A 1,089,672-nucleotide genomic window follows, 5' to 3' on the forward strand; every position below is an offset into this window, starting at 1 on the left:
CTAAGGGAAAAATTGAAGAGTGGACTAGTGCAGAATATCGAGTGAACAAAAATGTGATGTGGTTACTTGAAATCAGAACAAGCTGGTGGACACAAATGAATGATGTGCATAATCTCAGATTACATAATGATGGCGACCGCTGAATCCCGAAGCAGGGACTCCATAAGGGTGGGAACGCTCAATGTCAAGGGTCTTAATTCACCGACCAAGAGATCGCTGGTGTATAGAGAATTCCGTCGCACCAAAATTGATATCCTCCTCTTACAAGAGACTAAGTACATGAAAGGTAAGGAGAGGCCCGTCCTGAGGAGAACAATTCGTAAATCAAATGAGATTTCTCACCAAAACAATTCCCAAAATCATGTTAGAATCCTCTGGCCATGTCATCCTGGGAGGGGACTTCAACATATGGGCTGACCCCACACTAGACCGCAAAACTGTTAACCCCATACCACAAGACACCACCAGACAGGGAAACACTAGATTTACCGAAATGAAGGACCTCTATGGAATGAGTGATGTATGGAGACGAGTGCACCCCAAAGAGAAAGCCTATGTGTTCTTTTCAGCACCACACAGCACCTTTACCCGCATTGATTACATTTACCTCACCAAAGAAATCCACAATCATTCAATACACTCAGAGATTACCCCAATCACTTGGTCTGACCATGACATGGTCACCATCGACGTCCAATGGGAGCTCTTACCGCGTAAAAATGGAAAATTGAGGTGCAACGAAACCCTATGAAAAGACCCTGTCTTTCAGACGGAGATGGAAACTGAAATTACCGAATACTTTAGAATTAATAACACAGGTGAGGTCTCTAAGTAGGGAGTTTGGGATGCGGGGAAAGCAACTTGGAGGGGAATCCTTATAAGAGAGGGCGCTCGGAAAAAAAGAGAGAGAACCCTGATTGAAAACAGAATCAGAGAGGAAATCCACCGGCTAGATAAAGAAGCAAAAGAGGGGGACCCCCCAGACCCGGTTTAGATAGACGAGGCAAGGAAAAAAAGAGAAGAGCTATACCTCCCAGAGAGCGATCAAATCACCTGAAAACTACTGTTACTAAAACAAATGTTTTATGAGAAAGGGGATAAAGCAGACGCAATATAGCGGCCAGATTGAGGGAACAACATCCAGGAGATAGTGGACGGAGGGCCCGATACGGATATTAGCAAAACTACTATCCCTGAAGCTTTCGCAGACTTCTATGAAGCGTTATATACCCCGGAGACAGTCCCAGACTCGCATGACATTGAGTCATACTTAGATGATATAGCAATGCCCAAAATAGCCCCAGCTGAGTCGGCCAGTCTGGAAACTCCCATAACAGGAGAAGAAATACAAAATTCGATAAAAAGACTAACCCTAGGTAAATCTCCAGGAGAGGACGGATATACGGCTGGTTTTTATAAGTCATTCAGTGCCCAACATGCCCCCTTCTTTTTGAGCTATTTAACGGGATCCTGGAAAACAGGCAAACCACCTTACTCCTTTGGTAGAGCCCTTATCACAGTGATCCCAAAGGAAGGAAAGGATCCCAAAAAGTGCTGATCATATTGCCCCATATCCTTGCTGAATGTAGACGCAAAAATCTACACAAGAGTCCTTGCTGCCAGAATTTAAACACATATGCCCTATCTTGTCCATCCCGATCAAGTAGGCTTCATATTAGGCCGACAAGGAGCTGACACTATGCGCAAGACCCTACATTTGATATATTCCTCTGCAAACATGTTTGGAGAGCCAGCCTTGCTCTCCATCGATGCAGAAAAGGCTTTTGACAGGGTCAACTGGGACTTCCTAATGTACCTCCTGCACAAAAGTGGCATAGGACCCAGGTTTAGTAGGGGAATCCAGGTAGTATATACAACACCTAGAGCTTCAGTATCCATCAACGGAGAATACTCCAGGTGGTTCGAACTAAAGCGATGTACCAGGCAGGGATGCCCCCTGTCAGCTATTCTGTTTGCCCTCTCACTTGAACCACTGGCGCAAAAGTTGAGAAGAGACACACAGATAGAGGGAATGCACTTAGGCCAGGCAGAATACAAAGTGGCACTTTATGCTGACGACATACTCCTCCATATGACCAACCCGGAAACGTCCGTCCCCAGAGCCATACTCCTCCTTGAAGAATATGGATGTGTTTCCCGTTTTAAGATTAACCGAACTAAATAAATCCTGTTCCCTCTCAAGGGGTCCACAGAGGAAAATGAAATCAAATACTCCCCTCTTGGTTTATGCATTGAGCACATTGAGTTGAAATATCTACGAATACAAATTACAAAGACCATAGAAACTCTATACGAAGCCAACTTCCCTAAACTCCTTGAAAACTTCCACGTGGATCGGGCTAGATGGAACAAATGAACAATATCCTGGTTAGGGCACCTCAACGTGATAAAAATGGTCTGCCTCCCCAGATTTTTATACCCCTTTCAAATGCTATCCATTGAAATCCCAAAGAGCTACCTTCTAGAGATTAAGAGGGCAATCCTACAATTCCTGTGGCAAGGGAAGAAGGCCAGAATAGCACATGACACACTAACACTGCCCAAGGAAAAAGGCGGGGTAGGCCTCCCAGACCTCAGACGATATTATGAAGCAGGCCAATTACGGGTACTTATCCCCCATTTACAAAACCAGAGTGAACCACAATGGATTGCAATAGATAACCATTACTTCCACCTGGCAATGGTCTCAGAGTGGTTATGTGCCCCAAGAAAGAGAATACGAACTAAATCAAAGGCACACCCAATCCTGGCAACTATTTGGGACATATGGAAAGAAGGCATAGAGATGAAAAAGATTACCACATGGCCGTCAGCGCTAAGCCCCGGTTATACATAATCATATCCCCAATGTTGGAAGATTCCAGACCTGGTATGAGGCGGGGTCGGAAAGGGTGGGGCAGTTTGTGCGGAGCGAATCCTTTATAACACTGCCGGAACTAACAAAAGCGCTAGGAATAGGAGTACTGTCCACATTCCACTATTTACAGATAAAGGGAGTATTGACCAAACAGGAACGGAGGGAGAAATTGAGTAGAGAACTCACCACCTTTGAGAAGCTACTCGATTCCAGAACAACCATGATGGGCCTAATTTCTGTCATGTACAAAACACTGATAGAGGCAGGAAAAGGGAACACAGAACACCTCAGGGTAAGATGGGAGAGGGAGCTGGGGACAGACATAGATGAGGACACATGGGACAAAATGTGCCGCGCAACATTCAAAACCTCGATATCCTCTCAGTATAAAATGCATGCTGTTAAGCTCCTACATAGGTGGCAATATGACCCAAGCAGGCAATCCAGAATGTATCAAACAACTAACCCTTTGTGTTGGCGTGAATGTGGAGTAATTGCTGACTATTGGCACATGTGGTGGGAATGTCCACGAATTAGGGTCTACTGGAACGAAGTCCTTGGATGGATCAAGGCCATAGATGGTATCCAGAGACTTGCAGATCCTTTCCTAGTTCTATTTGGGTTTGAAAAGATGAGGACTAATGGAGAAAAGTACAGGGCCTGGCCCCGAATTTGTTGCTTGCCGCTCGAGTGATCCTAACAATAAAATGGAAATCCCCCACAGCCCCTTCCTAAAAAGAATGGGTTAATGTGGCAATGAATATGTGCACCATGGAGAAAATAACGGCATCCCTACATGGTAAATTGACTCAATGCGACACCCTATGGGCCGATTTCCTGGATAAACACGCACCTGATGTAGTGAATGGGGAAGACACTGCCCAAGCTTAGTTTGAATTAGACGCTCCCACAGCAGTAAAGTAATTACATCATTTCTAATCCTAGCAACACACACCGGATGACCCAGAGAAGGACCAAAGAAACTGAACTGAAGATGCAAGAGCGCCCCCCTACGAAGGAGATCCCAAATAAATTAAAATATCAAGTAAAGAACCCATAGACACATTAAAATGAGAATGTACGCACAGACTCACATTGCCTTAGTGAGGTATAGACCCAGCCCGGGGGGGGAGGGGAGGGAGAGGAATTGACAGAAGGGGAACGAGAGAAGTAACGCGTTGTGCTCTGTCAAAATCAGTCATCGTATCGCTCTGTGAATGTACAACATTATGTTATGGTACCAACAGGTACAATATTTTCATGTTCTATCATTGGTCACTTCTTCTACCTTCGTTTTTTTTTTTTCTTTGACTGTATTTTGAGGTACAAATAAGCATGCATGAACACTCATTGTTTGCTTACTCTCAAATGCGAGAAAATTGTTTCGTTTTCTTCTATGTAAAACTCAATAAAACCAAATTAAAAAAATAAAAAAAGTTAAAAAAAGAAAGCTAATTTTGCATACCAAACGAACTGATAATATTTACAAACACCAATAAAGGTTGAAGGAAGTGAAAATACTTTAAAGGCAACTATACCTGAGTGGAAAGGAAGCTGAGAAAGCAGTTAAGAGTTGTGAGGGAACTTGGTGTACTACGAGTGATACAAGGAAGTTAAAAAGTCACAATAAAACCCAGCGGCGGGAGGGGCTGAGCGGAGAAGTGCTAGCGAACATAGACAGGTGTACGCATTTCATTGCAAAAGCCTTAACCCAGTACGGAAAAAGCCAAAGCAATATTGAAAGTTAAATAAAGCATATTGAATATCAGCTTGAATGAAACTTTATGGGCAAAAGCTAATAGCTGGTGAAAGTTGAAAGGGAAAGTGCCCATTTGCAAGCAGTCTACAAAAAAGAGCACAAGTGTGAAAGAGTGTGACAGAAAGGTGGGGAATACATAAAACCACCATAAAGTCAACTTTATGAATGGATACAGTGTGGCAAGGCCAAAGACTGGCATATGACGTGTGACACAATATGGCAAAGCCAAGAGACTAACCAGGAGAATCCAGGAGAGTGTGCACCTGCACATAAAGCCAAGAGGCAGACAAAGAGAAGTTAAGTGAATGTGAACCTGTACACAGGGGCAAACACAGAAGAACCTGTGTGGGCTGAAGAGCCTAGGGTTCCTGGTTGCGCGATCTGTGATGGGTGAACCATATGATTTGACAACTGTGCCAAGACCAGGGAGCCCTGAATTGCAAAAGCCAAAGACATGATATCATATGATATGATATTTTATTTGTATCGCGCTCATACACACATGTTTCAGAGCGCGACAAGGCAAGAGAGGGGATACAAGGGAGAACAAAACAACGCTCTTACTGAGCCCAGTGACATTGAGCATGTGCAAGTGCAGGGGAGAAGGAAGGGGCAAAGAGCAAGGGAGAGGGGAGAGGTAGAAAGTGCTGAGCAAGGGATAAAAACAACAACAACTGGTAGTGCAGCCAGCAGGGTGGCAAGTGCAAGGTTTAAAGCGAAGACAAGGAGTGTCTAATACGTGTAGATAAGGGGACTGTAGGGTTACAGGTACAGACCCAAGTGCAAGGGTTGCCAGGAGGCAGTGCAGGTGTGTGGCTGAGTGGGTCGGGACCTGGGCCTGAAATCAGAGGGTAGCCAGGTGCAGGGAGCCAAAGCAGACAGACATTGTGAAATAAGCCAATAAGGAGCACCTCGAATGAACTGGTAAAGGCAATCCAGAAGGAGGGTCAAGTTGACCTAGATTTGTGTTGAACTTGTAAAGAATGAAACCAGTACAAGTTGCTACATTGAAGTCTTGGGGAAGGGAACCCCAAGACTTGATGAACTGCAAATACTGTCTTGGGGACAGAACCTCAAGACCCCTTTTTGTTTGAACTGGGTTGCATTGAAGTTGGGGAAGGGAACCCCAAGGATAGTGCATAGGGCATGTTAGGCCTTCTACCATCCTGACATTTCATAAACCATTTTATTTTGAGGTTTGAATCTGTTGTCTGTTTCTTACTTCATGATGACTTCACAATATACAATGTAAAGGTGTTAGTCTTTTCATTGGACATAACTATCAGATGGCCCCACCTTAGACCACCCCTAAATTGATAAAGGTAAGAAAGACATCATCTCAGCAATAGGTAATTGGCTAATGCAACAGTTACAGGTCGGCATCACATTGAGAGTTTTGATTGGTTGGCATCTTTTTTACCAACCTTGAGCACTTGGCAGGTCGTGAGCAAATGAGCAAAAATAGGGGTCGGAGGTGAAACCCAGAAACTGCTTCTTCTAATTAAATAATTCAGAACAGGTTTGGGCTATACCTAGATACACAGCGCTTGCATGTAAAACTAATTCTGCACTGTCCGCTGCTTGTGCAGGTGTAATCAGACTGCCCCACAGTCTATAAGTGTCAAATGATTTATGTGTGTACACCTTGCTCCTTGCGCAGCTCTATATTAAAGCATTGATGGATTCCCCTGAATATTATTCTCGATAATAATTCAAGAGCTTACAAACATCAAATACTTTGGCATATCAGGTTGTATAATATTGGGGTACAATATGTATTATGTACAAAGGGCTACCATCCTGAACAGATAATGAGAAAGTGGGAGCATGTAATAATAATCACTTGAATAAAGTTCCATTTAACCAGGGCAGAAGTGTTCCTGACACCTATAAGCTAATGACAGCTGTGCGGATACCGTGGCTTATGTAATAAAACGTATGACGTAGGAACAAAACGACTGATGTCATACCAGGTATATAAACAACCAAAACAAAATGGTGGTCGTGCGAAAGCAAGCAGACTGCCAACAATAGCTGCTATTAACACTGAAAGCTCCACTAAGTTCAATGCGGACATAATATAGATAAGTAAAACAAAACGATAGTGATGTTATGCAACATCTTATTTGGAAACCCTAACTCATTTTTTACTTATGTTGGGTTACTGAAATGCATATTATATATCTTTTAGGAAACCATAACAAAGTATAAAATGAATAAATAAGAGGGATACCTAAATAAAACATTGGAGATCAAATAATATGCTAGAAAGGTGAGGTAACCACCTGTATTTATATTGAAAATCAGACCTTAAGACTTAATGGAGCATTTAATGAATGGTATATTTTTATTTCACAGTATTCGAGTATAATTAAAATACCATTGTCATATGGGAAGAGAACAATAGAAATCCCCAATTGGTAAGTTATCATGATTCTCTAATATGATAACACCAACACTAAGTAGGAATATATATTATCCAAATGATATATTTTACAATACACGGGTGAGCATGAGCCACCTGCACCCATTTTAAGATGGTGGACAGGGGCATGACAAAACTAGGGAATGAGGTAGCATGATGATAACAAAGGGTATAATGATTTTGAGCATGAGGATGGGAAGAAGTGCACTGGCTAACTAATGAGCGGTAGTGGGTGAGGTGATGAGTCCATTAGGCTGGGGATAAATTCACCGTACCTATCAAGGTAGTAATGAGCAAAAGCATGATTCTCCATATTCAAGTTGTTGATTTCTTCTGCAATCCACCTCAAACCTGATATGAAGTTATTATAGTTCTTTATCTTTTGTCAAACAGTTAATCCACATATTCTATTACTTATATGTCAAGATAGCCCAGCCTTGATAAATGTTTCACTGTGAACCAAGTGGTTAACAACAACACAAATTATTTGATGTACTAGATTTAATCCAAAGACAAAAAGCTAATGAAGATATAATGACTGTCTGGTGGACAATACAATCATTTATGAAAAATGTGAATATATGATGTCTCACCACAAAATTACTTTTAATGTATTAGACTCATGAAAAGGGGGCAGGCGTCTCTTGTTTTGGGAATTTGCAGAGAGTCAAGGAAGATGCATATCTGTGACTGGAGCTAATAAATTGCCTTCCAATTATACGTACAGTGTGAGAAGACCATATTTTGAATAAATGTACTCAGCTTTTACTGTGATTTTAGATCATATTAATACGAGTGTTGATCCATTATTAGTACAATATTAAGCTTCTAATTATTCGGCACCTGGCATTAAAAGGCTGTTTGTTCTCTACTTAATCTAAAAGAAATATGTCTTTCACTTGGTATTGATTATCTTCTGTTTTCTTTGGAGCTATCCAGACCTCCCTTATTTCACAGTAACCTTGGAAGGCTTACGACATCAATTTTATACAAGATGGGCACTCATTACTGTTGAGTTTCTATGTTTAGCATGCTATATGTGTATATCGTTTGTGTTGCATTTCAGCATATACATTGGTTATGTTATATTCTTCATGTCTATGTGGTGCAAGCAATATTCTTCATGTCTAAATGCACGTTTGACTTAGAATTCGTGTTTCATCATGGTGAGTGCATATATGCTTCATGTCTATTGTACTTGCGTGTGCCAGTTGGCAGTGAGACCACTGGTTCTCGCCATCTTTAGTTACATTAGGTTTATCTCTTCCTGTATTGATCCGGCATAAGGCTGGTATGGTTGCCTTAGTGCAAAGCGGGTGTCACCTTTACGGTATTGGGTAGGGGGAGGGACAGCCACCATGAATGACATATTCACCTGTCTATCGACAATGCTTTTTGAACTTGGATGTTTCGTACATATATTCTGAGAAGTGCCTGCTGCAGACGCGGAATCGATTGCACCTCACGTCATCCGAGACATCCTTGGCACTGTTGTCAATCTCAGACACAAGAAATCCACAATTGAACAACCATGTTCGTATCAACGACATATCCTTTGGGAAAAAATGCATAACTGTACACAGAGTCTTCACATGGCTGATATTAGGGCACCCCAAAACAATACATGAAGCATTGTTTAATTGTCCGGAAGATCTAGAATATTATTTACAAAAATATAATGAATGAAGTATGATAGTGATTAATTCAACCAACAAAGACCTTGCAAAGAAAAAGTGCTGTACAGTTTGGTAACTGCCCTGTAACCTAGTTTGACCAGCCAGACAAACAAAGTACTTTTAAGTCAATGGTCTGTCACACGAAAAAACATATTACTGGTACATTGATCATCCTTTGAGCCACCGAAAGAAAAGAGGGATGACAAAGCATACATTATTTCAAAAATACACACTCATGTGATGTGGTAATTCAAGAGATGATTATACATAGAAAGGTTAATAATGGCAAGGTCATTGAGATACATGAAAATAAAAACCAGATGGAAATTGAGTAAAAGGCACCATACAGGTACCATGCTGAAAACGAGGACAACAAAATAACCAAGAGTTCAATTACCTGTAATAGGAAAAATGTACGAGGCGATTCAGCAGCAAAGATAACAAGCGGTGCGATGATGATATCCGTAATAGAGAGCAGAGGTGTTTTCTTGCTAAGCTTGAAGGTATTTATAAACACTTAGAAAAGAGGGTGTTTATCTGAATTTGCCGTGTGAATGGATTGCCCCTAAATGTTAGTTGGTCTTTTTTTTTAAGGGCGTGATGTACTATCATTACATAGCCATACTTGTGTATGTTCAAAGATTGATGGTGGTGAGGGTTTCATGACATCAAATTTCAAAGAAGAATGTTGGCACCTACTACCAACTATTGCGAGCGCATGCTATCATGTGAGAACTGCCTCTGATAAGGGCGTGGGTCTATAAGAATGAAACAAGTGGAAGAGCCAAGTGCCATGTGAATGGTCACATACATATGTTGATTGCAGAGATGGGGTCTTCAAAGGGGAGTATGGAGACACAGGGTCTGGGGTGGCAATGTGGCCAATGTTCCCCATGCGAAAGACCCCTTTCAGTTGTACATGGTAATCTGCACCTTGTGCCTTCCCATCCATCCAGCCCTTTTGCAAGCGCATGGTCAAAGGTGAGAACTGCCAATAACAAAGACAGGGGGATGGATGTGGACGTCGCAAAGGCAATAGGCACACAACCTAGTCAAAGGACACATAGATATGTTGATTGCGGGGACAGAGTCTTCCAAGCAGAGTATGGCAACACCATGTGGCCAATGGTCTCCAAGACCCCTTTGAGCTGTACATTGTATTTGCCACCTTGTGACTTCCCTTCCACCCAGCCTCATTGCGAGCGCATAGTCACAGGTGAGGTCTGCCATTAACAAAGGGAGGGGGATGGATGTGGACATGGTGACTCTAATAGGCCCGGTACCTTGTGAAAGGTCACATACATATTATGATTGCAGGAACAGGGTCTTCAAAGGGGAGTCTGGAGACATTGGGTCTGTGGTGGCCATGTGGCCAATTGGTCCCCATGCGAAAGACCCCTTTGAGTTATAAATGTTATTCTGCACCTTGCGCCTTCCCATCCACCGTGCCCCAGTGATAACACATGACCCAAGTGAGCAATAGCATTGATATCAGATGGGGGATGGATGTGGACGAAGCTAGTGTAATAGGCCCAGCACCTTGTCAAGGGACAGGGAGATATGTTCAATGCAAGGACGTGGTCTTCAAAGGGGAGTATGGAAACACCAGGTCCTGTGGGTAAAAGTGTTGATAGACGTGAGAACACTCACCTTGAGTTGGACATTCACTTACACTTTGATTAACCTGCTGGCCCCAAAACAAAAAACAAAAAAAACAAAAAGGCATTGAATACATGAGTGCATTGATAAGGGATAATTCTTTGGATAGATTATGAAAGAGTGAGAATGATATTTAGAAATTACTGATGGCAGTACCAATAATCTTTGTTGATCTTGATGGTACAGCACACAATTTTTAATAGTATTCTTAGAAGTGTTGGTGACTTGGGCAATCACTTTCATTCACTTGTCATATGGCCTCATTGGTTTTATATACCATGAGTGTAAAAGTGTGATTATTGTTAACTGTGATTGAAAGAGTTGTTAATTCCTAAATAGAATCAAATGTAATGTAGAGTACCTGAAGCCAAAAAGTTACATGTGAATAAATGATAAGTATATGATTTGCATCGCCCTGGGGTGAGGGACCAAGTAAGTTAAGGAGTGAGAGAAGGAGAGAGTGTGAGGAGAAGGGGCCAATACGAAATCCAAATTGATCACATTATGGGGGAGTGAATCCTTGGAAAGTCCTGGAGACAGTGGGACAGATATGGCTGCATAGTTCAGGCTCTCACCACCATAGTAGATTAGATTAGAGGCTAGGGGCTACCCATCTCTAGTTGTACCTCAGGAAATCGGGAAGTCTGGGTTTGGGTGGTGGAAGCCTACCAGATGCAAAGGGACAAGGCGGAGACCTCTCGCAGTCTTATAATAAAAACCCTTAAACATATCAAAAAAGAGTCAAATCTGTCATTTGCGGCATTGCTAAAAGAGTTGAGGGGTTCAGTCTAGATGATGTGTGGTAAACATGCGAGAAAGCAAACTCAAATTATCTCAGTTGCTTGTTCTAACTTGCTTTTAAGCAACTAGTCCACTGCTGCTCTTCTCCAGCAGCAGGAGGCCACGAAGAATATCATTTTGGAGAGCTGCATTGCTTTGTGATAGGATGGAGGATGCAGCCCTCTGCTGACACATCTCACCCAGCATCCTTCCTGACACAGACACCCTCGCTAGGCTCTCATGCCTGATTTTTCACATGAACACAACTGGGAACTGCATCAAACTAACAAACTGATAACGGTGCTACTCTGAGGTAACAGGTTCTAGGATTTGCGACACCTGGTGCAGCAAAAGATCATGTGTGTGGCCCATAATTTACATTTGGATTGGCATTCCTGCCTAACACATTACAGGAAAGGACATTACAGTACATCACAATAGTCTCTGATTGCCTAGTACACCGCAGGAATGTACATAATAATTTAATAGAAAAATACAAATAACCCTGGGATATGTTTATTAATGGGCACTATGATTGTAAATAGAGCAACACTGTTAGCAGTACGATTTGGGCTTTTTTGAAAAGTGTACACTATAAACTGAACCACTTCTACAGACTCAAAATGTTGGCAGGAAAGTTACAGAAACAGATAAGGATTTGCCCAAAAAACAGCATGATTTTAGTTCTAAATTCTACATTCTGAATGGAAATATACAAGAGAATGCAAAAGAAAATGTGGTTTAAAAAGGGGGCAGACGGTTATTTTGTCACTGTTTTTAGAAAAGAAAGACACATATTTCGATAGCCAACTGCAGCGGCCTGGGGGCTTTCAGAGCTTCTATAACCACAACAATGCTATGCCGACTTGCTGCCCTTTCAGAGAAGAGCGTTGATCAGAGGCTCTGAGCACCACCAGAAACACTTGATATCTTGCCGGCTGAGAGCCTGGCTCTTATCAAGAGGAGTAATCTGTGTTCCAGTTACTGTTGGGGCGAGTTAAAGCAACTGTGTCGTCCATAGGATCAGGGGCTGGCCAGGCCCGGGAGGGTGCACTAGAGGGACAGTGTTGTGGCCTCAAAGGACCACAGAACGCCCAAGGTAGTTGCAACTGCTTTTATTCAATAACAGAACGCGGGTAGCAATAGTCCAGGAGATGGGACAGGGCAAGTACTCACAGTCTTGGCTGGGCTTTCCAGTTAACCTCACTGGAAGCGGATGTGCAGTAGACTGCACGCAGTGAACTTCCAGGGCCCCCAGGAGGCCTCCTATGGCATTGGATTTACGCCCTGGAAGTGAGCTGGATTGACTTGGACCTTCAGTCACATTGGCCCCTCATAAGGAGCAGCGCTGTCCAGACCGACCTGTCTGGCGCTCCATCAGCCTCCTACTGGCGCCAAGAGTTCCCGCTCGCGGAGCGCGGGTCCGCAAGATCACATTGGCCGAGATCTCGCGAGACCGCGCTCCCGCGATCACGTGATGTCCCCACAGACAGCCTGCACAGGGCTATCTAGCACCTCTCCTCCCTTGGAAAAGGAAGGGGTGTCACCGGGCCCAGCCACATCTGGCTTGGTCTCCAGGGAGCAGTTATAAGCCGGGGTGCTACTGGGATCTTTCACTTGGTTGCAGCCCCCAGCCTGAAGTCAAAGATCTGCAGCAGCAGTAGCAGCAGGAGGAGCAGGGCGGATTTACCGGGTCCTTTGTTTTTTTTTTGTTTTTTTTAATCACTTTATTTAAAATTTTTAACAACAAACAACAAAGAAAAACAATCTCTAGTACATCGCATCGTGTTCAAATTGCAATGTCTAAAAGAACCTCAGAAATAAACAAAATAATACTGAACACATGGACATCAATAATATTTGTAAAAAACAAATACAATTTGAACAAAGATCCCTGACACTCAACCAATAAGACAAAACAACAAGAAACAAAAACACACAACAAAACAGCCCCCCATCACCAGAGGTATCAAAGTATCCCCAACCTAAGTAAGGGATTACCCACCCAGGTTTGGAACCCAACCTTCAGCCAAATAGGTCATTAAAGGGTCCCCAAAGTCGAGAATAACGCCCTTCTCTACCTTGTCCAAGGAGCATAACTTTATCAAAGTTCGACAAGACCTGCATATCTGATAACCACCCATCCACACCCGGTTTCTTCCTTGACTTCCAGACCCGTAGGATTTGTTTCATTGCCAAAATCAACCCTTTATTAATCCATTCTGTACAGTCCCTAGCTCTGTCTCCCCTGTTGGATAACAAAATGATTGAAAGGAAGGAGCGAGGAAGTTTCTCTTCCAATACAAGGTCCAGTCTATCCAATACCCCAGTCCGGAAGTCGGAAACTCTCGGGCACATCCACAACACATGTATCAAAGAGCCCACACCACATCCACAACCCCAACATTATTCAGTGTCCGAAAGACCCAATCTGGCCATCTTGGACGGAGTCCAATATAGTCTAAAGAGGACCCTTTGCCCAATATAACGCAGCTGCAAGTCCATCTTTGCCTGCACCCCTACATGAAGCAAATACGTCCATTCCCGAACCGAGATATCCGCCCCAAGATCATCCACCCAGGTTTGACGAAGCTTATCCCATGCTCTCACATCAACCTCATCCGCCGGCATCAACTTCAGATAAGTTGAAACTCCATACGATGCAGAACGGAGAAGTTCACACAAAGCAGGTCTCTCATTCATGCCCCCATCTAACATCCCTGTCCTTTCGGTCAAGAGCACCTTTACGGCCTCATAACGATTTTTTTCTCTAGCTCCAATACCAAAGGATGTTCTCAGCTGTTCAAAGGAGATCATGTCACCATTATGCCACACATCACGGACCCTAAGTATGCCCTTACCTGTCCAACTCTTCCAGCATAAGGGCCTATTCTCTAATTGCAAACATGCATTTTTCCTTAAAGACGCATCATAATGCAACCCATCATTCCGACCTCCAAAGTCCAGAAAGCGCAGCACCGCTTCCCTAGTCGCACCTACTGTGGGCAGCTTCTGTACTGAGGCAGGCAATTTAGACATTGAATAGAGGTCTCTCAGCGCATAAAGCGAAAACTGGTAACTCTCAATTATATACCAATTGGGAACATATTCATTAGCCTCAGAAAAATATGGGGTCGGTTTTTTCAAGAGAAAACCTGTGCAATAATTAATCAAATTCGGGAATCCAAATCCTCCATCTTTTACTGGACCATTCAAAATAAATTTAGGAATTTTAGGCCGCTTGCCTTCTCCCCAAAGAAAATCCCGAAAGACTTTATCAACAGGAGCAACAACTTTTTTCGTAAACTTCAAGGGGAAGGACTGTATGATGTAAAGAACCTTCGGTAAAAGTACCATTTTAAAGGCATTAACCTTGGCCCAAATTCCCAACTGCAGTCGGCCCCATTTCAATATATCCCTTTTAATTACCTCCAATATCCTTGACACGTTGAAAGCAGTCATCCTTTTTAAATCCCGCACTAAATGTATACCCAAGTATTTCATTGTTCCCACCTCCCAGCGACAGTCCCAAGAACCCAAGACATCACGCAGGACACTAACATCCAAAGGAAAGTCTACAGTCTTCCCCCAATTGATCCTATGGCCCGATAAACGTCCCACCTCATCAAACATCTGTTTAAGTAGTACACATCCCTCAACCGGGTTAGACAATATAACTGTCATGTCATCAGCGTAGCATAGCACTTTCATCTCATTATCTCCAAATCTAAGCCTCCGAAGGCCCTGCTCTTGTTTTAAGTATAGGATGAGAGGTTCCAAGGCCAGATTGAACAGATACGGAGACAACAGACATCCCTACCTAGTTCCCCTAGATAACGAGGAGGACATAACCCCATTGACCCACACCTTCGCACTAATATTAGAATTCAATGCCCTGATGGTCCTAATAAACGCGTCCCCAAATCCCATCCTCTTAAGGGTGTGGTAAAGGAAGGACCAATTGACCCTGTGAAAAGCCTTTTCCGCATCCATAAATAGCAACAAGGTGTCCCTGGTCTTTGTCTTCGTAGGCCCATCAAATCTATCAACGTCCTACTATGGTCATAACCGTATCGGCCTCTCATGAATCCAACCTGTGATCCACTAATCAGTTTGCCTATGCACATATTCAGTCTATTAGTCAGAATCCTACTGAAAATGTTTAGATCCACATTCAGGAGCAAGATCGGCCTATAATTCTTGCATCTCTTACCATCTTTCCCCGGCTTCAGGATAACAATTACACAAGCTTCCTTCATAGTGGGACAAAGCAAACCATCCCGCATAAAACCATTGTATAGATTGCACAAGAACGGTACAAGAACCCCACTCAGTGTCTGGTAAAACTCTACTGGGAGACCATCTATCCCCGGTGATTTACCCTTATTGAGCTGACCAATAGCCACTGACACTTCCTCTTCCTCAATAGGGCTATCCATCATCACAGCTTGGTCCGCACTCAAATTTGGCATAATAATTTTATCAAAAAAGGAGTCCATGTCTACCTGGCTCGGAAACTGATCTTCTCGATAGAAAGTTTCATAAAACGTCCGAAAACCATTACATATCTCATCCTTCTTACTAATATGAACACCATTGTCATCGACCAGTTTTTGGATAAAAGAAGCATCTGATAGACCCCGTAACCTATTCGCCAACAGTTTCCCACTTTTGTCACCTTGTTCCCAAAACCTTTGCTTCATAAAAAACATACCCTTCTCATATTGGGCATCCATTTTTTGTTTAAGTAAGTCCTTGAATCGCCCAACCAACAACTTATCTTCAAGTCACTTGGACACCGCAAAATCCTTCTGTACTTTCTCCACTTTCCTTTCCAGCTTCTAAATCTCCGCCAAGGTTTTTTTCCGAACCCGGGATGTAATATTCATCAGTTCCCCCCTCACAGTCGCCTTGAAGCTTTCCCAGACCATGACATCAGATGCTGACCCAACATTAATATCAAAGTAATTCCTTGTGAAACTGTCCAGAGAATCAGCAACCCTCTGTTCTTGTAAAATATGAGTTTTAAGGTGCCACTTAGTAAACCCCGACCTTTCCTGTCCCATACTTAACTGCATCATAATCAGTGAATGATCTGAAATATTCCTCTCTTTTATAGTTACCTTTCGCAAACCCTCAGCCAACCGATCAGAAATAAGAAAATAATCAATCCTTGAATGAGAGTCATGTACCGGTGAGTAAAAGGAGAACTCTCTCACCTCTGGGTTAAAAAATCTCCAAGCGTCAATTAAATCCTGATTATCCACAAATTCTTTAAAGGATCTACTAGTGTTCCCAGCAGTAAATCTACATTGCGCCGAACGGTCCATTTTTCCGTCAATCACACAATTGAAATTACCTCCTAAAATTACATGTTCCCCTCTCATCTCCCTCAATAGCGTCGACAGTATCCTAAAAAAAGGGCCACTACTACTACATGGACCATAAACAGAACCAATTGTGACCAACATACCCTCATATGTGACATCAATAAGAAGTATCCTCCCCTCATCATCCATCACAACTTTTTCCACCTGAAACATTAGGCCTTTGCGCAGCAGTACACCCACCCCCCTTGATTTAGAACCATAGCAGTTAAAAAAGGTCTTGGTAAACCATCTATTTCGGAGTAAATGCGCTGACTCATTCAACAAATGAATCTCCTGGATGAGGGCAATATCTGTCTTTTCCCTCCTCAGTCTGTTCAGCACTTCCTTCCTCTTCCTCAGAATATTCAGGCCCTTAACATTCCAGGTACATATTCTCAAATCACCCAACGACATGTGAACTCAAACCAAAACCAACCATATTGACCAACCATATTGATCTAGGACAGATCCAGACCAGAAAACTAAAGGGAAGCAAGCAAACAGAAATATGCAAACACTACAGAACAACACAAAACAATACAAAACAAACACAGACATAGCAAACCCATGAACACACAATAGTAAAAAAAATGACACACCCTGCAAAACTGTAAGGTGATGTTGAGTGCAGTTATTTACAAAAACATCAAAGTCTCGAACAGTAATCACCCCAGAATCCACACCCAATGCATATACAGTGACAATCATAACAAATATTCCTCCCCTATAACCCCTAACACTATCCACAAGAGCCCCAGAATAGCATGGAGATCAAAGTAACCCACCAACATCCCATTAAAAGTACTAACCCAATCAAAACCCACTACATCAATTCAAAGGTGCGTGTCCCAGTAACCACCCCAATAGCATAGAACAGATAGAGTTCGTCCTTGCAATCCCATTAACCCAACTACCCAAATTAAATAATAGACAATAGATAAATAACCACGCTTATGATGCCAGACATCCACTAAATCAGTGAAAGACACTGTATACCGTCAGGCTTAATACCCACCTCAGACCAAGTGTCATCTTAGAATCCACTACTGAAGAATATTCTCAACCCAGGCATAGCGTGGTCTACAGAGAGTCAACTAAACCATTGAAGTCTCAAGACACCCATAACCCCCACCCCACCCTCCATGAACAACTATGTACAACCATGGTTACCCTCCTCCACCCCCAGTCGGTACACAGGCCAGTACACCTCATGAAGGGTATATGATATTACAGTGTCCACCATAAATGCAGTTCGATGAACACACGGCCATGAAGTGAACTCGAAACAAATTAATCTGCCATGTCATTACCCACCCAGCTTCCATCAGAATAAAGGGATTCCCATGACCCACCATGTTCCCCCGAAGCCATAACAGTATTGAACACTCCATTTCAGATATGCATTTTGCGTGCTGTTAACATATGAACTATCAGCCGGTTATGGAATTTCCAGCACTGTATACACTAAGAGAAGTGATACCGTGCAAGAACCACACAAGGCAGGATGGTATCTATGTCCAATTTTTTGATCAAGTCAGGTGCACAGCCACAGAAGAAAACGCCCGCATGGAACTGAGACCAATACTGTACGCCAGCAAAGTTTGCACTTCCCCTGTTCATGCTTTTAACAGATCCCATTCCATGCCCTCCAATATGATCCTCCAAGGCCAGAACACATGACGACCACAGTCAAATTGCAGACTTGTTACTCATGAACAGTTTCTCGAAACACTGAACAAAGCAGTCACCAAGTTGCCAATGTTCAAACCTGACGTAATGGGAAATCATACAAGATAAAAGCAATAAAAGTCAGATAAGGTCACTGTTTATGTTTTAATGAATGCTAATGCAGCTTTAAAGGGGGAGATGCTGCAAGTCTCCATGAGCGTGGTGTTAATCTCAGCCCCAGCCACCACAGTCCACTTAACAGCTTGCACTGCATTTGGTCCCAAATCCTAGCGCCTTGTTTTTAGGCAAAAGTAACCACAAAATGAAGAAAAGCATCCGTGGGGTTTACCGCGATGATTTTCGAGCGATATCCCAGGCAGGCTTCAACGACCGCTCCAAACGCAAAACATCTGGGCAGTGACTGCAGACCACCGTGGGCAGAGCGAGCTGTCAGGACAGAACAATTGGATGCAGGGATCAAGGAGGCCGGTTATGCAATCCCAAACCGTAACATAACGTAGCCACATATGCAAGATGCGTGCAGGGGGGAGACACGGCTGCAGCCAGAGAGCCGCGTACGGGCGTCTGCGGAGGCAGGATAGGGGAGGGAGGAGAGGGAAGAAACTCGGTCCCGCCCAGTCAGAACACGCAGACATTCAGAGCACTAAAAGCACATTAGTGCCAACTGTTACACCTACCGCCAGCCTGCCCTCCTAGCACAGCTTCCTCCATTCACACGCGTACCCAGATCCTCCATAGCAATCGCCGGCATCCATTAATCACGTTCCCGTGACGTCGAACAACGCGTGGGAGCGTCAAAAGTACTATGGCCTTTCTTCTAATGGCCCGTGTCTGCATTCTCAAATGAAAACATCCATTTCAACTGATTTAACGTTCGTTACATCCAAATAATGGCAAGTGGGTGAAATAGACAATTGGATGATAATAATAAAAAAAAACAAATGAACCAATGTTTAAACATTAACCATAAAAACCCCACTGCTTTTCTAAGCATCCAGTTTGGCTATCTCTTCTTTTTAGCTGGCATTATTCTCTGTGAAGTAGACACAGTAGCCTCCATGGCCTCCATAGGTTGCTCAGGATCATTCCTGTTTTCAGTCCCTTCCAGGTCACTCAAAAAAGCCTCAGCCCCCTTGCTATCGTTGAAGGAGAACAACCTGCCATCCTTAATTACCCTGAAGATGGCAGGGTAAACCATGTAGTATTTGAGGTTCTTTAGCCTTGCTTTGTCTTTGGCTGCATTGAATTCTCTCCTTTTATCCAAGACATCCTGACTGAGGTCCCCAAATATCATCACTCTGTGGCCATTCCAAGTCAGATCACGTAGTTCACGGGCTTTCCTCAACACCATTTCTTTGATTGGAAAGCGCAGGAATTTAACCACAAAATGTCTGGATCGCTGGCCTTGAGCTGGCTTAGGTCCTAAACTCCTGTGGGCCCTCTCCAATTCTAGGTGCACCTTGGGATCCAGTTTGAGGACAGAAACCAAAATTCTCTCAATACATTCAAGGGGTTTGCCTCTCTCCATGTCCTCAGGAAGGCCAGCCACCCTCACATTGTTCCGCCTAGAAAAATGTTCCTGCTCACAGAGCTTCAGAAACATTCTCTCATTCTTTGATTGTAAATCTTTGATTTGGTTTCCTATTCTTTCCACTGTGCTATCCATATCATTCAAATGAGACTCCACTCTGTTAAAATTTGAAGTGAGTTCAAAGTATCTCTCCTCTGCTCTGGACATCTTATCCTTGATCTCATTTACATCCAAAGTCAGCTTTGTGAGCATGTCCAGAATTTTATCAACTCTCTCATCTGAAGTCTTTTCACCAGTCCCCTTCTGCCTCTTTGCAGGTTGTTTCGTATCAGGTGAAGTTGGTTCAGCCATCAGAGTGTAGAGTAGGGATTCAATCCAGGTGCAGGAGCTCAGCCTTCAGGCAGCCATCCCTGAAGCTGACAGTTCTAGAATCGTCCTTTCGTTTTTGAGTTCCGAGTTTGAGGTTATTTTGGGATTGGAAGGGGCCTGCTGTTTGGTATTAGCCTAAATAGTTGTTTTTTAATTGATCGAATTGTAAATTTGACTGAATTCGGCCAGTACCATTCGATCGATTAAAAACAAACAATTAGGCTAATACATACCGAACATGTGTAGCGGGGGTTGCAGGTGTTATAAGCCTGGGGGGCTTGAGGGAGACCTCCGCTTCCTCAACATGGGAGGCGGGGGAACGGGAAAAAAATGAAGATAAAAAGAAAAAAGGACCCTGCAGCGTCGGATCCGACCCGAGTTAGAGGGACGGATCTGATGCCGCAGGGCTGAAGGGGACCAGGTGGCAAGCAAACAGGTAAGTAGGGGAGGGGGATAAGCACATTTGGGTTGCAGTTTCATCCTCTGATAAGTGATCGCATGCGGGTAGTTTTTTTTTCAGACAGTTCGCCATGTTCAATTATCAGACGATCAAACGACACCAAATGGGCTGTTTTTTGCCAGCCCTCACCGGGCGGTACATAATTCTGGCTCTAGTCTTTCCTGTGGATAGTTTGTTGTGCCACGCTTTCCTCTGTTTGCTGTGAGGTTTTGAGGGCTTCTGAATAGGCTTCTGAATTGCATATGTTGTGTTGGGCTTCCTCCAGGAAGCAGCAAATTAGGATGGCATGGTCTAGCATGGGCTGATCGTGAGGTTGTTGGCCCACACCGGGTGAGCCAAGCCCTCCGTGGTTTCCTGGAGACGGCCGGAAGGTCTCAGCCGCATGGCTTTGTGGCGGGGTCTGCCAGATTTAAGGGGCGTGGTTGCAAAGGTGCTTTTTGTGGCCCATGGTGGACTCTGCGCCACCTGGGTGCGATTATAATGCAGTGTACCTATGCTTTGAATTTTTGAATGTGGTAAGCAAGTGTGTCATTTCTGCCTGGTCTGCCTCTTTGCAGGCGCCGTACCGTTGAGTGAAAATAATTGTGCTTTATACGCCCGGTTGTAAAGGGATTAACTTTGGTCAGGTGCCTGGGGTAGTCGCTGTGCCACCTTGGGTCGATTTAACTGTTGGATTTTCCACTGCGCTCTGGCCTAGCCTGAGCGATGGTATCCAGGGACCTTATATGGTCACTGTGCCACTTGGATTTGCTCAAGAGTAAGGTTACATCGGCAAAATTACGGCTGCGCGCCCTAAAACCCTCCCCGCCCCCCTCATTTTGCTTTCGTGGGTTTTTTCAGTGAGGGCAAACAGTTCACAAATGCATGGTGGTTGTGCACTGTACAACACATAGGATTGTAAAAAATAGTATTATCACAATATGGTTGGGAAATGCGCACGTTCGGCTTGTTTGAGGAAGGGTACTACCACCACAATGTGGCTGGGTGCTGTTGAGTAATGCAATATTTTAGGTCCATCGCTGCGCGTGGTACAATTTATCCGCAGCGCCTGGACGGTCGCAAATCACCACCACCTTCTTCAGGTTTTCTGGGAACGGTGACTCCGCGGGTCGCCACGCCTCGCCTCCCAGGGGGTGTTGCGGGGGTGTTCGAATGCACATTTTCGATCAATTTGTTATTGCATAGCTCTCAACTCACACGCTTTTGGCGGGTGTCACCCGCCTTGTAAAGGGCTGACTCACCCGCCAAGCCTCCTGCACACCCATTTATTCCAATGGGCGTCTCACCCGCCAAAAACAAAATCGGGTGATTTCACCCACCTTTGCAACACAAATGGTTGAGAGCTATGTTATTGAGGTGGTTAGGTTGGCGGCCTTCGGCACAAGCATTTGTTAATCACGTTATGTTGGCGGCCTTGCACGCAATTTATAATGGCGGCAGTGTGCCCAATTTGGCGGGCGATTTTGAAATGGCGATATGGCTTGACCCGTCACGATTGCCTCACGTGTTTGCCTGCAATACCTCACTGGCAAGCTATGCCTTTGTTGCAAGAGAGGCGAGGCTAGGCCTGCAGGGTGATATTAATTGTTTTCTCATAACAGCCATGGGGGCATGCAAGACACAGTGGCCTGCATATAAAAGGGGATGAGGGTTGTGCACGGTAGGACCATCATCTTGCACAAACATATATGTGGGGTTTGCCAGTTCAGAGCCCAGGCTTTTATTGCGACATTTTGTTGTTTATTTCATTACATTAAGGTTATGGCATAGGTTACTGCAATTTGGGTCTAGGAAAGTGCAACGTCCTGTCAGGAGATAAGATAAGGTATTTCTGCAACTAGGCATGCACAGTATTGAACAAACAATATACTAAGTTCGTCCACCCAGCCGGCACCCACGACACAGGGTACTTAACAGCAGGACGATTAAAGGCTGGGAGGCGAATTAATAATTGTAGGTGACTGTTGGGGGTGTGTCCTGGCCCCCATGCGTGCCCGTGAGCCCCCACACTAGACAGACCACACTCGACACAAGTCTATCTAGTTCGGGCTCCCTGGTCGCTCTGTTGCGTCCGGGAACGCCCCGTTTATTTAAACCGCACGCGGCGACGTGCAACGCCATGCCGCCGCGTGCGCGCCCCACATGGGGCAACGCCACACTCCTCCTTTTTCGGGAGGAAACACAAATTGCTTTTCCTTAAACTCTGCAAACCGCACATACAAATAACAACAGTATTCGGAGCCCATACCCCTTTAATGTCAGCCACCCAGGTCCCCTCAACCCGGTTGATTCTCCAAATGCCCCAACACGTATTCGCTGAGATAAGCGGGTTTCCCTCGCCCAGTCCTCTGGGGGTACCTCCCGCTTACCTCTGGCACGGGAAGTCCATCAGCCACAGCTCCCCGGACTGGAGAGTTCTGGGTGCTCCCGGGGACTCCAACATCCTCAGACACCTCTGCCACGTCAGGGTCCAGGGGTGGTTCAGTCCGGGGATCGCCCAGCTTTTTGAAGAAACTGACGTTTCGGGTGACAGCAGATCTTCCATCCGAGGCCGTCACCATGGACCCTTTCACAGCCACCACGTCCAATGGCTCCGGTTCGTAGGGGAGCGAGAGCTTTCCATGGGGGTGTCTGTTGCGAATGAGCACCTCGTCCCCCGGTTCCAACCGCTGGGGGCAAAGACCCCTTCGCAGGTTCTCCTGGTCAATCCTGGCCCGCCTATCGGCCTCAACCTGCTGGCTGTCAATCACCCCGGACTCCTTCTCCCGGACCTCAGGCAGTAGACCCCTGGGGCATCGCCTGAACAGAGCCTCCGCAGGGGCGACCCGGTGGAGGCATGTGGAGTGGTTCGGTACACCCGCAGGAATTGATAAAGGGCGCGTTGGAGGGGCTGCCCTTGTCCCTGAGCAATCCTGATGGTCTTATTAAGTGTCCGCATCAGCCTTTCGGCGTCTCCATTAGCTCGAGGCCACAACGGGGATATCTTCCTGTGCTTGACTCCACAGTTCTCCATGAACTCCAAACCACTCACTTTGGAATGGCGACCCATTATCCGAGCACAGAGTCAAAGGGAATCCATGGGCCGCAAATACCTTTTCCACCGCTACGACCACAATTACGATGAAGTGGGTTCCCACGGACATTGACCCAAAGTCCGCATGGACGACCTCCCAGGGCTGGGTCCCCCGGGGCATCGCCTCGATGGTCGGCTATCGTTGCACAGGGGAAGCCGCCTGGCACCACACACAGGCCGCTACAAAGTCATCCACCCTTCTCTCCAATTCCGGGAACCAGACTTTCAGCCGCAGCCTCGCCTTGGTCTTGGCGGCGCCCTGATGTCCATGGTGGGCCAGAGTGATCACCTCCTGTACCATGGATTGGGGGACCACGATGCGATCACCCCGGAGCAGCAGACCCTACGCCGAGAAGGACAGCTCGTCCTTAACCTTCCACAATTTCACGAGCCCAGTCTTGGCCTCCTGGGTCCGCCCTGCCAGAGCCTTCAAGATGGACTTCCAGGAGCTGTGCTGCATGGAGTGCTTTAAGATCTGGAAGCACTCGTCCATTGCCGCTGCAGCCTCCAGCTCCGACAGGGACATCGCATTTGGCGTGGCACCTTCCACCACCATCCGGACATGGTCATCAGCCTCCTCTGCACAGGTGTCATACTCCTCTCCCCCGTGCACTCCGGGATGCCTGGAGAGGTAGTCCGCTGCATTGTTGACCCCCGGCCGGTACACCAGGGTGACTCCATACTCGAGCAGGGCGAGCATCCATCTCTCAATCCTGGTCGGGGGCTTCGAGGATGAACCAGCCAGAATCGGGAGCAGGGGCTTGTGGTCAGTCACCACGGTCACCGGACGCCCCAGGACATAGAGTCAAAAATGTCTGCAACCCCCGAGGACCGCCAGGGCCTCCCGCTCAATTTAGGAGTATCTTTGCTCCGTGTCCGAGAGCGCCTTGCTGGCATACGCCACTGGGCGAACGCTCCCATCCCGGTCCACCTGCGTCAGAACCGCCCCCAGGCCAAATGGACTCGCGTCCACAATGATCTCCGACGCCAGCGCCGGGTCGAAAAACGCCATGGTGTACTCTGCTGTTAGGGCGCTCTTGATGTCCTCAAAAGCCGACTGCTCCAGTGGACCCCAATGCCAGACCATCTCCTTCTTTGTCAACGCCCTGAGCGGTTCGGACCTCGAGTCGAGATTTTGAATGAAGCGCCTGCAGTAAGTCACCATGCCAAGGAAGCTTCTCACGTCCGACAACGACTCCGGGGGCTGCGCCTTCTGAATGTCCTGGACCTTCCTTGGGTCTGGTGACACCCCCCCTCCTTGAACACAAACCCGAAGAACTCAATGGAGGGGCGCAGAAACTCACATTTATCCCTGTGAAGGGTGAGGCCCAGCGACTGCAGCCTCTCAAAGGTCTTTGCCAGCCTTCTCAGATGGTCCACCTCTGTCCTGGCAAATACCAGAATGTCATTGCTAATATTAAGGACACCCTCCAGATCGGCGAGGGCGCCCCGTATGATGTTCTGAAATACTTCAGCAGCCGATGACACCCCAAAGCTCAGCCTCTTATACCTGTACAGCCCCCGTTGGGTGGTGAATGTTGTTATGTACCGGGACTCAGGGTGGAGGACAACCTGATGGTATCCTGCTCGTAGGTCTAGCTTGGAGAAAAATCGGGCCCCCAGTACCTCAGCGATAATGTCATCGATAGTAGGGGTGAGATGCCGCTCCCTCTTGATGGCCTTGTTGGGCAGCCTCATATCCACACAGATACGAAGCGACTCGGGTTGTTTCGGTTTCCTCGCCACAACAATAGGGGATACCCACGGCGTCGGGCCCTCGACTTTCTCAATAATGTCCAGACTCGCCAAGTTGTCTAGCTCCTTGTCGACCTGCTCCCTCAGATAAAACGGCACCCTCCGGTGTTTTAGGACAATGGGTTGTACAGACTCATCGATATGCAGCCTGACCGGGTCACCAGTCATCATTCCAATGCCGTTGAATAGGGCAGCGTACTTATCGAGCAGGTCATTGATGTCCTCCAAGTACACCGAGTACGCGAAGGTGACAATTCCAAAAGCCTCCGCAGCGGCACAACTCAGGAGAGTGTTGTTACTCAAAGGGGTGACATAGAACCGAGCCTTGATCGTCGAGCCCTCATGCTCCACCTTCGCCACAAATGCACCGTCCAGCAGTATAGGCTCTAGTCCTCCAAAAGCAAATATGCAGACTCTCGGCTTGGCCAAGTCTGGTGACGGGTCCATAGCATCGTAGTGTCCCCTCGCCATGACATTGACTGAGGCCCCCGTGTCCACCAGCACCGGAACCGGCGAGTGGTTCACCTCCACCACACACCTTGGCTGCCTCCTGCTCTTCCCCTTCAGGACCCCCACGCTCGAAACAAAGAAAATGTTCTCTTCCTCCTCTTCCTCTGCCTCATCCACCTGGGCCTCCTCCTCACCTTGGTCTACCTGGGCCACATTTGGTGGTCAGTTCTGGCGCGGACTCCACGTCCGGGCTGGACCTCTCGGTACCATCACTGGCAGAGCCACTTTGCACACTCTTGAGAAGTGGTCAGGCAGGCCGCACCGGCCACAAGTTCTCCCCGCTGCCGGGCACTATGTCGGGTGGGAGAGGTCATAGCCACACTTCTGGCACGACTCCCCTGATCTTCCTGCCCTGTCCCGGGGTCCTCCACCAGGTGTTCTCATTCCTCTGCCACCCCGCCAGACAGCACACACCTCCTCCGACTTCATCGAGCGTGACCCCGCTTCCATCTTGTTGGCCCGAGCCTCGGCCACCTCATGGCACCGGCCTAGTTCTAATATGCGGGGTAGAGTGAGGCCCGGCTCTCTCAGGACCTGCCTCCTGAGTTTGCCAGAGGAGCATGCCTGAATCAGCATCGTGCGCATCATGTCCTCCACATCCCCCCATGCACATCCCTGGGAGAGGCGGCGCAGGCGACCATAAAAGGTATCCAGAGTCTCATCGTCCTTTTGCTTGGCCGACATGACAAATCTTTCGTAGTCCACATTGGCAAGGGGCAGAAAATGAGCAAGCAAAACTGGTCCACCGGGGTGAGCGACTCAAAGATCTCCTGGACCGCAGGTCCCGCCGAATACAACATGGTGGCCACCCTGCTGTCATAATCCGTCACCTGAGCAGCTCTGAAATACATGTCCAGGCGGGCAACCCACCTCCTCCACCGAGACCCCATGCTGGACGGTGGGCCCGATGCATCAAATTCAGGGATGGGCTGCAGGGCAGCTTGGGCAGTCTGGGCTCTAGCCTGAGCCATGATGGGAGGTCCTTGTGGAGCACCTAGCTGTGCTGTGGGTAAAGCCTGGGGTGCAGGGGCCTGACCACCTCCTTGCGGGGGCTGCTGTGGGGCCTGCTGAGGCTGTGCCGCTGGTTGCTGTACTAGAAGCACTGGAGGCTGTAGGGCCTGCTGAGGCTGTGCCACCTGGTCACCGTCCTGAAGATCATCAGCAGCTGCGGCGGCCCCACCCTCCAGATCATCACTGTCACTCATGGGCTTGAGCGCACAGGCACCCCCACCTTGTGTCCTGAGGGCCGCAACTCAATTACCCACCAGCACCACACCAACAGACCTCCTTCCCCTCTCCAGGCACAATGGCAGTCCAAACTGGGGGAGAGGCGGTGGTGACTAGACCCCAAGCTCACCTGGGACAGCTTCCAACCACGAGCCACCAGAAGAAAAGAAGAGCATCCACTGCAGCCATCCTCGTGATGATGAAGGAGACAAAGAAGAAGCCACAGCGTCCTGATGATGAAGGGAACAAAGAAGAGCTGTGTCTCCACCTTGCTGCAGGCCATAGTGGTGTGGATGTCCCAAAAATTAAGCTATGACAGTGGAGTGGACTAATCAGGCCCAGCCATTTTAGTCCTTCCCCTAGCTTTCACTCGACGTAGGAATCCCAATTAAAATACACAAACCAAGCATGGGCATGGGCATGAAGGTTATACTGCCTGCAAACAGAATAACCAAAAATTAGACCTGGATCACCTTCACCCTCCAAAACCGGAGCCTGGTTCCACGGCCTCATGAACAAAATGGCCACCAGCCGCGTGTAGGGTTCGCAGCCACAGCGTGAAACGAAACACTCAGGAACTTTCCGTATCATGGAAAAAAATTCCGGAATGCCTTTCACCGCCGGGCCCGGGCATCCGTCTGCACTCGTCGCCACTGTTGGGGGTGTGTCCTGGCCCCCATGCTTGCCCGTGAGCCCCCACACTAGACAGACCACACTCGACACACATCTATCTAGTTCGGGCTCCCCGGTCGCTCTGTTGCGTCCGGGAATGCCCCGTTTATTTAAACCGCACGCGGCGACGTGCAACGTCACGCCGCCGCGTGCGCGTCCCACACAGGGCAACGCCACAGTGACTACTGATTTAATTTAATTTATTTGTACACAAGGCAAAACGTGCAGGACAAAGATTGGAGTCCGAGGGGTGATGAGTTTAAGTGTGCATTTATGGAATGAACATGAGTACCTAGTAGTTTTTGGCCAGTGTTGCTGAATAAATATTCTTTAAAATGCACAATTTGCATCCCATTTCATCAAAAAACTCCTTTGGTTGCTATTAAAACAGTGTCACAAAAGGAATGAATAGCCATCTGTGAAGGTGGGCCACTTTTTCATTGGCGCACAAGACAACTTTATGGCCCAGTCAGACCCTGTTGGGCAGTATCTTGTCGCACTGTCTGCACCAGCCCCAACCTTGTTGTTTCAAGATATAGGTGTCGGGTTCCATGATTTTAATACCTGCCATGACAAATAAATGTTTATGGCATAAGCATGGAGTGGCACACATTAATATTTTTAGGGCCTGAATTTCAGTGCCACAATGTAATATTTAAGTTAAGGTATGTATGGCAAAGTGGCATGCACAATAATGAACAAGCAATACAGTAGGTCCAGCCACCCAGCCAGCTTATTGTTGCAAATGGTACTTAGCAGCAGTGACTACTAATTTAATATATTTGTAAGATACCTGTACACAAGGGACAAGGTGCCAGGACAAAGATAGAAGTCGCAAGGGTGACGACAGGATGCCTTACGATCTGCTTTGATTGTTTATTTTTTATGCGCTTATACACAAGTGTTCAAAGCGCAACCATGCGTGGGAGGGGAAGACATAGGGAAGACAAGACAAGACAAAACGATATTACTAGTCATGGTACATTCCGATTATACAGGTGAACAGAAAAGGAAGTGCGTGGGGGGAGGGTGAAATAGAGACAAGTGCGCCCAGGCCTGTCAGAGCATCGGTTAAGTGCAGAGAGATACCACTCTAATGGGTCGTTACCGAAGTGCAGTAGTGCTGAGGCAAGTGCAAGGCACAGGGACAAGTGCAGGAGATAGGTGAGGAAAGCTTGGGACCTGTGAGGCTCTGAAGGTACACCAAGAAGCCAGTCAACAAAACTGAAGCAGAAGTAGAGGAGAGCGGGAAAGCAGAAAGAGGTGGTTAGCAGGGGAGGGGGCAGTGCTTAAAGTGGGCCGGGGCCTGCCGGGGCCGGACCCCGGCAGTCTCCAAAAAGTGGGACTGAGCCGGGGCCCTGCCGGGGCCCCGTCCTACCGCAACATGTGCGGGATGCATTATGATGCGCCTGCAATGAAGTCAGGCAAGCTGACAGAAGTGGCAGCCAGCCACAGCGACGCTGTGACTGGCTGCCACTTCCGTCAGTCATAGTAACTGCATCTGGTGACCCCTCGCGCGAGAGGTCACCAGAGGCAGTTACTGTCCCTTTGTTTCCCCAGGTCGCCGAGGCGTCTTTAACCCTCGGCGAACCTGGGGATTCCTCGACATATTTCGAGGTTTATAAAAGATGGCTTTGAAAGTACACATTTCAAGCCATGTTTTATAAAGCTTTGCCGACGGACAATTTTGTCTGTATTCAAAGCTTTATAAAAGATGGCTTGAATTGTGTACTTTCAAAGCCATCTTTTATAAACCTGAAATGTTTAAAAAAGATGGCCTGAAAACTAGACAAACCGTAGTGTATGCACACAAATATATATAAACGTTATATATTTGTATGCGTACCTTACTATGGTTTGTGTACTTTGCAAGCCATCTTTTATAAACGTAGAAATATGTTACATATTTCTGTGTTTAGAAAAGATGGCTTGCATAGTACACAAACCATAGTAAGGTACGCACGCAAATATATAACATTTATATATATTTGTGTGCATACCCTACGATTTGCGTACTTTTAGGCCACGCCCCTCCCACAAGCCACACCCCCAAATGAGGGCCCCCCCTCGATTTCTTACCCCACTTAAAGCCCTGGGAGGGGGAGAGAGAAGGAGGAGGTGAAGAGGAAAGTGTTGAGGAGTTTTTGGAATTTGAGGAGGTCAGGCTCAAGACAAAGAGAGGCAGGGAGGCTGTTCCAGAGGGAGGCACCTGCAGAGTATAATATTCTCCACCCATGTCTCTTCTTGGAGAAGCGGCTCACCCTCAGAGAGTTGGAGGAAGACGAGCAAAGGGGTCCGGAAAGGCAAGTATTTATGAAGTGAGCGTTGCATATAGAGTGGGCCCAGGCCCCAGAAAGCCTTGTGGACAATGCGAAGGGTCTTGAATTTAACCCTTGCAGCCACGGGGAGCCAGTGAAGAGATTTCAGCGCTGGAGAGATGTGGTCCCTGGGCTTGAGGCCAAGGATAAGTCCTGCACTTCTGTTCTGGATGAGTTTTAGAGGAGTGAGAGTAGAAGAGGGCAAGTTGAGAAAAAGGCTGGCGCAGTAGTCAAGCCTAGAGAGGACCAGGGCTCTGGAGACAGTGAGCCTCTGGGGGAAGGTGAAAAAAGGTAGAATACCTCGGAGAAGGTGCAGCTGGTAGTGGGACTTTTTAGAGATGTCTGTGATGTGAGACGAGAAGGAGAGAGTGGAGCCAAAGATGACCCCCAGGTTTTTTCCCTCGTTGGTAGGTGGTGGCGCAGGGCCAAGGGAGGCCGGCCAGACGGAAAGAGGGAAGGTGGGAGCAGGGGTCCTGATGACGACAATCTCTGTCTTACTGGCATTGAGGCAGAGGTTCTTTGCAGAACACCATGACTGAATTGCACACAGAAAGTCAGGTATGAGTGCGGAAGACGAAGAGGCAGAGGGTAGTCTGAAGGAGAGCTTGGTGTCATCCGCGTAACACTGAAGTTGGCTATCATACGGGTAGGGGGGGCATGTAGCCATTGAAAAACCAGGGGGTTAGGTTAGATCCCTGGGGGACACCGCAAGTAGAGAGCGAGTGATAGGGGAGCGGAAAGACCCCAGTTCCATCTGGGATGGGCGGTCAGAGCGAAAGGAGGTTAGATACGCCAGGGCCTGATCAGTGATGCCAAGGGAATCACAGAGACGTGTGATCAGGGTGTTGTGGTTCAGCCTATTGAAGGCAGAGGAGAGACCAATTAGAATGAGGACAGAGGGAGAGTTAGAATCAAGATTTGAGAGCAGGTCTTCATGGGTGTTCAGAAGAGCAGTTTCCGTGCCTCTGGTTGCTCTAAAGCCAGACTGGTTGTCATGGAAGCAGCCAACAGATTCAGTGTGGTGGGTAAATTGGGAAATAGCCAACTTCTCTAGGAGTTTGCCCAGAAAAGGATTGATAGGGACCGGGTGATAGTTTGCCGGAATGGAAGGGTCAGCAGAAGGTTGTGTTAATAACGATTTGTTTTATGTGAGAAAAAAAAACTGAGAGGAGAAAGGATCTTTTGGCAGGTCGGTCACAGTACAAGTGAAGAGCTGGAAATTAGTGGTTGCTTGGCAATGACGGGAGTAGGGTCACTGTACATGTCTGCCAGCAATGACGTTAGCTTAAACAGTCCCAGTGGTAACGAGTGTGAGATGAGGTCTAAATGATTGCACTTTTCCAAGAGAAAATGTGCAGGAAAGGGAGAGACTGGGCTAAAATGATGTTAGCAGATGGTTTTTCTGTGCCGGACTTGCCCACCCGCAGTACTGGACACTCGCCCGGCAAGCGAAATGCCTACCAGAACACCACGAAAAAGGCAGTGCATGAAAAAAGGGGTAAGGTTGCAACTGGCATGTCACAAGAACCTTTGTTGTTACAGGTGGCAGTTACTAGGCCCAGTGACATTGAGAACGCGCAAGTGCAGGGGAGAGGGAAGGGGAAAGTGCAGGGGGGGAGAGGTGGAAAGTGCTGAGCAGAGGTATAAAAAACTGTGGTAGTACAGCCAGCAAGTGGCAAGTGTTTATGTTTAAGGCACAGACAGGGGGTGTCTGATAAGTGAAGAAAAAGGGGGGTGACTGTAGGGTTACAGATACAGACCCAAGTGCAAGGTTTGCCAGGAGGCAGTGCGGGTGCGTGGCAGGGTGAGCAAGTACCTGGGCCTGAAATCAGAGGGTAACCAGGTGCATGATGCCGGAGCACAACAGATCAGGGGGAAGAGGAGGAGCGAAGGCAGAAGCAAAGAGGAAGGTCTTGAGGTGCTTCTGGTACTGGAGATGGTTCTCCTCAAGTTTCAGAGTGGCGGGGAGGCTGTTCCAGAGGAAGGCCCCAGCCAAAGACAGAGATCTACACCCCAGCTCGTTTCTTTGAGAAACGACTGACCCTGAGGGAGTTGGAGGTGGAGGTGCAAAGAGCTAGAGAGAGAAGGTATTTACGGAGGGACAGTTGAAGGTATTTTGGACCCAGGCCCCAGAAAACCTTGTGGACAATGCAAAGGCTCTTGAATTTAATCATTGCAGCCACTGGGAGCCAGTGAAGAGATTTCAGGGCTGGAGAGATATGATCCCAGGGCTTGAGTCTCGCAGTCCTGTTCTGGATCAGCTGCAAAGGGTGGAGAGTAGAAGCAGCTAGAGTTAGAAGAACAAGTTACTTACCAATTGTAACGTTCTTTCGACTGGATGTTCCTCCCACGTATTCCTCATCTTGTGATATTCATATTCGCCAGCTTTGCTGCTTTGGAATTTTTTTTCGGCACAGGGCGCTGTGCACGAGGTCATGGCTTCGATGTCCCTCGACGGGCTCTGTACCGTGTCAACGCCACCATCAGTATAAATAGCTTGTGGCGTGCCCGTTGGCTTCAGTTCTGTTTTTTCAAGGAAATATTCGAGGAACACCCAGGCATGCTCCGTGACTGATATACTCTTCGTGAGAGGAAAGTGTAAGAAACGCAAACTGTACTGCGGGGTAGGATGGGAGAGTTAATAAGGAATACGTGGGAGGAACATCCAGTTGAAAGAACGTTACAGTTGGTAAGTAACTTGTTCTTTGAATGGATTGTGTCCACCCACGTATTCCTCATCTTGTGATAGACTCCCATAGCAGTGGTAAATTTGGAGGCAGGAGTACTAGTTATTGTTCTCATGGATGAAATGAAGTACCGCCTTGGCAAACAAACCCTCATTGGAGGAGGAGGCATCTAAGCAATAATGCTTGATGAAGGTATGCATTGATGCCCATGTTGCAGCTGAACAAATATCTGCTGCGGGGACTCCCCTCTTCAAAGCCACAGAAGTAGCCATCCCCTAGTGAAATGGGCTTGTAGCCCATCCAGTGGGTCTTTTCCCGCTAATCTGTAGCACTCAATTAAAGCCAGAATGATTCAGTGGGATATACTTTGTTTTGTCACCGCTAATCCCAATTTATGACCTGAATAACCTACAACAAGTGGGTCATCTTGACGTAACTTTGACATTTTTGAAATGTAAAAACTGAGAGCCCTTTTGGGGTCCAGTCTATGCAGTCTCCCCTCTTCTTTGCCCAAATGAGGAGGAGGATAGAATGTTGGTAATAGAATTTTTTGTGACAAATGGAAGTCAGAAACTACTTTTGGTAAGAAAGATGGTTAACTTTAATAACTACCGTGGCCTTGTAAAACGTAGTATATCGGGTTTTACATTAGAGAGCTTGTAGTTCCCTAACCCTGCGGGCTGATGTTAAGGCTACAAGAAGGACAGTCTTCAGTGTTAGAAGCCTCAAGGGCCAGGAGTGCAGAGTCTCAAAGGGTATACAAGTTAGAATCTTAAGTACTAGATTTAAATCCCAAGTTGGGACATGAAAACGTACTGGAGAGTATACATTAGTAAGCCCTTTCAGGATTTGAATGATTAATGGAATTTTGAAGTAGGAAACCTCTTCCGAAGAGCGCTTGAAAATGGACAGCGCAGCAAGATATCCTTTAATTGTTCCGATCTGGAGCCCCAGATTGGCTAGATGCAATAGGAAAGAAAGCACCATTGAGATGCCACATTGAAAAGGGTCCACATCCTTATCTTTGCACCAGTTACTGAAATTGTTCCAATGACATTGGTACAAAGATTTCGTTGCTGGCTTTCTGGCCGAAAGCAAAATCTCCATAACGTCATCCGGAAGATCCCAATCCTTGTATCTCAACCTCTCAGAAACCATGCGTGAAGGTAGAGTGTCATGACTTCTGGATGGAGAACCCAACCTTCCACTTGCGAGAGAAGATCCTCTCTTTGCAGAAGACGTACGTATTGGAGGGCAGATGGACATGTCCAGAAGGTCCAGGTACCATGTCCTCCTGGCCCAATCTGGGGCAAGTAGGATCATGGTGTTCCCGAACTTTCACAACCTCCTGATTACTTGAGGAATCACGGGGACTGGAGGAAACGCGTACAGAAGTGAAAACTTCCAGTCCACCACAAATGTGTCTCCTAGAGCTCCTCTCGGAGGAAATTCCCTTGAGCAGTACTGTTCACACTTCCGGCTTACCGTGGTCATGAACAGATCCACTTGAGGGGTTCCCCAAAGGGCGAAGATCTCCAGAAGGACTTCCTGAGCTAGCTCCCACTCGTGAGAGACTTGCTCTGCCTGCTCAGAACATCTGCCTCCGTGTTCTGCTCTCCGGCTAGGTGAACTGCCGATAGAGAGATTCCTTCTTGTATTGCACAGAACCAGAGCTGCATTGCCTCTCTGCACAGTGGTAGTGACCCTACGCCTCCTCTCTTGTTGAGGTAGTACATGGCCACCGTGTTGTCCATCATTATCAGGACATTCTTTCCCTGTACCGAGGGCAGGAAGGCCTTCAGCGCTAGTCTGATTGCCCTCAGCTTCAATAGATTGATGTGTAGTTTGGACTCCGATGGAGACCAACGACCGCTGATTGTCAGATTGTTGGTATGGGCTCCCTACCCCATGAGTGAGACGTCCGTTACTACTGTTATCTCTGGCCATGGTTGCCAAAAAGATTCTCCCTTGAGGATGTTGTCGTTGCAACCCACCATAGTAGATCCTGAGCAACTGCACTCGGGACTTGCAGAAGATCCAACATGTTCCCCGAGAACTCTGAAGGCCCACTGAAGGGATCTCATTCTCAATCTGGCCTCTGGCACCAGAAAAATGCAGGGTGCCATAAGGCCGAGCAACCTCAGAAAATCAAAGGCTGGCAGATGCTGGGCATTAAGGAACTTTGTTACCATCTGCAGAATGTGGAGAGCTCTCACGTCGGGAGGCGAAGCTTTGCCCGAGGAAGTGTCCAAAACTGCTCCGATAAACTGGAGTTTTTGGGATGGTATCATGTGGGACTTCTTGAAATTGAGGAAGAAGCCCAGTTTGTGAAGAAAGTGACATGTGATCGACAGATGTTTCTGAGCTTGTCCGGGAGAACATGCTCTCATCAACCAATTGTCCAGGTATGGGTAGATTTGAATCCCCCCTCTCCTGAGACTCACTGTCACCACCGCCATCAGCTTGGTGAAAACCCTTGGGGCGGAGGTCAGCCCAAATGGCACAACTCGAAACTGATAGTGAGGACAGCCAACTGTCTTGGAGTTGGAGAGCCTGAAGGATCTGAGAAAGGGTTATGATCTTAAACTTGTCCTTCCTGAGGAACTTGTTCAAGTTTCTTAAGTCCAAGATGGGTTTCAATCCTCCGTCCTTCTTTGGGATGAGAAAGTAAGGGGAGTACCAGCCCTTGTTCCTCTCCGCTACAGGTACATGTCCTATTACACCTTTCTCTAGCACGGTTAAAATTTCCTGCAACAGGAGCGGGTCTGGAATTTTGGCAGAGTTGGTTCCCAGTGGATGATCCTGAGGCCTTTTAGGAAGGGAAGGCAATAACCTTGAGCTACTGTTTCCAGTGCCCAAGCATATGAAGTAATGTCCCGCCATTCTTTCAGATGCTGAGAGATTCTGCCTCCCACTGGGGTTTTGTGTGTTAAGGTCTCAGAGTGATTTGGAGGCAGCTGCAGGAGCGGCTGAGGGCAAAGATGCCATTCCTGAGGATGGCTTTGCAGTCTTTCCTCGTCCACCACGAGTGACATTTCTTTTGCCTCTTTGAAAGGCCTGTCCTCTTCCTCTACCAAAAGAGGATTAGTACCGAAAAGGACGACCCCTCTAGGAAGATGAGCCCGAATAGGGTTTCTGAGGCTGTCACATGGAGGTGCCCTTGACGGGCTCCGTACCGTGTCGACGCCACCATCAGTATAAATAGCTTGTGGCGTGCCCGTTGGCTCCAGTTCTGTTTTTTCAAGGAAATATTCGAGGAACACCCAGGCATCCTCCGTGACTGATATACTCTTCGTGAGAGGAAAGTGTAAGAAACGCAAACTGTACTGCGGGGTAGGATGGGAGAGTTAATAAGGAATACATGGGAGGAACATCCAGTTGAAAGAACGTTACAGTTGGTAAGTAACTTGTTCTTTGAATGGATTGTGTCCACCCACGTATTCCTCATCTTGTGATAGACTCCCATAGCAGTGGTAAATTTGGAGGCAGGAGTACTAGTTATTGTTCTCATGGATGGAATGAAGTACCGCCTTGGCAAACAAACCCTCATTGGAGGAGGAGGCATCTAATAAATAATGCTTGATGAAGGTATGCATTGATGCCCATGTTGCAGCTGAACAAATATCTGTTGCAGGGACTCCCCTCTTCAAAGCCACAGAAGTAGCCACCCCCTAGTGAAATGGGCTTGTAGCCCATCCAGTGGTTCTTTTCCCGCTAATCTGTAGCACTCAATTATAGCCAGAATGATCCAGAGGGATATAATTTGTTTTGTCACCGCTAATCCCAATTTATGACCTGTACAACCTACAAAAAGTTGGTCATCTTGATGTAACTCTGACATGTTTGAAATGTAAAAACTGAGAGTCCTTTTGGGGTCCAGTCTATGCAGTCTCTCCTCTTCTTTGCCCAAATGAGGAGGAGGATAGAATGTTGGTAATATGATTTTTTGTGACAAATGGAAGTCAGAAACTACTTTTGGTAAGAAAGATGGTTAACTTTAAGAACTACCTTGGCCTTGTAAAACATAGTATATTGGGTTTTACATGAGAGCGCTTGTAGTTCCCTAACCCTGCGGGCTGATGTTAAGGCTACAAGAAGGACAGTCTTCAGTGTTAGAAGCCTCAAGGGCCAGCAGTGCAGAGTCTCAAAGGGTATACAAGTTAGAATCTTAAGTACTAGATTTAAATCCCAAGTTGGGACATGAAAACGTACTGGAGAGTATACATTAGTAAGCCCTTTCAGGATTTGAATGATTAATGGAATTTTGAAGTAGGAAACCTCTTCCGAAGAGCGCTTGAAAATGGACAGCGCAGCAAGATATCCTTTAATTGTTCCGATCTGGAGCCCCAGATTGGCTAGATGCAATAGGAAAGAAAGCACCATTGAGATGCCACATTGAAAAGGGTCCACATCCTTATCTTTGCACCAGTTACTGAAATTGTTCCAATGACATTGGTACAAAGATTTAGTTGCTGGCTTTCTGGCCGAAAGCAAAATCTCCATAACGTCATCCGGAAGATCCCAATCCTTGTATCTCAACCTCTCAGAAACCATGCGTGAAGGTTGAGTGTCATGACCTCTGGATGGAGAACCCAACCTTCCACTTGCGAGAGAAGATCCTCTCTTTGCAGAAGACATATTGGAGGGCAGATGGACATGTCTAGAAGGTCCAGGTACCACGTCCTCCTGGCCCAATCCGGGGCAAGTAGGATCATGGTTTTCCCGAACTTTCTCAACCTCCTGATTACTTGAGGAATCACGTGGACTGGAGGAAATGCGTACAGAAGTGAAAACTTCCAGTCCACCACAAATGTGTCTCTTATAGCTCCTCTCGGAGGAAATTCCCTTGAGCAGTCCTGTTCACACTTCCGGTTTACCGTGGTCATGAACAGATCCACTTGAGGGGTTCCCCAAAGGGCGAAGATCTCCAGAAGGACTTCCTGAGCTAGCTCCCACTCGTGAGAGACTGTGCTCTGCCTGCTCAGAACATCTGCCGCCGTGTTCTGCTCTCCGGCTAGGTGAACTGCCGATAGAGAGATTCCTTCTTGTATTGCACAGAACCAGAGCTGCATTGCCTCTCTGCACAGTGGTAGTGACCCTACGCCTCCTCTCTTGTTGAGGTAATACATGGCCACTGTGTTGTCCATCATTATCAGGACATTCTTTCCCTGTACAGAGGGCAGGAAGGCCTTCAGCGCTAGTCTGATTGCCCTCAGCTTCAATAGATTGATGTGTAGTTTGGACTCCGATGGAGACCAACGACCGCTGATTGTCAGATCGCTGGTATGGGCTCCCTACCCTGTGAGTGAGGCGTCCGTTACTACTGTTATCTCCGGCCATGGTTGCCAAAAAGATTCTCCCTTGAGGATGCGTTGCAACCCACCATAGTAGATCCTGAGCAACTGCACTCGGGACTTGCAGAAGATCTGACATGTTCCCCGAGAACTCTGAGGGCCCACTGAAGGGATCTCATTCTCAATCTGGCCTCTGGCACCAGAAAAATGCAGGGTGCCATAAGGCCGAGCAACCTCAGAAAATCAAAGGCTGGCAGATGCTGAGCATTAAGGAACTTTGTTACCATCTGCAGAATGTGGAGAGCTCTCACGTCGGGAGACGAAGCTTTGCCCGAGGAAGTGTCCAAAACTACTCCGATAAACTGGAGTTTTTGGGATGGTATCATGTGGGACTTCTTGAAATTGAGGGAGAAGCCCAGTTTGTGAAGAAAGTGACATGTGATCGACAGATGTTTCTGAGCTTGTCCGGGAGAACATGCTCTCATCAACTAATTGTCCAGGTATGGGTAGATGTGAATCCCCCTCTCCTGAGACTCACTGCCACCACCGCCATGAGCTTGGTGAAAACCCTTGGGGCGGAGGTCAGCCCAAATGGCACAACTCGAAACTGATAGTGAGGACAGCCAACTGTCTTGGAGTTGGAGAGCCTGAAGGATCTGAGAAAGGGTTATGATCTTAAACTTGTCCTTCCTGAGGAACTTGTTCAAGTTTCTTAAGTCCAAGATGGGTCTCAATCCTCCGTCCTTCTTTGGGATGAGAAAGTAAGGGGAGTACCAACCCTTGTTCCTCTCCGCTACAGGTACATGTCCTATTACACCTTTCTCTAGCAGGATTAAAATTTCCTGCAACAGGAGCGGGTCTGGAATTTTGGCAGAGTTGGTTCCCAGTGGATGATCCTGAGGCCTTTTAGGAAGGGAAGGCAATAACCTTGAGCTACTGTTTCCAGTGCCCAAGCATCTGAAGTAATGCCCCGCCATTCTTTCAGATGCTGAGAGATTCTGCCTCCCACTGGGGTTTTGTGTGTTAAGGTCTCAGAGTGATTTGGAGGCAGAACAGGAGCGGCTGAGGGCAAAGATGTCGTTCCTGAGGATGGCTTTGCAGTCTTTCCTCGTCCACCACAAGTGACATTTCTTTTGCCTCTTTGAAAGGCCTGTCCTCTTCCTCTACCAAAAGAGGATTAGTACCGAAAAGGACGACCCCTCTAGGAAGATGAGCCCGAATAGGGTTTCTGAGGCTGTCACATGGAGGTGCAAAGAGATTTAGCTGCCGCTTTTGAGGTCTGTAGTCTTTCTAGGCTTTCATCAGCCTTACTACCAAACAGCCTCAAGCCATCAAAAGGCATGTTGAGAAGTCTGGCCTGCACATCTGGTGCAAACCCTGACTTTCTCAACCTTGCAAATCTGCGTAGCACTGTGCTTGTAGCTATGGACCTGCTGATACTTTCATCAGTGTCCAATCCAGACTGGAGACATTCCCCCATTGCCTCCTTTCCGTCTTTGACACTATTCAGGAAACCTTCCCTTTCCTCGCCTTCCGGAATATGTTCAGCCGCTGCCGAAATACAGTCCCACAGGGTATGTGTTACCCTGGCCGGGGTACAGGTGACGTTAGTTGACTTTAAAGCCATGCTACCCGAAGTAAAAACTTTACGGGCCCAAGCATCTACCTTCTTATCCTCTCTATCAGGAGGAATAGTTGGATATGCAGTCTGTCTTGATGTAGTTGCAGCCTGAATAAACAGACTTTCTGGAGTGGGATGCCTGTTCAAATACTCAGGATCAGAAGTAGAAGTTCTATACTTCTTAGGAAAATTACTGTTTACTGCAGCAATGTTGCCAGGAGCGTCCCAGTTCTTTTCTACTGTTCTCTGAAGTGCCCTATGGAAAGGGAGAACTGGATCCTTCTGGGGGCCCCGATCTAGAATGTCCGTCATGTCATCCTGATCAAAGGTGGGTGAGGCTCTACCCCAACCCACATATTCCACCACTCCATTCATTAAACTCCTGTACCCTGAATCTGCATGTTCTGCAGGGTCATATCTCGCAAACTCTAGCTCAGATGACGTATCAATGCCAGTAGCAGAATGAAGAGTCTCACACAGGTCTCCCATTTTTGATTCTGGATCTATTAGTTCTTCTGGAACCTGTCTGGTGCCATATTGCACTCCAAAGGGAGAAACCTCCTCATCTTCAGAGGCACTTTCTTCAAATATCGAAGATATAGACTTAAAAAAGTCTGATTTTGGTAATGGAGTAAATCTCCTGTCTTGTTCATGAGTTTTAGTCGAAGGAATGGAAGGATCCTTCGATGGTATCGAAGGAATCTTCGACGACACCGATGGTGTCTGCGACAAAGGCGTGGAAGACGCTTTAGGCTTCGATGTCGAAGCTGTTGACGCCGATGGCATCGACGAAGTCGCAAGAGTTTTCGACAAATTCTGTTTTTTATGCGGTGTCGGGGAAACACTTGATTGACTCTCGAGGATTCCTCGACGACTTGACGTCGACTCGAGTCTTACGAGTTTCACCCATACTACTGGGCTTACCGCAGTAGTTCCTGACTTCCCTGTGTCGTCCGATGGAGCGACCGCGGTCTGGCTCTTTTGAGGCTTCTTTGAGGGGGTTGAGGCTGCATTCTCAAAGACCTCCATCATCTTTCTTCTAAAATCTTCCCATTTTCTTGCGGAATCTGACTTAGTCGGGCATCGTACCAATTCGGTAGATGTATCAGATGATGACGACGGAGATCTATGTCTCCTTTTAACTCTTTTCTAAGAGGAAGATGAAGAGCACCTCGATCTACTACGAGATCCGGATCTCTAAGAGTGTTTTTTGTGATGCTCCGATTCTTTCGAATCGTACAATTTTTTATGTCTTTTAGACAAGGCCTTCGAAGAGACCTTAGAAGCATCCTGCCCCACCGCCAGTTTACCTTTCCTCTCACAAAGGGCCTTCTCCGTCATCCACTGACAGGAGCCACAGTCATCGGTTCGATGATCTGAACCCAGGCACCAAAGACAAATGCGCTGAGGATCTGTTATCAACATCTTCAAACCGCAGTCGATACATTTTTTGAACCCCGTCTTGGGTGTAGAAGGGGTAAATGAAGACGACATTTTCTGAAGAAAATTTCGTAGCATGCCGATCTCGAGAGCGAAGCAATCAGAAAAACGGAACTGAAGCGAACGGGAGCGGCACAAGCTATTTATACTGATGGTGACGTCGACACAGTACGGAGCCTGTCAAGGGACATCTACGCCACGACCTCGTGCACAGCACCCTCTGCCGAAAAAAAAATTCCAAAGCAGCAAAGCTGGCGAATATGAATATCACAAGATGAGAAATACGTGGGAGGACACAATCCATTCGAAATAGGCTTTTGCAATAATCCAACCTAGAGAGAACCAAGGCTCGAGAGACAGTGAGCTTCTGGGGGAAGGAGAGAGGAAAGACAAAATACCTCTTAGGAGGTGCAGTAGGTAGTTTGACTTTTTAGAGACATCAGAGATGTGGGCAGAAAAGGAAAGTGTGGAGTCAAAGATGACCCTGGGATTCTTAGCCTCGCAGGTGGGGCTGGGTGTGAGGGCCAAGGGAGGGCGGCCAGAGAGTGACAGGAAAGGAGGGTGAAGGTGTGCCTATGAGTCGGATCTCTGTTTTGCTGGCGTTCAGGCAGAGATCGTTGGCGGCAAACCAATCCTGAATAGCAGATAGGCAATCAGAGATGAAAGAAGGAGAAGAGGTGTCTGAAGGAAGCCTGAAAATGAGTTGAGTGTCTTCAGCATAGCACTGGAAATTGAAGCAGAAAATGGCAATGCAATGGCCAAGAGTTGCCAGGTATTGGTTGAAAAGCCAGGGCGAGAGGTTAGACCCCTGGGGAACACCGCAGGTAGAGTGAGAGGTAGAGGAAAGCAAGGACCCAAGTTGGATCTGGAGAGTCAATCAGAGAGGAAAGAGGCCAGCCAGGCCAGCGCCTGATCAGTGATACCCAGGTTTTCACAGAGACGGTTGAGTAGGATAGTATAGTTGACCGTGTCGAAGGCAGAAGAGAGATCGAGTAGGATGAGGACAGAGGGGATGTTAGAGTCAAAGTTGGAGAGCAGATCTTCAGTGATGTTCAGGAGAGCGGTTTCCATGATTCTGGCAGTTCTAAAACCAGACTGATGGTTGTGGTGACAGCACACAGAATCTGAATGAAGGTTAAGCTGCGAGATGGCCAGCTTTTCCAGGAGTTTGCCCGGGAAAAGAGTGATGGAGATTGGGTGGCAGTTTACTGGGCAAGACAGGTCAGCTGTGTGTTTCTTGAGAAGAGGGTGCACAAGAGAGTGCTTCAGACGGGAGGGGAAGGCTCCCGAGGCGAAGGAGAGGTTGCAGAAGTTGGACAGAGCAGGAGCAAGGGTGTCAATATGGTCCTTGATGGTTTTGGAGGAACAGGCAAGACCCTGTTTCGACGAGACTTTCATAGATCAGACTTGTCTAGAGACCTCGTCAGGTGAGAAAAGAGGAAAGGACGAGAAAGAGGGTGGAGGGCAGCTTCAGGAGGGCCAGTGTTCGCAGGAGGAGAATGGAGAAGAGGGGAGAAAAGGGGGAGGGGACGAGAAGGTGGACAGAATGTCCTGGGTTTTTTAGATGAAGTGAGAGGCGGGGCCGTGCAAAAGGTCTGGGAGGCGACAGGAGAGGTAGAGACTGCAGCAGGGTTGGCCAGCTCCTTGCAGATTTTGAAGCGTTGGGCCGAGTTGTTAGATGCCGCAGAGACACAGGCTTCGATGTGGGCTCTCTTCTTAGTATGGACAGAGAGTCTGTATTGCCTTTGGAGCAGGCAGAAGGCCAGTTTGTCAGAGGATGAACAAGAAGCCCTCCTTTTCTTCTCAGCCACACTGCACTTACATTTAAGGGTAGCTAGGTCAGAGTTGTACCAAGAATTGCACCTGGCTTTAGGCTTCAAACGGATCCTCATGATAGGAGCAAGAGCATCAAGAGTATCAGAGATAGAACAGTAGAGCATGGAAAGGGCTGTGTCAGGATGTGAGTCAGCCAGAGGTGGAGGGGGAGGGGGAGAAGGTGGCAGCGAAAGCCTCAACTGACACATGCTTCATGGGCCGGCTGTCCCAGAAGGTAGGTGGCAGTGTTGGGGTTGGCTTGGCCTGGGGGGTAGAGAGGGGGAGATGAGAGGAGAGGAGGGAGTGATCGCTTCAGGAGAGAGGAGTGGTCAGAGGGATGGAGAGGGGGAAGTTAGAGGAGATGAAAACATCAAGCGTGTGCCTTGCAGAGTGAGTCGTGCCAGAGGGGAGGATAGAAAGGGAGAGGGAATTGCAGAGGTCACGGAAGAGTACAGAGGAGGAACAGGGAGGGTCTAGATGAGGTCACCAAGAGATAGGAGTTGAGTGGTTGAGGCCAGGAGGGAGGAGGAGAGGTCCGCCCACTCAGAGAGAAATTAGGTGATCTGACCAGGAGGCTGATAGATAGTAGCCACGGTAAGAGAGTGGACAGGGGAGAAGGAAAGCTTGCAGACAAGCCATTCGAAAGAGCAGTAAATCTGTGTGGGAATGATAGAAGCAGGAATCCACTCAGGGAAGATCAGGACTACACCCTCTCCAGACCGGGTGGATCTGGGTGCAGAGAGGATCCTGTAGCTGTCAGAGCTGGCCATGAAACTTGTCTCAGTGAGACCGAGGACATCAAGGTCAAGTTCTTCCAGTAGGTGGCAGATGTCAGAGGAGTGTTTGACAGCAGAGCGAGAGTTGAGAGTGGCAAGATGAAGAAGCTTGCCAGCCTTAAAGGCATTCCGGGGCGGGATGCAAATCAGAGGTATGCCCTGCAGAGGTGAAGAAGGAGCCTGAGGGGGAGCAGAAGAGGAGGGAAGAGAGGGCAAGTCAGCCCGGGGGGGAGGGGTGGAGGGGACAGCAGGAGATGAGAGGAATAATTAATGAGGTGATGGAAGTGCCTATCAAAGAGGAGGAGATTGGCCTAAGGGCCTTGGACCATGACACTGCCATTTAGGTAGACATTAATGATGACCTTAGAGGAGTCGAAGGCGGCCACAAGGGTTTCCCAGTGGGTGCCACCATTAATGGGAGAGGAGGAGAAAAGCCAGAGCACCAAGATCATATGAAGAGTCCATAGATCTGGCAAAGGAATGACAAAGAGAATGTCAGTGAGGGTCTGTCTGGAGGAAGCGCTGGAATAGGTGTCAGCGATAGGGAGAGCAGGGTTGGAGGCCAAGATATCCTTTTTGAACTTCTTCCTATCAGACTTGGTGAGAAGGGAAGGACAGTCTATGGAGAAGCAGGAGAAACAATTGGAGAAGATAGGAGAAACAAAAAGCGCCATGGGTGTGGTAGCGAGAGAGGGGGAGAAGCATGGGGGATGGACAGCGGGTAAGAGTAGAACAAGTAGAACGGTGCATTTACTGGGCCAGCAGGTCACAGAATAAGCATGCAATACAAGCAAAGGGCAAAGAAAGTTTGCAAAACACAGCTAGATTTGACTTTTAACTAAAATGCAAAAACACAGCTAGATTTGACTTTTAACCAAAATGCAAAAACACTGCTAGATTTGAAATTACAGTTAGATTCAAATGCAAGCAGGGGGTGTAAGACACAATACAATACAATACAATGACAGAGGCCAGAAGATCCCTCCACTGGCTCAGAGTAGAGGATAGAATCCTCTTTAAGTCCATGACCCTTGTCCACAGGTGTTTATATGGAGTGGCTCCATCCTATTGCAGAGCCAAATTTACCCGATATACCCCTAATAGGGCTCTAAGATCCCACACACAAGGCAAGTTACAGATACCCCAGGCATCCCGAACGACTGGTGCTGGGAAATCCTTTCTGATTCGTGCTGCTCAGCAATGGAACAATCTCCCAGTCTCCCTGACAGCAGCGCCAAATCTGCTGATCTTCAGAAAAAATCTGAAGACTCATCTATTTAAATAACGTGCCACCTCTTAGCTGTTCTCCTACCCACGGCCTAACATGAATCTGTCTCTCTGCGCCCTGATGCCTGCGGGCTACCGACGCATTATAAATAAACAAATCAAAATCAAAAATCAAATCAAATCAATCAACAGTGTAAACATGGGAGACAGGCAGAGAAGGGAGAGAAGTCAAGAAAGGGTAGGAAAGAATCCAGAAGGATGGGAACTAACCCATAGTTAAGGGGGGAGTGAATGTCATGGTAGTCCAGATTACTTTGAAGGGTGAGGTTCGATCCCCGGGTCAGTGTTCAGAAACCTCTGAGTATTAAGCGTGTTATAAATAACATAACATATCATATCATTATTGAGGCTCATGTGCAGGGTTGTAGAAAAATCCCAGGTAGTGTACTGGTAGCAGACAGGGAGCAGACAGGTGTCTTCCCAGGCATGTGAAAGAGCAGATTTGGGAAAGGGAATATTTCGACATTTTCTCATTATTAGCGTTAGAGTCGGCAGGTCCTGATATTACAGTTAGCAAAGAAGAGGACAAGAAAAGGCAGAAAAGGAATATTGCTGAGGAGAACATATTAAACTCGAACAAGGCATTCTCTTTATTAGCAGCAGTTGTTATGGAAAAATATCCAGAACAGGGGCCTTCCTTATGGAAGTACAGGGATACTATTGTCAGCGATCAAAGAAAGTATGGCTCCATGGGTTAGATAGATTACGACTGGGATTTTAGATCCAAGATATCAATGGTTCGGGATATGAGATGGGACCAGAAGGACATGGAAGGATGTGTTTCATTCGTGGGTGGTACGGATAAAGCTAGTCAGTCGACTGTTGAGGTGTCAAAGGGTACACAGAAGCCGTGGTACAGTAAGGATGAACCCAACCATGGAACAGACTGGCAGCCCTTTCATCAAGGCCCATCAGCGTTGAGGAGGAATGATCAATCGCACAGGGGTTTTACGTTTGGACAGGCCTGCAGATCATTTAACAAAGGGTCGTGCAACTGGGCCCGAGGTGCCGATTTCCACACCATTGTTCGAAATGTGGGGGTAGTCCCCGAGTTGGAAAATGCTTTGAAACTGAGGTGGAGGACAGTATCAGTAGCAAACATGGCAACATTTTGCAGTCCCTGAGAGGGAGATTTTCTCAGAGAGAGCAGAAGAAATGAATGTTCCCATTGGAATGCAATGGGGTTAGAATTATTTTAGGAGATTGAAAGTAAGAAATAGCAACATTTTTGTTTAACAGATCAGGAGTCTATAGCCTAAATCGGGAGGGTTGGCATGTATGCAGTGGGCTGCATGATAAAAGAAAACTGTGGGATGTGGTGTCACGTCTGATGCGTGAAACCTGTCAGGTCTGGGACTGTGCTATTTTATGCATAGCTTTATCAACCGCAGACTGACAGCTCTCAAGGATGTAACAACAGACTACAAGCGCGTTTCAACCTAATCAAGGATAATCAGTATGACACACGTTGACAGCCTTGTGAGTGTACCATTGGGGCATGGTCTGAGCTCTCAAGTGTCCCCATGAAATGCATGCAAACATACCGAAGTCCTGTCCCTGTTTGAATTATTCTTTCCCCTTTTAAGAGAAAACAAAGAGTACTGGATAACTTTCTCATACATAACATGTGGAAATTTGAGATCCCTGCATGTTTACCAAACACTATTAATATCATGATGGGTTTTTTAAAAAAATGCAAGTAAAAAACACTTCTATCTGTAAGTCATACATGCCAACATTTTGCAGCACCTGGGAGGGAGATTCCGCTACAGAAAGCAGAAGAATTGAATTCCCCCATTGGATTGCATTGGGGTCCAAATTATTTTAGGTGGAAATTAGTAAAAAAAACTGTACAAATGTTTATTAAAAAGTGCTTTATAAACAAGCATTGACAATGCCAACAGTTTGGGCTTCTGTCTAGGCATGGAAAAGGCACTTGCCAGGCACTGCCGTAGTGGTAATAACTAGCCATTGATGGTAGCAGGTGCAGAATGGTGTGAGTACCTGGGCATCTAATAGCAGTGCCTGGCAAATACATAATACCTTTAAACTAGCCAAAACTGTTGGCTTTGCTAATGCTTGTTTTTAACAGGACTTCAGAAGGACATGTACAGTGCTTATAAATCGAGTGGCTGAAGGCAAACCTGGTTTAGACATTTTTAGTACACCAGTAGCATTTACAGCTCCAATTAAGTCATTAGCTCTCAGAAGACTGTTGTGAAAAAACACTGTCAGGCTCTTCAAGTGCAACGTTTGATGGTAAGGCTTGATTAAAGCAAGCTGAAAGAGTTCCCATGAGAAGGTGTTTTGGGGCAGAGAGGGGCAGGAACTGGGTGAGAATAGCCATAGGGATTAGCATGGCCATGGCAGCATATGTGTGGGGAAATAACCAAACAACACCTTCAAGCTTTGTGTCCCTCCTCATATGACATTTCTCCTCATCTGTACTCTAATGCAATAGTTTCAGATTATAGGTGGCTCCGCCAAATTATCGCAGAAACTAAATACGGCCTAGTGAACTTGGAAAAATGTATATTTCTGTTCATTGCAAACATTTCTCTGAGTGTAGGGTTTAAAAAGCAGGGCCCTGTGTTATTACAACAACAGTCTTTTTTTCCGATGGGCTTTTTACCAAAACTTATTTTGAAAAAAAGAATTGGAAACACAATGTTTTACATTATTCTGCACCCCCTATCTCTTATATACCCTTGCGCGCTGCTTCATATGTTTTTCCGAAATATAATTTCAGTAAAAGACCCTTTGAAAAAAAGACTGTTGATGTAACAACGTTGTATCAAAAGTAGACATGCCAAGTCTCCCGCAACTGGCAGGAGTCTCCAGCAAAGGTAGACAAACTCCAGCACTCGCTCCCTCCTAAAATAATTACAACCCCAATGCAATCATATGGGGAAATTCCTTTCTCCCGCTTTCTGGAGCAAAATCGCCCTCCCAAAATCTCCCTCGAGAAACTTGGCATGTCTGAAAAAGGTAGAGAGAACATATGTTTTGTGTATATATTTTACAGTTCTACTTGCTTTTCTGGAATCATCTGCACCAAAATTAACATTTTCAAATCTCGACTGCTTGTTCGAGTGTCCTAATGCATACTAACTTATAATGCCAACATTTTGCAGCACCTGGGAGGAAATTTCAGAGAAATCGGGAGAATCGAATTTCCCCATTGAATTGCATTAGGGTTAGAATTATTTTACGGGAGGCATTAAAAAATAGCAACGTTTTTATTTACAAAATCGAGAGTCTAGAGCCTAAATCGGGAGGGTTGGCGTATATGCTGACTGGAGTGGTTGTAAGACTTGTTCTTACATTACAAAAGGACTTTACTCCAAGATGTATAGAGATTGGTCAATTGTATGGGTAAGACCAGACACTAGTGTGACTTTTATGCATACATGCCAACCCTCCCGATTTGGACAGGAGAATCACGATTTTTTCACCAAAAATGGTGCTTTAAAAAAAGAAAATGTGACAACTTTATTTAAAGTCGGTTGCAATCAAATGATACATTCTCACAACAGGATTCAGAAAAATTACATTGTGTAGAGTGCTGTTGTCTTAGGCTGATCCCTCCTCCATCTCCTTTCCGCAGTGCTCTGCCCCATCCCCTCTGCCTCCCGGTCCGAGCTTGTAGGAATAACCCCGCTTGTGATGGTTTACATGTCTGTACTGGGAAATGACGATCATACTCCAAAATCAGGGACCAAATGTCAGTGAACCAATGCGGTGTCCGGACATTTCATCGACAACAATTGGTCGACAGGACATTTGGTCGACGTAATTTCGTCGAAAACCAAATGGTCGATTTCTTTTTAATTTATTTATTTATTTTTAAGGTTGTAGTTTAGGGAAAAAAAGGGTTTTTTAGAAAAAAAGAGGGTTGGGCGTAAAAAAGGGTAAAAATAAAAAAAATAAAAAATTCGACCATTTGGTTTTCGACGAAATTGGTTCGACCATTTGTCCAGTCGACCAATTTTTTTCGATGAAATGTCTGGTAACCAACCAATGCATCACTCCCTCTTTAATTGCATGCTACCTTTTCTGCCAATTGGATATCTTAGACCTTGATCCACCACAGAAATGGCAGCAGACTTTCAGGAGATTTCCAGGTACGAGCAATTGTGATTTTTGCCGCAAGGAGGAGCTGCATAACCAGCTTGGCCGCCATGCCCGACCTTGGTTACACCCTGGTCCCCCAACAGTGTCACCTCAGGATCCATCGGGAGTCTGAGCTGAGTAATCTCCTCAAGGAGATTTAACACATTCTCCCAAAAAGTTCGAACCAGAGGGCACTCCCACCACATGTGCATGTATGTCCCTCGCGCCACACATTTCCTCCAGCAATTTGGGTCCAGTGAGCTCCTGAAGCGGTGTAAGCACTCTCGGGATAGTACCACCGGTAAGTAAGCTTCAAAGCACATTGGGCCTCATTCCGACCCAGGCGGTAAGTTACCGCCTGGGTCGTACCTTTACCACCATGGCGTAAACTACGTTTACGCCATGGTAGTTGGCGGACTTACCGCACCATTCCGAGGTTGGCGGGGCGGTAAGTCCCCAATCCCCATTTACCCTTCCCCATTCCCATTTTTGCCCCATAGGGCATAATGGAAGTGGGGAAGGCGTTAATTACGCCACCGTAAATTACGGTGGCGTAATTAACATCAAGGTCCCTTAGCGCCATGGATTTTAACACCTGCTAAAAGCAGGTGTTAAAACCTCCATGGCGCTAAGGGACCTCGGAATCAGGCGGTAAGGGTCGGCGCTGTATACGCTGCCGTAAACCCCTTACCGCCTGGGTCGGAATGAGGCCCATTCTCTATTTATTACAAAGGTAGAGGCAGAATAATTCCTAGTCCATATGTCCACCCAAGTCTGGTCCTGCAGAGGACAGCCCAGATCTGCCTCCCTTTGGGTCTTATAAGCAGTTCTGAGCTCCCAGATGTCCCTCTGCAAGAGCTTATATAATTTGGAGATTTTCCCCCCTCTGGAGCTTTCTTGCAAGGTGATCTTTACGGGAGTTAGGGCGCGTGTGGCCCCCTGCCTCACCAGTGGGTGGGCAATCCAGGGCCGGACCTGGGAGTAAGTGTACCTTTCCTTCTCTGTCAGGTTGAATCTTGCTTTACAGCTCTCAAAGGTTTGAGGCAAACCATTCTCAAAGAGTTGTGAGAGAGTTTGTAGCCCCACTTGTGTCCATTTCCTAATTTCAATGGGTCCGATCCCTGGGGAAAAGTTTGGGTTGTGGAAAATGGGTGCTCTCAGATTCCACCCCCTACTGGATAGCACGGTGGGCCAGAATTGTAATGCTGCAAGGGAGATGTATGGTAGGGAGGCCAAACGGTGGGGAACCCTACACTGTTCAATGCCCACCCAATTCGGGGTCCTGCTGGCCGAGTTACAAGCAAGGAGGTGTATTAGTTGTGCCGCTACAAATAGTGGCGTAAGTTGGGACCCCCAACCCTCCCAGTCTGGTGTTCTCCCTCCCATTCAGGTGTTCCCCACCATCACTTTCCTAGGGATCCGAGGTTTCCTTCCCTGCCATATAAATTGAAAAATCGTACGCTGTAATCTGTGGAGGGGCAGCTGCGGAATTTCAACAGGGAGTACTGAGCAAAGATAAAGGAATCTCGGGAGTAGGTTCATTTTACAGGCTGTGATCCGGCCCATCAATGACATTTCTTGGGCCTTCCACCTCTCCAGGTCAGCCTCCAACTCCTTAATAAGACGCTGGAAGTTGACTGCATACACCTCCCTCGGGAGTGACAGAACGTAAGCTCCCAGATACTCTATAGTTTTGTCCTCTGACTTGATCTGGCAGGAGGGATGAAGGGCCTCCACCTCCTCCGACGTCGCCCCACCCCAACAGCCCCAGATTTCTGGTAATTTATCTCAAACTAGAAACAGGGGGGGCCTTCTGTAGCGCTTCTCTGTTTCACAAAAGAGTAGTAAGAAATGAATGAGTTTGAATTCAAATGAGAAAATAGGATTTAATTCTTTTGAAGAATACAAACACATATAAATCAAAAATCAGGTTTAACGTACCTCTGAATAAAACAGGAAATGTTAAAGTCACAAATTGAAGTTGACTTAGTATCAAATGTTTAAATGAAGTCCAAATATTTGAATGTTCGTGATTCTCTTAGATCAAGGTTTTTTAGATCGCAAATTGATTTATGCTAGATTGTTATCACTTAGTCTTGGTAAACAATATTTTAAGAGTGGTAGGAAGTAGTAAGAAAAGTTCTCTTGTGGTCCTTGTTGATGTTAATGAGAAATTGTGACCTTGATTTTTGTTGAAGTAACATAAAGGAGCAATTGGCTCTGTATTCTAAAGAAGAGAAAAAAGGAGAAAAGTGTCTTTAGAGGAGCCGTGCAGCTCTTCTGTTCCAGCTGGCCCAGCACCTCAAGAATCGCTGGACTCAGCGAGTCTTGTCCCCGCAATCTCTCCCACGCGGGTGGTCCTGTATAATTATGCGGCGCCCGGCACGCATAAATGGGACCTCTGCTCCCGTGTTCATTCCTCACAGCAGCTGTTCGTTGCCCAGGCCGTCCGCCATACGCCTGCCTTCATAGTGCGGCACCCGCTCCTTCTGTTTGTCTGCACTGTCGGGCGGCAGGAAGCCACTCACACAAAATCCCTCCGCATCTGGGGGGGGCCGCGCAGACTCCAGTCACCGGCCCCCCACTTACTCACTTACTCCGCACCGCGCTCACAGCCTGGGCTGATCCACTCCCTCGTTCTTCACACGGTAGCGTGACCTCGACCTCAGTCCCCGCTCACCGTTCCGTTGGCAGGGGTCCAAGCACATTCCCGGCAACAATGTAGTCTTGTTCTTGCCTCGCCTGGGTCTATTCCTCTGATCCTTCGTTTGCGGCCGCTTGCCCTTTGTTATCCGCAATTTTAGATACTTTGTCCCAGGGCCGCCGAACGTTCTAATGTCAATTTCACCTCCGCAGTGCACACAAACTGCACGATATTTCAGGTAGTGGCTGGGCATCTATTCACACGCCCATGTTTCCATAATTAGGGTGGATTGTCCATTTTTAGTGCATGTTATTTCGGATCAGCGTCGGATCACTGGAGCAGCTCTCATAAGGCACGTCCTCTTACATGGCAAGTTAGCCACGCCCCCCCTAAGAGCCATGTAATTCATAATCGGGTCCTATAGGCTCCATGGTGACCTAGGGGGAGGCTCAGGGTCATGTATGCGGATTGTGAGGAGGACCGGGCGTGATCAGAGAGGGTTCTTGAACCAATGGTTAACTCATCAATGTATGACATAAGCTGAGGGCTGGTCAGGATCTATGCAGGATGAGGTGTGTGCACGTGGCAGAAAAATGAGAAATCCCTTTCCCCAGGTTCAGCACCCTCCAGGGGTCCACCACCCCCAGGGATTTCAAAGCATGAAGTAGCCTCAGAGCCACCTTAAAATCTCCCGGTGAGGATTGGTGCAACTTGTCAACAAGGGGATCCGGTACACCATTAAAGTCCCCGCCCATTACCACCTGCCTTTCGAGAACGTGGAGCAATGCTGATTCCAATTCCAGGACGCAGGCACCTGCCCCTCATTCGGGGTATAAAGCGATATAAGGGAATGCAGCTGTCCAAATAGCATACCTTTGATCCCCACATAACGGCCCTCCGGGTCACGCAGTGACTCCAGTTCCACGAAGGGGATCCCTTTTGCAAGCAAGATTGCTGTGCCCACTTTCTTAGTTCCATTGGATGCGAGATATTGTTTCGGGAAGCCTCTGGAATGCAATCAGGCAAAGTCTTGTGGGATCAAATGAGTCCCTTGCAAAAATACAATGGCGCTATATAGGTCCTTCAGGCGTTGCAGGTTGGATTTGCGTTTCATTGGAGAGTTTAGGCCTTTTACATAGAGGGTTATGAATTTCAGTTTCTGATGGGGGGGGCGTACGCTCCCGGGGGTCGAATTTTGCTGTGGGAGAGGGGGAAACAGGGAGAGTGTCAGCCGACATTTGGATCCCTTCTAATGTCTGCTTTTTGGAGCAACTGGGTTTTCAACTTTTGAAAACCAGAACAGAGCAACCAAGAAAAAACAAAAACAAAAACGGGCATCTCGCCCAAAGGGCCTGCGAGTAACATCCTACTCTAGGCCAGGCACAGGCTGCACAGAGTCCGGGCCTCATAGTTGTAAGCGATGCAGATTGCTGATTCCATCGTGGTGATGTGGGGAGCTGGGAGGTCCGTGCTTGTGTTGCCCCCGGGGATGCTCACGTCTTATGCGGGGAAGTAGCAGGCCTCTGCCCTTTACCCATCCTTATCCAGGTGCTTCTTTTCAGTATGGGGGCGTCCCCCTGCGGTGGAGTGAGAGAAGTCCCTGAAGGGTCACCCTTTATTCCCCAGGAGGGCACTCCCCAGGATATCCTGCGCCTCCTCCAGGGAACCGATGGTTTGTGTTGTATCATTAAGAGGGAACTGCATAGTGGAAGGGAACAGCCAGCAGTATGTGATCTTCTGGTCCTGTAGCCACGCAGTTAAAGGTCTGAGCATTCTTCTTCTTTGCATCATGATCATTGCCACGTCCTGGAAGATTTGCAGCGGAGCTCCCTACAAGGTTCTTCCCTTTGCGATTGGCTTGTCATCAGGATTTCATGTTTAGTTGTGAAGAAGTGGACTTGTGTAATCACATCTGGGGGGCTGTGCGAGGATAGGTCCCACCGTCTCCCTAGTCTATGAGTACGGTCCAAGAGCAGCATCCCCTTATCCATATGTGGCAAAGAGAGTTTGAAAAAGATTGCCCACATAGATGCTCAGCGCTTGGTCTGAAATCGAGGAGGGCACCTCCATGATCCGTAGGTTGTTTCTACAGGCTCTGTTCTCCATGTCCTTGTGTTTGCTTGCCATGGCCTCACTCCTCCCGTCCAACACTTGGATTCTGTGCAGCAGTTCCGCCACCGTGGACGCCTGGTCTGTTGAGTGGTCCTCGACTTCTCCAAGTCTTTGTTCTACCTCCAGGACATGGTTATCTGGGTGATCAACCTTGGTTGAAATCTCTGACATACAATTACGGAATTCCAATTTGATTTCGATCATAAATGACTGAATGTCCTCCTTTGTGGCCAGTTGACCCGAGGGAGGTTCTGGCAGGAGACCTGGATTTTTTCGCTTCTCCTTTCTTCCCCTTGTCCTGTGACTGCAAAAGGGAGGCAATATCAGCGTTCTTCTGGAATCTTTGCGGTTTTGCCATGGTGTCAGACTACTGAGGGTGTCCCTTTGGGTGAGCTCGCACAACGTTAGGCCTTATGACAAAAATTCGGAGTTCCTCCGGCTCTTTCCTCTCCTCCGATAAAGTTAATTGCTAGGGGACATGCGCTGCCTGTGGATTCCAACTCTTCAGCCTTCACAAATTGTTTAAGGGGTCCTGTTGGGGTCAAAAGACTTCAGCTAGCCAGAGTTTCTTCCCCCATAATATCCAGTGGGGTACCATGGGCCTCTGCCACTCTACCGACTTCCCCGATCAGGATCTCCAGAGTCTTGGCAGGGGAACCTGCATGCTCACCTCTCTTCACTCCCAACAGTGCCCCCAGCAGTCTCCCGGCTCGGAGCTGCACCTACTTGTTGAGCCTCCCTCATATTAGTCGCTCCCTGGGGGGGCGCACAGCAAAGCTCTAATGCGATGCTGGCAGCTACACAGTATTTCGTTCCCCCATCAACCAAGCTGCTACAAGTCTTGTCTTACCCGCTCTCTGTGCACTCGTAGCGTGTCATCTGGTGGTCAGGTACACGGTGGCCCCACACGGTGAGGCTGTAACTCAACCCTACTGGAGCGCCCTGACCTAACTGGAGGGCCGGGAAGGGAAGCTGAAGCAGGGGGCTGGAGCCATCTTGGAAGAGCCTTGCCACCATCTCGGGCGAGATTCTGATATAGAAGTCTCGGTGCCAGGACACTCTCCCATTCCTTCTGCATCAATTCCCCCACCTTTCCTCTGATTTCCAGGACATTTTTAGTTGCAAAATCAGTGGTCTCCGAGGTAGGCATGTATGCACAAGGATTGTTTGCTTCTTTATCCGTTTCGGGAAGCAGCAGTTGCTGTGGTAACTCCACATTTTTCTTGCAGGCTCAATAGAAACCGAAACCCCAGTGAAGTGTCAAGTACAAAGGAGTAGAACATACAGCCCTTGAGCGGGAGTGCCTTTATTTGCACTCCCAGTTTTGATTTCAGAGGTTTGATTTGACCAGAGGTGGGGTCGGCCTGCTTTAATACCAAGCGTCTCGCGTTGTCTGCCCGCTGCATTGTTTGCAGCTCGGATCCAAGTTGCTTCCAGGTCCAGCAGCCAGAGATTAATAACTAAACAGTATATGTAATCATTTTTGTCTTGGATGGCTAGGGTTTCCTCAGCTCATGTGCACTGCTGGAACCAAGTTAAAGCAGGCAAGGTTTTTATTTTCTCCATTGCTTCCAAGGCGTTGCAGGTGACCCTCTCCCTGGACCCATTTCCCAGTTTCCCTCCCTCCTCCCACCTCCCATCCCACCCCCCCTACCCTGATTGGTCACTAGGACCGAGCGTGCCTGGCCTTATCTCCGGCACTGCTCCCCGCACACTTCTTGTTTCCAAGGCGTAGCAGGTGAGTGCAGGCCCTCCTGGGCCTTGATAACATCCATTGGCTTTTTTCTAAAAGCCCCTGATCGCTCCCTTGATTCCCAGACCCTCTCCCTGGACCCATTTCCGTGTTTCCCTCCCTCCTCCTGCCTCCCATCCCAACTCCCTACCCTGTTTGGTCATTAGGACCGAGCGTGCCTGACCCTTAGCTCTGGCACAGCTCCCCACACGCTTCTTGTTTCCAAGGTCGTAGCAGGTGAGTGCAGGCCCTCCTGAGCCTTGATAACATCCATTGGCTTTTTTCTTAAGAGCCCCAAGGCCCTGATCGCTCCCTTGATTCCCCGACCCTCTCCCTGGACCCATTTCTGCATTTCCCTCCATCCTCCCGCCTCCCATCCCGCCCCCTACCCTTATTGGTCACTAGGACTGAGTGTGCCTGGCCCTTAGCTCCAGCACTGCTCCCCGCACGCTTCTTGTTTAAAGGTGTAGCAGGTGAGTGCAGGCCCTCATGGGCCTCGATAACAATCATTGGCTTTTTTCTTATGAGCCCCCAGACCCTGATCGCTCCCTTGATTCCCTGACCCGCTCCCCGGATACATTTCCGTATTTTGCTCCCTCCTCCCGCCTCCCATACCACCCCCTACCCTGATTGGTCACTAGGACCGAGCGTGCCCGGCCCTTAGATCTGGCACTGCTCCCTGTACGCTTCTTGTTTCCAAGGCATAGCAGGTGAGTGCAGGCCCTCATGGACCTTAATAACTTCCATTGGCTTTTTTCTTAAGAGCCCCCAGCCACCGATCACTCCCTTGATTCCCTGACCCTCTCCACGGACCCATTTCCGCATTTCCCTCCATCCTCCCGCCTCCCATCCCACCTCCCTACCCTGATTGGTCACTAGGACCGAGTGTCCCTGGCCCTTAGCTCCGTCACTGCTCCCTGCACACTTCTTGTTCCAAGGCGTAGCAGGTGAGTGCAGGCCCTCCTGTGCCTTGATAACACCCATTGGCTTTTTCTTAAGAGCCCCAGCCCCCAATCACTCCCTTGATTCCCAGACCCTCTCCCGGACCCGTTTCCGTGTTTCCCTCCCTCCTCTTACCTCCCATCCCACCCTCTACCCTGATTGGTCATTAGGACCGAGTGTGCCTGGCCCTTAGCTCTGGCACTGCTCCCCGCATGCTTCTTGTTTCCAAGGCGTAGCAGGTGAGTGCAGGCCCTCCTGGGCCTTTATAGCATTCGTTGGCTTTTTTCTTAAGAGCCCCCGATCGTGCCCTTGATTCACCGACCCTCTCCCCGGACCCATTTCTGCATTTCCATCCCACCTCCCATCCCACCCGTCTAGCCTGATTGGCCACTAGGACCAAGCCTGCCTGGCCCTAGCTCTGGCACTGCTCCTACATGTTTCTTGGTTCCAAGGCATAGCAGGTGAGTACAGGCCCTCTTGGGCCTTGATAACATCCATTTGCTTTTTTCTTAAGACCTCCCAAGCCCCCGATTGCTCCCTTGATTCCCCAACCCTCTTCCTGGACCCATTTCCACGTTTCCCTCCCTCTTCCTATCTCCCATCTCCCGTCCCGCCCCCCTACCCTGATTGGTCACTAGGACCAAGCATGCCTGGCACTTAGCTCCGGCATTGCTCCCCGCACGCTTCTTGTTTCCAAGGCATAGCAGGTGAGTGCAGGCCCTCCTGGGCCTTGATAACATCCATTGGCTTTCTTCTTAAGAACCACCAGCCCCAACTCCCGGACCAATTTCCACATTTCCCTCACTCCTCCCGCCTCCCATTCCGCCCCCTACCCTGATTGGCTCAATCACCGCTCTTAACTCACCTTTTGTTACGCTCACCTGGTATCCACAGGGACGCCACCCAGCTGGGTTACTCGCTGGTATGCTCTTCAGCTTTGCCCTGATGTGGTCTGCGGGGAAGGTTCTGCCTGAAAATACAGGAGGACTTTGTTCAAGACTGACCGACTGGGGTAAGTATCCTCCCTCCACCCCCGTATGCTTTCAGTCCCTCTGGCGCCCTCTCCTCACCTTGTGGTAGAATTAGGCGTGCTCTCCATCCTGCCTTCTTTGCAGGGGCGCATTGTCTTTCATGGGCGAGTGCGGTCCAGTTACTTCACTAACGCCGGCCCGTTTGACATTGTTCAGGTAGGTCTTATTGCTGTTCTTTAGTTTTGTTGCTATCCTGCATACCTTTCTTTGTTTAAAATGTCTCTTTTGTCTCCCTAAGGTATGCGGAGCTTCAGCGCGGCGAACTGGCTTGGTTGAGCCCTGCTGGTAAATGATGGCGCATTAAGAGCGCTATGATGCAGTAAGTAAGCAAGATGCGCAGCGCTGTGAAGTCTTGCCTTTGCTAACCTGTGTTTTCATTCCTTGTAGGTTGCAGTGTTCTTCAGCGCGAGTGGAATGTCCGGAGTGGTGCCAGCCGAGAGGCGACCAGCCAGGTACGCCTTTTGAGCAGTTCGTAATTTGTAAATGTCTCTACAGCTTTCTTTAATGTTGCCTCTATCTTCCTCTTTCAGGTCGTTCTGTCCAGAAGGCGTGAAGATTCGAGGAAGCTGTTATCCGTAGCTGCGAGTGTTTAAAGATGAAGACTGCAAGTAAGATGCTGCTGCTAATGATGTTCCTTTTATCTCCTTGCAGGTTCTGCTTCTCCGAGGTTCGAGGGAATAGCTGGACACGGTGAGCGTCACGTTGCAAGCTGCAAAGTAACACGAAGCATGTTCTGCAGTCAGGGTGTGGTTTATATGGCCCAGGTAAAGTAGTACCAGGGGAAGTAGTTCCAGGCCTGCCACACCCAAAACACTAGACCGCATAGCTTGGTTCTTAGGAACCAAGCTATGTGGATGCCTCCATGTTGGCTGACAATACAATAAAGTAGTTCCCAAGCACATTGTTGTTCATGGTGTATGAGCCTGGTGCCATAGGAGGATGGCAGGCTCTAGAGGCCCGAGTCCTGACTCCACCTGGCCAATGGGTTTGCCAGAGGGGGGTTTGGGCGAGGGTCGTGACAGCACTCCCCCCTAAGGCTCCTCCCATGGTGTTCCTTCTGTCTGGCCCAGGTTTGGTTGGGAGGTTCCGATGGAATTTTCTGATTAGACGTGGTGCGTGGATATTCTCACTGGGCTCCCAGGATCTATCTTGTGGTCCAAATCCTTTTCAATCGATAAGATAATATAGCTTGGTCCTAGAGTATTTAGAGTCCAAGATATCTTTGACTTCGAATTCTGGTTCTCCATCAACAAGTATGGGCTTAGGTGGTGTCCCAATCCGTGTGCCGGGTTGCATTGGTTTCAGGAGGGACACATGGAATACCGGGTGGATGTGTAGATTAGGTGTTAAATCCAGTTTCACGGCTGCTGGGTTGATAATTGCCTTAATGGTATAGGGTCCTAAGAATCTGGGATGAAAGGTCCGGGTTCCCATGATGGGTACGAATTTAGCGGCTAACCAAACTTTGTCTTCTACTTGATAATCAGGGGCCTTTTTCCGGTGTTGGTCGGCGAATCTCTTTTGTTTTTCTTTGGCATTAATAAGGTGTTCCTTTGCCCTTTTGAAAGCCTGAGTAATGGTTGTGTGTAGAGTCTTTACCGCTGGCATTTCCAAGCTGGCTGGAAGGTCTAATTCAGAGATACGTGGATGTCTGACATGAAGGGTATAGAAGGGCGTTTGTCCCGTGCTTGAATGCAAAGAATTGTTATATGCATATTCGGCTATCCATAGTAGGTCTTTCAAATTCCTTTGTTCGTGGTGCAGCATGCACCGTAAATATTGCTCGAGTGTCTGATTGGTTCGCTCGGTTTGGCCGTCCGTTTGGGGATGGTGACTGGTAGATAGTCGAACGTCGATCTGCGCCATTGCACAGCATTTTTTCCAGAAGTTTGAAACAAACTGGCTGCCTCGATCAGAGACCAGAACCGAAGGGAAGCCATGTAGCTTAACCACGCCCTCCAGGAACACTTTTGCTAAAGTGGCTGCGTCTGGGAGGCCTTTGAGAGGAATAAAATGGGCCATCTTCGAGAATAAGTCCACAACTGCAAGGATGGTGATGAACCCTTGGCTTGGAGGTAGATCAGTGATGAAGTCAAGGGAAAGAGTGTGCCATGGAACTGGAGGAATGTCCAATGGTTGTAGGAGACCAGATGGTTTTTGTTTCTGTGATTTATTTTGTGCGCAGACACCGCAGGACTGAATATACTGAATGATGTCCTTACGCCAGGTAGGCCACCAAAAGTTCTCTTTCCCCTTAGCTAGGGTTTTGGCGATCCCAGGATGCCCTTCGATCAGTGAATCGTGATAGTTTGAAATAATATGCTGTTGTAATTCCTTTTTGGGTACATACAGGCGATCCCTAAAAAAGGGTAGGTGGTCCTCGATGGTATATTGTTCCCCTTGAGTTTGCCATGCGAGGTAGGCACCAGGATTCATTGTCTGTTGTATTTATTTTCGTAGTTCTGCTTGTGTTAAGGCTGTCGTGATACCCAAGAGTTTGTCTTCAGGTATAATAGGTACTGGGTCTGGAGTTGTATATACTATTTCATCTATGCCTATGCGAGATAAGACATCCGCCTTTCCGTTTCTGACTCCTGGTCGAAATGTGATTACATAATCATATTCGGCGGAAAAAAAGGAGCCCACCGTAATTGGCGCGAGGACTGGGCCTTGGCTGTTTTGAGATATTGCAGGTTTCGGTGGTCTGTGATGACTGTAATGGTGTGTCTTGCCCCCAGAAGGTAGCGCCTCCAGGCTTTAAAGGCAGATGTGATAGCCAGGAGTTCCTTGTCCGTGATGGCATAATTAATCTCTGGAGGTGAAAACTTTTTCGACCAGAAGGCCACAGGATGTAGCTGGCTGGTTTCCGGGTCTCTCTCTGAAAGGAAAGCCCCCATTGCGAGACTGGACGCATCAGTTTCTACGACATAAGGGAGGTCTAGACAAGGATGTCGCAGGATTGGAGCAGAGGTAAACCTTTGTTTAAGTTCCTGAAAGGCTTCTTCTGCTTCTTAGGTCCAAGCAAACTTTTTTTTTTTTGTAATAGTACTGTGATTGGGTGCACAACCTGAGAGAAGTCTGGGATGAACCGGCAGTAGTAAGTTCGCAAAGCCCAGCATGCTTTGTACCCCTTTCAGAGACGTCGGTGAAGGCCATTTCAGAATGGCATCTACCTTGTGCACGTCCATTCTGATGCCTCCTGGAGTAAGGACAAAACCAAGAAATTCTACTTCGGTGACTTGAAAAAAACATTTTTCAAGCTTTGCAAACAAGCGATGTTGACGGAGCTTGGTGAGGACTGAACGAACGTGCCTGACATGATCTTGTTCCGAGGCTGAGTATACTAAGATGTCGTCTATGTACACTAAGGCGCACACATCAATTAACTCCCTTAAGACGTCATTCATGAAATATTGGAATGCCGCAGGAGTGTTGCATAACCCAAAGGGCATGACTTGATATTCAAACAAGCCGTACTTAGTACGGAAGGCGGTTTTCCATTCATCTCCTTTTCTGATTCGGACTAGGTGGTACGCTCCTCGAAGGTCCACTTTGGTATAAAACTGGGCATCTTTAACTTGGTCTAGCATCTCAGGGATAAGTGGCAAGGGGTAGCGGTTCTTCACAGTGATCTGGTTCAATGCGCGGTAGTCAATACAGGTTCTCAAGTCTCCTTCCTTTTTCGGTACGAAGAACAAAGGAATGGCTGCGGGGGAATTCGAAGGACGGATAAATCCGTTTGCAAGGTACTGGTCTAAATAGGATTGAAAATGAAGGTTTTCTGGTTCTGTGAGAGTGTAGATCCTGCCGCAAGGTATTTGTGCACCAGGAACAAGGTCGATCTGACAGTCATAGGGCCTGTGCAGCAGAAATGTATTGGCTTGGTCCTTTCGGAAAACATCCTGGAAATCATGGTATTCACTTGGCAAGGTATTAGTTGCTCCCAGGGTAGATACTGTCGCTCCAGGAGTCATGGGGATACAGACATTGGGTTTCTCCTCTTGGTAATAGCAGGCAGGGGAGCAGTCACTGGGGAAGGTTAATTTTCATGCCCACAAGTCTATCAAAGGGTTGTGAGCAACCAACCATGGCATCCCTAGTATTAGCCTGAACTGAGGTGCCTTGATGAGATCGAATGAAATAGTCTCCCGATGTCCATTCTGACACAGCAAGGTTACCCTGGCTGTGCACTGGGTTACTGGTCCGGAAGCGATTTCTGTCCCATCCACGGTGGTAACCTTGGCTTAGAACACAAAGGAAGCCCCATCTCTGCTGCCAGTTCTTGATCAATATAATTTCCAACTGCTCCGCTATCGATGTATGCTTCAACGGCATGCATTCTTGACGACTGTTGGTGGTTAATTAAGATCACTGGTATTGCAAAGTGCGAGGTCAGCAACTCTTTCTTCTCACTCGACAAACTGACCTCTACATTTGTCGAGCTTGATAGTTTCCCAATTCCTTAGCTGCATCCTTCTCTGTGGCCCCGATTGTTCTTCTTGGGTATTTTACTGGACAGTAGGAAATGTCCTGGTTTCCCACAATACAAACAAAGCTGTTGTTGTCTTCTTTTGTCCCACTCTTGTTTTGTTAATGGAGGCCGTATCCCTCCAATCTGCATGGGTTCTACAGCATTTTCAGGTACACGGGGTGTGTTTTCCCTTGGTCGAACATACACGGTCCGAGGGTCCGTCTTAGACCGGTCTGCCTTTCGCTCTTGCAACCGGTGGTCTAGCTGCACGACCAGATTTATGAATTCTGCACAGTCTCTGGGTGGATCAACCACCTGGGCTAAGACGTCCTTTAATTCGCCTCGTAAGCCTCGATGGAATAACGTGGTTCTTTTGTTTTCTGGCCACCTAGCTTTGCAACCAGTCTGTTGAAGGTAGCAATGTACGTTAACAAGTCCTGATTCCCCTGTCTGAGGGACAGAAGTTCATTGTCTACTGCTTGTTCCTGGGTATGGCAAGCAAAAGGTTTTTCCATTTCTCTCTGGAACCCCCCCAAAGTCATGTAATAGAGGATCGTCATGGGTTACCAACGGCACCGACCAATCTGCTGCACTGCCACTCAGGTATGATAAGACAAAAGCTACCAGAGCTTGGTCATTTGGAAATGCTCCAGGCCTACAAAGAAAATGAAGGCGGCACTGATTGATGAATGCCGCATACTTCTGTGGGTCGCCTGAGAACCTTTCTGGTGGTGCCAGGGGGACTGTTCCAGGTAACGTGATCTGTACCGGAGTGGGTGGTATGGCAGGGTTTTGAATCGTTGGATTGCTTCCAGGTAGAGGCATCTGTCCTGCCTGTGATTGCAAGTATTGCCTACTAATCTCTTCAGTGCGTTCTGTGGTCACTATTAGGTCTCTCTGGAGGGCATTAGTCTCTTGTCGGGCAGAATGAACCTCAGCACAAAGCTTTCCTAGTAATTGGGCCAAATCTGATGTCTCCATGGCGCCCAGGTGAATTTTTTACGGTAGGCCTCGTGTTCTGTTACCCTCACCTGGTATCCACAGGGACGCCACCCAGCTGGGTTACTCGCTGGTATGCTTCTCAGCTTTGCCCTGATGTGGTCAGCGGGGAAGGTTCTGCCTGAAAATACAGGAGGACTGTGTTTAAGACTGACCGACTGGGGTAAGTATTCTCCCTCCACCCCCGTATGCTTTCAGTCCCTCTGGCGCCCTCTCCTCACCTTGTGGTAGAATTAGGCGTGCTCTCCATCCTGCCTTCTTTGCAGGGGCGCATTGTCTTTCATGGGCGAGTACGGTCCAGTTACTTCACTAACGCCGGCCCATTTGACATTGTTCAGGTAGGTCTTATTGCTGTTCTTTAGTTTTGTTGCTATCCTGCATGCCTTTCTTTGTTTAAAATGTCTCTTTTGTCTCCCTAAGGTATGCGGAGCTTCAGCGCGGCGAACTGGCTTGGTTGAGCCCTGCTGGTAAATGATGGCGCATTAAGTGCGCTATGATGCAGTAAGTATCATACTGCGCTGCAAAGTCTTGCCTTTGCTAACCTGTGTTTTCCTTCCTTGTAGGTCGCAGTGTTCTTCAGCACGAGTGGAATGTCCGGAGTGGTGCCAGCCGAGAGGCGACCAGCCAGGTACGCCTTTTGAGCAGTTCGTAATTTGTAAATGTCTCTACAGCTTTCTTTAATGTTGCCTCTATCTTCCTCTTTCAGGTCGTTCTGTCCAGGAGGCGTGAAGATTCGAGGAAGCTGTTATCCATAGCTGCGAGTGTTTAAAGATGAAGACTGCAAGTAAGATGCTGCTGCTAATGATGTTCCTTTTATCTCCTTGCAGGTTCTGCTTCTCCGAGGTTCGAGGGAATAGCTGGACACGGTGAGCGTCACGTTGCAAGCTGCAAAGTAACACGAAGCATGTTCTGCAGTCGGTGTGGTTTATATGGCCCAGGTAAAGTAGTACCAGGGAAAGTAGTTCCAGGCCTGCCACACCCAAAACACTAGACCGCATAGCTTGGTTCTTAGGAACCAAGCTATGTGGATGCCTCCATGTTGGCTGACAATACAATAAAGTAGTTCCCAAGCACATTGTTGTTCATGGTGTATGAGCCTGGCGCCATAGGCGCCAGGACTGGCCTCATGAGGACTTTTGAAGAGGATGCCAGGCTCTGGAGGCCGAGTCCTGACTCCACCTGGCCAATGGGTTTGCCAGAGAGGGTTTTGGGCGGGGGTTGTGACAGTCACAGTTAGAGAGTGCCACATTGGGATGGTACTGTGAATATTAGCCTGTGCCTCATTGAGATAGCACTGTGAATATTAGCCTGTGCCACAGTGAGATAGCACTGTGACTATTACCCTGTGCCACATTGGGATAGTACTGTGAATATTAACATGTGCCACAATGGGATAGTACTGTGAATATCAGCCTGTGCCACATTGAGATAGCACTGTGCATGTTGGCATGTGCTACATTGTGATACCACTGTGAATATTGGCCTGTGCCACTTTGGGATAGCCCTGTGAATGTTTGCCTACGTCGCACCCTTAGAGATTTGTTAGTTTTATTGTATTGTATTTATTGTGTTTATATAGCGCTTTCATTCAAAGTGCTTTACATTATAACAACAGAATACATAGAACATTATAACAGAAGAAGCAAATTACAATGAATCAAACCAATAATAACAGTAAGCAGAGCAATTCATCAGTGATGGGGGAGGGGAGGGGGGGGTGAAGGGGGAGGGGGAAACAGAAGGGATATAAGGGTGAAGTGAGGGAGGATAAGGGGATGGAGGAAAGGATCATAGGGGGGATTCGGGGGAAGGGTAGAGGATGAGAGGTGGGGAAGGTTTCAAGGCGGGGAATGGAGAAGGAGAGTTTTCAGGGAAGTGCGAAGGGAGGAAAAGGTAGGTGTGGAGCGGATAGAGAGAGGTAAGGAGTTCCAGTAGAGGGGGGGCTAGGAGCTGAAAGAGCAGAAACGGGAGGAGGCACATGGGGAAGGGGGAACAGTGAGAAGGAAGTGGTCGGCTGAACGGAGGGAGCGGGAGGGATTATAGAAAGAGAGGAGAGATAAGGGAGAGCCAGGTCATGGAGAGATTTAAAGTCTAGACATAGGAAATGAAATTTAAGTTGGGAGTGAAAGGGAAGCCAGCCAAGAGAGGAGAGCGAAGAGGAAATGGAGTCATGCGGGGCAAGGAGACAGAGAGTACGGATAGCTGAGTGGTAGATAGATTTGAGGGGAGCAAGATGAGAGGAAGGTAGTCCAAAGAGTAGGGAGGAGCAGTAGGCGAGAGAAGATAAGGGAGGAGATTAGAAGTTTTGTTGCATTGAAGAGGTGTAGTGACAGGCGCGAGAGGTAAGAGAAATATGGTGGGCAAAGGAGAGGGAAGAGTCAAAGTGAATGCCTAGATTGCGAGCGTGGGCAGAGATAGGAAGATTGGAGGGGAGAAAGTGAATGAAAGGTGGAGGAGATGAAGGGGGAAGAGTATTGGAGGGAAAGAACAGGACTTCAATCTTATCAGTATTGAGAGAAAGAAAACGGGATGACATCCAGTTTTTAATGGCAGTAAGACAGGAAGAGAGGTTAAGGTGGAGGTCAGAGGAGAAGGAAGAGAAAGAGAGGAAGAGTTGGGTGTCATCAGCATAGAAATGGTGCGAGATACCGAATGAAGAGATAACAGGGGCAAGGAGAGAGGTGTAGAGAAAGAATAGGAAAGGGCCAAGTACCGAACCTTGGGGTACACCGTAATCCATGGGGAGGGTAGATGAGGAATGGCCGCCCCAAGAGACAGCGAATGAACGGGAGGCGAGGTAAGAGGAGAGCCTTTGAAACCAAAGGAAGAAAGAGTATTGAGAAGTAGGGGGTGATCAACAGTGTCAAAAGCAGCAGATAGGTCAAGGAGGATAAGGACAGAGAATTGCTTAGAGTATCGAGTGGAAAGAAGGGAGTTAAGGATATAAGTGAGGGCAGTTTCGGGAGAGTGTTTAGGTCTGAAGCCAGATTGAGAGGGGGGTAGGAGAGAAAGATTAGTGACAAAGGCTTAGAGCTGGGAATAAGCAAGGCATTCAAGTAGTTTAGAGAGTAATGGGAGAAGAGAGATTGGGCAGAAGTTAGAGGTAAGAAGGGGATCAGCAGAAGGTTTCTTCAGGATAGGGATGTTGGTGGCATGCTTAAATGCAGAGGGGAAGGTGGCTGAGGAAAGGCAGGAGTTGAAGAAGAAAGTTAAGTAAGGAATAAGAAGAGGGTAGATCTTGGGGATAAGAAGGGAGGGGAGAGGATCAGAAGGGGCAGACGTAGGATGGGCTTTGGACAGGAGGAGGTAGATGTCAGAACGGGAGACAGGAGAGAAGTCAGACATGCATGTTGAAGGGGAATAGGGAGGGGGCAAGAGGGAGTAGGAAGAGCAGTTAATTTTTTGACGAAGAGAAAGAATCTTGGAGGAGAAGTAGTTTGCAAAGTCAGAAGGAGAAAGGGTAGAAGAGGCTGAAGGGTCAAGAGTAGGTGGGGAGAGAAGACGAGAGAGGGTTTGGAAAATACGGTGAGGGTGAGGGGCTTGAGTGTAGAGAAGGTTAGAGTAGTATGAACATTTAGCAGAGGCAAGGCATGAGTCATAAAGAGAATGGTAGGAGAAATATGAGGTTTGGTTAGATGGTGACGGAAATTTGAGCCAGAGTCGCTCAAGACGTCGAAGGAGACGACGCATGGAGAGAAGTTGAGGAGAGAGCTAAGGTTGAGAGGGTTTACGGGTAGGACGGAAAGAGGACAGGGGATAGAGTAAGTCAAGAGTGGAGGATGTTAGTTCTGCCTTGCATAACATCTAGAGAGTGCCACCTTGGTATAGTACTGCAAATATTAGCCTGTGCCACACTGAGATAGAATTGTGAATATTAGCCTGCGTCGCACCCTTAGAGAATTGTTACTTCTGCCCTGAGCCACATCTAGAGAGTACTACATTAAGACAGTACTGTAGATACTAGCCTGTGCCACACTGAGATGGCATTGTGAATATTAGCCCGTGCCACATTGAGATAGCACTGTGAATATTAGCATGCGTCGCACCCTTAGAGAATTGTTAGTTCTGCCTTCAGTCACATCTAGAGAGTGCCCCATTGGGATGGTACTGTGACAATTAGCCTGTTCCACATTGGGATAGTACTGTGAATATTAGCCTGTGCCACATTGAGATGGCACTGTGAATATTAGCCTGTGCCACAGTGAGATAGCACTGTGAATATTAGCCTGTGCCACATTGGTATAGTACTGTGAATATTAGCCAGTGGCAAATTGAAATAGCACTGTGAATGTTGGCCTGTGCCATGTTGGGATAGCACTGTGAATATTGGCCTGTGCCACATTAGGATAGCACTGTGAATGTTAGCCTGCGTTGCAACCTTATAGATTTGTTAGTTCTGCCTTGAGTCGCATCTAGAGAGTGCCACCTTGGGATAGTACTGTGTATATTATTAGCTGGTGCCACATTGAGATAGCACTGTGAATATTAGCCTGCGTCGCACCCTTAGAGAATTGTTAGATTTGCCTTGAGTCACATCTAGAGAGTACCACATTAAGACAGTACTGTAAATACTATCCTGTGCCACATTGAGATAGCACTATGAATATTAGCCTGCTTTGCACCCTTAGAGATTTGTTAGTTCTGCCTTGAGTCACAGCTAGAGAGTGCCACATTGGGATAGTAATGTGAATATTAGCCTGTGCCACATTTAGATGGTACTGTGAATGTTAGCCTGTGCGGCATTGAGATAGCACTGTGAATATTAGCATGCGTCGCACCGTTGGACAATTGTTAGTTCTGCCTTGAGTCACAGCTAGAGAGTGCCATATTGGGATAGTACTGTGAATATAAGCCTGTGCCACAGTGAGATATACTGTGAATATTATCCCGCGTAACACCCTTAGAAAATTGTTAGTTCTGCCTTGAGTCACATCTAGAGAGTGGCACATTGGGACGGTACTGTGAATATTAGCCTGTGCCACATTGGGATAGTATTGTGAATATTAGCCTGTGCCACATTGAGATAGCACTGTGAATATTAGCCTGTGCCACATTGAGATAGCACCATGAATATCAGCCTGCGTCGCACCCTTACATAATTGTTAGTTCTGCCTTCAGTCACATCTAGAGATTGCCACATTGGGATAGTACTGTGAATATTAGCCTGCATTGTACACTTCGAGATTTGTTAGTTGTGCCTTGAGTGACATCTAGAGAGTACCACATTAAGACAGTACTGTAAATACTAGCATGTGCCACATTGAGATAGCACTGTGAATATTAGCCTGTGTTGCACCCGAATATTAAGCCCGTTATAAATAACCTATCATATCACTGTGAATATTTTCCTGCATCACATACCTTGAGAATTGTTAATATTACACTGAATCACATTGGCGATTTTCTCTTGTACCCAAACTGCATTGTGAAACCTAGGCCTCTCTTCCACTGTACAGGACTCTCAAATCTAGGTGCGTTTTCTCTTGTACCCAAACTGCATTGTGAAACCAAGGCCTCTCTCCCACTATACAGGATTCTCAAATCTAGGTGTGTTTTCTCTTGTACCCAAACTGCATTGTGAAACCCGGACCTTTCTCCCATTTCTTGGTGTACAGGATCTGGGTGTTTCAACTATAGCCTGTTTTTCTAGGAAACCGAGGCCTTTCTCCCACTTTCTAGGTCCCTGAAATCTGGGTGTTGTGGTTGCTGCCTATCATTCTGTGAAACCTAGGCCTTTCCTCCATTTTCTAGGTGCCTCAAATCTTAGTGTTGCAGTTGCTGCCTGTCATTCTATAAATCTTAGGCCTTTCTCCCATTTCTAGGTGGCTCGCATCAAGGTTTTTCGGTTGCTGCCTGCCGTTCTGTCAAACTCAGGCCTTTATCCCACTTCTAAGTGTCTCAAATCTAGGTGCTTCAATCACTGCCTGCCATCCTGTAAAACCTAGGCATCTCCCATTGTCTGGGTGCCTCTAATCTTAGTGCTATGGTTGCTACCTGTCATTCACTGAAACTTAGACCTTTCTCCCATTTCTAGGCATCTCATATCTAGGTGTTTAACCACTGCGTGCCTCTCTGTGAAGTCTAGCCCAGATTCCTTTTGTCTAGGAGTCAGGATCCGAGGTGAGATTTTGATTTTAATTGTTTTTAGCTTCTCAGTGCTTCTTGCTCTTGACTCATTGTGTTAATTGTACTATTTACCGTGCCTTAGAGATATGAGTCTTCTTGCTACAGGGGGCCCACGATACCAAGTATGGTGCAAAGAATTAGAACAATGGTTTGGGGCAGAAACCTCAGCCTGGGAGAACGGTATTGCCACATCCCCCGAAGACACGAGTCTGGCACTTGAAGCCTGGAAGACCCTCACATGGGCCTTACTCAACCCCTCCAATGACGATAAACCCCCTTGAGAGACTTGCCCCTATTTGTGCAATTTAACTGCCGCAGAGTGCTTGCACTATCCCTAGCCGGAATTTATTTGACTCCCTCCCCTCCTTGATTCTTTCCTTTCTTTACCTCTTGTTGACCTTCCTAAGATGTACTTACCATCAACCATCTGGAGACTAGTTGTTTATTGTTTATGTTTATGGATGTTTTCTTTTTTTTTTATCGTTTCTGTTTATTCGTTGATAACTGAATGGCTTATTTTAACTAATTCTGATTTATGTCACAGTGGTCACTCGGCGCCACACTGCAATTGTTTATTATATAAATGCCAATAAAGAAATTTGAAAATAAAATAAATGAGTCTTCTTGCTACATAACTCTGAGTTGTGCGATTTGAAACAGAGTATTTAACTCTGCATCTACACGCTAGCGCAGCACTGAACTTTAAATCCCTTTTATATTCTAGTTCAGTCACAAATTTAATTATAAACACGGCGTGAACGCGCTGGCGCGGAGGCGCTTAGCCACTCTGTGTCTGTTCTTAAGGGGTATGGGCGCTCCTCCTAGAGAGATTCTGTTAACTTTTTTTTATAGCTAGTTGCTTTGCTGCTTTTATCCTTACTCTTAATTGATTTTAATAGTTTTTTAGTTTCTTAGTGCTTCTTGCTCTTGATTCATTGTGTTAATTGTACTATTTGCTGTGCTTTAGTGATACGAGTCTTCTTGCTACAAAACTCCTGCGTTGTGCGATTTGAAACAGAGTAGCTAACTCTGCATGTACACGCCAGCGCAGCACTGAACTACAAATCCCTTTGATATTGTAGTTCAGTCGCGCATTTAACTATAAACCTGGCGCGGACGCGCCAGAGCGAAGGAGCTTAGCCGGTCTGTGCTGGTACTTAAGGGGTCTAGTCGCTCCTCCTACAGAGATTCTGTAAAAAAATGTATAGCTGGATGCTTTGCTGCTTTTATCCTTACTCTTTATTGATTTTAATTGTGTTTAGCTTCTTAGTGCTTCTTGCTCTTGATCCATTGTGTTACTTGTACTATTTGCTGTGCCTTAATGATACAAGTCTTCTTGCTACAAAATGTCTGCGTTGTGCGATTTGAAACAGAGTAGCTAACTGCACATACACACCAGCGCAGCATGAACTACAAAACCCTTTTATATTGTAGTTCAGTCACGCATTTGACTATAAACCTGGTGCAAACACGCCGCTGTGAAGGAGCTTAGCCGGTCTGTGCTGGTCTGTGCAGGACCGGAAGGGCGGACGTACCACCTCTTATACTACCGCTTACATGGGGCTGGCAGAGGTCCTTGCCACTATCGAGGCGGCCAGGAACATCTTCACTCCATATGTACGAAACTCATTGTCGGATGAGAATGTGAATGCTGACGCCGGTGCTCTGAAACTTAACCCCTCCCTTTCTGTAAGTAGTTACTCTTTGGCTTCTCCTCAATTTCTCCGGCATTATGCCTTCTTTGGAGGAAATGGAATCTTCGTTGCTCTATTCTTCACGAAACAAGGCTCTGGGACACTGTGGCTCTTCTTCTGTGTGTTCCGATTTGACGACTGCTCGGCCCTCTCTGTCCACACTTCTGTCATCAGGGTTAATACATACCATGCCCTCCTTGGCCGAAGCAGATATCCTGTCTCTTGATCTTTCCTGTGATAAGGTTCTGGGGGTCGAATTTCCCCTGGACGTGAGCTCTGAGGTGGTAATTCCCCCAATTTTGCCTATTTTGGATCCATTGGGCTCATCTCCCGGACGTTTAAATAATAACCTTAGAACTATGCCTGTTCACAATTTGGCCTGTGTGCTCCTTAACACCCCTTCATTGGTCAAACATGCAACAGAGGTTGCATCATACATTGTAGACATGAACATAGACATTTGTGCAATAACTGAATCCTGGGGGAACAAGGCAGCCAGCCCTTCTCTCAACATGGCCATTCCCGATGGTTATAACATACTCAGACAAGATAGGGAGGATGGCGGGGTGCTGTCCTGATTTTCAAGTCTTCATTAAATATTTGGGAATTAAGAGGGTCAATCATGAATGGTATTGAGTCCCTCCCTGTTAAAATAGCTCTCAATGCAGAATCCACTATGAATGTTATTCTTATTTATAGACCCTCCTCTCTGGTGAAAGATTTTACGCAAGCACTTTCAAACTATTTGCTGCCTATTTTAAAGCCTAACTCGGGATTCCAACTTTTAGGGGATTTTAATTATTGGTTGGGCCATAAGGAGGATCTGGGAGCTGCGGAACTTGAGTCTGCCTTTGCAAATTTAGGCTTTGAACAATTGAATCATTTGCCTACACACAATCTTGGTCACACTCTTGATTGGATCTCGCCTTCTAAAGTCACGACCAAGGACCTCCATGTAGTTCCTTGTCCATGGTCGGACCATGCCTTTTTGCATTTTTCTATTCAAGCCGACTACACTGTGAAAATGAAGAGCAGAGTGACTCAGAGCCTTCTAAGTAGAAATCTTAAACAGCTCACACGGGATAAAATGGAACCCTTGCTCAGTCCTACTATTCATTTCACTTCCCATGATTCCTCTATTGGAATGTCTGAATTGCTCCAATCTAATCCTGAGGGGATCACCAAGTCTTTAGCCCCTCTCAAACTCAGGAAAATGAGGGAAGGGGCCCGAATAAATCCTGATTTTCACCTGACCTGAAAAAATGAAAATCATCCACCTTGAAATCATTCTATAGCTGGAAGACTAGCCCCTCGTCCCAGGCATTGGCAGTATATAAAACTGCAACCAAAGTCTATAAATTGGCTATCGTGGAAGCCAAAAATTCTTTTTTTTACAACTCCAGGATCTCAAATGCTAATTCCGAGGTGAACAAACTTTTTAACATGCTTAAAGAACAGGAAGTAACTGGTTCTTCTAGTACAGGCCAACCTGCCAAGGATGCCACCTGATGCCAGGGTATCCAGGATGCCATGGTCAATAAACTGAACAGCATTAGATCAGATATAGTGCACAGGAAAGAGGTCTCCCCTGGTGGTCTCATGGACATGGGGTAGGATTCATTCAAACGAAGTCCATCCAATCCACAATGTAACTTTTTGACTATTTCAGAGGAGGAGTACTCTGTTATCATGAATCAACTTAAAGTCACGTGTTGTAAAGGGGACCATTGCTCAGCTACAATAATTAACACTTACCCGCCACTTTGACAGCCATATGTAAGTTTGTTAATGCCTCACTGACTGAAGGTCATGTGCCTGTAGACTTTAAACAAGCTTGGGTCACCTCCGTCTTTAAGAAACCTGGTCTACCTTAGGAGGATCTACTTAATTTCAGGGCTATAACTAATACACCTTTCTTGCTGAAAATTCTTGATAGGGTTGCATACGGACAAATTGCCCAACACTTGAACAATTTTCCAGTGCTTAATCCGCACTAATCCGGCTTTAGAATCGGTTTTGGCATGGAAACAGCATTATTAGAACTTAAATCGAGGTTACTGTAACGCATGGATAAGGGCCTCGCCTCTATGCTTATGCTTTTGGATCTCTCAGCTGCCTTCGACCTGGTCGACCATTCTATATTGGTCGCCATGTTGGAGGCAGTTGCCAACTTTTCTCTGGAAGCAGTACACTGTACTGCCTCCTTCCTTAACAATAGACAAAGTAGAGTCTTCTCGGGGGAAGCAGGGCCTCTCCTGTCGCCATCAATTTTGGTGTTTCTGCAGAAGGCCTGCATTTCCCCTTTCCTTTAAAATATGTACATGGTGCCTTTCTTTGATTTGTTGGATCAGGAGGGCATCATGTTTACCAACTACGCAGACGACACTTAGTGTGTCGTCCCAGTGATGGGTACTCATTCGAGGGATGAGGCAAAACTGAATAGAGCATATATTGTTATTGAGAGCTGGATGGTCGACAACAATTTAGCCCTGAATAAGGTCAAGACGGAACTCTTGATTGTAGGTTCGCAGCCTACTCTCTCTAAATTAGGCCCTACTTATGAGCGTTTCCTACTTGGTGATGTTAAAATAATCCCCTTGAAGAAGTTTAAAACACTGGGCGGAGTTCTCGACCAGTAACTCAGTATGAAGGCCCATGTGGGAGTAGTGTGTCATCAGCTGTTTACTATATCAAACTTTTAGCCCACTTCAGGCCTTTCATCACCCAGGCTAATACCGAGACAATTGCCAGAGCAATTGTTGGAGCAAAAATCGATTATTGCTGCAGCCTATTAGCTGGCATTAGTAATACAAAGGGGAATAGACTTCCGGTCATCCAAAATGGGGCTGTAAGGGTTATGATGGGATTCTCCCGGTGTGCCCGTATGTCTGCTGCTAGAAGAGGGCTTCACTAGCTCCCGGTGGAGTCCCGTGTGCGCTATCGTCTTTTAGTTATTACCTTTAAGTGCACTCAGGGCACTTTGCCCAGCTACTTGCAACATCTCATAGTAGAAAAAACCCAAAGCAGATCTCTTAGATCAAATAACCAGAAACTCCTTTCGATCCCTAGATGTAGATCCAGAAAGGCAGAAAGGGGTGCTTTCTACATCTCAGCACCCAAAGCTTGGAATGACCTTCCCCTTGATCTCAGGTGTCAGCCTAACCTGGTATCCTTTAAAAAGAAACTGAAAAAAATGTTGTTTGCTTAACCAATGAATCCCACTTTTCATTTTCTAATTTCTTTCCAGCCTCTCCAACCTTTTTTGTTTGTCAGCACCTTAATGCCCCTGGTCCAAGGTTTGCGCTTTATACATATTTTAAAGTTAAAGTAAAGTAAAGTGTTTAATTATTACTTGGCGCTCGCCGAATCCTAGATCCCTCTTCACCCTCTGATATCCCAAATCTAAGAGTACTATCTCTTTGTAAACCACTGGTGAAACTTAGGACCCCCACTATCTTGTCATCCCAAACCTCCAGGTATTCCACCAGTACCAGCCATAACTGATTCCTAGGTCCCGCCACACCCAGGATCACCCAGCAACCACTAATAGCTAGTAATTACAACCATAGTCATTACTTAGTTAACCTGCTCCCCATTACCAACCAGCCAGGTGACCAACGCCTAGGACTGCCTTACCTCCCTAGACAACCCTCCCATAGAAAGAGGAACACCCCTACCCAACCAATTGAAAAGACAACCACCCTTGCAGAGCCCCAGGAATATGAACATAAGAGGAGAAACTCAACATTATCCTAGCACAAGGCAGAGCAGGTGGGTAATTGCCCCTGTAAACTCAATACCCAGACCAACTCTTACCACAGAGGACCCAAAATACCCTGACGCAGAATTGGTTGCAGACAAAGAGTGCACAAAAATGTAACAACTAATACAGGCACACAAATTCATCCGCCACCAATTGATGACGCCTTGAATACAGTACAAACCCCACCAAATAACAAAATCAACAGAACAAACCTCGCAAGAAAAAAATCCTTATACCTTACACCGTACCTCACAACAACCACAGAAGCTCAATATTTCAACGACATGGACTTCTTCGGACAAGCAAAGACCTCTCCCGAACAACGGAAAAAAAGACCGGAGGACCCAAGGAGAGAATGGGATGATACCAAAACATGTACCCCATATATCACAAGAACAGAAGGGCACTACTGCTACCCACATCAAACCATAGGAGATGACAAAGCAGGAGAAGTCAATAATCCAACCATCAATTTAATAAACCGATTCAACGAAGAACCAGCCTCCACAGAACCTCAACCAACCGGCATTAACACAGAAATACTCCAAAGGAACACCCACAAATCAAAATAGGTAACAACTAATAAAGCAAACCATACCAAAAGGATCCTTTGCAATCTAATCAATGCAAGGTCAATGTCCAAACATGCCACCAAAATCTATGACCTCCTATTTGACAGATTGTATCGACATCCTATTCGTAACTGAAACATGGCTAGATGACAATTCCAAGATCAGTCTCAACAGCGGCCTGCCTGATAACTTCAAATGCGTCTAAGCAAACAGGAAAACCAAAAGAGGTGGCGGTCTGACAATAATCCACAAGGAACACCTAGAAATTAAAGCGGAAGACCCACTAAACATCGATAACTGTGAATCTCTAATCCTTCGCCTATGAACAAAACCCAGAACAAACTTAAATTCATACTGGTCTATAGACCATGATCTTACAATGCGACCTTCGTAGACTCCTTCACGGAAGCAATCACCAACCTAGCCATTGAGCACAATCACCTGATTGTCCTCAGTGACTTCAACATCTGGTTCGATGTAGAAACCACTAACACACAAAACTCTCTAGCCAGCCAACTAGCAACAATGAAATTACATTAACTAGTAAAAGGAGCAACCCACACGGCAGGACATACACTAGACGCAAACTTCGCTAACTAAAAACTAATTACCACAGCGCCACCAATTCAGATCCTCTAGAGCGACCACCTCATCATTCCCTTCGTAATCACACTGACCACACCAATAATCAAACAACATGACAAGCCACCGATCATCATGAAAAGAAACTGGAGAACTATCAAAAATTGCAACTTAAGTGAACTACTGAAAATTTGCAAACCGCAAGCAACAACTATGGACGAACCTGACCTAGACAAAAAAACAGAATTACTTCACAACTGGATCGCAACAACAATAGACAAAATCACCAAAGAAAAAACATTTACCCCGTCACGCAAATGAGCAACGGGAAAATAGTTTAACCCACTAATCAGCGCCATGAAAAGGAAAAATTGAAAACGTGAACTAGAATCGAGGATCAAATACGATTGCAGAAAGAAATTGAAACTCCAACAACATATCCGCTCATTCAAAAAGGAAATACAAAAAGCAAAAAGGAAATACTACGACAACAGAATCTTCAAAGCACCAAATACAAAAAAAAGAACTCTTTAAAATCATAAACGAAATAAAAATCCACCTGGCTGCAACAATATTCCAATACTATCGGAGAAACTATGCAATGATCTTGCAGACTATTTAAAAAACAAAATCATGACCATCCATCAGACCATACAAAGCAGACCCTGCAATGACAATATGCAACCCAACCATCCCTACGAGGAACGCCCAAACAAACTTCGGAGCTTCCCCCAAATATCAGAGGACACATTCGTCAAACTGGTAAACAAAAGAAACAAAACGGGTTCCCCCACAGATCCCTGCCCCCCAGATGTTCACAAATCAATCCTCTCACAAGGAACACCCATGGAATACTACGGTAACATCTTCAACCAATCAATCTCAACAGGCAGACTGCCACAATCCTTCAAATCAACATACATCAGGCCGCTCCTCAAGGACACAGCACGAACCGTAGAGGACCTCTCCAACATCTCCTACCCAGCTAAATTGCTGGAAACATACATATATAAAACTACCCAAAAATTGATAGAAGAGCACGGCCTACTGGAACAGGCACAAGCAGGCTTCAGACCGATGAGAGGAACTTAAACAGCAATTCTCTCACTTTGGGATGATCTAAAGACAAACGCAGACTCAGATAACAGTACTGCGCTGATACTTCTAGACCTCTCCGCGGCATTCGCCACCGTTAACCACGATATCCTCATCATGAGACTGGAAGAAAATGGAATTACTGATCACAACTTACTATGGATCAAATCCTTCCTAATAAACAGAACAGAAACCATATGGATCAAACCGTTTAAATCGAGCCCAAGAGAGAGTCCTCATGCAGAGTACCACAACTATCATCCTTCTCCCCACTATTATTCAACATCTACCTGTCTCAACTAATTAGGATCATTAAAAGACACGGCCTCACTTGTTACAACTATGCTGACGACACACAAATAGTTTACAAAATACAAAGTTGCACAAGAAGAAAACACAACATTGGAGAACTGCCTTCATGAAATCATGAAATCTACAACTGGATGAACCCGAACTGCCTCAAACTCAACCCAGGCAAAACTGAAATTATGATTGTCACAAAAAACAGAGAAGACAACCACTACATCCTCTGGCCAACAGAACGTGGCCCAACCCCAGCTCCATCGTCAACAACAAACTTAACCTAGAGCCACAAGTACATGCTCTAATCAAGAAATGCTTCTTTCTCCTGCGAGCAGTAAAAAGGATCCTACAATTCCGGTCATTCACTAACAAAACACTCACCGTCATGTACAGAGTATACTATGCCTATAGCCTATAGCTGGGCATACCAGAACAACTCCTAAAAAAACTCCAACGCATACAAAATGCGGCAGCTAGACTGCTCCTCAAATTACCTTGAAGAGAACACATCACACCAGCGCTGAAAATGCTACACTGGCTATCAATAAAACACAGAATCAAGTTCAAATCAATGTGCATAACGCACAGAGCAATCCACGGCAAAGGCGCAGAGTTCCTAAGAGTAAAATTAAACGTACACCACCCAACAAGGTCACTCAGATCCAGCAGCAACATCTGCTTGGAAACAAAACCTTACAACAAATGAAAATTTGGAGGCTTCTCCTTTTCCCACCGAGCCCCAAAAACCTGGAACGATCTACCAAACAACATACGTAACACAAGAGATCACCTCCTATTCAGAAAACTACTAAAATCTTGGCTCTTTAACCCGTAACTAGAAAGAATGCAGAGGGAGCACTTACACATCTGAAACAATACTGAGAGAGGATGCCGATCCCCCGTCTCCCTAAGCTACCGCCCATCTACTGAAATAAGGGTAGACCAATGTACGGCATATCATAGCAACGGATAGATAGAAAGCGAGAATCTTATTAATAACAATCAGGATGTAAGGGAAGGATGATATGTAAATAATATCTTGGCTTGCAACGTAAACACGGGCATTTAAAAGATAGAAAGATAGAATCATACAAAAGAACGAGCACGGGGAGATCATGATGGAAGGGGAAGGATGATATGTCAATAATACCGTGACCTGCAAAGTAAACTCAAGCAGCAGTGGATCACCGACAAGGAATAGACAGGAAGGGAACCGGGGATTGTAAATAACCCACTAACCCAATAGCTCAATCCTCTGCATACTAATCTCACCCAAGAACCAATAATATCTTGGCCTGCAGAGTAAACACAGACAACCCTGTTGTTTTCCGCACTTACTGCCCTGTTTTGCATTATACTGCCTTGTGTTGTCCGGTTGTATTTCTCCCTCCTCTAAGTCATCATTCATCAACTTCTCTGCTCTTGGTGTGGTTTTTGTGTTTCGCCTCCCCGACTGCTCTGTCTTACATTGTACTGCTGTGTGTTCCGCTGCATTCTTCCTTCCTCCAGGTTACATTTGCCTACTACGTTGTCCTTTTGTTTTGGTTCTTGTCCAACTGTTCTACTATTGCCTGAGCTCTTGTCTTCTTGGTAAACTATCTTCTATTGTCTCGTCCCTCTCTGTCTCACCTGCTTGGATCCCTTTTTAATCCTCCCCTGGTGTCTCCTCCCATACACTCCCCCACCCCCTCTTCATCTTTCTTCTTCCCCACCTACTCTATGGTGCTCTGTTTCTCCTATGTTTTCTAACTACTTCTCTATCGACTAGCCTGCTGTCCTTACTATGTCTGGTAGGAAGAAGTTTAAAAAGGACATCCTGGTCTCCAACCCAGGCCTCCCTATCGCTGACACCTATACAATTGCTTCCTCCAGACAAACCCTCAGTGACATCCTCTTTGTCGTTCCCTCGCCAGACCTACGAACTCTTCATATGGTCTCTGTGCTTTCTCCTTTCTCTTCTTCTCCCATTAATGGTGGCACCCGGTGGGAGGCCCTCCTGGCCCACTTCCACTCCTCTAAGGTCATCGTTATTGTTTACCTGAATGGCACTGCCTTGGTCCAAGATCCTCAGGCCAACCTTCTCCTCTTTGATAGACGCTTCCTGCGCCTCATCAATTTGCTTTCTTCTCCTGCTGTCCCTTCTCTCCCTTCCTCGGCTGCCTTGCCTCCCCCCTCTGTCTCTTCCTTGGCTACTTTGCCCTCTCCTCTTTCCTCTTCTGCCCCCCCCCCAGGCTCCTTCTGCACCTCCATAGGGCATACCTCTGATTTGTACCCCTCCCTCGAAGTCTTTCAAGGATGGCAACCTTCTCCATATTGCCACTCTTAACTCTCGCTCAGCTGTCAAACACTCCTTTGACATTTGCCGCCTCCTGGAAGAACTTGACCTCGATTTCCTCGGTCCCACTGAGACATGGTTCACGGCCAGCTCTGTCACGTGCTTTGACACTCTCCTCCCTGATGGCTACAAGATCCTCTCCACACCCAGACCCAAACGTTCTGCAGGAGGTGTAGCCCTGATCTTTCTGGAGTGGATTCCTGCCCCTGTCATTCCTACGCAGGCCTACTCCTCTTTCGAATGCCTCCTCCTGGTTACTCTCTTACTGTGGCTACTATCTATGGTCCGCCTGGCCACGGATTACTTCCTTCCTCTCTGAGTGGGCAGACCACTCCTCCTCCCTCCTGGCCTTGACCTCTCAACTCCTCCTTCTTGAAGACTTTAACATCCACCTGGATGCTTCCCGTCCCTCCTCTGGACTCTTTCACGACCTCTGAAACGCTTTCTTTCTATTCTCCCCACCGGCCTGACTCACTCTGCAGGGCACACTCTGGATGTTCTGATCTCCCCAGACCTTCGCCTCTCTATCTTCATCTCTCCTGGAGTGATCACTTTCTCCTTTCCTCCCATCTCACCCGCTCTACCTCACAGGCCAAGCCAACACCAGCACTGCCACCAACCTTCTTGGTTATCCGACCTATGAAGCGTGTGTCAGTTGAGGCTTTTGCTGCCACTTTCTCTCCCCCCCTCCTCCTTTGGCTGACTCACATCCTGACACAGCCCTTTCCATTCTCCACTCTGCTATCTCTGATACTCCTGATGTTCTTGCCCCTTTCATGAGGATCCGCTTGAAGCCCAAAGTCAACTGCAATTCCTGGTACGACTCAGACTTCGTCACACTTAAACGCAAGTGCAGTGTGGCTCAGAGGAAATTGCTTGCTTCTTGTACATCCTCTGACAAACTGGCACAGGCAATACCAGCTCTCTGTCCATACCAAGAAGAGAGCCCACATCCAAGCCTGTGTCTCTGCGGCATCCAACAACTCGGCCATACCCTTTAAAATCTGCAAGGAGATGGCCAATCCTGCTGCAGCCTCTACCTCTCCTGTCCCCTCCCAAGTCCTCTGCACGGCCCTGGCTTCTCATTTCATATCTAAAACTGAGAACATCCTGTCCACTCTCTCGTCCTCTCCTCCTCCTCCCTCTACTGTGTGCTCTACCTCTGGCCCACCTCTGGCCACCTCTCCTCCCTCCTTCTCTGCCTTTCCTCTGTTCTCCCCAAACAAGGTTTCTAGACAAGTCGATCTATGAAAGTCTCATCAAAACAGGTTCTCCCCTGTTCTTCAAAATCATCAAGGACCACATTGACACCCTTGCTCCTGCCTGGGCTGACTTCTGCAACTACTCCTTCGCCACTAAGACTTCCTCTCTGAAGCACTCTCTTGTGTACCCTCTTCTCAAGAAACCCTCAGCTGACCCCTCCTGTCCTGCTAACTATCGCCCGATCTCCATCAATCCTTTCCTGGGCAAACTCTTGGAAAAACTGGCCATCTCCCAGCTTAATCTTTATACTGAATCTGTTGGTTGTCTCCATGACCATCAGTTTGGCTTCAGGGCAGCCAGAAGCATGGAAACTGGTCTCCTGAACATTTGTGAAGACCTGTTCTCCAACCTTGATTCTAATCTCCCCTCTGTGCTCATCTTACTCAGTCTCTCTTTGCCTTTGACACGGTCAACCATGCCATCCTGCTCAACCGGCTCTGTGACGACCTGGGTATCGCTGATCAGGCCCTAGCCTAACTGACCTCTTTCCTTTCCGATCGACCCTCCCAGGTCCAACTTGTGCCCTTCCTCACCTCTATATCACTTTCTGCCTATGGTGTTCCCCAGGGATCTAACCACTTGTCACAAGTGCTGGGATGTAACGGAGATTCCTCAGTAGCACGGCAACAAGCGAAAGAAACAAGTTGCAACGCACAGAGCCCAGAGAGGGGCGTGGTTAAATACGGAAACAAGAGAAAAGGCTAGACCGATAAACCGGAAGCGGAAGGAAAAATAACACAGAAGAAAAAGACTAGACCGCCAAACCAGGAAGTGAAAAGAAAAAACACACGGAACAACTAATGGCGCCGCCAACGCCAAGCCTTCCATAACCGCCAGCGGCCACCAAAGGACGGCGGCATGACACCACTCTTCCTGGCTGTTCAACCAATACCGGGCAGCTCTTGCCCACTGCACCGTTGCTCTTTGCCCCAACATTCAGTGCTATGCGGATGACACTCAGCTCGTTTTCATGCTCCCTTCTGCCACCTATTCTCCTTCTCTCATCTCTAACTGCCTGTCTGCTATCCAGGAGTGGTGTGCCGCCAACGGCCTCTGCCTTAATGCCAGTAGGACAGAGATTCTCATTGGCACATCTGCACCCTCCTTTCCTGTCACTCTCTGGCCGGCCTCCCATACCCTCTTCCTGCTCCCACCTGTGAGGCGAAGAACCTCAGGGTCATCTTTGACTCTGCACTCTCCTTTTCTCCTCACATCTCTGACGTCTCTAAGAAGTCACACTACTAACTGCACCTACTCAGAGGTATTCTTCCTTTCCTCTCCTTCCCACAGAAGCTCACTGTCTCCAGAGCTCTGGTTCTCTTGAGGCTGGGCTACTGCAACAGCCTCTTTCTAAATCTGCCTGCTTCTACTCTCCGCCCTCTGCAATTCATCCAGAACAGGACTGCAAGACTTGGCCTCAAGCCCAGGGATCGTATCTCTCCAGCACTGAAATCTCTGCACTGGCTTCCAGTGGTTGCAAGTATCAATTTCAAGACTCTCTGCATTATCCACAGGGTCTTCTGGGGCCTGGGGCCTCAATACCTCCAACTCTCTCTTCGTAAATACCTTCCTACTCGAGCTCTTCGCTCCTCCGCCTCCAACTCCCTCAGGGTCAGTCGCTTCTCCAAGCAACGAGATGGTGGTAGATCTGTTTCTTCGGCTGGGGCCTCCCTCTGGAATAGCCTCCCTGCCCTTCTGAAACTTGAGGAGAACCATCTCCGGTTCCGGAAGCACCTCAAGATGTTCCTCTTTGCTTCTGCCTTCTCTCTTCCTCTCTTCTGCTGAATTCTTGGCTGAAACTGCACTGGTTACCTGGCTACCCTCTGATCTCGGGCCCAGGCACCCTTCCCACCCAGTTGCACACCTGCACTGCCCCCCCCGGCAACCCTTGCACTTGGGTATGTATCTGTAACCCTACAGTCCCCCTACCTGCACTTTGGACACCTGCTGTCTGCACTTACCCTTGCCACCCGTTGGCCGCGCTTCTTGTTATTGTTTGATCCCATGTACTGCACTGCCCCTCCTCTTTCCCCTTGCACTTTTTCCCACCCCTCTCCCCTGCACTTGCACAATCTCAATGTCACTTGGCCTAGCAAGATTGTTGTTTCTGTCTTCCCTTTGTCTCCCTCCCTTTCCTCGTTGTGCCTTGAAACACTTGTGTATAGGCGCATTATAAATGTCATATCATATCATAATTGAAAGATAGAAACCTAGAATCATACCACAGAACGAGCAGGGAGAGATCAGGATGAAAGGGGAAGGAGGATATGTCAATAATATCTTGGCCTCCAAAGTAAACACAAGCAGTAAGGGATCACGACAGAATACACAGGAACGGAACCAGAGACTGTAAATAACCCACTAGCTCAAATTCTGCATACCTATCTCATCCAAAAATCCACACAACCACCCTCTCGCACAGCAAACCGCACACACTTCACCACATCGCAACAACAAACAAACACGTAAGTCACGCCAACAGCACATGAGGTCTCACATCGATCCGATATTCGCACCCAAGCTCAGCGCACAGTGAAAACCGAACTGAAGCTGACAACAGGACATCACTCTCTCATTTTTCTACTCTCTCCCCACCCTACTAACCACCCCCCAACCAACCTTCTTGTTTGCAGATCCGCCTGAGCGCCTGTGGACCCATTCTGTTGGTGACAGTGCGTAGTACAAAGATTTGGGGTTCAATGACCGAAGTGAAAATGTTCGAGGGAGAAAAGATCGAAGATTATTTTTTCGAAATAATCTTCTGTCTTTTCTCCCCTGAACATTACAGAATTACCTAAACCCCTAAGCGCACCCCAACACACCCCTACCCACCTCTAAGCGCACCCCTACCCACACCCCACCAGCCCCCTACTTACCTTACATTCCATCTCGCTCTGTCCCCCCAACGTCAGTTTCCTTTCACTTCCGTGATCAGAACCGGCGCACAGGGTCCATTCCTTTTTATTCCTACGGGTCAGGTTTTTGTGATTGCGGGACAGCTGCAGGGAACACCCCCGCAACCCTCACTCACAGTATAGTGATCACTCACAGTATAGTGAGCAGGGGACACCCTTGCAGCCCTTTTTATGTTCTACTTACCAAAAGTCGAACTTTTGGTAGGTAGAACATTTGGAGGTACTTATTTTAGAACTTTTAGATGGGTAGGTCATTTCGAATTGGTCTTTTTGGCCGAAACCCAGTACAAATACCTTTAACATTAACATTTAACATGAGCATTGTACTGGGTTTGGCCGAAACCCAGTACAAATACCTTTAACATTAACATTCAACATTAACATTGTATGGAGCGATCCAGCCTCTGGGCAGTGTGACAAGCATTGGCTTCCCTTAGCGATCTCACAGCTCCAGACCAGGCCTTGCACTGGATGCGCACAGTACTGCAGCTTGTCAGCAAATGGCAGTACTCTCAAACCTAGAGACTCCATGCTCTTCGTCGGACACTCGGAGAAGAGCTTAAAAAGCAGGAGTCTACGGGGTAAACACGGAACTTAGGCAGGTATGGGGAGGGGAGCACGTTAATTTCAAATACAAAGTCCCCATTTCTAAGAATTATAACAAAAGAAGATAAATAGAATATTACGTCCGTATTCCTGAAGCATGTTTTTCTTTATACACCTTCCACTAGCATTCGAATCATAATTTTGAAATTTTGTTTTTGTAAGAGAGTAAACATAAAAAGGATTAAAGTAGGGTTCGTGATATAATGGCCAGAATCAAATAGAAAAATTGATCGCTGAACGAAAAAAGTAAGAACTGCTTCAAAATGGCCACCAAGAAGCGATGATCCTAGTATCCTGGCTCTAGTCCATTCTTTAGGTCTATTGCGGCACGGGAAAGGTCTCGCGAGTCTCTCTAGCTGGTACAGGAATCATCGCGGGGTTTGCCGGTGTCAGTCTCACGTACTGACGGTAGCGGTAGTAGCCTCTGGATCGCGAGAGATGGAGGAGGAGAGTTTGGAGTCCCGGATTAGTGAGTGCGGGTGGGAGAGGACGCTTCCGGTTTTGGTGACGTCATATACTGTTTTGCTGTCATCACAGAAATCAGGAAGTTATATCAGAACATAGACAAGGGCCCGAAAACTGTACTCTTTAGTGTTGTCATTTGATGTTCACGATGATGACATAACTATCCTTTGGTAGTCTTGACTCCCTCATTGCAATGCCCCTGATAACTCTTGTTATCGTGGACTACATTGAGAGCTCTCCCTGTTTGTTGTTTGTTGAACTCACAAGTCGATGACACTGTCATCCCTACAGTCTTCCTGTATTATTGCGCTCGCTACTCCTGTGACTTGCTATTATTTTAACAGTAACGTCACGCTCTAAAGATGATCCCCTGCCATTTGTCAAGTAAAATCATATGATGTACGCTAGCCATTCCCTGATGATAGGCTGTCACTTGCTTGACTTTCCTGTTACTGTTCAAGGCACCCTCGGATATCACAGCAATAACCACTGTGATACTGATGATGATTGCCACCATTGTCAAGTCTTTGGTGTATTGATGTAAAAAAAAAAGGTTTAAACGGGAGCTGTTTTGGTGCAAGATAACCACAGTTCAGATCTTACCACGTGTAAAAGGTTTGCAGCCAAGAGTGGAGGCTGTGGGGGCAGATATTACACCAGTATTCCTACATCTGCGGGAAAAAGCCCCCAGACCAATTGATTCATTACCACTTTAACATGCCAACTATTGGGTCAGTCCTTTCCTGTTTGTAACTTATCTAGGTCAGTCTGGTTCCTGCTCCTTGTCATCTTACCTGGCCCAGACACATCAATTGTGTCATTACCTCCATGTCTCACTTCCTTGTCCCAGTATTTGTGAGGTACTGATCTCCATGAGAGGAACCCATTTTTTTTTACTTAGTCCCAAATGCCTTAGTTACATTTTTCCCCTTGCGTTCAGGAGGGACTACGGTAGATTGCTGTGCCACCTGCTACAAAGTAGCCTCTTGCTGCTGGGCTTTGAGGGGGCAACAACGCTTGCTCCTTTTTCCTCAAAAACCCTGCATGGCAAGTGGGTTTCCTGGGAAGGTGGGAGGCTCCCCTGAGGTCCCTTTTGGGCGAGGGGACTCTGTACAGGTGAGATGAATATCACAGGAAGGCCTTGCCCGGGATGGAGAATTGCTCAGAGCCTTGGCACTGGTGAGGCATTGGGTATGGGGTCTTAAGTTTCTACATATGGAATCTGAACAAATCACTGGAATCCTATGCCCTCACGGTCCAGAGTGTGGTAGGTAGCCGATGTATACATATCTTTCAGGCTGGGTGTATTGAGCATGAGCCTTCATGGCAATGCAGGCCCTAGTGGTTTGAGGACTTAATAAAGGATGGAAGAGGGATCGGTAAGGGTTTGAAACATGAGGGCTCAGAAACAATATACGCTGAAATTGTAGGGTGTGCGGAGGTGAGAAAAAGCATTTCTTACATTATTTGGCCAGTCTGTCTTCAGCTCTCATCGGCTTGGTATGTATAGTATGACGGCTGTGAGCGTTCCCATGGTGGCCATATTGGATGCGCAACGCAGGTAACTCCTGGGCATGCACAGAAAATACTATGTCAAAGATTCTGGGAATACATTTAGATTGTTGCATTCCTGGTAGTCTGTGTTACCTTGTGAGAAAGCCTTTAGTGAATTATGAGCTCTAAAATAATGACTGAGACGAGGATGAGACAGTGTGGGTCTTTACAACAGAGGCTGCCTAGCATTTTATATAGTAGCGCAGTAATTTTGGAGGGAGGGATTTTAATCTATCTTTAAGGAATGGAACGAATCAGAGAGAGTGAATGTCCCAAGATTTACGTCAAAAATGGACACCTTGAAGTGGGAAGAGAAGGTTATGCAGCAGCTGGTGCAGATTTACTCTCCACTTCGCAGTCTGATGGGCAGATCATCGATCTCTCCAGAAAAAGCAGTGATCATGTGGATTAGGTGAATTCAGCCTTAAAGAAGTCACGTTCTCATATGCGTCTGAAACAATGCTGTGGGGCTTTGACAACTATCCAAAGCGAAAGAAGACGGCTGGGATTGTGCTACTATATTGTGAGACGTGAAGTTGCAGATTAAGCTTTTGTTGGACCCTGAAGTCAGTGCATCCATAATAAATATGGCAACAGTCAATTGAAGGTGGGTGCACCTGTATGCTAGGATTGACAACTGGAACACCACCAAAAAGTCACAGCTATGAATATTTAATTTGACAGAAAATTGCTATTAGGAAACTCTTAGAAGACAAAATACAAAGTGGATTTAAGGGCAGACTTTTAGCATAAGGATAAGGGAACCACCGATGTAGAGTGAAAGAAATCCCAATTGTTACCCCTCCTCTGTTTCTGGGCATAAATAGTCGTTTTAGAGGGAAACCGAAATTTCACAAGACTTTCCATTCAAAACACAAAAATCCTGACTCCCGGCAAATGGAAACCACTCTCTGGTTCTTAACAAGTGGTACAAGATGTCATCGGGCACCTGGTTGAACAGAAACATCAACTGGGCATACAATATAGCGTTTGACTCCATTTCTCCATCACCATTTGGGATCAATAACCCTCTTTGTAGGGGTAAGGGCCAGAGTATGAGCCAAGGAACTATGGATCAAAAGAGCAATTGCAAAGGTTCCCCAGATGAAATGGGGTTGTGGGTTTTACTTGATAATTTTCCCAGTACCAAAACCAAACTGGCGTTGGACCTAATAAGGTTGAATATGTGCACCCCAACGCATTGTTTAAAAATGGTTGGTTTGCCGAGAATAATTCTGCTGTTTGTAGAGTCACATTTTATGGGCATCTGCAGATTTGCAGAACACCTAATTTTCATGTGCCTTTCAGTTGCCGCGTGAATCCAGATTTTGACATGGGATTATTTTACTCCGCAATTTTCAAGTTGGGAGTAAAATTAATTGGATAGTAAAACATTTCTCAGTCAAAGTGGGCGTATTTATTTTGGACAATATCTTTAATGTCTAAAAAAGATATCTTGCATTACTTCTTTGCTCTTATTAGATTAAGGTAAAAGTTTATCTTTTTATTCAAATAAAGTTTATTCTCAGGGAAGGCAATAATAATAAGTGAGCTCCTTCCTGTGGCACTACTTTGCTGGTATCAGCAGTAGCAATGCGACACGAAAGGCGTGCAAGTTTTTCCTTACCTGGATAACTGGCATTTCCCTTCATTGAGGACTTTTTGATTGGGGCTTTATTGCAGTTTTTTAAAATGTCTTTTAAAATGTATTTATATAGTGCGATACAAAAGTCCAGAGGCATAGAAGCGCTAAACAAGACAAACAAACGAGCAACACAAAATCAGAAAGGGCAACACATAACAGACAAAATAAAGAAGGACAAAAGCAGAGGACACAACCACAAGTAGCCAAAAAATAGAAATCGTTCTAAAACCGGGAATTTGCACCTAAAACTAATCGACTATAAGATTAATATTCAAGGAGCCTTTGGGCAAATAATGACAAATACTGAGGAAGGATGGCAAGTTGCTGGTTCCACATCCTACCAAGACACAATCCCTATTTTCAATGAGCTAAAACGTACAACAAATACAAAAATTACCATAAGTAAAATCAATGTTTATAATAATAAAGCAATTCGCAATTGCCTGCTGATGCAAAACATCCAGGTGACTACTGCAATACCCATTCTAAGATGATAAATATTGTTTAATGCACAACTTAAAAACGTTCAAAACAGTACTGTTTCTGACGTACATTGGATGATTGTTCCAGTGGCAGCATCCTAAGGTGCAAAATTATCTACCACCATATTGAGTGATGGGATTTTTAGCAACCTGCAGCAGGGGTCGAAATCAACATTTCAAAAGCAGCTCCTAGATATCCAGCATTAAGCAGTGGCCAGGAGCTACCAATCAGCAACGAGGAGCTAGTGCATGGTGTTTTGCAAATCTGACTTTCAAATAAGATGCAAACATAACATATTGCCCAGTATTTATGACCCTTATGCTTCATATGTTTAAACGTGTACATATGTGCATTTTTACATTGTCCCAAACGCACAGTTCAATTCACATAGATGTGCTTGTTGAGCATTAGTTGGCCTGGGGAGCCAAAAGTAGCTCCCGGTAGCTGTTGATATCAAGTTAACCAGGCTCTTGTATGCTATATATAAGCAGGAGCTAAGAAACTGGCCCGATGGCTAGGAGCAAGGCCGTTCACCACCTTCCAGCTCTGTTTGAAGGCACCCGTTTGAATTTGATCTTTTGTCGGCAGACAACCTAAAAAGCGACAAGCCTGAAAAATACTCAAATGTTTTCAGCCTTAAATAACATTGCACTGCTCAGTTTTGAACTGCTTGAAGTTTAGCCAGTGCTTCCTTAGAAATTCTGACATAGACAGACTTACAATACTGTATTCTCTATAGTATAACTGCCTAAACTATGATGTTGAAATGGTCTTTATTGTGAAGATGCTTACGATTTGATATTGTACAAGTGAAAATGTGCACTTTTTGCAACTGCGTCTACTTGTGGAATAAAGGACAGCCGACGGTAGAATAAAATGCCTAGATTTCTAACTGCCTCGTCAGGAGAAGAGAGGAATGGGGGCACCCAAACTAGCAAGTTGACAGGTTTACTCCCTCTGGTCTATCATCTGTTCCCTTATCCTTGTCATCTCCCATTGTCTCTTCCCTATCTTGTCTGTATCTCCCTGTGTGCTTGCACCCTTCTTGCTTACCTCCTCATGTACCTCAATTGCTCTGCCTGGTTTAGTGTACCACGCCCTGTGCCCCCCACTTTGTCTCTTCCCTATCCTGTCTGTGTCTCCCTGTGTGCTTGCTCCCTTCTTGCCTATCTCCTCTCTCGTACCTCAATTGCTCTGCCTGGTTTAGTGTACCACGCTCTGTGCCCCTCACTTTGTCTCTTCCCTATCCTCTCTGTGTCTCCCTGTGTGCTTGCTCCCTTCTTGCCTACCTCCTCTCGCGTACCTCAATTGCTCTGCCTGGTTTTGTGTACCACGCCCTGTGCCCCTCACTATGGCACTTTCTATCTTCCCCATCTACTCATAACTGTTTCTCCTATCCTTCACCTCTCTGTCTGACAGGAAGAAACTCAAGAAGGACATTCTTGCCTCCAACCCTGGCCTTCCCATCGCTGACACCTACGTCAGTACTTCCGCACAGAGACTCTCACCGACATCCTCTTTGTTGTTCCTTCTCACGACCTATGGACTCCCCATATGGCCGCTTTGCTCTCTCCTTACTCTTCCTCACACATAAATGGTGGCACCAGCAGGGAGGCCCTTGTTGTCTCCTCTTCCACCTCCAGGGCCATCGTAAATGTCTGTCGAAACGGTACCACCATAGTACAAGGGCCTCAACCCAACCTCTTACTTTTTGATAGGCTTCATCCACGTCTTATCAACTTTCTTCTTTCCTCTTCACGGGCTCCCTTGCCATCTGCCTCTATGGCTGCCCAGGCTCCCTTGCCAAATATGCCCACCCTGGCTATCCTGCCTCCTATCAACCTCCCAACTCACCCTTTTTCACTCTCAACTGTACAGGCTCCCTTGCCTACTCGCTCTACACTGACAACCTCGTGAGCCCTCTCCACCCTGCTGCCCTGGCTACCCACTGCCACTGCACCTGGAGCTCCTTTGCCTCCTCCAACCTCTATCTCTCGGGCACTCTTGCCGCTTGCAGGGGGACCTCTGTCTTCTGCACCCCCCCACGTAAGTCCTTCAAAAGTGGCAACCTGCTCCATGTCGCCACACTAAACTAGCTCTGCTGTCAAGCACTCCTCTGACATCTTCCACATCCTGGACTTTGGTGGTGTTGCTCTTACTGAGACATGGTTTAAGGACAGCTCTGTCACGACACATTCCTCCCTGAAGGTTACAAGATCCGTGCCCAGGCCCAACAGACCAGGAGATGGAGCAGCCTTGATATTTCCTGAGTGGATCCCTGTTTCCATTATTCCTACTTGGGTCTACTCCTCATTTGAATGTCTGGTCTGCAGGCTCTCTCTCACCTGTCGCCTCTCTTACTCTGGCCACCTTCTATCGGCCGCCAAGCCAGTCCACCCTCTTCCTCTCGGAATTGGCTGACTTGGCCTCTTCTCTCCCCCGTCCTCTTCCCAGCTCCTCCTTCTGGAGGATCCTCACATCAATCTTAACTTGCCTGTCTCTTCAGGACCTTTCTGAAATCTATGTGACGCCCTTTCTCTTTCCATTCTACACTCTGGTCCAACGCACACTGCCGGCCACATCTTGGATGCTCTCATCACCACAAACATCCTACTCTCTCTATTCCTCTCACTACTTCACTCTTATGGACTGATCATTCTCTTTTCTCTTCTCCTTTGGCAATGGCACACACCCTACACCCTGCCTTCAAGGTCATCGACTCATGAAAAGAGTGTCATTGGCCCTTCTTCTACTCCTGCGGCTGGCTCCCACTCTGATACAGCTCTCTCCAACTTTCATTGTTCCATCTCCAACACGCTTGACGTTTTTGGCCCTGTTAGGAAGGTTTGAATGAAGTCCGCCAAAACGGTGAAACTCTTGGTACGACTCCGATCTGGCTGCCCTTAAACACAAGTGCACAACAACGGAACGGAAATGGGGATCTTCAGGTACACTCTCTGATAAACTGGCCCGCCACCTTCTTCAAAGGCAATATAGACTCTGCATCCCCTCCAAGAAAAGAGTCTTCATTCAAGCCTGCATCTCCGTGGCGTCTATCAACACGGCCGAACTCTACAAAGACTGCAAGGAACTGACCAACCCTAGCACAACCGCATCCTCTACTACACCTACACTACACCTGCCCTTTGCTCGCCCCTGACCGCACACTTCATCACCAAAACACAGGACATCCTGCCCTCTCTCTCTGTTCTTCCCACCCCCTGCACCAACATCTCTTGGGCCCCCTTGGCTGCTCCCAACCTTCCACCTCGCCTTTCCTCCCTCTCCCTGTCACACCTGATGAGGTCTCTAGACAAGTCTGGTCTAGGAAAGCCTCCTCCAAACAGGTGCACCCATGCCCCTCCAAAACCGTTAAGGATAATACTGACGCTCGCTCCAGCCTTGGCCGATCTTTGCAACCTCTCTTTCGTCACTAGAGTTTTCCCCTCTCTTCTCAAGCACTCTCTTATGCACCCTCTACTCAAAAAATCTTCAGCCAACCCGCCCATTCCGGCAAACTATTACCCGATCTCCATCACTCCTTTCCTGGAAAAACTCCTGGAGAAGCTGGCTATCACTCAATTTACCCTCCATACCAAATCTGTTGGTTGTCTCCATGGCCATCAGTCTGGCTTTAGAACATCCAGGGGCACGGAAACTGCTCTTGACTCCAACTGTCCTTCTTTCCTCATTCTTCTCGTCCTCTCTTAAATCACAACATCCTGATCACCCGTCTCTGTGATACTTTTGGCATCACAGATCAGGCCCTGGTGTGGCTTGCCTCCTTGCTTTCTGACCGGCCCTCCCAGGTGGAACTCGGCCCTTTCTCTCCTCAACCGTTATCTCTATTTGCGGAGTCTCCCAGGGATCTAACCTTTCTCCATGGTTCTTCAATATCTACATGGCTCCCTTGGCCCACAGGATCTCTACCTTTTTAACTTTCAGTGTTCTGCAGATAACATGCAGCTATCTTTCAGGATACCCTCGGCTTTCTCCTCCTCGCTCATCCCTGACTGTCTATCCGCAATTCAGGCTTGGTGTGCTGCTAACGATCTATGCCTGAATGCCAGTAAGACAGAATTCGTCCTCATTGGTACCCCTGCTCCCACTTTACCACTTTCTCACTGGCCTGCCTCCCTTGGCTCTGCGCCCTCACCTACCAATGAGGCAAAAAATCTTGGTCGTCTTCGACTCCCCTCTCCTTCTCCTCTTCTCACAGCTCTGACATCTCCAAAAAGTCCAACTACCAACTGCACCTCCTCTGAGGTATTCTACCTTTTCTCACTTTCCCCCAGAGGCTCATCACCTTGAGAGACCTGGTTCTGTCTAGGCTGGACCATCTCTCATTCTTCCTACTTCACCTCTCTGTCCTCTACAGCTCATCCAGAACAGAACTGCAAGACTTATCCTTGGCTTCAACCTCAAGCCCTGGGACTGCATCTCTCCGGTGCTGAAATCCCTCCACTGGCTCCCCGTTGCTGCAAGGATCAAGTTCAAGACCTTCTGTATAATCCACAAGGCATTCTGGGGCCAGGGCCCGTGCTATCTACAATGCTCTCTTCCTAAATACTCTCCCTCTAGAGTCCTGCTCGTCCTCCAACTCTCTGCGGGTGAGCTGCTTTCACAAACAGAGATTTGGGGGTAGATCTTTATCCTCTGCAGGTGCTTCCCTCTGGAACAGCCTGCCTGCTTTTCTCCATCTTGAGCCGGAGCACTGTAAATTCCGGAAACTCCTCAAGACCTTCCTTTTCTCTTCCTCACTCTCTCTCCCTTTCCCCTGCAAACCTTCTTTCTTTTCTCTTCACCCTCCTTCTCCTCCCTAACTATGTTCAGTTTTTGCCAACTGGTTTCCTGGTTCACCTACAGGTCCCAGGTTCTCCCGCCAGTCTTTTGCACTTGCCTCTGGGCCACTGCACGTTGTTCAACAGAAAAAGCCAAAACAAACCAAACAATAAACAAGTCATTGGTAAAATAAAAGCTTAATATATACATCATCTACCACTACCCCCCTTCTCTCCGAGCTTATTCCACTTCACCATTTTCCATCATATCCTTCAAGGGTGTACTCCCTCTTGCGCCTGTCGAAGAGTCCTCTCCTTCCGAGTCGGTCTGAACCGTCTCAAATAGTGCGGCCATCAATGCCTCCCCTAGGTCCTCTCCCCCTCTATTGACTGCTTCTCCCCACACTGCTGTTTCAGCATCCACCCACTTCTGAAGGTCACGCCACCACACTTCCACTCTCGGTCTATTGTTGGCCTTCCAACCCATGGCTATTCTGCGCTTGGCCAGTATGTAGGCCAAGTCCTTTAGTTTACTTACATGTTTCATCCTGCATGGCCTGGGAAACCCTGCCAACATGCATGCCCACAAGGATTCCACTTCCAATTTGATCCCCTTCTCATTCAGGCTGTGTGCCACTTCCCTCCAGAATCTCAGTATTTCAGTGCATGCCCAGAACATGTGTAACATGCCCTCATTCACCTCTCCGCATTTAGGACATGTTTGTATCCCTGCATTCTTGAATCATGCAATCCTCTGAGGGGTCATGCATGCCCTATGAGTAATATACAACTCAATCTGAAGTCTCGCGTTTATAGACACCTTTTTGTGATACCTTTTGAGCTCTCACTCACAATCCGTCCTCCATAGTTTGCCGGGCTTCCTCTTTCCAATCCTGTCTCAATTGGAATACTTCCTTACCCACCCTGGACATAAGTAGCTCATAAATCCTGGAGACCTCGTGGCCTCCGTCTTACACGTCATAGATTGTTTCTATGGCTGCGTCGGGCTGACCCTCTAGCACTGTACCTGCCCATGTATCCTTAACCATCCACACCAATCTTGTGTAAGTGATATATTGTCCCCGGTACAGGCCAGAGTTTTCTACTTGCATGTCGAATTCCACTGCTGCCCCCATCTGCCATATATTCCCTAACATTGCACTGCCATTCGGTTCCCAATGTTTCCGTATTGTCTTCCTCAGTTGCTCATCCACCCCAGACAGTGCCACTAACGGTACCTGTGGGGAACACTGGGCAGGGCTCTCCATAACCTGGCAAGCTCTCTGTCATATCCTCAGACCCAATTCTAGCATTCTCGTGTATCCCTTATGTCGTGGCTTTGGCAACCAAATCCATTCTTTCAGGAACAACGGGGTACATTCCGCCTGCAGTAATCTGGACTCCGGTATTGAGTCATCTGATAGCCACCAGGCCACATACTGAAATTGACTAGCTAGGAAATAAATCTCGAAATTTGGCAACTTAATGCCCCTCCGCCCCCTGTCATATGTGTTTTGCAATTTCCACAGTGCTATCCTATTCCTAGTATTGTGCCATATAAATCCCCTACACAGGCTTTGGAGCTTGACAAAGAATCGCTTGGGTATCATGTAAGGTATGTTCCCGAAGAAGTGCAACAACCTAGGTAACACCATTTTTGACAATGCCACTCTCCCCATCAGTGGGGCCATTACCCTTTGCCCTCGCTGATACAAATCATGGATTGTGTTATGTGCTCCCCCTGTATCAGTTCTCCCTCCCTAGAGGTAGGCCTGGTGTCCCACTAATCAATCCATTTCATGAAGGATTTAAGACTTGTATTCCTGCACATCTGTTAGTACAAATAGAGTGACCATTCTGTGAGGGGGTGGGGGGTGGGGGAGGGGGGGCGGCGCTAGTGTCCTAAATCTTAGTTCATGTTTCGGCAACCCAAGACCTCTGCCCCGGCCCCCATGAGTATGGCCTTTGTATTGGGGCACTTTCCTTTGCCTATTTGGCTGTGCACATTCCTGCCTAATTGTTCAAAGGCCTAACTAAATACATTTATATGTGGATATATGTGTGTTCCTTACCACAACTGAGAATCTGATTGTGATCATCAAGCAAGAGAGGAGGCCTCGTTCTAGGTCTTCAAAATGACCTGTGAGAATTCAGGCTTACTCATAAATGCAGCTTTAGTTCATGTTATAACTATCGCGCACATGCAATGTATTCGAGATAACACTATCGCAAGGACAATTGTTAGTTCTCCCCTATATAACTTCCTACTCCCGCCAATTGCTTTCACCCATACCTTTCTCCCCTACACCACCCTTTGCCTATTCTCCATGTTTTAATATATTTCCGCAATTTAAATTGTTTGGGAGGGACGGTAACTTGAACATGCATTCCAACATTCCCCCCTTTAGTTAATCCTCCACTAACTAACTTCTCCCTTTCTCTATCAGTTTCATTCCTGGGAACCCACACCCTAAATACATGACGCAAAGAGCCCCCTTCCTGTGCATATTTCTTTGGGGTGTATCTAAGATATATGCAATCCCTATCACCTGCTAAATCCACCCCCAGTGCTCAGTGTAGTTTTTTCAGAATCTGGTGGGGTGAAATTTAATGTCCAAGGGGGTATATAGGTCTTTCAATCCTAACCATTGATGGATTATTTGGGTCCTCAGTTTGAGCCTACCCATCCTTTCTACCCGGGAGGCCATTCCTGCTCAGATAGTAACCATCACCATTGCATTGTTCGGAATAGTCTTGACACAATATCAAAGCGTTGTCTGGCACGTGCAGAACACCAGCAGGAGCTCCACGATGGGAACCAGTATCTTCACCACTGCCACAAGCCAGGATGGTGTCTAACCAATCATCGGCCTGCACGCCTGCTTCAATTTCAATACCAGTTTTTACCTTGTGCAAGGACCCTATAATATGCATCAGTGAGCCATTCTCTGCGTCATTTGGGGTTATGTATGTGCAGCGAGATGACATTATTTTCTTCCACACACTCCCTTCCATCGCTGTTGGGAGATGCAGGACATACTGCTTTTTGAAGCGTCATCAAACGGATCGCCCTCAGCTCACTCTTGCTAGCATTTAGACCTTGTTCAGTGTCATTCACCAACTGGATCACTTTCCATCGAACAATCTGCAACCGCTTTGCATTATCTGCTGCCTCTATCCCTGGTGTTAGGTGAGCTGCAAAGAACACCTCAGTCTTAGTGGACAGTCAGTATTTATCTGGAAATACTTTGAGCAGCTTGAATAAATCTTCTGACAGTTCGATCTCTTCCTTCTCAGCTGCACTGACTGCTTCTTCCTCATTTCGAGGGGTTGGGTGGCGGCTTGGATGGATTACGACACCCCATGCTTAGAGGCTATTGTCAAGTGAACTTCAGGCACCACCAGGATAGCGCATGTACCTTGCCAGTAAGATGCAGATTTGCTTTTTTGGCCACATACCCAGTACAAGTCCATCAGAGCCGCTGTTCCTTTTGCCAGATCTGGGATGAACATTGTCTTGTTGCACTTAGTGTTATTACCTACAGGAACAGTCCCAACAGATATCTGCAGGTTGCAATTTTACTGGAGTTTCACGTGCTTCAATCCATGTCAGTTCTGATATATACGCAGTCCATATTGTGAAATAGTATTTATATTCCATATAACTTCTCCAAACGCTGCCAACCCCCCTGCTGTGCAGCTCGCTACTGCCTTCTTCCATTTGTTTGAGACAAATAATACTCCATCCAGTTTCAACATGGGCCGCGGCTTACATTGGGGTGCACGGTCATCTTTGGCACACTTCTCTCCATCTTTATCCATTAGTACAACTTGTACCTTGCACCCCTGGAACAGACTGCAAACCTGACACAGCGCTAAATGCACCAAACACTGGGCCTCTAAGGGCAATATCTCTTGTGGTACTAACATTTTGGGTGCCCCATACGCATGGGTGTTACGCCTTGGAGTCCATCAAGATTATAGTGCCCCCGTCCCCAAGCACCAATCAGAGATGAGTAAGATTATAGTGCCCCCGTCCCCAAGCACCAATCAGAGATGAGTAATATCACTCGCTGATCGGCTATTGGGGCCGCAGGGGGAGGTAGGAACAGGATGCACCGGGTCCCGGATGGCTGAAAGAAAAGGCAGGGGTTAGATGCAAATATGGTAGTATCACAATGAACAAAAAGGAAATCTACCGTAAATGACTCCTACCCCAGAGATGACCGGTGCTGACGTGGGACCTAATGGTTCCAACTTTGGGGAGAGGGCAGCGGTGCAAGTAGGTAGTCAGCAGGTATGCCAAGATGAATTCCAAAGTCACAATACTTGGTAGACAGAAGCACAAGATCTCAATCATCGGTAAACAAATCCAAAGGGCGAACAAATCCAATGGGCAATCCAGGTAGAAGTCCAACAGAGTTCCAAAGGGCCAAAACCAGTTCCAGAAGGTTGTAAGCAAGGGGCGATCCAATTGCAGTCCAGGTACACAAAGCAAAGTCCAAAAATTCGTGATGTCAAACGAGGTTCCAAGAAATGCCATAGGCCGCCACAAAAACAGCTGAGAAGTGCTGGATGGGCGGACTGATGCTGTTTTTATGCGTGTCACCTGGTCACGTGACCACCTTTTCATTTTCTTCCGGGTCACGTGACCGCTAATCGGTTCACGTGACCGCTAATCGGTTCACGTGACCCATGGTTGTGGTGTGTCGGTGTCCTGGAGTGCCTGCGGAGCCTGAGGGTGCTCCAGCAGGCGCCATGGCAGGCCCCAAGACCCGTGAGGACGGAAGCGCCAGGAATGCCAGCGGAGAGGAGCTGTGAAGACCCAGACCCGGAACGCAGGACAGGTAAGGAGGCAAGGGCTTGGGAGGGGGCTTGGCCGCCTTGGGAATGCGTGACAATGGAGGGTGAGGGAGCAGACATAACTCCTGTTATACCGCCTTTTCCCTACTGTGTTCATTTGGCTGATCCACATGTCACTAAATTCTGTGTGGTGCACATCAGACATTGTATCAAATACTACACCTTCATAGTGGTTTACTCCATTTCTTCATCTTAACCCCTTTTAACTTGCATCTTCAAGTTCCATATTACAGTATCTTGTATTCTCATTCATTTAAAGTTCACTACCGTGGTTATATACTCATCACTTGGTGTTGTGGCATAGAAAAGTAAAAAAAAAAGTCTTTACATCCCCTTGTACTGCACCCCACTCCCTGTTTATGTGACCTAACCATATAAACTCACTATAGACATAAAAATAAACCAAGAACAAATCCACACATAAGCAGAAAGAGTATCCTTTGCAAAACTGTCTAAAACCTATACTGTTACTGCCACTGAAAAATGCAGAACTTTGCAAATACATAGTAGAAATGGTCAAATCACACAACCCAAAGATCAATAAAATGTTTCAGATAAAAACAGAAATACTCATCAAAATAAAATGCAGTGAATATTACTTTGACATAAAAAGAGCACCAGATAAAATCACCAGATTAAAAATACTGATCAAATGCTTGTTGTTGGAGGCAATGTTTGTGGTACCTTCCTAACATCAGACAAATGCACCTGATAATGCAAGTCTTTTAATTTGACTGCAAGCAGATTAGCATACACCACGGTATAAAGACTAGTGTATCGAGGCTCACTTCACCTGTGGATAAAATTCTTAACATATACCCTGTCACCAGGGAACAGTTGGCAAGCTCGCAGATTCCGGTGCATCACTGTTTTCACCTTCTTCCGTTCGGCGTGGTGGTGCAATCTGTTGAGAAAGGTTTTTAATACACGAAGAATGACACTCGCCCCTCATAATTGACGCAGCCCTGTGAGCAACAGACACACTGCACACAGGAGATAATGGCTTGTGTGCATATGTCTCCTCATCACTAATTAATGCAGGGAGCGATGATGGTCCTTACAGGGCTGAGTCCTCAAACTAAACTGAGACAGAGGAAGGCGGTGCGCCCAGTACTTTTTCTGGCGCAGCGCTTGGACATCTTTAGTCTTCAGTAAACCATTCATCCTTTCTACAATGCCATTGGCCTAGGGTGATAAATGAAACACATCTTGTGTTTAATTCCCAAAAGAGCTGCAATGTCCTTGAACAGTTCACACAAGAAGTGGGTGCCATTATCACTCTTAAGCGTTTCCCACACCCCCCCCATTGGCGGAACACTAATCTCACCAAAAACTTGGCAGCCGATTTGTCGTCAGGATGTGCACATGGACCAGCCTCAATCCAACAGGAGGAAGGACATACCACAGCTACGAGGTAACTAAAAGTATTACATCTCTCACCCATATCTGTGAAGTCTATGTGGAGGTCTCGAAAGGGGCGAATTGGGTGAGGCAGTGTTCCTCTTAAGGTTTTTAACATCTGTCCAATACTATGTCTGACAAACTACACAACTGGACTTTGTGAGAAATCCTAAGGTGTCTCACCCGCCAGTCTCCGGGGATCTGTCATCAAGGTGGCCAGGACACGGCTATCGCTTTTGGATCGAGTTTCTGGGGGTGGACTAGTGCGGGAGAATCACCTGGATGAGGGGTCCTCTGGGAGTGGAAGTGGGACACCAGAGGGTGAGACGCAGTATCCCCTTCCCAATAACAACTTTTCCCCACCCTACCAGGTAGGATACTTAGGAGCTCAACCCCACTCTTTTCAGGCACAAACAATTTCTCACAGACTGTTCACAGTGAGCGACAATGGACTAACACCCGAGCTGTATACCTGACCTGTCCCAACACAAGGGTCAGGCAGAGTCAGGCAATTAGTGATAAATACACCCCTGACTTCCATCACATTTCCCCACACGGATTAAAGGCGGAGCATGAAGGCACACTTTGAGCAAGGCAAAACACATGAAGAAGCAGCAGTTCAGAGATGGCAGTTTAATAGGAGGAGAAAGACGGCAAGACCAGAAAGAGTTGCAAGGAGGAAGTTGCCTATGGCCCTTTTGGAGAAAAAACGCTTCTTTCAAGAACCACGAGAGTAAGAAACATAAGACCGGGAATTAAAGCTGAAGAAAGGTGCATTGTGTGTCTAAGGTGCTCTGGGCTCCCCCGCATCGATGGCCGAGGCGGGGAGCAGTGATTGCTGCTGTGGTACTGTCCTTGGCTCCGACAACAAAGTCAGCACAATCGGTGAGTCGGAGAGACTGATAGCAGACCAGTCTGTGTTAGAACCAAGGTTGCAACCGGCAACGTTGTATAAAGAAAGTAGTGTGAAGCGTTGGTAATGAGCGACGCAAGTGTAATTGGAACTGGGGAAGTAATTGAACTTTGTGATTGAACTTTGGGAGGTAACCTAAGATACGATATACAGAGTGGTCCGGCACCACGTGGATGCTCACTCGAAGGTCTTTGTTAGGTATCGAACTGGGAGTGTACAATTGTGGAATGTATTATCGAACTGGTCCTGCAATGGGTCAGGCCAAACCCTGTGCACATTTGAAGTCTTCAATAGCTAATACGAACTGTAATTGGTTCGAGCCCAGCTGAGGGAGACTAATTGTGAGAATGGGATATTAGCCCGACTGAGCGGGATCCAGGGTCAACCGTGAGTCACCCAAGAAAAGACGCATGAGCTGTGATTGGTCCGAATGCGGCTGACAGACGAATTGTGGAAAAGGGATTTGAGTCTGACCGAGGGAGATCTGCGGTGAACCGTGAGTCACCTGAGAAGGGATTGTGGAAGCAAAAGGGATCTGAGCCCGGCTGAGGGGGTGAGACTTGGGCATAGAAGGCCCTGATACTTGTAATGGATCTGTGTCCTCGTGCCGAAGAAGCCCCAGAGTGTGCTATGCTCCAGTGAACTGCCTTGTCCCGTGCGGAAAACATTGGAAAGGGAGGCCAACAGCCTGAACATGCTGACTTATCATTTTGTGAACACTTTTCTTTTTCGTGAACATTACCCCACACTATTTGTGACTTGGCGGTAAGGATTGACAATATTTTATTTATTGTATAGGCCCTTTTTATTTTGACAAGACTCCACTAGGACTGTTCTTATTGTTTGATGGTCGTAGCTTGCTCCCTTCTTAGATGTAGGTTGAGATAGGCGTTTATCACACCCTTGATCAATTCAATAAACACCCTTGAACTGGGGTCACTTGTGTCAGTCTTACTTTAATACCATGCCTTCCTTAAAACATTAAACATAGACAACAATTTGTGGATATTGGGTACATACCAATCTTCTTGTATTTAACTACAGAGGTTTTTCACAACCACACTGCGCATGCCACCTTTCCTGTACTAATCTGTGTCAACACTAAACCAGTTGGGGTTTGCGCATACCCCCTTTTTTTTGCCACAACTTCTTCTCACTTTGTGGCGCCTGTCCTTGTATCTCAATTATTTCAGTGACAAGAAGTGCAGTATCCAATCCTCTCACACCACACACGCATTCACTTACACACTCATCATCACACTCTCAAAATCTCACATTCCCTTCTCATACCCCACATGTTTTTTCAGAAGAAGGTGCACTTAAGTCTGCATGCTCACCCGAAGTCCTCCATCACGGTTTCCTGAACGGCCTGCACAATCCGGGGACAGCGCCCCGCTCCAAAGAACAGATGGGAATTCTGATAACACGGCTCCTGTAAACCTGTCAATGGTGCGCACGAAAGGGGACTGGTCACTGCAGTTGGGCGTGGCACCTCCGGATGTGCGGCCAGGAATCCTGTGTCTGGGAATGACATCTGGGTCACCAATAACGTAGGGTAGCTCCACAACAACCAAACATAGAAAAAACCTGCTAGGGTATTAGAAATCCGCTGTCACAGAGCTCTCTCTCGTCCTCAAAATGGAGTTTAGCTTATAGACCTACAAATGGTCATTCATGACGCACTCAATGTACAGTATTCATCGCCCACCCTCATTGGCTGCTGCCTATTTACATGCTAATTGTAATTGGTTATTTGTAACACGCTTAATACCCAGAGGTTTCTAAGCGCGGGCCCGGGGGTCAAACCTGTGTTGCTCCGCATAGTCTTGCTTCCAAGGTGAGCATGTGGCCCCTGGGTTATCCTCCTGGCCTTATATAGCCCCTCTTCCAGTTGGCCGTGTCGCCTTCTCCTCCATCTTCACCTCACATGGGTAACAGCCTCTTCTGAACTGAAGCGCTGAAAAGTAATTAGTTAAATATAATGGACACCACCCTGTTTTCATTCCTAATCATGTGATGTGCACCTGGTCATCAACATGAACTCGGCAGATAACTTTGAGGTCAGCCTAGTCCTTGCAAACAAAGCAACTCTTTTCTTATCGCAGACACGCACGTGCCCCCATCATTCCTCATCACTGTATGGGCACCATGCTTGGCTCTCCCTGGTACAAATCGCGGATTGTGTTCTGTGCTCCCCTGTATCGGTTCCCCCTCCCAAGAGGTAGGCCTGGTGTCACACTAATCAATCCAATTCATGAAGGATTTAAGACTCCTATCCCTGCCCATCTGGTAGTTCAAATAGAGTGACCATTATTCTGGGGGATGCTAGTGTCCTAAATCTTAGTTCATGTTTTGACAACCCAAGATCTTTGCCCCGGCTCCCATGAGTATGACCTTTGTACTGGGCTACAGCCCTTCACCTAATTGGCTATGAATAATTGTTCAAAGGCCTAATTAGATACATTTATATGTGGGGTTTCTTTTCCATGCCGGAGAATCGGAATGTGATAATCAAGCAAGAGTTGAGGCTTCTGTTGTTCTATGTCTCCAACACGGCCTGCGAGGATTCAGGCCTACTTATAAATAAAGCATTAGTTTGTTATAACTATCGCGCACATACAATGTGTTCTACATAACACTATTGCAAGACAAATGGTTAGTTCTCCCCTATATAACTTCCCACTCCCGCCATTTGCTTCCACCCATAAGGACCCCCCCCCTTTCCCCTACACCACCTGTTGCGCATTCTCCATGTTGTAATATATTTCCCGTAATCTCTTTTGGGAGGTGCGGTAACTTGAAAATGCACCCCAACAAAGGGAAGGGTTCCATTGAGGAACCTTAAGGCCCTATGGTCTTTTGTAAATAATACCAGTGCTAGGTAACACTTAGAAGCTTTAGAACTTTGAATAGAGACAGTAAATAGGCTGCCATGCATTTTTCGTTCAGGTGCTATAGCTTCATGAAAGTTGGTCATCTTGCTCTGAAAGAAAGAGAATTCATCACATACAGGTTGCGTGGGAATAATTTTATTTCATCTCTACATGTGGTAAATTCTCTGTTGATTGGAGTTGACATGCTGGACTTCGAGTTCCTTGGAGTAATCGAGGCTAATGACTTTCCAGGATCTCCACTGATTCGGTACTGCTATGTGTCTGATACTGCTTCCCTAGGTCTGAGCAGAGAGGCTCCAGGCTTGATTAAGGATCCTGCTAGCAGTCATATCTGACTTGGGCAGGGAGATGCTACAGTGATACATGCCAGTCTGTGTTGTGGTCCTGTGTGCTGCAAGATTGTATATGCACCCACAGATTTCCCAAAGAAAACCAGACTTTCAAAACCTGGATTCTGGTTTCACTAATGTTGAGAATCAAGAAGCAGTGGTGTTTGGTCAGGGAATATGTCTTGAAGAGGTTCCCATTAGAATAGCTCTCCACGACCATAATATCTAAATGTGCCCAGTGATCCGAGTATGGGGAGCAATTTTGGATGACTGCCAACTTCATGAGAAATTGGGTCCACCAGAAGCAAATTGAGGGAGTTGGCTGCTATGTCCAGGGCACGGGGTGTCTTTGCTCTTAGGATCCAGGACAGCACAGTAGTGATGAGGACAGAGAAGGTATGGCTTTCATGAACATGTGCAGACCTCTGGAAAGATTGGCATACAAGATGGCAATTTGGACAGAGCTAATTCTTCTGTCTGTCAAGGAAGTGCACATCAGGGAGATGGATTATGTGAGGGAGACTGTCTGGGCAGGTTGTTTCCGTGGTCCTCATCGGAACTGCAGATGGAGATGCTCCAGCTTATTTGCTTGAGATTCGGCAAAACCCACAAATGGTTCTGTTTGCTCCCAGAATTGTTAGCTCCCTGGATTCAGTTCCAAGTTCCCATCCAAATGGGTAGAGGTAGAGGTAGGGGGAGGTGGATGCAGTGGCCAGGGGTGTGGAGAGTGTTTCCAGTTTCTCCCCATCATCCACTATCTCAACCTCCAACCCTCTTCCGTGTTTGCTGTACAATTGCAGCATTTTCCTGACTTCTCTTCTTTGAAGACATATAAACATGACTGAGTTTGAACTGGGTGCTGCTGCTGGCGACCAGAATGCGCTTGAAGGTGTGAAATCCTTTTCTTGCTAATTCACTGACACATGCTGAGGCTTTCAACCTTTAAATAGACAGTCACTTTACTGTTTATTTTCCTTTCAAATTGATGTGATGTGATTGTGTTTTTTTCCAATCATAATGGAATGCAAAAGCCATATTGCTGCTAAGGTATTGGATTGCAGCTTGGCTATTATCTTTAGACGTATAGCTGGGAAACGTATGATTGTAAACAAAATGCTCACACGAGTTCTTTACATTAAATCCAAGGAACGTCTTATAAGCTCCTGCCTAAAATTGAAAGTAGGGCTGGATTACCTTTACTCAAAACTTGTTCAAGGTGTGGAGAGAGATTGGGATTTATTAACTCCAGCCTATGCGTGCACTCTGTTCCTGGAGTTCAGTACTGGTACCCTTCAGGTTGCAACCTTTACTCGCAACTGGAGAGGTGGCAACTCCTGAAACATGCCTGATGTGTGGTTTGGACCGTGAGTCTGACACATTTTTTGTTTTTCTGTGAGTGCTATAGCGATCTGAGGCAAATGTACTTGGTTCCATTGTTTAGGAAAGCATCTGTTAACAATATTGGAAAAGCTGTCTTTTTATGGCGATCCACTGCAATGGTGACTGACCTATTTTGTAGCTAAAGTAATTCATTGTGCCTGGCTTTGTACACAGTTTTCATTAGTTACCTGACTAAATTCCCATGGCCTTTTATACATTTTAGCACATTTTTGCAGGTGCAATTGTATGAATTGGATATTTTTTGTATATGAATTATATATTCTGTAGGAAATCCATGTATTTAATAATTAGAATTGTGTGTGCTAAAGGTACGTTTGCAGAATAAAGCAATTACTGACTGACTTTAAATCCATAGCTAGCCCCCTACTTAAATCGGGGGATAGTAGCTGTATTGGTGTCTATTTTGTATGTATCATTTTCTTTTGGTAGTAGCTACTGGTGAGCAAAGGGTTGATTAAGGGTGCAAAATTTGTGAGAGTGAGGAGTTGATGGCTAGAGGTAGCAGTATTTCTGATCTGGTGCTCACGTCAAATGATAGTGTTTCATTTCAATATTCCCAGGGCTCCCTCTCTTAGGGGAGGGAGCCCCATTACAAATCAATACAGATCCCTGTTAAATCTGTATTATATGGCTTACTGACATTACAGGAAAATATTCCAAGAGGGAAACTACCTCTAAAATAGCCAGAGTATTGCCTCGGACGAGCTTTAGTTCCTGTTGTCAGTGAGTGTTACAGAAATACATAAATGTGGCAGAAATAATTGGCTTATTGATCACTAATAAAGGTACCTTTCTAAACATAGGTTCTACTGCAACAGTGGGGGGGATTGCCTCCAACTCGTTAGCTTCTTTCATGTGTGTCTTGTGCTATGCCATGGGCACTGGTAAGTTTCTGTAGACCTTAATTTTGTTGGTATTTCAAACATGCTCGGAAAATGTCAGCTCAATGGACTAGCCTATGAGGCCCTGACAATTGAGTACAAAGCGGTGAGTGCCTGACTTGCTGTGAGCAGTAGTTGGTGTTGTGCTCTAAATGCTAGAATAGTGCCACCTCAAGACTAACTCCCTCCCTTCCACACCCATCAGTGTTTTGTTATGGGATATTTGTATAGTGCCTAACTGCCGTTGCCAAGTGTTTGAAGTGCTTTGAGTTGTCTGAGAGCTTGACAGACCTTATTCTGAAAATTCATGAAAAAGACTACTTTACATTTCATCGCAAGAGAAAGAAAATTGATGCGACAGCAATATTTTAGCGGCCTTCGTGTTGGAGAAGTTGGATGCCTGAATGGCTGAAAAGGGAATATTGCCAAAGCTCCAAATATGTTTCAGAAAGGGCATGTCTACAAATTTGAATAGTGCTTTTTTGACAACTATGCGAGAGGGCACTTGGTCTAAAAAGAATACCTCTTTGTATGTGGCACTGGTAGACTTAAGCCTTCGATACAGTGAATCGAGGCCGATAGTGGCATAAGTTAAATAACTGGGGAATATCCTTTTTTAGTAATACTTGAATATATGCATGAGAAAAGAGAGGTCCGGATTAAGTCAGACGATGCAGGAATTTCGTCTAGTCCTGTCAATACAGCTAGAGGATTAAGGCAGGGATGCATTTTATCCCCCTGCCTTTTTAATTTGTAGCTAGCAGACTTGGGTAAAATATTATAATAAGCTGCATTTATCAGTCCCGAAGTCGGAGGGCAGGGAAATCTTCTGGATGGTCTTTGCAGACGATATTGTCTTATTAGATGCTACACCGATAGGCCTCCAGCCACTTCTAACTGCCCTCATTAATTATTCTAATGCTAATGATTTGTTGATCAATCAAAATAAAACGTATATTATTCGTCTGGCTAAAACAGTTGAAGAAACATGGGAGCTTTTAAATAGTTAGTAGATATGAAAGAAATTGCTCTGGTGAAAGACGTAATTTATCTGGGTTTTAATATCACAGCACAACCTGACATGGCAGCTCTCAGTAAGGGTTGAGAGTAAAATTGGCCAATTGGTTTTTCAAATGAGAAAGATTTACCAAAAATATTGTAAATTCTCCATCAAACCTTTATAACGGTGCGGTTATCCCGTCTACAATGTACGCAATGGAAATTGTGCCACCGGCGTATGGATTGGCATGCGAACATTTAGAAAGTAGGGTTTGGAAAACGGTCTTAAATCTCCCATCCTCTCTTCCCATGCTGTCCCTGATCTTTGAATTGGGTTTATCACTCAAGGCTTGGTTCCAATGGTGGGTAGTTTCTCTATATGGGATGATTCTACTCCCTCCGAGACCATCTACGTATAAAAAGTTATAGGTTGCAATGCGTTTGAAATGTGAACCTTTCCTAATATGGTTGAGTGCAAGAGTCTGAGCGTTCTAGGTCAAAAGTGTTTGTGCCGATTAGTTCGTAAGACTGAAGAGTTGATCTAGGAAGAATTTTGGGATAAATTAAGTGCTGTAAAAGAGACTTTTAACAATGGAAGTATTACGTATGCTTTCGGAACTTAGTTTGGTAAATTGCAAGTAATTTGTCGGATTGTGTTATTTTGTTTGCAGGATTTTGAAGAGTGTAGTTTTGATGTAGATTGTAATGATGCTGAAAGTTATCTTTTTGTATACATTTTGTAAACATTGGGTATATTTTTTTATCTTGTACGAATTATGATATACACTTATGTTTTTATCATCCGAAAGACCACATATCTGGTCAGAACATTAATCTTTTTTAAAAAAGAGAAAATTAAATTGCATGGTAATATACATTAATGATTGCAGGCAAGTGACACATTTGCTGGAGGGGATTATACTTTAGCAGTCAGTGCTCCAGATAAGATTTTGAGGTGGGAGTATTTTACTCTTTCTTTTAAACTTTGACAGTAAATGTGATTTTAAGAGAGTAAAAATGACTTTTCTCCTTCGCAAGAGAGTAAAATGTATGCAACATCCTGCCGACGTGTGCAAAAACTGTATGGAAATCATTACTATGCGGCAGCTTTCTGCATTGTGACAGAATACACCTTTCATTATTTCTGGCCATTTGATCTCTCCTTTATACATTTAAATGTTGAGATCACAAAAACCTTGCCAATTATATAGTAAAGCATACATGAATTTGTATTGTGTGTTTTGAGATTCGATAGCCGAATTGTCTTTTGTTGTTCAATGAAAGTCCTAATTTCCTGGAGCTACTACTACATAATGGTATGGCAATGTTATGATACAACAGTGCACAGAGGCAAATTCTAATCTAGTGGTCAAATGGTTATTTATGTAGCTCTTTTGGCAAAGCGCTGTACATAGAACATATTTACCACCACCAAACCAAAGTCGCTACTCCTTTATTGACCTCGAAAGGATGAGAGGCTAAGTTGGACTTGCCGGGATTCGAACCCGCAACCCACAGATCACGTAGAGATTGCAGCAACGAGTGCTCAACCAGCTGAGCTATCTTATTGGCTAACATCCTTCAGAGGTTGGTTAGCTGAGTATCGACTGAGGTATAATGATCACAGTACCTAGATGTATGAAGAACCATTTATGAAGCGCTACATTCTGGATTATCCCAGGGACAGGTTTTGCTGAGTTTCTATTTCAATTACCAATTTAACTTTCATATGTTTGTTTTTTGAACAGCGCTTGCACTTTCTTGAGTCAGGTTTTGGTCTTTTATTTGTAGTCTCGAAGATTTGAGAGGCTAGAACACCTGTGATCAGTGTAATGACAATTACTCACCCTTGAACAAACACTCTGCTGCCACTGACCATTTATAGTAATGTACCCCATTGACTGCAAGGTTAAATAAATGTAAACTAGACTGTGCATAGTCATCATTTTACAGACTGTTTTTTATAATTCGACTGTAAATTAAATTAGAAGTGTAAAAATGATCTGCCTCTGCATGATTATGCACACAGCACCGGAACTGTGCAATACTGGTTTGCTTTCACTGAAAAAAAAGCATAACTTGTTAGAAAAAAAAAGAAGATTCTCAATTGCAACTTGGTTTTCCATCTTATTAATTATACAATCCTAAAATTCTAGGAAAACGTGCACAGTGCTTCTGAAGCTGAGTGGAAAGAAACCATTCCTTTATCAGTGTGCAGTTAATTTTTTTGAAAGGCTTCAGAGAAATGCATTCTGTTTCAGAGGTGCTTTGCAATAACATCCATGTAGATAAAAATCACAAGAAGCCTTCTGGTTTCTGTCAAGTAACCTGACCTTTGCACTGCCCTCTGCTCTAAACCTGTGTGTAAATGTACCCAGGAAAATAATAAAGCGGGTGTATTTACAAGATTTTCATGCATAAAAAGGCCTTGTACCCGCCTTATTTGGAGCCCTGGTAGCAGTATTTGTAGCAGTTTTATGTGGTTGTGCTGTGTGAGTGAATGTATTTTCTGGCTTGAGAATCATATTTGGCTTGGGACTTAGTCAACTAACATGGGGCACAGCGCTAAAACTGTGAAATGAGCAATTCAATTCATATAAATCCCACTCTCTCTTCCCTACAACATTTTTGCAGTTGATGGCACCACAGTTGCATGTTAGACATTACATAACATGCATATTTGTACATGTTAAACAGTACGTTATTTTAGATTTGCGGTTGCAGTCAAAGCAATTTTTACAGTGGTGACTAGTTCTGCAACATTGTTAATGTTAATGGTATTTGTACCGCGCACCCTCACCACCGGAGTGGTTACCAGGTGCTCTGGAGGATCTGAAAAAGTGTGTGAAGAAAGGGGGATGTGGGGCTAGTAGGGTGTAGTGGGAATAGGAAAGTGAGAGTTGCGATGTCCTGTTGGCAGCTCCAGTTCGGTTTACACCATTTGCTGAGCTTAAGTGTGGTTTTCTGGTCAGTGCAAGTTCCCATGTGCTGTTGTGCCAGGTTCTGTTGTTAGTTTTTGGTTGCAATGTGGTGAAGTGTGTGGATTTCTGTGCCGTGAGGTGGTTGGGTGAGTTTCTGTATGTGAAGTGTATGCGGAAAGTTGAGAATTGGGTTAGGTTTTCCTTACCTCTTTGCGTTTCTGTGCTCAACATCTCTGATTATCCTGTGTATTTTGAATTGTAGTTTGTCTGCCTAGTTGGCAGGCCTGTTGAGGAATGGCAGTTTTCCTCTCTGCTACTCTAATCGTATGTGTACCTGACATATGCCGGCGAATTCCCTACACCATGGGGTTGGGGATGTTTATGTTCAGCCTTCCAGATGAGGGGCGTATGATGCCTTTTTATGCACTTCAAATATGTTAATTCGATCAATTTCTTTTTTTTTTTACTACGTACCATTTACTCAGCTATTCATAGCAGTTGTGTGAATGAATTCCATATTGTATCCAGTAGATGGCACTACAGCAGTCCTTTAAGAGATTTCTGAAGTGCCACATTCACTGTTGGGTTGCAAAGCAGAAAACACAGCCTCTGTGTGCCAGTACTCTTCAAAATGCAGGTATTTATTGGAGGTTACAGACAAGGGAGCAATTCTGGTGGACTAGGCCCCTTTTTCAAGATCCGAGGCAATGGGAAGCTGATATTTTAAGGTCCATGACTGTGACTACTATTTTATGTAAGGCGTGCCTCCGTGTGAAGATGTCATTATCTAGGGCAGACTCCAGTGTGACACTGCATGAAGTGTGTGGAATCATGATCATCTTAATGTGCATAAACAAGCCCAGCTGAAAGGCCCCATGTTTGCAAGGCTACTTTGCATTTGGGGTAGAGTGGAGCACCCAAAGTGAATTAAACTGCTGTGCTGTGGCAGAGACTTAATACTCTGCTAACAAAGGCACAGCACGGATGACCCTCTGGCCTAGTCTCCCGCTGAAAGTCCATTTTAGAGTCTCAGCTGCAAGCTGTGAAGAAACAGCGGCGTAACATGAGCAGAACGGTCAGACCACAAATAGACCATGTTACTTGTGATTGTTCATGAAGCGTTTAATGTCCACTCATAAAAACAGGAATACCACTGTCCAGTGATCTGTGGCATTACATCCAAACCCTATGCCCCCACCACTCCTTTCCATTAATCAGAAAGAAGAATCAATGCAACAATCGTTTTTTTAAACATGTTAATAGTGTTGGGCTGCTGTGTTCACGATGGAACACAAGCAAACTGCTGGGGCTGGGATGTTTCCTCTGATATAGGACTGGGATATAATCTGTATTATATAGCCAAATTCCCCAAAACAGGTTTCCTCACATTTAAAAGGACCTTCTGTTTTCAAGTGGAACCGTTTTCTTACATGGAAACGTTTTTTTTAAAGGTTTTTCAGGATTTAGTATTGCTGTGGCTACAGCCAGAGGAAGGGTATCTCAGAACGTAAAGGGATATACATGGCACTAAAGGTGGCAGAGTGGGGCAGAGGATAGTGAATGTAACAGTCAAGAGGTACTGCAAGAACAGAGGGAGAGAGACCAAGGAGCTACAGGAGGAAGAAAGATGGTGAGAGTCATGAAATTGAGGTAAGGGTCATGAAAACACACACACCCCTCTGTTACCTCAATAGGTGCGAGTATTGGAAGCAAAGCAGAAATTGAGACACCGGACAATCGGGGAAAAACCAACAGCTGATTGGAGAGGTGGAAATTAAAAAAGTGAGGAGAGAGGCAGGCGAATGACATGTGGCAAAGGGAAAAGATCATGAACTGGAGACAGACCATAATGGGGAAATCTAGATCGTAGAGACTTAGAGTACTAACAAGAAAGCAAAGAAGAGGGATTAACGCAGGAGAGGAAATTGAGAAGGAAATGGGGTTAACGGGAGAGAGAATTTACAGCAAGTGAGACTGCAACACAGGAAATAACAGCAATAGGATGTAGTCTTTTGTTACTGACATGTTATACAAAATTTGAAATGTACGCACGCATTGGGAGGATGAAAATACTGATTAGTCTCTTGCGAAGAAGAAAACTAATTTTTACTATCTTGAAATTAGATTTACTCTCCAATTCTAAAAATAGGGGGTAAAATACTCCAACATCAATCTAGAGCACTGTTTAGGTTAGAGGATTCTGGTCCCTCCCTGCCCATCCCGTCTGGCGATCTTACCTACCTAGGTTTCCTCTGTGGATTAGTGGTATGTGGACATGGGTGTTTGGGGCAACGCCCCCTCCGTTTTGGGAAGATTAATTTAGGGGCCATGGTTTCCTCCCTGGGATTCTTGTTTCCCGTTAGGTCTATGCTTCCTAGTAGTTTCCTCCTGTTTCTGGGGAAAAGAGCCAAGTTTCCTGAATTCCAGATGATCATTTGTGTTTGTTTTTTGGCATGTGATTCCATGTTATTGCTGCCAAGTGAGAGAAGGATGATCCTCCGAATTTTATTGTATGGTTTTTGTTCTAAGCGAATGCCGTTGCTTGATCCGAGAGGTTTTGTCGGGTGGTAGACGGTTATTTTCTCCTTTAAGAACTCTGCTCCGTAGCCATGTATTGCTCTGTGTGTTATGCAAATCGTTTTGAACTTTATTCGCTGTTTTATTGGTAGCCCGTGTCGGAGTTTCAATGCTGGGGTAATGTGTTGTCTTCGCTGTATTTTGAGCAGGGGTCTGGCTGCAGCGTATTGGTCGCGCTGACGTTTTTTTTTAAAGTTGTTCTGGCATTCCTACGTATAGGTTGTTGGCGTAGTCTACTTTGGACATGATGAGTGCGATGATGGCGAGTGCTTATGGTGTGAAGGAGAGGAATGCTAGGATCCTTTTTACTGCGTGTAGGAGGAAGAAACATTTCTTGATTATAGCGTTTACTTGTGGCTCAAGTGTTGGTTTGTTCTCGATTGACTCCCAGGTCCTTTATTATTGTTAAAGGAGTCTTTGCTGTTCCCAGATCAGTCGGCCATGGGATGTAGTGATTGTTTTCCCCGCTTTTGGATATGCTCATTATTTCTGTTTTGTCCAGGTTGAGATTGAGGCTGTTAGTGTTCATCCAGCTGTAGAGTTCTTGTAGGCAGTCTTCCACTGTTGTTTACTTCCTGTGTATCTTGTATTTTGTAGACGATCTGTGTCTCATCAACGTAGTTGTAGCGAGTGAGGCTGTGTTTTTTAATGAGCTTGATTAGTGGCATTAGGTATATGTTGAAGAGCAGTGGGGAGAAGGAGGATCCTTGTGGTACTCCACAGGTGGATTCCCTTGTAGTGGATTTGAAAGGTTTGATCCATATAGTTTCTGTTCTGTTGGTAAGAAGGATTTAATCCATAGTATGGCTAGGTCTGTGTTTCCTATTTCTTCCAATCTCCTGATAAGGTTTTCATGGTTGACTCTGTCAAATGCTGCGGATAGATCCAGAAGTATTAGAGCTGTGCTTTTGTCTCTGTCGGCATTAGCCTTTAGATTGTCCCAGATAGAAAGTAGCTCTGTTTCTGTTCCTCTCATCGGTCTGAAGCCTAATTGTGCTTGGTGCAGCAGTTGGTGTTATTCTATGAATTTGTGTTATTCTATAGACATATGTTTTGAGAGTTTTTGCTGGGTAGGGGATGTTGGAGAGGTCCTCCACGTTTCCTGTTGTCCTTGAGGAGCAGTTTCATGTATGCCGATTTGAATGATCGCAGTACTTTCCCTGTTGAAAGTGATTGGTTGAAAAGGTTTCTGTAGTATTCCATGGGTGTTCCTTGTGTGAGGATTGACTTGTGCATGTCTGGGGGTCATGGATCCCTGGGTGAGCCAGCTATGTTGCTATTTCTTATATTTAGCAGTTTTATGTATTGGATACTGTGCAATCTGCAAGTTACTGAACATATGTTTGCTGGCATGAGGACCGACATATACGGTGGGACTCGTTCAGCAAATATGGGGACGCTGAATTAAAAGGTGACCTGAGTATCATGTTTCATATAAGTATTATAGGGTGATGATAGACTCCCCATAGTTAGGTTGAAACCCATCATCCGATTCAATGGTTAATAACTTTGAGCCGTAGTACGGATCAGCACAGCGTTTGATATTTCAGTTGGGGCCCAAGGCCCACAGGACCAAATTGTTTTGTGCTAATCTGTGTTAAGGTTCAAAAGATATAACTGGTAAAACAAAGGTGCGTTTTTCTTTTTTCCATAAATGTTCCCAGCTAAAAAAATATCAAATCCTAGCTCATACGCACAGCCCAAACCACTGGATGGATTTGTGCCAAATAAGAAACGAGTCGGGCACAGAGTGCTCGAAGAAAATCCTTTCTTTGGCGCAAATCTGTCCCATAGTTTATATTTTATTTTAAATATGTTATCTAACGGGGTGCCTCAGTACTGCAAAAGTTTGTTCTATCTGCCATGATGCATTGCTGGAGCCAAGCTCTTTCATTTCTTAAAATCTGTCAATATGCATTCAAGAATCGTTGCGAACAGCAAAAAAAAGGGTAATTACTTCAAAACTATTATGTATCGCAAGGGTCGAAATTAGGATTTGTTGACCGGGGTATCGGGCATCGCCCTTTAGGCTGGAGCTACCTCCGTGGAAACAGGAGCTAGTACATAGCACACAGAAAATCTAACTTGTGCGCAAGATACAAACCTTTTTAAATGTCCCTTAGATGGGTCCTTTAATCTTTTTTTGTTTTTTTTACGTATTCCCTAACCCTCAGTTAATATTCCATAGCTAAGTTTGTATGGCAAAACCTGCCTGCGGAGTCAAACATATCTCCTGGTTTCAAGATAACCAGGCTCCTCTTAGATATAACCAGGAGCTAAATAGCTCCCAGCTTGTGGCAATTTCGAACCCAGTATTGAGATTTATGGCTATGTGTCAATCACTGTGATTTCTAGTTAAGGTAAGACGAGTATTTAAGTTACTTTAGAAAGCAATCTGTTTTTTTAATATAAAAACAAATTATTGAATCGCTTCCTAAATAAACCTAAGATGTGTGGGAGGTGTGAATTAGCAGGCTATTGGTGTTTTTTGTGGTGGTAGATGTGTTGAAAAAGCTTACAATTGCTTGATTGGTTTAATAAAATGTGTGCAAGAGAGACCAGAGGAAGCTGATGCTTGATTACTATATCCTTTGTTGTATTTGGGCAAGCTTTCCATATGACTTAACAGTGAAGTTCTCTGTTCATGCCTGAACATCGGGGAGGAATATTTCTACATGATCGCACATCACTCTTCCTCGTTGCAGTACTCCACCTCACTCTTCCTCGTCTCTGGCCCCCACTAACTCTCCTCACTCTTCCTCCTTGCAGTACCCCTTTACCCCCCTCACTCTTCCTCGTCAGTCTCCCACTAACTGAACCTCAATGTTCTTTGTTAATCACCCACCAACTCCACCTTACTCTGCTTTAACAGTCCCCTACTAACTCCACCTCACTCTTCCTTGTCACAGTCCTCACTAACTCCACCTCCCTCTTCTTGGTTGCAGTACCACACTAACTCCACCTCAGTCTTCCTCATTGGTCTGCCACTGCCTCTACTTCACTCTTCCTTGTCACAGTCCCCCACTTCACTTTTCCTTGTTACAGTCCCCAACTACACCACCTCACTTCCTTGTCAAAGTACCCCACAAACTCCACCTCGCTGTTCCTTGTCACAGTCCCCCACTTCACTCTTCCTTGTCACAGTCCCCAACTACACCACCTCACTTCCTTGTCGCAGTACCCCACAAACTCCACCTCGCTGTTCCTCGTCACAGTCCCCCACTAACTCCACCTTACTCACTCTTCCTCATTGCATTAACCCACCTCTCTTCTACATCAGTCTCCCACTAACTCACCTTGCTCTTATTTGGCCATGCCACACTAACTCTGCCCCACTCTTCCTCATAGCAGTACCCCACCACCTCACACTTCTTCGTCACAGTTCTCCACTACCTCCACCTCACTTTCTCGTCATTCTTCACTAACTCCACCTCCCTCTTCCTCGTAGCAGTACACCACTACCTCCCTCTTCCTCATCAGTCTCCCAGTAACTCCACCTCACTCTTCCTCATTCCAGTACCCACTACATCACACTTCTTGTCACCCCCCACCTACTCCACCTCACTCTTCGTCAAAGTCCCCCACTAACTCCACATACCACTTCCTCGTAGCAGTACCTCACTACCTCACTCTTCCTCGTCGGTTGCCCACTAACTCTACCTCACTCTTCCTCGCAGTATCCCACTACTGCCACCTCACACGTCATAGTTCTCCACTACCAATTTCTCACTCTTCAGCTTCAGTCCCCCACAGCCAGAACTTGATTCTTTCTCATTGCAGTGCACCAGTACAACAGCTCACTCTTCCTTGTGACAGCACCCCCCTACCACCAATTTACTCTCAATCGCAGTCCCCACTACTGCACCTCTCTCCCTAGTCACAGCTCCTAACTACCCCACCTTGCTCTTCCTCATCCCAGTACACCATTACTAATCTTTTCTTATGTAGTGGACACAAAAAAAGATGAAATACTTGATGAACCCTTGTTGCGTAGCTCAAGAACCGATATTGATAACATTCCTGATGTCATATCAGTCATCAGAAAAAAGACAATGACAGGTGGTGGGAGGTGTAGTATAACAAAACCCTTGGAATTCTGTGAATTATATTTACTTTAAGTGGCATTAAGGTGGCGATTTAATGCCACAATGAAATTCGGCATGTGCTGGAATCTATGCCACCTTAACTATAACGTCTGCATTGCGCAATTTGTAAGCACCCTCATGATGTCACTGATATCATCACAACGGACATCACTTATGGCATCATGAATGACATTACTGGTACAGCAGAATTGCTTGTTTTTTGTTGTTGCTGTATTTGAACATAGCACGGATGTAATATTCCCTGTCTTTTGTGAAGGTTTGAAGTACGTTAAAAAATGCTTACGGAAAGGTGCACTTGCACATAACAATTGACAATTTAGATGCAATAAAGAAGTCTGCAAGCTCTAGATCTCCAGAGGTTTTACATTACAACTTCCACTAGCCCTATCCAGCCTAGGAAATGGTGAGGATAAATGGGAGTCACTGTCCAAAACATGTTTTTGGAATGCCAGTTTAAAACCCCGGCACTAAACAGATTACAACTTTTTCTCCATCCAGTACATCAGCCACTCTGGTCCTGATTACTATGTGTTCTTATGTGTTTTAACATTGTTGACCCTAGCAGGCCACCTGCCCTAGTCTTTACTAGCCCTTTACGGCTAGCCTGGGGACCTCCACAGTCCCTGCCACGCCCCAGAGTGCAAAACATCAGTGATGGGCCACTCAACACTGGTGTGGGGGAGGGTTTCACTGTTCGGGTCATTCAGCAGTGTTAATGCCTCCCATTCCTACTGCACCCTCGGGACCACTGCCTTCAGGCCACCCTCTTGCTTTCAGAACGCATCTTCCTGGAGGAGGTCTGTCAGCTGCTGTCCAAGAGTGCCATCGAGCTGGTACCATGCTTGGAACGATGAAAGGGCTGGCACACCCCCCCCCCTAATTTCTGGTGCCGAAGGAGTACTGGGGATTGCGTCCCATTTTGGATCTGTGGCTGCTGAACTTGGTTCTCCGCCAGGACAAGTTCAAGATGGATACAATAGCTTGGATCCTGCAAACCCTTAATCTGCAGGACTGGTTGATATCATTGGAACTTTAGATGCCTACTTCAATTTTCCAGTTCGTTGGAAAAAAAGCACTGGTAGCAGAGGTTCGCGGTAGGCCAAAATCGCAAAGAGTTGAAAGACTTTCTTCGGCTCCCAGGGATTTCACCATGCTGCTAGCAGTGGTGGTGGCTCGCCTCAGGAGGAGGGCATTCATGTATTTCTCTACCTGGATGACTAGCTCATCTGAGCTCGCCCCCCAGATCTACTCCGCACAGGCACTTATTGCACAGCATGGGCTTTTGTCTTAACTTCAAAAAGTCTTGTGTGTCGCCATCTCAGTGCCTCCGATTCATCGAAGTCTTGGACACCAGCCTGGCTAGAGGACTGAGTGGCAAACATCTTTCAGATGGCTAATGTCTTCCATTCCCAGGAACCAGTTCAGGCCTTTGCTTTCATGCACCTTCTGGGCCTTCAGTCCTCCTGCATTCCTGTGGTGGCGAGGCTTTGTATGAGATCGCTTCAGTCACGTTGCAGTTTCAGGGCCACATGTCAGACCTTTTACAGGTCTTGGACCAGGTGGTTCAGGATCATGCGTGGTGGGCCTTACGCGACAACTTTCTGAGGTGCATTGTTTTGTCAACCTAAGCCACAGGAGACAGTGGTCACAAATGCATCTTTAACTGGTTGGGGGGGCTCGCCTGTTAGACCTGACGGTGAGCAGACTGTGGTCTCCTACAGAGTCTCAGGAACACATCAACTTGATGCAGCTGAAGGCAATCAGGCTGGCCCTGGTCCCTTTCCTGTCCTCCGTGAAACTCAAGACTATGCTGGTCCTGGCAGACAACAGTGGCCATGCACTACCTCAACAAACAAGGTGGTGTGGGGTTTGCCTCTGTGCAGTGAAGCAATGCCACTTTCGTTCTGGGCTCTGGAGAATGGTGTTTCCATGACGGCGACCCATCTGGCCAGAAGAGAGAATGTCAGTGTATGCCTTGAGCAGCCAGACGTCAGCCTCTTACGAATGGGAACTCTGCCAGGAAGTTCTGGAGGAGATCTTCCCCTTTTGGGGAACTGCTAAAGTGGCTTTTTTCGCTTCCAGTGTCAACAGGAAGTGCAAGTTGTTCTATTGCAGGGAATCCTCTCGTTGGAGAGCTCTGGGGAATGCACTGCATGTTGGTTCTGATCGCTCCGGACTGGGCCCATAGAACGTGGTATCCGGAGTTGCTCGACATGACCATCTGCCCGCCTTGGGGCCTTCCCAGGTGAGTGGACTTGCTCTCTCATTCGGAGGGGCGTGTCCTCCACCCAAAACTCAGCAGCCTGAACCTTCAGGCTTGGCTACTGAGAGGTTGCGATAAAAGTGGTGGGACTTGTTGGACGATGTGCTTCTTTCCGCTACAATGTACACTACGAAATCCATCTGTGCATGCATGTGGTGTAAATGTTCGGTTTGGTGCCTGTTGAAGGACCTGGATTCTTTTTCCTGCCCGCTATCCTCTGTGTTGATTGTCTATCATTGGCCCAAGTGGGCCTGCAGATTGACACTGTAAATGATTACCTTGCTGCTATTTTGGTTTTCAAGAGGTCCCTGGAACAGTGCTTGTTTTTGACAATCTCCACTGTTATGCAATTCTTGCTGGGATTGTGTTACCAGTTTCCTCGCCGCCAGTTTGTAGTTCTGGCATGGGGTTTAAAATTAATTTTGACATTCCTGATGGGTGCTCAGTTTGAGCTCCTTCATTCCTGTATATTATCCGCCTGTATGCATAGCTTTCCCTTTAAGAGGGTGGCAACAGGCAGTGATGTCATATAGGAGAGAGATTTTTGTATCGAATCAAGGCTGCTTCGCCTCGTAGGAAAGAGATCTCCATGGCAACGCATGGTTGCGTTGCCGTGGGAACCCTTAAGCCCTTCCAAAATGGCGCCGGCTGCTTTCATCATTCGAGCAGCCGACGCGAGGGATTTCTGAGCAGCAGAGTAAGTCGCTTCATCTTGATCACTCGCGTATGCGAGTTTTGTATTTGCGAGCGAGATCGCATGGATACGGCCTATTGTAGAACTCGACAAGGTGCCTTACCTTTAATCAGGTTTCTTGTTTAATGTGACGGTGCCACGAAACGCTAACTTCAACCCCGCAATGTGGTATGGCATCCTCCCTGTGACGTGCCTTCATACATTTATGCATTATAGGTTGCTTCCCTTCGTACGAGAGATTAGTCTAACAAACTAGGTGAACACTAGTTTGTTAGACTAATTTGGGGTTATTGTAATTTTTGTGTTTACAGATTTTCTACCATTGGGATTTGTCCCTATTATTATATTTCAGACAACAGTCGTACGGATCAAATAGTTCTATTATTGGGTAAGCTCAAGTTATATTACATTATGTAATTACACAATTACACTTAGCAACATTTTTAACAACTGAACTAATGGGCATTTTTTACTTTTGTCTCTTGTTTTTTCATTTTCTTTTTATGTGTACCTTTATTTGTTATTTTATTTATTGCTATTCTGACATGAAACGTTTTATATTACTGTGTTATGGCTTTATATGGTTTCATATGTCTATATCATGACATTACTTTGTGTTTTTTGAACCCGCTTAATCCTCCCCTTCACCAACCCTTGTTTCTCTGTCTAATCTGAATATGTGGACTTGTTGAAATGTCTAATCTCCACATGTCATATGTGATTTTGAACTATGATATTAATGTCAATTCTGTAATTTTCTTATGGCTTTGGTTTAAAACAATATAGTCCTGATTTGATAAAGGCTCGTGGGAGCCGAAACTCGTAACCAAGTAGAGGGCTTTGTAACAGATTGTGCAATTAAACAATCAAGTCTTAAACTGGCACTGAGTCCTGGAGTTTCCTGTTTTTCCTCTTATCTTTAAGAAGAGATCTGTATATAACTTGGATGAGTGGATCACAAGAGAAGAGCTAGTATGGTGCACAGGGGAATCCCCTTGACTTAATTATGCCTGGGAGAGGTGGACCAGGAGGGCGCAGTGGGACCCGCAACAGGTCAAAGAGCAAGAAACGCCAGCTCAAGGCGCCAGAGGCCCTGCAAAGAAGACAACGGGGAAGCTGTTGTGAGAACCAGAGAGAAAACCTGTCCGGCATGGCCACGACTATTTCGTGGAGGCCCAGAACATACTTTTACTCCTGTATTATAAGTAATTCCATTGCACACATACATATGTTGGATTTACAGTTCTGAAATATATAATTTAATTCTGGGTGTATAGTTGGCTCTACTAAAAAGGAATGTTTTATATGTATGTAAAAAGAGAGTAAATGTGGGTATGTAGAAAACCTACCCGGTCGACTTTTGTACCGTGTATCATCATTTATTTACAAACAATACATTGTTTTATTTTGTACATATAATATTATAAAGAAATTATGCACACAATATAAAGAAGGGGATAAAGTGCAAATCTTTAACTATGTATGGTATATCGAACAAGACATTGTTTTAATAAATATTTACTTTTTTACAGTATGTCTCAATTGATGATACTTTTATTTGTACAGACTAGTAGCAGCATTTGTTTATCTTTCTGCTATTATTGTTCTACATTCCAATTAGCCTAAAAAAGAATAAGCATACCCTGGATCAATGTTTTGTGAATTTGGATGTACCACAGAATCGCCAATCTGATAGTTTTTGGGACTGTTTGAAGATACAGATTTATATAGTTTTTCAACTGTTACTTTCAATGTTCTCTTTGTATTGTACTGTTGTTTTTTAACTTGTTTTTTTGTTTTAGTTCATTTGTTTTATTTCTAAAATATCTGCTCATGTCTATTTTGTGTGACAAAATGGCGGAATTCCCTAATGGATATTTTTGAGGAGTATCCCTTTTTTAAATTTGCTTTGCAGATGGTGCAAAGTACTTGAGTAATGTTTCGCATATCATCTGGCTGAAGAGTTTGAAAGGAGTCCCAAACCCAAGAACTAAAGTTGCCAAATGGAATTTTGCCAGATGTTGTTAAACCTTTGGCTTGCTAATAACGCCACTTCAAATGTCAGTTGTAGGGGCATTTTGTTTTGTGTTTCCTCAAAGGTGAACTTTGCAATGTACAAATTGAAGTATCTGTAATGGGTACATTTTTGTTTTTGCTTTTGTGAACCACAGTGCTTTAAATAATCCTTGAAATACTGCTACTTAGTAGGAGTTGCAAGTTGTTTTTGTCAAGGTAATAGAAGTTGACACTGTTGCAATACAACTAGGTTTAATAGGCAAATTCGTTTTACAAGTTTTAGCATTTGAAAAACATATAGTGCTAGTGTTTTTTTAAGGATGAAAGGATTTGCCCCTTTGAAAGTAGGTACATCTTTTTTTGGAGCCTCATAGTAGACGTTTGCACCTTTTGAAATAGTAATATTACTAGGATATTTTTTATTTTACTTTTCATAGAATTTGTAGATTTCTGACCTTTTTGGAAGAGTACTTTTTGATTATTGAAACAGTGCTACAACTGTTATTGGGCAATATAGATGGCCATTAACAAAAACAAATATATAGTTTGTATTTCACTTTCAATAAGTTTGTATTGTTGAAAAAAGTGTGCTTACTGATTGTTTTACTAATTTAAATTTGTTAATTTTAGATGTTTGGCCTGGTGAATTGATGTAGTGTGATACAGGCAGCCTCAGTAGTAACTTTGGGAGTATTAAAAATTATTTTGCTATTTACTAATGTTTTAAGGACTTGTGGAGATTAAAAGAAAGGCTTCATCGGAAGACCCCATTTAAAAAAAAAAAAAAAACATGAAAACAATGTATAAATTGCGATATTCAATCACGCTCTCAGCAACAGGTCTCTATATTATGGAGATGGGAATTTTAGTAGATACTGCAGTGGATTATTTAAACTCTTTTTTTTTTCCAGTTCTAGTCAGTGTCTTATTTTGTCTAGGTTTTTTTTCCGGATGGTTTCAATCCAATCATTTTCCTGGAGTTTTATTTTAATCTTTGTGGGGTTGGTAATTAACTCTTCCCTTTCTATACTGTCCTCTACCAGAATTCTTTCAATCTTCTCGCACCATGCCAGGAAGTGGGAAGTCAGTCGATTTTATCTATTGAATTGAAGATTTTAAACCGTGTTTCTTTCTCCGTTATCTTACATTTTCTGTAGAATGCAATGGACTTCCAAAGAGAGATTGACTCTAAAGACTCGAGTCTCAACTCATGTCTGATTGTTGGAATTGCCATGGAGCCAGGCAGTCTCAGGGTCTTTCCAGAACAGGCCCTCTAATAAGGCCCATGTCTTCCAAGACAGATTTAACATCCCCTCTGAACCATAAGTCAAGATCCTTGTTCTGAGCCACCAGCCTCTTAGTTTTTTTTAAAAATCAATTTTTTATTGGTATTTAACTGTAACAGAGACCTTTAACAGCATGTAAACTTTAGGGCAGATGCCCATCATAAAACCACAATCCAACCATAAATCCCTAGAGTTTTCACCCCCCCGCCCCCCAACTCGTTGACTTGGGACGCAATCGCTGCTTGTCCGTAGCACTTCTCCTGGGGCAACTCCAACCGGGCTAACGGCCGTCGGTGGTTAGCCGACTCCCCCAAGACTGAGGCAAAGCGTCATATGCTAAGAGTGGTTTCGGGCCGGGTCGTGGGACCCTGCAGTTATCCGGTCATTTCCTCTGTGTGGCCGAATGTTTCCATGAACTCCATCCAGTCCATCTCTATCTGGGGGCTTGAGCCCTGTATGGCCGCTGTGAGTTTCTCCATGAAATAAATGTCCTCAGCCATGGTCGCCCACTCTCTTTTCGTGGGTAGTGCGGCCCTCTTCCACGTTCTGGCCTGGGCAGCCAAGAGTAGTGAGTGTGTCGGGTCTGGGAGTTTTTCCCAGTGTTCCTCCCTTAGCTGCAGGCCAAAGATTAACAGGATAGGATCCTGTGGATGGGCCCCCCCTCTCCCGCCTCCCTTATCCAGCTCAGGACCTCTGACCAGAAAGCTTAGACCTTCCTGCATGACCACCACATGTGCCAGTAGTCGGCTTTCTCCCCACATCCATGCCAGCACTCCGGGACAAAGTCCGGGAACATCCTAGAGAGGGCGATCGGGTCATACTGCCACCTGTGAAGAAGTTTGACGGCATGTGTCTTGTATTGGCAGGAGATAGATGTCTTAAAGGCTCTGCTGCAAATGCGTCCTCAGAGTCCATCCCCCACCGCGCAGCCCAGGTCCCTTTCCCATTTCCTTCTAAGACTTTTGGTAGTGCCTTCTCGGGGGATCATGAGAGCTCCGTAAAGGAGGGAGATGAGACCTTTCATTTCTACATGGGAGCCTAGGATGTTTTCGACCGGGGTGAGCTTTCTTGTATACAGGGCTTTAGTTTTGGTTTCATCAGGACACCCTGGAGTCGTAAGTATAGAAGCGGGGAGAGGCTACCAATTCCCAGGGCCGCCTCAAGCTCCTGAATGGTTATGAAGGTGTCCTCCCTTACCAGTTGACCGACTCTGGCTAGTCCCGCTTCCAACCAGGACTGGTAATGTTCGTGGCCTGTGATTTCTTCTAGGACTGGCGTGGACCAAATATGGCTCAGTGGTGAGGGCCAAGTGGTTACCTTCTCTCTCTTTCCCTTTCCTGCCAATGCTTTCCACATTGTTCCGAGTATGGGGTGGTCCCTGATTCTTTTTGGTAGCTTCTTCAGTGGGACCCATAGCCATTCCTCCACCGTTACTGGGTGCAGGTAGAAGTTTTCAAGATAGACCCATTGTTTGTTGGGGTCCTCCCTAAGATGTGGGGCCAAGGCTCTAAGCTGGGCAGCTCTATGGTATGTTTGCAGGTCTGGGAGGGCTACACCCCCCCCCCCTCTTTCCTTGGGGAGGATGAGAGTCTCATATCCTATTCTGGGTCTCTGTCCCTGCCATATGAATCTGGTTATTCGCCTTTTGGCTTCACTGAGGTAGAATTCCGAGGCCTCCAGTGGGAGCATCTGGAAAACGTATAATACCCTGGGGAGGAGGTTCCTTTTAATGGCATTTATTCTCCGCATCCATGAGATCTGCCCCTTCGCCCAACCCTCCATGTCCCTAAAGAGTTTATCAAACAGAGGAGGGTAGTCCCCTGGCTCAGGTCCTCGTTGGATCTTACTATGTTAATCCCCAGATATGTTATGCTCTCGGTACAGACTTGGAGGCCCAATGGCGTCAATTCGGCAAGATTCCTTTCCGCATCTGGAGCGAAGGGGAAAACCTTTGTTTACCCTGGAGCCCGAAAAGCGACCGAACTGGTCAATGACCCGCAAGGCTGCCGGAACCGATCTGGCAGGATCCCTCAGATTTAGCAGGATATCGTCTGCATAGAGGCCTAGTTTGAAAGTACGGTCTCCTATGTCTATACCTCGCACCATCTGTGAGCCCCTGAGGTATTCTGCCAAGACCTCCATGGTCATGGCGAACAGGAGTGGGGAGAGGGGGCAGCCCTGTCTCGTCCCTCTCTGGAGGGCGAATATGTGTGACAGGTGGCCATTGACCGTGACTCTAGCAGGGGGGGCTGCGTATAAGGCCATGATGGCTTGTCTAATCCCTACCCCTAAGCCCAACTTTTCCAAGTACCCCATGCAGAAACCCCCAGTCTACCCGGTCGAAGGCCTTTTCTGCGTCGATAGACACCAGGACCGGGTTATCCCCCTTCTGTGCCGCCTCCCTCATGACGTGCAGGGTCTTTCGAAGGCTGTCCGCCCCCAGCATCCTCTGTATAAAGCTCACCTGGTCCGAGTGGATTAGCCCCGGCATAAGACCATCTAACCTTGTGGCATTGATCCTGGTGAATAGTTTTTCATCCGCATTCGGGAGAGAGATCGGTCTGTAGGATCGGCAGTCTGTCGGGTCCTTCCCCCCTCCTTTTGGGATCACAGTAATCAAGGCTTTACCAAATGAAGGGGGTGCCCTCTCTGTGGCCATGATGTTGGTGAATAGACTAGCCAGGAATCCCGCCAGGTAGCCCAAAAAGGCCTTGTAAAAGCCTGCCGTGTACCAATCTTCCCCGGGGCCCTTCCCAGCTTCAGGCCTAATATTGTCTAGAGTACCTCCTCCTCTGTTATTGGGGCTTCCAGGGCAGCCACTTCTGGGCTTCCAAGGGTGGGGAGGGTAAGCATCGAGCGCTTCCTTCTCTGCCCCTCCGTCCTTCCCACACAGGGTTTCGTAGAAGCCTGCAAAACATTCAGCTATGCCTTCGGGATCTGAACTTTCCCCCTTGTCCTTGCTCACAATTCTAGTCACCCATCTCTCAGCCCGTTGACCTCGGAGTTTGGCGGCTAACATAGCATCCGCCTTATTGCCTTTTTCGTAATATCTTTGGCGTAAGTGTTGGAGACCTTCCACAATTTTGCCCATCTCTAGCTCCCTCAGATCTTGTCTCTTCCCCCTTGCAGTACCCAGGTCCCTCTCCCTCTCCACCTCCCCCTTCCCCTCAGTCCTCTCCAGTACGAGAATCTCAGACCTCAGCCTGTGAGGCACGAGAGTCCTCTCCCTCTTTTTGGAAGCCCCTTCGCTGATCAGCCTACCCCTCCAGGTTGCCTTTGCCGCCTCCCATACTATCCCCCGGTCGACTTCCCCAGTGTCATTTAGCTCAAAGTATTCTTTGATCGCCGCTATCATCTCCTCTTTAAAGACTGCAACCATAAGGAGGAAGTCATTACATTTCCATAGGGAATTCCTGGGTTCTAGACCCGATATGCTGATGTCGGACCAGATCAGGTCATGGTCCAACCAACTAACTGGGCGGATCTCCGAAGCCTCTATTCTGCTCATATGCTGATGTCCTGCATAAAGATAGTCTATTCTAGTCCTCGTACCTTGGGCTGCGGAGTAGCTGTACCCCCTCTCTGTTGGATGGCGCTCCCTCCATATGTCCACCCAGGCCCTTCTCCCACATTAGGTCTCAAAGCCCCCCCCCCTCTGGTCGTCCCCCTCCACCACCCGGTGGGATAGCCTTACCACTATGGTCCAACTCCCGATCCGCCCACATGTTGAAGTCGCCCCCCAGGATGAAGAGCCCTTCTGCTCTGGACAACACCTGTGCTAGAACTTCTTGGATAAAACCCATCTGCCCCACGTTGGGGCAGTATATGACTGCAAGGGAGATTCTGGAGTTATGAAAGTTGCCTGATACCACCATGGCCCTCCCGTCTTCTCTTCCCCATCGGGATACCTCAGTCAGCTTATGATGCCTGTGCAGCACAATTCCGACACCCCCCCTCTTGACTTGGCCGGATGCCCAGAAGGTCTGGCCCACATGGGAGCCCGGGATCGCACTCTCCTCCCCCCCGATAGTTCTTGTTTCTTGTACAAAGAGAATATCTGCTCTTGCATTTTTCATTTCTGTCCCCAGAAGGGAGCGCTTTGTTGGGGAGTTAAGCCCCTTAACATTGAGGGAGCCTATTCTAAGGGACTCTGCCCGGCCCTTTCTCTCATTGTGTATTATTGGATCTTTGCCTTGTTTTCATCCTTTCCCTGGTCATGTGAGAGTTGCCCTGTTCCCTTTTGGAGCTGGATTTGGTCTGGGCTCGAGGGCCTCTAACCCCACCCCCCCTCTCCGTTCCCCCCACCCAGCCCCCCCTCTCTGTCCCCCCCCCGTTCCCCGAACAAGACACCTGCCATCAGGCAAGCCACCAGGATGAGTGAGTGTCCATACCCCCGCAGGTCTCTCCATGAACTCTGAGTCCCAGGCCGGGAATATCTAACTGGTGTCCTTGCATTCCCTGAGGGTACGTCATTGTTTGCCTACCCCTCGCCGGCCTCGGACATGGGGGTGTTTGGTTTCCTGAATTTTCTTCTGCCCTTCGTCGTCTTCTTAGTGGACCAGGGGCCCTCTGGTTGTTTCCGGAGTTCAGGCCCTGCTTGTATGCCTTCTTCAATCCCTCCCTCTGGGGAGTCTCTCTTGAGCACCTGGAGGACTTGTGTGGCTTCTTTACCGCTGGTCACCCTGTAGTCTACACCAGATCGCTCAAAAGAAAGGGCGAATGGGAAAGACCACCTATACCTTATGTCCTGGCTGGTGAGCCACTGAGTGAGTGGGCGATAGTCCCTTCTGCGGGTGAGGGCAGAGAGATCTTGGTAGATCCTAATTGTGTCCCCTTCGAAGATGAAGCTCTCAAGTCTTTTTGCTTTCTCCAGGACCTCCATTTTTTTCCCTGTATTGGAGGAAGCGCACCACTATGGACCTTGGGCCCCCTCCTCCGCCTCCCCCACCTCGATGTGCTCTTTCAAGCTGGACCTCCTTGCCCCCTTCCAGTGCAAAAAGTTGGTTGATCAGGCTCTGAACCTTCCTTCCCACGTCGGCCGCCGTTTCCCCTCTTTGCTGGGTGACCCCCATTATGCGTAGGTTATTTCTGCGCTCCCTGTTTTCTAAATCGTCCATCTTCAAAGTTATATCCTCATCCCTTATTTCCAGGTCTGTTGGCCTCGCCTCATATTTCATGTCCAACAGATCTGTCTGGAGGTGGTTATTTTCCATTCCCTCCATTATTTTCTTCAAGGGTGTCCACTCTTCCTCTGAGGTCCGCTATAGAAGCCTGTATGTCAGTGCGAACGGCCTTGATTTCCTGAAGGATGTCATTGAGGTCATCCTTCGTTAGCATTGCGGTGGGGGGGTCGCCGCCTGAAGGCAAGGTGGCTCTGTTGTCCTTGCTCAGAGCTGTTTGTGTGCGGCGAAAGCGTTGGAGGGAAGGAATTGCCCCGGAGGCAGGGGGCCGCTCCAGGATGTCGCTCTTTTCGGTGTCTTTTGGCATAGCACCTCTGGCAGGGCATGCCTGTTGGTGTCTCAGGATTCGGTGGGGCGACCCCAGCCCCTCTTGTCGGGGGGGTCCGGTATCTGGCCAGGGACCTTGCTGGGGGGCCTGGGTGGCCTCCAGGAGATGAGGCTGAGGCTGCTCAGTTTAGGGGGCCTCTGCAATATTGACCGGGGGTGAGATTGCGAGAGCCGCCCTATTCCTCTTCTGTTATGTTATTTCCCCCCTAACCCCTCCTCCAAAGGGGAAGAGGAAAGACAAGAAGAAGAGAGAAAAAAAAATACGGGAGGCCAGAGGAGGGGCAATGTCCCAGGTGACGCTGGATGCAGAGGGGGGGGGGGGCGCCCCAGCACAGTTACTCCAAGTGTCCCCTCGTCCCTCCGCCCCCTCACCTGCTCTCCGTGTTCTCCGGATCGGCCGATGCCCTGGGTCCAGCTTCCTCCTTTTAGTGGAGCCCACGTGTGGTTATGGCTCCGGCGGCCTCCTTCCTCTCTTATTTGGGCCGAGGGGCTGAGCCTCGTCCTCCGGTCGCAGGCCCCAACCTGTGGAGGGGCAAGGGGCAGGGTGGCGATCCCCCGATGCTGTTCTGAAGGGGGGTGGCAGCAATGGTGGATCGGCTTTGCCAGCGTCCCCCGCGGAGCTCCTGTGGAGGCCGCTCTGCTCTGGGCATGAGCTGGGGGGAAGCTCCCGCTCCGCCGGGCTGGTCGCTCCCCTGGAGGTCCTTGGGGTTGGCTTCCCCTGTGTGCTGTTGGTGCTTGGGGAGGGAAGGGGGGCTCCGTCTGCCCCCGAGAATCTTCGTCCAGGCAAGGCTTGGCGCTCTGCGCCACTCGTGCAGGGCTGTGGGTGCAGGGGTGCCACCACCTGCGCCTGTTCTCCAGGTGTATGTTGTGGGTGTGGGGGGGCTCCCGGACACCTCTGGCCAAACTCCGTTCAGCAGGGGGGGCAGTTGCGTGACTGGAGACAGTTATGGCCTCTCGCCAAGTAGTTGGAAACTTGTTTCATGCGCAGGACCTGGTCAAAACCTGCGCTACCAAATGGCTCCACTCCTCTGTAGGGTAGTATATAGTGCTTGGGTGCACTCAGTATGTGTGCAGCCAGTGCGGTTTGTAGGCAGAGTTGCTGCATTGTAATGCTAGGCGTGGTGTGAAGGATGTGGAGGTCGGTGCAATGTGTGCAGCAGGTTAGGTGGCCTCCGAGTCTGCATTCTGGCAGCCGTAGGGCCTGTGTATGGGATTGTGTTCAGCTAAGTCGATTTTTTTTTTTATTGTTTTTTTAATTTTTTTAAATGTTTTATTTTTAAATGTTTTATTTCGTGCAGTGTAGCTGCGTTCTCAAAGACTGAGCTGCTAATGGAGTAGTGTTGGTATATGTGCAGCTATGCCAAATTGATCGAGGGGTATAGCCACGTTATGTTTGTTGGTGTAAATGAGAGAATGAGCATATCCTCTCCTTTTCTTGTCTCTTCTTTCCTTTGTTCCTTAGCTTTGTGGTTGTTATGCTCCTCTTTGTTTACCAATTTTTTTTTAAATTCATTTTTGCTTCTATGTTGGATATCTCTAACTTTGTTGTCATGTATCTTTTGACTATGCAAAATAAAAATTATAATTGAGAATGAGCATATTAGTATGAGTGAGTGTCTGTGCTTAATAGTATGAGGCCCCTATTCCCGGTTACTTTCCAGAGCCTGCTGAGCTGACAGTGCCTGTCCTGGTGGTTCGTGGTAATGTATCTGAAGAGATTCTTTGACTGGTCCAGAATATGTTGATTGTCTGGTTAGAGGGTCCATGTTTCTGAGGTTCAATTGTAAGTGCCAGAGGGCCTATTTGGCTGGTTCCTGGTAATTGTTTAAAGCGGGTGGCTGGGTATTCCTGACAATAGTTTCAGGTGTGGAGTTGTATCATCACAACGTTGTCCCTACTGAGATCATAAGTGTTAGACAGCTGAGTGGCTGAAGGCTGCTGTGCATATTTATCAGGAGATGGGAGCAAGTGCAACCAAGCACAGTTGTTCTATCATCTCTGGTGCTGGGGTTCATGGCATTATTCCTGGGTAGGGCAGGGCAGCCTGACTTGATCATATACTGCCTTGTGTACCAGATAGGTGTCATAATCTGGCCCAATCATAGTGTTTCAGACAGAAGTGCTACAAGGCTCTGCGATAATGGCTCTGCTTGTTAATTCCCAGGTAGGTCCGGTTTAACACAGGTTACCCAGAACGGGTCCAATCGTATTGGCTGTCGGAGGAGCTATTATGTTCTGGGATTGTAATAACGGTTGCCCATCTCCTGGAGTGATAGTGCTGGGTTTGTTTTGGGAAGGTAATGATTAAGCTCAATTAAGTGCATCGCGGTAGTGCACCGGAGAGTGCTGTTCTGCTGATGCTGACTGTTCCTCTGCTGCCTCCCTTTCCTGCAACAGCATTTTCTTCAACAGCTTATCGAGCCGTGTGGAGCAATAACACTTTCCTTCTTTGACTCTTAAGTGGTAGGCTTTCCTCTCACTCCTCCTAGCTGTCTTGGACTTTTGACTTTAAGTACTCACTTAATACAAGCATATTATATTTCTTCCAACAGTACAGCAATCCACGCTCACCTTCCCAGCTCTCCTATAAAGCCAAGAGCGCGCACGCACTGAGAGTGCACTATGGGAGTGCACTATGGGAGTGCACTGGAGAGTGCTGTTCTGCTGTTCAGCGGAAGAGCGGAGCGCCGAGCTCCTGCAATTCATATCAATAAACTAGCACGATTCATATGGCTCTATACACGTTGAATACGACCATGCCTGAGCATGCAGCAACCCTGTTTGAGAGCTTTACTAAGCCACCTCACATAGAACTTAATGATGTGAAAAAGATTGCTAACAGCTTGATGCATTTGAAAAGTAGATGTTTAAAATTACAATCTAGCAACATCCGGAAGTTCTGTTGAACCGGGAAAGATCGCATAATGATACCTATGTTGGCAGACATTCCTGGACCTGTTAGTGTGATGCCTGAAAAGACACAGATATTAGGAAGTAGCAAAGACTTCAACATCCTAAATACCGAAATACTGTCGACCCAGCAGGAGAGACCGCAAGTAACTGATACGGAATTACTTGCTTACGCAACACAACCAGCTGTGTGTTCCTCTGAGGTAGGAAGCGTAAATGTAAATGTCAACGAAAAAACACCACCGCTTCACGTCTGTGAAGTAATAATATATGAAAGCGACAACTCCCAAACGCCGCCGCTAAATTTGCAGATTGTCAAATCTGAGCTAAAGGATGATGCAAACACAGCCTGTCTACACTCTCCCATGATAAATGATGAAAAACCAAACAGGGAGATTTCAATGCCGGAACAACTGACTGGCACCTGCATGTTTATCTCCAAACTTAGTGAGTGATTCTCAGATGGAGGATTGCACATCCAAGCCACTTTTAAATGTATCTAACTCACCAATCTTATACCCTGATTCAGCAAACTCATCATTCACATCGAGTTCCTTTGCTATGTCTTTTGTGAAACCCACACGTGACCATCATTTGGCATGGTCCAGCCACCTAACCAAATGTATGAGACTACTTTAGCAGCCATCATTATGGGTATCTATAGTCTCACTAAATATGAGGCAGTGGAGAGAAAAAAAATGATCAATACACAATTTTATTGAACACTCTAGTCGCCAAAGTAGATTTGATGGCGTTAAAATTGATTCGGCAAACTAACAATTCCAGTTTACGTGCAAAAACAACCAGGTTGTCAAACAACTGGCAGCTCAAGCCCAATGATTAATATCGGAGTGGGTCCTCATCCAGATAAAATGTTTTAAATAGTGGAAGATCCATTACAGAAAACCTCTTTGAGTCTAACAAATGACTCTGTACTATGTAGAATAACCGAGACTGCTGTAATGCAGAGCAAGTACCAATCGGCATGGAAATGGACGCAGCTCCACTGTTTGATTTGTTTCGCCCAATGAAACGCAGGAAAAAAAACAAGAAACATGAATGCGAAACAAATTAAGAAACTTAAAAATCAACCTTCATTAACACAAATCAGTAATACTAAATCTAAAAAAGGTATTGATGGGCAAACAAACCCATCGCAAACTGTGAGAACTAAACCACAACTAGGAGTATCTATTGTTGAGGTCAATGATGCTGCTTAAAAAAAAAAAAAAAAAAAAAAGGTTGCAGAAACACCTATTGAAAAGATCCTGGGCCAAATAGCTATGCCAGTAAATATAGATCAGGAAGAGAATGAGGAACTTTTGAGCCTCTCGACCTATTCTACCACATCCCTATCTCAAATCAATGCCCTATATGAGAGCTTACATCAACCCCAGGCGTTGGACATTAGGAGACGAGAGGGCGCATCTATTCTTTAGCCACAGGATGAGTTCCCTAATTTTATGACATTGGAACAAAAAAGAACTCCATTCCCCACCCACGTTTTAGCAATTCCCCACACACAGAACAATCGAGAACACACTTATCAAAAACACTCAAGTAAGATATGCACATCTCCCCTGAGAAGGGACTAGACACCAAGTCCAAGCGAACACAAAAGGAGCACCAGACAAGACGACAATGACTTTATCAAGCCTGATTTGACTTACATGGACAGCCTAATATTAAAAATGATGAATAGACATGAAGCTGATCAGTTTCCAAACTGGACAACACTGCTCACTGCTTTTAAATCAATCTCAAGCCTAAAATATATACACTCACAAGACCTAAAAGCCATAAGATTAAGTAATAATTCTAAAATGGATACAATGGAGTTAACAATCCCTTCACAGATTGTAAAAGAACTGCTGTGGAATATGAAGGGCCAACTTTTCACTTGCGGTTTTCACATTCAAGTACAAAAGCGCACATCTAGGTCAAAAGTGAGCCAGACAACCAATTCCAAGAATTCGATAGTCTAATTGCATCCCCAAAAGGACACAAAACCAGTTACCAGGCGGTACATCACCCAAGTAGCCCACACTTGAAATTACCCTCCTTCTCACACCAACTTTGAACCACTGTATAAAAACTGTGAGGGATCAAGAGGGCAAAAAATGATCTGACACAAATGGTCATGATTAACAAAAGCCATTAAGGAGACTAACCATAGCAAAGACTATTAATGCCAGGAGTTGACCACAAAGCAGAAGCTGTCAGTGGCTATATGGAATAACAGTGGGTTTAACCATGTATTGAAACCGGAGACCTCAAATCTAGTAGCCAAATTTGATATAATTACCCTCCAAGAAACGTGGTAGTGCACCGGAGAGTGCCACATCCCGGCATCCAATTAACTAAATTATCAACTCTAAATCCTGATTTCCCTCTAGGTTTACACTCAGCGATTTTAAATGTGTATTGGCATCCGGTGAATATCACAGATCATAAATATTTCCAACTCATTATTCAAATACTAGATTTGATCGCCCATGAGGACCAGTTCCACACAACTATTGTGGTGGTTGAACTTAATATTGGATGTATTCCAAATCCTACTTACTCCCTCACTCCTAGAGCAAAAAGATGGATTAATCTGATGACTCTAAGAAATCTGACGATGCTAAATGGCTCTGTGACTGTCGATATTCCAACATGGAAAAGAGATTTGTTGCATGCAATTTTGGGCTATGTGCTCATCTCTACTAGAGAGGTTGGTAGAATCCAAACTTTTACGGTAATATTTTCAGTAGCCAGAGACCATAATATATTGGAAATCATATGGACCTTTAGTAATACCAAACCTCGGGAATACTTTAATGCGCCTGTAGTATTAAATGAAGGTCGAAATAGAATAAAATGGTCTACCCTTAAATGAGGCTCTTTTAGAAGTCCACTCAAATTCAAGCACTTGGCATCTTCTAGAATGTGAGTATACTGATACCCTTAAATTGATAATTGAAACATTCAGTGGGGGCTGGACGACCGGTATTTAATCATAAACATGCTTATGATATGGTGACCCATTCTCTTAAAGCGCAACTTCTTAAAAATATAAAGAATCTTAAAAATCAGCCTTTAATTTATATAAAGAAGGAAACAATGCGCCTTTGCACACCATTATAAAAAATGCGATCAAACAACATAACCTATTTAAAAAACAAAAAGATTAAGAATGTTGGCTGCAATAACAACCAAATAAAGTGCTCAAATCTGGAGTCTTCTTACGGAAACAACTCTGAATGCTTCGTCTTCCCTCATGCTAAACAGTTACTGAACATGCATGGATTGACAATTTATTGGCCCTCTTTTCCAAACCAGATAGCAATGCAATTTCTCCCCAATTTCAAGCAGGATCTAACTAAGCTAGAGTTTGACCGCTTAGACATCCTCATGCTAATCAACAGGAGTCCGGATGGCCTGTCAAATTGCACGCTTAAAGCTCATCCAGAGCAATGGGCTATCTTTTTAGAAAGTATTTTTCGAAACATTAATACAGGCCAAATCCTGCGCTCGTGTAAAGAATCCATTATTATCCCCATTTTTAAGAGAGGGAACCGAAATGACTGCACAAATTATCGGCCTATTGCCCTTTTGGACATATCGGGAAAAAATATTTGCAAGATTAGTGCTGAGATCTCACTGAATGGCTTAATGCTGAGAATCTATTTGATTGCCACCATTCAGAATTTGTTAAAGGAATAGGAACTTCAGTTAACTTGCTTCTACTATCCGCCTTAAAAAAAAAAGCAATATCTAGTAAACAACGATCTTTTTAGCCTTTATAGATTTTAAACAAGCATTTGATTTGGTATCAAGCAATCCATTGTGGAGTAAATTAATAAATGCAGGCTGTCCCACATGCATTTTAAATTTGTTATACCAATTTTATTCGAATTTGTCCATCAAAATTAAATGAACACAGGATGGACTGTTGACAAAATCGTTTCTAACTCGCTCTGGCCTTAAACAGGGCTCTATTTTAGCGTCTGACCTTTTTAACTTCTACATTAAGGATATTAATATTTCTTTAGATGCTCCTCGTTCGTTTCCCCCTAAAATTGTCAATGGGTCGATTTCATGGCCAACAATTTGGTCATAATTGACCAAACTTCAATAGGGCTCCAAAGAAAATTCAACGCCTTGCAAGAGTATGCAGTATCAGATGGTTTGATGATGAACACTCCTAAATCAAACATCATGATAATGGACACCACTAAAACCAAAACTAAGTATGAGTACAAGTGGACAATTGGGACACTTGCAGTTAGTTAACATAGTCAATGAATTTAGATACCTTGGTCAAAATATCAATGAAAATGTGACCGACCAACCCTACAAAATTGAGTTAAGATTAAAAATGCAAACATCATCCCAAGATAAACGAATACAAGCCAAGTTTGGGAAATTTTCATATGCTCCGGTTATACATTTTTACAAACAAAAGGTTGTTCCAGTAGTTACCTATGGAGCACAGGCCAAACGGCCGGAAAATCACCTGAAATGGGACCTGTTAGTAAGGGATATATTTGAAAAAGGTATTAGCTCAATGAAAAGTATCCCAACTGCTATCCTACGATATGAATTGGGATTGGTCTTATTAAGTACCATGGTAGCCAGTCAATCACTCTCCTTGTTTAGGAAATGTACTACGGCGCAGACAAACCAGGCAAGATTAATCCTGCTTCTCTTTACTACACTAAAAGAAAAGAATAGATCCCTAACCAAGTGGGAAATTTACTGCATGACAATTTTACAAAAATGCAGATATTGGCGAACAGTTGCTTTTCGAGAATCTGGCTAGAGCTAAAACTAAGTTATGGCTGCATGATTGGTGTGCAACGTGGGATAAGTGCAATACCTACTCAATCTTTAAAACGGGAGATTTTCAGTTGAAAGCACTGTACCAATTGCCATTGTACTTGCTAAAATTCCCAGACAACAAATATGCCTTAATATTGTTGATTTTACAGCTAAATCTATGGCACACGAGAGTACAAATAGCACAGCGATCTAAAGATGTGGAGACCATCAAGACATGTAGGTTTTGTAATGAACCAGATGAAATTAGAAACACCAGGCGCAGGACCATGCGCGTATGGTGGCTTTGGTGGATAATGGGATCGTCAACCACCGACTGTGGGTTATGCCCGGAATTTGGAGCAAGGAGTTCAACTGGGAGGACATTTAGCCTGTTTGATGCAAGTCTTTTTTGGGGGGGTTTGCCTGTTCCTCCCAAGCCGTAGAATTTGAGAGTTGGGCTGCTATGTAGTAGTGGATAAGGTTGGAAAGGCCCAACCCTCCCCGTTTGGCTGCTCCAGTCATAACCCTTAACGGAATTCTGGCCTGACCCACCTTCCAAACAAAATTTGAGAGTCTCTTCTGTAGTGGTTCCAGGGGCTGTTTTGGGAGAGGAACCGGTAGGGTCGAGCTGAGATAAAGAAGTCTGGGGAGAAGGTTGATTTTACATGCAGTAATTCTGCCAAGCAACAAGATTTCCTCTCCTTCCCATCATTTCAGGTCAGCTTTCAGTTCCCTGAACAGAGGGAGAAAGTTTGGTGCGTATAGCTGTTTTGGGTCTGCTGTAATGCGTATCCCTAGGTAGGATGAGGACGCGGTGTTCCACTTCAGCGGGCATTCTAATTTAAGAGCTGCCATGCTGAATGTCCCCAAGTTTATCCCCAGTGCCTCTGATTTAGAGTAGTTCACCTTAAACCCTGAAACTTGGTCGAAGGCTTTCAGTTCTGCCACGGCGGTGGGGAGTGAGGATTGACAGTTTGTGTTGCAGATCATTACATCATCGGCATAAAGGGAGATCTTAAATAGTTTGCCGTTTGTTTATCCCAGCTATCCTGTTATCTAGGCAAATTCTTTGAGCAAACGGTTCCATCATGAGGGTGAAGATCAGTGGAGACAGTGGGCATCCCTGTCTCGTCCCGCATGACAAAGGGATCAAGGGCGATCGTTTTTGATTCATTCTCAGAGATGTTTTTGGGGCTTGATAGTTAGCTAGAAGCATCTTGCGGAATGCGGGGCCAAACTGGAAAGCTTCCAGCGTGATGCGCAGAAAGTTCCAATCCACTTTATCAAAAGCTTTGGTAGCATCTAATGTTAGGGCTGCTAATACCTGCTGACTTTGGGCAGCTACTTCAATGAGGTTGAGGGCCCGACGAATATTGTCCCTTGTGTTAATAAAGCCTGTTTGGTCTGGGTCTATTATGGATGGCAGGACCGCTGTCTGTCTGTTCGCCAGCACTTTGGAGTAGATGTTTTCGTCCACGTTAAGAAGAGAAATGGGTCTGTACGATGTGCAGTCTTTCGGGTCTTTGCTGGGCTTCAGGAGTAGGATTGTGACGGATTCTTGCATGGAGGGTGTTATTGTGCCTCGGAAGGAATTGAATAGATCGGTCATTGGGCCCAGGACCAGGGGTTGGAAGAGTTTGAAGAATTTGGGCGAGAAGCCATCCGGTCCTGGGGCTCTGGGTTTCAGATTTGAGCACCTCCTTGATCTCTTCCGTGGTGATGGGGACTGACTATGCTGACTTGTCTGTTTCCGACAAGTGTGGGAGATTGGTGTGCACCACAAATTGCTCCTGCTGTGCTTGCGGCTAAGGGGAAGCAGTCAATGTGTCGGCTAGGTGGGCTGTGGCTACCTGTAGTTTTGAATCTTCCCGATACAGGATCCTGCCCTATGGCCACTTTAGGGCAGAGATGTAATTTTGTCCGTGGGGTCTGGCTAGTTTGCTCACCAGGAATCTGTTGCCTTGTTGCCATTCACATGATAGCTTTTGTTTTGTTTTGATCAGGTTCTGAGCTGTCTCTTTGGCATAATGGGCCTCCAGTTTCGTGCATGCCAATCTCGGGAGTTTGGCTGCTTTAGGCGACAATCTCTTCTTGTGCAGTGACTCCACTATAGCCACTTCCTTTTCCAGCTGCTCCTTCGTATCCGCGCGTCTTTTACGATATGCTGTTGCTTGAGCTATTAGTTCTTCTCTGATCACCGCCTTCATGGCTTCCCATCTCATCGCCCTGGAGGTAAGATCCGGCGGATTCTCTTTGAAGTAGTTATGTATCGCTGTGGTTACGGCGTTACGCACCAACATATTGTGTAACATTGGTTCGTATAGCACCCATTGAGGCTTTTTCGGGGGGGATCCGGAGTCTAAGCTAACCCCAGCCATATCGCAAGGCCGTATCATTATGTATAAATATGGTAAATCTTCGATCTTGCCCGCATGGCTTTTCTGGACCAAGAAAATCCACCAATACTGCTTTATGGTCTGGAATCCATGACAAACGAGTACCCTTTTAAATTTAATCAGTGGGAAGCCAAATTTTGGCGCTCAGTCCTGCATCTGCCCCAATGTATACCGATGGCATGGATAAGATATGAGCTGGGGTTGCTTTTGCTCCAGGCACATTATAACTGGCGTCTTTGCTCTTTTCAGGAAATGTTTGATGTCTACAAAGCAAATTGTTGCAAATACTATCACAGTACATGTTCACAGCTAAACATGTGTTTGTTAACAATTGGTTGGATAAAGCTTATTATATTCTGGCAAAAGCTGACATAACCCTTGAATTGCTGGTGTCCAATACGGACAAAGCCAAATTAAAGATCCACCAAACTGACTGGATCAATACCTGCAACCATTGCTTAACCTTTCGTGATAGCGACAGTGTGTTTTCCCCCGAAAAGCGTAGGCATTTTGCTGCCATATTTGATACGCTGCCCCTCACTCAAATATCGCAATGGTATACTCCGACTTCGCTTTAATTTGTGGGCCACAACTGATATAAAAGCAAGGCGCAGGCTTGTGAGTGCAGATAAACTTATGTCGTTTCTGTAATGATGGTACAACTCCTGAGACTCTCACACATCTGATCAGAGTGCCTAATATGAAGATCCAAAAATAGAAACTTACTTTGCACGACATTGTGAATACTTGGGGAACATATCTCAAAATGAATGTTGGACAGTACTCTTAGGCTGTAACAATATGTCAATTCAAATAGCAGCTGTTAACTTCTTACACAGTTTAAAACTGGAAGAAAATGCTGAATTCATATCACAGATGTCAATGTCACGAGGTGCAATCATAATGTCAATGTTTGGCAATGCACATTCATCCATTAAGACTATAACATTCAATTATTTAAATAATTTAACTGATTATCTAATTTTACTTTGTTTGGAAATATATTCACTTGTGTTCTTTTATCTTTATCGTTTGGTGTATTTTAGTGATGTTGAGAGTTGAATTGTCAACTGGAGCTTTTGTAATGAAGAATTATTTTATGAAATGTTTTCTGAACTATTTGTTTAATAATGTTTCATGTTTGTATTTTGAAAGGTTGATTTAATTCAGCCAATACAAATAAAAAAAAATAAAAAAATGGTAATCCCCAGGCCTCCAGATAAGGTGCGTACTAGGCGTTTTTACGCATGAAAATCTTGTAAATACGACAGCTTTATTATTTTCCTGTGTACATTTACACACAAGTTGAGAGCAGAAGGCAGTGCAAAGGTCAGGTTATTTGACAGAAGCCAGAATGCTTTCAACATTTAAATATATACAGGAGAGATCAAATGGCCAAACATTAGAGAAATAAGGAAAGGTGTATTCTGTCACAATGCAGAAGGCTGCCGCATAGCAATGATTTCCATATGTCGGCTGGATGTCACATACATTTCACTCTCTTGCAAAGGAGAAAAGTCATTTTTACTCTCTTGAAATCACATTTACGCTCAAAGTTTAAAAATACAGAGTAAAATGCTCCCACCTCAAAATCTTATCTGGAACACTGGTAATCCCTAGGTGCCGGAGTGGCCGGTTTGTCTAATAAGGAGTTAGGGACCCCATTAAAGTCAACTCATATAACTACTTGGCCTTCGATAAAAGGGAGGAGCATGGCTTCCAGATCAAGTAAGAAGGTATCCTGGCCCTCGTTGGGGTCATATATGGCTATTAGCGTGTGTAGTTGATTGTATAGGTTACCCTTTATTGCAACATATCTGCTGTCTGGACTCTGAAGGATCTCCCTTTCCTTGGAGGGCGTTCCACTCGCTAACAAGATCGCAGTGCCCCCTTTCTTGCTGTTACCAGATGCCAGGTACTGTATCGGGAACGCCCGAATTCGCAGCCGAAGGGAGTCTTCCACCAAAAAGTATCTCCTGGAGGAACACTACTGAGCTGTGGAGGTCCTGCAGGTGCCCGAGAGTGGATCTACATTTCTCTGGGCAGTTCAGGCCTCTGACGTTCAGTGAGACTTAGCACTGCTTTATATGTGGTGGGGGGCATCGGGTTGTTTGCCTTCAATGGTCCGGTGGGGGGCAGGGAGGGCGAGCTGTTGAAGGGAAAGTCTTATTCGGGTGTTGGGCTGTGGGTGCTGTTTTGCTGCAACCGGGTTTTATTTGTAACTGAACTGGGACCAAAAAGAGGCCCGACAACGGTTAAAAACCAGAACTTAACCAAAACTGGTCCAGTAGACCGGTGGCCGGAGTGTGTGTCCATTCACTAGTCTGGGGCGTATCGTGGGACGCCCGGGTGCCGAGAGTGTGTGATCCGGCACAGAGAACAGGATGCTCTTCGTTAGTTTTGAGTGGCGGGAGGTTTTCCCCCCTCTGGGAACTTTAATCCACCAGTTACGCTGTGATTTCAAGGTTGAGCTTTGGATTTTGTCTGGGGACGGATTCGTCAAGTGTTAGTCTGGGGTCGAAGGCTCCCCTCCCACGATACCTCCTGCTTCCCCGAGAGAGTGAATTATTTGCTTCTGTCCTTCGAACGAGAATTGGAGTGTGGCCGGAAATAGCCATGGATAATTGATCTTCTGATCCTGGAGGAAGACCATCAGCGGCCCCAGGGCTCTCTGTCGCTGGACTGTAGTAGGTGCTAGGTCCTAGGTCCTGGAAGATTTGTATGGAAGCTCCTTGATAAGTCATGGTCTCCCTGCGTGCGGCTAGCTGTCATAATTTCTTGTTTAGTGACGAAGAAGTGAACCCTGGTTATTACTTCCGGTACGTCTGTCGTGGGGGTGCCTCTGCGGCTTCGCAGTCTATGGGTGCAATCCAGGATGAGTAACAATTTATAGCAGTCCGGGAGGAGCATTTGGAAGAGGTCACTGATGTAGGCCGGCTGGGCTTGATCTGATACTGAGGCGTGGACCACTCTAATGCGGATGTTATTCCTGCGTGCCCTGTTTTCTAAATCTTACTGCTTGCAATACGTGTTCTCGCTGCTTTCTTCTAGCAATTGGAGTTTCTGCTGCAGTTCAGTGATCTGTGCTGAGTGTTGTAGGACTTGGTCCTCTGTGTCCTCCACCCTGTGTTCCACCTCCTCCATTCGATTGTTTAGCCCCTCTATGTTGGCCGCCACCTCTGTCATGCAGTTGCGGAACTCCATTTTTATATCTGCCAAAAGGGCTTGCATGTCGTCCTTCGTGGCCCATTGGCCCTGGGATCTCTCAGGTGCCGTGGCCTGGGCTCTGGTAGGCTCTCTCCTGTGGATGTAGCATGCTGGAAATGTCTGCTGATTTCAGGCCTTTGTTTGGCCATTGTGGTGGTGTAGTGGAAGCCAGGAGCTTAGGAGATATGGGATAGCCGGATTCCCGTTGTTGGACCGGAGCTTGTAGAGCCCCTGGGAAATCATGGGTTCACTATGAATTCTACTCAGCCCCCGGGTTGTGTGCCCAATAGCGGAAGAGCACTATTCTTGCTGGAAGGTGGAACCGCTCAGGCCGTGAGTTGAGGCTCCTTGGGACAAAGCCGGGGGGAGGAGTTTGCGTCTCTACACATAGTCGTGTCCAGGGCCACGAGATGGGACCCCTGTGTTAACTTGATGGGTGAGGGTGGGGCGCCAGCTCCACCACCGGGGCCCCCACAAGCCTTGCGTAGAGGCCTCTTTGGCTATAGGGCCGGTGTTGGTTCTCCTGTCGGATGGGCCCAGGCTGCGCTATGGAGCACTGTTAATCTGGGGAGTCTGTTGACTTGAAGTGTCTGGAGAGAAGGGGGGCCTCAGCCCTATATAGCAGCTCCTTGGACTCTTACCGGAGGTATTGTGTCATCTGGCCGTCATACGCAATCTTCTGAGCCCAGGCCGGGTGCGTCCGGGGTCTGTGGGAGTCTCAACTTCGCTCCTGGCCTGCGTGGTATAGGAGCAGGTGAAGGCAGGCTCAACTCTGGGCTGCCAGCCTGTTCCTGCTGCGGCAGGTTGCTGTTGGCTCCAATAGTGGGCCGGCGCCCCTTGCAGCTGGGTGGGAGAGGTTCCCTCACCTGTGGAGTTGATGCTTGTTTTGCAAGGGAAACGGGTGGTGTTGCTAGGGCGCGGTGCCTGAAGGCCCCGTTATTTGTCCACCTTCTAATGCAGTGCGTGATCGCATTCTATCAATATGGGACAGAGTTTTCTGTGGCTGTGCAGCTGTGGTTTGCCCTCTCTCCGGCGGCCTTGAAGGTGCTCAGGGATGGGTGGTCGGGTACGGACGTCCGTGGGATCTTCTCAGCGGGGGACCGGCAGCTGAGAGCGTCCGTCGCTCACGTGGTGAGAGTTAGGAGAAGGGCTCCCTGCATCCCCCCCAACCTCCAGATCCTCGGAGAGGGTGGGTGGCAGGCGAGTTTGGGCTGGTGCGGCGGGCCCCTGCATTCTCCCTGAGGCCTCTGGTTGGTTTCTACTGCATCCCTGCACCGCGCTGCTCCCGTGGAGGAGCGTCTCCGCCCAAACAGCCTGTCGGGCAGATACGAAGTCTCCTGACTGGGGGGGTGGGAGGGGGGAGGAGGAGGAGGAGGCCAGCTCCTCCTCTCCTGGCTCTCAGGAGCCCACCATCTTGGCTTTAGGACCTTTGGCACCGAGGCTGTAATGAATGGCCAAGTTTCTGACGTTCCGCTGCTCCGGTTTTGCTCAGCTAACAAACGGCAGAACCAGGAGGGATTCAGCCACCTGTTGCTTCTGTGCCTGGATGAAGCTGGAATACATATATATATACACACACACTTCTAGAGGCTAAAAAGTGTTGATGTGGCTTGTTTCAAGAATGTGTATTTTTAACTACTATTGTTCAATGTGAAAATGTTATGTAGATGCTTTTTAGAGTATTGGATTGTTTTTAGAGTGCATCAAGTGTTGATGTGACTAGTCTTAAGGATGTATATTTTTATTTATTTCTCTGTATTTCTATCTTAATTAAGCAATATGCCCGAGCGGCTGGGGCATTACTGACTTGGGTAATACCCCGGGGCTCATAGTTATAACAAAGGCCCTGGTGCATTACCAGAGTCGGTAATGCCTCTGCCACAAAGGGCATATAGCTATTAGTACCCCGCACCGCAAGATCTGCGTCACAGGGGCACTAAAAGCATTTTCTTTGTCCCAGAATGCTGCAGTGTTTCGGGACAGAAAAAAGAAAATGACGGCGGATAAAGGGAAAACTGAGTGTTTTCCATTTCCATGGCGCCCATAGGGAGCGGACGTGCTGGGAACAGAAGCGTTCCCAGCGCGACCGCTCCCGCCCCGAAAAAAATAAAAAAAAATAAAGAAGGTAAGTGGGGTTGGGAGGCCGTAAGGGAGGGAGAAGAAAAAAATAAAATAAAACACGTACCTGTGTCCGCGGTGGGGGACGATGGAAATATCCAGCTGTGTGGAGACTCGAGGCGGGGATGGCCCCGCTCCGAGTCTACACACCGCTGGAGGCTGCCATCGTACCCCACCGGGAAAAAAGCAGGCTGAAGGTAAGTGGGGTGGGGATAGCTTGGAGGTGGGAGGGAAGGGAATACAATAAAAAAACATACCTGAGTCCCCAGCAGGGGCGAAGGCAGATTCTCAGCCATGGGGAGGCTCGGAGCGGGATAGCCCCGCTTCGAGCCTTCTCATTGGCTGAGGAGCTGCCACGCCCCTCGCCGTGGAAAAGGTGGCTGGAATCCCGGCTGAGAATCGGGGGATTCTTGGCCGGGTAAAGCCCCGGCGAGGGCCAATCGGAATGTTGCTTTCATTCTGATTGCGCCCTCGCCAGGTACTTATGTGAAATGATTCTGGTTTGGAGTCAGGTTATTCCATGTTGATTGATACAGAATGGCATCTCCTGGTCATTAGAGTGCACTGCATGTCTGGTTGGGTGGTGGTGAGCGTGCTTGGTCATAGTATACGATTATGGTGCAGTCTAGTCTCAGGTTTGGAGTTGTGGGCATTTGAGATGGAGCGTTGGGGGTCATGGCACGCTTGTTGGCAGGGGGGGAGCTGCTAGGTCAGTGTAGTCTAGCCAGCAGTTACCTAGCTCAGAGCAAACTGATCTCTTGGAACGGCTGGCTTCCGTGCCCCAACTGTTCATGCTTTTCCAGGACAATGCCATTCTAGCTGGCTTCCGTGACCCGACTGTTCCTACTTTTCTGTTATAATGCTGTCCTGGCCAAATGATGGCCTCCGGTGGATGGGGTTGCAGCCCTAGGTGGCCCCTTACATGGTTTAGGGGAAAAAGCCAGGTTTTGAGTGCTCTACGGAAGTCCATGTAGTCTTGATTGTATTGAATGTGGGGAGGCAGTGAGTTCCACAGTGTTAGCGCCAAAGATGAGTAGGTGGATCCTCCAGTCCAGACTGAATTGGATGCTGGGATCACTAGAAGGAGAGCGGTGCTTGACCTTGGTGCGTGTTGGGCGGTAAGGCAAAATCTCATCTTGTAGGTATGCCGGCCCGGCCTTGTGCACTGCTCGGTGGGTGATGCATAGGATTTTGAAAGTGGCCCTTCGTACAATAGGGAGCCAGAGAAGGGTATGGAGAGCATGCGAGATGTGGTCCCTTCGTCCTGGTGCAGGGTCTGGAAGCTGTGTTTTGGACTCTTTGGAGTTTAAGTTGGTAGGCCGGTGCACCCAAGTAGATGGCGTTTGTATAGTCTAGTCTGGACATGATAATGGGCATAATTGCTGCCAGTCTGTTGGGGAGGGGAGGTAGGGAAACATGCGTCTCAGAAGCCTAAGATGGTAGTGACAGGATTTGGATACATTGGTCTGGTAGGACAGGGTTAGGCCCGAGTTCATTGTGCATTAAGGTTTTTTGACACTGGTGGAGGTAGGGGGGAATGATGATAGACCAGTTCAAGGAAAGTAAAACCGAATTGCACTTTAAGACCCAAGGTATTTCAAGGTAAGTAATGGACCCTATGATTACTTTGGAAGTGCTCTAAGCAGTTTCAGGGGAGGCACAACCCCGTGTTACCTTGAACAGCTGCTGTTCTTCTAAACTTGTAAGTCAACGTATACTTTTAAAGGTGTGGTTCGGTCAAAATGTGTTATTGTCCCTACGGGTCGGCCATGTGTTTTTAAGCCTAAGTCGCTCGATTTTAGAAAAATTTCCTATGGACCTTACCCGAGTTTTCGTCCATTAAACGCACGCGAAAACAGGCACCAGGGCGCTGCCATTTTGTGATAATCCTATCACTTGCCCCATCGCCTCTGGCTGAACTGCTTTTGCGGCACTAAATCATTTCCCCCGCCCCTGTGCCTGACATTATCAAAACATTCATATTCCCTGCCTCTCTCCGTGACGTTACTGTGCTGCGTAGGCAAACGCGCCCAGTCGTCTTCTACGAGACTTCACACAGAACCCGGAAACCAACACAGATCAACTCCCAACACAGCGCGCCACAAATCGGAATATGAAACTGTACTTTAAAATCAAACAGCAATACGGTACATTTGGTAAAGTACATTTATTTGACATTAAATGTTTAGAGAATATTCAGCAATTGGCAAATTAAATCGGAATGGAATTTCTTTTCTCTCGATCCGCAAATCCAGAAATGTTTATCGTGAGTCACGTGCTGTTCCTTTATGGTACACAGCGTGTTGGTTTTTGTTAAAAGAAGCACTTTGGACGCACGGTGAACCGCAAGGCTGTTCCATCAACTAGGCACTAGGCCACCGTAAAGGTCGATATGTTGCTTCTAGCCGCTAGTACCGCGTAAGGGCATATGGCCCCTTGGCGATCGTCCCATAAAATGGTCAACGTCGTGCAGTTGTTTAGAAGAAGCTGCAGCTGGCGGTTGAAAAATCCGTCTGCCGGTGTCTGGAATAGGTGGCAGTGGCAGTACGGTAGGATGTACCTGTTTAGAAAACATAAAAATTGAAATTAGTCTCACCAGCCGATCTTTATTACTATTATTAATTTTATTTATTATGGGCGAGCTGAAACTATTTGCTTGCGAGGATAGTGCAATGGAGTATGTTCGGCTCTAAAAGCAATGCGAAAACTAACGAAATAAATCGAGGGAAACACACAAACTAATGATTTTTTTACTGTTGAACCACTGAGAAACAAATGTTTGTCTACATGCGTGTCGAATGGGCACATGCATGCCCATGTGCCCGGTAGAAAGACGATCCAACAAATGTTGTACTTGCTCTTCATTCATTCATTCATTCATTCCGGTATAAAAGCGTCTAGTTACTTACATTATATTTGCCATTTCCATTGTATCTCTGCGTAATGCAGTCCGTAAATCCCACTGTGTTTGTGCCAACGATTTTTCATATACTGAACTAACATGAAACTCGTTCTAGTTTCAGAATTTTCAGCCTTATCGTCTCTTAGGTTATTGCCCCCCTCCTTCAAATGAAGTCCTTTCGGCATGGTCCCTGTCTCTCAAGGTCAAAAAACAATAGAACCTTATACTGCCAGTGCGATTCGCGGGCCTCTTCAGCCTGCAAGCAAAAAATCAAAGCCGCTGACCTTCACTCTGCATGAGCGTACATTCTTACTTTGCAACATCCCATCTAAAGCCATCTGTGAGAACTTGAATTTTCGACTCCATCTTTGTACTAGGCCTCAATGTGCAAATGCGAACTGGCTTCTCTCCCATCTGCAACGCCTCGCTTGGTGCGTTCTAAGGCCCCCAATTTTGTCCTCGTTGTCCGCGAGCTTTGCAGCCCTAGAGAACCATAACTATGGAGACATTGACTTTTTGGGGGAAGGTCAGGGAAAGTATAAAGTACCCGAGGAGTTGAGTTGAAAGTGAGATTTATTGTTTATTTGTTTTATTATTTGCAATACGCAAGCCTCCCCTCGGTTAACAGTGCACAGCATTTACATGAGATTGCGAAACTTAGTTAGAGCAACACAAATATATACATACACATATTCACAAGGTCAGCGATATGAGGTGAATAGAGAGAGAAATCAAAGATGATGCCCATGTTGTTCGTCACCCAGGATGGTGAATGGAGGGTTTAGGGTTAGCATACTTTGTATGCACACTGTACAATAACATTATTTTCAAAAAGACAATCACATTTCAATGATTTATTTAAACCGGGATTTGAACTTCTCAACGAGCTCTGCTTTGGGTGGACATGGCACAGTGGCAAATCCCCCAGTGTTCATTAGTATACAGACATTTCTATGTACCTTATCTCCACATAAAAGGTGACAACAACCAGGAAATAGTGAATCCTTTACAGTAAACCGCAGTCATGTGCTCCTAAGCCAACTTTCCAAATACCCAAAACCAAGTAGTAATTAAATTATAATCTCGTGGAAGGGTCATTGTCTCTGAACGCGAGTGCCGTTCTTGCTCATCACAAAAAAGCACATGTAATTGACTACTTTATTGATCCCATTTGGAGTCGGCACATCAAGTCTTTCAATCCAGAAAGTCTTTCTGGTGCAGTCTTTTTTCCAGATCTTCACATCCACAATCTGAAATCTGATCTGCAAGATGTTGTCTTATTTCTTCTCGTTCCAATGCCGTGCTACCACCGATTTCATATTTCTAGTTCAGATACAGGATCGATGTTCATTACAGCGTTGTTTGTACTGTCTTGGATTGCCCAACATAATACATTCCACAAGCGCATTTAATTTTGTAAATCGCATTATTCGTGTCGCATGTTACCAAACTGAAGATCTTAATCTTTTCTCCCGACCTGGGGTGAGTCGCTATGTTGCCTTTGGTTACAAAGCCCCAGTTAATGCAAGCATAAAAGTGTCTGTTTTTTTAGTTAATTTGTCCATTGGTCTGTTAGTGACTAAATGATCTTTCAAATTAGTACTCCATTTATAGGAAAACATCAGTGATTCTCTGAATAGATGCTCAACCCTGTTATCGTAAGTAAGGGTCCTCCAATTTTTCGGAATGTTTCATTTGATATGTCTACTCTGGATAGAATACTTGAGACATATACCACAAATGCTGTTTTCTTCTCCTTGCTTTCTTCTGTGAACAAATCCGCCTGTGTTGACCAGCCGTTCCTTCGATGTTTTGACCTCTTCTGGTTTGTAACCACGAGCCATTTTTTTCAATTTGTTCACTGTAGTCTTCCTGGTTACTCGCAACCCTTCTCACCCTCAGCATCTGGGTTTTAATCCGGCTGGGCTGGTGAAAACTTAAAAGGTGGAACAAATTGTTCCTGTCTGTCTCTTTGCGCAAGATATTTGTGGAGTATTTCTCATCCGTAAACTTAATCTCTTCATCTAAAAAATGTATATGGCTTTCAGAGACTTCACCTAGTGAACTGTAAACGTGGGTCAATAGTGTTTAAATTGGTAATGAACACTTTTAAACTTTCTACGGTGCTTTGCCATACTCCACAGATGTCATTGATGAAGCGCACCCACAATTTCATATAGTTAGCCATACTGCATTATCTCGCATGTGAAACAATCGGTGTATGTCGGTGCCTTGATGGACCAGGCCAGGCCAAACTTTCAAGAGATGAGCATGGTAGTGAAATGAGCAGGGTAGTTGTATGGTACAGAAGACACTTGACTGGACCCACAATAAAAGGTTGGCTGCGGACAAGTGTGCAATCATATTAAAGTCCCTGTACATTCCTAGTGGTTGTGCAAAAGTCTTTAAAGGGATAGACATTAACTTTTAAGAAGCAAGTAATGCTTTCTCCAACTTTTCAGAAAGCGACTGTTAAGCAGAATTAAATTTTCTGTGGTTTTTGGTACAACATATTTTCTTTTTGCTGCTTTCCTCCGATAGACTTCCATGGGACACCCTTTTGTTTCCCTTTATTTTGAAACCTGCCCTGACTTTATGGAGATCAGTAATGCCTTCTGCTTGTTGAAAGGGAAAGCTGCAGGCTGGGAGAGGAGTTCACGACTGAGGGGTCCAAATGAAGAGACTGTGAACATAAAGAAAATTGGGAAAGCTTTTCTTTTTTTTTTTTGTTGCTGTTTTCCTTCCAAGGCCTGTTAACATCCTCCTTCACAGGGGTATTTAGGTTCGGTTTTGCCCCTAACTCAACCCTCCTGCTAGCTTTTTCCTGTAACATTTAGGTGGCAGGTCTGCGGACCTGCTAAAGGTGTTTTCCTGCAGATTCCCACCATTTTGCCTATTTTTAAAGCCCTCACCATGGCAATACTTCATAAATCCAATGGCTGGGCATATTGCAGTTTGGGTTTTTCTGCTGCTATAAGAATAGTCTGGATTTCCGGAACACTCCAGGTGACTTGATTCTCTTTCGGCAGCTTTCCCTCCATATTCTATGAACCCAATGAAGAATCCCCGGATATCGTCATTTCTCCCCTAGGTGAAGCCCCTTCCCATGAGGACAGGGAAGTGAAGCCACTACCCAGTAGTCCCCCTGGGGGTGGTACTCAGCAGATGGATCTCATGGGGAGGGGAAAGCCTGTATGGGATTAGTGACGACCTGGGTATACATGGTATCCCCATAGCCCACCTAACGCTAACACAACTTCAGACCCTCGTCCCACCATCAGCTTCCCTTGTGTGCCCATGTACCTTGGTCAGAGCAATGTAGGAAAGTGAGTCGAGCCTGCCCCTCCCTTCGACACAAAGGTAGTGATAACAGCCTACAGAGGGCTAAGGTCTATTTTAACTCAGCTTTTCGTGATCAAGACTGACAAGTTGTAATACTGTTAAAACAAAATGTATTCCAAAACAATAATGGATTCACATTAAAAGCAATGTACGACAATAGTCAGAACAATCAACTAAAATTGTCATTCACATTACATGAGCATATAACAATTTTGACTCTCAAACAGTCAGGTTAGTAACTTAGAGTGATTGTATGTACTGCAAACAATGAACACATTTCTTAGGTCGACGTTTTTGCGTATTTCCAGTTTGGGGTCTCACAGAAAGGTTACTGGTTAACACTTTATAATGTCCTCTGAACTTTCCTCAGGACACTGGTGCTAAAAGCAGTGTAACGTTGTTAGCAAAACACGTTCTTGTGATCTAATATTTCTTCTGTCTCTTTGGCTGCACATTTGAAAGAACTGTCATCTATACAGTGATGTGTTAAAAATATAGGCTCTGATGGCTGCTGGTGCAGGGCTGTTATTAGGCAAGATCCTAAAAGGCAACTTTAAATTGTGGGTGCGCAGAACTGGATCAGCTACGTGCTGGGGTATGTTTTCTCTACCGCTCCTGTGTGTAGTGGCTGGATGCTGCGCATGCGTCTGGGAAATCACAGCAGCAAGGTAAGAAGTACTGAGACAAGGAAGAGTGGGGGCTCCTCAAGGGACTTGTATCTGAGATGAGGGAGTGACTGACTCACTGGGAGTCCTCAGGATGAGTACTGCGAAGAGGAAGAAGTGCCGAAGCATAAAGAACACCTTTACTAAACGGTCTAGTTGTTACAGACCTCCTATTGGCCAAGCTACCATTAAAATAGAGGGGAAATCCAAACACGATGAGAGCGGACCTCCTGTGGGATCCTGGAGATTCGAATCCCGTAAAAAAGGAGGAGGAAGCCTCAGAGGACAGGAAAGATACCCGCCTGCAACATTGTCCCTGAAAGGTTCGCTGTGTAATGACTGGAGCATGCGAAAGAAGGTGGAGCAACCAGCCGAGTGAGAAGGCTGGAGCGAAGGAACCACCTGTGAATTGCAGCGTAACGGAGAGCTGCTTTGGAGCTGCTGCAATGATCGGAAGAGGCCAGAGAGCAACATGAAACCGCTGCAGAGCCTCTGCAGTCCATGGAGCGATCAGGAGATACTGGACAACCCGAGACACTGGTAAGTGTCTGGAAGAGGGTGGGAAGACCGGGATGGTAGCAGGGGCCACCAAAAGACAGAGAAACCAATACAAAAGGGGTCAGGGACCCGCAGGAGAAAAGGAATCGAATACCAAACGGGTATGGGACCTGAGATGGAGAAACAAACAAATAAGAAGCATCTGAAACCCGACAAAAAGGATTACCTGGCAGGATAGTGAACCGGGTGGAAGTCCTGAGGAGCAAGAACGATGGAGGCTCTGGGACCCAAATCCAATAGCCAGTCACCGCCAAGATTCTCATAGACACAGTACCTGGCAGGGTAATGAACCAGGTAGACTGTAAAAGGCCAGCAGAAGAAAGAGACTTGTCCTGGCACTGTCTTGGGACAGTTTTTCTAAGGGACTTCATAAAACCATACCCAGGGCAATAGAGAAACTCCAACAACCAGCACAATGTGAAGTGTGCAGTTTTGTAATCTTTACATTGTTTAATATATGTTCAGTAGTATTCATACATATTTAATGTGTGTATTATGATTAAACAAAATTATACAGCCATATAGTAGTAGTTAATACACAAGTTATGAAATGTTTGGTACATTGTATGCTACTGATATTATACTTACTGTTGTAGGTAAATGTACATTTTTATAAGTAACCGATAATATAATATACAGTGGGACTACAAATAATACTGAAGTACTGTTATTAGAACATTGGTAATTAAAATGTTGCAAAATTGTATGTTAGAAATGTTATACATACAGTAGGTGTGAACAAATGTAGGAGGACACTTGTTAAATATATGAAGTGTACCTAATGGATGGTTGAGCGTACACACCCGTTGAAGCTGTGACACGTACAAACACATTGAACCTATACATGGTATGCTACTTCATACATTCGTAATTGCAGTTATTTACCGAAGTACTGTTATCATTAGTACACTGGTAATTACAGTTTTAGAAAATGTTACATTACTAATGTTCTACGTTTAGTAGGTGTGAACAAATGTACATTATACTTGCATGGCCATACACACACTGTTGAAGCTATGAAGCGCACAAACTTGTTGGACCTATAAATAGTACGCTTTTAATATAGCATCATAAAACAACTTACTGGCAGGGTATGTTTTTATTGTTTAACAATGTTAACAGATGGCACAAAATGTGCATTAGCTAGTGATGTTTGACTCTTGTCGAGTAAGAAATGGTGTGTTGTGTGCGTGTGTAGAATAGTTGTGGCGAGTGACATTTGTATGGCTGGCTGTTAGCTTGCAACTTGAATTTCTGCCCCCAGGTTAACATGTAAGCAATTGTTCCATTCACACGTAAATGTAGATTTTATCATTACTTTTTTACTACCCTGGCTCCATAGAAGCATCTAAAAAAGGTGTTGACCTTTTTAAATTTGCTGAAATAAAAGAAGTAATTTTTTCAAATCAAAATGATTAATTATACAAGTGTAAGATTATTAATACTACTGGGGATTTTGCTTAATTTGTTTTAAAAGTTTGTAAATGGTGGGTACTTTGCATTCACTTTGGTCACTGTCTTCAATCGAAGTGTTTAATGTTGTTAATAGGTATGGTTGGAAAGGTGCCTCGTTTGGGTGTGCTTGAAAGGTGTTTGTTGTGAGAAAAGTTTGGCATAGTGTTTCTGTATGCCTATTGGTGATTACTATAGCAACATAGCTGTAGTTTACATTACGCATGCACTGATAGTAATTAACATGTGCATGTGTGAATAGAAAAGTGCTATGTAATAATTTAGTTTTTTTTATCTCATTGAAACTGATGGGGATAATTTACAAGCAAATGTGATGTCCATGTATTTGTTCATGTGTTTTTTTAAATGTGCATTATATATTTAAGTTACTGATGCGCTTGTTTCCACACGCTATACAGTGCAGCATAATGAAGGTGAACATGCACACAATGTTACTCTAGCAATATGTATGTACTTTACATTACGCATATGCACCTAATTAATGCTTGCATATGCTTATGAAGATTGCAGTAGTGCTCTGGTTAAAGAATTTGCAGTTTGTGTAAAATGAAAGTTAAAAGTTAAGTTAACAAGCAAATGGGTTATTTGTATTTAAATTCATTTTTATTTCTATGTTTTATAGTGGTAAACGTGTAATTTACATCACATTGCACTAGTATCATTGTGAACATGTACTTCATTTTTGTATAGTATTATATACATTTACATTATACATGCACTTTTGATTGTCACATGTATATAAAGATTGGTGCAGCGGGATTACTAGCTACATGTGCACAATGTTTGTCTTGCAAGTTATGCATACTTTACGTTTTGCGTGTATGTATAGTGTTATGTGCCTAATTTACATTACGCATGCATTTGTAATTTTTTTGTAAATGTGTATGGGTATTAATAAGGGCTCATTTTAAAGAAGTTGAAGTTGCAGTTCATGCAAAATGGAACAGTGTTGTGAAAGAGGTTGGATGTATTCGTTTATGTACTTTTGTGTGAAATAAGTGAAGTGTATTTTATTTTTTATGTTTATATTTAGGGAAAGAACATCTTGATTATTGGCAATTCCTGGATGTATTTGCTTCCGCATTATGTAACACGAGTGCTGACTGTACTACCATTAGAAAATAAAAATATTCAATGGAATGGATATCGTGGTGCCAAATGGGAAGCAATGGTCAAAGCATGATCATTATCATGACAGTGGCGAAATACCAGATGTCATTTTGTTACAAGCTGGAGGAAATAATTTGCCATATATGAGAGGAACAGATTATGTTAAAAAAAAGACTTAGTTCTAGTATGTTTGTTTCCAAGAACTGAAATTGAGTTTTTGTGCTTGGCTGCATGGAACTGCTAATCATCGTAAAATTAATCAAGCTAGAATAAGTGCAAGTAGATGTACATCTACATTTTTGGTTGAACATTGCCTACATTGCGTTTTTCACCACAACATAAATTGTAACAAGCCATTTTTAGAGTTGGTGGTGTACCTTTAGCAAATGCAGGGAATAGTTTGTTTAGGAAATATTATTAAAGGCCTACATACTGTATTGCAATGATGATTGCTTTATTGTTGGGTGTTGTATACAGCACCTTTACCATGGTATTGTGTTTTTAATAATATTTTTTGCTTAAGTACCCTTAATCACCCTGTGATGTGTGCGCAGTGGGGGTGTAAGCGTATGGTTTGCCTGACTTTAATGCTATTGCCTGCATTGTGCTTTTTAATAATTTTGCCTGCGTTCTACTTTAATAAAGGTTGCTGTATTTCGTGATAGGCTGCTTTACTTTTGTGTTATATGCAGGGGGGTAAAAATGTAAAGTTGCATGCTACTAACCACCAACAAAAAGTAACTCGTCACTACAATAATCATAATCACAGCACACCATTTCTTACTTGCCAAGAGTCAATTGTTCTAGCCAATGGCCAGTGAAAATCTTGCACCGTGGTATACTGCACCTTTATGGTTATTGGATTTTTAATTGTTTCTGTATTTTGTGGCTTTAATGTACGTTGAAATGGTATTGTACCAAAATTACAAAGACAAAAACCAAATGCACTTTTACTGCGCATTCTGCAGTAAACGAAAATGACGAATTCCCATTGCACCGTACAAGGGTAGCGGGTGTTGCAGGGGTGTTCCCGCTCCCTTTTGGCGGTATAATGGGTTTGAGGATTGCAGGGGTGTCCCCCGCACACATTCAATGTAAAGCAGGGGACAAATGAAGAAAATCCCAACAGATTGAGTTTCAAAATGCAAACAAGTCGACTTCGCAATTTTGTAACTGAAGCTTTTGGGATTCGTTTTTTTAACGTAGATCCCATTTGAAATTTGTCTGCAGTGGGGGTGTACAAGTATAATGTTGCATCGATCTTGTTGCATTACTGTGTTTTGTACTGTGTACACAGTTGGGGTGTATGCATATAGTTTATGTGCGTTCTTTTTTTTTATTTGGCGCGTAGTGTATGCTGTAATGTGTACGCAGTGGAGGGTGCGTATGTTTTCAGTTTAAAACAAACATTTTGCGTTAATTCTGTTGCTTTAACTGTGTATGCAGTTGGGACGTGTACATATGGTTGTTATGGTGTATGCATGTATGGTTTGCACGTGGTTTGTATGGTTGGCCTACGCTGTTAGTATATTTTAATGACAAAAATGTTATTGTTATTGCGCATGAGTCATTTATAAATAAATCTTAAATCGTTAATATCTCAAAATTGGCCAAGTCAATATTTTCCAGTGCACCAATTCCTGATAAAAAATAGGTGCATGCCAACAATTGGGAAAATCAAAGCAGGCAATTTTAAGGGATTTGTGCTGTAATGTTTTTTTTTTTTCCTTTTGAATAACCTCGTGTTGAAAGCTGTTCAAAACGAGATCAAAGTAAAACTTTTCTTTAACTATGAAGCACGTTAATTTTTGGATGCACAGGCGGCTACCTCGAAATATTACTGTGAAATATTTTCAGATTTTATTTTCATGCAAGGTTTTAAAAGTTAAGAAAAGTTATTTTGAGAAACTCCATAGAGACTTTGCTTTAACATTTACTAGCGAAATGGCATAATATATACACTTGTCCTGCAGCATATGCTCCAGTTGCTGTTTTATTTTAATCATCTACAGCACGTATTAAAGGTCAACACAGGTGTTTGTGAAGTAGGGAATATGGTGAAATAGGCTACATTAATAAAAAAACAAAGACCAGTGGGTTTGGCTGTACAGATTTTATAAAAGGGAGAATAATTCAGGTTGATGAGAGTTTTGTCTTGGAACAAATATAAATAAACCTCATATAGTGCACATATTTTAGAATATATGACCTTTGAGACTGCACATCCTACCTCCCTCTCTCATTTCAAACACACGTTTAGGCTACTATGTAAGGGATTGGTGGGGAACTGTGTGATCCTGATATTCATGTGTCCTGCTGTCTGTATTTATATTCTATGCCCAGTAAATAGCATTACAAACTCCATGTTATTCGCAAAATGGAGTTCAACTTGAGGTACACTCTGCAAATAGTTTTAGATTGTGTTGGACACCTGTGAAGATGTGTAAGGTATATCTTTCAATCTTGTGTATTGTCTGGCAATGGAGCAAAGAACTGGGAAGCACAATCCCATTTGATTCAACATTTGGTTGATGTACAGGATGGAACTTTGTTATTGGTGTTACAGAGCATAATCCCAGTTTATTTTTGTATATAAATCACTCTGACCTGCCTCTGGGTATATGTAGCCTATGTAGTAGCCAGGTATGGAAAATGAAAATCTATCCTGGAAGACTGGTTACATGGAAGTCAGTCCCATACAGAAACTCATAAAAATATCTTTCGGATGGGGAAAGTGGGACAAATCGTCTGGTCAGCATTTAACTAACTATGGGCCTGATTCACAGAAGCAGTTTTATAATGGCGCAATCCTATTAGAAAATGCTATGTGAATCCGGCCCTATATGTGGTAACTTTGTGTGAGACACCTGTTTACCTTGTGTCCTCATCTATTACAGTGACACTAGTGTATACGTGTATAATTTATGGTCAGTTATTCATCTGTGCTGCTGCACATTCTAATAGTTTGACCTTCAACAAGATATAATTATGATCTTTCAGTTTCTTTGATCAGATACCTGGAAATTAGATTTCACAAAACGTATAGTTTAAAAAAGTACTTTTCTTTGTTGCCCTGTTAAAGAGACTGCAAATCCTTTTTTTGAAGTGAAGGCGCTGTGAGATGAGATTTAATTTCACAATTTCAAAGGCGAAAGTAGAGTTTTGCTAGTGTAGATGAAGGGTAAATTATATCTTCTTGATCTGAGAAAGCTAGCTCCCACCATTTGGGGCTTTTGATGACTGTGTTTTTATTTTATAGTTCAAAGTGTGAACCGAACCTAGCTCGAGAGCAGCAGAGTTCTCTACAGGGTGTGGATAGCCAGCGTTTGGCCGTGCATCTTTTAACAGCTGTGGAGTATTGCGAGTTGTGATTGATGCGCCAGTCTGCATCAATTTGGATTAGTTCTTGGTCGGGTGGTGTTGAAAAGCCATGTTTTTAGAGATTTTCCAAATTGAAGAATTGTGGGGGGCGTTCCGAGCTGATACCAGGATTGCGTTGCTGATAGGGTGGGGTGTGTGACAAGAGAACGGTTGTTTGCAGGTCCTCTCTTTGCGGACAAGTTGTGATTCTTCTAACTGGTTAGTTGATTTACTGCACAAGAAGCATATCCCACTCGATATTTGTAGCTTAGCCTCCAGGTATGCTGGTGTACCACTTGAGATTGCTTTGCAGATGATGCATACAATCTTGAAACAGTACTTGTTGGCGAGTATGGGAAAGACTGAAACCGTTGTGCAAGTTAACTTTGCAGGAAATGTTGAATCAATGTTTCATTGTGCATGGCTGTCGTTTGGCTGGCAGCATTGCACCAAATATGAAGTGTGCTTATGGTCACCTGTAACGTTTTACAGAAAGCAGTGGTAAATATTGTCACCTGTCACCATGGGGCCATTGCATGTCTTGGTCGAGTATGTAAACTAAGGAACTTGCCATACATGTCTGGGGATATTTTTAAGAACTTGCAACGCCGGTATCCTGTCCTGGAGAGGAAGCCAATGTAGTTCACATAGGATGGTGGCGATTCATTCAAATTACAGGTAATAAGTTGTGCTGCAGCATGGTGGACTGCTTTTAGGATAGCCAATTCAGTGGCTGGGAGCTCTGTATGGAGGGCATTATCCCCCGTCGATGTGAGAGATCAGTAGGGCGTGCACTACAGTCTAGAAATTCTGCAGCAGGATCATGGGTTCGACTTTAAAGGTGGAGATTTGGAGCAAGGCCGTTTTGCGCTTCTTGGCTAGGTGTTTCTGGGAGGACAGGCTGCTGTCCATTGCGAAGCCTAAGGATTGTGGATCAAATCCTTTTAGGCGCAGATCATTGAGCCATTGTTGGACAAGATGTTGTGTAGCTCGGGACTGATGATAAAGAATTGTCTTAGTTGAATTAAGTTTGAGTTGTACAGTTGGCATCCAGGACTGGATGATGGCTAGGTAATCTCAGGGACAAAACAAAAAATGTATACAAGAAAGAAAGGTGAATTACAAAAGGCAAGATTAAGCGTAGGCGAGTGCTTCAAACTAAAGAGTGGCTTTTTGGCTTGTAAAGTGGGCTTTTTGCACTCGTGTGTATCATCTGAGAATTGGTGAATGGATATATCTGGATCTTTGAGGAGTGTAACTAGAGGATCCACTTAGTTTTAAAAGGTTTGGTAAGAGGATGGAGCCTTCGGGGGGCCTCAACAGGAGACTGCATCAGTTAGAATTCAACATGTTCATCTGGACTGCCTTGTAGGAGGTAAACCTACCAGGACAGTGCCAGAGAATGCCTACCTGACAGCAAGGAGGCAGAGGAGGATGTGGTGGTCGATGGTGTCAAATGTATTCAAAAGGTCAAGGTGGATGAGGATACATGAGACGGAGTGTCACTTCGGCAGTGCAGTTGTTCAATTCTGGTGATTAGTTGTGTAGTGGTCTCTTGTTGAAGGATTTTGCCAGTAAACTGGAGGTTGGTAATGGGCTGGTAGTTGGCAACGTCGTATGTGTGTCTAGGATCGTATTTGGTTTTTTTTTAGTTTTTTTTTAGCGGGTGTATGAGACCTGTCTTGAAGGTGTCCCTTTGCTGAGTGAGGCATTAATGATGCTGAGGAGGTTGTTGAGCGCCAGGCCCATCAATTCTTTGTTGGAGGCTGGGATGGTAACGTCGGAGTAGGAGAGTAGGTTTGAGGGAGGAGATTGTTTTCAAGAGGTCTGAAGGAGAGCTAGAATAACTTTCAGTCAAGAGGGGCAATGTGCGTCCTGGGGGAGGATTATGCTGTGGGAGGATGATTTGATAATCTGTCAGATTGTGTATTTTTTTCAATAAAATAACTTGTTGAGTCTGTCACATTTTGCCTGAGCTGCTGGCACCCCTGGGCCAGATGAGGGATTAGTACAGTGCTTTACTACTTCAAAAAGTGCTTTTCACCTATTAGATGCTGCCTCAATGATAATGTTTGAGTAGTAAGTAGCTTTGTCCTCAGAATTCAGAATCCTATTGTTGGTGCAGGAGAGATTTGAGGTTGATGAGATCTCCAGGAATATGGCTTTTATACCACTGTTCATCTAGTGATCAAGTGTTTGTTGGGGGCAAGCTTGGGTGTGTACCAAGGAGTGATTGGGTCGATCTTAGTCTAGCTGTTTTTTTAGGGGGAATGGGGGGGGCACGAATGAGTGTCCATCAGTTTCATAGCAGAGTTGTTGAATAATTCTAAAAGGACCGAAGCATTCCCTGTGGTGGGAAAGTCTGTGATGTTTGCAAGAAAGCTCATTGACCCTGAAGTTTTTGAATGATCTGCGCTGAGTGATGGGGTGTTTAGGCTGACCTCTGTTGGCCATGCTCAAGTGGGTGATCGACAGTGGGATGGCGGCGTGGTCAGACCAGTCGAGTAGGATAGGGTCAGTGCAGGTGATGAGGGGGGATACTAATGTCATATAGGTGTGTGATACGATTGTTGTGTAGTCATGTTTTATGGTATTCTCCACAATCAAAAACATGTTAATATGTTGCACGTATCTTTTGCACTACCATCCAAGGATGTTAGGATGTCTTGGTTAGACCACCATGATGTTTCTATTTTTAGTATTACAATGTTATTCGGAGACACTTAGGATATGAATTTTCAAATTGACCTGTTTTTATTACTTTTCAAACATAAAGTACATAACAAATGCCTTGGGGAGGCTGACGTTTTTTATCAAGGTCAAGATAAGATTAGTGATCTACAATGGGTAGGGTAGAAATAGTTTTTCCTAGTACACAGTGGTAGTTATAAGATGGATGTTACTTAACTGAGTTGTGGGCCATCTAGAGTGGCCCATTCCTGCACTTCCTAAGCTCCTGTGTAAGATCGATAGGCCCTAAACGGAGCACCCTAGGGATGAAATTGTCTCTCATTTGATTGCTCAAGTCAATCCTGCGAAATGCCCAAAAGAAGAAACTATTGGTCTTTCAAGTGGCTGTGCACACTAGCCTTTGCATCTTGGCTGGGGACCAACCTAAACTGATTGTGATTGCTAACTTGTGCCAGGCTAGCGCGGTTGTATGAAGCAAAGAGGCTTGCCATAGTCTAAGGCTTACTACTCACCGTCCCACACCCTCCTTGTGCCTCCTCTCACTTGCTCTCTTTCTCCCTACTGGCCCTGGCCCACTGGAACCACCTGCACATAAAAATCAAAGCCAGCCCAACTGTGGATCTCTTCAAAGCTCGGGTTAAATTTCACTTACTAAAGTGGGAGTTGACCCAGCCCCCTGCCCCGATCTTGCTTACTTTATCCCAGCACTGAGTCCAGTGATACTTAACAATTTGTTTTGCATATATTTAATTAGTACTCCTCTTTAGTTTGAAGCACTTGCCTACGCTTAATCTTGCCTTTTGTAATTCACCTTTCTTTCTTGTATACATTTTTTGTTTTGTCCCTGGTATATGCCTGCATTTTTTACACCCCCATAAACTGGCTCACTACTTATTCTCATCTTTATGCTATTGTACACTTGCCCTTATTTGGAATGATTCCCTCCACCTCTAAATGTGTTACTGTAAGTTCCTTTCTGATCGAGATTGAAATGCCTGTACTTGAAATAAATACAAATGTGTGTGTTGTCCATGGAGAGTTCTTTGATCCAGTGGATGAGTTCGCATTTGTCTCTGGAAGCGTTGTGCTTGAGGAAGTGGGTAGCTAACCATGTGGTGATGGAGGTAAGACTGCTTTTGAGGATGTGTAGTTGTGAGGGGGATGAGATTTGGAACTATAGTTGTGCGCCATCTACATATTGGTGGAAATGGACATTGTATTTGCTAAGGGTCTTCCCAACTGATTCAGCATATAGATTGAAGAGGAGTGGAGATGGGGAGGAGCCTTGCAGGAGTCCATACTTGACTGGGGTCAGGTTGGATCGAAAAAAAGACATTGGGACAAAGTTGTCCTGTCAGTAAGTACAGAAGCGATCCAGTCGAGGACTGTGCCCGAAAATGTCCTCCTGTGTGATACGATATTTGTTAGTCGTGTGGTTGTTGGTGGCAGAGGCTGCAAAGAGGTCCAGGAGTAAGAGCAGTTCTATGAGACCGTTGTCTGTCATGTTGGTGGAGGACAACAAGGATGAGAAGTTTAGCTTTCTCAGTGCTGTGTCCATGTTGAAAGCTATATTTGAAGGGCTTGAGTAAGTTGTTTGTGCTGATATGTTGTTGCAGTTGGGTAGTGACAAAGCGGGTTCCATGATTCTAGTGAGGTATGGCGGGATAGTGATGGGGCAGTGATATTCGGGCAGTATTGTCGAGAGATGTTTTTTTTAATAGGGGTGAAGTTTATCCAGAGTTTGATATTGCGCTATTGGGGAGCGAGGGTGGGGATGAAACTGGATGTGGCTTGAGGTGGGCAGGCATCGCCCAGGAAGTGTGCAGGTTTTGTTTTCTTTGTACAGGTGATGAGGTTGCTTGTGTCAATGGGGCGAAGGGTGTCTCATGCTTTTGAATGTTTGGGAGGGGGCGTGTAAGTGGGAGAGCAGAGGAGAGGGAATGCCAATATGTATTTTGGAGTTTAGGTAGTCCATGAGGTAGTTGCATGCTGCAGTGGAAAGGGGCGTTGGTGGGGTTTGGAGAGGGATTTGACCATGTTGAATAGTTTTTGTTGTAGGATTGGTGATGGATTGGGGTTCTTGGAGGTAATGAGTGGCTTTGGCATTACGTATGGCTGCTTTGTAGGAGTCTGACTACCTGCTTGATAAAGAGGGAGCTGTTGAACCATGATTTATGGTGGTGGGCGAGGTCTTTAAAAATAATTTGAGCCAGACAATTGTCTAGTGCCTGTGTGCTGGTTGTCTTTTAGTTGAGATGTGTAGCAATGTGCTTGTGGGAAGGAGAAGGGGCGTGGTATGAGCTGTGCTAAGGCGTATGAGTGGTGCTAAGGCTGTGTCTGTAATGTGTTTTGTTTTGTCTGGATGGGAGGCAAAGGGGATGTGTCGCAGGTGGGGTGGGGGGGAATCTTGTGTGGTAAAGTGAGCATGAAGGGGATAGCAAAGTAATCTGACCATGACACCCAGATTCAATTTTCCACTTAAAAAAATATTTTAGCTTGAAAGAAAGGGTCCAGGGTGTTGCCATCTGTGTGTGAGGGATATGTGATGAGTTGTGTAAGGTCAAAGGGGTCAGGAGGATTAGTGGCGTTAGGATAGTATTTAGTAGGGGGTTGTATGGATTTGAACTACCACAGTTGATGCTGCCAAGGCAGATATTGATGTAGGGGGAGTTGTGGTTGTTAGTTGTGAAGTCAGTCCAGTCTCCGTGGAAGTTGGGATTATATGTTGGGAAGTGGGGGGTGCAACAAATGAGGTGGAGTGTGATCGAGGCAAGCATTCTTCAAAGGGTGTGTATGGTGTGGTTTAGGATTGCTAAGTGTGAGTGACTCTTTATATATGATGGCAATGCAGTCTGTGGTGGATGAGATCAAGTGGGGAAAGCATGTGAGGGATAATAGCTGGGTGTTGTGGTTTGAGCCATGTTTCTTTAAGGAAGAGTTTTTCTGCAGAGTGTGTGCTAATGAGTTCATTGATTGCAGGTGTGTGAGCAGGTGCAGGGAGATAGTTGAGGAGAATGCTGGTGTACGAAATTAGTCGCTTAGAAGTAACCCAGAAGTAAATCGGTAGGAAAGAGATATAAACAGGGAGCCAGTTCCCTTTTGACAGTGAAAGCAGCAGATGCAGGGTCACAGGATGCTTGTAAGGAGCTGGACGTATGCCTGCAAGGGGAGCTTCAGGCTGCAAAATGGAATACCCAAATAAGGGCAGAATCTAGCCTAAATTATGCGCTTAACTGTACACCCTCGGGCAGGGCGCTCCTATGCGAGTTTCCTGATGAAGTTTGTTCAAGAACATGTGCTCACTACGTAGATTGATCCTGGTTTGCTTTTGTACGTCTCCAGACATCTGCAGGCCACCTTAGGCAGCTGGAATGAGTGCCTATGGTGGTGGAGTGCAGTGCCCCGCTTTCCTCGGCCAATTGAAGCCCCTTCTGTGCTTCGAAATACCCTTCAAAGATGGACATTTTGGGGTCCCGGTTCACATGATCAGCCCATATATCGACTCAGTCTGCTGCCGCTTCTCCATGCCTCTGGTCTTCTCGTATTTAATTCTGGCACAAGGTTGGACGGGTGCGCTGCGATCAGATAAGATTTTTAAGTGGGAGCTTTTTACTGCCAATGTGTTTAAATTTCAGCTGTTAAATGATTTTATTGGGGAGTAAAAAGGTTAATTCAGATTTTCAATTGTGGTCTTTTTCAGGCAAGTAAAAATATATTTTAACTGTGAAACGGGCATCCTATGGTAATCCAGACTGTCCCAATAGTTCATGATGTGAATTTGAAGTAATATTAGATTTACTTTTTGTGACACCCCTCTTCTTCTCCCACTGACTCAAACAGAGCTGTGTGGGTGAAAGCAGAGGGGCAGCATCTCCTGTGTCCGTTTCCAATGTTAATTTGGAGTATTGGTTATGTGGAGAGTATTTGCCTTTTTAAAAAAATAAAAATGGCTTGTATGCTGCTTATCTGAAGGTGCGAACGGATGGACCATCAGATGGGCAACCTGTGTTGTTACCATACAGATCATTATTGTGTGCAGGGGAACACTGGCAGGGAAAGGGAACCTTGTTGCTGCATTCCTCCATACATTTCAGTAACGTTCCAATCCTCTTTCAGACAGAGCGACCAACCCGCTGAACAAGGAGCTGGACTTGGACAGTGTCCAGACCTTCTGCGAACAACTTAACAGGGAGCTGGAGGGGTGAGTGAGCTGCTGTAGCAGTGCCAAGGTCCTATTCCAACAAGCCAGCATAATAAGGACATGTAGTTTTATCAGGTGGATAGAACTACCTGGAAGAAGTCTGTAGGGTGGTTCAAGGATGTAAGCAAATCGCCCCATGCGATCAGTTGAGTAACCTTGGCTGGTTACTTGCACACCTTGTAAGCTCTGGTTTTTCTCATTATGAAAAGGCTTTCAATGTGCTTCTTAGTCTGTTTTCTGATATCTGCTCTGGAGGCTGAGGCCCTAAGAAGGGATCTTTGAAATCCCATTAAGCATTGGAAAAAGAACCCTGTGTGTTCAGACTGTACTGAAAAATCCAAAGCGATGTCATACAGTGGTACACTCCCACTGCCATTTCAGTCCACTTGTGGGCTCAAAACCCCACCTCAAATCCCTATAGCAGTTGCTTACCCCATAGGGCATACATCCCTCCCTAACTCCAAATGGACAGACAATGCTGCCTAAAAATGCCATAAAACTGTTACCTCCCAAAACATAGAATCCACAAAGGTTTTAGTAGGGCATAGAGAACAATCCACCAATAAGTAGATCGGATGCACTCCTGGGGAACGGCTGTGGGGGTGTTTTAACCACTAAACATCACATCCAAAACCCTTGTTCTTCTATTCCAGGCCCCAGCTTGCAACTCGACTTTTAGCACATAAGATCCAGTCGCCGCAGGAATGGGAGGCCGTCCAGGCACTGACGGTAAGACCATCTCTTATGTATAAATACTCTTAATGGATAACACTTTCTTAATAAAGGTTCCAGTGCAATTAATTCCACACTACTCACTACATCACGGTGCTGCTGTCATAACTTGTTGGCACATATGAACATAATAACATGCTTCATAAATTGAAGGGAAATGGGAATTTTAACCAAATTGTATATATTTCCCCTATTTGGTACATCAAAAGATCATTGAAAGTTCAATGCTAAACAAACAAATATACTAGCCTATGGTATTAAAGTTCATCAGAGATAAAAGTATATCACTTCAATTAGATTTGATTTTTAGTTTTTGAATTTGTTGGGTAAAAAACATTTGGCAGTTTGACATTTTATACATTAAACACTTTAGTTAATTGTGGAAATTAGATCTATGTGAATGTAATTGCTGGATTACAGTCCTTATTTTCTCTGTATTCTTTTTGTTTCATGTTATACTGGTGATCTTTCTAATACAAAAATAATATCGTAACAGTAGCAGACCATAAATAGTTGAATAAAGAGCTAATGACGCCCTGAAGAAGCTCACAGTAGAAATGACATCTATATCCTGATTCCGCTTAGAGAAACGTGTGTAGGTAAAGTTAGGCTGAATTCAGTATTGACACGTTAAATAATTTGAATTCAGTTTAATTGACTATTTTTGATATGGTAAATTTAGTATTATAGCTAATGAATTGGAATAATTTCCTTAGAAAGGTTTACTTGTGCCTTAGGTATTACTGATGTACAATTTGTGTTTTTGATTTGACTGTGATGTTGGAGTTGCTTTTGAGAAATCGAGTGTAGAAAAAAAATGCCTTTGTTTGATTTTGTTTTATTTATTTTTTTTATTATTGTATAGGACACTGCTCCAGATAAGTGGCAGTATTTTACTCCCTATTTTTTAAAGTTGGGAGTAAAAGGATGTTTTTATCGAGTAAAACTGTAAGCCCAATTCCGAATGGAAGTATTTTATAAGCGGTTTAAAATATTTAAACTGCAAAACGTAAATGTTTTTGTAATAATTATGATGGTGATAGACTGTGTGGAACGCTGCTAACAGGTTGAGCAAATATCAACACACCGGAGTCTCCTCTATCACTTTTTCTTTCTTATTAGATCCCCCAATGATATGATAGGTTATTTATAATGCGCTTAATAACCAGAGGTTTCTAAGCGCGGAACCGGGGATCGATCTTGTGGTGCTTGGTGTTGTCTTGCTTCCAGGGCGAGCATGTTGGCCCTGAGATATCCTCCCGCAACTGAAATAGGTTGTGAATAGCTCTGTGCTACCACGTGGATTGTAGTTAAATAAGTGGATTATGCTTTGGCAGCATAATATCTCCTTTTGTTCTGTCTGCCTACCTCGCCCTTTTTGTCTCTTGCACAGTTTGCATTATTTGCAGAAGGTTTTCTTACTGGTGCAAAGGGTCATCTGTTTGTTTGCACCGTGCAGCACTCCGCAGGGCAGAATATATGATTTGGTGGCTGAAATGTCCAACACTGAAAATTCCAAGGAAAGCTTTTTTTTTGTTGTTCCCCTTCGAAAGACATCTATGGAACTGTGAAAGCATCATGCCACAAGACACAGACAACAGATTCAAAGTTTAAACGCAATTAGTTTATTAACTTAAATGTCAGGATGGCTGAAGGCCTATCTTGCCCTATGCTCCGGTGGGGATTTCCCTATTTAAGGAAAGTCTGAGTCAGTAAGTTCAACTTAAGTTTGTCTGTGTCCAAAACCTATATGTGCCCTCACAACTAAAGCTAAACAATGTGTAGGGATGTCAGTAATAATTGAACAGTGTTCAAAATAAAGTTCTGAGCTTCCTCCAGCTCTGGGCCTGCTTTCCAGCTCCCCTTCCCCAAGGTCAAAACCATTTCCACAAAGTCTTGGGCTTTCCTTCCCCAAGAAGATAAACCATTTCTAAAAAGAGGCCTCCAGGTTCCCTTCCCCAAGGTGGCAACCAAGTTCATGAGGTCTCAGGTTTCCCTTACCCAAGACTAGAGCTTGCCAAATAGTACTAAAGTTAGTCTCTCCATATTTATTTAAAACCAGTTCCAGGTCTCCTACTAGCTCTTGACAGTTCACACAGATTGTTTTCTCCTGCTTCACTTCAGCAATCTTTCATGCACTGTTATTTCCTCACTGTATGTTTGTTTGGCATTCACAGATAGGGTATGCCCGGTCTAGGTGCATTTGGTGGACCACACGTCTACCCATCAGAGGTCCCGCAACTGATCCCCCTAGGCTTGCTTGCCCACAGAGGTTTTTCTGTAACTGCCCCTGTGCTTTGGTACACACTCCCTTGGCTTTCTCCATGGCAACCTTTTGGCTTTGCCACAACGTGATTTCTTCTTTGCCAGTCTCTTGACTTTGGCACAATGTGTTTTTTCATACAGTTTATTTTGTGGTCTTCTTTTCCCTTGTTATCCAAAACATGTTTGCAGTACCCTTAGGGTGCGCTACAACAATTCTGATTACAGGAAATGGGAAACCCAACCTTTGGTATAAGCTTGTACTGCACAGTTTGGTAGCGTGTTGAGCAGCCAGGCTTATCTCAAGAGGGGTCAGTGTGAGCTATAGGGGAGTTACACAGAGATTCACAGTGACAAGTATTCAATTAAACACTTACAACCAAGGTTTCTTGACTACACAATTATTGATTTACTTGTCAGTTAGAATAAGCCTTCTTCAGAAGGGAGCAACATAACAAGTAACACACAAATATAAATCAATACTATACACTCTTAGTTTCTAAATCAGTAAAGACCCTTTTGGAATGGCCCACAGACACAACCTACACCCTCAGGTGACTTCATTAGCTAGGATGCTGGGGACATTAATATCTTACTTTTTGTATTTAGGACACTGTTAGAAGTTGGTAAAAGGGAAAGGTTATTAGAACAAACAAGAGGCCACAAATATTCTTAAGCGGGCAAATACTTTTGGATCCCCTTGTTAGGAAAGATTTCTTAATTGTGGGTAATTTTCCTTCCATGTGGCAACCCCTAAACTTTTTGCTGCTGTTTTCACCATGATCTAGACTTTGCCAGAGAAGTGCAGCTTTCTGCTGCACTCCTCTGGGCTTTTGCTCCATTCTTACAGGGAAACTGACATGCCCTTAAGACAGTCAGTACTGGGAAACGTTGTTTTCCGTAGTTCTTTTATCATGTTGCAGCTTTCGCCCAACATGACACAAGAGGGCACTGTAAGCTAAGTTACTGCTCTCTTGGGTCTCTAGTCTTCTACAGGCCCTAGACACACTCTTTGGCTTGTTAACAAACTGTGCAAGTGAATCACGGACGGGACTGGTGGCAGCGAGCGTTTCTTTGTGTTTTGAGCTCCTTTTGGCTGTTTAAGCGCGTTTCTCACGCTTAGCCCAAAATGGTGGCCTGGCTCCCAAAATGGCCAGACCACGAGGCTCTTTGTCCTGCCCGCTGACCGTCTTGCCCCCTTCACCTTCCCCAGGTCGAGCCGACCCGGGGCCTTCCTTATTTGGGCATGTACTTTCCCGCGAAACGCAGATGCTTTCGCAGGCTTCTACAGGCCTTGTGTGTGCCTCCAGGATGTGGGCTGGGATGTCTGGTCCCAATACACATCCTGGGTGCCAGAGAGTCTAGTGTGTCGTGAATGCCTGGGACCACCGTGGTCTGTGATAGGTCCACGTATGGTGTGAGTGTTTTGTGAGCAGATATGGTAGTCCTCTCTGTTTTGGCGCGAAGGGAACCGTGGATAAGAGGAGGCTAGAAACACCACTACCATGTCAAACTCCTGAGTTCTCACGAACAACGGGATACAGGAGCCAAGTATCCTGCAACTACGAGGCTGAACCGAGGAATCGCTGGTGACCCGCTGAAGGACTGCTCCTCTGCACTGCTGTCGCTTTGTGAAACCCTTTCTACCTCTGATCAAACAAGAAGGCCTGTACTGGTACTTCGACCCTTTGGAATAATGGGAACAACTATTCTCGGCATCTTCACCATCTCCTGCATGTAAGCCTTCGGAAGTGTCTCTGGGCCATCCAGTGGACTGACCAGCCTACCCAGGAGTCTTGCTCTGTAACCGCCGTCAGGTTGCTGCTGTATTCCGAGTCCTTGACACACTCACACGATTTGTACATTTGTCATTCCCAGGTCTGAAGTGAGAAGTGTACATTGGGCTGAAATACACACGGCCGCTTCATTGCCCTGCTGTGGTAACAATCTGTGCGGGTTCACTGCGTTTGGGACAGCCTCAACTCTAACTTCTGCTGCCGCGGAATCTACATGATGCCGAGACGTCCCTTGCTCGTATCTGAACCTGCCAGCACTGAAATTGACGCGGAGAAGCCTGGGTCTGCCTGCATCGGGGACCGGTGAGTAGCAACACTAGGAACTGTTCGCCCTCCTGCAGTAGCCCGTAGCTTTTCCTCGCTGTGTTAAACAGCACACCTTTTTCGCACTTGCGCTCTGCTTCTGCCCGCAAGTGGAGGCTGCGCTTGAGTAGCGGAGATCTGTTCGCCCTCCTTTGTTCACCACTCGGAACTGCCTGACTTCCTTGGAGAGACTCCCCTTGGCCCATCGGCACCTGCGTGTGCAGGTACTTTCGAGCACAAGGCTCCACTCTTCGTAGGGCTCGGACTTCCTTCTAGTTAGGTGGCCTCTGAAGGCGAACTGGGTCTAACGATTACTTGCACTGCCCGTTTTCCTCCCCATCTAGGTGGTCTGCATATTTTGTGCTTCGAACTCTTTAGACCCTTCGGTAATTGTATATATATTGTATTTGATTGTGATGTGTTGGATTACTTGTGTTTTATCGTGATTCTTTGCTATTGTCAATATTATAAAGGCCTTGTAATAAATGTGTCTATATTTTTAATAAACGCCTGCTTAGAGTAATTTGTAAGTGTCCTTGCTTTGTGTGCTCATTGTGGGCTTTCACTCACCCTCACCCCTCTTGAGACCTAGTTTTGACCGTCGCGATCGCTACCTTGATTGGTCTGGCTTGTCCAGAGGTTACCCTGTTCCAAGAAACTAGGCTGGCCTTCTGAACCTCTGCCCCTCCAGGACAGAATTCCGACATCCATCTTAACACCCCTCAGCAAAGTTATTCAGTATAGTAGGCTAGGCCAAAGTCAATAGGCAAAAGTCTCATACAGGATGAAGCACCTTGGGTAGGTAAGTAGAAAAGTCTTTGCACAATGTTTTGGAAGTGTTTGAAGAAAAGAAGAATCAAATGTAGGGCCACAAGCTGTTTAGACTTGTGAGTTGTAGAAGATGCAAGCAACTCTACAATGAGAGGTGAGTTCTCTCAGACTTTTACAGTACCTTTTGTATTGAAGAAAGTGCAGCGGATGACTTCTGTTCTGAGCCGCTCTGCAGATCTCACTGTTCCTATGCCTCAGTTGTGGGGACAATAGGGAGGACTTCTGGGGACTCCTGCACTGCAATGGGTCAGTGACCGCTCGCAACTGGCAATCTTTCCAACAAGTGGCACTTCTGTGTTTCAGTTCCTCGTGACTACTGCAAATGGCAACAACGTGGTTCTTGGCTTTCGAGATGGACTTTCCTCGCTTCTGGGGTCCCGCACTCCTTTGAGGGGACTCTGGTTCGGTCAGTCCTGCTTCCTGGGAGTCCAGAGGATCTTCCTGGAGCTCTTGGCCAACTTAAAAGCAACGCACACAATCTCTCCCTGGCTATTCAGTTTCCAGCAGCAACTATGCGGAAATTCAACCAGCTCAGAGAAGGATGTCCAGGTGGCTTACTTTGGAGTTGATTGGTCCCACCAACTCAAGGGGAGAAGTCGTCCTTGCAGGGGCTTCTCTGTCGATATGAATTTTGAGTTTCAGCACAACAGCAGGGCTTTGCCGGGCAAACCAGCAGTCCAGGAGTTGCAGCAGGCGTCCTCTTCAAGTTCTTCTTCGGTTCCTTCATCCAGTGGCCGACTCTGCCTTCCAAGCCAAAAGCCTCGCCTTTTATTCAGTTCCCTCCCATTCATTCCAGCCTAGCTGTGAGTCACCCAGCAGGGTGGCTCTCATTGCCAGACAATCACTACATAGTGCATTTGGGTTTCCTAGGAGACTAAGCACAAGGAGTTTCATGCACCTCCCTGCCCACCGCAGACACCCTGGAGCCAGAGGCGGGCTTCACTCGTGAATCCCACCAAAGGCAAAGCAAACAATGGGACCAAACATGGTTTGACGCGCAGAGTAAAATCAAGAAGAACCTTTCTCCAAAGAAATGGTGAAAAAAGAAGACCGGGGCAATTTTGGCAAACACGGCACCCTTGGGTGCTTTACTGCAGCTGCAAACACAGCCCGCTGTAAATGCACACAATGGTAGTTAAAACGAAACCACTGCCGCCAGCCATTCAGTGAGGAAAGGGGAACATAAAAATGTTACATGAGAAGTTAGACAAAGGGGATACTAGGTAACCCCTCCAAGACCCTATTGTAAGGTAGTGTGCTGGGTCTAGAAAGTTACAAATGTAAGTAGTGCTCTGGGAAACAGCAGTTTATCCCAGAGAAGGTATTTAAACCTTTGGGAAATCAGAAGGATTTCCCTGTGCCACTGCACTGAAGGTGCTGTGTGACACTATGTAAAAGATGATGCCTTTTGGAGTTTATCAGGCTCCATAACTAAAAGAAACACAAGTTCAGAAATCGCACTAAAATACATGAGAGGGTGGGAAAAGGGTCTTGCTCTCTCCAGGTTAAAAAAAAAGAAAGTCCTCAAAATCCAGCAAAGTTGCTGGGGGTCTCCAAGGTGGAGGGAATTGGCACTATTCTGAGAATTCTCCCCAACATTCAAAACGCTATGCCACAAAGCTCTCACAATCGGCAATGTTCTATACTTGCTTTACATTGCAATTCGTAAAGTTTATTTATTTATTTAGACATTTATAAAGCGCACAAAAACCCAGAGGCACCTAGGCGCTAAGTTCGTACTTTGCTTTCAATACGTTGTATGCATTCTTGGCTTTGAATATATTGTACGTGCACTTCACATCAACTTGTCATCTGTTCATAGGATTATCAAAAGCTTTCATGCACATGCGCTTGCCAAATCGTTCTTTTAATTTGGTATTCAATAGTTTAAAGTTTTTTCCTTTTGCTCATAGTTCCTCTGATTTGTAGTATTCATCACTACCCTTTATTTGGTTTCACTGTATCTTACGCATCATCTTTCGTTCATTCGACATTCACTTTTGCCACGTTACATTCCTTTTAGTTCTGCTCTGCATACACGTTCTCGGTGTATCGCGTACCCCGCTTGCAGTTTGCTCCTCTGTCTCTCTCTGTCTCTCTCTGTCTCTCTCTGTCTCTCTGTCTGTCTCTCTGTCTGTCTCTCTGTCTGTCTCTCTGTCTGTCTCTCTGTCTGTCTCTCTGTCTGTGTCTGTCTGTCTCTGTCTCTGTCTGTCTCTGTCTGTCTCTGTCTGTGTGTCTGTTTCTCTCGCCAGCTCTGCTCTGCTCGCTTCCTGCGGACGCTGCCCGTGACTTGCAGCTATTGGATTTCTTTCTTTGCCTCCCAGATCCAGCTGCAGGCACGAACCAGCGAGGCTCCCGACACTCTGGTCCTCGCACTGCTCCTCCAGGCCCGGCGTCACAGTTCCTATCGGGTTCTTACCAGTGTCCTGATTTCCCGACGGAACCCTCTTTGGCCACCTCCTATTCCACAGGGTTTCCCCCTCTTCGGGCCTGCAATGCTCGGCCCGGTTTCTCCCCTGCTGGTCTCTCATTCTGGTGTCTCCTCCTTTTTATACACCTGCAGCCTTTTGACAGGTTGCAGGTGTGAGTGCTTGGGTACAGTTGTCTGACTGTAGTTAGTAGAGTACTGGGGGCATGCTTGACCCTTACACCAGTCTGCAGGCTTCTTCCTCATGTCCGCACTAGAGTAGTGAAATGGCATGTTAGTCTGCACTACTTAGTTGCTTCGTCCTGGTCCTAGTACTATAATGGTATGAATGAGGTGAAATGAGGCAAAATGCTTTACAGTAGCCTATAAAGGTAGGGGGAGGTTGGCTCTCGCCATGAAAAGGGAATACCATGTCTCGCCTGCAGATATCCTCTCCACAGTCCCCAAGGATCCTCCTCCCAGGTGATCCTTCCTCGCTTATCCACCCCCCAGGTCAAGATCTAGTAGCGATGGCCCTTCCCTGATCACCTGCGAGGAGGATTCAGGGGGCGAATAAGTGAGGACGGCCTCAGGTTCCTCTGAGAACGTCCTGTTTTGAACCTGACCTGACATGGGTGCAAGTGAAGCCTTTTTTGCTGTACTTACTTTATTTAGCTCATCGGTTTTGGGGACACTGATACGTCCCTATGCCTGTCAGTGCAGGGGGACTCTGTTCTTCATTACGAAATTCCCTATTTTACATTGCACATCTCACCTTAGAATGCAGTGGGGATACTTTGTGTCCCTTTTTCTTTGTTTTTAGTAACTTTATGGTTACTTATATGATCTTTCCTGGATGAGCTGGTGGCAGTGGATATTTATCTACCATCTGTTATTACTAGTTCACAAAAGCGCACTCCTCTTGCAATATAATTCCTTTTAGAGAACCATATATTATAAAATGGTCATGCCATGATATTTTGCCTGTTTTTTGACCATCTCGTCTTTTGGCCTTTCCCAAAGCCGGATTTTCCACATATGGTAATCCCTTTTCCTGTCTCGGGTTTCCTGGACAAAGCAGCAGTGTGTTTTTGTGGCTGAGCATGGGGGCTGGGACTGTCTGGTCCCAGTACACATCCTAGTCAAGTGTCTGTTGCTGGATAGATGTGGTGGCCGGGGGCTGCCCAGTTTTGGACAGCCCCTGCCAGTTTGAATATTGCAGATCCTTATTGTTGGTTGCCTTGGGGTGCCTCTGGCTAGAATTTATGATAAAGGAAGGTAGTATTGCAGCCATTAGGCAGGCAGTCATTGGGGCCAAGACCCCTCTGAAGAGGATCACCCTGCTGAAGACCCGGAACCCGTCATTGCAGCCAACAAGCATTATTTTCAACCATACCTGCAAAGCCCTGCACCTTTGCTGATCTACAGAAGACCTTAATCGTTGCTTCGATCCCTGGAGCAGTGGGAAAAACAGGTCACAACCCCTGCTTTGAGGTTCCTGCATTTGGAAGCCTTTGGAGGTGTCCTGGAACCATCCTGTGGTCCGACTAGCTTCTTCCTGGGCTACCTTGCAGCATTGTTCACCATTCCGAGTTTGGTTTGGGACTCAGCAATCCCTTGCCTAGTGAAGCAAATGGCCTCTCCCTGCAGTTGGAGTTGTCCCGCACAGAGGGGCCATCTAGGACCAGCTTTGTTTCTGCTACGAGGTTCGACTTCTGCCATTTACTGCGGTTGCCATCACTGTTTGCAGTTGCCATCGCTGTTCTCCACCGGCATCTTGTCCTGAGGTTCTCTGGGGTCGTCGATAACGTGGTGGTCCTGTTTACATTGTGCCAAGGGTCGTCCAGCTGTCTAGTCCTCTCCAGACTGTGTAACTGCTGACTAGCCAAACCTAAATCCTGAAGCAGAAAGTGACCTTCACACCTGTGAACGCTGGGCCTCCCTGACAGAACCAAAGAATGAGGCAAGTGGGACCAGGGAATTCAGGAGCCCCAGAAGTGGTCCCTCAGGAAATGGGAGTCGTGGGGGTGAGTTAACATAACTGATTCTACTCCCCACCTCCATACAGTTTAATGGACGTAAAGTCCTCGCCCTGCTTCTCCTTTGCTTGACCATGATCAGTGGATTTATGGCCCAGGATCTGGCTGGCTTGCTCCCTTCCCTAAGGTGGTGGTGTGATGGGATTGGGAGAAAACCTCTTATGAACTTTAGTTCTTATGTTAACTTTTGGAAAACATTTGCAAACAATTACAAACTGCCTGCTGGCTTTGTCACGCGTGTTCAGCCTACTGTAAAGACTTGTAGCCCACGGCAAAGTGTTTAACTGGCCCTTTTTACTCTAAGGGCTCCATGCCCCATCTCTTCTAGGGAGGCCTTTTAAAGTGTAGAGCCCTATATTTATAAAGCTGTGTATATTGGGTTTTAATTCTGTTATTATGTTGAAGTTCTCAAATTGGTTTAAAAGTTGCCTTTTTCTTCACTGACTTAGTTACACTACTGTGTTCTTATTGCAGATTGCGTTTAAGAGAAAAGTGTTTGTGCTCTGTAGCCAGAGCACCCCAAAAGTGAATGTGTGTATATATTAGTAGAGTATATGTAGTGATTTACTTACCTGTGAATTTTGATTGGAAAGAGTTGACCAAGGTCTAAATAAATATAACTGTATTGTTATACATTCTTCCTAACTTGTGTTCTTACTATGGTGCTTGGGTGAACCCTTCACCACTCTCTCCCCAAGTCTAAGCCTCACTGCTTAGTCCCACTATCTTGATAGGGTTTGACTAAATAGGAGTGTCTTTCCCTGTTCACCAGAAAAGGGAAGCCTCGCATGATCTGTCCAGAAGGCTGATTCTCAAAATCCAGTTTAATGCTCCCCTTGTGCCACTTGGAGTAGCAGTGGGCTCAACTGCTGTTTACAGGCTAAACACGGTTGACTAACTGCAAAGGCGTACAAATAAACTCCCTCCACTTCATTGAAACATTTTGACATTGTTATGTGACGGAAAGGCCTGGCACAAAGAGCCAATCTGACTATTATGTCAATTACAAGGGTGTTTATTGGATCATTACAATACACTCAGGCTAGGGACTTCCGGATCATTCTCAGGGCTAAGCGTGCCCCTGGGGAAGTGGTGCTAGGGCCGTGCCTGTATATCCCGACTTGCCCCGGTCTTGCCCACCTCGCTAGCCCAGGTTCCTTACTGGGATATTAGTACTAGTCAACGGTAACACCGGACTGTTTTTTTCTGACTTGGGCTTACGGCAGGTTTTCCCTGGTTCGATGATTGTCTCACTCCCTTTAGGTTTTCTAGGCTTTCCCGAACATAGCACATTAAGTAGTCTCAGGGGAGGTTGGAATAGTGCCTTCATCCACCCTTCACCATACTGGTCTCTTTAGTTCTCTTCCCACCACATCACTGTCCCTCCGATTGCTCACTCTGCCTTTTGATCTCCACCCTTTTGAGCTTACTTCTTTTCTTACTCCTGGTCTTACTATCATTTGTACCTCCAACTACCCATCTGCCTCTGTTATCTTCTCTTCCTTCCTTCCTCTCAATAAACCACCTTGCCTTTTGCTATTCTTGTAGTCTCTCATTCTAAGCTGATAATTACTCCTACGGAGTCAGAGCATAGTCAGTTGCAGTCTCTGCAGGTCGGACTTTTCATTTGCTCCTCTACTTTCCGAGTCTGGTCTCACTGTCTACTACAGGAAGAAAAATACAAATACCCACATACACCGCGGAGCGGCCGCGGAGTCAGAGCAGAGTCAGTTGCAGTCCCTGCCAGGACTGGCAGAGACATGGCGACAACCTCTGCCTTCCACCAACCAGGCACTTTAAATATTTCCAGCGAGAGGGCATAGAAGAAGAAGAAAACATGCGCCTTAGAAGCTCACGGAAACTCCAACTGTCCTCAAGTCCTCCGTTTTCCTCAAAACACCCGGTCAAACTCAGAACTCAGGCTTTATTGCCTATAAACACCACCTTGATGGGCACCTGCCCAACCATCACATCAGCCGGGTCTCAGCGTCAGAAAAAAGCGGCAGTGACCACTTAGAAATCACCTAAAAAGGGCCAATCATGTGTGGCTAAAACTCACATCCCCCTCACGGAAGTCACGAATCAACAAAAATCTAAAACCCGAGGAGTGAGTCATGAGGTCGAAGCTCTAGCCACAACGCAGCACATAACCGCCTCTGACCAAAGAGAACAACGTGGGAAGTGCTGAAAATGCGGGAAAGGTTCCGAATACTCAGCCCGAAAACCCAGCCCAGCCCTTGCCAAGTGTCGTAGGCATCCCAGTGCGGCCAGTCGGAGGACCGACCGCAAGGGAAAAGTCTCCACAGGTGCATAGGCTCAACCAGGAAGAGGCCGTAGAGCAACAGGCAAAACCAACTAAACAACCCAAACAAACAAATTGCTGCATAACACAAGACCTCCCACTTACCGTGGAAGCTTGCACTGAGCAGGCGGCTCTTTGGGGTTTGGCGGGTTCCTCTTCCCACGACGCGGCTCAGGCGGGAAGGTCGGCGCCAGAGACGGAGGACCCGCCTCGATGCCGTGGTGGGGTGGCGGCACCCCAGCCGGCGGTGGGGATCCGCGCACAGGTGCACGCGGGCGGCCTCGGGGACGGTGGTACCTCCGGGTCGATTCGCCCGAGGGGTGATTCTCGTCGTCAGGCTGAGAATCCTCGATAAAGAAAAAACCAGTATCAGTTTCGTTTCTGATCTGTCTTTCGTAGTAATAACCAATCACTGGTCTCTGCATCATACTGACCACAGCCAATTACTGCCCTCTACCTAAGCACCGCCTCTGGCAGCCATCTTCAGATTTTTACCGCACGTTCATGTGTTGGGATCCTCGTGCTATTGCTCTCGAGCGTTAGTGCTATTTTTTTCACATTTTTTCTCAAAAAACTTCGTTTTTTCGGTCAAAAGAGCCTCAAGCTCCACCGACTCTCCATCCGATCAACGGGGACCCGTGTCGGATTCGTCTGCGCCCCTCAAGGGTGAAGATCTCGTCGAGCTACGCTTTTGGAGGACTCCAGAAGTTTCTCAGGCCCGGACATGGCCCAGGAGAAGGGAAGCTCGACGCCCGGAAAGCTGTTCAGGATCTGCCCTGGATGCCAGCTGCAGAACGTCTTTAAGGAGGACGAACACTCCTTTTGTCTCTACTGCTTACATGAGGACAAGACGCACGTGGAGAAGGACTGTGCGTTTTGCGGCAATATGTCGGAGCGGACCATGAAGGACCGCCATCAACGTCTCGCCAATTGGCTGGAAGGGAAGAGCCCGTCAGGCGAGAAGAAGAGGAAGAAATCCGAGCGGTCTTCTAAGACCTTTGAGGACGCCCCGGCGACGGGGGGTCCAACACAAGGCCAAGCACCGCGAGTCCGCTGGCACCGGGAGCGCCGAACGGTCGGGCTCTATGGGCGCCAGGCAGGGCGCACCCTCCCCGGCACCTTCAGCCACGAGCCAACGCTCTGGGTCGGGTAAGAGGAAGGGCGAGCACCCGGCGAAGCTCCTGGAGAGGCCCCGGTCGAGCTCGAAGGCCCCATCGGAGGGGGAGCGAGGCAGTGTCCCCCCCCCCCTCAAGGATAAGGCGTTGAGCGCACCTAAGGTGGTGAAGGCCTTAATCCATCCGGCCAAGCCCTCTATCGATACTGTCGCGGCGGCCCTGGCTCAGCCTGTGGAGGCTACACCAGTGATGGCGACCTCAGGGCTCAGAGTCTCCCTGCCACCTCGGAGGGAGTCCTCTTTTGTGCCCATCGATAGGACCCCCGTGAAACCCCCGGCGGTGAAGAAAAAGGGGGGGCAGGGCGTCGTCGTAGATTCGGCCTCAACCTCAGAGGAAGAGCTGATTGAGGTCTTAAGCCACGGCCTTGGCGTGGAAGAAGACCGGCCCGTCGGGATGGATCCCGACGCAGGTGACGACATCGTCGAGGGTGCCGACGGGGCTCCTGATCGCCCGTCGGATTCCCCTCTGCCAGTGCCGCAAGACAACTCGGCGGCCATTTTGTTGGCTATACAGTCCTTATGTTCAGAGATAAGGACGAGACTACCGTTGCCGACGGAGGAACCTCTCCCGTCGGGGGATCCTGAGCCGGGACCTTCTGGTGCTCCCCCGCCCAAGAAAAGGAGGATTCACCCTCTACCTCCTTTTCAGCCGTCGCGCCCCGTCCAGCCCTCCTCCCCGTCCACCCGAGGGGATGATACGGGGACTGACACGGCAGCGACAGGTACGGACGACGAGGTATACGACGAGGATCTAGCGTCGTCACCTCCCACCAGGGTTTCTCCGCCCGACGAGATTGGATCGTTCCACTCCATGATCGCCAGGGCATCCGAGCTTTTCCAACTCTGCCCTGAGGAGAAGAAAAAGGAAGGATTCCTTTATCAACGGCGCGAGGCCAAGAGGAAGACGGTCCTCGCGGTGCCTCTACTGGACGACATTTGGGATGAGGGCCTCGCCCTCCTCAAGAACCCTTCCACGACGCCGGCTAGAAGAGACCGGTACGAGAAGAAGTACCGGGTCCCGGACGCGGCCCCCCTGTGCCTCCGGGTGCAGCCTACCCCGGACTCCGTCGTCTCTGCGGCGGCCAGGAAGAAAGCGGGGGGGGGTGCGGCCTCCACATCGACTTCCCCACCGGACGGCGAGGGAAAGAAATTGGACGCTATGGGACGCAGGGTCATCTCGTCTGCAGCGACGACGATTAAAGCGGCCAACGCCTTGGCTATCGTGGCCCGCTATGACAGGGAGCTATGGTACAAACTGGCTCCCTTGCTGGACTTCCTACCGGACGACAAGAGGGCGGATGCCCTGGAGGACCACGCCATCACTATTGCGACGGACACCGCCGACACTGGGTTTCGCCAGTTGGGCAACGGCGTGTACCTTAGGCGGCGTGGATGGCTTAAGGCTACGGACTTCCGTCAAGACGTACAGACCAGAGTCCTGGACATGCCGTTCGATGGGAATAACCTGTTTGGGAAAACAGTGGACGATTCCCTTCAGGCCATTAAAACGGACACTGAGACGGCCCGGGCCCTTGGGGTTCTGCAGCAACGATGGACGCCCTTTTGGAGCAGCGGAGGCAAGGGCGCCTCCAAAGGTTCCGGCGGCGGTTTCTCCACCTACCGTCAAGCGGCCCGCTCGTCGTCTCAGGAGGCCTACAGAGGACGAGGCAAGTCTGGCGGACCCCGCCGTCGTCGCCAAGGAGGTCAAGGCGGCAAAGCCTTGTCGAAACAGGATTGAACCGGCCGTGGGGTCGGGCCCCCACCGAAGCACCCCGGTGGGAGGCCGGCTGGCGAGCTTCGTCAGCGTGTGGGAGTCCATCTCCACCGACCGTTGGGTGCTGGACGCCTTAGCCCGGGGCCACGCGCTCGAGTTTCAAAGAAGGTGCCCGCGCGTCCCCCCCGTGGCCAGGAAAGAGCTTCACGTCCCTCAGCTTCTCCTGGAGGTAAAGGCGATGCTCAGGAAGGGCGTCATCGAACTCGTCCCAAAGAGGCTTCGGGGCTCCGGAGTTTACTCGAGATACTTCCTCGTGAAGAAGAAGACGGGAGGATGGCGCCCCATCCTAGACCTGCAACGTCTGAACAAGTTCATCAAGGCGCAGAAGTTTCGGGTGGTCACCCTCCAGCACGTCCTGGGGCAGCTGGAGGAAGGAGACTTCCTGTCGTCGTTGGATTTGGAGGATGCCTACTTCCACATTCCCATCCTAAAGGGGCACCGAAAATTCCTCAGGTTTGTGGTCCAAGGGCGTCACTACCAGTTCAAAGCCCTCCCCTTCGGACTACGGTCGGCACCCAGGATATTCACCAAGTGCCTTGCACCGGTGGCGGCGCAGCTGCGCCGCGAGGGGATCCACGTCTACCCCTACCTGGACGACTGGCTCACCCGAGCCAAGACGAGGGAGCTCGCCGTGGAGCACACGGCAAGGACCGTCCAACTTCTCATGGACCTGGGATTCTCCGTGAACTACGCCAAGTCCCACCTGGTACCCGCGCAAAACGCACTGTTTCTGGGAGCGAAGCTCGACACAGTGTCCCTTCTGGCCTCCCCGTCGGAGGAAAGGACCAGGTCCATCCTGGGCAAGGTACAGCGGATGTTGGTTTCCGACGCGGCCAAGGTGAGGTCCATCAAGTCCCTCCTCGGAATGATGTCTTCTTGCATCTACCTCATTCCCATGTGCAGGCTCCGGATGCGCCCGTTGCAGGAGTTTCTGGACGCGCACTGGATCCAAACGACGGGCGGCTTCGAGGAGAGGATCACACTCGACGAGAGTTTCCGCCGAGCGGTCCGGTGGTGGGGCACCCGCGCGCATCTGACGGCGGGCATGGACTTCCAGACCCCAGACCACCAGGAGACAGTGACCACGGATGCCTCCCTGGAAGGGTGGGGAGCGCACTCCGGAAATCTGCACGCGAGAGGCCTTTCGCCAGAAACACGAGATAAAATTCCCCCAAGAGCATGCAAACCAACATCGATATGCTCTTTTGAAAAAGATACACAATCAAAAAAACGCAGAAGAGTTCAACTAATACTACTCAAACTCTCTTGTGCTCAGACCTTCTCCAGAAAGACGCTCCGCAAAAAAGTAAACTAGAACAATCATCCTTCAGGTATAGAACTTCTAAAGACAAACCGGAACCACAAGGGCCGGCAGAAATGAAAAAGCAAAGACATCAATCTCATCAAGACAAGATCAAAGACAACAGACCATGGGACAGAAACAGATTAGATCACAGTTCTCCCCGTAAGAGCAATAATGGAATAATTCTAAAACTGGAACAATCCGAAACAAACAGGGAATCGCTAACCTTGAATAGAAGCACTATTATGAAGATTCTGAAAAACACCAAAGACCTCAAACGTTTAACCCCGAAGGAAATCACGCTTGTGGAACCATACCACATTGCTAGAAAAGCCAAAGCTTTTATTCATATAAAGGAGTGCTCTAACTCGTTTATATCCAACAGAGACTCTGAAATCCTCTCAAAATTAGGACTAATCATCACTGAATACACAAAGTCAAAGCGAGCTCCAGCAAAAAACCAACGAGAGAGGTTGCCAGAGAACCTTCGGGATAACATCAGGCAGCAAGACCATATTCGCCACCATCAATCAACGAAAAACAAAGCCTTCCTGATAAAACATCCACGACTAAACTCTGCGGAGATATTGCGGCCAGAAGAACGAAGGTGCACTAATCCATCGCAAACGGAGCCTAATCTAAGAAGTTCCAAAATAGACCTGGGAAAAAAGCTTCCCACAATTCATCACGCAAAGCTTCCTCTGTCCTTAACTAAAACAAATAGCAAAACCCCTGTTGGACCAATTAAACAACTTTGGGCATGGCTGCCAAAACCTTCATTTTCAAATTCTAGCAAATAGCAGTCTGAAGTGAGGCATACAACATCTGAAACTCCAACTCAAACAAAAGATGTAGCCTCACTGAAATTTGGATCATGGAACACCTAACAACGAATGGAGATACAAACCTTGGGCAATTTGATATTGTGGCTCTCCAAGAAACTTGGCTAGCAGAAGCTCCAGCGATAGATGGATACTCACTCGAAATTGCACCAGCCAAAAAAGCTGTCATAGGCCGACCGTCCGCAGGTTTGCTAATAGCCGTAAAAAGCAGCTCTGGCCTCGAGATAACCAAATAACGCTCATTTTCCCAAAGTCATCTATCAATTCAAGTGGAATGGTCAAGAAAAGACCCGACAAGTAAAAAGTCTTTAAAGTCAACATTGGCTGTAATAACGGTATATTGGAACCCGAAAGCAATCTCAGACGAGAGATTCCTGAGGATGATCGAAGCTGAGATCGATGACATTCAAGCAAACACAGAAATCACGATTATTGCGATTTGTGGTGATCTAAACGTGTCTTGTCCCGTTCCCAAAAAACCATCGACCAACCTAAAAGAGCCACATCGGGGAGACTCAAGAGGACAAAAATGGGTGAAATTGATGGACTCGAGGCACATATACAACGCAGCCCAAAAGTCAACAAACGCGCAACAAATACCGACATGGGAAAGAGCTCATCAAAATGCCACAATAGATTATATCTTTACTTCTGAACCCCTGCTAAACCTCCTAACATCTTTCAGCGTGATACGAGCAAAAGCAAGTGACCATAATATCGTGGAAACAACTTGGCTGTCTGACAACTCCTCAAAAACAACTATGGAAACAAGGGTCGAAATAAACAACCAAGGAAACCGGCTAAGGATGACAAAAGACCGGATTGTGGAACTTGCTGAATTTTACAGGCAAAAACTTGCTGGTGAAGAAAAAAACAAAAGCCAGCACACAATAGACTATCAACCCCTCTTGATCCCATATCAAAGTGACTATTCAAAAACAACCAGTAAAGCCCCACAAGGCTCACACCAATACAACAAACTCCTGGTTACAAAAAGAAGAGCACTTAGAAAACTCAAACGACAAGCCCAAAAGACAAACTCACAATCGCTGAAGAGGCAATTTAAAGAGGAGACCAAGAAATATAATGGATGGTTAAAATTCCACAGAGCTGACCTCTATCAGCAAGACGCCGAACTAATGTTAAAAAAGGTTAATGGAAAAAATTCTCGTGAGTTTTGGACCCTTGTAAAGGGGGCAGGAAATCCTTCAATCGCAGCAACAACAAATGCAGTAAGCGAAGAACGCTGGATACAACATTTTACTACGCTTTTCAAGAAACCTCTGACTCACTCGATTCAAACTTGTACCTACACCTGGAGTAGTACACTGTGGGAAGACTACTCGGACAAAGAGGACATCGAAAAAGCAATACAGACTTTAACCACTTCAAGAGCGCCTGGTCCTGATGGGATATCAAATTTCAATCTAAAAACAAACTAAGAACCATGGGCATCTTTTATCAGCATACTCTTCAAAGAAATCTGTCGTTCAAAATCGTTTCCTAGCTCATGGTCATCAGCAACGGTGGTAACAATTTTCAAGAAGGGAGAAAGATCCGATCCATCAAATTATCGACCGATTGCCCTATTAGATACAATAGGGAAAAACTACGGCTCATACCTGCTCACAAGTTTCCAAAAGTGGGCAAAAAATTCGTCATGTTATGACCCGTTGCAAGCAGGTTTCACAAAAAATGTTGGAACAACAATAAACATCATGCTCATAAGCATTTTAAAAAATCTGGCAAGGAAAAAAGATAAAAAGATCTATCTGGCATTTGTGGACCTGACTCAGGCCTTTGACATGATCGATCGAGACCTATTATGGGCGAAGCTAAAAAGATGGAAGTGCCCCGACAAGATTCTTGAACCTATTATTGCACTACATGCAAAAACATCTATCAGAGTAAAGTTAAATCAGACCGGTACCCTGTCAGAAGAAATTACAACTGAAAGAGGCGTAAAGCAGGGTTGCCCTCTGGCTCCGGCCCTTTTTCACGGCCTTTCTCGGCGACCTAAAAGACTCCGAAGACCAGCCCAGAACTTTTCCACCAAAACCAAATTCCGAGGCTGCTTTATGCTGATGACATTATCCTGATAGATCAGACCTCGATCGGTCTCCAACGGCAGTTGGATACTTTGAACACTTATGTAACTAAGAACAATTTGCTGATCAATAAAGAGAAAACCAAAATCCTGGTTCTTGAAAGAACTAAACCAAACCAAAAACCTAACCACTGGTCGATAGACTCCATAAAAGTGGACCAGGTAAAGGACTTTAAATACTTGGGGGTTATGATTGACTCCTCCGAAAGAGAGACAAGTATGCAATCGAACCTATGGGAAAAGGCACGGAAATTATCCTCCCAGGCAAAGGCCCTAGACAAAATTTGGCTGATTTTCTTTGTTGCCTGTGATAAAATATTACAAAGGAAAATTTGTTCCATCAATAACATATGGAGGAGAAGGTATGCCAACTATTCTGCCAAACATCTGGCCACAATTGGAAGCCTATTTCTGGCGAGAACTGCTACACCTTCCGAAATCGACATCCCTACCAGCAATTCGAAGGGAACTGGGACTGCTGTCACTGAAGGCAACTGTCGATTGGAATGAGATGGCCCTTTTTAGAAAAATCATTATGCCAGACTCCGCTCCACAATATAATATGCTTAAAGATGAAACAACTACAGGGAGAAGCGAAATCCTTGCAAAATGGGTGCTCAAACAGAAAGCCTCTCTGTTAAAGATCGGATGCGATGAGAACGATCTAACCCGAAATCCAATGCGGGTGAAGAAGAAGCTCCAAGAGCTTAACTGGATTGATACATTGGAAAAAGCAGCTGCCAATAAGCTCCTTGGCCATTTACCCATCCAAACCAAAAAACTAAATGAAATCTACCAAGTCTTCACATGCTTTCCGGACAAACGAAGAAGAAACATCTTCCTAAGGGCCAGGCTAAACCTCTTGCATACAAACGAAATCAGAGCTTTAAGAGGGCTATCAAACACGAACAAGTGCCGTCTTTGCAAGAATACTGCTGAAATCGAAACAATAAGACCTCTTTTGATGACATGCCCGAAAACCATCTATCTCAGGAAAGCATACTTAACCCCGCTCCTGGAATCCTTCATCCTCCGAGAGGAGGATACTTGGTGGTGCCGCCTCCTAAGTGGGGAAAAAAACCCGCTGGACGATAGCAACAACTAAAATCCTAGAAGCTGCTTTGGAAAAATGCTTGAAAAACACAAATCCAACATCTTAAGGACAGAAGCAGACACAGCAACCGGAATACAGGAAAAAATAAAGAAGTAAAGTAACAAAGAAATAAAGAGAGAAATTATCAAATGAAAGTAATAAAGTATAAAGAACCAAGGAAATTAGAAACGGAACCACACACAACCACAAACAATAATGGACACAATTACGAATTAACAACCTTTGTAAAATCAATTTAATTTTGATAGCACACAAAGTAAAAAAAAAAAAAAAATTACTCCTATTCTCCACTCACTGTCACACATACTATTATTTTGCTCTTACTATTTCTGCTCCATACTTACCACATGCTATCGCCCTCTACTACCGCTCTCCTGGTTCTTCTACTCACTAATGCTCCCTAGTAATTACTCCACTACCACTCACTAAGACTTAACCCACTACTACCGCCAACTACTTCCACCACTACTACTGCCATCACTACCACCCTGTTGCTCCTACCTCCCTATACTCCTCACACTCTCCACTCACTCACAAATACTCCACAGACCCCCTAGCCACAATAGCTTCCGTAATCTGGTCGCCCCCGCCTCTTCTGGTCTCTCGGACATCCTCCACCAACTCCTGTCCTCACCCAACTAACCCCCACTGAATCATTCACACACCCCTACTTAAATACCCCACCCCAGGATTGGCCACTTAACCTTAACCAATGACTTACCTTCCTTGAGGGGGGGTGTCGTGGGGCGAACTTAAGAGGGCTTGTAAGCCCCACCCCATCTTTATGTGAGCTGGTCGTGTTTTTAACCTCGAGCCTGTAACGGCTTCCAGGAGTCATGCATGCCAGTAGGCTTTCTGGGGACTTTTACCCATACAGGTCTATGGTGGTGTACGGCACGATAAAGCCTCCCCACACCCTGGGGGGCCTTGCATTGAATAAAAATAGCCTCCCTGGTGGGCTAGTGGACCCTGTGAGGCTCTGTACTTTGGTGGCCAGTGTTTCTGTGGACGCACACCCCTCGATTTCGATTCTCCCAGTGTCCTAACGCTTGCCTCCCCCCTCGGCATAACGTTGAACGCTGCCTCGCGGCTCTGGCATCATCCATGCAGCGTTGCTCCTGCTGCGACGGGCTCCACCCTGGCCCCGCCACTGACTCCTTTCAAGTAAGGAGGGGTGGGGCAGACTGCTCCAATGGTCTTCTTCAATGGTGCTTGGTGAAAAAATTAAAAGGACTCTGGGTCATCGTTTTCCATCCTCGTCGTAGAACCCAGGAGTTTTGATGTCCGCACTCGACCCGAAGAGAGGGCTCTGCAGATGACTCTGGTGAATGGCTGAGTGAGTCCGTGACGGATTCTGCATCGGCAGGACCGAACCCAGCAGGAAGCAGGTGAGGCAGTGGCACGACCTCCAGGAGGAGGTGGACCTACACGGTCATGCCTGTGTCAGAGCAAGGCCTATCACAGGGCCATCACGGGTCGGTGACCCACAGCGGGGCAAAGAGTGCATCCCAGGAAATCTCCCTCGTACCAGTGGCAGAGATTAATCCACTAACTACCAGAAAATGGGCTGGGACCCTGATGTGGTAGGATTTGGAACTTTGTTGATGTAGTGAAAAGTGTCAAGGTAAAACCCAAGTTGCGAAAGAACTCGCAAACACCAGGAGAAGGGAGTCCTACTCCTGGTAAAAAAAACTGAATTCTTTCAAGTACAATGAAGAGACACCAGAGAAAGGGAGTAATTCCCCATGGCTTTGTTGTGTAGCCTTGTTGTGATATTGAAAAGTGAAGACAAGTACCAGGAGTAGGGAGACATTCTCCTGGTCCAGAGGGATGACTGTACAACATGCTGTGGAAATCACCCCCCCCCCCCGCACTCTTTTACAAGAGGATCTTTTGGGAACACCACCCATATACCAGGAGAAGGGAGTCATTCTCCTGGGGAAAGAACTTTGTTAGATTGCTACAAGCCAGGGGAAGGGAGTCATTCCCCTGGTACCTTTTTGCTAGAGAACACTTTGGAATCGCCAGCCGTATACCGAGGGAAGGGAATCCTTCTCCTGGAGAAGGCACTTTCCGTTGGATTCTATTAGTCTTTAGTTATAGTGTAAGGGATAGAAGTAGGTTGCGACACAGGACGGTGGACTTTTCATTTGGAAGGACATTCTGACAGATCCTTTAGTATTAGTTTAAGGCCAGGAACCCCTTCTTAGAGATGGGGATAGTGAGGGTTTCTCTACACTCAGTAAAGGTCTATAACCACAGATATGCTACCCTTATGTTGCCTTTCTTCTTAGACACCCTTACAGTGTCAGAGGATACAGAACTCTCGGATTATGAGATCGAAATTGAGCACTTTCTCTGAACCATTTTATTTAACCTGGTCTTCTACTGGGCAGCATGAATGAGGGTTGTGCTAAGAAATGGTCAGATTAGATGGTAAAATGCATTGATGTCTGTAGTTACTGGCCTCTTAACTGTGGTTGAGTGTTAAATTCCAAAGTGAATGGAGGGTAGTTGGTTTTTTCTCTTGTATTTCTGAACTTTTTTTTGAGACTGCTCTTTGGGTTGTGCGAGTGAAGGTTTTCCAAGGCAGGGTGTGTTGATGTTCTGAGTTCTGAGCTTCTGTCTGTTGTATCTTCACTAGGTGCTGGAGACCTGTATGAAGAACTGTGGCAAGAGGTTCCACAACGAGGTCGGGAAGTTCCGCTTCCTCAACGAGCTGATCAAGGTGGTGTCACCAAAGGTGAGACTTTTGGGAGATAGGCGGTCCATTAATATGTCAGTGGAAGCAACAGGTACAAAGTTATATGTTAAGGATATTCATGAAAAATCCACTAGACTGACATGTCCTTTTACAGCTTCAGCACTTGCACATGCTAATCCTCTTTGCCTACTACTAATGGCATAGCCCTGACTGTGATTGTTCCTCTACTTTTTTAGTAAGTTATGTTGTAGCTGTGAAGTAGAACATCCTAGATTGCGCCTTCTAGTTAAAGGTCCTGAACATTTTGCTTTTTCCCTGACTGGTTACAGACCCCTTTTCTCGAATGATATTTAAATCGGGCTCCTTATTTGGGGATTTAATCTGTGATGTGTCCTTGAGAGGCCCTTGACCACTCTGGTTGCCCTGTGCAAGTCGTCCTGTAGTAGTTGTGACAAATTTGGTTAGTGGAAGAGATTACCTTGGGCGGATGGACTTAGATGTCCTCGCGTTGAAAAGCTATTATGAGGTTGGGCTAAACTTTGTCCCCTTTGTGTGAAAGGAAATCGCTGAAGTTGTATTTTTCATGGCGTCTTACTGCCTATCGAACATGTAGCCAGGATCAGATCTGGCCAGATACCTAATTGGTCCCTGGGATTCTTGTTTGGAATCAGCATCTGGATGTTTACCATGGAAAGTAGGAAGGTGGGGACGATCTAGATTGCTAGTGTAGTTTGTGTGTGCTTGAAATAGTTTTGTTTGACCTGGGGATCTTTCCCAATATATTTCTAACCTTGACAAGGCCAAACTGGAGAAGATTGTGAGGAAGCCTTACCTTTCGACTTGTCAAGGGCAGTCTGATGGCGAAGCTCTTCAGTGTCTGTAATTACCAGACTTCTCGCAAAACAGAGGAAACCTACAGATCATTGCTCCCTCTCCAGAATTCTCTCTTCCCATTAGAAGCCTTGCTCCTCATCCCATCATTGATCACTTATGAAGAGGCAGGATTACTGGAAGCACTGATGACCGGTAACAGATGGAGCCCAAGGTCTATTGTTACAGAAACAAACTACCACAAACTCATTTTGTTGGAACCTTGATGATTCCATGTCTTTAGGTACAATTTGACCCCTGGAAACTACAGCATCCACCCAGTACAGGAACTGTGCCAATTCCAAGGAGTATAAATTGTGCTCGTTTGTACCTGTCTGTTGGGGTGATTTATCTGTTTCATGCCAAATCCCCTCTCTTTGTGAGACCTCCAGCACGTTTTGCTGGACTTCTGGACTTTCTTCTTGTTCTCCTGAATGAGTAGTCTCTTTCCCCTCATGCATTATTTTTGCTCTGACCTTGGGAACCATGTTTATTGCGTTTTTACTTCAGTCATGCTTTCCTCAAGGCATCTGTGTTTCACCTTTACAGCATCCTATGTGCAGTGTTGCTGCAAGCCCTTTGGGCTCTCCTTTTGATGTTATTTTACATTCCTTAAGATCTACTGTTATCGAGGTTAGAGGGATACTTTTTTATCCTTCTTAGCTTTTCCTTTTGACAGATCAACACACACCACCCTATGTGGAGTGCTGAGGGGTTACTCAGTAGCCCCTTTCTCTTTGCTCTTATAACAATTCTATTATAGTAACAAGCATAGAAGTATGGCTGGCCGCAGTTGACGTGTTATAATGACTTTTGTGCTATTTTGCTTGCAGGCTGTATTCATAGCTGCGGCTATGCACAGAAGGGTCACCTTTGTTCCAACATGGCGGCTTCTTCCTTTTTTGGCCATTTCTTGTTTGGTTCTTTCTTGGTGCTTCTTCTACTGTTCTCGGCAAGGGAGGTCCTGGTTTTAAGTTTTGTCTATGGCAGGAACCCTTTGTGTAGCCCGCCGAGGCTCCAGTGTCTCTGTGAGGAGGGAAAGCATGGGAGGATCCCGAAACTCTATCCTTTGTCTTCTGGTGTGCCTGAAAGGAACTAGTTCCCACTGTGGGCAGGTGGCTATCATGATTGAACATCATCATCACGGGAGAGTGTGGGAACAGAAGATCCGAAGAAAACGACTAGAGATGCCTGCAGCCCCTTCCAACAACCACGAAGAGACCACTGCTATCCTGATCCCGTTTTGAAATTGACAAAGGAGCTCCAAAGAGGAGGACTCCTTCCCTTTCAGCTCGTGGAACCAACTAACCATAAGCCGACTTGCAAGACGAGCCATCCCCCAACGGGCTGTGACCTTCCTGGGATGCAAACTACTACCACCACCAGGGGTTCTCCAACCCTATTGCAGTGCATAGTCTTCTTGTGACCGAATCCTCTCTGAGCTTTGGTGGGCTCCAGTTGGACCTCCAGAGGCAAGATCCCCCCCCCCTCTTCAAAGTCTCCTCACCAGAGTGCAGGACAGAGGAATCAAGGGCGATTGACCAGACGGCAAATGTTCATCCTTGAAGCCTCTAAAAAGACGCCAAAACTGCAAACTGATGACAGAGTACAAAGCATCCTTTGCTGAGAGTCATTTCCCTCGACTGCTTCTGCAAAACCCCTTCCTGAGTCCTTCCTTTCGTTGCCACGGCCAAAGAACAGGAGACAGGGTCCACTGCTGTTGCACCGTGAAAGAATCCAGCTGCATCATCTTCATAACTCCTCAGGTACTGTGGGACACTGGGTAGGACTTAACTCAAGCCATTTTCTCGCTCCTGTGTTGCTGGGGTGCTGAATCTGGTGTCTGGATGTTCAGCCATACCGTTCACCCAGGCCTAATGCTTGTGCGCCTATAGGGAGCCTTTCCCAAGGTCCCTGAAAACGTTTTGACCCCGAAAAGCATCATACTTACTTGTAATTGAAGAATACTCTGCTGCTGTGCCTTAACCGTTTCCCCTCCAATCTGACTTTGAAGCACTCATAGATGTGGATGGACTGCTTAAGCCTTAAGGCCATTAAGAAGTATTACACGTCTTTGACAATATTGAACTGCTATTGCTGGTGCTGAATAACCCTTTTTATTCCTGCAACAGAACATTTTCTGAGTTACTATAACAAGCAATGTTACTTACCATTGAACTGTGTTCATGATCTGTATATTTCCCTACCATCGGTTTACTCCCCTGAAGTATTGCTTATGTTTTATATTGTGTTGATAAGTTGAAATAGTACTTAGCTGAATATAATGTTGTCTTGTGTATTTAAAATGAATGTCTATTTTACGATTACTAGAAGTGTGTAAGAGTTTCTTTCGGCCCATGTATTTGAGTTCACTGTATTTAGCTACTGATCACATCCTTCTATAAGCCTGGCTACTCTCCCATTCTACCAAACCTTTGGGTAGTATAGACCTGGGCCTGTATGTCAAGGGGTAGTTTTATAAAGTCTCACCTTTGGTAGACTTAAGGAAAACTCCCCTAACAATGCCCAAAAATATGTTCAAAGAAGATAATCATAATTTCCGAACCTTTTTGTGTTTGCCATCCCTATTGAATGTTGTGCGTTACTGTGAGGAATTTGACCATCGGCATGGTGGGTGTGTGCTCACCTGGTTTTGTAAAAATGTTTAATGAAATGGAATGATGGTAGACCAACCTCAGGAAAATGCTAACCCAAACACAACTTTCCTATGCTCACACCACGACAAATGCTTACTGTGCGCTCTGGGTGGACAATGCCTACAGACAGTCTGCCGTGTCATATTTAGTTGGAATGTGACAGCCAGAAGTGCACCATGTCATCTACAGGAAGGGGGAGGGCAACCTGATTGACTAACAAAAGCTCCATGGGTCTGCCCTGCTCTTTTGCTAGGCCCTGCAGCTGCTGGCAGTGATTAGCATACCAAAGAGGGTACTCCAAACAAGCCCACATTGGGCCTGGCTGCCGAGGTTAACAAAGGAGGCAGGAAACCCAATATAACTGTGTCAACCTGAAGCCAGCTCCCGCCCTAACTATCAATGACAGTGAGCTGTCATGCCTGGAGCTGTTTACAGGAGGCCACCCTGCTACCAGGACTCCATTCATAAGGTATGAGAATCTGGTCTTGCTGCAGCTTCAAGGGAGACGGCTGCTTTAACAGGGACCAGACAGGGAGAACTATTAACCAGAGAGACTCTATGAAAAAGAGACAGGAACATGGGTGGGACTTATTGTCACAAGGCAGTGAGACCAGAGCTCTTTCTGCTGAAAGAATGATTCTGCCATTTTGTTCTGGGGTACTCCTTGTTCCTGTTTTCACCCCTTTACCTTTCCTATTGCAAAGCACTCTGGTTATGAACTCATGAATACTGGAGGTTGTTGGTCGAGACCCCAGGATTGGTTCATTAAGGTACACCAATCATTGTGGGCCACTTGACTTTAAGAGGGCTGATCCCCCCTCTTTGGCAGACCATCTAAACACTTCACTTGAAGTAACAAAGAACAACTCTTGGACCCTGGCCGAAGGTGCAGTCCGCCTTGCGTCTTCCACCAGTGAAGGAAGGTCAGGGTATCCAAAGACGGAAGCAAGATCCCTCGAATCAACTTCTCACAGGGAACAAAGGGAGAAACAGAACTCGGACAGTCCAGCTGCTCCAGAGCCAGTACCCAGCTAGTACACCTTGTGCCCTGCTAAGCTCTCCAGCAAGCTTCCTGGATAGGAAGTGCCAGAAAGTCTCTCCTACATCCAAGGACAAGGCTGCTGCCTTCAACACACTCCTCAGCTTTGGGCAGTCGGCCTTAAAGGACGACACAAGCCAATTGAAGAAGCTGGTTAAAGTGCCTCGACAAGCACCTACCGCTGGCCACCTTTCAAGTTAGTTGAGTTCCTTGATCTGCAACCGATTGCAACACTGACTGTTGTAAAGCCGCTGTTGCTTAGACATCTGAGACGTCTTGACCAGTGCTTCAGAGCTGCCCGTCAGCACTGAGAACGCTTCCTGACCCAAAGTCGCCATGTAGGCCACCTGCAGCCGTTTGTACTGCCACCTGATACCCGCATTGACTCCCGTCTTGAACTCTTTCACAGAAGCTTGTAAAGTGTCCTGAAGCCGACCTACGGTCGAGCACCAAGAACATCTACAGCACAAGGTACATTGTGGTTCTGTCCCTCTGGTCCTTCCCAGAAGGGCCCTAGAGACATTTTAAGACCCATTGCTCCCTTTGGTGTAAGGCAAAGAAACATTAACAAACGGTTGTGATCATTAACCATACCGACTCCCCTCCTGTCATTATCCTTAGTACATTCCTTTTCCTCCTTTGAAACGGTCTGTCTGCTACATTCTTTATTTTGCAGTGTTGTTAGGCTGTCGGTTGTGATTAATAAAGTAGATATTTTTAATACAACAATGACTGGACACTACTTTTATCATTGGGTAATAATTGTATTTTCGCTGTGTTGCAACTAACCAACGATCCACAACCTTTCAGAGATCGGCCTGCCGTTCCATCCACGTTACCAAAATTGGACGATGAGGTTTATCATTTGCTTGTTTTTCCAATCTATTTGGATCCCTTCGGGTGTATTTGAGGTGTGGGGTTGGTTGATTGGCTGAGAAACCGATTTTCATCCCTGGACCATTGGTACCCTGGAAGTTGATTTGTCAGTTTCACTGTGCAACTCTTGCCATTATTGTGTTTTCCTTTGCTCAGTCAGGTCTACCACTAGTTAAATCTCAAGAAATGCAATCAAACAACAAGTAATATGAATAAAGATTGTTTTTAATAATAGTTTTGCCCTTGGTTGAGTTCTTTTTTAAGGTCTTTTTTGAGGAGGGCGTCTTCGTAGCTACCTGTGCCCGATATTCTGCAGGTGTTTATTGCACAGTGTCGTAGAGAAGAGGTTGCCCTCACACTAGGGATTTTTTGAGGTACAGAAAGAGTAGATTTAAAAGCACATGTTATGATTGATACAGCATGTGAATACTATGATGGCAAGTGGAAACATATCAAATTTATTTTGTCCTATGTCATCCATTATAAGTGGTAAAAAAGTGCTGGTGGTACAACCTGTTCCTAATCAGGGGCACCACCGGCAAGATAAAGTAAACGACTTTCTTCAGGGCCAGAAAAATGAGGAGCAGGTAAATCTTTACCGGCTGCTCCAATGTGAATCACAAGTAGGCTGCTTAGAGTAGTTGAAGTGCCCCACCTGTAGAGGGAGGGGAAAGGGGTTGGGGGCAGGGGGTTTGGGTAGAGCAGGGAGACAGAAAATACTGGTTAAGAATTGTCTTGTGTGCGGTAGTAGTACATAAGGGAGTCACAGAGGGAACAGTACTAGGGTTCTTCCCGCTTCTATACAATCTAAAGGGAAGAGGCAACCTCGCCTGCAATTTTTGTAAAGAGTTGGACGCTGTTAGTTGGGCGTTTCAACAGAGGACCTGGGAGGTTAGAGAAAGAAATTAAAACTAACTCTCTCCACTAGGCAAACACTTAAGCTACTTGGTTATTTTAGAAGTTATTTCAAAGATTTATCAGTGCTTATTCAAGGTTAGTATGTCAAAAAGGCATTGCTAACGTAGTGTCCAAAATCGAGGCGAAATCCTGAGTGGATGATAAGTGCATACATATTTGAATGTCGATGTGCGTAAAAACTATTGCTAGTTCCGACATTTTAGAGCCAAAAATCTGTTTGAGCAAAGCTGAACTCTCAAAACAAATATAGTTGGCAAAATTAGCAAAAATGGCTCACCGCGCCATGGAGGGTAAATGCATCTTCCTTCTTAGGCAGGCGCCGGCTGTGAGTCATGCGGTTGCCTGGTGGGGAACAATATAGATGTAGTGTCTTAATAATGATTGAATAAATTGTTCTTACTTGAACGTTGTTTCAGATAGTCTTGTGGGATTGCCGTTACATGTGTTTTTTATTTCTTGGTTAATCAGCACCAAAGAGGGGCTGGGTAGCCAATTCGGTGCCGGGTTTGGCGCGTAATCCGTTGTCAGGGTTTTCACGAAGCGCTGATTAACCAAGAAATAAAAACATTTAACGAAATAATCTCGACCATGAATATAAACCACTCGCACAACTGCGACCCTATGGACTAACTTATCCAACCAGCGCCCACATTGATCCACGGATTTGTCATCCCCACAAATCTTTGAACCAATCGGGAACCCTGGAGTTGGTCCCCAGATAAACCAGGATCTAGGCTGCAGGTAGATTCTGAAACAAGCAAATAGGAGGTGCGCAGGGGAGAGGGAGTCCCGACACCGATAACTCCAACCAACAAAAACTTTGTTTCAGATAGTCGTTTGCTATGGGAGCGCTAACAGCGTGCTTACCTTTCAGCCTGGCTCTGCAGCGCATGTCGGGGGTGTGAAGCGAGGAGCTGCAGCCTTGCGGTATGGAACGCGGAAGCTGCTGACTCAGGGTTAGGGTTTGTTTGAGCTGTTGCCCGGCAACCGTGACGTGGAGGCATTCCAGTCCGGTGCCTGGGCGCGCCATTTTAGAAGGGAAAAGGGGGCCCTCTTCCTGTTGCATGGGTGAAGGCTTGGAGATGTGGGGGGATATCGCTCAAACCAAAAATGCCTTTAATGTAACAAGAACATGAAAAGTATAACATGCTAAATGGGCGAAAAGCATGTTGTGTATATCTATACAAGAAGACCATACGTGTTCTCCCAGTACCCAGTTGCATTATGGTCATTGTAGTATGTCTGAGCTGGTCATCAATGAAATTAAATTAGCAAGATGCGCTCAGTGTGAAAAATACTTCTACAAATCCACTTCTTGATGTCCACCCAGAGGCAAAAGACACAAGGATAAAAAAGCAGCAGGAATCAATCGGAGAGTTACAGAAACTCAGAGCATTGCTGAAAACAAAAACGCCAAGGCATGTTTTGTATATGTAGTTATACGCATATTCCCAAATACCCAGGTGAATTCTGGGTGTTGTAGTGCTTATAGAGTGGTAATGGACAGCATAAACAACATAGTCATCATGGAGTTGGCGAAAGAAAGCCCAGTGTGGAAAAATCGACAGCCAATTTTTAGTTATTTGCAGCAAACTGTGACAAGGCAAAAAACACTTTGTAAATGGGCAGACAAGATCAATGTCCAACCTGTCCTAAGAACTCGGGTGACACAAGGCTAGTTAGGCAAATTGGTCCAGACAAGATGGTCATAAAGAACTGTGTCAGATAATTGGAGACAAATGGAATATCACAAAAACATTGCATAGTACATTCTAGTATTCACAGGGTCACTAGGGTCTGCCAACTTGTGGCTCATTAAGGCCCTCTTTATCTGTTTTTTAATCTAAAAATCCATAGTTGTTCTCTCCTATTAAGGAGGTTGTGTATGTTGCCGCCTCGCTTAGGTATCTTGATTTTTTTCAAGGATGGTCCAGGTAAAGTCATTCGGACCGTGGTGTTCCTTGATGAAATGTTCCATCATGGGTGCAGTTGTTTTTTGGTTCGGATACAAAATCTGTGCTCTGCCAGTCTGGTTTTGTTTGCTCTTGTCATGCCAATGTATTTCTTGGCACTTGGTTAACGGGTAATTAAGTATACAACATTTTTGCTATTGCAATTCGTGAATGATTTTTGTGTCCACAGATAGTTCCACCCAATGTCTATTGTTGTCGTTCTTGTAGTGTTTGCACATGCATTGCAGTTCCCACAGGGGGTATGGCCCATGGGTACAGTTTGGTCCCATAGTGTATTAGGTTCGGGCTCAGGGAGTTCTCTGTAGGTGTGTATCGGGGAGTTGCGTAAGTTCTTTCTTCTTTTTATCGCAAAACATGGTATTTCTAGATTCTGTACGCCTACGTTCAAGAGGGGCCAGAGTCTAAGCTTTTATTTTTTGATGTTGTTCACCAGTGGTGAGAAACTTAAAACTGCCTTAATAGTATCTTTTTGATCTTGTCGTTTGGGATGTTGTTCCCAAGAAATGTCTCTTGGGATATTTTTGGCCCTCTTGCGGGCTTATTTTATGGTAAGTTTTGAATTCTAAGAGTTCAACTTCAACAAAAAGGTAGCCAAACTGAAAAAAGACTTGGTGAACTTTTCACATGAAAAGGTTTACCCTTACACAACAGATACATACTATGAGATCAAAACCAAAGCGCATCTAACACAGGCCAGCATTTCAACCAATACAATAGAAAACGGATCCAAAACAACCGTCCAACAGCTGGACATTTTCAAGCGGCAGCTCAAGTGCAGCAATACAAATTCAGCTAGCACAAGCAGTTCGTCGAGCAACCTGGCCAAGCGAATGGTAGGGTTCTCTGCACCTCCTTTTTTCACAGGGGCCAAGGCAAAGGGAGAAACAAGGGGAGAGGACAATGGCCACCGCAAGGACAGAATTACTCATCTCATGTAACACGCAGCAAAGGACGAGGTTGGACACCAGGACCTCTACAACCACAAATCTAAGACCCAGGGGCAGGACGTACCCCGAACCTGAGACACCAACCTCATTAGTACTCAACCTCTCGAAATGCATACTTGATCAAGACCAACTAAATCTCCTTGAGAAAGGCCTTTCTTTTGTTCCAACCGTACAGCACGATCCCTTCCAAACCAGGATTGAAATAGCCCAACTGGTCAGAAAAATCAGGTTGAAACAATTTTTTTGCGACCAGCCCAAATACAAAGAAAAATCTGCAACAAATTTAAGAGGGAAATCAACATTCTACCCACCGCCCAATGGTATAACTCCGGAATCAATCACATTTGAGAAGGCCCTGATTAAGAAACTTGAAGATCTGGAGAAAAATCAAATACAGGGATAAAACAACTTCTCTAAAAAAAAAAAAAGATAAAACGGCATTGAAGGAACTTACCAACAACAATGAAATAACCATCAAACAGGCCGATAAAGGTGGAGCCACGGTAATCATGGACATAGCAGATTACAGACAGATGGTCATAACCCTCCTGGGGGATCGTTCAAGCTATAGACAACTCGGCAAAGACCCCACAGAAGACATAAGGCTACTCATACCCATCCTGGAAGAAGCCATTGCGGAAGGTATCATTAGTCCCAAGGAATATGAATTCCTTAACCCCAAGGCACCGGTCAGACCGGCATTTTATGCCCTCCCGAAGATTCACAAAGGAATCACCCCACCCCCTCCAAGACCAATAGTATCCGGGATCGGATCTATTTTGGAACCCCTATGTGAATTTGTAGACTTTTTCCTCAGACCCACGATGGGGAAAATGAAATCCTACTTAAGACACCACGGCGGTACTCAACCTTCTCTCAAGAACCGATCCTTTGATCCTAACAACCAGCTCCTGGTGACTCTAGACATGAAGTCCCTCTAAACAAAAATCCCACAGCTAGCCACACTACAGGTTGTGGATAGAGTCCTAAGAACAACCAACCCACCTATCAACACACCGATCGGTCTCATGCAGCTCGTTGAGATCGCCCTCACTAAAAATTAATTTCTCCACCTTCTATGAGCAAATTTCAGGTACGGCCATGGGGGCCACCTTTGCACCAACCCAGGCCAACCTCTGTGTGGCAGAATTTGGGACAAGAGTAATCTATAACACCAGCAACCCCTGGGCCCCTCATATCGACCTATGGGCCCGATACATGTCATGGCCATAGCCCCTGGCCATGGCACTCGGGGCTTCTGGGCTGCATTACAGTGTCCCTGCATGGCCCCAAGGGCCCAATCATGCCCCCCCCCCCAAGACTCCTGGAGTCAGTCCTGGCGCCTTCGGCACCAGGCTCATATGGCAGAAGGAGGAGCTGGAGCTCTCCATAGAAATGGAACAACATGGCTGCCCCCACATCCAGAACTGAACCATGCGCTCTAGCATCTAGGGTGTAGTCAGGCCTGAAGGCAGCTGGGATACCTGCAGACTATTTTAGCCACGCCCGAGCTGCAGAACACGCTTCGCGTTGCTCTGCACTCGCAGCGTGATGTTCACCATGATCTGTCCTCTGCATTCCAGGCCTGCTCCTGCAACAGAAGAACACCACCATTAGTCATCCTTACCTGCTAGTTAATCCAGATCCTGTCGATCGCTCCAGTGTCCCCTCGGAAGCTCGTCCTCTCTTGGAAGCCGCAACCTGGAGGAGGAAAAAGAAAGCTAGCATTGTTAAGCGTTCGCATCCCTCATTCAAACATCATTCGGAAGCACGCTTACCTGAGTGGAACTCGCTGTTGGTTTATTCCCGTGCCGGCCTCCATCAACCTGCAAGAGAAAGGCAACACGGGTTAGCTCTCATACTTACTTGTCAGCGGTCCAGACAACATCTACTCATCGTTCCGCATCCTCCCGGCTGCTCACCATCCAGAACATCACGGCGGCCTGCAAGAAAATAATAACACAGGTTAGCAAAACAGCAAAAGCACACATAGCGCTGCACTCCGCACATTCACTTACCATCTCGAGCACAGCCCCCTCAACCAGCTCGACGTCTTCATCATCCCTTCCGCACCTAAGAGAGGAGGAGTACATTAACAGGGGCATTTACAATTACTGACAAATTACCAGGAACAATAGACTTAACTGAAGAACTGAGTCGCAGCAGGTCTGGACTCTCGGCCCGTGCCAGTGAAGCAACTTGGGTATGAAGCGCCCCATACACGACGCACACCTGCACAGAACTACAGGACGGAGAGCGCATCTTATCGAAATCCAAGGTGAGGAACGCTTTAAGGGGGTCGTTGGGTTCACAAGGGTGGTGGGCCCAGAGAGGAAGCGATTGTGTGCTAAACCAGAACTCCTGTATTCCAGACTAGATCCTCAGCAGAACGAGAACCCGGGGGAGGCGAATCCATGTCGGGAGCAGTCCAACCAGATCGGGTGGCATCCCTGTGGATACCAGGTGAGCGTTACAATACATCGACGATGTCATCATGATTTTTAGAGGAAACAAGGAAGACCTAAAGGCCTTTATGAACTGGCTCAACTCCCAAAGTCAACATTTTGAACTTTACTGAAGTACACAGCAAGTCATCGATCCATTTCTTGGACCTTAACATAGTCCTAAGAAGCGGGGAAAGGCCAACGCTGGTATACAATAAACCATCTGACAGCAATTCCCTATTGACTTTTGTAAGTTACCATCCAAGCAGTTTGAGGAATAACCTCCCATTTGGCCAATATCTAAGATACCGGAGGAATTGCTCCAGTCTCACTGATTACGAGACCCAATCAGGACTTCTGGCCAGACTCCCTGATACACACCTACAGAGAACTCCCTGAGCCCGAATCTTATATACTATGGCACCAAACTGTACCCATGGGCCATAGCCCCTGGGCGAACTGCAATGCATGTGCAAACACTACAAGAACGACAACAATAGACATTGGGTGGAACTATCCGTGGACACAAATTCATTCACGAATTGCAATAGCAAAAACGTTGTATACTTAATTACCTGCCCGTGCGCCAAGAAATACATTGGCATGACCAGAGCAATCAAAACCAGACTGGCAGAGCACAGATCTTGTATCCGAACCAAAAAAACAACTGCAACCATGGTGGAACATTTCATCAAGGAACACCACGGTCTGACTGACTTTACCTGGACCATTCTTGAAAAAATCAAGATACCTAAGCTAGGCGGCAACATACACAACCTCCTTTATAGGAGAGAACTACTATCAATGTTTAGATTAAAAACAGATAAAGAGGGCCCTAATGAGCCCACAAGTTGGCAGACCCTAGCGACCCTGTGAATACTAGAATGTACTATGCAATTTTTTTGTGATATCCATTTGTCTCCAATTATCTGACACAGTTCATTATGACCATCTTGTCTGGACCAATTTGCCTAACTATCCTTGTGTCCCCCGAGTTCTTAGCGAAAAACTATAAGTTGGATCAGAGAAACGGGTTAACTCTGGCAGAATTTAGAACATATCATCTTTTATTTAAATAGTTTTATTACAAAAATATATCATTAATTACATAAGAATTCTAAAAAAATCAACAATTCATCATCTTTCATACCTTCATACAATCCCCATTCTGACATATCTATCTAAAAAAACATCAAGTGATACCCAATGCTTAATTTTTAGTAGAACATCTATTATTGCTGTTTGTTAACATTTTTCAGCAATGACCCAGTCCATAGTTTCAAGTGTCATTGTATAACTGGTATGATGTTTGACCAGATATCGTATTTCTAGAGAAAAGCGTCGACACGTGTTTCGGTCAGAGACCTTCTTCAGGACGTTGGGCAGGAGGACACTTCTCCGCCCTATTATATACTTGTATGGGCCAAAGTTCAATCTAAAAAAAATAAGAAAAACCAGAATGTCAACCCTATTTCTTTTTAGAGGTGACGCATTAGTGTCACATTTGTGTCAAAATTAAATCGAGACACTCGCCTTACTCACCCCCAAGAAGCAATTCCTAGGATCGTGAGAAAGGACCCACGGGATTAATCCTCCACTGGTCTTGGTATTTATATCGAGCCTGTGGAATCAACACATACCAAAAACACACTTAATATTTATTCCATGAGATCTATAACTATACAACTGTCAAGCTAAGAATGATATATAAAAAGGCCACTTACACCTATCTGGTGGCACAAGGAGCAACTCGTGCGAGGTCTGCACGGTTCTGTGAGTCGGACGTGCACTGGTGTATTGCAAGCACTAAATCCTCACTGGACCCATCAACAACTGCAATAAAATTAGAAATATACGGATTAGCCCCCGTAAATCACACGGTGTCACTTTGTTTTCTAATATATGGTCACCATCGTGCTGGACTCATCTGTTGTCAACATTAAACTCGGAATACCGATGCTCTAGCCTTCTTTCACAAGCTGCTTACCCCCGTGAGACCATCATACTCGAAGTGCCATCACTGACAACATCTCAGCCTACTGGTAAACTATACCACACTCATATAAATAACATGAGCTACATGTTGTTTTTAACACTACGTATGCCCTCGCCATACTGCCATCGTTTAAGTCATGCCTATTATCGCACATACTTCTTACCTCAGTCCAGTCAATCGACAACCATAAACAGGAGAACCACTGTTCCGGACGGCGTTCAATTCGCGCGTAACTGCCGACTCAATCGGAAGCAATGGACATAGAAAAGGGGACCAGCTAATATCCTCATGAATAGACACAAAAAAGGGACTCTCTCCGGGCAAACCACTAGTGTCACGCAACCAGACTGTGTATCCAAAACGTGGGTAATCAATGGGTACGTATATCCACTCATTTAAGAAAAATGAACGCTTCATGGTTCTGTGTCTCGAACCCCATGCCCGGCTGATCAACAATAGTCGATCATGTCCGGGCGGACTCTAAAATCGTGGTGAATACACGATGCTTGGAATATATTAGCCCTTATCCTACTGTAACACAGCTTGATTTTAGGAACTGGGTGCTTTGTTGAAATACTGTGTCTAGCAGATAAAGATTGTCATACACACAATTTCTATGACGCATCACAAAACAAGTTCATAGGTCATACATCACCGGCTGACTAGAGAGCTGACCAAGAAAATTTGATACTATTCACAAATGAACCTGTATTATTCATTATCTGCGGTGTATACATCAATAGCAAAGATGTTAATTGCTTATAACACATGTTGATTGGAAAAATGTAAAATGTTAGTTATTTATAACAAGAGTGTTCCACTCTACTGAAACATTCAGTCCTTCCTTGACGGTATTCAGAGTGTGAATCCATTTCTGTTCTGAACGATGTAATATTGTACTGATATCCCCCCCTCTCATATTACTCCTAATATGTTGGAGTACGAACCATCTCATTTCTGTATCTTTATGTTTCATTTTCAAAAAATGGTCGACAAGCGGTTTATCTGCCACACCATTCCTGATACAGCTCCTATGTTCTGATATTCGTTGTCGTACTTCGCGTGTAGTCTTACCAACATATAGGAGTTGACAGGGGCAACTGATAATATAGATCACGTTTTTTGTCAGGCAATTAGTGTGGCAGTTCATCTTCCACACCTTTTCGCCATATTTGAATTCCTTTTTGGTTCTTAGGACAGGTTAGACATTGATCTTGTCTGCCCATTTACAAAGTGTTTTTGTCTTGTCACAGTTTGCTGCAAATAACCAAAAATTGGCTGTTGATTTTTCCACACTGGGCTTTCTTTCGCCAACTCCATGATGTCTGTTGTTTATGCTGTCCATTACCACTCTATAAGCACTACAACACCCAGAATTCACCTGGGTATTTGGGGAATATGCGTATAACTACATATACATAACATGCCTTGTTTTTGCTTTCAGCGACGTTCTGAGTGTTTGTAACTCTGATTCCTCATGACTGAAGGACTTATCCACTTAACCTGCTGCTTTTATATCCTTGTGTCTTTTGCCTCTGGGTGGACATCAAGAAGTGGATTTGTAGAAGTATTTTCCACACTGAGCGCATCTTGCTAATTTCATGTCATTGATGAAAAGCTCAGACGTACTACAATGACCATAATGCAACTGGGTACTGGGAGAACACGTATGGTCTTGTGTATAGATATACACAACATGCTTTTCGTCCATTTAGCATGTTATGCTTTTCATGTTCTTGTTACATTAAGGCGTTTTTGTTTTGAGCGATATCCCCCACAACTCCAAGCCCCCACCCACCCAACAGCAAGAGGGCCCCCTTTGCCCTTCTAAAATGGCGCACCCAGGCACCGGACTGGAAAGCCTCCATGTCACGGTTGCCGGGCAACAGCTCAAACAAACCCTAACCCTGAGTTAGCAGCTTCTTCGTTCCATACCGCGAGGCTGCAGCTCCTCGCTTTACGCACCCGACACGCGCTGCAGTGCCAGGCTGAAAGATAAGCACTCTGTTAGCGCTCCCATAGCCAACGACTAACTGAAACAACGTTCTTCAAGTCAGAACAATTTATTGAATCATTACGAAGACCCTACATCTATATTGTTCCCCACCATCAACCACATGAGTCACATAGTCATGCCTGCTGAAGAAGAAGACCGATTTACACTCCATAGCACGGTGACCCATTTTTACACATTTTTTGCTATTCTTTGCTAACTTTTGCTAATTTTTGCTAATTTGCTAAGTTTGCCAACTATATTTGTTTTGATCTGCTCAAACAACAGTTTTTTGGCTCTAAAATGTCAGAACTAGCAATAATTTTTACACACAGTGACATTTAAATATGTGTGCACTTATCATCCTCTCAGGATTTCTCCTCGATTTTGGACACTTACGTTAGCAATGCCTTTTTGACATACTAACCTTGAATAAGCACTGATCAATCTTTGAAATAACTTCTAAAAATAACCATGTAGCTGAAGTGTTTGCCTAGTGGAGAGAGTTAGTTTTAATTTCTTTCTCTAACCTCCCAGGTCCTCTGTTGAAACGCCCAACTAACAGCGTCCAACTCTTTACACAAATTGCAGGCGAGGTTGCCTCTCCCCTTTAGATTGTGTACAAGCGGGAAGAACCCTAATACTGGTAAATCACCCCTGTTCCCTTTGTGACTCCCTTATGTACTACTACTGCACACAAGACACAATTCTTACCCAGTATTTTCTGTGTCTCCCTGCTTTACTCCAACCCCCCTCCCTCTACCGGTGGGGCACTTCAACTACTCTAAGCAGCCTACTTGTGATTCACATTGGAGCAGCCCTTAAAGATTTACCTGCTCCTCATTTGTCTGGCCCTGAAGAAAGTGGTTCACTTTATCTTACCACTGAAACCGGTAGGCCCTACCTCGGCCAAAGACAAAGGAATTGACAAATACACATGAAGTGGCTGAGGACTTACCCTTTTGACAAACTTCAAAAGGGGTTTCTTTTCTTTAGTAATCTTCTGGGATACTCCATATTCTACTATTCGCAGAGAACAAATAGAACTCTGGTCTAGTACAAAAGGGGTTTCTACAAAACCGAGACAGTTCGGTTATTTGCCTTTTGTGCCCCTGATTAGGAACAGGTTGTACCACCAGCACTTTTTTACCACTTATACTGGATGCGTAGAACAAAATAAATGTTATGTTTCCACTTGCCATCATAGTATACACATGCTGTATCAATCATAACATGGGCTTTTAAATCTACTCTTTCTGTACCTCAAAACACCCTAGTGTGAGGGCAACCTCTTCTCTACGACACACTGTCCCCGGGTGCAATAAACACCTACAAAATATCGGGCACAGGTAGCTGCGAGGACCCCTTCCTCAAAAACGACCTTAAAGAACTCAACCAAGGGCAAAACTATTATTAAAAATAATCTTTGTTCATATTACTTGTTTGATTGCATTTCCTGGTATTTGTCATGTGTGAAAATACCGAATAGGGTACTTCTCAGGTGCCGTACCTGACATGGTCCAATATATATGTATTCTACCACTAGTTAATCCTACTGTTAGCTGCAGGTCAGTCTCACTTCACTCGAACATATGGAAGAGAGAAACTATTCCACCAAACCCCTCTCATTCTTAGTACCAACGAGGCCTTTCCACTGCCAAATTTGATTCAATTCATGTTTTTCTTTTGTATCCTGAAGGATGCTGTGTATCTTTAAGTTGCCCTTGTCCTGTGGTTGTCACTATGATTCACGAGGATCCTCTTTCAGCTATTTTGTTTGTTTACTACTATGGAAAACACTCTGATCCTGGTTTTGGCTCCTCCTTCCCCTTTAGTACCTTGGAGGACGCTCTCCAGAGAAGGTCAAATCGAAGATCCTGGAGCTGATGTACAGCTGGACCCTAGGGCTCCCGGATGAGGCAAAGATCGCTGAAGCCTACCAGATGTTGAAGAAACAGGGCAAGTATTTGGGTTTGCATACTTCTTGTACTTTGTGACCCATCTCCTGGCCTATGTTTTGTCCGCTCTAACTCATTTGGCCATTCTTTGGATGAACTCCCTGGTTACCCGAGTCAGGAAAAGTTTCTGGTGCTGGGAATCCCCAATCTGCTGTTAGATTTATTATGTTTTTCCACCTATTCATGCTATTGTTTCCTGCCCTTCTAGCACACCTGCATATACCCGACACTTAGATATGCACTGGCATCCAGAACCCATATATGTAGAGGGCTTGTTACGTTCGCAGGCCACTAGGTGTCCACCTATATTGGGTGCTGAGTGCTTATTCAGGTGATTGGCCATAACTTGTCCTCCTCCTGAAATACTGGTTTTATATTTCCATCTTTATTTTATAGCTAGAAATTAGGCTCTCATCGTGAGCAGGAGCTGAAAATACCCCTGCCTGCCATACACTTTCTCCTGAAATAAGCCCAAGTAGAGAATAGTGCGGAAAGGGGAGCACATTCCTGGGTGCTCTATGAATTGGTAATGCACCAGGGAATGCACTAGCTACCTCTCCCATTAATGTTCCCGAATGCAAATATTATGTTTGATGAAAACTGCATTGCCACATTTGAACATGCAGCAAACCTTTCTGAATAGTTCCTAAGGAGTCATTTTTTTTTTCCTCGTACTTGCAGGACCAGCTGGTTCATGCTAGTAAACAAATTCTGAATTGGGGGGGTGGGAAGTAACTTATTGAGAATGTGTTTTCTTATTTTTGTAGGAGGCGAACTAAAACATGGCAACTTCCATGAAAAAAGTTATTCTTTTTTTTTTTCATTTTTATTGGTTTTACAGATGGAAACTTCATCAATATAGTACAAACATTACTTGTAAAGCAAGATATGAAGAATGAGACAACATTGCCTATGTAACATAGTATAGATAAAAATGGCGAAGCGGAAATGGTTCTATTGCTTCGCGTTGTAGTCTTTAGCGGAACCTTAACATCAACAATAAACAGGGGCGCTTATAAAAGCAGACGACTCTTTACAGGCACAGTTGGCTGATTAAATGTATATTTCTGGTCATTTTGGCATATTGTGCACACATTTATTCATGTGATGTATTTGGCACGGAATTCAGACCATTAATTTTCAACAGAGGTGCGGTCTCCATGAAGGGCGGCAGTCAGACTGTACATTCTAAAGATATTGCGGGCGACACTTATCCACTCTGCCTTGGTGGGGAGGGTTGACCTTTTCCAGGTCACCGTGAGGCAGGCCCTTGTGGCCATCAATAGTCCCAAGACCATTTTAGGAGCTTTAAGGATTATCTCTTCTTCTTCAATTAGGCCTAATAAAATCAGTAAAGGGTGTTTTTCCCTCTCCTCTTCATCTAATTCTTTGATCCAACTAAGAATTTCATCCCAGTATGCTTGCACCGCACTGCATCCCCACCACATATGGCAATAGTCTGCCCATAGCCCCTCCAACAATATGGACTCACGTCCTGATACATTTTGGCAAGTCTGAGCGGGTCATATTGCCATCTATACAGTAATTTGAGTGAGTGTAATTTATACTGGCAGGATACCAATGATTTTGCTGTTTGCCTACATATTCGCAACCACAACTCCTTGTCAAAGGTGTCCTCCCAAATCCGTTTCCCACCTATTCAGTGTGGCCGAGGGGGTTGTATGGACCTCTATTAGTGCCATATACATTGCGCTTATTAGGCCTCTGGAGCCCTGTTCAAGTGTCTAGAATTTTCTCGAAGGGGGTAAGGTCCCTTTGCAAATGAACTTTCCATACCTCTCGTGTCATAACGCCTTTCAATTTTAGGTATTGAAACACCGATATTGGGCCTATGGCGAGTGCTTCTTCGAGTTCTTGTATAGTTTTAAAGGCCTTGTTTTCCCCATAATTGTCCAGCTCTTTCCAGCCCAGCTTTGTACCAGGATTGATAGCTCAGTGGTTCAGGGATGTCTTCACGAATCCCTGGCACCCAGAGATGTCCCAGCGGGGAAAGTCATGACGTGACCCGTTTCATATCTTTGTTTAGTTTCCACACTGCCCATATGGTTCCAAGGATGGGGTGATTTTTTGATGCTATTCCGTAATTGGGGGCCAGGGACCCATAGCCATTCTCCTACAGTAAATGGACTGAGGTGAAAGTTATCTAGGGCTATCCATTTTAGGTCTGTCTTCTGTCTCAGGTGCGGGATTAGTACTCGTAGTTGGGTTGCCATATAGTACAGTTCCAGGAGGCCCACCCCTGCATTATCTTTCCTGAGGTGAAGAAGGGATCTAGGGACCCTGGGTTTTCTGTTCTGCCATGGAAAGTCATTAGTGATTTCCTGGTGGCAGTGAAGTATTCTTTGGGCATTTTGATGGGGAGCATCTGGAATAAGTACAATATTTTAGGAAGGATCACCATTTTGATAGCATTTAGGCGGCCTAACCAAGAAATGGTGAGTCTAGACCATCTCTCCATGTCTTTCTGCAGTGTTGGTGACAGAGAGGGAAAGTTAGCTTGGTACAGGGTGTCAGGTTCCCGGGTGACGTTGCTGCCCAAATATGTGGTGAGGCTGACCTTCATTCCCAAGGGGGTGAACCCATCCACTTCGCTGTCTCTATTTTTGTCAATCAGGAACAGGGTTGATTTCCCAGTATTAATTTTGACGCCCGCTAGCTGTTCATATTCTTCAATTATATCTAGCGCTGCCGGGACAGAATCAAGGGGATCGGTAAGGTGTAGAAGTATGTCATCGGCATAAAGGCGCAGTTTGTATTCTCTGTCCCCTACTTTAGTATCTCTGACCCTGTCATCGAGTCTCGATTTCTGTGCTAATGGTTTGAGGGACAAAACAAATAGTATAGCGGGCAACCCTGCCTTGTCCCTCTTTCAAGTGCAAACCATTTGGAGTAGCCACCATTCACAGTTACTGATGTCTGCGGGCATGTGCATAGTGCCTTCATGGCGAGACGAAGTCTTGGGCCTAGCCCTATCTCCGCTAGGACCTTCTCTAGGAAGTCCCAGGCAACCCTATCAAAGGCCTTTTTGGCATCCAGGGACAGGAGGATTGGGTCACCTTGCATCGCCTGTGCTTCATCGATCAGGTGGAGTGTCTTTCTCATCGTGTCGGCCCCCTGTCTCCCCATTACAAAGCCAACTTGGTCTGGATGTATTCATTGTTGCAGGTGGGTTTCTAATCGGGCTGCAATGACTCTTGCATATATTTTGGCATCTATGTTGAGAAGCGATATGGGTCGGTATGATCCGCAGTGTTTCGGGTCTCTGCTTTCTTTCGGTATGGCTGTGAGGAGTGCCTGTGCGAAGGACGGGGGGCGCCCTGCCTGTCTCGAAGATGTCGTTAAATAGGGTCGCCAGGAAGGGGGCGAGGAACGTGGAGAATGATTTATAGAAGCCAGGGTGGAATCCATCGTCCCCTGGAGCCTTTCCTGTTTTTAAACGCTTAATGGCGTCCCTTACTACTTCTTCCCCGACCAGTGTTTCTAGGGATTCGGCTTCTATGCGTGTCAGTGCCGGGAGTTTCACTTCTTTGAGGTATTTATCAATGGTCCCTGGCGGGGGAGGCGGGTTACTGGTATACAAGTCTTCATAAAAGAAGGCAAATGCTTCCTGTATTCCCTCTGGGGAGGACTCTCTTATGTCTAAGAGTGTGCCGTCTGTTCTCTCTATCACGTCCACCCATCTCTCTGCCCCTTGTGGTCTGAGTTGGGCCGCCAGGAGTGCGTCTGCCTTGTCACCTTTCTCGTAGTATTTTTGTTTCAGATACTGCAAGGTCTTGAGTTATTTTACCCACTTCAATTATTTTTAGTTCCTCCCTGAGTTCTTTGGCCTTGTTGATAAATTTTGATCTCTCGTGCGGGGTTGATTGTGCTAGTTTTTCTGCCGTGTTCAACTTTTCTATGTTTTTTTCCAATAGGGTATGTTCCCTTTTTTTCCTGGCTCCCTCCCTGATAAGGATACCTCTCCACGTGTCTTTGGCTGCCTCCCATACAGAAGCCTTTGCGACCTCCCCTGTGTCATTAGAGACAAAGAATTGTTTGATCTCGTTTTCAAAGTCATCCCTGAAGGCCGTATCCGACCACAATGATCCATTACATCTCCACTTTGTATTCCAGGGGGCAAGTCCCTCCCACTGTATCTCCGCCATGACCATGTCATGGTCTGACCATGCAATGGGGTGTATGTTCGCAGTTTGGAGTGTTCGTAACAGGCCCTCGGGGAGGAATAAATAATCAATTCCCGTAAGAGTCTCTTGTGGGATGGAGCGGAAGGTGAAGCCGCTGTCTGCCGGGTGGAGGTGGCGCCAGCTATTACTGAGGCCATATAGGGTGAGGGTCGTTTTAATGTCCGCTTCTTCTTGTGACTGTGGTGGATTGAGCACATCTGCCTTAGTTTGCATATCTAGAGAACTGTTCATCCAAGTATTAGTCACCCCCAAGGACTGTATGACCTTGCGTCATGTTGAACACTTTTTCAGTAGTTTTATGAAGGAATCTTTTTTTTGTCCGTGTTTGGGACCATTGACAGTAGCGAGAGTAATAATCGTGTCGTGAATGGTTCCTACGACTAGCGCCGCCCTTCCTTCTGTGTCAACCCAGGTGTTCAGAATCGACATAGAGAGGTTTTTTCGGACCAGGATCCCCACACCCGCCTTTTTTTGAGATTCCCGAACTCCAGAGGGAGTAACCTACACCGCCACCAGGCACCGCCATTTCTTCTCCCTTCTGATAACGTGTTTCTTGGAGGAATAGGATGTCCATGTTAGACCGTTTGAATTCTCTGGCCACCATGGATCGTTTCGTGGGGGAGTTTAGGCCCTTTACATTGAGTGTGCATATGCGCAGTTTGGTGTTGCTAAGTGTGGTCGATATTGTGAGTATTTGGTGTCTGTTTGAGTGACATGTATGCCTGTTTTAGTGCCTCTGTTGAGTTGTGGGACCATATATTTGGTTCTTCGCTAGTAGGTTGCGCCATGATTGACCTGACGGTTGTCAGTGTGCGTTCTGCATGCATTACGGGCAGTATGAGGTAGAGGTTCATCTTCCCCTTGCCCCCCCACCTTAACGCTGATTTGTCCCAGTGTTGTACCCTCCCCACCCTCCATCCCTTGTGGCGTCCGATTCGGCTGTGTTGACCTCACCCAGTCCGCACAACGAGCGGTCCTATATATTTAACACACAATTTAACTTTGAGCCCCCAACTTTGTCATTCCATGAGGGAGGCTATATACCTTGCATCGTCCTCAAACACTAGAGCTCCAAAGTGAATAATATGTTCGGGCGTGTTCTAGGTCCGCTGCGTTCCCCCACCTTCCCCACCTTCCCCAGGCGGTACATGTGTTCATTGAGATCTGCTGCCGTTCTTCAATGGTTGACTGTTATTTGTAGGTCACCATCGCCTCGTTATGACCTTACTCCACTCTCATCCTTGGTTGTACCACCCTGAGGGGAGTGGTTGGGTTGATGGGAGAGTCATTGTTCCATGTCCGTGGAGGCATTCATCCTCCTGAACTTTCTGGATCCTTGTATCTTCTTCCGCCGAGGACCTCTCATACGCCATTCTCCATCCTCATTCCTCTGCTCACCCAGGGCTGCTACCTCTGCTTGGGCGCCCAACAGGTCTGCTATGCAGTTGGAGATGTCTTTCTCAGAGATCAATTTCGTCTTTGCTCCTTCCCATGCAAATGTGAGTGAGAATGGGTAGCCCCAACAGTATCTTATGCCCTTGTCTTTGAGTAATTTGGTGATCGGTAGACCCTTCTCAATGCCAGTGTGAGCGAGGATGAATCTTGGTAGATGGTGATGTTCGCCTCCCCCATTGTGATCTGCGTATGAGCCTGGTTTTCTCCAAGATTCGAGCTCTGTCTGCATAATTGTGGAACCAAGCTAATACCGTTCTGGGACCGCCTGGCTTGCCTCCAGCTCTGTGAATCCGATCACTTTTAGGTTCGTCCACCGTGTCATCCTTAGAGTAGCTTCAGGATGTCGTGTAGGGTTTTCTTTAGATGTGACTCGGATTCCCCCTCCTTCTCTGGAATGCCAAATACACTTATGTTGTTGCGATGTTCTCTATTTTCCAGATCGTCGACCTTTAAGCAAATTTCTTCCTCCTTGTTTTCAATCTCTGCAAGACGCTGGTCTATTTGCATCTCCAGCGTGCTCGATGCTTCTTCAAGCCTCTCCTCCATTTTGTCTGTTCTATTTCTAATTTTGTCTATCTTATTCCCAATGTCTGCTCTCATGCCCCTCATTTCAGTGAGCAGGTCAGCGATGTCCGCTTTGGTCGAGGCTGCCTCGGGTCCTTTCGATGCCATGTTCGTGCACTTTGGTGTTTGAGGCGTGTCTGGAGCCGGGGAAAATGTGTATCTTGCTAGTTTTTGCTTAGCCTCCATAGGTAAGGGAGCCACTGACGTGACAATAGGCGGGCCCCTGTCATGTGGTGTAGGTTTCAGTGGGGTGTCCGCACTATAGAGTGACGGGAGTCTTAATTGCTGTTTATTAGGGCCTGCAGTGAATTGGGCAGAAGCTCGGACAGTGTCCTGCGTTGTGATGGGCAGTCTTGTTGGACGTAACCTGCTGCGGGATCAGTCTCTTCTTCTCAGCTTATTGCTCCCTGCTCATGGCGTCAGGGGTGTATATTGCGGGCTCGGGGTTTGCGGTCACAGTTTCGTGTCTCGGTATGTCAGGACGACTCCAGATTGGTTCCAGGAACTTAAGGGAGAACGTTGAGGGTCTCCTCTGAGTATGCTCTGTGTTTGTGTCCCCTACTATTTTGTGTTTGGTACTGCCGCTATAATGGGAGTTTGTAGCTATAAGTGGTTGGATTGATGAAGGGCAAATTCCGTCCACAGACAAACCCTGGGGGCCCAACCCTTGGACCTGCAATTATTCGTTAGGTCCTTGAGATATGTGTCGGGCACTGACTTGGTTCAAAGTATGAGGCTTTGTTATTCAGAGTCCAGTGTGGTGTCACTCTTCATGGATTTGTGTACTTCGCCGTAGGCTTAAGGGCAGTGTTCGCCGTCAGTAGTTGTGACCTGTGTGACCGTTGGATTCTGGGTTTCAATGCTGCCAGCCAGGTCTGTCAGGTTCAGTGTTTCAGTCGTTGGATGGACATGTGCCTGCACTTAGACCTTAGAGGGTGGGCTATATTCGTGCAGTGGACCAAAGGGAGACTAGGTCATCATGGTCTTCATGACGCCCTCATGGCATAGCTTTATAGTTGGAACAGGGTCCTCACAGATCACCAGTGCTGTGCCGCTCCCTGAAACGTGAAGCAGTGTTTGATATATGGTTTCAGGGCGACACAGTGGGGATTAGTGACACTGTGCTGTGGATCTCTGATATCAGTAAGGGCTGTGGTTTGTCTCGGCAGGATTGGGGGAGGCTGGGCTTTTCCGTGCGTAAGGTTCGGGCTCGGGTGTCACTGCGTTCGGCGTGGGCACCTCAGTGCTGGTGCTCCACCTCCCTGTGATATGGAGCTGGTCCGGGCGCACACCTGGGGTCGCGCCCCGGTGGTGTATGGTTTTGCGGGCGGGTCCGGGGCTCGCTGCAGAGGAAGCCTCCACGGTGGAAAGGCAGCCGGGGGGAGAGTCTGTCTCCCGCAGGGGCGGGGGCGCCCCAATCAGGTTTTTTGAACACAACTTCATTGAAGGAGGGGGGGGGGGGCAGGACAGCCGGTACCTTTTATATCTGTGGGTTCTCGGCAGGCTCCTCGTCCCTCCCAGGCATGAAATAGGTGGCACTGTAAGTGTGTATGGTCGCGGTGAACGTCTGAGGCAACAGATGGTCGCAGCCAGGCGCGTATTAACACACTCCTTTCTTGCCTCCTGGTGTGGGCTCGTAATGTCCGTTATGCAGGCCAGTAGTAGTTCCAGTCTTCCATTTAAGAGCTTCACCAAGCCGGAATCGTGGGCGTTCAGCCACAGGCTGCACTCATCGCAGTCTGACCTGAGATTTTGGTTTGGCCTGTGTTACAGTAGGGCTGCAGTGTGACGGCGTGTTGCTTCACTGCGGGCCTGTTGCGCAGATTCCCTTCGGGGTTTCTTGTGGCATTATCACAGTGAAATCAGCACTAATTTTTGTCGGATTTTCTTCTAGGACGTACTAGGCACCTTCCGACACCCAATTCAGTTGATTTTCAGCTGGGGCGGGGGGGGGGGGGGGGCCTGTGGTGGGGGCTCAGTCCACTTTGTCGGACCCTATTGCGGAGCTCGCACGTAGAAGCTTGCCATCCGTGTGCCTCCTGTTGGCCAGTCCCATTATTTATCTTTTTATAAACTTTATTGTGAAGTTGTTTGTTTTAGTCCCCGGAAATATGCAGGCTTTTTCTGATTTTCATAGAGGCACACATTTTCATGTCAATATCTTTATTCCATAGATTATGGTCATAACACAAAAGAAAATATGCAAAACTTTGTAAGTCACATAGATGCTGGTCTGTTCGGGCATTTCTGAAATGTCAAACTGTTTTCTGTCTTTACAGGAAGATCTGTTTAGTCAATGACATGATTACATGTATGCATAGTAGCCAAAAAGATTCCACTAAGAGTTTTTGTGTTTGGCAATATTTGTTGTTTTAAATCGTGCTTGTTTGAATTGGGGCTATTTACTGCATGTAATATTTTGAAAATGCTGTATTGGGTAGATTTTTCTTGGGCTCTATATTGTGGGCCAATGTAGAGCAACCTACTTGGTTTAAGGATGTTTTCAGTTGATCGAATCCACGTGGTAGAATTTCTAGAGCAGTTCAGGAAACCCTCAAACGGAGCTAACTGAGATGAACAGTATGTAGTTTTGGTTATCACACTAGAAGGAAAGGTCCACACAACATAGACATAACAGATTCTTTATTATATTTGCATAGGAAATAACTACAAAATATATAGGTAAGTAAATCGTAATAACTTTTCAGAATGACAAAAAGACACCTTATAAATTGGCGAGGATCATGAAATGTACTTCAACAGCCACAGAGTTCGAATGGCTGCATTTAGTCCTGAGTGTGAGCAAGCTCTTATCATAGAGAAAAAGGTGTCGGCAGAAAAGAAATGTGTGGCAGTAAAGACATAGTAACAGATATTAATGCAGTAACGGGTGAAGTTGTAGAGTTATGAAATAGTGGAAAAGATTGGTGAAGATAAAATGAGGTAGCAGCAAGATGAAGGAGCCGCCTGAAACAAAATAAAAGGGTAAGTAAGATGGAATGTAAAAAGTGAAGACAAGCAAAGCATCATGGCAAGTGACGGATGAATTAACAGACAGTCAGCACTGGAGTACAAGACATAGCAACACAGCAATCGAAGAACAAATTGCACACCCCTGGTAATCTACTTTCTGATGGATATTCCTCACACAGATTCCTCATCTTTGATATATCTGATATCCTGCTTGCAGCTTTGGAAGCTTTTCAACAGTAGATGGAGCTGTGCGTCCGCGACTCGAGGTCCTTCTGTGGCTACCATCCCACTCTCGGACTTTACATCAATGATGGTATTAGTAGCATGCACCGTGCCTGTTGCTTTAGTTCATGTTTTTCCCCTCTTTATACAGTTGTCTCTGTCACGACTCGCTCCCTTCGCTCCCGTTCCCACCATTTGGGGGCATGATTTGGGGTTTATTCCCTACTGGACTTTTCCTCCGAACTTTATGCTACAGTGCTGTGATGATTTGGGAGCGCTAAATCCCTATTTTCCAAGCTATTTCCCTTCCGGATCCACTCCAGGTTTTTGGCAGCCAGCATGCTTCTTTAACCAAATGACTATCCTTCCCAGAATGCCTGGCCCACTGCTCCACCTCCACCCTTGCAACACAAGGTTGGGTGGAGGATAGGTAACAGCGGTGGCGGCAGGTGCAGCAATCAGCACACCCGAGGCGTGTGCTCGTTAAGCAGCTTTAAAAGCCTCAGTCTTACTTCAGTCCAGCGCTGGTCATCGTTTGCAGTGTTCTTTTGACTAGTCCCTGGTTCCTGGTTCCTTGCCTTTGTACCTACTTCCTTGTTCCTGTTTTCTTGTTTCCTCCGCCCTGAATTTCGGATTCATGCGCTAATTGATTTCTGCTCCCTTGATTCCTTTTTTGTCTTCCTCTGTTTGCAGGCAGCATTTCTCAGTGCTTTCCCCTTTTAGATGCAGCCCAGTTTGTCTGTGTTCTATATTTCTTTGACTCTGTCCTTTGCTGCTGTTACCCGTTTGCCTTAGCCTTCCTCTTAGTTTAGTTTCCTGTCTTTACCTTGGAGGGGTAGGGAGAAGCTTGCATAGGTTATTTCGTTTTTCCCTGCTCCTGATCCTTACTTTCTAGAGGATACATTCCATGTTTTCCACTGCACTCCTACATTTATTTTCCCTTTGATTATTAGGTGTGGTGTGCAGTAGTAGCTAGCTCCTGTGTGAATGCTTATGTTTTCCTCACTATTTTGTAAACACTATTCCAACTTAGGTATTTAGTTTTCCTTCCATTGCTGTTCTAGCCTTTCGGGGTCCCAGTTTCTTTCAACAGGATTCGTGGGCTAGCTGACATTCAAGAGGTTTTTCTCGTCCTCGTGAGTACAGTTTTTAAGTTCCCTTATGTAATACCATCAAGAGTGTTAGTACACATATCCTGTCATTGCTTGCCCTCCACGTGGGTTTAGCGCTGTCAGTACCTGTAACAGCAATTGGGGGTAAGGCGCTTGCCGACTTTCCTCGCGGTCAGGTGCTTACCCCACATCCCTTTTCATATATTGGTTTTGATGTCACACTCTATTTGCACTCCTGGGTTCTAGCATACCTGAGTCGTTGTTCCTGGGTGCACATTTCCCTTGCCATATTCGCTGCCTTTGTACTCGCCTGACTAATCTTGACAGTCTCGAAGGCCAACAAAAAAACCGACTTTGAAAGAGAGGAAGATGTAAATAATGGAAATTCCCCCCAAAACATAGTGGTAGGCTGGGATTCCTTATCTTTGCTATCGGAGCAGTTTGTAGATGGAGGTGGGAATAAAGAATGGATTATTGATTTGTGCTGTGGAGAACAGCTTTGCCAAATTTAGCCTCTGGACCTGACACAGAATCAAGGCAGTAATGCTTGGTATAAGTGTGCAGCGCAGACTGGATTGCAGCACAGCAAATGTCCTGTACCAGCACCTCTCTTTGACGAGCTGAAGAAGTAGCCACCCCTCTAGTGGAATGCATCCTTAAACCATCTGGGACATTGTGCCAGCCAAAGCGTAGCATTCAGTGATGAATAAAATTATCAATCGAGATAAGCTCTGTTTGGTAACATCCTGTTCCAACCTATGGCCGGTATAGCCCACAAAGAGCGGGTCATCCGGTCTGACTTTACCCAAGCTGCTGTAAAATGATATGATAGGTTATTTATAACACGCTTAATCCCTAGAGGTTTCTAAGCGCAGACCCGGGCATCGAACCTGTGTTGCTCCGTGTCGTCTTGCTTTCAAGGCGAACACGTTGCTCCTGAGCTATCCTCCCGAGTTAAAGCTCAACTTTCTTTAGATCCAGGATTTTTTCATCCTTGGAAGGATGAGGAGGTGGATGAAAGGCTGGCAAGACATTGAAACTCTGACACCACCTTAGACAGACATGAAGAGCGAACCCTCAAAACAACCTTCTCCTTATAAAAGGTAGTAAACCGTGGTTTGTAAGACACAGCCGGACGTTTTCTCACTCTCTGAGCCGAAGTAATCGCGGTCAGAAAGACAGTCTTCAGAGTCAACTTCCTAAGTGGACATGAATGAAGAGGCTCAAATGGAGCTTCCTATAAGAATTCGGAACTATAAAAGGAACCGGTGGAAAGATGTTTGTCAGTGCCTTAAGGAACTGGATAACTATGGGAAGTTTAAAATAAGAACCTTGTTCAGGTGAGTGCTTGAAAAGGGATAGTGCTGCCAGATAACCTTTCGCAGTGGAAAACTATAGCCCTTGATGGGCCAGATGTAACGAGAAAGATAATACACTGTCGGTGTGTCACAAGCAAAAGGGTGTATATATTTAGCTCTACACCAGCTGCAAAATGTGTTCCAACAACAGAGGTACAGAGCCTTAGTGGCTGGCCTTCTGGCCAAAAGCAACTCCTCCAGATGTCCTCCGGGAGGTCCCAACCTCCGTATCTCAACCTCTTAGAAACCAGGCGTGAAGGTTGAGTTCTGATTCCTTGGTGGAGAATGCGATCTTCTTGGGTGAGCAGGTCTGCTCTCTGAGGAAGATGAATTGGAGGGCAGATGGACATTTCCAGAAGGACCGGGTACCATGTTCTCCTGGCCCAGTCCGAAGCAATCGGGATCATGGATTTCCCGAACTTACTTAACCTCCTGATGACATGAGGAATGACTGGAAGTGGTGGGAACGCGTACAGGACAGGAAACTCCCAGTCCACTGCAAATGTGTACCCCAGAGCTGCTCTTAGGAAATGCACTGGAGCGGAAGCAGTCTCCTTTCCTGTTGACACTGAACTTGAACAAATCCAATTGAGGGCTTCCCCAAAGGATGAAGATCTCTAGAAGGACTACCTGCGCCAACTCCCACTCACGACACAGCACATCTTTTTGTGCTCAGGGCATCCGCCATTGTATTCTCTTTTCTGGATGGGTGAATGGCCAATAGAGGGTCCTTTTTGCAGTGCCCAAAACCAGAGCTGCATTGCCTCCCAGCACAGTGGTAGTGACCCTACACCACCTCTCTTGTAGACGTAATACATAGCCACTGTTTTGTCCATCATTATCGGGACATTCTTACTCTGTTCAGAGGGCAGATAGGCCATCAGTGTTGGTCTGATTGCCCTTGTCTCCTACAGGTTTATATGTTGTGAAGGCTTCGTGAAGCAAGAAACAGACAACAGGTTCAGAGTTCAAGCAAAAGCTCTTTATTAACTCAAATGTCAGGATGGTGTAAGGCCTAACTTGCCCTATGCTAAGGTCTGATTTCCCTACCTAAATAATCTAAGTATAGTCTGAGTCAGTAAGTTCAACTTAAAGGTCTGAGTCCAAAACCTAATCTTGCCCTCACAACTAAAGCTAAACAACGTGTAGGGATGTCGGCAACCAAAGAAACAGTGTTTAAACTAAAATGCTGAGCTTCTTCCAGCTTCTGGCTTGCTCTTGGCTCCCTTCTTCAAGTTCAAGTCATTTCCACCAAATGTCCTCAGGTTTCCCTTCCCCAAGTGGGCATTTCTTCTGGCTTCATATTCAGTCACATCAACTTGCTTAGTTTACCTTTTACTTGTCACTTGAACTTCCCTTGGTTTACTACAAGTAAGGATTCCTCGGTCTTGTCGCTGTTGTCGGACCACACAGTGCACCCATCCCAGGTTGTGCATCCGATAACTCTTGGCACTTTGCAAAAGTTCATTCTTTCTCATAGGACTTCCTTGACAACACAGGTTTCCTTTCTGCTTCTGTGTCATAGCCCACATAGGCTTTTGATTCACTTTAACGGCTTCTTGCCTTTACCAACGTTTGACTCTCACACACTTTACTATGTGTTATTCGTCCTGGTTATCACCTTGCTTTCACACTGTCCAATAGTGTTTTGCTTTTTACTTGTTTCACTTTATTCGCAAATGCTTTCGCTTTAACTCCATTTCGTCCTCAAATGCACATCACTTTCTGTTTAATTCATGCAATATTCTCCTATCTTTTTCCATATCTTTTCCTCCGTTCAGCATTCAAAACTCATTTTGTGCTTGGCCAATTGTCATGTACCTTTACTTGACCGGCATCCGCTTTTACACACACCATGACCCTGGAGCACCCCGGCCTGAGTGATCCTTCCCTGTCAATCACCAGTGTGCGGCTGCTCTGGTTTCACTCTCGGGTTCTCGCTGGCTCCTCTCACACTCTCGGGAACTCTGGCGAGCAGCACTTGCTTCTTCCAGACTTTCCTTCAGCGGTCGGCAGAGACTGGGAAGTCTCTATGTTCCACACTCCCAACAGGGAACACACAGCATAGGGCTCTTAACAACTCCTGACCCTCTCGCGGCATGCTCTGATCCAGGTTCTTTCTGGCTTCTCTGCGGTAGCCGGCGTCCTTTTCACCGACCCATATCTGCCGCTCTGCTTCGAATTGCTGTGCTCTTCTGCCCAGCGGGACGACTCTCTTCTCTGCTGGTTTCTCCTTTTATACACCTGCAACCATCTAACAGATTGCAGGTGTGAGTTCTTGGTTCCAATTGCCTGACCATAGTTATTGGGACATGCCTGACCCTCACAACAGAGCGCAGGCATCTTTTACGTCTCGGTACCAGAGTAGTGAAATGATAAGTTAGTTTGTACTACTCCTAGTCGCCTCTTGCTTGTCTCAATACTATGAATGCGGGACAGTGGGTGTATAAAACAGGGGGGAGAATGACAATCTATAAAGGCTGGGGGAGGGTACGGTTGGTTCTCGCCAGAGAAGGGCGGGGATAGCATGTGTTGCCTGCAGATATCCTCTCCCCAATTCCCAAGGGCCCTCCACCCAGGTGATCCTCCCTTGTATCTCCAGCCCCAGGGTCAGGATACAAAAGCGATGGCCTTTCCCTGGCCACCTAAGAGGATGCAAGGGAAGTAGGTGTGAGGATACTCTCAGGTTTCTCACATAGTACTCCAACAGAGACCAACGTCTGCTGATTGGCAGATAATCCATGTAAGCTCCCCATCCCCTGAGGGAGGCGTCCATGACTACTGTCCTCTCCAGCCATTGTTGCCAGAAAGGTTCCCCTTTCAACACATTCTTCTTGCAAGTCCACCACAGGAGATCCTGTGCAACCCCGTTCGGTACCTGAAGAAGGTCCACCATCTTGCTAGAGAATTGAAACCACTGGGATCTGATGGGCCTCTGGCACCAAGAAAATGCAGGATGCCATGAGACTGAGCAACCTTACAAAATCGAAGGCTGGAAGATGTTGGGCATTCTAAACGTATTTGAGTCCAGGACTTCTCTGATAAATTGAAGATCTTGAGAAGGTGTCATGTGGGACATCTTGAAATTGAGGGAAATGCTCCATTCTGTGGAGGGAGTGACAGGTGATGCTGAGATGTTCCAGAACCTGTTTGGGAGAAAGAGCTCTGATCAGCCAATTATCAAGATAGGGATAGATGTGAATACCTCCATCAACTTGGTCAAAACCCTAGAGTAGAGGTGAGCCTGAATTGCCGGACCCGAAATCGAACTGCTAATGGCGAACCCCAGGAACCTCTTGTGCTTTTGATGTATAGGCACATGGAAGTAAGCATACTGAAGGTCGAGTAGCATCATCCAGTCCTGGAGCTGAAGGGCCTGGAGGATCTACTAAAGAGTTAGTTGAACTTGTCCTGCATGAGGAACTTGTTCAGGTATCTTGGTCCAAGATGGGTCGCAGTCGTCCCCCTTTTTTTGGAATTACAAAGTAAGAGGAGTACCCTCCCCTGTTCCTCTCCACAACAGGTACCATTTCTATTGCACCTTTCTCTAACAGGGTGTAAATCTTCTTTAAGAGGAGTGGCTCTGGATCCTGCAAGGATTGGTTGCTTAGTGGGCAATCCTTTTTAAGATTGAGAGACAGTAACCATGGGCTACTTTTTGTAGTGCCCAAGCATCTGAAGTAATGGTTTGCCGTTCTTCCAAATGCTGTGTTAGTCTGCCTCCCACCACAGTCCTGTGGACTGAGGCCTCAGAGGTTTTGGTGTTCTGGCTGCTGTGGAGGGCAAAGAGGCAGAGGTTGTGTGGGTAGCTTTACTTCGTCTTGTGAACCATGAGGCAGCCTTCTCTGGCCTTTGAGACATCTGTCCCCTTCTTCCAACTGAAGAATATAACTGACCGGAATTATCCTTCCAATTCTGAGAGCCTCTATGGGTTTCTTGTGGTTGGCGAATCGCTGCTCCCAGCGACTTAGCAGCTGCCTTGGAAACCTGTAGGTCTCGTCTGCCTTAGAGCTGAATAGCTGTGAGCCATCAAAAGGCATATCCAGCAGCCTATACTGAACATCTGAGACGAACCCTGACTTGCGCAGCCACACATCTCCTGGTCACAGTGCTTGTGGCCATTGCGCGACAATGCAATCGGAAGAGTCCAGCCCTGACTGCAAAGGCTGGCACATTGCATCCTTGCCATCCTGAGCAATGTTGAGGAAGCCTACCTTTATTCTCCCTCAGGAATATGTTCTGCAGCCATTGATATAACCTCCCATAGAGTAAACGAATACTTGGCCGGGCACATGTAGCCTTAATGACTTTAAGGGCCATGCTACCCGCCGAAAAAAAAACTTTGCTAAGGTGTCAAATAGTTTGTCGTCCCTATCGGGAGGGATTGTCTGGTAGGCAGCCACCTTTTTATGGTATATCTGGCCGTTTGAATAAACAGACTTTCTGGAGTGGGATGCCTAGAGAAACTGTCTGCGTCTATAGCTGAAGGCCTACAATAAAGTCCTTCTTTACTGCCGGTGTACTGTCCAGCTTTTTCCAATTTTCTATTCTGTTTTTCAAAGGTGTATGAAACGGTACTACAGGATCCTTTGGAAGACTTTTTTATCTAGGATGTCAATGAGATCATCCTCCTATTCTGTCACAGACCTACCTCAGCCCAAATACTCAGTCACCTTGCTCATGACAGATCTATGAGGCATTGGCATGGCCAGCTGAATCAGGTGCGGCAAACCCAAGTTCTGCTGAAGTATCCAGACCACTGGCATCTTTCAAGGAGTCCATCGGGTCTGCAACCTTGACTGTTCAGAAATTAATTATTCTGGAACATTTGAAGTACCAAACTCCAATCCAACCAAATGGAGGTTTGTTATTCTCCTCTACCTCTTCCTCCTCAAAAATAGACCACATAGATGTAGTCTTTTTTTGGATGAGGGCTTCAGAACCTTCAATTCTGTCAAAGGCGTTGACGTCTAGGTACTCGATGGAGCAGAGGAGGAAGGGTGTGGCTTTGACTTGCCTCGAGTTGTAGAATCCTTTGACTCTTCTACAGGAAACTTCATGGATGTACTGCCTAGGCTGTTAGGTGCACAAGTAGCAGTTTTTAACGACGTCCTGTCGGCCCATGGGGTCAGAAGCCTTCTCTGGTTCTTTTTGAAGGGGGAGGTGTAGCCGCCTTTGTGAAACCTCTAGCATCTGAAGGTGAAATTCCTCCCAATCTGCTTTAGACGCTGATTTGCTAGGAAAAGGTGCCCTCTTCCTGTCGGGCGAGGAGTCGGACGAAGTAGAGCCGGAACAATGACACAGCTTCCTAGAATTCTTATGAGGACGACGAGTGTCGAGAATCGCACCTTGATCTTGAGCGCTTATGATGCCTGGAGGGCTTTTTAGCTCTGAGTGAGGTCAAATATCCCTCAAGGTTTAGACTGAGGCCTACCTAGAGCGAGTTTCTCCTCTCCTCTTTCCTCTTTCCTCTTTCCTGTTTCCCCTTTCCTGCACAAGTTAGTCATCAACCTTATGGGCACACCCCTAAACACCAGAAACATATTCGGTGTGGATCCGTAATGGACATTTTCGATTCACAATCTGTAAACCTCTTGAATCTGTTCTTCGGAGTAGACATATCAGATTCTTTACACTTCGAGCACTGATCGAGAGGGGCTTTTAATATCCTATTCAAATGCATTACAATGTTGCATCTCAACAGCAGGAGGAAGAGGAAAACAGCAAGTGAAGCTGCTGTCCTATCTCGATTCGTGTGACATCCCACAGGGTTATTCAAGATGGATGTGGAAGTAATACTAGTTAGTAAAGTTCTCTTAGAGCTAAATATCGAAGCACAATACGAGCCCGTTCTTTAAATATGATAAAGGCTTCATAAACTCTTCTATCCAGAGACATGTCATCCACTACTGCCACTTTCGTTAAATGAGAATCTAAAAGTTCTTATTCAGAACTATGTGACCAGACAACGCATTTCATGACCGCCATCTTCGAGTCGGGCATTATTCCGGGTGCTAATTATAATTTTGTCCATAAAGATTTAGATAAAAGTAGCTGTGTCTCTGGTCTTCACTGAGGACGGCCCTTTGGACGTTGGCACCTTTACCTGATCGCTATGTCCCACAGTCCTCTTCGTTTTGGATGGATTTTGATGTAAATTGAGTAGAAAAGAAGGGGTGAGGCGCGCACTCTAGTTCCCAGTTTTGTATAACTGATTCAAGTAGTAACAGGGTTAAATCCCATCTGCTGCAGTTCAGTTGCTCTTCTCCTCCAAGCGCTTTCATGTCTCTTACAATCTTCAGGGAGGCAGTCTTTTCAGATGTGAATAATTAGACTAAATTTAGGTCTCAGGGAATTCTGGTAGCTGTAGTCACTTCTGGTAACCAGGAACCAACTGCCCTCCAATAGCACAATTTTTTCCCATAATATAGGGGGAGGGGGAAAAATGTAAATTGAGCTGTCTACATTTTCACGCGCAGCCTCTTTTTGACCAGGGCGGTTCACTAAGTTGTCTAAAAAAGTAATCACACTTTGAGAAGTGACTATTTTTTAATTCAAACACGCTGCTCTAGAGGCAGTAATTGTGGGCTTCCTTAGTTGCCTGATCCTTAAATGGCATATTCTAGACTTCTGTTTTGCTGGTCGTCTGGATATGGCCCAACCCATTTGGGCGGCCCATGTGTTCAATGTGTGTACGGTTGAGATTTGGGCGCGAGCTGTAAGAGTGATTTGTGCAAACGAGAGAATGGCTTGTTTTACATAGTAGTTTACCCTTAGTGGTGAGGTGTTCACAATAATGAAGCTGCAGTGCGAGGTGGAAGTACTTAATCGCATGTTGCCCACTTTCGGCATGAGGAAAAGGGGCAAAGGTGCTTACGGCGTACTATCAGTCGGCCGACAGCCACAGTGCAAGACGGGGGGGCAAGAGTACCGCCGTCTACCTGATTATCTGCACACTGAAGGATAAGGCGGGTTCCAAGTACAAAGTAAGGGCTTCTTCTAGGGCATTCTATCCGCAGTGCGGGGGTCTGGTACAGGGTAGTGAATTCATCTGTTCATCGACCCGTCCTGGGCATGACTGCACCGAATTTAAGGCGGTAACGGACATCAACCCTATATGTAAATCAGCACTAACTCCATGGAATGCCAAACATTTTCGAAAGTTCGGCAGCATTCCTTATCTTTGTTTATGCAATTATATAATGTAAACAAGCATTGGCGATGCTAATAGTTTTGGCCTGTGGGTATGGAAAATCCATTTGCGAGGCCCTGCCGTAGTGGCATTAATTGGCTATTGATGGTAGCAGGTGCAAAACTGTGCGAGTAGCTGGGCATCTAATAGCAGTGCCTGGCAAAGGCCTAATACTTGTACACAAGCCAAAACTGTTGACTTTGCCAATGCTTGTTTGTTTTGTTTAGGGTATTTACGGATTTGGGCAACCGTGAGGAGCCTTAAAATGTCAATTCTGTTTGTGAGGCAGCATGTTTGTTTATTGTTTAGACTGCTCTTTGTTTCTGGCCTGGCCATATCTCGTCCTTTACTCCCTCCTTCCCCTTACCGCCTTTCTTCCCCCTTCCCCCACCTCCCCTCCGACGGTCTGCCGTTCAACCAAGACCACCCCCAACCAGTAGGCTTGGCCTTCTGATCCTTTCTCCCTATTCCCCTGTGATTTGTAGGCTGCTTTAGCCAGCCCCTGGGAGTGATGGTACTTACCCTGTACCTACGCTCTTTCTTTTCATTGAATTTTCGGAAGAGCAAATTTACTTACCTGCTGGAGGATTTCCTCTCATTTCCCACCATTGCTCCAATTTACGGAGCACATTTGGCCATACTGGCTGAATGCGGAGTCCTGGACTACCCTCCAGCTTAGGTTTTCTGCTTTTGGGTGTTCATCCTGTGCCTGCTCTTTCCTCCTTCTGACTCCACTTGTATGCTGGGTCAGGCTTCCCTCCTGGGATTTTCTCCAGGATTGAGGTATTTCTTTACTTTGTGTATTGTTTATAGATGTACCTGTGCAACTAATAGACCCTATCGGGTTTTTTTTCTCCAAAGGCGGGATGAGGGAGTTAAGAGAGCCCCAATCTCTGGTCCCCTCCATTGCCTGGTCAAAAGTGCAGAGTGCACCGTACTGTTGTTGGGAAGGTCTTTCTGACCCTCCTCGACATTTACGCATGAAATGGATCCCGTGTTCGCCCAATGGCGTGAGACGTCCCCACGCTTGTTTATCTGCATATATGATTTTGGGCTACGTATTAACAACCAGCAAGACGGTGAACTGAGCCATTCGGTGAGACATATAGACTCCATTTTGAGTCACCCTGATCACCATCTTTTGCTGGGCCACATAATGATTTCTAAAAACCATCTCTCCCACTGTCCAGCGCCGCACACAGCGAGCCCAGCTTCCCCCTCCACGGCCTGGCAGCTGCGCACAAACCCATTTCTCACGGAAGTCCAGCCATGTATTGTTGCAAGTATTCAGTATCGTTTCTCTTCCCATGTGTTCACTGCCCCACGTGTAACCGGAGCAAACCCTGGCCTGCAGGCTCATCTGTCTCCACAAATCTGTTTGGACACACTCGACCTCCACCTTCCAAATCATAGCTTACAGAGCCTCTGTCCCGCTTTCCCTTTGATCCAGATACACATCTAAACCTTTGTAGTGACCACACCAAGAGCCCACCTCAACTTTAATCCCCTCTCGCCAAATATCCATTGTGGAAACAACATATGTCAATCTATATTGTGAGGCATCAGTTAGATCAAAACCCCTAAAATAGGCATCTGGGTGAGGCACTGTGTTTTATGAGTCTTTAGACAAAAGGGTAATCTAACCTTTTACCCGTCAATGAACTTTACAGCACCCCCATGGCATGTTAGCTTTTTATGACCATCTATCTCATGTCTTCAGATCCTGTTTTGCTAAGACAGATTAGTTAGCAATGTTGCCGCACATGCGCCCGACCTTCAGCCTGCGGAGAATAGCCCTGCTGACACACGTGCTGCCTGTCGAACCTCCAAGCTACGAGCCAATCCAGAGGGGCCAGTCCCCATATCCATATAATGTACTTATGTATTCCTCCAATCCTGAAGTAACATTATGCACCTATAGGGAAACGTCAGTAGTGATGTTTCCAGAACTTATAATGTACTGTTCTTGTAATGTTTGGTAGAGCGCTCTCAGGGAGGCAGAGTTCTCTGCATGCACAACTTGATATAAAACTTGCTTCAACTGGCAATCCATCTCCTGGTCTCATTCCCCAGTGGGGTTTGTCCTTATTTGACTCATTTTGATAGTGTTGGGACCAGGCGCCTTCAAAGTGGAGACCAATCCGATGTGATTGTTCCTTGACGTCCCCGTACTGCAGCGTGATCCGGGGCTTCCCTGGGAGGGCCATTGCCACCTACAGCTGACCAGAATTCTGCAAAAAGCGTATGCTCCTGAGCAGGTTTTGAGGGTCCCGGCTTTGCGAATACCCAACTGCTCGCCGCAGCTGGGCAGGGCCCACCATGGGGGGGCCCCCCTTTCTAGATAGACAGCAAACGGAGGCTCTGGGAATACCACAGACACGCAAGTATTGATTGCAAGAAGAATTAAAGGTGGGAGTTAAAGAAGCACAGAGTAGATTTATTAACTGGAACAGCGTTATGGGTTGGGCTGAATGTGAATGAATAGAGTGATTGTTGAACACAAACGGTTTTGTTTTTTCATGGCCATTAGAATTTTTATAAGAACAAGGTAATGAAGTAAAAGGGGGTACGGGCACCTAGCTCCGAAAGGGGGTGGAAGGTGGCACTGGATAGCACTGTCCCGACCAGTGTTGGAATATAAGTGAGGAAAAGGATAAAAGTAGGAGCGTCTTATATTTAGTAAACTCAGGAAAATGGTATTGGCTCTTTTTTTTGTGTGTTTATAAATCGTTGGAGGAAGGCCCAGGAGGGGTGGGGGTGATGTGAATGTTGTGAATAGGAGAAAGCAGACTTTTAGACTTTTAATTAAGCGGGGGCCTGTGATATAAGAGGCTGTTTTAAGGTTTTATGTTCTCTGTTCATTGTTGTTGATGTATTTGTTGGTCTGTTATGTCCTATGTTAATTGGTTGTATGTTCATCATATTTTTCATCCATCATTGCAGTGTGTAAGTAATTGATGTAAGTGAAGAATAAAAGGTGCATGTGATATATCAAAGGTTTAGAGATGATGGGATCAGCGCACACACATACGCACTAAGGAAGGAGGAGAGGATATAGCGACCTTATGGGTGTGGACACGCCACTTTCTCACATTTGTAAGCACCTCCCCCTCTATAGTGACAAAATAAAGAAGTATCATGGGCAATGGTTGACAGAAATTAAAGGGGCTGGGCCACCCCTGGTCTGGGCAGAAGAGGGGTCTTTTGAACAAATGGTGTTGGAACACGTGGAAACTTATTTAATGGCTAAGTATAAAGGGAAACCGCTCCAGAATAGATGAAGTGTTGGATTTGTGGAGGATGTTTGAAGAAACGCCCCCTACAAATAATAAGGAAAAGGAGTTTGAGGCTCCAGTAGTGTCAAATGGAGAGGCGGGAGAAAAGGACAAAGGGGGGCCAGAACAAAAGAAATTATACCCACTGCTTACAAGACCCAATGAGGGGTATTGCCATCCATATAGCTGCTATAGCTGCCAAGTGCACCGGCCACCCCAGTAACTGCACCCCCAACCCCTTATGTCCCAGCAAACTCCAATGGCGCCCCTGTAGGCCTATATGCTCCAACAAGCGGAGCTTCTGCCCCTGTGGGACATAACATTTTAGAAATATTAATGACAAACACACAAGCAGAGCTATCCTGATTGCGGACACTGTGCGAAACAACACGTGGGGTAGGACACCCACAGTTGCCGCCCCCATTACAAAACTTCACTGCGTTACCAGAGGATGAAGGGAAATCCGGGGATTTCCTTTTTCGAATAGACCGCACACAAATTAAAACAGTGCAGGTGCAGCGAGATGGAGAAGCAGTAAGCATAGTATACGACATTGTAGCATCAGATGGGGAAGAAGAATGTTGGAGTGACTGACGAGTCAGACGAGGGAGCAGCGGGAGGGATACAACAGATAAAGTGGGCAACTCCACAAGTGGCAGAAGCAGGAGAAGAAGGGTAGGAAGGAAGGCTCCATAACAGGCTAGGGTAAATGACAATAGAAAAAAAGAAAGGAGTGAAGGTAAGTAGAGAAAGGTTAGGTCGAAATTGCAAATGCCTCTCATTCACAAGGGAGCAGGACGTCCTCATTATGTCCCTTGGGCGTTGATGGACAAAACTTAACTTACTAAAAGCGCTCCCTCCACTTTCGGGGGGTAGGGGGGGTGGAAATGGGTATGCACATTTGAGAAAAAGACAGCAGTGGTCCCCCTGGCTAGGCTAAAGGGGGGTTATCAACAGCCTCCTGGTATCGGCAGTGGGTGATCAGGCTGATGGAGTGTGGGTGAAGTCAGGGTTCCCGGAAGTAACAATGAGTAATGATTGACATGTTGGGGCATCGTAAATAATAATTGGGTGTACTGCTTGCCCTTGGCCCTATTCCATTTATGCACACAGCCCAGCAAAGACCACCACTTGTCCCCCCCCCAGGAGATAGTAACAGGGAGACGCATTCATACACACCTGTCGCCAGTGAGCAGAGTATCTGATGCCCACAAAACAGCAACAGTGTTGGGTGAAGAATTTAAGGAATTCCTCACACAACTCACACGAGCGCTGAGAAGCATTGCTAAACAAATTGCCCCGCCATCCACAAAGGATGATGAGACAGAGACGACAGCTGCTGTTGACTGCCCAGCAAAGCCACTAATGCTAGGAGAATTATTGTATGTGCGCTGCTTTGTAAGAAGATGGAATTCTCCAAGATTTCATGCCCCTTATGAAGTAATATATTGCACTTCTTTAGCAGTGAAAGTAAAGGGCCTGAAATATTGGATCCATTTGTCAGATGTCAGAAAAGCGCATGATAGCGTAGCACCACAATCACTAGTGTCAGAAGGACTTGAAGTAGCAGTGCCTTAATGAGGACATTGAGTAGAGGAAGCGTAGTTGTTAAGGTACTGCAATGACGAAAGTAGTGGCCATAAATTGTGTACTATTAAATGGATCCATACATGTGACTAAAGAGAAAAGGAAAATAAAGTATAATGAAAATATATTATGTATAAATGAAAACACTATCTATCTTTCTCTCATTATCTCTTTACCACTAGTAAGTAGAAGTATTTAAAAATGCATGATTGCTTTTTTGTTGTTGGACTAAAGGTATGCTTAACCCATTTTGATCCCACTCTGTAGGAAATACCATGGCAGAGACAAGGCCTCTGAATACAGCAAGTGGAGAGTTAGATAGCAGTAGGGATAATGTTAGTGCCACTAGGGCGTACTCTTATGACTGTGGCCTTTATTTTACAGCCATTGTCTTCTCTATTTTGTTATTATGCTTATGTCTTTATTGGAGTGTTTCCTTTATCATCAGGGATGTAAAAGAATGGAGGCGACGGGGTTAACTGATAGAAGGACCCCAACTCATATGGGATGGGGTAAAATTGATACGGGACCATAATACCTCTGCAAATCTCACCACATTGCATAAGAGCCGCACAATGAAAGCACCACAGCCTGGGTTACCCCTAACGAATGTCATTGAAAATGTAATAAATGTATATGATGGTAATACATGTATATGATGACTATCGACCAACCTCATCAGCATTTGTTGTACCACACACTCGCTCACAGACAACCTCTGATCCTACCTCAAATGTCGAATTTATGTATACTATGTCTTCGGCTACCACACTGGCTACTCCTTCAAATGCACAGTATTGGCAGTATAATAATGATCAAAACGAAATGTTAAAACACATGCATTTTCCCTATCTAAGACTATGCATACCCACAGTGGTCTAGGGGGGAAAGGGAGAAGGAAAAGGGGAGTACAACAGCACAACTATGATGTTTACCATGGACTGGGGCTGGATACAATTGAAGACCCCCGGCACCCAGAGCAGTCTAACAAATGGTACTCCGACATGAGCACCACTGTAGGCAGGCTACCAATGAAAGCTCTTGTGTGTTCACTGATCCTCCATGCATCGGGAACACCTATGGTTTTAGTGCCACAAGAAACTTCAATAGTGGAAGCCTGGTATCTCCTTCATCTCGCACTGTGTAGAATTTGGAGTACCTTCCAGGCACACACAGTAAAACTACAATTACTCCCTCCTGACGGAAATGTATGCAGAAAGAAGCCAGAAGGTGCTACGTGCTTCAAGGAGCCGTTCTTTGCAATAAAAGGGACAATGTTTACTGAAAGCAAATGGCGTGATGCAACAGTGATGTGCAAGGCTGAAGCACTACGCAAACAGACGGATGAAAGGCTCAAATGGATGGAAGACACGTGTGCTGGAACATGGTCGAAACACATCACAAAGTTTACTTGGGTCACAGCCAGTGTCCCCTCTAAGCTGTGCACTTGTGCGCTTGCCCAGCTTCCTTCTGGGTGCCGCCCTGAAGATTTTTAGCAGCGCACACAGACAATTATCACATATTCAAAAAATATTTAATAAAGCACATGCTACAGCAATTAATTGAAATTTACGTTCTCTTAAATTAAGTAACTAGTCTTGATATTCTGCTAATTTGCATTACACTACTATGCAAGGGTGACCGTACACATCTAAAATCCCTAACAGCAAAATACACACAAGAGGTTAAATACTAATATGAAAAACTGGCTCCACGAACAGAAGAATCTAACCAAGATATGCATGCACACATTAACCAAATGATGTTCCCTCCCCACCGGCGACTCCTAAGCTTGAGTCTACCACACTTTGACCATATGACTCTAACTTCTGCCCCAGAACACATTAAGATGGTACTGGACAACCTTGACTCCTCCTCATTTGGCTCTGCGAAAGGTTAACCGACTTGTACCTACATCCACTTCTTTTATCTTTGTTGTAATAGGAATGATCTGAGTAATATGAATAACGTTCACGTGCCAGAATTTCTGTTACTCATTGTGCCTTACTAAAAGTATCACCCACACGATGCAATCGAACTACTAGCTAAAACATTGGATACTGACGGTAAGTAAGCAGGCTATCTGGATGTGTAACCTATCCCATACGTCCTCTTCTTTGTACATATGTCCAGCAAGTGCTGTGAAGCGGTCCCCTTGCAAGTTAACACATTATAAAACTCAAATATTAATTTGCCCTGTAAGGATTTAGAGAAGACCAATGTGATCCTACTTTAGCATTACTAACATTACCCTATAAGTAGACAGCAACATTGCAATATCATTTACTTTGCCTACAAGGAATAATGGATATGGACTATACATGGGATTACTCATCCATAGTATCAGGGCACCGGATATTCAAACAGGAGAATGCTTTTCACACAATCTGCCTAATTTCCAAGTGTTCAGAGTACCCTTTGACATAGACCGTCACACATTATATGGTAACCCCCTGCTATGTAAAAACAGTTTCACTGAGCACTGTGTAATCCTACACAATGATAAATGGGTGGGGTACGTTGCATCTTGTATGCACTGCAAAAGAATTGCATACGTGCAGAGTCATGACATTCTTAAAATGCACATAATAGATTGAGGCATTAAATATGCCTTGCTTGCAATGTATTGTAGGTCTGCAAATATCCCAGTGAGTGTTTACTGCTACAATCCCTCAATTTTTACAGTGCTCTATCAACTAGCATTGGAGGCAAACACAGGGGCTGGGGAAGGGTATGGGCGGAAGAGCACAGGTCATCACTCGTGCGGGTGATGAACAAAGCAGCACATTTAAAAAACCAAGTCAGAAGTTTCGACAGTATACCAAAGGAAATGTGTTGATTGTTTGCTAAAGTATAGGAAATTCTAGTACCCGTCTAGACAACAGCACCTTCCTTATCTTTCTATGTGCAGCTGCTGAGGTCTTTTCAATATAACCATGTGCTCTGCATAGTCTCTAGCATCTCCCGGCATCTTATTTAATTCCTAACAAAGAATTACAGAAGCAGGATCCATAGTTACAGATGAAGGGACTCAATCTGTTCTAGCTCTTGATTTGATGCCATTAACTTAAAAGGCATATATGTGATTTTCTTACATAGGGATCCATACTAAACCTCAATAAAGCTCCTGTTTAATTTGTCTAGGCTCTGGTGTGGAAGGGTGGGCAAAACTATAGACTCCGTGACGTTCCTTGTTATTTCACTTTCTATGTCAGGGTTACAAGCAAGGCTCTAATTAGATTTTGCTCCCTACTTGGAGTCAAATGATTTTTCAGGGTGTAAAAAAGTAGTTGGCTTTGCTAATAGGGATACCTTCTGCTTATTAAAAGTGGTTCTTCCCCTTAAAATTCCTGTTTAGTTCAGGAATTAATAGTATTAGAGTTCCTTCCTATGCCACTGCTCTACTGGTCACTAATTTGAAACAATATCAGTGGAGCTTTGTGGGTTGAAGCAACAAAATGTCCATTGTGTCTCGTTTTGTTAGGCGCATTTTCATATTTAGGGACTACACAAAGATGGTGTTTGTCTCTTAGCTGTAAGGCTGGTGTTACCACTACCCAAAGGTCAACCGAATGTGGATAGTAAGCAGAGGCACAGGAATATTTGATCTTCGTATTCTGAGGTGCAGTTATTCTGATGCAATTATCATCCTTACACAAATTATTAGAAGCATGTTCTCCTGGCCCTTGAATTACTTCATTAAAGTGGCACTTGAACTCCTATCGCATGTTTTTTGACACATTGCTTTTAATTGCCATTAATCCATCGGCAAATGTATCATGTCTGAATTTCTTCACGGCAACATCAGTTTATGAAGAAAGCTATTTGTGTTTTGTATTACACATGATTGATTTTCCAGTGGCATGAAACGTTTGCAAGGTACTGTGGCAGATGTTGAAGTCTTGACTGGTTGATGAGTTTTCCGTTTAATCACATATGACATATTCTATTTTAGCCTATGTGTTTGCAAAAGTGTTGTAAGATTTGTGAAGAATTGCAGTAGCAGGGAAGAAGAAATTCCTTTCCAAACTCGCTTCTGTAATGGTAGTTCACTAAATACCACCAAATACGCATGCTCACTAAGTGCCTTACCTCATTAGTCTGTTGCACGCATGGAAAATAATGTGCGCACAACAGAAAACCAGTTCCGCACATTGAGAAAAATAATTAGAGGGAACATTGGTCACAGCCCTTGAAAAACCGATCAAAATACAGCGTGAAGAACCCTTCGAACTTTGCTTCCGTGGCGAAGGGAAGGTGACCCTAGGATCAAACTGGCATTGCAATAGAACACTTGTCATCCCTGACATGCGAAAAGGAACTGCTGCATTGATGGACAGTTACTGGGTGTGTGGCAACCAAGCAAACTTGCACCTCCCACAATCATGGAGGGGCGATTGTGCTCTGGCATCGCTGCATTCTGCCTTGATGGTGATTCTAGAGAGCCATGTCCAGGGGGAGAAGGTGCCCGCAGCCTGTCATCAGCACTCCCCATCTACAATGCGTTATCAGAAGCAGAAGAAAAGCTGCAAGATAAAATATTGCGCAAAAGAGCATCCAATTACCTCCCTTAAGACTCTTCCAAACTTCTCACGCAGATTTTGGACAGTATACATTATTTAATTCGGCAGAGAATTTTTTTGCATCCAAGCCCGAGCAAAAGACAAATGGCTGCAGATCGTGAGGTGGGAGCTGATCCAGTTGGCTAACGACACTGAGGAGGGGTTCAATGTCATCAAGGTAGAACTCGGAGCCCTGCGGTTAATGACGATGCAGAACTGCTACATTTTGGACCGCCTGAGTAAAAGGAGGGTGAATGTGCGTGAAGGAGGGGTGTAGTGTAAAACAGGGTGGAAAAGGTAGTGGTAGAGGAGGCAAGTGGAGAGTAGTGGAGAATAATATAACTTTCTTTTTTTGGGACCCCAGACTAGGATCCACCTAGAATAGATTGACCCAGGAGGGGATGAGATGAGTCGGTTGCCTTTGGCCTTGCCATTAGACAGACAGATGTTTAGTTTATAGGGATTGCTGCTGCTCTTCAGAGAGCAGCCTGCCTGGAACCGATGTCCACTCATCTTGGTGTCGAGTGTCCACGGACTATGTGCGGGATCAAATCAACTGCTGCTCCTGTGGGGTCATCCAGTGCATGGTAAATTAGATTGAGTTGTCTTCATGTTATCAAGTGATAAAATTGCCTGGGAAAACGTCGCCAGCGGCGACATTTCCCCAAATTTACACTCCCACGAAATCGGCACTTTTTCAAACCTCCCTAAAAGTACGCTACACGAAAAGTTTACTCACCTGTGAGATTATGAGCACTGTAATAGGGTAGGACTTGTTCCCTTTTAGTAATAGTTGTGATGTCTTATTACAGTACAATTCTTTTAATTTGTGTCAGTATCTTTCCCTCACTTTAGAATACTTTTAAGTGTTTCCCTGAAACTGCATTAATACTAAAGTGGTATGTAACCCATGTGTGGGTAACAAACTATGGTTTATTTAAATGTAGCTACTGTTTTGCTTGTTGCGTAGCAGTTTGACTTTAATGCAAGTGTGTTCTTATTAAATTGCATATTTTGTATACATCTTTATGTACGTTGTACTACTTGTCAATCTCGGTTCCTGTTAACTGTATTTTTCACCAAATCCCTGACCCAAGTCTAAGCCTTACTGCTCAAGTGAGAGTTTCGTTAGACCTTTGTCTGAAAAACCTTTACAGGTTCTCTGTTGGCTTCCCAGAACTCTACAGCAGTACTGGTTTTGAAAAAACTGATAACAGGCCTGTAAGTAGTACTGACCTACTTTGTCTTTAGGAACCGCAAGCAGACATTCAGTTTGTATTGTTCATCTCTATGGACAAAGCTCTCCTAAATATTGGTAACTATCCAGAAGTGCTCTAAACAGTTGCTTACCTGTGTTATTTTGATGCACGCTTGTTTAAGTAACAGAGTGACATTTTGGGGCCTTCAATCAAATTCGAACAGTCTATATTTAGAGTATCAGTTGCGACTCTGTTACCTTTGTTTAAGGTGTCTTGTGTTTTTATATCCATTGCTAAGATTTTGAAAAGTGTGTGTGTGTGTGTGTACACGTGTGTGTGTACACATGTGTGTACGTACTGTTAAGGCAGGATACCAGTCTTGAGAATTCTGCAGACAATCTCTTTTTAAACCTTTTTTTTTTTTACTGGACCCAAAACGTTTAGTATTTCCCCTTTTTGTTTTTTTAGGATCTTTGACTTGTTTTTGTCATCGGAGGATCTTCTACTGGGACGACTTAAATTGGTTTTAGAGAGTAGGCTAGTGGCAGCTGTAGCTTTGTTTTGGCTTCACCAAGGATGCAGTCGTGTTTACCTCATGAGTAGTCAAATGTACCATTTTAGATGCACCCACGTACTAGTGTATTATTTAAGTCCTGCTCTCTGTCATTGTGAACGGGGAATGGCACAGGGACAACATACTGGTCTCGGAAGCAAGACCAGGCAGAACAGAGGTTTGGATCACTGATCCGCTCTTAGAAATCTAACTCTGGTATTAAGCGCGTTATAAAAAAAACAAAATACATTTTTAAAAAAAACATTTTGCTTATGGGCCATAACTTTGGGGAAATCGTGATGCAGGCCTATAATGCCTCACTCTTAACCCACACCATGCAGTCTTTATTGTGATGTGTTCGCTGTTAGGCTGGTTCTAGCCCTATATAGGCCAATACACATGTTTTGTGTGTTTACCTGGGTGAAAAGGATTTGTGTGGGTGGCTGTGTGTGTGATTGGAGGGCTCGCTATCCCACCCTTTGAGTGTTTCGAGGATATCAGGGAGCACTTAACCCTGCCTTAATTCTGCTGGGATTTGCGTAGGCTGCTTCCTAACTCGAGCTGCTTCTGCAACTTTAGAACTAATGCTACTATATGTCACTTGGGGTTCCTTTTGCATCAATGTATTCCCCCCACCCCCCGTTAGCCTGTATGTATAGCACCTGCCACCAGGTATTGGGCTTGCGTTTAATATCAGGGGTAGGTTGGGTCTTCTTCTCTGACACTTAAGTTTATATCTATGCACAGTGTCTGTTTAACCCAAAGTAGTCATTTGACCTGATGGCTATTCTAGGAATGATTTGTTAAGTGTATATTTCTTAGTATACCAGCGTGGTGCATTTGTTTGGGGGTAATTGTGGGGATTAACTGTTCTTCACTAACAGTCTCGCTCTCTACCTTGAGGTAAGCCTTGTTGGGTACGATTTTCATGTTTTTGCTAAATCTCCCTCACATGTGAGACCCCAGCACTTTTTGCTGGACTTGTGGATTTATATGTTCCTGAGTGAGTGTGAACTCTTTTCCCCCACTCACCCTTTCTTTTGCTCTTTCCATGGAAGTCATTTGTGTGTGACTCTCCATACTTTTATTTTGGGAATCCTACTTTCCTATAACTTTTGGGGCTTCTACATTTGATGATTGCAGCACACTGCACTTTTTGTGCAGTGTTGCTGCGGATCCCCTTGGGCTTCCCTTTTTATTTTCTCTTGAGATCCTTCTCATATGATATGGTATTTATAATGCGCCCGTACACAAGTGTTTCAAGGCCTGAACTATGTGAACTATTGTTCCGAAGGGTAGAAGGACACTTATCTTTTCTACAATCCCCATTGTGAGATCTGCACACCACACCTTGTATGGAGTGCAGAATGGTTGCATGGTATTCCCTTTCTCACTGGTTCGGTAACATTTCTGTTACAGTCCTTTAATTACCTAGAGAGAAATATTTGTATCTTCTGTTTCATATTGTGACATCAGCACACCCGACCTTATGTGGAGGGCTGAGGGGATCCACTGTATTCCCTTTCTCACTGGTCCTGTAACATTTCTGTTACAGTGACAAGCATACCTTCATGGCTGGTGACAGTGGATGTGTTCTACTGACCTTTTGTGATTTTTACTTGTAGGCTGTCAACCCAGCCGCGCTAATGCACAGAAGGGTCACCGATCCTTTGTATAGCCCACCAAGGCTCCAGAGTGTCTGTAAAGACAAATGCAGGAGGAGTCTGCAGCTTAACAGCCCTTTGTCTTTTGGCATGACTGCCTGCCTGGATCCACTCCTAACTGTGAGGCTGGCTGTCCCACAAACTTTGAATGTAGCATGTATGTTGATTGGCTAGGTTCCAGGATAAATGGCCGGGAGCTGAATCTGATGAGGAAGAAGAGAAGACTGTAGCTGATTCCAACGACCGGAGATTCCTGTTTTGTAGCCGCTGCCAGTGCTGACCCATTCTTCAATGCGACAGGAGTCCCAAAGACAACGACTCCGACCCTTAGACTGGTGGGACCAATTATTTTTAAGAAGACTTGGATTCCGAGCCATCCCACGATGAGCTGTGACCTTCCTGGGCTGCAAACTGCCAATACCCTAGGACCTCGAAGTGGAGTGCTGTGCAATGTCTTCCCGTGAACAAATTGTGCTGAAACTTTGGTTCACTCCTTGAAGTCCCCTCACCAGAGTGCTGGACCCAGACAGCAGGGCTAGTGGATCAGACGATGACCGTCCCACATCTGGTAACTTGAAAAGGGCGCCAAATCCAAAGAGCTGCGAGAAGCAGTGAAGAACTCTGCTGGGTCCTTTCCTCTCGACTGCTGCTGCAATTTCCCATCCAGTCTCCTTTCTTGCCTCACCACAACCAAGAATCCAGAGACTGGGTCCTGTGCTGCTGCATCGTGAAGGTGTCCGTCTGCAAGCTCTTCTTCACTGCTGAGGTACTGTGACTTGAGGTAATACTTACCTAAAGTCTTTGTGTCGCTACTGTGTGGCTTTGGGTGGTGGATTTTTGTAGTTTGCCCATACCCGTTCGCCCAGGCCTAACGCTGAAACACATCTAGGGAGCCTCATACAAAATACCTGAAGACTTCAACTAACTCTAAAGTCTGTAACTTGTTTGACGAGAAATCCTCTGGAATTCTGACTTTCCTGCATTTGCACCTTATCCTGACCTGCCTACTGTTGACCCCTGCACCACCAGGATCCCCCTTCAGCCCCTGCGACCACTCCTGCCCTTGATTAGGGAAGACTGCTAAAGATAAGACCTCTATGACGAAAATATAACAAGTGTTGCAAAGTACTTACTTGCTATGTGTTAGTGATGTAACTGAATATCCCTGAAATAGAATAAGTTACAAGTGTTGCAAAGTTATTACTTACCTGGGAATTGCTTGCTGGCTTTCTGAAAAGTATTAAAGTTATTTACTTGGCTTTAAATTGTGTCCAACTATTATAGAAAGTAACAATGTTAGTATGACTGTATTATTGCTTGAGGCCGAATACGTGTAACAGATTTCTACAATTAGGGTCTGCTTACCTGGGATTACATACTGTCATTCTAAAAGTCTAATAGTGTGATTTTACTCCCCTTAAATAGCAGTGCAATAGTGTGTGTTACTCGCCTTGAATTGTATACAGCTATTCTAAACGTGGTTTAATACTTTGGTTTACTCACCAAAAGTATTGTTTGACTTATAATAGTACTTGGCTTTCAAAAAACTTCTTTGCCTGTGTGTATATATTAAATAAACTATTATTTTCACAATAAAAAAGTTTCTTTGAACCATATTTTTGCTACACATTCTTTGTACCTTCCTAGAGCCCTCTCTCCCTCCAAAGATGAGCCTGGCTGCTCTGTCATTGCTATCAATGAAACTAGAACGGATTCGGGTGACGCACACCTTATTACTAAATTAGTAAATGAAGACTCAAAAATTATAGTTCATGGATTCAAGGGTGCAGGGGGGAAAAAGCAGCTCTGGCACAAGAAGTCACAAAACTAATCACAACAAAGTGTCCTCAGTTGATGGACGCTCCTGTCCCATGCACAGCCTCTAAACTGGCAACGAGTCAAGTCAAGCTTTGTAAATTGAGTAAATGATTGTTCGTTCAGTCATCCAAGAGATGAGACTGTCTTTAGTAATGAGGTTACATTCAGGTCATTCAAAACTGTGATTAAATGAAACATTTGTTATGACAATGTGATTATGTTGAACAGCAAAAATCTCACAACATAAAGTACAAAATATAAATGTAAAAGAGCTCAACGCGTTTCAGGAATATTTTTTCCTTCATCAGGAGCCAATCAAATAGTTAATTCATTTGTTAAATCTTCATTCCCCAATTCTCTCTATAAAACAAATTAAAGACTAACGTCAGTTGTTAAAGTTTTAATATAAAGATTGCATAATAAATCATGTGTCCAAAGGGACACACACAACTATTCTAAGTCTGAATGGATAAGAATATCACCTTTGTGTAAATGGAGTATCCGGTCAATGAAGATAAGGAGGGGTCTCATGGGATAATGTAGTGGTAAATCTCGGGCTTCTAATGGGCAGGTTTACTGGATCTGTCAAATAATGAAGTCTCTTTGAATAATCTTCATTCTCCAGCATGGGGTCTGGCATGGATTCACATGCTCATGAATATTTCCCGTCATGTGCAAGCAGGTCCTGCGATGGACAGGGCGCGGACATCTCCATCTGCCTCAATTGCCAGCCAGCAATCGAGCTCCTCCTTGAAGAGAAAATCGTCCAACCCAGCTAAGCTGCAGGAGAAGCCTGAGAAGGAGGAGAAGACCACCGAATTGCCCATGAAAGCTCTAATCGGCTCAGGAGAATTCTTTGTCGACGATGGAGCTGGTGGCGGCTGCTCTCACAGAGGCAACAGGGGCTTACCCCATGAGCCCCCACAGTGCAGAAGGTGTCCCTGCCTCTGAGGTGAGAAGCCGCTGCAGTGACTTTGGAGAAGTCTGCTGGCACGCTGGACAATCGGATGCTGTCTCGGAGCCCGGCTACGACCCCCTCAGGGTTGAAAAAGGGAGTAGGGTGGCGCTTCCCCGCCCTGACCTATAGGCCCGCCAGAGCCCTCTGGATCTTGACGAACCAGGCGAGCCCGGAGGAAGACTCATGACTGCTGAGGCTCCAGCCGGACCGCCCGGGCGGGAGGTGCCCGCTCGCAGAGCCTGTGGGACTGATAACCCAGGGAGGAGGATAGAGAGAAAAAGACACAGGGGGGGGGGTCTAAAGACTGGGGGTCAACTTGCTGAGATAACCCTTGCATAAAATGTCTATTTATCATTCTGCCTTGATTTAAAATAAACAAAGTTTAAAAAAAAAGAAAAAGGGAGTAGGGGGCAAGGACGCCCCGGCCCAGTCGTGGGCCGTGTCCGAGGTGATGGGGGAGAGGGGGAAGGAGGATGACGACTACAGTGGCGGCGGCGCGGGGCCTAGTGTTCAGATCACGCAAGCTCGGCCGAGTGATGTATGTCTGGACATCGTGTCGACCCTACATACTTTGGTGTCAGAGATTCAGAAGAGGATGCTGCAGGTCCTGTTTCAGCCCACACATCCGCGGCGGGCACCCTCTCCCCCAATGGACACGTATACAGCCATGGCAACAATGGACGACTCTGACGACATTGTTGCAGCGGGTTTCCGCAGCCGAGGGCGTCCCAACCGGACGAGGTGGGGTTATTCCATTCCATGGCCGCCAGAGTCTCCAAGCTTTTCCAGCTTGTGCCCGAGGAAATCAAGGAGGAGGGTTTCGTGTACCAGAGGCGCAAGGCCAAGAGGAAGACTATCATGGTGGTACCCATTCTGGACAACGTGTGGGAGGAGGGCCTGGGCCTTTTGATGAACCCTTGCACAGCTCCGGCCAAAAGGGATAGGATGGAAAAGTGGTACCTGGTGCCAGAATCCACACCCAAGTGCCTGAGGTCGCAACCATCGCCAGATTTGTTTTTTTTCGGGGCCGTGAGGAAATGGTCAGCTAACCCGTCCTCGTCTTTGGTCCCTCCGGACAGCGAGGGGAAGGACGCCATGGAAGGAACACCATTTACACCGCGGCATCCACCATCAAGGCGGCCAATGCAGTGGCAATCCTAGCCAGGTACGATAGGGAGCTGTGGTACAAGCTAGGCCCAATTCTGGAGTTCCCGATGACAAGAGGATGGAGGCAATCGCACTCTTCCAGGAGGGCGAGGTATCGTCTGATCACAGTGGCATTGGACATTGCCGACACTGGGTTCCGGGAAATGTGGAACGGTGTCTGCCTTTGTCGTCAAGTCTGGCTGAAGGCCACAAATTTCCACCAGGAGGTCCAGCGAGGGTACTGGACATGCCTTTCGACTGAGATAACCTTTTTGGGGAAAGTCGACGAGTCCCTGCAGGCCATCAAGGCGGATACAGAGACGGCCGGTTGCCTGGGTATGCGCCAGCAGCACTGCTCTTCCTTTCGCTCCTCCAGATGGAAGTCGAGCAGGTCGTCAATGTTTTTCCTCGTCGTGCTGTCAGCCTTCCATGTCCACGACTCAGGAAGCCTACAAAGACTGTTCCCAGGCTTACGGTGGAGGTCAGCGCCGCCGTCGCCTGCAGGAGACGCCAGTGCCGACGCAGGCCTAAACCGGCCCGGATGTCGGGCCCCCACCCGTGCAGCCTGGTAGGAGGCCGGTTGACGGGATTCGTCAGCGAGTGGGAAAAGATCAGCACCGACAGATGGGTGCTGGACGCTCTCACCCAAAGACATACCCTAATGTTTCTGCACTGGTGTCCGTGGATCCCTCCGGTGGCCCGGCAGGAGCAGCACATCCCTCAGCTCTTGGAGGAGGTGCGGGCCATACTACGAAAAGGTGCGATAGAGCAAGTTCCCCAACGACTCCGGGGCTCCGGAGTCTATTCCAGATACTTTTTGGTCAAAAAGACGACCGCGGGATTGATGCCCATTCTAGACCTGCAACGTCAGAACCAGTACCTCAAGTTCCAAAAGTTCAGGATGGTCACTTTGCAGTATGTGCTCGGCCAAATGGAAAAAGGAGACTTCTTCACGTTGCTGGACCTGGAGGACGCCTACTTCCTCGTCCCCATTCACAAGAAGCATTGAACGTTTCTACGCTTCGTAGTGCAGGAATGGCACTACCCTTTCCAGGCCCATCCTTTCGGCTTGGAGTCGGCCCCCTGGGTGTTCACAAAGTGCCTGGTACCGGTGGCTGCCCATCTGTGTCTACGAGGGGATGCACGTTCACCCGTACCTTGATGACTGGCTCATCCGAGCCTGCTCGCGAGAGTTAGCTGTTGGACACACAGGAGACAACCGTCCAGCTGCTAACGAATCTGCGATTTTCCATCAATTATACAAAGTCCTGCTTGACACCATCGCAGAAAGCACTGTTCCTAGGAGCCAGACTCAACATGGTCTCCTGCCTGGTCTCGCCCTCGGAGGACTCCTGCATGTCGTCGCCCTTGGAGGAGAGAGTAGCGGCCATACAGGGAAAAGTGCAACGACTGTTGTTAATGAAGATCGCCACATAGTGGACCATCAAGTCGCTGCTGGGCATGATGCCATCTTGCATCTACCTTATCCAGCTCTGCAGGTTACAGACTCAACCTTTTCAGGAGTTCCTGGACGCTTGCTGGATACAGGTGTCCGGAAGCTTTGCGTACAAGATCCCACTTGACGGGGAGTTCCGTTGGGCGATAGGGTGGTGGGGCTTTCACTCCAACATCAACCGAGGTACAGGGTTTCAAACCCCCCCCCCCCTCCCTCCTGCCCCCACCCAATGGGTGCCCGGCGAAGACAATGGAATGAGCGCGACTTCCCCCAACCAGGTCGGCAGAAGAAGGCTCAAGAGACAAGTTGGTGTAGTAACAAGATGGGCACCACTTTGGAGCAAGGGTGCCCCATGTGTCCCTTACCGCCACTGCAAATGCAGCCTGCTATGTAAGTTTCACAAAATTGGTAGCAAATCATCCACTGCCACCAGCCACCCAGTTTGACTTGCCACTGTAACTAGAGGAGAAGTGAGAAAAGGGATACAATGTGTCCCCTCAGTGCTCCACATAAGGTGGTGTGTGTGGATCTCTCAAAAGAAAAGCATAGGTAGTATAAAACATATCCCCCTATCCTGGTAACTTAAGATAGCACAGGAAAGTAAAAGAAAGACAGGGAAGACAGGGAAGCTCAAGTTGCTTCCAGCAACACTGCACAGAAGGTACTGTGTGCTGCAATGGGAAAATACAGATGCCATAAAAAGATGGAGGAAAGCGGAGAACCCAAAAAATGGTTCCCAGAGTCACAGAAAAGAATGAGGGAGTGAGAAAAAGGGTTCCCACTCACACAGGAGAGTCAGACAACAATCCAATAGTCCAGCAAAAAGTGCTGGAGGACTCACTAAGTGGGGAGAATTATACACAAGATGTAAATTCTACCTGATGGGGTGGTTAGGAGGAAATTCCCGAAATCCTTTGGTGAGGGGTTAGGGACATGAACCTGTTAGTTGAAATTAGCACTGAACCCTATCCGATGGCTTGCGATAATTGACACTTGGCGAGTAAGAGATGTGCTGTGGCGTATTGTTAAAATGGAGGTGGCAAGTGACATTTTTAGGGCTGGATAGCTTGCGATTCGAAATGATTGCCCCTGCCTTAAGTTAATTTGGCTCTTTCAATTGGATCTTGGCAGAAGATTCAAGGCTTCACTGTTAGGAGGTTGGAAATAAAGTACAGTTGTCACACATGTCACCTAGCAGAACACAATAGTGTCCACACAGTATGTTACTGAATATACATTCTTTATCAAATGTTTTGCATGCAAGAATAGATGTACTGTACATTACAAGTAAACACTGTATTTAGCAGATTTAGAGAAAACACACTGTGGTGGTGAAAGGGTCACCAAATGGCAACCAATGAATCGATGAACAATTGTAATCATCAGTAGAAGGTTGCAGTACTTTAAAAAGGTTTAGAATAGTTTAAACACTTTCTGCATAGGAAACTACTGCAAAGGTGAAAGCCAACTACCAGATCTATGTAAGAAAGGGCAAAAGTTTCTAACTTTGTAAGGGAGCTGGAGAGGAATCCGCCAAACCGCGATTCAGAAGGAGATCATTGATTGAGATGACTGAAGTGTGACGAATCACAGGATTTCGTCACTGCTTATGTGGGGGGAGCCCCTTCCCTTGAGGCCAGGGAGGTGAGGCTGCTATCAGATAGTCCCCCTGAGGGTGGTACTCAGCTGGTGGATCTCATAGGAGGGGAACAGCAGGAACATGCCGTCCGGAGAGAAGGGAGATGCTGAAGTGGGTCTGAAGCCGCTGCGGCAAGCCGACAAGAACACCAGAGTACCAGCAAAGCAGAAAGGAACACAGGGAAGCCCATGACCAACCGGAGGGCTGCAGCCAAGTCCCTGGAGGTAACTGGGTGACTGAGTCTGTGGTCATCAGCGTGAGGGGTATCCCTGAAAAGTATAACGAATGAAAAGTGGGGCGAGGAAGACCACCCCTGCCTGATCCGAAGGAACGGTTACCATGTGATACAGGACAAACAGGGTCTGGGACCTTCCTAATAGAAGGAAATATCAGATAATAAGAAAGCATAATATTCTTCGTGGCAGTACTTGGAGAGAAGTGGCCATGGTCTGTCACATAAGAAAAACCATAGAGGGAACTGAGAGCAACATATGTGAAGACCGTACTTGACAGGAGAGGAAACCAAGTCTGTATGTGACTGTAAAATAGTAGGCTGTAGTCGGATGTAGGTTTAGCAATTTTAAGATTTATTGCGGTGTTAACTTAAACAGCTCTCCTTGTGCACATCAAACAGTATTAGTTTTCATGAGGTTTGGTTTCCGTGAAAGGGTTAATGCAGTCCAGAGTTCAAAAGAAGCTCCACTTAGCTTCTCGCATCTTTAAAAGGGAAAATAAAGTCAACTTAATTCTTTTTCTCCACGGACTGACTCACCCTCTGTTCACTGGGTTAAGAAAACAAAAAAAGACAAAAATCGACATGGAAGGCACAGTCCTTGATTAATGGTTGACGGCTGGCGCTTCTCCTCAGCGAGTCCGCCTCTGATAGGGATCTCCCCTGTGCCTCTCAGTGAGCCTTCTAGTACGCCCAGTCACAATCACCTTTCCATTCCTCTCTGGTCTCCGGCTCGGCTTGCAGCTGTAATCAGAAACACCTGGTGAGCTCTCTGTTGCTGCATTTAAGCCCCTCTCTGCTCCTCCCCTCCCTTCAGTCTCCAGCCAGTTTTCCCTCCCATTCCCCACACCTGCAGGGCGTTTTCTTTCCTCAGTCCACCCAGTTTCATGCACTGTTTGACCCCACCCTGTATGTCTCTGGGGCCACCGATCTACATGCGGGCTGACTGCATTATACCAGTGCCAATCTCTGGTACACCTATTTCCATGCTGTATGATTGGGTTGTACCTATGCCGTTTTCCTTTTTTAATTCTGTCTCTGCCCTCTCCTTGGTTTCGTTTCTCGTGGTGGTTTCTGGGATATTTAGTTTTCTTTTGATTTGCTGTGTAAACCTTTTGTTGGCTGGGTCTCATTACTAGGATAGGATCCTCCCTTGATTCTGTTGCCTCTTTGACCACCTCACATACTCCGCCCCCCTCCCCCCCCCCCAGGAACTAGGCCGTTCGGGCATGTTCAAGGCCCTGGACAAGTAATCAGCTACTAGCTGATATTTTCCGGGTTTATGTACTGTAACAAAATGATAGGGTTGAAGGGTTAAAAACCACCTAAGGACCCTATGGTTTGAGTCTTTCTGGGTGGCTAGCCATCGAAGAGGGGCATGATCTGTAAAGATGGTAAACTTTCGACCTAGTAAATAATAACGAAGAGATTCAACGGCCCATTTTATCGCTAAACATTCTTTTTCTAAGGTGGAGTATGGTATCTTGTGTGGGAGGAGTTTTCTACTGATTAAGGCTATTGGGCAGAGGTCTTGTTCTGATCCTTGGGATAGCACGGCACCTAGACTACATCCTGATGCATCAGCCTGTAAATGGAAGGCTTTTGAGAAATCTGGGCAGTGTAGAACCGGTTGGGTTGATATTAGTTGAATTAAGTGGTGAAAAGCTTGCACAGCTTCTGGCTTGATTTGAAGTGGCCGGTTGGTTTTTAAGGCGTCTGTCAGTGGTGCTGCTATGGTAGAAAAATGCGGTATGAATCTTCTATAATACCCAACGAACCCTAGGAAGGCTCGGTGTAACGCTCACCTGGTTCCCACGCAGGCGCGGCGTCGAAGGCGCAGAACTCTGTAGGTGGACAGGAAGGGCCCCTCTATTCTGGCTTCCCTGGCTCGTTGGATACCCTCCTTAGGGTTTGGAAGGATGAACTCTCCATCCTGCTTCTGATGCAGGGGCGCGTTGAAACCCAGTTACTTCACTGGATTGAGGATTGATGGGAGTTCAGGTAAGCTTGACTGTTCAGGTAAGGTGCTGTAAAAGTTCTGTTCAAAAGTTCAAGCTTAATAATAATGTTTGTTGTCTAATTGCAGCAAGCGCTAATGCTTATGTCTTTTTCCCCTAAGGGGCCGGGGTTCGGAGTGCCGGAGATATGGCGCTGACCCGAAGTGAAACAGTTATGGATGAGCGCTCAGGTAATGTCTTTGCATTCGCTCATTCAATGTCTTTGTCTTTTTTCCCCATAGGGGCCGGGGTCCGGAGATGCCAGGAAGCGGCAGGACCCGAAATGCAGTGGGAATAATCCAACAGGTAAGACTTAAAAGGAAACTGAGCTTTCCTTATTCCTTTTCTCCCTCTCACCTTTGTTCTTGTCTTTTTTCCTCTAGGCGCCGGGGCGTAGCTGAATCCGGAAGATCGCTGCTGAAGATGGAAGCGCCTTGCAAAGGTGAGTAAAATGCAGCGCTGCAGCGATCGAAACGAAATGCCTTTAAAATGATGTCTTCCTTTTCAGGGCCGTTGGAGAAAAAACTTCGGGATGCAGATTTAGCAGGTAAGGGTTTTTCTTCTCCTATTCTCTTCCTTTCTCCCATTGCAGGTGTTCCAGGGTGCTGGCAGGCGTGGCTGAAGTCAGGATGCTGGAGCTGACACGGTGAGCGTCCAGCTGCTAGGTGCAGAACAACGCGAAGCATGTGTGGCTGTTCGGGTGGGGTTTAAATAGCCTTGGAAGAAGTTCCTGGTATGTATCCTTCCACCAATCAGGTATGTATCCTTCCCCGACCACACCCGGGTGGTGAAGTAGTCCTACAGGTTAAGTAGTCCCATTCAGGCCTCAAGAGGGCCTGGATGAAGCAGCAAGGTCTGCATCAGGTAAGTGTGCACCCAAGCACTTAAACACATATCCTCTGCTATGAGCCTGGCGCCTAAGGCGCCAGGGCTGGGGTCCGCTATGAGCCTGGCGCCTAAGGCGCCAGGACTGAGTCCAAAGGGCTCTGACTTGGGCCCGCTGAGACTTCCCTGGGGAAAATGATGTCTGCCTCTGGGGTTGCTGGGCACGGCCTGGCTCCTTAGAGGTAGGCATCATGACACTCGGATCTCTTTCCGGGTTTCCGGTATTCGTAATTTTTTCAAAGCCTGTATTTTGTCCACCAACGGTGTGATTACTCCACCTCCTACAGAATAACCCAGATACTTGGTAGTTTTGGCTGCCAGCTTGGTTTTCTTGGGGTTGATATGCAGTCCTGCCTCTTGTAAGGACGTAATTACTTTGATTAGATGTTCTAAATGTTCCTTCCAGGTTTTACTAAAAATCACTGTCATCCAAATAGGCACCTGCGTATAGTTCATGAGGTTTTAGTACCTTATCCATTAAGGCCTGAAAAGTGGCAGGAGCCCCGTGCAACCCAAATGGTGGTAACGTAAACTGAAATAGACCTTGAGGTGTTGCAAAGGCTGTTTTCTCCTGATCCGCTGGGTTGAGCGGTATCTGCCAATATCCTTTGGTTAGGTCCAATGTACTCAAAAAGGATGCAGCCCCCAGTTTCTCTATTAGCTCATCTATTCGGGGAATAGGGTAGGCTTCATATCTGGAAATGGCATTTAGTTGCCTTAAGTCCATACAGAACCGGGTGGTACCATCTGGTTTGGGTACTAGTACCACCGGTGAACACCATGCGCTCTTGAAGGGAATAATGGTACCTAGTTTCAGCATGCTCTCTATTTCTTGTGCTATTTCCCCTCTTTTTTCTTCAGGGATTCTATAGGGTCGGAGGCGTATAATCTTGCCTGCCTCGGTTGGGATTGAGTGAGTAGCCATATGAGTCCTTCCAGGTAGACTCGAGAATGTCTTTGCTACAGGGCCCAGGGTGTCAAATAATTCAATTCTTTGGGTGTCGCCTAATTGTTCCCCCAAGCCCACATCTCGTAGTTTACCAGCCGAATGTGTGACCATTTGTTCCGGGACCGACATCTCTACTAGAGACGTACACAATATTGCTGAGTCTCTTTCTTTCCACAATTTGAGTAAATTAATGTGATAGTTCTGATGTTTGTTTTGTCTATCTGGTTGCTCCACCTCATAATTAACTGGACCCAACACCTTTGTTATACTATATGGGTCTTTCCATTGGGCGAGCATTTTGTTCGTGTAAGCACTTTGTCTCCTATTTTAAGCGTCTTAGGTCTGCTTCCTTTGTCATAATATTTCTCTTGCGTTTCTTGAGCTCGCCCCAGGTTTTCCTGAGCATAGTCTGAGTTTTCCCAGGTGATCCCTTAGTTCATTCACATATTCCGTTAGGGTTGTTTTTTCCTGCTGTTCCCAAGTGTCCTTTAGTAATCCCAAGATAGATTTTGGCTGTCTCCCAAATAATAATTCAAATGGGGAATACCCTGTTGAGGATTGAGGTGTATCACGTAAAACCATCAATACCCATGGCAGTACTTTCTCCCACCCCAGACCAGTGGGGCTGGTTGCTCTTTTTATCATTTGTTTGATGGTTTTGTTATATCTTTCCACCAGCCCATCAGTCTGTGGATGGTACACCGAGGTCCTTAAATGGTTGATGCCAAGGGTCTTGCATACTTCTTTCATAACGTTCGACATAAAATTACGTCCTTGGTCTGTTACAATCTCCAGGGGAATCCCCACTGTAGCCAAATAGGGTAAATGTACATCACATACTTGTTTGGCAGACATTCCTTTTAATGGAAATGCTTCTGGATATCTAGTGGCATAGTCCACTACCACTAGTATGAACCGGTATCCTCGGCTGGTAGGCTCCATTGGACCCACAATGTCTAGCCCTATCCTCTGAAATGGCTCTTTGATCAATGGCATTCTTTGTAAAGGTTGCTCGTGCTGGAATATGGGGGCTTGTTTTCTGACATATATCACACTCTTGGCAATATTTGGTTATCTCAGCGTAAACTCCGGGCCAATAGAAATTTTGCAACACCCTTTTTATGGTCTTGTTCTCAGCTAGATGTCCCCCTGTGGTGTGGTCATGTGCCAACTGAATCAGCCCTTTCCTGTAGGACTGGGGAACCAACAATTGCTCCTTCATTATGTTATCAGATCCTTGGGTTACTCGATAGATTAACCCCTGTTTCTCTTTAAAGTAGGGAGTAGGAGGTTGGACCCCACTAGTGTCTAGAGCTTGTTCCCTGGCCCTTTTTAATGTTTCATCCAGCCCTGTTTCTGTTCGAAATGAAGGCATATGGTCCCCCACCTTCCAGTCTATAATGGAAATGTCTTTATACGCTTCCTGATTCACTCGGTTTCTCCTTTTCTGGGCCTTAGATAATTTTTCCCGACTACATGCCCCCAATAGTTCTGTTTTTGAAAACGGGGCTTCTCTCAACCATCTATTGAATTCAGGTAGATCTGTTCCTATTAGCACCGGAGCGGGAAAGGTAGGAATAACGGCGGCTTTGATTGGCATCTCCTGCCCCTGTATTCCCAACACAATGTCTTTAGATGGGGATACCCTTTTACATCCCCATGCACGCACTTTATGTCAATGGTTCTCACCTGTTCGCTATCTTGCTCGCTCACATGGGGCTGTATGGCCGTCTGTTGGCTTCTGCTGTCCATCATTGCTTGACGGGGATGTCCATCGACTGTGACCTCTATCACGTAAGGCAGTCGTTTCCTTCGGTTTTCCTGTGCTTGTATGGATCCGATTTCCATTGGTTCAATTTTTGGTTTTTTGGAACAGAAACGCGCAATATGCCCCTACTCTCCACACTCAAAACATTGGGGTGCCTGTCCTTTGCTTAAGCCAGCCCCATTAGTGGGTCGGGTTTCGGCCTTGTTCCTCGGTTCGGTTCCTGGTCCTTTATAGGTTCCGATACGTACTTGGGAAGCTTCCACACTTGGTCTCAATTGGGTGGTCGGGTTGTTGCCACGTCTATTGCCTCGGCCAGTGATAGATGGTGATGTTGCCTCACCCACCTCTGAATTGGTCCTGGTAAGGCATCAATGAACTGTTCCATCATTAATTTATCCTTAATCTGTCCTATTGTGGCTGTGCCTGTTTGCAGCCATTTTTCCGCCAAATCTTGTACTCTGTAGAACAATTGTCTTGGACTTTCACCTGGTTTCAATCGGGTTTCTCGAAACTTGAGCCTGTAGGATTCTTCATCCATGCCGAGTCTTTCCAAAACAGTTTTTTTAATCTCGGCATAAGGAGTGTCTCCGGTGGGGTTAGCCGCTTGGTATGCCCCCTGCATTACCCCTGTGAGCAAGGGAGCCAGATAGAAAGCCCATCTCTCCTGTGGCCATTGGGCTGCTCTAGCTATTCTCTCAAAATTTACGAAGAAAAAACTGGGGTCTTCTCCTACTTGGTATTTTTGTAATACCGTAGGCGGTATTACTGGATGTGTCCGGTTCGTGGCCACTGCTTCTCCCAGTATTCTTAAAGCTTCCCGTCCTTGCTCTTGGGCAGCACTTTGCACTTGTATGGCCTGTTGGAGGGCTTGTCTGTCCGCCTGCGCCTGGTGACTTTGCACTTGTAAAAGTTGCTGCAGCTGCTGTTGCCCTTCTGCGAGTGCCTTTACCACAGCTTCCATGTCTTCTGCTTGGGCGTTCTCTTGAATCCCACCGCTGCCACCACTGTAAAATAGTAGGCTGTAGTCTGATGTAGGTTTAGCAATTTTAAGATTTATTGCGGTGTTAACTTAAACAACAGCTCTCCTTGTGCACAACAAACAGTATTAGTTTTCATGAGGTTTGGTTTCCGTGAAAGGGTTAATGCAGTCCAGAGTTCAAAAGAAGCTCCACTTGGCTTCTCGCATCTTTAAAAGGGAAAATAAAGTCAACTTAATTCTTTTTCTCCACGGACTGACTCCCCCTCTGTTCACTGGGTTAAGAAAACAAAAAAAGACAAAAATCGACATGGAAGGCACAGTCCTTGATTAATGGTTGACGGCTGGCGCTTCTCCTCAGCGAGTCCACCTCTGATAGGGATCTCCCCTGTGCCTCTCAGTGAGCCTTCTAGTACGCCCAGTCACAATCACCTTTCCATTCCTCTCTGGTCTCCGGCTCGGCTTGCAGCTGTAATCAGAAACACCTGGTGAGCTCTGTTGCTGCATTTAAGCCCCTCTCTGCTCCTCCCCTCCCTTCAGTCTCCAGCCAGTTTTCCCTCCCATTCCCCACACCTGCAGGGCGTTTTCTTTCCTCAGTCCACCCAGTTTCATGCACTGTTTGACCCCACCCTGTATGTCTCTGGGGCCACCGATCTATATGCGGGCTGACTGCATTATACCAGTGCCAATCTCTGGTACATCTATTTCCATGCTGTATGATTGGGTTGTACCTATGCCGTTTTCCATTTTTAATTCTGTCTCTGCCCCCTCCTTGGTTTCGTTTCTCGTGGTGGTTTCTGAGACATGTAGTTTTCTTTTGATTTGCTGTGTAAACCTTTTGTTGGCTGGGTCTCATTACTAGAATAGGATCCTCCCTTGATTCTGTTGCCTCTTTGACCACCTCACAGTGACATCAAGAAATCATAGAGAAAACTGGGAATAATACAGAGGAACACAGAACTTGGCAGGCAAGTCTGTGTTTGAAACCGGGACACCTGAGTAAGGAGGAAACCAGCTCTGCCAACCAGGGTCCGGGACGCACCACAGCTTGGAGCATCCAAACCATGCTTCTTCATTGCATTACCAGATGGGAGGATGTTACAATGTATCAACCTAGAATGTATGGTGACGTGCCGTATTGTGGACGTTTCGTTTTGTTCGATCTAGATTGTTATGATTCGAGGAGAACGAAACGGAGATGACTCGGAGATAGCTGGCTGGCTGAGTAGCTTGCCGGAGACTCCTCCAATAAAACTCAAAGTTGACTTCAAGTTTACTAGTATTTATTATACAACAAATGGCGACGAGGATTCTAGTTAACAAGCCAAGGAGAGTCTCCGACTGGATGCGCACAAGTGCGAATTAAAGGAAGTACCTGCGTAGGCTCAGCACCATAACCACCAGGCCGAAGGAGTGATCATTCACAAGTCAAGAAAATACACAAGTCGAGGGAGATGACTATAAAAAGGTACTCATTGGTGTAAATTGATGAATTTCACATCTGAAGAGACAAACACTGGAAGCATTATTTGAATGTGCGCGCAAGCTACCAAACGCTCCATTGCGGAACTCAAGTAACAGGCAAGTCTGATTTGCATGGATATGGGAGCGGATGATTAGAGGAAAGAACCTCACAACGTGATCGACGTGCCTCCATTTTTTTTTTGAGTGGATGGTGATACCATAGCAACATACAACGCTAGAAGGAAAAAATTTTTGTTGAACGTTTTTCGATGCATAAGCTATTAAAGCTGGTGAGAGAGACATTGCCTGTGTTATATTGGTGTTCTAGTTACCCAAATAAATCAACAAAGAGGAAGAGGTAAAGAAGAAGTGAAGTGAGCAAATTACAAACCATATAACATCAACCATCAACCAACATGCAGAGTGTTGTGGCTCCAACGAAATTCCTACCGCTACCGGGAAACCCGACATGCACGTGGGAACAATGGTTAGACAGTTTCCAAGTTTACTTAAGAGCAGTTGGGGGAGCTAAGTACAACGATGACGTAAAGGAAGCCACGCTACTAAATTGAATAGGCGCAGAAGCCTTGCAAATTTTCAGGACTTTACCAGAACCCAGTACTGTTGAACTAGGAGCTGGAGACTCTGCCTCGAGCTCGAGGAAGTACGAGATTGCCCTAATAAAATTGAACAAACATTTTGGCAACAAAACGAACATTGTGTTGGAAAGATACAGGTTTCTCTCCAGGAAACAAGGCAAAAATGAATCAGTAGATGAATACATTGCTGCTTTGAGAGGTCTCATGTCAACATGTGAATTTACTGGAATTGCGGATGAATATATGAGGGATCAATTGGTGTTACATGTGGCTGACAATCGAATTCAGCAACGACTGTGGCAAGCAAAAAACCCCACCTTAGAACAAGCTATTGAAATAGCTAGGACGTTTGAATTGGGAGAGAAGTGCATGAAGGAATTACATAATAAAGATGAGTGCGGAGACATCAAATCAGTACATGATACCGATGAAAGGAAATGCGGCAGAGATGAAGAAGCACTGATTGCCATGGTAAAAAAAATGGTGAAGTCAGATTTTAGCTCTAACTCGAAACATAACAGAGAAACATTTCAAAGATGGCAAGGCAGGTGTTTCAAATGTGGATGGGCAAAACACGCAAACAATGAGAAAGAATGCCCAGCTCATGCAGCTGAGTGCTACAAATGTGGACTTGTGGGCCATTTTGGAAAAGTTTGCCGAAATGTCAGAGGTAGAGGCAGATACAATCCACGTTACAACAACATAAGGAGTAATAGCTATCTTAGCAGGGGAGCCATGACGACTGTGGGAGCACTTGAAGAACCAACCACTTCAGTCGACTTTGTTGCGATTACTAGCTCATTAGAAGAGGAAGTACGCATACTTACTGTTGCAACCACCGGAAACTCTCTTGACTCCTGGGTGCCCATGAAGATAAATGGAGTTACGGTGCGAATAATGGTAGACACAGGATCACCATATACTCTGGTTGATATGAACACGTTTGTAAATGTGCTGAAACTGGACATGATTAATCTCCAAACGTCCAATGTCAAGGCGACAGGTTACGGGAAGACACCTATTGATATACTTGGGTATACCTGGGTACAATTGGAATTTAAAGGAAGGAAGACATGTAAACTATACGTAGCGAAAGAGGGTTTCTCAATAGTTGGTTGGTGGGGGCAGGCATCACTAAAGATCAGGATATTTCCTGGTGAAGATGTTCCGATAATGAGTGTGAAGAGTAATATGTGTGACTCTGCAGAAAACCTAGCAAGTTGTTTTCCCAAAGTTTTTAATGACAATATAGGAGCTCTTAAAGGTTTTAAACATCGAATAGTATTGAAAAGAGGGGCAAAACCAATAGTGCACAGAGTGAGGAACATTCCGATTGGTACAAGAGAGACTCTTCAGAAAGAATTAGAGAAGTTATGTGATCAAGATATTATTGAACCAATCGAGAGCTCTGAGTGGCTTTCCCCCATTGTTATTGTGAGAAAACCAGAAGGTGCAATCAGAATGTGCGTAGACTTAAGAGATCTCAACAATAACATATGGATTGACCGTCATCCTTTGCCCAACATTGGGGAGATGTTGTCAACCATGGAACCAGCAAATTTTTTTTCCACGTTAGATTTGTCGTCTGCCTATCATCAAATTGTATTGGATGAAGAATCAAGACACCTAACATCTTTTATAACACCACTGGGGGCATTTCGGTACAAGAGAATGCCATTTGGTTTGGCATCGGCGGCTGCCGTATTTCAAAGACTCACGCAACACCTATTTTCTGGTCTTAAGGGAGTATATTATTTTCAAGATGATATCCTCGTGTCTGATATGAATGAAGAAGATCATGATGCCAAACTATTAGGGGTGCTACAAGTAATACAACAGAAGGGTTTGACTCTCAAGATAGACAAATGCAAGATTAAGAAAAAAGAAGTCACATATTTGGGCCACTGCATCAGTGAGGAAGGTATAAGACCCAAAGAGACTCTGATAAATACTATTTTAAAAATCCCCGATCCTGCAAGTAAGGACCAACTCAGGAGCCTGTTAGGGCTCACAGAATACTACTCCAAATTTGTTGACCATTATGAAGACAAGACCATTCACATGAGGAATTTGATGACTAAAGGCACAAAATTTGAATGGTCGGCGGAGTGCCAAGAGGAATTTAACAGAATCAAAAACCTGATTAATAAAGCACCAACACTCAAGATGTTCAATTGTGGGGCTAAGACTGTGTTATCAGTAGATGCAAGTAATGTTGGATTGGGTGGTGTCTTAGAACAGATCCATGATGGGTCATGTGTTCCAATCGCTTTTGCCTCTAGAACCTTAAAGGGAGCAGAGAAAAACTATTCTACCATTGAGAAGGAAGCATTGTCTGTTAAATGGATTTTAGAACACTTTAAAAGTCTGATTTGGGGAGTCCCAATTGAATTGAAGACAGACCACAAACCTCTGATTCATGTGTTGAATCCCAAGAATTCTCACTTGACATCGCCTCGAATCAGAAGATGGATATTGATTATCATGCAGTATAACGTAGTCATAAAATATACTCCAGGTAGAACTAACAAAGTTGCTGATTGCTTCTCTCGCCTACCGTGTGTAGATGAAAACCTGCAATTGTCCAACGACGAAGGGATGAAAGAAGACCAAGATATGGATTCAATTATTGCACAGATTCATCCCAGTTTTGGAAAGGAAGAGTGGTTGACAGCGGCAGAATTAGATCTGGAACAAAAGTTGTTGAGGAAAGCAGTGGTGGAAGGTTGGAAGAATAATCCGGATGAAATCAGAATATGGGAAAAGATTAAAGATGAAATTTCATGTGATGACGTTTGTGTTTATCGGGGTGATCGCATTGTGCCACCTGTGAAGTTGAGGAAAAAGATTATGGACATTGCCCACGAAGGACATATTGGGAGAGATTTGACGAAGAGAAGAGTCAGAGGGACATATTGGTGGCCGAATATGTGGGGAGAATTGGAGTCACTTGTTAAAGAATGTTCTGCTTGTGCGGGGAGTGATAAAAGTAAAATCACAAGAGCCATACCACTGCAACCAGTAAGAGTTCCTGATGCTGTATGGTCCAAGTTGGCCATTGACATTGCAGGTCCCTATGAAGTATTGGAACCTATGAAGATTTATCTGATAGTGTTGGTCGATTACACGTCAAAGTGGGTGGAGTGTGGAATTGTAAAAGAGTCCGTTTCTGCACACAAAGTGGCCAGATTCTTAGAAGAGATTTTCAGTAGAGAAGGTGACCCACAGGAAGTAGTTTCGGACAATGGAGCTCAGTTTGTCGCATGAGGTTCAGAACTTTTTAAGAAATCGGGCCATCAAACATATTACCACATCTTTATACCATCCCATGAGTAATGGATTAGTAGAAAGAATAAATCGTTTCATAAAGGGGACAATTCAGTTAGCAGTGGTGAATAACTTGTCCTGGAAAGATACTCTCAAAGAAGCTTTGAACACATATAAAGTCACCCCTCATTCTGTTACCGGGGTGGAGCCGTTTACCTTAATGAGAGGCAGGGTTGCCAATAATAGACTTAAGCTGGCTTGGATGACCACTAAGAAGAGTACCAACATTGACATGGATGAAGTCATGGAGAGAGTAAAGAAGAGGCAGGAACAGTACAGGAAATACTATGATCAGCATAAACATGTGAAGGAAAACGATGTTCGAGTTGGAGATTGGGTCAGAGTAAAAGAGCCCAAGAGAATTTTGAAGGGAGAATCCAAGTTCCGCAACCCTCAGAAAATAACAAGGTGTTTTAAGAAAACAGTTGTACTTGATAATGGAGAGAAATGGTCTTGTGATGACATCACCATTGCAAGAGAAAATGAATTGAAGAACATTAACAACACCCCTCATGAATTCAAACAAACTGTGGATGAGAGAAAATTGGACAGAAGATTTGTGAACGAGTCAGTGTATGGAGTGGGTCATAGACCTTCATGCCGAGAAGTCGGGGAATCGTCAAGAGCCAGAAGAGTTACACCCAACTACAGGAAAGATTTCATTTATTATTAAACCTATAATCCTCATATCCTGGGATCCAGGGACATCCTTTAGCGATCCTGTAATGGAGTGGAGATTTGTTATGCATCATATGGTATACATGCTACTCATTTGTTTCCCTCTTTTCCTTGCCTCCCCTCTTTTCCCCACCCCCATCCCTCAGGCTTGTGCATTTGTTGTATATAGTTTAAACCCCATGCTTTGGAAATCTTGGAAAGGGAGATGTTACAATGTATCAACCTAGAATGTATGGTGACGTGCCGTGTTGTGGACGTTTCGTTTTGTTCGATCTAGATTGTTATGATTCGAGGAGAACGAAACGGAGATGACTCTGAGATAGCTGGCTGGCTGAGTAGCTTGCCGGAGACTCCTCCAATAAAACTCAAAGTTGACTTCAAGTTTACTAGTATTTATTATACAACAGAGGAAACCGGGTCTACCATCCAGGGCCAACTCCTTCTCTTTGTCATAGCGCCTGCTGAAGAAATAAATACAGGATTGCTAATCCAAGGGTTGTGGACCACAGAGACAGAGAAGAAGCCTGAGAAGGTCAATTGGGGAACAATGATATTTCACCACCAATTGTTGAAGTGTGTTGCAAGCATGAGAAGGCTAGGGAATGGTGACATTCCCCCCCACCACCTAAAGGACTGTCTTTCTGTCCACGGGACAGGAGGAAGAGAATCCTTCCTCTGGGCCAGGAAGACTTCCTTTTTAGTTAATTTAACGTGTGATGGACAGAGCTAGGATTCTGACATTGGACATCGAGACCTTTTACTTTTGACATCCTGACGATGACAGAAGTTATTTTGGTTGAGGCAGGGAAACCCATCTAGAGTTAGGGTAAGATCGGCTTTTCCTTCCATTTTCGTAATATAATAAAGGTTTCTGCCAACCACTATGACCCCTCTGTGTCAGTCTTCATACTGCACCCTTACAGAAGTAAGTGGTGAAACAGAGCACAGAGGCAAAGTCAATTTCTGGTACTCGAGAGACAGGTCTGCAAAACTACAGGAACTATGGTGGTTTTGGTGTCGGAAGGCTTCCAAGATGTGAAGAAGACTGTTGGAGTGCATTTCAGAAATGAAAGAAGTGAGGTTTCAAGGTCAGTCCCAGCAGTATCTGCGATTGTTCCTGTAAGAGTTCCTGGGTGGATGGTCTGTAGGAAGAATTCCTGCCGACAGAGGAATCGGGAACAATGTGCAGATGAGGTCTCGGGACTCAAATGAGGTCACACTCTAGACTGCGAACAAAGCAGCTGTGAAGAGTTTGCCTACCTTCACCCTTAGTTCGACCGAGCAGATGTTCTAGTATACATTTGAGGTGTCTGCTGCGCCTTCTTCAAAAGAACTTTCAGAGCCACTTGAAGAGTTAATGGCTGGAGCAAGCCCTTTCCAGCAGCAGAAAGTATGGCTGCTTGATATCTGTAAGTGCACAAGTCTCTGCTGCACCTCTGAGGATGTTTCTCTTTGCCCCTGCGTTGCAAACTCAACTTTTTCCTAATGAGGCCTCATCAGACAACTCATCAGGAGCACTGATTTGTTGTAAAGATGCGCCCCCGAGAGATCTATGCCCTTAGGAAGAGTAAACCATGTACTCTTAAGTTATATGTGACTGTCGCGCTAATGCGTATGAAGTAACTGACTGGTGGTTGGCAATCACCCGATTTTACAGTTTGTGGTGGGTGTATGCTCAAACCCATGAATGGCTCTCCCGAGAATTCCTCTAATACCCAATGCAATGCACTTGCACCAGTCTATTTCCTGCCACATGTGTGCCTGAATGAGAAATGTGTGGATAGTTGACACTGCTCTTATGGGACTCGCTTGTTTTTATTACCAAGTAGACATGAAGATCAGATCTGCCAACATGAAGTGGTGGGGATGTAAGTGATCCTTACATGGTCATTTCCTGACTGCTCCCTTGTAGAGGAGTGGTGCTGGGCCTCGCCAGATGAAACTGGAATGAGTTGATGTCTGGGCTATTGCTCGTATACACATCCAAGTCCAGAGCCTGGGAACAGATTCACTATATTTGAAAGTTACCGCCCCCAAATTGAATGTATGCATGACTGTGATTGGACTTTGAGATTACCGCTCAGCCACCGATTCATGCAATTGCAGAGGAGCACCTGCTCCGAGGCATTGTTCATCTCATAGGATGCATCCCTGAAGACAGAGGGATACTGCAAGGCCCTTCCTATTGTGAGTTAGTTATGCTGATGGCAGCCCTATCCATGAGTCTTCTCAAGGGGGTAGTTCTGCTGGGGAGTTGCAACTTTCACCACTTGAACCTAACAAGGACACTACAGTGTTCCTCATTCCCTTCCACAGGTGGGTACAACCGTGTTGGAGGCTTTTCTTCCTTTCTTGCACAAGTCTGCTGTTTGCTTCCCAGGGTGGGAAATAAAGACATTGAAACAAGGATGTCAAACATCGGCAAGCAACAGGATCAGGCCTGAGGTTACACAACAAGACAAAGATCAAGGCAAGAATGGTTAGCATCTCTGACTATCTGCTCCCACTGTGGTACCATGACTGTACTGGCTCCAACATGGAACTTTTGTTGTCCTGGACAAGGTTTGTCTCAGCGTACTCAAGCAGCTACAGATAGATTTGTTTCTTCATTGGAATTGTTCTTCAGCAGAAATTGCTGTATGTCGGTAGAGATCATACTTGGACTTTAGCAATCACCAGAATCTAACTGGTAAGCTAAAGATAACTGGGAGACCAAGGTAGTGTGTGAAGTAGCCAAAACACCAATAAAAGTAACCAGAACGTCTAACTGGAGGTCGCCCCAGGACACACCTACCCACAGGAAAGAATTGGGTCATTGAAATGCTGTTCGGGCGGCATTCAAAATTTTAGTCTTCTGCTGTCCCTTTTTGGGGACCCATTCATTTTTTAAATAATTTTTCCCTTTTTGGATTTTGGGCTCTTACATCTTTTGTGGTCAGAATTTTCCCCACCACTGCAACATTTTAGTATGCATTCCTATGGTAGCCCTGACATTTGGCTCCTGACATTTTGGCCCTAAGGTTATTTAACCATACCTTGGTATTATGGAGGCGACTGTAATTTAGTTTGGGTTGCAAGCAGATTTACTTCATTTGTAGGTGACGTGTGAGTTAAGTGTCATTGAAAGGACTGTGTATTGATTTCTCTACTACGTGTTTGTAGTTTTAGAAGTGCTGATACAGTGTTAAATCTACTGGTAGACGGCCCCTGGGAGCCTTGCTGCATAGCTGACCGGCTGCTTTTTTCCCATTAGTAGCAGCATTGGCAGATGACCCTTGCAACGTCAGAACCTGCCCAGGACTGTCTCAAATCCACTTCCGCTGCGTGAAGCGGGAGTATGCAGCGGGAATTAGGTGTCCATGGCAGAGACAGTGCAGCGTGTTTTGATCCTCTGGTTCTAGCCATTGGGATAGCTTGAACGGTGTAAAAGGTTTGCAGTTGATATCCTGCTGTTGTAATCTGCAGAGAAGTGGATAAACCCATCTCTTCTAAGCACCCAATTACCGGAGCAGTGGTTCATCCTGGTGAGCAATCTTGTTTTCTTCTCTCCAATCGTTTTTCCTGTGAGATGTATAATTTGCGAAGTGCTTGTCTGCAAGATGATCCCCGGGCAATTTAATTAGACTGTGTGAGAAATTCTGGGAAGGGGTTGGATAGTCCAGTCAATGTAAGACAGGTGGGCAGTTTCAGTTAGGGCTCTGGTGCAACACCGGGATAATCCTTTGAACCTATTATCATGCCCTGGTGTGGACATGGCGGGGAGTAGAATCTGTACCACTACTCTAGACTATATAATATCATCTACAATGATTAAGAAGAACATTTTCTTTTTTAAAGGTAGAATAGTCAGCCTGGGGGATCGTCATTCCACGCCCATGCCTTTAGCATGCCTAGTAAATCTTGATACAGATGATGCAGGCATTGTTTATCAAGGTCCTTCTACATCTACCGTATATATAGCCAGTGAGTGACCGTACTATGAGTGTCACCTCAGCGACCCCCAGCTCATTTTGATACGCAAGAGCCAGTTGGGATACAGTTGGAAATATTTGAACCTGCGGATTCCCTGTTATCTGTACATACTGTGTATGATACTCAACACCAGACAAAGGAAGCTGTGAGTGAGAGCACTTTGACATCCTTACATTTTGTTCTCGGCTTACTAGTAAAAGTATTTTAACTTTTTGAAGAGCAAGGTTCATGTTCATACAGGCATAGTACTGGAAATCACGAAATAACTTGGCAGTAGGGATTCCACCTTGGTTGCCTTAAAGGAGGTACTAAATAACAGCATGCTTGGAGAAATGGCAGGCATGAGGAAGGAATTGTTATATCATTCATCCTTATTGGTGGACTTAAAGACGAAGTAAAATTACATCTAGGTCGAGGTCAGCAGACACCTTTGGTAAAAATTAACTCAGACTCCTGCTAACCATGATGGTTAAGGGATGATAGATGGTGATACAGAGGGAAATGTTAGTATATTGAATGACACGCCACTGTCCCAATCAATTCTGGAAGAATTTTCTTGATTGGTAAGACTTTCTTGTGCATCTGATGAAGAAGAACCTCTTGCTGTCTGTACGAATGTACTAATTATAATCTGGAGAAAGAAGGGAAGTAGTGATGATAAAACCAAGGACGGAAACATTTAAAAAGAATTGTTAACACATAAGAAAGATTCATCTCTAAAATGTTTACGGTCATTACCATTGGCAAGTCATGATCAAGGGATGAAATTGAAGAATGCTACCACTAAAATTATTATTGACGAAACGAGTCAAGTGACCCTGGCCACAATTTTGAAGAAGTGCTCTTAGATATGCAAACGGGACAGCCTTTTAATGAGAGCAATAATATACAACTACTAGTGGATGTGGAAGTGGATTGTCAAACGGCGCCATAGTTGGTACATCCAGCACAATATCAGGCTGTCTCTCTCCAATTGAAGGTAACGGAGAGATTATGCTGCGTTTTTTGCAGAGCCCACAGACTTTTATCTCCACGGCCGAACTGCAGGGAAATAAAAAAGGCTATCTAAAGTCCAAGTGAAATGTAATGACAGTTTGGAGATCCTTTGGGAGAGCCTATAAGTGTCAACGGCTGGCTGAATACTGAGATTATGGGCAAAAGCGCCAAAGCCACTCTGATTGGAAATCCTCTGGACCTGGTGAATTGTAAAGACTCAGAAGTGAACTGTAACCGATTTATTATGGAAGTATTATTCCCTGGTGAGTGTTGGGTAAGCTTTTCATAGAAATGGTCAATCTTCCTGACCTGGGTCAACCCCAGAACTTTCTGCTTTGCTAGTGGGATAGGTTTCCTTAATACCTCCTATAAGTGTGAACCTTTTTCCACACTCACAGAATTTTTTTCTCTTTTTCTGGGTTTCCTTTTTTTAGACTCTCCATAGTGTCTTTTTTAAAGTTATCCTCTTTAACAACTTTCTGGCAATTTGAGCCTGTTGCTGGGTTGACCTAGGGACTCCCTTTTTAAACTTTCTCTGGCTAAACTTGAGAGAACTATAGTTCCCAGGGGTAGAAATGATTCTGTGAAACCAGCACACCCCACCTTAAGTGGAGTGCTGGGGCGATGCAATGTATCTCCTTACACACTAAAACCTGTTACAGGGACAAGCTTACCTTCAATGGCTGGTGGCAGTGATACCTTTTATTAATTTGGTGCAGCTTTACCGGGGGCTGTGTTCACAGCTGCAGGAAAGACCCCCAAGGGTGCTCATTTTACCAAAATGGACCCTTTCTTTTTTTCACCATTTTAAGGTTTCTTGTCCTTTCTTGTTCCTTCCCCTGACATCCAGGGTGGGAAATTCCTTTGTGTGATTTTTTTTATCTTCTGCGGGAGTTCCCTGGCCCCCCTGCCGAGGCTCCAGTCTGTCTGTGAAGGCAGGAAGCAAGGGAGGAGTCCAAAACTCCACAGCCCTTTGTCTTCCTCCTTGCTTGAATGGGGACAAATCCTAGTGGGGGACTGGCTGTCCTGATTAGACCACCCCTTGTTGTAAAATGCAGGGAGAGAATGCAGAAGTTGTGATGTAGTTCCTGTTAAATACTGCAAACCTGGAAGCTGAATGCAAGTCGACCACTGGAAACGGAACCGAAACCAAAGAGGATGATGAAGGAAAAGCGGTTGAAATGATTTCCTGCGACCGGAGAGCCTGGTGTGTAACCAGAGCCTGCTGTAGCCCTTCCTTGCAATCGGCCTGGGGACTCAGTAAACGATGACCCTGACCCAGAGTGTGTTGAAACCCACTAGACTCAAGAAGACCTGCATTCTGAGCCATCTCACGAGTTGCTGTGACCTTACGGGGCTGCAATACCCCAATACCCTGGGACCTCGAGCCAACGTGTGGTGCTCAGTCTTCCGAATCTTGCTGAAACTTTGTTGGCATCCTGGTGGATCTCCAGAGCCATGAATCGAGTCCAAAAAGTCCCCTCACCAGAGTGCTGGACCTTTTTAACAACGAGAATTCAACCACAATTTTCTTTCTTGGTCTCTGCTCCTTGACAAGGCACCTGAGCCGCATTCAGCCGCGAGGAAAACCTTGCCTAGAGCCTTCTCCATTGATCCCTGCTGCAAGTTCCTTCTGAGGTCTTGTTTTCAGTCACCACAACAAGGAATCCGCTGACCAGGTATTTGGTTGCAGGTCCTGAAGTCCTCTTGCTGCAAAATCTTATTTAATGCTGAGGTACTGTATTGACTTGGGTATATACTTACCTTAAGTCTGTTAGGATTTCTGTGTAATTGTGGGGTGTTTTCTGTGATGAGGTCTCTCATCCAGTGCACCCAGTCCCACTGCTAGAATCCTGCTAGGGTGTCTTATGCGAAGCCCATGGACCCTCTTCTAACTCTAGAAGTAAAGTATTCACCTGTTTGCCCAGTCTTCCTAAGGAACGCAGACTTTTGCTAATTAAGAACCTATTCTGACACTGTTAATCACTAGATCCTAGTGACACCCTTCTGCCACTGAGAACACTCATGCTGCAAGAATAAGGGAAATAAGGGAAAGACTTTTAAGGGATTGGGCCTTTTGCCTTGAAAAGAAAATAAGAGTTGGTTGGTAACTGTAACTCTTAAGAGTGAACAGTTACAAAAGTTCTTACTTACCTTGGATGTATGATGCACTATTCTTAAAAGTATGTTTAACATCTTTCTTTCCTTAGAAACCGTTTTGCCATTCTAATAGAAAGTAGATGTTAAGGTATATCTCACCTTTGATAAGGGTGTGACTCTTCCCAAAAGTAGTATGTTGGTTTTACTAGATTATTGATTTTAGGCTAATTGTGCGAGTGTTCCCCAACTGTTGGTATCACCAGATTATGCCTGTTGGGATAATTGTATGAGTGTCCCCCAACTGGGTCTTGCTGTTAGCCTGTCCAGATTAAATCTGTATTAGGTTGTTGCCTACCGAGAATAACTGAGTCATTCAGTAAAGTGTAACATTGGGTTTTTGCTTTCCCTGTGCTGTTATAGACAGACTCAGAGTCTCTTTGGTTCCAACTGTCCCTCATAAGTCATACATAAGGTACTTGTATAGCTGGAAAAGATTTTCATTTTGAGGTTAAAGTATATGGGTTTTACTTACCTTGAGTTAGCTATGTGATATCCAAAAATAAGTTACAAGAGTTACTGCTTATCTCAATCTGTATTTCACTGATCTCAAAAACACCTGTAAATGAATATTACATCTTCAGGTTTTACTCACCTAGTAGAACTGTGTGTTATCACAAAAGTAGTTGTAGGTTTTTACTGTACCTGGAATAAGTGTTCCACTATTCACAAAACGTATACTGTCCAGTTGACTTATGTGATTTAAAAAGAAATATATTTTTACAAAGTCATTGTACAGCTGGTAGTGTCTACTGCCCTGGCATTACTGAATGTAATTGTGAAAGTACCCATCTGTTTTTACTCCCCAAACATAGGTGTGACATATACTGAATGTGTATGAAAAGGATTAACTTCCCTAGAACTATGGTTAGGTGTTCTAAATAAGGTTTATGCATTGGTCTGTGCACCTTCAAGCATAGTGTTGTTTTGATAATTGTGATTACATATAATGTGCAATAGTACTTATTTACCCCTAGATTAATCTGGGCCTACCTGTATTTAAATAAATCCTTTATTTTTACAATACATAGTGTTTCAGTGTTTCGTTGGACCATTTGTGTTATGATTTAATTTTTTTTTTTTAAAATATTTTATTGAGTTTATATTTTAGAAAAACAAACAACACACAACACAATACAACTGTTAATTATTTACAGAAACACAAAAGAAAATACGAAAAAACTCCCCCCACCCCCCATCAAGCCAGAGCCGGCTCCCTTGTATCCTCAGTCGGGGCACAGTCAGGTGGAACATTGTCCGTAGGCCCATCTTCCGAATTCTCAGATTCGTCCAAACCCTGTTGTGGGTTGGTCATAGAGGCCACCAATTGTCGCCAGGCCAGCAAGGGCCCTATCTCCTCCTCGCCCCCTCTAGTGACCGCTTCAAACCATACCACGGATTCAGCCTCCGCCCACCTCATAAGGTCCGCCCACCAAAGTTCCACTCTCGGCCTACAAGCCGATTTCCAGTTCATGGCAATCCTGCGTTTGGCCAGAACATATGCCAGGTCCCTCAGCTTGCTCAGGTGCCTAAAGTGTCTGGGCCTGGGGAAGATCCCAAGCATACACGACCAGGCAGATCCCACGTCCAACACCACTCCCCCACCTGCGAGCTTCATCTTAACCTCCTCCCAAAATCTATACACTTCCGGGCAGGCCCAAAACATGTGTAGCAACCCAGCGTCCACCTCCCCACACCTGGGGCATTTTTGAGTGATCGAGCCTCCGAACCGTGCGATCTTCTGGGGAGTCAGGTAGGCCCTGTGAGTAATGTAGAACTGGAGTTGTTGGAGCCGTGCATTTCGGGACACCTTTTTATGATACCCCAGGACCCTCTTCCACTGACCCTCCGTCATGAGTCCACCCATCTCCTCCTCCCATTCATGCCTCAGTTGGGGCAACTCTTTCCCAGCCTTTGTTCTGAGGAGTTCGTATATCCGTGATATTTCATGCCTGACCTCTGAGACATCATACATAGTTTCAAGGGTGGCATCGGGATCATCTGCCAGTGCCGTCACCGGCCATCTCTCTCTTACTCGTTGCACTAGCCTGGCATAGGTGATGTACTGGCCTCTGTGCACCCCCGTCTCATCCTGCAACTTTTGGAAGTCCAACGCCTCCCCCTCCCGCCATATGTCCCCGAGCGTGGCCAGGCCCACCGGCTCCCAGTGCCTACGGACAGACTGAAACAATTGGGAGTCGTTTTCGCACAGGGCCACCAGCGGGACCTGCCAAGATAGCGGTTCTGGCTCCCCCATCAGTTTTCACGTTCTGTGCCAGACCTCCCATCCCAACCTCAATAGCCGCCCTCTTCCCGTCAGTTTATTCCTTTGTAGCCACACCACCTCTCTCAGGAAGTATGGGGCTGCATCCTCCCGCAGCAATCTAGATTCCGCCGAATCTTCATCAGACAACCACCTGGCCACATACAACAGCTGCCCCGCCAGATAATATAGTTCGAAGTTGGGCAAGCCTATACCCCCCTTCTCGTACGGGTTTTGGAGCTTCCACAGGGCCACCCTATTTCTGGAGTTACCCCACACGAAGCCCCTACACATACTATGAAGTCGTACAAATAGGCTCTTGGGGATCAAATGCGGGACGTTCACGAAGAAATGCAGGAGTCTGGGAAGGACCACCATTTTCAGCAAAGCCGCCCTCCCCATCATGGACAGGGGCAATCTGGACCAGAATGTCATGCTATTCCTGACCCCCTCTATGGCTTTCTCTGTGTTATGCTTGTGTACCGCTTCAATCTGGTGGTAAATATTTACCCCCAGGTACCTAAACGTGTCGGTCCGCCATGGTATTGGCAACACCGGCAGCCTCTCCAGCGGGACGTCCAGAGGGAACAGGCTAGATTTCTTGGGGTTCACTGATATGCCCGAGAGGACAGCATAATGATCCAGTACTTCCAGTACGTACTGCAGGTTTTCCTCCGGGCAGCGTAAGTAAAGCAGCATATCGTCCGCATAGAGAGATATTAAGTGGCTGCTGCTGGCGGTATTAATGCCCACCTCTCCGTATTGTTGCCGCAGGCATATCGCCAGCGGCTCCAGCGCGAGTATATATAACATGGGTGACCAAGGGCATCCCTGCCTGGTCCCCCTGCTGAGTTGCCAGGCATCCGAGACTGTGGCCCCAGTCTTGACCCTTGCCACCGGGCTGCTATATAACAACTGGACCCATCTGATATACCCAGGGCCCACGCCGTATCCCTGCAGGGCCGCTTTCAGCCAAGGCCATCTCACTGAATCAAAGGCCTTGACCGCATCCAGCGACACTACCGCCATCTCGCCCGTGTCATCCTTAGTATGGTCGATAACATGGTGCAGCCTCCTATGATTATCGCTGATATTCCTGCCTGGGACATATCCCGTTTGATCCGGGTGGATCAGCTTGCCAATCACCTTCTTCAACCTGTTGGCCAGCACCGCCGTGAGTATTTTGCTGTCCTGGTTTAGCATGGACAGAGGTCTATAAGATCCACACTCAACAGCCGGCTTGCCTGGTTTCAGTAATGGGACAATCATGGCCTCACGGAGGGACAGCGGGAGTTCTCCCTGTTCGTATGCCTGGTTAAACAAGGCCAGCAGTGGCTGGAGCAGCTCCTGCACGTACACCTTGTAAAACTCACTAGGCAGTCCATCCGCTCCAGGTGCCTTACACGTGGGGAGGCCCCGGATCACCACCTCCAGCTCATCCGAAGTGATAGGGGCGTCCAGTTCCTCCCGCTCCAGGTCGTCTAGGGTGGGCAAGCCAATGTCTTCCAGTGTGTTCAGGATGTCCTGGCTCCTGTCCTCCCCAGTGTCCTCATATAAACGTTTGTAGAACCTGAGGAATTCCTTGTTCACCCCATCCTGAGTGCTGCGAAGACAACCGTCTTCACCACGGATCTCATGAATAACCACTCGGGGGGACTCGCTCTTGTACAGCCAGGCCAGCAGTCTGCCTGGCTTGTCGCTCCCCGCGTGCAGCCGCTCGGTGTATTTCCCATGGTTCAATCTACATAGTCGATCCCAAAGAGCGCTGCACGCCACCTGAAGGTCCCTCATCCTAGTCTTGTCTTCCTGAGTGGCGTTCTCGAGACGAGCCAGGCTCTCCAGTTCCCTTTCGGTGTCCTGAAGCTCCCTCCCGATACCCCCTTGAAGTCCCTTGGATTTAGAGATGGCCACTCCGCGCACCACTACCTTAAAGGCCTCCCACAGAGTTCCCGCAGAGCGCACGCTACCCGTGTTTATCTCAAAATATTCCCCGATGGCAACCCTCAGGTCTTCCCGGAATCCCTCATCCTGCAGTGCCTCCGACCGGAGCCTCCATGTGGGGACCCGAGGCCTAGGGGGTTGGTGTCGCCACTCTACCACCAGGGGCGAATGGTCCGACAATACTCGGGCCTTGTATTCCCCCCCCACTATTTCGCTCGCTATCTCGGCAGTTCCAAACACGTAATCCAATCTCGTGTATGAATCGTATGGCGCCGCATAGTGCGAATACTGCCTATCTGTGGGGTGGAGTTTCCTCCACACATCTACCAGTCCCAGGTCTCCCAGCAATGTCCCGAGCGCCTTGGCCGCCGGCGACATTTTCCCTTTGGTATCAGCGGACCGGTCGATTTTGGGATCTAAGACGCAATTGAAGTCCCCACCCCACACCATCGCACCCCCTGCCAAGGGGCCAAGTTTGCCATAGAGGGATCTAAAGTAGGCTGCAGTATCATGATTGGGGGCATACAGGTTGAGGGGGTGTACTTCCCTGTTCTCCAGGAGTCCTGTTATCGCCACCATTCTACCCTCCGGGTCCACTATCGAGTCAAGCACCCGGAACGGCATGTGCTGCGCCACCCAGGTGATGACCCCTCTAGCATACGCCGAGTACGTGGCACCCACCACCTTGCCCTTGCCCTTCCACTTCCTCTTGACCACCTCCAATTTCTCCCTAGTGAGGTGGGTCTCTTGTAGCAGGGCTATATCTATCCGCATCCTCTTCAGGTATAGCATTACCTTGTTCCGCTTGAGGTAACTATTGAGGCCTCGGACATTCCAGGTAACTATGCGAAGACTATCCTATGCCATCAGTTTGGTCTGTATTCAGCCCCGCCCTCCCCACAATACCCCCTTGGTCTAACACTCCGCCGGCTCTTCCGCCCTTGATCCCCGTCCCCCCTCCCTGTTTCCCAACTACACACCACAGCAAACAACCCCTCCCATCCCAACAAAAGCCCAGCTCCATCCCTGGATCTCAGGCCCACCCGCGTCTGGTCTTATCCCGTATTCAAGGAGTAGGACCCCGCGGGGCGTCGCCGATCTAACAGCGACCTAACTAACTAGATATGTTACTACTGGGGACAAAGGAAGCCTCTTGGAGCTCCCAACCAAGTAACCACGGGTAGGCACGCCCAATGGGCCAGCCAGTCAGCACCACATCATACGCATCATATACCGTATAAATGACTAGGCGACCCAGCCGTAAGCTACTTATCTTCCGTAGTCTCTGCCTGGATGCCCGGTTCTTGAGGACTGCCCAGCGCGTCTAGCCAGTCCATCGCTTCAGTCGGTGTTTCAAAAAACAGGGATCTGCTTCTGTAGAAAACTTTCAATTTGGCCGGGTAGAGTAGCATGTAGCGATGGCCAGCTTCACAAAGTCTCCTTTTCACCGCCCCGAAGTGCATCCGGCTCCGCTGTACTTGTAGCGTGTAGTCAGGGTAGGCCGTGATCTTGGCCGATCCTCTGTCAATCGTTCCCCCCTTTTCGAAAGAATTCAAGAATCTTTTCGCGATCTCGGTAGTTCAGAATTTTCGCGATCACCGGCCGCGGGGGGGCCCCAGGAGGCGGCCTCCTGGTTAGGGCCCTATGCGCCCTCTCGACTGCAAACCCCTGGGTCAGTACCCCGCCGGTAATCTCCTGCAAAAACATGGATTCCACAAATTCCGTGGGGTCTGGCCCTTCCGTTCGTTCAGGTAGGCCCACGATGCGAATATTGTTGCGCCTGGCACGTCCCTCCGCCTGCTCCGCTCTGTCCTCCAGGTTGCCCACCCGTTGCACAAGGGCGTGTAGTTCCTTTTTATGAGCAGCGCAGTCTGCCGTGTTTGTGGCCGTCTCCTTCTCGATGGTCCCCGTGCGCTCCGAGATCGCCCTCACATCCAGTCTAAGCAGATTCACCTCCTCCTGGACGGCACCGATTTTAAGGTTTAAGCCTTCCTGTAGCTCTTTCATGGCGAGGCCCAACTTGGTCTCCCATGACACTTTTAAGTCCGCAATCGCCGCCAGCACCTCCTGTATCGTGCCCGGTGACTCCGCGGCCGTCACGGGGGTCTCCTTGTTCTTGCCTCCTTCCGCCCCTGAGGGGGACTTGGCGTAAGCCTCCATCGTGGGCTGTTTGGCCTTGGGTTTCACACCTCTCGTGGTCATGTCGTTGTATGAGTCGAGCGGGGGCCCGTCCCGCCAGGCACCAAAGGGGAGTCACGCCACTCAATGCTCAAAGCCTGGCCCACCACACCATGGGGCATCCAACACGCCCGGAGCACCCCAACCACCGGGCCCACGGTCCCGTTGTCACAGCTACATCCGTTCGGCCCTCCAGCTCGCTGGGCCACCGTGCGTCCTAGGCGGCGCTCACGTGTACTAGTCCCCAAGCGAAGGGACCCATCGGTCCTGCACTCGTGATCGCGACACTGACTTCACGATCCTCGGTGTTCGCAGCGTGTCGCCGCCATTTTGTCTTGTCCGTCTGCTCAGGGCTCGTCCCAGTCAATCGCATTTATTTCGGTTCCTGGGTCTCCCAGACATCACAAACTTTCACCGGGTGTAGCGGTGGCATTCCCACACCTGGACATCGATTTCCAGCGTCGCCCGGCCCCCGTGGACGTACCCCTCCATCAGGATCAAAACGGGATCAGCGGAGCTCCTCCAGAGTGCGACCCCTTACATGGCCGTCCAAGCCACGCCCGTGTTATGATTTAATTTGTACTAATTTTACAGCCCTCTCTCCCTCCCTCCTAAAATGAGCCTGGCTGCTCTGTCTACGCTACCATGAACTCAGGTGGTACAGCCTTATACTATGAGTGGAGTCATGTACTGCCTCAGTTGAATGGTGTTACGAAGCCCTTAGTTGGACTTCAGAAAAACTGTCCTAACGGTGAGTATTTCTTTTTAATGAATCGGAGCACTATTTTGTCACTACTTCATAACATTCCGGCCCTGAGGATGATTTCAACTAAGGATATTTGATGAACTAATGGAACTAATTTCGTATCACAGATTGGATATCGCTGTTATTGACATTCCCTCCCATTTGGTTCATAATGATTTGTCGAGAAGTGGAAAGTTGAGACAGAGGCAGATTTATCGCCCTTCCTGTGCAGTAATTTAGTGTCGTTTTTTAAATCTTTGCCTATAATGTGTACTGGGAATAATATCGATCCCTCAATGTAATGATCAATCAAAATCTATTGAGCCCTATTGTGATGCGTGATTAGTCATGGGATCCGAAAATATTGGGAGAAAAGAATTTCAGCACCCAAGCTTAAAGGCTGGCCTTTTAGTATTGCGTGTTGGAATACCCGAGGCTTTATACATCTCACTGATGAAATTCAATGCCGTTTCTATGGTTTGCCAAGTAGAATTGTTGCTATTCAAAGAAAACTTTTTGTTAGACAAAGTGAATATGGATGGTTTTTTGGTGTATCAACAAATGGCATTGAAGGGTTTAAAGGACAGACCACAAGCAGGATTGATTATTGCAGCCAAGAGCGACTGGGCTGAGCCAATTGATCTAATACACAGTGTACCGCCATAAAACTCGCTGTGATCTTGAGGTAATAATGGTCATTTTATATTGTAATTATCGGGAGAAGTGTCAGGGTGATTTGTTGGGGCATCTGGAGTTGGTACTCTTGGCCCTGTTGGGGACTAGTATCATGAATAATGTGGTTATCAGAGGCTTTAATATGGATTGCCTGGGGGAATCTGCAGAGCTAGATCAGTGGAATAGTCCAACAAGCAGCAGGGGAATTTTGTTCGTTTAATTGTTGTTTTTTTTTTACAATGCACCTAATAGAATACCGGAGTTTGGTTTCTAAGCACGGATCCAGGATTCGAACCATTGTTGCTCTGTGTGGTGTTGCTTCCAAGACTAGCGCGTTGCCCCTCGGCTATCTGCCGTTCACAATGAATGAAGTGAGATGTCTTCTTTAGGCAGAGGGAATTTGTTCCCTTAAATGGGTGTGTGGCTGCGATCTTGAGGGTAAGATCACTTGGCAAAGAGGAATCAGAAGTCTTGGTTTTACTTTATCTTCTTAACCAGAAAGATGTTTTCACAATGTGAGTATTTTAAAGTCTGTAACGGAGAGCAGAGTGATCACTCGGTTTTATTGGGACCTTTTTTTTTGGATTCCTTTTTAATAAAGGATATTAATACGGTACCGAATTCAGTAGTAAATAACATGAAAAATAGATTCGATTTGAATGAGGGAACAATGACTAGATTTCTTTGAATGATTTTAGAAAAATATGGCCTGAAACTATTGTTTTAAAAATAACATTAGCCATCAAGTGCTTTTCTCTGGAATATTACAAAACAGTATCTCGAGGTAATGAGAATAACTTCTAGAATAGATAATTATATTCCAGATATACAGGTAATAAAGAGAGCGTTGATAACGTTCAGAACTATTAAGAACTATCAAGAAATTGGCCCTAAATGGCATTGAGAGCTAAGTAAAAAGGCAGTATGCAAATCATTTGAAAGGGATGAGTTATGCGACATCAGCGAGGGGGAGAAAGTATGCTTCAGAGTATATTGTGTCGATCGGACAAGAGTGTCTGGAAATTGATCAGTGAGAAATCTCACGGTGAAGTGCAGGAAAATCCCATTGAGTCTGCTTGGGTTATGCTTTACTCAAATATATAACACCAAGGAAAGAATCCATTTCCAGGAGGATTTAAATCGCCCTTGGGAATTGAAGTTTGAATGTCTAGATATTGAAAATATCATCCATGAGTCTAGCCAATCTAGAGCCCCGGGCCCAAACAGCCTTTGCAATGAAATTCTGAAGCTTGAACCGACTTCCTGGGCATCTCTACTGTGTATATAGTGTTTAGATCTGTTCTGAATCAACGCAAATTGCCCGTTTCTGGGCATACGGACACAATTGTGCTCATTTTTAAAAAGGGTGACAAGTACAATCCGTAGAACCGTAGGCTGATAGCGCTTTTAGATACTGATTCTAAAATATATTTTTGGCCACCATGTCAGCATGGGCCACATCTGCGGGTATACTCGAACCCAATCAAATCGGGTTCAATTATTCATTCATTTTGTCATTTTTTATAACGTCTTTCACCATAATTATGGTCCCAACGCGCTTTTGGTTGAGCACCTTTGGAGGGACCGGCGTACAAACATTTGGGAGAGTTTTGGGAGGTGCTGTTACGCGTGTGCATTTCAGCCATTATTGGTATACGATGGTGGCCAATACCCTGTTAGTCACCAATGTCTAAATGGAGTGTGTATGGGCGCAAGAGAGGTATACAATGGACTAAAGGGTAGTTTGTGTTTAAGGAGATAGTTATGTGGGAAGCTACAGTTTTTGTTTTGTGTGTGTGTGTATATATATATATATATATATATATATATATATATATATATATATATATATATATATATATATATATATATATATATATATATATATATATATATATATATATATATATATATATTTTATATTTAAAGTTTTATTTAAAAGGTTAACAGTTGGCGACATCAAATCATTACAGCGATCGGCTGATTCATCGGGCTAACCCATAAAACACTACACAGTTCGAATTATTTTCATTAAAAGTAATTTCATTCTTATGGCAGAGGTGATGTGCGTAGTGTTTGTATTATATGCAATGGAGGGTGTGTGGACGTGAGCCTGTGCCTTCCACCTAGCTTTGTGCGAGTGGAGAAAAGGAATAGGCTGTAAGAACAACAATGTCTACATCCTGGGTTCCATCTAAAGTAGATGGAGCAGTGCTATGTTTCACAGGCGATCTAAGTGCTAGTTGAATGCATACTACCTTACACAATTAGGCTAAATACGAGATATGGCTAACACAAATGGTCTAAAGGCAAGGCTACTTTACACAATGTTGGGACTGATTTTCCATACTCTGATGGACAGATGTATAGAAGGCCAACCTATGTTGTGACAGTGACAACTCTGGGAGCTGTAGCCAAAACAGTTCAAGGTAGCAAGGTGAGTGGTCTAGGCTAAGTCTCAAGAGGTGGTGAGCTTGTAAGCGGTCCACAGTGAAGCAGTCAAGGAACACTCTTTGACAAACAAGTATAAAAATACTTCTTTATGGCCAAAACACAGTGAAAAATGACTACAAACGGGTAACATTATCACTTAATTCTACAACTTAGATTCATATATACAATTACTGGAGAAGAGCAAAAACTATATCAAATAGCTCAGGGGCAATGTGCTCGCCTTGGAAGCAAGACGACATGGAACAACACAGGTTCGCTCCCCGGGTCCGCGCTTAGAAACCTCTGGGTATTAAGCATGTTATAAATAACCTATCCTATCACAGCGATTCAATCCCAACTTCAGAAGTCCGTCCCTACAATGTATGGGGCCTTGTGCCCAAAAGTTCAGCAAAGTTCCATACAGTTTTGTGAAGCTGGAAAAAATGAAGGTAGGGTCTCTGGGATCAGTGGACAGTTTGAAGTGTCAGGGGACGAGTTAAACTAGCTTACAAACATGTTCCCAAGTTTCTGAGTGCTTGTATGAACAAGCAATGGCAAAACCAAAGTAATCTAACATTTTCGAAAAGTTGACAAACTTTTAAAAGTGAGTGACAGGGTTCAGGTAAGTATTGCTACAACTCACCCATGGTACTCTGATTCTTCACAGGACTTGGCAGGCCGATTTGAAGAAGGTCCAAGGTCTATTTCTTTCCGCCGTCAGCTTTAACCCTTGAGCCCCAGGGGTTGCAGGTTCGAGCAGCTCTACGGTCGGCGTCTAATGCTGGTGCTAGGTCTCCAGTTTAAGTGCAGCAGAACTCAATGCAGGGCCCCTCCCAGAAAAGGAATGGACGCAGATGAGCAGTTTCATACAACATCCACTGATGCACGGTGACGCAAAGGGATTCATCTGTGCGGTCAGACTATCCCTCCTATCTCAGGTCCCCTTGATGCTAGGATCGCGAACGACTGCAGAGGTAATTCTTGTTGCACAAGCTGCGGATCCTCCATGCCTCAACTCGGAACGGCAACATCTGCAGCATTGTAGCCCAAACTCAGAGCTGACAGCCACAGGGTGGCCTGGGGCACTTCAGAAGGCTCCGAGCTGACGTCTAGAATGGATTTTCTCTCCACGGGTTACACCTCCTTTGCAGGACTGCTGGAAATATTCCACAGGACAGGGCTGTACCAGGGCAGCAGCAGAAATTGGTCGCCAAGCCTTCTTCGGACGAGTCCAGTCTCCTCACAAGTCTTGTAGACGGACAGTTAGTTTCTTCCAGAATCTCTCTAGAGCGGTTGCATGGGTCCTCTTATTCTAAAAGCCAGGTAAGAGCAGCACCTCTGACTAGCCAATGACAGATCTGCCCCCCACACACACCCCAGCAGTGGTCCAATCGGGACCACTGGCGGCAAAACTCATGCATACCACTCAGACACACTGGCACCAGTTTGTGGATTGGGACCAGACAGTCCCAGGCCACTTCCTGGCAGCAAACACACACATTCCTCCAGTAGCCCGCCAAAAGCCTTTGCTTTCCTGGCCACTGCATGTCCATATAAGGACTTTCCTGGCCTCACAGGCCGGGAAGAAGGCTAAAAGACAAGATGGCCAAAGGACAAGCGAAAAACCTTGTGGCATGGCCATGTTTGACCACTAGCCATAGTTGGTAGCCAAACGCAGTAAGGCTAAAACGAAATGCATCAAAAATTGTAACATGTCACTACTGCCTCCAGCTTGTCCATTTAGCACACCTAGAGTAACCGAAAATCCTCCCAAGTGTTAGTTTAGGGCCAAACAAAAAGTGTACCCCATTGTACTGCATTGTAAGATGCATTTGTATAATGATAAAAACTACCACAAGTGGTAAGCAGTTACTAAAAGTAGTAACAAAGTAACTAGACTAAGGGAAACAATGTTTACCAGTATTGACAGCCTCAAGGGCATGTCATTTTCCCCATAACTGATGAGCTAAAGCCAGTGTAGCGAAGCTTAAGGCTTTGCTGCACTGTAAAATGAACAGGTCAGATACAAAAATAAAAGCAACAAGTTTGGTGGTCCATAGAAATTGAAAGAAAGGTACAGTAAAGAGGAATCTTTCCTGTGACCATCCTGCAGTGCATCGTTTTCCCGTAAACCCTTTCCGAAACTGGTAGACTCCTGCTGAACCTCCAGAGACAAGACCCCCCTCATCAAAGTCCCCCTCACCAGAGTGCAGGACCAAGCAAGCAAGAAGAATTGATTGGACGAGAATTTATTTATTTATTGCATTTTTCAAGCGCTCACACCGCCCGCGGGCATCGAGGCGCTGTTACAGGGTTTTTTTTTTAGTTGCGTAATTGTATTTTTTTTTCTTAGTTGCGTATTCATAACGTGCTTAAATACCCATAGGTTTCTAAGCGCGGACTCGGGGTTCGAACCTGTGTTACTTCGTGTCGTCTTGCTTCCAAGGCAGGCACGTTGCCACTGAGCTATCCTCCCGGGACAACTACAGAGGTGCCCGTGAAAAGGCACCAATACCACAGGCGTGCGTTGGAGCACCAAGAATCTTTTGCTTGTAGCCCCCTCTCGACTGCTGCTGTGAAATCCCTTCCAGAGTTCAGAAAAGGGGGAGGGACTACCACTGCTGGTCTGGTTATTGATCATATACAACAGTCTACTTTGCAAACGTTTACCCCTGAGATTTATGCTATATACATCAATTTGTCCATAGATATTGATAAGGTCGAGAGAAACTTACTATGGTTAAAGTAAAAAAAAGAAAAGCAGCATCCCAAATAATCGGAACATTTTTATCCATCTGCATTCCAACACACTTTTAAGAGTCGGACTCAGAGAGGAAGTACAAACAAACCCATGACAACCTCCAGTGGACCGTCTCCTGGCTCCACTGTTATTTAATATATACTTTTCTGACATAAAAGAGGAGTTGGTCAACTGTTTCCCTTTGCGTTTTTGGATATAAATTGTATTGGTTAACCTATGAAGATATCATCTTGCTCCTGGACTGCACTAGGGTGGGTATCTCGTGGCTTTTTGATACGTTTGCTTGCTATGCTGTCAAGAATGGACTGACGACAAATTCCTCAAAAATGTTGCTGTTTATGGCTGAACTTGGAAACAACAGGGAAAGCTTAGAAAGCTAGAGTGCATGGTACAACCGTGATCGTCCTTTTAACCGTTAACAAGGAAAACGTATGGTAGCACAACAACGGTTTTTCTAGGCAGGCAGGTATTCAAGGAGCATCATGAGTATGCTAACAAATGGATCGATTGGAGTGCTCACACTCAAACACGAAAGAAAGGGCCACCCGTCTCGGCGTACCTAGCCCTAAGGAAGAACACCCTAGCCCTGGCGGGGGTGCCTATCCCTGGGTAGCGCGTGGTGTATCGTCTACTAAATAGATATAGGGGAGAGTACTGTCCCTCAACCTTCTATACTGGTTTTAGTGTCTGTTGGCAGACACAGATTGTCCAAAAAGAAAAAGAATAAAAAATGGTGTTTGCCAGAAGGTTGAGCAATATTCAACAAAGCTGTGGATTAGATCTTAGGGCTGCTCTGTCTGGAGTGTGGGTACAACCTGCGGGGCAGGTCAACTGTTTGTATACCTTCCAAAGTGTATAACTTTAATGGTGCCCATGGGTCACTGAGGCTGGGATGGAAAAACAGTTCAACTGGAGAAACCACTGGTGGGTAGAGCAATAAAACACAGCCGGGAGGGCTGGAGGACTAAAAGTTGGCTCTTATAAAAATGTTTTAGCTCACTCAATAGTGATGAGTGTGCTACAGCAAGTATTATTAAGAAAGAAGTCTCTCTGTTGGTATAAGAGAGATCAGAGGTGGGTCACGAGAGCCCTCCTGACCGAAAGGGGTCGACCGGTTTCAATGGCGTAAGGGATTCGAGCCATCTTCATCAGGACCATGATTGTACATGCAAACTGGGTTGCCAGGGTTCAGAGAAAAGCTGAACGTGATCGGGAAATTGCTGGTGTCTCCTCTGGCTCTGGGCCAGCGTCCAAAGTAGGAGGCAGGAGGCGAATGGAGATCAAGGGTAGTTCAAAGAACCACAATTTGATGCAAAAAAGCGGCAATCCAAACCACAGGTCAAGCATACCTGCAAGGGGGCTGCTGCTCGCCTCTGGGTGGTCCGTGTGCTGTATCAAGCACACCAGGGCTAGGGTGTTCTTCCTTAGGGCTAGGAACGCCGAGACGGGTGGCTGTTTATGGCTGGGCGCAGAAAGCTAAAAAGTTGGAGATTACATTCTCATCGAATTGAAGGGGTTCAGCATATAAAATCTGTGGGGTTTAATGTTTATGGCACACAGGCCAAGTTATGTTTAATCGAGCATATTGTGAAATCCTAACCTATGCTGTGCCAGATGAAGGCCATTCATAATCGATTTGGTAGATTTTCGCTGAAGCCTGTAATGTAATTCCATGAATCTAAAGTTATTACAACTATAATCTATGGATTTGAGGTGCATCAACTAAATCATAGATTTGGATTGTATATAGGCTTGTTATGGAAAGGCGCTGTGGGCCTGTCGAAATCAGTGGAAAAGAGTCCAGCTCTAAAGAATGTTCTCCTTTCCTCCATCTTATTCGATTTATGAGTTGATGGGTAACGGCAAAATAAGGGCTGAGTATCAGTTTGTACAAATTTGTAAGATCCTGCTGTATATCATCTCATGTAGCATGGAAGATCTGTGTAATCCCTTACTAGGGAAAAAAATAATGTGGCATTGTGATTGGGTGCAAATGTGTGGAAAACGTAGTCAATGTAAGAGATAAATGGATCTATCCATAAGTCATCGCAAAGCAGAGAGTTGAGTTCCATAGTTATTATTGTATCCATCACAGAAAATTGCCAGAATTGTATTGCGTTTCCATTTTAATCTTCTTCCAACTATGGAAAATTGTTTTTTATGGAAAGAGAAGAATGTAAATGGACCGACTTGTAGTCATTAATACACTGAATCCTTAAAACATATATTGCTCGAGTGTACGGAGTTACTACATTTACGAAATAACATTTTTGGGCGCCATACCCAAGGAATTAGATTATGCCTGTGGGAATTTTAATGGCAGTGTTTTTAACATGTTCATTGTCCTAGATTTGTATTAATAGCTTTCTATTGTTTTTTTGCAAAATATTGATTTTATTTTTTAATAATGGATTTGGATTTTAAAATATTTAAGTAAACAATAATGGATTTGTACATTTTAGCATAAATATTTATATTTTGTGTTCAGGTCCATCTGTACAGACCATGTGCAAAAGAAGAGTAGTTAAATTTTCCTGGTTTGCCATTGTGGTACTAATGTATATTTTTAATCCTGCTCTCTGCCCTTTTGTATTTGGGCCATCCCTTTGTCTTGTGAAACAATGTGAAAGACCTCAAATGGCTGTTGTGCACACATGTACTAGTTCTGAGCACAGCCTGCACCCTCCATTTTGGTTTGGACTGGTTTAGACCTGTCCCTAACCCTAGCCCTGTATGGGCATCCTGTGTGGGTGGATCTGAGTGTTTCGTATTGTTTGGGGATATTCTGAATGTCTGGTCGGCGAAACCTTTGCACTTGCACGGGGGGAGGGGAACACTGACCTCTGCAGGATATTTGCTGAAGTTCAGTTGATCTCGATAGGTTACTTAACTGCTGAAAATTACGTGCGGAAAAGTTGCTACTTCAATTTTGAGTGTCGATTTGGCCATACTGACTAACCTTGTCTGTACACCGGTTGTAGAATTTGGCTGCTAGACGTCCACCTTTCTCTGGGCCTCCGTGTTGGCTGGGCCTCCATGCTTGGACTAGCTCTGCACCGTTTTAGCACAGTTTTCTTATTTTATCACCTTGGTCATTCTTGGTGTAGAATGCTGCTTTTATCTAGAAAGGTATTGGATTCCCAAACCCCACCTCCCCTGTTTGTTTGGGCAGTTCTGGGTCACCTCCACCACCGTGTTCATCATGAGACAGTACACTGCCGGTTGGCTGCTCCTCATTGGGTCGGAATCTGCTTTGCTGGGTTCCTCCTTGTCAGTAATTTTCGTTTTTGCTGTTATGGCTTCTAGGAACACTGATTGGCCACCTGGGTCATCGTTGGTATGAGGTTCACGTCTCTGGGTGGCCGGATCCTGTAAACAGCACCTTTACTCACTGGTTTGTTTCGCCATTCCTGATCTGCCTTTGTTGGAAGCAAGGACATTGAGTGTTTGGCGATAGTGCCTGGGTTGGTGGATTATTAGAGATACTTACTGGCAGGGCTGTCGGAGATCAGTAGTCGAAGATTTCTCTATGCCCCCTTCTGACATGTTTTGTCATGGTCAGATTCCTACTTTGCTCTTCTTCCTGAGGCTACTGGGACTCTAACCTAGCATTGGAGCTCTTCTGATGTCCCCTGGCATTGCCCTGCTGCCACATGTCCTGGGTGGGCCTTTGGAATAAAAAGTTTCTTCAAGTTTGTTGCTAGCACTGACACACGTAAGTGGGTGGGAACTGATGCTGCAGGATCGAGAGAAGTCAGCGGCCCACTTCCGTGTGTCCATCGGTTAAGGTAACTGGCTGGGACGCGGGTTAGGAGGATGCCAGTCACAGTGAGCTATCTGATCACTGTGCCGCGCCGTTATGGTCCACATTTTCATCAGCGGAATTACGGGCGGCACAGTGGTCACATGGATTCTATATTATGTAGTGTGTTTGAATGAGTAAGTGCATGATGTACAGGTGGCTGGGCGCGCATTTGTGAGCGTATTGTGAATGGGTGCACATGTTAATGGTGTGTGAATGTGTCTGCTTTGGTTGGCATGTGATACTGTTTTACTTTAATATATTAAGTGTCTAGACTGGCTTACATTTTGCAGCCAGTTTGGACAGGTGGCATGGCATTTTCTTTAATAGCAAAACATTACATTGATTGAAGTGCGTGTGTGTTAAAGTGTAAGCAAGCGTAAGCTTGGGAACATGGGCATTATTGGGCAAATTCAACTTGATGAATGTTATTACATAGTTGGGTGTTTGTGGTGAGGGTTTATAGCGCAAGGGGGCAGGCAGACTGTACGTTTTCTGTGGAGTTTACTTGCATATGGGGCAAGACCACTTTGTGTGTTAGATGGTGGGTGGAGGAATTTGTGCAGCCAAACAAAATGTGGCTTTACTGTATCGTTGCATGTTTTATTGGTGTTGAGGGCAAAGTCCACTTGAAGAGTATCGAGTTGAGCAGGCATTTGTCTAGCCAGCAATAACATGCTTTCTTCCTGTGGCAGGAGATGTTTTATTGTTGAGGGCAAATCCAACAAGGGAATTTTCATGCATGGGGATACTGGCAGAACCAGCCTCAACATGTTTTCTTATTGTATCATTATCTTGCGTAACATTACTGGCCATGCACAGTGTTGGCTGGTACATCTGGTTGCCAGGCGCCAGAGCCCCCTTGCTTCTACTCTACGTGAAAGATTTAAGCAGGGTTTGAAATTGAGGGGAGCTAGGAGCTATTTAGCTCCTGCTTTTAGCTTAGAAGAGCCTGGTTAACTTGACTCTACCAGTTACCAGGAACTACATTTGGCTCCCCAAGTCAACTGATGTCAAACAAACACACCTTTGTGAATTTAAATCTGTGCATTTGGGACAATCTATAAATAAATATTAGGACACCTCTATACTACATTTAAAGCATAATGGACAAAATTATATATTTGCATCTTATGTGGAAGCTAGATTTGCGGAACTCTATGTATAAGCTCCTTGTTCCCCAGTGGTAGCTCCTGGTCCATGGTTAATGATGGATACCCATGAGGTGCTTTTAGCTCCTGCTTATCCAATCTTAATTTCGGTCTCTCTTTAAGATTTGATTAAAATAAATATGCATGTCTTTCTCCAAGTGCAGCATGCTCCTACTTCAGCATAATTGTGCTTATTACGCATGCGTGGTGGTCCAGGCCGACCCAGAGTGTGGCTCGACCCGTGCTTTGTTGCTGAACCTGGGAGGGACCTCAGCATGGCCCGCAAGGGGGGGGTGAACGTTTTTGTGCTACGCCACTGTCCCTTGGGGTTGGTTGCTGTCTTCTCCACCCCTGTGTGTTACAGCTGTCGCTTACCTTCCTTTTTTCCATAATTTGTGGCTGTGCTTACTGACTTTATCCCACTGATTCCTATGGGGAACATTTGGTCTTACCTGAAAGTCTCCTAAAGTAGGGATATATCTGCCTCTGGACTTGTTTCCTGTGTCCCTCTTGTGTCAAAGCCGTTTTAGGCTACAATATATACTATAATTTTAACAAGCACCAGTGATCGGAATCAAGCAGGATGTCTGTAAGGCACAATCCCATACCCCTTTAGCACACTAACAACTGTATAGAGTAGGCCCCTGAGGGAGTTATGCCTTTTAGGTCCTCCGATCCAGAGTAAGATCTATCTTAGACACTAGGGAGTCAATATTCACCATCTACTACTCTGGGATTTGGGGACGCCAGAGTTGGCCATGAGGTGATTTTAAAACAAGAGCGAGAGGACCAGCCATACCGCCCATTACAGTCTCCAAGGCTTGTAGTAATTCTCGTGCCATCTGTGACAGTCTTGTCTTTCTTTTTGGTGAAAATACAATTTCACCTTTAAAGTAGGTGTTGACATGGCCAATCCTCGGAAACTGCTTTGGCCGGGACCTACTGAGAACTGACAGAAGTTGCTGGAACCTTTCTCAATAGAAAAGCGCATTGGCCCATAGGACTGATCTTAAATATTGAGTGCGAACAACCATTGCTAAGTGCAAACACATTCCACTAGCAATTGGCTAAAAGTGAAATGTTGCCTGAAAGTGTGCCAGGGGACGATAAAGGACCAAATTCACCCACCAGAAATGTCTTTGAAAGGGGCATACTTACCTGCAACGTGGCAGTAAAGTTACATTTCACTTACTGTGGTAACTAGATAATAGAAGTACTGTGCAACTATAACATTGTATGGAAAGCCCTTTATACGGAAACAATACTTAGTTATGATGTATATCTGTCACCTAACTCCAACCCCCTAACTGCTCGATGTTATCACTGGGTTGAGCTTCAGAATTTGGAAACAATCCAAAGCTTAGCTAGATCATGGTGATGGTTTTTAGGGCTTGAACACAAGCCTCAAGAAATTCTTGACAGTATCTAGTAGCAAAACAGTGCCTGCACGTATGGCATGGCTATACACACACCAAGGTACGTGAGTGCCGCTCAGAACATCTAATAAAGATGGAGGATCCAACTGTCCTAGCTAAATCTTCGGAAATAATATTCTCTTTTTGTGGAGTAGCAGGAGGATCAGGAGTCAAGACAACAGATTCCATAAGGATCCTCCATGAAGTCTTCGTCCTCCATGTGCACTGGACCAGTTCCAGGTAGCTGATAAATGGTTTGGGGTCTGCACGCACATACACAGTTACACTGGGCTGGGGGTAAACCCATCGCACAAGCCGCATCCCATGCACTATGCAGCCTCCAAATTAATTCTGACACCCGTTTATGTGGGTATCTGCCTGGGCATATAGAGGAATGTGGGTCGATGTCCCTGACAAACCCTCACCCCATCTATAGCCAGGCCTGTTTAATCAGGCTGCCTTGGTGAGCTCTCGAGCAAAGCATACATAAGCGAACAATCAAACATTGCTGTTCCCACCTCAAGAAATATCATGATATAAGTCATTTATAACACACCTGTACACAATTATTTCTAGGTGCATATGGAAGGGCTTAAGACAGATTTCCTATTTTAGAGGATTCTCGGGCCACTTTTTAGGGCACCTCTACCTTTTGTCCTTTTTCCCTTTATGGTTTTGGATCACAGATGTTTTTTTGATGCCCATAATTACTTAGTCTGAAGTTCTTCTGTTACAACCCCTTTTACCTTATTTGAGGTATTTGGTATTGGGCCACCCCTTAGGAAACGATTATCATCCTACATTGGTTTTTGGGATTAGTTGGTTGCAGCTATACTTTATTTTTGACTTTACCAGGGGTGCAAGCCATTTTACTGCATTGGTAGGGCATTGTGCCTTTTTGATAGCCATTGAGACACCAATGCATTTTTAAAAATCCTGCTCTCTGCCATTTTGTAGTATAGGGCTCCTTTGTATCAAGGCAACTACAGAGCTGTACTATCTACAATGACAGCCTCCATGTTGGTTTAAACTGGTTTTGCCCACTTTAAGTTTCTGAACTCTCCCTCTCACTTACTAGGGGGATGGTTTTGGCTACGTGTTAGTCCTGCTGACCAACCAGAGTGGTTGTCATCCTACACTTTGCCTCCATCTAGTGATTGGTGGCCAGGCCTTTAGCAAGTCTCATTTTGCAGTGGATCTGAGGCCCAGACTTGTCCGTGCTTCCCTCTCCCGATTTCATGTTCTGCTGCTTAGAACAAGCAGGTCTGCTGACCAGCCTAAGGACATTTTCCTGCCATTTATCATTGTTTTTGCAGGTTAAAGCACTTACTTGGGCATAAAGGCTTGGTGCAGTGACTTGGGCATATCCTGGTTGGGGTTTTTTGTCTCCGGCCTAGTTCGGGCTTCCAGAAGGCACCTGCTGCCTCCCCGCATTGGCTAGCTGTATCTTCCATGCAAGAACTGTTTTCTGGGCAGTTTAACACTGCACCTCACTGGGATTTTCCACTTAGCTGGGGGTTGCTGTTGTTATCCAGAAGGGCGTGGAGACTTCAACACCCTGCCAGATCTTCTGCTTAGGACGACACAAAATTGTCCCATCCAGGGACCATTTTATGCTGAGCTTCCTGCCATCTCTGTCCACTTTGTCGCCGGGAGGCATTTTAGCGGGATTCCCTGCCTTTCCTGATTTTTAGTCGCAGAATTCTTCACTTCTGGATTGAAGGTTGATATTGTGACATGGTTCTTTCTTTTTTTGGGTAGTCGCCGGCTAAGTGTGCAAGTTCCTTGGCACTGGATCCTGGAACCTGCACCTGCAAAAGAATCAATGTACTCAAGGGGTTGTTTTGTGCTGCTGGACCTGTTTTTGCAGAAACTGCTGGCACAAGTGCATACCTGTTGGTTTCTGGGGTAGGCTATTATTCATGATACTCTCCCCTCAAGAGGCCCTCTGGTATGGGGACGCGATTTATTTGGAGGGGAGTCTCAACCTCATTTCCGATAGACGTCTAATGGGGGTATGGGGTCTTCCTGCTCTGCTGCTTTTTCCTCTGGGACTTTGTTTCATCCATCGGCCTCTGAATCTTGTTTCAGGGGACTTCTCATGGTCTTCCCTTGGGTTCTTTGCAGCAGAATCCACACCTGTGGGGTAGAACTGGCTTGCCTCTATTAAAGCAGTTGACCCATTGACTTTCCTCCCAGTAGTCCCTATTTAACATTCAATCTGTCCTGCAACCCTCCTATGTTGACTCTTGAGGTGTTTGCCTGCCCCTGGCCATTTTTATAAGTTCATTGCTAACGTACCTGTTGCTAAAAATGTATTCTTAATTCTTGGACGGCTGTCATTATGGTGTTGAAAAGTTTCCAACCCTCCCCTCCAGGACTATGCTAGATTACCATGTGTATGTTTGTATTAATCTAATGCTTTGCCCTAGAGGGTCCAAATTAATGTGGAGTGTTGGTGTAGGCAATTATAATTTTTAGAATATTTTTCTTGTAGGGTAAAATGTCTGTTCCTTTTTCCACCATCCTCACAGACTTATTTGTTTTAGGTGCTGAAGGCTTAAGATATACCTCAAGTGCGTTTTTGATCTGACCCATCTCTCACTTTATTAGGTACTTATTTTTTCCAGTATATCAGTGCAGCGTACTTTCTAAAGATGTGTATGCATGCTAATTGTACCTTTGAGCTAGCCTGCTACCCCTACCTGCGAATTAAGCCTGGACGCTCTTTCCACGATACCTACCTTTTAAAAGAGTTTGGCTTCCCTTTTCTTGTCAGATGTTAGTCCCCATTAAAGTCAGTGGTGTAGTTCCCTCAACAGAGGGTGGTACAAAAACCGTCTTAACAGAAGGGCAACTAACCCAGAACTTTAAAACACAAGATAGCTATTTTGTGCCTGTTTAAAAAAAAAAGTGGCTGCCAACAATGTGAAATGTCTATACCACTGTGCAGCCACATACACGTACAAAGTGAACATCTACCACCAGCCTGTAATGAAGACAGACTATCTGGGTAAGAATACTCCCATGGGGCGGGAGGGGGGGCCTGGAAACCCTAAGGGCTACCAAGACAGCACATAGAAAATAGATTTGCAGTCTCCAACCAAGCCTCATTTAAGCCTCACTGGGAAGAAAGATATATAACAGGTCACTCAAAAACCATGCACACACGTTTGGGTGCTCACTCAGAGGAGTGAAATGCACCTAATAGTAACAAGGGGCCTGTTTTGATGCTGCACCATGCTATGGTAAAACCCACAGTACAGAGTTTAGAACACTAACGGACAACTCAACTTAAGTTCTGGGGATCTTGGGAATCCAAATAGGGAAACTTGTTGTTTTTTATTTCCTACATGTTTCTGCAATTTCCTGCACATTGTAAGCTACATTGGAAAACATTCTGATGGGAGTAGAGCTGTGTTTCCCAGTTGCCCCTTCTTTTATTCCCTGGGCGGTAGACAGTAGTGGGCGAGCAGGGATTTGGAGATGATCCACACATGGAAGGGAGTAGAATTCACAGATCAGCAAGAAAGCATGAAAGACATTGAATGACCCCCACCTTCCATCCATGCTAGAGCCTAAGACTGTCTTATGTATGATGGGAGGAATTTAAATCTCTTATTTTATCTTCTCACAGGAATCCTTAAGGAGGACCCTGTACTCCAGGAGGATGTGCTCATCCCCCCACCGCCTCCCCCAAGGCCACGAAATGTGATTTTTGATGATGAGGAGAAATCCAAGGTAAAGTTTGTCATGATGACTGACCGAAAGCATTGGGCCTTGATGGGTTCATAATCACCCAAACCTCTAGGGGATTCTTGGGGTCTACCTAAATCTATAAAAAAGATTGAAGTGTTAACTGGAGTTGAAGTCCAAAAAAAAAAATATTAAAAAGTAGATGTAAATTCACAGCCGATCGGTAAGTAAATAAATATGTAAGCCTTGTGCTTAAACTCACCTAAAAGCCATGAAAAAGAATACATAGGGTATCCTAGGAGCCCAAACCCTACACAAAAACATTTCAAAATGTATTTTGAAACGAGCATGATTTAACTGTCTCAGGGAAGCACTTGTTAGTCACAATAAGATATCTGTGCAACAGCGAGAAAAGTAAATCGTTGAATATACAAGTGAGCATAGGCACTGTGAGGCAGATGTGATGAAGCAGATATCCCAAAGTGAGCGAAACCAAAAAAGGTTAACCCCAAAGTACACTGAAAGGCAATCATAAAATATAACTAAAGATTGTTTTAATAAAAGAGTGTCTGGTGCTAAATGGCCAACTGATGAGAGCAATGGGATATTTATCAAACAGTCCAAAGAACATAATAACATTTGGTGTGGCCTTATAGTTATGGTGGTCATGGGGTTCAGGTTTATAATATTGTTTGTAAGTCTAATCTCTCATTTCACAACCCCACCAGAAAATTGGTTGTGGTTAATATGTGCAGTCTCATGTTCTCACTTAACACCACTTTCGCTACGATCGTCACAATGCTATCCTACTTTTCTTTTCTTCTACTTTGCCCTGCCTAACCTAATTTTCCTTCTCTCTCCCTATACACCCCTAACCAATCATTGCTTTTGTTGACCTTTGTCTTTTTTTCCTCTCTCTGCTTCTTCCCCTACTCATATATCCCACTTTTTATCCTCCACTCTTCTTTGCATTATCACTTTGTGCTTTCTTAAACCATCTACTACTCTTTCTATGTCACCCAATTCTGCAACTGGTTTTAAATACTTTGCTCTCCTTTCCTGCTATTTTCTTTAAACCATCTGCTGTCCTATTTTTCTTGGGCTCTGGCCCCGCCCACCTTGCCCTGGTATACAGATGTTGGCCCGCCTGCTGAAGAGTACACATCCGGAGGATCTCCGAGCTGCAAACAAACTCATCAAAGAGATGGTTCAGGAGGTACGTTCCCTTTCCTTTTGGCCAAGATTTCCATCTGATGGGCCCTATCGTTAGGGGTGACATTTGATATCTTTTGAAAGCATTTTTTGACAAGCACTGTTTGCATTATGTCATTGACTGAGTATACCATTTCTCATGGGGTGAATCCTCTTTACATGTTTTGCCGTCTAGGAGAGTTGAAAGTGAGGACAGTGGTGGGGTGGGTGGGGGTGCCATTCTGAAGCTTGTACTTCAGTAGCCTGATCAAACACTTTGAACCAACCTGCCTCTTTCCTATGAGTCCGAATTGGCAGCCATCAGCAATATAACATACGCCAAGTTGACTAGAGCTGGGGCAAAAACAAGAGCTCACCCACTAGACAAGAAAGCTAGGAGAGCTATTAAGCGTCTCTTGACTGTTCTTTAATGCTAACTGGATATAAGAGAACTGCATCTTTATGTTGGGCTCTCAGGATATAACCAGGTTTGCAAAATTATGAGAACTTGAACACTTTTCCTAATTACCAACTCTGTGCCCCTACCCCAGGATCAGAAGAGGATGGAGAAGATTTCAAAACGGGTCAACGCCATTGAGGAAGTAAACAACAATGTTTCACTTCTAACAGATATGCTGAGCACCTACACCAAGGGCGAGACCTCGGAGGGCAACGAGGACCTTATGAAGGTAAGGGCTTACAGCAGGGCAATTAAAAGCAATGCGTTGCTCATGAGGGTGTTAGGGAGATTTTCCCATAGCCTTTTGATAAGGGGGTGGGGAAACCATCTCTCCTAAGGGCACGGCAGGGTTCCTAACAATATGCAGACCAAACTCTCTCAAGATAGCAATGGCAGAACAGTCTGGCTTCATTTAAGGGAGTGGAGAAGGCTGGTGGATAGGTGTAATTGGTCCCAATAGAGTAACCAAAAGAGGATATATAATGAAAAATATACTTTTTTTTTCTTCTTTTTTTATATTATAGGGTCAAACAAAATTCAAATGAGTACTTAATTTGGATACACTAGAACAGTTTGTGTGTGTGTATATATTTCTGAGGCTTGTGGATCTGCTTAGATCACATGCTCTGCATAGTCCGACATCTAGTGGTCGTCGTGGAGTATTACAAGATTTGTTTTCAAAACACAGACATCGACAGGGCGTGTTAGTAACACTATCCCTAGTGTGACGTATACTGTACCCATGGTCCTTCACGTGTCGAGGTCCCTCATTGTTTCTTTCCACCATCGTGGTCGGTCGCAAGTTGCAGAGTTCCTTTCCAGGCTGATGCATTTGACTAGTTAAAAGTTAACTTCTCTTTATTTCTTTGTCTGCTTTTGCCGCAGCGTACTCCAACTGCTCGACGGCCTTCGACAAACCACTCCATCGTCGACGACTTCATTGTATCTGCGACCAGACGCGGCTTTCACGGGCCACTTCGGCCCTTAGAGTATGGAGAGGGGGAGGAGGGTCTTTCATACGGACTCCTTTTAGAGAATCCATAGTCTGCCACTCCTTATCCCTTTTTCTCACCTAACTGCCCTTTCCATTTATGATGGAAAATACACCCTTTAAATTTTGCCTTCCCTGCCATAGAAAATTCCTGTGGAAAGACACACACTGAGTGTGCAATTACTGTCTCCCTAGGGATCACCCTGAAAAGCTTTGCAAGTCCTGCAAACATTTCCACCTGAAAACTCTCAAAGACCGTCGTACCAAGCGATGGGCTGTCCACGCACTGCAGGCCGAAGCCTACATCGCCGTGACAGAGGATTCCAGGGAGGGTAGTATCAGTGTCCTTAGTGACGCCAAAAGCGACTGGGGTTCGTCGGAACCCCATGGGTGGGCCACCGACTCCAATAAGCAGGCCGGTGGCTCTGTGACGGATATGACACCCGGCGGCCATAGCACACTGTTCGGCAAGAATTGATGTAGTAACTCTCTAAGAGACTACATAATCCTTGTCCTCTTGGTATAGGTCTGTACTACACAAGTTGGTAGTGTGACTGAGCACCCAGACTTGCCTCAAGAGGGGTAAATGTGTGGTGTAGCGCTATAGCATCGAAATCCACAAATACAAGTATCCAAATAACACTTCCACGCAAGGTTTTATAGTCAAATAATTATTTAACGGTCTGTTTTAAATAAGCATTCTTTAAAAAGGGCAATGTTCAACAATCGAAATACACTCCAAAATGTGTTCTTTGAATCAAGTTAAGCAAGTAGATGCTCTTTAGTGATGCTTTATACACACTTCCTACACCCTGGGGTGACTTCACTAACTAGTACAGTATTGGCATTTATATATCACTTTTGTACTTGGTAAATTCTGAGAGTGACAGAAAGGAAAGGTTTAAGGAAGAAAAAAGGTTAAACGGGTTCTCAGAGCATCTGAGCACTTTTAAGTCTCCCAATGATGTCTAGATAAAAAACTTTCCTTGCAATATTAGTTTAAAACCAATGCATCGCCTATGAGGGACAATAACAATGGAATAGAAGTGTCTGCAGGGAGCCAAGACAGCGAAAGTCAATTGTAGCAAAGTCTATGGTGCTGAGGCACTTCTTAGATAGCAAAAAGTCTTGCAAGTTGGAGAGTTTGTTGTAGAAAATCACAGTTGGGCCACAAGCTGTTATGCTTGTTAAAGTTGGAATCAACTCTAGAAAATGCAGCTATGCAAATCTCAAGAAGAGCAAACTACATACAAAGAGGTAAGTACCCCAAGTCAGAACAGTACCTTTAGTTGGAAGAAGAGGGTCCAGCTGGCTCCTGTCTGGTTGCAGCGATGCAGATTCTGTGTTGCTGGGCCTAGTCGTTGGGACAAGAGGGAGGACGTCTATGGACTCCTGCAGCAGCAATACAATGGTTGGCGGCAGCTACGGGCTCTTTTCTGATCAGCGGCACTTCACGGTTTCAGCGCTCGGTAAATAGCACCACCTCGGATCTTGGACAGCGGTTGTGCTTGCTTTGCTCCCTGAGTCCAGCACTCTGGTGAGGTGACTCGAGCTTGGGTCGTCTTGCTTCGGGGGGGTCCTCAGTTAGTTGGTCCCACTAACCCAAGGTAAGTAGTCGCCCTTTCCTGGACCTCTCGTCTGTTAGAAAAAGGAGTTTCAGCACAGCAGCAGGGCTTCACCGGGCAGTTCAACGGTCCAAGATGATGCAGCAAGCTTTGTTCACGGTTTCTTCGGGATGTCCTTCCCAGTAGTTGACTCTGTCTTCAGTCCAAGAAGCCTCTCCTTTTAAGCAAGTTTCTCCCATTCATGCACAGCCTAGCTGTCACTCACACAGCAGGGAGGCTGTCCTGCAAGGACAGCTAGCCAATCAGGACTAGGTGGATTCAGGTAACCATGAAGACAAAGGACATGGGAGTTTCGGGCACCTCCATGGCTCCCTACCCTTCCAGACACACTGGAGCCAGAGGCAGGTTTCAGCACTGAAGCCCGCCCCAGACAAAACTAACAAAAGGGGTCAAACCTGGTTTGGCACACAGAGTAAAACCCAAGAAAGATCTTGCAAAAAGAAAATGGTGAAAAAAGAAGAGCCGGGCCATTTTGACAAAAGGGTCACCCATGGTTGCTATACCGCAGCTGCAGATTGTCTGTGGTAGAAATGCACATTGGTAGGAAAATTAAACCACTGCCACCAGCCGTTTAAAGTAGTGAGGGTAACATAAGAAATGTTACATGAGTAAGTAGGAAAAGGGGCTACTAGGCAACTCCGCAGCACTCCACATAAGGTTTTTGTCATTTCTGGCCAATCGCACTCAGGCGCTCTCTTCCTCCTTTCCATTCGGGTTCCTGCCACCTTACCTGTGGAGCTCTGCAGGGCTCTGCCTCGTCACCCATTCTCTTCAACATTTACATCTGGCCTTTGATCGGTCTCATCTGCTCCCTCTGCGTCAGGCGCTACTCTTATGCTGACGATACTCAGATCCTGATCCGTCTAGATCTTGATCTGTGCCTTCATCATTGCCTGACTGCCGTTGGTGAGTGGTATTATGCAGAATTGCATGCAGTAACCTCTGGAACCACTACACACAATTAGGACTACAGGTGTTAGCCAAACCAACCTTTGGTATAAGCCTGTACCACACAGTTATTGGTAGCGAGCTGAGCAGCCAGGCTTATCTCAAGAGTGAATCTGAGCGGTTCCAGTAGTTACACAGAGGACTTTCAATCATAGTAGTTCAAGTAAACACTTTTCTTATGTTTGTTAATCTGCTTAGAATCACATGCTGTGCATAGTCCGACATCCAGTGGTCACTGCAGAGTATTGCATTTTGTTTTTCGTAGTCGAAAAGGGGACGTCGACAAGGCGTGTCTAACACTATCCCTATAGTGACGTGCAGTGTACCCACAATCCCTCACGTGTCGAGGTCCCTCAGATTGTTTTTTTCCGCCCAGATATTGGTCGCCTTTATGCGGAGCTTCTCGAGAGACATTGCAAATATTAACTCGAACATTTGGTCGTTATTTAACGTTAGGTTCCTCCTTCGACGAAGCTGTTCTCCGCCGACAAGATCTTCGACGGCTGTGCTTCGACGTGGCCTGGCCTCGCCGGCCTCAAACAGTAGGGAGAGTGGGGTCGTGCAACATTTCTTGCTATCTCTTTAAGAATGCCTTTCTCTTTCCCCACCTTTTCCTTCAGGGTTGTTATCACGTCTGTCCGTTCCCTCAGCTATGGAGAGGACACCCTTTAGGTTTTGCCCGCGCTGCAAGGTCAAATTCACCTGGAAAGACCAGCACAAATGGTGCAACTGTTGCTTGCCCCTCGACCACAAAGAAGACGGTTGTGCGGCCTGTAAGCTTCTTAAGCCTAAGACTTTAACGGACCGCAGGGTCAAGAGGTGGGCAGCCTACGCCATGTCTAGGTCCGATTCCTCACCCGCCGCCGCCGAAAGTGGCGAGGATAGTGATAACCCGACCTCCGCATCAGAGGTTGTACACCCCTCTAGGCAGTGGTCACGCTCCTCGTCTGTCCCCGGCCCCGACGAGCTCAGCTCACGCCCTGCTTTTGGGGATGAACACCCCGGCGACACAGACGCACACGAGCACTCACATAAGCACACGGCCCACGGCTCTTTCTCGTCGAAGACTAAGAAAGCATTAGCGCCAACGGAGACGCAGGACCTACCGGCAGCCTCCACGGACCGTAAGGGTTCAAAGCCCCCCTCGCAACCGCAGACGCGACCAGCGACTGGGCTAGCCCCAGATAAGGGCGCTATCACCAAACCGCCAGACGACGTGCCCTGCCAGCGTGTGCCCGTCAGCGTAGAGGACGCGACACCTGTAATGTCGAGGCCAGAGGAACCCTCGACAGACCATTTAGTCGTCGAGAGCCTGCGCGTATTGTTTCCACCGATAGCTAGAGACGAACGGCGAAAGAGATGCAGAATACCACTCGCAAGGCCAGGGAAATGCCAAAAGGGATGGAAGGAAGGCTGGAACCGCCCCCTCCATCGAAAGGGACTCCTAGCCTACTAGAAGGCTTTTCAGAAGGCGATGGGAGCTTATCCTCGATGTTATGGGATAGGTCAAAGCGTTTACAGGCCGAAAGCCTTCCCTCCCCCCCCCCCTCGCCCTCCCTCAGACCGCTCTGGGCTACCACAAGGGACCTTAGAGAGACTCTAATTTTGCATGGACAAAATGGAAAAATTTAGGTCTACCCCATACCTTCCCACACCCAAAAGACCAAGAGAGGGGCCTCAGGAGGATCCTAGGGCTAAATACCCTAGGCTGTTTAACCCCCCACAGAGGGATGTACAGTTGTTTGACCTCACTGAAGAGGACTCCCACTTTCATGAAGATGAGGAGTTCTTAACTAACGAACAAGAACAAAACATAGACCAGGAAGGTTTCGAGGATGACCCAGACATGGGTGACGGGGGCTTTGAAGAAGACCCAGAAGAAGGTGCTTCACAGCCCTGGCAGTCCCCATCAGCGTCTACAGAGCCCGGCGCCCTAAACCTGCCCCCCCCCCCCCCAAGACTCACCAATCAGGAATATGTCACCTATAGACGATCAACGTACCTTTAGTGCACTACTACGCAAAGCAGCAGCGCATTGCGAAATCGAGACTGGGGAAATTTCTCCTGACATAGACTTTGTGGAAAACATTATCAAGGAGAAACCCCCTGTCAGTCAAACCATTCCCCCCCTTGCCTCAGTAAAGAGACGAATCATTCCTTCGCTATCTACACCCGCATTGGTCAGAGGGGTCAACCCAAGGATAGAAAAATTATTTAGTCCTTCTCCATCGGACCTGTTATACATCAGGGGCCACTCAGTACCGGATTCCCTAGTAGTAACAAATACAAGAAAAAGGGCAGGGGTCCCGCTATCAACCAGCGAGGCACCACCAGATAAAGAAGGTAAAAAGCTGGATGCCCTAGGTAAAAGGATTACAGCCTCAGCAGCCTTTTCCACTAGGATTGCCAACAACTCCTCCTTACTGGCAAGTTATGCAGATGCCCAATGGAGCAAACTACGCAAGGACATTGAGGAGGTACCTGAACCCCTAAAAACTCGGCTTCTGGCCACGGTTACGGAGGGAACCTTAGTCAACCAGAGCATCATTAAGAATACTCTAGATGCTACAGAAACGGCTGGCCATTCCCTAGTCCAAGGAATCCTCGTCAAACGTCATGTCTGGCTACATAATTGGAGGTTTAGACCCGAAACACAAGCATCTCTCATTAACAAACCAATACCGGATGCCAACGTCTTTGGGAAGGTGGTGGATGACGCACTAGAGACTGCAAAAAATGAATTTGACACCATTAAGACCCTAGATCAGATTTCAAGGCCTCCCAACAAGCGAGCTATGGAAACAGATGCTTTTTTCGAGGCCAACGCCAACATCATCATCATCATCATCATCAACAGCAGCAGTACTCTGCAGGCAACTGGTCCTCGAATCAAGGAACCAGTGGACAATACACCCAGAGAGGACAGCGTTGTGGCAAGTGAAGAGGTCGGGTTCCACCCCTAGAGGTTCCCAAGCCACCAACACCAAATGACCCGAAGATTCGGGTCCCCTCCCATGCATCGCCGGGTCGGGGGCCGTCTAACATTCTTTCTTCCAGCATGGGAGGGAATAACATCAGACCGCTGGGTACTATCAACCATAGCACGCGGCTTCTGTATAGAATTCAACCGCTCCCCGACGTACAGACCCCCAAGGGGACGACGCCTGTCACCAGAACACCTCGCCATCCTTCTTCAAGAAGTGGACCAGCTACTAGAAAAAGGAGCTATAGAGGTCGTGCCTCTATCACAGGTAACGGAAGGTATTTATTCAGTGTACTTCCTTGTACCCAAAAAGGATTTACCCATGCGCCCTGTACTAGATCTGCGCCCAGCGAACAAATTTGTAAAACCTCAAACATTTCGTATGGTGACATTACAGGAAGTAATCCCCCTGTTATCGCAAGGGGATTCATGACAACACGGGACATGAAAGATGCATACTTTCATATTTTAATGTTTCCAGCGCACAGAAAATACCTCAGGCTCATGATAGAGGGCAAACACTACCAGTTCAGGGTGCTACCCTTCGGCATAGCGTCAGCGCAGAGGGTATTCACGAAAGTAGTGGCAGCGGCCCACCTGGGCAGGTTTTCCATCCCAGTATACCCTTACCTCGACAATTGGCTCATAACAGGGGATTCTTACGAGACATGCTTCTCGAATACCCAAAAGACTGTAGACCTTTTGTTCCAACTGGGCTTCTCCATCAACGAGAAGAAGTCCAGCCTAGAGCCCAGCCAAATCAAATAATTCCTAGGGGCTCTAATTCGAACAAAGGACGACCTCGTCTTCCCCTCCAACGAGAGGGTCCAAAATATGCTGTTCAGATCCCTCAATATGTGGCCGGTCGAGAGGTGACGGTGCGTAAAGCAATGCGTTTGCTGGGAATGATGGCGTCATGTATATATTTGGTACCCCGCGCGTGACTGCGCATGCGTCCAATGCACGAGTGGCTCAACAGCCAGTGGTGTCAGGCCAGCGGACAATGGGACGATCTAGTGGTGGTCTCGCAGGCCTTGGCGCTCTCGCTACGGTGGTGGTCGAAGGAATACCTTGTCATAGGGAAACCATTCGCCAACCCCGCAGTGGAGGCCACTCTAACCACAGACGCATCCCTCAGAGGATGCGGGGCTCACCTATCCCATCAGACTGCACACAGAGTTTGGACTCCGAGCGTAGCATCCAAACAAACCTGCTGGAACTGTTAGCGGTCTTCAAAGCACTGAAGGCTTTTCAGGCACACCTGCAAGGGAAGACAGTGATGGTCCTCACAGACAGCACCACAGCTATGTACTGTCTGAACAAGAAAGGGGGGCACTCACTCTCCAGGACTGTCCAAGCTGTCCCAGAACATCTGGAAGTGGGCTCTCAAACACATGTTCCTGTTGTCACAACATGTACCAGGGGGGAACTCGATCTGCTAGCAGACGAACTCAGCAGAGACTTCCCTCTACCCGCAGAGTACGAATGGCGGTTACAAGAAGACATTGTCTTCGTCTTCACACAATGGGGATTCCCAGAAATAGATCTGTTCGCAACTCTGGAGAACTCCCAATGCCAAGATTACGCCTCCAGGTACCCCCAGAACCAATCCATGGGGAACGGTCTATCGATACCATGGTCAGGGAAATTTGTTACGCTTACCCTCGGCCCCCCGACTCCGCTTCTCAACAAGATAGTGCACAAGATGCACCAGGAACCAGTCACCATGATACTAGTGGCCCCTATGTGGGCCCGGCAACCATGGTTCGCTCACCTGATGGAGATGTCTCTGTCTCCACCGGTGAAACTACCCTGCCCGTACAACATGCTGTCACAGGACAAGGGCAAGACACTACACCCATGCCCACAGACCATGAACTTAGCAGCATGGCTCCTGGGATCATAGAATTTGGTCATTTACAACTCCCGCAGAGATGCATGGACATTCTCAAGGAAGCTAGAAAGCCTAACACTTGTCACTGTTACCCTAGCAAGTGGAAATGATTCGTCATATGGTGTAGAAATAAGAGCATCAACCCGGTTGACTGCTCTCCCACACAAATTGTTCTCTACCTGACTCACCTACTAGACTCAGGATTAGTGTTCAATTCTATTAAGGTTCATTTGGCTGCACTTTCCACATACACCACTTCGAGGGGGATTGGGTCCTCCGACGTATTCCATATCTGTGACAGTAATCACCACAGCTGTGCTACTTCGGAAAATCTTCGGCGTCTGCGTCCTGCGTCGATGACGTCGATACACCGCCCTCGAGGACCTCCTCCGATGGCCGACGTCACTGGATGTTATAAGTAGGACGCACGACGCCCGTAGCCTCAGTTCTGTTATTTCCACAAACGTGTTCGTTTCGGGAATCTCGGCGCGCCTCGACTCTTTGGCGTTTCTGTTGTTTCTCGGTTCTTCGAAACTGTTTGGTGTTTGTGAAGTATTTCTTCGTGAAGATGTCTACCTCGTCTTCCACACCGCGTCCGGGCTTTAAGAAGTGCGGGGACTGTGGGTCCAAGATGTTGGTCACGGACTTGCACGACGCCTGGCTCTGGTGCCTCGGGGAGGCCCATGACACGGATGACTGTGTCGACTGCCAGTCGCTCACGTCGAAAGCCTTGCGGGAGCGCAAGAAGAAGTTATTGGTAGGTAAGGTGTCCAAGCCCTGAAAGTAGAGGTCTGCGGGGCTTTCGACGGATGACTCGAGGGGTGACTCTGCATCGTCATCGGAAGTCCAGTGGGTCTTGGTCCCGGAGTCGGTCTCGCCACTCCTCTGCCTCTTCGAGGCACTCCCGGAAGCGCCCTCATCGGTTGCCTTCCCTGTCCTCATCCGAGGACTCCGCCCATCGGCAGGTCGCTTACCCCACCAAGCATGCGACACAGGAGGAATGGGCTTCCTTTGGGAAGAAAATGTTGGCGATTCTCGAATCGCAGGGCACTGGTCCGTCCACGCCTCCGAGTGGGGTCGGTCGTGATCAGCCGAGAGACACCGCTTGCACGCCTTCGGGCTCGGGTGGTCGTCACGATTCACGGGAAAGGTCCCGCTCGGACAAGGGGAATCGTTCTCAGCATTCCAGGTCCAGGTCTCGGTCGTCGACACGCTCGAGACCGTGTGAACCTGTGGTGTCTTCACGGAAGACGTCGACGCCATCGACTTACTCTTTCGAGGGCTTGCCTTCGAAGAAGTTTTCGACGCCATCGGCATTCCAGCCGTCGAAGGACACGCTCGGGGCCCCGACCTCGAGGACTGTGTCGGCGCCGTCGATGCTGTCGACACCGCGCTCGGCGTCAACGCCGATTCACTCAGCGCCTTTCGAGGTTGTGTCGACGGGGGTACCCCGTGGCTCGGGGGAACCACCTAGAAAGGCTCTGGCCAAGGTCAAGCATGGCTTTGGTTCAAGTTCTGTGCCTGCTTACCGCCATCTGGAGTTTATTTCAGAGGTGGATGGGGGCTCTGATGATGGCATGGTGCCTGACACGGTGCCAGACGAGATTCTCTTGGGCTATAGCCAGTTTGAGGACCTGAGGCAGTCCCTGCATGATGCTAGTGGGCTGGACACCTCTCCGGAGGTGGAGTTTTGTAGGCCTTAGCCTGGCACTCATGCCAATTCTTCGTACTGGCGCCTTATGTCAAGGGTCACCGAGTACTTAGGATGGTCTGCTCCCCCGGGGGAGTTTGTTCAGGATGACCTTACGGTTATCCTAGATATTGGTCCACCAACTGACCCGGTACTGCCGTTTCATATGGCTCTACAGAGGAGGGTGGCGGCGGCTTGGACTGCTCCGGAGAGTCTCCCGGCAGTGGGGAAGTCTTCGCCACGAAAATACCGCCCAGCCGGTAGTGACCCCTGCTACTTGTCCAAGCACCCTACTTCGGAGAGTTTGGTGGTGCAGGCGGCTATGGCCCTGGCAAAGCAGGCGTCGTACCCTACCATCCCTCCTGAGGGGAACGACCAGCATTTTGACGTCTGGGCGAAGAAAGTGTTTTCTGCAGGGGGGTATGGCGCTTCAGGCGGCCAACTCCATATGTGCCTTGTCACGTTTCGCCCACTCTCTGTGGAACTGTTTCCTTGGCGGCTGAACATATTCCCGAAGGGGACGAACGGGATGGTTTCCTTGCCATGGTTCAGGATGGCAAGGATGCCATGTGTGAGGCCCTTCAGTAGGGTTTGGACATTGCAGATTGCGTCAGCCGGTCCATGGCGGAGAGCACCGTGTTACGCAGGATTGTGTGGTTGCGGAAGTCAGGTTTTGCTCCTGATGTGCAGGCCCACATCCTCAACATGCCCTTTGACGGGGAACATCTTTTTGGCAGCAAGGCTAACGAGAGCCTTCAGAGGTTGCAGACCTCAAAAGCTGCAGCGAAGTCGTTGGGTGCTGCAGTTCAACAACCTCAGCCTTTTCGTCCTCGGGGACAGCAATGGAGGGGAGGTTCCTTTCGTTATTACTCATCCTTTGGTAAAGCGAGAGGAGCTACCAGTCAAAGGGGCCACCGTAGGAGTGCCAGAGGTGGAAAACAAGGTACTCGAGGTGCCAAGGCCGCTCAGGCTGTTGCCTCTTTGCCCTCAGGCAACACTGCAGCCGCTTCAGCTCAGTCATGAGGCCATGTCCCATGGTTCGCCGGTTGGGGGAAGGCTGGCGCAGCATCTTGCAGAGTGGCGCGCCATTACTTCAGATGTGTGGGTTCTGGATATCATAACCCACGGCTACTGTCTTCCTTTCCGGCAGAGGCCTCAAGACAATCCACCGTGGAATCTCTCTTTAAAGAGTCCGGATCCGCTCCTTGCGCAGGAAATTCAATCCCTGCTGGAGAAAGGCACCATAGAACTGGTGCCTGTAGCGGAGAGGAACAAGGGATGGTATTTCCCTTATTTTTTGATTTCCAAGAAAGACGAGGGATTGAGACCCATCATGGACTTGCGCGGTTTGAACAAACTCCTTAGGAAGGACAAGTTCAAGATGGTTACTCTCTCTCAAGTCCTCCAGGCTCTTCAACTTCAGGACTGGTTGGTGTCTCTCGACCTCAAGGACGCTTATTTTCATGTGCCGATCCATCCAAAGCAAAAGAAGTACCTGAGATTCGCGGTTGGCGACTCGCACTTTCAGTTTCGGGTCCTGCCGTTGGGATTGACCTCCGCCCCGAGGGTCTTCACCAAGCTCATGGTAGTGGTGGCAGCGCACCTCCGGAAAGGGGGGATTCACGTCTACCCCTACCTGGACGATTGGTTGATCAGGGCGTGCTCTCCCGAGCAAGTCCTGGATCATCTGTCAGTCACCTGCCACTCCTCCACAAGCTGGGCTTCTCCCTCAACTTAAAGAAGTCCCATTTGACACCAACTCAGAGGCTCCAGGACATCGGAGCAGTGCTCGACACGTCCCTGGGGCAGTGTTTTCCTCCCCAGGTGAGGGCTCATCACATTCAGCAGATGGTGCACAAGTTTCAACTTGCCCAGACTCTCCCAGCGTTCGAGTTCTTGAGACTGCTCGGCCTCATGGCAACCTGCATTCTTCTGGTGCCAGAGGCCAGGTTGCGAATGAGATCTTTGCAATGGGCACTCAAGCTCCAGTGGTCTCAGTCCTCTGGCAGGATGTCGGACCCTGTTCAGGTGCCGTCATCGGTCGCCCAGCACCTTCTGTGGTGGGCCGACGAAGGCAATCTGATAAGGGGGGGGGCTCCATTTTGGCTGGCCTGGCCGGAGGTGACAATCGTGACGGACGCATCCCTATTGGGATGGGGAGCTCATGCCAACGAGTTGAAGTCAGCGGTCATTGGTCTCCGTCGGAGTCCAGACTCCATATCAATCTGTAGGAGCTGAGGGCCGTCAGGCTAGCCCTGAAAGCTTTTCTGCCGACTGTGAGCGAGGAAAGAATGTCCTTATCCTGACGGACAACACGGTGGCCATGCACTACCTCAACAAAAAAGGGTCACTTCCTCTGTGCAGGGAGGCGATGCAGCTCTGGTTCTGGGCAATGCAGCAGGAAGTTTTGATCTTGGCAGTTCATCTGGCAGGAGACGAAAACGAGACGGCGGACGCTCTGAGCAGGCAGAGCGCAATCTCTCACGAGTGGGAGTTGCCTCAGGAGATTCTCTTGGAGATCTTCGCCCTTTGGGGGACCCCTCAAGTGGATCTCTTCGCCTCCAGTGTCAACCGGAAGTGCGAGAGGTTCTGCTCGCGGGAATTTCCTCCAAACGGAGGCTTAGGAGACGCGTTCGTGGTGGAGTGGTTATTCCCACTGCTGTACGGGTTTCCTCCAGTCGCCGTCATCCCCCCAAGTACTGCAGAGGTTACGGAGGTTTGGTTCCCGGATGATCCTCATTGCTCCGGTGTGGGCCCGGAGGACGTGGTACCCAGACCTTCTCGACTTGTCCATCCGCCCTTTACGTCGTCTTCCCTACCGAGACTATCTGCTCTCACAGGAAGGGGGTCAGGTTCTCCATCCAGAGGTCAGATCCCTCAACCTTCACACTTGGTTTCTGAAAGGTTGAGGTATAAGGATTGGGACCTCCCTGAAGACGTGATGGAGGTGTTGCTTTCGGCCAGAAGGCCCTCAACAAAGTCCCTGTACCGTTGCCGTTAAGAGTGGGGGAAAAAAAGCTCACACTTTTTCCAGGTAAAAAAATAAGTCCTCAAAATCCAGCAAAGTTGCTGGGGGTCTCTATGGTGAAGGGTATTGGCACATTTATGCAAATTCTCCCTAACAAGTGGATGGCCAGAAATTGGCTGAAGTTGAATGGGGACAAGACATAAGTGATGGTGGTAGGAACCACCTTCCCCCTTATCCCACACTTCGGGTGTCTTCCTTCTGGCCTGTTTCTCTTGGGTCTCTGTTCCAATGATGAAGGTGAAGAACCTGAGAGTGACCCTTTCGGCCTCTATGAACCATCATGTTTCTACAGTGTGCAAAGTTGGTCATTTCCATTTTAAGACATTAAAGTTGCTCCCGTTGCTACCGGCCACCCTCCGTCCACCGGTGGTTGCAGCCATGGCACTTAGCCGGCCGGATTATTGCAACTATCTGTATCTTGCCCAACCTAAGGTAATGATTCAACGGCTTCAGCGTCTCCAAAATCTGGCTGCCCGGGTGGCAACAGGGTCACCTTACAGGGCTCACATAACCCCGGTACTGCGTGCCCTGCATTGGCTCCCAAATTTGCAGCGCATTGCGTTCAAGGTGCTCTGCATTGTTCATCGGGCTCTGCATGGATTTGGTCCATAATATCTTCAAACCAAATGTATTCGCTATTGCCCTACTCGTTCCCTGCGTTCTGCATCAGCAGGCTTTTTGGTTGTGCCCATCTTTCGCTGCACATGCATCGGTGGCTAGGCTTTCTGGTGAGCTGCTGCCCATATATGGAACGACCTCCCACTGCCAGTAAAGACCTTGCCAAATCATTTGGCATTTAGAAGGGCCTTAAAGACATTTCTGTTTTAGTGGTCAGGTGGCTGATTGGCTGGGGGTTCCTGCCTGCCTCTCTCTCTCTAGCGCCAAGATACCTTCGGGTAAGCGTGCACTGTACTAATGCAAATAACATAAGATACGGTGTGCTGTACCTACAAAGAGAAAAGATGAGTAAAGTAAATTTCACTTGACATTCTTGGGAAATGTAGTTCACTCAAGAAAAGGTAGTCAAACCTTAGGAGAATCTAAAGGATTGCTCTGTGACACTGCACGGAAGGTGCTGTGTGTCACCATACAAAAAGTAGATGCCTATGGAGTTGGTCAGACTCCAAAAACAAAGGAAATCTAAAATCCAAATTGGATCAAAACACATGAGAGTGAGGAAAAAAGGCTTACTCACACCAGGATTAAAATTATAAAGCCTTAAAGTCCAGCAAAAGAGCTGGGGGTCTCTAAGGTTGAAGGGAATTAGCACAGAAATTAGAATTCACACACACACACGCACACGCACCCTCCCCCCCTACCCAGCCCCACCCCCACCCCCCACAGCCGACATTCAGAGAAATCGTTGACTGGCGAGGCCCATGCGTTGTCTGCAGAAAAAGCCTTTAGATCTTCCCTGTCCTCTAGGCCATCTCTTAGGCTTTTGACCTCATGACAAGCCTACGAAACCAGTCTCCAAAGTCAGTTTGACACCACGCACAAAAAGGCCCTCCTTTCGCGCCGAAATACAGGAGGCGAAAGGCGCATCAGTGCACCCTAAACATAAGCCGAAAATACTAATAAAAAATACTAATAAAAAAACACGTACCCGTTACCCTGTTAAAGACGGTCTCTGAAAAGATTGAATCGATCGATGCCTCTGTCCTCCAAAAGATCTCGGGCTATGGACTCTTCCTCCCCTGTAGATAAACTCTCAGGGGCTATGCATCACAAGGATCAGGTACCCTCCCAAGCCACCCCTACCCTTTCAGGCTTCCCACCCTCCTGTATCTATACCCCTGAACAATTCAACAGAATTATAAAGAGGATGTCATGCTTTGTTGACTTCATAGACGAGCATCCAGAAAAAATAACATCCCTTAGAAATGCCTCACAGCCAGGGGCTGCAAAACACCAACCCCCTGCCAACAAACCTAGTTTTGGCCCACAGCCAAGCACTTCCATGCTAGGCCCCCTGGCCTTCGCCTTCCAAGACCCCTCTTAGGACATGTATGGTGTGGGTCTCTGAGGGTCGCAAGACCCCGACTCTCAAGGGTACCTATACAGTCAGGACCAATACTACGAAGATGACATCTGTCATCCAGTCGCCTGACCACAAAGACCAGCCTGTAGCAAATTAACCTGTGGACAATCCACTCCAATACAATGAACTGCTACTGAAGGCTGCCCAACAGTTTAGTATGGACACTGTAAGGGCACAAGAAGACAAGGAGTTTGTGGAGGACATTCTTGGTGACAGGAAGTCCGCCACTCAGTTTATCCCACTGTTAGTCTATACAAAGACGTATACAGCCCTCCTTACTTGCACCTAACCTCACAAGGATGGTTAACCCTAGAATCGAGTAATTATTCAGGGTAGTACCCACAGACCCCACTGTATATTAGGGGTCAGCTAAAACCTGATTCACTGGTTGTCACTACTACCAGAAGGAGGGCTGGCACTCGAGACAAAGTTTTAAAAATAAATCTACACTTTAGGAAGGAAGGTTGCCTCCTCTGCGTCATTTGAAGCTAGAATTGCAAATAACATACACTCCTAGCTAGTTATGGCTGCCACAAGTGGGATTACTTGGAACACCAGGTTGAAGCGGTTCCAGAACCCCTAAGATCACAATGATTTTTTTTAATATAACAGTGTATTGATTTTGAGAAAACATATAGAAAGTATTCACTTTACATAACGAACAAATTCACATATCAAGTGTCACGTTTCGATACTATTGCTACATGTTAAATCATTCGATAAGAAGTGTCACAACATAATTAGTCTGCATCCGCCCATTTCTGCCAGATTTTATTCGCTTTCATGGGGCAGCCCCTAGCTGTATATATTTGCCACTCCATTACCATACATATATTGACCTCCGCTATCCATTGCACAAAAAGTGGAGTGTCACCGGAACCCCATAACTTCACAATATTGCGTTTGATTAGTGTTAGGCAAAGTTTGTTTGCATTACCTTCTGGGAACACTACAAACAACTCTGACTACAGGTATAGGAAACCCAACCTTTGCTATAAGCTTGTACTACACAGTTTTGGTAGCATGTTGAGCAGCCAGGCTCATCTCAAGAGGGGTCAATGTGAGCTGTAGGGGAGTGACAGAGATTCACAGTGACAGGTATTCAAATAAACTCTTACACGCAAGGTTTCTTGAATAAACAATTATTAATTTATGTTTCAGTCAGTTAGAATAAGCCTTCTTCAGAAACACACAAATACACTTCAGTACTGTACAATTAGTTTCTAAATCAGTAAAGACCCTTTTGGGATGGCCCACAGACACAACCTACACCCTCAGGTGACTTCAATAGCCAGGGTGCTTGGGACATTCATATCTTACTAATGGCATTTAGAATACTGTTACAAGTTGGTCAATTGAAAAGATGAAGAGACCACAAATATTCTTAAGCAGGCAAATATGGTATCCGGTGATTCCCTCGAATACAAAGCATTGAATGCAAAAGCATCGAAAAAATGCAAAATTTTTAAAGGTAAAGCTTTTATTTTTATTATAATGGGTTTGAAGGGGTAAAAAAAAAATCCCCATACGAAAACAATGGAAAAAGAAATGCATTTTCTCCGATGCTTTTACATTCGATGCTATGACTATAAACTGGCAAATACCTTTTGGATCCCTACAGCAGAGTATTCAGTATAACAGGCTAGGCCAAAGTCAATGGGCAAAAATCTTACATAGGATGAAGCACTTCTGATGGGTAAGTAGAAAAGTCTTTGCACAATGTCTTGGAAGTCTTTGAAGAAAATAAGAATCAAATGTAGGGCCACAAGCCGTTAGACTTGCGAGTAGTAGAAGATGCAAGCAACTCTACAGCAAGAGGTAAGTTCTCTCCGACTTTGTTACCGTACCTTTGAATTGAAGAAAAAGTGCAGCAGATGACTTCTGTCCTGAGCAGCTCTGCAGATCTCACTGTTCCTGGGCCTCAGTCGTGGGGACAAGAGGGAGGACTTCTGATGACTCTTGCACTGCAGTGGGACGGTCACCGCTCGCAGCCAGCAATCTTCACATCAGTGGCTGTTCACTGTTTCAGCGCCTCACGTCTACCGCAAATATCAACACTGCGGTTCCTGGCTGTCGAGATGGACTTTCCTTGCTTCTGGGATCCCAAACTCTGTTGGGGCTCAGGCTCGTCAGTCCTGCTTCCTGGGAGTCCGGAGGATCTTCCTGGAGCTCTAGGCCAGCTTAAAAGCAACACACACAATCTGGTGTTCCTTTCCCTGGCTATACGGTTTCCAGAAGTAACTCTGTGTAAATTCAACCAGCTCCGAGATGGATCTCCAGGTGCCACTTTGGCTTACTTTGGAGTTGATTGGTCCCACCAACTCAAAGGGAGAAGTCGTCCTTGCAGGGGCTTCTCTGTCAATACAAATGGAGTTTCAGCACAGCAGCAGGGCATTCACCGGGCAAACCAACTGTCCAGGAGTTATAGCATGCATCCTCTTCAAGTTCTTCTTGGGTTCCTTCATCCAGTGGTCGACTCTGCCTTCCAAGCCAAAAGCCTTGCCTTTTACTCAGTTCTCTACCATTCATTCCGGCCTAGCTGTCACCCAGCAGGATGGCTGTCCTTGCCAGTCAGTCAACCGGCCAATCACTACAGAGTGCATTTGGGGCTCCTAGGAGACTAAGCACAGGGAGTTTCGGGCTCCTCCCTCACTTCCTGCCTACCCCAGACACCCTGGAGCCAGAGGCGGGCTTCACTCGTGAATCTTTTTTTATTTTTATTTGTATTTGGTTAAAACAACCTTTTACAAAAGTGATTCACAACTGAACTCTTCCTTAGACAAGCAAAAAAAAAATACAAAATAAGGAACAGTCCAGAAAATGGAGACATAATATTATTATATATTATCGTCGACAAACCCATTACAAAAAAACATCTTGCAAAGAAATGTTTAAAATTAAATCTTAGCAATACAAATCTAAAAAGAAAGATATTTTCCCTATAAAATTTTCCTGAATCCTAACCACTGATATCAATCACTATAACATTACACTTGTGAATCCCGCCAAAGGCAAAGCGAACAATTGGTCCAAACGTGGTTTGGCACGCAGAGTAGATATCAAGAAGGACCTTTCCACAAAGAAATGGCGAAAAAAGACAACCGGGGCCATTTTGACGCGGTAAATGCACACCATGGTAGTTAAAACGAAACCACTGCCACCAGCCATTCATTGAGAAAAGGGTAACACAAAAATGTTACATGAGAAGCTACACAAAGGGAATACTAGGTTAACCACAGCATCCTATTGTAAGATAGTGTGTGCTGGGTCTAGAAAGTTACAAATGGAAGTAAAGTCAATTTCACTTTGCTACTCTGGGAAACAGTAGTTTATCCCAGAGAGGGTATTTCAACCTTTGGAAAATCTGAAAGACTTCCCTGTGCCACTGCACTGAAGTTGCTGTGTGCCACAATGTAAAAGATGATGCCTATGGAGTTTGTCATAACCAAAACAAACACATAGCTCAGAAATCACTTTAAAATACATGAGAGAGTGGGAAAAGGGCCTCACTCTCTCCAGGTAACGAAATCAAGTCGTCAAAATCCAGCAAAGTTCTCTAAGGTGCAGGGAATTGGCACATTTCTGAGAATTCTATCTAACAATCAGTCCTGTGGTTGTGGAAAAAAAGTTTCACGAAACGCGCAATGGCTCCCTCTTTCTCATAACCCAAACAGCTTAGGGTCCATTGGTACATCTTGTCCTAAGACTTCAGTTAGTTTGTTACAACATTGACACCAGTATCTTTGGATCTTTGGGCATTCCCACAGGATATGAAAGTACGTGCCTTCCTCTTGCTGACAGTGAAGGCAGTTGGGGCTGGTGGCACGGTTCTATCGGTACAGTGCAACCTAGGGATAGTATACCATATGTAGAATTTTAAGCTGTATTAGCCTAAGCCTGGAGGAGATTGCGGTCTCCCGCGGGTACATCTGTGCCCTTACCCAGTCCTCTGGTTGTATTGGCCCAACATCTATTTCCCATTTCAGTTTAATATTAGAGAGTTCAGTAGTTGCAAAGGAGGTTATGACATTGTACATTGTGGAAGTGACTTTAGTAGATCTTTGTGCATAGACAATGTTCTGTTCCAGTGACGTACATTCTGGCATATCGGTGAGTGAGGGGAGATGTGCATGTATTGCGTGAGAAAGCTGAAGGTAGTGGTAGTGTTCTGCAGTTGAGAGGCTGAACCTATCATTAGCTCTTCAAAGGGAATCAACTTGCCTTTTGCAATTGAGTCCCCAACTGTTGCTAAACCTGCCGATATCCATCCACACCATATTGGTAGTTTAGCTAATTCGGCAGGCTACTGTTCCTCTATAGTGTCTGCACTGGGGTCACTTTTGTGTCCCAACCAATATATTTGTTAGCCTCTTGCTATATGAATGTAGTGTGGGGGGGGGGGGGTTTACTCAGGATCCAGTAGAGGTGCATAAGCAAGAACATGTCTTGCAGTGTATCGATCTCTGCTCGAAATATGAGGCAGGTTCCTATCCCTGTGTAGAGTCATTAAACACCGCCATCTGACTTGCCCAGTAGTACGATTGGAGGCGCGGCAACCCAACCCCCCCCCCTCCCAGATGGAAGGTTGCAGTGTCTCTAGCACTATTCGTGGATGTCCCCCTCCTCATAGATCTGGTATCCGAAGGGGGGCATTTTGGAGGATATAGAAGAAGCGTGGTAACACTAGCATCTTAAAGAGAGCAGCCCTCCCAAGCACAGTCAGTAGGAGCAGTACCCAGTGTCATACATCAGTTATGAATCTTCCCACTATCGGGTGTAGGTTTTGGGGTATGTATTTCGACAGGTCAGTTGTTACTTGGATCCCCAGGTAGCAAAAGCTTTCAAGTTCAATACGATATGGACATTGTGGGGGATGACCTTATTCGCTCATTTGACTGGGAAAAGGGTGGATTTTTGCCAGTTTACCCATAGCCCACTCAATGTCCTGTATTGCTCAAGTAGTCTTGTAACCATCGGACAGGATCAGATTGGATCATACAAATATAGCAAGAGGTCATCAGTGTATGACGAGACTTAGTCCTCCGAGCCTTCTGGCCAGTGGAACCCTCCCTACGAGGTTGTGTGTCGCAGCAGTATGGCCAAAGGTTCAATGATTAGTGCAAAAAGCAATGGGGACAAGGGACATCCTTGACGGGTCCCACTCCATAGTTGGAAGGTCCGAGAAGGTCATTCGTTAACCCTAAAGATGACCATTATTGAGCACCATCGCAGAGGGAAAGCAGGTTTCAAACTGCATCCTCATAAATAATCTCGATGCAGCAGACAATGCAAGCTGCATCATCGCAGAAGGCACACGTCTGGCTCAGACAGTCTGGTTTTTAGTTGGAGACTAAGGCCACCCTCCTTAAAATGCCAGTGGAACCTAATGTACTTTTTGGTAAGGCTGTCGAAGAGGACCCTCGAGCCTGAAGGAGGAGTATGACACTCTTAAATCCATCTGCCAATTAACAAACACTACGTGCAACAGGGATCCTCAAACTCTAGAAGGTTTCGGGGTCAGGGTTCAAAACGCTCTTCCGGATACACTCAGGGCAACAATCTTCAACCTGGGGCCCATAACAAGGACAATCTTGCTCTTCTGCCTTTCAAAGAGGAAGAAAAAGATGCAGAGGCAGAACCTCACCTGGGAGAGGCTCCACCGCTCCCAAAAGATGACAAGCCGCTGCAGGTCCCCTCCCATCCCACCCCAATAGGGGCTCGAATTTCAAACTTCACCCACGCATGGGAGGGGATAACATCAGTATTGAATCGAACTGTTACAAAAGCCACCCAACCGCCCACTAAAACACAGAAAGATGAGGTGAGAAGAGCGGCGCATACTGTTAGAAAAAGTAAAGACACTGCTGGAAAAGGACACCATAGAGATTGTCCCAGCAAAACAGGTAAGCAAGGGTATTTATTCAACGTACTTCCTTGTACCAAAGAAAGACTTTTCCATGTGCCCAGTACTAGATCTGTGCCCTGCGAACAAATATGTCGAGCCCCAAAGGTTTTGCATGATCACGCTTCAAGAACGCGGGGACTACATGGGAACATTGGACATGAAAGATGCATACTTTCATATTTCAATGCTTCCTGCGCACAGGAAATATCTGCGGTTCAAGATAACAGGAGTTCATTACCGGTTCAAGGTACTCCCCTTCGGCATCACCTCAGCGCCAAGAGTATTCACAAAGGTGTTACAATAGTGGCAGCACACTTTCACAGAGAGTGAATCCCTATATGCCCTTATCTGGGCGACTGGCTGATCACCGGGGAATCCCCTCAAATTTGCAAACAAAATACACAAAAGACAATAGACCACCTTTTCAATTTGGGCTTCTCCATAAACGGAAAGAAATCAAGTTTAGTCCCCAGCCAAGTAAAACAATTTCTGGGAGCAATTCTAAAGACAAGAGGTGCTGGCTTTCCCCTCAAAAGAGAGAGTACAAAACATATTGCAAGTACCCTACTACAAGGGCGGTCGCTAGATAACTGTAAGCAAAGCACTGTGCTTGCTCGGGTTGAGGGCCTCAAGCATTCACTTGGTTCCACATGCGCGTCTGCGCCCACTGTAGGTGCGGTTCGTGAAACAATGATCTCAGGCAAGTGGTCAGTGGGACGATCTAGTGGTTGTTTCGCTAACCCTGGTACAGGCTCTTCGGTGGTGGTCCAGAGACAACCTGTTAAAAAGGAAACCATTTAGTGTTCCACCAGAACAAGCGATCCTAACTACAGACGCCTCACTCGCCCGATTGGGGCTCACTTCCTCCACCACATAGCCCACCGCCAATGGAGACGCGCTACAGCCTAAAGACACATCACCTTCATAGCCCTTTAGGCAGTTCTCAAAGCTCTTCATGCCTTTCAGCAACATCTTGCAGGTCAAACATTGCAAGTCCTTATAGACAGCACCACTTCCATGTTCTACATAAATAAGCAGGGAGGCACACACTCTGTCTGTCCAGGCTGTCCAAAAGATCTGGAAGTGGATACTCAAACGGAACATGTTCCTAACCTCTGAACACGTTCCATGGGAACTCAATGCTCTGGCAAACACTCTAAGCAGAACATGAGTGGCAACTGGACAAAGATATCCTAAACGGAATATTCTCCCAATGGGGTCATCCCCCGTTAGATTTGTTTGCCACAAACCTAAACGCGCAATGCCCAGACCTTGCATCCAGGTTTCCCCAACCAGGGTCCAAGGGTAACGCCCTATGGATGAACTGGTCAGGGAAATGTTCAGGATTGTGCACAAGATGCATCGGGAACAAGTGACTCTAATCCTAGTTGTTCTTCTTTGGGTGAGACCACGTTGGTTTCTACATCTGCTCAAACTGGCGCTGTGCGACCCAATGAAGCTTCCATGACCATACAACATGCTAACACAACACAAGGGAGCATCCCTCCACCCTCAGCCTCAATCTATGAACTTGACAGCCTGGCTCCTGAAGTCATAGAATTCGGCCACTTAAATCTTCCACAAAGGTGTATGGATATCCTAAAGGCAGCACGGAAACCCAATACCGGACACTGCTATTTTAACATGTGGAAGAGATTTGTGATATGGTGCAGGTTGCAAACCTTAAACCCAATTGAATGTTCACCAGCTAACATTCTACATTACATGCTTTACCTACTAAACTCCGGCATAGTATTCAACTCCATCAACGTACACCTGGCAGCTCTCTCGGCTTACACCACTTCACAAAACAAAGTGTCCTGTTGATAAGTTTCTGCCATTATAGCATTCATGGAAGTGGTAAATAGGCTATACCCTCCCACCTCTAACCCTCCACCCGATTAGGATCTTAATGGTGTGCTCTCCAATCTCCTGGTTTTGCCCTTTGAGCCTATGCACAAAGCCAGCCTAAAACATTTTACTTACAATGCTGCATTCCTTGTAGCCATCACCTCTATAAGACTAGTCGGTGAGCTACAAGCTTTGTCCATACAAGACCCTTTCTTCATAATCCACAAAGACAAGGTTGTCCTTAGAACACATCGTAGGTGTTCACCTAAGTTCATTTGAAAGTTCCATGTTAATCAATCCATAGAACTTATACATTCTTTCAAAATCCATCCATCCAACTTGGCTGAGAGAAGCCTCCATACACTTTGATGTACAGAGGGCGGTCTTGTGCTTTTTGAACAAAACTAAACACCTAAGAAAAACAGACCAGATCTTTGTTTCCACAGCACCTGGGAGAGAGGACGATCACATATCAAAATATTCTACCTCCAAATGGATAGTGAAGTGCATACCGCTATGCTATTCCCTATCCAAAAGAGTTTTACCTTTCACTCCCAGAGGGTCACTCTACCAGAGGTACCGGAGCTACATTATCCTCAATTGCAAACGTCCCTCTAGATACTCTTTGCAAAGCTGCCACTTGGAGCATTATACTTCACACAGCATTATTGCATTAACACTCACTCTAAAGCAGATTCACAGGTGGGACAAGCGGTTCTAAAATATCTATTTGCTGCTGTACCATCTCAAATCCCACCTCCTTTTCGAGATACTGCTCACTAATCTATGAGAGCATGTGATCTAAGCAGATCCACAAGCCTCAGAAGGGATACATTACTCACTGAAATCGTATTTGTGATTCTTGTATCTGCTTAGATTCACATGCACCCACCCTTCCTCCCCTACTGGAGCCGAAGGCGCATAGATGTTTTCTGGCTCATCACTGTTTCTGCTTTATTACATACATACTCGCGCTACACTTCATGCAAACTCATGTCAGAAACAATCTGAGGGACCTCGATGCGTGAAGGACCATGGGTACAGTAAATCACACTAGGGATAGTATTACTAACACGCCCTGTCGACGCCTGTTTTCGTGTTTCTCCGCGACTACCACTAGATGTTGGACTATGCAGAACATGTGAATCTATGCAGATATAAGCATCAGAAATATGATGACTGTGAGTAAAGGTTCACCTGGCGGCTTTATCCGCATACACCACCTCTCACAGTAAAATATCATGGTGGAAGATCCCTGTCATCAAGGCATTCATGGAGCGAGTAAAAAGGCTCCACCCTCCTCTATCAAACCCACTGACAGGCTGGGACCTCAATGTAGTACTTTCAAAACTCATGGGATCCCCCTTTGAGCCTATGCATAAGTCAAGCCTTAAACACCTCACGTATAAAACGGCTTTCTTGGTGGTGATCACCTCCATAGGAGTCTGTGAACTTCAAGCCTTGTCAGTGCAAGACCCTTTATCTGACCTTTTCTTTCAGAGGGAGCATACAGAGCCTGAATGTGTCTGTATGCCCCCTCTGCCCCCGAGTGTGCCTGTGTGCCCCCTCTGCCCCCCTCCTCCCCCGAGTGCGTCTGTGTGCCCCCTCTGGCCCCTAATTCCCTCTGGGCACCCTCCTCTCCACCCTTCCCTTCTTACAGTCCCCTCCCCCCCTTCTCTTAAAGTCCACCTCTCACCCCCCTTTACCCTCCGTGAGGTTTCCCTTTCCCCCCTCACCCGCTTCCTGCCTTGCATCCTTTCCCTTCTCCCCCCCCCCCCGTCTCTCCTCTCCTCCCTTCTCCACCTTGCCCTCCCTTCTGTAAATCTCCGGCATTACCCCAATTGCCATATGGCATAGTCATATGTAGCCGCCTGTCTTTTGCAGCCTCTTTCCCCTCCCCTCCTTCCTCTCCCTCCCCTGTCCTGTGTAGCTAAGCACTACCCCAATTGCCGTCTGGCGTATTGATCATAGCTGCCTACCTCCTTCAGCCTCTTGCCCTTCCCCTTCCCCTTTTTCCCCTCTTTCATCTTTCTTTTATCTTATCACTTACTCTTATCACAGCCCCTTGACTTCTAAAAGCTTGTCTGTCCCCCCCCCCTGTTTTCTCCTCCCACTCCTCCCCAGCACTATCTTGGTAAGTCACTGACCCTTTTAAGATAGTCAAATGTTGTGTTCCTCTCCTCTTCCCTCCCCCCCCCCACCACCCACCTCCCCCTCCTCTTGTCACTCTTGCACTGCAACAATTGCCGCCAGGCATAGTAATGTTACTGCTTGTATTGTTTCTCCTTTTTTTCCTTCCCTGTCCTCTCCCTTATTGTTCCTTGCACTTGTACTATCTGTTATAATTTGATGGTTATTTTTCACATTCTGGTTTGTTTCAAGGACCTGTAAGAATGTTACTGTATTTTCCCATGCTCCCTCCCTCCTTGAAGCGCTTTGAAGGACATTGTGCATAGGCGCTATACAAATAAACAATCAATATATCTAAAAAAAGACGAAATGGATTTAATAACGCACCCTAGGTTTTCACCAAAGTTAATTTCAAAATTCCACGTCAACCAATCCATTGAGCTACCGGCCTTCTTTCAGAACCCAGCAAGCTCAGCTGAGAAGCAGCGCCATACACTAGATGTAAGGAGGGCGGTCCTTTACTATGTAAACAAGACCAAACCTCTCTCAGGAAAACAGACCAACTGTTTGTCTCCTTAGCACCAGGCAGAGAAGGAGATCACAATCCAAAAATGCCATCTCCACATGGATAGTCATATGCATACAGCTGTGCTACTCTTTATCAAGCAAAATACTGCCTTTGACACCAAGAGCTCACGCCACAAGGGGTACAGGAGCTACTCAGGCCTTTATCGCAAATGTCCCTCTGGACACCATTTGCAAAGCAGCTACATGGAGCTCACTACACACTTTCACTCAGCCCTACTGCATTGACACACACTCTAAAGCAGATACTCAGGTGGGACAAGCGGTTCTAAAACATCTGTTTGCCGCTGGATCTTCTCACAACCCATCCACCACCTTCTCCTAACACTGCTCGTGAATCTATGTATAGCATGTGATCCAAGCAGATTCCACAAGCCTCAGAAGCGATACATTACTCACTGTTATCATATTTCTGATGCTTGTTTCTGGCTAGATTCACACGCGCCCACACTTCCTCTGCTTGGAGTAAAAGGTGCATAGATGTTTTCTGAGCTTTATCTGCTTTAATACACCTGTTCTCACGCTAAACTTCATGCAACCTCATGTCAGAAACAAAACAATCTGAGGGACCTCAACGGGTGAATGACCATGGGTACAGTGGACATCACACTAGGCATAGTATTGCTGGCACAGCCTGTCGACGTCCCTTTTCGAGTTTTGAAAACAACTGTAATTGTCTGCAGCTTCCACTAGGTGTCGGCCAATGCATAGCATGTGAATCTAAGCAGGTACAAGCATCAGTGTGATGTCCCCTGTACCCATGATCCCTCACGTGTGTAGGACCCTCAGATTGTTTTTTTCCACCATACTAGTCGGCCGCATGTTGAGGAGTTCCCTTGGCAGCCAATTATATCAAAATATTGTTAAAATCTTCCCCGTTCTCTTCCACCCTACGCCGAAGATCGAGGAAACCAGCCGTTGAAAACTACACAACAGACTTTGGGCCTTGGAAGGCCCCTGGCCTCCGCCCTGTACAAGTAGGGAGAGTGGGGGTGGTCATAACTTTCCTACATTTACTTCCTACATATACAAGCCCGCTGCCAATTTCAGACATATGGAGAGTACTCTTTTCAAATTCTGCGCTAAGTGTAACAGGAAGTTTCCCTGGGTAGACAAGCACAATACGTGCAATCTGTGTCTACGACGAGACCATCCCGAGGCTACCTGTCGAGCTTGCAAGCTCTTCAAGCCGAAAACACTGAACCACCGTTCCACTAAACGCTAGGCCCACTACGCCAGGCAACTAGAGGCCATGGACGACGAGGGGTAATTTAGCGATGGCAGCAATGCCGGCGTATCGGACGGCGAGGGCAGAGGGGTGACTTCAGACACCCATGCGCAAACCCCTGACCCCGGAGGACTGGCCGGCAGCACAGTTATGGGGACAACACCCAGCGGCATAAGCGTGACACACACCACTTCCACTAAACACGTCAGCTCCTGCTGTGACTCGACACGCGCGTCGAGCGATCGGCAACAGAAGACACTGAGAGAGCAGTCCAACGATTGTGTCCTCTGGGCGTTCCTGTTCGCCTCATGACAAAGACCAACCGTCCGCAGTTGGAAAAGGTGTCGCACTCCCAATACTCCCAGATGCCTGATCGTCAGAAGACTATTCCGACCTCTATCCACAGGCAAGGCGCGTAGCGTCTACTCCCGAGATTCAACGTCCTTCCTCCAAGACCACCCGCGAATCTCGTACCACCTCCGATTCTCGCCGCAAGGCTTTAGATCCCTCGGAAGCCCCTAAAACCACTGGGAAACATTCCTCCTAGTCATGGGAAGGGGGACAAACAACACAAAAAACCTTCAGAACCCAATGTTCATAAGGAAAAACAAAAGGTCCCTGAATCAGTAGGAAAGTCCAAGGACCCTCCCACTAAAAGTAAAATCGTCCCTCCCAAGCTCAAGCTCTGGGCATAGAAAAAGAAGAAGCAGAAGAGGTTGTGGTTATCCCTAGCTCCAGAGAATGGAATTCAGCTGACATCGATAGGGTTATGAGAAGAATGTCTTTTTTTTTTTTGCAGACTTTTATGAAAAAGACCCTAATTATTTTCATAGTTATGCCAACACACCACCTACCTCTACCCCCTCGTGGTCCAAGACCTCTCAACCCCCTGCTAAAAGACTCTGCTCTGATGCCCCGGCGCAGAGCTTGGTCACAGACCCTTTCGGCCTTGAATCTTACCATCCCGAGTCATATTTTGAGGAAACAGAACCACAAATGATGGGAGACCAGACAGGGGTCACTTATTATGGGGAGGAGGAGGAGGAGGATCTTAACTCCCCAATCCCTAAAGACCCCCCCCCCGGTGAATGACTCACTGGTAGATAATCTACCACTCCTCAATGAGGTACTGGCTAAAGCAGCAGCCCATTTTCATATCGACACACAAGGTGTCCAAGGGGACAGGGATTTCGCAGACGAGATCCTAGGTGACAGAAGAGCCATTACTCAGGCTATCCGTATATTGAAATCTATCCAGCGTAGAATTGACCCCTCGCTGGTAACTCCAAATCTTACTTGTGCGGTTAATCCACAAGTTGAAAAACTTTTCCGTGCTGCACCCTCTGATCCCCTGTACATTAGGGGTCAGTTAAAACCTGACTCCCTGGTAGTAACAACCACCAGAAAGAGGGCAGGTATACCACTGGCTTCTTCTGAAGCACCTCCCGATATAGAGAGCAAAAGACTATATGCTCTGTGTAGGAAAGTTGCCTTCACTTCCGCCTATCTGGCATGAATTGCTAACAGTGCCACTCTTTTGGCAAGCTACAATTGCCACCAGCGGGAAGAAGTAGCTGCTTTAGTATCATCCACACCCGAACCACTAAAGAGCCAGTTGGCCCAGCTGGCAGCAGATGGAAGATCCGTATCAGGATGCATACTGAAAACAAACTCTAATGCAGCAGATAATCAGATAATGCTGGAAGATTAATCGCATAAGGCACCGTAATAAAGCGTCATGCATAGTTAGGACAGTCGGGGTTCAAACCTGAAACCCAAGCTACCCTTATAGACATGCCGGTAGAACCGAAAGTACTATTGGCAAGGTAGTGGAGGAAGCCCTGAAGACAGCTAAGGACGAGTATGAGACCTTACAATCTCTCGGACAACTCACGAACAAACCCTCAGGACAGAGGGGAAACACTAATTTTCATCGCTTTCAGGGCAAAGCTCCCAGAGGGGTTCAAACTACTATCAAAATCAAGGAACCTCATGGGGCAACAACCAGTCATCTCAAGGCTTCCTCAGAGGGCAGCGCAGAGGCCGCATCAGGGGTAGAGGCAGCCCCGCCAGAGGTGGTACGCCACCCAGTAAACAGTGACATTCCGCTTCGGGTCCCCTCCCATGCATCCCCAGTAGGTGGGTGCATTTCCACCTTCACCCACGCATGGGAGGGGATCACTTCGGACAGATGGGTGCTGTCCACAGTGTCCGCGGGATACTGTATAGAGCTACTAGGGCGCCCCCACGACATCCTCCAATACAGAAGGTACACTCGTTGGAACACCAGAAAATCCTCTTCTAGGAGTTCGCCATTCTGCTTGCAATGGACGCCATAGAACTCGTCCTGGCCAACCAGGTAAACAGGGGTATTTATTCGACCTACTTCCTTGTGCCAAAAAAAAGATGTAACAATGCGCCCAGTATTAGATTTGCACCCTGGAAACAAGTATGTCAAGCCACAAAAATTCTGCATGACTACACTACAAGAGGTAATCCCCTAATCCCCCCCTACTAAAAAAGGGGGATTACATGGCAACATTGGATATGAAAGATGCTTATTTTCACATTCATTTTTCCCAGCGCACAGAAAATTCTTGCGTTTCAAATAGACAGCCATCCCTACCAGTTCAAGGTGCTGCTGTTGGAATAGCCTCGGCTCCACGGGTATTCACCAAGGTACTGGCGGTGGTGGCAGCACACCTACGCAGGGAGGCAATCCCAGTGTACCCTTACCTGGACGACTGGCTCATTACAGGGGAATCCCCCATAATTTGCAGACTTAACATCCAAAGAAAAATCCACCTGCTCCTCCAATTGGGCTTCTCAATCAACGAGAAAAAATCAAGCTTAGTGCCAAGCACCTCAAAACAGTTCCTAGGAGCTATCCTAAACACCCAAGAGGGGTGGGTTGACCTTTCCATCAATGGAAAGAATTTGAAATCTGTTACTGCAAATTCCTCAATATCAGGCCGGTCGCCAAATAAGGGTGCTCAAAGCGATGCGTTTGCTAGGCATGATGGCATCTTGCACATGAAGTTTTCAAAGTTCAAAAAGGTACGTTGACAGGGTGCGACACTAATACTATCCCTAGTGGACGTACCCGGTACCTATGATCCCTCGCGCGTCGAGGTCCCTCTGATTTCTTTCTGCCATTGTGGCAAGTTATTTCATAGAGTCCATAGCTTTGAGCTACTTTAAGAGTTAAAATCATCCAAACCTCTCGTCGTTTGCGTTTGAAGTACTAATTCAACAGCTGATCCCCAGAGCATCTTGATGGCTGATTCCAGCTTCCGAAACGGATGTCTGTTCCGTCGCCTGGCTTCAACCTAACCAGTAGGGAGACGGGGGGAGGGGAGGAAAGGGGAGAATGATCCTTTCTTTATTATTCGAGAATGCATTCCCTCATTTCCTGCCCCCTACTACCTGTCTTGCTGCCTCTGTCTTCACCTTCCACTATGGAGCGCACAACTCCCTTTTAAGTTTTGCCCCAAGTGCAACAGAAAATTCTATGGGTAGACAAACACAGAGTTTGTAACAACTGCCTTCCACGTAGCCACACCAAATCCCGGTGCACACACACTCTTAGGCCCAAGACCCTAAAGGAGCTGTGAGAAACCAAATGGTGTCTCACCTGGTTAGATGCAGTATTACCCCCTTTTTGTTCATCTAACCCATACTACTTTGTATGATTTTCCGAAGCCCTAACTCCCAAAACCCTGCCCGCTTTTTTTCCACAAACAATGGGCCGAGGAAGAGGGTGTCTGAGGGTTACAAGACTATCCCTCATACATCATACTGGACATGTGTCGTTAATCAAGTCAGGCACTTGACTTCAAGTGCATACACCAGAAACCAATTAGCTCTCCCCACACGGATAAAAGGCAACTCCTAAAGACACACTCTGAGCAAGGTGGAACAAGAGTACGAGCCGAACTTCCAGGACAAAGGCATACCTACTGCAGCATAGCGACTGACCAAGGGATGAGAGCGGCGGATAGAAAACCACAAGAGTTCCCTACTGAAGGTCGTTGCCTCCGGCAGGCCGCAAAAGACACATGGAGAAGGCCAGACCCCACAAGGGAAGACTGCATTGTGTTTGAAGGACGCCAGCCACCTTCTCGGATGAACGGCAGAGTTGGGGAGGCGAGGCCAACTCTGGTACTTAACTTGTCTTGTGAATTAGAAATCGCAAAACCCAGGAAAAGACGCACACAGCTGGTGAGTTGGCAAGTAACCTGAGAGACCTGTGTGTGTTAAAGTTTGAAATAGAAACATATCGCATAAGTGAAGGCTGCACGCCTGTGGATGAGATGCCAAGAAAGGCAGTCCTGTGAGTGAACATTGATGTGAACTTTGATGTAACGGACAGCTGTGAAATCAATGATACTAAGTAATGGAGTTGTCCGGTGAAAGGAAGTAGCCCACTCGAAAGTCTCCATGAAAAATACTTGTTTAAAGCGAGAAAGCGAATGTACAGCAAAAGTAAAATAAAGAAGATTAATTCCTGCGGTGGTCTGTAAAGAAAGCCACGCACATTCGAAAGACTTCAACATCCGAAAGTGGTCCGAACCTGACTGAGGGAGAGCCGAAGTATAATAATCTTGGGAAAGGGAGCCCCCTTTCAACTTTGTGTTGACTTTTATTGTGAGAGGTCTGAGTCCTGCAGAGAGGGGACCTATGAGAACTTTGTAGTGAAAGGTCTGAGCCCGGCAGAGGGGGGATCTTTGTGAACTTTTTGGTTGAAACAATATTTTGGAAATCAGAGAAAAATACTTTAACCTGGAAGGCCAGGCAGGCCTCGATCCAAGATTTTAAACTGTGTATTGTGTTGGAAACTGAGCCAGTGTGGGTCATCCTGCCTACTTAGCTCACTGCTTTATGTAAGGGCATTTTGCCCGCTCAACTGATCTGCCCACGTATTTTTGTTGCCACTGTGTAAATGACGACCCGGTGCATCAATGTTGTCTCATCATATGGTGCTCGCATACCACACTGTTACCTATTGTGTATAACTGTGGAACCCTTATGACTCACTTGCTACTTCCATAACGTTCTGCCATTACAAAGTCAGATTGCTTTTTTCCATATCGCTAATACCAGTGCCCGCGCCCATTGACTCATAGTACTGTCTGATTATCGCTATACTAGTGTGCACATTGCACCCTTACTAAGTGGTCATTCCAAAATGTAAATTGTAATGCCAAATTCCTATTAGCTCCGATTTAAACCGTACCTTGTTAGTCAATGTTATAGGGTTGTCACCTGTGTAACTCTAGTGCTTGCACCATTTGCAACTTATAATGTGTATGACGATTTGATCACTAAGTACCTGTATCCATAGCTAGGCATTGCCCGATTAAGAGCCCTAGCTCTGCTACTCCTCCACGATCATTAGTACATAGCCATGCTAGGCCTCCTACTCACCATTATGTTCCCATTCTGCGTTGTACTAGACTGTATACCATGCCCAGAAAACTCATTCATTACCCAGGGAAATGGCCCTTCTCACCGTCCCAGCACCACAAAAGCACTCAAAACGACACAAGGAGCAATACCATCCCTGAACCCTCATTCACCTCCATGATTTGCTCAGAACATGTAACCAGCAGCATGACCCACCCGGCCACTGACCCCAGTCTTGGCATCACCAGATCTAGGAGATTAAGATCACGCACTGAATATCTCCATTTAAGTCCATCCCTGGTTAGGGAAAAGCTACATAAACGCAACCCGCTCCCGGCCACCCATGCTAAAAGAAGTTTCTTTTGCATCAGCAGGCAAAGTTTTGTTCAATTTTAATTGGTTGTTGCTATAGCAGCAGCTATAGCAACAACCAATCAACAACTAAGTACCAAAGAAGCTCATCTAGTGGTTACAACCACTCCGCCCTTTGCAGGAACTTCCAACCAGCCTCAAATGCGCCCTCATTAATGCCCGCTCACTCGGAGCCCATGCCATTGAAATTCATGATCTCATCATCGACAAACAACCAGATATCTTAGTCGTCACAGAAACCTGGTTGCACCAAGCTTCTGACCCCTTACTAGCTCTTGTCATCCCTCCAGACTTTAACATTATTAGGACTAATAGAACTAAGGGTGAGGGTGGCAGGGTGGCCATAATAGCTAAAGCCGAGGGTAAAATCAGATCCAGCCACCTCTAAGAAACAGAAGATTATGAACTCCTCCTAGCGAAAATCACATCCAACCCAAAACAAATATCAACCTTCTGGTCATTTTTATTTTTTTTTATTTGATTTAGTTGTAATACAACTTTCCAAATTATTTTAAAACCAAGTTTTCCATAATTCAATACAATCACAAAAAACATTTTTAAGCAGTTAAAATAACAATCCTCTTAAAATAAACATCCCTCTAATCTATCTAATATATACTCTACTCTAACTGAAATATTTAACATTCACATAACACAACAGAAGGGTTTCTGGTACATACAATCACAATTAAATTTCTAAAATCATTAGTGTTTTTTTTAACAATTTATATCAGTATTATGTTTCAGTATTTATTTTTGTACTCTATATACCCACTTTGCTCAGGTAGCGAATCATCGCAAGATTCAAAGATACACTTCCAGCCTGGCACATCATTGACCACAGTATATCTAGGTTAATTATTTTATATTCTTTAAAGAATTTGCCAAAATGTTCAAGCCTGACAGTGCTAAGACTCTCATACTCCAACATAATATGTCTTAATGTCTCCACTTCTTGGGTTATACAATATCTGCAGGTATTAATTGTAGTCCAGTTCCATTTGTGCTGCAGTTCCCTTACCGGTACCAAATTAAACCTGCATCTCATGATATCTGTTCGAAATTGAATATTCAGATGTTTTTCAACATATTTTGGTATATGATTTCGTTTTTTGTGAGGGACATTTTCTAAGGGGAACCACTTATACATCAGATACTTATTCCTAGTGGTATTCCAATCCAGTCTGATGTCCATAATTTTGATTTAGCTCTCATAGGGTTCTCAATGAGCATTGTTATGCTGATGTTAGCGTTGTACATGTGTTCTCTAGATGTTTCTTCCCACCTATGTATCATGTTCGACCCTCCAAGTCGTAATCCCTTATTTAATATACCAATAACTGTGTTTTTATAATGTTCAACCTGAACACATTTGGCGTATAGCATCAATGAGTTCCAGTTAACATGTGCCAGTTCATGGCGTATTATGGGCACAGGGAAGCTCTGGCGAAGGTTTAATACCGTTTTCCAGTATATGCCTTTCAATAAGGTTCAATCTAATCCTTTACTAACTATTTTACAAGATGCACCGTATGTAATAGTGGGAATGATTTTTTGTTTATAATACATTATTATAGCTTTACCAGAAAAGTGACCATATTCGTGTTGAATTAGTTTCGTCTGAGAGCATAGCATTCCCATTTTAGTCTTCAGTTCTTCTCTATATGAAGTTTCAGCCTTAAATTAGTTTATGCTCACTCCTAAATATTTATATTCTTTCACAAATGAAATTAATTCCTTTCCAATTTTCCAAAACTTAATTTATTTTTTTGTATTCGATTCGGAGTAATACGTATATTCGTTTTATTAGAGTTAATGATAAGATTATTGTCTTTAGTATGCAGTAAAGACGCTTGCAAGGATCTATGTAGTCCTATGGATGTCTGATCTAGGATCAACAGATTATCAGCGTATAATAAATATTGGACAGCTATATGATTGAGTTGAGGGGTAAAGGATCTGATTTTGTTTAGATGCATTGGTATAGCTAGAATATAAAAGCTAAAAAGAGTGGATGCTAATAGAAAACCTTGCTTCAAGCCAATGTTTCTTTTTTATCGATTGAGTTAATAGACCCTCTCTGTTAAGTTTGATTCTAACCGATGTACCTATATAGAGTTGTTGGATCCTATTTAATAGGGAAATAGGACCTCCTGCAGCTCTTAGTTTGTCCCAGAGTAAAGGTCTATCTACAGTAGCAAAGGCTTGTTTATAGTCAACAAATGCCATATATAACGCTTGGGACTTTAGGGCTTGTACGATATGCAGATTAGGTAGTGTTCCAACACCTGATATGAAACCTGCTTGCTTTTCATCTAAAAGGTTTTTAGTCTTAAGCCACGTATTACGTTCTAACAAGAGGACTCTCGCAAAAATCTTACCAGTATAGTCCATCAAGGCCAACGACCTATAGTTTTAACAGGTTTAGACGATCACCCTGCTTGAAGACCGGCAAAATAATTGACTCTTTCGAGGAGTTCGGTATTTTGCCAGTTATTGCTATTTTGCAGTAAATTTGATGTAGTAATTTAGCCCATTGGCCCGAATTAGACTAGATAGTAGCATTTGCAACGCCATCAGGGCCAGGCGCTCTAGAGTTACAATTTTTTTTTATAATATGTTCAAAGTCTTCGATCTCTTTTTTTTAGGTTCTGTTATATTTTTAGGGAGAGATCCAGACCATTTAGAAGGGTTATAGAACAAGGTAGGAAAATGTGGGACCCTGGTTTGTTCATCAATCACATTCATGACATTTGACGTGGTCTGGGTAACTGCTCCTTCTTTAAGCAATGTCCAGATGCAAGCACTGTATTTAGAGGTCAAGGCCTGTAGCATATATTTGTTTAATGAAATTTCTTTGTTTATTATAATCCTGACTATTGCTCGCTTTGATGTTCTTTATTGCTCTTCTTTTATCTTTTTTTTTTCTCCATGATTTTGTCTGAGGTTATGGTGAGAACCTCTCTACGCTGATCATTCCCTATGTCTTTTGGTTTGAAGTAGTGCAATACATCTCCTATATTGCTTGTCCGGAGCGCACTTGATTGCTTCCAGCAATCTATCTAGTTTATCAACATTCCATTTGATACGATTTAATACTCTATATACATTTATACTATGCTTGTAATATAAACGGGGGAGTGTTTTAGGTATCGCCATGGTTATCACTAAGATATTATGATCACTTAAATCAGTCATGGATACGGAAAGGTTTGTTATCAAGCTTAAACTATGTGTCGACATAAATGCATAATCATTGACACTAACCATCTTATTTCTTTTCCATGTATACTGAGGTGGAACATCACCCTTAATACATCCTTTAAGCATTATCGTGTTACGAATGTTCATGTATTTTAACCATAATTTCGCTCTAGAAGAGGACTCTTTCCCTTTATATTTTAAACACTGGATGTTCAGGTCTCCTGCAAGCAAAACATGGGTAATGGTCAAATCTAAGTCTATTTCCTCAAATAACAATCTGATATAATTCATAAAGTCAGTATCAGAGATATCCAAAGGGTTCCAATAAGCATGCATGATTGCCAAGACATGAGAAGGATGCCAACTCTCATGTCCGAGCAATTGTAACCCAGGGTAAGGAGACATCCAATTCGTGAGCTTTCCTGCAGCACTAATTTTTAATGCTCCTACTAGGCCCATGGTTGGTCGACCTTTACGTTTTTTAATGGCAGGGATCCAACAGACATGTGTATTTGGCCATATTGGTTGTTTGGTAAGCCACGTGTCTTGGAGCAAAAGTAAATCATATTTTTCTAGAACTTGAGTTATTGGGGGACATTAAATGTTAATGGCCCTTGGTATTCCATATCACTATTTTAAATGGTGATCATTGATTTGTGATTGAATGTTAATTTTGTATTTGCAACTTCATTTGGTCTCTCGCTTTGGTTAGCCATGACCATGTGACATGTTCTTTTATGGGTGAGCTTGGTTTTTCTTTTTCATAGAACACCTCTCTTTGGAAGTTGCCTGTGTCCCCATTACAATGCATCAGTTATTTAACATCTTGCAGTTCTTTTTGAGTTGATTTTTCAGTTTTTTCAACATTACGTGGTTTAGTAAATGCTCTTTTACCATTACTTTGAGTATTTTTATTGATTGATAATTGAATTCCTTCTTGTTTTAGAATATGTCTCTGGTTCAATATCATATGTCTAACTATTAAGGAAGAAACATGTATAATGCTGTATCCAGATCATTATCCCTCACAATTGTGATACTATTAATATCACATGATCTTATCGATTTTAATTCTGTATTCCTTTGAAAAATAGCCAGTAAAGTTGCTCTATTAGGGAATGGCTCCCTTTTTTTCCCTGGCATTCAATCTCATGATTAATCGTTCAGAGTTGGTAATCGCTGTCATCATCTTCATCTCACTCTTGTGATGTTTTACCCCTTTTGTTTGTTTTTTACGATCTATCTTAATTGTGGTTTCTTTGTCTCTATGCATTCTGTCATAATATACTTGTGTTCTTCTTTCATCTAATGTTTTGTACTCCTCTAACGAACATTGCTGATTAGGATTAACCATTTCTAGACTTGGACCTAACGCCAGTCAATTAGATTCTTCTATCTGCTCTTTGGTTGTTATTGAGTATGTTGTTAAGTTCATTAACTTGCTCATATTAGAGTCATGCTCTTCATTCATGGAGACATTCGGACTTATTATTTCCACATCTACATTTCTTGAGTACACATTTCCATTAGATTCAACAATTTGTTTTTGTTGTGTGGTTTTTCTTTTTCTCTCGGACATTGAGGAGTTGTGAGTGCTCATTCCTTATAACTTTGTTATTCATGGCGCATCTTGATTCATTTTCCTCAAGACTAGAGTGATCATATTTGGGTAAATGCAATTCTTGATTAGAAATAGAAATATTGTGTATATGTGTAATCCCTCTAATTAATTCCTTTTTAGTGTTAAGCATAGTGATGTTTATATAATTCAACTCAGCAAAAATGTGGTCAAAATTATTCTGAAACATGCTCATGAGTTTTGTGTGAGTTGTGCTAGAAATGGTGTTTAACTAGAGCTATATCAGCCCCTAGTCTATTTTGCTCTTTGCCGAGAGCAGATTTTTACTGCTTCCAACAATATATAGGTTTTTAGTGGCAGGGACTTCCTCCATGTAATGGTGATTAAAACGTATATGGAAATCCAGACGAGAGGACCGCCCATAGCCACTAAGAGAGAGACAGAAGTGGTTGATACTCTGTCATCTCAGATTTGCCTTGCATGACCTATACAATATTGTTTTTTTATTGGAACTTGTTTGTATGAAAGAAGGTGTGATAGGGTAAGTCTCCTCCCTATCCCTGTTAGATAAGCGGTACATCACTCGCAGCCTTGGGAGGGGAGTCATCATGGGACAGGGTGTTCTTCCCATCAGGGAGAGTATGCATGTGTGGGTGTGTTCTGGTAGAAACACGATGAATGTGACATCTAGCAACATTTTTCCTCCATCGCCGTTTGTTTGTGATACCTTTCCAAATGTTCATACATTTTTGTGAGACCATATATTCCTGTATTCTTGCTGGGGAGAGTTATTTCAATATTAGAAGTAATACTAGGTTTAAACCCAAAGGAAGGTCTCGGTGTGGGTCTGATTTATGATTCCTCTCAGGTAGCAGTAGAGTTCAAGGGGCGTATTAGTGATCTAACTATTGGCGATTCTGAGAGCAATTTCTCAGTTGTGAGGGGACATTTTTCTCATTTTCATCAAGCAGTTGTATTCTGGAAGTTGTGTTTCAGGAAAAACTATAACGTTTTCAACTTCTTCACAACACAGAGCTATGGTTCTTATTTTTTTTTCAGGCCGGCTAAAGCTACCTGAAGATAGACCATCGCTCTGTTCTAACTGTGACCGTTGAGTCAATTTCTATTCGTGAGGTGTCTAGCTGTTGTGTTATCGGTCGTATAGAGCTATTTTCATTTACCGTTTCATTATTTGGTTGTTCTTCATGAAGTGCGGATGTTAAGTGATTTGTTTCAACTTCTACGGATTCAACTAAAGCATGCAGACGTGAATCTGAATTACCTATATCGTCCCACATCCGCCGCATTTAGCACTTCCTTTTCACTGGTAATAACATCTGTAGGATCTTTAGCTATCCTTTGCATAATGTTATGAGTGTCTAATTTGTGCACTCCCTCATCCATATTCAAAGAATTTTTTTTTTTTTATCATCTATTACATTGTTTTGTGCATTTAACACATTAGAGGATAGGGCATTCAGTAATACACTTGTCACCGTTCTTCAACTGCTTGTGAATAAAGTTTAGGCATATTTGTACTTTCCATGTTATTAGTTTCATTGTGCACAATGTTTTTGTTACTCAGACACTGAATACATTATGGTTCATCAACATGTCACAAGATTGGAATTAAGCATGAGGGAATGTCGTACACCAATAGCTTCACTGTTAGGTTGGCTTAAACACATTAAAATTTCCTCATTAGTCACATATGTTGTTCGTTTAGAAGATACATTCACAAACGTCTCACCTGGCAGTTGCATTACACAAGTTTGTTCCCTGTCCCTTTTTATTTGAGCACATCCAATTTGAAAGTGGCGTAGGTGCCCAGAGCTTTCTAAGGTCTTATCCTACCGATTTGAAGCGGATGGAGCTTTTAGTCTTCACAGTTTTTTTCGGCACCCGCAGCATTAGATTTACGGCTTTGTCTTGGCCGTCATTGCTCAGAACGTCTGTTTCGTCCCTCGCAGAAATGTCAATAATGGGAGGCATGTCCTTACGTAAAGTGTACATAGCAATCTATATGCGTACACTGCTTCAAAATCAATAAAACCTCCAAAGATACAAAGCCACACGGCAAGATCAAAGTTTGCCAAAGACACGTGTGAGGGCTGCGAGGGGCTGGTCGGCTGTTCTGCTGCTCAACCGAACAGCCAGACAGTCACCACTGGCCGGAACCACTCACTTGGAAGCGTGCGCTTTTGGGTAATGTAGGTTTCTGAACTGAGTGGGCGGGGCTTAGCCCTGCAATTAAGGACACAGCAAGTAGAAGTATAAATACACATTTATAATGATCTTCTTTAAATAGGGTGGTTAACAATACACTTCTTTATAATAGTCTGTGCCAATTTGTTGATGTGGTGATGTTTAGAGGTGAAAGTAACGCGTAGCTACACGTATCCAGAGCACAGGGGGATCCTCCAGCCGAACAGTCGCCACTCGCAGGAGCCACTCACTTGGAAGCGCTGGACATTTTGTAGAGCCCCTAATAACACTAAACCGGATCTAGATATCCCGCTCCTACTCTCTCCCTTTGTCAAACCCAATACCAAATGTCATCCTTGGAGACATCAACCTAGGATTTAATGATAAATGGGATTGCAAAGCAGATGCCCTCCAGACCGCACTCGATGGCATGAATTTCATGCAATTAGTAAAGGCTCCCACCCATAACAAGGGTAGAATACTTGACTGGATACTCACGCTTAACACACAGGTATCTATCGATTCAGTTGTACCCCTTGACTGGACCGACCACCACATTGCTCATTTCACCTTATCCAGTAATGAGAAATGCCCGCCTACTACTAAGATAGTGGACACCTACGAAACAAGAAATACCCAAAAGCTTTCAGCCGATAACCTTTCCCGCATCCTAAGCGGCGCCCTTTCAGCTAACTATGTAGTAAGTGACAACCCAGATCACCTCGCAAACATCTACCAAAATTGTATCATTGACGCAGGGCAACCCTCTATAATTAAAAGAAGGCGTGCTGACAAACGATCAAACTTCTGGTTCAATAATGAATAAGTCGCGCTCAGGTGCACTAAAAGTACCCTTGAACGTATTCACAGAAAAACCCTCACAAAAGACTTTGCCAGTGCTCTCACAGCAGCTAACAAAATTTACAAAGCAGCAGTCATAACTCAGAAAACTAATGCACTTAACACCTGCATCGGCAACGCTACTTCCAATGCGAAGGAGCTCTTCAGTATCCTTGGAGAACTGGAAAACCCTATCCCAGCCTCCATACAGGTTGACTCAAGCAAAATATGGTGCACCACTATTAAAAATGCACAAGCCTCCAAAATCGATCTACTACAAAACAAAATCACTACTAAAAGAAAATTCTTAGCTGATAAAAATGCTCCCGTCTCCACCACTAACATAACTAATAACAACTCCACTCCTCTATTCCCCTTTACTCAGGTGACTCAAGAATTCCTGGTAGATACGATATCCAAATTAAAAGCCTCCAATTGCAAAGGGGATAACTTCCCAGCCCATCTAGTTAAACTTTGCCCATCCTCACTCCTTTCATAACTATCTTTGTCAATGCCTCGTTCAATACGAACTCAGTCCGAGCTAGTATAAAAGAAGCGTGGGTAACTCTACTTTTTAAAAAAAACCTCTCTGGACCCAACAGTACCCACGAATTGATCGCACCTCCAGATTTTCTATCGGTAAGGAGGCTGCAGATCCCATTCCAGTCCCTATAGGCGTACCCCAAGGATCATGCTTATCGCCCACCCTCTATAACGCTTACACGAAGCTCTTATTTACGGCGCTGGGTGCTATGGGTGTCATCTACACCAATTTCGCTGATGACACCCAGATCCTCATTCCTATCACTGGGAACTATGACCAAGATACACTGGTCATCAATAAAATGTATGGAATAATCCAAAATTGGATGGCGCTGAACATCCTCTGTCTCAATGATGCGAAAACATAGATTCTCATCGTAGGATCCCCAACCAAAATGAATACGCTCCACTCGGACTATTCCTCCGTTAATATTGATGGTACATTGATTCCAGTATTGAAACAGGTAAAAACTTTAGGTGTTTACCTAAATGCCAACTTAACTATGACGAAACATATGAATGCCTTGTCCTCATCCACATCTTATACCTCCAAACTAATTGCCTTAAGTCGACAGTTTCTCACACCTGAAAACTGCATCACATTAGCCAGAGCGCTGATATTATCTAAGTTGGACTACTGTAATGCACTCCTACTAGGCACCTCTAATGCCAACTTAGCTAAACTACAACCCATGCAAAATAAAGCCCTACGAGCAGCCCTAGGACTAAAAAAGTCTGATCACATCTCCAACATCAGAAGGGAAACTCAATGGCTATCCATTCAGGCCAAATCATTTTCAAGTTACTGTGTGTTACTCACAAATGCCTGGCCAAGAAGGCACCAAAATATATTAATAACTCCATAGTCAAAAAACAATCAAACAGAACACTTGGATCTAATAACAAATCGCTCTTCCTGGTCCCTCGATATCACTGCTCTAGGGCAGGAGGGAGTAGCTTCCCAGTCTTGGCCCCAAAACACTGGAATACCCTTCCCACCAACATCAAAAATGAAGAATCCTTCCTATGCTTCAAAAGCTACTAAAACATGTCTCTTTAACCAATTCTAGTTTGTCAACATCCACCCAACGCTAGTAGCCACCCTCCATCTCAGAAAATCGAGAAAGAGAGCTTCCAGAGTATGCCTCTTAGTATTCTATATAATCTTATTCCATGTGACCATATTTGTAACTTACTGTTTATTGTCTTTATATGCCTGTTTCGAAGGGACTGTGTCCTCCGACGTATTCCTTATCTTAGATCTCTTTCCAGCTTTGCTGGCCTCAGAAATTTTTTCTCTCGAGGGCGCTGCGCGTCGACGTCCGCCGAGTCGATGTCCCTCGACAGCCGCCGTATCGACGTCGACGTCATCCTGCCTATAAAGGCGGCGCGCAGCGTCCATTGCTTAGTTCCGTTTTTCCGCGCTTACTCAGTGCCTCCGAATATCGTTGCTCAGTTTCGTAGATATATTATTCCATTTTCCTTGAGATATTCGATCCATACTCGATGGCTTCCTCGTCTGAACCGACGACCCCTCGGTCCGGCTTTAAAAAATGCCGAGAGTGTGGAAAAAAGATGTCGCTAACGGACCCTCACAGGGTCTGTCTGTGGTGTTTGGGAGCTGAACACCATTGTTCGGAGTGTGAGGACTGTATGTCCATGACAGCTAAAGCCCTGAAGGTCCGTAGGGGGAAGCTGGAAAAAGGTAAGGCTTCTAAAGCTTCTTCTTCCTCGACGAAGTCGAGACATTCGTCTCCTCGTCACCATTCGCGCTCCAGGTCTCGACGCGGGTCCCATCACTCTTCGAGATCGAAGCACTCGAAAAGGAGACGCCGAAGATCCCCTTCTTCGTCCTCCTCTTCCTCTGTTTCACCCAAGAGAATCCCTTGCCCCACGAAGCATAGTTCCCGGGCTGAATGGTAAGAATTCCGAAAAAAATTGATGAGCGTCTTCGAGAAAGCGGCCTCGACCCCCCTCGAAGACTGCCGAGAGCGATGCTCTGGTCGAAAGACCCGAAGGTCCAAAACGCTGCGAGTCGCAGCACCCGGCGAAGGAAGCTTCTCGTGCGCGTCATGAGCCCTCGAGTAAAGCAAAGACCTCAAATCCTTCTTCGAAGGTTCCGTCGACGCCGTCGACAAAGGTTCCGTCGACGCCGAGGTCAATGTCTTCGACGCCCTTGTCGAAGGGACCTTCGACACACGGGTCTGTCGACTCGACGCCATCCTCAACACCGGCGTCGACGCCAAGGAAAGTCAAGGTTGCTGCGCACCCAGTGGCTATTCCCAGGTCTTCGATGTCGATGTCGTCGATTGTCGATATCCTCGAGCAGAATTCCGATTCAATCGAAGACCTCGAGGCCTCCACCTTTGTTTTCGACGCCACTTTCGAAGCCTTCGATGTCGGCGTTGACGACATCGACGTTTTCGAGGCCGATTACGACAAGTTTGGCACCCTCTGCCTTGCACATGGGTTTCACACCCCTTGTGAGCTCAGACCAATTGAGAGCAATGTCTTCAATTATGGAAGAGGGAGAACTGTCTGATCAAGAAGAGCCATTTGAGTTGCAGGGATCTGCAACCCCAGTTCAAGAGGAGTTATCCTCAGAGGAACGCAGATTAAAGGAACTCCATGATTCCTTACATGAGGCAAGTGGTTTAGACACTTCCCCAGAGGTGGAGTTCGCTAGGCCAGACCCGGGGGAGCATGCTGAAACCCCTTACAGAGCCTTAATGGCCAGGATTACAGAATTTATGGGGTGGTCAACACCTTCACCGGCATTCCAACAGGATGACCTCACGGATATTCTTGATAAAGGTCCACAGGAGGATCCTGTAGTACCTTTTCATAAAGCTCTTCAAAGAAAAATGACGAACTGGGAAACCCCAGATGTCGTCCCGGCAGTAAATAAAAAACTGTCTGCTAAATACAGGGTATCTTCTGTAGACCCGGAGTTTTTGTCCAAACACCCATCCCCAGAAAGTCTGGTGGTACAGGCAGCATCTTCTACTGACATCAAGACTGCTTACCCTACCGTCCCACAGGACAGGGACGATAAGAAATACGATGCTATGGTTAAAGTCTTTTCAGCATGTAGCATGGCGTTAAAATCTATTAATGCTACTTGCACCCTTGCTAGATTTAGCCATACACTTTGGGAGTGTGCTTCTACAGCGGCTGACTGCATCCCGGAGGGAGAAGAAAGGGAGGCGTTCCTAAATATCATAAGGGACGGTAAAGACGCTATGTGCGAATCCCTCCAGACGGGCATTGACTCTGACAGTATCAGCAGAGCAATGGCGGCAAGTACAACAACCAAGAGATTTGCTTGGTTGAGAAAGTCTGGTTTTGCCCCAGATGTGCAAGCCAGGCTCTTGAACATGCCATTTGATGGCTCTTCTTTGTTTGGGAAAAAGGCGGATGACAGTTTAGAAAAACTGCAAACATCAAAGGCAGCAGCAAAATCCCTAGGCGCTGCAATCTGTCAGACACCTTTTCATCCCACAGGAACCTCTGCGAGAGGAAAGTCTTTTCGCTTCTACTCCGCATTCGGAAGAGGTAGAGGACGACCGGCTCAAAGGGGACAAAGAAGAACTACCCGAGGTGGACAGGGTAGATATTCAAAAGCCGCAGCAACATCAGGTGCCTATTTACCATCTGCATCAGCCGCCCCTAAACCACTCTGAGGACTTCCCTATCACGTCAGATGCTTGGGCATTGGAGACAGTTGCACAAGGTTACTGCCTGCCTCTCCTACGCATACCTCCGAGTCATCCACCGGGGATCAGCTCTCAAAAAGCTCCAGATCCGCTCCTCCTGCAGGAAATTTTAGACCTGCTAGAGAGAGGTGCCATAGAACCGGTACCTGTAGCGGAGAGGAACAAGGGCTGGTACTCCCCTTACTTTCTCATACCAAAGAAAGACGGAGAATTGAGACCCATCTTGGACTTGCGGGAATTGAACAAATTCCTCAGGAAAGACAAATTCAAGATGGTAACTCTCTCTCAGATCCTTCAGTTCCAGGACTGGTTGGTATCTCTGGACCTTCAGGACGCTTATTTCCATGTGCCAATCCATCTCAAACACAGGAAATACCTGAGGTTCACAATTGGCAACTCTCATTATCAATTTCGAGTTCTGCCATTTGGGCTGACCTCCGCCCGAGGGTCTTCACCAAGTTAATGTCGGTAGTGGCTGCAAGTCTAAGGAGGGAAGGGATTCACGTCTACCCCTACCTGGACGATTGGTTGATCAGAGCTGTATCTTCGGAACAAGCTCGGATCCAGCTAGATTATGTTTGCCACTCCCTTCACAGACTGGGCTTCTCCCTCAATTTAAAGAAGTCACAAATGATACCATCGCAGAAACTCCAGTTCATCGGAGCGATCCTGGACACTTCCCTGGGAAAAGCCTCGTCACCAGAGGTGAGGGCTCAAGATATTCTACAGATGGTCACCAAGTTTCAAAATGCCCAACGTCTCCCAGCCTTCGACTTTTTGAGGTTTCTAGGCCTCATGGCATCCTGCATTTTCCTAGTGCCAGAGGCTCGCCTGAGAATGAGATCTCTCCAGTGGGCACTGAGAACTCGGTGGTCACAATTCTCAGGGAGAATGACAGATCTTCTTCAGGTTCCCGACAGGGTGGCTCGAGATCTTCAGTGGTGGGCCTGTCAGGAGAACATTCTGAAAGGAGAGCAGTTTTGGCAACCTTGGCCGGAGATAACAGTAGTCACGGAAGCCTCACTTACGGGGTGGGGAGCCCACGCCAACGACTTGACGATCAGCGGTCATTGGTCTCCATCGGAGTCCAGACTACATATCAACCTGTTAGAGCTGAGGGCCATCAGACTTGCGCTGAAGGCTTTTCTGCCATCTGTACAAGGAAAGAATGTCCTGATAATGATGGACAACACAGTGGCCATGCATTACCTCAACAAAAGAGGAGGCGTAGGATCACTACCACTGTGCAGAGAGGCGATGCAGCTCTGGTTTTGGGCAATCCAAGAAGGAATCTCTCTATCGGCAGTTCACCTAGCCGGAGAGAAGAACTTGACAGCGGACGCTCTGAGCAGGCAGAGCAGTCTCCCATGAGTGGGAATTAGCTCAGGAAGTCCTTCAAGAGATCTTCGCCCTTTGGGGAACCCCTCAGGTGGATCTGTTTGCCACCAGTGTCAACAGGAAGTGCGATCTGTTCTGTTCAAGGGAATTTCCCCCGAGAGGGGCTCTGGGAGACACGTTCATAGTGGACTGGGAGTTTCCACACCTGTACGCGTGTCCACCAGTCCCTGTCATTCCTCAAATGATCAGGAGGTTGAGAAGGTTCCGGAAAACCATGATCCTAATTGCCCCGGATTGGGCCAGGAGAACGTGGTACCCGGACCTTCTAGACTTGTCCATCTGCCCTCCAATTCGACTTCCACTCAGAGAGAATCTGCTCTCACAGAAGGGAGGTCAGGTTCTCCATCCAGGCATCAAAACCCTCAACCTTCACGCTTGGCTTCTGAAAGGCTGAGGTACAAGGATTGGGACCTCCCTGATGACGTTATGGAGGTGTTGCTTTCGGCAAGAAGGCCGGCAACAAAATATTTATACCGCTGCCGTTGGAACAGATTTTGCAGCTGGTGTAGAGAAGAGAATATCGACCCCTTTTCATGTGGTACACTAACGGTGTTATACTTTCTACTCTACTTGGCAAATTCAGGCCTTCAAGTTGGCACTATCAAGGGCTACCTCGCAGCTCTATCCATCTTTAAGCGCACTGCGGAATAACCATCCTATTTCAAGTTACCATTGGTAATACAGTTTCTAAAGGGATTAACTAACGTTTATCCCCCAAGACCATTCCAGGTTCCCCTATGGGATTTAAATTTAGTCCTAACTTTCCTGATGGGCACACCTTTCGAACCACTCCACTCTTGTTCGTTAAGGTTTCTTACCCTTAAGACTGTTTTATTAGTAGCACTTACATCTGCTAGAAGGGTGAGCGAGTTACAAGCTCTTTCTTGTAAACCCCCTCATACAATCTTTCACAAAGACAAAGTTGTTCTGCAAGTGAAGCCTAATTTCCTCCCAAAGGTGGTTTCTGAATTTCATACCACACAGAAGATTACGCTTCCATCTTTCTATCCTCCTCCCCATCCGGGGAAAGAGGAAGAGAGGTTACACAGGCTGGACTCAAGAAGGGCTTTAAGTTTTTACATTAAAAACTAGACTGGCTAGGATAAGACAAGCAGACCAGCTGTTTGTAGGCTACGCAGGTCACAAGCTGGGGCTACCGATAACTAAGCAGACCATTTCCAGATGGATTATTTTAGCCATTTTGGAATGTTATAAACTGGCAGGAAAAGAGCCCCCTCAAAATCTTAGGGCTCATTCGACCAGAGGTATCGCAGCTTCATCGGCCCTCAAGAGGAGTGCCGGTTCGAGACATATCTGCGGCTGCCACATGGTCGTCCGTCCATACCTTTACACGGTTTTACAACTTGGATTCCTCCTCCAGTCAGGAAACTAGGTTTGGAAGGGCAGTATTGCACTCTATTCATCAATAAGAGGAAGCATGAAGTCAGTACTCCCACCTCCAATAACAGAATACTGCTATGGGAGCCTATCTAAGATGAGGAATACGTTGGAGGACGCAATCCCTTCGAAGAACAAGTTACTTCTTACCTTGTAACGTTCTTTCGATGGGATGTTCCTCCGACGTATTCCTTATCGACCCTCCCATCCATCCCTGCAGTACTACTTCCCTTGTTGTTGCAGCTTACGCTCCTTCAGGGTGATTAGTCTAGTCCAGAAAGAATTATTGTGGGCTACAAAACGGAACTGAGCAACAGACGCTGCGCGCGGCCTTTATAGGCAGGATGACGTTGACGTCGATACGGCGGCTGTCGAGGGACATCGACTCGGCGGACGTCGACGCGCAGCGCCCTCTAGAGAGAAAAAATTTCCGAGGCCAGCAAAGCTGGAAAGAGAGATCTAAGATAAGGAATACGTCGGAGGAACATCCCATCGAAAGAACGTTACAAGGTAAGAAGTAACTTGTTCTTCTCTTGCTGTACCTTATACTGTTATTGATAAATAAGATGTCTGTAACTACGCCGTGACACTCCAGGGCTTGGGTGTACAACAAATGCAATAAATAAATACAAGGATCACCTTACTCCGAGATGCCTAACGTGGGGAGGAGAGCTGGTTCAGCCACATTATCATTTGAACACTGATTTTTTTTTTTTTTTTTTCCTTTTTTGTATTCGTTTCTCCTTTTTACACTTTTTGTACAAGAGATAGAGCAGGCATTAGGTTTTTGTTGGCATAGGCCATTTTGATTTGACGGACTCCACTAAGACGGTTTTGTTTATCGCTTGATGGTCGAGACTACTCCGATCCTAGTTATAGGGCAAAATAGGAGTTTCTCCAACCCCAAAATTTTCAATAAAGGTTTTACAAATTGTATCCATTGTGTCGGTGTCAATACTTGTGATACCACGCCTTCCCTACAGATCACAGAACCACACGGTGGGTGGCATATGCCATGTCAGCGGAGGCAGCCGCCAGGATCTTCAAGTCGGAACACGAAGGCCGAGACTCTGATTCGGAGCTCGAAGACACCACCGTGGAACAGGTTAGTTCCTGCACGCCTCACCCCAGCCTCGAAAGGCAGTCACAGCGGGCTGCTATGAGCAAGGCCTCTGGCGACGCAGGCATACATGCACACACTTCCTGTCATAAACACACTCCCCCCAAGCTGTCCCTCAACCAATCTATCAATGGTGGGCTGCGCGCCGTCGGTTGGCACCTCTCGGGCCACAGACCCAGTGCTGACCACGCCTGCTGTGGTTCCACCTAGCGCACTTATCACAAGGTGATAATGCAGACACTCTTGCGAAGGGCGCACATAAACACAGCTTGACGGCTGAGGCAGAGATGCGGAAACACCCGTCAAAGAAGCATAAAACACATTTACACTTGCAAAAACACCATAAGGAGCCCTCAGCTCATGGTAAACGAGTCTCTCAAGCCTCTGGACACTATGAAGATGAATCCTCTCCTATGGCTTCTGCTCTCAACAAAAAGTGCCCTAGGGAGAGCCCCAAGGACACACTCAGAGCCGATTGCCCGTCAGAAGCACTTCCTGTTGCCCAAAAAGTCACCCCGGAGGCACCAAGATCCATCCTGTCTGCTACCCCCTTGAACCCAAACAGTCACCATGTGGAACATGTAATTTCTTGTGGACTTTGAGCAAGAAGCCCACTCCTTCAAAGTCTGCTGAGCAGTTTCCTATACCTCATCCAGTGTTTGTGGTAGCCTGTTCCTTCGCCAGCACTGCCACCCGGAGAGCCTTCACAAGGATCTCTTTATGGGGACATGCAGCCCACACAAGCTGACCAGGACATGTGGGTGGATGATCAAGGTGATCCCGTTCAAGATGATAACATCTACTTACAGGACCAGAACGACCCAGACCTCATCTTTGACGACCCTGTTGACCCCTCTGGGATTGAGGGTGGTCACTCTTCTCCTATTGCAGACCAACCTCTTTACAATGAACTGCTGAAGAAGGCTGCTCACCATTTTGGCAAAGGCAGAGGAATCCAGTCCCGCAGGGACTGACTTTGTTGAGGATATCCTCAACGAGAAAAAATCTGTTAGCCAGGGTATACCACTTCTGGAGTCTTTCAACAAAGCGTCTCTCCTTCCCTGTCTACCCCCTTCCTTACTAGGGCGGTCATGCCACGGGTGGAGAAATCTTTCAGGTCCTCTTTTCAGATCCCCTCTACATTAGGCGTTCTGTCAAGCCAGACTCTCTGGTGGTGACCACTACCAGAAAGATGGCTGGTGTTCCCCTCCCAACCTCTAAGGCACCTCCCAACAAGGAGGGCAAGAGACTACACGCTAGCTAAGCGTATCACAACCTTTGCTGCGTTCCTCACTAGAATAGCAAACAATACCACCTTGTTTGCCAGCTACAGCAGCACCCAGTGGGATGTGGTTTCCCGCATCTGGACTCGATACCGGAACCAACTCGCTCCCACCTTTTTAAAATCACCACAGAGGGTAAACAGGCCTCCCAAAACATTCTTGGATTCTACAGACCCCTCAGGAAGGGTAATTGCAGAGAGAATCCTCCTAAAAAGGCATTCCTAGCTTAGAGACTAAGGGTTTAAGCCAGAGACACAGGTATCCCTGATTAATATGCCCATCGAGGAGGGTCTACGCTTTGGCAAAGCTGTCAGCGACCTGCTGGAGACAGCAAAGAAGGAGCATGAAACCATCAGAACCCTTGGTCAAATTTCCGCCAAGCCCTTGGTCCCAAGAGGAGCATACTGCACACCGAAACATTAGGGCGTGAGGCTCGGGAAAACCAGGCCAAGCTGGAGCAAGCACGTCTGGTGGTATAGGACGATTTTACTGACAAAAAATGGTTGCAATGACCAAAAGTTCTAAAAATGCTACCACCAAAGGTTTGAACACTAAAAGTTTGAACCTTTGGTGGTAGAAACCGGGGCTGCTGGGGGGGGGGGTCCTCCGCATCGCCCCGCTCACTATACTTCATGGTATAGTGAGCAGGGTGGTGCGGGGGACACCCCCTTAGCCTTCCGTTAAAAAAAAAGAAAAGAAAAGGACCCTGCCGCGCCGGTTCCCGATCACGGAAGTGAAAGGGAACTGGCGCTGCAGGAACCCAGCGTGAAGATGAAGTTAAGTGGGGTTTCTTTATGTTGGGGGTGTGAGTGGGGGTGTGCTGAGGGTGTGGGTGGGGGTGGTGTTATGGGTGTGTTGTGTGTGTTGTGTGTGTGTGTGGGTGTGAGTATGTATGTGTGTTCACATGAGAAAGGTGCAAACTTTTGGTAGTTCGCACCTTTCTCATGCGAACTTTTCGCCCGCGGGCAAATCACTTAGATTCCGTCTGGTGCCTTCTTTTTGCAGTCCATGTGTTCAAACATCCTGTCAGTACCAGCAGTGTGGGTTTTTCTGCGGGAAAGGACGAAGAGCTGCAGCCTCTAGGGGCACAGCAGCCCCTGCCTCCAAATGACTTACCGATCCATGTTCCCTCCCATATGTGCCCAATCGGGGGTTCGCATAACTCTACATCCAGCAAGGGGAGGGAATAACATCAGACCGCTGGGTTCTAGATACGTTTGCCAAAGGATACTCTATGGAGTTCCTAGAAACACCTTGTTGCCATCCACCTCATGTAGAACTAATGTCCTCCGAACACCTCAACAACCTCGAGGAGATCAAAATCCTTCTACAGAAAGGAGCCATCGAGCTGGTGACCTTCATGGAACAAAATCAAGGTATTTATTCAATGTACTTCATTTTTCCAAAGAAAGATCTAACAATGCGCTCAGTGCTGGACCTGTGCCCTGCAAACACGTATGTCAAACCTAAAAAATTCAGGATGACAACGCTGCAGGAAGTCGTCCCACTATTGAAAATGGGGTATTATGTGGCTACATTGGACATGAAATGTGCATACTTTTATATTTCAATGTTACCTGTGCACAAAAATTACCTCTGATTCAAATTGGGAAGCAAGCACTACCAATTGAAAGTGCTACCATTTGACATTGCATCAGCCCCCAGGGTATTCACAAAGGTCCTAGCAGTGGCGTTCGCCCACTTGAGAAGGCAGTACGTTCCATTGTACCCTTACATAGACGACGAGTTCATTACCCTGGACTCTCCCCAGAGGTGCCTTCAAAACATGCAGCAAACAATCAATCTGCTGCTCCAATTGGGCTTCTCCATAAACGAAAAGTCGTCCAATCTAGTGCCCAGCCAAGTAAAGCAAATTCTGTGGGCACTAATCAAAACGGACAACGGACTAGTCCACCCCTCTGAAGAGAGGGTCCAAACCATGCTGTTTTAAACACCTCTGTACGTAGCCGGTCGTCAGGTGCCGGTATCGGAATTATGGTTTCCTGTATCCACCTAGTGCCTCTCGCCAGGCTGCTAATGCTTCCAATGCAAGAGTGGCTGGCGCAACAATGTTTGCAAACAAGCGGGTTGTGGGACGATCTAGTGGTAGTTTTGCAACCTCTGGTTAAATCGCTAAAGTGGTGCTACAGAAACAGTCTGCTAAAGGGACAGCCTTTCTACACACCAGCGGTCCAGGCCACTCGCACAACAGGCCTAGTACGGTAGTCGCCTGTTTGTTTCCATTTCCTTCCCACTCTCCCTCCCATCCCGTCCTTATCTATGTCTTAGCTCTTGCACTATCTGAAATGTCATCAGGCCGAGTATGATAGTTAACTTCTCACCTTTACTGTTCATGGCCTATAAGAATGTCATTGTATTTTCCCTCGTTCCCTCCCTTGCCTTGAAGCGCTTTGAAACACATTGTGTATAGGTGCTATATAAATAAACTATCATATCATACGTTTATGACTGGGTGGGGCACTCACTTCCTGCATCACACTGCTCGCGGCCTGTGGACACAGGCGATAACCAGGAAGCATATCAACCTTCTGGAACTACTAGCGATTCTCAAAGCACTTCAAACCTTCAAGACTCAGCTAGTGTATATAACAGTACTAGTCCTAACTGACAGTACCATGGCCATGTTTCATGTAAACAAACAGGTGGGAGGAGGGGACACACTCTCCAGGGCTTTCCAAACTAGCCCAGCACATCTGGCTGTGGGCATTGCATCACAATATGTTCCTAGTTCCCCTTTTCCCTGGCAGACTTTCTAAGCAGGAGTACAATGCTACCTTCCGAGCACGAATAGCAACTAAACACAGATCTGCTAAGCAATGTCTTCTCAAATTAGGGATTCCCAGAGATAGACCTTTTTGTGACCCTGGAAAGCTTGCAATGCCAAGATTACGTGTCCAGGTTTCCCCAGAAAGGGTCCAATGGGAATGCACTTCTGGTGAACAGGTTTGGGAAATGTGCATACGCTCCACTGCCGCGCCCTCCCCACACCTTTTCTTAACAAGATAGTCCACAATCTACACCGGGAACAAGTAACCCTTATCCAAATAACTCCAATGTGGGCATGCCAGACCTGGTTCTCACACCTGCAAATGATATCCCTGTGTTCTCTCATGAAACTAACTTTCATGGACAACCTGTTTAACCAGTATCAGGGGACAATGCTGTACCCATGCCCTCAGAACCTGAATTTAGCAGCTTGGCTCCTGAGGTCATAGAATTTGGTCACATAAACCTAGACCAGAGCTGCATGGAAATACTCAAGGAGACACGCAAGCCGAAAACAAGGCACTGCTATTTTAACAAATGGAAACGCTTGTGTTATGGTGCAGTACACAGTCTCTTAATCCAACAGACTGTTCACTGTCCAACATATTCAACTACCTACTCTACCTACTTGACTCAGGCTTGGTCTTTAACTCACTCAAAGTACACCTAGCGGCCCACTCTGCTTACACCACGTCCCAGAGTAAGATTTTGTGGTGGAAGGTGCCTATAGTTAAAGCTTTCATAGAGGGCTTCAAGAAAATGTTCCCTCCAATCTAATCCGGCTGGGACCTAAATGTTGTACTCTCAAGTCTCTCATGGCCCACTTTGAGCCTATGCACAAAGCCAGCCTTAAACATCTTGCATACAAGACAACCTTCCTAATAGCCATCAAATCCATCAGAAGGGTTAGTGAACTATAAGCTCTCAGTACAAAACCCCTTCTTAGTAATACTCAAAGACAAGGTGGTTTTATGCACATATCCTTGCTTCTCACCCAAATTCATATCTAAATTCTTTGTCAATCAAACTATAGAGCTTCCTGCGTTTTTCCAGAACCCAACAAACGCAGCAGAGAGAAGTCTACATACACTGGATGTGCTCCGAGCTGTCATGTTCTACCTTCAAAGGACAAAGTCCATCAGAAAAACCGATTGTTTCTTTGTATCTGTACCCTCTGGAAGAGAAGGAACGCTATCTCTAAGGCAGCGATTTCTAAATGGATTGTCAACTGCATCCAACTCTTACTCTTTTGCCATGATAACATTGCCTTTTAAGCCCAGAGCGCACACAACTCCAGGCAATGGGGCAACTCTAGCCTTCATAGCAAATGTGCCCCTAGATGGCATTTGTGAGGTGCCACTTGAAGTTAGTACAAACTTTCAGCCAACATTACTGTTAGGGGGATGTATCATTATTATGCTTCATCCCCTCTCGTAGTGAGACCCTCAGCACTTTTTGCTGGACTTCTAGGCCTTTTTCTTTAAATCCTAAAAGTGGAGCCTTTTTCCACTCATTCATTCTCTTAGGCTCGGTCTTTTGGAACTCTATGCTTTGTATTCTACTTATACTATGGAGTCTGTCTGCTCCATATCTCTTAAAGACATCTGTGTTCTACTGCAGCACACAGCTCCTTATGGGCAGTGTTGCTGGGGACCCTCCGTGTCCTCCTTTAAGATTCTTTTTTGATATTCCCAAGTAACTACAGTTCTTAGGGATAGAGAGATACTTAGTATTTCTCACAAAACACTATAGTCTGAGAGATTGACACACATTACCTTTAGTGGTGTGCCAGAAGGATGCCTAGAATCCCCCTTCTCTGCCACTCTACAAATGTCCTGAGTTAGTACAGACTGATACAGAGAGTTGGGGATCTACAACCCACTGGGATAGCTTACTAATGTCTTACTACCAGTAGGACTTTAGGAAAACTCCCCTAACAATTACTGTCTGGACACACATTCTAGGGGTGATACACAGGTCGGACAAGCAGTGCTGAAACATCTCTAAGCAGATCCACAAGCCTCAGAAGGGATACATTACCTGCCGTAATTGAATTTCTGTTGCTTGTATCTGCTTAGATTCACATGTGCCTGTCCTTCCTCCCCTTTCGGAGTAGAATATGCCTGGGGAAAAAACATAGATCTTTCATACATCATGGTTCTTCCTACACTACACGCTTACAACTTACACTCCCTCTTGTCAGAAACAAACTGAGCGACCACGGCGCGTGAGGGATCATGGGTACAGGGCACGTCCCACTAGGGATAGTATCACACACGGCCTGTCCACGTCCCTTTTTCGAACTTTGAAAACTTCATGTGCAATGCTCTGCAACTTCCACTAGATGTTGGTCTATGAAAATATATGAATCTCAGCAGATACAAGCATCAGGAAAACGTTTAAGGCTGCGTCAATACCTTTGGAAATCCTGCTGCATTAAATTCAGATTTATCTAGATTATTTAGGCATGTAGTGGCTTCTTGAGACCTAGGGAGAGCCATGCTTTGAACTTAGAATTTGGCTATGCAGTTGATGTGGACTTTGAGTTGCTTTTAATTCTAAATCATTTTCTTTTTAAATTGGGCACAGTTTGTAAGGGTTGAAAGTAAACAAGTACATTGTTGATTTTGCTGTTAGTTGATTCATCAATTGAGGATATTATGTCTTTTTGTCTGTACAGTTTTGGTAAAAGTCTGATTTATATGGTTGTCTTTAGTATTTGAGCATATGTCGGGTTTTCTGAACGACGCATTATATAGGAATTCCCTGTAGCAAAAGTGACAATACAGGTTTCCAGTACCCATGCTGCCAATTGTAGTATGGCATTCTTTGTGACAAAGTGTTTTAAATACATGTTTGACTTTGAATGGTGTTAACTGTAGGAGATTTTCAAATACATTGATGTTTTCCCACAAACAGTTATTCATTTATTCATATCGAGTCTTAGGGGCTTCTTGCATTCCGAGGTGAATGAAGGGTAGCATTAAGTTAGAAACTGTGCTTTTCTCATCTATTGAGAATTCTGCCAACTTCAAATGCAGCCTCTGCAGACAATTGGCATTATTCTGGTTTGTTTTGGCTCTCAAGTGAGAGGAGTAATAATCGTTAAGTTACACCTCCTATGTAGTAAGGAGCTAGACCTGTGGGGGCTGTAACAACAACTGAAAGGTAGTCTGTTTTTTCTTTCAAAAATGTACATTTTTAAATTAAAGGTTTTGCCAGGATTAGCTGTTTTTCAGAGTTAGTAGAAAAAGAATCACTATAGGGACACAAGCTGTTAGGCTTGTGAAGGGCAAAGCTGCAAGCAACTCTGCGGAAAAAGCAGCTACTGTATGTCTCCAGTGAGGACAAACAAGCTACAGACCAAAAAGTTAAGTGCCCTTTCAGTCAAGACAGTACCTTTAGGTTGGAAGAAGTGGATCCAGCTGGCTTCTGTTCCTGTTGCAGTCCTGCAGATCCTGTGTTCCTGGGCCTCAGTCGTGGGGACAAGAGGGAGGATGTCTGGGGACTCCTGCACTGCGGTTTGAAGGTCGACTGCAGCAATGGCTCTTTCCAAATCAGCGGCACTTTGCGGTTTCAGCTACCGGTTAATAGCACCACCATGGTTCTTGGACACTTGGAGGGCTACCCTTGCTTCTGGGGTCCAGCACTCTGTTGATGTGGCTCAGGCTTGGATCGCCCTGCTTCGAGAGGGTCCTGAAGATCTTCCTGGAGTTTGGGTCCGGCTTAAAGACGATGCACTTGTTTCTGGTGTTCCTGACCCCTGGCACTGTTCCAGCTGCAGCAAGGAATTACAGCTAGCAGGGAGAGGGGTTGCAAAAGAGTTTTGTCTTGGGGTCAGTTGGTCCCACCAACCCAAGGGAAGAAGTTGTCCGTTCCGGGCTTCTCTAGTCGATGCGAAATTGGAGCTTCAGCACAGCAGGGTTTCACCGGGCACTTAAAGGGTCCATGAGGTTACAGCAAGCTTCTCTTCCAGTTTCTACGTCAGATGTTTCTTCCAGTGGTTGACTCTGCTTTCTGTTCAAGAGACCTTGCCTTTTATGCAGGTTTCTCCCATTCATTTACAGCCTGGCTGTCACTTCCACAGCAGGGTTGCTGTCCTCAAAGGACAGCCAGCCAGCCAATCAGCACTGAGTGCATTCACGTAATCATGGAGACTAAGGACATGGAATTTTGGGCACCTCCTTCGCTTCATGCCCTGCCAGATACACCATAGTCAGAGGCGGGTTTCAGCATTGAATCGGCCACAGACCAAACGAACAAAGGGGTCCAACCTGGTTTGGCGTGCAGAGTAAAACCCAAGAAGGACCTTGCAAGCAAGAAATAGCGAAAAAAGACGACCAAAGCCATTTTGACAAAATGAGCACCGATGGGTGCAATACTGCAGCTGTGGATTCAGCCTGTGGTAAAAATGCACACTGGTAGGAAAATTAAACCACTGCCACCAACCATTAATTTTAGTGAAGGTAACATAACATTTTTAAATGAGTAAGCAGACAGAGGGGATACTAAGTAACCCCCCACCACTCCACATAAGATGGTGTGTGCGCTGGGTCTACAGAGAGAAAAAGTTAAGTCAGTTTCACTTTACTACTACAGTACAGGAAGGACTACAGCAGGCTCCAGTTACATAGCATACTCTCCGGTTGCTGAAATAGTCTGTCGTGTTTCCTTCATCCTCTTCGGTTTTGGTTCCAGTGGTCGACTTGTCACAGCTTCGAGGTCCTGGATTTTATCAGGAACTACAGCACAACCTCTGCATTCGCTCCCTGCATTTTACCGAAAGTGGTGGTCTGGATGTCCCATCACGACAGCCAGCCCCCCACTGGGAGTTGCCACCTTTTAGGCAAGGTGGAAGACAAAGGGCTGTGGAGTTTTGGACTCCTCCCTCGCTTCCTGCCTTTCCAGACACTCTGGAGCCTGGGCGGGGAATCCACAGGATTCCCACCGAAGACGAAACAGCCACTGAGGTCGTTCCAATCGAGAATGGCAGGGGAAAACCTCAAACAGCAAGCACACAAGAAATGCCAAAAAAGGAGGAGCCCACCATTTTAGAAAAATGTTGACTTTTCTGTGCCTTACCAAGGCTGAATTAACACCCTGCGAGTAATAAAGACTAACAGTCATAAAGGTAAAACCACTGCCACAAGCCACTCATGTAAAACTCGCAATTGTAACAAAATGTTACCAGATAAGTAAGAAAGGGCACTCCACATAAGGTAGGGTGTTCTGGCTCACTAAATAAAATGTACAGGGGGATGAAAAACCCTCTGTACTACTTAGGAACTTTAGTTCACCAAAGTACATGAACGAAATTAACAGGGAAGCCCATAGGGGCAACCAAGCCTAAGCCCAAAAGTTGTATGAAACTAGAACTTCAACCATACACTGTAGAAGGACATAAACTACATAAGTAAGTCATGTTAATCAGTCAGTAAGCTAGCTACATAATTATCTACCCATTCTAAGATTACATTCTAGCCTAGGTCGTATTATCATATTATCTGTCATGCATATGTGCAACTATGTAACCACTGTATTATTTATTATACTCTTCTGTAAGAACAGCACCCAGATGTCTCCGGGGTGGGAGCGCTATACAAATAGCAAAATAAAAATAAATAAATAAGGTCACCCATAAAAACAGTAAAAGACTAGGTGAGGGGAAACAGATTCCCCTTCACGCAGGGAGAAGCTAAAACAGTTACCTAGTTAAAGCAAAACGTTCTGGGGTTGACAGGTCACGAAGATTTATCATTGGTATGAAAATCTTGCCTAACAATTTCAATTACAAATTATTAACAGTAGGTTGATTTGATTGTAATGTTAGGCAATTTGGTAAATCATTGACAATTTGGCATTCATCTTGTTAAATGCCAGATGCGTATAGTATAAAACGGTACAACTGTTTCAGTAGGACACTGCGATGAGTATGAAGCATTTCTGACAAATGTCTGATGACATAAAATAGAAAATGGGTTTCTGTAGTTTGTGAATGTGCTTATATTACATGCTTTGCATAGTCCGACTTCTAGTGGAAGTCTCAGAGTATTACTAAATTTGTTTTCGAAACTCAAACTGACGTCGACAGGGCATGTTTAGTAATTTTTTTTTCTTTTTTATTTAAAAACTTTATTTGTTTTTAGTCAAAAAAGTAGACCTTACAAATAATTTGTGGTTCTTTCAGACAATACACAGTTGTTAAAATCAGACACCATAAAATATTATGGTATGAACACAATCGATATGACATGTTGAACATAAAAATATCAAATTCATAAATTAAGATTTGTACAAGAGTACACTAGATTTAAGCACCATCAATTCTCAACATTCATTAGTTCTTTAAGGTTGCGATGCATTTTCTAGTTCTTTCTCAATGATATTTACAAAGTTCGTTGTTTTTACTACAGAAGTATCTGTTGATCCCCACATACATTTAGTCCAAATCCACTCTCTAGCCAGAATCGTTTTAGCTTTCATAAAGGACTTCATAAGAATGCATCGTACATTTTCAAAGTAACAGCAATATAAGAACAGATGTTTTAAAGTCTCCACAGCTTGATTACAAAAACGACATATCTCGTTAGAGTGAGCCAATGTTTCTTTAGACCAGTGATTCGTTCTAGATTGAGTGTGAATAAAATCTAGCCTGAAGCACATAAAAGTGCGACGGACCTTAGAACAGGGGCAAAGTGTTTAAATAAGACATGCGTGGTTTCTGCTTGTGTATAAATGTGCAATATTCCGCACAAGAAGGGTAAATTTCCATTGTCGTACAGGTATCGCCCCAATCCTGTAACAGTAATTTCTTCTTGATTTTCTCTTGAAAAAGTTCCAGATCTTCCATTGGGAGATTGATCTTATCCAGTAGGGTTAGCATGCGTTCTTTAAATTGCATCATAGAGGGAGGGTTGTTATCTATTAACATTCTCTTTAGCCCTATGTAGACCGAATTTCTAATGGGAAATAATATTTTAGCAAAATTGTTTAACATGCGCCAATTGTATCTGGAGGAGAGGGAGTTAATCCCCAACTCATGTCTTATCACAACATTAGGCATTGATGAGGGTAAGCCTAATACATATTTCCAAATCTGCCCTTGAAGTTGGTCCAATAATGGCCCTTGATCATGTAAGGTAAGTTCAGCTCCGTATTGTAGAATGGCTTCAACTTTTTTTGAATAAAATTCCAATAGTGGCAATAGAGAAAATTTGCAAATTTTCTTTAGTAGAATTTTCATTTGGCATTTTAATGGAGAAATTTTCGCCATCAATTGTTCTTTCATGAATTTTATAGGAGATATTCTTAGAGAGAATCAATCCTAAGTACGGTAAAGTGGGGCTAATTGTAATTGGAGAGACACCAATTTTCCATACAAACTTACGTACTTTTTTCTTAATTGAAAAGATAATAATGTTAGATTTTTGAGGATTGACTACCAAATTATTAGAGTTACAATATTGCATTAAGCAATCTAGTTTAGCTTGAAGGCCTGACTGAGTCCGATCAAAAAATAAGATGTCATCAGCGTAAGCTAACCAGGACAATGTAAAGGCTCCAATGCGAATAGCAAACGACTTCTTAGCATTCCATAGAGCTTCTATATCTCGTAGATAGCAGCGATACTATTTAATCTCTAAGTTACAGCCTTGTTTAACACCTGTAAACGATGGAATAGCTTGGGTTGGTGAGCCTTCCCTGTTAATTCTAACTTTGAAATTAGTTTTAAAGTGCAACATTTGAATAAGAATAATTGGGTATTGGGGGAATTTTGCTTTCCGCAATTTTTCCTATAATATGCTCCTAATAACCCCATCAAACGCAGCTTTCAGATCTAAGGAGGCAACAAAGACGGGGCCATGAGACGGGTATGTGGCATGAGATATAATATGAGCCATCAAACACGCATTAAGGGGGTTCCCATCCCTTTGCGAAAACCCACTTGCGAAGAACACAAAGAATCGTGGTTGCGTGCAAATATTTCAAGCTCTTGTAGAATTAAAGAGGCGAATATTTTCGCAGCAACATCAATAATCGCTATGGGACGATAATTATTTGGGTCTTCAATTGAGCCTTTTTTGTGTAAAGGAATGATAATAGAAGTAAGCCAAGACTCCGGTATCTTTTTGGATTTGAATATCTCTTGGAAGATCGTAAGAAAGAAAGGGGCCCAAAATAAAGGATCATCCTTTATTAAACAAGGAGGGAGTCCATCAGGACCTGCACATTTAGAGCTTTTTAGTTTCTGAATAGCCCCAAGTATGTCATTCTTTCCCCAAGGACAAACATTAGGAAGTAGATGGCAATCAGGTGGAGTATCAAGCACGCTAAAAAATTTTGGGAGAGCATATTTGCCAAGAAGTCCAGGTTGCACTGTCAATGCCAGAGACAAACTCACGCGATGGTTCTTTATATAGAGATCTTATCGTCTTCCATATGTCTTTAGTCTTGCAATTGCAAAGAAGAGTTACTATTTTTTGATTTTGAAGCAGTTTGTTAGCATCATTAATCTCCTTTACTGCTGTTTTATATGAAAATAGAACCTTTTTTTTAGCGCAAAATACTCATTGGAGCACCACATAGACTTCTTTAACATCCGTATGTGAGCGTTTTTCTTACTTTTTAGAACTCCTATCTTGGCACAAAAGTCATCTCTGTAATATTCATCGAAGAGTTGCTCAGACTTGCGAAAAGCACCTTTCGCCAAATGTGTGGCAATCATTTCACAATTCCATTTTAGGATTGCAGAATTAAACATGCCATTTTGTGCTTTATCTTTCCAGAGATCTCTGTTGACAATAAATGTGAAATCTCTGCATATAGCAGGAGACCAGTTGATTGAAGCACCTGGTCTGTGACTTTGAATTAGTGCTAACCTAGCTACTGGAGGACACAAAGTGAAATAATTCTGAATTGAGGTGGTGATCATCACATGATCTCCCATGTCAGTCCTAAGGTTGTTTGTTTTAGTCATAGAACGAGAAAGTCCATTTGAGGCAAATATGTGATCGATCCATGAACTTGCGTTACCCCTTTTCCAAGTGACATTAGAATGAGTATCTGTGTAGTCAATTAAGTGTACATTCCAGGTTTTGAGGAATTTACACCAAATCTTTCCTTTTAGACTAGAGGCATGGTGATGGTGTGAGTGGGAACTCCTAGAGAGGCCATGGTGTCCCATATGGGAATTAAAATCTCCTCCGATAAGGATTTCTGCATATAGGGCTTTGCAGAGTGCAAGGTTAAGAACATCACCCAAAATCTCAACCGCTTTTTCAATTTGAAGTTGAGCGGGATTCCAATAAAGGGAGACCAACAATAGATTTTTGTTCGTTTGGACCATAAAGGAAATGTCCAACATGATGAACATATACGATTCATATATATTATTGATGGTAAAATTTAATCTGGTATCAATCAAGATCGCAATGCCACCAGTAGGTCTCCCTTTCAACCCTTTCTTAGCATGGTGGGAATAAGTTTTATAGCCATCAAATTGGACATCCTTCATGGCCATAGACTCTTGAATAAATAAAATGTTAGGTAAGATTTTATGTTCTGCCGCTCTTCTCCATTTCAGTAAGTTAAGTAGCCCACAACAGTTCCACGACACAATGGTAAGATCATGACTTTATGAGGAGGCTGTAGATGAATTTATATTGACACCAGACCTTGAGAGGCTCCAGCTATTTGAGCCCATTTAGGGCATTAGTCAAGGCAGAAAGTTGTTCCGACATGTTTTTGGTCAATGCATTGTCTACAGATGGGGAATCTGTAGAGTCACCGTTTAGTTTCGGAGGAGGTGGTTGGTATTCCAGAAAGTCCATAGCAATTTTTATTTGTGGAAAACCAACCATGGCCAGACCAAGGATCAAAAGATCACTTTGGTTATCCCACATCAGTTTAGCAATTATGGGAGAAGACACTTTAGACAGCATCCTGTTGTTATTCATGTTAGGCAATCTAATCCACTCTGTCATTTGTAACCAAATTTCTGAGTGGAAGAATTTTATATAGGGCGTTCATAAGGAATGTAATGCAAGCTGTCCCATTGGTTTTGACGTCACTGATCCATCCAATGGTGTTTTTCATTTCAGAGGGGATATTCTGGAATTGCTGGATGGTTTGATTCTCTTCTACTTCGTTAGGACACTCTTGTTGGAAGGTCTCATCAGCGCTCTCTTTCAATTCTTCGGGCAAGTCACCCCCAGCATGATAATTTATTGTTCTAGGTTCAGCCCCTGTTTGACCATCTTGATCTTGTTGTATGATTGCTTCTGGAAGGATATTATTAACGAGGGTAGTTACTGTAGAATCAGATATAGATTGACTAGGACCCTTCGTCTGCAGAACCTTTTCAATCAATTGACCTTGCATGAAGTAAATATCTATGCAAGAGCTTTCTTCTTTGGGGATTGATTCTAGTAATATGGCGATTTTTTTTTTTCTGACACTTCTTTGCTATGCATGGTTTTTGAATGTTTTTCTTCTTCAACCGCAGTAATCGCAGTCTCTCCATAACTGTCCTCTTTACTTTTGAGTGTTAAGTTTCTAGTGAACCCATCCGATTTTTTTTGAGGAAATGTCGGTGAAAAATGATGTTAAATGGGGTTGCACCATCAACTCAGACTGCACCTTAGATTCAGTTTCCGTATGAGTTTTTCCTTTGATGTCAACCACTTCCACATTTGAAGGTTTTACGAGCTGCTTCTGTGTTTTTTTTTTTTTGAGTAACCAATTGCTTCAGAGCAATTTCATGAATAGGAGATGGTTTCAATTGCAGGGCATTTTTGCTCTCCTCATTTAACTCATTTAAGTTTAATTTCTGTTCCGGAGAGCTCACCAAAACTGCACCTAAAATGGTGCTTATGGATTCTTTATTTCCACAAGAAAGTTCTTTAGACGGATCATGCATTTTTTTCTCGTCTTTGAGGGAAGTTCCTTTATTTTTGTGTCGTCTTTTTAAAGCTTTTAAGTGATTTTTCTTGGATCTTCGTGACGTATGAAAGAACTTTGCTTGAGATTCAGCACTTTCTTGCTGCTCTTCTTTGGCCGTGGCGTTATCCATTAAATCTATCAAAATCGTAGGGCTGTCCGGTGCAAATTGTAGCAAATTGGGGGTTTGATCCTCTTTTAGCATGTCTAGAATATTATTTTTGGAGTTCATCTGGACCAAGATGTTCTCGACTTGTGTCAATCTTTCATGTTGCAATTTAGCAACTTCTAGGTAATCAATTTTAATAGGTTCCAACAATGACTCCTTGTCCTCTTCTTTTTCTACTGTTTTGACCTTGCACTGCACTATTTGTGCAAAAGTCACTGGTACACCGTTTAATAGCATAGGTTCATCAGAGGTTTGCGTACCCGTTTGTTTTTTTTCAACCAGCGGGATGTTAATTTCTGCGGCATCCTTCACTTTACAGCTCATGTGAAAACCCTGCCATGCTTCTTGCGCCAAGATGTAACCTTCAATTTTGGTGATGTGGGAAGTGTGTTTTTTCATTTCCCTTTGTAGCTCTTGCAAAAGAAGATGCGTGTATTCGTGACCACAATCCAACAAGTTTAAAATTTTCATGAAGATACGTAGATCATTGATTTTTTGTTCGAAGCAGTCCTCCTCAATGGTTTCTTGAGTCTGTGGCATGACGGGCACATTGGAAAGGTTAAGCACAGGAACCGAAGTATTCTTTTGCTCAAAGAGTGGGCTTTGTGTGAGTGGATTAGACACAAATATCTTTGAAGGCGAACTGGTAGACGGAAATTGCGCACCAATCTTCTCTATAATATTTCCTGAGTCTGTACACTGATAATTGGACTCTTTAATGTTAGATTTGTGAAAGTGTACGTGCTCCATCTGCAGGCCTGGAGTAGACACTGGAGTGGAAGGGCCGAGTGATAAGCGCACTCTTTTGTCTAAGTCTGACATAATTACAGGTGCAAGCATAGAAATGTCAGAGATCGGTAAATATCTATTGTCATGGATATCAGCAATTATATTTTGAACGTTGCGGGTGTGTTCCTCCGTATCAAAAGGATCATTAGTTATATTATCGTTTGCTTTTTTTAACGAACAAACTACATCAGACCCTACGGGTACAATTTGTTTTTCAGACCTAATGTCAACTTCAACAAATGGTTTCAGCGCATCGTCATGATTTGACATGGAAAGAAGCGATTGTTTACCATTAAGTGATGTTACAGGGCTAAATGTTTTCTTTTTGTTTACATTTTTTGGAGAGTCGGCGGAGGGAAGGGTTTTAGAGGAACACTCCCTCCTCTTTTTCCCATTTCTTAAAGCCAAATCCCATAATACAACAGTAATTTCAACTTCTGAGTAACACAGAACAGGAATAATTAACCACGTGGCTTAAACAGGAAGAAAAATCAATTTCCTACCCCAAGTTCACTACTGGCGAAAGCAGAGAGCCAGTACCCGCGAGCCACACAGCGAACAGCCAACAGTACTTATCCTGTACTTGGTGGTGCGTGCGCGGTGCGCTGGTGGGTAAGATTATATGGGTCAGGAAGAGGCGTAGCCCACACAGAAGGCGGGGTTTCAAGTAGGGAAATGCTGCCTGAACAAAAGACAAAGAAATGGTGAATTTACTTACAGCTGAATGCTGAATACTAATTGAAACATATAACAGAACTACAAAGAGCACACGCTATTTTAGTTAGACCTATGTTAGTGAAGAATTAGGCACACTGATACAGAGATAGGCACACCGATACGATAAAAGCACACGCTATTGAGAGCCTGGCATATGCGAGCGTTTAAGTCCACGTTTAAATCACAGCCCGTAGCACGGCACTACGGATGTTTGTACAAAACAGTCACCTTCTTCCTGCAAGGTCAGGCAATGATGTGGTGTTGCAGCCTCAGACTTCCTCCATGCGAAAATCGGTCGGGCTTGAAACGAGCACAGCGCACACAGCCTCAGCCAACAGTACTTATCCTTTAGTAATGCTATCCCTAGTGTGACGTGTACTGTACCTTCTAACTTCCTACTACCTCCTCCAGATACTGCTCTCTAATCTATGCAGAGCATGTGATCTAAGCAGATCCACAAGCTCCAGAAGAGAGACATGACCCATTGTATTTCTTGTGCTTGTATCTTCTTAGATTCACATGCGCACACCCTTCCTCCCCTGTGGAAGGCGTATAGATGTTTCTGGGTTATCACTATTTCTGCTTTATTACACCTATACTCGCGCTACACTTCATGTCGGAAACTATCAGTACAGTACACGTCACACTAGGGATAGTATTACTAAACAGGTCCTGTCAACGCCGGTTTTTGAGATTCAAATAACAAATCTTGTAATACTCCATGACTTCCACTAGATTTCAGACTATGCAGAGCATCTGAATCTAAGCAGATACAAGCACCATTAATACGATTACAGTGAGTAATGTATCCCATATGCAAACTAGTTAAAGATGGAAAGTTGGGTACATATGCCATCGATTTGTCCATTACCTACTTTAATAGCTGTGCAAAAGAACAAAAGATAGCAATTACTCAGGGCACAAACGTTCATGTGGGTATTTCATTAGTCTATTGGAGTATGGAACATTTACAACACTGTGAATGGTGGATACAAACGTAAACCTTGCATGTATAGAGCAGTCAATGGAACCCAGCTAGGCTTGCAACTTATTTGCTCATTCTCCAACATGGGGGTCCAGCATGGATTCACATGCTCATATGGATATTCCCTGTCAGACCAGGAATTCTCAGTAAAAGAAAACATGTTTCACTTTCACTTACTTCTATAAACCAATCACTGAGCTCTGGGTCATACTGTCCCAGCCAATGACTGCCCTCTCCCTTAGCCTCTTCTCTGGCAGCCACCTTCAGATTTTTACAGCACGTTCAAGTGTTGGGAGTCTTCGTGTTTTGCTCCGAGAGCTTTTCTGTGTTTTCACACTTTTTTGGTAAAGTTTCTATTTTGTCAAATAGGGCACGTTTGCTTTTTCGTTCTTTTGACCGGCAAGTGGGGATGCGTTTGTCAGCGTCTCAACGCCTCTCAAGGGCAAGAATTGACGAGAGTTTCATCGAAGATTCCAGAAGGCCATCAGGCCTACACTGCACGCTGGACCATGTCGGAGGACAAGGAGGGAGGCTCCCTCTTCAAGCTCTGCTCCAGCTGTGAATTGAGGAACTTGTTTGTGGAGGACAAACGCTCCCAGTGCCTCTGTCTCCATCCAGACCACAGGGATGCGGATTGTGAAATCTGCCTTGGGTTCTCCAAGAACACCGTCAAGAATTGTCAAAGTAGGTTGTCGGCGTGGCTCAACGCCAAGGCATCTTACCTTGTGTGGCTAGCATGGGCATGCCTCATCCTGGACAGGCCGGTCCGAGGAGCAGGCTTCTAAGTCCTTTGAGGATGCTCCATCCATGGGGCCCAAGATAATGCCAAGCACTAAGTCCGTTTCAAGCGGGTCCTGCGACGGGCAGGGCGCGTTCATCTTCGCCATCTGCCTCCATCTCCAGTCATCACTCCAGCTCCTCCTTGAAGAGGAAATCGGCTAACCCAGGGAAGCTGCGGGAGAAGACCAAGGTACAGGGAAAGGTGTCCGACCTGCCCCTGAAGGCCCGGGCGGTCCAGAAAGTCATCCTCGACGATCGAGCTGGTGGCGGCTGCCCTCTTGAAGACGGATGGGGCTGACCTGGTCCAGGGGACCCTGGTGGCACCCAGAGTGGCCCTACCCCTGAGGCGGGAGGCCTCAGCAAAGCCGGTGGAGAAAACGCTGGAGAAGAGGATGCCATCCCTAAGCCCGAGACTGACCCCTCAGGATGCAAAAAAGGGCGTGGGGGGAGTGCAGGCCTCGACCGTGCTCCAGGGCACGGATATTTCTTCCTCGGACGAGGAGGACCTGGTGTCCATTCACATGGTCCTGGAGGACGTGGGGAATACCTATGACGATGGAAACGCTGAGGGGTTGACGACGGCGGGAATGCTGACAACGTGGGCACTGGGCCCAGCAACCAAACCCCCTCCCAGGGACATATCGATGGTCATCCTTTCCACTCTTCACACCCTGGTGTCGGAGATAGAGTAGAGGATCCTGATGGCACTTCTGGTCCCTGTGGCACCGGGCCCGCCGCCTGCGAAGAAGAGAAAACAGCACCCTACACTGCCTCATCAACCACTGCACATGCCCGACACTGCCGAGGGGCTTCTCTCCCGGATGAAGTGGGCTTTTCCAGCTGACGCCAGAAGAGACCAAGAAGGAAGGGTTCCTTTACCAATGACGTGAGGCCAAGAGGAAGACAATTCTGGCAGTGCCTCTCCTGGACGACGTTTGGGAAGGGGGCCTCGTGCTGATAAGAAACCCAGCCTCAGCCATGACGAAGAGGTATAGGCTGGAGAAGAAATACTGGGTGCCGGAGTCCGCACCCAAGTGCATACGTTCGCAGCCCTCCCCAGAATCAGTGGTCTCGGCGGCTGCGAGGAAGTAGTCTTCTAATCCCTCATCTTCAGCCTCTGTTCCCCCGGACAGCAAGGGCAAGAAGTTTTATGCCATGGGTACTAAAGTGATCTATTCGGCGGCAACGACAGTCAAGACAGCAAAAGCGCTTGCCATCCTGGCCAGATACGACAGGGAGCTGTGGTATAAAATGGCCCCGCTGCTGGAATTTCTGCCGACAAGCGGGTCGAGGAGCTTGAGATCCTCCAGGAGGGTGAGCTGGAATCGGACCATGCCATCACTGTGGCACAGGACATCGTGGACACGAGGTCCCGACAGATGGGTAACGGTGTCTGCCTCCCTCATCATGGCTGGTTGAAGGCCACCAACTTAAATCAAGAGGAGATCCAGACAAGGGTGCTGGACATGCCCTTCGACAGGGGTAACCTCTTTTGGAAAGCCGTTGACGTATCGTTGCAGGCCATTAAGACGGACACAGAGGCGGCCCGTGCCCTGGCACTCTTCAGCAGCATCGTCCATCCTTTCGTGTCTCTGGCGGAAAATCAGGCAGATCGAAAGGGTTTGGCGGAGGGTGGTCCTCGTGCGGAGGGTGGTCCTCGTACCGTCAACCCTCCCGGTCCACGACCCAAGAGGCCTACAGGGACCGCTCCAAGGCTTTCAGTGAAGATGGCTATAGTCATCGCTCTAAAGGCAGCACGCAGGCCCCGAAGCAAGATTGAACCGGCCAGGACGTCGGGCCCTACCCATGCAACCTGGTGGGAGGCTGGCTTGCGGGCTTAGTCAGCGAGTGGGAAAAGCTCCACCGACTGATGGGTGCTCGACACTTTCGCCCACGGACACTACAGTTCCAGCAGAAGTGTCTGCGGATACCACCAGTGGCCTGGCAGGATCCCTCCGCTCCTGCAGGAAGTACGGGCCATGCTAAAAAAGGGGACAATGGAGCTGGTTCCAAAGTGACCCGGGGCTCCGGAGTATACTCCAGATACTTCTTGGTAAAGAAGACCGAGGGCTGGAGGCCCATTGTAGACCTGCGGCCCCTCAACAAATAAAGTCCCAAAAATTCAGGATGGTCACGTTGCAGCACGTGTTCGGCCAACTGGAGGAAGGAGACTTCTTGTCGTCGCTGGGTCTGGAGGACGCATACTTCCACATTCCCATTTACGAGAAGCATCGGAAGTTCCAGTGCTTCCTGGTAAACGAAAGGCACTTACCAGTTAAAGTGAGGGTCTTCACCGACAATACCACCACAATGTTTTACATCCGGTCAGAAAGTAGGGGGCACCAGTTCCCCAGTGCTCTCCAGAGAGTCACAGGAGCTGTGGCACTGGGCCGTCGCCCAGGGGATGTTTCTTGTTCCTTTTCACCTGGCAAGAGTTAAGAACACAGTCGCCGGCTCTCTTAGCAGGGAGCTGCGCTCTTGCCACGAGTGCGAGATTCGGCAGGATCGGGTGGACAACCTCTCCCTCAGATCGATCTCTCTGCGACGGCAATGAACACCAAGTGCCAGTGGTTCGCCAGCAGGTTTCCCCAGCTGGGGAGCATGGGGGACGCATTCTTCTTCCCTTGGGAAGGCCTGTTCCTTTTACGCGTTCCCTCAGTTGCCTCTACTACTACGAGTGATCAGTCAACTCAGTGTCTGTGCAGGATGATCCTCATCGCACCGGCGTGGCCAAGGCAGATCTGGTACCCGGACCTTCTCAGCATATCACTGGTCTCAGATCTCCTTGCCAGGGAAGGAGGAGCAATTTTGCACCACGACCCAGGATGTCTGAACCTGAAGGCCTGGCTCCTGCAGCATTAGAGTTCGGGGTTACGAGCTGCCGGTGGACTGCAGGGAGGTCCTTGCCAGGGCGTTGTTGACTGTGTTATGGACACAAATGGAAGCATTTCGCGACTTGGTGGCAGTCGCAGAAGATTAATCCTCTATGGGTCATGCCCCCCTGTCCCCTAAGTCCTTCCGTACTTGTTGTCGTTGGCTAAGGCGGGACTGGTGCACGCCTCCATCAAAGTTCATCTGACGGCTATCTTCCGCTCCAACAGATCTCCGGGACGTTCTTCGCTTTGGTCACACCGTCTCGTCAAAGGGTTTGTTAAAGGACTGTCCGATCGTTCCCACCGGTGAAGGCGCCTGCCCCGGTGTGGGAACTCAACGTGGTGCTGATTAGGCTCATAGCCCCCTTCGAGCCTATGCATCAAGCTCCCCTCAAGTTCCTTTCTTGGAAAACCGCTTTTCTCGTGGCCATCACCTCTGCCAGCAGAGTGGGTGAGATTTGACTTTCCATGATACAAGGGTGGTGCTGCGGACGCACCCCTCCTTCATGCTCAAGGTTACGTTGGAATTTCATCTCAATGAACCCTTGGTGTCGCCTGTTTTTTCTGACTCCTTCGTCGCCGGCTGAAAGGACTTTGCAGGTTTTATGTGGCCCACAGTGTTTCCGGAATAATTCTCAGCTTTTTGTGAACTTTGGTCCTGTTAACCATGGGAAGGCCTTCTCCAAGGTTTCCATCTCCAGAAAGCATCACTCATTATCACTGGTTGGCAAACTGACCGCTGCCTGGCCATGCGAGAGCCCATTCTACCAGAGCAATCGCTGCAACGACGGCGTTCCTGTCTGGTGTGCCCCTGCTAGACATCTGCAGGGCTGCTACGTGGGGGTCTACGCACACCTTCATGAAATTCTACTGCGTCGATGGATTCCAGAGAGGAGTCAAGAGTCGGCCAAGCAGTGCTACGCGATCTCTTCGCTTGAAGGTGAGCCTGGTGAGGAGGTAAGAGTAATTGCTTCTGTTGAGCCTTGCCACCTCCCGTGGTTGTGTGTGTGTATGTACTGCTACGTATTCTTTATTCATGAGCATGTGAATCCATGCCACACCATGCTGGAAAAGGAACCTGTAACTGTTCTCCAGCATGGGTCTGGCATGGATTCACATGCTCATGAATATTTTGTCAGGCTGGGAATCCTCAGTAAAAGAAAAAACTGTTTCACTTTCGTTTACAAACTGTCTTTCTCCTATAAACCAATCACTGAGCTCTGGGTCATACTTTCCCAGCCAATGCCTGCCCTCTCCCTAAGCCCCTCATCTGGCAGCCATCTTCAGTTTTGGTAGCAGGTAAAGTGGCAGTATGACCAAGAAGAGCCGCAGAGGGGCCGGAGGGAGGGTTTGCATATGAATCCATGCCAGGCCCATGCTGGGGAACAACAGTTACAAGTAAGTAACTTGTTCCATACATGCCCTCAAACTCTCAATTTAGCAGCCTAGCTCCTGAGGTCATAGAGTTTGGGCACCTCCAACTCCCTCAAAGATGTATGGACATACTACGAGAAGCACAGAAACCGAACACCAGGCTTTGCTAATCCAGCAAATGGAAGCACTTAGTTATCTGGGGTAATGGCAAGGGCATCAATCCTATTGAATGCACTCCTAAACATATTGTCCTGTACTTAAGCCACCTGCTAGATTCAGGTATTGTTTAAAATTCTCTATTGGTCCTTTTAGTTGCTCTTTCGGCATACACCACATCCCAAAGCAAGGTTTCATGGTGGAAAATTCTGGTAATTAAAGCATTTATGGAAGGGATAAGGAGAGTTGGTGAACTGCAGGCCCTTTCAGTTCAGGACCCATTTGTCACGATTCTCAAAGATAAGGTGGTTTTACACACACACACACACCCACACCCCACACGCTTTTCGCCTACATTTATCTCAGAGTTCCATGTAAACCAATCCATAGAACTAGCCACCTTTATCCAGAACCCCACTAACATGGCGGAAAGAAGCCTTCACACACTGGATGTGAGGAGAGTGCTTATCTACTATCTGGAAAAAACAGAGCCACCAAGGAAAACAAACCAGTTCTTTGTTTCAGGGACAGCTGGCAGAGAAGGGGACCCTGTCTCTAAATCCGCTATCTCAAAGTGTATCGTAAACTGCATCACACTGTGTTACACTTTTGCCAAGAGAGATCTATCCTGCATGCCTAGAGCACACTCTGCTCTGGGCACAGGGGCTATCACAGCATTCACTGCAAATGTTACTCTAGATTCCAGTTGCAAAACAGCAACCTGGAGTTCTGTACACACTTTTACACAACGCTACTGCTTGGATACACACTCTACGTCTGATTCTCAGGTGGGACAAACAGTGCTAAGACATCTTTGCTACTGTTCCTTCACACATCCCACCATCATCTCTGGGTACTTCTCGATAGTCTATGCACAGCATGTGATTCTAAGCAGATTCACAAGCATCAGAAGACTTGCATTACTCACCGTAATAGCATTTCTGATGATTGTATCTGATTAGATTCACATACGCCCTACCTTCCTCCCCTACACCACCTCTCTTCTGTACTCACGCTGACTATATGGCTCCCTCACGGCAGAAAAAACACAACTAGAGGGACCTCGACGCGTGAGGTATTTTAGGTACACTGCATGTTGTTAGGGAGAATTCTCAGAAATGTATGAATTCCTCTCTACCTTAGAGACCCCCAGCTCTTTTGCTGGACTCTAGGACTTTAATTATTTGCCTAGAGAGAGTGAGACCCTTTTATCCCACTCTCTCAGGTATTTTAATGTGATTTTGAACTTTGTGTTTCTTTTGGTTTTGGAGTCTGACAAACTCCAGAGGCATCCTCTTTTTACATTGTGTCACACAGCACCTTCAGTGCAGTGGCACAGGGAAGTCTTTCAGATTTCCCCAAGGTTTAAATACCTTCTCTTGGATAAACTACTGTTTCCAAGAGCAGTGAAGTGAAATTGACTTTACTTACATTTGTAACTTTGTAGACCCAGCACACACTACCTTACAATAGGGTTCTGGAGAGGTTACTTAGTATCCCCTTTTTCGAGGGGATTGGGTCCTCCGACGTATTCCTTATCTATGACAGTAATCACCACATCTGTGCTGCTTCGGAAAATCTTCCTGCGTCGATGACATCGATACGCTGTCTTCGAGGGTCTCCGTCGAGCTGACATCACCGGATGTTATAAGTAGGACGCACGACGCCCATAGCCTCAGTTCTGTTTTTTCTGCGAACGTGTTCGCTTCGGAGATCTCGGCGCGCCTCGGTTCTACTGAATCCTGTTCTTTCGGTTCTTTGAACCTGTTTGTGTATTGAAATGATGTCTTCGGCTTCTTCCACCCCGCGTTCGGGATTTAAGAAGTGTCGGGTGTCCGGGTCCAAGATGTCGTTGACGGACACGCACGACGCTTACCTCTGGTGCCTCGGGGAGGACCACGATATGGATGACTGCCGACTGCCAGTTGCTTACCTCGAAGGCCTTGCGGGAGCGTAAGAAGCTGTCGGTGGGTAAGGTGGCCAAGCCCCGGAAGTCGCGATCCACTAGACTTTCGAAGGATGATTCAAGGGGCGACTCCCCGCATTGGAGTCGTGAGTCTGGGGGGGGGGTCTCGGTCCAGGAGTCGGCATCGCCATTCCTCTGCCTCTTCGAGGCACCCATGGAAGTGCCGTCACAGGTCGCCTTCCCCGTCCTCCTGAGGAATGGTGGGATTCCTTCCGAAAGGAGATGATGGCGATTTTTCAATCGCAGGGCACCGGTCCGTCCGCGCTGTCGAAGGATGCCGGCCGTGACCGTGCTAGAGACACCGCCCGTACGCCTTCGGGCTTGAGCGGTCATCGCGACCACTGGGTACCTTCGAGGTCCCGGTCGGACAAGGATGGTCGCTCTAGACATGCCTGTTCCAGGTCCCTGTCCTCGACGCCCGCGTGAGCTTGTGATGTCTTCGAGGAAGACCTCGACGCCTGCGGCGCCGAGGTTGTCGAGGGACTCTCTCGAGGCTCCGCTTCCGAGGAAGTCGTCAATGCCATCGGCGCCCAGGCTGTGGCTCGACATCGATGCCGATTCCGTCGACGCCTTTCGAGGCTGCTTTGTCGGTGGTTCCCCGTGGCACGGTGGAACCCCCCAGAAAGGCTCTGGCCAAGGCGAAGCATGTCTTTGTCCCTTTTTTTTGTGCCCTCTTTCCGACCTTTTATTTCTGAGGGGATGAGGGATCTGAGGAAGGTTTGGTGCCTGAGGAGGTGCCGGACGAGATTTTGTCTGGTCACAGCCAGATTGAAGACCTCCGTCAGTCTCTGCATGACGCCAGTGGTCTGGACTCCTCTCCGGAGGTGGAATTCTGTCGGCCTGAGCCTGGCACCCATGCCGAGTCCTCATACCGGCGCCTTATGTCGAGGGTCACGGAATACTTGGGGTGGTCTGCACCACCTGTGGATTTTCTGCAGGATGACCTGACGGACATCCTCGACCAAGGTCCTCCAACTGACCCGGTACTGCCATTCCACATGGCTTTGCAAAGAAGGGTGGCTGCAGCTTGGACTGCTCCGGAGAGTCTCCCGGCAGTGAGCAAGTCTTTGCCGAGAAATAACATCCAGCTAGTAGTGACCCCTGCTACTTGACCACGAACCCCACTCCGGAGAGTTTGGTGGTGCAGGCGGCCACGGCCCCAGCAAAGCAGGCGTCATACCCTACCATCCCTCCTGATAGGGACGACAAGCGTTTTGATGGCTGGGCGAAGAAAGTGTTTTCTTCAGGGGGGTATGGCTTTACAGGCAGCCAACTCTGTGTGTGCGCGCCTTGTCACGTTTCACGCACACTCTGTGGAACTGCATTTCCTTGGCGGCTGAACATATTCCCGAAGGGGAGGAAAGGGATGGTTTTCTTGCTATCATGCAGGATGACAAAGATGCTATGTGTGAATCCGTTCAGGTCGGGTCTGGACATGGCAGATTGTGAACCGGTCCATGTCGGCGAGCACCGTAATACGCAGGTTTGCGTGGTTGCGGAAGTCGGGGTTTGCTCCTGATGTTCAGGCCCGGCTCCTCATCATGCCCTTTGACGGGGAACATCTTTTTGGCAGCAAGGCTGACGAGAGCTTTGAGAGGTTGCAGACCTCCAAAGCTGCAGCGAAGTCGTTGAGCGCTGCGGTTCGCCAACCTCTGCCTTTTCGTCCTAGGGGACAGCAATGGAGGGAGGTTCCTTTCGATATTACTCATCCTTTAGTAAATCGAGAGGAGCTGCAAGTCAAAGGAGCCACCGTAGTAGTGCCTGAGGTGGAAAGCAGGGTACTCGAGGTGCCAAGGCCGCTCGGGTAGTTGCCTCTTTACCCTCGGGCACTGCCGCAGCCGTTTCGGCTCAGTCATGAGGCCATGTCTCATGGTTCACCGGTTGGGGGAAGGCTGGCACAGCATCTTGTAGAGTGGCGTGCCATTACTTCAGATGTGTGGGTTCTAGAGATCATAGCCCACGGCTACTGTCTTCCTTTCCGGCAGAGGCCTCGCGACAATCCACCAGGGAATCTGTCTTTGAAGAGTCCGGATCCGCTCCTTGCGCAAGAAATTCAATCCATGCTGGAGAAAGGCGCCATAGAAGTGGTGCCTGTAGCGGAGAGGAACGAGGGATGGCATTCGCCTTATTTTTTGACGGGGGATTGAGACCCATCATGGACTTGCACGGTTTGAACAAGCTCCTCGGGTAGGACAAGTGCAAGATGGTTACTCTTTCTCAAGTCCTCCAGGCCCAACAACTTCAGGACTGGTTGGTGTCACTCGACCTCAAGGATGCTTATTTTAATGTGCCGATGCATCCAAAGCACAAGAAGTACCTGAGGTTTGCACTTTCAGTTTCGGATCCTGCCGTTCGGATTGACCTCCGCCCCAAGGATATTCACCAAGCTCATGGTGGTGGTGGCAGCGTATTTCAGGAAAGGGGGGATTCACGTCTACCCCTACCTGGACGATTGGTTGATCAGGGCGCGCTCTCCCAAGCAAGTCCTGGATCATCTGTCCGTCACCTGCCACTCCCTTCACAGGCTGGGCTTCTCCCTCAACTTAAAGAAGTCCCATTTGATGCCAACCCAGCGGCTCCAGTACATCGGAGCAGTGCTCGACACTTCCCTGGGGCAGTGTTTTCCTCCCCAGGTGAGGGCTTATCACATTCAACAGATGGTGCACAAGTTTCAACACGCCCAGTCTCCCGGCGTTCGAGTTCTTGAGGTTGCTCGGCCTCCTGGCATCCTGCATTCTTCTGGTGCCGGAGGCCAGGTTGCGGATGAGATCTCTGCAGTGAGCCCTCAAGATGCAGTGGTCGCAGTCCTCCGGCAGGATGTCGGACCCCGTTCAGGTGCCGCCCTCGGTTGCCCAGGACCTTCTGTGGTGGGCCGTCGAAGGCAATCTGATGAAGGGGGTTCCGTTTTGGCTACCCTGGCCGGAGGCGACTATCGTGACAGACACATCCCTCACGGGATGGGGAGCTCATGCCAATGAGTTGACAGTCAGCAGTCGTTGGTCTCCGTCGGAGTCCAGACTCCATATCAATCTGTTGGAGCTGAGGGCCGTCAGGCTTGCCCTGAAGGCTTTTCTGCCGACTGTGCGAGGAAGGAATGTCCTGATTCTGACAGGCAACACACTGGACATGCACTACCTCAACAAAAAGAGTGGGGGCAGGGTCACTTTCTCTATGCAGGGAGGCGATGCAGCTCTGGTTCTTGGCCATCCAGCAGGAAGTTTCGATCTAGGCAGTTCATCTGGCCAGAGACGAAAACGAGACTGGGGACGCTCTGAGCAGGCAGAGCTCGATCTCTCAAGAGTGGGAGCTGGCTCAGGAGATTCCCATGGAGATCTTCGCCCTTTGGGGGACCCCTCAGGTGGATCTCTTCACCTCCAGTGTCAACCGGAAGTGTGAAAGGTTCTGCCCGCGGGAATTTCCTCCAAAAGGAACCTTAGGAGACACGTTCGTGGTGGAGTGGTCCTTCCCACTGCGGTACGTGTTTCCTCCAGTCCCTGTCATCCCGCAAGGGCTTCGGAGGTTACAGAGTTTCGGTTCCCGGATGATCCTCATTGCTCCGGCTTGGGCTCGGAGGACGTGGTACCTGGACCTTCTCAACTTGTCCATCTGCCCTCCACGTCGTCTTTCCTACCGAGACAAACTGCTCTCACAGGAGGGGGGGGGGGTCAGGTTCTCCATCCAGAGGTCAGATCCCTCAACCTTCACGCTTGGCTTCTGAAAGGTTGAGGTATAAGGATTGGGACCTCCCTGAAGACGTGATGGAGGTGTTGCTTTTGGCCAGACGGCTGGCAACAAAGTCCCTGTACCGTTGCCATTGGAGAAAGTTCTGCGACTGGTGCAGGGTTAAGAATGTGGATCCTTTTTCATGTGACATTCCTGTAGTTATGTCTTTTTTGCTTTCGTTGGCCCACAGGGGCCTGCAAGTGGGTACTGTTAAAGGTTACCTGGCTGCGCTGTCTATATTTAAGAGCTCATCTGAGGAGTGTTCTTATTTTAAAATGTCTTTAATTTCTCAGTTTCTCAAAGGACTCACTAATGTGTTTCCGTCGGCACATTTCCAGGTGCCTGGTTGGGATTTGGACCTTGTTCTGAAATTCCTTATGGGTGCTCCGTTTGAGCCTTTACATTCTTGTCCTTTGAGGCTGTTAACCCTTAAAACTGTGTTTTTAGTTGCGGTCACTTCCGCTCGCAGAGTGAGTGAGTTGCAGGCACTTTCAGTCAAGCCACCCTTCACTGTGTTTTATAATGTCCTTAGAGTTCGTCCTTCCTTTCTTCCGAAGGTGGTGTCGGAATTTCATTTTAGCCAGAAGGTTATTCTTCCGCCATTTTATCCTCCTCCACATCCTGGTAAGGAAGAGGAGAGGTACCATAGGTTGGATCCTATGAGAGCTTTGTTTCTACATTTCTCGCATGTCCCGGGTCAGAGTGGATGATCAGCTCTTTATTGGTAACGCTAGAAGGCGTTTGGGACAAGCTGTGACTAAGCAGACTTTGTCTAGATGGATTATCTTGGCAATTGCTGAATGTTACCGCTTGGCGGGTAAGGACCCTCCTGTAGGCTTACGGGCCCATTCTACTAGGGGTATGGCTGCCTCTACTGCCCTGCAGAGGGGTGTTCCTATTTGTAACATCTGTGATGCAGCCACTTGAGTTTCGGTCCATACTTTTGTACGTCACTACGCCCTCGATTCTGTCCATGGGCAGGATCTGGCCTTTGGCAAGGCAGTCATTTACTCTGCAATTTGATTGGGCATTCTAAATTTCTATATTCTAAATTCTTTTCCCTCCTCCATACGTTGGTTCTGCTTTGGGAGTCTGTCATAGATATGGAATACGTCAGAGGACCCAATCCCCTTGAATAACAAGTTACTCTTACCTGGTAACCTTCTTTCGATGGGATGGTCCGCCGACATATACCATATCACTCCCTCCCTACCTGCCCTGCTACAGAATTTCTTTTGCGATTGCAGCTCACGTTTCCGCAAAGCTTTGTGGTCATACTGGCAGTGGTTTGGTGCCACACGTTCTGGGGAAAAAACTACAACTGAGGCTACGGGTGTCGTGCATCCTACTTATAGCATCAGGTGACGTCGGCTCGATGGAGGCCCTCAAGGACAGAGTATCGACGTCATCGACGCAGACACCGAAAGATTTTCCGAAGCAGCACAGCTGTGGTGATTACTGTCATAGATATGGAATACGTTGTCCGACCATCCCATCGAAAGAACGTTATCAGGTAAGAGAGTAACTTGTTCGTCTAGCTTCTGATGTAAACATTTTATGTTAACGCTTTCCTCGATGAATGGCTGGTGGCAGTGGTTTACTTTTAACTGCCTTGGTATGCATTTACCGTCTTAATGGCCCCGGTCTTCTTTTTTCTCCATTTCTTTGTGGTAAGGTCCTTCTTGAGATTTACTCTGGGCGCCAAATCAGGTTTTGCACCTTTTGTTCGTTTTATCTTTGGCAGGATTCATGAGTGTCTTTCAGGGGGCAGGAAGCGAAGGAGGTTCCCAAAACTCCCTGTGCTTAGTCTCCTAGGAGACCGGAATACACTCTTGGGTGAATGGCTGGCTGGCTGCCCAGCATGGACAGCCACCCTGCTGGGTGATTTGCTGCCCAGCATGGACAGCCACCCTGCTGGGTGACTTTCAGCCAGGCTTGAATGAATGGGAGAAACCTGCATAAAAGATGAGGCTTTTTGGCTTGGAAGGCAGAGTCGACCATTGGACGAAAGAATCCGAAGAAGTATGTGAAGAGGATGCCTGCTGTAGCTCCTGGACCAGGTATAATGTCCTCTCATCGCAGGATTGTTTTTCGTGGAGTTTTTTACCGCAAATTTTTAGGTTGGAATAATATATATTTGGGGTGTGGGTGTTGGGGATCATGTAAGAAATAAGTGGATGGGGGGCTTGGGAGGGGGGGTACCCCAAAAAATAAAAACATACAAATTTGAGTTTTTTCATTGAAAAATCTGCAGTAAAAAACCCAGTGAAAAAACATCCTGCGATGAAATAACATAGAACCCCTGGAGGTGTTGGTTTGCCCTGTGAAGCCCTGCTGCTGTGCTGAAACTCCAATTTCATTTCGATTACAGAAGCCCAGCGAGGACAACTTCTCCCCTTGAGTTGGTTGGACAAATCAAATCCATAGTAAGCCACCTGGACATCCTATCGGAGCTGGTTGAAATTCCACTGCAGTTGCTGCTGGAACCGGGTAGCCAGGGAGAGGAACACCAGATTGTGTGCGTTGCTCTTAAACTGGCCAAGAGCTCCAGGAAGATCCTCCGGGCTCCCAGGAAGCAGGACTGACCGTGGCTGAGCCACCTCAACAGAGTGCTGGACCCCAGATGCAAGGAAAGTCCATATCGACAGCCAGGAACCGCAGTGTTGCTATTTGCGGCAGACATGAGGAGCTGAAACACTGAAGTGCCACTTGTTTGAAGATTGCCGGTTGCGGTCGGTGACCGTCCCATTTCAGTGCAGGAATCCCCAGACGTCCTGCCTCTTGTCCCCACGACTGAGGCCCAGGAACACCAGGATCTGCAGAGCTGCACAGGAATGGAAGCCATCTGCTGCCCTTTTCTTCAACCTAAAGGTACAGTACAGTTGTGTAACTGCACTTGTTCTCTGTTGGTGAGACTTGTTGTGGTTGCTCTGTAGAGTTGCTGACCGCTTCTTTACTTCACAAGCCTAACCAGCTTGTGGCCCTGTTTTGATTTATTCTTTTCTGCAAAGACTTCTAAAACAATGTGCAAGACATTTACTCACCTACAAGAAGTGCTTCAGCTCACCTAGACTTTTTTGCCCAATTGACTTTGGTTTAGCCTGGCTCCTTGAATGACTTTTCTTCCCTCTGACATTGTGTTGTGCCTTCCTTCCAGGAAGGGGTTAGCTACCTTTGAATTGGGGGGGGGGGGTTACCAAAAGTACTTTCCTGCTTAAGAATAATTGTGTGATCTCTTGTTGTCTGATAATCTTTTTCTTTTGACTCACTACTAAGTCTGATTCTAAATGCAAACAGTGGTATATTAATGTCAACCGATCCTAGTTACTAAAGTCACCTTAGGGTGTAGAAAGTGTCTGGGTGCCATCCGAAAAGGGTACTTACTGATTTAGAAATATTAAGAGTGTGTATTTGGGAAGGTATTTGTGTTACTATTATATTGCCCCCTTCTTCAGAAGGCTTATACTTACTGTTAAATAAATTAATATTTGTTTAATCAAGAATCCTTGGGTGTAAGACTGTGAATCTCTGTGGAACTCCCCTACAGCTCCCATTGAGCACTCTTGAGATAAGCCTGGCTGCTCAACGCGCTACCAACCTGTGTAGTACAGACTTGGACCAAAGGTTGGGTTCCTATTGCCAGGTGGTCAGCGTTGTTGTGCACCCAAAGTGTTTCTGAATACAATCTTGCCTAACACACGTCACATTAGGGATAGTGTTAGTCACGCCAATGTCGACATTCCCTTTCGATTTTCGAAAGAAAGATGCACTACTCTGCGATTACTACTATATGTCGCACTATATGCACAGCATGTGAATCTAAGCAGATACAATCATCAGAAATTCTCTTACAGTGAGTAATGCATGTCATATATCATGTCATATATCATATCCACAAGCCACAGACATTGTTACACATATATCTCTATCATGTAAAATGAGTCTGTTATTTACCTGTATCTGTTTTTTCGAATGGATTGTGTCCTCCCAAGCATTCCTCATCTTTGAGACTTGTCCAGCTTCAGTTGCTTTGGAAATATTTTGCGGCAGAGGGCAGTCTGCGTCGGTTCGATGTCCCACGAAGGCCTCTGTCGAGGGTGATGTCATCGAAGGCATATAGAGCATGCGCAGTACCAGTTGGCCTTAGTTTTGTTGTTCCGTGACAGCGATTGCTTTGAGTGACATTCAGCGCACCTCATCTTGTTACAAAAACATAGATAATTATGTCTTCTTCAACACCGTCAAGGCTGTAGTCCGGTTTCAAGAAATGGCGAGATTACGGGTCTAAAATGTCACTCACAGACCTGCATCGTATCTGTCTGTGTGTTCCAAGTGCTAATCCATGACAGGGAAAAGCCTTGAGGGAATGGAAGGGGAAACGTAAGGTAGGAAAAATTCCCAAAAAATCTCCTACCCCACCCGCTAGGCCTTGGACCAGCGAGTCGAGAGACGACTCTCCTCGGAGGAAGAAGACCAAGCGATCTAGGTCGAGGAGTGGTTCTCACCACTCTTCTTCGAAGAAATCGAAGACAAGGTACCGAAGGTGGCCTTTGTCGACTTCGTCATCTGACGTATCCCCTGAAAGGGTTGCCTGCCCTACAAAAAAAATGGAAGACCGGCTGAATGGGAAGCCTTCAGGGCTGAAATGTTAAAAATATTCAAAAAACAAAGCCATGATCCTACCGAGCCTTCCAAAGAAGCCAGAAACGAAAGGTCTCATCGGAAAACCTGCATGCCCTAGAGCCCAGGTCAAAGGCCTGATACGCATCGGGAGCCCTCGAGGCCTCGATCTGAAAAATCGAAGGATCGTACAAGACCTAGGAAGAAGTAGAGGTCTAGGTCGTAGTTGCCATCAACACTTTTGACGCCAGCAGTGCCTTTGATGCCCGCCAGGCCCTCGACGTCCTCAACGCCGAAGCCTTCGACGCCAGCTGCACCACACTTGCCAGCTACATCAGTGCCAAGCGCCCCTTCTAAGAAAATATCGACGACTTCGACGATGGAGAAGCCTGTTGGTACAAAACCTGACAAAATATATGCTTCACTCCCGAAGAAAGAGTTCTTCTATTTTTGAAGAGGAAGAACATTCTGACAATGATGAAGCCCCATTTGGCTTACAGTATGGTACACCAAATGTACCAGAGATCTTTATCTCTGAAGAAAGCAGAATGCAGGACCTGTATGAGAACTTACATACATTTATGGACTCGTGTATGGACAAGAGGAAGAACTAGCTTTAGGGAGCGGCGAAATACAGTAAAGAGGACTTCATTGACCAAAGTAATTATTTTGTGCTTTCACCATTTACTCAAGTACATTTACGAGTACCTTACCTGCAGTGGGCTGTGGGCTGTGGGCTGGCTCCTTGCAGTGGGCTGAGCGGTGGGTTGGCTAACTGGATGGGCATGCTTATACTTCCCTTGAAACTCGCAAATCACATTAGCAAAACGTAACATTAGTGTCTTTTTTTCCTTTTCCCCTTAGATTCATTGCGACTTTATGCCCCTCCCTCTTATCTCCCAGATAGCCTCATCAACCCCTATGCATGCGCGTCAGCACACTTATCGAGTGTGACAAGTGTAAGGTGTTGAGGTGTTTGGATGTGCGGGCGTGTGGTGAGTGAGGCCTTAAGTACTTAACATTGTAAAATTAATTAATCGTATTTTTTTGGGTTCTTAAACACTACCTTTATTTATTCCAATCACTGCTTTGTCGAATAAGCAGTAATAGACTTAGTACTTGCCTATCCCTTTTGTGTTCTATTTGTTTATTTATTTACTCTCTTGATTTTTTTTTTTCTTCTCCTTTCTTACTATGGCAAGCAGTTTACGTAGCAGGAAGGGTCTGAACCCAGCTGTAACGCATAATATTGTTACAATAAGCCCCGAGATCAAGGGACTTTGTGTTGATGGCGCTAATGTTTTGAATATGCAGAATGTCAATGAGAGTACGAACTGTGTCATTAATAGCCCGAAAACACATTGCCAAGTGCATCATGATCTGGCTGGTGAATGCCCTGATTTAAAGTCGTCCCCTAATACTTGTAACAACCACACAAGTAGTGCAGCATCCTCTATGGAAAAAATAATGTATGTACCTAGTAGCCTGGATCTGGAAGACGATCAGGGTAACGTATCTAGCCGGTCGTCAATAAGTGAGCTAGCGCAGAATAATTGTACTGGATTAACACCTCCTGGCCCTATACATGACCTTAACTGGTGATAGTAATAGCCTTCACATGGCAAACTTGAATAAAAGGGTACGTCAATCAATTAATTTACTAACTCCACTTATACCTTCAGGGCGCTTCAAGGGGTACTCAATCCCTGATGGAGAAAAATGCAAAAATGCCAGTGCTGATATCGGGCCTGACCTGCCCTCAGTATATGGCACAAATGAACAACTGCTAATGGAATCTGAGTATGAAGCAAATTTATAATGCCTCAATGACAGCGAAGATGCCGGAGCAACATGAGGCCTATTCATTTCCTGTCATAATTAGGATCCTTGACCTATTAGATAAGGGCCACAACCTTACTCATCTTGAGTTACACGATCTCAAACATTCGATCCTTGAAATAAAATCTAAAGTGAATAAATTAGAGGGATTTATTGTAGCTAGAGAATCTTGTAATAAATCCATCATTCCCTATCAAAGTCCTAAAATGACAATCACCCATGAGCAAGGCTCCCAGTGGAATGGAGAAAACAAACCCTTTTATCCTGATGTGATGAGTACCAATGACAATAAAAATGCAATGCTCTCTAATATAGTGAATGAATTACAGTCCACTAATTCGACAGTACAGTTGTTATGCCATGAACTTAATGAAGTAAAAAGTAGAATGGTGATTAACACCGGTACAGTTGTCTTAGAGCAATTTGATAGTCCGACTGCCCTGACAAACATTATTGAGATAGAAGACCAGATGGAATTCTCTGACGACTTAGAGACTGATACAACAGCATTTGTGTCAAGACGGTGCTGTAAACAATTGCAGCGCGCTGTGAAGCGTGCTGGAAAAAAAGGGGATCAGCTAATGAGAAGAGAAAAAAATTGAAAGCTCTTTCTACTAAATTACCTAATGCAAATGATGGAAACTCTCCCTCTGAAAATTGTAATGAGGAAGACATCATAGATTTAAAACAATTTACTGAAGAGAGTCAACTTCATCTTACCAATAATGATTCCAACGGTCAGTCGACAGCTATCGAACTCAACCCTATAATATCAAAGGGAACCAAACAGGCATTGCCAAAACCTGCAGCAGCAAAGCTTGAGTTAAAAAAGAAAGATACTATGGTAAAAACATGTATAGATGTGAAAGTTAATAAACCGGCTGTGATGCTGACAAATTATTTCCCTAGTGAAGGAAGGAAGTACACCTCTAAATTGCTAGGAACCATAAGTCATACAGGGGTAATTAATGATGAACCTTGTCCCATTCCGACCCAGGATATGTTATATTCAAATGTATGTATGAAATCAGTGAATGAGTCCAAAGCTATGAATGTTCCTAAAAATGCTCTTGAAGTTATTTGCTTGGGATCAGGTAAATTGCAGATTTTGGCTCAAATTGACATGCCTGATAGACCTGTTACCATTCAAGACAACGATGTCCAATCCAACCCTGGTGTAGATATATCTAATGCGCCTTCAAATGTTTATGACTTATTAAGTTTGGAACATGCTATGAAATGTGGCAGTTTATCTCTCGCAACTGTCTCTAAACTATTAAATCCAGTTCCTAATAGAATGACGGTTGATGGCAGCGTAATTACAGGGAGTGGTGTTAGTCATTGTCAGTCTTCAATCCGTTCGATGAATATTATTACCTCTGAAGTGAATAATGGGTGTACTATTGCTCCACCGTTGGTAGCAAATATTAATGCCTGTGCTCCTCCGACTGTGGTTAATTTCAATACTAGTATACCACCGCTTGTAGTAAATACTAATGCTAGTATAAATAGCCAGTCAGAGCTTATAGAGGTTAATGTGAAGGAAAAAAAATATGATGGGCCTGGAGGGGAATCCTGAGATAGTGGGGACTTCCCAGAATCAACCGATTGTACTTATTAAGTCTACTTTATAGTATTCCATCCTTAAGAAGTCTTACATCAAATAACTTTGTTATGCATTGCAAGAGCAATATTATCAATCATAGGGTGACATGCCATGTATTTTCAGAACATGTTTTAAAACTCATATGGTTGTATAGAAAAGAATTGTTGGAATTAGGGTTCAGCTTACATTCATTTAATAATGAAGAAACGGCTAATGAGTTTCTCCAATACGAACCAGTGAAAATAATTAAAGAAAATAACTTTGGTGAAGGAGCTGATAAGGAATCGAAAAACGATAGCTTATGTATTTCTCAATTACTTGCAATTGCTTGTGGTAGCCACGCAATGTCGATTGAACTTTTGTTAAAGTCAATTTTTGCCTCTCAATCAGTTGCTAACAATCTATAGAATAAAGATAAACTCATCATTTACTCCTGGAACTCATGTGGCCATCGGAAAATTGTAAGTTGGCTTTCATCTATTGAATACGATAAATTACTTGACATTATCATGCTACAAGAAACGATGAAACAAGATGATTGGTGTTGCTGGATTATACTACCTTTTGTTTTAAAGCTTTACGAGGAGTTGAGGGTCGACCATCTGGTGGGTTAGCAATAGGAATCGGAAATTCTTTGGATTATATACCTAATATCATCCACTCATCCTACCATGTTTTAGCAGTCTCATGTATTTTAAAGGCAAGCACTCAATAGCCTTTACTACTAATCTGTCTATACTGGAACGCACTCAAATATACACTGTCAGAGGTGTTAGATGATTTATGTTTAGAAAATGCCTTTGATTCCAGATCTGAGATTGAAATTATTATGGGAGGTGACTTTAATAGTGTGTGTAGGGGTGACAATTTTGACTTTAAGACCCCTTTAAGAAATTATGATCGTGAGTTACGTAGAAATGGGAAAATTTGGAATTCTTACTGTGATGACTGGGATATGTCCTTTGTAGACTGTAGGGCAAATTTCCCCACCTTCACGTGGAGAAGGGGTTCTTCCTGTTACTTGATTGACTACTTTTGTATATCTAATTCCTTGACTCCAACTATTGAATTTGCTAGTGTGGATGCAATTGAATATAGTGATCATGCTCCAATTCGCATTAGTATCTCTATGCATTTTATTTCGTTAAAAATAGAGGGGTTTCTATCAGCCCTCGAGAACAAACTCGATAAGTTCTCAGTCAGATGGAATCCTAATCTATGTAAGCGTATGGCTAATATGGTTTTGAATGATTTATATCACAAAGGTTATGATTTATATAATGAAGCTTACACTGAGCTTCTAGAACATTCAATTGCCAATTATATTGAATACACCCTAGAAGACATCATTCAGACCCAGAAAGTACCTATCTTTTGTGGAAACATTTCTCTATTCATGAAATAAAAATTCTGAGACGGCATAAAAATAAAGAATTACGGATGTTACAATATGAAATTTTATCTAACTCAAGAAAATTATATCAGAAGAAATTGATATTACAAACTTACAAATTCAAAGTAAAGGGTATACATTTAAATATCCACACTAGGAATAACTGCTCTATGATAAGATCGATATGTCAACATAACACTAGGGAGATTTGGGCTATCATTAAAAAGGGACATGCCGGCAATATTCTAGATTCGTATGACAATATAAATGCAAATTCCTGGACTGAATTTATTTGGACAAAGTATCTATTACTTTTGAGATTTTCTCACATTGACTATGTGAATACTTTTAATTCATGTTCAAGTCCTTTTAAGTGGTCTATCCCAGATATTGTTTCAGCTATTCATAAGCTGTCGAACTCTCGAGCACCTGGTCCTGACCGAATCCCTTCTTGCGTTTATAAGGTCGACAAGTACTTTTGGGACACCGTCTTGAAAATTAAATGTGATAATATACTTATCAGGCAATCTACCTGAATCATTGTTGAATTCTATTATTCCTATTTTTAAGAAGGCGATACGCATAAACCTGAAAATGATTGTCCTATATCTCTGATCGATGCAGCAGCAAAGGTATTTTCTATTTTGATCATCAAGGAAATCGAAGATTATATGAAAACCAAGAAGCTACATTCGAAATCTCAGACTGGATTTAGAAAATTGATGTCCATAATGCTGAATGCTACTGTTATGGCTCATTTAAATGCTGGGATTAAGCACAACAAGCTTAGCCCTATTTATTTTGTATCCATTGACATGACCTGTGCCTTTGTCACTGTTGTTCGTAATATACTACGGAGAAAGATGGCTACTATAGGTATTCCTGAAGATCTTATTGGATTTCCAAATTCCATTCCAACACTTGGTCTCAGGTACAAATTACGAAGAAGGGTGCCTTAATTGATCCAATACAAACTTTCTTAGGCTTGAAACAAGGTTGTAATTTCGCAGCAACCTTATTTAACATCTACCTATGTGCTATGGAGGATCTGTGGAAAACTAGTCATACATTTGCTGCCAGGCTATACACATTAAGAATACATTGGTTAGCCTTTGCTGATGATCTCATTCTTTTTGAGCTAACTCTATCTGGACTAAACATCAAATTGCAGCTGTTTTCCGATTTTGTTCACAAACATAATCTAAAACCCAATCTTGCAAAGACCAATATTATGATTTTGGAGTCTAGGCATAAATTAAGTAAATTTAAACGGAATATTGATGGAGTGGAAATTGCTCAGGCATCTGAAATTACATATCTTGGATAAAATTTGAGTACAATGTCTAATTGCAAAGCTTGGAATGACTATTTGCATAATAAACTAAGACCCCTTGCCAGCCAGTTGAAAATAATGCGTCCGTGTTTCGTGAAAAAGAAACTATTCGACCAAGATTGGATCAATACTATCTCTGAACTATCTAAATATAGTACCTACCTTGAATGTGCTAAATTCTTTAGGAAACAAGATGGTTGTTGTTTATATCTGAAAATCTTTCCTTGCAATATAACCCGTAGATACTATATGCGTTTTAAATTCAATCAAATGAAAACATTGGAACGGATGAGATTCTGGGGTTCAAATAAGGACAACTATCCCTCAAAATCATGTAGATTCCCCAATTGTGAAACCTCAGACATTAAAGCATCTAATTTTAGAATGCGTCTATTTTAATAGAATGCGTCTATTGTAATGACGCACAATCAAAATTTTTATTGAAATTTGTTAATTTAGAGTTTGATTGTATGGATTTCTTTATGGAACTGTTTAATGCAAGGACAATGCAACCCACTGATTTATGCACTTGTATCATTTTTAAAGATAAGCGAACAAGAAATTGAGTTTTTGTCCCAATCTAGTTCCATTGTGTAAATAAAGAGTTTTGATGAGTTTAGATTTCAGATAATGATTTTATGTTTGTATAGTGTTTTTAACTTGTTAGTAAAATGCACAATTGAATTGGCATATGGAGGATCCTGTTCTTATCCCATATGAAATGTATATATTTTTATGTTGAAAATGTATGAGCTAATGTAGTTTGCTGCTTTGCACATTTATGAATTTGCACATCTTTTGAAACATGGTATTTTAAGTACTTACATACTCCATCCTTGTTCATTTGGATAGTCATGCATATGTATAGTTTTATTGTAGTTGTATGTATAATCTGTCATTTTACAATCTTATGTAATATATGAATTAATATTGTTTTACAATGAGGAAAAACTTTTGTAAAGGTTGTTTAATAACCAAACACAAATAAAAAAAAATTAAAAAAAATAACTTTACCAAAAAATACTACCCCTTCAGTAGCGCCCCCTACTACCTGTCGAATCACCCCACTCCGGAGAGTCTGGTCGTGTAGGCAGCTAACGCTACTTTGAAACAAGCAGCGTACCTTAGCATCCCTCCTGATGGGGACGACCAGCGTGTAGCTGGATGGCCCAGGAAGGTATTTTCTGCACGGAGCATAGCACTGAAATCTGCCAACTCCACTTGTGCCCTCGCAAAGTTTTTGTATACTATCTGGGACTGTATCTTCATGGCGGCAGAGCATATTCCCGAAGGGGATGAAAGGGACGGCTTCTTAGCTATTGCTAAGGACGGCAAGGAGACCATCTTTGAGTCCCTTCAATCAGGATTGGATTCTGCAGATAACATCAGCAGATCCATAGCTACCAGCACTGTTATGCGCAGATTTGCATGGTTGAGAAAGTCGGGGTTTGCACCTGATGTGCAATCTAGGCTTCTCAACATGCCTTTTGACGGGTCTCATCTTTTTGGCAACAAGGCTAATGAGAGCCTTCAAAAGTTGCAGCCTTTTCATCCTAGTGGGCAACCTTGGAGGGGTAGATCTTTTTGCTACTAATCCTCAGTTGGAAGGGCGAGAGTGTGATGCTGGAAATGCATCGGAGGGACAGAGCCTCCGTATCCTTGTCCTTCATTGCTTTATTATGTGTTCTGTCATGTTTTCCGCGGAGTTCATGTGGGACTCCTGGCGGTGCGGCTCTTCTGTATTTGGTTTGGTTAACAGACCATTGTGATACTGTTACGCTCACTTGGTATCCACAGGGACGCCACCCAACCGGGTTACTCGCTGGTATGCTTCTCAGCTTTGCCCTGATGTGGTCTGCGGGGAAGGTTCTGCCTGAAAATACAGGAGGACTGTGTTCAAGACTGATCGACTGGGGTAAGTATCCTCCCTCCACCCCCGTATGATTTCAGTCCCTCTGGTGCCCTCTCCTCATTTTGTGGTAGAATTAGGCGTGCTCTCCGTCCTGCCTTCTTTGCAGGGACGTGTTGTCTTTCATGGGCGAGTGCGGTCCAGTTACTTCACTGACGCCGGCCCGTTTGATATTGTTCAGGTAGGTCTTATTGCTGTTCTTTAGTTTTGTTGCTATCCTGCATGCCTTTCTTTGTTTAAAATGTCTCTTTTCTCCCTTAGGTATGCAGAGCTTCAGCGTGGCGAACTGGCTTGGTTGAGCCCCGTTGGTAAATGATGCCGCATTAAGAGCGCTATGATGCGGTAAGTAAGCGCTATGCGCAGCGCTGCAAAGTCTTGCCTTTGCTAACCTGTGTTTTCCTTCCTTGTAGGTTGCAGTGTTCTTCAGCGCGGGTGGAATGTCCGGAGTGGTGCCAGCCGAGAGGCGACCAGCCAGGTAAGCCTTTTGAGCAGTTAGTAATTTGTAAATGTCTCTACTGCTTTCTTTAATGTTGCCTCTATCTTCCTTTTCAGGTCATTCTGTCCAGGAAGCGTGCAGATTCGAGGAAGCTGTTCTCAGTAGCTGTGAGTGTTTAAAGATGAAGACTGCTGGTAAGATGTTGCTGCTAATGATGTTCCTTTTGTCTCCTTGCAGGTTCTGCTTCGCCGAGGGAATAGCTGGACACGGTGAGCGTCACGTTGCAAGCTGCAAAGTAACGTGAAGCGTGTAGTCTTGCTCGGGTGTGGTTTAAATAGCCCCAACAAAATAGTCCAGGTAAAGTAGTCCCTAGGCTGCCACACCCAAAACACTAGACCGCATAGCTTGGTTCTTAGGAACCAAGCTATGTGGGTGCCTCCATGTTGGCTGACAATACAATAAAGTAGTTCCTAAGCACATTGTTTTTCATGGTGTATGAGCCTGGCGCCATAGGCGCCAGGACTGGCCCCATGAGGGATTTTGAAGAGGATGCCAGGTTCTAGAGGCCGAGTCCTGACTCCACCTGGCCAATGGGTTTGCCAGAGGGGGTTTTGGGCCAGGGTCGTGCCAGATACCCTTATGGAATCCATGGGTGGGAGTACGACCCTGTACTCCTAGTGTATGTTTCTGGGCACCTGTGTGTGGCCCACAGAGCAGGGTACAGGCTGGTGGCAGCTGTGTGCTGAATTGACAGTTGCCCTGCACATCCTCCATTTTGGGATGCCCAGTGCCTGTCATTGGAATCAGTGGATTCCTGATAGTAAGCAAGATGGCCCCTGTGGCTTCTTGCTTTGCCTGTTACTTTACTTTTCCCAAAGTCCCGGGAAGCTCAGACTCTGTCCCTTCCCCCTGACTGGCTGATGGATAGAAGTTCCATATATGGTGTTGTGGGGAAGTCCAGGCCAGACTGGCTGGATCCTTCCCAATGACTATGTTGTGGGAACACCCTGGACGAATGGAGTGTGTGACAAATACGCATTCTGTCTTATGGGTGTCTGACACAATGACTGAGACAGCCCTGCCCGAAACTGGTATGAATGCAGTGTGTAGTGCTGAATGGCAGAGTGCTTGTTCGAATCCACATTCTGTGTTGTGAGTGCCTGGATGGAGAAGAATGGCCTGAATGCACTGTGATCCGATTGGCTGCCTGACTGCCTGATTGCCCTTCTGAGTGATTGGTTGCCTGAGTGTGACCCAGCAGACTGAATCGGAGATCAACAGCATATCTGGGGGGGCCTCTCACTTCTAGAAATCGTTCAGAAGCTGAAGTTGATGCTTACTCTCGAAGCCGAGCCAGAAGGTGGTGAAGCGCTGTTCCCTTCGTTGCAATCTGAAAGCTGCTGTGCCTTCAAGAACTGATCCAAGAGAGGACCTGGCTAGAAGACCTCTTCCCGAGCTATGAGGGACCATCGTGCACCAGCTGATCTTTGGCAAAGCTCCCTGCTAGACAGACTTATGAAAGGCTGCCGACCGGAGAAGGGGGCCGCCGAGGAGAACTGGGAGTAGCACCGGACAGCTGTCCACCTTCGCTGACTGGCGTTGCTGACCGGAGCCGCAGAGCTCCCTTTGACTAAGAAAATTTTGATCCAAGGACTCCCTTGTTCATCACTGCCGACCACTTTCGTCCTGCTGGAGAAAGTCCAGGCTGCCGACAACCGAGGAGAATCCGCCGGTGGGTTTCCTGCCACCCGAAGATCTGAGACGCCGACGAAGCTACTGAAGCTAGCCGTGGTCCTGTCCCGTTCGCCAACGACCCAACGCCATTGCTGGGCCAAAGTTCTGTATTGACTCTTTGCAGCAATGAACACTCGTCACCGAGGTGCACTGCATGCCTCAGCTTGCAGGACCTGTTCGACCGATCGTCAACAAGCACTGCAAGGGCCGAAGCTGCTGCCACAACATTGTTCACCCTTTCCCTCGTGGGATCTCAACGATCCGTGGCTCCTGCCTTAAAGGGAGCCGCTCAAGAAGGATCCGTCGACGACCCGACGTCGAACTCTGCTATTCCAGGTACAGTGGGGTTGTAGCTATTTAGAAGGAAATAAGACTCTTGTGAACAATATATGGACTGGGCTTGTGTGATTATATCTTTATTTACAGGTTGCCTAGGTGGGGCGATCCTCAAACAGAACTGTGCCTAGTGGTAGGGGCTCAGTATTCTGTCAATTGTTCTAACCAACTGCTTTACCTACTATGTCTATTTTTGGTTCTCTAATACTTGATTTGTGTGTCATTTAAACTAAGTCCAGTTGATGCACTTTAATTAAATCTGATAGTAATTGGGGTACCGTGTAGAACTGTGTATATATTTGCCATTGTAGATTAACTGAGCACAAAGTGAGCTAATGTGATTGTGTATATAACCTTGAAACTAAATTATATAAAGACTGTGTTTTAACTAATACAGTGTGTGGATATTCCTTTGTGGACGATTGGGGACTAGGCTGTACTTATGAACCAGCCCGCATCACCTCCTGAGAGCTAGGCCTTGATTGCTCGACCACGGTTTACCAAATAGAGAATCTTGGCTGGGGTCCTCTGTGCCTCTCCTCTGCTATATAGAGAGCAGGAGTACAGAGACAGAGAGAGGAATGGCCAGTCAGAGGCCAGAGAAGATTTCCTTGTGGTGGACGAGGTAAAGGTGCAAAGCCAGATCAAGCAGCAGCCTCTTTACCATTAGCCTCTGTAGCAGCTGCCACAAAACCACTCTGAGATCTTGAGTCACAGTGGGGGGTCGGGGCGGGGCTGTCTCAGCATTTGGAAGAATGGCGAGACATTACTTTGGATGCTTGGGCTTTGGAAACAGTATCCCACGGTTACTGCCTTCCCTTTATAAGAAGACCTCAAAACAATCCACTGGGGAACCGCTCTTTGAGGATTCCGGATCAGCTCGTTGTGCAGGAAATTTTAACCCTGCTACAGAAAGGTGCTATAGAACCAGTACCTGTAGCGGAGAGGAACAAGGGATGGTACTCCCCATATTTTTTGATCCACATAAAGGACGGAGGACTGAGACCCATTTTGGACTTGAGATACTTGAACAAGTTCCTTAAGAAGAACCAGTTCAAGATGGTCACAATTCCTCAGATCCTTCAGGCCCTCAGACTCCAGGATTGGTTGGTGTTGTTGGAACTTCAGCATGCTTATTTTCATTTGCCAATTCATCTCAAGCACAGAAAATACCTGATGCCTCCATGTTGGCTGAAAGCCTAAATAAAGTAGTTCCTTGAGCAAATGTCTGTCAGTGGGTATGAGCCTGGCGCCTGTGTTAGGGAGAATTCTCTTATAAGGCTAAGGCCAAACCTAGAGAGTCCCCCAGCAGCTTTGCTGGATTTTTGGGGTTTGTTTTTTTCTCCTGCTAAGAGTGACTCTTTTACTCCCACTCTTAGGCATGATTTGAGGTATGTCTCTGACTGTTTGTGTGATTTTAGGATATGGGGTATTTTACTCCATAGGTTATCTGTTTTTTTGTGTATGTGTTACGTGGCACCCTCAGTGCAGTAACACAGGGGCGTCATAGTGACCCCCAAACATAGACTCCATACCCTGGGACTGACTACTGTCTCCCAGGGCATGTAAAGTCACCATTGACCTTACTAGTCTTAAATTGTGAACAGAAGCAGTACAAACCATCATATTGTGAAAGTACTGGAAGGGGTTAAGTATATTGCCCCTGGGTCTGTTTTCAAGGGGGCACTGTCCAGTCCCCCCTTGTCGAGTTTCTGGCTGGTGGCAGTGGTTACCACGCGAAATGTTTCGTCGGAATATTATGTGTGGGATTTTCCCATTGATTTTTTTTTTTTTACCAACTTTATTTTCTTCTCATGGAGTCTTAGTTACAAACATCGTCGGTTTTCAAATTTGTAGTACGTCCATGAGTTTTAACATTTATAACTCCCCTGCTCCCTCTTCCTTCGAACTTCGGTATATTTCCCCCTTCAACCCCTCTCTCCCCCCAGATGAAAAACAAACACAAAAACAAAATCAACAACAAAGCTGGGATGGTTTCGCATCCGTCCACCGTTAGGCAGTTTTGTTACAGTCCGGGCCTTGACTGCCTGTGTTGACTGGAGGCATGGGCCCCCTTGTGTTTCCTCCTTGTCAAGGGCCTTAGTTCAAGATTGATCGCAGCAGGTTGGGTCTATGAAAGTGAGCTTCCCTGTCTGTGACATAGTCTATGAATGAGTCCCGCACTGCCCTGAATTTCAGATATGTTATCCTTTAGGGCCCCTACTTTCTCCATCGCCAGAATGTGCCATATCTTGACCCACCAACACGCGACTATTGGGCCTTCAGGGTTCTTCCATCCCTGGGCCAGGGTTATTCTTGCCGCGTTTAGTAGTTGAGTAATCAGGGTAGCGTTGTTGCCTGTCTCTGCATAGACGCCTTCGACTGTGGTCCCCAGGAGTATTACCTTTGGGTCTTGTGGGAGTAGTTTCCCCGTGATCTCTCTTGTGCCCGCCAGTATCTCTTTCCAATATATTTCAGCCTTGGGGGCAGGTCCACCACATGTGGTAAAGATCCCCTCGGTTGCTGCATTGTCTCCAACAGCTAGGAGGGTAGGCTGGATTCATTTTGTTTAACCTGTGTGGGGTTAGGTACCATCTTGTGAGTAGTTTATATGATGTCTCTTTGTGGTGCATTTGGATGATTTCTGGGCCCTTTTCCAGATCTGGCCCCATTCCTCCTCCGTGATAGGGGTCCCCAGATCCCTCTCCCAGTTATCCCTGTAGGATATTCTGTGCGTTGGGTCCCTTGGTACCCCCAGCGTCCCAATCGCCGGGGTATTTCCTGGCCTTGTTAAGAATTCCAAGATTCCCCCTCCCCCTCCCCCTTCTCTCTCTGCCCGGGCCTGTTCGGTCTTTTACTCTTATTTTACCTTTCAGTGTGATCCTTCTGTTATCAGCCTCTCATCCATTGCGGGCCCGGGTTCTCTAGTCCTTCATGTGTTTCGTTCATCAGTGTGCTGGGCCTGTTCCCTTGGGCTTTTCGGTAGTGTGGGGCTCTCTAGTGTAAGTTGCTTTGCTTGCCGTCGCCTAGTGTTGGGGAACCATACCCATTCTCTGGGTCCCCCCCCTTTCCTTGGGTATCGTGTTTCTATGTTTCCCTGGGGTTTGTTTTCTTCTATTTGTAGCAGCGCCACCCCTTCTTTGCATGTGGAGATTCGCTGTGGTCTACCATCCCATGTGAATTGCAGTCCAAAGGGGTATGCCCATCTGTATATGATGTTTTGGGCTTTCAGGGCTCTCGTGACTGGTTGCATCAGTCTCCTTTTGTGCAGGGTAGACCATCCCGGGTCCTGGAAGAGTTGGATCTGGTTACCATTGATGGTGATGGTCTGCTTCTTTCGGGCTGCTCGTAGAATGTCCTCCTTAATTAAGTACGAAGTCATTGCCATGATCACATCTCTTGGCCTGGCTCCCGGGTCGCTTCGTTTGGGTCCCACTCTATGTATTCTGTCGATGGCTATGCTTTCTGGCGGGATGTCATTGAGCATGCTGCTGAAGCATAGTTGGAACGTGTCTCTGAGGTCTTTGTCTCCAATCGTTTCGGCCAGGCCCTTGACCCGTATGTTGGACCTTCATGAGTGATTCTCGAGGTCCTCCGCCTGCAGCTCTAGATTATGTGTGGCCCTGGCGATCTGTTCTAGGAGGATGCTATTCTGTTTCACTTCTTCTGTTGTGTCTGAGAGGCCTCTTTCCACTGTGTCCACTCTGTCTCCCAGTTCCACCATGTCTGTCTTTACCTCCTGGAGGGAGGATTTCATTTCGTCCCGGATCGTGCCTAACTGGGTCTGGAGGGCCTGCATCCGCACCACTTTTTGGTGCAATGTTAAAGATACCGCTGGTTTATTTAATTAATATTGAATTAACGGTTGGGTCTTTTTGCTAGAACTCTTTTCTAAAATGGCATTCGTGTCCGTCTCGAACTGTGACCAAGGTCGAGCCCTTTGTTCCACTTTTTGGCGGGCTTCTCCACAGAAGCCCTCCAAATGGTGCCACTCTGTCTGGGTTCCACAGGAAGGGTGGAGGGGGGAATTGGCACCCTGGACTGCGTTGCCTCGGCAACCCAAGTCACACTCTACTCTGATTGGCCCAGTGGTGATCCAGTGGTGATCCGCCCAGCTCACCACTTAGCATGTGTGATTGACAGCTAGGCTGATGAATGGGGCAGGGGCTTTGAGACTGGAACTTCAGAAGACGCCACAGGACCTAAGAATCTGAAGATGGAAGAAGCTGAGCCATCTGCAAAGACGACCCCACCGGTGAAGCCCTGTTGCAACTACCTCACCACTTTCCCGACGACAAGAGAAGATCATCTGCTGGACGAGTCTTCTTCCTCTGAGCTGGTGGGACCAACCAGTTTGCCCTTTTCGCCTTCCAAAGACGTCTCTTGGTCGAATCGCCCGTGCCAAGCACCCCAGCGGCCGGATAGCCAAGCTTCACCACTTTGACCGCGAATAAAAGGAACACTCCTTTAATTGACGAACTCTGCGGCTGGTTTCATCTCTGTGCAGTGCAACGACTCCACGTTTCCTCCTCGACGAGATCCTCTCTTCCCCTGGTCGAAACAACAAACTGCAACCACTGCCACCGCTGGTGCTTCCTCTCTGTTTAAGGTACTGTGTCCTGCCTGGCCTCCCTTTCTTCGGTTTGCCCAAGGTGACCCTTAAATCCTTGGCTTTCCAACTGGGTTGGCCCCAGACCTTCTAACTTTACCTTCTTGAATCACCCCAACCTCTTTTGAACATTCTGCAAAGACTTTTAGTGCATTTTAAACCATGTGATCCTGGGCACATTTCGCTTTGCTCCATTTAAAGTGGGCCTGGCCTATGAACTTTGGCTCTACAGTATTTGCTGCCTTTCTTCTCTTGCTGAGAACTCCTAAGAGTGTTGGGACCTGTTTTATTTGTATGCTCTGTTTTTTTTCTCTCCCTTTAACTGAAGTATTGGAGTGCCATTAGGTTATGCGCTCACATCTGTTTTAACAAATCGTGGGGTTTTAACTCTGACTTGTCTGATAGTTATCAAGGGAGGTGTGTATACTTTACCTGACTGTGTTTTAACTTGCTTTTGATTTAGAGTGCTGGTATATTGCCTAAAGTGTGTTTTAAATAAATAATTATATACTTTTTATACAAAGCTTTGGCCAGTGTTTGTTTGCTCTGCTGTGTTTTTAGCCCTATTGTGTATACTCTATATACTGCCCTACTCTTCTTGAGAGAGGTCTGACTGCTCAGCCACAGCTACCAGGTAAATCTGGGTGGTGCAGACTGCTACCAATTGGGTTTACTGCTTACTCCTGTAGTCTTAATCTTTTTGCAGTGTTCCCCAAGGGAACTGCACAGGATTCTGCCTAACATACTGGCCCAAGAGTGCCTGAAAGGTGGATGCCCGGCCTTAATTGCAATCCGAGTCCTGACTCCACCTGGCCAATGGGCCTGCCAGTGGGGGTCAGGGCTGAGGCTCATGACACAGAGCCTCACAGGATCTTCTGTGGTGGGCCTGCGAGGAAAATTTTCATGATCCATCGATCACGCCCCTTTTGGTCCTCCTGGTCCCTGGCACGTCAGGGGGTTACTCGCTGTAGTACACCCAACATGGCCGTATTCACAGAACGCAGTCTATCGACCTTTACATCCATGCAGCACGTTCCATAAATTAACCACGCCCCTGCGGCTCCACGCGTCTCAACGCTATCGTTAGCTGAGGCTAGACGTGCGTCGCGTTGTGCTCCTGGAACTGAGTTGCTGCTCGAATTCCCTGGCCCACTCCTTCTCCTTCCCTTTCCTTGTACCTGTATCCTTCCGCGTTCCGCGCACACCTCCCCCGTGTGCGACCTTCCTTCCTGGTCTTCCTGGAGTTTCCTTGATCCCGGACGAAGAAGCTGAACGAATCCTGGAATCCGACGACGGCCGAGCGGGCTTATACAAGACCCGAACAGCACAGAAGAAAACCCCGGCGAAGGATCCCGCAAGGCAGCATAAACAGGTGAGAAAACAGGAAACCTGCGACAGATTGAGACGCCACCTGATTGAATTCGACACAGACATGGAAGCGGCCATCCAGGACCTTATGCGTGGCATGCAAGAGCTGACGACCGAAGTGCAAAATTTAAAGGCAGAGAACGCCGCCATAAAGCAATTGGTGTTGTCCCGTGAATCCGCTACCAAAGAGAGTGTAATACTGGGCGGCGTTGTTGATAAATATGATGGTTCCACAAATAGCCTTCGTGGATTCCTTGACTCATGTTTGGTCCACTTTACTTTCAAGCCTTATTATTTTTCTACGCCCAGGGCTAAGGTGGGCTTTATTATTTTGCATCTTTCCGGCAATGCCTTGACCTGTGCCACGCCACTGTTTAACTCTGGAGATTCTCTTCTGGATGATTACGATGGCTTCATACAGGCCCATTAGACCATGTTTGACTGCCCAGAGCAGGTCTACAGTGCCCAGGAACGTCTACTCGACTTTCAACAAGGAACCCAGGATATGTGAAGGAGGGAGGCCACACTGAATAAACATTTAGTTGTTTATTTTAACACAGAGCTCGCCAGTCGCCCCTCTTTCTTCAGGCCGCCTTTCATCTCCTCTAACTGCCTCTCCTCGCTGCGGTCACGCGACTCTCATTCCATACAAGCTCGAGAGCGCCCGCGACCGCCGCGAGGCACATTACATTCTTTACACATCTTCCCCCTCAAACAGAGCAAATATACATCATGTAATACTTATAACGGTAATGTAAAACTTAACAACTATAGTTAAAATTAATCAGAAAATTTGTTTGACCAGAATATAACAGAAAATCGACAGACTTGTACAACTTGCACATGACCTAGTATCCTCCGTGTACATTTACATTGTAGATACTTTAAACACGACCTGAACACTATAATGTCAAGTCTCATAATCCCTCATCCACACCGGCTTAGACCTGGCTCTATGTAAAGAATCCTCTTCGACTTTTGACCTTTGACTATCATCTTCTCTGGCCTTCCCACCTGTCTTTTCCCTGTTCTCATCCGTCACCTCTCCTCTCACCTTTTCATTAAATTTAATGTTATTCCTCCCCACCTTCCTCAACTGCTCCTCATCTTCACTCCTTTTCTCATCACCCGCCTTCGCCAATCTTCCTTTCGACCAAACTTCCCCACCTTCCAGAACTACCACATTACTTTTTACTGCACATATTTTCTTAGGACCCAGAAATCTACTTTCCACACACTTGTTTACTAGTCTAGGATTTTTGACATACACCTTTTCTCCCACCTTCCAATCACGTTCCTTCACTCTCATCCTGTCATCAAACAGTTCCTTATTTCTTTCTTGACTCAATGCAATAAGTTTCATAATCTGATTTCGGTCCACATTAACCACTTAGCCATTCCTAGCCATCCTGGACAAAGCCTTGTCCCAGGCTCCCTTCCCTTCATTGAAACAAATGGGGATACTCCCGTCACCGAATGAGGCGTAGTGACATAATTCCATGTCAGCATCCTTAATACTTCCCTCCATGGTTGCCTCGAATTCATGGCCATCTGCAGGCCCCCCTTTATGTACCTGTTAACTCTTTCAACAAGTCCATTTGCTTTAGGATTATACAGAGCCGTCCTTGTGTGTTTTATACTGTATCCTGCAAGAAACTTTTTCATTGCCCCAGACACAAATTGTACCCCATTATCTGACACAATTTCCACCGGGACTCCTTCCTTAAGAAATACTTTTTCTAAGAATCCAATTAACTCCCTTGCCGTGACCTCCCTTACAGCCTCCCACTCAAACCATTTGGAATGGAAATCCACTACAACAAATACGAACTTTAAACCATCTCCCAGACCTGCCACCGGACCCATTATGTCCACTGCTAACTTACTCCACGGCTGGTCCGGTACCACATTTGGAACTATTGGAGCCTCCCTCACCACTCTGCATTTGTCACTCGTTTGGCAAACTATACAATCCTTGACACACCTTTCTGCACACCTGTCAATTCCCGGCCACCAATAATTCTGCCTCAATTTCCTTTTCATAGCCGCTTCTCCAGGATGCCCCTGATGAGCCAGTTCAACTAGTACTGACCTCAGGGAATGAGGAGGAGCAATGCACCTCCCCATCCTTAACCTATCCTCACATAAGTTTAACTCATTTTTTACTTCCCACCAAGTATTGAATTTACCATCCAAATTTCTCCTTTCTGGCCACCCCGTAACCGTCCAACCTTTGACTAACTTGAGGTCATTATCAGAGTCCTCTTCCTTCGCCCATTCCTCCTTGCTGACCGCACATTTTACCTCTGCTACCACCAACTCCTCCTCTGTCACTCTGTCCTCTATAGGTTCACCCTTAAGAGGCAGTCTGGAAAGGCAGTCTGCCACAACATTCCGCTTCCCTGGTAAATAGCTCACTTCAAAGTTAAAGTTTTGGAGTCCCAGACCCCACCTGCTTATTCTTGGAGAACCCGTGGCCCACCTGCCACTCTCAAACATCTGAACCAGTGGTTTGTGGTCCGACCTGACCACAAAGCCTCTTCCCCACAAGAAGAACTTAAAATGATTTACTGCCCAAAACATTGCCAAAGTTTCTCTTTCAATGACAGAATATTTGCTCTCTGCCCCTCTTAGCGTCCTAGACGCAAATGCTATCACTCTCTCAGTATTGTCCTTATTGTACTGCACTAACGTCGCACCCAGTCCTAACATGCTCGCATCCACTACCAATACCGTTTTGTCCTTGGGTTCAAATCTACCTATGGATGGCGCCTCACCCACTGCTTGCTTAATACACTCAAAAGCCACATCACATTCCTTAGACCATTCAAACCTCACTCCTTTTTTTAGCAACATTCTGAGAGGCACTGATACCTTGGCAAAATCCTTCACAAATCTATGATAATATTCGGCCAAACCGAGAAATGATTTCACCTGCTCTTTGTCTTTGGGTACAGGTGCGCACCTTACTGCTTCCACCAAGTTCTTTTTTGGCCTCACCCCTTGCTCATCTATCTCATGTCCCAGATACTCCACCCTATGTACCGCAATATTACACTTGCTCCTCTTCACCGTCAACCCTGCCTCACCCAATCTGCTTAACACTTGTCTCAACACTTCATCATGTTCTTCAGTAGAACTAGCATATATCAACACATCGTCCTGGAACACAATAATGTTTTTCACTCCACTCAACACCGTCTCCATGACCCTTTGGAACACGGCTGCTGCGGACGCCAGCCCAAATGGCATCCTACAGTATCTAAATGAACCAAACACCGTGATAAATGCTGTCAGGTGTTGACAATCCTCCTTCAACGGGATCTGATGATAAGCTTGTGAAAGATCAATAACTGAAAACACTTTGGCATTGCTCAGTACTGATGGCTGATCACCTATTATTGGTAAGGGATGTCTATCCACTAGTATATTTCTGTTCAGATCTCTCAAATCCACGCATAACCTAATGTCTCCATTGGCCTTAGCTGCTACTACTACCGGCGATAGCCATTCCGAGCTTTCACTCTTCTCTATTATTCCGCTTTGGAGTAACGACTCCACTTCTTCTTTGAGTTTCTCATTCAATCCGTGAGGTACTGGTCTCACCTTGTGCACCCTCGGACTGGCCCCTGCCTTTAATTGAATTTCATGTTCAAAACCTTTCAACAATCCCAGTTCCTCCTGACACACCATGGGATACTCTTTTTCCCATTTATCCTTCAATTCAGCCACATCAACTGGTCTCTCCCTATTCGCCTGTATCCTAATTCCCAATTTCCACTGTTCTTCCCATCCCAGAAGTGAAGAACCTTCTTGAGTAACGTATATCTCTGCTTCACAGCTCCTCCCTTTATACTTGATGGAAGCTCGGAACATCCCTATAATTCCAATTTTAACATTTCCATACGGCTCAATATTATGCTCCTTTAATTTTGTCACGTCTCCTTGCATGCAACTCAAGAATGTCGCCTTGGACATTAATGTCCACGGTGAGCAACTGTCCACCTTCATTGTCACCACTCTTCCATCAACCATGAATACATCGGTGGGTGCACCTCCCTTGCTTGATACTTCTGTTACTTCCAATACATGCTTTGTTTGGTTGCTCCTTCCCACTTCTAAATCTTCACCTTGTTCCGACATTCTTCCTCCTGCTTCAATGCTCTGCACCGTCCCTGATTCCTACACACTCTCGCGAAATGCCCTTTCTTTTTGCATTTTAAACACGAGATGTTCCTGGCTGGACAAAACATGCTTGTGGAAATATGACGGTTACTACCGCACTTGTAGCATTTGATTTCTTTGTTGAAGCCAGTCTTGCGAAATCCCTTTACAGCAGCCACTTCTCCCTCTGACTTGTCTCCCTTCATAGTGGTCATATATTTATGGGTCTGTTCCATACTCCTTGCCATTTCTATGGCCAAATCCAGTGATGCATCCTTTGATAGTAACCTCTCTTGTATCTTTGTTATTTGTGCAACGGACTAATTGGTCCCTTATAAGAGTCTGTGAGCGTCCCAAATTCGCACGTATGACTAAGAGACCTCAACGCTGCAATGAAGTTTTCCACCGGCTCTTGTGGATCTTGTATTCTTTGGAAGAACTTGTGTCTCTCAAATGTTATATTTTTCTTGGCCTCAAAATGCTTACGTATGTCACACGCTTCAAACAGCTGGCTAAAGAAGTGGATTGGTCCTTTGAAGCTTGTTTTACCCTATTTCGAAGAGGGCTAAACGAAGAAACGAAGACATCAAGGATGAACTAGCCAGAGTGGCACGCCCAAGTTCTTATCTGGCCCTGATGGATCTTGCCCTGCAGATTGACTTTCGCATTCAGGAGAGAAAGGCAGAGAAAAAGAAAAGCAAGTCGCCACTCCAGAAGAACCCCATTGGGATACTCTAGAACCCCGAAGGTATTTCCACTTCAAGTAACGAGCCTGAACCTATGCAGCTAGGGGCATTCCGTAGACCCATATCCTCCCAAAAAAGAATGCTTAGGATCCATACCGGGTTGTGTATGTATTGTGCATCAGACAAACATCCAGCGAGAGAGTGCCCAATAGCCCCCCACGGCGCTCGGGAAACGCAAGCTCCCGATCCTAAATTGAGCACATGTTCGGGAGAGAGATGCCTGCTCCACATCAATTCCATCCTTGAACTCTCCTGGACAAAATTCTTTGGTGATTTTACAGGCCTTCTTATCGCCATCCAAGAAGTAAAGACATCCCATCCTGGCACTAGTGGACTGTGGAGCTATGGGGATTTTCATAGACCAAGAATGGTCTTCATTCTGGGCCACCAGAATTGTCTTTGTATTAGACGGAGGGAGTTGGAAATGCCGCGATGACCGGAGTGAAGGGTATCATGGCAGAGGTTTATTATCTTTTGTTGTAGTTTCTGTGTGAGAATGACCAGGTTGTTATATTTAAACAGATATCCGTCCTGGGTTCTCAGATCCCATTGAGTCCTTTTCGAAAGATCCTTCCAGAGTTCCGAAGTCTGAGTTTGCATACAAATGTCTTCCAGGAGATTGTTTGCTTGAGCTACAAATATTGTATGGGGAAACATCTTGGGATAGCACAGAATACTACTACTACACTTGGAAACAGTCAAATGTCCTCGGACGAGGAGTCATCAAAAACTGTAGCTTCTACTTCAGTTAGACACACTGAGAATAAAGCTCCTAAGAGGGTAGCTTTCTCAGTTGACAGGACAGACTCTCCACCTCTAGAGGTGAAGAAAAGGAGTGAGAAGGCCAACTTGGCATGCGAAAAGGCCCCAAAGTTCCTGCAGAAGGGGGGGGATCACCACAAAAAAAGGTAAAGACTTGGTCTCTGCATCTTCGTCAGTGGAAAAGTCGCCACGATGGCGCCGTCCACAAGTGACCTCACACCTGCCAAGACACTGGAGGCGTCGATGGAAAAACCCTTGTCGACCAAGATTGTGATCTCGTCGACAAAGACCTTGCAGTCGAAAAACTCGTAGATGAAACATTGGTCTTCTAAGCACTCATCCACAAAACACCATTCATTGATGAAGCAACACTCGTCACGGAAGACATTGACAGTCTCCACCGATGGACAATATCAAACAGAAAAAAGCCCAGTCGACTAGCACTTCACCGTCCACAGCGGCAGATATCCACTTCAGTTAATTCATCCGGAGAAGGAGCTTGTTCACCTGCAGTCACACGTACCACAGTTAGGGAACATAGGAGGTGTTGCACAACTGTCCCTGATTATAGAAATTGCAGAATTTCTAGACCTGATCATGGGAGGAGTACTCCGAGAGGGGAAGGAACTACAAATAGAACAGCCTAAAAGCACACTAGCTGCCTGTCATGGAGGACACAGCGGATTCCTTCGACCCAGCCCTAATGCAATCCATGCAAAGAATAATAGAGGAATTTCAGAGAAGTCAGAACTACATTGCCTACCGCTCTACTGGGGCAAGGGATAGGTAGACCCTCACGAACCAGATCCCTGGTGGTCCATACTCAGCACTCCTTCCCGTCAGTGAGCAGTCCTCATAGACAATGATCACTCTATAGTGGATCCCCCAGGCACAGATTTCCATTGGCACCGCAAAGTCTGTGGCGTTCTCCCTCCCCTTTCCTCACCACAAAGTACTCAGGAACCCAGGTCATCATCTACTATCAGTCTGAGTGGCATGAGAACCCCATGGAGGATCCAATCGGACCAATTGATGGGTATGACCCTTTCAGGGATTTTTCTGTTCCTGAGACACAAAGGGAGGAACCCGAGGAAGGCGGGCTACCCAGGGATACACACAACGAGGAGCTGGACGAATGGGACACCAATGTCATGGAAAAGCAGAGAAAGCATGACTCTCCCCGGGGAGCTCCAGGTGATATAGTCCCTGCCAGATGATAGTCTCTTTTCATTCAACCATTGCAAAATCAGCTGAGATCTTAAAAATCCAAGTTGCTACTGAGGAAAAGACCTTAGTTCTCAATGAACATAGCGACAAAAGACGCTGATCGGTGACTGTTGGGGAGAATTCTTAAATAAATGTGCTAATTCCCTCTACCTTAGAGCCCTCCAGCTCTTTTGCAAAACTTTGGGACTTTGAACTTTTCATTTCAGTGTTTTTTCTGTGTTTTTTTCTTTGGTTATGGAGTTTTAGACAACTCCATAGGCATCATCTTTAAATTTGTCACACAGCACCCTCAGTGCAGTGACACAGGGAAGCCTTTAGGCTGTCCCAATGTTTAAATACTTTCTCTGGGATAAACTACTGTTTCCCAGAGAAAGTAAAGTGACCTTGACTTTACTAGTCTTTTCAAATTCCTAGACCCAGCACACCCTATCTTACAATAGAGTGCTGGAAGGGTTACCTAGTATCCCCTGTGTCTAGAAACTCATGTAGCAGTCAAATGCTACCCTTTCCTCTCGAAATGGCTGGTGGCAGGGTTTTACAACGAACTACCATGATTTTTCCCGATTGCGAACACTGGTAGCGTTAAATTGCGGGAGCCAATTATTTCAAGATGGCGTCTGAGCCCCCTCTGTAAAAACAGATCCCGGTCTTCTTTTTTCGCTGTTTCTTTTTGGAAAGGTCCTTCTAGAGTTTGTCTCTGCGCGCCAAACCAGGTGTGGTCCCTTTGTTCCTATGCCTTTGGCGGGCTTCAGGACTGAAGACCACCGCTGGCACCCAAGTGTCTGGGGTGGGCAGGAAATGAGGGAGGTGCCAGAAACTCCCTGTGCTTAGTCTCTTAGGAAACCCAAATGCACTCTGGCGTGATTGGCTGGCTGGCTGGCTGACTGACTGTCCGGCAAGGACAGCCACCCTGCTGGGTGAGTGACAGCTAGGCTGGAATGAAGGGGAGAGAACTGAATAAAAGGCGAGTCTCTTGGCTTGGAAGGCAGAGTCGACCACTGGAACGAAAGAACCGAAGACGAGCTGGAAGAGGACTGCTGCAACTCCTGGACCGTTGGTTTGCCCGGTGAAGCTCTGCTGCAGGTCCAAATCACCAAGTTCATCTCGACAGAGAAGCCCTGCAAGGACGACTTCTCCCTTTCAGTTGGTGGAACCAATCAACTCGACACTAAGCCACGTGGATACCATTCTCGGAGGGTATCCCTACATATTATCCTCACCAAAAATATCGCCATACATATGGTCGTTTGTATCGCCATAGGCAATATATTTGGGGGGGATCATTTGTGGGAACCGGGGTGTCCTCCGCACATTTAGAAATAATGCGGGGGTTGCAGGGGAGTCCCCCGCAGGGTCCATGGCTCAATATCGCCACAAAAATATGGCGATAATTTTGTATCGCGATATTTTTGCGGGGATATTAACACATGGAACCTCTCGGAGCTGGTTGTATTTTCGTCAGAGTGCTGCAGGAAACCGAATAACCAGGGAGAGGGACACCAGTTTGTGTGCTCGACTACAGCTACCGGAATTGAAGATTACCATTTGCCAGCTTTTCAACCTGTCCCAGTGCAGGAGTCCCCGACGTCCTCCCTCTTATCCCCACGACTGAGGCTCAGGAACAGCGAGATCTGCAGGAACTGCCAGGAACAGAAGTCTTCAGCTGCATCTTTTTCTTCATTGTAAGGTACTGTGAAAACCGGACCGAGAGAATTTACCTCACTGCAAAGGTGCTTGAAACTTTGGCAACTTGCAGACCAAGTCAGCCTGTGACCCAACATATGAATCATTCTTTTACGAACTACTTCTAAGAACTTTGGCAAAGACTTTTCAGTTAAACTACCAGAACTGCTTTATCCTATAAAAGACTTTAGCCCATTGACTTTGGCCCAACCTATTGCATTGAATTGACTCCTCTGGTGAACTCAAAGTATTTGCACTATCGAAGAATAACTGTAATCTTTTTTTTTATTAACCTATGCCTTTTTGCTCCTACTTCAAATATCCTGAGTGCCATTTTGCTCCTCCTTCAAAGTCGTTTAAATGCTTCCGAAAATCATAGTATGAAGTACTGGAGTATATTTTGTGTGTGACATATCTTGCCTCCTTCTAGTGAATGTTTTATAACTGACTGTGAAATAAATTAATACGTGTTTTACCAAGAAACCTTGAGTATAAGAGTCTATTTGAATACTTGTGCTTGTAGACCTCTGTGTAACATCCTTACAGCTCACATTCCCCTCTTGAAATAACCCTGGCTGCTCAGCAACTCTACCAAAACTGTGTAGTACAGACTTCTACCAAAGGTTGGTTTTGCTTACACCTGTAGTCCTAGTTGTGTATAGTGGTCCCCAAGGGTACTGCATACAAACTTGGCCTAACAGTGAACACGGTACCGATTTTGGACACAATTTGGGAAGCTGGGGAGAAGATATTGGCCACCCAGCTCTTCACACCTGCGCTGTTGGGAAGACCTGAGAAGAAGTACAAGGACCCGATTCGGCTCCTTTGTGCCTAAGAGGTCATCCAAAGCTAGACTCCAGTAGCCGCAATAAAAAGACTGCAGAATCCGGCCTCTCGTTCACAGCACCATCTGACAAGGAGGGACGCAAACTCCAGGCTATGGGTCGAAATGTGTCAGGGGCAGTATTGTTGGCTGTGAGGGCTGGCAACGCAATGGCTATGATGGCCAGATTGTATAGGGAGCTGTGACTCTGGATGTCACGACTGGCCAAACACCTACCAGTCGAGTTTCATGAGGAAGCAAAATCCATAGTCACGGACGGTGAAAGCGCTTCAAACCATATGATTGATGCCACAGTGGATGTGGCCCACTGTGGTTTTATACAAATGGCTCATGGCACGGTCTAGCAACACTAGGCCTGGATAAAGGCCATCAACTTTAGACCGGAGGTCCAAGCACAGAATCTGGATATGCCTTTTGGTGGCAAAGAGCTCTTTGGGAAAAAGATTGATTGACCACCTGAAAGGCGTCAAGTCGGACACTGACATGGCAAGGGCAATCAGTTCCCTCAGAGATTAGGATAAGGAGCATCACCTCTTTCGCTCTTTTCGAGGCTATAGCCCTAGATATAGATCTTACGACGGGTCCTTCCAGACACAAGGCTCAGTCAGGCTCCTACCCAACAGGCAGATGCCATCAGACCTCCTCGTTGAAATGCTACGGGCACAAGTGGAAGCGTTTTGTAACTTGGTGCCAGTCGCAGAAGATCAACCCTCCGAGACTCGCAGCCCCTCAAGTACTCCTGTACTTAATGTCATTTGCTAAATCGGGGCTGGCGCACGCCTCCATCAAGGTGCATCAGGCGGCTGTCTCCCGTTATATCAGGTCTCCGGGACAATCTTCACTGTGGTCGCAATGTCTAGTGAAATTTGTCAAGGGACTTTTCTGTTTGTTCCCGCTGGAGAAGGCTCTTGCCCCGGCGTGGGAGCTAATGTGGTGCTGACGAGGCTCGTGGGGTCCCAATTCGACCCTATGCATTCAGCTCCTGCTCAAGTTTCTGTCGTGGAAGACTGCTTTCCTCGTGGCCATCACCTCTGCAAGAAGAGTGGGTGAGATCCTGGCCCTGTCCAGCAAGCGGTCTTACTTGCCATTCAACGAGACGAGGGTAGTGCTGCGGGCGCACCCCTCCTTCATGCCCAAGGTTCTGTCGGAATTTCATCTGAACGAGCCCTTGGGTGTTACCTGTGTTTTTCCCGACGCCTTAGTCACCGGCTGAGAGGACTTTGCACTCGCTGGATGTGGCTCGAGCGCTGACGTTTTGTGGCCCGCACAAAGAGTTTCCGGAAAACTTCTCTGCTTTTTGTGAACTTTGGTACTGTGAACCATGGGAAGGCCCTGTCCAAGGCTTCCATTTCCAGATGGCTCTCCGGCTGCATCACCCACTGTCACCGGTTGGCAAACCGACCTTTGCCTTGGCGTCCGAGAGCCCATTCCACCAGAGCGATTTCTGCGACAGCGGAGTTCCTGTCTAGTGCGCCCCTGCTGGACATTTGCAGGGCTGCTACGTGGAGGTCGACTCACACCTTCACGAAATTGTACTACGTCGACAGGGATTCCAGGGAGCGGAGTCCAGAGTTGGACAAGCAGTGCTGCGCAACCTCTTCGCTTGAAGGTGTGCCTGGTGAGGAGGTAAGAGATTGCTTCTGTTGAGCCTTGCCACCTCTGGTGGTTGTGTAAGTATGTACTGCTGTGTATTCTTTATTTATGAGAATGAATCCATGCCGGACCCCATGCTGGAGAAGGACAAGTTTCTTACCTGTAACTGTTGTTCTCCAGCATGGGTCTGGCATGGATTCACATGCAAACCCTCCTGCCTGCCCCTCTGCGGCTCTTCTCTTGGTCCTACTGCCTCTTTACATGCTACCAAATCTGAAGATAGCTGCCAGAAGAGGGGCTTAGGTAGAGGGCAGTCATTGGCTGGGGGCAGTGTGACCCAGAGCTCAGTGTTTGGTTTATAGGAGAAATACGGTTTGGAAACTAAACTGAAACTGTTTTTTCTTTTACTGAGGATTCCCAGCCTGATGACGGCGAATATTCATGATCATGTGAATCCATGTCAGACCCATACTTGAGAACAGTTACAGGTAAGTAACTTGCTGCATAAACACCCTTGAACTGTGATCACGTGTCTGTCTTTACTATTGCCACCATGAGTTCCTTACATTGGGGAGCAGCACACCTTCTCCACCAGACAGCGCATGGACATGGTCACAATCAGTAGCAAACAAGCACATCAACCTGTTGGAGCTACTGGCAGTGTTCAAAGCCCTAAAAGCATTTCAACAACAGCTACAAGGGAAGACTCTCCTAGTGTTAACAGACAGCACCACAGCCATGTTTTAAATAAACAAACAGGGGACGGGGGGAGCACTCTTCAGTGCTGTCCAAACTAGCACGAAACATATGGAAGTGGTTACTCTTAAGTACAACATATTCCTCCTGTTACAACACGTTCCCGGGGAACACAATCTTCTGGCAGACGTGCTCAGCAGAGACGTTCAGCTGCACTGAGCACATGAGTGGCGCTTACACAGACATTTTACACAACGTCTTTTCAGACTGGGGGCATCCAGAGAGAGACCTTTTTTGCAATTCAGGAAGACGCACAGTACACAGACTACGCCTCCAGGTATCCCCAGACAAAGTACAAGGGTAGCGCTCTCTGGAACAAGTGGGCAGGGAGATTTGCCTGTACTGTTCCCTGAACACGTAGCCTCAACAAGATACACCAGGAACAAGTTACTCTAATCTTAATAGCACCAATGTGGACTCAATGACCATGGTTCTCACACTTCATCAAAATTTCTTTGTCCTCCAGTCAAACTACCATGCCGCTACAAGATTCTCACTATAGTAGGGGGACAACACTACATCCATGTCCACAAACACTAAACTTGGCCGCCTGGCTGCTAAGGTCATAGAGTTTAAAGATCTTAACCTACCTTAAAGATATATTGACCATCCTTTTTACATTTTTTTTACAACTTTATTTATTTCGGTTACAGCGTTATCTATGCATTACATGAGTCATGATGACTCCCTTCACAGTTAGTATGCATGCAGCTTGCCCCGTACCCACTGCCACTGGTCCCACCGTGCCCCCCCACCACCCCTTTAGTCTGTGGTGCTCTGATGGGTATGGGACCCATCAGGGCTCTGAGGGCCCAGAAAGTTAGATACCAGGCGGGATTGAAATGTTAGGGCTGGGAAACGGGAGTGGTAGTCCAGTACTGGTGCCCAGCAGTCGGTGAAGCAGTGAAGAGCCCCTTCCTTCGCCGCTGTGACCTTCTCAGACACCAGGATCTCCCAAACCTTTATCCACCAGAGGGCCAGCAGAAGGCCCTCCCAGGCCTTCCACTTCCGTGCCACTGTAATTTTGGCTGCTAGCAGTAGGTGTGTGAGCAGTTTGGCCGATCGGCCTGCTCTGGGATAACAGTCCGGGCTCGCCACCCCGAGCAGGATGACCTCCGGGTCCATCGGTAGTTTGTGCTGGGTGATGTCTTCCACGGTCTGTAGGACTTCCCTCCAAAAGGTCTGTACTATCGGGCATCCCCACCACATGTGGAAAAAGGATCCTTGCTCGCTGCATCATCTCCAGCAGCTCGGGTCAATGTCAGCGTTACAATGGTGCAGGCGAACTGGCGAGTAGTACCAGCGGTGCAGGAGCTTCAGAGCGCATTCGTTGTTTTTAATGCATCTGGATGTTGAGTTGATCCTGGACCATATCTCCACCCATGTCTGGTCTTCTATGGGGTGTCCCAAGTCTGCTTCCCATCCGGACATTCACGGTGGTCTGACTTTTAGCATGTCTTCCTGGAGGAGTCGGTACAGTTTGGTAATCTGACCTTGACCTGTGCTTTCACCTGTTGCCAGCTCAAGAGGGTGGAGGTCCCGGGTGGCTCCCCAACGGGCCGCGGGATCCAGTGGCAGAGTTGGATGTATGCGAACCGCTCCTCTGTCAGCTGAAAGCGGGCTTTGCATTCCTCAAAGCTAAGTGGGTTGTTGGCTTCATAGAGTTGAGAGAGGATTCGAAGGTCTCCTTTGGTCCATCGGTGAAAGCGCGCTGCCTCCATTGCTGGCCTGAAGTCAGGGTTCCAGATGATCGGGGAGAGCGGGCTCTGGTCGCTGGGTATCTTTCTCCTCCGGCGGGCCCATGCCTCAAGTGTTGCTTTGGTGGCTGCTTGCATCTGCGGTCCCTGGCTCCGGTGTGGTCCCGGAATATGTAGCAGGGAGTGCAGTTGTGGCTGACATCTGGATTGCTCTATGCGGGACCATTTTGGGGGGGGGGCTCCAGGTTCGCCCAGGCTGCTGTGCTCGCTAATTGGGCTGCCAGGAAATAGTTAATCAGGTTGGAGAGTCCGAAGCCGCCCTATTTCGCGGCCCCCGTCATGACCTTCATAGGTATCCTGGCTCTGCACCCCCTCCACACATTCGCTAGCTTCCTCTGTAGTTGTTCCAAGGCCTGCTTTGGGGGAGGGACCGGAAGAGCAGAGCACAGGTACAGCAGCCTAGGGAGAAGGTTGATTTTGCACGCTGTGACCCATCCCAATAGTGAGATCTCTTGTTCCCTCTTCGGAGGTCTTCTTCCAATTCCTTGAGCAGCAGGGGAATGTTGGCATTGTATAGCTGTTTCGGATCTGCTGTGAGGCGTACTCCCAGATAGGCTGTTGAGGAGGAGCTCCATATTAGCGAGCAGAGTGCCTGGAGGTCGGCTACGAGGGGAGCGCTCAGGTTGACGCTCAGTGCCTCTGATTTGGAGTGGTTCACCTGGAATCCTGCCAATTCTTCGAACGCCTCTAGCTCAGGGTTGCGGGCAAGGAGGATTGTCAGTTGGTGATGGAGATCAGCACATCGTCGGCGTATAGGAAGATCCTGAATTGTTCGCCGTTTATTTCTAGTCCAGTGATGTTCTCGTTAGCTCGTGTACTTTGGGTGAATGGCTCCATGACAATGGCAAAGATCAGCGGCGAGAGATGGACATTCTTAAAGAAATGTGAAAAACCAAATACCAGACACTCTTATTTCAATAAATGGAAATGCATCGTCATTGGTGTACTTCTCGTGATTTCAATCCAATTGATTGCACTCCATCTCGTATAGTGCTCTATCTAATTTTACTTTTGTACTCTGGGCATGTCTTTAATTCACTAAAGGTTCACCTTGCTGCCATTTCCGCTTAGAACACCTCTGAGTAAGATTTCTTTGTGGTAAGTCCCTGTAATGAAAGCCTTCATGGAGGGGGTCAAAAGATTTCACACTCCCACTCCCCAATATCTAATCCAACTCCTGGATGGCACTTGAATGTTGTCCTCACTAAGCTTATGGGCCCTCCTTTCGCACCAATGCATAAAGCAAGTCTTAAATGCCACACTCTTAAGGCTGCTTTTCTAGTGGCTCTTACTTCTATCAGGAGGGTAAGTAAACTGCAAGCTCTTTTAGTTCAGGATCCTTTTGTTACCATTCATAAGGACAAAGTGGTTTTAAGCACATATCTACGCTTTTCACCAACATTAATTTCTAAGTTGCATGTAAATCAAGAACTCCCCATACACTTGGTGTTCAGAGATCAATAATGTATTACCTTGTTAAGGCAAAATCGCTCAGGAAGACGGATCAATTCTTTGTCTCCATTGCCGCTAGTAGAGAAGGCGATCCCGTCTCAGTCGGCAATCTTGAAATTAATTGTTAAATGTATCTAAATGTTACTCTCTTTCCAAGAGAACTTTGCCTTTCACGCCTAGAGCACACTCTTCTTTATGCACAGAGGCTACTCTAGCTTTCATTGTAAATGTACCTCTACATTTCATTTGCAAGGCAGCTACCTGGAGTACTGTTCACACCTTTGCACAGAACTATTGCTTAAATACTCCTTCTAAGACTGATTCACAAGTGGATCAGGTGGCATAAAGACATCTTGTTGCCGCTGTACCTTAAAACATCCCACCACCATCTCCTGGTACTGCTCACTAGACTATGCACACCATGTGATTCTAAGAATATCCCCAAGCCTCAGAAGGCATACATTACTTATCGTACATGTATTTCTGATGCTTGCATTTGCTTAGATTCACATGCGCTCGCCCTTCCTCCGCTCTTGGAGTTGAAGGTACATAGACGTCTTACACCTTTCCTTTATTTTCTGTACACACTCAGGCATTCTCTTCAGGCTCCCTCATGGCAGAAAAAACATGCAGCGGGACCTTGACTCGTGAAGGTTCATGGGTACAGTACACGTCACATTTGGGATAGTGTTAAAGTCACGCCCAGTCTATGTACGTTTTTGGAAAACAAGATGCAATACTCTGCGACTTCCACTAGTTGTCGACTATTTGCACAGCATGTTAATCTAAGCAGATACAAGCATCCGAACACGATTGAGGTAGGTTTAGCTTCCTTTTCTTGTCAGGTGTGTTAGCCCCCATTAAGTTCAGTGGTTTCATGTCCCTCAACAGAGGGATGTATGAAACCTGCCGTAAAAGAGGACATCAGATATTTTTTGTATTTTGTGATTAAGTGTAACCCATACGGATCAGAGGTTGGATATGGCCTGACACATGTTGCATTCATTCTTTATATGCAGGTTTTGTAATGGACATATTGTTGAGCATCCATTTATAAAACATATTACGGGACAAGGATTTCCAAAATATGTTCCATTAATCATTGAAAAAAAAAGTGAAAAGCTGGGTTGACCTACTCTACGGTAATATGCAGATTCAACATTTATTAAAACTTGAGCTTAATCATGGATAAAGAGTCCACCATACTGCTGTCAATACATCATTTGATACAAACTTGGTAAGTTGAATGCCTGCTCCCCTGAGGAAAGGCTTCACACACCTCCACAGGGCTGCTCATGTGACTGCAAATGCACTTGCCTTGTGTTCTCCTTAGCAATATGAAGCTCTGAGTAATAACAGCCCTTCTTTGACCCAAAACAATGTCTAGATTCTCGTATTTACAGCAAAAACCTGTCTTTGGCCAGTTTCATTGCACGATGGATAAGAAATACAAGTTGCATAGGGCGATGTGATATTTGATTACCTAAAATTTGAGGTTACAATAGGAAACAAAGGTTGTTGGATATAAGGGTAAAGCATGCAAACATACATATGAAAATAAAACAGAGGTACAATCCATGGGTAAACAGTTGAGTGAGACTTTGTATGGCAGGTGTTTGTGAACATGTTACAATAGCCAATTAAGAGTCTTGATTATTCTTCTCTTCAAGAGTGAGAATATTCTACAGGCTTCAGTGAATTTTTAATTGAAATGAAAACCTTATCAACATGTGGTAAAGTGGTTGATCAACAGGGAGATGGCTGATCCCAGCAAATGAAAATAAAATACAAAAGGGTCAACTCTGACTAAGACTTGACGAATTACATGAAGGTGAGACACTGCAAAATGGACCGGGGGACCCTTTGAGAGATACCCCGCGACCCAAACAAGTTAGGATACCATGAAGCAGAGGTCTGCAACCTATAGATCTCCAAACGTGTTGGCCTTAGACTCCCATAATTCCTCTCCAATTACTGAGCAGGCAAGGGTTCATGGAATTTATATTCCCAATCATCTGGAGAGCAACGGTTGCAGAGCCCTGCCATGAAAGCTAGTCCTTTGGGAAATTAAAGGAATTAAACATTAAATAAATGTTTGCTTTCATCAGTAATGAAGTGATCTCAATTTTCCCCTTGATTCAGTTCTTCCCTTCTGTCTATTGTATGGCATGTCCATTTCTCCAACATTCCTGCTACAAGTATCACTCTGTGATCCCTTTCAAAGCGTCATTTGTGATTCCCTGTCTCCCATACATTCCCTTTCGAGATCTTTTGGAACACTTTTATGAATCAGTGGCTAACTTTCTTTTCCCCCCAGGAGCTGTACCAGCGATGTGAGAAGATGAGGCCCACGCTCTTCCGCCTGGCCAGTGACACAGAGGACAACGATGATGCTTTAGGTAGGTCACATTGTGTCTTGGCTTTAAATAATGCTTTTTTTTGGGTTTAGTTTTAGTTCTATCTACTTTCTGTTAGAATGGCGAAAAAAGTTTCTAAGGAAAGTAAGACTTTGAGATACATTCCTGATGCTTGTGAATCTGCTTGGTCACATGCTGTGCATAAAGTCCGACATCTGGTAATTGCAGAGTGTTACATCTTGTCTTTAGAGAATCGAAAAGGGACGTCGACATGGGCATGCTTGCAACACTATCCCTAAAGTAACGTATAGTGTACCCAAGATCCTTCACGCGTCAAGGTCCCTCAGATTGTTTTTTTTCCACCCAGCTAGCTGGTCGCCTTATGCAGAGCTCAAACAATGTATAATACATATCTTTGTCCATGATTTCTGGTCATTTAATATTCGTCCACTTTACAGACGACTACTTAACAACCAACGCCGAAGATGATGCTCCGGTCAACGCTGTAGACCGCATGGCCTTGGCCCCTCTGCCAGGCCTACACAGTTGGGAGAGTGGGGCCCGGGGCTCAGTTTCTTTTCAAGAATGCATTTCTTTCTCCCCTCTTTTTTCCCTTATGGTTTTGCTTTTGCTATACACCTGAGCTATGACAGGACAGCTTTTAAATTTTGCCCTTCTTGCAAAGGCATGTATCCCTGGAAAGACACACACCAGAGGTGTAATGTGTGTCTACCTTGAGATCACCACGAGGAGTCCTGTCAGTCTTGCAAGCTTGTACGTCCAAAAACGATAAAATAACAGCAAGCAAAATGGTGGGCGGCTTACGTCATGCAGCAGGCCGAGGGTATCTCCCCCGCTGCTGCAGGCGCCTCGTGGGATGAGGATGTGAGCGACAGTCATGGCTCCGACACGGAGGCCATCGACCTATCTTCGGAGCAGCCATGCTCTGAGGCCTCCGGCCCCGCTAGGTAGGCCACCGGTTTTGTTATGGGGAGTGTACACTCCAGCGACAGGTACGCACACACTACACACAAAGAAAAGCACACAACCCCCTGGGCGTCCCTGACGTCGGGACGGCCAAAGACTCCAATGGGTACGCCGATATGTTCGGATCCCACCGATCCACAGGGCCGGCCGCCCTCCCCTCAACCGTCTAAACAGCATGTGTCCGGGCACTCGAGTAACAAGGTCGTCAGCACCAAAGTTCATAAGAGAGCTGAGGCGCCTAAGGTTTCAGCAACGCCGAAAGCCGCTGCGAAGCCGCTAGGGCTGTCGAAATCCCTTCCAGATACGCCGGAGATCCGCGAGAGTCTCACAAACATCATCTCAGCAGAAAATAGGCCTAAAGATGTGTCGAAGGTCAGGAAGAATATGCTGAAGGGTCCTAGCCCCTGTCTAAGACTGTCAGCCAAGACTCAACAGCCTAGGGGCACATGTCCCCAAGAAGAGCTCCTCCTTCACCCCCCAGGCTCCTCTGGGTCATCCTTATGTACCAGGGACAGGTTTGAGGGGTACATGAATACACTTTCTGAATTTGTAGACTTTTCAGAAAAGTTTATCACCCCCTAAAAGGCCTAGGGAGGAAGACTTCTATCCTACTATGCCTAGATTTCAAAGAACCTCCAGCCACACTCCTCTTGAAGAGGTGTTTGATCTGACAGAACCATAGGAGGTTCCTCAGGACCCTTATGAGCAGGAAGATGATCCTTTTGCAGAGCCTGTAGACCAGTCCCCAGATTGGGGCGAAGGAAGCACCATGGCTGTCACCGTCCACTACTCTGGATCTAGACACATTGTGCATAGATCCACCCGTTTCACCCCCTATAAAACAGTCATCTCCTATCGATGACAGATGGCATTCAATGCTATCCTGAAAAAAAGAGGCAGAACACTTTCAGATTGCCACTGAAGAGGCAGTGCAAGACACCAACCTCGTAGAGGATATTTGAAAGAGAAACCACCTTCAAGCCAGGTGATTCCTCTGTTAAACTTCATCAAACGGCGTATCACCCCATCTTTGCTGACTCCATCGCAAACAAGGACAGTAAACCTACGGGTCGAGAAACTTTTTCACCCCTCGCCTACAGACCCACTCTACATCAGGGCACATGGCACTCGCGATTCCCTAGTGGTAACGACGACTAGGAAAAGGGCAGGAGTACCCTTGTCCACTGCCGAGGCACCACCGGGCAAGGACTGCAAGATGTTGTGTATGCCCTTGGTAAGCGCATTACAACAGTTGCTGCCTATTCTACCATGATAGCAATCAATGCCACATTGTGCAAGAAGTGCCAGAGCCAACACAATCACGCCTGCTGGCGGTTGTGTCGGAGGTGAGGTAGGTGAATCAAAACATTCTTAAAAACACCCTGGATGCTGCAGAGACAGCACTACGAACACTGGCCCAAGGCACCTTTTTGAAAAGGCACGCACACATGGTTGAAGAATTCGGGATTCAAACCGGAAACACAGGCGCCCCTCATGAGCAAGCTGGTGGAAGAATCTAACCTGTTTGGAAAGGCGGTGGATGAGGTTTTAGAGACTGAAAAAAAGGAACATGAGACTGTGAAGTCACTAAACTAGATAACACAGAGACCCTATCGGTAGCGAGGGGGTAGCTCTTGCCGCTCCTTGTTAGGGAGAATTCTCTTATAAGTTTAATTTCCCAAACCTAGTGAGTCCCCCAGCAGCTTTGCTGGATTTTAGGGGTTTGTTTTTTTCTCCTGCTAAGAGTGAGACTCTTTCTCCCACTCTTAGACATGATTTGGGGTATGCCTCTGACTATTTGTGTGCTTTTGGGCTATGGGGTCTTTTACTCCATAGGGTATCATCTGTTTTTTGTGTATGTGTTACACAGCACCCTCAGTGCAGTAACACAGGGGTGTCATAGTGACCCCCAAACATAGACTCCATACCCTGGGACTGACTGTCTCCCAGGGCATGTAAAGTCACCATTGACTTTGCTAGTCCTAAATTGTGAACAGAACCAGTACAAACCATCATATTGTGGAAGTACTGCAAGGGGTTAATTATATTGCCCCTGGGTCTGTTTTCAAGGGGGCACTGTCCAGTCCCCCCATGTCGAATTTCTGGCTAGTGGCAGTGGTTACCACACAAAATATTCCACCGGAATATTTCCTATGGCATTTTCCCATTGATTTTAAACACACCACTTTTTGGTGTAATGTTAAAGATACCGCCAGTTTATTTATTTAATATTTATTCCCCGGTTGGGTCTTTTTGCCAGAACTCTTTTCTAAAATGGTGTTTGTGTCCGTCTCTGTAACTCTGACCAAGGTCGAGCCCTTTGTTCCACTTTTTGGCGGGCTTCTCCACAGAAGCCCTCCAAATGGTGCCACTCTGTCTGGGTTCCACAGGATGTGTGGGGAGGGGAATTGGCACCCTGGACTGCGTTGCCTTAGCAACTCAAGTCGCTCTCTATTCTGATTGGCCCAGTGGTGAGCCGCCCGGCTCACCACTTAGCATGTTTGAGTGACAGCTAGGCTGTTGAATGGGGTTTTTCTGCATAAAAGCAGGGCTTTTGGGACTGGAACTTCAGAAGTCGCCACTGGACCTGCCATCTGCAACGGCGACATCACCGGTGGAGCCCTGCTGCAACAACCTCACCACTTTCCCGACGACAAGAGGAGATCTTCTGCTGGAAGAGTCTTCTCCCTCTGAGCTGGTGGGACCAACCAGTTTGCCATTTCACCTTCCAAAGATGTCTCTTGGTCGAATCGGCCGTGCCAAGCACCGCGGCGGCCGAATAGCCAAGCTTCGCCACTTTGACCGTGAATAAAAGGAACGCACCCTTTAACCGACGAACTCTGCGGCTGGTTTCATCCCTGTGCAGTGCATCGACTCCAAGTTTCCTCCTCAACGAGATCCTCTCTTCCCCTGGTCGAAACAATGAACTGCAACCACTGCCAGGAACAACTGCCACCGCTGGAGCTTCCACTCTCTTTAAGGTACTGTGTTCCACCTAGCCTCTCCGTCTTTGGTTTGCTAAATGTGACCGTTAATTCCTTGGCTTTCCAACTGGGTTTGGCCCCAGACCTTCTAACTTTACTTCTCGAATCACCCCAACCTCTTTTGAACACTCTGCAAAGACTTTTAGTGCATTTTAAACCGTGTGATCCTGGGCACATTTCTCTTTGCTCCATTTAAAATGGGCCTGGCCTATGAACTTTGGCTCTACAGTGTATACTGCCTTCACTGACTTGCTTTGAACTTAGAAAAGTGTTGGGAACTGTTTTATTTTCATGACCTGCCTTTTTCTCTCCCTTTAACTTAACTATTGGAGCGCCATCTAGGTTACGCGCTCACATCTGTTTTAACAAATAGTGGTGTTTTAACTCTGACTTGTCTAATAGTTATCAAGGGAGGTCTCTATACTTTATCTGACTGTTTAACTTGCTTTTGATTTAGAGTGCTAGTATATTGCCTAAAGTGTGTTTTTAAATAAATAATGATATACTTTTGATACAAAACTCTGGTCAGTGTTTGCTTGTTCCACTGTTTTTGGCCCTATTGTGTATACTCTACATACTGCCCTACTCTTCTTGAGAGAGGTCTGACTGCTCAGCCACAGCTACCAGGTAAATCTGGGTGGTGCGGACTGCTACCAATTGGGTTTACTGCTTACTCTTGTAGTCCTTAATCTTTTTGCAGTTGTCCCCAACGGAACTGTACAGGATTCTGCCTAACACTCCTTTCGAAGACTATCTTTCCCACGTTCCCCCCACAATCGGTACAGAATGGGAAATACATGGTCTTCGGGACACGGACCAGCTGCCTCAAACCTATATCATTCAAGACGACAGCGCTGTGGCAAAGGAAGGGGTAGAAGCACCACCCCAAGAGGCTCCCCGGCCTCAAATCAAAAATGACTTGCTGATCCGGGTTCCCTCCCATGCCTCCCCACTCGGGGGACGGATAACATTATTCTTCCATGCATGGGAGGGAATTACCACAGACCAGTGGATGCTCAACACCGGTACCCACCGTTACTGTATCGAGTTCAGCCAACCACCTCGATACCGACCACCAATGTCCAGGCGAATGTCACCAGAACATCTGAAGATACTACAAGAGGTTGAGATCCTGCAAGAAAAGGGCACGATCAAAGTTGTCCCCGTTTTACAGGTAAACAATGGTATTTATTCAGTGTACTTTCTTGTACCCAAAAAGGATCTCACCATGCGCCCTCTGCTAGACTTACGCCCAGCGAACAGATTTGTCAAACCACAAAAGTTTTGCATGACAACACTGTAATAGGTAATCCCTCTACTAAAACAAGGGGGATTACATGGCAACATTGGACATGAAAGATGCATACTTTCATATTTCAATGCTGCCAGCGCACAGAAAATACTGAAGGTTCATGATGGAGGACAAACTATCAGTTAAAGGTCCTTTCCTTTGGCATTGCGTCAGCCCCAAGGCTATTTACAAAGATACTGGCGGTAGTAGCTCACCTGCACAGGTAGTCCATCCCAGTCTATCCTTGCCTCGACGACTGGCTAAAAACAGGGGATTTGCACGGAACATGCCTATCAAACACCCAAAAGACAGTAGATCTACTCTTCAGTCTGGGATTCTCAATCAACGAGAAGAAATCCAGTCTAGACCGCAGCCAAGTGAAACAATTTCTGAGAGCTCTAATTCGGACAGAAGACTTCCTCGTTTTCCCCTCCAACAAGAGGGATTCGATACATGTTGTTCCCGTTACCTCACTATGTAGCCAGTCGCGAGGTGACTGTACGCAAGGCGATGCGACTGTTGGGAATGATTGCTTCCTGCATTTACTTAGTCCCACACGCACGATTGCTCATGCGCCCCATGCAAGAGTGGCTCAACAGCCAATGGTGACAGACCAGCGGACAATAGGACGATCTAGTGGTTGTCTCGCCAGCCCTCGTTCTCTCTGCAGTGGTGATAGTGGGAAAACCTTTTGAAGGGGAAGACCTTCACCACCCGCGCAGTAGAAGCTACTCTCTCTACGGACGCATATCTGACTGGGTGGGGGGCTCACCTCCATCGCACGGCGCACAGCGTTTTGTCCCCAGCAGTATCATCCAACCACATAAACCTCTTAGAATGTTCCTAAAAGCTTTTCAGACACAACTTCAGGGGAAGACCATAATGGTCCTCACGGACAGCACCACAGCCATGCATTACCTGAACAAACAGGGGGGCACACACACTCTCCAGGGCGTTCCAAACTGTCCCAAAATATTTGGAAGTGGGCTCTCAAAAACGGGAAGTTCCTCCTGTCTGAACACGTTCCACGGGTACTGCATCTTCTGGCAGACAAGCTCAGCAGATACTTCCCTCAACCCACAGAGTACGAAGGGCAGCTAAACGAATATATCGTCTCCAACATCTTCTCAGAATGGGGCTTCCCAGAGATCGACTTGTTTTAAACTCTGGAGAACACACAATGCCAAGATTACACCTCCATGTACCCCCAGAACCGCTCCAAGGGGAACGGTCTCTGGATAACATGGTCAGGGAAATATGTCTACGCTTTCCCCATCCTCCGACTCCCCTACTCAACAAGAACCAGTCACAATGATTATGGTGGCCCCCATGTGGGCCCGTCAACCCTGGTTCTCCCAACTGATGGCGAAGTCAATCTCTCCTCCGATGAAATTACCTTGCCCATTGAACTTGCTTTCACAAGACAAGGGGGAGATACTCCATCCTTGCCCGCAAACTCTCAACTTAGTGGCCAGGCTCCTGAGGTCAGAGAGTTCGGGCACCTCCAACTTCCTCAGAGATGTATGGCTATTCTTAGAGGCAAGAAAGCCTAACACCAGACATTGCTACTCCAATAAGTGGAAACGCTTTGTCATCTGGTGCCATTCTAAGAGCATCAATCCCATCAACTGCTCTCCTACTCAGATTGTGTTATAACCGACTCATCTACTGAATTCTGGTCTGGTTTGTAATTCACTGAAAGTCCACCTGGCTGCACTTTCAGCATACACTACATCCCAAAAGGAGTCGTCGTGGTGGAAGATCCCAGTGATCCAAGCATTTATGGAAGGGGTTAAAGACTTCATCCACCTATTTCTAACCCAGCCCCTATGTGGGACCTAAATGTGGTGTTAATTAAACTAACGGGATCTCCCTTTGAACCTATGCATAAGGATAGCCTTAAATGAATGGTTCGCCCAAAAAATGTTATTTAAAAAATAGGCAATATAAAAAGAAATTGCCATTTTTATTTTTTCGAAGTCCCTATGTAAAATTTTGAGCAATTCAAGCTCAAAAATTGAAAAAGCAAGCACATGGGCGCATCCATTTTGTGAAATGGCTGCCCGCCTGTGCTGGCTTTTGCGGCACTAATGAAGGAAAAGCCAGCCAGCTGTAGTAAACAAAAGCTACCACTGGGTGGCTTTTCCTTCATTGGTGCCGAGACTCGGAGGACGCGGACCGGAGACTACAGGCAGAAAAGCTGCAGCTGCATCTCGGTAAGTGCTATTTTTTTTTTTTAAAAGGTTTTCTGGGCTGGAGGAGCCCGGAAAACTTAGAAATAAAACTGCAGCTTTAAAAACCTATTTGTTTGCGGTCGCTTTTGAAGCGACCACAAACATAAATACAACGTTATTGTGTTAGAAAACGCTGCAGTTTTTCTTTCTAAGTTTCTCAGGCTCCTCCGAGCCTGAGAAACTTAGAAAGAAAAATTCTTTTAGCGTTTTCAAACACAACCGCGTTGTTTCTGCCCAAATGGGAAAGGAGATTTAGGCAGAAACACAGCGGCATGTAAACACAACTGCGTTGTTTCTGCCTGCCTTTGCTTTCACTTTGGGTCTCCGGTGCTCCCATGAGGGAGCACCGGAGACCCAAAGTGATAGCCACGGCAGGCAGAAACACAATGCGGTTGTGTTTGAAACCGCTGCGGTTTTTCTTTCTGAGAAACTTAGAAAGAAAAACTGCAGCGTTTTCGAACACAATAACGTTGTATTTATGTTTGTGGTCGCTTCAAAAGCTACCGCAAACATAAATACGTTTTTAAAGCTGTGGTTTTATTTCTAAGTTTTCCGGGCTCCTCCAGCTAGTGTTTATTTTTATTAAAAAAAATAGCACTTACCGAGATGCAGCTGCAGCTTTTCTGCCTGTAGTCTCTGGTCCCCGTTCTCAGCGTACAGCACCAATGAAGGAAGAGCCACCCAGTGGTAGCTTTTGTTTACTACAGCTGGCTGGCTTTTCCTTCATTAGTGCCGCAAAAGCCAAAGCGAGCACAGCGGCGGGCATCCATTTCACAAAATGGATGCCCCTATGTGCTATCTTCGAGCTTGAATTGCTCAAAACTTTACTTAGGGACATCGAAAAAAAAAAATGCCAATCGTTTTTTTTATGTTGCCTATCTATTTTTGAAATACATTTTTTTGGGCGAACCATTCTTTTAAGGCTCTCACTTACAAGACTGCCTTCCTAGTGGCAGTTACTTCAATTATAAGAGTCAGTGAATTACAGGCCCTTTCAGTTCAAGACCCATTTGTTACAATTCACAATGCTAAGGTGGTTTTGCGCACTCACCCTAGGTTTGCGCCTAATTAATTTCAAAGTTCCAAGTGAACTAATAAATAGAACTGCCCACCTTCTTCCAGAACCCCACTTAAATGGAAGGAAAAAAAACCTACACACACTTGATGTGCGTAGAGCGGTCATATATAATCTGGAAAAAACAAATCAGTTTTTCGTTTCAGTGGCAGCTTATAGAGAAGAAGATCCTGTCTCTTTAAATCGCCATCTCAAAGTGGATTGTAAACTGCATCACACTCTGCTACACTCTTGCCAAGAGACATCTGCCTTTCAAGCCTAGAGCGCACACTACACTGGGCACTGGGGCTTCCCTAGCATTCATTGCAAATGTTCCTCTCGAATCCATTTGCAAAGCAGCAACCTGGAGTTCTGTACACCCCTTTACAAAACACTACTGCCTCGATACTCACTCTTTGATTCTCAGGTGGGACAAGCAGTACTAAAACATCTTTTTAGTACTGTTCCTTCACACATACCCCACCTCCAACTCTGGGTACTGCTCGCTAGTATATGCACAGCATGTAACACTAAGCAGATTCACAAGCATCAGAAGACATGCATTACTTACCGTGATAGCATTTCTGATGATTGTATCTGCTTAGATACATGCGCCCACCCTTTCTCTCTGCTCGGAGTAGAAGGAACATAGACATCTTACTACTTTGTCCCTATCTGTCCTCACTCGCGTAATTCATAAGGCTTCCTCACGGCAGAAAAAACACAACCAGATGGACCTTGACGCGTGAAAGATCTTGGGTACACTACACATAGTGTTACAAGAACGCCCATGTTGCCGTCCCCTTCCGATCCTCGAAAGACGAGATGCAATACTCCACTATTACGACTAGATGTCAGACTATATGCACAGCATGTGAATCTAAGCAGATACAATCATCAGAAATGCTATTACAGTAAGTAATGCATCTCATATAAGAAGGCACACAGCTTATTCAAGGTAAGTAAATCCCATATATACTTTTCAGAATGGCAGAACATATCTAAGGTAAGTAATAACCTTTTGTAACTATTCATTCTGAGAGTTTAAAGTTATCAACTAACTCTTTTACAAGTAAGTACAATTTTCAACGCTAAAGACCCCTTAAATTATCTTGCCCTTTCCAATTCTAGTACATGAGTTCTCTCGGAGGCAGAAGAGGAACCCTAGTGGTCTAAGAGCCAGTAATAGGCAGGGTGAGATGGAGCTCAGTGGCAGGCAAAGTCAGAGTTCCTGAGGGAGACTGGGCAAACAAGTAAGTGTTAGGGAGCATTCTCTGTAAAGGCTAATTTCCCAAACCTAGTGAGTCCCCCAGCAGCTTTGATGGATTTTTTGGGGTTTATTTTTTTCTCCTGCTAAGAGTGAGACTCTCTTTCTCCCACTCTTAGACATGATTTGAGAATGTCCTTTGACTATGTAATGTGTTTTATGGGCTATGGGGTCTTTTAGTCCATAGGGCTTCATGTATGTTTGGTATGTGTTACACAGCACCCTCAGTGGAGTAACACAGGGGTGTCATGGTGACCCCCAAACATAGACTCCATACCCTGGGACTGATTACTGTCTCCCAGGGCATGTAAAGTCACCATTGGCTTTACTAGTCTTAAATTGTGAACAGAACCAGTACAAACCATCATATTGTGGAAGTACTGGTAGGGGTAATTTGATTGCCCCTGGGTCTGTTTTACAAGGGGGCACTGTCCAGTCCCCCCTTGTCGAATTTCTGGCTGGTGGCAGTGGATACCACAGAAAATATTCCACCGGAATATTTCCTATGGGATTTTCCCATTCATTTTAAACGCACCACTTTTTGGTGCAATGTTAAAGATACCGCCGGGTTGTTTATTTAATATTTATTCCCTGGTTGGGTATTTTTTGCCAGGACTCGGTTTTAAAATGGCATTTGTGTTTGCCTCTGAAACTCTAACCCAAGTCGAGCCCTTTGTTCCACTTTTTGGCGGGCTTCTCCACAGAAGCCCTCCAAATGGGGCCACTCTGTCTGAGGTCAACAGGCTGTGTGGGAGGGGGATTGGGCACCCTGGACTGAGTTGCCTTGGCAACTCAAGTCACACTCTTGTGTGATTGGCCCAGGGTTGAGCCGCCCGGCTCACCACTTAGCATGTTTGAGTGACAGCTAGGCTGATGAATGGGGGTTTTGCTGCATAAAAGCAGGGCTTTGGGGACTGGAACTTCAGAAGTCGCTACAGGACCTAAAGAATCCGAAGAGGGGAGAAGCTGAGCCATCTACAACGACACCACCGGTGGAGCCCTGCTGTACGAAACTCGCCACTTTCCCGACGACAGAGGAGATCTTCTTCCAGGAGAGTCTTCTTCCCCTTGAGCTGGTGGGACCAACCAGTTCGCCTTTTTCGCCTTCCTGGATCGTCTCGTGGTCGAATCGCCCGTGCCAAGCACCCCGGCAGCCGGATAGCCACGCTTCACCACTACCGCGAATAAAAGGGTAGCACCTTTTAACCGGGAAACTCTGCGGCTGGTTTCTTCCCTGGCAGTGCAACGACCTCCAGCTTTCCTCCACGTCGAGATCTTCTCTTCCCCTGGACGAAGCCCCGACTTGCACCTGCTGCCAGGAACAACTGCCCCCGCTGGAGCTTTATCCTGGGGTGACCTCGGACCTGTTAACATTACCTTTCTGACTTGAGCCAACCTCTTTTGACTTTGCCGCAAAGACTTTGAGTGTATTTCCACTGAGTGATCTTGGGCACATTCCGCCTTGCTCTCTCCAAGAGTGGGCCTGGCCTATGAACGTTTTGCTTTACAGCAGACCCTGCCTTTCTTCACTTGCTGTGGTTTCTTAAAAGTGTTGGTACTGTGTGTTTTTCCTATTCTGCCTTTTCTCTCCCTTTTTAAACAAATTATTTGAGTGCCATCTGCGGATACGCGCTCGCCTGTTTTGCTAAATAAGTGGTGTCTTAACCTAGACTTGTCGAATAATTAAAGGGATGGTCTAGTAAACATTTTTATTTAAAAAATAGATAGGCCACATAAAAAAAAAATACTAGCATCCTCCGTTTTAAAACTTCCTATGTAAAATTCTGAGCTATTCAAGCTCCCCACGGGGAGCCCGAGAGCCCCAAATGGTAAAGCAGATTCAGGCAGACACAACGCGGCATGGAAAAGCAGATTCAGGCAGACACAACGCGGCATTGCGGAAAACAACCGCGTTGTGTCTGCCTGAATCTGCTTTCCCATTTGGGGCTCTCGGGTTCCCCACTGGGGAGCCCGAGAGCCCCAAATGGGAAAGCAGATTTAGGCAGACAACGCAGCATTTAGCATTTCCCATTTGGGGCTCTCGGGCTCCCCACTGGGAGCCCGAGAGCCCCAAATGGGAAATCAGCTGCAGGTAGAAACACTACGCGGCATGTAAACAAAACCGCGTGTGTTTCTGCCTGCTGCGGCTTTCACTTTGGGTCTCCGGTGCTCCCGTGGGAGCACCGGAGACCCAAAGTGATAGCCGCAGCAGGCAGAAACACGAGCGGTTGTGTTGGAAAACGCTGCGGTTACGTTGTATTTATGTTTGCGGTCGCTTCAAAAGCGACCGCAAACATAAATACAACGTTTTTAAAGCTGCGGTTTTATTTCTAAGTTTTCCGGGCTCTTCCAGCCCGGAAAACTTAGAAAAAAAACCGCAGCTAGTGCTTATTTTTTGTAAAAAAAATAAATAGCACTTACCGAGATTCAGCTGCAGCTTTCCTGCTCTGGTCTCCGGTCCGCGTCCTCCGAGTCCCGGCACTAATGAAGGGAAAGCCACCCAGCGGTAGACTTTGTTTACTACAGTTGGCTGGCTTTTCCTTCATTAGTGCCGCAAAAGCAAAAGCCAGCACAGGAGGGCCTCCATTTCACAAAATGGCTGCGCCCCTGTGCTTGCTTTTTCGAATTTTGAGCTGGAATAACTCAAAATTTTACATAGGAAGTTTTAAAACTGAGGATGCTAGTATTTCTTTTTTTATGTGGCCTATCTATTTTTTAAATAAACATTTTTACTAGACCATCCCTTTAACTATGGCGGTGTATATACTTATAGTGACTGTGTTTGAACTTGCTTGACATATTAGTGCCAGTGTATTTTTACAAGTGTGTTTTTAAATAAATAATTATATACTTTTATACCAAAGCTCTGGTCAGTGTTTGCTTGTGCTACTGTATTTTTAGCCCTATTGTGTATACTATATACACCCTAACTCTTCTTGAGGGAAGTCTGACTGCTCAGCCACAGCAACCAGGTAAATCTGCATGGGGCAGACTGCTACCAATTGGGTTTACTGCTAACTCCTGTAGACTTAAACTTTTTGCAGTGGTCCCTAAGGGAACTGCACAGGTTTCTGCCTAACAGTAAGTAGTTCACTTTGAAAGTTAGTTAGTGGCCAGGGGCTTCAGAGAAGACACCATAGGTGGATTCCAACAGTGGGCCTGGGTGAACTGGACGAGAGACCTCCCAATCATAGTAGCACCCCAAGGATACACAGGAATCACAAGATAATGAAGGTAAGTAAATACCCCAGCCAACACAGTACCTCAGCACAGAAGAAGTGTTGAAGCAGGAAGACTTCAGGATATGCAGCCAAAAACCCGGTTGACGGATAACTTAGTCTAGAAGACGGAAGACAGGACTTTGGAAGGACTTTTGCAGCAAGGATCACGGAAGGCTCCAGGCAAGATTTTCCTCACTGCTGGATGTGGCTCTGCGGATCTGGTGCCTTTTTCATGACAGAATATCGCTGGTCGGATTCTTATAGTTTGCAAGGTCCAGCACTCTGGTGAAGGGACTTTTCTGACTAATTCACGCCTCTGTAGGTCCAGCAGAATGCCCACAAAGATTCAGCAAATTTCGGTATTCAGAAGACTGTGCACTGCACAGTGGCTCAAGGTTCTAAGGTATTGGGGTATTGCAGCCCCGCACAGTCGCAGCATGACACAGGATGGCTCAAAATGCAGGTCTTCCTGAGTCTAATGGGTCTCACTAGGCTCTGGGTTTTCATTTTCGGAGTCCCCAGGTCAATTGGAAGGAAGGGTAACCGCAGTCTCTGGTTACACAGCAGGCTCTCTGGAAATCATCTCATCTGCGTTTTTCTAAATCATCCTCTTTAGTTTTCGTTCCAATGGTCGACTACCTCTTCTCAAGGTTAGCCAGAGAAAGTTAAAAGGGGAGCCCCAAGGGCAACCCAACCCAGCAACAATAGGCAGTATGTGCCAAAAGTTGTCAGAGGATACAATTAAAAAGACACTATGGAGGAGTAATGGCACAGGTGGGCCTGGACGCGAAGGCCATGGTGGCTGCCTTAGATGCTGAAAAGATCTTAGACTCGGTGTCTTGGGAATATTTGTTCTTGGTTCTCAGTTGTTTCGGGATAGGCCCATACTTCCTGCGATGTGTTGAACTCTTATACACCAGGCCGGGAGCAAGAGTCCTCACAAACCATACTTTATCCACTTTATTCCCACTGGCAGGGGAACCAGACAGGGCTGCCCCTTCTCACCAATACGTTTTGCCCTAACAATCGAGCCAATGGCCACTTTTGTGCGCAAAATAAACTGACTTAGGGGGATCAGAATGACAGGCCCTCCACAAATATCTCTGAATGCGGGTGATAGACTCCTCTGCGTCCGAGATCTCAACCAGAACCTGGAGCCCATCATGAGAGATATACATGACTTTTGACGATACTCTGGTTATAAGATGAATGACTCTAAATCAGAACTGTTCCCGCTTACACCAACTACCAAGTGCCATCAGAATATCAGTGGATTCAGGTGGGCACCGGTTTGAGTTTGATATTTGTGCATCATTGTCTGGAAGGAACGACCAACACTATATGCTGATAATCATGAGAAACTTATCTTCAACAATTGACCGTGAAATTACAACTGTGGGCCAAACTCCCCATTTCCCTTTACGGGCGGCTATCCCTTTTAAAAATGGTGGTCCTTCCCAAACTCCTATATTTCTTCTGTAATGCCCCCCTATGGCCGGGCAGAGTACTTTTTTTTTCAGGCTTCAATCCTTGGTCACTACATTAATGTGGGATTATGGTGTTGCAAGAATTAAATGGCATAAATTGACTGAGCCATACTGAAACGGCGGTCTCGCTGCACCAGATTTCGAGCTCTATTATTTAGCAGCCCAAGCCTAATTTGTCAAACATTGGTATCACCCAGAGGACACTGCTACGCATATACCAATGGAGAGATATGCAGCCTCCCCCACTGACCTACGCTCTGTTATATTCAGTGTACTCTACAAAGACCCCTGTAAATATGACAGTCCGTGTCCCTGTCCATGCATGGGCGAAAATCTACGGGAGAATAAATAGACACCATACGACCCAGAGGCCCCATTGTGGGGCTTCCCTGGAATCGCCCCCACCTTTAATGAGACGATACAAAAAACCTGGGACCCAGACAAACAGTTGAAAATGCGTGATATGTACCCAGAGGGCAAATAGGTTAGTCGAGAAAGCTTTGTTAATACCTTTGGGGGCAGACAGCTGAAACTCTTACAGTATCATCGCATGAGAGCCGCATTCATCAGCAGATGGCTGACATTCCTGACAGAACCAGACACCCACGAGTGCATACAGGCTGTAATGTCCCACGAGGGTACAGAAGTAGGTATATCCAAATTGTATGGCCTAATCCAATCACATACCCAATCTCAAAACACCATTAAAATGATATGGGAGACAAATGTGGAAGCAATTGTAGATGAGCAGCGATGGCGCAAATGCTGCCAATTGACAAAATGCTGGGCTACGCCTAATCCAATTTAAAATCCTAAACCAACTGCACTATACCCCTGTAAAGATGGCTACATTTGTTGAAAATTGTTTTGGCGAATGTTTGAAGTGCGGTAGCCCGCAGGCAGATGCTTTTCATATGTACTGGTCTTGTACATTAATCGCAGTTTTTTGGGGCTATGTTGCAGACATAATTGAAGACATCACGCGAACCCTGGCCCTCCTTTCTCCCCTTAAATATTTATTCAGAGACATTGGCAGATCTGCAGAAACCATGAGGAGACTTTTCAATGTGGCATGTGCCCTGGCTAAGAGATGTATATTGAAATGTTGGCCAAGCACGCACCCACAATTTACTTTCTCTGAGACCTAACATATATGAATGAACGTGAAGAACAATTTGTACTGTCTGCCTGTAAGAAACCGCCCCTGGGCCCCTTTCAGATGATATTTATGTGAACAGATATCCGACAACGATACTTCTCCGACCCTTACGCCCCATCTAATTGTTTGTATGATATCAATAACGATGTATACTGCGGATGTGTATTACTATGTAATGCTCTTAATGACATGACCATTCAATAAACAACATTTTTTTTTAAAAAAGACACTTCATAGAGTCTTACAAATGACACCCATAAAAAGAGTAGAAGACTCTGAATGTGGAAAAATATTCCCACTCACTGAGGTATAGGGAAAAATAATCTACTAGTCCAGCAAAAAGTTCTGGGATTGACACGGGTCATGAAGAGTGTTAGGGAGAATTCTCAAAAATGTGCTAATTCTCTCTACCTAGGGGCCCTATTGCTCTTTTGCTAAACTTTGGAACTTTGGACTTTTCCATTCAATGTGTTTTCTGTGTTTGTAATCTTTTGATTATGGAGTCTAACCAACTCCATAGGCATCATCTTTTCATTTGTGTCACAAAGCACCCTCCGTGCAGTGGCACAGGGGAACCTTTTTAGGCTTTCCCAAGGTTTAAATACCTTCTCTGGGATAAACTACTGTTTCCCAGAGTAAGTAAAGTGAAATTGACTTTACTGGTCTTTTTTTAATTCCTAGACCCAGTACACTCTATCTTAAAATAGAGTGCTGGAGGGGTTACTTAGTATCCCCTGTGTCTCGATACTCATGTAGCAGTCAAATGCTACCCTTTCCTCTGGAAATGACTGGTGGCAGTGATTTTACAACAAACTACCATGATTTTTCCCGACCGTGAACACCGGTAGCGTTAAATCGCAGGAGCCATGTTTTTCAAGATTGCGTCTGAGCCCCCTTTGTTTAAACAGGTCCCGTTCTTCTTTTTTCGCCATTTCTTTATGTAAAGTTCCTTTGAGGGTTTGCTCTGCACGTCAAACCAGGTTTGGTTCCTTTGTTCATTCACCTTTGGCAAGTTTCAGGACTGAAGACTGCCTCTGGCGCCCGAGTGTCTGGGGTGGTCAGGAAGTGGGGAAGGTGCCTGAAACTTCCTGTGCTTAGTCTCCTAGGAGACCCAAATGCACTCTGGTGTGATTGGCTGGCTGACTGCCCGGCAAGGACAGCCACCCTGCAGGGTGAGTGACGGCTAGGCTGGAATGAATGGGAGAGAACTGAAAAAAAGCGAGTCTCTTGGCTTGGAAGGCAGAGTCGACCACTGGAACGAAAGAACCGAAAACGAGTTTGAAGAGGAAGACTGCTGCAACTCCTGGTCCGTTGGTTATCCCGGTGAAGCCCTGCTGCATGTACGAATCACCAAGTTCACCTCGACAGAGAAGCCCCTTCAAGGACAAATTCTCCCTTTGAGTTGGTGGGACCAATCAACTCGACAGTAAGCCACCTGGACACCTTATCTCGGAGCTGGTTGAATTTCCTCAGAGTGCTGCAGGAAATCGTATAACCAGGGAGAGGGACACCAGTTGGTGTGCTTTACTCACAGGAACCGAAATTGAAGTTTGCCAAGTGCCGGCCTTTGACTGTCCCAGTGCAGTGCAGTAGTCACCCGACATCCTCCCTCTTGTCCCCATGACTGAGGCCCAGGAACAGTGAGATCTGCAGGAACTGCCAGGAACAGAAGTCTTTGGCTCCATCTTTTTCTTCATTTGTAAGGTACTGTAAAATGAGACTGAGAGAACTTGCCTCTCGCAGTGAAAGTGATTGACACTTTTGCAACTTGCAGGCCTAATCAGCTTGTGACCCAACATATGATTCTTCTTATTACAAACTACTTCTGAGAACTTCTACAGAGACTTTACCGTTTACTTAACCAGAACCGTTTTACCCTATCCAAGACTTTAGCCCATTGTCTTTGGCCTAGCCTATTGAATTGAATTGACTTTTCTGGTGAACTCAAAGTATCTGCACTGTCTAAGAGTAATTGTAATCTTATTATGTTCTGATAACCCATTCTTTTTTGCTCCTCCAAAATATTCTGAATGCCATTTTGCTCCTCCTTCAAAGTAGTCTGACTGCCTCAGAAACTGAGTACAGTACTGAAATATATTTGTGTATATTTAACTGCCTCCTTCTAGTGAATCTTTATAACTGACTGTTGAATAAATGAATACGTGTTTAACCCAGAAACCTTGAGTGGAATAATGTCTTCGAACACCTGTGATTGTAGACCTCTGTGTAACATTGTTACTGCTCACATTCCCCTCTTGAGATCAGCCTGGCTGCTCAGCTCTGCTACCAAAAAGTGTGTAGTGCAGACTTATACCAAAAGGTTGGTTTGCTTACACCTCTAGTTTTAGTTGTGTGTAGTGGTCCCAAAGGGTACGGCATACAAACTCTGTCCAAAAAATATTTATCAGTGATATGAACCTCTTACCTAACACTCTGGGATCTCCACTTAATGCCAGCAATCACAAATGGTAAAATAAGCGATCTAGTGCATAAAAAGAGGGAACATAATCATCCCCAATGTGGAGAAGCCGGTGAGCAATGAACCTCAAGTTCTTGCCTGGATACACCAGAAACGAGGGAATCTGCACATAAGATCGCATGACTTGAAAATCTGTTATAGGTCACAAATTGATGAATGGTGTTCTTTATTGTTCAGTGAGTTTTCATAGAAATGGTAAATCTTCCTGACCTGGGTCAAGCCCAGAACCTTTTGCTTTACTAGTGGGATATTTGTCCTTAATACCTCTGTGAGTGGGAACCTTTTACCCTTTTTATGGGTGCCATTTTTTAGACTCTAGTGTCTTTTTAAAGTTACCTTCTTTAATAACGTTTTGCCAACAAGTGCCTGTTGTTGCTGGGTTGCCCTACGGGCTTCCCTTTTAAACTTTCTCTGTCTGAACTTGAGAGAACTACAGTTCCCAAGGGTAGAAAGGATCTTTGGATCACTTTTTACATTTTGTTTGGTGAAACCAGCACACCTGACCTTATGTGGAGTGCTGGAGAGACACGATGTATCCCCTTGCCCACTAAAACAGTAACAATTCTGTTAGCGGGACAAGCTCACCTTCAATTGCTGGTGGCAGTGATACCTAGTATTAATTTGGTGCACTATGAGGGAGAAGTCTCAGAAATGTGCGTATTCCCTTCTACTTTAGAGACCCCCAGCACTTTTGCTGGACTTTAGGATGTTTAATTTCTAACCTGGAGCGAGTGAAACCTTTTTCCCCACTCTCTTGTATTTTTCTGTGATTTGGACTTGGTTTCTTTTGACCTTGGAGTCTGTCAAACTCCATAGGCATCAGCTTTACAGTGTGAGACACAGCACCTTCAGTGCAGTGGCAAAGGGGAGTCTCTCATGATTGCCCCAACGGTTTAAATACCTTCTCTTGGAGAAACTACTGTTTCCAAGAGCAGTGAATTGAAGTTGACTTTACTTACATTTTGTAACGTTCTAGACCCAGCACACACTATCTCACAATAGGTGCTGGAGGGTTTACTTAGTATCCGCTTTGTCTAGTTTCTCATGTAACATTTTTATTTTACCCTTTCTACATTTAATGGCTGGTGTCAGTGGTTTACTTTTTGCTACCATTGTGTGTTTTTACCTCGGGCTGCGTTCGCAGCCACAGTAAGGCACCCATAGGTGCCCATTTTGTCAAAATGGCCCTGGTCTTTTTTTTTTTTTGCCTTTTCTTGTCGGAAAGGTCCTTCTTGAGATTTACTCTGCGTGCCAAACCGATTTGGTCCCTTCGTTCATTTTGTCTTTGGCGGGATTCACAAGTGAAGCCAGCCTCTGGCTCCAGTATGTCTGGCAGGGGCAGGAATTGAGGGAGGTGCCCAAAACTCACTGTGCGTAATCCCCTTGGGTACAGGAATGCACCCAAAGGTGATTCGCCGGCTGGCTGTGCCGCAAGGACAGCCACCCTGCGGTGTGATTGACAGCTAGGCTGGAATAAATGGCAGAAACCTGCATAAAAGGCAAGGCTTTTTGGCTTGGAAGGCGGAGTCGACCACTGGATGAAGAGACTCCTGTGGCAACTCCTGGACCATTGGTTTGCCCAGTGAAGCCCTGCTGCTGTGCTGAAGCTCTGAATTCACCTCGACTAAGGAAGCTCAGCAAGAACGACGTCTCACTTTGAGTTGGTGGGTGTTAGGCAAAGTTTGAATGCAGTACCCTCTGGGAACACTACAAACAACTAGGACTACAGGGGTAGGCATCCCATCCTTTGGTATAAGCTTGTACTACACAGTTTTGGTAGCGTGTTGAGCAGCCAGGCTCATCTCAAGAGGGGAAATGTGGGCTGTAGTGGAGTTGCAGAAAGATTCACTGTTACAGGTATTAAAATAAACTCCTATATTCATGGTTTCTTGCATAAAAAATGTATTTCAGTCAGTTATAAAGCCTTCTTTAGAAGGGAGCAGTATACTAGTAACATACCAATACACTTTAATACTGTACACTCTTGAGTTTCTGAATCAGACCAGACCCTTTTGGCATGGTCTACAGACACAACCTACACCCTCAGGTGACTTCAGTAGCAAGGGTGCGGGTGGGGTGTGGCTTGGCGGCCATGCAGTAGGAGGCACGATTGAGAAGCTCCTTCGAGATCCCGAAGCAAATCCAGCTAAAACTGGCACAAAACCACTAAAAAGCACCTGAAACTAACAAACAGAAGTCGGAACATCCGTAGATCACTGGCTGAGTCTCCCGATGGAAATCGGAGCAGGAATCGAGGAGAAAATGGCAAAAGACGTCGCCCGCGCGAAAGAAAATGGCGGGCGCGAACAGCCGAACCGCTGGAGAGAAAGTCGGACAACACCCTGCACAGTAGGAGCCCTCCTGGAGAGGCGACCGAAGACGAACATAGGCGGTCCGAGGAACAGGCACTACAGAGGTACGGAGCTGGAAAGCCCAGTGTAGAAAACGCACCCGAGCTCCACACAGACACGGGTGCGGGCGCACATGGGCCCCACTTCCCTCTGGAGCCACCCCGCTTACAAGACCAATAAGCCACGGCGGGTTAAGTTAACCGGCCACAAACAGAAGCGGACCAGGAAAGGGAGCCCGGGAGTCGATGCAGACACCATAAAGGTACGGGGTTGGAAGAAGCCTAGCGGGGAGAGCGCACCCAAGCTCGACCATACAGGCCCCATCTGTCACGATGCCTGCCCCCGGAAAGCCAGACCAGGCCCAGCAACCCCGGAAGCAGGCATCATGCCACTTGAAGCATGCCCAAAAACCCCAGGTAGGGGCTCTTTGGCTACAGTCTTGGCGCCTATGGCGCTAGGCTCATAAGAATAAAGTCAGTCCTGGCGCCTATGGCGCCAGGCTCATTACAGAAATCTTACCTGTTGCAGACCATGCTGCATACCTACCTGATGCAGGCCATGCTGCACGAAGCCACAAGCCAAATGAGGCTTAAAGGGACTACTTTACCTCAGGGACTCCTTTCCTCTCGGGTGGGGCTGTGGAAGAATACTTACCTGGGACTTCTTCCAAGGCTATCTAAGCCACACCCGGACAGCCACACGTGCTTCGCGTTATTCTGCTTGCTGCAGCGTAACGCTCACCGTGTCTTCAGCAGCTCCAGTCTTCAGCAACGCCCGCTTCAGCCCTGGAACACCTGAAACAAGAAAAGGAGAAGGAGAAGAGGTCAGAACAAAACCCTTACCTGAATCCTTGATCCAGCACATCGTCGATCTGGAAGAGAGAAGCCTTCTCAGGTGCATTGCCACGCACCTTGCAGAGCCGCGCTGAACTCGCCAACCGAGGCTGCATTCCTTTACTCCATCGCAAATCCAGCATCTCCAGGCCATTCTTCAACACCTGGGGGAGACAAGAACAGATAGGTGAGCATGGGCAATACAAACCACCCCCAAAGACTTACCTGATTTACCATAGGGGGGTACTCGCCTCATCTCGGGTCGGCGTAGTCAATTCCGCATCACCGCCGCACCCCAGCCCCTAAGGGGAAAAAACAAGGACAATACAAATCACCCCCAAAGACTTACCTGATTACCACAGGGGGGTACTCACCTCATCTCGGGTCGGCGCAGTCAATACCGCATCACCGCTGTACCCCGGCTCCAAAGGGGAGAACCACAATAGACTTACCAGGATCTTACCAATTGCCACTTGGAACTCTTCTGGTGGTTTAAATCCGCAACCTGCAAGGAATCTGGCAGAGTGAAGATCAGACTTTTGAACTCTTACGAACAATTGGACTTAGAGTCAATACTGGAACTCACCAATTCCTCCACGCCAGTGAAGTAACTGGTCGTCTACGCGCCCCTGCGCTCGACGCAGGATGGAGAGCTCATCTTTCCATATCTTCAGGTGAGATTAAGAAGGAACTTCAGGAGTGTTCTGTGGGCAGACAAGGGGAGTGGGAAGGCGGGTTAACGCTCAGATTACGGGAGGTTAATTCCCTTTCTCCATTGCAGAAAGATATTCGTACGAGTCCAACAAACAAAGCTAAGTGGGTCTGTCCAGTCTGTCATCTCGGCTCTACGTGTTACTCTGGTGGAAGCAACAGCGGGCCAGTCCAGATCGACGCCCCCGTGGGAATCAGGTGAGCGTAACACCATCTCCCTCCGGAGCCACTCCGCTGGCAAGGATTATAAAGGCAGGTCAAGATAGCCAACCAGGAACGCACACGTCCGGCGGAGACAATATATCCAGAGGCACGGAGAAGCGAGAGGGGCAGACAACATAAACGTGAAACGGGACCGCCACCCATCCTGTAGGCCTGAGAGGCCAGAGCCGCACAAGAACTACTGAAGTGCACTAAAGGAGGGTCGGTACGAAACAAGCCAAGGCACAACATCCAGCACAGCAAGCTCCCCAGGCAGATAAAGAGGGTGCACAACAACTAACAGAACGGTTACGAATCCATACCGGGGAAGCCCAGGAACGGAATTCGTGATACTGAGAGACTGATAGGGCCAGGGCATAGACGGACCCGGATCCGCTGACCATCTAGTAGTACAAAGGTGAGTTCCATAGAGATAATGCCAAATCGGAAAACAGAGGGAAAATCTAAACAAACCAGCATAGAAGCCTTCACTAAAACTCCCGGAAACAACCAACCTGTCCAGCCAGACTGTAACGCTTACCTGAACTCTGCGGGAACACCACAAGGACTCTTCTTAGAGAGTGACGTTGCTTCTAATTAGAGGCCTCCCTACTGCAACGGAATTCCTGTTAAAACACAGAAGGGTCCTCTCAGAACAAGGATTCACATTTTTTCAGGGGAAAACAATGGCACTGACTCAATGTGAGAATATATGATAAACGTTCTTCCTATTTACCTTCTGCTTTTTTATGGTGAGCTCTCCATCCTGCATCTGTGCAGGGGCGCTTGTTCTGAAGAATGGGCAATGAAGAAACTAAGGGTTTGTGTGTGGTAGTGATGGGAATACAGGAACGGGCACAAGGAATACTGAAACTACTGTGGAGAGGAGTGGAGGTTAAAACTTTAGTATGCTAATATGGTAATCTACCCTGAGGACACCAAAAATAGGAACCCCAACAATAATGAAGCGCCACCAAGTACTACACAGGTCACAAACAATACTCTGAAGAAAATGCCCAATTTTAGGTAAATGCCCCTTGACAATATGAAAAAGGTTAGAAAGCAGAACTTCTTTTCTCTCTACCCAATGTTCCTGAAATTAATTTTAATACAGAGGTTAATGCGGAGGAATGCTACAAATTCTTCTGAGAGAAGTTTCAGGAATCTGGTTGAGAGCGTTTAATGCATGTAACAGAGTTCAACAAACAAAGCTAAAAGACTACTCTGCAATGTTTGCACACTAGTACTAACATTCCACCATACTGTTAAATAACCACCTCAGAGCGTAAACAGTTTTTGCTGGGCTGCCAAATGTACGAATATACTTGCTGCGAAATAAGTGCCGTGACTGAAATTAGATCCGTATGCTGCTACGCACTTCACAGACCACCTGGAGAAATGCTGTGGCAACGATGACAGAAAACAGCTGACAGAGCTCCTGACGAAAGCAGTGGGAACTGAAAATCTCACTAGGACGCCTGGATTAAACTAACAAGAACGGGAAAAATACAAGGACTTGGATTCTGTGGAACTGTGGAAAGAGTATAACTGCTAATCTCCTGACAGAGCGGAACGCGATAAGCGTTAACTGCCGAGGCAGAAAAGAAGCGAAGCGCGGAGCACTCGAGGGGTGGGGCTTAAATAGGGAAAGAGTGGCGATGACTAGACCTACACTGTAACCTCTGGGAATTAGGAGGCGGCCATGTTAAGAAGACAGGAAGTGACTCCTCGCTTGCTTAATCATTATTGAGTCTGCCCTTAATCCAGGAATGATATGCCCTGGACCAGGTTTTCTTGGTATGGCAATTGGGAGTTTTGGCGGTGATCATGACACGGACACAGCAATGGCTACCTCAAGCACAAAACAGGCGGGAAATGCAAATGAAGGACCGATCCTAGAAGCAATAGCTGTCATGATGCCTACCCCCGGGCATCCGGATCAAGCCCATCAGCCCCGGGAGCAGGCATCCAGATATTTAATAAAAACCCCAGCAGCCCAGGCAGGGGGCTGTCTGGGTTCAGTCCTGGCGCCTTAGGCGCCAGGCTCATAATAGAAATCAGACCATGCTGCAAATGAATCCAAGCCAACGTGAGGCCTGGATGGGACTATTTTACTACAGGGACTATTTTTTACTCTGGTGTGGTTCTAGGGACTTCTTACCTGGAACTACTTTGGAGGCTATTTAAACCACGCCCGAACAGCAGCACATGCTTCGCGTTATTCTGCATCCAGTCTTCTGCCACGCCCGCCTCGAATCCAGAGCTCCTAGCAATAGAAGAAAGAAGGAGGAAAGGTTAGAAAACAGATATTTCAATCCTTACCTGAATTCCGGATCCATCACGTCTTCGAACTTGAAAAGGACATTATTCTACACGCGTCGCATCGCCAGCTGCAGCGCCGCGCCATACTCACCAGTCCTCACAGCATTTTTCGATCCGGCGCAGCCTCCATCATTTTCTCTGCCGAATTCCACCATCTAGGGGACAAAAGAAACCTAAGGTGAGCCGAGAGAGCCAACAAATACAACCTCTCCACCATAGACTTACCTGATTAACAACCGGAGGCATTATTCTGTAACAAACCGCAACTTCTTACGCCGCACCTGTAAGGAGAGAGAAACCAGCAATTTAAACACACGCATCTTTTGCCGGACAGTGTTGGGTAATCCAGACTCTTACCTGAACACCATCAGCTGCCACAAGACAATCTTCCCTTGGACCCAGCTGCAACACAACAAAGGAATGTACAAGAGTGAACATTGGACATATTGAACTCTTTTGAACTTTATACTTCTCCAGCATGGGGTCTGGCATGGATTCACATGCTCATGAATATTCCCCGTCGTCAGGCTGGGAATCCTCGGTAAAGAAAAAAACAGTATCAGTTTCGTTTCTGATCTGTCTTTCGTAGTAATAACCAATCACTGGTCTCTGCGTCATACTGACCACAGCCAATGACTGCCCTCTACCTAAGCACCGCCTCTGGCAGCCATCTTCAGATTTTTACCGCACGTTCATGTGTTGGGATCCTCGTGCTATTGCTCTCTAGCGTTAGTGCTATTTTTCGCGCTTTTTCACAAAAAACTTCGATTCTTTCGGTCAAAAGAGCCTCAAGCTCCACCGATCCTACATCCGATCAACGGGGACCCGTGTCGGATTCGTCTGTGCCCCTCAAGGGTGAAGATTTCGTCGAGCTACACTTCGGAGGACTCCAGAAGCTTCTCAGGCCCGGTCTCGGAGATGGCCCAGGAGAAGGGAAGCTCGACGCCCGGAAAGCTGTTCAGGGTCTGCCCTGGATGCCAGCTGCAGAACGTCTTTAAGGAGGACGAACACTCTTTCTGCCTTTACTGCCTTCATGAGGACAAGACGCACGTGGAGAAGGACTGTGCGTCTTGCGGCAACATGTCGGAACGGACCATGAAGGACCGCCATCAACGTCTCGCCAACTGGCTGGAGGGTAAGAGCCCGTCTGGCGAGAAGAAGAAGAAATCCGAGCGGTCTTCTAAGACCTTTGAGGGCGCCCCGGCGACGGGGGCCCAACATAAGGCCAAGCACCGCGAGTCCGCTGGCACCGGGAGCGCCGAACGGTCGGGCTCTACGGGCGCCAGGCAGGGCGCACCCTCCCCGGCACCATCAACCACGAGCCAACGCTCTGGGTCGGGTAAGAGGAAGGCCGAGCACCCGGCGAAGCTCCTGGAGAGGCCCCGGTCGAGCTCTAAGGCAGAGGAGGAGCGTGGCAGTGCCCCCTCCCTCAAGGATAAGGCGGTGAGCGCACCTAAGGTGGTGAAGGCCTTGATCCATCCGACCAAGCCCTCTATCGAAACGGTCGCGGCGGCCCTGGCTCAGCCTGTGGAGGCTGCACCAGTGGTGGCGACCTCAGGGCCCAGAATCTCCCTGCCTCCTCGGAGGGAGTCTTCTTTTGTGCCCATCGATAGGACCCCCGTGAAACCCTCGGTGGGGAAGAAGAAGGGGGGGCAGGGCGTCGTCATAGATTCGGCCTCAACCTCAGAAGAGGAGCTGATCGAGGTCTTAAGCCATGGCCTAGGCGTGGAAGAAGGCCAGCCCGTCGGAATGGACCCCGACGCAGGTGACGACGACGACATCGTCGAGGATACTGACGGGGCCCCTGCTCGCCCGTCGGATTCCCCTCTGCCAGCGCCGCAAGACAACTCGGCGGCCATTTTGTTGGCCATACAGTCCTTATGCTCCGAGATAAGGACGAGGCTACCGTTACCGACGGAGGAACCTCTCCCGTCGGGGGATCCAGAACCGGGACCTTCTGGTGTTCCCCCTACCAAGAAAAGAAGGATCCATCCACCACCTCCTTTTCAACCGTCGCGCCCCGTCCAGCCCTCCTCCCCGTCCACCCGAGGGGATGATACGGGGACTGACACGGCAGCGACGGGTACGGACGACGAGGCATACGACGAGGATATTCCGTCGTCGCCTCCCACCAGGGCTTCTCCGCCCGACGAGATCGGATCTTTCCACTCCATGATCTCCAGGGCTTCCGAGCTTTTCCAACTCTGCCCTGAGGAGAAGAAAAAGGAAGGCTTCCTTTATCAGCGGCGCGAGGCCAAGAGGAAGACGGTCCTCGCAGTGCCTCTGTTGGACGACATTTGGGATGAGGGCCTTTCCCTCCTCAAGAACCCTTCCACGACGCCAGCTAGAAGAGACCGGTACGAGAAAAAGTACCGGGTCCTGGACACGGCCCCCCTATGCCTCCGGGCGCAGCCTACCCCGGATTCCGTCGTCTCCGCGGCAGCCAGGAAGAAAGCGGGGGGGGGGGTGCGGCCTCCACATCGACTTCCCTGCCGGACGGCGAGGGAAAGAAATTGGATGCTATGGGACGTAGAGTCATCTCGTCGGCAGCGACGACGATTAAAGCGGCCAACGCCTTGGCTATCGTGGCTCGCTACGACAGGGAGCTCTGGTACAAGATAGCTCCCCTGCTGGATTTTCTGCCGGACGACAAGAGGGCGGAGGCCCTGGAGATCCTGCAGGAAGGTGAGGGGGCCTCGGACCACGCCATCACCGTGGCGACGGACATCGCCGACACTGGGTTCCGCCAGCTGGGCAACGGCGTTTGCCTTCGACGTCGTGGATGGCTCAAAGCTACGGACTTCCGGCAGGACGTCCAGACCAGAGTCCTGGACATGCCCTTCGACGGGAACAACCTGTTTGGGAAGACAGTGGACGATTCCCTTCAGGCCATCAAGGCGGATACTGAGACGGCCCGGGCCCTTGGAGTTCTGCAGCAACGACGGACGCCCTTTCGGAGCGGCGGAGGCAAGGGCGCCTCCAAAGGTTCCGGCGGCGGTTTCGCTTCCTACCGTCAAGCGGCCCGCTCGTCGTCGCAAGAGGCCTGCAGAGGACGAGGCAAGTCTAGCGGACCCCGCCGTCGTCGCCAAGGAGGTCAAGGCGGCAAGGCCGCGTCCAAGCAGGATTGAACCGGCCGTGGGGTCGGGCCCCCACCGAAGCACCCCGGTGGGAGGCCGGCTGGCGGGCTTCGTCAGCGTGTGGGAGTCCATCTCCACCGACCATTGGGTGCTGGACGCCCTGGCCCGGGGCCACGCGCTCGAGTTTCAAAGAAGGTGCCCGCGCGTCCCCCCCGTGGCCAGGAAAGAACTTCACGTCCCTCAACTTCTCCTGGAGGTAAAGGCGATGCTCAGAAAGGGCGCCATCGAACTCGTCCCAAAGAGGCTTCGGGGCTCCGGAGTCTACTCGAGATACTTCCTCGTGAAGAAGAAGACGGGAGGATGGCGCCCCATCCTAGACCTGCGACGTCTGAACAAGTTCATCAAGGCGCAGAAGTTCCGGATGGTCACCCTCCAGCACGTCCTGGGTCAGCTGGAGGAAGGAGACTTCCTATCGTCGTTGGATTTGGAGGATGCCTACTTCCACATTCCCATCCTAAAGGGGCACCGAAAATTCCTCAGGTTCGTGGTCCAGGGGCGTCATTACCAGTTCAAAGCCCTTCCCTTCGGACTACGGTCGGCACCCAGGGTATTCACCAAGTGCCTCGCACCGGTGGCGGCGCAGCTGCGCCGCGAGGGGATTCACGTCTACCCCTACCTGGACGACTTGCTCATCCGCGCCAAGACGAGGGAGCTCGCCGTGGCCCACACGGCAAGGACCGTCCAACTCCTCACGGACCTGGGATTCTCCGTGAACTACGCCAAATCCCACCTGGTGCCCGCGCAAGTCGCACTGTTTCTGGGAGCGAGGCTCGACACAGTGTCCCTTCTGGCCTCCCCGTCGGAGGAGAGGACCAGGACCATCTTGGGCAAGGTGCAACGGATGTTGGTGGCCGACGCGGCCAAAGTGAGGTCCATCAAGTCCTTCCTCGGGATGATGTCTTCCTGCATCTACCTCATTCCCATGTGCAGGCTCCGGATGCGCCCGTTGCAAGAATTCCTGGATGCGCGCTGGATCCAGACGACGGGCAGCTTCGAGGAAAGGATCAAGCTCGACGAGAGTTTCCGACGAGCGATACGGTGGTGGGGCACCCGCGCGCATCTGACGGCGGGCATGGACTTCCAGACCCCAGCCCACCAGGAGACTGTGACCACGGATGCCTCCCTGGAAGGGTGGGGAGCGCACACCGAAAATCTGCACGCAAGGGGACTCTGGCTCCCGACGGAGAAGTCCCTGCATATCAACGTCCTGGAGCTCCGTGCAGTGTTTTGGGCCCTCAGGTCCTTCCTTCCGTCCCTCAAGGGCAAGGTGGTGAGGATCTTCACCGACAACACCACCACCATGTTTTACATCAGGAAACAGGGCGGAACCAGGTCCCCAGCGCTGTCCAAGGAGGCGCAGGACCTGTGGCATTGGGCTGTCGCCCAAGGGATTTTTCTGGTGCCGTTTCATCTGGCAGGGATAAAAAACACCATCGCCGACTCACTCAGCAGGGAGCTGCGCTCGTGCCACGAGTGGGAACTACGGCAGGATCTGGTGGATCGCCTCTTCCGACGGTGGGGCACACCCCAGATCGACCTGTTCGCGACGGCGACGAACACCAAGTGCCGGAGGTTCGCCAGCAGGTTTCCCCAGACGAGGAGCATGGGCGATGCTTTCTCGTTCCCCTGGGAGGGCCTGTTCCTCTACGCGTTCCCTCCCTTGCCTCTGCTAATCCGGCTCGTCAACCAGCTCAAGAGGTCACGGTGCAGGATGATCCTCGTCGCACCTGCGTGGCCGAGGCAGATATGGTTCCCGGACTTGCTGGACTTGTCAGCGTCCCCGCCGATCAAGCTGCCGGCGGACGCGGATCTACTCTCCAGGGAAGGAGGCGCCATCCTCCACCACGACCCGAAGTCGCTGAACTTGCAGGCCTGGCTCCTGCAGCGCTAGAGTTTGGAGGATACGACATACCGGCCGATTGCAGAGAGGTTCTTGCAAAGGCCAGGGCGTCCTCGACTCTTAAATGCTACGGACACAAATGGAAGAGGTTCTCTGTCTGGTGCCACGCACAGAAGATTAACCCTCTACGGATTACGGCTCCCCAAGTACTGCCGTACCTGCTGACGCTGGCCAAAGCTGGTCTGGCACACGCGTCCATCAAGATTCATCTTGCTGCGATCTCCCGATACACCAGAACCACGGGGCGGACGTCCTTGTGGTCTCATCGTCTGGTGAAAGAGTTCATGAAGGGACTGTTCAGATCGTTCCCGCCGGTGAAGGCTCCGGCCCCGGCGTGGGAGCTCAACGTGGTGCTGACCAAGCTCATGGGACCTCCGTTCGAGCCTCTGCACTCGGCCCCGTTGAAGTTTCTATCGTGGAAAACAGCTTTTCTTGTGGCCATCACCTCCGCACGACGAGTGGGAGAGATCCAGGCCCTTTCCTGCAAGGCCCCGTACTTGACTTTCCACGACACGAGGGTAGTGCTCAGGACGCACCCCTCCTTCATGCCCAAGGTACCGTCGGACTTCCATCTCAACGAACCCTTGGTGTTACCTGTGTTCTTCCCGTCGCCTTCGTCGCCGGCTGAGAGGACTTTGCACTCGCTGGATGTAGCTAGAGCGCTGAAGTTCTACGTGGACCGCACGAAGGGTTTTCGGAAGACGTCACAACTCTTTGTGAACTTTGGACCTGTCAATCAGGGGAAGGCTCTCTCGAAGGCTTCCATCTCCAGATGGCTCTCCGGCTGTATCATGTGCTGTCACCGGTTGGCAAACCGACCGCTGCCTGGCCGTCCGAGAGCCCATTCCACCAGAGCGATCGCAGCTACCACGGCGTTCCTATCTGGTGTGCCCCTGCTGGACATATGCAGGGCTGCTACGTGGAGGTCGACGCACACCTTCACGAAATTCTACTGCGTCGACCGGGATTCCAGGGAGGAGTCCAGGGTCGGCCAAGCAGTGCTGCGCAACCTGTTCGCCTGAGGTGAGCCTGGTGAGGAGGTAAGATGCTTAATGTTGAGTTGATGTGATGCTTAATGTTGAGCCTTTGCCACCTCCCGTGGTTGTGCATGTGTGTACTGCTATGTATTCTTTATTCATGAGCATGTGAATCCATGCCAGACCCCATGCTGGAGAAGGAACAAGTTACTTACCTGTAACTGTTGTTCTCCAGCATGGGTCTGGCATGGATTCACATGCGAACCCTCCCGCCTACCCCTCTGCGGCTCTTCACTTGGTCATACTGCCACTTCACGTGCTTCCAAATCTGAAGATGGCTGCCAGAGGCGGTGCTTAGGTAGAGGGCAGTCATTGGCTGTGGTCAGTATGACGCAGAGACCAGTGATTGGTTATTACTACGAAAGACAGATCAGAAACGAAACTGATACTGGTTTTTTCTTTACCGAGGATTCCCAGCCTGACGACGGGGAATATTCATGAGCATGTGAATCCATGCCAGACCCATGCTGGAGAACAACAGTTACAGGTAAGTAACTTGTTCCTTACAGGTTCTCGCCTGGAACCTCAGTCAATATTCATCTGGGAACTCTTCCAACGCCTTCAGACCAGTGAAGTAACAGGTATAGCATTTCACGCAGGATGGAGAGCTCATCATTTACAAACATTAGGTGAGCTTACTGAAAGTGAATATCGGTGGTGATTAGTGGGGAGAACAGTGGGGTGCCATTACTAAAATCCACAGGTGGTTAAATCCCTTTCTCCACTTACAGGAGAATACTTCTACGGGTCAAACAGACGAGATTAGGCAGTCCAGTCTGTCATCTCTGCACTACGCTTCACGTTGGAGGAGGTCGCAGCTGTCCGGGTCCGATCGACGCCCCTGTGGGAGCCAGGTGAGCGTAATAGCCGACTTGAAAGCGTCCATTGAGGCCAAAAGGGATGCAGCGATAGGCGCCCTCAAGGCATCCTTGGAAAATAAACTGGACACTGTCATGGTAGACCTGGGTCTCCTCCGCCAGGACACCAGAAATCTGACGGACAGAGTAACAACAACGGAGCAGCAAGTGCCGCAAAACACCACAGATGTGGCGGTCATGCACACACAAATGTCTGAGGTGATACAAAAGGTCAAGATCCTCGAACAAAGGGCGGAAGACGCAGAAGGCAGAGCACGAAGGAACAATATTCGTATAGTTGGGCTTCCGGAGGGCGAAGAAGGCAGAGATCCCACTGAATATATTGAAAGCATGCTGCTCCAAGAGATTGGAGCTGGAACTTTTTCCCAGGGCTTTACGGTGGAGAGGGCGCACAGAGCGCTGACCAAAAGACCTCAGCCAGGCGCCCCTCCGAGAGCGATGATCGCCAGGATCATGAATTTCAAGGATAGGGAGAAGATGCTACCCTTCTCAAGAGAAGGGGGAGTGATTACAAGCAACACCTCCAAAATTACTATCTACCCAGATTATACAGTCATGGTCCAAAAACAGAGAGCAAAATTCGGTCCAACGTAAAAAGAGCCCCTCAGGACAGCGGGAGTGCGATACATGCTCCTATACCCCACCAAACTTAAGGTACTCCATCGGAAATCATGGTTCTTTGACTCGACTGAAGATGTTCATGCATGGATGGACCAGCAGGGCATCCCCCAGCAGAGACAAAGGAACCGGAATAATGAGGACCAGCGCCAGTGAGTGGAAACGTCGACGTTATAACAAGACGTCAACATAAAGTAAGGCCACTAAACCAGATGCAGAGCATGAAGGAGCGACTTGCTTCAATCCAGCTGTGATGGCTAAGGAAAACCACAACCCCAAAATGAACGTTTCACATGTTCGGATGCCAGTTTGGAGGCATCACGCTGTGGCGAGCCTTTTTCATTTCGGCGGACAGAGCAAGAGAAGCGGCGAGGCCCAAGCAGAGGGAGGGTGGCTGAGAGTTAGTTTGGAAGTTTTGGTTTACGCAGTTACAGTTCGAGTTATTGACTTGAGTAAATGGTTTGTAAAAGGCATTGGCAGCAGAGCAAATAACAAAAACTATAATGGGACAATTTCAGCACAAAGTGACTGGTGCAGCACACAGCAACAAATCTGGAGACAAAACCGCCGAGACACAGGGAGAGGGAGCCTGGTAGGGACGACTTCAAGTAGCACCACTAAGAGCAGCCGCTAGAGACCGGGGTCAAGCAAGAGGCTATGGGACGCCTGAGCCGGATCAAATAAGTATACATGGGCCTGGATGAGTTAATAGCAACCTGGAACGTGAGAGGACTAAATGCATACGTCAAAAGGCTGAGAGTCTAAACCTGGTTGAACAAGATGAAGGTCAAGATAGCTATGATGCAGGAGACGCATCTGACACCAACAAAACAGGCCAAAGTCGATCTGACATGGGGAGGACAGGTATACAGTGCCACATACTCAAATTATGCACGAGGAGTACTAATATGGATCGCCCCAGGAGTGCCATTCCAGCTCCTAAAACAGGAAACTGACCCAGAAGGTAGATTGGTGCTAGTGCATGGCATTTTGGAGAACAAAGAGGTGTGCTTACTTAACACCTACGCTCCGAACCACGATGCGACGGAATTTTTCAAGAAGCTGGCACCCAAGCTGGCCCAGTACAGAGACTTTAATTGCACCTTGGACCCGCTCGTGGATCGGTCGGACGACAAGCACAAGAAACCAGCACCCCCTGCCAAGGAGCTGCATCAAACCTTCGACCGTTTACAGCTGGTGGATGCTTGGAGACAGGTACATGGTGGGAAAAGAGGGTACACTCACTATCGCGCACCCCACAGAACATTTACACTAATAGACTATATATTCACGGGCACTGAGTCACTGCAGGAATTTACATGGATTAACATCAAAGCCTGCACACTTTCAACCCACGCCCCGATACTAGCAACATGGGCACATACACACAGGAAAGCCCCGATACCAACATGGCGACTCCGGGCAGAGGCTTTGGGAGAGGGAGAATTTAAGGAACACCTTCAGGAGGTGATAGAAGACTGCTTCGAACATAATGAGGGAAATGTAGAAAGTAACACCACACTCTGGGATGCATTTAAAGTTATGATACGAGGGCGGCTATTGGCAGGATGGGGGGGGACTGAAAGGTGCAGCCATAGAAGAACTCAACAAACTGGAAAGGCATATAGAAACAGAGGAACGTAGAGCAGAGGTGGCGGTAGAGGTACCTAGTGAAAAACTGAACTACGGGAGGTATCTAGTAGGCTGCTAGCATGGCTCACTAAGCAAGAAATCAAGACACCCCATAACAGCCCTAGAAGACGAAACGGGGATGGAGATTAGGAATCAAGAACATATTAATCAGTCATGTGTCCGCTTTTATGAGCAGTTGTATGCCCCTAATCCGGAAATTGACCCGCTGGACATCACAGACCCGTTAGCAGAGATAAGGCTGCCAAAATTAGCAGAAAAGCAAGCTCAAATATTCGATGCCCCACTCACGGTGGAGGAGATAGAGAGTTTAATCGCTGAGCTCCCCACCGGTAAATCCCCAGGTCCGGACGGACTCCCGGGTGAGTTCTATAAAACATTCAAAAGTACTATTACCCCAAAACTATTAGAGACATATCAAGATGCATATGAAAGCGCACAACTACCGACTAGCATGTCGGAATCAATAATTGTACCGATCCTCAAACCAGTAAAACTTCCCACGAAATGTGCGGCATACAGGCTGATTTCCCTCATTAACCAAGATGCCGAAATACCCACGGCAGTTCTAGCCAACCGGCTAAAACAAGTAATCCCCACCTTGATACACTCTGATCAAACAGGCTACGTCCTGGGACGGAAAACGTTATGGAACTTCTGTAGATTACACCATGTGATAGATGAGACAAATCAGAGACAGGGGGAATGAGTGATAGTGTCTCTGGATGCCGTCAAAGCATTTGACTCTGTGAACTGGGGGTGGCTGCTGAGGATCCTCGCCCATTTCGGCATTGGGGAGGGATTCCTCAGATGGATTAGGTTATTGTCCAGGGACCCTAGAGCGAGGGTAAAGACGGGGTGATATATCTCTGAAGAATGGAGAATCCATAGGGGGACTAAACAGGGGTGTCCACTGCCACCAATGCTGTATATTGTGGCCCTCGAACCGCTGGCGGTTTTTCTCAGGGCCGAATATTGAGACACAGGGATAGACTTAGATGGAGTGCTGCATCAAATCTTGCTATATGCAGACGACATGCTGCTTTTTGTGGGAAATCCGCGCACTAGTCTGCCCTGCCTCCTAGAAGCAATCGGGGCATACACAAGACTTTCCGGTATAGCAATTAACAAAGAGAAGTCCCTGATCTTTCCCCTGGCTGGCCTGAAGCGGGTTCCCCGGCAGAGCTCCTTGACCTGGGTTTAACTTGGGCACTGCACTCCTTCCGATATCTAGGAATAGAGATACACCATGACGCCGCAGATTCTCATCAACATAACACGCAGGCAGCCCTCGAAAAAACACAAAGGTGGTACAGCGGCTCTCTTGAAAATAGTGGTACTCCCACGCCTGCTATTCTACCTCACAAATCCCACACAGTATTCCCAAGGCCTTCTTCACCAAATTGAATACAATAGCAGGGTACTTTCTATGGGCAGGGGGAGAAGCAGGATTGCGCTGAAGACTCTGCAGAGAGACTATGAAGAAGGGGGCATTAGGCTGTCGAACTTTGAAAAGTGATATTTAGCCGGGCAGCTGCAATTCGCAGTCAAGTGGCTGGGTGAGGAAGAGACAATCGATACAATCATCTTTCAACCAGCACTAAAAACATACTACTTGAGAGAAATATTATGGCTGGACAAACCCCTGCTCGGGACCCTGCCACGCCTGCTTAACCTCGCGGTGGGCTTATGCAACAGAGCGTGGAAATTACGAGGGACACGGGACCCCCAGTCGACCTAAATCCCTCTTGCGGGCCTTGTGGGCATGGACACAAACACGTTAGCAATATACCAAACCAGGTGGGAAGCCAAAGGCGTTGCACAAATTGGGGACCTGAGGAGGGAGGAGAGGTGGGCAGACTTCCAGGAGATGGTGGAGGAATATGATATGCACGAAGGCCATTTCATTCTCTATAATAGAATAATCCTTAAAATCAAGAAAAGATTGCCAGAATGGGAAGACCAAGAGGACGCCACAGGGGAGCAAGACACATGGTACGATATAGCCGAGGGAACACACACAACCTCCAGGTTATATGAACAGATGCTAAGAGCCAACAACGCGAAAGAGCTACACATAAAACAGCGCTGGGAAGAGGAACTTCACAGGCCCTTTAGCGACCAAAAATGGAGCAGGGTGTTAAAATATCCAAAAAAAGTGTCTAGGAACGCAAGGTTCAGACGGGCACAGCTGTACATAAAACACAGGGCGTACCTCACACTCAAGAGGATGAGCATGATGTACGGGGGTGATCCTGGAAAGTGCCCCCAATGCTCAGCCGACGAAGCGGACATGGTCCATATGTTTTGGACCTGCCCAATTATACAAACCTTCTGGGCAGGTATCAGAGCCAAAATAACAGAAAGTGACTCCAAATACAGGCGGAGCACCCAGAGAGGTACTTGCTGGGCCTCTTCCCGAGAGGAGGCAGACATGGGATGCACCTAGCAAAAATGAAGGACTTGAAATGTATATTATCCAAAAGAAGGGTAGCGATGTCCTGGAAATCAAGAGAAGGCCCGACCGTAGATTCATGGTGGTCGGACCGCCGCAAGCGGACACTAGCGGAAACTGCGGTGTCGATAAGAGCAGTGCAAAGGGGGGGGGGGGAGAAACGGCACAGAAAATAGCTGCATGGAACTCCCTGGTACAGGACTTGAAGGCACGGTGGAGGCGCGAGCATGATGATGGACACAAGACAGTGGTGCAGAGGTAACCAACCAAGACAGTACAGGCGGGAGGGTCGAACCTGCCCACATAAACCGTTATAGGCGAAGATGGCAAGGTCGTCGGAGAGCTCCAGGATAATGAACCCATAGAAGAAATCCGTAGAAATGCCAGTTATGTTATGTGTTTGTATGTTATATCTGTTGTTTGTTTAAAAAAAAATAATAGACATTTTTAAAAAAACAGGTGCTGGGGACATTAATATCTTACTGTTGGCATTCAGAACACTCTTAATAAGTTGGTAAAAGGAAAAGGTTATTAGAACACAAGAAATTACAAATATTCTTAAGCAGGGCAAATACTTTCAGATAACACTTAGAAAAGTCATTCAATTCAAATAGGCTAAGCCAAAGTCAATGGGCATAAGTCTTTGTATAGGATGCAGTACGACAGGTAAGTAAATGGAAAAGTCTTTGCACAAGTTCTTAGGAGTCTTTGATAAAAAGAAGAAGAATCAAATGTAGGGCCACAAGCTGATTAGACTTGAGTTGCAGACGTTACAAGCACTTCCACAGTAAGAGATAAGTTCTTAGACTTGTTTTACAGTACCTTGGTTAAGAAGAAAATATGCAGCTGATGACTTCTGCATAGCAGCACAGGAACAGATCTCACTGTTCCTGGGCCTCAGTCGTGGGGACAAGAGGTAGGATGTCGGGGGATTTCTGCACTGCACTGGCACTTTCAAAATTGGCAACCGGCAAACTTTACATTCAGTGGCTGTTTCGCGTTTCAGCTCCTTGCGGTACAGCAAATATCAATAAGCATGGTTCCTCCACTCTGCTGAGGGGGCTCAAGCTTGGTCAGTCCTGCTTTGTGGTAGTCCGGAGGATCTTCCAAAAGCTTTAGACCAGATTAAACGTAACGCACACAATCTGGTGTCCCTCTCCCTGGCTCTATGGTTTCTTGCAGCAACTCTTAGGAAATTCAACCAGCTCTGAGATGGGTGTCCAGGTGGCTTACTTGGGAGTTGATTGGTCCTACCAACTCAAAGGGCAAAGTTGTTCTTTGCAGTGCTTCTCTGTCGATGCAAACTTGTCGATTCGGACCTGCAGCAGGGCTTCACCGGGCAAACCATGGCTCCCTCGATTTAACGCTACCGGAGCTGCAAACAGTTTGCGGTCGGGGTAAATCATGGTAGATTTTTGTAAAACCGCTGCCACCAGCCATTCTGAGGGGAAAGGATCATATTTAACTGTTACATGAGCAACTGGACATAGGGGATACTAAGTAACCCCTCCAGCACTCTATTGTAAGATAGGGTGTGCTGGGTCTAGAATTTTACAGTGCTAAGTGAAGTCAATTTTACTCCACTGTTCTGGGAAACAGCAGTTGATCCCAGAGAAGGTATTTAAACGTTGGGAAGTCTGGAAGACTTCCTGTGCCACTGCACTGAAGGTGCTGTGTGACACAGATGAACAAGATGATGCCTATGGAGTTGGTTGAACTCCATAACCAAAAGAAACACAGAGGTAAAAACACACATCAAAATACATGAGTGGGAAAAAGGGTCTCACTCTCTCCAGGTTTAAAAAAAATCAAACATGAAAAATGGTTACCCTTTAAATGTGCTCCAGCGCCCATTGATATGAAATCCTTAAAATGGAAAAAATCACATGACTTCAATTGGAAATTGATATTACTCAATTTATCTTGAAAACGTTGCCCTATGGTGATTACACGTGTTTCGACGTATCCAACGTCTTTTTCAAATCAGGGCTACATAATTCATAAATGATAAATTAATTTACAAGTCAGATATTGTAATAGGAAAAAAAGCATAAATTAAATGATCAACAAAATGAAATAAAATAGCCATTGATGTAAAACACAATAATTACGATAACACAATAATTACGAATCATTGCACATTCAGTCAAAGTACAAAGAGAAAGTAGAAAGATATTTGAGAACAAATGGCCATGTTCGGGAGGGGGAGAGGGGTAGGAGGTTTGTGGGAATTAGAGAAAAATCACAAAAAAGAAAAACAAACATGTTAGTGCAAAAATAGGTGAGATTCATGGGTCAATCAAGTATAATTGATTCTAATCATGTACAAGAAATGATTAAATATCTTACCTATTGTTAACCGTGAGTGTATATATAATGGTCAGCTTTCATGTACGGTCATGGGATAATCCCAGCTACCTGGGGGGAAAACATACCAATCTACAGTCAGTTCGATGATCATTTCATGATGTAACTTAAAAAGGTTTGTAATGCAGAAACTCTTTAAAGCCGTCTCTAAGTTTTCCATGTTCAACTTCGTCTATGGGTGCTAATAAACATAGCATATGGTGGGGGTGTCTCCTTCTTTAATTTAGAACACGGGAAACAACGCTGATCTCTATGTTGTTCTACAATTAATTGACCGAGATTGTATTTTTCGGTTGACTCGCCTTTCTGTTCATGTGCGTGGAATAGAGGTTAACATAAGAATCATGACATAATTTTAAAACAATACCGTTTCGTCAAATACGGAAGGTATGTTTGGTAAGGACAAAAAACCACGAGGGTCCGCATGCCTGTATTACATATCCTCTGCCTGAGGGGGCTGCTCTTGCTGTTAGACTCACCTAAGTTGTTCTGTTCTTTCTTTCCGTCCGCGTTCCGGCGTGTCCGCCCTGACCCTGTCTGTGGTATAAACTGGTTCCTAGGCAACCAGTCCTACTACTGTTTCTAGCTTTGGGTGCCATCTTTTGGGCTAAAGTCCTAGTTTCCCAATGCTACTTATGTACTCCGTCCTCGTTCCGGCGTGTCCGCCCTGGCCCAGTCCTACTACTGTTTCTAGCTTTGGGTGCCATCTTTTGGGCTAAAGGCCTAGTATCCCAATGTTACTTATGTACTCTCGTTCTTTCTGATATCGATTGTCAGTGTTTCCATTCATGTCGGTTGTACTAAAATTGAAATATGGAAATATAAATGCTCCTGATTCTAAGAGTCATTTTAGTAAAAAATATGTAATGTGTTGTGTCATGTACAAAAAACACACTCGTGCTAATGCAGTTATCGGCCTGGCTTGTTTAACGTGATAGTCAGTATACGGGAAGTGTGATACATTGATCAATGGTTAATAAAAGTAAAAACGAGACTCCTTATGTTTCATATTAACTTGCAATACTATCAAGCAATTGTAAATCTGACTTCCACAAATATTAGTTAAAACATGGCATCCTTAACATTGTGAATATCCTGTTTGTTAAGAGTAAGTAAAAGTGTCCTCTTGTCGTTATGTACTAACTCTTCTGGGACCTTGGGTTCCAGATTCAAACAATGTTGATGGTTATAGAAAGGAATACATTTCATTGTCTGAGTTGAGACCTCTTTCCACAGTACGGAATTTGCAGATCAATTTGGCTTCCTCTTGTCCCAATTTCAGCTCATGATTCCCTCCTCTTGGTCCCAAATTCACTCTCTTGAGTCCGGCAAATTTTAAAGTTTTTTTGGTGTCACATTGATGTTCCTTTTGCCAGTGTTGAGCCAACGGTGAATTTGTATTAGGATTCCCAATGGATGAAAAATGTTCTCTAATCCTTGTTCTCAGTTCTCTGATGGTGCTCCCTATGTAGATCTTATTGCATCCACAAATGATGGTGTATACAACATGTTTGGTTCGACAATTGATATGTTCAACAATGTTAAGTTTAGTGCCATGTTGGTCTTCAAAACTTGTCAAATTGTCCATCGCATGTTTGCACATCGTGCAGGTCCCACATTTCCTGAATCCCTTCGTTTGTTTCGGTAACCAAGTAGTAGTACCCTCTGGTCTTAGTTCTGGAAGTAGAGATGGGCTCAGTATGTTCTTGATGGTTCTCGCCCGTTTATAGATGATCAGTGGGTCATTTTTGATATAGTTTTTGATATAGTTTCTGACATGTGGATCCAAATGTAAGAAAAAGGGTCTCACTCTCTCCAGGTTTAAAAAAAATCAAGTCCTCAAAATCCAGCAAAGTTGCTGGGGGTCTCTAAGGTGGAGGGAATTGGCACATTTTTGAGAATTCTCCGTAATAGTGTTGTGGTAGGATATCCCAGTAATTAAAACTTTCATGGAAGGGGTTAAAATAATTAATCCCCCTATTTCTAACCCGGGTCCCGGATGGGACATTAATGTGGTATTAACCAGACTTGTGGGGTCTCCCTTTGAACCTATGCACAAGGCACGTCTCAATGCACTCACTTACAAGACCACCTTCCTAGTGGCAGTCACTTCTATAACGAAAGTCGGTGAACTCCAGGCCCTTTCAATTCTAGACCCCTTTGTCACAACTCAGAGATAAGGTGGTTCCGAGTACTCACCCACTGTTTGCACCCAAATTCATTTCAAAGTTCCATGTGAACCAATCAATAGAAATACCCACATTCTTCCAGGACCCCACTAACTTGGCAGAAAGAAGCCTACACACACTTAATAATAATAATAATAATTAGGCATTCATATAGCGCTACGAACCCTCAGGTATCTGAGTGCTGCTTATTATTACCCACGGTGTGTGGTGCTCATTTATCGACCTCGGAAGGATGAAAGGCTGCGTTTGGCCCTGCCGGGATTCAACCTGCGTTAACAGGCTCTGCACGGATGTCAAAGCAAGTGCTCTACTTGATATCTGCACGGCAGTCATGTAGTATCTGGAAAGAACTAAACCACTGAGGAAAACAAACCAGTTTTTCGTTTCAGTGGCGGCTGGTAGAGAAGGGGACCCTGTCTCTAAGTCAGCCATCTCAAGGTGGATTGTCGCTTGCATCACACTCTGCTACACTCTTGCCAAGAGAGAACTGCCCTTCAAGCCTAGAGCACACTCTACTCTGGGTAATGGTGCTTCCATAGCATTCATTGCAAATGTTCCTCTCGAGTCCATTTGCAAAGCAGCAACCTGGAGTTCTGTGCACAGCTTTACAAAACACTATTGCCTAGACACTCACTCCAGGTCCGATTCTCATGTAGGACGAGCAGTACTAAGATACCTTTTCACTACCGTTCCTTCTCACATCCCACCACCAACTCTGGGTACTGCTCACTAGTCTTATGCACAGCATTTGATTCTAAGTAGATTCACAAGCATCAGAAGACCTGCATTACTTACCGTAATAGCATTTCTGATGGTTGTACCTGCTTAGATTCACATGCGCCCACCCTTCCTCCCCACTCGGATGGAAGGAACATAGACAGCTTACTACTTCTCTCTTTCTGTACTCACACAGGTTAGTCATAAGGCTCACTCAAGGCAGAAAAAATACAATTTGAGAGACCTCGACGCGTGAGGGATTTTGGGTACACTACGCGTCAAGTTAGGGTTAGTGTTACAGGCACGCCCATGTTGACGTCCTCTTTCGATCCTCGAAAGACCAGATGCAGTACTCTGCTGTTACCCCTAGATGTCGGACTATATGCACAGCATGTGAATCTAAGCAGATACAACCATCAGAAATGCTATTGCGGTAATTAATGCATGTCATATAGCACATTTAGTTGAGGAGAATAAACATTTAGTGTATCCTGCAACATCACCCTTGTATCCAATGCGTCTATTTCTCTGGAAGTCAATTTCTTTACTGTGAATATAGCGTGTATCTTATGCATCACCTTATTTTTTTCCTTATTAGTGGTATATAATTGGCCTTAATTGTTAAAAAGAGTGTAAATATTGAAGTTCTACTAAATATTGCATCTGTTTACATCCTGAATATTTGTATGTTTCTCATTTTTCCTACTGTGTATGTTTTATGGTTTTAAGCTTTGATAATTTGCAATCCTGATGCACCAAAAGCCTGCCGGCCAAATCGTAAACCTCTTCTGTAGTGAGTGTGACAGCTGATGGACAGGAATGCTATGCATAGTAACTGATGGCCAGGTTTGAGATACAAAGTATAGCAAAATATATTCTGTAACACAGTAAAATATATGTTGAACTGTGTGCATAACCAATGGTCATGCATGCTGTGGCACAGTAAGAAATGGTCAATTATTGCATGTACAGTATTGGATGGGAAAGCAACACGTGGCACTGCAACTGATGATCAGTCTGTGTACAAACAGTAACTGGTTGACGGGCATTATGCACACAGTAATTAACAGATGGGCATTCTATGACCCAATAACTAGTCATGCTTTGTTTAGCTCTGTAATTGATGGGCATTATTTGGCACAATATGTGCATAGCAGCTTGTAAGTTATATGGCTCCGCAACATCTCGGGTCTGTCTGAAGGACACAGGTTTGAATCCCTGCAGAGCCCTCTGTTTTGGCATATTTCTATTGAGTACCGTTATATTGGGTAAGATTAACACCTATCATAGTGTTTTGAAACGGGAGTAAAATGACATGACGTGCCATATGCAAAGTCCTATTATGAGGTGCATATAAAACAATAGGCGTGTTGTGGCACAGTAACTGATGGGTGTGCATTCTGTAGAGCAGATGATGGTCAAGGTTTCTCTGGCACATTAATTAATTGGCCTGGATTTGTCTAAATTTAATTAATCGGCAGGCATTTGGGAGTGCAATAGCAAATGGACATAAATTCTGTGGCACAGAAGCCGGGATAAGAATGCTGTGGCAGAGTAATTATTTCATATTTATTTGTATGATACTGTCACTGATGGGCAGGAAGACTGTGACATTGTAACATATGTAACTATTTGTTTATTTAGGGATTCATATTTTTAAAACACATTCTTCAATTATACTTTACCAGGAAGTGATGTCACTATATTTTTCTTGTGCAAAAAACATTTTTGGATAGCAGTGGTTAAGCATTCTGATAGCCATATTCTCTTTCACAGACATTATGATGTACATATTATTCTGGAACATGGATTCCAAGTGACATTCATACTGAGCATGGTTTCTTGCCCCGAGTATGTAACTTTAGATTCTTCTGAAGCGGAATACGGCTGTTGTGTAGACAAGTGCTGGATTATGAAACATTGGATTGCTTAATGAGCTCCAAAAAGAACTACATCTAGTAGCTATGGATTTTTTGACAAAATAATTGGGATATTTGATTTTTGTATAACGATGATCGTATATATTAACCCATTTACTGCTGAGGTTTTTCACTCCCATTGCTGAGCCCTTTTTTGGACGTTTCGGTATATCGGCATTCAATCCCTTGTAATTTCTTTGTTACAAGTTTGTTTATTATTTGTAATGCACCGGAATACCCTAGGGTAACAAGGTGCAGCAGATACAGGAATTTGCGAAACTTAGTTGCAGACAATAAAATATGTACATGTATGTACAGCATGTCCAAATGACAAGAGGGGAATGCAGATCATGGCTCAGTATGTTTAGACAGCGGCTGTCTTCAGCCAAGACATAATCTTGGATTGGAAATTTTGGTAGGGTAAATCCATTCTGAGAGTGGGTGGTAGGGAGTTCCACAGTTTAGCCGCTTTCACTGGGAAGCTGTTACCTCCTATGGTGGAGCGTTTGTAGTTGGGGACGGAGAGGCAGTCTCTGTATACTGTCCTTGTCGGTCTCAAGGATATCCGTCTGTGAAATCTGTTGATTACGTAGATGGGGGCCGCGTTATTGAGGGACTTGTGGGTGAGTGAAGCAGTTTTTAGGGAGATTTTATCTGATAGGGATCCAGTTGTTCTGTTGGTTGTGTACTGTGATGTGGTATCTTCTGGAGGTACCCAGGGCCGCTCCGAGTGCGTTATTCTGGAGAATTTGTAGTTTGCTGGTGGTGGCTTTGGAGGACCCAAGATGAAGCGCGTTGCAGTAGTCTAAGCGGGATAGTATGAGGGCTCTGGCCAGGGTCAGGCAGCTGGTGTCAGATAGACAAGGTTTGGCTGCACGGATCAATTTACACGTGTAAGCCGTGGAGGAGGCTAGTGAGTTCACCTGTCTGTTAAAGGAGAAGTTGGAATCCAGGTAGAAGCCCAGTGTTTGGACTTCGTGTCCCACTTTGATAGTGTTGCCATCGATCATGAAGGATGAGTAAGCTGGGCTTAATTTCTTTAGGCTGGCAGTGGTACCCAAGGTGATGAGTTCAGTTTTATCATTCGGGCATAGTCCATGAGTGGCCATCCATGCGTGGATGATGTAAACCCTATTCACCAAGGCCAAAATCAATCTCCAGAAAGCGGAAGGAGGATCTGGGTATCATCTGCAAAGTTAGTGTAGGTGATACCAAGATGATCCAAATCATCGAAGAGAGGCTTGTTAAATATGTTATACAATGTAGGGGAGACACAAGAACCCTGTGGTACACCACAGGTGATGGGTATGGGGTCTGCAGCATCTGTGGGCGAGAAAACCCTCATGGTTCTGCCATTAAGGAAAGATCTAATCCATTTAATGGCCTCGGAGGAAAAGTGGCGGCAGTATGTAGGTGAGTGCATAGGACCAAGTGGTCAACCAGGTCAAATGCTGCAGAGAGATCAAGGAGGAGGAGGAGGAGTAAGGCTGCTTGGCCATTGTCTCTGAGCAGATCGATCTGTGTTTTAAGGTTGATAAGGGCTGTCTCAGTCCCGTGTTGGGCACACTTACTCCATACCGAGCTAGGTTGCAATGGTGTGGTTCAAGTCCTTTTCCCTTTCACTTACTGCACATGCAGTGCATTCTTTAACCAAAGCTTCTATCTCACTCCACATATTAGGCCACCAGTAAACTTCTCTCACCCTTCTCTTGGTAAGACTTCTTCCCACATGGCCCTCGTGAGCGATCTCCATTATTCTCTCTCTCAACATTATTGGTGGGATTATGTGATCACCTCGGTAAATACATGTATTGTCACTGGAAATCTCATCTTTTATCTTTTCCCACGACTTGATGCACACATCCACATCCTTCCAACCATTCTCAATTGCTCTCCTCAGATGCCCTTGTTCCACATCATCCTTCACTGCCTCGATCCAATCTTTCTTTGAGAAACGTGGATGTATGTGTGCTATGATACATTCTGAACCTTGTTCTTGCGTTAATTCATCAGTATTAATATGATCATCATTTTCAGAATTACACGGTAGCTGAGAAAAACAGTCGGCAACAACAATGGTCCTTCCCGGGGTATATTTCACTTTAACATTGTATTGCATGATGACTAATGTCCATCTCCTTATTCGTGGAGATGTCAAATAGGGCTGTACCGAATAGCATATTTAGTATTCGGCCGAATACTGAATAGTTTGTCACCTATTCGGCCGAAGCAGAATATGAAGACGAATAGTTGCTTTATTTAATAAATCATGTTCCAAACTTCAAAAAACACTTATTAAAAAAACAAATAAGGACCCTATTAAATGCATTCTATACTTGTATTTCTTTTCATTGTAATTAATGTAGGAACTTTATTTAAAGTATAAAAGCCAGAAATGGAGCAGATTTAACCAAAATGAAGGGATCAAATGTACAGAGGATTGTTGCATATTCTGCGCCAGTGGAGGCTTCACAAATGCAAAAGGACTGCCTTTGTGAATCAGATCCATTGCATCCTCTATCCAGTTGCAAAGTCGATACGGTCGAGTTTCAAAACTTCTTTGCAGCTCACATAAAAATGTATAAATTGGTTCATGTCGTCTCATGCAGGACACAAGTCGAGAGGAAATCTGAAATGCGTGAACTCCATCTCACAACTATTCACCCCACCTAAACAAATGCTGCTCACTTTTCACTTATCCTAGCCACTCTTTCTCGCCAATACACAAACATATGCAACTTATAATTCCTGACAAAATATCATATAATGTTAAACCCAGGACTCAAGTCCTTAAACAAAGAATAGGGGGGACTATGACGTACGCAGTGGGAATTGACATGACAGGAACTGAAAGTATCTATGCACATTTCTTTCAGTTTGTTTTTTCCAACCGAAAAAAGTGCACATTGCATATAAACATTCGCCAAAAGAAAAAATGTTCCTGTATTGTTGCAGGCTAAGTATAAAAGATGAGCATCTTTTTTGTTTAAGAATCTGTAACAAAACATGCCCTAAAGAGCAGATTCTCCAGCATGGGGTCTGGCATGGATTCACATGCTCATGAATATTCCCCGTCGTCAGGCTGGGAATCCTCGGTAAAGAAAAAACCAGTATCAGTTTCGTTTCTGATCTGTCTTTCGTAGTAATAACCAATCACTGGTCTCTGCGTCATACTGACCACAGCCAATGACTGCCCTCTACCTAAGCACCGCCTCTGGCAGCCATCTTCAGATTTTTACCGCACGTTCATGTGTTGGGATCCTGGTGCTATTGCTCTCGAGCGTTAGTGCTATTTTTTCGCGCTTTTTACAAAAAACTTCGATTCTTTCGGTCAAAAGAGCCTCAAGCTCCACCGATCCTACATCCGATCAACGGGGACCCGTGTCGGATTCATCTGTGCCCCTCAAGGGTGAAGATTTCGTCGAGCTACACTTCGGAGGACTCCAGAAGCTTCTCAGGCCCTGTCTCGGAGATGGCCCAGGAGAAGGGAAGCTCGACGCCCGGAAAGCTGTTCAGGGTCTGCCCTGGATGCCAGCTGCAGAACGTCTTCAAGGAGGACGAACACTCTTTCTGCCTTTACTGCCTTCATGAGGACAAGACGCACGTGGAGAAGGACTGTGCGTTTTGCGGCAACATGTCGGAACGGACCATGAAGGACCGCCATCAACGTCTCGCCAACTGGCTGGAGGGTAAGAGCCCGTCTGGCGAGAAGAAGAAGAAATCCGAGCGGTCTTCTAAGACCTTTGAGGGCGCCCCGGCGACGGGGGCCCAACATAAGGCCAAGCACCGCGAGTCCGCTGGCACCGGGAGCGCCGAACGGTCGGGCTCTGCGGGCGCCAGGCAGGGCGCACCCTCCCCGGCACCATCAACCACGAGCCAACGCTCTGGGTCGGGTAAGAGGAAGGCCGAGCACCCGGCGAAGCTCCTGGAGAGGCCCCGGTCGAGCTCTAAGGCAGAGGAGGAGCGTGGCAGTGCCCCCTCCCTCAAGGATAAGGCGGTGAGCGCACCTAAGGTGGTGAAGGCCTTGATCCATCCGACCAAGCCCTCTATCGAAACGGTCGCGGCGGCCCTGGCTCAGCCTGTGGTGGCTGCACCAGTGGTGGCGACCTCAGGGCCCAGAATCTCCCTGCCTCCTCGGAGGGAGTCTTCCTTTGTGCCCATCGATAGGACCCCCCGTGAAACCCTCCGTGGGGAAGAAGAAGGGGGGGCAGGGCGTCGTCGTAGAGTCGGCCTCAACCTCAGAAGAGGAACTGATCGAGGTCTTAAGCCACGGCCTAGGCGTGGAAGAAGGCCAGCCCGTCGGAATGGACCCCGACGCAGGTGACGACGACGACATCGTCGAGGATACCGACGGGGCCCCTGCTCGCCCGTCGGATTCCCCTCTGCCAGCGCCGCAAGGCAACTCGGCGGCCATTTTGTTGGCCATACAGTCCTTATGCTCCGAGATAAGGACGAGACTACCGTTACCGACGGAGGAACCTCTCCCGTCGGGGGATCCAGAACCGGGACCTTCTGGTGTTCCCCCTACCAAGAAAAGAAGGATCCATCCACCACCTCCTTTTCAACCGTCGCGCCCCTTCCAGCCCTCCTCCCCGTCCACCCGAGGGGATGATACGGGGACTGACACGGCAGCGACGGGTACGGACGACGAGGCATACGACGAGGATTTTCCGTCGTCGCCTCCCACCAGGGCCTCTCCGCCCGACGAGATCGGATCTTTCCACTCCATGATCTCCAGGGCTTCCGAGCTTTTCCAACTCTGCCCTGAGGAGAAGAAAAAGGAAGGCTTCCTTTATCAGCGGCGCGAGGCCAAGAGGAAGACGGTCCTCGCAGTGCCTCTGTTGGACGACATTTGGGATGAGGGCCTTTCCCTCCTCAAGAACCCTTCCACGACGCCAGCTAGAAGAGACCGGTACGAGAAAAAGTACCGGGTCCCGGACACGGCCCCCCTATGCCTCCGGGCGCAGCCTACCCCGGACTCCGTCGTCTCCGCGGCAGCCAGGAAGAAAGCGGGGGGGGGGTGCGGCCTCCACATCGACTTCCCCGCCGGACGGCGAGGGAAAGAAATTGGATACTATGGGGCGTAGAGTCATCTCGTCGGCAGCGACGACGATTAAAGCGGCCAACGCCTTGGCTATCGTGGCCCGCTACGACAGGGAGCTCTGGTACAAGATGGCTCCCCTGCTGGATTTTCTGCCGGACGACAAGAGGGCGGAGGCCCTTGAGATCCTGCAGGAAGGTGAGGTGGCCTCGGACCACGCCATCACCGTGGCGACGGACATCGCCGACACTGGATTCCGCCAGCTGGGCAACGGTGTTTGCCTTCGACGTCGTGGATGGCTCAAAGCTACGGACTTCCGGCAGGACGTCCAGACCAGAGTCCTGGACATGCCCTTCGACGGGAACAACCTGTTTGGGAAGACAGTGGACGATTCCCTTCAGGCCATCAAGGCGGATACTGAGACGGCCCGGGCCCTTGGAGTCCTGCAACGACGGACGCCCTTTCGGAGCGGCGGAGGCAAGGGCGCCTCCAAAGGTTCCGGCGGCGGTTTCGCTTCCTACCGTCAAGCGGCCCGCTCGTCGTCGCAAGAGGCCTACAGAGGACGAGGCAAGTCTAGCGGACCCCGCCGTCGTCGCCAAGGAGGTCAAGGCGGCAAGGCCGCGTCCAAGCAGGATTGAACCGGCCTTGGGGTCGGGCCCCCACCGAAGCACCCCGGTGGGAGGCTGGCTGGCGGGCTTCGTCAGCGTGTGGGAGTCCATCTCCACCGACCGTTGGGTGCTGGACGCCCTGGCCCGGGGCCACGCGCTCGAGTTTCAAAGAAGGTGCCCGCGCGTTCCCCCCGTGGCCAGGAAAGAAACCTGCGACGTCTGAACAAGTGCATCAAGGCGCAGAAGTTCCGGATGGTCACCCTCCAGCACGTCCTGGGTCAGCTGGAGGAAGGAGACTTCCTATCGTCATTGGATTTGGAGGATGCCTACTTCCACATTCCCATCCTAAAGGGGCACCGCAAATTCCTCAGATTCGTGGTCCAAGGGCGTCATTACCAGTTCAAAGCCCTTCCCTTCGGACTACGGTCGGCACCCAGGGTATTCACCAAGTGCCTTGCACCGGTGGCGGCGCAGCTGCGCCGCGAGGGGATCCACGTCTACCCCTACCTGGACGACTGGCTCATCCGCGCCAAGACGAGGGAGCTCGCCGTGGTCCACACGGCAAGGACCGTCCAACTCCTCACGGACCTGGGATTCTCCGTGAACTACGCCAAATCCCACCTGGTGCCCGCGCAAGTCGCACTGTTTCTGGGAGCGAGGCTCGACACAGTGGCCCTTCTGGCCTCCCCGTCGGAGGAGAGGACCAGGACCATCTTGGGCAAGGTGCAACGGATGTTGGTGGCCGACGCGGCCAAAGTGAGGTCCATCAAGTCCCTCCTCGGGATGATGTCTTCCTGCATCTACCTCATTCCCATGTGCAGGCTCCGGATGCGCCCGTTGCAAGAATTCCTGGATGCGCGCTGGATCCAGACGACGGGCAGCTTCGAGGAAAGGATCAAGCTCGACGAGAGTTTCCGACGAGCGATACGGTGGTGGGGCACCCGCGCGCATCTGACGGCGGGCATGGACTTCCAGACCCCAGCCCACCAGGAGACTGTGACCACGGATGCCTCCCTGGAAGGGTGGGGAGCGCACACCGAAAATCTGCACGCAAGGGGACTCTGGCTCCCGACGGAGAAGTCCCTACATATCAACGTCCTGGAGCTCCGTGCAGTGTTTTGGGCCCTCAGGTCCTTCCTTCCGTCCCTCAAGGGCAAGGTGGTGAGGATCTTCACCGACAACACCACCACCATGTTTTACATCAGGAAACAGGGCGGAACCAGGTCCCCAGCGCTGTCCAAGGAGGCGCAGGACCTGTGGCATTGGGCCGTCGCCCAAGGGATTTTTCTGGTGCCGTTTCATCTGGCAGGGATAAAAAACACCATCGCCGACTCACTCAGCAGGGAGCTGCGCTCGTGCCACGAGTGGGAACTACGGCAGGATCTGGTGGATCCCCTCTTCCGACGGTGGGGCACACCCCAGATCGACCTGTTCGCGACGGCGACGAACACCAAGTGCCAGAGGTTCGCCAGCAGGTTTCCCCAGACGAGGAGCATGGGCGATGCTTTCTCGTTCCCCTGGGAGGGCCTGTTCCTCTACGCGTTCCCTCCCTTGCCTCTGCTAATCCGGCTCGTCAACCAGCTCAAGAGGTCACGGTGCAGGATGATCCTCGTCGCACCTGCGTGGCCGAGGCAGATATGGTTCCCGGACCTTCTGGACTTGTCAGCGTCCCCGCCTATCAAGCTGCCGGCGGACGCGGATCTACTCTCCAGGGAAGGAGGCGCCATCCTCCACCACGACCCGAAGTCGCTGAACTTGCAGGCCTGGCTCCTGCAGCACTAGAGTTTGGAGGATACGACATACCGGCCGATTGCAGAGAGGTTCTTGCAAAGGCCAGGGCGTCCTCGACTCTTAAATGCTACGGACACAAATGGAAGAGGTTCTCTGTCTGGTGCCACACACAGAAGATTAACCCTCTACGGATTACGGCTCCCCAAGTACTGCCGTACCTGCTGACGCTGGCCAAAGCTGGTCTGGCACATGCGTCCATCAAGATTCATCTTGCTGCGATCTCCCGATACACCAGAACCACGGGCCGGACGTCCTTGTGGTCTCATCGTCTGGTGAAAGAGTTCATGAAGGGACTGTTCAGATCGTTCCCGCCGGTGAAGGCTCCGGCCCCGGCGTGGGAGCTCAACGTGGTGCTGACCAAGCTCATGGGACCTCCGTTCGAGCCTCTGCACTCGGCCCCGTTGAAGTTTCTATCGTGGAAAACAGCTTTTCTTGTGGCCATCACCTCCGCACGACGAGTGGGAGAGATCCAGGCCCTTTCCTGCAAGGCCCCGTACTTGACTTTCCACGACACGAGGGTAGTGCTCAGGACGCACCCCTCCTTCATGCCCAAGGTACCGTCGGACTTCCATCTCAACGAACCCTTGGTGTTACCTGTGTTCTTCCCGTCGCCTTCGTCGCTGGCTGAGAGGACTTTGCACTCGCTGGATGTAGCTATAGCGCTGAAGTTCTACGTGGACCGCACGAAGGGTTTTCGGAAGACGTCACAACTCTTTGTGAACTTTGGACCTGTCAATCAGGGGAAGGCTCTCTCGAAGGCTTCCATCTCCAGATGGCTCTCCGGCTGTATCATCTGCTGTCACCGGTTGGCAAACCGACCGCTGCCTGGCCGTCCGAGAGCCCATTCCACCAGAGCGATCGCAGCTACCACGGCGTTCCTATCTGGTGTGCCCCTGCTGGACATATGCAGGGCTGCTACGTGGAGGTCGACGCACACCTTCACGAAATTCTACTGCGTCGACCGGGATTCCAGGGAGGAGTCCAGGGTCGGCCAAGCAGTGCTGCGCAACCTGTTCGCCTGAGGTGAGCCTGGTGAGGAGGTAAGATGCTTAATGTTGAGTTGATGTGATGCTTAATGTTGAGCCTTTGCCACCTCCCGTGGTTGTGCATGTGTGTACTGCTATGTATTCTTTATTCATGAGCATGTGAATCCATGCCAGACCCCATGCTGGAGAAGGAACAAGTTACTTACCTGTAACTGTTGTTCTCCAGCATGGGTCTGGCATGGATTCACATGCGAACCCTCCCGCCTACCCCTCTGCGGCTCTTCACTTGGTCATACTGCCACTTCACGTGCTTCCAAATCTGAAGATGGCTGCCAGAGGCGGTGCTTAGGTAGAGGGCAGTCATTGGCTGTGGTCAGTATGACGCAGAGACCAGTGATTGGTTATTACTACGAAAGACAGATCAGAAACGAAACTGATACTGGTTTTTTCTTTACCGAGGATTCCCAGCCTGACGGGGAATATTCATGAGCATGTGAATCCATGCCAGACCCATGCTGGAGAACAACAGTTACAGGTAAGTAACTTGTTCCTTACAATATAAGATATTTTTCAGCTGTGTGATAGCAATGTGTTTGGTCTAATTCTATTCAGTTTTGAAAACTGAAGTTTATATTTGCCTTTCTGCGTTCATGTTGCATTATATTAAAATGATAATGTCAAAGTATTCGGCAAGAGCCGAATAGCAAGAAACTATTCGCCCAGAGCCGAATCGCTTTTTTTCAGCCAGAATTCGGCCCAATACTTACTCGTTCGGTACACCCCTAATGTCAAATGTGGGTTCTTTGAATTTAACACATGAATGAGTGGTTTATGATCAGTCTTAAGGTCTACAGGAATACCCCAAATGAGTCCTTTAAAATGTTCAAAAATCCATTTGACTCCTAATGCTTCTCTCTCGAAAGTTGAGTAATTTTTCTCTGCCCCTCTCAAGATTCTGGAAGCAAAAGCAATCGAAACCACCATTCCTCCCTGCACCTGCTCCAAGACACCCCCCAAACCAATGTTGCTGGCATCCACTGAGATCATAGTCTTGGCGCTATAGTGAAACATTTTGAGGGTTGGTGCTTTGTTTATCAACTTTTTGATTTGATTAAACTCCTTTCTGCATTTATCAGACCCTGAGAATCTTGTACCTTTGCACATCAAGTCCCTCATCTGTTTTGTCTTGTCTGAGTAATGATCTACAAATTTCAAATAGTACTCAGTCAGTCCCAAGAAACTCCAGAGCTGTTCTTTAGTGATTGGATCTGGAATCTTTAGAATTGTGTCCACCAAAGTTTCCTTGGGTTTTATGCCGTCAGCATTTATACAATGACCCTGGTAAGTTACTTCATTTTTTTTTTACTTTACATTTCTCAATCTTGAGCGTGAGGCCTTTCTGTTGGATAACTTGCAGTACACCCAATAACTTTGCATCATGTTCATCTTCCAACATCGCAGATATAAGTATATTGTCTTGAAAGTAGTGTACTCCTTGGAGGTCATTAAACAGACCTCTGAAAAACAGCTGCTGCTGACGCTAGCACGAATGGCATCCTCTTATACTAATGGTGTAATAAAAGATGTGAGATGCCTGGATTCCTCATCCAGTACCACTTGATGATAGGCTGAAGATAGATCTAGTGTCGTGAAAAACTTTGCCGGTTTCATGGTGGGGAGCATTTCTCCAATGTTTGGCAGCGGGTGTTGATCTACCCAAATACTGCCGTTAAGGTCTCTCAAATTGTCACACATCCTGATCGACCAATCTTGTTTTTGTACAATGACAATTGGAGTTAACCATTCACAACTCTCAATCGGTTCTATTATGTCTTGCTCACATAGTCTCGTTAACTCCCTCTGTAATGCCTCCCTGGTGCCGATCGGTATGTTTCTTACTTTGTGAACTACTGGCTTGTCGCCTCTTTTGAGTACAATGTGATGCTTAAACCCTTTTAAGGGGTCAATGTTATCATTGAATACTCTCAGAAAGCTTCTAGCTAAATTTTCAGAGGTGTGTCAACTGTTTTCTGTAATACCTAAAATAGGTACGCTTTCACCTGGATGTATCCTGATTCTCAGTGACGCCTGTTCACACCATCCAACAATGGAGAACCCATTTTCAGCTACATATAACCTGCAATAGGTTCTCCTTCCTTCAAAATCCATATGTACCCATGTGTAACCTATAATGTTAATGGGTGTCTTACCATAACCGTTTGCTCTTACTATTGTTAGTTGCAAATCCTCCATTCTTCCTTTTAAATCTTTAAGGAATGTCTCCACATCCACCATTGTATAAGGAGACCCAGTATAAACCATTACTTGCAGCGATATATCATTGAAAAACATAGGTACCCATGGGCCCACAATACTTTCAGTTGGTGTGAAAGCTAGGATGTGTACCTCCTCTTCAGATCCATTTGTAACTGTCAGTAGACTACTTGGACCACCTATCTCTTCTAATGCCTTTATACTTGTCATGTTGCTTCTTCCAAAACGACCACCATTCCTCTGCACACTGCTCATGGAATGTGAATTGAACCTGCCCCTTCCCGTGGTGTTCCGGCATACTTTACCAAAATGACCAACCTGACCACATCTATAGCATTCCGCAGAAGCTACAGGACAATACTTTTCTATATTCATGTGTTTATACCAACCACATTGGTAGCATCTGCCTTGCATCCTGTTCGTGGCTTCTCTATCTTTTCTGGCACCCATACCAAAATCGGTTTTGGCCATTTTTCTTACAATAGCAATGAATGCTTCCTCATCCTTATTTTGCTCCCCATCATGCATATCTTGCACAGACTTTACTTCACAACACTTTGACTTGTTCTGTATTTCCCTCATGCATTTCTCTCCCAGTTCCATTGATCTGGCTATTTCAACGGCTTATTCTAGTGTCTGGTCCTTCGCCTGCCATAAGCGTTGCTGACTGCGGGGATCCGCCACATGTAAAACTAATTGGTCCCTTAAATATTAATCTGTCACCCCAGTAAAGTTGCACGTTGATATAAGTCCTCTTAATACAGCTATATAGGTGTCAACACTTTCCCCTTTACATTGTTTCCTGGAGAAAAATCTGTATCGCTCCAATACAATGTTGGTCTTACTTCCAAAATGTTTGGTTAATTTGGTCATTGCAGTCTCATATTTCCTAATACTGCTGGCGGAGTCTACTGAACCCTCCAATGTTTCTGCCAAATCAGGCAATGTCCTAAAAATCCTCAGAGCTTCTGCACCCACACAGTTCAACAACGTGGCTTCCTTCACGTCATCATTGTATTTAGCCCCTCCAATTGCTCTTAGGTACATCTGAAAACTGTCTTGCCACTGTTCCCAAGTGCATATTGGGTTGCCGGGGTGTGCCAAAAATTGTACTGGGGCTGCAATGTTCTGCATGTTGCACTCGTACAAACTTCCTATGGAAAGAGTTCTTTGTCAATTTTGGGTGTTATGTTCACTCACTTTCTCATAGCATCGCTCACTGTGGAATTATTATCACACATGTACTCATGCTATAAGTCTGTTTAAACAAAGCCTTCTTTATGTGGAAAATTGTCTGGCAAGTCTTTATCTCGTCAATGTCGGTGCCAAAACTTTGCGATATGCCTTTTAATGTTTATTCACTGCCTCATTACACCATCACTTGACATTTGATTCTGCTCCGTGCAACATTTATGCGGTTGGCATGGCAACCTAGGTTTGTGATCCCAAAATGGTGGCACATACCAGACGTTTTGTAGGTGCTTTACTCTAAAGTTATCACCGTTGACCACTTGTAGCTTGCGCACCGTTCGTAAGATGCAGCGCCACATAAACGTCTGACTACGAAGGTATTTTCACCCCCCTTTTATTTTTTTCTTATGATTTGTTTCTGCTGCCGCACTTAGAATATAGCCTTGACTTCTGTTTTCTCTGTCCAAAGTGATGCTCGAGATTCCACAATCGGCCTCTGTTCACTCACGGTTGTGTTTGTCAATTCGGACACACTCGATCATAGTCGGGGACTTCCTTGTGATGACGAACGACTCCTTGTCGCCAATTTGTAGTAAATAATACGTTCGCATCTTCAGTAAGTTATGATTATATAACTAAGGGAGTCCCCATGTGGTCCAGACTTCTCATCACCAATTCCGCTTCGTGTATGATCCTGGAATGAGCATTCCAGAATCATCCACTGATGCGTATACATCAGAACATAGAACTATATAAATCATACAGCTATAATGCATCTTAACACTGAGGGGTAAGTACGGGGAGAAAAAAAAAACGGACATTCATGTGTTTTTTCAGAAAATGCCAACAAAATGTGAACAAAGAAGCCTGTTTTTTTTTTTTTTTCTTCCTGTAAGAGTTTGTAACAAAAGATTTTCAGTTGTGAATTTGCCATTTTCCAAGCTTTCATTAACAGGTTGAGTGGAAACAAAATAAATATCTTTCATAATTGTTTCTTCAATTTTGTGTGATGTAGGTGATGATTAGCTTTTTTTCTTTTTAAATGGGACATGCTTGCACGGAATAGAAGATAAGGGTAGGAAAGCTCAATGAGAACACAGAAAGGCATTCCGTTCTGAAAAGTAGATACAATTCCAAGTTCAGGGAGGGGTCATTTTCTCAGACAACAACTATGATCCCATAATTCCAATAGTTTTCCAACAAATTGGAAAAGTGACAAGAAAGTATGTGCTGGACATGTTTGCACTTGTAAGTAATGACTTTCGTGAATATTCAGAAAACCAATGCACTGCTACATTCCTCATTCTTCTAGTTAGGAAATCAAGCCAGGATACAGTATTTTTATGCTGACTGCCTAAACCTACATACTTGGCATTTGAATATAACAAAAACCAATGTGATGAAGAATACGAAGCATACGTCTTTTGAAAGAGTACACGCTGACCTTTTGAAGGATAGGTGACTTGGGCAGTTTCCAAAAGTGTGCAGTGACTAAACGTAAGGTAGATTTGGGAAATGAAAGGGTTGTGTAACCTACTGCAGTAGAAAATTGAACAACCAAGAGAAAACATTCCTTCCCACATTCCCAGAGGTGTCCCGATGAAAACGGTACCTCATGTGTGGGTGCACTGACCTGGGCGCAAAGGATACACCACTGGTACCCCAAATGCCCTGGGAAGACAAAATGTATAGTACATTTGGCCTTGTGGACAACCCACAGATTTGGGGGCAGGGTGTCATTGTCCTCGTCCCTTCCCGGATGAAAAACTCTAATGCAAACTCTAGGACAGCTGAAGGTGCTGCCCCTGGCCTTGGGTGTCTATCTCACATGTGGGTTGACCGCCCCTCAACCCAGAGGTGTCTCATGGGGCGTCCCGGCAGGGTACCCGTCCCTCCCCGCAGTGAAAAGCTCTAACGCCACCCCTCCAGAGCTCTAGGATGGCTGGGGGTGCTGCCCCTGGCCATCTGCCTCGCACGTAGGTCGACCATCCTCAAACCCAGCAGCGGTCCCAGGGAGAAACGACAGGGTCCCCATCCCTCCCCAGTGGGAAAAGAGTTAATGCAGCTAGGCTAGAGCTCTGACAGCTGGGCGTGTTACCCCGGCATTGGCTGCCTGTCTCCCATGTGGGTCGACAGCTCCTCAGCCCAGTGGCGGTAATGGGGCGCCCTGGCAGGGTCCCCATCCCTCCCCGGCAGGTAAAACTTTAATGTGGCCCGGCCAAAGATCCAGAACGGCTGGGGGTGCTGCCCACATCCTTGGGTGCCTGTCTCGCTTGTGGGTCGACCGTCCCCAAACCCAGCGGCTGTAGGGAAAAGCTGTAACGCGGCCCAGCCAGAGCTCCAGAACGGCCACAGAATGGGCCACGAACAGCTGGACTAACCTCCAAAACTTGGTTGTTCGAGCAACATAGAAGTTTAACGCGCTCTTCGGGTTAAGGCGGTGGAACCGCTATTCCTCTTCCTTTTTCCAGGGATGTGGAGTAGAGTAAAAGACAGACAAATCGATCGACTCGGACAGGTGAAACTCAGAAACCACCTTAGGAAGGATCCTGGGCCTGACTTCGAGAGAGACTTTACCACGAAAGAACCTTAGAAAAGGAGGTTTGCAGCACAAAGCTTGCAGCTCGCTAACCCTCCTGGCAGATTTGATTGCCACCAAGAAGGCTGTGAAAGACGATGCTGAACACGCCCCTGAGGGTGCCATGCGGTACAGATTTTTACAGCGGGTGGAGGATGGGACAGAGGTGGCCAAGCAGTCATTGCAAGCGGGTCTGGACGTAGCAGACTGCGTTGGCTGAGCAATGGGTCCAGCAGTGGTAATGAGGAGGTAGGCTTACCTGAAAACTTCTGGCTTCTCCCTGAAAGTTCAGAACAGGTTGCTGGACATGCCCTTTGAGGAAGACAGGCATTTTCGATCAGAAAGTTGACGAATCCTTGGATTAGTTAAAAGAATCCAAGTTGGCTGCTAAATCACTGGGCCAGCGGCGCAGCCGGCCAAGCCTGCATTCAGCTTTCTCTCTAGAGGCAGTGGCTATAGGCGTTATGTATCCTATGGCAGGAAGGCGCAGCTCCCGCAAGCCAGGCAGGGGCAGAGGCGCTTCTCGTCCCCATGCAAGGGGCAGAGGGCTCTCTAGAGGCCAACACGCAGAAACAGCAGCTGGGACGCCCGCACCCTTTAAGCTGCTTTGATTTCCCTTCCCACGATGCGCCGGTTGGTGGACATTTGGCAGGGCATTGGCCCAAGTGGCTGGCGATAACCTCCGACGCCCGAGCCCTGCAGTTGATTCAGTGGAGTTACTGTTTGCCCTTTCTAAAGAGACCACCGGACAGACCCCTACCTCCCTCAATCCAACCGGGACAGGAGCTCCAGCAAGAACTGAGCCCTGTTGTCGAAGGGTGCTGTGGAAGAGGTACCTCTCAAACAGAGAATTGGGCTGGTATTCATGGTATCCAAGAAGGGAGGAGGTCTCTGCCCCATTCTGGACCTCAGTGCTCTAAACAAGTTCCGGAGAAAAGACAAATTCAGGATGGTGACATTAAGAGAAATTCTCCACGCTATCAAATTTCAGGACTGGCTGGTGCTGATAGACCTGGAGGATGCTTATTTCCATGTTCCAATACACCAAAAGCACAGGAAGTTCCTAAGGTTCCTCATAGGGAACAAGCACTACCAATTCAAATTGCTGCCCTTTTGGTAGACCTCCGTTCCAAAGGTCTTCACCAAGCTCATGGCGGTAGTCGCGTCTTGCCTCAGCAGATACAGGGCCTATTTATTCCTGTACCTGGACGACTGGCTGATCCGGGGCAAGTCGGCATGGCAGGTTTTGTCTCCTCTGGAAGACACCTGCCTACTACTGCACAGGCTGGGCTTCTCCCTCAACTTGAAGTCCCATGACACCAGTTCAGCGGCTCCAGTTCATTGGAGCAGTCCTAGACACTTAGGTAGGGAAGGCTTTTCCTCCCGAAGAGAGTCTGCAATATAGCCCAGATGGTGCATTTGTTTCAGAACCACGCCACCCTACCAGCAGCTTCTTTCTTCCGCCTTTTGGGTCTCATGGCCTCCTGTATTTTGATTGTGCCAGAGGCCAGGCTGCGCATGATATCCTTTCATTGGCTACTGAGGGACCAGTTGTCTCCGTATCTGGGAGCACTCACGGATCACCTCTGTGTCCAGCCGGGTAGTCCGGGAACTCGGCTGGTGGAACACACACAGGAATTCCATTGCAAGGGAACCCTTCTGACCTCAGGCCTGAGTGATTATGGATCTGTTTATGAAGGGTTGGGGCGCCCACTGCGAGGATTTGAAGGTGAGCAGCCTTTGGTCTCCATCAGAAATCTGGTAGCACATCAACAGGCTGGAGTTGCGGGCCATCAGGTTAGCTCTGAGGGACTTTGCCCCGTCTCTCAGAGAGAAGCATGTCCTTATCTTGACGGACAACACAAGATTGACCTGATCTCTGGCCCACCACCACAGTTATGGAGTTCTTTCTGTCAATGGCCTCAGCAGGCCTTCAGGTTAATAGAATCAAGGGGTATTTTGTGGCCATGTCTGTGTTCAAGAGGTCCCCAGACCAAGGTTCCTTCTTTTCGATTCCGGTCTTGGCTCAATTCCTGAAGGGCCTTCTCAATATCTTTCAGTCAACCCCTTTTGTCGTCCCAGATTGGGATCTTAATCTGGTTTTGCCCTACTTGATGGCAGCTCCATTTGAACCCATGCACTCATGTTCTATATGGCTGTTATCCCTTAAGACAGCACATTCTTGGTGGCAATCACATCTTCCAGGAGAATTAGCGAACTGCAAACTTGGTGCTGAAAACCTCCTTTTCTAAGGTTCTTTCTTCAGAACGTCTCTCTCAAAGTCAGGCCCGCATTCCTTCCTAAGGTGGTTTCTGAATTTCCCCTGTCCCAGTCTATTGATTTGCCTGTCTTTTACCCTCCTCGACCTCCCTCGAAAGAGGAAGAGCGATTCCACCGCCTGGACCCGAAGAGACCGTTAAGCTCCAATTTTTCTCACACATACGAGTTACGGAGGTCAGACCAATTGTTCGTGCCCCATTTTGTGTCTCGAAAAGGTCTTGCCATAACCAAACATGTCACGTTGGATTAATTTGTGCATACCCGAGTGTTACCAATCAGCAGGCAGGGAGCTCCCAGTGGGTGTCGTGGCTCATTCAACCAGGGGGGGGGGGGTTTCAACCTTTTACCTCTACAGGCCTCCAAAGGGGGGGGTTCCTGTTGGGGACATATCTTGGGCAGCCTCTTGGTCATCCTTGCATACAATCACCAAGCATCATGCCTTGGATGCTGCACGGGGAGCTGATGCACGGTTTGGTAGGGCGGTTCTACAGAATCTACTGGTTTAAATCTTTCTGCCCCCCGTTCTTCCAACTGCTTGGGGAGTCTATCAAGATGAGGAAGCTGCAGGAGTAAAGCAATCCATTGAACGAGAAATGACTCGCCGTAATGATCTTTCTTTGGATTGTTCTCCTGCAGATTCCTCATCGACCCTCCCATCCATTCCTGCTCAGTAATTTCTGTGTCTTGTCGCTTCTGTCCAAACGAGAAGTCATTTTGTGATGGCTCTTAGATGACCGTTTCTGTCTCATTCGATTTTGAAAAGAAATGACATTTTTTTTCCCATCATTGTTGTGTGGGATCACCTTGTTGGGATGTATCCTTGAGCTTTTTACTGACACATTGAAACACTTGTGTATAGGTGCCTTTTATATATGCAATATATCATATGCATCCTTAGCCGCCTCCTGCGGTTTTTCCTTCTGCAGCGTTCAAGCGTGGGGGTTGGGGGGGGCAAGGGAGCAACTGAAGCATGGGGAGTATTGACGTGCTATATATAAGATGCCTGCCATCACTTCCGGAGCTGACGATTGAGAGCTGGATAAGACCGATCGACGGCTGAGTTGAGGTCCACTGCACCCCCTGGCAAACAGTTTCCGAGCAGCAGATCTGGGTGATGGATATCTATCAAGATGAGGAATCTGCTGGAGAAGAATCCTTAAAATGATCATTACAGTGAGTAATTTCTCCTTTGCCACCCACTAGGGAAGGAACAAGGATCTGCACTTCCTTGGGGTGATTCTGGGAGGGCTGGCCCACAGGCACTGGGCTAGCCCACTGCTACCCCCAAGTTCGGCAAGCTGTTTGCACTGGTATGTTGTTTTGCCTTCCTTGGGGGGAAAATGGTACAAAACGGCACCTATCTGCCCCCAAAGAAGGCACAACAACATTGTGCCACCTTTGTGGTGATTTTCGAGGTGGTCTGTTTAGCCCGTTAGGGTCACCCAACCCCAAAATCCTTAACCTGGTGGCCTTGTGCTCCTTTCTGCTTCCTATGGGTTGCAAAATGGGGCCAGACCCTCAATAACCACCTTCCCCCCCACCCGGGAAGCAGAAAGGATCTGCCCCACCGTGGGGGGGGGGGGTGGATTCCTGAGACGGCTGGCCCACTGCCACATGGTCATCCCTCTGATGCCCCCAAGTTTGCCAATCTACCTGGAGTGGAATGTTGTTTTGCCTTCTTTTGGGGCGCATCTGTGCAAAACAGCACCCATCTGCCCCCAGAGAAGGCAAAACAAAATTGTGCCACCTTCTCCATTTTCTTATGGTGTGGGTGGGAGACTGTTTGGCCTGGGTGATGGGCCCCACCCCCAAAATCAATTCCCTGGTGGTCTAGTGGTAGTACCGAGGATGCGCAATCTCGTCCTTGGCATGTAAATGGTTATAGAGAATCCTGGAGGGGAGGGAAAAGTGGAAAGGGGCGGTTTACCCCATCATTTCACCTTTTGTTATTGGCCATCCCTCGAAAAATATACTCCAGTCCTGCCTATATTCTTGACTACAAAGGTCCTCTTCTGCCAGTTGAGCCAATGAATGCTCTGGAAAGCAGTTTCCCTAATTTTTGTGGAAATATTGAAAGAACCCTTCCGAACACCTAGGATTTTAAGCCAGACAACAAGTTTTATCCAGAGCATGTGACACTATAGAAGGTATTAATTTGAACAACTGTAGTTAAAGGCATGTATAAGTTACGTCACCAAAACCTTGCATGCCCCGAACGCACCTATTCCAAATTCAGATCTATTTTATTGCCTGAATGAACAATTCTATGGGGAGTGTTGGGTAGAATGTTCATCTTGTATGCAATTCTCCCCACTTAGTGTGTCACCCAGAACTTTTGCTGGACTATTGGATTCTTGCTCGACTCTCCCGAGTGAGTTTTCGGTGACTCTTGACAACCCTTTTTGGTTTCTCTTGATGGAGTCTGCTTTCTTCCGGATCTATGTGAAGTAATCAAATTTTTGACTGGGAAGCCCAACATTTCTTGTTTGAAATTTTTCTCTAAACCCATTTCACTGAACTTGTATGCGTCGGGAGACCTCCCCTCACAGGCTACCCCTATGCCCTCCACATTTATTATCACCCTATCTCATCCCCCATATATATCTGGTGACATGTTGGATTCAAAGTGATTGTCTGAACAGTAATGGGGTGATACCCTTTCCTCCATCGTTTTATGGCATTTGTATTTTCCTATTGCAGTACACAGCATTTGAGCTTCCCTCTTCGGTTTTCTTTTACTTTCCTGTGCTAACTTAAGGTTACCAGGATAGGGGGATATGTTTAATCCTACCTTTTGCTTTTCTTTTGTGAGATCAGCACTCTACCTTATGTGTAGTGCTGTAGGGACATATTGTACCCCTTTTCTAACTTCTGTTACTTTCTAGTTACAGTGACAAGTCTGAGTCGCTGGTGGCAGTGGATGATTTGCTACCAATTTTGTGAAACTTGCATCGCAGGCTGTATTTGCAGCAGTGGTAAGGGACACATGGGACACCCTTGTTCGAAAGTGGTGCCTGTATTTGTTTTTCACCAACTCACGACTATTTTTGAGCCGCCTTCTGCTGACCTGGGTGGGGGAAGTCCCACTCATTCCTTTGTCTTCGCCAGGCACCCATTTGGAAGCCTGCCCGAAGGCGCCACTGCGTCTTGGAGCACAGGAAACTGGGAGGTCACTGAAAATCCTCCGGTCTTTGTCCTCCAGTGTGTCTGCTTTGATCCAGTTCTGACCGGGTGCCTGAGACGGCCACCACCCAAAGTTTGAATGTAGTATGCATTCTGATTGGCTGGGTTGCTGCAATAAAGGAGAGGGTCTTAATGCTGAAGGGAGAGTTGACCACTGAAAGGTCCATTCTGAAGAAGAAAGGACGACACCTGCAGCCACCGCCAAAGCTGGCTGAGTGACCGCTGTTTCTCCAGCCCTTCTGTGCGACAAGGAAGATCCAGACTGGACAACTTCCTCCCTTGGACTGGTGGGCCTAACCAGTCTCGAGACCAGCTACAGTTTGAGCCATCCCACAATGAGAAGCGAACTACCAGGCCTGCAATTTCCGAATACCCTGGGACCTCTGACACTGATGTGGTTCAATGTCTCCTCAAGCACGGTTCCAACTGCAAACTTGTGGGCATCTGTCTGGGCCTACAGAGACTCCATCCCGGTAGTAGAAGTCCTGTCAGCCGAGTCGTGGATCGAGGGAAGAAAAGTCTGCCGGGCGGCAACTGTCACTACCACACACCCTGCATCGAGCCTCCACAACCACGTGCTGCAAAGATGGTCTGCTGGGCATCCATGTGACCGTGTCTGACTGCCTGCTCCTGCCAAATGTTCCTCCTCTAGCCGCCAAGCCCAGAGACCGTAACGGGAGCTGCTGTCATTTTACCATGGGGATTTGCCGGTGACGACATTGTTCTTCATGATATGGCATTTATAACACGCCTATGCACAAGTGTTTTTGTAGAACGTACTGTCTCACTCCTGGGTACTTACCTGGGCAGTTCTTGTGTTGCTGTTCACGCCTCGTGAGCTTGTAGAGTCATGTTGGGGTGGATGACCCAACTGTGTTGCCTTAGGACAACTGTCCTTTAGGCTGAAATCCTTCCGGTGGCCTACCCAGTGGCCCTGAACCCTTTGAATCCAATTCTGTTACTTGGTCTGAAAGGCACACTGTGTAAATTTGACAACTTTGACAGTGTCTGCCTACATTTTTTTTCTGCCACCCATTGTCACTGGTTCCCCAGTGCCCTGTTTAACTTTTGAGACACTCATTCTCCAGATAGGGTTGGACCTACATAGTTATCTAACTTACCGGTATTGCTATTTAGTCAATGTGAGTTGATGATTGAATTGCTAACCTAAAGCTACTCTTGATACTTACTTGTTTCTCAGCTAAAGATATATTATTGAACTGAGCATTGTCACAGCAGATGTCCTACTGTATATATGTGTGAAACTTTCCTTACCTGAATTTCATTTTAATTTTAACATTGCCCTAGTGCATATAATAAACAACCCTGTTTTTATATAACTGCAGTGTGTGTTTCATTGATAAGTGTAATCCAAAGTATTTATACTCTACTATAGCCCTCCTCGCTCTAGAATTCGCCTAGCTGCTCGACCATAGCTACCAAACCTTTTGTGTAGTTCCGGACAAACCTAAGAGCTGGAGCTCTGTACATCTGAGAGTGAGTCTTCTACAGTTCTACCACAGGTGGACTTTAGTAAAACTCCCCAACATGGAGCAACAGCATACATTTAAAGACTGCTCTCATAAAACGTGTCCCTGAGCCCACCAGCGGTTAACTAAACATATTTATCGTAGGATGCTATGTTCTAGCTTAAGAACATTTTGAGATTCTAATTTACCAGCACAAGGAAGACCATCTATCAGAAATGGATGCTGACTTCTTTGAATTAAGTGTCTGCCATCATATTGAAATTCGTTTTTTAAAGGGGTTTATATAGTGCTACCATACCACCCTTCTGTGTCAGACTGCTTGGAGACACTAAAAGTATAAGGAGAAGTCTTTTGACGTGTGTGTATATCTAACAATTATTTAAATATTTGTATGTTTCAGCTGAAATTCTACAAGCAAATGACAGTCTGACACATGTGATCAACACGTACCGACAGATGGTACGGGGAGAGGAGATCAACGGGGAGACATCAGGAACCACCATTCCAGGTTAGCATCCTGGGTCAGAGTTAAGGAGGAGTTCAATGGCAAGAACTCTGCAGCAGTATCCCCGGTGCAGAGTGGGACAGCTCTTGGTGAGGGTGGGTGAAATATTTGAAGCAGTGCTTGAGGATGAATTCTGTGTTGGAGGGTAAAGGATAAAGAATGTAGAAGGCCCTGCAGAAGAACTGAATGAAGAATGCATATGAGGAAATCTGTATAACATGAACGCGGGGGTATTAACCGATATGGCCACATGAGGGAGATGGAAGTTATGACGACCATCCCTCAGACTGATGCTTCTTTACTGAAACCTATTTGCAGTGATGTTCCTTAATCACTGCAACCCTCCTAGACCTCTTTTAATCGGTACTGAAAAGGGGGCATGCACAGTGTACAAATGTCTGTGCAGAGTACAATGTATTTTGAGGACACAGCGAGCAAATCATCTGAGGAGGACCTAAAGGGTAAAGGACATGTTAAAAAGAGGAAGGCGAAAGATGGCATGCGGTGGATGATGCAGAATCATTATCTCTGAGGTTGACTTCAACTCTGGTGTAATTTCTTCTTTCAGGTAGCTCCTCTGCCCTCTTGGACCTCTCAGGTTTGGATTTGCCGACAGGGGCATCAACATACCCATCTTTCCCAGCTCTCTCTTTAGAGCATACCACACCCCCTTTGGAGCTAGGGGTCTCTGCCTCCCTGCTGGATGATGAGCTCATGTCTCTTGGTGAGATAAACATTGATGATACCATTACCTTTTGGGCTGAGCCCATTTCCCTCTCTTTGCTTGTCCTGCTCAATAATCTGATTTCTGTTCGCTTATCCCCTTCCTCTTCCACTCAGTTTTCCCAATTAACTTAGCTGTATGGGTTTCACTTGATCTCTTTAGGTACTCTGGGTACTCTGTCCTTTCTAATAATTTTCCCGTACTATTGCTATTGTTTCGTCACCTTCTTTTGCCCACTATGTCTCTATCACTCTTTCCCTTGTTGTTGAATGTGACCTGCCATCCTTTGTGATCCCTGCTAATGTCTCACCGCTTCTCCCTTCTGCAGGTCTAAGTGACTCTGCCACCTGTAGCCAGACTACCACAGATACAGGAGGATGGAACAGCTTCCAGGTATTGGAGCTCAGTGAAGGTAGATGGGAGGAGAGAGTGGGGGTTAGGGTGTTAAATGTATAGTGTGTGCCAGTTTAAGGAAAATTGATTCACAGCACTGTTATTTTCTACTGTTGCTATTCCCCCAGAGTCTTGGATGTCCAAATCAATGAAACATTTGAAGCTGGTGAAACTGGCTTCAATTGTACCTTTTGATCTGGACATCTCAAGAGTTGAATTCACAGCGTCCATTCTAGGTGCTCGTCTCTCTGCTTGTATCATATAGATATGTCTTGCAGAGCTGCCTTTTTGTCCTTTATTTTAAACTAATTTTCACAGTATTTTTGGGGGGTCTTCTCACCTGAACTCGGTTTACTCGCTGATCCCTTTTTGGCTGTTCATATCTTTAGGGTTGTTAAGATGAATTCTCAGGACCATCCCAGAGGGAGGGTTCTGAGAGGCCACACTATTATAACAAACAGTGAAAATACACCTGGATCTAACCAAATTCAATAATGGAGTAGAGCAGTAACGCTTGGACTTCTGGAATTGAACGGATTGCGTAATGGTACCATGAGACACTCCCAGAGTACTCCAATTGGACAGCAAGCATAAATATACACTTTTACGCCTAAACACACACTATACATTGAAAATAATGGGCAAGTGTTACTACCAAACTGCTACTGTATTCATATTTCTGAGGCTTGTGGTTCTGCTTAGAATCACATGCTCTGCATAGGCTGACATCTAGTGGAAGCTGCTGAGTATTGCACATGAAGGTTTTGAAGTTTGAAAAGGGAGGTCGACACGGCGTGACTGTAATACTATCTCTAGTGTGACATACCCTGTACCCATGATCCCTCACGAATTGAGGTCCCTCTGATAATTTATTTGCGCCATTGTGGCAAGTTATTTCGCAGAGTCTGTAGCTTGAGCTACTTTAAGAGTTAAACTCATCCAAACCTCTTCTGTCGTTGGCGTTTGACTCGCTAATTCTACTGTTTCCCTGGAACATCTTGACGGCTGATCCTGGCTTTTGAAACAGACGTTCTGTTCCGACGATGGGCTTTGGCCTACACCGGGCTTCGGCCTAACCAGTAGGCAGAGTGGGTGGGACTGATCCTTCCTTGTTAAAGAATGCACACCCTCATTTCCTGCTCCTACTACCTTTTGTCCTGCTGCCTCTGTGTCCGCCTTCCACAATGGAGCGCAACCCCCTTTAAGTTCTGACGGAAGTGCAACAGAACATTTATGTGCGTTGGCAAGCAGTGTTTGCAACCACTGCCTTCCACTCGACCCCCTCGAATCCCATAGCCCAGAACCCTAAAGGAGCGCTGGGCCAAGCGGTGGGCAACATATGCCATGTTGGTGTAGTCGGAAACAACTGCTGGGATATTAGAGCCAGACAACAAAGGCCTAGGCAGCAGAGACTGCAATTCAGAGCTCGAGGACACTACTGTGGAACAATCTAGTTCCTGCATGCCTGTGTTCAGTCTCAAAAGGTGTTAGGCACAATTGATTCCAGTACCTTTTGGGAACACTAAAACAACCCTGACTACCGGTAATAAGAAACCCAATCTTTGGTATAAGCTTGTACTACACAGTTTTGGTAGCGTGTGGAGCTGCCAGGCTTATCTGAAGCGGGTTCAATGTGAGCTGTAGGGGGGTTACACAGAGATTCAGTGACAAGTATTCAATTCAAACACTTATACACAAGGTTTCTTGAATAAACAATTATTAATTTATCAGTCAGTTAGGTAAGCCTTCTTCAGAAGGGAGCACTATGACAGTAAAACTCAAATATACTTCACAAAATACACAGTACCCTTTTGGGATGGCCCACTGACACAACTTGCACCCTCCGGGGACTTCAATAGCTGGGATGCTGGGGACATTAATATATCACTGTTGAATTTAGTCATTTAAGAATAAATCAAATGAAAAGGTTATTAGTACATACAAGAGACCACAAATATTCTTAAGCAGGCATATACTTTCAGATCCCCCAATAAGAGTAATTCAGTGGAGCAGGCTAAGCCAAAGTCAATGGACAAAAGTCTTTGAGCTGAAGCACTTCTTTGCAGGTAATGTAGGGCCACAAGCCGTTAGACCTGTGAGTAGAAGAAGATGCAAGCAACTCTACAGAAAGAGGTAAGTTCTCTCACAGTACCTTTGTATTGAAGAAAAAGTGCAGCAGATGACTTCTGTTCCTGAGCAGCTCTGCAGATTGCACTGTTCCTGGGCAACAGTCGTGGGGACAAGAGGGAGGACCTCTGGGGACTCCTGCACTACAATGGGACGGTCACTGCTCACAACCGGCAATCTTCAAACAAGTGGCGTGTCAGTGTTTTCAGCTCATCGTGTCTACTGCAAATAGCAACAATGCTGTTCCTGGCTGGCGAGATGGGCTTTCCTTTCTTCTGGGGTCCAGCACTCTGTTGAGGGGGCTCAGGCTTGGTCAGTCCTGCATTCCTGGGAGTCCGGAGGATCTTCCTGGAGCTCTTGGCCAGCCTACAAGCAACGCACACAATCTGGTGTTCCTCTCCCTGGCGTTTCGGTTTCCAGTTGCAACTCTGTGGAAAGTCAACCAGCTCCGAGAGAATGTCCAGGTGGATTACTTTGGAGTTGATTGGTCCCACCAACTCAAGGGGAGAAGTCGTCCTTGCAGGGTCTTCTCTGTCGATATGAATTTGGAGTTTCAGCACAGCAGCAGGGCTTCACCAGGCAAATCAACGGTCCAGGAGTTGCCGCAGGCGTCCTCTTCAAGTTCTTCTTCGGTTCCTTCGTCCAGTGGTCGACCATGCCTTCTAAGCCAAAAGCCTCACCTTTTATTCAGTTCTCTCCTATTCATTCCAGCCTAGCTGTCAGTCACCCGGCAGGGTGGCTGTCCTTGCTGGACAGTCAGCCGGCCAATCACTACAGTGCGCATTTGGGTCTCCTAGGAGACTAGGCACAGGGAGTTTCGAGCACCTCCCTCACTTCCTGCCAACCCCTGACACCATGGAGCCAGAGGCAGGCTTCACTCGTGTATCTCGCCAAAGGCGCAAAGCGAGCAAAGGGACCAAACCTGGTTTGACATGCAGAGTAAATCTCAAGAAGGACCTTTCCACAAAGAAATTGTGAAAAAAGAACAACGGGGCCATTTTGACGAAAATGGTACCCTTCGGTGCTTTACTGCAGCTGCGAACACAGCCCACGGTAAATGCACACCACAGTAGTTGAAAGTAAACCAATGCCACCAGCCATTCATCGAGAAAAGGGTAACATATAAATGTTACATGAGAAGCTAGACTAAGGGATACTAGGTTAACCCCTCCAGCACCCTATTGTAAGATGGTGTGTGCTGGGTCTAGAAAGTTATAAATGTAAGTAAAGTCAATTTCACTTTACTGCTCTGGGAAACAATAGTTTATCCCAGAGAAGTTATTTAAAGCTTTGGAAAATCTAAAAGACTTAGGTGCGTCACTGCACTGAAGGTGCTGTGTGACGCAATGTACAAGATGATGCCTATGAAGTTTGTCAGGCTCCATAACCAAAAGAAACCAAGTTCAAAATCACATTAAAATACATGAGAGAGTGGGGAAAAAAAGGTCTCTCTCTCTCCAGGTAAATAAATCAAGTCCTCAAAATCCAACAAAGTCGCTGGGGGTCTCTAAGGTGGAGGGAATTGGCACATTTCTGGGAATTCTCTGTAACAAAAGGCAATAACAGGGCACTGCTTTGAGGAATACCTCTGGTAATGCCAGTGTACACGCACACACTTTCTCCCATTAACGCATACCCCCCAGCCGTCGCTCAATGGGCCTGTCGACGGAGGATTGCACGCCATTGGTTCCTGCCTCCCAGCCCACCGACTTAACGCAGAACGCGCCCACTGTGGTTACACCTACGCGTTTACCACAAGATGATCATGCAGACACTCCATCGAAGGGCGCACATAAACACTGCAAGACAGCTGAGGTGGAAACGCAGAAACAGACGCCGAAGAAGCATAAATCACATTCTCATCCAGAAAAACACCACAAGGATCCTTCTGCTCAGGGTAAATAAGCCTCTTAGGCCTCTGGACACTGAGGATGAATCCTCACCTCTGTCTTCCGCCTTCGGGAGAGCCCCCGAAGACAATCCCCTGGAGCAGATTGCCCAGTAGTAACACCTCCTGGTCATTCTGGAGCCCCCACGAGCCATCTTGTCTGCTGCCCACTAGACGCAATCACAGTTTGAGGACACAATGGGTAAAATGCCATTCTTTGTGGACTTCATGAGTAAGCTGCCCACTCCCTCAAGGCCTGCTGAGCATCCTCATATACCTCCCCCAGTGTCAGCAACACCCTCTCTCCCTGCCGCCCTAGGCTCCTTCACAAGGATCTCTTTATATAGACATGCAGTTCCCACAAGCTGACCAGGACATGAGGGGGTGTATTCACGGTGACCCCGGCCAAGAGAGTGAGGACTACCCTGATCTCATCTTTGTTGACCCTGTTGACACCTCCGTAGTTGAGGGCGGTCCCTCTGCGCCTATTGCAAACCAATCTCTCTACAATGAGCTGCTGAAAAAGGTTTCACACCATTTTGACAAACACTGAGGAATCCAGTACTGCAGGGACTGACTGAGTTGAAGATCTTCTCAATGCGAAAAAGCCTGTTAGCCAGGCTATTCTACTCCTGGAGTCCATCAAGAAAAGGGTCTTTCCGTCCCTGTCTACCCCCTTTCTTACTAGGGTGGATAACCCACAGGTGGAAAAATCTTTCGGGGCCTCTCCTTCAGATCCCCTCTACATTAGGGGTCACATCAAGCCAGATTCTCTGGTGTTAACCACTACCAGAAAGAGAGCTGCTGTTCCACTCTCAACCTCTGAGGCACCTCCCAAGAAGGAGTGCAAGATACTTTATATGCTAGGTAAGGCGTATCACAACCTCTGCTCATACCTCACCAGAGTTACAGCACCACCTTGCTTTCCATCTACAGCAGCACCCAGTGGTAGGTGGTCTCACGGCATCTGGACTCTATACCAGAACTGGCACGCTCCCACCATCTTAAAATCACTCCCAAGGGTAAACAAGTCTCCCAAAATATCCTGACAACTGTCTTGGATTCCGCAGACATCTCAGGAAGGGTCGCTGCCGAGGGTACTCTCCTGAAAAGACATTCCTGTCTTAGAGACTCAGGATTTAAGCCAGAGACACAGGCGGCCTTGATTAACAACCCAATCGAGGAGGGTCTCTTCTTTGGCAAAACTGTCGACGACCAGCTCGAGACCGCGAAAAGAAAAGCACGAAATCATTAAGACCCTTGGTCAGATTTCCAACAAGCCCTTCGTTCCAAGGGTAGCGCTCAACATACGCCGAAACATTTGCGAGAAAGGCTCAGCAAAACAAGAACAAGCACATCTGGTGACTCCTTTTACAGCCCGCATGTTCAGATGTCCTACCAGTACCAGCACTGTGGGTTTCGCCGCCTGTTAGGGAGAATTCTCAGAAATGTGCTAATTTCCTTCTACCTTAGAGACCTCCGGCTCTTTTTGCTGGACTTTAGGACTTTTAATTTCTAGCCTGGAGATAGTGAGACCTTTTTCCCACTCTCTTGTGTATTTTTCTGTGATTTGGACTCTGTTTCTTTTGACTTTGGAGTCTGACAAACTCCATAGGTATCATCTCTGCATTGTGACACACAGCACCTTCAGTGCATTGACACAGGGAAGTCTCTCAGATTTCCCAAAGGTTCAAATACCTTTGGGAAATCAATTTCACTTCCTGCTCTTGGAAACAGTAATTTCACCAAGAGAAGGTATTTAAACCTTTGGGGAATCTAAGAGACTTCCATGTACCACTGCACTGAAGGTGCAGTGTTCCACAATGTAAAGATGATGCCTATGGAGTTTGTCAGACTACAAAGTTAAAAGAAATACAGGCTCCAAATCACAGAAAAATACACAAGAGAGTGGAAAAAAGGTCTCACTATCTCCAGGCTAGAAATTAAAAGTCCTTAAGTCCAGCAAAAAGAGCTGGAGGTCTCTAAGGTAGAAGGGAGTTGGCACATTACTGAGAATTCTCCCTAACAACAATGCTGCAGGAAATCATCCACCTATTGAAAATTCGGGATTACATGGCAACATTGGTTCTCCAGCATGGGGTCTGGCATGGATTCACATGCTCATGAATATTCCCCGTCGTCAGGCTGGGAATCCTCGGTAAAGAAAAAACCAGTATCAGTTTCGTTTCTGATCTGTCTTTCGTAGTAATAACCAATCACTGATCTCTGCGTCATACTGACCACAGCCAATGACTGCCCTCTACCTAAGCCCCGCCTCTGGCAGCCATCTTCAGATTTTTACTGCACGATCATGTGTTGGGATCCTCGTGCTATTGCTCTCGAGCGTAAGTGCTATTTTTTTTTCACGTTTTTCTCAAAAACTGTTTTTTCGGTCAAAAGAGCCTCAAGCTCCACCGACTCTCCATCCGATCAACGGGGACCCGTGTCGGATTCGTCTGCGCCCCTCAAGGGTGAAGATTTTGTCGAGCTACGCTTTTGGAGGACTCCAGAAGTTTCTCAGGCCCGGTCATGGCCCAGGAGAAGGGAAGCTCGACGCCCGGAAAGCTGTTCAGGGTCTGCCCTGGATGCCAGCTGCAGAACGTCTTCAAGGAGGACGAACACTCTTTTTGTCTTTACTGCCTACATGAGGACAAGACGCACGTGGAGAAGGACTGTGCGTTTTGCGGCAACATGTCGGAGCGGACCATGAAGGACCGCCATCAACGTCTCGCCAACTGGCTAGAAGGGAAGAGCCCGTCCGGCGAGAAGAAGAGGAAGAAATCTGAGCGGTCTTCTAAGACCTTTGAGGACGCCCCGGCGACGGGGGTCCAACATAAGGCCAAGCACCGCGAGTCCGCTGGCACCGGGAGCGCCGAACGGTCGGGCTCTACGGGCGCCAGGCAGGGCGCACCCTCCCCGGCACCATCAACCACGAGCCAACGCTCTGGTTCGGGTAAGAGGAAGGCCGAGCACCCGGCGAAGCTCCTGGAGAGGCCCCGGTCGAGCTCGAAGGCGGAGGGGGAGCGAGGCAGTGCCCCCCCCTTAAGGATAAGGCGGTGAGCGCACCTAAGGTGGTGAAGGCCTTAATCCATCCAGCCAAGCCCGCTATTGAAACTGTCGCGGCGGCCCTGGCTCAGCCTGTGGAGGCTACACCAGTGGTGGCGACCTCGGGGCTCAGAGTCTCCCTGCCACCTCGGAGGGAGTCCTCTTTTGTGCCCATCGATAGGACCCCTGTGAAATCCCCCGTGGGGAAGAAAAAGGGGGGGCAGGGCGTCGTCGTAGATTCGGCCTCAACCTCGGAGGAGGAGCTGGTCGAGGTCTTAAGCCACGGCCTCGGCGTGGAAGAAGACCGGCCCGTCGGGATGGATCCCGACGCAGGTGACGACGACATCGTCGAGGGTACCGACGGGGCCCCTGATCGCCCGTCGGATTCCCCTCTGCCAGCGCCGCGAGACAACTCGGCGGCCATTTTGTTGGCTATACAGTCCTTATGCTCCGAGATAAGGACGAGGCTACCGTTGCCGACGGAACCTCTCCCGTCGGGGGACCCAGAACCGGGACCTTCTGGTGTTCCCCCTACCAAGAAAAGAAGGATCCACCCTCCACCTCCGTCGCGCCCCTTCCAGCCCTCCTCCCCGTCCACCCGAGGGGATGATACGGGGACTGACACGGCAGCGACGGGTACGGACGACTAGGTATACGACGATGATGTACCGTCGTCGCCTCCCACCAGGGCTTCTCCGCCCGACGAGATTGGATCGTTCCACTCCATGATCACCAGGGCATCCGAGCTTTTCCAACTGTGCCCTGAGGAGAAGAAGGAGGAAGGTTTCCTTTATCAGCGGCGCAAGGCCAAGAGGAAGACGGTCCTCGCAGTGCCTCTATTGGACGACATTTGGGATGAGGGCCTCACCCTCCTCAAGAACCCTTCCACGACGCCAGCTAGAAGAGACCGGTACGAGAAGAAGTACCGGGTCCCAGACACGGCCCCCCTGTGCCTCCGGGCGCAGCCTACCCCGGACTCCGTCGTCTCCGCGGCAGCCAGGAAGAAAGCGGGGTGGGGGGTGCGGCCTCCACATCGACTTCCCCACCGGACGGCGAGGGAAAGAAATTGGACGCTATGGGACGCAGAGTCATCTCGTCTGCAGCGACGACGATTAAAGCGGCCAACGCCTTGGCTATCGTGGCCCGCTACGACAGGGAGCTCTGGTACAAACTGGCTCCCCTGCTGGACTTCTTGCCGGACGACAAGAGGGCAGAGGCCCTGGAGATCCTGCAGGAAGGTGAGGTGGCTTCGGACCACGCCATTACCGTTGCGACGGACATCGCCGACACTGGGTTCCGCCAGTTGGGCAACGGCGTTTGCCTTAGGCGGCGTGGATGGCTCAAGGCTACGGACTTCCGTCAAGACGTCCAGACCAGAGTCCTGGACATGCCCTTCGACGGGAACAACCTGTTTGGGAAAACAGTGGACGATTCCCTTCAGGCCATTAAAGCGGACACCGAGACGGCCCGGGCCCTTGGAGTTCTGCAACAACGACGGACGCCCTTTCGGAGCAGCGGAGGCAAGGGCGCCTCCAAAGGTTCCGGCGGCGGTTTCTCCACCTACCGTCAAGCGGCCCGCTCGTCGCCTCGTCCTCTGTAGGCCTCCTGAGACAAGTCTGGCGGACCCTGCCGTCGTCGCTAAGGAGGTCAAGGCGGCAAAGCCTCGTCGAAGCAGGATTGAACCGGCCGTGGGGTCGGGCCCCCACCGAGGCACCCCGGTGGGAGGCCAGCTGGCGAGCTTCGTCAGCGTGTGGGAGTCCATCTCCACCGACCGTTGGGTGCTGGACGCCTTGGCCCGGGGCCACGCGCTCGAGTTTCAAAGAAGGTGTCCGCGCGTCCCCCCCGTGGCCAGGAAAGAACTTCACGTCCCTCAACTTCTCCTGGAGGTAAAGGCGATGCTCAGGAAGGGCGCCATCGAACTCGTCCCAAAGAGGCTTCGGGGCTCCGGCGTTTACTCGAGATACTTCCTCGTGAAGAAGAAGACGGGGGGATGGCGCCCCATCCTGGACCTGCGACGTCTGAACAAGTTCATGAAAACTCCCCCACTCCAAACACTTCACCTTATACTGAGCCTCCTCACCACTATGGCACTTGCACTTGCCGCCTCACACCCTCCTAAAGACAGAAACATGAGGCTGAGGGCAAGATTACCCAGCCTACACGAACCATCATCCTACCTTAACCACAGAGGTTACATTGACCTAGCAAATAAACGTTCGCAACACACCAAATCTGCCCCTTTCATAACACCTAACCAGACACCGTCACAAAGAGACACCCCAACTAAAAATAAACAACCTCCTACTACTACACCAGCCAATACCTTATCACTTACTGGTTCACTAGTCAATGCTAGATCCATGGTAGCCCACGCTACAGAGATCTGACACCTTAACGAATGAGAACCTAGACCTACTAGTCATAACCGAAACATGGCTCCATGAGGCGGCTGGCCCAGCCATCATGCTAGCAATACCGGATGGCTACCAACTACTAAGAGTTGACAGACCTCACACCAAAGGAGGTGGCCTAGCCATTATCCACAAATCCTCTCTACCTATCAAATTAGCTACTAACGTACTATTCCAATCATGTGAACTCCTTACCGCTAAACTTCACATCTCGTGCAGCCGCACCCTCACCATGCACGTCATCTACAGACCTCCTGGACCACTAGGATCCTTTGAAGATGACCTAACTAGTATCCTAACCAATAACACTAAAGACCATGCTCAAATCCTACTACTGGGAGACTTTAACTTGGGCTTCAATGACTGTAATGACAAACACGCCCTATCCGTTGCTACACTCTTGAATGACTATGCCTTAACTCAAAAAGTCTCCACCCCCACTCACGTCAAAGGTAGGACCTTAGACTGGGTTGCTGATCGCAACTGCAACATCAGCATCACTAACATTTTGCCACAATCTTGGACCGACCACTACTTGTATTCAACGCCTCACTTGACCTCATCCGACCCAAACCCATACTCATGGCCCCGCCTCTCCCCACCAGAAATAAAAAAGATATCACAGCAGAAAGACTCCTACCTCACCTTCTCCCCACACTCGACAATCTAGACATTACTACAGACCCTACTCTGCTTGTGGAAGTATACAACAACACGATGACTAAGGCACTAGATCTGATTGCTCCCACCAAAACTCGCAAAAGTAAACAACTCTGTCACCTGAACAATTGGTTCACACCACAGCTGAAAGACCTCAGAATCCATAAAAGAAAGCTACAAACAATTTGGCAACATACACCCACGCTGGAGAACAAAATCAAATTAGCCACATTTGCCAAACAGTATAAAAAGGAAATTATAACCACCAAAAGGAACACCTTTAACAACAGAATTTCTAAGGCTAAATCAGATACCAAGGAACTATTCTCCATTCTCCGGGAAATGGAATCACCCATACCCCCGACTGATAACATCCCTAAAAATAAACTCTGGTGCACTAATATACAAAATGCCCTCGCGGGCAAAATTAGTCTGCTCCAAACCAAAATCGCTAATAAAAAAGCCGCCCTGCTCCTGCAAACTGAACCCATACCTCACTCAGAGCCGCCCTTAAACCAGCCTAACATTCCTCACCCATTCAGCTTCAGACAAGTAACCATACTAGAGACAGAAAAAATCATACTATCTCTAAAACCATCCAACTGCAAAGGAGACAACTGCCCTCCCCAGATCATAAAAGATGCAGCTAGAGACCTAGCCCCCTTCATCTCTAAACTCATCAATGCATCCTTTAAATCAAACCTAGTGCCCAATAACCTAAAACACTCCTGGGTGCTCCCCCTCCTAAAAAAACAAACACTTGACCCTGCTATACCGACAAACTACAGACCCATCACCACCGTCCCTTTCTTGCTTAAAATCATTGACAGAGTAGCGTATCTGCAAATACAGGATTACTTAGAAGCTAACAACTTCTCCAGCATGGGGTCTGGCATGGATTCACATGCTCATGAATATTCCCCGTCGTCAGGCTGGGAATCCTCGGTAAAGAAAAAACCAGTATCAGTTTCGTTTCTGATCTGTCTTTCGTAGTAATAACCAATCACTGGTCTCTGCGTCATACTGACCACAGCCAATGACTGCCCTCTACCTAAGCACCGCCTCTGGCAGCCATCTTCAGATTTTTACCGCACGTTCATGTGTTGGGATCCTCGTGCTATTGCTCTCGAGCGTTAGTGCTATTTTTCGCGCTTTTTTCACAAAAACTTTGATTCTTTCGGTCAAAAGAGCCTCAAGCTCCACCGATCCTACATCCGATCAACGGGGACCCGTGTCGGATTCGTCTGCGCCCCTCAAGGGTGAAGATTTCGTCGAGCTACACTTCGGAGGACTCCAGAAGCTTCTCAGGCCCGGTCTCGGAGATGGCCCAGGAGAAGGGAAGCTCGACGCCCGGAAAGCTGTTCAGGGTCTGCCCTGGATGCCAGCTGCAGAACGTCTTTAAGGAGGACGAACACTCTTTCTGCCTTTACTGCCTTCATGAGGACAAGACGCACGTGGAGAAGGACTGTGCGTTTTGCGGCAACATGTCGGAACGGACCATGAAGGACCGCCATCAACGTCTCGCCAACTGGCTGGAGGGTAAGAGCCCGTCTGGCGAGAAGAAGAAGAAATCCGAGCGGTCTTCTAAGACCTTTGAGGGCGCCCCGGCGACGGGGGCCCAACATAAGGCCAAGCACCGCGAGTCCGCTGGCACCGGGAGCGCCGAACGGTCGGGCTCTACGGGCGCCAGGCAGGGCGCACCCTCCCCGGCACCATCAACCACGAGCCAACGCTCTGGGTCGGGTAAGAGGAAGGCCGAGCACCCGGCGAAGCTCCTGGAGAGGCCCCGGTCGAGCTCTAAGGCAGAGGAGGAGCGTGGCAGTGCCCCCTCCCTCAAGGATAAGGCGGTGAGCGCACCTAAGGTGGTGAAGGCCTTGATCCATCCGACCAAGCCCTCTATCGAAACGGTCGCGGCGGCCCTGGCTCAGCCTGTGGAGGCTGCACCAGTGGTGGCGACCTCAGGGCCCAGAATCTCCCTGCCTCCTCGGAGGGAGTCTTCTTTTGTGCCCATCGATAGGACCCCCGTGAAACCCTCCGTGGGGAAGAAGGGGGGGCAGGGCGTCGTCGTAGATTCGGCCTCAACCTCAGAAGAGGAGCTGATCGAGGTCTTAAGCCACGGCCTAGGCGTGGAAGAAGGCCAGCCCGTCGGAATGGACCCCGACGCAGGTGACGACGACGACATCGTCGAGGATACCGACGGGGCCCCTGCTCGCCCGTCGGATTCCCCTCTGCCAGCGCCGCAAGACAACTCGGCGGCCATTTTGTTGGCCATACAGTCCTTATGCTCCGAGATAAGGACGAGGCTACCGTTACCGACGGAGGAACCTCTCCCGTCGGGGGATCCAGAACCGGGACCTTCTGGTGTTCCCCCTACCAAGAAAAGAAGGATCCATCCACCACCTCCTTTTCAACCGTCGCGCCCCGTCCAGCCCTCCTCCCCGTCCACCCGAGGGGATGATACGGGGACTGACACGGCAGCGACGGGTACGGACGACGAGGCATACGACGAGGATATTCCGTCGTCGCCTCCCACCAGGGCTTCTCCGCCCGACGAGATCGGATCTTTCCACTCCATGATCTCCAGGGCTTCCGAGCTTTTCCAACTCTGCCCTGAGGAGAAGAAAAAGGAAGGCTTCCTTTATCAGCGGCGCGAGGCCAAGAGGAAGACGGTCCTCGCAGTGCCTCTGTTGGACGACATTTGGGATGAGGGCCTTTCCCTCCTCAAGAACCCTTCCACGACGCCAGCTAGAAGAGACCGGTACGAGAAAAAGTACCGGGTCCCGGACACGGCCCCCCTATGCCTCCGGGCGCAGCCTACCCCGGATTCCGTCGCCTCCGCGGCAGCCAGGAAGAAAGCGGGGGGGGGGGGGGGTGCGGCCTCCACATCGACTTCCCCGCCGGACGGCGAGGGAAAGAAATTGGATGCTATGGGACGTAGAGTCATCTCGTCGGCAGCGACGACGATTAAAGCGGCCAACGCCTTGGCTATCGTGGCTCGCTACGACAGGGAGCTCTGGTACAAGATAGCTCCCCTGCTGGATTTTCTGCCGGACGACAAGAGGGCGGAGGCCCTGGAGATCCTGCAGGAAGGTGAGGTGGCCTCGGACCACGCCATCACCGTGGCGACGGACATCGCCGACACTGGGTTCCGCCAGCTGGGCAACGGCGTTTGCCTTCGACGTCGTGGATGGCTCAAAGCTACGGACTTCCGGCAGGACGTCCAGACCAGAGTCCTGGACATGCCCTTCGACGGGAACAACCTGTTTGGGAAGACAGTGGACGATTCCCTTCAGGCCATCAAGGCGGATACTGAGACGGCCCGGGCCCTTGGAGTTCTGCAGCAACGACGGACGCCCTTTCGGAGCGGCGGAGGCAAGGGCGCCTCCAAAGGTTCCGGCGGCGGTTTCGCTTCCTACCGTCAAGCGGCCCGCTCGTCGTCGCAAGAGGCCTACAGAGGACGAGGCAAGTCTAGCGGACCCCGCCGTCGTCGCCAAGGAGGTCAAGGCGGCAAGGCCGCGTCCAAGCAGGATTGAACCGGCCGTGGGGTCGGGCCCCCACCGAAGCACCCCGGTGGGAGGCCGGCTGGCGGGCTTCGTCAGCGTGTGGGAGTCCATCTCCACCGACCGTTGGGTGCTGGACGCCCTGGCCCGGGGCCACGCGCTCGAGTTTCAAAGAAGGTGCCCGCGCGTCCCCCCCGTGGCCAGGAAAGAACTTCACGTCCCTCAACTTCTCCTGGAGGTAAAGGCGATGCTCAGAAAGGGCGCCATCGAACTCGTCCCAAAGAGGCTTCGGGGCTCCGGAGTCTACTCGAGATACTTCCTCGTGAAGAAGAAGACGGGAGGATGGCGCCCCATCCTAGACCTGCGACGTCTGAACAAGTTCATCAAGGCACAGAAGTTCCGGATGGTCACCCTCCAGCACGTCCTGGGTCAGCTGGAGGAAGGAGACTTCCTATCGTCGTTGGATTTGGAGGATGCCTACTTCCACATTCCCATCCTAAAGGGGCACTGAAAATTCCTCAGGTTCGTGGTCCAGGGGCGTCATTACCAGTTCAAAGCCCTTCCCTTCGGACTACGGTCGGCACCCAGGGTATTCACCAAGTGCCTCGCACCGGTGGCGGCGCAGCTGCGCCGCGAGGGGATTCACGTCTACCCCTACCTGGACGACTGGCTCATCCGCGCCAAGACGAGGGAGCTCGCCGTGGTCCACACGGCAAGGACCGTCCAACTCCTCACGGACCTGGGATTCTCCGTGAACTACGCCAAATCCCACCTGGTGCCCGCGCAAGTCGCACTGTTTCTGGGAGCGAGGCTCGACACAGTGTCCCTTCTGGCCTCCCCGTCGGAGGAGAGGACCAGGACCATCTTGGGCAAGGTGCAACGGATGTTGGTGGCCGACGCAGCCAAAGTGAGGTCCATCAAGTCCCTCCTCGGGATGATGTCTTCCTGCATCTACCTCATTCCCATGTGCAGGCTCCGGATGCTCGACGAGAGTTTCCGACGAGCGATCCGGTGGTGGGGCACCCGCGCGCATCTGACGGCGGGTATGGACTTCCAGACCCAGCCCACCAGGAGACAGTGACCACGGATGCCTCCCTGGAAGGGTGGGGAGCGCACACCGAAAATCTGCACGCAAGAGGCCTTTGGCTCCCGACGGAGAAATCCCTACATATCAACGTCCTGGAGCTCCGTGCAGTGTTTTGGGCCCTCAGGTCCTTCCTTCCGTCCCTCAAGGGCAAGGTGGTGAGGATCTTCACCGACAACACCACCACCATGTTTTACATCAGGAAACAGGGCGGAACCAGGTCCCCAGCACTGTCCACGGAGGCGCAGGACCTGTGGCATTGGGCCGTCGCCCAAAGGATGTTTCTGGTGCCGTTTCATCTGGCAGGGATAAAAAACACCATCGCCGACTCACTCAGCAGGGAGCTGCGCTCGTGCCACGAGTGGGAGCTACGGCAGGATCTAGTGGATCGCCTCTTCCGACGGTGGGGCACACCCCAGATCGACCTGTTCGCGACGGCGACGAACACCAAGTGCCGGAGGTTCGCCAGCAGGTTTCCCCAGACGAGGAGCATGGGCGATGCTTTCTCGTTCCCCTGGGAGGGCCTGTTCCTCTACGCGTTCCCTCCCTTGCCTCTGCTAATCCGGCTCGTCAACCAGCTCAAGAGGTCACGGTGCAGGATGATCCTCGTTGCACCTGCGTGGCCGAGGCAGATATGGTTCCCGGACTTGCTGGACTTGTCAGCGTCCCCGCCGATCAAGCTGCCGGCGGACGCGGATCTACTCTCCAGGGAAGGAGGCGCCATCCTCCACCACGACCCGAAGTCGCTGAACTTGCAGGCCTGGCTCCTGCAGCGCTAGAGTTTGGAGGATACGACATACCGGCCGATTGCAGAGAGGTTCTTGCAAAGGCCAGGGCGTCCTCGACTCTTAAATGCTACGGACACAAATGGAAGAGGTTCTCTGTCTGGTGCCACGCACAGAAGATTAACCCTCTACGGATTACGGCTCCCCAAGTACTGCCGTACCTGCTGACGCTGGCCAAAGCTGGTCTGGCACACGCGTCCATCAAGATTCATCTTGCTGCGATCTCCCGATACACCAGAACCACGGGGCGGACGTCCTTGTGGTCTCATCGTCTGGTGAAAGAGTTCATGAAGGGACTGTTCAGATCGTTCCCGCCGGTGAAGGCTCCGGCCCCGGCGTGGGAGCTCAACGTGGTGCTGACCAAGCTCATGGGACCTCCGTTCGAGCCTCTGCACTCGGCCCCGTTGAAGTTTCTATCGTGGAAAACAGCTTTTCTTGTGGCCATCACCTCCGCACGACGAGTGGGAGAGATCCAGGCCCTTTCCTGCAAGGCCCCGTACTTGACTTTTCACGACACGAGGGTAGTGCTCAGGACGCACCCCTCCTTCATGCCCAAGGTACCGTCGGACTTCCATCTCAACGAACCCTTGGTGTTGCCTGTGTTCTTCCCGTCGCCGGCTGAGAGGACTTTGCACTCGCTGGATGTGGCTAGAGCGCTGAAGTTCTACGTAGACCGCACGAAGTGTTTTCGGAAGACGTCACAACTCTTTGTGAACTTTGGACCTGTCAATCAGGGGAAGGCTCTCTCGAAGGCTTCCATTTCCAGATGGCTCTCCGGCTGTATCATGTACTGTCACCGGTTGGCAAACCGACCGCTGCCTGGCCGTCCGAGAGCCCATTCCACCAGAGCGATCGCAGCTACCACGGCGTTCCTATCTGGTGTGCCCCTGCTGGACATATGCAGGGCTGCTACGTGGAGGTCGACGCACACCTTCACGAAATTCTACTGCGTCGACCGGGATTCCAGGGAGGAGTCCAGGGTCGGCCAAGCAGTGCTGCGCAACCTGTTCGCCTGAGGTGAGCCTGGTGAGGAGGTAAGATACTTAATGTTGAGTTTGATGTAATGCTTGATGTTGAGCCTTTGCCACCTCCCGTGGTTGTGCATGTGTGTACTGCTATGTATTCTTTATTCATGAGCATGTGAATCCATGCCAGACCCCATGCTGGAGAAGGAACAAGTTACTTACCTGTAACTGTTGTTCTCCAGCATGGGTCTGGCATGGATTCACATGCGAACCCTCCCGCCTACCCCTCTGCGGCTCTTCACTTGGTCATACTGCCACTTCACATGCTTCCAAATCTGAAGATGGCTGCCAGAGGCGGGGCTTAGGTAGAGGGCAGTCATTGGCTGTGGTCAGTATGACGCAGAGATCAGTGATTGGTTATTACTACGAAAGACAGATCAGAAACGAAACTGATACTGGTTTTTTCTTTACCGAGGATTCCCAGCCTGACGACGGGGAATATTCATGAGCATGTGAATCCATGCCAGACCCATGCTGGAGAACAACAGTTACAGGTAAGTAACTTGTTCCATATGAAATGTGCATACTTTTATATTTCAATGTTACCAGCACGCCAAAAATACCTCGGATTCAAATTGGGAGGCGAGCACTACCAATTAAAGGTGCTACCATTCGACATTACATCAGCCCCCAGAGTATTCAAGTAGGTCGTTGGGTGGGAATTGATGTAGTAACACTGTGGGAGACTACATAACTCTTATCTGCTTGGTATTAGGTAACCCACGTTTTGGTAAATGTCTATACTACACAAGTCGGTAGTATGACTGGGCAGCCAGACCTACCTCAATAGGGTTAAATGTGAGCTTTAGAGCTGTAGCAGTGAAATTCACAAATACAAGTAGTCAATTAACACTAACATTCAAGGTTTCACTTAGAAGTAATTATTTAACAGCAATTTTAAATAAGCGTTCTTTAAAAAGGGCAAGATATGTAACAATCAAATAGAATTTAAAATACTTTCTCAGAATCCGCACAAGTTAGTGGATACTCTTTGGATATGCTTTTTCTCCAGCATGGGGCCTGGCATGGATTCACATTCCCATGAATATTCCCCGTCGTCAGGCAGGGAATCCTCGGTAAAGAAAAAATCAGTTTCAGTTTCATTTCTGAACTGTCTTTCTCCTAACAACCAACCAATCACTGAACTCTGGGTCATACTGCCCCCATCCAATGACTGCCCTCTACCTAAGCGCCTCCTCTGGCAGCCATCTTCACATTTTTACCTCACGTTCAAGTGTTGGGAGTCCTCATGTTTAGGTGTGGACTGACTGCGGCTTGCTGAATGTCTTCCCGCACAAGCATTCCCAGTGCCTTTACTGCCTGTACCCGACGCACGTGGAGGAAGACTGTGCGTTTAGCCAGGAGATGCCGCCTCGCACATTAGCTTAGGCGGCTGAAGGAGTAGCTGCAGGCCAAGGCCCCTGCTCTGGGTGGGTCACAGCAGCATGCCTCTCCTGGTTCCAGGAAAGCTGAGCGGGCTTCTAAGACCTTTGAGGGTGCCCTTCCCGCAGATGTCCAACAGAAGGCTAAGCACTGCGAGTCGACTGCCACCGGGAGCGCCGATGCGACGAGCTCCTAGCTGGCCAGGGTACGTCAGACATCACCAGCGACTTCAGTCACCAGTCCACGCTCAGGATCTTCGGCCAAGAGGAAGTCGGACCATCTGGGCAAACTCGAGGAGAAGCCTAAAACCGACCTGCCGGAGAAGGCCAAGGGGGATCGGGGCTCTGACCCTCCCCCTAAGGAGAAGGCCTTGGGGACGAGGGACTGGTCCTGACCGTGAATGCCCAAGTACATCTGACGAAGGCCCAGCCTTCCATAGAGTCGGTGGTGGTGTATCTCGTGAAGGCCGCCGTGGCAGATCTGCAAGACGCACCCCCGATGGCAAGAGTGTCCCTCCCGGCTAGGAGGTAGTCCTCTTTCCAGGCTATAGAGAAGGCCCCGGAGAAGAAGATTCTAGTCATATCCCGGAAACTGTCCACTCTGGTTGCGAACAAGGGGGGTGCGCGGAGGTCCTCCAGGGCACGGATATCTCCTCAGAGGAGGAGCTCATCTACCCTCAAACCATCCAGGAGAACGTCTGGAGCAGGCCCTCCGACAAGGGCGATGATGAAGGCGATGACAGCGAGAATACTGTTGATGAAGGTGATTGGGGGGGGGTCTGGGCTCCCAGCTTACGCCCCAGGTTCCGATTCTCCCCAGGTTGTGATTCTACCTCCACCTCAGTTGCCACCTCCGCCTCAACTGCCGCCTAGAGACCTCTCAGTGGACATTCCCTCGGCACTACATACTCTCATCTCAGAGATACAGATGAGGATGCCTATTACGCCGGCGGCTCCTCCCGCGGCTCTGGTGACGGGGGAACCACCGGCCAAGAAGAGGAAGGTACACCCTCCACCTCCTTGCCATCTTTCGTCTCCCCACCCCCTTGCCCCGAGGGATGAGACGGACCCTGACACAGCGACAACGGGCACGGACGGCGACGGTGGGATTAGGGACCTCCCGTCGCCACCTCCCAGATCTTCCCCTCCGGACGAGATAGGCTTGTTTCACGCTTTGCTCTAGAGGAAAAAGAGGGCTTCTTAGATCAGCGCCACGAGGCGAAGAGAAAGATCATCCTCTCAGCCCCATTCCTGGATGACATTTGGGATGAAGGTTTGTCTCTCATGAAGAAGCCAAAGGTATCGCTTTGAGAAGAAGTACAGGGTGCCGGACTCTGCACCCAAGGGCTTGCGGGCCCAACCGTCGCCGTACTCTGTGGTGTTGGCAGTGGCCAAGAAGTCATCTTAGGGCACTTCTTCCCCGGCAACCTCAACCCCTCCGGACAGGGAGGGGAAGATGTTAGATGCCATGGGACGACGGGTTATCTACTCTGCGGCTACTACAATCCAGGCCGCCAATGCCCTCGCCATTGTAGCACGCTACGACCAAGAGCTGTGGTTCAAGATCACTCCCACCCTGGACTTCCTCCCTGGTGACAAGAGGTCGTAAGTGTTGGAAATTCTTCAGGAAAGCGAAGTGGCGTCGGACCATGCCATCACGGTGGCCACGGACATCGCCGACGCTGGGTTCCGCCAAATGGGCAACAGCATTTGCCTTCGTCGTTGTGGCTGGCTCAATGCCACCAACTTTCGTCAAGGCATTCAGTCGAGGGTTTTGGACATGCCCTTTGACAGGGACAATCTGTTCGGGAAGGCTGTAGATGAGTCTCTACAAGCCATCAAGATGGACACAGACGGCGCGTGCCTTGGGCACTCATCAACAGCGGGGGTCGTCCTTTTGGCCCTCAAGCAGCAAGTCCCAAGGATCCTGCAAAGGTTTCGGTGGGGGTTCCTCTTCTTACGGGGGCCCCTCTTCTTACCACTATCCCTTCCGCTTTTGGGCCCAGGAAACCAACAGGGGCCGCTCCAAGGCTTTCGGAGGTGGACATCGTCGCCAAGGTCCCCTTCAACGTCAAAGCAGGATTGAACCTTCCGTGGTGTCAGGCCCCCACCCCTGCACGCCGGTGCGAAGTTGGCTGGCGAACTTCGTCAGCGTGTGGAAGACCATCTCCACTGACCGCTGGGTGCTGGACGCTCTCGCCCACACACACCCTGGAATTTCAACAGAAGTGTCTCCGAATACCACTGGTGGCCCAGCATGAAAACCACATCCCTCAGCTGCTGCTGGAGGTGCGGCCCATGCTAAGGAGAGGCGCGATAGAGCTCGTCCCAAAGCGGCTCCGGGGCTCTGGGGTGTACTCACGGTACTTCCTCATAAAAAGAAGACCAGAGGCTGGAGGCCCTTCCTCGACCTCCGTTGACTAAACAAATACATCCAGTCCCAAAAGTTCCAGATCGTAACTCTTCAGCATGTGCTCGGGCAGCTCGAAGAGGGAGACTTTCTGTCGTTGCTGGACTTGAAGGATGCGTACTTCCACATCCTCATTCACAAGGGACACTGCAAGTTTCTGCGCTTCGTGGTTCAACGGAAGCACTACCAATTAAAGGCCCTTCCCTTCAGATTGAAGTCTGCACCCAGTTTCCACGTCTACCCTTACTTGGACGACTGGCTCATTCGGGCCAGTTCAAAGGACATCGCCGTCAACCACACGGGAAGGACCGTCCGCCTACTGATATTGATATTTTATATCTATCGTGCTCGTACACAAGTGTTTCAGAGCGTGACAAGGCAATGGAGAGGAACAGGGGAGAACAAAACAGCAATCTTACTAGGCCCAGTGACATTGAGAACACGCAAGTGCATGGGAGAGGGATAGGGGAAAAGTGCATTAAAGGGCGAAGAAGTGGAAAGTGCGAAGCAGAGGAGAAACAGATGAATAAAAATAAATAATAAAGGCAACAAACAGTGGTAGTGCAGCCAGCAATTTGCAAGTGCTAGGTTTAAGGCAGCAGACAGGGTAGGTCTGACAAGTGCAGGAAGAGAAAGGGGTGGGGGGCTGTATGGGTACAGATACAGACCCCAGTGCAAGGGGTGGTCTGGAGGCAGTGCTGGAGGGTGGCAGGGTGAGCAGGTACCTGGGTCCGGAGGACAGAAGGTGGCCAGGTGCACGGTGCCAAGAGAGAACAGATCAGCAGAGGAGAGGGGGAGCGAAGGCAGAAGAAAAGAGGAAGGTCTTGAGATGCTTCCGGAACCGGAGATGGTACTCCTCGTTTTAGAGTGGCAGGGAGGCTGTTCCAGAGTCAGGCCCCAGCCAAAGACTGGGATCTACCCCCAGCTTGTTTCTTTGAAAAACGACTGACCCTGAGGCAGTTAGAGGTAGAGGAGCAAAGAGCTCGAGAGAAGAGGTATTTGCGGAGGTATAGCTGAAGGTATTTTGGACCCAGACCCCAGAAAGCCTTGCTGACAATGCAGAGGGTTGTGAATTTAATCCTTGCATCCACTGGGAGCCAGTGTAGAGATTTCAGAGCTGGAGAGATACAATCCCAGGGCTTGAAGGACAAGTCTTGCAGTCCTGTTCTGGATTAGTTGCAGAAGGCGGAGAGTAGAGGCAGGTAGATTTAGAAAGAGGCTGTTACAGTAGTCCAGCCTAGAGAGAACCAGAGCTTGGGATACCATGAGCTTCTGGGGGAAAGAGAGTAAAGGCAGAGTAACTCTGAGGAGGTACAGTGAGAAGTTTGACTTTTTAGAGACCTCAGAGATGTGGGCAGAGAAGGAAATGGTGGAGTCAAAGATGACCCCAAGGTTCTTGGCCCCGCAGGTGGGGGTAGGAGCAGGGCCAAGGGAAGCCGGTCAGAGAGTGAGGGGAAAGGATGGTGAAGGTGTGACGATGAGTAGGATCTCAGTCTTGCTGGCATTCAGAAAAAGATCATTGGCGGCACACCAATCTTGAATGGCAGTTAGGCAATCAGAGATGAGAGAGGGAGAGGAGGTGGTCGAGGGCAGCCTGAAAATGAGTTGTTGTCAGTGTAGCACTGGAAATTTTAGCAGAACATGGCAATGCAGTGGGCAAGAGTTGCCAGGTATTGGTTGAAAAGCCAGGGCGAGAGATTAGACCACTGGGGAACACCACAGGTAGAGAGGAAGATGGATGATAGGAAGGACCCAAGTTGGACCTGGGAGAGTCGATCAGAGAGGAAAGAGGTCAGCCAGGCCAGAGCCTGATCAGTGATACCCAGGTTTTCACAGAGACGGTTGAGCAGGATGGTATGGTTGACCATGTCGAAGGCAGAAGAGAGATCAAGGAGGATGAGGACAGAGGGTATGTTAGAGTCAAGGTTGGAGAGCAGATCTTCACAGATGTTCAGGAGAGCAGTTTCCGTGCTTCCGTACTGACTGATCTGGGGTTCTCGCTGAACTATGCAAAGTCCTGCTTGACTCCATCGCATGAAGCACTGTTTCTGAGATCCCGACTCAACAAAGTGTCGTGCATGGTGTCTCCGTCGGAGGAAAGGATACCGGCCATCTTGGCCAAGGTGCAACGACTGTTGGCACTGAAGGGCGCCACAGTGACGACCATCAAGTCTCTGCTCGGCATGATGTCGTCCTGCATCTAGCTCATCCAACTATGCAGGTTATGGATGCGTCCACTACAGGATTTCCTCGATGACCGTTGGATACAAGTGTTGGGTGTCAGGGTCCGGCTTGACTGAATTCCACAGGAGCTGATGCTGGCCCCACAGACCCTCACTAGGAGTTCACCTCTCAACCCTTAATTATAAGCTGAGCTGAAAACACCAAGAAAGGGAAAGGGGAATTTGGATAAAATAACAACGGAGACACTGCAGCCCTGCAACCGTCTGGTAGGCTCTGGTATCTGTGGTAAACAAATACACCTGGTTATTTATGTAATAAGAAAATTCTGTTTTCTAAAAGTATTCTAAATAAACTCTAAACTCATTACCTCTTAACCTCAGTAAAAGACTTGGAGGCTATTAATCTGTGTGTGATTTCTTGTAAATGTCTCTTGTGTTGTGCATACAGTTCAAACCACTTAGTCTCTCTAGAATTCTAAAGTGATGGTTTTTTGCAAACACCTTTTCTGGATTAAACTTTCCTCTTGCTTCAGAGTTTTCTTTAACCTTATGTAATTTTCAATGCTTTCATAGTGGAAGTCTTTCTCTGAAATATTGAAGTCCATTTGCATAAATTACATTAAGAAAATAAGCATTCTTCAACTTCTTGGAATATTGCTTCCTTATGCGTGTGAATAGTTTTCTTTATTTACATAAGAACGTATAGTTTCTTCCTTAAATAGCGTGTGCGATAAACACGTAAAAATCAGAAGACATGAAGAATTGTCCTCGCGTTAAAAATACACACGCGATACCTAGCAACACACGCACTCGCGTTTAAAAATCCACACGCGATTTTTAGCAAACACACGCGCACGCTTTTAAAATCCACACGCGATTCTTAACACACGCGCATGAAAAAATACGTACACGCGATAAAAATCACACGCGCTGGTTAAAAATGGACTCGCGCTCTATCGCTACCGAACTCACGCGGAGAGACGAAATGGATTTCACGTAAAACAGTTCACGCGCTTAAAACCACTCGCGCTTCACCAAAATGGACTCGCGCTCTATCGCAAACCCACACGCGCTTTGCCATGAGACGTCATTTACGTTAAAATGGACACGCGCTAAAATTCACTTGCGCAATCTTTTGGACACGCGCTCTATCGCTCCGAATACCCGCACATCTTCAAAAAAACACATAAATAACAACTTGCGAGCTCGCGCACACATTTCACAGTCTTTAAGAGCATTACACGCAATTAATTTCATTTAAACTCCTACACATATCTTCAAACTTGTCTTCCTTAATAATAACTTCAACTGTAAATGTCTCTTTTCTCAAAATGACTTTGAAATTTGGTTAACCTTTTAAATGTTCTTAAAAAAATGAAAGTTCACTGTGACAATTTTAAATCTTTAAAGAAACGATCCCACCTGATGACTTCTTGTTTCAAATGGATCAGCAAACGAAATTCTTACTACTTTAGTTGATCTTCTGAGCTCTGGAAAGGCCTTACTTAAGGAGCTTAACTAAAACACAACCAGCCACTGAATTTCTCTGGATGAAAGGCAGTTTAGAATCTTGCTCACCTCCCAAGAATCAAACCCATTGTTCTCTCCACCAATCAGGCAAACCAAACATATCATTGTTCCTTTAACCAATCAGATTGAGTTTCTTTCGCTCCATCTTGACTTGGGCAAGCACAATGTTAATCCTATGAACAAACTCTTCCTGTTCCTAACCCAGCCAGTCCTGACAGTACCCCCCTCTTCAAAGCCCTGTCCCAGGGCCTGGCTTAGTAGGGAACCTCCTGTGAAACGTTTTTATCAATTGAGGGGCATGTACATCTACTTGATCCTCCCAAGATCCTTCCTCCGGACCGTATCCCTTCCAGTCAATAAGATACTGCAAGGTACCTCTAACAATCCTGGAATCTAAGATTTTCTTAACTTCAAATTCTTCATTTTCTTCTGTGTATACTGCTGGTGGTGGTTTCCCCAATCTAGTTCCTGACACACAAGGTTTCACTAAGCTGACATGAAATGTAGGATGACTTTTGATACTTGCGGGTAATTTTAATTTGATTGCTACGGGATTTAGTATTCTTTCTATTTCAAATGGACCAATAAATCTCGGACTAAATTTAGTTCTTCCCTTTAAACGTAGGTTTTTTGTGGACAGCCAAACTTTTTGACCCACCTGATAATGTGGTGCTTTACGACGTTTCTTATCAGCAAATGTCTTGAATCTTAACTTGCTTTTTTCTAAAGTTTCTTTAGCTTTTACTAAACCATCTCTAATACAAGTCAATCGCTGCTCAACCTCTGGATTAGAATACTCAGATGGCAACACTTCTTTCAAAAATCGTGGGTGAAAACCATAATTGCTAAAAAATGGAGAATACTTAGTAGAATCCTTGACAGAATTATTATAACTAAACTCTGCTAGCCAAAGAAGATCTACCCAACTTCCTCTTTCTTGCCAAAAAGCTCTAATATATTTTTCTAATTCCTGATTTACTCGCTCTGTTTGGCCGTTGGTCTGTGGGTGATAACCTGAAGAAAGTTTTACCTCAATTCCCAACTCTGTACAGAAAGCTCGCCAAAACTTAGAAATGAACTGAGACCCTCGATCTGATACAATTTGTGTTGGTAGACCATGTTATCGTACCACTTCTTGCAAAAAACTTTTTGCCAGATTCCTTGCAGAAGCCTCTCCTTTCATGGGAATGAAATGCCCAGCTTTAGTGAGCAAATCCACAACTACTAATACTGTAGTGTAACCTTGATCTTTGGGAAGATCTACAATATAATCCATAGAGATTGTAAACCAAGGACTAGGGGGTACTGGTAATGGATTTAATAACCCAGATGGTTTTCCTCCTCCTGACTTTACTCGAGCACAGACTTCACATGTTTTCACATAGTCTTCAATATCTTTTTTCATTTCTTTCCACCAAAATTTTCTATCAACCAGTTCAATAGTCTTACGAATTCCAGGATGACCTACCAACTTGGATTCATGACATTCTTGTATAATTTCCTTTTGCAGTTCCTTGCTTGGAAGGTAAATTTTAGAATGGACACATGGAAATCCTTCAATTAAATGTCTTCCAGAATCCTCCGCTAACCAAGATTGAATTTCATCTTCTGGTAATTCCTTTAGAATCTTTTTAAGAAGCTGATTCTCTTCCTTTGTAGTACTTAGGATAAATTTTTCTTCTGCAATCACTGGTTCTGGTAATAATTGATTTTCAACTTCTCCGGAAGATCCTTGTCGTGATAAAGCATCCGCTTTACCGTTTAACCGGCCAGGCTTGAATGTTATCACAAAATCGTATCCTGAAAAGAAAAGTGACCACCTAAGTTGTCGAGGTGATAGTGTTCGAGCAGATTTCAAAAACAGAAGATTTCTATGATCGGTTAAAACGGTTACTGTGAATCTTGCTCCCAACAGATAATGTCTCCATTCCTGAAATGCCTTCTTGATTGCCAAGAGTTCTCTGTCTGTAATTGTGTAGTTCACTTCTGCTGGAAGCAATTTCTTAGATAGATAGGCCACAGGATGCAACTGTCCAGTTTCAGGGTGCCTTTGAGAAAGCACTGCTCCAATTGCAACATTAGAAGCATCTGCCTCCACAAAAAATGGTTGTGAAGGATCTGGGTGTAATAAGATCGGTCCAGATGTAAAACAGTTCTTCAATGTTTTTAAAGCTTGATCCGCCTCATCTTTCCACTCAAATTTCATTCCTTTCTTCAATAATTTGGTGATAGGAGCAACAGTTTGAGAGAAATTTTTAATGAATCTCCTGTAAAAATTTGCAAAGCCCAGGAAGCTTTGGATATCTTTAACACAAGTTGGAGTTGGCCACTGTTCAACTGCCTTAATTTTCTTCATATCCATTTCCAAACCTTTGGGAGAAATCATAAAACCTAAAAATTCCACTTCCTTGGTGTGAAATTGGCTCTTTTCTAACTTAGCAAATAGTTTATTCTCCCTTAGTCGTTGTAACACCTTCTTTACATGTTCTTCATGTTGCATTATATCCTTAGAATAAATGAGAATGTCATCTATGTACACTACTACAAAGATGTCAATAAAGTCTCTTAATACCTCATTTATAAAAAATTGAAAAGCCGCAGGAGCGTTACACAATCCGAATGGCATTACTTGATATTCAAAAAGACCAAATTTTGTTCTAAATGCTGTTTTCCATTCATCACCTTGACGTACTCGCACCAAATGATATGCTCCACGAAGATCTAGTTTGGTAAATACTGAGGCTCCTTGAATTTGGTCTAACATTACTGAGATTAAAGGTAGCGGATATCTGTTTTTAATTGTTATCTTGTTTAATGCCCTATAATCTATGCATGTTCGTAAGGTGCCTTCTTTTTTAGGAACAAAAAATAATGGAGAAGCTGCTGGCGACTGAGAGTGCCTGATGAACCCCTTATTCAAATTTTCTTGGATGTAATCTTTCAAATGTTGATTTTCTTTTTCTGTTAAGGCATAGATGCGACTGCAAGGAATGTGGGCCCCTGGTTCTAAGTCAATTTTACAATCATACTCTCTATGAGGAGGTAATTCATTAGCTTCCTTTTCACTAAATACATCATTGAAATCATGGTAACATTTTGGTAATTCTCCCATTACAGCCCCTATAGAATGTACTATAGTTCCCAAATTCACCAAACCTTCCACTACTTCTGAACAATTACCACTAGAAACATTTTCCTGAATTATTTCTCTACAACAATTTGTAACACAAAAAGTAGAATCCAATTTCACCACTCTTTTTTCCCCAATCAATCTGAGGGTTATGATACGTCAACCAAGGCATTCCCAAAATGATTTTCAACTGTGGAGTGTCAATCAATTCAAACACAATTTCCTCCCAGTGTCCTCCAATGTCCATTTCCAATGGGATTGTTTCGTGTGTAATTAAACCTGATGTCAGTTGAGACCCATCCACCGCTCTCACATACTCTGGTATACTTTTTACCACATAAGGCACATTCATATCTTTAACCACATTCCAATCCATGAAGTTACCAGTGGCTCCTGAATCTATTACTACTGGACCACTTCCCTTTAATTCCTCTTTAATATATAAGGATACATTCAAAGTAATATGTGGTACCGCTGCCTGAATAGTATTTGCCACTTGTTGATTTCTGGAACTGTTAGGAGAAGCGGAAGTCTTTGGACACCAAGGGCAATTTCCAACAAAGTGTCCTGATTTCCCACAATATAAACATAAATTATTCTGTCTTCGTCTATCCTTCTCCTCCTTAGTTAAAGGACTTCTCACCTTATTTACTCTCTCTACATTCCCAGTTCTCAATTCTTTATTTACAAATTCTAATCTTCCTTTATCAATTCTAGGGAAAACTCTGGGTTGCTCAACTCCTCCTCTTCTACGCTCAGCCTTACGTTCCCCTAATCTATAGTCAATTTGTATGACAAGATTAATTAAATCCTCACATGAAGTAGGTCTATTAACAATTGTAGATAATGCATCTTTCAATTCCTCCTTCAAGCCTCTATAGAATAAAGAAGATCGCTTCTCTTCTGGCCAATTGCTCTCTAATACTAAAGATCTGAACTGTGTAATGTAAGACACCAAATCTTTGGTTCCCTGTTTTAACTCTAATAATTCTCCATCTACTTCTTGAGATAATTGGCGTCTATCAAACATCTTTTTAAATTCTAACTTGAAGGCTAACAAGTTCTTTAGTATAGGATTCTCTTGACCAACTAATAATACTGACCAAGTTGCCGCCTCACCAGTAAGGTAAGACAGTATAAAAGCTATTTTAGAAGCGTCTGTATTAAAAGCTTCAGGTCTACAAAGGAAATGAAGTTCACACTGGGTAAGGAAAATCTGGCATTTCTTGACATCTCCCCCAAAACGCTCTGGAGGTGCTAAGGGGACTGGACCTATAGGTACATTCAAACTTCCCCTACTTCTTCCCTGAGAACTCGTTCCTTCACCCAAATCCTCTCTGATTAACACTGGTAATTCCCTACTAGTATTTTCTGAATCTCTTGACTCCAAAGAAATTTCTTCACCCTTACGGGTAACCTTGGAGTTTAACTCTTCAAACTTAACTTGTAATTCCTGGTTTTCTTTTCGCACAGCCCTCATTTCCTCCCTTAACTCTGAAAACATGTCCCTTATGGAACTTGCTAGTGCCTCTGTGGGATCCATATCAGCTCAGGTGGAAAATATTATCGTGTGCCTTTCATCCTGTCAGGGTCCGGCTTGACTGAATTCCACAGGAGCTGATGCTGGCCCCACAGACCCTCACTAGGAGTTCACCTCTCAACCCTTAATTATAAGCTGAGCTGAAAACCCCAAGAAAGGGAAAGGGGAATTTGGATAAAATAACAACGGAGACACTGCAGCCCTGCAACCGTCTGGTAGGCTCTGGTATCTGTGGTAAACAAATACACCTGGTTATTTATGTAATAAGAAAATTCTGTTTTCTAAAAGTATTCTAAATAAACTCTAACTCATTACCTCTTAACCTCAGTAAAAGACTTAGAGGCTATTAATCTGTGTGTGATTACTTGTAAATGTCTCTTGTGTTGTGCATACAGTTCAAACCACTTAGTCTCTCTAGAATTCTAAAGTGATGGTTTTTTGCAAACACCTTTTCTGGATTAAACTTTCCTCTTGCTTCAGAGTTTTCTTTAACCTTATGTAATTTTCAATGCTTTCATAGTGGCAGTCTTTCTCTGAAATATTGAAGTCCATTTGCATAAATTACATTAAGAAAATAAGCATTCTTCAACTTCTTGGAATATTGCTTCCTTATGCGTGTGAATAGTTTTCTTTATTTACATAAGAACGTATAGTTTCTTCCTTAAATAGCGTGTGCGATAAACACGTAAAAGTCAGAAGACGTGAAGAATTATCCTCGCGTTAAAAATACACACGCGATACCTAGCAACACACGCACTCGCGTTTAAAAATCCACACGCGATTTTTAGCAAACACACGCGCACGCTTTTAAAATCCACACGCGATTCTTAACAAACACACGCGCATGAAAAAATACGTACACGCGATAAAAATCACACGTGCTGGTTAAAAATGGACTCGCGCTCTATCGCTACCGAACTCACGCGGAGAGACGAAATGGATTTCACGTAAAACAGTTCACGCGCTTAAAACCACTCGCGCTTCACCAAAATGGACTCGCGCTCTATCGCAAACCCACACGCGCTTTGCCATGAGACGTCATTTACGTTAAAATGGACACGCGCTAAAATTCACTCGCGCAAATTTTTGGACACGCGCTCTATCGCTCTGAATACCCGCGCGTCTTCAAAAAAACACATAAATAACAACTTGCGAGCTCGCGCACACATTTAACAGTCTTTAAGAGCATTACACGCAATTAATTTCATTTAAACTCCTACGCATATCTTCAAACTTGTCTTCCTTAATAATAACTTCAACTGTAAATGTCTCTTTTCTCAAAATGACTTTGAAATTTGGTTAACCTTTTAAATGTTCTTAAAAAAAATGAAAGTTCACTGTGACAATTTTAAATCTTTAAAGAAACGATCCCACCTGATGACTTCTTGTTTCAAATGGATCAGCAAACGAAATTCTTACTACTTTAGTTGATCTTCTGAGCTCTGAAAAGGCCTTACTTAAGGAGCTTAACTAAAACACAACCAGCCACTGAATTTCTCTGGATGAAAGGCAGTTTAGAATCTTGCTCACCTCCCAAGAATCAAACCCATTGTTCTCTCCACCAATCAGGCAAACCAAACATATCATTGTTCCTTTAACCAATCAGATTGAGTTTCTTTCGCTCCATCTTGACTTGGGCAAGCACAATGTTAATCCTATGAACAAACTCTTCCTGTTCCTAACCCAGCCAGTCCTGACATTGGGAAGCTTTCAGGACAAGATCACACTTGACGAGAACTTATGTCAAGCGATAAGATGGTGGGGAGTTCGCGCTCATCTGTCCGGAGGAACGGATTTCCAGACCCCACCGCACCAGGAGATGGTCACGACAGACGCCGCCCTGGAAGAATGGGGAGTTCACACCAGAGGTTTTCACCCAAGAGGCCTGTGGCTGCCAGAGGAGAAAACTTTGCACATCAAAGTGCTTGATCTGCAGGCAGTGTTTTGGGCCCTCAAGACTTTCCTCCCGTCCCTCAAGGGCAAGGTGGTGCAGGTCTTCACAGACAATATCACCACAATGTTTTACATCAGGAAGCAGGTGGGCACCAGATCCCCGGCGCTCTCCAAAGAAGCGCAGGACCTATGCCTTTCTAATGATGCACCCCTCTGATTGTTTTGTTTTTTTATTAAACAGTTTTTATTGCTTTTACAACCAAAACAGCATACAACAGACTTGCATTACTTATCGTTATGTTACACAATATTTGCATTTATATTTGCATGTCCGTTGCTTATACCCCAGCCCCCCTCCCATTCGAGCCTACTCAGTTTCCTGTTTAACATCTGTTTCTGCTTCAGGGGTGCGTACTCCAGTGTCCTCATCCGAGTCCTGGTCACTCGACCCATCCTGGGTGGGCCCATATAACGTGGCTACTAAGTGCTTTGAGGCCGTCGGGGATGCTGCCGCCTCCTCGCCTCCTCGGTTTCCCATTTCTTGCCATACTGCTTTTTCGGCTTCAGCCCATTTTTTAAGGTCTCTCCACCACACTTCCATTCCACGCTTGGCGAGTATATACGCCAGGTCTTTTAATTTGCTCAAATGTCTTAGGTGCCGTGGCCTCGGGAATCCTCCTACTAGGCATGCCCATGCTGATTCGATATTTAGTTTAATCCCCTTTTCATCTAGTCGGTGAGCTATTTCTTCCCAGAATTTACAAATTTCCGGGCATGCCCAAAACATGTGTGTCATTCCCACATTCTCTTCCCCACAGTTGGGACATGCCTGCCTGTTTGCGTTCTTAAATCTGGGTATTTCATATATGCTCTGTTATGTACTACTGTATCCTTTGTAACCTCGCATTTCTGGAAACTTTCTTGTGGTATCTTTTGGATCTGCTCCCACATCCCATCACTCACGGACTCACCAAGTTCTTCCTCCCAATTTTGTCTTAAGTGTACTACCTCTTTCCCCACTCTGGACATCAATAGTTCATATAATCTGGATATTTCATGACCCCCCTCTGCTATGTCATATATTGTTTCTATGGCGGAGTCTGGTTGCTCAACTAGCGTCACCTCAGACGATGTGTCTTTAATCCGCCGTTCCAATCTATTATATGTAATATATTGTCCTTCATGCAGCCCAGTTTCCTCCGTCAACGCTCCGAATACCTTTAGCTCCCCTTCTTGCCATATGTCCCCATCGTTACAATGCCCATCGGCTCCCAGTGCCTCCTTATTGTCTGTATTAGTTGCCCATCCTTTCCTGCCTGTGGAACCAGTGGTATATCTGGTGAGCACAGGGTTGGGCTTTCTATGGCCCGACACGCCTTCGCCATATTTCCCATTGCAGCACCAGCATCTTTGAGCACACTTTCGACTCTTCGACTCTACCTTGTGCAGCCATGTCATCTCTTTAAGAAAGAACGGGGCACATTCCAATCTCCGCAATCTCAATTATGTGGTGGGGTCCTCCGATAACCATTTGGCCACATATTGCAGTTGGCTAGCTAGGTAGTAAATCTCGTAATTTGGCAATTTTATCCCCCTTTATCATATGTATTCTGCAACTTCCAAAAGGCAATTCTATTCCTAGTTCCGTGCCACAGGAAACCCCTGCATATGCTCTGTAGTTTCATGAAGAATCACCCCGGTATCAAGTATGGGATATTCCCAAAATAATGCAGTAGCCTCGGTAACACCACCATTTTCAACAGCACCCCTCTTCCCATCATTGTCAAGGCGAGCTTGGACCAAAACTAACAGGTAATTCGTTATGTGGGATCACTATACATCTTCCCAATGGAAATACGCATGATTTCCTGGGATTCACTGCTATACCTGACAAAGCAAATCTTTCAATCACCTCCAAGATGTATTGAAAATTTTCCTCGGGGTATCGCAAGTATAATAGCTAGTCATCTGCGTATAATGAGAGTAAGTGCGGTTCTCCTTTTATTGCCTACTTCCTCATACTGTTGTCGCAAGCATATCGCCAGCAGTTCCATGGGCATCCCTGTTTGGTCCTGCTTCCTAGCTGCCATTTTGTGGAGATGATGGCTCCCGTTTTTACTCGGGCTATCGGTGCGCTATATAGTAACTTGACCCACTTAAGGTACCTTGGTCCTATCCCATAGTGTTTCAGAGCTGCGATCAGCCAGGGCCATTTGACAGAGTCAAAGGCCTTGATCGCATCTAGTGATACGATAGCCATCTCATCTGGGACTTCTTTTGTGCATTCTATTACTCAGTGGCGTCTTCTGAGATTATCAGATATGTTCCTGCGCGGGACATATCCTGTCTCGTCTGGGTGTATTAGTTTGTTAATTATCCTTTTCATTCTATTTGCTAATACCGCTGTAAGTATTTTGCTATCTTGATTTAGCATCAAGAGCGGCCTGAAGGATCCGCAGTCTTTACCTAATTTGTTGGGTTTGGGCAGTGGGATGATTATTGCTTCTCTCAGGGACTCTGGTAGCCTGCCTGTTTCATTTGGCTCATTTAGCATCATTATCAGCGGGTGTAGCACCTCATTTTTATACGTTTTATAGAATTCACTAGGTAGTCCATCGGCCCCTGGGGTCTTACTAGTGGGTAGCTTCACCACCACTTCTTCCAGCTATTCTAGTGTGATTGGGGCGTCTAGGTCTTCTCCTTCCTCAGCGCTTATTTGCGGTAGTCCCATGTCGTCCAGTGTATCTGCTATTTCCAGGCTATCGTATCCTTAATTATCCTCATATAATTTCCGGTAGTATTCTTGGAACTCCTGATTGATCCCCTCCTGAGTGTCTACCATCTGCCCATCTTGGCCCATTATTTCTCTGGTCACAGGTCAGGGGGGTCTCACTTTTGTATAGCCATGCCAGTACCCTACCGGGCTTATCCCCTCCTGCGTGTTGCCTTTCCACATATTTCCTATAATTCAAATTACACAATCTCTCCCAGTGCTCCACGCACTTCTGTTGCAGTTGGCTTATAATGTCAGCATCTTCCTTCGTGTCCCCACCCTTACTCAGGATTGTCTCAAGTTCGGTTTCTGCCTGTTGCAGATCTCTTAGTATGCCTCCTTGTAGCCCTTTGGATTTGGCTATTGCTATCCCCCTTGTCACTACCTTGAAGGCCTCCCACAAAGTACTGGCTGATTCTACGCTCCCAGTATTGGTCTCAAAGTATTGTACAATCTCTTCTCTCAGGTCCTACCTAAATATTGCATCCTTCAGTGCTTCTGCTCTAAGTCGTCAAGTCGGTATCCTAGCTCTTGGAGGTCTGTATTGCCATGTTAGGACCAGTGGTCTGAGAGGACCCTTGCTTTATATTCTATCTATATTGTTTCAGCTATCAATTCCTGTGTTACAAACATGTAATCTAATCTCGTGTACAGGTTTTGTGGGGCAGAGTAGTGTGAATATTGCCTTTCTTGTGGGTTGTGAGCCTTCCATGTGTTTTCCAGGCTGAAATCCGCCAGCAGAGCCTGTAGGGCCTTTGCTGCTGGGGATGGCCTATCTTTTTTTTATTGTCCGAGCGGTCTAATTTCGGGTGCTCGGGTGTCGGGGTCCAGCGTACAATTAAAGTCTCCTCCCCATATCGCCCTCCCACCCCCATGTATTGGCTCAATTTACTGTATAAGTTCCTATAATTTGTCACTGTGTCCTGATTCAGGGCATATGTATTTATTATGCAAATGTCTTTATTTTCAATCAGCCCCTGTATAGCCACCATCCTCCCATCTGACTCCGCTGTGGATTGTAGTAGCTGGAACGGTACTTGCGGCGCAACCCATGTGATGACCCCCCTGGCATATGCCGAGTATGTGGCCCCAATGACAGTTCCTTTCCATTTCTTTTGGAGCACTTCTAGCTTCTCTTTCGTAAGGTGTCTCCTGTAGGGGAGCTATGTCTATTTTCTGCCTTCTCAAGTACATCATGACCTTATTCTGTTTTAGATGACTATTGAGCCCCCTGACATTCAATGAGATTACCCTGAGGTCACCCATGTATCAGTCCCATCTCGACTGCTTGCGCCATCTGCCCAGCCCCTGTTAAGAGTTTTTACAATTACGTGTAGGCTCTTTCTCCAACTTAAAGTCCCCTAACTATTAACACTTCAACTCTCCCCGCCTCCCTTCCTCCCCCCTCCCTTCCCATCCCCAACAGGGACTACAGGTGTTAGCCATATCAACCTTTGGTAAGATGGAGTCACTTCAGTTCCAGTAGCTGTAGATTCAAGAACACAAACTGGTGTCCCTCTCCCTGGTTAATCCTAACCAGCCTTGAGAAAGGTATCCAGATGTCTTATGAGTTGATTGGTCCCACCAACTCAAACAAAGAAGCGGTCCTTGAAGGACCTTCTCTGTCGAATGGAGTTTGGGAATTCGGACCTGCAGCAGGGCTTCACTGGGTAAACTGTGCAGGAGTTGCAGCAGCCGTCCTCTTCCGGCTCGTCTACGGTTCTTTCGTTCAAGTGGTCGACTCTGCCTTCCAGTCCTGGAGACTCGCCTTTTAAACAGTTTTCTCCCTTTCATTCCAGCATAGCTATCACTCACCCAGCAGGGAGACTGTCCTTGCCGGACAGTCAGCCAGCCAATCACACCAGAGTGCATTTGGGATCTCCTAGGAGACTAATCACAGGGAGTTTTGGGCACATCCCTCACTTCCTGCCTATCCCAGACACTCTGGAGACAGGGGCAGGTTTCACTCCTGAATCCCGCCAAAGGCGAACATGAACAAAGAGACCAAACCCGGTTTGGCACACACATAAAATCTCTATAAGGACCTTTCCATAAAGAAATGGTGAAAAAAGAAGACCGGGTGCCTTTTTGACAAAGATGGCTCCTGCGGTTGCTTTACAGCAGTTGTTAACGCAGCCCGCGGTAAATGCAAACCATGGTAGTTCAAACAAAACCACTGCCACCAGCCATTCGGTGAGGAAAGGGTAACATTAAAAATGTTAAATGAGAATCTAGACAAAGGAGATACTAAGTAACCCCTCCAGCACTCTATTGTAAGGGTGTGCTGGGTCTAGAAAGTTACAACAGTAAGTAAAGTCAATTTCACTTGACTACCCTGGGAAACAGTAGCTTACAGAAAAAACTGTAGTTTACAAAAAAAAAAACTGTTATATTTATAAATGTTCTATTTGGATCTTTTCCTGGTCAAGTCTACTAGTTCTTAACTGTACTAAACAACAGTGCCTCCTTCATCCGTAGTTCAACCTTGCTGCTTGATCAACATTATGTAAGAGAGTGGCTTTGCTCAGCTGGGGTTCTGAATAACCATGCTAATCCTAAATTAGCTTTTCCAAATCCTACCCCAGGTAGTGACTTTGAAATTCACTCCTAACATTAGTGAACAGGTAAATACACTATTGTCTAACCACATTATATCTAGGTAGTGTGAATAAGCAGCAAGGCGTAGACGTGAGAGAGTGGTGAAGTGTTCAGTTGAGCACACCCAGAACACTCTTAAATAACACAAGTTATTCACAAGGTGTTTAAATACAATTATTTTTATTTAGGTGTTAGGGGAGTTTTCCTAAAGTCTACCAGAGGTCAGACTTTATAAAAACGATCCCTTTGCTTACAGCCCCCAACTCTTAGTATAAGTCTGTATTACCCAAAGGTTGGGTAGAATGGCAGAGCAGTCAGCCTTATTTTAGGAGCAATGTTAGGGAGAACTCTCAGAAATGTGCTAATTCTTCTCTACCTTAGAGACCCCTAGTAACTTTGCTGGATTTTGAGGACTTGTATTTCTAACCTGGAGAGAGTGAGACCCTTTTTTCCACACTCATATATTCTAATGTGATTTTGAAAACTGTTTCTTTTGGTTTTGGAGTCTGACAAACTCCATAGGCCTCATCTTCTTTTTACATTGTCACACAGCACCTTCAGTGCAGTGACACACAGAAGTCTTTTAGATTTCCCAATGTTTAAATATCTTCTCTTGGATTAACTACTGTTTCCAAGAGCAGTGAAGTGAAATTGACTTTACTTACACTTGTAACTTTCTAGACCCAGCACACACTATCTTACAATAGGGTGCTGGAGGGGTTACTTAGTATCCCCTTTGTCTAGCTTCTCATATAACAATTTTGTTACCCTTTCCTCAATGAATGACTGGTGGCAGTGGTTTACTTTTAACTACTGTGGTGTGCATTTACCGCGGGCTGCGTTCGCAGCTGCAGTAAAGCAACTAAGGGTCTTTTTTAGCCATTTCTTTGTGGCAAGGTTCTTTTTGATATTTACTCTGCACGCCAAACCGTGTTCTCTGTTCGTTTTGTCTTCGGTAGGATTCATGAGTGAAGCCGGTCTCTGGCTACAGGGTGTCTGAAGGGGGCAGGAAGCGAGGGAGGTGCCCAAAACTCCCTCTGCTTAGTCTCCTAGGAGACCAGAAGGCACTCTTAGATTATTGGCCGGCTGGCTGTCTGACAAGGACAGCCACCCTGCTGGGTGACTGACCGCCAGGCTGGAATGAATGGGAGAACCCTGCATAAAAGGCAAGGCTTTTTGGCTTGGAAGGCAGCCGCCCACTGGACGGAGGAATCCGAAGAACTTGAAAAGGACACCTGCTGCAACTTCTGGACCGTTGATTTGCCCGGGGAAGCCCTGCTGCTGTGCTGAAACTCCAAATTCGTATCAACAGAGAAGGCCCTTGCAAGGATGACTTCTCCCTTTTTTGTGTTGGTGGGACCAATCAACTCCAAAGTAAGCCACCCGGACATCCTCTCGGAGCTGGTTGAAATTCCACTGCAGTTGCTGCTGGAACCGAATAGCCAGGGAGAGGAACACCAGATTGTGTGTGTTGCTTTTAAGCTGGCCAAGAGCTCCAGGAAGATCCTCCGGATTCCCAGGAAGCAGGACTGACCGAGCCTGTGCCCCCTCAACAGAGTGCGGGACCCCAGAAGCAAGGAAAGTCCATCTCGACAGCCAGGAACGGCAGTGTTGCTATTTGCGGTAGGCGCGAGGAGCTGAAAAACCAAAGTGCCACTTGTTTGAAGATCGCTGGTTGAGAGAGGTGACCGTCCCATTGCAGTTCAGGAGTCCACAGAAGTCCTACCTCTTGTCCCCACGACTGAGGCCCTGGAACAGCAGGATCTGCAGAGCTGCACAGGAACAGAATCTATTCCACTTTTTCTTCTACCTCTAAAGGTACTGTAAAGTCTGATGGAACTTACCTCTTGTTGTGCCACCTTGCTTGTCCTTGTTGGAGACTTGTCTTGATTGCCTCTGCAGAGTTGCTAACAGCTTCTTTACCTCACAAGCCTAATCAACTTGTGGCCCTACTTTGAATTTCTTCTTATTCTACAAAGACTTTTGAAACAATGTGCAAGACTTTACTTACCTACAAGAAGTGCTTCAGTTCACCTTGACCTTTGCTAACTTAACATTGGTTGGCCTAGACTCCCTGAATGACTCTTCTCTCCTCTGCTTAGGGGCTGTGTCCTCCTTCCAGGAAGGGGTTAACTAATTTTGCATTGGGGGTTACCAAAGGTACTTACCTGCTTCAGAATATTTTTGTGATCTCTTGTTCTGTTCTAATAACCTTTTTCCTTTGACATATTACTAAGTCTGATTGTAAATGCAACAGTGATATATTAATGTCCCGAGCACCCTAGCTATTGAAATCACCTGAGGGTGTAGGTAGTGTCTGTAGGCCATCCCAAAAGGGTACTTGCTGATTTAGAAATATTAAGAGTGTGTATTTTTGAAGTGTATTTGAGTGTTACTATTATATTGCCCCTTCTGAAGAAGGCTTACTCTGACTGTTAAATAAATTAATAATTGTTTAATCAAGAATCCCTGTGTGTAAGAGTTAATTTGAATACTTGTCACTGTGAATCTCTGTGTAACCCTCCAACAGCTCACAATGACCCCTCTTGAAATAAACCTGGCTGCTCAACGCGCTACCAACCTGTGTAGTACAGACTTATACCAAAGGTTGGGTTCCTATTGCCAGGAGGTCAGGGTTGTTGTAGTGCACCCAAAGGGTACTGCATACAATCATGCCTAACCAGCAGGATGTGAGCTGAGTAAATGCATAGGACCAAAGAAACTCTTAACACTTCTAGTTATAGTAAAATAGACATTTACCTTATATACACAAGGCAAATTTATATTCAGGTAAGTAAGTACTATTTCAACTAATCAACACAAAAGAAAACATAAGCAATACTTCGGGTGAGTAAACCAATGGTAGGGAAATATACAAATCATTAATACATTTCAATGATACTTAAAATCACTTGTTATAGCAACTCAGAAGTAGGAATAAAAAGGGTTATTCAGCACCTGCAATAGCAGTTCAATAATTTAAAAGACTTGTAATACTTTTCAATGGCCTTAAGGCTTCAGAATTCCGTCCCTATCTATGTAAGAGTTCTTTAAAGTCAGATTGGAGGGAAAACTTTTAAGGCACAGCAGCAGAAAGGGCAAAGTTCCAGATCAAGTATGATGCTTTGGAGGGTCAAAACGTTTTCAGGGACCTTGAAAAAAGCTCCTTATAGGCGCCACAAGCATTAGGCCAGGGTGAACGATATGGGTGAACACCCAAACACTGGAATCGGCACTCCAGCACAGGAGCGACAAAATGGCATGAGGTAAGTACTCACCCGAATACTTGAGGAGTAATGATGAAGATGCAGCTGGATTCTTTCATGTTGCAACAGTGGTGGACCCACTCTCCTGTTACTTGGTCATGGTGATGAAAGGAGGGACTCTGGAAGGGATGTCGCAGCATCAGTCAAGAGAAAGCACTTTCAGCAAACGATTCCTTGTAATCCGATGTCGGCCTGCAGTTTTGATGTCTTTTTACAGGCTCCAAGGATGAATGTTTATCGCCCTGTCGATCCGCCTCGATTTTTGGGTCCTGCACACTGGTGTGGGGACTTTGAGGAGGGGGGGGTTATCTTGTCTCTGGAGGCCCAACTGGAGCCAACCTAAATTCTGAGAGGATTCATTCACGGAAAGACTATGCACTGCAATAGGCTTGGAGGTCCCCCGGTATTTTCATTTTACAACCCAGGAAGGCAGGAAGGTCACAGCATGTCGGGGGGGGGGGTGGCTTATGTCTAGTTGGTCCCACCGGCCAAAGCTAAGGAGTCGTCCTCTTCGATTTGAAAATGGGGTCAGGACAGTAGTGGTTTCTTTGCAGTTACTTGAAGGGGCTGCAGGCGTATCTGGTAGTCTTCTTCATCTGATCTTTTGTTCGACTTGCCTTCGCCTCAGGAACCTCACTTTTATCATTATTTCACATTCATCCTCTGCAAACTTGCTTTGAGGTTTACAGAAAGGGGTGTGTTGCTGTCCAATCAGGACTGCCAAACTACCTCGTGGGAACTGGTTCCTTTCAGGCACACTTGAAGACAAAGGATAGGAGTTTCAGGATCCTCCCATGCTTCCTGTCCTCACAGGCACACTAGAGCCTCAGCGGGTTACACAAACGGTTCCAGAATGGTAGAATGACCAAGAAGGAACAACCGCACAAGAAATGGCAAAAAAAAAGGAAGAAGCCACCTTGATGGAAAAAGGTGACCCTTCTGTGCATACATCCTGCAAGCAAAAATAGCACAAAGGTTGTTAGAACACGTCCACTACTTGTATGATTGTTACTGTAACTGAATTGTTACAGGAGCAGAGAGAAAGGGGAGACTTAGTAACCCCTCAGCACACCATACAGAGTGGTGTGTGCTGGTCTCTTAAAAAGAAAAGCTAAGAAGGATACAATGTATCCCTCTAGCCTTGAGAACAGTAGTTCTTAAGGAAAATAAAAGGATATAAAAAGGCGAGTCCGAAGGGTTCCCAGCAACACTGTACATAGGGTGCTGTGTGCTGCAAAAGTGACACAGATGCCTTTTAAAGAAGCATGGAGAAAAGCATGACTCCATAAACTAAAGTAAAAACCCAATGAACAGGGTTCCCATGGTCAGAGCAAAATGAGGGGGGAAAAAAGACTCCCCTCCTTAAGGAGACCAAGAGAAAGGTCCCAGAAATCCAGCAAAAAGTGTTGGGGATCTCACAAGACGAGGGGATTAGGCATAAAACAGATAAATCTCCCTAACACTAGGCATTGGACAACTCTTGTCACCTAAAAACGACAGGTATTACACTAAACATACATTTCGAATGGATTGTGTCCTCCCACGTATTCCTCATCTATTTTTTTTTCAAACCTTTTTTTATTTGTCTTGACAACTCACAGAAAAAACACAGAGCCACACGACTCAGCAGGATAACAATACACATGCATCATTAGCAGTATACCTTGAACATCTATAGAAGCAAGTAGGAGATACAGATAACACATGAAGCATTGGCACTCGAGACAAAGGCAACCAAGAGCATAGAGTGGTCATATTATGGGGAACAGCCTGGAGAAGAGTGAACAGAGATTGAAGGAGAAGCCATGGCAGACATGTGATCACGAAACCTTCGCCAGATGTCTCTTGGCCTTGAGTGTGGGTGCTGCAGTGCACACCAGGCTTCTTCCGTGTCGTGTGCCCATGTAATTGCTCTAAGCCACTGTGCACACGTAGGTGCCTTAGGGCGGAGCCAACATAACAATATACAGCGGACCGCCAACAACATACAGAGCCCCGCCAGTTTCTTCGAGTCACGCCCCAACGGGGGGAAGTTGTGGAAGCGACAATGCAGTGGGGTGGGGTTGATGGTGTGCTCTAATACATCCGATAGCGTGGAGCAAATGTCAGACCACAATTTAGTCGGGTGCGGGCAGTGCCAGAGCATGTGAATGTAGGTTGCCTGATCCGAGCCGCACCTGGTGCAGTAGGGAGGGGATTTGCTGAACATACGGTGTCTCTGAGGTGTATGATGATACCTCTGCAGTACCTTGAATTGTATTAGCTTAAATTTTGAGTTGTAAGACACCTCCTGGGTGCGGGCGCACATACGGGACAATCGCATCAGTGATCTCAACCTCCAGGTCCTCCTCCCAGCTGCACCTCAGTGCAGTAAAGGGTGGAGCCGCCCTAATCTGCAACTGGGAATAAAGCCTCAACACGTTGCCCCTAACGGAGAGATAGGAACAGAGCTCCACAACTATGGGTTCATCGGAAGGTAGCGTGGGGAAGTCCAGGTATCTCGATTTCAGGTTCTCTCGGAGAGAGGAGTATTGTAACGATGCTGTGGGCCGATGCTTGAGGGAGGAGGGAAGTTCAGGCCACTCAAAGTTATCCTGTGCGTATATATCGTGAAGCGTCGGGAAGCCAGCATCTGCCCAGTGGGTAACTATGGATTGTGGAACGGACGGGACATCGGGGAAGAAGTTCCATAACGGCAGGTCCCCATGGAACGGGTGCTGTGCACCAACCATAGCCCATAGTTTGGCTAACGCTAGGGATGTACCAGCTACGGGGTCCGCAGAGTCGGGATGCACGGGTTTAAGGATAAGGGAGCCAATCACCCAGTCAGAGACTGACAGTTTCTCCAATCGTACATGCGGGGGGCGGGGGGGTCAATGATATTGAACCAATGAGATGCAAATTGGGATTGGGCTACCACCCAGTATCTAGTGAAATCTGGGGCGTTAAACCCCCCTAGTTCCTTAGGGGTGGTCAGCGTAGAGAGTTTAAGGTGGACGGCGCCCGAGTGCCAGAGGAAGGTGTTACAGATTTGGCTTAGTGATTTGAAGAATGTGTCCCCTGGCCATAAAGGCAGATTGGTGAACCGATAGAGAAGCTGAGGTAATACCACCATCTTGAGTATTCCAATCCTGCCAGCAAGCAAAAGGGGAGCCTAGTCCAGCTGGAGGTTTTTCGTGACCAGGTTCTTCAGATAACTCTGGTAATTGTCCTTGCGCAGCTGTGACGTGTGTCGGGAGACCACCACCCCCAAGTAAGTGATGCTAGACTGAGACCAGGTGAACCCTCCCAAGTCCAATGGGGGTTGCGTGGAGTTTGTAAGTGGGAACAGCACAGATTTGGAACAGTTAACCTTCAACCCAGATATGTCACCAAATCGGGCGATGTCCGCAAGGATAGGGGCAAGGTTGGTATCCGGAGAGCGGATGTACAGAAGAGCGTCATCCGCGTAGAGGAAAATTATATCGGATTGGCCTGCCGTGCGTAATCCCCTGTGAGAGTGTGACTGACGAATCATGTCGCTAAAGGGCTCAATGGCGATGGCAAATATTAGCGGGGAAAAGATGCATCCCTGTCGCGTCCCTCTGGATATCTGGAAGGGAGTGGAGCACCTATCCTCTGTGCGGACTCTGGCTAAGGGTGCTGTGTAGATCAGCCTCAACCAGGCGCGGAAGCCAGGGCCAAACCCGCATTTCGAGGGGATTGGGTCCTCCGACGTATTCCATATCTTTGACAGTAATCACCACAGCTGTGCTGCTTCGGAAAATGTTCTACGTCCTACGTCAATTACGTCGATGCGCCGTCCCCGAAGACCTGCTCCGACGGCTGACGTCACCCGATGTGATAAGTAGGACGCACAACACCCGTAGCCTCAGTTCAGTTATTTCCACGAACGTGTTCGTTTCGTGAATCTTGGTACGCTTCGACTCTTTGGAGTTTCTGTTGTAATCTTCTCGGTTCTTTGAACCTGTTCGGTTTTGTGAAAAAGCCTGTTCGTGACGATGTCTACCTCGTCTTTAACCCCGCGTCCGGGCTTAAAAAAAATGCGGGGACTGTGGGTCCAAGATGTCGTTAACGGACTCGCACAACGCCTGCCTCTGGTGCCTCGGGGATGCCCACTACACGGACGACTGTCGACTGCCAGTCGCTCACGGCCAAGTTGTTGTCGGTAGGTAGGGGTTCTAAGCCTCGGAAGTCGATGTCTGCGGGGCTTTCGACTGATGATTCGAGAGGTGACTCTCTGCGTCATCGTCGGAGGTCCAGTGGGTCTCCTTCCAGGAGTCGGTCTCGCCACTCCTCTGCCTCTTCGAGGCATTCCCGGAAGCGCCGGCATCGGTTGCCTTCCCCGTCCTCTTCCACGGACTCCCCCCGTCGGCGGGTCGCTTATCCCACCATGCGAGCGACACCGGAGGAACGGGCTTCTTACAAGAAGATGATGTTAGCGATTCCAGAAACGCAGGGCACCGGTCCGTCCGCGCTTCCAAGTGGGGTCGGTCGTGAATGGTCGAGAGATACCACTCGCACGCCTTCGGGCTCGGGTGGTCGGCACGGTTCGCGGTAGAGATCCCGCTCGGACAAGGGAAACCGTTCTCGCCATGCCCTTTCCAGGTCCCAGTCCTCGACGCACTCGAGACCGCGCGATCCTGTGCAGTCTTCGGGGAAGACGTCGACGGCTGTGGCGCCGAGGTCGTTGATGGCCTCTCTAGAGGTTCCGCCTCTGAGGGGGTTGTCGGGGCCTAGGTTGTCGAGACACGCTCGGAGCTCTGGCTTCGAGTCCTGTGTCGACGCTGGCGGCGCTGCGGCTGATGTCAACGCCGATTCTTCCAGCGCCGATTTGTTCGCGCCCTCGACGCCTTTTGAGGCGGTGGTGTCGGAGGGGCCCCGTGGCACAGGGGAAAGCCCCTAGAAAGGCTCTGGCTAAGGTCAGGCGTAGCTTTGGTCCCCAGGTGTCTTCCTCTCACCGCCTGGAGTACATTTCAGAGGTTGATGGGGGCTTGGTTGCGGATACGGTGTCAGATGAGCTTCTCTCGGGCCATAGCCAATTTGAAGACCTGAGGCAGTCACTGCATGATGCCAGTGGACTGGACACTTCTCCGGAGGTGGAGTTTTGTAGGCCTCAGCCTGGCACTCATGCCGATTCTTCGTACCGGCGCCTTATGACTCGGGTCACCGAGTACTTGGGATGGTCGGCTCCCCCAGGGGAGTTTGTTCAGGATGATCTTACAGACATCCTCGATCTTGGTCCCCCCACTGACCCGGTACTGCCGTTTCATACGGCTCTGCAGAGAAGGGTGGCAGCGGCTTGCACTGCTCCGGAGAGTCTCCCGGCAGTGGGCAAGTCTTTGTCGCGAAAATACCGTCCAGCCAGTAGCGACCCCTGCTACTTGTCCAGGCACCCAACTCCGGAGAGTTTGGTGGTGGAGACGGCTATGGCCCCGGGAAAGCAGGCGTCGTATTCTTCCATCCCTCCGGATAGGGACGACAAACGTTTTGATGGCTGGGCAAAGAAAGTGTGTTCTTCAGGTGGTATGGGGCTTCAGGCGGCCAACTCCATATGTGCCTTGTCTCGTTTCACACACACTCTGTGGAACTGTGTTGCATTAGCGGCTAAACATATTCCCGAAGGGGACAAACGGGATGGTTTCCTTGCTATGGTCCAGGATGGCAAGGATGCCATGTGTGAGGCCGTTCAGTCGGGTTTGGACATGGCAGATTGTGTCAGCCGGTCCATGGCGGCGAGCACCGTAATACGCAGGTTTGCGTGGTTGCGGAAGTCGGGGTTCGCTCCTGATGTGCCGTCCCGGCTCCTCAACATGCCCTTTGATGGTGAACTTCTTTTTGGCAGCAAGGCTGATGAGAGCCTTGAGAGGTTGCAGACTTCCAAAGCTGCAGCGAAGTCGTTGGGCGCTGCAGTTCGACAACCTCCTCCTTTTCGTCCAAAGGGACAACAATGGAGGGGAGGTTCCTTTCGTTATTACTCATCCTTCAGTAAAGCGAGAGGAGCTGTCAGTTAAAGAGGCCACCGTAGGAGTACCAGAGGTGGAAAACAATGTACTCGAGGTGCCAAAGCCGCTCGGGCATTTGCCTCTTTGCCCTCAGGCAACGCCTCAGCCGCTACCACATGTCTCATGGTTCGCCGGTTGGGGGAAGGCTGGCGCAGCATCTTGTAGAGTGGCGTGCCATTACTTCAGATGTGTGAGTTCTGGAGATCATAACCCACGGCTACTGTTTTCCCTTTCGGCAGAGGCCTCACGACAATCCACCTGGGAACCTCTATTTGAAGAGTCTAGATCCGCTCCTTGTGCAGGAAATTCAAGCCCTGCTGGAGAAAGGCGCCATAGATCTGGTGCCTGTAGCGGAGAGGAACAAGGGATGGTATTCCCCTTATTTTTTGATTTTGAAGAAAGACGGGGGATTGAGACCCATCATGGACTTGCGCGGTTTGAACAAACTCTTCCGGAAGGACAAGTTCAAGATGGTTAGTCTCTCTCAAGTCCTCCAGGCCCTTCAACTTCAGGACTGGTTGGTGTCTCTCGACCTCAAGGACGCTTACTTCCATGTGCCGATCCATCCCAAGCACAAGAAGTACCTGAGGTTTGCAGTTGGCGACTCGTACGGGTCCTTCCGTTCGGATTGACCTCCGCCCCGAGGGTTTTCATCAAGCTCATGGTGGTGGTGGCAGCGCATCTCAGGAAAGGGGGGGATTCACGTCTACCCCTACCTGGACAATTGGTTGATCAGGGGGAGCTCTCCGGAGCAAGTCCTGGATCATCTGTCCGTCACCTGCCACTCCCTTCACAAGCTGGGCTTCTCCCACAATTTAAAGAAGTCCCATTTGACGCCAACACAGTGGCTCCAGTACATCGGAGCAGTGCGCGACACATCCCTGGGGACCCTTCACATTCTGCACATGGTGCACAAGTTTCAAGTTGCCCAGACGCTCCCGGCGTTCGAGTTCTTGAGGTTGGTTGGCCTCATGGCATGCTGCATTCTTCTGGTTCCAGAGGCTCGTCTACGGATGAGATCTTTGCAGTGGGCGCTCAAGACGCAATGGTCGCAGTCCTCCGGCAGGATGTCGGACCCTGTTCAGGTGCCGCCCTCGGTCGCCCAGGACCTTCTGTGGTGGGCCGTCAAAGGCAATCTGATGAAGGGGGCTCCGTTTTGGCTTCCCTGGCCGGAGGTGACGATCGTGACGGACGCATCCCTCACGGGATGGGGAGCTCATGCCAACGAGTTGACAGTCAGCGGTCGTTGGTCTCCGTCAGGGTCCAGAGTCCATATCAATCGGAGCTGAGGGCCATCAGGCTAGCTCTGAAGGCTTTTCTGCCGACTGTGCTAGGAAAGTGGGTCCTGATCCTGACGGACAACACGGTGGCCATGCACTACCTCAACAAAAAGGGGGGGGGGCAGGGTCACTTCCTCTGTGCAGGGAGGCGATGCAGGTCGAGTTCCGGGCCATCCAGCAGGAAGTTTCGATCTCGGCTGTTCCATCTGGCCGGAGATGACAACGAGACGGCGGACGCTCTGAGCAGGCAGAGCACGATCTCTCACGAGTGGGAGCTGGCTCAGGAGATTCTCCTGGAGATCTTCGCCCTTTGTGGGACCCCTTAAGTGGATCTCTTCACCTCCAGTGTCAACCGGAAGTGCGAAAGGTTCTGCTCGTGGGAATTTCCTCCAAAAGGAGCCTTAGGAGACGTGTTCGTGGTGGAGTGGTCATTCCCACTGCTGTACGTGTTTCCTCCAGTCCCCGTCATCTTGCAAGTACTGCAGAGGTTACGAAGGTTAAGTTCCCGGATGATCCTCATTGCTCTGGCGTGGGCCTGGAGGACGTGGTACCCGGACCTTCTCGACTTGTCCATCCGCCCTCCACGTCGTCTTCCCTACCGAGACGATCTGCTCTCACGGCAGAGGGGTCAGGTTCTCCATCCAGAGGTCAGATACCTCAACCTTCACGCTTGGCTTCTGAAAGGTTGAGGTATAAGGATTGGGACCTCCTTCAAGACGTGTTGGAGGTGTTGCTCTCGGCCAGACGGCTGGCAACAAAGTCTCTGTACCGTTGCCGTTGGCGTAAATTCTGCGACTGGTGCAAAGTTAAGAATGTGGATCCTTTTGAATGTGACATTCGCATGGTTCTGTCTTTTTTGCTTTGTTTGGCCTGCAGGGGCTTGCAAGTGGGTACCATTAAAGGTTACCTGGCGGTGCTGTCCATATTTAAGCGCTCGTCTGGAGAATGTTCCTATTTTAAGATTCCTTTAATTTCTCAGTTTTTGAAGGGCTCACTGTGTTCCCTCCGTCACCTTTTCTGGTGCCCGGTTGGGATTTGAACCTTGTTCTTAAGTTTCTTATGGGTGCTCCGTTTGAGCCTTTGCATTCTTGCCCTTTGAGACTGTTAACTCTTAAAACTGTGTTTTTGGTTGCGGTTACTTCCTCTTGCAGAGTAAGTGAGTTACAGGAACTTTCAGTTAAGCCACCCTTCACTGTGTTTCATAAGGACAGGGCTGTCCTTCGAGTTCGTCCTTCCTTTCTTCCGAAGGTGGTTTCAGAATTTCATTTGGGCCAGAAGGTTTTTCTTCCGGCATTCTATCCTCCTCCGCATCCTGGTAAGGAAGAGGAGAGGCTCCATAGGCTTGATCCTAGAAGAGCGTTGAGCTTTTATATTTCACGCATGTCCCGGGTCAGAGTGGATGATCAACTCTTCATTGGTTACGCTGGGAAGCGTTTGGGACAAGCTGTGACGAAACAGACTTTGTCTCGTTGGATTATTTTAGCTATCTCCGAGTGTTACCGCTTGGCGGGTAAGGACCCTCCGGCTGGCTTGCGGGCCCATTCTACCAGAGGAGTGGCTGCGTCTACTGCCCAACAGAGTGGTGTTCCTATTCGTAACATCTGTGATGCAGCCACCTGGTCTTCTGTACATACTTTTGTACATCACTACTCCCTCGATTCCATCCGAGGACAGGATCTGGCTTTTGGCAAGGCAGTCCATTATTCCGCAATTTGATTGGGTATGCTAAGTTTGTGTTCTAAATTCTTTTCCCACCTCCTTGCTTTGGTACTGCTTTGGGAGTCTGTCAAAGATATGGAATACGTCAGAGGACCCAATCACCTCGAAGAACAAGTTACTCTTACCTGGTAACGTTCTTTCGATGGGATGGTCCGACGACATATTCCATATCGCTCCCTCCCTGCCTTCCCCGCTGCAGAATTTCTTATGCGATTGCAGCGTACGTTTCCGCAAGGCCTTGTGTGTCTGACTGGCAGAAGACTGGTGTCACACGTTCTGGGGGAAAAAACTACAACTGAGGCTACGGGCGTCGTGCGTCCTACCTATCACATCGGGTGACGTCGGCCGTCGGAGGAGGTCCTCGGAGAAGGCGAATCGACGTAGGATGCAGACGCCGAAAATTTTCCAAAGCAGCACAGATGTGATGATTACTGTCAAAGATATGGAATATGTCGTCGGAACCATCCCATCGTAAGAACGTTACCAGGTAAGAGAGTAACTTTTTCTTCTCAAGGACCCGCCAAAGGTATTTCCAAGACACCGAGTCAAATGCCTTCTGCATGTCTAGGGTGGCTGCTACCATCTGTGTGGTATGGTTGACCCTGCTGATCACGTTAAAGAGCCTCCTTACATTTAGGGATGTGGATCTACCCGGAACAAATCCAGTCTTGCCAGGTTGGATAATGTGGGGCAGGATCGGGGCTAAGCGGTTGGGCCAGGAGTTTAGCGTATATTCTAATATCACTGTTAATGAGAGGGGGCGGTATGAGCCACACTGGGTAGGGGGCTTGCCGGGCTTGAGGAGGACTGTTATCGATGCCTCGCGAAGGGAGGGAGGAAGTATACCCCTTTCACACGACTCCTCCCACAGGGCCAGGAGGTGCGGGACCAGGAGTGACTTGTATTGCTTATAAAACTCCACAGGAAGCCCGTCCGGGCCGGGAGCTTTGCCTGACGCCAACGACTCAATGGCCCCAGTGAGCTCATCAGTGGTAATGGGGCGTTCCATAGAGCAGCAGGCCTCCTCGGATAGGGCTGAGAGAGCGAGACTGTCCAGCTTAGGAGTCGATTTCTGGTATAGGAGGGCCATCGACCTCTGAGTACAGGGAGGTGTAGAACGAGAGGAACTCAGAATTGATGTCCTGAGGGGGAAGTGGCCAATGAGCCATCGGGCCTCAATATAGCCGGGATATTAGGGGCTCCGAGCTCGCGACGGAGCAGTCTTGCCAGCATATGGCCAGGGCGCTCTCCCTCCCCATATCTCCTTACCGAACGGGGAAGAGTCCAGGAATTTAACCTCTCGCTCCGTTAGGAAGCGAAAGTTGTCCAGTTCCGAGCCCAATGCTGACAGAGTGGTTGGGGAGTGGTCCAGAGCATACTGGTTCTCGAGATTAGTTAGGGTTGATTCACTAACAGTGATGTCGGCCCGGATTCCCTTTAGGATGCCACATCCCTTGGAGATGGCGATTCCTCTTGTATGTGCTTTAAAGGATTCCCAGAGTATGGCTTGTGTTGACACAGAGTCTGCATTAAGCTCGAAGAACTCCTCAATGGTGGATTCGAGTTCGGTAGCGAAAACCTGATCTAGAAGAGCATGGGGACCCAACCTCCATTTGTCTCGACCTTTCGGCGTCCGGGCCCCAGTTTAGTGAGATAAGTACTGGTGAGTGGTCTGATAACGTTCTGGGAAGGATAGCCTGGTAAGATATGGATCTGACTAGCATGTCAGTTATGAGCCACTGGTCAATTCTAGAATGGGAATCATGGACTGAGGAATAAAATGAGTTCGTGCGGGAGTCGGGATACATTAGGCGCCAGGCGTCTACTAATGCCAAACGAGGGAGCGTGGTGAGTATGGCATAAGATGCTCTGGTGAGTTGGCGAGGACGAGAGCCCAACCTGTCTAGGTTTGACATCAAATATTGTATTAAAATCACCGCCCCATATAATCGGGATTAGGGGGTAGCTTTCAAAGACCGAGGCCAGGTGTAGATAGAAATCGGGATCATCGACGTTCGGGCCATAAATGTTCAGGATGGCTACCTCCTGATGTTGTAATGTGCCGATGGTCAATACATATCTACCCAGGGGATCAACACTTGAATGGTTACACACAAATTTCAGGCTTCTATGAATTAAAGCGAGCGTGACGCATCTCTGCGTGGAATAGTTAGTATAATACCTTTAGGGAACCCATTGTTTAGCATTTCGTTCACATTGTTCGGAACGAGCATGGGTTTCTTGTGGGCATAACATTTTTAATCTGTGGCGTTCAGCGTGCAGTTGTATCTGCCGCATCTTTTTGTAGTTGCCTAGGCCGCGGACATTCCAGCTCATAAACGTCAGGTCTTTATTCGCCATTTGTGTGGTGGTGGTGTTTGGGATTCTGGACAGAGACTGCCAAGCAGAGAGAAGACTGACATTCTGGGTGCAAATGGAACCCTGTCAATGTGTTCATGATGTGCTGCTGTAGCGTACGTGGCTTCACCGGTGGATGTTAAGAGCATTTTAAACATAACATTCCTCCCACTGCCCCTCACCCACATCCCTCCCCCAATTAGAGAGACGAAACCCCAACAAACCCATAACAATTTACTCGGCATCTGCGCTTGGGGGGCTGTTAGCTAGCCTAGCGATGGCGCACCGGACTGGGGAGAGTGTAAGGAAGTTGTGCAATACAGCAACATTGAACCATAGTATTCAGTACAGTGGGAGGACGCACAGAGCACTGAGCCGTGAGAAAGAGGGCAGCTGAAACAAGAATCTTTAACCGTAGACCCAGAGCGTTATTATACGATTAAAACATCAGCCCAGGATGGCGTGGGGCCCTCAAGGATCACAGTGACCAGTCACCAGAGGGGAACTAGAGGCGGTTGTAGGGTAGCTTACCACCTGGGTCCGCAACTGGGTGTCGAACCGCTCTGAGCGCCATGAGTCTGCACACATAGAAGGCCACATTGCTGAGGATCAATGGAGCAACAACACAAACTAGTAACCAAAACATTTCCATTGAAGAGTAAGTGTCAATTGAGGCTTCGCTAGCAGCGAGTACACATATAGCATGGGCCTGACCAAAACCTAATATGTGCCTCGCCTCCGTAGTGGCAAGAGATTAGTCAACCAGGAAAGTGTTTGTCTACAAATTTCGATGCCTCCTCTGGGATAGTAAAGAAGTGTGTTTGGTCAAGTGTTTGATCCTTAGCTTCGCAGGGAAGAGCTTAGACTATTTGACTCCCAACCCACAAAGTCTCCTCTTCACATCCAGGAAGGTTTTGCGCTTCTGTTGTACAGCGACAGAGAAATCGAGATAGAGATGTATCCTTGCCGCGCCTAGATGTAGTTCCCCCTTGGACCTGGCCGCACGGAGCAGGGCGTCACGGTCCCGAAAGTTCAGGATCCTGGCTATGATGGGATGAGGAGGCGCCCCCGGCCTAGGCTTGGCAGTTAGAGATCGGTGCGCCCTTTCGACGGCAAACTGTGCAGAGAGTTTCTGCGAATCCAGGAGTGTTAGAAGGATACGTTCTACATAGTCCTCCATGGGCTCTTTGATGTTATCCTCGGGGACGCCAACAATGCGTAAGTTATTCTGTCTAGAGCGGGACTCGAGGTAGTCATTCTTCTTTTCGACTGCTGAGACCCGATTGGCGAGTGTAGAAACCGTAGCCCGAAGGACACCAAGCTCATCCTCAGCTGTACCGGCCCTGGTTTCGATCTCGGCGACTCGGCTGTCTGTTCTTTCGATATGGGCTTTTATAGAAGAGATGGTACCATTCATGTCGTCCAATTTAGTATGCAGGGTGGTGAATCCTTCACGCATGTACTCGAGCATCTTCTGCGAGTCGGAAGTGGAAGGTGTTGAAGTGTCCTCCGGGGCCTCCGGCGGCGGTCTGGATGGTGTCTTGGTAAACATATATTTAATGAGCTCTGCTTCTTGCCAGAACTGGCCCCCTTCGTCAGTGTCAGTGAGCGTGGGGCACCGAAGACCCCAGTGGTGCCGGCGGTCAAGGGTAACGGGTTCCAAGACGATGAATGTACAGGTGGGGGTATGCCAGGAGAGTAATGACGAGGGTCGGCTGAAACAGCGTTTGCGTAGCAACTCTCTACACTCTAGGGCCCCAAGGCACCAGGAAGTGTCAGCAAGGCATGTACGTTATCGTTGCACTAGGAGTCCGGAGCCTACAAGAACAATGTGACCAGAGAGGTGCAAGGGAGGACGGCTACATACCCGGCGATGGCGGTGGGGGGCCCTTGGGGTGAGGACCAGCTTAACAACCGGTGTAGGTAATGTAGCTCTATGGTGAGCTCTGGTCAGAGTTGGCCCCGGTGAATGGGGCAGAGGGGTCACCTCCAGGTGGGGGGTCGCGGGTATTGTCTAGGTCAGGGGTGCACAACTGATTTTGACAGAGGGCCGAAAGTACCTTACATGATGGCTATAGTGGGCCAAAAAGTAAATGTGGGTAGGGCGGTAGGCGCGGTGGGGCATGGTGTGGCAGGAGGCTTTTTCGACCCCCTATTTTTATTAAACACTATGCCCCATAGCCCCCACCCCTCAAGCAAACACTATGCCCCATGGCTCCCACCCCCAAACACTATGCCCCATGACACCCACCCCTCATGCAAACACTATGCCCCATGACACCCACCCCTCATGCAAACACTATGCCCCATGGCCCCCACCCCTCATGCAAATACTATGCCCCAAGACACCCACCCCTCAAGCAAACACTATGCCCCATGGCTCCCACCCCTCAACCAAACACTATGCCCCATGACACCCACCCCTCATGCAAACACTATGCCCCATGGCCCCCACCCCTCATGCAAACACTATGCCCCAAGACACCCACCCCTCATGCAAACACTATGCCCCAAGACACCCACCGCTCAAGCAAACACTATGCCCCATACTCATACAGACCCCAACCCCCCCACCCCTGCATACAAACTAACAAGTATACACCATGCACCCATACAGACCCGAACCCCCACCCCCCAACTCAGCACACAAACCCACAAGCATACACCATGCACCCATACAGACCCGAACCCCCCACCCCCAACTCGGCACACAAACCCACAAGCATACACCATGCACCCATACAAACTCGAGCCCCCCCAACTCAGCACACAAACCCGCAAGCATGCACGCATACAGACTCGGACCCCCCACATCTCAACACACACTGAACGTGCACACAACAACAACAAACATTCAGGCAGACCCGACCTCACCCCCCCCCCCCCCAACGCCCCTGCCCTCCCAGCATCTCAACATACACTGCACTTGCCCACAAACACATTCAGGCAGACCCGACACACCCCACCCCCGCATCTCAACATACACTGCACTTGCACACAAACACATTCAAGCAGACCCGACACACACCCCACCCCCGCATCTCAACATACACTGCAGACATACAAATACAAACACACCCAGACACCCGACACCCCCCCACCTCCGCATCTCAACATACAATGCAGACATACAAATACAAACACACCCATACACACCCGACACACACCCCCACCTCTGCATCTCAACATACATACAAAAACAAAAAACACAGGACGGAGCCGAAACAGACACACACAAACATACAGCCCCCCCACCATGTACTTACCCAGACGTCCTGGAACGCTGGCGAGGCTTCTGGCACTGCCCAAATCGTTTTGGGTTGGGTGTACCTCTACATCTGTGCACCCCGGTGCACAGATGTAGAAGTATACCCAACCCAAAACGATTTTTAGAAATGGAGGGACAGATGCAAAACAAGAGCCTCTTGCTTTGCATCCGTCCCTCCATTTTTAAACATCTTTTTTTCTCCGGCTTTTACCCGGGCCGCCAGAGAGAGACAGTATGGATGGAACAAAGGGCCATCCATACTGCCCCTCTTCTGTGCGGCCTGTGGGGGGGTGGGGATTGCTCAGCCCCGACTTCATTCTGCCGGGGGGGGAGGGCCCCGCAGCCCCCCCCTACTCTGCACCCCTGCCAGGGCAGATTAGGTCACTGAGCCCCAGCTTCCCTGGTAGCATACACACACACACACACACACTGCGTGACTCACGGCCCGGCAAGGAAAACAAAGACTTTCTTAATGGAGGGCGACCTTTGCTGCTTGCGGGCCGCCTTCCATTAGGAAAGTCTTCAACCCTGCCGGGCCGCATCCAGCAGCATCACGGGCCGCACTTGGCCCACGGGCCGTATGTTGTGCACCCATGGTCTAGGTGGTTAGTGCACAGAGGGGGTGCAAGGACAGCCCGGGGGGGGGCCACCAACTGCCCAACCTGGCCGCAGGGTCACAAGGCACCCCTATCCGCTGATGGAGCAGTCAGCGGGGGGTTGGCGGAGATCCGACAGTGTGAGCAGACTTGATGACTGTAGTTGTTGAGTTTGGGGGGAGCGGTTCAGTGTAACATCCATGGTGATGGTGTATGGCAGGTTGTACTAACAAGTGCGATGCAGCAGCGCAGAATCGGGACCACAATACGTGACCGGAGCCAGAGGACGTGAGCTGGGAGTCCACAGGTATCGGAGCCAGGCCGCGTGGATAGGGCGCCGCACGCCACTCCAAGGATCCCAAAGGGGGGAGCTCCAAATGAGAGAGTGGTGCCGGCGGCCACTGGACCGCCAGGTCAAGTCGGAATTTATGTCGAGATGCGGGTAGAGTGAATGGCAGCCGCCGGGTGACTGCCCAGAGCCACAGAAGCCGGGTGAGCCAAGACGCACCCACCTTGTTGTGGGCTATGACTAGCGTTCTGTAGGAGGGGGGCAGCGGAGGATGGCAGGGATCCAATGTGATGTCGCTGGAGTCTGCGGCAGCGTTTCCGCCCTCTGCGGTGCGAGACCGGCAGCGGGAGGAATCAGGCACACAGCGCCACCGACGCTCGTAGGATAGAGCAATCGTGGGATAGAGCAGGATACGTGGGGTCTTCCGGGAGGGCGCAGAAACCTGCCGATGCAGCGCAGGGCGGCCCCCGGGCCGGGGGGAATGGACCGCTGAGGGCTGCTACGGCCCCCCTCCCCCACAGCAGGCCGCAGCGCCGCACGCTCAGGTGAAGAGGAGAGCTGCAGGCGCCGGAGCCGCGGTACGGCCTGAGGCGAGCCCTCACAGTCCCACCACGAACACAGGTCCGCCGCGCAGTCCACAGAGGGCGGTGGGGTCCAGAACTTCGCAGGGCCGCAGCGGAGGTGTTTATAGAAGTACACTGTCGGTATGAAGCAGGATGGATGCCGTTAACAGGTTTTTTGCAAGGTTTGAATGCTCTCCCCGTCCGGAGGTCTGCTGTTAGGCGGCCATCTTGTTTTTCGGCGTAACAGCGCCCCCACGTATTCCTCATCTTGTGATAATTCGTTATCGCCAGCTTTGCTGCTTCTGCTTCAGAATTTTTTTTCACCAGAGGGCGATGTGCTCGAGGCGTCGATTGACCCTCGACAGGCTCCGTTCTGTGTCGATGTCACTGCTAGTATAAATGGCTCGAGCCGCGCCCGTTGGCTTCAGTTCTGTTTTTCAGATGGCTTTGCTCTCGTGAACAGCGCGCTTCGAGATTTTCTGTCACAAAATGTCTTCATCATCAACCGCTTCTACACCCAAAACTGGGCTTAAGAAGTGTATCGACTGCGGGTCGAAGAGGTCTATCACCGACCCTCACCGTATCTGTCTTTGGTGTCTGGGTTCGGATCATCGAGCAGATACTGTGGCTCCTGTCAGTCGATGACAGAGAAGGCCCTCCGTGACAGGAAATGTAAGTTAGCGGTGGGGCGGGAGGCGTCAAAGGCCACTTCGAATGCCTCGGCGAAAAGGCATAAAAAATCCTCCGATTCCAAGGAATCGGAACGTCATAAAAAACAATCAGGGATCCCGATCTCGTAGTAGATCATGACGATCGTCATCATCTGATACATCGACTGAATTGGTGATGTCCAACAAGATCGGATTCCCCTACAAAATGGGAACATTTTAGAAGAAAAATGATGCAGGTCTTTGAGAACGCGGCCTCGACCCCCTCAAAGAAACCTCAGAAGAGCCAGACCCCGGTCGCTCCATTGGACGACACAAGGAAGTCGGGAACTACGACGGTAAAACCCAGTAGTATGGGTGAAGCCCGTAAAGCTCGAGTCGACAAGTCATCGAGAGAGATCCTCGAGGATCGAGTGTTTCTCCGATCCCTCATAAAAAACAGAAGTTGTCGAAATCGAGTGCAACTTCATCGACGCCATCGGCAGCTTCGACATCGAAGCCTATACTATGATATACTATCATCAACGCCCTTGTCGAAGACTTCGAGTGTGTCGAAGGTTCCTTCGACCCCTTCAAAGAAAATACCTATTCCTTCGACAAAAAATCAAGAGGAAGAGAGAAGGTTTACACCTTTAAGTCAGATTTTTTTAGGTCCATGTCTTCATCCACCGAGCCAGATTCTTCAAAAATTGAAGATGTCACTCCTTTTGGAGTAAAATATGGCACTAGACAAGTTCCAGAGGAACTTATAAACCCTGAATCTAAAATGAGACCTGTGCGAAACTCTACATTCTGCTAGTGGTGTTGACACATCACCTGAATTAGTTTGCTGCACCTGGCCCTGCAGAGCATTTAGACTCGGGGTAGAGGAGTTTGATGAACAGGGTGATAGAATATATGGGTTGGGGAAGAGCCTCACCTACTTTTGAGCAAGATGATATGACGGACCTAATAGTCCGAGGACCCCAGAAAGATCCAGTTCTCCCTTTCTATAGGGCGCTTCAAAGGTCCGTTGAAAAGAACTGGGAAAAGCCTGATAACATTGCTGCAGTAGACAGCAATCTTCCAAAGAAGTATAGAACTTCTACTTCTGATACAGAGTATCTCAATAGACGCCCTACTCCAGAAAGTCTGGTTATTCAGGTTGCTACTACTTCGAGACAGACAGCATACCCAACCATACCTCCGGATAGGGAGGATAAGAAGGTTGATGCTTGGGCTCGTAAAGTTTTTACTTCAGGTAGCATGGCCTTGAAATCAACCAATGTCACCTGTACCCTGACAGGTTCATACATACCCTGTGGGAATGCATTTCGGCGATGGCTGAACATATTCCGGAAGGTGAGGAAAGGGAAGGCTTTCTGAATATAGTCAAAGGTGGGAAGGAGGCAATGGGGGAAATGTCTCCAGTCTGGACTGGATACTGCTGATAGTATTAGCAGATCCATGGCATCAAGCACAGTGCTAGGGAGATTTGCGTGCTTCAGAAAGTCGGGGTTTGCACCAGATGTGCAGATCAGGCTTCTTAATATGCCCATTGATGGCTCGAGGCTGTTTGGTAGTAAGGCTGATGAAAGCCTAGAAAAACTACAGACCTCAAATGCGGCAGCTAAATCCCTTAGTGCCTCCATGTGACAGCCTCAGAAACCCTATTCGGGCTCATTTTCCTGGAGGGGTCGTCCTTTTCGATACTACTCTTCTGTTGGTAGAGTAAGAGGACAGGCTTTTCAAATGGGCAAAAGGAATGTCACTCGTGGTGGACGAGGAAAGACTACAAAGCCATCTTCAGGAACGGCATCTATGCCCTCAGCCGCTCCTGCAGCCGCCTCCATATCACTCTTATCATACAAAACACCAGTGGGAGGCAGAATCTCTCAGCATCTGAAGGAATGGCGAGGCATTACTTCAGATGCTTCGGCACTTGAAACCGTAGCTCAAGGTTACTGCCTTCCCTTCCTAAAGAGGCCTCAGGAGCATCCACAGGGAGCCAGCTCTACCAAAATTCCAGACCCGCTCCTTTTGCAGGAAATTTTAACCCTGCTAGAGAAAGGAATAATAGAACATGTACCTGTAGCGGAGAGGAACAAGGGTTGGTACTTCCCTTATTTTCTCATCCCAAAGAAGGACGGAGGATTGAGACCCATCTTGGACTTAAGAAAATTGAACAAGTTCCTCAGGAAGGACAAGTTCAAGATGGTAACCCTTTCTCAGATCCTTCAGGCTCTCCAACTCCAAGAATGGTTGGTATCATTGGACCTTCAGGATGCTTATTTTCATGTGTCAATCCATCCCAAGCATAGAAAATACCTGAGGTTCGCAGTTGGCGTGTCTCACTATCAGTTTCGAGTTCTGCCATTCGGGCTGACCTCCACTCTGAGGGTTTTCACCAAGCAGATGGCGGTAGTGGCAGCGAGTCTCGGGAGAGGGGGGATTCACGTCTACCCCTACCTGGACGACTGGTTGATCAGAGCATGTTCTCCAGAGCAAGTTCAGGAACATCTGTCGATCACTTGCCACTTCCTCCACAATCTGGGCTTCTCCCTCAATTTCAAGAAGTCCCACATGATACTATCCCAAGAACTCCAATTTATTGCAGCAGTCTTGGACACTTCCTCGGCCAAAGCCTTGCCACCCGAGGTAAGAGCTCTCCACATCCAGCAGATAACATTCCAGAAAGCCCAGCATCTGCCGGCCTTTGATTTTCTGAGGTTGCTCAGCCTCATGGCATCCTGCATTTTTCTGGTGCCAGAGGCCAGAATGAGATCCCTCCAATGGGCCCTCAGAGCTCGGTGGTCCCAATTATCGGGGAATATGTCAGATCTTCTGCAAGTCCCGAGCGCAGTTGCTCAGGATCTATTATGGTGGACTTGCAACGACAACATCCTCAAGGGAGAATGTTTTTGGCAACCATGGCCGGAGATAACAGTAGTAACGGACGCCTCACTCATGGGGTGGGGAGCTCACACCAGCGATCTGACAATGAGCGGACGTTGGTCTCCATCGGAGTCCAAACTACACATCAACCTATTGGAGCTGAGGGCAATCGGACTGGCGCTGAATGCCTTCCTGCCCTCTGTACAGGGAAAGAATGTCCTGATAATGGCGGACAACACGGTGGCCATGTACTACCTCAACAAAAGAGGAGGCGTAGGATCACTACCTCTGTGCAGAGAGGCAATGCAGCTCTGGTTCTGGGCAATACGAGAAGGAATCTCTCTGTCGGCAGTTCACCTAGCTGAACACGGCGGCAGACTCTCTGAGCAGGCAGAGCACAGTCTCTCACAAGTGGGAGTTAGCTCAGGAAATCCTTCTGGAGATCTTCGCCCTTTGGGGAACCCCTCAAGTGGATCTGTTCGCAACCACGGTTAACCGAAAGTGCGATCAGTATTGCTCGAGGGAATTTCCCCTGAGAGGAGCTCTAGGAAGCGCGTTAGTGGTGGACTGGGATTTCCCCCTGCTGTACACGTTTCCTCCAGTCCCCGTGATTCCTCAAGTAATCGGGAGGTTGAGAAAGTTCAGGAAAGCCATGATCCTAATTGCCCCGGACTGGGCCAGGAGAACATGGTACCTTCTGGACATGTCCATCTGCCCTCCAATACGTCTTCTGCAAAGAGAGGATCTTCTCTCGCAATAGGAAGGTCGGGTTCTCCATCCAGAGGTCAAGACACTCAATCTTCACGCATGGTTTCTGAGAGGTTGTGATACAAGGATTGGGATCTTTCGGATGGCATAATGGAGATTTTGCTTTCGGCCAGAACGCCAGCAAAGAAATCCTTGTACCGGTGTCGTTGGAACAAGTTCAGTAACTGGTGCAAGTATAGGGATGTGGACCCTTTTCAATGTGACACCCCAATGGTACTTTCTTTTCTGTTACATCTAGCCAATCTGGGGCTGCAGATCGGAACAATTAAAGGCTATCTTGCTGCGCTGTCCATTTTTAAGCGCTCCTCGGAAGAGGTTTCTTACTTTAAAATTCCATTAATCATACAGTTCCTGAAGGGACTTACCAATGTATATCCACCAATACCGTTTCATGTCCCAACTTGGGATTTAAACTTAGTTCTTAAATTCCTAACTTATATGCCGTTTGAGCCTCTGCACTCCTGTCCATTGAGACTTCTAACACTAAAGACTGTCCTTCGTGTGGCATTATCAGCCTGCAGGGTTAGTGAACTACAGGCTCTCTCATGTAAACCTCCATATACCATCTTTTACAAGGACGTTAAGGTTAAACCATCTTTCTTACCGAAAGAAGTTTCTGACTTCCATTTGTCACAAAAAATTATTTTACCAACATTCTATCCTCCTCATTTGGGTAAAGAAGAGGAGAGATTGCATAGACTGGACCCCAAGCGGGCCCTCCATTTTTACATTTCAAGAATGGCAAAATTACGTCAAGAAGACCAACTCTTTGTGGATTACACTGTTGTAAATTGGGGTTAGTGGTGACAAAACAAACTATATCCCGCTGGATCATTCTGGCTATATTAGAATGCTACAGATTAGCAGGAAAAGACCCACCGGATGGGTTACGTTCTCACTCCACTAGGGGAATGGCTACTTCTGCGGCTTTGAAGAGGGGAGTCCCTGCAAAGGACATTTGCTTGGCTGCAACATGGGCATCGATGCATACCTTTATCAAGCATTACTGCTTAGATGCCTCCTCCTCCAATGAGGGGTTATTTGCCAGGGCAGTACTTCATTCCGTCCATGAAAACAAGAACTAGCACTCCCACCTCCAAATTGATCACTGCTATGGGAGTCTATCACAAGATGAGGAATACGTGGGAGGACATAATCCATTCGAAGAACAGGTTATTTACCAACTGTAACATTCTTTCGACTGGATGTTCCTCCCACGTATTCCTCATCGACCCTCCCAGCCTACCCTGCAGTACAGTTTACGTTTTCTTACACTTTCCTCTCACGATGGGTCTATCATTCACAGCATACGCCTGGATGTTACACGAGTATTTCCTCGAAAAAACAGAACTGAAGCAAACTGGCGCGGCTCAAGCTATTTATACTAGCAGTGACGTCGACACAGAACAGAGCCTGTTGAGGGAGAATCGACGCCACGACCTCGAGCACAGCGCCCTCTGCCGAAAAAGAAATTCCGAAGCAGAAGCAGCGAAGCTGGTGATAACGAATTATCACAAGATGAGGAATACGTGGGAGGAACATCCAATCGAAAGAACGTCAGTTGGTAAGTAACTTGTTCTACTATTGTATACATATTTACCTAACATCACTTTACTTTTAACACTTTTAGAACAGCAAAAGTCAATGAAGAAAGCACAAGATAAGTAATAACCTGTTCGGAGAAGTAATATGTAAGGAAGAAAGGAGTTAATGCAGCGTTTAGGCTGAACAGTGTTAAAGTTAGAAGCGAAATTACAAGCTGCGAGTGAGCAAGAGAAGCTGTTTCATGCTTGCACTCCACGCCCCTCTGCAGCATATATAATTCTGATTTAATTGTAACGTTAGAAGCAGATTAAAGATCCCCCCAGGTGAATGCGATTATAACAATTAGTTATTCAAGGACCAGTCCTAGAGAACAAATTGTAGTACTTATTAACAGCTACCCTGTGAATAATTGCAAAAATAAGTAAATTGAGAAATCAAAGCGGCACTTCTAAAGAAAACACCAGCTAGCAACGTGCTGCAAATAATCACTGAAATGTCTGCCCCCCTTTATTCATTTAAAATCAGGGATGCCCATGTATAATTCTAGCAAGCCACACACACTTGAAAATATGCCAGTGCAAAAGAAAAGAGTTTTGGTAATAGCAGACAGGAAAACATATACACAATTTCATAGGCGAACAGTGTAAATGGAAAATGACATACACATGTATTGCAGTTTCAATGAAACCCGCTCATTGTGTGCTTGTGAAAAAAATAAAGCAGGTAGCAAACCATCTGCACTTGATATACGTATCAATGATGAAATCCTAGCTATAAAAAAAAACTATCCTAGTGGTGGTAATACCTCTGGTGAATGATCCAGGCCTTTCAGACGTTACAATGGATACAACATTCATGCAATGCGAACCCTTAGCAGCTTCTGACGTCCCTGAGAGGTCAAAACAAGTTAAAGAGAATGTAAAAGGATGGTCAGTCATTGCTCAACAAAAACTGAGGAAAGCCTATGAGGAGTTAAAAATTACAGGTCAAGTCAGTAATAGAATTCGTGGATTTGAATAATAATACTGATACGGAAATGGATGAAATCATGTTTATTCACTCTAATACAGGGGATTTAATGCAGTTGGAGGAATTCTCTCCAATTAAAGCACATCCAAGCATATCCCCGGTAATGTTGAGCGCTGAAGTTATGCCGTTATGCCGCTAAAGCAGCTGAGGAGTTGAGAAGTATATGCGTAGGAAATGTCTGGCAGCACACATCAATCTGCATCGTCCTCATTGTCATTTATTCCTTCTACCCCGCTCCCCCGCCCCGTAATCCCTCTCACAGGCATGAACAAACCAAGTAGTGTAGGCAAAGTCCAACCCCCTTTGCAGGAATTGTACACAGAAATGTTTTCCTCGAATAATAATCTCAAGGGGTCGAACACTGCGCTAATGGGGTTGGCAAGGCTCTATGAATTCATGGATCAGAAAATGAATCACCAAACCATTGTTCTTTCCCAATTGGCAACGTGCATGGGTGCGGATGGAAAAAGCAATGAAATATCTTTGCCCGGTCAAATGTACGAAATGTTTCATCATTGTACACTAGTTGACTCAGGCTCTCAAACCGACTTTTATGCAAACTCTGCAAAGACATAACGCTAAAGATCAGCTTAGTATGAAGACAATTAACATTGTGCCGGGAAGTACAGATTCTGCCATGAATTAACTTAATCAAGGAACGATACAAGAGACAGCTAATCAGTCAAAGAGTTTGTCAGCTGACACTGGGAAACCTCCATTGACAAAAAAAGGAGATCTATCAGAAATCCATGGGGAACCTAGGGTTAATATTTTTGCCCAAGCAGAATCTGAAAAAGAAATGCAGAATAGAACAAAGGCCTGGAAAAGACCAAAGGAATGGAGACAGGACGGAATGAAAAGAAAGCAAAAACCAAAACAAGACGCTTCATCAAAATATTGACAGCACCTGGCTAAAATGAAAACCTTAAAAGTATCCGGGTCATTCCGGACCTTATAGAAGTACAAAAACCACTAGAAAAGAAATTGCCAATCGTATCATCTCTTGTCATACAAGTCACTGGATAACCTGGTTGCTCCAGTGACCCAATCTCTTTCAGATCAATCTGAAACACACCAATTGACAATGAATTCTAAAGAAAAAACAATTATTGGTTCTGATATAATTGAATGTTTCTGATACAATTGATAATCGTGGGCAATCAGTGAGGAGCAGCGAAATTGCTCCAACCAAGCCCATAGAAACAGTGGTTGTGGAACACGATCTATTAAGAGAAGACATAAAAAACTATTGCTCTACACATAGCTGGGAATAGAGAATAGATGAGTAGGCATTTTGAAAGTAACTTGCCGATCTTAGAAGTGCCATCATACCAACCCACTTTGAAATGTCCGTCTCTAGTAGAAGTTATAAAAAAAGGAACAATTCAATCTAACATTTCAAGTGAACAAAATATGCTGAATAAGAAGGAACAGCCATCATCACGTATGTAACTAGACAAGAATAAAATTCAGTCATCAACAGGAAGATACCAGAATTATTTAAATTATCATTGTTTAATACTTGAATGCCGAGATCATCCCTTTGATAAATGTCCTTACTCGCTCGAGCATTCTGAAATATTTGTAAAGACGTATTTGAGTTGAAAGACTTATAACTACATCATATATTGATGTAGTTGAATTTCTAGACGTCTTAGACATTACAAAGGCACGCATCTTTATTCGGTCATATGGGGTGCTTAACCTGTATTATTTGAGATGCGATTTAATCTGACCCAATATTCCCACCACGCAAATTTAGACGAGAACTTATATGAAGCAAAATAAATCTTGCAAATTTATGGTATAGATAAACGAAGAAGCACTCTTAGAAATCAACAGGATCAGCAATTTGATCAGTCTTGGGCATAACAATCCCAAAATTCAGAAACCATTCACTTGGTCTCCTGGAACACCAGAGGATTCATTCACTTCATAAATTCATCTGAAAGCCAGCTTTTAAAATATGACATTATCATGCTCCAGGAGACATGGCTAGGGGAGGTATAATCCAACATGGAATGACTTCACTATACTAACCAACCCAGCAATAGTACAACAGAGGTCATCCAATGGCTGAATTGCTGATAGCCATTAAGAATGCAAAAACCTTAGTGTTGATCCGTGCAAGTCACCAACCCCTTACATTCAAGTTGTGAAAGTAAAGAAACATAAGCACGTGATTATGCTAATAAACATCTACTAGAGTATAAATCGCCTATCATTGGATGACTTCTTTAATTCTATTGAATTAATCCTAAATAATGTCCTATTGGAAAGAGATATAAGTCACGTGATAATAGCTGGCGATCTGAATATGCATATGATATCAAATGAAACACACCAATATAATCAAGAAGAATTGAGATGGAATGACTTGAAGGAACAAAACTGTGTGATGCTAAACTGGGCAATATAAGGAGATATACCAGCTAGCCACACATTACAAAGGGGGCCTCTCAAAGCGACCATTGACTTCATATACGCCAATCAAAACCTTATCGACATAATAGACTCACTAATTGTAAATCCAGGTAGACCAAGTGATCAAAATCAAGTGTGCCTCACTTGGACATTGAGAGTACAAGAGGAACTAAAAGAAAAAGGATTGGATCAGACAATCCCAGCCCCCACATCTGGCCACACCCAAAGACTGCTACTTTGCCCGGGAGGGCAGAGGTTTTCCCCGGGAAAGGGCACTCCATATATGGCAATTCTGGATTTGAAAGTGCAGAAATACGCCCCAAAGACAACATGGCCAAAGGACAGGAGAAAATCATGTCATGGCAAAATGCAAAAGTGCAGCTGTAAAAAAACATGGTAGAAAATTATCTGCTGCCACAATCCCATCCTGGATACATTGCGTTTGTAACCTCAAAGTGTTCAGATGGATTTCTAGAATCTGGCCTGGTGAACAGCTTTTAGGAGGCCACCGTTGTTATAGATGAACAGGGACCTCATTGAGGTTAATCAAAACCCAAACTAGGTATGTGGATGTCAAGCAATCAAAGCTTAGTCTCTGGAGAGTGAGTGGGGTCAGGGGCCCTCTAGGAGTCACATTAATTTGATTTAGACTGTTATAAAAATGCAGTTATTTATTTAAGGCCTTTGGAACACACAAAAAACGAAATTAACACATAGTACACCATACTCTAAAATAATATATCCAATCGCCGTTAGGTTCATGTAATAGACATCCGATAACTTAATCAAGCAATGTTCGTAAGTAAGTAAGATGCAGCAAATGATGGGAACTAATCACAAGAACAATATCCTAACTTGTGAAGTCCAAACCTTAAGATTAAAGTGGCCTTGGGCCCAAAAGTCGCAGACTGCAACACAATTTCCAACACCAAGTTACAAAAGAAAAACTAAGGTGAGGTGCTCCGTTTTAAAAATACCAGATGAGTCCCCCAGTACTGTTAGTCTTATTGACTTAACTATTTCCCCATGAAAATGAGCAGTAAGCAAGGGGAGTAAAGCAGAAGGCCTTACCTGCCTCCAGAAAATCAGGCCAGTAGTAAAACCAAAGCAAAAAGAAAGTTTGTCCCATAGTCCTCTACGGGATGAAAGCAGCATAAGAAAATCTTGCATAACATACACTTTAAAAGTCCTTCCCTTGCTAGAAGAGATGGGGCCTAGTGACGTTTTAACCAGTAGTCCCAATAGAACTCTTTGCTAGAGACCAGAAATCTTTAAGGTACATTTTTATGTCTATTCACCCCCTGTAAACCGGTTCACCCAGGAGCCACTCCAGAACCCCTTGAAATTTCTGGGCCCCCATGCTCTGTGTCTTTGTTCTGTTTGAGGGGGGTCTGAGGGTCACTGGTTCAGAGTTCTCATTCAGCATCAGGATTTAGGTCTTCTCATAAATGTGCTAATTCCCTCCACCTTAGAGACCCCCAGCAACTTTGCTGGATTTTGAGGACTTGATTTTTTTTAACCTTGAGAGAGACCCTTTTTCCCACTCTCTCATGTATTTTAATGTGGATTTTACCTCATGTGTTTAATTTGGTTGTGGAGTCTTGACAAACTCCATAGGCATCTTCTTTTACATTGTGTCACACAGCACCTTCAGTGCAGTGACACAGGGAAGTCTTCCAGATTTCCCAAAGGTTTAACTACCTTTTCTGGGATAAACTACTGTTTCCCAGAACAGTAAAGTGAAATTGACTTTACTTACCATTGTAACTTTCTAGACCCAGCACACACTATCTTAAAATAGTGCTGGAGGGGTTACCTAGTATCCCCTTTGTCTAGCTTCTCATATAACATTTATTTATGTTACCCTTTTCTCATTGAATGGCTGGTGGCAGTGGTTTTAAACTACCAGGGTGTGCATTTACTGCGGGCTGTCTTCACAGCTGCTGTAAAGCAACCACGGGAGCCATCTTTGTCAAAATGGCGCCCGGTCTACTTTTTTCGCCATTTCTTTGTGGAAAGATCTTTCTTGAGATTTACTCTGCGCGCCAAACCAGGTTTGGTCTCTTTGTCCATTTTTGCCTTTTGGCGGGATTCACAAGGGAAACCCGCCTCTGGCTCCAGAGTGTCTGGGGTAGGCAGTAAGTGAGGGGGTGCCTGAAACTCCCTGTGCTTAGTCTCCTAGGAACCCCAAATGCACTCTGTGGGGATTGGCCAGCTGGCTGTCCGGCAAGGACAGCAACCCTGCTGGGTGATTGACAGCTAGGCTGGAATGAATGGGAGAGAACTGAATAAAAGGCGAGTCCTTTGGCTTGGAAGGCAGAGTCGACCACTGGACGAAGGAACCGAAGAGCTTGAAGAGGACACCTGCTACAACTCCTGGACCGTTGGTTTGCCCGGTGAAACCCTACTGCAGTGCCGAAACGCCAAGTTTGCATCAACAGAAAAGCCCCTGCAAGGACTTCTCCCTTTGAGTTGGTGGGACCAATCAACTCCAAAGTAAGCCACCTGGACATCCATCTCGGAGCTGGTTGAATTTCCAGAGTTGCTGCTGGAAACCGTATAGCCAGGGAGAGGAACACCAGATTGTGTGCATTGCTTTTAAGCTAGCCTAGAACTTTTGGAAGATCCTCCGGACTTCCAGGAAGCAGGACTGACCAAGCCTGAGCCGCCTCAACAGAGTGCGGGACCCCAGAAGCAAGCAAAGTCCATCTCGACAGCCAGGAACCACGGTGTTGCTATTTGCGGTAGACGTGAGGAGCTGAAACACTGAACAGCCACTGAAAGTGAAGTTTGCCGGTTGCGAGTTTTGACTGTCCCAGTGCATTGCAGGAGTCCCCCGACATCCTCCCTCTTGTCCCCTCGACTCAGGCCCAGGAACAGTGAGATCTGCAGAGCTGCACAGGAACAGAAGTCATCAGCTGCATCTTTTCTTCATTTCTAAGGTACTGTAAAACAAGTGTAAGAGAACTTACTCTTACTGTAGAGTTGCTTGAAACTTCTACAACTCACAAGTCCAATCAGCTTGTGGCCCTGGATATGATTCTTCTTTTCATCAAAGACTCCTAAGAACTTGTGCAAAGACGTTTCCATTTACTCACCAGAAGTGCTTCATCCTATGCAAGACTTTTGCCCGTTGACTTTTGCTTAGCCTATTGAATTGTATGACTCTTGGAGGATCCAAAATTATTTGCCTGCTTGAGAATAGTTGTGGTCTCTTGTGTTCCAATAACCATTGTCTTTTACCAATTCCTAAAAGTATTCTAAATGCCAACAGTACGATATTAATGTCCCCAGCACCCTAGATATTGATGTCACCTGTAGGTGTAGGTTGTGTCTTTGGGCCATCCCAAAAGGGTCTTTAATATTTTTTTAAACTAAGAGTGTACAGTATTGAAGTGTATTTGTTGGTTACTATTATATTGCTCCCTTCTGAAGAAAGCTTTCTAACTGACTGATACATTAATAGTTTATGCAAGAAACCTTGAGTGTAAGAGTTTATTTGAATACCTGTAACTGTTAATCTCTGTGTACCTCCACTACAGCTCACATGTATCCTTCTTGAGATAAGCCTGGCTGCTCTACACGCTACCAAAACTGTGTAGTACAAGCATATACCAAAGGTTGGGTTGCCTATACCTATATTCAGAGTTGTGTGTAATGGTCCCACAGGGTACTGCATACACAATTTGCCTAACACTAGTCAGTGATTCTGCGCTCTGATAAGACTGTTCCTAATATTGGACAGCTGGGTGACCCCGAAATGATGAAGAAAGGACCACCACATTGTTGATGACCACCGAGAACCCCCAGGACACAATGCAGATGGAGATTGGCGATGGTCTGTGCAAACATATGGCTCAAATTAAGCTGTTCCTGTGAGGCCCTACTTTGTGCGTGAGAGCTGCAACTGCAGGGGGAAAAGCTCCTTGTTTCACAAGTAGAGGGTCTGCATAGTCCCAGGTTCAAGGTTGGGATGGCGACTGATGCAGCGAAGTAGCCCACATGGAAGTTCATCAGCCCGCAGGATGGTTCTGGGACACCTCCGACGGCTTCCATGCGCAGGATCTGCAAACGGGTTGAATGCTTTCTTCTGATCGGTCCAAGTATGGATGAAGGCCTTCTGGAGATCAGCAAAGGAACAGGACTTCCCTGGGACTATGCCTCTAGATAAGTGCCGTACAAGGCCTTTTTACGCATTATAATCTTGTAAATACATCACTTTTTATCTTTCAGTGTGTATCATTTATGCACCAGCTAAGGGTAGAATTCAGTGCAAAGGGCAGGTGACTTGACAGAAACCAGTGCACATCTTTTGATTCTTATCTGCATGGATGAAATTGCAGGCCATGGCGGATCTTCTGTCGGAAACCGCACACAGTGAGATGAGGAATGGTTTCTTTCTGTTCGACTTCTGTGGTTTGTGTCTGTAAATGTTCATGGAGTGGCAGAATAATGCATGCATATTTATTCCCTAACATTTTAGGATCACAGCAGTAATATGATGGAAAAAGTAATTAAGATTGGGAAGTATTATTTTAACAAATTATACTCTTTCAGTGACTGCATGCTTCTATTGGACACATTATTTTTCGAAGTTCATATGTTGCGTGCATTTATCATCAAGATACATCTATGTGGTGTGTTGATACACAAATATGTGGGAGAATGTTTTTCACAAATGTAAAAACTTGTTTGAAGCCAGAGGTCTTTGCTACACAACTGTGTTGGTTATTATTTGTATTCATTTTCAAGTTTAGTAATGCTCTGTTTGCATGTCCCCATACTTTACACTCTAACTGGGACAAATTATTTGTACTCTTACAGTGTATACTTACACTCTATTATAACAGTGTGTAAAATATTCCCAACTCAAAGCCTTATCTGGGGCATGGATGACTGTGATGTCTAGTTTAAATGTCCATTAAACCTAAACTTGGAGTCAATGTGGTAAGTACTATAAATGCTCAAGTATGAGTTATTGTCATTACACCAATCACAGGGGTCACAGCATCTTACAAATCTTCAATACGAAACTTAAAACATTCCATACCTGACTCTCGAGCCACTGTAAGCGCTCTTACAAAACAATCAAATGGTTGCATTTGCAAATAAAATCTCAGCAAAACTTGTCCCCTGTAGTAGCAATCCAGATGGGTATTTCACATTTGTATGTAGCGCTTCATGCAGGATTCCTCTAACTTCTAAGCACTGTCATTATTATTATTTGCTCAATCGATAGTTTACTGTCCTCCAATGGATGCAAGGGTAATTCGGGCCAGCTAACATTTGACCATAAGATTGGATATACAGCCTCATTATGACTTTAGTGGTTATTCATCTGTAAATCCACAAAGTTACCGCCAAATGTGCTTACAATTTCAGCCACTTGGACCGGTGGGATTACCACAGAATTACAAGTGGTGGTAGGGCAGTGTTAATCCCATTTTTGATTCCACAGGTCTACATGGGGACCTTCGCATGATTACCGCCAGCAGTAATTGTGGCAACATTTGGCCTTAAAGTGGCAGATGTACTCCAGCTTGATGCTGGGGGGAAATTCTCTACTTCAAGGTCAAACATGAAGTTCAGCGGTACAGAAAAAATTGTGGTAATTCTTTTACCACCAAAAAAGTGGCAGTAATTAAATTACCACCTGTTTTGTTCGGCGCCGCCTTACGTGGAACAAGGTCCATACATTGCTGCAATGAGCACTTGGCTTTGCGCCATCGTATGATTACACGGGAATACCATTTGTAGTACTAGTTCAGTAAGTGAGGGCATTCATTAAACAACAGACAATTCTGCAAACAAACATTAGAACACATGATACTCGTCATGTTTGCTTTACTGTGTAATTGGCTAGGTTTGTATGGGTCTTAAAAATGTAAATATGTACAGAGGAGATCAAATGTGCCAACTTTAATAGAGTGTAGTGAGTGATGTATCCTTCTATAATAATATCCCCTTCTGCAACATACTTTAGTAAATTCACCGCTTGTAGAGTGGCTGGGAATTGGTACATAAATCATTTGTTCTAAAGTTATTCGGTTTTACTATTTTTAAATTATGTGGAGTTTTTCTGATTCCAGAAGCAGAAGTTGGCCTTTGTATTTCAACTAGTCACTTTCAATGTTGTATTGGTTATATCTATCAGGAACTCTCACTGCAGAGGCAATTAACTGTTGCTGTTCTTTGTGGTGATGGGACCCCTGTTATGCCTAATTTATGTGAGGGGAGTTCAGGGACATAATTTTACCAAAATGCCTGGGGTGGTGGAAGTGACATAACATGACCCTTTGGCCTCTGATACCTCACAGGAGGTGATGTCATTTGACCCCACCCCCAAGTGACATCACAGGAAGTGATGGAACACAACCCTCAGATGCCTCTAATACTCGTGGTTCCAGGCGCTAGCATTTCAGCCAGATGTTTTTATTTATTGCATTTGTTACACGCCCAAACCCTTGGGTATCACGGCGAGGTTGCCGATAGCTTAATAAAAATGTGCATTCAACGGGCCATTATGGCACAGTTAGTTACAGATCATAGCAAATTAACAACGAATAGTAACAAAATGAGGAACAATTATTTACAATGCAGGGTGGTATACATAGGTACAGAAATGTTTACAAGTAATATGAAGATGGTTATTATTGGTATAGGTTGAAAAGCCAGATTTTTAAATCTTTTTTGAAACCTGTGAAGATTTCCTCATTTTTGATGGAGAGCGGTAGGGAATTCCAATGTGAGCGTGATGCACAGAGGGAGGCATGATTTGTCCATGATCACACATTTGGAGAATGTCATTTTCCAGATTCGACGTGGGGCCTATATGTAAAACCTAAATAATGCAGTACTTGTAACAGGGTAGCCGAAATCTCTAGTGCAGGCTAGAGCTAGTGTATGAAACCTCTATAGATCAATGGACACACATGTACTCCTTATCTGTGGCCAAGAAAGCACTGCCCTGCAGAGTTGCGCGCTGTGTATTTACCCAGGAGCAAAAGCAAGGCCTGAAAATTTAAATCATTGACCAGAATTTAGTATCCACAAAATTCCCTTGTTGTAAATGTATCTATGTGGCTTCACAGCTGTACTTCACCTCAAAATGGATGCCGGGGGTGCCGTCGTCTCCCCATGTCCGCATTGAAAAATGTTCAGTTCGCCCTTACTCTCTGCAGGGGGTCCTAATGTCTCTTATGGTGGCGGATAAATGCAATTTCAATCCAGTGGCATGCACTATCCATGCCTGGAAGAGGGCCTTGAAAAGATTGAGGGTAGACAACCCCTTTGACCTGGGCATCCATTTGTGGAATGTAGAGACGACAACCCCAACCGGTAATGCAACTATTGTAAGGGAGTGGCGGGGCGCAGGGATATGCCGAATGGAAGATATGTACCCAAATGAATCCTTAGTAACCCTGGAATTAATATACGGAAAGGATGGGAGGGGGCCTTCACCACAGTCTGCAGTACCTAAGGATGAGGGCAGCTTTTAAGGAATGGTCCCCGCTGTTCACAGAGCGGCCGCCCAAGACCGCGCTCCTGACGTATATTGTGAATTCATTGGGCTGTAGAAGAGTGGTTTCTGCACTATACACGCTAATCCAACGCAGCCCTCCACAAGTGCCCTTAAAGTGAAAGATGTGGCTCAAAGATCTAACATGGAACAGAGACATTGTAAGGAATATGGGAGCCTGTGCGGGCAGGAGAACTGACCGAAAGATATTTGGGGTCCCTTCACTGCTTACCTACTGTCTTTAAGCCCTGAACCAGGAGACTGAGTGGTGGGTGCTGTGGGGAGACTGGCACCAGCTGAGAAACCATATGTATGGGTCAATTTCCGTAGGAGGTGGGGGGGGGGAAGAGTGGCATGAATACTTGAAATTGCTTTATTTACCAGCTACTCTGAATCACTGGAATGACAGTGGACCGCACCTATGAACCGATAATCCACCGAAACGTGGCAAAGGCCGGTGTATTAATACTGTTAAGTAATGATACAATGTATGTGTACCTATACTGTGTGATGTCAATCTCCAGTAAAGAAAGATTACAAAAATATATTTCTGAGGCTTGTGGAATCTGCTTAGATCGCATGCTCTGCATAGGCCGACATCTAGTGGAAGCTGCAGAGTATTACATTTGTTGTTTTCGAAACTCGAAAAGGGACGTCAACAGGGCGTGCTTGTAATACTATCCCTAGTGTGACGTCCACTGTACCCATGAACCCTCATGCGTCGAGGTCCCTCAGATTGTTTTTTTCCGCCATGCTCGACGGACGCATGTAGCAGAGTTCATTTCGGAGGTAAGCCATTGACTTTTCACAATAATTATAGTATTTCTTTCTATCCTTTCCCCAAACTCCAAAACACCACGCCGGTGAAGACAGAAAAACTGCCCGAGGAAGCCCAATGCAATGGACCGTTCGGCCTTAGAAGGCCACCCGGGTCCTCGGCCCAGACAGTAGGGAGAGAGGGTGGAAGCCATTTTAGAATGCATATTCTTCCCTTCCTACACTTTGTTCGCCCAGCTGCCATAACCTATAATTATGGAAAATACACTGTTTAAATTTTGCCCCAAGTATAGCCGAAAATTCCAGTGGTTGGACAAACCCTTAGTTTGTAATTTGTGTCTTCCAAGAGACCACGTCGAAACGGCTTGTCGACCGTGCAGGCTCTTCAAGCCGAAGACGTTAAGGGACCGCTTCACGAAACGCTGGGCCCACTACGCCAGGCAACTCTAGGCCATGGAGCTAGAGGGAACCTTTAGCGATGGCAGCGACACCGTACTTTCAGACTGCTAGGGCGACGGAGTACCTTCAGCTACTCAAGCGCAGACCCCCGAACCCATAGGAAAGGCCAGCGGCCATGTTGTGGGGACTACACCCGGCGGCGGCAGCGCTACAAAAACACACACCACCAAGCACATAAGCCCTAGTCGAGAATCGACACATGCGTCGAGTACTCAACAACGTTCGACACCCAGAGAAAGATCAGCGGAGTCCCGGTCCTCTGGGCAATCTCATTCCCGATCGCAGCACGACAGGGACCAACTGTCGAAAGACTGCAAGGGTGTCACTCGAAAAAGTCCCTCCGAAGGTCGAACGTCCGCGGACGACACCTCAGCGCCCACATCCGAAATTCTACACTTGACATCGGAGAAGGAGGCAGGCCCCAAAAAGTCTGTGAAACACTTCTCTGGGCCCCAGGGTGTGGGTACACATCACCTCTAAAACCCCTCATAGGGAGAAGAGCCCTCCTAGGGAGAAGATACCGCAAAAGGAAAAGCCTACATTGTCCAAGCCCATAGAAAGTAATAGACCTCTAGGCCTAAAGTAATACCTCCCGCTAATGAGGACTTAGGACTTACCCCTCAATCTGTGGGTATCCCAAGTTCCAAGGAATGGTCTTGCCAAGATATTGACGGAGTAATGCGAAGAATGACCTTTATGGCCAATTTTTACACGAGAAACCAGATTATTTTCTGAGTTTCCACTCCACTCCTCCCACCTCAGCCCCTTCTGGCTCTCAAGCCTCTGCCTTGCCCACTTACCACCTTCTAATAGGTCTTGCTCTAATGTTCATTTACAAAGTACGCTTATAGATATCTATGACCCTGAATTAGACCAAGATCTCTCCTTTGTGGAGGGATCTGATCTTCAACTTATTGAGGAGGATACACATTAACCTTATTATGGGGATGATGAGGACCCAGAGGCAGACCAAGAGGCTAACATGTACTCCATAGACTCCCCTTTTAATCAAGACACCCCAGTTGTCGATTTCCCCGCTGTATAATCAACTCCTCCTCAATGAAGTATTAGCCAAGGCAACGGAACACTTCCAGATTGATACACAGGAGGTAGAGGAGGATGGAGGCTTCGCAAAACAAATCCTGGGGGACAAAAAGTCAGTGGGCCAGTTTATCCCGCTACTAAAATCAGTGCTACACAGAATACAGCCAACCTTAGAAGCACCCATCTTACACAGGCCGTTAACCTACGTGTGGAGAAATTATTCAGGCCTGCCCCCTCAGATCCTTTTATATATATGAGGCCAACTAAAACCAGACTCCTTAGTTGTCACCACAACTTGAAAGAAAGCAGGCACATCCCTTGCTTCCTTCGAAGCACCACCTGATAAAGAAAGCAAAAAGATCTATGCCATGGGCTGAAAGGCCGCCTCATCTGTGGCCTATCAAACCAGGATAGCCAACAACGCAACCCTCTTGGCTAGTTATAATTGCCATTAATAAGTGGGAAGAAATGTCTGCTTTACTTTCATCTGCCCCAGAGCCACTCAGATCCCAACTAGCTCAGTTGGCAGCAGATGGAAGGGCCGTATCTACCTGTCACCTTAAATCAGATTTTGATGCGGCGGACAATGCCTTGAGAGTCATTGCAGAGGGGAACGTTATAAAAAGGCATACATGGCTGTGCCAGTCAGGCTTTAGGCCGGAAACGCAGGCCACTCTAATAAACATGCCAGTGGAACCTAACGTGCTCTTCGTTAAGGCCATTGAAGACGCACTTAAAACAGCAATGGACGAGTATGACACTCTAAATACTTTAGGTGAACCTACTAACAAGCCTACTGGACAGAGGCAACGGAAATATTCGCCGTTTTCGAGGATCCAGCTACAATCGGTGCTAAGGCTCCTCCTGGAGAAGCAATTAAAGCCAATCCATCCAAGGCTATCCCAGAGGACAACGCAGTGGTCGGGGCAGAGGCCCTGCTCGAGGTGGCACTCCACCTCCGAGCAAGTGACATTCCTCTCCAGGTGCCCTCCCATGCTTCTCCAGTAGAAGGACGCATTTCCAACTTCACCCATGCATCGGAGGGAAATCACCTTGGACAGATGGGTGCTGTCCACGGTAGCAGGGGGCTACTGTAGAACTACTTCAACGTCCTCACAACCACCCCTCACGACAGAAAATTCACTCAGAAGATCATCAGCGGATCCTTCTAGAAGAGATAACTACAATTCTATTAAAGGACGCCATAGAAGTGGTCCCAGCCAACCAGGTAAACGGGTATTTATTCAACTTACTTCCTTGTGCCAAAGAAAGATCTAACAATGCGCCCTGTATTAGATTTACACCAAGCCACAAAAGTTCTGCATGACTACGTTACAAGAGGTAATCCTGCTACTAAAAAAGGGGATTACATGGCAACACTGGATATGAAAGATGCCTATTTTCATATTTCAATATTCCCAGCGCACAGAAGATTCTTGCGTTTCAAGATGGCGAACAAGCACTACCAATTCAAAGTGCTGCCCTTTGGAATAGCCGCAGCTCCAAGGGTATTCACAAAGGTACTGGCGGTAGTGGCAGCGCACCTGCGCAGGCAGTCAATCCCAGTGTATCCTTATCTGGACGACTGGCTCATAACCGGGGAATCACCTCTGATTTGCAGACAAAACATCCAAAGAACAATCAACCTCCTCTTTCAATTGGGCTTCTCCATCAACGAGAAAAAATCAAGCCTAGTGCCAAGCACTTCAAAACAGTTCCTAGGAGCTTTCCTAAACACAGAGGAAGGATTGGGCTTTCTTTCAGAGGAAAGAGTAAAAAATGTGTTACTGCAAATACCACATTATCAGGCCGGCTGCCAGATAAGGGTGCGCAAAGCAATGCGTTTAATAGGCATGATGGCATCTTGTATTAACCTGGTTCCTCATGCGCGCCTGCGCATGCGTCCCATACAGGAGTGGTTGGTGAAACAGTGGTCTCAGGCAAACGGTCAGTGGGACGATCTAGTGGTCGTTTCGCCAACACTGTACAAAATCTTCGCTGGTGGACGAGGAAAAACCTAACGAAAGGAAACATTTTCTGCGACCCACAGATCCAGGCAGTGGTCACAACGGACGCCTCACTGGCAGGGTGGGGGACTCACACCTTCACCACACAGCTCAGGGTCTGTGGTCTCTCACTGCAGCTCAGAACCACATCAATGTACTGGAACTTCTGGCAGTATTCAAAGCCCCTCAGGGATCCGAACCCGATTTAACAAACCTGTCCATGCAGATCCTAACAGACAGCACTACAGCAATGTTTTATATAAACAAGCAGGGGGGTACACGTTCTCCAGATCTGTCTAAACTTGCACAAAAAATCTGGAAATGGGCACTCGGACGGAAAATGTTCCTGTCACCACAACATGTTTCAGGGGAACTCGAGCTTTAGCAGACTCGTTGAGCAGAGATCCCCTACCAGAGGAACACAAGTGGCGTGTACACGAAGGACTCGTAGAACACCTCTTCTCTCAGTGGGGTTTCCCAACTATAGACTTATTTGCCACAAGCGAAAACCGTAAATGACCAGACTTTGCATCCAGGTTCCCCCAGCCAGGCTCCAAGGGCAATGCCCTATGGATGAGCTGGTCAAGGAAATTTGATTACGCTTTTCCCCCAACTCATCTCATGAAGAAGGTGGTGAACAAGTTACTCAAGGAACCAATGATGCTTATCCTAGTTGCTCCTTTGTGGGCAAGACAACCGTGGTATCCACATCTGCGCAAACTGGCGATTTGCGATCCCATCAAACTCCTGTTCCAGTACAACCTACTCACCCAGCACGTGGGATTAACAGTGCACCCTCGACCACACTCAATGAACTTGGCAGCATGGTTCCTGAGATCATAGAGTTCGGGCATCTCAATCTACCTCAAGGATGCACGGATATCTGGAAAGAATCAAGAAAACCAAACACTAGGCACTGTTACTTTGACAAATGGAGAAGATTCGTAATTTGGTGCCAGAATAATCAGATCAACCCCATAGAATGTACTCCATCTAATATTCTCACTTATATGCTCCACTTGCTAGATGCAAGGTTAGTGTTCAACTCCCTAAAAGTCCACCTGCTGGCCTTGTCAGCCTACACCACTACCCATAATAAGGTCTCAAAAAAATTGCTGGTCATTAAAGAGACTCCACCCTCCAATTTCTAACCCACCACCAGTTTGGGACCTCAATGTGGTAATCGCTAAGCTCATGGAACCCCCTTTCGTGCTTATACACAAGTCTAGTCTCAAACACCTGACTTATAAGACTGCCTTCTTAGTGGCTATCACTTCCATAAGAAGGGTTAGTGAAATCCATGCTTTTTCAGTGCAGGTTCCTTTCTTTATTATAAAGAAAAGCTGGTTTTACATACTCACCCTAGGTTCTCACCTAAATTCATCTCCAAATTTGTTGTAAACCAGTCAATAGAGCTACCTGCTTTTTTTCCAGGAGCCCAAGAGTTCTGCTGAGGTAAAACTCCACACACGTGGATGTGAGAAGAGCGGTCCTCTACTAATACAAGACCAGACAACAAAAAACAGATACATTTTCTCTATAGCGCCAGGCAGAGAAGGTGATCTCCTCTCCAAAACGCTATCTCTAGGTGGATAGTCAGATGTATCAAACTGTGTTCTTCCCTATCAGATAAAACACTGCCTTTTACACCCAAGGCTCACTCCACGAGAGGTACTGGGGCCACTCTGGCATTCATTGCAAATGTTCCCTTGGACAGTATTTGCAAGGCAGCTACATGGAGCTCTGTTCATACTTTCACTCAGCACTACTGCATTGACATCCATTCCAAGACAGACAGACAAGTGGGTCAAGCAGTTCTAAGACACTTATTCGCTCATGAACCTTCTCACAACCCACCTACTTAGTGCTTGCTAGTCTATGCACAGCATGTGATCTAAGCGGATTCCACAAGCCTCAGAAGGGATACATTACTCACCGTAATCGTATTTCGAGGGGATTGGGTCCTCCGACGTATTCCATATCAATGACAGTAATCACCACAGCTGTGCTGCTTCGGAAACGTTTCGGTGTCTGCGTCCTGCGTCGATGTCGATACGCTGTCCTTGAGGGCCTCCGTCAAGCTGACGTCACTGGATGTTATAGGTAGGACACACGACGCCCATAGCCTCAGTTCAGTTTTTTCCGGAACGTGTTCACTTCGGAGATCTCAGCGCGCTACGGGAATCCTGTTAGTTTGGTTCTTGGAACCTGTTTCTTCCTTGCGATATTGTATGATGTCTTCGGCTTCTTCCACCCCACGGTCCCGTTTTAAGAAGTGTTGGGTGTGCGGGTCCAAGATGTTGCTGACGGACACGCACAATGCTTGCCTCTGGTGCCTCGGGGAGGACCACGATACGGATGACTGTGTTGACTGCCAATCGCTCACATCGAAGGCCTTGCAGTAGCGTAAGAAGAAGCTTTCGGCCGGTAAGGTGGCCAAGCCCCGGAAGTCGCGTTCCACTGGTCTTTCGATGGATGTTTCGAGGGGCGACTCTCCGCATCGTCGTCGTGAGTCTGGGGTTTCTCGGTCTGGGAATCAGTCCCACCATTCCTCTGCCTCTTCGAGGCACTCCAGGAAGCGCCGTTACAGGTTGCCTTCCTCGTCCGAGGACTCTGCCCATCGGCGGGTTGCTTGTCCCAACAAGCATTCCACTCCTGAGGAATGGGAGTCCTTCCGAAAGGAGATGTTGGCGATTTCCAAATCGAAGGGGCTTTGGTCTGTCCCCGCCATAGAAAGACGCCAGCCGTGACTGTTCTAGAGACGCTGCTCTCACGCCTTTGGGCTCGAGCGGTCGTTGCGACCACCGGGCTCCTTCGAGGTCCCGGTCGGACAAGGATGGTTGCTCTAGTCATGCCCGTTCCAGGTCCTGGTCCTCGACGCCCTCGAGACCGCGAGAACCTGTGAAGTCTTCGAAGAAGACATTGACGCCTGCGGCGCCGAGGTCGTCGACGGACTCTCTCGAGGCCCCGCCTCCGAGGAAGTTGTCGACCCCATCGGCACCCAGGCTGTCGAGACACGCTCGGGGCTCCGCCCTAGAGGCCTGTGTCGACGCCGCGCTTGACGTCAACACCGATTCCATCGACGCCCTTGACGCCTTTCGAGGCAGCTTTGTCGGAGGTTCCCCGTGGCACGGTGGAACCCCCCACGAATGCTCTGGCCAAGGCTAAACATGTCTTTGTTCCTTTTTCTGTACCCTCCTTCCAGCCTATGGATTATATTTCTGAGGTGGATGAGGGGTGTGAGGAAGGCGAGGTTCCTGCAGAGGTTCCCGATGGCCTCCTTTCTGGTCATAGCCAACTTGAGGACCTGCATCAGTCATTGCACGACGCCAGTGGTCTAGACACCTCTCCGGAGGTGGAGTTTGGTAGGCCTGGGCCTGGCACGCATGCCGATTCCTCATACCAGTGCCTGATGTCGAGGGTCACGGATTACCTGGGGTGGTCTGCCCCCCCCCTTGGGGATTTTTAGCAGGATGACCTGACTGATATCCTCGACCAAGGTCCACCAACTGACCCGGTGCTGCCATTCCAAATGGCCTTGCAGAGAAGGGTGGCTGCGGCTTGGACTTCTCCGGAGAGTGTCCCGGCAGTGAGCAAGTCCTTGCCGAAGAAATGTCGCCCAGCCGGTGGCGACCCCTGCTACTTGACCATGCACCCTATTCCGGAGAGTTTGGTGGTGCAGGCGGCTACGTCCCCCGCAAAGCAGGCGTCGTACCCTACCATCCCTCCTGATATGGACAACAAACGTTTTGACAGCTGGGCGAAGGTGTTTTCTTCTGGGGGTATGGTGCTTCAGGCTGCCAACTTCGTTTGTGCCTTGTCTCGTTTAACGCACACTCTGTGGAACTGTATCTCCTTAGCGGCTGATCGTATTCCTGAAGGGGAGGAACGGGATGGTTTTCTTGCTATCATGCAGGATGGCAAGGATGCCATGTGTGAATCCGTTCAGTCGGGTCTGGACATGGTTGATTGAGTCAGCCGGTCCATGACGGCGAGCACCGTAATACGTAGGTTTGCGTGGTTGCGTAACTCGGGGTTTGCTCCTGATGTGCAAGCCCGGCTTCTCAACATGCTCTTTGATGGTGAACATCTGTTTGGCAGCAAGGCTGACGAGAGCCTTGAGAGGTTGCAGACCTCCAAAGCTGCAGCGAAGTCGTTGAGCGCTGCAGTTCGCCAACCTCCGCCTTTTCGTCCTAGGGGACAGCAATGGAGGGGAGGTTCCTTTCGTTATTACTCATCCTTTAGTAAATCGAGAGGAGCTGTGAGTGAAAGGGGCCACCGTAAGAGTGCCAGAGGTGGAAAACAGGGTACTCGAGGTGCCAAGGCCGCTCGGGCAGTTGCCTCTTTGCCCTCGGGCACTGCCGCAGGCGCTTCAGCTCAGTCATGAGGTCATGTCCCATGGTTCGCCGGTTGGGGGAAGGCTGGCGCAGCAACTTGTAGAGTGGCGTGCCATTACGTCAGATGTGTGGGTTCTGGAGATCATAGCCCACGGCTACTATCTTCCTTTCCGGCAGAGGCCTCACGACAATCCACCAGGGAATCTCTCTTTGAAGAGTCCGGATCCGCTCCTTGGGCAGGAAATACAAGCCCTGCTGGAGAAAGGCACCATAGAACTGGTGCCTGTAGCGGAGAGGAACAAGGGATAGTATTCCCCTTATTTTTTGATTTTGAAGAAAGACTTTGGATTGAGACCCATCATAGACTTGCACGGTTTGAACAAGCTCCTCAGGAAGGACAAGTTCAAGATGGTTACTCTTTCTCAAATCCTCCAGGCCCTTCAACTTCAGGTCTGGTTGGTGTCTCTAGACCTCAAGGACGCTTATTTTCATGTGCCGATCCATCCCAAGCACAAGAAGTACCTGAGGTTCGCGGTTGGCGACTCGCACTTTAAGTTTTGGGTCCTGCCGTTCGGATTAACCTCCGCCCCAAGGGTCTTCCCCAAGCTCATGGTGGTGGTGGCAGCGTATCTCAGGAAACGGGGGATTCATGTCTACCCCTACCTGGACGATTGGTTGATCAGGGCGCGTTCTCCCGAGCAATTCCTGCATCATCTGTCCGTCACCTGCCACTCCCTTCACAAGCTGGGCTTCTCCCTCAACTTAAGGAAGTCCCACTTGACGCCAACTCAGCGGGTCCAGTACATCGGAGCAGTGCTCGACACGTCCCTGGGGCAGTGTTTTCCTCCCCAGCCGAGGGCTCATCACATTCAGCAGATGGTGCACAAGTTTCAACATGCCCAGAGTCTCCCAGTGTTTGAGTTCTTGAGGTTGCTCGGCCTCATGGCATCCTGCATTCTTCTGGTGCCAGAGGCCAGGTTGCGGATGAGATCTCTGCAATGGGCTCTCAAGATGCACTGGTCACAGTCCTCCTGCAGGATGTCGGACCCTCAGGTGCCGCCCTCGGTAGCCCAGGACCTTCTTTGGTGGGCCGTCGAAGGCAATCTGATGAAGGGGGCTCCGTTTTGGCTACCCTGGCCGGAGGTGACGATCATGACGGACGCATCTCTCACGGGTTGGGGAGCTCATGCCAACGATTTGACAGTCAGTGGTCGTAGGTCTCCATCGGAGTCCAGACTCCATATCAATCTGTTGGAGCTGCGGGCCGTCAGCCTTGCTCTGAAGGCCTTTCTGCCGACTGTGCGAGGAAAGAATGTCCTGATTCTGACGGACAACGCAGTGGCCATGCACTACTTCAACAAAAAGGGGGGGGGCAGGGTCACTTCCTCTGTGCAGGGAGGCGATGCAACTCGGGTTCTGGGCCATCCAGCAGGAAGTTTCGATCTCAGCAGTTCATCTGGCCAGAGACAAAAACGAGACGGCGGACGCTCTGAGCAGGCAGAGCTCAATCTCTCACGAGTGGGAGCTGGCTCGGGAGATTCTCCTGAAGATCTTCGCCCTTTGGGGGACCCCTCAGGTGGATCTCTTCGCCTCCAGTGTCAACCGGAAGTGTGAAAGGTTTTGCTCGCCCGAATTTCCTCCAAAAGGAGCCTTAGGAGACGTGTTCGTGGTGGAGTGCGTTTCCTCCAGTCCATCATCCCGCAAGTGCTGCGGAGGTTACGGAGGTTCGGTTCCCGGATGATCCTCATTGCTCCAGCTTGGGCTTGGAGGACGTGGTACCCGGACCTTCTCGACTTGTCCATCTGCCCTCCACGTCGTCGTCCCTACCGGGACAACCTGCTCTCACGGGAGGGGGGTCAGGTCCTCCATCCAGAGGTCAGATCCCTCAACCTTCACGCTTGGCTTCTGAAAGGGTGAGGTATAAGGATTGGGACCTGCCTGAAGACGTGATGTAGGTTTTGCTTTCGGCCAGTTTGCCGGCAAAAAAGTCCTGTTGCCGTTGGAGAAAGTTCTGCGACTGGTGCAGGGTTAAGAATGTGGATCCTTTTTCATGTGACATTCCTGTGGTTCTGTCTTTTTTGCTTTCTTTGGCCCACAGGGGCCAGCAAGTGGGTACTGTTAAAGGTTACCTGGTGGCGCTGTCTATATTTAAGCGCTCGTCTGAGGAGTGTTCCTATTTCAAAATTCCTTTAATTTCCCAGTTTCTCAAAGGACTCACTAATGTCTTCCCGCCATCACCTTTCCAGGTGCCTGGTTGGGATTTCAACCTTGTTCTGAAATTCCTTATGGGTGCTCCGTTTGAGCCTTTACATTCTTGTCCTTTGAGGCTGTTAACCCTTAAAACTGTGTTTTTAGTTGCGGTCACTTCCGCTCGCAGAGTCTGTGAGTTGCAGGCACTTTCAGTTAAGCCACCCTTCACTGTGTTTCATAAGGACAGGGTTGTCCTTCGAGTTCGTCCTTCCTTTCTTCCTAAGGTGGTGTCGGAATTTCATTTAAGCCAGAAGGTTATTCTTCTGGCATTTTATTCTCCTCCACATCCTGGTAAGGAAGAGGAGAGGCTCCATAGGTTGGATCCTAGGAGAGCTTTAAGTTTCTACATTTCACGCATGTCCCGGGTCAGTTTGGACGATCAGCTCTTCATTGGTTACGCTGGAAGGTGTTTGGGACAAGCTGTTACTAAGCAGACTTTGTCTAGATGGATTATCTTGGCAATTTCTGAATGTTACCGCCCGGCGGGTAAGGACCCATACTTTTGTACGACACTATTCCCTAGATTCTTCCATGGGCAGGATCTGGCCTTTGACAAAGCGGTCCTTTACTCTGCAATTTAATTGGGCATTCTAAATTTCTATAATCTAAATTTTTTTCCTCCTCCATACATTGGTACTGCTTTGGGAGTCTGTCATTGATATGGAATACGTCGGAGGACCCAATCCCCTCGAAGAACAAGTTACTCTTACCTGGTAACGTTCTTTCGATGGGATGGTCCGCCGGCTACAGAATTTCTTACGCGATTGGAGCTTATGTTTCCGCAAGACTTTCAGTGGTCATACTGGCAGTAGTTTGGTGCCACACGTTCTGGGGAAAAAACTACAACTGAGGCTACGGGCGTTATGCATCCTACTTATAACATCCGGTGACATCCGCTCGACAGAGGCCCTCGAGGACAGCATATCGACGTCATCGACGCAGGACGCAGACGCCGATAATTTTCCGAAGTAGCACAGCTCTGGTGATTACTGTCATTGATCTGGAATACGTCGTCGGACCATCCCATCAAAGGAACGTTACCAGGTAAGAGAGTAACTTGTTCTTCTGATGCTTGTATCTGCTTAGACTCACATGCGACCCACCCTTCCTCCCCTTGGAGAGAAGGCGCATGGATGCTTATGAGCTTGGCTGATACGTATCTGCTTGGATACAACTGTACTCACGCTACACCTCATGCTACCTCATGTCAGAAAAAATAATCTGAAGGACCTCGGCGCGTGAGGTGAGGGATCATGGGTACAATGGACGTCGCACTAGGGATAGTATTACTGGCACGCCCTGTTTTTTTAAAAACCATTTTATTGAATTATAAAAACCACCAAACAGTACAAACCAAACAAACAGTGCATGTTCCAACAGTTTCATTACACTTTCTTAACTTCTAACCACTACTTCCCTTATCCCACCCCCCTCTACGAGTCTATTGCGTTAAACCTTCAGTTTCCGCATCCTGTGGTTCGGTCTCCTCTTCTACGGGCTCTGCCTGGTCATCTAATGACTCAAACAGTTCGGCTATCAGTGATTTCCAGGCCTTCAGGGACTCAGTCTCCTCCTCCCCCCCTGTGCTACCCGCTTCTTGCCATGCCATGGTTTCGGCTTCCGCCCATTTTTGCAAATCTCTCCACCACACCTCTACCTTTGGCACATGGCATGACTTCCATACCATGGCAATCTTCCTCTTTGCAAGCACATAAGCCAGATCCCTCAGTTTACTCACGTTCCTGAGCTTCTGTGGTCTGGGGAACCCCCCCAGCAGACAGGCCCACACTGTATCCACTACAATCTTGACCCCGTTTTCTTCCAGTTTCCTTTTCACTCCCCTCCAGAAACGCTCTATGATCGGGCATGACCAGAATATATGCACCATGCCAGCGTTCTCCTCATCACACTTGGGGCATGCTTGCCGTCCTGCATTTTCAAACCTCGATATCCTCCAAGGCGTCATATATGCCCTATGCGTTATGTACAGCTGAATCTGTTTCAGCCTCTCCTTTCTAGACACCTTCTTATGATGCCCCTGCATCCGTTCCCACATTCTGTCTCCCATCGGGGCTCCAATCTCCGTTTCCCAGTCTAGTCTCAACTGCGTGACCTCCTTCCCCACTTTAGACATCAGCATTTCATACAATCTGGAAATCTCATGACCCCCCTCAGCTATGTCATATATCACGTCTATGGTGGCATCTGATTCTTCCTCCAACACAGTTTCAGGCCATGTTCTCTTAATCCTCTGTACCACTCTATGATACGTAATATACTGGCCCTCGTGCAACCCAGTTTCTTCCCGCAGCCCCTCAACGGTAATACTAGAGCCCTCCCGCCAAATATCACCCATTGTTGCCACCCCTGCCGGTTCCCAGTGGTTCCTGAGTATCATTCGTAGCTGCGCGTCTGCCCCCGTCAATGCAACCAGTGGTATCTGCGGTGAGCATGGGGACGGGTTCTCCATCATTTGACATGCCCTGCGCCACACCTTCGACCCCAGTAGCATAATTTTAGGGCGCCCCCACCATTTCCGCCTTGCGCACCCACATCATGTCTTTCAAATAAAAAGGTGCACAATCACGCCGAAACAGCCTAAATTCCGAGGTCTCTTCGTCCGAGAGCTATTTGGCAACATACTGTAACTGGCTTACCACATAGTACGCCTCATAGTTGGGCAGCTTTATCCCTCCTTTGTCATGGAAGTTCTGTAGCTTCCATAACGCCACTCTATTTCGCGTGCCATGCCACAAAAAAGTCCCTACACATGCTGTTCAATTTGGTGAAGAACTTCTTAGGAATCGGGTATGGTATGTTCCCGAAGTAGTGTAGGAGCCTTGGCAGGACCACCATCTTTAGCATTGCTCCCCGCCACATTATCGCCAAGGGCAGCTTTGCCCAAAATTGCATGCACTTCTCCATTTTTATAGTGGCTACTTATGTATTGCACCTATGCTCTTCCTCCACGGTGTGGTATATATCTATCCCCAGGTACCGAAATGTGCTAACCGTCCATGGCACTTGCAAAACAGGTAGCCGCTCCGCTGGAATCCCCATGTACCCCCCTGATGGGAACATGCTGGACTTCTGGGGGTTCACTGCTATACCGGACAGCACACCGTATCTCTCCAGCACTTCTAGGATGTACTGGAGATTTTCTTCTGGGAATCCCAAGTACAGCAGCATGTCATCTGCATATAGGGAGATCAGATGCCGCTCCCCTTTCACCTCGATGCCTATGGTGTCATATTGCTGCCTCACATATAATGCTAGAGGTTCCAGGGCCAGTATGTAGAGCATTGGAGATCGGTGGTCTGTCAAAATCTCGAAAAAAAAATCTCGAATGACAATAAGGTCGAAAAAAAATTCTCGGAAAAAAAAAAGTCGAATTACTCTTTTTTTTAATTATATATTTACTTTGGGGTCCGGGATTTGTCGACCTTTTTTTTTAAACCTTTTTTTTTTTAGAGATTTTATTTTTCGATGTTATCACTATAAACCTTGGAGACCACGGGCATCCCTGTCTAGTACCCCTGCTGAGCTGCCACCTTTCCAATATCACAGATCCTGTCCTAACTCTAGCCAGCGGTTCGCTATATAAAATTTCCGCCCACCTTACATATCCAGGCCCTAACCCGTAGTGCTTCAGGGCCACAAGCAGCCATGGCCATTTAACAGAGTCAAAGGCCTTGATTGCATCCAGAGACACAATTGCCATGTCCTTGTCTCTTTCTCTGCCAAACTCAGTGATTCTCTGGAGTCGCCTATGATTATTGGTAATGTTTCTATGAGGGACATAGCCCGTTTGATCCGGGTGTATTAATTTGCCAGTAGCCTTCTTCAGTCTATTTGCTAAGACAGCAGTTAATATCTTGCCGTCTTGATTCAGCATTGACAAGGGTCTATAGGAACCACAGCTGTGCCCAGGTTTGTTAGGTTTGGGGAGCGGTATTATGATGGCCTCTCTCAGTGACTCCGGTAAGCGTCCCGTCTCGAACGCTTCGTTTAACATCTCTAACAGTGGGGGGGAGGACCTCTGCCATGTATACTTTGTAAAACTCACTTGGGAGTCCATCTGTCCCTGGGGTTTTACTAGTAGGCAGCTGCCTCACCACCTCCCCTAATTCTTCCAAGGTGATCGGGGTGTCCAGTTCCTCTCTCTCCTCCTCGCTTATCTTGGGCAACCCCATGTCCTCAAGCGTTTCTTCCATCATAGCGCGACTACTTTCCCCTTCATCTCTGTATAATACCTTATAATAATCCACAAACGCTTGATTAACTCCCTCCTGGGTGTCCTCTACGCTACCTACCGTCTTCTCTTTCTATAGTCCTGATTGTGACTCTGGGGGTCTCACTCTTATATAACCACGCCAAAAGTTTCCCCGGTTTATCACCTCCCGCATCTGTCTCTCATCGTATTTTTTATAATTAAGGTTACACAATCTCTCCCAATATTCTGCACATTTTTACTATAGCCGAAGTGTCAATTCTAGCTTCTCTGCTGTATCGTCTCCACCCCTTAAGGCCTCTTCTAATTTTTCTTCCGTCTCCTGCAGTTCAGCTAAAACCCCACCTTGTAGGCCCTTGGATTTCACTATGGCTACCCCCCTCATGACAACTTTAAAAGCCTCCCATAGTGTTCCCGCGGAATCCACGCTCCCAGTATTTGTTTCAAAATAATTTACAATCTCCTCCCTCAAGTCCTCCCTAAAAAAAGGGTCTCGCAACGCTTCTGCTCGTAGGCACCATGTTGGGATCCTCGCTCTCGGGGGGCAGTATTGCCATGCGAGAATCAGGGGCGAGTGGTCCGAAAGGACCCTGGCCTTGTACTCTATTTGTGCGATCTCCGCTATCATTTCGGGTGATGTGAAGACATGATCCAACCTCGTTGATAACTGCTGTGGGGCAGAATAATGTGAAAATTGCCTTTCCTGGGGGTGCCTCACTCTCCATGCATCCTCCAAACCATAGTCATCCAGCAATGTCTGTAACGCCCTGGCTGCAGGGGCCGGTCTATCCATCTTCCCATCCGATCTGTCCACCCTCGGGTTCAATACGCAGTTGAAGGCCCCTCCCCAGATCGCGCTTCCTATGCATACGCTCAAATTCGCACTCAATGTTGTAATGTACGCCGCTGTGTTCTGGTTCGGGGCATACGTGTTAACAATGCTTATCTCCCTGTTCTCCACCAGTCCCCTCAGCATAACCATCCTCCCGTCTGTCTCAGCCACCACTTGCAATCGCTGAAAAGGGACATGTGGCGCCACCCAAATAAGCACTCCTCTTGCATAAGCAAAGTACGATGAGCCCACCAACACTCCTTTCCACTTCCCGGCGATAGTGTCCGTCCTCTCTCGTGTAAGGTGGGTTTCCTGCAGCAATGCAATATCTATTTTCTGCCTGCGCAGGTACAACATAACTTTGTTGCTTTTTAAGTAGCTGTTGAGCCCCCGCACGTTCCATGTAAGCATCTTAAGGTCACCCATGGCCTGTACCAGTTCCGTTCCTCCTCCCCCAGGTGCAGTCTGACTTTGAATTCCAATCCAATCTGTATAGGCTCGCATCCCATTCTAAATTCCCTTTAACCAAAAGCACACCAAACTTCCCGTTCCCCATCCCTCCCGCCCCCGTCCCTTCCCCAACATCACCCCCACCCCCCCCAACTGTTGCCCAGCTCCATCCCTGGATCTCAGGCTCCCCCGCATCTAGCTCTTTCCGGCTCTCGCCTGTACTCAAAGCGCCACAGGGTGAGGCTGCCCTAGTGGCCAACCTACTACTACTACAACTATAATTCGGGGGGTAGGGTGCTTTCGCCCTGCCGCTCCTATGTCACTTCGGGTTAACTACACATTGCTATACAATTTGCAAATATGTACACGCTACTATATTCCAGTCCTTCAAGTCTGTTACAATCAGCGGTATTTTATCAGAATATCAGCCTCCTACAACCGCGCCCATTGTTCTTCATCTAGGCACACCTGGGGTGCTCACTCGATGCCTTAACAGTATGCGTACCGTATCCCAGTCACTTATCGTGTCCCTCTTGGGTCTCTTCTGTCTCTCGTTTCGGGCAGCCCTGCAGATCCAGCCACGTTGTTGCTTCTTCCGGAGTGTACAAAAAATACATTTTGCTCTTGTGCACCACCTTCAATTTCGTGGGGTACAGAAGCATATATTTTATCCCAGCGGCGCGCAGCCTTCTTTTGATTGCCACATAGCTGTACCGTTGCCTCTGGACCAACCTATTATAGTCCGGATACGCCCTGATGGTGCTCGAGGCCCTTTCGATTGTTTCACCTTTTCGGAAGTACTCCAGTATTTTCTCGCTGTCTTTGTAGTTCAATATTTTGGCGATTATCGCCCGGGGAGGGGCACCAGGTTTCGACTTCCTCATAAGGGCTCTATGTGCACGCTCCACTGCGAATCCCTGCGAGATTTTGCCAGCCCCAATTCCTTGTAGGAGTAGGTTCTCGACGTAGTCTGTCGGGTCCTGTCCCTCCTCGCCCTACGGCAAGCCCACCACGCGAATATTGTTCCTCTTCGCTCTCCCTTCTGCTTCCTCCACTCGAGACTCCAAGTTAGCTACCTGCTGTTTGAGTACATGGATCTCCTTTGCGTTGTTAGTGCTGGTGTCCGTGTTGGTTTTCACCGCACCTTCCAGGCTGCTTGTTTGTTCCGCCAGTCCCCTGACATCTTGCCTCAGCAGGGAGACTTCTATGCCCACTGCGTCTATTTTAGCCTCCAGGGAAGTGCGCAGGTCTGACATCGCAACCCCCCAAGAGTCTTTCAGCTCCGTGATGGCCTCTAAAATCTGATGGTTATCAGCCACTGTGGTGCCCTCCGCTGGTGCCATGGAGTCTTTGGGCGCGATGGCCGCAGGAGAATGTTGCGTTTTGGCAAAAATATCCATTGTGGATTGCTTATTCTTGTTCTTGCTCAAGGCCCCTCGCGCCGACATTCTGCGGCCTCCATTGGGCCTCACTGTCTCGATTCAGCGTCCGCGTGCCTCCCCAACCGTCTTTTCCACCCTTATCAGCTATTGTAGTACTCTTCAAGCAGTCGCACTGTCCGCCGCCTCTCACCGCAGCTTTCTGCTCATCGATGCCGAGCGAGCGCTTCATATGTCTATCGTGGCGCAGCCTATCTATTCGCACCCCCGCTGCCCTCGGGCTCTTGCCTTCCGGGTCAGCACGCAAGCCAACGTGACACAAGGCTTACCGCCGCAGGGGTTTCGCTCCGTCTCCACCTCACCATCATTCTTTCCCCACGGCTGCCGTCTCTATTCTGCCGCTCCGGGTGCTTCAGTTTCGTTTCCTTTGTTGTGGGCCATCTTGTGTGACAATGGACCGAGCAGCCGTCGTCATTCGCCGTGCAATTCCTCCAGAATTCCACACACGATTTACTCTGTCTTTATACAGTGAGCAGAACACACGTTCCCATGCATGTATAGTCAATCCTGGAACCAGTAGCGCGTTGTTGTAGGTAGTTTTCATGGATCTTTTGTCGGATCCTCCGGAGCTGCTCAGGGAGCACGTCCTACTCCATGGCTGCCCAAGCCACGCCCCCCTGGCACGCCCTGTTGATGTCCCTTTTCGAGTTTCAAAAACAACAACTGTAATACTCTGCAGCTTCCACTAGATGTTGGCCTATGCACAGTATGTAAATCTAAGCAGATACAAGCATCAGAAATACGATTACGGTGAGTAATGTATCCCATATATGTATCTATGAGTCAGCTACTACAACAATAGCAAACCTATTGTGCGGGTGTAAGCGGAGGCCATCTGTCTCCGGGTGCATATATCTTTGTTATGTAACAAGCAACCACGTGTCCCCCTCAACCCTGAGCCGAACATAACCCCTTCATGTCCTAGGCTTTGATACATGACTCTACTTAATTCTTTTTTAACAGGGTGAGGTGTAGGGAGGGAGGGCTGCCCATCCCTCAAGGGTGGGGCTCAATACATCTACGATTTTCAGAGCTCTGTGCAAGGTGTGCGTTAGTTAAGTTTTTCTAAAGTCCAACTGGGGTTAGACTTAACATTACTTCTCTTGATTTTATGGCATCTACTTCTAATATTGGCCTGTACTACCCAAGTTGGTAGGGTGGCAGCTTAGGGGGGAGGCATGTGAGCTCTAGAGCAGTACAAAGAAATAAGCACATACACAGATCCACAGAAACACTCACTAAAAGTTATATCAAAATAATTATTTATTTATATATACACAAGGCACACAAGCAATTCTAAAATGCAGCAACTTCTAATAACCTTCAATTAAAATGGAATAAGATTTGGAAAAGGAACAATAATGCAGGTTAGTAACGTTTCATGTACTTTGCATATCCATACAGAGAGGGACTTCAGTTAAGGTCAGAAAAAGCACTTGTATGAATCACCTTTGCTAAATTCAGTTTAAGGGGGAGGAAAGGTTAGACGGAACACAGCTTGAAACTGGTAAGTAACAATGTAGCACTCTCCAAGAATGGTATAGTCAGTCTGTTCCCGAACTAGAAATTAGTTCATAGTTAAAGTTTTGGAGGAACAAACATTGCCCAAGCCAGTTCTGATGACAATCTGCAGAGAAAGGTTAAGTAACCAGTCAGTTGTTCATGTAGGAAGTACAGGAGCTCAAGTGGCGCCAGGTATACAGGCTGCAAGACCTGCACAGTGGAGTGAAGGTCCACTCCCAAACGTGGAAAACAGCACTCCCTAAGCGAAGGAGTGCTGAAAATGGCCAAAGGTAAGTGTAACCCAAGCCCCACAGTACCTGAAGAGTGAAGTTGAAAATGTAGCTGGCCGCCTTCATGATGCAGCGCTGAAGACCAGGGTTCCTGCTCCTTTGTCGTGGTGGCGAAAGGGGGGACATTCTGTGGACTTCTGCAGGTTCCATGTGTTAAAATCGCGGCAAAAATTGCTGTGGTTACAAAATATTGTGGCAAAAATGCTGTGGTTTTGCCGCCGCAATCCATGTAAAGGTTGCGGGAGACACCCCTGCAACACCCTGACCCATTGTAGCATTTAAAGGGAGCAGGGGACACCCCCGCAAGCCCCGTCCCCTTAAATGGTATAACAGGGTTCACCTTTACTGGGTCAAACGACACAGCATTTTTATAGGCAACATTTTTGCTGTGATTTTATCACTGCATACCCTTCTGCAGAAATCATCAAGAGAAGGGTTTGTTAGCAAGGGATTCAGCTCACTCAAGCGGTGTTTGGGGTTTTGGTGCCTTTTTCTTAGCGCAAAGAGGGAGCAGATATCGCTGGTTGGATTCTCCTCGGTTTTTTTGTCCTGAACTCTGGTGAGGGGACTTAAGAGAATTGTAACGTCTAGATGTCCACAAGGATGTCTGCCAAGTTTCAGTGAGATTTGTTAGGTCCAAGATGATGCACTCGAAAATGGTCCAGGTACCCTGAGTATTGGTGTTCTGCAGCCCGGTCAGTCACAGGATGTTGGAGGATGGCCCAAATCGAAGATGGTTTTGAGGCCGATTGTTCCCACTGGCCAAAAGGAGAAAGTCCTTGGCGGGCGTCCCTGTCGAGTTAAAAACAGGGTCAGGACAGCACACAGCTTCACTGGTACTTCTTCGGCTGTTGAAGGTGCTGCATGCATCTCTGCTAGTCTTCCGCTTTGGATTTCCAGTTCTAGTGGTCGACTCTGCCTGTGGCCCAAAAATCCTTGCCTTATATGCTGGAACCCATTCATTCACTCCCATGGAGCTGCCAATCACATTGGGGTTGGCTGTCCTGCAGGACAGCCAGATGCCCAGTTTATACTGGTTTCAGCCAAGAACACCATCAGACAAAGGACAGTGAAGTTTTGGGACCCTCCCTCACTTCCTGCCTTCCCAGGTACACTGGATCCTGGGCGAGCTTCACACAAGAAGCCCGCCAAATGCAAAACTCAGAGGACCCATCCCCACCTGGAATGATAGGAGAGCCCAGAAGGAACTTGCAAACAAAATATCTAAAACAAATGGTCTCCCATGGGTGCTGTACTGCAGCTGAGAAATCGGCCTGCAAAGTAACCTGCACATAAGGTAGAAAACGTATACACTGTCACCAGCCATTTAGGTTTGTTAGTTAATGTAACTAGAAAGTTACAGGTGCAGTGGGAAAGGAGTTGCAATGTAACCCCCAAGCACCCTACATAAGGTGGTCTGTGCTGGGCCCACAAAAAAAGTAAGATAAGTTACCTTACTGCTCTTGAATATTAGTTCACATGAGATAATCAAACAAAATAAAAAGGAAGTCCAAGGGACTCCTCAGTAACAATGCACATAGGGTGCTTTGTGTCACAAAAGTCAAAACAATGCCTGCATTGAAATATATAGAGGAAAGCATAACTCCATTAAAGTAAAAAGAGAAAGCAATCGGTAAAAGAAGTTCTGATGTTTGTCAATCTGCTTAGAATCACATGCTGTGCATAGTCTGATCCAGTGTAACCGCAGAGTATTGCATCTCGTCTTTTTAGAATCGAAATGGGATGTCGACATGGGCGTGCCTGTAACACTATCCCTACGTGACATGTAGTGTACCCAAGATCCCTCACGCGTCGAGGTCCCTCAGATTGTTTTTCTCCGCCCAGATAACTGGTCGCCCTTGTGCGGAGTTCGAAAAGAACATTGCGTTTGTCCAATGACCTTTGGTCGATTCATTCTATAGTAATATTTAATATCACCCCTTCCGTCCCTTGTCTTGATGGCAGTTCAAGTTTCCGACGAAGGCCTGCGAGATTCGACAGAAGGTGACCCTGTCGGCGCTGCCCACCACGTGTCCGGGCCATCGCGAGCCTATATAGTAGGGAGAGTGGGGTTGGGGTGGACATTTCTCTTTAAACTGAAAATGCCTTTCCCTTTCTTCCCTCTTTCCCAGTTGGTCTTAGTCACTCTGTATTACCTCAGCTATGGAGAGGACTCCATTTACTATTTGTAAGGGCAAATTCCTGTGTAAGGACAAGCACAGACGGTGTAACCGGTGCTTAGCGTTCGATCATAAAGAGGAAGGGTGTGCGGCCTGTAAGCTCCTTTGACCCAAGACTTTAAAGGAACTGGTAAAGGGTAAAACGGTGGGTGGCCTACGGTATGTCCAATCCCGGGACTTCTGCCGCTGCCACCGAATGTGATGACGGCGAGAGTGACAATTAGGCCTCCGAATACGGAGGTTGTTGACCTTTCGACAGAACACTTGCGTTCCGTATCGTCTGTCCCCAAGCCCCGATAAGCACGGCGTAAGCCCTGCTATGGGGAAGTCACACCCCGGCGACAAAGACAGACACGTGCATGACACTAAGCACACAACCCCTAGCCTTATTTTGACTGTGTCGAAAAAGACTTCAGCGCCACCTGGTGCACCGGTCCTTCCGGTGATACCCGCCGAGCGACGAGTTCGGCAGCCCTCCCCGCAGCCACATGGGCGCTTAGCGACTGGGCAATCCAAGACAAAGGGCGCTATCCCCAGAACACACAGCTCCGCCGACACGCATCAAGGTAAAGTGCACGGGGATAAGAAGCCGAAGGTTATGGCACTGCTGGAAAAAGCTGCCGATAAGAGCAAGGCCTCGGTTCTGCCGAAACAGACTCCCTTGCAACCGTCAGATGTACCTAAGCCTCTCCCGGCAGGTCAGGATGTTGAGGTTAGCTTGGCAAGGATTGTGGCCGCCGATTCTCTCAAACGGCAGGCTAGGGACTGTCAGAAAGTCTCCAAAAGACCCAAAGATCCGCCGAGATCTAAGGATAGAGTTCAGAAGTCGAAGGAAGGACACAAGGATACTCCACCTTCGCCGATCCCACCAGAGGTTTTCTCTGAGGGAGAGGAAGGACTTTCTTCGACGCTAAGGCACAGAGCTCTACGTTTTTTTCGACGGAAGAGGGTGCGGGGGACACTTTTTCGACAGAAGGCTATGAGAGACACCTTTCCACCCCTAGACCGTTCTAGATCGTCAGTCTGGACTAGGGAAAAGTTTGAGGACTGCATGGAGAGGTTGGATAAGTTTGTTTCACGTGCAGAACAACCTACACCACGAAGGCCAAGGGATGAAAGCCCTGCTAAACCTAGATCTAAATTTCCAAGGTTTTTTTCCCCCTCTTTAGAAGAGGACATATATAATTATGACCTTACTGAAGACCTTCTGCCAGTTAAGGTAGGGGAGAATCCTTTTTATGACAAGGAGGAACATGAGCCCATTGAGGATGATCCTATTGAAAGCTGGGGGGTGGAGCCAGATGTGGGTGACCCTCAACCATGGCAGTCCCCAGAGCCACAAGACCCAGATATTCTGGTCTTGGACTGTCCTCAAAATACCCCTTCAAGGAATCCCTCGCCTATTGATGATCAACTGACATTTAATGTAAAGCTACGGAAAGAAGCTGATCACTTTAAAACTCCTGGCTCTGTCTATACCAGCTCTTACAAGGGGTGTAAACCCAAGAATTGAAAAACTCTTCCGCCCCTCCCCATCAGACCTTCTATATATATTAGGTCACTCCACCACAGATTCTTTGGTAGTCACTACCACAAGAAAAAGAGCAGGGGTCCCTTTATCGACAGGTGAGACTCTCCCTGACAAAGAAGGGAAAAGACTTTATGCCCTGGGTAAGAGGGTTACCACAGCGGCAGCGTACTCCACGCGTATTGCCAAAAACACTACTCTGTCGGCTAGTTACGCAGATGCGCAATGGGCTCTAATACAAGAAGGCCTACAAGAGGCTCAAAAACCTCTACGGACCCGCCTACTTTCCACAGTCTCTGAAGGGAGGCAGGTTATCCAAAGTATTTTAAAGAATACTTTGGATTCTGCCCAGACAGCCAGCCGAGCCCTCGCTCAAGGCATTCTCCTGAAAAGAAACGCGTGGCTTCGTAATTCAGGATTTAAACCTGAAACACATCGTCTCTTATAAACAAACCGGTGGAGGAATCCAACTTGTTTGGGAAGGAGGTTGATGGGGCCTTAGAGACCGCGAAAAAAGAACACGAAACCCTAAAGAGCTGGGACCAAATTACTCGGAGACCTGCCACAAGGCGAGAATTTGGAAACAGAAGGTTTTTTTCGTGGCCAACACTCCTCTCACGAGCAATACCCTTCAGAAAACAACTGGAACTTTCCACAGGTAGCCAACTCTTACAATAACACGTACCCCCAAAGGGGACAGCGGCGTGGTAAGGGTAGAGGCAGGAACCCGACCCCTAGAGGTTCTCCTGCCTCAGGCTCCAAATGACTCGAAGATTCGGGTCCACTCCCATGCCTAACTGGTCGGGGGCCGGTTGACATCATTCCTGAAAGCATGGGAGGGAATAACCACGGACCACTGGGTGCTAAAGACCATAGCCCACGGGTACTGTGTAGAGTTCAACCAATCCCCAAAATACAGACCTCCACGTCAAGGAAGACTAACATCAGAACATCTTTACATACTTCAAAAAGTCGAGATACTGGAACAAAAAGGAGCCATAAAGATCGTGCCTCTATCACAGGTAAAGGAGGGTATTTATTCAGTGTACTTGTACCCAAAAAGGATCTAACCATGCATCCTGTTCTAGATCTGCGGCCAGCGACCAAGTTTGTAAAACCACAGAAGTGTTGCATGGTCACCCTGCAGAATGTCATTCCTCTGCTCACACAGGGGGATTACATGGCAACTCTGGATATGAAAGATACATACTTTCATATTTCGATGCTGCCAGCGCACAGAAAGTACCTCAGGTTCATGATAGAAAAAAGACATTATCAATTCAAGGTGCTACCCTTCGGCATAGCATCTACACCAAGGCTATTTAGAAAGGTATTGGCAGTAGCAGCAGCACACCTTCGCAGACAATCCATTCCAGTTCATCCTTACCTCGACGACTGGCTCATAACAGGGGACTCTTACGAAACATGCCTGTCAAATACCCAAAAGACGATGGATATTTTATTCAGCCTGGGCTTCTCCATCAACGAGAAGAAATCCAGCTTAGATCCCAGTCAAGTCAAACAATTCCTAGGGGCTCTAATTCGAACAAAAGACAGCCTTGTCTTCCCCTCCAATGAGAGGGTTCAAAGCATGCTGTTTCAAATCCCTCACTGTGCAGCCAGTCGAGAGGTAACAGTACGCAAGGCTATGGGTCTACTGGGAATGATGGCGTCATGTATCTACTTAGTTCCTCGCGCACGCCTGCGCATGCACCCAGTGCAAGAGTGGCTAAGCAACCAGTGATGTCAGGCCAACGGACAGTGGGACGATTTAGTAGTGGTCTTGCCGGCCCTAGTTCTCGCTGTGGTGGTGGGTTGCACAGACAAATTTCCCTGACCATGTTATCCAGAGTCTGTTCCCCTTTGATCGGTTCTCGGGGTATCTGGAGGCGTAATCTTGGCATTGGGCGTTCAAGGGTCGCCAACAGATCGACCTCCTGAAAACCCCATTGTGCGAAAACGTTGGAGACGATGTCTCCGTGTAATCGCCATTCATACTCCCTAGGTAACAGAAAGTCTCTGCTGAGTACGTCTGCCAGAAGATTGAATTCCCCTGGAACATGTGACAACACATGTTGCATTTGAGAGCCCAACAAACGGTTTGTCATATGTGTAACTAAAAGAATATCAACCCTATCGACTGTTCTTCCACTCACGTTGTCCCATACCTAACTCACTCACTTGGCTCAGGCCTAGTCTTCAACTCAATAAAAGTGCACCTAGTGGCACTTTCAGCATATACAACATCACAACAGAAAGTGTCATGGTGGAAGATACCAGTAATTAAGGCTTTCATGGAATGGCTAAAAAGATTTCACCCTCCCATTTCTAATCCAGCTCCTGGATGGGACCTAAATGTGGTATTAACTACACTTATGGGGGCTCCTTTCGAGCCCATGCATAAAGCAAGTCTTAAGAACCTCACCCTCAAGACTGCTTTTTTAATAGCAATCACCTCTATTAGGATGGTAGGTGAGCTGCAGCCACTATCTATTCTAGATCCCTTCATAACAGTTCACAAAGACAAGGTGGTTTTGCGCACTCCCCCTAGATTTGCGCCTAAATTCATTTCCAAGTTCCATGTGAACCAGTCAATAGAGCTACCAACGTTCTTTCAAAATCCCTCAAGCCTGGGGGAAAGAACCCTGCACATGCTGAATTTACGCAGAGCTGTTATGTTCTAGGGAGAACCTCTTGAAAGGGAAATCCTTCACCACCCCCGCAGTGGAACCCACTCTGACTACGGATGCCTCCCTTACAGGATGGAGAGCCCACCTGCTCCAACAGACAGCCAGCAGAGTGTGGTCCCCAGACATAGCGTCCAACCACATAAACCTGCTGGAACTGCTGCCATTGTTCAATGCACTGAAGCGTTCGAAATTAAAGGGAAAGACTATACTAATCCTTACAGACAGCACCACGGCCATGTACTATCTGAACAAGCAGGGAGGCACTCATTCTCCAGGGCTGTCCAAACTGTCCTAGAACATTTGGAAGTGGGCTCTCAAATGCAACATGTGTTGTCACATGTTCCAGGGGAATTCAATCTTCTGGCAGACGTACTCAGCAGAGACTTTCTGTTACCTAGGGAGTATGAATGGCGATTACACGGAGACATCGTCTCCAACGTTTTCGCACAATGGGGTTTTCAGGAGGTCGATCTGTTGGCGACCCTTGAACGCCCAATGCCAAGATTACGCCTCCAGATACCCCCAGAACCGATCAAAGGGGAACAGACTCTGGATAACATGGTCAGGGAAATTTGTCTGCGCAACCCAACCCCCCCCCCCACCCAATCCCCGACTCTCCTCAACAAGATTGTGCACAAGATGCACCAGTAACAAGTCACGAAGATATTGGTGGCCCCCATGTGGGCCCGCAAACCCTGGTTTGCTCACCTGATGGAGATGTCCCCATCTCCTCCAGTCAAACTGCCTTGCCCGTACAACATGTTGTCGCAAGACAGAGGGGAGATGCTTCACCCATGCCCGCAGACATTGAATTTAGCGGCCTGGCTCCTGAGGTCATAGTTTGGGCACCTGCAACTCCCTCAGATGTATGGACATTCTCAGGGAAGCAAGGAAACCTAACACTCGATACTGTTATTCTAGTAAATGGAAACGGTTTGTCATATGTGTAACTAAAAGAATGTCAACCCTATCGACTGCTCTTCCACTCACGTTGTCCCATACCTAACTCACTCACTTGGCTCAGGCCTAGTCTTCAACTCAATAAAAGTGCACCTAGTGGCACTTTCAGCATATACAACATCACAACAGAAAGTGTCATGGTGGAAGATACCAGTAATTAAGGCTTTCATGGAATGGCTAAAAAGAATTCACCCTCCCATTTCTAATCCAGCTCCTGGATGGGACCTAAATGTGGTATTAACTACACTTATGGGGGCTCCTTTCGAGCCCATGCATAAAGCAAGTCTTAAGAACCTCACCCTCAAGACTGCTTTTTTAATAGCAATCACCTCTATTAGGATGGTAGGTGAGCTGCAGCCACTATCTATTCTAGATCCCTTCATAACAGTTCACAAAGACAAGGTGGATTTGCGCACTCCCCCTAGATTTGCGCCTAAATTCATTTCCAAGTTCCATGTGAACCAGTCAATAGAGCTACCAACGTTCTTTCAAAATCCCTCAAGCCTGGGGGAAAGAACCCTGCACATGCTGAATTTACGCAGAGCCGTTATGTTCAATATGTAAAGAACTCGTCCACTAAGGAAGACTAATCAGTTTTTTGTGTCAGTGGCCACAGGAAAGGAAGGAGATGCAGTCTCCAAATCCACTATTTCTAGGTGGATTGTCAATTGCATTACACTCTGCTACCATCTTGCGAATAGAGAACTGCCCTCCAGGCCTAGAGCCCATTCCACTCGAGGCACTGGGGCACCCATAGCATTCATTGCAAATGTTCCCCTTGAGTCCATTTGCAAAGCGGCAACCTGGAGTTCTGTACACACCTTTACAAAACACTATTGCCTAGACACTCATTCTAGGTCTGATTCTCAGGTGGGACATGCAGTACTAAGACACCTTTTCACTATTGTTCCTTCTCACAACCCATCTCCAACTCGGCGTACTGCTCGCTAGTCTATGAACAGCATGTGATTCTAAGCAGATTGACAATCATCAGAAGACATGCATTACTTACCGTAAAAGCATTTCTGATGGTTGTATCTGCTTAGATTCACATGTGCCCACCCTTCCTACCCGCTCGTATGGAAGGAACATGGATGTCTTACTACTTTTTCTCTCTTTTCTGTACTCACTCACGATAGTCATAAGGCTCCCTCTTGGCAGATAAAATACAATTGGAGGGACCTTGAGGCGAGAGGGATCTTGGGTACACTACACATCACGTAGGGATAGTGTTACAGGCACGCCCATGTTGACGTCTCCTTTCGATTCTCGAAAGACAAGATGCAATACTCTGCGGTTACCACTGGATGTCGGACTATGCACAGCATGTGAATCTAAGCAGATACAACCATCAGAAATGCTTTTACGGTAAGTAATGCATGTCATTCCCAGACAGAGCAAAAGAATGAGTAGGAGTCCAGAAATAAGTGCTGTGGTCTCTAGGGATGAGGAGAATTAGCACAGGAATGAACCCACCTAGAACATTGAAACACACACCATCACATTCCTACTTATTCACCCATCAGTCACTCACTCATAGACCTTCCCTTACATCCACTCTCACTGCATTCTCCACGCAGGCACACGCCCACCCAGAAAATTCAGACAGTCACATTTCTTCGAATGTATTGTGTCCTCCCACGTATTCCTCATCTTAGATATATCCTTACCTTCAGCTTGCTGCTTCAGAAAATTATTTCTTCTCTCCACCAGAGGGCGCGCCTCTCGAGGCCGTGGCGTCTATGTCCCTCGGCGGTATCCGTCGAGCACCGACGTCATCCACTGTATAAGAGCCTCGAGCACGCCCGTTGGGTTCAGTTCAGTTTTTCCTTTAGCTTCGCTTCGGACCGTTACAAACGACGCTTCAGTCTTTCGTGAAAGAAAAACAATATTGTCTTCATTGAACCATTCCACATTGAAGACTGGCTTTAAGAAATGTCTAAAATGTGGAAAGAAAATGTCTTTGATCCACACAAGAATTGTCTCTGGTGCCTCGGTCCCGACCACCGGATTGAAGACTGTGGTTCGTGCCAGTCGACCCATAAGGCCTTAAAAGAACGCAGAGGTAAACTGGCGATGGGGAAGGGTTCATCGAAGTCTACTTCGAAGTGGAAAGACTCGGCTGAGTCTTCGAAAAAACATCATAAAAAATCTAGATCGAGGAGTAGATCGGGAAAGTCTTCTTCGTCATCCAAAAAGACAAAGAAAAGACGACATCGATCTTCTTCGACGTCTTCGGAGGAGATGATAGCATGCCCTTCGAAGCATGACTCCCCGAGTAAATGGGAAGCCTTTCGAGTTTCCATGTTGAAGATTTTTGAGAACGTGGCTCAGACCCCCTCAAAAAAGTCTAAAGAAGACCATGCCCCTACTCACGAAAAATGTGACAGAGGAAGGTCCAAAACAAGAAAATCTGACAAAAGTTGTCGAGGGTGTCATCCATGGACTCTTCTCGATCACCTCATGAAAAAGACCTTCCGGTCCATAAATCGGAGGTAGAGGGAAACAAAATGGCATCAAAATATCATACGCCATCGAAGTCGACCTCGACGCCGTCTTCGAATGAGGTTATGTCGAATACAGGATCGACAACTTCGAAGACTCCTTCGACAGAGTCAAAGGTTTCCACAATTCCCTCAACGATTACCTCGAGGTCATCGAATGTTCCCTCGACAACATCGAAGGTTGTTGTAACGCCATTGACGCTTTTGTCGATGCCCAAGCCTTTAACAAGGGGAAAAACCTACATTACCAGAAAAGGTTTTTCAACCTGAGAGTAGACACATAGCTCTCAACCATTTGGGTTGCGAAGGCGGGTGAAAACACCCGATTTTAGTTTTGGCGGGTGAGACGCCCATTGAAATTAATGGGCGTGCTGGAGGCTTGGCGGATGAGTCAGCTGTTTACAAGGCGGGTGACACCCGCCAAAAGCGTGAGAGTTGAGAGCTATGTAGACATGATTTTTTTTTAGGACCATGTCATCTATCTTCAAGGGACAATCATCAGCAGATTAAGAAATCACCTCTGCTGGCGTTTAAATTTGGCACAAGCCCTGTTCCAGAGGAATTTATTGATCCTCCATCAACAATTCAGGATTTACAAGAATGCCTGTAAACGGAAAGTGGTCTGGACACCTCTCCAGAGTACGAATTTGATAAACCAGACCCATCAGAGCATGCTGATGCGGGCTACAGGAAACTTATGAATAGAGTTACTGAATTTATGGGATGGGGTAGAAATTCACCAGTCTATCAGTATGATGATATGCCTGATATTCTGTCAGGAACACCTCAGCAAGACCCCATTCTTCCATTTCACATTGCCTTGCAAAGAAGGGTTAATTCTGCATGGGAACACCCTGAAGCCATCCTGGCAGTTAATAAAAAGTTTGTATCTAAATATAGACCCTGCAATTCTGATCCACAATACCTGAGCAAACACCCATTTCCAGAATGTCTGGTAGTACAAGCAGCCACCTCCACTAGAAATGCTTCATACCCCACAATCGCCCCATATAGGGACGATAAAAAGGTGGATGCACGGTCTAGGAAGATTTTTACATCAGGAGGTATGGCTTTGAAGTCTACTAATGTAACCTGTACTCTCGCAAGGTTCACACATACCCTCTGGGACGGCATGTCAGCGTCAGCTAACACATCCCAGAAGGTGAAGAACGTAATGGCTTTCTAGCCATAATAAGGATGGAAAGGAGGCTTCGAGAGAATGCCTTCAATCGGGTTTGGACACATCTGCCAGCATCAGTAGGTCCATGGCAACTAGCACGGTGCTGTTTAGATTTGCGTGGCTAAGAAAGTCTGGTTTTGCGCTGGATGTGCAATCCAGACTTCTTAATATGCCTTTTGACGGCTCAAGGTTGTTTGACAGCAAGGCGGATGAAAGTTTGGAGAAGCTGCAGACCTCCAAAGCGGCGGCTAAATCTCTGAGTGCCGCTATAAAACAACCTCAGCAAGGCCCCTACAAAGGCTCATCTTCCTGGAGGGGTCGTCCTTTTCGTTATTATTCCTCAATTGGAAGAGGACAGGCCTGTCAGAGAGGTCAAAGAAAGTTACCTCAGGGGCGAGGAAATGGTGCTAGACCTGCCTCAGCAACGGCATCTGTCCCTTCAGCCGTTGCTGCAGCTGCCGCAAAACCACTCTGAGGTTTTGACCCACAAGACCCCGGTGGGAGGCAGGATCTCACAGCATCTAGAAGAATGGTGGGGCATTACTTAAGATGCTTGGGAAATAGTATCCCAAGGTTACTGCCTTCTTTTCTAAAGAAACCCCAGAATCACCCTTTGGGATTCAACTCTGTCAAACATCCGGATGCGCTCCTGTTGCAGGAAGTCTTAACCCTGCTACAGAAAGGTGCAATAGAACATGTACCTGTAGAGGAGAGGAACAAGGGTTGGTATTCCCCATATTTCCTCATTCCAAAGAAAGACGGAGGACTGAGACCGATCTTGGACTTGAGAAACTTGAACAAGTTCCTAAGGAAGGACAAATTCAAGATGGTCACGCTTTCTCAGATCCTTTAGGCTCTCCAACTCCAGGATTGGTTGGTATCATTGGACCTTCAGGCTGCTTATTTTCATGTGCCAATCCATCTCAAGCACAGAAAGTACCTGAGGTTTGCGATTGGCAATTCTCACTATCAATTTCGAGTTCTGCCATTCGGGTTGACCTCCGCCCGAGAGTTTTCACTAAGTTAATGACGGTAGTGGCAGCGAGACTCAGGAGAGGGGGGGATTCATGTTTACCCCTATTTGGACGATTGGATGATCAGGGCGTGCTCTCCAGAACAAGCCTGGGATCATCTGTCCAGGACCTGTCACTTCCTTCACAGACTGGGGTTTTCTCTGAATTAAAAAAAGTCAACATGATACCAGCACAGAAACTCCAATTTATCGGAGCAGTTCTGGAAACTTGTTCGGGCAAAGCCTCGCCTCCCGAAGAGAGAGCTCACCACATTCTGCAGATGGTAACAAAATTCCAAAATGCCCAGTATCTTCCAGCCTTCGATTTTTCTCGGGTTACTCGGCCTTATGGCATCCTGCATTTTTCTCGTGCCAGAAGCCAGATTGAGAATGCGATCCCTTCAATGGGCTCTCAGAACTCAATGGTCCCAATTCTCAGGGGAAATGTCAGATCTGTTGCAGGTTACAACCAAAGTAGCACAGGATCTACAATAGTGGGCTTGCAGACATCATATCCTAAGAGGAGAATCTTTTTCGCAACCATGTCCGGAGAGAATAGTAGCAAAGGACGCCTCACTCACGGGGTAGGGAGCCCATACCAACGATCTTGACAATCAGCGGTCATTGGTCTCCATCGGAGTCCAAACTACACATCAACCTTTTGGAGTTGAGGGCAATCAGACTAGTGCTGAAGGCCTTCCTGCCCTCTGTACGGGGAAAGAATGTCCTGATAATGACGGACAACACAGTGGCCATGTACTACCTCAACGAGAGAGGAGGAGTGGGGTCACTACCACTGTGCAGAGAAGCGATGCAACTCTGGTTCTGGGCAATACAAGAAGGGATCTCTCTATCGGCAATTCATCCTGCTGGAGAGCAAAACACAGCAGCGGACGCTCTAGTCTCCCACGAGTGGGAGATAGCTCAGGAAGTCATTCAAGGGATCTTCGCCCTTTGGGGAACCCCTCAAGTGGATCTGTTCGCGACCGGTACCAACCAGAAGTGCCAACTGTACTGCTCAAATGAATTTCCCTCGAGAGGAGCTCTAGGGGACGCGTTTGTGGTGGACTGGGAGTTTCCACTCCTGTATGCATGCCCCCCAGTCCCTCTGATCCCTCAAGTAATTGGAGGTTGAGAAAGTTCAGGAAGACCATGATCCTAATTGCCCCGGATTGGGCCAGGAGAACGTGATGCCCAGAACTTCTGGATATGTCCATCTGCCCTCCAATACGTCTTCAAAGAAAAGAGGATCTTCACTCGCGAGAGGAAGGTCATGTTCTCCATCCAGAGGTCAACAAACTCAACCTTCACGCAGGCCTTCTGAGAGGTTGAGATATAAGGATTGGAATCTTACGGATGACGTGATGGAGATTTTGCTTTCGACCAGAAGGCCAGCAAACAAATCTCTGTATCGGTGTCATTGGAACAAGTTCAGTAACTGGTGTAGAGAAAAGAATGTGGATCCATTTCAATGTAATAGTCTCACAGTTTATCTTTTCTATTACATTTTGCTAATCTGGGGCTCCAGGTTGATACGATAAAGGGATACTTAGCAGTGCTATCCATTTTCAAGCGCTCTTCAGAGGAAGAATCTTACTTCAAGATACCTTTTTAATAATTCAATTATTAAAAGGTTTAAATAATGTTTTTCCACCAATACCTTTTCAGGTTCCAGTGTGGGATTTGAACTTAGTTCTGAAATTTCTCACATGCATTCCATTTGAGCCTTTACACTATTGTCTGCTAAGGCTCCTTACTTTAAAAACAATACTACTGGTAGCATTGACATCACCCCGCAGGGTGAGTTACAGACGCTTTCTAGTGGTCCTCCTCACACCATCTTTTATAAGGGCAAGGTAGTTCTTGGAGTTGAACCATCTTTTTTGCCAAATTGTTTCAGATTTTCATCTGCCACAGAAAATAAATTTACCTACTTTTTACCCTCCTCCTCATGCAAGCAAAGAAGAGGAGCGACTACATAAACTAGATCCCAGAAGAGCTCTTAGTTTCTATATTTCAAGATTGGCAAAAATATGTCAGTGTGATCAACTTTTTGTGGGGTACACTGGCGGCAAATTGGGACTTGCTGTAACTAAACAAACATCTAGATGGATAATTTTGGCTATAACAGAATGCTATAGATTGGCTGGGAAAGAACCACCAGATGGACTGAGAGCTCATTCAACCAGGGGCATGGCAATTTCAAAAGCAATAAAAAGGGGTATCCCTGTACAAGATATTTGTACAGCAGCCACATAGTCATCCATGCATACCTTTATAAAACATTATGCCCTGGACTCGACGACTTCTCAAGGAAGTCTTTTTGCTAAATCTGTACTCCATTCTGTACATGATTAGAAATAAGTTTCTGTACTCCCACCTCCGAGACAAAACTGCTTTGGGAGTCTATGTAAGATGAGGAATACGTGGGAGGACACAATCCATTCGAAGATCAAGTTACTTACCAACTGTAACGTTCTTTCGATTGGTGTTCCTCCCACGTATTTGTCATTGACCCTCCTAACCAACCCCACTGTACAGCCTACGTGAATTACACTCTAAATTCTTTTAAGGCTTGGGTCAAGAAAGGCACGCCATTAATTACAATCCATAGGCTACAATATACGAAAATACAGAACTGAAGCCAACGGGCGCGCTCGAGGCTCTTGTACAGGGGATGGCGTCGAGGGACATCAACGCCGCAGCCTCGAGAGGAGTGCCCTCTGGTGGAGAGAAGAAAAAAAAATTCCGAAGCAGCAAGCTGAAGGTAAGGATATATCTAAGACGAGGAATACGTTGGAGGAACATCCAATCGAAAGAAAGTTACAGTTGGTAAGTAACTTGTTCTTCTCATTCACCCACCACTTACTGACACATAGCACATACATCTGACACGTACTTCACACATGCAAAATACACATCAAATACTTTTATTTTTTTAAAGCCTTCTTACCTGTTTTTTCAGCTTCGGTCAGTCACTCCAGGCCACCCTCGGCTCTTCTATGCTGTTCACAAACCGGAACCACGAAGCTGGGAGAGCTTCCTGGTTCCTGTATATTAGCTGCAAGGGAGCAGGGGCAGAAGGGGTTGGCGCAGAACGTGGCATGTGACACATGTCATGGTCCACTCCAACCCCTACTGAGTGCTTCCTTCTCAAGCTATAAGCTCTGGCACAGCCTTCATCCTGATGGGTTACCACTGGGCTGGGGCCCCCCCCACACCTGATGTGCCCCCCCCTGCAAAGCAGGGGCTGCGTGGCCCCTACTAGTCTAGTGCCTGGGAGCTTCAGTTTTATTTTCATTGTTGTAAAAAAAACATGTTTAATATAGGTGTAGCAAGGGAGACTGCAGGAGTAGCAAGGCAGACCACAGGGGTCGCGAGTGCGACCCCTGCAACCCACAAATGACGTCCCTGGGGGAGCTTGGATTGCTTAGCGACTAGGAATTTAGACTACTGGCTTCTATCCTGTTCCTACTCTGTGCGAGTCTATCTTACATTTCTGAGTCCCTTCATTTACCTGTTCAATGCAAAGATGCTTGCACTGCTCCATCTCATGCAGTCCCTTCTCTATGCGAGTGGAACTTCTACTGCTGAGACCGATGACTTATCTAAGGTAATCTTGTATGCCGCACTCACCTCTCCCGACACTAAGCTTTGACCACTCTCTACGCTTACCTCGATTAGGTTGGCCGAACCTCTGAGTTCCACTGTTCACTATAACTAGGGTGGCCTCCTTAAATCTCTTAACAAGGGCAACAGCAATACAAGCTTTCATCATGTACAGCAGTTGGAGTGGATCAACTTTTCCCCATCCCTACCCTGTAGGATATTTAGCTCTATCCCGCTTACTCTTTTGTCACACAAACACTTCCTTACACAATAATAGACAACAGACTAATACCAGAGCCTTTTACCTGACATTTCCCAACACTCGGGTCAGGCAGAGTCCGGCAATTGACCATAATCATGCACACCTGACGGCCCTTTACCTTCCCCGCAAGGATAAAAGGCGGCGCATGAAAGCACACTTCAAGCAAGTCTGAACACAAAAGGAGACCGCTACACCAACCCGGCAGTACAAAGGGAGAAGAAAAGCGGTGAGACCTTGAAGGACGACGAAGGGGGAATTGCCCTTGCCCTTTTCAACTCAGACCCGCTAAGTCTCCAGAAGGAAAATCGTAAGACCGGGAATTACAGCTGGCGTGCAGGGAGACAGAGGTCCTCCCTCATTGATAACGTAGGCGGAGAAACAAGCTGGCTACCGTGGTACTATCCTTGACTTCAGAGAACAAAGAAGCTAACGGGTTCAGCACAGCCGGTGAGTCGGAGGAAGCTGATATCAAACCGAACTGTTATCCCCAAGGTTGCGAGTCGCAACATTTTGAATGCAAGAAGAAAGGACTTGTGTGTATGTTTGAACTTTAAAGAAAGCCCTGTTGAGGTCCCAGTGCAGAGGGTTCCGGCGCCACGTGGGCGCTCATTCGCAAGGCTCTGACTGGGACCAGTTTTTGAAACTACAATGACCAGAAGGCCATAGGGAAGGGTGGCTTGAGGCGTCACAGTGCTCCTACAAGGGTCACATCAAATCCCTTGTACAAACGAAAGTCTCTGACCCGTTGCTAGAGTAAAGCTAGGGAAAGGGAACCCCGCTTTCCAATAAGATTGTGAACTGTGATACTTGGCAAATGTGAATCTGACAGAGGGATGGCAAAAGAAAGCTAAAGAGTAAGAAACCCTGCTTTCTAACACAACTGAGTAATACCTGAATGGTGGTAGGAATACATGAACTGTGTTGAAGAAAGGCCATAGTGAACCTGACAGAGGGAGGTCTGTTTTTGCAAGAAAAGATCCAAGACTGGCAGAGGGAGATCCCAGGGGCGAAGAGCAATCGCCCAAAGAACTTTAGGTTATTTGTTTGCCATTTTTGCGAAAAGGGGTGAAGAATAATACACCCGAGAACAGTGCATCAACGAAAGTGTCACTTTGTCTATACTGACATTAAGGCGCCTAAAGATTGCAAGCGATATTTGAGAGACCGTTGTGAACCCGACGCAGGGAGGTCCATTTTTAGAAGGAAGTTCCGAACCCGGTGGTGGGAGATCCTAGGGGTGAAGATCAATGGCTCAAGGTGCAAGAACACTGAGAGAACCTTTGTTACTTCTAGTCAGCGAACCTTCTAAGGCAAGAGACTTTTTCAGGAAAGAGACTTGGCCTCTGAAGGGGTTTTGAGATCATTGAACTGAACTGTGAACCTTGTGTTGTCGAGGCCCAGGAGTGTGCTGTGCTCGAGAGTCCCGCCTTGTCACATGCTTCAAACGTGGGGAAGGGAGACCCAGACATCAGCCATCCTGACTAATCATTTTGTGAACACTTCTTTCTTGGTGAATATTATCCCACTCGTTTTGTAACTAGCAGTAAGGATTGGCAATGTGTTTTTTAGTATAAGCCCTTTATATTTGACAAGACTCCAGTAGGACTGCCTTATTATTTGATGGTCGTAGCTTACTCCCATTTTAGATTTAGGGTTGGATTAGACGTTTATCTCACCCATTATATAGTTCAATAAGAACGCTTGACCTGTGATCACTTGTCTTTCTTCACTGTTGCCACCTTGAGTTCCTTACAGTGCACTGTTAGGAAAGTTACCAAAACAGGTAAAAAGTAAAAGATAAAGGTAAACATGGTTTCCCAGTACTGATAGTCTGACAGACTGATCAGTTTTCCCATGGCTAAATGAGCAAACAGGCCAGGGAAGTGACTCAAGCTGTGAAGTGTTAAACCTTTTATGCTGCTGCCTGTACCTAATCCTTGCATGCAGGGGATGCTCACAGCTTTAGTGCTCATCTGCTCTATTGGTGAGAGGGTGTTGGTTCTACTGCACTTCTTTGCTTTAATCTGTTAATTTTGAGGGAAATAGCCTTTTCTTTCATGATGTGGACCACTGCCGCATGAGGATTGCCATACAGTTTGAACTTTTTGCATGCATCGGCTGGATGTCAAATAGGTTTTACTTCTACGTCCCGCCCCCTTTCCTACATACTTTTGGGACATTGCATCCATCAGGATGCGACCGGTGCACTTTTGACGCATCAAAAATAATTGTGTGTCCTTGCGCATCCCCATTCAGTCCTTTTCTCCACGGTCTGGTTCGGACGCACTTGCATCATAAGGAATTTTCTTTTTTGTTCCTTTTGTTCTTCATCTTCCTGCTCCGGTCTTCTTTCCTTTGTCTATGCCGGACTGTGTGAGATTCGTGTCCTGTTCTTGCTGCGAACGTTGTTTCGCAAGGGCAGACCCCCATTCTCTCTGTCTGGAGTGCTTGGGCCTTGAGCACCGGTGGGACTCTTGCTTCTACTGCGACTCACTCTCTGTCCAGGCACTCCAGCGTAGGCTTGTTAGGTGGGTGGTGGTGTTCCAACGGCTTCCTCCTCCACATTTACAGCAGTTCATCAACGAAAAAAGGAAGCGTCCGGTAAGTTTCTTCCTTTTTAAGGCACTCCGGACAGGGGACTCCTTCCCATGGTCGTCTTGTTCCGGGAGGGGCCCAAATGGCTCTGGTACCAGGGTTCTCCCTGAGGTGTCCCGAAAGGGATCTAACCTGGATTGTGGAGTGTTTGCTCTGAGGCCCCCTGTAAAGGGGCTGTTGGGACCAGGTATTCATCCAAGGTTTCCCATCTGGGGGCTAAGGTTAAGCTCAACATTTCTGGGGATGTTTTGACCGGGGTTATTCCTGAGGTTTGTTTCCCAGTCTGGAACTAATTGTACCAAGCCTAGTCTCAAGGTTTCCTGTACAGTGACTAAAGGTACCAGGGTTATCCCCAATCGCGGGCTACATTAAAACCGGCAAGATCGAGCGGCCTCCTCCAAGGGCTCTGGCTACAGGGGGTGACTCTAAGCCTTCCCACAAACAAATTTTGTGGTTGAACCGATCCTGCTGAGGGGGAAAAGGAGTGCAAAGGCCCTAAGTCGTCAGGTACCGGCCCTGCCAATGCTCCCTTACAGAGGGCTAATTCTTCGTTACAATCAAGAGGGGCTCAAAAGCGCTCTTGATCTGCTAGTAGCGGCTCTGCCGAGGTTCCCTGTCACAAAGCTAAAGGATAAAAAAGTCCCTGTGAGGACAATGTACTCGCTGACACCTGTGACGCAGATCACCTTAGGCAGTGACAAGATAGCGGTTCAACCCACGCAGTCTGAGGCGGCCATTTTGACAAGCTCTTTCACACTAACGTTCTCAACGGATGGAGCAGATGGGCCCATTTTTGGGGTGTAGCTGCATTTTCCATGGAATGTGGACAATAGTAATCCTTTCCACCCTCCAATGGATTGGCGTGCTTGGTTTCCTCTGCCACACAGTCTCGCTTCCTCCTGCGTCTGCTCCCTTATTTTATGTGGATCCAGTTGGTGGAGGGCCATCCTGGTAACCAGCCACTTTGCACTCCCGGGGGTGTCCATCCAGAGCAGCCTCTACCCATTCCTGTGCCGAGACCTTCCTCTGAGGACACGTTCTTTGGCAAATTCCAGGCCCTTATTGTTGGGGAGAATTCTCAAAAATATGTTAATTCCCTTCACCTTAGAGACCCCTAGCAACTTTGTTGGCTTTTGAGGACTTGATTTTTTTTCCTGGAGAGTGTGACATTTTTTTCCTACTCTCTCATGTATTTTGATGTGTGTTTTAGTCTTATTTTCTTTGATTACAGAGTTTTAGGCAACTCCATAGGCATCCTTTCGTGTGTGTCACACAGCACCCTCAGTGCAGTGGCACAGGGAAGCCTTTAAGGCTTTCCGAAGGTTTAAATACCTTCTCTGGGATAAACTGTTTCCCAGAGAAAGTAAAGTGAAATTGACTTTACTAGTCTTTTCAAATTCCTAGACCCAACACACCCTATCTTACTATAGAGTGCTGGAAGGGTCACCTAGTATCCCCTATGTCTAGATAATCATGTAGCAGTCAAATGCAACCCGTTTCTATCGAAATGGCTGGTGGCAGTGGTTTTACAACGAACTACCATGATTTTTCCCCACCGCTAATACCGATAGTATTAAATCGCGGGAGCCATGTTTTTCAAGATGGCGTCTGAGCCCCCTTTGTTTAAACAGGTCCCGGCCTTCTTTTTTCACCATTTCTTTATGGAAAGGTCCTTCTAGAGTTTTACTCTGCGAGCCAAAGCAGGTTGGGTCCCTTTGTTTCATCGCCTTTGGCAGGCTTCAGGACTGAAGACCGCCTCTGGGCCCGAGTGTCTGGGGTGGGCAGGAAGTGAGGGAGGTGCCCGAGACACACTGTGCTTAGTCTCCCAGGAGACCCAAATGCACTCTGGCGTGATTGGCTAGCTGACTTTCCGGCAAGGACAGCCACCCTGCTGGGTGAGTTGCAGCTAGGCTGGAATGAATGGGAGGAAACTGGATAAAAGGTGGGTCTCTTGGCTTGGAAGGCAGAGTCGACCACTGGAGCGAAAGAACCGAAGACAAGCTGGAAGAGGACAGCTGCTGCAACTCCTGGACCGTTGGTTTGCCTGGTGAAGCCCTGCTTCAGGTCTGATTCTCAAAGTTCATCTCGACAGAGAAGCCCTTCAAGGAAGACTTCTCCCTTCGAGTTGGTGGGACCAATCAACTCTTAAGCCACCTGGATACCATTCTCCGAGCTGGTTGTATTTTTCTCAGAGTGCAGCAGAAAACTGAATAGCCAGGAAGAAGAACACCAGTTTGTGTGTTTGACTACAGCTACCTAAATTGAAGATTTGCCAAGTGCTAACTTTGACCAGTGCAATGCAGGAGTCCCCGACGTCTTCCCTCTTGTCCCCACGACTGAGGCTCAGGAACTGTCATGCCCCCAAAACCCTGAAACCCGCGAGCCCAGCTTCCAGACTCTGGCTTCCTTTGGGACCTCCCAGGCCCCAGCCAGGCTCACCTGGGCTCAGTCCTGGCGTCAGGCTCATGGTAAGTGTTAAATACATGGTCCATTTATTTGGCTCTGAGATGCTGAGCCATTCAGTACAGGGTGTGGCTTGGGACTACTTTTTCTGAGAGACAGGATACGATGAAGGGGACTATTTTCCTGGAACTACTTGCAAGGCTATTTAAACCGCACCCTGCAAACTGAACACGCTTCGCGTTAATCTACACTCCTGCAGCGTAACGCTCACCGTATCAGTTCTTGCTTCCTTTCTGCCACGCCCGTCCAGAGTCTTCTAACCATCGGCACCTGTGGAAATAGAAGAACAAGAGTTATTCACGCATTGAAGGCGTTACCCGCAGAACATCCGGACCTCGCTTTCACGCTTATCCAAGGGCCGCCGCATCTGTAGATGATCAGAACAGAAGGCACCCTCTCGGGTAGCGACGCACCGGACTCTGCCTCCTCCAGGAACTCCAGCGAGCAGTTCTCCATCATTCTGCATCGCGCCGCATCTCGACACCGTCAGTCAGACCTTCCATCTTCTTCCTGGAAAAGCGCTGCACCTGCCACACAGAATAGACAAAGCAGGTTAGTCGCACACAACAAGAAGGCTGAAATAAAGCGAGCTGTTAGCGCATCTCGCACAGCGCTCTACTTACCGGCAACACTCCTGCACATCATTGTCAGGAGAGTCATCCATCATCCGAAAACCGCTTTTGAGCCGCACCTGGAAGACAAAAAACGAACATTAGATATCTTGCATGCAAGGATTTAAGGCAACTATTTCAAGGAGTTATTGGAATAGAGACTTACCTGCTTACTCCGGTCCATCCACTTCAGCAACCTCCATCAGATCAGTGAAGTAACTCGATCCTGGAACCACAGAGTAACCCCGCCCCTGCCCAAGAGTGTGCCTGACGGAGAGCTCACCCATATAATAGACAAGGTGAGCCTGGGGAAGAGAAGGATAACACGGAAGGAGGTGAAAACCAAAACCAGCTCCACACAGTTGGCTAATATCTTGTTTCAACTTGCAGACGAACATCTCTGAGGCAAGACAGAAGGGAAGACGCAAGCAGGCCCTCATTAAGCAGAACAACACCAGTGCAGACATCATCCTTCGCACACGAGCATGCCCCCGTGGAGACCAGGTGAGCGTGACAGGATCAGCGAGATCTGCGGGAACTGCCAGGAACAGAAGTCTTCAGCTGCATCTTTTTCTTCATTGTAAGGTACTGTGAAAACTCGACCGAGAGAATTTACCTCTCACTGCGAAAGTGCTTGAAACTTTGTCAACTTACAGGGCTAGTCAGCTTGTGACCCAACATATGAATCTTTCTTTTACGAACTACTTCTGAGAACTTTGGCAAAGACTTTCTGTTTAACTACCAGAACTGCTTTATCCTGTTCAAGACATTAGCTCTTTGACTTTGGCCTAACCTATTGCATTGAGTCGACTTCTCTGGTGAGCTCAAAACTATTTGCACTGTCTTAGAGTAACTGTAATATTCTTTTTATTAACCTATGCCTTTTTGCTCCTTCAAACACTCTGAATGCCATTTTGCTCCTCCTTCAAAGTAGTTTAAATGCCTCCGAACCTGACAGTGTGAAGTACTGAAGTATATTTTTTTGTGTGGTATAGATTGCCTCCTTCGAGTGAATGTTTTATAACACTGTTGAATAAATTAATAAGTGTTTAACCAAGAAACCTTGAGTATAAGAGCTTATTTGAATACTTGTGATTGTTGAACATCCTTACAGCTCCCTCTTGAAATAAGCCTGGCTGCTCAGCTCTGCTACCAAAAACTGTGTAGTACATATTTATCCTAAAGGTTGGTTTTGCTTACACCTGTAGTTATAGTGTAGTGGTCCCAAAGGGTACTACATACAAACTCTGCCTAACACTTATGCACTCTGACCCGATGAAAGCATACTTTAAGGATCTATTCAAAGAAATGTATTCTAAGCCTCTTGAGCCGCAGCCTGCTCCTACTGCCCCGCAGCAGGTTTCGGTAGTGCTGCCCCTCCTACTCCGGGGGCGCCCCTCCTACTCCGGTGGCGCCCCTCCTACTCCGGTGGCGCCCCCTCCTCCACGCCACCACTTTCACCAGTGCTTAAGATGCTGGTTGCACAGAAAAATATGCCCACAGGGTCTGAGGCACCACGTGCTGTAGATCGATTTTTTTTTTTATTTTTTGTGTGTACCCGCCACAATTGACGTGGACCAAGCAGACCAGGATAGCGAAGACCCGCCACACTCTGTCAGATCCTTTCATGACCGGGTCGTGGATATGACTGAGTTGCTGGATATTCCGATACCCGAGCCTCCGGCTCCACAAGGGTTACTTTCAGGGTCCTTAACTCTTACGACACAGGAGCGCAAATGCCTTTTCCTTCAAAAGGATGTGCTAGCTGAAGCCTGCAAGGTCTGGGAAAAACCTAATTCCGGGCAGCACGTAAATAGGAAAATTGAAGCTTGCTACAAACTACACTGGTCAGAAGACATACCGTTGACTGCATATCCACTCGTCCTCAACATCTGCTGCGACTGCCTCTCATGTCCTGTCCAGAGGACAAAATTCTTGCCGCCATTGGGGAAAAAGTGTTTTCCAATTCTGCTCTTTAGTTGCGACAGGTGAATACCGAAGTCATCCTTGCAGCTGCAAATCTCAAGCTGTGGAAGGAGCTTTCCGAATTTCAGGAATGTATCCCTCAGGACAGTCCAAGTTTTTAAAGAGGGCCTATCTGATGCCAGAGTCCTGGCTCAGGACCTGCTGGAGGCCGGGGCCCATCATGTAGATACTTCTGCTCAAGTCCTTATGGTTAGAGTAGACCTTATGGTTAGAGTAGACCTCTCCCGCCAAGCGTGGCTGCTTGCTACAAAGTTCTTGAAGGAGGTTCAGGACAAAGTACTATATCTTCCCTTCGAAGATAAAGAGCTGTTCAACTCCTCCACCGATGAGGAACTCAAAAAAACAAAAGCAAGCACACAGTCGGCAAAATTTTTGTCGGCCCTTGCCAAAACCTCAGCTACAGCGGCCTAGACACAGAGGTTGGTGACCCCTACAAGGTCCTTCTCAGGTTTTAGAGGGTTCCAGGAGCGTCGAGCATGCTAGGCAGAAGGTTCCACTAGTGGGCCTCGACGCAAGCAACAAAGGCAAAGTTGCTGGTTTTTCTCTCGGTCATCAGCCTCCTCTTCAGCAACAGGTAGTCTTGCAGCTGACAAACCATCCAAATGATTTTTTCCATCGGTCTCACTAGACTCCGGTGGGAGGACGTATATCGTCTCATCTGGAGGCGTGGCAGACCATCTCATCAGACCAATGGGCTTTGTCCGTCGCCCCAGCGGGCTTTCGCTATCGCTTGCCCTCTCCCTCATATCTCACCCTCCTCTTCAGCAGACTGGGTCTCCCTTCCTCAAAACTGTGGTACATAAACTTCTGGACCTCAGAGCGGTGCAACTTGTTCCCTTGCGGGAGCAAGGGGAGGGCTATTATTCCCACCTGTTTACAGTGCCCAATCAACCTCTCCAACTTCAATCTTTTCCTACCCCAAGAGAAATTCAAGATGATTACGCCCAGCCAGATAAGGTTCTCTTTCTGGAACGGCGATTGGCTCGGTGTGGTAGATCTTCAGGACGCTTAAATGCATATCCTGATCTGGGGCCCACATCGGAAATACCTTTTGGTTTTCCATGGAAACGGAACACTTCCAGTATCGAGTGCTGTCATTTGGTCTCAGCCCAGCACTGCATGTCGTCTTTATGAAGACGATGGCGGTCATTGCAGTGTTTCTCAGACTGCAGGGAGCTCATGTTTATCCATTTTTGGACAATTGGCTTCTGTGGAGTCCTTGCCCACGGGCTGCAGTGGCCAATCTTCAGCCACTCCTCCAGCTCCTGTTCCAACTGGGGCTGTCGGTGAAGTGGCGGAAATAGTGCGACGGTTGCTCAAGAGCTAATATTTCAAGGTTTCTGTTGGGATACTGTCCGTGCCCAAGTGTTAATAACGCAGCACAGAATTGCAGATTTATCGGCCATGTTCCAGCTTTTCCTGAAGTCCTCCCACTAGTCGGTCTGGTGGTTCCAAAGACTCCTGGGCTTGATAGCTTTGTGTATTAGCCCTACCGTGTGCAAGACTGAAAATGAGGCACACTTGGCTTGCTCTTCGGGGCTGCTGGTCCCATGCCGTGGACCCCAACTCCAAAATTATTCCGATTCCGTCCTCCCTGACAGCGGATATTCGATGGTGGTCATCCGCCAACAACCTTTCAGTGGGAACCTCCTTCTAGGAGCCCTATGCAAAGGTTACAGTTACAACAAACTCCTCTCTCCTAGGGTGGGGAGCGACACAGCGTCACCTCGAGGTGTACAATCTGTGGCAGCCTCAGGTCAGAATATCTTATACCAATTACCTAGAACTCGTGGTAGTTTTTCTGGCATTGAAAGCTTTGACAATTCTGTAGCAATGTTTTACATCAACAAGCACGGCATTACCAGTGCTCCTCCTCTGGTGGATCTAGCTATCCAGATTTTGAATTGGGCAGTCCAGCACAATGTCTGGCTACAGGCTGTACACATTCTGGGTCAGATCAATGTTGCGGCAGATTCTCTGAGCCACCAGTCTGTGGCGAGTTACGAGTGGGAAATGAACAGTGATGTTCTTAACAAGCTTTTCCAGCAACGGGGTTCTCCAGTGGTGGACTTCTTTGTGACAGCAACAAACGAGAAACTGCCACTTTATGCTTCCACGGACGGTCTAAGACCATCTTCCTTGAGGGGATGCCCTCGATATTCCTTGGGACAACATGAATGCTTATGCCTTCCGGCCTTTGCCGTTGATTCATCGTAGCTTTGGAAACTCAGGACTGCTTCCAACAGAACTTGCCTCTTCATAGCTCCTTGGTGGCCAGCCAGTTTTTTGGTTTTCAGAGCTGCAACACCTATCGATATGCAACCCGATCAGGTTGCCGCAGATTCCCGACCTTCTCACCAGAGCAATCACCAGGTGTGGCACCTCTTCCCACAATCCTTCAGCTTGGCGGCCTGGTACCTTCGTTCAGGTCCTTGGCGCAGTTTAACCTTTCAGAGGATATGTGCATAATTCAGGTGGCATGTAAGCATTCTACAAGGGCTCAGTACAAAAGTAAATGGCTTTGTTTTCGTCATTGGTGTCTAGCTAAACCACTTGATCCTCGACAGGCTTCTATTGACTGTGTCTTGTCTTTTATATCAGACCCTTTGTCCTCTGGCATCCACGTCTCATCGTGCAGAACGTAACTTATCAGCCATTGCATCTTATCTGTCTACAGACAGTTTCTCTTTTTCACTGGAAAACCTAGTAATCAAGAGTCATTTTGCAGGTCTTCACCTCTTTCCTCCGGTCAGGCCTCCTCACCCCAAATGGGATTTGACCGCTGTCCTCACCGTTGTGTCATAAGCCATGGCCACTACCGAGCTCAAGTTCCTGTCTTGGAAAGTGGCCTTCTTGATTGCGGTAACAGCTGCAAGAAGAATGCATGAGCTTCAAGCTCTGTCGAACATCCGTTCCCAACCTTCCACAAGGGTAAGGTTTTGCTTCACACTCCTCCTTCTTTCCTTAAAAAAATTGTCTCAGAGTTCCACATAAATCAATTCTTATCCTTACCGGTTTTCTTTCCGAACCCGGTCTCGTTTGCAGAGAGGATTCTACATAACCTAGACGTCAGACGAGCTCTGAAATTTAACCTCGACAGAACAAGCGAACCTCGAAGTTCTTTACAACTCTTTGTTACTTTCGGTGACCCAAAAAGGAAACCGGCTTTGAAAGCGTCCATCTCACGCTGGATCACTTCATGCATCTCAGAGGCTTATACAATTCAAGGCTTTCAGCCCCCAAATGGTGTTCATGCACATTTACTCCTTGGCAAAGCAGCCGCTGTTGGCTTCCAGAAATATGTCCCTTGGGAGTCCATAGCCACGGCTGCTACTTGGGCTTCTCCTTCAGTTTTTTGCAGACACTATTGTCTTGACCTGAGCTCCTGGGCTGATGCCCAGTTTGGCGAGGTAGTTCATAAGAACCTGTTCCAGTAAGGGAAGTTTCCATCCTCCTGTTTCTTTGGTCAGTGCTTGGGAATCTCCCAAAAGTATGGAGGAAAGGGGACAGGATGTAGGAGTATAACAAAGTTACTTACCGTAGTGACTTTCTTACTCCTAGTCCGTAGTCCCTTTTCCCCCATACGACCGCCATCACATCTAATAAGTATCCTCTATTTTGCTAATAGTCCTTCCACTTTGGTGATAGAAATGGATTGAAGGTTGATGCGCGGGGCAGAGCTCAGGAAGGCGTGACTACGGTCACGTTCGGTGGCCCAGCGTAAAAATAAAAGGACAACAAATATTTTTTGATGCTTCAAAATGCTCTGGTCCCTTCCTGGTGGACGCAATGTCCCAAAAGTATAGAGGAAAGGGGACGATGGACTAGGAGTAAGGTAGTCATTATCATGAGTAACTTTATTTCTCTTGTGAGGAAAAAAACAAATTGTACTCTCTTGAAATCAAATTTCCTCTAAAAGTTTAAAAATAAGGAGTAAAATACTCCCTCAAAATCTTATCTGGAACCACTGTCCTCACTGCATCTTGGCATTGGTGAGCTTGGGTGAGCTCCCATCCCAAATCTTGGATAAAAGGAGGGCTCCTGCAATTATTTGCTAGGACAGTGTTGGATCAAAATCCTCTACAAAGATGATCAGTCAGTTTAGGATGACCCCTGCACCTGACCAGCATCAACTCCTGTGAAGTACTGCTTCTCTGACTGATCTGAAGAAGATTCTCATAGGTGCTTAGAGCCCTGCACCGGTGGAAACAACCAGCCTCGATCCCTGCTTGAGGAACTGTGCCTTCTGAGCCTTCAGAAGTGTCCCTGGACTTAAACGTGGACTGGCCAGATCTCTTGGAATACCTTTCTACAGCCGTCGCCATGCTGAGTGCATCCTTGGAACCCTGAGGTTCAAGGTGCTCTACTCTGCCTCACTGGAGCACACACATCTTCTGGGGACAAGGGGCTCCTGGTCCTGTTCAGTTTCCTCAGCAAACACCTGTCCTTAGTGCCCGGCCCAAAAACACTGTGCGATTGTTAGCCTTCGGTTTGAATTCCGCACCATCCTCCCATTGGCTGAGGAAAACTTTACAAATTGATTGTATAATTGGTTTCTTATTTCAAGCCAGGGAAAAGGAGGTCTTAAAAAGGCTTGTCGCCATTTTGGATTTTCTTCCGCTCTATTTCCAGTGCAGGAGCTGATGTTTTGTTTGCTGCTCTGCTCCTCCCTTGCCGCCTGGCTATCACACTTTAAAGAAAATGGATGGGTTTCTGGTGTTTAAAAGACCTTCACAAAGGATAGGAAAACCTCCAGTAAGTTCCTATGTGCTCCAATTAGTTTTTCCTTTGGGAAGCGAGAAAGATGCATTTCGCTCCTTAAATCCAGCAGCTGCATGGAAGGGAGAAAGGTGATATTCTTCAAAAGCACTGCTGCCGGATGTGCGAGGTGGAGTGATTGAATGAATTAGGCTTTTCTCTTCAATGATCCTCGCTTTTCTCTAAATATGCTAGTGGTTACCCATAGCTGAATCGCTAGTAGACATTCTGGAATCCACACTGGGGTTTGGAGATCTAAACATGGGACCTGGTAATTACGAACTAGTTGTTCTCTCAGGCAGTACAGGAATAGATTGTTCCGCCTAACACCCAGTCTAATTTGGATAAACTCTCTGGTAGGGTTTAATCCTGTGGGGTCAGTCTGCAACCCCATCCCTCCTGTCCATTAATTTTTCTGCTTGTGCCGAATAGCGCTTTGGATGCTGAGCTGGTTAGATTGGGATGTGTATCAGGTTCCTGTCAAGTCTTACTATCAGGCCGGCAGCGGGAAGGTTACATGTTTAGACCTGTGACTTTGTCACAATGAAGACAGGGTCCCCTTTCAGTGAGCTTCAGGGACTAACCAGTGCCCCCAAAACAGATAAGCAAAGAGCTTTACACACCTCCAAAAACTCAGGTCCGGAATCGGACAACAGCAAAATGTTGTGGGGTGGGGGAGGGTTCCATTAATGACAATGGATGGACAGCTGCAAAAATAATCGCTCCCAATAGCATCTTTCAAGGTGTTGGTGTCCGTCCAGTCAGAATTGGCCATCTAAACTACACATACTTTGGCACATCCACACAGTTGTAGATTGTGGTGTCTAGGAGACCCTTACCCAGACAAAACTCAATCCATTCAAACCAAGAAGACTTATTGGGCTCTGAAAAGAGCATACTTGAGCTGAATGTCGATTTTTGACAGTGATAATGACTTTCGGGAACGCTACAAGTACAGTTTCCAGGTGTAGAGTTATGAAAATGCGTTCGTAGCTCAATGACCACATGATCACTTGAGCATGGTGTAGCTAAAATCAAAACGTGTAACTGACCAGCAACCAAAGCCGATTTGCTCCACCGATTTGTCTGGGTATGGAAACTCACCCAGGGACAAAATGGGGTGCTCAATTTGTACTCCTGCCGTGGTAGCCATATGGGCTATGAAAGGACAGCACACCAAAAAGGAGTTGCAACTTCAATTAAAGTCTTTCTGGTGGCATAATAAAGTCAAGAAGGCTCCCTTTCGCAATGGTATCCCCAAACCTAATCCTGTTGAAGATAATCAATATTACCTAAAGAACCTTGATGCATCACTTTGCAACCTAAGTCATTCTGTCATGTAAAAATCAAAGCAGGACCAAAGGCTGAGGGATAATGGCTTTTAAAGAATGTATCCCATATGTTCGTTTCATGCAACAAATGATAAAACTGGAAATTAAATCCTGTGCATTAGCAAAGTCTTTTTTAGAATAAAAATCCCCCTTAAATAGCTGTATCTTCTAAAAAAAAATATAAACTTTAACAGGTTTTCTGTTTTTTCTCTTTTCTTCCTATTCTAGTCATCCGACAGCATCGAGCTTCCTGCGCCAGTAGCCCCGGTAATCCCACCCCGGCTCCCCACTATCCATGCAGAACCTTCCACAGCATCTCCAGCACCCAGTCGGACTGCAGCAATGGAGGATCTGGATCTCCTAGGGAAGACACTACTCCAGCAATCCTTGCCACCAGATTCTCTGCATGTGCGATGGTGAGAAATTATGAAGCGTGCATTTTGATTTGATCATGCAGCTGAGGGGGTGAGGGGGCAGAGTGACATGCTAGAACCATATTTTAGGTGATGTTCACAGTGTTTCCGCATGGAGAGACCTGATGTATACCCTTGACACAGCAATGCTCAGTCACAGTATTACATTGACTGATACCCTGCGGAAAACAAACACACCTGTGACACTCCTTTTCCATGAACAGTACGGCGTTGGCCAGGGTCCAGCAGTGAACAGACACTGATAATGCAGTGGATTGCAGCAGCAAGCCCTAGTATTACATTGACTACATACCTCGGGTCAGCATACCATTTTGGTGCAGTTGTGATACTAGGGGAGTCTAAGTCTTGTGCTTGCTGAAGACCTGGAAGCAGCATGCAGATATTGGTTCCGGGGGAGTCAGTGGGTCATTGTACACTAAAATTCTGAAATGTATTTTCAAATGCATAACACAAGGCGTATAAGCATCAGCAGCTTTCGTTGCTAATCCAACAAAATACACCCTATTTTGCCACAGCAGGCAGACATAATGAAAGCTCATTGAACAGTAATGGCTCTGGTGTTCATAACAAACGTATTGGTACTCCATGAATTGATCATTTGCAAGCTTCTATCTGCCATTGGTTGCTCTAACTCTGTTAGAGAGGTGTTGTAGCCTCCAACGGGAAGCCAGTGGCAATAATGCCACACAGACACAGGAGGTTACTCATGTAACAAAATAACACACAAAACTTAAACATATTGACTTTTACTTAAAATCAGTACTCGCGCACTAAATCATCTGTTACTGTAGCTTTAATTGGTGCTGTGAACACCAAAGACAATACTACTTCTCCCCCTTTAGAGGCTGGGATGACCCTGGTAGCAACTGCTCTCTGGTTGAATTTGCGTGTGTCTTCACTATTAAAAACTAAAAGGAAAAATAAGATAAACAGGGTTAATAAGGGGAAAAGTGTCGGAAAAGAGAAAAATTGGATCTCTGCATCTAGCGGAATAAGATAAATATTCTGGCCGAAGCACCCAATGCCATAAATGAGCTTGTACCAGCACATCGCGATCCAAGAAGAGGGAGACGTAAGGCTGCCAATTTGGAAAAGTGCCTCATTCTGGACAATTTGCTTTGGAATCCCCAGGCCGGTTAGATGCAACTGGCCTGTGAAAATTGCACTACAAATAGTGACGTGCAAAAGGAAGTTCCCTGTATTTTAGCAAAGGTCTCCCTCCTACCAGCTCACAAGCAAAATGCCAAAACTGTGCACTGCTTAACAAGTATAGTGACAATAACACTTCCCCCATTCTTTCCTTTTGCAATGCAGTCATTATTTGGTAACAGAGATAGCCGCCCCTTAATGATTCCTTCGCTGCTATAACTGCGACCCACACTTGGAGTAGTTACCACAAAGGACATTGGTTATAATGATTTTCTCACGATCTCTGAAGGAAACACTTCATGATTTCATTTTGTAACTAACCATATAGTTAATTTAATCTTGACATACGCACATTCATTTAAAGATGGGGGTATGATGTACATAAAAATGGCTGAATGCAGTGTCCTAATTGCGAAAGTGAGCTTGAAGCAAGATATTACCAAGATTGTTCGTAATGAGGAGAATAGACCGGTTCTATTGGACGCTAGTAGAACATAAATCCACATAGTAAGGTATGATCACTGTTAGGCAAGATTGTATGTAGTAACCCTTGTCCTCTTGGCAATAAGTAACCCAACCTTTGGTATAGGCCTGTACTACACAAGTTGGTAGTGACTGAGCAGGCAGGCTTATCTCAAGAGGGGTCAATGTGAGCTGGAGAGGTGAAGCGTAGAGATTCACAGTGACAGGTATTCAAATAACACTTATACTAAAGGTTTCTTATTAAAATAATGATTTATTAATTTAACAGTCAGTTTTAACGTAAGCCTTCTTTAGAAAGGGCAAAAAGCAACAATAAAATACACTCCAAAAATGCACTCTTTCAGTTTAGTAAGTAGATATCCTTTTGGGTTGTCGCGCACACACTTCCTACACCATGGGGTGACTTCAATAGTTAGGACACTGTGGACATTGATATATCACTTTAACACTTAATGCAATACTGAAGTTATGGAAAAAGCAAGTTAGGGAAGGAAATCAAGGTTAAGAAGTTCTCTGAACAGGGAAGTACTTTAAAATCCCCCCCAATTAAATATAGGTTAACCCTTTCCCAGCTAATCAAGTAACTTATGTATGACTTTTTGGAGGGACAGATTAACGCAAAGTTGGAGGGTAAGAGTCTGCAAGGGGCCAGGACAGCAAATGTCAATTGAACAAAGTCTAGGGGAGCTGAGGCACTTCTTGAAGATAGCACCAAAATCTTGCACAATGTTAGAGAGCTTGTAGAAAAGAATCACTGTTGGGCCACAAGCTGTGAGGCTTGTGAAAAGCAAATATGCAAGCAACTCTGCAAAGGGCACCAATGCAAGTCTCCAGTGAGAACAAGCAAGCTACACATAACAAGATGTAAGTACCCCTAGTTAGACAGCACCTTATGTCTTAGAAGAAAAGGGTCCAGCTGGATTCTGTTCTTGTTGTAGTCCTGCAGATCCTGTGTTCCTGGGCCTCAGTCGTGGGCACGAGAGGGAGGACGTCTGGGGACTCCTGCACTACGATTTGAAGGTCAGCGGCAGCAATGGGCTTACTCCAGATCAGTGGCACTTTTCGCGATTTCAGCTACCAGTCATCACCTCGGTTCTTGGACACCTTGTGGACTACCCTTGCTTCTGGGGGTCCAGCACTCTGTGTAGGTGGCTCAGGCTTGGGTTGTCCTGCTTCGAGGGAGTCCATAGGATATTACTGGAGCTCGGGTCCAGCTTAAAGACAATGCACTTGTTTCTGGTGTTCCTGGCACTCACTTCCAGCAGCAGCAAAGAAGTACAGCCAGCAGGGAGAGGGCTGTATTTAAACTTTTGGGAAGTCTAAAAGACATCCCCGTGTCGCTGCACTGAGGGTGCTGTATAACACACATGAAAAGATGATGCCTATGGAGTTCTCTAAAACTCCATAACCAAAAGAAATAAACACAGAAAATGAACAGATTTAAAAAGTTCAAAGTCCCAAAGTCCAGCAAAAGAGCTGGGGGGGGGGGGAGTTCTATGGTAGGGAGAATTCTCAAAATGTGCTAATTCCTCTCTAACAACCCTGCCAAAGACAAAACAAACAAAGGGGCCAAACCTGGTTTGGCGTGCAGAGTAAAACCCAAGAAGGACCTCACAAGCAAAAAATGGTGAAAATAGAAGACCAGGGCCATTTTGGCAAAATGGGCACCCATGGGTGCAATACTGCAGCTGAGGATTCAACCTGCGGTAAAAACGCACAATGGTAGGAAAAATAAACCACTGCCACCAGCAATTAACTGTAGTGAGGGTAACAAAACAATGTTACATGAGAAAGTAGACAAAGGGGATACTAAATAACCCCCCCAGCACTCCACATAAAATGGTGTGTGCAAGATAACAAATTTTATCTGTACAGAAGTGAGGATTGGCAAAGAACTCTGTCCAAGAGTGGTTTATTCTGTCCTTCAACCGCTCCCGGGTCCTGAAGACTGGTGCTGGGCCTGGGGCTTAAAATCTTTTGACTTGGTTACTGGATACCAGCAGAGCTCATCCAAAATTGTCCTCCTTGCCTTTCAAGGGATGCTGCAGTTCTTCCTTCTGGTATGGCTGGGTTCCGTTTGGGTCCGACTACTTATAATGCTGCCTCTGCAGGAATACATTGTCCCTCTTGTTTAGCATAATTTGCTATGTTACAAACATTCATACACAAACACATCTTCCCGCCATTCTCTCAACACTTCACTCAACATAATTATATTTGATCTGGTCCAGTAATTTCTACAAAAAACCCTGTTTTTTTTCCATAGGGCTCTGTATGTCGTGCTGAATCTTTTTTAGTCTCCATTGGCTTGTGATGGACTGGAACAGCTGCTGAGTTACCTCGGCTTTCTGCTAGAGCTAGCCGGGCCCCACGCAATGCATGTAGTCTATAGCACAGGCTGCATTCACTGTGTGCTTTAAGCAAAAGCTAACTACCCTTTAACAGTTTTACTAATATATTCAGCAAAATAATTATTTGTGATTATATTTGCATGAAAAAAGCTTTCATAGTGCTTAGAGAAGTCTTGCCTCATTGTAAAGCGCTTGAGGGGTGCAGGAAGGTGCTAATCAAAGCACTAGCTCCTCCCCAACAGGGTCTACAAAGAGAAAAAGGGAAGTAAAGTCAATTTCAATTTACTACTCTTGGAAACAGTAGTTTATCCAAGAGAAGGTATGTAAACCTTAAGAGAAATCCAAAGGACTTCTCTGTTACACTGCAAGGATGGTGGTGTGTCACAATACACAAGGTGGTGCCTATGGAGTTTGTCAGAGTTCAAATCAGATAAAAATACATGAGAGAGTGAGAAAAAGGTCTCACTCACTCCAGGATAGAAAAATCAAAAGTCCCAAAGTCCAGCAAAAGAGCTGGGGGTCTCTATGGTATACGGGAATTAGCACATAATGAGAATTATCCCCAACACTCGTCCCCCCCAGGCTAAGGGACAGGAGGATTTAATCCACTCCCGGATGAATCTCCTAATCCAGTCGGTCACACTTTCTGGAGAGACCATCAGAATTTTGGTGATTACACTCTGACCTGTGTTCTATAGTGAAATCAAACCCCTGGAGGGGAGGTATTTGCGGAGGGATAGCTGAAGGTATTTTAGACCCAGGCCCCCCAGAAAGCCTCATGGACAATGCAGAGGGTTTTGAATTTAATCCTTACATCCACTGGGAGCCAATGGAGAGATTTCAGAGCTGGAGAGATACGATCCCAGGGCTTGAGGCCAAGGACAAGTCTCACAGTCCTGTTCTGGATTAGTTGCAGAGGGCGGAGAGTAGAGGCAGGTAGATTTAGAAAGAGGCTGTTAAAATAGTCCAACCTAGAGAGAACCAGAGCTTGGGATACCATGAGCTTCAGGGGGAAGGAGAGGAAAGGCAGAGTACCTCTGAGGAGGTGCAGTAGGAAGTTTGACTTTTTAGAGACCTCAAAGATGTGGGCGGAGAAGGAAAGAGTGGAGTCAAAGATGACCCCAAGGTTCTTAGCCCCGCAGGTGGGGGTAGGAGGAGAGCCAAGGGAAGCCGACCAGAGAGTGAGGGGAAAGGATGATGGTGTGCCGATGAGGAGGATCTCAGTCTTGCTGGCATTCAGACAAAGATCATTGGCGGCGCACCAATCGGTTAGTGTGATAGTCCCTAGGGGCCTCCTTGGGATTGCCAAAGTCCACTAAATAATTGACCTCTCCAAGTTTTCCCACAACCTTGAAGGGTCCAATCCATTTGTCCTGTGAGGCCCTCTGCCTTGTAGGTACCATAACTAGAACAAGCTGGTCTGGAGTAAACTGTTGGCCTTCTGGTCATGCCAATTTTTGACCAGAGCCTGACCTGATTTCAAGTTATCATAAGCTTCTGTCATCATTTGTGCCATTCTCCTCCGAAGTCCTAGCACATAGTCAGTGACTCTCACTGGCTTGAGGGAAGGAACACTCTCGAACCTTTCCTTGGTTAGAGCCAAAGGACCTCTAACCGGATGACCATAGAGCAGCTCAAAGGGGCTGAAACCTACCCCTTCTTGAGGGACTTCTTCATAAGCAAAGATAAGTCATGACAGTAGAAGGTCATACTTTCTTCTAAGGGGTTCCTCTGAATCACCTATCATGCTCTTCATAGTTATGTTAAACTGCTCCATCAATACATTGGTTTGGGAATGGTTGGCTGTTGAGAACTTGTAGGTCACTCCACAGTTTTTCCACATGGTTTGCATGTAGTGGGACTTAAAATTTGACCCCCTGTCAGAGATGACCTCCTTAGGAAAACCAACCCTGGTAAAGATACCAAGGAGGGGCTTAGCCACTCCCTGAGCATTAACAGTCCTCATAGGTATGGCTTCAGAATACCTGGTAGCCTGGTCTACCACAACCAATATGAATCAGTTGCCTGAAGAGATGGGAGGGTCTAGGGGACCAACAATGTCAATCCCCACCCGATCAAAAGGAACTCCCACCACTAGGAGAGGCACTAAAGGTGCCACATTCTTGGCTCCGCACTTGCCAGAAGTCTGATAAGTGTGACGGCCCCTACAGAATGTATCTACATCAGACCCCATCTTGGAACAGTAGAAATACAGATATATCTTCTCTTTGGTCTTCTTGAAGCTGAAGTAACCGGCCAGAGGAATCTCATGGGCTAACTGTAGGAACTGAGGCGTCTCACCTCCTAGGGCACTACAAGGCTACTGTAGTCTCCTAGGGTAGACTCAATGGGTTGCCTCCCAGTAAACCCTATGCTTCCCTGGCTCTTGCCCTTCCAGCTGGGAAGCTGCCTGTTGGCGAAGACCTTAAAGGGTAGGACACTCTCTTTGACCTCTGCTGAAGTCTGCCCTAGAGGGTCCATCTTCTGCAAGTAAAGTCTGCAGCTCGGGATGGTTTTTAGGATCCAGATCTCCAACATAGGGAAGGGCTTCTTCCAGGTCTGTTTCACCAGTAGCTATTTCACCACTTTCTGGTTGGTCCTCCCACTCCGCCTCTGTTAGTGGAGGGCTCAATGGGGTGACCTTAGACTGTCCTCTGGTGGATGTCCTTATCCTTTCAACAGGTGTGATACCTTTCTTTCTTCCTGAGACCTTGGGTTTCCCCTTTGTCTTTTTCTGTGTCCTGGAATCAGAATGGTGTTCTTCCTCTGGACTGGGGGGTTATAGGAATCTCTGTAACCTCCCATTGAGAGTCATCTAAAGTTGCCTCTCTGGCCAATCTTGTTTGCTCCTGCTTACTTTTACTTGGAGGCCTGGCGGTGCTTGATACAACGCCAAAGGTTTTTAAGTCATTCCCCAACAGGACTCTCCCAGGCACCTCATTTTTTACACCAACGGGTATTCTAACAGTCATTATTGCACAAGAGGAGTGCTGGCAGTATTTGAACGATTTGGATTGGGCCTCCTGCAAGTTTAGTGGGACCTCTGGGTGCCTTAGCAACATCCTCGGGTTTGAAAATATTTTCATGAACCACTGTAATGCTTGCCCCAGTGTCTCTTATGGCAGGAGTCTCCTGACCATTCACAAGTACACTGTCCTTGTAATATTCTTTTGTGTTATCTGGAATGGAGTTGTACACATCCACATTCTGTTGTTCTCACAGACCCAGTAACACTAAAATACACTGGCTGAGACTCCAATGGGGTCTTCAGCCAATAGTTAAACGTTGCCACTTGCCATATGAACCTCTCCCTCGGGGATGAAGGCTAAGGAGGTAGTGTGGAGCCCTGAAGGTTTACCTTTACATCTGAGATCCCCTTTCACATGGTCAGTAGACCCACATGCATGGCATTTACCAAATGCTCTCTGGGATGGGGTTTTCCGCTGACCTCCCTCTGGATTAGCACAAGAGGTTTCACTAGACTGACCAGGTTTCCCATGGGACTTACCCTTCTTATGTTTGTGACCCTCTTTTGGGTAGTTGGAATTAGAATTCTCCTTTCCCTCTTTGTTGTGCTGCTTCCCCTCATCCTTTTTGTGAGTGGCCCCAAGGTCCTTGTGAGTGGCCCTGTTGGGTACCCACAAGTCAGCAGCCTTTGCTAACTTCTTGGGATCAATCTCTTGTGAGTCAGCCAAGTGCTGTCTCAGCACAGGGGAGCAGGCATCACAAATATATTCTAATACAAACAGATTTCTCATTCCTTCAAAGGTGTTCAATTTGTAACCCTTAACCCAACCATCTACATTTTTCAAACATTCACACACCCATGTAGCCCAATGGGTACCTTCAGTCTTTTCGAGGGTCCTAAACCTCTTAATGTACTGGTAAGGAGTTTTCCCAAATCTGGCTATTAAGGCCAGCTTCAGAATTTCATACTCTTGTCTCTCAAGGGCACTCGACTCCAGTATAGCATCATTTGCACCCTGAGGTATCCTAGACAAAAGCCAGGGAATTCATTAATTCCCTTTGAGACCATGTATCTCATGATTGTATTCACAAGCAATCATCCAATCCCATATATCAAGTTTCACATCGTACATATTCACTGCTTCTTTGGGCATGCAAGCCCTCTTGGGACTGGAAGACGTAGAGGAACCTGTGTGCGATGCAGATTCAATAGACCATCTTTTCATATCCAGTGCATGCTGCATTTCCATTTCCCTGATTCTGATATCTAGATGTTTGACTTCTCTTTGAGCATCTAGTCTTTCGAGGGGATTGGTTCCTCTGACGTATTCCACATCTATGACAGGTAATCACCACAGCTGTGCTGCTTCAGAACATTTTCGGCGTCTGCGTCCTGCGTCTATGACGTTGATACGCTGTCCTCGAGGGCCTCCGTCGAACTGACGTCACCGGATGTTATAAGTAGGACGCACGACGCCTGTAGCCTCAGATCCGTTTTTTCTGTGAACGTGTTTGCTTCGGAGATCTCGGCATGCCTCGGTTCTTCTGTTCTATCGGTTCTTCGAACTTGGTGTTTGTGAAGATATCATGTCTTCGTAGTCTTCTACCCTGCGGTCGGGATTCAAGAAGTGTCGGGACTGCAGTTCCAAGATGTCACTTACGGACCCGCACAACATCTGCCTATGGTGCCTCAGCGAGGACCACGCCACCAATGACTTTGACGATTGCCAGTCGTTAACGTCGAAGGCCTTACGGGAGCGGAAGAAGCTTTCTGTAGGTAGGGTTTCCAAACCCCGAAAGTTGAAATACCCTGGGCTTTCGACCGGCGATTCGAGGGGCGACTCTCCACGTCGTTGGTGTAAATCCAGGGGATCTCGGTCATGGAGTGGTTCCTGCCATTCCTCTGCCTCCTCGAGGAAGCGCTGTCGCAGGTCGCCTTCCTTGTCCGAGGACTCCTCCAGGCGGCGGGTAGCTTGTCCTACCAAACATTCTCCTCCTGCGGAATGGGATGCATTTCGTAAGGAAATGATGGCGATTTTCGAGTCGCAGGGCTCCGTTCTGGCCGCGCCTTCGACAGAAGCCTGCAAGGAATGCGATAGAGCCATCGTTCTTACGCCTTCGGACTCGGGCAATCGGCGCGATCACTGGGAACCTTCGAGGTCCCGGTTTGAAAAGGTGGATCGCTCTAGCTGTGCCCGCTCGAGGTCCCGGTCCTCGACGCCCTCGAGACCGGTGGAGCCTGTGAGATCTTCTAAGAAGACGTCGGCGCCATGTCCGTCGAGGGACTCACTCGAGGCTCCGCTTCCAAGGAAGTCATCGGCGCCGAGGCCATCGACTGACACGCTCGGGGCACCGCCCTCGAGGCATGTGTCGGTGCCATCGGCGCCACGCTCGACGCCGATTCCGTCGACGTCCTCGACGCCTTTTGTGGAGGCTGTAACGGGGGTACCCCGTGCATCGGTGGAGACTCTGAGGAAGGCCCTGCAGAAGTCAGCGAGGCCTGTCTTTGATCCTTTCTGTGCCCTCATCCAGGGAGTTATTCCAGCCTCTGGATTAGATCTCTGAGGTGGATGAGGAGCCTGAGGAAGGTGTGGTTCCAGATGAGGTTCCTGACCACTTGTTATCTGGTCCTAGCCAGTTGGAAGACCTGTGTCAGTCTTTGCACGACGCCGGTGGTCTTGATACCTTCCCGGAGGTTGAGTTTGGCGGGCCTGAGCCTGGTATGCATGCTGAATCTTTGTACAGGCGCCTCATGCCGGTGGTGACGGAGTACTTGGGGTGGTCTGCGCCACCAGGGAATTTTCTGCAGGATGACCGGACAGATATCCTTGACCAAGGTCCACCCACTGACCTGTGCTGCCATTTCATATGGCTTTACAGAGAAGGGTGGCGGCGGCTTGGACTGCTCCAGAGAGTCTCCCGGCAGTGAGTAAGTCGTTGTCGAAAAAATACCGTCCAGCCAGTAGCGACCCCAGCTACTTAACTATGCACCCCACTCCGGAGAGTTTGGTGGTGCAGGCGGCTATGGCCCCAGCAAAGCAGGCGTCGTACACTACCATCCCTCCTAATAGGGACAACAAACATTTTGATGGCTGGGCGAAGAAAGTGATTTCTTCAGGCGGTATGGCTTTACAGGCAGCCAACTCTGTGTTGTGGAATCAGAAAATACAATATTAAGGCTTTTACACCATGCAAAGAGAAATACACGAACACGGGCTTGTAAAGATTCCCAGATTCTTTATTGCAACACTGAACAGTTTATAAAACAAAGTACACAAATAGCTATTTGGCCGTCAGTACTTCAGGGACCACCAGCAGGTTCAATGTGAGCAGTGAACAGGAATTGCTAGCTGGACATCAGCATATTTATATAGTTTCTTCGTAACGATGTCCAGCCTCTTACGAGTTAATCATGTACTGGGCTAGGGTTTGCGCCAGGTTCATTCCTAATTTACATATCTCGTGCATGTGGCTCACTTCTTAATACATTTACTAACAAGTACCATTATTCTCGGAGTTTGACTTTACACTCTTTACACATTTGCTTCAATGCAGGTCAAACAGATGTTTCGCGTACGATGTTTAAATGGCATTATCGTTCTTGTATACTTGTAGGTTAACATTGCCGATTCAAGTAATCCCCTGATCCCTAGGTCAAGAAAGGACAAGGTCTACATGACCCTAACATATAGCCTGAAGGCAGGTTGGACATTAACTCTCCTACAGAGGTTGAAAATGTTAAAGTGAAAACAAGAGGACACAGGTCGGCCCTTTTAGGCCACAGGGTGACTTTGCACGATAAACCAAAATGGCGGTTTAACCTAAAATGGAGGGTTGATTAACTTAAGGTCACGACCTTGCGATGCGGATTTCCTCACAAGCGACTGGGCATAGGCCAACATATACAATGAAGATGAAAAAATATTATATCAGTTTCGACAGTGTGTGCCTTAGCACGTTTCACTCACACTGTGGAATTGTGTCTCTATGGCGGCTGAACATATTCCTGAAGGGGAGGAACAGGATGGTTTTCTTGCCCTCGTTCAGGATGGCAAGGATGCCATGTGTGAATCCTTTCAGTCGGGTCTGGACGTGGCAGACTGTGCCAGCCGGTCCATGGCAGCGAGCACCGGGATGCGCAGGTTTGCGTGGTTGCGGAAGTCGGTGTTTGCTCCTGACGTACAAGCCCCGCTTCTCAACATGCCCTTTGATGGTGAACATCTTTTTGGCAGCAAGGCTGACGAGAACCTTGAGAGGTTGCAGACCTCCAAAGCTGCAGCTGAGTCGTTGAGCGCTGCAGTTCGCCAACCTTCGCCTTTTCGTCCTAGGGGACCGCAACGGAGGGGAGGTTCCTTTCGATACTACTCTTCCTTTGGTAGATTGAGGAGAGCTGCAAGTCAAAGGGGCCACCGTAGGAGTACCAGAGGTGGAAAACAAGGTACTGGAGGTGCCAAGGCCCTCGGGCAGTTTCCTCTTTGCCCTCAGGCACTGCCGCAGCCGCTTCAGCTCAGTCATGAGGCCATGTCCCATGGTTCGCCAGTTGGGGGGGGAGGGAAGTCTGGCGCAGCATCTTGTAGAATGGCATGCCATGACTTCAGATGTTTGGGTTCTGGAGATCATAGCCCATGGCTACTGTCTTCCTTTCCGGCAGGGACCTTGTGACAATCCACCGGTAATCTCTCTTTTGAAGAGTCCGGATCCGCTCCTTGTGCAAGAAATCAAATCCCTGCTGGAGAAAGGCGCCATAGAACTGTAGCCTGTAGCGGAGATTAACGTGGGATGGTATTCCCCTTATTTTTTGATTTCCGAAGAAAGACGGGGGATTGAGGCCCATCATGGACTTGCGTGGTTTGAACAAGCTCCTCAGGAAGGACAAGTTCAAGATGGTTACTCTCTCTCAAGTCCTCCAAGCCCTTCAGCTTCAGGACTGGTTGGTGTCTCTCGACCTCAAGGACGCTTACTTTCTTGTACCGATTCATCCCACAAGAAGTACCTGAGGTTCGCGGTTGGCGACTCGCATTTTCAGTTTCGAGTCCTAGCGTTCGGATTGACCTCCACTCGAGGGTCTTCACCAAGCTCATGGTGGTGGTGGCAGCGTATCTCAGGAAAGGGTGGATTCACGTCTAGCCCTACCTGGACGATTGGTTGATCAGGGCGTGCTCTCCCGAGCAAGTCCTGGATCATCTGTCAGTCACCTGCCACTCCCTTCACAAGCTGGGCTTCTCCCTCAACTTAAAGAATTCCCACTTGACACCTACCCAGCGGCTCCAATACATCGGAGCAGTGCTCGATACATCTCTGGGGCAGTGTTTGCCTCCCCAGGTGTGGGCTCATCACATTCTGCAGATGGTGCACAGGTTTCAACATGCCCAGTCTCCCGGCGTTCGGGTTCTTGAGGTTGCTCGGCCTCCTGGCATCCTGCATTTTTCTGGTGCCAGAAGCCAGGTTGCGGATGAGATCTCTGCAATGAGCTCTCAAGCTCCAGTGGGCGCAGTCCTCCGGCAGGATGTTGGACTCCGTTCAGGTACCGCCCTCAGTCGCCCAGGATCTTCTGTGGTGGGCCATCGAAGGCAATCTGATGAAGGGGGTTCCATTTTGGCTACCCTGGCCGGAGGTGACGATCGTGACGGACGCATCCCTCATGCCAACGAGTTGAGTCAACGGTCGTTGGTCTCCGTCGGAGTCCAGACTCCATATCAATCTGTTGGAGCTGAGGGCCGTCAGGCTAGCCCTGAAGGCTTTTCTGCTGACTGTGCGAGGAAAGAATGTCCTGATCCTGACGGACAACACAGTGCCCATGCACTATCTCAACAAAAAAGGGTGGGGGGGGGGGGCAGGGTCTCTCCGTCTGTGCAGAGAGGCGATGCAGCTCTGGTTCTGGGCCATCCAGCAGGAAATTTCGATCTCGGCAGTTCATCTGGCCGGAGACGAAAACGTGGCAGCGGACGCTCTGAGCAGGCAGAGCACAGTCTCTCACGAGTGGGAGCTGGCTCAGGAGATTCTCCTGGAGATCTTTGCCCTTTGGGGGACCACACAAGTGGATCTCTTCACCACCAGTGTCAACCGGAAGTGCAGAAGATTCTGCTTGCGGGAATTTCCTCCAAGAGGAGCCTTAGGGGATGCGTTCGTAGTGGAGTGGTCCTTCCCACTGCTGTATGCGTTTCCTCCAGTCCCTGTCATTCCGCAAGTGCTGCAGAGGTTATGCAGGTTTGGTCCCCGAATGATCCTCATTGCTCCGGCATGGGCCAGGAGAACGTGGTACCCGCCAGACCTTCTCGACATGTCCATCTGCCCTCCACGCCATCGTCCCTACCGTTGCTCTCACGGCAGGGGGGTCAGGTTCTCCATCCAGAGGTCAAGTCCCTCAATCTTCATGCTTGGCTTCTGAAAGGTTGAGGTATAAGGATTGGGACCTCCCTGAAGACGTGATGGAGGTGTTGCTTTCGGCCAGAAGGCCCGCAACTAAGTCCCTGTACCGTTGCCGTTGGAGAAAGTTCTGTGACTGGTGCAGGGTTCAGAATGTGGATACTTTTTCATGTGCCATTCCTGTGGTTCTGTCTTTTTTGCTTTCTTTAGCCCACAAGGGCCTGCAAGTGGGTACCATTAAAGGTTACCTGGTGGCGCTGTCCATATTTAAGCACTCGTCTGAGGAGTGATCTTATTTTAAGATTCCTTTGATTTCTCAGTTTCTGAAAGGGCTCACTAATGTGTTCCCACCGTCCCCTTTCCAGGTGCCTGGTTGGGATTTCAACCTAGTTCTAAAATTCCCAATGGGAGCTCTGTTTGAGCCTTTACATTCTTGCCCTTTGAGACTGTAGACTTTTTTAAAACTGTATTTTTAGTTGCGGTTACTTCCGCTTGCAGAGTGAGTGATTTGCAGGCACTGTCCGCTAAGCCACCCTTCACGGTGTTCCATAAGGACAGGTTTGTCCTTAGGGTTCGTCCTTCTTTTCTTCCGAAGGTTGTGTCAGAATTTCATTCAAGCAAGGTCATTTTTCCGGCATTCTATCCTCCTCCTCATCCTGGTAAGGAAGAGGAGAGGCTCCATAGGTTGGATCCTAGCAGAGCGTTAAGCTTCTACATCTCACGCATGTCCCGGGTCAGAGTGGACGATCAGCTCTTTGTAGGATACACTGGAAGGCGTTTGCGTCAAGCTGTTACTAAGCAGACCTTGTCCAGATGGATTATCTTGACCATCTCGGAATGCTACCGTCTGGCGGGTAAGAACCCTCCGGTAGGCTTGAGGGCCCATTCTACTAGGGTTGTGGCTGCCTCCACTGCTCTGCAGGGGGGTGTTCCCATTCGTAACATTTGTGAAGCAGCCACATGGGCCTCTGTCCATACATTTGTCAAACACTTCTCCCTGGATTCTATCCATGGGCAAGATTTGGCCTTTGGTAAGGCAGTCCTCTATTCTGCAATTTGATTGGGCATTCTAAAATTCGAAATTCTTTTCCCACCTCCATACGTTGGTACTGCTTTGAGAGTCTGTCATAGATGTGGAATACGTCGGAGGAACCAATTCCCTCGAACTAGTTACTTTCCTACCTGGTAACGTTCTTTTGATGGGATGTTCCGACGACGTATTCCACATCGTACCCTCCCAGCCTGCCCCTCTACAGAATTTCTTATGCGATTGCAGCTTACGTTTCCGCAAGGCTTTCTGTAGTCATTCTTGCAGAAGATTGGTGTCGCACGTTCTGGGAAAAAACTACAACTGAGGCTATGGGCGTCGTGCGTCCTACTTATAACATCCGGTGACGTCGGCTCAACAGAGGCCCTCGAGGACAGGGTATCAATGTCATCGACGCAGGACGCAGACGCTGAAAATTTTCCGAAGCAGCACAGCTGTGGTGATTACGTGTCATAGGTGTGGAATAAATCGTCGGAACATCCCATCGAAAGAACGTTACCAGGTAAGAAAGTAACTTGTTATTTGGCTTCCAATTCTATTCTCTTTATCTCAAGAGAAACATACTATGTGCTCAATGTTGGACCTTGTGGGGTTCCAGTGGACATGGGTTGAAGCGAAAGGGCAGGCTGTGGCAAAAAGGGGCTCCTATCCTGAGGCTCCTCTACCACCTCTGACTCCTCTTGCATATTGGATTTGGACTCTAAACTGTCATCCTCATCAATTTCCACATTTCTTGGGTTAGTAGGTGTTACAGGCCTACTACCCAAACTTTGGTGATTCAACAACCTTTTAATTAACTCATTTTTCTTTCCTTTTACAATACGATTCCTGGCTTTACAATCTACTGTAAGAATGATCAGTGCGTCCTGACTGAAATTATCCATATTTGGCATGTTACAATTGCTTTTTACTTTCTGATGGATCTTAGCATTGTGGGAGTTTATTTGAAAACAAGTAAAGCAAAAACTCAATGTAACAACCGCCTGTCACCAGTGTTAGGCAAGATTGTATGTAGTAACCCTGTGGGAGACTACACCAGCCTTGTCCTCTTGGCAATGGGGAACCCATCCTTTGTTATAGGCCTGTACTACACAAGTTGGTAGAGTGACTGAGCAGCCAGGCTTATCTTAAGAGGGGTCAATGTGAGCTGTAGAGGTGCAGTGTAGAGATTCACAGTGACAGGCATTCAAAGAACACTTAAACTCTTGGGAAATTCGTAATCTGCCTGTATTTGCTGCTTTTATAGAATTTTTCAGCAGCATTCAATGCTATTATACGTGAAAGATTATGGTCCAAACTCAGTTTGGGAATACCAGCTGGTTTATTAAGCATGATTGAATTATTATATATGGAAACAACTGTGAGAATAGGCCTTGACAATGACGGAAGGTTGTCTGATTCTATAAAAAAGCCTGCGTGGAGTCAATCAAGGATTCATCCTTGAGCTCATCTTTTTAATTTGTCCCTGGTCGATCTTATGGTGGATTTACAGGCTATAATCTCAGACGACATAAAAATAGGTAATTTGAGATTGGGATGGCTGTGTTACTCAGATGACCTTTTACTCCTAAACTACACTCCCAATGGTTTACAAACTAAACTGAAAGCCCTTGAACATTTTGCAAGAGTGAATGGCCGAAGTATCAATATTGGGAAAACCAAAATCATACCATTCATAGGCAAAGTTAACTGCCCTTGTTCCATTAACTATAAATGGATGATTATGGATCAACAAATTGAAGTAGTGAGTTGCTATAAGTACCTAGGCGTGATTATTGACCAGAAATATAGCTGAAACAACATTGGAAGGACATAAAATAGAAATGTATGAGGATTGTTATGCCAATAAGTCACTTTATGGGAGGACAAGGTAGTTTTTCAGCCAATACTGTTCTGTTCCTCTATTAATCTAAGGTGATATCGTGCTTACTCTATGCAGCAGAAATATGGGGTGTAAGATATGTAAATGAAATTAATCAATTTGAAGCAAAACTGTTAAAGATTTTATTCAGAATGCCTAAATCCTTATCCAGAGAATATCTATTAGAATGTGATGTTATGGGTTCTACTGACATTTTAGAGTATAAAACAGCAATGTTATATGTAAAATTATGCACTTTAATGAATAATACTTTTGTTGTGGAACTAATGCGTGGTATCGTCACAAAAATGAGTCTGCTGGATTCTGGTATTATAGTAGTGATGCATAGGGTGTATCTTAAATGGGCTAAAGATAATGCAGCCTCATGGTTACAAACCACCCACGCCAAGACCAAATGTTACTGAAAACTGCTATATTAATTCATGCCAAAGAACGGAACATGATTAATCTTGCGACCAAAAGAAATAGTGGGTTGTTTTTGGAGTTCTGGTCTTACAACACCACACTTTATGCTTTTGCAATGAATGATACTCACGGGTCTTCGGGTTAACTGGAGACTTGTAGAACAAAAGAAGCGCCCCCCCGCAAGTCCAGCCCCCAACTATGGTCTGTGCAACCAGGTGTAGGTAGGTATCCAAATGTAAGGTGTAGTAATGTCCACTGAAGAAGATTGAATGGAAGTAGATCCCTGAAGCTTCGTTCCAGTAGATGAGAAGACAGGAACTGGATACTCCGATGGAACTGATCTAAATAAGATCCAACCAAAAAGGACAGAAGAAAGGATGAAGAAGGAGGCGAAAAAGGAAAGGAGCTGAATCTCTGGTATGAAGAAAAGCAGAAGAAGGAATCCGAAGTCTGGCAAACTGGAAGAATGGAGAGTAAGAACTGAGAGTCAAGAAGCCGAGGGTCGGCGAAAGCGGCTGGTAGCCGAGGTGTTTAGAGAAATCCGAGAGCGTCTCCTGTTCCTCTCTTCGGAAGTAAGAGGTCCTCGGGTGGTACCTATTTGCATAGGTTCGTCCTCAGTGGTTCGCGTTTCACTTTTTAGGGTTGGCAGAGGTCCTTTCGCCCTTCCTTTTCTCTTTTCTAAGTTCCTTTCTTGGATTCTGTAATCCATTTGCAGGACAAGTGTAATCATCTCTGCAAGGTTGTGTGGGTGGGGAACTCGAGACAGCTCATCCTTCAATTCTTCGTTCACGTTCCTTCTGAAGATAGTTCAGAGGGCGTCATCTGAGCATGCCATCTCATTTGCTAACTGCTTGAATTGCGTGATGAATGCCAGAAGTTCCATTGTTCCTTGTTTCAAGTCGAGGATGTTTTCTTGTGCTGTGACAACTAATTCTCTGCATCCAAACATGGCCTGTAGGCTGTTAGTGAAGCCAGCTAGAGTGTCTAAAAGTTGATTGTTAGTGGTCACCAGCAGAGTAGCCCAAGCCAGAGCACTTCCTGATATGTTAGATATCATAAAACTAACCTTAGACCGGTCATTAGGAAAAAAAGGCCGGTTTTAATGTAAATTGTACCGTACATGAGTCAATGAATTCTTTCAGTCTCTTAGGATTGCCTTCATATTTTCCCATAGGTAAAGGTCCTGGAGGTAGTTCTGTTCTTGAATGTACCATTTGGCGAAGCATGGTGTTTTCATTGCGCAATGTCTGCACTTCGGTATTGAGGTTTTGTACGGCTGCCACGAGTTGCTGGATTTGTTGTTCCATTTTCTCTTTTCCTTTTTTCGGCATTGCTATCTCTTACAACACCACACTTTATGCTTTTGCCAAGAATGGTACACACAGGTCTTCAGGTTAACTGGAGACTTGTAGAACAAAAGAAGCGCCCCCCCCTGGAAGTCCAGAGACCATAAACTATGCTCTGTGCAACCAGGGGGCCACCCCCTGGGAAACCCTTGTGGGGAAGAAAACCCAGATACAGATGTAGGTAGGTATCCAAATGTAAGGTGTAGGAATGTCCACTGAAGAAGATTGAATGGAAGTAGATCCCTGAAGCTTCGTTCCAGTAGATGAGAAGACAGGAACCGGATACTCCGATGGAACTGATCTAAATAAGATCCAACCGAAAAGGACAGAAGAAAGGATGAAGAAGGAGGTGAAAAAGGAAAGGAGCCGAATCTCCGGTATGAAGAAAAGCGGAAGAAGGAATCCGAAGACGGGCAAACTGGAAGAATGGAGAGTAAGAACTGAGAGTCAAGAAGCCGAGGGTCAGCGAAAGCGGCTGGGAGCCAAGGGGTATAGAGAAATCGGAGAGTGGCAAGTGTGGCCAGGAGCCGAGGGCGGCCGAGAGCCGACGGGCAGAGAGGAGCAGAGTGCGGCCAGACGCCATAGGGTGGAGAGATGCCTAGAGCAGCGATTGCGGCCAGGAGCCGAAGGGTAGAGAGGAGCTGAGGCAGCGAGGACGGCCGAGAGCCGAAGGGTGGAAAGAACGCCGAAAGCGGCGAGAGCGAGAAGGACAGCAGCAACAGAATGCTGCGTAGAAAAACAAAGTATATTGCAAGCACTAGTAAGGAAAACCTCGTAAAGGTTTAGCGGGCAGGATAATTAAGGAGCAATGCTATCAAAGGGTTAGAGTAGCAACGCAGTTACCCGTTGTGTCTTGGAACATAAGTAGGAGTGAATCCAGCATGCATTTCCCATCGACTGGAACACTAGACCTTCACTGCTTGTCAGTGGAAACGTTGTCTAGTAGGCGCCATCTTGTATTCCACTGAGTGCATTGTGGATGGTGAATCTTCCAGTGTTTCCAAAGGCTTCTAGGAGTTCTTCTAACATCTGGTCCACTGATTCGATAAAGCCTAAGTATCAAACAGCCTACCCTGATTGTAATACTGTAAGACATTATCTCTTATTCAAATTTAACTTGCGAGATACACTGGAGGTTTTAGGGGCCAAATTGGGAATTGATAGGAAGCTGAGACATTGCAGATTGTGGCATGACAACCACAGTCAGCTGAGCATATCATATTTCACTGTGAGAGCCTCAACCTAAGACGCAAATATTTGAAGGCGTAGGATAATACCCATGAGGATGTGAATATGTATGATACATGGCAAGCATTATTGCAGGGAAATTATCAGAATCTCCATGTGACATTTTATGAACTTGTTTTATCCATTTTAATGGAGTTATCTGCTGGCATCCTGTTTTAATTAGATTCATATGTAATCAGTTTTATTTGTAGCATCTCTGGTATTTTATGGTGAATTGGAGTTTCTACATTAATGTTATATGTAAAGCCATGCGTGGCTGTGCACATTACAAAAATAAAATGAATAATAAAATGTTTTACATGAAAAAGTAGACAAAGGGGATACTAAGTAACCCCCAGTACTCCACATACAATGGTGTGCGCTGGGTCTACAAAGAGAAAAAGGTAAGTAAAGTCAATTTCACTTTACTACTCTTGGAAACAGTAGTTTATCCAAGAGAAGGTATTTAAACCTAAAGAGAAATCCAAAGGACTTCTCTGTGAGACTGCACTGAGGGTGCTGTGTGTCACAACACAAAAGGTGATTCCTATTGTTTGGCAAGATTGTATGCAGTACCCTGTGGGAGACTGCAGACTGCACCAGCCTTGTCCTCTTGGAAATAGTTAACCCAACCTTTGGTATAAGTCTGTAATAAAAAAGTTGGTGGTAGTGACTGAGCAGCCAGACTTATCTCAAGAGGGGTCAATGTGAGCTGTAGGGTTGCAACATAGTTTCACAGTGACAAGTATCCAAATAACACACTCAAGGTTTCTTGATCAAACAATATTTATTAATGTAACAGTCAGTTTGAGTAAGCCTTCTTTGGAAGGGAGTAAATATGTAACACTTAAATATACTTCAAAATACACACTCTCAGTTTCAATAAATCAGTAGATACCCGTTTGGGATGGCACACACACTTCCCACACCCTGGGGTGACTTCAGTAACTAGGACACTGTGGACATTGATATATCACTGGTACATTTACAGCAACACTGAGTTTGGTGTCAAAAGGAAAAGGTTAGGGAAGGAAACGGTGGTTAACAAGTTTCTCAAAGAGTTAAGTACGTTTGAACCCCACATGCAATGTAGATTAACCCTTTCCCACCTACACAAGTAAAAAATGTATGACTTTTTGGAGGGACAGATCAAAACACAAAGTCGGAGGTTAGAGTCTTCAGGGAGCCAGGACAGCCAATGTCAACTGAGCAAAGTTTAGGGGAGCTGAGGCACTTCTTGAAGGTAAGTAAAACGTCTTGAATTGTTATGGAGAGCTTTGTAGAAAATGAAATCTGTGTTGAGCCACAAGCTGGGAGGCTTGTGATGGGCGAAGCTGCAAGAAACTCTGCAAAAGGCAGATAATCCACGTCTCAACTGAGAGCAACCAAGCTACACAACAAGATGTAAGTGCCCCTTAGTTCACAGTACCTTAGGTCTAAAGAAATGGTTCCAGCTAGCGTCTTATCCTGTTTTGGTTCCTGCAGATCCTGTTGTTCCTGAGCCTCAGTCGTGGGGACAAGAGGGAGGACATCTGGGGACTCCTGCACTACGATTTGAAGGTCGGCGGCAGCAATGGGCAAAGTTCATATCAGCAGCACTTTGCGGTTTCAGCTTCTCGCGAATAGCACCACTGCGGTTCTTGGACACCTTGTGGACTTTCCTTGCCTCTGGGGTCCAGCACTCTGTTGTGGCTCAGGCTTGGTCAGCCCTGCTTCGAGGGAGTTCGGAGTATCTTCCTGCAGCTCGGGTCCGGCTTAAAGATGATGCTCTCGATTCTGGTGTTCCTTTCCATGGCACTCGGTTCCTGGAACAGCAATGGAAGTACAGCCAGCAAAGGGAGGATTTCCAGATGTCTTAAGGTTGATTGGTCCCACCAACCCAAGGGGAGAAGTCGTCTTTTGCAGGTCTTCTCTGGTCTAGGCGAATTCGGAGCTTCAGAACTGCAGCAGGGCTTCACCGGGCAAACCAACAGGCCAGTAGTTGCAGCAAGCGTCTCTTCCAAGTTCTTCTTAATACTTCGTCCAGTGTTCGACTCCGCCTTCCTTACAAAAGACCTCACCTTTTATGCAAGTCTCTCCCATTCATTCGCAGCCTAGCTGTCACTCACACAGCAGGGTGGCTGTCCTCCAAGGACAGCCAGCCGGCCAATCACCTTTGGGTGCTTTCCTGTAACCAAGGAGACTAAGCACAGGGAGTTTCGCGAACCTCCCACGCTTCCTGCCCTGCTCAACATGCTGGAGCCAGAGGCTGGGTTCACTGGTGAAGCCTGCCAAAGACAAAATGAACAAAGGGACCAAACCCGGTTTGGCATGCAGAATAAATCTCAAGAAGGACCTTTACAACAAGAAATGGCGAAAAAAGAAGACTGGGGCAATTTTGACAAAATGGGCACCCATGGGTGGTATAATGCAGCTGCGAAAGCAGCCTGCAGTAAAAACACACAATGATAGGAAAAAGTAAACCACTACCACCAGCCATTAATTGGAGAAAGGGTAACATAAAAATGTTACATGAGAAGATAGACAAAGGGGATACTAAGTAACCCCTCCAGCACTGTATGTGAGATAGTATGTGCTGGGTCTAGAAAGTTACAAAAGGTAAGTGAAGTACATTTTTTTTTAAATTACATTTTTATTAATTTTATTCAAACCAAACAACAATATAAACCAAACATGCAGTGCAAATTCTGACAGTTCCATAAAACACATTTAGTCTCTAGTCACTGCTCCCTCAATCCCACCCCGTTCATGAGCCTGTTTGTTCTTCGCATTCAGTATCTGCTTCGTGTGGCAGGGTTTTGCTGCCCTCGGATTCTGTTGGATCCGATACTACTCCAAACATTTCCGCTATCAATGATTTCCATGCCATCAGAGGGCCCACTTCTTCCTCCCCACCCATGCTACTCGTCTCCTGCTATACCATCGTTTCAGCCTCCGCCCATTTCTGTAGCTCTTTCAACCATACCTCCACCCGTGGCTTATAACACTTCTTCCATCCCATAGCAATCCTTTGTTTTGCAAGCACATATGCCAAATCCTTCAATTTCCCAACATGTTTAAGTTTCTGTGATCTGGGGAACCCTCCCAGCAAGCAGGCCCAGGCTTTGTCTATGACGAACATGACCCCTTTCTCGGCTAGTGTTTGTGCCACTTCGCCCCAGAAGCATTCAATTACCGGGCATGACCAAAACATATGTCATGTCGGCATTCTCCTTGTCGCACTTAGGACACGCCTGGCACCCTGCATTTTTGAACTTTGATATCCTCAGAGGGGTCATGTATGCCCCGTGCGTTATATATAGTTGTATTTGTTTTAATCTTGTATTTCTTGACACCTTCTTGTGATACCCCAAGGCACGTTCCCACATCCCATCCTCTATCGGGGCTCCCACCTCCGCTTCCCATTCCAATCTCAAACGTACCAATTCTTTCCCGACCTTAGTCATCACCATCTCATACAATCTAGAGATCTCATGCCCCCCCCTCCGATATGTCATATATAGCCCCAATAGTAGCATCTGGTTCCTCTGTCAAAATCATTGCAGGCCACATTTTCCGAAATTTCTGCACCATTCTGTGATACGTAACATATTGACCTGTATGTAATCCCGCCACTTCCGCAAGTCCTTCAAAATCCCTAATGGTCCCGTCTAGCCAAATGTCCCCCAACCTAACCAGCCCACCGATTCCCAGTAGGTCCTGATAATCACCCTCAATTGCTTATCTCCCCCTGCCAGTGCAACCAGTGGTATCTGCGGGGAGCATGGGAATGGGTCCCCCATCATCCGGCAAGCTCAACGCCACATTTTCCACCCAAGCATCATCATCCCAGGGCGCGCCTTCATTTCTAACTCAGGCAACCAAATAATTTCCTTTAAGTAAAATGGGGTACAGTTCTGCCCAAACAACCTATGTTCAGGGGTCTCTTCATCAGAGTGCCACTTGACCACATATTGCAGTTGACCTGCTACATAATAAGCTTCAAAATTAGGCAGTTTAATACCACCTTTTTCATAGAAATTCTGCAACTTCCATAGCGCGACTCTATTCCGGGTGCCATGCCACAGGAAGTCCCTACACATACTGTTCAGCTTAACAAAGAAATTCTTAGGTATCATATGTGGAATGTTACTAAAATAATGTAAAAGCCTAGGTAGGACCACCATCTTAAGCATTGCCCCTCGTCCCATCATTGCTAGGGCAACTTCTCCCAAAACTTCATGAATTTTCTGATTCTCTCAATGGCTATCTCGGTGTTACACTTATGTCCCTCTTCTGCCGTGTGGTACACGTCTATCCCAAGGTAGTGGAAAGAACTCACCGCCCACGGTATTTGTAGCACCGGCAACCTTTCTACAGGGGTTCCCACATAGCCACCTAGCAGGAATATGCTAGATTTTTGGGGGTTCACTGCTAAACCGGACAGCCTGGCATACCTCTCCATCACTTCCAAAATATATTGGAGATTTTCTTCCGGGTATTTCAGATATAATAAGAAATCGTCTGCATACAAGGATATTAAGTGTCGCTCCCCCCCCCCACCTCAATACCTATCGTATCATATTGTTGCCTAAGGTATATCGCTAGGGGCTCTAGGGCTAAAATGTAAAGCATCGGGGACCAGGGGCATCCTTGCCTAGTACCTCTGCTAAGTTGCCATCTCTCAGATATCACTGATCCTGTTCGAACTCTGGCCAGTGGCTCACTGTATAGCATCTTAGCCCATCTGATATAAACTGGCCCTACTCCATATCCTCCCAGGGCCGCCAACAGCCATGGCCACTTAACCGAGTCGAAAGCTTTAACTGCGTCTAGTGACACAATCGCCATTTCGCCTTCACACCTACTCCCCCATTCGACCACCCGGTGGAGTCGCCTATGGTTGTGAGTTATGTTCCTATTCGGGACATAGCCCGTTTGATCTGGATGAATTCATTTTCCAATTACTCTCCGCAATCTGTTTGCCAGGACAGCTGTCAATATCTTACTGTCCTGGTTCAGCATCGACAAGGGCCTGTAGAGACCACAATCATGCCCTGGTTTATTGGGCTTGGGGAGCGGTACTATGATCGCTTCTCTGAGCGACTCCGGCAACCGTCCCACCTCAAACGCTTCATTAAGCATTTCTAGCATTGGGGGGAGCACTTCCACCCTATATACTTTATAAAATTCACTAGGGAACCCGTCTGCTAGTGGGCAACTGCCTCACAACCTCTTCCAATTCCTCCAAGTTAATTGGTGCATCCAGCTCTTCCCTTTCTTCTTCACTTATCTTGGGCAGTCCTATATCTTCTAGTGTTTCAATTATCTCCTCTTGGCTGCCCCTCTCCTTATCCTCGTATAGCACCCTGTAATACTCTGCAAATTCCTTATTGACTCCTTCTTGGGTATCCACTACCTCGCCATCCTCTCTAGTTCTAATCCTAATCGGGGGTCTAGGGGTTTCGTTCTTGTATAGCCACGCTAGGAGCCGGCCCGTTTCATCTCCTCCTGCATGCTGTCTCTCTATGTACATTTTATAATTGAGGTTGCAGAGCCTTTCCCAGTGTTCCGCGCACTGCTGCTGTAATTTGAGTACTAGTTCCATATCCACACTGCCACTTCCTAATGCTCTTTCTAGTTCATCCTCTGCTCTTTGTAGGTCGGCTAATACCCCACCCTGCAATCCCCTTGACTTAGCTATGGCCACCCCTCTCATCACCACCTTAAAGGCTTCCCATAGTGTACCCTGTAGACCTGTCAGAAAATCATAGGACATAGAACAAATTCTACTCCTGTCAACTCTTTTGAGAACAACTTGTTCTTGCAGTGGCCCAATACAAGCCATAAATAAGAATATTGGCTGGGATCTAGGCCACCATACAGTTGGCAGCTTGTTGTCCAGTTTCTTTTAGAATTCCCTTTTGTTTTCTTTGTTCAAAAAGCTATGTTTAAGGTTTTGTGTTTTGTGTTTGGTGTTTCTTTTTTGACTATTAACCTTCCAACCATTGAACAAATGCATTTATATGTTTGTTATATTGCTTTGTTTAGTTGTTTATGTATTTACACAACTGTTTCTTTGTTAAATAAACATTTTCTATATGGTTTTTCAATCAGACTACCCTGCTTGCTTTCAGAGTCTGTTACAGCCTAAAAATCTGAGTGATACATTTGCAGTACCCCTTGACAAATAACTTGTTACTTGAACTAATTATTAATCAAACCCACAGCAGTGTGGACTCTCTTGTTCCGGTTCCGACTATGCAGCGCTATTGTGGCACTCCCAGGTCCTTCGGTCGTTGGGGTTACTACCTCTGCAACTTGCGTTGTGCTATGGCGCGTGAAATCACTTCCCGAATGGATTGGGTCCTCCCACGTTTATTTTCTACCTACAGTCTTCGTGCTCTGTCAGCTCGTGTCTGGAAGGCATTCAATTCGTCTTTCTGTTACTGCCCCGGACTACCAGGCCAGTAGGAAGTCTAGCTCCCCACTTCCACATCCAGGAAGCTTATCTTGAGCACTTGTGTCGTGATCCTCCAGCAGCCGCTCAGGCATGGCCTGTTCCTCCCCTGTTTCACAGTTTTGCTGCCAGTATTCCACTCCTCATGGGGCCGCTTCTCCTGCTGTCTTCTTCACATCATGGGTCCCCACCAGTACAGCCATAGCGCCATCTTGCATTTATCTTCACTGCCCCCCCCCTTATTTCTTTGACTGCCTGGTGGCATGCAAATGCTGGGTGTGTTCCTGCTGTGACATAGTTCACGCTCGCTATCACCAGCCAGTAGTTTGTTCCATCATTCTCATTTCGCCATCTTATGAGATTTGATGGCGCTTTATTCTCGTATTGGCCGCAGATCACTTTGAATCCCTAAAGTCAATTACTTATGGGTATGATATTCTGCATTCAGCGCCGAGCTCGCCTAGATCATAGCCCAGGATACATCGCAGTAAGGAGTCTGCCCGCTCGTGTTCACCAACCTCTCACTGCTTCATATGGTCTGTGACCTCGGTCTGTCTGCCTTTCGTACAACACCAATGCCGGGGGCTCACCGCCCGCACCCCGGCCTCGTATTAGATGTTACAGCGGTTAACCTGCGCTCTGCAGGTTCGGCCGTTCCCTCTGCGCTCAACTTTGCTTTCAGTAGGCACCGCTTCTTCGTTCCGGGCTTGGTGTCCTGTGCCGAAGATCAACAGGGACACACCCCCGATGCACCTCTTCAGTGCGAAAATGTTCTCCGCTCAGTCGGGAGAGGACACACGCAACGACCAGTGCCTTAATCATAATATTGTCCCTTTTGTATACGACTATCAGTTTGCTGAAGTCCGTTTTTCGATTGCAGAGACGCGCCTCTCAGGATCTCTGTGTTTTAATCTGCCGCCGCCATTTTGATGTTCGTCTCACGGGCGGTCCCGAGATACAATGTATCTCTCTGGCTTTCCTTCAACTTCGAGCGTGCAGGCAGCCTGTTCATATTCTGCACGCTGTCTTCACACTCCTCTGCATGCGTTCCAAAGTTGTTATAAGATGAAATAACATGCGCATTTCATCGGATTTGTTCGGCGGATCTCGGAGCTCTATGGGATTGCAGCCTATTACATGGCTGCCCAAGCCACGCCCCCAGGTAAGTAAAGTAAATTTCACTTTAGTGCTCTTAGAAACAGTAGTTTAACCAAGAGAAGGTATTTAAACCTTTGGGAAATCTAAGGGACTTCCCTGTGCTACTGCACTGAAGGTGCTGTGTGTCGGAATGTAAAAAGATGATACCTGCTGGTATCCGAGAGACCGCGGTGGTGCCATTTGCTGAGACACGAGGAGCTGAAACTGCGAAGTGCAGCTGAATTGAAGTTTGTCCTTTTCTGCTGCTGACCGTCCCATTGCAGTGCGGGAGTCCCCAGACGTCTTCCCTCTTGCCCCCTTGACTGAGGCCCAGTATCACAAGGATCTGCAGAGCTGCACAGGAACAGAAGCCAGCTGGAACCATTTCTTCTAGCCAAAGGTACTGTAAAGTTTGAGAGGACTTACCTCTTGTTTTTGTAACCCTACTCGATCTCAGTTGAGGCTTGTCTTAGTTGCTTCTGTAGAGTTGCTTTCATCTTGTACCTCTCACAAGCCTCCTAGCTTGTGGACCTACATGGATTCTACTTTTTCTACAAAGACTTCTAAAACAATATTGAAGACTTATATTCACCTACAAGAAGTGCTTCAGCTCATTTAGACTTTTGCCCAATTGACATTGGCTGGGCTGGCCTGGCTCTGTGAATAACTCTTCTTTCCTCTGACATTGTGGTTTACCTTTCCTTCCAGGAAGTGGTTAATTTGCTTTACTTTGGGGGTTCAAAATTACATACCTGCTTCAGAAGAATTGTGTGATCTCTTGTTTTAATCTATAACCCTTTTCTTTGACATGCCTTTCAGTATTGCTCTAAATGCAACAGTGATCTAATAATTTCCACAGTGTCCTAACTATTTAAGTCACCTGAGGGAGTAGGAAGCGTCTGTTTGCCATCCCCAATGTGCTCTGTTTTGTTTTCAAGTATAGGCATTTAAGATTTAGTACATAGTTTACATTGTATGTATAGTTTCTCCAGCATGGATTCACATGCTCATAAATATTCCCTGTTGTCAGGCTGGGAATCCTCAGTAAAAGTAAAAACAGTTTCACTTTCTCCTCTAAACCAATCACTGTCCCCTGGGTCATACCGCCCCCATCCAATGACAGTCCTCTCCCTAAGCCTCTCCTCTGGTAGCCCTCTTCAGATTTTTACTGCACGCTTCAGTGTTGGGAGTCTTCGAGTTTTACTCTGCGAGCTACTTCTATGTTTTTTCGACGGAAAAAGGTTCTATTTTTGTTTTGAAAGAGCATGTGTGCTCTCTTCTCCATCTGCCGACAGAGGGGATTCGTGGTTGGGGAATTTCGGCGCCCCTCAAGGGGGAAGATCGTCAAAGATTCCAGGAGGCCATTGGGCCTACTTTGCGCCCTCCGACCTTGACAGAGGAGAAGGAGGGAAGAACCCTCTTTAAGCCCTGCACCAAGTGCGGGCTACGGATTGTGTTTATGGAGAGCAACCTGCAATGCCTCTACTGCCTGCATCTGGACCACAAGGAAGTGGAGTGCAAATTGTGTCTTGGGTTCTCCAAGAAGACGAAGGATAGGCACAGTAGACTGGTGGCGTGGCTGAACGCCAAGGCCTCTGCCCCGTGCTCCGAGCAGGGTCATGCCTCACCCAAGAGCAGCCAGTCTGAAGAGCAGTTTTCTAAGTCCTTTGAGGGCTCCTCATCCGTGGAGACCCGAAACATGGTCAAGAACCACAAGTCACCAGGTTCGCTGCGGAAGTGGGTCCCAGGGTGGACAGGGCGCAATCAACATCACCCTCCGCCTCTATTGCCAGGCGGCAATGGAGCTCCTCCTCGAAAAGGAAATCATCCAACCCGGCTAAACTGCGGGAGAAGCCACTGATGGAGGAGAAGGCGGCCCAATCGGCACAGAATAAGACTTCGTCGATGATGGAGTTGGTGGCAGCTGCTCTCACAACTGTCAAGGGTTCTGACCCTGTGAAGGTAGCCCCCGCAGTGCAGACCGTATCCCTACCCCCAATGTGCCAAACCACTGCAGTGACTTTGGCAAAGTCTGCTGGCATGCCGGACAAGGGAAAACTGGCTCAGAACCCAGTTCCAGCCCCTCATGGACGAAAAAGTGTGGGGGGCCGGAGAGACCTTGAAACTGCCCTCCCAGGTTGTGGGCCAAGCCATGGAGATCTCGTCCACGGACGACCAGGACCTGGAGTCCTTGCACACCATCCAGGAGGACGTGGAAGAGGGCGACAACGGCACGGGTCCTAGTGTTTCGATCCCGCAAGCTCAGCCGAGGGATGTGTCTTTTTAGATATCCTGGAAATAAATAAAGGGGTAGACCTGCACTCACAATCCCTGATCCTTCAGGTAGAGTATATAACGAACAAAAAAGGCGGATCAGTGGAATGGGATGACACTGGTTAAATTAAGTACATATCAAAATATTTATTTGAAAACCCATCACATGATCAATCATTTTGTCATAAAAATATCATAAAAATATTATGTCAAATCATGCCTTCATACGTATCCACATTCAAAAATACATTCAAGACTCCATAAATAAAACACCCTCGTGTAATAATGACATCAATTTGTATTATTCCAAAAATGTTTAGTTAACATTTCCTATAGTGACCCAGTCCATAGTATCAGGTGTCATTATGTCACTGGTTTCAAGTATCACCAGATGTCCCTCATAGAAACCACGTCGACACGTGTTTCGGTCAGAGACCTTCTTCAGGACGTTGGGCTAGGAGCAGTTGCTCCGCCCTGTTCTCAACGTATATGGGCCGGTAAGAAATCTACAATGTAAAAAACATAAAAGCCAGAATGTCATCCCTTATTTCTTGAAAAGGGTGACAAGCAATGTCACAATATGCTTAAAAAATTAGCACATAGGCCCTACTCACCCCCACTTTCCGGTTTGCGGGACGGTAAGTCAGGACAGCGGAAATCAATCCTCCATTAGCATCAATGTATGTGTTGAGCCTATGGAACCAACAGAAACAGCTCTAAATATCTCTCGCAGAACAGACCACTAATGCATCTGTCTGCAACATTACAACACATCCACTACTAGACAGTACTAATAAAAAAGGGGACTTACACCCACAACGTAGCTGGTGGAGACTCCTATAATACAAGGAGACCCAGGTGCACCTCAGGTCCATGTACAGGTATGCCAGGTGATGTATCACTCCGACTATTCTCCGTGACACTGCAACAAAAGAACATATAATTGCAATGTGTCAGTGCGGGGACCATCGCTACTGAATACGTCTTGATGGACAATACCACATCCATTGGTATGTTGTGTACTCGTGACCAATTGTGTCCTAATTAGGAAGACTAGACATGCCATTGGGAGAAACCCACTTTGTACTCGTAGCTAAATTCCAATAGAAATTTACAATATTATGGGACTATGTGCCCAACACATGTTGAACACTATCAGAAAACCATACAATGGAGCGTATCAATGCGGCTACCCCCGCGTGGTATATAAATAGACCCCTCCTGTGTACGTGATACATACACCTACATACGAAGACTCAGCTACAGCTATATCCATATTCAGTCTGAGCGGCAAGATTCCAACAACCATCACCAAGCTGACACCTCGTGTCTATTCAGTCTTCGCTTTATGCGACATATGCTGAATTTGCTAGATACTCGCAACAAAGGTGTTTTTTCAATTCTGCTTCTTTTCTTAGCAAGCAAGCGAGTCTGTGGTACTTTTTTAGTCTTTTTTTAGTGTTGTTGCGGCTAGCTGGTGTTAGGCACTAGTGAGTGAGTCCTTTTTTAGTGTTGTCATGGCTAGCTGGTGTTAGGCTTTAGCGAGTGAGTCCCGAGCTGGAGGAGCCCGGAAAACTTAGAAAAAAAACCGCAGCTAGTGCTTATTTTTTTTTTTTAAATAAATAGCACTTACCGAGATTCAGCTGCAGCTTTCCTGCTCTGGTCTCCGGTCCCCGTCCTCCGCGTACAGCACTAATGAAGGGAAAGCCACCCAGCGGTAGCTTTTGTTTACTACAGCTGGCTAGCTTTTCCTTCATTAGTGCCGCAAAAGCCAGCACAGGAGGGCATCCATTTCACAAAATGGATGCGCCCATGTGCTTGCTTTTGCGAATTTTGAGCTTGAATAGCTCAAAATTTTACATAGGAAGTTTTAAAAAAGAGAATGCTAGTTTTTTTTTTTGTTGCCTATCTATTTTTTAAATAAAATTTTTTACTAGACCATGCCTTTAATAGCAATAACGTCAATAAGGAGAGTCCGTGAACTGCACACTTTTCAATTCAAGATCCATTTGTAATCATTCATAAGGGCAAAGTTTTGTTGAGAACATTCAAGATTCTCACCTAAATTTATTTCTAAATGTCATGTTTATCAGTCAATAGAACTTCCAGCATTCTTTCAAAACGCACAGAACACAGCAGAGAAGACCCTCCATATTCTAGATGTCAGGAGGGCAGTGATGTGCTATCTAGATTAAACAAAACCAATAAGGAAGACTGACCAATTCCTTGTTTTAGCTGCTGGACTTGAAGGGGATCCTATCTCTGAATCTGCTATTTCCAGATGGATTGTAAATTGCATCCAATTCTGCTACTTTGTCCAAGGTACAGGTGCTACTCTGGCATTCATTGCAAATGTGCCATTATAGGCTATTTGCAAACCAGCAGCATGGAGTTCAATTCACATTTCACGCAACATTACTGTTTGGATACTCATACAAGAAGTGATTCTCGGGTGGGACAAGCAGTACTAAGAAATGTTTTTGATGCTCTACCTTTTAACAACCCACCGCCTCCTCCAGTTACTGCTTGCTAATCTATGCAAAGCATGTGATTCTAGGCAGATCCACAAGCATCAGAAGACAAATATTACATACTTTGAAGGCATCATGAAGCAAAACACGGACAACCGATTCACAATTCAAACAAAAGATCTTTATTAACTCAAATGTCAGATGGTGTAAGGCCCAACTCGTGCTATAGTAAGGTGGGATTTCCTTACCTAAATAAACTGATAGTCTGAGTCAGTAGTTTCAACAAAAGTCTGTGTCCGAAACCTAAACAATGTGTAGGGATGTTGCATCAAAAGAGACATGTTCAAACTAATGTTTGAACTAAAGGTCTGAGCCTTCTCCAGCTCCTAAACGGCTTTTGCCTCCCTTCACCAAGTTCAATACAGTTCCAACAAGATGGCCTCTGGGTTCCTTTCCCCATGTTCAACACAGTTCCACAAAATGGTCTTGAGGATCCCTTTCCCAAGTTCAATACAGTTCCACACAAAAGATCTTGGGGTTCCCATCCCCGAGTAGGCAACTCTTCTGGCTTCAAATTCAGTCAACTTAACTTGCGTAGTTTGCCTTTTCTTTGTCACTTGAACAATGTTAGACTGATCAACCTCAGCCTCTTGACATCCCTTGGTTTATTTAGTTCCTCGGTTTAGGCGCAGTTGTCGGACCACACAGTCCACCCATCACAGGTCATAAAACCGATAACCCTTTGCACTATACGACAGTTCATTCTTTTTCATAGGACTTCCTTGACACACAGGTTTCCTTTCTGCATCTATGTCTTCAGTCCAAATATGCTTCTGGTTCACTTTTATTGGCTTTTTGCCTTTACCAATATGTGATTCTCACACACTGTACTTCGTGACATTTTCCTCTGGTTACCACCTTGCCTTCACACTAACCAGTAGTGTTTTGCTTTTCACTGTTTCACTCCTCTGGATTCTCTAGTTTCGCTCTCAGGTTTTCGCTGGCTCCTCCCTCATTCCCGGGCGGCTCCAGTGAACAGCACTTGCTTCCTCCCTACCTTTTTGCAGTGGACAGCGGCAATGGGGAAGTCTGTGTTCCCCACGCCCAACAAGGAACACACAGCATTGGGCTCTGCACAGCTTCAGACCCTCTTGCGGCCTTCATCTTCCTGGCTTCTCTGCAGTCGACATCTGCATGTTCCACCTCGGATTTCCACGCTCTCCTACCCAACTGCTTCTCTCCTCTGCTGCTCCTTTCTCCTTTTATACACTTGCAGCCCTTTAACAGTTTGCATGTGTGAGTACTCTGTTCCAATTGCCTGACCATAATTATTGGGACATGCCTAACCCTCACAACAGTCCTCAGGCCCCTTCTTCGTCTTAGTACCATGGTGGTGAAATGACAAGTTAGTGTGTACTACTCCTAGTCGCCTCTTCTTCGTCCCAGTACTATGATGACATGAATGAGGGGAAACAAGGGGAGATGGTTTGCAACAGCCTATGAAGGCAGAGGGAGGGTAAAGTTGGGTCTCACCAGAAAAGGGGATACCATGTCTCGCCTGCATATATCCTCTTATGAATCCCGAAGGACCCTCTACCCAGGTGATCCTCCCTTGTATCTCCACCCCCAGGGTCAGGATCCAAAAGTGATGGCCTTTCCATGGCCACCTGAGAAGAGGATCCATGCAGAGTAGGTGTGTGGATGCCCTCCGTTTTCTCACAATACCTGTAATTGTCCTTCTGATGCTTGTATCTGCTTAAATTAACTGCGCCCACCCTTCCACACCTCTTGGTAGTTGAAGGTACATAGGCAACTGAAACCTTTCTTTACCTTCCTTACTTACATACACGCTTCATGCTTCCTTATTTCAGAAAACAATCAATCTGAGGACCTCCGCACATGAAGGACCATGGGTACGGTACACATCACACTAGGAATAGTGTTAGACATGCCCTGTCGAATGTCCCTTTTCAAACTTTGAAATCAAGTCATGCAGTACTCTGCACCAACTACTAGATGTCGGCCTATGGAAAGCATGTGAATCTAAGTCGATACAAGCATCAGAAAGACTATTACAGTTATGTTATTTTTGTCATGCAGTCAACTTTAGGGTCTTAGTAATACATTCAGTAACTTAGTCAACGAAACGTAGGTAAGTAATGATGCAGTAGAATGGAACCAAGTCACAAGAAATGTACTCTAACTTTATAAGGCCAATCCCTATGTTGAATGGGGCCTTGTGTGTTGAAAGTCACAAAGCTTCTTCTTATGAAATGGGTCTGATGTAGGAAGGGTTCTTGTGTTTGTGAAATGTTCCAGAAGATATTCACAAAGTTACAGGTAAGTACAATTATATTCCTATCTTTCATATACAGTGGCTTTTAGATGCAACGATCAAAAAGCAATAGAATGAAATATAACATTCGAAGGGATTGTGTCCTCCGACGTATTCCTTATCTTTGATAATTCGTCTCCAGCTTGCTGGCCTCGGAAATTTTTTCTCTGTAGAGGGCACTGCGTGTCGATGTCCGCCGAGTCGATGTCCCTCGACAGCCACCTTATCGGTGCCGACGTCACCATGCCCATAAATAGCCACGCGTGGCGTCCGTTGCTCAGTTCCGTTTTTCCGTGCTTTGTGGGGCCTTGGAATATCGTTGCTCAGTTCAGTCAAAATAAACCTCTTATATTTACTCGATAACCAACTCGGTCTAGATGGCTTCTTCATCCGAACAGATGACTCCGCGGTCCGGCTTCAAAAAATGTCGAGACTGCGGAAAGAAAATGTCGATAACGGATCCTCACAGGATCTGCTTGTGGTGATTCAGAGTCGAGCACCATTGTTCGGAGTGTGAGGACTGCATGTCCATGACGGCGAAAGCTTTGAACGGGCGCAAGGGGAAGCTCGAGAGAGGTAAGTCAGTCAAAACCTCCTCGAAAGTTTCTTTGCCCGAGGCATTTGTCTCCTCGCCGTCGAAAGCATAGGTCTCGAAGTAGCTCCCACCACTCGTCGAGATCTAGACACTCAAAGAAGAGACGTTGAAGATCCCCTTCCTCGTCTTCTGCTTCCCCAGAAAGGGTCTGCTGCCCCACAAAACACAGCTCTCAGGCTGAGTGGGAGGAATTCAGGAAGAAAATGCTAAGCGTCTTCGAGAAAGCAGTCTCGACCTCCTCGAAGACAGCTGAGGGTGATACCCTGGGTGAAAAACCCCAAAAATCGAAACGCCACCAGTCGTTGCACCCGCCGAAAGAGTCCACCCGAGAGCGCCACGGGCTATCGGGTAGGAAGGCACCATCTTCGCCGTTGTCGAAGATCCCTTCGTCGCATGGATCGGCGCCATCGACGCCGTTGTCGAAGGGTTCTTCTTCGACGCATCGGTCGATCCAATCGACGCCATCGTCGACGCCGATAAAAGAGAAAACCACGGCTACTTCACAGCCAACGGTTATACCAAGAGCCTCCGGCACGACGCAGAGAACGTCGTTGACATCCTCGAGTAGGATCCCGATCCTCTCGAGTTCTTCGAGGCCTCTTCCGGTTTTCTCGACGCCTTTCTCGGCGCCTTCGAAGCCTTTCACATCGGCGTCGACGACATTGACGCTTTCCCGCCCAATAATGACGAGTTTGGCTCCTTCTACCTTAGAAATGGGGTTTTACACCATTTCCGAGGTCAGAGTACCCCAGATTATCTTCAATCTATGATGAAGGGGAAGATTCTGACCAGGAAAGACCCTTCAGGCTGCAGAGGACCACACCACCTGTTTCAGAGGATTTTACCTCTGAGGAAAGAAGTTTGAAAGACCTACAGGAATCATTACATGAGGCAAGTGGGCTGGACATTTCCCCAGAAGTGGAATTTGTAAAACCAGACCCAGGGGAACATGCCGAAACCCCCTATAGAACCCTAATGGCAAGGATTATTGAATTCATGGGTTGGTCTGCGCCTTCACCTGTTTTTCAACAGGATGACCTTACAGACATACTAGACCAAGGTTCACAGGAGGATCCTGTGGTCCCCTTCCATGCAGCCTTACAAAGGAAGATTTCATCAAATTGGGAAAATCCTGAGGTTATCCCTGCAGTCAATAAAAGATTGTCAGCCAAGTATAGCGTAGCTGCGGCTGACCCTGAATATTGATCAAAACACCCGACTCCAGAGAGCCTGGGGGTTCAAGCGGCAACTTCATCAAGCAGCAGATCTGCTTACCCTACTGTCCCACAGGATAGAGATGACAAAAGGTTCGATTCTATGACAAAAAAGGTATTTTCTGCTTGTAGTATGGCGTTGAAGTCCATCAACGCCACTTGTACGCTCGCCAGGTTCAGTCACACACTGTGGGAGTGTGCTTCATCAGCGGCTGATTGCATACCGGAAGGAGAGGAAAGGGAAGCCTTCCTTAAAATCATTAAAGATGGCAAAGATGCCATGTGCGAATCTCTCCAAACTGGCATCGATTCCGCTGACAGTATCAGCAGGGCCATGGCAGCAAGTACTACAATCCGCAGGCAAGCATGGTTGCGAAAGTCTGGCTTTGCTCCAGATGTACAGGCCAGACTTTTGAATATGGCCTTTGACGGCTCTTCTTTATTCGGTAAAAAGGCTGATGACAGTCTGGAAAAGTTGCAAACATCTAAAGCAGGAGCAAAATCTTTAGGATCTGCAATCCGCCAAACTTCTTTTCGCCCCTCAGGAACCTCTGGGAGAGGAAAGTCCTTTCGCTATTATTCCGCATTCGGGAAAGGCAGAGGACAGCCGGCTCAAAGAGGCCAAAGGAGATCCACCCGAGGTGGATGGGTCAAAAGTACTAAGGCCGCAGCAGCAGCAGGTGCCTCTTTACCCTCGGCATCTGCATCAGCCGCTCCCAAACCACTCTGAGGTCTTTCCACACAAAACACCTGTAGGGGGCAGGTTAACTCACCATCTGACGGAATGGCAGGCTATTACGTCAGATACTTGGGCATTGGAGGCAGTTGCCCAGGGTAACTGCCTTCCCTTCCTACACATCCCTTAGTCATCCACCGGGGCACAGCTCTCTAAAAGTTCCAGATCCGCTCCTCTTGCAGGAAATTGTAGACCTGCTAGAGAAAGGTGCCATAGAACCGGTATCTGTAGCGGAGAGGAACAAGGGCTGGTTCTCGCCCTACTTTCTCATACCGAAGAAGGGCGAAGGACTGAGACCCATCTTGGAGTTACGAGAATTGAACAAGTTCCTCAGAAAGGACAGGTTCAAGATGGTAACTCTCTTTCAGATCCTTCAGGCCCTCCAGATCCAGGACTGGCTGGTATCTCTGGACCTCCAGGATGCTTATTTCCATGTGCCAATCCATCTCAAACACAGGAGATACCTGAGGTTCGCAATTATCAATTTCGAGTTCTGCCATTTGGGCTGACCTCCGCCCGAGGGTCTTCACCAAGCTAATGTCGGTAGTGGCTGCAAGTAGGAAGGGATCCACGTCTACCCCTACCTGGACGATTGGCTGATCAGAGCTGTATCTTCGGAACAAGCTCAGATCCAGCTAGATTATGTCTGCCACTTCCTTCACAAACTGGGATTCTCCCTTGTTAGGGAGAATTCTCTGTTTAGGCTGAATTTCCCTACCTAGTGAGTCCCCCAGCAGCTTTGCTGGATTTCTGGGGTTTCTTTTTTCTCCTGCCAAGAGTGAGACTCTTTTACCCTCACTCTTGGACATGTTGAAGTGTGTTTTCTTGGTTAAACCTTGTGTTGAATGGGCTATGGGGTCTTTTACTCCATAGGGCCTCATGTATTTTTGTGATGTGGGTTACACAGCACCCTCTGTGCCGTGACCCAGGGGTGTCCTAGGGACTCCCCAACATAGACTCCATACCCTGGGACTGACTACTGTCTCCCAGGGCATGTAAAGTCACCAAAGACTTTGCTAGTCTTGAATCCTGAACAGAACCAGTACAAACCATCATATTGTGGACGTACTGGCTGGGGCAATTCGATTGCCCCAGGGTCTGTTAGTCGAGGGGGCACGTCTCCGTCCCCCCTGATCGAGTTTTGGCTGGTGGCAGTGGAAACTACTTTTTATATTCGACCGCGAATATTTCCCTATGGGATTTCCCATTGTTTTAGGCTAACACATTTAATTATTTATTTACGGTAGCCTTAAACATACCGCTGGTTTATATATTTATTATTATAACTCCGGTTGGGACTTTTTGCCAAAACTTGATTCTAAAATGGCATTGGCGTTCGCCTCTGTAACTCTGACCCAAAGTGGAGCCCTTTGTTCCACTTTTGGCGGGCTTCTCCACAGAAGCCCTCCAAAGTGGTGCCACTCTGTCTGGGGTACTTAGGAGGGGTGGAGGGGGATTTAGGCACCCTGGACTGAGTTACCTTGGTAACTCAAGTCGCACTCCGTCCTGATTGGCCCAAGTGGTGAGCCGGCCGGCTCACCACTTAGCATGTTTGAGTGACAGCTAGGCTGGGTGAATGGGGGTTTGCTGCATAAAAGCAGGGCTTTGGGGACTGGAACTTTAGAAGTCGCCACAGGACCAAGAATCCGACGAGGGAAGAGCTGAGCCGACCTGCTTCGACGACACCACCCGGTGGAGCCCTGCTGAACCGTCTCACCACTTTTCCCGACGACCGAGGAGAACTCTTAACGGAGTGGCTCCTTCCCTTGACTGGTGGGGACAACCGGTTTTCACCTTCTTTCCGCTTCTCGAGGTATCTCGTGGCCGCCTTGCCTGTGCCAAGCACCCCGGCAACCGGAACCCCACCACTTTTACCCCAACCACGAAAGTCGGTACAACCCTTTAACCGGAGGACTCCGCGGCTGGTTTCTTCCCGGGCAGTGCAACGACCCTCTTCTTCTGCTCTTCAGCGAGAACTTCTTCTCCCCTGACCGACGTCGAGCCTTGCTACCACTGCCTGGAACAACTGCCACCGCTGGAGGATCCTTTCCGCTTAAGGTACCGTGTTCCGCCTGGCTTCCCTTGCCACCGACTGTACGGGGTAGATTTAGCCCCCGGCTTTCGAACCTGGGAGTGCCTGGAACACCCTGGCTAAACTTTCTAAGCCACTCTAAATTCTTTCTAACTCTTTGCAAGACTTTGAATCCCTAATAACAGTGTGATCTTGGGCACATTTTCGCTCCGGCTACTCTAAGAGTGGGCCCTGCCTAGTGACTTTTGCTCACCTGTGACTTTGTGCTTCTTTGAGCCTATTGCAAGGGTTCTGGACCTTAGAGTGGTGTGTTTAACCCATTTCTGTTTCTTTTTACCCCTTTCTTGAACCTACTAGAGTGTCATCTAACGTTAAGCGCTCACCTCTGTTTTAATTATGTGGTGTTAACCTAGAGTTGTCTAGATAGGAGTAAGGGTTGAAACTGCTTTCATTATAACTGTGTTTGAAGTGTTTTTACTATATTTTGCTAGAGTGATTTCAACTTATGTGTGTTTAATAAATAAATAACTATATACTTTTGAAACCAAGCTCTGGTCAGTGTTTGCTTGTGCTATTGTATTTGAGTACCTATTGTGTATACTTTGCATACTGCCTAACTCTTCTTGAGGGAAGTCTGACTGCTCAGCCACAGCTACCAGGTAAATCTGGGTGGTGCAGACTGCTACCAAGTGGGTTTACTGCTATACCTGTAGTCCTAAATCTTTTGCAGTGGTCCCCAAGGGAACTGCACAGGTTTCTGCCTAACATCCCTCAATTTAAAGAAGTCACAGATGATACCATCACAGAGACTCCAGTTCATTGGAGCGGTCCTGGACAGTTCCCTGGGAAAAGCCTCGCCACCAGAGGTGAGGGCTCAAGATATTCTGCAGATGGTCAACAAGTTTCAAAATGCCCAACATCTCCCAGCCTTCGACTTTTTGAGATTGCTAGGCCTCATGGCATCCTGCATCTTCTCCAGCATGGGGTCTGGCATGGATTCACATGCTCATGAATATTCCCCGTCGTCAGGCTGGGAATCCTCGGTAAAGAAAAAACCAGTATCAGTTTCGTTTCTGATCTGTCTTTCGTAGTAATAACCAATCACTGGTCTCTGCGTCATACTGACCACAGCCAATGACTGCCCTCTACCTAAGCACCGCCTCTGGCAGCCATCTTCAGATTTTTACCGCACGTTCATGTGTTGGGATCCTCGTGCTATTGCTCTCGAGTGTTAGTGCTATTTTTTCGCGCTTTTCACAAAAAACTTCGATTCTTTCGGTCAAAAGAGCCTCAAGCTCCACCGATCCTACATCCGATCAACGGGGACCCGTGTCGGATTCATCTGTGCCCCTCAAGGGTGAAGATTTCGTCGAGCTACACTTCGGAGGACTCCAGAAGCTTCTCAGGCCCGGTCTCGGAGATGGCCCAGGAGAAGGGAAGCTCGACGCCCGGAAAGCTGTTCAGGGTCTGCCCTGGATGCCAGCTGCAGAACGTCTTCAAGGAGGACGAACACTCTTTCTGCCTTTACTGCCTTCATGAGGACAAGACGCACGTGGAGAAGGACTGTGCGTTTTGCGGCAACATGTCGGAACGGACCATGAAGGACCGCCATCAGCGTCTCGCCAACTGGCTGGAGGGTAAGAGCCCGTCTGGCGAGAAGAAGAAGAAATCCGAGCGGTCTTCTAAGACCTTTGAGGGCGCCCCGGCGACGGGGGCCCAACATAAGGCCAAGCACCGCGAGTCCGCTGGCACCGGGAGCGCCGAACGGTCGGGCTCTACGGGCGCCAGGCAGGGCGCACCCTCCCCGGCACCATCAACCACGAGCCAACGCTCTGGGTCGGGTAAGAGGAAGGCCGAGCACCCGGCGAAGCTCCTGGAGAGGCCCCGGTCGAGCTCTAAGGCAGAGGAGGAGCGTGGCAGTGCCCCCTCCCTCAAGGATAAGGCGGTGAGCGCACCTAAGGTGGTGAAGGCCTTGATCCATCCGACCAAGCCCTCTATCGAAACGGTCGCGGCGGCCCTGGCTCAGCCTGTGGTGGCTGCACCAGTGGTGGCGACCTCAGGGCCCAGAATCTCCCTGCCTCCTCGGAGGGAGTATTCCTTTGTGCCCATCGATAGGACCCCCGTGAAACCCTCCGTGGGGAAGAAGAAGGGGGGGCAGGGCGTCGTCGTAGAGTCGGCCTCAACCTCAGAAGAGGAGCTGATCGAGGTCTTAAGCCACGGCCTAGGCGTGGAAGAAGGCCAGCCCGTCGGAATGGACCCCGACGCAGGTGACGACGACGACATCGTCGAGGATACCGACGGGGCCCCTGCTCGCCCGTCGGATTCCCCTCTGCCAGCGCCGCAAGACAACTCGGCGGCCATTTTGTTGGCCATACAGTCCTTATGCTCCGAGATAAGGACGAGGCTACCGTTACCGACGGAGGAACCTCTCCCGTCGGGGGATCCAGAACCGGGACCTTCTGGTGTTCCCCCTACCAAGAAAAGAAGGATCCATCCACCACCTCCTTTTCAACCGTCGCGCCCCTTCCAGCCCTCCTCCCCGTCCACCCGAGGGGATGATACGGGGACTGACACGGCAGCGACGGGTACGGACGACGAGGCATACGACGAGGATTTTCCGTCGTCGCCTCCCACCAGGGCCTCTCCGCCCGACGAGATCGGATCTTTCCACTCCATGATCTCCAGGGCTTCCGAGCTTTTCCAACTCTGCCCTGAGGAGAAGAAAAAGGAAGGCTTCCTTTATCAGCGGCGCGAGGCCAAGAGGAAGACGGTCCTCGCAGTGCCTCTGTTGGACGACATTTGGGATGAGGGCCTTTCCCTCCTCAAGAACCCTTCCACGACGCCAGCTAGAAGAGACCGGTACGAGAAAAAGTACCGGGTCCCGGACACGGCCCCCCTATGCCTCCGGGCGCAGCCTACCCCGGACTCCGTCGTCTCCGCGGCAGCCAGGAAGAAAGCGGGGGGGGGGTGCGGCCTCCACATCGACTTCCCCGCCACACGGCGAGGGAAAGAAATTGGATACTATGGGGCGTAGAGTCATCTCGTCGGCAGCGACGACGATTAAAGCAGCCAACGCCTTGGCTATCGTGGCCCGCTACGACAGGGAGCTCTGGTACAAGATAGCTCCCCTGCTGGATTTTCTGCCGGACGACAAGAGGGCGGAGGCCCTTGAGATCCTGCAGGAAGGTGAGGTGGCCTCGGACCACGCCATCACCGTGGCGACGGACATCGCCGACACTGGGTTCCGCCAGCTGGGCAACGGCGTTTGCCTTCGACGTCGTGGATGGCTCAAAGCTACGGACTTCCGGCAGGACGTCCAGACCAGAGTCCTGGACATGCCCTTCGACGGGAACAACCTGTTTGGGAAGACAGTGGACGATTCCCTTCAGGCCATCAAGGCGGATACTGAGACGGCCCGGGCCCTTGGAGTCCTGCAACGACGGACGCCCTTTCGGAGCGGCGGAGGCAAGGGCACCTCCAAAGGTTCCGGCGGCGGTTTCGCTTCCTACCGTCAAGCGGCCCGCTCGTCGTCGCAAGAGGCCTACAGAGGACGAGGCAAGTCTAGCGGACCCCGCCGTCGTCGCCAAGGAGGTCAAGGCGGCAAGGCCGCGTCCAAGCAGGATTGAACCGGCCGTGGGGTCGGGCCCCCACCGAAGCACCCCGGTGGGAGGCCGGCTGGCGGGCTTCGTCAGCGTGTGGGAGTCCATCTCCACCGACCGTTGGGTGCTGGACGCCCTGGCCCGGGGCCACGCGCTCGAGTTTCAAAGAAGGTGCCCGCGCGTCCCCCCCGTGGCCAGGAAAGAACTTCACGTCCCTCAACTTCTCTCTGGCAGGGATAAAAAACACCATCGCCGACTCACTCAGCAGGGAGCTGCGCTCGTGCCACGAGTGGGAACTACGGCAGGATCTGGTGGATCGCCTCTTCCGACGGTGGGGCACACCCCAGATCGACCTGTTCGCGACGGCGACGAACACCAAGTGCCGGAGGTTCGCCAGCAGGTTTCCCCAGACGAGGAGCATGGGCGATGCTTTCTCGTTCCCCTGGGAGGGCCTGTTCCTCTACGCGTTCCCTCCCTTGCCTCTGCTAATCCGGCTCGTCAACCAGCTCAAGAGGTCACGGTGCAGGATGATCCTCGTCGCACCTGCGTGGCCGAGGCAGATATGGTTCCCGGACCTTCTGGACTTGTCAGCGTCCCCGCCGATCAAGCTGCCGGCGGACGCGGATCTACTCTCCAGGGAAGGAGGCGCCATCCTCCACCACGACCCGAAGTCGCTGAACTTGCAGGCCTGGCTCCTGCAGCGCTAGAGTTTGGAGGATACGACATACCGGCCGATTGCAGAGAGGTTCTTGCAAAGGCCAGGGCGTCCTCGACTCTTAAATGCTACGGACACAAATGGAAGAGGTTCTCTGTCTGGTGCCACGCACAGAAGATTAACCCTCTACGTATTACGGCTCCCCAAGTACTGCCGTACCTGCTGACGCTGGCCAAAGCTGGTCTGGCACACGCGTCCATCAAGATTCATCTTGCTGCGATCTCCCGATACACCAGAACCACGGGCCGGACGTCCTTGTGGTCTCATCGTCTGGTGAAAGAGTTCATGAAGGGACTGTTCAGATCGTTCCCGCCGGTGAAGGCTCCGGCCCCGGCGTGGGAGCTCAACGTGGTGCTGACCAAGCTCATGGGACCTCCGTTCGAGCCTCTGCACTCGGCCCCGTTGAAGTTTCTATCGTGGAAAACAGCTTTTCTTGTGGCCATCACCTCCGCACGACGAGTGGGAGAGATCCAGGCCCTTTCCTGCAAGGCCCCGTACTTGACTTTCCACGACACGAGGGTAGTGCTCAGGACGCACCCCTCCTTCATGCCCAAGGTACCATCGGACTTCCATCTCAACGAACCCTTGGTGTTGCCTGTGTTCTTCCCGTCGCCTTCGTCGCCGGCTGAGAGGACTTTGCACTCGCTGGATGTAGCTAGAGCGCTGAAGTTCTACGTGGACCGCACGAAGGGTTTTCGGAAGACGTCACAACTCTTTGTGAACTTTGGACCTGTCAATCAGGGGAAGGCTCTCTCGAAGGCTTCCATCTCCAGATGGCTCTCCGGCTGTATCATGTGCTGTCACCGGTTGGCAAACCGACCGCTGCCTGGCCGTCCGAGAGCCCATTCCACCAGAGCGATCGCAGCTACCACGGCGTTCCTATCTGGTGTGCCCCTGCTGGACATATGCAGGGCTGCTACGTGGAGGTCGACGCACACCTTCACGAAATTCTACTGCGTCGACCGGGATTCCAGGGAGGAGTCCAGGGTCGGCCAAGCAGTGCTGCGCAACCTGTTCGCCTGAGGTGAGCCTGGTGAGGAGGTAAGATGCTTAATGTTGAGTTGATGTGATGCTTAATGTTGAGCCTTTGCCACCTCCCGTGGTTGTGCATGTGTGTACTGCTATGTATTCTTTATTCATGAGCATGTGAATCCATGCCAGACCCCATGCTGGAGAAGGAACAAGTTACTTACCTGTAACTGTTGTTCTCCAGCATGGGTCTGGCATGGATTCACATGCGAACCCTCCCGCCTACCCCTCTGCGGCTCTTCACTTGGTCATACTGTCACTTCACGTGCTTCCAAATCTGAAGATGGCTGCCAGAGGCGGTGCTTAGGTAGAGGGCAGTCATTGGCTGTGGTCAGTATGACGCAGAGACCAGTGATTGGTTATTACTACGAAAGACAGATCAGAAACGAAACTGATACTGGTTTTTTCTTTACCGAGGATTCCCAGCCTGACGACGGGGAATATTCATGAGCATGTGAATCCATGCCAGACCCATGCTGGAGAACAACAGTTACAGGTAAGTAACTTGTTCCTTACTTGTGCCAGAGGCTCGCCTGAGAATGAGATCTCTCCAGTGGGCACTAAGGACCCAGTGGTCACAATACTCAGGAAGAATGACAGATCTCCTCCGGATTCCGGACAAGGTAGCCCACGACCTTCAATGGTGGGCCTATACAGAGAACATCTTGAAAGGAGAACTGTTTTGGCAACCATGGCCGGAGATAACTGTAGTCACAGACACCTCACTCACGGGGTGGGGAGCCCATGCCAACGACTTGACCATCAGCGGTTGTTGGTCTCCATCGGAGTACAGACTACACATCAACCTGTTAGAGTTGAGAGCAATCAGACTAGCGCTGAAAGCTTTTCTGCCATCTGTACAGGGGAAAAATGTCCTGATAATGATGGACAACACAGTGGCCATGCACTACCTCAACAAGAGGAGGCGTAGGATCACTACCACTGTGCAGAGAGGCAATGCAGCTCTGGTTTTGGGTAATTCAGGAAGCAATCTCTCTATCGGCAGTCCACCTAGCCGGAGAGAAGAACTTGACAGCTGACGCTCTGAGCAGGCAGAGCACAGTCTCCCATGAGTGGGAGCTAGCTCAGGAAGTTGTTCAAGAGATCTTCGCCCTTTGGGGAACCCCTCAGGTGGATCTGGTCGCCACCAGCGCCAACAGGAAGTGCGATCTGTTCTGTTTAAGGGAATTTCCCCCGAGAGGAGCTCTAGGGGACGCGTTCGTAGTGGACTTGGAGTTCCCACTCCTTTACGCGTTTCCACCAGTCCCTGTTATTCCTCAACTGATCAGGAGGTTGAGAAGATTCCGGAAAACCATGATCCTAATTGCCCCAAACTGTGCCAGGAGAACGTTGGACCCGGACCTTCTAGATATGTCCATCTGCCCTCCAATCCCTCTTCCACTCAAAGAGAAACTTCTCTCACAGAAGGGAGGTCAGGTTCTCCATCCAGACATCAGAACCCTCAACCTTCACGCTTGGCTTCTGAAAAGGGTGAGGTACAAGGATTGGGACCTCCCTGATGACGTCATGGAGGTGTTGCTTTCGGCCAGAAGGCCAGCAACAAAGTCTTTATACCGCTGCCGTTGGAACAAATTTTGCAGCTGGTGTAGATAAGAGAATATCGACCCTTTTTCATGTGGTACACCAACGGTGTTATCGTTTCTACTCTACTTGGCAAACTCAGGCCTTCAAGTTGGCACTGTAAAAGGCTATCTCGCATCGCTATCAATCTTCAAGCGCACTGCGGAGGAACCATCGTATTTCAAACTACCCCTAGTAGTACAATTTCTCAAGGGATTAACTAATGATTATCCTCCAAGACCATTCCAAGTTCCCTTATGGGACTTAAATTTAGTCTTAAATTTCATAATGGGCACTCCCTTCGAACCACTCCACTCTTGTTCGCTGAGATTTCTCACTCTTACAACTGTCCTATTGGTATCACTTACATCTGCTAGGAGGGTGAGCGAATTACAAGCTTTCTTGTAAACCCCCCCCATACAATTTTCCATAAGGACAAAGTTGTTTTACAGGTGAAGCCTAATTTCCTCTCAGAGGTGGTTTCTGAATTTCACATCACTCAGAAAATTATCTTACCTTCATTCTACCCTCCTCCCCATCCGGGGAAAGTGGAAGAAAGGCTACATAGGCTGGACCCAAGGCGAGCTCTAAGCTTTTACATCAACAGACTGGCTAGGATTAGGCAAGCAGACCAACTGTTTGTAGGATACTCAGGTCACAAGTTGGGACTACCCATAACAAAACAGACCATTTCCAGGTGGATTATTTTGGCCATTATGAAATGTTACAAATTGGCAGGGAAAGAGCCACCCCAAAATCTTAGGGCTCTTTCAACCAGGGGTATCGCAGCCTCTTCGGCCCTCCAAAGAGGGGTACCGGTCCGAGACATATGTGCGGCTGCCACATGGTCGTCCGCACATACATTCACAAGATTTTACAACCTGGATTCCTCCACTACTCAAGAGACCAGATTTGGCAAAGCCGTATTACATTCGGTGCATTCCTAAAAGGGATACATGACATTATTACTCCCACCTCCAATTACATGCCACTGCTATGGGACTCTATCAAAGATAAGGAATACGTTGGAGGACACAATCCCTTCGAAGAACAAGTTACTTCTTACCTTGTAACGTTCTTTCGATGGGATGTTCATCCGACGTATTCCTTATCGCCCCTCCCATCCATCCCCTCAGTAATACTTCCCTTGTGGTTGCAGCTTACGCTCCTTCAAGGTCAATAACCAATTCAGGCATGACTTATCTTATGCTACAAAACGGAACTGAGCAACGGACGCCGCGCGTGTCTATTTATGGGCATGGTGAGGTCGGCGCCGATACGGTGGCTGTCGAGGGACATCGACTCGGTGGACGTTGACGCGCAATGCCCTCTACAGAGAAAAAATTTCCGACCAGCAAACTGGAGACGAATTATCAAAGATAAGGAATACGTCGGAGGAACATCCCATCGAAAGAACGTTACAAGGTTAGAAGTAACTTGTTCTTTTATTCTAAGGTTTATTCTAAGGAAAACGGGGGGTGGCAAATGCATTGCGATTACTTACCCCATGAATCTGATTTTCTGATTAGGTGGGGCCAATAGGGGTTACTGAAGGTAGGTTTTGCTGTCTTTGGTTCCAGTGAGAGGGGCCCAAGAGCTGCGGGGTCAAGGATTCTTCTGGTCCGTTCCAGTGCAATCCTTGGCGAGGAATAAATGCAATGGGCACTGAGGACACTTTACGAGGCGGGGGAAGGCGACTTCCAGCAACAGCCACCACACACAGGTGACAGCAGGCGTCCTTCTAGTCATGGTTGAAGACCTTCCAGAGCAGGATCCCTTGAAGCTGGGAGGCAGAAATTCGCCAGGAAGGCGACCATCGAAGTTCCAGCAACAAATGCAGAACAGTGACGATTCTACCGAGGTAGCCCACTGAAGAGCTGATCAGTCCACCCGGTGGTCCAGGGACACTTCCAAAGGCTCACGACGACTGGATCCTCGTGAATACCTCAAGACCGGTTGATCCCACCAATCCAAGGATTGCAGCACTGCACACGGCCTTCGCAGATCAGGTAGTCCAGCAGGGCTTCACCAGGCCAAACGCAGTAAGGGATGCTAGGTCTCTTCGGGAGTCATTCACGGATCTTCAGATGGCTGCTCTTCTACACAGGATACTTGGCTGCAATGCTAATGTGAAGAAATGGCTGCAGGAGTGCTCTTCTTTAGCATGGGGTCTGGCATGGATTCACATGCTCATGAATATTCCCCGTCAGGCTGGGAATGCTCAGATATTCCCTGTCGTCAGGCCGGGAATCCTCAGCAAAAGAAAAACAGTTTCACTTTCACTTACAAACTGTCTTTCTCCTGTAAACCAATCACTGAGCTCTGGGTCATACTGCCCCCAGCCCATGACTGCCCTCTCCCTAAGCCCCTCCTCTGGCAGCCATCTTCAGATTTGGTAGCATGTAAATGGCCGTATGACCAAGATGAGCCGCAGAGGGGCAGGAGGGAGGGTTTGTAAGTGAACCCATGCTGGAGAACAATAGTTACAGGTAAGTAACTTATTTCTTCTCCAGCATGGGGTCTGGCATGGATTCACATGCTCATGAATAAAGAATACATAGCAGCACATACATAAACAACAGGAGCTGGCAAGTTTCAACAGAAGCAATTGCTCTTACCTCCGGACCAGGCTCACCTTCAAGCGAACAAGTTGTGCAGCATTGCTTGGCCGACCCTGGACTTCCCTCAGGAATCCCTGTCGATGCAGTAGAATCTTGCAAAGGTGTGCATAGACCTCCACGTAGCAGATGTCCAGCAGGGGCACACCAGGCAGCAATCACTCTGGTGGAATGTGCTCTGGGACGGCCGGAGAGCCACCTGGAAATGGAAGCCTTGGACAAAGCATTCTCATGGTTCACAGGACCAAAATTCACAAAGTTGAGACGTCTTCCGGAAGCTCTTTGTGCATGCCACATAGAACTTCAGAGCACGCACCATGTCCAGCGAGTACAAAGTCCTTTCAGCCGGCAACGAAGGCTTCTTGTTCCTTAATCCAAATCCAGCCTGGAAGCAAGTCCAAGCCCACCAATGGTAAAGATCTGCACCATTCAGCCAGCCAGCAGTGGTCCAATCAGGGACCTCTGTGGGTTTCACTCATGCCACACACACACTTTCAGGCACCATGGATGTGGAATGGGACCAGACAGTTTTACCCCTTACTGGGCCAAGCACACACAAAGCTATCACTAGCCTGTGAAAGCAGCAGCTTTCCCAGGCAAGCACATTACCAAATATGGGATTTCCTGACCTAAGAAGGCCAAAAAACAATATGGCCAAAGAGCAAGCAAATATCCTATGGCGTGGCCATTTTAGGCCACTATCCACATTTAGTAGGTAGATGCGGTAAATGCGAATGTGCACAAAAAAATAACATACAAATTGTAAAAATATAAATCCCCACTGCGCTGCATTGTAAGATGCTGTGTGCACTGTTAAAAGGTTACCAAAAAGGCAAAAGGGAAGCAGACTCCCAGTACTGATAGTCTGAAGGACTGATCAGTTTCCCCATAAGAAAATGAGGGAAAGTTGATGAAAGAGAAATAATTCCTAATACTCAGCCAAGATTCAACATCTTGTTGACATCTGCTTTGATGTGAGCCTTGATATTGTAAATCATCTTATAGCTCCTTCTCTTGATAAGCACAGTCTACAGTATCCATATCATTTTGACACCAAGGAATCACCCCAGGGTCATTTGAAAATAGGATTGAATCGATGGAGTAAAGATTTGCATTACTGCTGCTGTCTTAGGGGTAGTTTAGAGGAGAGTTTCACTCTATCTATGGAGCAATCAAAAAGACTACTTCAGAGCAGACCTGGAAGATGATTTTCTTCCTCTTCTCCGCCATGGTCAGGCATAGAATCACATGCTAATGAATATTCCCCATCATCAGGCTGGGAATCCTCAGTTAAAATGTAAGCAATTTTATCTTTAAGCTAAAACTGCGTGTCTGCTCTATAGCCTATCGGTGTCCTTTGGATTATACTGCCCCCAGCCAATGCCACTCATCCTCCTAAACTCCACCCCTTGTGGCGATCTTCAGATTTTACCACACATTTCTAGTGTTGAAGTCCTCATACTTCGTTCCTCGAAAAGCGTTCATTTTTTTCAGTCTTTTGAAGAAATCTACCATCTTTTCATCGTCCACCGCCACGCAGTGTCTACCATCAGCGGAGACCTGTTGCCGGCAAAGATACTCCATCGTCAGATCTTTAGCTTGTGGCGAAACGGTCCTTGCTTGGAAATCCATGGCAGATGCCATGAAGAAAAGTCTCTTCAGGTCCTGTGAAAGTGGCGGCCTGAAGAATATTTTCATTGAGGATCTTCAGCTCAAGTGCCTTTGTTCTCTTCATCCTAACCACAACGCGGACGGTTGTTCAATCTGCCAATCATTTTCCTCAAAGACACAGAAGGACCGCCATTTGAGGTTGGTGGCATGGGTCCTGGAGGGCAAGGCCTCTGATGCGGCCTCCGGGCATGGTCATGCCTCTTCCAGGGCTGGCATGTCCACAGAGCATACTCCCACTAAGAGGTTGAGATCCTTTACGGATGCTTCCTTGGCAAAGATACAAAAGAAGGCATAATCCCATTCTCCATCGCCTTCCTAGGCTACGGTCTCCACGACTGCTGACCTAGTTCAGAGAGGGAACGGCCCCGATGACGTTCCCGTCAACGATGGCTCCTTTTGCAGCTCTGCAGGCCCCAGTCGTCGCCTCTTTCCCTAGCGGCTCAGATTTGGAGAGGGAACTACCTCCAGCTCTGTACTTCCTGCCCAGACCTACTAAGGTTGCACTCCTTACTCTGGCTCCTCTGGGATCCCCCAAAAGATCAACAGCCATCTACACCAGTTCTGAGGTAGAACTGCCAGGGAGCTTCTGCTCAGATCAGGAATGGGGCCTGTTAGGCGAGATTGTGTGCAATGTCCTTTGGAAGACTACAGCAACCTTGACCTCCTGGCAATAGTAACCTGGTATAAGTCTGTACTACACAGGTTGGTAGTGTGGCTGAGCAGCCAGGCTTATCTCAAGAGGGGTCAATGAGAGCAGTAGAGTGGTTACACAGAGATTCACAGTGACAAATATTCAAATAAACTCTTACACTCAAGGTTTCTTGATTAAACAATTATTAATTTATTTAACAGTCAGAGTAAGCCTTCTTCAGAAGGGAGCAATGTAACACTTCAAAATACACTGTTTCTCTAAATCAGAAGGTACCCATTGGGGATGGCACACACACTCCCTACACCCTGTGGTGACTTAAATAGCTAGGTCACTGTGGACCTTGATTAATCACTGGTACATTTAGAGCAATTCTGAGTTTGATGCAAAAGTTAGATAAGGGAATAAAATAAAGGTTACCAAATACTTCATAAAACTTGTAAGTACTTTTTCAACCCTCCAATGCAAAGTAAATTAACCCTTTCCTGGTGTAAAGGTACAAACTCAAAGTCGCAGGTAGAAGAGTCCTTCAAGGAACCAGGACAGCTAATGTTAGTTGAACAAAGTTTAGGGGAGCTGAAGATCTTCTTTGCAGGTAAGTAAAAGTCTTGCACACGGTTTTTAGAAAGGTTTGTAGAAATAAGATCACTTGAAGGGCCACAAGCTGGCAGGCTTGTGAGGGGCAAAGCTATAAGCAACTCTGCAAGGTTAACCAAGACAAGTCTCAACTGAGAACAAGTTGGGCTATGCCACAAGAGGTAAGTCATCTTAATTTTGCAGTAACTTTGGTTGGAAGAATTATTCCAGCTGGCTTTTGTTCCTGTACAACTCTGCAGATCCTGGTGTTCCTGGGCCTTAGTCGTGGGGACAAGAGGGAGGATGTCTGGGGACTCCTGCACTGCAGTGGGAAGGTTGGTGGCAGCAAGGGCAAACTTCAATTCAGCAGCACTTTGCAGTTTCAGCTCCTCGCGTCTGACAGCAAATAGCAACCCTGCGGTTCTTGGATATCACTTCAGACTTTCCTCGCATCTGGGGTTCAGCACTCTGTTAGAGGTGGCTCAGGCTTGGTCAGTCCTGCTTAAGGGAAGTCCGTAGGATCTTCCTGGCGCTCGGGTCTGACTTAAAAGCGATCGACTCGATTTGGTGTTCCTATCCTTGGCACTTCGGTTCCAGCAGCAGCAGTGGAAGTGCAGCCAGCTCAGAGGATGTCCAAACAAGTCCAGTTTGGGGTTGGTTGGTCGCACCAACCCAAGGGGAGAAGTCGTCCTTGCAGGGCTTCTCTAGTCGAAACGAATTTGGAGCTTCAGCACAGCAGCAAGCTTCACCAGGCAACAACGGTCCAGGCGTTGCATCAGGCGTGTCTTCCAAGTTCTTCTTCGGATTCCTTGGTCCAGTGGTTTACTCTGCCTTCCAAGCCAAAAAGCCTTGCCTTTTATGCGGGATTCTCCCATTCATTCTAGCATAGCTGTCAGTCACACAGCTCCAAGGACAGCCATCCGGCCAATTACCTTTGGGTGCATTCCTGTAACCAAGGGGATTAAGCACAGGGAATTTCGGGCACCTCCCTCACTTCCTGGCCCTGCCAGGACATACTAGAGCCAGAGGCGGGCTTCACTCGTGAATCCCACCAAAGACAAAATGAACAAAGGGCCTAAACTTGGCTTGACGCGCAGAGTAAATCCCACGTAGGACATGTCCAGCAAGAAATGGTGAAAAAAGACGGCCAGGGCCATTTTGACAAAGGGGATACTAAATAACCCCTCCAACAAGATAGTGTGTGCTGGGTCTAGAAAGTTATGAAAAGTAAGTAAAGTCAATTCCACTTCACTGCTCTTGGAAACAGTAGTTTCACTAAGGGAAGGTATTTAAACCTTTGGGGAATCTAAGACTTCCCTCTGCACTGAAGGTGCTGTGTGTCACAATGCAAAGATGATGCCTATGGAGTTTCGGACTCCAAAGTCAAAAGAAACCTAGTCAAAAATCACAGGAAAATACATGAGAGAGTGGAAACAGGGTCTCACTCTCTCCAGGATAGAGATAAAAAAAAGTCCTAAAGTCCAGCAAGAAGAGCTGGGGGTCTCTAAAATGGAGAGGAATTAGCATATTTCTGAGAATTCTCCCTAACCGGGCCATGGGGAACCCAACCCCATTCTGCCTGTACCTCCTCAAGGGTTACCGCCCCTTGGGACTTCACAGCCGTTTAACCCTCCAAGGGGCGCCAGCTCAGTTCCTGCTCCTGGTGCGCTAGCTGCACCTGCGCCAAAGGACATGTACTTGGACATTCTAACCACCCGTCATACGCTGGTGACGGAAATTCGGCATTGACTGCTCCTGTCCCTTCTCCAGCAAGAAGTCCTCCTCGGCATCTGCCAACTCTGCCTCATAAGGCCAGTGCTAGGACCTTTGCCTCTTATTGTGGAGGAGCCAGTTGAAACTGGCATGGACACAGACACCACCGGTACTCACAGAGATGAGTTTGACAATTACGTTCCTGCGGATTGGGAACCTCTGGATGCTGTTACACATGCCAGGGCCTCTTTCCCCCAGTCGAAATTGGCTCATCCCACTCATTCATTTCGAAGGCTGCCAAATTGTCAACCTGGTGTGAGAAGAAAAAGGAGGGTTTCTATTTTGAATGGCAGGACTTTTCCATGAGGACCATAGTCTTGGTCCCTTTATTGAATGACTTATGGGAGGATGGCCTGCTAAGCATGACCGGTTAGAGAATAAGTCCTGGATTCGGAACTCTACCCCAAGATGTCTGAGGTCCCAGCCTCGCCAGACTCTGTGGTTTCAGCCGGTGCCAGAAGGGGGTCCTCCAACCCCGCTTCGTCAATGGTTCCTGCAGACCAGGAAGGCAAGAAGATCGATTTGACAGGAAAGCGCATCAGCACCATGGCCCCATCAACCATCGAGGCCGCCAACGACCTTGCCATCCTGTCAAGGTATGACAGAGTTGTGGTATACCTTCTACTGCCATGCCTTCTATTTGCTTATAGAGAAGTCCCTCAGGAGGGAGTTGGAATTAGTCCCTTTGAGCTGCTTCTCTATGGTCATCCAGTTAGAGGTCCATTGGCCCTAATTAAGGAGGGGGGTTGGAGAGTGCTCCTTCTCCCAAGCCAGTGAGAGTCACTAACTATCTGTAAGGTCTCCGGAGGAGAATGACACAGATGATGACAGAAGCATCTGATAATTTAAAAGCAGGTCAGGCTCTGGTGAAGCATTGGCATGAACAGAAGGCCAACATGGTTGAGTTTACTCAAGACCAGCAGGTTTTAGTTATGGTTCCTACAAGGCAGAGGGCCTTACAGGACCAGTGGATATGACCCTTCAAGGTTGTGGGAAAACTTGGAGAGGTCAACTATCTGGTGGACTTAGGCAATCCTAAGGAGGTCCCCAGGGTCTTTCACATCAACTGTCTAAAAGCTTATGTCACCAGACCAGAAGTGGGAGCTTTGCTTCTAGCTTCAGCCCAAGAGGAGGAAGAGAGTGAACCTCTACCTAATCTCCTCAGGGAACAACCTTTAGATGAGAAAATAGGAGTGAATCTCTCTTCTAATCTTACACTGGAACAACAGAGAAGTGCAAGTTTCTGTTAAATCAGTTTGCCTCCCTGTTTTCATTATCACCAGGCTTGACCCCTTGGGGCCAGCATGATATTTTCACTGGTAACGGTTTACCTGTTAAAATCAGAACCCACATTAAGGAATAGGTCAACAAGATGCTTGATCTCCGGGTAATAGAACCCTCTACTGTCCATGGTGTAGTCCAGTTGTACTAGTGCCAAAGACAGGATCCAAGGAGTTGAAATTCTGTGTGGACTATAGAGCTCTAAATGCAGTCACTAAGATTGATGTTCATCCTTTACATAGGACAGATGATCTGGTGGACGAACTTGGTTCAGCCAAGTACCTCAGTTCATTTGACCTAACATCAGGCTATTGGCAAATAGACCTGACAGACCATGCCAAGGAGAAAACTGCATTTTCTACCCCAGCAGGCCACTACCAGTTTAAGGTAAAGTCTTTTGGATTAAAGATTTCACCTGCAACATTTCAAAGGATGGTTAATCAAGTTCTGAATGGGATGGAGGACTTCTGCATGGCATACTTGGATGACCTTGCAGTGTTCAGCCTGTTGAGGATTTCAATCAGGTGATACACACCTTGGTCTCAGCCTAGGATGTAGCGCTCAATTGATATGCCTTTCTCTTTATTTTATGCAAATTCAATATGAGATGGTACACAACTCGTATCACGCCCACTTTTTCAAATACCCGGGTCGCAATGGACCATGAACCAGGCCGGTTGGTGAAAATACAATATTTATTTATTTTTAAATTCAAAAGAAATCATAACAATTTTTACAATGGGGCAGCAATCACCAATGGGGTGATATTTACAATGAAAATGTAAGCAATGCACTTAATTAACCTTCTCCTAGAAGATGCACAAAGCATAAGTGAATAGGAGCATTTTTAGAATTGGGATAGATGGCACCCAAGTTAAGGTTTTCCGCTGTAATGTTCCCTCAACCTAAAAATAATCGAATTCTGAGGGGATAGAAAGAAGCAGCAGGTAATCAGGGATAAGAGGCAGAAAACGGAATCAAAATCTGACCTTTCCTCACATAAGAGGCAAAATGGACTTACAACCCCTGGATCAGCAAAAGGCATACAATTCAAAAATGAGTGGAAAGTTTAGAGCATGCTGCAACCAAATGACATGTTGGAAAACTTGCAATTTTCTCAATTCCCGCTTTAAATTACCCAAACAGTTTTTAATAAATACGGGTTAACTACTCTGATTTGGAGTACGTTTTTTTGGGCTGGGGAAAAATGTATATCACACGGACAAGCGAAAAGTGAAAGGAGGTCTCTAGCTAAAAAACTGGATGAGATATGTAAAATAGAAAAAGGGTTGATTTGAGTAAAATGAAGCTGTGAAATCAGTTGAGACAAGAACAGGTTTACTTTAAACTATACTATTCAGACTACACCGCCAAAGAGGGACATAGTAAGATCCAAGGTTCATTCACGACTACAACCTGATCACCCCAGCCTCCAACCCTAAGCGGAAACTAGTCTGATCACTCAAAATATGACTAAGGGCTTAGGATTTACACTACACAGGACAAAATGAATAAAGAGATGGTGCTAGCACTTTAGAAAGTCAAGGACAGGTACACAGATAATTCTAACAGTTTCAACAAGTTACCAGGGTATAAATATGACTGCTTAGAGAGTGGGATAAGGACCAAGGCAAGGTAAGCTATGTGTTTCTGTGGGGTGGGGATTATACTCAGTCCACTTTTGAATTTTGGGGATTTTTGGACAGTCAACAGGTTGTGGTCTCCAGGGCTCAGGTCACCAGGTAGCGGACTCTCCTGCAAAAGACAGCTGGGCAAAGTCTGGTCACCGGACGCTATGGACAGCTGGATGGCAGGATTGCAGCGGGCATGCAGTTAGTGGGTCGCAAGCCGGTCTGATTTCAGGATGCAAAAGGAACCACCACTTTCCCCTTTTTGTTAATGGGATAATAGTGGTTTGTTTCTGGATCAATGGCCTTGCTGGAGTAGGAATCAGCTATGCTTGGGTTTTTCAGTGTGCTCTGGAGTAGGGTCAGCAATGCTTTGGCCTTTTTGGTGAAAATCTGGAATCGGCAAGATGAATGGAGATCAGGAACGCCGGTGCAGGAAATTCAGTAATGTGTGTGTCTCTGGAGCTCTGTCATGGACTCTTATTTATAATGCATAGTGACATCATCAAAGTATATGGCTGGGCAGCTTAGCTAAACACGCCTCTAAACCACTGGATTGGTCAGGGGTGCTAGTCCCCGCCTCACTCTCAGCTGGTTGGATTTCAATGGCAGGATGCCAGATTTATGATGTGAGTTTTATAATGTTCAAGACCTCCCACCGTTACTTTAGCTAAAATCCGATTTTGCCACAAATGGTACATTTATACAGTTGAAGTCTCTTAGAAAATTACATAAACAGGTTACATATTTTATGCAGACCATTCCAGTCCAACGCAGCCATCTGTGAGACATTGTTTTGCCCTTCTACCAGTTTTTCGCTATTTTCAGTGAGGATTATATTACTTGTAATTCTATAACTTTATCCATGGGTGTGGACTATCATTAGGCATGTAAGTATTAAAATGTGCAATGCAATGACATCATGCATACTTTCCTTATAATACCCAATTCTCTGCCATTTCTATTCCCAAGGTGTCAGGGGAAGCTACAATGTCTTAAATGAAAGTCCACCAAATCACATTTAAACTGCTAAACTTTCACATTTTTGCAAAGTCCTGTGGCAAAGATAAGTCTTAACATTTTTATTAATAACATTGTCCTTGGAGGCACATGTCAGTATTCTCCATATATAGGCATGCCTTTCCAAGGCTACACCCTCACCCCAGGGTTGTCAGAGAGATATTCTTTGAAGCTTCCTCCAGAAGTCACGGGTAGGTGTGACTTTTCACCTCGCACCTCTGTTCCAGAAGTTCCATTGTCAGAGGGCTCAGCCCAGACCAAAGTCTGGCCCAATTATCACTTGTGTCAGTATCTACTGTGAGGGGCCTTTTGTTTCTGGTATCCTCTCAGCAGAATCCTGTTTTTGGGCTCACATCCCTCCATGCAGCCACTGCAGTCTGATTTAATTGTATTTATTTTTACTCTGAATTGGAAGAAACCTGCTGAATAGAACCATCTCATACATGTATTTTCACGGCACAATCCCCTTTCACATTGCTAGACAGGGAGAAGTTTTTGTTCAACATAGTACCTTCCAACTGGCATTTTCTTCTTTTAGTTTGCAAAGGCCCATTTTGACACATGTGGTGAAAGCAGGCATATTCCTTTCAAATTTGTTTTTTGCATCTGCCTTTCCAATATGGTTCTGTAGCCAGCTTGTTTTACACAACAGTCTGTACGAAGCAAAGGTCTCCATGAAACTGACATGTGCACGGAAAGCTCTGATTTTCTTTTTAAGCAGTGATTTTTGACATTTCGCAGCACATTTTAAGCATTTCTTATGCAGTTGAATGAAAGCTTTTGTTTTTCTCAGGTTTGGCTGGCACAGCCTGTCATTCAGGAATAAGGCTCTTTTCTGATGGAGCACAATGGGAGTATGACTGGGCGTGACAAGGTTTTTTTGATGAAATCAGTTTGGTGAAAACAGGGATAAATGGCATCAGTGGCATCATTTTAGAGGTGAAATATTCCCTTTTTCAATGGGAATTTGGGGCTTGCAGCAAAGCAGCGCTGCTTTTTCACTCCATTTCTTTAAGACGAACAAGAACACAACCTAGTAGCCTATCTCGGGGTGCTTCCCGTTCCTTCTTGCCCAATGGCGCTTGGCAAAACAGTGCAGCCATATTTTTGTTGCTGCAAAATGCAGTATTGGTGTGAGGCAGTGGTGCTGACAGGAGCCAGCACAGCCATTTTGCTGTTTCTGCTGAAGCGCAGCTTGGTTATGGAGAAATTCTGTTCAGTGGGTCAATGTAGCCCACAAGCCTTACTTGGAAGGAACATGTTGACCACTTGGGATATGTTTTGCAGGCTCTTGAGCAGGCCCATCTGACCATAAAGGCAAGTAAATGTCAAATTGGTCAGGGCAAAGTGGTCTACCTTCGACATGAGGTAGGAGGAGGTGAAATAAGGCCATTGCCTAGCGCAGCTTGGTTATGGAGAAATTCTGTTCAGTGGGTCAATGTAGCCCACAAATCCTCCCCCCGGCCCCGACTGCCGAGATCCTTGTCGAGGGAGAGTAGGGCAAAGTGGGCTTCAACAGTTAGGAGTCCTTCCATCAGTGAGCGGTACGATCCTCTCCTCACGCTGTCTCTTGTTGGAGCGTGGAACGACACCCACAGCTTTCCCTGAGATCTTCCTTTCCCGGTCCCCGGGGAGGTCCTCCTTGGTGATGAAGGTGCAACCAGTACGAATCTATGAAATAAACACAACCCGATTACTACAATTTCCACTGACTGCCCCCCCAGAAGGATGACAGCAGTGGGACACACCTGCATTGAATAATGACAATTGATAATGAAGAAAAATACTTCCTGTTAAATAATTATACCTATAAATCTGTTTTCCCTTCTGGGTCTTCTTTGTCTTATTCTCATGCTTCAGATGTCTCCTCTATTTGATTTTCTCTTCGCGCCTCAATAAGCTGCACAGGGTCCCTAGGGTGAAACTTTTTAACTGATTAATTTGGACCCATTTCTCTTCTATCAGTTCGTCTTTGGGGATGCGGATTCTGTAGGCGACAGGTGACATTTTAGCTACAATTTCAAAAGGACCGTGCCATTTTAGCAAAAATGTACGCTCTTTGGTCTGGTTACTTTGGAAATTTTACAAGTAGACCCTGTCTCCTACTTGGTACTCCTTTTTGGTTGTTTTTTAAATCATATTGAGTATTCATACCCTCTGCAGATCTTTCCAGATTCCGCTGAGCGTATGCAAAAGCATGTTGAAGGTGTTTTCTTAGATTCTCAACATACTCATGAGTTGTGGAGGCGTTTATCAGTGTCTGCTCTTGTGTTCTATAGAGCAGATGCTGAGGTAGCACCATCCTTCGTCCAGTCGTCAGCTCAAATGGAGACGTCTTAGTTGCAGAAGAAGGTGTAGATCTGATGGCCATCAGGACAAGCGGTAATCGGATGTCCCAACTTGGCCCAGAGTCTGCCACAAACTTTTTTAGAATGCTCACAATGGTTTTATTGTAACTTCCAACTCCACCACTAGAGGACTGGTGGTATGCAATGTGAAGTTTCCTTTTTACCCCAAGTATCTCCCACATCTTTGTCATCACTTTGCTTGTGAAGTGACTCCCCAGGTCTGCCTCAATCGTTTGAGTAGGCCAAAGCGCAAGAAGATGTGATTGACCATCAGGGCAGTTGCTGTTTCTGCCTTGCAATTTGGGGCCGGGAGACATTCCACCCATTTGGTAAACAAGCATGTTACGCTTAACATGTACTTATTCCCCCGAGAGGAGCGAATCACGGGCCCGGTGAAGTCTACTTGTAAATCTGACCAAGGCAGTGTCATCCCCCTCTTCTGGAGGGGGAGATCGGTGTGTGAGTGAAGTTGGCTGAAATTGTGCACACACAAGACACCCCTTCAAGTATTGGTCTAGGTCCTGCCCCATGTGTAGCCAGTATGCAACCTCTCGCAAGATTTCTAAAGTAGTGTGAAACCCTCGATGACTGGCTGTGGCCGCATCATGGGCGTGACTTAGCATCAGGCTTTGGAGGGAAGTAGGGACCACCCACTGGTCACAGCCAGATATGGATCTCCTTACCAACAAACAGTCTTGGATTGGGAACATTTTTTGGACATTTCATCCACACTCGAGGTCCTCTTTCCCAATGTAATCGGAAACCGTCAGAGGAAAGTTTTCAGGGTCCTGAATGTGTTGATAAAATTTACCAATGATCGTATCACCTTTTTGTGCCGTGATTAAATCAGCATCTGGGTTCTCCTTACTCCACCGGGCAGTTAAGAGTTCATTGTGAGCATTTGTCTGGGACCTAGTGATAGCAGTGACCTGAATTTCACCAACAGGGGCTCGGTCTTGAGGAGATCACCCTGGATGGCTCCGGTTTTGGCCAGCTGATCATCTAGGTAATTTCCAGTTTTGTCTGGCCCCTCTATTCTGGTATGACCCTTAATCTTTTTCCAATATATGGTCATCCCACTAGAGGTGGCCAGATCATTAATATTTTGGATTAGCTTGCCATGTTTAAGAGGTTTGTTGTTAGCACATAGCATGCCTCTGGTTTTCAAATTAACCAGCTGCTCCACGAACCCGTTCTGGACATAATCTGAATCTGTGATTATGACCAGTTTGTGGAGTTGGTGTTGGACGGCAGTGAGGATGGCCTGGTGAACTGCTATCAACTCTGCCACCTGACTACTATGGGGACCGATTTTGTACCCAGCGGAGGGTTGCAGGGCATCATTCACCCAGGCATTCCCAACGCCGGCCACCAGTTCCTTTTCCCTGTTGTCAACATGGTAGGAGTACCCGTCCACATAAACTGTGGGCATCCCCTCGCACTTGTCTTCTTCATAGACTGTGTGTGGGGAATTCAGGTACGCCTCCATGTTGTCCTGGGTTTTAAGACTTTCGTCCTCGAGACAGTTTTCTCTGGCACAATCATGCAAGTCAGCCAGCCCGTGCGCGAGGGGACTCTTTTTGTTTTGGCCATATCTGACCTCCACAGGAAAGCCTTGCATTGACAGAATCCAGGAAGTAATTCTGGAATTACACACATTTCCGGCATGGATTCTGTCACTTTGGAGGTATTGCAAAGGCTGGTGTGGAGTCTCCACTATGATGTGTTCCCCCTGGATAAACTGGCGGTCATTTTTCAATGCCCACTCCGTTGCCAGGAGTGCCTTCTCACAATCGTTGAATTTTTCCTCCACTGAGGATAATGTCTTGCTTGCATAGGAGATGACTTTATTGACCTTGTCATGCTTTTGATATAATACGGCAGTCAAGCATGTATTTGATAACTCTGTCTCCAAGAAGAATTCCTTGTTTTTGACAGGGTAAGCTAGACAAGGCACTTGAGAGGCTTCTTTTGAGTTGTTTTACTGCCTCAGCTTGTGCTGGACACCACTCCCACCTGACCCTCCAACCCCCTTCAACAGATGGATCAGGTGTCTTGTGACCTCTGCGTAATCCTCAATGAACTTACTACTATAATTAGTCAGTCCAAGGAGGCTTCTTAGCTCATGCAGAGTTGTGGGGTCTTTTAGTTTTAGGAGTGCTTCCACTTTCTTTTCCTGGGGACGGAGACCCTCAGAAGTTACCTCATGCCCCAAGAAGTTGACACGGGTCCTGCACCACTGTGCCTTTTGGAAGGATAGTTTTGCTCTGGCAACCGTCAACTGTGTCACAACATAATGAATTTCCGTTATGTGTTCCTCCACAGTTGAGCTTTTTATCAGAAGATCATCCACATAGGCCCGGTTACCCCTTTCACCCATGTCGTGCACGGCCCTATGTAGGAAGATGTTGAATGTGTTGCCGATGTACCTGAACCTGAAGGGAGTCCGGGTCCATGTGTACTGCTGCCCCCCGAAGGTAAAGGCCAGCTTGTATTGGTCCTCCCTACTGACAGGAACGGTCCAGTACCCATTGGTCAGGTCAATGTCAGTGTATACCTTTGACCCCTGGATGTGGGCTAGCCCCTGGTCAATGTAGGGGAGAGGCCATCAGGGCATGTGGACCCGTTTATTCAGCTCCCTCAGGTCAGCACAGTCTCTCCACTGGCGTTCGGTTTTAAAATCCCCAGCACTGGATTATTAAAGGTGCTGTCGACTGGACGGATTATCCCACGGGACTCAAGGTTTTTTATGATTTCCGTCAGGAACTCCATGTATGCGAGAGGCAAGCGGTATTGCTTCACAAACACTGGGTCATTCCAGGGTCCGTGGGAATTGTAGTAGTGTGGGTTTCAGTGCGACCACAGTCATACATGTCCACCACAAAGAGATCTTGAAAATCTAAGAAAACTTGTTTCAACTTTTGCTTTTGCTCTGGAGTCTCACAGGCATCAGCTAGGTTGACTCGCTGTTCAACCATTTGCCTGAAGCCTGGAAAGACTTCCGTTTTTGCTATCTCAGCGGCCTCCTCCAGCTGGGTGGAGAAGTCCCTGGTTCGAGTATTGACCTGGACAGAGGGTTTCAGGTAGGAGAGGCTGTCATTGTGGACCTGGAAGATCACCTCATCCTGCCTGATGTCACAGGTCACCTCTTCCTCACCGTAAGGGCAGGAAGATTACACCAGAAAATTCCCCCATTGCCGGGTGAAGATCCTGTCTGGTGGTAGGTCATTGTCACTATCATGTCGGTCATCAACCTCCATTCCAATAATGGTGCCTGCGCCCAGAGTGATACTCCTAGAGTCGCTGTTATTCATCAGTATTGGAATGGTGTTGTGTTCTACATTGACTAATCGTGTTGGGTTTAACCCCAACCCCTGCTGTTGGAGATGGGCGTTGAGGTCTACATATGCATCAGGATTCTGCAGTTTCTGTCCTCTTAATTTTTTAATTCATGTGGGAATAGTCTGGTCCGTCCTGGGATGGTGACTTCCTCTCCAATTTGACCTTCAACTGCATACGGCAGCAATTGGGCTGACCTAAATGCTTTTTCAGAATCATCAAAGTCCATGGGATTTCCCCCTAGTCGGGACCAGGCTTTGTAATTTATCAGGTCCAAATTAATGGCAAAACGATTGAGAATGTCACTGCCTAAATAGAATGAAACGGGGACATCTTGCACGACCCAACAATTATGTTCTATGCCTTTGTTACCTATAGCAATTTTGAGCATGCACCTGCTAGGCAGGAGACGGTTGGAGTTTCCAGGCCCATTTCCCACTTATCGATCAATTTAAATGTGGTAATGGCTGGATCTTTTGGGAGCTTTCAGAACATGGCTTCGCCGATTATGCCCTTACCGTTGTTAACGCACACTCGGGCGAGAACAGCCTCCTTCCCCTTATTTAACTGAATAGGGATGAACAACTGTTCTCTAATTTTCTGAATGTCAGCTAAACTTTGAGCTGGTTTCTCATCACTTTTGACTATAGAATTGGGATTTTCAGATTGTGAATTGGTATGGAATTTCAAAGCATTTCCTTCCAGTGTGGAATGCCACTTGAAACTGGAAGTAACGGTGATTTTCAGGAATGGAGAGGAGTTCCCATCACCAGTTTGTTGTCCTACAGCAATTACTGTCACGTCAGGTATTTGATTGTTCTGGAAATGAAACTCTGTATGATCAGGTTTTTGTTCAACCATGTGGCATGTGCCATTTAAACTAACATGGTTGAAACTCTGTTTCAATTTTATTGGCCTGTTAGTCTGAGTCCAGAGGACCTTGTTCATACAGTCTATTAGGGGGGACAATCTGCGCAGGATGTCATTCCCTAGTAGACAGGATGTGCCCTCTGGAGTCACGACTATGACCGGGTGTTTCACTTTGTGTCACCCAATTTTTATTTCCATATCTGCTCTCCCCTCGACCGAAATTTCATTCCCGTCGAAGTTTTTGAGTTGTCCAGGAAGAGGGGTGGGAGGGATCTGGTATCTCTCTCCCCTTCCTGAATTTAGCTGATCAAAGGCCCTTTTTGACAGAAGAGTGGCTTGGGATCCGTGTCCACCAGCGCTGAAAATGTACATTGCCCCTACACTTGGACCAGGGCATAAAATCTACCCTCATTCTACTCCAATGGGCAAAGGTAATGGGCATTCCGGGCAAGCTGGGTGGTCAATTTCTTTATTTTAGACTCCGACACAGGGGTAGTTTTGGCATAATTCTGTGTTTGAGTTTGGGCATCTGAAAGCAAAATTTGGCTTTCTGATTTTTGGGGAGTTTCGGGCTCCTTTTCTTTTTTTTTTTTTTTTAATTCTTTTTATTATTCAACAACAGTAGTCTCGACAGCTACAGCAACTCTCTCCCACCAATTCACACAAATCGACAAGCAGAAAAAGAAAGACATTTCTAACTGACATTATACAGCTTCATCATCATCTGAGAGCATCTTGCCCCTGGGAGAGTCAAAATATATTGTTACTCACTCTCGTTGGCATATGTCAGTTCGCGAAGGAAAGTGGTCATGCTTGGCGGTGTGGACATTTTCCAGGTTTGTAGGATACATTTCTTCGCCACTGTGCATGCCACATTAAATAATCTCCTGGTTTTCTCTGAGCACTTGCCAATGTCTCCAAACAAGTATTTGTTGGGGGTTAATTGCGGGGGTATCTGCGTGATATCAGCCAATAGCTCAGCCACCTCCCCCCAGAATTTCAGAACGGCAGGGCACTCCCAGTACATGTGAAAGGAGCCCGCAGACTGACCCCCGCATTTGGGGCACTCCCCTCCATGCTCTGCACCAAATTTTGCCAGTTTAGCCGGCGTGTAATGCAACCTGTTTAAGAGTTTAAACTGTATGAAGCGTAGACCCACATTTAATGAAACTTTTTTCGTCAGTGCACAATATCTGCTCCACTTATCTTCCGGAATGGGCATTTGCAGGTCCGTTTCCCATTTGTCCTTGACCTGGTTTATTGTAGGGGTGTGGGTTTGCACTGCTGCATAAAATTTAGAGATACCCAGCCAGGCATTCATGGTGATGAGCTGTGTGCAGGGGTGTTAGGGAGGTTCATCTGGGAACATTGGCCACCTCTTCTGTAACGCGGCCCCTACCCTATAGTATTGCAATATTTTAAGTGGTCCACCCCCCATCGCTCTCACGAAGTCCTCCTTAGTTGCAAATTTGCCATCTATAAACATATCGCCCACCCTCATCTCCATGTGTGGGTCCCAGACCTCCTGAATACCCACATCAAACGTGGGGGGAATACCCAGAAAGTTCCACAGGGGGACCTCCGAGTTATATGGTGTCTCCAGCTTTAGCCTCTTAAACAATGCGGCCCAAGCACGGACCGTGCAGCTGCCCGGGTCATAGTCACAAGTGTCCCTGTGTCTTGTATTAAATATGACTGACCTAATGTGCACTGGGGATATAGTGTGTGCCTCCACCCACGTATGTGGTATTTCCCCAGAGTCCTCATACCAATACTTCGCAAATTGCGCCTGGGCAACCAGATAATAAAGCTCAAAGTCTGGAGCAGCCATACCTCCAGTATCATAAGGTTCTGTAATTGTTTCCCACCCAATTCGCGCCGCCTTACCATTCCATATGAAGGTTACTATTAACGAACGTAGCTTAGTAAAAAAGTCTCTGGCCGGCCATATTGGTATGTTTACAAAAAAATATAATAGTTTGAGGAGGACTATCATTTTGAGCAAGGCGATTCGGCCTTCTAAGGATAAGGGTAGGCGTCCCCAGATCTGTAGCTTAGTGCTCAACGTCTGCAGCGCCTTCTTGTGATTATTTGCGTAAAGGGTTTGCCTATCTCTGGACACTAGCACCCAAAGGTATCTGATATGTTCTGACCATTTCAGGCCGCACATATTCGTGGGGCATTCAGTGGAGGGCGTGAGCGGAAATACTTCTGACTTGGCTAGGTTGATGACATACCCTGAATACTCCGCAAACTCGTGCATGTCTGCCATAATGGGCTCTGTTTTTTTCTGGTTTGCGGATGTATGGGAGCGTATCATCCGCATAGAGCGAAATCAGTTGGATCGCGCCTTTCATGTTTATTCCCCTGTCTATATGCCTTAGTCTAACAGCAGCTGCCATTGGCTCAATAGTTGAGGCAAACAAAATGGGCGAGAAGGGTCATCCCTGTCTTGTGCCCCTCCCTAATTGAAACATCTCGGAGATGGTTCTGTTGGTGCATACTCTGGCTCCTGGAGCGGCATAAAGCAGTCGAACATACCCAATGAAAGTAGGTCCCGCCACAAATGTTTCCAATACACTAAAGAGATATTTCCAGGACACGGAGTCGAACGCTTTTTCGGTGTCAAGGGCAACGGCAGCTGCACTCCTCCCGGGATCAATCTGGGCCATTATACCAAATCTACGGAGGTTCAATGCAGTGGATCGAAGGGAAATTAACCCATTCTGATCAGGATGGACCAATGTCGAGACCAGTGGTGCCATCCGGTTCGCCAGAACCTTGGCAAATATCTTGGCATCGACATTGATAAATGATAAGGGCCTGTCGATGACATGTCGCTAGGTGGGCATCGGGGTTTAGGTAATACAGTTATGATGGCTTCCCTCATTGTCGGAGGTAGTATGCCTCCCTCTAGGGCTTCCTCCCAGGTCCCCAGTAGCACGGGAGTTAGCGCCTTGCGGAACTCCTTATAAAATTCAGCCCCCAGCCCATTGGAACCCGGTGCTTTGCCTGACGCCAGCCCCATGATTGCCTCTTCCATTTCCTCCACAGTGATTGGTTGATCTAGGGCCAGTCTGTTTTCAAGTGGGAGTTTAAGTATGTCATTATCTCAGTGGTCGTTTTACTATCCCTGTTGGAATACAGTGTTAGATAAAATTGGGCAAACTCTCCGTTTATATCCAGTTTTGCTTGTTTTGACCTCGCCATTCACATCTTGAATACTAGTAATAGGTTGTGGCTGTCGCTCCTGCTTAATCAGATTGGCCAGTGTTCTACCCACCTGATTTCCCTCGCCATACCTGCATGCTCTGGACGGGGCTGCCATATACTGTTTCTCTGGTGGCCAGGTCATTGAAATCACGGATGTGTTCATGGATTTCGGCTAGGGTGTTCCTATCGTGTGTGCAACTATAGGTTTCCTCAAGGTTGTTTAGGGCGCTTTTCACTTCCTCCAACTCCCTCCTCACTCCCCTCAGGAGACCAGTAGATTTCGACAGGAGTGCCCCTCTAGCCCATACCTTGAAAGTCTCCCAGACAGTGGAAACCAGCGTCACCGACCCAAGGTTATTAGTAAAGAATTCTGTTATTTCCTTTTATAGGGATTCTACTACCCCAGGGTCACCAAGCATCCCCCCCAGCATTCTCCATCTCCTAGCTGGTCTGGGAGCATCTCTCAACCAAAGCTCCAGTGTGACTGGGGAGTGGTCAGACAGTGTACGAGGTAAAATCTCACAGCTGTGCAGCGTCTCGGAAAGGCCCTGTGAGGTAAAGAAATAGTCTATTCACGACTCACTGTCGTGGACGGATGAATAGTAGGTGTATCGTCGAACATCCGGGTGTAATGTGCACCATAGATCTGTTAGTGCCATTTGTGAAAGAAGCTGCCTCAGTGTCAGCGCCATTCTAGTTGGTGTCCTCATTTTCACACTAGATCTATCTGTTGTGGGGTCCAGGGCCATGTTAAAGTCCCCCCCCCCATATTATGGAAGAAGCGTCAAGTTTGTTAAGGGTTTCATATATATTTAAGTAGAAGTCTGGGTCGTCTATGTTAGGGCCATATGTATTCACCAATGTAACATGTTTCCTAGCCATTTCCCCCCCCATACCAGAACGTATCTGCCCTGCACGTCCACCTTGTGCCCTGCTACCCGGAACCCCAGGGAGGGATGTTTGAGAGTGATAACCCACCCCCCCCGGACTGAGAGATGAGTAATTAGTATAATGCTGCGTCTTCCCCCATTCGGTCATTACATCCTCGTTCACTGCACCCATTGCGTGAGTTTCTTGCAGCATCACGACTTGAGGGTGACGTCTAGAAACATAATTGCCAACCTTCCTGGCCTTCATTGGGTTGTTCAATCCTCTGACATTCCAAGACAGCAATGATATTTTCAGCCCCCCTGTACCGTTATTTCCATATGTATTAGTACCCGACATGTCATCCAACTTTCCCAATATTCACATTACGGGAGCAGCAATCGCAACCTCGAGACCACATATTCTTCAACCCAAACTTATCAGTGCAACTATCCCCCTTCCCCCACTTTGCCGATAGCTTAGCATAGCCAACTGTTACCTGGTATCCTGGCCCCCACCCGCATCATCTCCTCCAACTTAACAATGCTGCCCATTAACACTCAAAACTTGCCCGATGGGCTTTTTAACTCAGCTTGTGGACCTTTCCATAGGGTCGGCTAATGTTGCCAACTGGACACCCATGGAGGAGGCTCCACAGCCCGACAAAGGATCGTGTTCCAGTTCAGTTGTGCTGACTTATGAAGACATAGTCACTGCAGGGAAGGCGCAGACTCATCTGCCCGCCAAATCAGTTCAGTCCTCGCCAGGATTGGGTCTCGCATTTTGATCCCTCATTCGGTCTCTAGGGGGCAGTGGAATGGAGGCCTCAACATACGCCATGGCCTCGAAGTGTTTTCAAAGAAGTGGGCTCTCCCTCTGTGCTGAATTCTCATTTTCGCTGGGAAAATTAAAGCATAAGGGACACCACTGAGCCGTAGTTGTTTTTTAACCATTTCATAGGACCTGCGCTGCGCTTGTATGGTCGCGGAGAAGTCAGGATATATATGAATTCTGTTCTCCTTGAAATGTATTGTTCCTTTTTCTCTGGATAGACAGAGTATTGTGTCCCTATCCCTGTGGTTTAGAAGGCGCGCAATGATGGTGCGGGGTGAAGCTCCCGGCTTCGGAGGGGATGCAAGCGTGCGGTGAGCTCTCTCGACGAGAAAGTGGTTCGAAAGGGATTCCGCTCCCAGCACCGATTTCAGTAGTCCTTCCACCTGTCTTTCCATGGAGCCCTTGCCAAACGATTCCGAGACCCCAACAATGCGAATGTTATTTCTGCGGGACCTAGATTCAAGATCCTCGCACTTGCTCTGGGTTTTGCGCAGTTCGGTCTGAAGCAGGGCTATAGATCGGCCATGTTGAGAAATCGCATCTTCATTTGAGCTTATTCTGTTCTCCGCCTCCGAAATGCGTGCGCTTTCCTTTTCCACCCGGGCCTTCAGGGACCCGATCGTCGCCACTATATCGTCCAACTTGACGTTGACGGCCAGGAACCCATTTTGCACAATTATTGCCAAGCGGTCCAAAGGGTCTGCGTCTCGATTTTCGGATGTTTGTGTCGCCCCTCCAGATGCCTCCTGTGGTTGGGATCTGGTAAAGGAATTCATTGGGCCGGTCTTTCTTCCCCCTATAGATTTCTTCTCAGTGCGGCCCATTAGGTGACGTTGTCACTTTTGGGGTGGGCTGTGTTCCCCCACGTATGTGTGCTGCTGGCCTCGCGACCAGTATCGGATTATGCTGTATGGTGGCAGCACAGCCTGTGCCCCGCATCCAGGCTCGGGCAAACCGCAGTGCAGGTGTGGGGATAGGTTCAGTCTCACCCCCGATGTACACTTCCACCCCCATGGTTGTATTTGTTAGACTTCCACAGTATTCGTCCACCGGGGGCAGGGTGTACCGCTTAAAAATAAATGATCATCGGTGCCAGGCTTCGTTCCCTCCCGCAGCCTCTCCCCCACCTTCAATGGTGCTGTGGCGGCAAGCTTCCTCTATAACAATATTGTAACGTTCTCCCCCACCCTCGTGAGGACCCAGATGTATCGTGCACCGAGGCACTGGTCCCTGGGAGCCCCCCTCCCCAGCGGCCCACTTACTTCACCAGCACCGTCCTAGCTGGACTTAGCCGTGGGGGGGGGGATCCGGATCAGAAGGGGAACACGTTGCCGTCGCGGCACACCCTCGAGCACTTGGCAGGATTTTTTCGCCCAGAGCCTGGTGCAAGAAAGTCCGAGTACTTGTCTTCGTACAGGCGGGAAGAGAAAGCAGAGCACTACCGCCCTCCGGCAGCGCTTGTGTATTGGCGGGCTGCCCCTCCCCCACCTGGCCGACCTGCTGTTGCCAGCCCCGGGCTGGAGTGGAAGTCGCCTGGAACTCACGGCCGGTCACTCCGCAGCACTACGGCCGCTGCAGTTGCACCTTCGGATATCTCCGTCGGCCTGGGGACCACGCGCTCCGTTTTCACAGGGTGTTTTCTACGAACCTTCCCCCGTGGTATTCTGCAATCGTACGTCTGCCAATTCAGAACTGGAAGGATTTATAGATGAAAGGATTTCGATCGAGCCGGAGCTCTCCACCTAGGCGGCCATCTTAGATGTGCGCAACAGCACCCCCCCCCTCAGCCGGGCTCCTTCTTTTCTGATTCTGGGCTGCACCCCCTCTTTTTGGAGGCAGTCACCAGAATTGATTTGGAAAGTTTAGGAATCCTCTTTCAATACTTGATTCTCCTGGATGCTCATTCTGGGGCTCAAGGATGGGTGATTCTGAATCAGTCCCCACACCCGCCCAGTATTCATTTAGATCTCTTGGGACCCATGACCCATTTTTCTTTGGGACGGGTTCCCCCCATCTCTGAAGGAGATTTTTTTTTCAGAATCCTCTAAGGTTTCTTACCTTGAAACTGGAGGACTCTAACCGCCTCCACAAAATGGGCATTTTTGCTGTCTTTATTTCTCCACCCTCAGTTCCCTGCGTTGCAGATTTTCGGGGGCCAAGAGATTTTTGTTCCGGTTCCTGGTCGTCCATAGGCTTTTCACGAGTGAGGATGGAAGCTTCCCGTAGGGCTTTACACCCCCTGCCGGCTCCTTTGGAACCGGTGAATTGTCAGGGTCCTCTACCTCTCATTGTTCTGGAGTGCCAGAGCCTTGGTTTGTGGGGTTCTGAGCTGCCATGTTAATCTGAGGGTTCTTTTTAGCCCTCCGCATGCGACCCAGGTCCTGGGTAAGATTCTAGACCTGGCGCTCCAGTTGGGAAACCCGTTCTGGCTGGTACGGGGGGGTCTCTGTTCAAATTTTGGTTGATCACAGGAAGGGGAACTATCCCTTCTCCCGTAGGACCCTGGATATTGTGAATTTTGGTAACTCTCCACCCTTGGCCTCCCCTCTCCCGGATTGGGTTGTCTGGGCTCCAGAAAGCAGGGAAAGAAAGGAGGGTTGTTCTGCAGGTTGGGGTTTTGTGGGTACTGGTGAAAGAAACTTAACCCAGCATTTGGGGGATTACTGCCCTCCTGGGGGAAGTTCGGAGGGAGGTTTCTCGGGGCGGTACTTACCTGATTGGATCCCGCCCCCTTGGGCTGAGGAGTCCATACATACCCCAAGATTGGTTGGTTGCCCTTGTATCTGGGACTTGTATAATCAGGGGAATTATTTTGTTTTTATTTTTTTTTTTATTGTTTTATTGGTTAATCATAGGTAAACCTTTAACAAACCTCAAATCACCTCAAATAAGAGTCCGAGAAACAAGAGTCCAAAGTTCCTCTACTAAAGTATTATTTGAGTTTCAATCGGTTTAGTTATCCTTCCAATGGAAGCCTTTTACCGTAACAGATGCACCCAGTAGTCTTTAGGGCTCCTCCATTTCCGTTTCTTCCTGGTCCAGATTTAGGGATTCGACAAACTTTAGTGCGTCAATAGTACGACCCACCTTATCCGCTGTTAGAAGGCGTTCCCAGTATTCTTCTTCTGTTTCCATCGTGATGTTGTTTATATAGTTGCCCAAAAACGCTAATCGCTTTGGTATCAGAACCGGGCATGTTAGCATCACGTGTCGCACTGATTCAAGTTGGTCCTTTATTTTGCAGAACCTGCAGATTGCTGATGCTTTTCCAATGAGCCTTCTTCTCAGCTTAACCTCTCGGGAATGCCAGATATTTAATCTACATCGTAATAGCAGATCTCTATAATGTTTAGATGGAAATTTCTGAAGATATGGTGGGAGAATATTTAATGCTTTGCGTTCCCAGACGATGTTGTGAGCCCAGTTTCCTGCCAATTTAGTGACCTGGGTTTCCTCCCAGTCTTTTTCCCGCAGGATTCTTTTGGCCTTGTCAGGATTGCACTTTAGAATTTCCAGTGAGATACCTAGATGTTCTAAGGTATCCTCACATCTCTTCTTCCATTCTTGAAAAATTATATCTTCATTGGGCATACCAGGTCTTGCTAAAACATTAAATGGCTGTGCAGGTTTGTCCAAAATACACTTCCGAAATAATGAAAGAGATTTCCACACCGTGATTGAAACCATAGATTGAAGTCTAAGTTCCGATCTTATCAGAACTAAGGGCAGTGAATTCGGAAGATGTAAGATCCTTCGCCAAAAGTAGGCCTCGCACAGATTCCTGCTTTCCCATCCCAAAGACGAAAGTGCCTCTGCTCCATATGTTAACACTGCAACCACCTTTTGCTTATAAAATGTGATAATTGGCTGCAGCGAAAATGTTCCATATCTATAGTGCAGTAGGATTCCTTGATTAGTTAGCGCTGCGAGTTTCTCTCGAATAAGGGTGTATTGTGCTTGTTCATTGCAATTTTTATTTATCCTAATACCCAGGTAGATGGAAGTATCCACTTCTTCAAGTTTCTCTTGATCCAGCATCCATATCTGTCGTTTACCTGCAGGTTTTTTTCCACGACTCGATTTCATGCACAGTATCATTGATTTCTTTACATTGATTTGCATGTCATTTTCTTTCAGGTATTTGTTGAAAGCTTCAATTCTCCGTTGCAGACCAATAGGGGTCTGATCTGCAAATACCGCATCATCTGCGTATAACATCCACGGGACTTCCATACCGTTCACTTTTGGAGGGAACGCACGGATCCTTTCTTGGGATGTCTTCATATCCGCCATATAGAGAGCAAATAGAAAGGGAGCCAGAGCACATCCTTGTTTGATTCCCCGAGTGGTATAGATTTTTCTAGATAACCCTCCATTAGTAGTAATTTGGACCTGGATTGAGGTATTGGTATACAGCGCTTGGATTGCTCCCAACAGGGCGTTCGGGCATCCCCAGTTTCTCAATTCCGACCATAGTCGCTCTCTGTTGATACTGTCAAATGCCTGTTGAAGATCAATGAAAGCCAGATAAGTTGTTACATTGTCTTTCAAAGCCTTAGCTTTCAAAAGGTTTAACAAGAACAGGTTTAGAGATGTCCCCACCCCGCTTATAAAGGCGGTTTGTCTTTCATCTAGGATGTTGATTCTTATGGCCCATTTTTTTGAGTTCATTAGTAGGATGGCCGCAAAGAGTTTCCCAATAGAGTCTAACAAGGCTATTGGCCTATAATTTTTGGGGTTAGATCGACCCCCCTTTTTGAAGATGGGAACTATATACGCCTCCGTCCATGTTGTTGGAATTTGCCTTTTTTTTGCTATTTTTTTGAAAAGGGCATAGATCAAATCAGTCCAATCTCCGCAGTTCTCTTTTAGCTTTTTGTTGGAAATGCCATCCGGACCAGTTGCCCTGGAACTGCTGAGCTTTTTAATAAGCATCCGTATATCTTCTTTGTCGAACTCAAAATCCCATGCTGAACTCGTATTTCTTTTTTCTGGAGGTGTACCCATGGTTTTCCCCTTAAACAATTCATTATAGTGCCGATACCAGTCCTCCTCTGAGACTTGATTTACACCAATTGCCGACTGATTTAGATCTCTATTATTAATTAAGTCCCAGGTACTTCGTGAGTTGTTGGTAGATAGTGCCGCTAGCATTTTTTCCGCGTCTCTTTGAGTTCTTAAGAAGCGGGTCGAGCGCAGCCAGTTTTTATAGGTTTGCCGGCATTTCCGCAGGAGAATCTCTTTCACCGGGGAATTTTCTTTTTTAATACGTTTAAGTTCTGCTCTATATTGCTTCCTTTTAGTGACCACAGAATCATCGTACGCATGCTTTCTTTCAATTTTATTCAATTTTGCTGGATCATACTTAACTACAAAAGCTTCCAGGAGCCATTTATATTCTACTGTCTCATCGCCTTTGTTACCCGCTTCTTTAAAGTCTTTTACCAGCTTCGGTATAACTTGATTTTTAAGTCTCAGTCGGTTTCTTCCCCAGGATACTTCTGTTTCCTTCCATTTTTTCATCGATGGTGGTAATGTAGTATTCCATGCTAGTTCAGTTCTCAAGAGGCTGTGATCGCTATTTGCTTGTTTGATTATTGTAAATGTTTTGATCCAGGGTAGCGTGTTGTTTCCGACAAAGCAGTAATCTAAACAGACCCCTGTTTTACCGCTATGCCATGTATTCGCACCCATTAGATCACCTTGCGTCTGACTATTTAACATACTCATATCACAAGTACACATTTCCTTTGTCCAGAGACTTTCTTTACCTCTTAGATTTTCTATATCTCTTATTTTACCATTCTTGTCAAGGAGTTTGATATTCAGATCCCCGTTTAGTAAAATTAGCCGTTCTTTGTCTTCAATCATAGATTTATCTATTGCATTCATGATGGTTTTTAGATAATTTTTCTGGTTCGGCATATTTTCACTCCAATAGGTATTGATTAGAGTCATCGTCGTCATTTTTTTTTTTTGTTGATTATTTGTCATGTTCTCAAAATTCTCCTTAGTGTCTTCTTTAAGGTTGATTGTTAATATCTGCACATAGGGATTTGGGATCACATGTTCCAAAACTTGTAGTGACGAGTCCAATTTCTTTAATACCATGAGGCCTGCATAAGGTCTACCTCTAGGGCCTTTCTTAGCCGGATTAAAGTAGACTTCATAGCCTTCACACATAGGTGCTTCACGCAGCCACGACTCCTGGATCGAAATTAGGTCGTAGGCAGCCAGGAAATCACTTTCCTTAGAGAATAAGTGTTGAAAGCCTTGGGTATTCCATGAGGCACAGGAGACCGATCTTTGCTGGGCCTCCTCACTCTATTGCTTCGTCTTAGTGGTGCTCGTGTTCTTTGGTTCAGGCCGCTCATTCGCTTTCCAGCCTTTTTTGTTCAATGTAGAATTACCCTTCTTTGGGTTATCCGAGTTGTCCACCGTAAATCTCAGATTTTTCAAATTCTCATCTGCGAACTTCATCGAGGTGGCATTTACTTTCTGAGATTTAGTATCACTCTTTATTTCCACCTCCTTCACTTTGTCACTTAGTTTTCTGGGCCTTTTCCCCAATTCCTCCATATCTCGTCCTTTATTATTATAGTCCTTCACCATATATTTTTTATTATTGCCGTCCTCCCTCTCCACTTCCCTGGGTCTCCCTTTGCCCCTTGTTGTTTCTTTTGGGTTATTCAGTTGACTACTGCAATCTACGTCCTCCAGTCGATAGCCCTTTAGTTTAAGGCAATCTTCAGCCTTTAGGAATTTTTGTTTTACTTCCTTTGAGACGAGATGTAATATTACTTGATCCATCCTTCCTTCTTTTGGGAATTCCACAATTCTTATATCGTCAGCTGAGATCGCTCTGAGCGCTGGAGTTTGTTTGCATAGAGACATCACGTAGCATCTATTCAAAAGGACCTTCCTCGGCCCCTTCGATGTAGTTCCCAGTTTCACAAGGTGGTCTTTGGTGGAGGGTGTTTGCTTATCAGTTAATAACTTTCTAATGGTCTTACTGCCCATACGATCTTTTTCTCTACTGTGACTACTTTGTTTTAGACTATGCTTCCTTGGTTCAAAGTGGACGGTTTTTCCTTTATGAGCCAACTCTCCTTTTTTCTTCTAGTGTTTTAAACCTCGAATATTCTATTTCCATGTCATAATCATTCCAAGGCGAAATCATACTTTTTTCTGTTTCTTCCCTAGGTTTACTAGATCGATCCTTTTTCTCAGTCTGCTTGTCCTTCAAGTGGCAATTCAGCTCGTCCCTATCCCAGTTGTCAATTGTTTTCCATTCTGACGGCGTGATGTTTCCCCACCCCTCTTCATCGCTGTTATTTGCGAGAAGTTCGATTAAATCACTCAAAACGGCTGATTGTTCCAAGTCCTCCATTTTTTCATCTACTGATCCCACAGATGTTTTAGACGCAGTTTCCCCCTCGGCTTCTATGCAATCCAAGACACCCATCACGAGTTCTCTTCTTGGCTTCTTGGTATACTGTGGGTTTTCCCTTCTCGGTGGTGTTCTTAGATTCCTCAGGAATGCTCTTGATCCATTCACCTTTCGTTTAAGTATTTCGTTTTTGGTTTTTTTCCCCTTTTCTTTAAAATTATTTGCAGGCAAGGTTTCAGGTTGATGTTCCTTGGATTTATTACCCGTACCTGCAAAGATAGCAAAGCTCAATTGCTCTTTTATGGGTGGCTTGTCTTGTTTTTGGCCCTCCTTACTGCTCGGGGAGATAAGGATTACATCTCCACATCGCTGTTCTGGTTCGATGGGCTTAGTGACTTTTCCTTGTTTTAATTTCATTGTCCCGTTACCTCGGTTAGGCTGTTCTACAACTTGCAGGTCCAATTTACTTTGTTTGTGCTGGGATCTCATCCATTTACAGTCTTCTAATACTGCTTCCATAAGGAGTGATTTATCACTAGCGTCCCTTCTGGCCAAGTCACCCAGACGATTTTGCCAAGTCTGAGTTTGTTCTGCTTCTTTATCTACTCTTGAGTTTAAATTCTGTAGAGAGAGACCCGTTTGCCGATTTGCTTCCTTAATTTGCAGAATCGTCGTGGTTACCCCTTGGACTGAATCTTTAATGACTTCATATAGTTTCAGAAAAGGAGCCAGCGAGATATTCAATGAGGTCATCACCACTTTTTGAATATGTTCACTGTCCTTAGCTCTCTCGATTGCACAGGCCTCACTGATAAGTTGTATTATTTGATCTTTTTGAAGGAAAGCTGGCGGTGTCATTATCTCATCCATTATCGAGGTCTGTGTCGTTTCCGATGCCCTATTGTGATCGTTGGCCATTGGTTGTCCCTTAGGGTCTTGATGTCTCTTATCTGAAATGGATTTGGTTTTCTCGAAGTTGGTCTCTTGCAGTTGATTGATGGGTGACTGGGAGTTCAAAGTAGTCTTCACGTCATCCATCATACAGGGTCCCCCTTTGGTTTGATCCCTGTCCAGAGCGGCCATCCTCTCATTTATTAGGGAAAAGCTTCTCCTTTTTTCCCATTCGATTTTCCCCGTCAGTATCATGATATCATGCTTGATTTTATTTGCCAGGCTTAAGTTAGTCAATTTTATAGGTGATTGCATCAAGTTTCTGCTAGTCTCTGGAGTACCTGGGGGGGTCAACCCTTCCGTTTCCATTGGACCTTGCTTATCTAGGCAATTCTGTGGAGGGTAGTTCTCATTACAAACGGGCACTTCAATTGATAACTTTTCAAAGTGCCCGTATGTACAACCCCTCTCGGTGACTTCTTTTCGTTTTGAGTCTTGGTGGGCTACCTGGTTTCCATCTTGTGTTTTCTGAATACTTTTGACCTTAATTAAGGGAGCACAGTTATCTTCTCTATAAGGTTGAAAAATGTCAAAAGTTTCTAAATTTGACCCCCTTGGGTTCAATAGTGATATTTTCCCCTCCTTGACAGTTGTAGGATCGACAATGGCTTTTTCCCATTGGGCCATTTCATGGTCTTCCCAGTGACCTCCAAAGTCCTCTAACACTTGAGGATCCTTGCTCATGTAATTGGGTGTTTCCCTCTCCACCACCAGATTATTTGCTGTTTCTCTTGGTAGTTTAGGGGAAGTACTTATACATGGCTTTTCCCCAACCTCTTGTGAGCCTTCCATACTTACCTCAAGTTCAATGCCTGTTTGATTAGATCTTTGTATCTGGTCTTCACCTAGTTCGTCCGAAGAGGGAGTCTCTTCACTAGGAGGTCCCGGTAACGCCTCTCTCACCTCTAGGTTACTTTCAGGAACCTGTCCTTCGATTATTTCCTCAAGTCCCATATTGTCTAGGTTATCCCAAATCTCCCCTGGTCGATCTTCCAGTGGGAGATGGGGCTCAGCTGGGTTCATAGTATAATCATTAGGAGGAGTGCCCCTCTCACAATGTTGGTTTCCATCTGGCTTCCCACTAAGGTGCGAACATCCCTTTACCTGATCTAATGATCTTTTGAGTGTTGTTGGTTGAGCTTGACCTCCGATTGTCTGGGGTGTTGGCTCACCAAGTGAAGGAACCGTACAGGCCATTGGTTGAGTCGGCGTATTTGGTACTAATAAGAGAGTGTCTAATTTTGATCTCATAGGGGGGCTAATACTCCCCATGTCTGTAATATCCCCCACAGAACCGCTTTTTCGCTTTTTACAGAAAGGTAAACGAGTCTGTTTCATCATTTGCGATTTTTGGGGATAATCATTACTCTGTCACCCCTGGGAGTGACGCCAGTCTTTGCCTTACCTGCAGCCTTGTTCTCAACCCCGTCTCCGGCTTATTTGGAGCTGCAAGGAATGATTTCATCCCAGCAACTATTTTGAGTGGGGATCAGGTATAGGGGTATGCGCAGTTACCACGCCACCAAACAGCCACACAACAGCCGGCGCCCTCTACTCCTATCGGGCTCAACGCCGCGAGGGTGCGCTGTCTCTGCTTTTGTGGCAGAGGATGTCACGTGAGCGGTCACGTGAGCCACAAAGCTCCGCCTCCTCCAGGAAGCGAGTACTTGTCTGTGGCTGCCTGTGGGTGCGCGAGTGATGACGACTCCCAGCGCTTACTCCAGGCACAGGCGCAGCGTCCAACAGCTCCCAATGGTCGGGAAATGCGTGATTGAAAGGTTTGTTTTTCCCAAATGAAAAATGCGCCGCTCGGCAGCGCTGTCTCTGCTTTTGTGGCAGAGGATGTCACGTGAGCGGTCACGTGAGCCACAAAGCTCCGCCTCCTCCAGGAAGCGAGTACTTGTCTGTGGCTGCCTGTGGGTGCGCAAGTGATGACGACTCCCAGCGCTTACTCCAGGCACAGGCGCAGCGTCCAACAGCTCCCAATGGTCGGGAAATGCGTGATTGAAAGGTTCGTTTTTCCCAAATGAGGGGAATTAGGGTAGGGGTTCCATTGGTGGGATTACCTCAATGACTGCCACTTGTTTGTGATTGGCCTGAAGGCCTTCTGGGTCTCTGATTTTGAATAAGTACATTTTTAGGCTCCCCCATCTCTACGTCTAAAATGGGGCAACCTTCCCCTCCGCTACCTTAGCAGCAGCTGGGGTGTTGGCCGGCTTGGGGTTTTTGGTATGATTTTTGTTTTCTGCAGGTTTTTGGACTTCATATATGCGGGTCGCCAGCTCTATGACCCAGTCCAGAGATCTTTTATTGTGGAAGTCCCTCACCAGCTGGGTCATACTATACTTTGGGAGCGAATGAAAGAAGGTAGTTATAAACTCCCTATCATCTGTGCACACCCTCCTAGTAGTTTGTACGAAGGCGCGTTTTAGCTCCTGTACAAATTCTCGTGGGGCCTGATCTTCCCCGCACTGCAGATTGTAGGCCGCTTTGCGAGTCTCTTGGGGGTTTCTGTGGGCGGAAATGTGTTTCAAGATGGCCGCCCTGTAGGCGGACCATCTTGAATGGTGTTGGTCCTCCAGTCCAGCAAATAATCTGGAGTACTCAGGAGAGAACGTCCATTTAACAAACTCTATGCAGTTCTGGTTGTCTTTCAGGTGGAAAGTGTCAATCTGCTCATAGAGTTCCAAGTGTTCACAGACACAATAGTTTGCATTTTTGTGGTATGGGGTTATGAAACTCCTAATGGCCTTAATCTGCCTAATGGGGTCTTTTGTCATAGCTCTTGAGTTTATTTGCCTTCTTAGATTGTTTGTTTAATCATTTATAATGCGCACCAGACCCAGAGGTATCAGGGCGCAACAGTTACAAGGATATTCAAGGCTTAAGTACATGTTACACGATCTACAGTATCAACACGGGTAAATGCGGGTACAGGAAATAGATAAGTCAAGGAATACATATATACAATATACAGGTACAAAATATAAATGTAGATCATGCAGGTACAGTGCAAGAGTGTCACAGATGTCAGAACGGGTCCTAAAGATCTGTAGACTTGAGTCAGTTAGTGTAGTTCCGTCTAAAATTCAGATAGGGTTGGTCTTCTCCGATAGGGTGTGGCAGAGAGTTCCACAGTTGGGCTGCTTTGACAGGGAAGCTGCATCCACCAACCGTGGAGAGCTTGACACTCAGTATGGTTAGGCAATTGGAATTGGAAAGTCTTGTCGGTCTAGTGGAACTTCTTCTGTGCAATCTGTCCATGAGATAGCTGGGGGCAGCATTGTTCAGCGCTTTGTGGGTGATGGATGCAGTTTTTATCTGGATTTTATTGTAGGTAGAGAGCCAGTTGTTTTGGCGCCTAATCGCAGATATGAGATCTTCTGGCCACACCAAGTGCTGCTCTTAAGGCATTGTTTTGGAGGATTTGTATCCTCTGAATGATCGATTTATTGGCACCGATGTACAGGGCATTGCAATAATCTAGCCTATAGCGTATGAGGGCTCTGGCAATTTTACATCAGAAACAAAGGGTTTGCCAGTTCTGATAAGCTTACAAGTGTAGGCAGTGGCAGAGGCCATAAGATTCACTTGTTTGGCAAAGGAGAGAGTGGAGTCTAGGTAGATAACAAGGGTCTTTACTTCCTTAGCCACCTTGAACAGTTACCGTCGATTATGAAGACTGAGTATTCCTGGCCTAATCTCTTGCGGTTGGTCGGGGTCCCCAAGATAATGAGCTCGGTTTTATCATTCAGGCATAGACCGTGGGTTCTCATCCATGCTTGGATGATGAGATATACCATATTCAACAGGATCAAATCCTTAACCTAATCCCCAGAAAGCGGGAGGAGGATCTGAGTATCATCTGCATAGTTAGTGTAGGTGATACCAAGATGGTCCAGATCATCGAAAAGGGGCTTGGTGAATACATTATATGAAATAGGAGCAACACAGGAGCCTTGGGGTACCCCGCACATGATGGGGATGGGGTCTGCCACTGCAGAGGGGGAGAAGACCCTCATGGTCCTATCGGTCAAGAAGGACTCAATCCATAGTATGGCCTCTTTGGAAAAGTGGGCAGCTGAGTCTAGGTTGCTGCATAAAACCTTATGCTCCACAAGGTTCAATGCTGCCGACAGGTCAAGCAGTAGGTGGAGGGCTGTTTTCCCTTTGTCTCTTAACTCATCGATCTGTGTCTTCAAGTCAATAAGGGCGGTCTCTGTTCCGTGTTGTGGGCGGAAGCCTGATTGTCACGCTCCTAGGAGTTTGTGGGATTCCAAATATTTTTGGATTTGAAGGTAGGCGACCTTGTCTATTATTTTTAACAGAAAGGGTACTGTTGTGATGGGGCGGTAGTTGGTGGGTATGAGATGGTCAAGGGTTTGCTTTTTTTAACAGTGGGAGCACCCAGGATTGTTTGAGGTTGGTGGGGATATTGCCAGAATTGAATGAGGCATTGATGAGTTTGGAAATAAAATGGACAAGGTCTCTTGCCGCATCATTTATGAGCTGGGCTGAGCAAAGGTTGCCCTGGCAGTTAGAGGGCTTGAGTGAGAGAATTACATTTTCTACCTCAAGAACTGATATTTTAGTGAAGTTGAATCGGGCCGGTGAGTCAGGGAATGTGTCCTTAAGGGGGGAGGTCAGAAGTGAAGTCCGATATGGGATTAAGGGAGGCTTTTTTTAAGGCTATTTTGTTTTGGAGGGTGATTAGTTTGTTAGAAAGTGCCTGTTGTATATCTGCACACCATGTTTTATCTTTAGTGCAAATGTCGGGAGTAGTGATGGGGTACTCTAGTTCCTTTTTAGAATGGTAAATAATTCATTCATACTAGAATTGGCATTGGCATTGGAAATGCGTTTATTGTATGAGTTATGTTTGGCCAGACAGATTTCCTTTTTGTATTGTGATGAGATTTTAGTTAATTTTATTTTATTAGCTTCCGATGGGAGTAATCTCCAAGAGGTTTCACATCTCCTCTTTAGTTGCCGTAGGTCCTTTAACTGTGGGGTGAACCACTTGTTCAGGTGGGTTTTGGGCTTGCTAGGTCTGAGTTTCATAGGGGTGACCATGTCAAGTGCAGTTAGCATAATTTTATTATACTCGTTAACAAGCGTTCCTGGATCTATGTTGTCAGCCAGTGAGTTGAGGGTGGGGAGGATAGCGGGGATCACTGTGTCTGCTGTGGTGTTTTTTATTTCTTGTTAGGCAAGGTGGGGCAGTAGGGATAGCTGAAGGGGGTGGACTGGTAGTTGAGAGTGTAAAAGACAGGAGGAAGTGGTCCGTCCATGGTTGTGGGGAGATGAACGTAATGTTAGTGGTGCAATTGTACTCAGCCACCCAGTCAAGGGTTCTTCCTTTTTCATGAGTAGGTTCGCTCATTTTTTGGGTGAGCCCAAATTCTGATAAAATATTGGCGATGGCAGTGGCATGGTTGTCTAGTGGGTCGTTGAAACCCAGGTTAAAGTCACCTAGAAGTAGTAGTTGAGAGGTGGTTTTGAGATTTTTGGAAAGTAAGGTGTAGATGTCCTCCTCAAATGTCCCGATGGGGCCCGGAGGTCTGTAGATTAAGTGAATAGTAAGAGTCTGGGAGTTGATTAATGGTAGTTTAATAGTGAGGGTTTCACAAGATTGAAAGGTTTGGGAGGGAGATAGTCTCATAGAAAGGCTGGATTTAAATATAATGGCGATCCATCCACCTCAAGCTTTGTCTCTGTCCTGTTTGAGTATGGTGTAGCCGTCGGGGATTGCTAATGATAACATAGGTTCTGCCGCTTCATGCAGCCATGACTCAGTGATGGCGTGAAAATCTAGGTTGTCTGCCAATATGAGGTCAGAGATGTCTGTGGCGTGAGCGACCAGGGACCTGGCATTAATTAGGGCACCTTTGAGAGGGTGGGCAGTGGCGGTGCTTGTGCCGCTGGAGGAAGTGGTAGTTGAGTCTAATTTCTTGGGATTGTGCACATTGTAGTGCTTAGTAGTGGTGTGAGGGCATAGAGTAGTGATGCCGGTGTTATCACAATGGCTTTCTGGCTGATAGAGAGGTTAGTTTTTTTTTATTTGCAGGGGTCATGGATCTGGTTACGGTTCGAAGAGTTTGGTTAATCTTGAGCAGATTCCGGAGTTCTTAAAATCTATGGTGCATGGATTACTAGGGAGTAGGCTGGGTGTGGTATGGTTGGTATGTCCCACGGTATGTGAGTTTGCCAACATATTGGTCAGTATTGGAGGGTTTAGCATGTCAGGGAAGGGGAGTTGAACTAGACACACTAGGGGTTGGCAATCAGTAATGTGATAATGGCGTAGATATTGCACGCTGTAGTAAACATATTGAGATAGTATTGGCAGGGTAGAAAAATCTGCCACTAGCGTGATGGGAAGAACGTTGACTAGGTTGGGCTGCCCAACTAGAACAAGCTAGGACAGTTGATGTCGAGAGCTGGTCCAGCATTTAGCACTGATGTGGGTATCGGCCGTGTGGGCTGAGACAAAATATAATAGTGGGCTAGTCTACAGGGTATAGTAGTGGGCTAGTCTACCAATGCTGGCAGAAGCAGTAGGCGTAGTTAGCTAGTCCAACATAGGCTCGGGTCAGCAATACATGGCGAAGCAGAAATATCATATTGAACTTATTCTAGCAATGCAAGTAGGAGCAGTAGGCAAATATGCTAGTCCAGTATTGTCTGAGAGCGTGATCACCAGTGTGGGCTAGGCAATATGTGGTGAGAGGCTAGTCTAGCAGTATATACAGAGGTGAGAGGCAAAATAGGCTAGTCTCACGTTAGCTAAGGTCTGTAATGAGTACTGCCGTTAGGAACAAAGTATTTTTGTTTAAGATTGGTCTGGTGATATCAGCAGAATCAATGAGCAGTGTAGGCTGATCCCACCCTCTTCAGCAAAAGTGGGATCAATGATCTAAACAAGCAAACGGGTGAGGTAATCAGGTAGTATTCTTAGGGTTAGTCACCCGAGTCCACTCGCCCTCAGGCTTGGAGGCGCTGCTACTTGAGGTCCCCTCCTGATCTAGGCCCTCCCTGATTCTGTGAGTTTGAGAGGGGCCTACAGAATGGCGGGCTTAGTTTCTTCACACTTTTCATCTGACTCCTTCCGGCTCCCAGGGTTGGCAGATTATCTCCCCCCCCCCCACTGCCCTGATTGGGTGGTGGCCTTCGGGATGCCCTTATGGGGCCTCTTATCCTGTTGTTCCTGAGCAAATTGAACCAACTGGTCTCTTTGGAGGTTGTGCTCCTGCAGATCTGATTCCCTGACACTCTCCTCATAGGAGGTTTCCTTGTTAGAGACATCAGCCTTTATATTTTTGAAACTGCATAGGGACACCCTTCTATCAATTTCTCGGGGGCGCTGACCTGTCGGCTCCATTATGCTTGGCCTGTTAAATTCTGATGGCCTCATGGTTTCCGGCTCATGTGAACCGGTAGCCATGAAGTCAGCAGTGCACAAAGTATTAAATGGGTATGAGTCCCTTAGTATAGAGGTCATCATGCTATGATCAGGGGTTGCCCTGTCCCTCTCTACCTGTTTGGGGCCCCTCCAGTTTGTTTTAGATCTAGGATACTCCTTTTCCAGCCTAGCTAGTTTTTCTTTCTCAGCCCCTATCTCTTGATAATATGCAAAGATCTGAGCCTTTTGTTCGGCTATCAGGGTTTTACTGGCCTCTATGACCCACTCTTGCGCTGCCACTTGTTTGTGGAGCCCATCATTCTCTTCACAGAGGGCCTCGTTATCTCTTGGTGCTGCCTGTCTATACACCCTGAGACAATTTTTGTTGTAGGAGGTTCACCTCCTGAGTTTGTGCATTTTTGGTTTGGGTGTTCCCTTCCACAGCACCTTCTACCCATCTGGCATGCTCCAGTAGATTTCCATATTCTGTTTGGAGTTCATTTAGTTTCTGGAGGCCTAACTCACTTCCCTGTAACTCCTGTTTTTAAATTGCTTACTTGCTGGCATAGGGCGTCTTTCTCCTGATTTAGGGTGCCCCTCTGTTCAACCAGGTCATTCATACTTGGATGACATTGTAGTGTTCCGCCTGTTAAGGATTTCAATCAGGTGATACACACCTTGGTCTCGGCCTAGGATGTAGCGCTCAATTGATTTGCCTTTCTCTTTATTTTATGCAAATTCAATGTGAGATGGTACACAACTCGTATCCTGCCCCCTTTTTCCAATTGAATTTTATTGATTTTTAACATTAGAAATGAACATACAGGTGGGTGCATATCAAGCACTCATAATTACATCAGTAGACTGCTTCGCTCCACTCAATGTTTTAACAACAACTACGTGTTTCGTTCCAATGAAAGGAGATTTAAGTTCCTACCCTCCCCTTATCCCATCTCGAGGATCTTCTGTGTCTGTGGTTTTGCTGTGATGAACCGTAGTGGGCTGTGTGACGTTTATCGCTGGTCATCATTAGATTTGTGCGGATCCGGTGGAGTTTGTGACAGGCATGGGTGGTTGGCAGTGAGTCATGTGGTGTTCAGCATTTGATGGCGCGGATTGGTTGCTAATTTCCTTGATGTATCGAGGCACCTGTGACTGAGCCTGTGATGTAGTGCTCAGCAAAGTCGCTCCAGGCTTCCTCATGTCGTGCAGACTTGTCGTGAAGGGCTGCCGTTATTTTCTCCATTGTGTAAATGTTCGTGGCAATCTGTATCCAGTCCTTTTTATCTGGAAGGCGTGGGGATTTCCACTTTATAACCAGGCCTGCCCTTGCCGCCAGTAGCAGGGGGGGACACTAGTCCTTTTACCCTAATCAGTTTGTCATCGTCTTCTTCGAGACCGAAAAGAATCAGGAGGGGGAATGATACTCTTTCTATGCCTTCTAACTGTTTAATTAAGAACCCCTTGCCAATAGATGCAAACTTTGGGGCAGTTCTACCACGTGTGCCAGTAGTCGGCATCCATACCGCATTGTCGCCAGCATCTCGGGCTGGAGGTTTGGAACATTTTGGACAGACTGGGTCGTACTGCCACCTATGGAGTCATTTTATAGTGTGTAGTTTATACTGGGCTGCGATTGATATTCTGGATGGTGTTTCACAAATTTTGTCCCAAGCCTGCTGGTCGAATTCTCTGCCGAAATCTCTTTCCCATCTTCCTTTGACGCGTAGACTTGGAGTTTCATCCTTAGTGATTAGGGCCCTGTACATTCGTGCTATTAGACCTTTAAATGTGTTGGTCGTGTCCAAAATCATCTCAAAAGGTGTGAGTTCTATTTGCGTGGTGGCCTTCCATTCTCTTCTGGATAGTACGCCCTTCAATCGTAAATACAAGAAAATTTGAATCGGGTGTAGTTGGAGAGCTTCCTCTAGTTCCGTAATTGAAATGAATTTCCCTTTTCTCCACAGCTGGCCGACTCTCTCAAGTCCGGCATTGAACCAGGCTTGGTATCTGGGTGTTCTGGGATTTCCTCTCTGATCCTGGGGGACCAGCGATGGCTCAGAGGTGAAGGCCATGTGGTGACCCCAGACATTGCTTTCCCTTTCTTCCATATGTTCCACACTGTTCCCAATATTGGGTGATCAGGCAGTCATTTCATGAGCTTCGATCTGGGGACCAATAACCATTCTGATAGGGTTGCAGGGGCTAGATTATCAAACTGGACCCATTGAAGGTCTTTTCTATCTCGCAGGTGTGGGATCAGAACTCTGAGTTGTGTAGCCTGGTAGTAGCGTTCTATGTCCGGGAGGCCTACTGTCATGATCTCTGCTTCCAAAAGGTCAGGGTTTTCCCAACTCCCTTGAAAGCAGATCCATAACCCAGGTTCCGAGTGCCAACCAGTCCCAATTGGGACCTTTTGGACCCAGTCCTGGCGCCAGTGGCACCAGGCTCATAAATATGCCCAGTCCCAGCGCTGGAAGCGCCGGGCTCATAATGCTTGGGTGGACTTAACTGCAGCAGACCATGCTGCTTACTTGCCTGCCAGTTGAGCCTCTGATCCTCTTCTGTTTGGAACTACTTTTCCTGTTGGGTGGGGCAGGAGCCACTCCCTAGATTCAGAACACTGGAACTCTTCTGGAAAGCAGGAACTCTTTTCTTACCTAGGCGTGGCTGTGGAAGGAGACACCTAAGCACTACAGGAGGCTATTTAAACCACACCCGATGGATGAATCTTGCTTTGCGTTATTCTGCATCCTCTGCAGCAGAACGCTCATCGTGTCTTCTGCATCTGATCCTGGGCCTAAGGAAAAAGGCTTACCATTCTGAATCCAGTCTTCAGCAACACCTATAAAGACAAGAAAGAACAGGTTAGCATTACGGTCTTCAGTGACAGCTCTTCACTTACCTGGTCCATCGGCTGTCACCAACGCCTCGCGCTGCATTCCGGCATCTGAAAGACAAAGGCTTACCTACTCTTCGTGCGCTCCGGAGGTCTTCACACTGCATTCCTGCATCTGAAAGACAAAAGCTTACCAACTCTTCGCACGCTCCGGAGGCCTTCGGCGCTGCATCCCGCATCTGAAAGACAAAACAAGGTGCGTTTAAAGACATTGGGGAACTTTAATACTCACGTGCCATTACTCCTTTCCACATCTAACCCAGTGGGTGTTCCGGCACCCTGCAGCCGCTCCGAACTTGTACCTGCAAAATAAAAAGACAGTTAGAGCGCATCGTGAAGCAGGCAACAAGCGCTTACTTACGGGTTTCCAGGCGCTTCTATTCATCACACGGGCTCCATCTTCAACTCACTTCAGCCCGTCATCCGCCATCGCCGGAACCCTGCAAAACAAGAGACATCATTACTAAAGACTTTAAAGACATTAGAATTACTCGAAACTTACCGTTCGTGCAGTAAACGACGGACAGCAGTCCTCTGAAGTCAAGAGGCCTGCTCCCCGTATCCAGTGAAGAAACTGGTTACAGCACCCTGCCCCAAGGCAGATTGAGAGCACGGCGTTCACTTACCTAAGGTGAGAGCATTAACCTTTGGGGTTCTACAGGAGAAGAGAAAGGGAAGAAGAGAGAGACATTCAATAACCCAGTTCCTTAATCCCATATTTTCTATCTGCAGACATCTTACCCTTCGAGTCAGACCTACAGTGCACAGAGGTCCAGCCCAAAGAGCCAGCCGTGTGTTACACATCACCTTTGAAGATACGGTTTCTCCAGCATGGGGTCTGGCATGGATTCACATGCTCATGAATATTCCCCGTCGTCAGGCTGGGAATCCTCGGTAAAGAAAAAACCAGTATCAGTTTCGTTTCTGATCTGTCTTTCGTAGTAATAACCAATCACTGGTCTCTGCGTCATACTGACCACAGCCAATGACTGCCCTCTACCTAAGCACCGCCTCTGGCAGCCATCTTCAGATTTTTACCGCACGTTCATGTGTTGGGATCCTCGTGCTATTGCTCTCGAGCGTTAGTGCTATTTTTCGCGCTTTTTCACAAAAAAACTTCGATTCTTTCGGTCAAAAGAGCCTCAAGCTCCACCGATCCTACATCCGATCAACGGGGACCCGTGTCGGATTCATCTGTGCCCCTCAAGGGTGAAGATTTCGTCGAGCTACACTTCGGAGGACTCCAGAAGCTTCTCAGGCCCGGTCTCGGAGATGGCCCAGGAGAAGGGAAGCTCGACGCCCGGAAAGCTGTTCAGGGTCTGCCCTGGATGCCAGCTGCAGAACGTCTTCAAGGAGGACGAACACTCTTTCTGCCTTTACTGCCTTCATGAGGACAAGACGCACGTGGAGAAGGACTGTGCGTTTTGCGGCAACATGTCGGAACGGACCATGAAGGACCGCCATCAGCGTCTCGCCAACTGGCTGGAGGGTAAGAGCCCGTCTGGCGAGAAGAAGAAGAAATCCGAGCGGTCTTCTAAGACCTTTGAGGGCGCCCCGGCGACGGGGGCCCAACATAAGGCCAAGCACCGCGAGTCCGCTGGCACCGGGAGCGCCGAACGGTCGGGCTCTACGGGCGCCAGGCAGGGCGCACCCTCCCCGGCACCATCAACCACGAGCCAACGCTCTGGGTCGGGTAAGAGGAAGGCCGAGCACCCGGCGAAGCTCCTGGAGAGGCCCCGGTCGAGCTCTAAGGCAGAGGAGGAGCGTGGCAGTGCCCCCTCCCTCAAGGATAAGGCGGTGAGCGCACCTAAGGTGGTGAAGGCCTTGATCCATCCGACCAAGCCCTCTATCGAAACGGTCGCGGCGGCCCTGGCTCAGCCTGTGGTGGCTGCACCAGTGGTGGCGACCTCAGGGCCCAGAATCTCCCTGCCTCCTCGGAGGGAGTCTTCCTTTGTGCCCATCGATAGGACCCCCGTGAAACCCTCCGTGGGGGAAGAAGAAGGGGGGGCAGGGCGTCGTCGTAGAGTCGGCCTCAACCTCAGAAGAGGAGCTGATCGAGGTCTTAAGCCACGGCCTAGGCGTGGAAGAAGGCCAGCCCGTCGGAATGGACCCCGACGCAGGTGACGACGACGACATCGTCGAGGATACCGACGGGGCCCCTGCTCGCCCGTCGGATTCCCCTCTGCCAGCGCCGCAAGACAACTCGGCGGCCATTTTGTTGGCCATACAGTCCTTATGCTCCGAGATAAGGACGAGGCTACCGTTACCGACGGAGGAACCTCTCCCGTCGGGGGATCCAGAACCGGGACCGTCTGGTGTTCCCCCCACCAAGAAAAGAAGGATCCATCCACCACCTCCTTTTCAACCGTCGCGCCCCGTCCAGCCCTCCTCCCCGTCCACCCGAGGGGATGATACGGGGACTGACACGGCAGCGACGGGTACGGACGACGAGGCATACGACGAGGATTTTCCGTCGTCGCCTCCCACCAGGGCTTCTCCGCCCGACGAGATCGGATCTTTCCACTCCATGATCTCCAGGGCTTCCGAGCTTTTCCAACTCTGCCCTGAGGAGAAGAAAAAGGAAGGCTTCCTTTATCAGCGGCGCGAGGCCAAGAGGAAGACGGTCCTCGCAGTGCCTCTGTTGGACGACATTTGGGATGAGGGCCTTTCCCTCCTCAAGAACCCTTCCACGACGCCAGCTAGAAGAGACCGGTACGATAAAAAGTACCGGGTCCCGGACACGGCCCCCCTATGCCTCCGGGCGCAGCCTACCCCGGACTCCGTCGTCTCCGCGGCAGCCAGGAAGAAAGCGGGGGGGGGTGCGGCCTCCACATCAACTTCCCCGCCGGACGGCGAGGGAAAGAAATTGGATGCTATGGGACGTAGAGTCATCTCGTCGGCAGCGACGACGATTAAAGCGGCCAACGCCTTGGCTATCGTGGCCCGCTACGACAGGGAGCTCTGGTACAAGATAGCTCCCCTGCTGGATTTTCTGCCGGACGACAAGAGGGCGGAGGCCCTTGAGATCCTGCAGGAAGGTGAGGTGGCGTCGGACCACGCCATCACCGTGGCGACGGACATCGCCGACACTGGGTTCCGCCAGCTGGGCAACGGCGTTTGCCTTCGACGTCGTGGATGGCTCAAAGCTACAGACTTTCGGCAGGACGTCCAGACCAGAGTCCTGGACATGCCCTTCGACGGGAACAACCTGTTTGGGAAGACAGTGGACGATTCCCTTCAGGCCATCAAGGCGGATACTGAGACGGCCAGGGCCCTTGGAGTCCTGCAGCAACGACGAACGCCCTTTCGGAGCGGCGGAGGCAAGGGCGCCTCCAAAGGTTCCGGCGGCGGTTTCGCTTCCTACCGTCAAGCGGCCCGCTCGTCGTCGCAAGAGGCCTACAGAGGACGAGGCAAGTCTAGCGGACCCCGCCGTCGTCGCCAAGGAGGTCAAGGCGGCAAGGCCGCGTCCAAGCAGGATTGAACCGGCCGTGGGGTCGGGCCCCCACCGAAGCACCCCGGTGGGAGGCCGGCTGGCGGGCTTCGTCAGCGTGTGGGAGTCCATCTCCACCGACAGTTGGGTGCTGGACGCCCTGGCCCGGGGCCACGCGCTCGAGTTTCAAAGAAGGTGCCCGCGCGTCCCCCCCGTGGCCAGGAAAGAACTTCACGTCCCTCAACTTCTCCTGGAGGTAAAGGCGATGCTCAGAAAGGGCGCCATCGAACTCGTCCCAAAGAGGCTTCGGGGCTCCGGAGTCTACTCGCGATACTTCCTCGTGAAGAAGAAGACGGGAGGATGGCGCCCCATCCTAGACCTGCGACGTCTGAACAAGTTCATCAAGGCGCAGAAGTTCCGGATGGTCACCCTCCAGCACGTCCTGGGTCAGCTGGAGGAAGGAGACTTCCTATCGTCGTTGGATTTGGAGGATGCCTACTTCCACATTCCCATCCTAAAGGGGCACCGAAAATTCCTCAGATTCGTGGTCCAGGGGCGTCATTACCAGTTCAAAGCCCTTCCCTTCGGACTACGGTCGGCACCCAGGGTATTCACCAAGTGCCTCGCACCGGTGGCGGCGCAGCTGCGCCGCGAGGGGATTCACGTCTACCCCTACCTGGACGACTGGCTCATCCGCGCCAAGACGAGGGAGCTCGCCGTGGTCCACACGGCAAGGACCGTCCAACTCCTCACGGACCTGGGATTCTCCGTGAACTACGCCAAATCCCACCTGGTGCCCGCGCAAGTCGCACTGTTTCTGGGAGCGAGGCTCGACACAGTGTCCCTTCTGGCCTCCCCGTCGGAGGAGAGGACCAGGACCATCTTGGGCAAGGTGCAACGGATGTTGGTGGCCGACGCGGCCAAGGTGAGGTCCATCAAGTCCCTCCTCGGGATGATGTCTTCCTGCATCTACCTCATTCCCATGTGCAGGCTCCGGATGCGCCCGTTGCAAGAATTCCTGGATGCGCGCTGGATCCAGACGACGGGCAGCTTCGAGGAAAGGATCAAGCTCGACGAGAGTTTCCGACGAGCGATACGGTGGTGGGGCACCCGCGCGCATCTGACGGCGGGCATGGACTTCCAGACCCCAGCCCACCAGGAGACTGTGACCACGGATGCCTCCCTGGAAGGGTGGGGAGCGCACACCGAAAATCTGCACCCAAGGGGACTCTGGCTCCCGACGGAGAAGTCCCTGCATATCAACGTCCTGGAGCTCCGTGCAGTGTTTTGGGCCCTCAGGTCCTTCCTTCCGTCCCTCAAGGGCAAGGTGGTGAGGATCTTCACCGACAACACCACCACCATGTTTTACATCAGGAAACAGGGCGGAACCAGGTCCCCAGCGCTGTCCAAGGAGGCGCAGGACCTGTGGCAATGGGCCGTCGCCCAAGGGATTTTTCTGGTGCCGTTTCATCTGGCAGGGATAAAAAACACCATCGCCGACTCACTCAGCAGGGAGCTGCGCTCGTGCCACGAGTGGGAACTACGGCAGGATCTGGTGGATCGCCTCTTCCGACGGTGGGGCACACCCCAGATCGACCTGTTCGCGACGGCGACGAACACCAAGTGCCGGAGGTTCGCCAGCAGGTTTCCCCAGACGAGGAGCATGGGCGATGCTTTCTCGTTCCCCTGGGAGGGCCTGTTCCTCTACGCGTTCCCTCCCTTGCCTCTGCTAATCCGGCTCGTCAACCAGCTCAAGAGGTCACGGTGCAGGATGATCCTCGTCGCACCTGCGTGGCCGAGGCAGATATGGTTCCCGGACCTTCTGGACTTGTCAGCGTCCCCGCCGATCAAGCTGCCGGCGGACGCGGATCTACTCTCCAGGGAAGGAGGCGCCATCCTCCACCACGACCCGAAGTCGCTGAACTTGCAGGCCTGGCTCCTGCAGCGCTAGAGTTTGGAGGATACGACATACCGGCCGATTGCAGAGAGGTTCTTGCAAAGGCCAGGGCGTCCTCGACTCTTAAATGCTACGGACACAAATGGAAGAGGTTCTCTGTCTGGTGCCACGCACAGAAGATTAACCCTCTACGTATTACGGCTCCCCAAGTACTGCCGTACCTGCTGACGCTGGCCAAAGCTGGTCTGGCACACGCGTCCATCAAGATTCATCTTGCTGCGATCTCCCGATACACCAGAACCACGGGGCGGACGTCCTTGTGGTCTCATCGTCTGGTGAAAGAGTTCATGAAGGGACTGTTCAGATCGTTCCCGCCGGTGAAGGCTCCGGCCCCGGCGTGGGAGCTCAACGTGGTGCTGACCAAGCTCATGGGACCTCCGTTCGAGCCTCTGCACTCGGCCCCGTTGAAGTTTCTATCGTGGAAAACAGCTTTTCTTGTGGCCATCACCTCCGCACGGCGAGTGGGAGAGATCCAGGCCCTTTCCTGCAAGGCCCCGTACTTGACTTTCCACGACAAGAGGGTAGTGCTCAGGACGCACCCCTCCTTCATGCCCAAGGTGCCGTCGGACTTCCATCTCAACGAACCCCTGGTGTTGCCTGTGTTCTTCCCGTCGCCTTCGTCGCCGGCTGAGAGGACTTTGCACTCGCTGGATGTGGCTAGAGCGCTGAAGTTCTACGTAGACCGCACGAAGTGTTTTCGGAAGACGTCACAACTCTTTGTGAACTTTGGACCTGTCAATCAGGGGAAGGCTCTCTCGAAAGCCTCCATTTCCAGATGGCTCTCCGGCTGTATCATGTACTGTCATCGGTTGGCAAACCGACCGCTGCCTGGCCGTCCGAGAGCCCATTCCACCAGAGCGATCGCAGCTACCACGGCGTTCCTATCTGGTGTGCCCCTGCTGGACATATGCAGGGCTGCTACGTGGAGGTCGACGCACACCTTCACGAAATTCTACTGCGTCGACCGGGATTCCAGGGAGGAGTCCAGGGTCGGCCAAGCAGTGCTGCGCAACCTGTTCGCCTGAGGTGAGCCTGGTGAGGAGGTAAGATGCTTAATGTTGAGTTTATGTGATGCTTAATGTTGAGCCTTTGCCACCTCCCGTGGTTGTGCATGTGTGTACTGCTATGTATTCTTTATTCATGAGCATGTGAATCCATGCCAGACCCCATGCTGGAGAAGGAACAAGTTACTTACCTGTAACTGTTGTTCTCCAGCATGGGTCTGGCATGGATTCACATGCGAACCCTCCCGCCTACCCCTCTGCGGCTCTTCACTTGGTCATACTGCCACTTCACGTGCTTCCAAATCTGAAGATGGCTGCCAGAGGCGGTGCTTAGGTAGAGGGCAGTCATTGGCTGTGGTCAGTATGACGCAGAGACCAGTGATTGGTTATTACTACGAAAGACAGATCAGAAACGAAACTGATACTGGTTTTTTCTTTACCGAGGATTCCCAGCCTGACGACGGGGAATATTCATGAGCATGTGAATCCATGCCAGACCCATGCTGGAGAACAACAGTTACAGGTAAGTAACTTGTTCCATACGCCCAGTCAAGACCGGTGCCTCTACGGGAATCAGGTGAGCGTTACAGAACGCAAAGCCTACCACAAAACTCCCGTCCAGGCGCTATGGAAACCTCGGATACCGACCAGCTAGCCCAGTTACTTGGGGAACTAAGGGCAGAAGTGCATGCAGCCCGTCAGGAAACGAACGCTCTAAGAAGGGAACTGATTATTTCCAAGGAGCAAACAGATGATCTCGCTAGACAATTGCTACAGTCACAAGCCGGACAGACCCCGTTACCCGCATCTGGGGGAAATCTTCCTTCTACATCCTCTATGAATCCAGTGCAGATCAACCTACCTGGGAATGTACCTCTGGCTCCGCCCGAACGATTTTCTGGTGACCCAAAGAGGTTTGCAGTATTTATCAATCAGTGCCGGTTGCATTTCTTATGCCGGCCAGCAGCCTTTCCAACTGATCAAGCTAAAGTAGCTTTCGTGCTTTCGTACCTTAGTGGCAATGCGGCAGACTGGTCGATCCCTCTAGTAAATCAAGATGATCCAGTCCTCCATGATTTTCAAGCTTTTCAGCTCAGTATGGAAAAACTGTTCGCAAGACATTCACAGGGGCAGGCCTTGGACAATGAGCTTCTTTCGTTGCGACAAGGTAATCAAGACCTTTTGGCTTATATTGCGTCTTTCAACAGACTGATAGTGGAAACTCAATGGCCTGAGGACAAAAGGATTACGCTGTTTTATAGAGGTCTACGTGGAGAGCTCAAAGATGTGTTAGCCCAAGTAGTGAATCCCCCACAAGATTGTTCGGACTATATAGACTTAATCGTTCAAATAGATCACAGACTGCAGAACAGGAAGGCCGATCGTTCCAAGTTTGATGCTCGAGTATTTTCCAAACCGCCAACTCCTTCCAAAGGAGTAGACTCCGGGGAACCCATGCAAATAGGGGGTCTGAAAGGTCCTCTAACACAAAAGGAGCAGGAAAGGAGACAACAGTTGCAATTATGCCTCTATTGCGGAAACTCAGGGCACTTTCTTCGAGACTGTCCGGTGAAACCTGCCAAGAAGGCAGTAGGAGCTGCAGTTACCAAAGTTACAAACTCTGAGCAGGGAAACAACCTCGCCCGACAAGAATAGAGGTCCTCTTGCCGAGCGTGAAAACCAGTTCCGTGACATCGCATTTCGTGATACCTATGGTCCTCATTAGCCCTGATAATCCGGATCGATTACATGCAATTGAAGCTTACGTCGACAGCGGTGCCATCGGCAATTATGTGGATCATGAAATGGTTTTGAGGATGAATCTAACTCTGTCCCAAGGCTGTAAAGGACGTCATTACTACGGTGGATGGTACGGAGATAGCCTCCGGGCCAGTAACGCATACCACTCAAGAGGTGACGCTAGTAATTCAAGATGGACACCATGAGAAGATCATGTTCGATGTGATCAAGGCCCCTCAGTTTCAGATTATTCTAGGAATACCTTGGTTAGAGAAACACAATCCTCTGATCGATTGGCGAGCAAGAACGGTCCAGTTTCCAGAATGTGTCTCTACTTGTCACCCTCCACCTGGTGTTGCACTGGCAGCAATTTCTTCAGAGACTCCCCAGTTACCTCCTGAATACCTAGAATACCAAGATGTTTTCCGGAAGGATCAGGCTAACTCTCTACCTCCTCATAGGTCTTATGACTGCCAGATAGACCTGATACCTGGATCTACTCCTCCTTGTAGTAGAATTTATGCCCTCACCGAGCCTGAGAACCTCCACCTTCGACAATACCTGGATCAATACCTGGCAAATGGGTTTATTCGTCCTTCCAAGTCCCCTGCTTCTTCAGCTTTGTTCTTCGTTCCAAAAAAGGAAGGAGACCTTAGAACTTGTATAGATTATCGCTCCCTGAACCAGATCACCGTTAAGAATAGATATCCGTTACCTTTGATCCCTGAACTCCTGGACCAAGTCAGAAAAGCATGCATATATACAAAGCTGGAGCTTACCACTTGGTACGAGTAAAAGAGGGCGATGAATGGAAGACGGCCTTCCGCACCAAGTATGGGCTATTTGAATATCAGGTCATGCCCTTCGGACTTTGCAATGCCCCGGCCGCCTTTCAATATTTTATGAACGATGTCCTCAGAGAGCTCATAGATGTGTGTGTTGTTGTTTACATTGACGACATCCTCGTTTATTCTTCATCGGAATCTGAACATCGGAAACACGTGAAAATGGTCCTCGAAAGATTGCGTCAACACAAACTTTTCGCTAAGTTGGAAAAATGTGTTTTCAACGTGACTGAAGTTGAATTCTTGGGATTCATATTATCACCTGGCGGAGTGCGTATGGATTCAAAGAAGGTCAATGCAGTTCTCAAATGGCCATCACCATCCTCCGTAAAAGGTGTGCAAAGCATGTTAGTCTTCGCTAACTTTTACCGCAGGTTTATCCCCAAATTCTCTCGAATAGTCCAGCCCATCACTGCCTTGTTAAAGAAAAACAAACGTTTTGAATGGTCTACCGAGGCGGAACAAGCTTTCCAGGATTTGAAGACTAAATTTATCTCTGCACCAATCTTAAAACACCCTTGCCCCGAACTCCCCTACATCGTGGAAACTGATGCTTCAAGCCTTGCCATGGGGGCAGTTCTATCACAAAAGGACCCGGTAACCCATCAGTTGCATCCCGTGGCATTTTGGTCCCGCAAATTCTCGCCTCCTGAAATCAATTACACGATTACTGACAAGGAACTTCTGGCTATCAAGTCTGCCTTTAAGGCTTGGCGGCATTATCTGCTGGGGGCCCGACACACCGTTACTGTGATTACGGATCACCGAAACCTGCAATATTTGAAAACCGCAAAAGCCCAATCCTCTAGACAACTCCGTTGGGCATTATTCTTTGCTGAGTTTGACTTAATAATTACCTATCGACCTGGTACAAAGAACGGTAAAGCTGATGCCCTTTCTCGGATGGGAGTGGAAGAACACTTGATCAACCCTAAACCTGTACCAATCATTCCCGAACAAAGAATTCTGGGTGTAATCGCCACAGAATCCATAGAGGAAGTTAAGGATAAAGCCAGGCAACTTGTAACTCCAGCAGACATACAGAATTGGCATCTGCAGGGAAAGGACTTTGCAGTAAAGGACAACTTATTGTATTTCCAAGAACGATTATACCTACCCAGCACAGATTTACAGAAAAAAGTAATCTCTTGTTATCACGATTCTTTAATGGAAGGACATGCCGGTATGGCCAAGACCTCAGAAAAGATCAAGCGCTACTTCTGGTGGCCGTCTTGGAAAAATGATATGAGAGACTTTATAATGTCCTGTGGAGTATGCGCCCAAAACAAGAGTCAAAAGGAAAGACCAGCAGGCCTCTTACGCCCTATTGACATCCCACCTCGCCCTTGGCATACGCTTTCTATGGACTTCATCACCGATCTACCTCCATGCTCTGGATACAATACGATTCTAGTAATCGTGGACTTATTCTCCAAGATGGCGCATTTCATTCCGCTCAAAGGCTTGCCAACAGCAGCAACTCTGGCACGAGAATTTCTCGAAAACATCGTCCGACTGCACGGTTTTCCTTCGGTTCTAATTTCGGATCGAGGTAGTCAATTTATTTCTCATTTTTGGCGAAGTTGCTGTCGGTCGGCTCAAATTGATGTGAGACTATCGACCAGTCACCACCCTCAGACCGACGGACAAACCGAGAGGACCAATCAAACTCTGGAACAGTATTTACGCTGCATGCTGCAACAAACTGAAAAAACTTGGAAAGACATCCTTTGGATAGCCTAATATGCCTACAATAACTCTGTCCATTCGGGAACTGGGAAAACCCCGTTTTTTCTTTTGTACGGCAGTCACCCTCGAACCTCGGAGTTGGATCCCCTCCAAGATCTTGAAACACCAGCAGTAGACTACCTGCATTCTACAATCACCCAAGCCTTTAAGGAAGCTGTTTCTCACCTTCAAAGGGCTAAAGAACAATACAAGAAAGGAGCAGATCAACATCGGAAGGAAGCCCCTCAATATCAAGTAGGGGATCAAGTCTGGTTATCCACCAAATATCTACCTCTAAAAGGGCCACGCACATTCAACCCAAGATACCTTGGTCCCTATTCCATCACTACCATAGTAAACCCAGTAGCGGTAAAGTTGGACTTGCCCCCGCACATAAAGATACATCCGGTCTTCCAAGTCTCTATTAAAACCCGTGACCTATCCTAGTTGATGGAGAACTCGAGTTTGAAGTCAAAAGCATTCTGGACTCCAAGATCTCCAAATCTAAACTATTTTACCTAATTGACTGGAAAGGCTACGGCCTCCAAGAGAGATCCTGGGAACCTGCTGAATATGTCCACGCTCCTCGCCTAATCAAAAGATTTCACCGAACATTTCCTGACAAGCCAAAACCCCCAGAGAAGCCCGGTTTGGGAGGGGGGGTACTGTCATGATCTCTGCTTCCAAAAGGTCAGGGTTTTCCCAACTCCCTTGGAAGCAGATCCCTAACCCAGGTTCCGAGTGCCAACCAGTCCCAATTGGGACCTTTTGGACCCAGTCCTGGCGCCAGTGGCACCAGGCTCATAAATATGCCCAGTCCCAGCGCTGGAAGCGCCGGGCTCATAATGCTTGGGTGGACTTACCTGCAGCAGACCATGCTGCTTACTTGCCTGCCAGTTGAGCCTCTGATCCTCTTCTGTTTGGAACTACTTTTCCTGTTGGGTGGGGCAGGAGCCACTCCCTAGATTCAGAACACTGGAACTCTTCTGGAAAGCAGGAACTCTTTTCTTACCTAGGCGTGGCTGTGGAAGGAGACACCTAAGCACTACAGGAGGCTATTTAAACCACACCCGATGGATGAATCTTGCTTGCGTTATTCTGCATCCTCTGCAGCAGAACGCTCATCGTGTCTTCTGCATCTGATCCTGGGCCTAAGGAAAAAGGCTTACCATCCTGAATCCAGTCTTCAGCAACACCTATAAAGACAAGAAAGAACAGGTTAGCATTACGGTCTTCAGTGACAGCTCTTCACTTACCTGGTCCATCGGCTGTCACCAACGCCTCGCGCTGCATTCCGGCATCTGAAAGACAAAGGCTTACCTACTCTTCGTGCGCTCCGGAGGTCTTCACACTGCATTCCTGCATCTGAAAGACAAAAGCTTACCAACTCTTCGCACGCTCCGGAGGCCTTCGGCGCTGCATCCCGCATCTGAAAGACAAAACAAGGTGCGTTTAAAGACATTGGGGAACTTTAATACTCACGTGCCATTACTCCTTTCCACATCTAACCCAGTGGGTGTTCCGGCACCCTGCAGCCGCTCCGAACTTGTACCTGCAAAATAAAAAGACAGTTAGAGCGCATCGTGAAGCAGGCAACAAGCGCTTACTTACGGGCTTCCAGGCGCTTCTATTCATCACACGGGCTCCATCTTCAACTCACTTCAGCCCGTCATCCGCCATCGCCGGAACCCTGCAAAACAAGAGACATCAATTCTAAAGACTTTAAAGACATTAGAATTACTCGAAACTTACCGTTCGTGCAGTAAACGACGGACAGCAGTCCTCTGAAGTCAAGAGGCCTGCTCCCCTTATCCAGTGAAGAAACTGGTTACAGCACCCTGCCCCGAGGCAGATGGAGAGCACGGCGTTCACTTACCTGAGGTGAGAGCGTTAACCTTTGGGGTTCTACAGGGGAAGAGAAAGGGAAGAAGAGAGAGACATTCAATAACCCAGTTCCTTAATCCCATATTTTCTATCTGCAGACATCTTACCCTTCGAGTCAGACATACAGTGCACAGAGGTCCAGCCCAAAGAGCCAGCCGTGTGTTACACATCACCTTTGAAAATACGGTATACGCCCAGTCAAGACCGGCGCCTCTACGGGAATCAGGTGAGCGTTACACCTACTCCTCCCAGCTCCTTTGGTAGTATTAAGATGTCGTAGGGAATCCTGGGTTTCTTTCCATTCCACAGGAATTCTAATATGGCCTTCTTAACTTGTCTGAAGAAGTGTTCGGGGATTGTGATGGGCAGGACCTGGAAGGGGTATAAAAAGCGTGGGAGGCTCACCATTTTGATTGCGTTTAGATGTCCCGTCCATGAGATTGTAAGTGGTTTCCATTTCCTAAGATCGGCCTTGAGGGCTTCAAGAAGTGGAGGGAAGTTGGCTTCGTAAAGGTTGTCGAGGTGTCTCGTTAGATTGATCCCCAAGTATCTCAATGTTGGACCTCCGATGATCAGACCAAGGCGTTCGAGAACTATTTGCTGCTCTGGGGATGGTTCGTGGAGAGGAAAAAGAATGGTTTTGATTTTGTTCATTTTGAAACCTGAGTGTGCCATATTCCTCTCTCAAATGGATCGCTCGTGGGATTGAAGACATTGGGTTTAATACATGGAGCAAGATGTCATCTGCGTACAACGCCAGCTTATATTCTCTGCTGCTCACTTGCATCCCCTCCACGGCGGCATCTGCTCGAAGCGTTTGGGCAAGCGGCTCCAGGGAAAGCACGAAGAGTATTGCCAAGAGGGGGCAACCTTGTCTCGTTCCCCTGCTGAGGGGAAAGCAGCGGGAGAATTGGGAGTTCACTGCCAGATGCTCCTGGGGCTGTATAGACAGCTTTGATCCCTCGACGGAGAGTGGGGCCTAGGCCTATTTTCTTTAACGTGGCCTCCAGGAAATGCCATTCAACTCTGTCGAACGCCTTCTCGGCATCGATTGAAAATAACGCTGGTATGTTTGATTTTTGGGCCTCATGAATTATGTGAAGGGTCTTTCGAACCCACTTGGTCGTTGTGGATTATTGCGGGCATGTGTGACTCCAGTCTTGCAGCGAGGATTCTTGTGTGGATTTTAGCATCGATATTTAGAAGGGATATTAGGTGGTAGGAGGAGCACAGCTTGGGGTCTTTGCCCTCCTTGGGAATTACTTATTAGTGCTTCTGAAAAGGATTCAGGCGCCACACCGGATTGGAGGATGTTATTAAAGAGATCGACCATGAATGGGAGAAGGGTGTCTTTAAAGGTCTTATAGAACCCTGCTGTGTAGCCATCATTTCCAGGGGCCTACCCTGTTGGAAGTCTTCATCTCCTTCAATTTCTTCTCCTGTGATGGGAGCATCCAAGGCTTGTACTATGTCGAACGGGAGAGCTGGCAAGGATATTTTGTCCATATAGTCTGTAATCGCTTCTGAATGCGGGTCAGCATGTGACGTATATAATTTCTGGTAGAAGTTGGCGAAGGCTTCAGGGATATTGGGGGGGACATGTGTCGTGGGAAGCTTCTTCGTTGTGAATCATAGGTACCCATCGCTCTCGGCGTTGGCCACGGAGTCCCGTGGCGAGCAAGGCGCCCACTTTGTCCCCATGTTCACAATGCTTTTGCTTCAGACATTGGAGTTTGCGAATGATGCTACCTGTTTCTAGTTGTCGTAGTTCTTCCCTTTTGTCGTTGGCCTGCTTAATTTTTTGTAGTCTATCAGGGTCCACAGATTGTGCCATGAGGTCGGGTTGTTTGATTTTATTTCAGAGTCTTTCTATGAGTTGGCGTTCTCTTTTCTTCGTCGCCTCCTCTTTGATGAGTAATCCCCTCCAGGTAGCCTTGCCGGCCACCCGTACTATATTTGTGGAGATTTCGCCTGCATTGTTTTGCTCAAAGTATTGGGTGATTGCTCGAGCTGTTCCCGAAAGATTGGATCCTTAAAGAGCGTCTTGTTGCATCGCCATTTGGAGCTCCTCTGGGGGAGGGCCATCTGATCAATAATGACCGTGACCATGTTGTGGTCCGACCATGTGACGGGAGATATGGTAGCTTCGGACATTGCCGCAGTGAGTTCCAAGGTTAGGTGTATATATAGTCGATTCTGGAGAACGTTGCATGAGGTGTAGAGAAGGTGGTGAAGCCTGTTCGGTTCGGGTTCATGTGTCTCCATGCGTCAATAAGATTGTAGGCGTCCATGTCCGAAGCCGGTGGGTGTCCGGAGCCTGACGGTGGGGTCGTAAGTGGGTTGCCTGCTTGCCTATCCTGATTTGGGTCCATCCACGAGTAAAGATCGCCTCCTAAGATTATTTCACCCTCTGCTTCATTCATGGCTTTGGGAATTGTCGTTGTCACGCCCCCTTTTTCAAATACCCTGGGTCACAATGGACCATGACCCAGGCCGGTTGGTGAAAATACAATATTTATTTTTGAAATTCAAAAGAAATCATACCATTTTTAATATGGGGCAGCAATCCCCAATGGGGTGATATTTGCAATGAAAATGTAAGGAATGCACTTAATAAACCATCCAGAACATGTACAAAACACAAGTAAATAGGACTTTTAGAATTAGGATAGATAGCACTCAAGTTAAGGTTTCCCCCTGCAGTGTTCCCTCAACCCACTGATTCCGAGTGGATAGAAAGAAGCAGCAAGTAGTCAGAAGAAGATGCAGGAAACAGAATCAGACCTTCCCACACAGAATAAGAGGCAATAAGAGGCAAAAACAGACTTAAAACCCTTAACAAAGGCCCAAAATAACACTTGAATTTTACAAATAATTAATTAATGTGTGGTGAAATTATAATATACACTTCTGATGCTTGTTCATCTGCTTAGAATCACATGCTGTGCATATGGTCCCACATCCAGTGGTAACCGCGGAGTATTGCATCTTGTCTTTCGGGGGACCGAAAGGGGACGTCGGCATAGGCGTGTCTGAAACACTATCCCTATCGTGACGTGTGTAGTACCCAAAATCCCTCACACGCCGAGGTCCCTCATAGTTTTTTTCCGCCCAGATAACTTGTCGCCCTATAGCGGAGCTCTTCATGAGACATTGCTTATCTTACCGAATTGTCGGTTTAATCCCCGTTAAGTCACTTCGTCTATCAAGAACATCTTCGACAAAGACTACGGGAGAACCATCTACGGCTGTGGATTCTGGCACCTAAGATCTGGCGTTCGAACCTGCACGTGGTCGGGCCTTCGGCCGGCCTACACAGTAGGGAGAGTGGGCTCGGGGCTTTGCCATACTGCTATGAGGTCTTTTCTCTTTTCCACTTCTTTCCTTTTTGGTCTGGTCACCCTTCCCTTCTGCTATGGAAAGGACTCCATTTAGATTCCGCCCTCTGTGACGGGTCAGATATCCGTGGAAAGACGAGCCCCCTTGTGTACGCTTGTCTCCCCCTAGAGCACTAAAGCGGTGTTCGGCGTATAAACTCCTAAACCTAATCCCTTAAGGAGCGCCAGTTGAAGCGGTGGGCCGCGTACAGTATGTCACGTGTGGAGCCTCCATCCCCTGCCGCGACACCAGCCGAGAGTGACGGGGGGTACATCGGATGACCAAACATCCAACACAGACGTTGTAGACCTTGAGGCGGACGATTCTAGAGCCGCCACGCCCGTCCCCGACCCTTCCAGGCTCGGCTCCGGTCTTGCTACAGGGACCACACCCGGTGACAGGGGCGTACAATCGCACCGCACAAAACACACAACCCAAGCGCCCTCATCGACGACCTCGTCAAAGAAGGCGCAAGCGCCATCGGATCGATCTGATCCGAAGCCTTCCCCGCATCCGCAGCAGCGCATGACGACTGGGCTTAATAAACATAACAAAGGCGCTACTCCCCAAACTACACACGCCATAGATTCTGAACAAGAAACTTCGACTAGTTTCAAGGTTTCCAAGGCCCGTGCAGGCCCGAAAACTACGAGTAGGCCTCTAACCGAGAAACCATCATCGGAGGCGTGGTCTCCCGAAGATTCGGTAACTATCAGTAGGAGTATCAATAGGATTGCCACGGCGGTGGGCTTAGTACCCGTTTCGCCCACAGTTATGGGTCAATCCGCTGAAAGGTTTTCCACGGTTTTGGAAGACGATCCTGAGGACTCTTACAAAGAGAGCCAGGTACCCCTCTCAAGCACCCTGAGGAGAGCCTCTGAACGCCATAGGGCGGAGAACCCGGTTCCTGCTCAGCTGGGTCCATTGGGTCATCCAAGTGGACCACGGAGCAATTTGAGGGGTATATGGATCGGCTGGAGCATGTTTTTGGGGCTTCTGATCAACCTCCGCCAAAAAAAGCTTGGGTAGACCCAAACCCTCATACACAAGTTGCCCAACACCTAGATGTTCAACACTATGTTGATTATCAAGAAGATGTCCAGAAGGACACATATAGAGACATCTATACAGGAGAAGAGGAGACTTCTTTTCTGGACAATTATGGGGAAGATCAAAACGCAACGGACAAATGGGAGGACACCCAGCAGGACGATCACAATTCTGATATCGTTTGCCTCGACTCTCCCCCATCCACACTGGTTCGGCAAGCTCCCCTGGTGGATGATCAAATGGCTTTCAACAACACGTTGAAAAAAGCAGCGGAATTCTTTAAAATTGCCACGCTTAAGGCATTGCTTGAACAGGATTTCGTGAAAACATTATTAATGACAAGCCTCCGGCAAGCCAGTCTATCCCTCTCTTGAGCTCGGTAAAGAGACGGCTGGCCCCTTCTTTACTCACACCCGCTCAGACTAGGGCTGTGAACCCAAGGGTCGAAAAACTCTTCCGGCCCTCCCCCACCGACTCACTTTATATCAAAGGGCGTGCAATCCCAGACTCGCTGGTGGTGACCAACACTCGTAAGAGAGCAGGGGTTCCCCTTGCCACGGGAGAGTCACCCCCGGACAAGGAGTCCAAAAGGTTGTATGCCTTAGGCAAACTGGTCACGTCGGCCGCTACTTATACCGTCCGGATTGCCAATAACACAACGTTACTGGCAAGCTACGTTGACGCCCAATTGAGCCTACTCCAGGAAGGCCTCCAGGAGGTTCCGGAACCAACCAGAGCCAAGCTTCTCGCCATTGTCTCGGAGGGCAAACTTGCCAAACAAACTGTTGTAAAGAATACCCTGGACTCCGCTGAGACAGCAGGCAGGTCTCTCGCACAGGGTACTCTCCTAAAGAGAGACGCATGGCTGCGCACGTCGGGTTTCAGGCCTTAGACCCAGGCATCCATCATCAATAAACCCATAGAAGAGGCCAACCTCTTCGGGAAGGCGGTAGACGATACGTTGGAGACAGCCAAGAAGGAGCATGAGACTACTAAGTCACTGCACCAGATTTCCCAAAAACCCTCTTCACAGAGGGGGCAGCAATTCTCGCTGGTCCTTTCGAGGACAAGCCCGCGCTGCTCAAAATAATTTCGGCACGGGCAACTTCAACGCATGTCAACCGGCTGCAAGCCCCACTTACTACCCCCAGAGGGGTCAGACGCGTGGAAAGAATAGAGGCAGAGGCTCCAATTCCAGAGGTGCTTCAACCTCGGGTCAGAAATGGCCACCAAGTTCAGGTCCCCTCCCATGTCTCCCCGGTCGGGGGGCGATTAACATCTTTCCTCAAGGCATGGCAGGGGATAACTTCAGACCAGTGGGTATTAAAGACGGTCGCCCACGGTTATTGCGTGGAATTCGCCCAACCCCCACAGTTCAGACTGCCGAAACATTGATGCCTTTCACCGGAACATCTGCAGATCCTGGTCCAAGAGGTGGAGGCGCTGCTGGGAAAGGACGCCATAGAAGCTGTCCCGATTCTTCAGGTAAACGAGGGTATTTATTCAATATACTTCCTTGTACCCAAAAAGGATCTCACCATGCGTCCTGTTCTAGACCTGCGCCCAGCGAACAAGTTCATAAAGCCCCAGAAGTTTCGCATGCTAACACTTCAATAGGTGATCCCATTGCTAAAACAAGGGGACTTCATGACAACATTGGATATGAAAGATGCATACTTGCATATTTCAATGCTGCCAGCGCACAGAAAATTCCTAAGGTTCGTGATTCAGGACAAACACTACCAGTTCAAGGTACTCCCCTTCGGCATCGCCTCGGCGCCACGGGTGTTTACCAAGGTCCTGGCAGTGGCAGCAGCACACCTGCGCAGACTTTCAGTTCCAGTTTACCCTTACCTCGACGATTGGCTCATCACGGGGGACTCGTTTGACGTTTGTTTTTAGAACACCCAAAAGACAGTAGACCTACTGTTCAGCCTGGGATTTTCTATCAACGAAAAAGAAATCCAGCTTAGTCCCCAGCCATGTAAAACAGTTCCTAGGGGCTCTAATTTGCACGGAAGACAGTCTAGTCTTCCCTTCCAGTAAGAGGGTTCAGAACATGCTCTCTCAAGTTCCTCAGTATGTAGCCAGTCGGGAGGTGACGGTACGCAAAGCTATGCGTTTGCTAGGGATGATGGCGTCATGCATATACTTGGTCCCCCATGCGTGGCTGCGCATGCGTCCCATGAAAGAGTGGCTCAACAGCCAGTGGTGTCAGGCCAGCGGACAATGGGAAGATCTGTTAGTTGTCTCGCCAGCCCTCGTTCTCTCTCTGCAGTGGTGGTCGAGGGAGAACCTCTTGAAGGGGAAAACCTTCACCACCCCTGCAGTGGAAGCCACTCTCACGACAGACGCATCTCACAGGGTGGGGGCTCACCTGCTTCAACAGACAGCCCACGGAGTCTGGTCCCCTCAGATAGCGTCCAACCATATAAACCTACTGGAGCTACTAGCAGTGTTCAAAGCATTGAAAGCCTTTCAGGAGCACCTGCAAGGGAAGACAGTGCTGGTCCTAACCGACAGCACAACAGCAATGTATTATCTGAACAAGCAGGGGGGCACTCACTCTCCAGGGCTATCCAAGCTGTCCCAAAACATCTGGATATGGGCTCTCAAACACAAGATGTTCCTGATATCCCAACATGTTCCAGGGGATCTTCTGGCAAACGTACTCAGCAGAGATTTTCCTCTGCCAGAAGAATACGAATGGCGTCTGCACGAAGACATTGTATCCAACGCCTTCGCAAAATGGGGGTTTCCAGAGATCGACCTGTTCGCTACTCAGGAGAACGCCCAATGCCCAGACTACGCCTCCAGGTATCCCCAGAACCAATCCAAGGGGAACGGTCTCTGGATAACTTGGTCGGGGAAATTTGTTTACGCTTTCCCCCCCTTCCCCCGACTCCCCTTTTGAACAAGATAGTGCACAAGATGCACCAGGAACCAGCCACCATGATTCTGGTGGCTCCCATGTGGGCCCGCCAACCCTGGTTCGCGCACCTGATGGAAATGTCCCTCTCCCCACCAGTCAAGCTGCCCTGCCCGTACAACATGTTGCCTCAGAACAGGGGGGAGACTCTGCACCCATGCCCACAAGCTCTGAATTTAGCAGCCTGGCTCCTGAAGTCCTAGAGTTTGGACATCTGCATCTCCCTCAAAGATGCATTGACATACTGAGGGAGGCAAGAAATCCTAACACACGTTATTGCTATTCCAGCAAATGGAAACGTTTTGTCATTTGGTGCAGTTCCAAAGGCGTCAATCCCACTGATTGCTCGCCTTCACACATTGTGTTATATCTAACCCATCTGTTGGACTCTGGGTTAGTCTTCAATTCCTTAAAGGTTCACCTAGCGGCGTTGTCAGCCTACACCACGTCACAGCAAAAGGTGTAGTGGTGAAAAATACCTGTGATTAAAGCCTTTATGAAAGGGGTTAAAATACTGTATCCCCCCATCACTCACCCAGCCCCTGGGTGGGATCTAAATGTGGTTTTAACTAGGCTCATGGGACCCCCTTTTGAGCCTATGCATAAAAAGTCTGAAAGACCTGACTTACAAGACAGTCTTTCTAGTAGCTATCACTTCTATCAGAAGAGTTGGCGAACTACAGGCCCTCTCGGACTCCTTTGTTACAGTCCACAAAGATAAAGTAGTTCTGCGCACTCATCCCAGATTTGCGCCGAAATTTATTTCGTAGTTCCATGTGAACCAGTCAATCGAACTACCCACAATCTTCCAGAGACCTATTAACATGACCGAAAGAAGCCTTCACACACTAGATGTGCGCAGGGCAGTTATGTTCTACATGGATAGAACTAAACCACTGAGGAAAACTAAACCATTCTTTGTTTCAGTGGCAGCTGGTAGAGAAGGGGACCCTGTCTCTAAATCGGCAATATCAAGGTGGATTGTCAAAGGCATCACACTGTTACACTCTTGCAAAGAGAGAACTGCCCTTCAAGCCGGGAGCACATTCTACTCGAGGCACTGGGGCATCAATAGCGTTCATTGCAAATGTTCCCCTAGAGTCCATTTGCAAAGCGGCAACCTGGAGTTCTGTACACACGTTTACAAAACACTATTGCCTAGACACTCATTCTAGGTCTGATTCTCAGGTGGGACAAGCAGTACATCTTTTTTTTACTGTTCCTTCTCACAACCCACCTCCAACTCCGGGTACTGCTCCCTAGTCTGTGCACAGCATGTGATTCTAAGCAGATTAACAAGCATCAGAAGACATGCATTACTTCCCGTAAAAGCATTTCTGATGATTGTATCTGCTTAGATTCACATGTGCCCTCCCTGCCTCCCTGCTCGGGGTGGAAGGAACATAGACTCCTTACTACTTTCTCTCTTCATGTACTCACTCACTATAGCCTTGGGCTCCCTCATGGCAGAAAAAATACAATCGGAGGGACCTCGGCGCGTGAGGGATTTTGGGTACTCCACACGTCACGATAGGGATAGTGTTTCAGACACGCCTATGCCGACGTCCCCTTTCGGTCCCCCGAAAGACAAGATGCAATACTCCGCGGTTACCACTGGATGTTGGACCATATGCACAGCATGTGAATCTAAGTAGATACAATCATCAGAAATGCTTTTACGGTAGGTAATGCATGTCATGTTTCATCACAATAGCATGTATGCTATATCACTGGCATACACAAGGCAATGGATCAGCAAAAGGCATACAACTCGAAAATGAGTGGAACGTTTAGAGCATGCTGCAGCCAAATGACACGTTGGAAAACTTGTAATTTTCTCAATTCACGCTTTAAATTACCCAAACGGTTTTTAATGAAAACGGGTGAAATACTCTGATTTGGAGTGCGGTTTTTAGGCTGGGGGAAAGATATCCATCACAAGGACAAGACAAAACTGAAAGGAGGTCTCTAGCTAAAAAACTGGATGAGATATGCAAGATAGAAAAAGGGCCGATTTGAGTAAAATGAAGCCATGAAATAGGAAAGAAAATCAGTTGAGACAAAAAACAGGTTTACTTTAAACTATACTATTCAGACTACACCGCCAAAGAGGGACAGAGTAAGATCCAAGGTTGATTTACGACTTCAACCTTATCACCCCAGCGTCCAACCCCAAGCGGAAACTAGTCTGATCACTCAAAATATGACTAAGGGCTTAGGATTTACACAGGACAAAATTAATAAAGAGATGGCGCTAGCACTTTAGAAAGTCAAGGACAGGTACACAAATAATTCTAACAGTTTCAACAAGTTACCAGGGTATAAATATGACTGCTTAGAGAGTGGGATAAGGGGAAAGGCAAGGTAAGCCATGTGTTTCTGTTGGGTGGGGATTATACTCAGTCTGCTTTTGAGTTTTTGGTATTTTTGGACAGTCAACGGGTTCTTGGCTCCAGGGCTCGGGTCACCAGGTAGCGGACTCTCCTGGCAAAAGTCAGCTGGGCAAGGTCTGGTCACCGGACGCTATGGACAGCTGGATGGCAGGATTGCAGCGGGCATGCAGTTAGTGGGCCGCAAGCCAGTTTGATTTCAGGATGCAAAAGGTACCACCACTTTTCCCTTTTTGTTAATGGGCTATTAGTGGGTTTTTTCTGGATCAATGGCCTTGCTGGAGTAGGAATCAGCTATGCTTGGGTTTTGCAGTGTGCTCTGGAGTAGGGTCAGCAATGCTTTGGCCTTGTAGGGAAAATCTGGAATCAGCAAGATGAAGAACACCGGCCCAGGAAATTCAGTAATGTGTGTCTCTCTGGAGCTCTGTCATGGACTCTTATTTATAATGCAGAGTGACACGTTATGTTATTTTGCATTTACATAGCACCTTATATACCATTGGTATGGTCTGAAGGCGCTGGTAGGTTTAACGCCCTTGGGAACCGAAGTTCGGGTCAGTAGAGAGAGTCCAAAAAATGCGTGTGCGCACCAGGTATGTGTGCAGCTGGTGCGGAATTCAAGTGGTAGCTGCTTCTTAGCGGTAGGTGTGGTGGTTGAGAGACAGGAGTATGTGTTCGCTCTGGCCGGCTTTATCCAGATCGAGTGTGGCTGCGTTAGGCCTGAGGAGAACGCCTGGCTGGGGGGTGCGAAACCAGCAATGTTTACTTAGAGTGATGGGGAGTGAGCGGGAGATGTTGATATGAGAACAGTTATACCGAAAGGTGTCATAGTATCTCTGTGTTCTAGTTGAGTGGTGGTGTAAGGGAGAGAGTAAGCGTGGGGTGTGGTATGATGCATTCCCTGCATTCCAAAGCATATTATGTACGTCACGCAATTCCGTGCGGACAGGTCCGTTCTATGCATTTTTGTTCATTTCAGGCGTTCAAGATTGTCCTGCTCGATATATTCACAAACTCTGGTTCACCTTGCGTGTTCTAGTCTATTCTTCATTCTCCAGTGTGCCTCACACATGCTCTCATGTGTTCCATACGAATGCACTCCTGTCCTTCTTGCGCATGCACTCCAGTCTACCCCGCGCATGTACTTCTGGCTGCCTACGCACTCATCCGCTCTGTATACTCATCAGCTCTGTATACCCATCCGTTCAGTACGCTCATTTGATCTACACACTCATCTGCTCTACACACTCATCTGCTCTACACACTCATCTGCTCTACACACATCTGCTCTACACACTCATCCGCTCTACACACTCATCCGCTCTACACACTCATCCGCTCTACACACTCATCCGCTCTACACACTCATCCGCTCTACACACTCATCCGCTCTACACACTCATCCGCTCTACACACTCATCCGCTCTACACACTCATCCAGTCTACACACTCATCCAGTCTACACACTATTCATCAGCTCTACGGACTCATCCATTCAGCATTCTGCTCCGTTCAGCATACGCAACTTCTAAATGCAATTGGGTACACTTCTAAATTCGGCTTTCCTCAGAGAGGCTATTGGTCACAACTTCTAAATCCAATCGGGTACACTTTAAATTCAACTTTTTCAGAGAGGCTATTGGGTACACTTCTAAATGCAGTCGGATAAACTTCTAAATTCAGCTTTCTCAGAGAGGCTATTTCTAAATGTAATTGGGTACACTTCTAGATTCAGCTTTTCTCAAAGAGGCTATTGGGTGTAACTTCTAAATGCAATTGGGTACACTTCCAAATGCAATTGGGTACACTTCTAAATTCATCTTCCTCAAAGAGGCTATTGGTCACAACTTCTAAATGCAATTGGGTACACTTCTAAATTCAACTTTCTCAGAAAGGCTATTGGGCGCAACTTCTAAATGCAATTGGGTACACTTCTAAATTCAACTTTCTCAGAAAGGCTATTGGGCGCAACTTCTAAATGCAATTGGGTACACTTCTAAATTCAACTTTCTTAGAGAGGTTATTGGGCGCAACTTCTAAATGCAATTGGGTACACTTCCAAATGCAATTGGGTACACTTCTAAATTCATCTTCCTCAAAGAGGCTATTGGTCACAACTTCTAAATGCAATTGGGTACACTTCTAAATTCAACTTTCTCAGAAAGGCTATTGGTCACAACTTCTAAATGCAATTGGGTACACTTCTAAATTCAACTTTCTCAGAAAGGCTATTGGGCGCAACTTCTAAATGCAATTGGGTACACTTCTAAATTCAACTTTCTTAGAGAGGTTATTGGGCGCAACTTCTAAATGCAATTGGGTACACTTCTAGATTCACCTTTTCTCAAAGAGGCTATTGGGCGCAAATTCTAAATGCAGTTAGATGCACTCCTAAATCCAATTGGGTACACTTCTAAATTCAACTTTCTCAGAGAGGCTATTCAGTGCAACTTCTAAATGCAATTGGGCACACTTCTAAATGCAGTTGGGTACACTTCTAAATGCAGTTGGGTACACTTCTAAATGCAGTTGGGTACACTTCTAAATGCAATTGGGTACACTTGTAAATGCAATTGGGCGCAACCTCTAAATGCAATTGGGCGCAACCTCTAAATGCAATTGGGCGCAACCTCTAAATGCAATTGGGCGCAACCTCTAAATGCAATTGGGCGCAACCTCTAAATGCAATTGGGCGCAACCTCTAAATGCAATTGGGCGCAACCTCTAAATGCAATTGGGCGCAACCTCTAAATGCAATTGGGCGCAACCTCTAAATGCAATTGGGCGCAACCTCTAAATGCAATTGGGCGCAACCTCTAAATGCAGTTGGGTACACTTCTAAATGCAGTTGGGCACACTTCTAAATGCAATTGGGCGCAACCTCTAAATGCAATTGGGCGCAACCTCTAAATGCAATTGGGTACACTTCTAAATGCAATTGGGTGCAACTTCTAAATGCAATTGGGTGCAACTTCTAAATGCAATTGGGTGCAACTTCTAAATGCAATTGGGTGCAACTTCTAAATGCAATTGGCTGCATGTCTAAATGCAATTGGGTACACGTCTAAATGCAATTGGGTACACGTCTAAATGCAATTCGGCGCAACGTCTAAATGCAATTGGGAACACTTCTAAATTCAACTTTCATAGAGAGGCTATTAGAGATTCCATTTAAGTGTGGCATATGCTAACAATCACTGGTTAACATTAGGCTGCAGGCCAGTGAAAGATAGGTTAGAGTTCCTGGAGCTTTCTGGAGTAGAGTAATTGATCTACCCCTCACCCAAGCCAAAAAATGACCAGGAAAGGGTCGCACATGGGAGACCGACTCACCTGCTCCTAGGATGGAAAATAGGAGCAGGTGCAGGAAGCGGGTCGATAGACCGACTCTGTCTCGGCCGCACAACCAATCGGGGCGGTGGGCGGGATGGGAGGCGGGAGCGAGAGGGGAAGAACCACAAAGCAGAGGTTGGGGAGCTCGGGGCACACAGGGATCTGGGGGCACTTTTTGGGTTAAAAATGACCAGGAAAAGGTCGCACACGGGGGACCGACTCACCTGCTCCTAGGATGGAAAATAGGAGCAGGTGCAGGAAGCGGGTCGATAGACCGACGCTGCCTCGGTCGCACAACCAATCAGGGGTGGTGGACGGGATGGGAGGCGAGAGGGAGAGGGGAAGAAACAGGAACCGGAGGCTCGGGAGCTTGGGGCACTCGGCGGCCTGGGGGCACTTTTTGGGTTAAAAAATGACCAGGAAAGGGTTGCACACGGGGGACCGACTCACCTGCTCCTAGGACGTTGTTGATTTGTGTAGAAAGAGTGTGTGTAGTGAAGATGGCAGAGGTGGAGACAGTCAGGGTGTTGGTGCTCGGAGATAGTTTGTCCATGGTTTACAGCAGTATTGTCAATGCAGGCATGTGGCAAACAATTTCGATGTTAGAGAAGTGGAGGTGGTGTGGAGCGCTGCGACTGACTGCAATGTAGAGGCAATTCTCCAGAGATATGCGTAGGATGAACAGTCCCCGTGTGGTGGTTTTGCACTATGGTGCTTTCCATTTGGGCTACGTGAGTTCCCCTACTTTGTTGGGAGATTTGGAACAGTTGGTTCAAGCAGTAATCAACATCCTTCCAAATGCGAAAGTAATTTTTTCTGGATTACTTCCTAGAGCAAAATGGGACAAAAGTTCTGTTTTTTGTCCTGATCAAAGCATTGCTAGGTGTGCAATCAAACGAAACATGCGTGCTTTCATGCTAAGAGCTGGTATGTTTTTCTGTAGCAACGAGAACATTGTTTCGAGTAATGCTGCTTATTTTGAAGCAGATGGTGTTTCTTTATCTTTTTTGGGAAATGCCATGTTCTTTTGGTATATAAGGGTTGCTTTGGAACAGGTTATGTGAAGATTTTAGGAGTAAACTAAGAAGAAAAAACCCCCCAAAAAATACAAAATAACAGGTGTCTGTCAGGCATCTGCAAAAAAACCAAAATAAACGGCTCTTTTCAGAGCCCACCTTAAAGGGGAAATGGGGAACACTATTTAAATGTACATTCACCACGCTCAGATCTTCTACATGTCCGCGGACATGGCGGTAGTCTGCGGACAGCACGTATTACATACGGGCACTCTGGGGTGGAGAGGCATGCAAATGAGAATGAGCGGAGTTAGGGATTGGTCAGTAAACTTTAGTGGCTGTGTTGTGTAAGGATAGATTTAGTGAGGATGTCTTTTTCCTGAGAGAAGAACAGATGGCTATGGCTGTGTGTTTTCGAAAACGGATTATCTGGATTTTGGGAGACTCATGGATACATTGGTTGCAGGTGCATGCAGAATGTTGTGGTGTATCTGCAGATCTTGGATTCCCTCATGTGGAAGTGCACTGGCATGGAGTGCGTGGAATGAAGTGGCTGGACTTGGTACCTCTGTGCTATTTTATAGACGGAGGGTAATCCTGACATAATTATAATTCATTGTGGAGGGAACAGTTTAGGACATGTGTCTGGAATTTCTTTGCAATTTGCAATGAAAGAAGGACTTGAGAAGGTCATGGACATGTTTCCAAACTCCCAAGTAATCTTTTCTTGTCATCAAAGTATATGGCTGGGCAGGTTTAGCTAAACACGCCTCTAAACCACTGGATTGGTCAGGGGTGCTAGTCCCCGCCTCACTCTCAGCTGGTTGGATTTCAATGGCAGGATGCCAGATTTATGATGTGAGTTTTATAATGTTCAAAACCTCCCACAGTTACTTTAGCTAAAATCCGATTTTGCCACAAATGGTACATTTATACAGTTGAAGTCTCTTAGCAAATTAGATAAACAGGTTACATATTTTATGCAGACCATTCCAGTCCAACTCAGCCATCTGTGAGACATTGTTTTGCCCTTCTACCAGTTTTTTGCGATTTTCAGTGAGAATTATATTACTTGTAATTCTATAACTTTATCCATGGGTGTGGACTATCATTAGGCATGTAAGTATTAAAATGTGCAATGCGTTGACGTCATGGATACTTTCCTTATAATACCCAATTCTCTGCCATTTCTATTCCCAAGGTGTCATGTGAAGCTACAATGTCTTAAATGAAAGTCCACCAAATCACATTTAAACTGCTAAACGTTCACATTTTTGCAAAGTCCTGTGGCAAAGATAAGTCTTAACATTTTTATTAATAACAGTGCTTGGAGGCAAATGTCAGTATTCTCCATATATAGGCATGCCTTTCCAAGGCTACCCCCTCACCCCAGGGTTGTCAGAGAGATGTTCTTTGAAGCTTCCTCCAGAAGTCACGGGTAGGTGTGACTTTTCACCTCGCACTTCCGTGCTCCAGAAGTTCCATTGTCGGAGGGCTCAGCCCAGACCAAAGTCTGGCCCAAGTATATCACTTGTGTGTCAGTATCTACTGTGAGGGGCCTTTTGTTTCTGGTATCCTCTCAGCAGAATCCTATTTTTGGGCTGACATCCCTCCATGCAGCCACTGCAGTCAGAAAGCTCTGATTTTCTTTTTAAGCAGTGATTTTTGACATTTTGCAGCACAATTTAAGCATTTCCTATGTAGTTGAATGAAAGCTTTTGTTGATTTTCTCAGGTTTGGCTGGCACAGCCTGTCATTCAGGAATAAGGCTCTTTTCTGATGGAGCACAATGTGAGTATGGCTGGGCATGACAAGGTTTTCTTGATGAAGTGAAAACAGGGAAAAATAGCATCAGAGTGGCATTTTAGAGGTGAAATATTCCCTTTTTCAATGGGAATTTGAGGCTTGCAGCAAAGCAACAGTGCTTTTTCACTCCATTTCTTTAAGACAAACAAGAACACACCCTAGTAGCCTATCTCGGGGTGCTTCCTGTTCCTTCTTGCCCAATGGCGCTTGGCAAAACAGTACAGCCATCTTTTTGTTGCTGCAAAATGCAGTTTTGGTGTGAGGCAGTGGTGCTCACAGGAGCCAGCGCAGCCATTTTGCTGTTTCTGCTGAAGCACAGCTTGGTTATGGAGAAATTCGGTTCAGTGGGTCAATGTAGCCCACAAGCCCTACTTGGAAGGAACATGTTGACCACTTAGGATATGTTTTGCAGGCTCTTGAGCAGGCCCATCTGACCATAAAGGCAAGTAAATGTCAAATTGGTCAGAGCAAAGTGGTCTACCTTGGACATGAGGTAGGAGGAGGTGAAATAAGGCCATTGCCTAGCAAAGTACAAGCTGTATAAGAATGGGCCATTCCTACTACTCAAACCCAACTGAGAGCCTTCTTAGGTCTCACTGGTTATTATAGGAACTTCATTGAGAACTATGGGTCCATACCTTCTTCCTTGAATGTGGTCTCCTCACCCACATTTCCTAAAAAGGTCAGATCGAATGAGGAGTGCAACAAGGCATTTGAAAGACTTAAAGCCCTTAGTCAAGCTCCAGTCGTAAGAGCCTCCTGACTACAGTCAAACCTTTATTGTGCAAACAGATGCTTCCAATACAGGTATAGGTGCTGTTCTGAGTCAGCTAGATGACAAAGATAGGGAGCACCCCATCTGCTTCATCAGCAGCAAGCTGGAGGAACCAGAAACAAGGCGGGCAACCATTGAAAGAGAATTATTTGCTATTGTGTGGTCACTGAAGAAGTTTAGGCCATACTTGTATGTATCTACTTTTGTGATTTAGACTGACCACCAACCCTTGAGATGGTTAATGCAGATGACGGGGAGAAATCCTAAATTAAGAGGGTCTATCAGCCTACAGGGGTTTGATTTTACCATTGAACACCGGTCGGGGTGTAATCACCAAAATGCTGATGGTCTCTCCAGAATGTTTGACCGACTGGAGTAAGGAGATTCATCCAGGGGTGGATTAAATCCTCCTTTCCCGGAGTCTCGGGGGAGGAGGGGACAATTGTTAGGGAGAATTCTCATAAATGTGCTAATTTCCTTCACCTTAGAGACCCCCACCAACTTTGCTGGATTTTGAGGACTTGATTTTTTTTTTTACCTGGAAAGAGTGTGAGCCTTTTTTCCCCCACTCTTTCATGTATTTTGATGTGTGTTTTACACTTGTGTTCTTTGATTATGGAGTTTTAGATAACTCCATAGACATCATCTTTTCATGTGTTACACAGCACCCTCAGTGCTGTAACACAGGGTTGTGTTTTAGACTTCCCAAAGGTTTAAATACATTCTCTGAGATAAACTACTGTTTCCCAGAGAATGTAAAGTGAAATTGACTACTAGTCTTTCCAAATTCCTAGACCCAGCACACACCATCTTACAATTGAGTGCTGGAGGGGTTACATAGTATCCCCTGTGTCTAAATACTCATGTAGCAGTCAAATGCTACACTTTATTGAAAAGGCTTGTGGCAGTGGTTTTACAATGAACTACCATGATTTTTCCCGACAGCGGACACAGGTAGCTAAAAATCACGGGAGCTACTTTTTTCAAGATGGTGCCTTAAGCCCCTTTGTTTAAACAGGTCCCGTCTTCTTTTTTCGCCGTTTCTTTTTGGAAAGGTCCTTCTAGTGTTTGTTTCTGCGCACCAAACCAGGTTTGGTCCCTTTGTTTGAATGCCTTTTGCGGGCTTCAGGACTGAAGACCACCTCTGGCACCCGAGTGTCTGGGGTGGGCAGGAAGTGAGAGAGGTGCCCGAAACTCCATGTGCTTACTTTCCTAGAAGACCCACATGCACTCTGGCGTGATTGGCTGGCTGACTGTCTGGCAAGGACAGCCACCCTGCAGGGTGAGTGACAGCTAGGCTGGAATGAAAGGGAGAGAACTGTTTAAAAGGCGAGTTTCTTGGACTGGAAAGCAGAGTCGACCACTGGAACAAAAGAAGAAGAGCTGGAAGAGGATGGCTGCTGCAACTCCTGGACCGTTGGTTTGCCCGGTAAAGCCCTGCTGCAGGTCCAAATTGCCAAGTTCATCTCGACAGAGAAGCCGCTTCAAGGACGACTTCTCCCTTTGGGTTGGTGGGACCAATCAACTCGTAAACCACCTGGATACCATTCTCAAGGTTGGTTAGGATTAACCTGGGAGAGGGACACTAGCTTGTGTGCTTGAATCTACAGCTACTGGAAAGGAAGTGTCTCCATTTTGTTTGCGTTTTCTGATGAGCCTGTGCAGTGCAGGAGTCCCCCGACGTCCTCCCTCTTGTCCCCACGACTGAGGCTCAGGAACAGTGAGATCTGCAGCAACTGCCAGGAACCAACGACTTCAGCTGTATTTGTTTCTTCATATTAAGGTACTGTGCCAACCCTGTTGAGAGAACGCCACTCTCGCAGTGAAAGTTTGTGAAACTTTCCCAACTTGCAGCCCTAATCAGCTTGTGACCCAACAAATGATTCTTTTTCGCCTAAACTACTTCTGAGAACTTTTGCAAAGACTTTACCATTTGATACCTGAACTGCTCTTTATTATCCAGAACACTAGCCCATTGACTTTGGCCTAGGCCTGTTGACTTGAATTGAACTCTTCAGGTGAACTGAAACTATTTGCACTGTCTAACAAGTATATGTGATCTATTCTACTTACCTTATGCCTTTTTGCTCACTTCTAAGTAACTGAACTGCCATTTGGCTTATATTTCAGGGTAGCTCAAACCGTCTCAAAATCTTAAGAGTTTTGTATTGAAGTGTATTGGTATATAATATTAAGTTGCCTCCTTCTAGTGACATGTTTTCTAAATGATTGTGTAATACATTAATAAGTGTTTTTACCAAGATATTATAAGTTCCTACTTGAACCACTGTGATTGAAAGTCCTCTTTGTAATGACTTGCACTGCTCACATTCACTCTTGAGATAAGCCTGGCTGCTTAGCTCGCTACCAAAATCTGTGTGGTACAGACTTGTACCAACGGTTGGTTTGGCTTACACCTGTAGTCCTAATTGTGCGTGGTGGTCCCAGGGGGTACTGCATGCAATTCTGCCTAACGCCGCTGAAACCATCCAACTTCTGACTTCGCTCAGGATTCTCAATCAACTATCCAAATGTCATGCCTGTCGGACATACCCCTGGACCAGGAACAACTTCTCCATGTAAGATGAGTTACGCCCACAGAACCAGTAGACCTTTTTACTCAAAATGGAGGTTGTTCGATACATTGCCTGGAAAACGACGTCTGCATTTTTCACGTCGTTAATTTTCACGTGACTTAGGTCCGTCACGTGTATCACGGCAGTGCGTACATAAGCAGCGTGGAAACTCCATTTGCTGCTTCTGATTAAGTCAATTTTGGCGTTTGTAGCTGAACCCCGGACCTGTGTTCTCGCATTCCTGTCAGCAAACTTCTTTGGCCTAATTTGAGCTTGTTTTCCTCCACACGCTAATTCCTGGGTTGCGTGTATCCTGTTCGCGTGCCAAATCTCCACGCGGACGCTGTCTGCAAGCGCTGCTGTCCAGAACTGTGTGTATCCTGTTCGCGTGCCAAATCTCCACGCGGACGCTGTCTGCAAGCGCGGCTGTCCTGAGCTGCGTGAATCCTGTTCGCGTGCCAAATCTCCACGCGGACGCTGTCTGCAAGCGCGGCTGTCCTGAGCTGCGTGAATCCTGTTCGCGTGCCAAATCTCCACGCGGACGCTGTCTGCAAGCGCGGCTATCCTGAGCTGCATGAATCCTGTTTGCGTGCCAAATCTCCACGAGGACGCTGTCTGCAAGTGCGGCTGTCCTGAGCTGTGTGAATCTTGTTCGCGTGCCAAATCTCCAGGCGGATGCTGTCTGCAAGCGCGGCTGTCCTGAGCTGCGTGAATCCAGTTGGCGTGCCAAATCTCCACGCGGACGCTGTCTGCTAGCGCGGCTGTCCAGAGCTGCGTGAATCCTGTTCGCGTGTCTGTTTCTTCACGCGGAAACGCTGTCTACAGGCGCGGCTGGCTTGGCTGCGTGTATGCTGTCGCGTGCAATCCTGTACGTGTTTTTCTGAACTTCTTCGAACTTTTGGTACCTGTGACAGTCAACAGGTGAGATTCTTATTTTGTTCTTTGTGGGAAAGGAAGTATTTCATGAACTATTGGAAAGTGAATGTGCATAGTACATTGGACGCTACCCTGTGTTGCACCAACCCGGTATCTAGCGAGAGCCTCGTGCCGTTCGGGATAAGTCTCCCTTACTAATCTTCCCTTCCTTTGTCGTTTGTTCAACTCTTGGAACTCTTAAAGATATTGTCCTGGAATTCTTAAGTTTAGCCTTAAGGTCAGTGTTTGAATTAATCCCAATTCTGTGTTTCTTAGTATTTAATTTGGGACAGTGTCTTATGATATTTATCTATTTTAGGCCTACTTCCTGTACAATTCCCACGCCCTTTCCAGTGATCCATCTCTCTGCCTGTTTTATTCAGTCAGAGAGTTGTATCATTTGGAAGGTCTAATTTGACCTGCCTTCAATCAAGTCGTGTGAAGATAGGATCCGGGAAAGCCCTAACAAATTGTATCCTTTTTTGGTTACTATATCCTTTTTAGTTGATACTTTGGTGATTTATGACACCAAAGTCTTGCGTAGTGCCATCGCAGAACGCACCGCTCCTGGGTGCCCAACTCAACACACTCTCGTGTCTGGCAACCCCCTCGGAAGAGAGGTTGCGGACTATCCTTGGAAAAGTCCAATGGTTGTCGACTGCGTCTGTGGCAAGTCTGGTCCATCAAGTGCCTGCTGGGGATGATGCCTTCCTGCATCCATCTGGTCCCCTTTTGCAGGGTACAGATGAGACCCCTTCAAGAATTTCTGGATGCCAGATGGCAACACGTCACTGGCACATGGACCGACAGCACGCCTTTCCATCAAGTCCTGCATGCAATGGTGGTCAGTTCGTCCACACCTCTCACAGAGCGCTCCCTTTCAGATCCCTCCATATCAGGGTAGAGTCATGACCAAAGCCACTTGGAAGGGTTGGGGAATACGCACAGGACAATCTCACGCCAGAGGCCTATGGCTCCCTGAGGAAAAGGAGTTGCACCTCACCATCCTGGAATTGTGAGCAGTCTTCTGGGCTATCAGTTTGAATCATGCATATCTTCACGGACAACACCACCACCATGTTTTACATCAGGAAACCGGGTGGGCAAGACACACTCTGCCACGCTATCCCTGGAAGCACAAGATCTGTGGCGCAGGGCCATTCTTCAATGCATGTTTCTCATCCCATTTCACATGGACAGCATCCAGATGACCATCGCAGACTCAGCAGGGAGCTGCGGTCCTGCCACAAATGAGAGCTTCTGCAAGTGTCTCATCTCTTCAACGAGTGGGGTCTTCCTCAGGTCGACCTCACGCAACGGCTGCCAACTTCAAGTGTCAGAGGTTTGCCAGCAGATATCCTCAGCCGAGGAGTCTGGGGGGATGCCTTCTTGTTCCCCTAGGAGGGTCTCTTCCTATACACTTTCTCTCCAATTCCGCTGTTGCTATGAGGGATCAGCGCGCTCAGACGTTGAGACTGTGAGGTGATCCTCTTTTCAGCGGCGTGGCCCATGCAGATCTGGTACTCGGACCTTCTCCACCTGTCGAGGGCTATGACCATAAAGCTATCTCCACTTACTGCACCATGGCCCAGCGTCTCTGAGCCTCATGGCCTGCAGCCTTCTAATTTGGACACCATTTGTTGCCTTTTAGAATGCAAGAAGATCCTAGCTAGAGCCAGCCCCCGCCCCCCTACATTGGCTTGCTACAAGCACAAGTGGAACGCTTTACAGTGTGGTGCCCTCCGCTGAAGATTTCACTGCTGCGCTTCTTCCATACCTGCTCTCACTGGCCAAGGCAGGCCTGGCCCATGCCTCCAAGGTCCACCTGGCTGCCATATTCCATTACAGACCCCCGTCAAACTCTCCTTGTTGTCACACAGACTCGTTAAGGAGTTCCTCAAGGGCCTCTTCAGAAAATTCCCTCCAGTGAAGGCTCCTGTGCCGGTGTGGTAGCTCAACGCGGTACTGTTTGAACCAATGCATCAAGCTCCTTTGAAGTTTCTGTTGTGAAAGACCACCTTCCTGATGGCGATCACCTTTGCTAGGAGAGTCGGGGAAATCGAGGCTCTATCCTGTAAACATTTGTATCTGTCCTTCCACGCAGCTAAAGTAGTTCTACAAACTCATCTTTCCTTCATGCCAGAGGTTCCTTTGACTTTGTCAACAAACCTTTGGTTCTGCCAGTTTTGTTTGCTAATCCTACTTAGTCTGTTGAAAGATCTTTCCATTTGCTGGACGTTGCATTTGCCCTGAAGTTATACGTTGCATGTACAAAGTACTTTTGAAAGATGTCTCAGCTTCTTGTCAATTTCGGACCTGTGGGATGTGGGAAGGCCCCGTCTAAGGCTTCCATCTCCAGGTGGCTCTGCAGCTGTATCATGCATTGCCATCGCTGGCCAACAGACTGCTTCCAAGCCGGGCTAGAGCAGTTCCACCAGAGCCATTGCAGCTATGACAGCATTTCTCTCTGCTGTTTTCCTGCTTGGTATCTGCAGGGCCGCTACGTGGATGTCTACTCCAACCTTCACAAGATTCTATTTTGTTGACCGGGATTCCATGGAGGAGTCCTAGGTTGGCCATGCAGTGCTGTGCAACCTGTTTGTTTGAGGTGAGTCTGTTCCGGGGGTAAGTGTATTACTTCTGTGAGCCTTGCCACCTCCCGTGGTTGTGTAGATGTACTGCTGTGTAGTCGTATTCATGAGCATGTGAATCCATGCAAGACCCCATGCTGTAGAAGGAAAAAGTTACTTACCTGTAACTCTTGTTCTCAGCATGGGTCTAGCATGGATTTGCATGCAAACCCTCCCTCCATTCCTTCTTTGGCTCTTCTTGGTTCATACTGACACTTTACTTGCGCTAACAAATCGGTAGATGGCGACCATGGTGGAGTTTAGGAAGAAGTGTAATTGGGTGGGGCAGTATGACCCAAAGTGACATTGATAGGCTATAGAGCAGTCAAGCAGTTTTTTAGCTTAAAGTTAAACTGCTTTAACTTTACTGAAAAGTCCCACCCTGACGATCCGGAATATTCATGAGCATGTTAATCCATGCAAGACCCATGCTGGAGAACAAGAGTTACAGGTAAGTAACTTGTTCCTTTTGGCGTTATCAATAGCTTTTTTGTCCGTTTATATCCACTAAAGAACTACAATTATTTGATCTTTCATTTCATAGTGATGCCATATCCTCTTCCTGTGTTTCAAAGCCTATTGTATCATTCTTATAGATGGGGTATGTCAGTGAATATATATTGGTCGTTTTATTGGTTGCTTGAGTCGGACAAACAAAGTTTGCACTCTTGTAATAGAAAATGCTGTCATCGGGATGGGCAGCATTCAGTGAAGGGCCTTATAAATAAAAGTAAATAGAGAATGATTGAAACACTTAAAGGAATTATTTTAATTTATTTGATTACTTGAGGTTACATGAGATCACCCATTTCCCATTATTAACATCTGTTAATGAGCAAATGTAATTTAGATTTGTGTTAGTAGTGTGTCTGTGGGTTGGCAGAGTGGCTGTGGAAAGATGTATATAGCATTTGGGAAGAAAGTTATGCAGAGATGTAAAAAATAAACTCTTTTGACTTTAGGGACAAGCAGCAATCACGACCAACACTACGAGATCTCCAGAACAAAACACCTTCCAATGTGCCGCCTAATGCTGCAATAGCTGCCCCACCTCTTCACTACTCCGCCTCACCAGTACACAACTCCACAATGACTTTCTCTGGGCAAAGCATGCTTTCTAACTCATTGCCACTGCTCAGGACAGAGCCATCTGAGACTGCTGTGCCCACTCCAGGCACAACGCAAGGCGAGACATCTCTGGCAAATGTGATGGTGCCTCTCGAATCCATCAAACCAAGTAAGTTGGGAAGCAGAGGGTGATATTCTGTGTACCTTCTTAACATTTCGTGTGTTTGGGCTCTTCAATATGGCTAATTAGGCGTACATCTTGTTTTGTTAATGATTGTGCTCCAAAGGAGGTCATCTTATTCCTCCAACTTGCAAAATCACCTTTCATTTTTCCCCTCATTATCTAAAGCTATTGTTCCTTTCTGCTGCCAAACCTCTTGCTAGCTTATAGGTTGTAGCATTAAGAAGGCTAAACCCCACTCATGGCAATCTCATCATAGATCACTTAATGTTTTAGTTTTTAGTCCTGCTTTTTTGTTAATTTTTGCAACATTGTAATATAATTGGATGTCATGGCAGTCATCTCAGTGAGATCACCTACATTTTACTCTAAATACAGTCAAATCAGTTCAAGCCGATGAAAGAACAAACTGTGAGCAGTTAAATCCTAAACCATATATTCTGCCTTATAATTATTAGGCCTGTACCACTTGAGCAGTACTTCCCTTCCAGGTAAGCAGGCCTAGTGACCCATAAGATTCCAAGAGTATGGAGCAAGGAAGCCTTAAAGGTCCCTCAAAGCAAGCGTTCGTACAGTTCCAAAATACAGTTATTTGGCAGTTTGAAGGTAAGTAAATAGGATTTAGGGGTACTTTCCCACCATACCAGAACTCCCCCGATCATGACCAGTCGAAGGAGAGCTTGGCAGTGGACTTAATTCCCATACACTTCCTATGTCAATGGAAGGGGGTGACAACACAGGTATGCTGGCTCATGCCCTAAACTTTTATTTTCTTACAGGCCCCCCTGTCCCCAATATTGCACAGGATTGCTAGTGCCACTAACTTTGGCTGTTGGTCCAGTTACAAGGGGTGCAGGGGCTGTGGATGCAGTGGCTGAAGTCGCTTTAGGTTTGGCTCTGGCTAGAAGCCAGTTACTCGCTGATGGGACGGTTCCTAAGATCTTACAGCAGGCTGGCCTAGTAACTTCAGAACAGTAGCCATAGCAGGTTCCAAGATAAGAGGAGACCCCCCCAGGACACAGCAGAGATGAGAAGCAGTGAAGTTCTCCCAATCTAGGAGTGGCAGACGAGACACATATCAGTGATGAACACTTGGTTCAAGGAAGGTCCCTCTTTGTTTTGAGGAACAGCAGTTACAAGAGGGGAGGTCTTCAGCTATGATTTGTCGATATGCAGACTCCCAAGCTCCAGCTCAGGACAGGGACAGTTGCGGCAGAGAGACCATTGCATTGGCTGGACAGCCCACAGGAGAGTCCCAGTGTACTTACGACAGCAAGCAGGGGTCTGAACTTTTTGGTTTCACCAGACCAAGGGTCGAAAGCAGCAAAAAGCGTCTTGAGGGATCGCAGCAGCAGAGGCAGGCCTTCATGGGGTCTTGGCTTTTGTAATGCTGGTCATTCTCAGCAGTAGTTTTCCAGGTCTTCAGCGCAGGCTCCTTCTTTGGGGTTTTCACACCAGTGGTCAATCTGACAAACGGCTGTAGGACTCCTCCTTTTATCCCAAATTTCGGGTTGAATAATGCACCAGCCATCCAATGTCGAGGATGGACACCATTCAAACTGGTAAGGGCCGTTCAATTATGGAGAGCCTCAACCCTTAATCTGTTGGCAACCAACATCCTAGGAGGTTGCACACACCGTCTGTTTGGCTGGGAATCCAAGGAGGATTCTGTGAAAGTGCATCATGCCTTATATGGCACTTCGGACCTGAAATGGATGGAATAAGGCCACAGAACAAGATGGCTAAGGGACAGGTTGAACATGAGTATATGTTACTAAATTGAATTATGCAGTAAATAAAAACCTTCATGGGAGAAAAAGATGAAACTTAATCTACTGCACCAGCCTGTCCTAGACGCATAAAAAAGGTAACTAAAGAAAAAGAAAAACTGATGCATAGTGCTCCTGCAGCACCTCAGGATGAGGTAATGTTTGTTACAGTAAAACTGCACAGGAATCTTGCACTTCGGACAGGACACCACCTCCCCTGCACTGGTAACCATATGGGATGACTAGTGCCCCCAAAATAAGTGAATTGAGCAAGGAAAGTAAAGCAAAAAGACTGAACTACCTGTTAAGATGGATTTCTAGAATCTGGCCTGGTGGACAGATTTTAGGTCACCGTAGTTTTAGTGAACAGGGGACCTCTGAGAGGTTAGCCAAACCCAATCAAGGAAAGTGTGGAGAGTGGTCAAAGCTTAGTCTCAAGAGAAAGTGAGTGGGGTTAGAGGTCCGCAGTGAGTCCACGCAGTGAAGCAAACAAGAATTCAATTTAGACTGGTAAGTACACAAATACTCTATTACAGGACCAAAACACACAATAGAAAATTAAATAAGCCGGTAGTAAATATCACACAATATTCAATTTTCAAACTGTACACAGTCACCTTTAGGTTTATAAGACTACATACAAATAACTTACTGAAAGGATGTAAGTAATGATGTAGTGGAATTAAACCATTTCACAAGACTGATACCCTAACTTTATAAGTCCAATCCCTATGATGTATGGGGCCTTTTGCCAAAAAGTCTTAAAGCTTCTTCTTAGGAGAGGGGACTGATGTAGGAAGAGTTCTTGTGATGGTGAGAATATTCCAGAAGATATTTCAGAAATGTTACAGATCAGTAAAATTGTATTTGTATCTTTTAGGTGCAAGCTTTTAGATTCGGCAAAAAAAAGGGATGAAATGGAAGTTTGTTCTAAGGAGAACATGGAGAGGTAAATGCATTGCAGTTACTTACCCCCCTGATGCTAATTTTCCCAGATGAATAGTTGAGTCGACATGGGGTTGCTGGAGCTAGGTTTTCCCCTCTGTTGGTTCCAGCGAGAGGTGCCTTGGAGCTGTGGGTGCACAGATTCTTGGTCAGTTTCAGCAGCAGAGTGCAATCCTTTGCGGAGAAGAAATGCAGAAGACCCAGATGCAGACCTCCTCAAGACGCTTTACGAGATGGGGAAGAAGAGTTCCAGCGGCTGTTATCACACGTGAGCGACAGCAGGCGTTTCTCCAGTTGCTGTTGAAGACCTTCCAGAGCAAGATCCCTTGATGGTGGGACACTGAAATTAGGACGAAAGGTGACTTATCCCACAAGCTGGCAACCACTGAAGTTCAGGCAACAAACACAGACTAGCATCAATTCTACCAAGGTAACCCCATGGAGACCTGTTCCGACCACTGGGTGGTCCAGGGACACTGCCAAAAGCTCAGGGCAGCTGGATCCTTGAGAATGCGTTGGGTCTGGTTGGTCCCACCAGTCCTTGAAGCATTGCTCGGCACCTTCGCAGATAAGATAGTCCAGCAGGACTTCACAGGGCCAATCGCATGAAGGAATGCTGGGCCCCTTCAGGAGTCGTCCACGGATCTTCAGTCGGCTGCTTGTCTACACTGGATACTTGTTCCAACTCTGATCTGAAGAAATGGCTGCAGGAGTCTTCTTTTTATCAAAGTGACCATCAAACTAACATGCCCACGTGCTTTCAAAACATTCTGCCTTCTAAAATGTTTGTTTCCTTTACTTCTATTTGTTTATACCGTCGCAGAAATGCAGCAAATAAAACACATTCCTATCTATTCAACCGCACTGCATCCTCGCATTTGTTTCGATTGTGGCTTTGTGTTGCTGCTCAAAGTTTAATGCTATGTTATAGGGTCCAGTGCTGTACGGTTTGATGGTCACTTTGATCAAAACTATACCCTTACGTCCCGTCCCCTTTCCTCCATAATGCATGGGTGTCCCTTCCGAGGGACAGAATGTTTTTCACCAGAAAAAACCTTCTTCCCCTTTAAATGTAGAGGCATGTGGGGGTGCGGCCCTGGGTGCATGCACTGCCCTGACTCCGCCCTCTGGTGCCACACTGCAGTCCCCTTTTCCACGTTGACGGAAACGGGCCGAATTCACCAGCGCTCCTGGGTTTATCTTCGGCCATGTAATTCCACGCACTGATACTTCTTCTCTTCTGTCTTTTTTGTCTTTTTATCATTCAGGTACTCATTCCTCAGGCGTCATGCTCCTCCCCAGCGCATGTCGACTTCTACAGGGTTCAGCAGGTGTCCATGCTGTCACAGGCTCTTTGCAACTAAAGACCCCCACACCCTCTGCCTACGTTGCCTTGCCCCAGACTACGGCTGTCAAGCTTGTACGGCGTGCAACGCACACTCCTCTAGGTCTCTGAAGAACAGACTAGACAGGTGGAGGGAGCTCTTCCAGAGATCATCTCCAGAGGACCTAAAGGACATAGTCTATCATCGATCCGAGCCCAAGGTAGGGCCGCTCTTTTCCAGCGCACCCCGCAAGGGAGTCTCCTTCCCAGGGATTCACCCGCGTGGGAGGGACCGCTCAGGTCCTCTTGCCAGCACGAGTACCGAGGCAATAGTAGCTGCCAGCCGGGAGGCCGAGAGGTCAGTTGATCCTCCCTGTGACAATGTTTAGGGAATGGAAGGTTCTTCTACCAGGTCTTTACCCGAGGGGCCACGCCCTAGTACCAGCAACATTTCCGAGGAGGCACCTTTACGCAGTTTTACCGGCAGATCCACTGAGGGTGAAACACCTATCAGCTCTGGGCCTGAGGAACAGGGTAGGCCTCATGATCCACACTCAAGAGTCCTGGATGGGGCTGGCCCAGTGAGCCAAGCAACAGGACGCAGGCACGTGGAAGGCAGCTCGACAAAATGGCTTCCGTGCCAGACTTTTCGGACATCCGCCTGACACCGCATCAAGACAGGGAGCAGGTGGAGGAACTTGTGTCAACCAGGTACATGGCCTGCAGCCTACCCTTCCTTTGCGCATGGCAGGTTTCCGCTGCGTCCATATTGGCAGGGCACTCAACAGCTCCAGCAGCCGCCCGCTACCCCGTCAGTATCGACTATCACCCCTCCGGTCTGCGAGGACAGATTCTTTGAAAGGTTCCTCGGGCACATGAAATCTCCTCGGATGGAGGTCATCCTCGGGGACGCTATCAAGGACGTGCTCCGGCCAATGGGTCCGGCGCTGCAGGCCCCAGTACAGGCGCCCCTGGCCCATGCTCAGCCTCCGCTGCCTGCTCCGGACCCCCAACCGATAGTGCAGGCGGTTCTGTACCAGCCTCCAGTCTCCACTCCCCAGCCTTCGGCTCCCAGCACCCCTCCACCGGTGCTGGACCAACCGGACCCTCAGGTGGACACAGATGAGGACGACCCTGACACGCCATCAGCCAAGGCCAGCCATGAACGTCTTGGGGCTGGCAGAGTACTTGGGCCTTCCTCAACCCGAGGTTGAGCAACCATCAGAGGGGCGTCCTCGCCGAAGTCCCCGCTGCGTCCCGCAGCGAGAACAGCGATCCCTATGTAGAAGGACGTAGTCGCCTTCGACAAGAAGGGCTGGCTCAAGCCCCACTCGTTCCAGCCGGTCAATCGATGCCTGGACGCCAAGTACAGGCAGATGGAGAGGGATACACTCTTGCTATTGGCCCACCCTCAGCCGCACTCTTCGGTGATCGCTGCAGCATCTCTATACTCCAAGCCTCAGTCGTCCTCTGCCTCTTCCTCCGTGGCACTGCTAGGGCAAGGAGAAGATCTTGGAGGCGTACGGGAAGAAGCTGTATTCCAAAGCGTCCCTGCATCTTCGTCAGGCCAACGCAGATGCCATGCTGGCAGCTGTTAGCCAGAGGCTTTGGCGGGAAATTGACGGTTTCCTCCCAGAGCTTCCGGTGCAGAGCCAATCACGATTCAAGGCGGGACTGGCAGAGAGGCCAAGATGGTGGCACAAGACCTCATGAAATCCACCGTGGCCCACATTGACACCTGGCTGGGCCATCTGCATTGCCATGGACATGAGAAGAATTTCCTGGTTCTGTGCTACGAAATTCAACCCGGATGTCAAGGAACGCATATTAGACCTTCCGTCTGAAGGGGGTGATCTCTTCCACTCCACCACGGACGAGGAGCTGGACAAAAAGAAAAACAGCTCTCAAACGGCCAAGTCTTTATCCATTCTTACATAGACCACGCCCAAAACGTACACCCAGTCACAGCAGCGCTCGGACAAGGGGCGTACATACGGAGGGTTCCACGGCTTCCGGGAGTTGAGGTCCAAGCAGCCTGGCCGTTCGCCGATCAAACATCGGCGCAAACAACAAAAAAGGGGGGGTGGGGAGTAAGGGCTTTTTCCAGTCACCCTCCTCCACAGCCTCAGAGGGAAAGAAGGCATGACCCGCCCCTCCGGGTACACGTGTCTCCAGTGGGGGGGCAGGCTTGCTCTCCATGCACACTTGGTGCCAGAATTTTGCGGACCCCTAGATCCTCTTGGTAGTATCCACGGGGTACCACCTACCCATCCCAGCCTCTCCTCCTCCTTCCCCTCCACTCCCACAGGTTGGAACCTGAAGGACGCGTACCTACACGTCCCGATTTGGCAGCCTCATCGTTCTTTTCTATGATTCAGGATCATGGGCTACCATTTCCAATACAAAGTGCTTCCCTTTGGCCTCAACTTGGCCCCCAGGGTCTTTACCAGACTGGTGAATACAGTGGTGGCTCCTCCTCATCTATCAGTACCTCGACAACTGGCTCGTCAGGGCTTTTTCTCTGGAAGCGGTGCTCCGCACCTCTCGCGCCCTCATGAACACACTTCACAATCTGCCCTTTTCGCTCAATCTCAAGAAGTCACAGCTGCAGCCTACGCAGACTCTGACCTTCTTGGGGCTCATCTGGGACACAGGCTCCAAGAGTTTTTCCCAGGGAAGACAAGGTCATGGCCATCAAGAGGACCACTGCGCACTTCTCAGCAGAGAAGTGACATCGGCCTGGTTGTACCAACACTTTCTGGGTCTCATGGTGGCGGTCCTATTGGCCGTCCCTCACACGAGACTTGGGGTGAGGAGGATACAGCTGCACTTTGCGGCTTCATGGAACCAGGAACGGGTCTCTAAAGCGGAGATGATCATCGTTCCTCCTTCTCTTCACCCGGACCTCACATGGTGGTCCAGGGACTGCAACCTGCAGACGGGCAAGCCCTTCCGGCAACCTACCCCACAGGTCACCATCACTACGGACCCCTTTCTCAAGGGATGGGGCGCCACCCTGGACAACCACTGCGTCCATGGCACCTGGACCCGGCAGGAGCAGGAGTACCACATCAATTGGCTGGAACTGAAGGCTATCTGGCAAGGACAGAGAGCCTTCCTCCCGGTTATCAAGGGCAAGGTTGTCCTCATCCAGACAGACAACTCGACCAGCATGTTCTATGTCAAGAAGCAGGGCGGCACCTGGTCTCCTCCTCTTTGCAGACTGGCTGTCAGCATGTGGGAATGAACCCTGGAGAACATCATCTACCTCACGGCTGTCCACCTTCCGGGGGAATCCAACCTGGAGGAAGACAGGGTCAGCAGGCTGGGAGCGGACAATTATGAGTTGCAGCTGAACAACCTCGTACTGCAGGAGATCTTCAGTGGATGGGGACACCCCCACGTGGACCTCTTTGCCTCCTGGCACAACAGGAAGTGCCAACAGTTCGCCTCCTGGCAGGGCCATGGCCCCGGCTCCCTGGGCAACACATTTCAGATTCAGTGGAACAGCATGAGAGCATACGCCTTCCTGCCCACGCCGCTAATACACAGGGTGATATGCAAGATCAAGGAGTCTCGCCAACTCTGCGTCATTCTGATAGCTCCATGGTGGCCGGCCAGGCCATGGTTTTCACAGCTGCTCAGCCTCTCGGAGAGACCTCCCATTCACCTTTCCGACGGGCCTAACGCATCTTGTGCCACAGGGGGGGTAGGGTCATTCACGCCACAGAAACTATCCCTCACAGCGTGGTTCCTGAGCAGGTCACGCTAGGACACCTCAGCCCGTCCAGGCTAATCTAGAGGTCTTACAAGGCGATGGGAGCAAAGCTACCAGGGCCCAGTATAAGAGCAAGTGGACCAGGTACTGCCACTGGGCAGACTCTAAGGATATCAACCCCCTTGCATGTACATTGGACGACGTGCTCTCCTTCTCGGCGCACCTCACCCACTCGGGCGTGCAGGTACACAATTGCCGCACGCACTTGGCAGCCATTGAGCCCTACAGGAACTCATAGGAAGAGCTCTTCTCCTCTTCCATCCCGATTGTCAAAAAGCATCTAACTGGGCTCGCCAGACTGCACCTGCCCATCAAGAGGCCTCCCACTGTGTGGGACCTCAATATAGTGTTGGGTGCCCTGGCACAAACCATTTTAGCCAATGGTGTCCGCAGACGACAGGCTGGTCACCATTAAGACGGCCTTGCTAGTCGGCCTCACCTCGCAGGATAAGCGAAATCCAGGCGCTGGTCGCCTCAGAGCCCTATACTACGTTTCACAGGGATAAGATAGTCCTGCGGACACACCCAGCATTCCTTCCTAATGTCCCTTCCGCATTCCATCTGAACCAAGAAATGCTGCCTACGTTTTTTTGCTGAACCCAAAGACTAGGCACAGAGATTTCTGCACTGCCTGGATGTCAGGAGTGCCCTGAAATTCTACTTGGACAGGACTAAGGCTTCCGCAAGTCAGACACACTTTTCGTCACCTTCGGCGGATCAAGACCGGGATATCAGGCCTCCATAGCCCGTTGGATGGTCTCAGCCATCAAAGAAGCGTACGAGGGAGAGCATAAGCCACTGCCGGCCAACATGCACGCCCACACGGTCAGAGCCAAGGCAACGGCCATCGCATTCCAGCGGCATGTCCCCTGGCCAGTCATAAGCAGGGCGGCCACATGGGCCACCCCTTCGGCTTTCTGCAAGCACTACTGTTTGGATGCTGACTCCAGATCAGATGCAGCTTTCAGACAGGCGGTTCTTTTGCTTAAGGAGGGTCTCCTCTCCACCCTGGGGCAACACTCTGTTCTAATCGCCCATGTAGTATGGAAGAAAGGGGACTTGACGTAAGAGTAATTAAAGTTACTCACCAGTCCCCTTTCCTCCATATGTTCCACCATCCTCCCCCTCGCCCCCCCTAATAAAACTGGTGTCATCAGGCAATGTTAATCTATTGTCGACGCGTCTGAGGACTGAGGTGGGGCGTCGGAGGGCGGAGTCAGGGCAGCTCATGCTCCCAGGGCCACACCCCTGCACACCTCTAAATTTAAAGGGGAAGAAGGTTCCGTCTGGTGAAAAAGGTTCCGTCTCCCATCCCTTGGGAGGGACACCCATGCAGTATGGAGGAAAGGGGACTAAGGACTAAGGGTATGTTAGCCACTACGGTGAGTAACCTATCATTTTTTGAAAGCACTTTTACACTTTATTTTTAGTCTATTGTTGTAACAACAATGACATTTTTTGTTGAGTATATGTAATCATGAAGATAAAATAATTGAGGCATGTACTTGCAAAACAATCATGAAGAAATGATTGAAAATACAAATGTAAGAAAAAATAATAAATGTAATCTATACTGCCTGAGAAATCGTAACTGCATTGAAATGCCAATTCTCACTTTAAAACAATTGTGAAAATAGATTTATGCCAGGAACAAATTGTGTGCTATATATTGTTTTGCCATCAGTTTCTGACATTAGGGGCTTTCCCTTCAGTATATTATTACCAGCTTGTCTTTAGGCACAGATGAAAGTAACCAAAAATCCCAAGTGTAAAAGACTAGGGTGATATAAAAGTGTATTCCCAGTGCACTGCATTGTAAGATGCTTTGTGCACTGTTAAGTTACCAAAAGGGTAAAAGCACAAAAGGGAAACCTAGTTTCCCAGTACTGCTAGCCTGAAGGACTGATCAGTTTCCCCCTAACGAAAATGAGCAAAAGGCCAGGGGAGTAAAGTTGAAGGTTTCATTTCCCTGTAAAAGTCAGCACAGGTTCAAAAACCAAAGAAAAATATTTGAGGGCCATGGGACATGGAGGGAAAGTTGCCTAAAGAGAAATCTTTCCTAACACTCACCTTGAAAAAGTCAGTGGAGGTTTCCAGCTACAGCAAATCGCTGGGGGTTACGTTGAAGTCTGTGATAGGAACGTAGCAAAAAGACAGATCTTTCTACATTCGTAGATGAAGTGCATAAAAGGCCCCATAAAACCCATCCCCTTGTTACCAAATCCCTTCCAAACTGTGAGCTTGCCAAAATCTCACAATCCGAGTCGAAACTCCAAACCAGCCAAGCCAGAAAACATATGTCATCTCATCTCTACAAATATAGCACTCTTCCAGCCCTATGAGTTTCCCCATTCATGCCCCATTCCTCCCAAACTTGTAACCATGTTTGTTGCAGTTTTTGAATTGGTTTTAGATTTAAATGCTATGCGTTAGGAAGATTTTGCATAGGTCTACTGCTGAAGGCTCAGGAAGACGAAATCAACTTGCAGTGACCATTCTTGACTCTTGGGTGGGGTGAGGGGTGATTCTAAAGTACAGCTCACAAACAAACATACAGAAGGTCCACACAGTAAGATTTCTCCACAATCCTCTGGTGTGGGGTTTGAAGAGACCCATCTTAAGTGGGAAAATAAGGTGTCAATTAAGATTAACCAAAGTCAGCTTGTTTGGTAGCATTTAAGAACAACCAGGCTTTCTTATAATGGCATGGGCTGGCACCTTGTTACAGTTAGGCTGAAAAGACTACATTAAAGAAGATAGACGTATGTACTAAAAATATACTGTGTACTAAAACTATAGGCACTCTTTATTAGTATTTTACAAAAACAGCATAAGGCTCAAATAAGTCCTAGGCTATGTACACAATATAACCAGTTTATTATAAAAAAAGAATAAAAGGTCTTCGACCAGACACTCCGCACTCCTTAAATCAATGCCGGGTTAAAATACCTGGTGTCAAACCCCCACACCTTGAGTTTCTAAAAAAGGGTTTTATAGACGCAGGTTAATATTATTACACACAGTGATAAAATCTCAAGAGCAAAAAAGACAGAAAACACTGTTCCCTCTAACCTTCAATACATGATAGCATAGATAAATGTGACATAGGGCTACTAATTACATAGTCTTAAAAGGAGGGAGTAAAAAATGTAACATAAAGGCAAAACCTAAGTCACGTCTGAAACGGTGAGTACAGGGAAACACAGTACTGTGTCAGTATTGATCCCAATGCACTAGAAAGCCCCGTACGAACAAATAGAAACATAATTGCAATACTCCTATTGTTCTCTAAAGGCACAGAGTAAACTGCAGAGATGTATTGATTTAAAACAAATATAAAATCACTGGTACCTTAACAAATAACCAAATTTCATAGGAAGCGTCAGGACCCAAATGGAGGGGGGGACCTAGGAAAAATGTCAGTCGAGGTAAGTACAATTTAGCCACTTTGCAGAGTTTTAGAACTTTTGCCCTAACATATACTCTATATAAAAACTTGTGAATGAAGTAAGATCTACAAAAAGGGGAAGTATTTTAACCAACATTGGTCTTGGGAGGAGAGCTCAGGGGCAACGTGCTCGCCTTCGAAGCAAGACGACACGGAGCACCACAGGTTCGATCCCCGTGTCCGTGCTTATTAACCTCTGGGTATTAAGCTCGTTATAAATAACCTATTATATCATTCAATAAAAATGTTTATGTAACTACAGCCTCTCCCCTGATTCTCCTGAGCTGTGTGCATCACCCACACACAAGTGTGAGATCCATTGTGCTGCTGGTTCCTGTAATGTGTTGCTGTTGCTGTCGCTGTCCTCCAATGCTGCTCTGTCCCAGGACACGGCAGGCAGACCTTCTGCAGCGGTCCTCCTTTGTGGGAACTGACTTTGTCCTGTCCAACAGAGCTCAGTCCTGACCAGTGCCTCAACCGATTTCTTTTTTTTTTCTTTTCTTTTCTTCCCAAAGCATCAATATCAGTGCCGGATTAAACCCTGTGGAGGCCCTTAGGTAGTCGAAATGTCGGGCCCTCCACCCCTCTCAAATTATCTCCTAATAAGTTTTTAATTTTCTGCACCACTTTTTGTATCCGTTGTCGCAGAGCCCCTAAAATGAGTGGGGCCCATAGGCCGGTGTCTACTTGGCCTAATGGATAATCCGGCACTTTGTGCTCCTTCTACTTTTCTCCAGTCGACCTATGTGAAGATTTATTTGAATAATTTTTTCACTGTTTTTGGAGTCTGATAAAATACATAGGCCTCTACTTTTTGTATGGTGACGCACAGCACCTTCAGTGCACTGTCACAGAGAAATCCTTTAGATTTCTCATACGGTTTAACTACCTTTTCTTGTGTGAACTACAGTTCCCAAGAATAGTAAAGTGAAATTGACTTTAATCCTCAGTCTTTCTCCTAACAACCAATCACTGAGCCCTGGGTCATAATGCCCTCCACCTAAACCCCTCCTCTGGCAGCCATCTTCAGATTTTTACTGTATGTTCAAGTGTTGGGAGTCCTCGTGCTTTGCTTTTCAAACCTTTTGCTGCGTTTTTTGCTTTTTGAGTGTTAAATTCCTATTTTTCGGTCAATCGGGCATGTGTGCTCCATCGATCATTCTTCCGACTAACGGGAACCCGTTTTTCTGACTTTTCAATGCCCCTCAAGGGCTGTTTTCCTCAAGTGTTTTTCTTGGAGGCTTCCAAAAGATTCTTCAGGCCTACACTGCGTGGATCATGTCGGACGAAAAGGACAACTGTTCCCTCTTCAACCTGTGCTCCGACTGCGGTTTGCGGAATGTGTACATGGACGACGAGCATTCCCAGTGCTTGTATTGCCTTCACCTGACGCACAAGGAGGAAGATTGTGCGTTTTGCCATGGGTTCTCGAAGCGCACATTGAGGGACCGACATCAACCGTTGGATGCATGTCTGCAGGCCAAAGCCTCTGCTCCGGGTGGTACCCAGGGGCATGACTCTCCTCGGTCCAGGAAAGCTGAGCAGGCTTCTAAGTCCTTTGAGGGCACCCCACCTGTGGGGGCCTAACAGAAGGCCAAGAACAGCAAATCCGCTTCCGTCGGGGTCGCCACTGCTGCAGGTCCTGCGACGGTCAGGGTGCACCCATCATCTCCATCTACGTCAATCTCCAGTCAACACTCTGGTTCCTCATCCAAGAGAAAGTCGGATAACCCCGATAAACTACGGGAGAACCCGGAGAAGACCAGACCGGAGAAGGCCAAGCAGGGTACGGTGTCAGCCTACCCATGGCGGAGAAGGCCAAAGGAGACAAAGGGTCCGATCCAGCTCTGAAGGAGAAGGCGAAACACGACAAGACATCCAATTCGGCCGTGAAGAGCAAGGCCAAGCAAGACAAGGGACCTGGCCTCTGTGAAGGCCCAGGTGCAAGAGGTAAAATCTTCACCCTCCCTCGAAGTGGTGGTGGAGTTGCTTTCAAAGGCCGTAGGAGCAGACCTGCAGGGTGCCCCGGTGATGGCAACAGCAAGGGTGACCCATCCTCCCAGGAGGAAGGCTTCAAATATGCCCGCTAGGAAGGTTATCTACTCTGCAGCAAACACGATCAAGGCTGCCAACAACCTCACCATCGTAGCCAGATATTACCGGGAGCTGTGGTTTAAGCTGGTATGCTCCTGGACTTCCTCTCCAACGACAAGCGGGTTGAGGCCTTGGAACTTCTGCAAGAAGGCGAGGTGGCATCGGATCATGGCATCACGGTGGCCATGGACATTGCGGACGTGGGGTTCCACCAGATGGCAAACGGCGTCTGCCTTTGGCGCCGTGGCTGGCTCAGGGCCACCAACTTTGGGCAGAAGGTCCAGACAAGGGTTTTGAACATGCCCTTTGACGGAGACAACCTGTTCGGTAAAGCTGTGGATGAATCCCTCCATCCCTCCAGGCCATCATTGCGGACATGGAGATGACACGTGGCCTAGGCACTCTGCAACAACGGCAGCAGTCCTTTTGTTCCTCTGGAGGGAAGTCTAGCCAGTTTTCGAGGGATTTCAGCGGGGGCTCCACCACCCGCCACGGTCCTTGCCCCAGGAACAGCGGCTGCTCCAAGGCCTTCGGGGGCAGTTGCCATCATTCCGGACCGCAGGGCGGCCTGTCGACCTCCAAACTGGATTGAACCGGCCAGGACGTCTGGCCCCCACCCGGGCGCTACCGTGGGAGCCCGGCTGGCAAACTTCGTCAGCGTGTGGAAGACCATCTTAACCGACCGTTGGGTGCTGGACGGTCTTGCCCGCGGAACACTCTCGAATTCCAACGAAAGTGTCACTGAATGCCACTGGTGGCCCGGCAGGAAAACCACATCCCTCATCTGCTGCTGGAGGTGCGGGCCATGTTAAAGAAAGGGGCGATAGAGCTAGTTCCAAAGCGGCTCTGGAGTCTACTCAAGGTACTTCCTCGTACGAAAGAAGACCCTGGGCTGGAGGCACATCCTCGACCTACCACGACTGAACAAATACATAAAGTCCCAGAAGTTTAGAATGGTCACTCTTCAACACGTGCTCGGACAACTGGAAGAGGGAGACCTTCTGTCATCATTGGATCTGTAGGATGCGTACTTCCCCATCCACAAGGGACACTGCAAGTTTCTGCGCTTTGTTGTTCAAGAGAAGCATTACCAATTCAAGGCCCTTCCCTTTGGACTGAAGTTGGCACCCAGAGTTTTCACCAAGTGCCTGGCTCCTGTGGTGGCCTATCTACGACTGCAAGGGGTCCACGTCTACCCTTACTTAGACGACTGGCTCATCCGAGCCAGATCAAGAGACATCACCGTCAACCATACGGCGTGTACCGTCCACCTACTGATGGATCTGGGGTTCTCAGTGAATTATGCAAAGTCCTGCTTGTCCCCATTGCAGGACGCTCTGTTTTTGGGATCCCGGCTCGACACGGTGCCATGCCTGGTATCACAGTGGGAGGAGAGGATAGCGGCCACCTTGGGCAGGGTGCAACGGCTGTTAGCACTGAAGATCGCCACGGTGAGGACCATCAAGTCTCTTCTTGGCATGATGTCGTCATGCATTTACCTCATTCGGCTCTGCAGGTTGTGGATGTGCCCGCTACAGGAGTTCCTCGATGCCTGTTGGTCCCACGTGTCCGGAAGCTTCCAGGACAGGATCCTGCTCAACGAGGAGTTCCGTCGAGCGATCAGATGGTGGGGCGTGTGCTCCCATCTAGCCAGAGGCAGGGATTTCCAGACCCCTTTGACCCCCCGTACCAGGAAATGGTCACAACGATGCTTCCCTGGAAGGTTGGGGAGCCCACACCAGCCTTCTTCAACCGAGAGGTGTGTGGTTGCCGGAGGAGAAGACGTTGCACATCAACGTCCTGGAACTACAGGCAGTATTTTGGACCCTCAAATTGTTTCTGCAGTCCCTCAAGGGCAAAGTGGTGAAGGTCTTTACGGACAATCCCACCACAATGTTTTACATCGGGAAACTGGGGGGCACCAGATCCCCAGCGCTCTCTAAGGAGGCGCAGGACTTATGGCGCTGGATCGTCGCCCAGGGGATATTCTTCATCCCATTTCACCTGGCAGGAGTAAAAAACTGTTGCCGACTCCCTCAACAGGGAGCTAAATCTTACCACCAGTGGGAGCTTCGGCAGGATCAAGTGGACTACCTTTTCCTCGAATGGGGCAATCCACAGATCGATCTGTTTGCAATGGCGAGGAACACCAAGTGCCGGCGGTTCGCCAGCAGGTTCCCTTAGACGGGGAGCATGGGGGATGTATTCTCATTCCCTTTGGAAGGCCTGTTTCTGTATGTGTTTCCTCAGTTGCCTTTGCTTCTTTGAGTCATCTATCAGCTCAGACGGTACCGGTGCAGGTTGATCCTCGTTGCACCGGCGTGGCCGAGGCAGATCTGGTACCCGGACCATCTCAGCATGTCAGAGTCGCTGCCAGTGGCCGTGGATCTTCTTGCCTGGTAAGGAGGTGCCATTCTTCACCACGACCCGGGGTCTCTGAACCTGAAGGCCTGACTCCTGCAGCATTAGAGTTTGATGGCTAGGATCTTCCAGCGGACTTCAAAGAGATTCTCGCCAAGGCGAGGGTGTCCTCTACCTTAAAATGCTACGGACACAAATGGAAGCGCATTGCAATTTGGTGCCGTTCTCAGAAGATCAACCCTCTGCGGGTCACGTCCCCTCAAGTACTTCCGTATTTACTGTCATTGGCTAAATCGGGACTGGCACATGCCTCCATTAAGGTACATCTGGCGGCTATCTCCTGCTACACCAGATCTCTGGGACGGTCTTCTCTGTGGTTGCACCGTCTAGTCAAGGAGTTCATCAAAGGAATGTTCTGCTCGTTCCCGCCGGTGATGGCCCCAGCCCCGGCGTGGGAACTCAATGCGGTGCTGACTAGGCTCATGGGGGCTCCATTTGAACCGATGCACTCAGTCCCACTCAAGTTTCTGTCTTGGAAGAGCGCTTTCCTCGTGGCCATCACTTCTGCAAGATGAGTAGGGGAGAGCCAGGCCCTGTCATGCAAGCAGCCTTACTTGACTTTTCACGAGACGAGGGTGGTGCTGCGGACGCACCCCTCCTTCATGCCCAAGGTTCCATCCACCTCAACTAACCCTCTGTGTTAACTGTGTTTTTTCCGACGCCTTTGTCGCTAGCTGAAAGGACTTTGTACTCGCTGGATGTGGCTCGAGCACGGACGTTTTACGTGGTCCGCACGAAGAGTTTCTGGAAAACATTTCAGATTTTTGTGAACTTTGGTCCTGTCCCAAGGCTTCCATTTCCAGCTGGCTCTCCGGATGAATCACTCACTGTCCCCAGTTGGCAAACCAACTGCTGCCTGGCCGTCAGAGCCCACTCTACCAGAGTGATTGCTGCAACGACGGCATTCCTGTCTGGTGTGTCCCTGCTGGACATCTGCAGGGCTGCTACGTGTAGGTCAACTCTCACCTTCACGAGATTCTACTGCGTCGACAGGGATTCCAGAGATGGGTACAGGGTCGGCCAAGCAGTGCTAGGCAACCTGTTCGCTTGAAGGTGAGCCTGTTCCGGAGGTAAGAGCATTTGCTTCTGTTGAGCCTTGCCACCTCCCGTGGTTGTGTAATATTGTACTGCTGCGTATTCTTTATTCATGAGCATGTGAATCCATGCCAGACCCCATGCTGGAGAAAGAAAAAGTTACTTACCTGTAACTATTGTTCTACATCATGGGTCTAGCATGGATCCACATGCGAACCCCCCCTCCATCCCCTCTGCTTGATCATACTGCCACTTTACGTGCTTACCAAATCGGAGGATGGCTGCCAGAGGAGGGGCTTTGGGAGAGGGCAGTCATTGGCTGGGGGCAGTATGACCCAGAGTTCAGTGATTGGTTTATAGGAGAAATAGTTTGTAAGTGAAAGTGAAACTGGCTTTTTTTTCCTGAGGATGGCGACAGGGAATATTCATGAGCATATGAATCCATGCCAGACCCATGCTGGAGAGCAATAGTTACAGGTAGGTAACGTGTTCCTTACCAACCTTCCTGTAGTTAAACCTGATTGCTCTCCCTTTTCTACTACATATGGAGAGGTTTGGCTTCCCTTTTTGTTGGATTTCTTGTTTCAACATTGGAGTAGATGGTTGCACATCCAGAACACTGTGTAAACATCTCCCCAACACTGGGTGTACCAGAACAAAAACTGTACAGGAGCCAAACTATTCCATTTTTATGGGACGTCTTTATGGACCTGTGAGGCTGCAAGATGGGGGTGTGGGGGGTTGTGCATCAACAAGTCATGGTCTGCTGAGGTCTGATGACCCTGGACACATGGAAGTGCTCTGGGAAACCACTGTTCTAATGGACTATTTCCTCCACAAAGTCCTGATCTATAATATCTACCTCCCGGCGCCAGCTGCTCTTCAGAAACTTTTTCCCCCGCCAGGGGGAGCAGCATGGCTCTGTTGGTCCCGCCCGACGCTGCTATACGTGCCAAACATTCAGTCGGGGCCATTATATGTAGACGCACCACGCCCGAGACCTTCGTTCCTTCTTGCTGCGCTCCATACTAGGTACCACTGCTCTTAGCTAATTTTTCGTTTTTACAAGTCTTGCTTCATCTCTCGAATTCATCATGCTGCCATATCGAACAAGGTCATCTGGGATCAAACCCTGCACGGGCTGCGGTCACCAAATGTCTGGTTTGGACCCAGTTAGGGAGAATTCTCAATTCTGTGCTAATTCCCTTCAACCTTAGAGACCCCAGCTCTTTTGCTGGACTTTAGGACTTTTTAATTTTTACCCTGGAGTGAGACAGACCTTCTTTCTCACTCATGTAATTTTGATCTGATTTGTATTCTGTGTTTTCTTTGTTTTTCGAGTCTGACAAACTCCATAGGCATCTACTTTTTGGATGGTGACACACATCACCTCAATGTAGTGTCAGAGAAATGCTTCAGATTTTTCTTAATTTTTAAATAACTTATTTTGGGTAAACTTCTGTTCCCAAGAGTAGTTAAGTGAAATTGACTTTACTTACCTTTTCTCTCTGTAGATCCAGCACACACCATCTTATGTACAGTGCTGGGGAGAGTGGGGGGTTACTTAGTAGCCCCTTTTTCTACTTAATCATGTAACATTTTTTATGTTACTGTCACGACTTTAAATGGCTGGTGGCAGTGGTTTAATTTTCCTACCATTGTGCTTTTCTACCGCAGGCTGAACACTCAGCTGCAGTATATCACCCATAAGTGAGCATTGTGTCAAAATGGCCCAGTCTTATTTTTTCGCCAATTCTTGTTAGTGAAGTCTTTCTTGGATTTTACTCTGCGCACCAAACCAGGTTTAAGCCTTTTGTTTGTTTTGTCTTTGGCGGGCTTCAGTGCTGAAACCCGCCTCTGGCTCCAGTGTGTCTGGCAGGGCAGGAAACGAGGGAGGTGCCTGAAACTCCCTGTCCTGTCTCCTTAGTAACCTGAATGCACCCAGTCATGATTGGCTGGCTGTCCATGCAGGACAGCCACCATGCTGTGTGAGTGACAGCTAGTCTGTGCATGAATGGAAGAAACCTGCATAAAAGGCGAGGCTCCTTGAACAGAAGACAGTCGGCCACTGGACGAAACGTCCAACGAAGGAATCGTGAAGAGAAGCTTGCTGCATCCTCCTGGACCCTTGAAGTGCCTGGTGAAGCCCTGCTGCAGTGCTGAAACTGCTTTTCCGAATCAACTACAGGCGCGCCGAAGAGCACGACTTCTTCCCTTGGGGTTAGTTGGACCACATAACCCCAAGACGAACTTTGCTGGAAGACCTTTCCCAACTGGCTGTACTTCTTTGCAGCTGCTGGAACCCAGTGCCAGGGGTCAAGAAATCTGTCGCCGAGTGCATCGTCTTTAAGCCGGACCAGAGCTCCAGGAAGATCCTGAGAACCCTCCCAAAGCAGAACGACCCAAGCTTGAGTCGCCTCGCCAGAGTGCTGGACTCGAGGAGCAAAAAAAGTCCAGGTGTCCAAGATCTGCAGTGGTGCTATTTACCGGTAGCTGAAACCGTGAAGTACAGCTGAACTGAAATGAGCCCATAGCTGCCGCCAACCTCCGACGTGCTGTGCAGGAGTCCTCCAGACCACCTCCCTATTGTCCCCATGACTGAGGCTCAGGAACACAGGATCTGCAAGTCTCCAACCAGGAAAAAAGCCAGCTGGATCCTCTTCTAACCTAAGGTACTGTTGTGACTAAGGGGTATATGTAGCTTGCTTGTCTCAGTTGAGATTTGCAGTAGCTGCCTTTCTAGAGTTATTCTCACTCTAACTTTTCACAAGTTTAACAGTTTATGGCCCACCAGTGATTTTCTACAACAAACCTTCTAACTCTGCAAGACATTTGCGCTATCTAAGACGTGCCTCAGTTCCATAGACATTGTTCAAATTGACTTTGACTGTCCTGGCTCCCTGCAGACTCTTCTTTCCCATTTACTTTGATTCAAACTGTCCCTCATAGGTGGTAACTTGCTTGAAACTGTGATTTCTGGGCAACTTTTTTAACTAGACTTCATTGGGGGATTGTAAAAGTGCTCACATGCTCTGAGAATCTGTTTACCTTTTTCCTTCCATTAACCTTCCCTTTTCACAACCTCGGAATTTTACCAAGTGCAAACGTGATATATAAATGCCAATACTGTCCAAGTAATTGAAGTCACCCCAGGGTGTAGGAAGTGTGTATGAAACTTATCTAACGAATATCTACTTGCTTATCTTGATTCTGCGAGTGTTATGAAGTGTATTTTTACTGTTGCGGAAGAATGTTTATTTAAAACTGAACATTAAATAATTATTTTACTAGAAAACCTTGAGTGGAAGTGTTATTTGGATACTTGTATGTGTGGATTTCGATGCTACAGCTCACATTTACCCCTCTTAAGAGAGGTCTGGATGCTCAGTCACTCTACCAACTTGTGTAGTGCAGACCTATACCAATATGTGGATTATCTAATACCAAGAGGACAAGACTGGTGTAGTCTCTCTGAGGGTTACTGCATACAATCTTGCCTAACAGACCCGCACCGCCTGTGCCTTTACTGACTTGGTGAAGGCCATGACGTGCAGTCCTAGCTTCGTAACAGTTCAGTGAACCTGAAGGTGCTCCGAGAACGGTGTTCACCTTTCACCTCAAGGAGAGAAGGGATAAGCGGACCCGCTTGAGTTTGCTGGGTGTGGTGAACCTTAGAGTAGGACCCCATCAGGAAGGACCAAAAGAAAAAGAAGCACCACAAGAGGTTGAGATCGCCCAGAGGTGGTTCTCAACACACCTAGTCTTCATTCTCGAAGAAGAGGAGCCACCACTCTAAGTAAGTCCAGGAGAAAAAGGTCCCACAGGTACCTTTTCTGACCAAATCCTCTTCACCAGAGGAATGAGAGCGTTCCATTGAAGATGCTCGACATCTTTGCCAAAACCCCAGCGGCTGTGGCATCAGAGGCTTAGGCTTCAGCTGAGCCGACGGATCCCAGCGCGCTTGGAGAAGCCAGCAGAGGCTCCGCAGTCCAACGTGAGAAAGAGGCTCAACGTTCCGTCGTCTGACATCGGTCTAACCGCATATCGTCCCAGTCCAACAGCAGCGCTGACGTCGCCAAAAAGTTCCTCCTGCTCCCGAGAAGGGCATATATGACGTGCTGGCTATTTTCCCAGATGGCAACAAGGCTTCCTGTCATATATTGCAGTTTGGTCTGGAAACCCCTAACTGCCTCGCTAGGACAATGGCTATGACCACCATCTTGAGGCGCTTTTCTTGACTGCAAATTTTATGGTTCGCCACTGACATCCAGGAGAAGCTCCTGGACACGCCCTTTTTTGGTATGAACTTGTTCGGCGCCAAGGCGGACGAGTCGCTCCAAAGGTTCCAGGCCTCTAAGGGGACAGCCAAGTCGTTGGGGCTGGCTGTGCAGCAACAGCGTCCAGCAGGCAGGGTTTTTTGTCACTTTGCCTCTTCTACCCAAAGGGGTAGAGGCCAGTCTTCCTCAGGCAGGCAAGGACAATGCCGTTCCTACACGGTTTGGGGACGCGGCGCACCTAGAGGAGGTGCTCACTCCTCTGTGCCCTCTGCAACCCCCAGCATGAAGCCTCTATGTAGCAGACATCCACAATTCATCCCCTGTCGGGGGCAGTATATCCCCGTTTGGTGAGGAATGGAGAAATATCCCCTCAGCCGCTTGGGATTTGAAGGTCGTCCTGCATGGATACTGCCTTTCCTTTGCCTCTCACCCTCATGACCACTGACCCTTGCCTCTGGAACCTCTTCTTCTGTAGGTGATCTGTCGGCTTCTGGCAGAAGAGACCATAGAGCTGTTACCCTGCTCAGAATGAGACAGGGGTTGGTGCTCAACTTACTTTCTGATGTAGAACAAGTATGGGGTCTGAGACCCTTCATGAATATGCAGCTTCTGGACTTATACTTGCATAAGGACAAGTTGAAGATGGTCGCTTGTTAAGGGAGTTTTCCTAAAGTCCTACTGGTAGTAAGACTTTAGTAAGCTCTTCCAGTGGTTTGTAAATCCCCATCTCGAAGTATTAGTCTGTACTAGCTCAGGACCTTGGTAGAGTGGCTCAGAAGTCAGGCGTTTCTTAAGAGGAAGATGTGAGCTTGTAGGTAGGTACACTGAATCCTAGCTAGACACAACAAAGAAGCACTTACATTTATAATTATATAAAAATGTTTATTATATTTACACCAGAATCACTTTAAATACTTCAGACGTTTACTGTAGAACACTTGGGAATACTTGAAAATACACATCAAAGGGCACTTTCAATTTTCTTTTTGTTTGCGGTTACATTTGTAACAATGTTAGAAAGAAGAAAGACAATGGGCCTCATTACGACCCTGACGTTAAGGATTTAACGGCGCCGTAAAAGGTGTCGGCGCCGTTAAACCCTTAACGCCTGATTACGAGGTCCCTTTGCGGGACCCGACCTTAACGCCTGCTTTTAGCAGGCGTTAAAGTAGGGTGCCGCAAAGGGACCTTGGTGCTAAGTACGGTGCCGCAGTTTGCCTTCCCCATTCCCTTTGAGCCCTATGGGGCAAAAATGGGTAAGGGCCCATGGTGAATGGGGAATTACCACCCCGCCAAACCTTGGAATGGGGCGGTAAAACCATGGTTTAGCGCCGGGGTCGTAATGAGGCCCAATGTTATGGTATTATTGGTTATTGCGCTGTCATGAGGTTTTCAAAGGTTTATACAGTAGTACATGCTCTGCAAACACATATAGTAAAGTCACTTAAAGGGAGGAAAATAGTTAGTTGCCGTAGCATGAGCTTAGTTAAAGGTTCTAGAGACAGTTTCCTCGCCTAGTAAGTCTTAAGTCCAAAAACACAACCCTAGCTAAAGGCAGTTCACAGAGGGCTTGAAGTCTTGACAATCAGCGAACAACAAAGAGTTCCTGTGGATTTCTTCCAGTGTCGAAAGTTGTTGAAGCAGCAAGTTAATAACAAATGAGACCTAAAAACCGTCTCGAAAAGGTAACACAAGCAGCGTCCAACAACACGGCTGTATTCTTCAAAATCAGCAGAGAACTTGCCAACCCAAACCGCAGCATCTTCTGCCCCGGCTTCTTCCCAGGCACTCTGCAATGCACTTGCCTCTCGCTTCACTTCCAAAACCCAGGACATACTGAACAGCCTTGCTACACACTCTCCCTGCCTCTACCCCTTTATCATTCACCCTCCTCTGTCTTCCGTTCCCTCCTGTCTCCCCTGAAGAAGTCACCAGAGTTGTCAACTCCCTGAAGGCCTCGTCCAAATGGGTTGCTCCTTGCTCCTCCAGAACCATCAAGGAAAATATCACCTCCCTCGCCCCTGCTTTGGCTGATCTCTGCAACCACTCCTTTGCTACTGGTTCTTTTCCACCTTCCCTCAAGCACTCACTTGGGCACCACCTCCTTAAAAAACCCTCGTCAGACCCTTCCTGCGCAGCCAACTACCACCCCCCTCCTGGGAATACTGCTTGAGAAGCTGGCCCTCCCCCCAACTCAACTCTCATACCAAACTTGTTGACGGCCTACATGACCACCAGCCTCGAATCCGAGCATCCAGTGGCACGGAAACTGCTCTTCTGAACACCCGTGAAGAACTGCTTGCATCTCTTGCCTCCCTGCTGTTCTCATCCTTCTTGATCTCTCTTCTGCATTTGACACAGTGAATGATTCCATCATAAAAAGGCTCCAGGACACCCTTGGCATCTAAGAGCATGCACTGGACTGGCTTAACTCCTTCCTAACTGACGGTTCCTCCAAAGCCATCCTGGTCCCTTTTTCCTCCCCTTTTTCCTCCACTACCTGGGGAATCCCCCAGGGGTCCATTCTTTCGCCTTGGCTCTTTAACATGGACCTCTGTCTGCTGGCACGACTCATTTCCTCCTTCCCCACCAACCAGTGCTACGCTGCTGATGCCCAACTTTTCTCCAAACTTCCCACTGATGCCCTTGCACCCTCCTTCATCCCTGACTGCCTCTCTGCCATCCAGGCTTGGTGCACTGCCAATGACCTCCGCCTCAATGTCATCAAAATAGAGAATCTCCCTATTGGGTCCCCTGCACCATACTTCTTCCCTGCACTCTGACTTTCCTCCATGGGGTCCCCCCTCCCCGTCCCCTGCACTGTAGCTAGGAATCTCCGGGTAATCTTTGACCCCTCCCTTTCCTTCATCCCTCATGTTCAGGAAGAAATCCCACTTTCAGCTTTTCCTTCTCAAACTGACTCTACCCTTCTTCACCTTCCCCCAGAGACTCGATGTTACCCGTGCTCTGGTTGTCTCCAGGCTAGACTACTGCAATAGCCTCTTCCTTAATATTCCTTCCTCCACCCTGCGTCCCCTCCAGCTAACCCAGAATAGGGCAGCAAGGCTTATCCTTGACCTCAAGCCCAGGGACCACATCTTTCCTGCCCTACAAAGCCTTCACTGGCTTCTGGTCTCAGCACAGATTAAACTCAAATCCCTCTGCATCATACACAAGGCTATCAAGTATTCTCCTTCTAGACTCCTCTGTTCCTCTGGCACCAACTCCCTGCGTGTTAGGCGCTTTGCTAAACGGAGAGCTGGTGGGCAATCACTTTCCTCGGCAGGTTCCCTCCTGTGGAACAGCCTCCCCCTCCCTCTTGACCAAGACCTCCTTAAATTCCAAAAAAGCCTCAAGACCTTTCTCTTTACCTCTTCCTTCTCCTCCTCTCTTCCCTGCTAATCTTACAGCAGCATGACTGATGTGCAGGGCTCTTGTGTCCTCAGGGCCTTGACCCCTCCACATCTCTCATCCTAGCTGCTTTCTTTCTACTGCACTTACTTGCGCTCACCCTACCCATGGGTGGTTGGACATACGTTCTTCTCCTCTTAGCACTTAGCACTTAGCACTTCTCTGTGAGCATCATAGCACCTTAGCCCTCACTCCTCCCCCTCTCCCTCACTCCTCCCCCTCTCCACTTGCACGTTCTGAACACTCACAAGGCATAGTAGGTATGTCTCCCCTTCCCTTTATCCTCATTACTTGTTGTACTATTAATGCAATTATTTATCCTTGCTGTAATTTGTCTACCTTCCCTTTTCCCCACCCTGTCTGCCCTGTGGGCGCTTCGAAACTGTTTGCTAATTGTATAAGTGCCTTATAAGTGACCAATAAAATGAATAAAAATAAGAGGTAAGAGTCTGTTGCCCTGGACACACCTCTGTATGCACTCCAATGCTCTGGAGCGACTTCTTGAAATCAGGTAAGCAATACCTTTTTCCCCAAAGTACCTTGGGTTAGAAGAAAATGTTTGTGCTGGATGCTCTGCAATGTTGCAGCTCTGGACCTGACCTCCGGATTCCTTGGTCTGGTGACTGAAGGCAGGACAGTGGGCGGTGTCTCACAGCAGCAGTTTCGAGGGAGGGCCTGTAGCATGACTTTCAGCAACTTCTTGGTTCACTCTGCGGTTTTGGTTGCTTTTCTGCAGCACCAACAAAGGACACAGATCATCTGGTCGATCTTCTTCGCTTCCTGCAGTCCCACACTCTGGTGAGGGGGCCTGGGCGAGTTGGATCAGATCTCTGGAGTGTCCTTACGGGTTCAGCATAGATTTCGATGGATTTGGCCTCTCCACAGCGATGCACTCAAAATGGTCAGCAGGTCTCCTGGTATTGGGGTTCACCAGCTCTGGAAGTTCATAGGACATCGGGAGATGGCTTGTTTCAAAGTTCGTGTTGGGACTGGCTGTTCCCACCTGCCAAAGGGAAGGAGTCGTCCTCTTCAGAGCTCCTTTGTCGCATAGAAAACGGGGTCAGGACAGCAGTGCTCACTTCACGGTGTTGCAAAGGGTCTGCAGGCGTCCTTGGTCGTCTTCTTCGGTTACTTCTGTTTCCACTGGTCTACTTGCTTCTCCAGCATTGGATCTTTCATAGATTCAGATGCTTGAATATTCCCCGTCGTCAGACTGGGAATCCTCGGTGATAAATTAAATAATAATAATACATATATATATATATATATATATATATATATATATATATATATATATATATATATATATATATATATATATATATATATATATATATATATATATATATATATATATACTACCACCTAGCAGTGCATGTACATAGCCCATTATAGCCTATGAGCCACTTTATTATGTAGTCCCTCCACCTCACTTTGGTCCTTTATGGCCCCAGCCAATGAGGTGGCAGGGCTTAAGCTCCGCCCCCGGCAGCCATCTTTAGATTTTTCACCGCAGTCTATCAGACACAGGGAATCCTCAAGCTCTCTGAGCTTTTTCAAATTCTTTCTACTTTTGTGTGGAATATATTTGTAAAATATATTCCATCTTGTTCCCCTTCTTAGGGGCTTTCTTTCCAATTAACCTTGGTGGCAAAACTTGTTGTTTTCCTCTCAAAATCGTCGACTGAACTTCTCTTCAGAAATGGAGGCACCTCAGGCTGTCAGGAAGCCTTCCCTGTTCAGGGACTGCACGAGGTGCAAGAAGAAATTGGTTTACTACAAGGACCCCCACGAGCATTGCATTTATTGTCTGTACCCATATGACATTAAAAAATGCGAGATTTGTAAAACTTTTTCCACCAAGACCCTTCATGACAGGCATAGAAGACTCCTTTCATACCTGGAATCCAGGGATCAATCTTCGGACGAAGAGTCTGTCAGAACAGCTCCTGTCCAATCCAGCACTCCATCTGAGAGGCAAACTTCAAAGAGAAGGGCCTCTTCAGTGGAAAGGAGTTCCTCTCCCAAATCCAAAAAGAGGAAGCTGGAATTGATACCTTTTCTGCCTCCAGTTGACCTATTAAGCCAGAAAAAGTCAGCAAAATCTGCCTCCAGAGGTAAGGAGGAGTTTGCAAAAAACGGGGGGGGGGCAGTCGTCGGCGGGTATACCGCCCACGAATGAAGGGAAAGGTAAAGGCCCGTCATCGGCCATACCGTCGACGAAACCAGCATCGACGATGACGACGCTTAAGACATCGTCGACAGTTAGATCATCGTCATCGGACATGTCGACCGCAAAGCAATCGTCGACGAGCAAGAAACACCACTCGTCCACGAAGCATTCATCCATGACGCAGTCGTCCACGGAACACACTCCACGTTCGTCAACGAAGCCCTCGTCGACTGGGAAATCTCAGTCGTCGACGGGAAAATCTCAGTCGACAGCGAAGCCTTCGTCGACAGGACAATCTCAGTCGTCGACGGGAAAATCTCAGTCGGCGGCGAAACCCTCGTCGACGGGAAAATCTCAGTCGTCGACGAGGATAACATCATCCATAACGCCTTCAGTGGCACCGCAAATTTCGGCAGTTACAGAGGAATTACTGCCTCTCACTCTTGAAGCTCCTGTCATTACAAGCAATATCATTGAGAACAATACTGTAACTGAACCTCTGGTGCAGCAATTTTCACCTTTGGGGCACATGGCAGAACTTCCGGATATAATTCTTCAGGAAGAATTCTCTGATGCGGAAGTGGTGGAAGAGTCCATCGGTCCCTTACCGAAACAATACAGCCCTCCTTGGCACCCGTCCACGGGAGAATCCGAATATCCTCATGACCCGGTGCTCATGTTATCCGTGCAGAGGATTGTAGAAGAATTTTACAAACGGCAAAGGGAGAAGCAAATTCCGATTAATCCCATTCCTAGAGAGTCATCCCCGATTCCAGGCACATCGGGTTGCTCTCCTTCCAGGAGTAGACCGCAAAAACGGATGAGATCACCTGCTCGAAGACCGAGGAGCAGCACCCACAGTGCTTCACCTACAAGAGTCCCGTCACCACAGTCATCGCACAGACCGCGATCTCCGGACGTAGATCCCACCATGGTACCGTCCACCATCTCGGTATCAGACTGGCAGGAGGATACTTTTGGTGAATTTTCGGAACCAGAAGAAGGAGAAATAACTCGGGAGCCAGACGCACCCAGTGATTGGGATGACTACGTCGTTGAGAAGCCCAGAAGGAGAGACTCACTGGGCAAGGCCTCACCACCGGATGATCTCGTCTCTTTCCACACCATAATAGGTAAAGCCGCAGAACTGTTTAAAATTCAGGTTTCTTCGGAGGAAAGGCAATCAGTGCTCTATGAGCACAGGGACAAACGAAGGAGGACAGTGACCACTATTCCCCTCCTCGATACCATCTGGGATTCCGGATCCAAGATCCTATCTACGCCCTGATCGACTCCGGCGTTGGTGTCCAGGCCAGAAAAGAAATATAAAGCTCCGGATTCGGCACCGCTTTGTTTAAGGGGTCATACGAAACCGGACTCAGTTATTACAGTGGCGGCCAGAAAGAAACTCGCCAACCCCTCCTCACCGTTGTCGGCACCACCGGATAAGGACGGACGTAAATTGGAAGCCCTGGGCAGGAAAGTATCATCTTCTGCATCACTTACAATCAGAGCGGGTAATGCACTGGCCATGACCGCAAGATTCGATCGCAAGCTTTGGCTCCGCATGTCTAACTTGGCGAAACAATTACCACCGGAGCTCCAGGAGGAGGCAAAATCCATAATCGCGGATGGTGAAGCAACATCGGATCACATGATCGACGCAGCAGTTGATGTGGCCGACATCAGGCTTCAGGCAGATGGCGCACGGCACAGTGCTCAGAAGGCAGGCCTGGATGAAGGCTACTAACTTTAGACCTGAAGTTCAGGCGCAGATACTAGACATGCCATTTGACGGCCAAGATCTCTTTGGGAAAAAGATAGACGACCATTTGAAGGCAATCAAGACAGACACTGACACAGCCAGAGCCATCAGTTCTTTAAAGGACAAAAGTAAGGACCATCAGTCTTTTCGTCCCTTTAGAGGTTCATCTTCCAAGTTCAGGGGATACAGCCGTTCCTCCTATGGTCAAAAAGCACAAGGCGGCACGTACCAAGACAATAAATATCAGTCATCCAACAGATACGCCCATAGAGGCAGACGTGGCTCCGCCCAAGAGAAGTCGCAAGGCAAGCAGAACTGACGACCAATCTCCCCCCCCCCCGCCACGCCCCGGTGGGGGGAAGGGTGAGCCAGTTTTTCCAGCGCTGGCGGTCAATTACATCGGACAAATGGGTGTTACAGGTGATCCGAAAGGGTCACACCTTGGAATTTCTGGACCAACCTCCTTCCCTGCCTCCAACTCCCCGCAGAGTGCATATGCTAAGACAGGTCATGTCCGAAGTGAAAAAACTGCTCCAGAAGGCAGCAGTAGAACCAGTACCCTATTCTCAGAGGGGAAAAGGTTTCTACTCCCGATTCTTCCTCGTCAGAAAGAAAAACGGTCAATGGAGGCCCATCTTGGACCTGAGGGCTCTCAACAAGTTCATCAAGCGCATAACTTTCAAGATGGTAGCTCTACAAGGGGTGCTACCTTGGTTAAACAAGCACGACTTCTTGGCCACTTTAGACTTGGAGGATGCATACTTCCACATTCCGATCCATCCAGCACACAGGCAGTTCCTCAGGTTCACAGTGGGAGGGCTCCACTTTCAGTTTCAAGTGCTTCCGTTCGGTCTAAAATCGGCGCCAAGAGTTTTCACGAAATGGCACCGGTAGCGGCAAGTCTCAGGAGAGCAGGAACGGACGTTTTTCCATACCTGGACGATTGGCTGATAAAGGCAAGTTCAGCTGCAAAGGTTCGTTCGGCAGTGTCGAGGACGGTCAACCTCCTAAAAGAGTTAGGTTTCTCCATCAACCAGACGAAGTCCTGCCTCGTTCCCAGCAAGGTAGCTCTCTTCCTGGGAGCCGAGCTCGACTCCAGCATTCCCAGAGTGAGACCATCCACAGAGAGAATAGCAGCGATTCTACGCTTAACTTCGAACTTCCTACAGAAAGATACATCTGTACGCTCTTACAAATCCCTTTTGGGCATGATGTCATCATGCATATTCCTCATACCGAACTGCAGGCTTCGCATGAGGCCGGTTCAGGAAGCGCTGGACCACCAATGGAAACAAGCTTTCGGATGCTGGGAGGACATTGTCCAGATTCCATCGACGTTGCACAAGGCGCTTCGATGGTGGAACGCTCCGAGGAATCTTCTACAGGGAATGCCGTTTCAAGCACCGACATCGACCCTCCTGCTGCGGACGGACGCTTCCTTATCAGGCTGGGGCGCTCATCTTGCGGACCTCCAAACCAAGGGATCTTGGTCGGCACAAGAGTCCCAGCTCCACATCAACGTGTTGGAGCTCAGGGCCGTAAGGTTGGCGCTGAAAGCCTTCCTACCGGTTATAGCTGGTCAAGTTCTTACAGTCCAGACAGACAACACGATATCCATGCACTATACAAACAAGCAGGGAGGCACGAGGTCTCAGATTCTGTCGCAAGAAGCCCAACAGCTATGGGCATGGGCCTTGCGCTACGGGATACAGATCAGGGCAGAGCACCTTCCAGGAGTGGACAATGTCCTAGCGGACAGATTAAGCAGAGAATACACAGCGTCACACGAGTGGGAGTTGGACGACAGAGAAACTCGACGGATATTTGCCTTATGGGGCCATCCGCAGATCGACCTTTTTGCCACCAGGAACAACAAAAAATGCAAGATATTTGCGTCAAGATACCCCGAGCACCAATCGCTGGGAGACGTGTTCTCAGTGGATTGGTCGGGGAAGTTCCTCTACGCCTTCCCACCCATTCCCCTCATGTCGAGGGTACTTCGCAGGGTGAAAGAACAGGATTGTTCCTTGATTCTTATTGCACCCGATTGGGCACGGCAAGTCTGGTACCCAACGCTGAGACATCTATCCTGCAAAACCCCGGTTCGTCTCAAATCACGTCAATATCTACTGACACAACAGAACCGCAAGGTCCTCCACCACGACCCGAGGAGCCTGTCCCTCAAAGCATGGTTCCTGAGCAGCGTAAACTGATGCACCTAAAGTTACCATCAGAATGCTGGGATATCATCAGGGCCGCTAGAGCCCCGTCCACGCAACTCACCTACACCAGAAAATGGACCAGGTTTTCCAAATGGTGCGAGACCTCTGCGATCGATCCCCTCACGGCCTCGATTGATCAAATTCTGCCTTACTTGTTGAAATTCTTGTCCTGGAAGACATCCTTCCTGGTAGCCATCACATCGGCCAGAAGGATCAGTGAATTGCAAGCTTTGTCTTCGGAACCTCCGTTTACCTTGTTCCAGAAGGACCGCGTCATCTTAAGGCCTCACCCGAAGTTCCTCCCCAAGGTACTTTCGGAGATGTCCTTCACTGAGCGCATTGTTTTACCAACCTTCTTCCAGAATCACGCTTCGGAAGCGGAAAGGACATTACACTCTCTAGACGTTTCTAGGGTGTTGAAGTTTTACTTGCAAAGAACCAAGGAGTTCCGCTCCTCAAACCGGCTATTCATTTCCTTCTCTGGCCGTACCAAAGGCCAACATATATCCAAACAAAGCCTGGCACGCTGGGTATCGTCCTGCATCACCCACTGTCATCAGTTGAAAGGCGACCCTTTAACTAGACCGCCGTCTGCGCACTCCACCAGAGGAAGGGCGGTGTCAACAGCATTCCACGCAGGGGTGGCCTTGAAAGACATATGCAGAGCTGCCACGTGGAGCACTCTGCATACTTTCGCGAAACACTACTGCCTGACTGAAGATACCAACAAAGAAACTGCAGTTGGACAGGCAGTGCTCCGCCATCTCTTTGTATAAGGTAGGACCAGCCTCCTTTCCCACCTTTTCCGAAGTATGTAACCGTTGTGTTGCTGCATGGTAAAGGTTTGATCAGAAATATGTTTTTTCTGTAATTATGCATATCTGTTTATAATGGTGGCATGTTTTAACTGCTTGGTATTCTATTCAAGCATCTGAATCTATGAAAGATCCAATGCTGGAGAAGTCTTAGTTACTTACCTGTAACTGTATTTCGAGGGGATTGGGTCCTCCGACGTATTCCATATCTATGACATGTAATCACCACAGCTGTGCTGCTTAGGAAACTTTTCCGGCGTCTGCGTCCTGAGTCGATGACGTCGATGCGCCGACGTCGAGGACCTCCTCCGACGTCATCCGATGTGATAAGTAGGACGCACGACGCCCGTAGCCTCAGTTCCGTTTTTTCCGCGAATGTGTTGCTTCGTGTTTCTCGGTTCTAAGCCTCGACTCTTTGGAGTTCTGTTCTTTCTGGTTCTTCGAACCTGTTCGTTTGTGAATTTCCTTCGGCGATGTCTTCCACTTCGTCTTCAACCCCGCGTCCGGGCTTTAAGAAGTGCGGGGAGTGTGGGTCCAAGATGTCGGTGACTGACTCGCACAACGCCTGCCTCTGGTGCCTCGGGGAGGCCCACGACACGGATGACTGTATCGACTGCCAGTCGCTCACGTCCAAAGCCTTACGCGAACGTAAGAAGAAGTTGTCGGTAGGTCGGGTGCTTCGACGGATGATTCGAGGGGTGACTCTCAGCGTCATCGTCGGAAGTCTCGTCGGTCTTCTTCTAGGAGTGGGTCTCGCCACTCCTCAGCCTCTTCGAGGCATTCTCGGAAGCGCCGTCACCGGTCACCTTCCAGGTCCTCTTCCGAGGATTCTGCACGGCACGTCGGTTACCCCACCAGCCGTGCAACGCCGGAGGAATGGGCTTCCTTCGGGAAGAAAATGTTGGCGATTCTTGAGTCGCAGGGTACTCAGCCGTCCGCACCCCCGAGTGGGGTCGGCCGTGAGAGGTCGAGAGACACCGCTCGCAAGAGTGGTCGGCACGAGTCACGGGAGCGGTCCCGTTCGGACAAGGAGGCTCGTTCTCGCCGTACCCGTTCCAGGTCCCGGTCCTCGACGCGTTCGAGACCGTGTGCTCCTGTGAAGTCTTTGAGGAAGACATCGACGTCTGAGGCGTCGAGGGCGTCGACAGGCTTTCTCGAGGCTCCGGCTTCGAGGAAGTCGTCGACGCCGTCGACGATCAGGTCGTCGAGGGACACGCTCGGGGCTCCGGCTTCGAGGGCTGTGTCGACGCCGCCGATACTGGAGGCGCTGCATCTGACGTCGACGCCGATTTCCTCGACGTCAACGCCGATCCTCTCGGCGCCGTTGCCGGTTTTCTCGACGTCGGCGCCGATTCGCTCGACGCCTTTCGTGTCGGAGGTGCCCCGTGTCACGGGTGTACCCCCTAGGAAGGCTCTGGTTAAGAGCAAGCACTCTCGGGTGCCTTTTCGCCACCTGGAATATATTTCAGAGGCGGATGAGGATTCTGATGGCCTGGTTCCTAGTCAGGTGCCAGATGAAATTGTCTCGGGCCATAGTCAGTTTGACGATTTGAGGCAGTGACTGCATGATGCCAGTGGACTGGACACCTCTCCGGAGGTGGAATTTTGTAGGCCTGAGCCTGGCTCCCATGCCGATTCCTCGTACCGGCGCCTTATGGCTAGGGTGTCTGAGTATCTGGGATGGTCTGCTACCCCAGGGGAGTTTGTGCAGGATGATCTGACGGACATCCTTGATGTTGGTCCCCCAACTGACCCGGTACTGCCGTTCCATATGGCTTTACAGAGAAGGGTGGCGGCGGCTTGGACTGCTCCGGAGAGTCTCCCGGCGGTGGGCAGATCCTTGTCGCGTAAATACCGTCCAGCCAGTAGCGACCCCTGCTACTTGACCAGGCACCCCACTCCGGAAAGTTTGGTGGTGCAGGCGGCCACGGCCCCGGCAAAGCAGGCGTCGTACCCTACCATCCCTCCTGATAGGGACGATGTTAGGGAGAATTCTCTGTTTAGGCTGAATTTCCCTACCTAGTGAGTCCCCCAGCAGCTTTGCTGGATTTCTGGGGTTTAATTTTTTTCTCCTGCCAAGAGTGAGACTCTTTTACCCTCACTCTTGGACATGTTGAAGTGTGTTATCTTGGTTAAACCTTGTGTTGAATGGGCTATGGGGTCTTTTACTCCATAGGGCCTCATGTATTTTTGTGATGTGGGTCACACAGCACCCTCTGTGCCGTGACCCAGGGGTGTCCTAGGGACTCCCCAACATAGACTCCATACCCTGGGACTGACTACTGTCTCCCAGGGCATGTAAAGTCACCAAAGACTTTGCTAGTCTTGAATCCTGAACAGAACCAGTACAAACCATCATATTGTGGACGTACTGGCTGGGGCAATTCGATTGCCCCAGGGTCTGTTAGTCGAGGGGGCACGTCTCCGTCCCCCCTGATCGAGTTTTGGCTGGTGGCAGTGGAAACTACTTTTTATATTCGACCGCGAATATTTCCCTATGGGATTTCCCATTGTTTTAGGCTAACACATTTAATTATTTATTTACGGTAGCCTTAAACATACCGCCGGTTTATATATTTATTTTTATAACTCCGGTTGGGACTTTTTGCCAAAACTTGATTCTAAAATGGCGTTGGTGTTCACCTCTGTAACTCTGACCCAAAGTGGAGCCCTTTGTTCCACTTTTGGCGGGCTTCTCCACAGAAGCCCTCCAAAGTGGTGCCACTCTGTCTGGGGTACTTAGGAGGGGTGGAGGGGGATTTAGGCACCCTGGACTGAGTTACCTTGGTAACTCAAGTCGCACTCCGTCCTGATTGGCCCAAGTGGTGAGCCGCCCGGCTCACCACTTAGCATGTTTGAGTGACAGCTAGGCTGGGTGAATGGGGGCTTGCTGCATAAAAGCAGGGCTTTGGGGACTGGGACTTCAGAAGTCGCCACAGGACCAAGAATCCGACGAGGGAAGAGCTGAGCCGACCTGCTTCGACGACACCACCCGGTGGAGCCCTGCTGAACCGTCTCACCACTTTTTTCCCGACGACCGAGGAGAACTCTTAACGGAGTGGCTCCTTCCCTTGACTGGTGGGGACAACCAGTTTTCGCCTTCTTTCCGTTCTTTGAGGTATCTCGTGGCCGCCTTGCCTGTGCCAAGCACCCCGGCAACCGGAATACCACCCTTTACCCCCATACCGCGAAAGTCGGTACCAACCCTTTAACCGGAGGACTCCGCGGCTGGTTTCTTCCCGGGCAGTGCAACGACCCTCTTCTTCTGCGCTTCAGCGAGAACTTCTTCTCCCCTGACCGACGTCGAGCCCTGCTGCCACTGCCTGGAACAACTGCCCCCGCTGGAGGATCCTTTCCGCTTAAGGTACTGTGTTCCGCCTGGCTTCCCTTGCTACCGACTGTACGGGGTAGATTTAGTCCCCGGCTTTCGAACCTGGGAGTGCCTGGGACACTTTGGCTAAACTTTCTGAGCCACTCTAAACTCTTTTTGACTCTTTGCAAGACTTTGAATCTCTAACTAACAGTGTGATCTTGGGCACATTTTCGCTCCGGCTACTCTAAGAGTGGGCCCTGCCTAGTGACTTTTGCTCACCTGTGACTTTGTGTTTCTTTGAGCCTATTGCAAGCGTTCTGGACCTTAGAGTGGTGTGTTTAACCCATTTCTGCTTTTTCTCTCCCTTTCTTGGAAACTACTAGAGTGTCATCTAACGTTAAGCACTCACCTCTGTTTTAATTAAGTGGTGTTTACCTAGAGTTGTCTAGATAGGAGAAAGGATTGAATTTACTCTCATTATAACTGTGTTGAAGTGTTTACTATATTTTGCTAGAGTGTTTTTAACTTATGTGTATTTTAAATAAATAACTATATACTTTTGAAACCAAGCTCTGGTCAGTGTTTGCTTGTGCTATTGTGTTTTGGTACATATTGTGTATACTTTGCATACTGCCTAACTCTTCTTGAGAGAAGTCTGACTGCTCAGCCACAGCTACCAGGTAAATCTGGGTGGTACAGACTGCTACCAAAGGGGTTTACTGCTCTACCTGTAGTCTTAAATCTTTTGCAGTGTTCCCCAAGGGAACTGCACAGGTTTCTGCCTAACACTGGTGTACAGCGGTGGGATTTGTATTGAGTATACATTTTATTGTGCTTTAGATACCTTAGTGCAACTAACCACAAAGCTTAGCACTGAAAAAGTAAAACCTCTAACATGTCAGTTATAGAAAGCTATAGTCAAGAGTCCCTTGCAGCCAAAACTGCTGATTGTTTAAGAGTGCTCTGTAAACATAAGGATCTCCTGACTAAGGGCAAGAAAATGGAGCTGATTGAAAGATTGTTAGCTAACCAAAGTCTGGGTGATGGTTCAGAGGAACCTACCACTCCAGCAACTGTAGATGACAGTGTTGAAGTTAACATGGAACAAAATGTTGATGTTTCTGAGGAAGAGTCAGAAGAGGAGGGTGAGGCTGTTGTAACTGTCCCCCCTAGGCCTCTGCCTGCTCTACCTGCTGTGCCTACTGGACCTTTACCAGGTCCCACATTTAGTCCCCAGTACTTTGAACTGGAGAAAATGAAGCTAGAATTGGAGTATAAGAAACTTAATGCTCAAACTGACAAAGAACTAAGGCTAAGGGAAATGGAGCTCAAGTATGACTTAGAAATGAAGAAATTATCTGTTGAGAATGTTTCTCTCTCTGGCTCCTCTAGAAGTTCCAGTCCTAAAAGACCCCGGATGCCTAAAGAATTGGTTGGTATGTATGAGCCTAAGTTGGATGTGTTGGATTGGTTGTCTCTGTTTGAATATAATCATGGGCTCCAGAACATCACAGGAAATGACTTACTCACCTGGTTGTTCTCTAGGCTTCCCCCTGTTGCAACTGATGTGGTAATGGAGATGGGGGAGGAGGATAGGAAGGACTATGAATGTGTGAAACTAGCTTTGATAGCTAGGTTTGGGAAGACCCCTTCCCAGTATCTTAAGAGGTTTAGGAGCCTCAAAAAGCATGATGGTGCCCCTTGGGCTACCTGGGTGAATGAATGTTTGAAAAACTTAGAGGGATGGATTAAGGGTTACAAGGTGAACACTTATGAAGGTATGAAGAATTTGTTTATGTTGGAGACTATTTATGATGCCTGCTCTCCTGAGCTCAGACAACACTTGGCTGATTCCAGGGAATTAGATTCCCGGAAGCTAGCTAAGGCTGCTGACTTGTGGGTTGCCAACAGGGCCACTTACAAGGATTCTGGGGTAACTCAGAAGAAGGATGGGGAAAAACAGTCTAAGAAGGACTCCAAAGAGAATTCTAATACTACAAATTCCAAAGAGGGCCCCAAACAAAACTATAAGGGTAAGCCACAAGGGAAACCAAATCAGGCTAGTGTACCTTCTGGTCCCAGACCAGAAGGAGGTCAGAACAAGCCTCCATTCCAGCGAGCCTTTGGCTCATGCTTTGTTTGTAAGGCTACTGACCATGTGAAAGGAGATCCCAGATGTAAGGGTAAACCTTCAGGGGTCCAGCTTGCCTCCTTAGCCTTCGCTCCAGAAGAGGAAGTACCTATGGCAAGTGGAAACTTTCTATTACTAGCTGATGAACCCACTGGAGTCTCAGCTAGTGTTTCTTTAGTCTCTCTGGGGTTGTGGGAGCAACAGAATTTAGATGTCTATAACTCTATCCCAGATAATACTAAAGAGTATTATAAGGACAGTGTCCAGGTGAATGGTCAGGAGACTCCTGCCATTAGGGACACTGGAGCCAGCATAACTGTGGTGGATGAATCATTTTTCAAGGCAGAGGATGTTGCTAAGGCACCCAAATGCCTCACCAAGTTAGCTGGTGGGCCTGTGCAGATGTGTCCCCAGTTACCAGTTCTCATCCAATGTAATGATATGGCTGTAAAAATACCTGTCAGTGTACAATGTGAAGTGCCAGGTAGGGTTCTGTTGGGTAATGACCTCAAAGCTCTTGGAGTTGTATCTCATACCCCCAGACCTCCTAGCAAAAGGTTTCAGGAACTCACAAAACCTGCAAGGGAGAAAACCCTGAGAGGGTTATCTCAGGAGATGATGACAGAAATCACTCCTCTACCCCTGGAGCAACTTACTGCAGTAACTACCAGATCAGGAGCAAAGGGGCAACCCAAGACTCCTAGGAAAAAGCCAGCAGCAAGCACTCCAGTGCTTCCAACCAGGACTTCCCCTAGGTTGTCCAAAGTTACACCTGTAACTCCCCCTCCAGCTGAGGCTGAGAGAGAGGTACAACCCTGTGTGGTTGAGCTAGACTCTGAGGAAGAGCTAGAAGGAGGCCCCAACCTTATTGGAGATTTGGACCCTGAGGACCATCCTGAGCTGCAGTCTTTACTGGCAGAAGGTGGGCCTAGCAGGGCAGCTTTTCGTAAGGGGCAAAGAGAATGTCCAACTCTGGAGGGTCTCCGCCACCAGGCAGCTTCTCAAGCTGATGGGCAAGAGCCTGGGAAGTATAGGTTGCACTGGGAAGATGGCCTCTTCTACAGTGAACCCACTGAGTCTGAACCTGGAGACTACAAACGCCTTGTAGTCCCACAAGAAAACAGACAACAGTTCTTACAACTAGCCCATGAGATACCTTTGGCTGGCCACTTGAGTTTCAAGAAGACCAAGGAAAGGCTCTCACTCTACTTTTATTGGCCAAAGATGGGGGCTGAAGTAGATAGATATTGTAAGAGCTGCCATACCTGCCAGACTTCTGGTAAGGTTGGTTCCAAGAATGTGGCACCTTTAGTGCCTCTCCCAGTTGTGGGAGTCCCATTTGAGAGGGTAGGGATTGACATTGTTGGTCCCCTTGATCCTCCAACCTCCTCAGGCAACAGGTTTATCCTTGTTGTAGTAGACCATGCTACTAGATACCCTGAGGCCATTCCTATGAGGACTGTTACAGCTCCGGCTGTGGCTAAGGCCCTCCTTGGTATTTTTACCAGGGTTGGGTTTCCTAAGGAGGTAATCTCTGACAGGGGGTCAAACTTTATGTCCCACTACATGAAGGCCATGTGGAAAACCTGTGGAGTTACCTACAAGTTCTCAACCGCCTACCACCCTCAGACAAACGGGTTGGTTGAAAGGTTTAACAGAACCATGAAGAGCATGATAGGTGCTTTGGAAGAACCCCTTAAGAAAAAGTGGGACCTTCTACTGCCATGCCTTCTCTTTGCTTATAGAGAAGTCCCTCAGGAGGGAGTAGGTTATTCTCCCTTTGAGCTTCTCTATGGCCATCCAGTCAGAGGTCCATTGGCCCTGATTAAGGAGGGGTTGGAAGGTGCTCCTCCCCTCAAGCCAGTCAGAGTGACTGACTATGTGATAGGTCTCCGGAGGAGAATGTCACACATGATGGCAGAAGCAAGTGACAACTTGAAAGCTGGTCAAGCCCTGGTCAAACATTGGCACGACCAGAAGGCTAACATGGTTGAGTTTACTCAAGACCAGCTAGTTCTAGTTATGCTCCCAACAAGGCAGAGGGCCTTGCAAGACAAATGGATGGGACCCTTCAAGGTTGTGGGAAAACTTGGAGAGGTCAACTATCTGGTGGATCTGGGCAGACCCAGGGAAGCTCCTAGAGTCTTCCACACCAACCGACTAAAAGCATACATCTCCAGACCTGATGTAGGAGCCTTGCTTCTAGCTTCAGCTGCAGAGGAGGAAGAGAGTGAATCTCTCCCTGATCTCCTCAGAGGTGTACCTTTAGATGAAAAAGTTGAAGGAGTCAATCTCTCTTCAGACCTGACACCTGAGCAACAAGAGGAGTGCAAATCTATGTTAAATCAGTTTGCCTCCCTGTTCTCACTGTCACCAGGCTTGACCCCTTGGGGCCAGCATGAGATACTCACTGGTGACTGTCTGCCAGTCAAAAGCAGAGGATACAGAATGTCAGAACATATCAGAGCCCACATCAAAGGAGAGGTCAAGAAGATGCTTGATCTCGGGGTAATAGAGCCCTCTACTAGTCCATGGTCTAGCCCAGTTGTGTTAGTACCAAAGGCAGGATCCAAAGACTTGAGATTCTGTGTGGACTATAGAGCTCTAAATGCAGTCACCAAGACTGATGCCCACCCTTTGCCCAGGACAGATGAGTTGGTGGATAAACTTGGTGCAGCCAAGTACCTCAGCACATTTGACCTGACGTCAGGCTATTGGCAAATAGCCCTGACAGACCATGCCAAGGAGAAAACTGCATTTTCAACCCCAGTTGGCTTGTACCAGTTTAAGGTCATGCCTTTTGGACTGAAAAATGCACCTGCCACATTCCAAAGGATGGTGAACCAAGTTCTGGCTGGGATGGAAGATTTCTGCATGGCATACTTGGATGACATTGCAGTCTTCAGCCACTCCTGGGAAGAACATGTGAACCACCTAGGACATGTGTTGCAGGCTCTGAACCAGGCCCATTTGACAATCAAAGCCAGTAAGTGCCAGATTGGTCAAAGTAAAGTGGTCTACCTTGGACATGAGGTAGGAGGTGGAGAAATAAGGCCTTTGCCCAGCAAGATTGAAGCTGTGCAAAATTGGACAACACCAACTACTCAAACCCAAGTGAGAGCTTTTCTAGGCCTCACTGGGTATTACAGGAATTTCATTGAGAACTATGGGACCATAGCTTCTCCACTGAATGTAATCTCCTCTCCCAAATTCCCTAAAAAGGTAAAATGGAATGAGGAGTGCAATCAGGCCTTTGAAAAACTGAAGAGAGCTCTTTGCCAGGCTCCAGTATTGAGAGCTCCTGACTACCACCAACCTTTCATTGTACAAACTGATGCTTCCAATGTAGGTATAGGTGCAGTTCTAAGCCAACTGGATGAGAAGGGTAGGGAGCACCCCATTTGCTTCATCAGTAGGAAACTGAAGGATCCTGAGACAAGGTGGGCAACTATCGAAAGAGAATGCTTTGCTATTGTGTGGGCACTGAAGAAGTTTAGGCCATACTTGTATGGTTCTACTTTTGTTATTCAGACTGACCACCAACCCTTGAGATGGTTAATGCAAATGAAAGGGGAAAATCCAAAACTATTGAGATGGTCAATCTGCCTGCAAGGGTTTGATTTCACCATTGAGCACAGGTCAGGGTGTCACCATCAAAATGCTGATGGACTCTCTAGGATGTATATCATCGACTAGAGGTATGAGGTTCATCCAGGAGTGGATTAAATCCTCCTGTCCCTTAGTCTGGGGGGGGCGAGTGTTAGGGAGAATTCTCTGTTTAGGCTGAATTTCCCTACCTAGTGAGTCCCCCAGCAGCTTTGCTGGATTTCTGGGGTTTAATTTTTTTCTCCTGCCAAGAGTGAGACTCTTTTACCCTCACTCTTGGACATGTTGAAGTGTGTTATCTTGGTTAAACCTTGTGTTGAATGGGCTATGGGGTCTTTTACTCCATAGGGCCTCATGTATTTTTGTGATGTGGGTCACACAGCACCCTCTGTGCCGTGACCCAGGGGTGTCCTAGGGACTCCCCAACATAGACTCCATACCCTGGGACTGACTACTGTCTCCCAGGGCATGTAAAGTCACCAAAGACTTTGCTAGTCTTGAATCCTGAACAGAACCAGTACAAACCATCATATTGTGGACGTACTGGCTGGGGCAATTCGATTGCCCCAGGGTCTGTTAGTCGAGGGGGCACGTCTCCGTCCCCCCTGATCGAGTTTTGGCTGGTGGCAGTGGAAACTACTTTTTATATTCGACCGCGAATATTTCCCTATGGGATTTCCCATTGTTTTAGGCTAACACATTTAATTATTTATTTACGGTAGCCTTAAACATACCGCCGGTTTATATATTTATTTTTATAACTCCGGTTGGGACTTTTTGCCAAAACTTGATTCTAAAATGGCGTTGGTGTTCACCTCTGTAACTCTGACCCAAAGTGGAGCCCTTTGTTCCACTTTTGGCGGGCTTCTCCACAGAAGCCCTCCAAAGTGGTGCCACTCTGTCTGGGGTACTTAGGAGGGGTGGAGGGGGATTTAGGCACCCTGGACTGAGTTACCTTGGTAACTCAAGTCGCACTCCGTCCTGATTGGCCCAAGTGGTGAGCCGCCCGGCTCACCACTTAGCATGTTTGAGTGACAGCTAGGCTGGGTGAATGGGGGCTTGCTGCATAAAAGCAGGGCTTTGGGGACTGGGACTTCAGAAGTCGCCACAGGACCAAGAATCCGACGAGGGAAGAGCTGAGCCGACCTGCTTCGACGACACCACCCGGTGGAGCCCTGCTGAACCGTCTCACCACTTTTTTCCCGACGACCGAGGAGAACTCTTAACGGAGTGGCTCCTTCCCTTGACTGGTGGGGACAACCAGTTTTCGCCTTCTTTCCGTTCTTTGAGGTATCTCGTGGCCGCCTTGCCTGTGCCAAGCACCCCGGCAACCGGAATACCACCCTTTACCCCCATACCGCGAAAGTCGGTACCAACCCTTTAACCGGAGGACTCCGCGGCTGGTTTCTTCCCGGGCAGTGCAACGACCCTCTTCTTCTGCGCTTCAGCGAGAACTTCTTCTCCCCTGACCGACGTCGAGCCCTGCTGCCACTGCCTGGAACAACTGCCCCCGCTGGAGGATCCTTTCCGCTTAAGGTACTGTGTTCCGCCTGGCTTCCCTTGCTACCGACTGTACGGGGTAGATTTAGTCCCCGGCTTTCGAACCTGGGAGTGCCTGGGACACTTTGGCTAAACTTTCTGAGCCACTCTAAACTCTTTTTGACTCTTTGCAAGACTTTGAATCTCTAACTAACAGTGTGATCTTGGGCACATTTTCGCTCCGGCTACTCTAAGAGTGGGCCCTGCCTAGTGACTTTTGCTCACCTGTGACTTTGTGTTTCTTTGAGCCTATTGCAAGCGTTCTGGACCTTAGAGTGGTGTGTTTAACCCATTTCTGCTTTTTCTCTCCCTTTCTTGGAAACTACTAGAGTGTCATCTAACGTTAAGCACTCACCTCTGTTTTAATTAAGTGGTGTTTACCTAGAGTTGTCTAGATAGGAGAAAGGATTGAATTTACTCTCATTATAACTGTGTTGAAGTGTTTACTATATTTTGCTAGAGTGTTTTTAACTTATGTGTATTTTAAATAAATAACTATATACTTTTGAAACCAAGCTCTGGTCAGTGTTTGCTTGTGCTATTGTGTTTTGGTACATATTGTGTATACTTTGCATACTGCCTAACTCTTCTTGAGAGAAGTCTGACTGCTCAGCCACAGCTACCAGGTAAATCTGGGTGGTACAGACTGCTACCAAAGGGGTTTACTGCTCTACCTGTAGTCTTAAATCTTTTGCAGTGTTCCCCAAGGGAACTGCACAGGTTTCTGCCTAACAGACGACAAACGTTTTGATGGCTGGGCGACGAAAGTGTTTTCTTCTGGTGGTATGGTCACGTTTCACGCACACTCTGTGGAACTGTGTTGCGTTAGCGGCTGAACATATTCCCGAAGGGGATGTTCGGGATGGTTTCCTTGCTATGGTCCAGGATGGTAAGGATGCCATGTGTGAGTCCGTTCAGTCGGGTCTGGACTTGGCTGAATGCGTCAGTAGGTCCATGGCGGCGAGCACCGTGATACGCAGGTTTGCGTGGTTGCGGAAGTCGGGGTTTGCTCCTGATGTGCAGTCCCGGCTCCTCAACATGCCCTTTGACGGTGAACACCTTTTTGGCAGCAAGGCTGACGAGAGCCTTGAGAGGTTGCAGACCTCAAAAGCTGCAGCGAAGTCGTTGGGCGCTGCAGTTCGCCAACCTCCGCCTTTTCGTCCTAGGGGACAGCAGTGGAGGGGTGGTTCCTTTCGCTATTACTCGTCCTTCAGTAAAGCGAGGGGAGCTGGCAGTCAAAGAGGCCAACGCAGGGGTACCAGAGGTGGACGACAGGGTACCCGTGGTGCCAAGGCCGCTCGGGCAGTTGCCTCTTTGCCCTCAGGTACCGCCGCAGCCGCTCCTCCATGAGGCCAGGTCCCATGGTTCGCCGGTTGGGGGAAGGCTGGCGCAGCATCTTGTAGAGTGGCTAGCCATTACTTCGGATGTGTGGGTTCTGGAGATCATAACCCACGGCTGTCTTCCCTTTCGGCACAGGCCTCGCGACACTCCACCGGGGAACCTCTCTTTGAAGTGTCCGTATCCGCTCCTTGCGCAGGAAATTCAAGCCCTGCTGGAGAAGGGCGCCATAGAACTGGTGCCTGTAGCTGAGAGGAACAAGGGATGGTATTCCCCTTATTTTTTGATTTCCAAGAAAGACGGGGGATTGAGACCCATCATGGACTTGCGCGGTTTGAACAAACTCCTCAGGAAGGACAAGTTCAAGATGGTTACTCTCTCAAGTCCTCCAGGCCCTTCAGCTTCAGGACTGGTTGGTGTCACTCGACCTCAAGGATGCTTACTTCCATGTGCCGATCCATCCCAAGCACAAGAAGTACCTGAGGTTCGCGGTTGGCAACTCGCACTTTCAGTTTCGGGTCCTGCCGTTCGGATTGACCTCCGCCCCGAGGGTTTTCACCAAGCTCATGGTGGTGGTGGCAGCGCATCTCAGGCAAGGGGGGATTCACGTCTACCCCTACCTGGACGATTGGTTGATCAGGGGGAGCTCTCCCGAGCAAGTCCTGGATCATCTGTCCGTCACCTGCCACTCCCTTCACAGGCTGGGCTTCTCCCTCAATTTAAAGAAGTCCCATTTGACGCCAACACAGAGGCTCCAGTACATCGGAGCAGTGCTCGACACTTCCCTGGGGCAGTGTTTTCCTCCCCAGGTGAGGGCTCTTCACATTCAGCAGATGGTGCACAAGTTTCAGCAGGCCCAGACGCTCCCAGCGTTCGAGTTCTTGAGGTTGCTTGGCCTCATGGCATCCTGCATTCTTCTGGTGCCAGAGGCTCGCCTGCGAATGAGATCTTTGCAGTGGGCATTCAAGACGCAATGGTCGCAGTCCTCCGGCAGGATGTCGGACCCGGTTCAGGTGCCGCCTTCGGTCGCCCAGGACCTTCTGTGGTGGGCCGTCGAAGGCAACTTGATGAAGGGGGCTCCATTTTGGCTTCCCTGGCCGGAGGTGACAATCGTGACGGATGCATCCCTCACGGGATGGGGAGCTCATGCCAACGGGCTGACAGTCAGCGGTCGTTGGTCTCTGTCGGAGTCCAGACTCCATATCAATCTGTTGGAGCTGAGGGCCGTCAGGCTAGCCCTGAAGGCTTTTCTGCCGACTGTGAGAGGAAAGAATGTCCTGATCCTGACGGACAACACAGTGGCCATGCACTACCTCAACAAAAAGGGGGGGGCAGGGTCACTTCCTCTGTGCAGGGAGGCGATGCAGCTCGGGTTCTGGGCCATCCAGCAGGAAGTTTCGATCTCGGCAGTTCATCTGGCCGGAGAGGAAAACGTGACGGCGGACGCTCTGAGCAGGCAGAGCGCGATCTCTCACGAGTGGGAGTTGGCTCAGGAGATTCTCTTGGAGATCTTCGCCCTTTGGGGGACCCCTCAAGTGGATCTCTTCGCCTCCAGTGTCAACCGGAAGTGCGAAAGGTTTTGCTCGCGGGAATATCCTCCGAAAGGAGCCTTGGGAGACGCGTTCGTGGTGGAGTGGTCATTCCCGCTGCTGTACGCGTTTCCTCCAGTCCCCGTCATCCCGCAAGTGCTGCGGAGGTTACGGAAGTTCGGTTCCCGGATGATCCTCATTGCTCCGGCGTGGGCTCGGAGGACGTGGTACCCGGACCTTCTCGACTTGTCCATCTGCCCTCCACGTCGTCTTCCCTACCGAGACGATCTGCTCTCACGGGAGGGGGGTCAGGTTCTCCATCCAGAGGTCGGATCCCTCAACCTTCACGCTTGGCTTCTGAAAGGTTGAGGTATATGGATTGGGACCTCCTTGAAGACGTGATGGAGGTGTTGCTTTCGGCCCGTAGGCCAGCAACAAAGTCTCTGTACCGTTGCCGTTGGCGTAAGTTCTGCGACTGGTGCAGAGTTCGGAATGTGGATCCTTTTGCATGTGACATCCCCATGGTTCTGTCCTTTTTGCTTTCTCTGGCCCACAGGGGCTTGCAAGTGGGTACCATTAAAGGTTACCTGGCGGCGCTGTCCATCTTTAAGCGCTCGTCTGAAGAGTGTTCTTACTTTAAAATCCCTTTAATTTCACAGTTTCTGAAAGGGCTCACTAATGTGTTTCCTCCGTCACCTTTCCTGGTGCCCGGTTGGGATTTAAACCTTGTTCTTAGGTTTCTTATGGGTGCTCCATTTGAGCCTTTACATTCTTGCCCTTTGAGGCTGTTAACTCTGAAAACTTTGTTTTTAGTTGTGGTAACTTCCGCTCGCAGAGTGAGTGAGTTACAGGCACTTTCAGTTAAGCCACCCTTCACTGTTTTTCACAAGGACAGGGTTGTCCTTCGAGTTCGTCCTTCTTTTCTTCCGAAGGTAGTGAAGGAATTTCATTTAGCCCAGAAGGTTGTTCTTCCGGCATTCTATCCTCCTCCGCATCCTGGTAAGGAAGAGGAGATGCTCCATAGGCTTGATCCTAGGAGAGCTTTAAGCTTTTATGTTTCACGCATGTCCCGGGTCAGAGTGGACGATCAACTCTTTATTGGTTACGCTGGAAAGCGTTTGGGGCAAGCTGTGACGAAACAGACTTTGTCCCGCTGGATTATTTTGGCCATCTCGGAGTGTTACCGCTTGGCGGGTAAGGACCCACCGGCTGGCTTGCGGGCCCATTCTACCAGGGGTGTTGCTGCATCTACTGCCCTGCAGAGGGGTGTTCCTATTCGCAACATCTGTGATGCAGCCACCTGGGCTTCAGTACATACATTTGTACGGCATTATTCCCTCGATTCCATCAGAGGGCAGGATCTGGCCTTTGGCAAGGCGGTCCTTTGCTCGGCTATTTGATTGGCTATTCTAAAATTTTGCTTCTAAATTCTTTCCCTCCTCCTTGTTTTGGTACTGCTTTGGGAGTCTGTCATAGATATGGAATACGTCGGAGGACCCAATCCCCTCGAAGAACAAGTTACTTTCTTACCTGGTAACGTTCTTTCGATGGGATGGTCCGACGACGTATTCCATATCGCTCCCGCCCTGCCTTCCCCGCTGCAGAATTTCTTTTGCGATTGCAGCTTACGTTCAGCAAGGCTTTGTGTCTGACTGGCAGTTGACTTATGTCACACGTTCTGGGGGGAAAAAACTACAACTGAGGCTACGGGCGTCGTGCGTCCTACTTATCACATCGGATGACGTCGGACGAGGTCCTCGACGTCGGCGCATCGACGTCATCGACGCAGGACGCAGACGCCGGAAAAGTTTCCGAAGCAGCACAGCTGTGGTGATTACATGTCATAGATATGGAATACGTCGTCGGACCATCCCATCGAAAGAACGTTACCAGGTAAGAAAGTAACTTGTTCTTCTCCAGCATTGGTATCTTTCATAGATTCACATGCGCCCGTCCGCCTCCCCCGAGAGGCTGCTCCTATGCTCAGCATCCATCATACTGTAATCTCTACGGTTCAAAATCTGAAGATGGCTGCCGGGGGCGGAGCTTAAGCCCTGCCACCTCATTGGCTGGGGCCATAAAGGACCAAAGTGAGGTGGAGGGACTACATAATAAAGTGGCTCATAGGCTATAATGGGCTATGTACATGCACTGCTAGGTGGCAGTGTATATTTATATATATATTTATATATATATTTAAAAAAAAATGTATTATTTAATTTATCACCGAGGATTCCCAGTCTGACGACGGGGAATATTCAAGCATCTGAATCTATGAAAGATACCAATGCTGGAGAAATACAGTTACAGGTAAGTAACTAAGACTTTTCACTCCAGAAGCCTCACCTTTTATACAGTTCCACCAAACACTCCTCTGCAATCTCTCTCAGCATTATACAGAAAGGGGCATTTGGCGGTCCAATCATAACAGCCAGATCCCTGTGGGAGCTGGACCTATTCAGGCACTCTGGCATACAAAGGACAGGAGGGTGGAAACCTCTGCCCCTACTTCCTGCCTGCCCAGACACTCTGGAGCCTAGGTGGGGAAACATACTGTTTCCTGCCAAACTGCAAAACACACATACAGACCTCACCCTCCCAGAAGGGTAGAAGGGCTAACAAACAACAACCACGCTAGTAATGGCGGAAAAAGGAGTGTCCCAAGTTGGTACTTGGGTGCCCTTATTGTGCACTACCGAGGCTATGGATATAGCCAGTGGTACCAAGAAATACACAATAGTTTGTAGAACACGTCCACTGCCACCAGCCATAACTAGGTGATAGTCTATGTGAGTAAAAAGTCACTGGAGCAGAGAGGAGGAGGATACAAGGTATCCCTTTGGCACTCCACTGAAGGTGGTGTGTGCCAATCTCTCAGACTATAGAGTTTTGGGAGAGATACTAAGTATAAGAACTGTAGTTACTTGAGGATACATAAAAATAATCTTAAAGTGGGACCCTAAGGGTCCCCAGCAACACTGCCTATAAGGAGCTGTGTGCTGCAGTAGTAAAACACAGATGCCTATAATTGCTATGGAGCAGACAGACTCCATATTACAGGTGAATACAAAGTATAGAGTCCTAAAAGACAGAGCCCACAAGAATGGATGAGAGGACAAAGGCTATGCTCATTCTGGATTGGAAGAAAAAGGTGCAGAAGTCCAGCAAAAAGTGCTGGCAGTCTCACTGGGAGAGATGAAACATGGACATGATCAATTTCCCTGACATCGCTCAGATCCTGGATGCGAACGACTGGCTAGTTTCCCTAGATCTCCAGGATGCTTACATTTGTGTGGCTATCCCTAAGAAGCACATGAAGTATCTGAGATTCAAAGTGGGGGAACTGCCATTACCAGTTCAAAGTCCTGCAGTAGTGGCTGCTCACCTCCAGGAGTTAAGGCATTCATGTCGTTCTAGTCCAAGCCCATTCACCAGTTCTAGCGTCAGCACATCTGCACTGGACGTGCAGTCTGTTGCTCAACTTCTGCTTCTCTCTGAACTAGAAGAAGTAATAGGTTTCGCCGTCCCAGTCCCTCCGATTCATCGAGGAGGTCTTGGACACTCGCCTGGGTCGGAGTTTCCCACCCGAGGACAGAGTGGCGAACATCTTCAATTTTCCAACCTCAGACGGCAGTTCCAGCCTCTGCTTTTCTGCGCTTGCTGGGTCTCATGGCATCATGTATCTTGGTCGGTTTCTCTGTGTGCTTAAGCTAACCCCATTCCCACCCGTTTTACCCCCTTACACCAACACCCATATCTATTTTTAAAGATTGTCAATGTTTGTTTCTCTATTATAGCATTCCCTGTCATTGTATTCTCTATCACTGGATACCCTTGGTGGTACCGGAGGCCTGTCTGCTCATGCGGTCTCTACAGTGGTCTCAGTTTCAAGGACTCACTTCAGATCTTCTGGTCTCGCAGAGTGTCCGGAGACCTTCAATGGTGGTCCATGAAAGACAACCTCCTGAAGGGTTCTCTCTTCCATCAACCCTGGCAACAAATGACCACAGAAGCATGCCAGAAGGGCTGGGGCGCTCACCTACAAGATCTGACAGTGAGCGCACTGTAGTCTCCATTGGAATGCTGGGAACACATCAATCTGCTGGAGCTGAAGACAATAAAGCAGGGCCTAGTCGCTTTCCTCCCCTCTGTGAAGGGAAAGACGACAGACCATACCATGCATTACCACGACATTAAAAGGTGGCCTGGGCTCCTTTGCTGCTCTGAAGAGGAGCAATGTGATTGTGGTTCTGGGCTCTGGAAAATAGCGTGTCTCTAATGCAGCTCACCTGGCTGGAAAAGACTCGCTGTCTAGCTGACGCACTGAGCAGGAAGTCCTCAACCTCCGATGAGTGGGAGCTCTGCTAGGAAATTCTGGAGAAGATGTTCTCCCTCAGGAGTACTCCCCAGGTGGACCTCTATGCTTCCAGTGTAAACCCGAAGTTCAGGTGGCTCTGTTCCAGGGACTTTCCTCGACAAGGTGCTCTTGGGGACGCTCCCGACAGTCAAATGGGACTTAAACCTGCTCTATGCGTTCCCGCTGATCCCCGTCATTCTGCTGTGTTAGGACCGTTTTTCTAAAGTCCAACTAAGGGCTTCATAAAAACCATATCTGAGGCACTACAAAAGCTCTGCCCTTAGAAAGCTCTACTCTTAGAACCACCTGTGAATGTTGGTAGCATGGACAGAGCAACGGAAGAAGAACCTAGGCTCAATAGCCATCAGTGTGGACTGCAAACATATGTAATTTATTCGCAGATGCAAACAAAAGGCTGCCATGCGCTTGCAGCTGCCGTCAACAAGATTGCTCTGAGAAAGATTTCTAGCCTTAACATACGGCACCCAAGAGGATGCATCAGTATTAGATCAAAAGTAACGCCCTGATGAAGGAATAAACAGTCCGAAATGCATTGCCCTTTTGTTTGCATCTGCAAATAAATTACATGTTTGTCTTTATGAAACTATCACAAATGAATTATTTCGAATTCACTCACTAAGTATTCACTGACTAATACAATTGACTACAAGTGAATGATCTATCAATCTATGTAAGTTAAAAAAAAAACACTTGAGTGGTCTTTAGGGTGTGCAGCTCACACCGATGGCCATCGAGCATAGGTCCTTCTTCCTCTATAATTTTTTGCATGCCCAGTATGGAGGCGTGACATAGTGGGTTGCACAGTCACCCCACTCTGAAATCAGTAATAACTGTTATGGAGAATTCTCAGAAATGTGCTAATTCCCTTCTACCTTACAGACCCCCAGCACTTTGCTGGAGTTAAGGACTTTTAATTTTTAACCTGGAGAGAGCAAGACCCTTTTTCCCCACTCTCTCATGTATTTTTCTGTGATTTGGACTCTGTGTTTCTTTTGACTTTGGAGTCTGACAAACTCCATAGGCATCATCTTTACATTGTGACACCCAGCACCTTCAGTGCAGTGGCACAGGGAAGTCTTTTAGATTTCCCAAAGGTTTAAATACCTTCTCTTGGTGAAACTACTGTTTCCAAGAGTAGTGAAGTGAAATTGACTTTACTTAGATTTTGTAACTTTCTAGACCCAGCACACACTATCTTACAATAGGGTGCTGGAGGGGTTACTTAGTATCCCTTCGTATAGTTTCTCATGTAACAATTTTATGTTAACCTTTCTACAGTTAATGGCTGTTCGCAATGGTTTACTTTTAACTACCGTGGCAGGGTTTTACAGCGGGCTGCATTCGCAGCTGCAGTAAGGAACCCTTGGGTGCCCATTTTGTCAAAATGGCCCCGGTGTTCTTTTTTCACCATTACTTGTTGGAAAGGTTGTTCTTGAGATTTACTCTGCGCGCCAAACCAGGTTTGGTCCCTTTGTTCGTTTTGTCTTTGGCAGGATTCATGAGTGAAGCACGCCTCTAGCTCCAGAGTGTCTGGCAGGGGCAGGAAGTGAGGGAGGTACCCGAAACTCCCTGTGCTTAATCCCCTTGGTTACAAGAATGCACCCAAAGGTGATTGGCCGGCTGGCTGTCTGGCAAGGACAGCCACCCTGCTGTATGATTGACATAATCAACCTGGGAAGACCCATTGAAAGAACTGAAGGAGCTATCACAAGGAATAGCGAGAGACTATTTGAAGATAATATAATGAAGAGACTTGTGCTGTGAAGCATCCTCCAAGAGAAGGGAGTCATTCTCCTGGCCTTTTTGTTTTGTATTAATAGTGGTAGGATCAGCTTAGGCCAGTTCTAAGAGAGGATGGACCATTAAGTTTGGACTTCACATCTGACAACGAGCACCCTAGTTTAGTTTTGTTAGGTAGGGCATCACATAGATTAGGGTTTGTGAGGTATTTTTATTATTATTTAAATAAAAGCAAGTTGAACATGGCACATACTTTGTCTCCCCTTCTGACCTACTGCAGGGATGTACTTTCGACTGCTGCCCCTCTGATACCAGTCCTATTGTGAGAACATCATATGATCCCTTTCACCATCAAAATCCTGAGCTGCATGATGCCCAGAAACACACAACTGCCAGCGACAAATAAAAGAAACTGGAAAAGACTTGACCTTGAAACTTTAACACAACTATTAGCAACTACCAAACCATACACTTCTCGCCTAAATGGAATTACACCAGACACAGTTGAAGAGAACCTTCACTCCTGGATCAGACACATTAGACCAAGTAACATCCTTAAAACTCTTCAATCTCACACTGAAATAAATCACAGCACGATGGTTCACAGAGTAACTAAGGGAACTGAAAACTGACTAACCATAAACTAGAAAAGCGATGGAGCAAGGACTACAACCAAATAGTAATAATTAACTACAAGTGACAAATCCAGCTATACAAATAGACCGTCCTGAAAGCCAAGAAAACATCTTATAACACGAGAGTCTAACAATCCCCCAAAAAGAAATGTTTAGAATCTATCAAGGAAATAAAGAAAACATCATGCAAATCATACCCTTACAAAGTCTGTGTGCCAGCATCACAGCCCAACTAAGAGGAAAAATAGAAGCACTACAAAAGGCCATTGACACATCCCGGAGGACCAACATCACCACTGTCCCAGAAACTAGCATCCCAACAGCCAACACAACACTCAATTGATTTGAACCTATAAGCGAGGAGAGGAAAGCTTCCACAATCTATTAAGATAACTACATAGCAGGATCTCCCGGTGACCCATGCCCACCGAATATCTACAAAAAACTACTCTTCCCACAAAACACCAGCCCTCTACATACGACGGATGAACCAATCACTAATTGCTGGAATAGTACGAAAGGCATTCAAATCAGCGTACATCAAAGATCTCCTATAAGATAAGACCGTAAATACAGATGACCCTACTAACTACATGCCCCTATCAAACCTACCTTAGCCAGCGAAAATCATGGAGAACCACGTCTACAAAGAAATACTCTTTCATGTAGAAAGCAATGAAATACTTGACCAATCCCAGATCAGTTTCAGACTCAAGAGAGGAACAGAATTTGCACTCCTCTCCATATGGGATGACCTAAGAATTAATGCGGACACCACACAATTGGCCTTCATACTACTGGATATATCCACTAGCTTTGATATGATCAGACACACAATCCCATTCAAGAGACTAGAGTAATCTGGCATACAAAGCTCTGCACTACAATGGCTGAAATCCTCCCTCACTGATGGAACGGAAAGAACCCACATTCCACCATTCACATCGAACACAAAAAATATTGCATGTTTTGTACTACAAGGATGAAGGCTCTGCCCACTCGTCTTCATAATCTGACCCCTCCCTCTAATGAAACTAATTCTAACCCATAGACTAACAGCCTACAACTATACAGACGACACCCAACTCATCTTCAAGATAGCGAACAACGGCAACACGTACAATGCCCTCAATAAATGCCTCACCAACATAAACACCTTGATGGAAAACAACAACCTCAAACTAACGCCAACCGAAATGTTAATCGCCCCACAAACAAACGGTCCATCACAGACATCCCTCACATAGCCTCCACCCCCGCAACCGGAGACGTCAACACTAGTAAAAAATATCTGGGAATCCTTATGGACAAGGGTCTCACCCTGGAACCGCAAGTCAAATATGTTTCTACCTCCTCCGATTAATAAGAGAGATCCTCTGTTAGGGAGAATTCCCAGAAATGTGCTAATTCCCTCCACCTTAGAGACCCCCAGCAACTTTGCTGGATTTTGAGGACTTGATCTTTTTAACCTAGAGAGAGTGAGACCCTTTTTCCCAGTCTCTCATGTATTTTAGTGTGGATTTTACCTGTTTCTTTTGGTTGTGGAGTCTGACAAACTCCATAGGCATCATCATTGTCGCACAGCACCTTCAATGCAGTGACACAGGGAAGTCTTCCAGATTTCCCAAAGGTTTAACTACCTTCTCTCGAATAAACTACTGTTTCCCAGAGTGAAATTGACTTTAGTTACCATTATAACTTTCTAGTCCCAGCACACACTATGTTACAATAGAGTGCTGGAGGGGGTTACCTAGTATCCACTTTGTCTAGCTTCTCATGTAACATTTTTTATGTTACGCTTTTCTCATTGAATGGCTGGTGGCAGTGGTTTCGTTTAAACTACCATGGTGTGCATTTACCGCGGGCTGCGTTCACAGCTGCTGTAAAGTAACCACGGGATCCATCTTTGTCGTCAAAATGGCGCCCAGTCTTCTTTTTTTGCCATTTCTTTGTGGAAAGGTCCTTCTTGAGATTTACTCTGCGCGCCAAAGCAGGTTTGGTCTCTTTGTTCATTTTGCCTTCGGTGGGATTTACGAGTGAAGCACGCCTCTGGCTCCAGAGTGTCTGGGGTAGGCAGGAAGTGAGGGAGGTGCCTGAAAATCCCTGTGCTTTGTCTCCTGGGAGACCCAAATGCACTCTGTGGTGATTGACCGGCTGACTGTCCGTCAAGGGCAGCCACCCTGCTGGGTGATTGACAGCTAGGCTGGAATGAATGGGAGAGAACTGAATGAAAGGCGAGTCCTTTGGCTTGGAAGGCAGAGTCGACCACTGGACGAAGGAACCGAAGAGGACGCCTGCTGCAACTCCTGGACCGTTGGTTTGCCCGGTGAAGCCCTGCTGCAGTAAGGAAACACCAAGTTTGCATCAACAGAGAAGCCCCTGCAAGGACCACTTCTCCCTTTGAGTTAGTGGGACCAATCAACTCCAAAGTAAGCCACCTGGACATCCATCACGGAGCTGGTTGAATTGCCACAGAATTGCTGCTGGAAACCGTATGTCCAGGGAGAGGAACACCAGATTGTGCGCTTAGCTTTTAAGCTGACCTAGAGCTTTTGGAAGATCCTCCGGACTCCCAGGAAGCAGGATTAACCAAGCCTGAGCCCCCTCAACAGAGTGCGGGACCCCAGAAGCAGGGAAAGTCCATCTCGACAGCCAGGAACCGCTGTGTTGCTATTTGCTTTAGACACGAAGAGCTGAAACGCTGAACAGCCACTGAAAGTGAAGTTTGCCGGTTGCGAGTTTTGACCGTCCCAGTGCGTACATCTGCTGTTCATTGCCTGCGTACATCTGCTGTTCATTGCCCAGGAGTTATTCCGAGTTCAGCCAAATGGTCAGCTCAGGACATAGAGTAATGTCAAGAATGACTTTCTTTGCTAACTTCTTTGAGTACCCTCAAGCCTTTGAGAGCTTACAAAATACACCTCCCACTGATCAGGCTACCACTTCTCAGCCCCGTCAATCATCCCAGCCATCAGTGAAAAGATCTCTCATCTCTTCTGATCCTTATGATACACCTACTGCCAAAAAATCCTGCACCCCTGCAGATCTTTACGACATTCATGTAGACACAGAAGAATATCAAGAAGATACTCAGTACTATGACGAAGAGGATGAGGTGGATAATCATGATGACGATGAGGTGGAGGTTTATGCTATGGGCTCCCCAGTTCCACAGGATTCACCGTTACCGGATTCCCCAGTGGATAATCACCCATGTTTAATAACATTTTGGTCAAAACAGCTGTGCACTTTGGCATTGAGACTCAAGAGACTCAGCAAGACAAAGATTTTGTCAAGAACATCCTGGGGGACAAGAAGGATGCCACCCAGTTATACCCATTTTGAAGTCTGTCCAATGGAGGATCCAACCTTCTCTGGAAACGCCCAATTAAACAAGTGCAGTTAACCCAAGAATCGAAAAGGTATTCTGCCTGGCCCCATCTAACACCTTATATGTAAGAGTACAGCTTAAGCTAGACTCACTGGTGGTCACAACAACCCGAAAAAGAGCTCGTACACCCTTGGCCTCCTCCGAAGCTCCACCAGACAAAGAGAGCAAAAAACTCTACGCCATGGGTAGGAAGGTGGCTACTTCCGCAGCTTAACAAGCAAGAATCGCCAACAATTCCACATTGTTGGCAAGCTAACACTGTACTAAGTCGGACGAGGTTACTGCCCTAGCTGACTCTGCTCCTGAACCTCTGAAATACAAATTTGCCCTTGTCGCAGCCAAAGACAGGGCCACTGCCAGCAGCCTGCTTAAGAACAGCCTGGACGCAGCGGATAATGCTGGACACGTTATGGCAGAAGGCACTATCCTTGAGCGCCATGCCTGGCTTTGACAATCCGGTTTTAAAATAGAAACTCAGGCAACCTTGCTCAATATGCCAATAGAACCTAACGTGTTATTTGGCAAAGCAGTGGAGGATGTTTTAAAGTTAGCCAAGGACGAGTATGAAACACTCAAGTCCCTTGGTCAACTCACTAATCAACAGACCGGTCAAAGGGGTGGAAATAATTTTCGCCGCTTTCGCTACCAAAGTCAAAGAGACTCCAGTTACAGCCAAAACCAAAATACATCTTGGAATTACAACTAAGGACAATCGTCCCAAGGTTATCCTAGAGGCCAGCGCAGAGGTCACGGCAGGGGGAGACCCTCCACTGGCAGAGGTGGAGGAACGCCTCCCAAACAATGACGCCCTGCTACAGGTCCCCTCCCATTTCTCCCCAGTCGGGGGACGGATTTCAAACTTCACCCACGCATGGGAGAGCATAACCACGGACAAGTGGATGTTGTCGACAGTAGCGGGAGGTTATTGCGTGGAGCTCCTAGAATCGCCATCAAACCTCCCCCCGACGCCATAGGAAAACGTCAAGAAAGGAACAACTCATCTTGATAGAGGAAGTCAACACGCTACTCCTCAAAGACGCCATAGAGATTGTGCCGTCCAACGAGGTAAACAAGGGTATCTATTCAACATACTTCCTTGTACCAAAGAAAGATCTGTCAATGCGCCCAGTATTAGACTTGCGCCCTGTGAACAAATATGTAAAGCCACAAAACTTCTCCAGCATGGGGTCTGGCATGGATTCACATGCTCATGAATATTCCCCGTCGTCAGGCTAGGTATCCTCAGTAAAGAAAAAATCAGTTTCAGTTTCGTTTCTGAACTGTCTTTATCCTAATAATCAATCACTGGTCTCTGGGTCATACTGTTACGCTCACCTGGACCCCACAGGGGTGTCGATCGGACCCGGACAGCTGCGGTCTCCTTCAACATGATGCGTAGTGCAGAGATGACTGTCTGGACTGGCCCGCCTAGTCTTGTCTGTTGGACCCGAAGAAGTATTTTCCTGCAAGTGGAGACAGTTATTAACCACCTGTGGGTTTTAGTGATGGCCTCCCAACTGTTCTCGCTCTCCCCCACTAATCACCTCCGATATCCCCTTAGTAACCTCACCTTATGTTCGTAAAAGATGAGCTCTCCATCCTGCGTGTCTTGCAGGGGCGTGTAGATACCAGTTATTTCACTGGTTTGAAGGTGTTGGGAGAGTTCCGGTAAGTATTGACTCTGAAGTCCCTGGCGGGATTGGTAAGTATCAAGTTCAAAGAGTTCAATGTGCATGATGTTCACTCATGTCCCCTTCCTTCCTTAAATTGCAACTGAGTTCGTGAGAAGAAGGTCTCGTAGCTGCTGCTGGCGTTCAGGTAAGAGTCTGTGTTACCCAACGCTGTCCGGTAACTATTGCATGCGTTAACGTGTTGTTTTTCTCCCTCTTTACAGATGTGGCAAATGAAAATGTGGAGAGTTATGGAATAATACCGCAGGTGGTAAGTCTATGGTGGTAAGAGGTTGTATTTATTGATTCCCTTGGCTCACTTAGTTTTTTCTTGTGTCCCCTAGGTGCCGGATTACGGCGAAGAAATGATGGAGACAGTGCCGGATCGAAAGATGCTGTGAGAACTGGCGAGTATGGTGCCGTGCTGGAGCTGGCGAAGCGACGCGTGCAGGACTGATGTACTTTCCAGGTCCGGAGATGAAATGGTTCCGGAATTAGGTGAGGAATTTGAAATAAATTTATTTTCTAACCTTGTCTTTTTCTTCTTCTTTATTCTAGGAGCTCCGGATTCAAGGCGGCCGTGGCAGAAGACTGGATGCTGGCTGCAGGCACGCGGGCGTGGCAGAAGACTGGATGATGGCTGCAGGCACGGTGAGCGTCACGCTGCTGGATGCAGAAAAACGCGAAGCATGTGCTGCTGTTTTGGTGTGGTTTAAATAGCCTCCAAAGTAGTTCCAGGTAAGAAGTTCCCTAGAGCCACGCCCGAGTAAAAAATAGTCCCTGTAACAAAATAGTCCCATCCAGGCCTCATATAGGCTTGGACTCTTTTGCAGCATGGTCTGCATCAGGTAAGTAAAGTCTATGAGCCTGGCGCCAGGACTGATTTCTATGATGAGCCGGGCGCCAGGACTGAACCCAGACAGCCCCTAGCCGGGGCTGCTGAGGTTTAAACAAATGTCTGGATGCCTGCTCCCGGAGCAGAGGGCCTTGGTCCTGATGCCCGGGGGTAGGCATCATGACGCATACTGCCCTCTACCTAAGCCCCTCCTCTGGCAGCCATCTTCAGATTTTTACCGCACATTCAAGTTTTGGGAGTCCTCGTGCTCTCAAGCTCTCAAGCTTTTACTGCGTTTTGTGATTTTTCAAAGAGTTTAATCTCTTTTTTTCGGTCAGTCGAGCCTCAAGCTCCACCGTTTCTACTTCCGATCAACGGGGACCCGTTTTGGAATTTTCTATGCCCCTCAAGGGCGAAGTTCTCATCGAGTTCCGCTTCTTGGAGGATTCCAGAAGATCTTTGAGGCCTACCCCACGTGGACATGGCCCAGGACAAAGAGAGCACGACACCCGGATACAAGCTGTTCAGGAGCTGCCCTGGATGCAGATTGCAGAATGTCTTCAAGGAGGACGAGCATTCCAGAGGCCTCTACTGCCTTCACGAAGACAAAACGCACATGGAGAAGGACTGTGCGTTTTGCCAGAACATGTCGGAGCGGACCATGAAGGATCTGCGTATCCGCCTCACCAACTGGCTGAAGGGTAAGAGCCCAGCAGCAGGTGAGAAGAAGAGGTCTGAGCGGTCTTCTAAGACCTTTGAAGGCGCTCCGGCGACAGGGGCCCAACAAAAGGAAAAGCACCGCAAGTCCGCGGGCACCGGGAGCGCCGAACGGTCGGGCTCTTCGGCTGCCAGGCAGGGCGCACTTTCACCGACGCCATCAACCACGAGCCAACACTCTGGGTTGGGGAAAAGAAAGTCTGAGAACCCGGGTAAACTTAGGGATAAGTCCCGGTCGATCCCGACAGAGACAGCCGAGGGGGAGCGAGTGGGCGACCCTGCCCCCAAGGTGAAGGCCTCGGGCACGTCTAAAGTCATGAAGGCCATGATTCACCCAGCTAAGGCCTCTATCGAGGGAGTCATGGTGGCCCTGGCGAAGCCTGTGGAGGCTACCCCAGTGGAGACTACCTTGGGGCCTAGAGTTCCCTGCCACCGCGGAGGGAATCCTCTTTTCAACCCATCGATAAGACCCCCGTGAGAACCCCCGGTGGAAAAAGAGGGGCGGATCGGTGGCCATCACGGACACGGATACAGCCTCTGAAGAGGAGCTGGCTGAAGTTGTGAAGATCCTGGACAAGAGGTTCGAGGAAGTCCAGTCCCACGGGAGGGATCCCGACGAGGCAGACAAAGAAAGCGACGGTTGCGCCGACAAGGTTCCGGTGGAGGCGGAGGATTCCACTGCCCAACTGTCGCGCCCGTCGCAACCGGTACTTGGGCCACAGGACAACTCGGGAGCAATCCCGATGGCAATCCAGGCCTTGTGTACACAGATAAGGACTAGGTTGCCCTTATCCCCAATGGACGACCCAGCAGAGCCTGGACCGTCGGGAAGCCCTCCAAGCAAGCAGGGGAGTACTCATCCCCCACAGCCTTTCCAGCCGGCGCGGCCCTCACAGCCTTCTTCTCCTTCCCCGGTCCTGAGGGATGACACGGGGACAGAAACGGCCACGACGGAGATGGATGACGAATGGGGGTGACGACAGAATGGGCCTCCCATCACCACCACCTCGGGCCTCTCCACCCGACGAAATTGGCTCCTTCCATGCCATGATCGCCAGGGCATCCGAGCTCTTCCAGCTCTGCCCCGTAGAACAGAAGGAGGAAGGTTTCCTATATCAACGGCGTGACACCAAAAGGAAGACGGTCCTCTTGGTCCCGTTACTTGGTGACATCTGGGACGAGGGGCTGGAGCTCCTGAAGAACCCGTCCACGACCCCTGCCAAGAGAGACCGATACGAGAAGAAGTACCGGGTCCCGGATTCCGCCCCCATGTGCCTTAGGGCGCAGCCGACCCCAGATTCGGTCGTCTCAGTGGCGGCCAAGAAGAAAGCGGCGGGCGCGACGGCTTCAACTTCGACCTCACCACCGGACGGCGAAGGGAAGAAATTGGACGCAATGCGACTACGGGTCATCTCGTCAGCGGCAATGGCGATTAAAGCAGCCAACGCCCTCCTTGTGGCCAGCTATGACAGGGAGCTGTGGTTTAAGATCACTCCTCTGCTGGACTTCCTCCCGGACAACAAGAGGGCTGAGGCCCTGGACATCCTGCAGGAAGGCGAGGTGGCATCAGACGACGCCATAACAGTGGCCACGGACATTGCTGACACCAGCTTCCGCCAGATGGGCAACAGTGTTTGCCTTCGCCGGCGTGGTTGGCCCAAGGCAACCGATTTCCGCCAGGACGTGCAGACCAGAGTTTTGGACATGACTTTCAATGGAAACAACCTGTTTGGCAAGACAGTGGACCTGTCACTGCAGGCCATCAAGGCCGACACGGAGACGGCTCGGGCTTTGGGAGTTTTACAGCAGCGACGGCCGCCCTTTCGGAACTCTGGAGGCAAGCAAGGTGTCTACAAAGGATTGAGTGGCGGCTCCTCGACGTACCGCCAGGCAGCCCGCTCCTCGTCGCAGGAGGCCTACAGAGGACGTGGCAAATCAGGAGGATCTTGTCGTCGTCAAGGAGGCTAAGGTGGCAAGGCCTCTGCCAAGAAGGACTGAACCGGCCATGGCGTCAGGCCCCCACCTCAGCACCCCGGTGGTAGGCCGGCTGGCGAAGTTCATCAGCGTGTGGGAGTCCATCTCCACCGACTGTTGGGTGTTGGATGCCCTGGCCCGCGGGCACACTCTCGAGTTCCTAAAGAAGTTCCCCCGCATTCCTCCCGTCGCCAGGAAGCTCATGTCCCTCAACTGCTGCTGGAAGTAAGGGCGATGCTGAAGAAAGAGGCCATCAAGCTCGTCCCAAAGAGGCTCTGGGGCTCCAGAGTTTACTCACGATACTTCCTCATAAGAAAGAAGACTGGCGGCTGGCGACCCATCCTGGACCTTCGTCGTTTAAACAAGTACATAAAGTCCCAGAAGTTCCGGATGGTCACTCTGAAGTGGGGCAGCTGGAGGAGGGCTTGGATTGGAGGATGCCTACTTCCACATCCCCATTCTAAAAGGACATTGAAAGTTTCTCATATTGGTAGTCCAAGGACAGCACTACCAGTTCAAGGCCCTTCCCTTCGGATTGAAGTCGGCGCCCAGGGTATTCACCAAGTGCCTAGCACCAGTGGCGGCGCGGCTGCGCCAGCAGCGGATCCACGTCTACCCCTACCTGGACGATTGGCCCATCCGAGCAAGGACAAGGGAACTCGCCGTTGAGTACACAGCAAAGACTGTCTAGCTGCTCACGGATCTGGGATTCTCCATCAACTTCGCGAAATCCCACTTGGTCCCGTCACAAGCTCGACACAGTGACACGGTTGGCTTCACCGTCGGAGGAAAGGACGAATGCCATCCTGGGCAAGGTGCAACGGCTGTCGACCATGGACGTGGCCAGAGTGAGATCCATCAAGTCCCTTCTCGGCATGATGTCCTTGTGCATCTACCTCATACGCCTGTGCAGGCTGAGGTTGCGTCCACTGCAAGAGTTCCTCGACGCCCGTTGGATGCAAGCAGCGGGCAGCTTCGAAGACAGATTTTGCTCAACGAGACCTTCCTTCAAGCAATCCGGTTGTGGGGCACCCGGGCGCATCTCGCGGCGGGTATGGACTTCCAGACCCCGGCACATCGGACGGTGACGACGGATGCCTCCCTGGAGGGATGGGGGGCGCACACTGGAGATCTCCATGCAAGAGGCATTTGGCTCCCGGAGGAGAGGTCACTACACATCGTCCTAGAGCTCCGAGCTGTGTTCTGGGCCCTCAGGTTGTTCCTCCCATCCTCAAGGGCAAGGTGGTGAGGATCTTCACCAACAACACCACCACGATGTTCTACATCCGGAAGCAGGGAGGCACCAGATCCCCAGCCCTATCCAAGGAGGCCCTGGATCTGTGGCACTGGGCCGTCGCTCAAGGGATGTTTCTGGTACCCTTCCACCTGGCAGGAATAAAAAAACACCATTGTCGACTCACTCAGCAGGGAGCTGCGCTCGTGCCACGAGTGGGAACTGCGACAGGATGAAGTGGATCTGCTATTCCAACGACGGGGCAATCCCCAGATCGACTTATTCGCGACAGCGACGAACGCCAAGTGCCGGAGGTTTGCCAGCAGGTTTCCCTAGCCGGGGAGCATGGTTGATGCCTTCTCATTCCCCCGAGACGGCCTGTTCCTCTATGCGTTCCTGCCGTTGCTGCTGCGACTCATCAACCAACTCAGACGGTCTCGGTGCAGGATGATCCTCGTTGCACCTGCGTGGCCGAGACAGATCTGGTTCCCGGACCTTCTGGACATGTCAGCGTCCCCCCCTTAGTCAAACTGCCGACGGACGCGGATCTCCTCTCCAGAGAAGGAGGCGCCATCCTCCATCACGTCCCGGGGTCGCTGAACTTGCAGGCCTGGCTCCTGCAGCACTAGAGTTTGGAGGGTACGATATCCCGGCGGACTGCAAGGAGGTGCTTGCAAAGGCCAGGGCATCCTCTACTCTCAAGTGCTACAGACACAAATGGAAGAGGTTTTCTGTCTGGTGTCGCACACAGAAGATTAACCCTCTGCGGATTACGGCCCCTCAAGTGCTGCCGTACTTGCTATCGCTGGCCAAGGCGGGGCTGGCCCATGCCTCCATCAAGATCCATCTGGCTGCTATCTCCCGCTAGACCAGAACTCCGGGACGCTCAGCCCTGTGGTCCCATCGCCTGGTGAAGGAGTTCATGAAGGGACCGTTCCGATCTTTTCCGCCGGTGAAGGCTCCGGCCCCGGCGTGGGAGCTCAACATGGTGCTGACCAGGCTCATGGGCCTGCCATTTGAGCCTCTGCATTCGGCACCGTTTAAGTTCCTGTCGTGGAAAACAGCGTTTCTTGTGGCCATCACCTCTGCACGATGTGTGGGAGAGAGCAGGCCCTCTCCTGCAAGCCTCCATACCTGACTTTCCACGAGTCGAGGGTGGTGCTGAGGACGAACCCCTCCTTCATGCCCAAGGTGCCGTCGGACTTCCATCTCAACGAGCCCTTTGTGTTAACTGTTTTCTTCCCTTCGCCTTCGTCGCCGGCCGAGAGGACTTTGCACTTGCTGGATGTAGCTAGAGCGCTGAAGTTCTACGTGGACCTCACGAAGAGTTTTCGGAAGACATCACAGCTGTTTGTGAACTTTGGACCTGTAAACCAGGGGAAGGCCCTCTCGAAGGCTTCCATTTCCAGATGGCTCTTCGGCTGCATCATGCACTGTAATCGGTTGGCAAACTGACCGTTGCCCATTCCACCAGAGCGATCGCTGCTACCACGGCGTTCCTACCTGGTGTGCCCCTGCTGGACATCTGCACGGCTGCTACGTGGAGGTCGATGCACCCCTTCACGAGATTCTACTGCGTCGACCGGGATTCCAGGGAGGAGTCCAGAGTCGGCCAGGCAGTGCTTCGCAACCTGTTCACCTGAAGATGGGCCTGGTGACGAGGTAAGAGATGCTTAATGTTGAGTTGATGAAATGCTTAATGTTGAGCCTTGCCGCCTCCTGTGGTTGTGCATGTGTGTACTGCTATGTATTCTTATATTCATGAGCATGTGAATCCATACCAGACCCTATGCTGGAGAAGGAACAAGTTACTTACCTGTAACTGTTGTTCTCCAGCATGGGTCTGGCATGGATTCACATGCAAACCCCTCCTTCCTACCCCTGTTTGGCTCTTCACTTGGTCCTACTGCCACTTTACATGCTACCAAATCTGAAGATGGCTACCAGAGGAGGGGCTTGGGTAGAGGGCAGTCATTGGCTGGGGGCAGTATGACCCAGAGACCAGTTATTGGTTATTAGGAGAAAGACAGTTCAGAAACTAAACTGAAACTGATTTTTTCTCTACCGAGGATTCCCAGCCTGACGACAGGGAATATTCATGAGCATGTGAATCCATGCCAGACCCATGCTGGAGAACAACAGTTACAGGTAAGTAACTTGTTCCTTCTGTATGACTACGCTACAAGAAGTAATCCCTCTGCTAAAGCGGGGGGATAACATGGCCACATTGGATATGAAAGATGCTTATTTTCATATTTCAATGCTTCCAGCGCACAGAAGACTCTTGTGGTTCAAAGTAGCGAACCAGCACTACCAATTCAAGGTGCTACCCTTCGGAATAGCCTCGGCTCCAAGGGTATTCACCAAAGTACTGGCGGTGGTGGCAGCGCACCTGCACAGGGAGGCAATCCCAGTGTATCCCTACCTGGACGACTGGCTGATCACAGGAGAAACTCCCCATCTTTGCAAACTAAACACTCAAAGATAAACAAGAAAAAGTCAAGTCTTGTACCAAGTACATCAAAACAGTTCCTAGGAGCTGTATTAGATACCCAAACAGGCTTAGTTTTCCGTCCATGGAAAGAGTGCTAAACATGCTTTGGCAAATGCACCGGTATCAAGCCAGTCTCCAGATAAGCGTACGCAAAGCAATGCGATTACTATGCATGATGGCATTGTGCATTTATCTAGTCCCACACGCACCTCTGTGCATGGGACCAATGCAGGAGTGGTTGGTGAAACAATGGTCTCAGGCAAGTGGTCAGTGGTTCGATCTAGTGGTGTTTTGCCAACACTGGGACAAAACCTACGCTGGTGGTCGAAAGAGAATCTGTTAAAGGTAAACCCCTTCCACGATCCGGAGGCGCAAGCGGTCGTCACAACAGAAGCATCACTTTCCGGGTGGGGGGCTCATTACCTTCACCACACAGCACACGGTCTGTGGACACATCACTGCACAGAACCATATCAACGTACTCAAACTATTAGCAGTACTCAAACCACTTCAGGCATTGCAACTGACGAACCAGTCAGTTCTAATTCTAACACACTGCACAACTGCCATTTTCTATATCAACAAACGGGGGCACACACACTCCAAATCTATCCAAATAGGCACAAAGAATATGGAGGTGGGTGTTCAAACGGGGGCTATCCCTATCCTCCCAACACGTTCCAGTGGTACTCAACACTCTAGCAGACTCTCTGAGCAGAGATCCCCTACCAGAGAAACACGAGTGGCAACTACACTCAAGCGTCGTAGACCACATCGTCTCTCAATGGGGTTATCCCACATTGGACCTGTTCGCTACAAAAGAAAACAAGCGATGCCCAGACTTCGCGTCCAGGTTCCCCCAGCCAGACTCCAAGGGGAACGCCCTATGGATGAACTGGTCAGGGAAATTTGCTTACGCTTTTCCCCCAACACCATTAATGAGCAGGATTGTGAACAAAATACACAGACAGCAGATGACGCTCATCCTAGTTGCTCCTATGTGGGTGAGCCAACCATGGTAATCGTATCTTCGCAAACTGGCGATGTGCAAACCCATCAAGCTCCCGTACCTAACCAACCTGTTAACCCAACACGGAGGAACGACGATACAGCCTCAGCCACGCTCAATGAACTTGGCAGCATGGCTCCTGAAGTCATAGAGTTCGGACACCTTGATCTACCAGACTGGTGCATGGATATCCTCAAGGAGGCAAGAAAACCTTTACAATAGACACTGTTATTTCGTCAAGTGGAAAAGATTCGTAATTTGGTGCCAGTCCAAACAAATACACCCCATAGAATGTACTCCTTCTCAACTATATGCTCCACTTGTTAGACTCAGGGTTTGTATTCAACTCTATAAAGGTCCAACTGGCAGCATTATCAGCTCACACTACCTCTCAAAGCAAGGTATTGTGGTGGAAGATTCCAGTAATTAAAGCATTCATGGAGGGAGTCAAGACTCCACCCTCCTATTTCAAACCCACCAACAGGATGTGATCTCAATGTAGTGTTAGCAAAGCTCATGGGGCCCCCATTCGAGCCTATGCATAAGTCAAGATTTAAACACCTGACATACAAAACTGCCTTCTTAGTGGCTATTATTTCCATAAAAAGAGTTAGGTAATTGCAAGTGTTGTCAGTGCAGGACCCTTCCTTTATCATATGTAAAGATAAATTGGTTTTACGTACTCATCCTAGGTTCTCCCCTAAATTCATTTCTAAATTCCACGTGAAGCAATCCATTGAGCTTCCAGCTTTCTTTCAGAAACCAACTAGCTCAGCGGAGGTAAAACTCCACACTAGATGTGAGGAGGGCGGTCCTTTACTACGTAAACAAGACCAGACCGCTTAGGAAAACAGATCAACTGTTTGTCTCCATAGCACCAAGCAGAGAAGGAGACCGCATTTCGAAGAATGCCATCTCCAGATGTATAGTAAGATTTATTCAATTATGCTATTCATTATCTAACAAAACGCTGCCTTTTACGCCAAGAATCTGACTCCACAAGGAGCACTAGAGCTACTCTGACCTTTATCGCAAATGTCCCCCTAGACAGCATTTGCGAAGCAGCTACATGGAGCTCAGTACATACTTTCACTCAGCATTACTGCATTGACACACATTCCAAGGCAGATACAAAGGTGCGACAAGCGGTTCTAAAACATCTATTTTCTGCTGCTCCTTCTCATAATACTGCTTGCTAATCTATGCATAGCATGTGATCGAAGCAGATTCCACAAGCCTCAGAAGGGATACATTACTCACCGTAATCGTATTTCTGATGCTTGTATCTGCTTAGATTCACATGCGCCCACCGTTCCTCGCCTCGGAGAAGGTGCATAGATGTTATATCAGCTTTCTGTCTATATCTGCTTGGATACAACTTTACTCACATTACACTTCATGCAACCTCATGTCAGAACAAAACAATCTGAGGGACCTCGACGCGTGAAGGACCATGAGTACAGTGGACGTCACACTAGGGATAGTATTACTGGCACGCCCTGTCGACGTTCCCTTTTCGAATTTCGAAAACAACAACTGTAATACTACGCAGCTTCCACTAGATGTCAGCCTATGCATAGCATGTGAATCTAAGCAGATACATGCATCAGAAATATGATTACGGTGAGTAATGTATCCCATATATTTATTATATTTGCACCCGAATCACTTTAAATACTTCAGACGTTTATACTAGAACACTCAGGAATATTTGATAATACACTTCAAAGGGCACTTTCACTTTTGTGTTTGTTCGCGGTTAAATTTGTAGCAACATTAGAAAGGGAAAAGAAAAGGTTATTGTATTATCGGGTATTGCACACTCATGCAGTTTCAACGGTTTATACTGTAATGCATTTACTCTGCAAACACATATAGTAAAGTCACTTAAAGGGAGGAAAATGATTAGTTATTGTAATCTGAGCTTAGTTGACGGTTGTAGAGACGGTTTCTCCGCCTAGTAAGTCCTTTAAGTCCCAAAACCCGAACCCCAGCTAATGGCAGTTCAGAGAGGGCCTTAAGTCTTGACAAACGGCAAATTACGAAGAGTTCCTGTGGATTTCTTCCAGTTTCTAGTGTTATTGGAGCAGTACATTAACTAACAAGGGAGACCTTAACACACTTCAGAAGGGGGACACAAGCAGTGGTTTGGGTCTGAGGTAAGAGGGGGTTGCCCTGGATACCTCTACGTACACCAACGCTCTGCAGCGACTTCTTGAAATTAGGTAAGCAATACCATTTTCCCCACAGTACCATAGTTTAGTTTATTCATTTATAAAGCGCACCAAACCCTCGGGTATCTAGGAGCATAGGTTACAGAAGTATTCATACCGTTAATGAAGGCCAGGCATTACATATAGGTACAACAGCGATATATACAAAATGTACAAGAAAGATACAATGGTGCATATCAATATACACATAAATAAGCAGTGATTCAAACCAATGTGATAAAACAGCGAATGATTACAATGATCCAGTGCAGATGGTTAACATATTGTAGGAGGCAGAGCATAAGGCACAAATGCGGACATGTACAGAAGAGATCATGATGCCATCCCTATGTGTGTTTTGTGTCTGCTCTTGAGCAAGAAGCCAGTTTTTTATCTTCTTTCTGAAACAGAAGAAGGAAGGCACGTCCCTGAGATGCGTTGGTAATAGTTTAGGGGCTGGTACCTGGAAGCTGCTGCCCCCTGATTTCTGGAGGTTGAATCTTGGAACTCGTAGACAGTTCTGGAGGGTTGCTCTAGTGGGGCGGGCAGAGGTGTTCTTAGAGATTTTGCATGTCAGATATTTGAGCACTAGTTTAGCCAAACATTTATTTGTAAGTCCAAGTATTTTGCCAGAGATTCTGCTCTTGATGGACAACCATTGGAGGTTAAGCTTTGTGGCTGAGATGTGGTGCGATCTAGGAATATTGAGAGCTGATTGGATGGCGTTATTTTGAAGTGTTTGCAGTTTATCTAGTAACTTCCAAAAAGAATCTAACTAAAGTGCGTTACAATAATCGAGTTTAGCGAGAATGAGAGCTCTAGCCAGAGTCAGGCAGTTGGCAGATGTCAAAAAAGGTCTGCATGAGTTTATTAATTCACACGTGTAGGCAGTGGCCAATGCAGTTGCGGTAACCTGTCTGTTCAATGTTAAGGAGGAGTCCTGGTAGAATCACAAGGTTTTGACTTCTTTGGAAACCTGCATGATATTACCGTTGATGTTGAAAGCTTTGAAATTGTTGTCTAGTTTATTGAGTTTAGTGTGGGACCCGATGAGGAGTAATTCCGTTTTGTCACCGTTGAGTCAGAGGCAATGTGTGGACATCCATGCCTGGATGACCAGATAGATTTTGTTTACAGTTTGGAGTCTAGGTCATAGATCCTGGTGATGGGAATGAATATTTGGGTGTCATCTGCGTAATTAGTGTAGGTAACGCCGAAATGGTGAAGGTCGTCAAACAAGGGATTAGTATATATATTATAAAGTGTTGGTGAAACACATGAGCCTTGAGGAACTCCACAGGTCACCTCCACTGGGTCTGCAGATGCTTTGGGTGCAAAGACCCTCATTGTCCTCTAAGTCAGGAATGATTGGATCCAGGTAATGGCTTTTTGGGAGAAATGTGTAGCGGTTGACAAATGAGAGCAAAGTACCTCATGGTTGACCAGGTCGAAAGCGGCCGATAAATGAAGTAGTAACAGGATGAATAGGTTGCCTTTATCGATTTGTTGATCCATTTGTGTCTTAAGGTCTATTAACGCCTTTTCTGTACCATGTCTGGGCCTGAACTCTTATTGTCATAGGCCAAGCAGGTTATGGTTTTCTAAATGAGCCTGCATATGGAGAATGCGGCTCAGTCAAGAATCTTTAGCAGGAAGGGTACCGTTGTGATGGGGCGGTAGTTGATGGGTATGTTTTGGTCAAGGTTGTTTTTTTTCCAGTAGCGGGAGTACCAAGGCATCCAAGATTGGTTGGGACAGCGCAGGTCCTGAAGGAGTTGTTTATGAAGCTAGTTATAAACAGGGCTAGGTCTTTAGCTACTTCTTGAATATTAAGTGGGCAGATGTCTCCTTTGCATCTGGATGGTTTGAGGCTGATAATGATCTTTTCGGTCTCTGAGTTTGAGAGTGGTGTGAATTTGAATTGGTTACCGGGTACCGCCGCGGCAGGCTGAATTTTGATAGTCAGGGGTTCTGAGGAAATATTGTTTTTTAGTTTCAATTTTGGTTTGGAGCATCAATATCTTGTTGATGAGGGCATTTTGGATTTCAGTACACCATGATTTGTCTTTAGAGCAGATTTCAGTGGGTGGAACAGGAGATTCAAGCTCTCTAATAATGGTGAAAAGTTCCCTAGAGCTAGACTTTGCGTTATAGATTCTGTTGTTAAATGTCTCCCCTTTGGCTTGGAGAATGGCTGTTTTGCAAGAGGTTTTTTGGAAAGTGTTTTTGTTAGAAGTTGTGGGATGGTTTTTCCAGGTAGTTCCTGCTAGTTTTTTGGTATCACGTAGTGCTTTTAGGCTAGGGGTGAACCACGAATTGAGTGAGCCCGACGTTTGGCTTTGCACAACTTCATTGGTGCTATTGTGTCAATGGCGCTTTTGAGAGTGTAATTGTATAATTCAACTAGAGAAGATGGGTCTGCAGTAGTATTAGTGAAGTTGAGAATGGGTATTATTAGGGGTAGTACTTTCTCTGTGATATTTTTGATGTTTCTGTCCTTTGATGGGTGGTGCCAATGTTCTAGTCTGGTTAGAAGGTGTGCTGGCCTGGAGGTTGAATGAGACAATATGATGGTCAGACCATGCACAAGGTGTGTTTGTGAGTATCAAGGTCTGGCAGTTCAAGTCCGCAATCCAATATAGGATTCCTATCTTTGTTGTGTTTAGGCATAGTATTCTGGTGCGAGAAGCCAAGTTTTGAGATTGAGTTGGCTACTAGTGAGGCAGCTGTTTCGGTGGTGTCATCGAGGCCTAGGTTGAAATCTCCCAACTATAGTATTTGAGAACTAGGTTTGGTATCAGCGGACAGGAGTAGTGAGATGTCCTCGTCAAATCCGGATAACGGGCCTCGGGGTCTGTATACCAAATGGATTTATAGTGTGTTTGTGGCAGAGAGGGCGAGTTTCATGGAAAGAAGTTCAGCAGAGGGGAAGTGTTGTTTGGATAGGGCTCTGAGGTTAAGGTGATTCTTGGATATAACGGCCACTCCTCCTCCTCCTTTGGCAGATTCTCTGTCTAGTCTGGTAATCGAGTAGTTGTCGGGGATTGCTAAGGATAGAGAGAGACCAGCAGCAGCGTGTAGCCAGGTCTCAGTAATGGCTAGTAGGTCTAGGTCATTTTATGTGATGAGATCAGCAATGTCCAGGGTGTGTGCCATTAAGGACCTTGCATTTATGAGAACTCCCTTGATGGGGGGGCGGGGGGGGGGAGTTTTTTGGTTTGCTGGAAGATACTGTAGAATTGATACGGTAGGTGGTGTCGGAAATGGGTAAGGCATATGATGATTTGGTTACTTTGATCTTCTTACAGGTGGGTTTAGAGTGCGCAATAGATCTTGGTGATAGGGGTGGTGGTTGAGTTTGCAGGAGTCTAGAGCCTAGTCTAAGGTTTCTTGTTGATTTGCTGCAAGGATTGTTGGGTACCAGTCGTGTGTCTTTGTCCGTTGGAGGAGGCTTCATGTAATATTTGTGCTATTTGAGATGGATCCCCAAGCGTTGGGGGTGGGGAGATGGGCAACTGGCCATGGTGGCACGGATGTTGTAGGTACTATAGTATCATGGTGTGGTAGTGAGGTGGACATCCTGAGGAACAGACTCCACTTGCTAGGTGGAAGGGTACAAAAGTATTTCAGCTCTATAGTTATGCACTTATTCAGTCTGCATAAGGTGCTAGGGTCATGGGTGAGCAGCATGATGTATAGTAATGTTAAGCTGATGAGAATAAGCAGAAGGATGGGTAAGGTCTTCCTTGCAAGCATGACTATTGGGCAAAGTGTATGCATGCATGGTGCAATAAGCTTCAGTAGGCAGATGCAGGGCACACTCGCTATAGCATAAGTAACCATAGAAGCTACAAGGTACAGGACATTAGTCAGCATGTATGGGCAAGTGAGAATCGAGATATGGTTACAGTTTATAGGCAAAATGACAGGTTATGACAATCTAGGCTGGACGTTTGCAGAACTGGGCAAATTCGCAGTGCAGACTCTTTAAGTCAACTTTAGACAGAGGATAATGGATGCATGCAACGGATTGTCAGGGGCCCTGGGATGTAAAGGTGTTAGGCTGGTCAAACGGCTAACAGTCTAACAGAGGCAGGTTGATGGTGCTATCATGGCACAACATTGCAAACACATGGGTTGATTATGATGGCAATGCAAAGGTGGGCAGGATGCTAATAGCAATGCTAACAGTGCAATAGCTATGAGGGAAGAGATATCAATGCCGATATAGGCAGAATGCAGGTAATCGTGTACGTATCGGCAGTGTGTAAAATGTACAATGTAGTTAGTGAGAGAGTAGATGACAATGCGGATATAGGCAGAAGGCGATTAGTCGTGCAAGTGGCAGCAGGTTGCAAATAATCGTGCAGATGCAGGAAATTCGGAGGAGTTGCGTTTTGTGATCAGGTCATTCAGCTACCAGCTACAGCGTGCCATATTGTTCTCCACCAGCGTTACGGGCAAGCAAGGCAAAGTGAGCGTTGCACCGATGTAAGGCAATTCAGCGGTAATATAGTGTGCGGCTAATTGACAATTTTGACAGACAGGTGCTGCTGCATGTAGTTAGCGATAGTTACCAGTGAAGCAGTTTTTGCCGCAGTGAGAGTTGTCGGTAAGGCGATGTGAAGGTTCGAAAGTGTTGTACAGTGGCGGGCTGGAGGTTGGCATGTAGGGCTCCAGGCATAAAAGGTGAGGCTTCAAAGAGTGTGGTTGTTGATCACAGTATTTAATATATAGGTGAGCAGTCATAAGGGCGGCAGTTTGCTTACCCAACAGTTGGAACGGATGGTTTAAGAGGCAGCTTGTCTGGTCCCCGTCTCCGTAGCGGCCCAGACTGATATGGCCTTTAGTGGGGCATTATTGTGAAGAGCCAGCTTCTGCCCGTCGGCATACCTGATTGGTGTAAGTAGGGGCATGCCACCAATCGGCGTGTGCTGGCGAAGTGTTGAGCGTTGCCTAGCAACTGGGGGAGCTCGAGGCGTCGGCCATTTTAGAATGGTCAAATCGTGACAATTATGGCCTCTACTACACAAATGCTGCTCCTAATACAACACAGCTGTGCAAATAAAGCCGGTGCTCGTGCAGCAGCTAATATGAATAGAAATATGCTGAGATTGTCGGATCAGGTGTCCCCGTAGCTGAAGCTTCTGCTTACCCAGATGGAAAGCTGGCTTTAATGCTGCTGTTCGTTCCTTCAGATACAGCAGTCGGGACGATGAGGGATGGGCTCCTGCCCTCCCTGGTCGACAAAACAAAGTGAAGATCACAGGCCCAGACAGATCTGGCCTTTAGTGAGGACTTATGGTGAAGGGCCAGCTTCTGCCTGCCGGCGCACCTGACTGGTGTAAGTAGGGGCAGGCCACCAATCGGCGTGTGCTGGCGAGGTGTTGAGCATTGCCTATCAACTGGGGGGTGGAAAACTCCTCTCCCGCTTCCTGCCTGCCCAGACACTCTGGCGCCTAGGCGGGGGATACTCAAGAGTTCCCGCCAAAGGCAAAACACACACACACGCCCCCCCCCCCACCGAATGGTAAAAGATGGCTGACAACCACGCTAGTAATAGCGAAAAAAGGAGGGTCCCACGTTGTTACTTGGGTGCCCTTATTGTGCACTACAGAGGCTATGTACATAGCCTGCGGTACCAAAAAATACACAATAGTTGGTAGAACACTGCCACCAGCCAAAACTAGGTGATTGTCTATATAATTAAAAAGCCACAGGAGCAGAGCGAAGGGGGATACCAGGTATCCCTTTGGCACACCACTGAAGGTGGGGTGTGCCAATCTCTGTCTATAAAGTTTTGGGAAAGTTTCTAATCCTTAAGAACTGTAGTTACTTGAGGATATAGAAAAAGAATCTCAAAGGAGGACCCTAAGGGTCCTCAGCAACACTGCCCATAAGGAGCAGTGTCCGGCAGTAGTAAAACACAGATGCCTTTAAGAGCTATGGAGCAGACAGACTCCATAGTACAGGTATACAAAGAATAGAGTTCCAAAAGACAGAGCCCACACAAATGAATGAGTGGAAAAGGGCTCCACTCATTTACGATTGGAAAAATAAAATCCAGAAGTCCAGCAAAAAGTGCTGGGGGTCTCACTAGGAGAAGGGGATCAAGCATAACGATGATTAATCTCCCTAACAGTTATGCAAGTCCCCGAGTAGGAAGGGCTGTTGGGAAACAACTCCTGTCTCATTTGATCCTTCTCTAAATCTCAGAATGCTACGATCTAGCCGGCAAGGAGTCTCACGGCTCACTCCACCAGAGGTCTGGACGCCACCTCGGCTCTGTAACAGAGTGCCTGTTCTGGATAGTTGGTTTCTGTCTGGTCAAGATGTTTGTTTTGTCTGGGCCGTCCTTCTGAGTTTTCTGGTTTACGTGGTGTATTGCTACCCTCCCTCCTCCAGGTCGTTGTACTGCTTTGGGAGTGGAATCAGTGGGAGGAAGGAGTCCATTAGAAGAAGAAAGTACTTCTCTGTAAAGTTCTTTCTGCTGGACGTTCCTCCCACAGATTTTTCATCACCCTCCCTACCTACCCCTCTTCAGGTAGCTAGTACATCTTAGTTCTGTGGCCCCTCGATGTGAGAGTGCTAGGGAAAAAGGATGGAATTGAGGCCAGGGGGTGCAGCGCCTCTATATATACTGACCCCGACTTCATGTCGGGCCCTAGGGGCATAGTCTGGACGGAACCGACACAGCTGAGCTGATGGCGGAAAGGTTTCCAAAGAGCAGCTGTTGCTGGGAGATATCGTAGATGAAGAATCAGTCTTTGGACGTCCATCAGAAAGAACATTACCAAAGAGGTAAGTAATTTCCCTTTATCACACGTTTTTTCCCTTCTAATCTGTCACTCTTTGATCACCCTCACATCTTTCTTTCCCCTGCAGGCAGTATCCTCCCAGTTACAGTGTATGACCGGAACAATTTCCGTGTGCTGTTCCACTTTGCACAGGACTCTCCGCCAGAGCGGCTGGATGTACTGGTTGTTGTTATCTCTATGATTAGCACCGCCCCCCTGCCCGTGAAGAACATAGTCTTTCAGGCTGCTGTCCCAAAGGTAAGAAGAGTGGTACAAGCTCCCTTCTTAATTACCTTTTTCTGCTGTGTCCTGTAGCTGGCTCTTTAACTCTGTGCTTACGCCATATTTTTGCTCGGGGTCTCCTTGTTCTGGTTCAATTTTTATTTATTGATTTCTTTGCTTTTGGTAGCCCTCTGACAATTGTCTGTGTGCCAAAATAATGCTGCGGAGAGGAGGGAAGAAAATGCAGGATGTTGAGAAGCCAATTTAGTTGGCATAGCAATTATAATGCTTCTGGCTTGCATTGGCTGGTGTATCTTTTGATATTTGTTGTACTTTCCAGCATTTTACCCAACACGGATTTGTTTTAATAAATGTGCGCCAATTAAAAGTTGCGCTGTTGGAAAGGTATGAGTGTGCTGCTCACAATGCTTTCCCCTGCTAGAATGCCTTGGTTGTGTACACACGAGTAAGCAGAAGAAAACAGCACAAGGCTGAGCTGCAGGGAGAACACTCTCCCACACCTCACTCTTGGTTGGGTAAGATTTTCATATTTGTGATAAATCTTCCTGATCTGTGTCAACCCAATAACGTTTTGCTTGTACTTGGGGAGGGGCGGTGTTATCATTCCTTGTCCCTAGGGGAAGGGGAATCTTTTTCCCCTCTCTCCTAGTCTTTTACTCTTTTTATGGGTGACCTTTTCTATGCCTCTCCATAGTATATGGTTGGGGTTATAGTTTCCTATAACCTCTGGGCTTAGGCTGGGTTGCTCCTTTGAACTCCCCTGTTAGGTAAGCATTGGTGCAGTCACACTGTGAGACTACACAACACTTATCTGCTTGATATTAGGTAACCCACCTTTGATATAGGTCTGTACTACACAAGTTGGTAATAGGCCTGGCTGCTCAGTCACATCTCAAGAGGGATAAATGTGGTCCATAGAGCTGTACAATTGAAAAGCTTAATACAGGTAACCAAGTAACACTTACACTCAAGGTTTCAGTTACAAATAGTTAAATGTCAGTTTTAAATAAGCATTCTTTAAAAAGGCAATTGTAGTAACAATACCAATACACTTTGGAAATTACTTTTCAGAATCAAAGAAGCCAGTGAATAATCTTTGGATATAGTTCATACACTTCTCGTACATCCGGAGGTGACTTCAATCACAAGGATAGTATTTGCATTTATATATTACACTGTTATACTTTACAGATTCAGAGTTGTAGAAAGGAAAGGGTTAAGGGAAGTAAAAAGGTTAGAACAGTTTCTCAGTAAATGTGATGACAACTAAATCCTCCAATGAAGTCTAGAGAAGCCTCTCCCAGCAGTACCAGTACACAACAAGCTACCACCTATGAGGGACAAGCAATATCAAAGTCAATGGATTTTAGAAAGTGCCTTTAGGGAGCCAGGACAGCCACAGTAATTTGGAACGCTGTCTATGGATTTGATGCACTTCTTGGATCAAAGTGTTGCACACAGTTATAGAGTTCAGAAAAACCACTTGTAGGGCCACAAGCTGTTAAACTTGTGAGAAGGGAGTTGAAGTCAACTCGCAAATGGTAAGCCAGTTCAATTTCTAAGTGAGACGAGCGCAGCTAAACGTAATAAAGTACCCCAAGCCTAAACAGTACCTCTGGTTAGAAGAGTGGTCTAGCTGGTTTCCGTTTTGCTACATTAGTGCAGACCCTGGTTCCTGAACCTCAGTCGTGGGGACAAGAGGGAGGACGTCTGGCGGGCTCATGCAGCGATACTTGGGAGGTCGTCAGCAGCTACAAGCTCTTTTCCATTCAGTGGCACTTCGCAGACACCGATTGGACTCTCTTCGCTCCCTCAGTCCTGCACTCTGGTGAGGGGACCCTGGATCTGGAGGGTCCTTAGGAGTCTCCGGGAGCTTCTAGCCGGATTCATTCTGCGGCAGACATTGCACTCGACTACGGGCACTCGACCCCGGGCATTGGGCTCCCACAGCGACAGAGAGGCACATCAAGTCGAGGAAGGTGGTCCAGTAGAGTTCGTCTGTGTTAGTTGGTCCCACTAACCCAAGGGGAGGAGAAGTTCTGGAGGAGCTTCTCTGTCGAGATGAAAAAGGATGTCCGCACAGCAGCAGGGCTTCACCGGGCAATACAAAGGTCCAAGAGGTTGCAGCAAGCTTCGTTCACGGTTACTTCGCCGGGTGTTTCTCCCTGTGGTCGACTCTGCCTGGAAAACCCTTGCCTTTTAAGCAGGTTTTTCCCATTCATGCACAGCCTAGGCTGTCAATCACACAGCAGGGTGGCTGTCCTGACAGGACAGCCAGCCAATCGGGACTAGTTGCATTCAGGCATTCCTAGAGACAAAGGACATGGGCGTTTCGGGACCCTCCCTCACATCCTGTCCTTCCAGACACACTGGAGCCTGGGGCGGCCTTTAGGGCTGAAGCCCACCAAAGGCAATACAAACAAAGGGCTCAAACCTGTTTCAATGCACAGAGTAAAACCCAAGAAAGACCACACAAACAGAAAATGGCAGAAAAAGAAGACTGGGGCCATTTTGACAAAATGGTCACTTATGGGTGCTGTACTGCAGCTAAAGGTTCAGCCTGTGGTAGAAAAGGACAATGGTAGGAAAAAGTAAACCACTTCCACCAGCCCTATAAAGTAGTGGGGGCAACATAAAACTGTTACATGAGAATGTAGGATAAGGGGCTACTTAGTTACCCCTCAGCACTCCACATAAGATGGTGTGTGCTGGACCTACAAAGAGAAACGGTAAGTAAAGTCAATTTCACTTTACTATTCTTGGGAACTGTAGTTCGCCCAAGAAAAGGTATTTAAACATTATGAGAAATCTAAAGGATTTCTCGGTGACACTGCACTGAAGGTGCTGTGTGGCACCATACAAAAAGCAGATGCCTTTGGAGTTTCAGACTCCAAAAACAATGAAAACACAAAATCACACGAGAGTGAGAAAAAGATCTCACTCCAGGGTTAAAATTAAAAAGTCCTAAGTCCAGCAAAAGAGCTGGGGGTCTTTAGGGTTGAAGGCAATAAGCACAGAAATGAAATGTATTCCGGCATAGGCTCCAGAATGTCTGAGAAGGCAGGAAGCGAGGGAGGAGTCCAAATCTCTGCAGCCTTTTGTCTTCCAAACTCCCAGTGGGGGGCGGGCTGTCTTGATTGGACAGCCAGACTGAATGTTAGGTAAGCTTTTCATAGTAATGATAAATCTTCATGACCTGTGTCAACCTTAGAACTTGCTTTATTTTTTGTTTTCACAGTTCACATAACAATCTCCCCAACCCCTCTTCCCTACTCTCACCCCCCTTTTCCCTCGATTAGCAGTACCTTTAATAATAAATAAAACATTAGTAACGTGTTCATCCTAAATTTTTTACATTAATGACACATTAGGCAGAATGTTTTGTGGGTATAAGTGAATTCGGTAGTCATCCTTCAAATAATCTAACAGTATACCCCAGTCTGTCCTGAACTTTCTATCTTACCCTTGTAAATTATGCGTTACCCATTCCATGGTCAAGATTTGTGAGTTTATATAGCCACTCGTGGTAGGTTGGGGCCACATCTTTCTTCAAGTTCCGTGCGATCACAAGCTGGGCCATCAAAATTAAAAACATTAATGCCTTTTTTTATGTGCCATATCTCGTGGTGTTACATCTTTTGTCTAAAGGTCCAGAAGGCATTTGCCTGCCCCTACAAATACCCCACAACCTCCTGTAGAGTTCTATTAACCTGGCCCCAGAAGGACTGCAAAACCCGACAAGACCACCATATGTGGAGCCAGTCCCCCGTCTTACAATTACCCCAGCAGTCCGGCTGTGTTCCTTTGCAGAAGATACCGAGTCTCTCCGGTGTATAATGCCATTGAGTGAGAATTTTAAACCACATTTCCCTTAGTTGGATAGATCGTGTTAGTTTCTGGATATTGTACCGAAATGTCTCCCGTTCCTCATCAGCTATTTGATGATCCAAGGTACCTTCCCATTTGCCCATGTATAGCCACTTTTCCCGGGGGCCCTCTGTACAAGGCAAGGCATAAAATGTTGATATAAGGTCGGTGTCCCCCGTGTGTGATGTAATATATTTCTCAAATGCAGTGGGCTGTCTTCCGGCTTGAGTTTTATTTGTGGGAGGGATGCAAGGCCCAATGCCAAAGTTGGCAGTAGCAGAGTCGGTCCCTTTCCGTGAGTGCAAAGGATTGTTTTCATCGTTCAAAGGTTTTAATTTCGTGGCCTAGTGTGAGATCTTTAAGGCTTGTACAACGTCCCTCCTTCCAGTTACCAAAAGCTCTAGCCTCCAACCCTGGAGTATACTGGGAGTTCTCAAATATTGGTGTAAAGGCCCGTTATGTGTTTCTACTTCAACACTTTGTCCCACACATCGCCCACAAGTGCTGTTATTCGTGATGCCTTCATACTCGGAGGGCAGTAGGCCTTAGGTAGCCATAGAACCTCATCTAGTGGAGCACCCACCGCTGCCCTGTCCATAGCAACCCAATGTTTACTGTGATCTTCAGCGAGCCATTATTTCAATATCCTCAGTTATGCCGCCCAGTGATAGATTCTGAAGTCCGAGACGGCCATCATTTCCCAATTCCTTGAGCCATTAAAGTCCACAGGGCCACCCATCGTGATCTTTTATTCTACCATCTAAAGGTGGATAGGATGCGAATGAGTGACTTAGAAAAACTCCAGGGAATAGCCACCGTCAAATCCTGAAAGTAATAAAGAAAGCATGGTAAGGTCACCATTCTTATCCAAGCCATGCGCCCCAGCCATGATGCATATACATTTCGGAGACTTGTGGAATCTGCTTAGATCACATGCTGTGCATAGGCCAACATCCAGTGGAAGCTGTAGAGTATTACAGTGGTTGTTTTCGAAACTCGAAAAGGGACGTTGACAGGGCATGCCAGTAATACTATCCCTAGTGTGACGTCCAGGGTACCCATGATCCCTGACGCGTCGAGGTCGCTCAGATTGTTTTTTCTGCTATTCTAGACAGACGCGTATAGGGGAGTTCCTCTTTTGGGGTAAAGCCATTGACTTATTTCAATTATTGATAGTATTTATTTATATCCTTTTCTTCACCGACCTCCGAAACATCACGCCGGTGAAGACAGAGAAACTGCCCTTCGAAGGACTACCGCGACAGACCGGCCTTGGAAGGCCGCCCTGGGCCTCGGCCCAGACAGTAGGGAGGGAGGGGGGTGGTCATTTTAGGATGTTTATGCCCCCTTTCCTACACTATTTTCACCCAGCAGCCGTAGTCTGTAGTTATGGACAAAACCCCATTTAAATTCTGCCCAAAGTGCAATCGTAAATTCCAGTGGGTAGACATTTAGTTTGCAACTTGTCTCCCAAGAGACCATGTCGAAACGTCTTGTTGAGCGTGTAGGCTCTTCAAGCCGAAGACGTTAAAGGACCGCTCCACAAAACACTGGGCCCAGTACACCAGGCAGCTCGAGGCCACGGAGGTAGAAGGCGCCTTTAGCGATGGCAGTGAAGCCGCAGTTTCGGAGGGCAAAGGGGTAGCTCCGGCTACCCAAGCGCAGGCCCCCGACTCCAGAGTACTGGCCGGCGGCCATGTTGTGGGGACTACACCTGGCGACGGAAGCGCTACCTACAAAGACACCCACCACTAAGCACACAACCCCTAGTCGAGACTTGGCACATGGGTCGAGTGACCGACAACGTTCAACACCCAGGGAAAGGTCCGTTGAGTCCCTGTCCTCTGAGCACTTTCGCTCGAGATCGCCGCACGACAGGGCCCAACCGTCGAAAGACGGCAAGAGTGTGTCCCGTAAAACTCATCCGAAGGTCGATCGTCCGCGGATGAGGCCTCAGCCCTACCCGCATCTGAAATTCGACACTCGGCGTCGGATCAAATAGTAGGCCCCAAGAAGTCAGATAAACACAGCTCTGGGCCCCAATGAGGGGGGAAAGAACATAAAATGAATTCCTCAAAAACACCTCATAGGGACAAAAGCCCTCTTAGGGAAAAAACCCCTCAAAAAGAAAAACCTAGAGAATCTAGGCCCGTGTCTCACAAAGATAAACAAAAACCTAAGGTGATGCCTCCCACAGATGAGGACTTAGGACTTCCTTCTGATCCTTTGGTAATCCCAAGTTCAAAAGAATGGTCTTCACAGGACATAGACAGGGTAATGAGGATAATGACCTTTATTGCCAATTTCTATGAGAAAAACCCTGCATACTTTGAGTTTTCGCTCCACTCCCCCCACTTCAGCTCACTCTGGTTCACAAGTCTCTGATCTACCTACTCAACGTCCTTTTAAGAGGTCTCGTACTGATGTTCCATTGCAGAGTAGAGTCATAGAGCTCTATGACCCAGAATCAGAGCACGAAGATCTCTTTTGTAGAGTCAGCTGACCCTCAATTCGATGATGAGGATACAGCAGACCCTTATTTTGTGGATGACGAGGACCAAGAGGCTGATCCAGGGACTAATATGTACTCTATAGAATCCCCTCTTAATCAAGACACCCCAGTTGTTTATTCTCCTATTGATAATCAACCCCTCCTTAATGAGGTGCTAACCAAGGTGGCTGAGCACTTTCAGATTGACACCCAGGAGGTACAGGAGGATAAGGACTTTGCAGAACAAATTCTTGGGGACAAGAAAACAGTGGCGCAGTTTATCCCTCTATTGAAGTCGGCGCAGCGCAGAATACAACCATCTTTAGAAGCCCCTAACCTCACACGTGCTGTAAACCTACATGTAGAGAAACTATTTAAACCCGCACCTTCAGACCCATTATATATGAGAGGGCAGCTGAAGCCAGACTCAGTTGTGACTACAACTAGAAAAAGAGTGGGCACACCCCTTGCTTCCTCTGAGGCCCCACCCGACGAGGAAAGCAAAAAGATTTGCGCCATGGGTAGAAAGGTTGCCTCCTCTGCGGCTTATCAGACCAGAATAGCGAACAATGCAACACTTTTATCCAGTTACAACTGCCACAAGTGGGAGGAAATGTCAGCTTTACTTTCGTCTGCTGCAGAGCCACTGAAGTCCCAGCTAGCACAGGTGGCTGCAGAAGGGAAGGGCATCGTCAAGCTGTCTTCTTAAGACCAACTTTGACGCGGCGGACAATGCCAGAAGAATCATTGCTCAGGGGACTGTTATTAAAAGGCATGCATGGCTTCGCCAGTCAGGTTTCAGACCAGAGACGCAGGCCACCCTTATAAACATGCTTATGTGCTCTTCGCTAAGGCCGTCGAAGATGCCCTTAAGACAGCAAAGGACGAGTATGACGCACTTAAATCTTTGGGTCAACTCACCAACAAGCCTTCCGGGTAATGGCGATTTTCATTGTTTTCGCGGCCAAAGTTCTCAACGGGGATCCAACTACAGTCAAGGCCAGGGTTCTCCTGGGGAAATAATCAAGGCCAATCCTCCCAGGATATCCCAGAGACAAACGCAGAGGTCGGGGGAGGGGTAACCCTGCTCGAGGTGGCACACCACCTCCAAAGCAGTGACATCCGCTTCAGGTGCCCTCCCATACTTCTCCATTAGGACGACGCATTTCTCCAGCATGGGGTCTGGCATGGATTCACATGCTCATGAATATTTCCCCGTCGTCAGGCTAGGAATCCTCGGTAAAGAAAAAAATCTGTTTCAGTTTCGTTTCTGAACTGTCTTTCTCCTAATAACAAATCCCTGGTCTCTGGGTCATACTGCCCTGAGCCAATGACTGCCCTCTACCTAAGCCCCTCCTCTAGCAGCCATCTTCATATTTTTACCGCAGGTTCAAGTGTTGGGAGTCCTCATGCTATAGCTCTCGAGCTTTTACTGGGTTTTGCGATTTTTCTAAGTTTTGCTCCATTTTTCAGTCAATCGAGCCTCAAGCTCAATCTATTCATGAACTGACTAACGGGGGACCGGTTTTTCTGATTTTTCTACGCCCCTCAAGGGCGATTTTTCATCGAGTTCACTTCTTGGAGGTGCCCAGAAGATTCTTGGAGGCCTACACTGCGTGGACATGGCCGAAGATAAAGGAGACTCAACGCCTCTGTTCAGGATCTGCCCAGGATGCAGCTGCAGAACATCTTCCTGGACGACGGGCACTCCCTGTGTCTTTATTGCCTACATTCGGACAGCTCGCACGTGGAGGACCGTCGCAAGCGGCTCACCGAGTGGCTGCAGACGAAGATCCCGGCGGCGGGCGAGGCCGGGCAGCATGTTTCTCCCAAGAGAAAGTCTGAACGTTCTTCTAAGACCTTCGAGGGCGCTCTGGCGACGGGGTCCCAACATAAGGCAAAGCACCAGCGCGTTCGCGGGCACCCGGAGTGCCGTTGGTACGGGCTCTGCCGCAGCCAGGCCGGGCACATCATTGCTGACACCATCAACCACGAGCCGACGCTCCTGCTTGGCGAAGAAAAGGAAGTCATCTATCCTGCCCATTGAAAAGACCCACGTGAAGGCGATGCCACTCATATCTCTGAGGCCGTCGCCCCTGGCCGAGAAGAAGGGGTGGGGGGCACGGTAGTCCTGCCGGACTCGGATATCTCCTCCGAGGAGGCGCTCTCGGGCCTGAAGACGGTGCTTGACGAGAAGTTCGTCGAGGCCAGTTCCTACGGGAAGGACCCCGACAAGGCGGATGTGGAATGCGACGAGGGAACCAACGAGGGGCGGGAGGACGGTGAGGAACCGGAAGACACCACGCCGCTGCCGACGCTCCCGACGCAAGCGCTGCCACCACCGATGGACATGTCAGCGGACATCCTACAAGGCCTTTACACCCTGTGTTCGGAGATGAGGACAAGGTTGCCCGTGCTTCCGGCGGGGGATCCAGCGGTGGCTGGATCATCAGGGGACCCGCCGCCCAAGCGGAGATGAGTCCATCCGACTCCACCCTGCCATCCTCCACCTCCATCCCCTCCCCCGAGGGACGAGACAGAGACGGCGCGACGGGAACGGAAGACGACGGCGGAATGGACTTCCGGTCACCATTACCCCAGGCTTCTCCACCCAACGAGATTGGCTCGTTCCACGCCATGATCGCTAGGTCCTCCGAGCTATTTAAGCTGAACCCAGAGGAACAGAAGCAAGGGGTTCCTTTATCAGCACCGAGAGGCCAAGAGGAAGACTGTGCTCTTGATCCTGCTGTTGGACGACATTTGGGACAAAAGGCTGTCCCTCCTGAAGAACCAGTCCTCGGCCCCGGCAAAGAGAGACCGGTATGAGAAGAAATACAGGGTGCCAGTCTCTGCACCGAAGTGTCTCTGATCTCAGCCATCCCTGGACTCGGTGGTCTCGGTGGCGGCCAGGAAGAAATCTGCAGGGTCGGCGGCATTGACTTCCACTTCCCCACCGGACGGCGAAGGAAAGAAGCTAGACGCCATGGGACGACGGGTCATCTCGTCAGCGGCAACGACCGTTACGGCATCCAACGCTCTCGCCATCGTGGCCCGTTACGACAGGGAGCTTTGGTTTAAAATCACCCCTCTCCTGGACTTCCTTCTGGACGACAAGAGAGCAGAAGCCCTTGAAATCTTACAGGAAGGCGAGGTGGCATCGGACCATGCCATCACGGTGGCCACGGACATCGCTGACACTGGCTTCCGCCAGATGGGCAACTGCGTGTGCCTTTGTCGGCGCGGCTGGTTGAAGGCCACCAATTTCCGTCTGGTCGTCCAGACAAGGGTATTGGACATGTCCTTCGACAGGGATAAATTTTTCGGCAAGACAGTGGACGAATCTCTGCAAGCCATCCAGGCAGACACCGAGACAGCTCGTGCCTTGGGCACACTCCAACAGCGACGGCCGTCCTTTCGTGCCCCCGAAGGCAAGTCCCATGGTGCCTTTAAAGGATTTGGTGCAAACTTCCTTCATTCTGTCAGCCATCCCGTTCCTGGGCCCAGGAAGCCTAGTGGCCGCAGCAAAGCTGGAGTAAATCGTGGTTGTCGCCAAGGCCCCTAGAGTGTGTCCTCCACGATGAAGCAAGACTGAACCGGCCGTGACGTCGGCTCCCACGCGAGCACCCCGGTGGGAGGCCGTCTGGCGAACTTCGGCGTGTGGAAGTCCATCTCCATCGACCGTTTGGTGCTGGACACCCTCGCCCACGGGCACAACTGGAGTTCCAAAGGAAGTGTCCTCGTGTTCCACCAGTGGCCAGGCTAGAAAACTACATCCCACAACTGCTTCTAGAGGTACGAGCGATGCTGAGAAAGGTCACCATAGAACTTGTCCCGAAGAGACTCTGGGTACTTCCTTGTCAGGAAAAAGACCGGTGGTTGGCGGCCCATCCTGGATCTCCACCTTCTCAACAAATACATCAAGTCCCAGAAGTTTCGGATGGTCACCCTCCAGCACGTGCTGGGACAACCTGAGGAAGGGGACTTGAGGATGCTTATTTTCACATCCCCATCCACAAGGGGCATCGAAAGTTTCTGCACTTCGTGGTCCACAGGCATCACTACCAGTTCAAGGGCCTTCCCTTCTGGTTGAAGTCGGCGCCAAGGGTCTTTACCAAGTGCCTGGCGCCGGTGGCGGTGTGGCTGCACCTGCAGGGGGTCCACGTCTACCGTACCGGGACGATTGGCTCATCCGAGCGAAGTCAAGGGAACTCGCCGTCGAGCACAAAGCAAGGACCATCTGCCTGCTCACGGAACTGGGGATCTCGATAAACTATGCGAAGTCCTGCTTGGTGCCATCGCAGGACGCTCCGTTTCTGGGGTCCAGGCTCAACACAGTGTCGCGCCTGGCTGTGCCGTCAGAGGACAGGATAAAGGCCATCCTGGGCAAGGTACAACGGCTGTTGACCATGGAACTTGCCATGGTGAGGTCCATCAAGTCCCAGCTCGGCATGATGTCGTCATGCATCTACCTCGTTCTGCTGTGCAGGCTGCGGCACATCAGGAGACCGTGACAATGGACGCCTCCCTGGAGGGATGGGGCGCGCACACCAGGAATCTCCATGCAAGCTCTGGCTCCCGGAGGAGAAGTCGTTGCACATCAACGTCCTGAAGCTCTGGGCCTTGTGTTGGGCCCTCAAATCAAGGGCAAGGTGGTGCGGGTCTACACCGACAACACCACCACATGTTCTACATTCAGAAGCAGGGGGGCACCAGATCCCCGGCTCTCTCCAAGGAAGCGCAGGATCCATGGCACTGGGCCGTTGCCCAGAGGATGTTCCTGGTACCCTTTCATCTGGCAGGAGTGAAGAACACTGTCGCCAACTCACTCAGCAGGGAGCTGCGCTCTTGCCACGAGTGGGAATTTCGGCAAAATCAGGCGGACCTAGTGTTTCGACGATGGGGCAATCCCCAGATCGATCGGTTTGCGACGGCGACAAACGCCAAATGCTGGAGGTTCGCCAGCAGGTTTCCCCAGCTGGGGAGCATGGGGGATGCATTCTCCTTCCCCTGGGACGGCCTGTTCCTCTATACGTTTCCCCCGTTGCCGTTGCTTCTGCGACTCCTCAGTCAACTCAGACGGTCCCGGTGCAGGATGATCCCCGTCGCACCGGCGTGGCCGAGGCAGATATGGTACCCGGACCTTCTGGACATGTCAGCGTCCCCTCCAGTCAAGCTTCCGGCGGATGCAGATCTTCTCGCCAGGGAATGAGGCGCAACTCTGCACCACGACCCAGGGTCGCTGAACTTGCAAGCCAGGCTCCTGCAGCGCTAAAGTTTGGTGGATACGATCTTCCGGCGGACTGCAAGAAGAAGTGGAAGAAGTTCGCCGTCTGGTGCCGTGCACAGAAACTCGACCCTCTACGGATTACGGCCCCACAGGTGCTGCCGTATTTGCTGTCGCTAACCAAGGCAGGGTTGGCCCATGGTTCAATCAAGGTTCATCTTGCGGCTATCTCCTGCTACACCAAAACTCCAGGTCGGTCGTCGTTGTCACACCGCCTGGTCAAGGAATTCATCAAAGGACTTTTCCGTTCGTTCCCGCCGGTGAAGGCTCCGGCCCCAGCGTGGGAGCTCAATGTGGTGCTGACCAGGCTCATGGGTCCCCCGTTGGAGACTATGCAGTCGGTGCAGCTGAAGTTTGTATCGTGGAAAACAGCATTTCTTGTGGCCATCAGCTCCGCACGACGAGTGGGAGAGATCCAGGCCCTCTTGTAAACCACCTTACTTGACATTCCACGAGACGAGGGTGGTGCTGCGGACGCACCCCTCGTTCATGCCCAAGGTGCCATCGGACTTCCATCTCAACGAGCCCTTGGTGTTACCAGTTTTCTTCCAATCGCCGGCTGAGAGGACTTTGCACTTGCTGGATATGGCTAGAGCGCTGAAGTTCTACGTGGACCGCACAAAGAGTTTTCGGAAGACATCACAGCTGTTTGTGAACTTTGGCCCTGTGAACCAAGGGAAAGCCCTCGCCAAGGCTTCCATTTCTAGGTGGCTCTCCGGCTGCATAACCCATTGTCACCGGTTGGCAAACCGATCGTTGCATGGTCATCCGAGAGCCCATTCGACCAGGGTGATCGCTGCAACTACGGCGTTCTTGTCTGGTGTGCCCCTGCTGGACATCGGCAGGGCTGCTACGTGGAGGTCGACGCACACCTTCATAAAATTCTACTGCGTCGACCGGGATCCAGGGAGGAATCCAGAGTCGGCCAAGCAGTTCTGCTCAACTTGTTCGCTTGAAGGCGAGCCTGGTGAGGAGGTAAGAGATGCTTAAGGTTGAGATGTTGTAATACTTAATGTTGAGCCTTGCCACCTCCCATGGTTGTTCATGTGTGTACTCCTATGTATTCTTTATTCATGAGCATGTGAATCCATGCCAACCCCATGCTGGTGAAGGAACAAGTTACTTACCTGTAACTGTTGTTCTCCAGCATGGATCTGGCATGGATTCACATGCGAACCCTCCCAACTACCCCTCTGCGGCTCTTCTCTTGGTCCTACTGCCACTTTACGTGCTACCAAATCTGAAGATGGCTTCCAGAGGAGGGGCTTAGGTAGCGGCAGCCATTGGCTGGGGGCAGTATGAGAAAGACCGTTCAGAAACGAAACTGATTTTGAGCATGTGAATCCATGCCAGACCCATGCTGGAGAACAGTTACAGGTAAGTAACTTGTTCCTTCCAGCTTCACCCACGCATGGGAGCGAATAACCTCAGACAGATGAGTGCTGTCAACAGTAGCCGGCGGATACTGTATAGATCTACTCCAACGTCCCCACGACCACCCCCCACGACAGAAAAGCCACTCGGAAGAACACCAGCATATCCTTCTCGAGCAGATAGCCACACTTCTGTTAAAGTATGCCATCAAAGTCATCCAGGCCAACCAGGTCAGTCGGACGAAACAGTGGTCGAAACAGTGGTCTCGGGCAAGTGGTCAGTGGGACGATCTAGTGGTCTACAAAATCTTTGCTGGTGGACAAAGGAAAATCTAATGAAGGGAACGCCCTTCTACGATCCAGATTGTCACGACGGACGCCTCGCTATCTGGGTGGGGGGCTCACTACCTTCACCACACAGCTCAGGGTCTGTGGTTTTGCACTGTAGCTCGGAATCACATCAATCTCCTAGAACTTCTGGCACTATTCATAGCCCTTCAGGCATTCAAACCCCATTTAACAAACCTATCCGTGCAGATCCTAGCAGACAGCACTACAATGATGTTTTATATCCACAAACGGGGTGGGGGCTACACGTTCTCCAAATCTATCCAAACTTGCGCAGCAAATTTGAAAATGGGCACTCAAACGGAAGATGTTTCTGTCATCACAACATGTTCCAGGAGAACTCAACTCTCTAGCAGACTAATTGAGCAGAGATCCCCTACCAGAGGAACATGAGTGGCGTCTACACGAAGGAGTCGTAGAATACCTCTTCTCTCAATGGGGTTTCCCCACTATAGAGTTATTTGCCACAAGCAAAAACAATCAATGCCCAGAATTCGCTTCCAGATTCCCCCAGCCAGGCTCCAAGGGGAACGCCCTATGGATGAACTTGTCAGGGAAATTTGCTTACGCTTTTCCCCCAAAATCTCTCATGAGGAAGGTGGTGAACAAGATGCACAGGGAACCGGTGACGCTTATCCTAGTTGCTCCTATGTGGACAAGACAACCATGGTATCCACATCAGCACAAACTGGCGATGTGCGATCCCATCAAACTCCTGTGCCAGTACAATCTACTCACTCAGCACGAAGGACTAATAGTGCAGCTGCAATCAATGAACTTGGCAGCATGGCTCCTGAGGTCATAGAGTTCGGACATCTCAACCTGCCACAGGGATGCATGGATATCTTGAAAGAATCAAGAAAACCAAACACTAGCACTGTTACTTTGACAAATTGAGAAGATTCGGAATTTGGTGCCAGTCTAAACAAACCAACCCCATAGAATGTACTCCATCTAACATTCTAACTTATATACTCCATTTGCTAGACGCAGGGTTGGTATTCAACTCCCTAAAAGTCCACCTGGCGGCCTTGTCAGCCTATACCACTTCCCATAATAAGGTCTCATGGTGGAAAGTGCCGGTCATCAAAGCATTTATGGAACGGGTAAAAAGACTGCACCCTCCAATTTCTAACCCACCGCCATTTTGGGACCTCAATGTGGTACTCGCTAAGCTCATGGGACCCACTTTTAAGCCTATGCACAAGTCTAGTCTCAAACACCTGACTTATGAGACTACCTTCTTAGTGGCTATCACTTCCATAGGAAGAGTTGGTGAAATCCATGCATTGTCAGTGCAGGATCCTTTCTTATTTGTACACAAAGACAAGCTGGTTTTACGTACTCACCCTAGGTTCTCCTTTAAATTCATCTCCAAATTTCATGTAAACCAGTCAATTGAGCTACCGGCTTTCTTCCAGGAACCCAACAGCTCAGCTGAGATAAAACTCCACACACTAGATGTGAGGAGAGCGTTCCTCTACTACGTAGACAAGACGAGACCGCTGAGGAAAACCAATCAATTGTTTGTCTCCATAGCGCCAGGCAGGGAGGCGACCTCATTTCTAAGAATGCCATCTCTAGGTGGATAGTCCGATGTATACAACTGTGCTATTCCCTATCAGATAAAACATTGCCTTTTACACCCATGGCTCACTCCACAAGAGGCACAGGAGCCACTCTGGCTTTCATTGCTTATGTCCCCTTAGACAGTATTTGCAAGTCAGCTACATGGAGCTGTGTACATACTTTCACTCGGCACTACTGCATTGACACTCATTTCAAGACAGATACACAAGTGGGACAGGCATTCCAAGACATTTATTTGCCCATGAACCTTCTCACATCCCACCTCCTCCTTCTACCACTGCTCGCTAATCTATGCACAGCATGTGATCTAAGCCGATTCCATAAGCCTCAGCAGGGATACATTACTCACCGTAATCGTATTTCTGATGCTTGTATCTGCTTAGATTCACATGCGACCCACCCTTCCTCCCCTCGGAGAGAAGGCGCATGGATGCTTATGAGCTTGTCTGATACGTATCCGCTTGGATACAACTGTACCCGCGCTACACCTCATGCACCTCATGCTAGAAAAATAACAATCTGAGGGACCTCGACGCGTGAGGGATCATGGGTACAGCAGACGTCACACTAGGGATAGTATTACTGGCACGCCCTGTCGACGTCTTTTCGAGTTTCGAAAACAACTGTAATACTCCGCAGCTTCCACTAGATGTCGGCCAATGCACATACAAGCATCAGAAATTCGATTACGATGAGTAATGTATCCCATATAAGGGGGTCCACCTTTGCAGATCCCCTCTCAAAGTATCAAGCAAAGTAATTTGCCTCGTACAGCGTTGCCATAGATTTTGTAATAAAACCCCCCTAGTTTTTTGTTTCTGCCCAGAATTGGGTGGATCCCCGGATTTCTTCTACATTATCCTTTGTTAATGTGAGGTTAAGTATTTCGGATTAGTGTGGATTATGATATGGCATTTATAACGCGCCTATACACAAGTGTTTCAAGGCGCGATAAACTTTTAATCCCGAGACTGCCCCAAATAATGCTAGTTCAGAAGCTATCACTTTCATGGATTCTCCAGGGTCCGACATGACCAACAGCATGTCATCAGCAAATGCCATGATTTTGGGTTTCGTCCCTCCAAAATAAATCCCCTTCACACCTGGCGCCTCCCATATGCGTTGTAGGAAAGGTTCCAGCTATATTGTGTAAAGCAAGGGGAATATCGGCTATCCCTGTTTGTTAAGCGAATCGGGCCCGCCAATTGTCCATTAATGAACAGCCGGAGGATTGGGGTTTGATAGTTTGCCTGTATCCTCTGCAAAAGTGCTTGCCAAACCCCATTTTCTTAATTGTTTGAAAATGAAAGGGTCACACTACCCGATTTTCAGCATCTAATGCGAGGAGTGCCTCTGGGATTCTTCACCGTTCAACTTTCTCAATTAGGTGACAAAACCACCTTAAATTATCGAAGGTCTGATGATTATTTATGAACCCCGCTTGATCGGGCCCTACTAACATATGAAGTCTGTCCTCCATTTGTGTGGCTAGTATCTTGGTGTATATTTTGGCATCAATGTTAGCGCTATAGTGACAATATGACCCACACCGTGCCAGGTTTTTGCCCGGTTTCGGGAATACCACCAATTTAGCCTCATACATTGACACATTAACATGCCCATTTTATCAAAGGTGTTATTCAAGCACGTCAAGTGGGGGGCCAAAATTCCCCAATATTTCGTATAAAATAAGGCTATAAAGCCATCTGGTCCCGGAGCCTTTTTCGATGGGAGTTTTTCTTATGGCTGCGATACCCTCCTCCTCTGTAATGTCCTCCTAAATGCCTTTGCCTGTCTATTCTCGATAGCTTCGGAAGAGATATTCCCGCTAGATATGTATTCAACGGACCTTCCTGTAGCCTATCAGAGGAATATAACGTGCCATAGAATTTTTTGAAACACCATATTATCCCTTCTGTGTCAGTCACTTCCTCCCCTTCCTCATTCCTAATCTTCAGAATCGTTTGGGTGGCTGTTCTCAGTCTTAACTGTCGTGCTAGTAACCTACCTGCTCTATTCCCTTTAACATAATGGTGTTATTTAGTTCTGAGTAGGGTCCTCTCTGCCTGTTTCGCCCTTAATAGTTCTAGCTGCCCTCTGACTACTCTCTATGTTTTCATTGTTTCCCCTCATTGAGTTAAGTCTCTTAAGTCATCCTCCAGCCACCGATTCATCTTTTCCTTCAAGGCTTTGCGGGCTATCAATTCCCCACCTGCCCCCCGACTACCGCTTTAAAGTCTTCCCACCAGATTCCCGAGAGAGGTATCCACCATTGCATTTCCCCTAAAGTAGACTTGAATTCACTCCTCTATTTCCCCTCGAGAAAACCGTATCCGCAAGAACCCAATTCCACAACCCCCTATCGCGGGATGTCATGGTCAATATCTCTCCTAAGGGTGTATGACCCGATACTGCTATCAATCCCATTGAGAGTTCCTGAATTCCCGCCAATCTAGCAGATACCCAAATATAGTCTATTCGGGACTGGGTTTTATGCATGTGCGAATATAAGGTGAATCCTGTTTCCCTTTCCCTGTTAGCTCGCCACACATCTTCTAGCCGTTATTGTGTAAACTTGTCTTTAAGCTGTTGTGATGGTGTGCCATGCAACGTAAATCCCACTGGACTAGTATCGATTTCTGCATCCTGACGCTCAGCAAAATTTTCAAGTACTTCCATTGTTGCCTTCAGAAAACCTTCATGTCCCGAGTTTGGTGCATACACTGTCCTAACTGTGAATACTTCCCTCTGAATGCAGAATTTCACAAATGAGTATCTCCCCTGTTTATCACTCACCAAATTCAGGATCACCGGATCAGGACCCCCGCTTTTTTCTTATTCGTATTCGCCTGGAAGATCTGTGGGTACCTGTCATGATCACCTCGAGGATCAAGGGTTCATTGTGCAGACATGCAGGGACTAAATGGTTAGTAGCATGGCATGTCAGACATTCCTCCCAGTCATCAGTGTTGGAGTCCACTGTGGGCTCCCATAAAGCTTAATGGTAGAAGGTTTCCCCCAAGATGGCCGCCTTGTGGGTTACAGACAGAATAGCTTGAAGGAACTAGTAGCTGGGATTGGAGGACTATATAAGCCCCGCCCGCGCCTTATCTCGCGCTTTGCGTTGGTTCCGTTGACATCGATGCAATGCTTACTGGGGGTCTCTTCACAGACCTGTCAGAACAAAAGAAAAAACATGTCATATACTTATCGAAGTACCAGGAAGTTTCCACAGACCAAAGATTTCTACGTACCTGATCAGAATTTCCACAGCAACAGTTTTCCAAGTAAGCAGAGCTTTTCTCCGAACTCTGTGTCGGAGACAACTATGTTCTTCTTCGACTTCCGACATGGCGTTAACCTACAAGACAAGGTATTTTGGTCAAAAGAGACATTAATCACAGAACGCGTGCAGATACAAATTACGCGCTTACTTACTGCATTCCTGAAGAACACTGTTTCGGAGTTTTCCGAGTCCCGGCAACACAGCAAAGTCCTGCAGCAGGCCACGACGGCCAACATCACAGCGCGCCTTTCCTCACAACGCACGCACCCTTACCGCAGGACTACTAGACTTTGTGGTGTTCATTCTAAAACGCCTGTGAATCTTCACATGTGATTTTATCTCTCTTCAAACCTGCAAATAAAAAAAGAGACAGAGAAAGATTAAACATTTACAAGAGAACCCATCCCTCAGACAATGTTGTCCCCAGAGACTACCACGCAAAACAGGATAACAGCAAGCTCAGAATTTTCAAGATACTTACCACTTCAGAGATTCCTCAGCAATCTTCATTCTGGAGAAGTCTTGCCTCAATACCAACTCACCCCTGCATGATAGCGGGACAGAGATCTCCCCAAAACTAAATCACAGGTGAGAAGGGAAGCGGGCACCCAAAACTAATTGTAAGAGCTCACAGCAAGGTGAATGGGAGTTTTGAGTCCACATTAGAATCATTCTGATTTCTTTTATCTCTCGTTAATACAGGGTGACCCCTTTATCCAGTATCAGCAGCCCAAAGTGTCTTCAGGCCACTTCCGCCCCTGCAGAGACATTGATTCTGGGCGATGATGAACTTGTTGAAGGGCTGACAGTGGCACAAAAGTAATGTTTAGAGGTTCAATTACGGCAAAGAAGTTAATCCTGAGACATTGGAAATCCAGTAGTTCCCCAACTGAAAATACATGGTTTGATGAGATGTTTAAACTTGTAGATATGTAGTGAGTGATCTATAATGGACAAAAGAAAAGGAAATTATTTGATAATATTTGGAGCAGGTTTCTTGATTTGTATTAGCTGTTGATCATGATTTAGAAGGAGGGGGTTGTGGGAGGGTGGGGATAATGCTGGCACTATTGTAAATATTCTAAATATGTGAGTACAAAATAAAATAAAAATAGTGTCAGTGTTTCTTTGAACCATATGTGTTTTACTTTCTTTGTACTGATTCTACAGCCCTCTCTCCCTCCTAAGATGAGCCTGACTGCTCTGTTTTTGCTACCATGAACTCAGCCTTATACTAAGAGTGGAGTCTTGTACTGTCTCAGTTGAATGGTTTTGCTAAGCCCTTAGACTTGGACTTCAGAAAAACTGCCTTAACACCACCCCTTTTTGTAAACTGCAGGGAGAGATTGCAGAAGTTGCGCTGACCCCAGACCTGGTCGCAATTACAGAAACGTGGCTACATGAAGTTGCCCAGTCATCTGCAGATGTCTGTCGCAATTGGATACAATATGTATCGCACAGACCACATTGGGCAACGAGGAGGAGCAGTTGCACAAATGGCGAAAGATTGCCTGTATTGCCACACCATAAATCCACAGCCTATTGTGGGTTGTGAAACCTTGCATGTAAAATTGAAAATCAATGCTAATGTCTCTCTGTCCATACTCACGTTGTACAAACCTCCTCATAACCTGCCCTTGTTTGAAGAACAGCTTATTTCATTACTAAAGGGTGTGACAAAATCCAATTCCCCAATGATGGTGGTAGGAGACTTTAATCTCTGGGCAGAAGACCCTACTGATCTACAAGCCACATCCATTGTACCCTCTCTGTAGACTATTGGTTTTACGCAAATGATAAAGCACTCCACCCTTCAAGGGAGACACACCCTGGATAGGATCCTGACCCCCAATTTACTCAGTACGGCCATAAGACATCCAACTTTATCCTTGGTCGGACCATCGTTGGGTGAACATGAATATACTGCTACCCAGCACCACACTTAGTCAAACGGCAAGATTAAGACAAAATGCACTGTTAAATTATTCTCAGCACTTAACTTCTCCACTTTCTTGTCTTCTAAGTTGAACGATACCACAACATTTGATAACTCATCCAAACTAGTGTCATATCTATCATTAGCAATAAAAATATACTATTGACACACTAGCTCCTGAAAGAATAAAAATTATTAAAACAGAAACCTAAATGAAATGCTGGTTCGGTGATCTCATTGAAGCTAGGAAATTAAAAAGGTCACTTGAACAACAATGGACAAAAAACCCTTGCCCCTGTACACTGAGTAAGTATAAAGACTCGGTACACGCCTTCAAAAAAATGTATCAAAGCAAAAATGGAAAATACAACACTCATTGACAATGCCAGATCTAGTCATAATGAATTGTTTAAAAATAAAGAATTTGAGATTCATACCTCTACCTTCCTGCCTGTCATTAAAAATGTTTCCTCCTCTCTGACCATACAAAACGAATTCCTGGCCAAAACATCCTGCCACCAACGAAATATTGCCAATCAGCAGGCTTGTTTGACATCCAACAAAAACCAGGTCGTCACCGCTACAACCACAGGGAACATTGCCAACCTTTCCATCCCCAAATTTGAATTCCTTGACTGTTCATAAGCAAAAGTCCTCAACATTTTTACGAAACTTAAATCTACATCATGCTTAGGAGATTCATCTTCTCCTGATATCTTGAAAGAATCCCTGAGCATCCTAACGCCCTGGGGAACCAAAATGATGAATATGTCCTTTAGGGAAGGCATTGTGCAAGCTTCTTTAAAAGATGTTTGCAATACTCCCCTATTACAGAAAGCGGCCCTGGACCCAGCACTCGCCAAGAAGTACTAGCCAATAACTAAGGTCCTGTTTCTTTTAAAAATCGATAAAGTAACCTACTTACAGCTTCAGAAGTATATTGAATAAAATAAAGTCTTAGGTACCCATCAGTCTCGGTTTAGAGCCAAACACGGAACCGAGACTGCACTATTAGATCTCAAGTCTAACATTTCAGGGATCATAGAAAGGGCCACCCTGCGTTGCTAATGCTGTGCATTTGACATCATCCACCATAACGTGCTGCAAGAAAGAATAATGAACATTGCCACTTGTTCTGAAATGACCACACAATTAATCATCTAGAGTGGCTATTAAGAATGCCCAGGTACTAAATGTCCTCTCAACATGTTGAGTACCACAGGGATTGTGTTTATCACCACTCCTATTTAATATCTATGTAAAGCCTCTTCTCGACCTGGACACACTGAGCGTTAAATACGCTTACTACGCAAATGTTACCCAGGTATTGTTTGAACTCACTGGGTGTCACGCAGCAGACACCAAAGTTCTGAACAGAATTTATTCAGAAACTCTGAGCAGGGTGGCTTACAACCACCTGAAGACAGAGCTTCTCATCATTGCCTCTGGCCCTCGTCTGAAAAAGCTTGACCCATTGTACTCGTACTTCTCCATCGCAGGCTTTGAAATCCCAGTAGGCAAATCTGTAAAAACCTTGGGTGTCATCCTTGATCAACAGTTGTCCATGAAACATGTCCCGCATATCCTCTCCGTGGTAATTTTATGAAATTACTTAATCAAATCAGACCTTATCTTGCTCTAAAAAACAGATTCCTAGTGGCTACGGCAATAGTCAACTCTCAGGTGGATTACTCCAATAACTTGCTTTCTGGCATTAACAAGCAAACTTGCAACGACTGCAAACCACCCAGAATGGCTCAGTTTGGGCCATTTTTGGTCTTGGAAAATGTGATCACATCTCTTCCTTCAGAAAGAAACTTCACTGGCTGCCAGTAAAGCAATTAATGCAACATACAATTCTTTCACTTACCTACAAATGTCAGAACCAGGTCACCCCAGTAGCTAATTGACAGACTCTCCTTTAAACAACCCTCCTGGAACTTAGGTTCCAACAAGACCATGCCTTGGCTCAACCATGTTTTCAGCTAGAAACATTTTGGCGGTACAAGCTTTGAAATACAAGCCCCCCGGGAATGGAATGCCTTACTTCCCGATGTAAAAAGGTTAACCTCCCTAACAACCTATAAAAGGACAATAAAAACTTTTCTCTTTTCAGTAGAATAGCCTTGCTCTTGCTGTCTCTTCTGGATCCCCTTCTCTTTCCATGCGCCCTGAGGCCATTGGGCGTGCAGCGCTTAATAAAAATATATAAATAAATACTCCGAACCTGGAAGCTGCTGACAAGTCGACCACTGGAGCTGAAACCAAAGATGAAGAAAAGACAGCTGTAGCAATTTCCAGTGACCTGAGAGCCTGCTGTTTAACCGGAGCCTGCTGTAACCCTTCCTTCCAATCGACCTGGGGGTCCCGAACGCGATGGCTCCTAGCCAGAGGCTGGTGGGATCCACTAGTCTCAAGACGTCCTGTATTTTGAGCCATCCCACGACATAGTGCAACCTTGCTGGCGTGCAATACACTGGGACCTCAAGACATGGTGCGATGCATGGTCTTCTGAAGTCCAAATCCATCCAAAACTTTGGCGTCCTCCTTCTGGTTCTCCAGAGACACAATTCGAATCCCTGAAGTCCCTTCATCAGGTTGCAGGACCAAGAGAGTGAAGAGAATCCGACTGGCGATATTCGATATTCATCTGGCTGCTGTAAAAAGGCACCAAACCCACAGAGCCGCGAGAATCCATGAAGAAACCTTTGCTGGAAGCCCCCTCTCATGACTGCTGCTGCAAGTTGCCATCCAGTGTCCAGTTCTTTTGTTTCCAGACCAAGGACCTCCTCATGAGTTGGGCGGTATCCCATATGGGATACCGCCCAACTTTATTTGTGTTGGCGCCCACCTGTCTGGTGGTATTACCATCGCATGACGGATTGAGCACTAACCGCTACTCCCCAGTGCGGCCGGCGCAATTACCACGCTATAATAACGCCGGCAGTTATTTGTGCCAAAAATTGGTATTTTCCCGGCGAATTTACCCCCAGCTCTTAGCTCGGGGTAAACTCGCCGGGCTTGAGATTGGCCAGAGTGGTAAATTCGGCAGTAATCTCGTTACCACTGTATTTAAGGGCTACCGCCCAACTCGTGATGAGGCCCCAATAATCCAGGAACCGGGCCCTGTGATACTGCATCCTGAAGGCATCCACTCCGAAGCTCTTCTCATCTCCTAAAATACTGTGTGGGCTTAGTGAATAGTCACACGGGAGTGCTTAGAAAATCATGTAACTTGATCTAATTTACAAACTGTGACGCACCCACAAAAGAATACACCACACACTCTGCTCCTGACTTTGTATTTGTTCCTGTGTCTTTTGCCATATTGCTTTACAATTAATTCACATTTACTTCCTGTGTTTTGGGACAATCCTCTATCCTGCTACCTCTCACCTGGTCTTTATCTTATCTGTCTGCCATTATATCCATCATTGTAACTGCATCTATGTCAATCCATGATTCTCCATTGCCATCTCTTCGCTGACCTGGTAGTTTTCTTTCTCATTCCCTCTTCTCTGCTAAACGCTTGTTCTTGTGCTGTACTGCTGCAGTTTCCCTTGTTGGATGAAGATCCAGGGATGGTTTTGAAAAGTCACTGACTGTATTTGTTTGCTTTTATGAATAAGAAAAGTGCATTGGTGATATCTGATGTGTCAGCATGGCACGAGTGGGCTGGAAGACTGAATGAGCTAATTGGCTTTGGGTGGCTTTTGGGAGTGGGAACAGCTATTGAATAAGGCTGGTTTTTATGGGGATCCGGATAAAGGTAGAGGGACATAATCGGCTATCTCATTGGCTCTCATGCCAAATTCTGACAACATTGCTAAGTCTAGGCCCTTACTTGCGCAAAAATGTAAACTTCACTGCATCACAGTAAGTGCCAGTACCATTACTGCATTGTGAAAAACAGATGTTGCTATTATCAAACTAAATGACACTCAATTTGACTGCTGAAGAAAGGAAGGCAGGGATGGCCCTGCTAGAATGCAAACATATGTGTGCAGTTTGCACCAATATCATTGGAGATTGACATACGTGTTCCTGCCCTCATGGGAACCCACTTTGCAGTAGTAAATGTGTTTTTTTAATGCTGTACAATAATTTACATGCAAACAGATCTTGTAAAATCCCCTCGCCCACTCGCATTGGCGGGTACTTTTTTGAAGGGCTTGTACTATTTTTAGACTACTCGACCAAGCCGGCGAGCACCTTCAGGAAATCTTTTGTTTGTATTAAATATGATACATGTACCATCTTTAGTAGCCTCTAGATGGCAGCAGTGCACTACAACCGGCATTACAATGTTATAGGTCTTGGAGAAAGGAGGTTTAGGTGGCAGATGTTTTGGCTTGGCTTGTATCCTCCAAAAGCGGTAAGTTTGAGTGGGACTTTCCATACAGCTCTCCAATGTGTTGTTGGATAAGGTGGCACAGGGCAAATTAAACACATTTTCGAAGGGGGAGCACGACTGTTAAACATGCAGAGTGATACTGTCACTGTGTGCTGTCCAAACTAGTGAATTACAGGTACTTTTAAACATCGTTTTTGTCAGTATACCCTGGTTTTGTCACTGCTTTATGGGTACAGCGGACGTCACACTAGGGATAGTATTACTGGCACGCCTTGTCAACGTCCCTTTTCGAATTTCGAAAATATGTAATACTCCACAGCTTCCACTAGATGTCGGCTTATGCATAGCATGTGAATCTAAGTAGATACAAGCACCAGAAATACAATTACGGGGAGTAATGTATTCCTTTTGTCACTGTCCTTTATTCGTGTAGTTCATTATATCAACTTGCATGAATTGCTGCTCTGGCTTATTTGTAATCCAGTGTGCCGCACAGAGAAGTATCATCTTTCTATACTGTTTTAAAACTTTTCAATTCAATAACTTTATTTTCGATCCTTTAAATAGATCATAAAAGTCAAACACAAATTTTACAACATTACAGATCACACAATACATCGCGATAAATAATTAAAACATTGGTAAAACTCTGTAAAATGCAGCACTATTATACCAAAGACCAGAGGCCACAAGTTTAAAAGCAAAAATGTAAAAACACCAGACTTAGCGACGCAAGATTGACAATAAGGTGATGTATTTACATCGCACGCTCCAAGATTGGAGCAAGTAATTCCCCAAACAATTAGTTGCCATCTCGCAGTCCCCCGCCAAGCAAAGGTCAAGCGCTACATCAATTCTTCTGATAGAAAACGGTTTAAAAAGCCATATTAGAAATCTTTTCCTAATATGAGAATACTTGGGACAAAACTAAATAAAATGTACTACGCTTTCAGTCTCATGTGGACAGAAAGGGCAAGCTGCTCATATGATGTGATATGGCATTTATAACGCACATATACAAAAGTGTTTCAAGGAGTGACAAGGCACGGGGGGGAACAGAGGGAGGACAAAAAAATAACAATGCTATTAGGCCTAATGACAATCAGATCGAGCAAGTGCAGGGCAACGGGGAGGGAAGAAGTGCTGTGGGGGGCGTGGGAGGTTGGGCAAGTGCAGGTCAAAGGAACAGGAAACAACAAGTAGGGCAGCCAATGGGTGACAACTGTCTAGCAAGTGCACATACAAGCGGGGGCGTGTCTATGAGAGCCATGTGAGGAGTCGAGCTCTAGGAGAGTTCCTGCGATCCGGCACTTGATCCTGCTTAGAAGTGCACATATGCACGCATTTTTGCCCTAAAACTTCGTGTGTTCGCCGATGAAGGGGGGCGCGCACATGTATCCTGCGAAGCTGGTGCCTGAATTACGGAAAGGGACGGCCCTGCAGACCTCGTTGTGCCCAAGAGTCCTGGGGCGGAGACCCCCAAAATGCCGGCCGTGAAGACCGAACAAAGGCACCAGCCTGCAGGGTCATGGCTCTCTTTCCGGACCGCCCCCGAGGTTGGTGGTAGCAGGGAATGGCTGCCCAGGACACCGTGGTGGATCCGAGACCAGCTGCGCCGGCGGAGGGACCAAACCTGCACTAACGCTCCCAAGGAGCAGTAAAAGCAGTCTGCGGAGGACGCAGACACCCTTGGAAAACACGGGAGCCCTGCACGCCCGAACACCGGATCGCTCCTCGGAGCGAGGACACAAAGACGGCCCGACCACTGTGTGGGAGTGCAGGAGTTGCTGTGGGCGCAACGGAGAAGGTGGCCTGCAGCGACCAACCCGGCCGGGGGGCAGGAGTGCTAAACGGAGCGCGGGACCCGCTCAGCCTAAACGGGCACACGCCCCACCCAAGGGCAACCTACATCGCTGAGGGGACTAGTTTGGCAATCAAGCCCTGAGTGGCGGCAGCATATATGGAGGCAAGTGTAGTGCTCGCATGAGGCAGGTGGTCACAGAAGCCACCAAGAAATTAACAGCAGTGACAGGGGCAGGGGAAGGAGGGACATCCCCTGGCCTATGTCTGCGACGAACACGGGGGCACAGAGAAGCGCGTCCGGCGAAAAGCCCCACAAACATCACCGCTGTGTGGGAAGTGGCAGCCATTCAACGTGGCCCATGTTTGGCACACGTGGGACCAGCGCACACACCTGGGGAGCTCCACAAGTACTGGGGGGTGTGCCCAAGGACCTAGACAAACAAGGGTCAGGGCTCCAGTCTTAAGCGGATCGAATAGCCCAAATAACTACGTGGGAGGACACAGCCCACTCCAGGAGCAGAACTGGTAGCCCGTGGGCACTCTCAGCATGGCCTGCTCGGGCCCTGACACTAACAGCAGTCTAACCTAAAACCAGTGGCCATAAGTCGTGGGGCTTACACATACAGCTCTGACACACCGCGATGTCTAACAAACTCCCCAGAGCAAAGAGCAATCAACCCACACTCGATCAATACACCAGAACATCGCAGAGTGCGGAAGGGGCCAGGAGTAAAGACAAAACCCTCGCTGGGAGCACAGTCACTATGGGCAAAGACCAGGAGATCCTTGTTGCCATTACTGACCTGAAAGTGGCTTGGGAAACTAAACTAGGGTTGGCCATGAACGAGCTGTAAGCGGCATTAGAACTCAGTCGGAGCAGTACAAGAGGAGGTGAATCTTCTCCAGCAAGACATCAGGTCGCTGGCAGAACGCACAGGGGACCTAGAAAAGGAGGTGGCCCCGAACACAGCGGCATGTGCAGCCCATAAATCTGCACTTCATGCCCTAGTACAACGCGTGGGCAACTTGGAAAGCAGGGCGGAGGAGGCGGAAGGACGTGCCCGAAGGAATAACATACGTATCGTAGGATTGCCAGAAGGAGCCGAGGGTTCCAACCCCACAGAGTACATTGAATTGATGCTGCTGCAGGAGATAACCGGGGGAGTGCTGACCCAGGGGTTCGCTGTGGAAAGGGCTCACAGAGCCCTGATGAGGAAGCCACCACCGTGAACCCCCGGCAGGCCGGTGATAGCCAAGATCCTGAATTATCGTGACCGGTAGAAAATCCTTGAATACTTCCGGAAGGGCGGAACGATACAAAGGGCATCGGCACACATAACCGCATACCCGGACTATACCTTGCAAGTGCAACGTCGACGTATGAACTTTGGGGTCGTAAAGAGAAGATTGCATGAAGCAGGTCACAAGTACATGCTGATCTACCCGGCAAAACTGAAGGTCTTCTACAGGAGCAGAACTTTGTTTTTTGAAACCCCGGAGGACGCCATGGGATGGTTGGACGTGCAGAGCTGCCCCAAGAATCGGGTTTCCAGACGGAAGAAGGCGCAGATAAGTAACATGACTGTGGCACCCGCCGTGTCACAATCTAAGACATTGGGACTTGATTATAGCACAGGACAGAGCCAGCTGGACGGTGCGACTAGGGCTATACATGTAGGCATGATCCATGAGCACGAGAAACTTGGATAATTGCGCGGGAACCTTAAGGAGCCAGCCCTCATACCCCCATAACGAGTAGATTAGTTGGGTCACCAGTAGTTCGGTGACACCCTGCCGGGTTCCTGACCTCAGCACTCCGAGGCTGGACCAAACGCGGGCGAGCCTGAAATCCAGGGATGGAGCTGGGTACTTGTTGGGGCTGGGTGGGGTGGGGGGAGTGAAGGGGTTGTATGCAGTGGTGTAAAGCTGGGAAGGGGGAGGAGGGAGGGTTAGTTGTGGAGTTATTGTTGGAAGGGGGAGGGGAACAAGCCCAATCTTGTGTTAAACCAGGCGGGAGGGGGAAACAAGGAGGAGTGGAAGGTCAACCCGCAGATGGCGTTGGGTAGCCTCGGAGTGGTGACCTGGAATGTGAGGGGCCTCAACAGCTATTTGAAGACAAATAAAGTAATGATGTACTTGAGAAGGCTGAAGATTGATATAGCATTATTACAGGAAACCCACCTCACTGGGGAGAAGCTGGAGGTGGTAAAGAGAAAGAGGAGAGGGATTGCCACCAGAGCCACATACTCAGCTTACGCAAGAGGGGTCATTACCTGGGTGGCGCCGCATGTCCCATTCCAGCTGCTTCAGACCACAACAGACACTGATGGCAGGGTGACTGTGGTACGAGGGATGCTGGAAAACAGAGAAGTGAGCATCATTAACTTGTACGCCCCTAACCAAAATACAGCAGCCTATTTCAGGACCGTATATGGCAAAATTAGCCCCCTAGTGGATGGCGCGATTGTATTGGGAGGGGACTTTAATTGCACATTAAATCCCAAAATGGATAGATCAGAAGGTAAATAAGATGAGCCCACTCTGGCTGCAAAGGCTTTACAGGCTCTGCTGAGAGACTTTGGACTCAAATATATTTGGAGACACATTACGCTGCCCCACATAATCTGCACACGAGGTTGGACTATGTTTGCCTCCTCTGAGCTGGTAGGAGAAATGACAGGAGTGGAATACAAGGCCAGAGTGCTCTCAGACCACTCTCCCTTGGTCCTGGAGTAGCGACACCAGCCCCCCAGAGCGAGAATCCCGACGTGGAAGCTTAGACCGGAGGCCTTGCAGGACTCGGTTTTCCAGGAGGACCTGAGGGATGCGATTATCGAGTATTTCGACACTAACACAGGAAGTGTGCAATCGGTAGGAACCTTATGGGAGGCGTTCAAAGTAGTAGTACGGGGTGCGGCCTTATCCAAATCCAAAGGACTCCAAGGGGGTATAGAACGGGAGTTACAGGAATCGGAGAAGGAGCTAGAAGGCTTAATGCGTAAGGGGAGCACCTCACGGGAAGACGGGGAAAGGATGAAGCTGCTGCAACAAGCCAGTAGTGAGCATTGGGATAGATTACGCAAGTTGAGTTATAAGAAGTACTTGGAAAGGCAACACGCGGGAGGAGACAAGCCGGGCAGGTTGCTGGCCTCGTTATATAAAAATGAAACACCACGACCAGTGATCAGGGAAATCAGAGGGGACGAAGGCAAGATTTGGGATACCCAAGAGGGAGTGAATGAAGGGTTTTCCAGATACTATAGACGTCTCTACGGGGATTCAGGGGATGAGATTGATCAAGAGATACAGGAAACACTAGAAGATATAGGCTTGCCTAAATTAGACGCTCAGGAGCGAGAGGACCTGGACGCCCCAATCACCTTAGACGAATTAGAGAGAGTGGTCCAACACCTGCCCACGTGTAAAGCCCCAGGGTCGGACGATCTTCCTAGTGAATTCTATAAAACATTCAAACAAGAGGTGCTCCCCCCATTGCTGGCCATGCTTAATGAGGCGTTCGAGCACAGTGTACTACCAGAGTCCCTACGGGAGCCGGTGGTCATCCCGATCGTTAAAACGGGTAAGTCGAGCACAGACTGTGGGTCATACAGACCCCTATCGATGCTTAACCAAGACAGCAAAATCCTAACAGCAGTGCTGGCTAACAGGCTCAAGAGAGTGGCAAATTGATACACCCCGATCAAACAGGCTATGTCCCTGGCAGGAACATAACCGATAACCATAGGAGACTCCACCACATTATTGATCATACAGAAAAGGACCCTGGCGAGATGGTGATAATCTCACTGGATGCTATCAAGGCCTTCGATTTGGTGAGATGGCCTTGGTTGCTTGCGGCTCTGGGGAAGTATGGGATGGGGCCAGGGTATCCGAGATGGGTTAAAATGCTATATAGCTCCCCAATCGCCAGGGTCAAAACGGGTGCAATAATCTCGGACAAATGGCAACTCAGTAGGGGCACTAGACAGGACTGCCCTGGTCACCCATGCTGTATATCCTTGCGCTGGAGCCACTGGCAGTCTGCCTCAGATAACAGTAGGGTGAGATAGGGATCCATACTGCAGGGGGTACACATCTCATATCATTGTATGCTGATGATATACTCTTATATTTGTGCTTCCCAGAGGAAAATCTATAATATGTTCTGGAGGTGATGGAACGTTGCGCCGCCCTCTCGGGCATAGCAGTAAACCCCAAGAAGTCAAGCATGTTTCCTCTGGGAAGATATAGAAGTACCCAGCCGAGAAGCCTACAGGTCTTGCCGATATCCTGGTAGACCGAGACGTTCCGATACCTGGGAATTAATATATACCATACGACAGAAGAGGAACACAAACACAACACAGAAAAGGCAATTGAAGGCATCAAGAATAGTATGGGGTTCTGGTCCAGGCTACCCCTGGCGATGATGGGCAGGGCGGCTTTGATTAAGATGTTAGTCCTGCCCAGAGTGCTACACTTTTATGTAAACATCCCGTATGTGATCCCCAAACGCTTCTTTGTGAAACTCCACAGTCTGAGCAGGACCCCCAGTTTATTGTAGCTCGTAACCTGTTCGATCGCCCCACTGTCCAAGCTGATTGTTAGCCTTGGTGTTTTCCTGGCCCTTTTTCGGCAAAACACCAATGTCTTGTTTTTTTAAACCTTTATTGAACATCCATTACTTTCACAGAGGCTCTCGAATATTTTACATTTCTTCCGCAGGGCTTTGGGCGTCAGAGAGAGAACTGCATTGTTGGCAAATTAAAGGATCGGGATGTGCTCGCCGGCCAACAATGGGGTATCTGTCTTCTGGGCCAGCAATAAGTCAACACCCCTGTTTATAAAAAGATAAAACAGACTTGGAGCCAGGACACAGCCCTGCCTAACTCCAAATCAATTTCTATTCTAGCAGTGGTTTGCACCCTTGACCCAGACCTGATTTCTGCCCCATTATTAAAATAGAGGGATTGCATTGCTCTTAGAATACCTAGTGGTACCCCCAGTTTAATCAATACATTCCACAAGTTGTTTCTCGGCACACTGTAAAACGCCTTTTTTAAGTCAACAAAAACTGCATAGATGTTCGTGGCCCATAGAACTAAATATTTGTCCAGAATCAGACTGAGCCTTAGCACTTCACTCCTTTCCTGGGCAAACTCTTGGAAAAGCTGGCCATCTCCCAGCTTAATCTTCACACTGAATATGTTGGTTCTCTTCATGACCACCAGTCTGGCTTCACGGCAGCCAGAAGCACAGAAACTGCTCCTGAACATCCGTGAAGACCTTCTCTCTAACATTGATGCTAATCACCCCTCTGTCCTCATCTTACTCAATCTCGCATCTGCTTTTGACACAGTCAACCATGCCATCCTGCTCAAACGGCTATGTGATAACCTGGGTATCACTGATCAGGCCCTGGACTAGCTGACCTCTTTCCTCTCGGACCGACTTTCCGAGGTCCAACTTGGGTCCTTACTCTCTATCTCTCTCTACATGTGGTGTTCCCCAGGTTTCTATCCTTTCTCCCTGGCTTTTTAACCAATACCTGGCACTTCTCGCCCACCGCATTGCCGCTCTCTGTGCCACCTTTCAGTGCTATGCGAATGACTCGGTTCATTTTCAGGCTCCCCTCTGCTGCCTCTTCTCCCTCTCATATCTCCGATTGCCTGTCTGCAATCCAGGAGTGGTGTGCCGCCAATGATCTCTGTCTGAATGCCAGCAAGATGGAGATCCTCCTTATTGGCTCACCTGCACCTTCCTTTCCTGTCACTCCCTGGCCGACCTCCATTGCCCCTCTTCCTGCTCCCACCTGTGAGGCTAAGAACCTCGGGGTCATCTTCGACTCCACACTCTCCTTCTCTAGTCATATCTCTGACGTCACTAAGAAGTCTAACTACCAGCTGCACCTCCCCAGAAGTGTTTTCCCTTTCCACACCTTCCCCCAGAAGCTCACTGTATGCAGAGCTCTGGTTCTCTGTAGGCTGGACTACTGCAACAGCCTTCTTTTAAATCTGCCTGCAGAACAGGACTGCAAGACTTGTCCTTGGCCTGAAGCCCAGAGATTGTATCTCTCCAGCCCTGAAATCTCTCAGTTGATTCCCAGTGGCTACAAGGATCAAGTTCAAGACCCTCTGCATTGTCCACAAGGCCTTCTGGGTCGTGGGACCGTAGTACCTCCAATTTTCTCTTTGGAAATATCTTCCTACTCAAGCTTTTTCGCTCCTCCACCTCCAACTCCTTGAGGGTCAGTCGCTTCTCCAAGCAATAAGTTGGGGGTAGATCTTTCTTCGGCTGGCGCCTCCCTCTGGAGCAGCCTACCTGCCTCTCTGGAACATGAGGAGAACCATCTATGGTTCTGGAAGCACCTCAAGACCTTCATCTTTGCTTCTGCTTTCACTCTTCCTCTCCCCTGCTGATCTGCTGTCTGATTGTGCACTGGTCACCTGGCTACCCTCTGAATTCCGACCCAGGTCCCTGCCCGCCCAGTTGCACCTGGCAACCCCTGCACTTTGGGTCTGCATCTGTAACCCTACAGTCCCCTTACCTGCACTTATTTGACACCTGCTGTCTGCACTTAACCCTCACACTTGCCACCTGCTTGGCTGCACAACTTGTTTTTATCCTTTGTACGGCACTCTCCCATCCTCCCCCAGCACGTTTCCCCTCCCCCTACCCTGCACTTGCACAATCTCAATGTCACTAGGCCTAGTAAGATTGTTGTCTGTTTTCCCTTCCTTTCCTCTTTGCGCCTTGAATCACTTGTGTATAGACGCGTTATAAATGCAACATATCATATCACTTGGTCCACTGTGCTAATATTGCGCTGGAATCCAGCCTGGAGGTGGTGCAAAACCCTCCTCTGCCAACTCCATGTGTCCAAATGGCCCAATACTCCCTTGGCAAAAACCTTGCCCCCAGCATCCAAGAGGAAGACAGGCTGGTAATTTTCCAGACAGCCCGTCTCCCTTCTTGTATATGGGGACATGTAATGCCTGGGTCCAGGAGGAGGGTACTCTATTCACTTTCAACAAAGCGTTGAAGTGTTTTGCTAGAAAAGTGAGCCATATAACCACTTCCTGTCGATAATAATTAATGGGGACCAAGCCTGGGCCAGGGGCCTTCCCCCGCTTCTTCAACAATAGAGCTGCCTCGATGTCTTGCGAGGTCAACACCAGGGGCGCATTATCGCCCAACTGTGGCCTGCCGAGACTGACCTTGTTTTCCCTGCAGGGATCATGAGTTTCCACTTTGTAAAGTTTTCCAAAGTGGGCTAGCCAAGCATCCTTGGGGATACCATTCTGGATCAGGATTTGTTCTCGGCCCTCACCAACGCCCCCCCCCCCCCAACAAATATGTTGCCAAAAACCCCTGGAGTCTCCTGCTTTAGAGGCCTGTAGAAGATTCTCCCACAGGTGTTGAGTGTTGTGCCTTTTTGGTTTTAAGCAGCTTGTGGTAGAATGCCCTGGAAACGGCCAGAGCCGAAGTGGACCCTCTCCCAGGTCCCCTTGCAAGCTCAATCGGGACCTTTTTTGCAGCACAGCATTCAGTGTCGTACCAGGGAGTCCTGCGGACTGGCCTAAGTCCCCCAGCTGATGAAGACCTGCTCAACCCATTTCCCACGATGCTAGCGATTAGATTCATGGAATTCTAACAAATAACCCACATTGTCGACATCGGAGGAACAGAACATCTCAAATGGACACCAAATCTTTGCGTAGATGATGGGTAGCTTAATTTCTAAATCTAGCAGCTGCCATTTGATTGAACTCCTATCTCTGCCTTTTAACTCAGATATTTTCTTTTTTTTCTTTTTTGCCAGTTGTCGCCCCTCAAGCCAAACAGTGTCCCTGGCACTATAGCCGCAATAGGATTATGGTCGCTTTCCGACCTCTTCAGCACCCAATAATCCTGCAGATGGTACCAAGATTCAATATTTACCATAATGTAGTCATTCAGACTAGATTTAGGAAAAGAGCCGAAAGTGGTGGCTGCCAGGCTCACTGGGGAATCTACCATTGCATGCCCCGAGATCCAAAGCCAAAAACACTCTGGCAGTTGTCTCAGCGTATCTGTATTTCCTTGCTGAGGGTGTCGCCCCCAGATTCCCCCACACTCCATAGCGCATCCTTCTCATTAGTCAGTCCCACCATACTTTCCTATGGCTCCAGTTGGAGATTTAGGTCACCAAAAATCATAATTTGTATCAGAACCATTTGACTGGATCTCCACTGGGTGATTCTTTCCTCCACCAACTGGAGCAAAGAATTGCTAGTAGCTTTATCTGGTCGATAATACTGTTGTGTATACCATCGCCAGAATCACACAGAGTGAGACATTGTGTGTCTCCAATTATTGGACAGCCCACAAATGTTCATTCTTCAAATTGTTATCCTGTATTAACAAGGGGATGAACCTACAAACAATTTTGATCAGAGGATTGCCTAATACATCTTCTGTAAATGCATTTGTCAAGGTATGTTCATGCACATTTTAAGCAACAAAAGTGGTGTCTGTACTTCTTCGAACACACCTTTTTAGGCATAACTCACTCACTCAGTCTGGCTTGCGAGTAGAGCTGAATTAGCTGAGCATGATTGGTGAGAGACGAGAAATGGAGGAGCTACCCTCTCTCAAGCTGAGCATGCCTTTTAACGTGTTGCAGCGAGGCAGCCAAATGGTGTCATTCCCAGGCCAGGGGGATGAAAACCTATTTATCTCAAGCATAATTGAGTGGCTCTTTGGAAGGCATAAGGAGACGAAGTGTTCACCTGGGCTGCGCAGGGACTAAAGGGTGGCAGCTTTGCTCGAGGTGTGAGCTCTGGTGGAAATTCATTTTGTGCAGAGCTTAAGAATCGTGCATTACCCAGCTAGGCTTGTAACAGGGGCTAAAGGGTTTTAACATATTGCTCCAGAGTGTGGGCCTCATTATAACTCTGGCGGTAGCCATGCTGGTAAAAAAGGCAGGCGGCCGCCGCAGTTTTTTTTGTTTTCCTGCGTCTGGCTTTGGGGAATCACCCGGGCTTGGCTCTTCCCACTTCTTTTTAACATTTATCTTCGTGCCTTAATGAATACCTTGGAAAAATATCATCTGAGCTTTCATTGTTATGCTGACGACACCCAGCTATACATTAGGCTTGATGTGGAGGAAGCTATTACCCTGGTCAGCAGGTGCCATGAGGAAATAGGTGCATGGATGGAAGAAAACAATGAAATTCTAAAAAAAAACAGAGGTAATCCTGTTTGGACCAAAGCACCTCCTCGATGGAGATAAATGCCCCCCTGCGCCCCAGTTTCTGGGATTCTGCCACCAAAGTAAAGAACTTAGGCTGTATCTGACAGTGACCTGGGATGTATTAACCAGGTCTCGCCCAAGGTCAGTCTGTTTTCTATAACATTCGCCTTTTGCGCCAAGCACTACCTTATGTTCTGTCTGCTGATCGTGCTGCAGTGGTTGGGGCGTTGGTTAATTCCAATCTTTATTATTGCAATGGACTTTTGGCTGGAGCACTGGGTAAACCTATTTATCGGCTTCAAAAAGCGCAAAACGCAGGAGTAAGGTTGGTTTTTGATGTAGCCAAGAACACTCGCACTTCTGGGCTCTGCCGATCACTACATTGGTTGGCGGATTTAATTTAAGATCGGCTGTCTGGTCTATAAATGCTTGTCTGGGTTGGCACTAGTCTACCTGATAAACGAACTGAAATCATATCGACCTACCCGGGCCCTTAGGTCTGGGGACCAACTCCTTGTCATCCCTAGGACGAATTATAGATCAAGAGGAGACTGCTGTTTTTCAGTGACTGGGCCCAGACTGTGAAACAGTCTTCCATTGAGTCTGAGACAGACTAACTCTTTGAGCTTTAGAGCAGGTTTTAAAACTAATCTTTAAGTAAACAGGGTGATTTTGGCTTTCTGTCCAGTTATGTCTGCCCTGACGCTATTCTTTGGGCTGTTGCTCCTTGTCCCCCCTCCCCCCTCTTGACTTGGTACCACTTGGTACCATCTGCGCCAGGCTACGATTCAGTTTGTTGTGTGCACGTTATAAATGCTTCAAAATTCATAGGGTTGTGAGTTGTTTCTATAGAGAATGAACAAGACATGTGAAACAGTCCTGGGTGTAATTCCTGAAAGGTAAATTCTGATTATTCACGAGTTTCACCCATACAATTTGCCCTATTAGTATTGTGTGTATTTTCTATAGCAGGATGTAAAGGAAAATGTTTGTTTAGCTAAGCCTCTGACTAACCATGCAAGAAATATGTCGTATGTTTTAGTTTTGGTGATTAGATGTCTCATGCGACACCTATAAACCAAAGCTATGGCAATGGAGTACATATTGGGAGGAATAGCATATGAGAAGGGACACACAGGAATGACATATGAGGAATGACTGACTCTGTAGGTGTTTGGTTATGTGCCCACCCATTGAGTAGTCATGCTAATTCTATGACCATTGCCACTTTCAGACCTCTCTCGCGATCCTTCCTTCTCTTTTCGATACATTCGCTCCGCTTTATCTTGGTGTGAGAATCTCCAGGATGAGACCACATGTTCAAACATAGGTAGAGTGCATTTCTCTCAAGTCGAGTAGACCAATTGAGTTACTCGACCTGTGGGTCTTAACAGCTTTTTTAAGATTTTGCGAGGCCCACAAATTAACTGTTGCAGTTGAACATTGCACAGCCCACTAAAGCTGGTAATCCAGACAAACCGCTCCCTGGCACCACTACTGTTTTTGCACAACAAGCAGACATAATTGACCAGACGGCTTTAAATAGTTTTAATTCTATCAATATTTGGTCATTTGTTGTGAATTTGGATTCTCCATTAATTTAGTTGCTACAATTGAAATCTTGAATTCTAAAGTAATTTAGTACAATTATCAAAGTTGGTTAAACATTGTTTGGAACATTAAGTTGTCCAATATCAAATGGTATGCAGGGGACGGGAGTTCCTATTACCAGTAGGAACTTTGTATTTTCATGATGTTACTGACTTTTTGATACAGGGGTCATTTGCTTTCTTCCCCGCACCCTTTAAGAGTGACAAGATTTTGTGAGCCACAGGAGCTCAATAATTCTTTAAACTTAGTGTAACGATTTTTTCACACAAACAAGGGTGTGCTGTTTCTCTTTTGCATGTTATAGTACGCTGGTTCAGCATCCACAGCATTGCAGAGGGGTGTCCCTGTCTGGAAGATTTGTCATGCTGCGACATGGTCATCCCTGCATACTTTTGCAAAGGGTTCCGTGTAATAATGTCGCTGTGAAAACGTAGTCGTGTTCTGGCGACTTTTTCCTGGCTACCAAAATTCTTTCCCCATATATTCTAGGAGAGGTATAATTATATTTCTGATGCTTGTTAATCTGCTTAGAATCGCATGCTGTGCATATGGTCCGACATCCAGTGGTAACCGCAGAGTATTGCATCTTGTCTTTTGGGGGACCGAAAGGGGACGTCAGCATAGGCGTGTCTGAAACACTATCCCTATCATGACGTGTTAGTACCCAAAATCCCTCACGTGCCGAGGTCCCTCAGATTGTTTTTTTCCACCCAGATAACTGGTCGCCTATAGCGGAGCTCTTCATGAGACATTGTTTATCTTACCGAATTGTCAGTTTAATCCCCGTTAAGCCACTTCGCCTATCAAGAACATCTTCGACGAAGACTACGGGGGTACCGTCTACCGCTGTGGATTCCGGCACCTAAGATCCGGCGTTCGGACCTCCACGTGGTCGGGCCTTCTGGCTGGCCTACACAGTAGGGAGAGTGGGTTCGGGGTTTGCCATACTGCTATGATGTCTTTCCTCTTTTCCACTTCTTTCCTTTTTGGTCTGGTCACCCTTCCCTTCTGCTATGGAAAGGACTCCATTTAGATTCTGCCCTCTGTGAAGGGTCAGATATCGGTGGAAAGACTAGCACACTTCGTGTACGCTTGTCTTCCCCCCTAGAGCACTAAAGCGGTGTTTGGCGTTAAACTCCTAAACCTAATCCCTTAAGGAGCGCCAATTGAAGCAGTGGGCCGCGTACGGTATGTCACGCGTGGAGCCTCCCTCCCCTGCCGCGACAACAGCCGAGAGTGACGGGGTACATCGGATGACCAAACGTCCAACGCGGATGTTGTAGACCTTGAGGCGGACGATTCTAGAGCTACCACGCCCGTCCCTGACCCTTCCAGGCTCGACTCCGGTCTTGCTACAAGGACCACACCCGGTGACAGGGGCGTACAATCGCACCGCACAAAACACACAACCCAAGCGCCCTACTCGACGACCTCGTTGAAGAAGGCGCAAGCGCCATCGGATCGATTTGATCCGAAGCCTTCCCCGCATCCGCAGCAGCGCATGACGACTGGGCTTAATAAACATAACAAAGGCGCTACTCCCCAAACTACACACGCCATAGATTCTGAACAAGAAACTTCGACGAGTTTCAAGGTTTCCAAGGCCCGTGCAGGCCCGAAAACTGAGTAGGCCTCTAACTACCAGTAGGCCTCTACCCGAGAAACCATCATCGAAGGCTTTGTCCCCCGAAGATTCAGTAACCATCAGTAAGAGTATCAATAGGATTGCTACGGCGGTGGGCCTAGTACCGCTTTCACCCACAGTTATGAGCCAATCCGCCGAAAGGTTTTCCACGGTTTTGGAAGACGATCCTGAGGACTCTTACGAAGAGAGCCAGGTACCTCCTCAAGCACCCTGAGGAGATCCTCTGAACGCCTTAGGGCGGAGGACCCTGTTCCTGCTCAGCTGGGTCCATTTTGGTCATCCAAGTGGACCACGGAACAATTTGAGGGGTATATGGATTGGCTGGAGCAGTATTTCGGGGCTTCTGATCAACCTCCGCTGAAAAAAGCTCGGGTAGACCCTAACCCTCACACACGAGTTGCCCAACACCTAGATGCTCAACACTATGTTGATTATCAAGAAGATGTCCAGAAGGACACGTGTAGAGACATCTATACAGAAGAAGAGGAGACTTCTTTTTCTGGACAATTATGGGGAAGATCAAGGTGCAACGGACATCTGGGAGGACACCCAGCAGGACGATCACAATTCTGATATCGTTTGCCTCGACTCTTTCCCATCCACACCGGTTCGGCAAGCTCCCCCGGTGGATGATCAAATGGCTTTCAACAACACGTTGAAAAAAGCAGCGCAATTCTTTAAAATTGCCACGCTTGAGGCATTGATTGAACAGGATTTTGCGGAAAACATTATTAATGACAAGCCTCCGGCAAGCCAGTCTATTCCTCTCTTGAGCTCTGTAAAGAGACGGCTGGCCCCTTCTTTACTTACACCCGCTTAGACTACGGCTGTGAATCCAAGGGCCCTCCCCCCACCGACCCGCTTTATATCAAAGAACACGCAATCCCGGACTCGTTGGTGGTGACCAACACTCGCAAGAGAGCAGGGGTTCCCCTTGCCACGAGAGAGTCACACCCGGACAAGGAGTCCAAAAGGTTGTATGCCCTAGGCAAACGGGTCACTTCGGCAGCTGCTTATACCGTCCGAATTGCCAATAACACGACGTTACTGGCAAGCTACGTCAACGCCCAATTGAACCTACTCCAGGAAGACCTCCAGGAGGTTCCGGAACCAACCAGAGCCAAGATTCTCGCCATCGTCTCCGAGGGCAAACTTGCCAATCAAAATGTTGTAAAGAATACCCTGGACTCCCCAGAAACAGCAGGCAGGTCTCTCGCACAGGATACTCTCCTAAAGAGACACACGTGGCTGCGCATGTCGGGTTTCAGGCCTGAGACCCAGGCATCAATCATCAACCTCTTCGGGAAGGCGGTAGACGTTGCGTTGGAGACAGCCAAGAAGGAGCATGAGACTACTAAGTCACTGCACCAGATTTCCCAAAAACCCTCTTCACAGAGGGGCAGCAATTCTCGGCGGTCCTTTCGAGGACAAGCCCGGCCCGGCAACTTCAATGCAATTCAACTGGCTGCAAGCCCCACTTACTACCCCCAGAGGGGTCAGAAGCACGGAAAGAATAGAGGCAGAGGCTCCAATTCCAGAGGTGCGTCAACCTCGGGTCAGAAATGACCACCAAGTTCAGGTTCCCTTCCATGTCTCCCCGGTCGGGGGGCGATTAACATCTTTCCTCAAGGCATGGGAGGGGATAACTTCAGACCAGTGGGTATTAAAGACGGTCGCCCACAGTTATTGCGTGGAATTCGCCCGACCCCCACAGTTCAGACCGCCGAAACATCGACGCCTTTCACCGGAACATCTGCAGATCCTGATCCAAGAGGTGGAGGAGCTGCTGGGAAAGGACGCCATAGAATCCGTCCCGATTCTTCAGGTAAACGAGGGTATTTATTCAATATACATCCTTGTACCCAAAAAGGATCTCACCATGCGTCCTGTTCTAGACATGCGCCAGGCGAACAAGTTCATAAAGCCCCAGAAGTTTTGCATGGTAACACTTCAAGAGGTGTTCCCATTGCTAAATCAAGGGGACTTCATGACAACATTGGATATGAAAGCTGCATACTTTCATATTTCAATGCTGCCAGCGCACAGAAAATTCCTAAGGTTCGTGATTCAGGACAAACGCTACCAGTTCAAGGTACTCCCCTTCAGCATAGCCTCGGTGCCATGGGTGTTTACCAAGGTCCTGGCAGTTGAAGCAGCACACCTGCGCAGACTTTCAGTTCCAGCTTACCCTTACCTCGACGATTGGCTCATCACGGGGGACTCGTTCGACGTTTGTTTTTCGAACACCCAAAAGACAGTAGACCTACTGTTCAGCCTGGGATTTTCTATCAACGAAAAGAAATCCAGTTTAGTCCCCAGCCAGGTAAAACAGTTCCTGGGGGCTCTAATTCGCACGGAAGACGGTCTAGTCTTCCCTTCCAGCGAAAGGGTTCTGAACATGCTCTCTCAAATTCCTCAGTATGTAGCCAGTCGAGAGGTGACGGTACGCAAAGCTATGCGCTTGCTAGGGATGATGGCGTCATGCATATACTTGGTCCCCACGCGCGGCTGCGCATGCGTCCCATGCAAGAGTGGCTCAACAGCCAGTGGTGTCGGCCAGCGGACAATGGGAAGATCTGTTAGTTGTCTCGCCAGCCCTCGTTCTCTCTCTGCAGTGGTGGTCGAGGGAGAACCTCTTAAAGGGGAAAACCTTCACCACCCCTGCAGTGGAAGCCACTCTTAAGACAGACGCATCTCTCACAGGGTGGGGGGCCTCACCTGCTTCAACAGACAGCGCACGGAGTGTGGTCCCCTCAGGTAGCCTCCAACCATATAAACCTACTGGAGCTACTAGCAGTGTTCAAAGCATTGCAAGCCTTTCAGGAGCAACTGCAAGGGAAGATAGTGCTGGTCCTAACCGACAGCACAACAGCAATGTATTATCCGAACAAGCAGGGGGGCACTCACTCTCCAGGGCTATCCAAGCTGTCCCAAAACATCTGGATATGGGCTCTCAAACACAAGATGTTCCTGATATCCCAACATGTTCCAGAGGAACTCAAATCTTCTGGCAGACGTACTCGGCAGAGATTTTCCTCTGCCAGAAGAATACGAATGGCGTCTGCACGAAGACATTGTATCCAACGTCTTCGCAGAATGGGGGTTTCCAGAGATCGACCTATTCGCTACTCAGGAGAACGCCCAATGCCCAGATTACGCCTCCAGGTACCCCCAGAACCGATCCAAGGGGAACGGTCTCAACGGTCTCTGGATAACTTGGTCGGGGAAATTTGTTTACGCTCCCCCCCCCCCCCCGACTCCCCTTCTGAACAAGATAGTGCACAAGATGCACCAGGAACCAGTCACCATGATTCTGGTGGCTCCCATGTGGGCCAGCCAACCCTGGTTCGCGCACCTGATGGAATTGTCCCTCTCCCCACCAGTCAAGCTGCCCAGCCTGTACAACATGTTGTCTCAGGACAGGGTGGGAGACTCTGCACCCATGCCCACAAACTCTGAACTTAGCAGCCTGGCTCCTGAAGTCATAGAGTTTGGACATCTGCAACTCCCTCAAAGATGCATGGACATACTGAGGGAGGCAAGAAAGCCTAACACACGTTATTGCTATGCCAGCAAATGGAAACGTTTTGTCCTTTGGTGCAGTTCCAAAGGTGTCAATCCCACCGATTGCTCGCCTTCACACATTGGGTTAGATCTAACCCATCTTTTGGACTCTGGGTTAGTCTTCAATTCCTTAAAGGTTCACCTAGCGGCGTTGTCAGCCTACACCACGTCACAGCAAAAGGTGTCATAGTGGAAAATACCTGTGATTAGAGCCTTTATGGAAGGGGTTAAAATAATTTAACCCCCCATCACTCACCCAGCCCCTGGGTGGGATCTAAACATGGTTTTAACTAGGCTCATGGGACCCCCTTTTGAGGCTATCCATAAAGCTAGTCTGAAAGACCTGACGTACAAGACAGCCTTTCTAGTAGCTATCACTTCTATCAGAACTACAGGCCCTCTCGGTCTTGGACCCCTTTGTTACAGTCCACAAAGATAATGTAGTTCTGCGCACTCATCCCAGATTTGCGCCGAAATTGATTTCAAGTTACATGTGAACCAGTCAATCGAACTACCCACGTTCTTCCAGAGACCTACTAACGTGGCCGAAAGAAGCCTTCACACACTAGATGTGCGCAGGGCAGTCATGTTCTACATGGATAGAACTAAACCACTGAGGAAAACTAAACAATTCTTTGTTTCAGTGGCAGCTGGTAGAGAAGGGGACCCTGTCTCTAAATCAGTAATATCAAGGTGGACTGTCAAATGCATCACACTATGTTACACTCTTGCAAAGAGAGAACTGCCCTTCAAGCCTAGAGCACATTCTACTCGAGGCACTGGGGCATCCATAGCATTCATTGCAAATGTTCCCCTAGAGTCCATTTGCAAACCGGCAACCTGGAGTTCTGTACACACCTTTACAAAACACTATTGCCTAAACACTCATTCTAGGTCTGATTCTCAGGTGGGACAAGCAGTACTAAGACATCTTTTTTCTACTCTTACTTCTCACAACCCACCTCCAACTGCGGGTACTGCTCGTTAGTCTATGCACAGCATGTGATTCTAAGCAGATTAACAAGCATCAGAAGACATGCATTACTTCCCGTAAAAGCATTTCTGATGATTGTATCTGCTTAGATTCACATGCGCCCTCCCTGCCTCCCTGCTCGGGGTGGAAGGAACATAGACTCCTTACTACTTTCTCTCTTCATGTACTCACTCACTATAGCCTTGGGCTCGCTCATGGCAGAAAAAATACAATCGGGGTGACCTTGGCGCGTGAGGGATTTTGGGTACTACACACGTCACAATAGGGATAGTGTTTCGGACACGCCTATGCCGACGTCCCATTTCGGTCCCCCGAAAGACAAAATGCAATACTCTGCGGTTACCACTGGATGTCGGACCATATGCACAGCATGTGAATCTAAGCAGATTCAATAATCAGAAATGCTTTTACGTTAAGTAATGCATGTCATTATTACCTCCAGTCCTAGAATATTGGGGAAAGTGTTTGATAGACTGGAGGGTGCATCATTAATGCATTTTTTTTAAAGTCGCTGACCTGACACCTTTTTTCATGGCAACATCATTACCTAATACCTTGCAAAGCACTACAGTCTGGATGTGGCTCATACTTCTGATGTGCATTTTGTCAGGGCAGTGCAGCAAAATATCTTGGTATAACTTTATGCACGCCTCTTTCATTTACTCCTTTAGTAGTCAATCAGATGAGGAATCTGCGGGAGAAAGGCAATCCATTGAAGGGGAAATTACTACCGTAATGCTCTTTCTATGGATTATTATCCCACAGATTCCTCATCTCCCCTTCCATCATCCCTGCTCAGAAAGTCGGTGGTTGGTCGCATCTTCTCTTTAATGTTGACTTTTCTGTCTTCCTGCCACAGTTTCTTAGAACAAGGATTTTTCTAACGCTACTTGTAGTGTTTGCCCAATTGTTCCTCCTTTGGAGGTTTATGGTTACTATGGTTACTTTCTTTTTAAGGGCTCATTAGCCCGTTTGTTCTCCGTTTTCCTATGCAGTGTGTGGTGCTCGCGGAGGGGGGGGGGACAGGGCGGGAAAGGGGAAACTGAGGTTGAGGTGTAGTGCCGTGCTATTTATACGACGCCTGATGTCGCGTTTAGAGCAGACGCTGTGCAATGTGGGTTGATGGTCGACGGCCGGGTCGAGGTCCACCACGCCCACTGTCGAAATATTCCGAAGCAGCCAAGCTTGAGGGAATATCTATCAGATAAGGAATGTGTAGGAGAAGAATCCATAGAAAGAACATTACGGAAAGTAGTGAAGAAATCTGAAAAAAGCATATAGTGGAAACCTTGCTCTGGCAGTAGACGACAACTCGCTTATGTGGAAGACAGACGAGATTGCTTCAAACTAACCTATGATAGGGATAGTATTCTATCTGTGATGAGAAATCTGAAGGGGTCCAGGGCAGCTGGCCACAATTACCTTGTGAATATTGTATTAAGAAAGGAACCTGAATACTGTGCCTCGATTTTGGAGATCCTATTTGATAAACGTCTGTGCTGAGGGAACTATATGTGACTCTTGGAAGCAATTGATATTAAAACCTGTCTTTAAAAAAGGCTCTAGGATGTCACCAACTAATTATCGATTGCTATCTACGATGGACGTGACGATTAAAATCTTCTCGACCTTTGTATTGAGAAAGCTGCAGAGGTGGGCTGATGAAGCCCAATTGCTGGGCACTTTTCAGACAGGTTTTATAGGGGGGTCTGCGACTTCTCAAAATATTAGGATATCGGACACCTTGACAAGGAATGCCCTCTGCAAAAGCAATTTCACCCTGAATACTTTGTACGTTTGCTTCCGAGACGCTTTCGATAACACTGATCGAACCAAACTGTGGCAGAAGTTGATAAAGTACAATATCCCAGGGTGACTACTACAAGTGTGCATTCATTTGCATGGAAACGCCCATGTCCAGGTGATTTTAAGTAGTGGAGGGGCTGGCACTGAGCCAATTCCAGACAAACATAGGAGTCAACCAAGGCTTTGTGCTAGCCCCTCTGCTTTTCACCCTTTACCTGGCAGACCGTACACTAAGATTGCATAACGTACGTAATTGTCCCCTAAGATCAGGCAAGTGTATATTGATTGACTGTCGTATGCTGACAAACGGTATTATACTAGACCATAACTATATAGGCTTGTTAAGAACTGCCAATGAATAATGTAGTTAGCAAAGGAAAATGATCTGGTATTAAACATAGACAAAAGCAAATACATGTGTTAAGGTGGCAAACGTTGTAATAGAACTCCATTAAATTTGGTTTAGGGTCGCATTGAACATGTTTCTGAGTATAAATATCTAGGGGTACCCTTTGGCCTAAGGAAAAACTATCCTGTACTGGTTGCTGAAAAAAGGCGGCAAGCCTCCTTACTAATATTAATAAATAGATTCTACAACGGAACAGCCGGGTTTAGCTTGCAAAGTATTATACTGTTATGTAGACAAAGCTTTTGCCTTGCCATTTTGTATGGTTTAGATGCTTTAGCCATTGTGAACCTACAATGGCTGAAAATGTTTCAAGGGACATTTTGGAGGCGTATACTCCGTCTCCTGATGGCAGTGCTCCGATTGGAGTTGGGCCTCACATCGTTGGAAGGTCTGTCGCTGAAAAGGCAGGGGATAAATATATTAAAGCAATTAAAGATCCCAATGTCCCCTCTTAAATTTGTTGGGACTGGCTATGGTACACAAAACTGACAACAAGGTAGGTGACTTTTGCAATCTCAATGTTCAGCAGTTTGAAGCTATTGGCTGGACCCTGGAGTGGAACTGTGATTTTTCATAGGTTAAAATCACAGTTTGAGTATAAGATCAATCATTGGGACTGGAGAAATAATGACAAACGTTTGACCTCATTAAAAAGATACATGGAGATTGGAATTGTATAATTTCCTGAGACCACAATGACATTTAATCCTAAATCCGGCACGAGCAGTAAGGAGATTTATGCTACTCATAAGGACTAATCAATTACCCACTTTAACAATGTGTGGGCTGGAATTACAAATACCTTGTGAGCAAAAAAAACATGTTCAATATCCCTGCTAGTCTATGGGCAATAAGGGACTCCCCGAGTAGGTAATATGCATATGTAAACTGGCCCATATACTGGAAACTATCCAACATGTTATGACTGAATGTAATAAACTGGGTACTGTTTATAAGTGTAACTAGGGGTAATCTGTACATAATTACGACTCAATCAGAAGTAATTCATTTTGGGCATATTGCTTAAATTCGCAAAGTGTATCCATGCTCATTGGATTTGATAAGTTTGGCAGCAAGTTAAAAACCGGTTAAAACATGACGTGGAACTCCTTTTTAGGTTTGGCCCTGTAGGTCGTGGCCAGAACTTTGATATAAGGATATTCTCCTTTCCTCCCATCTGGGACCGCTCAGCCCTCTGACCGAACCTCCCCCTGCTCTGCAGCCTCGTTTGCGTAAACATCTGTCCAAGAAGAGCGTCAGTTGCTGGTTTCGCTTCAACCTTCAGCCCCCTCCTCCAATTTTTGACTCAACTATCCACTCTGCCCTCAGCAATCTAGCTCTCGCTATCACTCGCACTCTGGATAATCTTGTCCTTGTCATGAGGATCCGCTTGAAACCTGCCTCCAAGCGTAACACTTGTTTTGACTCTGATCTAGCATTCTTGAAACAGAAGTGCAGAGCTGCTGAAAGGAAGTGGCAGGTAAAACCTGTCGCCTTCTCCAAAGGCAATATCGTCTCCCCATTCACTCCAAGAAGAGGGCTCACATCCAGGCTCGCGGCTCTCAAGCTTCTAATAACACAGCTAAGCTCTTTAAAATCTACAAGGAACTAGCCAATCCGTTTGCAGTATCTACCTCGCCTCTGCCTTCCCAGGCCATCTGCGCTGCACTGGCCACCCACTTCGCTGCTAAAACTCAGGACATCCTGAGTTCTCTCTCTCTGCCCTACCCATCCCCCTGCCGCCCTTGGCCCCTCCTCTCTCATCCACTCTTTCCTCTTTTTCTCCTATCACACCAGACGATGTCACTAGAGTTGTCCACTCTGTGAAGGTATCTTCCAAACAAGTCTCCCCCTGTTCCTCCAGAACTATTAAGCACCCACAAATGTCTGCAATCACTCTCTTGCCTCTGGGTCTTTCCCCTCTTCCCTCAAGCACTCTCTTGTGCGCCTCCTCCTGAAAAAGCCTTCTACCGACCCCTCGTGTCCGGCTGACTACCACCCCATCTCTCTCACTCCCTTCCTTGGTAAACTTCTGGAGGAGTTGGTCGTCCCCCAACTGTCAGGATACTGAGGTTGTTGGTTGCCTGCACGACCATCAATCTGGATTCTGAGTATCCAGAGGCACAGAAACTGCTCTCCTGAACACCCGTGAAGAATCGCATCTCTTGACTCAAACTCACCTGCTGTGCTCATTCTACTCAGTCTGTTCTCTGCCTTTGACAAGGTTAACCACTCCATCCTCCTAAAACGGCTCCATAATACCCTTGGTATCTCAGAGCGGGCACTGGACTGACTGGCTGACTGTCTTCCGCACTGACCGTCCCTCCCAAGTTATCCTGGATTCTCTCTCCTCACCCACCTCTTTCTCCACCTGTGACGTTCCCCAGGGCTCAAACCTTTCGCCATGGCTCTTTAATATCTGTCTTCCTCCTCTTGCTTACCTTATCTCCACTTTTTCACCACACTTCGTGTTATGGAGACAACACCCAACTCTTCTTCAGACTACCCTCTACGGTTTATAGTCATAATGTAGGAAAAAAAATGTAGAAAACAATGTTGAAAACCTATACATATAATGAAAAGAGTCAATTTTTAGAAAAAAAAGTCAATTAGCACTATCAATAAATAAACAAGAAGAGTATCATTTACTAGGGGGGTCCCCCCAACCCCCTTCACCCAGCACCCCCCTGGCCCCCTCTCACCCCCACCACCCTCTCACCCCTCATACTCAACACATTTTAATTATATATATATATTTATTTATTCGAAAAAATTCTAAAAAATGTAGAAAAAATTCGACATTGTTTTTCGACATTGTTTTCTAAACTAAAAAAAAAAATCGATTATTGCATTCTACATTATGACTGACCACCACCCTCTACATCTCTACATCTATATCTCTACATCTCTTCTGACGTCCTCCGTCATTCCTGATTGCCTGTCCGCTATGCAGTCTTGGTGTACCTCCAATGACCTCTGTCTCAATGCCAGCAAGCCTACGATTCTTCCTATTGGGTCTCCTGGTCCCTCTTTTCTCCCTTCACTCTGCCCACACTTGATGGGCTCTCCCCCTCTCCTTCCTCTAAGACCAGAAGCCTGGGAGTTATCTTCGAATCCTCTCTTTTTCATTCCTCACATCTTGGACCTTGCCAAGAAGGCCCATTTCCAACTTACCTTCTCAGGGGCATCCTCACCCTCACCCAGAAGCTGAATGTCTCCAGGGCTCTGGTACCCTCAAGGCTGGACTACTGCAGCAGCCTCTTCCTTAATCTACCGTCTTCCTCTATCCGCCCCCTCGACCTAATCCAGACTAGGGCTGCAAGACTTATCATTGGCCTTCAGCCCAGGGTCCATATCTCTCCAGCCCGAAAATCTCTCCATTGGCTCCCGGTTGCTGCAAGGATCAAATTTAAATCCCTCTGTATCATCCATAAACTGTCTGGGGCCTGGGACCACTCTATCTGCAACTTTCTCTCACCAAATACTCTCCTTCCAGATCCATCCGATCCTCTGGCTCCAACTCTGCTTGTCAAGCACTTCTCTAAGAAGAGAGCGTGCAGCCTTTCCCTTTTTCCAGCTGGCTCCATCCTCTGGAACAGCCTCCCCCGTTCTCTCCATCTTGAGCCAGATCTCCTCAAGTTCTGCAAACACTTCAAGACTTTCCTCTTCTCCTCCAACCCTCTCTATCTCCAGTACTAAACCGCACAGTAGCTGTGATTGGTGGCCTGGGCCCTTGTGTCCTCCTGAGTCCTGGCCTTCTGTCCGATCACCCGGAGCATTCACCCTCCCCCTGCACTTGCCTTGGGCACCACTTGGCCTGTGCTGTCTCACAGGCCTGCATTTGTTGTATGGGCTGGTGGCACCTCTTCCAACTAGTGGTCACTGCCTGGCACTTAACGGTCGCCTTCGCAACCGGCTCTTGCACTTACCTGTTGCTTTGCAACGGTCTCCCCAGCACTTCACCCCTCTGTGGATCCTCTAGCACGTACTCCCTTCTCTTGCTCACTCTCTGCACTTGCACGATCGAAATGTTTACAAGGCCTAGTTGGAACGCTTTATTTTGCATATTCCATTGTCTCGCTGTTCCCCTTGTTCCCTTCCCTTTGCCCTGTGGGTGCTTTGAAACACAATTTTCTTGATGTATAAGCACCTTACAAATGCCCAATAAAATCAATATTTAGGTTTTACATTTTAATTGTATTATCTCATAACAGTTTTATGGATGTGTACATTTGAATTTTATGCTAAATGAATTAACATTATTAATGAATATTTATGAATATTTGTAAGTTGATATATGTGAAAAGATTGATGGAACCGAAACACGTGTATAACTACATTTGTTTATTTTCTTTATTTTCTTTTTTCTGTCCTTACTATATTGTATTGTGTTGGTATTTCTTATGTTTTCTCTTCCTTTTTTATCTACCTGGCTTTCCTTCCATTTTGACGTTTACTTCATTTTTTTCCATTCTGCTTATCTTCCTTCATCCCCACACATGTTTTCCTCTTAATTTTCTTATAGGTGATGAAGGTGAAGCTTCAGCCTCCATCTGGAACAGAGCTTCCAGCCTTCAGTCCACTTGTGCCCCCTTCAGCCATTACTCAGGTGCTACTGCTATCAAACCCACAGAAAGTAAGTAGGATCTCCATTATAGAGCTAAACCGAACCTAGCACAGGTTTGGCATTCGTGAGCAGCTGTATTGTCTTAAGAGCAATTGACCGGGCATTAATATGAATCTGCCCACAGATAGCTGGGCATATGCTATAATTAGACAGCAAACCATGTTGAAATCAGGTTTATTAAACAAAACCCCACACAGGACACACCTGGAACACACCAGACCAATAGTACACTACAAATTAGCATAACAGCAGAATATTTTGTGGGGAATTCACTGCTCGACTGTTTGCCTATGCTACAGTATGAATTACACATGCACACAGATTGTGACATGGGACCAGTTCTTTCTGAAATAGGATCTGTAAAGCCCTGTCCCTTTTACAGATTTACTATAGTTTAGCAGTGACTGAGGAGTCCACATGGTTTAACTGTGGTGTAGGGTTCCACGTTCCTTTCATAGGATAGCATGGCCTATGGATAAGGGGTGAGTGTTGTTTGGGAGATATCAGTTTTATGCTTAATCCACTCCCCTAGTAAGACCCACAGCACTTTTTACTTGACTTCTGGACCTTTTTCTTTATATTCTGAATGAGGGGAGCCCCCCCCTCTCATTCATTCATTCTTATTTGCTCTGACTTTTGGAATTGTGTTCTTTGTTTTACCTTCACTATGGAGTCTGCTATCCTCCATAGCTCTTTAAAGGCTTCCGGGTTTAACGTTTGCAGCACACAGCACCCTATGTGCAGTGTTGCTGGGAACCCTTTTGGGTTCTCCTTTGAGATTCTTTCACAACCACTGTTCCTAAGGATAGAGGGATACTTTGTATCCTTCCTAAAACTTTATACTATGAGAGATTAACACACACCACCTTATGTGGAGTGCTAAGGGGATACCTAATATCCCCTTCTCTCTGCTCCAGTGACTTTCTAGTCAGTGACAACCCTACAGTTATGGGTGGTGGCAGTGGACGTGTTCTACCAACTATTGAGCTATTTTTTTACTGCAGACTGCCTTCACAGTCTCGGTTGTGCACAATAGGGCCATCTATGTTCTAATATGATGGTTCCTTTCTTTTTTGCCATTTCTCGTGTGGTTGTCCTTTGTTAGCCCTTCTACCATTCTGGGAGGAGGAGGTCTCTGCTTGTGTTTTGCCTTTGGCAGGAACCCTTTGGTGTCCCCGCCCATGCTCCATTGTGACTGCGAAGGTAGGGTGTGAGGGAGGAGTTTAGCACTCCCTTGCCCATTGTCTACCAGGGTGCCTAAATGAACCAGTTCCCACTGGGAGGCTGGCTTTCCTGATTGGACAGCCACCCTCCCCTTTCTGTAAAAAGCTGAGAGTTTGCAGAGGAGTGACTGGGAAAATTGAATATAAGGTGAGGTTCTTGAAGTCGAAGGCAAGTCGAACACTGGAGCAGAAGATCCGAAGCTGAAAACGACCAGGGATGCCTGCAGACCCGTTCAGTAGCTGTGAAGCGACCATTGCTGTTCTGATTCAGTTTTCTTATCGACAGAGGAGCTCCTTAGAGGGTGAAATCTTCCTTTTGGCTGGTGGGACCAACTAGCCTCAAGACGAACTACAGATTGAGCCATCTCCCGGGGGTGCTGTGACTTTGGTGTGCTCCAGTTGGACCTCCGGACACACAATTTCACTCTTCTCCTGCATGGGGTCTGGCATGGATTCAAATGCTCATGAATATTCCCTGTTGTCGGGCCGGGAATCCTTGGTAAAAGAAAAAGGTTTAACTTTCACTTACAAACTGTCTTTCTCCTATAAACCAATCATACTGCCCCCAGCCAATGACTGTCCTCTCCCTAAGCCCTCCTTTGGCAGCCATCTTCAGACTATTACCTCACGTTCAAGTGTTGTAAGCCCTCGTGTTTTGTTCTGAGAGCTTTTCTACGTTTTCGTGCTTTTTCAATAAAAAGGTTTCTATTTTGGTCAAATAGAGCCTTTGTGCTCTTTCGTTCCTTTGACTGGCAAGCAGGATCTGTTTGTCGGCGTCTTTCAACACCCCTCAAGGGGAAGAATCGTCGAGAGTTTTATCGAAGATTCCAGAAGGGTATCAGGCTCACACTGCACAATGTTGGAGGAGAAGGAGGCAGGCTCCCTCTTCAAGCTCTGCTCCAGCTGCAGATTGAGGAACGTGTTTGTGGAGGACAAACACTCCGAGTGCCTCTACTTTTGAGGGGATTGGATACTCTGACGTATTCCATATCTATGACAGGTAATCACCACAGCTCTGCTGCTTCGGAAAAAACTTTCTGCGTCGATACGCTGTCCTCGAGGGCCTCCGTCGAGCCAACGTCACCAGATGTTATAAGTAGGACGCAGGACGCCCGTAGCCTCAGTCCCGTTTTTTCCGCGAACGTGTTCGCTTCGGAGATCTCAGTGCACCTCGGTTCTTCTGAGTTCTGTTCTTTCGGTTCTTCAAAACTGTTCGTTGTGAAGATTTCCTTGATGTCTTCATTGTTGTAAGAAGTGTTGGGACTGCGGGTCCAAGATGTCGTTGACTGATTCGCACGACGCCTGCCTCTGGTTGCCTCGTTGAGGACCACAACACGGATGACTGTGTAGACAGCCAGTCGCTTACATGGAAGGCCTTGCGGAGTGTAAGATGGGCAAGCCCCGGAAGTTGGGATCCACTAGGCTTTCAACTGACGATTCGAGGGGCGACTCTCCGCATCGTCGGCGACTCCGCATCGTCAGCGACTCTCCGCATCGTCGGCGTAAGTCCAGGGGGTCTCGGTCCAGGAGTAGGTCCTGCCATTCCTCTGCCTCTTCGAGGCACTCACGGAAGCGCCGGTATCAGTCGCCTTCCCAGTCCTTCGGCGGGTAGCTTGTCCTAACAAGTATTGCACTCCTGCAGAATGGGATTTATTTCGGCAGGAGAAGATGGCGATTTCTTTCAGTCACAGGGCTCCGGGCCGCCTGCGCCGTCGAAAGATGCCGGCCGTGACTGTGCTAGAGACGCCGCTCTCAGGGCTTCGGGCTTGATTGGTCGTCGCAATCACCGGGCACCTTCGAGGTCCCGGTTGGACAAGGATGGTCACTCTAGACATGCCTGTTCCAGGTCCCGGTCCTCGACGCCCTCGAGACCGTCGGAGGTCTTCGAAGAAGACATCGACACCTTTGGTGCCGAGGTAGTCGAGGGACTCTCTCAAGGCTCCGCCTCAGAGGAAGCCGTTGACGCCATCGCGCTCAGGCTGTCGAAGGACACGCTCAGGGCTCCGCCCTCGAGGACTGTGTCGAAGCTGTCGGCGCCACGCTTGACGTCGACGCCGATTCCATCGACGCCTTTCGAGGCTGCTTTGTCGGAGGTACACCGTGGCACGGTGAAACCCCCTAGAAAGGCTCTGGCCAAGGCTAAGAATGTCTTTGCCCCTTTTTCTGTGCCCTCATTCCAGCCTCTGGATTATATTTCTGAGATGGATGAAGGGTCTGAGGAAGGTATGGTTCCTGAGGAGGTACCCAACGAGATTTTGTCTGGTCATAGCCAGATAAGACCTGCGTCAGTCGTTGCACGACACCAGTGGTCTGGACACCTCTCCGGAGGTGGAATTCTGTAGGCCTGAGCCTGGCACCCATACCGAGTCTTCGTACCAGCGGCTTATGTCGAGGGTCACTTGGGGTGGTCGGCGCCACCAGTGGATTTTCTGCAGGATGACCTGACGGATATCCTCGACCAAGGTCCACCAACTGACCCGGTACTGCTATTCCATATGGCCTTGCAGAGAAGGGTGGCAGCAGCTTGGACTGCTCCGGAGAGTCTCCCGGCAGTAAGCAAGTCTTTGCCGCGAAAATACCTCCCAGCCGGTAGCGACCCCTGCTACTTGACCACGCACCCCACTCTGGAGAGTTTGGTGGTGCAGGCGGCTATGGCCCCAGCGAAGCAGGCGTCATACCCTACCATCCCTCCTGATGGGGACGACAAATGTTTTGATGGCTGGGCGAAGAAAGGGTTTTCTTCAGGGGGTTATGGCTTAGCAAGCAGCCAACTCTGTGTGCCTTGTCACGTTTCACGCACTCTCTGTGGAACTGTATTTCGTTAGCGGCAGTACATATTCCCTAACGGGAGGAACGGGATGGCTTTCTTGCTATTGTTCAGGATGGCAAGGATGCCATGTGTGAGTCAGTTCAGTCTGGTCTGGACATGGCAGATTGTGTCAGCCGGTCCATGACGGCGAGCATCGTAATACGCTGGTTTGCGTGGTTGCGGAAGTCTGGGTTTGCTCCGGATGTGCAAGACCAGCTCCTCAACATGCCCTTTGATGGTGAACATCTTTTTGGCAGCAAGGCTGACGAGAGCCTTGAGAGGTTGCAAACCTCCAAAGCTGCAGCAAAGTCGTTGAGCACTGCAGTTCGCCAACCTCTGCCTTTTTCGTCCTAGGGAACAGCAATGGAGGGGAGGTTCCTTTCGGTATTACTCATCCTTTGGTAAATCGAGAGGAGCTGCAAGTCAAAGGGGCCACCGTAGGAGTACCAGAGGTGGAAAACGGGGTACTGGAGGTGCCAAAGCCGCTCGGGCAGTTGCCTTTGCCCTCAGGCACTGCCGCAGCCGCGTCAGCGGCAGTTGCCTTTGCCCTCAGGCACTGCCGCAGCCGCGTCAGCTCAGTCATGAGGCCATGTCCCATGGTTCGCCGGTTGGGGGAAGGCTGGCGCAGCATCTTGTAGAGTGGCGTGCCATTACTTCAGATGTGTGGATTCTGGAGACATAGCCTACGGTTACTGTCTTCCTTTCCGGCAGAGGCCTCACGACAATCCACCAGGGAATCTCTTTGAAGAGTCCGGATCCGCTCCTTGCGCAGGAAATACAATCCCTGCTGGAGAGAGGCACCACAGAACTGGTACCTGTAGCGGAGAGGAACAAGGGATGGTATTCCCCTTATTTTTTGATTTCGAAGAAAGACGGGGGATTGAGACCCATCATGGACTTGCGCGGTTTGAACAAGCTCCTCAGGAAGGACAAGTTCAAGATGGTTACTCTTTCTCAAGTCCTCCAGGCCCTTCAACTTTAGGATGGTTGGTGTCTCTCGACCTCAAGGACCCTTACTTTCATGTGCCGATCCATACCAAGCACAAGAAGTACCTGAGGTTCGCGGTTGGCGACTCGCACTTTCAGTTTCGGGTCCTGACTTTGCGATTGACCTCCACCCCGAGGGTCTTCACCAAGCTCATGGTGGTGGTGGCAGCATGTTTTAGGAAAGGGTGGATTCACGTCTATCCCTACCGGGATGCTGGATGATTGATTGATCAGGGCGCGCTCTCCCGGGCAAGTCCTGGATCATCTGTCAGTCACCTGCCACTCCCTTCACAAGCTGGGCTTCTCCCTCAACTTAAAGAAGTCCCACTTGACACCAACTCAGCAGCTCCAGTACACCGAAGCAGTGCTCGACACGTCCCTGGGGCAGTGTTTTCCTCCCCAGGTGAGGGCTCATCACATTCAGCAGATGGTGCACAAGTTTCAGCATGCCCAGAGTCTCACGGCGTTCGAGTTCTTGAGGTTGCCCGGCCTCATGGCATCCTGCATTCTTCTGGTGCCAGAGACCAGGTTGCGGATGAAATCTCTGTAATGGGCTCTCAAGATGCAGTGGTCACAGGCCTCTGGCAGGATGTCGGACCCCGTTCAGGTGCCGCCCTCGGTTGCCCAGGTCCTTCTGTGGTGGGCCGTCAATGGCAATCTGATACGGGGGGCTCCATTTTGGCTAGCCTGGCCAGAGTTGACGATCGTGACGGACACATCCCTCACGGGATGGGGAGCTCATGCCAACGAGTTGACAGCAGTTGTTGGTCTCCATCGGAGTCCAGACTCCATATCAATCTGTTGGAGCTGCGGGCCGTCAGGCTTGCCCTGAAGGCTTTTCTGCCGACTGTGTGAGAAAAGAATGTCCTGATTCTGACAGACAACACAGTGGCCATGCACTACCTCAACAAAAGGGGGGGAGGGGCAGGGTCACTTTTTCTGTGCACGGAGGCGATGTAGCTCTGGTTCTGGGCCATCCAGCAGGAAATTTCGATCTTGGCGGTTCATCTGGCCGGAGACGAAAACGAGACGGCGGACGCTCTGAGCAGGCAGAGCGCGATCTCTCACAAGTGGGAGCTGGCTCAGAAGATTCTCCTGGAGATCTTTGCCCTTTGGGGGACCCCTCAAGTGGATCTCTTCGCCTCCAGTGTCAACCGGAACTGCAGAAGATTCTGCTTGTGGGAATTTCCTCCAAGAGGAGCCTTAGGAGACACGTTCGTGGTGGAGTGGTCCTTCCCACTGCTGTATGCGTTTCCTCCAGTCCCCGTCATCCCGCAAGTGCTGCAGAGGTTACGGAGGTTCGGTTCCCGGATGAGCCTCATTGCTCCGGCATGGGCATGGGCCCGGAGAACGTGGTACCCGGACCTTCTCGACTTGTCCATCTGCCCTCCAAGTCATCTTCCATACCGAGACGATCTGCTCTCATGGGAGGGAGGGTTCAGGTTCTCCATCCAGAGGTCAGATCCCTCAACCTTCACGCTTGGCTTCTGAAAGGTTGAGGTATAAGGATTGGGACCTCCCTGAAGACGTGATGGAGGTGTTACTTTCGGCCAGACGGCCTGCAACCAAGTCCCTGTACCGTTGCTGTTGGAGAAAGTTCTGCGACTCGTGCAGGGGTACGAATGTGGATCCTTTTTCATGTGACATTCCTGTGGTTCTGTCTGTTTTGCTTTCGTTAGCCCACAAGGGCCTGCAAGTGGGTACCATTAAAGGTTACCTGCCGGCGCTGTCCATATTTAAGCGCTCGTTGGAGGAGTATTCTTATTTCAAAAGGTCTCACTAATGTGTTTCTGCTATCACCTTTCCAGGTGCCTGGTTGGGATTTGAACCTTGTTCTAAAATTCCTCATGGGTGCTCCATTTGAGCCTTTACATGTCCTCTGAGACTGTTCACCCTTAAAACTGTATTTTTATCTGCAGTCACTTCCGCTGAGAGTGAGTGAGTTGCAGGCACTTTCAGTTAAGCCACCCTTCACTGTGTTTCATAAGGACAGGGTTATCCTTAGAGATCGTCCTTCCTTTCTTCCAAAAGTTGTCTCGGAATTTCATTTAAGCCAGAAGGTCATTCTTATGGCATTTTATCCTCCTCCGCATCCTGGTAAGGAAAAGGAGAGGCTCCATAGGTTGGATCCTAGGAGAGCTATAAGTTTCTACATTTCACGCATGTCCCGGGTCAGAGTGGACGATCAGCTCTTTATAGGTTACGCTGGAAGGCGTTAGGGACAAGCTGTTCATAATCAGACTTTGTCTAGATGGATTATCTTGGCAATTTCTTAATGTTACCGCTTGGCGGGTAAGGACCCTCCAGTTGGCTTACGGCCCCATTCTACTAGGGGTATGGCTGCCTCTACTGCCCTGCAGAGGGGCGTTCCTATTCGAAACATTGGTGAAGCAGCCACTTAGGCTTCGGTCCATACTTTTGTGTGACACTACTCCCTAGATTCCATCCATGGGCAGGATCTGGCCTTTGGCAAGGCGGTCCTTTACTCTGCAATTTGATTGGACATTCTAAATTTCTATATTCTAAATTATTTTCCCTCCTCCATAAGTTGGTACTGCTTTGGGAGTCTGTCATAGATATGGAATATGTCGGAGGACCCAATCCCCTCGAAGAACAAGTTACTCTCTTACCTGGTAACGTTATTTCGATGGGATGGTCTGACGACGTATTCCATATCGCTCCCTCCCTACCTGCCCCGCTACAGAATTTCTTATGCAATTGCAGCTTACATTTCCGCAAGGCTTTCTGTGGTCATACTGGCAGACGATTGGTGCCACATGTTCTGGGGAAAAAACTACAACTGAGGCTACGGGCGTTGTGCATCCTACTTATAACAACCGGTGACGTCGACTCGACTGAGGCCCTCGAGGACAGCGTATCGACGTCATCGACAGACGCAGATGGCGAATATTTTCCGAAGCAGCACAGCTGTGGTGATTACCTGTCGTAGATATCGAATACGTCGTCGGACCATCCCATCGAAAGAACGTTACCAGGTAAGAGAGTAACTTGTTCGTCTCCATCCGACCACAGGGAAGCAGATTGTGAAATCTGCCTTGGGTTCTCCAAGCACACCGTCAAAGATCGTCACAGTACATTGGTGGCATGGCTCAACGCCAAGGCCTCTACCCCGTGCGGCAAGTAGGGGCATGTCTCACCCAGGCCCGGCCGGTCCGAAGGGCGGGCTTCTAAGTCTTTTGAGGGTGCTCCATCCGTGGGGACCCAAGACAAGGCCAAGCACCGCAAGTCTGTTTCCGTCGTGGTCGCAAGCTGGTGCCGCGACGGGCAGAGTGCGTTCATCTTTGCAATCTTCCTGCATCTCCAGCCATCGCTCCAGCTCCTCTTCGAAGAGGAAATCGTCTAACCCAGGGAATCTGCGGTAGAAGCCAGAGAAGACCAAGGCGAAGGGAAAGGTGTCTGACCTGCCCCTGAAGGCCCAGGTGGTCCAGAAGAAGTCATCCTCTGCAATCGAGCTGGTGGCGGCCGCCCTCTCGAAGGCGGAAGGGGCTGACCCGGTCCAGGGGACCCCGCCGGTGCCCAGAGTAGCCAAAGGCTTCGGCCAAGTCTGTGGAGAAAACACCAGAGAAGAGGATGCCATCCCTAAGCCCGAGACCGACCTCTCAGGATGCAAAAAAGGGTGGGTGGAGGCATCAACCGTGCTCCAGTGCACATATATTTCTTCCTCGGATTAGGAGGACCTGGTGTCCGTTCACACGGTCCCGGAGGACGTGAAGAACGATGACGGCGGGAACGCCGAGGACAATGGCGGAAACACAGAGGGGGAAGACGATGACAGCAGGAATGCCAGCGATGATGTGGACGCTGGGCCCAGCAAGCCTTCACCTCACAGGGACGTGTCGCTGGACTTCCTTTCAAATCTCCACACTGTGGTGTTGTAGATCCAGAAGAGGATGCCGATGGCACCTGTGGCACCGGCCCCACCACCAGTGAAGAAGAGAAAGTGGCACCCTACGCTGCCTCATCAACTGCTGCACATGCCCTCCCCCCTAGGGATACGAGGACGGACACAGTGACTAAGACACGGATGACAACCGCAGCGTTTCCCGCCACCGAGGACTTCTCCCCCAGACGAAGTGGGGTCATTCCACACCATGATTGCCCGAGCGTCGGAGCTCTTCCAGCCGATGCCAGAAGAGACCAAGAAGGAAAGTTTCCAAAGACGTGAGGCCAAAAGGAAAACCATTCTGGCGGTACCTCTCTTGGACGACGTTTGGGATGAGGGCCTGGCGCTGATGAAAAACCCAGCCTCAGCCCCGGCGAATAGGGATAGGCTGGAGAAGTATTACTGGGTGCCTGAGTCCACACCCAAGTGCCTACGGTTGCAGCCCGCCCCGGACTCAGTGGTCTTGGTGGCAGCGAGGAAGAAGTCTTCTAATCCCTCATTTTCAGCCTGCGTTCCCCCAGATAGCGAGGGGACGAAGTTGGACGCCATGGGTATGGAAGTGATCTTCTCGTCGGTGACAACAGTCAAGGCAGCGAATGCACTTGCGATCCTGGCCAGATACGACAGGGAGCTGTGGTATAAAATGGCACAGCTGCTGGAATTTCCACTTGACAAGCGTGTCGAGGCACTTGAGATCCTCCAGGAAGGCGAGGTGGCATCGGACCATGCCATCACTGTAGCCTGGACATTGCGGACACAGGGTTCTGACTGATGGGGGAACAGTGTCTGCCTCTGTTGTCGTGGCTGGTTGAAGGCCACCAACTTCCGTCAAGAGGTCCAGACGATGGTGCTGAACATGCCCTTCGACAAGGACAACCTCTTTGGGAAAGCTGTCGATGAATCGTTGCAGGCCTTAAGACTTGCACAGAGACGGCCTGTGCCATGGACACTCTTCTGCAGCATCGTCCATCCTTTCGTGCCTCCGGCAGCAAATCAGACCGATCGTAGAAGGGGTTCAGCAGATGGTCCTCATCGTACCGTCATCCCTCCCGGTCCGCGACCCAAAAGGTCTACAGGGGCTGCTCCAAGGCTTTCGGTGGAGGTGGCCGACGACGATGTTCCCAAAGCGGCACGCAGGCCCCAAAGCAAGATTGAACCAGCCAGGACGTCGTGCCCCAACCCATGAACCCTGGTGGGAGGCCGGCTGGCAGTCTTTGTCAGCGAGTGGGAACAGATCTACCCCGAACGATGGGTGCTGGACACTCTCGCCCACGGACACACTCTAGAGTTCGAGCAGAAGGGTCTGCGGATACCACCGGTGGCCTGGCAGGAGCAGCACATCCCTCAGGTCCTGCAGGAAGTATGGCCCATGCTAAAAAAGGGGGCGATAGAGCTGGTTCCAAAGTGACTTAGGGGCTCTGGAGTCTACTCCAGATACATTTTGGTAAAGAAGACCAGGGGCTGGAGGCCCATTCTAGACCTGCGGCTCCTCAACAATTAACTTGTGTCCCAAAAATTCAGGAGGGTCACGTTGCAGCACGTGCTCAGCCAACTGGAGGAAGGGGACTTATTGTCGTTGCTGGACCTGGAGGGAGCATACTTCCACGTCCCCATTCACGAGAAGCATCACAAGTTCCTGCACTTCGTGGTACAGAAAAGGCACTACCAGTTCATGGCGCTTCCCGGACTGAAGTCGGTGCCCAGGGTGTTCACGAAGACATGGGTCTGGCATGGATTTGCATGCAAACCCTCTCTCCTGCCCCTCTGCGGCTCTTCTTGGTCATACTGCCACTTTACGTGCTACCAAATCTGAAGATTGCTGCCAGAGGAGGGGCTTAGGGAGATGGCAGTCATTGGCTGGGGGCAGTATGACCCAGAGCTCAGTGATTGGTTTATATAGGAGAAATACAGTTTGTAAGTGAAACTGAAACTCTTACCGAGGATTCCCTGCTTGACTACGGGGAATATTCATGAGCATGTGAATCCATGCCAGACCCAGGCTGGAGAACAGTTACAGGTAAGTAACTCGTTCCATCCAGGTCCCCTCACCAGAGTGCAGGACGACCGACCGGGTGCTAAAAGTCCTTTGTTGGAGCTGATAAAAAGGTGCCAAAGCCGCAGACCAACCAAGGAGACCGAAGAAATCCATGCCAAGGGTCCTGTCTCAAGATTCCTGCTGTGACATAGACCGAGCAATCAGAAGACTGTGTCTGTCGCTGCTGCACAGAGGAGAATCTAGCTGCGTTTGCTTCTTCTAACCTAAGATACTGTGGGGCTAAAGGTAGAATTTACCTTAAGCTGAAGAGTCGCCCAAGTAGTGTCTGGGTGTCCACCCTACCTCTGGCCCAGGCTGCCAGCTTGTGTCCTATCAGGGAGTCCTTTGCCATCCCTCCCCCTTCCCCCTTGAAACACTTGTGTATAGGCGTGTTATAAATGCCATATCATATCATATATACCCCTTGAGAAACAGGACTCTAGATAATCTGTCCCAATAATAGTGCTCCAAAGTTTCTGAGATCAATCCAAAAATTAGAATGTTTTCAAAACTTTTTTCCAATGCCCTGAAAGAAACAATTTAGACCTCCTTCGCTAGGGCCTACACACAGTTCAGAGGACACAATCTCACACATTCTACTGCACAAAGCAAGTCCTTTCACCATGAACATATCTTGTTGCCTTTTTCCTTGTGGAAAAAGGTATAGTTTTGCTTCCTGCTCCTGGAGAGCCTTCGGCTGCATAGATTGACTTAATTCCCCAATCATCATGTGGGTGTCATGGGTACAGGCCTGATTAGCACATCCAAGTAGTTTCTGTTCTTAATTCATGATGGCAGAGGGGGAAAACAGGCAGGAGCAATGTGGGTGAGAGCCTGGCGAGCCAGAAATAAGTTATCCATTTCACCCATAGGAATTCCTGCGCCCATTTAGTAACATGAGACTTCCTGTTTCCACCAAAATGGATCCTTATGTGCCAGTTCAGAATCATGATGCACGCTCTAGTCTCCGGGTGTGGCTGTCTATAAAAGCCACGCCCAGGGAAAAAAACACGCTTCGTGTGCACTCTGTAAGCTTCAGGCACACGCTTAACTGTTCCCGACTCCAGAGATTTCTGCCAGCATTTTCGCAGCACCCACAGGCCGGCAAGCCTCTCCTCTGCTCTGCGAACGCAAAAGAAGGAAAGACGACGTTAGTTTCTGCTGCTAAAACTCAGCTATTTTGCACTTACCTCTCCAGCTGCCACTCGTGGAACACGACCCTCGGAGGCTCCCGCTGATCTCACTTTGACTCACGGACCGGCGAGTCTCTCCCGCTTCGCCGTCTCTTCGGCCGCCTTCAGGCATCCGTCTTCACAGCAACTCCCGGAGACCTGCAGAAGGGATAAACAGAGCAAACAGGTTAGAACTTGGACCGCATCGTTAGCTGCAACACCGTAGAACTTTGTGCCGTACCTGAATTATCCACACGCCCAAACCCAGTGAGGTAACTGGGAGACCACAGTGATACCGGATTTACCTGTATTCGAAGTCAGTGATCCAATTGTATCACCCGCCTATCCGGCAGCTAAGAGGAACCAGTGAGGTAACTGGCTCCTGGGGACATTTATCAGGAGAGCTACAGAACTTCTCCAAACCAGCTGCATTCTCTCTACAGCGGCCACGTCGCCGGAACCAAACAGCAGTGCTTTACACCGCAGTACAGCCATAACACCAAGCAAACCCTGCGCCGCGTGAAATTACCGGCCATTGGGTTCTGGACCATAGCGCCCCTGCAGATGCAGGACGGAGAGCCCACCATCCTGAACTAAAAGGTAAGCCACTCAACCATAGCATTCTAGCACAGGGGGGACAGGGGAAAGAGGGCTGCCAGGGTTGTTTTTGGCACCACTCGCTAACCTATTCTCCATACAGGCAGCCTTCCCATTACCCCGGCTGGTGTAGAAAGCAGGGCTGAGGTCGGCAGACTCCATCGGTCCTGCAGAGACTCAGGTAATAGTGACAGAACACGAAGCCCACCTTAAACCTCCTCTGCCTAAGAGATGGAGACCTCGCAGGTAGATCAGCTGTCACAGCTAATGGGGGAGTTGCGGGTAGAGGTACACGCAGCTCGTGCAGAGACAAACGCCTTGAGGCGTGAATTGGTAGTGAACAGGGACAAAACAGATGAGATTTCCTGTCAGTTATTATAGACCCAAGCAGATTTGGCCCCGTTGCTAGGGGGGGGAGGCCACGGCAAGACCATCATTACCAACCCAACCCATTGCACCTGTACAAGTAGTTCATCCAGGCAACGTACCTTTGACCCCACCCGAGAGGTTCTCAGGAGAACCGAAAAGATTTGGAACCTTCATGAACCAGTGTTGTTTACATTTTCTGTGCAAGCCGGGATTGTTCCCTACAGACCAATCAAGTGGCCTTTGTGTTGTCATACTTGGGGGGTGGGGAGGAGGTAATTCCGCGCAGGGTCGGTGCCGTTAGTAAACAGGGACGACCCCTTACTCCAGAATTATGCTGGTTTCCAGCGTGAGTTAGAGAAACTCTTTGCCCGCTGTACACAAGGGCAAGCCTTGGATGACGAGTTGCTATCCCTCCGGCAAGGGAGTCGAGACCTCCTGGCTTATGTAGCAACTTTTAATCGCCTGGTAGCCGAAGCAAACTGGTCCGAGGAAAAACTAACAACTTTGTTCTACAGAGGCCTACGAGGAGAGCTCAAGGATGTCCTGGCACAAGTCGTCAATCCCCCAGACGGTTGTGCGGAATACATTGACTTGGCAATCCAGCTCTACCATCGACTACAAACCCGGAGAGCCGACTATGCACGTTCAGAGGGCAGAACGTTCTATGTGCGGCCCAATGAACATCTGTTCGTCAGACCATAGAGAAACATCCCGAACCCATGCAATTGGTTGGAGTCCGAGGTCCACTCACCAAGGCAGAATGTGACAGAAGACGGCAAGAGCAGTTGTGCTTGTACTGTGGACAATCTGGTAATTTCCTCCAAAACTGCCCAGCTAAGCCCCCTCGAAAGCCTGTTGGAGCTATAGAAGGGGGGAAGGAAGCAACCGAGACGGAAAACTCCAATGCCCTACAGACATAGAGGTCGGTTTGTCGAGCGCAACAAAGATTCACCTGACCTCACATTTCACCATCCTGGTATTTATCGTAGACCAACAACATCCTTCCAAGTTACACGCTCTTGAAGCATTTGTGGATAGTGGAGCCATCGGAAACTACATGGACTTGGAAATGGCAGACAGGAATGGGTTACCAGTTCGCTCAAAGGATACCGCAGACAATGTAACCGCAGTCGACGGAACTCAGCTACTTTCAGTCCCTGTAAGCCGTTGCACAGCAAAGGTTATTCTGCTCTGTCAAGATGGACATAAGGAAGAAATCTCATTTGACCTTATTTCGGCTCCACAATTCCAGATGATCCTTGGCATACCTTGGCTCGAGAAGCACAACCCGCTCATAGATTGGCGTAATATAATGCTAACTTTTCCCAGTGACTGCAGCCACTGTTTATGGGACAGGCCAGACATCAGAATACCCAATACCCGCATCCCCTAAGACACTACCTGTATTGGGGATACTAGGAGTCCTATCTACCGAATACCAGGAGTTCCAAGATGTATTCGCCAAGGAACAAGCCAACACCCTACCCCTGCATCGTTCTTACGACTGCCAAATGGACCTGGTACCGGGGGCAAAAGTGCCTTGCAGTCGCATTTACGCCCTGACAGAAGTGGAGAACGCTCATCTAAAAACCTACTTAGACCAATACCTCGCAAATGGTTTCATCCACCCATCTAAGTCTCCTGCGGCCTCCCCCCTCTTTTTTGTCCCCAAGAAAGAGGGCGACCTAAGAACATGCATCGATTACTGAGCGTTAAACCAGGTCACGGCAAAGAACGGGCATCTGTTACCTCTGATCCCCGTATTGCTCGATGAAATGAGACAAGCGCAAGTGTTTACAAAGTTGGACCGCCGAGGGGCCTATCACCTGGTGCGTGTAAAAGAGGGTGACGAATGGAAGACCGCATTTCGCACCAGGTATGGCCTCTTTGAAAATCAGGTAATGCCATTCGGGCTATGTAATGCGCCGGCGGCATTTCAGCACTTCATGAACGATGTCCTGCGAGAACTGCTAGACGTATGTGCCGTAGTATACATCGACAACATCCTCATCTACTCGGCTACCATACAAGAACATGTGTCGCATGTGCTGGCAGTTCTCCGCAAGTTACGTGAAAATCATTTATATGCCAAGCTTGAGAAATGCTCCTTCCATGTCACCGAAGTGGAGTTTTTAGGATTTGTATTGTCGCCACAAGACATCCAAATGGACAACAGGAAAGTAGAGGCTATTCTCACCTGGCCATCACCCTGTTAGGCAGAAACCTGTGCAGTTCCCTTAGGCAACACTACAAAAGATTTAAGACTACAGGTGTTGGCAGTAAACCCACTTGGTAGCAGTCTGTACCACCCAGATTTACCTGGTAGCTGTGGCTGAGCAGTCAGACTTCCCTCAAGAAGAGTTAGGCAGTATGCAAAGTATACACAATAGGCACTCAGATACAATAATACAAGCAAACACTGACCAGAGAGAGAGCAGAGCACAAATGCGCCCAAGATCACACAGTTACACTAGGCTTAGAAAGTCTTGCAGAGGGTTCAAAAAGAGTTTAGAGAGGCTTATGAAAGTTTAGCCAGGGTGTCCCAGACTAACCCAGGTTCGAAAGCCAGGGGCTAAATCTACCCCGTACAGTCGGTAGCAAGGGAAGCCAGGCGGGACACGGTACCTTAAGTGGGAAGGATCCTCCAGCGGTGGCAGTTGTTCCTGGTAGTGGGTGCAAGTTGCGTCGTCGTCCAGGGGAAGAGAAGATCTCCACTTGGAGGAAAGATGAAGGTCGTTGCACTACCAGGGCAGAAACCAGCCGCAGAGTTTTCCGGTTAAAGGTGGTACCTTTGTTTCGCAGTCGTGGTAAAACATGGTATCCCGGTTGCCGGGGTGCTTGGCACGGGCAAGGCGGCCACGAGGTACGTCGGGAAAGCGAAAAGACGGTGAAACTGGTTATCCCCACCAGTCAAAGGAAGAAGACTCTCCGGCGGGCAGGTATGGCAGCTCTACTTCTGCCCCCATTTTTGGCCAATAGAAGTAGAGTGAGAGCCTTTCCTTGATCTTCTTGAAACTCAAGTGACCAGCCAAAGGAATCTCGTGGTCTAAGTGCAAGAACTGTTGTCTGTTTTCTTGAGGTACTACAAGGCGTTTGTAGTCTCCAGGTTCAGACTCAGTTGGTTCACTGTAGAAGAGGCCATCTTCCCAGTGCAACCTATACTTCCCAGGCTCTTGCCCATCAGCCTGAGCAGCTGCCTGTTGGCGGAGACCCTCCAGAGTTGGACATTCTCTTTGTCCCTTACGGAAAGCTGCCCTGCTGGGCCCACCTTCTTCCAGTAAAGACTGCAGCTCAGGATGGTCCTCCAGGTCTAGATCTCCAATAAGTTCTTGGCCTCCCACTAGCTCTTCTTCAGAGTCTAGTTCAACCATACAGGGTTGTACCTCCCTCTCAGCCTCAGCTGGAGGGGGAGTTACAGGTGTAACTGTTGGAAGCACTGGAGTGCTTGCTGCTGACTTTTTCCTAGGAGTCTTGGGTTGCCCCTTTGCTCCTGATCTGGTAGTTACTGCAGTGAGTTGCTCCAGTGGTAAAGGAGTGATCTCTGTCATCATCTCCTGAGATAACCCTCGCAGGGTTTTCTCTCTTGCAGGTTTCGTGAGCTCCTGTAACCTTTTACTAGGTGGTCTGGGGGTATGTGACACAGCTCCAAGAGCTTTCAGGTAATTACCCAACAGAACCCTACCTGGCACTTCACATTGTACACTGACCGGTATTTTTACAGCCATGTCATTACACTGGATGAGAACTGGTAACTGGGGACACATCTGCACAGGCCCTCCAGCTAACTTGGTGAGGCATTTGGGCGCCTTTGCAACATCCTCTGCCTTGAAAAATGATTCATCCACCACAGTTATGCTGGCTCCAGTGTCTCTAATGGCGGGAGTCTCCTGACCATTCACCTGGACACTGTCTTTATAATACTGTTTAGTATTATCTGGGATATAATTATACACTCTAAATTCTGTTGTTCCCACAACCCCAGAGAGACTAAAGAAACACTGGCAGAGACTCCAATGGGTTCATCAGCCAGCAGTAGAAAGTTTCCACTTGCCATTGGGACTTCCTCTTCTGGAGCGAAGGCTAAGGAGGCAAGTTGGATCCCTGAAGGTTTACCCTTGCATCTGGGATCTCCTTTCACATGGTCAGTAGAGCCACAAACAAAGCATTTACCAAATGCCTTTTGGAATGGAGGCTTGTTCTGACCTCCCTCTGGTTTGGCACCAGAGGAGACACTATTCTGCTGTGGTTTCCTTGATGGCTTACCCTTCTGGTTTTGTTTGGGGCCCTCTTTGGAATTTGCAGTATTAGAATTCTCTTTGGATTCCTTTTTAGGCTGTTTCCCCTCATCCTTTTTCTGAGTTACCCCAGAATCCTTGTGAGTGGCCCTGTTGGCAACCCACAAGTCGGCAGCCTTAGCTAGTTTTCGGGAATCTAATTCCTTTGAATCAGCCAAGTGCTGTCTGAGCTCAGGAGAGCAGGCATCATAAATTGACTCCAACATAAAAAGATTCTTCATACCTTCATAAGTGTTCACTTTGTAACCCTTAATCCATCCCTCTAAGTTGTACAACCCTTCACTCAACCAGGTAGCCCAATGGGTACCATCATGCTTTTTGAGGGTTCTAAACCTCTTAAGATACTGGGAAGGGGTCTTCCCAAACCTAGCTATCAGAGCTAGTTTCACACATTCATACTCTTTCCTATCCTCCTCCCCCAACTCCATTACCACATCAGTTGCAACAGGGGGAAGCCTAGAGAACAACCAGGTGAGTAAGTCATTTCCTGTGATGTTCTGGAGCCCATGATTATATTCAAACAGAGACAACCAATCCAACACATCCAACTTAGGCTCATACATACCAACTAATTCTTTAGGCATCCAGGGTCTTTTAGGACTGGAACTTCTAGAGGAGCCAGAGAGAGAAGCATTTTCGACAGATAATTTCTTCATTTCCAGCTCATGCTTGAGCTCCATTTCCCTTAGCCTTAGTTCTTGATTCATTTCCTGATGTCTCTGTTCAGCCAGAGTATTCAGCCTCTTGAACTCTAGTTCAAGTTTCATTTTCTCTAATTCGAGATGTTGAGGACTTAGTGTGGGACTTGGCAAAGGCCCAGTAGGTACAGCAGGTAGAGCAGACAGAGGCCTGGGGGGGGGGGGCAGTCACAGCAGCCTCACCCTCCTCTTCTGACTCTTCCTCAAGATTATCAATATTTTGATCAATATCAATTTCTATACTGTTATCTACATTTTCTGGCATGGTAGGTTCTTCTGACCCATCATCCAGACTTTGGTTAGCTAACAACCTTTCTATTAATTCCATTTTCTTGCCTTTAGTCAGGAGGTGCTTATGCTTGCATAATACTCTTAAACAATCAGCAGTTTTTGTAGCAAGGGACTCTTGACTATAAGTTTCCATAGTTGACATGTTAGAAAGATTACTTTTTCAGTGCTAAGCTTTGTGGTTAGTTGTACTAAGGTATCCTAAAGCACTCTAAAGTGTATACTCAATACAAATCCCACCGCTGTACACCAGTGTTAGGCAGAAACCTGTGCAGTTCCCTTAGGGAACACTGCAAAAGATTTAAGACTACAGGTGTTGGCAGTAAACCCACTTGGTAGCAGTCTGTACCACCCAGATTTACCTGGTAGCTGTGGCTGAGCAGTCAGACTTCCCTCAAGAAGAGTTAGGCAGTATGCAAAGTATACACAATAGGCACTAGGATACAATAATACAAGCAAACCCTGACCAGAGCTTTGGTATCAAAGTATATGATTATTTATTTAAAAACACACAGTTTGAAACACTCGAGCACTCTTATTGTAAAATGTTCTAAACACAGTTACTATTGTAATATATACACCCCTTTTTCCTTGTCAGATAAGTCACAGTAAAACACCACTTATTTTCATACAGAGGTGAGCGCTTAATTAGATTGCACTCCAATAAGTTTGTGAGAAAGGGAGGGAAAAAGACAGAATATGGAAAGGTACACCACTCTAAGATTCAGGAACACTATTAGCAAGGCCGAAGAGCAAAAAGTCACTGGTGAGCCAAAGTCCAAAGGCTGGGCCCCCTCTTAGAGAGAGCAGAGCACAAATGCGCCCAAGATCACACAGTTACACTAGGCTTAGAAAGTCTTGCAGAGGGTTCAAAAAGAGTTTAGAGAGGCTTATGAAAGTTTAGCCAGGGTGTCCCAGACTAACCCAGGTTCGAAAGCCGGGGGCTAAATCTACCCCGTACAGTCGGTAGCAAGGGAAGCCAGGCGGGACACAGTACCTTAAGTGGGGAAGGATCCTCCAGCGGTGGCAGTTGTTCCTGGTAGTGGGTGCAAGTTGCGTCTTCGTCCAGGGGAAGAGAAGATCTCGACTTGGAGGAAAGATGAAGGTCATTGCACTACCAGGGCAGAAACCAGCCGCAGAGTTTTCCGGTTAAAGGTGGTACCTTTGTTTCGCGCTCGTGGTAAAACGTGGTATCCCGGTTGCCGGGGTGCTTGGCACGGGCAAGGCGGCCACGAGGTACGTCGGGAAAGCGAAAAGACTGTGAAACTGGTTATCCCCACCAGTCAAAGGAAGAAGACTCTCCGGCGGGAGATCTCCTCTGTCGTTGGGGAAAAGTGGTGAGGCAGTCCAGCAGGGCTCCACCGGTGGTGGTGGTGTCGTGGCAGGTCGGCTCAGCGTCTCCCTCGTCAGATTCTTAGGTACTGTGGCGACTTCTGAAGTTCCAGTCCCCAAAGCCCTGCTTTTATGCAGCAAACCCCCATTCACTCAGCCTAGCTGTCACTCAAACATGCTAAGTGGTGAGCTGGCCGGCTCACCACTTGGGCCAATCAGGATGGGGTGCGACTTGAGTTGCCTAGGCAACTCAGTCCAGGGTGCCTAAATTTCCCTCCACCCCTCCTAAGTACCCCAGACAGAGTGGCACCACTTTGGAGGGCTTCTGTGGAGAAGCCCGCCAAAAAGTGGAACAAAGGGCTCGACTTGGGTTGGAGTCACAGAAGAGAACACAAACGCCATTTTAGAATCAAATTTTGGCAAAAAATACCAACCGGAGAATTAATATTAATTAAATAAACCGGCGGTATGTTCGAGGCTACCGTAATTAATTAAATAAAGGTAGTAGCCTAAAACAATGGGAAATCCCATAGGAATATATTCGCGGTTGAATATAAAAAGTAGTATCCACTGCCACCAGCCAAAACTCGATCAGGGGGGATGGAGACGTGCCCCCTCGACTAACAGACCCCGGGGCAATTGAATTGCCCCAGCCAGTACGTCCACAATATGATGGTTTGTACTGGTTCTGTTCAGAATTTAAGACTAGTAAAGTCAATGGTGACTTTACATGCCCTGGGAGACAGTAGTCAGTCCCAGGGTATGGAGTCTATACTGGGGGGTCACTGTGACACCCCTGTGTCACTGCACTGAGGGTGCTGTGTAACACACATCACAAAAACACATGAAGCCCTATGGAGTAAAAGACCCCATAGCCCATTAAACACATCTAGATTCAAAGAAACGCACTCAAATCATGCCCAAGAGTGAGGGTAAAAGAGTCTCACTCTTGGCAGGAGAAAAAAATAAACCCCAAAAATCCAGCAAAGCTGCTGGGGGACTCACTAGGTTAGGAAATTCAGCCTAAACAGAGAACACACCCTCGTCCCTAAAAGGAGTGCAGAGTTTTCTCGGCTTTGCAAACTTTTATCGACACTTTATACCTGGATTTTCGCACATGGTACACCCTATTACTTCCCTCCTCCACAAGCACCGAAAATTTGAATGGACCCCCGCAGCAGAGGAGGCTTTTCATGCCCTAAAGGATAAATTTACGGAAGCCCCTGTATTACAACATCCACAACCAGATCTCCCATACATTGTTGAGACGCACGCTTCAAGCGTAGCCATCGGGGCGGTCCTATCCCAGCGGAACCCCAATACTGGTCACCTACACCCCGTGGCTTTCTGGTCGAAGAATTTTTCCCCAACAGAATTGAATTATGCAGTTACGGATAAGGAACTGCTCGTGATCAAAGTAGCCCTCAAGGAATGGAGGCACTATTTGCTCGGAGCCAAGCATACAATTATCATCAAAATCTCCACTACTTGCGCTCGGCTAAAGCGCAATCATCCCGACAACTCCGTTAGGTTCTGTTCCTGTCGGAGTACGATTTTGTAATCACTTACCGACCCTGAGTAAAAAACGGCAAGGCAGACGCATTATCATGTATCGGCAAAGGGGAGCAAGCCTACCACATTTCTGACCCGGTAGACATCATTCCAGGCTACAAGATCCTAGGTCTTTGTGGAAATTCTTCTTCATGGGAGACATTCAAGAAAAAGGTGAACAGCCTGTCCGCAAAGGAACTACAAGCATGGAGCAACAAAGGAACCCACTTTTCCATCAAAGACGGCCTACCATATTACCGAGATCGTCTTTACCTCCCAACACATGCTTTGCAGAAAGAAATACTCGCCAATTACCACAACTCGCCTATTGAAGGGCACCCTGGAGTGGCAAAGACTACAGAAAAGGTTGAAAGATCCTACTGGTGGCCAACTTGCGACAAGACACCACCGAACTTGTCAACTAATGTGGGACATGTGCTCAAAGCAAAGCCTGAAGACAAAGACCAGCTGGTTTATTACAATCACTGGCGGTACCACCTACTCCTGGTACACCGTCTCGGTGGATTTGATCACGGACCTGCCTCCCAGCTCCGGGTTGAACACCATCCTTGTGGTGGTCGATCTATTTACCAAGATGGCCCACTTCATAGCCTTAAAAGGCATCCAGTCTGCCCAGGCCTTGGCCCAAGTCTTCCTCAATAACATCGTGAAATTGCATGGGTTCCCATCCGTACTAATTTCCGACAGGGGCAATCAGTTTGTGTCACGGTTCTGGAGACAATGTTGCGCCTTGGCTGGAGTAGAAATACGGTTATCTACTAGTTACCATCCACAAACACATGGACAGACCGAGCGCACAAACCAAACTCTGGAGCAATACCTCTGTTGCCTTTTGCACCAAACAGAACATTCTTGGGAGGAGATCCTGTGGATGGCCCAATACGCATATAATAACTCTATACACGCATGACTCCTTTCTACACTCTGTATGGACGCAACCCAAGGACGTCTGCATATGACCCACCAGAGGCTATCGAAATGCCAGCCATCAAGACTTTACATGAAAGTATCACTCAAGCAACCAAAGATGCAATGGCACATCTAGAGGCAGCTAAGGCTACACAAAAGGGGTTTGCCAATCATCACCGGAGAAAAGCCCCAGACTACCAAGGAGGGGATTCGGTGTGGTAAGCATCTAAGTATATCGCATTAAAAGGAGCCAGGAAATTCCAATCCAGGTTCCTAGGTCCTTTCACAATTGAAAGTGCGATCACTCCTGTCGCCATGTTAAATGTGAATACACCCAGTATTCCATGTTTCTTTGTTGAAGCCTGTCCACCCTGGGACTAGAACACTAACGCCACCAGCCCCCATAGTAATAGAGGGTGACGAACCAGAGTACGAGGTTAAGCAAATACTAGATTCCAAAGTGGTGAGAAATACCCTGAATTACCTAGTGGATTGGAAGGGATATGGGCCCCAGGATAGATCATGGGAACCGAGCGAGAACATCCAGCCCCTCGGTTATTACACAAATTCCATCAAAACAATCCCAACAAGCCAGGTCCAGGGAACACACCATTGGGTGGGGCCTTAGGGGAGAAGACTGTCATGGGTACAGGCCTGATTAGCACATCCAAGTCGTTTCCATTCTTAATTCATGAGGGCAGAGGGGAAAACAGACAGGAGCAATGTGGGTGAGAGCCTGGTGAGCCCATAGGATTTCCTGCGCCCATAGAGTAACATGAGACTTCTTGTTTCCACCAAAATGGATCCTTATGTGCCAGTTCAGAATCATGTTGCACGCTCTAGTCTCCGGGCGTGGCTGTCTATAAAAGCCATGCCTAGAGAACAAACCATGCTTCGTGTGCACTCTGTAAACTTCAGGCACACGCATACCTGTTCCTGACTCCAGAGTTTTCTGCCAGCATTTTTGCAGAGCCGGCAAGCCTCTCCTCTGCTCTGCGAACGCAAAAGAAGCAGAGACGACATTAGTTTCCGCTGCTAAAACTTAGCTGTTTCGCACTTACCTCTCCAGCTGACACTCGCGGAACACGACTCTCGGAGGCTCCCGCTGATCTCACTTTGACTCGCGGACCGCCGAGTCTCTCCCGCTTCGCCTTCTCTTCGGCCACCTTCAGGCATCTGTCTTCACAGCAACTCCCGGAGACCTGCAGAAGGGATAAACAGAGCAAACAGGTTAGAACTTGGACCGCATTGTTAGCTGCAACACCGTAGAACTTAATGTTCCGTACCTGAATTATCCACCCACCCAAACCCAGTGAGGTAACTGGGGGACCACAGCGATACCACACTTACCTGTATTCGATGTATCACCTGCCCATCCTGCAGCTCAGAGGAACCAGTGAGGTAACTGGTTCCTGGGGATATTTCTCAGGAGAGCTACAGAACTTCTCCAAACCAGCCGCATTCTCTCTACAGCGGCCATTTCGCCACAACCAAACAGCAGTGCTTTACACCGCAGTACAGCCTTAACAGCAAGCAAACCCTGCGCCGCGTGACGTTACCGGCCATTGGGTTCTGGACCATAGCGCCCCTGCAAATGCAGGACGGAGAGCCCACCATCCTGAACTAAAAGGTGAGCCACTCAACCATAGCATTCTAGCACAGAGGGGACAGGGGAAAGATTGATTGATATATTTATAGAGTGCTTTACACCAAGGCGCTGTACAATGGAACAACATAATACAAAATAGCAACAACAAATAACATTGGGAGCAAAAATGTACATCTTGAATCATTCAACAAAACAGTGCAAAGAGCAATTAACTGAAGGGGGGGAGTGGGAATAGGTGTGGGGGTAGGAGATGGATTGGATTAGGGAAAATGGAAGGAAGAGAGAGAGAGAGAGAGGAGTAGGTGAGGGGAGAGAGGAATCAGATGAAGGGAAGGGGGGGTAGAGAGGGCAGATGGGGAGTTTTCAAGGAGGAGAATGAAGGAGGAGGGATTTAAGGGAAGTGCGAAATGAGGTGAAGGTAGTGGTAGTGCGGATTGTGAGAGGGAGCGAGTTCCAGTGCAGAGGTGGAAGGAGCGGAAACGGGAGGAAGAGCAGGGGGTGGAGGTACAGTGAGAAAGTAATGGTCAGCAAAGGGAACGGGAGGGGGAGTAGAAGGAGAGAAGGGAGGAGAGGTAAGGAGGAGCAAGACCATGGAGGGATTTGAAGACAAGGCAGAGAAAGTAAAATTTTAGCTGTAAGTGGAAAGGTAGCCAGCCAAGTTGAGAGAGCGAGGAAGAGATGGAGTCACGGGAGGTAAGGAGACAAAGGGTACGAACAGCAGAGTGGTATATGGATTTAAGAGGGGCAAGCTGAGATGCGGGAAGTCCAAAGATTAGAGAAGAGCAGTAGAAGAGGCGGGAAAAGATGAGAGAGGAAATTGGGAGTTTGGTGGCGTGAAATGTGAGGGAGGGACGGATTTTGCGAATATTGTAGAGGTGGTATTGGCAGGTGCGGGAGGTGAGTGAAATGTGTTGCGAGAAGATGAGAAAGGAATCGGAGAACGCCCATATTACGAGCTTGGGGGGAGATAGGGAGAATGGAGGGAGGAATGTGAATGAAAGGGGGAGGAGAGGGAGGGGGAAGAGAATTAGAGGGGAAGAAAAGGACTTCGGTTTTATCGGTGTTAAGAGAGAGAAAGCAGGAGGACATCCAGTTCTTGATGGCAGTGAGGCAGGAGGAGAGCTTAAGGTGGAGGTCAGGTGAGAAGGAGGTGAAAGAGAGAAAGAGTTGAGTATCGTCAGCATAGAAATGGTGGGAGATGCCAAACGAGGCGATAACAGGGGCAATGAGGGAGGTGTAAAGAGAGAAGAGGAAAGGACCAAGTACAGAGCCTTGAGGAACACCGTAAATAAGAGGGAAGGAAGGAGAGGTCTGGCCTCCCCATGATACAGCAAAGGAACGGGAGGATAGGTAAGAGGATAGCCATTTTAGAAAAGGGCCTTTAAACCCGAAGGAGGAAAGAGTGTGGAGCAGGAGTGGACTATCGACAGTGTCAAAAGCTGCGGAGAGATCAAAGAGAATAAGGATAGAGGATTGCTTGGCATGTCGAGCAGAGAGGAGTGAGTTAACGATAGGTGAGAGCAGTTTCAGTGGAATGTTTGGGACGGAAGCCAGATTGGAAGGGAGGAAGGAGAGAGGAAGTATTGACAAAGGATGAGAGTTGAGAGTAGGCAAGGCGCTCAAGAAGCTTAGAAAGGAAAGGTAGAAGAGAGATAGGTCTGTAGTTAGCAGTGAGAAGTGGATCGGCAGAGTGTTTCTTTAGAATAGGAATAATCATTGCATGTTTGAAAGCAGAGGGAAAGGTTGATGAGTAGAGGCAGGAGTTGAAGAAAGTCGTAAGTTAAGGGATAAGAAGAGGGTAGATCTTGGGGATAAGAATGGAGGGGAGAGGTTCAGATGGGGCGGGAGAGAGTTTGAAAAATCCAACGAGAGTGGGAGGCTTGAGACTGGAGAAGGTTAGAGTAGTAGGAGGATTTGGCCGCTGCAAGACAAGAGTTGTAAAGTGCGTGGTAGGAGAAGAGGTTTGATTAGAAAGCGAGGGAGCTTTGAGCCAGAGTCTCTCTAACCGCCGGAGAAGGCGCCACATAGAGCAGAGATGGGAAGTAAGCCAGGGTTGAGAAGGCTTCCGAGTAGCACGGAAGAGAGAAAGGGGGTAAAGTTGATCTAGGGCAGAGGAGATGGTGGAGGAAAGGGAAGAGAGAGCATCGTCCGCAGAGAGTAAAGCAAAGTCTTGGGGAGATGGTAGAGACGATGATGGAAAATAGGGTAGCATCGAAGTCACGAAGGTCGCGACGTGAGTAGATTGGAGGGGAGGAATTAGTAGTAGTGGAGTGCGAGAGAGGAGAAAGGGAGAATGAGAGTAAGGCATGTTCTGAGAGATAAACAGGAAGAGACAGGGGAAGAGGGATAGGAATTGAAGATGAGGTCAAGAGTGGATCCAGAGGAGTGAGTAGGGGATGAGGGAAGGGGGGAGAGGAGGTAGGAGTCAAGTATGGCGAGGTGGGGAGAAGATTGAGGGGGAGAAGGAAGATGGATATTAAAGTCGCCAAGTACAGATAGAGGAGAAGGGGAGGGAGAGATAAGTGAGAGGAGGTGATCCAGGTCTTCATAGAAGGAAGAGAGAGGGCCAGGGGGACGATAGATGACCAGGAAGGAAATAAGGTGGGGAGAGGAGAAGGACTTGTAGAGGAATTCAAAAGAAGGGAAAGAGGGGAGAGTTGGAGAGGAAGAGGAGATGTATTTGGGGTGGTACAGGAGACCAACACCTCCACCACGGCCAGAGGGGCGTGGGGTGTGGATGAAGGAGGAAGAAGAGGTCGTCAAGGAGGTGGGGACAGAGGTGTTATGAGGGGGAATCCAGGTTTCAGTTAGGCAGAGGAAATGAAGGTTAAGGCGAAAGAATAAATCAAGGGTAGCTGCGGTTTTATTACAGATGGTTCTGGCGTTCCAGAGAGCAGTGTTTATGAGGGCAGAGTGGTTGGCACTGGGGGGGGTAAAGAAGGTTAGGGAGGTGAGAGAAGGAAGGTGGGTAACTGGAGGAGTGGGGGTGAGGATAGTGAAGAGGACTATGCATAAGGAGGAAAGAGGAGAGTAGGAGGGAAAGGAGGAGGTGGAAGAGTGGAGAGAGGAGGTGGAAGGGAGTTATGGAAGATCGCATACCAAAGGACATAGAAAAGGACAAGTAGAGAAGGGCCGTAGTTGTAGGAGTTAGGAATGTAGGGGGTAGAGACCAATGTGATAGTTACAGAAAGGGGGGGCAGTGGGCAATGTAGGACCAAGTGTGGAATGGGGAGTGGAAAGTGACAAGAGTGGGTACGGATGGGGCCAAAGGTGGACTCTGGTCCAGTGATGAGAGATGGCCGGTAGGAACAATAGAGTCAGAGGGAGCGAGCACTCGGAATGCTAGTTGGAGGAGTCCAGGTACAGGATGACGCCAAAGGTGGATAGGGGCAAGTGATAGATGGCCGGAAGGAACCAAATGAGTCAGAGGGAACAGGTACTCGAAACTGCACTTGGAGAAGTCCAGGTGCTTGAGGCAGGAAAATGAGGTGGGAATTTTGGACTGCTGCAAGGTGGTCACGGGTCCAGTGTTGAGAGATGACCGGCAGGAACCAAAAGAGTCAGAGGGAGTAGGCACTAGAAGCTTTGGTTGGAGGAGACCAGGTGCCTGAGGCAAGAAAATGAGGTAGCAATTTTGGGCTGCTGCACCTGGGTGTGGGCGAACGAGCTCAGGCGGGCCGGACCGCTGTAGGTGGCACCAGGATAGAATGGAGGTACCCCAGGCAGCTACAACCCCACAGGGACTGCAAGTTCACTAGTTGACATGGTGGCCCAAACCAGGAAGAAAAGCAAGGGAGAAGCAACGTTCAGTCCACATCCGGTGCCAGGTGAACCGAGGACTGTAGGAGCAGAGTTGGAGCCGGAGAATGAGGCAGGATGGATCCACACTTGGGTGAGGAGGAGTTGAGGAGGCGGGCAAGATGAAGATGTTGGGACTCAGGGCACTGTGATCCCGCCAGGACTCGGAGAGCCGGTGGAGAGGCGGAGTGTTCAGGTGCCGGTGTGGAGGCACGTGGAGCCGTCTCGCCCCCGTCGGGACACAGGAGGGGGAAAACCAAATGGGGGCTCCAAGGGCTGCAGTAGAGGAGCAAGGATGTCGACACTTCGGGCTGCTGCAGACACACCAAGACACCAGAAGCCTCAGTCTGGTGGGGAGCACAGGAGGAACAGGGCCCGTGTTGGAGAAAGAGGAAAGCCGGACTCGCTCACGAATGGAGGGGGTGGGCCAACGTCAAGATGGCGGCACCTCAGAAAGAGGGCTGCCAGGGTTGTTTTTGGCACCACTCACTAACCTGTTCTCCTTACAGGCAGCCTTCCCATTACCCTGGGTGGAGTAGAAAGCAGGGCTGAGGTTGGCGGACACCATCGCTCCTGCGGAGACTCAGGTGACTGTGACAGAGGGGGTCAGAGAGCGACATTTGGCAATCGAAATCCATCCACGGCTTGAAGCCTGAGGTCTTTGCAGGAGTAGGCATTTTGTAAAACATTTGAAGTATCAGTGTTCCTGAAGCGAGCAGTGTGTACAGAAAAAAGCGTCTGATGTCATCTGTTATTGCACCTCGATACTGGCTCTGTCATGTCTGGGGTGGGGCATTGAAGCTTCGAACGGCCCATGGTGGTGTAAATGCTTTTTAAGACAAGCTGCACTGGGGATAGAATATCATAGATGAGGAATCCGTGGGAGGAACATCCTTCAGAAAGAAAATCTTGAAGCAAGTTGTTTTTTCGCCACAGACTGACAACCTTTCCGGCACCCATAGTCACAGCCCAAGATGCCAGACACGCCAGAGACAGTGGTACTAGTGGCAACTCAGTCGGTTATTACATTTAGTATGCTCCTGCAGAAACCAAAGCAAAAGAGACGGTTGGTCAAAAACGCAGCTAGAGAAAGGGAAATAAAAACCTAAAAACCTTAAAAAGAAGGTGGAGCGAAAAGCTAGGTTGAGAGCAAAGAAGCAAAGGCAGTTAAAGTGAAAATTAAGGAGAAAGAAAAAGGGAAACCACTTCCAAAGGAGAGCAATAAGGCAAATCCTATAAGATAAGTTTCCAAAGAGACCATAGCTTCAATAAAGGCTCTTGTAGCAAAGTCGAGGCAAAAGACAAGGTTGTTTCAACCTACCATACGTGTGCTGCTGTGTGACCTGGAGGAAGATAAAATCTCACCTTCCCAAGAACAGAAGATTCAGCAGGAGAGCTTTACGATGTAAAACCCTTTAGGCTTATGGAGGTGGACACAGAGAAGATATTTAAGGAAGATGCAGTGCATCATTAAAAAGATAATCCTTCAGATGATTATATTGTACCAAAGGTTTGAGCATTCCAGAGCCTCAACAGAATTCTCCATTTGAAGATTTAGAAACTGTATCACACTTATTCAAAGTGTTACCAAGGTCTTCTGTTTTAGGGTAGAATATACAGATGATGGTTAACGGTTTGCTTTAGAGAGTAAGCAACAGAAAGTAACCTTTGCTACCCCGGTTAGGAAAGATGTTCACTTTTTGATGCTTTCTTCCCATAGACTTCTATCTGACACCCTTTCTTTTTACTCGTTTTGAACACTGTTCTGACTTCTTATGGGTAAGTGAATCGTTCTGCTTTACTTTTCTTTTGCTCATTCTTATATGGAAACAGATCTGTCCATAAGACTATCAGTACAGAGAGACTCCTCTCTTTGTGAATTTCTTTTATTACAATTGCACACATCACCCTAAAGTGAAGTGTAATTAGGATACTTTTTAGCTCTATAACTTTTTCTGTAATGGCTTTTTGGTTACTTTTACAATATGCCTTATGTTTCTTACTTTTGTAATGTTTTACTCGTACATTTGCAAATTGCTACTAAGGGTCGCTAGCACTGTAAAATGGCTGTGCCACAAGGTTTTCACTTGTACTTTGGCCTTCTTCCCGCCTTCTCGGGTAAGGTAATGCCATACATGGAATACCCTTTCCTGTGGAAAGCTACTGCTTTTTCGGGTAAGCCCAGATGCGGGGGCTGGAACAGTCTGGTCCCACTACACATCATAGCAACTCAATGGCTATCGCTGGTCAGATGTTGGGACTAGTGTTTATCCAGGATTGGATAGCCACTTCCAGTTTGAATGGTGCGGATCCTTACCTTTGGTGTGCCCGGGTATGCTCCCAGCCCAGGGTTTCTGCAGCCAATCGACAGATCATCCTTGGAGCAAAAGCCCCTCCGAAGAAGAGAAACCCACTGACAACCCCAGGGGGACTCCTGCAGCTGGCCAGCATTGACTACAGTGTTGTCCCAGTAAAGCCCTGCTCCTCTGCCTGATCCCAAGAAGACCCTTGTTGGTGCTTCGATCCCTGGACCGGTGGGAACAACCAGTCTCTACCCCTGCTTTAGTATCTGTGCCTTTTGAGCCTTTGGAAATATCCCTGAACCCAACGGTGGACTGACCAGCTCTCGCCTATGCTACCTCGCTGCAACCATTGCTGTTCTGAGTGCATCCATGGAACTTTGAAAATCTTCAACTTCTTACAAGATGCCTGCTATTGAATTTTCAACCTTCTTGCATCAACAGAAGCTGTGCTGGGCCTGCACCTTTATTTGTCCATTGAAGATAGACTGTCACTGTCCGATCATGGTGACTCCCATTGGAACTCATCGTCATTGCTCCCTGGAAGTGTCCTGATTTGGTCTCTTCTGTCTGCAGATTTCTTCATCTGTTCTTTGTTTAGGTGTTCTGTTATAAGGTTCCTGGATTTCTTTCCAAAAAGATACAACAGCAAGTGTTTGCTTTGACTCCTGATCTGTTACAAGTCGTAGGTATTCATCCTTTCTCCCAAAGGGGGAGGCTCTCACTTTGACTCAAGGAAGGTGAGCCTTCCGTGCAAGACCCTCCATAAGGGTTGAGGCAAGTGGGACCTCACTGGGAGAGACTCCCCCCATTGGGGACAAGGACTTCCGTTCCTTTGAGGAACTCCCTAGACCACCTACCACAGCCGCATGTATGTAACTGTCTGATATAAGGAACAAAGTGTCATTTGGATGAGGCAATGCTACAAAAAAACAATATAAGAAAGGAGATGTCTCTTTAATGATCGATGTCCATTTAACTGGGACGAGTCAAGGAAAGAGAGGAGAGGAGTAGTGTATGCAGGCGATGCCCCCTGACATCATCATCAGAGCAGAGCCCAACTTTCGAGGGACCGAAGAACGCTAGTGCGGAATGCTGGAAGCCCGACGTATGCAACAGCGAATAAATTGATGTGAAGAGGAAGAGGGGTACCCTGTCCATGGGGATGGTGTGACCACGTCTACAGCATGGTGGGGAGGATGCCCGAACAATGACGATGAGACCACCGTTGCTGGAAGGGGGAACAGCTTCCTATTGCCAGTGCCGTGTATGACAGTAACCCAATGAGAAGCCGGGAACAGGACGCCGGCACAACTGAGGAGTGAGAAGCCTGATACCAAAGGGCGTTGCCTGAGCGACAGTCGACCCTTGCAACCACATCCTGGGGTACCCAGAAGGTGTGGGAGACCGCTGGGGCATCATTATATTGCAGTAATAATATCCCTCGTGTGACGTCCACTGTACCCATGGCCCTTCACGTGTTGAGGTCCTTCAGATAGTTTTTTTCACCGCCATTGTGAGCGGACGTTTATCGTAGAGTTCATTATGGCTAACGCCTTTTGCTTATGACAAATTAAAAATGTTGTTATTCTCTTTCTGTCCTTTTCCTTCCGACTTTGACAAATTCATTGACACGGTGGAAAAGACAGGCGTCAGACGAATTCAAGATTCGACTGACCCTTTTGGCCTAGGCCCTTACAGTAGGGAGAGTCGAGGGGGGGGCGGTCATTGTACAATGCATTTTCCCACCCATTCCCTTTCTCGCCTGGCTGCCATTCCCAAACATGGATAGAACACCTTTTAAATTCTGCCCGACGTGCAATACAAAATTCCTGTGGCTAGACAAGCACCCATGTGCAACTTATGTCTCAACCGCAACCACAACGAAGGGCATTGTCGAGCCTGCAAGCTCTTCAAAACAAAAACTCTTAAAGACCGAAGAACCAAGCACTAGGCCCATCACGCAATGCAGGTTGAGGCCGCCATTGACGTGGAGGGAGCTTCCAGTGATGGCAGCGTCGCTGTCTTTTCGGACGGCGAGGGCGACTGGGAACAGACGGATTCCCAAGTGCAGGTCCCCGACGACAAGTCGGCGGCTCTGTTACGGGGATGACACCCGGCAGCGAAAGCACTTCCACTACCTCCGCCACTAAACGCACATTCCGGCAAAGGAGTCGACGTCTTCGACCAAACCTCCAAGTATGGCGTCAAGGGAGAGGTCTACAGAATCCCTGTCCCCTGGACCCTCGAGGTCCCGATTGCCTCATGACAGGCCCCAGAAATCAAGATACACCGTCCCTAAAATATCGACCAAACGTCGGCAGACGAGGCAACGGTCCGCCCCACTACCGAAAGTAGACGTCATACATCGAAATCGGCTGTAGGGTCGAAAAACACTGAACACACCTCGTCAAACATGTCCCTGAGAGCCTGCTAACGGCTACTCACTCCAAGAAACACTCCTCCAAGAGTCCCAATCATAAAGATATGTCTCAGAAGGACAAGTCTACCACTTCTAGGGAAACACTCGCTGTCCCAGAGGAGTAGGGTTCTTTGGCTGAAGCCTTACAGAACAAGGGCCAATCCACACCCCAGTGCCATCCTGCACCCTTGGGACAAGTCCCTACCCCTCAGTACACTGGTGTCATTCCCAGTTCAGCCCTATGGACTGCAGAAGACATAGACAGGGTCATGAGAAGAATTACCTTCATGGCCAATTTCTTTGAAAAAAGGAAGGTAGCGACTTTGGCAGCTTTTCAAGCTAGAATCGCCAACAATTCTACACTGTTGGCAAGTTATAATTGCAATAAATGGGATGAAGTAACTACCCGAATAGCTTCTGCTCCAGAACCTTTGAAATCTCAACTAGCCCTGGTAGCAGCTGACGGCAAAGCTGTTTCCAGCTGCATTGTCAAAAATAACCTCGACGCCGCAGATAATACGGGCCGAATTATCGCTGAAGGAACCATAATCAAGAACCACGCTTGGCTACGCCAGTCTGGCTTTAAGCTTGATACCCAGGCTACATTACTTAACATACCAGTGGAACCGACAGTCTTATTCGGCAAAGCAGTAGAGGATGCCCTAAATTCCACCAAGGAGGAATACAACACCCTCAAGTCCCTGGGACAACTGACAAACAAAAACCTAGCCAGAGAGCCAGGAACAATTTTCACAATTTTCGTGGCCAAGATTCCCAGAGAGGCTCCGGTTACAGACAAGGTCAAAATTCTTCCTGGAATAACAACCAAGGTCAAACGTCACAGGGTTACCAAAGAGGCCAGCGTTGATCCCGCAGCCAGGGGAGATCCTCCACATCTAAAGGTGGCGGAACACCTCCCAAACCATGACAGCCCGCTACAGGTCCTCTCCCGTGCCTCCCCAGTAGCGGAGATGTATTTCACACTTCACCCATGCATGGGAGGGAATAACCACAGACAAGTGGGTGCTATCAACAGTAGCGGGAGGTTATGGTGTGGAGCTCATCCAAAAACCATCCCCTGCGCCAGAGAAAGTGAACAAAGGAAGAACAGCTCATACGTCTCAAAATGGGCATACTGGTAACCAGTAAGAAATCACAATATTGTTATTCCACTTTGCAATATTCTAAAACGCTATGCATTGCAGGCCAAAAAAATACCTTTTCTAACATGAGGCCACTCTATTCAACTAGATTGAATACTTTTCTGAAGCACCACCTAAACACCTGGTGCCACACGGACACTCCATTGATTCAGGATATCACCCTGGCATGGATATACAACAGTTTTGGCAACCAGGTATGCATTTGACTATTTTCACTTTTTCTTTGACTTGTAAGCATAACATTCAATTATTTCCGAAGGGATGGAGAGTTTTACAAGTGGATTACTTTGTCAATCCACAGATGTTATAGTTGAGTACTGGTCTCGACAGTCCGCCCTGCTGTGACACGCTTGTTTGCCACGACGTGGGTTCCTGTCAAGAAAGTTTGTCCGTGAAATCCCCCCAGCACCGAGTTGGTTAAGGCTCTTCCAGGACACTTCAAATAAGTAGCCATACTTATTTATTAAATAATATGCAAAACCACCCTGCCAACTGAATACAATCAAAATAGAAGTGTACATTAATTCTATTCCCCTATGTACTTTTTAGGATTTTTACGTTTTTCTGCTTCCCCGTAGGGATCACTACCTCATATCTGCCCCGAGGAAGGCGTTTCTGATATTGATGGCCTTACAGATGGCCCACCGAAACCTAACAAGGTCAATGCTAGATGGAACTTTCTGCTCCTCGAAGTGATAGCATTTCAGACCGTTGTGACATTAGTAATTGGAACTTTTTACGTAGGCAGGCCTGTTAATTTACATTACTGTGAAAATGTATTTATTACTTTTTCTCATTGTTTGTTAAACTTGTGTGACAAAAACTCTGTAGAGATCCTTTTTTCATTATTTGTTCATTTATTGTTTACCTTCTGTTTATGCATTTTCTGAATTTAAGAATGCTGGATCTCTTTTCTTTATGGGAGTTATTTTGTTAGAAATTTAATGTATTGAGTTTTCTTGATTTCAAACTATTAATATTGTGCTTTCTAAACTCATGTTTTTCATTAATGAAATATAGAATCTATTTGAAATATAAGTTGTATTTCTCTTCATTTACTACTTTTGATTATATTTCGGTTTCCAAGGGTAATTAAGTAAGGATATCTGAGATACCAAATGTGAATACGAATTGGAATTAAATTCAGGATCTAGGTTAGAATTATTTTATACGGCTTTCTGGATTTTTTGTTTGCATACTTCTCGAAGAGGTCAACGCGCTGCTTCTCAAGGACGCCATAGAGATGGTGCCGTCCAACAAGGTAAACAAGGGTATTTATTCAACCTACTTCCTTTTAGCAAAAAAAAATCTATCTATGCACCCAATGTTAGAGTTACGCCCTGCAAAAACTTCTGTAAAGCCACCAAATTTCTGCATGATAACGCTACAAGAGGTAATCTCCCCCCCCCCCCCGCTAAAGCAGGGAGATTACATGGTAACACTGGATATGAAAGATGCCTATTTTCATATTTCAATGTTCCCAGCGCACAGAAAACTCTTGCGTTTCAAGATAGCAAACCAGCACTATCAATTCAAGGTGCTACCCTTCAGAATAGCATCTGCTCCAAGGGTATTCACCAAAGGACTGGCTGTTGTGGCAGCGCACCTGCGCAGTGAGGCAATCCCAGTGTACCCCTACCTGGACAACTAGCTGATCACAGGGGAATCGCCCCATGTTTGCAAACAAAACACGGAAAGAACCATAAGCGTTCTCTTTCAATTGGGCTTCTCAATAAATGAGAAAAAGTCAAGTCTTGTACCAAACACAACAAAACAGGATGTCACAGGTTTCCCCCCTTCTCACCTGTCTATGTTGCCTGATGTCCTCCTTTGGTGGAGTCTTCTTTCGTATGGTTCGGGACTTAAATAAGCCTGCTCGGCCGTCCTCGGCTTCCAGATTACGTTCAGCTTCAATGTCCGGGATCACGGGAAACTTCAGGAGTATTCAAGAAGGTGTTGGGGGTGCGCGGAAGCGGCACAGGGATTCCGGGAAGTAGAAAAGAGGGAAGAAGACGAAAGAAGGGAATCCAGGGGCCAGGGGATCGCAAGTAGCACTGGAGAAGGTTTGGAACACACGTCCGATCACAGCTAGTAGCGGCGTTGAGATGCGCGGGCCGCAGGGTGTGGCTTCTTTATAGAGGACGCTGCGTAGAACGTGAAGACTGGCGAGCAGCGTGCTGAGCTTGCCGCCATGTTGGTAGTATTATGGATTGTAAGGCCCGACGTGACAGGGACCCGGAAGCCCAGAAGGGGCGAGTTCGATGGTTCATGACACAGGAGACCTGTCTTGGACACAAAAGCAGGCTTGGCCTTTCCATCCATAGGAAGAGTTCAAAAAGTGTTTCGGCAAAAACCTCAGTATACAGCCAGTCGCCAGATAAGCATATGCAAAGCAATGCGTTTACTAGGCATGATGGCTTTGTGCATATACCTGGTCCCACATGCCTGCACATGCGCCCCATGCAGGAGTGGTTGGCGAAACAGAGGTCTCAGGCAAACGGTCAGTGGGACGGTGTAGTGGTAGTTTCGCCAACACTAGTTCAAAACGTACGCTGGTGGACAAAGGACAACCTGTTAAAGGGAAAACCCTTCCACAATCCGGAAGCGCAAGCGATCATTACAACAGACGCATCAGTCTCTGGGTTGGGGGCTCATTACCTTCACCACACAGCACATGGTCTGTGCACTCGCATCACGGCACAGAACCACATGAACCTGCTGGAACTACTAGCAATATTCAAAGCGCGTCAAGCATTCGAAGCGCAGCTGACGAACCAGTCGGTTCAAATTCTAACAGACAGCAGCACTGCAATGTTCTATGTGAACAAACAGGGGGCCACACACTCTGTGTCTGTCCAAGCTGGCATTGAAAATATGGAGATGGGCACTCAGACGGGGGATGTCCCTATCCTCCCAACACATTCCAGGGGTACTCAACACTCTAGCAGACTCTCTGATCAGAGATCCTCTACCAGAGGAAAATGAGTGGCAACTAGATTCAAGTGTCGTAGACCACATCTTCTCTCAGTGGGGTTACCCTACGCTAGACTTGTTCGCTACAGGTGAAAACAAGCAGTGCCCAGACTTTGCGCCCAGGTTCCCCCAACCAGACTCCAAGGGGAACGCCCTATGGATGAACTGGTCAGGGAAATTTGGTTACGCTTTTACCCCCCGACTCCCTTAATGAGCAGGGTAGTGAACAAGATTCACAGAGAACAGATGACGCTCATCCTAGCTGCTCCGATTTGGGCAAGACGGCCATGGTATCCACACCTTCGCAAACTAGCGATGTGCGATCCCATCAAACTCCTGTGTCAGATGAACCTATTGACCCAACACGGGGTAATAACAACAGTACACCCTCAACCACACTCCATGAACCTGGCAGCTTGGCTCCTGAGGTCATAGAGTTCGGTCACCTTAATCTGCCACAACAGTGTATCGATTTCCTCAAGGAGGATTGTAAGCCAAACACCAGACACTGTGATTTCGACAAGTGGAGGAGATTTGTAATCTTGTGCCAGTCTAAACAAATAAACCCCATAGACTGTACTCCATCCCACATTGTAAACCATATGCTCCACTTGTTAGACTCGGGGTTAGTATTCAACTCCATAAAGGTCTCTATATATATATATTTCTGAGGCTTGTGGAATCTGCTTAGATCACATGCTGTGCATAGGCCGACATCTAGTGGAAGCTGCGGAGTATTACAGTTTGTTTTTCGAAACTCGAAAATGGGCGTCGACACAGGCGTGCCAGTAATACTATCCCTAGTGTGACGTCCACTGTACCCAAGATCCCTCACGCGTCTAGGATCCTCAGATTGTTTTTTTCCGCCATACTGGTCGGAAGCATCTTGCGGAGTTCCCTGTGGAAGCTGCGGAGTATTACAGGGCGTGCCAGTAATACTATCCCTAGTGTGACGTCTGCTGTACCCAAGATCCCTCACGCGTCTAGGATCCTCAGATTGATTTTTTCCACCATACTGGTCGGAAGCATTTTGCAGAGTCCCCTGGCCTTAGCCATACTTTTGCTAAAATATTAATTTATTTACATCCTTCCCCATCCCAACGTCGAACTTCGACACTCGACGTCGGCTGGAGAAGAAATCAACCGTCGGCTGCTGCACGACTGATTTGGGCCTCGGAAGGCCTTTGGCCTCGGCCCGGGCCTTGGAAGGCCTCTGGCCTCGGCACTGCAACTAGGGAGAGTGGGGGGTTGTACATATTCTACACTCTTGGTATATAGGTACACCTTATACATTTCCTACACTTAACAGCCTGCTGCCTCAAGGTGCGTATGGAGGGTACCCCTTTTCAATTCTGCCCCAAGTGCAATCGCAAATACCCTTGGGTCGACAGGCACGCCACGTGCAATCTCTGCTTGCCGAGGGACCACCCCGAAGCGAACTGCAGAGCGTGTAGTAGGTTTAAACCTAAGACACTTAAGGACCGTTCGACGAAGCGTTGGGCCCACCACGCCAGGCAGGCGGCCATGGCAGCGGAGGGCGCCTTCAGCGATGCCGTACTTTCGGACGGCGAGGGCATTACGGCGTCGAAAGACAGCCGAGCGCAAGTCCCCGACCTCGGAAGGTCATCCGGCAGGGCGGCTATGGGGAAGACCCCCGGCGACACAAGCGCTTCACATACCACACACACTAAACACACGAAGTCCAACCGAGACTCGACAACGTCGAGTTCTCGGAAAGAGGCACAAACAGAACGGTCCGATTCTGTGTCCTTTGGGCGTTCTCGATCGAGATCGCCGCATGACTCCAGGCAATCATCCACTCTTGCCAAGAGTGCCTCGCTCCCTAGGCTAACAGAAGTTCGATCGTCGGAGGACGAAGACGACTTCCACCCCTAGGCCGCGCTCCAGGAGTCCGGGCCCACAGACAAGATCAGCGAGGCCCCACGCTCGAAGGACAGGGACCCTACCCCCGATCCTCGACGCCAGACGCCGAAAACCTCCGGAGCCACAAAAGGACAGGGAAAACATTTTTCCACTCATGGGGAGGGGGGAAAACAGCAGAAGAAGCAGCCTTTGCACTCTTCCACACCTGTGAAACACACCACTCTCCCTAAACAGACAGACAAGACCAGGTCTGCTGATATGTCTAAAACCAGCAAATCTACTCAAGATAAATTCCCGAGACTGGCTGAGAGAGTCATTCCCAGTTCCAAAAAATGGTCGAGTGAAGACATAGATAGGGTCATGTCAAGGATGTCTTCTTTGGCTGACTTTTACGATAAAAATCCAGACCATTTCCTTTCGTATGATCCACAAGGGGTGACACCCTCCGGCTCCAATGATCCTATCCCCCCCGAGTAAGAAGCCCCGGTTTGAAACACCGATGAGGTCTACTGACCACTTCGAGGTACAACCATACTCAAGACCATACTCGCTGTATCAAGGAGAGGCTTCCTTTGGTGAGGACCAAGAATTTGGCATGATAGAAGAGCAAACCGGGACGGGCTACTATGGGGATGATGAGGACCAGGAAGAGGAAGACCCCGAAACCTACAGGGTAGATTCCCTGATGGAAAACAAAGCCCCGGTTGCCGACTCCCCTGTCGATAACCAACGCTCCTAAACGAGGTTCTCGCACGTGCAGCAGAACATTTCCATATTGACACCCACTGTGTCCAGGAGGAGAGGGACTTTGCAGAGGAGTTAGTGGGAGAAAGGAGGCATGTTGCCCAGACCATCCCTATCCTTAAGTCCATTCAGCGAAGAATAGAACCGTCCCTGGTGAACCCGAACCTCACCAGAGCAGTCAATCCCAGGGTTGAAAAACTTTTCAGGGCAGCCCAGTCTGACCCTCTCTATATAAGAGGACATCTGAAGCCAGACTCCCTAGTTGTCACTAACACTCGTAAGAGGGCTGGAACACCCTTGTCATCGTCCGAAGCTCCTCCCGACAAGGAACGCAAAAAACTATATGGTTTTGGCAGGAAAGTATCCTCAACGTCCGCCTATCAAGCAAGGATTGCAAACTCCACCACCCTGTTGGCTAGCTACAACTGCCATCAGTGGGAAGAAGTCGCGGCACTCGTAGCCTCTGCTCCGTAACCTTTAAAGGGCCAGTTAGCTCGGATTTCCGCAGAGGGTAGAGCCGTGTCTGGTTGCATTTTGAAAGCAACCTTTGACGCCGCGGACAACGCAGGCAGATTGATAGCAGAAGGCATTGTTATCAAGAGACATGCGTGCTTACGGCAGTCTGGTTTTAAGGCAGAAACCCAGGCATCATTGTTCGACAAACCGGTGGAAGCCGATCTGCTTGGTAAGGCGGTCGAAGACGCACTGAAGAATGCCAAGGACGAATACGAGACACTCAAGTACCTTGGCCAGTTAACCAATAAACCCCCGAACCAGAGAGGGACTAGTAATTTTCGTCGCCCACGCGGCCAAAATTCAGAGAGAGGATCTAACTATTCCCAGGGGCAGGGTACACAGTGGAACAACAGCCAACAGTCTACCCAGGGTTACGGCAGGGGTAATAGGAGAGGTCGTGGAAAAGGCAGAGGTAGCCCCAGCAAGGGAGGCGGCACGCCTCCCCCAAAGCAGTGACGCTCAGTTCAGGGTCCTTTCTCACACAACCCCAGTAGGGGGATGCATTTCCAACTTCACCCAGGTTTGGGAAGGAATCACATCACATCAGACAGATGGGTGCTGTCAACAGTATCCACTGGGCACTGTATAGAACTACTACAGCGTCCCCGGAACAATCCTCCATGACAAAGAGTACACTCTTTAGAACATCGGAAGATTCTCCTTGAGGAGATCGCCATTCTGCTATAAAAGTACGCAATAGAACTTGTCCCGGGACACCAGGTAAACAAGGGTATTTATTCAACTTACTTCCTTGTGCCAAAGAAAGATTTGACAATGCGCCCAGTATTGGACTTACGGCCTGCCAACAAGTATGTCAAGCCCCAAAAGTTTCGTATGACTACGCTACAAGAGGTAATCCCCCCTCCTAAAAAAGGGGATTACATGGCAACCTTGGATATGAAAGATGCTTATTTTCATATTTCCATGTTCTCAGCGCACAGAAGGTACTTGCGCTTCAAGGTGGACAGTCGGCACTACCAATTCAAGGTACTGCCCTTCGGGATAGCTTCGGCACCAAGGGTATTCACCAAGGTACTGGCGGTGGCGGCTGCACACCTACGCAGGGAGGCGATCCCGGTGTACCCTTATCTGGACGACTTGCTCATAACAGGGGAAACCCCAGTAATTTGCAGGACAAACATTCAAAGGACTATCGATCTCCTCCATGAGTTAGGCTTCTCAATCAACGAGAAAAAGTCAAGCCTGGTGCCAAGCACCTCCAAACAGTTCCTAGGAGCAATCCTAGATACTCAAGAGGGGTTGACCTTTCCTTCAGAGGAAAGAATTCGGAATATGCTACTGCAAATTCGGCATTATCAGTCCGGTCACCAAATAACGGTACGCAAAGCTATGCGTTTACTGGGCCTGATGGCGTCATGTATTTACCTGGTCCCCCACGCGCGTCTGCGCATGCATCCCATGCAGGAATGGTTGGCGAAACCGTGGTCTCAGGTAAGTGGTCAGTGGGACGATCTAGTGGTCGTTTCGCCAACACTAGTACAAAGCCTTCACTGGTGGACAAGAGAGAATCTCGCAATGGGGAAACCCTTTTACGATCCCGAAGTACAGGCAGTAGTCACTACCGATGCATGTCTGACGGGGTGGGGAGCTCACCATCTCCACCACACAGCTCAGGGTCTCTGGTCTCCCTCGGTGGCCAAGAATCACATCAACCTACTAGAGCTTCTAGCAGTATTCAGAGCGCTTCAGGCGTTCGAGCCCCACCTACTAAACCTGTCAGTGCAAATCCGGACGGACAGCACAACAGCCATGTTCTACCTGAACAAGCAAGGAGGGACTCGTTCGCCAAATCTGTCCAAGCTTGCCCAGAAAATCTGGATATGGGCACTCAGACAGAACATCTTCCTGTCATCACAACATGTTCCAGGGGAGCTTAATTCCCTAGCGGACGCTCTGAGCAGAGACTCCCTCCCAGAGGAACACAAATGGGTTCTACACAGAGAGGTCGTAGAAGATATCTTCTCTCAGTGGGGTTTCCCCACTATAGACTTATTCGCCACAAGCGAAAACAGACAATGCCCAGGATTTGCATCCAGGTTCCCCCAGCCAGAATCCCAGGGGAACTCCCTGTGGATGAACTGGTCAGGGATGTTTGCGTACGCTTTTCCACCAACTCCTCATCAGGAAAGTGGTGAACAAGATGAACAGAGTCGATGACGCCCGTCCTAGTTGCTCCCATGTGGGCAAGACAACCGTGGTTCCCACACCTACGCAGGATGGCGGTGTGCGAGCCCATCAAACTTCCAGCCTGGTACAACCTACTGTCCCAGCACCAAGGTCAAACAGTACACCAGCAACCCAACTCAATGAACCTGGCAGCATGGCTCCTGAGGTCATAGAGTTTGGACATCTCAATTTACCACAGAGGTGTATGGACATCCTAAAAGAATCCAGGAAACCAGACACAAGGCACTGTTACTTTGACAAGTGGAAGAGGTTCGTTATCTGGTGCCAGAGTAGACAAATCAACCCTGTTGATAGTACTCCTTCCACTATTGTTACATACATGCTCCAACTGCTAGATGCAGGATTGGTTTTTAACTCACTGAAAGTACACCTGGCAGCCCTGTCGGCATACACCACTTCCCATTACAAGGTCTTGTGGTGGAAAGTACTATTAGTTAGAGCACCCTCCTATTTCAAACCCACCACCACGGTGGGACCTTAATGTGGTGCTATCCAAACTCATGGGACCCCCTTTCAAGCCCATGCATAAAAGCAGTCTCAAACACCTGACTTATAAAACGGCCTTCTTAGTAGCTATTACTTCTATAAGAAGGGTCAGTGAAATTCAGGCTCTGTCAGTGCAGGATCCCTTCTTTACTGTCCATAAAGACAAACTGGTTTCGAGGGGATTGGGTCCTTCGAAGTATTCCATATCTGACATGTAATCACCACAGCTGTGCTGCTTCTGAAACTTTTTCCTGCGTCGATGACGTTGATGCGCCGTCGTCGAGGACCTCCTCCGACGTCATCCGATGTAATAGGTAGGACGCACGACGCCTGTAGCCTCAGTTCCGTTTTTTCCACGAACGTGTTGCTTCGTGAATCTCGGTTAACGCCTCGACTCTTTGGAGTTCTGTTCTTCTCGGTTCTTCGAACCTGTTAGTTTTTGTGAAAATCCTTTGTGTGAAGATGTCTTCTACTTTGTCTTCGACCCCGCGTCCGGGCTTCAAGAAGTGCGGGGAGTGTGGGTCCAAGATGTCGGTGACGGACTCGCACGACGCCTGCCTCTGGTGCCTCGGGGAGGCCCGCGACACGGATGACTGTATCGAATGCCAGTCACTCAAGTCCAAAGCCTTACGTGAACGTAAGAAGTTGTTGTCGGTAGGTCGGGTGTCCAAGCCCCGGAAGTCGAAGTCTGCGGGGCTTTCGACGGATGATTCGAGAGGAGACTCTCCGCGTCATCGTCGGAAGTCTCGTGGGTCTCCTTCTAGGAGTCGGTCTCGCCACTCCTCAGCCTCTTCGAGGCATTCTCAGAAGTGCTGGCACCGATCGTCTTCCAGGTCCTCTTCAGAGGACTCTGCCCGGCACGTCGCTTACCCCACCAGCCGTGCGACGCCGGAGGAATGGGCTTCCTTCGGGAAGAAAATGCTGGCGATTCTCGAGTCGCAGGGTACTAAGCCGTCCGCGCCCCCGAGTGGGGTCGGTCGTGAGAGGTCGAGAGACACCGCTCGCAAGAGTGGTCGGCACGAGTCACGGGAGAGGTCCCGTTCGGACAAGGGGACTCGTTCTCGATGTACCATTTCCAGGTCCTGGTCCTCGACGCGTTCGAGACCGTGTGCACCTGTGATGTCTTCGAGGAAGACATCGACATCTGAGGCGTCGACAGGCTTTCTCGAGGCTCCGAGGAAGTCGTCGAAGCTGTCGACGCTCAGGTCGTCGAAGGACACGCTCGGAGCTCCGGCTTCGAGGACTGTGTCGACGCAGCCGATGCTGGCTGCGCTGCATCTGACGTTGACGCTGATTTCCTCGACGCCGATCCTCTCGGCGCCGATTCACTCGACGCCTTTCATGTCGGAGGTATCCCGTGGCACGGGGAAACCCCTAGGAAGGCTCTGGTTAAGAGCAAGCACCTCGGATGCCTTCTTTCTGCCACCTGGAATATATTTCAGAGGCGGATGAGGATTCTGATGGCCTGGTTCCTAGTCAGGTTCCAGATGAAATTGTCTCGGGCCATAGTCAGTTTGACGATTTGAGGCAGTCACTGCATGATGCCAGTGGACTGGACACCTCTCCAGAGGTGGAGTTTTGTAGGCCTGAGCCTGGCTCTCATGGCGATTCCTCGTACCGACGCCTTATGGCTAGGGTTTCTGAGTACTTGAAATGGTCTGCTCCCCCAGGGGAGTTTGTGCAGGATGATCTCACGGACATCCTTGATGTTGGTCCCCCAACTGACCCGGTACTGCCGTTCCATTTGGCTTTACAGAGAAGGGTGGCGGCGGCTTGGACTGCTCCGGAGAGTCTCCTGGCGGTGGGCAGGTCCTTGTCGCAAAAATACCGTCCAGCCAGTAGCGACCCCTGCTATTTGACTAGGCACCCCACTCCGGAGAGTTTGGTGGTGCAGACGGCCACGGCCCCGGCAAAGCAGGTGTCGTACCCTACCATCCCTCCTGATAGGGACGACAAACGTTTTGATGGCTGGGCGAAGAAAGTTTTTTCTTCTGGTGGTATGGCGCTTCAGGCGGCCAACTCCATTTGTGCCTTGTCTCGTTTCACACACACTCTGTGGAACTGTTGCGTTAGCGGCTGAACATATTCCCGAAGGGGACGAACGGGATGGTTTCCTTGCTATGGTCCAGGATGGTAAGGATGCCATGTGTGAGTCCGTTCAGTCGGGTTTGGACTTGGCTGAATGCGTCAGCAGGTCCATGGCAGCGAGCACCGTGATACGCAGGTTTGCGTGGTTGCGGAAGTCTGGGTTTGCTCCTGATGTGCAGGCCCGGCTCCTCAACATGCCCTTTGACGGTGAACACCTTTTTGGCAGCAAGGCTGACGAGAGCCTTGAGAGGTTGCAGACCTCAAAAGCTGCAGCGAAGTCGTTGGGCGCTGCAGTTCGCCAACCTCTGCCTTTTCGTCCTAGGGGACAGCAATGGAGGGGTGGTTCCTTTCGCTATTACTCGTCTTTCATTAAAGCGAGAGGAGCTGGCAGTCAAAGAGGCCAACGCAGGGGTACCAGAGGTGGACGACAGGGTACCCGTGGAGCCAAGGCCGCTCGGGCAGTTGCCTCTTTGCCCTCAGGTAACGCTGCAGCCGCTACCACTCAGTCATGAGGCCATGCCCCATAGTTCGCCGGTTGGTGGAAGGCTGGCTCAGCGTCTTGTAGAGTGGCGTGCCTTTACTTCAGATGTGTGGGTTCTGGAGATCATACCCCACGGCTACTGTCTTCCCTTTCGGCACAGGCCTCGCGACAATCCACCGGGGAACCTCTTTGCAAAGTCCGAATCCGCTCCTTGCGCAGGAAATTCAAGCCCTGCTGGAGAAAGGCGCCATAGAACTGGTGCCTGTAGCGGACAGGAACAAGGGATGGTATTCCCCTTCTTTTTTGATTTCGAAGAAAGACGGGGGATTGTGACCCATCATGGACTTGCGCGGTTTGAACAAACTCCTAAGGAAGGACAAGTTCAAGGTGGTTACTCTTTCTCAAGTCCTCCAGGCCCTCCAGCTTCAGGACTGGTTGGTGTCTCTCGACCTCAAGGATGCTTACTTCCAGACTCTTGCACTTTTTTACAAACGTCCCGTTTCTGATACCCAGAAGCCTATTCGCGAAACTTCACAGCGTGTGTAGGGGATTTGTGTGGGGCAGCTCTAGGAATAGGGTGGCTCTGTGGAAGCTCCAGAACCCGTGCGACAGGGGGGGGATAGGCCTGCCTAACTTCGAACTCTATTACCTGTTGGGGCAGCTGCAGTACATGGCCAGGTGGCCCTCGACTAAGGATTCGGCGGAAGCCAGGCTCCTGCGCGAAGATACAGCCCCATACTTTCTGATGGAAGTGTTGTGGCTGGGAGAGATAAACTGGTGGGCAAGGGGCGGTTACTGAGGTTGGGCTGGGAGATCTGGCACAGGACATGGAAGATTGGGGTGGACTCGGAACCATACTCCCAGCAGGCCCCTTTGGCGGCTCTGTGTGGGAGCGACTCCCAACTACTTGAATCGTTCCGCAGATACTGGGAACAGGTAGGCCTAGCCACCCTCGGGGACATATGGCAGGAAGGGGAGGCGGTGGACTTTCAGCGGCTGCAGGAAGAGACGGGAGTACAAGGTGGCCAATATATAACCTACACTAGGCTGGTGAAAAAGACTAGAGAAAGATGGCCGGAGACAGTGCTCGCGGAGGATCCAGATGCCTCCCTGGAAACCATGTATGATGTATCGGAGGGCGGGCACGAAATATCGAGGATATATGAGCTCCTGTGGGCAAGGGCAGGGAAGGAGTTGTTCCAATTGAGACAAGATTGGGAGGAGGAGGTGGGAGGACCCATGACGGATGGGCAGTGGGAACGGGCCCAGAGGTACCATAAAAAGGTGTCCCGTAACGCGAGATTCCAACAGCTTCAATTGTATGTTACCCACAGGGCTTATTTAACCCCCGGGAAGATTGCAAAGTTTGGGGGATCAGCTATACAGCAATGCCCCAGGTGTGGGGAGGTGAACGCGGGACTGCTACACATGTTTTGGGCTTGCCCAGAGGTGCATAGATTTTGGAACGAGGTCAAGACGAAACTGGCTGGCGGGGGGGGTGGTGCTGGATGTGGAATCGGCCTGGTCATGCTTGCTTGGACTATTCCCTAGACCCCGGCATTTGAAACACATAAGCAAGATGATGGACCTGGCCTATGTCTTGGCCAAACGTAGGATCGCCATGGGCTGGAAGGCGGCCCATAGACCTAGGGTGGAGTTGTGGTGGACAGACCTCTTGAGATGGGCGGAAGCTGAATCCGTAGTCTGGTTTGAAGCGGTCACCAGGGGGGGCGAAGAAGTAGTAGGGCCCTTGCTGGCCTGGCGGCAATTGGTGGCCTCGTTGGCAAACCCTCACCAGGGTGACAAAGAAACAGAGGACCCGGTTGATGGCAGTCTAGGTAGTGTGCCACCCAGTGATGTTCCCGTAAATGATATGTGAGAACTGGCTCTAGTTTAAAGGGGGAGAGGGGAGTTGGGGAGTTTGAAAATGTGTTGAAATATGATGCTTTCTATGTTTTGAAACAGTTGTAGTGTGTTTGTTTGACCTTAAAAAATAAAATAAAAATATATTTTAAAAAAAAAGGATGCTTACTTCCATGTGCCGATCCATCCCAGGCACAAGAAGTACCTGAGGTTCGCGGTTGGCGACCCGCACTTTCAGTTTCGGGTCCTGCCGTTCGGATTGACCGCCGCCCCGAGGGTTTTCACCAAGCTCATGGTGGTGGTGGCAGCGCATCTCAGGCAAGGGGGGGGATTCACGTCTACCCCTACCTGGACGATTGGTTGATCAGGGGGAGCTCTCCCGAGCAGGTCCTGGATCATCTGTCCGTCACCTGCCACTCCCTTCACAGGCTGGGCTTCTCCCTCAATTTAATTTGACGCCAACACAGCGGCTCCAGTACATCGGAGCAGTGCTCGACACTTCCCTGGGGCAGTGTTTTCCTCCCCAGGTGAGGGCTCTTCACATTCAGCAGATGGTGGATAAGTTTCAGCATGCCCAGACGCTCCTAGCGTTCGAGTTCTTGAGGTTGCTCGGCCTCATGGCATCCTGCATTCTTCTAGTGCCAAAGGCTCGCCTGCGGATGAGATCTTTGCAGTGGGCACTCAAGATGCAATGGTCGCAGTCCTCCGGCAGGATGTCGGACCCGGTTCAGGTGCCGCCCTTGATGAAGGGGGCTCCATTTTGGCTTCCCTGGCCGGAGGTGACGATCGTGACGGATGCATCCCTCACGGGATGGGGAGCTCATGCCAACGGGCTGACAGTCAGCGGTCGTTGGTCTCTGTCGGAGTCCAGACTCCATATCAATCTGTTGGAGCTGAGGGCCGTCAGGCTAGCCCTGAAGGCTTTTCTGCCGACTGTGCGAGGAAAGAGTGTCCTGATCCTGACGGCCAACACAGTGGCCATGCACTACCTCAACAAAAAGGGGGGGCAGGGTCACTTCCTCTGTGCAGGTAGGCGATGCAGCTCGAGTTCTGGGCGATTCAGCAGGAAGTTTCGATCTCGGCAGTTCATCTGGCCGGAGACGAAAATGTGATGGCGGACGCTCTGAGCAGGCAGAGCACGATCTCTCACGAGTGGGAGTTGGCTCAGGAGATTCTCCTGGAGATCTTTGCCCTTTGGGGGGCCCCTCAAGTGGATCTCTTCGCCTCCAGTGTCAACCGGAAGTGCAAAAGGTTTTGCTTGCGGGAATTTCCTCCAAAAGGAGCCTTAGGAGACGCGTTCGTAGTGGAGTGGTCATTCCCGCTGCTGTACGTGTTTCCTCCAGTCCCCGTCATCCCGCAAGTGCTGCGGAGGTTACGCAAGTTCGGTTCCCGGATGATCCTCATTGCTCCGGCGTGGGCTCGGAGGACGTGGTACCCGGACCTTCTCAACTTGTCCATCTGCCCTCCACGTCGTCTTCCCTACCAAGACGATCTGCTCTCACGGGAGTGGGGTCAGGTTCTCCATCCAGAGGTCAGATCCCTCAACCTTCACGCTTGGCTTCTGAAAGGTTGAGGTATAAGGATTGGGACCTCCCTGAAGACGTGATGGAGGTGTTGCTTTCGGCCCGAAGGCCAGCAACAAAGTCTCTGTACTGTTGCCGTTGGCGTAAGTTCTGCGACTGGTGCAGAGTTCAGAATGTGGATCCTTTTGCATGTGACATCCCCATGGTTCTGTCCTTTTTACTTTCTTTGGCCCACAGGGGCTTGCAAGAGGGTACCATTAAAGGTTACCTGGCAGCGCTGTCCATCTTTAAGCGCTCGTCTGAAGAGTGTTCTTACTTTAAAATCCCTTCAATTTCACAGTTTCTGAAAGGGCTCACTAATGTGTTGCCTCCGTCACCTTTCCTGGTGCCCGGTTGGGATTTAAACCTTGTTCTTAAGTTTCTTATGGGTGCTCCGTTTGAGCCTTTACATTCTTGCCCTTTGAGGCTGTTAACTCTGAAAACTGTGTTTTTAGTTGCGGTTACTTCCGCTCACAGAGTGAGTTATAGGCACTTTCAGTTAAGCCATCCTTCACTGTGTTTCACAAGGACAGGGTTGTCCTTAGAGTTCGTCCTTCTTTTCTCCCGAAGGTAGTGACGGAATTTCATTTGGCCCAGAAGATTGTTCTTCCGGCATTCTATCCTCCTCCGCATCCTGGTAAGGAAGAGGAGAGGCTCCATAGGCTTGATCCTAGGAGAGCTTTAAGCTTTTATGTTTCACGCATGTCCCGGGTCAAAGTGGACGATCAACTCTTTATTGGTTACGCTGGAAAGCGTTTGGGGCAAGCTGTGACGAAACAGACTTTGTTTTGCTGGATTATTTTGGCCATCTCGGAGTGTTACCGCTTGGCGGGTAAGGACCCACCGGCTGGCTTGCGGACCCATTCTACCAGGGGTATGGCTGCATCTACTGCCCTGCAGAGGGGTGTTCCTATTCGCAACATCTGTGATGCAGCCACCTGGGCTTTAGTACATACATTTGTACATCACTATTCCCTCGATTCCATCCGAGGACAGGATCTGGCCTTTGGCAAGGCGGTCCTTTGCTAAGGCGGTCCTTTGCTCTGCTATTTGATTGGCAATTCTAAATTTTGATTCTAAATACTTTCCCTCCTCCTTGCTCTGGTACTGCTTTGGGAGTCTGTCATAGATATGGAATACGTCGGAGGACCCAATCCCCTCGAAGAACAAGTTACTTTCTTACCTGGTAACGTTCTTTCGATGGGATGGTCCGACGACGTATTCCATATCGCTCCCTCCCTGCCTTCCCCGCTGCAGAATTTCTTTTGCGATTGCAGCTTACGTTCCGCAAGGCTTTGTGTCGGACTGGCAGTTGACTAATGTCACACGTTCTGGGGGAAAAAACTACAACTGAGGCTACGGGCGTCGTGCGTCCTACTTATCACATCGGATGACATTGGAGGAGGTCCTCGACGACGGCGCATCGACGCAGGACGCAGACGCCGAAAAAAGTTTCCGAAGCAGCACAGTTGTGGTGATTACATGTCATAGATATGGAATACGTCGTCGGACCATCCCATCGAAAGAACTTTACCAGGTAAGAAAGTAACTTGTTCTTTACGCACACACCCTAGGTTCTCACCTAAGTTTATATCAAAATTCCATGTAAACCAGTCCATCGAGCTTCCGGCTTTCTTCCAGGACCCTCAAAGCTCGGCTGAGGTGAAACTACACACCCTAGATGTGCGTAGCGCGGTCCTCTACTATGTAAATAAGACCAGACCGCTAAGAAAAACAGATCAACTTTTTGTCTCCGTAGCTACAGGCAGAGAGGGGGATCGCGTCTCTAAAGGTGCCATCTCGAAGTGGATTATTAACTGTATCCAGCTGTGTTACTCACTCTCTGAAAGAACTCTGCCTTTCACGCCAAGAGCCCATTTATTGGAAGCTGCAGAGTATTACTGTTGTTGTTTTCAAAATTCGAAACGGGGCGTGCCAGTAATACTAACCCTAGTGTGACGTCCACTATACCCATGGTCCCTCTGATTGTTTTTTTACGCCATTGTGATGGACGCTTAATCGCAGAGTTCATTTCGGCTAACGCCATTTACTTTAAAAAATAATTAAGATTAATTACTTTTTCTGTCCTTTCTCTAAACCGACTTCGACTACTTCATCGCAGTGGAGAGGATGATTGTCGAAGGAAATCCGACTCAACTGACCCTTTTGGCCTGGCTGCCATTTCACACAAACATGGGTAACACTCCATTTAAGTGTTGCCCCACGTTCAACAAAAAATTCCCCTGGATAGACTAGCACCAGGTGTGCAATTTGTGTCTAGCACGGGATCACAATGAGGGGCATTGTCGAGTCTGCAATCTCTTCAAGCCAAAAACACTTTGAGACCGGAGAACAAAGCAATGGGCCCATCACGCCACGCAGGCCGAGGCAGTGATAGCAGCATTGCAGTCTTTACGGACAGCGACGGAGAACTGCTAGGTTCCCAAGTGCAAGCCCCGACCCCAAGAGGCAGGCCGCAGCTCTGTTATGGGGACGACACCTGGCGGCGAAGGCACTCTCACGACCCCGAGCACTAAACACATAGCTCGGGGCAAGTAATCGACACCATTGTCGACCGAACACCCACATACAGCGTCAACGGGGACGTCCACTGACTCCCTGTCCTCTGGGCACTGGAGGTCCCGATCGCCTCATGACAGACCCTGCAAGTCTAAAGACAAGCCAGACGCTGTGCCCAAAACACCTACCGAATGCCGAAAGACGAGGCTACGGTACCCCCCCGCCCCAAACGGCCAAAAGTCAACATTCCGCGTTGAAAATGGCAGGTACCACTAAAACCAGCAGTTTATTCCACTTGGTGAAGAAGCATGTCCCTGAGAGCCAGCTTAGGTCTTAACATTCAAAGAAACACTCCTCCAATAGCCCCAATCATAAGGAGAAGTCTAAAGAGGACAAATCTACCGCTACTCACAGGGAGCAACACGCTGTTCCCCAGGAGGAAGGATCCTTGGCAGAAGCTCATGGCCAGTCCACACCCTAGGGTCAGCTTACACCCCTAGGACAGGCCACTACTCCTATGTACCCTGCTGTCATTCCAAGTTCTGCCCCTTGGACTGCTGAAGGCATAGGCAGAGTCATGACTAGGATGACTTTTATGGACAACTTATTTGAGAAAAACCCACAGGCATATCGGAATTTACACACCACACCTCCAACAGCCTAGGCTTTGTCCTCCCAGCCCTCAGCTGGGAAAACACAACCAAATACTCTTCCTAGTTCAACTACAGTCAAACCAGTTCAGGGTGATCTGTCTGATGTACAGACACTTGACGACAATGAAACCTTTCACGAGACAGATCATTATTATGATGATGAGAAGGAGGAGGTGTATAACCTAACCTCACCAATTCAACAGGACTCACCAGTGGTCTATTTGCCAGTTGGCAATCAGCCACTCCATAATGGTATGCTTATCAAGGCCAATGAACACTTTGAAATCCAAACCCAAGAGAGACCGCTCGATAAAGATTTTGTGGAGGATATATTGGGGGACAAAAAAGCTTCCACCCAATTAATTCCTATTTTGCAATCAGTCCAAAGAAGGATTCAACCTTCTTTGGAAACCCCAAACCAGACGCAGTCAACCCGCGGGTTGAGAAACTTTTCTGTCCAGCGCCTTCTGACCCACTTTACATCAGCGGGCAGCTTAAGCCAGATTCTTTGTGGTTACGAGTCGTAAGAGCGGGCCGGAACACTGTATTCGTGTCGTGGAAAGGAGAGCAAAAGAGACTACACTATTGGGAGAAAGGTAGCCACTTCGGCAGCTTTCCAGACAAGGATCGCCAATAACTTAACACTTCTGGCAAGCTACAACTGACACAAATGAGACGAGAAAACTACACTTATAGCTTCTGCTCCCGAACCTCTGAAGTCACAACTGGCCTTGGTAGCAGCAGAAGGCAAGGCAACATCCAGCTGCATCTTGAAAAACAACCTAGATGCCGGAAACAATGCGGACCGGATTATTGCCGAAGGGACCATCATAAAACGCCACGCATGGCTACGCCAGTCTGGCTTCAAACTTGAAAGCCAAGCTACACTACTTAATATGCCGGTGGAACCCAATGTCTTATTCAGGAAAGCCGTAGAAGACCCATTAAAGTCCGCTAAGGTGGAATATGATACCCTAAAATCCCTAGGTTAGCTGACCAACAAACCACCAGGCCAGAGAAGCGGAAGCAATTGTTGGTTTCGTGGCCAAAACTCCCAAAGAGGCACAGGTTATGGACAAGGCCAGAACTCTTCCTGGGGTAACAACCAGGGTCAAGCCGCACAAGGTTACCAAAGGGGCCAGCGCCAATCTCGTGGCCGGGGGAAGTCCTCCACTTCTAGAGGTGGAGCCACACCTCCAAAGCAATGACCATACACTCCCGTGCCCTCCCATGCCTCTCCAGTAGGAAGGCTTATTTCACACTTCACCCACCATGGGAGGGGGAATCCCCTCGGACAGGTGGGTGCTATCAACCGTGGCGGACGGGTATTGCGTGGAGCTTCTTGAGTGACCCAGGAACCATCCCCAACATCAAGAGACACTCGAAGGAAGAACGCATCCTTCTTGTGGAAATCGCAACGCTGCTCCCGCCATAGTAATCGTCCAGGTGGACCAGATGAACAAGGGTATTTATTCAACCTACTTCCTTGTGCCAAAAAAAATCTAACAATGCGCCCAGTATTAGACCGACGCCCTGCAAACACCTATGTCAAACCGCAAAAGTTCCGAATGACAACGCTACAAGAAGTAATCCCTCTGCTGAAGCGGGCGGGACTACATGGCAACATTGGATATAAAAGATGCTTATTTTCATATTTCAATGTTCCGAACTAACAGAAGATTCTTGCGTTTCAAGATAGCAAACCAGCACTACCAATTCAAAGTGCTGCCCTTCATAGCATCTGCTCCAAGAGTATTCACAAAGGTACTGGAGGTGGTGGCAGCGCACCTGCACAGTGAGGCAATCCCAGTGTACCCTTACCTGGATGACTGGCTGATTACAGGGGAGACACCCCACATTTGCAGGCAAAACACTCAAAGAACTATCAACCTTTTTTTCCAATTGGGCTTCTCAATAAACGAGAAAAAATCAAGCCTTGTGTCAAGCACAACAACACAGTTCCTCGGAGCTGTGATAAACACGGAAGAAGGGTTAGTCTTTCCCTCAAAGGAAAGAGTCCAAAACATGTTACTGCAAATACCTCATTATCAAGTCAGCCACCAGATAAGCTTACGTAAAGCTATAAGTTTGCAAGCATGATGGCAACTTGCATTTTCCCGGTCCCACACGCACGTCTGCGCATGCGCCTGATGCAGAATTGGTTGGCGAAACAGTGGTCTCAGGCAGTCGGTCAGTGGGACGATCTAGTGGTTGTTTCGCCAACACTAGTACAAAACCTTTGCTGGTGGACAAGGGAGAATCTGTTGAAGGGGGGAAAACCTTCCACAATCCGGTGGTGCAAGTGATAGTTAAGACAGACCCGTCACTCTCCGGGTGGGGGGGGGGCTCATCACCTTCATCACACAGCACATGGTCTGTGAACTCGCGCCATGGCGCAGAACCAACAGCTAACAAATCAGTCAGTACAGATCCTTACCGATAGCACAACAGCAATGTTTTACATCAACAAACGGGGCACTCCTTCTCCAAATCTGTCCAAGCTAGCACAATAAATTTGGAAATGCGCACTCAGATGGAAGATGTTCCTATCCCCACAACACGTTGCAGGGGAACTCAACACTCTAGCCGACTCACTGAGCAGAGATCCCCTACCAGAGGAACACCAGTGGCAACCAGACACAGAGGTCGTAGACCACATCTTCTCTCAGTGGGGTTACCCCACAATAGGTTTGTTCGCTACAAGAGAAAACAAGCAATGCCCAGACTTCGCGTCCAGGTTCCCACAACCAGACTCCAAGAGGAATGCTCTATGGATGAGCTGCTCAGGGAAATGTGCTTACGTTCCCCCCCTCCCCTCCACATCTCTTGTGACAAGATGGTGAACAAGATTCAAAAGGAACAGATGACGCTCATCCTAGTTGCTCCTATGTGGGCGAGACAACCATAGTATCCACATCTGCGCAAACTGGCGATGTGCGATTCCATCACACTCCTGTGCCAAACCAACTTACTGACTCAACACAGGGGATTAATAGTGCACCCTCAACCTCACTCATGAACCTGGCAGCATGGCTTCTGAAGTGATAGAGTTTGGACATCTAAACCTGCCACAAAGGTGTATGGATATCGTCAAGGAAGCTCGCAAAGCAAACACCAGACACTGTTACTTCGGCAAATGGAGGAGATTTGTAATTTGGTGCCAGTCCAAACAGATAAACCCCATAGAATGTACTCCATCCCACATTCTCCATTATATGCTCCACTTGTTAGACTCAGGGTTAGTATTCAACTCTAAAAAAGGTTTACCTGGCGGCTTTATCAGCTTACACCACCTCTCAAGAGTAAAGTATCGTGGTGGAAAGTCCACCGTCATCAAAGCATTCATGGTGGCAGTAAAGAAACTTCACCCTCCGATTTCAAACCCACCGCCAGGCTGGGATCTCGATGTAGTTCTTGCAAAGCTCATGGGACTCCCCTTTGAGCCTATGCACAAGGCAAGTCTTAAAGGGATGGTCTAGTAAAAATTTTTATTTAAAAAATAGATAGGCCACATAAAAAAATATACTAGCATCCTCCGTTTTAAAACTTCCTATGTAAAATTTTGAGCTATTCAAGCTCAAAATTCGAAAAAGCAAGCACAGGGGCGCAGCCATTTTGTGAAATGGAGGCCCTCCTGTGCTGGCTTTGGCTTTTGCGGCACTAATGAAGAAAAAGCCAGCCAGCTGTAGTAAACAAAGTCTACCGCTGGGTGGCTTTCCCTTTATTAGTGCCGGGACTCGGCGGACGCGGACCGGAGACCAGAGCAGGAAAGCTACAGCTGAATCTCGGTAAGTGCTATTTATTTTTTTTACAAAGAATAAGCACTAGCTGAGTTTTTTTTTCTAAGTTTTCCGGGCTGGAGGAGCCCGGAAAACTTAGAAATAAAACCGCAGCTTTAAAAACATATTTGTTTGCGGTCGCTTTTGAAGCGACCGCAAACATAAATACGTTATTGTGTTGGAAAACGCTGCGGTTTTTCGTTCCAAGTTTGCCGCAACCAACTGAAACTAAATCCTGTGTCCGAAACTGACCTCTGCACTCGCAGCCCCTGGGCCACCCTCGACCAGACAAGCCACATTAGGACATATCCCACTAGGAATCTGGAACCTTTGAAGTTGTCTCTGTAGAAAATGGGGTAAGGGGAATAAGCTAGCATACATGTTCATTTCCCCATATCCTCCATAGGGTTAAATTGCCGTAAAATGCTGTCCCTGTCCCTCCCTTTCCTGACTCGGATTGTTGGTGGTTTAGGCAAGGATCCCCCTCCTGGGCCTATCTTAGCGTAGTGTGATTGAGAGAGCTAATTACCTGAACTTTACTTTTTGGAAATTTGAATCGCAAACACTGTCATTGTCCAATCACATACTAAATCTACCTGAAAAGTATGTCTTTTAGAACTGATAACTTTGGGGCACCAGGACCAAATGCATGGCTTGGCTGGACTTAAGTAATAGGGAACTATTCTAGTGCTATTCTTAAGTGTTTCTACTATGTTTTATGTTTCTGACTACTTACCTGTATTGCACTGATTTTGAATCAAATGCATTTCTAACTTCTCACAAAATTGAATTTATATATGCATTTTATGTTAGTTGTGTGTCAATAATTACCTAGAGTTTCATTGCTTAGTGTGTATTTTAAAGGCCTAATAATTATTGTAGTTTGCTTTGTGTCTCATTGTAGCGCAAGACCACACTCGCAACCTTCCTGAGTCTAACCTTTTCTGCTCTGCTACCTACCTTGATTGGGTTTTGCTAGACCTCGGTGTCTTTCGTATTGACCGTAATAGGTTGGCCTCGCAATAGCCACCCCCAGAGTTGACTTTAAAAATCCATCTGAACAGCAAGTGAAAAATGTTGGCATCCCGATTTTCTCTGGAGGGCATCAATAGGGAATGCATTTGCTGCAAACCGGACTTGCTACTATATGCCTTTCACCTTCTCCCAATGGTAGCCACAGTAGTTCACAAGCTGGCAGAATCTTGCAGAATGATACTGATCTCTGAGGTGAACTCATGAGGTATGGCTCTCTGACCTTCTTGCGATGTCAGTGGAGAAACTCAGAACTCATCCGCAGCTGTTATCCAGACAGCACATAAATATTGCATCACAGTCGGGCATCTCTCAGCCTTGCATCCTTACCACTGAGACCCTGGTGTTATGGACACTTGAAACTGATTCAAGAATGTATGAGGATATTGGCTCATTCCACAGCATCGATGAGCAATAGAATCTACTTGAAGTAGAAAAGATTCTGCATAGTGTTTGTAAAGAAATTTAAACCTAGCGACTTGTAAATCCCATAAAGTTCTGCCTTATCTGCTACACTCAACAGAGTTTGCGTTGCAACACTCATCCGTGAAAGTACATTTGGCAGGATTTTCTCAATATAAAAAAAAATGATGAAGACACCCTGCTCTCCAATTCTCTTGTTAAAGACTTTAAGACGGTCACTGCAAACATTTCCACCAATTAAACTCCCAGTAGCTATATGCCTGGCAGTTAACTAATTCTTCTCAAGCGCATATATATCTTTCTTTTAAGCCTATACATTCAGTTAATTAAAAATGTACAACATCGAGAACAGTCTTTCGAATGGATTGTGTCCTCCCACGTATTCCTCATCTTAGATATATTCGTCAGCTTGCTGCTTCTTTCGGAATTTTTTCACCAGAGGGCGCTGTGCTCGAGGCCGTGTAGTTTGGTCCCTCGAAGGCCGCCGTCGAGCGTCAACGTCATCCGTCGTATAAATGGCTCGAGCCGTGCCCATTGGTTCAGTTCCGTTTTTCCGAGCTTCTGCTTCGTGTATCAAAAACGGCCCGTCAGTTTTTCTCATCTTGAAATGTCTTCTTCCTCAACCCCGACAAAACCCAAGACGGGTTTTAAAAAGTGTCTCAAATGCGGAAGAAACATGTCCATTATGGATCCTCATCACAACTGTCTTTGGTGCCTTAGTCCTGATCCCCGAGTCAACGAGTGCGGGTCGTGTCAGGCGATGTCGAACAAGGCTCTTAAGGAACGCCAAGGTAAGCTAGCGGTGGGGGGAAGAGTCTTTCAAGTCTGTAGTCTTTCAAGTCTGTTAAGACTTGAGAGAATCGAGATCTAAATCTCGTCATGAGTCGAGACGATCGAGGTCGAAAAGTCGCTCGAGAAAGTCCTCTTCCTCGTCATCGAAAAAATCAAAAAAGTGACGTCATAGATCTTCGTCCTCGCCCGATAGGTTAATTTCTTGTCCTTCGAAGCATGATTCCCCAAAGAAATGGGAGTCCTTTAGGGCTTCAATGCTAAAAAATGTTGATAAGGCGGCCCGACCCCCTCAAAAAAGCTGCGTGAAGAGCATGCCCCTGTCCACTCTAAAGGTGACCGAGGGAAATCCAAAACATCTCACTAAATCTGACAAAAAGTCGAGGGCGTCCTCGGACGACGATTCTCCAACGCCTCGTGAGACTGTAGAGAAACCTTTGGTGCATAAATCGAGATTGCCTGAGGACAAAATGGCATGCTCATCGTCGAAGTCAGCTATCGACCCGACGTGTACATCGACACCGTCAAAGCCAGAAATGGCTTCGATACCTTCGGCCTCGGCATCGAAGCCCTCATCGATGACCTCAGGGATTCCTTTGAGTATGTCGAAGCCGGTGTCGATTCAGTCAACGCCTTTGTCTGGGAAATCTTTCATACCGGTTCCCAAGATGACAACTATGGCTAAGGTTAGGTCTGTTCCACCTTTACCAGAAAAAAGTTAACACCCTCAGCTCAGGCAAGAATTTTTTTAATCTATGTCTGCTATTTTTGAGGAACAAACCTCTGATGAGGAAATTACATCAGCTGGTGTTAGATTTGGGACAAGAGAAGTCCCTGAGGAACTGGTAGATCCTAATTCAAAAATGTCAGACCTTTATGACTGCCTACAATCGGCCAGTGGCCTAGATACCTCACCTGAGGTAGATTTTAAAAGACCTGAACCGGGGTATAGGAACCTCAAGGCAAGAGTAATAGATTTTATGGGGCTGAAGTCAGTGTCCCCAAGATTTGACCAGGACGACCTAACAGACATTATTGATGAAGGACCTCAGAAAGACCCAGGCCTTCCCTTCCACAAAGCTCTTCAAAAGAGAATTATGACAAATTGGGAGACACCTGAATCTCTACCAGCTGTAAATAAGAAATTGGTAGGAAAGTATAGACCTGCTCCCTCGGATCCAGAATATTTATCTAAGCACCCTTCGCCTGAAAGTTTGGTAATTCAAGCTGCGACTGCCAATAGACAGTCGGCTTATCCCTCTTTGCGCCCTGATAGGGACGATAAAAAGATTGATCCCTGGGCGAGGAAGGCTTTTACTTCTGGTAGTATGGCCCTTAAGTCTACTAATGTGACTTGTACATTTGCTAGGTTCGCTTACACCCTGTGGAGCTGTTTAGATGCAGCGGCTGATCACATCCCAGAGGGTGAGTAGCGGGATGCTTTCCTGGCGATAGTAAAGGATGGGAAGGAGGCTATGGAGGAGTGCCTCAAGTCAGGACTAGATACTGCAGAGAGTATAAGCAGATCCATGGCATCTAGTGCAGTCTTGCGTAGATTTGCATGGCTAAGAAAATCTGGGTTAGCATCTGATGGACAAACCAGGTTACTTAATATGACGGCTTGAGGTTGTTTGGCAGCAAGGCGGACGAGAGCTTGGAGATGCCGCAGACCTCGAAAGCGGCAGCAAAATCCCTCAGCGCCACTATAAGGCAACCTCAACAGCACTCTTACGCAGCGTCATCTTCCTGGAAGAGTCGCCCTTTTCGCTTCGATTCCTCTTTTGGAAAAGGCAGAGGGCAGGCCAGTCAGAGGGGACAATAAAGAAAACCCTTTCGTGGTGGAAAAGGGAGAGGTGCTAGATCAGCCACAGCAGCGGCTACTACCTCCTCAGCCACTGCTGCAGTCACTGCAAAGCCACTTTGAGGCCTTAACCCACAAGACCCCGGTGGGAGGCAGAATCACTCAGTATCTGGATGAATGGGGCATTACGTCAGATGCCTGGGCACTAGAGATAGTGACCCTTGGTTACTGTCTTCCTTTTCATCAAGGCCTCAAGATCATCCACCGGGAGCCAACCCTGTAAAGATTCCAGACCCGCTCCTTATGCAGGAGATTTTAACCCTGCTAGAGAAAGGTGCAATAGAACAAGTACCTGAAGCGGAGAGGAACAAGGGTCGGTACTCCCTTTATTTTCTTATTCCCAACAAGGACAGAGGATTGAGATCCATCTTGGATTTGAGAAATTTGAACAAATTCCTCAGGTAGGATGAGTTCAAGATGGTGACCCTTTCTTCAGCTTCAGGACTGGCTGGTTTCATTGGACCTTATGGATGCTTACTTTCATGTGCCAATCCATCTCAAACACAGAAAGTACCTGAGGTTTGCAATTGGCGTATCTCACTATCAGTTTCGAGTAATGCCATTTGGGCTGACCTCCGCCCGAGGGTCTTCACCAAACTAATGGCGGTAGTGGCAGCGAGTCTCAGGAGGGAGGAGATTCACATCTACCCTTATCTGGACGATTGGTTAATCAGGGCAAGTTCACCCGAACTGGCCCAGGGACATTTGGCCATAACCTGTCACTTCCTACACAAATTGGGCTTCTCCCTCAATTACAAGAAGTCACAAATTATTCCAAGCCAAAGACTCCAATTCATCGGAGCGTCCTGGACACCACCTCAGGGAAAGCCTCGCCTCCTGAGGAAAGAGCTCACCACATTCTGCAGATGGCAACAAAATTTCAGAATGCCCAACATCTACTGGCGCTCGACTTCCTAAGGTTGCTAGGCCTCATGGCATCCTGCATTTTATGGTGCCAGAGGCTTGACTGAGGATGAGATCCCTTCAATGGGCCCTCGGGACTCGATGGTCCCAGTTTTCAGGGGATATGTCAGATCTCCTACAAGTCCTGTCCATGGTGGCTCAAGATCTACTTTGGTGGGCTCACAAGGAAAAGGGAACCTTTTTGGCAACCATGGCCGGAGGGAACTGTAGTGACGGACACCTCACTCACAGGGTGGGGAGCCCACACCAACGATCTGACAATCAGCGGTTGTTGTTCTCCATCGGAGTCCAAACTACACATCAACCTTTTGGAGCTGAGGGCAATCAGACTGGCGCTGAAGGCCTTTCTGCCCTCTGTACAGGGAAAGAATGTCCCGATAATGACGGACAACACAGTGGCCATGTACTACCTCAACAAACGAGGAGGCGTAGTATCACTCCCACTGTGCAGAGAGGCAATGAAAGAAGGAATCTCTGTCGGCAGTTCACCTAGCCCGAGAGCTGAACGCAGCTGCGGATGCTCTGAGCAGGCAGGGCACAGTCTCCCACGAGTGGGAACTAGCTCAGGAAGTCCTTCAAGAGATCTTCACCCTTTGGGGATCTGTTCGCGACCGGTGCCAACCGGAAGTGCGAACTGTATTGCTCAAGGGAATTCCCCCTGAGAGGAGCTCTAGGGGACGCATTCTTAGTGAACTGGATATCGTCCACTCCTTTACCGTTTCCTCCAATCCCCGTGATTCTTCAAATAATCAGGAGATTGAGAAAGTTCAGGAAAACCATGATCCTCATTGCCCCGGATTGGGCCAGGAGAACATGGTACCCGGACCTTCTGGACGTGTCCATCTGCCCTCCAATACGTCTTCCACAAAGAGAGGATCTTCTCTCGCAAGAGGAAGGTCGGGTTCTCCATCCAGAGGTCAAGACACTCAACCTTCATGCTTGGCTTCTGAGAGGTTGAGATATAAGGATTGGGACCTCCCGGATGACGACGTGGAGGTTTTGCTATCGGCCAGAAGGCCAGCAACAAAATCCTTATACCGGTGTTGTTGGAAGAAATTCAGTAACTGGTGCAGGGAAAAGAATGTGGATCATTTTCAATGTACAACTCCCATGCTGCTTCCCTTTCTATTACATTTAGCCAACTCGGGGCTCCAAGTTGGAACTATTAAAGGATATTTGGCAGCGATATCCATTCTCAAGCGCTCCTCAGAAGAAGTTTCATATTTCAAAATGCCTTTAGTTATCCAATTTCTTAAAAGGTTAACAAATGTGTTCCCTCCTACACCTTTCCAAGTTCCCATTTGGGATTTAAATTTAGTTTTAAAGTTTCTTGTGTGCCCTTTTTGAGCCTTTACATTCTTGTCCTTTAAGGCTCCTAACTTTAAAAACGGTTCTACTAGTGGCTCTAACTTCAGCCCGCAGGGTGAGTGAGTTGCAGGCACTCTCTTGCAAGCCTCCTCACACGGTTTTCCATAAAGATAAAGTTGTTTTAAAGGTCAAGCCTTTTTTCCTACCTAAAATAGTTTCGGATTTCCATCTGTCACAGAAAATCACTTTACCATCTTTTTATCCTCCTCTGCACGCTAGTAAAGAGGAGGAAAGATTTCACAGACTAGACCCTAAAAGGGCTCTCAGTTTCTACATATCTAGACTGGAAAGATTTAGACAAACTGATCAATTGTTTGTCTGGTATACTGGGCACAAATTGGGCCTTGGTGTGTCCAAACAAACTATATCCAGATGGATTATCCTAGCAATATCTGAATGTTACAAATTGGCTGGGAATGAGCCTCCAGATGGTTTAAGGGCCCATTCAACCAGGGGCATAGCAACTTCCACAGCCCTTCAGAGGGGTGTCCCAGTGCAAGACATTTCTGCTGCGCCCACTTGGTCATCCATGCACACTTTTGCAAAACATTATTGTTTAGACACCACCTCTTACCAAGGAGGCCTTTTTTCAAAAGCCATCTGTCATTCTGTGCATAATTAAAGAACTATGGTACTCCCTCCTCCTCTAAATTACAACTGCTATGGGAGTCTATCTAAGATGAGGAATACGTGGGAGGACACAATCCATTCGAAGAACAAGTTACTTACCAACTGTAACTTTCTTTCGACAGGATGTTCCTCCCACGTATTCCTCATCTTAGATATATTAGTCAGCTTGCTGCTTCTTTCAGAAATTGCTATGCCCCTGGTTGAATGGGCCCTTACCCATCTGGAGGCTCCTCGACCATACAGGAAATTCATTCCAGATAAAGTAATGGTACGAAAACACCCAAAGTTCCTTCATACGATAGTTTTGGAATTTCAACTGAATACAGAGGTTTGTCCCCCTGTTTTCTATAAGCAGCCTGAGTCTAGGCTGGAACGTTTCTTTATTCTCTGGATTCTGAGCGCTGGCCAATTTGTTTCATTGACAGAATAGCAGAATTAGGTGTTTGTCTCAATTGTACTTCACCTATTGAACAGCTATGAAAGGGCAGCCAGTGAGGCGGTGATTCCTACCTCGATGGCTGTGAGACTGGAGGGGATATATTCAATAAGCATGAAGGTTTTAAAGATATCAATGCTGTAGAACGATGCCTTTTGATTTAATCACCATGGTGACTACTGTACTTTGAGGGCCTAGACTACTTGCCCCCCCATACACTTTTTCAATGAACCCACCAAAATAGTCTCCTGCTTATGCCTACATACATAGATGGAAAGATTCTGAAAGGTGACTATGAAACGAAGGGTGGCACTTGTAGAAGCATGGTTAAGCACTACACGCGGCAGCTCCTTATAAAGAAGATGGGTCAGTGCTCTGTGATTGTTGGCTTTGTCTCATCCATGTGGCTGAGAGTGCTTAACATTATAGAGGAAAGGGGGACTGTAGGCTAGGTGTATAGTAGTGACTATGGGGGTTAACTATTACATTATCCCCTTTCCTTTCACATGACCGTCCTCGCCTCCGTCTGAAGCTGAAAAATATGCCACCCAATAAATCCCCAATAAATAAATTAATATTATAAGTGGGCGCCAAACCTTATCATGTAAACTTCCCTACCTAGCTTTTGATTAATAGAAAATTACTCTATGGCACCATCTTTTCTTTTGAAAGTAGTGTTAGAGTTTCACCGTTATCAAAATATGACTGTTTTTTTTTTCCTTGTCACCCTTTTTCTAAGGTGGATGAGTCTTTCAGCTACTAGATTTCTAGAATTACAGATTGCATAAAGGATTACCAATTGTTTATTGACTGTGGCCAGGGTAATTGTGCGAAGACCAAACAGAAAGGAAATGCCACGTGAGCTCACCTATCACACCAGGGGAATTGCGGTCTTGTCTACTTTGCAGAAGGGTGTTCCGGCTTTGGACATCTGCCAAGAAGCTACCTGATTTGCGTAGCTTTCCACAATTCCACCAGACATTATTGCCTTGACTCCGTGTCAGACCAATATGCCCATTTTGGTCAGTCTGTGCTGGAGTTTTCTGGTTTAGATGATGCTCCTTGCACTCTTTCCTCCTTCACATTCCGAACTGCTTTTGGAGGCTGTCTAAGATGACGGAATCTGTAGGACAACGCAATCCAATATGTTAGGGAGTTTTACAAAAGTCCACATTATGTAGGACTTTGGAAGACTCACACTTGGGACGCAGGGCTCCAACTCTTAGTATAGGCCTGAACCACACAAGTTTTGTTGGTAGCTATGGCTGAGCAGCCTGATTTATCTTAGGAGTGAGGGCAACTGTAGGAGGTAGACGGAACAGATAGGCCAAAGACACCCTAACACACTAAGTTATATACAAATAATGGTTTATTTTATATACATATATATACACAAAAAAATGTAATTCTTCAGAAAGGTAAGTACTATAACACACAATAAGTAACTTTAGAACTAATGCAATATTCACAGTAAGTAATTCACTGTTGTACTACTTGTGGAATGGCAGGCTTCAATTCAAAGGTAAGTAAAACCTATGTAATAATTTTAAGAATATCGGTTTCAAGTAAAATTGGATGAACAAAACCGACATAAAGCAGGTAAATACTTGTAATTATTTCACAGAAGCCTAAATCCATCCCAATCTAGTTATGAGCGTCGCAGAGTCAGATTGGAGGGCAAAACAGGTAAGGCACAAGCTGTAGAAAGTGCAAAAGTTCCATAGTCTTCTGTAGCAAGTAAGTAACACTTTTTGTTGCAAAAAGGACCATGGACTCACAGGTGTTAGGCCTGCGTGAACTTGTATGGGCAAGCTCCCAAACACACAAATCGGCACTAAAGCAACACTGGAGCAGCAAAGCAACTCTTGCTAAGTTCTACCGAGTGTTAGGGAGATTTATCAGTTCATGCTCAACACCCCCCGTCCTCCTTCTATTGAGACCCCTTGGCACCTTTTGCTGGACTTCTGGACCTTTTTCTTTTCCTGAATGAAGGGAGCTTTTTGCCCTCATTCCTATTTGCTATAACCATGGGCATTCTGTTCTTTATGATTTAGCTTATTTTATGGAGCCTTGCTTTCCTCCTCCATATCTCTTAAAGGGTTCAAGGCATCTGTGTTTCACTTTTGAAGCGCACAGCACCCTATGTGCAGTGTTGCTAGGATCCCTTTGGGTTCGGTTCTCCTTTTTATTTTATTAATATGCATACAGCCATAAGGCTTTGTATATACAACATAAAAACATGATATGCATCACTAGAATAAAAACAGGATAGATCCGTAAAGTGTTCCCAAGGCATTCTCCTTGTTATAGTCTTTCATTTTCCCTAAGAACTGCTGTTCTTAGGGAAAGAGGGATACTTCATATCATTTCTAAAACCTGAATTAATGTGAGATTAGCACACCCCACCTCTCTGCTCTTGTAACATTTTGGTTACAGAGACAACCCTTTAGTTATGGCAGGTGGCAGTGGACGTGTTCCAACTTTTGTGCTATTTTCTATAACTTCAAGTCTGTAAGAGTTTCTTTGGGCTAATGTATTGACTAGGTTAATTGTACTTGCCTACAGCTCACATCATCTTCATAAGATAGGCCAGGCTGCTCTGCCATTCTACCAAACCCTCAGTAGTACAGACTTGTACTAAGGGTTGGGACCTGTATTCCTATTGATAGTTTATAGATCTCCCCCTCAGGTAGACTTTAGCAAAACTCCCTCTGAGGAACTCATGGTGGCAACAAGTATGACAGACACAAGTGATCTCAGTTCAAGGGTGTACATTGAACAATGAATGCTGTGTGCAGGTTGGAAAAACGCCTAATCTAAACCTAAATCTAAGATGGGAGCAAGCGTCAGCGATCAAATGAAAATAAGGAAGTCCTAGTGGCGTTGAGTCAAAATAAAAAGGCCTGTAATAGGAAACATATTGCCAAACCTTACAACTACTGCAAAAAGGGGTGTGGGATAGTTCTCAAGAAAAGAAAGAAGTGTTCTTAAATAATATGTCAGGATGCAATAGCCTGTGTCTCCCTTCCCCATGTTTTGGACACGAGGTGGATGGGAGCTTGGAGTACAGTACAGTCTTGGGCTTTTACAGCACGAGGCAACAGTTTTAATGGCAGCTCTCAGGACACACTCTCGAGGGTTTCTAGCATGAGATGACAGTTCAGCTTTTAACTCTAAAGCTTTCAGCTATCAGGGTCGTCGATGGACAAGTCTCGTTTCACTTGAAAGTCTCTTGCCTTTGAGGACCCGACGTGTTCAAATAACCAAACAAAAAGTTCCTTTAACAAATGAAAAGTTTGTTTCCGAAGTTCGCTGGGTGATGGATTCACATCTGGTTCCCCCTCTTCTGGGCGCTGACCCTTCTCAATATCTCATTCCACAAATTATATGACCGTTCTTTTCCAATGAACTTTCGGGTGAACGCTTCACCCTTGGATCTCCCTTGATCTGGCTCGGACCCTTACCAACCTCACATTTGCTTGTTTTTGTGGGATTCACTTCCCTTGCCTTTCCCATATGGCAGGATTCACTTCCCTTGTTTCCTCTCACTGCGGGATTCACTTCCCTTGCTTTCACAGTTTATAGATCAAAGTCTTTTGATTGTACAGGGATTTTGCTTGACCCCGAGTATGACAACTTTGACCTATTCCGGTGGCTTTCCTATGGCCTTCTGGTATTGTACTTCCTCCCATATGAGGCTCAACCAGAGCCTCAAGTTAGCGGCCAAGTGGTGCCGGTTTCCCTCAGCAGCTGGTCTCCCCTTCAAGGCTTGTTACAGTTCTTTACTCAGTTCAAATGTCTCACTTTGCGATTCACCGTCAACGCAACCCGGTTTTTATCGTTTTCCCTTTCAACACACCGGCTGTGATGAACCGCTTGGCTTTCCTTCTTCATTGGAGTCTCGGCCGGTACCACAGTCGCGGGAGCTTCCCTTGCTGATGCTTATCGGCGTAGGCTTGCCTGTGTACTGTTGACATCTGCTGCAAGACATTTTGTGCTATTGTTCAGTCTTCCACGAAGGTTCTGCGGGTCTTGGGCGAAAAGTGCAAGGTCGCTTCTCTCCTTCCACCCCCTCGATTCCCGACACCTTTCTCCTTTGCTTGAACTGCTGCACTTGCTTAGGCGCCTCGTTGTGTTGTCTGCCGTGCTCGTATTGTGCTCTTTTGCTCCACCTTTTATCGATGTGGGGAAGGGAAAGTGTTTTCGGGGGTGTGTGATCCTTATCAATTGCCTGACCCTTGTTTTGGGTTGTCGGGTACAGAGTTTTATTACCAGTCCATTGTTTTCTACATTGGGAATAAGTGTGGGTGTTGGAAATCGTAGTCTTTGTATTGGAAAGGGGAGGGTTTGGAATGCCATATTATCTTACAGGACGGGATGGGGAAGGTTTGTGAAATAAGCAGGAGGGTTTGTGAGAATTCGGGAAATGATATTCAGAAAGACTGAATTGGTCGGGTTTGCGTGATAAACAGGAATAGCTGAGATCAAGAAATTAACAAAAGGGGTTGTGGGAATTGTAGTGTTTTATCTGAGTCTGTTGGGAATGTGGGAAACAATAATCTGAGGGACGTGGAGAACAACAGTTGGAATCATTCAAGTAGGAATTAGAAAAGCAAGGATTCTGGGATAGGTAGTTTGTGGGAGCAATGTTAATGGGGATCCTAGGGGATTGGTTATATAGGATGGGGCTGTTGGTTTTCAGAAGAGGAAGTATATTGGATTGAATGGAGGTCGATTTGGTACAGCCTATAAAGGCTTCATAGACCTAGTCTTCCTCGTCCCTTTCTCCTGTATAATACTGTGTCTCACCTGGGGTATACACCCTCCCCCAAGTATGACCCTGTGTTCCCCTACCCAGTGATCATCCCTCGCTCGTCCACCCCCAGGGTTGGGAACTAAGAGCGCCCGCCCTTCCCTGACCACCTGAATAAGGGATTCTCAAGGTCTTATTGGGAGACTACCCTCAGGTTTCTCACATCCCCAGCACCAAGAGTCTCACAATACCTTAGAAGTGAACAAGAAGATACAGCATGATGCAGCAGCAGCCGACCCAGTCACCAGATTCCTGGTCAGGCAGATGAAAAGAAGGGACACTGAAATGGATCTTGTGGCAGCAGCCGAGTGAAGAGACTTCAGACAAAGGATTCTTCCGGGTTCTGTGATTTTGACACCTTTTGGGTAGCAACAGTGAAGCGTAATTACCACCCAGTCGATTTGCCTCGCTTTCTCAATCCAGCACTCTGGTATAGGGACTTCAAGGAGTAGAATCTTGCCTCTGGAGGTTCGGAAGTAGTCCACCAAAGTTTCAGGAAGATTTTATTTTCGGAAGACGATGCACTGCAGAGTGGTCACAGGTCCTGGGGTTATTGGCGGTTTGCAGCCCGTGATGGTCGCAGATCATCATGGGATGGCTCAAAATGCAGGTCGTCTCAAGGCTGATTGGTCCCACCGGTCTAAAGGAGAGAGTGGTACTCTTAGGAGTTCTCCTACCGTTTGGAAGAAGGAGTCGAACAGCAGGGATTACACAGAAGGCATTTCCCGTTGTCTGGAAGTGACTGCAGACATCTCTCCTTCTTCCTGCTTGTACACACCTGAAACTTGATATGTGCTCTTTTAGCGACCTGGCCTCTGTCCGATTTTGTATTAGGTAAGGCTGTAGAGTTCTAGGGCGCTGGGGAAGTACCAAGATGCCCTTAAATATCTTTTGTGCCTTGAAGGGCGGCAAAAGAATTCCTTGGATGGTCCATGTGAAAAAGATCTTGTTTGAAATAAATGAGCCTAGATTGTGGGAGGAGCCCCATAATATGGACAAGGGGCCTATAGAAGAATTAAGAAAACATCAGCGATCACCACAAGGAATAAGTTGATTGTTAATGCAGGCAGATTGTGTAACGGTCCAATGTATCTGAGCCTAAAAACTGAATTTGGCCTAGAACGTCATCTTAATTATCCGTCTCCTCTTTATCCTTATTCACTGTATTGCTTTTTATTATGCACTCAGCACTTCATATGTATTTTTCTAGTTTTGTAATTAATTTTGATTGCGTTTTAGTATGTTAGCTGTTTGTTCATATTTCTGTGACTTTTATGGCATTTCAGCTGAATAAAGTATTTGATGAAAAGTCAAACCAAGACCTCCCCCACCCAGCACGGCAGGACGACCAAGAAGGGACAAGCCATCTTGAATTGGCTGGCAATAAAAAAAAAAAAGAACAGTCACCCTTTTGAGTCGATTGTGATGCGTCTGTGCACTACCAGGGCTGTGAGTGCAGCCTGGGAGTACAAAATGCACAAAAATAGGTAGGATAAAACCTGTACCACCAGCTATTCAGATTAGCTTGTCGTGGTAACCAAAACATTACAGGAGCATTGAGAAAGGATTTACTGTGTAACCCCTCAGCACTCCACATAAGGTGGGGTGTGCTGATGTCACAATAGAAAAGATAGGAAGGATATTAAATATCTCCCATAGGGAAAATGAGAGAAAATAAAAAGGGAAGCCCAAAGGGCTCCCAGCAACACTGCACAGAAAGTGCTGTGTGCTGCAAAAGTCAGACAGATGCCATAAAACATGGAGGAAAGCATTTCTCCAAGAAAAATATATAAAAAGAAATAAAAAGTATCCCAAAAAGATAGGGTGAAAGTATGAGTGAGTGTGCAAAAGGGTGGGAACAGACCAAAAATCTAGTAGCCCAGCAGAAAGTGCTGGGGGCTCGCATGTGGAGTAGATTGTGAATAAAAATGTAAATCTACGCTAATGAACAAATTACCTCCCTTTCATAATGTTCTTTCTTATGGTTTCTCCTTCCGCTGATTCCTTATGGTCCACCCAAGCTGTCCCGCACACCGAACAGCTTGCTCATATCTAGTTCTGCATTTCCTCAGATACGGAGCACATGGGAGGAAAAGGTGGCACTGAAGTCCGGGGGCAGTGCATGCTCAGCATGTACCTGGCATGGTGTAACATTTGAGCCATTGGCTCAACAGCGTTGTTGAGAGCAGGCATGTAGCTGCACTGCGCCCGCTCCCGCTGTAGAGTTTCCAAAAAACAGACTTGCGCTGTCAACACATCTGATGATGAATGTCTGGGAGGGGAATCCATCAGAAAGAACATTCTCCAGTATGGGGTCTGGCATGGATTCACATGCTCATGAATATTCCCCATTGTCAGGCCGGGAATCCTCGCTAAAGAAAAAATCTGTTTCAGTTTAGTTTCTGAACTGTCTTTCTCCTAATAACCAATCACTGGTCTCTGGGTCATACTGCCCCCAGCTAATGACTGCCCTATACCTAAGCCCCTCCTCAGGCAGCCATCTTCAGATTTTTACCGCACGTTCAAGTGTTGGGAGTCCTCCTGCTAGAGCTCTCGAGCTTCTACTGTGTATTGGGTTTTTTTCAGAGAAATTCTCTATTTTTTCAGTCAATTGAGCCTCAAACTTCACCAATTCTTCATCCGAATAATGGGGGCCCCCGTTTTCGGAAGCTCCTACGCCCCTCAAGGGCGATTTTTCATCGAATTCCACTCCTTGGAGGATTCCAGAAGTTCTCCAGCATGGGGTCTGGCATGGATTCACATTCTCATGAATATTCCCCGTCGTCAGGCTGGGAATCCTCGGTAAAGAAAAAAAAAAGTATCAGTTTCGTTTCTGATCTGTCTTTTTTAGTAGTAACCAATCACTGATCTCTGGGTCATACTGCCCCCAACCAATGACTGCCCTCTCCCTAAGCCCCGCCTCTGGCAGCCATCCTCAGATTTTTACTGCACGCTCAAGTGTTGGGAGTCCGCGTGTTTAGCTTTCGAGTTTTTTACTGCGTTTTCACGTTTTGTCAGGAGATTTTCTCATTTTTTCGGTTTAATCAAGCCTCAAGCTCCACCGTTTCTACTTCTGATAACGGGGACCCATTTCGGAATTCTCTACACCCCTCAAGGGTGAAGTTTTCGTCGAGTTTATACTTCTTGGAGGATTCCAGAAGATCTGCGGCCTACCTCAACGGACATGGCCCAGGACAAGGGAAGCTCGACGCCCGGATACAAGCTGTTCAGGTGCTGCCCTGGATGCGGATTACAGAACGTTTTCAAGGAGGACGAGCATTCGCAATGGCTCTACTGCCTCCATGAGGACAAGACTCACGTGGAGAAAGACTGTGCGTTCTGCAAGAACCTTTCGGAACGGACCAAACAAGATCTTCGTTCTCGCCTCGCCGCCTGGCTGGAGAAGGGCACAGCAGGTGAAAAGGCGAAGAAGTCGTCTGAGCGGGCTTCTAAGTCCTGTGTGGGCGCCCTGGCGACGGGGGCCCAACAGAAGGCCTAGCACCGCGAGTCCGCGGGCACCGGGAGCGCCGAAAGGTCGGGCTCTTCGGTTGCCAAGCAGGGCGCTACTTCCCCGGCACGTTCGACCATGAGCCAGTACTTTGGTTCGGGCAAAAGGAAGTCAGAGAACCCGGGTAGGCCGCTGGAGAGGACCCGGTCGATCTCGAAGGGGGAACGAGGCGCTGACCCTCGGCCCAAGGCGAAGGCCCAGGATGCACCTAAGGTGGTGAGGGCCTTGATCCACCCGGCAAAGGCCTCTATTGAAGTGGTCGCTGCGACCCTGGCGTAGCCGGCTGAGACTACACTTGTGGAAATGCCCGCCGGGTCCAGAGTATCCTTGCCACCGCGCAGGGATTCCTCTTTCCAGCCCATCGCTAAGACCCCCCGTGAAGCCCCTGGCTGAAAAAGAGGGGGGGCGGTGGACATTACAGACTCGGAATCAGCCTCTGAGGAGGAACTGGTGGAAACCGAGAAGGGCCTCAACGAGAGGTCCCTAGGCCTCAACGAGAGGTCCCTAGGCCTCAACGAGAGGTTCATAGGCCTCAACGAGAGGTTCGAGCAGATTCGATCCCAGGGGGCGGTCCCTGCTGACGTGATCGAAGATGGCGATGACGAACAGGGCCCAGTGGAACGGCCACCCTGTCCGTTGCAGCCATTGCCTGAGCCCCAAGATAGCTCAGCGGCCATTTTGTTGGCAATCCAATCCTTATGCACCGAGATAAGGACGAGATTACCACGGACCCCGACGGAGGATCCAGAACCAGGCCCTTCGGGAAGCCCTCCTAACAAGCGGAGGAGAGTCCACCCCGCTCCACCCTTCGTGTCTGCGAGACCAGTGGACCCCTCAACCCCCTCGAGAGGATACGGCGACGGATACAGATGATGATGACGGCGGCGATGACACAGCAGACATCCCGTCGTCAAATCCCCCCCCCCCCTCGCAGGCGTCTCAAGCCGACGAAATTGGCTCTTTCCACGCCATGATAACCAGGGCATCCGAGCTTTTCCAGCTCTGCCCTGAAGAACAGAAAAAGGAGGGGTTTCTGTACCAACGACGAGAGGCCAAGAGGAAGGCAGTCCTCACGGTGCCTTTACTCGACGACATCTGGGAGGAGGGGCTTGCTGTCCTTAAGAACCCTTCCACGACACCAGCCAAGAGGGACAGGTACGAGAAGAAGTACCGAGGCCCCGATGCCGCCCCCTTGTGCCTCAGGGCCCAGCCCATGCCGGACTCGGTCGTCTCGGCAGCGGCTAAGAAGAAGGCAGCGGGTGCGGCGGCTTCAACTTCCACCTCCCCGCCGGACAGCGAGAGCAAGAAGTTGGACTCTACGACAGGGAGCTCTGGTTCAAGATAGCTCCCCTGCTAGGCTTCCTGCCTGATGACAAAAGGGCGGAGGCCCTAGAAATTCTGCAGGAAGGCGAGGTGGCGTCGGATCACCGACATTGTCGATACCGGATTTCACCAACTGGGCAACAGAGTTTGCCTCTGACGAGGATGGCTCAAGGCGACAGACTTTCGCCAGGACGTCCAGACTCGGGTGTTGGAAATGCCGTTCGACAGCAACAACCTTTTTGGTAAGGCGGTGGATGAGTCCCTACAGGCCATCAAGACCGACTCGGAGACGGCCCGGGCCCTGGGGGTACTTCAGCAGCGGCGGCCCTTTCGGAGCTCCGGAGGCAGACAGGGTGCTTCCAAAGGATCCAGCGGTGGCTCCTCCACTTACCGCCAGGCGGCACGCTCCTCTTCTCAGGAGGCCTACAGAGGTTGCGGCAAGCAAGGGGGTTCCCGCCGCCGTCGCCAAGGAGGCCAAGGCGGAAAGGCCGCCTCCAAGCAAGACTGACCCGTCCGGGTTGTCGGGCCCCCACCAAAGCACCCCGGTGGGAGGCCAGCTGACAGTTTGTCAGCGTGTGGGAGTCCATCTCCACTGACCGTTGGGTGCTGGACACCCTGGCCAACAGGCACTCGCTGGAATTCCAAAAGAAGTGCCCTCGCATTCCTCCCGTGGCCAGGAAGGAGAATCACGTCCCTCAACTACTGTCGGAGGTAAAGGCGATGCTCAAGAAAGGTGCCATCGAGCTTGTCCCCAGAGGGCTCCGGGGCTCCGGAGTGTACTCAAGGTACTTCCTCGTCAAGAAGAAGACAGGCGGTTGGCGCCCCATCCTGGGCCTGTGTGGCTTAAACAAGTACATCAAGGCGCAGAAATTCAGGATGGTCACCCTCCAGCATGTGCTGGGACAGCTGGAGGGAGGCGACTTCCTATCGTCTTTGGACCTGGAGGATGCTTACTTCCACATCCCTATCCTAAAAAGGCACAGGAAGTTCCTCAGGTTCATGGTTCAGGGACGCCACTACCAATTCAGGGCCCTACCGTTTGGATTAAAGTTGGCACCCAGGGTTTTCACCAAGTGCCTGGCACCAGTGGCGGCGTGGCTGCGTCCGCAGGGGATCCATGTCTACCCCTACCTGGACGACTGGCTAATCCGGGCAAGGACAAGGGAACTCGCCGTCGAACACACGTCGAGGACCGTCCAGTTACTCACGGAGCTGGGGTTCACCATCAACTACCCCAATCCCACCTGATTCCATTGCAGATAGCACTGTTTCTGGGAGCGAAGCTCGATAGTGGGGCAATTGGCCTCCCCTTCAGAGGAGAGGACCAAGACCATCCTGGGCAAGGTGCGGCGCCTGCTAGCCACGGATGTGGCCAGGGTGAGGTCCACCAAGTCCCTCCTCGGGATGATGTCCTCATGCATCTATCTTTTACCCCTTTGCAGACTTTGGATTCGTCCACTACAGGAGTTTCTCGAAGCCCGCTTGCTCCAAGCGAGGGGCTGTTTCGAAGACAGGCTCCCTCTCGACGAGGAGTTCCGTGGGTGATCTTTTGGTGGGGCATCCGTGCTCACCTCACGACAGGCATGGAATTTCAAATCCCGGCGTTTCAGGAGACTGTGACAACGGACGCCACTCTGGAGGGTTGGGGGGCCCACACCGGAGACCTCCACGCAAGAGGCCTTTGGCTCCCGGAGGAGAGGTCTCTCCACATCAACATTCTGGAGCTCCGAGCAGTGTTCTGGGCTCTCAAGTCATTCCTTCCGTCCCTCAAGGGCAAAGTGGTGAGGATCTTCACCGACAACACTACCACCATGTTCTATATACGGAAGCAAGGAGGCACCAGATCCCCAGCCCTATCCAAGGAGGCCCAGGATCTGTGGCATTGGGCCGTCGCCCAAGGGATGTTTCTGGTTCCCTTCCACCTGGCAGAAATAAAAAACACTGTCGCGGACTCACTCAGCAGGGAGCTGCGCTTGTGCCACGAGTGGGAACTGCGCCAGGACCAAGTGGCTCGAGACTTCCAACGATGGGGCAAACCCCAGATCGACCTGTTCGCGACGACGACGAACTCCAAGTGCTAGAGGTTCGCCAGCAGATTCCCACAACCGAGGAGCATAGGCGATGCTTTCTCGTTCCCTTGGGATGGCCTGTTTCTATACGCGTTCCCTCCGTTGCTGGTGCTGCTCCGCCTCATCAACCAGCTCAAGAAGTCCAGGTGCAGGATGATCCTCGTTGCACCGGCGTGGCCGAGGCAGGTCTGGTTCCCGGACCTTCTGGACTTGTCAACGTCCCCACCAGTCAAGCTGCAGGCGGACGCGGATCTTCTCTCCAGAGAAGGAGGCGCCATTCTCCATCACGACCCACAGTCCCTGAACTTGCAGGCCTGGCTCCTGCAGACCTAGAGTTTGGAGGGTACGATATCCCAGCTGATTGCAGAGAGGTTCTTGCAAAGGCCAGGGCGTCCTCAACTCTCAAGTGTTACGGTCATAAGTGGAAGAGGTTCTCTGTCTGGTGCCGTGCACAGAAGATTAACCCTTTGCGGATTATGGCCCCTCAAGTGCTGCCGTACCTTCTGTCGCTGGCCAAAGCTGGACTGGCTCACGCCTCCATAAAAATACATCTGGCTGCCATCTCCCGATACACCAGGACAACGGGACGGGCGTCCTTGTGGTCTCATCGCCTGGTAAAGGAATTCATGAAGGGACTATTCCGATCATTTCCGCCGGTGAAGGCCCCTGCCCCGGCGTTGGAGCTTAAAGTGGTGCTGACCAGGCTCACGGGAGCCCCATTCGAGCCTATGCATTCAGCGCCTTTGAAGTTCCTGTCATGGAAGACAGCGTTCCTCGTGGTCATCACCTCTGCACGACGAGTGGGAGAGATTCAGGCCCTATCTTGCAAGCCTCCATAATTGATTTTTCATGACACAAGGGTAGTGCTGAGGACGCACCGCTCCTTCATGTCCAAGGTGCTGTCGGACTTCCACCTCAACGAACCCTTGGTGTTACCAGTTTTCTTTCCGTCGCCTTCGGCGCCGGACGAGAGGACTTTGCACTCGCTGGATGTAGCTAGAGCGCTGAAGTTCTACGTGGACCGCACAAAGAGTTTTCGGAAAACGTCACAACTGTTCGTGAACTTTGGGTCTGTGAATCAAGGGAAGGCTCTCTCGAAGACTTCCATTTCCAGATGGCTCTCCGGCTGCATCATGCATTGTCACCGGTTGGCAAACCGACCGCTGCCCGGCCGTCCGAGAGCCCATTCGACCAGAGCGATCGCTGCTACCACGGCGTTCCTGTCTGGTGTGCCCCTGCTGGACATCTGCAGGGCTGCTACGTGGAAGTCGACGCACATCTTCACAAGATTCTACTGCGTCGATCGGGACTCCAGGGTCGGCCAAGCAGTGCTGCGCAACCTGTTCAAGGTGAGCCTGGTGAGGACGTAAGAGATGCTTAATGTTGAGTTGTTGTATTGCTTAATGTTGAGCCTGTTGCCACCTCCCGTGGTTGTGCATGATGTATACTGCTATGTATTCTTTTATTCATGAGCATGTGAATCCATGCCAGACCCCATGCTGGAGAAGGAACAAGTTACTTACCTGTAACTGTTGTTCTCCAGCATGGGTCTGGCATGGATTCACATGCGAACCCTCCCACCTACCCCTCAGCGGCTCTTCACTTGGTCATACTGCCACTTGGCGTGCTACCAAATCTGAGGATGGCTGCCAGAGGCGGGGCTTAGGTAGAGGTCAGTCATTGGCTGGGGGCAGTATGACCCAGAGACCAGTGATTGGTTATTAGGAGAAAGACAGTTCAGAAACGAAACTGAAACTGATTTTTTATTTACCAAGGATTCCCGGCCTGACGACGGGGAATATTCATGAGCATGTGAATCCATGCCAGACCCATGCTGGAGAAAAACAGTTACAGGTAAGTAACTAGTTCATTTGGATTTAAAAACGGAAACCCTGAACACTTAGTGACCTCTGTGAAAGTCACTATCAAAAAGACTCCATACTAAAGTATTGCCTGCCAATAGTACACTGTGCTGTCGCGTCTGCATACATCTTTACTAAGAATATATTACTACTATATTCTGTGAAAAATCACTTATTTTTTGTTATTGTATGTTTCACTGTGCCTTTTTACCACCCTGCTCCCCTCCCAATATTCAGACTTATTTTGATTCCTCTGCCACGTTTACTCGTGGGAGAGTCTTGTGTTGAAGCAAAAGCTTTGAAAGTTAACTCTGGATCGAACTTCGTAAACCCTACACATAGGGTATAGGGCCATTTTTCAAACACCACCCAATACCTTCTGTAGAGAAGATTACGTGGTAATGTAAAGTGGGATACATTTACAGTAGTATCCTGCTGAACCCTGAAAGGTTGCCCTAAATTCTTATTGGTCCCAAGCATAGGGAAAGCTTTAATTGTATTTTTACATTGAACCAGTGACAGGCTACTGCTCTCATTATATTGCCAAAATAGGTGACCTTCCTCAGAGAAAACCAACATTTAGCAGCCTTGATTAAAGACATTCTTGATTCCCCTCAGCATGTCAGTCAAATGCTACAATTTTGATGTACGTATGTGCTTAACATGACTATCAGGCAGATTTGCAGTGAGAAATGTTCAGCCCATTCCAGATCCATATTAATTATATTCTAAATGGTCCTATTGGCATTTGTCAAAAGGCATGATTGAACTCCCAGAAACCGTGTATGCACCAAGCCCAGGTGGTCAGTGTTACCTACCAGTGGCTTCATGTAAGATCCTTTGTGGAGATTTAAAAAATGGCGTCAACCTGATCAAGCAACTAAAATCTGAATACAAAAAAGAACGCTTGTCTTCCCCTGAACAGAGCAGAATTCCATCCTCAAGGATAATACTAGTCATTCCTATGTTATGAATCCTGGATGACTGAGATCGGTTTTGTGTCCTCATTATCACTGCCATGTACCCTGAATGATAATACATAAAGTAAAGCTAAATAGCAGCTGCTTTCTCAAAGTCAGTGAACATAATGGCATATACACGTGTACTTTCTCCTTGGGTATTAATTACTGCGCTGTATCGCCTGTTCCAAAAAATGTATTGCGGCGCATCTTGTGTGTACGGTAAAGCGTGACTTATCCTGTGTTATCTGTAAAACGCTATTGCCAAATACTGGGTAATGATCTGTATAATCTCCTTTGTACTACTATCACCTCTTAATTAACTGCTTTAATCATAAATGCCACTTGCCATCCTACCACACGCTCCACCATCACACTCCTTACCATGAAGAAGAAAGCTCTTCCTAAACAACACGCTACCTACTTCCTCATACTCCCCATATTTCTTACATGCTTAGCGCTCTTTCACACAAACTACCAACCACCCACCAATACCCCCTCCACTCAAACACACAAACTATCTTCTAACGCCACAGCACTGCTCACTACTGAGTACAGCTTCGACCCCCCTTGCCTGGCGCTTCTCACACCACTATGGAACCAGTACACTCCTCTGAACACTCGCCCAACTATCCCACCAGACTCCACAGTCTTAGAACATGCACTCAGCCGATGCACATTCTCTCCCCACAGCTACCACCTGCAGGAACTCCAGACTCGGTTCCCGTATCTGGATCAGACACCCCACGCCCTTCTCCAACCCATCTACTCGCAAAGCTAAGTCAACACAGCCCCAGGACTCTCAGCCTTCACCATCTTGTCCCAAGTCCCCTAACTCACCGCCCAAAGCTGGCTTATCTAAACTGCGACTAAACAACTCACAATCCTCTGATCTTAAATGCTCTCTGCTCAATGTTCCCTCTCTCCCCGCCCATGCACTGGAAATAAATGATCTCCTACTTAGTCAATACCTACACATTCTATGTATCACTGAAACATGGCTACACGAGGCATCGGGCCCCTTTATCACGCTAGCCTTGCCAATAGGTTACGCCATTCTCAGACAGTACAGGATTACAAAAATAGTAGGGGGGGGTTGCCATAATTTACAAAGATACCCTATCCATAAGGTCCACACCTCATCCATGGGAGGGTAGCGTAGATATATTATCGGTCAAACTATCCCTCTCACTGAATATGAATATCCATCTCCTCCATCGGCCACCAGGATCCCCAGCAGATTTACAGGGACATCTGACCCACATACTTGGTGACGCCTCAAAGAAACCACTAAAACACTACTCCTAGCTGACCTAAATCTAGGCTTCAATGACCCCAATGACAAAGCCCACACTCTTTCCAAAGATCTCTCAAATTTAGGATTCACCCAAAAAAATTCTTAGCCCAACCCATTCCAAAGGTTGCACCCTCGACTGGATTGTTGATCACAACTGTAATTCTTCCATCACGTCCAATTGTGCTTATCCATGGACAGACCACAATTGCATTCAATTTACTATCAGCACAGCTTCCACCAAACAAAACACGACGGCCGCCCCTACCTCTCTAGTAAGAAGCTCCAAAAAACTTACAGCAGATAACATCCGTCCACACCTAAACATCCCTTGCCTAGCACCTCCCTTCTCACAAGACCCTGTCTTCCTAGCGGATATCTTTAGAGACACCCTCTCTAATGCAGTAAATGCTGTAGCACCTCTAGAATGTAAGAAAGAAAAAGTTGTTTCACTCTAACTCATGGTTCACAGATTAACTACAAACACTGCGGTCAAACAAACGGCTTGCTCTCAAAATGTAGCAAACTAACCCATGTGACTCTACCAAAGATAGCTTTAAACTGGCTGCTTCGACATATAAAGAAGCCATATTCTCTGCTAAATCCAATTCATTTAATCTTCGTATATCTAATGCAAGCTCACAAACCAAAGAACTGTTGACTATATTTAAGGAACTCAAGGCTCCCCCTACCAGCACAGACGAAATCATTAAGGACGAAGCGTGGTGCGCAAGTATCCAAGTGGCTATGGTTGAAAAAAAAAAAAAGACCTCCAAAATAAAATCCAGGCTCACTACAAAGCACTCCAAAATCAAAATAGGCCTACACAGACTACGCCTGATCATAAACTACAACACATACCCACATTCTCCTTTAAGCAGAACTTGAAGTTACACACATTCTCAAACACCTTAAACCATCGCTTTGCAAGGGTGACACTTGCCCCCCTAAGATCATAAGACTGTGCAGAGGCCCTTGCACCTCTTCTCACAGCCTTCATAAACTCCTCATTTGGAACAGGCATTGTCCCTGCCAACCTTAAAGAGGCTTGGGTGCGCCCTCTTCTGAAAAAACCCAACTATCGGCCTATAACCGTCCCGTTTCTTCTTAAATAATGAACAAAGCAGCTCATAATCAGATCTAACTCCACCTGGAGAATAATTCTGTCCTAGGAAAAAGATCAGGATTCTACAAAGGGTATGGCACCGAAACTGCACTATTATACCTAAAAAATCAAATTACCCAAATCTTAGACAAAGGTAAGCCTGCTCTCCTCCTCCTCTTAGACCTATCGGAGGCCTTCGACCTGGTCGACCATAAAACTCTCACCGCTCACCTGACTCAAGCAGCACAATTCTCCAAACAGGCGACATCATGGATCTCCTCCTTCTTAGAAGGAAGTGCAATGAAATTTTCTCAAACATAGCAAACGAAGCACCTACCAACATTCACTGTGGAGTCCCACAGGGATCCTGTACTACGCCTACGCTCTACAATCTCTTCACAAAGCCCCTTTTTGACAAGTTGGATGCACTTGGGATCGCATATACCAATTATGCGGACGATACCCAAGTTCTCCTACCACTAACCTGGCTCATACGAGCAAGATGCGGCCGCTCTAAGCCAAATCTATGCCACCATCCAGGCTTGGATGGAGGAAAACGGTCTATGCCTCAATGGGGATGAGACATCCTGGGGCAAAAAAAACACATTAAACAAATTAGACTGTCTGTACGCCAATTTTAACATTGACAACTTCGTCATTCCCGTCCTCACAGCCGTTGAGACATTAGGGGTTCACATTGATGCCACGCTTTCCATGAATAAGCAAGTCAATGCATTAGCCTCGGCGTCTGCCCTAAGCACCAAACTCATCAATGCCATTAAACCGTTCCTAAGTCCAACTGCCTCTCAATAGCCAGAGCCACCATAGGTGCTAAGCTGGATTATTGCAACGCCCTCTTAGCAGGCACCTACATAAAAAACGTAAACAGACTCCAAATCACACAAAACAATGCGCTAAGAGCAGCACTCGGCATTCCAAGAAGAGGCCACATCTCTCAAGCCAGTCAGTCTGTCCACTGGCTTTCAGTCAAAGACCGCATTACGTTTAAAATACTCACCACAGCCCTAGAATGCATCAACTCCACGGCACCTTCCTATCTATCAGAACACTGAACAGAACCACTTCAGCAAGACCCAATAGAACATGCTACACCAATCAACTCACTATCCCACACATCAACAGGGCTAAAGCAGGAGGGTTAGGCTTCCCCTAAATGGCACCGAAACTCTGGAACTCACTCCCCAACGCTCTTCGAGCTGACACCTCACTTCCTGCCTTTCGGAGAAATCTGAAAACAGCACTTTCCAACTAACACTCCACCTTCATATCTCCACACAGACATCATACCCTCCACCCTCCCCTCTCCTTAATTCTTATATATTATGAAAAAATTGTCAAGAAATATATATGCTGCTACTGTAACGAAGCTTTGCTCATTTTATGTAACAAGCACCACGATTCCTAAGGGCTGATGTGCGCTCTATAAATGTGAATAATTAAAATAAATAAATAGATGGGGTAGACTTCTGTTTTCTTGGAATGAGGTACACCATTTGCCATGTTGGTACTGTAGGCATTGTGTTTGCCAGGCCCATTTTAAGTTTTAATGGACATTGTTTACTTCTGCATCTCCATGGGTGACCTGTTGCAGGCTGCTTGCAGCTTGTGAAGAAACACTTGGCCTGTAAATGCTTTGTCACTTCATTTTCTGCCTGAACCTAGCAGCAACCATGTATTTAGCAGTTACATATATGTATTCCCCAAGCTGTTCCCTATAGTTGGTCATAGGGCACGGGTCTACAACCTTTCACTCTATAGATGTTTTGGACTGCCATCTCCCATTAGCCCTTGACAGCACAACCAATTGTGAAGGATCATGGGAGTTGGTAGTCCAAAACATCTGGAGAGCTGAGGGTTGCAAACCACTGATGTAAGGGAATGATGATACATTCCCCTCTGATGACCTTGTCGCTCCACTCTGATCAGTCTTCCAATCTAAAGAACCTTTCACCCATTTAATCAACCCCTTTGCTGCTCGACTTCATCTCAGATGTCAATTTCTCTGCTCCAGTGATTCCTGTCTGATTGACTTTTCTTTCTTCACAGGAGAGTGTACGTCTCCGGTACAGGCTGACCTTCAGTATGGGTGACCAGACCTTCAACGAGATGGGCGATGTTGAGCAGTTTCCCCCTCCACAATCTTGGGGGGCACTATAGCTAGGAAACAAAATGCAAGGAACAAAACTGATGCTCAGCTTGATGACTCCTAGACTCCCTTCCAAGGGGAGAAAGCCTGTTTGGGAGGGCAAAAGTGGCTTGATGTGGTCTGCGTCTCCCTCCCTCTTTAGAGGGGGTGGTAGGCAGAACCTCCTATGATGTCCCTCGTTTAATCTTTGCATTTGCACTTAAGTTTGATTACTTCTTCTGACTGTGGGAGGTGTGGGTTTGATGGAGGGCCGCAATAGACTATTATGTGGAAATCTGAAGATTGTTGCACCACCTGCTGTACTGTCGCAGTGTTGGCCTAGATGAAAGGGCACAGAAAACAGTAAACCAGGCACAAGGAGCCCTGATAATCCAAATGACTTCCCTTTTCAAATCTAACTTGCTTTCACCAAGTCTCTTGCAAAAGATAAGGATGGTAAGCATAGCGGCAAGAAGCAAGCAACTGCAATGTCGTCTTTTTGTTTTGTCAACCCCCTTGTGTGTAAGTTGGCTGATTTTCACGTTGGTTGTTCCTCATGTATGTACCTTTGGGATTTAAGTTGGTTTTCTCTCCCATGTCTCCCACAGCTGTATGGTGTCAACAGATCGAAAACCTATCAGAGCGTGTGAAGGGCAGCGAATATTAGGTGTGACAATCTCCTCTGGTGCTTCAGCCCTCTTGGTCTCTGACCTTAGTCTACTGCCAGAGTACCTCTCGCAAAACCATGGTAAATGAAGTTTGGAATTCCAGCAAGCCTAACCCTCCCATTAGCCCAGAAATGGCACTGCTCTTTAGCCACCGAATCATATGACTCGCACTTCCTTGTTCCCATCATGTCTACTCATGTACAAAACTGTCCCCAAAAGACAAACTGACAGAATCTTATGCCAAGCAGGCAGAGCTTTTGTATAAGTGTTGTCTCTAACTTGTTTCCTTCTTTTGCTATCTCTTTTCTTCCTTTTCCCACCCCCACTACTCTGTTTTTTAGTCTCTACCATTCTCATTTGCCATACTACTCACTTGACCTTGTCGCTATGTCACAAACTGACGCTGTAAAGCCAGTGTTGTATTACTTTCACTGCCTAAGCTTCTCTCTACGTCACAACGAATACCCTAAGTCTGTCTTCGCATTTGAGAGAAGGCTTTGTGCAGCCCTGTGGCCTTGAAGCATGCATGATTTAATATGGTTTTAGGGTTCTGGCTTGAGTCCAAGGAGAGACTTAAGGGGGAAATGACGAAAGGCGCTAAAAAAAGCAATTCGAAAAGACTGGGTGCTTTCCTCTCCTCGCACATGCAAAGCAGGAATGATGCTTCCAACTTCCAACCGTCCATTGGCCTTTCTACAAATAGTATTACATCTTTGTGGTACCAGTGTCTGTCTCTGATTGGTGTTTGGCATTGAGAGGGGTACGGCAAACTGAAGTCCATCTTGGAGCTCACCTTCCTGGGTTCCTGATCTGTGACTTTTTCCAAAGCCCCTACTTAATGATGGGATTCCACTGTGTCTTATACCAAATCCTAATTATATATAAATCTATTTTTTTCTCTGGGTCTTCTCGGGGGCACCAGGCCGGTAGATGACGCAGGAGGCACAGCGCGTTGTAAGTTTATTTTTAATTTGTATTCCCTCCTACGCCACCCACCAGTCCCAATGCCTTCTGCCCTTGTATATAATATGTATTTTTATTTTGAATGATTGGGAACAAGGAAAGAATAACGTCTGTAGAGAAGAAGCAATTGAATAATGTATTTATGGGGTGTAATAAAATCAATGTTCTCCTACTGATGCAATATCGTTATTTTTTTCCAGAAGCCCCAACATAGGTTGTACTGTTGCATGGTGTTTGTAGAGATTTACCAATTGTTTGTTTTTTCTTATTTTCTATTGCATGACACAATATTGAAATTATTTGAAAAAAATTACATTTCAATGGATTGCTTTTCTCCCGCAGATTCCTCATCTGATGGATATTCCTTCAAGCAATGCTGCCTCGGAAAACTTTCAACAGGGGGCATAGTAGACCTTGAGTCGGCTGTCGATCCGTCTTGCTCTGCACTCTATCCCAGACATGAAGTCTGGCGTCGTAAATAAACTGTCACTACGCCCTGTACCTCAGTTCCTTTTTTCCATTCCTTAACACGCTGCTTTAGAACAAAGTGAGTCTTTGACTCATTTGTCATTTTTAGCAGAAAAGTTATTACTCCTACGTCTTGTCCCCTTTCCTGCATACTTTTGGGACATTCGGTCCTGTGAGACGGGACCGGGGCACTTTTGTAAAAAAGCATAACATTGAAAAATGTGTCCTTCTCATTTTAACGTGCGCGGCCGTAACCCCGCCCTCCTTAGCTCCGCCCACGCATCACCCTTCAGTCCTTTTCTCTGCACGGTCGTGGCTGGACGCACTAGCATCACTGGGACAACCTTTTTCTTTCCTGTTGTCCTTCTCCGGTTCTGCGGTCGCGTTGTCCGCCTCTATGCCAGAGCGCCTGGGATTTTCCACTTGTTCCTCTTGCGAGCATCTCTTCGCCAGGGCGGATCCCCATTCTCTCTGCTTGGAGTTTCTGGGACCGGATCACCGTTGGGACTCGTGTTTCTTCTGCGACTCCCTTTCGGTTAGGGCACTGCAACGTCGTCTTCGTAGGTAGGAGGAAATCTTCCAGAAGGTTCCTCCATCACATTTCCAACTCTTCATTGACGGAAAGAAGAGATGCCCGGTAAGTTCTTTACTTTGCAGGGCACAACCTGCCGGGAGACTCCTTCCCGGGGTCCTCCAGGTCCGGGAGGGGCTTCCTAAGCTCTGCTACCGGGGTTATCCCTGAGGTGCCTCGCAGGCCTAATAGGCGTACCTGGGTTTTCTCCGAGGGTTTCTGCGAGGGGCCTGCCTTTACCGGATCACGATCCGAGGTTCAACGATCAGGTGCTAATAGCCAGCATAGGCATGCTGAGGCGTTGGGTACCAGAGTTCGCTCCAAGGTCTCCTCGTTAGGAGCTTCCCGCACAGACACCGGGGTGCGCCCTGAGGCCTCTATTGAGGCTTTCTGTACCGAACCACGGTTCGAGGCCCCTTTCGGGGGAGGTATTAATACCGGATTCTGTTCCGAGGTTCTTCTTAACGAGGCTAAGGTGTGTACCAACAGAACTGAGAGGTTCTGTGAGGTGGATTCCTCAACTTTCTCGCGCTCGCGGTGTTACCGGTTCTGTTGAGGGGGCACAGGGGGAGGTCGTCGACCGTAATTCCTCTGTTACCGGCTTTGCTGAGGCTCCTCCTTTGGATGCTAATTCAAGGGACAGCATGTCTAGTAAACATCCAAGCCCCCATGCTCTGCCGAGGTTCCTTGTGTTGAGGCAAAAATTTCAGTCAAGTCCCCTGACCAGTCTGTGGAGTCAACTGCCTCATCACATGTGACGCAGTTCTCCTCAGATGTTCACAAAATGGCGGGCGTTCCTGCGTGGTCTATGGCAGCCATTTTGGATTCTTCCCTCACACCCACGCTATCGTGGGCGGGAGCTGGGAACCTTTTTTTCAGTGGACAACCCTTTACACGCGATAGTGTGAATCCATACTGCCATTCCTATGACTGGCGTGCTCGGAAGCCACTACCACATTCAGTCTGGCTTCCTCCTACATATGCCCCATTGGTCTATGCAGACCCGGTGGGTGGCGGGCCTTCTTGGCAGCCCTCTTCACTGCGTTTGTGGGGTTATGCCCCTCATGGGAGGCCTCTGCCCACTCCAGCCCCTAAGGTTTTGGCAGAAGATGCCTTTTTGGGGAAATTTCAGAGTCTAATGAACTCTGATCCCATGAGGGAGTACTTTAAAGGCCTCTTTAGAGAAATCTACCCTCAGACTCCATTGTAGCTCCTCCTCTGCCTCCCGGCCCTCCTCCGGCGCTTCTGCCTCTGCCTCCCTTGTCACCGGTGGACAAGTCCTCAGCAGAGCGTGATGTCAATCTGACACCCGTCGCGTCGCAGTCAGGGGTCCCGGATGCTCTAGACGACCCAATGGCAGATCAGGATAGTGAAGACCAGCCCTGCACTGTCAGAGCGTTTTACGACTGGGTACTGGACATGTCACTCCTGGACATACCAGTGCCTGAGGTACCCGCTCCGCAGGAAGGGGTGCTGTTGGGGGCGCTAACCTTGTCTCCATAGGAGCGCACCAGCCTGTTCCTACAGAGGGACGTCCTGGCCGAGGCCCGAATGGTCTGGGGTAAGCCACACACCGAGCAACACATAAAAGGATTGACGCCCGTTACCGGCTCCACACCTCCGAGCAAGTAGTCTTGGCATCATGTCCGCTTCCGTCCTCAACGGTGGTAGTGGCTGCCACTCTGCAATCTAACCCGGCTTCTGCAACTTCCACAGCTGCGGCTCAGGTACTGTCCAAGGAGGACAAATTTTCGATTCCTTGGCCAAGAAGATTTTTGCCAACTCAGCGCTGCAGTTGCGTCAGGCTACCACAGAGCTCATTTTAGCTGCGGCGAATATGAAACTGTGGAAGGATTTGGCTGACTTCCAAGAGTTCATTCCGTCTGACAGATTGAAAGACTTCAAGGGTGGTCTGTCAGGGTGTTGGCGCAGGAGGCCTCAGGCTGGGGGTGGACACCTCTCGTCAAGCTTGGCTTCATGCAACAAAGTTTTCGAAGGAGGTCCAAGATAAAGTTCTGGACCTGCCTTTTGATTGCAAAGAGCCGTTTCATTCTTTGACGGATGACAAGTTCACCAAGACTAAGGCCAGCATGCAAACTGCCAAGTCTCTGTCGGTGCTAGTGAAAGCCCCAGTCAACGCTGAGATATCTGGATCCCAGTCTCTGCCCTCCTCAGGCTTCAAAGGGTTCCAGGACCGCAGGTCTCGTAGGACTGACCCACCGAGAGGTAACTCCTGTCGGAGAGAGCAACGAGGTTGGTTTTTCTCTCGGTCTTCCGCCTCCACTTCAGGGACTGGTAGTGTCTCTGCTGCAAAGTCTGCAAAATGATATTTTTGGCGCTCGCACAAGTCTCCGGTTGGAGGACGAATCTTGTCTCATCTGGAGGCGTGGCAAACCGTCACCGACGACCGGTGGGTTTTATCCATCGCTCGGGCCGGCTTCCACTTGCCCCCCCCACCCCCTCCACCCCGCCATTCAATCCTCCCTTTCAGGAGTTGGGGATGCCCTCCCTCAGAGCCTAGGTCCAGAATCTTCTAGATCTCAGGGCGATAGAAACCGTTCCCCTAAGGGAACGAGGGGAGGGCTTCTACTCTTGTCTGTTTACGGTGGAAAAACCCAACCAGGCTGACCTGCGCACCATTCTAGACCAGTTCAACCTTTCTCTTCCCCAAGAGAAATTCAAGATGATTACGCCCTGCCAAATAAAGTCCCATCTTCATAAGGGCAACGGGCTCAGCATTGTGGACCTTCAGGATGCTTATATGCATATCCTGATCTGGAGCCCGCATTGGAAATATCTGCAGTTCTCCCTGGGAAAAGAGCACTATCAATTGCGAGTGCTCCCTTTTGGTTTTAGCTCTGCGCTGCGTGTCTTCACAAAGATGTCAGTCATTGCAGCTTTTTTAAGGCTACAAGGTATCCATATTTGGATGACTGGCTTCTGCGTAGTCCCTGTACGGTGAAAGCCTCAAGCAATCTTCAGTCTCTCCTTCAGCTCCTGTTCAGTCTTGGGCTGTCGGTGAACTGGAGGAAATCCTCCATGACAATCTCTCAGCACCCGATATTCCTGGGTTTCCGTTGGAACACGATAGACTGCAGGGTGTACTTGACGGTGGACAGGATGGTGGATCTGTTAACTACGTGTCAAGTCTTCATTCAGTCAGAGAGCATGTCTGCCTGATGGTTCCAGAGACTTCTGGGCCTCATGGCCTCGTGCGTGCTTGCTCTTCCCGTGGCCCGTCTCAAGATGTGACTTACACATTTGGCTCTTCGGAGCTCCTGCCTACAGGCGGTGGATTCAGACACCAAAATAATCCCGGTTCCACCCTACATGATGTCAGATCTCCTTTGGTGGTGGTCTTCCAGCAATCTGTCGGTGGGTGTGCCCTTTCAGGAGCCCTTCCCCCAGGTGACCATTACGACGGACTCCTCCCTTATCGTGTGGGGCGCGACAATTGATCATCACGTTTTCGACCTGTGGTCGCTGCAGGACAGACAATTTCAAAAAATTATCCGGAACTTCTGGCGATTTTCCTGGTGCTCAAAGCGTTCAAGCCAGGGATTGTGAACAAGGTGGTCTGCATCGGCACGGACAATGCGGTATCAATGTTTTACGTCAACAAGCATTGGGGTACCAGGTCACCTCCCCTTGAAGAGCTAGCCATTCAGATTTGGGAATGGGCCATCCAGCATGGTGTTTGGCTCTTGGCGGTACACATTCTGGGCCAACTGAATGTAACCGCAGACTCTCTCAGCCGGCGAGCGGTGGTCCTCTACGAGTGGGAGCTGAACATAGAGATCCTATCTGAACTTTTTTGGCATTGGAGCACTCCATAAGTGGTCCTCTTTACGACGTCATTGAACAGGAAACTTCCTCTTTATGCTTCCAGAAACGGGCTCAGAGCCTCTTACCTGGAGGATGCTCTCGAGATTCTGTGGCACAACATGAAGGCATAAGCCTTCCCGCCTCTTCCTCTGGAAAGCTCAGGAACATATAGAATTGCACTCTCCTGTTCATAGCCCCGTGGTGGCCAGCCAGATTCTGGTTTTTGGAGCTTCAGCATCTGTCAGTCTTCTCACCGGTCAGGCTTCTGCTGATTCCCCACCTACTTCACCAGAGCGATTAGCAGTTGTGGCACCCCTCCCATCATTTAGCTTAGCAGCCTGGTGCCTGAGTTCAAATCTTTAGAGAGTTTCAATTTGTCTGCGGATAATATGCATATTATCCAAGCGGCTAGAAAACCTTGGACAGGTCTCAGTATAGGAGAAAATGGCTCAGTTTAGCAAAGACTGGTGTTTAGCAAAAAAGCTGGACCCTAGAGAAGCTGCTACCGACACAGTGCGGCCTTTCATTTCTCATCTGGCAGCTTCAGGCATGCATGTTTTGTCTTGTAGGACTTATTTGTCGGCTATTGACGCCTACCTGTCCATGGTCTCTTGCTCTTTTTCTTTGACAAACCCTGTCATTAAAAGGCACTTTGCAGGTCTGTTGCATCTGTATCCACCGGTGCTCAGCCTGCATCCTAAGTGGGATCTGAATGTGGTCCTTACTGCTTTGTCATAAACCCTGTGGACCCATGGCTTCGGCAGACTTGAAATTCCTTTAGTGGAAAATGGCCTTTCTGATTGCGGTAACTTCGGCAAGGCGTGTAAGTGACCTTCAGGCCTTGTTGGTAGAACATCCATTCCTCCGGACCAATCCCTCTTTCCTTCCAAAGGTGGTATCTGATTTTGATCTGAACTAGTCTATTTCCTTAACAGTTTTCTTCCCAGAACCGGCTTCAGATGCCGAGAGGGTTCTGCATGATTTGAATGTAAGGCGAGCTCTTAAGTTTTTTTTGGACAGAACATCTCTTCTTACGAGCTCTTCCCAGCTCTTGGTGACCTTCGGGGACCCAAAAGGAAAGCCGGCTTCGAAGGCAACTATCTCCCGATGGATTGCTTCCTGTATCTCTGAAGCGTATTCCGTTCAGGGCCTTCAACCTCCAAAGGGAATTCATGCCCATCTTGTGCGGGGCAAAGCAGCTGCCATTGCCTTCCAAAAATAGGTTCCCTGGGAAACCATTGCCAAGGCAGCCACGTGGGCTTCCCCATCGGCTTTTGTGAAGCATGACTGCTTAGACCTGAGCGCCAGGGCTGATGCTCAGTTCGGGCAAGCTGTTCTTAAAAAGCCTCTTTCAGTAAAGGAGTTCCATCCACCAGTTATCCTGTAAGGAGTGCTTGGTAATCTCCCAAAAGTATGGAGGAAAGGGGACAGGACGTAGGAGTAAAATAAAGTTATTCACCGTAGTGACTACCTTACTCCTAGTCAATGGTCCCCCTTCCTCCATACGCCGCCCGCCGTCCCCTCTAATAAGTATCCTCTAATATTGCTTAAATGGTCTCAGACCTGGCGATAGAAAAGGACTGAAGGGCGATGCGCGGGGCGGAGCTAAGGAGGGCGGGGTTACGGCTGCGTGTAGTACGCCACGTGAAAAGAGAAGGACACATTTTTCAATTTGATGCTATTTTACAAAAGTGCCCCTGTCCCGTCCCACAGGACGGAATGTCCCAAAAGTATAGAGGAAAGGGTACTATGGACTTAGGAGTAAGGTAGTCACTACGGTGAATAAATTTATTATTTTTTCACTTCATTTGAAGATGTCGATTGCTCGGGTTTCAGGCTTCAAACGATGTACTGACTGTGGAACTAAGAGGTCTATCACCGACGCACATGAGTTGTCTCTGGTGCCTCGGCACGGATCACGGGATGGAAGAGTGCTCGTCTTGCACCAAAATCTCTATGCGATCGGGCGGCTAAACTCGCTCTCGGTCGACCGCCGTCAAAATCTCCGGCAAGGTAGATGGTTCGTACCTCAGAGGCCGAAACTGAGGGGCATACCCCCAAAAAAGAAAATCGGCTGAAGAAGCGGTCCCAATCGAGGAGCCATTTCTCCTCACGAAAAAAGAAAAGGCATCATTGCATCGTCGGAGCTCTGATTAATCAAGCAAACGAGGTAAGCCATTGGTGGGCCCTTCTACCTGCCAAGAGTTGGAGGAATTTAAAACCTGCATGGTGGAAATGTTTAAGAAGCATGCTACAGAAGGCGCGGTTAACCCCAACCCCCATCACAGCAGACATGGAAGGCATCAGTGGCGCTCGGTACTGCCGACCCCTCGCACGCCTCATGCCAACGCCATCAGCGTTGATGAAAGCAGGGTGTTTCTTGGGTATCGATGTCTGCTCCATCCTGTACTGCCACAGCTGTCAAGGCTTTGACATCTAGGGTCCAGTCGATGTCGACAGCAACCTTATCGGTGCTGAGAGACAAATCTTTGGCGCCGACCGTTGCAGACAACTTTTACACCTCTCAATCCCAGTCTGGCTTTTTAGGCACTATGTCGAGTATTTTCTGCTCGGATGACCCAGGAGATCAAGGGGATGATGACCCAGCCTATGTGGGCACCGGTGGTATCGATTTGTTTCGAGGACCATGACCAGTTGTTTCAACTTGTTTAGGGCCTTCATGAGGCTAGTGGTCTGGATACTTCACCAGACCTAAGATTTCAACAAGGCCAGAACTACACCAAGTTCGGGGCTCTAGTAGAAAGTCAGACACCCTAAGATTGCACTCCTCGGCAACGCCAGTGCAGGGGTGCGCCCTTTCTCATATTTTGGAGCGCAATATGCCTCTAAAAAATGCAATTGCTGACCCTCTGACCACTCTGTGGCTGCATCCTTGTACAATTCCCCCTGTTAGTTGCACTATATAAGAGTGCCAGGGCACCACTCCGGTGGTGATAATGCGTGGCACAAATATCCTTTAACATCAGCATATCAGGAAAATACAGGCCGGCTAGAGTCACATCTTTCACCGAGAAGGGTTTGTCATGCAGGCAACTAGTCTCCTCCAGACCCGCTTCTTCAATGTCGCTCTGCCACGCGGCAGGTAAGCGAAAAAGGTTGACGCCCTTGCCAAACAGGCTTTTACTGCAGGCATTTTGGCCCTTAAAGCCACTGGCTTTGCTAAATATTAGTTTGGTCTGTGGACAGCAGTGGCGAATGCTGCGTAGCACGTCACTGAGGCTTGAAATGCATATGGGCTTCCTACAGCTGGTGGAGGATGGGGAAGAGATGGGCAGGCAGTCGCTGCGTACGGACCTGGACATCGCCGACTGTGTGGGGCTATCTATGGCATCAGCAGTAACGCTGAGGAGACAGTTGTACCTAAAAATGTCAGGCTTTTCGCCTAATGTCCAGGCAATATTGATGGACATGCCTTTTGAGGGTGATTTTCTATTCGGCCAAAAGGCTGACGATTCCTTAGAAAAATTCAAGGAACCCAAAATTGCTGCTAGATCCATAGGCCTAGCTGCGCAGCCGGCCAAGCCTGTCTTCAGTTTTGTTTCTAGGGCAAGGTGCTATAGGCAGTATATGCCTCACTGCAGGAAAACACAGCTCCCACTGGCCAGGCAAGGGCAGAAGCATTTCTCGTGCTCTGGAAGGGGCAGAGGGGCTTCTAAGGACCAGCAGGCAGTGGTGGGGGCGACCCAGCCTCCTATGCCGCTTTGATTTCCCGTCTCACAACTTGCCATTTGGCGGGAAGTTGATGGAGCACTGGCCTCAGGGGTAGGAAATTACTTCGATGCCTGGGCTTTACAGCTCATTCAGTGGGGTTATTGCCTGCCCTTTTTAAAAAACAAAAAACAAAGAACACCAGACCCCAACACCTCCGATCCAACCGTGACAGGAGCTCCAGGAAGAATTGCGGTCCATGTTGAATGGTGTTGTGGTAGAGGCCCGAGCAGAGGGGATCGGTTGGTATTCCTGGTATTTCCTGGTACCCAAGAAGGGAGGCGGTTGCCGTCCCATTCTCGGCCTCAAGGCCTTAAACAACTTCTTGAGGAAAGACAAATTCAGAATGGTAACGTTGAGAGAAATTCTCCACGCTCTCCAACTACAGGACTGGCTGGTGTCCATAGATCTACAGGATGCTTATTTCCACGTACCGATACATCGAAAGCACAGGAAGTTCCTGAGGTTCATCATAGGGGGCAAGCACTATCAATTCGAAGTGCTCCCCTTTGGTCTGACCACTGCCCCAAGGGTCTTCACCAAGCTCATGGCGGTAGTCACTGCTCACCTCAGGTGATTCGGGGTCCACCTATTACCATACCTGGATGACTGGCTGATCCGAGGGAAGTCAGTGGAGCAGGCCTTATCTCATCTGGAGGACACCTGTTGCTTCACAAGCTGGGCTTCTGCCTGAACTTGAAGTCTCAGGTGACACCTGTCCAGAGGCTCCAGTTCATTGGAGCAGTCCAAGACACTCGGGTGGGTAATGTCTTCCCTCCCGCAGAGAGTCAACAGCTTGGCACAGATGGCTGACTTGTTCCGGAACCATGCCAATTTACTAGAGGCTTCCTTCCTCTGCCTCTTCAGTCTCATGGCCACCTGTATTTTTGTAATGCCAGAGGGCAGGCTGCGCATGAGAACCCTACAGTGGCTCCTGAGGGATCATTGGTCATAGCACCTCGGAGCTCAAGCGAATCCCCTCAAGGTATCTGCAGCTGTGGTCATCTATCTCGCCTGGTGGGCGGACCGCAGGAAACTCATGGCGGGGAACCTTTCTGACTTCCATGGCCCCAGGCCCGAGTGGTCACGGATGCATCTCTGAAGAGTTGGGGAACTTACTGCGGGGACTTGCAGGTGAACAGCCTTTGGTCAGCGACGGAAGCCAGGTGGCACATCAACATGCTTGAATTGCGAGCCGTTAGGTTACTCCTGAGGGCATTTGCTCCATCGCTGGAGGGGAAGCATTTCCTGATTATGACGGACTACACAGTAGCGATGCCCTACCTCAACAAGCAAGGTGGAGTGCACACTCTTCCCCCTCTGCAAGGAGACGATGCAGCTGTGGTTCTGGCTGTTAGAGAACCGGATCTCAGTCCCTGCAGTTCACCTGGCGGGGGACAAAGAACAGTTTGACGGATGCTCTGAGCAGGCAGAGCATGGTCTTGCATAAGTGGGAAGTGTGCCAGGAAGTCCTAGACAAGGTCTAATCTGGCAGGGGTACCCCATCAGTGGACCTTTTTGCCACAGAGTCCAGCAAACGGTGAGCTAGTGGACACGTTTCTGGTGGATTGAACCTTCCCTCTCCAATACGTCTCCCCTCCGATTCCCGTCATTCCTTGGGTTCTCAGGAGGCTCAAGAGGTTCCGAGCAACCATAATCCTGATTGCGCCGGACTTGGCAAGGAGAACCTGGTACTCGGGTCTCCTGGATATAGCCATCTGCCCACCTCTCTGGTTGCCTAAGCAGCTGGATCTCCTCACCCAATCGGAAGGTCTGGTGCACCACCCGAACCCAGAGTAGCGTGGCGCTTGAGAGGATGAGGTATGGTGACTGGGACCTCTCTGAGGAGGCTCTAGATCATTGTATGCGTGCTGGTGGAGAAGATTTGAAGTGTCGTGCAACTAAGGCGAGAATGACCCCATCTCTTGCCCCACCGCTACATTTATGGAGTTCCTTCTATCACTGGCCTCAGCAGGCCTTCAGGTAACCACAGTCAAGGGATATTTGGCAGCCTTGTCTGCGTTTAAAAGATCCCCGGGTAAAGGTTTGTATTTCACAATTCCTGGAGGGCCTTGTAAATATGTTTCCACCAACTCCCTGTGTTGTCCCAGATTGCAATCTGAATCTGGAGTTAACTTATCTCATGGCGGCTCCTTTTGAGCCGATGCATTCTTGTTCTTTGAGGCTTTTCTCTTTGAAAACAGCCTTTCTAGTGGCTATTACATCTGCTATGCGGATGAGTGAATTGCAGGCTTTATGCTGCAAGGCACTTTTTCTACGTTTCTTCCGGGAGAAAGTCTGGCTTGGGATGAGACCTGGTTTTCTTCCTAAAGTTGTTTGAGTTTCACTTGTCACAATCCATTGACCTCCCGGTTTTCTACCCTCCACCACACCCTTCTAAAGAGGAGGAGCGGTTTCACCGCCTGGACCCCAAAAGGGCCTCAAGTTTTTATATTGCGAAGAACAGCCAAGTTCAGAAGAGCTGATCAACTCTTTGTGGCCTTTTCCATAGTCCACAAGGGCCTGGCTATAACTAAACAAACGTTTTCCCACTGGATCATCTTCTGTATATCGGAATGCTACCAGTCTGCAGGCAAATAATCAGGCATCAGGGAATATTTGTCGCACAGCAACATGGTTATCCCTCCATAGTTTCTCTAAGTACTACAGTTGGATGCTGCTTGCATGGCTGATGCACATTTTATGCAGGGCGGTGTTGCGAAACCTTCTGGTCTAACTTTCTGCCCGCCTCCTACATCTACTTCTGTGGGAGTCTATACAATGAAGAATCTGCAGGAGAAAAGCAATCCGTTGAAGAAGAAATTACTTGCTGTAATGTTTTTTTTATGGATTCTTCTCTCGCAGATTCCTCATCTCCCCTCCCATCCATCCCCACTCAGAAAGTCGATGGCTGGTGCGCATCTTCTATTTCAAGCGATTACTTGGTGATGGTCCTTGGTGACCGTATTTCTGTCTTCTTGCCATGTGTTTTTTAAAAACAAATTGGTTTCCTGATGCTACGATTTATGGTGTCTTTACATATTTGTATCCTCCTTCGGAGGTGTATGGTTATTCATTTCTTTGGGTTTATTAGAACATTATCTCTCGGTTTTCCTTTGCAGCATGTGGCTCTGGGGAAAAAAGGGGGTAACTGAGGTAAGGGGGCATAGTGACAGAGTTTATAAACTACTCCTGACGTCATGGGCGGAACCGATGATCGAGTGCCGAGCAAGACGGATCAACGATCGATGGCAGATTCCAGGTCTACTCCATCCCATGACGAAAGTTTTCCGAAGCAGCTGAGCTGGAAGGAATATCTATCAGATGAGGAATCTGCGTGAGAAGAAGCCATAGAAAAAACATTACAGTACCATTTATCTTTTGGGGAATGTTCTGTTAAATGTTGTAATGAAAAGAAAAATGTTCGATTAACTTGCTGTTCATAGGTCGCCATCTAGTGTTTGGCCTTGGATATTTCTCTTTTTTAAAATAGTTTCCAATATGTGTTTCGTTACAAAGTTGTTATACTGTGCCAAATCACCACCGTATTAGTATCAATATGCAAAGGCTTGTCCGAAAAGTCGTACATTTTGCCCTATCACGGGTTTCCAGACTGTAGCCTGTGAAGAAAAGGAGAAGGACTGGAGCAGTGTGGGGGAAGGTAACAAATGATGAACAGGGCAAGATGATAAACTAGTAGCTAAAATAGAGAGGGGTAATGTTTGTGAAAGCTTGGGTTCATGATGTTCCAATAAGCCTGGAACGTGTAAATATTGTGTGGGAGGTTGAGTAAGATCCATAGGACTCTGTAGATCCTGGACAATTCACCTGAACGGCAGGTTTAATATTGAGTATTACACATTGTGTGTATGGCTACATGATGTATTCAAAATGTGCTCAAACGGCCCCTTGAAGAGTGCAGACTATCAGTACCAAGTAGTATGTTTCTTTTCTCCCTTTTGGGACTGCCAATCTTCTTATCCAAGAGAATTCAAGTCAGGAGTAGACTGTGAAAGGCACATTTGGATGGCAACAAACAAGGTGGGTAGGGAGAGATGGGCCAGATGTCTGTGCAGTGACAGACGAGCACTATTTTGTGCAACATTTTTCAAGGATATGCACACATTTTTTGTTGAGGAGGGGTCAGATTGTTTTTTTCCTCCATTCTAGACGGACGCATATAGCCGAGTTCCTCTTTCTGCTTAAAGCCATTGACTATTTCAATTATCGATAGTATTTCTTTCTATCCTTTCACCGACATCCGAAACATCACACCGGTGAAGACTGAGAAACTGTCCGTCGAAGGACTACCTCAACGGACTGTTCGGCCTTAGAAAGCTGCCCCGGGGCTTGGCCCAAACAGTAGGGACAGAGGGGGAGGTCATTTTAGGATGTATATACCCCCCTTCCTACACTTTTTTCGCCCAGCTGCCATAGCCTGTAATTATGGAAAATACCCCTTTTAAATTCTGCCCCAAGTGCAATCGGAAATTCCTGTGGGTAGACAAACATTTAGTTTGTAACTTAAGTCTCCCAAGAGACCACGTCAAAACGTCTTGTCGAGCGTGCAGGCTCTTCAAGCCAAAGATGTTAAAGGACCGCTCCACAAAACACTGGGCCCACTATGCCAGGCAGCTCGAGGCCATGGAGGTAGAAGGCGCCTTTAGCGATGGCAGCGACGCCGCCATTTCGGACGGCAAGGGCGACTGGGTAGCTCCAGCTACCCAAGCGTTGGCCCCCAGCCCCGGAGCACAGGGGGGCGGCCATGTTGTGGGGACTACACCCGGTGGCGGAAGTGCTACAAAGACTTACACCACTAAGCACATAAGCCCAGGTTGAGTGATCAACAGCGTTCGACACCCAGGGAAAGGTCCGCTGAGTCCCGGTCCTCTGGGCAATCTCGCTCGAGATCGCCACACGACAGGGCCCAACTGTAGGAAGACAGCAAGGGTGTCACTCGTAAAATTCCGAGGGTCGATCGTCCACGGACAAAGCCTCAACCCTACCCGCATCCAAAAATCAACACTCAGCGTCAGATCAAGTAGTAGGCCCCAAAAAGGCAGTTAAACACACACCTGGGCCACAGGAGGGGGGGGGGTAAAATCACAAGAAATCCTCTTAAACACCTCATAGGGACAAAAGCCCTCTTAGGGATAAAACCCATCAAAAGGAAAAACCTAGAGAATCCAGGCTAATAGAGAAACCTAGAGAATCTAGGCCTATATCTCACAAGGAAAAATCTATGGTAGTACCTCCCACAGATGAGGACTTGGGACTTTCCCCTAAACCTGTGGTTATCCCAAGTTCCAAAGAATGGTCTTCTCAAGACATAGACAGAGTGATGAGAAAAATGACCTTTATGGACAATTTTTACGAAAAAAAACCCTGATTACTTTCAGAGTTTCCACTCCACTCCCCCCACCTCAGCGACCTCTGGTTCACAAGCCTCTGCTCTTCCTACTCAACCCCCTTCTAAGAGGTCTCGTACTAATGTTCCATTATAGAGTACGGTCATAGATCTTTATGACCCAGAATCAGACCACGAAAATCATCTCTTTTGTAGAGGCAACTGACCCTCAATTTGGTGATGAGGATACAGCAGACCCTTATTATGGGCATGACTAGGACCAAGAGGCTGATCAAGAAGCCAATATGTACTCTATAGACTCCCCTATTAACCAAGACACTCCAGTTGTCGATTCTCCCATTGATAATCAACCCCTCCTCAATGAGGTACTATCCAAGGCGGCTGAGCACTTTCAGATTGACACCCAGGAGGTACAGGAGGATAAGGACTTTGCAGAATAACTCCTTGGGGACATAAAGACAGTGGCCCAGTTTATTCCACTACTGAAGTCAGTGCAGCGAAGAATACAACCATCTTTAGAGGCCCCAAATCTCACACGGGCTGTAAACCCACATGTAGAGAAATTATTTAGACCTGCACCTTCAGACACAATATATATTAGAGGGCAACTGAAGCCAGACTCATTAGTTGTGACTACAACTAGAAAAAGAGTGGGCACACCCCTTGCTTCCTCTGAGGCTCCACCTGAAAAGGAGAGCAAAAGGATTTACGCTATGGGTATAAAGGTCGCCTTTTCTGCGGCTTATGAAACCAGAAAAGCGAACAATGCAACACTTTTGGCCAGTTACAAATGCCACAAGTGGGAAGAAATGTCGGCTTTACTTTAGTCTGTCCCAGATAGCACAGGTGGCTGCAGATGGGAGGGCAGTGTCTAGCTATCTTCTTAAGACCAACTTTGATGTGGCGGACAATGCCGGAAGAGTAATTGCGCAGAGGACTGTTATTGAAAGGCATGCATGGCTGCGCCTTGTCAGGTTTTAGACCAGAAACGCAGGCCACCCTAATAAACATGCCTGTTGAACCTAACATGCTCCTCGGTAAGGCCATCGAAGACACCCTTAAAACAGCACAGGATGAGTATGACACACTTAAATCTTTGGGTCAGCTCACCAACAAGCCTTCCGGACAGAGGGGTAATGGCAATTTTCGCCGTTTTTGAGGCCAAAACTCTCAACGAGGATCCAGCTACAATGAAGGTCAAGGTTCCTCCTGGGGAAATAATCGAGGCCAATCCTCCCTGGGCTATCCTAGAGGACAATGCAACGTCCCCAAGACCACCCCCCACGACAGAAAATCCACTCACAAGAACACCAGCGTATGCTTCTCGAAGAGATAGCCACACTTCTATTAAAGGACGCCATCGAAGTTGTCCCATCCAACCAGGTAAACAGGTATTTATTCAACTTACTTCCTTCTGCCAAAGAAAGATCTAACAAAGCGCCCAGTATTAGATTTGCGCCCTGCAAACAAGTATGTCAAGCCACAAAGGCTCTGCATGACTATGATACAAGAGGTAATCCCTCTACTAAAAAAGGGGGATTACATGGCAACACTGGATATGAAAGATGCCTATTTTCATATTTCAATGTTCCCAGTGCACAGAAGATTGTTGCGTTTCAAGTTAGCGAACCAGCACTACCAATTTAAGGTGCTGCCCTTCAGAATAGCCTCTGCTCCAAGGGTATTCACAAAGGTATTGGCGGTGGTGGCAGCGCAACTGCGCAGGGTAGCAATCCCAGTGTACCCTTACCTGGACGACTGGCTCACTCCACAAGAGGTACAGGAGCCACTCTGGCTTTCATTGCAAAAGTACCCTTAGACAGTATTTGCAAGGCAGCTACATGGAGCTCTGTACATACTTTCACTCAGCACTACTGCATTGACACTCATTCCAAGACAGATAAACAAGTGGGACAAGCGGTTCTAAGACATTTATTTGCTCATGAACCTTCTCACATCCCACCTCCTCCTTCCACTGCTCGCTAATCTATGCACAGCATGTGATCTAAGCAGATTCCACAAGCCTCAGAAGGGATACATTACTCAACGTAATCGTATTTCTGATGCTTGTATCTGCTTAGATTCACATGCGATCCACCCTTCCTGGATTCTTATGAGCTTGTCTGATACGTATCTGCTTGGATACAACTACTCACGGTACACCTCATGCTACCTCATGTCAGAAAAATAATCTGAGGGACCTCAACGCGTGAGGGATCATGGGTACAGTGGATGGCAAACTAGGGATAGTATTACTGGCACGCCCTGTTTACACCCTTTTCGAGTTTCGAAAACAACTGCAGCTTCCACTAGAGGTCGGCCTGTGCACAGCATGTGAATTTTAGCAGATTCAAGCATCAGAAATACGATGAGTAATGTATCATGTATATATCACTTTTTTCCAGATTTGAAGCAAGCCAGTAGGATTGCATTAAAACCGGTCAAAACACAAATGAATGTGTGCTAAATTGGACTCCCTGACTTGGGCACTTAGACATAAGCAGTCTAAACAGAGATTTGGGCAGTAGGCTGGATGGAAAGACCTTTACAAACACTTTGAAAACTGAAGTGGGATGCCATTAAAACTTTTGCACCAGCCCTGACCTCCCCCAGACTTTGCATTATTCCCGTAGCAAGAAGAAATGCATTTTAGTTCATCACAAATATTTCCAAATATCTTTCTCCTTTATGATGTTTCTAGAGACAGAGGAGCAAGCAGCCTTCTCTGTATTTGGCATCAGAAACCAGATTCCTTTATTCATCTGTGCCTCCGACAGTGCCCCTTCGAGTAAAGTTCTCTGCTAGCGGTTCGGTTTTGGAAAGAGGTTATCGAAGGAGAACTTTGAAGATGGCTTAACAAAACAAAGAAGCACTACGTCATCACTGCTAGCTCTTCTAATGGAAAGAGATTCTTCTCAGGCAGGACATATACAAATGCATGTAATGTTTTTGCTAATTCTGTAGTTCTTAGATTTTGGAATTTTGAGCTCAGGGACAAAACAGTCTTTAGATTTTACCCTCACTGTTTTACATGGAACTACTGGTTCTTGTGGTTCGATAAACGCTGACTTTGTAATCAGTGACTCCCGTGGGTTCACAACATCAAGACTGCTGCTCTTCAGACATTCAAGCCAAAGACTTAAAATACATAAGAACATGTGTTAGGCTGCTTATCCCATTGAATCGGGAAGGGCATTAGCATTGAATTGAACACTACCTTGCTGTAACTCAAAAGACCACTAAAGAGGTTCCCGTGGTGAATATGTTGATCCCAAAGCCCAGTATTCCCACAAAGGTCTTAACAGTGGAGCACCTTCGGAAAAAGTGCCACTTAAGAGAAGCAGGATCCTCTAAATCTAGTGTGGAAACATGGAAGACCAAAGACTTGGCCCATTCAGCCCCATAAGAAAAGCTGTGTTGGTAATTTCAGGGCAGAAAGAAAATAGTTTCTTGTTCCCCGTTGGTTTGAAACATGATCTTTGACTTTGATACTGAAAGAAACTTTGGCCCTGTATATCTGTGTCTGACACTTCAACACCTTAAAAATAAGCTTCTATTTAAATAAAAACTTCTAATGGATTGTGTCCTCCCACATATTTCTCATCTACAGACACCTGATAACCTTCTTGCAGCTTCTGACATTTTTTTGACAGCAGGGAGCGCTGTGCATCATAGACTGGATGTCCCTCTGCAGCTTCCATTGCCACTCTCGGCCATGATGTGGACGTTGGTATAAATAGCACGCACAGCGCCCCTTGACTCCAGTTCTGTTTTTCTGCATGCACAGCACGCTTCGAACAGTTCAATCATCTCAGCAAAATTTCTACTGTTTTACCCATCTTCGAGAATGTGAACTCCGAAGACAGATTTTAAGAGGTGTGCTGACTGACTCGAAAATGTCAATCACAGATCCGCACAGAATTTGGTGCTTTGGTACGCAGCATAGGGGCAAAGATTGCGGGTCGTGCCAATCCATGACTGCTAAGGCTTAAAAGAGAGGAAAGCCAAACTCGTTTTACGGCGGTCGGCTTCAATACCCCCCACTTATATGCCTTCCAAACGGAGGTCGCCTGACAACATTAGTCTTAGGGTTGTTTCTCCGCAAAGTCCCAAGGAGTACTTGAAATACTCAAAGCGCTCAAGATCTTGGCGTGACTCTCGTCACTGTTCGTCATCTCGGCGAAAATCGAAGGAGAGGTCACTGCTCTTCGTCTTCTGAATGTTCACCCGATAGGAAGAAGGTACGCTTTCCTCACAAACATTCTTCTAAAGCAGAGTCGGATGAGTTTAGACTCAAAATGTTGGGTGTTTTCGAAGGCGGCTACTCACGGCCCCTCGAAAAAGCCATAGAAAGCTTCAGATCCTATTGCGCCTAAAATGGCCGACAGGGAGTCGTCAAACTCTACTTCTCGAGCGGGCCGGGGTCGTATGCCAGAAGATCCCACTGGAGAGGCATCAACACTGTAGTCTCGAGAAAAGTCGAAGTGTTTGGCTCCCTCTTCCTAGTCCTCGAAGGTTTTTAGCGCCAACACCTTCAACATCAAAGCCATCGACATCTACCACTGACCCATCAATGGCTTTTAAGCCTTTGTCGAAGGAGTACTTTTTCAAGTCCATGGGGTCTATATCTGAGGAAGATGATGACACTGATTCTCCTTTTGGCTATGCTTATGGCACTCCAAATGTGCCAGAGGATCTTATTTCTGAAGAAGCCAGACTGGAAGATCTAGCAACATGCTTAAAGGAGGCTAATGGAAGTTGCGGTTGCCTCACTAGATCCTTCTCCTCTTTCTAGTGGGGCTTATAGATCTGTTATGAGTAAGGTTACAGAGTACTTGGGCTGGGTTTGTCCTGGCAGGAACATAGTGCAGGATGATCTGACATCATGGACAAGGGACCCACCCCCAAAAGAACGTTTTACCTTTTCATTCATCCCTAAAGAATGTAGTCCTTGACAATTGGCAAAAACCAGATACCACGCCCGCTGCATGCAAGGATCTGGCCAGAAAATATAGGCATCCTTCAATTGTCCCGGAATTCCTCTCCAGGCACCCTACGCCTGAGAGCTCGGCAGTTTAGGCTGCTACCTCTACATCAGAAGTAGCGGCTTACCCTACAATTCCGGTTTACAGAGACGGCAAAGGGTTTGACGTCTTAGGCAAAGGGTATTTTCTGCTAGTAGCATGGCCCTGAAAGCCTTCAATGCTTTGTGCTAAATTCTCATGCGTTATGGCATGTTGTGGCAGAGGCGCAGCGGGACATATCCCTGAAGGGGGAATGAAAGAAGGTTTTCTCAACCTTACTCCGGATGGCAAAGATGCAGCGTGCCAATCTTTATAATCGGGATTGTACACGTGTGACTGTGTTGGACGGTCTATGGTGGCCGGCACTGTAGCCAGAAGATGTGCATGTCTGCGTAAATCAGGTTTTCCTCCGAATGTGCAGTTTAGGCTACTAGACATGCCTTTTGTTGGCTCTCTCCTTTTTGGCACAAAAGCTGATAAAAGCCTAGAAAAGCTTCAGGCTTCCAAGTCGACTTCTAAATCTCTTGGTGCAGCTATTTGTCAGCCCCAACAGACTTTGTCAACTTCTCAAAGTTTGAGGGGTCGGTCCTTTCAAGTTTATTCTTCCGTTGCGAGTACTAGAGGACAAATTGCCCAGACAAGCCAGAGAAGACTTGTATGTGGAGCAAGAGGGTGTGGAGGTAGAACTACCCAGGCAACTTCTGCCTCTCTCCCATCCGCTGCAGCCACAGCACCAAAACCACTTCAACATTGTTAAACATTATTTCGGATGGTTGGGCACTGCAGAAAGAGGCCCACGGTTACTGTCTTCCTTTTTTTTTAAAAAAAGCCCCTTTGTTGCCCCCCCAAAACAGTCTCTTGGGGAACAAGATCCGCTCCTTCTGTTGGAAATTCATTCCTGCTGGAGAAAGGTGCTGTGTAAAAGGGTACCTGTAGCAGAGCAATAACAAGGTGGCACTCTACCTATTTTCTGGTTCCCAAGAAAGACGGAAGACTGCAACCAATCTTGGACTGGAGACACTCGAACAAGTTCCTCAGGAAGGACCTATTCAAGATGGTCCCTCTTTTGCAGATCCTCCAGGCCCATCAGCTCCAGGATTGTATGGTGTCACTCGATCTTCAGGACCCTTATTTACGTGTGCCTATACATCCAAAGAACAGGAATTACCTGAGGTTTGCCATTGGCAGTTCTCATTTTCAGTTTTGTGTTCTGCCTTTCGGGCTCACCTCTACCCCAAGGCCCTTGTCCAAGTTGATGATGGTGGCAGCAAATCTAAGGAGGGGGGATTCTCATCTTCCCCTACCTAGACGATTGGTTGATCAGAGCATATTTTCCCTGACAGGCTCTGGAACGGGTATTTCCCTTCTGTGACAGGTACAGTGAGCTGAAGTGTGGCGGCGGACTCTCGAGTGGGTACCTTCCCAAAGAACAGTTCATTTAGCCGTGTTTGTTCTCGCAGAGGGCGCCTATGGACTATTTTTTCATACCATTTATGACTTTGACATCAAGGCAGAGGCCTTCGAGGGACATAGTCGACAGGCATTGATGTGCAGCTCCTCTGCTGGAAAACATTTCCAAAGGAGTTAAGCTGGATATGGAGATATCATAAAATTAGGAATAAGATCCAGTCGAAAGAATGTTACCACTGGTAAGTAACTTGTTCTTTTAGAGCTGAGGGCAATTAGACTGGTGCTGGAGGCCTTTTTGCCATCCATTGAGGGGAAGAAGTCCTGATAATGAAAGACAACACAGTGGCCAAGCATTACCTCAACAAAGGATGAGGTGTAGGGGCATTACCACTGTGCAGTGAGGCAATGCAGCTCTGGCTTTAGGATCTTCATCACAGAATTTCTCAATCGGCTGTTAATCTAGCAGCAGAAGAGACCATGCTTTGAGCATGCAGTATCCTAACACTATAAGAAACATAGAATGTGTACATGAAACTTGGTTCGTTTGCTTCAATTTGCCGCTGCATTATCATTATACAGTATGTTATCTCAACATGTTTCAGTTCACATTGGCAAAACATCCGGAACATTCATCAGAAGTGAGACCCCCATTTTTTGTACACGCGTGTAGTCTGCGCTATAGTGCTTGTGAGGATTTTGGCAGGAGGTTTCTATTCGTCCTTCTATCAGACAAAGCAAAAGCAAAATACTAGGGAGAGCTGCTAGTCCTCAATAGTCTAGTATCACTCTCTTTGAGTGACCACCTTAGTAGGTTAATAGTTACCTGCATCAGTGTGTTAGAGGGCGAAGCCATTCAGAGTAATGGTGGTTGTGGCTCGTATGCGTCCTTCTTTATACCTGAGTAATAGAAAAGTGTGTGTATATGCTTTGGTCATCGCTAAAAACCGTTCCAAAGGGGTATATAATGCAGTGACAAATTGATGCAAACAAACACAGTTTCATGTACACATTATATGTTTGTTATAGTGTTGGGAAACTAGAAGACAAGAGTGATTTTTCTACGGTTTGTCATGGTACCCTGGCCACTGAAGTGGCATTTTGTCAGTGTGCTGGACCAATGAATAATCCATCTATGTTCTGGTCTTTTATCAATAATTTTTAGATTTTTTGATGTTAAATGTTTTGATTTATGATGATTAAATTGGTTTTTAACCACTGAAAGGAACCCCTCCCCTTTCAGTTCTGCAAACCATCAGACGTGCCTCCATCTCCTCTTTGTATCATAGTTAACCCCCACCCGGGAACAGATGGAGGCAGCTCTCAAATATTTGTTTCAATGAGTGCATACCCAGGGTTCCTCCTTTATCTCAAGCTACCTCAGGGATGCAAGTAATCAAGTCGGGTCGGTTGCAGACAGGCAGGATACAATCAGCACTAGATGTTAGGTCGGTTACATGCCCATAGGCAGGCTTCAGGTTCGGAATCAAGTAGGTGCCAGTCAGCGTGCGTATGAAGTGAGGCGAGACACCACTCAAATAAGGTATCAAGCAACGTATGTATGCGTTAGGTGAGGCAAAAGTAACAAATGGGTAAGAAGCAGGGGGCAGCATGCCACGCGTGGTAGTGGTCAGATTAAGTGGGCACAGAGCGGCTTACAAATGCGGTGCAAAGCACAAAAGTGCGCTGCAAAGCATAGGTTTTGTAGATTACAAGCCAGTTTACGGTGCAGCGCAATTGCGGACAAGGCAGAGACGCAAACAGCAGTGAGATGCAACCAAAGTCAGTGGCTCAGGCTGTCTGCCTCGATTTAGGTAGTCCAGCAAAGATGCACCAGAATGGTAGCCACAGGCGTATGAGGAAATTATGCAAAACAAAAGGTGATGGCTGGAAGGTTTGGAATTAATCCTAATCACTGGCAATGCTCTGGGCAACCCTCCAGACAAGCATTCTTCCCCTGCCAAGCCATTACAAAAGGGGAAATACCACATGCAAATCAGGCTTGGTCCCACCCCAAAAGGGGCAGTGCAGCATGAACTGCTTGGTCACATCCCTTCTGCACGAGACCACAAGCATCCCCAAACATCTTTCGGCCTCGTTGGGCCTCGTAATTGAGGAGTAGCTTGGGTCTCTGGGCCCAGCAGGCACGGGACCCATGTCTGTGCATACCCGTCCCATTCGGGGTGTCTTACACAAAATAAATGAGTAAAGGCACGGCATAGACCAGTTCCAAAAAATAACGGTCAGGTGAGGAAGTCATGGTGAGAGGATAAAGGCGCCTTACCCTTGATAGGCAATCATGTGCGGCAGTACCAAGGGTGGTCCTCCAGGTCACTGCAGTTGGCATATCTTGATCAGGTTCAAGGCAGGGCCTCGGTTTGTTAAGGGTGAAACAATGGTGGCCACCAAGGGCAGGCCTGAACAGAGCCAGACAGGGAAGAGATCCCTGTCTTAAGAGAGGGCCTTAGGAGGGGGCTGGCATCGCCTTTCGGCTCTCGTGGTTGGCTGGAAAAATAGGATCCGACCTTCCAATCGTAAGCGTGCGGAGGCGGGAGCACTGAAGGGTAGTGTAGGCAGCTATGGGCTTCAAAAATGGTGGTCATTTTGAGATGGCAAAGCATATGATGACTATAATCCCAGCAGGGTTTACCTGGCGCATGGAGCTTGGGAAGGAGGCCTGGTTGGGCTGCCTGAGTTCACTGCAGCACGATATTTCCTCCAAATGGTGTTAGCTCAAGAAATCCTTCTAGAGATCTTCTCCCCTTGGTGAACCCCTCAAGTGGATCTGTTTGCGTCCAGTATCAACGGGAAATGCTCTGGGGGTGCATTTGTGGTGGACTGGGAATTTCCACTCTTGTGCGCGTTTCCACCAGTTCCTGTCATTCCTCACGTCATCAGGAGGTTGAAGTTCGGGAAATCCATGATCCCGATAGCTCCAGAATGGGCTAGTAGGACGTTGTACCCGGACCTGGAGGATATGTCCATCTGCCCTCTAATTCGTCTTCCCCAGAGAGCAGATCTGCTCTCCCAAGAGGGAAGCTGTCTTCTCTATCCAGAAATCAGGACTCTGAACCTTCACACATGGTTTCTGAATGATTAAAGATGCAAAGACTGGTATCTCCCAGAATACATTCTGGGGGTATTGCTTTCGGTTAGGAGGCCAGCAAAAAAAAAGTTCTTTATTGTTGTTGGAACACATTTTACAGCTGGTGTAAAGCTAAGGATAATGATCCTTTCAATTGTGACATTCCCACTGTATTGTCCTTTGTTACACTTGGACCACCAAGGCTTGGGGCCTTAATTTTGTGTCAGATTTCTTAATAGGTGCCCCCTTTGAGCTTCCCCATTCTTGGCTGCTTGATTACTAATTTGAAAAACTATTTTTCTAGTAGCAATCACCTCTACTTGCAGGGTGACTTTGTCATGCAAGCACCCCTTCTCCATTTTCTCCATGGAGAAGATTGTTCTGAGGGTACGCCCTTCCGTTCTCCCTAAGGTGGTGTCAGTTGCATTTATATTAGAAAATAGTTTTACTGGATTTTTACCCACGTCCTCATACTTGTAAGGATGAAGAGAGGTTGCACCGACTAGATCTTAGACGGGCGTTAAGCTTTTAATAAGCAGACTAGCTAACGTCTGACATAACCAACTTTTTGTTGGTTATATTGGACATAAATTGGAACAAACTGTGACTAAGCAGACCTTGTCATGGTGGATCATTTTGTACATCACAGAATGCTATTCATTGGCTTGTAAGAATGTTCCAGATAACCTAAGAGCACATTCTTCTAGGGGGGTGGCAGCCACTTCAGCACTACAGAGAGGTGTACCGATGCAGGATATTTGCAATGCCGCAACCTGGTCTTCGTTGCACACCTTCTCAAAGCATTAATGCCTAGATTACTTGTAGGGTCAGGATGCTACATTTTGAAAGCCTGTTCTTCACAGCATTAATCAATGACAACGTTCTGTAGTCCCACCTCCATTTACAAACTGTTATAGGAGTTGATCAGAGATGAGGAATTTGTGGGTGGACACTATCCATTAGAAGAGCAATTTACTTACCCCTGGTAATGTTCTTTCTGATGCATGTTCCTCCCACAGATTCCTCATCACCCTCCCAGCCTACCCAGCTGACCAGTTGAATTTAGCTCTATTATTCCTTCCTCTCTTTCAGCACCTAGGGGTTTTCTTTGTATACTCGAAGATGTGCAAGCAGAGGAGAAAAACTTGAACTGAGGCAACTGGCGCCATGCATACTATTTATACCAATGTCACGGCCTAGGGCGGGAATGACAGCCGCCGAGGGACCTCCAGTCAATGTTGTTGTCTACCGTCTAAAAATATTCAAAGCTGCAAGCAGGATATGGGTATATCAAAGATGAGGAAACCGTGGTAGGAACATCCATCAGAAAGAACATTACCAGTAATTTGTTCATCTAATGGATACTTTTCACCAATAGAGACTGGCTTTTTGTACCCACTTGGAGTGAACTGCATCGCAGTATCGGTTGTGCCAATGGCTCTAGATGAAACATTATATCTGGTACATGAAGCCGCTTATGCCCTGTGACCTCAGGATTTTTCCAAATGTTCAGTCGCTGCTTTAGGAACACTGCTGATGTTTTCTTTTTTCTTGGACAATTAACGGCATCATGTTTTCTCCTGAGTCCTTTGACTTTAAGCCTGGTGTCTTGTGCCTGGGGCTGGGTCACAGCACCGATAAATTGAGATTCTGTCAGTCCAATGCGCCCTATGGACATTCAGGAGTGGGTGTTGAAGGTTTTGACAAACCTCCACAAGGCTTGTGATTCCTCCTCAGCGCCTTCTACTCCCGGGCACCTGGAGAAATACTGGGCCCAGTTGGAGAAGTCCACAAAAAAGAAAAATGGAAGAGGTGAAAGTTTCCACACATGGAGCACTACCTCGTTCAACAATCAATCCTCCTCCCAGACACAGCAGCACCACCTTTCGGCTCAGGATTTGGAAGAGTAATTCTTGCCTCTGCTTGTGCCATCAAAGATGCCCTTTCCCCAGTGCCACCTCCAGCCTGCAGCACTAGGAGTTGTATGAAGATGTTTGACATTTTTTGATGAGGCCTCAAATCTGGCCAATGAGCCCAGACACTCTGTGCTTTCCAACCAAGGTAGAGGACTCTGGTACTCCTGCCACTGCATGCCTACATGCCTTGTCGCTGTGCATTGGCAGCTTCCTTCCAATCTAGCAAGGTGTCTAGTCAAAGGATCGAATCTAAAGGGTCGACAGGTCAAAGGATCGAATTTATTTTTTAAATTATATATTTTTTTTTAGGTTTTCGTTTAGGGAAAAAAGTGTTTTTTTAGCAAAAAAAGGGGGTTGGGGAGGGACCCCCCCAAAAATAAAATATGTGGAAAAGCAAAATCGATCCATTGACCTGTCGACCCTTTGGTGTCGATCCTTTGACCTGCCGACCCTTTAGATTCGATCCTTTGACTGGCAACCATCTAGCACTATGCTGCATGGTCCCGCCTTGCAGTCCCATTAATTTGGCCATGAGTATGTTATATATGTGCATTCTTTGAAAGCAGTGTGGAATGCTGATACATAAGATTCTCAGCTGAGACAGAGAATGTTGAGAAGGGAGCTAGATCTTTGAGGGGAGGGACAGAGAATAGAAAGAGAAATGGAGTTTGATGTGTTATACTAGTTTGCCATGGTCAATCAAGCCTATCTATTTGGTTGGCCTTTTGTTGTGAGGACTGATCACAAGCCGTTAGTTGCAATCCTCAACAAGAAAGGCTTGTGTGCGGTGTCAAGAAGGATTGTGAAGTGGGTGACAAGATTGCAAGGATTGCATTTTGTGGTAGAACATGTGCCCTGCAGGAACAATGCAGTAGCTGATGGTCTACCTAGAAACCAGTTGTGGGTGGGGAGGATGCTGGAGAACCAAGGGTAGAAGATGACATTAGGGACATATTTACAGTGATATCCGTGATTTGCTTGAATCCGAAATGTCCGAAGGAGAAAAAAAACAGAAGTTCTCTGAACAAAAATAATTTTTGATTTTCTCTCTGGACGTTTCGGACAACGCGCTCTCCCCCAACCCTTAATTGCCTTTGGGCGGCACGCTTTACGGTGCCGCCATTCCTTTAAAATGTATTATATATATATATATACACACCATTTGTTTTATTTTCGGTATTTTATACGGATACCATTTATGGTAGAGGAGTGCCTTAACGAAGAAATTTGGTGCCAAGCTTGTTTAGAGGATAAAACTTAGGAAGTAAAGCAGCAAGTTATGAGTAGTTGGAAGGAGACTGAGTGTGAAGCACAAAGAACTAAAAAAATACAAGAGGGTAAAGAATGAGTTGTGTCAAGTCCGAATATTTCTGCAGGGTACAAAGATTGTTGGTACCAGATGGGATGAGTGACATAGTTAAGTTGGGTCATGAAGCACACACAGGGATTTCTAGGACCAAGGCAGTGATAAGGATGGATTTAGGTCGCCAGAAATTGATGAATTCATTGAGGGGCAGATTAAAGCATTTAGAGACTGTAGCACTAGTGAGATGGTTTTGGAAACTAGAGTTCCACCCATGGTTGTGGCGAGTTGGAAGCGATAGCAATTGACTTTAGCCAATCAGTTAAAAAATACTGTTTTTATTTATGGTTAAAGAACACACTAAGAAAATGACCGGCAACATTATCACACAACACTAATACTAGAGTACATATATACAATCACAGTAGTCGGTCCCAAATAATCAATCCCCCCCCCCAAACAACACCTGGAAGGAATGGTATGTAATTAGTATTTGCACTGACAATCAACAGGAATAACAATCCTCACTAAGAAAGTCCAACCCAAAAACTGTATAGGGCCTTGTACCTAAAAGTTCGCAAAGTTTTCCAAGAGTTTTAGGAGCTGGGATAAAAGTAAGCGGAGGGTCCAGTGGATGTGAAATAGGTTCCAAATGTCGAAAGATGTATACTGGTGAGTAAGACTGTTCCTAGCCTTCGGAGGACTTTCGGGAACATGTTTTGCCAAAGCCATACTGTTGTAAAACTTTTGGAAAGTTTGCAGACTTTTAAAGGGTGGAGATAGGGGTGTGGATAAGTATTACTACAACTTACCACCCTTACTCTGGTTTTTCTCCAGACTTGGCAGGACGTTGGAGGGTCACCTGAGGTACATCTTCTCACCTTTCGTTCCATTTGCTGGTCCCCAGGAGCTGCAGGTGCAAGAAGAGTTCTGGTCAGGTACAGGAGCTTGCTGCAACCTCTTCTCGTGGAACAATGCAGCAGGCCCAGTGCAGGACTCTTCAGGGAAGTTGACCAGATGCGATAACGCCGGTTTCACGAACCGTCACTGTTGCACGATGATAGCAGGGGCACAGATGTCACAGTAGAAGTCGGTCCTCTATCTCGGGCCGTGTTGATGCTAGGATGTCAACATATTTCATGCAGGACAAGCTGACAACCCCTCTGGTTCCAAGCTAAAACACAGGGCGACTCTTCTAACGCAGTGGCCCAAACTGGAGCTGGTCAGTCCACAAGATGGTCCAGGGGCACTTGCGAAGGCTCCAGCTTGTTGAGTTACCAGAAGAAGTCGAGAATGGTTGTTCCCACCACTGCTACGGTCATCTAAGATCACTAGCCAGACAAGGCTGCACCGGGAATGCAGCAAAGGGTTGGTGGACATGCCTTTGCAGGATCAGTCTACAGGTCTTCTGACGTCTTCACGGCTATGCAGGATACTTGCCTCCTTGCAGGATCTCTGGGAAATGGCTGCAGGACTCCTCTTCTTATGGAAAAACTCAGGTGAACTCAAACCAACCAATGAAGATCTGCCACTCACACCCCAGCAGTGGTTCAATCAAGACCACAGTTGGTGAAACTCATGCTTACTCTCCAGACATACTGAAACGGTTTGTGTATTGTGGCCAGCCAGTCCCAACCCACTTCCTGACTTCCACACACACAGGCCCTGCACTAGCCTGCGAAAAAAGGGCTTCCTGGCAGGGCAGGAGGAAGGCCAATGGACAAGATGGACAAGGAGCAAACAAAAAAAACCTTGTGGCACGGCCATGTTGGGATACGAACCACTGTTGGTAGCTAAACGCAGTTAGGCTAAAAAAAATACTGTAAAATGTATTAAAAAGTAACTGCTACCACCAGTTTTCCATTAGGCACACCTTTGGTAACAATACAAATCCCTTTGTGTATTATCTAGTGTCATACAAAAGAAACCCCATTACACTGCATTGGATGATGCATTGTTCAATGTTAAAAACGTACCCAAAAAGACAACAAAGTCAAAAGACTAACGGCCTTAAGGGCTGGTCTGTTCCTTATAACATGTAAGCAAAAGGCCAGTGAAGTGAAGCTTTAGCTATCACTTTACTGCAAAATTTCAGGACAAAGTAAAAAAACAAAAGCAAAAAGTATGGGGGGTGGGGTCCATAAAATATGGCGGAAATGTTGCTCCAAGAGGATACTTTCCTAACTGATATTACATCCAAAAGTATAATAACAGTTTTGGTAAGTGTGTTTTGGAGATAATGGTTTCCGTCTAGATTTTTGAGTGAAAAGGGGCCTCAATTTGCTTCAACAGAGTTTCAGGCATGGTTGAGTGAGGTGGCAGTATTGCATTGCAGGACCTCTTTTTATCATCCCAAAGCAATGGATGTGTAGAGAGGTTCAATAGAACAGTTATGGATGGGATACAAATGTCTGTCAGGTTAAATGAGAATTGGCAGAGAGCATTGATGCAGAGCGTTCCAGTACAGGATCACTGGTGTCTCGCCTTTTGAGGTGTTCAGAGGCTGCAAACCAAATACCTTGATGTTTGGAAAGATCAAAAACTAGAACTACGGGTGATATTGAGGATATTGGAGACAAAATCAAGAGGAGTGGAGAGGTTTCCAAATCAAGATATGATTGCAAGTTTGGGTGTAGGAGTACAATGTTGTTCCCAGTTGAAAGTCAAAATCAAGTCGCCAAGGAAAGAAAATGTGAGTCCAAGTATTCACATGAGAAAATAGTCAGCAGAGATTATGCAAATTCCGTGAGAGTGAGTGGTGGTGAAGTTTGGAACAAAGACAGTGGCAAGGGTAAAATAAAAATGGAAGTACTGTTAGTGAGATCATAAGATCAAAATATATAGTTAGTTTTTTAATATTGTTTGAGTAATCCTTAATATTTGCATTTGAATTGTACTTTGTGTTCTGTTTTGTATCGGTTCAATCACAACCCTTTACCATATTTACATTATGAGAAAGGAAAGATATGTTATATATGTGCATTGTTTGAATGTATTCATTGCTCATGTGGAATGTTCGTACATAAGATTCTCAACTGAGACGAAGAATGTTCAGAAGGGATTTAGAACTTAGAGGAGGTGAGCAGAAAATGGAGATGAATGTGTAATACTGCAGTTTGCCATTCATAATCTTGTCTGATCTTAAAGGATAGTTCCGGGACTTTTTTTTTATTGTTCCTATGGTTCGGCCATGTGTTTTTAAGCATAAATCGGTAGATCGTAGAAAACTTTCCTATGGACCTTACCCGACTTTTCGTCCATTAACGCACTCGAAATCAGCCGCCATTTTCTGATAATCCTATCATTTCCCCCCATCGCCCTGGCTCACCTGCTTTTGCGGCACTAAATCAAATCCCCCGCCCCTGAAACAGACTTGATCAAAACATTCATATTCCCCGCCTCTATCCGTGATGTGACTGAGCTGCGTAGGCAAACGCGCCCAGGCGTCTTCTACGCGACTCCACACAGAACCAGGAAATCAACACAGATGAGCTCACACAACACAGCACGCCACAATTGGGAATATGAAACTGTACTTTTAAATTAAACCGCAAAATTGTAAATTTGGTAAAGTACATTTATTTGACATCAAATGTTTTGAGAATATTCAGCGATTTGCATTTTTATTTGCTCTCGATCCAAAATAGTTCGTCTTGAGGCAAGCGATGTTCGTGTGCAGTACACAGGGTGTTGGTTTACGATAAAATAAGCTCTTCGGTCGCACTGATAATCGCATGGCTGTTCCAACAACGAGGCACTAGGCCACCACAACGGTCTGTATGTTGCATCTAGCCGTTAGTACCACGTAAGGGCATACTTGTACTTGGCGATCGTCCCATAAAATGGTCAGGGTGGTAACGTTGTTCATGCGGAGAAGCAACTGGCGGTTGAAAAACCCATCCGCCGGTGTCTGGTACTCGTGACACAGACAATAATGGATGATGTACCTGTTTGAAAAACATAAAAAATGAAATTAGTCTCACCATCAGATCTTTATTAAAACTATTCATTTTATATATTAGGTCGGGAATTTATTTCAAAGCTAGGACAGTGCAACTGGGTATTATATGTCAAGGGGGGGCTGTAGGATACTGAGACAGTCCCCCAGTGCAGGGGTTGACAGGGAGACAGTGCAGGTGGAGAGTGGAAGGGCCCAGGACCGAGGTCGCAGACAGTGGACCAGTTGTAGCAGGGGAGAGGGAGAGAGAAAGCGGAAGCAAAGAGGAAGGTTTTGAGGTGCTTCCGTAAAAGGAGATGGTTCTCCTCAAGATAGTGCGGGTACAAAACAATATGCCACATAGAACGAACAAGTACAACTTAACCCGTCTTTAAAGCTACTGTATAGTAATTAAATTGCGGTATAAACTCATCTAGAGTTACTTACATTATATTTGCATTTTCCATTGTGTCTGTGCGTAGGGCAGCCCCGAAATACCACTCCTTCTATGCCGACGTTATTTCTTCTAATGAACGAACATGAAATGGCTTTCGTTTCTGAAATTATATTCATTATCGTTTCTTACGTTATTGCCCCACACCCCCAAAAAGAAGTCTTTCGGGATGGTCCCGGCCTGTCAAGGTCAAATAACAATAGAACCTTATACTGAGTCGTGGGCCATTCCGGCACCCGAGCAAAAAATCAAAGCAGCTGACCTTCACTTTGAACGAGCACACATTCCTAGTTAGCTACATTCAGTGTAAGGCCATCTCACAGGACTTGAAATTTACACTCCATCTTTGCATTTTGTCTGCGTGCTTTGCAGCCCCAGAGAACCATAAATAGGGAGACATTCTATATTTTTTGAAAAATGATTTATAATACTGTTTGGTTTAATTTAATGCGCAAATGAACAAGGTTGGATATACACATTGCATGTACACTGAGCAATCACTTTTATTTACACATTACATAGATACACATATTCAATGGGCCTGCGACATGAGGAGACTCGAGAGAACAGACAATCAAATTACAATCATTTAAACCGTGATGTGTATTTCTCAATGAGCTCTTCTTTAGGTGGACATGGAACAGAGGCAATGTTGGGTGGCAATGCAGTTGTCCCCTGCACAGGTTCGTTCACAACTCCATTTATGTGCCTATCTAGGACGTCAACAATAAGTCTCTCAATAAACTCATATTACATATCCTCAAACACTGGTTTGATCACCCATTGTTTACTTCTTTTAGTGAAGGCCTTATTGTAGCGAAGCGTCCCTAAAGTTCCGGTCGTCCTACTTTGTTGACGGCCAACATAATGGTTATGTGCCAAGACCGCTAGAAGAGTCCGATTTATCATGTCCTCCATGCCAAAATGCAATCGTTTTGGCCTGTACTTTAGGCACATATTGTGGAACACCTCCAAATCTCCTGTGTGGCAGAATTCCGTGAGTCCCCTCAAATCTCTTGTTATAGTTTTATCAAATACAATCTTTTCAATGGCTTTGTGAGTGGGTGATGAAGGAATCAACCACTTCTTCTTCCGTGCCTCCTCTGTGGAAAAATGGCCATGTTCACAATTGTGGAAATGTTGGTTTGTGTTCCAACGGTGAACGTTGGTACAGTGTAGCATTACTGACCGCCATTTTTCCAGTAGAATTTCCAACGACCCTCCACATGTTTTTGAGCTCCACCAAAGATGGTTGCTGATTGACTTGGACCACTGTGAAATGCCTTGCATTTCTTTTTTTTTACCTGCAGCCGACATTTTTTTATTGATTGTTTTTGCAAGATGCCAAACGTCAAATTGGTGATTTATATTTTTGTACTCTTCTCTCATTGTCTTGGCAATTGAAACGTGTCTGTCCGTGGCTATCAGGTCGATCACCATTCCCCGCAATTGTAGTTCTTGCAATGATGCTACAAAGCCAACTTTCTCCATGGCCACTGAGGATGTACTTTGTGACACCTGCACGACCACCGAACTCACAATTTTCTTACTTTCCATGTCCTGAAAGTGGTAGGTGCAGTACTTGGCTGAAAATCCTGGGCTGTCGCACTGTCCATCACCGGCTAGCCTGAACCGTTTGCCCGCGAATGTACTATCAATAGACATTTTTTCCATTCTCCAAGCTTAGCTAATGGCTGGAAATAGATAATCGGTTTGGTATTTGTAGAACTGAGTTTTCGCAATGAAATGGATTCCCACAAACTGAAAGAAAGACTCTAACTTTTTAAAACTTGAACCACTAAAAAGTGCAGCCGCTGCACAAAGTAGATTGCCTGCTGGCAGTTGCCCCAGCATGGGTTGTGCAGACCATGAGAAAGGATGATATTTTGTACAGGTGGCATGTATTTTAAGGTTAGTGCCTCGAATTGCACGAGTCACATTAATCAATGGCTCCCCACATACTTCCCCACCTACCGAATGCCCACATTTCAACCGAATAATATCAATCAAACAACTATCGAATACAATGAATTTGGCCTCTTTCCTTATACTGTCACTCTGCATCCCAGCTGGTTCGGCCTGTAACGTTGAGGACATGTCACTCACATGAAAGGTAGAATCTCTGATATCGTCTTCCGCTATGTTCAGTGATATTGATGGTGTTTCATTGTAGTCCACTTCATTCTCTTCCATTGCAACATCTGTTCCTTCTCCGGCGATGGGTGAATAAGACAATTTCTTCAACTTTCTCGCGGTCTTAGTTTTTGCGGGTGTGGATTCTGTGAATTGATTTCTGACTGCATCCGAACTACCAGGAGGACATTCACTATCAATGGCTGGTGGTGGTATAGCTCCGTTGTCAATCACTTCATATTCTTCCCATTGGCAAGATGCATCTCCAGTCTCAAGTCCCTGCCAAAAAGTTTGACAAGCAACATCTCTTGTCTGCTTCACTGTCTGTGTAGATCTAGTTCGTACACCCACTCGCAACTAGAGGACAGATTGGAAAAGGGATGTTCAGTTTAAACACAACTTACAGTATTGAACTATTAACAGTGAAAAACAACATAATATAGTGACCAGGACACTAACCTTCTTTTGCTTTCTTTTCTTTGAAACTTTCTTGCCTCGAACTTCAACATCAGGACGCTGTTGCTCCGACTCGTGTGTGCATGTCTCCACTTCCTCTTGCGCTGCAACGACTATATTTTCATGATAAGCACATCCGTCACGCACTGACGCTCCATCGACTCCCTGAAACATAGAACTTTCATTAGTATGTATAATAATATCGAAAACACAAAATGTACTTGGGGACCAATACCCACGTACATCTCAATAGCAAAACACGAATGAACGCTTTGTGTAGAACATTCAAACGACAATTATTCACGCATAGTTGATCTAGTTAGATGGAACTGTCAAGATCCATACCTTGTGCTCCTCATAGACTTCCATTGATGATATTATTGAAGATGATGCTTCAGTAACTCCCTGAAACACAGTAATTGCATTAGTATGGTTTTCTATTTTGATAAAAAGAACAGAAACTTTGTGCAGGCGTCAACGGCTCATCTAAATAGACCTGCACAAATGATCAGTTGTCTATGCCCTGTCCCCAGGGCATAGACAACAGGGGGGCATCCTGCGTGAGGGGGGATGCTTGGCAGGAGACACGGGGTCTGGAGGTAGACATGGGAACAACAACCCATGCTCTATAGACCACTTTGAAGTGTACATGGTCTTTGGCACCTCTTGGCCTTTATCGCTCCCTGACAGCTCCACTTGCCAGCGCAAGTACCCCGGTGCGAACTGCCTTTGATAGGGCGGGGGGGGTGTGGATTGGGGCGGTGGTCGTGCAGACAAGACTCGTTTGCGCAGGGCCTCACCAAGGAGAGGCCATCTAACTGCATGTAAGAGGCAGGCTGCAGGATCTAGTACATGGAAGGCAGGGGGTGAGTTTATAAATACCTCACCCTCTCAGGAGAATATATGGGTGCAGTTCACCCTGGATGCCTAGGCAGTTAGTCAGCAGCAGGCTGGCCTGTGGTGGCAAGGCGGCACGGGCCAGAGGGGGTCATCTCTGTACCCGGTGCCCAAAAGGATGATTTATTGGGCGGCCTGCGTGAGGGAGGATGCTGGCCGGAAACATGTGGTGTGACAAGACAAGGCACAGGAAGACTATTCAATGGAGACACACTAGATTCATTTAAAAAATCAAAACAACCATTGTTAAAATATATGTTGGGTTTTATTTTAGATCTTAATTTCAATTGAACATAAAAAATAAACATTACACATTGTAAAGTTCCGGTTGCAGCACATCCAGGGAAAATCCGCGGTATTGTCCACTGTCGCTGGGGAAATGTTGTCTAATGGCAAGTACCGCACAGGCAGGTATTACTCTCCGAACGCGGTGTCCGAGCCTCCCGTGAAGCCACCAAGTGAAGCAACGATAGGCCACCAGCCTGTACCACCTGTGAAAATGAAAGATGCAAACTGTATTAAAATGACAAAACTTTCTTATCACTGTCGATTCGGGTAAAAAATGTCATTCTGCTTTGAAAAAAATTCTATCTAGAAAATGCACAAAATGGAACCAATTTACATGCATTCGAATGATATGTAGATGTGGGAGACGACCATGACATAGTAGTGGCATCACTGACATCACAACCAGAGTATACTTACTCGTTACTCGGATTCCGCGGACGAACAGTGCCGCGAAGTTCGTGCATAAGCACCATCATCATCCTCAACACGGTCCGTGAGAGGCAGGCTTCCCTGAACTCTGGCAGCTCGGTGATGCATTGCGGACTTGGCTCGCCTTCCGAAATGTAGGCCAAGCACCCGGAATTTTCACGGCAGCAGCAGTTCTCCTCCTCAGTTGGCATTAGCTCGCACCGATTGCACGTGCACCAGGTGGAGACGCCGTCCATGCGACATGGTCCAGGCTCTTCATCCGTTGACTGGTCCTCCCAACTGCCGTCTGAATCCCCATCGTTTCCGCGTGCTTGCCTTTCCAGTAGTTCCTCCTCGGTGTACTCGGGCTCGTACATATACGGCATTATTGTAGCCATTGTGTGGTAAAGAAAGTAAAATAATTTACAGAGATGGTACAGGTGTTCACAAGGCCTAGAAGCGGCGAAGGTAGCTGACCAGAGCACAGAAACGAGTCACAGAATACTCAAAGTAACACAGAGAGAGGAATGGAATCGAAAATCTGCTGCTGTGTGTTGTGAAACGGTGTGTTTATACTTATTGAGGAAAGAGGCGTCCTGCCATTTCCATGGCGACACTTCATTAGCTGAGGCGCAGCGATTGTTGACACGAAACGTGCTTTGGCGTTGGGAAATGGGCGGTACGCGTCTGCTGATGTCAGGCTCATGGGCGGGGGGATTTGATTTAGTGCCGCAAAAGCAGGTGAGCCAGGGCGATGGGGGGAAATGATAGGATTATCAGAAAATGGCGGCTGATTTCGAGTGCGTTAATGGACGAAAAGTCGGGTAAGGTCCATAGGAAAGTTTTCTACGATCTACCGATTTATGCCTAAAAACACATGGCCGAACCATAGGAACAATAAAAAAAAAGTCCCAGAACTATCCTTTAAAATAATGCTTAAAATACATGAAATGAAGAACCGCACCTTTTTCGTAGAGTGCTTTGACCTGTCTGATTCTCCTCCCCGTCACTCTCAAAAAGTTCCCAGAATCCTGAAGCCAACTCCGTGCCAGATTTGTGAGAATCTTTGAGGCTGGGGATCAGATTCCTATGGCCTTTAGTTATTGGTGGAAGGTAAATTCAGGGACTGCACATTAAAATTATACGACCAGTAAGAGTAAATTGCTCACTTATATGCAGACTTTGGTGAGGCCATGGTTTGGACACCTCCAATGAGCTGATGTTTAGCCATAAGGAGTGGTCTTTTTGCCCGTTCAGTGTGCTGTCACAAAAGTGGCGGTTGTCTGTATTTCTGCTCCCTCTGTTACCAAAAACGTCACACTCACAGATATCCTAGTGCAAGAAGGCTCACCCAATGGAACCTTGCTTCCAGTCAGCTCTGACCCAGATTTGACTTTCTGAGAAAAGTCTGCATCGTCCCCAGCTGTCTAACGAACTAAATAGGAACACACAGGCCTATGCTAACTGATTCTATCTTTCCATCCAACTCCAGGACGCCTTTCCATGCAAGCCTCTGTAGGGCTGTTGGTACCTAAAATTGCTATTTTCTATATAGGGTAGGTAAGAACCTGGATGCTCTGGGAAGGAAAATGTTCTCAGAGAGCCTAACTTTGACAACTGATGATGCCTATGCACACTGGATTTATATTCCCATACTCTAGATTGTCATCAGAGATTGCTGCAATCTACCCCTAGAAACACAAGCTCCTTTCTCTGAAGTGGCCTCTTACTGGAAGGAAATAGCTAGGCAAAAAATCTATAGGTACCCAAACACAGCAGATTGTTTGGCAGGTCAGTGGACGCGTCAGTGGTCCTCCACTGTATTCGCAAATTCATGGACATGCCCTTTGATGGGGCTATCACTTCATCTTGATGGCTGATGAGGCTTTGAAAGTCTAATCTGTAACTTTAAGGGTATCCTTTGACATTTTTGCTTGCCATAATTATTTCATTGACCTATTTTCCGTCTGGGAGTATTCAGACATGCCCTCAATGGCAATGCCATTTGCTTTTTTTTTAGCTCCCTAGGAGTACTTTAAACACAATATGGAGGGTTGAAGGCTTATCAGTAATTGAAACTGGGTTATGCCCAAGCAAGATTTATTAACAAAAAAGAAGGGGAGGGGGGCGAATACCACCCATAGAGCTAAAAGGTCTGCATGTTAGAGTCCTATGTAATGCTCCTCAGTGATCTATGATTTTCATCAGAGACAACTAGTTACTACCTGTCCGAGTATAGGAAAATGCTTTCCTATGTTTGTTATGGTAAAGAGACTACTCAACAGATGTTGAAAAAGTAGAGGACAGAGAAGATTCTATTTATCCCTGCCTCTTTAGGCCACTGTACCTAGGCAGCGCTGGTGGGCTGCCTATGGTGGATAGAATTAGAAGATTAGAGAGAAACACTCGATTTTTAATTTCTCAATTGTCTGTGTTATGTTTCATTGTTGCTTCAGAATCTAACCCCTTAACTTATTATAAATGTTATTGTAGTCGGGATTCTGACAGGTGAAGCCCAAAACGGGGTTATTGGTTGTGTAGCAAAATAAACAGTGGGGCTGGGGTCCAGGCAACTCTCCTCCAGTATTTAGGCATGATTATTTTATTGGCCAGTACTGGGGGCGAGTGTGCCATTGTTAAAAGAAAATTACTCATTTGAGTGGTATAAAAGAAAGGACTGCAGTGAAGACTCAGCTAGTGAGGGTTTATCCGTTGAATGATGGAACTCCCTATTGCTGAAAAATTAGGAATGCAGTGGGAAAATCCCTGCTTTCTCCACGTATTTTGTTGACTGGTTTCAGGTGGCTGTCTTGTTGGTACCATCTTCTTTATTAGTAAGCTGGCAGATCGTATTGCTGCTTGGAGATTGTCCACCCCCTATTCTCCCTAAGAATAGTGGTCATGGGGGGATCTCAATTTTCAGTATGAGCCACTCCTGGGAACTTTGGATATGATGGAGGAGGAGAACAACCTGTGGGGATTAGTCGCTGTATCTAAATCATACCTGATGAGACAACATAGGAATGATGAAGAGGCAGATATCTTGTTTATGGCAGCCAATTTAAGAGCTTGTAATGGCAGATTTGAGGGGGATGCTCCTGTGGTTCCAACTTTTGTTAATTCCCGGGGGTTAAAATATGATCGATTTATATTCTTGTGAATTTGGATATTTGGGACTCTGTGAAAGTTTGTTACAACCAGAATCGAGAGCGACCATCACCCATTAACAATGGAGATGACTGAGTCCCTGTGGGGCACCGAGAGGGAGGAAAGTAATGTGAAGCGAGCTGTTCCGCTTGAGGTGTGGGGTGTATCAAGATGCAACCTCATGTGGAGGAAGCTTGATTTGGAGCAGGTATTCCCTCAGATGTATAATGACATTGTCCCCACTCTGGTGTTGCTGGCTGACTTAGATCAACAGGATGCTTCTGCAGTCATTGAGGCTTATGATAGTATAGTGTGCTGTATCGGTTTCAAATTTTCTAAACCAGCCAGAGAAACCCAAAGGTATACTGAGGTGGCAACAGGGTGGTATGATTCGGAATGTAAATTAGCCAAATTGATTAGTGAACCACGCTCCAAAACCGGGACCAACAATGCTGGGATAAGGGCAGCTAGAGAAGACTATTGCAGGTTCTCCAGCATGGGGTCTGGCATGGATTCACATGCTCATTAATATTCCCCGTCGTCCGGCTGGGAATCCTTGGTAAAGAAAAAATCAGTATCAGTTTCGTTTCTGATCTGTCTTTCTTAGTAGTAACCAATCACTGATCTCTGGGTCATACTGCCCCCAGCCAATGACTGCCCTCTCCCTAAGCCCCGCCTCTGGCAGCCATCCTCAGATTTTTTACCGCACGCTCAAGTGTTGGGAGTCCTCGTGTTTAGCTCTCGGGTTTTTTTTACTGCGTGTTCATGCTTTTTCAGGAGAATTTCTCATTTTTCCGGTTTAATCGAGCCTCAAGCTCCACCGTTTCTACTTCCGATAACGGGGACCCGTTTCGAAATTCTTCTACGCCCCTCAAGGGTGAAGTTTTCATCGAGTTTACACTTCTTGGAGGATTCCGGAAGATCTGCGGCCTACCTCAACGGACATGGCCCAGGACAAGAGGAGCTCGACGCCCGGATACAAGCTGTTCAGAAACTGCCCTGGATGCGGATTATATAACGTTTTCAAGGAGGACGAGCATTCGTGATGCCTCTACTGCCTCCATGGGGACAAAACGCACGTGAAGGACTGTGCGTTCTGCAAGAACCTTTCGGAACGGACCAAACAAGATCGTCGTTCCCGCCTCGCCACCTGGCTGCAGAAGGGCACAGCAAGTGAGAAGGCGAAGAAGACGTCTGAGCGGGCTTCTAAGTCCTTTGGGGGGTGCCCGGGCGACGGGGGCCCAACAGAAGGCCAAGCACCGCGAGTCCGCGGGCTCCGGGAGCGCTGCAGGGTTGGACTCTTCGGTTGCCAAGCAGGGCGCTACTTCCCCGACACGTTCGACCACGAGCCAGTGCTCTGGTTCGGGGAAGAGGAAGTCCGAGAACCCGGGTAGGCCGCTGGAGCGGACCCGGTCGATCTCGAAGGGGGAGCGAGGTGCTGACCCTCCCCCCAAAGCGAAGGCCCAGGACGCACCTAAGGTGGTGAGGGCTTTGATCCACCCGGCTAAGGCCTCTACCGAAGTGGTCGCTGCGACCCTGGCGGAGCCGGCTGAGACTACGCCAATGGAAATGGCCTCTGAGCCCAGAGTATCCCTGCCGCCGCGGAGGGAATCCTCTTTCCAGCCCATCGCTATGACCCCCGTGAAGCCCCCGGCTGAAATAGAGGGGGGGGGCGGTGGCCATTACAGACTCGGAATCAGCCTCTGAGGAGGAACTGGTGGAGACCGAGAAGGGCCTCAACGAAAGGTCCATAGGCCTCAACGAGAGGTTCGATCCCAGGGGACGGTCCCTGCTGACGTGATCGAAGATAGCGACGCCGAACAGGGCCCAATGGAGCGGCCATCCTGTCCGTCGCAGCCATTGCCCGAGCACCAGGATAGCTCGGCAGCCATTTTGTTGGCAATCCAATCCTTTTGTACCGAGATAAGGACGAAATTACCATGCACCCCGACGGAGGAGCCAGAACCAGGCCCGTCGGGAAGCCCTCCGAACAAGCGGAGGAGAGTCCACCCGGCTCCGCCCTTCGTGCCTGCGAGACCGGTGGACCCCTCATCCCCCTCGCCGAGAGAGGATACGGCGACGGGGACGGACGATGACGGCGGCGATAACACAGCGGACATCCCATTGTCGACTCCCCCCCCCCCCCCCCCCCTGGCGCGGGTGTCCCCAGCCGACGAGATTGGCTCTTTCCACGCCATGATAACCAGGGCATCTGAGCTCTTCCAGCTCTGCCCTGAAGAAGAGAAAAAGGAGGGGTTTCTGTACCAACGAAGAGAGGCTAAGAGGAAGACGGTCCTCACGGTGCCTTTACTCAGCGACATCTGGGACGAGGGGCTTGCTGTCTTCAAGAACCCTGCCCCAACACCCGCCAAGAGGGACAGGTACGAGAAGAAGTACCGAGTCCCCGATGCCTCCCCCTTGTGCCTCAAGGCCCAGCCCACGCTGGACTCGGTCGTCTCGGCAGCGGCTAAGAAGAAGGCAGCGGGCACGGCGGCTTCAACTTCCACTTCCCCGCCGGACAGCGAGGGCAAGAGTTGGACTCTATGGGACGACGAGTCATGGCGGCGACGATGATTAAGGCGGCCGATGCCTTAGCGATCGTGGCCCGCTACGACAGGGAGCTCTGGTTCAAGATAGCTCCCCTGCTAGATTTCCTGCCTGATGACAAAAGGGCACAGGCCCTAGAAATTCTGCAGGAAGGTGAGGTGGCGTCGGATCACGCCATAACGGTGGCGACGGACATCGCCGATACCGGATTTCGCCAACTGGGCAACAGAGTTTGCCTCCGACGACGGGGATGGCTCAAGGCGACAGACTTTCGCCAGAACGTCCAGACCATAGTGTTGGACATGCCATTCGACGGCAACAACCTCTTTGGTAAGGCGGTGAATGAGTCTCTACAGGCCATCAAGACCGACTCGGAGACGGCCCGGGCCCTTGGGGTGCTTCAGCAGCAATGGCCCTTTCGGAGCCCCGGAGGCAGACAGGGTGCCTCCAACGGATCCAGCGGTGGCTCCTCCGCTTACCGCCAGGCGGCCCGCTCCTCTTCCAAGGAGGCCTAAAGAGGTCTCGGCAAGCAAGGGGGATCCCGCCGCCGTGGTCAAGGAGGCCAAGGCGGCAAGGCCTCCTCCAAACAAGACTGACCCGGCCGTGTCGTCGGGCTCCCACCGAAGCACCCCGGTGGGAGGCCGGCTGACGAAGTTCGTCAGCGTGTGGGAGTCCATCTCCACTGACCCTTGGGTGCTGGACACCCCGGCCAACGGGCACTCGCTGGAATTCCAAAAGAAGTGCCCTCGCATTCCTCCCGTGGCCAGGAAGGAGAATCGCGTCCCTCAACTGCTGTTGGAAGTAAAGGCGATGCTCAAAAAAGGTGCCATCGAGCTCGTCCCCAGGAGGCTCCGGGGCTCCGAAGTGTACTCGAGGTACTTCCTCGTCAGAAAGAAGACAGGCGGTTGGCGCCCCATCCTGGACCTGCGTCGGTTAAACAAATACATCAAGGCGCAGAAATTCAGGATGGTCACCCTCAGCACGTGCTGGGACAGCTGGAGGAAGGCAACTTCCTATCGTTGTTGGACCTGGAGGATGCTTACTTCCACATCCCCATTCTAAAAAGGCGCAGGAAGTTCCTCAGGTTCGTGGTTCAGGGACGACGCCACTACCAATTCAGAGCCCTACCGTTCGGATTAAAGTCGGCACCCAGGGTTTTCACCAAGTGCCTGGCACCAGTGGCAGCGCAGTTGCGCCTGCAGGGGATCCACGTCTACCCCTACCTGGACGACTGGCTAATCCGGGCAAGGTCTAGCGAACTCGCCGTCGATCATACGGTGAGGACCGTCCGGTTGCTCACGGAGCTGGGGTTCGCCATCAACTACCCCAAATCCCACCTGGTTCCATCGCAAGTAGTACTGTTTTTGGGGCGAAGCTCGATACAGTGGAGCAATTGGCCTCCCCTTCAGAGGAGAGGACCAAGACCATCCTGGGCAAGGTGCGGCGCCTGTTAGCCACGGACGTGGCCAGGGTGAGGTGCATCAAGTCCCTTCTCGGGATGATGTCCTCTTGCATCTACCTTGTGCCCCTTCGCAGACTTCGGATGCGTCCGCTATAGGAATTCCTCGATGCCCGCTGGTTTCAGGCGAGGGGCTGCTTCGAGGACAGGATCCCCCTCGTCGGGCGATCCTATGGTGGGGCACCCGGGCTCACCTCACGATGGGCACGGTCTTTCAAACCCCGGCATTTCAAGAGACGGCGACTACGGACGCCTCTCTGGAGGGTTGGGGGGCCCACACCGGAGATCTCCACGCAAGAGGCCTTTGGCTCCCGGAGGAGAGGTCTCTTCACATCAACATCTTGGAGCTCCGAGCAGTGTTCTGGGCGCTCAAGTCGTTCCTCCTGTCCCTCAAGGACAGAGTGGTGAGGATCTTCACAGACAACACCACCACAATGTTCTACATACGGAAGCAGGGGGGCACCAGATCCCCAGCCCTATCCAAGGAGGCCCAGGTTCTGTGGCACTGGGCCATCGCCCAGGGGATGTTTCAGGTTCCCGTCCACATGGCAGGTATAAAAAAACACCATCGCCGACTCACTCAGCAGGGAGATGCGCTCGTGCCACGAGTGGGAACTGTGCCAGGATCAAGTGGATCGACTCTTCCAACGATGGGGCAAACCCCAGATCGACTTGTTCGCGACGACGACGAACTCCAAGTGCCAGAGGTTCGCCAGCAGGTTCCCACAGCCGAGGAACATGGGCGATGCTTTCTCGTTCCCTTGGGACGGCCTGTTTCTATACGTGTTCCCTCCATTGCCGTTGCTGCTCCACCTCATCAACCATCTCAAGAAGTCCAGGTGCAGGATGATCCTCGTCGCACCGGTGTGGCCGAGGCAGGTCTGGTTCCCGGACCTTCTGCACTTGTCAACGTCCCCGCCAGTCACGCTGCCGGCGGACGCAGATCTTCTCTCCAGAGAAGGAGACGCCATTCTCCACCACGACCCACAGTCGCTGAACTTGCAGGCCTGGCTCCTGCAACACTAGAGTTTGGAGGGTACGATATCCCGGCTGATTGCATAGAGGTTCTTGCAAAGGCCAGGGCGTCCTCAACTCTCAAGTGTTACAGTCATAAGTGGAAGAGGTTCTCTGTCTGGTGCCGTGCACAGAAGATTAACCCTCTGTGAATTACGGCCCCTCAAGAGCTGCCGTACCTGTTGTCGCTGGCCAAGGCTGGACTGGCTCATGCCTCCATAAAAATACATCTGGCTGCCATCTCCCGATATACCAGGACGACGGGACGGGCATCCTTGTGGTCTCATCGCCTGGTGAAGGAATTTATGAAGGGACTATTCCAATCATTCACGCCGGTGAAGGCTCCTGCCCGGGCATGGGAGCTTAATGTGGTGCTGACCAGGCTCATGGGGGCCCCATTCGAGCCTATGCATTCGGCTCCTTTGAAGTTCCTGTCATGGAAGACAGCGTTCCTCGTGGCCATCACCTCTGCACGACGAGTGGGAGAGATTCAGGCCCTATCTTGCAAGCCTCCATACTTGACTTTTCATGACACGAGGGTGGTGCTGAGGACGCACCCCTCCTTCATGCCCAAGGTGCCTTCGGACTTCCACCTCAACGAGCCCTTGGTGTTACCAGTTTTCTTTGTCGCCTTCGACGCCGGCCGAGAGGACTTTGCACTCGCTGGATGTAGCTAGAGCGCTGACGTTATACGTGGACCGCACGAAGAGTTTTTGGAAGACGTCACAACTGTTTGTGAACTTTGGGTCTGTGAATCAAGGGAAGGCTCTCTCGAAGACTTCCATTTCCAGATGGCTCTCCGGCTGCATCATGCATTGTCACCGGTTGGCAAACCGACAGCTGCCCGGCCGTCCGAGAGCCCATTCGACCAGAGCGATCGCTGCTACCACGGCATTCCTGTCTGGTGTGCCCCTGCTGGACATCTGCAGGGCTGCTACATGGAGGTCGACGCACACCTTCACAAGATTCTACTGCGTCGATCGGGACTCCAGGGAGGAGTCCAGGGTCGGCCAAGCAGTGCTGCGCAACCTGTTTGCTTAAGGTGAGCCAGTGAGGAGGTAGGAGATGCTTAATGTTGAGTTGTTGTATTGCTTAATGTTGAGCCTGTTGCCACCTCCCGTGGTTGTGCATGTGTATACTGCTATGTATTCTTTTATTCATGAGCATGTGAATCCATGCCAGACCCCATGCTGGAGAAGGAACAAGATACTTACCTGTAACTGTTGTTCTCCAGCATGGGTCTGGCATGGATTCACATGCGAACCCTCCCACCTACCCCTGTGCGGCTCTTCACTTGGTCATACTGCCACTTGCTGTGCTACCAAATCTGAGGATGGCTGCCAGAGGCGGGGCTTAGGGAGAGGGCAGTCATTGGCTAGGGGCAGTATGACCCAGAGATCAGTGATTGGTTACTACTAAGAAACACAGATCAGAAACGAAACTGATACTGATTTTTTCTTTACCGACGATTCCCAGCCTGATGGGGAATATTCATGAGCATGTGAATCCATGCCAGACCCATGATGGAGAACAACAGTTACAGGTAAGTAACTTGTTCCTTATTGAGGGTTATGAGGACAGATGGATGCATTACTCAGCGCCATCAAAGGGGGAGAATCTAGAGGGGTTTGGTCCTTAATTGGGAGGAGTTCCAATTCTGGAAGGAATGCATTACAATGCTGCTTCACTGAACAAGCTTGGTTGGAGCACTTTTGCTCACTGTTTGGTGAGGACAGGGTTAATGTGGGTGAGGATTGTCCCAGAACCCCAGATGGATTTTGGCAAAGGGAAGGCCCCGATAGTTTTACTATGGTTCTGACATCCGCTGAAGTTAATGGAGCCTTGGCTGCTCAAAAACTTGGCAAAGCACCAGACCTGATAAGGTTCCAATAGATTTTTATGCAAGTGAGCCTGAGGTCTGGGTGCCTTGCCTGACAAAGCTGTTCAATGCCACATTGAGCCAGAACGTGCAGTGCCTGTGTCTTGGACAAATGCAGAAATGGTCCCTATATTTAAGAAAGATCTTAGAGATCAACCTGGCAATTATAAATCAATATCATTGCTTGATTCTGGCGGGAAGACTTCTGCGAGGGCCTTGTTGTTTAATTTGGAGGCATGGGTAACTATTAACTCCATTATGGACCATCGACAGGCTGGGTTTTGCGAGGGTCTGGGCATGGTGGATCAAAGCCTTAGGCTGCACCTAATTGTTGACAGATACGCTCTAACTAGGAAAACATCAGTCTATGGGATCTCTGTTGACTTAGACCGTGTTTGACACAGCCCCCAGGCAACGTCTCCGGGAGGCTTTGATGGGGCTTGGGATTCCAATACCCCTCTTGAATGCGATCCAAAGCCTCTATATGGGAAATACGGCTGAGGGGTGCGCTGGTGGATAGATGGTAGAACAACAGAAAGGTTCAAAGTGGAGAAAGGTGTGAGACAAGGGTGTGTATTGGCCCCCATGTTTTTATTGGATTGCTTTTCTCCCGCAGATTCCTCATCTGATAGATATTCCCTCCAGCTTCGCAGCTTCAGAATTTATTTCGATAGGTGGTGTAGTGGACCTCGACCTGGCAGTCGACCATCGATCAGTCTTGATCGGCGTCTGGTCATCGGCTCCGGACGTGACATCAGGTGTCGTATAAGTAGCGTGTCACTACGCCCCAACCTCAGTTCCTTTTTTCCACGCGCGAACACGCTGCTTTAGGAACACAGAGCTTCGAATCTTTGTTTTCGTTAAAAAAAGTCTCTTTTTCCTAAATCTTCGACGCAAGATTTCAGTCGCATGAGTGTCCGGTTTCAAGCAGTGACCCGATTGTGGCACCAGGATGTCCCTGACCGACCCACATGAGTTGTCTCTGGTGCCACGGCATGGGTCACGGGACAGACGGGTGTCGGTCATGCGCCAAGATGCAAACAAAATCTCTCTGCGACCGAGCTGCAAAACTCGTTCTGGGTCGACCGCCTTCAAAATCTCTGGCGCCGACGATGGTTCGGTCATCGCAGGCCCAAACTGAGGTGCATACCCCCGAAAAACACAGCCGGAAGATGAAAAGGTCTCACTGCAGGAGCCCACTCTTCCTCGTCCCGAAAAAGTAAAAGGCACCACTGCCACCGTTGGGATTCTGAGTCGTCAACGGAAAAAGGTAAGCCGTCAGCTTGGTCTACCACCTGCCAGGAGTTGGAGTATTTCAAATCCACTACTTGAAATGTTCAAGCAGCATGCTGCAGTTGGCGCGGCTCCCACCCCTACACAGCATGCCTCGCAGCCAAGAGCGGCGCTCTGTGTACCCGACCCTCTAGTGCCCGGTACAGATTTTGTTGGCGTTGATTACTTCTTCTGACATTGAAAGAAATGCTGTGGTAGCCGTATTACCCCTGTGCATCCAATGATGTTGATGCTACTGCGTCTCGATCGACACCGACATCCACCATCACGGCGCAGAGACAAACCATCAATGCCGACAGTTGTCGACAAAGTCTTTACACCGCAACCCCGGTCCAAATTCTTTGAGACCATGACGGGAATCTTCAGCGATCACGACACTGATGACCAAGATGTCGACCCGATGTTCTTGGGTTCAGGTGGGGTTGACTATTTTGATGACCACGGTAAGCTCCTACAACTAGCTCAAGGACTCCAAGATGCCAGTGGCCTGGACACTTCGCCTGACCTAGTGTTTCAGCAGTCCCAGCCCTATCTTCACAATGTAACTAAATACAGGGCTCTGGTAGAAAGGGTTATTGACACCCTGGGATTGCACTCAACAGTGGTGCCCCCACAAGGTTATGACCTTACCGACATCTTAGAGGAAGGTCTTGCCAATGAACGTCATATGCCTCTGAACCCAGCCATTGCTGATCCTTCAAGAGTCGAGTTATATGGCAAACCCCATGTTCCATCCCTCCCATCAGCTCCACCATTTCCGGGAAGTACAGGCCGGGTAGAGGAGACCCTTAATACCTCTCCTCTCACCCTTCCCCAGCTTTGAGGGGCTTGTTATGCAAGCTGCTACGGTCTCTTACCTGCATCCACTCTGCCCCCAGACAGAGAAGCAAAAAAAGTAGATGCTTTGGCAAAGAATGCATTCATTTCGGGTAGCATGGCCCTCAAAGCTACCAATGTGGCAAGTAGTTTTGCCAAATATTCCTTTGGTCTATGGACAGTGGTGGAAAATTCTGCCCAGTATGTCCCGGAAGGAGAGATGTGTGAGGGCTTCCTACAGCTAGTGGAGGATGTGAAGGAAGTGGCTAAACAGTCGCAGCGAATAGGCCTGGACATTGCCAACTATGTGGGCCGATCTATGCTTCGGCCACAATGCTGAGAAGGCAGGCCTACTTAAAAACGTCTGGTTTTTCACCTAGCGTCCAAGTAAAACCTTTGGACATGACCTTCGAGGGTGATCTTCTATTCGTCCACAAAGCTGACGATTCCTTGGAAAAGTTCAAGGAATCAAAATTTGCTGCCAAATGCTTGGGCCTAGCTGCGCAGCCAGCCAAACCAGCTTTTAGCTTTGCCTCTAGGACACAAGGCTACAGGAGATATGCTCCTTATGGCAGAGGAGCGCAGCTCCCACCGGCCAGGCAAGGGCAGAAATGTTTCTTGTGCCCCGGAAGGGACATAGGGGCTTCTAGAGGCCAACAGGCAGCATCAGTGCAGGGCGACCCAGCCTCTGAAGCCAATTTGATTTCCCCTCTCACAGCGCACCAGTTGGAGGAGGGCTGACGGAGCACTTGCTCCAGTGGCAGGGAATTTCTTCATTCAGTGGGGTTGTTTGCTATTTTTAAGAAAACCACCGGACAGACCCTCCCCGCCTCTGATCCAACCGGGACAGGAGCTCCAGGAAGAACCGAGAGCCCTGTTGCTGCAAGGTGCCGTGGAAGAGGTACATCCTGAGCAGAGAGGATCGGGTTGGTATTCCCGGTATTTCCTGGTGCGCGAGAAACAAGGAGGTCTCCGTCCCATTCTGGACCTCGGGGCCTTGAACAAGTTCTTGAGGAAAGACAAATTCAGGATGGTAACGTTGCAAGAGATTCTCCACACTCTCGAACTTCAGGACTGGCTGGTGTCCATAGACCTACAGGATGCCTTTTTTCATGTTCCAATCCATCAAAAGCACAGGAAGTTCCTAAGGTTCCCTATAAGAGATATGCACTATTGTTTCAAGCTGCTTCCCTTTGGTCTTACCTTTACCCCAAGGGTCTTCACCAAGCTCATGGCTGTAGTTGCGGATCACATCGGGAGTTCCGGAGTCAAGTTATTTCCATGTCTGAACTACTGGCTGATCCGAGCAAAGTCTGTAGTGAAGGTCTTGTCCCATCTGCAGGACACCTATTCACTGCTGCACAGGCTGTGATTCTCCCTAAACCTCCCTTAAGTCTCACAAGACACCAGTCCAACTGCTCCAATTCATCCGAGCAGTTGTAGATACCTGGGTGGGGAAGGCCTTTCCCCCCTCCGCCCTCCCCCATTCCGAGGAGAGAGTAGTCCGCTTGACACAGATGGTGGATTTATTCCAGAACAATGCCACTATACCAGCGGCATTCTTCCTCCGCCTTCTAGGCCTCATGTCTGCCTGTATTTTTCTAGTGCTAGAGGGCAGGTTGCGCAGGAGATCCCTGCAATGGTTACTGAGGGGATCAGTGGTCTCAGTACCTCGGCACGCTCTCGGATCTCCTCAGTATGTCTGCATCAGCGTTCAACAACCTGTCCTGGTGGGCGGACCGCAACAGTCTTTTGGCAGGGGAAACCTTCTGGCCTCCTTGGCCTCAGACCTAAGTGGTCACGGATGCGTCCTTGAATGGTTGGGGTGCTCACTGCAAGGATTTGCAGGTGAGCAGCCTCTGGTCAACGATAGAAGCCAAGCGGCACATCAACAGGCTGGAGTTGCATGCTATCAGGCTAGCCCTGAAAGCATTTTCCCCGTCTCTGCAAGAAAAGCATGTCCTTCTTCTGACGGACAACACAGTGGCGATGCACTACCTCAACAAGGAAGGTGGTGTGCACTCCCGCCCCATCTACATGGAGGAGTTGATGCTTTGGTTCTGGTTGCTGGAGAACAGGATCTCGGTCTCGGCAGTTCATCTGTCTGGCACAGAGAACAACTTGGCGGATGCTCTGAGCAGGCAAAGCAAGGTCTCACATGAGTGGGAAGTGTGCCAGGAAGTCCTAGAGGAGGTCTTCACTCTCTGGGGTACACCAGCAGTGGGTCTGTTCGCAACAGAGTCCAACAGGAAATGCGAACTGGTCTGCTCGAGGGAATTCCCAGCGAACTGTGCCCTGGGGGTGTGCGTTTCAGGTGGACCTTCCCTCTCCTTTACGCGTTCCATCCGATTTCCGTCATTCCATCGGTTCTCCAGAGGTTGAAGAGATTTCGAGCGACCATGATCTTGATCGCCCCGGACTGGGCGAGGAGAACATGGTACTCCAACCTCTTGAATCTGTCCACCTCACTGGTTCCCTTGGTGTCTGGATCTCCTAACCCAGGCGGAGGGCCGGATACTCCACCGACCCCGGAATCCCTCAACTTACATGCGTGGCTCTTGAGAGGATGTGATATGACTATGACCTCCCTGAGGAAGTACTTGAGGTGTTGCTGGCTGCATGCAGACCATCTACAAGATCTTTTTACACATGCAGATGGAGAGCCGTGGTGCAGGGAACGTGAGATTGACCCCATCTCTTGTCCCACCACTACAGTGATGGAGTTACTTCATTTACTGGCCTCTAGGTCACTACAGTCAAAGGATATTTGGCAGCCTTGTCTTGGTACAAGAGATCCCCCGATCAAGGTTTGTTTGTTGCAATGCCAGTAATGCCACAATTCCTGAAAAGTCTTGCAAATAAGTTTCTGCAAACTCCCTTTGTTTTTCCAAATTGGGATCCTAATTTGGTCCTTACATTTCTAATGGTGGCTCCCTTTGAGCGTATGCTCTCTTGTCTTCTCTCATTGGAAAACAGCCTTCTTGGTGGCTATTACATCCGCTAGGCGGGTGAGTGGACTACAGGCCTTATGCTGTAAGCCACCTTTCCTGCACTTTTTCTAGGAGAAAGTTTCACTCAAGGTAAGGCCTGGTTTCCTCCCCAAGGTTGTATCAGAATTACACTTCTCACACAGTCCATCCTTGCACTCGGGGACTGTTTCTGTATCCCTACAGCCCCCTACCAGCACTTGACACTTGATGTCTGCACTTACCCTTGCACTTGTCACCAGTTGGCCACACTTTTTGTTATTTAGTGTCTTAAATTATAAAATATTACATCATAAGTAGGTTATCTTCTTTGTATCAGTTTATAATTATTATTCTGGCACTTCAGTTTCTTTAAATCGGTTTGGTATTCAAAACAATTAGACATGGTCAGCAGGCGATCACGGAGCATCCCGGGGTGTCACAATGCTAGTTGTAAGGTAGGCATGCTATCAAGCAGTGAAGACAGACAAAAGTGATCATAGTTCAAGGGTGTTTATTGAACTTCAATTGATTGATTGAACTTCTATCTAACCCTAAATGTAAGGATGGGAGCGAGCTACGACCATCAAATAATAACGCAGTCCTAGTGGAGTCTCTGTCAAAATAAAAGGGCCTATACTAATAAACCTATTGCCAATCCTTACTTCTAAATACAAATGGTGTGGGAAAACGATGTTTGCAAAGAAAGTGTTCAAGAAACAATGTCAGGATAGTTGAGCAGTTGGCTTCCCTTCCCCATATTTTCAGCACGGGACAAGGTTCATGTCACATTAAGGTGGCACACTCAAGCTTCGCACCCACTTTGGCTTCTCTGTCACGAGGATGCAATTCAAAACAGGTATCTAGGCTTTCTGCGCCCATGTCTCTTTCCCAATAAAAGTCTCTTATTGCAGAGTGCCTGGTATAACAACAATTACCAAAGTTCCTTTCTCATTAGGATTTTCACATTCACAAGTTCTCGGTTTTATTGTTCACTATGGGTCTCCCTCAGTCGGGCTAGGACCCTCTTAATCGCAAGTTCACAATTGGTCTCCCTCGATCGGGGTCGGACCACGGGTCTCCCTCGATCAGGCTCGGACCCTATTATCTCACTTTATTTGCTTTCTTTTTATTATCAAAATTCAAATACTTTTTTGACTGTACCACAGCTGCAGCTGGCTCTTAAAGGAAGATGTTTTGTGCACTTACCTCCCTGAGACCTGAAAGGGACTATTTTTTCATTGGGACTATTTTGCCACTCGGGCGTGGCCAGGGGAGGATACTTACCTGGAACTACGTTGGGGGCTATTTAAGCCATGCCCAGACAGTAGCTCACGCTTCGCGTTGTTCTGCATCCAAGCAGCTGAACGCTCACCGTGTCTGCTCCTGCATCTGGTCTCCAGCCACGCCCGCCTCGATCCTGGAACACCTGTAAGGAAAGAAGAGAAGACAAAGGTGAAAACCAAGAATTTTACCAAACTTCTTACCTGCATCCGGAACCTCCACGCCAGCGTTCCTGAGAAAAGACTTTCATTTAAAAGCACTGCATTGCTCGCTGCAGCGCCGCGCTTCACTCACCTGTCCTCGGGAGTTCTTCTGGCTCCACCGCGACTGTCTGCACCTAGTTCCCTGCTTGGCATTCACCCCCAAGATTGTCTTCCCTCCTTGAGCCCTCTGGGGTGTTGACCTCCTATTTAGCAGATAGCGCAAGGGAGATTTGGAGGTGCAGCTGGGTAATGTTTTCAAGTCATGGTAATATATGTTAGTGTGTGAAGAAAGAACAGCGGAGTCTCTTGGGTGTCTCGTCTTGGATTTACTAATGGCTGCTTGGTGTCGCTGATGATGCGGTACTGGATGTTTGGTGAAGAAGAAGATAATGCTCCTCATGGGCACTTCCGCAACCAACTTGGCCAAGCTTCAACTCCTCCAAAATAAATAAAGCTTGCTCCGAGACACTCAGAGCAGTCTTTCTAAATCTGTCTCTCCCCTGTCGCATACAAGTGCATGCAGGGGTTGACATGTGTGGCTGAGACAGGCAGAGGGAGATTGAGGTTGGCAGCAAGGTGTTTGTTTGCATGTCTGTGTGCATGTCATGGAATAATGTTTGTAGTGTGGAGGGGCCTCGGAAAAGGCGTGTGTGTGTGTGTGTGTGTGTGTGTGTGTGTGTGTGTGTTTATGTATATTTATGTTTGGAGGGGTAGCATGGGGGACGGTTATGGCGAGAGGGTGCAGGATTAAATTAGAGTTCAGGGGGTGAAACCTCACGATTTCAGAGGAGAGGGGGTGGAGGAGTGGTTGAAAAGAGATAGTTGGAGAATATTAAAGGCTGCACCAAATCAGTCTTTTATATATATATATACATATATATATATATGTGTGTGTGTGTGTATATATATATAGAAATGATCCGATCTGGATATACTTGACGAAGATGACTGCAAGTTCCTATATAACAAGTTCCCCAACATACCTACGATATACTTTCTTCCAAAAGTCCATAAACATCCAACTTGTCCCCCAGGTCGACCCATTGTCACTCTCAATGGAGCCTCCCTCGAGAATATCTCCAAATATGTGGACCAGACTCTACTACCGCTTGTACTCACGCTACCGTCATACCTTCGGGATACCAAAGATTTCCTCAGTAAGATTGAAGGTATAATGTGGGAAGAGGAATATATGTTTGCCACATTGGACGTTGTATCGTTGTACACGTCCATCCGACACGAGGACGGTATAAAAGCGTGCAAGTATTTTCTTGATAGTAGGTCTTTAAATTACCGTGCCCATGGAGAAATGATAATAGAAATGATTGGAATGTGCCTTACCAATAATTTGTTCCTTTTTGACAACAAATACTACAACCAGCTGAGAGGGACAGCTACGGGCAAATGTTTCGCTCCATTTTACGCCAACCTGACAATGGGATGGTGGGAGAAGTTTTATGTTTGGACAGAATGCAAGCACCATTTTACTGATAGTGATTTTATGGCTCAGGTTTATTGATCTTTTTATCCTTTGGAAAGGTGAAGAAAAGGACTGGCTTGAATTTGTAAGCATACTTAATGTCAATAATTTAAACTTACAATTCACTGAAACCCACCGTCCGCAAGAAATAATCTTCTTGGATGTCTTAATCAAGACCAATCAACAAGAAATTATAACCGAACTATATAATAAGCCCACGAGTTCGAATATGCCATTATTTGCCACAAGTAATCATCCCACATCTCTGAAGTGGAGTATTGCATATGGTGAATTTGTGAGAATAAGACGAAATTGCAGCACTGTTGAAAGCTTTGATATAGAATGTAAAAAAACAGCAGCGAATTTCCTAAAACAAAGATATCCCAAAGCAGTCCTAGAGAGAGCCTATATCAAAGCCCGCAACCTAAATCGTAAAACTCTACTTTTAACGAATAAATCAACACCAGATGAAGAACAAGATGATGCAATAAGACTTATTTTGACATTTGGGACACATGCCGATGTTATAAGAAAAATATTACATCGACATTGGCATGTTTTACAATCTGATGAAGCACCAATCCTAAAAGAAAAAGTCAATATAACCTTTAGAAAATCTACATCCATCAAAGACTCACTGGTGAGCAGTTTTCTGTGGCCTGCTAATGAAAGTCAAAATACCCCCACGTGGCTGTATAAAAACATCAATGGTTTTTTTAAATGCTCGAAATGCAAGGCATGTAAATTTGCCCAAAATAAAACAAATTACATACATCCTATTAGCAAACATCTTGTGGAATTGGGCAGCCATATTACATGCAACACTGAATTTGTGATCTATGCTCTCCTATGCTCGTGCAACCGCTGGTATGTTGGCAGTACCATCGGTAAATTAAAACTTCGAATCTTGCAACATATGAGAGCAATAAAAAACTGTGACCCCTCCTATCCTATGGCAGTCCACTTTAAAGATACACACGAAAGTAAATTGGACAGCTTAAGATTTTTTGGCTTGCACCATGTCCGAGCAAATCCCCGTGGGAGAAACAGAGAACTAGCACTAGGGCAAATGGAGACTAGATTCATCTTAGATATTGAATCTAAAAAACCTAAAGGTCATAATCTTGACGAAGAATTGCATACATACTTAGGAACCTGAGAACCTGGCCTATTTAGAATTACTATCACTTGCATCATACCCATTGTCCTGTGTAAATAATTTGGGCCATTAATATGTATGGACTTCAGTAAAATGTTATCTGATATTCTGCGTATCTATAAGCACAGCTGAGAATTAAGTTTGCTTGTATGAGGGTTTTATTTTACTTTATCTTTTATATCGTATAATAGATTTTTTAACATTTTTTGAATAGTGCCTGTCTGTGGTCATATTGAATGTTCTATTAGTGGTGTTTTTACACATATGTGGTTTTATTTATTCAAAAATGTGGTTCTGTGGTGGTCCCAGTATAAAGTTTATAAGAATGGTTTTAAGCAGGAGCTAATTTTACTACCTTTATTCTGACATTTAAAGTTTAGCTCTGATTTATGTTTATACAGATGTTATTTTTGATTATAGATAATACCTGCACTATGCACTTTATTGATCTATTAGTGAGATTATATTTGCATTAAGCACTTTACAAATCTATTCTGAGCTAGATTTCTTTTCTCTTTTTTTTATTTATATATATATATATATATATATAAACTGCTCTTGAAAATGGCCATGCGTAACTAAGCATTATGCACTGATTGACTTGCTATAAACCTTATGCACTTTGTGACCCATTTACAATCTTTCAGCACTATGCACTTTATTGCAAATAGTTCAGATAATTGTCTTGTCCACTAAGGACGATATGCCATATGATTGCAATAAAACTACTGCTAATTTAGCAGAGGCATTTAGGAGTCACATCATGTTTTCATCTGTCCTGGCTATGGTATATTAGCAGTTTAGTATATAAAAAAGTATTGGCAATAGCCGTTACAAAATGGCAACCATGTTTACTAACCGCAAGGTACTAAGTACGGGCAGTAACAAAAACTGAAAAGGGACCACCACAGTTTGTTGAACCATAGAGTTGGGAATCAGTGGGAATATATACACAATGTCTTTGAGCACTCACTTGTACGTGAACGAGCAGCAAGCAGGCTGTGAAACGCGTTGTACCGTGTCTTTTTTTCTAATTTGTCTGATGCCGCAATAAAAATGGATTTAAAAAAAAAATCTCATTGTCTTTTAATCATGGGCGAAGTTCTTCTCTGGCGAGTATTTCACTGTTCGGAGTGCCATCCCCCTTGGGGAAAAGGACTCTTTTTTTTTTTTCCCCTTTTTTTGCTATATGATTTTTTTTTTAAGAGCCAGGTTTTGACGAATTTCTTGAAGGCAGCATAGGATCTCTCATCTCTGATATAATATTAATGCCAACTTCAAGCACTCCGACCATGACGGAGGAGAAGAAAGAAGAAAGGTCCCTCTTCAAATACTGCACCAAGTGCAGGCTCTGAAATGTGTTTGTGGAGGACAAGCAACTGCAATGCCTCTACTGCCTGCATCTGGATCACAAGGAAGAGGATTGCGAGATATGCTGTGGATTCTCCAAGAAGAAGACAAAGGACTGGCACAGTAGACTGGCGGTGTGGCTGAACGCCAAGGCCTCTGCCCAGTGCTCCGAGCAGGGGCATGCCTCACGCAGGACCGGTTGGTCTGAGGAGCGGGCTTCTATGTCCTGTGAGAGTGTCTCATTCGTGAGGGGCCTAAGATAGGGCTAAGGACTGCAAGTCCACCGGGGTCGCCGCAGAAACAGGTCCCACGGCAGGCAGGGAGCGATCAACATCACCCTGCGCCTCCATTGCCAGCTGGCAATCGAGCTCCTCCTTGAAGAGAATGTCGGCCAAGCTGCAGGAGAAGCCTGCAAAGCCACGGACAGAGGAGAAGAAGGCCGAGCTGCCCAAGAAGGCCCAGGCGGCGCAGGATAAGTCTTTGTCGACGAGAGAGCTGGTGGCGGCTGCTCTCTCAAAAGCTAAAGGGGCTGACCATGAGAAGTTAGCCCCCACAGCGTTGAATGAATCCCTCCCTCTGAGGTGCGAATCCACTGTGGTGACTTTGATAAGGTCTGCCGGTATGCCAGAGAAGGAGGCATCGCCTCAGAACCCGATTCCAGACCCTCAGAGTGGAAAAAAAGGGTGGGGCAAGGGGGACCTGGACAAGTCCCAGGCTGTGGCCAAAGACATGGAAATTCCATCCACGGACGACAAGGACTTGGAGTCCCTACACACTGTCCAAGAGGAGGATGACCGTGATGGCAATGATGGCACGGGGCCTAGTGTTCCGATCACAACAGTACAGCCAAGGTATCTATCGCTAGACATCCTATCAGCCCTCCACACCTTGGTGTCGGAGATCCATAAGAGGATGCCATAAGGGCCTGTTCCAGCAGTCCCCCAGTTTCCCCGACCAATCCGCCGATGAAGAAAAGGAAGCACCACCTGATGCCCCCTTTTCAGCCTCCTTGTCGGATTCCATCTCCCCCAACATACCCAGACACGGATGGGTATGGCCACAGCGACAGACATCATCGGAGTCGGCAGCGGGTTCCCGCAGCTTAGGGCGTCCCCGTCCGGATGAGATGTGATCGTTCCATTCTATGATCGCCAGAGCCTCCAAGCTGTTCCAGCTGATGCCCGAAGAAACCAGGAAGGCGCAAGGCCAAGAGGAAGACTATCCTGGTGGTGCCCCTCCTGGACAATGTGTGGGAGGAGGGCCTGGCCCTCTTGAAGAACCCTTGCACGGCTCCAGCAAAGCGGGATAGGCTGGAGAAGAAGTACCGGGTACCGGAATCCGCACCCTGAGGTTGCATCCATCACCGGATGCTGTGGTTTTCGGCACCCGCGAGGCCCCGGTCATCTAACCCGTCCTCATATTCAGTCCCTCTTGGCAGCGAGGGTAAGAAGTTGGAGACCATGGGGAGGAAAGTGATTTACACTGCGGCATCCACCATCAATGCGGCCAACGCACTGGCGATCCTAGCTAGGTACGACAGGGAGCTGCGGTACAAGCTCAGTCAAATTCTGGAGTTCCTCCCCGATGACAAGAGGATTGAGGCAATGTTATGCTCACCTAGTATCCACAGGGATGCCACTCAGCCCTGGTTGGATGATATGCACCTGGAACCCTCTCCCCGATCCCGGCTGGTGTCTTCTATTGAAGTCAAGCCTGAAATTACAGAAGGATTTGGTTCAAGACTGGCCGTCTCTGGTTAGTTTTCCCACCTCCCTTGGATTCGACCCTCTGGCTCTCTCCTCACCTTGTTTTGGTATAAGGCATGCTCTCCATTCTGCCCTCATTGGCAGGGGCGCGCGGGAGATTTGGCGTTTCGTGCTGGTTGGATTGAGCACCTGCTGGTAATGAATGGCGCGAGATGCGCGCTGCAATCTGGTAAGTAATGCGCTGTGCGTGGCTTAGCTGTGCCTTGCCGCCTTGTAGAAGCTAACCTGGGTTTTCCTTTTGCTTTGCAAGTCGCAGTGTTCTTCTCCGGCAACCGTGATGTTCCGGGACGATGCCGGCCAAGAAGCGACTAGCCAGGTGAGGTTCTCGTGATGTCCGATGCTTATGGAAAGCTGTGGGTATACGCTTACTAATGTTGTCTATCTCTCTCTCCTTTTCAGGTTGCTTTGTTCCGGTAAGCATGCAGTGCCTTGAAGATGTAGTTCGCAGGGTAAGCGTCCCGCAAAGAAGCAGATTCAGGAATGAACACCGGGCGGATGACAGGAGGGATTTTGCAGGTAGGATTCTATTAATGATGTTCTGCTTTTCCATCTGCAGGCTCGTTGCTCCAAGGATTGCTGGACACGGTGAGCGCTACGCTGCAAGCTGCAGAAGAACATGAAGCGTGTTCTGTTGCTTCTGTGTGGTATAAATAGCCTCCCAGTAAAAGTAGTCCGGGTAAAGTAGTCCCAGGCTACATGTTGACTGCAGGCCCAAAGAAAAGTAGTCCCCATTCAAAGGTGTTTTTCATACTGAATATGAGCCTGGCGCCACAGGTGCCAGGACTGATTCCAAGAGAGTCTTGGAAGAGGATGTAAGGCCTCTGAGGCCCTAATGGAACCCCGAACCCTGGCATCACCTGGCAGGTTGACTTGGCAGTGGGGGTCTGGATAAGGGTTGTGACAGGCGATTGCCATCTTCCAGGAGGAAGAGGTAGCGTCGGATGACGCCATCACAGTGGCGCTGGATGTTGCCGACACAGCGTTCGGGCAGATTGGGAACGGTGTCTGCCTTAGTCGCCAAGGATGGATGAAGGCCACAAATTTCCACCAGGAGGTCCAAACGAAGATACTGGACATGCCTTTGGACCGAGATAACCTTTCAGGAAGGTTGTTGACGAGTCCTTGCAGGCCATCAAGGCGGATACGGAGACGGACGGTGCCCTGGGCACCCTCCAACAGCACTGCTCTTCCTTTCGGCCCTCCAAAGGAAAGTTGGGCAGGTCTTCAGAAGGTTTCTCCCCCTCATACCGTCAGCCTTCCAGATCCATGACCCAGGAAGGCCACACAGGCTGTTCCCAGGCCTACAGGGGAGGAGGATGGCATAGCCGGCAGGGCGGCGGCACCGAAGCAAGCCTGAACCAGCCAGGACCTTGGGCTCCCACCCGTGCACCCCGGTGGGAAGCTAGCTGACGAGGTTCGTCAGTGAGTGGAAAAAGATCACCACCGACAGATGTGTGCTGAACGCTCTCGCCCAAGGACATACCCTGGAATTTCAGCACAGGTGTCTGCTGATCCCTTCGGTAGCACATCAGCAGCAGCACATCCCTCAGCTCTTGGAGGAAGTACGGGCCATGCTATGAAAAGGGGCGGTAGAGCTTGGTCCCCAGCGACTCCGGGGCTCCGGAGTCTACTCCAGATACTTCTTGGAGGGGTGGGGGCTGGAGGCCCATTCTAGACCTGAAACGTCTGAACAAGTACCTCAAGTCTCAGAAATTCAGGATGGTCACGCTTCAGCACGTGCTGGGCCAACTGGAAAGAGGGGGTTTCTTGAAGACGTTGGACCTGGAGTCTGCCTACTTTGCTGTCCCCATTCACAGGAAACGTAGTGTAGGGACAGCACTACCAGTTCAAGGCCCTACCCCTTGGCTCAAAGTCAGCCCCCAGGGTGTTCATGTCCATGTCCTGGGAGGATAGCTCAGCACCAACGGCTCACCTTGGAGTCAAGACGACACGGAGCACCACAGGTTCCATCTCCGGGTCAGCGCTTAGAAACCTCTGGTTATTAAGCGCATTATAAATGACCTATCATATCATGAAGTGCCTGGCACCAGTGGCGGCCCTTCTGCGTCTACGGGGGATTCATGTTTACCTGTACCTCTGCGACTGGCTCATCTGGGCCTGCTTGCGAGAGTCAGCCGTCAGACGCACGGAGACGGCCGCCAAGCTGCTGACGGATCTGGGATTCTCCATCAACTATTCAAATCCAGCTTGACACCATTGCAGAATGCGCTGTTGATGGGGACCAGACTCGATACAGTGTCCTGCCTGGCATCACCCTCGGAGGAGAGGGTAGCAGCCATTCAGGGCAAGGGGCAGCGGCTGTTGTCGATGAAGACGGCCACAGTGCGGACCATCAAGTCATTGCTCGGCATGATGTTTTGCATCTACCTCATCCGGCGCTGCAGGTTTCAGATGCAACTTCTTCAGGAGTTCCTGGATGCCCGCTGGGTACAAGTGTTCAGAAACTTCTCGGACAAGATCACTCAGGATGACGAGTTCAGTCAGGCGATAAGGTGGTGGGGTGATTGCTCCAACATTTCCCGGGGCATGGGGTTTCAGAACCCTCCATTCCAGTAAATGGTCATGACGGACGCTTCCCTGGAAGGCTGGGGACCTCACACAGGACGTCTGCATGCCAGAAAGTCTATGCCCACCAGAGGAGAAGGATCTCCATATCCACATCCTCAAGCAACGGGAATTGGTCTGGGCCCTCAAGTAATTCCTTCCGTCTCTAAGGGCAAGGTGGTGAGGATCTTGATGGACAGAACCACCACAATGTTCTACATCAGGAAACAAGGGGCACTCGATCCCTGGCGCTCTCCAGGGAAGCGCTGGAATTGTGGCGCTGGACTGTCGGACAAGAAATGTTCCTCGTCCCTCTTCACCTAGCGGGAGTCAAGAACACCATTGCGGATTCCCTCAGCAGGGAATTGCTCTCCTGCCACGAGTGGGAACTTCGGCAGGACCAAGTGGACCACATCTTCGCCAGGTGGGGCCAGCCCCAGATCGATCTGTTTGCGATGGCAGCAAACTCCAAACCAACCGAAGGGTCTGGGAAACGCATTCTCGTCTCCTTCCCGTGGGAAAGGATGCTTCTGTATGTGTTTCCTCCATTGCCTCTCCTGCTACGATTCATCAATACACTCCGACCGTGTCAGTGCTGGATGATACTCATCGGGCATGGCCGAGGCAGATTTGGTATCCGGACGTTCTCAGCCTTTTGCCATTGCCTCTGATCAAGCTACCAGCGGTCCCAGAGCTTCTCGCTAGAGAAGGGGAGCCCTGCTGCCTCACGACCAAGGATCGCTCAATCTGAAAGCTGCAGCCCTAGAGTTTGGAGGATACGAGTTGCCTGCGGACTGCAGTGAGGTCCGCACCAAGGCCAGGGCATTGTTGACATTGAAGTGCAATGGTCGCAAGTGGAAGCATTTTGCTACATGGTGCCGGTCGCAGAAGATCACCCCTCTGAGGGTCATGGCCCCGCAGATCCTTCCATATTTGCTATCCTAAGCCAAGGCCGGACTGGCGCACACCTCAATCCAGGTACATCTGGCAGCTATCTCCCGCTACACCAGGTCTCCAGGATGGTCTTCACTTTGGTCTCATCGCCTCGTTAAGGAATTCCCCAAAGACTTTCTTTGTTCTTTCCCGCCAGTGAAGGCTCATGCACTAGCGTGGGAACTCAACATGGTTCTGACAAGGCTCATGGGGGCCCCCTTTGAGCCGATACATCAGGCTCCTCTCAAGTTCCTCTCGTGGAAAACAGCTTTCCTTGTGGCCATCACCTCTGGCAGGAGGGTGGGTGAGATACAGGCCCTATCCTGCAAACAGCCATACCTGACTTTCCACGAGTTGAGGATTGTGCTGCGGACGCACCCCTCTTTCATGCCAAAGGTTCCATCGGAATTCCACCTCCACAAACCTTTGATCTTGCCTGTTTTTCTACCGAAACCTGTCTCACTGGCTCAGTAGGCCTTGCACTTGCTGGACGTTGCTCATACCCTGAAGTTCTATGTGGCACGCACAAAGAGGTTTTGAAAGACTTCACAACTGTTTGTGAACTTTGGGCCTGTGAACCATGCGAAGGCCTTGTCCATCTCAAGGTGGCTCTCCGGCTGCATCATGCACTGCCTTCGGTTGACCACTGTCCGGCTGTCCGAGAGCCCACTCCACCAGATCGTTGCTGTGACGAAGGCGTTCCTAGCTGGTGTGCCCCTGCTGGACATGTGCAGGGCTGCTACATGGAGGTCCATGCACACCTTCACAAAGTTCTACTGCATCGACAAGGATTCCAGGGAGGTGTCCAAAGTCAGCCAAGCAATGCTACGCAACCTGTTTGCCTGAGTCTGTTCCAGAGGTAAGAGTTGATTGCTTGTACTGAGCCTTGCCATCTCCCGTGGTTGTGTAATGCTGTACTGCTGTGTATTCATTACTCAAGAGCATGTGAATCCATGCCAGACCCCATGCTGGAGAAGGCTCAATTTACTTACATGTAACTATTGTTCTCCAGCATGGGTCTGGCATGGATACAAATGCGAACCCTGCCTCCGTCCCCTCTGCAGCTCTTCTTGGTCATACTGCCACTTTACGTGCTTACCAAATCTGAAGATGGCTGCCATAGGAGGGGCTTAGGGAGAGGGCTGTAATTGGATGGGGGCAGTATGACCCAGAGGACAGTAATTGGTTTAGAAGAGAAATACAGTTTGTAAGTGAAAGTGAACCAGTTTTTCTTTTTACAGAGTATTCCCATTCTGACGGGGAATATTCATGAGCATGTGAATCTATGCCAGACCCACGCTGGAGAACAATTGTTACAGGTAAGCAACTTGTTCCTTACTTCCTGTAGTGACCAAATGGACTCAAAAGTCATGATATACTAACAAATGAAAATGTACTTTCCATTAAGTGTGCCTTTTCCTGTCTTTGCATGTAGGGCATTTAGCCTTGCCTGTGTGTAAGGAAGGCATGGTATCAAACAGTAAGATAGACACAAGTGATCACAGTTCAGGGGTTTTTATTGAACTACAATTGGGTTTGACTAATGCCCATCTAATTCTAAATCTTGAGATGGGAGAAAGCTACAACCATCAAATAATAATGAACGCAGTCCTAGTAGAGTCTGGTTAAAATAAAAGGGCCTATACTAATCCTATTGCCAATCATTATTTCTAAATACAAATGGTGTGGGAAACAAAGTTACACAAAAGAAAAGTGTTCAAGAAATGATATGTCAAGATAGTTAGTTGAGCCATTAGCTTCCCTTACCCACATTTTCAGCCGAGGACAAGGCGGCACACTCGAGCTTAGCACATACTCTGGCTTTTCTAGCACAAGGATGCAGTTCAAAATCTCAGTATCAGGACCTTCTGTGCCAAAGTCTCTTTGCCATTCAAAGTCTCTTATTTCAGAGAGCCTGATGTGACAAACACACATTCAAAGTTCCTTTCTCTTCAGGATTCTCCTATGCACAACTTCTCGGGAGATTCACTGTTCGCTGTGGGTCCCTCTCCGCCGGCCTTAGACCAACTTTAACACAAAACCTTCAATTGGTCTCCCTCCACCGGACTCGGACAAAACTTACCTAGTTTTTCAAACTTTCTTAACCATATCAAAATCAAAGACTTTCGACTGTGTGCGGGATTCAGCTTGAGCCGTTGCAGGACCACTTTGATTCACAATTCTTTGTTCTCTTCTTAATACTTTTTGTACTACATCAAAATCGAAGACTTTCGTCTGTGCACAGGATTTCGGTTTACCCGTAGCAGGACCACTTCCATACACAATACTTAGTTGGACACCTTACAGATCCCTTCAATTGAGCACCCACGCGGTGCCGGACCACTCTGTCAAAGGTATCGTATCCACGTCTCTTCAGTCATCAGCAGTTCAACTTTACTTGTGTCTTTTATCACACGTGTTTTAACAATGTCCATTCTAGCGCTGGCCGTACAATGTTGCTGCTTGCAACCTTGGCTTCAACACAGAAAGGTCTGTGGTTATTACCCACTTTGAGAGTCTGCAGCAATCCCTTTTTGCTCACTGTACTTTTCATAATGGAGGAATATCAGTTTGCATATCAATCTTTGTCCCGCCCACAAGGGCAGTCTAGCACCGATATGCCTGCCAAACCTCCTTTGAATAAGAGTGCCACAGCATCCCCAGACAAGTTTTTCAGCCTAATCGGGCCTCATCAGTGAGGTGGAGCTGTGCCTCTCTGAACAGTGAGCAATGTGTCCATGTCTGGGTTCCCCCAGGTAACTTAGGATGACCAACCCCAAGTTTCTTGCAAAAATACAAACCGGTAGCAGGCACCCCTCTCTACAAAGAACATGGCATGATAACCCGGTCTGTGGTTTTTACCCACTTTGAAAGTCTGCAGTGTCCTTTTCACAAAGGAGGAATATCCATTTGCACATCAGTCTTTGTCCCACCCACAAGGGCAGTCCAGCACCAAAATGCCTGGCAAACCTCCTTTGAACAAGAGTGCCAACAGCAACCTCGGCATGTGTTTCCACCTAGTCAGGCCTCATCAGTGTATCAGTCTCCCCAACTCACCAGCTGTGATGATTTCACTGACGTTGCTTTGTTCTTGTAGCCAAGGACGGTACCATGTCAGCTGTTGCTTCTCCCCGCCTTGATTAGTGACATGGGAGGGCCCTGGGTATCTCCAACACACAATACAGGATTCTTCAGCCTGGTTTCCTGGTCTTATGCTTTCTAATCTCGAGGGTTCTCGAAAGTAACTGTTTCTTGTCGGAAAGGTCAAGTGAACTTCCCTCCATGCAATCCCCTCCTGTTTTGCCATTGCCATCTTTCTTCTTTCGTTCAGCTGCTGTCTCGAAACTGCTGTTTCCTTGTGTGCTTTGCCTCGCTCAGGGTGTGTTTTTGTGCCCCGCCTTTTATCCGTGCAAGGAAGCTTAATGGAAGTCAGGTGTGAGTGATGGTCAGTAATAGCCTGACCTTGCCTGACCATTGTATTGGGACACGTCAGGTATACTGCTTGGGTGTTAGACTGTTTTCTCCCAGAGTGGACTGTCCGTGTGAAAGTGTTTGTGCAGGAAAAGGAGGGTGGGGGTTAAAGTTCCTATGTATCCTATCTGATAGGATGGGGTAAAGGTGTCACAGGAAAGAGAGGGATACCACGTCTCAACATCTTGTGTCCCACTCCCCAAGGACCCCTCACCCATGTGATCCTCCCGCACAGGTCCACCTCCAGGGTATGGATCCCAAGGTGATGTCTGTGCCCTGGCTACCTTAGAGAGATCCACAGGGACTAGTGGGTGAGACATTGTCTGGTTTCTCACACCAGGCAGAGTGCAATCTCATCTTTTTAGAGTAGAGGCGGTGGAGCACTGTGCTTTATCCTTTTTATATGAATTCGTTGGCAGGCCTGCTTTTAGCATCCTTGTGGCAAATTTTCTCTGTCCCTTCACTTTTTGTAGTCGTTTTACCCATGGCGTAGGACCACAGTCTTTTCTTTCTTTGATGTGTTTATCCTGGTGAGATATAAAAAGTAGATTGTGTAATGTTAAAAATAATCTAATGGATCCAAACTGATCCATACATGCGCAATGAATGGGGACTAATTCTAGTGTGAATGAATATACTCAAAATATGGTTATTCATACATGAATTTCGGCCAAAACAGATTCCAAAATATAGGCCCTCACCAAATAAAGAGAAACCGTGGTTTGCACACCCCACACTCCCATATATCCCAATGAAAGGCACCCCAAGAGCATCATCTCAACATAACATATAACAAAAATCAAATAAAAAACTATCCAATCTCAAATTACTTCACCTGGTATTGCTCTCTCAACCTAAAAATGATATCCCCTAAACAAAAGACACCATTCTTACTGATATATCTAATAAAAAAAAGTAACAGGGAAAGTCAATTCAATGAGTCCTGGCTCTGAAGTACTATTTCAATGAGACTGGTACTGAGCCCCTGCTCACTTAAAGTTCTGTATTAGAAATTCCTTTTTTTCAACACATATCATCACAACCATTCTAATACTCTCTCTACTGACAATGGCAGTCCAAAACTGTATACAAATTGCTTCATCCTAAAAAATAACAATAACATTTACAAATCTTAAAAGCCTATCTTTGCTCAACACTCTACACTAATGATATACATGCACACATATATATCATCCCTGGCCCTACTCATTCTTACATCTTGAAGTCCAAATCCCATATTTTCCCAATCTATTTTTCACATGTACACTATTATGTGCCTCAGATTACACCACTTAAAAGGGATTCATATTTTTCTAACAAACCTACTTTATAGCCCTTTTCCTTCATATATTCACAAAAACCATACTATACACAGATATATCTATGCCACTTACCCCAGACTGTATAAAAAGGTCCACCCTAACATTACATTTCAATATTACTCAATGTATATATACTTCTGATATGTACATAGCTCGTTGACTCAAGGTGCTTTGCATGACCTATTTTTCATACATTAAAACAACTTCTCCTTTTGTATCAGCATGTGTCTGTGTACCTGACTCATCAAATACTCATGCCGATCATTTAAACACTAAAAACATACCATCACTCTTTCCACATAATATTTCAACCATCTCTAACACAACCTTTCCAATCAAACTGTTCTACCCTTCAAATGCATATTGCTGCATCATGTGAGAAACTCAACAATCGGTGCTTCCACTAACTGAAGGATCTTGAGCCCTGCTCTTTTTCTGGGCCCTCCCCTGTTCTCTTCTGCTGAAGGCTGCAGTTGTTATCAAGCTGCGGTGCACCACTGGCCAACACCCATCTGCTAACCAGGCAAAGCAATGCCGTTCTTTGAGACAGCCATAAATCTTGCAATGCACATAGCAAAACACTGTATGTGCATGTTCTAAAGTCTTTCATGTATTGCTTAAAATAACATATTATATGATGTGCACATGTTTAGGGCCAAGTAAAATACAAATGGTAAAAAAGCTTTATTAGCTCGGAGTTATCAAAAAATAGTGCTCTGCTTCCGATTCAAGCAAATCAAGCCATGGTCAGGCAGCTTGTTTTCTGAAGCTGCCTTCACTGAACAAAAGAATTTGGCTGTTATCTCTGCAAACGGAGCCCACAGCCACAAACCTTTTTTCTTTTTAAAATCAAAATGAGATCCCTGCCTTTGCACTCAACACAAAGTGACAATGACGCACCACAGAATACACACCACATTTAACATGAGTTAGTGTTCATGAAAAGACAATAAAACATGAACACACAACATTTACAAACATTAAAAAAATATTTCCATTACAAGTTAACTGTTCAGGCCAGCATCGAGACGCTGCTCATTCTCTAGACCATAACTATTTGATTCCAATCTACAGTTCCTTTTCTCCATAATATGCAATACATTTAGCGCTAGTACAAAATATCTTATTTACAAATAAAACTCCACAAAAAATGTGCACATAACTTCTACTATCATCTTGTCATTTCCTCCTGATACGAAACGTTACTCCATTTTGGAGTGTAATGCGCATTTTTCATATTTGGCACTTGCCTCAGGAATCCCTACCATATACTCTGCTTAGAGTTTAATGCATGTTCTTTGGTCCCCTTGGAACCTGAAACAGAGGTATCCTTCTCCTTAAACAAATCACAAAACCAGTTACACCCATATATATTTACCCATACAATATAATCCCTTTCTTTATTTCTTGCACAATGTATAAGTCACCATACAATTATGAGGCTGGCTTCCTTCTTGGAATCCACCATCTGGGCTGTGTTGCCAGGAACAAACCCATGCTTTGGAAAATGTGGTCAAACTGCAGTCTTTCTGCCTCTCATCATCTTCTACAAATTCTTTGTGCATTTCATAGTGCATATCAGAGGATTGTGGGCTCTTGTCTCTCTAAAGATTTAAAGCATCCGATCGTCGGTCACCATATGTTAAAGAGAGGTAATTCCTCAGACGTACACCCATGCAGCCAGCCATCCTTGGAAACACACACTGTGCAAGAAAGAAAGATAAAGGCAACCAGTTGGAAGCATCTGTTTAATCAACTGTTTCACAAGCTGAAAAAAGAAACTCTGTTTTTCTGCATACCACATGCCTTTGTAGAATGGCAAGCATTACATCAGTTCTGTTCTTAAATGAACCTTATAAAATGATAGGCCGGATATCTAAGCAAAGTATATTGACTTTTTTCATTGGACATAAATGCTTCCCGAAACACATGATTATTCCTTGTCACAATGACTCGGGATATTCCTTATTTCAATGAACACAAGACAGATTTCACAACTTTAAGAAAATGTTTTTCTGACTTTATGCCAGTTTCATTTGTGAGCAGCACCTTTGAAAATTATATATTCTATTCCAAGACGTGCACCTGGCTTGTCCAGGCCCCAGCCTATAACCGTGGCTTGGGCTGCTTGCTACTCTAAGCTCACCCAATTCAGTATTTTCTGTGCTTTCAGCACTTTTGAATTTTCCCAAGGCTGAAGGCCTAATTTCCCCAAGGTTGAAGGCCTCTAGGCCTGTAGCCATTTGTAATGCATACTGTAGTGTCCATTTTAGAATGGATATTTTTATTTTATTTATATTATATCGCGCTCGTACACAAGTGTTTCAGAGGGTGACAAGGCAAGGGAGGGGAACAGGGGAGAACAAAAACAATGATCTTACTTTGCCCAGTGACATTGAGAACGTGTAAGTGCATGGGAAAGAGAAAAGGGGAAAAGTGCAGGTGGGAGGAGTGGAACTGCGGAACAGAGGAGAAACATATGAATAATAATAAAAAAAAAAGTAAAGGCAATAAACAGTGGTAGTTCAGCCAGCAAGTGGCAAGTGTTGGGTTTAGCAGGTAGGTTATGTCTGATAAGTGCAGAAGAAAAGCGGGTGGGGGACTGTATGGGTCCAGATACAGACCCCAGTGCAAGGGCTGACCCGGAGGCAGTGCAAGAGGGTGGCAGGGTGAGCAGGTACCTGGGCCCGAAAGACACAGGGTGGCATGGTGCACAGTGCTGAGAGAGAAACAGATTAGCAGGGGAGAAGAGGTGCAGAGGCAAAAAGGAAGGTCTTGAGGTGTTTCCGGAACTTAAGATGGCTCTCCTCAAGTTTCAGGGTGGCAGAGAGGTTGTTCCAAAGGGCGGCCCCAGCCATCTGTTGCTGTAATATTTCTTATATCAGGGAACTGTTTTCTGCATGTTTTTGCATGTATTTGAGGACTACATTTTTCTTTTTTTTTAAACTTTATTTAAGCAAACCGGTAGATACATTGGACATGGGTCGCACAACACCTTCATCATACACAATAGTAATTACTGCATTGGGTTACATTGCAAATCAATATTCTCGTATTCGCGGAATGGGATCCATATATTCTTCGGTCTACTAGCCGTGGTTACAGTCATAATGTAACCCTCCTCCTTTTCATTTACATAAATTAGCTCTCTGAGCCATTCCTCACATGATGGTGGCTCTTTCGATTTCCATTTTAATAAATGTTTTCGCAACTATGCAAGCATATATTAAACAATCTTTGTATTTTAATGGGGACTTTCCCAATATCGCCCAACAAATATATTAAGCGGGAGGAGCGTCAGAGGTATCCCAACCATAACATGCAGCACTCCATCCACCTTGTGCCAAAACTGTGCTACCTTGGGATAGTTCCAAAACATGTGAATTGAGTCAGCTCCCTTCCCATCCACATTTCGTGTATTTATCTATTGCATTTGGAAAGAATTGTGACATTCTATCAGGCATATAATGTAAACGGTTTAAAACCTTCAATTGAATTAAACATAACCGTGCATTGAGCACGACATCCTTTATTAGAAGGCAACATTTATGCCACTTAGTCTCATCTATAGTCATGTTCAGATCTCTATCCCACTTAATCTTTGCTGTATTCTGTAGCATCCGAGAGGCCTGCATGGTCGTATACAACCTCGACACTTGCCCCTTCGGTGTGTCCCTCAGCGCTATCACATCTATGCATTCATATGATTTCCGTTCCTGGGGGAAAGACGGCCATCTTCGGCGCACCACAGCCATTATTTGGAAATATTATAACCATTTAACAGGGTTCATCCCCAATTTTGCTGAAAGTTCCTCTTGCATAACAAGTCTTCCCCCCTGGAAATAGATCACCCAACATCATTGTTTTGCTCGGGTCCCAGGATGCCTTCATATCGGGCTCATACGTGGGAGGGAGACCCGGACAGCTCCAAAAACTAATCTTATTATTATAGGGAGTTGTTATTCCCAAGCGTTTAAACACTCTGGCCCATGCGTTAACTGTCGTGCGCACCAGGTCAAAAGTGCACAAGTCTGTGTACCGATCATCCATAATGACTGTTATAAGGTCTGTCAGAGCCGCACCGTATTGTTTCTATGCCTAATGTACCAGACCCGTATCTGGTTCATTCCAGTGTCCTGTGTATTGCACCTGGGCGATCAGATAATATAATTCAAAGTCTGTAGCCGCTAGGCCCCCTCGTTCATAGGGTTCAGCCAGCCCCTCCCACCTCATACAGGGTCACTGCTTCCCCAGATAAATTGCACTGTGATAGACCTAAGCTTTACAAAGAACCCTCTCCTCGGCCAAATCGGTATAGAGGTAAAATAGTACAGACGTTTGGGCACCACCCCCACCATTTTCAGTAGGGATAATCTACCAAGTAAGGAAATTGGGAATCTAGCCCACAACACTGATTTAACTGCCAGAGCGTTGAGGTCTATCTCGTGATCGTGATTATCTTCATACAGTGTCCAGTGTGCACAGGACACCGTCACTCACAAATATTTAAAACTAGTTGGGGCCTATCTAAGTCCCTTGAGGTCAATGGTACAGTGGTACCATTAGTAAGTGGGAACACGTCGGATTTAGTGGTCTTAACCTTATAGCCCAAATAACGCGTGAACCTAGCCACTTCCTCCATACGTGACCCTATGTTCTCATCAGGGCTATGTATATACAACGCCATCTGCATATAGGAAGATAATCTGTGGGGGTCCCGCTATGTGTATCCCCCGGTGCGTGTGGTTCTCCCTCATCAGTCGGGCCAGTGGTTCTATCATGAGTGCAAACAGTAGCAGGGAAAAGGGGCAGTGCTTTCACTTTCCATGTGCCAATGCGAATTTTTCAGATAAAGCCCCATAGTTCAGGACCTGGCTGTCAGGTTAGTGTATAGCAATCTCACATACCTGACAAAATGATCCCCTACACTGAAAAGTACCCCAAATTGATCATTCGAGGGGATTGGGTCCTCCGACGTATTCCATATCTATGACAGGTAATGTCCACAGCTGTGCTGCTTCGGAAAATCTTTGGCGTCTGCGTCGATGACGTCGATGCGCCGTCCCCGAGGACCTCCTCCGACGGCTGACGTCACCCGATGTGATAAGTAGGACGCACGACGCCCATAGCCTCAGTTCCGTTTTTTCCGCGAACGTTTCTGCTTCGTGAATCTCGGTACGCCTCGACTCGTTGGAGTTGCTGTTTTCTTTCTCGGTTCGTGGAACCTGTTCGGTTGGTGTGAAGACCTGTTCGTGGCAATGTCTTTCTCATCTACGACCCCGCGTCCGGGCTTTAGGAACTGCGGGGACTATGGGTCCAAGATGTCGGTTACGGACTTGCACGACGCCTGCCTCTGGTGCCTCGGGGAGGCTCATGATACGGACGACTGTGTCGACTGCCAGTCGCTCACGGCGAAGGCCTTGTGGGAACGCAAGAAGAAACTGTCGGTAGGTCGGGTGTCTAAGCCCCAGAAGTGGAGTTCTGCAGGGCTTTCGACCGATGACTCGAGGGGTGATTCTCCGCGTCGTCGTCGGAAGTCCGGTGGGTCTCCTTCCAGGAGTCGGTCTTGCCACTCCTCCGCCTCTTCTAGGCATTCCAGGAAGCGCCGGCATAGGTCACCTTCCCCGCCTTCTTCCGAGGACTCCGCCCGTCGGCGGTTCGCTTATCCCGCCATGCAATCGACACCGGAGGAATGGGCTTCCTTTGGGAAGCAGATGCTAGCGATTCTGGAATCGCAGGGCACTGGTCCGTCTGCGCCTCCGAGTGGGGTCGGTCGGCACCGGTCGAGAGACACCACCCATATGCCTTCGGGCTCGGGTGGTCGGCACGGCTCGCGGGAGAGGTCCCGCTCGGACAAGGGTAGCTGTTCTCGCCATGCCCGTTCCAGGTCCCGGTCCTCGACGCACTCAAGACCGCGTGATCCTGTGCCGTCTTCGAAGAAGACGTCGATGATTTCTCTCGAGGTTCCTTCTTCGAGGGGGTCGTCGACGCCGTCGGCGCCCACGTTGTCGAGAGACACGTTTGGAGCTCCGGCTTCGAGGACTGTGTCGACGCTGCAGATGCTGGAGGCATTGCAGCTGACGTCGACGCCGATTCGCTCGACGTCGACGCCTTTTCTGTCGACGCTGGCGCCGACTCGCTCAGCGCCCTCAACGCCTTTCGAGGCGATGGTGTCGGAGGGGCCCCGTGGCACAGGGTTTGCCCCTAAAAAGGCTATGGCTAAGGTCTGGCACTGCTTCGGTCCGCAGAGGTCTTCCTCTCCCCACCTGGAGTAAATTTCAGAGGGTGATGAAGCTCTGATGGCGGCCTGGTTCCGGTTACGGTTCCGGATGGCCTTATCTCGGGCCATAGTCAGTTTGGTGACCTGAGGCAGTCACTGCATGATGCCAGTGGACTGTACACCTCTCCGGAGGTGGAGTTTTGTCGGCCGGAGCCTGGCACTCATGCCGATTCGTCATATCGGCGCCTTATGTCTCGGGTTACCGAGTACTTGGGTTGGTCAGCTCCCCCAGGGGAGTTCGTTCAGGATGATCTCACGGACATCCTTGATCTCGGTCCACCCACTGACCCGATTTTGCCTTTTCATATGGCTTTGCAGAGAAGGGTGGCGGCGGCTTGGACTGCTCCGGAGAGTCTCCCGGCAGTGGGCAAGTCTTTGTTGCGAAAATATCGTCCAGCCAGTAGCGACCCCTGCTACTTGTCTAGGCACCCCACCCCGGAGAGTTTGGTGGTGCAGGCGGCTACGGCCCCGGCAAAGCAGGCGTCGTATCCTACCATCCCTCCGGATAGGGACGACAAACGTTTTGACGGCTGGGCAAAGAAAGTGTTTTCTTCTGGGGGTATGGCGCTTCAGGCGGCCAACTCCATATGTGCCTTGTCTCGTTTCACACACACTCTGTGGAACTGTGTTGCATTAGCGGCTGATCATATTCCCGAAGGGGACGAACGGGATGGTTTCCTTGCTATGGTTCAGGATGGCAAGGATGCCATGTGTGAGGCCGTTCAGTCGGGTTTGGACTTGGCGGATTGCGTCAGCCGGTCCATGGCGGCGAGCACCGTAATGCGCAGGTTTGCGTGGTTGAGGAAGTCTGGGTTTGCTCCTGATGTGCAGTCCCGGCTCCTCAACATGCCCTTTGACGGTGAACACCTTTTTGGCAGCAAGGCTGGCGAGAGCTTTGAGAGGTTGCAGACCTCCAAAGCTGCAGCAAAGTCGTTGGGCGCTGCAGTTCGCCAACCTCTGCCTTTTCGTCCTAGGGGACAGCAATGGAGGGGAGGTTCCTTTCGCTATTACTCGTCCTTCAGTAAAGCGAGAGGAGCTAGCAGTCAAAGAGGCCATCGTAAGAGTGCCAGAGGTGGAAACAAAGGTACTCGAGGTGCCAAGGCCGCTCGGGCAGTTGCCTCTTTGCCCTCAGGCAACGCCGCAACCGCTACCACTCAGTCATGAGGCCAGGTCCCATGGTTCGCCGGTTGGGGGAAGGCTGGCGCAGCATCTTGTAGAGTGGCAAGCCATTATTTCGGATGTGTGGGTTCTGGAGATCATAACCCACGGCTACTGTCTTCCTTTTCGGCAGAGGCCTCACGACAATCCACCAGGGAACCTCTCTTTGAAGAGTCCGGATCCGCTCCTTGTGCAGGAAATTCAAGCCCTGCTGGAGAAGGGCGCAATAGAACTGGTGCCTGGAGCGGAGAGGAACAAGGGATGGTATTCCCCTTATTTTTCGATTTCAAAGAAAGACGGGGGATTGAGACCCAGCATAGACTTGCGCGGTTTGAACAAACTCCTCAGGAAGGACAAGTTCAAAATGGTGACTCTTTCTCAAGTCCTCCAGGCACTTTAACTTCAGGACTGGTTGGTGTCTTTCGACCTCAAGGATGCTTACTTCCATGTTCTGATCCATCCCAAGCACAAGAAGTACCTGAGGTTCGCGGTTGGCGACTCGCACTTTCAGTTTCGGGTCCTGACGTTCGGATTGACCTCCGCCCCGACGGTTTTCACCAAGCTCATGGTGGTGGTGGCAGCGCATCTCAGGAAAGGGGGGATTCACGTCTACCCCTACCTGGACGATTGGTTGATCAGGGGGAGCTCTCCCGAGCAAGTCCTGGATCATCTGTCCGTCACCTGCCACTCCCTTCACAGGCTGGGCTTTTCCCTCAATTTAAAGAAGTCCCATTTGACACCAATGCAGCGGCTCCAGTACATCGGAGCAGTGCTCGACACGTCCCTGGGGCAGTGTTTTCCTCCTCAGGTGAGGGCTCTTCACATTCAGCAGATGGTGCACAAGTTTCAGTTTGCCCGACTCTCCTAGCGTCCGAGTTCTTGAGACTGCTCGGCCTCATGGCATCCTGCATTCTTCTGGTGCAAGAGGCTCGTCTGCGGATGAGATCTTTGCAGTGGGCACTCAAGCTCCAGTGGTCTCAGTCCTCTGGCAGGCTGTCGGACCCTGTTCAGGTGCCGCCCTCGGTAGACCGGGACCTTCTGTGGTGGGCCGTCGAGGGCAATCTGATGAAGGGTGCCCCATTTTGGCTGCCCTGGCCGGAGGTGATGATCGTGACGGACGCATCCCTCACGGGATGGGGAGCTCATGCCAACGAGCTGACAGTCAGCGGTTGTTGGTCTCCGTCGGAGTCCAGACTCCATATCAGTCTGTTGGAGCTGAGGGCCGTCAGGCTAGCCCTGAAGGCTTTTCTGCCGACTGTGCGTGGGAAGAGTGTCCTGATTCTGACGGACAACATGGTGGCCATGCACTACCTCAACAAAAAGGGGGGGGCAGGGTCACTTCTGCTGTGCAGGGAGGCGATGCAGCTCGAGTTCTGGGCCATCCAGCAGGAAGTTTCGATCTCAGCAGTTCATATGGCCGGAGACGACAACGAGACGGCGGACGCTCTGAGCAGGCAGAGCACGATCTCTCACGAGTGGGATTTGACTCAGGAGATTCTCCTGGAGATCTTCGCCGTTTGGGGGACCCCTCAAGTGGATCTCTTCGCCTCCAGTGTCAACCGGAAGTGCGAAAGGTTTTGCTCGCGGGAATTTCCTCCAAAAGGAGCCTTGGGAGACACGTTCGTGGTGGAGTGGTCATTCCCACTGCTGTACGCGTTTCCTCCAGTCCCTGTCATCCCGCAAGTGTTGCGGAGGCTATGGAGGTTTGGTTCCCGGATGATCCTCATTGCTCCGGCGTGGGCCCAGAGGACGTGGTACCCGGACCTTCTAGACTTGTCCATCTACCCTCCACGTCGTCTTCCCTACCGAGACGATCTGCTCTCACGGGAGGGGGGGGGTCAGGTTCTCCATCCAGAGGTCAGATCCCCCAATCTTCACGCTTGGCTTCTGAAAGGTTGATGTATAAGGATTGGGACCTCCCTGAAGACGTGATGGAGGTGTTGCTCTCGGCCAGGCGGCCGGCAACTAAGTCTCTGTGCCGTTGGAGAAAGTTCTGCGACTGGTGCAGAGTTCAGAATGTGGATCCTTTTGAATGCGACATTCCCATGGTTTTGTCTTTTTTGCTTTCTTTGGCCCACAGGGGCTTGCAAGTGGGGACCATTAAAGGTTACCTGGCGGTGCTGTCCGTATTTAAGTGCTCGTCTGAAGAGTGTTCCTATTTTAAGATTCCTTTAATTTCACAGTTTTTGAAAGGGCTCACTAATGTGTTCCCTCCGTCACCTTTTTTGGTGCCAGGTTGGGATTTGAACCTTGTTCTTAAGTTTCTTATGGGTGCTCCGTTTGAGCCTTTACATTCTTGCCCTTTGAGGCTGTTGACTCTGAAAACTGTGTTTTTGGTTGCAGTTACTTCCGCTCGCAGAGTGAGTGAGTTACAGGCACTTTCAGTTAAGCCACCCTTCACTGTGTTTCACAAGGACAGGGTTGTCCTTAGAGTTCGTCCTTCTTTTCTTCCAAAGGTGGTTTCGGATTTTCATTTGAGCCAGAAGGTTGTTCTTCAGGCGTTCTATCCTCCACATCTTGGTAAGGAAGAGGAGAGGCTCCATAGGCTTGATCCTCGGAGAGCGTTGAGCTTTTATATTTCACGCATGTCCCGGGTCAGAGTGGACGATCAACTTTTCATTGGTTACGCTGGGAAGCGTTTAGGACAAGCTGTGACGAAACAGACTTTGTCTCGTTGGATTATTTTGGCTATCTCCGAGTGTTACCGCTTGGCGGGTAAGGACCCTCCGGCTGGCTTGCGGGCCCATTCTACCAGAGGAGTGGCTGCGTCTACTGCCCTGCATAGGGGAGTTCCTATTCGTCACATCTGTGATGCAGCCACCTGGGCTTCAGTACATACTTTTGTACGTCACTACTCCCTCGATTCCATCAGAGGGCAAGATCTGGCCTTTGGCAAGGCAGTTCTCTATTCCGCAATTTGATTGGGCATGCTAAATTTGTATTCTAAATTCTTTCCCACCTCCTTGCTTGGTACTGCTTTGGGAGTCTGTCATAGATATGGAATACGTCGGAGGACACAATCCCTTCGAAGAACAAGTTACTTTCTTACCTGGTAACGTTCTTTTGATGGGATGGTCCGACGACGTATTCCATATCGCTCCCTCCCTGCCTTCCCCGCTGCAGAATTTCTTTTGCGATTGCAGCTTGCGTTCCGCAAGGCCTTGTGTGTCTGACTGGCAGAAAACTGGTGGCACATGTTCTGGGAAAAAACTATAACTGAGGCTATGGGCGTCGTGCGTCCTACTTATCACATCGAGTGACGTCGGCCGTCGGAGGAGATCCTCGGGGACGGCGCATCGACGCAGGACGCAGACGCCAAAGATTTTCCGAAGCAGCACAGCTGTGGACATTACCTGTCATAGATATGGAATACGTCGTCGGACCATCCCATCGAAAGAAAGTTACCAGGTAAGAAAGTAACTTGTTCTTCTAGCATATAGTCAAAAGCTTTTTCAGCATCAAGAGATGCAGCTACCACTTGGGCCTGTGGGTTAATTTCTGACATTATACCAACAAGGCGCTGCAAGTTAAAGTCTGTGGATCTTGTGGGAATAAGGGCTAATTGGTCCGGGTGTACAAGGTATGTCATGTACGGAAGAGCCTATTTGCTAATACTTTAGCATATATCTTAGAATCAGTATTAATTAATGACAGTGGGCGGTAGGAAGCGGCTCACCGGGTGGTCTACCTGGTTTCGGCAATACTGAAATAACTGCCTCAGAGAGTGTGGATGGAAGCTGCCCAAACACCAATGACTCTTCCCAGACCCTAAGCAATTGTGGCGTCAGCGTCTCAGTATACGTCTTTTACAGTTCAATAACCAGTCCATTGGGCCCGGGAGCTTTACAGGAAGATAGTGAGGCAATGGCATCTGCTATTTCTTTGACAGGCCCGGGAGAGGGATCCCTTTTAAACATAATTCCACTTCTTCCACAGCACAGGCATCTGCATTTGCATAGAGCGTCTAATAGAATTGGAGAAACTCTTTATTAATCACCTCAATGGGTGTCAGGAAACCACCCGCTGTCCCTTCAATTCCTGGGATGGGCATCACCCCCCTCTCACCCTTAACCACTCAAGCCAAGAAATGTCCAGGTCAATCTTCCTCTCCGTATCAACGTGCCTGTGCATGTTTTGCCATATAGTGTATCTCCCGTTCCGCTAATTCGCGGAACTTTAACAAGTTACCCTTAATCGCCCCGCAAAGCGCCTTATTTGCGGTTATGCCAGACTCGTTCTCTAATCTACCTAATTCATATTCCACCTCCGTTAGCTCCCGTCTGGGTGCTTTCACCGCCCCAGACGAAGCCGAGACCATTGTGCCCCGCAGCCAGACCTTAAAGGTTTCCCATATCGTGGTGTATCTCAGGATTGAGCCCCCATTTGTCTTAAAAAATTCATCAGTCTTCTCCCGCAGATCTTTTACCAGCATACCGTCCATTAACATGGTCCAACGCATCGTCCACAGAGGGCAGGGACACAGTTCCAATTAAATCACTACCAGTGAGTGATCCAACAAAGTACGGGTACAATTCTGCTGCCACACAGACGTGGTGCCCATATTGCCGAGAGCAGCCAGAAATCAATCTGTGACATAGCATCGTGTACCATAGAATAATATGCACACTCGGCTGCACGTCCCTACAGGCATCAATCAACCCCATTTGTCCCATCACCTGCCTAATCATTTTAGCTGCAGAAGACAATCCACACTGTTTGGTACTTGACCGGTCCCTATGGGGATCTAAGATCATATTAAAGTCACCACCACATATGATGGGGTCGTCTGTCATCTTCACCAGTATCTTGACACCTGGCTATAAAATCCTGGGTTGTCAATATTCAGACCATAGGTGTTAGCTAATATAACTTTCACCTGATATTTCCCCTCTCACTGTAGCATCAGTCTTCTCCTGTATCGCCTCTGCCTGAAAACACAGTGATCGATACACTATAGTAAGCACTCCTCTAGCTTGAAACAAGTAGGATGTGTAATATCTCTGTCATCCCCATTTCGGTGCAAACCTGCATTTCTTGCAGCATTACTATTTTGGGAGGATGGCGGTCAAAGTATGCTATAACCTTTCTAGCTTAAATAGGATTGTTTAGGCCCAAACATTCCATGATTTCAGTCCTATTACTTTACCTGCCATTTAGTTGTATGTAGAAACAATACCCATGCATATTTCTCTATAAACCAATTGGGATATAGTACATCTACGTTCAACTACCCACCCGTCACTGTTTGCTTTTGGAAACCTCCTCCTTCCACCCCAACCTGCTCATCCAAGGCCCCCAGTCTAATACCCTAACATTTCTCATAAACATTCCCAATCAGCCCCCCCGCCCTCATCATCTGCCCCAACTTGATGATGTTGCCCTTGTATAACCAAGAACATTTCCTGGGGTGCGATGTGAGCAGTCACAACTTCTGTAGGCCGGCAAGGTGGTCACTCACCCCGGCTACATTTTAACAATTTCTTGTGCCTGCACATTTCGCAGTATTTACCAAAACCAAAGTCTTATCAATCTTCCATGCCATTCCGCCTGGCATCGTCCCTTGGATCCCGATTTGGCTCTCTACCGTGCTTTGGTACTGGGAGCGGGATCGACACCTCAACATATGCCATGGCATCCGCAGGATTTTCAAAAAACTGTGCTCTTCCATCATGCTGGACATGTAATTTTGCAGGAAACATAAAGGCATACGGGACATGCCTGGTCCTCAGTCCACCTCTTCACTGGGTTGTATGATCTTCTCAGGCCCTGGAGCCCAGCCGCAATGTCAGGGTAAATGTGAATATTATTGGCTTTGTAGCAGAAAGTCCCCTGTTCTCTGCAATAATCATGTGTGGTGGTGCCCCTGGTTTGGGAACTGGGGCCAGAGTCTGGTGTACATACTCAACTAAAAAGTGTGAAGAGAAATGATCTGTACTAAACAAAGTTGTTAGGTGGCCTTCAACAAATGATTCCATGAGTCCCTTGCATGCTACCTCATCACTCCGACAATGTGCACATTGTTCCGCCTTGAACACGATTCAAGATCGTCGCATTTCCCTGGGATCTTAGTGAGTTCCGCCTTCAATGTTGCACTATCACAGTCATGTTGGCCCACCTTGTCTTCCACTTCACCTATCCTGGTCTCAGCCTCATTGATACGACAACTTTCCTTTTTGAGTTTGGATTTTAGGGATGGTAGCCACAGTATCATCCAATTTGACATTGATGGCAAGGAAGTCACTTTGCATTGCCATCAGCAGCTGGTCATTGCAAGACTCCCCAGTTGAGATACCAGAGCCTCCCCCTTGCTCCTGAGCTGCCGGCCCGACAATTGGCACATGGTGGCTGTTGAATGAGTCCATTGGGCCATGTTTCCAGAGTTGTTTTTTGCCAGTTGCCTTTTCTACCAAGCAACGGTTTATTCACAGCGCTCCTCTAAACAGACCTAATAATCTGGCAAAGCATACAATCCTCCACCAAGTGCCCAGAAGCAAACAGTGTTTCCCCGAAAGGGTCATGTGATGAGCCACTGCCCCACCTCTCAAGCTGTGCCCAGAACGGGACACAGTGTCCTCCAGGGCTTGACCATGGGACCGCCCCCTCGCCTATATAATATCGCTCACTTCGCTGCTCAGTTTCATCAAGTGTGGGGTCACTAAGTCCCACTAATACCACAAGCATCCGCCAGTTTCTGCCAATGTCAGTGCCCCTTGTATGTTGCTCGGTCCTGGATTCAGATGTATCACTTTAAGTTCCCGAGGGTCTGCGGCAGCCTCCTCCCATCTATGCTAGTCATCTACCGGACTCTCCTTTCATACACTGTAGCGCCCCATACTCAGCCGCACTCCAGTTTATATACAGGGCCTTTCAATGCAGTAGCCTCCTACTAAAATATCAGGAATGAGACGCCATATATTCCTTCTTAGTGTCTATTCTGTTCTGGGGGTATGCCTTCTGGACAGGAGCCTGTTTCTGGAGCACACTTTGATTCAGTTTGGGTTTCTGGCGCTTCTGTATGGATGACAGTGGTCTAGGTCTGCAGATGCCGTACCCACAGTGTCCGTAGTGTCTGAGAGTGAGGGTTTTTTCGAGAGTGTGCCAAAGCTTTATCTGGGTGAGCCACCTACCTTGCCAGGTCTGTCGGCACCCCCATCCAGTCGCTTGTGTTTCTTCTGCTAGCCCCTTGTATGTTGCTCGGTCCTGGATTCAGATGTATCACTTTAAGTTCCCGAGGGTCTGCGGCAGCCTCCTCCCATCTATGCTAGTCATCTACCGGACTCTCCTTTCATACACTGTAGCGCCCCATACTCAGCCGCACTCCAGTTTATATACAGGGCCTTTCAATGCAGTAGCCTCCTACTAAAATATCAGGAATGAGACGCCATATATTCCTTCTTAGTGTCTATTCTGTTCTGGGGGTATGCCTTCTGGACAGGAGCCTGTTTCTGGAGCACACTTTGATTCAGTTTGGGTTTCTGGCGCTTCTGTATGGATGACAGTGGTCTAGGTCTGCAGATGCCGTACCCACAGTGTCCGTAGTGTCTGAGAGTGAGGGTTTTTTCGAGAGTGTGCCAAAGCTTTATCTGGGTGAGCCACCTACCTTGCCAGGTCTGTCGGCACCCCCATCCAGTCGCTTGTGTTTCTTCTGCTAGCCGGCTCCTTGTGGATGGGCCTCCAGCCGATGGAGGCATTGCACCAGTCTGTCTCCCCGCCAAGTAGAGTGATGCGCCATGTGGCTCCGAACTTCAGTCTGTCGCTCCTTGCACTGCGCCACCTCCATTCTCTCATTTTGTTGTGGTGTTGAGGGTGTCGAGGAATGGGTCAACGGATGTGTGTTTTATCCGGGGTGCCAGTCCAGCCCGTTTGCACCCAGGATGGTGGCAGAAACCGGTGTTCAACTATGAGGCACACGGGCGATGGCGCTCCTCTTCGTCTATGAATGCACACACGCCATCCACGGCCTCCACCGTCACTCTCTGATGATTACTACCATCAGTAGTTGCTCACACAGGCACTGTGCACCCATGTGTTGTCCAATGCAGTTTCTGGTGGGGCAGGTGGGATGCCTTACTCCTCCTGGAGCCGTCCGATCGGATGCTCCTCCTCAATACAGGTCTCTGCAGCCCCCTGTTGCAGTCCATTTTTTTATGTCTAGAGTCTACTGAGTGTGGGTAATATCCTTCATATCTAAACACAGTTGGGTCTAATATCTATATAACTTTGTAATGAATACATTTTACCTTGTCTCTTAAGAAGCTACATGTGTCACAGGTGAGATGACATCACTTACTTCTTTGCTCACACTATAGTTATCCTCACTGTTTCTGTTTAGGTTATGGATAATACAGTTGTTTGAGTGCATAACTGTTCTCATATTGCAATATTGGACCAGGGCTGCGGACATTGCCCCTAAATGACATGTTCCCCTATCTATTACCAGAGGGAGAGGGGGTCGTCTACTCATTATTATTGGACAGCACAGGTACAATTTTTGGAAAGGTCATTTTTAATAGCTTGCAACAATGGGCTGATTCCAATGATGTAATCGGTGGTCTTCAAGCTGGCTTTAGGAGGAACAGGGGCGCAATAGAGCAATGCTTTATACTCTCCTTGTTGGTTCATAAGTACATAGCTCTAATGAAAATGAAGCTGTCTGCTGTATTTTTGGACCTCAGGACAGCGGTCAATGGGGTATCTAGGCACAAACTTTGGCATATATCATCACGGAATGCCCCCCTCCACCCCCCTAGAGCTGGTTTTGATCATTCAGGCACTTTATTCTGAGAACCAGGCTGTGGTTCGCTTTGGCCTCAGCATATATGGAAATCATATACAGGAGATCATTGATGCGCTATGGAGGGGGTACCTGGATTGCCCAAAGATGGGTGCCACAAAATACCCAGCCCTATTCTATGCTGAAGATGCAGTCATCCTTTCCACTTCCCCATAAGGACTGAAGGCCACACTGGGTGCCTTTCTGAGCAAGTGTAACGAATAAAGGTTGAAATCAAATACAGAGAAGACACAGGTGATGTCTTCAGGCTGCATTCCACCAAGCACTACCCTCTGCAAATCAAAGCTAATGAAACTATTTTAGAATAAGTGAAGCACTTTGATTATTTAGGAGTAAGATCTCAGGAGAATGGTGGTGGGTGTGCCCAGATTGTAAAGGCAAGTATCTCTCTGGTGAAATACAGTGGGGCTGACAAGTCCTTTTTAAATAAACAATGCAATGGTGCTATCTCTCCAGCACTTGATTTATATATAAAATAGGCATTTCCTGCTTCCGTCTATGGTGCAGAATTATTGGTGTGTGAGAGTCCTGGGTCACTAGACATTTTGGAACATAAGTTCCTGAAACAGCTGTTATTACTCTCTCAGAGTTCCCCATCTGCACTTCATTTGGAGCACTCTCGGTGGGCGAGTTAGTTTCTCTGAAGCCAGTTCTGTACTGGAATAGACTATGGCAGACAGAGGGCTTGGAAAAATACCGGGAGGCACTGAAACATCTTTCAACCCTGAGGGGGGTGGGGGGAGGGTTGTAAGAATTTAAGTTGGTTCTCGCATGTAAAGAATCATTTGTGTGCCCTGGCGAAAACCGGAGCCTGGGATAACCTCCAGGTACTCTATGGTCAGGTTCTCGCCAAGGTAGATACATGGCTACTGATAGATCAACAGAATGCCTGGTAGAGAAGGCCTCTAGATTAAAATTTGTACCATTATATCTAAGTCATGCAGCAGGAGCTCGATATGAAAACTACTTCCATATAATTGTTCCACTCTTTGAAAGGTCATTGTTTGTATGCCTTAGACTGAGAATTCTCCCCCTAGCATCCCTCACAAGAAAATGGAGTGGCACTGGTAAAGGTGAATGCCCTTTATGTTGGGCTAAAAGTGAAACAGTGATCCTCTCTTTTTCTGATCTGTTTTATGATTCTTCCATTGAGACGCATCTATTGGAGACCAATTATAAGGTTGACTGGGATCCGCACTACTGGTGAAGCTATGTATTTTCTTACATATTTTCTGCCGCTGCAGGTGATTTTTGCAACAGCACGCTACTTACACACAGACAGGATGTAAAACACCTGGGTTATAAACCAGGCAGCTATGAAAAGTAGGTGCTTAATGACAAGATGTGCCCCCTCACAGATGGGCAGTGTGTTAAGATGTTGTCATTTTGTGTCAGACTGCGAACATGCTCTCCTCGCATGTCTCTTTATTATTGTATATTCTTGTTACCTCAGAATTGTGCTGGTATTAATGAATTGATGTATAACTTTTTTACATCATGTTATCAGGTTTTATACATTTTTTGCTATTACTTTTAACCTCTGTAACCCTATCAGAAATTAAAATGAACTCTCGTTATGTGTGTGTTTTACTTGAAGGTTTTATGCCGAATAAAAGTTATTTGACTGACTTAAGTAGTTCTTACGGCTCAATCAGCACTCGGGGGTGAGGTGGGGGGACTGGGGAAAACAAGGAAGCGGCCAGGAAAGGGAGCGGGCAAGGCAGACAAATGCCGGCAAGTATAAAATAATGCCAAAAAATGAAAAACAAACACCTGATGGGTTGCAGGCACAGGGGCAAAAGCACTTGCCACTAAGGTGGACAGGAGTGGAAGTGGAGCTACGACTCAGAGGGCTTAGACCCTTGTGTGCCCTGCTCCTGGCCTCATGGACCAATTGGCACTCAGGGACGGAATGGAAGGTGGAAAGGAGCGTGGAGGGCAGACCAACGCTTGCAAGAATAAAATAATGCCAAAAAATGAAAAGCAAATGCTGAATGGGTCGCATACAGAGTGGCAAAGGCACTTACGACTAAGCAGTGGAAGAATTGGTTGTCCACAGAGCTGTGGTCCACCCACGAGTGATTCACACATTAGGTTCAACACATGGATCAAAGAAGGGGCCCAGAGTAATGAACCAATACTGCACCAAGACTAATAAACCTGCCTAAGTGTCCTTACTTAAATGCTCTTATCCCAATCACAGCCCGAGTACAATACAATAAGAAGCTTGTGAGTAAGACTGAACACCAGGGAGGTTGTCAACATATTGGCAATATGGAGGTTGGAGTTGAGTGATGCACTGTAGTCTGAAATGATTTTCATCATACCTCGATGCCAGAGCAGTTTTCATATAAGTGAAATTTGTCTCTCAGTCAAGCTTCCTGGTTGGGCCTCAATAACCATTAGTATTCGCATTTTAACACCATCCTCTAACTTTCTCCTGCATTCAGCAGGTATTGGGACAACCGTGTTTTGCAGATTTTTTGGAATCCTAGTATAATCTGACTTTTTCAAAAACAAATCTTTGTTAAACTAAACAATCAAAATAGGAAACTTTTTTGTAAAACATTGTCGGAAATGTTTCTTAAATTGTGTAATTCTTTTATGTTCTAAGCTCTATTGATAGTGCCTATGCTCCAGCCCAGAGAAAGTTTACCAAGACCTGTCTGGGACTGTGGCCGTTTCTGAGTCAGAGAATGGTGCTATGTTGGCTGTAGGCTTCAGAGAGATGTTAAGGACCTCTACACTAAACCTCCACTCCTAAGCAACTGTCAGGCTTACTAATATCACAATTGTCATGTCCTCCCTCCAAAACTCCAAAGAACCTACTTTTGTTAGCCTAGTACAATCAACATTAGCTATCATTAACTGCCCCTAAACCATTTTCTCATAAAAACAACAACCAGGTACATCTAATGTTCATAAAGCATAACACATACTTTAACACTTTTTTACTTACCATTATGTATATTTATTCTCATGATGCCACGTACAAAGTTCAGGGCTTTGAAAATACTAAGTTGGTGATTCTGTACAGTACAACAGTACAGTAATAACATAAAGAGAAAATCTGAATTTAACATTCTAAAGTTAAACAGCAAATAATTCCCAACATAGGTAAACCTTCACATGAATATACGCCTAGCATCATCCTTGGTTCTAGAATTCTGATGCCTTACAGCCAATTGTTAATGTGCATTGCCATCTAAAATAAGGCACAATAAAACAAAAACTTTACTCGCAATTGTGCTGTTTGTGAAGGCAAGACAGTCAGTGTGATGCTATTCCAGCAAATGTCAACCAGTTAAAAAATGTATCAGATCCATGGCTGCTCAAAAAGCATTCTAATGTCATGGCAAAAAAATAATTACAAGTTTAATACGTTAGCAATTAACCCACTGGATCCATCTCCCCCATCCACTGAATGTTTTTAGGAGACTGTTGAACTTGCTAGATGAAGACGACATGGGAAACAGAGGCTTTGATATGTGCTATGCCCAAACCTGTACCATATTTTAGCTCAGTGTATCTCAGACACCAGCGAAGAGTCAAAATGCTATCAAGGCAAAAACATAGTCGCTCTAAAATCATATCCAAGAACTTGGGGAAAATAAAGAAATTGTTTAAAAGTCTAAATGCAAAACCACCCGCTCCAAGACTCTGGGAGCAAGAATTTAAATTAAAATCATCACACAAATAAAAAGCAAGGTTGAAGTACAGCTCACAAGCTTATCTGATCAGCTGATCTTCTGTCCCATCCATCCCAGCTCTGCTTCAGGTATAGTCTTGTTCAGTAAATGTCCCATCTAGCTCCTCCCAAAAGTTTAATTTATAGGTTTTTAGCGGGTTTATAGATTTAGTCTTCTTGGCATCACCTCATTTATGCTACCCTTTCTAGTCTTATTCCTCGCAAGTGCCCTAGCTCTCTCAAATGTCTACTCACCCAGTAAACATTCAGGAAATGTACACCAGGAAATATGTCAACTTAGTAGTTTGACTGTTTACACCTTTACTGGAAAGATTGTCTACTCAGAAGTTTGGCTTAGGTTGTTTAGCTTTAGCAGACATTTTTCCACATCCATTTTTAGCCCTTTGATACATTCTGATAATCAGCCAATTTTAAAGGGCATTTTTAGAGCATTTTTCCATTTATAGCCCTATCACCCCTTCTAATCATCAAATAATTTTAGGATGCCATGGCAGAACAGCTTTCTGGTGGAAAAGGTTTCCACTTGTACAATGGCCAGTTGTAGGAAGCCATTTTAAAATAATGTTCTTCCAAGTCAATACAGTTAACAGAAAACATGCCTAAATGTTAATAATATTCTAAACATGTCCTAGTCAGAACATGTAATTAAGTTTGCATCTCCTTCTAAATATGTTTGAACAAGCCTAAGTGTGTCTTATATCCATAAAAGATTATTGAAACTGTATGCATGTTCAGATGTACATTATAAAATGTTATAATTGTAATTCCCTTTGTATGAACATATACACTTGTTTTCTCTTTAGCTGCAGTCCTGGAGTATTCCTGATGTAAGCTACTACAAACATGTAAACAAATGATCAGTCAGTGATCAACCAAGACATTCAGCCTCATTCTGAGTCTGCCGGTCTAGTAAAAAAGTGCCAGTATTCATGGATACCGGCATTTTACCAGACCGGCTGACTCCAGGTTTGCCAGTGGGGCACCTGGGTTACCTAAGCCATGCGCTCTACTGGCAGAAAATGCCCTCATAATGATGGCAAATGACCTCATGGAGTCTTGCCGGACTCCATGCATGGGAATTTACACTGGCACTCCGGCACCCATATCCGGCGTCAATGCCGCCGGACTGGGTGCCGGAAACAGTATCGACATTTGCTGGTATGCTGGCGGCTCTACTGCCAGGATACTGGCAAAGTCAGAATGAAGCCTATTGTTTTGTCTCTAATTTACTAGTCTGGAGTAAACAGCCCACTATGAGTAGTTGGCCACTGTATTGCATGAGTTATTTATTTAAGTGTTCAAATAAATGTTGCTCGACACACAAATTATCAAAACAGACAATGTGTGTATGTGCAAGTACCCAATTAAACACAATCCATGTGACACATAGCATGCGAGCCATTCAATCACTGTATTTTGCAAACAAAAGGCATCAGGAAACGTACAGAGAGAGTAAAGCAAAGGTTGAAGGAGGAAGAGAGAAAGAGAAGCCAGGAGAACAGTGAATGGAAAGGCATTGGAGGAGGGTGATAAACATCTGAGGAGGTTGGAAGTGATCCAGAGAGTGGGGAGGAAGGAGTCCAGGGAAGGCAAAAGAGGGTACTTGAGCGGCGAGAGAGACGTGTGAGGAGGAGGATGGAAGAGCAGAAGATGAAGAAAGGTGATGCTAGTAGACAGCAAGGTCGAGATTTGGAGGTTTCCCTTGCCAAGTCAAGAGAACCGAAGTTTAACTGAAGTGCTTAGAGGAGAAGGGGTAAGCCAGTGAGTCAAGTGCTGGAGTGCAGCAAGGCATGGCTAGCAACATAAAAAACCTGGTGGACCTGTGCCAACTCAGTGGTAGGGCAAAAACTTAAACTTCCAAAGTAGAAACTGGAAAGAGAAAGAGAGGCATGCCAGGAGCCACACTCCAGACTCTGGTGGGACTTGCATGCCCACCAAGTCTAATAAGGAAGACTTACCAAGAGAGTGAAAGAAAGACAAAGAAAGTTACAGTCATAGGTGGTTGGGATGGAAGTCACAGGCCCACCTATGAAACTGATGCTGGACATATTAGACTTTAAAGCAGAAAGAAGGCTCCGGGTAGCCCAGAGACATGAGTGCCCAACTGACCGGCTTAGTAGGGTAGAACTGAGCAGAGATGACTGGTGGTGAACCCTATACTGAAGAGGGCCTTTGGAATCCACTATGGAACCCACTGCCCAAGGGGTCTGCAACCTTTGGTTATCTAGATGTTTCGGACACCAACCAGGATGATCCCTAGCCAGTGTGGAGGGGTCATTGGAGTTACAACTAGGATGATCCCTTGCCAGTGTAGGCAGTGTTGATGGGGCAGGGGAATTGTAGTACAAAACATATGGAGAGCCACGGTTAGCAGACACCTGCACCATCCACATCAACCTGTAGGGAAAGCCTGTTGTGGGCTGAAAGGACATTGGAAACAGACCTTGGTTGAGGGTTTAGGGAGTGACTTTACAATGACTGCAGCCTGTCCATTGACCCAGGACAAAGAGGAGGAAAAAATGGCCATCTGAAATCCATGTAAGCATCGCATGGGAGGGCCAATTGATGCCGGTCACCACAACCGAGGGGTTTGGGCCCCACAAACTCCAGAAAACTGAGTGACCTTATGTTCTATCCTTCAGGGACCAGTATAGTCTAAACAATGAAGCAGGTCCTCCTGCTCCACTTAGTGATTCATATTGCGTTTTGTAACAACACCAATTTAAAATAATGAAGGGAAAGCAACAAGTTGGATTCTATGCAAGACTTCATATAATCTGAATATTTTTAAAAGAAAGCTTTTTTATAAGAGTTTTCCTCAGTAAGTTTCTTGATCCACATATTCAACAAAATAATGATATTTCATGTATATCAAACACTGAATAGCCAAAAGTGTTGATAAACTATAATCATAAAAATCATAATGTATCCCACACTGTGATAGTTTGTGGGTCAACGTGTTTCAACGATTAATGAAGGGTCCGGCTTTTTTCACTGCTGTGCGTAGTCTTGCTCCGGACCTATAACTAATTACTGGTATGATTTCCAACGATGGACAAAAAAAATAAAACATATGAATTTTCTTTCCAAAAACAAATAAAAACCACTGCAACTCTTTTAGAAACAATATGTACACATAATATATACCATAGTTACACACTAACCATTTATTCATTGTATACTTTTTCTTGTCATCATTTCATAAGGGCCATATCTCAAATTCAAAACCACCTGTAATTTGTTTGGTTAATGTTTGACCGTTTGAGATTTATATTAAATAACTTTCGCAACATGTAACTTTTTTATCTCATCATTATTTTGAATGGGTGTTACAATGAACAATGGGAAACACTGCAAGGGGAGTGGGAAGACCCTCTTCTATGTTTAGATATAGAAGTTATGAAGCCAGTGGTCTTACACTTCTGTTTTTTGTCTGTTAGATACAGAGTTCATACAGCCTGTGACTGGGAAACTGATAACTATGCTGGAGGCAGAAACTGTATAGTCTGCTACATATGCCAGCTCTGTTGCATCCCTCAGTGGGATCTATATTCTAACTATATCCGTGTCTTTTCTACAACGAAGAGAAATTTCAATATGTGAGACCTCGCCATCTATTCTAGCCAATCAGTCTTCCCTGTCAGTTAGCCATTTGGAGCTGCAACCTGCAGTACATCAGGAGTAGCTACTTTGACAGAAGCAGGGACTTTAATCTGTGCGGTGATCACACTTAGCTAACTGAGCCTCCCCCTCCTGCACTCTGATAGTGTGTACCAGAGCTGATAGTAGAAGCTTGGCAAGTGCGTAACTGGCAATTACATGCTAGGAGTGCTTAAATGTCACAATTACGTAAGTTCCAATTGGATGTTTTGTAAATGCAAGGTTTGTTTTTGTACCCGTTATCCATATTATTAGTTAGGAATATTCCATAACCCTTGTTAAATGTTAAAGGTATTTTTACCGTGCACCGTCACCAACGGAATTGGTCCTCAGGCACTCTGGCGGATCTGTAAATGATAAGGTGGGGTGGAGTGGGTTAGTAAGGTGAAGAGGGAGTAGGATAGTGAGAGGAGTGGTGTTCTGTTGGCAGCTTCAACTCTGTATACACCAGATGCTGAGCTTTGGTGCAGGTATCGGGTCTGTGATAGGCCGCATGTGCTGTTGGTCCGGCTTATGTGGTGTTGCAGTGTTGTGAAGTGCGTGCGGCTTGTTGTGCGAGTTTGAGTGAGATAAGTATGCAGAGTTTGAGCTTATATTGGTTAGTGGGTTACCTGACCTTTGGCATGATAGCCTTTGCAGTTCTGTCCCAGTGTGGCACCAGTTAACCCCCCACAGCTCTATCTGGATGCGGCGTGGGCCAATGTCCAGAATTCTATCTGGGTGTGGGCAAGCCAACATTCACAGTCCCGTCAGATGCGGCGCATGCTAGCGTCCAGAGATCTGTCCAGGTGTGGGCATGCTATCATTCGCAACCCCATCTGGATGCTGCGCAGGCTGATTTTCACAATTCAAGTGTGGCACACGCCAACATTCAAGTTTCATCTAGGCGCGGGCTTGCCATCCTTCAATCAGTCCCATCTAGATGCGACGTAGGCCAGTGTCCACAATTCTAGGTGTGGCCTGTGCTAGTCTTCAGGTTTCGCATAGGTGCGGGCATGCTAACGCTCGAAGTCCTATCTAGGTGCAATGCATGCTTATATTTCACAAATCTATCTAGGCGTGGGTATGTTGGCATTCAGCTTTCACCTAGGTGCGGGCATGTCAACACTCATGGTCCTACCTAGATGCGATGCAGGCTGACATTCTCAATTCTGTCCAAATGTAGACATGTTAACATTCACAACTCTATCTAAGGGCGGGCATGCTAGCATTCAGAGTCCCCTCTAGATGCGACGCAGGACAATGTTCACAACTCCATCCAAGTGTGGCCATGCTAATATTCTCAATTCTATCTAAATGCGTCTGCCGGGCTGGATATGGCGCGTCCGGTACGTGCGGGTGGGCGAGTCACTTGAGGGCTTTCGTCTGTGTCCAAGTATGTGTTCAGTCTCTAGAGCCTTCCTTTTGTGGCTATTTTCCGTGATATCTTATGCTCTGTCTGGTGGTTAGTTCTTTGGTTCGAGTGTTTGTCCAGATTGAGAGTGGCCGGGAGAGGAGTTATTTTCATTGTTGTTTTAATGTCTGTGCATTCCGGTACGTCTCTGTTGTGGTTACCCTGTAAAGAGCCATGATTTGACGAGTTTCCTGAATGCTAGGTGGTTTGTTGTGTTCCGTATATTCTTAGGTAGGTAATTTCAGATTTTGGGTGCCTGGTGGGAGAAAGAGGATCCTCCGAGTTTTTTTTCTGTTGTAGGGTTTTGGTTCCAGGCGTAAGTCGGTGCTTGATCTTAGTGTTCTTGTCGGTTGATGTAGGTGTAGTTTGTCGCTTAGGAATTCTGCGCCTTGTTTGTGTATTGCTCTGTGCATGATGCACATGGACTTGAACTTTATTTGTTGTTTTAGTGGTAGCCAGTGTAGTATTTTTAGCGCGGGTGTGATGTGTTCTCTTCGGGGTAGCTTGAGGAGGAGTCTGGCTGCGTATGCGTTGCAGTTTTTTTAGAAGTCGTTCGGGCATGCCCATGTATAGGCTGTTGGCATAGTCTACTCTGGACATGATCAGAGCGATGATGGTAAGTGTTTTGTTGGCGAACGACAGGAACGGTAGGATCCTTTTTGCTGCTCGCAGGAGGAAGAAACATTTCTTGATTACCGAGTTTACTTGTGGCTCTAGAGTGAGATTGTTATCCATCAGGACCCCTAGGTTTATTACAGTTGATGATGGTTCTGGTGTGGTGCCGAGTTCTCTTGGCCAGGGGATGTAGTTTGTCTCCTCCCTAAGCGGACAAAATTAAAGAAGTGAACAAATTGCTACTGTTTGACACTTGCCAAGCTGGCATTTGGATAATGGGCAAATTAGGGAGATGCATGCCAAATTGTCCATGATTTAATAATTTCCACCATTTTTCATTAACATCAAATGGCCTTACTGTTGATGACAATGTTTTCCAAATATTAACGCTGCACTCCCCAAACCACTCTGTGCAGTGGTCTTTGAATTTTCTATTTTGTGACCGGTGTTCATGGTCCAATGGCCTACACATACGGGCATTGTCTACCTTTACATCTGGGGGCCAGGGATAATCACATTTTACTTTCTTAAATTTGTCTGCCCCACTCCCTTGCCTTTTGTTACCAACATCATCCATCTTCTCACACTTCCTAATCTTAGACTAGGCCACCTTATTGAGTCTGCTTGGCAGTCCCAGAATTAGTATTTGTGAGCTGGCCGGTGGTCCCTTAATTAGATACTGCAGGTATTCTAAGCCCAAATATCTGTCAGGATTGCTTGACCACTCTCTCTAGCCACTCATGCACTCTATATTTTCAAGTCTCTTACTGATAACACTAAAACTACTTTGGAATCCCAATGTCTATAGTAACCCAACACATTTTTCCTGTATTGCATCTCTCTGTAGTCCACAATACCACGCATTTACCCCATGCCCAACACCCTCCATGCATCTGAAACCTCTTTCCAAGTTTCCCCTCCCTCTTACCTCACACCTGTTCTCCTTCCTGGCAGACTAAGGTCTGGTTTCCCCAGGCGAGGGCGCAATAAACCACAGAACCCAATACAAAAGCACCATTTACCACTACGCTTCACACATTTTCTTGGGGAATAACCATAAAACCCTAATAAAGTGTTCTTTAAATCCTTTGCATTTTGATCATTGTTAATGATCTTGTGTGCTTACAAATGCCCCAGTTGCTACTTTCATGCATAAAGATTCTATGTAAACAACAACTTCATCTCTGCTAAAGTGAACAGAAATGCAAATTTGCATGTACTAGATTTCCACTTGGACTAGATTAATTGTAATTGTTCCACCTTAACAAGTTCTAGTTGTAGTATCAGATGTTGATCACCACTTCATTTCATACACAAATGGTGCTCGTTGCCCACAAAGGGTTGGTGGCCTCTGCTTTATACAAGTATTCTACAAGACCATGCAGGGGGTGTAGAGTTCCTTACCTTTCAAAAAGGGGTGGGCAGTAGCACAATGCAGAGTACTTGTCTTAGAATTCTCTTTGAAATACTACTTTATCTCCAGAATAGAACTACAAATTAGAGGCACCTTCATGGGCACAACATTTGCACAAATCTGTGTATGTATGGAAATGAAAATGGCGGCCTCTTGTGCTCAGACCTTGCTGCAAGCATTATGCAGTGGTAACACTATATAAATGACATGTTTATGCTTTGGCAGAGTACAGAAGCACATTTTACGTCTTTCATGGGTGTCTGAATAAATGCAGAACTTTACCATGTCTCGCAGCAGAGAAAAGGTGCAATTTCTAATCTTTGGATCAAACATGAAGATGTCCATACCCAGAGTACAGATAAATGCTTTCCTTCAAGTTAAAGTTATCATCGTATTTAGTTTGAAAGAGGGTCTGACGTACTAACTATTTCTCTGTAAGAAGGGTAATTAGCATAGATCTCGTTTAAAAAGTGAAAAGACGACTTGCAGAAAAGTGAAACCCAAAGAAAATTGTATGCATCTTCAGAGGATGGGCCGAACATAGGACGAGTGTTTGTGCAGGAACACACGCATAAACTGACAAAACAATCTTAGGTGGACAGATAAGAGTATTGAAGGGGGGGGATACCTATTTCAATACTAATCTGAAGCACCTTGCTCCCGCTGTGAACCTATTAACGGCGGAGGGGACGGAAGAGTGGATAAAGGCGCGTATGTTCAACATTACGCCATATGGGGCAATGGAATTAGGAACCATCCATTTGATAAGGCAGAACGCTCTCTGAGAGCAAAGCTTTGTGGTATTAATAAAAACTATGATAGCCTGGGTGAGAAGCTGGCCACCAGGAAGGTAGCAAAAAGCATATATCGTGGCTGGGTTAGAGCCTGGCTAAACTCTGGACGAAATGCACAATGGCAACATCTGTTGGCTATTGCTAGCAGCAAGGATACCCATAAGCTTTAGAAGATGCTGAGCAATTTTAACTCTGCTCCGAAAGACTGTCTCATCTGAGGAATCGGAGAACAAGTTTGGCTTGATCATATCTCCAAAAATGTTGGTCCCCCCTTTGACATAATTATTTGCCTGAAACCTTCACTACCGAGATTTGACCTCTCGATAGATCAAAATGAAATCGATAAAAAAAATCCAATCAGTAAAGGATACTAGATTACCTGGCCCCAACTTTTTCCCTAATACGGTGATAAGAGGCGCACTGGAATTTTGGGGTAAACTCTTGTCCTCCCTATATTCTAAAATTTGTGAGGAGTGCCGGATTCCTAACTCCTGGTGTAGGTCTATTCTAGTGCCTACTTATAAAAGTCGAGAAAGATCCAAGCCAGAAAATGTTGGGCTACTGGCAATGCGCGATACTACAGACAACGTTTTTGCTTCATTGCTGTTGGACAGGCTCGTAGCTTGGGTTGCCTCAAATAACATACTGGGGAATTTCCAAATGGGCTTCAGAGCGGGCTTGGGCACCGCCCACTGCATATGGCTACTGAACACGCTAATAAAAATTGCAAATACGCTGGGGCAACCTGTTAAGACGGATTTCTGAACTCTGTCCTGGTGGCGCAGAGGTTCAGAAGGCCAACCTAATTACTTGGAACAGGGTAACCTCTGGACAAGCCAGACCAATCAAGGTAGCGATCGCGGCGGTCAAGACTAGGTCTCAAGAGGGGTGAGGGTGACTGAAAGCCCACAGTGAGCACACTAAGCAAGAGCGCGTACAAACTACTCCAAACAGTTGTTTATCTCAAAAATAGATACACATTTATTATAAGGCCTTGAAACTAATAACCACAGTAAAAGCAGCAATATACAACGATATTAAACCAACACATACACTATCCACCCAATATATATACAGAATACACAGTTTCACAGCATTAGCAGCACGAAATATGTTATCCACCTGCAGGGGAAGGAAAACAGGCAGTGCGAACCAATGCGAGTGATATGTCCGCCTTCTGAGGCCCCTAACTGGATGGTAGTCCAATCCCTACGAAGAGTGGAGCCTAGCGCTCAAAAGTACCTGCACACGCTGGTGCCAATGGGCAGAAGGTGAAGCTCTTCGGAGGACGTTGGACAGCTCTGTAGGGTGCCCTAATGAAGGAGAACACGGTCCGCGACTCTAGCGCAGCCTCCACTGTGAGGCAGAAGCAGGGCGCGAGTACGGACAAGGGGTGCTGTATTTACAGCGGGGAAAAGCAAGGGGCACTGCAGGAGGGCGACCAGATCCTAGCTAATCTACTCACCGGTCCCCGAAGCAAGCAGGCCCGAGCTTCTCCTCGATAGATGCAGCTTCTGGCAGGTTCTGAAGAGCAGGGAACGTCTCGTCGTCGTGCAGAGTAAAAAGACGTCCCGATCGAAGAAACAAGCACAGTTTTGTCGCCACAGCAGGGCAACGGGACGGCCGGGTGTATTCAAGCCAAACGAGCACTGCTCACCTCTAGCTTAGGGTTGCTAAGCAAACGAAGCGTGTGAGCGTGCCCCGGACTCAGAATACCACCCAACCTGTCGGCGATTACAGAGCAGGCCTCCTTAGTAAGCTGGTCAGTCAACTGGATGGCCCAGAGACACTTCCGAAGGCTTACAGCAGGAGTTGATGAAGGTGCCGGGAATAGCTGGTCCTGCTATTCCAATAGGTCGAAGCGCCAGTACAGGCCTTCTTGTTCGATCTTAGGTGGAAAGGGCTTCACCGGACGACAGCAATGAGGAGCAGAAGTTCTTCAGGGGGTCACCAGCGATTCCTCGGTCCAGCCTCGTGTTCGCAGGATACTTGGCTCCTGTATCCCTGGGTTCGTAAGAACTCAGGAGATCGACATGGTAGTGGTGCTTCCAGCTCCCTCTTATCCACGGTTCCCTTCGCGCCAAAACGGAGGGGAGCCAATGGGAGATCCGCTCATCAACACACATACCATACGTGGACCAATCACGGACCACAGTGGTCCCAGGCATTCACACCACCCTAGACTCTCTGGCACCCAGGATGTGTATTGGGACCAGACAGCCCAGCCCACATCCTGGGGGCACTCAAACGACATGTAGAAGCCCGCGAAAGCAACCGTGTTTCGCGGGAAACTACATGCCCAAATAAGGAAGGCCCCGGGTCGCCTGACCCGGGGGAAGGTAAAGGGAGCAAGACGGACAGTGGACGAGACAAAGGAGCCTCGTGGTCCGGCCATTTTGGGTAGCCGGGCCACCCTTTTGTGTTCGCGGCAAAAAGGTGCTCAGAACGGCAAAAGGAGCTCAAAATAAACCAAATGATCGCTGCCACCAGCCCAGTCCCTGAATGACTTGCACCGATCCAAAAACCATCCTACAAGAGTGTCTAGGGTCTGTAGAAGGCTAGAGACCCAAGAGAGCTGTAACTTAGCTTACAGTGCCCTCTTGTGTCGTGTTGCTCTAAAATGGCGACACGATAAAAGAAACTACGGGAAACAGCGTTCCCCGGTACTGACTGTCTTAAGGGCATGTCAGTTTCCCCGTAAGAAAGGAGCGAAAGCCCAGAGGAGTACAGCAGAAGGCTGCACTTCTCTGGCAAAGTCAAGAAAACAGGTTGAAAACAATAGCAAAAAGTTTAGGGGTTGCCACATGGAAGGAAAGTTCCCTACAATAACGAAATCTTTCCTAACACTCGCCCCTCCCAGACTATGGACAGGGGGAACTAATCCACCCCTGGATGAGTCTCTTGTTCAGGTCGGTAAAACATTCTGGACAACCCATCAGCATTGCTATGTTGGACACCTGGCCTATGCTCAATAGTGAAGTCGAAGCCTTGTAGACTTATGGACCACCTAAGCAACTTTGGATTCTCCCCCTTCATGTTCATTAGCCACTTTAAAGGCTTATGGTCAGTCTGCACAGTGAAGTGGGTCCCATAGAGGTAGGGCCGCAGCTTCCTTAGGGCCCACACAACAGAGAAACATTCTTTCTCTACCGTGGACCATCTGAGCTCTCTGTCCTTAAGCTGGCGACTAATAAAACCGATAGGGTGTTCCTTACCCTTCTCATCTACTTGTGATAGTACAGCTCCTATCCCAGTGTCAGAGGCATCCGTCTGCACGATAAAAGGTCTTTGATAATCAGGGGCCCTGAGCACAGGGGCCTGGCACAAGGAGTCTTTCAAGCCATTGAAGGCCTTCTCACACTCGTCAGTCCAAGTTACCTTCTTGGGTTTCTTCGGAGTTGTGAGGGCAGTCAGAGGAGCAGCTATGGTGCCATAGTCTGCCACAAAATTGCGGTAATACCCCGTGAGTCCTAAAAAGGCTCTCACTTGGGTTTGCGTAGTGGGGGTAGGCCAGTCTTGTACTGCTTGTACCTTACTGGATAGAGGCTGTCTCCTCCCTCCACCTACTTCATGTCCAAGGCAAACCACTGAGCCTTGTCCATTTTGGTGAGGGGCCACTCGGACACCCTCAAAAGAGCTTTCTGAAGGACTGCTTTGGAACAGGTCAGGGAGAGGTTCAGACTCCTCTTCCTCAACGTCTGAAGCCAATAGCAGTGCTGCGATTTCGCCGCTTGGGACGAAAGCCTTCAGCCTATTCACGTGAAACACTTTTAGAGCCTGTCCAGGCCTTCCAGGGTCCACTGAATAGCTAACCTCACCCAGGGGCTCCACCACTGGGTAAGGGCCTGACCATTTGTCCTGTAAAGCCCGAGGCCTTATGGGATTCACGATCAGGACTTGCTGGCCATGTGTAAAGTTGATGAGGGAAGCTTTCTGGTCGTACCAATGTTTCACCAGCGCTTGCCCTGCCTTCAATTTAGCACTAGCCAAGCCCATCAGAAGTACCATCCGTTTTCTGAGCCCTAGCACATAATCAACTACATTGGTAGTAACAGGGGGAGTGGGCATCTCCCATCCCTCCTTGACGATGGCTAAGGGTCCCCGTACGGGATGACCGAACAGAAGTTCGAAGGGGCTGAAGCCAACACCCTCCTGTGGTACCTCTCGGTAGGCAAACAGTAAGCATGAAACAAGAAGATCCCACTTTCTTCTCTGAGGCTCCTCCAGAGCCCCAATCATGCTCGTTAGCGTCCTGTTGAAACGCCCCCCCAGACCATCGGTCTGGGGGCGGTATGCAGAAGAGAACCTGTAGGTGACCCCACATTCTTTCCACATAGCCTGCCTATACTTCGACATAAAGTTGCTGCCATGATCTGACACAACTTCTTTAGGGAAGCCAACCCTAGTAAATATGCCGAGTAAAGCTTTTGCAACTGACTTGGCAGTTACAGTCTTTAATGGGATGGCCTCAGGATACCTGGTTGCATGGTCGACCAGCACCAGGATAAACCTATTGCCTGAGGATGTTTGCGGGTCAAGGGGACCAACGATGTCGATCCCTACCCTTTCAAATGGTACCCCCACAACTGGGAGCGGTACCAACGGAGCTTGGATTGTCGCGCCAACCTTACCAGACAATTGGCAGGAGGCACAACTCCTGCAGTGACTTTCTACTTGCACCCCCATCTTGGGCCAGTAGAAGTGCATAGATAACCTTTGCTTGGTCCTCTTCATTCCAAGGTGACCAGCAAGGGGAACTTCATGCGCCAACTGCAGGAGGAAGGGTCTAACAGCAAGGGGAACCACCAACCTCCTATGGTCTCCTTCTGTAGACTCTGTGGGCTCACTGTACAGGAGTCCACCTTCCCAATAAATCCGATGCTTCCCAGGAGGTTCACCCTCAAGCTGGGAGCAGGCCTGTCTCCTTAGGCCTTCCAGAGATGGGCACTCACGTTGGCCCTTACTGAAGTCGTCCCTATCAGGACCTCCTTCAACTAACAAGTCTTTTAGTTCAGGATGGTCGTTGGGGTCGAACACTTCAGGCATCGCCACCTCCTCGTCAGGCTCGGGCGATTGACCAACTCCCTCCACCGCAGTGGTAGGCGAGCTCGGGGGAATATTCTCTTTCCCCCGTCGGGACTTGTTGACTCCTTTCGCCTTGGGTTTCCCCTTCGGCTGGGGCGGCGTATTGGACTTGGCCAATGCTGCCCGTGCTTGAGACCGTGTGTAGGGTCTTTCGGCAGTGTCTCCTACGAGCCCTAGAGCTCTGAGATCATTGCCCAACAAGACCTTTCCCGGGACGTTTCTCTGAATGCTCACTGGAATCCTAACTGCTGTACCATTTAAAGTTAGATTAACAGGGATCACGGGAAACATACGGAGGGGGCCGTCAGCCAACTTAGTGGGCATCAGAGTAGCTCTGGCAACTTCCTCTGAGTCTACCAAGGTAGAATCCACTACAGTTCGACTGCACCCACTATCCCTAAGAGCTGGAGTATCCACTCCATTGATCAGCACACTGTCTTTAAAGTAGTGCTTGGTATTATCCGGAATCCTAGCATACGCCTCTGCGACTTTAGGCTCCCAGGAACCCAGGGACACTAAAACTACCTCAGCCTCTATTCCGCTGGGAAATGAGTCTGAGGAGAAGGATGCTCCTGTAATCTCTTCTTCCTCGTAGGAGGAGAAGGCCAGATTAGCGGAGTGGACCCCCAAAGGTCTAACCTTACAACGGGGATCCCCCTTCACATGGTCAGTTGCTCCACACGAAAAACAAGCCCCATTGGGTCTGTTTACGTAGGGAGGCTTATTATAACCAGAGTTCTGTTTCGGAGGCGAACCTCCACTACCCTGTGAGTTCTCGTATGGCTTACCCTTATTTTTCTTTTTGTGGCCCTTATGGGAAGAAGATTTAGCAGATTCCCCACCCTCCATATCTTTGGACTTTTTCCCTTCCTCCTGCTTACCAGGATGAGTTTTGTCCTTATGGGACACTCGATGTGACACCCATAAGTCTGCTGCAATGGCCAGCTTCTTAGGATCTATCTCCTTCGAATCGGCCAAATGCTGCTTAAGCTCCGGGGAAGAAGAAGCAAAAATGTGTTCCAGCATGACCAGATTGATCATGCCTTCGAAGGTAGAAACCTTATAACCTTCAACCCAGCCAGTCAAGTTTTTCAGGGACTCAGCTACATACGACACCCAAGTACCACCTTCCTTTTTCTTATACTCTCTAAACCTTTTCAAATATTGGGTCGGAGTCTTCCCAAACTTTAAAATGAGAGTCTGCTTCAACATTGCAAAATCAGCGCGCTCAGCCTTCGACATTTCCATAATGGCACTGCAACCAGAATGGGGCAGTCTGCTGAGTAACCATGCAATCTTATCCGCATTATCAACCTCTTGAACCTCGCATGCATACTCAAACGCATTTAACCAGTCCATAATGTCATTTCGTTCCTCATACACACTGAGCAGATCTTTTGGAAACCGTGGATGAGAGGAAGCCCCAGAACCATGTCCAGGACCCTTGGACCCATTTGCGAACTGAAGCTTGGCCAGTTCCAACTGGTGATCCCTGTCTTTTTGTTTTTCTGCCTGGTCGATTTTCAGTTTGGCTATGCTGAATTCAAGCTCCTGCTGCCTAAACCGCAGCTCTTGCTTCTTGAATTCAAGCATAGCCTCCCCATCAACACTGGCAGAGGAAACGTTAGACATTACATCCTCCCTGTCCTCGTGGTCGTGATGGATCAGTGCAGCGGCAGAACCGTCGGTTCTGCCAGTGAGAGCAGCCCCACCACCTTCTGCACTGTCCTCGGAAGTTATAGCGTCAAGCTGCGCTTCTTGCCACGCCACGATTCTCTGGATCATTTCCAATTTAGTGCCTTGAGAGGAAACCCCTCTCTCCGCACACATCTTCTTCAATGTTTCAGATTTCGAAGCATTTAAGGTTAATAAAGTATTCGTTTCCATACTGTTGATAGGACTATGGCCTTTTTAACGCTATATTCAATACTTTACTGCGTGTCCTGGTTGGAATAACCTGAAAACGCCTCAGCTCGTGCGCAACACCGGATACCTTCAGTCGTATCCCACCGCTGTACACCAATTTGTTAAGACGGATTTCTGAACTCTGTCCTGGTGGCGCAGAGGTTCAGAAGGCCAACCTAATTACTTGGAACAGGGTAACCTCTGGACAAGCCAGACCAATCAAGGTAGCGATCGCGGCGGTCAAGACTAGGTCTCAAGAGGGGTGAGGGTGACTGAAAGCCCACAGTGAGCACACTAAGCAAGAGCGCGTACAAACTACTCCAAACAGTTGTTTATCTCAAAAATAGATACACATTTATTATAAGGCCTTGAAACTAATAACCACAGTAAAAGCAGCAATATACAACGATATTAAACCAACACATACACTATCCACCCAATATATATACAGAATACACAGTTTCACAGCATTAGCAGCACGAAATATGTTATCCACCTGCAGGGGAAGGAAAACAGGCAGTGCGAACCAATGCGAGTGATATGTCCGCCTTCTGAGGCCCCTAACTGGATGGTAGTCCAATCCCTACGAAGAGTGGAGCCTAGCGCTCAAAAGTACCTGCACACGCCGGTGCCAATGGGCAGAAGGTGAAGCTCTTCGGAGGACGTTGGACAGCTCTGTAGGGTGCCCTAATGAAGGAGAACACGGTCCGCGACTCTAGCGCAGCCTCCACTGTGAGGCAGAAGCAGGGCGCGAGTACGGACAAGGGGTGCTGTATTTACAGCGGGGAAAAGCAAGGGGCACTGCAGGAGGGCGACCAGATCCTAGCTAATCTACTCACCGGTCCCCGAAGCAAGCAGGCCCGAGCTTCTCCTCGATAGATGCAGCTTCTGGCAGGTTCTGAAGAGCAGGGAACGTCTCGTCGTCGTGCAGAGTAAAAAGACGTCCCGATCGAAGAAACAAGCACAGTTTTGTCGCCACAGCAGGGCAACGGGACGGCCGGGTGTATTCAAGCCAAACGAGCACTGCTCACCTCTAGCTTAGGGTTGCTAAGCAAACGAAGCGTGTGAGCGTGCCCCGGACTCAGAATACCACCCAACCTGTCGGCGATTACAGAGCAGGCCTCCTTAGTAAGCTGGTCAGTCAACTGGATGGCCCAGAGACACTTCCGAAGGCTTACAGCAGGAGTTGATGAAGGTGCCGGGAATAGCTGGTCCTGCTATTCCAATAGGTCGAAGCGCCAGTACAGGCCTTCTTGTTCGATCTTAGGTGGAAAGGGCTTCACCGGACGACAGCAATGAGGAGCAGAAGTTCTTCAGGGGGTCACCAGCGATTCCTCGGTCCAGCCTCGTGTTCGCAGGATACTTGGCTCCTGTATCCCTGGGTTCGTAAGAACTCAGGAGATCGACATGGTAGTGGTGCTTCCAGCTCCCTCTTATCCACGGTTCCCTTCGCGCCAAAACGGAGGGGAGCCAATGGGAGATCCGCTCATCAACACACATACCATACGTGGACCAATCACGGACCACAGTGGTCCCAGGCATTCACACCACCCTAGACTCTCTGGCACCCAGGATGTGTATTGGGACCAGACAGCCCAGCCCACATCCTGGGGGCACTCAAACGACATGTAGAAGCCCGCGAAAGCAACCGTGTTTCGCGGGAAACTACATGCCCAAATAAGGAAGGCCCCGGGTCGCCTGACCCGGGGGAAGGTAAAGGGAGCAAGACGGACAGTGGACGAGACAAAGGAGCCTCGTGGTCCGGCCATTTTGGGTAGCCGGGCCACCCTTTTGTGTTCGCGGCAAAAAGGTGCTCAGAACGGCAAAAGGAGCTCAAAATAAACCAAATGATCGCTGCCACCAGCCCAGTCCCTGAATGACTTGCACCGATCCAAAAACCATCCTACAAGAGTGTCTAGGGTCTGTAGAAGGCTAGAGACCCAAGAGAGCTGTAACTTAGCTTACAGTGCCCTCTTGTGTCGTGTTGCTCTAAAATGGCGACACGATAAAAGAAACTACGGGAAACAGCGTTCCCCGGTACTGACTGTCTTAAGGGCATGTCAGTTTCCCCGTAAGAAAGGAGCGAAAGCCCAGAGGAGTACAGCAGAAGGCTGCACTTCTCTGGCAAAGTCAAGAAAACAGGTTGAAAACAATAGCAAAAAGTTTAGGGGTTGCCACATGGAAGGAAAGTTCCCTACAATAACGAAATCTTTCCTAACACAACCCAACTTACATTTGTCCATGATTGATTTCAAAGCCGCCTTAAATACAGTAAATGGGAATAGGCTCTGGGCTAAAATGGAAGCTCTGCGCTGCCCCAGCGACATATTGGTGGTGATACGGGGCTTGCATGAAAACACCTCTGTACAGGTGAAATTTGACAGCAATGGAGCAGTGACCTCGCCCATTCAAACCTGCCGGGGTCTGAAACGAGGCTGTGCTCTCAACCATTGCTGTTCAACATTTACATTGCAGGCATGGCGAGTAAGATGGCCCAGGCTAATACTTGCCCGCCAGAAATATCTGGGGTTAAGGTTGATTGTCTCTTCTATGCAGAGGACTTGGTCCTCTGTGACCATACCTTCTTGGAACTAAAAAGAGCCTTGCAGGTTCTATATAATTTTTCCTGTGATCATGATATAGTGTTCAATTTCAGCAAGACTAAGGTGATGCACTTTTCTTATGCTTATGCTGACGGCCCCTAGCATGTTAATGAAGCTGGGCTTGTTTAAACAGAGTTTTTGCTCTATGACATTATATGGATTGGAGTCTACAAGCATGGTTGATTTTGGTTGGCTGAACATCCTCGAGGGCGCATTTTGGCGGAAGGTTTTGGGCCTAGTGCCCAGTGTGCCCGTTCAATTTATACGGTTTGAACTGGACCTGTTATCATTATCTACTATGGCCCGTAAAAGAAAGGCCCTGTTATATTTCAAATCCAGCAAGGCCCCCATTTACCCCTTGCTGCAATTGTTGGGAAGGCAGCCAGACCCACCTTACAACCAAAACATGTCTAAAGTGGTAGCAAAATTATTTGAGACAATTGGATGGCATCCTAATTGGGAAGACAGCCTTGTTAAGCTAAAGCCAAAATGACTCGCAAACTCGATGAGTGGGACTGGATCTCAAACTTTACTGACTTCTCGAAGAGTTACAGCTTTGTGGAACAGTTGGTGTACAAATATAAGGCCCCGCAGGGTTGCCTGATTATTTGCCCATCTCCAGATCTGCGCAGGTTTCTGCTACTCTTACGTATGAATAAACTGCCAGTACTGGCAGTGATTGGCCCTGAACTGGGCATCCCAAAAGTCGACAGAAACAGTCGCTGGTGTGGAGTGGCTGGTATATCGGAGACTGCTCAACATGTCCTCACTGAATGCCGACAATATGGAGATGTAAATAGGAGTCTGTTGGTCATGTTTATCAAGTTAGCACTATTAAGAGTGATGATTTCTGGACGGTTTGCTTGAATACTCCACTTAAGTCGATGCAATTGGCACTTTACAATGTATGGAAAGTTATATTGTCCAGATGGAAGCTTGCATGGAGAAAGTAAGGGGGTTCCACTCTGTTAATCTTGCTAATGCTGACAAAGGGGTACTGTAACCAGCGAGTGGCCGTGTGGCCACAGAACTTTAAGGAATTGCCATTTGTGGGGAATTATAGGAGCTAGTGATATGGCTACTGTTGACTATGAATTGTGATTAATGTATGTTCGATTCTTGAATGGTATACATATTATTTGTGCATATTCAATTATCATTTAACTTTTTATTTATTTACTTTTATTCTTTTCATTTTTTATTTGTAATGCCTTTTTTACTGTTTTATTCTGTGTAAAAGTTGTTTTGAATTATTAACATAATGAAATAAACTTTTTATTTAAAAAACAATCTGTTGGCACATTTTATCCCGCAAGCAATGGAATGCGCCTCCTATCAAAGACAAATTGATATTTGTTAGGTAACAAGGTGCAAAGTGCCAGCCCTCCTCTATTTATATTTAGGAAAGGCTACAATCAATAACAGAAATTGGCAAAAGCATGCCGGGATCCAAGAGCAAATGCAATTGAGGTGATGTAGAATCTTCCATCAATGCACGACATTTACCTGTGGGAACTGTTTCGTGTCAAATGCAGCTCCTGCCACCTAGATCAAGAAGAACTTGCGGGGGGACGTTTGTTCCATGCAAACTGTAACACAGCATATGTACTTACGTCCTTGCATGCCTTGGCGCCCTTGAATACGCGGCCCAGGTGCGTTTATTCAGGGAACACAATCCCCCGGTTAGTTAGCAGATTGTGTAAGAGCGGCACAGAGGACGGGCAGACACTGCCAGAGGAAACATGGGGTGCAACCTTAGGTTTGGAATGTGGGTTTTGTGGTGTGCCACCCCTTTTAGGATAATGACGGAGGGCAAAGAAATTGTCTGTCTTGTTGTATGATAAAGAGAAAGCTATCTACGTTTTGTTAAAATCAAATGGTTTTTGATAAATACAAATAAAAAAAATGAGTTCCTCCCAGGGCTCGTGCTAATGTCACATGCTGTGACCATGTGACTCAGGCAATAAAAGGGATGATCGATTTCCCGCTCTTCAGTCGATACCAACTGACTCCTGCCTGCTCCGTCATTCTTCCTGCAGCGTGATGCTGGTGCTGCGTAGCAGGCAGAGGGCCTGCCCTGCAGGGCCCTTTCAACAGGACAGTGCCCCTGCTGGGCAACACTGTCCCTGCGGCCCCTATGTCAGGAGAGCCTCTGCCAGGCAACTCTGCTCCTGTTTGCCAGTGCTCCTGCTGGGCAACTCCTCGCCGTATTTCATGACGGCCTGGGTGCCCTCAGGCCATGATCTGTGTGCTCACGGTCCCTGCATACACGTGTGTCGGCTGGGTGACCCCCAGCAAAGGTGTGCCTGGACCTTGTGCCCTGGTTCCAGGACACAAAAGGTTTTAGAATGTTTGGGCCCCTCGTCGAATTTGTATTGCACGGGAGGCATTTAATTAACGGCCCTCTTGTCATTTGCATCTCTAAGATGGGAGTATCTGTACATAGTTCAGACAAAAGATCAGGTATGTCGCTCACCTGAAGCTGTCGCTGAATATCAGTTGAAGATGCAATACATAAGCGAACATGGCAGTTAAAGGTAGATTCCATTTTGAAATCTATGTACAGCGAGGGCTAGCTCAACAAGAGTGGATCTGAATGAAGGGATTGAGGCGTTCTGTATTGTATTTTTCTGTCAATACATTTATCTCTAGCCTCTTTTAAAGAACATATGCAAGATTAGGAGCTGCTGGTTGGCAAATTACCATTGTGCTCAGGAGCCTTCAAGATGGTAGGACTAAACAGTGGATACAGAAATGAATGCAATTTTCCATACCATGAGACCTTGTGAACTATGTCTGTGGTATCAGTCCGTGCGGCTCATTCTGTTGTATTATCACACAAACTTTTCAATGGATTGCATTCTCCCACGAATTCCTCATCTTGATAGATCTTCCTCTCCGCTCCAGCTGCTCAGAACATTTCAGCTAGGGGCATAGTGCAGCTCAATTTAGTCTCTCGACCTCTGCACGCCTCGACTGCTCTACTCCGGATGTAACACCAGTAGTACATATACATTGTCACTACGCCACATACCTCGGTTCCTGTTTTCCATGCACTCAAAATGGAGTTTGACAAACGTTTTCGATAAACATTTTTTCAATGCTGACGTGTGTCCCAATATGTCGGGGTTTAAGCGCTGCAGTGACTGGAGCTCCAAAATGTCCCTTTGGCACCCACACAACATGTGTGTGTGATTTCTCGGGGTGGAGCATGACATCAAGCAATGCGGCTCTTGTCCGCACATGAACCCAAAAGCTCTCCGAGAATGAACGGCGAACATGCTGCTTGGCAGGCCCCCTTTGAAATCTCTGGCATTGATTGGCAGAGGAATAATTTTGCTGAAAAGGTTGGGGGGGAAACTTAGTAGCTGACAGAAAGTTGTGAGATGATTAGTGAAGGAAGGGGGTGGGGCAGAAGCGGGAGCAATCCCGCAGGAAACTTTGGAATAAAGTGTTTAAGCTAGTGTGTTTCTGGTCAAGGTCTTTGTAATGCCAGTGGTTAAATTAGACCGTGAGTGTGGACCTGACAGTGGTGGAGAACGTGAGGTGCTGGCACTGGCGCACTGATGGCTGATGTAAGGAGCTGTCACTGGTGGATAGTGTGTTGCATCTGCAACGGATAATGGGTGGGCAATGTGAACAACGGTGGTGATGGGATAGTATCTGACACTGGACTTCCCATCTCCTAATAGAACACATACAAACAGACACATTTACAGGTGTCTGGCTTTGAGCCGCTGTAGATCGCTGTACTGCAGAGGGCTGAGAAGATAACCTGAATGGAGACCAACAACATCCCAACTCCTCTGCCAACTGTCTGATGGACTACAATTCCTCCTTTCTTTAGGGTAAGATGAATGTGTTGACGGTTTCTGCCCATTCTTTTCTCCGGCAGGAGGAGGATGCACTGCTGTGAATCTATATTGAAGCCCAGAAACAATAAGCCTATCAAAGGTGGAGGCTAGCGTATGCGCGAGGTCCCATTCATCTCTGTCCATAGTCTCCTGGGCAACTACGGACATGGGTGAGAGGGCCAGCTGATCCTGCTCCCTTAGGGAAACCCTCTACCATAGCAGGTTGTTTGGAACCCCTGACAGCCCCATTGCTTGCATCTGGCATGTTATCTTCCAAAATGCTAGAGTATGACATTAGCAACTTGCTGGAAAGCCCCACACAGCAGAGGCACACATACACCGGTCTCCTTTTAAGAGAAAGCCACCCACTGACAGCCTTACCACCATCAATGAGGTGCCGCCTCAGGTGGGCACAAAACAAACACCTGCAATGAAGCACCCAATGTGTATCGTGCAGACACAAGAACACAATCCTCTAATAACAGAACCCAACCATGTGATACTAGCTAAAGGTATTGGTGCAGTAGCACAATGGAAACGGGGGGTGCAGTGTGAGGGACAATCTCTGCAATGCTCCACACACACCCAGGCATCACTGGAAACTATGCAGTATATCTATGAATGGACCAGAAGGTCCCTGTGCGAGTACCATACAGGCAGTGAGAAGCTGCATGTACGGTGAGCATCGATGCCACACCAATAAGCGGGCTCACGCTGCAACTCCAGGTACCATGCTGCTGCGGAGGAGGAGCACAATACCAAAATAATTCTCACATAAGCAACAGTTTAGTAGCATTCCTACACCACACAAGTTTAGTGCATACATAGGAGGGCACTTAACTTGATGGTGTCTGCGGTAAAGAAAAATGGAAGAAGTGAAGCTGTAGGACTCGTTCTCGTGCAGAGGTAGCGCACTACATTATGTCCGCTGATCTGGACATTGTACTTCTTACAGAAACATGGCTCTGCGAGACAAACTTACACTCCTCTCAATTAGCTATGCTGGTCGGTTATAAAATGTTGCATACTGCTAGGGTGGTGCAAAGGGGTGAAGGGCTGCCAATAATTTTTCACTTCTTTGTATCCAGCATACCGGTATTTGACGTTTGCGAGGGTTTGTTAGTAAAACTCAATCTGAGGTCCACAACCACCTTCAGCCTCATTATTCTTTACCGCCCTGCCAGACTTTCAGGAACAACTCTTGGCCGCCTTGGGATCTAACACAAAACTACATACCCCATTAATAGTGGTGGGTGACTTCAATCTTTGGGTGAGTGACCCCTCAGACTCTGGAGCAGTCACTTTATTGAACCTCCTGGAGAGCATAGGGCTAAAACAACATGTCACCATTGCTACTCATCAAGGAGGTAACACATTGGACTAGATCCTATCCAGAAATCAGATCATCTTGCCAACAAATGTAAAAACTTGTTGTCGGTAAGACCGCTACCATATTCCTTTCTTGATCCCTGTACCTGGTCATGTTGCAGACAGAACATGTGCATGCCCAAAAGCCATCTTGCGCACAGGCATCCGCAATGTTCCGCATGAGGCCTTTAATTCCATTGTCTCCTCTCAATTCTCGGCTACCAAGAGTAATGGGTCACTTGAATCATTTACCACTCAGTTGCGGGACATTTTAAACTCGGTTTTCGACAAGTTAGCACCCCTTAAACCTTCGTTAATAAGAAAGGAATTACACCCCAGTGCGAACTGGTCGTTCTCTCCTGACTTTCTGGCAGCCAGGCAGCTCAAACGAGCGGCTGAAGGAGGATGGGGGATGAATCCCATAAAAAACACCTAGGCTCTATATAAAGAAGCAGCTACATTTTATAAAGATTTCATTCCGTGAAAAGCTAAAATGGAAGAGCGCATCCTCGGGGCAAAATCTAGTACCAGTGAGTTGTTCAATATTTTGAACGAGCTAAAGGTGAAAACACGAGAGCCACAGTTAGCTGTGGACGATGCATGGTTTCAAAAGATCCATGAAAACTTTGTACAAAAGGTTAGACAGCATCCAGGGAGTATACCAACAAATCTCCACACCTCTCATGAGGCTATCATGGTCACTAGGACCTCTAGTCTGGAAGAGGATAGAGATGCTGATGCTTTCTCATTCAAGCAGGTCTCAGTTTATGAGCTATCGGCAACGGTGGCTTACCTGAAACCTACCCTATGTAAGGGTGATATCTTCCCTGCATCACTGTTTAAGGAATACTTCCCCAGCATTTCCATACCAGTTACGTCCTTTATAAATCGCTCCTTTCCGGAAGGGAAAGTCCCAAACTGTGTCAAGGAAGCCTGGATCCACCCCCCTATTGAAAAAGGAAGGCCTACATCCACAGGAACCCCTGAACTATCGCCCAATAACAAAAGTCCCTTTCTTACTCAAGATCATCGATAAAGTTGCTTGTACGCAGTACAGTGCTTTTGTTGAAGAGAGCGGCCTCTTGTCTAAGGGCCAATCTGGTTTTAGGAAAAACCATGGAACGGAAACGGCTCTGGTGGAAGTTAAATCTGCCCTAGCCAAAATTGTTAATCAGTGTAGGTTGGCTATGCTGCTGCTACTGGACCTGTCTGCCACCTTTGATCTGGTTGATCACAGTAGGCTGCGGACAGGCTAATTGAGGTTGGCAACTGTTCCCAGATTGCAGCAATCTGGTTCAGATCCTTTACTTGGACCGAGGAGGGTTAAGGTAGCCAGGGGGGATTTTAAGTCTCAAGAGTCCTTTGCTGTGGCATTCCACAAGGATCCATCGTGTCCTCGCTGTTACATAACTTTTATTCCAAGACTCTTTATGATCTCTTGGATGGTCTGGGTGTAAAATATGCTAATTATGCTGATGACACCCAGATCATCCTTGAACTGTCAGGCTCTTATGAGGCAGACTCATTATTGGTCGGTGGGGTCTTTGATGCCATTAAAATCTGGATGGTAAACTACTCTCTGGCATTAAATGATAAGAAAACCGAGATTTTAATTCTCGGCAGTGAGTCTAAGCTTAAAACACTGGGCCCTCAGTATGAGGCTTTCTCAATTGGAGGGACCAGTATTCAGGTATCTAGTCATGTTAAGACTTTAGGGGTGGTCTTTGATTGCAATTTAAATTTCAATAAACGTGTCTCTTACCTAAGCTCTAGCTGCGCATATATTTGACTCAACTGCTATGGCAGATACAACCATATTTGTCAGAGGGAAATAGAGCCTTGACAGCTACCATAAATTCTAGGCTGGATTTCTGTAATGGGCTATTAGTTGGCACCACACAAGCAAATCTAAAACATTTTCAGACTATTCAGAATGGGGCTGTCAGAGCCATTTGTGGCATTGGACGTAGAGATCGTGTCTCCAATGCCCGGAGGAAACTATACTGGCTCCCTGTCCATCAAAGGATTCACTTTAAAGCATCTTACCTAGTTTACAAATGCCTTGCAGGCACTGCTCCCAGTTATCCTGAATCGCGTATCAGGAGACTGCCTTACTGGTGATCACTGGGGTCCAATAATAAGGACCACCTACTTCAACCACGCTTTAGACTCAAGAAATTTGACCTGAGTTTTAACGCTTGGGGTCCAAGGATCTGGAATGATCTAGCCCTTCCTATTAGGCAGCTTTCGTCCTCTGCCCAGTTTAGGAAAGCTCTGAAAACTCACCTGTTTGACAGTGGAGGAACTTAGGTTCCTGCTACTTTCTCCCCCTTTCTGATCCTGACTGCTATCGCCCTGCCATACTCCCCCTCTCTATGTTTTGTGTTGTATTGTCTGTGAGCGCCCTGAGGCCTGCGGGCGATTTGGCACCTAATAGAAATGTATTAGAATAGAATACATACATTCACATGTAACGCCCTTGGGTGATATGGGCCATGACATTTGCCTCCATGTTGGATTGGGATATGGATTGGGATATGATATCATATTTTTACATTTGGAAATGTTTATTCTCATTGCTGCTGGCTGCTAGTAGTGAAGAAATGAATGTATCTCAAGAAGCTTCTAGACTTGACATAGAATTTGCATATGTATTGACATCCCCATAAGGGACACTACAGAAAATGACAACACATTGAGTGACGGCACTCTTTTAATACACTAGTACATCACAGGGAGTTACAGTACAAGGCACAAATAACTTTGTGAATATGATTGGTCAATAATATTACAAATGGGGCAACATTTAAACTCTCTTAAGCTATGATTGAAGATTGCTCGAGTAGCGTATCCTATAAACAGAATCACTTCTATGGACTTATATTTTGGCAGATAAGGTACAGTAAGAGAACATGATTTGCCCAAAATCACACACTTTAACTGATGAAGCTGGGATTTGAGTCCAGGCTGCAATTTAGTCCCATGATTGACCAAGTCTCTTCTTAGTTCTGGTTGGTATAAATATGTAATAAACCAATTTATCAAATATGTAAATGCGTGTAAAAATACATAAGGCTAAAGGGGTAGAACTGTAGTTTTATATTCCCATTTCAGAATGGAGGCATACAAGAAATAGAATGCTAAGTAATGTAAGACTAATCATTCCCCTCTTGGTTCCACAACCCAATGTTAAGCCTTTAATTATCCACAATGTGAAGAAAATGTGAAGTCCCCCCTCCCCATAACATCCTGGAAATAAACAGTTTAAAATGGGACCGGGGTGATTCTGTATGTGTGGAAGATATGTGGGGGCTTTGGATTGCCATCAGCTCCTATCATTGAAACGTTCATGTTAAATTATTGGACTTGCTGCCATTCACATATTGCAAGGTGCAGGCCTTTCTAATGTACAGACAAGTTAAGGGACTTGCATGGCCTTAAGGCCCTAATGCCTGGTTTGGGGGTGCTGCTAAGGGCAAAGCAGCCTCATATATACAATTTGGGGGGTGAGTGGGGGTTGCAGGGCCCCAGATAGCCCATGAGCTAAGGCGGTCACAGGATGTCAAAGCCCTTGGACTGTTTACAGAAGCTCGCCTCATTAGTGGCATTGTAAGCTGAAGAAAAGCTTAATTTCCATCTTGAAAAAATCATCGCTTTAGCAATGTGATGACCTTTGCGTTGTAGCAAGTTGCAGATCATTTGGCAGCTAAATTGAATTATGGGGGGTGAATCTGCAGTGCTACCAAAGTGCAGGGGGACAGACACCTCTGCCCCCCTTAAATTAAGCCCATGCCGACAAATCTTTGGGTGCCGATATGGAAGTGCCTACGCCTGAGAAACAGGAAGACGGATATCATAAGAAAGCAAAAGGGAGCTACGAGGGGAGGAATAGGAGGAATTTAAGAACCAGATGCTTCAAATCTTTGAAAAAGCTGTGACGGGCACAGCGCAGGCCTCGATGCCACTGGTCATGTTAGCACCACTTGAGACCAGGGATTCCAGTGGCAAGGTGCCAAAGGCAGGTCCCACGAGCTCGACCTCGCCTTACTCGAAACCAGCCTCGGCGCCAACGGCCTTTAGGACATCCTCACAGAGCACCTCTGTCGGTGTGATAGGTTAAGTGCCTGGCTTCCCTTCTCTCCCCCCTCTGTCGAGCTCTCCTCATCTGAACTGCCGGAATTGCTGTCGGGGTCCTGCAAATGCCTTTGAGTCAGGTAATCTCTCTCCTTTTTCCGATGAGCTTGCTTGTCACGGAGAGAGGCCACCGTGACCGCTGAGGCAAACAGCTGTCCGAGGGCCCCCATTCCGGAATCAAGCCAGAATAAGGGAAAAAAACCCAAATGGGGAAAAACCCTTGTGTCTCCTATGGTCCGCAGCAATGAAGGTGTGTCCCAACGGAGAAATGGGATTTCAGGTGAGCCGGAGGAAGATCTTGCACAGGATCCGTCTGGTAGCTCTGTAACCAATACTGCCGGGAAGCAGGAGAGTACTGCAGCGTAGGAGTGGAGAGCCCGAGGGCCGGACACCCCGGAAAACACCCACCAGCCAAGACAACCAGAGGGTGGAAGGCCAGCGGTAAGATAAGCAGCAGAAAGAGGTTCCCGCAAAGAAACGGGGAGAGAAAAGGGAAACGAAGAAAAAAGGGGTGGCGCCTATCCGCGAGGACGGGGCCGCAACAGCAGAGACCAGCAACCGTCGAAAGGCGGCGAGCATAGAAAACTGGAGGAGAGAGCAAGGTAAGTGACAGGGAATTCCGCTAAGAGCGAGAGTAAACCAGGGCAACGAGAGACAGGAGCGAAGGAACCCAGAAGAACAAGAGCTTCCGTGGTAGTTGCACCGCAGGGACCGCTGGGGTAGCGAGGAAAGATATACTCCCAGCAGCCCCGCGTTACCAGGGAGGATAGACACAAAGGAGGGACTAGAACCTCCTACCTCTATGTCCCAAACTCCAACGCAGAAGAATCCGCCAGTCGGGACGCCTGCGGATGACAGTATGCCCCCTTCCTGTCCGCACTACCCCAGGCTTCCCCGGGTGCAGGCGGTGGAATCTGGCGAGCAAGCGAGGGGCATGAACCTGGGAGGCCGGTTCCCAAGAGTCCTCCGACTCCGGATAACTCTTCCAGGACAAAAGGTATTCCAACCTTCCTCGGTAAAACCTAGAGTCTCGAATGTTGGAGACCTCATACTCCGCTTGATCAGGTACCTGTGAGGGAGTGTGTCTGGGCACTGTGATGGGGATCTGAATAAAATGGTTTGAGGAGAGAGGAATGAAATACAGGGTGAATGCGATTCAGAGAGGGAGGCAGTCTGAGACAGTATGCCACAGGATTAATTTTGAGAAGAATGGGAAAAGGTCCCAAAAAGCGAGGGGAGAGTTTAGAGGGCCGTGTCCATCTGGGCAAAACCCGGGTGGACAACCATACCTTGTCGCCTGGCTTCCATTCTGGGCATTCTTTGCAATGTTTGTCTGCTCCAATCTTTGTCCGTCTCCTGCTATTCTCCAGGCTCCGCAATGCAGTGGTATGGGCATCCTTGATACAACCCAAGACCTCTTCAGCTGCTGGGGAGTTGGTGAAACTGGGTACCTCAGGTAGAATGGACTTAGGGTGAACACCATAGGTACAAAAGAACGGTGAAAGACCAATGGCAGAGTGTCTGGTATTGTTATAGGAGAATTCCGCCGTAGGGAGTAGGGAAACCCAATTGTCCTGATGCTGAGTGACGTAACATCTCAGATATAATTTGAGAGTGGCGTTTAGACGTTCGGTCATACCATTGGATTGGAGATTGAAACCCGAGGAGAGTGCTCTCTCAATTCCTAATCGGTTACATAGGGCTGTCCAGAATCTTGAGGTGTACTGGCTCCCTCGATCTGAGATTATTTTGTCTGGTAGACCGTGAAGTCTGAAGATGTCTCGTGCAAAAACTTCAGCCATTTTAGTAGCTGTAGGAACCCCAGAGAGAGGGGAGAAATGTGCCATCTTGGAGAATGCATCTACGGTGACCATGATGCAAGAACAGGATTCGGACTCAGGAAGGTCTACGATAAAATACGTAGAAACAAGCCCCCATGGGCGGTTAGGCATCTCAACTTGAGTCAGCAGCCCCAAGGGTTTTCCTGTCGAATATTTGGACCGGGCACATATCGGACAGGTTTTCACAAAGTCCAGGGTATCTCTTCTCACGGTGGGCCAGTAGAAAGTTCTCGAAATGAGCTCCAGAGTGTTGATTCCCCTGCGGTGACCCGCAAGCCGAGAAGTGTGGCACCAATCAAGAATCTTCTTTCGCAATGGGCCTTCCAGAATATACAGCCGCTTTTTGTAGAACAGGCAGCCATCTTTCTCCTGATAGGGAGAGTTGGTGTGTAATGGCAATTGGGGAAGTTCCTGAACCACTGCCGTTCTTACCTTTTGGAGGAAAGAACCCACTAGCGCCAAAATCCGATTGCGATGAAACATGGGTTCGGCAGATATCAAAGCCTTTTCCTTGCTGGAGTCCTTGTGTGATAGCGCGTCCACCAGACGGTTGAGAGACCCAGGAATGTAAGAGATCTGAAAATCGTATTGCGAGAAAAGATAGGCCCATTGTGCTTGCCTGGAATTAGAACACTCCATTTCCTGTAGGGCTTTCAGGTTTTATGTGGTCTGTTCTGATAAGAAAGGGATGACGGGCACCCATAAGCAAATGACGCCATTCATCGCAAGCCAATTTCATTGCTAACAGTTCCTTTTCTAGGACGGAATAGTTCAATTGACTGGGTGAGTGCGTCTTGGACAAGTAGGCTACCGGATGTTGCACACCATTGACAGCCTGGAGCAGTACCACTCCAATGGCAATGGTCGAGGCGTCGGTCTCCAGGATGAAAGGTAGAGTCTGATCAGGGTGTTGGAGAATCGGAGCTGAGCAGAAGAGGTTTTTGAGCAGCTTGGAACTGTTCTAGGTATCGGGCGACCAACAGTACGGGGAGGCCTCCTTCTTAAGTAAGCGAGTAATAGGGTACACTACTTCAGAGAAGTTAGGAATGAACCTTTGGTAATAGTTAGCGAGCCCCAGGAATCTCTGCACCTCTCGGACATAAGTGGGAGCGGGCCATTCGAGAATGGCCTAAACCTTCCTCTGATCCATGTCTATCCCTTCTTCTGATAACTGGTAGCCAAGGTATTGCACAGAAGGTACCACAAAACTGCATTTTTCGGCTTTGACTAATAGCTTGTTCTCTTGTAGGCGTTCTAGTACTTGAGTGACGTGAATGATGTGTTCCTTCAGGTTGGAAGAGAAGATGAGAATATCATCCAAATGGATGATGACGGATGTGGAAAGCATGTCAGAGAACATTCTGTCCATAAATCTTTGAAATGCTACAGGAGTGTTTACCAGTCCAAATGGCATTACCTTATACTCGTATAGGCCGAATGGGGTGCGGAATGTCGTCTTCCACTCATCACCCTTGGATATTCGGAGTAGATGGTATGCATTCCTGAGGTCGAGTTTAGTAAATATCCTGGCTCCTTGTACAGCCTCAATGATATCGGAGATCAATGGCATGGGATAGCGATCTCGGATAGTCACCTTATTTAGGCCCCTGTAATCTATACAGGGTCTAAGATCAGTAGAGTCCCTTTTTTTGATGAAGAATAAGGGGGCTCCTGCAGGGGATTTCGAAGGCTGAATAAGCCCATTCTTCAGGTTTGTGTCCAAATAGTTCTGCAACACCTGCTTCTCCATGTGTGTCAGGGAGAACATTCTTCCGAAAGGAACTAGTGCGTTGGGTACCAAATCTATGGTACAGTCTTCTGGCCGATGAGGCAGCAGTTTGGAGTGAAGGCTTTCTTGAAAAACTTCAGAGTACTTCGAACAATAGTTAGGTAGTGCGTAAACCCCCACATAGTCAGAGATGAGAGTAGTAACTGGTTGAAGGTCCTTCTGACTCTTCTGCGGAAGACAGTGTTCAGTGCAATATGAAGAACAGAAACTCAGCTGGGTTTTTGTCCAATCAATTTGGGGATTGTGTCTGCGAAGCCATGTGATACCTAATATTATGGGAAAATGTGCAGCCCTGATGTCAAATCTTAGTTCTTCAGAGTGTTGGAAAACTGTTAAGGATAGGTCCTTCGTGGTATGAGTAATGAGTCCGGACGATAATGCAGAGCCGTCAACTCCTTCTATCTTCTGACCTTCCTTCTGGGGTATCCTGCGTAGACCGACCTGCTCGGCCCATAGAGTATCAACAAAGTTCCCTGCTGCTCCACAATCCAACAATGCTAGAGTCTCTACTTGCTTGTTGTCTACCTTGAGAATCGCTGAAACAACCATGAGTCTGGAGTCTTCCTTGGAATTGGAGGACGAAACGGTAAGAGAAACATAGGGACGAGAACACAGAACTGGAAACCCTCGGACACTAGTCCCTATTGATGCCGAGGGTGTTCGTTTCCTTGCCTCTTGCTCGGCAGTTCAGTGCAGTCTTTTAGAAGGTGTAGATCCGACCCACAATAAGCGCAGAGCCCCTTTTCTCTTCTTCGCCGTCTTTCGGCGGCAGTCAGAGGTGCTCTAGTGGAGCCGATCTGCATCGGTTCTTCTGAAGCGGCAGCAGGAGAGCGACCAGGGGGGAGAATATGATTGAGAATCTGAGAGGAATCCTGAGCCTCGTTGCTTGCGTCTTTCTGTCTTCCTATCTTGGAGACGATATTCGATTTGTAGTGCTGCAGTGAGTAAATCTGAGAAAGTAGGAGAGTGGGGTGATCTGGCTAACTCATCCTTGATTTTCTCTTTCAAACCCCTCCTAAAAATGGCATATTGTGCAGGTTCTGGCCAGCCTGCGCCAGAAGCTACTGTTTTGAAAGACGAGATATATGACAGGACGTCCAAAGAACCCTGCCTTACATCCAACAACTCTTCAGATGCAGTAAACGACAACTCTGGACGTTCAAAAGTCTGCCTCAGCGAATTTTGGAACGCTGCGTAATCTTGAAGAATAGAGTTGTTGTTTGTGACCAGTGGAGTGGCCCAGGTCAGATTCTTTCCGGTCATGTTAGAGATTAAGAAGCCGACCTTCGCTTGGTCTGTAGAGAAGGTGCGAGGTCGGAAAGTGAAGTAGACCGTACACGCCTCTAGAAATTCCTTCACCTTCTTGGGGGCACCATCAAACTTTCCCGAGGATAGTGCTGTAGGATGGGGCTCCCTGGCTGATACCATTTGTCTAAGAAGGGCGTTCTCAGCCTTGACCCCATGGAGTTCCTGGGACATTGCTTGCATAGCCTTCCAAAGTTCCTGCACTTGCCCTTTGGCCGACATCGTGACTTTCTTTGGTGTTGCAAAACTGTGATAGGTTAAGTGCCTGGCTTCCCTTCTCTCCCCCCTCTGTCGAGCTCTCCTCACCTGAACTGCCGGAATTGCTGTCGGGGTCCTGCAAATGCCTTCGAGTCAGGTAATCTCTCTCCTTTTTCCGATGAGCTTACTTGTCACGGAGGGAGGCCACCGTGACCGCTGAGGCAAACGGCTGTCCCAGGGCCCCCCTTCCGGAATCAAGCCAGAATGAGGCAAAAAACCCCAAATGGGGAAAACCCCTTGTGTCTCCCATGGTCTGCAGCAATGAAGGTGTGTCCCAACGGAGAAATGGGATTCCAGGTGAGCCGGAGGAAGATCTTTCACAGGATCTGTCTGGTAGCTCTGTAACCAATACTGCCGGGAAGCAGGAGAGTACTGCAGCGTAGGAGTGGAGAGCCCGAGGGCCGGACACCCCGGAAAACACCCACCAGCCAAGGCAACCAGAGGGTGGAAGGCCAGCGGTAAGATAAGCAGCAGAAAGAGGTTCCCGCAAAGAAACGGGGAGAGAAGAGGGAAACGAAGAAAAAAGGGGTGCCGCCTATCCGCGAGGACGGGGCCGCAACAGCAGAGACCAGGAACCGTCGAAAGGCGGCGAGCATAGAAAACTGGAGGAGAGAGCAAGGTAAGTGACCGGGAATTCTGCTAAGAGCGAGAGCGAGAGTAAACAAGGACAACGAGAGACAGGAGCAAAAGAACCCGGAAGAACGAGAGCTTCTGTGGTAGTTGCAACGCAGGGACCGCTGGGTAGGGAGGAAAGATATACTCCCAGCGACCCCGCGTTACCAGGGAGGATCACGCATAGACACAAAGGAGGGACTAGAACCTCCTACCTCTGTCCCAAACTCCAACGCGGAATAATCTGCCAGTTGGGCCGCCTGCGGATGACAGTCGGGCCCTCCATGTTGACATCGATAAATGAACTGAAGATATGTGCCAGAGTGCAGGTCAGGAGTCTTTGAAACCATGAGAACCATCTTTAAAGAAGAATGAGAGTATGTCCTTTTTGGGCTGAAGCCCAAGAGGGGCACAGAGTTCCAACACCTGCCTGACTTTCTCATAAACCAGGCTGACCTGATGGAGCTGGCCTTGGGGTTGCATGATGCAAGCAGGCTTGATACTTCGCCCAACATCGAAATGCAGCAGTGTCACCGGACGCCCACCTAACATCCATTATAGGAAGATGTTCAAAATGGTTATGGTGGCTCTCAGTGCACCCGCCAAGCCCTAACAGTCCTACGACTTGATAGACCTCTTAGACAAGGGTCCGCCGTCCAAGAGAGCACTGTCCTTCAACAGACCCATTTCAGACCTGATCGCCACACTGTGGCGGGGTCCATGTTCGACGCCGGGGGTCGATGCCGACCTTGAAAATAAGTGTAAGACTGTGTGGGGCAACTTGCCCTTTCTCACGACCCATCCAACCCATGACTGGTTAGTGGTCCAGCTACCACCATGAACTCAAGGCCTTCGATGTCGAAAATCCCAATGGACAGACAGTCAAAAAGATCGACACCCTTGCGAAAAAAGTATTCACGTCGGGGAGTACGGCACTAAAGGCAAATCGTGCTGTCTGTACTTTTGCAAAATATTCTCATATTCTATGGAGAACAATTTAAGATGCAGCTGACCATCTCCCAGCAGGCAAAGTATGGGATGGGTTCATGGACATACCCAACAATGGCAAGGAAGTGGCATTCCAAACCCTCCAGGCGGGTCTCAATGCTGCAGGTTGGGTCGGCCAATCGATGGGAACGTTGACAGAGCTCCTGAAGGCACCCTACCTCCATGGGTTGGGGGTTTTCTCCGAATGTGCAGGCCAAACTAGATGATATGGCCTTTGACGTCAAGCACCTCTTCAGACTGAAAGCCAGCAATTCTCTGGAATGCTTAAAAAGTCCAAACTTGCAGCAAAGTTGTTGGGCCTAGCTGTTCAGTAGCTCACCAAACAATCCTTTTCATTTGGGGTTATATCTGTAACGCTCACCTGACTCCCACAGAGGCGCTGGCCTGGTTCGCGCTGCTGTGACCTCTTCTAAGGTGATGCGCAGGGTTCGGAAGACGGACTGGACCGGGCCCCCAAATCTGGCTTGTCTGGCTCGCAGAAGTATCCTTCTGTAGGCGAAATAGGGGATTAACTGTCTGCGGGGTAATGCAATCAGCCTCCCACTTTCCCCTCTCACCCTCCTCGAAACCCTTCTGTGATTCCTCGTAGCGTCTCACCTTAGGGTCTGGAAGGACGAGCTCTCCATCCTGCTTCTGATGCAGGGGCGCGTTGGTATCCAGTTACTTCACTGGATTTTCAGATTGGTGAGAACCAAACTTGCTTGGCTTCCAGGTAAGTTTTTTGATAAGAGATTCCCCTTGTGTCCATGCATTAATGTACTAATGCTAGTGTCTTTTTCCCCATAGGGGCCGGGGTACGGAATGCCGGGGAACAGGCACCGACCCGAGATGAGAGGTGAAATCCTTGTAGAAATCAGGTAAGTCTTTAATGAGCGTTTTTTGGTAATGTCTTTTCATTCGCTCATTAACGCTGATGTCTCTTTTTTCCCCTTAGGGGCCGGGGTCCGGAAATGCCAGGATGCGGCGCGGACCCGAAATGAAGAGGGAATGAATCAACAGGTAAGTCTTAACATGGAGATTTAGCTTTCCTTATTCCCTTCTCTCTCACCTTTTGTTCTGGTCTTTTTCTCCCTAGGGGCTGGGGCGTGACTGCGAATCCGGATAATCGCTGCTGAACATGGAGGCGCCCAGTAAAGGTGAGTGGAATGCGGCGCTGCAGCGATCGACGCGATGAGCTTTTAAATAAGTCTTTCTTTTCAGGATTGTCGGCGAGATGTCTCCGGGATGCGGATTTAGCAGGTAAGGACTTTTCCTTCTTCTGTTCTCTTCTTCTCTTCCTCTCTTCCTTTGTAGGTGATCCAGGATGCTGGCAGGCATGGCAGAAGTCAGGATGCAGGGGCAGACACGGTGAGCGTCCAGCTGCTAGATGCAGAACAACGCGAAGCACGTGTGGCTGTTCGGGTGGGGTTTAAATAGCCTTGGAAGAAGTTCCAGGTATGTATCCCTCCTCCAATCAGGTATGTATCCTTCCCCGACCACGCCCGGATGGTAAATTAGTCCCACAGGTAAAGTAGTTCCTTTCAGGCCTCAAGGATGCCGGGATCCTGCAGCTTGGTCTGCCTCAGGTAAGTGCACCCAAGCACATCCATAATGAGCCTGGCGCCTATGGTGCCAGGACTGATGTCTTTTATGAGCCTGGCGCCATAGGCGCCAGGACACTGTCCAAAGGGCCCCTATATGGGGTGGCTGGGTCCTTCCTTGGGGACTGGATGTCCGCTTTCGGGGACACAGGGCTTGAACCGGCTCCCCGGGAGCGGGCATCATGACAATATCTCTTTTGTGACGAAGTCCCGACTTCCCCAGGCTGAGCAGGGCCAGAGTCTGTTCGCGTGTCTCAACAGGTGTAGAAGTGCCTCAAAAGGCTAATCTGCATCAGCTTCAACGTCTGGGGTAGCGGCACCCGTAAAGCCTCTTTGAGTTCTCCCCACATGTTTCTCAGTTTGGAGGAAGGGTTTCGGGGCACTGAGACAGGTGAAAGGAAATCTCTTCTGATGCCTGAGTCCTTCAGCTGGTCCAGTGGGGGTATCCTCTTCCCTTCATCAAAAGACCACCAGAGAGACCTCCACTCCTTCCTCAGCAACTGGAACCGGAGCTCAAGGAAGAGCTGAAAGCCCTACTATTGAAGGGTGGAGTGGAGGCGGTACCTGCTGAGAGCAGCGGGTTTGGCTGGTGGTACTCCTACTTTCTGGTGCCCAAGAAAGGGGGAGGACTGTCCCATCCTCGGCCTCCTTGAACATATTCCTGAGGAAGGACACTTTCACGATGGTGACGTTGAGAGAAATCCTCCAGGCTCTGCAACTGCAGGACTAGTTGGTGTCAGTGGATCTGCATATGCTGATCCATCGGAAGCCTTGGCGATTACTAAGGTTCATCATTGAGGACACTCATTAAGATGCTTGTGTAAGTGGGAATGAAAAAGAGGAAAGGCGGTTAGAGACCTGATCGAGAATGTTAATTGGTTCAATGAAAATAGGATTGGCCATATTTAGGACCAGGAACTAGTAAAGGAATTTTGAGTTTGGTACTTGCGAGAATGAGGATTGTACAAAGAAATAAGAGAAAAGAGAGAGCGAGGGGACAGACCCTGGGTACTTTTAAATACAATTCAGAGAAAGTTATTAATTAGACTTCAGCTCTGGTTCTACTGCAGCCTTTGACTTGTTTTGTTCTCCTTCCACCGTAGCATCTTTTAAAGAAAAGCATTCACGTAACGTTTTAACCTTACTCCAACCCCTCTCTTCTGGATGCAATAAAGCCTTTTGGTGAAACTGTATATGAGCCACAACTCATTTGGTGACCCTTCGGTCTGTGACATATGTTGTCAGAAGTAGGACCCAGGTTACAAAGAAAAAGGGCAATAAATACTGGCTTGGACTTTCAAACTGCCACACCTCCTATTCCAGCTGGGATCCGAACAAGACATCACTGGTGCATTAAGGTTTGCTTCAACCATTCTCTTTTTCCCCAGAACAGGCCTTTTCAGAGACTGAAACGGAACTCCACATACAAGTCTTGCAAGGAGTGTTTGCAATCCAAGGAAGAAGAGGCATTGAGATCAGGCCCCAAAGAAGTGAAGGACACACCGACCCATACCAAACCCAGATGATATCCACAGAGGGACCCTAAACATCTCTCAGGGTTTAAACCTTCTCTACCTGTGTGGCATTAGCCTGCCCTAATTCCTGCAACTGAGCCAGGCTAGTTCTCACTTTAAACATTCAAATGCACCTGAAAAATATGAAGGGAAGAGAGGGGCTAGAATAAAGGACATTTGGAACAGACAAGATCCTAACTACGATATTGCACGAATTGTTATCAGGCCAGCTAAAGCTACATACCATATCCTAGACCTTGATGATGGCAACCTCAATAATGATCTGAAAAAGAATTGCTAGAGCGACTAGGGCAAAACCTGGAATATCATAGATTAAATCTACAGGGCCTCCAACGGAAAACTTCAGAAACCCAAGGCCAAATCTCATAACAGATTCAGGACTAACTTAAAAAGTAGTTAGAAGGCCTGAATATGAGAAAAGTAAAAAAAACATTTGTTCTGGAACATTCCACGAACTCCCCACTTCCCTGCTTGCAAAATGATGTGACACAACTATACCAGGCCATCCTCTAAGACACTATATAGGCAGCAAGTGTTTATCAGTGGGCATAAACACCAAGGCCAGGGGCCCTTGAATTTCCTGTAGGCCAAGGAACTTCTAGCAACCCTTCCCAATGACAGGGGGGGGGCAGTTTCCATTTTGGGAAATCTACTCTAGCCTATTAGATGGTCCTAAGTGAAAAGATCTTTTTTATAAAGATCTTTTCACTAAAAGACTGATTTAGAAAGACCGCTTTGTGCTCGCACAGAGCAGTCTTTCTGAATCAAAACTGTCACGCCCCTGCCGCCCCCGGGTGCGCACAGGGGCTGACAGGCTTTGCGGGACCCGCAAGCGGAGGGCGAGGAGAACGAGTAAGTGTCTGGGTGCGTGTGTGTTGGCGTGTGTGTTGTGTGTATTTATGTGGTTTGGTTTGGGTGGGGGTTGAGGTGTGGGGCTGAAATCCCTCGGGAGATGGTGGAGGTGGGGCTGAAATCCCACAGGAAAGGGTGCAGGTGGTGGGCTGTGGAGGAACAACAGGGTCTCGGGTGGTGAAACCCCAGAATATTTATTTATTTTCTAAACACATTTTAAAGCTCTCAAGAGAAGAAGACCTTTACAATGCTGTTTTTACGATCAAACAAAAATCAGGCATTGTAAATCTGTCTTTTTCTCTTGAGTCCTTTAAAATGAGGTCTTTTCACATAGAACCAATGAGAGTGACCGGCCAAGAATCTCTCTGTATTTTCAAAGGGGATCCACTACACTCCTGCATGCTGGGGTAAAGAACATTGTTACAATGGGCCAAATAGCCTGGGTCCCTCCTGAGGCAAACCAGGAAGAGGCCATGGGCACAAGCTTTATTTGCCCACATTCTATCTTGGAAGTAGGACCAGACTCCTGGACTCTTGACGGCGATGTTACCTAATGAAAACGTGTTGGGGGGAGAATATCACATCCATGTCACTTTGGAGGACTCTGTAGGCTCTTTTAAATTCTAGATGACCACCTGGTTTGATTGATATTCCTGGAACAACTGCTTTATAGCCCAGTGGTCCAGATCACCTGTGTCCATGGAGCCTGTTAGGGGAAGACGATTAGCACAGAAGATATTTTGGTCACCTTTGATGTGGAATCCCTGTATGCCAACATGCAAGCCTGGATGTGATCAAAGAGGCACTTGACAAAAGGAAGAACAAGACAGGCATGGTGCCCACAGAATTGATCATCAACCGTGCTACGAAAAGCCCTCAGAGAGAACTTTTTTTTTTTCACTTTCAGACACAATATGTATAAACTAATTAAGGGAACCAGCATGGGGGCGACATTCGTACCCGATCTGGCTAACTTCTATGTAGCACATTTTGAAGACAAATTTCTCTACAATGAGACCAATCCTTTTCTGATTAATATTCTGATGTGGCGGCGCTTCATATATGACATTATAACAATTTGGAGGAGGTAGAGCATGAACCTCTCGGGTTCCACGAGTGGTTGAACATGAGATCTACTAATCTCAAATTCACCATCACCTACAGTAAAGGTGAAATCGCATTTCTGGATATATGGATTGGGAAGCAGAATGGACAAATTATCACTGCCTTATATAAGAAAACTACAGATCGCAACAGCCTACTTCACTTTAACAGCTACCATCCACGGAGCATGAAAGAGAGTCTCCCTTTTGCACAATTTCCGAGGATCAGAAAAAACTGTATCAAGAGAGAACATTTTGCCATGGAAGCTAAGACCCTTAAAGATATATTGTAATGCTCACCTGATTCCCGTAGAGGCGCCGGTCTTGACTGGGCGTATACCGTATCTTCAAAGGTGATGTGTAACACACGGCTGGCTCTTTGGGCTGGACCTCTGTGCACTGTATGTTTGACTCGAAGGGTAAGATGTCTGCAGATAGAAAATATGGGATTAATGAACTGGGTTATTGAATGTCTCTCTCTTCTTCCCTTTCTCTTCTCCTGTAGAACCCCGAAGGTTAACGCTCTCACCTTAGGTAAGTGAACGCCGTGCTCTCCATCTGCCTCTGGGCAGGGTGCTGTAACCAGTTTCTTCACTGGATAAGGGGAGCAGGCCTCTTGACTTCAGAGGACTGCTGTCCGTCGTTTACTGGACGAACGGTAAGTTTCGAGTAATTCTAATGTCTTTAAAGTCTTTAGTAATGATGTCTCTTGTTTTGCAGGGTTCCGGCGATGGTGGATGACGGGCTGAAGTGAGTTGAAGATGGAGCCCGTGTGATGAATAGAAGCGCCTGGAAGCACGTAAGTAAACGCTTGTTGCCTGCTTCACGATGCGCTCTAACTGTCTTTTTATTTTGCAGGTACACGTTCGGAGCGGCTGCAGGGTGCCGGAATACCCACTGGGTTAGATGTGGAAAGGAGTAATGGCACGTGAGTATTAAAGTTCCCCAATGTCTTTAAACGCACCTTGTTTTGTCTTTCAGATGCGGGATGCAGCGCCGAAGGCCTCCGGAGCGTGCAAAGAGTTGGTAAGCTTTTGTCTTTCAGATGCCGGAATGCAGTGTGAAGACCTCCGGAGCGCACGAAGAGTAGGTAAGCCTTTGTCTTTCAGAATGCAGCGCGAGGCGTTGGTGACAGCCGATGGCCTAGGTAAGTGAAGAGCTGTCACTGAAGACCGTAATGCTAACCTGTTCTTTCTTGTCTTTATAGGTGTTGCTGAAGAATGGATTAAGGATGGTAAGCCTTTTTCCTTAGGCCCAGGATCAGATGCAGAAGACACGATGAGCGTTCTGCTGCAGAGGATGCAGAATAACGCAAAGCAAGATTCATCCATCGGGTGTGGTTTAAATAGCCTCCTGTAGTGCTTAGGTGTCTCCTTCCACAGCCACGCCTAGGTAAGAAAAGAGTTCCTGCTTTCCAGAAGAGTTCCAGTGTTCTGAACCTAGGGAGTGGCTCCTGCCCCACCCAACAGGAAAAGTAGTACCAAACAGAAGAGGATCAGAGGCTCAACTGGCAGGCAAGTAAGCAGCATGGTCTGCTGCAGGTAAGTCCACCCAAGCATTATGAGCCCGGCGCTTCCAGCGCTGGGACTGGGCATATTTATGAGCCTGGTGCCACTGGCGCCAGGACGGGGTCCAAAAGGTCCCAATTGGGACTGGGCTGGTATCGGGTTATGAATCTGCTTCCAAGGGAGTTGGGAAAACCCTGACCTTTTGGAAGCAGAGATCATGACAGTACCCCCCCTCAAGGCCCCTCCCAAACCGGGCTTCTCCGGGGGTTTTGGCTTGTCAGGAAATGTTCGGTGAAATCTTTTGATTAGGCGAGGAGCGTGGACATATTCAGCAGGTTCCCAGGATCTCTCTTGGGGGCCGTAGCCTTTCCAGTCAATTAGGTAAAATAGTTTAGATTTGGAGATCTTGGTGTCCAGAATGCTTTTGACTTCAAACTCGAGTTCCCCATCAACTAGGATAGGTTTTGGAGATTTAGTTAGTCGGGTTTGACGTTGCACGGGTTTTAATAGAGAGACGTGGAAGACCGGATGTATCTTCATGTGCGGGGGCAAGTCCAACTTGACCGCTACTGGGTTTACTATGGTAGTGATGGAATAGGGACCAAGGTATCTTGGGTTGAATGTGCGTGGCCCTTTTAGAGGTAGATATTTGGTGGATAACCAGACTTGATCCACTACTCGATATTGAGGGGCTTCCTTCCGATGTTGATCTGCTCCTTTCTTGTATTGTTCTTTAGCCCTTTGAAGGTGAGAAACAGCTTCCTTAAAGGCTTGGGTGATTGTAGAATGCAGGTAGTCTACTGCTGGTGTTTCAAGATCTTGGAGGGGATCCAACTCCGAGGTTCGAGGGTGACTGCCGTACAAAAGAAAAAACGGGGTTTTCCCAGTTCCCAAATGGACAGAGTTATTGTAGGCATATTCGGCTATCCAAAGGATGTCTTTCCAAGTTTTTTCAGTTTGTTGCAGCATGCAGCGTAAATACTGTTCCAGAGTTTGATTGGTCCTCTCGGTTTGTCCGTCGGTCTGAGGGTGGTGACTGGTCGATAGTCTCACATCAATTTGAGCCGACCGACAGCAACTTCGCCAAAAATGAGAAATAAATTGACTACCTCGATCCGAAATTAGAACCGAAGGAAAACCGTGCAGTCGGACGATGTTTTCGAGAAATTCTCGGGCCAGAGTTGCTGCTGTTGGCAAGCCTTTGAGCGGAATGAAATGCGCCATCTTGGAGAATAAGTCCACGATTACTAGAATCGTATTGTATCCGGAGCATGGAGGTAGATCGGTGATGAAGTCCATAGAAAGCGTATGCCAAGGGCGAGGTGGGATGTCAATAGGGCGTAAGAGGCCTGCTGGTCTTTCCTTTTGACTCTTGTTTTGGGCGCATACTCCACAGGACATTATAAAGTCTCTGATATCTTTTTTCCAAGACGGCCACCAGAAGTAGCGCTTGATCTTTTCTGAGGTCTTGGCTATACCGGGATGCCCTTCCATTAAAGAATCGTGATAACAAGAGATTACTTCTTTATGTAAATCTGTGCTGGGTAGGTATAATCGTTCTTGGAAATACAATAAGTTGTCCTTTACTGCAAAGTCCTTTCCTTGCAGATGCCAATTCTGTATGTCTGCTGGAGTTACAAGTTGCCTGGCTTTATCCTTAACTTCCTCTATGGATTGTGTGGCGATTACACCCAGAATTCTTTGTTCGGGAATGATTGGTACAGGTTTAGGGTTGATCAAGTGTTCTTCCACTCCCATCCGAGAAAGGGCATCAGCTTTACCGTTTTTTGTACCAGGTCGATAGGTAATTATGAAGTCAAACTCGGCAAAGAATAATGCCCAACGGAGTTGTCTAGAGGATTGGGCTTTTGCGGTTTTCAAATATTGCAGGTTTCGGTGATCCGTAATCACAGTAACGGTGTGTCGGGCCCCCAGCAGATAATGCCGCCAAGCCTTAAAGGCAGACTTGATAGCCAGAAGTTCCTTGTCAGTAATCGTGTAATTGATCTCAGGAGGCGAGAATTTGCGGGACCAAAATGCCACGGGATGCAACTGATTGGTTACCGGGTCCTTTTGTGATAGAACTGCCCCCATGGCAAGGCTTGAAGCATCAGTTTCCACGATGTAGGGGAGTTCGGGGCGAGGGTGTTTTAAGATTGGTGCAGAGATAAATTTAGTCTTCAAATCCTGGAAAGCTTGTTCCGCCTCGGTAGACCATTCAAAACGTTAGTTTTTCTTTAACAAGGCAGTGATGGGCTGGACTATTCGAGAGAATTCGGGGATAAACCTGCGGTAAAAGTTAGCGAAGCCTAACATGCTTTGCACACCTTTTACGGAGGATGGTGATGGCCATTTGAGAACTGCATCGACCTTCTTTGAATCCATACGCACTCCGCCAGGTGATAATATGAATCCCAAGAATTCAACTTCAGTCACGTTGAAAACACATTTTTCCAACTTAGCGAAAAGTTTGTGTTGACGCAATCTTTCGAGGACCATTTTCACGTGTTTCCGATGTTCAGATTCCGATGAAGAATAAACGAGGATGTCGTCAATGTAAACAACAACACACACATCTATGAGCTCTCTGAGGACATCGTTCATAAAATATTGAAAGGCGGCCGGGGCATTGCAAAGTCCGAAGGGCATGACCTGATATTCAAATAGCCCATACTTGGTGCGGAAGGCCGTCTTCCATTCATCGCCCTCTTTTACTCGTACCAAGTGGGAAGCTCCTCTAAGATCCAGCTTTGTATATATGCATGCTTTTCTGACTTGGTCCAGGAGTTCAGGGATCAAAGGTAACGGATATCTATTCTTAACGGTGATCTGGTTCAGGGAGCGATAATCTATACAAGTTCTAAGGTCTCCTTCCTTTTTTGGAACGAAGAACAAAGCTGAAGAAGCAGGGGACTTGGAAGGACGAATAAACCCATTTGCCAGGTATTGATCCAGGTATTGTCGAAGGTGAAGGTTCTCAGGCTCGGTGAGGGCATAAATTCTACTACAAGGAGGAGTAGATCCAGGTATCAGGTCTATCTGGCAGTCATAAGACCTATGAGGAGGTAGAGAGTTAGCCTGATCCTTCCGGAAAACATCTTGGTATTCTAGGTATTCGGGAGGTAACTGGGGAGTCTCTGAAGAAATTGCTGCCAGTGCAACACCAGGTGGAGGGTGACAAGTAGAGACACATTCTGGAAACTGGACCGTTCTTGCTCGCCAATCGATCAGAGGATTGTGTTTCTCTAACCAAGGTATTCCTAGAATAATCTGAAACTGAGGGGCCTTGATCACAACGAACACGATCTTCTCATGGTGTCCATCTTGACTTATTAGCGTCACTTCTTGAGTGGTATGCGTTACTGGCCCGGAGGCTATCTCCGTACCATCCACCGTAGTAATGACGTCCTTTACAGCCTTGGGACAAAGAGTTAGATTCATCCTCAAAACCATTTCATGATCCACATAATTGCCGATGGCACCGCTGTCGACGTAAGCTTCAATTGCATGTAATCGAACCGGATTATCAGGGCTAATGAGGACCATTGGTATCACGAAATGCGAGGTCACGGAACTGGTTTTCACGCTCGGCAAGAGGACCTCTATTCTTGTCGGGCGAGGTTGTTTCCCTGCTCAGAGTTTGTAACTTTGGTAACTGCAGCTCCTACTGCCTTCTTAGCAGGTTTCACCGGACAGTCTCGAAGAAAGTGCCCTGAGTTTCCGCAATAGAGGCATAATTGCAACTGTTTTCTCCTTTCCCGCTCCTTTTGTGTTAGAGGACCTTTCAGACCCCCTATTTGCATGGGTTCCCCGGAGTCTACTCCTTTGGAAGGAGTTGGCGGTTTGGAAAATACTCGAGCATCAAACTTGGAACGATCGGCCTTCCTGTTCTGCAGTCTGTGATCTATTTGAACGACTAAGTCTATATAGTCCGAACAATCTTGTGGGGGATTCACTACTTGGGCTAACACATCTTTGAGCTCTCCACGTAGACCTCTATAAAACAGCGTAATCCTTTTGTCCTCAGGCCATTGAGTTTCCACTACCAGTCTGTTGAAAGACGTAATATAAGCCAAAAGGTCTTGATTACCTTGTCGCAACGAAAGAAGCTCATTGTCCAAGGCCTGCCCCTGTGAATGTCTTGCGAACAGCTTTTCCATACTGAGCTGAAAAGCTTGAAAATCATGGAGGACCGGATCATCTTGATTTACTAGAGGGATCGACCAGTCTGCCGCATTGCCACTAAGGTACGAAAGCACGAAAGCTACTTTAGCTTGATCAGTTGGAAAGGCTGCTGGCCGGCATAAGAAATGCAACCGGCACTGATTGATAAATACTGCAAACCTCTTTGGGTCACCAGAAAATCGTTCGGGCGGAGCCAGAGGTACATTCCCAGGTAGGTTGATCTGCACTGGATTCATAGAGGATGTAGAAGGAAGATTTCCCCCAGATGCGGGTAACGGGGTCTGTCCGGCTTGTGACTTTAGCAATTGTCTAGCGAGATCATCTGTTCGCTCCTTGGAAATAATCAGTTCCCTTCTTAGAGCATTCGTTTCCTGACGGGCTGCATGCACTTCTGCCCTTAGTTCCCCAAGTAACTGGGCTAGTTGGTCGGTATCCGAGGTTTCCATAGCGCCTGGACGGGAGTTTTGTGGTAGGCTTTGCGTTCTGTAACGCTCACCTGATTCCCGTAGAGGCGCCGGTCTTGACTGGGCGTATACCGTATCTTCAAAGGTGATGTGTAACACACGGCTGGCTCTTTGGGCTGGACCTCTGTGCACTGTATGTTTGACTCGAAGGGTAAGATGTCTGCAGATAGAAAATATGGGATTAATGAACTGGGTTATTGAATGTCTCTCTCTTCTTCCCTTTCTCTTCTCCTGTAGAACCCCGAAGGTTAACGCTCTCACCTTAGGTAAGTGAACGCCGTGCTCTCCATCTGCCTCGGGCCAGGGTGCTGTAACCAGTTTCTTCACTGGATAAGGGGAGCAGGCCTCTTGACTTCAGAGGACTGCTGTCCGTCGTTTACTGGACGAACGGTAAGTTTCGAGTAATTCTAATGTCTTTAAAGTCTTTAGTAATGATGTCTCTTGTTTTGCAGGGTTCCGGCGATGGTGGATGACGGGCTGAAGTGAGTTGAAGATGGAGCCCGTGTGATGAATAGAAGCGCCTGGAAGCACGTAAGTAAGCGCTTGTTGCCTGCTTCACGATGCGCTCTAACTGTCTTTTTATTTTGCAGGTACAAGTTCGGAGCGGCTGCAGGGTGCCGGAATACCCACTGGGTTAGATGTGGAAAGGAGTAATGGCACGTGAGTATTAAAGTTCCCCAATGTCTTTAAACGCACCTTGTTTTGTCTTTCAGATGCGGGATGCAGCGCCGAAGGCCTCCGGAGCGTGCGAAGAGTTGGTAAGCTTTTGTCTTTCAGATGCCGGAATGCAGTGTGAAGACCTCCGGAGCGCACGAAGAGTAGGTAAGCCTTTGTCTTTCAGAATGCAGCGCGAGGCGTTGGTGACAGCCGATGGCCCAGGTAAGTGAAGAGCTGTCACTGAAGACCTTAATGCTAACCTGTTCTTTCTTGTCTTTATAGGTGTTGCTGAAGACTGGATTCAGGATGGTAAGCCTTTTTCCTTAGGCCCAGGATCAGATGCAGAAGACACGATGAGCGTTCTGCTGCAGAGGATGCAGAATAACGCAAAGCAAGATTCATCCATCGGGTGTGGTTTAAATAGCCTCCTGTAGTGCTTAGTGTCTCCTTCCACAGCCACGCCTAGGTAAGAAAAGAGTTCCTGCATTCCAGAAGAGTTCCAGTGTTCTGAACCTAGGGAGTGGCTCCTGCCCCACCCAACAGGAAAAGTAGTTCCAAACAGAAGAGGATCAGAGGCTCAACTGGCAGGCAAGTAAGCAGCATGGTCTGCTGCAGGTAAGTCCACCCAAGCATTATGAGCCTGGCGCTTCCAGCGCTGGGACTGGGCATATTTATGAGCCTGGTGCCAATGGCGCCAGGACTGGGTCCAAAAGGTCCCAATTGGGACTAGTTGGCACTCGGAACCTGGGTTATGAATCTGCTTCCAAGGGAGTTGGGAAAACCCTGACCTTTTGGAAGCAGAGATCATGACATATATTTAAAAAGGAAGGCTATTCCAAGAAATTGACCAGACAATGCAAAAGGATGGCAGCTAACATTCCCAGAGAAGTGTGTTTGACCCAACAGAAAAGAGAGAAACAGGAAAGAAGTGTCTGTGTCACCACTTTCAGTCCCCCTGAGCAACCTCTTAAAAAGAGAAGTGCGAAAGAACTGCCATCTTCCACAATCAGAAAGCTTCAACATTAAAAGACTTCTTTTCACGTTCAAGTGCAACTCCAACCTCAGACAGAATTTGGAAAGAGCAAAACATGAAAGAAGCAAAGAGCAAACAAATGTCATAGAAATGTGGGGCCTTCCACCCATGGTAGGACAGGGAATCACCCAAAAAGACTTTATACAATCGTACGAAAGGTACAAAAAACAAAAAGGCCTGTACCATTCGTACGAATGGGAAAATACCGAACATGAGGAGCAGTGGTTGGATGGGGGGGGGGTGTCCCCTGCACAGGGGACACCCCCATGTAAAAAATGTAAAAAAAAAAAGAAGGACCCTGCAGTGCCGGTTCCCAAGCATGTAAGTGAAGGGAACCAGCTTTGCAGAAGGATGTTAGAGAGTGTGGCACACAAGGCGGTGTGCCGCCCACAGGTAAGTAGGGGTGGGGGGGGGGGCAAGGGCAAAGTCTGAAATGTTCAGGGGAGAGAAGACCAAAAGTTCTTTTCAGAAAAATAACTGCCTTTTCTCCCTCAAACATTTCAGCTACTGTCTTACAACCCAAATCCTTGGGACACTACAAGTGTGACAGATGCTCGATTTGTGACCTAACTGAGAATATGAAAGAAATTAAAATTAACTGCTTCAGTTGGAAACTGAAAGGTTGGTCAAATTGCAAGAGCAAATGGCTCATTTACGGGATAAAATGCCCATGCAATCTTGTGCACCTAGGAAAAACTGAAAAGGAAGCGAGACAAAGGACTTGTGAGCACAACTCATGCCTTAAAAATCAAATACCAGACAAACCATTGATAGAGCATTGAACCAGTAAGGGACACAAAGTTGAAGACCTGTGCTGGTTTGTGGTGATACCAATCCAAACCAATTCAGGCCTGCGGAAGGCAGAGCAACAGCTGCAGAGAATGCAACAGAAGCTCATCATAATACAATTTGACACCGTTAAAAAAGGACTTAATTATAAACTATTCAGAGTCCGGGGGCTGGTAAGTCAGGCACCAGTAATATTGTTAGTCCCATTCCCATGGAGTCCCATAGAAATGGGGACACGGGAGCCGGTGCCCATGGTTAACAAGGGTGTCGGTGCTCCCATGAGAACTCTGGGAGCAAGTGCCGTTCTGCCTGGCAGGTCTGACCCTGGCGGACGGGACGTCACCCACCCGCAGAGTTGTAGTGTGCCAGACCGGCACAATTGTAATGAGGCCCATAGTCTCACCAGCCAGTCAGTACACCAGAGATTCTAGTATAGTGGGCTAACTGTGGTAGAACCAACATTACATTGTCTCCCCTGTTGCTCCCAGCTACTAAAGTTGCTCTGTGCAGAGTACTGCCCCACACTCTGCAATGTCCTGTTATGCTATGATGTTGAGTCTTTCATCGCACACAATCTGCCATTTTCACACTTTCTAGAGCTTCAGGATATGCAAGAAGTGGGTGTTTTCAGACTTAAAGGAGAGAGTTTACTGATTGTAACATTGAAGCTGCACTAGAATAGTCTCATTACAATGAGTAAAGAAGTTAGATGCCCCTACACAAGTACGTTTGCCACTCCTCCACTGTCTTAGAAGGTAGTGCCTCTCCCAACATTTGAAGGGTTAGCCCCAACCTATATTTTAGCCTAGGTGGACCCATTAATGCGCACACTTGCATTTTGCTAGGCAGATAGGTGAGGGAAGCCTTTCCCAAAATTGGCGGTGTTAAGGTTTTACTCTGTTCAGAAAAATGTATTTGAACAAACGCAGTAAAACTTTGAAGCTGCTACTTTCAAGATAGACTTCCATCGCCTCTCTGCGTATTGCGCTTTAAAATATACTATTTGATAGTTGGTCCCCACACCAGACCATGGGGGCGGGGGTAGAACAATGGGGGCGGAACCTCTAAGTTTGCCCCGCCTATTTTCTGAAATGGCCTCTCCCATCACCACTTAGCGCTCCTGCTAAAATGTAGGTTTTGTTGCACCTCTGAAGAGTATACCAGCGTGCATTTCTTCCATGTCATTTGTGTATGTCAAGTCTTCGAGACATTCATTATGATAGGAAATATGAGATGAAATGCAATATTTTAAAATACAGTGCCTGGTGACCAAACAAGCAATATTGAACAATTTATATATACTTTGAGTAGATTTGCCTCTTATTTCCAAAGAGGTATTTAACAGGAAAGGGGGTACTTTCCTGTGCTGTGATATCAACAATGTTTACCAACTCTATCTATCTATCTATCTATCTATCTATCTATCTATCTATCTATCTATCTATCTATCTATCTATCGTTCGTTTTCTTATATAGTGCCATTCACTCACAGGCCTCAAGGCACCGACAAGACCGTAGACAACAAAAAACATGAAAAGACGGGATACCAAAATTCGAGAATATAAGGACAAGATCAAAGCATGTGTAGAAAATAAGCATTCTGAGCAAAATATCTAGAATATTTGTTTGAACAGCTGGAATAAAGTTTAAGCGCATTGTGGAAAGAGCATGCATGGGCATCGGGCAGGCCGTGCTGCATGGCAAGGAGTCTCCTTGAATGGGAAGAAGATATCACCAAGATATTCCGGGATCAAAAAGAGTCATATGTGTCGATGTAGCAGCCTTTTCGGGTGATTACAAAAGAGAGCTATGTCCGGATGTCATTCTGCAGTAGAATAGGGCGCCATGCTACCTGTGATGGCCGTAGGCTCGTATTAGTAGCCTACCATTGCTGTGTCTTTGAGCAGATTGGGAAGGACCAAATAAGTCCAGGCCACTGAGACACCCCTTTTACAGTCCTCATCTTTTCTAGTACAAATCAATGGTATTGGGCGTTTAAGGAAATATATGCCTTAAACCCTCGTTGGGAGGGTTATATTGTAACAGCAGATGGAAGGCAAGGATTTCGAAGATATCTGGGGTAGATTTTTAGACTTGGATCTTGGTTGACTGATGGGTAGACTTGGGGGGTGGTCACTGATTGCATTTCCCTTTGGGAGTCTGGATGCGTATAAGGAATGGAGATGGTGCGAGGGGGGTGGATTTTTTTTGTTTCTTCTTCTCTCTATGTATTTACTGTGGTTGTCTCTCATTATGTCCATTATTCTGTATTTTCTTTAGAAATTGTTAATACATTTTTTGTTCTTTCAAAAACTAAAATCTGTCAAATTAAAGTAATGCATATCCACCCGTCGCTCTCAGCAGCACATGGTTTTGCAGTGGCTTTGAGGGGCCGCACGCTTTGTTGCAGACGGCTGCCGAGACGTATGCACACAGCCGTCCACACTGAAACCCCTGGCGTACCGCAACACCTCTGCCACTAGCATACAGCGACTACCAACGAAAATAAAATCTGATATGGCGGGGCACACATCGAATCGTGAGCAATAGCACTCTATCCTAAACCACCAACAGCGCCCACCCACGTGCCTGACCTCTGGGCTGGTTACTTGAGCCTAGCCAGCCACCTAAATCCTAAACCGGCGAAAATGCACACACGCATCTCTTAACCTAAACTCTTAGAACCTCAAACACATTGACTGTAGTCACCGAGGTCGTTCCAACCACAAAGTGCATTGAGGCCATACAAATGGGGAAAGTGCGCTAGAAAATAACAAATACAATACAATTATGTTCCAGAGACTGATTTGCTTGATCCGGATCTTCAGAGCATGGAGGTCCCTGCCAGGTGAGGAGCTGGCTGCGAACCTTCCTGGGCCTTTGGAAGAGGATCTGTTGTGTCAGTATGAAACACCTGAGCTGAAGGGATTGCCTAGCAACACAGCTGTCAGGATTGCATTACTGCAGGAATGGAGTGATGTCGCCAAACCTGTTCCCCTGCATTAAACTGTAAAGTGCTATCCCTTGGAGGGATGTGATGCAGTTTCACCTGGTCGTCGAAGAAGACTATTTGGCAGATGTCTGTGACGTCATGGAATGCTTACCTCCGAAAGTTTCACTTGTCAGTCAAAGACCCATTTCTGCTGCCGCCGTTTCCACCGGAGCCAGTGCTTTGCAGCCGCTTACCCGAGACTTTCAACGCCTATTGGACACAGTGCACGAGGGTGAGGCGTGGGCCCCTTGCTGGGCTATCGCTTACGTTCCAATGTGACTTTTGCCAGTTTGTGCACCAGCAGTTGTAGAAGGGTCAGCATGGGCTGCTAAGTGCCAACCCTGGATGGGTTCGTGGCAAAATTATACAACTCAAAAGAATCATCTTCTGCGCATCCGCTTAATGGAGGCTAAGTCTTCCGGCCCTCAAACGGGAGCATTCAGGCCGAGGTCTGCACGGGATTGCAGTGTTATCTTCTGAATTATACCTCTGCCAGCAGGGTGAGGCTTTGCTCCCCGAATACTGCAAGTGGTCACTTGAAGCAAGGCATTCGTTTTCGAAGCAGGGACCACGGCTGGGTCTGGGTGGGGGAGGAGAGGCTGATGTGTTCCTGGATAGAACCCGGCTGCAGCCCCATCGGTTTGCCAGCTGCAAGCATCAGCCCCAGCTTCCAGTTCGCCTCCAGGCACAGGCAGCAGGAACCTGCTCACATGCCAGGAACCACCTGTGGAATACAGGACAGGATTCTTTGGGCGACGTGTAAGGGACTGGCTGCAGAGGCAGTGGGAGATGGAAGCGCCACTAAGTCATTCTCTCTTAGGGTGACCAGATTAAAAAAGTTTTAAAAAAAACGGGAAAGGGCAACTAACATAAAAGCAGGACTAACTCTTCAAATTGTCTGTCAAGGCACTACACTTCAGTAGCGGTTGGAGCAGAAGGAGATTTACATGTTACTGGTGGGATAAACACATATTATAATTAATTTATCACAAACTACCACTATCTTAATTAGTAAAATGCAGCATTTCTTCTGTGCGAGACTGTGCGTTCATACCTGCCACCAATGAAGACCTACTACCAAAAAACGGGACCACTGCATTTTCCAATGGAAAAATAAAGGGGGACGGAGCACCCAATTCCGGGACGTCTGGTCTCTGACTTCTTCATTTGAAATTCCTCGTTCCCCATTTTGTGAATGTTGGGGCCCATCCCTGTACAATCGAAAGACATTGATCTACAAGCACCTTGAAAGAAAGGGAAGGCACTCCAAAAACGTTTGAACTGTATAAAAGATATACAAGGGAACATTGAAAGTAAAGAGGGATGAGCCACTATCACCCTGCTCTGGAGCAATAGTAAACCCGGTGAAGGGAGACTAAGAATCAAGAGGGGTCAGAACCTGGCAGAGGGAAAAAGTCATCACCCCAAAGCAGAAGTTAAAAGAGATGGCAAGAGTGAACCCAAAGGAGGGATGCCACAGATGAAGCTATCCCCCACGTACTAGCAGATCCAGGGGTGAAATCATCACCGAGCCTGGCCGAGGGAGATCCAAGGATGAAGTTTTCATCAAAACGTTATGTGGAGAGTGATACGAGAAGGGTCAGCCCAGAAGAGGGGGACCTAGGGGTGAAGCCATCACCCTAAATTTTGAACTTTATGGATTTCAATTGAGAAGGGTCAACCCAGAAGAGGGCAGTCTTTTGGCGCACTCTTTGACAAACTGGCCTTTCGCCTGCTCCAAAGACAATACAGACTTTCCATCCGTGCCAAGAAAAGAGCCCACAACCAGGCGTGTATCTCTGGTGCATCCAACAACTCGGATGAACTCGTTAAAATCTGCAGGGAACTAGCCAACCCATCCACAGTCTCCTCCTCACCTCTCCCCTCCCAAGCTCTCTACAATGCATTGGCCACCCACTTTCCTACCAAAACTCATGATATCCTGAGCACCCTTGCTTCTTCCCCTCCCCTCTTTACGTCCTATGGCCTCCCATCCTCATTCTGCCTCTCTCTCCTCCTTCTCCCCAATCACACCTGATGAGGTCACCAGAGTTGTCCTCTCCAAGAAGGTCTCTTCCAAACAGGTTTCCCCCTGCTCCTCCAGAACCATAAAGGACAATACTGGCTCTCTTGCCCCTGCACTTGCTGATTTCTGCAACCACACTTTTGCTACTGGATCTTTCCCGTCCTCCCTCAAGCACTCCCCTGTGCGCCCCTCCTGAAAAAACCTTCAGCAGACCCCACCTGTCTAGCCAACTACTGCCCCATATCCATCACCCCCTTCCTTGGGAAACTCCTGGAGAAGCTAGCCCTCCCACAACTTACCTCACATACTGAACTTGTTGGCTGCCTCCATGATCATCAATCTGGATTCTGGGCATCCAGAGTCACGGAAACGGCTCTTCTGAAAACACATGAGGAATTGCATGTATCTTTCGATTTCAACTCTCCAGCTGTCCTCATTCTACTTGATCTCTCCTCTGCTTTTGACATGGTCAACCGCTCCATCCTCACAAAATGACCCCATGATACCCTGGGTATCTTGGAGTGGGCACTGGACTGCCTGACCTCCTTCCTCAGTGACTGTCCATCCCAGGTAATTCTGGGCACCTTTCCCCCGCTCCCCACCTCCTTCTCCTCTGGTGTCTCCCAGGGTCCAACCTCTCCCCCTGGCTCTTTAACAACTACCTTGCTCCACTGGCATACCTCATCTCCTCCTTCTCTCCTAACTTCCAGTGCTACACAGATGACACAACTCTTCTTAACATTTCTGTATGACCCTCTTCCATCATTACGGACTGTCTAGCTGCAATTCAGGGCTGCTGCACTTCCAACGATCTCTGACTCGATGTCAGCAAGACTGAGATCCTTCCAATTGGAACAGCTGCTCCCTCCTTCTTCCCCTACTCTGGCCTTTCGCTATGGGCTCTCCCCCATCGCCTTCATCTGAAGCCAGAAACCTCTGTGTCATCTTTGACTCCTCTCTCTCCTTCCTCTGTCACATTCAGGACCTTGCCAAGAAGTCCCATTTTCAACTCTCCCTTCTCAAAGGAATTTTCCCTTTTCTCACTTTCCACCAGAAGCCCAATGTCTCCAGAGCTCTGCTTCTCTCTAGAGTGGACTACTGCAAAAGCCTCCTCCTGAATCTACCCACCTCCTCTCTATGAGCTCTCCAGCTAATCCAGAATAGGGCGAGACTTATCCTTGGCCTCAAGCCCAGGGACCACGTCTCTCCAGCCCTAAAAACTCTTCGCTGGCTCCCGGTTGCTGCAAGGATCAAATTCAAATCCCTCTGCATTGTCCATAAGTGTCCACAGTGGAGCTCATCTGTGCTTCGGTGTCGGATTCGCAGGAGGATAAATCAGATCCAGAAGGTTCCGCAATCGTCTTAGATGGAGTTCCCTTTTTAGAGAAGAGATACGGTCAGTTCCGGGAACTAGCCACAGTGGTTGCGCTGGTGAACAGACAGCAAGAAATATGGCAAATGCCCTGCGCAGCCCAAAGAGGGGAAAAAGCCAGTGGCACAAAAAACCCCTGTAGATCTTCAGAGCAGATTTGGAAGAAAGGAAGTCTCTGTTGTTCTTTCCTTGTAAGAATTGTGGATCCTTTCCTCGATGATAGAGCGTGGTATTTGAACCAAAGGGCTCCTCAGGCAGGTTCATGAGAAGAGGTGTTTTGAGTGGTTGAGGAAGAGTAGCCTCCAGTGGTTGGAGAAAACAGGATACTAGCAGAACTGCCCCGGATTGAGATTGGGCAGAAGGGTGTCAGCAGTACAGCACCAGAAGGAATGAGGGCAGAAGAGTATTAGCAGAACAGCAACGGAAAGATGGAGAGCAGAAAGGTAATTGAAACGTAGACACACAGAAAGAAACAATGAACAAGCAAAGTAAAGAGTCTATACCCGTGCGGAACGTGAGAGCGCTACAATGGAAAAACCCACAAAACCAAAAAATACTCACCGAACTGTGCAGAAATAGGAATTAGAATTTAGCATGGACTGCTTCCCGTGTGGAAATACCAAAAGACAGGGACAGAAAGGAAAGACACAGAGAGTAGGCGCCAATGGAGAAAAAGTACAGAAAAGTAGAAGCCGCCGACAGAGAGCAATCGGAAGGAGGCTGAGGGAGGAGGGAGTAGGGATAGCCCGAGGAAAAAACCCAGAAGCGGGGGAAAGGGCACTTATCGTATAAACGAAGAAAGAAGGTAACAGACCCGGAATGCCAAGGAAAGAGGAAGGAGAAAAGGATTCTGGAAGGCAATAACTAGCCGAGGAGGCAAGAAGGCTGACATTACTCTGAGGATGCTAGAACCGTGCAGACCAGGAAGCAAGGAACAGAAACAGTTGCAACACGCTGAGGGGGCATGGCGGCCCTCGATATGAAGGAGTAGAAGCGTAACAACTAGAACGCTGCCAACGATGTCGTAATGGGAGTGCAAATGGTGCTTCCATCGGGACCAGATCGTCCATTGTCCTCTCCTCATGACAATAACGCTGTCTGGGGCCGGGGACCACACTATCTACAACTTGCTCTTACTAAATACTCTCCCTTCGAGAACTCTATGTTCCTCTGGTACCAACTCTCTGTGTGTCAACTGTTTCCCTAAACAGAGGGCTGGTGGCTGATCTCTCTCCTCAGCTGGCTCCCTCCTATGGAACAGCCTCCCCCTTCCACTTTGTCTTCAATTTCTGAAAGTTCCTCTAGACTTCCCTCTATACCTCCTCCCTCCTCTTCTAATCCCACAGTTGCTCAGATTGGTGACCAGGGCCCTTATGTGTCCTTCCAGACCCTGGCTTCCACACCCTATCACCTTCAGCCTCCGCCCTCTCCCAGAACTTACCTGGCACCCACTGGCCTATGCAAGTGCGTGCCTTCACTTACTACTTACCTATTGTCCTGCACTTACCTATTTATTGACAGAAGACCACTCCCTAGCACTTCCTTCACTGGGCACTTACACCTGCTGCTCACTCACGAGCATGGGCACCCCCAGCACCCCCCATACCTTCTTCCCCTGTCCTCCCCCTGCCCTTGCACGTTGTGAATGCTTGTAGGTCCGTCTTTATCCTTCAGTGCTTTTAATTGTTGTTTTTTCCAATCCCATGTTCCCTCCCTGTTTCCCTGTGGGCGCTTTGAAACACAATTTACTTGCTTTATAAGTGCCTTACAAATCCACAATGAAATACAAATAAAATAAAAATAAAAGTGCATTATATAGAACAAATATACATACAATATCATCCAATCTGTGGTGGTACTAATTTATCGACCTCCGAAGGATGAAAGGCTGAGTTGAGGTGTTTAAGAACAGACTAAATCAGTGACTCACCCCCCTGAGGTATGCCTGAAATTAACCTTTAACGAGTCCAGCAATTATTGTATAGGAATTCCAGAAGACAAATTATTTGCTATTCCTATTCTTTCTTATTTTGGGTCACTGCTCAAAGTGTTACACTTGTGGAACCCCCTGTTTTGTGTTAAGAGGCCTGAACAAGAAAGCTAGCCGCAGAAACAAAGAGGCACATGGTGCTGGCCACAGACTAGGGGCTTACATGTTTTTCTTTTTTTTTAGGAGTATTAAGGGAGACCTCAGGGGTTGCAGCTGCAACCCCTGGGGATCCCCAAATGACTTCCCTGCGGACTGGCTCAATTTGGCGGCATGGGAGTGTTTTGTTCGCTATTATAATGACTTACTGTTTTGTGCAGTCAGTAGTTTTCGTGTCCCAGTGGTGCAACACCATTGAGCAGATCGGGCTCTAGAAATTGTGGACAGTGTTGACTTGAACTGGCTGACCTACAGAGTCATGGCCAGACAGAACAGGACAAAGACATTAAATGCTGAAAAGGCTTCACTGTTAACAAAGGCCCTGCAATTACTAACAAAGCATTTCATTGTTAGCACCTACATTCATATGCATACATTTGTAGGCAGTTACAATCATTATATGGGGTTAGGACTTGCATGTCAGGGGAGTGATTGGAAGGGTACAGGGACAGGAGACAGCTCATTTTCACAGCAGTCCTTAAGTGTGTGGTTTCAGATGTGAAGGAGAGAGTTAACTGCATGTAACATTAAGCTTCACCAGAACCGTCTCGTTACAATGTGTAAAGAAGTTAGATGCCCCAACACAAGTAAGTCTCCCCCTCCCCCACAGTCTCTGAAGTTAACACCTCTCCTAACATTTGAAGGGTCAGTTTCTCCCCCCCCCCCCTGACCCTTCCCTAAAATGTTATCCTCAGTGCACCCCTGACTGGTCCGTTGTTTAAAATGCACCATTTAGTCACATTTTCATATATACTACGGAACACATTTTGTTGCAAAAGACACACATTGCAATTCACAGGTGTGGGCTGCTTTCTTTTAGAGCCTGGTCTAATAATTGGCTCTAGTTCCACCGTGGCTGCCCTAGACCTAGGTCACATTGTGGGGGGGGGCACTGACATCAGCCTCTGAGGGTTGCTTTTGGCAGCCCCTTAGCTTCAATAGGCACAAGCCCTTGGAAGCTGCCACTGGTCGCCAGCCTGTGAGTTTGCCTCTTCTAGGGAAACACACAGGCACGTCGGAGACCCCAGGCACATTTGCACTTACTCACGAACCCAGGCAAAAGCCTCATGGTTCTGTTACTGAGGGCCCGGTTCTCATGTGGGTGTTAAATACTGAAAAGGTTGTAGAAAGCATTAACAACCTTTTCGGTACTTAAGACCTATTCTGAAGGTGGCTCATTCTTCCAAAGTCGGTATGAATGCGCAACTTTCGGGATATATGTGGCGGTTGCTTGGATGGGTGGGAAATCTACCTAGCAACCGCTACAATCGTTACCTGCCATTTAAGACGGGTATTCTTGTGGCGCTCCTCCACTTTCAAATGTGCAGTAAAGTGGCGCACAAATACGGTACCATTTTAGTGCCGGTATTGTGGAGGAGTGCCACAGGAAGCCGGTCGCAGTGCAGGTGGGTGGCCAAACATTAATGTTTGGGGGGTGGGATGGGTGGCACACTGGTTGCATTGAACCCTGTCTCTCACCTGCATACTAGCAATACCTTTGTGCTGTATTTTAGCATGACATTTTTTTAAGTGCAGTGTATGAAGTAGTGCTAGTATGCAGGGGAGAGACAAGGTTCAATGCGCTTGTAAATGTAACCAATATCTTTATAGAGACATACACATTTGCAAACATTGACTGCTCCTTTGCATGTTGAATATGAAGGGTTCTCGGCAGCACTTTCGTAAAATAACAATGATGTCATTATTTAAGGAAAGTGCTTTCCATTGCGCCCGTTGTACCCAAAAACAAGCGCAATGAAGGCGGTGGTGCACTGTTGTGCGCTCCGAGGGCACCCAGGCAGACTTGAGAATAGTGGTGAAGCCTGGGCACCCAGATTTAGCGCAGTGATTCTTGCTCCTTAGCACGCTCACTGTGCAAACTTCAGAATCGTGCCCTGAGTCTCACAGTGTTACGAATGGTGACTTGCCAAAGTGTTTAGTGGTTGGATGGGGTGGGCACGATTGGACGGGGCTGAGAAAATTCTCGAACACCAAAGAGGGTGGTCTTCATTTGCAAACCGAATCATGTGACTTTTCACAGCAAACTGAGCAGTACCTGGGGTGAATCTTTAGGGAAGATATGCGGGAAATTGTGTATTTTTAAGCTAATTAGGGCAGCAGCATTGGTAACTTTCCCACCTGCAGACTGTATGAAATCTTTAAAGTTTGTCAAGACAATTGGACTAGATTAGCCAGTCAGGCCGGGCCTTCGGGGACTCCCCTGCCTCCCAATGGAGCAGTATGGGTTGGGGGTGGCAGTAAGGGACATTCATGGCGTTCCAGATTCACAAATAAGCCCAGGCTTCTAAAACCTTGCTAGGATATCCGTCTGCTGCCCAGCCAATTAGCACCCACCTATCTGTGAGAAAGGCACATGGTAGGAGGATGGAGTGGGCATCTTTCGGGATACAGAAATGTGCAGGCCAACCGAGCATTTACCTTAAAACTGGGCCACTATTCGGACTCATCAAGGTGAGGGTCTCTGCAGTAAACCAGCCACCCCACCCCCGTCTTCTGGTGCTTGCACAAGCATGCTGTTAACATACCCAAGGCCTGATTCTTAAACCTGATCAAATATGTGTGAAAAGCCGACATTCTCCCCCGTTTCCAATTCATCAATCTAAGGTGGGTAGCGATATTGGAGGGGAGATGTCTTGCCTTCCACAAGCATAAGCTGCTCAAATCTCCTGCCGTGGGGAAAACATGTGCCCCAGTGGCATTGCCAGTGGCATTGCCAGCATTTCTTGATAGACTGCCACTTTTCTCATTTAACAAAGTGTACTTAAACATTCATTAAACTAGAAAAGTGGTGCTGCAGTCTAGGAAATGCAGTGTCTGTAAATGAAAAGTGTGCAGTGAAGTTTAATGGTACCTCACAGGTGTTGTATTTTAACTCCTTTTATTGACGTGCTAAATTGGTGCTGCTAGGAGGAGACATCCCTCCACGTGGCTGCCCTGCATTCCTGATGGTTGTGAAGGCTGTTGGCAAGCCATAAATCAGGCACATGCAAAAGGGAGGCTTTCTTGTCCCTGCACCACAATCTTTCTTCATCAGAATATGGTGCTCATTGAGGAACGCTTTCTTACATTGGCACGCACCTCAGCATCAGCCCTCCCCACCCCCAGTGTGATGGGTTGGGGAGCAGGTGCTTTTGTGCTGTCTTGAGTAAGTAAGCAGGAAACCATAGCTTTTACAAACTGCAGCTCGGTTGGCATGCAACTGGCCGTGTAAACTGGCATAATTTGGTGTATTTCTAAATAACTCTAACAATATATTAAAGGTCTCCGGCCCTCGAGACTGCATATATTATTTGGGTGGGCTGTGCGTGTGGCATTGTCGCTCTGTGGCTTCTCTATCTATACCCACCTCCCCCTCTGTGTGGGTGGGTGTACTACGCAGAGCTGCTGCCTACTTCCATGGCCCATGGAGCATTGAATTCCCCACTGCGCGCCTGACTTACATTGGTAGCATATCGAGCACCCTGTGTGCCTGCAGGCCGTGCGTCACTTCCCCTTAACTTCCGGACAGGCTCTTGGCTCCCGTGCAAAGCGCCCTGTGGTCTGTGGTGCAGGCCTTGCGAAATCGGCTGCAGGAACCGAGGCTGGCAGCACCCAACTGCAAAATGCTACCCTAATGTCTTAGTCCCCAGAGAGCATAGGGCCGGATTGGGGCGCATAGATAGAGCCGTACCTCTCTTCATCCAAGGGCATTAAAGCCAGGGTGCGGCTTCCAGTAATGCAAGAGGGCGTTTGTGTCGGCCCCACCGCTGGAAAAAGCAAGAGGTGCAGCAGGTCAAGGTGGGGGCGCTTTGATGGAGCGGTGCGTTGGCCCAAGTACTGGAAAGGCAACGAGCACCGCTGTGTGTGTGGTTACCAGTACTGGAAATGTTGGAGGGGCTGCGGGCCAGGATGGAGGTGCATTGGCAGATTGGCATGTTGGTCTCAGTGATGGAAGTATGCGGGTCACTTTTAATCTGCCCTAGCAGTGCTGTGTTTGAGGTTTAGAACAGGGACAGTCAGGAGTGCGCTAATAGAGCTATGGGTCCACGCTTGATAAATACTCTGATCATATTTAATATTAATATGTGGGGGTCCCAGTATTCAACCAATGCGGAGGGAGGGCTGCAAGCAAGGATTGAGAGGCACCATCAGAGCACGGGTCACGCTTTGGGTTTAGGTTGGAGTGTATCCTGCGTGCACATGGGTGCCCTCGCATAGCTGCAGTTTTGTCCCTCCCCTGTGGACAGGGGCGCAATGAAGCCTACATTTTGGGCAGGAGAGCTAAGTGGTGATGGGAGGGGCCACTTCAGAAAATATACGGGGCACACTTGGAGGCTACGCCCCCACTGTTCTACCCCTCCCCCCCATGGTCTGGTGTGGGGACCAACTATCAAATAGTATATTTTAAAGTGCAATACGCAGAGAGGCGATGGAAGTCTTTCTTGAAAGTAGCAGCTTTAATGTTTTACTGCGTTTATTCAAGTACATTTTTCTGAACAAACACAGTAAAACTTTAAAGCCGCCAGTTTCACGAAAAAGGCTTCCCTCACCTCTCTGCCTAACAAAATGCAAGTGCGCACATCCAGGGGTGCACCTAGGCTCAACTTTAGGCAGGGGGTGAACCCTTCTATTGTTGGGAGAGGCACTAACTTCAGAGACGGTGGAGGAGTGGCAAACGTACTTGTGTAGGGGCATCTAACTTTCATTGTAATGAGACTATTCTAGTGCAGCTTCAATGTTACAATCAGTTAACTCTCTCCTTTAAGTCTGAAAACGCCCCCTTCTTGCAGACCCTGAAGGTCCTAGAAAGAGTGAAAATGGCACATGGTGTGCAATGAAAGACTTAATATCATAGCATAACAGGACATTGCAGAGTGTGGGGCAGTACTCTGGACGGCCCAAGCAAGTGGCTGGGAGTGATAGGGGAGAACATGTAATGTTGATTCTACTGCAGTTAGCCCGCTATTCTACAATCTCTGGTGCACTGACTGACTGGAGACTATGTCTGCCTGTCAAATGAAGTGATACGAGACTGGGGCATGACCAGTGCAGCAATAATGCAATTGTATGAGACAGTATTGGAGCCGCTAGCAGAGGAGCACCAGGGTACACCAATTTGTCCCTTCACAAAACAAGGGGGGTCCTGGGAGTCCCTCTGCCGGACATTAGTCCCGGTTACGAGAGCCTTACCCAGAGTGTGAATGTAATCACTTGTAAGCACTCCCATTTTTGCAGTTGAAGTCAGTGTGAGATAACATTATTTGTCCGGGATCATACACATATACGCTAAACAGTGAAGCAGGGATTTTAACCCACTCTGCAATTTGGGCACGGCCACCTTCTTCCACACTTTACTTCGAACAAATATTTAAGTTTTGGGTGTCAAGACCTACAATAATACTTTCCTATAGAGTTTACTTGCAAAATGCACAAATTGCATAGGGAAGCATCATGACAACATGTAAATCCTTATAGCAGCATGTTGGGCCAAAATTCCATCAGAGTACCTTTATTTTCCACATCCTGAATGGAAAACTATAAGATGCAAAAGGCAAACTATCTATTTAACCAACTTTATTTTCATCGCTTTAAGACACACAATAAAATAAGTTGTGTCATAAACTCACTTAGGTTTAGAGATTCGTCCCAAACCTCCAGCATGTTATGTGTGGCTTTCAGAACATTCAACTAAGGACATCAAAGTAAACTTAACTTTTTAGCATATCAAGCTATTAGACATTATGGGTATGAACACATTTTCAAAGGGTGCTTTATTATGTTGCTCGCTTTAAATGTCACAGATTTTCAAGGTGGCTGGTGGTTCATCATGCATAAGAAAGGCTGTGCTGCTGATGACAAAAGAAACGTGTTGTTGAGTTCATTACGGCACTGGCTGCAGAGCATTGGACGCAGCCTGTGTCTCTCAGGGGGGCTGTTACTCTGGGAAATGGGCAGTGCTTGATCATCCGACCCAAGCAGACAGTAGGTTTGCCACAGAAAAAACAAAATGCGCCCAGAAGCATGTTCCGGATCCTTTGAACTGTTAAAGGGCACAGCAGTTCCACCCCTCAGCTAACATTTCAGGGGGGGCCGTGCTTCAGCTCAGTCAGCTCAATGGCATTGAGTGCCGGGCTGTGGGCATCCTGGGACTTCTGCTTTCACTTTTACAGGACCACATGTTGTGTGCTATCTATATGTCGCAAGGCCTTGTGATGGTCCCATGACATAGCTCAAGAATGACGTCCAAAGGAGCAGCAAACATGCAGCTTCAGACTACTAGGTTAGTAACACACCTCATCGCCTAAATAAGAGCCACTGCCATCACCGCTCATTTTCTCTAATGACTCCATGTCCCTAGGATGCTGCTCTGTTCCCTGTGGGGACCTGTACCTGAAGGCCAAGTGTGTGCCTGTAGGGAACCCCTAGAATGCAAGTGGGGGAAGAATACTGCCAGAGGCTCTCCTCCCTCTCTTAAGCATGGAGTGAAAGGTTTAGCCTGAACCTCCCGTCTGTAAAATCTAAAGGACAAATAATATTATTCCCATTATATTAGCCACATTAGCCTTTTATAGTCTTGCTACAGCCCTAGATACATGGTGCCAACATGTTCCAGCAGTATCAGGCAATATTATACCCACAAATAATATTGCCATACATATGGTCACCGGGAAACGGCATAGGCGATATTATTTGTCGCGATCATTTATGGGGTAAATGGGTGCTGGGGTGTGTCCCGCTCCCTTTAAAAATATATGTGCGTTGCAGGGGTGTCTTGTTAGGAGGAGGAATCCCTGATAATATCAGCCTTAGGAAAAGTATGCAACATACCAGGATCATTGGAGGACTGCTGCTTACCACCCCAGCTCGACCCACCAGTTTGCTCCGTGATGAGCCCAGGGTGGGCAAGCCAGCCTCACTCTGGATTGTGGACTGCAACCTGAGGAAAGCAGGCAACTGTGAAGAAGGGAAATCAAGCAGGACACGTGGGTACAGCGAAAGCTAAACCTTCTTGTGCAGGTGTAGCTGCTCAAGGCACCTGCAGGCAGGATACATGGCCGGCCCACCACCATGACACTACAGTGTGACCCTGAAGTGGCAGATAGCCTATTTAACCCCTCAGGCCATGTGGGCCGGAGCATTGGCTACATTGAATCACAATGAGACACCATACCTGAATACACTTGGGGGAAATAATTGGCCTACACCTGGGGAAGAGTAGAAGCACCAAGCCCACAACAATCACAATACCCCAGGCTGATGGGCAAACAGACCCACCAATTAGAACCTTTATTGGAACAATTAGTTCCAAAGCCACCAAAATAATATGAGGCACACACGACTAGGCGCTGTGGGGAGTAGGGTGGTGGTCAAGAGAGTTTGTGCTGCAGCAGTTAGACAAGCAGGAGAAGCAGTGGGAGAGAAGAGGAGGTGGCCAAGCTGTTAGGGAGATTTTCTTTAAACTCAGGTTTTCGGTTTTGGTAAGGCTTTTGTGGAAAAGTGTCACGTGGCTGCAGATTATGAAGGACTAATCGTCATCTGGATCAGCTGTGAAGACTAAGTACATAAGTGTGCTAGAGCACTTTAAACACCCTGAGACTGAGTACATTGAAGATCACTTTCCTGGTTGCGGACACCACAGAACTGTGTGTAGATTAGAATTGAGATTGGACATTCGACTAAAGACCCTAGGCCCTCCTTGCCTAGGCCATTTCACTTGATTTGATTTTCTCCTCCATGCTGATACTGTTAACTGAGAATCTGTTCGCTTTTTGTTAGTCCCCAACGTCTATAGGTATTCCTCCAGTCTACCTGCAGAGAACAAATAAAGGTGTTGAACTATTCTTGTGTGTCACAGGCTCTGTTGTGTTCACCCTGTTATATTATGTTACAGTGTGTTATTGGGATTTACTTGCACTCCAGTGCCATGGGCATGGTATCCAGGTGCCCTGGTGAATTTCACAGAGAGGGGGCCTGGGTGAGGTAAGGGGATATGCGAGATGGCTTTGCTGTTGTGTTGATTAATGCAGACCAGAAGTACCAAGAGCTCTAGGTGTTCTGTGTCGAGAGAAGAGAGGCATTTGTGTCCAAAGGGGGTTGCTAGTGATGCTAGGATGCATTGGCTTGGGGTCTCGTATGAAAGTTAGTTGTAGAGGTGTAGTGTCTGGTGTTTGATGTCTGTTGTGAGGGTTTTTCAGTTGTCATGTATGGGTGGTTTAGTTGGTGTGCTTATTTTGTGTTGGAATGTAGCATTTGAGTAGGTTAGTGCAGGGAGCATTCAGAGACCCAGATGGGCAGGAAAAGCTAAAACCACGTGTAGCAGATCATAACATGGCACAACAAGGCATGCAAAAAGGCATCAACATCATCACAATGTATTAGAAGCCATAGAAACACCCGCAAACGTCTTAAAACCTGGCGTCCTCGCCATGCTCCTACCATACAAGTCCCATTTCACGTTATCACAGTGCCACTACCCGATCATGTCTGTCTCTCTGTCTCCCTCTCTTCCCAAATAGATGCGTTCTACCCCCTGTACCACAAGGAGCTCAGAGTTGGCAGATGTGGGAAGAGGGCAGGCTGCGGACTCCACTTATCAGCATAAACTAGGCGCTATGGGTTATGGAAGCAAGAACATTCGGTTTAGATAACTGCGTCAGATATGAAGAGCACAATATTTGTCAGGCAATCAGGGTAGGGGCCAGAATCCCCGGCCATTTCTCCAAGAAATCTACTCTACTTCTTCCACAAGCCTCAAACTCCTCTCACACAGTCCCGAGCCAAAATGAAATCCCTCCCACTTGCCACCCAGATCTGGTTTTGTGACAGTTCCATAACTTTGATTTCAGAATGATGCTAAAAGCTTGCAGGCTTATATTCATGGTGAAATTATGAGCAGGAAAGTTAAAAGTCTTGAAAAGTGCCCCTTGAAACTGGGTGCTCCCTCCATCAGATCCAGAGGAGTGCTGTGGCTTCCGTAAGGTTGAAGTGAAGCATGTTGACATAGAAAGAGAGGGTTTGGGGTAGGATGGGTGGACCAGCAACGCTTTAATTTCGAATTCACAGTATTCCCTGGCCCTTACTAGACACTGCTCTGTGCCAGAGCTCCAGGCAAGCTTTTTGCCAGAACTAACTAATGGCATAGGGCAGAAGCAGGTCTGCAGTATGTATCTATCTTCAGGGGCTGTCTTCTGATAGATAGGTTGGGCCTTTAAGGGATTGTCTCGGGAGGATAGCTCAAGGTCAAGGTGCTTGCCTTGGAACCAAGTAGACAAGCAGCGACACCGGTTCGGGTCCGCGCTTAGAACCCTCTGGGTATTAAGCACGTTATAAATAACTAATTATAATGATATGCACAAGGTGTGTTCTGTCCCCAAAGGGGTTCACCAAAAGCCAGGAAGGAAGCTCCTCCATAGTCAATAGCTATTTGCACTCCAAAAGGGATGAAGCGAGAGGGGGGATCTGCCATTCTAGAGCAAGGTGAGGTTGACTGTTTTCTGCTCTAATATTTGCACGTATGCATAAGTTGATAGGATTTCTGGAATGAGTGTTGACAATTGAGCTTGTATACTTTGAAGTTAGTTTTCACGCTTCAACTCAATGACGGCCTGTTTAAAGATCATAGTGTCATGCAATGAAAATGCTAGCAGTTTTGAAATCACACAGACTTTTGAGAATACTTCTGATTGATAGAACCCTTGTTCTTTCTTTGCCCCAAACAATATACAAAATCCTTCTTCTATCCGGGTCACTTTTTCACTCTCAAGAAAGAGTGTACATTTTTCAATGGAGAATTACACTTGGTTTAATTTAACTCAGCACTTCTCTACCCCGCACCAAAAGCCCACGCTAAAGTTACATATTCAGCACCCCTCTGTTTAAAGGCAAGGTGTGAGGAGTGGGGACAGTTAGGAATTTTGTTTATGACAAGGACACCCATTTTCTTTAAAGAAGTCTTGCGTTGATAGGTAAAATAGATGTGCCCAATTACTTTAGACGACTATAACTTAATTTCCTGCTAGGAAAGAGGGCAGAGGTTTTAATCTCCCGCGAGCTCCCCCTGCGTCAATCTATATGGGAATTAAATTATTACTCAGTAAAATATGCTAAGGAAGGGTGCTAACAAGCCCAGCCAAGATGGCCACAAGCCTGTTAGCTCCCTGACTCCTCCATCAATCCAGACAAAATCCACACCTTCCCTGCAGCATCCACGCAGAATTCTGCAGTGAATCGGCTGGCTGATCATTAAAGAACCACTCCAGGAAAGTTTGGTGGCTCCACAGGGTGTGCCGGAGCATTTGGATGAGAGGGGGGCCCTGCACAAGGAACAGGAGACCCCCTCTGAGGGGATTGGTATCGTGCATTAACTGGGATGGTACGCTGCCGGACGACCGACTACTGAAGATGAAGGGACGGCAGTGGCGCTAGTAGACCGTGGGACAGTGCACTGTAGGAGCGGAGTAAGCAGAGCTGACACCCCTTGGAGGTTCATGTTCATGTATACATAGGAAAAAGCTGCCCATTTCAACAACGTATTTGAACAACGTGCCTATATTAACCTTTAACATACAGCTGGTAGCAACATGCTTCTAGCAATGTATGGAAATTAACTATTCAGATTCGGACGAATACGTGGGCCAACTCTTTGGCCCAATAGTAATTTTACGTTTCACCACACTCATACTACTAATTCTTCTTCATGGTGATCATTATTTCTTACTTGAATAATGAATTTGGTGAGGGAAGTTTTATTTGGTACGACGTCCTTTCATCGCAGGGTGTTTTTTCGCAGGGTTTTTTTACAGCGAATTTTTTAATGAAAAAAAAAAACATTTTTTAGGGGGGGATAGACAATTGTATATATGGAGTGTGGGTGTTTGTGAATACATAAACAATTAAATGTAATGGGGGGTTTGGAGGGGGGTAATTTTACAAAAATTTGATGCGTTTTTACGTTAAATTAATCGCAATAAAAAACACTGCGGAAAAACATCCCACGATGAAATGACATGGAACCGTTTTATTTACTTATTGTTCCTCCTGAGAAATCCTAGCAACAGGCGTCCACTGCATTCACGGCTTCATGAAGGACAATGTACATTTACATTTAATAGCTTGTCTCAAACGCTAGCATTGTGGGGGGTTTTGGACCAATCAGTTCATGCTGTTGTATTGCTTCATGATCTGTTCGACACTGGGAGTGCTTGGGAAAGAAACTAACTTCAGAACTAAGCATGTACTGGTTACAAAGGGGGCAGGTTTTAGTGCTGGGTTGTGGGGGGGTGCAGAGCTGATCAATGAGCAAGAAAAGAGAATAGAAGCATGTCATTGAAATTGCACATGTGCACTACAAATATTTCCATACAGCGGGGGTGGGGGGATTTCTATCTATTATGCATGAACTGTGTGGTATGCCACAGCTCAGTTTGTGGTGTGAGCTGTGTACTTTGTGTACATTACTAGGCACCGCTGCGGCCCATGACATGTGTGCAACTTTTATCCAGTCTTTACATTTTTGCTAATATCACTATCCTTGCTTGTGCTAAAAGGCCTGTCCTTGAAATGGAAATATCAAAACTACAAGTCCCACGATGCAACGTTTTGATGGCTAACTTGGTGAAACGGTATGACTGGAAGCAAAATGACACGGGACCTTTGGGCAGCTAAGCAAATCCATTTGGAAGATGTCCTTACTAACAGTACGTGAAAGAGGTTAAGGAAATGATGAGCGATAGGGGGCTGCGAGAGAATGAGGGCGCAAGTGAATGTTTTGGAAATGGAGGTAATGAGACAAAGAATGCGTTTGTGAGCGCCAGCAGGAATTTATTGAGGGGACGGGTTCAGAGAATGAATGTGAGTGAAAATGTCAGTGAGCGAAAGCGTGAATGGATGCCGAGAAATCTTTATGGAAGGGAAAAAGGAGCCCCCTCCTGGCTGCCTGATGAAAAGAAGTCACTGCCAATTTGTTTTACAAAACATAACTAACACACATCACCAGTGCTCCTCAGTATCTGCACTTCTTTGTGGCCGTAATGAGGGCCATATGGGTACTCTTTGCCGCTGTCCCTTATTTGCTTGTCCCAGGTGAGGTTCACACTTTCTCAAAGTGCAGGAAAGCACAGCTGGCCTTCCTGAAGTTCGCTCTGTGTCCACAAAGGATTACAATAAGGGCAATTAGAGGTTCATAGGCCAGGCACGGGATTGCCCAAACGAGGACTATTGTCCATTAAGAGGTGTGAATGGGAGGTGACTAATAAATGGGAGTGAAGCATAACATTACATGCATAGACTTTAACAGGTGCTTTTTCTTTTACTGTGAATGCAATTTTAAAATATGTTTCTTTCCGTGTGAAAACAGTTTTAAAAACGTACACCCCTTTGTATGCCTTTAGTAAAATCTTCTAGTCATGATGGGTAAAATAAGGCTATAATCCTATTTTTGCTGCACATCTTTTTTCAACGATTTATTTAATGTAAAGTTGGTGTTTTGTGCAATTTGTGTACTTTTAGATGCATTGCTATTAAAATATTTAATCTTTTTATTAAATACTGAGCTAAAATCCTGGTTTTACCGCTTAAGCAAAGTGTGTGATTCTGTGCAAATCATTTACTCTTACTGTGCCTTTTTTGTCAAAAAAGGAAAGTCCTGAGGTGAAGAAAAGTCCCTAAAGATTTCATCTATACAGCCACGCTGTATCCCTGTGCAGTTTCAGTGCGGATTGTGAGAGTTTATCAGCTATTTTTCTTTTTGCGTGCCCTAGGTTCTCTATAGATCATGCTTACTCAATGGTTTTAGTTGTCTTTCTGACCCTCCTTTCCCTTCAATATGGACAATCCAGAAGTGATACTCATGTATTTTAAAACTGTGAAATTAAAGAAACATAGTACATATGGATAAGGCCCATGTGCCTTATAAGATGTCATGTAAATTGCAGTGTGTTTGAGTTTAAAAGGCCATTGCTTGCAAGGTACATGAGCCGGTCATTTCTCCAAAGATGAAACTTAACCTCCAAGGCCTTTCCTCTGCTGCCCTGAAGAGAGGGGCCTGGTAGTCAATCATTAATCACGCCCATTACTTAAAAATATAGAAAGAAATACACTGTTTAGATGTAAACCACGGTAAAGACAAATAAGGCCATGCCTGTTCTTTCATCAGAAGTGACCTTGAGGTCACAATTCCCATAAAATGTCCATTAGAGTTGCTATCAGAGCCTCCCAGGCCTTGGAGGAGGAGTCGGACATAAACATGAACAAAGAAAAAAAGGCTGCAGTTGAATTAATAGGAAAATAAATATTATTGCATAAAATGGGCAGTGTAGATGCCACAAAAGTCATTCCAGACTTGTATTGAAGGTGACAGCCACCCCCTTGGAACCATGCTTAAACGATTTGTGTTTGATAAACATAAGTAAAGTTATTAATGAACATTTTATTTGAGCCTTCCCTTGATTCAGAGAGATTTGAAAGTTGGTGTGAGGGTGAAGGAAATAACATGAACACTATGAAGTGGCATATTTTTTTTACTGATACAGCTCCTAAGTAAATTAAGAAAAAAAGTATCTCTGCATAGGAAGGGCATGCTGACTTCAGATTAGCGTCATCTGATTTGCCTTAAAATGTACTTCTTAAAAATATATTCATGCATGTAACGATTTGAAAAATTAGAGTGCTTGCCATGTTGATGGATTTTCAGAGTTTTAAACATGCCAAGCCCACTGTCAAATTTGTATAACAAAGCTTTCTCCTCCCACAGCTGTCCTGACTCGCTCACCCCATCTCCTTGTCCTATTAGCACACAGGTGGGAGCTGGGTAGAGAAAATCAACCAATCCCTTTTGCGGGAATCATGACAAATTGTGATGTCATTTGCCCTGTAAGTAGACCAGTTTGCATTAGAACTGGGGCTTTTTCCACTTATTCTGGGAGGCAATCTGCTGCTGAACTCTTGCGAGAAACATCCAAGCAGAGAGGCCTAAACGTTGCATTGGACACAGGAACCAGGAGAGATAGAAGCTGACTGGGACCCCTTGGAGGATTCAAAGGAGACAATCCGTGACTGACACCCTTGCTGTCCCAGCGGTGCCATGCTGTTTCCTGATGCCCATTCTAAGACCTCTACTGTAAGTAAAACTATCCCCAAAGCCATAGATTGAGAAGGCTCTGCACTTTTCAAGTTTTGTTCTAGTTGTTTCCCCATAGCAAAATATCCTGTTTGTTTGTGCAGATCCTTAGCATATTTAATAATTGTAAATCAATTAATTCCCCTATAGAAATCACAGGATGGGTCTTGTTGGCATTCAAAACCAACAGCTCTTCCCCAGTGTATGTTGAGCCGGTATAGACCTAAAGATTTGCCAAAAGAATTAATCCCAAAACCCTGTTTCTGCTTGAGTGGGCAGGGTGCAAAGCGAAATTACCCAGTGATCCCCTTGATTTTAAATCAGAAGTGTGAAGCCTGGTAGTGCCTTTGCATGTGCAGGGTGCAAAACAAAATTGCCCTCTTGTTTCCATTTTTCTCTGACCAAAACCACAAAGTCCTGCCTGTTCTTTTTAGGTGTGGCAAAACGAATTTCCCATTGTTTTTCTTTCCCTCATATTGTATCTGTGATTAGAATCCCCAAAACTATTTTCCCATTATGTTCCCACTCTCTGCCACTGGCCTTCAATTCAGAGGGGTCAAGTCTAATTGATGTTTGGAGGGTGGGGGTTGCTGGGAGAAAAGTATTATAACCAAATCAGCAATCACTGTGTGCTTTGAATTGCTCTTTTTCTGTATTGGTGGGTGTTTGGAAATACATGGTGACTGCAGATCTCAATATTATCTCTGTGCTGGTGCCTTTACAGAAGTCATTTTTGTTCTTGTGTTGCCACAAGCATTGGTGGCTGATGTTAGTCTGTCTGTCAAATTTGGTTTACATAAATTAATAAATAAATATCCTTACTACACACCGGCCTGGGTCCTAGTCCATTGTGGCACCGTTTAGTTGTTGGGATTGGGTGCGAGACGGGTTGGAGGGCTTACCAAATTGAACCAAATCAAAATCATAGTGATTTATTGTGCGCCACAATTATTGGGGGAAAGGAACTCCCTGAGTGAGTTGAGTGTGACCATGTAATAAACCTCGAATTGCGCTGCTGAGACTCTGAGCCTGCTCCCTGGTGCTGTTTAAAACCAAGGTCCGATCTGATCAATTCATCATATGCTGCATACTACGTTCACTGTGTTGCATAAAGTGTGTACGATTGTCTCCGTTCTTTGTGGAATACATTGGTCATGTGCAATAACCGAAGTCGCAGTGCACATTAATACATTTGCGTGCCAAGATGGATCATAAGCTAGCACACACTGTGTTGAACACTTGTTGCAGAGATCTGCGTTCATGTGCCGGCTAAAAGACGCAAACCCCATCCATCTCTCTCTTACTCTCTCTCTCCCTCCAGTGTCACCTACTCAGTTGACAAATGGCCTGCCTGCTTTAGAAAGCAGTAGTTCTAAAAAAGTAACCTTGCATCAGCATCAGTATGGTGCAGTTATAGAGCTCGGTTCCAGTGCCTGCCCCAGGTCCGCCAGCGCCCTGTGCAAGATGCGTGCACCCACCACAAATTCGGAACAGCGGGGGGCACTAGAACAAGTTTCAGCCGAACAACAGAACTGAGCCCCTTGCTGCTCTTGCAAAGTGTGTTTAAGGGTGCCTTGCCTCCAGCTCAGTGTCATGTAAACATCGCCTGTTAAAGAATCACAGTTCTTTAACAGGCGCTGTTTACATGACACTGAGCTGGAGCCAAGGCACTCTTTATTTGTTGTGCCGTGGGCGCGCCCTTGTGCAGCAGCACCCTCTGAGCGCATCTTGAGCCTGCGCTGCTCGGGTCCTAGGCTATGAAGAGCATAAAGCGTTAGTCAGGAGAGGTAATTAGGCAGCCGAATTCAAGACTGGAGCTAAAGGGTCAAAGCTCATATGCTGGCTTTCAAGGAAACGACACTGCGATCCTGGACAAGTCATCTTAATTCACTTTACTGTGCTGCCTTCTGGGCGCGCCTGCTCACATTCCGGTGACATTGTTCATCCCAACGTCTGCTCGTTCTTTTCATGCAGGCTCTTGAGTGAACGGGTCCTAAATGGGGGAGTGCTGAACAAACGAGGCAGGCAAGCTTCCTTTCAACAGAACAATGGTGCTTTTTGTGCAATGTCATGTTTTTCTTCACATCACACTCTGTGTGTCAAATAATGACTGTATGCGAGTGGCCATGTCACGCGGTTTATTTTGTTGTGTGCATTTAAAACTTTAAAATACACTAGTCAAGTCAAATGATTCTCACGCCACAGTGGCCCAAAGACTACGGCCTATGACTGGACACTTCATTTCCGGTAGTGAGTTATTCTTATGTGTGAGGCTGAAGTTATTTGTTCTGAAAGAGGACTCCTTGTGTCGCCACACCCCACACACTCGTGGCACGTTGCATGCGCAGGCTGTGACAGGATTATATCACAACCGAACAATAAAAGCGACATGCTCGGGAGGGAGTTGCAAGGAGAAAGCTATTTATTTCTCTGCCTGCGCTGCTCCCCCAAATAACACCATAATTAAGCAACAAATCAAGGTGCTCTTAAAGAGATATCCAACGCTGAATTCTGAGACTTGTGTTGGCTCTTACTTGAGATTAAAACGGGTGAGTGACATGTTCTAGAACAGGCAGGTCAGGCAACGTTGCTCTCCAGACACAACTTCCATTCAACACTGGCCAGCATAGCCAATGCTGAAGCACCATGGGAGTTGTAGTCCAAAACATCTGGAGTGCCACTGGTTGCAGACCCCTGTTCTAGAACGTGCAGAATATTGGATATGGCAGACGGCCATCTTGTGTTCTTCAACTGTAGTTTTACATGAGTACCTCATCATCTGCGTCCCCTGCCCCCATGGCGGTGCCACGGTTTCCTGACCTCTAACACAAGTCCTCGCATGCTCTTGTGCACACGCTGCGGTTATTTTCAGGATTGAGCGGGCTGTGGTTTCCTTGCTTGGTCGGGACAAAACTAGTTAAACTGCTGTGCGCTGGACCTATCTGGCGAGCGGGCGCCCTGCGTGGCATGGAAGGGACTCCTGAGAACCCCCCACGCTCATATCCATCACCACCGAAAGCGCAGAGCTACACTGCACGCCGAGAGCTCATAGTGTGAAAGGCAATGACTTAACACGGCTTCTCACCGCAGCCACGTGGCTGCAACCTGCGTGTCACAGGGTTGAGCGCCAGCGCGGCTTGCTCGGGCGCTCGTCATTATTAGCGAGGTGGAAAGGACGCAGCTCGTGGCACTGCATGCATGTCACGTTACAGGACGGTCAGCATATGAACAACTGAATGTGCCTGGCTGCTGGCAGAACCAGATTGTCGAGACGCCAGCTTGCGAGCCGTGGCATGCTGTGCTCGGGCGTGTGCCATCCTGCACCCCGCGGAGGCAGGGAGGGAAGCACAGTGGTGCGACCAGTGCCACTGGCTCCGGATTGGCCTGCTCCCAAAGAGGCGCGTGAGAGCACGCTTGCTCAAAAGGGCCTGTGAGGGGCCGTGCCACCCCACAGACACTCCCGGGTGATTAAGTCTTGGACAGATTGAGGACTCGTGGAACGCTCTCATTCCAGAGAGGCTCTAAGACAGGAATGCCAGGGACAGGCCTCAAACCAAAGAGCTTCACAGCCAGGCCCCTCTGTCGAGGAGGTTCCTGGGTGGGTCTCTTTAGAGAGGATGGTAGTCAGGTTCCTCTCAGTAGCAGCGTTGGCTGCCCCCCTGCCCCGCCCACTCTCCCCACCGGGGCCGAAGCAAGACTGGGGGGCGGTGGAGGGGGCGCGAGGCTCTTCAAAAAGGGAAATGCAGTGACTGCATTTAATTATTATGGGAGTCTGATTATTTGTTGTTAGTGTGGGTAGTGAGTGCAACTGAGCAGCAATAAATAACAGAGGTATAGAACAGATATACAGCGAGGGAGTGGGGGGAGGATAAAGAGGAGGGGTACAGTTGTACAGGGTGGCAGGGAGGAGATGGGCGGACGGCGTCTAGCGAGTCAGGTGGCACGGGGGGGCGACATGATGGCCTAGGCGTTGAGGAGAGACTCCTTGAAGAGGTGGGTCTTGAGTTTTTTTCTGAATTGTAGGAGCGTGGGGGCGAGTCTGATGCTGACAGGGAGGAGCTTCCATAGTCTTGGGGCGTAGGCAGAGAAGGCTTGTTTGCTGGTCCCTTCCTTTTTGCAGTGGGGGATGTCAAGCCTTCACGTGTCCTGGCTGTTGGTGGTACGCTGTCTGTCGGAGATGCTGAGTTTCTCCGTGAAGTAGCTGGGTGACTTGCGGGTGACTGCCTTATAGATGATGCAGCAAGACTTCAAGGTGATTTGTGTATGCAGTGGAAGCCAGTGAAGGTCGATGAGGGCCAGGGTGATGTGGTCGTATCTGGTTAGACTCTCGATGAGGGGTGCAGACGCGTGTAGGCCGCTTCTCAGGGGCACAAGAGAGGACAATGGGAGGCCTTCAAGGAGGGCGTTGCCACCACCCAGGTGGGATAGTACCAATGATTGAACAGTGGATCTAAAACTGTCCAGAGGGAGGAAGAACTTGACTTTCTGCTGGAGGGAGAACTGATACCAAGCTGTCTTGAGTTTTCTTAGCTATGTGTGTCTTAAAGGAAAGGTGTTTGTAGATGTTGAACCCGAGGGGCTTGGCGCAGGAGATGAGTTTGGGTGAGAAGCACTCAGAGTTTGTGGTTGATAGCCAGGTCTGTATCTCTGGGTGTTTTGTGTTGCTGGTGAGGAGTAGGAATTCTGTCTTGGAGGGGTTGAGCTTCAAGTATGCACTGGACATCCAATACTGGATCAGTGAGAAGCAAGTTTTGAGCCTGTGGGTGGCATTGATGGAGTCGATATTGAGGTATAGCTGTGTGTTGTCAGCGCATTGATGGATGTGGATGTTGTGTGTGGCTAAGAGGGCTCCAAGGTGCTCCATGTATAGATTGAAGATCACTGGGGAGAGGATGGAAACCTGTAGGGCTCCACAGGTGACGTCGAGGAGTCTATCTGAACAAACTGCTGGTGGTTGGTGAGGTGGAACTTGAACCAACGTAGGAGACGGTCGCTGATCCACATGCGCCGATGTACAGTGTCTGTGAGCGCCTGGTGGTGTATTGTGTCGAAAGCGGCCGAGAGGTTGAGTAGAACCAGGAGTGCCCATCGCTGTATGGTTGCTGTCTTCGTGCTGCATCTGGGTCTGAACCCGGATTGGTAGGTTTGGAGGAGATTATTGGTGCCAATGTGTTGCTGCAGTTGCACCACTACCACTTTCTCGATTACTTACCCAGGAAGGGAAAATGGGTGATGGGGCGATAGTTACCTGTGTTGTCGGGACTCAGAGTGGGTTTCTTAGTCGAGAGAGTATTTCTCCTGTTTTTAGAGCCAATGGGAAGGTGCCTTGGGTTAGCGAGTTAGGGAGCTGTTGATTATGTCAATGTAGGGAAGGAGAGCTTCTGCAGGAAGGGTCTTGAGGATTGATACTGGGAGGATGTTGTCTGTATACGATGTGGCTTTGAGAGCAGCTACGGTTTCTACCAGGTCCTCTGTAGAGAGTGTCTTGAATGTTGTCCCGGGTGTGGAGACTTTGCATGGAGGGATGTGCCTCTGGTCTGTGTATGCAGAGCTGGCATCTATGTGTTTGTGAATCCTGCTGATTTTGTCGACGAAGAAGGTGTTGATGGCAGTGGATTTTACGATGGAGTCTGTTATCTCCATCGTCTCGGGTAGCGGGTTGACGCAGTCCTTGACCGCTTTGAAGAGGGCTCTTCTTTTGTTGTTGGCTTCTGCTATGGTGTTCTGATAGTAGGAGGCTTTGGGTGTGTTGATTAGTTGTCAGCGGGTTGCTCAGAGTTCCTTGAGGAGCCCCAGGTCAGATGCATTTCTGGAGCCTTGCCAGGATTTCTCTTGTTTCCTGATGACTCTTTTGATGAGGTTGAGTTCTTGTGTGTACAAGGGTGCTGACAGTTTTGGTTTGCAGGTCCATTGTTTCAGAGGAGCGTGTTGGTCAATGGAGGGTGAGACGGTGGTGTTGAGTGCTTCCAGTAGGGAGTCGCAGTTCGGTTGGTGGTGTTCGGTCCAAGGTGTAAGGTGGAGGTTGTGGAGGTCTTCCGTGAGGGCTTCTACCAGGAAGTTCTTGAAGGAATTGAAGGTCTGTCTTTTGGGTTTCTGCTGGGAGTGCTTGAATGGGATGGTGTGCAGGATGTTGAAAGGCACAGCCATGTGGTCAGACCAGTCAAGCAGGAGAGGAGAGCTGTAGTGGAGAGAAGGCAGTACGTGATGATTAGGTCGAGGATGTTACCTTCTTGTGTGTTGGGTCTTTCGTGTGCTGTGTGAAGCTGAGGGTGTCGATAAGGCTGAGTAGAACTTGGTGGCCTTGTTGCCTGGGAGGTTAAGTCACCTAGGAAGATGTTGTTGGCATGCGGGAGGGACGTGGTGGTGACCAGGTCGTTGAAGTCTCAGAAGAAGGCAGTGTTGGGTTTGGGTGATCTGTAGATGAGATGGAAGGTGACTGTGTTTGTTAGTGGCATGTAAACGTAAATATCGGTCTGGCCTATTAAAAAAATCACACAGGTAGGTGCGATTCTCTAATAGGTGCTGGGCCAGCTCGATCTTTAAGTTAACATGACACTGAGCTGGTCCTTAAACACACTTACAAGAACAGCAGGGGGCTCTGTTTTGTTGTTTGGCTGACATATGTTCTTGATACTATCAGCAGAACAACAGATCTGAGCCTGCTGCTGTTTTGCATTCGTGGTGGGTATGCACAATTCTAAAGACTCTGGGATGCTCACAGGAGAGTGATGGGGTCCCCTCCTTCCATATTTACCTACAGGTTATGATAGGATAGGTTATTTATAATGCACTTAATACCCAGAGGTTTCTAAGCGCAGACCCGGGGGAAGAACCTGTGATGCTCTGCGTCGTCTTGGTTCCAAGTCGAGCAAGTTGCCCCTGAGCTATCCTCCCGAGTCACTGCCACAAGCAGCTAAGTGACAGTTATATGCCAGGTCCACCTTACATATAGCACTGCTAATCACAGCCTTTAATTAGTCAACTAAATGAAAAATAACCAAACAATCATCACAAAACTTTGCGAACCTCTGAGGCAGGTATGGAAACAGTGATATTTTGAAGGTACTGTTTATTGCATAGAAAAAAAAAGAATGTAAATGTAATAATCACAGAGCATTTCCTTTTCCACTGTACCAGAGTACCTATTCTGATGGTTTCGTCCTCCACCCTCCTAAACATTTGCATTTAGTAGTATTTCCAGGCAGCATGGTTGAATGAACCATGCTGTAGAGGAGGAGGTACCCGTCTTCTCCCTAGTCCCCGCCTGCTTGCCACCATCATATTGGGACAACAGATGAAGAGCCATGATGGGGAACCCATGCCTAAATCCTTGCAATAGACCTGTGCCACGTTGAGTATATGAGAGACGATATGCACTCAGACAGCCCTTCACAGGGTAACCGCAAGCTGACATAGTGGAGGAATGTTACCAAGAAGGATGTTCCTTGCCTGTCAACAACGAAAGAATGTAATAAAGAAGATATAAGAACATATGCTGAAACGATAAGAAAATATTTCAGAGTGACTGAAGCACCAAGAGAAACATGTACTCCATGATGCAGTACTCACGAACACTGAAAAGAATAAAGTGACTCACTGATCAATAACTGTCAATACGCTGAAACTCAAGGTAGAAAGAACATAAAGAAGCTTGCTCATGAGAGGTATATATTCAATGTTTAGGACGACCATTAGAAGAAGATGGATGATGGCTTATGTCAATCAACCCAGTTACCTCCAAATACGAGCCCATGATCTTAAAGTGAAAGGATGGTGACAAAGTTGTTTTCTCTTGCAAAATAGAGGAGTACATTGGCTTGGAACCAAGGATGCTATTTCGAGAGATAAAGGAAAAGCACAAAGAGAGTCTAATGAGGAGACCATGTGCAAGGACATATTTCCCAAAGATTAGGAGGAACGAGAACATTTACGGATGCCAAATATTGGACAATTAAAAGGGCATGAAGTTTATATGGGATGGACTGAGGGATCCGGTAATTTTTCCGAATGCATTTTTTTGAAATGAAATTATCTCGAAAACATTTCGTCGAAAAACATTTTTTTAGAATGTATTATTTTTTTTATTTTGTACTTTTTTGGGGGTTTTGGAAGTAAAAAAAAAGTGTTAAAAACAGGGGTTTGGGGGGAAACCCGCCCCATTAAAAAATAAGTAAATAAATAAAACATTCGGAAAAAAAAATTTCGACTAAATGTTTTCGAGATAATGTCATTCAAAAAAATATCATTCGAAAAAATCACTATAAAACATGGACTGAGCAAGTCTCTAAAGGCCAAGACGACCAACTGCACTGAGCACAATTGAATCAAATGGTATTAAATGCACTGCCGACATGGACAAATTAATGGTCTCGTAACACGCGACAAAAAGCTCACAAACAATGGCTATTCGTGAAGTCTGAAGCTAAGATAATGGTGCGCCTACACTCCCTCGAATGTCCTGAGACAATGCAGACTGGCAAGGTCAATCTTCAAACAGTGGACATTGGCATGAGGCCTACCCATGTGACAAGGTACACTAATTGGGAAAACATGGGGTGAGAGGACGTATCTCCAAGGACCTGGGTTTTGTTTCTTTTTCCCTGCTGCTAGCGAGCTGAATGTCAAAAGTTGGATTTGGGTTGCCAACCAATCAGAAAACCCTGCCATGCACTTTTTCATATAGTGTTGCAAAGTATTATTCCGCTGCCACCTTCTCTGTTATGATGAGTATGATAAGATATGGCATTTATAACGCACCTGTACACAAGTGTTTCAATTACACCACATGTATAAAAGTAGCTCAGGGTGTGTCTCACAGACAAGAGACAGCCAATGAGGGATGAACACAAATATTTTCTATATGTTGACATGTCCCCCTAATCCGATCGCACCCCTCGATTTTACAGTTTGCCACTTAGGATGGCGTCATAGATAATGCATCTAGCATTATATAAGCTGATTGAAATCGAAAACATATTGTGATCCTGCATGAATCGATTTGATGAGTGTTTATTCGCCCTGCTTTACTTCTTTGAGATTAAAGCAGTATTTTACCATCTCCTGTGAGTCTGTCCGGTTATTGAGTCTGGAATATTGTATTGGTAATTCCATCTAGCACACAGACGCTTCAAGGTGCTATAGCACAATGCTGCCTAGCAATACTACTATATTGCTGTCAGAATGTTGGGAAGGGCGGGGGCGCACTGAAAATCTCACACAGGGCACTGGCACACCTGGGGCCGGCACTGGCTGTACCAATTCATGAATCGGCCTTGTAACTAAGCAGCTCTGTTCCTGTTGCGAACAAGGAGTGGGCCGACTTGGTGCGTTCAGGGGTGTTCATATTCTGCCAAATGCGTCATGTTTACGAAAGAAGATTGA

At 47.5% G+C, this 1,089,672-nt stretch overlaps 1 protein-coding gene across 1 annotated transcript; it reads left to right on the plus strand.

Moving 5' to 3' along the window:
- Positions 1-84,704: 84,704 nt before the first annotated feature.
- Positions 84,705-924,603, plus strand: GGA1 (golgi associated, gamma adaptin ear containing, ARF binding protein 1). Its single transcript, XM_069653043.1, has 17 exons — positions 84,705-84,837; positions 164,002-164,086; positions 164,740-164,815; positions 187,717-187,815; positions 205,325-205,448; positions 287,387-287,490; positions 288,581-288,661; positions 289,188-289,325; positions 404,801-404,882; positions 470,111-470,218; positions 470,784-470,939; positions 471,268-471,332; positions 592,983-593,170; positions 716,247-716,521; positions 790,642-790,811; positions 840,918-841,028; positions 922,722-924,603. Exons 1-17 carry the CDS (start codon positions 84,807-84,809, stop codon positions 922,830-922,832), a joined length of 2,004 nt encoding a protein of 667 aa, XP_069509144.1. The 5' UTR covers positions 84,705-84,806; the 3' UTR covers positions 922,833-924,603.
- The last annotated feature ends 165,069 nt before the right edge of the window (positions 924,604-1,089,672 follow it).

This window comes from Ambystoma mexicanum, chromosome 3q, assembly GCF_040938575.1.
Source record: "Ambystoma mexicanum isolate Mex_15411 chromosome 3q, UKY_AmexF1_1, whole genome shotgun sequence".
In the NCBI taxonomy this organism is placed as follows: domain Eukaryota; kingdom Metazoa; phylum Chordata; class Amphibia; order Caudata; family Ambystomatidae; genus Ambystoma; species Ambystoma mexicanum.

Coding starts and splice junctions, on each gene's coding strand:
- GGA1 (XM_069653043.1), top strand. CDS start 84,807: ATGGAGGAGGAGAGTTTGGAGTCCCGGATTA. Junction 593,171..716,246: donor GATTCTCTGCATGTGCGATG/GTGAGAAATTAT, acceptor TTTTGACTTTAG/GGACAAGCAGCAATCACGAC. Junction 841,029..922,721: donor TGCTATCAAACCCACAGAAA/GTAAGTAGGATC, acceptor CTTTCTTCACAG/GAGAGTGTACGTCTCCGGTA.